The sequence below is a fragment of the Drosophila simulans genome, chromosome 3R, assembly GCF_016746395.2.
Source record: "Drosophila simulans strain w501 chromosome 3R, Prin_Dsim_3.1, whole genome shotgun sequence".
NCBI lineage: Eukaryota > Metazoa > Arthropoda > Insecta > Diptera > Drosophilidae > Drosophila > Drosophila simulans.
Window position 1 is genome coordinate 22,968,621 of NC_052523.2, and position 957,206 is coordinate 23,925,826.

The 957,206-nt window shown below is 45.2% G+C and overlaps 125 protein-coding genes, 4 long non-coding RNA genes, 1 other non-coding gene and 2 pseudogenes across 263 annotated transcripts; 63 read left to right on the forward strand and 69 right to left on the reverse strand.

Moving 5' to 3' along the window:
• Positions 1-13,993: 13,993 nt before the first annotated feature.
• On the reverse strand, positions 13,994-14,590 carry LOC6729778. Its single transcript, XM_016174631.3, has 3 exons — positions 14,482-14,590; positions 14,273-14,428; positions 13,994-14,212 (listed from the first exon to the last, which is right to left on the reverse strand). Exons 1-3 carry the CDS (start codon positions 14,507-14,509, stop codon positions 14,094-14,096), a joined length of 303 nt encoding a protein of 100 aa, XP_016036460.1. The 5' UTR covers positions 14,510-14,590; the 3' UTR covers positions 13,994-14,093.
• A 66-nt stretch (positions 14,591-14,656) lies between these two features.
• On the forward strand, positions 14,657-15,511 carry LOC27208301. The gene is given in 3 exon segments (XM_044923317.1): positions 14,657-14,962; positions 14,964-15,145; positions 15,308-15,511. Coding segments are annotated over 2 exon segments (456 nt in total). The 5' UTR covers positions 14,657-14,684; the 3' UTR covers positions 15,142-15,145; positions 15,308-15,511.
• A 13,678-nt stretch (positions 15,512-29,189) lies between these two features.
• Positions 29,190-72,445, forward strand: LOC6729781 (protein toll). The gene is made up of 4 exons (XM_016177625.3): positions 29,190-29,662; positions 56,546-56,666; positions 67,750-68,987; positions 69,109-72,445. Exons 3-4 carry the CDS (start codon positions 67,768-67,770, stop codon positions 71,177-71,179), a joined length of 3,291 nt encoding a protein of 1,096 aa, XP_016036462.2. The 5' UTR covers positions 29,190-29,662; positions 56,546-56,666; positions 67,750-67,767; the 3' UTR covers positions 71,180-72,445.
• A 51-nt stretch (positions 72,446-72,496) lies between these two features.
• LOC6729782 (cation-independent mannose-6-phosphate receptor) lies at positions 72,497-93,238 on the reverse strand. Of its 8 annotated transcripts, none has more exons than XM_016174620.3 (18): positions 93,141-93,238; positions 92,704-92,777; positions 92,547-92,630; positions 92,033-92,249; positions 91,812-91,975; positions 91,468-91,751; positions 91,262-91,409; positions 91,083-91,204; positions 90,905-91,017; positions 85,874-86,328; positions 85,604-85,717; positions 79,461-79,607; positions 78,923-79,102; positions 78,737-78,863; positions 76,995-77,062; positions 73,657-73,915; positions 73,446-73,576; positions 72,497-73,276 (listed from the first exon to the last, which is right to left on the reverse strand). In XM_016174620.3, the coding sequence occupies exons 2-18, from the start codon at positions 92,758-92,760 to the stop codon at positions 73,196-73,198; spliced, it is 2,751 nt and encodes a 916-aa protein (XP_016036463.1). In that variant the 5' UTR covers positions 92,761-92,777; positions 93,141-93,238; the 3' UTR covers positions 72,497-73,195. The 8 variants fall into 8 exon arrangements, with proteins under 8 accessions (XP_016036463.1, XP_016036473.1, XP_016036466.1 ...); XM_016174630.3 differs by having other exon boundaries at positions 92,547-92,633; XM_016174623.3 differs by having other exon boundaries at positions 73,750-73,915; positions 93,117-93,210.
• A 113-nt stretch (positions 93,239-93,351) lies between these two features.
• LOC6729783 (integrator complex subunit 12) lies at positions 93,352-94,638 on the forward strand. The gene has a single exon (XM_002105052.4). It carries the CDS (start codon positions 93,553-93,555, stop codon positions 94,543-94,545), a length of 993 nt encoding a protein of 330 aa, XP_002105088.1. The 5' UTR covers positions 93,352-93,552; the 3' UTR covers positions 94,546-94,638.
• A 61-nt stretch (positions 94,639-94,699) lies between these two features.
• Positions 94,700-96,961, reverse strand: LOC6729784 (nucleosomal histone kinase 1). Its single transcript, XM_002105053.4, has 2 exons — positions 96,403-96,961; positions 94,700-96,344 (listed from the first exon to the last, which is right to left on the reverse strand). Exons 1-2 carry the CDS (start codon positions 96,634-96,636, stop codon positions 94,767-94,769), a joined length of 1,812 nt encoding a protein of 603 aa, XP_002105089.2. The 5' UTR covers positions 96,637-96,961; the 3' UTR covers positions 94,700-94,766.
• A 664-nt stretch (positions 96,962-97,625) lies between these two features.
• LOC6729786 (histone H2A.v) lies at positions 97,626-99,661 on the forward strand. Its single transcript, XM_002105055.4, has 4 exons — positions 97,626-97,844; positions 98,149-98,226; positions 98,409-98,522; positions 99,103-99,661. The coding sequence occupies exons 1-4, from the start codon at positions 97,842-97,844 to the stop codon at positions 99,331-99,333; spliced, it is 426 nt and encodes a 141-aa protein (XP_002105091.1). The 5' UTR covers positions 97,626-97,841; the 3' UTR covers positions 99,334-99,661.
• A 271-nt stretch (positions 99,662-99,932) lies between these two features.
• On the reverse strand, positions 99,933-102,766 carry LOC6729787 (SPARC). The gene is made up of 3 exons (XM_016174619.3): positions 102,624-102,766; positions 100,900-101,064; positions 99,933-100,838 (listed from the first exon to the last, which is right to left on the reverse strand). The coding sequence occupies exons 2-3, from the start codon at positions 101,044-101,046 to the stop codon at positions 100,086-100,088; spliced, it is 900 nt and encodes a 299-aa protein (XP_016036475.1). The 5' UTR covers positions 101,047-101,064; positions 102,624-102,766; the 3' UTR covers positions 99,933-100,085.
• A 53-nt stretch (positions 102,767-102,819) lies between these two features.
• LOC6729788 (ribonucleoprotein RB97D) lies at positions 102,820-106,414 on the reverse strand. 9 transcript variants are annotated; one of them, XM_039295131.2, is made up of 6 exons: positions 106,205-106,414; positions 105,839-106,068; positions 105,522-105,766; positions 104,737-105,459; positions 104,526-104,682; positions 102,820-103,979 (listed from the first exon to the last, which is right to left on the reverse strand). In XM_039295131.2, the coding sequence occupies exons 1-5, from the start codon at positions 106,271-106,273 to the stop codon at positions 104,531-104,533; spliced, it is 1,419 nt and encodes a 472-aa protein (XP_039151065.1). In that variant the 5' UTR covers positions 106,274-106,414; the 3' UTR covers positions 102,820-103,979; positions 104,526-104,530. The 9 variants fall into 9 exon arrangements, 6 of the variants coding, with proteins under 6 accessions (XP_039151065.1, XP_039151064.1, XP_039151063.1 ...); XM_039295130.2 differs by having other exon boundaries at positions 102,820-104,221; XM_039295129.2 differs by having other exon boundaries at positions 102,820-104,344.
• Positions 106,415-106,493: 79 nt separating this feature from the next.
• On the forward strand, positions 106,494-107,404 carry LOC6729789. The gene has a single exon (XM_002105058.4). The coding sequence runs from the start codon at positions 106,642-106,644 to the stop codon at positions 107,191-107,193; it is 552 nt and encodes a 183-aa protein (XP_002105094.2). The 5' UTR covers positions 106,494-106,641; the 3' UTR covers positions 107,194-107,404.
• On the forward strand, positions 107,295-111,109 carry LOC6729791 (oxidoreductase-like domain-containing protein 1). Its single transcript, XM_016177627.3, has 3 exons — positions 107,295-107,446; positions 110,101-110,458; positions 110,725-111,109. Exons 2-3 carry the CDS (start codon positions 110,216-110,218, stop codon positions 110,983-110,985), a joined length of 504 nt encoding a protein of 167 aa, XP_016036478.1. The 5' UTR covers positions 107,295-107,446; positions 110,101-110,215; the 3' UTR covers positions 110,986-111,109.
• On the reverse strand, positions 107,502-111,812 carry LOC6729790 (homeobox protein rough). Its single transcript, XM_002105059.4, has 3 exons — positions 111,198-111,812; positions 108,209-108,443; positions 107,502-107,848 (listed from the first exon to the last, which is right to left on the reverse strand). Exons 1-3 carry the CDS (start codon positions 111,730-111,732, stop codon positions 107,581-107,583), a joined length of 1,038 nt encoding a protein of 345 aa, XP_002105095.2. The 5' UTR covers positions 111,733-111,812; the 3' UTR covers positions 107,502-107,580.
• A 474-nt stretch (positions 111,813-112,286) lies between these two features.
• LOC6729792 lies at positions 112,287-141,291 on the forward strand. Of its 2 annotated transcripts, none has more exons than XM_016177629.3 (3): positions 112,287-112,673; positions 114,229-114,822; positions 139,761-141,291. In XM_016177629.3, the coding sequence occupies exons 2-3, from the start codon at positions 114,555-114,557 to the stop codon at positions 140,750-140,752; spliced, it is 1,260 nt and encodes a 419-aa protein (XP_016036480.2). In that variant the 5' UTR covers positions 112,287-112,673; positions 114,229-114,554; the 3' UTR covers positions 140,753-141,291. The 2 variants fall into 2 exon arrangements, with proteins under 2 accessions (XP_016036480.2, XP_016036479.2); XM_016177628.3 differs by having other exon boundaries at positions 112,287-112,445.
• LOC6729794 (DNA-binding protein Ets97D) lies at positions 141,068-143,190 on the reverse strand. Its single transcript, XM_002105063.4, has 5 exons — positions 142,990-143,190; positions 142,798-142,912; positions 142,666-142,735; positions 141,896-142,610; positions 141,068-141,836 (listed from the first exon to the last, which is right to left on the reverse strand). The coding sequence occupies exons 1-5, from the start codon at positions 143,051-143,053 to the stop codon at positions 141,406-141,408; spliced, it is 1,395 nt and encodes a 464-aa protein (XP_002105099.3). The 5' UTR covers positions 143,054-143,190; the 3' UTR covers positions 141,068-141,405.
• A 2,787-nt stretch (positions 143,191-145,977) lies between these two features.
• LOC6729795 (aminopeptidase N) lies at positions 145,978-175,020 on the forward strand. 4 transcript variants are annotated; one of them, XM_039295412.2, is made up of 14 exons: positions 145,978-146,144; positions 146,686-146,770; positions 154,674-155,315; positions 156,418-156,453; positions 165,697-166,026; positions 168,212-168,395; positions 168,695-169,012; positions 171,211-171,582; positions 171,643-173,073; positions 173,134-173,257; positions 173,315-173,505; positions 173,565-173,732; positions 173,790-173,933; positions 174,001-175,020. In XM_039295412.2, exons 3-14 carry the CDS (start codon positions 155,291-155,293, stop codon positions 174,254-174,256), a joined length of 3,579 nt encoding a protein of 1,192 aa, XP_039151346.1. In that variant the 5' UTR covers positions 145,978-146,144; positions 146,686-146,770; positions 154,674-155,290; the 3' UTR covers positions 174,257-175,020. The 4 variants fall into 4 exon arrangements, with proteins under 4 accessions (XP_039151346.1, XP_016036482.1, XP_039151347.1 ...); XM_016177631.3 differs by lacking the exon at positions 165,697-166,026; XM_039295413.2 differs by lacking the exon at positions 156,418-156,453.
• A 309-nt stretch (positions 175,021-175,329) lies between these two features.
• On the forward strand, positions 175,330-177,083 carry LOC6729796. Its single transcript, XM_016177633.2, has 6 exons — positions 175,330-175,430; positions 175,626-175,824; positions 175,879-176,015; positions 176,077-176,130; positions 176,191-176,506; positions 176,561-177,083. Coding segments are annotated over exons 1-6 (1,221 nt in total). The 5' UTR covers positions 175,330-175,429; the 3' UTR covers positions 177,075-177,083.
• A 41-nt stretch (positions 177,084-177,124) lies between these two features.
• Positions 177,125-177,196, reverse strand: Trnaq-uug. Its single transcript has one exon. It is a non-coding gene; the product is annotated as a tRNA-Gln (tRNA).
• Positions 177,197-177,395: 199 nt separating this feature from the next.
• Positions 177,396-179,242, forward strand: LOC6729799 (sperm-associated antigen 1). The gene is made up of 5 exons (XM_002105066.4): positions 177,396-177,776; positions 177,837-178,255; positions 178,314-178,441; positions 178,505-178,632; positions 178,687-179,242. The coding sequence occupies exons 1-5, from the start codon at positions 177,504-177,506 to the stop codon at positions 179,149-179,151; spliced, it is 1,413 nt and encodes a 470-aa protein (XP_002105102.2). The 5' UTR covers positions 177,396-177,503; the 3' UTR covers positions 179,152-179,242.
• Positions 179,243-179,288: 46 nt separating this feature from the next.
• On the reverse strand, positions 179,289-188,141 carry LOC6729800 (uridine phosphorylase 1). 2 transcript variants are annotated; one of them, XM_016174615.3, is made up of 6 exons: positions 187,856-188,141; positions 186,141-186,210; positions 181,394-181,517; positions 180,674-181,021; positions 180,240-180,611; positions 179,289-180,170 (listed from the first exon to the last, which is right to left on the reverse strand). In XM_016174615.3, the coding sequence occupies exons 2-6, from the start codon at positions 186,194-186,196 to the stop codon at positions 180,027-180,029; spliced, it is 1,044 nt and encodes a 347-aa protein (XP_016036485.1). In that variant the 5' UTR covers positions 186,197-186,210; positions 187,856-188,141; the 3' UTR covers positions 179,289-180,026. The 2 variants fall into 2 exon arrangements, with proteins under 2 accessions (XP_016036485.1, XP_016036486.1); XM_016174616.3 differs by lacking the exons at positions 186,141-186,210; positions 187,856-188,141 and adding an exon at positions 182,569-182,827.
• Positions 188,142-191,140: 2,999 nt separating this feature from the next.
• Positions 191,141-194,571, reverse strand: LOC6729801 (tetraspanin-13). 2 transcript variants are annotated; one of them, XR_001599875.3, is made up of 5 exons: positions 194,380-194,571; positions 193,859-194,026; positions 192,905-193,267; positions 192,288-192,827; positions 191,141-192,192 (listed from the first exon to the last, which is right to left on the reverse strand). XR_001599875.3 is itself a non-coding variant. In XM_016174614.3 (4 exons), exons 1-4 carry the CDS (start codon positions 194,437-194,439, stop codon positions 192,097-192,099), a joined length of 687 nt encoding a protein of 228 aa, XP_016036487.1. In that variant the 5' UTR covers positions 194,440-194,571; the 3' UTR covers positions 191,141-192,096. The 2 variants fall into 2 exon arrangements, 1 of the variants encoding a protein (XP_016036487.1); XM_016174614.3 differs by lacking the exon at positions 192,288-192,827.
• A 315-nt stretch (positions 194,572-194,886) lies between these two features.
• On the reverse strand, positions 194,887-196,290 carry LOC6729802 (putative gustatory receptor 97a). Its single transcript, XM_002105069.3, has 2 exons — positions 195,172-196,290; positions 194,887-195,120 (listed from the first exon to the last, which is right to left on the reverse strand). The coding sequence occupies exons 1-2, from the start codon at positions 196,213-196,215 to the stop codon at positions 194,887-194,889; spliced, it is 1,278 nt and encodes a 425-aa protein (XP_002105105.2). The 5' UTR covers positions 196,216-196,290.
• A 333-nt stretch (positions 196,291-196,623) lies between these two features.
• Positions 196,624-207,572, forward strand: LOC6729803 (probable Rho GTPase-activating protein CG5521). Of its 2 annotated transcripts, XM_016177634.3 has the most exons (8): positions 196,624-197,281; positions 199,370-199,480; positions 199,971-199,988; positions 200,295-200,466; positions 200,526-201,492; positions 201,551-205,620; positions 205,685-205,881; positions 205,936-207,572. In XM_016177634.3, the coding sequence occupies exons 1-8, from the start codon at positions 197,176-197,178 to the stop codon at positions 206,190-206,192; spliced, it is 5,898 nt and encodes a 1,965-aa protein (XP_016036488.1). In that variant the 5' UTR covers positions 196,624-197,175; the 3' UTR covers positions 206,193-207,572. The 2 variants fall into 2 exon arrangements, with proteins under 2 accessions (XP_016036488.1, XP_002105106.1); XM_002105070.4 differs by lacking the exon at positions 199,971-199,988 and having other exon boundaries at positions 196,625-197,281.
• Positions 207,573-208,150: 578 nt separating this feature from the next.
• On the forward strand, positions 208,151-215,252 carry LOC6729804. 2 transcript variants are annotated; one of them, XM_016177635.3, is made up of 6 exons: positions 210,087-210,289; positions 211,073-211,309; positions 213,496-213,750; positions 213,809-213,967; positions 214,028-214,169; positions 214,228-215,252. In XM_016177635.3, the coding sequence occupies exons 2-6, from the start codon at positions 211,246-211,248 to the stop codon at positions 214,778-214,780; spliced, it is 1,173 nt and encodes a 390-aa protein (XP_016036489.1). In that variant the 5' UTR covers positions 210,087-210,289; positions 211,073-211,245; the 3' UTR covers positions 214,781-215,252. The 2 variants fall into 2 exon arrangements, with proteins under 2 accessions (XP_002105107.1, XP_016036489.1); XM_002105071.4 differs by lacking the exons at positions 210,087-210,289; positions 211,073-211,309 and adding an exon at positions 208,151-208,494.
• LOC6729805 (aldehyde dehydrogenase X, mitochondrial) lies at positions 215,174-218,094 on the reverse strand. 2 transcript variants are annotated; one of them, XM_002105072.3, is made up of 5 exons: positions 217,941-218,094; positions 216,796-216,900; positions 216,612-216,712; positions 215,985-216,556; positions 215,174-215,921 (listed from the first exon to the last, which is right to left on the reverse strand). In XM_002105072.3, the coding sequence occupies exons 1-5, from the start codon at positions 217,974-217,976 to the stop codon at positions 215,278-215,280; spliced, it is 1,458 nt and encodes a 485-aa protein (XP_002105108.1). In that variant the 5' UTR covers positions 217,977-218,094; the 3' UTR covers positions 215,174-215,277. The 2 variants fall into 2 exon arrangements, with proteins under 2 accessions (XP_002105108.1, XP_016036493.1); XM_016174613.2 differs by lacking the exon at positions 217,941-218,094 and adding an exon at positions 216,967-217,086.
• Positions 218,095-218,500: 406 nt separating this feature from the next.
• On the reverse strand, positions 218,501-219,418 carry LOC27208451 (leucine-rich melanocyte differentiation-associated protein). The gene is made up of 4 exons (XM_016184014.3): positions 219,280-219,418; positions 218,985-219,221; positions 218,758-218,906; positions 218,501-218,700 (listed from the first exon to the last, which is right to left on the reverse strand). The coding sequence occupies exons 1-4, from the start codon at positions 219,307-219,309 to the stop codon at positions 218,568-218,570; spliced, it is 549 nt and encodes a 182-aa protein (XP_016036494.1). The 5' UTR covers positions 219,310-219,418; the 3' UTR covers positions 218,501-218,567.
• A 4,757-nt stretch (positions 219,419-224,175) lies between these two features.
• LOC6729807 (gibberellin-regulated protein 14) lies at positions 224,176-225,902 on the forward strand. Of its 2 annotated transcripts, none has more exons than XM_002105074.4 (2): positions 224,176-224,477; positions 224,738-225,902. In XM_002105074.4, exons 1-2 carry the CDS (start codon positions 224,342-224,344, stop codon positions 225,682-225,684), a joined length of 1,083 nt encoding a protein of 360 aa, XP_002105110.1. In that variant the 5' UTR covers positions 224,176-224,341; the 3' UTR covers positions 225,685-225,902. The 2 variants fall into 2 exon arrangements, with proteins under 2 accessions (XP_002105110.1, XP_039151151.1); XM_039295217.1 differs by lacking the exon at positions 224,176-224,477 and adding an exon at positions 224,592-224,679.
• Positions 225,903-226,395: 493 nt separating this feature from the next.
• On the forward strand, positions 226,396-278,802 carry LOC6729814 (RYamide receptor). Of its 2 annotated transcripts, none has more exons than XM_016177641.2 (8): positions 226,396-226,780; positions 248,962-249,719; positions 250,862-250,978; positions 251,688-251,886; positions 277,574-277,642; positions 277,697-278,001; positions 278,253-278,344; positions 278,519-278,802. In XM_016177641.2, the coding sequence occupies exons 2-8, from the start codon at positions 249,064-249,066 to the stop codon at positions 278,647-278,649; spliced, it is 1,569 nt and encodes a 522-aa protein (XP_016036496.1). In that variant the 5' UTR covers positions 226,396-226,780; positions 248,962-249,063; the 3' UTR covers positions 278,650-278,802. The 2 variants fall into 2 exon arrangements, with proteins under 2 accessions (XP_016036496.1, XP_016036495.1); XM_016177640.3 differs by having other exon boundaries at positions 277,697-277,931.
• On the forward strand, positions 229,133-232,720 carry LOC6729808 (chitin-binding domain protein cbd-1). The gene is made up of 2 exons (XM_016177639.3): positions 229,133-229,292; positions 229,355-232,720. Exons 1-2 carry the CDS (start codon positions 229,259-229,261, stop codon positions 232,270-232,272), a joined length of 2,952 nt encoding a protein of 983 aa, XP_016036497.1. The 5' UTR covers positions 229,133-229,258; the 3' UTR covers positions 232,273-232,720.
• On the reverse strand, positions 232,707-235,623 carry LOC6729806 (proteoglycan 4). Its single transcript, XM_002105073.3, has 3 exons — positions 235,515-235,623; positions 235,184-235,460; positions 232,707-235,130 (listed from the first exon to the last, which is right to left on the reverse strand). Exons 1-3 carry the CDS (start codon positions 235,552-235,554, stop codon positions 232,793-232,795), a joined length of 2,655 nt encoding a protein of 884 aa, XP_002105109.2. The 5' UTR covers positions 235,555-235,623; the 3' UTR covers positions 232,707-232,792.
• On the reverse strand, positions 236,027-237,225 carry LOC6729809 (phospholipase A1). The gene is made up of 2 exons (XM_002105076.3): positions 237,118-237,225; positions 236,027-237,051 (listed from the first exon to the last, which is right to left on the reverse strand). The coding sequence occupies exons 1-2, from the start codon at positions 237,158-237,160 to the stop codon at positions 236,078-236,080; spliced, it is 1,017 nt and encodes a 338-aa protein (XP_002105112.1). The 5' UTR covers positions 237,161-237,225; the 3' UTR covers positions 236,027-236,077.
• Positions 238,195-239,362, reverse strand: LOC6729810 (phospholipase A1 VesT1.02). The gene is made up of 2 exons (XM_002105077.4): positions 239,261-239,362; positions 238,195-239,200 (listed from the first exon to the last, which is right to left on the reverse strand). The coding sequence occupies exons 1-2, from the start codon at positions 239,298-239,300 to the stop codon at positions 238,227-238,229; spliced, it is 1,014 nt and encodes a 337-aa protein (XP_002105113.1). The 5' UTR covers positions 239,301-239,362; the 3' UTR covers positions 238,195-238,226.
• LOC27208716 (phospholipase A1 VesT1.02) lies at positions 239,407-240,811 on the reverse strand. The gene is made up of 2 exons (XM_016184278.3): positions 240,704-240,811; positions 239,407-240,649 (listed from the first exon to the last, which is right to left on the reverse strand). Exons 1-2 carry the CDS (start codon positions 240,741-240,743, stop codon positions 239,676-239,678), a joined length of 1,014 nt encoding a protein of 337 aa, XP_016036498.1. The 5' UTR covers positions 240,744-240,811; the 3' UTR covers positions 239,407-239,675.
• LOC6729811 (phospholipase A1 VesT1.02) lies at positions 241,265-242,454 on the reverse strand. Its single transcript, XM_002105078.4, has 2 exons — positions 242,347-242,454; positions 241,265-242,288 (listed from the first exon to the last, which is right to left on the reverse strand). Exons 1-2 carry the CDS (start codon positions 242,384-242,386, stop codon positions 241,309-241,311), a joined length of 1,020 nt encoding a protein of 339 aa, XP_002105114.1. The 5' UTR covers positions 242,387-242,454; the 3' UTR covers positions 241,265-241,308.
• LOC6729812 (phospholipase A1 VesT1.02) lies at positions 243,078-244,266 on the reverse strand. Its single transcript, XM_002105079.4, has 2 exons — positions 244,157-244,266; positions 243,078-244,094 (listed from the first exon to the last, which is right to left on the reverse strand). Exons 1-2 carry the CDS (start codon positions 244,194-244,196, stop codon positions 243,109-243,111), a joined length of 1,026 nt encoding a protein of 341 aa, XP_002105115.1. The 5' UTR covers positions 244,197-244,266; the 3' UTR covers positions 243,078-243,108.
• Positions 245,895-247,040, reverse strand: LOC6729813 (phospholipase A1). Its single transcript, XM_002105080.4, has 2 exons — positions 246,963-247,040; positions 245,895-246,899 (listed from the first exon to the last, which is right to left on the reverse strand). The coding sequence occupies exons 1-2, from the start codon at positions 247,000-247,002 to the stop codon at positions 245,914-245,916; spliced, it is 1,026 nt and encodes a 341-aa protein (XP_002105116.1). The 5' UTR covers positions 247,003-247,040; the 3' UTR covers positions 245,895-245,913.
• On the forward strand, positions 269,886-271,636 carry LOC27206911 (pupal cuticle protein 36). The gene is made up of 3 exons (XM_016182688.3): positions 269,886-269,996; positions 270,104-270,529; positions 270,593-271,636. The coding sequence occupies exons 2-3, from the start codon at positions 270,208-270,210 to the stop codon at positions 271,120-271,122; spliced, it is 852 nt and encodes a 283-aa protein (XP_016036500.1). The 5' UTR covers positions 269,886-269,996; positions 270,104-270,207; the 3' UTR covers positions 271,123-271,636.
• An 8-nt stretch (positions 278,803-278,810) lies between the features above and the next one.
• Positions 278,811-285,052, reverse strand: LOC6729815 (endothelin-converting enzyme homolog). Of its 2 annotated transcripts, XM_002105082.4 has the most exons (9): positions 284,119-285,049; positions 282,208-282,367; positions 282,051-282,145; positions 281,413-281,986; positions 281,067-281,349; positions 280,175-281,006; positions 279,894-279,942; positions 279,536-279,734; positions 278,811-279,451 (listed from the first exon to the last, which is right to left on the reverse strand). In XM_002105082.4, the coding sequence occupies exons 1-9, from the start codon at positions 284,228-284,230 to the stop codon at positions 279,107-279,109; spliced, it is 2,649 nt and encodes an 882-aa protein (XP_002105118.1). In that variant the 5' UTR covers positions 284,231-285,049; the 3' UTR covers positions 278,811-279,106. The 2 variants fall into 2 exon arrangements, with proteins under 2 accessions (XP_002105118.1, XP_039151749.1); XM_039295815.2 differs by lacking the exons at positions 278,811-279,451; positions 279,536-279,734 and adding an exon at positions 279,765-279,838 and having other exon boundaries at positions 284,119-285,052.
• On the forward strand, positions 282,986-286,333 carry LOC27209176. The gene is made up of 2 exons (XM_016184660.3): positions 282,986-283,843; positions 283,898-286,333. Exon 1 carries the CDS (start codon positions 283,082-283,084, stop codon positions 283,631-283,633), a length of 552 nt encoding a protein of 183 aa, XP_016036501.1. The 5' UTR covers positions 282,986-283,081; the 3' UTR covers positions 283,634-283,843; positions 283,898-286,333.
• On the reverse strand, positions 285,810-290,801 carry LOC6729817 (protein spaetzle). Of its 17 annotated transcripts, none has more exons than XM_016174603.3 (8): positions 289,896-290,801; positions 288,120-288,257; positions 287,886-287,963; positions 287,523-287,678; positions 287,402-287,459; positions 286,903-287,257; positions 286,607-286,835; positions 285,810-286,135 (listed from the first exon to the last, which is right to left on the reverse strand). In XM_016174603.3, exons 1-7 carry the CDS (start codon positions 289,956-289,958, stop codon positions 286,658-286,660), a joined length of 1,026 nt encoding a protein of 341 aa, XP_016036511.1. In that variant the 5' UTR covers positions 289,959-290,801; the 3' UTR covers positions 285,810-286,135; positions 286,607-286,657. The 17 variants fall into 17 exon arrangements, with proteins under 17 accessions (XP_016036511.1, XP_016036505.1, XP_016036515.1 ...); XM_016174597.3 differs by having other exon boundaries at positions 286,903-287,284; XM_016174607.3 differs by lacking the exon at positions 287,523-287,678.
• Positions 286,287-286,616, forward strand: LOC27206490. Its single transcript, XM_016177642.3, has one exon. It carries the CDS (start codon positions 286,374-286,376, stop codon positions 286,500-286,502), a length of 129 nt encoding a protein of 42 aa, XP_016036520.1. The 5' UTR covers positions 286,287-286,373; the 3' UTR covers positions 286,503-286,616.
• A 5,640-nt stretch (positions 290,802-296,441) lies between the features above and the next one.
• Positions 296,442-303,412, forward strand: LOC6729818. 2 transcript variants are annotated; one of them, XM_039295816.1, is made up of 5 exons: positions 296,442-296,859; positions 299,247-299,537; positions 299,624-299,981; positions 300,469-300,672; positions 302,043-302,988. In XM_039295816.1, the coding sequence occupies exons 1-5, from the start codon at positions 296,854-296,856 to the stop codon at positions 302,822-302,824; spliced, it is 1,641 nt and encodes a 546-aa protein (XP_039151750.1). In that variant the 5' UTR covers positions 296,442-296,853; the 3' UTR covers positions 302,825-302,988. The 2 variants fall into 2 exon arrangements, with proteins under 2 accessions (XP_039151750.1, XP_016036504.1); XM_016177645.3 differs by lacking the exon at positions 302,043-302,988 and adding an exon at positions 303,153-303,412 and having other exon boundaries at positions 296,444-296,859.
• A 336-nt stretch (positions 303,413-303,748) lies between these two features.
• Positions 303,749-307,184, reverse strand: LOC27206673 (tyrosine-protein phosphatase non-receptor type 23). The gene is made up of 4 exons (XM_039295820.1): positions 306,894-307,184; positions 304,916-305,100; positions 304,583-304,859; positions 303,749-304,517 (listed from the first exon to the last, which is right to left on the reverse strand). Exons 1-4 carry the CDS (start codon positions 306,900-306,902, stop codon positions 303,888-303,890), a joined length of 1,101 nt encoding a protein of 366 aa, XP_039151754.1. The 5' UTR covers positions 306,903-307,184; the 3' UTR covers positions 303,749-303,887.
• Positions 307,185-310,114: 2,930 nt separating this feature from the next.
• On the reverse strand, positions 310,115-311,550 carry LOC6729819 (extensin-2). The gene is made up of 2 exons (XM_002105086.4): positions 311,390-311,550; positions 310,115-311,019 (listed from the first exon to the last, which is right to left on the reverse strand). Exons 1-2 carry the CDS (start codon positions 311,399-311,401, stop codon positions 310,324-310,326), a joined length of 708 nt encoding a protein of 235 aa, XP_002105122.1. The 5' UTR covers positions 311,402-311,550; the 3' UTR covers positions 310,115-310,323.
• A 1,990-nt stretch (positions 311,551-313,540) lies between these two features.
• Positions 313,541-314,592, forward strand: LOC6729820 (circadian clock-controlled protein daywake). The gene is made up of 4 exons (XM_016177646.3): positions 313,541-313,705; positions 313,765-314,011; positions 314,066-314,199; positions 314,256-314,592. The coding sequence occupies exons 1-4, from the start codon at positions 313,621-313,623 to the stop codon at positions 314,564-314,566; spliced, it is 777 nt and encodes a 258-aa protein (XP_016036522.1). The 5' UTR covers positions 313,541-313,620; the 3' UTR covers positions 314,567-314,592.
• Positions 314,593-314,956: 364 nt separating this feature from the next.
• LOC6729821 (protein takeout) lies at positions 314,957-316,328 on the forward strand. Its single transcript, XM_002105088.4, has 4 exons — positions 314,957-315,238; positions 315,298-315,547; positions 315,674-315,807; positions 315,883-316,328. The coding sequence occupies exons 1-4, from the start codon at positions 315,112-315,114 to the stop codon at positions 316,239-316,241; spliced, it is 870 nt and encodes a 289-aa protein (XP_002105124.1). The 5' UTR covers positions 314,957-315,111; the 3' UTR covers positions 316,242-316,328.
• Positions 316,329-316,330: 2 nt separating this feature from the next.
• LOC6729822 (fibrillin-2) lies at positions 316,331-321,190 on the reverse strand. 2 transcript variants are annotated; one of them, XM_039294868.2, is made up of 4 exons: positions 321,031-321,187; positions 320,805-320,971; positions 316,505-320,391; positions 316,331-316,451 (listed from the first exon to the last, which is right to left on the reverse strand). In XM_039294868.2, exons 1-4 carry the CDS (start codon positions 321,130-321,132, stop codon positions 316,396-316,398), a joined length of 4,212 nt encoding a protein of 1,403 aa, XP_039150802.1. In that variant the 5' UTR covers positions 321,133-321,187; the 3' UTR covers positions 316,331-316,395. The 2 variants fall into 2 exon arrangements, with proteins under 2 accessions (XP_039150802.1, XP_039150803.1); XM_039294869.2 differs by lacking the exons at positions 316,331-316,451; positions 316,505-320,391 and adding an exon at positions 320,471-320,738 and having other exon boundaries at positions 321,031-321,190.
• Positions 321,191-322,756: 1,566 nt separating this feature from the next.
• On the forward strand, positions 322,757-324,337 carry LOC6729823. Its single transcript, XM_002105090.4, has 5 exons — positions 322,757-322,996; positions 323,087-323,179; positions 323,239-323,395; positions 323,748-323,881; positions 323,942-324,337. Exons 1-5 carry the CDS (start codon positions 322,918-322,920, stop codon positions 324,292-324,294), a joined length of 816 nt encoding a protein of 271 aa, XP_002105126.2. The 5' UTR covers positions 322,757-322,917; the 3' UTR covers positions 324,295-324,337.
• Positions 324,338-324,445: 108 nt separating this feature from the next.
• LOC6729824 (carbonic anhydrase 2) lies at positions 324,446-327,684 on the reverse strand. Its single transcript, XM_002105091.3, has 6 exons — positions 327,497-327,684; positions 325,760-325,872; positions 325,602-325,692; positions 325,239-325,507; positions 325,023-325,173; positions 324,446-324,833 (listed from the first exon to the last, which is right to left on the reverse strand). The coding sequence occupies exons 1-6, from the start codon at positions 327,549-327,551 to the stop codon at positions 324,577-324,579; spliced, it is 936 nt and encodes a 311-aa protein (XP_002105127.1). The 5' UTR covers positions 327,552-327,684; the 3' UTR covers positions 324,446-324,576.
• Positions 327,685-329,885: 2,201 nt separating this feature from the next.
• LOC6729825 (large neutral amino acids transporter small subunit 1) lies at positions 329,886-333,720 on the reverse strand. The gene is made up of 6 exons (XM_002105092.4): positions 332,682-333,720; positions 331,572-332,085; positions 331,110-331,310; positions 330,879-331,028; positions 330,570-330,747; positions 329,886-330,500 (listed from the first exon to the last, which is right to left on the reverse strand). Exons 1-6 carry the CDS (start codon positions 333,128-333,130, stop codon positions 330,439-330,441), a joined length of 1,554 nt encoding a protein of 517 aa, XP_002105128.1. The 5' UTR covers positions 333,131-333,720; the 3' UTR covers positions 329,886-330,438.
• Positions 333,721-334,026: 306 nt separating this feature from the next.
• On the forward strand, positions 334,027-336,617 carry LOC6729826 (protein SPT2 homolog). 2 transcript variants are annotated; one of them, XM_016177648.3, is made up of 4 exons: positions 334,027-334,176; positions 334,299-335,679; positions 335,742-335,954; positions 336,012-336,617. In XM_016177648.3, the coding sequence occupies exons 1-4, from the start codon at positions 334,117-334,119 to the stop codon at positions 336,098-336,100; spliced, it is 1,743 nt and encodes a 580-aa protein (XP_016036526.1). In that variant the 5' UTR covers positions 334,027-334,116; the 3' UTR covers positions 336,101-336,617. The 2 variants fall into 2 exon arrangements, with proteins under 2 accessions (XP_016036526.1, XP_002105129.1); XM_002105093.4 differs by having other exon boundaries at positions 334,029-334,179.
• LOC6729827 (NKAP family protein CG6066) lies at positions 336,494-338,209 on the reverse strand. Its single transcript, XM_002105094.4, has one exon. It carries the CDS (start codon positions 338,095-338,097, stop codon positions 336,706-336,708), a length of 1,392 nt encoding a protein of 463 aa, XP_002105130.2. The 5' UTR covers positions 338,098-338,209; the 3' UTR covers positions 336,494-336,705.
• Positions 338,210-338,212: 3 nt separating this feature from the next.
• LOC6729828 (palmitoyltransferase ZDHHC16) lies at positions 338,213-340,012 on the forward strand. The gene is made up of 5 exons (XM_016177649.3): positions 338,213-338,403; positions 338,482-338,629; positions 338,690-338,999; positions 339,060-339,271; positions 339,336-340,012. The coding sequence occupies exons 1-5, from the start codon at positions 338,360-338,362 to the stop codon at positions 339,765-339,767; spliced, it is 1,146 nt and encodes a 381-aa protein (XP_016036527.1). The 5' UTR covers positions 338,213-338,359; the 3' UTR covers positions 339,768-340,012.
• Positions 340,013-340,092: 80 nt separating this feature from the next.
• LOC27207590 (cilia- and flagella-associated protein 58) lies at positions 340,093-343,097 on the forward strand. The gene is made up of 7 exons (XM_016183273.3): positions 340,093-340,215; positions 340,267-340,486; positions 340,548-340,837; positions 340,899-341,347; positions 341,406-341,722; positions 341,779-342,740; positions 342,798-343,097. Exons 1-7 carry the CDS (start codon positions 340,123-340,125, stop codon positions 343,065-343,067), a joined length of 2,601 nt encoding a protein of 866 aa, XP_016036528.1. The 5' UTR covers positions 340,093-340,122; the 3' UTR covers positions 343,068-343,097.
• Positions 343,098-343,118: 21 nt separating this feature from the next.
• LOC6729829 (cilia- and flagella-associated protein 58) lies at positions 343,119-346,220 on the reverse strand. Its single transcript, XM_002105096.4, has 4 exons — positions 345,556-346,220; positions 344,873-345,490; positions 344,505-344,821; positions 343,119-344,446 (listed from the first exon to the last, which is right to left on the reverse strand). The coding sequence occupies exons 1-4, from the start codon at positions 346,068-346,070 to the stop codon at positions 343,242-343,244; spliced, it is 2,655 nt and encodes an 884-aa protein (XP_002105132.2). The 5' UTR covers positions 346,071-346,220; the 3' UTR covers positions 343,119-343,241.
• A 34-nt stretch (positions 346,221-346,254) lies between these two features.
• LOC6729830 (lateral signaling target protein 2 homolog) lies at positions 346,255-365,000 on the reverse strand. Its single transcript, XM_039295192.2, has 5 exons — positions 364,308-365,000; positions 350,149-350,289; positions 349,347-350,087; positions 348,222-349,279; positions 346,255-348,128 (listed from the first exon to the last, which is right to left on the reverse strand). Exons 1-5 carry the CDS (start codon positions 364,341-364,343, stop codon positions 347,150-347,152), a joined length of 2,955 nt encoding a protein of 984 aa, XP_039151126.1. The 5' UTR covers positions 364,344-365,000; the 3' UTR covers positions 346,255-347,149.
• A 453-nt stretch (positions 365,001-365,453) lies between these two features.
• On the forward strand, positions 365,454-371,333 carry LOC6729834 (NADP-dependent malic enzyme). Of its 2 annotated transcripts, none has more exons than XM_016177653.3 (7): positions 365,454-365,700; positions 367,943-368,117; positions 368,184-369,233; positions 369,293-369,445; positions 369,505-369,799; positions 369,868-370,032; positions 370,876-371,333. In XM_016177653.3, exons 1-7 carry the CDS (start codon positions 365,684-365,686, stop codon positions 370,893-370,895), a joined length of 1,875 nt encoding a protein of 624 aa, XP_016036531.1. In that variant the 5' UTR covers positions 365,454-365,683; the 3' UTR covers positions 370,896-371,333. The 2 variants fall into 2 exon arrangements, with proteins under 2 accessions (XP_016036531.1, XP_016036530.1); XM_016177652.3 differs by lacking the exon at positions 370,876-371,333 and adding an exon at positions 370,066-370,358 and having other exon boundaries at positions 365,455-365,700; positions 369,868-369,996.
• A 146-nt stretch (positions 371,334-371,479) lies between these two features.
• Positions 371,480-373,523, forward strand: LOC6739774 (serine protease grass). Its single transcript, XM_016172084.2, has 6 exons — positions 371,480-371,855; positions 371,930-372,102; positions 372,371-372,584; positions 372,643-372,691; positions 372,748-372,941; positions 373,005-373,523. Exons 1-6 carry the CDS (start codon positions 371,777-371,779, stop codon positions 373,427-373,429), a joined length of 1,134 nt encoding a protein of 377 aa, XP_016036532.1. The 5' UTR covers positions 371,480-371,776; the 3' UTR covers positions 373,430-373,523.
• A 1,363-nt stretch (positions 373,524-374,886) lies between these two features.
• Positions 374,887-376,666, forward strand: LOC6739773 (phenoloxidase-activating factor 3). Its single transcript, XM_016172085.3, has 4 exons — positions 374,887-375,148; positions 375,205-375,365; positions 375,473-375,798; positions 375,930-376,666. The coding sequence occupies exons 1-4, from the start codon at positions 375,085-375,087 to the stop codon at positions 376,534-376,536; spliced, it is 1,158 nt and encodes a 385-aa protein (XP_016036533.1). The 5' UTR covers positions 374,887-375,084; the 3' UTR covers positions 376,537-376,666.
• A 335-nt stretch (positions 376,667-377,001) lies between these two features.
• On the forward strand, positions 377,002-379,257 carry LOC27209435 (pickpocket protein 19). Its single transcript, XM_039295608.1, has 7 exons — positions 377,002-377,016; positions 377,453-377,595; positions 377,645-377,861; positions 377,926-378,374; positions 378,435-378,641; positions 378,734-378,840; positions 378,897-379,257. Exons 1-7 carry the CDS (start codon positions 377,002-377,004, stop codon positions 379,058-379,060), a joined length of 1,302 nt encoding a protein of 433 aa, XP_039151542.1. The 3' UTR covers positions 379,061-379,257.
• LOC6729831 (serine palmitoyltransferase small subunit B) lies at positions 378,636-379,559 on the reverse strand. 2 transcript variants are annotated; one of them, XR_006541928.1, is made up of 3 exons: positions 379,374-379,559; positions 379,038-379,312; positions 378,636-378,970 (listed from the first exon to the last, which is right to left on the reverse strand). XR_006541928.1 is itself a non-coding variant. In XM_002105098.4 (2 exons), the coding sequence occupies exons 1-2, from the start codon at positions 379,537-379,539 to the stop codon at positions 379,155-379,157; spliced, it is 324 nt and encodes a 107-aa protein (XP_002105134.2). In that variant the 5' UTR covers positions 379,540-379,559; the 3' UTR covers positions 378,998-379,154. The 2 variants fall into 2 exon arrangements, 1 of the variants encoding a protein (XP_002105134.2); XM_002105098.4 differs by lacking the exon at positions 378,636-378,970 and having other exon boundaries at positions 378,998-379,312.
• LOC6729832 (DNA repair protein RAD51 homolog 3) lies at positions 379,512-382,466 on the forward strand. 2 transcript variants are annotated; one of them, XM_016177650.3, is made up of 8 exons: positions 379,512-379,652; positions 379,716-379,772; positions 379,830-380,051; positions 380,118-380,224; positions 380,281-380,438; positions 380,585-380,713; positions 380,771-381,423; positions 381,577-382,466. In XM_016177650.3, exons 2-7 carry the CDS (start codon positions 379,753-379,755, stop codon positions 380,936-380,938), a joined length of 804 nt encoding a protein of 267 aa, XP_016036535.1. In that variant the 5' UTR covers positions 379,512-379,652; positions 379,716-379,752; the 3' UTR covers positions 380,939-381,423; positions 381,577-382,466. The 2 variants fall into 2 exon arrangements, with proteins under 2 accessions (XP_016036535.1, XP_044779255.1); XM_044923320.1 differs by lacking the exon at positions 379,512-379,652 and having other exon boundaries at positions 379,660-379,772.
• A 3,565-nt stretch (positions 382,467-386,031) lies between these two features.
• On the reverse strand, positions 386,032-408,074 carry LOC6729833 (protein serrate). The gene is made up of 15 exons (XM_016174593.3): positions 407,740-408,074; positions 405,301-405,933; positions 402,145-402,262; positions 401,515-401,702; positions 397,746-397,800; positions 396,936-397,251; positions 393,635-393,768; positions 393,326-393,501; positions 392,793-393,036; positions 390,771-391,499; positions 390,271-390,465; positions 390,111-390,206; positions 388,505-388,876; positions 387,790-388,397; positions 386,032-387,682 (listed from the first exon to the last, which is right to left on the reverse strand). The coding sequence occupies exons 2-15, from the start codon at positions 405,544-405,546 to the stop codon at positions 386,927-386,929; spliced, it is 4,233 nt and encodes a 1,410-aa protein (XP_016036537.1). The 5' UTR covers positions 405,547-405,933; positions 407,740-408,074; the 3' UTR covers positions 386,032-386,926.
• Positions 408,075-429,800: 21,726 nt separating this feature from the next.
• Positions 429,801-432,038, reverse strand: LOC27208034 (annotated as a pseudogene).
• An 8,985-nt stretch (positions 432,039-441,023) lies between these two features.
• LOC6729836 (uridine diphosphate glucose pyrophosphatase NUDT14) lies at positions 441,024-442,120 on the reverse strand. The gene is made up of 2 exons (XM_002105103.4): positions 441,649-442,120; positions 441,024-441,524 (listed from the first exon to the last, which is right to left on the reverse strand). Exons 1-2 carry the CDS (start codon positions 442,050-442,052, stop codon positions 441,290-441,292), a joined length of 639 nt encoding a protein of 212 aa, XP_002105139.2. The 5' UTR covers positions 442,053-442,120; the 3' UTR covers positions 441,024-441,289.
• Positions 442,121-442,237: 117 nt separating this feature from the next.
• LOC27208835 (uridine diphosphate glucose pyrophosphatase NUDT14) lies at positions 442,238-442,999 on the reverse strand. Its single transcript, XM_016184390.3, has one exon. It carries the CDS (start codon positions 442,994-442,996, stop codon positions 442,283-442,285), a length of 714 nt encoding a protein of 237 aa, XP_016036538.1. The 5' UTR covers positions 442,997-442,999; the 3' UTR covers positions 442,238-442,282.
• Positions 443,000-443,044: 45 nt separating this feature from the next.
• On the reverse strand, positions 443,045-452,544 carry LOC6729837 (protein RUFY3). Of its 6 annotated transcripts, none has more exons than XM_039294551.2 (7): positions 451,491-451,653; positions 450,393-451,373; positions 446,790-447,223; positions 446,481-446,731; positions 446,020-446,422; positions 444,122-444,219; positions 443,045-444,007 (listed from the first exon to the last, which is right to left on the reverse strand). In XM_039294551.2, exons 2-7 carry the CDS (start codon positions 451,348-451,350, stop codon positions 443,380-443,382), a joined length of 2,772 nt encoding a protein of 923 aa, XP_039150485.1. In that variant the 5' UTR covers positions 451,351-451,373; positions 451,491-451,653; the 3' UTR covers positions 443,045-443,379. The 6 variants fall into 6 exon arrangements, with proteins under 6 accessions (XP_039150485.1, XP_016036540.1, XP_016036539.1 ...); XM_016174588.3 differs by having other exon boundaries at positions 450,534-451,373; positions 451,491-451,652; XM_016174587.3 differs by lacking the exons at positions 450,393-451,373; positions 451,491-451,653 and adding an exon at positions 451,977-452,544.
• On the forward strand, positions 447,250-449,892 carry LOC6739683. Of its 4 annotated transcripts, none has more exons than XM_016172060.3 (5): positions 447,251-448,982; positions 449,033-449,397; positions 449,454-449,520; positions 449,583-449,686; positions 449,744-449,892. In XM_016172060.3, the coding sequence occupies exons 1-5, from the start codon at positions 447,314-447,316 to the stop codon at positions 449,789-449,791; spliced, it is 2,253 nt and encodes a 750-aa protein (XP_016036548.1). In that variant the 5' UTR covers positions 447,251-447,313; the 3' UTR covers positions 449,792-449,892. The 4 variants fall into 4 exon arrangements, 3 of the variants coding, with proteins under 3 accessions (XP_016036545.1, XP_016036548.1, XP_016036546.1); XM_016172058.3 differs by having other exon boundaries at positions 447,252-448,982; positions 449,451-449,520; XR_006541830.1 differs by having other exon boundaries at positions 447,252-448,982; positions 449,467-449,520; positions 449,744-449,772.
• A 162-nt stretch (positions 452,545-452,706) lies between the features above and the next one.
• Positions 452,707-454,820, forward strand: LOC6739775 (DNA polymerase alpha subunit B). Its single transcript, XM_002076632.4, has one exon. The coding sequence runs from the start codon at positions 452,836-452,838 to the stop codon at positions 454,663-454,665; it is 1,830 nt and encodes a 609-aa protein (XP_002076668.2). The 5' UTR covers positions 452,707-452,835; the 3' UTR covers positions 454,666-454,820.
• Positions 454,821-454,887: 67 nt separating this feature from the next.
• On the forward strand, positions 454,888-455,790 carry LOC27206648 (E3 ubiquitin-protein ligase MARCHF5). The gene has a single exon (XM_016182450.3). It carries the CDS (start codon positions 454,888-454,890, stop codon positions 455,788-455,790), a length of 903 nt encoding a protein of 300 aa, XP_016036549.1.
• A 95-nt stretch (positions 455,791-455,885) lies between these two features.
• LOC27206447 lies at positions 455,886-458,765 on the reverse strand. 4 transcript variants are annotated; one of them, XM_039294556.2, is made up of 5 exons: positions 458,631-458,765; positions 457,380-457,501; positions 457,004-457,320; positions 456,811-456,933; positions 455,886-456,748 (listed from the first exon to the last, which is right to left on the reverse strand). In XM_039294556.2, exons 2-5 carry the CDS (start codon positions 457,383-457,385, stop codon positions 456,268-456,270), a joined length of 927 nt encoding a protein of 308 aa, XP_039150490.1. In that variant the 5' UTR covers positions 457,386-457,501; positions 458,631-458,765; the 3' UTR covers positions 455,886-456,267. The 4 variants fall into 4 exon arrangements, with proteins under 4 accessions (XP_039150490.1, XP_039150489.1, XP_039150488.1 ...); XM_039294555.2 differs by having other exon boundaries at positions 458,458-458,722; XM_039294554.2 differs by having other exon boundaries at positions 458,452-458,722.
• LOC120284942 lies at positions 458,231-458,562 on the forward strand. Its single transcript, XR_005544160.2, has 2 exons — positions 458,231-458,372; positions 458,442-458,562. It is a non-coding gene; the product is annotated as an uncharacterized LOC120284942 (long non-coding RNA).
• Positions 458,766-459,445: 680 nt separating the features above from the next.
• On the reverse strand, positions 459,446-461,370 carry LOC6739777 (filamin-A). The gene is made up of 3 exons (XM_002076633.4): positions 461,088-461,370; positions 460,633-461,007; positions 459,446-460,568 (listed from the first exon to the last, which is right to left on the reverse strand). Exons 1-3 carry the CDS (start codon positions 461,230-461,232, stop codon positions 460,273-460,275), a joined length of 816 nt encoding a protein of 271 aa, XP_002076669.1. The 5' UTR covers positions 461,233-461,370; the 3' UTR covers positions 459,446-460,272.
• A 289-nt stretch (positions 461,371-461,659) lies between these two features.
• Positions 461,660-464,437, reverse strand: LOC6739776 (tubulin polyglutamylase TTLL13). Of its 2 annotated transcripts, none has more exons than XM_044923143.1 (6): positions 463,816-464,437; positions 463,467-463,763; positions 463,256-463,409; positions 462,568-463,202; positions 461,967-462,507; positions 461,660-461,922 (listed from the first exon to the last, which is right to left on the reverse strand). In XM_044923143.1, the coding sequence occupies exons 1-6, from the start codon at positions 464,238-464,240 to the stop codon at positions 461,710-461,712; spliced, it is 2,265 nt and encodes a 754-aa protein (XP_044779078.1). In that variant the 5' UTR covers positions 464,241-464,437; the 3' UTR covers positions 461,660-461,709. The 2 variants fall into 2 exon arrangements, with proteins under 2 accessions (XP_044779078.1, XP_016036551.1); XM_016172005.3 differs by having other exon boundaries at positions 461,660-461,903; positions 463,816-464,432.
• Positions 464,438-464,529: 92 nt separating this feature from the next.
• On the reverse strand, positions 464,530-466,585 carry LOC27207937 (serine/threonine-protein kinase pelle). Its single transcript, XM_016183565.3, has 3 exons — positions 466,023-466,585; positions 465,299-465,964; positions 464,530-465,236 (listed from the first exon to the last, which is right to left on the reverse strand). The coding sequence occupies exons 1-3, from the start codon at positions 466,340-466,342 to the stop codon at positions 464,717-464,719; spliced, it is 1,506 nt and encodes a 501-aa protein (XP_016036553.1). The 5' UTR covers positions 466,343-466,585; the 3' UTR covers positions 464,530-464,716.
• Positions 466,586-466,846: 261 nt separating this feature from the next.
• LOC6729838 (transcription initiation factor IIA subunit 1) lies at positions 466,847-469,856 on the forward strand. 3 transcript variants are annotated; one of them, XM_016177655.3, is made up of 7 exons: positions 466,847-467,038; positions 467,952-468,152; positions 468,425-468,445; positions 468,511-468,816; positions 468,874-469,081; positions 469,145-469,389; positions 469,442-469,856. In XM_016177655.3, exons 1-7 carry the CDS (start codon positions 467,015-467,017, stop codon positions 469,547-469,549), a joined length of 1,113 nt encoding a protein of 370 aa, XP_016036555.1. In that variant the 5' UTR covers positions 466,847-467,014; the 3' UTR covers positions 469,550-469,856. The 3 variants fall into 3 exon arrangements, with proteins under 3 accessions (XP_016036555.1, XP_016036554.1, XP_016036556.1); XM_016177654.3 differs by having other exon boundaries at positions 468,437-468,445; XM_016177656.3 differs by lacking the exon at positions 468,425-468,445.
• Positions 469,857-469,980: 124 nt separating this feature from the next.
• LOC6729839 (zinc finger MYM-type protein 3) lies at positions 469,981-477,626 on the reverse strand. 6 transcript variants are annotated; one of them, XM_016174586.3, is made up of 12 exons: positions 477,281-477,626; positions 476,052-476,954; positions 475,723-475,983; positions 475,612-475,656; positions 473,473-475,325; positions 472,105-473,180; positions 471,656-472,041; positions 471,468-471,593; positions 471,282-471,403; positions 471,094-471,223; positions 470,930-471,029; positions 469,981-470,861 (listed from the first exon to the last, which is right to left on the reverse strand). In XM_016174586.3, the coding sequence occupies exons 2-12, from the start codon at positions 476,893-476,895 to the stop codon at positions 470,687-470,689; spliced, it is 5,118 nt and encodes a 1,705-aa protein (XP_016036563.1). In that variant the 5' UTR covers positions 476,896-476,954; positions 477,281-477,626; the 3' UTR covers positions 469,981-470,686. The 6 variants fall into 6 exon arrangements, with proteins under 6 accessions (XP_016036563.1, XP_016036558.1, XP_016036562.1 ...); XM_016174581.3 differs by having other exon boundaries at positions 473,473-475,322; positions 477,239-477,626; XM_016174585.3 differs by having other exon boundaries at positions 477,239-477,626.
• Positions 477,627-477,890: 264 nt separating this feature from the next.
• Positions 477,891-478,685, reverse strand: LOC6739779. Its single transcript, XM_039295609.1, has 3 exons — positions 478,665-478,685; positions 478,204-478,611; positions 477,891-478,151 (listed from the first exon to the last, which is right to left on the reverse strand). The coding sequence occupies exons 1-3, from the start codon at positions 478,683-478,685 to the stop codon at positions 477,891-477,893; spliced, it is 690 nt and encodes a 229-aa protein (XP_039151543.1).
• LOC27208672 lies at positions 478,651-480,053 on the forward strand. The gene is made up of 2 exons (XM_016184237.3): positions 478,651-479,441; positions 479,490-480,053. The coding sequence occupies exons 1-2, from the start codon at positions 478,701-478,703 to the stop codon at positions 479,775-479,777; spliced, it is 1,029 nt and encodes a 342-aa protein (XP_016036564.2). The 5' UTR covers positions 478,651-478,700; the 3' UTR covers positions 479,778-480,053.
• Positions 479,818-486,751, reverse strand: LOC27207840. 2 transcript variants are annotated; one of them, XM_039294548.2, is made up of 6 exons: positions 486,626-486,751; positions 486,457-486,565; positions 486,287-486,387; positions 484,605-485,655; positions 482,249-483,847; positions 479,818-482,180 (listed from the first exon to the last, which is right to left on the reverse strand). In XM_039294548.2, exons 4-6 carry the CDS (start codon positions 485,233-485,235, stop codon positions 479,995-479,997), a joined length of 4,416 nt encoding a protein of 1,471 aa, XP_039150482.1. In that variant the 5' UTR covers positions 485,236-485,655; positions 486,287-486,387; positions 486,457-486,565; positions 486,626-486,751; the 3' UTR covers positions 479,818-479,994. The 2 variants fall into 2 exon arrangements, with proteins under 2 accessions (XP_039150482.1, XP_016036565.1); XM_016172004.3 differs by lacking the exons at positions 486,287-486,387; positions 486,457-486,565; positions 486,626-486,751 and adding an exon at positions 485,853-485,926.
• Positions 486,752-487,120: 369 nt separating this feature from the next.
• On the forward strand, positions 487,121-488,014 carry LOC6739681 (short coiled-coil protein B). 2 transcript variants are annotated; one of them, XM_016172061.2, is made up of 3 exons: positions 487,151-487,169; positions 487,239-487,323; positions 487,401-488,014. In XM_016172061.2, exons 2-3 carry the CDS (start codon positions 487,269-487,271, stop codon positions 487,751-487,753), a joined length of 408 nt encoding a protein of 135 aa, XP_016036567.1. In that variant the 5' UTR covers positions 487,151-487,169; positions 487,239-487,268; the 3' UTR covers positions 487,754-488,014. The 2 variants fall into 2 exon arrangements, with proteins under 2 accessions (XP_002076576.1, XP_016036567.1); XM_002076540.4 differs by having other exon boundaries at positions 487,121-487,323.
• Positions 488,015-488,149: 135 nt separating this feature from the next.
• On the forward strand, positions 488,150-490,596 carry LOC6739682 (cysteine-rich hydrophobic domain-containing protein 2). 2 transcript variants are annotated; one of them, XM_016172063.3, is made up of 5 exons: positions 488,150-488,291; positions 488,379-488,456; positions 488,829-489,237; positions 489,731-489,941; positions 490,009-490,596. In XM_016172063.3, the coding sequence occupies exons 3-5, from the start codon at positions 489,110-489,112 to the stop codon at positions 490,174-490,176; spliced, it is 507 nt and encodes a 168-aa protein (XP_016036569.1). In that variant the 5' UTR covers positions 488,150-488,291; positions 488,379-488,456; positions 488,829-489,109; the 3' UTR covers positions 490,177-490,596. The 2 variants fall into 2 exon arrangements, with proteins under 2 accessions (XP_016036569.1, XP_039150493.1); XM_039294559.2 differs by lacking the exon at positions 488,379-488,456 and having other exon boundaries at positions 488,158-488,291.
• A 58-nt stretch (positions 490,597-490,654) lies between these two features.
• Positions 490,655-494,590, reverse strand: LOC6739678. Its single transcript, XM_016172054.3, has 3 exons — positions 494,378-494,590; positions 492,564-493,428; positions 490,655-492,489 (listed from the first exon to the last, which is right to left on the reverse strand). Exons 2-3 carry the CDS (start codon positions 493,375-493,377, stop codon positions 490,985-490,987), a joined length of 2,319 nt encoding a protein of 772 aa, XP_016036570.1. The 5' UTR covers positions 493,378-493,428; positions 494,378-494,590; the 3' UTR covers positions 490,655-490,984.
• Positions 494,591-497,126: 2,536 nt separating this feature from the next.
• LOC6739679 lies at positions 497,127-500,890 on the forward strand. Its single transcript, XM_016172064.3, has 3 exons — positions 497,127-497,343; positions 497,397-499,466; positions 499,525-500,890. Exons 1-3 carry the CDS (start codon positions 497,281-497,283, stop codon positions 500,752-500,754), a joined length of 3,363 nt encoding a protein of 1,120 aa, XP_016036573.1. The 5' UTR covers positions 497,127-497,280; the 3' UTR covers positions 500,755-500,890.
• LOC6739685 (max-like protein X) lies at positions 500,803-502,245 on the reverse strand. Its single transcript, XM_002076544.4, has 3 exons — positions 501,770-502,245; positions 501,218-501,618; positions 500,803-501,158 (listed from the first exon to the last, which is right to left on the reverse strand). The coding sequence occupies exons 1-3, from the start codon at positions 501,909-501,911 to the stop codon at positions 500,937-500,939; spliced, it is 765 nt and encodes a 254-aa protein (XP_002076580.2). The 5' UTR covers positions 501,912-502,245; the 3' UTR covers positions 500,803-500,936.
• Positions 502,246-502,248: 3 nt separating this feature from the next.
• LOC27207137 (adipocyte plasma membrane-associated protein) lies at positions 502,249-505,055 on the forward strand. The gene is made up of 4 exons (XM_016182870.3): positions 502,249-502,517; positions 502,587-502,792; positions 502,852-503,152; positions 503,492-505,055. The coding sequence occupies exons 1-4, from the start codon at positions 502,402-502,404 to the stop codon at positions 504,591-504,593; spliced, it is 1,725 nt and encodes a 574-aa protein (XP_016036574.1). The 5' UTR covers positions 502,249-502,401; the 3' UTR covers positions 504,594-505,055.
• LOC27206427 lies at positions 504,995-505,974 on the reverse strand. The gene is made up of 2 exons (XM_016174579.3): positions 505,589-505,974; positions 504,995-505,455 (listed from the first exon to the last, which is right to left on the reverse strand). The coding sequence occupies exon 2, from the start codon at positions 505,416-505,418 to the stop codon at positions 505,122-505,124; it is 297 nt and encodes a 98-aa protein (XP_016036575.1). The 5' UTR covers positions 505,419-505,455; positions 505,589-505,974; the 3' UTR covers positions 504,995-505,121.
• Positions 505,975-506,175: 201 nt separating this feature from the next.
• LOC123327244 lies at positions 506,176-507,228 on the reverse strand. Its single transcript, XR_006541831.1, has 2 exons — positions 507,036-507,228; positions 506,176-506,949 (listed from the first exon to the last, which is right to left on the reverse strand). It is a non-coding gene; the product is annotated as an uncharacterized LOC123327244 (long non-coding RNA).
• A 278-nt stretch (positions 507,229-507,506) lies between these two features.
• On the reverse strand, positions 507,507-535,988 carry LOC6739686 (dynein beta chain, ciliary). The gene is made up of 32 exons (XM_044923141.1): positions 535,723-535,988; positions 535,065-535,586; positions 534,578-534,666; positions 533,092-533,736; positions 532,528-532,810; positions 531,999-532,477; positions 531,442-531,941; positions 531,072-531,385; positions 530,884-530,987; positions 529,778-530,334; positions 529,322-529,536; positions 526,911-527,087; positions 526,476-526,850; positions 526,242-526,415; positions 525,751-526,023; positions 524,196-524,684; positions 523,168-524,139; positions 521,865-522,131; positions 520,673-521,718; positions 519,884-520,424; positions 519,318-519,817; positions 518,504-519,259; positions 517,857-518,445; positions 517,361-517,609; positions 515,575-516,051; positions 515,156-515,520; positions 511,604-511,742; positions 511,370-511,536; positions 509,673-511,317; positions 508,492-509,618; positions 508,145-508,339; positions 507,507-508,071 (listed from the first exon to the last, which is right to left on the reverse strand). The coding sequence occupies exons 1-32, from the start codon at positions 535,909-535,911 to the stop codon at positions 507,972-507,974; spliced, it is 14,520 nt and encodes a 4,839-aa protein (XP_044779076.1). The 5' UTR covers positions 535,912-535,988; the 3' UTR covers positions 507,507-507,971.
• A 7,127-nt stretch (positions 535,989-543,115) lies between these two features.
• LOC6729842 lies at positions 543,116-544,308 on the reverse strand. The gene has a single exon (XM_002105109.4). It carries the CDS (start codon positions 544,125-544,127, stop codon positions 543,261-543,263), a length of 867 nt encoding a protein of 288 aa, XP_002105145.1. The 5' UTR covers positions 544,128-544,308; the 3' UTR covers positions 543,116-543,260.
• Positions 544,309-546,463: 2,155 nt separating this feature from the next.
• LOC6739784 (protein phosphatase 1 regulatory subunit 12A) lies at positions 546,464-581,892 on the forward strand. 2 transcript variants are annotated; one of them, XM_039294682.2, is made up of 7 exons: positions 546,464-546,859; positions 569,658-569,931; positions 570,392-570,713; positions 570,775-573,657; positions 578,490-578,769; positions 578,831-578,951; positions 580,001-581,892. In XM_039294682.2, the coding sequence occupies exons 2-7, from the start codon at positions 569,850-569,852 to the stop codon at positions 580,342-580,344; spliced, it is 4,032 nt and encodes a 1,343-aa protein (XP_039150616.1). In that variant the 5' UTR covers positions 546,464-546,859; positions 569,658-569,849; the 3' UTR covers positions 580,345-581,892. The 2 variants fall into 2 exon arrangements, with proteins under 2 accessions (XP_039150616.1, XP_039150615.1); XM_039294681.2 differs by lacking the exon at positions 546,464-546,859 and adding an exon at positions 568,594-568,789.
• A 2,460-nt stretch (positions 581,893-584,352) lies between these two features.
• LOC6729845 (nephrin) lies at positions 584,353-647,055 on the reverse strand. Of its 5 annotated transcripts, none has more exons than XM_016174578.3 (18): positions 645,715-647,055; positions 627,423-628,150; positions 609,521-609,653; positions 608,262-608,476; positions 608,079-608,189; positions 607,377-607,589; positions 607,011-607,180; positions 605,556-605,691; positions 604,211-604,347; positions 601,961-602,099; positions 600,152-600,300; positions 598,862-599,012; positions 597,701-597,927; positions 596,340-596,514; positions 593,447-593,714; positions 591,558-591,805; positions 590,227-590,367; positions 584,353-585,923 (listed from the first exon to the last, which is right to left on the reverse strand). In XM_016174578.3, exons 2-18 carry the CDS (start codon positions 627,712-627,714, stop codon positions 585,859-585,861), a joined length of 2,970 nt encoding a protein of 989 aa, XP_016036582.1. In that variant the 5' UTR covers positions 627,715-628,150; positions 645,715-647,055; the 3' UTR covers positions 584,353-585,858. The 5 variants fall into 5 exon arrangements, 4 of the variants coding, with proteins under 4 accessions (XP_016036582.1, XP_016036579.1, XP_016036581.1 ...); XR_005544164.2 differs by lacking the exon at positions 590,227-590,367 and adding an exon at positions 586,131-586,206 and having other exon boundaries at positions 645,715-647,054; XM_016174575.3 differs by lacking the exon at positions 590,227-590,367 and having other exon boundaries at positions 645,715-647,054.
• Positions 647,056-648,438: 1,383 nt separating this feature from the next.
• LOC27208596 lies at positions 648,439-650,604 on the reverse strand. The gene is made up of 3 exons (XM_016184163.2): positions 650,375-650,604; positions 649,924-649,929; positions 648,439-648,592 (listed from the first exon to the last, which is right to left on the reverse strand). The coding sequence occupies exons 1-3, from the start codon at positions 650,422-650,424 to the stop codon at positions 648,439-648,441; spliced, it is 210 nt and encodes a 69-aa protein (XP_016036583.1). The 5' UTR covers positions 650,425-650,604.
• LOC27209001 lies at positions 649,894-650,407 on the forward strand. The gene has a single exon (XM_016184530.3). It carries the CDS (start codon positions 649,938-649,940, stop codon positions 650,139-650,141), a length of 204 nt encoding a protein of 67 aa, XP_016036584.1. The 5' UTR covers positions 649,894-649,937; the 3' UTR covers positions 650,142-650,407.
• A 22,876-nt stretch (positions 650,605-673,480) lies between the features above and the next one.
• Positions 673,481-676,399, forward strand: LOC6729846 (GPI ethanolamine phosphate transferase 1). The gene is made up of 2 exons (XM_002105113.4): positions 673,481-674,354; positions 674,406-676,399. The coding sequence occupies exons 1-2, from the start codon at positions 673,574-673,576 to the stop codon at positions 676,319-676,321; spliced, it is 2,697 nt and encodes an 898-aa protein (XP_002105149.1). The 5' UTR covers positions 673,481-673,573; the 3' UTR covers positions 676,322-676,399.
• An 11,262-nt stretch (positions 676,400-687,661) lies between these two features.
• LOC6729847 (probable cytochrome P450 6a18) lies at positions 687,662-689,653 on the forward strand. Of its 2 annotated transcripts, XM_016177657.3 has the most exons (3): positions 687,662-688,803; positions 688,861-689,267; positions 689,405-689,653. In XM_016177657.3, the coding sequence occupies exons 1-3, from the start codon at positions 687,702-687,704 to the stop codon at positions 689,636-689,638; spliced, it is 1,743 nt and encodes a 580-aa protein (XP_016036585.1). In that variant the 5' UTR covers positions 687,662-687,701; the 3' UTR covers positions 689,639-689,653. The 2 variants fall into 2 exon arrangements, with proteins under 2 accessions (XP_016036585.1, XP_002105150.1); XM_002105114.4 differs by having other exon boundaries at positions 687,663-688,803; positions 688,861-689,457.
• Positions 689,654-695,927: 6,274 nt separating this feature from the next.
• Positions 695,928-699,029, forward strand: LOC6729848 (putative gustatory receptor 98a). The gene is made up of 3 exons (XM_002105115.4): positions 695,928-698,099; positions 698,170-698,405; positions 698,462-699,029. Exons 1-3 carry the CDS (start codon positions 697,283-697,285, stop codon positions 698,576-698,578), a joined length of 1,170 nt encoding a protein of 389 aa, XP_002105151.2. The 5' UTR covers positions 695,928-697,282; the 3' UTR covers positions 698,579-699,029.
• Positions 699,030-710,394: 11,365 nt separating this feature from the next.
• Positions 710,395-711,072, reverse strand: LOC6729849. The gene is made up of 2 exons (XM_002105116.4): positions 710,813-711,072; positions 710,395-710,754 (listed from the first exon to the last, which is right to left on the reverse strand). Exons 1-2 carry the CDS (start codon positions 711,012-711,014, stop codon positions 710,621-710,623), a joined length of 336 nt encoding a protein of 111 aa, XP_002105152.1. The 5' UTR covers positions 711,015-711,072; the 3' UTR covers positions 710,395-710,620.
• Positions 711,073-711,106: 34 nt separating this feature from the next.
• Positions 711,107-712,031, reverse strand: LOC6729850. Its single transcript, XM_002105117.4, has 2 exons — positions 711,696-712,031; positions 711,107-711,445 (listed from the first exon to the last, which is right to left on the reverse strand). Exons 1-2 carry the CDS (start codon positions 711,945-711,947, stop codon positions 711,230-711,232), a joined length of 468 nt encoding a protein of 155 aa, XP_002105153.1. The 5' UTR covers positions 711,948-712,031; the 3' UTR covers positions 711,107-711,229.
• Positions 712,032-724,859: 12,828 nt separating this feature from the next.
• LOC6729851 (dynein regulatory complex protein 9) lies at positions 724,860-727,145 on the reverse strand. The gene has a single exon (XM_002105118.4). The coding sequence runs from the start codon at positions 726,268-726,270 to the stop codon at positions 724,933-724,935; it is 1,338 nt and encodes a 445-aa protein (XP_002105154.1). The 5' UTR covers positions 726,271-727,145; the 3' UTR covers positions 724,860-724,932.
• A 1,989-nt stretch (positions 727,146-729,134) lies between these two features.
• LOC6729852 (RNA polymerase II degradation factor 1) lies at positions 729,135-733,696 on the forward strand. Its single transcript, XM_016177659.3, has 4 exons — positions 729,135-729,916; positions 730,553-730,615; positions 730,686-730,848; positions 731,050-733,696. The coding sequence occupies exons 1-4, from the start codon at positions 729,846-729,848 to the stop codon at positions 733,363-733,365; spliced, it is 2,613 nt and encodes an 870-aa protein (XP_016036587.1). The 5' UTR covers positions 729,135-729,845; the 3' UTR covers positions 733,366-733,696.
• A 1,722-nt stretch (positions 733,697-735,418) lies between these two features.
• Positions 735,419-738,613, reverse strand: LOC123327258. The gene is made up of 2 exons (XR_006541869.1): positions 737,308-738,613; positions 735,419-737,132 (listed from the first exon to the last, which is right to left on the reverse strand). It is a non-coding gene; the product is annotated as an uncharacterized LOC123327258 (long non-coding RNA).
• A 3,272-nt stretch (positions 738,614-741,885) lies between these two features.
• On the forward strand, positions 741,886-744,693 carry LOC6729853 (putative gustatory receptor 98b). 2 transcript variants are annotated; one of them, XM_044923169.1, is made up of 5 exons: positions 741,886-742,992; positions 743,215-744,162; positions 744,228-744,304; positions 744,364-744,531; positions 744,589-744,693. In XM_044923169.1, exons 2-5 carry the CDS (start codon positions 743,289-743,291, stop codon positions 744,682-744,684), a joined length of 1,215 nt encoding a protein of 404 aa, XP_044779104.1. In that variant the 5' UTR covers positions 741,886-742,992; positions 743,215-743,288; the 3' UTR covers positions 744,685-744,693. The 2 variants fall into 2 exon arrangements, with proteins under 2 accessions (XP_044779104.1, XP_002105156.2); XM_002105120.4 differs by lacking the exon at positions 741,886-742,992 and having other exon boundaries at positions 743,057-744,162.
• Positions 744,694-744,759: 66 nt separating this feature from the next.
• LOC27208425 lies at positions 744,760-746,299 on the forward strand (annotated as a pseudogene).
• A 135-nt stretch (positions 746,300-746,434) lies between these two features.
• LOC27207387 (putative gustatory receptor 98c) lies at positions 746,435-747,982 on the forward strand. The gene is made up of 4 exons (XM_016183081.3): positions 746,435-747,352; positions 747,409-747,485; positions 747,538-747,705; positions 747,762-747,982. The coding sequence occupies exons 1-4, from the start codon at positions 746,479-746,481 to the stop codon at positions 747,861-747,863; spliced, it is 1,221 nt and encodes a 406-aa protein (XP_016036588.1). The 5' UTR covers positions 746,435-746,478; the 3' UTR covers positions 747,864-747,982.
• Positions 747,983-748,062: 80 nt separating this feature from the next.
• On the forward strand, positions 748,063-749,492 carry LOC6729854 (putative gustatory receptor 98d). Its single transcript, XM_002105121.4, has 4 exons — positions 748,063-748,945; positions 749,004-749,080; positions 749,137-749,304; positions 749,362-749,492. Exons 1-4 carry the CDS (start codon positions 748,072-748,074, stop codon positions 749,479-749,481), a joined length of 1,239 nt encoding a protein of 412 aa, XP_002105157.1. The 5' UTR covers positions 748,063-748,071; the 3' UTR covers positions 749,482-749,492.
• Positions 749,493-749,796: 304 nt separating this feature from the next.
• On the reverse strand, positions 749,797-761,312 carry LOC6729855 (kinesin-like protein Klp98A). Of its 2 annotated transcripts, XM_016174573.3 has the most exons (12): positions 760,469-761,312; positions 757,471-757,694; positions 754,849-755,162; positions 754,616-754,785; positions 753,976-754,411; positions 753,181-753,912; positions 752,947-753,120; positions 752,659-752,781; positions 752,434-752,547; positions 751,335-752,379; positions 751,100-751,275; positions 749,797-751,039 (listed from the first exon to the last, which is right to left on the reverse strand). In XM_016174573.3, exons 1-12 carry the CDS (start codon positions 760,513-760,515, stop codon positions 750,797-750,799), a joined length of 3,798 nt encoding a protein of 1,265 aa, XP_016036590.1. In that variant the 5' UTR covers positions 760,516-761,312; the 3' UTR covers positions 749,797-750,796. The 2 variants fall into 2 exon arrangements, with proteins under 2 accessions (XP_016036590.1, XP_016036591.1); XM_016174574.3 differs by lacking the exon at positions 752,659-752,781.
• A 208-nt stretch (positions 761,313-761,520) lies between these two features.
• Positions 761,521-763,445, reverse strand: LOC6729856 (solute carrier family 25 member 45). Of its 2 annotated transcripts, XM_002105123.4 has the most exons (5): positions 763,287-763,445; positions 762,890-763,002; positions 762,407-762,647; positions 762,233-762,347; positions 761,521-762,172 (listed from the first exon to the last, which is right to left on the reverse strand). In XM_002105123.4, the coding sequence occupies exons 1-5, from the start codon at positions 763,330-763,332 to the stop codon at positions 761,776-761,778; spliced, it is 912 nt and encodes a 303-aa protein (XP_002105159.1). In that variant the 5' UTR covers positions 763,333-763,445; the 3' UTR covers positions 761,521-761,775. The 2 variants fall into 2 exon arrangements, with proteins under 2 accessions (XP_002105159.1, XP_039150574.1); XM_039294640.1 differs by lacking the exon at positions 763,287-763,445 and having other exon boundaries at positions 762,407-762,660.
• A 434-nt stretch (positions 763,446-763,879) lies between these two features.
• Positions 763,880-784,127, reverse strand: LOC6729857 (serine/threonine-protein phosphatase 2A 56 kDa regulatory subunit epsilon isoform). Of its 3 annotated transcripts, XM_016174571.3 has the most exons (10): positions 783,881-784,127; positions 782,053-782,222; positions 770,451-770,769; positions 769,590-770,379; positions 769,327-769,526; positions 769,016-769,210; positions 768,761-768,951; positions 768,363-768,696; positions 768,076-768,305; positions 763,880-768,012 (listed from the first exon to the last, which is right to left on the reverse strand). In XM_016174571.3, the coding sequence occupies exons 4-10, from the start codon at positions 769,726-769,728 to the stop codon at positions 767,727-767,729; spliced, it is 1,575 nt and encodes a 524-aa protein (XP_016036595.1). In that variant the 5' UTR covers positions 769,729-770,379; positions 770,451-770,769; positions 782,053-782,222; positions 783,881-784,127; the 3' UTR covers positions 763,880-767,726. The 3 variants fall into 3 exon arrangements, with proteins under 3 accessions (XP_016036595.1, XP_016036592.1, XP_039151431.1); XM_016174568.3 differs by lacking the exon at positions 782,053-782,222; XM_039295497.2 differs by lacking the exons at positions 782,053-782,222; positions 783,881-784,127 and adding an exon at positions 783,318-783,443.
• A 621-nt stretch (positions 784,128-784,748) lies between these two features.
• LOC6729858 (G-protein-signaling modulator 2) lies at positions 784,749-788,340 on the forward strand. Its single transcript, XM_002105125.4, has 2 exons — positions 784,749-786,304; positions 786,592-788,340. Exons 1-2 carry the CDS (start codon positions 785,018-785,020, stop codon positions 787,279-787,281), a joined length of 1,977 nt encoding a protein of 658 aa, XP_002105161.1. The 5' UTR covers positions 784,749-785,017; the 3' UTR covers positions 787,282-788,340.
• An 88-nt stretch (positions 788,341-788,428) lies between these two features.
• Positions 788,429-798,070, reverse strand: LOC6729859. Its single transcript, XM_016174567.3, has 6 exons — positions 797,714-798,070; positions 795,334-795,481; positions 792,207-793,270; positions 791,706-792,144; positions 789,991-791,646; positions 788,429-789,922 (listed from the first exon to the last, which is right to left on the reverse strand). Exons 2-6 carry the CDS (start codon positions 795,428-795,430, stop codon positions 788,643-788,645), a joined length of 4,536 nt encoding a protein of 1,511 aa, XP_016036597.1. The 5' UTR covers positions 795,431-795,481; positions 797,714-798,070; the 3' UTR covers positions 788,429-788,642.
• Positions 798,071-799,433: 1,363 nt separating this feature from the next.
• On the reverse strand, positions 799,434-809,409 carry LOC6729860 (attractin-like protein 1). The gene is made up of 8 exons (XM_016174566.3): positions 808,734-809,409; positions 805,190-805,426; positions 804,970-805,127; positions 804,758-804,905; positions 801,590-804,419; positions 801,442-801,528; positions 801,199-801,280; positions 799,434-801,134 (listed from the first exon to the last, which is right to left on the reverse strand). Exons 1-8 carry the CDS (start codon positions 809,003-809,005, stop codon positions 800,977-800,979), a joined length of 3,972 nt encoding a protein of 1,323 aa, XP_016036598.1. The 5' UTR covers positions 809,006-809,409; the 3' UTR covers positions 799,434-800,976.
• A 403-nt stretch (positions 809,410-809,812) lies between these two features.
• LOC6729863 (tubby-related protein 4) lies at positions 809,813-836,753 on the forward strand. 4 transcript variants are annotated; one of them, XM_016177662.3, is made up of 11 exons: positions 809,813-810,553; positions 817,280-817,477; positions 831,178-831,342; positions 831,400-831,859; positions 831,922-832,439; positions 832,498-832,726; positions 832,786-833,057; positions 833,120-835,036; positions 835,093-835,428; positions 835,486-835,677; positions 835,741-836,753. In XM_016177662.3, exons 2-11 carry the CDS (start codon positions 817,382-817,384, stop codon positions 835,855-835,857), a joined length of 4,302 nt encoding a protein of 1,433 aa, XP_016036600.1. In that variant the 5' UTR covers positions 809,813-810,553; positions 817,280-817,381; the 3' UTR covers positions 835,858-836,753. The 4 variants fall into 4 exon arrangements, with proteins under 4 accessions (XP_016036600.1, XP_016036599.1, XP_016036602.1 ...); XM_016177661.3 differs by having other exon boundaries at positions 835,492-835,677; XM_016177664.3 differs by having other exon boundaries at positions 833,123-835,036.
• On the reverse strand, positions 825,241-828,140 carry LOC6729861. Its single transcript, XM_002105128.4, has 4 exons — positions 827,530-828,140; positions 826,112-826,529; positions 825,931-826,058; positions 825,241-825,858 (listed from the first exon to the last, which is right to left on the reverse strand). Exons 1-4 carry the CDS (start codon positions 827,773-827,775, stop codon positions 825,364-825,366), a joined length of 1,287 nt encoding a protein of 428 aa, XP_002105164.1. The 5' UTR covers positions 827,776-828,140; the 3' UTR covers positions 825,241-825,363.
• LOC6729864 (probable enoyl-CoA hydratase) lies at positions 836,695-837,906 on the reverse strand. The gene is made up of 2 exons (XM_039295308.2): positions 836,984-837,906; positions 836,695-836,923 (listed from the first exon to the last, which is right to left on the reverse strand). Exons 1-2 carry the CDS (start codon positions 837,894-837,896, stop codon positions 836,817-836,819), a joined length of 1,020 nt encoding a protein of 339 aa, XP_039151242.1. The 5' UTR covers positions 837,897-837,906; the 3' UTR covers positions 836,695-836,816.
• Positions 837,907-838,330: 424 nt separating this feature from the next.
• LOC6729865 (ras-related C3 botulinum toxin substrate 1) lies at positions 838,331-840,931 on the forward strand. Of its 2 annotated transcripts, none has more exons than XM_039295309.2 (5): positions 838,331-838,397; positions 839,680-839,843; positions 839,913-840,145; positions 840,218-840,378; positions 840,461-840,931. In XM_039295309.2, the coding sequence occupies exons 2-5, from the start codon at positions 839,728-839,730 to the stop codon at positions 840,536-840,538; spliced, it is 588 nt and encodes a 195-aa protein (XP_039151243.1). In that variant the 5' UTR covers positions 838,331-838,397; positions 839,680-839,727; the 3' UTR covers positions 840,539-840,931. The 2 variants fall into 2 exon arrangements, with proteins under 2 accessions (XP_039151243.1, XP_016036604.1); XM_016177665.3 differs by having other exon boundaries at positions 838,379-838,658.
• A 786-nt stretch (positions 840,932-841,717) lies between these two features.
• LOC6729866 (microtubule-associated protein tau) lies at positions 841,718-858,603 on the reverse strand. 24 transcript variants are annotated; one of them, XM_039295305.2, is made up of 10 exons: positions 851,499-851,606; positions 849,428-850,130; positions 849,208-849,251; positions 848,001-848,190; positions 847,728-847,930; positions 846,936-847,121; positions 846,147-846,164; positions 845,583-845,741; positions 844,643-844,708; positions 841,718-842,145 (listed from the first exon to the last, which is right to left on the reverse strand). In XM_039295305.2, exons 1-10 carry the CDS (start codon positions 851,514-851,516, stop codon positions 841,960-841,962), a joined length of 1,773 nt encoding a protein of 590 aa, XP_039151239.1. In that variant the 5' UTR covers positions 851,517-851,606; the 3' UTR covers positions 841,718-841,959. The 24 variants fall into 24 exon arrangements, 23 of the variants coding, with proteins under 23 accessions (XP_039151239.1, XP_016036607.1, XP_039151229.1 ...); XM_016174556.3 differs by lacking the exons at positions 849,428-850,130; positions 851,499-851,606 and adding an exon at positions 857,950-858,603; XM_039295295.2 differs by having other exon boundaries at positions 849,428-853,287.
• Positions 854,478-855,141, forward strand: LOC27208045 (40S ribosomal protein S10a). The gene has a single exon (XM_016183668.3). The coding sequence runs from the start codon at positions 854,602-854,604 to the stop codon at positions 855,094-855,096; it is 495 nt and encodes a 164-aa protein (XP_016036616.1). The 5' UTR covers positions 854,478-854,601; the 3' UTR covers positions 855,097-855,141.
• A 513-nt stretch (positions 858,604-859,116) lies between the features above and the next one.
• On the reverse strand, positions 859,117-861,971 carry LOC6729868 (myosin light chain alkali). Of its 2 annotated transcripts, XM_016174552.3 has the most exons (6): positions 861,831-861,970; positions 861,649-861,676; positions 860,359-860,664; positions 860,212-860,298; positions 859,820-859,866; positions 859,117-859,708 (listed from the first exon to the last, which is right to left on the reverse strand). In XM_016174552.3, the coding sequence occupies exons 1-5, from the start codon at positions 861,831-861,833 to the stop codon at positions 859,823-859,825; spliced, it is 468 nt and encodes a 155-aa protein (XP_016036617.1). In that variant the 5' UTR covers positions 861,834-861,970; the 3' UTR covers positions 859,117-859,708; positions 859,820-859,822. The 2 variants fall into 2 exon arrangements, with proteins under 2 accessions (XP_016036617.1, XP_016036618.1); XM_016174553.3 differs by lacking the exon at positions 859,820-859,866 and having other exon boundaries at positions 861,831-861,971.
• A 2,104-nt stretch (positions 861,972-864,075) lies between these two features.
• LOC6729869 (protein unc-80 homolog) lies at positions 864,076-878,759 on the forward strand. Of its 19 annotated transcripts, none has more exons than XM_016177680.3 (30): positions 864,076-864,227; positions 864,926-865,180; positions 865,824-865,850; positions 866,143-866,163; positions 866,222-866,554; positions 866,609-866,908; positions 866,964-867,101; positions 867,154-867,467; positions 867,534-867,733; positions 867,798-867,979; positions 868,160-868,272; positions 868,509-868,526; positions 868,814-868,958; positions 869,078-869,513; positions 869,581-869,778; positions 870,118-870,460; positions 870,517-870,622; positions 870,679-871,296; positions 871,357-872,089; positions 872,142-872,279; positions 872,338-872,636; positions 872,694-872,872; positions 872,928-873,534; positions 873,589-874,146; positions 874,203-875,456; positions 875,512-876,969; positions 877,375-877,543; positions 877,604-877,660; positions 877,718-878,268; positions 878,327-878,759. In XM_016177680.3, the coding sequence occupies exons 2-30, from the start codon at positions 864,935-864,937 to the stop codon at positions 878,558-878,560; spliced, it is 9,975 nt and encodes a 3,324-aa protein (XP_016036633.1). In that variant the 5' UTR covers positions 864,076-864,227; positions 864,926-864,934; the 3' UTR covers positions 878,561-878,759. The 19 variants fall into 19 exon arrangements, with proteins under 19 accessions (XP_016036633.1, XP_016036631.1, XP_016036619.1 ...); XM_016177678.3 differs by having other exon boundaries at positions 877,613-877,660; XM_016177666.3 differs by having other exon boundaries at positions 877,604-878,268.
• Positions 878,760-879,193: 434 nt separating this feature from the next.
• Positions 879,194-880,715, forward strand: LOC6729870 (hydroxysteroid dehydrogenase-like protein 2). The gene has a single exon (XM_002105137.4). It carries the CDS (start codon positions 879,374-879,376, stop codon positions 880,613-880,615), a length of 1,242 nt encoding a protein of 413 aa, XP_002105173.1. The 5' UTR covers positions 879,194-879,373; the 3' UTR covers positions 880,616-880,715.
• Positions 880,716-880,925: 210 nt separating this feature from the next.
• LOC6729871 lies at positions 880,926-882,050 on the forward strand. Its single transcript, XM_002105138.4, has 2 exons — positions 880,926-881,145; positions 881,219-882,050. The coding sequence occupies exons 1-2, from the start codon at positions 881,125-881,127 to the stop codon at positions 881,669-881,671; spliced, it is 474 nt and encodes a 157-aa protein (XP_002105174.1). The 5' UTR covers positions 880,926-881,124; the 3' UTR covers positions 881,672-882,050.
• Positions 882,033-883,763, reverse strand: LOC6729872 (E3 ubiquitin-protein ligase RING1). Its single transcript, XM_002105139.4, has 2 exons — positions 882,374-883,763; positions 882,033-882,314 (listed from the first exon to the last, which is right to left on the reverse strand). Exons 1-2 carry the CDS (start codon positions 883,637-883,639, stop codon positions 882,270-882,272), a joined length of 1,311 nt encoding a protein of 436 aa, XP_002105175.2. The 5' UTR covers positions 883,640-883,763; the 3' UTR covers positions 882,033-882,269.
• Positions 883,764-887,422: 3,659 nt separating this feature from the next.
• Positions 887,423-894,377, forward strand: LOC6729873. The gene is made up of 4 exons (XM_016177681.3): positions 887,423-887,956; positions 891,397-891,615; positions 892,123-892,453; positions 893,305-894,377. Exons 1-4 carry the CDS (start codon positions 887,877-887,879, stop codon positions 893,689-893,691), a joined length of 1,017 nt encoding a protein of 338 aa, XP_016036636.2. The 5' UTR covers positions 887,423-887,876; the 3' UTR covers positions 893,692-894,377.
• LOC6729874 lies at positions 887,837-889,818 on the reverse strand. Of its 2 annotated transcripts, none has more exons than XM_044923413.1 (3): positions 888,590-889,818; positions 888,154-888,265; positions 887,837-888,097 (listed from the first exon to the last, which is right to left on the reverse strand). In XM_044923413.1, the coding sequence occupies exons 1-2, from the start codon at positions 889,684-889,686 to the stop codon at positions 888,154-888,156; spliced, it is 1,209 nt and encodes a 402-aa protein (XP_044779348.1). In that variant the 5' UTR covers positions 889,687-889,818; the 3' UTR covers positions 887,837-888,097. The 2 variants fall into 2 exon arrangements, with proteins under 2 accessions (XP_044779348.1, XP_016036635.1); XM_016174551.3 differs by having other exon boundaries at positions 888,158-888,265; positions 888,590-889,817.
• Positions 894,378-895,862: 1,485 nt separating the features above from the next.
• Positions 895,863-896,112, forward strand: LOC120285064. The gene has a single exon (XM_039295716.1). It carries the CDS (start codon positions 895,883-895,885, stop codon positions 896,054-896,056), a length of 174 nt encoding a protein of 57 aa, XP_039151650.1. The 5' UTR covers positions 895,863-895,882; the 3' UTR covers positions 896,057-896,112.
• Positions 896,113-896,492: 380 nt separating this feature from the next.
• LOC6729875 (HSPB1-associated protein 1) lies at positions 896,493-898,167 on the forward strand. Its single transcript, XM_016177682.3, has one exon. The coding sequence runs from the start codon at positions 896,882-896,884 to the stop codon at positions 898,076-898,078; it is 1,197 nt and encodes a 398-aa protein (XP_016036637.1). The 5' UTR covers positions 896,493-896,881; the 3' UTR covers positions 898,079-898,167.
• Positions 898,092-901,900, reverse strand: LOC6729876 (programmed cell death 6-interacting protein). Its single transcript, XM_002105143.4, has 6 exons — positions 901,368-901,900; positions 901,035-901,153; positions 900,686-900,967; positions 898,760-900,355; positions 898,515-898,700; positions 898,092-898,457 (listed from the first exon to the last, which is right to left on the reverse strand). Exons 1-6 carry the CDS (start codon positions 901,577-901,579, stop codon positions 898,342-898,344), a joined length of 2,511 nt encoding a protein of 836 aa, XP_002105179.2. The 5' UTR covers positions 901,580-901,900; the 3' UTR covers positions 898,092-898,341.
• Positions 901,901-902,168: 268 nt separating this feature from the next.
• On the forward strand, positions 902,169-905,016 carry LOC6729877 (protein CASC3). The gene has a single exon (XM_016177683.2). It carries the CDS (start codon positions 902,169-902,171, stop codon positions 904,512-904,514), a length of 2,346 nt encoding a protein of 781 aa, XP_016036638.2. The 3' UTR covers positions 904,515-905,016.
• A 102-nt stretch (positions 905,017-905,118) lies between these two features.
• On the reverse strand, positions 905,119-908,374 carry LOC27208939 (peroxisomal carnitine O-octanoyltransferase). 3 transcript variants are annotated; one of them, XM_044923412.1, is made up of 7 exons: positions 908,333-908,350; positions 908,167-908,263; positions 907,079-907,466; positions 906,165-906,962; positions 905,965-906,095; positions 905,492-905,908; positions 905,119-905,434 (listed from the first exon to the last, which is right to left on the reverse strand). In XM_044923412.1, exons 3-7 carry the CDS (start codon positions 907,454-907,456, stop codon positions 905,302-905,304), a joined length of 1,857 nt encoding a protein of 618 aa, XP_044779347.1. In that variant the 5' UTR covers positions 907,457-907,466; positions 908,167-908,263; positions 908,333-908,350; the 3' UTR covers positions 905,119-905,301. The 3 variants fall into 3 exon arrangements, with proteins under 3 accessions (XP_044779347.1, XP_016036639.1, XP_016036640.1); XM_016184470.3 differs by having other exon boundaries at positions 908,167-908,374; XM_016184471.3 differs by lacking the exons at positions 908,167-908,263; positions 908,333-908,350 and adding an exon at positions 907,876-908,022.
• Positions 908,375-908,631: 257 nt separating this feature from the next.
• Positions 908,632-912,469, forward strand: LOC6729878 (RNA exonuclease 1 homolog). Its single transcript, XM_016177684.2, has 6 exons — positions 908,632-908,906; positions 908,965-910,383; positions 910,442-910,952; positions 911,211-911,804; positions 911,862-912,121; positions 912,199-912,469. The coding sequence occupies exons 1-6, from the start codon at positions 908,798-908,800 to the stop codon at positions 912,276-912,278; spliced, it is 2,973 nt and encodes a 990-aa protein (XP_016036641.1). The 5' UTR covers positions 908,632-908,797; the 3' UTR covers positions 912,279-912,469.
• Positions 912,470-912,829: 360 nt separating this feature from the next.
• On the reverse strand, positions 912,830-917,881 carry LOC27208134. The gene is made up of 3 exons (XR_001600716.3): positions 917,741-917,881; positions 917,391-917,684; positions 912,830-913,175 (listed from the first exon to the last, which is right to left on the reverse strand). It is a non-coding gene; the product is annotated as an uncharacterized LOC27208134 (long non-coding RNA).
• Positions 917,882-932,458: 14,577 nt separating this feature from the next.
• On the forward strand, positions 932,459-944,312 carry LOC6729879 (DNA-binding protein D-ETS-4). 3 transcript variants are annotated; one of them, XM_002105146.3, is made up of 5 exons: positions 932,459-933,067; positions 939,584-940,364; positions 940,425-940,585; positions 942,347-942,506; positions 942,597-944,312. In XM_002105146.3, exons 1-5 carry the CDS (start codon positions 933,026-933,028, stop codon positions 943,007-943,009), a joined length of 1,557 nt encoding a protein of 518 aa, XP_002105182.2. In that variant the 5' UTR covers positions 932,459-933,025; the 3' UTR covers positions 943,010-944,312. The 3 variants fall into 3 exon arrangements, with proteins under 3 accessions (XP_002105182.2, XP_016036644.1, XP_016036643.1); XM_016177687.3 differs by lacking the exon at positions 932,459-933,067 and adding an exon at positions 938,977-939,043; XM_016177686.3 differs by lacking the exon at positions 932,459-933,067 and adding an exon at positions 939,003-939,133.
• Positions 944,313-957,206: the final 12,894 nt, after the last annotated feature.

A 957,206-nucleotide genomic window follows, 5' to 3' on the forward strand; every position in this document is an offset into this window, starting at 1 on the left:
AATTACGCAATAAATTTTGAAATGAAAATGCCTTGACCGCTGTCAAAAGTTTCCGGCTTGAACTAGCTAAATAATTCATTTCGCTACACAAAGGAAGTGCACAGGAAGAAACTGTATTCTACATAGTACTACCAATATTATTTTATTTATAAAAATTAAGAGTGCAGAAGAAGTTTTTCCTTAGAAACTTTCAATGACCTATTTTTCTATAAAAATTGGAAATTATCAGCATAATCAATATTTTCCGGCATTTCCTTTCGGTGTGCTGTAAGTCGAAAAGGCCACCAATTTCGACCATCAAAATATTTAAGAAAGTTTACGTTATGAATAGAAGGCCGAAAATAGGTTGCTAGCGAATAGCAACAGCAGAATGTCGAAGGAGCTGGCAGATGAAGTTGAGTCTGCCCATCTGCGTCAGACACGAAAAGTTCCTAATTGAATTCCATGGAAAGTAGTAAGAATCTCGTTATGAATGGCCAACTCAAATTACTTGTATCAGTTGAAGGAACTGGCTTAAAATGCTTAATGATTCCAACTTTTGTCTTGGCCAAATTGTGTTTTAAAATGTGTTTATAAAATTACGACAACGAGTGAAATCAATTGAAGGAAACTTTTATCAACTTCATTTGCAGTGTCGTTTGCCTAATTAAAGTCAACTTAGTTTTCGTTTTGGAAAGTAATGGCAGACGAGGAGGTGATTGGTGACTACAACGTAAAGCAAACAAAGTCAGTTGCAGGAAATGTAGTTTTCTTATTTTCCCCGGCAATTCGCATGTCAATCATGATTTGCACAGAGAAGTTGGCTCAGTTGGCTCAAAAAAAAAAATGTAAAAAAAAAACTAAGGGCAGCAGTAAGTGTATAAAGGTAAAGTGAAACTGTTAACTCCATAGCACCCGTAGCACGTTTTTCATTTATGCGCATGGTGGCCAAAAAAGGGCAACTGACACTCCCAGTTGACATGCATTGAAATAGAAGTAAGTTGCCCAAGTCCCAAGTCCCAAGTCCTCCTGCTAGCAATTGGCACTCTGGCAGGGAAAGTTTGACAAGGTGTTGACACGACACCTGCTCGAGTACAGTTTATACACTTTATACAGTCGAATGAAAAGCGATCTGAATATACATATAAGTTGGGCTACAATTTATGGCCACTTAATTTGACTGAATTTTGCGATTCATTAGTTGATGCGCCGCAACCAAGTGAAACTGCTAATTCCCATTTCGAAATTGATTTGATGTAATTAAATTTCAATTTGCAAGGCATTCAGCTGGAAAACACATACATAACTAACTAACTAATTTGACGCTCACCTGGTGTCCAATGTATAATATTTAATGAAACGAATTATTGACACCTTAATCGATGCTAATTATAAACATTTGTCCTCAAACAAAGCCAGAACATGGACAATTTGAAATGGCGGTGCCATGAAAGTTTAGCTAACCAACACATTATGCATGAGCGGGAAATTAAACTCTAATGTTATATGCATTATTTTACGCTTATTTGCATTTCGATTATTCTCGGTTCCATAACAATAACGAATAGGTGTGGTAAGAGGAGCACTTCAAAGGCTTAATTCGGTTAGAACGCTTGCCACCTCCGGTCCTGATTGACTCGCCTGCCTGTTGGCTGTCAAGGCATTCTCAGCTTGAAACCATTATTTTGATAAATAATTTAATATTGTTTCATTATACGGCGCAACTTGCCATGTAAATGCATTGTGGCTTCTGCTCCGGCTGCTGCTGTTGCTGCTGCTGCTCTTGGCATTCTGGTTCCTGCTGCCGACATCAAAATGCAATTGACTTTTCACTATATTGCAACTTTGAGGTTTTATCGGAGTATGGGTGTGTGTGTGTGCGGCACCATGGGTGTTGATTACAGCAGCCACCACTACTACTAACACCACTACTACTGCACATTGCAGCCCTACGACCTCGAGTGCGTGTCTGCATTTCCGCTGACGTAGCCTTGTTGCCAATTTGGCAACACGACCACAGCTGCCAGCGACAATTTGAGGCAAGCAGCACTAGCTGGAGTGGAGTCTGTTGTTCCGACTGTTTTGTCTTCAAATTTGGTAGCAATTCAACCCAAACTTTGCCAGTGACTTGGATGCGGTGTCTGCTGGCTGTGGACCACAACACTTTGGCTTAATTTACCGGAAACTTTTCCGCAGAGCATCTCACATATGAAACTTTTCCATTTTCATTCCGCTTTCCACTCGCGCGCGCTTTCTTCCTGCAGGCACATAAATTAGACTCGTCTATTTTCAGCAGCTGTCAATTGACATTTTTCCCGCAAAATGAAGCCATTTAGGCAAGTCGAGGGCAAGCCAATTCTCTTGGGCGAAAAGTCATAAACCTTCGGCTCCGCTGGCTGTGCAGCATAATCGTTATTTATGTGAGCGCGTGAAATGTATAAAAATGTTGCCTTTAACAGGCCATAAAATTCCACAGTGCGACGCGATATGGCGACCCGTTTTTCCGCTCTTCGTTCGCTGAACTGCCCCATTTTGTGCAGCAGGCCAACGTGGCGTATGCGTAACGTTGCATAATGCAAAGGTCGCATTGGATATGATTGGATTTTTGTTCGGTATTTAAAAAGCATTGAACTTATGGCGTACGCCAGCAGCGGCAAATGGCAGTAGCTAAATGCAACACTCGAAAAAATAGATTATATGTAGATATCCTTATATGTAGATTAGCCTTTGAAATAAGAACACTCAAATGATCGAAGGTGCAGGATTTTTACATTAAAAAATATAAAAATATTTGGTTTATTTACAAAACTATTCAAGGTAATAACTTTCTCCTGTTGTTTGCATGTTACTGCATTTTTGTCGCTATTTTTTTTGCAGTGCATAAGCAGCATCCATAGCTTTGGCATGGATTCCCTTGCACACAAACACCGCTGCTGTTTTTGATATTCTTGCTCCTGTTTAGCAACATTTATCGTCGTTTTGACATAAACACACATACGCACTCACACACAGGGATAATGGGCGGGGTAGTTAGGGTGCAGGAGGGGAAAGATAGAGGGGAAGCGGGAGTGGGAGCGGGATGGGAACGACAGGCAACACATGCTTGGCAGCCATTTTCACATTATTTTGTAAACAATTTTAAGTTGAATGGAAAATGTTTATGTTTTGCCAGCGCCATCCCATGCTGCACCCTATTTAACTTGTACTTTAACCATTTGCAGTCGCCGAGCTGAAATTCAGCTTTTTATTTTTCTTTCGCCGTGTGCGCGTCTGCTTAGGGTTTTTTAGCATGCGTTATTAAATTTATTGGACTTGACAGGAGCGGCCCTATAAAGAATACAAATGTGTACGTGCAACCGCACACGGCGTCATAAAAATTATATACATTTTTTCACATTGTTTATTGTGATTGTAGAATAACTCAACTCTTTGCCGCCATCAGCGGCTCACTTTTGTTGGTGTGCAAACATTTACACTGCTTTTCATTATGCCAAAGCACACCCACACAGCCATGTTTATGCAAATGTTTGCTAAATAGTTTACATCTTCGTGTCCTGTGTGCATGTGTGCCAGTGTGCGTGTGTGCGTGTGTGCGTGCGTGCGTTAGTTCACTGTGTTGGTTGGTCTCGTATCAAGCTTGGCATGAAGCCCTGGGCATATTTGCATAAATTACCACAGAATGACAGAAAACAATGGAGCACCACCGCTGAGCACTGGACAAGGGCATATATTGGTTTCCTAATACAGTGAAGACTGCTTGGAAAGAACGTCTCTTTTTACCACTTTAGATCTGCGTGAGAATGTTGTCCATAAGTTTGCACTGAAAATTCAAGTTCGCTGTGGAAAGAAAGCACTTAACCCTTTAGCACAACGAAGCAGAGTTTTTTTGGGTGTAGATAATTTGGTTCTCCTATATCCTTCTGTGCGTTCCCGATCCTTTAGACGCCATCCTTGTGGCACGGACAGTTACCGACAACCCACGAATGCGTAATATTGAAGTGGATTGATTGATCTGGCACATGCGCCAACAGCACTTGTACGCTTTTGCTTGAAAATAAATTTGATTTTTTCCACACTCCGGCTGCCTGTTTTTGACATGGGCTCCAATTAAAGTAACGTGCCACGCCTCGTAGCACGATTATTGATTGGTCGTTGGTTGGTGGTCGTTGGACTAGCTGCACTCACTGGCGGAGAGCTAACGCTTTCTGCTGGGATGTCATGCCCTATATTATAGAATTCAGTGCTCCTTCGGATGACGCCTCTGTTGACCAGGACATTATTGTTGCATACTTTTTAGCATGCGCTTAATTACATGGCATTAACAATGTGTGCTTGTGTTAGTTTGTTTGTGTGAAAATTATGCGCGTTAGTAGCGTTTTACATGCTGTACTGTTTTTCTCGTCTCTCCCGTTTTTCCCATTTTTTCCCGCTTCTCCCTCAAAGGCAGCTCATATTAATTGAACAATTTTTTAGCATATTTTTTTGCTCGTTTTTGCGATTACTATCGTCGGACATTTTGACTCGTTTTTTTCTTTTTCTGCCACTGACCGCTGAATGCGGGCTGCTTATTAGGAGCCGCCCCGTGGCGGGGTCTGCGTGTTTATAATTCACACTTCTGTTGAATGGCATTCGGGGAGTGCATTGCGCAATGCAATTTCTCGCTGGCAATCGGTTGTGGACATGGCCGTCGTTCCAGATGGCTACTTCCGCCGTGAGCCGGGGTTAGTGGCGAAATGAAGTCATTACCTGTAGTTATGGCATGACAGACTTTAGTTGTCGTAAATAGCAACCTTAGTCAACGCCTCAGCCATCAGCCAACTTCTCCGTTTCGGGCCAATTATAACATTAGGGCCACAGTAGCTGCTGGAATGTGTGGCGAATAGCTCATATAATTCAGCGGCCTTTGCGTGTCTTTAGTCGGCAAGTACATAAAATATTAAATCCCAAAAGTGAGCTTGGAAGTTGTTGAAAGCTTAGCTGGTTGGTTTGTCCGCACGCACTTTGCTGAAACTTGATATATATGGAATATCCAGCTGCGTTTCTGATTTGCGTATTTATTGCTCAGGGGCTCGGCTTTATTTCTGTTTTAATTCAGTGTAAACAAATGTTTATGTGGGACTTCCTTGTGTTTTCCATAATTTGCGTTTGTTCTCCGTTTCACAGTATCGCAGATTTTTGTTTCATTTCGCCATTCTATTTTCGCCCCACGTGTTGACACTTGCCAAGTGGCAGAGCCCGCGGCCATTTCACAGGGCCATTGTGCAGCCGCATTTGGAGCCATTGTTGTGGATTCCACCCACATCTCAGCTCGTTAGGCCCAGCACTCTCAGCACAATCACAAGGACACTGGAAAAAAGTTGATAGAAATCCCATTTTAGATTCGCATATCATTCACGTGTGAATTTAATCAATAAAGTTTATTTATAATCAAACTATACTTTTTGTTGGCATAATCACATTAATATTTAATTAACTTATTTATGATTTTTTCCTGCCAATACTTTTTGAGAATATGGAAAATTCAAGCAAGAAAAAACATGAAATTAATAAATTTTAGCGCTAGAGAAGTTAATTAAATGTAGAATTGAACATGCCTGTGTACGTACACATTTTTTGAACTTTGCAAAGAAATTTATTTTCATCATAAATTTTAGAGCTCTGTTTTTTTCTATGCATACTAACACACTCTGCAAAAACGAGGACAAGGATGAGTGTGGAGGGCACTTGAAAGCGACACGACTAATTGGAGCCAGCTTTCTTACATACGATTAGACGTTACGTATGCGCCCCGTTGTTCGGCATGTGCCAAATTTATGAGGGCCTTTTTAGCCATTAGGCGCGAGCTGTGAGCCATGAGCCGTGAACCGGGAACAGTGTAGAGGGAACAGGGATGCCCCCAAATGGGTCACAAAACTGTCGTCGATGGGCGGGTCATCGGCGGACAGCCTTCAAATGCAGAAGCGTCGGATAATTAACGACGTGAGTGAGGAAACTGCTGAAATGGCGCTAATTGCAAAGCAATCGTCGCACGTGAAGGACTCGCTAAATCACAGTCTCTATCTCTATCACACGTTCCCGGGCAAATAGCCACCATTACGGACGCTCGGAATTATTTGCTCTCTACTTCTGGCTGTGCTGCCCACGGGGGAAATGGCAAGGATCTAAGATGACGAAGGTCAATATGCTTACACTTAGCCCGGTTTGGTTTCCCATTTTTGGGTCACCATTCTGGGACTTTGTGTGTGTGTGTGTGTACTCCAGTTCTTATTGACAAACGCATAAAATTCGCTTGAACCTTTTGTTAACCCAGAGGACACCTTTGGGCACCAGGGTCCTCGTTCTCGGTGCCATTTCCTGCCGTGTCCTTTTTCCGGTACGCCTGCTTGTCTTGGGTTTTGCCTTTCATTTCGCTTACTTAAGTATTTATGAGCTAGCAATCCCCGGAATGCTGTGTGTCTTTATTTGTGCTGCTACTTTGCTGCCTTCTGGGCGTTAAATTGAGTTGGCCCACACATGGCCACACCTGAGCGATCATGGAGTTTCACTTAAGTGGAAATCTTTGGTTTTGGTTTGGTTTCCTCTGTTCTTCGCCACTTTAAGAGCTGCGCCTGTAGAACTTTAAGAACTTGCCCAAATAAGAATAATATATAGCCCGCGATTACACAAAACTTTAGCTTGTAATTTCCAAGGGGAGAATTTAGTGCATTTGCTAATTTCGAAGCGGAAAAAAGGGAGCTCTAAGCCGAAACGGTTAGCGTTTTTTATCGCCACTCCTGTGCCATAAATATGCCTAGATGGTTGTCGGGTTAAGAGGGGGGAATTGGAAGGACCAGCGAGGACCAACCGGCTTGGACCACACAATGTCTCTAAGTAGCTACAGCACTCCGGGGACCAATTACCCCATAGAGCCGGATCGAGTCAGGTAACAAGCTGGGTTTGACCCGCAGCCCTTCGAGTTTGTCGCTGGCAAAGCCAAAAAATTAAGTTACGTTTAGGCAAGCGAAAAAGTTTGGCCCAAAGACGGTCCGTCCCGCTCCGGCCGGCCATATGTTTCACTAATGGTCGCGCACATTGCGGCCATTAGGATATGGCGCCCAGCAGGTGGGTCCTTCCACCCCGCGGGTATCTGCCGACCAAGGATTTTGGCATGCCAGCCAAGTCGTCCGCTCTTTTCTCTCTCACATCGGGACCCTTTTCTCCGGGAGAGCGACAGAGTTTGGACACCCATTTTGGCAAAGAAATAAAAAGATTAAAGTTGGGAAAATCGCTTGAAAGTACATGTTTAAATCAATCTGCATGGCATTACATTTGAATACTTGATTTTCTAAGATTTTCCTGGCATTTTATATAACGCTTTGAAACTAAACATTTTAATGCTTGATACATAGCTGCAAAGGATATATTTTGTGGCTTATTATTGAATTATTGCAACCTTAAAGCTTAATCTATTACTATGATTGGCTTAGTGGTTTGTCAACCAATATTTAATAATTGGTAAATGCGCAGATTAAAGCTGCAGATAGCATTTCGCAAAAGTACAAATACAAACAAGTCTACCCAAATTGGCCAAATAATCTGAAATGTTTGATTAAATTGCAGAGCTGTTTGTTTTTCTCTTCGAGCAAAATTAATGATATTTGAGACATTATCTGCACTGAGCGCAGTTAGGCATTTGTTGAAATACATATCCCGTTGCGAGTGCACCTGCTGTTAAACGTCGCTTAACATTTTCTCATTAGTTATAAAATCACTTATTTGCGATGCAAATTGATTGAAGTCAAATGTGGTCGTGTGCCGCATGAACTAATGGCGCACATTTCGTCTCGGGCTTCAATGAAATTGCATTTGTGCATGACCGAATTACCAAAACTTGAGCAATCATAATAATAATTATGCAAAGCAGGGACGGAGGCGCGCAGGAAACACCTGGAATTACGCACACACTTACACAGGGCGGCATTCAGGATCAAAAGGACGATTTGGGGGGCGATGCGCAGCGCTGAGGACAAGTGCAAATTACTTTGGCTTTGTTTGGTCGTCGTGTCTGTGTTTATTTACTCAGGCTTGCCTGACGCAAGTATTATGCAATCCGGTCGACAATAACCTTATCAATGTCTCTGTGTGCAAATGCAAGTTGCCCAAATTGAAAATGCGACCTCCGTGCCCCCTTGTAGTCGAGAAGTCAGCTCAAGTTTTCATGCAGTCGCATCGTCAAATATCAAAGTTTGTCAAACTAATTTCAGTGACTCTGTCGTCTGTGTACTTTCAATTAAATAATTGTCATTACAAGTATGTGTCAATAAGCCCGACAACGAACTGCACTCGAAGTCAGCACTTTCCGCTTTGTTAGGCACTCAGACAATCCTGTCCAGACATTAATCAACTCTTACCCAGCTCAACCCAAATCACAAAATGGGGAATTTATGCAAAAAGAAAAGTCGAATAAGGAAAATGAGATTGCTCTGGAGAAAGGCAAACAAAAAAGGTAGCACAAAATTGAATGCAAATTTGTTTCCTTCTACCGACTTTTCTGCAGAAGTCCGCCATGTGCCATCAGAATCGCTGACCCTCTGCTAATTATGATATATGAAGGTGAGCCATTCGAGGGGAACACATAAAAAGCCATTTAAATAAATATTAATTGCGCTTCTAGACCAAACCCCGCAAGTCCAGGCAACTTTGCCTAATTGTTTTTTGTTCATTACATCGCGCCCGTGGGTTTGTGGCAGACAGCAAACATATTTCCACAGCGTCATTAAATCACGGGTAAGGAAGTAAAAGCACAAATAATCATTTAATTGCCTTTTCAGTCCAGGCTTGAGTCACAGTCGTTACCCCAAGCCGGCAAAGTGTTGCCCATAAATAGTAACTACTGTTCAAAAGTGAAGGGCTGCGCCGTATCCTGCAGGATGGCGATGGCAGGCGGCCATGTGAGGCACCCAGGATGTCCGGATAAACCAAAGAGCATTTGAACACTCTAAAAAAAGAAATGCGTTCGAAAAGAAAAAGGCTTATTCCAGTTCCCAAAGCTTATATGGTTATTCAAATACGTACTAATTAGCATGCTTGCATGTTTAAAATAAATCTAAAACTAATTTAAAGGAAAACTCCATTACAATGATATTTAATAATAATATTCAAGCAAATGGATTTTAAATGAAATTCACACAGGATATCTCAGTTTTAGTCATATTTTCATTTACTATGCTATCTAATTTCAAAAAAAAAGAAAGAAGACTTTTTACCTCAATAGAAATATTATCCTGTGAACATTTCTCGTTTTGGCGAATTATTTATTAACAATTGCGATATATTTTCATTACTATTTTTATTTTTTTTGTGTGCACATAGCGCCTGCTGATGAGTGAGCAGAATGTGGCTGCTTAATCATGGGGTGGTGGCGCGGGGAGTTTTTGGTGCGGCAAGGGAAGCGGAAATGATGCTCGCTGGCAATTTATTTGAAACCGCATAAAACAAGCGACGAGTAAAAATGTATCCGCCGCTCCTTTAGAATGTTGCTGCTGGTTGGTGTTGCCGCTGATTTTGCCATGGACCGAGCGGCTAATGAACAAACAGCGAGCGCAGATAGGGAACGGATGATGGAAACCTCAGTAAACAACTGCAGTGCTGGTAAATAGACGCCGGGAAGGACTTGGCCCGTAAACAGGCTGGCTCCGGCTGCATAAGCAAAAACAGAAGGAAATGGCAACGGCAAACCAAGCAAAGCTGCCAACTAGAGCAACGTTATTAACTTGAATAAAAATATTTACTGCCCGTCGAGCACTCCAGTTATCAATGGTGATGCAGCAGCAGCAACAGCAGCAGCAGCAGCAGAAGTGGCAGCAACAGAAGCGGCAGCAGCAGAGGCGGCATCTGCAGTTGGCGCTTTAGCGATGACAAGTCGCTGCATCCCATCCATCCAGGACTTTGATGACGATGATGATGCTGATGATGATGAAACGCAGCACTTAGTGCGCTGCCGGCATTTACTTTGGCACTCACTTTTTTCGTCCTTGTTTGCCCACCCTGATTAAAGTTTATTTTAATTTGTTGCTGTTGTTCTTTGCCGTGCTGCTGCGGCTTGGCTTCATGCTTCCTGTTCATTTTCCCTATTTTCTTTTTATTTTTTTTTTGCTGTTTTCGGTACACTTTTTTACTTTTGGCTTCTGCTGCTCCCCGTTAAGTGGCACAATTTGGTGCCGCTCAGGCCGCCGCATCCCGCCCCCTTTTTCTCAGCCGTTCTTCATAACGCATCGCCGCTCAGGCATGGCTCCAAGTGCAGTCGAGTGCGAAAAGAAACCGCGACGGCATGGTAGGTGCCAAAAAGGGGGGCCGGCATCCCCAATTTCACCTGGCATTCCTGCCGGCATCCCGGCATCTCCATTTCCGACTCCGACTCAAGGTGCCGCAGCTAGGCCGGCTATACATGCGCGAATTAATCTTAATTGAAATTCCTTGCCGGAAAGTCCCACGGGCCGCCGTATGTGCCATATGCTGTTTGCTCATGCAGATGTCGGGCCGTAATGAAATATTAAAGGATATTAAAATGCTCGCGCGAAACACGGGTCTTAAAACGTATTTGCACCGCATTAAATTCCATTTTCGCATTTCGGGTGCTCAGTGATGGAAAATATTGTGTACCCCATACCTCGTACAATTTCTTCTTCCATTGTCATGATATATTTAATATTAAGAATTGCAATAATATTAAAGCATATACATATATTTTCAAATATTAAATTCAATGTAAACAATCGAATTCAATCTACTCCTGAATTCAAAGCAGAAATATCGTGTGCAAAAACAAACCACTTCGTTTCCCATCACTGAACTTTAAGGGGTGGCAATGGCAGATGCGAAAGCAAAAAGCGAAAGCAAAAAGCGAAAGCAAATACCCATGAGGTTGGATTCCGCCTCCTTAAGCTCAGTTTATGTTCCATTAAAATGTTTTAAAATTCTATCCCACACGTATCCCCATATTCCGCTCTTGCGCTCTGCTAGCAATTAAGCAAGATGCTAATTGTTTCACAAAGCATTCGCACTTCGTCGCTTTCCAAGCACCATGCCAAAGTCCCCCATGCCCCCCCCCTCCCGAAGGATGCCAGGATGCGGAGTTGCTCCGATGTTCGCCTTCGAAGCGTCCAGCTTAAATTGAAATTTAATGCCAGGGTATAAGAAGCTTAAGCCCTCTCCCTCAGCTGGATATGGTTGTACACATGTTAAACAATTTTTTGCCACATACAGCCAACCAGTCAGCCATCCAGCCTGGGAGAGTTTTTAGTTTGAAATCCTTTGGCAGATTGCTAACCAACTGCCGGGAGAGTCCTTGACTTGCTCCACTCCTGGATTCCCCAATGTGGCTGTGCAGATTCTAATTTGTATGCAAATCAAAATCAATAGGATTAACCAAGTTACATAGTTGGGAAGCATTGTCGAGTTTTTCCATTGCCAGAGAGATGTTTTCCTGCAAAATTGTTTTCTGAAAAATATTTCATGACTGCCGCCACACCTTCCCCCCTTTCCCCTTTCAAAGGGTAGTGTGTTTTCCGTCGATTGCAGATAGTGTGGGCTTACCAAAGTTTTCTGCTTTGCCTCATAAGTGCGAATTTATGTTCCAATGAAGTTACCTGACTTGATTATGAAAACGAGCCCAGGTCCTGGGAATCGAAAGTGGCCCACTGAAGTGTGGGCTATATGGAAGGGCTGTGCTTTATAAACAATTGAGAGCACTTTTAGGGGATTTCAGGAAATCTGCTACACAAAAATATAAAAAAGTAAGAGCTAAGTTTCGTTTGTGGCACAGTTTAGCATGTTCTTCAAAATGAGCTGCTAGACTCCGAGTTAAAGCTTTAAAACTTAAGCTCAACTAACTACTTAACTAATACAACCAAACTACTTTTGAAAGTATTGGTGCGTAAGGCCTCCAATGACTATTTTTTATTATTTGCTACTTGAACACCAGATTGAAAGAGCAAACTTCGGGACCAGAGCAAACTGAATTCGACCAACTTGTTGGCCATTTTTCATTGCTTGCAAATGAAAATACCACACACACACACACACACACAGAGAGGACACTCCCGCATATGTGTAAATATTTAAAAACTTACGGCTGTCGGCAAAGAATAAAGGGAATTACTTGTGTGTGCCAGTATCTGGCTTACGTTTAGCCAGCGGTTCTGCAGTATATGTGGCATCCTGACACTTGGCGATGCCCCGTTGCAGACATAATCCTCCGGCCATATATCGCTATCTGTGGCGCATGTGGCTCCTGTTTCCGTTTCCGTTTCATAGCCATAATCGCCATAGCCAGTGTCGTCGCATCGCGTTTGGCGCTTTAGGTGCTTTGTGCACTCGCAGGTGTTCGCGGCAGTTTTCGCCATGTGTCATGCCAAATCAGCAGCTGCAGCTGGCCAGGATTATGGCTTCAGGTGCGGAGTAGCCGATCGAACGAAGGGCGGTGGCGGTGCAATTAATTAATCTGATTAGAGCCTTTTGGGCGGCAAAGAAATCCCGCTCACTTTTGCTAATTTCATTAATGGCTTGCTCGCCGCACACAGCCGCGTGCCATTTTGCGTACAAGTGGCGCATTTAATTAGGCTAATAAAGTAATTCAGCCAGCGAGTGTAAATGAAACAAGCGGCGCGCAAAGAGAACGCAGATCCTGCCGGAGTTTCTCGCGCGAACTGCTAATAAAACAGTCATAATGAGTTAGCAGTAGTTGGGCGGCGCAGGAGGCGCTGAAGTGGGTGGCCAGCTCTTCACCCACATATGTATATCTATATATAACATATATCCTGGTTGCTCCTTCGTGCCAGTCTCAATAAAATTAAATTATTCCCGTTTATTTGTGTGTATGTGCGCGCTTTGGCTGAGTTTGTTGCAAGTGATAAACTGATTAGCACTATGCCTGCCGCCTCTACAGGCAACAGGACCACGAACCACGGATTCCGGACCATGGTCACTTGGACACCAGACCACGGACCCCGCATTCCAGACTCCGGACCCCGCACCTTGGTCGCTGGACCTTGCAACAAAATGGTTACCCCAACGCGGGCTAACGTGGCCGGTAAAATCCGGATATAATTAATTTCATAAATCATGCTCACTGCATGCGTATATTTATGGGTATAAATCATGTAATTAACTGGAGCAGCATAGTCCCGACCCGGGTCAACATATGGCCAATGGCCAATGGTCGATGGCTGGGCGAGTCGGGAGCCGTGGAGGCCATGATAAACAAGATATTAACGACTTAATTTACTGCAGCCCGTGTGCCGCGGCAAGTGTCTGCATGGCCATAAAGTGCAGGCACGCAACACAAATATAAATGGTTGAATAAATATGTATGTCTATATGGAACGTAAGTGATGAGAGCTAACGCAAAGTGGTGCACCCTTTGGATTGCCAGGATTGCAGGATAATGTTCATAATTCTCCGAGTGGCTTAATTATAATTATAGTTGTTTGCAAAACGCAATGCTGGCAGCACTAAAAAATTCACAGGGGAGTAATAAATATTAGTACGATTTGTAATTTATCAATCATAATTAGAAATACATTTTGTTTTATGTTTATATAATATTTTTTATTAGTACACATTTTAAAAAACCCATAGACCCCAATCAATTGAATGTAGCGCATTTAACTCCGCGTCTCTTGTGTGAAATTAAAACGCTTAACGGTCGTGCAAATTTCCCCCTTCTGGTAACCCTTTTGCTCGACTACTGTGTACGATAACCGCCAATTTTTCAATAAACTGCAATAAATGTTTATCCATTTATATGCTTGATGCAATTCTTCTTTATGTTGCTACTGTTGCCGTTTGTTTTTAAAAGCAAAGGTTGCAAAAAAAAAAATGCACCCATATTAATGGCCGTTCTGCACTGCTGGGTAACCACGAACTACCAGCCTCCCTCCCGCACCCACAAAGTACTGCGAGTCCTTTTGAAGTTAAATTGGCTGATTTAAGTAAAATATTTTATTCACTTTTGGCCTATTATGGCAGTTAAAAAGGGGGTTAAGGGTTAAACAATGGTTTTTAATATTATTTGGTCCATTTTCGTATGTTGCGTGCCACATTTGCTTCACAATATTATTAATAAATGTTACTAACTAAGCGAACATTTCAACGGAGCTGTCCTTTTTGTTCAGCTGTTGCAACAAGGAATAGGCCTTGCACTTTTGTATGGTGGCTCTAAAGCAGTGTCCATAAAAGGCCGTTTCTTTGAATTCTGCAAGCATATATGATGTATGTAACCCATACTGATTACTCACTGTACTATCTAACTTACTGTACACGTCCGGTAGCTTGCAGTTGATCATTTCCATTTCGCAAGTGCTCTTGAAACTGGTGTAGCATCTATTATTATAGCCACATACCGCACGCTCGACCCAAGCAGCGCAGGTGGTACAGTTTCCCTCGCCCTGCGTTGAACTCAGATACGATACTTAAAGCTGGGTTTGAAGTCGCTGTCAGATACTCAATATGCCACAAACTTACCCAGAAGAAGCAGCCAAAGAACCTTCATGGTCGACTGGGCGAAGGAAATGATCTTGCCCCACACAGTCGTGACTTGTGGAAATGATTGGGTGTGGCGAATGGATTTCAGGGAATTTGCATAATCACCGCATGACTCGAGCCGTGGCGAGGCCTTTTACTTTATTACAAATGAAATTAGAAGGAAATTATAATTGCTGTAGTGTATGCAGCAAGGCAGGAGCCCAGGAACCCAGAAAGCAAACTCCCTGGATGTTGCATGTTCCTGCCGCCAGCAAGGAAATGAAAACGCCCCCATGTGTGAGCCAAAAAGCCAACGACCTGGGCAGGGCAGGCACAAACTGCAGAGCGGGGAAAAAAATAAACACACCGGAGTCGGAGGAGTCCTGCCGCAGAGCAACTATAAAAAGGACACCCTGCAACCGTGTGTACCGGAGTCTCTATTGGTGTCAGCCAGCAGCTTACAAAGTCAGACGCATGTGTGTGTGTGTGCTGTACGAAGGACGCTCCCAGCTTTTAAGTATAATTTTCCAAATACACAGGCCGAGCACTGGAGTCCAGGTGGCAACTGCTAGACAAAAACGATGTGCACGCCCCCACAAAAAACACACACACAGTCAAAAGCGTACAGGAGCACAAGGAGCAGAAGGAACAGCCAGCTAAACGAGTAGGTGGAGAAAATTTAATATGATTATGTTGAAGTAAATTGCTTGAAACAAATGTTGCATGGGCAACATCCGCCCAGCGATCTCCACCTGTGCAACATATATACATACACCCGTGCATGTGCATATGTATGTGTATGTACACACACCCATCTATTTGGCAGCCAGACTTTGATTCACTCCGTTGGCAGACCTTTAAAAAGCAATTAAGGACAATACGATTTGGCCCTCAAAGGCTACAAGCTGTCAACGAGTTGAGAATGATGGTGGGTAAGTGCTCCCCTTATTGTGTGGCCAATAAAATACTTTATGGGCCTCTGTGATTTGTAAACAATATAAATGAAATATATTAGAGCTAGCAACAAAGATAGGATGGTATTTGTATTTTTTACATTTTGATTAATAGGCGCAAGAAGTTTAACGAGCGAAAATCATTAGACCAATTAATGCCGCCTCATTAGCGAGCTATCAAATAATGATATGCCATTATGGCTGTCATCCCGTTGGTTGGTCATCCGAATGTGTAACTCTAATACTAATTATAATTATCAAATGATGTGCACACGGATCCACAGAAAAAGCTGTGGCAGTGAGAACATTGTTGCCAATGTCTGCGATGTGGCATGCCGCCGTTGGCAAATCAATTGACATGCCGCGATGCCAACCGTCAACAGCCCTCAGTCCATGATAATTAAATTGCACATTGCATTTTAATGCAATTCAATTAAAATATAAAATATTTTTCAATTGGTTCACTGAAGCGGTTAGCCGTCGTTCGACTCCGAGCCACGTAATTAAATTAATCAACGATGCTTTCACTCATTGCTGCCAACGTCTATCTGCTACCAACATGTGAAACAATTCAGTAATACGTATATATTTCACATGAAAAATAAATAGCAAAAAAAAAAAGGGTTCAAAAAATTCAAAAAATTTGTTATGTTATGTATTCAACTTATTTGGGGTCTCCGGAAAAACTTCGAAACTTCCCCAATTATTACAAACTCATTGACTTTGGCTTAGTTGATTGACTCTTCCCTTTCCCAATCAATTGCTTTTCCAGAAGTCATTGGATTTTTTTACCGGTCAACCGCAATTGCAATTGAACGTTCAAACCCGAAACCAAACAGAAATTTCTGATGCTGTCTGCGGCTTTGCCTAATCGAAATTAGCTTTGGCCTCAAATAGGCGGTGGCAATTAGCCATCGCCGCTTTCTGGCGGCTTGTGGTTGGAGTTGGGGATGCGGATGCGGAGGTGGGTGCCTGATGATGTCACATTCAATTGAGAGCAAGGACCGACATCCATTAGCCCACTGTCACGTTGGAGCCCTTTTTTTCGGTGGACAAATGCTGCACAAAGGCGAAACAAAATAATTTAAAGCCTGGGTGGAGCAGCCAACGCACAGAGCACAGCAAAAAAAAAAATTATCTTCGCACTAAAGCCAGTTACAGGCTGCCGCAGTGGCAAATGATTGACACAAGGCTGACAGGCATTGCAGCTCCTGACATGAACAGGATCAACGGGGAAAGTCGGGCAACTCGTAGCCAGGATAGACCCTGCCAGACTCGCGCTGATGTTTTGTAATCTGCTTAAATGTAAAGTTAACAATTTCGCCCATTTGGTCAATTTGGTCAAGGCAAAACAAAATGCAAAACATTCACAGCCAGCAGTAGTGGGAAACTTTTTGAGAAATGAATGCATGCATGGGATCCTGTTTTTGTAAAAGCTCTGGGGCTCAAATGCACTCGCATCGAGGGTCGAGAGTGCTCGTCATTTTAGGCTGCTGGTGTAGTGCCACTTTGGCCAGACCCTGGGGCTTCAGGTCAATGGTTTGGCCAAAGCGCTAGACAAACGGACAAAGGGCCACATGAGTGCCATCTTCCACGTGGCGTATGAGTAATATCTGCTCAGCAGGTGAATGAGGCACGGCACGTTGGGGCACCAAGACGTTGCGGCCTGTTAATTTGATTTCTTGTCAAAGCAAACGACAGGTGCCAACCAACAGCAGACGGTATCCAAGGACGCACTTTTGACTTTCTCTGGTTTGCCGTTGACGTGACAATTTCACACGCAACGCACACGGTCGCGTTTGCTCAGCATAAATAAACAATGGCTGACAGGATACACGAGCAGGTCCTTCCTGTGCTGACTTCTCGCCGCATCGAAGCGTTAAATGGTTAACTCAAGTCATTTAGAACTCATTTGAGAAGGCATTCACATAGGGTATATAAGGTCTTTAGCAAGACGGTTTTAGTGCACATCAAGTCCCTCAAAAAGTGCACTCCCAAGTGCAGTGGTTAATTATGCAAACTGCAGCATTAAATACATAATTAAATAGCTCGGCCATTGCATTTGCATACTGAGACCACCAGAAAAAAAACCCACCCAACTTCACCCCCCGCCACTAACCACTGGCCAATGGCAGCTTAAGTCTTCCGCTTACAAAACCGCGCTGTGCTTCATGAATTCCATACAAAATGACAGGCGGTTGAGCTGTGGAGCTACATAGTACAGAAAAGCTTCATAAAAATGGCCAAAGCGCATTAAAATCGTGAGCGCATAAAAAGAATATTTTAAGCCAACAAAAATGGCCGCTAAAATGGCGGGAGAGAGAGTCGGAGAGACTTTGTCGGAAAGAATGGGCGCTTAAGCTAAAACGCTCCACCAAAATGGCCGGCAGAAAAGCGAATGATAAGCGCCGTTTTTTATGGAGCCCAGAAGAGCGGGCGATGCATGCATAACGCTGCAAAATGGTGACACATTTCAATTGGGGCTAGAATGGAAAAAGTTATAGTAGACTTATAAATGCTCTACTTTTATGTAATTAATATATACAAAATGCTACTGGATGTCAATATGATGTTTGTTCTCTTAGTTCAGTTAAGAATGATATTTCAGTGATAGTTTTTTATAATAAATATTAAAAAGCTACCTCTGACAAATGGTAATAATGCAAAGATACCTTGCAATACCCTGTAAATTCACAAAATCTTGAACAACTTTGGCTACCTTGGAGCACCTGGCTCGTTCTCTTTTAGGGCATAAATCGCTTGGTCTAGTGCGGGGATAAAAATCAACACCAAAGAGCTGCACTTTTTAGCCTTGCCGCCATGAAAGGCGTCCCACACATATACACACGCAATTGGATGGCTGTGAAATTGACAATATTTCACTGCTAAAAGCCGAATTTAGTTGCAGTTTGGCATCCGTTTTGGCCCATTGAACTTTGCCGTTGATTGCGGCAGCCCCATAAAAAAAAGAAGAGGGCTCAGAAAAGCAAGGAGAAAAAAAATGGGAAACACATAGCCCGCCGCAAGGGGTTGCCAATTCAGCTGGGCTCTTTAAAACTGGCTAAAAGCACTCGCAGGCAGTCGGGCCGACAGGTCTCAACTGGGCCTTTAAGATGGCAAAAAATAAAGCGCAGCCAGGCGTGTAAAATGTTATCGCAACATCAAATTTCATACATCATAAAACATATTGGCTTAGAAAGTAACAATTTTGATTGCGGTAAGACGGAACACAGCAATGGGATCCTTTTGGGGCAAGCAGGCGTGGCATGCAATGAGGCGAGATGCTGAGACAGGGTTCCCAGGACCCTAAGCGGCTTTTGGGCTGCCTGCGTGCCTGCTCCTTTCTCGTCCTTGTCGCTTGTCTCCTTATCGCCATCAAAGGATCTGTAGCAGGCTTCACGGCGCCTTTAAGTGGGCCATTCCGGCGCAATTTTGGGTCATGACGACAACGCCACGAGCTCCGTGAGCTCATATGTGGTAGTTTTCAGGGTCTGGATTCAGACGCTCAGACAACGAAATGACTTTATAACTAGCTGCCAGCCATAAAGCTCCGCCCACTATGTTCTTCGATTCCAAAACTGCTGCTGCTGCCGCTGCTGCTAATCATTGATTCGGTCTCCGGCTCGCTGGCAAACTTTTCACTTTCCAAACTTTGGCTGAAAGTCAGGAGCGAAAAGGGCTCGAACAACTTTCGCTTACGGAAACAGGATGCGATCGTCTTCGGTGAGTTGGGCACTTTATTTCTCCACTGACGTTGGCCAAAAGTTAAGGGGGCAACAGATGCCGCTCCATTCCGAGACTCTCAGGTATAAATCAGCAGGGAAAATCAAGTGTGCGGGCCATGTATGCAATTAATTTTGGCCCAGTGCGTGGTAGCTGGTAACCTGGAAACTGCAGCCGGCGGAAATGGTTCGAAAGTTCAGTTCGCAGTGACAACAATCGGGTCGACAACCTGCCAGGCAAAAGACGGTATGGGGCATGTAGGCGAGTATCCTTGTCTGCCCGCATTGTTGTCAACCTTTTTGTCGTTATCCTTTTGTCTGGCTGCAAACGTGTCCAAGTGTGGCACAACTACAGACACACATGCGTTGGCACAGAAACACGCGATTCAACTTCTGCTTAGACACATTCACTTTTACGTCAGTCAAATTGCTTGTGTGTCGCTGGTTATCCACATACAATTGTGGTCAACAGTGTGTTGCAAGAGATGACAGAATAAAAATCATTTGATTTAATTTATGGAATTAATTTGGAGCACATTTAGTATTTACCAATCACATAACTGCTCAGTGTGGTCAAAACGGAGAGTTGACAGCCATAAAAGTATTATTAATTCATACATTCCCATTAAACTTGCTCAATGAATGATTAATAATCTGTCTGTTAATTGCGTATCCTAACTGTAATCACTGGATGATACCATACATATTTCATAAAATTATTGAGCAATAGGCCATGTTTAAAATAACACGGGCAAGATTAATGAATTAATAATGCATTTGATTATTTATTTAGTTTGATTAAAAAGGAATGCATTTAATTGTTAAGAATGTGTAAAGCTTTGAATAAATTTATATTAAGGCAGGTATTTCTTTTAAGAAAAGCCGATCCTCTGTGCTAAAAAGTTGACCTCAACTATTCACAATATATGATGTTCTCTGCTCGGCTCAGCTGGTTGTTCATTTGAATATTTCATCTGGCTTTGACGCTGCACTTACTTTCGTTGCTCGTTCCGGGTGCACTTTAAGCAAGCTCCTTGCATCTTGCTCCTTGCCAGTGTTTATGTCGCCGGAAGTTAAGTTTTCACATGCGGTTAACGTCGCCTGGAGAGGCGGCATCCCGCACCGAGCCGTCCTCCTTTTTTGACCCATTTGTGGGGCCAGGAAAGACAGCAGACAGAAGACAGAAGACAGTATCCATAAGACAGAGCAAACTCCGGGGCTGACTGGCGTTCTGCAACTGAATCTGAATCTGCCATCCAGTTCTGTTTCAGTTTCAGGCAGTTTTAGCCATGCATCTGAGGCCTGTCGGCTGCATGAATGTGAATGCAAATGCGGGACACACACACACACGCGCTCGTTCACCTAGCTTATATATTGTGTAAATATGAAAAGTACTTAGTGCAACAATGCCGGATTATAGTTAAATTTATTAGCTAGTGTGTGCAGCTGGCAAATGGGTTGATGCACCACTTTTGCCCATCCTTTCGGGCCATAACTCACTCCAGTTTAGAGCGTTTGTGGCGTTTTGGTGGAAACTGCAGCAGTAGCAGCAGCGGTAGCTGACTACATTTTCTTGACTGACTTTGCTGCTAATTAGTTTTGCAACTTGTGCGCTCGGGCGGATGCAGCTCGTCCTGCGTTCTTTGCTTTTGGCTCAGCCATGTGATAAGTGATAAGAGCTTTAGCCAAATTTAATTTGCAATGCAGCCACAAAATGTTGTTTATCCAAGCAATGCATATCAGCTTTTGTGGCAGTTGCAGTCGCTTGTTTATTTGATGGCCAAACAAAATCTCGGCAGCCCCAAACCGAAAACGAACCCAGCCATCGAGCTGTAATTAATGGTAGGGAAACAGAGATGTTTCCTGCTAATTGACATGTGGGGGCGAACGAACCGAAATCCAAAAGATATTTCAAGACACGTGGTGTGCTGTGGTGTGGTGTGCGCCCAGGAAATGAAGAGATAACATTAATCCAAGCTGAATACCTTTACGGACTGCATTAGTGATAAAATATAATTGGAAAATCCACTTCACATGCAGCACTCAGTGATTATGCTTCAAGTGCCCGGGTTTCTGGCAATGATCAAATCAAATGCATGGCTGAAGCTTATCCGACTTAAAGACTCACCCACTTTAAGCAGCCAAAGATACATTTGTAAACGTTTTCAGTTTTTCCGCTCGCTGCGCTCCATTTGTATCTTTTATTCTGCCAACTGTCAGCAGCAGAATCAGAATTTCTGTGTCACTAAGCACTGAATCCTCCCTCAGTGTAATTGTCGAGCAATTGTATTGGATGCTGATAAACAGGGTATATATACGATATTATCTACTCTGAGGACTTTATCTTGTCATACAAATATATGGTTCCAATTTAATTTTACTGCATTTATATTTGCAACTAACCCATATCTAAATATTGATATTCTACATCTTATATTTTGTATTTCTCATATAAAAAGTGTAGCAAAAATTCGCTGATACCAAAACTTTTTCCTGGCAGTTTCGTTTCACTTTGATTTTTGTTGCGATTTATTGTGTGACAAAACCAAGTTTTATCCCTGACATTTTTTCCTTACATCGACCATTTTTTTGTTATTGTTGCGATTATTATGATTCCTCAGTTGACTGCCGGTCCGTTTTTTAATAAATCATTTCCGCTGCTTGAGCTGGGGAATATTATTTCCGCTTCCGCTCGACATCGTCCGTTGTGCCCCGTTCCGTTCCGTTCGGGCCAGAATTTTGCATGGCTGCCTTTATCCAACAGTTTTCAGTTTTCAGTTCCCAGCTTTCCCGACTCGGCCACAGCCGGGAAACGAAGAAAGCAGTTGTGAAAGCCAAGCGGAGAGAAACCAAACGGTTTGGAATCATTGAAATAATTGGCAAATCGATTGAAGCTCCACCGACAAAAGGATAGCGCCATGGGGCCATTAGGAGATTAAAAACTACCCAAAGCTAGCAATTAACCAAATGGAGAAGAGGAAATAGCCGAAGTCATCCAGATGCCATACTCATCCCCGATCTATCGGTATCTGGTACTTATATCTGCAGTATCTGTAGCATCTTCCATCCTTGGGAAATAAACAACTCGGGCGGAGCTCAGCATGCGGTGGTAAATGGCAGTAAAGCAATAACTGTAACCATTTATTTTTTGGCAACTACCCTCACACACACACACACTCCTGCACAGTGGGTGTCCTGCACTAATGTCACCACAAAATAAAAAAAACCCGAAAAACGCAATGCGATCTGACCTCAATGAGCGCTGGGATTTGTTCTCCGCTGGCCACAAAAAAGAGATACGGAAACTGAAAGGATATAAATAGTTCAAGTGGGTTGCCGTCTGCTGGAAATTTAATTCGTTTGTTTGGCAACAATTTCTGAGAAATTCCACCGAAGAATTGGAGCGCCAGCGCGCACTCGAGACAATGGGAAAAAGGGCACGAAAACTCCGAAAAGACAATCGACAGATGGGCGGGCCCGGCCAACTTTGCTCCGTTTCTGCCAATTTCGAGGGCTGAAATGTAAGCGTTAAATGCATTAAACTTGCACAGGACGACTCGAAGGAGTACGGGATGTGCCAGCTAGAACAGGTAAGCGGAAACGGAAACTGCTAAATAAGCTTACTGGGCTACAAATGGCGCAGCAACATCTCCAGACTGTCAGTTGGCAGGTGCAAAAGTGGAGACTCGCTAACTTTAACCACCCATAACCACACCATCCATGCTCCACTCGCAGTTTGATTGTTTAAATATTTCATGAGATTTTATGGCAAGCACATGCTCACCCCTTTTTTTCAGCCCTCGCCCTACCACGCCCCTTCATACACATTATATTGATTCGAGACTCGCGTGCTGCACCCTCTGGAAATGAAATCAACAGCCTCCACTTGAGTACCCCCAACCGAGGCACAGATCGCACATAAATACCTACCATACCAAACTGACGAGATGGAGGGCAAAAATGCATTTAAAAATTAACAACCCATCATAAAACCGGGCCAACAACTCGGAACAAGTCCTGGCCATAAAACAGTCTCGGCCCTTACTGACCAACCAGATCGAGTGCTTACCTCCACGCCACTTGAATAAAATATTAATTTATTTATTTCACTTCTTGCTCTTCACGAATCTCGTAAAATGCGTGAGGCCGCGCATAAATTTGAATTTTACGCTTTTATTGGCAAAAATTCTGGGACAGAAGATGTAAAATGTATAAAATATTTAACAATTTTTAATATAATGGAATAGAAACAAGAAGAAATCGAATAAAATATGAATACAATAATAAACTAAACTAAATGGTTTAATATGTGATTTTAAGAGATTTATTAGAATTTAAAAATTTTCTGAATATTATGTGTATTAACTTTTCCAGCACCCTAACAAGAATACTCGTTAAATAAATAAACTTCTCAAATGGGCAAGGATTAACTGGGATTTTATACAGCGAGTGGCTTGATCTTTGCTTGCCTGATCTCCCGATGAAAGTTGGGCCATCAATTCCAGTTGCCACCTTGCCCCAAAGGCCACCCGCCACCGAACATGAACCAATTAAACGATTAACTCAAGTGCAGTTTCAATGGCAGCAACTTAATTTACCGCAAACAACCGCAGCAGTTGCAGTTGCAGCAGGAGCAGCAGCAGCACAAACAAACAACTCAGCAGGATTCGCAGCAAAGGACGCGGGAGTATCCCTGGCAACTGTCCGAAAGTTGTCGAAAAGTTTTCAAGTGAAATAGCAGCAGTTGCAGCAGTGGCAGCATCGGCGAGTGCGCCATTTCCTGTGTCCTGTGCACTTTCGAACTCGACTTGGCCGGCTAAAAGCCAACTAAGAAACCCGGTCACGTTATGCACATTTCGCTGCACTCGGCCAGGATAACTGGTGGGTGTTGCGGCAGGAGTGTAGAAGCAGTGGATGGAGTGAAGAAAACAATAAGCGGACGGGGCAAAAGGGACCTCGCTCACGTACAAAGGCCAAAAAACGCATTTCATGCACACGGGGAGCGGGAATGAGTGCAACAACATCGCCCCGATGAAGACGCGGCTAAAATCAACGGCCAGCATGGCCAGAAATATTGGTGGCAACAGTTTCGCCAACGTAAATTACCTGGAAAATACGTGACTTTACCGCGGAACGTGCGAGGTCGTCGACGTGCGGGGGAAAATAAAGAAGGCAGCGAAATGGAAAGGAAAGGCTGAAAAGTGCAAACAACAAGCGGCGAAAAAGGACATCGGAAAAGCAACTGCAAACATCCTGCCTTCACCAGGATCACCTTTTCCGAGGCCCCGTTGTTGCACGTGATGGCAACGCGTCCAGTGCACTTAATTCAATTTGAGCCGCCGCACCGCTGATAAGCCGCCAGCAACCCACCACCACCACGTGCCCCACCGAAAAAATATAAATACATAAATTCGGAATGAATATGCCGTAATGCGTTGCGCTCCCTTAAATCAATTAGAGCCTTCATAAACGTCAAAAATAATCCACTCGATCCACTCGCATCTGTGGGCCTCCAAGTTCCGTCTGCTCTGTATTGTTCTACTCCATCTAGCCAGCTGTAATGACTCTTGAACTTGACATTTTCCTTTCGGGAAATCCCCCATCAACGTTGCGCTGTCACTTATATTTTTAATCTCCTCCAGCAGCAGGAGCAGCAGCAGAAGGCGACACACTGGGAAAAGCCCGAGAAAATTCATATAATTGAGGGAGTGTGTAGTATCAACGAAGTTTCCCTATTTTTTTTCGTTTTTGTAAGAGCGATTAACGCGAATGCGCAATTGAAATTAATTGTCAGTCAAAGTGGAAGTTGTTGTCTGGCGTTGCAAGACTGCTCCCCATTCGACGAAGACTCCACCACGCACGTGTTTAAAACGGATTTTTATTTTTAACTTTAGTCCAAAAAGGAGCCACGCTCTGTTCTCCGCTGCGTGTTGCGCACACATGTGGCGCAAATTATGTCAACGTGGATTTGTGGAGTCAAATCCGCTTCTGGGTATCTCCAGATCACGCGCTCACAATGGCTAGTGCCCCATGCGCCCCATTCCGGGCCAGAATGTGTTTATTTTCAGTCCGGAGGCGGCAAGGCAGGCAACTCTTCCCAACGCAATTTGAATTAATAAATTTACGTATAAATTACAATTCCTTTAGATGTCTGTCTACAATGTTTATGCTATGCAACGCGATCTTTGCCACCGGCGGAAGCTTCAATTAGGCATCGGAAAATACCTTAATCACTTGGAGTGTGAAAGCCACGCGACAGGATGTTTATGCCTATGCGTTGCAACCTAAACCAGTTCGAAATATTTGATTTCGATAGCAGAAACCAGAAATGCGATAAGCCCTGCCGCCTAGCTAATAATAATAACTAGTTGCAATGATATCACGTCCACTTGCAACCAGTTGCAGGCAGATCTCCAGGAACTGGAACCATCGGCAGCGCGCTTCATTTATCCCATAATTTGCATCTGCTGGTGCAAAACTATTTTTACATTTGCGAAAGTATCTCTGGTGGGGGAATGCGGCATCTGGAATCTGCTCAAGCGGCTCAGAGATGCGCCAACTTCCGGCCAAGCTGCATTTGCAAATTAAGAGTGCAACTGCAACTGCAACTGCAAACTGCTAATGCAACATTCACATATGTTGCGCATGTGCCGCTGCAGCAAATGCATCGCTGCCACTTGAGACTCGGAAATGCGGCTCATATGCATATTTCAACGCCTCCTCGAGGAAAACAAAAACCAACGGTAGCCGACGAACCGAACGAAACTCACACAAAATCATATCAAATATCGAAGGAAGCTGACAGCCATGGGATAAACAAAAAACAAAATAGACAAAATATGAAATAACAATAACGCCGAAATGGGAAAACGGAAAGGGAAAGGGGAAGGGAAAGGGGAAGGGCAGGCCCAAAGTGGGCGGGGGTGGGGCTGAAAATGAAACAAAGCGAGTTCAAAGCAAAGTATACAATGCGGATACAAGTGGAAACTAAATATTCACTGGCAAAATTTAATTTGTGCATTTTTAGGATAGTAGCAGATAGATAGATACAATATTAATAATTTAAATATTAGTATTAGTATTAGTATTTAAATATGATTCTAAAAGATAGCTAAATGCCACGCATATATGTATCTATAAGATATCTATAAGATATGCATATATAAGATACCCGCTTTCTCGCAGTGTTTTTTCCCTTATGGGTTTGCTCCAAGCCTTTGTTTGTTCCTCTCGGCATGTGCATGAGTGTTTGTCCAAAACTTGGTAACTTCTCCGTCTTGCCATTTGCATTTCCCACGTTGTCAGAGGAAAGGGAGCGATGGGGGAAAAACTCGGGCGCAGTACTGAGGAAAAGCCAAAGTCAACGTCAAAGTTGAACGTGTCAGATACAATTTCATTGCCGGAGCTGAAACTTTTGTTTCTGCCGGGTTATGTCTTTGCGTTTTATTATTTCGGCTTTTGGGCCAAAGAAGCTGCCAGCTGTTAATTGGAATTCGGACTGCCCTTGTTTTGGGTGCCCGCTTGCGATGAAATTTATACAATCTTTCTATTTGGCAGCGCTCAGATCGGGCAGCTCGGGAAACAGAAAGATAAATATACAAAATTAACACGTACTCAGGTGAAAATGAGCAGGTAGTTACCCATGCGAGATAGCAAGTGTGTGTTCTTGTGTGTGAAAGGACGTCTCACTCACGCACACACAAGACCACCACTCGTTGAGCAAATAACCCTAATAAATAAGCCAAGTTAGACCGAATCGAGGGGCAAGAGGAGGGGGAGCCGGGTTCCAAGCCAAGATGTTCATGAAAAAAGTTAATTAAGGTGTTTGCCCCGCAACAACAACAAGGCCGGGCATTATATGCTAGATATTTATCTCCCGGCTGGGGAAAATGGATCTGGTTGCATGCCGCAGAGTGTTTGCTTTTGAAATGTTTGTCATTATCGTCGTTAACTTTTTGATGAGTCGAACGTGTGTGATAAAAGTGTCACACGGATTGAAAAGAGCGACGAGCGAAAGGAAAAGAAACAGAAAAACTAATAACGCAGACGGGCCAGAATGAGTGTGTACGTGTGTGTGAATGTGTGTAGGGATATGTATATAGAATGTATCTTTCGGATACCAATTGCCATTAGTTTATTGAGAATCCGAAATTTATGGCTCTGCGTGTCGTGGCCAACCACGCACAAATGGTCACAAATCTGGACCTGAAACACATGTGGGCCTGCCTTTCGTTCCTCCAGCATCTGTGGCACGTACAAATTTCATTTGTTGCACTATTTATGTGCGTCCCCACTGATGAAAATGAAATCAAATTAAATTTTCGGCACAATTCAAAGTGAAATTTTGCAGCTACCATCAAACAAGGCAAATGAGGAATAAATCTCCTGTGCGCTGGGTTTTCCCATGTGGGCACATTGAATGGGAAATTGCTGGAATTTCCTCTCGGTCAGAATTACATGCGCATATTTCGGTAATATCTAAGATATTTACAGCAAATCCTAGGTATTTCAAATGAAAAACACGGGCAGTGTGGCAAATGTGTATATTAATGCAACTGTGCGGCGAGATGTAGTCATAATGTTGCGTATTAAGCTTATCCATATTTTCGTTGCTTTGTTGAAGGAAAATATTTTTAATCCTTGAAAATTCTGGTGGTAACTCAGTAATAAGCATTACATTTTTTTATAATATTTCAACAATTTTAATTAAATTCCATAGACTTCAGATAATTACCTATTGGGAAATGGAATCAAAACAAGATGACTATGAAAATTGTACATGAATTCAAAGATTATTCATAAGCATGTCCTTATTTTCCGAACGCCGTGCATAATTACAGAAAACACAGTTGCAGAGGGATACGATTTCCATTTGCATTTCCCATTGCCCGTCCCTGTCGCACTTCACACGCTGCTCCCCCGGGAGCTATGTCCCATCCTTGTTCCGCATTAGCAGAACGCACTTCCACTTCATTTGAGTCGCAAGCGGCAGAGCGAGAGGGGAGATGTTATGGAAGTGTGCTTTTAATTGGCACACAACAACAACAACAACAATCAGTCTGCTACGTGCTGGCAATTACATTTTACATTTTACTCAGAGAGGGACTAATCAACTAATAAATCCACAATCACTGTTATTACGTATGCTGCCTGAGAGATGCTTAGACTTTGAAGTTAACCGGTTAAACTTGGCTAACAAGAACTGAGAACTACTGGCCAACAACAACTGCCGGCTTTTCCCCCAAAAATGAAAACAAAACAGTAGAAGGCTCTCTTCTCTCTTCCTCTACCACTTTCTCTTATACTCTTATACGAAGTACCTGTATTTCAACTGTATTCCTCTCTCGCATGACTTTTATCGCATGCGATTTTTTTATAGTGCAACGACCACAGACACGAAGATAATTCGTGTGTCTCTCTCTTTTTCTCCCTCGCATCTGTACCTACGAACGGTATTTGTGGGGTAGAAGGAACTGCTCGACTAAATATGTCGTTTGTCACACATAAGTCAAGGAGAGAATTTTATTTTTTAGAAAAATCCTAGTCAACTTACATTAAATCCAACAGAATTCCCGATTTCTCATATTATCACATTATGCTTTTGCTACAGAAACTGTTTTATTTTAAATAACAACTCTTATCGGTACGTCAAAAATATCCAAATGTTTCGAGACTAGCATTTTTTCCTCATGTTTATTTATATTAAGCTGATAATGTATAAAACCAAACAGCTGTATACAAATAACTCCTGATGTTGTTTAATGTTAAAAAAAAGTAACAAAATATTATGTTATTAATAGGAAAATATTTCGATCTTACTTTCTTAAATTACCATTAAATAATTTAAAATGTATTAACGAACCGGAGTTTAAGAAAGTGACAAAATTAATATAATTTAAGATATAAAACATAAATATTGTGATTACATATTTAAGTAATTAATGTTTTCTATATTGAGCAAAGGGTATCTTCTCTCCGACTCAGTCACTCTCTCGTCTTTCCCTCCACACAAAGCGCACTACCAGCTCTTCAGCTCTCAGTTCTTCTTTCTTTTCGAGTCGAGTTCAGTTTGTTTCGAATCGCCGACGTGAACGCACGCTTGTCGCGCTTGTAGCAGTTGGATTTTTGATTTTCCCAGCCAGAGTCGCGGGTTCGTGTGTTGTGGGCCGCTTTTGTTTGTCTCGTTTTATGGCCAGCGATTTGGCAACCGATGCGAATAAGCCAAGTTAAGAGCAACGCAACGCAGTACAAAATCCATAAAAACAAGAAACACAAGGCGCAATTAAATGCAAATGTGTGAAAGTGTAGCAAGCATTTAACCAAAAAAAATAACGCGAAAAATCGCGGCTTCAAAGTGCGAACAAGCGCGAACAGAGAAGCTAAACAACAGTGCCAGTGCGTGTTTGTTTGTGGCAGCTTAAGAAAAGCCAAATAAATATTAATATTTGCACAAGAGATCGCAGCGGAGTAGCTAACCTCACATTTAATAAAACACGTATTAAAACGGTAAGTATTTACGTCTCCTTGTTCAGTTATTACACTTTGAACCGTGCCATCTCGCTCTGTCTCGTTATCTCCCATTCGATTTCGCTTTGTGCTAAGCTTCGCTTGGCGCGCTCTAAGCTCGGCTATCTCTGTCCCACTCGCTGATCAGTCCAATTCGCCTATAATTGCACAGAAAACAAAATGTACCTAATTGATGGCTCATCGGGCAATTGGTTGACATTTTGTGTACATTTTGACTGCAGAAAGATAAAATCAATTTAAAGTACATATAATAAGCTGAAAAATATTTGTAAACATCTTTGAATTTGTTTATCAATAACTTTAAACTACTAGTACTCAGCGTAAACCGTATTTTTTTCCTGTGCAAATTGTAAATAACAGTTACAGCAGTTGTTACCGTTGCACAATTTTCCCCAGTGCTTGTGTGTGTCACACTCTTGTTGTCCACAATTTCCGTGGTTTTCCTCGGCACTTTCCAGGGAAATGTGCAAAATGCTGCAGTGCAGCAGCAAGTGCTCTTCGGCCTTGGGGTGTGCTTTGCGTTTTGGCCAACCCATGAACGAAAAAAAATGAAAAAAAGAAAACAAAGCCACACGCACTTGGCCCAAAGCTCACGAGCCAGCATATTAACACTCAAAATTTTGGCCAAAAACCAGTTTGGAATCGAAAAAAACAATCAGACACAACAAAAGTTTATTTACTACCAAAGAGAGCTTCGTTCAACAGGTTTTCATTGCGGGGACTTTTATTTGTATTTAAGGTGGGAATTCCAGGGTAATGCTGCAGTTCGGCTTTGTGCAATTAAACGAACGTGATTTAGCCAACTATTTATAGAACCCTTCGATGGAGAGTAAACAAAATTTCCTGTTATCTGGATATTCCATGCAGCAGAAGGGCTGGTGGTTTTTAGTTGGTTTTGATAGTGGGAAATATACTGATTGCCATTGTTGTATTAAATTACGCAAATTTATACAAAACTCATCGGTTGAGTGTGCTGAACAAAGGGAAATGAAATTCAAGATTCGGGATAAGTTCCAATGATATATGTTTGAGGTATCATTGATTTGGCATGGACTACCCGGACCGAAGATTGAATAACATACAGTCATTACGTTTCATTCAAAAGTACTTCTTCTAACAAACCCGAAATTTCCGAAATCACTTAAAGTTAGGATTTACCAACCTGAGCGTCAAAAGCTGATAAGTTGTTGATTAGAAACAGCAAAACAAAATATGAAAAGAAGCAAGTGATAAGAATCGTCTCATTCGTACCAATTATGGTAAAAATTCTACTATTAAAATCAAAAATCCCGCCTGACCCTATGATAAACTTGCACTAATGTTTTAAATTCATTCATGATTCTTCTTGATTTTCCCATCTCCATAAATCTCTTCTTAGTTGACAGCCCTTGAGCACTTGCTACATACTAATATGAACAATTTTGAAAACCCCAAGATTATCAAAAGTTCAACGCTTATCGCTCAGAAGCAGCACATCCTGAATTCAAGAACAATGCTGTTTTAACAATAATTATACAATATATATCAATATTGATTGTATATTTTTTCCGATACTAAACATTCTGCCATTGAGCTCCTTTCGCCTGCGGCTTTTTCGAATAACTGTACTTTGGATTTGGGTTAAGATTTTTCCTCTTTGGCCCAGATCAAAGGCAAAGAAGCTTTCAAAGCGGCTATAACAATGGCGGCAAGCTGATGAAAAAAAAATGTGAGTCTTCGTCTGTGAAGGTAAAACTGCGGAAGTCATTTAACAGTCTACTTAACTTCTGCCAAAAAAAAAAAAAGAAGTGAACGAAAAAAATGAAGTGGAAAACGGCAAACTGCAAACGTTCAAGATGCTCCCGCTTGGGTCTTTCGTCTTGGCCACGTTAGAAAGTAGCTGTAATTGTGGCTCCGTTATTGTTATGGCCAAACCGCCGCCACTCGTTCAACTGCAGGCGGTAAAAGTTGCCCAAAATGAATTGTCATACATACACGTTTGTTATAAATATTTCTGCACAATGAGAGACTCATTTAAGATTCATTGTACTCGCTTTTTTAGTCGTTTGCTTTATTTTTCCCCCTCGCAGTATTGAGGGCGTTTGTCCACTCGGTTGATAAGCGAAATAGCAGAAAAACAATATTCAAAGCTGACTCCGCTTTGGTTTTTACATCTGCCAAGTGTTTTTTAGCTTTCTGCTATTTCACTCTTCGTTATTGGCGACTTGTGTTGATAATTAGCACGTCGGCTTTCAGCGTTTCTATGACTTGCGGTCCGCTCAGCGCAATGAGTCAGCCTGCTAAGCTGCGAAGAGCGTTACGATCGATCCAACATATGTCTTACTCTCCCGATCGCAGATCAGCGGGCGGTTAAACCCAAAGTCAAACCAGATCCGTGACGTAAATGGGAGACAAATGCACGGAAAAAAACAAGATTGTATCTTTAAGATCTGTTATTAAAAAGGTACTATCCATAATAGATTCATCGAGTATTCCTAAAATAAACAAGATTGTATTATATCATTTAAGAGTATAGCTTAATATATTAATTACCCTATTGTTATCACCTGTTTTTTTGAACATCCCATTTCTTTTCGTGTGATTTCGACGTGTGAGGTTTTTTACTCTCCAATCAGATTGAACTGAGATAGACCTGCCTGGCCAGTCACCGGGCTTATTGCGTTGCATTCAATTAATTAATTTCAATTTTATTGCTTCAGCTGACCATAAAATCGTGAAGGGAGGAAGAACCATAAGTTCCCCACTGCGACATTCTCTCGGTGGAGGGAGGGAAATGAAGTCGTTGCACTTGCTTTCACCCTAATGCCTTCATCAGCTGCACAAACGAAAAATCTCATTAATTTTCCACTGTCTGTCTATCTTTGGGTTATCTCTCCATTGTTTGTCCCCGTCCTAGTGCCCTTTATGTTCTCACTTTTTTTTTGGCCCTACCTGCGTGCAGGAGTTTTCCCTCATGAAGTTTTCGGTCGCGACATGTTTTCTGATCCGTGTCCTGTGCTCTGGTCTAGTTCATTAGATGGACTTGGCTAATCGATTTCCATAATCAAACAGATGGCGCCAGAATGGGAACGAGAATGAGACATAGCAAATGAAGCCGAGTAAATGTTGATATAATAAACCCCGTGTGGCAGGGCCAATTAGGCCTTACTTCTCCTCACCTGTGACACTGCCACATATTTTCTCATTTGAATAAAGAAACACGACCACAGCAGGGGAAACATTAGACGCGCCTAAACGTGGAAATTAGCGGCCACAGAAAACGGCAGGGAAAAATTCAAAAAAAAAATAATAAACATACCGAAAAAGAGAAATTTAATTAAAGCCGCATAGAAAAAAATGCATAAATTTAGTCACCCAAAAACACCCACCCACCTGGCATGTAATATTTGTAACCTCATTGCGACGGCGGGGGAAAGGCGGTGTAATTTTCACGGTCCCCGATCTGCAGCTTTTCACCAACTTGGCGGGTCAGTCCGGCACAATGATTAGGGTCAGTGGTGGGGTGGAAAGTCGGGAAAACTCCTGCCACCCAGCTGGAAAAGGAAAAGCAACAGCAGCGGCATAAGCATCAGCATCAGCAGCAGGTTGCCAACAATTTCTGCTTATAATTTTCCGTTTTTCATCCTCCTTTTCTTTTTGGCCCGCTTTGTTCTGGCCGAGATAAAAGCATTTGTCATTAGCATAAAATGTTCTGGCTCAGGTTTTGATCTGGAGTTTGGCCCGAAAAATATAAAAAAAAAATGCTACGAATATTTGAACTTCATTAGTGGGCCAGCGAGCCCAAATGGGCACTTGGCTATAATTAAAATTTAAGCTAATTTTAATGCTCAGAAAAGCGGGCAAAGGCAAGCCGAAGAACAGTAAGTCAGCAACGATTTGGGCCAGATATTATAAAATACCTCAAATGGTGAATGTCCAACGCTTGATTTAGCTTTAAGAATGGAACGAACACGAACTCAAAGTGAAAGATAATGGATTGGGAAAATGGGAAAACCTACGCTTTTCCATTGATGGGCATTCACTGATAAGAAATGCCCACGCAACAATAAGAACAGGAAGACACGTTTTTTTTCGTAGGTGCCAGTAAAAGGCGATCGAGTCATCATGCCTCGCCGAGCACCCTTGGTAGTACCCTTGAAGACGTCTCTAGATTAAAGTCACCGATAAGTCGAAAATGTACTTAGATGGCCAAGATGCCCTGATAACGCCACTCCCAAGGGCCAACACTCAACACTTTGCGTGGATGGTCTGCAATTAAAGGGACTTCGGCTGCGACTCCTGCCAACGTTAATGATTGATATCCGGCCATTCGGCCTGGGAAAATGTTTGAACACACACACATACATATTTCGCCTTGACATGATCCCCAATAACCGAAAATGTCAGGAGCCAGCCCCTCGAATTTACATCAATGGCATATCGCTTGAAAATTTAATAGCACATTAAGGGCGGACAAGGACTAACATTTGCATTCCTAATGAGACGCCCGCCACGCAGACACACACATACACACATGGATACAATCCGTATCCACGTCCATGTCCAAACTGCAATTGGTGGGGACAGTCGGAATTATATAGCAATCAGTCGCGGACTGAAATGTGTCAATATGTTGCAGACACGGGATGGTAGGGGGCATGGTATCGGCATGTCTGCAATTTTTATGCAGGCTCTATAAACAATTCACTTCATCCAGCAAAATCGGAGCAAGACTGATGGCCAGCGTACATGTAAATCAATACACAAACAAATTATAAATGCAAACAGAGACGGGGCAGATGGGGCAAATGGGCCAGACAGGAGCGAAATGTCCGACTGTTTGCACAGATTGACGCCATTAAAATCAACATATGACAGTTTTTTCTTCTTTTTTTTTTGTGCCCATTTTTGTGGACCCTGGCCCTGGACACATACATATGCACAAATGGGAATACCAAATATATGTATGTATGTATAAATCCAGGCCGCCTCTTAGATGGAAGTCAATGATAATGCCACCACACAATCAGAACTAAAAACACAAAACCCAGACACGAAGCCAAATCTGAGCTGGAGTCTTGCATGTTTTAAGCTGCCCGCTGTGTGGATCCACATAAGAGGTCGTAAAAAGCAGAGTGTCATAAACATAAAATTGATTTTGATTCTTTTTTTTACGTTGTCCCCGCTATCTTTCGGGTCTTTCCCAGTCTTTCTCCCTCTCTGCGAATGGTAGAAATCTGTTTGTGGGGACAGTGCTTAATTTTTAATCGAGTCGCGTGGGCAGACCTTAACTTCACAAGGGGCCCCCATTTAATATTGATTTCAGATGCCGAATCTAGCATTCCAGTACACATTAATTACTGTTATTATTAGGACACTGCGCATTAATTATGAACAAGCCAGCGTAGATATTATATCACAAGTGTCTGAACAGCCACTGTCCGTCCAGAGGCATAACCATAGTCATACTTTTTAATGGCCCATAAACCTGAAGGGCCAGAGAACATTATTGATATTCTCTGTATACACACATATGTATGCCTGCCTAATTTATGGCCCAGTCAGCACAGAAAGTTTAATGAACCTGCAGCTTAAAATCATAACTTCTGTGGCTCCCGCCCATGATGATGACGATGATGATGATGGTGTATGGTACGCCTATCTGCCTCGCAACAGGCGAGTTATTAAAACTGACAAGTAAGTCTGAGAGACGCCGCCGCAACAGAAATAAGCGCAGCTAAAGTCAAGACCCCAAATTGAAACTCGAAAATATATTACAAGACACCATACAGTGCGTCACGCATTGTTGAGGCAAGCGGAGGCGCACAGCAAGTGGCTTTATACAAAAATTGTGAAGCGAAAACACAAATAATGTGGTAATAAAAGCGGAGAAAGTACAAATATTATTTGCAAAAGGGTTAAACAAATGTATATAAAATCAGTGGAAAAGCAAACGTTGTTTATTGTTTTTTCATAAACATGTAACTTCTTCAAAATACCTATTATAACGAAACGCACTGTACTTTGAGCCTGGCTTACACAAATGCCAGTAGGAAATGCCTGTGGCTTGCTCACACATAACGGGGTCTTCTTCGATTGGACTCGTCGTGATTGCCGCGTTGTGGCAACACCTTTGATGCGGCTGCGCATGCGCCGTGAAAAGCTCGCGAGGAATGCATTTTCCAATAATTTAGTTAGCGCGATAAAGTGGACGGGGCAAAATGGGGGTCTACTTAATGCGATTTTGTGGCCAACCAATTTACTGATGGATCGGATCTACCTCGATTATGTTAATCGAGGAGGGAACCTAGCGTGGGAATCTGGCCCAGCAGTGCCTCGCAGCTGAGATTTCCACGTAAGCCGCTTAAGCCGAAGAAGAAGTGGGATGTGATTTCTTCCTTCTTCGCCATTGCCACCGGCAAACAGACGAGTCCAATTTTGGGCTCTGAGCCATTTGACAAATAAGACTTTTCATGTCGACATCAGTGCGCTGTGGCAGCAGCAGCAGCAGTAGAAGCAGCAGCAGCTTTTCGTTTTGTAATTATTTTGCCAAGCAGCAGCAAAATGAAAAGGAAAATTCTGTTTTCATGAAAACTGTCAGAGGCCAAAACTAAAAGCAGACACAAGATAAATAAAGCAATGCTTATTGCTGTCCTTTGGCTGTGTGTTTGTCATGAAAACAGGACCGAAGACCGGCAAACAAAAAACCAAAACGAAAAACAAAAAAAACGAGAAAAACAGAAGGCTGGCAAAAGAAAATGAAGCTCTGGAGAAAACTTTCATCGTTTGGTCGAGAAAATTAATTAAAAGATAATGACGAATTCGCTGTTTGAGTTCTAAACACATACACACTAAGAGAGATATTTTGTCAGAAAGCAATTAGAAGCGGCAACCAATTATGCGAAATAGTTTACCCAGGCAAAGGCCCCTTAAACTGGGAGTTCTTTGGGGTCCTGGGGTCCTGGGGTTCTGGGGTCCTGGCCTATCCCCCAATCGGTCTTATCCGTGTCAGCCCGCCCAAGTCACCCTGATGACCTGTTTGCATGTCTGGCACTTTGCCTGTCGACACTGACGCGCTGCCATGCTAAATATTGATCAATTATGTCGGTCCTGTGGGAAACTTGGCAATTTGAGCTGTCCCTGGCAAATGCATTCACACAATCCATCAAGCGAGCTTGTTCTAATCCAGTAGATTATATTCTTCCTTTTTTTTCTATATATATATTTGCAGGTAAGCAGAAGCACTGAGCAGCTTTAAGCATCCGAACTTCAGAGCATTTTTTATTTGAACCTCCTTTGAGTGAGTATCCAAGGATTTATTTTGAAGTTGGGTCGTTTCCTGCCTGTTCAAACGAATTGTATTTGCTTTGTTTATCGCTTTTCAATTGTCTGCAATCGCTCTATTTATGAGAACTGAAGCATAAGGCTGGAAACGAACGAAAACTTTCCCACACAAATTCGACCTGTCAACCGGGGGCATGTTTAGCAGGCTTTGGCCGGAGGATAAGTGCATAAATATAAATGAATATTTAAAAAGCTTTTCAAGTATTATTTAAATGCGCCATCTAAATCCCCCTGGGCTCATACATATGGGCCAACTCTGACTGGCTAACTCTGGTTGTTGCGAATTAACATTCAGTGCGCCCCGAGCACTACATTCAAATGTTTGCCGGCTAAAAACTTCCTCTGACATTCATTTCTTTCATGGAGCTGGAAGCGCCTTTTGTTGTTGCGGCTGGCCAGATAAGCAGATAAGCCAAGTTAAGGCGATTTCATGAGGATGCAGAGGCAATGCTGAAATTTCACGCCTCAACAGAATATCGATTAGAATTGTTCAATTTCAATTATCATCGAGGGGCGACCGGGAAATGAAAAGATTTTCCCAGATGATGACAACGATAATGAGCAATGGGCGGGCATTTCGGGCGGCTCATTCGAGCGGGAAACATGGAAAACGTGAAACGTGAATTGCATAAAATTTAACACTAAATAGCAAGCCAAAAGAAGAAAAAAACAACAAAGTTGCTGACTTTCAGTGGAGTCTCAAATTGGGATTCTCGAGCGCGCGCCCCTTCTGTCGATTGATGCGCCAATAAAATGAAATAAAACAAAATTAATGAGCAGCCGTTCGTGCTGAGCCAGCACAGCATTGGAAAATTGCGCAAAATAAATTAAATTAAGCGTTTGTTTCCCAGGATTTCTCGCCCAAAATCGAATTGCGCCGATTCGAGCCGAAGATGTATGGCATTTTAAAAAGTTGTAGCCCAATTTAGCGCAGTTGATTGTAAATAAGTACGTACATACATATATATATATATATATAGTACCTACTCCAAGCGAGACGACATCTTCAAAAGCCAGGGGCAACTGGGACTTGGAGGCCCAGACTGGCCCTTTTTCACTCCGGCTTATTTATCCTTAGATCGCCTTAATTGCAGCACACAACGGCACACATTTGATTCAATCAAATACAGTCATTGATTTTGTGTCTTATTATTGCGCCTTTCTTTTTTTTCTTCCTATTTTCAATGACTTCTTCGTATAATTGAAATTGCTTTTACTTTTTGCCTCGATTCCTTTTTTTTTTCTTGGTGGGAGGGGGGCAGAGCGCGATCTGGCTTGAAAATTTATTTAAAGCGAAAGCATTTTCAATTAATTTTCCAGCAGCGGTTTTTGGTGCCAGCCGACAACACCGCAAAACAGCCGCAAAGAATTTTATTTATTTATATTGAGCTTGCTGGAGCAAAAGTGTCAAAGGACGCAGGACGCAGGAGGCGGGCTGCTGGGTTTGAGGACCCCTTAGGAGTCCTTTCCTTTTTGCTTTTCATGTAGATTTTATTTGCGACAAGCAGCCGCGAGTCAACAAACATAAGCACATACCCATGCCCAGGCCAAGAAATTGAATTTTACATGTATTTTTAATATTTACCAAGCGGCAGCAGCCCAGCAGCAACAACAATAAAAACGAAAGCGACTTGTTTGTCTTGTTTGCGCCCCAAAGGCAGCTACAGTTTTTGATGTATGGAATACCCTTGCGTTCAGGACCCCGGGTCCTGAAACTTGCTGTTGGAGTTTACATTTAAGGGTTAACACTGCTGCAGGTTTCATTTTTTAAGAATAGCTTTTTATTATTCTTTTCGGTATCCTGCAGGCAACGAGTGTGCTGGTTACTTTGTTTAAACTTCGTTCAGTATCGATAGTATTAAATATTCCTAAAAATGCAGGTTGACTTTAGGAGACCCCAGGGAGAGAATTATTATATTACATCTGTCAGATTTGGATTATTTTCTAAGAGGTACTACCCATTCGAGGCCCTCCCTTCAGTCAGCAGTCTCATCTGCATCCTTTTTACCGCCGAGAAACAAAAACTGAAGACAAAACATATTGAATTTCACCGCTGTCTGTCGGTTCTTTGCAGCTTGGCCCGCGCTTTGTTATCATTTTTTTTCGGGTCCCACTTGCCATAATAAAATGGAAAATATTTGTTAACGTTTTTATGCAAATCAATGACGCTGGCAAGCGAGCTAAGCAAGAAGATGCGGGCCAGAAGGAGGCCAAAATGGGTGGGTGGGGTTGTTGGTGGGAATTTATAATAAAATTTTGACATGGCGACAGAACAACTTGACAGCCATAAAACATCAAAAAGTTATCGCTCCATCGCTCCATCCGCACCGAATCCCTCTGCATCAGCCTCGGGCGGATGGGATGGACATGTGTCCTGGCTCCTTGGAGCAAACCGTTTTCTTATTTTCCGCTGGTGCCGTTCGTAAATTTTAAAATCAAGAAAATGCGGGAATTACGTTTGTTTTTTCCTGCTCTTCACTTCACTTCGCTTTTTTTCGTGTAGCCCTTGTTTTCATCATCAGCAGTGAAATGCATAAAGTTTTTCGCAAAAGTTGTTGGCTGGATTTGTTTGTCGCAAAGGGTCGAGAATGGTTGGTAGTGAATGGCAGTGGAGTGGGATCGAACAAGGAATGGGTAGAGCCGAAGGATCTGGAGATTGTGAAAGTTTACCCCGCTGTTCGCTGGGATTTTCCTGGGGTATTAGCGTTGTTAGCCCCACGTTTTGCCTGTGTTATACTTGATTTTGCCTTCGTTTGCCATTGCCTTGGCCCTCTCCCAATTTCGTGTACCATCTCTACCAACTTTCTTCGTACTTTTCTTTTTCCCGCAGTTGACTTGACTTCACATTGCCTTTGGCCCTGGCGTGAAATTTGCTTTGGTGCGTATGTGCGTTTTGGGGCCAGAGATTTGTCAGCCTTCGAGTTGGAAAGGCTCGGCAATCTTTTTCTTGCGGTTAGAGGCGAAACCAATTTGTAGATTTGAAAAGTTTATCTTGAAAAGCGTTAACAGGACACTTTGAATATTACAAGAATGAGGGGATGAGAGTCCTTTCCGACATCTTGGCACTTTTTTTATGCTTTTTTGGCACTCTTGTGGCGGGCGGTAAGGACAAGCGAATAATAAGTTGGCGGGCAGCTGACACAGAACGAGAAGTTGGCTTTTATTAGCTGCGAGAGACCCTTCAAGTATCTGGTAATAAGTTTTCAAGATTTTCCCTGATAACCAAGTAAATGGAGACCGGCGGAGGCCTCTCGGATTCCTGCATTCTTTTGTGCCCAGTCACTTGGGACCTTTTCAATACTCCCTCCATGCTCACCTTTTTACCATGCCTCTCAAACGAGGCAAATATAAATTCCGAGATTAAAATCTATATGGTGTGCATATTTCGCGCACCTTGACTTGTTTGTTTTTTACCGAGCACCCTCTATGCTTCATTCACTTTCAATAAAAAAGCATAATTCTGGTTTTACAACGCGAGGCCGCCAAGGATAATGCCAAAGAATCGCCATACCAACGCACAGCGACATGGATGGCAAACACATTCCCTCGACCGACTGTTTGCATGTGTGTGTACGAGTGTGATAAAGGGGATTTAAGATTCAGCGAACGATAAATTGCGGTAAAAGGTGTCTCTCATTCCGGGCAACAAGGATCCGGATCTGTATCCTGCGGCCGTGTTTTGCTGATAGCCAAAATCTTTCGCATTGAAAACATGATTTTTAACTGGCAGAGCTGAAAGGCGAATACGACAGCCTTGCGTGTACCTTCGTGTGTGAGAAGGCTGTTTGCATGGTGCACAAATGAAATGAGATTTCCCAGCAGAGATAGAAATACTTACTCACTTACAGATGGAAAAATTGCGAAGTCTCATTTAGCCAACATTTAAATGTTATTTTGAGATTGAATGTTCTCAAATATTTAAATTTAAGGCAATATCTTGAATCGAAGTAACTTAAATATTTGCCTGTTGCCCGAATATTAAAAAATATAATATTCCTAAATTTTCTCTCTGTGCACAAATACGCACACAAGCGCGGAGGCAGACTAACGCACACATTCAAAGGCATATACATACGTGTTCCCATTCAGGTGGAGCATATGAGAAATTCTCAATTTGAATGCAAACATGTTGGATTATTATGATTTTCTTCCTACCGTTGGCAGTTTTTCTTGTTAGTTTGCTTGCTGGCTGGCTTTTTTTGTGCTGCCAATGTGGTGGATGCTGAGCAGCTCCAGCTCCTGGGTATTTTCTGTGTGCGGAATGCCTTTGCTAGGAATCTCTTTTTTGCGCCGTGCTGTGTGACAAGTATTAAGTGCAATCAAAAGAAGATTTACAAGCGTCATGAATGAAATATTTGCACCACATATGGCCGCACACACGAACGATTCACAGATTGTATCTCTGTTTCTATCTGCATCCGCATCTGAAAACGTATCTGCACTTGCGCATAAAAACCCATTTCACGTGACTTTATATTTATGGTTGCCCAGCGCATTACCCCAAAACCAAACACTTTGTCTGTCTTGATCAGTCCGCAGGCGACTTTAATTATTGATTATGACACAGAAACCCCAACTGGTGGGGAGGTAAAAGTCAGAAGGGGTCAACTGGCAAAGTGAAAGGATGCGACATCGAGTTGTGGCAAAAAGTCGCTAATAAATTTGTAGCTCTTTGGTACGTGAAAGCATGGCTTTTGCCCGTTTGGTTGTTTGTTTCGGCGCTTTGGGGTTTCGTTACATTTTCCCAGGCGGCGGTAGTCGCATGACTTTTGAATAACCTTTCCCACAATTGTTTGCGCTTGTTGTGCACCAAATTGCACAGACAATTGCCGGCGACTCACTGGATTCGCAGCTTCAGATTCGGATTCGGATTCAGATTCAGCTTGTATTCGAGCCACAGTTGATTGGCGCAACTCGCTATCACATTCGCATATTCATGATGACACACACATATACTCGTATGTGCATGCATAACTAAGCAATCCAGTTGGCAAACTGGAGTTCGCCTCCATGATTTAGCAATTGAGACGACTACTACGACTGCGACGATGACGATGACGACGAGCCACGATTAAGATGCGCCAGCTGGCTGGATTACATTGAATTGACTTTGGGGCCATAATTGATGGCTTTCCAATTCGCAGGGACTCGCAACAGCCGCATGGCTTAAAATGCGATATCCACCCGAGCCTTTGATGTAATACAATGCGCGCTTCTCGCTTTTGACACTCCCCAAAAATTAATGATCTGGCAAGCCGCAAAAACCAAGCGAATTCGAGTGTGGCTCTAGCTGGCTGGATGGCAGTTAATAAACGAGTACCAATTCTCATGAGTGGGGTGGCTCTTCTGGTTTCACTGGGGTTTTAGCTTTCGCAGCAGATTGTTCATTTCGAGTGGCACTTCTTTAATTAATAATCCATAGACGGCTGATAATTGCAAAAAGAAGAGTGGCTCATTAGCATGAAACAAATATCCAAGATGAAGATGCTAGATTATCTAAGCTGAGTTATAGTTCAGTGCTATATGAGTACTTTAAAATATTTCAAAATGAGGAGATAAAATCATAAAATATGTATGTATGTATAATCTTCACTTGTTTTCAATGAATCATTTCCGAAAATGATTCTTGATTTCGAGCTGCCAGTTTTTCTCTTCCGTCAAAAGTTTGACTTGAGCAGGCATTTAGAAAGCGATTTGTTCAAACATTTTTTTCGGGCAGTTATCGAAAGTTAATGGCTGCGCTGATAATTCCCCAAATTGCTTCTCTTGTCTTTAGAGCATAATTTACGCATCGTCGCAGGCGAAATGATGTGTAATACGTATATGTATATATGTATATACTGTGTGTGCGCCAGCTGGCATGTGAGTGGCTCGTAAAATAGCCGTCCACAAAAAAAATTGGGCTCGAAACGGCAGTAAAAATCGATGCAGGCCAGATATACACCGCTGGCATGTGTGGCAGTATGTGTGTATTTACCAGAAATTTACCAGCGAGCTTTAAAGTGTAAAGCGTGCTCGTTCGGACGAAGACTCGCGCAAAATAATATGCTAAGGTTTAAGGCAAAATGCGGAGCACACGGCTGTGGCAAACAAATATTGCGCATACGCCGTGTTAATTTGCATTGTTATCAGACGCCGCCACTGCGGTTCGCTGATGCGCATCCTTAGAGGCATGGCATGGCATGGCCACATCCCCGCTGCCGCCGCTCCACGTGGCGTATGCGTAACTCCATACGTCGGTTTGTTTTTATGCCGTATGTGTGTATGCGTTATTAAATTTATTTGACTTGACGTGCTCACACACACACTCACCCGCACAGAAGGAGGAGGCAACAGCAGCAGAGTAGAAAATGAAATGAGGATGCGGAAATGGCTACACAAACATCGGCAACGGACGGAACAGACGGAAGTTACGTTCCAAGGTTTCGGATTCCAAGTTTTGCGGCTGCTGGTTGGTGGCTATGCAACTGCCCCAACTGTTCTCCTTTACATTTCTCATTCTCATTTAATATTTAAATTGCTTGTGGTTAAAATATCTCATGTGCTCTTGTGGCAATTTATATTTTAAATTATTAATTCTGCCTTATTACGTTACATTCAACCTTTTTTGCTCTCCCCCAATTCTCTTTACCATTTTGCCAGCTCAATTTCAAGCTCGACTTCATATTTATTCAAAAACATACGCCATGCCCAAGCAACAGCTCACATGACTTAGATTTTTTGGATGGGGGCGGATTTGCTTTTGGTTTGGCAATTGAATTTGGTCTCTCTTTGGATTTTCTATTTGCATTTCAAAAGGAATTTTCAATTAAAATGTCAACATAATTTAGAATTATTTCTCGAATCTATTCCACTCGCTCATGTAAATGGGATCTAGGCTAGATAATTTAATTTTAACTTGTTTTATATTCTTTAAAGAAGATTCTCAATAGCCTTGGAGCAAAACTAAAATTGCATGTTGTGTAAACAAGAAAAATTACAGAATTACACTTCTCGGTATTTGCTTGTATCTTAAACGTTTCTTTAGAATTCGATGAAAAGCCATCACTTATTTCTTATCAATTATTTTTATTAAAAGACTAAAGCCATCGGACAACAAAAAAACGAGTGCTCTTTGACCTTCAAAAATATATGTTTATTTGTGTCCAATTGAATTCAATAGAAGCCTTTGATTCATCATTCTTTACCGATAAACCCATGTTTGATTCCATAAATATCGGTTAAATGTTCTTTATCATTATTGTGTACTCGCTTTCTGTACACGGATGTAAAATCACTCTTTGATATTCATTTAAACTGAATAAAGGCAGATAAGAAGTGGCTGCTGCCATGTGCAACTGAGTTGCTCTGACTATCAGTCTGAAATCCCCGCGCCCCCCTTACGACTATGTTCATATCGTTCTTTGTGCCTGATGGGTATTAAAAACAAATACATTTTATTCATGGCTGCATGTCAAAAGTTTTCGGGGAATATTTATTTCACAGTGGCTTGTATTTATGCCGTACATACCGACGTTCTCAATTCTTTCGCATCCAACATTTTTTCTCTCTGGATGGAAAAGTTTTTCTTTTTTTTTTGCTTTCATTCAGCGAGTCGCATGTGAATTTTATATCCTTTATTTACGCATAACTTTTCCTCACGCGTTGCGCAACAAAAGTTTGTAAAACCGCTGAAATGCAATTCGCAGAAGTTGCGCGTTACTAGAATGGCTGATGCAAATGAAACTTTAATTTGTATTCATATATAAAGCATATTTTTGTTGAGTTTTTCATAAGCTGAACACCGCAAAATGGTCAACACGTTAAGTTTACGGGGTTTGTTATTTAAGCAGATAAACACGCTAATTGGTTGGCATTATTTTAAGCTGCTTTTGTATGTTGCCTTATTCCAATTTGGCATTAAAGCTCATCAAATGCTTATCTGCTATCAGCACCCAGCCAACTGCTAAAAGCTGCAGATCCTGGCCACGCATTAGGAAGCCCAGGCTCACACGTACACAAAAAATAAATGGAAGCCTTAATAAAAAAGGAAATGTCGCATAATCGCGTGTGTGTATGTGTGTGTGTGTGTGGGTGTGTGTGTGACAAATGATACATAGCCCTAGGGAAAGAGGGTTTAGCAGTTCATAGACCCCCAAAGCAGACGCCCAGTATTTTTCATTAGGCGCGAAAAATATTAAACAGACGACAGGCAGAAATTATTATCCTGAATCTGGCAGCCAGCGGTGGCGATGATAACAAATTACGTATACGCATCACACATACGCCGCGTTGTCGCAGGAAAGCTCATCAGCGGGAGCTGGCATTCCGCATATTTTTTCCCGGCAGTTATATTTAAGCATCGTTTTAGCTCCACTCGAGGCAACGTCTGGCTGTGGCAGTTGGCCCTCTAAGCTGTTGTGATTGTCAGTTGCGTTGCTAAGCTGTTTCAGCCGGGTCGGGGGAAAATAAGCAGGAGGACAGACAGGAGGAGGAGGAGATGGTGGTTCCATCATCAGCAAACAATTGTTTACTCTGCCAGCGATGCGTGTGCTCGGGTCCTCGGGCACTTTATTATATTTGTAATATGTATTATGACATTTCTTTTATGGGCTTTTCCCTCTTACCCGATGATTTGTCGATCGAGCAATCGGCACGGCGCAGTGCGTTAAGCATTTATTAAGCCCAAATGCGAGGGTGGCATAAAAACCAACTTATGGCTACCCAAGCTCACGCAGGAAGTGGGCGTAATTGCGTTTCTATGTTTGCTATTTGTATGCCTTCATGTGTTCATTTCCGCACGCAAATAAACAGGATAAAATCAGGCAATGGCCAGAGATTCAAGCAAACCCAACAACACCCATCCCCCCTGATAGAAATTATTGATCGAAATACAGGAGGTGGGGGTGCTATGTGGGAGGGGCAGGAGGACTTCCTGCAAATGATCCCGAGGCCACATAAATTTATTCTTTATGAAACGCAAGCATGCCAGATTGAAAGGGGTGTTGACAAATCCTGGGGCTCCAAAGCCTGACCTGCGGCACTTCATAAAACGTAATCCGACTGCCAGGGCCGCTTATGACAAACATAATCATTAAGCCATTATTATTATTACACTTATGGCGGGCGGGTTACGCCGCCTCCACGCACATAAATTACTCGAGGATATTGTGGGTTGGACTGCCGTGCCAACCGGAGCAATTCTCAATGATTTACGGTCCATATTCCGATTGCCGGCGAAAAAGGATGGCAAAGGATGGCGAAGGAGCCGAAGGCGTCGCCGCTGCGTTTCCATCGATAAACAACTCAAAATGAAATGCAATTCCGAGAGAAAATGCAAAAGGAAGCTCCTCCTGGCTTTCAGGAGCCACGAGTCCTGCGACTGTCTGCGGCAGACCATCCTGCGTATCAAGTGTGTGCACAGCCTGACTTGTCCATCTATCTGTTTGTCGATATTGGAAATCCGATTTTATGGGTTTTTATTTCGTTTGGCTATGCGCTGATTTTCAATTGCTTTCGCACTCGCTCGACGTTCACCCCATTTTCCTCCGGTCATCATTTTAATAATAACTTTTGCCAGGGATGCAGGACCTTCTCGTCGGAGTCCTTGTGCCCTTTCTCTTTTTTTATATATACCAGTACGGCAAATTGTTTGTCTTTCATTCTCCAGTACCTCAGCCACTACCATTCATTCTCTGCGGTCCGAGCCTTATTTTTGATTTTATGAAATATTTATGTCTGGCTTTGGTCAGCAGGGAAATTGATTTTTCCTACCACCTCTTGGGGCCTCCAAGCTCCCAATCACCCAATCACCCATTCCCCATTTGACGTCGCCTGTCACGTACATGTCCTGCGACAGCCTGTTGAGAAACAATTACAGTTACGCCCAGCGTCCAAAAAGGACCACGCCCCTGCGTCGTCCGTGCGAAACAGGTGTTGACATGTGTCGCGGCAACGAATTAATAAATATTTTATCATTTGTATAAACACAACATTTCATTAATTTTTATATATTTGTATTTGTGGCCGCCGGCATGCGCGCATATCCTTTTGTCTGTGACTATGCATATTCTTCTTAATTAATCGGCCGTGTCGCGTAGTCCTTTGTGTAAAATTATTGGTAAATGCAGCCGGCAATTAAATACTTAATGCCAAAGTGCAGAGTTAAACAGCCGCAGCGCAGTGCAGCGCAGCAGAGAAACCAGAAACCAGAGGCATTGTCAACATCATCATCAACAACAAAGGCAGCAGCGCCAGAATCGCCATTATCGTTATGTTAATGGAGTGGCGCTCCAAAAAGATGGCCATAATAATAATAGTAATAATAATGATAATGATAAAAACGATAATGTGGACAATTTCTTTTTGCATATTTTCAGTATTTATTATCAAATGCTTTCAATTGGGTTTCAACCAATTAATTTTCATAATGACCACACAGCCGCCGTACTTCAAGAGCGACGTGCGATTTCAATAATTTTAATTAACCTATAGACAGTGCTTAATGTTGCCTGTAAATAAATTAATGTGCCAGGCGGCAATGCCGTAATGCCGCTTAACTTGTTAATCCTTGCAATCCCGAAATCTAAATGCCCCTGAAACGGCATTAGCCAGTTTGACACTTTTACTCACTGTTCTTGTCATTCAAACCTGCATATTAAAAATATCATTTTTCATTTCCTGCCCCCCAAAAAAAGTGGGTGGAAGAGGTTTGGGGTTGGGTGTCGAATAGTTGGCAGTGGGTAAAGGTCGCACGCACATGACGACAGTCATCAGTCAGTTGGTTAACTCGCTGTGGCCCGCTTTTGGCCCACTCTATGCGTTTAAGTGCTTGTTTGAGGTTTACTCGCAGTGTGACCATAATCTGCCACAGACACTTACACACACAGAGCGACGTCAACAGATAAATAAACAAGGACGACAAGGACAGACAATCGGAACATGACAGAGACGGGGCGAGTGGATATAAACGATGTCCTGGCATAGCCTGATTAATGATGTTGCGACAATAATTAATTATATGCCTGCATCGGGGGAGTGACGCCTGGTGAATGGCTGGGTGTGTTGTAAAATGTGCGATGTGGAGTGGGCTCAGTACAGGGTTTTAGTGTGGCCGATACCGCAAGTATTTCATTTCATTCGCGCAGCGTTTTACATGGCTCGGTGTTGGTAAGCCACAAAAGCCACTAAATGTTGCCTAAGCTATTTTCACGGTGGCCAGTGGCGTAGGTTCGGGTTTTACAGGAGGTTCAACCTCAATATTTACCAAATTACGCTTCTGCATATAATGGAACTTACAAATGGTAGCTTTTCGAATGGGTACAAGAATCTACTTTTAATCAACTGGAACTCAACCCTTCAGTATTTTTCTGCAAACCTCCTTCGGTCTAATGCGAGCTGCTAGCACGTCAAAATATATTAGACTCGATTGTTATCGGACACTCCTTTAGCCACTCAAGTGCTGGCAAAGCTTTGGGGTAGCAATTAAAATGCAATTTAAGATATTTCTGCATATCCCTCGCCTCGAAATTCTTCGCCCGTGTTTTTCGCGTTCATTGCCAGCGCGTTTTTCACCGTTTGCCAGTGTGTGAGTGCATGATTTAGACATTTCAATTTGCATGTGTTAACATGCAATGCAAAAAGGATTCGATTCTTATCGCTGCCACATGCCAAAGGCCAAAAAAAACAGCACTGCCAGGCGGGAGCAGTGCCCGAGTCCTGTCTGTGGATCCCAGAAACTGTTGGCCAATACAGAAAGCACTTTCCGCCACTTTCTTTAGTTCAGTTGGAGTCGAGGTTTATAATGGCGCAACTTGCATGGCATGCGATGTGCAGCACACTCCCACATATGTATGTACATATATGCATGTGCTTTTCGCTTTCCTTACCTCTCCGCAAATGTGGAAATTTGAATATCCTGCGGTAATTTCCACTATTTTTAGTACTTTGTTGCCCTTTTGAACTGTCATTACTGCGGCTTGCGGAGTTGAGTGAGGAAAATGCTAGAAGGAGTTGTCGCAAGGGGTTAAGTGACTGCCTGCTGGGCTTGGGTTTTTGGGGTGGCGCATCTTTTGTGCCATTCACGAGTTTCTTCGCCCTTCCGTTTTCCGCTGCTCCTTGCGCCCATTCAGCCCCCACAATCCTTTATTTGCATGCGAGTTGAGTTACTTTTTATGGATTCCTGCATAAGCGGTTGGGTTACTAACAAAAAATACAGCGACCATTTATATATATATATATGTATATATATTCCGCAGAACTTGGCAAACTTACACAACTTTGATGGGGATTTTTGATTACTTCTCAAATGGCTTCCAGCTCCATCAAGTGCCCCACCGCTACTCTTTCGCCCTAATGCGCAATTAGAGCGCCATTCGTTGATTGAGAAATTAGCCAAGTTTGAGCTGCTCCCGTCAAAAGACCGTTTTCGGCTTGGCCGAAAGGACTTATGTGGCATTAAAACGTTCAGAAGCCATTCTTCATTATGCCGGCCAAAAGCGGATGACTGCGGACGAGTGCGGACGTGGTCATTGCGTGAGCCTCCATTTTGGCCACTTTCCCAAGCATATTTCTGTGTGCGTGACAATTGTCCGTGGTTGGGCAAAAACTTGGAACTCGCATCTAGCACTGGGTGCTGTTCAGAATGCCAAATGAAATGCTCTAATGGCAACAATACTAATTTTTGAAAAATTATACTCATTTATCGCGAAGCAAAGATATTTTTCACAAGGCTTGTACAGTGAAACCTAATATAGATTTAAATTTAACTTTCAAAATCGAGCATTACATTTTTGCTCTGTGTACTTAACCATCCAATTTCTCGCCTCTTCCCAAAGTTGCGCCTTGGAGTTTCGGGGAAATTGACCAGCTCCACTTGGGCGATTTCCACTAGCACATTAACCCCGAATCGGTTAAAACGCAGCGAGAGCCCCACAAAATTGGCACGTTTAAAGCGTCTATAAAATGCATGTGTAAACAAGCCCCGAACTCGTGTCCAATTATGGCCGGCACACACGGATTGGAGGGGCAGGACCTGGAATGGGGAGCTCGAGGAAAAAGGCGCTTGGGGGAGATGATGAGGAGGGGTGGAAGCCGAAAGCAAACTTTTATCTAAACAAACAGCTCGTTTGGGCCAGGCCAAAATAGACGGCAGTTGACTGGCGGAGCAGCGAGGCGCGGCATGCTAAAAATAAATGAAGACATTAGCGACGCTCAAATGACATGTTATCGACTTTGAGGGCCAGCGGGCCAAGCGATGGCGGACACCGCAATTACCGTTAGCAACACACACACACACACACATTGCACACACATGACCCTGTATGTGTTAACCTGGATCATAAATAAAGAGCTATAATGGAGGTAACCTTTTGGGGGCAAAAAATAAAAGACAGAGAGAGTGAGTGAGAACAACGCGGCAGTGACTGCGTTTGCCTTTCAGCTTTTTTAAGCGCGCTTCAGATTCTTGCGAATGATATAGGAACATGCAAACTTCCGGCGGAAGTGCAGGCGCGCGACAGAGACGGAAGACCATTTCCCCCGTACTCCCAAATACACGGACACGAAAAACCCATTAACACACACGTACACACTCATACATGTGCACACACACACACACTTACTTCGTTTTGGGTAGCCGTTTTTTATGTGTTTGCGATAAATTCTCATTTCGCCGAGCTGCGCTTTTTCGCCGCAATCAGTTGGGTGGAAGCAACATAAATATTTTACCATCCAGCCAGACTGACAGACAACCAGGCAAACGGCAAACAGCCGAACAGGTGAAGGGTCCAAGGATCAAGGGAAAGGACATTGGACAGGACATGCTCGAAGGCGCTGGCGCTGGCGATGCCGATGGCGATGGCGAAAAGGCCACCACATAAAGTTACAAAAGTTGCGGCATTTTCAAAATGCAAATTACCATGTGCGAGTTCTTTGGACGCCTTACCCCTTGCCCTCTGCCCTATGCCCCTGCCCCTTAACCCCCCTTCGACGCCCCGCTAGCACTCAATCAAGCCACTCGAGCCCATCAATTAAAGGTCATTTACATGTCAATGCAGCGACCGGCGGCCAGCAGCAAATAACGAGAACAACAACAACAAACCGCAAAGTTTTACACCCAGCACAACTTCTCTGTAATTGAAGCATTTTAGCCCACGTCATTCCACAGATGTGTATGGCCAACTGAAAACAGGGGCGTTGATTACACAAAGGGGGGTTTCGTGAAGAAGGAAGACCAAGGTGTCTAGACATCATTAGTATGTAAGTTGTGCTTAGGGCCAATAAAGTCCTTATGACTCTTTGTAAAACTGCAGATCGAAGCATCTGATATGTGAGTTTAAGGAGCCCCCTTCGCCGACGCCTCTGCACAATGGCCCTTGCATGTTTATGGCCCCCATTAAAAACCATGCTCCTTTGGTTGGGCGCAAAAGACTTTTGTTACGAAATTGCATTTGCTGTTGCCAAATACTTTGCAGTTTGTAATTTTAACTGCGTTGCAATTTGTTAAGTGCAATGGCCAGTGTGTTTATTTTGGAGAATTTAAGTACAGACCCATGGTCTAGCTACAAAAATGAAGTTATTAAAGCCACGAAAAGATTGCCAAACAAAGGCTGGCCAATGGGATTATATGTTTTTGAGCGATAGAAATTAATTTAAAGCCGCTTTAATAACCAGAGAACTAACACGCAAACGCATATCGACCGCTAACGCACAAACTGAGGCCAACAAACGGGCCTTTGTTTCGTCAACATCATAATGTCGCCCGCTGTGCTGCTTCCGCGACAGCGGCTAAAAGTTCCAGCCCCTCCCATCCCGTTTTGGCCAAGACCCCCCAGCCAGCAAACAGCAGCAAACAATCCGCACAACACCAAAACACCCACCCACCCATTCAACCACCCACCCACCCACTCACTCACTCAGACACCACAGAGTGTACTAGTCTGATTTGCATTTTCGACATTGTTTGGCCCGATGATGAGTGCCACGCCTCCGTCGCTGATGGAACCCATTACCAACCCATTCCGCACTTGGCATCGACGGCAATTTATGTGTTGCATTGTTTATGACAGATTTATCGCAAGTTAATGACATGCGACCGCTGATTTATGTAGCCAACACAAATATGCCAACGAAATGACGCGGAGCTGACAGGACGAACGCATACTGAACGGCATCCGAATCAATCTGAATATCTGAATGCAAGGATCCGCCAGATAAAAGCACTAATGAGCACACCTCTGCGGATCGCAATGGAATATATGCCATTTGATCCGCACTATTGGATGAGTGCTGCAAAGAAAAAAGCTGCAACTGAAATCAGGACGCCGCGTGGAGTGATTATTTTCACATTAACACAACGGCATTTTCCTTTCGGCTTTTTAACTTCCTTGAAAGAGGTATTTAACTTATATGATATGATGTTGGTGAACTCAGAATATAATGAAATTCTGAATTATTTTTCTCGTAATGATGTTACTATCCAATTTTACACTGCATTTTACTTTACACCTATTTTTTTGTATAACTTAATAAAGGTTGACGCACCAGCGCTTAGTTAATTTGTAAAAAATGAATCATTTTTTTCTGAGTCGCATTTTTAAATTGCCATTTAATGGCACCATTTTTAACATAATTTTTTAAAGAGTATTTGCTGGTTGGCTTATCCTGTTTTCAAGTTTCCACGTTCATCGTGCAGTTTCTTTTCCTTCTGTTGGCTGGGCGCTGTAATTTTAATAATGAGAAATTGTCAGCGCATAAAATGAAGTCCAGACAACGGCAGCTGACACAACAACCCACAGTAGTGGACCTTACTGAACAGCATCCAATTCCCGGGCTGCCGCCACTTTTAATTTAAAGCTGTTGTTGATGCTCGTATATAATAATAAGTGCTCGCTCTTCTTCTTGTGTAAACTTCCTTTCTGGTCCCGGACATGCAAATATTTATATGCCAGCGTTGAACTTTGTTGATTACAAAAAAAAAAGAAAAAGCGGAACGGAAAGTAAAGGCACACGAAGAACGGAGCAACAAAAGTGAAAAGATTTTTTTGTATCCTTCAGATAGGTTTTTTCTCCCAGTTGGCTGAGTAATTTTTTCGTTTTCGGGAAGTAGGTTAAGAGAAAACACACTTTTTTCAAGGCTCTCCTTTGCCTGCCTTTGTACGAATAAGTTTATTTGGCCAAAGGTCAAGTGTAATACAGCCGAGAGTGATGTGCTCGTATAAATTCTACACTTACATTTCTATATATCTGCACGATCCTTTGCGTGCTGTGAGAAATGGCCTAGCCAATTCGGAGTTCCAGTTTTTTGAGGTCAGCCATATATTTCAATTAGAGTTGAACATGCAAAGCATAAAGAATAAAATTCCAGCGGCATGAAGTCAAACATTCTCCGTTTTTACTCCGTTTCTTTCATATTTTTTTGGCTTTTGGCTTTTGTGAAATCCGAATCCCAGGCTACGGAAAGCCATCGTGTGGTAATGCTAATAAAAGATGATTTATGCGTGTGGAAAATGAAGCACATATTCATTCTCGTGCAACTTCCCAGGGATCTTTGTTGTGGTTAATGCGTGCGACTCGCTTCCTGGCCAACAAGCGGCAGCAGCAACATGGCCATATCGACTTTCCAGTCGTCGAAGCAGTAGAAGAAGGTAATTAACACGCTGCACAACGGCAACCACAACTCAAAACACCTAGAACGTCAGCAGCAAGAACAATGCATAAATCTACTTTCCTGGTTCAATGCGCCGGCTGCGGTGAGCAACAACAGACGTGATTAGAAAAGAAAGAAAAACCCAATGCGAGGGAGCCACCGCACAAGAACTAGTTTTCCTTTTTCATTTTCCTACCTTTAGCATAATGGGAAATCGAAGCCGCAACAAACGGTAAAAAAGAGGGGGGGAAAAGAGCCACAACGGTATAAAGAACTTCAGCTAACCATGTTGCCTAGAATTGGTAAAAAGGCGACCGAGGAAGCTTAGAAAGTGCTGTGGAAACCAAAGCAGGCCAATGAATCGTTTCGGCCACATTTAAAAGGCTTTTCCAACACAGCACAGCAGACTGGCTAAGTGCAGCCGAGCGCGAATTATGCCCACGAAACATGTGTTGTAAAAGATACAGAAGAGGGAGTTGCTGCAATTGCAATTGAAGTAATTACAAATGCACAACCCATTCGGCGGCATTTTATATTCTATATTCTACATAGTAAATGTGCCGAACAAAGGCTGCAAATTGCTGAAAAACTCAAACAAAAGAAGAGAGCCGGCGAGTTGCATGAATGCCAGACCCAAATGCATACACAAATAAATTAGCAACTAAACAAAAAACAAAGGCGAGCTCCTCCAGCAGCTGCTGCGATGTAATTATGTAAAAAAAGGAGGGCGGCGGCTGCATGCATCCACATGAGCTGCATGCTGCTGCACACGTTCGCCTGGCAAACGTGGCAACACATTTGCACATTTCATTATTTAACAAAAAGATGGCAGGGCAATAAAAATGTTGCCTCCGCCAGCAGCAAGCATCACTTCTATTAACATCCATTGAGAGCTGGCCGCCCTAAGCAGGCCTCATTATGCAAACATCCACAGAAAGGCTAGAGCTTTGGATCTACCGAGCCCATGTCTATTAAAATTAAAATGCGCTCGGCTCGTTTTTTATTTTTTATAATCTTTCATTCGCAAAGTAAGAGAACCGAAATTGCCACACAAACGCGGAACAGCGGGGGGCAGGGGCAAATGGTCTGCCACTTCAGTGATTTTCAATATGAAAATGCAGCCAGACACAGCTGACAGACAGACAGACAGAGAGGCAGTCGAAATGGGGGAGTTTGGGGTGGCATGAATGCATGTTACCGCATGCTTGGATGAATACGAATGCAGTAGCATTATGTGGCAACAGTCAGGGATTGCGGTTTTCAGCCTATGCAAATTAGCAAGATATACGCATAGCTGCCATAAACACGGTGCAAGATAGTAGGATAGTAGATAACAAACTGCTTGCATTTATCGCAGCCATTTAACAAACTTATCGCAGAGATAATGGCTGTTAAAGACTTGACTACACAGTAACAAACGGTTCAAAGCAACATTTAACTCACAAAATTCGTTTAAAGAAAATAATAGCATAATCGGTTGTTGTGAAACACATATCATATTATGCTGTATCAGGTTACTTAAATGAACTATTAGGATTATTTCTTGTTTTTTCTAAAATGGAATATATTGATTGTTTTTCCAACTGTGCATCTGCTCAATTGTCGATCCATAAGAAATATAAATTGGCTGAGGTGCCGAGGTGGCGAGGAAAATGTTTCGATAATCTCTGCTAAACATGCCATGTAAAATGATGAAGAAAATCGAAAGATTAGTCCGAAGCGAAGAGCATGAAAAGTCAAATAAATATTTGCGAAAATACAGCACACATATTTGGTATTCATTCAATTTGGGCTCGAGTCCCTAACCCCGGAACAGAAAAAGGCAATTGAATTAGAAATTCTTGAGAAGTTGTCAGTTTAGATAACTGGCAATTTGTATGCGGCGAGCAATTAGAGAATTTTGGGCCTCAAAATAAAATAACAAAATAACCAAATAACAGACACACACGAATGCGACAGACAGGCGGAGATGAGCTGATGAATTTAGTCAGCAGGAGCTGGCCATGCATATAAAATAAACAAAGAAATACAAAGGATGCTTCCTTATTTATGGTCGAGTCCCAGAAATATATTCAAATATGTAGATTTGCCAAGTTTATTCCCCATGCCCCTTTCTCTTCCCCCTTCTCCCCCTTTTTTGCAAATGGCAAAAGGCAGGCAGGAAATAAACGAATTACAGAACACGACCTTTCCCATTTCGACCCGGTTGAAATTTGTCATTTATTTGCAATCTGGGCTTATTTCTTAATTATTTTCTTCAAACTGTTTTCTGGCTTTTTCCAATTTCATTCGATTGGTCCCGAAATGCAACGCAAATTGAATAGAATTATTCTAGAAATTTGAATATTCTTTTTCGAGGAACTTTTCGGATTTTTTCCAAAGCCATGCCACCCATTGCGAGTGATTCATGTCAAGTTGCAGCAGCACTCAGTCAACGTAATCCTTTGGCCGCCTCTTGTCTGCATTATACGCTCTTGACTTGCAAATTGTTTGCGGTTATGGCTGCATTGCAAATTCTAAGTAACAGCCAGCTTAATTAAATTAAGCATACACATCCAGCCACGCCCTTAAGCGGCTGCAACGGGGGCGACATCGCTCATGAATAGGCATTACGTATGCGTTGAAATTTAAGTGGCTCACACACACACGTGTCGTGTGCACACCGAACACACACTTGAACACACACGGACACGGCTTGTTTGCCACTTCTGCGTATGTATGACATAATTAGTGTCATAATGACACTCACACACACACACATGTGTGCCACTTGTCTAGCAGACTAAAAGTTGAAAAGTCTCTGAAGAAATGGCCCCACCACACGAGTCATTTGGAATGCTAATAAGATGCCCTACTCTTTCACCTACATCCTACCCAGCTAATTTGCATATTTTTCACGCTTTTTGTTGCAGTAAATTACTTGAAAATACATTAAAAATGTTCAACCGGCTGCAGCTGCATCTGTAGTGGACGCCAGGATACAAGGATAACACTTCTGCCTTTCTCCAACCAACAAAGACAATTCTGAGCAAGGTAAGTGAAAATAAATATTATTACAGCTCGCCTAGCGCTGCTTGTAAATATTCATTACAAATTTTATAATTAATATCCGGCCAGCATAGACGGTAAATAGCATAAAAAATCCTTTGGTCACTCCATATTTATATATCATTAAATATTTTATTATTCAATTGGAGCCCAGTTTTCATTTAACCTTTTTGTTTTGTTGTGGTTTTTTGTGTAATTGAGCATAAAGCGAACTACAAATATAAATAAATTGCATTAAATAAATATGGGACTGCCGCGGACAATAGACAAAGTGGAAAAAATTAGAGAAATAAAAAACGCAATTATTTTCACAAATGTGCAGCACATTGTAATACCCTAAAAAAAATGGCCAAAAAGAGCGCTAACACTTCTAAATTTTCAGCACTTTCCCCACCACAGAGTTCATAACTTTTCACACACTCACTGTCAGCCGCACAACCAAACACACACCCACTTACACACCCACACTTGGCACTTGTTGTTACTTTTTTATTGCCATCTCTTGCCACACCATCTCCTTCGCTCTTTTTGCGAAATGCAAAATGCGAAAATGCATTGTGACAGCCATTTTTTTTATTTTTTGTAAATGTCAACAGGAGGAGCACGAAAAAATACGTATACGCCACAAACACTTTGTCGCCGCTGTGTTGCATAAGGAAAAACACTTTTAAAACATTTTCAGCGCCGCTTTTATGGGCGTCTAAAAACAAACGGGGCGAATAGAACAAAAAAATGGCTGAAAGGCTTTACGCGGCAGCGGCCACTATTAATGTACTTTTATTCTTTTCATTCTGCGCTAGATGTGGCAGCGTGAGAAGGTCCTTAAAATATAAACAAATGCTGTCACGCACGACATTTGTTTCTATTTTTTCATAACACATAAGCTTGCATTAATGTAAATATCATATTATTTGTTTTATAACGGAGCTCACGAGTTAATCTTTAAAGGATATATGCTTAAAAAAAAGTTGTCAAAAAGAATCACCTTGCCCCGAGCAGTATGCAACACTCTAGCAATACATATAAGTCATCTGAACTATATTGCAACAGCCATGTTTTTTGTAGCACATGTACTACAGTAGCTCTTCGAGTTGGTAGACAAATTATGCGTTAAGAGTGCAACCCTGCGGCTTAAAAAGAGCCCAAGAATTTAATTAAATTTTGACAGAGTTAGCGGAGGGCATGAAAAAAAAACGCAGCTAAACTGCGATAAAGTTGAGCACTGACAACCCAAAGCGGCAAGAGGCAAAACAAAAAATTGGTGAAAAATGTTTAAATTTCGCGCATGGTTTTCAAATGGACGCGCTGCTAGAAAACGCGAGCTTTAGAGCCCACTTAATTGGTTTTCGCTAGGCAACGGCAAATGCAACGGCTGCTGACCGCAAATTAAAATAAAAGCGTTGGCCAAAACCCACGAAGGCCAATGGCGTATTTGGCCCAGCCGAAGAATAAGCAAAGCGGCTATACAAAATTTAAATTGCATTTGCCAGTCCGGCCGTTTTGACCATTTTGCCCACCGAATGCGGCAGCGACCACGTGGTGAAAGGACAAACACAATGTGCACGGCTTATTTGACTTTATGCAAATTGATTGCATAAATAATTTATGATTAAGGATCGAGCAATAATTTGCCAATTTAAATGCACAATTAGTTTAATTGATGCGCTGTCACACGCCCACCAATGCCAAAATGCAAGCAAAAAAAATAAATAAAATGCAAAAAAAATCTACAAAAAATACACAAGCGTCAAATATGCAGCTGCAATCCGAGCGAAACAAACTCGACGGCTCTGTATTTGACAAATAAATAATAAAATGTTTATTTCCATTTCGAAAATGTTGCCATGTTGACAGTCCGGCCAGTACATAATTATGCAAAATTCAGCGCCAGCGTAAATAAATAAATAAAATAAAGTTCCAAACAAGCGACTGCAATTAAAATTAAAAATTAACAAAATATTTTTGCCAGCATTATAATCGCACACACACAGGGACTCAAAATTAACACCCGCACATGGATGGCATCGAGTTAAAGCTCATTAAATTTGCATTTGCATACGAGATGCATAGTTTCAACACCTCGCACGCCCGCCCTGTCCAAAAAATGCCAACGTCATCAGCCCTTCTTAGCCAGAAAATATATATATATATATATTTTAACGAAAAACCAATTAATGCAGCCAAGCGGATGGGCTGCTCCTGCAACTGAAATATTTTCTATATGGCGCAAAATATGTAAATGTACAAATTTCATGTGAATTACCATCACATTATTTTTTGGTTTGGTTCTCGCGTCATTCCCGCCAACAATTATGCAAAATATTTGTGTGCTTATGGCAGCTGCTGTTTCCAAATATTAAAGTATAATTAAGAGGTGATTACCAGACGGAACTCCTCGTAATTAATTGCTTTGAAATCATAGAGCTCCATTTCAGCGCTTACCCTTTATAGTCTTAAATTTTCGAGTCCAGCGAAGTTTGAGGGAATACCACATAGCACCTTTATTCAACCACTATCTGTGCAGCTATCAGCACTTTTTACTCACTCATTTTTTCATGCACTTTCCACTGAGTCCTCGTGGAACGTTCATTAAGTTCGAGTGTTGGTCACAAACGTTGCGCATAAAGTGCACTTTACGAATTCGCGCATTTTTATGACAAGATTTCAGCTTTTCATTTTCATTTTCATTTGAAACCAAAAGGCCACGCAACGCCACACCCCCGCCATCTATTAAGGCTGTAACGAAATTTTTATTTACTTTCTTTTATTTGTACTTTGATTTAATGGCCATAAAAATGCGGGGCGAAGGAGCCAAGTGAACGCGCGTGCATAAAAATCACAAGGCACGCTGTGAATTTTAATACAACGCTGCGTATACGTAATGATTTCACTTCGGTCGTCGCCATTTTGATTTTCCATTTCACCAACAACCGTTGTTGTTGTTGTTGTTGTTGTTGTTGTCCTGGTTGTTGTTGTTGCTATAACTGGTGACTTTAAATCTCCCTTTTTTACCCCTGCAATTGAAACATGAAATTGCATTTATTGTGCGGCAACAATGCAAACAGGGAGCACTGAATACTGACAGAGTCCTGGAAAATAGCCTTATGACATCCAAAAAGTAGGCAGAGATTTTTGATTTATCACCACAACACATACATGCATGCGTGTGGTGCATCGGCATATACATATATGAATACTTATGTACATAAATTGAAATGAAGTGCCAGGCACTTTTGTGACCGTTTCAGAGATTTTAATCTTTATTTATAGCCATTGCGGTCGGCATTGTCCTGCGAGCACATCCTGCATTTTCGCGGCTATTGGTAAATTTATGTTAAGCAGCATCGGCACTCTCAGTAATTTTTGTTGATAAATGTTAATGTCTCTATAAACGCGTGTGAAGCATATAAATATATCAACATAAATGTCCATTTTAAATGTTAATCAAGGCGAGGCCAAAATCTATCAATATTTATACATATTTAATGCGCAGCCCCAGAGGCCAGAAGTCCCACAAAAAACATGCAAACTAACACAAAATATATTGTAACAATAAATAACCCAAATCAAAATGGGGACAAAAAGCGCCAAAATCGTACGGTTTTCGGCCGACAATGAAGGGCAATCAATACTTTTTTCTGGCCACTGCAAAACCAAGTCGGACATTCATCGGATGTGGTGACGGTTTGTCCGTCCATCCGTTCGTCTATGTGCAGTCGTTGCATAAAGCAATCAGTGCAAATATACACACAAAACTGTGCTCTTACAAATAAATATTGCATTGGGATTAAGCCCCGTCACAGATATTTCTATTCGCATGGTATGATTTTATTTGGTTTTTTTTTTCAATTGTATCTGGAATTTGGAAGCGTCACGCGGAAATATGTTCTGTATTTGCACCTTTTTTCAACGCCAAAAATTCACTAGAATTGTTAGCAGAAAACTATGCAAATTTGGATAAAATTTTAATATAAAATCAAAAGCAGCTACAGAAAATTTAAAATGAATTAAGCTAATGAGTGCCTCCAAAAAACACTGTCTTATTTAATAAATGAATTTAACTACTTGCAACTAAAATCCCTTCCACACATTTGAACATGTTTATTTACTGAAATATCTTAGAGATTCTTTCCAAGACAGAAGTGCTAAAGTTTCCCGACGCCGAGCTAAAAGCAATTGGCACCAACGAAACTTGCTAGCTCAAGTGTCTTAATTATCGCAGCTACAACTTTAGGTGCTCCGACTGCTGGCCAAAAAAAGGATGACGGGGTGCCCCCTATTGAACTAAACCGAACAAACAACCCCACAAACGAAGCAATAACCGGAGCTCAAATGGGCAACAAACAGCAGGGTCGTGTGCGATTATTTATAACAAGCGCAAAATGTGCACAATTAGCGCTATATATGGCATCGGCCTATAAGTGGGCTACATTGGACCGCCATAATCATGGCAAGCATGCCATTTAGGGCTCCAGAACTTTAAACGTGACTCACATTACATTTCAGGAGGGAAGTTGGCATTGGGGAGTTGGGGAGCACCGGCGAATTAAGCTGCATACAATAAAACAAAGCGAAAATTATGAGGGGCCAGCAGCCGCGGACAGGAACAACAGCAAATAAATGGAGACGACTGGGCGAGTAAATAGAAATCAAGAAAGCATAAAAATGCTCAGGGACCCCAAAGACCGACAAAGTTTGAATGCAGCGAAAAAATAAGTAGTTGCGCGGCTAGGAGGAATCTGTCCGCTCATTCTCCCCAAGAAACGAGATGCTGTGCCTCCATCCTCATTGGTAATTGAAGTGTACACGTGCGTCCCCTGGCAATCGGACTTGGCCACATTGGGCGGATTGTCGGCTGGGTTGGATGGTTTGGATAGTTGGCTTAAAATAGGTTGGACTGGCCAGCATTATGCTGTATTATTTACAATATGAGGGCCTGCCACTTAGATCCCCATACGTAGCCCCCATCGCATGGGCCCATAAAACGCTGTTTAAATGAACGCTGGCCAAGCGTGGAATGGACGACATTTTTATTTACGATGCCAGTGGCTCGAGGAGGTGAAGCCAAATTGAATGCGGACTGGGTGTCTATTATTTTATTTCTATTCCGACGTCAGCCGGCAGCCAGCAGGCAACAGCCAGTACAGTAAAGCAACGAGGAACGGAACCCATTCCGCCCGACGTCGAGTTGTTTATTTATGTGATGGACTGTGCGTGTGTGGAAGTTGCAGATAAATTTACTTAGCCGCCCGAGGAGAGCGCTCTAGTTGAGCAACTCCCAAGCTTAAGGAAATGACAAGTTGCAAGAGTGGAAGAGTGGACTTGGCCAGCGAGATTGATGGTGCTGGAATGATGAAGCGGGGCAGAGGCGAAGAGATGTACCAGCCATTGTCTTTCCACACCGAAAGAAACATTGTGATCTGGAAGCTTTAAAAAGCAATAAAATAATGCTATTAATTTTGGAATATTAATACATGTCTAAACCTATTCATTTATATTGCATAGAAAAAAGTTTGAGTATATGTGGTTTTTGCGTGCATGCTCCTTGAGCTTGTTTGCAGTGCGTCATCGCCTGGCGAGTGGAAATCAATTTACGTTAAATGTTTGCCCATCCACCGAATCTAAACACGGACGGCCACATCAACCTGGGCTGACAGGATGTGCGCTAAGTGAGCCAAGGAGCAAGTGGAGTGAGTGATGGACGATGGGCGAGGGAGCAGTGGAGGCGTGCAGGAGTGGAGCAGTCAGCCGCAAAGTATCCATTTGAGTGACTTTGGGCTGGATGCGAGGCTGAGCCACAAAGTAAACAATCGACCACTGGCGCTTCTGCGTTTTCTGACACGGCAAACAACTGGCGGTGCAGCAAAAACATCATCATCATCATCATCATCACGGTCTTATCGTCATCGACCTGGCCAACAAGAATGGGGCCTATTAAACTTGAATGCGTCACGCATGCTTGCTGGTTCTTCTGTTGGCTCCAAGAGGTGCTCCTCCACCTCCTCCATCTCCTTCCACTGTTCCACTGCCATTTCCATGGGCTCAACAAGTTTTTGCATTTGTCTCGGGCACGAGCGCATTATGCTTAAAACTTTGCGCAAAACTTGGGACGACAACATGATTAACAGACAAATGACATTACAAAGCCTTTCACTTGGCGACTTCTCCTCACTTCGCTGTGCCAAGAAAACAAAAAAAAACGGGGCTAGGGTTGGGGGAAAAAACTGCAGCAGCAGCGCCTTACTGCCTTTCTATTTCGCAGACAATGAGCGGGCTTTCAACGAGATCTGAAGAGGCAGTGGCCCTTTGCGATGGGATATATATGGGGGAGTCTCGGGTCTCGGGCTGGAATGCGCAAATCAGGTCTTAACCCCTTTTCTTTCATCTGCTTAGCTGTCTGCCGTAACTTGAACTTTCAGTGAGCTGTGCAGCTGGCAAGAGTAATGAGTGATCCGAGTGTCTTATGGATTTGGCATTGTCGCTGACTTTGAAGTTGGTTTTTTGTTCACTTCACTTGGGTCTCGCCTCCACGCCAAAGTTGAGCTCTGCTCTGCTGATGCATTTACTAATAGAAATTTTAAATTTAAATGCCAGCATTTCGTACACTCATCCCGCCCTTTGGCGGTTTGCACTTAACGCAAAGGCGTTACAGCATAAGCAGCTTCAAGATATTTTCAATTCACTGCGGCTCCAGCACTTTCGCTTCGAGTCCGCACTTCTTTCGCCTCTGGAATTTTGATGCGCTTTGGCTGAAGTTCTGCAGAGGAGTAGGAAAGTGTAGGCCATAAATAATGAAAGGGGACTTAATGTATTCATTCGAAGGATGTCTTAACCTTGCGAACCTTGCTATGTTTGTGCATAATTAGCTCAGGAGCAGCAGCTTGGGAGCAATTCCAAGAAGATGTTCTACATTTATCACTGGCTTTCACTACGCACAAAGCAGTATGTATTAATTGCAACTGGATATTTATGAAAGGTTTCTCAGAATGCCAGACTTGACATTTAACATTGTAAATTATATTGTAACATTTGTCGAGACACTTGGCTGTGTCTCAGTCTTGTGCATTCTTAATGCTCTTATTGAACCAGAATAGCTGATATGTATGAATTTAGTAGGGAGATACTTCTTTTGTGGCCTTAATAGTTTTGCACACTTATATGCGTTTTTGTTTTCCGAATAATATTCTTCTGTTATGCACTTAGTGAACTACAATCTTTCATTCAATTGTATTGGAAAGAAAAGCACTGCCACATTGCCAATCGAACAGTTTCCAATTTTGTGATATTAAGACCCGCTTAGAGACTCTTCACATGCCGCCCCCAAAAACATCTTGAGATGTGGAGTACACAGATGTTTACTTAAAGCTCCCGTTTGGCAATACATTGGCCCATCTGGCTGGCTATATAAACATGTCTCGGCTGCCTGTTCACCAAAGTGTTGGAGGCGATGCCTGTAAAACCAGAAACATGGGGCCAAAAGACTTGCAAAAGTTTTTGGGGGAATTGAAATCCTTTGGCAAACAACCGAGCAGCCGCACACACATATATGTACGTGTATGTTCGTACACACACACACACATTCGTATCGAAAATGGGGGAAAATGAAACATTGCCAGTGCAGTGGGATACAAAAACCGCACTTGGCCAGACTTTCGGTTTCCTAGCAGCTAGGGGCTGGGAAATGGGAAATGGAAAATGGTCGAAGGACACCCGCTCTAAAACTCCCTCCTCGAATGTACTTCACATGCGTGTACGAACTTTTCTGAAGCATTTGTAAGTTTTTAATAAGAAATTGTTAAACAACTTGTTCTGCTTTTTTTGTTTTTGCCTGCCTTACACTGCTTACTGCTTTTTAGGAGCTTTGGAGTGGCTGCTGCTGCCGCTTGGCAGAAATTGTAGTAATTAGTCATGTTGATTGATGAACGGGCGTAATGTGCTTGTGTGTGTGTGTTAGTGTTTCGCTCGTATTTCCTCTTGATATTGCAAAAATTAATTTAAAGGGCGAACAATATGTCAACGCCATTTAAACACTTTGGCATTTGCCGTAATCCCGACAGTCGAGCATTAAGAAAACTTAACCATTAAATGCCTGGCTGGGTGGCTTTTTTGAGCAGGATGATGCCTCCTCCGAAAGCCAATTTTCCAAGAGCAACCTGCGGGCGGTACGACTATTAAACATCGGTCTTGGGCATACCCACACACTCACATACCGAAGTAGGGTTTCCTCTTGGGAAGGCTTACATTGTGTACTCCTTGGGTGAGCAATAAAAATCCGAGGTGGAAGCGAGAAGCTTCCTTGGAGCTCCAAAACTCAAATTCTACCCACACAACCTCATTGTGCCATGCCTGCGGTTGTAATTTAGTGTGCCTAATGAATTTAGTACCGTTACATACCGGAAGTGAGCATGTGAGTGCAAAAATGCGCACTCAACTGGAATGTCTGTGAATCTTCATGGGATCTGTGTGTGTGTGTGTGTGTGTATGGGTTACTACGTGCTGGTATTGAGGTTTCCCCAGTATCCTGTGTGATGTGCTCCGTGTGTGAAAATGTGTGAAAAATCTGCGCTCTGGCAAAACTTCGTTAACCTTTATTAACGACACGAAGCGTCTAATTAAACAAGACAAAATTTTAAATCGAGCGTAACGCTTGCGCAGGTATGTGTGTTCATAATTTCCCGACATGTGTGTGTGTGTGTGAAATGAGCAATTATTTTTAATTGCCTGGCGGGATTAAATTGGGTGCCAGAGCAGGATTCAATTAATTGGCAGGTCTCCAAAAAGTTTACCAAGCAAAGGCCACACTTCTAGCCTGATTGCCCAGAGTAAATGTTGGTGCTTCACATTGAGGAGAGGGATCAGGAACAGGAGGAGATGGTTCCGCTCCAGGCGAGATGTCAACAAAACGGGGCACAATCCGCCCCAGATTAGATTGCATAAACAAAACGCGCTCGGGATATCAATGCGGATTGAAGGAGGTGCCTGGTTCCAGGTCTCAGGTCGTTTCTGGATATTTACACGGCCAGCGTGGCATAAAAGCGAAAAGTAATTTTCCTAAGTGAATATAAATGTTTAAAATCTTGGCAAGAGAAGCAACACAATAGCCAGTTTGCTCGGCAAACTGACTGCCTGGCAAACTGACTTGGCCAGGAAGAAATTTAAAAGGCAAAACACTGTGGGCGAATGTAGTTTAGATCCACTCATTGGGTGAAAAGTGCTTAAAGTTTAATGCCAAATTGAAGTTGGCCAGGACGAGGAAACCTTTGTCGTTGCAAAAACAAGGTGTCGAGTTCCGAACTCCTGTGGCCCAGCAAAGCGTGTCTATTTTGCCATCTAATAGCTTAAGGGGAATATGGTCGATATCTGCCATCTGATGGCTGGCAAACACTTGGCCGACACAATGCCTTCAATTTGCAATAACTATTAGCATTAGCATTTGGCCATATTTCGATAGCCAAACACTTTTCAAAACAAATAACCTGTCTATCTACCTATCTAACTAACTATCTGCTGTCCCATCAAAGTATCTTATCGGTAAGCTGCAGAAATTTAAAATGGCCAACAGTTGCAGATTTTTCGGTTGCCCAGAAATTAATCAACTTTTGCGTTTTAACGAAGCACAACTTAGATTGTGGGGGAAGTCAAAAATCAATATAATCTGCACAGCCGGGGGCCAACCCTTGGAAAATGTCCTAATTAATGAGGAAAAGTCACCAATTTGAAAATCAAATTACAGCGCGCATAATTAAATTGCCTTATCAAAATTTCATTCAAAAGCGTCTGTGGGGGAGGCACAAAATACGAGACTTTTTTTATATCAGCTTTCTTAGGCTAATGGGACAGTTGACAGTGAATGCAGTATGGCCTAAAGTTGCCGATTTTACGAGCGACAGCTAGAAGGCCAAAAACTTTTAATTGAATTCCTTTCAAATTGTACGTAATGGGCACAATTAAATTGTCACCATCAGATTGAGAGGACGTCAAGGAGGAGGAGCTGTGAGCTGAGCTGAGCTGAGCTGCTGGCTCAAGTTCTCGTAGAGCTTTGGCAAAAATCTCGTATTATGCAGCACTCGAGCGCATGACAAATTCATTAAATGCACAAAGACCGTAAAGTGCTCCACTGTCCGCATGGAGCAACAGGACGAAAGGATGTCGGTCGACGGGCGAAGAAATGAGGAGAGCGTTTTACAAAATTTTATACACTCCCTGACCGTAATTACACCACACAGAGGTAGAGGGCAGCCGGGATTACAGGGTATGCCGTATGGCGTATGGCGTATGGCATACCCGGCAGATGGGAGAACAGTAGTTGGGCGTGGTTTCGAGGTGAGCCAACCATGAAATGCAACATGGCAGAGGAAGCGAACTCCGAGAAGCGAAAAGGATGTGTGTGTGCTCGTTCGTGCCATATTTATACACGAGTGTTGTGTTGCCACTAGGTGTCGTCCGGTGCTTTGTGTGTGTGTACGTCCATTTTTTTTTTTCTGCCCAGGAGTCATCCGGATTTTGCGACCCACAAACGTTGGCATTTAAATTAAATTCATTTTTCGGCCTTTGCCGCTCGCTCACACACGGCGTATGCGTGCTGCTAATGAAATATTTTGAACGGTCTGTCAAAAATTCTGACTGGCGCTTAATTAACCGTTCCTGATTAAGCCGCCGAATTCAAAGGACTCTACGCACCGACGTGCAATGAGCACATTTGCCAAATTTACTCCATTTGGCGCAATGTTTGTATCAAGTTTTATTCCACTTTCATATAATTACGTAAATGTTAATGCCGCCTCCGAGTCGCTGCCTTTTCATTACATTTCGAGCATTTGCCGTTCTGTCTGTCACTATGAGAATGATAAATGCGCTAAAGTTTTCTTCTAGTTAATTACTGAGTGTGCACTAAAGGAAAAATCACCTTGAGTACGTTATTTCGTTATAATTTCGTAAAATAATTAGCCCATAATTAATCACAAGTGGATAGTAAATATGAATGGAATGATATTTTCTATGACAGCACATTCTTTCCAATTGACTGCCACACATTTCTAATCATTCCTTTTAATTTCTCCATTTGCAGTGAACCCATTTGGACAACATGAGTCGACTAAAGGCCGCTTCCGAGCTGGCATTGCTTGTAATGATCCTGCAACTGCTACAGTGGCCAGGATCTGAGGCATCCTTCGGTCGGGATGCGTGCAGTGAGATGAGCATCGATGGGCTTTGTCAGTGTGCACCCATTATGTCGGAATACGAAATCATCTGCCCGGCGAACGCCGAGAATCCCACGTTTAGGCTAACCATCCAGCCCAATGACTACGTCCAGATCATGTGCAATCTGACGGATACCTCGGACTACAAGCAGCTGCCGAAGAAGTTGCGGATCGGTGAGGTAGACAGGGTACAGATGCGACGGTGTATGCTGCCCGGTTACACGCCGATAGCCAGTATCCTGGACTATCTGGGCATAGTGTCGCCCACGACGCTGATCTTCGAGAGCGACAACCTGGGCATGAACATAACGCGGCAACACTTGGACCGTTTGCACGGTCTAAAGCGATTCCGGTTCACCACCCGCCGTCTCACACACATTCCTGCCAACCTACTGACGGATATGCGTAATCTGAGTCATCTGGAACTGAGGGCAAATATCGAGGAAATGCCATCGCATTTGTTCGACGATCTGGAGAACCTGGAGTCCATTGAATTCGGTAGCAATAAGCTGAGGCAAATGCCGCGTGGCATTTTCGGCAAGATGCCCAAGCTGAAGCAGCTCAATTTGTGGAGCAATCAACTGCACAACCTCACTAAACACGACTTCGAAGGTGCCACCTCGGTGCTGGGCATAGATATTCACGATAATGGCATCGAACAGTTGCCGCACGACGTCTTCGCCCATCTCACGAATGTCACGGATATCAATCTGAGCGCCAATCTCTTCCGTTCCCTGCCGCAGGGCCTATTCGACCACAACAAACACCTGAACGAGGTGCGCCTGATGAACAATCGAGTGCCCCTGGCCACGCTGCCTTCGCGACTGTTTGCCAATCAGCCGGAACTGAAGATCCTGCGGCTGAGAGCTGATCTGCAATCGTTGCCGGGTGATCTCTTCGAGCATTCCACACAGATCACCAACATCTCGCTGGGAGACAACCTGCTGAGCACTCTGCCCGCAACCTTGCTGGAACATCAGGTGAACCTGCTTAGCTTAGACTTGAGCAACAACCGGCTGACACATCTGCCGGATTCACTCTTTGCTTATACCACCAATTTGACGGATCTGCGGCTGGAGGATAACCTGCTCACCGGCATTAGCGGGTAAATACATTTAATAGTTTACTATTTAGTTTCAGGCAATCGCCAACACTCCTATTATCATTCTTTCAGAGAAAAAAGATATTTACTTAAACTAATGACCCTCTTTGATTTTTAATTACAGGGATATATTTAGCAACCTGGGAAACCTAGAGACCCTCGTCATGAGCAGAAATCGACTGCGTACCATCGATTCCAGAGCCTTTATAAGCACATATGGACTGCGACACCTGCATTTGGATCACAACGACATCGATTTGCAGCAGCCATTGCTGGACATCATGCTCCAGACCCAGATCAACTCCCCGTTTGGTTACATGCACGGCCTTTTGACCCTTAATCTGCGAAACAACTCAATCATATTCGTCTACAACGACTGGAAGAACACAATGCTCCAGTTGAGGGAGCTGGACTTGAGTTACAACAACATTAGCTCGCTGGGCTACGAGGATCTGGCGTTCCTGTCGCAGAATAGATTGCACGTGAACATGACGCACAATAAGATACGTAGGATAGCGCTGACCAAGGATGTGCACTTGGGCGAGGACTACACGAATCTGGTGCATGTGGATCTTAACGATAATCCCCTGGTCTGCGACTGTACGATCCTCTGGTTTATCCAGCTGGTGAGGGGCGTCCATAAGCCGCAGTATTCCAGACAGTTTAAATTACGCACAGACCGATTGGTTTGCAGCCAGCCAAATGCCTTGGAGGGTACTCCAGTGCGTCAGGTGGAACCGCAGACGCTCATCTGTCCGCTGGACTTCTCCGATGATCCACGGGAAAGGAAGTGTCCGCGCGGCTGCAACTGCCATGTGCGTACCTACGACAATGCACTGGTCATCAACTGCCATAGCGGCAATCTGACACATGTTCCTCGCTTGCCCAATCTGCATCAGAACATGCGATTAATGGAACTCCACTTGGAGAACAACACACTGCTCAGGCTTCCTTCGGCCAATACACCCGGCTATGAGAGTGTAACTAGCCTGCATCTGGCTGGCAACAATCTAACCAGCATCGATGTGGATCAACTGCCTACCAATCTCACCCATTTGGACGTAAGTTGGAACCACCTGCAGATGCTGAACGCCACCGTGCTGGGTTTCCTTAATCGGACCATGAAGTGGCGCTCGGTGAAGCTGTCCGGGAATCCGTGGATGTGTGATTGTACCGCCAAGCCGCTACTCCTCTTCACCCAGGACAATTTCGAAAGGATTGGAGATCGCAATGAAATGATGTGCGTGGACGCTGAGGTGCCCACACGAATGGTGGAACTGTCTACCAACGATATTTGTCCGGCGGAAAAGGGCGTTTTCATAGCCCTGGCCGTGGTGATTGCCTTAACTGGTCTTTTGGCCGGTTTTACGGCGGCACTGTACTACAAATACCAGACGGAGATCAAAATTTGGCTGTATGCTCACAATCGGCTCCTGTGGCTTATCACGGAGGAGGATGTGGACAAGGACAAGAAGTTCGATGCTTTCATCTCGTACTCGCACAAGGACCAGAGCTTCATTGAGGACTACTTGGTGCCGCAACTGGAGCATGGTCCTCAGAAGTTCCAGCTCTGTGTGCACGAACGCGACTGGCTGGTGGGCGGACACATTCCCGAGAATATTATGCGCTCCGTGGCGGATTCGAGACGAACGATTATTGTGCTCAGCCAGAACTTTATCAAATCGGAGTGGGCACGCCTTGAATTCAGGGCGGCGCACAGATCGGCACTGAACGAAGGACGCTCGCGTATTATTGTGATCATCTACTCGGACATCGGAGATGTGGAGAAGCTGGACGAAGAGCTGAAGGCTTACCTGAAGATGAACACCTACCTGAAGTGGGGCGACCCGTGGTTCTGGGATAAGCTGCGATATGCCCTGCCCCATCGCAGACCCGTCGGCAATATCGGTAATGGAGCGCTAATAAAGACAGCGCTGAAGGGTTCCACGGACGACAAGTTGGAGTTGATCAAACCGTCGCCGGTGACGCCGCCGTTGACCACGCCGCCGGCGGAGGCTACGAAGAATCCGCTGGTAGCGCAGCTAAATGGCGTCACCCCGCATCAGGCCATAATGATTGCCAACGGCAAGAACGGTCTGACGAATCTGTACACACCCAATGGCAAGTCGCACGGTAATGGCCACATCAACGGCGCCTTCATCATCAACACGAATGCCAAACAGAGCGACGTATAGGACTGGGAGAAGGCGGAGCTGTTCCAGTTCGATCCCGACGATGAGCTATTGTTCCGTTAAAGAGAGGCCTCCAAGAAGAACACTGCCACTGACGAGGCGGCGGTGAATGGACCCAGCTGAATGTAAAAAGTCTAGAGAATATTATCGATTTCCTCGTGTTTGGTCAAGTTACAGTCGCCCCCTTATAGGTTTAAATCTCTTGCGCTGGTAGAGAAGCTCCAGGAAAACTAAGTGAAAATTTCAAATTTCAATATTTCATGTGGCCTTTGTTGACGAAAAATGAAACAAAAATGTTTAGTTTGAGGAAAGATGGAAACACACAAGCTAGTTTTAACCACATCACTCTGTTTTAAGTGTTATATGTAAGCTTAGCATAGACCCTGTGCAGACTCTTGTAGACATAAAAATCTCATTTATTTAGTAATTATTTGTACATTAGGATTATTGCAAGCTGCCGCATACAAAACTGAGAATAGCTCAATGCTAAAATACCTTTTGAAATTACCACTTTTATTTATGTTTTACCTTTGAACAGAATCTCAAACGAAATGGGAATCTGAATTTTGAACAAATCGAGCTTTATTTCGAACTAACTACTGATTATTTGTTAGAACGCAGCCTACAACTAGGTGGAACCACTTGCAATACACATACGACGTATCCAAATAGTAGTATAGACTCTGTAATTGTGTGAACAAACGCAACAAAAGCAGCCGAAATGAAATACAAATTGCCTTCTTTGTATGTATGTATGTACGTATGCTAGATATATAGACCCCAAGGATTCATAATCGATTGCATTACATACACAACCCGTCTCTGTACATAAGCTGGATAATGATTTCTGTACTTTTCCAAAACTAGTATGTGTATCGCACGCAAATCCAGATCCTTACACACAACTATCACTAGTATCAACTGTAATCTCACGCCCATTTAAATGACGCTATATAAATAAGTACATACCGCGCGAAGACATAATTCAGTGGACACACATTATCATGTCATCTACCAAACAATTAGGCTAGCTCTTCATCCATACAAAAACCAGAATGAATATCGTCTATGATACGTAAATGTAATTAAGCTAAACTATGGTATGTGTATATCGTCTAAGCTATAGATTGTCTCTTATATGTAATACCTAAGGTACCTACAGATTTATGCAGACACACTCATCTACTCTGTATGCGTATGAGTATATTAAATCTAATTGTATATGAAAAACACATACAACGCAAATAAAATATATTTTAAAAATTTAAACCTTGAGATATGTACATTATTTATCCCAACCAAGGCAACAGAAGGGTAAGATATTCGTATATATTGTTTTGGATTTTATTATGTATACACTTAAAATTGTACACTCAGCCGTGGCTCGCCTTATTGAACTAAAAACAACACAACTCATAAATGTAAGTACAGATTGCCTTAAAGTAAAATACAAATCGTTTCAAGGGAATACCACTAACAAGCTGCACCCGAAAGTGTTAAAAATGAAATCACATTTTTTATGGAAGGAAAAAGCTGCAGCGCTATACAGGTTATACATTTTGGCGTCAGCGAAAATACGATTTAAGCAATTGTCCTTTGCAATTCTCTGGCGAATGCAGGCCGCATTTAACTATAGCTATAGGTACGGGTTAGGTTGGGGATTCTCCTTTACATACGAAGGGTATATAAAATATATAATGTGTATATATATGGTTCCGTTAATTGGTTTTCGTAAGTCGTCGTTGTAGCCTACGCGTATTGTACAGTTTATATCAGCAGTTCGCCCCCCTCTTATCGCTATTTGCCTACTACGGTTTTCTTTAGTTTTCAATTGGTTTGTTTAGCTCACAATCAGTTCCAGTTTTCAGTAATGTCTTCTTTGGTGTCCTATGTTACTCACTTTGGGATCTCTCGCGACTTTAACTAGCTACCCCCGCTCCTGCTCCACCACCATCTGTCCCCCATCATCCTAATGGCAAAGAAGGCGTCCCGCGACGACTTGGCTTAGATTGGGCCCACCTAAAGCAGCATGTCGTCATCGCTTTCGGTGAACTCCCCATTGGGCTCCAATAGCAGGTTGGCCTCCTCATTGGATTGCACCTGCAAATATAAAAAAAAAATAAACAGAAGAATTCAAAAACATGTTTTCGAATGTTTAGCAATGTGTATTTTAGGAAAAAGTATTTGCAAAATTCAACTGCAACAATGAAACCCTTCGCTTAAGCACACACAAAACTCTGAGGAATTTATCAATTTTCTGGTGACTTACCCGGGAGTATCGCACCGCGGAGTTGCTGCGCCGGAAGAGGCGGCGGACGCGCTGCCTCCGTGCCGGCGAAAAGGCCAACAGGCCCAGGCACGTCACGCAGAAGGTCACCGAGAGAATGGCCCCCAGGATGGCTGAAAAGAGCGGAGACAACGAAGGGGCGGATAAGTGACGGATTAAAGGGGAGGAGACCGTTTGGGCCAGCTGCACTTACTGCCCACGGACGCCGTTGGCCCAATGGGAGTAGCCGCCGGATCGGGACCAACTGTTGTTGTCGTTGTCGACGTGGCCGCCTTGGTTGGCTTACCCGCTGGCGATGCCTGGGTAGTGGTGCTGGTGGTGGTGGAGGTGCTGCTGCTGGTGCTACTGCTCGTGGAGCCATTGGTTTCAAAATTCTGCTGCGTCGTGCCGAGGGAAAGGAACTCGCAGATGCTCGGCGTTCGCTGCACATAAAGCAAATTGCATTGCTGGTCCTGCAAGAAAGCGGATTCGTGTAATTAGAAACTTTCTTCATTAAGGGCTGGGCACAAAATAAATAAATAAATTGATATGGGTATGGGGGCATAAATTCCAAGTAAAATACGACTGGACTCCGGCGCAAATTCGTGGTGCAACAACTGCTTTGCTGCTTGCTGCTTGTTTCCGCCGGCATCCTGCTGCCTTGGTGGACAAAAAAAAGAAACGAAACGAAAGGAAAGGAAAACCCTTGCTGCTGTGTAACACTTTCACCCAAAGACCATTTCCGGCGCGACCAGCGACTGCAAAATGAAACAGCAAATGTGCGCATAATTTAAAAACTTTTGCGGCGCAACTGCAACTGGCAACTGCAAGTGGCAAGGCAAAAACGCTCGCTGCCTGGCTGGCTGGATGGCTGGCTGAATGGCGAGTTGGCTAAAACTTTCCCGTCACGGCGAGGCGACGCACCAGACACGAACATGTCCGCGAGGAGAATCGGGTGACTAGGTGGGTGGGTGGTGAGGTTGGATCCCGGAGCAGGGACGAGGGACAAACGAGGCGGAAAGGGGGCAACGCATTAAAAAGTTTGCAGCCATTTAAAATCCCATTTCATTGAATCGCTAATTTTCCAACAGTGCCGCTGCTGCCAGTTGCAGTGCCAGGAACCATGTACACAGATCCTTTTTGTTGCTGCCCAAAAGTTGTCCTTCGTTGTGCATATATACAGTTAGCTATAAATGCACACATACACTGCAAACGAAATCGTATTTCTAGAGTCAGCTATTTAAACAACAAGTTTTAAGCTAACCCACAAACTAATTTATCAATTAAAGTTTAAATGCTCAAGGGAAACAAGCAAATAAAATAGGATGTAACTACAAAGCAGTTTGCTGCATTTCAAAATATTGTTTATAAGCTTGTATTTTTAGCATTTCACGGAAAAATTATTCGCAAAGTGTAGCAGCAAACGCTATTTTCCGCTTTGCAGTTCAAGGATTAAAGCGTGTTGTGCTCTTGCAGCGATTAGCTTTTCTTTTCCCCTCATTTCAACTTCCCTGCCAAGCTGACCAGAACATCTTGTTCGGCTTAACCTGTTGAGTGAGCGAAATTAGTCGGATGTATTAGCTGTCTGGAACTCGGAGCTCGGAAATGGAAATATTAAAGATCCCGGAGAGCGTGTCAAGCAATTAACATCATCGGATAATACATGCACACGAGTGGCAGGCCAAACTACGTTCGATTGTTGGCAGACGACAGTCGGTTAAAGGGGGTTGGCCATTGGGATTCGGGATTCGGGATCCGGTGTGTGGGGAATCTGATGTGGGATGTGGGATGTGGCTGGTGGTAGGTGGACTATGGGGTGTCAGAGGCGACAACCCGCATCTGTGACATGACCCCCAATGGCGACGGTATTTGGAAACGTTTGTCGGTGGTGGCAAACAGCTTGCAGCCGGTTTAAATTTGGGTCAATTGCCTGGTGCCACAAATGCAAAACCGAAGCCAAAACAGGACGCCGGGAATGGGGTCCTGCTGTCCGGTCGAGTGAAACATAAAATCGACAACTATCGTATCGACCTAGAAAATGGACCGGCAAATATTTTCAATCAGCATCGCATCTCCGGGCGTAATTTTTGCGTAATGGACTAAAATGCGGTGTGACGATGACCGTCGAGTGTTTTTGGCGTTTTTGGGGCGGAGAAAGGAGGGCAGCGACCTCAAGCACTAATTGCAAAACGTTTTTCGGACGGCGGCTAATGCAATTGCAGTTGGGCCACTAATTACGATGCATTGTGCTTGGCGAAATGGGGCAAAATATTTCTGCAACCTGCGGTTAATTGTCGCCCAAGCAAAACAAACAATTATTAATTAGCTTAAAGAGAGTCGGGCCGGCATACTAATGATGCTGCCTTCCAGAGAAGCCACAACAAAGTCGGATCCTTGGTCATTAGTCAAAGTGCTGCAGGCGAATGCAACTTAATTATATTATTACACACACACACGTGCGCACTCTGTTGGTGCAGCATAAAAGGCATGTGTGGTATGTAATTTAATTTGGCCCAACCAAGCGACTCGTCTGCCTGCTGGCATGGCAATCCCTGGCTAATACCACTATCAAAGTCCAAGGGTCATCTGGTCAATAAACGAAGGGGTCACAGTGCGAACAATGCGTGCATATCTCTTCATCTGATCCCCCATTTTGGAGCACCTGCATCCCCTGATGACAACAAAGACTCGGGCGACACGAATGAACCCGGGAAACAAAAGCTCCAACCAGCAGCTAAGAGCTGGTGGAAGGTATTAGGCAAGAAGCAAGAAATGCAAAGCGAACCGCAAAAACAGAAAATATGAAGAGACAATAGACAAAGGACACAACCACGCCGAGAAGGGCTGAAATGAGAAAGATGCACAGGCAAAGCCGATTGCCAAGTGGTAAGCATAACAAAGGATACCTGCCGCACTCCGAACCCTGAGCTCCGCCGCTCCCCAGCTCCCCCGCAGCTCCTGACCTCGAATGCCCAACCACCCATGCAAACCACCTCCCACTTTTTAAGGTGGCGTTGCTGCTGCGTCAGTTAGTCCCTTGTTGCCCTTTTGCGCACACATATTTCCAACATTTTCGCTTTGAAGCCCAAGCTCTGTGCCTTGTGGCGAGACTTTGAGAACGGACCCACCGACTGCCAAGATTTCTTGTTCGCATTCACAAAGCAGCCGAAAAATAAAGGGTAAGGAAAATAACTTCAGGTAGCCTGAATTCGAGTACCCTTGCTGTGCAGCTGGCCAACGAAATTTTATTAATAATTCTACAAATTTGCAACACATTCCACATTTAGATTTTCATTTTGCGCGCAGTAGCTTCAAACAAAAATGTTGTAATGTAGTAATATATACTATATACCCCTTGATAGAGCATTGAAAGAAATAGCATGCCATATATCCCCACAGTTTCCATTCCCACTGCCTTTCCTAGATGCGCATTTGGCACAGCGCTGAAAAGCGTGCTACACTTTTTGAAATCCTCGGAGGAGCCAAGAATAAGCACCAGATGACATGCTAACCGTTCCAGGTAGGAGAATACATAGAATACTCTGTACTTACGCTCGAGATGGTACTGCTGCTCTCGGTCTGGTCGCTGCATATCAGCCGGATCTGGACGTTCATCGTGCCTGCAAGGAGTGTAAGCATAATAGGGCATTAGTTTCCAGAGCACTAATTAGTTCAAATGTAGCCCTCAATTCAAAACAATCTTAACCCTAATAAAGGCGAACAAAAGCAGCGGCACAGCAGGGATCCAGAAAGTCAGCCTCACCACTTTTATGGCCCAGACAAAGGCAGGCATCCTCACACACACAAACACAAAGAAAAACACACATAGTACGAGTATCCTTATCAAAATTTGAAATGATACAGCATAGAGCACAAGGGGGTTAGGCAAAGTGGATTGGGCCTGGACACCGCAAAGTTATCGCATAAAAGCCAAAAATAATTATCACCACAGACGACAACACAGCTTTAGCTGCTGCTGCTGCTGCTGGTCCTGCTTTTGCTCCAGCCGGTTGTCCTGGAATCCTGGAGGGTCAGGCTGCTACTGTTGTCGGTCAAATGGGTATATATTTGAGTGTGGATGGAGCGGGGTAATCAAAGCCTTCAGCTTCGGTCGCAAAGCCACACAAAATCTACAACTCGTTGGGATTTCGGCTAGCCAGGGACGAGATGGTCCTCCTCCTCCTCCTCCGGCAGCCACCCACATTTCTGGTATCTGCCAACGCCTGTCACTGGGCATATTAAAATTGTCTGATCGTTTGCAGATTGCGCATTGTCGTCCCACAATGGCGAAACAGTTTGTGTGCGGCACACAGTGTTTTAAAATAATACCATTTTACGGCCAGGGCTGCAGACAATGGAAATGTGTCATAATTAAATCGTCGTCAGTTTTATTTGTCAAAATAAAAACTTTTTGTTTTAATAGCAAAGTTTTAAGTGCCATGCAATGGCTCGAATAAAAATCATTGTGCGAATACAAGCCAGCTAACCCCGATGGCTCGGGGGAAATCTCGGCAGAGCAAGCCTCGTGCCTCTTAAGCCCCCACAGAGAAAAAAAAATCCCCAACAGCCACCTCCAGTGCGATCCAACTGTCTGCGCTCTGCATGCATTAAATATTCATGCAGTAGTATCACATCAACCAAACAAAAAAAAAAGTGTATAGAAAAAACAGGAAAAGCCCCAGAGAAAAAGAGAGATTTTCCCAAGTGCAGCAAGATTATTTTACCGCATTATCTCGCAGACAGTTTTTTTCGTTCGCTAGATATTTTTTGTATAATTCGTTGTTCTTGTATAATTTCAAGCACTTTTCTTGCAGACAAACAAAAAGAATCTAAGGCGGAAGGCAAACTGCTGCCCGAAAATGTTGCAGTTGCAAGAACGGCGCCGCTGTGGAAAAAAAGCACGAGTGCCAGCGACAAAAATTACGCGATAAAATGCCGCGAGGATCCAAGTGAAATGGTGCTGTGATGGTGAAGCAGCAAGAAGTGCCCGGCACGAAAAGTGCATTGGGCTGTACGCCAAATCTAATGCGATTCCTACGTTTTCACACAAAACAGCCAAAAGCATACCAAAAACAAGGGAAAACGAAGGGAGAGCGAACGCAAGGCAAACAAAATGGCGGCAATGCGCGCGTGTTTCGCCAGCGGAAAGGGAAGCGGAACCGGGACCGGAAACGGAAGCGACTAGCGACAACGCGGATTCTCCCGCTCCTTGAGCCGACTGAAGAGCACCGGAATATGTAAATCGAATTAGCTGGACTGCATAAAAAGGACCCAATGCACACACTCAAACTCACCTTCCCGACCGCAATTAGGCGACTCGTGTGTGAAGAATATGTTGACCAGCGCCTGCGAATAGTCCGTCATCGCCTTGCGATGCGCTCCGCAAATGTTTACCGAAATCTTCGTGGCGTTGTAGTCAATCTGCAGGCGGAAAAGTGCAATTTAGAGTGCTCATTCGACGACCATTCAGCTCGACTCACCTCAATCTTGCCATCCTTGGTGAACGGCGCACTCTTGAAGTTGAAACGACGACCCAGCTCGTCGTGCACCAGATCGCAGGTGTCCGCACTGAAGGTGCACTCGTGCGGCGGACAGAAGACATTGGTCTCCCACTCGAAGCGGTAGGCGCAGTCCTCAATCGAACGCAGCACGGGCTGTCCCTAAAAAAAGGAAGAGGAGCAAGGAGGCGGAGCCATTAGGTGCATGCAGCAATTTGCTACAGAAATGGGTCCACTGGCCATGAAATAATCGCATATATGCTGCCACGCAGTCAGTTAATGTCCACAGAAAGCCCTGCCAAATGGCGATTCCTTCTGCAAAAAGTCCTGAATGTGCAATTTTCCGTAACGGACTACACGAATAAAATTTTGAAACAATCTACGGACTAGTTTATATATCTCTTGGAATCAGTAATGGCAAACCATATCTAATTGAAAGGTAAGAAAACGACTTTAGTAGCTTCTAAATTATGAATAACTAGTTGCAGCATATCATGTGTTTTTCTGGCAGTGTACTTACCCGACCGGCACGCATATTACAGTTGAAAAGGATGTGCGTGGAGAGCTCCGTGGTGTTGTCGGTGGGACAGGGGTCTCCCTTCAAGTAAGCCAGCTCGGCGAAGGTGCGATTCCGTTGCGTCAGTGACACCAGAGGAAAGCCCATGCTCTGCGGACGAGAAGAGGTGTAGGAGGTAAGAGGAGCTTGCATCAACATCGGAAAGAGCGAAATGTTTAACTTTATGTCTGAGATTGCGGCAAATAACTCGAAATCCCTGTCTGAGCCACGCACACGTTCCTGTGTCGCCTGCCCCTGGCGGTTGCAGCTTGTTGCTATCGTTGTCGTCGGTCTCCAGGCCAACCAACATCGAATCAGTCGGATTCAGTGTGGAGTGGCCGGCACATCGATGCGATGATAACTGGCGTGGCCAAGAGCCAGCAGGACATGCTGGTCCCAGTCAGCACAAACGACAATTTAATGGATAGTTCAATGGCACTGAGCACCCGACCAAAACGAGCTAAAGTTACTTCCTAGGAAAATAAGGTATACTTTATATGAAAGTCCTAAAAATAATATCATAATTAAAGTGAAGATCTCTCCGGCAAGTAAATAATAAAAGTTATAGATGTGAAGTAGTTTTGCAGACTTTGGTTTCTACACTATCTGAAAACTATAAATACTAGTAGATTTAAGATTACCATGTTTTTTAAGGACTTTAAGATCGGTAGAGCTTTCGACCAGCGTGTCGCCTGTGCAGCTGTTGCTGCTGCTGCCCCCATCGATGGAGCACGCTAACTGCTGCTATTGGCAATCAGGCTGCTTAAACGCTGCCAGCTATCCAACTAGCCGGCCAACGACGTGAGCTTAATGCGCAAAAAGCTGGGATAGCAGGTCCTGCTGGAGAGTATCTAGTGGGGTGGGCATGGGGAGGGCAGTAGTCGGCAGGCGGCGAGTGCATTGGCGTTCGAGTGGCACAAGATTTATGCTCGGGTCAACAAGGTCGATGGCGGCAAGCGTTGCACATGTTGTCGTCTCATCTTAAACGTATTAGGGGCAGAAAGGAGTTCCAGTGCCAAGCTCTTTTGCTTCGAACTCATTTCGTATGCAGCTCAGGCGATGTTTTAGCAGTTTGCTCTATTATTTATTGCTGGCCGTTTCACTGGCCAGTTCGACCCAGTGTGTACCCTTTTGGAGCATCCATTTGAAAATCAAAATCGCAGCTAATGCGCCATCAGCAAATACACGAAGAGATTGCGACGGGGATGAGCACCGTTGCCTGACCTTCAGCCGAGAAATCTCATTAGCATTGGAGGCTATAGGGGGGGATCTGAGGAACTGAGGGGAGGGAGCCAGAGGAAAATGGGCCACATCGAGGGGACTTTGTCGGCGCCAGCTTACAGACTTAAAACACAGGCAGCGGTGCTGCTGCTGCTCAGGCAGTAAGTTTTCCCAGTAGCTTGCTGTGCAAAATTTATTGAAAAACTTTCTTATCGCATTTGAACAAGCGAGTAACTTCTCTGTATGTTTCCGTTTGCCAGTGTGCGTGCGCCTGGATATTTGTGATTATTTTTTTTAAGTTTCGCAAAACTTTGCTCTCAGGGATAAGAGGGAAAAAAGGAAATGCCAGCGACGACTGGCCGGCCAGACAGAAAGTAACTTAATTGTTTGCAGATACAAATAAATGAGTTGCACAGAAAAAAAAATAAAGGAAGACAAACACACAAAGGACACGGGCCAGGCAAGGCCAAGCGCACAACAAGGGACAAGGGAAAACAAGAAGAAAATCTTGACTTGATTGTTGGAAAATCTTTGGCCCAGCCAGGCAAACAAATCGAAAACTTTAATGCGCTGCAAAGCAACGGGAAAGCGGCGGAAGATTAAAAGAACTGTTTCGGATTCTCAAAAGGATTTCAGGACACGACATTTATTTAGAAAGCTGCTTCTAATTAGTGGCAAAACAATGGAGGTGGAGGCAGCTTATCCCTTAAGTTTCATTCCGCATTACAAGGGAATACCTTTCCTTACCTATTTTCTTCTTCTTATAGAAGAAACAATGTTCAAAGAAGTCAGTTGAATTGTCTTAGGCATATTGGTAAAATTATAAAAACCTAAGTACGCAAGGGAATCCCACAATCAAGGACATTTGTTAACTTGTGAACTGCCTTATAGTTTTCCAACTCAAATCGAAGCCTGCCGATGGAAAAAATAACAAGGCCATGTCCGAGTTGAAAAGCAATAAAGATTTCCGCAAGTTCAGCGATTCGCTAGAAACATGCCAGCGCAAAAGGACACCCACTCAGGATCACTGGTGTGGGCGAATGTGGGCGGGTCATCTGGCCTGCGGTCGCATTGACATTATAGCCTGGTCGAGACAGAAATTCACAGGAATCCATGGAACTACAACAACAGTGACAGGAGGGGCATGACATTGAGGGCCAGGACAATAACTGGGATAACAATAAGCACAATGGCGACGAGCAGGACAGGCGGGAGGAGTTAAAGCCCGCATTGTGGAGATGCTGCTGGCAAGGCATTCAGCTGTTTGCACAACAATTTGATCAATTTCGTTATTAATCCGATTTGATGGGGCGAAGAACCCCATCGGCAGCCATTTTGACGATTTTGTGGTTATTGTCGGAAGTGCAAATGCAAATGCAAATGGAGATGGAGATGCATCCACCGCAAGCTGAAGACCGGACCAGATGAGCGGGGATGAGCGGGGGATGGGCTGGGCCGGGCTGGGGTAATGGCCCCTGGGAGTGGGGGCCAATTGCCATGCCAGTCACATGCCCGTTGCCAAATTTGCACTGGCACAAGTCAAACGCCCCCATCGAGTTGACAATGGAGTCCCTGCATGCCAATGAATTGACTCGCACTCGCAGCAATCCAACTCGAAATTCCCAGTAAAAATCAAACGTGTCGCTGATCCGGGGATTCCTTTAAGTCAAGCGCACCAGGCGACAAATGTCTGGAGTGCCAGTTCGTTAACCCATTAAAGGCACCTAGAGTTTTTGTGTGAAGAAAGCCTTCATAATAATAATTTAATTTTAATTGAGTGCTGTAATGAATTTAAACTTGTTTTTAAGCGATACAAATTTAAAAAAAATTCTACTAATTTCATGTAATTAATATTCCATTTAAAGTAATTTATCTTATGTTTGTGCTAGGAATACTTTAAGTAACTAATATTAAGCCATCCCCAAACTATCCAATAAAGCATTTTATGTCGTTACTTATCGGTAACCGGAGGTCCTTGGCACACAGTGGGTTAATGGAATCCCCTCGGGATTTCGCAATGCTTCTTTCCATTGTAGCTGTTAGCCTGGGGATATGCAATGGCAGCACATTAAAATATGTGCATGCGATAACAGCTGAATGGGGGGCTTTGGGTTGAGTTCGGTTGGGGCGATGCCAAGATGCCAATGCAGGCGACAACGTTCGACAACTGCCAATGAGTGGGCTTGGCCAGGAGGCCACCAGAGGAGGAGGAGGTGCTGCAGCAGCAGGAGCAGGGACACCAATCAGGATGGGGAACAGGGGCGGTTTGGGGTCCGTTCAAGTGCGCGTCAGCAGCTACGAGCAGCACATTTCCGTTTCCGCACACGAAATGCTCTGGAAACGAAGCATTTTCAAAATGCAAAACGTGGCGCAAAATGTAAACAGGGATGAGGGCACCGAAAGGTACACGGAGAAATATGATTTCCATTTCTTTTTTTTTTTTTTGAGGGGAAAGGTAGTTCCTTTGCAATTTATGAACCTGATTATATATTTTACTTTTATGGTTGCAACATTTCAAAATGCTACGAGGAGCGGAAAAGTATGTATTCTAGGTAGTTAATTTGAATTTGTAAAGAAATAATTTCTAATAATTCTATACAATATATATAATTATAAGCTCATTCTGAATATGTTGAACATTTATAATAGTTTTCTGTGATTTATTGACAGTGTTAGCTACGAAAATAGAGCTATAGAATTTTTATAAAAATATATTTGTCATGACTGCGTTATTTCCAGGCTGATGGCATGAAAACAAAGCCGATGGCACTTTAAGCCGCCACCCACTTGGAGCCAGATGGAAAAGCCCATCCGCCCATCAGGCCATCAGTGCAAACCCCCACCGAAACAACCCCGCCAACGGAAATGCTTTACAGGGCACGTCGCCGGTAGGCACACCCCCTCCACCCATTTTCTTGCCCCCCTCACACACACACATCGGTGCACACATGGATGCTGCTGGCCGCTAAAAGCTGTTTTTACAGATATTTTACCCCCCAAGCCGCATTTTGCCATTTCCTTCCGTTCCGTTTCGTTACGTAGCGCGACGTTACGTTGACTGACCTTACGTTATGCTCACATATTTCACTCGCGTGCTGCCAGCCACAAAATCCCCCTACCCCCTCTATCCCCTGCAGCCATTAGAGGCAGAGGCGGCTGTCCTGCACTTTTTTTAGAGGGGTTTGAAAAACAATAATAGGTTTTATTGTGAGTTCTTTGCAAACTAAAGTGGGTGTTATATGTTCCTATGAAGAAAACTCTTGAAATCCCCCCTATGCGGCTGCCACTGCTTTGGATCGCACAGTTCGCGGCAACTTAACTGCCTCCTATCCGTACTTTCCGCTTCCAACTCCAGCACATAGCCATTTCCAACGCGTACGTGCTTATTTTTTAGCAGCTTGAACAATGTTTTTGCTCCCGGGAAATTTGTGCAGCTTGTGATAAAAGTTAGAGCCGGAAGGTGCCAGAACGCGGGGTCGGACGGCACGAGGTCGACATTTTGGGCCTGGCATACGGAAAATGCACTGGCAAGAGCGATTGCCTCCTAACCCCCCACTCACCAGTTGGCATGCATCCATTGTCGCATGCAATTATTGTGCTGATTGAAGTGGGGCGAGTGCGGTTGGCGGGGCAACTTGGCGGGGAGCCCCATAATTCATCCAACTTTCACAGCAAAGACGACCTGGCACTAAGCCGAAACTCAAGCTGCTGAAAGCCGCGAAGGACACACATTCGCGATGGCACGCAAACAAAAAGTAAATTGAATTCGCACTTAAATTATTATAATTTCACATTTGAACAAATAAGGAGAATAAAAAATATCTTATATCAGACACCAAAGCACCACAAACGAATTTAAAGAATAAACCAGACTAAATCAGACCCACTTTTCCCATGCATGTGTATTATGGCCTCATGGAAGAATGTATGAATTATTGAGTCCCGGCAAATCCCTTCCAATTATCTCATTCATTTGCAAAGATTTTGGCCAGCGTTAGGTATTACGAGTAGGAATCATAGGTTTTTTTTGTACTATTTTGCGGTCCTGGCTGAAATCTGGTTGCGAGCAAATTTCATTGCATACTTTTGTGGGCTTAAGTATTTAGGCACCAAAAACCCCACAGAGTTGGACAGTTGCTGGACCACATGCTCAGCGAGGAGATTTTTGGCATTAAACAACTTTTGGCCGCTGTCAACGGCAGACAGTGCGAGTCCGAATACGAATCCCCAGTCCGCCAGTCCGCCAGCTCGAGGTTGGAGGTGGGTGGTTCCTCTTAATGAAGCAAGCAAATCCACTGGTCGGTCCCCTGGGCTCCCATTGGGAGATGCTATGCTGGGCGGGAGCTTTATGGTTTTTTTTTTCTTTTGGCTAATGGGTTGTGGGTGGGTGAGGCTTAGCAATTAGATTGCTGCATATTTAATGCATGAATGGCACCGCAATTTCGGGCATTTGACCAAAGGGCCACGAGCATATTGAGGCGTTTATGAGGTGGAAATACGAAGTGGGAGTGACTTAAATTACGAGCGATCCCCACGCTGTCCTCTCAAACGTTATGTGCATGCAAAGAGTTTCCAGCACATAAGCGGCTTTTCTTCACGTGGCCAAAACACCCATCCCCCCTTTTGGCCCTTTGAAGTATGCATACGGACAGCTGGGCTCAAAGGAATATAGACATACACATAGATATAGAAGGCCTAACCTATACCTTTCATATGATATAGTAATTATAGCTTCATAGTTAATTCAACTTATTATAAACTTTATATACTTCTAGATTTTTGATAATTTAACCTTGTGTATAAAAGCAAACAGCACTGTTACTAATTGCTTGCCCCCAGCTGTGCGGATATGTATGTAAGGATGTGGATTTTCGTATGGTACTTACACGCTCCTCCTCGGGGGCGCCGGCGGCAGTCACTTTGGCCATGCAGGCAGCAGATCCGCCGGCACAGCCTAATTGGTATTTGGGCACTAATGGACGGCACACATTCAAAAAGAACTGCAAAGAAATAAGAGGGTGAAACGGAATTGGAACGGAGGAGTCGCTCCGGGTTTGAGTTGAGTGGCAAAGACAAAAGCCAGCAAATTACTGTGTGGATTGGCATGGTTTTTGGCCATTTTTGCCTGTGGGAAATCAGGGGCTACAACGGCTCACCTTGGTCGTCTTGGGCACCAGGTGCTCCATGCTGGCCGGCAGCTCCACTCTTGCCTCGTAGTTGTCGGTGGCGCTAATCAATGGCGTTAGGTCGATCAGCTCGTCGCCGCTGCTGCCCAGGCCATCGTTTGTGTGGTCCACATAGGTGGTTGCCTTGCATCTAATCGGCTCCCGGCAGGCAAGCGGCGTCTGATATTGGATCAACAGCTGACAATTGGAGTCCTCAATTATTTTGAAAGAATCGCTACCGCCAGCAGTGCTGGCTCCATTGTCCTTCGTCGCATTGTTCGCACAGACAAACTCGATTTTTGTCGACCAGCGCCGCATGCCCGTTGCTGTGGAGCACTCGGCCCCATCCTCGTACAGCAAATACAGCGAACCGGTCTGATTGAAACGCAGCTGCGAGTTGGAGTTGCCCAGGCTGATGGTCGTGGAATTCTGCTCGTAACAAGCGCCTGCAAGTGAACGGGAAGCGCACGGATCAATTGAGTGCTCCACGGCTGGGCGCCAAGTGCCAAAAAGTCAGAAAGAAAAAACAAAGACCATCTCAAAGGCAAACAAAACACGAACATGGCCGGCAAATCCTGGCCGAAAAAAAAAACCAAGCCATTCACTGAACACACTGAACCAAATTAAGAGTATAGTCTCTAAGACACTTTTTGTTTGTTTTTAAAGAAACTTATTTTTCCACTCAGATTACATTCTAGAGAATTCTAAAGAATTTGGTTTTTTCCCGGATTACTTACTATTTTACTTAATTAAATTTCACTTTTATTTTTGACAGTGCTCCTCTGAGCACAGGACTTCGACGTCCTGCAAATGAAGCGTTACCCGCTTAGTGCAGGAATCGGGATAACAAGGAGCGGCAGTAGAAGCGACTGGACATCAAAGCCCAAATTAATTGTTCTCGTTGTTTGTCAACTTGCAAGGAGCGTTTTTTATTCCAGCACTCTAACTGCGAGTATGTCCAAGCAATCGAAAGGCTTTCAGTGCCGCCTACTGCCAGGACAATCCAGTGTCCAGACTGGCATCCAGACACAATGGACTCGGGAACGCAACGCATCAATGCATAAATGCCAGTACATTTGCTTCGGTTCATGTACTGCTTTTAAGGAATTTTAGATTTAATTGGCCAAAAATAACATTAAGTTGTTTGGATAGCTGAAAGCGCCCTGACAACCCAAATTTTATGGAAATAAACAGAATCACCTCCATGCCCTGCCCCGCCCTGCAGTTGTAGTCTCTGGTCTGCCCTTTTCAATCTTCCATTTCACTTGCAACCCAACAATTTTGAGCAATGTCACTCACATTTGCCGGATTTTGATTGAGCGCCCTAGAGCAGACAGCATTGTGATTGTGATTTGACTAGAGTATGGTAATTTCAGATCCCCCCTTTCACTCCGCACTCTGTTCCCAATCCTCGGCTGCAAGCACTCTGCTTCCACATTTTTATACTTTATTGCAGACATCGGACATATATCCACACACACACACATGCAGGATCAAGAGCCATGACCAACAACGAGAAAATAACAAAAAACGATGAGAAAAAGACCAATTGAGGTGGCTTTTGGCAAATCGAAAAAGAAATCGACTGTCAACTAAATTGATAAATGACATTGTGGGGCTGCGTGACAATATATGTACTGCTGTATAACCCTGTGTAAGCATATATCTATATATGTACGTACGTACGTATGTATATTCCAAACAGGACCTGCTAGTGTCCTGCGGAAGAATGCAATTGAATTTAGCAGACCACAAGACTCGGAAGAACAGAAGACATCCTCTAAGGATTTATTTGAACAGACAAGCGCAGAATGGTATGTCCCTTCAGCTTTAAAATGGCTAAAAACAGTAGTTTATTATGAAATATAAATATAAGATTGTACAAATTGAAGTTCAGCTCAAGACAAGATTGAAGCAGCTTTGAATAACAATATCATTGGGTATATTTATAGACTCCTTTGAGCTATTATTTCGACCGCAGCTGTGTAACACATCCGGTCCAAGATGTATTCTTGCACATACACCTTGGGTGAAAATCATTTCCTTGTCAAGATTATCCAACGAGATTGACCTGGTCACAAACACACCGACCCAATACAGCCCCCCCAAATTGAATTCCAATGCAATCTCGGCTCAAAGCAGCCTTGGGCTTCGCATTGCGGTCATGAAACAAAACATTGTTTAAATTCCGCCTATTGCTGAGAAGGGTTAAATATAAGGAGCTGACTTTGTGGCATTGATAAGGCGAGAGTGGCAGCGGTATGCCCGAAAATATTTCGGTGCCCCAAAAACAGCGTGGCCTGCGAAAGGGCAAAAAGCGAGGAACCCGGGGCAAATTGAATTTCAATAAGAAAACATCGAGGCAAAGGGCCAAAGTAACCCTAAAAACATTGACCATCAGCCGGCAGCAGCGGCAGGAGCGAGAAAAACAAATATAAAACGATTTAGTAGCTGCCTGATGCCACTTTAGATGGCGCATCCAGGGCAAACAGCTGCCGGCAAGTGTTAGTTGCGGCTGGCAGGAGGAGCAGCAGGAGGAGCAAAAGCGGGAGGATGGTCCAGGCGGGTGGAGGTTTTTGTCCAGTTCGGGACCAAATTGAATCTGCCCGCCAGCAGCAGAAGCAGCAGCGCCAACACAAATAACCAAGGAACCCTGGGCATCCGGAACCCTTCATAAAAAGGAGTAAAATGCGAAAACAATAAAAACAGCAAATTGAAATTATAAACAAAGCGGCAGCAGCAGCAGCTCAAGAAAAACAACAAAAGTGCTGTGCCATTGGAATTTGATACTAACCAGATTTCCACAAAATATGGTAGGTTACTTTATGTATAATACCACAAAATTTAAAGAAATATACTTCTAAGACTAAAATTACTATCAATACTCCATGCCAGATAATCTTTACTTTACATTCAAATTCTTTTACTTAAATGTTTCAGAGGAAATAATGTCTCTTTGCTAATTTTCACGTGTTGAAATGTGTTTACATTGTTTTTAATACCTTTATAGACTGCAAACCGCACTAAATTTGTTTAGACAATTATTTTGAAGAGGCGCAATTGAATGAGGTCTGCCAGATCGAATCACATGGTGCAATACCGATGCGTATGGCCAAAATCCACCCAATAGCCTTCAAAAATGAAATTTGCCTGCGCCCGCCATAAATAAATATAAAATGCAGAACGAAATCGCAAATGAAAATTACACAAAATGACAGGGAAACGCATGCTGCATAAGCAATTAACAGCAGCAGTTTGGTGGGCGGTACGGATTTGGTGGCGCACGGGGGCGTGGCCATAACTCACTGCCAGACTGGAGTGGGCCAGGGCCAAGCCCCCTGCCAAATGCCTTCAAATATTGAATTCAGCTATGCAAACCAGGAGATTTTAATGCCCCATCCGTGGGATGAGTTGGGGTGGCCAGCAATATGCCGTCTGCCAGTGTCAGCTGGGCGCCAAACAGCGAACGTGCAACGCAGTGTGCACCGTGAGAAAAGGGTGCTACTTTCCACAGTCAAATGGAATATATGTTGCTTTGGTATGTGAAGAATTGGAGTTTGAATCATTTACACTCAGTCTTTCTCCCTTCTCCTTTTTCAAAGTTTAGTTGATGATATATGTGCAACATATTGCATCGATTTCTCTCAGTGCAGGTAAGCGCCAGCTTGTTTACAAAAGCTCTGGCACGTCCTGCGCCCCACTTTCGCGCATGTGTGTGCGTCTGCTATTTGCCTAACAAATGAAATTTTCATGTAGGTCTCTGCCTCATGGCCTGGACATCAGTTTGGCAAAGGGGAGCACAGTACAGCACACACTTATTTATTTGTTTAGGCCCAGCAGTGGGCCATGGCATCTCCTCCACAGACCGCCGTGTGTCTGTGTGAGCCGCGAGAGAGCCAGCCAACCGAAAAGGACGCGCCAACGGATATGCGTCTGCAGTCAACTACGAATGCAGGACACCACCCAGAGCGAACGCCCAAATACACATCCTTGCTCTGCGTGAGCAGCAGCGCCATGGATACCAGCCACCAGATACCAGCTACCAGCTACGAGCTACCAAATAGGGGACACGTTTCACTTGCCAACGGGCCGCATCAGGAAAAGTTGTTATTTGCCATGGCGAAACGTCCCCTATGTTGATGCAGCGCATACAGGGCAAATAAATAGAAAAATATCAAAGCTGCGGATATGTGGCATTATGAGTGTAGGATTATGCACTGGACTGGCAGGGTAAACCATGTGTTGATATTTAAATTTCGCCTCACTCAACTATATATAAAATATGAAGTTATAAAGTGTTAGATGCTTTACATCAACAGCAAAGCCTTTTGTATTCCAAAATCTTTTATGTAAGATTCCGAGGTGCTAAACTCGCATTTTAACATAAATTTTAAGCTAAACATTAAACATTCTTATAAAATATATCATCGAAGCAGACTGATCAGAGAACGCAGAGCATCAGAAGGTCGTTGAAAGCGTTTAGCTTATTACTGACGTCAAAAAAATGTAAATTGAATTTCCACGTGGAATGGCAGGATAGCCAAGGGATAGGAGGATTGGCTGGCCTAATGGTCGGACCAACCCACATGCATATATGTACACATGCACACTCGTAAATTATGTAAATATATGACGGACCACATCACAGATCTAAATCATTATCATCATACCACGGCATTTACAACTGCCAACACACAAGTGTGGGCGAGTGTATATGGACGGACCAACAAATAGCCACTCGTGTGCGCTTTAATGGAAACCGGATGAAATGGTCAACACTTGACCGGGCCCTTCCCATTTTTTTCCGGCATTCCTCTCCGGTTACGAAGACGATTATGGCCATGAGAGCCACTCGAGCAGAAGAGCAATAAAAAATCATTAATCCCGCACAGCAAGAGTCCTCGAGACGAAAGGGTTTAAAGCTTTAGCAGGTTACGATTTCCCTAACCCCTTTTAATTATGGCTCGCTCTTGTGACGAATAAGTTTTGCCTCGAACCTATTTTAATATTGGGTCCACTTACCGCCATTTTCCTGGCAGGGCGCCCCAGCATGTGCGCACACTGCAATTGTATAGTTCTTGCCATCCTTAAGCAAAGTGCGAGCTGGCTTAGAGCTAAGCGGACTCAGATCCAACCTGTTAAGAGGACACAGAAAGAACTTAGAGCGGATTCCTTATATTTAAGTGTGGAGACAACTCACAGCTCATTTGTGGAGGTGAAGGCCGTACACGGTTTGAGATCATTACAGGCCAAAGGCGTTACAAGGTTGAACTGGTAGGTGCAGGAATCGGCTCCCAGACCCGCGAACTCCGGATGGGCATTCTAAAGGAAAGATAAAAGATTAGCATAATTATAAACTAAAAGCCCTAAGCTACGCACCCTTATGAACTTGTCACAGCTAAAGTAAATTACGCTGGTATAGTTTGCACTGGAGTTCTTGGCACAGGGCGTTGGCGACTCGTGCCTGAGCAAAAGCTGTCCTTTCTCCACCACCGGATGCGTTTGTACATTGCCAAAATTGATAAATCTATGGGGAAAATCTTTGACTAATATTCTCAAGCAATATTAATCAAAGTTCTACCCACCGTTCTTTTGGATTAGTGGCTTTACTATCAAAGAGACAAATGCTGCTGCCTGCCGGACACATGCTGTTCTCTCCATAAAGCACCGGCTTACAGACGTTGATCACAAAGAAGGCGCCTTGACGATTGCTCGTACGATAGTTACTATCACTCAGCGGCATCAGGTCGAAGGTTCCATTTGACTTTGTGTCGCCCACTCTGCAACTATTGGATTGTAGGCCCTCGGGAATGGAAAGGCAAGCCAAAGGCGTCCTGTAGGAGATGTAAAAAGAACAGGCTTCGTTGGCCTAAAAGAAGCACAATAGTATGTTATTCAGAATGATAAGGAATCAAATTCAAATACTTACGTAAGGCGTTATGTGCATAGGCTGGACATCCAAAGTATAGTCGCAGTGGAGCCTTATATGCAGCTGGTAGTTGGGATTGTCGTCAGTACCATTGTCGCATTTTGCCCCGCTTTTGTACTTCAGATACATATTTCCATTGTTGTAGAACAACTCGTGCTGACGACCTGAACAGTAAAGGTATCTTAGCGTGTGAGATACAGATAATGTGATGGTTAACTCACCCAAAATATACTCCTTTCCCTGTCTTTTGAGGCAAGCTGCCACATTACTTTCCCCATTGCAGGTTCTTGAAAGATTTCCGCATATATTGAACTCGAATTGTTCGCCTCCATTGTTCATGCTCTTCACCACATGGGCCAAGTCCGAGTGGAGGCCACTGAAGTCGAAGGTGCTGCCGTAAATGGGCTCCTTGAGTTTACATTCCGTGGTGGAAAATTTCTAAAGGAAAAGTAAACATATAACAGTTACATATTTTCTTATTTCAAAGAAAACAAAAGACATTTTTTATGACGGGTTCTACTAGCTGTTATCGCTCCATTATTCAGCTGATTGATTTCTTAGCCATTCGAAATGTCGGCCAACAAAGACTGGAAGTGATAAGCGGGCGAAAAACATGCAATTGGGGGCCTTGAACGGGGTCTCGGCCAAAAGGCAACAAGTGCGCAGTGAAAACAAACAAACAGCCCCAAAATAAACGCCCGCCGCCCAACGACCACCAACTATACGCCCACTTACCAGCTGATTGGCTGCGTCAGCGGCGACACTCTCGCCGCAGAAGAATAGCAGCAAAACCAGGGAAATCACAATTGGGAAACGCACCTGCTGAAATGTCAGCAAATGAAATGAATAGTTTGTAGTTCAGTTTAAATGAATTCAGCATGTATCATCTCACCTGACGAAAATTTTCCTGCGTGGGAGCTGCGCAGTCCTTTTGGAAACTGCAACGCATTTTGTCACCTGCAGGCTCTGAAATATTGACACTAAATGAGTCAAGGCGCTGGAAAGCGTTTGCAGTTTGTTGCTTTTACTGTTTTATTGGTAATTCCACCTATAAGATTAGCGCTCTTTTTTTCGCACACAAAGTAATTTGATTTCCCTTATCACAAGCTAACTGTTTATTTAGCATGAGAGCCAAGTTGTTATTGCTTTTCCAATTGGCTCTCTTCTTCGATTTTTCAACGGCGGTTCGCAGCAATTCTTCTTTGCGCAGCAGAACAAATCAACAAATGCCGGCGACGCAGTTGCACGAAAGGCATTACAACGAACACAAATAGTGGCGAAATAACTATTTTTAGCCTATTATACCTTTTTCGTATGCGCCTAAATTACCTGGCCAAAAAACAACACCTGGCTCTTTACAACTGTTACTTTACGTTTACAAGCGAATGGCAGCGCTCCGGAAGAAGGCGAGCTGCGTAGCAGTGTGGGAGCACTGGTCAAACAGCTGTTGCGCTTTTGAATATACACTATGTTCGAGAACCCAATACAATTAATATTACGGTGTTACAGTTAATAGTGTTACTTACATACTAACATTGTTGTTATCAATGCTTTATTCAGATTACTTGAAATGATCTATAACTTTCTTTTCATCGTCTTATGGCTAATAACATACAATTTCTTTTTCCCGCCTAAAACCTTTTCACGTTTCCAAGTGAATGGCTGAAACCATGTAAACAGCTGTTGCGCGGGCATAAAACTGCATTTATATTGATATTTACTATATTTACCCGGTTTTAAGATGGCCGCAAATATAGCCGCCGCTGCTGCTGCTGCCCAAGAAGTGGATCCCGTGCTGAAGAAGGCCATCAAGTTGCTGCACTCGAGTAATCCCACCTCGGCGGCCGAACTGCGTCTGCTTTTGGACGAGGCTTTGAAGGCGCGTTTTGGTCCGGAGAAAAGTTTGACCAACAACATGACGCCACGGATGCTGGAGGATGAGGCGAACTTTGTCGGGCGAGCGGCCACGCCCCCGCAGCAGCCCATCAATGCGGACGAGATCATCAATTTGACCAACTCACCGGACAAGGAGCCCTCCGATTCGGTGGACACCATTGCGGATTCGGATGACGGTCTGAGTGCCGTGGGAATAGTTAACACCGGTGACACCGGCGACTTTGGCGACCTCAATTGCTGCGTGTGCGGCGAGATGGTTTTCACGGCCACCAATCGGCTGATCGAGTGCTCCAAGTGCGGTGCCATGTACCATCAGGAGTGCCACAAGCCGCCCATAACCAAGGAGGAGGCGGCCGACGACCAGGAACAGAACTGGCAGTGCGACACGTGCTGTAACAAGCCAACGAGCAGCGGGAGGACAACATCCTCTGCAGCGGCCGTAACGCCAACTGTCTTCATAGCCGACGAACCCATGCCGTTGACCAGCAAAGCCAAATCGTCGGTCGCGTCGTCGCGCTCATCGAACTCTTCCAACTCCTCGTCTCCCTTCTACCGGCCCGAGCCCAGCAGCTCCACGAATGCCAGCAGCAGTAGCAGTAGCAAGCATGGTCACAAGTCCTCCTCTTCGTCGTCGTCCAAATCGCACAAGGAAGAACGATCCTCTAAATCCACAGCAGCGTCTTCACTTAGCGCCATCGGCGGAATGGAGAAGCACAGCAGTAGTGGCACCTCATCGCGACGCAGCAGCTCCAGCACCAAGTCCAGCTCCAAGAGCAATTCCTCCAAGCATCACGAGAGCGGCAGCAGCAGCAGCAGCAAGCGCAGATCCAAGCAATAATTTAGCATCTCTAATAATTAAGTATAAAGTTTCACTCCGCATAAGATTCTGAACGTTTAATAACTCATTTTAAATAAATGATTTTTATAAATATGTGTGTACGTACTGCCGAATTCAGCCAGCTGCATGCAATCCAGGATTATACGTAGGTAAATGTAGGAAAATATTTCAAGTTTTTATTAAAGAAGTTATAAGTGTAAAAATACAGAAAACAAACACTCCTATCCCTGGTATTTGCGCACAGTGACGGCTGGTGTCCGCGGACTACGGCCGGGTGTGAAGGTGTCGCCATGGCCGTTTACCTTGCGCAGGTTAACTCGGGTCACGGGCGAGCCCTGCTCATTCGAACTGGACGCCAACGCGCTGCGAGATGAGGGTGTACGTGAATCAACTTCTGTCGCCTTGGCCTGCTCCTCTTTCTTTTTGCGTTTGACGTTCACAATTACGTTGGCATCCATGCTAACGTCGAGCTCGAAGTTGAACTCATAGGTCTTCTTGGAACGCGGCTGTGGAGTGAGGTCATCGTTGATCACGGTTTTGCCACCAGGACGTCCACGCAGCGAAATAGACGGGCTGAAATTGATCTTGGCATTGGGAGTCTTTAGACGAGCTGCAGTGGGTGTTTGTGGCTTTGGGCTGGCCTTCGGTGTGCCCTTTGGCTTGGGACTGGTCTTGGGTGTAGCTCTCTCCTTGGGAGTTGACTTGGGTTCAGTCTTAACGCGCTTCCGGCCGGGTGGTGAACTTTCTGCGGCAGGAGCAGGAGCGACTCGCTTCAAGGGCGATACCTTGGCGTTTCGTGCTGATGGGGTGACCCTTTTGGCTGTCTTCTTGCGATATGACTTGTCCTCCTCCTCATCCTCTTCGCTGGCGGAGATTTCCTCGTCCAGTGATGAGTTCAAGACTGGCGAATCAATTTTCCTGGCTTTCCTGGCTGTTGCTGCCTTGCTCGTGCCGGGCGGACTTAGGTTATTGTTGCTGCTGGTCTGTGCCTTCAGCTTGAAGTCGAGATCTCCGCTGTTTGGAATTTTCAGCTGTTTGAGCGCACTTGAGAACCAACTGCGGCACTTGTCGTAGTCCGGCTCCTGTTTGTGCGTTAGTTTTGAGACATACTTCATGAAATCCCCAATTGGCGGGGGCACTCCCTTCGGAAACAGCGACTTCAGACTGTCGCCTATGTTATCCATAAATGCTTCCTTGGCCTTTTGGACTTTGAGGGGTACAGCCAGTAGTTTCTGCGTGACCCACGGCAACTCCGCGCCCAGCCACTCGATAAGATTGTAACCGAGTATCTCCAGATCGGCTCGCCTGGTTGGCACGCCCAGATGAGCATCCCTGGATGTGTATTCTATGGTGCCATTATGCATCTTCTTGGGGTCCGGCTTGAAGTCACCGGTGACGAAGTGTGAGGCCAGGCCAAAATCCACCAGATACGCCTGCGCAGCGCCGCCTTTTCCCAGGCCCAGCAGTATGTTGGCCGCCTTAAGATCGGCATGAACGTAGCCGTTGCTGTGCATATACTGAAAGACGTCCAGCATCTGAATGGCCAGTCGGTAGACTGTGCCCTCGGGCAGTCGCTTGCCGTTCTGCTCCAGAAACTTGGTCAGATCGCTGCCGTAGCGCGGCATGACTATAAATCGATGCTTTTCACCATTCACCTCCACGGAACCATTGGCCAGTATGTAGGGCATGCCCAGCGACTTGAGGCCGTTCTTCTGCATGAACTGTTTGATGTCCTCCAGCTTGGCGTTGCGCAGATAGAAGTGCATCTCCACGAACAGAGGACCATTGCCATGTGGCTCCTAAATACACGATTTTAATGGCAAATCTTAAAAAAAAAACCAAACGAGCGGCACTCACGCATTTAACCACAGCATCATAGTTCTTCTCACCCACTTTGCAAGCGGCGTAGATCTCTCCGAATCCTCCAACTCCGATCGAGGGCCCAATGCGCCACTGCCCCTTGGCCAAATCGGTGAAAACTGTGCCTTCCTTCACCTTCTCCGGCATCTTGTACAGCTTGCTTTTGGACTTCTTGGCCGGCACCGCCTTCTTGGCCGGAGCGGCGGCTTTCGGCTTGGCTACACGCGGCATCCTCTGGTCAAGATCGTTGTTAAATAGCGGCCAAATACAATTATTCGCAAATTCTACTCGAAATGCCGGGCTATCAGGGTTGCCAATCGGCGCGGGTAGTGGCGTCCTGCAGGGTTGTCAAGTAAGTGACAGCTTAAAAAAAAAATGTACCACAGCAGGACTACTTGTAAGAAACAACTTATTTCCAGGGCTGTTGCTGAGTCATTGAAACGTAAAAAAAAAAAAAAAAAATGATTATGTTTTTAGGATAGTTTTTGATAGACAGCTATGAAAAACGGCACCACTTGTCAATGTGCGGCCAAAATAGGAAGCTACCATCTAGGGGTGAGCGCATATCGATAGGCCAAACATCCAATGGTTCCGTGGAGGTCAATGGTGAAAAGCATCGATTTCTAGTCATGCCGCGCTACGGCAGCGATCTGACCAAGTTTCTTGAGCAGAACGGCAAGCGACTGCCCGAGGGCACTGTCTACCGACTGGCCATTCAGATGCTGGACGTCTATCAGTACATGCACAGCAACGGCTACGTTCATGCCGATCTTAAGGCGGCCAACATACTGCTGGGCCTGGGAAAAGGCGGCGCTGCGCAGGCGTATCTGGTGGATTTTGGCCTGGCCTCACACTTCGTCACCGGTGACTTTAAGCCGGATCCCAAGAAGATGCATAATGGCACCTTAGAATACACATCCAGGGATGCTCATCTGGGCGTCCCAACCAGGCGAGCTGATCTGGAGATACTCGGTTACCATCTTATCGAGTGGCTGGGCGCGGAGTTGCCGTGGGTCACGCAGAAACTACTGGCTGTACCCCTCAAAGTGCAAAAGGCCAAGGAAGAATTTATGGATAACATAGGCGAGATTCTGAATGATTATGTTTTTAGGATATTTTTGATAGACAGCTATGAAAAACGGCGCCACTTGTCAATGTGCGGCCAAAATAGGAAGCTACCATCTAGGGGTGAGCGCATATCGATAGGCCAAACATCGATAAGATCCGTTCCACCCTGGCGTCCGCTGACGGCGTCTTTTTCCCGAAAAAATTTCAAGTAGTCGAAACCGAATTCCGTAGAAACAACTCGCACGCTCCGGTTTCGTGTTGCAACAAAATAAGCATTCCCATCGCGGCCGTTAAAATCACAGAGTGCCCAGAGCCACATTCGCAAGCAAGCGCAGTTAGCAAGCAGCAGAAAAATCGATTGAACAGAAATGGTAATTTTGCGGTGCATTTTTGAGCGGCAGCGCAGCTCGCTTTTCGCACTGCGCGTGCCCCCCGCGAATTAAATATTGATGCGGAGACGCGGACAACACAGTGCACGCAAAGTGGACACCACGTAGATCGCAACAACAAGCAGCATCAAAATCGGCGGTCATTTGTTATTGTGCTGCTGCGGGCGATCGGCCGTAACCTCACTTTGGCAGCGGTGCCTCCATTTTGTGTTTTCCTCTGCGACTTGTGCCACACTCGCTTTAATTTGTTGTTCTAAGAAATACATTGTGCTGTGTCTATTCGCAGGCTGGCGGTAAAGCAGGCAAGGATTCTGGCAAGGCTAAGGCGAAGGCGGTATCGCGTTCCGCGCGCGCGGGTCTTCAGGTGAGTTTTACAATCTGTACCTCGGTTTTTGGCGCCTTTTCGGTACCCACCTCGCCAGCGAGCATATTCCACCACACCAACAGGGTGCCCGCCTCCGTTGGTTGGTTGGGGTTGACAAAAACATAAACAAGCCAGCCGGTCAAGCCAATTAACCAGTTACCCGCCTCTTCTGCCCCGCACAGTTCCCCGTGGGTCGCATCCATCGTCATCTCAAGAGCCGCACTACGTCACACGGACGTGTCGGAGCCACTGCTGCCGTGTACTCCGCTGCCATATTGGAATACCTGACCGCCGAGGTAAGTGTGCGTCCGGCGAGTTTTCCCGCTTTTCTCTCGCAGCACTTCCCTGTTGACATTTTCAATGTAAACATAAATATTCAAGAGAAATCCTCTACATTCAGAAATTCTTACAGTTGCATTCCCTCCACTTTTCTTATTGTGTACAGTTATTTGCAGTTATTTGCGTTCCAATTGAAAAACACAGTTTCTTATTGACATTTTGTGTGGAATGAAAATGATGAAAATGTACACCTAATTCATGAAATTCGAGGCGCGCATTATCAGTTGTCTAAATCTAAATAACTGCAGTTTTGATTTGATGTATACCGCTATTAATTTTTTAAGAATTATACCGTTTTATAGAGTTTTTGCTCCATTAGTCAGTCACACTTTTCCCGCCTTTTTTCCGGATAAACGTTTACCGTTGAGTTTTTTTTAAAATGTAACTTACGTTTGTTGTAACATTTTTGAAAATGTATTTGAAAGAGATCTTAATGGATTTTATGTTAACTTTGCAATTCCAATGTTTGTTTTGGTAATGATTATTTCCTTAATTGAAATATTCGATTAATTTCTTTGGTTTTTCCAATCATTTTAGGTACTGGAGTTGGCAGGCAACGCATCGAAGGACTTGAAAGTGAAACGTATCACTCCGCGCCACTTACAGCTCGCCATTCGCGGAGACGAGGAGCTGGACAGCCTGATCAAGGCAACCATCGCTGGTGGCGGTGTCATTCCGCACATACACAAGTCGCTGATCGGCAAGAAGGAGGAAACGGTGCAGGATCCGCAGCGGAAGGGCAACGTCATCCTGTCGCAGGCCTACTAAGCCTGTCGGCAATCGGACGCCTTCGGAACATGCAACACTAATGTTTAATTCAGATTTCAGCAGAGACAAGCTAACACACCGACGAGTTGTAATCATTTCTGTGCGCCAGCATATATTTCTTAAACACAACGTAATACATAATTATGTAATTCTAGCATCTCCCCAACACTCACAAGCATACAACATACAAACAAAAAATACAAACACACAAAACGTATTTACCCGCACGCATCCTTGGCGAGGTTGAGTATGAAACAAAAACAAAACTTAATTTAGAGCAAAGTAATTACACGAATAAATTTAATAAAAACTATAATAAAAACGCCAATCCTGTTATTTCCAAAAAACAAGACGAGATGATTGCGCTTGTGTCGATGAATGTATAGAATTGCAACTAGATGGTAATTAATTCCAGCTGTAAGAAGTACAAGTTTCTCATAATTGTGAGAAAAGTGCAGTAGTATCGCTTAAAGTTCAGTTTTAATCAGGGCATTTAGCAGCTCGAACCCACTGTATTTGTAAACCCAATAAACGTGTAAATGCCCAGAGCGACATATCACAACTGTAGCTTTTTATCCGAAAGATAATAATGAATAGACTGACGTTTTTCAAAATGCGTATTATTTCAAAGAAGATGTAATATATTTCATTGAACAGCGAGCATTTACACAATAACTTGCTAAAGTAGACATTTTTTAGGATTAAGGAAGCAAGTAGCAACTACCTAGTGGATATGGAAAATGAGCTGTGGCCTAGCCCAGAAGATGGGGCTGAGCCCTCTGGACGTCGTCGCAACGCTCCTTAAGGTCCTCGGGATCCAGCTCCAGGCAGGCGCCCCACTCCACCAGGGTGATGCGATGGTCCTTGTTGGAGTCGCAGGACTCGAGGAAGGGTGCGATGCAGTGCTCGAGACTGACCAGCGGAGCACGGATGGGGAAGAGCTCGTGGCGCGAGACGGAGCGATCGGTGTCGCCGTCCAGGTCGCACCACTTCCACACGGCGGCGTTCGACCAGCGACGCGAGTTGTTGGTCTCCGCCTCCAGCTCCATCTGCATGTAGTGCTCGGTCAGCTCGTCGCGCTCGGCCAGGTCGCGCATCACGTTGAACAGCCAGTCGCGCATACGCCTGGGGAAGTCTTTCAGGTCCTCGCCCTCGCAGCTTCTGGGCTCGTGGCAAGCGCCGTAGTAGTCGATGTGCATGTGCGCGTTGTCCGGATTGGTGCAGCCGGGCTCTCCGCTGTCGCACCAGCAGCGCTGCTGATACACGGAGCAGTCCGACGGCCAGGTCTCGTTGGTGTTGGTGCAGACCAGGCGGCGGGTGTCCACCTCCTCGGGGCACTCCGGGATGCACACGCACTTGGGCTTCTCCTCCTGCATCTGGCAGATGCGGCCGGCTCCGCAGCTCATCGTCTCGCACGGATCCACCTCGACGACGGGATTGAGTAGATTGTGCTGCACTTCGGCCAGCCTGGAGGCTATCTCGTTCTCGCGCTCAATATCATTGATCTGCGAATGGAATTCAGTTAGCGCATTAATTGTAATTGTGGTTTGGCTTGCGGCCACATGCCCTGCTCTTCTCCTCCAGCAGGCGCAGGAACTCCTCCTCGTTCTCATCGAGGTCCTCATCCAGCAGATCCGGGTCAAACTCCATGGAGGCCTGGACGTGGCTCACAGCCAGCAGGCCCAAGCCGAGCAGCAGCCAAAGGGAGCGCATCTCGAATGGCGATCTCAACTACAGGGATTTCAAGTAATGCATCTTTAAAACTTTTCATTTAGAAATATATTATATTTAGACTATATTTGGCAACTAACAAAAGTCGCTTTATAAATAAAGTACATTATCAAGTCATTGCGATTGGGAAAACCCAAATTACTTTGAGATTAGCTGTGGCCCTGGCCCAACTTCTGTTTCAAGGATTGGTTTGCGACTGTACCGCGTGCTGCGTCGTTACTGTACTCCACTGGCGATCTTGTAACGACCAACTTACGGGGTGGGTTTTACATCCACATCGCGTGCGGCGTCTTTTTGCTCATTGAAAACAATTGAAGAAGCCGCAAAAATCTTGCAGGGTTCAAAAGGTCAACGCGAATGTGGCGCGCAGATACAGATGCATTTCCTTTTATGGGCAATTTTATTTATGGATCTGAAGATCTTGTGGATCAACAAAGCCAACTCATTGATGGCGGAAGATGGCTACTGCAGATGTGGAGTTTTTAAAATAGAACGATGGCAATAGAAGCGAAACCAGGTGATGGATAAAATCTCAGAATTTTCAATGTTTTCCTTTCATTTCCTTTGCTTGCTGCACAAATATGTAGTTTTCTCGCTTTTCGCAACCGCAAATTTGAAATATGTTTGGATATTTGAGAATTTGGCGCATGTTGAACACATGTTGCGCAGTTCAAATCGTTTATGAAATCATCTATATATGCAGATGCTCCTATTGATGCGAATATACCTGATTACAGCTGACCCTAATCCTATTGCTAAACTCAAGCCGAATTTTCGTAATCATTTCAAGACGTCGCCCCAGTTCTATGCTTAAACTTAGTACATGTGCTATATGGCACATCATTGGTTGCCCAACGACACAGTTGGCTTATCAGGAGCCAGCCCGACTTGGTCCCACCGCCGCTTATCAGGATCGGTCGCTTCCGTTTTGGGTAGCGCAAGCAAGATGTGCTTAATCGTCGCTTTTGTGCCGCTGAGCATCAAGTCAAATGCGCAGCTATGTATCTGGCAATTGAGAAATGTATACGCGATCTCGCGGAATGGGGCTTCCAGGAATATCCGAGAGTGGGATGCTGCCGCAGTGCATTCCACATGTTGCACACATATATATATATGTATATATCCAATATACTGCACATGTGTTTGTTTAATTATGCCGAGGAAACTAGAAACAATGACGTGATGCAGTTTCCAAGATGCAACGTTTGTGAATTGCGAGTGAAATTGGACCGAACGCAGATGCAATCTACTTGAATTGGCGGAAGTGCAGTTCGCAGTTGACCTTGCAAATCACTAGACTAACTATTGCTCCTGGTAAACTCTCTTAGGAACTCTCAGTTCTGACCAATTAACTGGCCAATTTCATCGAAAATTAAGTCCAATTGATTGACTATTTGCCAATAAGCAAGGAACATTGAACTTGAGCAACTCGAGCCAGAGCTGAGCTTGCAGAAATTTGAGGAACAAGCAAAGTATCTGTATCTGTATCAGTCGCACACTTGTTTTGTCAATCCGATTACGACACTCAATCCTTTGTTTCACTGGGCGAGAGTACTCACTGTGCGTTTAATGAAAAGTGTTTCCCTTCAAATGTCTAATCGCGTTGGCGGATGGCAGGCGACTGTTTGCCTGTGGAAAAGCTTCGGAATGATTACGGATCGCCAAAGTGGAGCATGGAGCATTGCCCATGGTTTTGAGGTCGCCTCCAACGTGTTGGCTCCCAACATGTTCGCTTTGAATAAAAACACTGATTGCTTCGATTTCGGCAGCTCTTTTTTATTGGTCTCTTGCTTGTAAACACATAAAATAAATGGAGTCCTCTTCTACATACCTCATAGGTTATGGAAAACTTGAGCTCTGGTCTTTTGAAACAGGCCACTCCAGCGATGCTCCGGGGTGTTTTTTTTTGTTTGGAAAAGAAATAGTTTGTTTGCTTAGAAAAGCGTAATAAAGATTCGATAACATGCTACACATAAGGTAGAAACTTAAGAGCACTTATAAAAACTTTAGTATATCCTAGATGAGATCCGTTACTAACTTACCTTACGAATTAACTTTGTCTCAAGCGTTTAATGGCTTAGTTTGTAGAGTAGAGTATGTTTAAAATTAGAGCGAAATTTGTTTGTTAACTAAATATAGTTTATGCTATCGCTAAAGAGAAAGAGACTTACATAACGGCAGCTAAAACAAATACATAGTGTTGTTTTTAATTTGTATTTATTTAAAATAAATATGCGTATGGGTTTTCATAGAGTTCGGTTAAGTGATAAATTGTATCTCGATAATGCAGCATAACGAATCTTGCAAATTGTGGACTAGACCTCTCTTATATCAGTACTGCATTATATATAAAGATCAATTCAAAGCCCTTGGCGTGCACTACAGCTTAAATATAGGAGAGAGTCGAGAATAAATCGTAAGTCTAGTTAATCCGAAAGCATATACATTTTCTTAGCATTTTTTTTTTTTTTTGGGTATATGCCATGGTATACAAATAAGAAGAGATATATGTACTGGATAAATTAACATCGTGTGAGACGAGATAAGAAACCTTTAACATCAATACATTATATAAGTGTCCGATTCTTGCTTCTTGTAAGAATTGACATTTGTTTTGATATCATCTCTTGTGTACATTGATAGTTAAGGCCACGCCAGTCAGCCCTGCGTATGATTTGATTTGAGTCGGGATTCGGCTTCGGTTCGCTTCGCATTCTTATATTCTTGTTTCTTGTGTTTTTTTTTGTTTGGACGTATCTTCTTATTTGAATGGTTTAGGTAATACATAGGCATCTACGATTAAACTACTTGTTTTGGGCCAATAAGCTCAGGCTACAGCTCCGTGATTTATGTCTAATTAATTGATCATGATTGGCAATTGTTCCTCCATCCTCCAACATTGCACAATCCTTCACCTTGTTTTACAGAGAGAGGATAAGATTTGAATAGAGAGCTTTTTGTAATTTTGTATCGTATTTGGGCATGTTCTACGATTCAGAGTTTCATAATTATGTCTAGAGTAATTCGAACTGGAGAAGAGCTCGCTCCTCGCAATACGTTGTATAAAATAGTTATATATAGTCTGCCATAGCTTAGGTCAATCGTAGGGTAATCAATGGTATAGCTTAAGTGTAGAGTAAAATCGTAGTAAGTTGTCCTATGATAGAGAGACAATGCGTTAAGTTTCCTGCTTAGTAACTCTAAGCGAGTGTGGCCTAGCTTATGAACGAGCTTACTAAAGAGTGTCTTGATTCTTGAGCTTTAGCCGCCCAAAGAGCATCTAAATCAAAGAGAATTTTAGACATTAGTAATTACAAATAAACATGTACTTCAGACGTAGTGCATCAATGGCGAGTAGTATATGCGTATATGGGTATATTGGTGGCAAGACGTATTTGAGGTAGCTCTTATGCATAGGCCACATTCAAAAGAAACGACTTATGGCGGGTACGGCTACTCACCCAATCTAGCGGCGATACTTGCTGTTGGCACTGCCTCCAGTGGCCACGGAGCCATTGGATACGCCCACAGCCTTGGCCCCAGTTGACGGCGGAACGCTTCCATTAGGCGGCAGTGGCCCAGCGTTGTAGCCAGGATATGCTGGTGGTTGAGGAGTGTCTACAATTAGTAGCTGTTCAAAATTACAGGTCTTTAATAATGGATTATACCTACGGTAGCTGTTGGGCGGACCTGTCGAGTAAGGATTCATGCGGTTTGCATTCATATTGTTGTGCTTGGATGGTCCGCCTCCGTAGTTTTGCTGATAGCCAGAGCCGAAATTTGGTTGTGGTGTTGGCTGCTGTTGCTGAGACTGCTGCTGGTGGGATGGAGGAGCTGCACCCGGCACTGGGGGCGGCATGTTCCAGTTACCTGGAGCCGGCGGCGGTGGTCCATTGTGACCCATGGGTGGTGGCACTGCTCCAACCGGCGGCATCTGTTGCACTGGTGGAGGACAACCCCACTGGTTGGCGTGCCACTGCTGGGCACCCGGTGGTGGGGGTGGTGGTGCATTCCAGCCATTTTGTTGCGGCGGCGGATAGGGACCCCAGCCGTTCATCTGCTGCGGCGGTGGCTGCTGGTAGTAGGGCGGCATAGCCGGCGGAGGTGGTCCCCAGTAGTTGAAGTTTGGTGGTGGAGCGGACATCGGTGCCGGTGGTGGCTGTTGTTGGTAGGGGCCCATGGCCTGTTGTGGCGGCACTGGCGGTCGAAAATTAGGTGGGGGCATATTGCCATTCGGTGGCTGCTGTCCCCCACCCTGCTGTTGCTGCTGCTGATTGAGCGATGGCTTGATGGCGTTGGCCATACCACCTGGCTGCTGTTTGTCCTTCTTCTCCAAGTTATAAATGGACTTCTTGACGTCCACGTGAACGTACTTAATTGCATGTTGCTTTTTAACTAAAGATAATGAAGGTTGATATTTAATATCTAATATTTAGCATTTTAGCTTCTATGCTTACGGATAGCCTTATCCACTGCATCGTAGTCGTCGAACTCGACGAAGGCGAAGCCGCGACGCTTGCCAGTGGTTTTGTCAGTAAGCAATTTAACGGAGACCACATTCCCGAATTGGAGGAAGTATTCACGCAGGCATTCCTCATCGTGGTTATCCTTAAGACCGCCTACGAACAGCTTCTTCACGGAAATATTGGTCTCGCGCGATTCGCGTTCGGGACGGGGCAGAGCGCGCTTGGCTTCCACAGTTCTGGAAGCGAAAGGCCACATGGTATAGATCCATTCTAGGTACGATATGACCCCCCACCCAGACTATACTTACTTGCCGTCGATGATGTGCGGACGGTTCTCCTGGGCCCTGTCGACCATGAGGGACTTTGTGTAGGTGATGAAGCCGAAGCCGCGAGATCTCTTGGTGGCAGCATCGCGCATCACCACAACATCGACCACCCTGCCCCACTGGCCATAGAACACCTTCAAGTTCTCTTCGGTGGTGTACGGGGCCAGCCCGCCGATGAAGAGCTTACGCAAGTGCTCCAGCTCGCATATGTCCTACCGGTGCAGAGGTGGAAAGTGGGTTAGCCAAATGGGTTGGCATATTTGGGTGGTATGTGTGAAGGGAAACGAATATGGGTGCGTCACTTGCCAAACCGCATACATGCACAGAAATGTATGCGTATGTACTTACATCTTCCTCGCGATCTGCAACCAAAATCAAATCGGTGGATTCGTCCGATTGGAGCTCATCCTTCACCATCGTGTTAGCAAATTAATTATCACTAAATTTAACCGAAATTAAGGAACGAAAAACCAGATTGCTCGTTGAACGTTCGAAGCGACGTGAAAATTGTGCTGTCAGCAAGCGAATCATTGATTCGATACACCTACGCTCTCTGTTTGTTATCGATAAGTTGGTTAGGGGTATTCTTGAAATTTCTTAAAATTGGAATAAAACCAACTTTTTCTAAAGTGCCAGTTTCCTTACTATCGTAATAATAAATACACGCACGAATTGGAAATGCGATAGCTGTCAAATTGTAATAAAGTTTTTCAGAAGCAAAGCCAAAACTACAAACACATACTAGTCTCTTTATGCCTTCAATTGAATATTCAACTTAAGTTCTGATGTCGGATTCGCCCCATGAGGAGCACCGCTTGTGCGGCCTGGGAAATCACACGCTGAGGTCCCCGTACCGCGTAATCAGAAATCCGCATCTGCTGAAGTTTGGCCAGATGATAAACTCTGAGCTGCGGTCGCAGCCACTGTGCCTCTCGTGCTACACACAACTGGTCCGGCTCTACCGGCTGAAGAACAATAATGCGAAGAGACACCTGGCAAATAGACAGGCAGCCAGTGCTATTCTCTCGAGGAGCAGCAGTGAGAATACTCATGAGTCCGCGGCTAGTGTGTCCACAACGGAATCCTCGGAGGAGCAAGGATCAACCACCAGAGCAGCGCCGGCGGCGGCTGCTCAAGGAGCAAGAAGCCAGTTGGTGGAGTCCAATTCTTCCGACGATACACTTTTCTCCGATGACGACCCCAGCTCGAATCTGAGTTTGAATGCCGTGAATGGAACGCGTCTACCGAATGTGCAACCGATTCCGAGAAGGCGCCAGTTTGTACATCTAAATCATCAAGCCATGGCCATTTATCTGGCGGGAACTACTGGGGGATAATACTTTGTTGCATTTTGAATATTTTCATAAATTCAATTTGAAATAACACTGTTACCATCTATGTAATCTATCTATTACCATCTATCGATAGTTTTCGCCATGTTATTAGCAGCAGAAACAGCTGGCTGAACACCAGGGCTGCATTATTGTTTGTTAGTTTTGCTGTTTGGTTTTTAATAAATTTCCTGGGTTTCCTCAAAAAACCTCTCTTATATAAACAAATCGAGTGCAAAATGCTGAGTCCATAACACATGTAAGTTCGTTGGCAAGGAGTGATTCCATCGAATAGTGCAATTTCCTGCAGGCTGTTATGTTTTCACAATGGCTTTTATTCAATCTTAATCTAAACAGTTTAAAGCTCAAATAAATGTAATTAATTAGTAAGTATTAGCAAATGTTAATAGGCGTTGTTGTTTCTCGACGTCGCTGCTGCTGTTGTGTTTGTTGTTGTTGCTGGCGCTGGAACTGGTCATCGATGTCGATGAAATTGGCATCCTGCGTGTTATCCTTGGGCAGCGCTGCCGGCGTCGCTGCCGCGGCATAGTAGTTTAGGCCCACGCCCACCGCCACGCCCCCAGTGACGCCTCCGGGGGGCATGGTCGTGGCGGCCTGACCCATTATAGAGCTCATAAAACCATTGGCCACGACAAAGTTTCTGAAAAATTGATTACATCAAAGTACAAAATAATTTCGAGACGGGACACAAGCCACCCCCTCCGGCAAAAAAAATATGGAAAAAAAGATATCGTCTAATTGGGTCTGTGTGCGCATAAATGTCGTAAAATTAATTTCGTGTTAATTTTATGTTGGCCATCAATTAAACTAGTGACATTTCCCTAAATTACTTCCGTTTCGAAAATGCAGGTATAAATACCCAGTTAAATCCTCTTCACAAGCTATTCATCAACCTTTAATTTATGTTCATTTAAAGTTAGCTAACTCAATCAAAATCCCTATGATATATTCATACATATGAAGCACAAAAAGATTCAAATTTGTTAAAGGGGAAACCCACCTGTAGTGCTGATCGATTTGAGCCTTTTCAATGCGCTTGTCCTTGGCCCTGCGATTCTGGAACCAGATCTTGATTTGCGTTTCGGTCAGGCGCAGCGTTTCGGCCAGCTCGAAGCGACGACTCCTGGAGATGTACTCGTTCCGATGGAACTCCACCTCCAGGCGAAGCGTCTGCTCCGTGCTGAAAGTGGTCCTCTGGCGGCGTTGTCTTCCCTCCTTGCGACGCCTGCGAGCCACTGAAAGAAACATTCATGCTCTCATTACTATCAATTTGTATAATATATCTATTAGTATATCAGTGTGTAACAATAACGACATCCGTCGGATAGCATCATTTTTTCACAGCCCACCCACTTCCATTTATGGCCAACACAATGGAGATGTTAGAGCGAAATTAATCTTACATTAACAAACCATCAAGTTATGAGCGGGACTAAACGTTTTCGAATGTGGTTGCGTGTTGCGTTAGTTAAACAAATAATTAACCACTCCGATCCGTGGTCCGTCGTCCTTCCTTTTCGACCCCCTCCCCCGCCCACCTGCCAGGATTCGTGGGTCGCGTTTGTGGTGCACATTAGAAGTGCATTTACCACGTAGTTTCTGTTCTCTATGTTTTTTATAGCTCGCTTTTCATTTCGGCAATCTATGCTGATCCGGGAAAGTTTTAACAATGCCAACAGCTGGCTGGCCATCATCATCAGCATCACCATCATCATCCTCGTCGGAATTCTCGGCATCATCCGCTCTTTCGAGTTTTCCATTCTGTCGTTTGATTGTTTGCATTCGCAGTGTCGCCGACGATGAAGCTCAACCAAGCGCACATTATGCCCCACTTCATCCTGCAACACCGAGCACCTGCCACCGAGCAACACCCACCACAACCACCCACTCCATTGTGAGTGGTGCGGTTTAGAGTCTAATTGATGTAACAAGGCGAAGCTGACAAGTTGCTCGTCGCTCGTGGGCGGGGGAGGTTTCCCCGGGAAGGGGTTGCTTTGTGGGCGTTGTAATCTCTAGCTCTTGCTTGATTACCCCTAGTCCGGATGGCTCTGGAGGGGCTTAAGCTCTACCCTGATCCTTGCCGAAGGTTTTTTTAAATCACGTGTGAAATTCGATAGCCAAGTGTCCTTTCGGACGGTTTGTTGTGGCTAAAAATGAGTCTTCCTCGCTTAACCCTCCTCGCTTGCTGTTTGTGTTTGCTTTTTTAGGTTTCCTGCCGAGCTCAATTACAATGCTAATTTTTTCAGGCACTTGTTATTTTTTGAGATTGACCAAAAGTTTGGCTTGTAAGTTGGTTGACAAAAGACTTTGTATCTTAATAATATAAAGACTAAGTGCTTATAGTAACTACCCAGCTGTTTTAGTACTTAATACATCAACTATTCTGAATCTGATAAGTGCTTGCAAATGTAGAATATGTTTCTGCTTGAAGAAAAGGTTTCAAAGTTGCATATATTTAACCCATATCGATATGCCTTTAACTTTGATTTCTTGCTTACGAATGGGTAACCCATTCACCCTTAACCTGCGATCATTTTCATTAGCCGACGCATTTCCAGTTTTTCGTATCCCCACCTCATCTCCGCACCTGGCCAGTGGCCACCGCATCAGGAGCAAACGAAAAAGCCGCAAGTAAACGAAAACTTTCACGGCTCAATGCGTTTTAATTTTTTCTTGGCATTCGGTTATTTTTTTCCTTGGCTAATTTCTTTGCATTTGGGAGTCAGCAGCTCATTGTGTGGCATTGCTTGGTTGCCCCACCTTCGTTTCGTTTATTTTTTCCCAACTGATTTTACATAATCCTGGCCAGCGCACTCGCTGCGGAGATGTGGGGATATTCAATATTGCAGCACTGGCGATTAATCAGTTTTTTGCGTATCCGACTTTTTGCAGTTCCTGCGGAACCAAGTTCATCTGGGCTGCACCTGCGCAGGCGTGTGAAATGCTCATCACTTCCTCTGGGCCTTTTCAATCGTAACTTTCGAACTCTTTCGGGGATCGGGCGGAAATGTTGGCTCCCCTGGGCTTCAGCTGTCCGCGATGCTTGCTCCTGCGACGCGGCGCCGAGCGTTGGGCTTCACTGGCCCGCCAATTGTCGGGCAGCAGTTCCCAGGATGACACCAGCAGCAAGGATGCGGCCGCCCAGGAGGCAGCAAGTGGCTGTCCTCCCAATAGCACAAGGACGGGCAATGACACCACCAAAGCCAAAGATAAAACCACCAAGGGAAGGAAGCGGCTCAGAAACATAGAGGTAATGTTGTAAGCTATCACTAATTATCACTGCTATCTATTGGTAAGATTGTAGTTCGTTGCACAGAAAGGATCATCGATCTAGTATGTTAATACACAACTTAGTGCAGCTTAGTGAACGTCTCAATTTACTGAGATGAGCTTTTCAAGGTTCTGAAATGTTTTCACACTCCTGAACTAACTTCCTAGCTTGAAAGGAAAGTTAATAGGAGGAAACTGGGAGAATCACAATACTGTCCAAAATATAACTTGTTTTTTCGTTTGTAGATTCCTCCTGAGCCCACCACCTGCTGCATGTCCGGCTGCGCCAACTGCGTTTGGCTGGACTACGCACAGACACTGGCCAAGCTGCTGGGCGACAACGACGAGGAGGCGCGAGAGATTGTGCTGAGCAAGATCACCGACCCGAACCTGAAGATGTTCCTCAGCCTGGAGCTGCGCCAGATGGCGAGGCAGCGGGAGGAGAAGGCGGCGGCGGAGAAAGCAGCGAAGCAGGGAAAGCCAAAGACATCCTCGCCCTCGCCGTAGTACAAATCCCCGCTTACCCACTATCTAAATATCTAGTTAGGACCAAATTCGTAGTAGCTCAAATTTACTCTTGTACTTAGTGTGTAAGAACTAAGAAACCTCACAATAAACATGTAAGAGTTAAGATTCTGAAGGAGTTATTTTGGTAGTTCTAAAGTTGCAAATATTCTACACATTGTTAAAAATCATTCTTTTTAAATGTAAGTACTCACGAAATGCGGAAAAGCCGGCGCTAAAGTGCGGGTCACTCGGAAATCCGGTTGGGAATGCGTGCGGCAGGCCAGGATTCGCTGTTCCACCGGCGGCAATAGCTGGCGGCGGGCTGACGTAGCTGAGTTTCTGGTGCACCAGCTGCGGCGGATGATGGTGATGATGATGCTGGTGCTGTTGGCTGGGATGCTGGGGATAGTCCTTGGCGTGGCCGTAGAAATCGTAGGCGGGATATGCGGCGAGCGAGGTGCGCTCATCGCTGATGGATATGTCCGGCGAGGAGACACTACCTCCATCGCTGTGATAGGGCGTGTCACAGGGCGGCGGCTTGTGGGCGTGTGTTCCGACGTCGATTTCCCCATTTTCCGAGGAGCGCGTTTCCAAATGCCCGTACAGACGTTCGAAGAACTGTCGCGGCGACGAGGGACGCTGCGGCACGGATAGAATCGTAGTGTTCGATATGGGATCTATGCTGTCACTCCTTTTGATGGCCGGCGAGCCGTCGGGTGAGCCATTCTCAACTTTGTGGCGTTGCATTTCGTTCGAGGATGTGCCGCGTTAGCTGTCCAAACTAATCACTTGGGTAATCGGCGAGCGACTGAAGTGCCACAAATAATTCTACTTCCGCTGGTCAAGCGACGCTTATCCTGACGTCGACGTCGGCAGAGGAACTGGGTGAAAAAAAACAAAGCAAATTACGCGGCACATCAAAAAAATTAACAGCAGCAGCGGGGGCGCCTAAAATGCTGCTTACTAATAATAATAATAAAAAAAGGACACCCTTCCCACCAAACACCTGAAGTGTGGCCTGAAACCCGTTTTGATTGGCTGAGGTGCCGTGCAATTAACCCCTAAATTTACTTCCGGCCAAAGTTTCACTTAAGGGTGGCAAGCAGTGTACCTAAATAAGCTCCACCCACTCATCAGCAAGCAGTATTCAAGTGTTCATACAAGCAGTGGGTGCGTGCAGTCCCTGGCTTAGCCAAGTTTCTTACCCTACAAGCGCCTAGCTAGGACGGCCACCTAATGAGCGAGATCCCTAGAGATGGGCAAACAGCATTTCCTTCTTCATGCATTTTTCAAACTACCACAAACGGTCCCTCTAATTGTCAAAAAGTCTATATAAGCAACCGAAACGCGCCACTATCTGTAATTTTACATAGCGCGCGCGAGGGATCGAATCAAATCGAATCGAATCGAGTCGAGTTCGTGGATTATATCAGCATGGATAATGTGTTCCCAAAACTTCGGTGCGTAAACGTGTGTTGTTTTGGGAAAGAAGTATCGATGAAGTGATAGTGATCGATAGAACGAAAACGAAAACAAACGATTACGGTTATGTTGCCAATCCGTCTGCGCTGCGCAACCGATTCGCATGTACCGTTAGTTCGCGCAGCTGTCGCAGCCACCGAAAGTGCCAATAAAGAATAATAACAATAAACAAAGACCAACAAGTGGTGACGAAAATAAGAAAAAAGGTACATCCCTTCGATTTAAGCCAATTTCGATTTTGTTTACCCAATTCCCCCCCACTCGCTCCAACCACGCAAAATGAGAGCAGTGCAAAACAAATAAAAACAGAGACAGAAATTGCAGCGACTTTTGTTTGTTGTTTTCGGTCCGGATATTAATTGAATGGCTTTTATTTGGTCCCGGCGTGCATTTGTGTTTGTTTCTCTGACGGCTCTGAGCTGCGTTTGAGCAATGCAAAAATATTTTGTTAAAACTCGTTTCGTTTCGTTTCGTTTAGAGCTTATTTGGCTTAAGCCCGCGAGTGTGTGATTTTCAGTCGCCGACTTTTTTCCATCCATCAATTTCGGTTTTTGTTACACTGACATATGCAAATTTTTTGAACATTTTTCGTGCGTTTTATTTTTTTGAGCTCAATTTAAAAATACCTTCTGGTTGAAATTCAGACATGAACATGGATTTAAAAAGTGATCAAACTCGATTTGAAACAATTGCAAACATTCACATTTAATGAATTACAAACAGTGACTTTCAATTTATACATAAATTTGTGCTGAAAAAGAACTAAAGTTAGCAAAGACCATAAAATAAATTTGAAAATATTTAAGCATTGTGTTTTGAATCTTTAGAATGTTTCTATATTTTTTGTCGTGTGTAGAGCCTCTTCGGCATTTCCTCCTTCAGGCGATGTTTAATAAAGCGAAACCCACATGTTGTTCATTCTGTTTTCCATCCAAAAACAACGGGGAAAAAACAATAACATCAGCCTTTTCATTCCCATTGACATTTATGAGCGGCGCTAAGGGTGCATGCTGCGCTCTCGCTCGCACACAGCAACTTCCTGCCTCTGGCCATCCCGCTCGCACATGCAGAGGCGTGGGCGGAGGCATTCGCGAGGGGTTTATTGTGGGATTTCTTTTGATTCCCTAATTCCCACCGCGGGATTTCTCGTGGGCTCGTTTTCATTATCCTGCGCATGCGCAGCATATTACGGGAAAATTGTTATGGAAATGAACGCGGATTGTTTGATTGATAGAAATGTCGCGTACTTACCAATTAACAGCGCAACAACAACGACTAACAGCTGTTGGCAATGTGTGTTGGCCGGTTACCGTTAGAAATGCGAGTGTAGAATAGTAATGCAAGTGGTAGTAAACATACTAGTGACGAATGCACATGGGTGTTAAGCAAACGGACACTGATTGCTTTGAGATAGGAAATGTTTGGGATTCAAATATATTAGGATCTGCTTAAGATTTTGTTTACAAACATTGTGCGATTCGAATACTTTTATATTTATTAAGATTTTGTGTTTATTTTTATTTTACTGTATACATATTTTCCGATATGCATTTCCCTTGAACTTGATAAAAAAAAACTCGCTTGGAAATTGGAATCGCTTGCTCCATTGGAAAAGCTAAAAATACTTGCCAAGCCATTCCAAATCAGTTTTATAGCCTTTCCTACTGCCGCCACTCCAAAGTGATAAAGATTGGCACGCATATGCGAACTTCTGAATCGCACCGTACTAATCCCACTGTTTATGCTCCCTTATCTTTGCAGTGCCAAAAACGTCTGACACACTTTAGTGACTTGGACGGACGATCGTTTCACTAATTGCCGACACACATCATTTGCCTAATTGGCGGTGGAAAAGAGTAACAAGTGCGAAACGAGAGCAAACGTCGAGCGCAAATTGAATTTACGGTGCCCCATCAAAGCCAAGTCGGCCGACTCCAACTAATTTAATGATCAAAAGTAACACATTTTTTTCGCATTCGGCGGCAGCCGCTGAGCGGTGTTAATTGAAAGTGTCACGCTTCGTCACAATAATAAATATAATTCCCATCGACTGGCTTTCGTCTATGTGAAGTGAGTGCCCGAGTGAAATGCGGTCGGTGGAAGTGGCCCAAAGCGGCCCATCTGCCATCTTCTGGCTCGTCCAAGTGCTAGTCGTGGGGGCGGCACAGGCTGCCACGCCCTTCGCGAAGGAGTACCGCAACGCGGGACTCTTCAATGGCAACACCCTCGTCGATCTGGACGGTTCCACCACCCTGGACATGGGTCAGGAGAAGCCCACCAGCAGCAGCAGCGGCCTCAGTGGGGGCTTCAAGTCGGAGTCGTCGGTGGTGCTGCCCGGCATGCTGCAAAATTCAGGTGGGTTTTAAATTATACTTAAGATAGATCTATTTAAAAGATTAATACTATAAGAAACACTGTTCCTTTTTAAGTTCTTTTTACTTATGGGTGTTTTCAACTTAGTTTCTCTATGTTTCCATCTGTCCTGCTAATGGTTTTAGTGGAGCCAACATCTTAGTTCTTCCCAGAATTATACGAATACAAACTTCATTCATGCTCTCCTTATCAGACCCAAAAAGAGCCCCGAATAAAGCGTGTGTGCTCCAACGCGGAAAGAAGCAAGTGTTCACTTGGCCGCCGCTTCAGGTATACAAGCATTCATATACATACATATGTGCCGGCGCTTATCTAACCTTATCGCACAACTCTTCCTGGGACCCTTTTGTGTCCCCGATCGTGTCTTCGGTTTGTTTGCGACCTGCGCCTTGGCGGCATCATATTTCCGAAATGGGGAGGAGGGCACACAAGAGTGGGGAGCAGATTACTTGAACAAGTGTATCTGCTGTCTGCCGCTTGTCTCTGCCTTTTGCATTGTGTCTGTCCCGGTTTGAGATGGTCCTCCCCAGGTTTTTTCCCTGGTAATTCAATCTCAGCTGCACTCGAGAGCGAAAGAGAGCGAGATGAGTGCTGCCCAGCTGGCAACCAGGATGTCAACCGCAGCTCCAGGTTCCATATACCCATGTACCCATCCCAATTGCAATCCCAATCCAATCCCATTCCCATTCCCGTTCCCGTTTCGGGCACGCTCGGCACATCCGCCAAGCAATTTTCCTGCCTCATTATAACGAGATTAAAGCGTAATCACGGGTAGAAACTGAAGAAGACGTGTGCTGCAATGGTAGAGACCCAGTTGGGGTTTCTTTATAGTTTTAATTTCCATTGCTCATTTTGGGGTTCTTCGATCTTTGCCAAAGTGCGAACTTCCTGTCCCTGTCCAGTGAAAGGGATCTTCGGTCTCGAGTGTTTACCTTTCCATACTGTGTCGCCTGGCTTTTTGGCCAACCGAATTCTGTTTCTTTACCCCCTTTCCCCCGTTCGGTATTTCGACTGATTTAAATGTCATTTAAGCCGCTTAACTTGGCCCGCTCTTGGCTGCTACGTTTCTGATTTTTAAGTTTTTACGACGGCATTTTTAAGTTTAATGGTAGTCCCATTTTATGAGCGTGAAAATGAAAGTACTTTCGTCAAGTCACACTCACTGTCTTCGTCTCCGTGTCCGTCTCCTTTCTCCAAACCCTATCTCTCTGCGTCGGCCTTTTCTTTTGGAGTTTTGTGGCCCTCGACTCGACTTATGACTCGACAGCAATTTAGGGGCTTGGGTGAACTTACGGACGTAGTATATTTGTGGCTTTCTTAAATGTGTCATAATTAAAGGCAACACATTTTCGTGGGCCGATATGCTGGTTGGGATTTTCCATGACCCTTGGCCAGATTTAGATCAGATTTGGATATGGTCGAGATCTGTGGGTGGCCACAATGCCCGGAGTAGTATCGAATTTCCCTAGCTGGAAACCCATTAAATCTTCACAGTCCATTTCCCTTATAATACGCTATTTTCAGGCATTTCCTGAATTCCTCGAGAACTGAATGGGAGCCCAAAAGACCGTTAAAATAGTTGCACGCCTTTGTGAATATATTTTAATGCATCATTAATGCCGTGTTCTTCTATCCCTCGACCTCTCCATTCATCGCAATTCCTGGACATTGGCCAAAAATATGAAATGCCCAAGGCGGACTACCTGAATGTTCTCTGAGCTGAAAGAGAGTTTTTCGTTTTCGGGTGCCGGGCAGCAGCGTAAAAATTTCAGCAAAGCACGCAAACTTTGGCCCAGGGACCAGTTTTTGGTAGACTGGGTCTTTTCTTGGTCTTGGCTTTGGTTTTGGCTTTGGTCTTGCTCCGAGTGCTGAGTTCCCAAGTTCCCCAGTTTCCGAGTACAGTACGCAGGCGCAGAGATCTTGGCAGGAGGCTGTTGTCGCTGCCGTTTCTTTGGCTTGGGGTCCCTGGCACTTCAACTCTTCAGCATGTATTTAGATAGGCCAACGTCGAAAGATACAAGCGGCCTGTATCTGTGAGTTCTTGTTGCGCTGTGTGTGCTAGTGCTTACAGCCGAGGTCAGAATTATAGCACAAGTAGCAGAAGTTCTCAAGATCAATTGGTAATCTGAAGAATCCGAAAGGATTTGGTACTTTTAGCTTATTATAAACTTGTTTATAATAGTAATATTTAAGATGACTTTTGCGTCACTTTATTTAGTTTATAGTTCATAGTTTATTAATATAGTAAACTGATAATCTTCTGTGGCTTAACAGATAAGAAATCGTGCCCGTAGTGAGATACATTTGCCAAGGCCTTCCATTCCGACTGCTATTATCTTGCCCCCAGTTGTGTGTGCCTCGGCCAAACAAAGCCAGCCGACAATCGTAAAAACTAAACGACGAGAGAATTTATGAGGCCTCAGCCGTAGTGGAGTCTCTACACTATTCAGTATTCTGCATTCAGCTTCATCTTGAGCGGTATATATGGTAGATCAAGTGCCAAAGTCAGAGGGAACGGGCATTCCTCCTCGAGTTAGATAACAGGGCCCCGACCAGGTTGTGTGTCATGCAAATGCAGATACAGATAAAAACCGAATGCAGTTTTGCAGTAAGCATATATATATAAATCAAGTCAGCAGGTAGCACAGACAGGGCAAACGACCCAAACGACTCTAGCTGAACAAAAAAAAAAAAAAAAAACGAAGAATGTGAGGCGCAAAGTGCGAAATATCCCACAGAGAAGGTACATCTGTTAGATGCATTTTGCGCTCAGCATCCCGAGCATCGTTCCCTTTAGGCTCATTCTGAATCACACATCCCTCCGTCGGTTAACGCTGCCACGCTAATTTGACGAAAGCCCATTTCATGGCATTTTTCCAGCACGGCCAGCGATTTCATGCTCCGAAATCGGACTCTCCGCATCGTACAGGTAGTTTTTAACACCTGAAAACCGAATCGTTTAGTGTGCGCAAGTGTCTAGCCTCCATCCACGTCCTCGACCACGTTCACGTCCACTTCCACATGGACTACCCACCCACCTTAAAGGCCTCGTGTTTACACCTTTTGCGAAAAGTCAGGGAAAATGAAACGGTTTCTTCTTCATTTTATGGCCCGAACCTGTTGTGTTGCACCCTCCCTCCCTCTGTGAAATGTTCATTCTTTTTTTTTGGTTTTTTTTTCTTTTTTGATTATCCCATTGTTTGTTTTACCAGTCGTTTGTTGTTGCTATTTATTTGTTTTTAATTTTACATTCAAAAAGAGAACAAACGCGCACACGGTTAATGGATAAATTGTGCAAGGCGCTGGAGGAGTATATTCTATTCGATTTGTTTATCCAAAGGGGGAAAACATTTCGGTGCAGTGCAGCCGCCGACTTTCTATATAGGCAAATTTGGTAGATTTTTATCTACAGACAGCATTGTTTGCTGTTTTGGCCACGGGACAAGACGGCAACCCAACTAACAACACAACCGAAGCAAAGTGCAACAATTTGGGGCCATAAACCAGCCACCTACGTTGAATTTAACCCGGGTCCCCCCTGAAATTGCATTGGCAAACAAAAGACAGCACTACGTAAACAGGTGTCTCGAAATGTTTTCCTTTCTGCGCTTTTCTCCCCCCTTTGCTTTTTAATTTGAAGAGTAACCGAAACTTTTTTTTTGTTTTTTACTTTTGGCAGCGGCCAACGCATTTCCCTCCCATTAAAATGGGGAAAAATAAAACAAAAATCTCCTCCCACACATTCACGCAGCTAAGCAGCAACTTTCGATTAGAAAGAAAGTGCCAAACAAAAAGTGAATGTTACCCAATGAGTGGAAGACAACGGAGGTTCAAACGAAACCCAAAAGTGCCATAAAAATATGCCATAAACGCAACAAAATCTCAGAAATCAATTGTGATCTAGTCGCGTCTCTTTCGCCCGCTTTCAGTCCGTCTCTTTCGCTCGCTTTCAGTCCGTCTCTTTCGCCACAGAATTCCGGCAAAAAGGGCAGTGAGTGGAGGAGATATATACTCGTGACGTAGGCGTTTCGATCCGGCGCCGATCTCTTGCTATCGTGTCGCCCTCAATGCTAATAAGATTTAACACGGAGACAAAAAGTTGGGATTGATATATTCTGGGTATAATGAATCACACTGCTCTCAAATATTTTCAGATTGCGAAGCAAGATATATCTTTAGTTTACTGCTATCTATGTATCTTGTTGTTAGAGTTATATCATATTCTGAAGAGGCACCAATTTGAACTCACTTTTGAAATCATTTTCGATTCCAAAAACTCAAAATTCAATCTTTTTTTTTTGGTGTTTCAATATTCAGCTTTCGAGTGTAATTTGATTGTGTCTCTGTTGGTTTATTTGGCTCGCTGATAGCCGGCTGGCTGTTTGCCATAAACATCTCGTAAATTGAAAAGCGAAGTCATTAAATTTGAATCTCGGCACAGCAGTTGAAGTTCATTTGAAAACTTGACGAGAATACAGCTGCAGATGCGGGCAGATGCAGATGCATCTGTAGATGCAGAGCATGTGCAGCCGCAACGAATGAAATAAAAAAAAGCAACGAACTAAACTGAAAATTAACAACATTATTGTGTATTCATTATGGTTCGGTTCTGACGTCCCACATGCAGCAGTTTGTCTAATTGAAATAGAAATCTCTGCCTCTCCAGCCAGCAGTTGCACAGATGTTTTATTTCAAGTTTTGACTAATGTTCTGGCTCACTCCATCCATCCCTGTCTGCCGCCCTCCCTCTCTCTTTCTTTCACTTGACATTTGAACTTCGGCGTGCAACAACCGCAACATTCAAGTTGCATAAATAACTTTTGTTCCAGCGAAGACGTCGCTTTTTGTCTGCTGCTCGCTGGCTTGTTTGTTTGTTTTTGGCCTTTTCCTTTTTCGGCTTCTTATACAATGACCTAGAAATTTGGCTTTCTTTTTTTGGCCTTTGTATGCACATGCTGAAGAAGATCCATAAATTAATGGTACAACCTCAAGATATGGTTAAATGCACAAACAGTGACATTGCTTTATGGTGGTTCTCAAAGCGGAGGTACTAAATTCAGCAACCTAGGAAATATCTTTCGAATTTGTCATCGATTTAATTCAATTCTGATGCATTCAAAACAAATTTCAACTTGCTCTTTAAATAAATAGTAATGAAATAAATGTTTAGTAGTGAATGCCAGCCTAATCATTATATTAATGATAAGCTTTATGGGTTATACAACTACTTTTTGCGATTTTTAAAGGTAAAATACCATGCCCCACCCTTCCAAAAAATCCCCGTTTAACGTTAAAATATTTTCTGCATTTATTTTAGCAATTTCCCAATCGTTTAACATCGCTTTGACCTCCACCCGAGGCGCCAGCCATCTCTCCGCTTTTCTTCTGCACTTTTTAGCCGCTTTTTTTTTGTGCCTGGCACCCACACGGAAATCAAAGTCAAAGCCACAATTATTGGCTATAAAAATACAAGAGGGAGAAAAATTACCAATTTCGCAGCTGAAATGCTTAGCAGAAATTGCTTCCGCACTGAGCAATTTGTCACGGCAACACACCCTCAGGGATCTCGGATCGAAGTGCCGCCATATGACAGAATCGGCTGGCAGTGCGAATTATAAACCGACTGATCCGATAAATGATCAAAAAGCGCAGCGCCGACATCGACGGCCTGTTGCCAATAAACAGTCAATTATTGCAGACAGTCGAGTGCATAAAATTAAATTCGAATGGGCTGGGGGCACATCCGTCAGTCAGTTAGTCAGTCAGTCACTCAGTCAGTCAGTCAGTTAGTAACTAACTCAGTCAGTTACGCAAATCTCGCCAACAGGCGCGACAGCAATTGGCCAACACTAAAAAAAAATGATCATAAATTTATTGCATTGATATTAAGTATCTCGTTAGCCTCTTAAATTCAAACTATCCATAATCAGCTTATACTTACAAATATGATGTTACTTTCTTCTGGAATTGTCACTTTCTTTGTTAATTTTATAATAAAATTGGTTTGAATACCATATTTTTTTCCGGTGCAGCAAAGATTTGCATTGCTGCTGTTTGCTGTTTGCTGGGCTCGCTTACCTTGCTTCGACTAATTCGACGACGACTGGCTAATTTATGCCAATTTATGGCATGTGGCCCCACCCCTTTGGGGCGGCGGCCCGCCCACTTTGCCACCCAACTGCGGGTCGTCGTGAGTGGCGCAGGGCCATATCTTATCGGCCGATAAGGCCTTTGTTGGTAAGTGGACAAGCAGATCTGTGGCAACACACTGCCTGTTGTGGCGGGATCTTCTCTAAGCCGCTTACAAGGTAATCTCTGCGTAGCAGTGGTGGCAATATTTTGATCAGCATTTAAATGCCTTCGAACGCTCGCATTCAGAAATAACCCAAATATTTGTGGCTATTAAAAACTTTTCTTTCAATTGAATATGGCTCTGAGCTTTTGCGTTTGGTTTCGTTTGGCGCCAATGAAAAAAAAAATTTCATCATCGGCGACAAATGTTGTTCGCATTATTTTTGGGATTTTCTTTTGGCCGCTCTCTTCGCGGCGGCACTAAAATTAGTTATTTAAACGACTTTTTAGTTACACGCCGAGAAGGTCGGGGGTGTCCCATGGCTGAGTCATAAAATCGTTATTTTATAGCCGCGTTTACATGCTTGACACAAAAGTAACCAATGCGCTTCATTAAAATGTAGTAACATTTAACGTATGCGTGTGTGCACTGCATTTTCATTGTTCATAAACATTCCTCAAAAGTTGATGACAACCAATGGTGGTTCTTGCTATATGAATGTGCTCAATTTAAATGATGTAATATTTAAGATTGCTATTTTATCCGTGCATGTATCTATTTGCCGCACAGCTTTATGTTTTTAATGGAGATTTCATTTTTTTTATGACATCCCATGTTTTTCCACATACCTCATCAATTTAAATGCAATAACACTTAAAGCTATGCATTTATGAAATGAATTTTCATCATTCAATTCGTTGGTTTCGAAATATTTCCATCGATCTGTTCTATCGTTGATATGCAAATGAAAACTTTCCACAGCTTTATCTAATGGCTTATCGGACTTGGGATCGCATCCGAAGAATTTCGGTTTCGAGTGCCATCGATTGATATTGATGGGGATCAAGAACTTATCCACTTGATATGTACATTGTTACACACTTCTCGCTGTGTTTTGTCATAATTTTAAACAATTTATGCACATTTTTCCACATGTACCGTTGGTCGCCGAATGGCTTATCACGTTTCTAACGGTACCCGGTCTCTGGTACTGCCCCCCAACTCCAAGAACTGCCCGTAGTATCCCTGCCTGCCCCTCGGGCGCTTTTCTGGCTCTTTGTTCGCATACGATTATCGACTGTCTTCGGAGGGACAGGTGAACGAACCTCATTTCTGGCATGACTATACGAAATGATCGATTTCATTGTTTTTCGCCAGCTGTCTATTTCACAAATATAATCATTTTTGAAATATGCATATCACATAATTTATGCACGACAACTTTTAGCTAATGAACCAGACTCCCGAAAGAGTTCGCTGTAAATGGTTGATAATTAAGGCAAATTTATGGCAAGAGTTCCCTGAACCCTCCACAAATATAAAATCATTCTGAACTTTCACCGCAGCCAATTTGACGTTTGATGTCCCATGAAAACGAATTTTTAAGCGTGCCGCTCTCGGCCATCGCCCCATTTTTACCATTACCCCGCCCACTATTTATTTAACAAGAAACAAAAGTGTTAAGACCCGAAAAGAAATGTGTTCACATTCGGGCTACAAGTTAATTAGCCACAGAAATAGACAGCGAAGGAGCGCGAGAACAGATGAAAAGAAACCAATATGAAAGCTATAGATGTAGATACAAGATACACGGGCATCCATGAGATAGCCAGCCGGCCGTCCATGTCAACAAACAGTTCGACACGCTCGATCGACCATTAAAATTGTTTTGCCCGGCGATCGGTGAAGTGAATGTGAATTTCATGTTCCATTGGCCAGAACTCTTTCGATCCCGCTCAAGATCGGCCCATTCCCGCCATATCTGTCACAGATCTGAAGGGGCCTTTGGCAATCATAAATCTCTCAACACCTCGCTGAGATTTGATCTAAATTTACGCTTAATAATAAACGCTCGGTTCCTGCCAAAAGTGAATCAAGAAAAAAAAAACAAAGATACAAACACATTATTCGCAGGTCAAAGACTTGTCTGCCTAATGGACCCTCATCCGCAGCGCTCTCTACTTTTAAATAATTGCAATAACCAAGGCCCACATCCAACTTGACCAAGTGCTTCAAAATGAGACATGGCCACAACGGATTTTGGGCCATAGTGCGGTGATTGATCGTTCGTGCGCCACTCTAACAAAACGAGAAGCTCCCAATCCCAATCTCACAAAGTGGAAGGAAGGATGGGAAAACCACTTCAGTACACTCATGTTTGGTAGGCTTGTTTGCTGTCTTTCTCGTTTTATTGTCTTTGCGATCGTTGACATTCGATTGCTTCACCATGGTCAGCAAACGATTGAAATCGTATATGTGTTGCACAGTGCGTTTCAAAAGTTGTCGGATAAGATAGCATATGCAGCAGATCATAAGGAGTTTCTTGATCTAAAACCTAGAAATTTAAATTCAACAGCTTGCAATTAACCCAGTTAATTAGTTAATTGGTCTTTCAAAAATCACCATTAACAAGCTGATAACAGCTTTAGCTAATGAGCATTGAAATTCAATATTTTCGAGGCGCACTGTTGCGCCCGCGTATCTGAATGTTTCGATCTAAATATAGCGGGCGCCGTGACACTTGACTATATCTTGTATCTTGCATCTCGAACTCTTGACCATGTGCGGTTAGTGCGACCAGTTTGTGGGCGTGTCGTCGAACGAACGATCAATGAGCGACCAAGACAGAGGTTAATGCTAAGGCGACCAAGGCTAGTGCATCGTGGAAGTGTGGATCAATTGAGTGTCGCGGCTTTCAGGGGCTTTTCTGTTTTTGTAGTCCAGTGTTCACAGTTACATACCGTATCTATGCCTTAAAAGGCGGCTGTCTTTGAGCCTCGTGTGTCATTGCCGGCCGGAGGGGCTGAACGCACATTAGCGGTACAGAAAGGCACAAACCCATCATAGCCATATCAAATTTCGCGGCTAGGCCAAGATAATTGATTGGTTGAGTCGGTCGGTCGGTCGGAGCTGTATCTGTAGTTGGAACTTGGCTTTCGGCTTTGGGTTTGGCTCAAAGTCAAAGCCGCACGCCCGCAAGTGCTGACATTTGTTCGGTGTCACGACTCGGCAAACTGGCAGCCAGAAGACAACTCCTGGCATCTTGAAGGCACAAACAGTTTGTGTTCTAAGTCGGTCGCATTGTCAGTTAGTCAGCTAGTCAGTCTGGCTGTTAGTCAGTCTGGCTGTTAGTCACTCACGAACTGTGGAAACTTTCTTCCGTGCCGCAGAATGACAGCGGCCGAAGTTGCACAGCCCAAAGGAGGCCCAGCATCCACCCAGATGCTCATCATGGTGTCATTGATCCCGGGCCATCTCTTCCCAGTTGCAGCATAACAGGCATGGAGCATTGTTCTGCAGGAGGCGCAAGTCGCCGTCTTCGTGGGTTTTATCGCCTTTTGCTGATCGGCTGCAGCTTGCGGTACTTGCTCGGTTCAAGAGTCAGCACTTTCTAGCCACAGTGGCGGTCAAAGAAATATCTCACAGGATAGCTGTTATACCTCACACAGTAGTAAGCCGTAGTAAGTAGTAACAGTCGCTTGTTTTCATCAGTAACCACTTGCTCAAATTGTATCTTTACCTTCTTTTTGCATTTAAGATACATCTGTGTTCTTGAGCTACTTTCTTGACCGCTTCTGTATGTGCCACATGCAGTTGCAGTTGCAGTGCCAGTGGCAGATGCAACCAACAGTAACTGGCTGCAACATTTTTGCGAAAATTAATTTAACAAGAACTGACGACTAATTTTGCAAGTGCCGTCATGCCCCCCAATCGCCTTTAAGAAGCCCACAAAATTTCATTATATAGAAATTTTCGATTTTGGGTAAGTTTTCTTTATGACTTCATATGGCTTCGGACAGCTGCAAAGTTGGCGGCATCGCTTTAATAGCCTCAACTTTTGGCAACAAAAAAGAAAATAACGAACCCAAACTTGTTTTGGCCACAGAAACTGGTTCTCTTGGCCAAAGAAGAAGTCTTCTGTTGTTATTCTTTTTTTTTTTGATTTTTCGTGAATTTGTTTCTAAGTTGGGCAAAGGCGAAATAATCTTTGGGCCGGCGGCGCAGGCCAAGTCGAAGCTAAGAGGCTAAGAGAAGATATTAACTAAATGATAATGCTTAGCAGGTAGTTAAGGGCTCGGTCCGGCCAGAAATTGACTCCACGTCCACGAGCTTAAGCCAGCTTCCTCCTTCCCCGATCTTCTCAAGCGGAAGTCACCATTTGGGCTTTGGCTTCTATGGTACGTTTTAACTACGTGCTTTTGGCCAAGTCGCTGCTATTACAGTTCGCTGGCTTTACTTGGCGATTTCCGCTTCTGTTTCCACAAAACTCTGATTGACACAACGCAAACTCATTGAACCAACAAGATCAGAACGTGAAAATCCACTTGGAAAACCGCCAGTCAGTCAGTCAGTCTGTCTGTCTAACTGACTGTTTGAGTGCTGCCCCCAATGGAAATTCATTTTCATCGCCTCAATCAACAATTTAATTCAATTAAGTTTTGAAATGTTTGCGGCACGTCGGCCGAAACTACATGAAAAAAATAACAAACACTACTGCAAGCGAAAACAAAGCAGCAGCAAGAATGCAACGGCAAGGCGCACCAAATGTGTTTAATTATCAGAAACGGAATTTTCATGAACCACCAACTAAAACAAATGCCAATAAAAAAATGTGCATAAATTTGAAGACAGGTCTCTGCTGCCGGCAGAACGTGCAATTGGCCACTATGGAAAATCGTTTGGGAATGTTGGCCAAAAACGTTGCGCTGTTGCGCTCTCTTGGTACTGGCTAGTACGCCAATCTTGGCCAGCAGTTCGTTTTCCCAGGCAAGTTCACAAGGCAAATTGTGCATCAGATGAAAGGGGAAAAAGTGGTACAGCCACTTTGTTATTATACAAAATATTAAAGAGTGCTTAAATAATTCCAATTTGGAAAACAGCAAAAGGTTGGAGAAGATTGGGCGAACAACAGCATCATTGACCTCTTAAGGAAACATCCATAAATATTGCCAAATAGGAACAGCACTCATTTGCATAATCGTTTTGTCACTCGAGAGCGGGATTCTTTTGCGTTGATTAATGAATGTATTAATATAGCGTTAATGACTTGGACCGGGAACATTCAGTCCAGAATTAGCTCAGATTATGCCAATCCGTTGAAATCTGGTTCCTGAGAGCTCAGAGCTTCACTTTAAGCTGCTTAATCCCAAACTAGTTTGGTTATTTACGCTACTTGGTTATTTACGCGGGTATACGTTTTAATTTCGCCAACTGTATTCGGCGGAAGTTAGCGGAATCTCTGGCGGGATCTGGCTGGATAAGTAAAGATACAGATACATATATCTGGTATGTGAAAACTTATGTTAAACACTTGCCGCAAGACCTTGAACGGCAGACGGGTGGCGGAATCATCTTCGTTTCCTCCATAAATTTTGGTCAGTTTTGTAATATTTTGGCCATAAACAAAAAAAAACTTAAAAAATGGTTTCTCTTCTGATTTAGAATGTATATATTCCTCTGTTTCGACCAAAAGTCATTAAGAGTCTCATTGAGAGCCTGAATAAATCAATTTCGCTTGGCTTCACACTTGAGAGAATGCAATGCCAAAGGCAGCGATTTGCAATAATGCTGATTATATGATGATATCATATGCGGGAGGAGTGTTTCTGCTTGGCAATTAGCCGATCTGGGTGTTTTAGCATTCACTGGGTAGTCAAGCTGCCTATTACACACATGTGTATGTAGAACCCCGCCTGGCGATTGCAAAAGCGATGACTTTGGGGGCCGGACGGGTTTCAGACGATCTTATATAACCAGCTGAATCGTGACTAATGGCAACAGCTTTGCGTTTGCTAATATGCATGGCGGCTTATCACTCACTTCTACTTCAGAGTATCTCATGCGAAAGGGGGTCAGAAAAATGGATACTAACCCAAACAGACTTAATTTGAAATATTAGATACTCTACTACAACCATTTATCGAGAGGTTTTTAAGATTGTTTTATTATTACATACATTATCTTAAGAACCTTAACTACACTCCGCTTATCTATTGTTGTTACAAGTCTTAGCATTGACCTGAATGCAAAACCATTTATAGAGCTTTCCGTGTAATTGCACTTTTGATAACAGAGATGCTTCTTAGCATTATCTTTTATTGATATTTAATCACATCATTGAGCTAAGTAACAAAGTCTACAGGTCAATGGAACTAAACACTAAAACGCTTTTTAATACAATATTGAATGACGAAATAGTTTTCGAGAACTTTTAATTTGTCATCAGATCTTTAGATACTCATGAAATCAGAAGCGTGAGAGAGCATTGAACCTGTAAACTTATGTTGTATTTCTTCATTTTTATGACTTTTGGAAGTTTCCATTTCGAGAATGTTGAATAGTTTTTACACATGCCCAACGTAACAAGTGGAATTTTAAGTATGGGAGATGGAAAGCAGTGGAAAAGGTGTCTGGAAAATAATTAAATAATAAAAAGTATCTCTGAGTGGGATATACATTCATTTAAATGCCATTTAAAACAAGGCAAACACGTTGAATCATCGCCATTAAAACCTATGATGACAATGAGAAAACTAATAAAACTTCCCGCAAAGATTCCCAGAATCTAAGCTTTAAAATTATGTTCTACTGTTATGCTCTGGGATCCATACTGAATACGATTTTTAGTAGCTGGTGAACTAGGTTTAATTGATTAATAATGAACATTTTTACACAATTTATTCACGCATGATTTCATGATTTGATGTGCCAGTTGAACCCAAGTTCAAGTTCACTTGGCACAGTCGGCGACAGGAAAAAATAAATATAATTAAAAATTATTATGTCACGCAATGTTTACGAGTGTTTGTCGGCTCATTGCGCAATTTAAACGAACGCTTCGATTTCTATACACAATCGATGAAAATCCGAAATTGACGTAATGCGTTTTTGATTGAACATTTTGGGGCACGTTTCAATACCGATCGGGGGGCGCCGCATGAGTTGCCAAATCAAAACTACAAACAGTTTGTGAATGAATAGCTTTAAATTGGCGTGTTAATGACAACAACAACAACAGCAGCAACGAAACTGTAAACTTAATTTTCAACAATATTTTTCGCAATACTGTTGGTTATTTCAGCCGATTTTGCCATCGCAAAAGTCAGCGCGCGCTTGACCCCAAAAATGAAGCTTTTAAATTGATTTTTATTATTTCTTCAACTTGTTGAACTCAATCAATTAGCCAGAGATAACTCGATGTGGGTGTCAGCAATGGCAAATTGTCGCCGAACGAGAATTGTTTGAAATTTTTCATCGCTGACCTTTGGTCTTCAAATCTAGTATATGTGCCTCAGCCGCTGCTTCCTTCATAAAAACTAATGTTTATCTTTCTCTCTCTCTTGCAGGTAAATAAACATTTTCCACATGGAGTTACTCGCCATAATAGCATGCACACTTATAGCCACAAGGAAAAGCTGAAAAGCAGAAAAGACTGAATAATTATTCATTAGCCAAGTGCCAAAAGCGTATTCAAATGAAGTTGCCCATGCGAAAAGCCAAAACCGAAACATGTGTCAGCCATGTCAATGCGTTTGGCCCAAACCGAAAAGCCAAAGTCGCGGCTCGAGTGCATTTGTGCTCTTTTGGCCAAATGCGGTTTTTTATTTTGGTTTTTTAAACGGCTCCGAGTTGTTTAGGATGATTTTCGCCTTTTCCCTGGCAAACATCGCTGGCAAATTTGCCGGCGGAAATTTCATAATCATGGTAAAATGAAAATGTTACATTTTATGAAAATGTATTATTATGTCCGTCATAAAAATGTCATTGAATGACACTTGCGCTTGTCCGCTGCACTCCGAAAACCACCTCCACGGAATATTTTGACGGCAGCAATTTCCCCCGGAAAATACAAATAAAGCCCCCCGCCTTCTCTTTGGGTTTCCCAACACTGCCACAGCCCTCTGCTAATTTTTGTTGATTCAAGCAACTTGCATTTTATTTTCAACTCGGTCGCGGCGCCAACGCAGTTACATACATACATATAGATAGAGAAACCAGCAAATTAATAACAGAGAAAATCAACGAAAATTGAATTAAGTAATTTTTGGTTTCTGGGTGAACTGCAGTCGACGTGCGATCGCAATTATTGCCACGATTTGCGGCCATTTCCGCTTGGCTGCTGCCACTGTGCATGTGCCAATTGTTGTGGGCTGGGAAACAGGGGGTTGGGGAGCGGAAATACCTTCTAGTTAAACAGTGGGGCCAATCTCTATAATGCAATTGCTTAATTATGTTTTTATTAATAGATATGGTGTTTGACTTGTGGCTTCAAATTGTTAATAATTGAGGTGACGATAAGATGATCACACCCAAAGGAAATTGGAAATTGTCCTATCTTACTTCACTTTTTCTTGAGTTTATATTATTTTCAAAAAATATATAAATGTATGCGTTTAAAAGTTTGATTTTTAGGAAAGGGCTTTCGATTTTGAATAGTTTTTAATGAAGTTTGTTGAAGACTCTACTTAACACTGTGGATAGCAGTCTACTTAGTGACGAAGCGCAGCAGCTAGACATCTAAAAATTAAATATCACTTTAGAAGATGCATAAATATTTATGTTTAATATTTCATTTAAACAGAACACATTTGCCGTATCCATTCGAATGTTTCCACTGTCGTTGGGCGTTTAACCAAAAAGTGCAACATTTGCTTCGCCCATGGTGCATTTGAACTTGTTGCTGGGCACCCCGTTCACTTTATAAGCTCGATTTCCTCGCTTTCCTCGCTTTGTTTTGGATAATTAAAAGCAGCGTTCAAAGTGCAACGGCTGTGGGTTGCATTTGCATAGACATGTGTTCAAACATTCGCGTTGCGCTTTCTTGGCTGACAAGTGTTGCTGTTGCTTTGCTGCGGCTTTTCGCGTCGCGTGGGCGTTTCAATTTAAACAAAATTTCCAGTCTACGGGCCACGGTTTAATGGCATTAACAATATAGACAAGACACGCCCAAGCCACCAAGTGGCTGACTGAGTGACCTACTGCACTCAAACATGTTGCAGTCACAGCAGCGACAACAACATGTACAACATGTTTCTCGGCTGAAACAAATTCTGACACCCGAATTTGCTACGCATTTTCAGGGAGTCATTAATTAGTCAAAGTTGGAAAGTTTTCATACGCTCTTGTTTTTCGATATATATTTATATATTTTCTGGTGAAAGTTTCGCTTTTGAGAAGATATGAATTAAATTGAGTTCGGGTCAGGCCTAGATTCATTTTTCATAATTACAAAATCGAATCGTACATTACCTTGAGCTCAAACTGCCAAATGGTAACGAAATGGAATGGAAAATGTTGATGCATCTCTCGAGTATTTTTCATATTCAATGCTCTGAAGAGCTTTCAAGCCTTTGTGGTCCATATTTTTGTGAGATGTGATGCCCTGGAAAAAGTTGAGTGAGTGCTGGGGTATGATGATTTCTTCATCATGTTCTTGTGTCTAGTTAACTAGAACCTGCTACTTAAATATTTTATTTCCCATATGTTGTTTTTTACTTTGTCATTGTAGTTTGTTAAAAAAACATGGGGTATCTTCCGTTCGATACACCCCTTTTTCCGGCCAGCATTCCTTAACTCATTTTCTTTGTCTTTTTCTCAAAATGCACTTCAAGCTGCAAGTTTTGAAGGCTCAAGTGGCACTGGAGTTGTCAGCTGTTGTTGCCGCATTGTCGCTGTGTGGCTTTAAATGCAGCTGCGGTTTCTTGGAGGTGGCCCGATCCGGCTTGGCCTGGTCCGCTCTGCTCCAATCCATCCATCCGAATCCGAATCCGAGCGGGCTCTCGAGCCATTAGAAGCGCATGTCTGTGGCCGTGTCGACAACAATCAATTGCCGGTGAGCGCATTTTATTGGCGTCATCAAATTGGCTTTCCGTGGAAATCCGCATTGCCGGAGCGCGCAAGCCGTCGACTTTCCCAATAGAACTTCGCAGCCAAAATGGTCATCATCATAATCGTGATGGCCAGCCAGGGCGATGATCATCTGGGACATGGCCGATGAGATGCTCCGATTGTTGTCCGAAAGCCATAAATACGAGCTGACATTGCTTGGCATCTTTTAGTGGCAATGCAGCTCGGCTGGGCTGCCCGCATTCTGTGGCCAGGAGTTTTCATCTGGAAAAGAGTACCCAACTCCCCGAGATGTGAGTATGTGAGTGGAGTCGAAAAGGCAGTATTAATTGTTCAAACATACTCGAGCACACACACTCGCGCACACCTTTCAAGGAAGCATTTTCCGAGCTTTTCACATATGTGTGTATGTATGCAGTGTGCGCCTGCTTCATTTTCCTTTATTTGCACGATTTTTGCCATATTTCTCTCCACGATTGGAGCACGATCCTCGGATCTTGGACCGCGGACCGCGGACCGCCCTCTTTCCCCCCAAAATGGTGGCGACATTGTGACGTCGTCGTGTTCGCTGGCAGATTATGATCAACATATATGTATATATTTGTTTGTAAGTACGAACATCTTGTGTCTTTGCTGTAACCATGACAGCGAAATATTTTCTGTTGGTGCCGAGCTGCCATGTGTGAAAATATTTATTTTCCATCTGCTCATGCGGGCCTGCAATGGGAATGCGTTTAATGGGGGGAGGGAGGGAAATTGTCTAAAGCTCTTGATGCAACCAAATTCGGAATCGGAACAAACAAATCTCAGTGGATGATGGGCTTTTTTGGGTTCTGGAGTGCATTTGGGCAAGACCTCAAATAGTTTTAAAGCCATCGAATCAATTGGAGAGGCTTCTCTCAAGTGAAGCTTTAAAGAGCACTATGAACTAGATTTTTTACAAGCTCGAATTGGGATCAATGAATGTTAGAGGAATTTAATTAGGCAACAATTTAAGTCGGAGTCAACTAACTTGGCATATAAATTATCACTCTGCTAAAGATTTATTAAACTAAAATTAAACTTTAGCTTAGGTATCATTTGTATCTGTATCAGAGTTGCTCACATATTACATCTTAAACTTTGGCATTTCTTTTTTTTAAGTTTAAAAAACATAATTAAATATCTTGTTCATTTTGGACTTTGTTTGATTTTCAGACTGCAGTCTTTGCACTGCCATTAAGCCAAGTTCTTTGCGAAGAGGAGGGGCTCTGAGTTCCCATGTTGTGTTCCACTGAGCATAATTATGCTGCTGTTGCAAGCTGCAGGTTCTTATAGTGGTGCTTTTTTTTAACCGATTTTTATTTATTTTGTCTGGCTCTTTGGCTGTTTAGCTGCTCATTTGTCTTTTTATCTGTCTGTTGGTTTCTTGTCTGTGCGGAATTCGGTCAAGTACTCTTGGTCTTGGCTGGTTTTGTTCGATTTGATTTGTGTGACATGTGGAAGCTGTCGGCTGCCGCATTATTGACACCTTATCGGGCGTGAAAATTCAAATCGCCCCCTCTGCGATGATTATGCATGAGTGGAATTCACAAAGTACACAAACAAGAAAAAACCGCGTGTGGTAAATGTTGCTTTCTACGCATTTGTTACACTGCAAAGTAGCGCTTATCATTTGCTCAGAAATTTAATTATTTCGCCTGTCAGTCAGGCAGGCGGCAGAGTTCCCCCAAAAAACGAAAGAAACAGAAACGTAAAGCATTTTTTAATGAGCCGCTACCGACCTTAAAAAGAAAGTCAGGCGACATGTCTGGGCTACCTTGGATAAGTTTGGACTTCGTGCCAACATGTTTCTGCTGTTTGTATTGTACTCCGTATTTTGAGGTCTCCCCCTGGAGTCCCTTGTTCGATGACTCTGCTCATTTGTGGATGGATCTCTTGTCGGCCCAGGGTTTTTTCATTCGCATTGTTTTTTTTTTTCCAAAAGATACATACGGAAGCCGTCGCTGTCGAAGTTGTTACACTCATTTTTTGGTGAAAGAAAACCTCCAGCTACCGTTTGTCAAACAATTTCTATGGCCGCAGCGAAGAAAGGATAACCATCATAATTGATTGAACCAAGTTTTGTGAGCGCAAACAAAGGCAAACCTTGGCTGGTGTATAAATCAAACTCATATCAGCACTTCTTCATCAGCAAAGTGCTGCTTCCATACAAAATAACTAATTATATTTCGCACACAAGTATGTAAATAGCCCCCTTTGGGTTAATATTTGAATTCGGCCAGCTTTCATTTCGCCGGTGTGCAATATATATTTTTTTCTTTTGGCTAATTGAACAACTCGCTGACATTATCATTGGCCACTTTCCCCGCAAAAACTGTGAACTGTGAACAGCGAAGCTACCGAACAGCCAACGGGCTGTCAACTTCATTAGATTTGATTGCGAGTAGAAATATCATGGAAAACATTAAACGCCTCTGAATAAATTCGAATTAATTGATAAACACACTGAAACCGGAATAAAGATAGAAATAAAACTATCGGCCATAGAGGCAGTCAGCGTTTAGCTGGCCAATTTGCAGGCCAAAAACTGCAACCGTTTGGAAAAAAAGTCAAAAAAAGAAAAAACGCAAGTTGGTGGCTGCGCATGCGTCGACGGATTGCGCAAGTTCACTCGGTGGTGCAGTGGTGCAGAGTGGTGCAGTGTGGTGCAAAGTGGCTGCAACCAGTTGGCAGACTTTTGCGTGGCGTGTGTTTAAGTTTTGAGCAGATTTTGTCGCATTTTTTTCTACTCGCTGTGCAGGCAGGTATTTGTTTTCACAACTCCCCTTTCCCCTCCTTTCGGCATCCTGGCTCCATCCAATGGCTCTATTTGATGTAGACCGACTAGCTAGCTGGCCGGCACTTTGAACCATTTGAACTTTTGGCTTTTGTCTGATTTCGGTTTGGGTTTCTGTTTCGGCATTGCTTGCCCCATTCACCCACCACCCCATGGGGCATGTTTTATTTGATATTTCTTTTTTCCACTTACCAAATGCTACGACATTTCGTCATGCTAATCAGCATGGAGTCATTCGCCGGCTAATTGGCTTAGACGGGCTAACTGGCTAACTGGCTGCTTTGGCTGTGGCTTACGATTTGTGAGTGTGCGTGGCTATCAGATTACTTGACATATTGCAAAATTAGATTTATATACGTATGGTCAGATGGGCTGAGGAATGGGGAAACGTACGCTAGAGTGATGCAGCTGACAAAGAAATTAATGCGGCTATCCAATGGAACTTGATTTGGCCCAGAGCAAGTTTTACTTTCCACAAAACCCCTTTGAATGAAATACCTTGAAGATCAGTGTACTTTCTGCACATTACTCAGCCATTTCTTGTTTATCATAATCACTTAAGAAGACTAAATGGCTTCAAAAGGTGCTTTAATGATCGTCTCTAATGAACAAAGTGCCCATTATACATAATAAAGTATCCCAGGGCTAAGGCTATAAATTGAATTAAGGCCGCTTAGGGCCAATTTTACTAATGATGCAGAAATATCGAAAGCTTCAAAGATTGATTCTCTGTTTAGTACTATTTGCATCCGGTTGTAACATACTTGGATACTAGTTTGTTTTTATGGGTTATAAATAAATAAATTGGATGTAAAAACTTTAGAGCTTGTTTATGAGTACAGCCTACAAAATGTATGGCTATCTAAACTTAAAACAGTAATGTAATTGTTATTGTGATTTGATTGAGTGGAGGATTAGTTACGCAAAATATTTCCTACAAAGATTGTAACTGTTCGCGATCGGTATACCGCCCCATTTCCTCCCCATTCCGATTGAGCTGATTGAATTTCGATGTAGTTGCCTCAATCAAGTCCAATGCCAAAGTCAAGTCGCTTATTATTACCCCATTTGCATTTACTAATTTATTTATTTACTTGTCTGCCTATCGGTACTGTATCTTATTCTTATGCAAATGCAGTTGGTGTGTGTGTGTGTGTATCTGTGTATCTGGAAATTATGCAAATGGCAGTGGGCCGATTGCGCCTTTTGTGACGTGCCAGCCAATTTAATTTGTGACATTTGCTTAGACAATTTTCTCCATAAGAATTTCGAACTTACTTGGACTGTGAGTGTGCAAGTGTTCCTCCACATCCCTTCATCTCTGCATATATCCAATCCCCTCAAGATTTTTCGCTGCGTGTGTGGGCCTGGTTACCCCAAGGAACTAGCGACAACATGAAACAATTAAACTCAACATGCATTTATGTCAAGTTATTCGCGCTGCGCCGGCAATTAGAGAGCAAACGAACTCGAAGTGGGCAAAAGCTGATCGCTGGGCAGTAAATTAAGCCGCACTTCCACTACCACTTCCATATGGTTACGGCCACAGTCCGACAGCTGCAGTTGTAAATTTGATTTTTATGGCCTGAAACACGTTGCCAATTGGCAGCCAACTGGAATGGCCTGTCCAGTCCAAAAAGAGCCTGGAAAATTGCGACAAAAAAATCAGTTTTCCCGATATCTGTCACCAGTCATCGAAATGGAAACCTTGCCGACTTTTGAGGTGTTAATTTGGCCACATGCCGAAAGCTTTGGCCATAAATTCAAGTCGTGTTCACGTCGCGTGCAATTAGCCGGGCCAAAATCTTTGGGTTTCCGATTCTTGATCTATGGAAGCTGATGAAGAATCTTTGGTATGGATTGTATGGATTTGGATTTAAGATCTGTTAGCTGTTTGAAATCTTATTCTTATGGCATATTCCTATAAGTACACATAAATCATTTTTAGCACGTAATAGTAGTGGACAAACTTTGTTGTTTGGTCAGCTGAATGTTAATTGCTGCTCGAACAGCCGCAGTCAAAATAAAGAAATAATAAAAATCGAATTTGAAAATACCCAGTCTGAGTCAAAGCATCTGACTGAATCCCAGTCGAAGTTTTTATTTCTTTTTGTCCAGCAAGTAAATCGTGACAATCATGACAAAAATCGAACGGATGTTTGAAACCAGCAAATGCAAAAAGCCTTTTTTGCTTTGTTTGTTGGATTTTTGGCTGGCAATTTATCACAAAACAGCGAACAAAATCTAAAGAAAATAAACGATTTCAAGCCTATAATTTTTTGAGGCAGGCAAACAACAATAATTCATAATAAATTGTCATTTGACGTGTTTGAAATGTATTGGCAATTAAAAACGCAATTGAGGCGAATGGAGTGAGTTGAAAGGGCGGGACAGATCGGCGCTCCTTGCTGAAGTGAATCCAACTGGGCATAATTCGTATATAAATATGAGTAGTATCAATTTTTGGAGTTCATGAACCAAACTCTGGGTGTGTAGAGCTGGGTCATGATGCTCAAATCAAAGCCAATAAAACCAAAGGCAAGGCAACTCAAGTCTCAACTCAATACAGTAAGTCCACAGTTGTGTTTTTTATGATATTGCAGTTGATTTAAATCAAAAACTATGTTTATAAACAAAGCCACAAAACTCCAACGAATTCTTAGCAATTTGTTTATATCTCTTTTTTTATAATTTGCTTATTTGACACCCAATTTCCATAGAAGAACACAAACGCTTCTTTTGCTTAACATTTTTTGCTCTCATATTTTCCACAAAAATGCTGATTAAAGGTCTTTGTTCTGTCGATTTTGTTGCCCGTTGTCCCAGGTCCGCCCATTCTCAATTTATTTTGCCTTATTTTTTTGGCCACTTTTTTCATTTTTTTTTGGAGTTGCATGTTTTGGGCTCTGCAGCTGAGTGCAGTTTGCTTAGGGCGTACTTAAGTGCCGTTATTTTAATAAACGCCGCTTGCGCATGCGCAGCCTCAGTTGGCCCTGTTTTTTTCGGTCTCATTTTTTTGTGTGCCCCAAAATACTTTCTTCGCATAAAAGAAATTGAAATACTGCTGATGGCAAAAAGCTAATTTCGGTTGCTAAAGCAAAATGTTGGCATGTGCGAGGGGGGAAGGTGGGGGGTAAGGGTGGCAGTGTCTCATAGAGTATGCCATTTGTTTTTCGTAATATTTATTTACTCTGGCCATTGCATAGAGGTATTGTTTGTTTATTTTCGCTGCGTTCTGTTTGTCGCTTTTTGCATAAACATTTATGCAAATGTCAAATGCCTAATTGACAGACAAGAGTGCCAAGTGCCTGCCGCGCCTTTTCCCTAAAAAAAAAAAGTATATGAGCCTGTATTGAGTGCTTGAGTGTGACGACTATCAGATACCTAATGTGGCTACTATTCAACTTAATAAGCCGTGCTTAAATGGGGTTTGTTTAATCAAATTCTGGTTTTAGAACTAAAGATGCTAATGTTTTTAATAGAAGAATTCGTTTACCATGCGGTCTAGATCAATCCAAATAGCTCATACCCTTGAGTTGCCCCAGTACCGCGTCTAAAATCCATGACAGTGACCAGGCATTGTCTAAGCTGGCAGCAAATTACAATTTACGATCGACGATCAGCGAATCGAGCGACAGCTCCATATTTTGTCAGCTCCACATTCTGTCGGCGGGAACCCTCTGATTTGGAACGACCTTGAGCGGCTTTTGTGCGGCCCAATGGAGCCGGGGAACCCACCCTGCACTCCACTCCCCTTGCTGGGTACTCAATTATCTAGATCTACGCGTTATAAAGTGATCTAATGAATTTACTTTATGCGTGTTTCATTTGATGGTGATTGTCCGATAAACATTTTATTTCGCTTTTTATGGCCCTAGCTGGCTGCTGGCGTCTGTCTTGTTTGTTTTGAGTGAAAGTAATTTGTCGATTATATGTTTTTTTGTGCTGTGTCTATATCTGCTACGAGTCGATGGCTGACACGCCTAGATACTTGGCACATCATGTGCTAAGAGCTAAAATCCGAGAGCTGGTCCACAGATTCTCTGACTCATCCAAAGAAAGTTTAAACAATGCCTGTCGGCCTGTTAATTCTTTGCCTTTCCCAAACACCAGAAACTGATGATCATGATCATGGTGATGGACGTAAATATAGTTGTAGTCATCATCGGGGTTTTATGGCTGCTCGAATGCCTACAACCACTTATTTAGTCGATCATTTTGCAGCAGGTGAGGAGAAATTTAAGTTTGGGCGTGGCCGAAGATGGGCTGGTCCTGAATTATAAAAGTCGAATTTGATGAGATTGTTTAATCATGGCATAATTTAAGACCGAACTTTGAATGGCGGCGACTAAAAATCGATTGTATTGAGATTTACGATCGTTATGCGGCAAATTGGCCCATCTGCTTACTCTATCTTCGATCTGATCTCCTCGGGAATTGCTTGAACTCAACTCATTGCAATGGACAAATTGATTTGCCATATATGGGCTGTATCATTGGAGTCTATCCACGGACCCAACTAGTCGATATCATTATTTATATCGCTTCAAGATCACAGCAGTCTGCAATGCCAGAACATTTACATGATCACCTGAAGAAGATGCACGCCCATCGAATTGGAATTGTAAGTCGGCGACGACGACAGGCGGACTAAAGGCAATCATCCATTTAATAACCAATTATCATTGATCAACTGCACGCCCAGTCCCCAGAGATCGAGCTGGAATACCAAAAGACAGAACACTGGCCAACTGACCACTGAGCAATATCAATTACGAATTACATCTGATTATCCGCCTCTGCCTGGGAATTGGCCATTTCCATTGCCAATGCCATTGCCATTGCCGTTGCCATTGCCATGGTCGCGATCATGGCCACAGCTCTCAGGATTCAAGATGCCAGATTGAAGATTCAAGATCCATGCCTGGATCTGGAGTATGGGATTGCAGATCCAACTCCCGCCTGGGGGATGTGTGTGTCTGATTAGCGCATAAACAAGTTAATGCCATTGATGATGACGATGCTGAGCCACCTGAACAGACGCCAAGTGCATTGCAATGGGCCGACCGACGGGATCTGGATGCGTACGTGGTGCGATGTTATTGTTTTCCTTGGCAATCCAGTATCAAGATATATTGGGCAGGGGCTCCTGCAGATAAGACCCAACTTCTGGCCTGTTTGGGAGTCTCGGTGCGTCTCCTCGTCTTCGTCGTTGTCTTCGTGGTTGTCGTGGTCGGTTGACAACAGAAACTGGCGGCGGCTTGGCAAGCTTTTGATCTTGACGAAGTTTTAGTCGCCGCTGGCAAGAGCCTGTGCTGGTACCATGTTGAACTTTCCCAGTTTTCGTCGTCTTCCTAGAATATGTATATGTATCTCCTCCTCTGTTTGCCCAACACTTTTTTCAGGGCACGGAAGGGGTGGCCATATGCTAATGTTGTTTGGGTTTGGGCAGCCAAAAGTCAAACACTGTTTGTTGACGTTACCTTGAATTCGTAGGGAAAACAGCAGAGCTATGCGAAGATCTATGGCAAACAAAGATGTTTGAGATATGTCATGTGTTCGGAGCGGACGGATCTTGACATCATAGTTAGGGTTCAAGTGCTCTGGCTTCGCTAGGGATCGTCGTCTTATTGACTGGCATAAATTGCAGTTCATGAGAATCTAGAATATGTGTTCTATTCCTTGGCCTTTTCAATACCAACTCATTAGGGAAATTTATGGAATAGCTTTAAGACTTAATCTTAAAAGTGTTTGCTTAGTGTAGTTTGGGAGTCACCCTCCCGAAAAGTCTGGGAATGATTTAATTCGTCGGCAGTAGCGTGGACAATTGTCTGTGGGAGTGCTGTGACTTGTGTGCTCCTATGCAAATGAGCGGGCAATTATGCTGATCAGCGTTAATTGAGAGAGCCATAATGACCCACAGAGTGACTAACCCAGTTCCCTTTGCTTCGTTCTCTTCCCCAGGCTGCCCGCTGACGACGAGTTCCCACTGCCTGCGCTGCAACAAGGCGGGCTGCATCAAGTGCCCGATGTACCTGGTGACGGACACAAGGCAGTGCGTGGATCAGTGCCCCGCCGGCTACTTGGACCAGTGGTCCGCCCACACGGAGTTCATGGGCCGGGTGTGTGTGCCCACCGGCTATTCTGGGCCACTGATGGCCGCACTGGCCGGACTTCTCGGTGGCTTCCTCGTTTGCCTGTCCCTTCTGGCCGTCGCCGTGATGCTGGTTAAGAGGAAGAGGCGGCGAAAGTCCATCAAACAGAAGCTCATCAACGAGAACACCATGGATCGGGCGGACTTTATGAGGCAGCTGAACGAGATGCGTCCGAATGCGGAGTACTTTCTGGCCATGCTGAACGATACCCGGCGGCAGATCAGGAAGCTCTATTTGTCGGGTGAAGTGGCGGCTGCCAACTCGTACAGGCCCATCGTCCGGGATCTGGCCAAGCTGCTCATTCTGCTGAACAGGCCGATCGAACTGATACCCGCCCCGCCGCCAGATTGGTCCAGGCTGTATGCCTGGTCGGAGCAGGCCCTGGAGCGCTACAAGCCCCAGGTGGGCCAGCTCATCGACTTCTTCCAGGCCTCACACGGTCACAGTGCTGGCCACCACGAGGTGCTCTACGCTGCGCCGAACAAGAAGAAGCAACTGCAGCAGCCCAGCATCTTCCGGCAACAGGTGACGCCCACGGCGACGCCGCAGGGAGTGGGCGAACTGATGGCCGGCGATCGGAGCAGCAGTGCCTCGGCGCAGCAGAAGCTGCACCTGTTTGGCTCGCTGATCAGCCTGCACGAGTTCGAGGAGCCCCGGGCCTCGGATCCTTTCGGCAGCAGTTTCAACACGCTGAAGAGCGGCAATCTCATCTCTGATCTCAACGCCAGCTCGCTGTGGCTGGAGGACGAGTTCTACAAGCTGGGCTTTCGACCGCAGGACGAGATCACCACGGAGCTGTAACCGCATCACAAAACTCATACTCAAAACTTAATGCAAACTAAGTATTACCCCGGCTGGCGGCGCTAGCCGTTCGAGTCTAGCGCCAGTTCAGCTGGGGGAATGGAGCATTTGCGTGCACATTCCGCCAGGCCATCATCAACTTCGACTTCATCGACAAGCTAACTGGGAGGCCGTTTAGCCGGAGCCGCTAAATGCCCACGCTTAGAGCTTAGTTAGATCAGTTAAGCAAGCAAACTAGTCACGTAAAATCACAAACAAAACCATCAACACACAACGATGCCGAGGAGAAGGAGCAAAAGCAAATGCAAATGGAAATCGCGTGGAAATGAATTTAGTTTTATGGATTTTACAAAAATCGCAACAATCATGTAACGAACAATATTCAATATACACACTATAGAAATACTATTCAGATAATAACTAAGATGATTAGCAGTATAAAAGCGATACTTATAGCTATAGCTTATGTAGACAGAGATTATAAACCTTAGCGAATACGAAATGGATAATAAAATCGTGTGCCTTAGGATTGTAAAATATGTAACAATTTGTATTATTAACCAGGCGCCGTCATCCGACCAAGTCAGCCAACGCTAAGGCTCCTCGTACTTCCAGAGTATGTCGGGTTCCTCCTTGAGCTTAAGCTCGCCATGTCACGTGTCTTCTGTTATTGTTTCCGTTGCGGCTACGCGCTCCGGCACCGCCTTGCCCTCGCTGACCAGCATGGACAGCTCATTCGCATCATAGCCGATCAATAGCTTCAAATCGCAGTCAAATTTGTATGCGAATCGCTTGCCGGACACCTTGGAGATCATATCCCCATCGTAATAGTAGCGGAGAGCCCTTGATAGCTTTTCGTAGTTCATGGCGGGTTTGTTTTTCTTCTCGCCCCAAAGGCGGGCCACTCGATCCGGGTCAGTGAGCTTGAATTCTCCCTCGGTGCCCACCCACTCAATAACGTCCGTGTGCTCGCAGTCGGTGAGTATTTCGAGTAGGAACTGCCAGAGCTGCACTTGTCCATTATTCCCGGAACCGATGGTAGTGTAGTTTGAGGGACTCATGGACGTTGAAGTACTTTCAACGGCTGTGAACGAAGTAGATATTGTTAGCTTAAGCTTTGGTGTAACATTCACGTCTACTTACAATCGGAACTCTTGACTGCTTGATAGGATTTCCGCATAATCCGCTGTTCAAGCGAAAGGCTGCCGCCAGAAACGGTCGATATGGAGTTGGCCGACATGATTCTTGGTTGCTTGGGCTTCCGCTGCTCCTCCGCCTGTTTGTGCACTACGGACACGAAATTACATTCCTTTAGCAGCTGGAGGTGGGTCCAGAAAATGTTGCCTGGATCACGGGGCAACTTCTGATTGAACTCCTCGTGCGTCATTGCGCACAGTTCCTGACCGTTCATCTGCCAATCGCTCATGTTGATGTCACCTAGTTCGAACTGCTTGACGGCCCACTCCAGCCAGTAAGTCACGTGTGCGTGTGTCCATTCGTTGGCAGCCTCGGGTATCTTGAGGCGTAACTGTTCTCGCTTAAACTTGCTGTCCAGAACCCAATTCAAGACTGGCTTGATATCCTTGGACTCAACGGATTCCTCTTCGGAGTCTTCTCTGTGCATGCGCTTGATTGGGGTTTTGATGGGGCTTTCGCTGGAGGAACTCTTCTGGCTGGCCGTTTCCGGCGGCGAGAGCTGACCCACCACCTCCTCGGCCAAGGCAGCCAGTGCGGCCTCCGTGGGCTTCAGGACGTCGGCGATGTTGATGCGCTTGCGAATAGTTTGTATCTGCACGTTGATCTGCACCAGGCCTTCTCCCTTGACGCACTGGTCCACGAGATTCTTGTGCGATTCCAGCTGCAGGAGAGTGGGGGCTTAGGTAAACACTTTATTATGTCGCAGTTAGACTCACCTCCTGTGCGTCCTGCAGCCAAAAGGTGTAGTAATTCAGGCACACTCCTATCTTTTGCTCAACAAGTGATCTGTGGGCAGAAATAAGGGTTATTTGTACGGCAGATGGTGGGGTAATCTTAGCCAGACTCACTTGAGCATGCTGAGCGGCTCCCGGATGTCCATGTGCACGATGATGATGTCGTCCGGCTCCGCCTCCGTTTCCACATCGATGCTATCTTCGAACATTTCGCTGGCAATCACTTCTTCTGCAAATTGTTTACAATTTATAAATCGGTGTAACAACAGGTGCGTCCCAATTGGAAAATGGCATTATTCCACTTACCCAGGGCACCGCCGACGCTGAGCCGGCGTATTAGCTCGTCCGACAAGTCATTGCTGCTGTTCATCGCGGCTTAAAATCGCAAATAACTGCCTATATTAAGTAAATGTTTTTAACAAATTTGTCTCGTGGATTTATTGTTGCATCTTCAGTGTGACCGTGTGCGGCGGGTGTGGCAATACCAAATAATACTAAGTGGCGTTGGAACAGGGCTGCATAGTCACGGGCCAGTATTGCCACCAATTCTATCTGATTTCAAAACATTGGCGGTTCTTTTAAAAATGACAAGAGTTTCGAAATAATGTAAATATGAGTTTCAGTTAGCAAGTGTAAAATACAATATTTGCTTTCATTATGAAAAAACTAACTAACATATATTTTTAAAGGAAAAACAACAATTGTTATTTAGTTTTTACTGGCAAATATTTTCCCACAGTTCAAGTTTTCTTTTCCTGTGCAGAAATTCATTCATCAAAAACTCGTAATAAACTTATTCTTGCCATCCAAATTTCTTTCATCACAGGCTATTAATATTTTAAGCCTAACGATCTATAAAAATTAGCAATCTGGTGACAAAGTGTGTGCTCGCCCCCTCAAGTGATTTCCTAGAAAAGCCATCGAAATTAATTGAGGAATTCAATTCGCAACAATAAGTCGATGCTCAAGACACCCACTTGTGGGTGAGTGGTTTGCTCTTCATGCGATATCATTTCACCACTTTCTTGCGGTTCCGAACTCAATTGGCCGACACAATTGGCCATGTTTGTGCGTCGGCCTGACTAGGAAGCACTTGGGTGTTCCCACAGGCAAGTGAAGTGGCCAAGTGCTGCTCATTTTCAGCTAATGCTGATTAAATGCCCCGTAACACGATCAGTGGGTCAAAGCGGTGGGACAAAGAATGCCAATTGTGCTATGGAGCAGAGGACAGCGTCAAGTGCACAGCGCACTTGTTAACACAAGCGATTTTCCATGTACCATGTACCGAGATATGGACAAAGTCGGCTCCCGGCCTGAATAGTCCGGAGTTGGGAGCATTACCTCATGCTGTTGACTCAGTTGGCTCAGTTGATGAACGATATTTGCTTGCGAATATCTTGCTGATGACAATGTTTGATTTTTATTCGGTATTAGCTAAAAGTGATTCAATGTCTTCCACGAATGTTCTGGCACATCATCATCCCCATTTTTGCAACCTTGCAACTCCATTTTCCCCTTCCGTTTCCTGTCCGCCAACGAGGAAAACTAACAAGCCAGAGTGCGGGTCTTGTTTTGTTTGGGGACCAACACTCTGCTTTGTTTACTTGCCAAGCTGTTGACTAATATTAGCCAGCTGGCCAAATTCAGGCGCTTCAGGTCAGTTTTTGTTTCATTTTGCGTACTTTCCAGCCATTTGAAGTTGAGTCATTGTCAAAGTCGTCTCATTTGGATATTATTAGATATGAATTTCTATCTTTCTCTCCCCACAAATCCTTATTACTCATTATATGCTAATGAGCGCTTATCTCATTGCACGTTAAGTATGCAGTATATATTGTATATATTGACCTTCTCGCTGATAGAAATCTAGGCAGACCCAAAAATTGTCTAGGTCATGACACCCAGCTGCAGTGGGGTTACAAACAGATGAACCAGCCCAATGACAACGTGGAAAACTCACTCAAAACCAATAGCGTACATAAAACTATGCGCAGTCATTGTGGCGCCGTCGACTGCCAGAAATTCCCATATATTCGGCTGCCAAGGACCGTCGAAATAAAAACACCAAAAATAAAGGAAAACAACCCCTTGGGGTTTTCGCCTCTGGATTATTTGTCGGCCGAGCGTTCAACTCCACGGAATTGCGTCACTGGATGGCTGGAATTAAATCAATAGGGACAACTCCCACGCGGAGCGGCAAAGTGGAGCACCAGAGCCCGGGACTTGGAGAATTTGCATTTCCGTGGCCCATGCTGAATGGCCAGTATTTGGGTCGTCCAAGGATTGCTATCGCTATCGGTATTGCTGCAAGGACATTTCAAAGGCGGTCGGCCGTTTCTCGCTCCTCGTTTCATAATTTCTGGTTTTTAATTAATTGGTTTTTCGAGTGAGTTATGGTGGCTTTTTCGGTCTGCACCTAGAAACCTTCGCTCGAATTAGGGGCAGGATATGAACTAGTTTGTGGCCCGCTTGCTATTGGTTTTTCGAAACAAGTCTGCATTATTTATTGGCCAGTTGAGGGCAGTGCAGTCACGTTATTGATGAACCGTTTAAGTGGCTGCTCAAGAAACAGGACATGGATATGGTCCTCTAAATGGCTTTTGTATGGCTTTCTATCATGTTTTGGCTATTTCCGATATTATAAGTTCACCGTTCGTGGATTGAGTCACTTCTGCATTTGGGATTCATTAATATTCCGCGACTGTGTCACCACCACTGGCCAAATTATGGTAGCCAACACTTGTTCATTTGATTTGCTTTCAATTGTGATTCATTGTGGCTTATTCGCTGATATTTATTATCTATCTCTCGTATCATTGCTAATTAATTTTCCATCCTCGTTTCATGTAAAGTGTGAATAACTTGTAAGATTCCTTTTGATTATAATAAAGAATATTATAGATATATATTTATACTTTCAGACAGTCACATCCTTTATAAGCACATGTGCTATGATTTACTTAGCAAAAGATATACACACTAATATAGGTTGACATGAGCACTATGCACTTAAAAATATTAGGTGCTCAAAGAATAAAGGGTATTAAAAAATATAAATAATAATAACCGTAGAGATGTATGTCTAAAATCATTTGCTTTGACATTTTCGCTTGAAATATTAACCATTTTTTATAAACAATAAACATTGTTATCCATTTAAGGATTCTACAAATGTTTAGAACCTTTAAATAGAATTTATTTCGAGTGTTCGAAGTTCGACGGTTCGCACCGGCAAGCAACGGTTGCCTTCGAACTCGAACATGTTCGCTGTCGGCTGGCTGGGTGCTTAACTCGCATCGCTTTCAATATTGAACGACAGTCTTGTGGCGCAATTGAAACGCGACGGTTTTGCTTTTTCGGAGCGCGGGTGCTGCCAAAATATCAGAATTAATAAAAGTGCCGACCGCTCGCGAGTTTTGTTTCTGGCCAAAAAGCGATTGCTATAACGCTTATTTGATTAAGTACGCAAGTTTTGTGACTTTTTTATGCTCTTATCTTTGAGAGCGTGCGTGTGCGCTTTTGTTGCCTTTTTGCCACTAACAACAAAGTGGGCGGAATTTGTTGTGTGGGCGTTTTGTTTGCCATTTAGAACAAAATTTCAGCGTTGGCTGAAAACTAGTTAGCCAGATACATGAATAAAAAAAAACACACACACGTTGTAGCATTTAAAATTCAACTTCTTTCATAGCCAAAACGGCCGAACAAAAGACCGGCGGGCTAAATTTAAAATATGTAACGAAAATAAATAAAACAGCACAATTTTAGCTGCGTGACATTGCCCCTGGCGGCCAAACAACAATAGGCGGTTTCCATCGATTTGTATTCGTTTTCCCTTCGCTCTAATCAAAAGCAAAATCAAAATACAAATCCAAATCAAAAGCACACACGCACTCACAAAATGCACGCTATCAGCAATCAAAGTGTAACGAACAACGCTGCAAAGTTGCATATAATTTAAAAAATATATAATACTACAATTTCTTGTTTCGTTTTGGAAAACAGCTTGAAAAATCTGAAAAATGCACAGCAAGCTGTAGGAAAAGCCCACGAATTGTGTTGTGCCAGCCAAGTGGAAAAATCAAACGAGGTGAGTTTGGCAATCGTTTGAATTGATTTTGGATTTTTTTTGGAAGCATGTGAATCCGAAGTGACCCGGGCAGATATTGATTTTGCGGGGAAGGTGTCCTTCGGCCGAATGCAATGCCGGTTCCGAGTGCTCCACAGCAGCTGGAATTCCCAAGGACGCTGCCTGCTGCAGTGCTTGAACTTTTCACCTCCTGTGAAATGAACCCACCGCCCCCTTGAAACAGCTGGGAAATTTCCTGTGCTCGCGCTCTCTCTCTCTCTCTTAATCGCCGGCAGCATTTTCCGCTTTTCCGTGTTGCAACAGCACGAGAGTGTTTTCCATTTCCATGCAACGCCGAACAAGTGGCAGCAAGCTCTCTTAGCCGGCGCTTAAAAGCGGCACGTGGGTGGTTCTTTGGTTCTCTGGTTCTTTTGGGTTTTTTTGTGCCCCAAGTGGCGTGGGTATCCAGACCTGCACCACCATTGCTCACCAGAGACTTGGCGGCTCCCAGCGGGCACCACTTGTTTGGCCATTTGGAGTGGGTCCACTGCTAATCCACTGCCGGAAATTCCCTTCCAAACATTCAATTTCCTAAGATTTTGTTAAATAATCTTAAATATTCAATAATCTTGGAAAATATATTATATTTTCATTCTCTTGGGAATGAAAAATGCCGCGTGCCATTTTTATAGATGTTTCTTATGAATAATATCACATTTTCATAATGCCGTGTTGACATGCTGTTTGATGTTTTATCACAGATCAAAATATATGCCTAGCATGTTAAATTTTTCAGTAAAATCTTTTGTGAGAAATTGCCCAAGACTACCATAAATTTCTTACTGTGCATGTAAAAAGGCAGTTTATGTTCGAGCCTTTGGGTAAATGGGTCGCCTACTACTTTGCGAGACTAAAAAGCCACTGCAAGTATAATGTTATAAACTATATTTACACCAAGCCCACTCGATATATTTGCCTTTGTTAATTTTTCGCTGCACATTTCGCATTAATTAGATTTCAATGGTGCCCAATCAGGCGGCAATCAAGTACAGTGGACACTCGCTGGAGATTGTTTTGCGCTTTTACAGCACTTTTAATTTAACACTAGAGCGATTTTGTCGGCCTTACTACAATCAGATTTCAGCCAGCCCAGGCATATGTGAGACTTTAATTAGATAAAAGTCCTGCGATAAGCGACTCACAATGTTGAAGAGTGCGCCAAAAAAGAAAAAAAAAGAACACCTCATAAAAGGGGCTAGTTGTATCCGCTCTCCATTGTAATTTCTGATGCGAGGGGCTCCCTTATCTGTTTATTTAAGTTTTCATTTGGGCATGAGCTCATCGGCGGCTGCAGATTCGGTTTCGCACTCAGGTAGTTATGTAAAAAACCAGAAAAAAGATCAAGTTCCCTATATGGCTTATACTTCTACCCCTTCAGGAATCCACCCTTCCAAATTTTTGGGTATTGATTTCACATTACTGCCGCTTTTGGCGCGTTTTTTCAATTCATTTTAGTTGAATCGCCACACGTTTATTCGGGCAATTTAAATGTTTTTATGATTTTTAACCCCTTCTTGATTGTTATTATTGTGTGATTTAATTTCTAACCGCTATGGCTTCTTGCGCTGCATTTGCATAATTGCATTTGCCGCACATACATATATAGGGCGTCCCAGCTTTTTCCACTCCAATTTCAGGCCATATTTTCACCCATGTATGCATGCCACCCATGGAGTTTTGGTTGATTGCTGCGTTTTGTGGTTTCCCGTCGATTTTCCCCCCCTTTGAATTGGATTCGGCTTACCTTTTTGTGGTTTCGCACCTTGTCGGGATTTAAGGGAAGTGAAAGGGCAGGATGGGAAAGTCTGGTCTATATCATACCCTTCTCTACGATTTTCTTACAAGAGAAAGTACAAATATGTCCTATATCTTAAATGAAATCAAATTTCCTATTTTATTTAATGAATAATAATACAACTTGATTTTCTGTAACTTTCCTCTTATCTCTATTTTGTTCATTTCCACCTCAAACATATGGAAAACTTTCGATTGTGTTTCCAGTTCACCAACGGGTCTGCCCTTTTAATGCAATATGTAATGGTTTCTTGCGTCGGTTGATACGCTTTTTTGTGTTTGTTTTTTATTTCTGTCTAGGCTGGGGCCCCCTTTGGGAAATTGTTGCTAGTTTCATGAGTCATTTGATAAGAACAAATGATAATTGTGGCGCTGCTGCAACGAAAATAACAACAATTAGAGGAGGCAGCTTGTTTCTATGCTCATTAAAATGGAAAATGGAAAAGCGAGAGAGCCGAAAAGCAAACAGAACTATTTCAAGTGCACAGTGAGGTGAGAAATTCTTTCGCCCACCCATTTCATTTCTAGTGGGCGGGTGGGTGTCAGTGGGTGTGGCAGAATTTCCCAACTAGCTCGACATTTTTCACTCTCACTATCGCGGCCTCTATTCACAAATTATTCACACACGAGACTCTATATGCAATATCAAACGAGCACGCAACAAAAAGAACAATAACAACTACAGCAGCTGTCGTAGAAAAGGCATAAAAATTTTAAATTTTTGTTGCCACCTTCAAGGTCAACGAATATCGTTAAAATGCCTTGTCGTTGGCCTGAAGAACCAGAAAACAGAAAGCATTTGTTTGCCATTAAGCTATACGTGTGCAGATCAGCTCTATATATATATTTGAATATATATGAATATATGCACAGCCGACTGCATAAGAGTGAATACTGAATATGTGAGCGCAAAAATTCATTCATTCATGGGCCTCACATGATTGATAAGGAAGGCGGCGGCCTGATAACTTTCCTGCCCAATTGCCTTTGACTTGGACCGAGCGTTATGAATATTAATAGTTCGGTGACGTCAGCAAGTGCATTTGACAGATGACAAAACAAAAGATCAAATGCAAATGGCGAGGGCAGCCAAGTGAATGAAGATGAATGGGGGTTTGAATGGGAAGGGCTCAGAGTTATAAAAATACATGTGCACTAAACGAAATTCATTCATTTGATGTATTATTTGTATGTAATTGTGCTATAAAAAGTAGAGTAACTTTTACTTTGGCCAAACAACACTTTGTTTAAATATAATAACACAGAAGGTGAGGAAGCCAGTGTTTCGAAAATATTCACATAATCATGAATGAGGCGGCACTTTTCTCATTACCAGCACTGACTCAACTGACAACTTGGGCTGTCACAAGCATTTGACATTTACATTTGACTTGGTCAGCGGACAGACGAAAATAGCAACAACCACCTGCAGCACACAGGGCGTAACTAATTTGACACAAAAAACAACAGAAATTGGGGGGTGGGAATAGAATGGGGACTTCCCCGAAAAGTGCACCAAGTTGCCATCAGATCGACCATCATATACATACTGTAGTTAAATCCATCAAATGGATGAGGGGTCATAAGCTCAACTGCCAACATGCAATGGCGTTAAATTTTTATGCGTGCCATGGAATTATGACACAGTGTTTCTGGGTGGGAGGTTGCGTTGCAATTGTGGGTGTGTTTTTCCATTTTCCATCACCTGGTCACGCCATGCAGATGGAAAGCCGGAGTTTTCCGCCTCAAGATAGCAGGCCAGAATTCGCTGGAGTTGGTGGAGAAAAGCGAAACTTACACCTTTACATTTTACAGCCATGACATCAACTTTGGAGTGCGACACTATCTTTATGGAGACATCGCAATTTATTAGATTGTGTGCTTTTAATTTTATCGCGTTGATTAAATATTTTTGTAATCTCATGTAATTGTTTAAGCCGAGATAGCAAGGGAAGTGTACTTTGCGAAAATTAACTCATATACGCTAAGTGACTTTCAAGAATGTACTATTAATAGGAAAACTATATGCAGTGATTTACGTTCAGTTCACCACGGTAATTAAATATTTTTGTTAGTCTCATGTAAATGTTGCTGTGGATATGGCCAAAAAGATAGCAATAAGAGGAAGTGAGCTCATGGTTAGCTTACCAGCTATCAAGAAAGTAAATTTCATTGAATATTTAAATATGATCTTAAATGTAATCCAAGATATTAGTTAAGCTACTAGACATGATAAACATGAGTAATCATTGAGATGGCCGGTCTGTAATTAGCCCACACATTTTCGTGTTCATTCGAAGCCAACATCAACATCGAGTGCAACTCATGCCAGTTGATGGACTTGGAGACCGAAAGCCCCAATAACCTTGAAACGGTACTGGGCTTACGTCACTGGGCTCCACAAATAGAGCCGAAAAATAGACGACTATTGTCCAGCTCGGAGGCATTAACCCACTGCCACCCCCCAGTGACCACAGCACACAAGTGACAACGATGAATGTCACCGAGACTTTTGACGGCAGCTCACCCACTCGATGAACACGAAATTGGAGCGCACGCTTCATTCGCCGGCAACGGTGAGCCGATAAAAGCTCCACGTTCGCATAGCAAGTGTAGTTGAATAGATATGGATACGGATACAAATTCGGATGATTTACGGCTCCTTCGATAGTGGCAATGGCAGGTTGCTTGCCCAGTGGCCACTCATCGGATCACCTATAAAAATAGACAGCCAAAATAAACGTAGACGCGGAAAAGTCGAGCGAAACTAAGGCAGCTATTTGAAATTGGCCGAATCAAACAATAATTCTGAACAAATAAACGCTATTTGTAGATCCGCATTCTATGGCCAACATATGCGGGAAATACAACACCTTAGCCAAATTCAGCAAAGTGCTAAAAATGTTTATTGGCTAATTTCAATGACCAAAAATGTGCAAATGTCTGTTCAATTAAAATGCCATTCCGCATAGTTTCGGCTTAGCAACTAAGGAATGCTAAGCGTTAATCGAATTATTGAGTACCCTGGAAATTGAAATTGCTCAGAAAATTTCAAAAAAGTATAGACTAAAAATGATTATATTTAGTATGCAGATTAAATATTTCTTTATAATTTCTATAACCTTCAAAACATGTTGTTCATTTTGATCATCGATTTTCTATAATCACTTTGTTTGCCAAATTAGCTAATTTTCAGCACGTTTTCAGTTAATTTTCTTGGAAGTACTTACAGTTCACTTATGGCATATGGTTAATCTTTCAAATAATTAATATTTTCGTTCTTAGCTGATAGTTTTGTTGAGAGGGTGCGTTGAACTCTAGGCGAGGAACTTACATTTTAATGGAGGCTCGTAAAACGATTGCTCATATTACGCATACGACACGTGCGCCGCAATGGCTTATTAGCAATTGGCGCCTTTGTAGTTGCTGTTTTTTTTTTGTTTTTACTCACAAAATATGATTGATCTGTGCGGTGAAGTATTTCTCTGACGCCGCACTGTGGGATGCTGGCGCTGACCCAGTTTCGTTATTTACTCTCAATAATATCTATGAATATATTCGCCTGACAAAAGCGAAACGAAAATAAATTCTGGACCATTGTTGTTGTGTTTTCTGAGCTGTGAGTAAATTGCTTATTTATATTATTCGGCCAGAAGCCGCGGCGAAAAGTGACAACAATGACGTCGTCGTAAGGCAAAATGAACACCAAGCAAAAAGTGCTATTAATTCGCCATATCCCCTTGGGTTTTGCTGTATTGTTTGGCTTGCGGTCTCACTTAATTGGTTTTTTTTTTAGTCTACCCAAAGTTGAACCTAATGATCCGTCATCAGCGCTTACGTATACGTAATATTGCACTGGCCGTGTTGCCCCCGCAAAATTGTGGGCGTTTGTAACGCTCTGTAATAATAATACTGACAGAATGGTTATTTCGTATTTCGTATGCCATAAAGACTGATAAATTATTAAGTGCTCATGCCTGACATGAGCAATAATTTGCATTGCTAATTCGCAATTTGCTAACCTGCCATGGAAACAATTGACAGTAGCCACAAAATGTATATTTTTTGACTGTGCGGCAGAAGAACTAAACAATTTATGCATACTAATGTTTATGGTTATTAAAGCTGACTTCTGGGAAACTATTAAGTCATTAGAAGCGGAGCCAGTGCGAAGTCGCTAATTGGTACCGAAATTTGTGCAGATTTGGCTGTCGCACTTCTGACCTCGGGTCAATGCTACATTTACAAGACCCAAAGCCCTTGTCATTGTCACACGACAAGTGAAAAGGCGGGGGGAATCAGCGATGAATAACCCATGAATAACCCAAGACAAGGCCATGACAATTACATAATTACCAAGTTGTGTGCTGGCAATTAACTCGACACTCCACTCGTTATTGATGGCGCCCGTAGCGAGTGTAGAACGAGTGTCCTTTGCGTTCAATATTTACACTCGTTAAGCAATAAAATTATTGAACATCAATTGAAGCACTTTTCCAATTTTGCCTTTGTGTAGGGGCCGTCGAAGGCTGCGCACTCAGATTTAACCCAATAAATGTCGATCTAAAGTGCGTAATGTAAGCGCTAATTGTTCCAACAAACCACAAAATATCTAGCAGTGGGAAGTGCGGGTCATCCGCGGGTTCAATGATTATTAATCAAATGCCAGTTTAATTATGCGACTTGTTAGAGACGGACGCACAGACACTGGCAATGGTACGAGTATTCGTGTAATCGCTCAGAATCCCCGCTTTTCCCTCTGCGGTCTGTGGCTTCAATTAAAATTCGTTCCGCCGATAAAATTGATCGCCCAGCGAGTCGGTCCAAAAATTGAAAGTTTACGACGAACTCGTCTTTTTTTGGCACTAGAATGAGTCGGTTCGGTTCTTGTGTTCTTGGCGCCCAATCGAATGAATGTCAAGTGTGAATCCATTGAAGACCATTTCACTTGATGGCCCTTCGTTGTCTGTTTGTCCCTCCATTTATTTTTTTTATTACTTAATATCTTTCGTTTCTGTTTTTGGTAAAGTATTTTGATTGTTTTCCTCCTTTTTTCATTCTGTATCTTGGAGTCGCGTTCCTCTGCAGTTCGTGGCGAAGTTTTATCGGGTGCGGTTCTTCGACTTCAGTCTCTATTCAGTTTTTGCCTTTTTTTGCAGTTTGTTTCCGATTTCGTCTGGATAAACCAAACAAGTATGATTCCGCCGATATTCAATACTCGTTTTTGGGTCTCCGCTTTTGGGCTTCGCTTCGCTTCGCTTTTCTGACATTGAACTTGCCGCTTAATCATTGTCAAAATATACACACGATCACAAACAAAAAAAGCAAGCCATTGCATTCAGGCTTTCGATAAACAAATTTGGTTTTCCTTCGGTTTTATTGACTTTTCGCTGCTCGTATTTGCATTATAAATTAGTTTTCAATTTACGGCACAAACATTGACCAAGTGACATCATGAATTGTTCGAGATTTTTTACAGAAAGAGTTTAACTTCACCAAGTGATTAATAAACTATCTATGACTTTCAAAATATAGAAATCTTAATTGGATCTATAATTGAAGATACTATGATATCGGTTGATTGTAATATTATTTTACTACCAATACAATTATCATTCGGCTTCTTTTTTTCCCTGTGTACTTGTCAACAATATTATGTGCTGAAAGATTTTTTAAGCAAACAACGAACAAATAAAAGCAAAAGTAAATCCGCAAATCCGTGGGCGCCAACCATGCAGATGCGTGAAAAATTCGAAGGGGAAGGGTAATTGAGCGAAAAGCGAAACGGAAATGAAGGAGCTAAATATTCCAAGACGCCGCGATTTGTTTGGCTATTTTTAGAGGACAGAGCTGATGAATCAAATATTTTCCAGCGCGAATGTCAAGGCGAATTTCCCACTGAATGGGTCAAGTCAAAGGTCTTGACTCCACGCCCCAGAGATTGCATTTATGCGCTGTGATTTACTGACTTTGACCCCCGACAAATGCGAGGTCACCATTTATCTTTGGTCAATTTGATGGAGAACATTAACTTATTTCCATGTTTGATACTATCCCAAACTCTTTTCAGGCCAAAGAAGACAACATCGCTATTAGGAGGAGGCCAAGCCCCAAAAAGCGAGGACAATACCGCCGTGGACCCATGCAAATTCTGGTGAAATCTCTTGACTGGAGCCGCAGCTGAAGTTGCAGCTCGCCGATCCAACTGGCGCAGATAGATTGCTCGCGGAGCACATTTCCGCACTTGGTGGGACAGTGGGACTAGACTGTTTGTATACACTGCATCCATCCAGCCGAGAACCGATCCACACGATGCCCGGCCACTTGCACGCCATAGATCTTTCAGGCCAGGCCTGCAATATTTGAAGAGCACTGCTGCTGGTGCCGCAATCTGTGGATGAATTGTAATAAATAGCCAGACAAACGAATACTTGGCACAAAAATAAATAAGAATCGAAGAACGCGGAACGAAAAGCGCGCCGCACGCATTGCAACACAGATATCTGGATTCGTAGCCATTCGAGGTGTGTGGAGTGCATTGGCCAGATCGCTTGGGTCATAATCACTCCTCATCCAACCCCATACCACTTTCTGGACTTCTGACTCCACATAGACGTAGGTCGCGGCCAAAAAGTGTTCCAGCCCAGAGGCAATCGCAACCGGAGCGAGGTGTACACCTTTGGCACCATGGAGGGCGGTTACGTCAACGAAGGTGAGTTGCAATCAAATCAAGTCCGCGGACTCAAGTGGGTGCCATGCGATGCTCCAGAATGCCTTTGCTCGTTGCAATTCTCATTTTGAGTTTGAAATGCTGTCGATTGCTTCGAGATTTATTGAATTTCATTAGGCCAGTTTCTTCTTATTTCTTTGAGTGCTAAATGGCTTGGAGTGTAAATGAAATCCCATGCAAATTACCTTCTAAGCTATTTTGAAGATTACAGAAGTATTGAGAAATTGTTTCCTAATTAAGCTACATTTATCATTTTTGGTTATTATGAAAGCTTAGATTAAAATATGTATACTTTTTTGGCTGAAACAGCTTCTGCCTTTTAATTATGCTGCTTTAAAATCGTTTAAAAAGATTTAAAATCACTTGAATTCGTATGAATACATTTAGTTGACATATATAAAAAGATATTTATTATTCAAGCTCTGAATTCTTGGCTTATTTATTTCGATAAAATTGAACATAAAAATTATATAGTTCTTTTTTGACAAAGAAATAATTCGTCTGGCTTTTGTACATTTGCACGATTTATTCGAAAACCAAGTAAAGTTAATTACTGGGAAATGTTTATTTCATTATTCATAGCCGCCCACCAGTGCATATAGGATATATGGTATATAGGATATAGACGCCATATAGACACTTACATCATGACGGTTTTCGACAATAGATACGAGAATTTGCTCATTCATTTTGTGGTTTCTAAGCGATAAGCTCACCTATAATAGCTAAAAATATTTCCCGCACAATGCAGCATTCATTCAGCAAAACACCGACAGATGTTTGACTTTGAATTCGAATTTTCGAAAATCTCAAAAGAACGATGAGATCTGCACAGTGACACCGAATTCTGCAATTTATCAGCAATGCAATGCGAATGCGAATGCAAATGCAAATTATTCAAACAGACACTTCACTCACCATTAGTCAGAGCACTGAGGCAATACATCTAGATTTGCAATATTTGTTCTTTTATTTTTTGGCAAACACTTTGGCTAATAGAAATAGACAATTACGTTACCTGACTGAGTCACAGCGCATCTCACTAATCCAAAAATCAACGAATTCTTTCAAATACCTGCTGCAGAGGATTCTGACGCCATAATGGGCGTGGAAAGTCCAGGTAAATTGAAAGATCTTCCATATATAATCACTTGTTCTACACACGCATAATTATGGGGAAACTGGATTGCCATTTGAATGGGAGGAGGAGGGCCAGCCACTTTGATGACGCCCAATTAAAGTCTGAGATATGGGTGGAATTGAGCACTGAAACCCGTTCTGCCCACCAGTGAATCCCCCATTTTCGTAGGGCATCGCAATCGGTCGCTGACACTATATACATATGTATCTTAAATCTTGTGACGCCACAACTGCCAATGTCGCATTCTATTTTTGCTTTGTTTTATTTACATAAGCGGATTAGAGAATGTAAATCACAGACCAAATTGGTCATGCCCATCATATTTGATTCTAGGAATATTCTATATCTAAAAGTTATCTATCTATATTGTAAAAAAAGGAAACGTAAGTAGTCAGTTCGCTGACAACTGAATGTTCCACAAAAGGCAAAACTGACTGGCTGTCTGTCTTTCAATTTCAAGCGGATGCTGGGCGATTTCAATTAATATTCATTTGGGAGAAGGCAAAAACTGTCATAAATTATCGGTTTTTTGCAGTTCCTCGAGCGGCGTCTTCAAGTACGTGGCGTCAAAAGTGCAACGCGGTCACGTCTTTCACGGTTTGAAAATTATTTTCGAAACGGTCTTATGATGTCATCTCGGTTTTTAAGGACTGCAAGCGAAATGAAACGATAATAAATTGCCGGTTTTGTGAATGCCAAAACTTTATTCCTGGAATTCGATTCTTTGCGCCAGCATAAAATCTCATATATCTTCTTAGGATCGTTTGTCTGGCCAAAGTCGCTCTACTCCACCTCCGCGGAGCCAAAAAAAACAGTTTAATTTTTTATGTTTATCGAGTTCGCAGGAATTGCTGATGGCAGTCGAAATTTTTATGTATTTATTTGCTCTTGAATTCGGTACATAAACACACTTCACAGCTGCGCAAATGGTTTAATGAAGACATCTGAGTGCGCCATTAAATTGTAATTAAACTATGTTTGCCAGCAGCGTTTATGACATTGGAAACGTGCTGTAAACAAAAGAAATTATGCTGTAAATCAAACACTAAATTAGTCATGCTCGGTTCGCTTTCAAACTGACCTTGTGACCTTGCGCGGTCCGTGGACTATACATTTTATATGTAAGAACATAAATAAAAGACCAACGATGACGACAGCATGACAAATGCCAATGCCCCAAAGTTTATGTGCCCCACCGGATATTGGCTTAGATACCCTGGGAAAAGGGTATGAATATTTAATCATTAAATGGGAACAATTCAAACACCTAAAGATGCTAATTATCGAATGATCTACAGAGCTATTAATGTGTTTCAACTACCAGAACTACTAAAGTTAGTTAGCATATTAAGAGTATTAAGAATTCGACTGGAATAATATTTAATCCCTTGCCTGTTTGGCCATCAACTTCACCTTTTGCGCATTGCGCTGCCAAGAATGAGACTGTTTACATAATGAGGCCTGATAAGCTATCAAAATTTGCATAAAGCTCGCTAAGCAGCTGAAATGAAGGCGTTAAGCCTAACACCTCCAACTTATGACAGATATAAAGAGATCTGAAGTGGGCCAGCAACACATTTGAATTGCCGTCAAACAACTTGGCTTGGGCATTAAACTTTTCTTTTTTAAATCGTTTAAGGTGTTCAATTACACGACATGGAAAATGCATCTCAGGTTGCTCAATGTCGGCATTCGAATGGGCCATTCAATATGTGATTTATACTTACGTTCAATTGTACGATCAATTGTTTTTTGAGTGACACATTTCGCTGCACAATTTTCTATATAGAGAATTATTTACTTTTACTGTCCCCATTTCCTCGAAATGTCAGTTTTCATTGGCCACTGGAAAATTGCATTCTCCAACGCCATTTGTGGTCCAAGTTCAGGCCACAATCGCTGGCCAATTGATCGGTTGCATTAAGAAGAACACGTGATTTGCATTTAAATTGTTTTTGGCCTGCTCCTCGTTCGACTTGCAACGGAATTCTTCGCAAGTCGCCGTGTTTATTTGCATTGGCGCCTCGCCGGTTTTGAACACTGGAACATAATAAACATAATATACATAACTAAAATATATTTAAATATATCGATCGATACTTTCTCACTCACAATGACTCATTTGAAACCAAGTTGCTGCTATTATATTTAAATTTAAGGTATATTAAAGCAAGTCTTAGCTTTTTTCCCAGTGCACTTAGCCGGTTTTGGCCCTGAACATTTATCGACTTGACCAACAACCAGCAGCGGCAAAACAGTCGTGGAAATGACGTCAGCTCTTGTGCATACAATTGAAATCAATTTGCAGTAGCGCCAATTGCTGTTGACATATTTCATCTAAGGCGTTTCATTTCATTGCGAGCAATGAAAACTATGCTCATGTGGATATGCAAATTTAATTTTATTAGTCAGCAGAAACTGAGTTTTGTGCGCATGCGCGCAGCCATGTTGATGATTTTTATTGGGGGCAATGTTGCCAATTTGAAGCATATGCATATGAAAGTGGAGAAGTAGTCATCAGACTTTGGCCAAATAACTTGCGAAATAGGAAGTCAACTTTGAGCTGTCCGTCTGCCGAGTAAATCATTGCCAATTTCGCGGGCTAAGAACAAGTCGAGCCATTCATTTGCTGTCGATTTTATCTTGCCTAAGACTAACTGCCTGTCAAATCTTAAGCATTTTTCAGCCACATTATTTAGCCGCTTTATTGGCAATAATAATATTAAATAATTTATTTTAATGGTCTGCCTAGCTAAATGGGGCTAAGTGATTTTCGGTGTAGATTTCAAGCTCGCTCTTGGCATGCAAAATTGTGTTTGTGCTTGGTTTTTCACCAACATTCTCGAACGAAATTAGCCAAAATGGCCAACACAAAAGACCAGGGGCAGCTCGTGACTTAGCCACCGTCACTGGGGATTGAAAGAGTTGGATTTGCATCAAAGTAAACGGCGTTGAAGGCGCAAGATGCTATCCGTCAGTCTGCAAAAGCCGGCACGTATTTGAAGCCCCTCTAGATTGGCGTTTAATAGTCAGATAAATTGTGGTGCCTCTGGGCACCTGAGCTGCATATAAGACATAGACGAACGTTTGTCATAATGCGGAACAGATTCTTATCGTTCAATATAAATGACAGGGTGTAGATACACAGACATTGGTTGAAGTTAAGTGCAGATACATCTGTAGTTGGATCGCAGTAAGCATCGAATTTGCCACCCACACACAACTCATAATTGGATTACTCCAAATTCCCATAATTGGCATCCGTAGGCCAGCGCAAAAAAGCAAGAAAATAAACGGAAATTCCCCCTGGCAATTAATCAATTTTTTTTAATAATAAAAAAAAACCTTGGGCTGTGTGGCGTAGGCTGCTTCGACGATTGGACACTGACAAGCCCTCGGGCGGAGATCGCATATAGATGCTGGATTTTCGAATGTATGTTCTGAGGTGTTGCGGGCTTCATTAAACTCAAATTAGCTGCCCCTTTCGTGGCAGTGGATAAATGACAGCGATAAATCAAACAGCATCCAATGTCGAAAGTGCGAGTGTATCTGGTGGATCAGAGGGCCTGGATAAGCCACCCATCCACATGCGAGATCTTAAGAACTTGGCTAAAGCCACTTACGTATATCATTTTCGCGGAAACCTTACTCATATCGGGTCAGCATTTCCTTAGATCTGAGCTAATGTGGAACTTAAGGCACACATTTCTGACAGGCAATTATAAGCAAAATGTTTCAAAAATACTTTCACCGAAAAGGCGTGACAATGTCACTGCCAGGCAGCTGAAAACGAGAGCCAAATAATTTGGCTGACAGCCAAATAGCTACCGATTAAATGAGCTTTATAAAAAACAAGAGCTAAATAACAAAACAAAACGTCAAGTTTACAGTGTGCAGCCATAATTTAAAATGCGAATATTTCCTGAAAGTAAATAATAACTTAGGTATATTTATGCCAAGAAGCGTGTGTAACGAGCAAATGATTGGTTATATACGATGACACCTTAATGCCCATCAAGGACAAAAAAGATGAGACTATTTAATTATACAAAACTATGGTTTATGCACATTACGAAATTACGTGCCAATTTACTTAATTATCTGATATGGAAAAGCACAATGGGCGTATCTACTTTGATGGAAAGTGGGTGGGTCCAAGTGAGATATTCACTTTCGATAAGAATCAAAATGCAAACTGCATTCCAAAAACAATTGGCCATAAATAAAATATTAGAAATATTATAAAATAAATTACTGAAGCCCAGAAGGTCGCACATATTTTCCTTTAAACTTTTGTAAAATCTTTCATAAATTTCAGCATTTTACTCCCACTTTTAAATGTATTTTTTATGAATGAATAATTTTCCGTTGACTCGCAAATATGCCAGCAATTGTAAAACGCTTAAGCGATTTATAACAAAAACGCCAACCAATTTATTTAGTCGTCAAATCAGAAACTCATCAAAATTGTTGCATGCCATAAAACAATCAAAACTACTTGTAGAAAAACGCAACGTTTCTCTACTTATCAATTGCGAAAAATTGTAAAAAATTAAGTAATTTTTTTTGCCACATTCACTTGGGTTACGTGTCGTTGATAATTAAAACAGGGAATTGTTTTTTAGAACTCAAGGCAGTGAAGTGACTTGAAGGGGCTACTATGAAGACCCCTCAATAAAATTTAAGCCTATGCCACTGACAATTTGAACAGAGAAGTGCTTTTCTACCCTTTTTTGGTAGTTTTGGAGTTTATTCAACCTGAAGTAGTTATTCTCGCCAGGTAGAAATCCACTGCTTTTATATCGTCCACTTTTTTATGGCATTTCGTGGACATGCAAAGTGTTTTTTTTTCAGAGGAGCTTCACCCACGAGCTGCATGAGCGGCTTTTTAGCTTTTGTATCTTGAATCTCGTGGTTTGGCCGGCTAATTAAAATTGGGTTGTGCGAGTTTTATGAGTGTCTAAAAAACACTGACGGCTGCTTTGTTGCCCGGTGGCGTCATAGTCATCGTCCGCATTGGCCAAATGGGAATGAGCGCTAATTTAATTTACAAATTAGCCGCACTCGAAAACTGCATGGCAAAGTGTCGAATTGAGTGCTTTAATTTGTCATTTTTTCAGCTGGGGAAGTTTGTGCCTGGCATAATGTAACAAAGTGATCGGTAAACTTTGGACAAGGTATATGACTGGAATTTAGAATTAACTGTTTAAGTGCTTTGGGCGGAATTTTAAAAATAAATTTGGAGCAAACGTAAGTGAGTCACGTTTGTATCGAATGAACTTGGTAAACTTGATAACTATCTTAAAATTCATTCACATTTCGTGTTGTTACAAACATTTGTCATATCCTCAACTATAAAATGCAATTACCTCTTCTTTTATGCTTTTTTTTGATACCCTCTACTTCATATTCCACAGCCACTTGATTGTTGCATGCGAAATGCTTCGTTTTGCTTGGGCGTAATGGTAATCGTATGGTAATTGCTGCAGTGAAGCGAATTGCATTTCGAGTTGCACGTCTGTTGGGGCATGAAGTGGCATGGCGAATGGCCGGGTGCCACGCCCACTACGGGTAAGGGTGTCAACGGCAGTCGTTGATAAATCACAGCCCAAACAGCCGAGGGAAAACATTCCAAATCTCAAGGCTTGTTTGGATGCCAAATGTTGTCATACCCACTCCAGAGCATCTCGAGAACTTGAGATTCCAGTGCCTCTTGGGTGCAAAGGTGGCAAGTTCTGTTGGATATGTCACCATCTCATCCGCTCGCATGCGGATACAATGTGTTGGGGGCAGCTTTTCTCATCGAGGGGGGATCTCTCAAGTGTGTCAGAATAACTCCGTGATATACAATTATAATAACGTCTTGGCTGTTAATTCTTGCCCCAACTCTTTTGGCTACCGTTGGGTAACTGCAAATAAAGCGACTGGTTTTTTTTTTGTGGTGTTCAGTTTCTTTGGTGCTCTGCACCGGAAATGTGACCCAAAGGGGTCCAACACATCTGGAACTGGTAGCTGCTTCCAGTCGACGACGCATAATTAAGTGCATTGTCTGGACGACTTCATTAGTTGCCTGCTTTTGTTTTCCCTTTTGCAACTGGAAAATATTGAATATTAAAGAAATACAAATCGCGGTTTCGAGCGGGTTATGTTAATGCTATGTTTTACTTTCCATTTGTTTGCTTTTCTTTCAAACAAAACACATTCGAAATAAAACTCGGTGCAATTCAACGAAATCGAGTTGGCAGCGGCGGAAATCAAAGCAAATGGATTGGGTCAAGCTCGGCCAGAAAGAAGTAAACATAGCTAAAAAGTTGAAAAAGCCCCGAATAAACATTGCGGCTTTTGTGAGTTTTCCCGATGAGTACGAGATGATGAGAGATTCGTTCGTGGATGTGACAACAAATGAATGGTTTATTACCTCTGCTGTGCATGCAACATTAGCGATTCCGAGTTCCACGAGTTATGCTGACGTTTCCGCAGAATTTTTCCGCACCCACGAATCATCGACTGGAATGGTTCATTAGACCCATGCGAAATGTGGTGAAATGGGGGAGAAAATAAAAGCACCAGAACAGGGCTCCATTGGAGTTCCTCGACACGTTCTGGCCACCGAGTTCACTAAACTCGTGGCCGATGCGATCAGTTGGCTGACTCCCCCCTCTCTCTAGCCTTTATAAACATTCAGCAATTGACAATGCGAGGCGGCCAACATATTTGTTATTGTTAAGCCTAATGTCTGGGCTTAACCTGCCCAGCTGCCTCGGCAAAACCATTAAAAAGTAAAATAAAACTTCGAACGAATGTACTTTTGTTTAGCAACTTAAGTGGCGGGCCAATTAAAAGTCTAACGCGACTTTGTATGTGACATAATACCGCTGTGTCAACTTCGATCTTGCACATGTTCCTTGTGACCTATATAGCATTTCTCCCGAAGCCAAACATGTGTTTTGATTTTCACTCGGCGTTAATTAATGCTGAAAGTGTCATGAGATTTCCTTTAACTCGTCAAAAACTGGGTCACTAAAGTAAAAGGGATATGCAAAAAAGACGCCAACAGATTCCTGACACATGGCGGGCATTAAGAGGCAGTGAATCAACCCAGTTTCGCACCTCCAACTCCTCCATATGAAAGACGGAGGAGAAGAGCGTGAAAAGGGATTCCACACACCAGCGGCTGGCTATCGCAGTTGGGGCATCTTTGTCTGGGGCCAGTTGAATGGAACTCACTTGTAAGCATGACCAGAAGTTGTTTACATAACCCACATACCTCGTACCCCTTTGGGGAAAATGGGTTATCATTAAATATGACACAGTCAGCGAACGTATCCAATTGAATTGTGTGTGTGAAACTCCCCCCAACATGGACAATTAACGAAAATAACAGGGCTGAGAGTGAAGAAAATGGAAGAAGAAACGCTTGTTTGACTGCCTCTGATTTCGATGAATCCGATAAGATATCACTTTTGTTGGGCGAAGAAAAGCTGCCACGGCAGTTTGATGACGTAAATGCGACAATTTCTTTCCAATTAAATGTCAGCTTTGTGATAAGAATGTATTGTTTTTGGGTCTTGCACAACATAAGTAGTGTTGTAGCAGTTATTTTGTTAAATATTTCCGGACTCATATCGAATTTCCCAGGAAAATGGTGTTGATTGCATTAGAAATAATTAATGAACATGCCATTATAAATCTGATAAAATTATAATTTTTTTATGCCATTCTTAGTGTAGAAAACTAGCAGTTTGTATAAAGTTCCACACCGTTTATGTTCTTCGATTTAGCCAAATCACTTCCTCACCAAGTTCAAAGTCGAGCAATCAAATTTTTGTTATGGCTGCTATTGAACTCTAGTTAGCGTCTACATGTGCTCCAAAGTGTTTGTGATGTTTTGGCATTTAACGCATGATTGAGTCATTAAGATATGGAGTAGTACCCCCCTCCCCCTTCCCATCGATCCTCTACGCGTAACTCGAACCCACAAAAGCAAAGTAAAACGATCTGGTGTATGTGTGCGAAATGCAAACAGTTGCCACATTTAGGTTTTATGAGTTAAGTTCATTTTCGATTTCGTTTAACGACGCAGCCAAACCAGAACGTGTATCATAAAACTAACCGATGGGAAATGGTATGGGGGTTCCGAATTTCGGATAGGTGGTTGCCTGGGCATTCGGTTTCGTTTGAGTGATCAACTGATTCGATGATTCATTCATTTGGCGGTTTTCAGCTTGGACGTCGTCGGCATGGTGAACTCATCAGATTTTGATGGTCGGGAACAGAAAGTGCTAAAAGATATTATAAATTAGGTTCGCAAACAGGCATTTTCAAGGATTTTTAGATGGCAATTATATTGGGCTTTGAGTGTCAGAGAAATATTGATTAATATCAGAAGAAAATTCGCAAACAAGTTTAATTAAAATGCAAATAAATTGATTTCCTGTGCATTTATTCCCTTATACATTAATAGTGATTATATTTAAGCATCTCTGTTTATTTACACACTGCAATCTGGGTGGCATCAAAACACGGACTACTCGGAAGTGATTTTTGAGTGCCATTGTTCGTTATTCTATAAATGTGCAAAAATCATTTGGGGGAATTCAAATTTCCTTATGGCTAATTATAGACGTGGCTGCCGATCTGCCAAAGTTGAATAACACCGAGGTGCTGACACACACACTCGCAGATTGCATGAACAAATGTGCTGCAAATGTGCGTTTTGTATTTTTAGCGATATTTGAAACATTTGGCGCCGGCAATCGGCAAATCGCCTCTGTGTAATTTACACTCACGCATCGCTGGCAAACAACAAAGCGGGGGAAAATCGATTGGCGGAGGGGGGGGGGGGGGTAGAGTGAATGAAAAATCAGACCAGCCCCCTGCAGCGACACGTGCCACTGAACGCATTTTCCTTTGCCGCTTCGATTTTCCCCCTCTCAACAGTCGCGGCGTCAATTTAATTAAATGCCGTTCAATTTAATTGCCAACAAACCGAATTCACCCGCACCTACATATGTATCTAAATACTCTTACTTTTAATTTCCCACCCCGCATTTCATGTTTATTTCCCATCATTTCGCTCACATTGATCAATCACACGCTCATCATACATTTAGTTAATAAAAAATCAAACATCCAATCATTGCACCTTGCTTTCCTAATTCATTTGGCTTCAAATTCAGCTTGCTCTCTGTTTTTTCTTCTACTCCTTCTCGTCGAGCGCAGCCATCATATCCTTTACCAATCCCAAACTGCAAATGCCATTGATGGCATCTGCCATTTACGCGCCCACCACAACCACCACCACCACATCAACAGCCGGCACTCCGACATCAGCCAAAAACGCATCTGCATCCGCAACCGCATCTGCTTCTGCTTCATTATCATCGCCAGCAGGTCCTTTGGCTGCAGGATCGGCCAGCACATCCTCTGCCGCCGCGGGCGGAGGTCCTTGGCAAGGACTCGTTGCCAAGCTGCGTAACTTTAAGCTCGACGATACGAAAAACATACGAAAACGTTTCCATTTCGATTACATTTCAAAGGACAGATTTTTGGGTATGTTTCAAAATTTATAAGAACTGTTTTAATGCTGATGTAAAAGAGATTAAAAAGAGGTACAAATTTGCCACTCTAATGTAGTGTTGTATAACTTGCATAAAAACAAGCCAATGACTTGTAGAAATTAAGGCAACTTTATAGATATCGCACCATATAGAGAACATTTTTGTACGCCGATCGTTCCAGAAGAACCCGACTTTTAATCAAAGCGAATTAGCATTTTCATTAACCATGTTCGTTAAACTTTACGCGTTCGACATTCCCACATTAAAGTCGAATTGCCCCAAAATGTCGCGGGTGGGCGTTCCCATTTTTTGGTGGCGCCTCACGCTTGCGGCCCACACAATTTCACCGCATTGAACAAAAGGCGGGAAAACGGCTTGATTTGAATACGTTTTATTGCCGCTTGACGCTACTTAAACTTCGACTTGTGCATATTAAATTGATATTCGGGTGGGGCATGCTGCGGTGCTAATGAAGTAACAACGGAAATTGTGGTTCATCATGTGTTCATCAGAATCAGATTTGGTTCCACCTCCCACTCGGCGGAGCAGCAGCGGCAAACAAACAATAAATTTGGGGTAAATGGAAAAGTCGGAAAAGCTTTCAGGTCGCTGCTATCACTGAGCTATGCTTCTTGACAACTGATTTATCAGTGGCACACGAGATACGTGTGCCCCCTTTCAATCAGCTTGCAGCTGCAGGTGGTGCAGTTGGTGTTTTTTTATTTTCGGCTGCACCACATAAATTCCAACGCACCACCGTGGTCGAAGATCAAAGCCGGAGGATGCCGGTAATGGGGAGCAGATGTTGGAAACCCTCCCACCGAGATGAACTGCAGATACATTGCAACAGGTGGAAAAAAGGTGGAAAATCGATGAGAGTGCACGTTAGAAAGTTACCGCAACCTTTCCACGAAACACGGTCGCTGTATCTGAGTGAAATTTAATTAAAACACACTGCCAATGGTTCACTGACATACCGATGCCTTTCCTATAAAAGTGCCATGCGCACACATCATAAAAAGTTTGAGGCCTCCTCCTCCACCTCCACCTCCTCCTCCTCCTCCACCTCCACCTCCTCCTCCTCCTCCTCCACCATCGTTGAAGGCCAGCGGGAAATTGGTAATGGTAATCGGGCAGTGGTAATTGAAAATTCGCAGCACGTGCTTCTGTTTCTGCTCCCGTTGACACAGTGAGTGCGGAAAGTATGCCCACTTCATGCCATCTGATAAGCTCCTCGCGAGCTTTTTTTCCACTTGTTTTTTATTTGTTATCTACTTCCGCGAGCGTTGGCATTTCTGCTTATCACGATCACGGTTTTCTGCTTATCTGATGATCACGCACTTATGTATTTTTAGCGCAAGGTTTTTAGATAAGACTACCAGGAAAAACGCAGTTTTCCGTCGAAGATAGTGGTGGAGTTTTAGTCATCTTAAATTGAGTTAAACTATTCTGTTTATTCAAAATAAACCCCTTTCTGCAGAAAATCATTTGTTCCTTACATCAGTTCAACTGATCGCATACTTTTGGTCGCCACTGTTCTATGCGTTTTGGCGCAGGTCCAACAAGTTTGGTACTTCTTAGTTTTTTCAACGGACTGTTTTGGCCCTTATAATGAGCTAAACATTAATTTTCACTTGAGTTAATTTTTCGCCATAAAGAGCGAGTTTAACGATCGTTTTAGGCCAGCAACTCAGCGGGGTGGCTGGAAAACGAGGGTGGAGGGGGATTGGTTTTTCACATGTCGTTCTCGACACTTCGCTAAATGGCCCGCTAACATTCTGTGTTTTCCAAAGCACTCGAGCCTTGGCTAAATTATGCTATAAATCAGTTTGATGTTGTTGCCATCAATTGTTTACATGGACGGAATGTATGCATATAATGCATTGGCATTCCACGCATTTCGAAACAATAATTCGAAGCGATGATCTATAAACAAATTTTGAATGCAGTGAAAACAATCAATTAATTGGACAAAGCATAAACTTTATGGCCCAGTTGTAAAACTATAGATATGTGGGTGTGATAATTTCCGATGGCTTCGTGTTCTTTTGGGGGAAATGCATATATATGTATAATAAAAGGGAAGAAAACTTCTTGATTTATAAGCTTTTAAACTTCTCAATCAGAATCTCTGATACCTTGAATTGTTATTAAATTGTGTTTTATATATTTTCCAGGCGGTCAGCTGAAGACCAAAAATGGCCAAAAGTACGTTTTCAATGGACCCCCATCGGGGGTTTATGTCTCCAAAGCCTGCCTGATCATCGCTGCCTTCATCACCGTGCTGGCCCTACTCTTCACCATTGCCATAACCTATTTTGTGACCAGGCAGGGATTGAATCCCAAGGAGGTGACGCCCAGGTGAGTGCTGGTGAACCCGATCCATGTTAAATAAACGGGTGTGGTTTGCCTATTAAGTTTGGCCGGGTATTTGCTTTATTTCGCGTTTCCGTTTTGCATTTCTGCTAAACGTTTTGGCAAGCGTGCTAATTGGCAGTCGAAGGCTATACATATGACCTCATTCGGAAAGTGAAAGCAGTTTATGCTTTTCCTCCGACGCATTTCGAGGTGTGGAAGGGTCAAACGAATGAGAATTGGGTGTGACCCGAGCACTTTGCATACAACAACGAGTCCAAACTGATTTGTATCCTTCCACGCAGTTGCATCACCGCCGATCATCCCGATGTGAATGCGACGCCCATCCAAACCGCCGGCTGGGTGAGCATGAATTCCCCGCCTCCTCTGGAGGCAGCCACGCCCACTGCGATGGCAAGTCCCACGCCTACAAACACACCCACCGTAACCACAACCTTGGCCATGCCTGCGTCGAGTGCGAAGCCCGAAACCAGGATGGTGGATCCGAAAGTGGGTGACATTCCGGCGGTGGAGCCAGCAGCAGGAGAAGTCGAGGATAGCACGACCAAGCCCATCAATCGTCCACTTAAGCTCTACGAAGGATGGCGTCCACTTCACTATAGGTAAGTGAATCACTTAGCCACTTGGAGCAACAATTGCTCTTAATGAATATTAAACCAAACACGCGCCGCAAGAACCTCATTCTGCTGAAATTGCTTTGCATGCGCGCATTTCAATTTCAGCGAAGATGCAGCTGACATCTAAATTGCTCACTCAGATTTTCCACAATTTCCGGCTCTTTTTGCTGCCACTGCAAATGCTGGAATCGATCTTATTCCTATCACGCTGACACTTGATAGAAAACTGTATCAATTTGTCTAGCTAAAACGTTGTGATCAAGATGTGTTTTGACAAGCTAAGACATTTAAACATTTAACGAGATAATTGGGATTAAGCCATCAAAAGTTTAGACAAGACAATTACCACATTTCAACTGGTGATAATGCAGTTTATAACACAAATTATAAGCAATTAAAGATTTATTCAGAAATTTGTAAACTTGCATCACATCCACTGGGTGGAAACTTACATAGAAACTGAAAAAAAGGATTGAAATAAACTAAGCAGTAGTTCTAGAAAAGTTTCCCAAGGAGTGTGCTATTAAATGGCAAATACATGCTAATGGAGTAAACTTATTCTCATAAATATGGATACACAGCCGCCGAGCCCTTATCCTTATCCTTGGCAGCTACTCCACTGGCATCCACCCCAAACCTAAGCAGCCCCATTGACGTCACTTTTCTGTGCTCGCGCGGGTACAACACATTTACTTTTCTATTTCTATGGAAGGAAGTGGGTCAAGGATTGAGCCGTTGCAGTTCAGTAGTCGCCGTGTACCAAAGTGGAGAACCCACCAGCCAGCCACTTGCAGTCGGGCTAACAACTTGTTTAGGCCACCGCAGGAGATGGCCAGTTAGGAGCCAAAGAGACCAGTAGTCAGTGGGAAATCGGTTAGGCCTATGCCATCCATCCATCCATCGGTCACACTTCGCAGAAGAGGCGGCTGAGATCTAAGGAAAGAATTGAGGCACGCCGACAGTCGGCATGACATAATGCGCCAAATAGATGGCCCGATAGAAAGATACAAAGATAGAAAGATACTTTGCGCAATGAAGATGCGCAGCTCCCCGGTAGCCGCATGCATTAATATAATTGACACAGAAAGCCCAAGCTGGGCATTAATTTGTGCACCGCACGCAGCCTAAAAAATAAAAACTCCAGATGTGGGGAAAGTCCAGGGCAATCCGGTGGATGGAGTCGATTCTTGATGGATGGCGGCAAGTGCAGCACAGTTTTGCCACTCGAGCGGATCGATGGCAAGTGATTTTGCAGCTGCCGATCAAAGCGCACAACAGCGTTGACCGGCTGTATCTGTATCCGTATCTTCGTCTGTGTGGCAGATACTATCTGAAAGCTCGCTTCCTGGTTGCACCCAGAACACGCATTGTAAGCCAATCGCCTCAATTAATTGCAACTAGGCGCAAAGCCCGCACCCAGGGGATTCCAGTTTGGCCAGGGGTTGGGTTGGAGGACTCGGCATTGGAGTTGAAGTCGATGGATGGGGCTCCAACTGGCTGCATCTGCCAGCGGGTCTGTGGCATTCTTGGCATTCGTGTGTGAGCGAATGAGCCGGGGGAATTGATATTCAATCTTTGTGAAGTACTCTAGCAGTCAGGGGTTAGTCAACTTTTTGAAGATACTTTATGTATTTAAAATAATTTCGAGAAATTACTTTTAATTATATGACAATTAATGGAACGTCATTATCTTAAAATATATTTAATTGCAAATCACTTTATTTAAATGCCACTTACATTATGTTCTTCAAACGAACTTAATCAAATAGTTGAAGATAGGTGTGTTAAATATAGCAGAGTTTAGCAAGCATAGAGCATTGCATATTGGTGGTTGCCAGCTAGCCAATTATTGCGCTTCTTGTTTGCTTTGATTTGATCGCCGATGCGGCTTTTGATGGCATGCATTTCATTTGCCGCCATTCCGAACTAATGGCGGCGTCCGAAGTTCGAGGCAGACCGCAATGCCCCCGAATGGCGACGAATGGGTGCCAAACACATGTTTGTTTGTGGTCCCCTCTAATTTGCCCTCTTGGCGGGCGATTGATTGATTGATTGATTGGCACTTTTGATGGCAGCGACCTGGCGTTTTTGGCCAACATTTGCATTTCACCTGCAAATGCAGAGCATTTCCCGTTCTATTTATATGATACCTACTCAACTATATGATACTCCTCCTCTTGCAGCCTTTTGATTGAGCCAAGTGTGGCAACATCTATCAGCAACGGCAGCCTGACCATCGAGATCGAACGCGATGTGTCCAAGGTGACCAGCTGGGAGCCCATCGTGCTCGACGTGCACAATGTGAGCATCTCCAATGTCCGGGTGATCCGCTACCTTGAGGATGCCGCCGGGAATTCCAGTGAGGAACAGGACTTGGATTTCGACAGCGACTACGGGGAGGACAATGCCACGTTTGTGATTCAATTGGGCAAGGCTTTGGCGGTGGAGACCCAGCTGAGAGTGCTGCTCAGTCTGGATTTTGTGAGCCAGGTGACGGATACACTGCAGGGCGTCTACAAGACCAGCTACACCAATCCGGACACCAAGAATGAAGAGTAAGTCAAGCCCCACATCTCCACGAAAGTTCATCTTCTAAAGTTCCCCTTACTTTTTAGATGGATGATAAGCACTCAGTTCTCGCCCGTCGATGCCCGTCGCGCCTTTCCCTGCTTCGATCGTCCGGACATGAAAGCCAACTTCTCGATCAGCATAATCAGACCCATCCAGTACAAGATGGCCCTGTCCAACATGCCCAAGTCGGGAAGCCGTCGCTTCCGCCGAGGTTTCATAAGGGACGATTTCGAGACCACGCCGAAGATGCCCACTTACCTGGTGGCTTTCATCGTGTCCAACATGGTGGATTCGCGGCTTGCCAGTCAGGACAGTGGGATGACGCCGCGAGTGGAGATCTGGACGCGACCCCAGTTCGTGGGCATGACTCACTATGCGTACAAGATGGTGCGAAAGTTCCTGCCCTACTACGAGGACTTCTTCGGGATCAAGAATAAGCTGCCCAAAATCGATTTGGTGTCTGTGCCGGACTTTGGATTCGCTGCCATGGAAAACTGGGGACTGATAACCTTCCGCGATTCGGCGCTACTGGTGCCCGAGGATCTGCAGCTGGCCTCCTCATCGGAGCACATGCAGGTGGTGGCCGGAATCATTGCTCACGAGCTAGCCCACCAGTGGTTCGGCAACCTAGTGACCCCGAAGTGGTGGGACGATCTCTGGCTGAAGGAGGGCTTCGCCTGCTACATGAGCTACAAGGCGCTGGAGCACGCCCATCCGGAGTTCCAGAGCATGGACACTCTGACCATGCTGGAGTTCAAGGAGTCGATGGAGCACGATGCGGACAACACCTCGCATGCCATATCCTTTGATGTGCGCTCCACCAACGATGTCAGGCGGATTTTCGATCCCATCAGCTACTCAAAGGGCACCATTCTGCTGCGCATGCTCAATTCGATCGTGGGCGATGTGGCCTTCCGTTCGGCCACTCGTGATCTTCTAAAGAAGTTCGCCTACGGAAACGTGGACAGAGATGATCTGTGGGCCATGCTCACGCGCCATGGTCACGAACAGGGTACTCTGCCCAAGGATCTGAGTGTCAAGCAGATCATGGACTCGTGGATCACCCAGCCCGGTTATCCGGTGGTCAATGTGGAGCGTCGTGGTGCTGATCTCGTGCTGCGCCAGGAACGCTATCTGCTGCCCTCCAAGAACACTGCGGATCAGAGCACCTGGTTCATACCCATCACCTTCGAGACGGATGAGCTGCGCAAGGGCGACAACATACCCACCCACTGGATGAGGAGCGAGGACGAAGAGGAGCTCATCGTGGGCAATGTCTTCGCGCATAGCAGCAACAGCGACAACGTGATCTATCTGAATCTCAACCGGCAGGGTTACTATCGTGTTAACTACGATATGACCTCTTGGCTGGCGCTCAAGAAGAACTTTAGCACACTGCCCAGGATCACAAGGGCCCAGTTGCTGGATGATGCACTGCATCTGTCGCAGGCGGAATACCTTACCTACGACATACCGTAAGTTTGAGAAGTAAGAAAAGTAATGGAATTATTAACATAAAAAGCTTTTGCCTTTAGGTTGACCTTCCTGATGGAGCTGTTCGATGCTGTGGATGATGAGCTGCTGTGGATTGCTGCCAAACCTGGTCTTAACTATCTGATCTACAACCTGAAGAGGGAACCTGCCTATGAGACCTTCAGGGTAGGAATCCAGTGAAATTAGTAACTTTTAGAGTGTCTTATAATATATTTTAACCAGGCCTTCATGAAATTCATCGTACGTCCCGCCTTTGATCACTATGGCCTGAATGAGCCGGACAATGAGTCCCACTTGCAACTGAAGCACCGCGCCCTGGTGGCCTACTTCGCCTGCAAGTTCAACTACGATCGCTGCACCCAAAAGGCGCAGATGAAGTTCCGCGAGTGGATGCGTGATCCCAAAAACAATCCGTAAGTTTGTACCTGAAATGCAAGATCTTATTATAAACGATGCTATCATAAATCAACAGCATTAAGCCAAACCTCAAGTCTGTGATCTACTGCACCTCCTTGGCGGAGGGCTCGTCACCGGAATGGTATTTCGCCTACAAACAGTACAAGACAACCACCAGTGCTTCCGAGAAGGAGGAGATACTGACCTCGCTGGGCTGCACCACCAAGCCCTGGCTGCTGTCCAAGTAAGTTACTAGTTTGATCCATCAAAGACCTAAGTCCGATGTGCAACAACTTCGCAGGTACCTCAACATGACCATCAATCCAACATCGGGCATACTGAAACAGGATGGCGCCTTGGCCTTCCGCGCGGTGGCCTCCAATGCCATTGGTCATGAGATAGCCTTTGATTTTCTGCAGGGCAACATAAAGGAGATTGCCGAATAGTAAGTGATACTTTGTGTAATATGTTAAGTGTACTTAAATTTTTTTTTTGTTATTTCAAAACCAAAGCTATGGCGATGGCTTCTCCACGCTGTCCGAGATGATCAAGTCGCTGACCATCTACATGAACAAGGACTACCACAAGCACCAGCTCCTGGACCTGGCCGCTACCTGCCGCAAACTGGGACTCCATGCCGTGGAATCGGCCATCGAGTTGGCCCTGGAGCAGGTGAACAACAACATCTACTGGCGCAGCCACTCGTACCACAGCCTGAAGAACTTCCTTGAGGGGATCGTCAGCGAGTTCCAGATCAATATCTTTTAGGGGAGCATATGGAAGTTGGAAATGGGGGAGAACTCAAATTGATTTCAACCAAAAACGCGATTTAGTTATTGTAACTATTACCATTATTTGTATTCGTGCAAAGGCCTCAAATTAATTTAATCAAACGAATTATTTGCGAAAAGTGATATAAACGTGTAAGTTAGCCAGCATAATTTAGGTAACCGATTTACTTTTTGCAATTGTATATTTATTTATTTGTAAGACCCGCTTCTTTTGCTTTTCGGCATTGCTCTGCAACGTTCCTACTAAAAAATAGAAAGCAATCGGAAAATGCATAGTTCGAATAACTCCCATTCATCACTTCAGGCATCAGTTTAAGTCCACAACACAATATCTGCCACGAAATATCTAAAGTGTAAAACCTGTATTATCTATATCTATATCTATACTTATGATTGTCAAGTACTTTGTGTTTGCACACCTTTAGATCCTAAGTGAATCAATCTAGCACTAAGTAAACCAAAAATCTATTTTGTAGTCGATCCTATCAAGGAGTTTAAAGGTCCTGGAAGGAAACTGAGCGAAACTGAAACTGAGTGTCCTTAGTACATGGTTTAAATTGTTTGCTAAAGCAAGAGTAGTACACACACAACACACAAATATATTTATTAATGTACGAGTACCTATTATGTATTTTGTAAAGCCCAACACGGAAATACTTGTATTGCTGCTGCACAACCATGTAAATAAGTTTTAAAGCTTACACTAAACACTTAAATAAACTATGTATTTACGTAATTTTATTCAAAACTCTTCTTTAATTACTGCTCATTAACTTTGATTTATTTTGGGACTTTTGAACTTGGCGGTTGAAGAAATTAAATCAACTGTTTGTGCGGCCCTGAAATGCAGTATTTATGACAGTACGGTCACACTCAGATCGTATCGATGTGGCGTTTCATTTCCCGCCGTTCCTCTTTTAAGGTAATGTTTTAAAACTCTGATTTAATGGATATTTTATGTGTTAATATTTTTATAAACGAATAAACATGTATCATTAACCAATCCTCATACTTTATAAATATATAAATAAATTGCACTTGATAGCAACCCTAAAAATTGGTTTTCAAGATTTTTCTGGGTTTCATAAACGGTCTTACTATCAACTAAATTTTTGTAAACAAATATTAACACAGCTTGTATATTAGAAAAAGTAGGTATATAACGAAATTAGCAACAAAATATGATAAATTAGGTTACCTAATAAATAGCAGACCTCTTCGTTGACCTTTGTGTTATCAATCATTCGAATACTTCGGTGTTTTTTCTGACACCCTAGAAACCAGGCTTTGTTTTGAAATCCGTAGTTCAAAGTACTCAAACTCAAACTTTATGCAATTTCATCTAGTGAGCAGAAGGAAGTGGGACGCTTCCGAAGAGGACAGATTCATTGACATCTGGATCCACAACTTGCATCTGTTTGAGCCTGGCAAGAAACTGACGGAAACCTATGCGGAACTGGAGCCCTATTTTCTAGATGTTGGCGTGGAGATCAATGTCCAAGGAATAAAGTCGAAAATGGAATCCCTGAAGCGGAAGTATTTCAAGTCAGTACATAACTTTCAGATGGAGAATCGGTTTGATAATCTCTGAGATTTTAGTTTGCTACACTCCGACCAGGAAGACCAAGCTATCACCTGGAGGCACTTCGATGCGATGGCTCTGGTGGTGAGTGCAACTGCCAACGAGGTGAAGGATTCGGAATGGAAGGACTATACGCAGCCAGCAAAGACGCCTCGTAAGAATCCATGGAATTCCAACAAGGGGAATGTATCTAATCGAAGATTTCGACATTTCAGATAAAACGCGTTCCTCTGTTTATATGAAAAATCCCGCACAACGTATCAAATATGGTTCGTAACTCATAAAAGTTTAAATTGTGTACACTCTAAACGGTTTTCATTTCTTTATAGAGACACCATTCAAAACCGTCTTCGTGGATGAAAGTGCTGTGAACTATTTTGACAATGAGGAAATGCCCAACGCCAAAAGAGTTAGGAAAAGATTCAGCAAAAGTAGCAACGTTAGAATAAAGGGGCGAAGAGTTTGGCAGCCGGCGGAGGAATGCATATTCGTTGATGTCTGGGAAAAGTTCGCGAGTCACATACAGAGTGATAGGAAGAAAATGGATGTCTACAAGGATATGCATAATGAGCTGCAGCTGCGTGGTGTTGGTATATTACCGGGCGATATTAAATCCAAAATTGAATCACTTATGCGCACGTTTAGGTAAGAACTTTATAAGCCTATTATAGTCTTATATTTCATTACCAATAATTGCAGAGCACAGCGAGATTCGGTGGGAGATAAGTCCGAGTGGATTCATTATTCGAAGATTTTAAAGATCCAGACTCCTATTGATTTCACCAAGCTGGATGTATTTTCCGAGCACAGTAGCAGCAACGCAGACGATGCATCCTGGTTCAAAGAATTGGAGCCGAAACCGGATACCGATCCTATCAGCCATCCCCCGAGCTCTAGCGATTCCGTTGTCAATCAATTTGACAATAAAACTCAGCCGAGCTCTCCCGCGTGCAGTGAAGTTGGTTTTTGGTCTGATCCTGAACCCAGCCACTGCAAGGTGTCTATTGAAATGTTGGACCAAGATGAGTCGACAAAGCAGTTCGAATCTCCCTCCATCGAAAAGCATAAGGCTGCTGAAGAATTTAGTCAATTTGTAACAAAAGAGCTAGCTGTCTTGAATGATGATTTGCTAATAGAAGCAAAACGCCAAATATACAATATCATATGTCTCATGCAGAAGGAACAGAATGAAGTAAATAAAAAATCATATTGACCAATTAAACGTATCTTTTTTCGAACTTAAAATTAAAAAAAAAATCATTAAGGTTCTACCGAGATTTGAACTCGGATCGCTGGATTCAAAGTCCAGAGTGCTAACCATTACACCATAGAACCTTGATACGGAGCACGCTGCTAAATGACACTTTTATGTTGCGGGCACATTTTTTTTTGGTTCTATGGTGTGTCAAGAAGGGGGTTGAAGATAAGGAAACGATAGTGGATTTTATACGTTCAGTTAAATATTTAGAATGCTTTTGAAACAATCTAAACCAAAGTGTCACTTTGGCATTTTAGGGATATCGAATAAGCACAGATGTTTGTTGTCAGGCAAGCCGGTAAAAGTTTGTTTGATCGATATACACAATATTGAATAAAAACATCGAGCTGCTCCTTTATTTATTTTAAATTGCAAAGCCGAAAAATGGAAAAGGAAAAAAAGAAATCTCTTTTGGAAAGATACAACATACCAGTGCACTATTTGGATTTCGCTCATGTGGAAAAGTGCACAAATGCTCGCGAAATGGAGAAAATCGTCCAAATCCTGCGCTCCGGCGAGGAAGGACATTATCCGGACTTGCAAAAATGTGCGGAGGAGAAACTGAAGGCACTGAAACCGGATAGCAAGCTATTTCGCTATGAGGAACAGATAAAGCCAAGCACTGTCCTGGACAAAACCGAACTAAAACCCATCTTGGTAGGTTGTCTTCTTCATTTCCAATAAATATTTAAGGATTAACCTGTATTTATACCTTAGGATTGGACTGACTCCATTAAAACAAAGGACAGTGCTCTCAATGAGCTGAAGAAGGTTAAGCAGGATTTGAATCTTCCATCTGTGCGTAAACTTTCCAAAATCGATTTGGAGAAGCAAAGTGAAGCGGAGAAACCAAAACCAAAGCCAAAGGCTACATCTCAGACCAATACCACGAACAAGGAGGCTCGAATCAAGTCTACGGACTACAGAAAATGGGATAAGTACGATCCCGATGAGGAGATACTGCGCATGGATTTGAATGAGGAACGCGATCAGGAGCAGATAGAGAAAATCATTTCCAGTCACAATAAATCGGTTGCCAAGGAAGAGTTACAGAGCGAAAGGGATTCTCTATATGAACGCCTCCAAGCACAGCTAAAGAATCTAAGCCAGCTGGAGAAGGAGCAATATGCTGAAAGGTAGATATATCTTAGTGCATTATTATATATTTTATATATATATACACTTTTTTTGAAGACATCGACTGCGTGGCAATGAGAGCTTCAAGGCCAAGGAATATGAAAATGCCATTGAGGAGTACAACTGTTCCATAATATACGATCCTGAGAATGCCGTACATGCTTACAATAATCGCGCTGTTGCTCGTAAGTAATCATATCCATAATAATACCCTTTAATTAAATATTTCTTGTTCAATTCATTCGTAGATCTCAAGTTGAAGAAATACTTTTCGGCCATATCTGACTGCCAAGCCTGTCTGCAAATCGACCCGATGAATATTAAGGCACACCTTCGTATGGCTGAGGCCCACAATGCCGAAGGAAGACATCTTGAGGTAATTATTTTGAATACTTTCATTTTTTTTTAAAGCTAAACCTTTCCGTTTCAGTCTCTAAACGCTTACAAAAAGGTCCTCGACTTTGAGCCAGATAATACCATAGCCAAGAAGGCCGTGGACAAGCTAACTTCGATGCTGGGTGAGGTGGCTCCGTCCTCTGCCACTCGTTTGATAATTGAGGAGATCGATCCTCCGCAACTGAAGACTTCCGAACCCAAGAAGGTGGCTGAGATAAGTGACCCAACTGTGGTCAAGAAACCCGAACCAGCCGTCTCGGCAAAGAAACCACCACCCATTAAAGATTACGATCTAGCCGAGTTGGTCAAACCGAATCGCATGGTAAAAAGCAACTTGGTGTCAGCCGCCGAGGCCTTGGGTAATAAGTTGCAGGCCACCAAGGGAGGTGCTGCTCCCAAGAAGCCACAAAGTCCTCCTATGACACCAAAGGAAACCTTACTGCGTTTGCCACAGGACAAACTTAACAATAGCAATAAACTTCTTATACAGGAAATTTAGAGAACTGCATGCAGTATATGCAGCGTGATGTTTTTACGATTGTAAACTTGTTTAAAAATATATGTAATGCAAATAAATAGTGGAAAAATCACTCCTTCGTTATGATCTTAACCACCAAAAAATGAAATCACGCTGAGTTGTTTGTATAATTTAATTACAATTTCTTTTAATATACCGTTGAAATATTTGTCATAAATTTCGTTTTTTACAATATAACTTGTATATTTGGTTTTGTCGTGTGCTATCCGTAATTGTATTGATGTTATTTTCAGCATTTTGTTCATCATCGTATTGTTTTCATTAGATTTGGATATAACTAGACAGAGAAAGATTAAGTGCTGTTGGATTTGGTTTAGAGTCGAGTGTACGGTAGCAACACTAATCAACACGTACATTTAACAAATCTTTAGGAATTTCAATACATTATAGTATAATAATTTATAAAATGGAAATGTAGCATTAAGATGTGTTTGGTATTGTTGAAACTTTGCTTAATAGATTAGCCCCATTTAAAATATGCAACATAACAATTAACAATTTCATAATTCTTCTATATTATTCGTTATTTGTTTTGTGATCTCAAAAGCGTTTATTTCTGATAACCTTTGAACGTCACACTCAGTGATACTATTTTCATATATTATTGATATACATATATATATTAAATTGTGTTAACATATTTCAATGAACATATGCACGTACAATATGCTCGGTTTTAAATTATCCGATGAGGTTGTGGGCGATATACACGGAAATAAAGCTAGGAACTTAATCAGAGCTAAACTAGGGAATGTTGAAACACCATTGTATACTGGAGCGATGCGCACATATAATGTAAGAAGGTGAAATGAGATGGAACTGGCTAGTGACCCCGTTTACTCGTGGGCCTGAGACTCCTGCTGGACGAGCTTGAAGCGCCGAGGTGACTTGATGGATCCCTGGTGTCCGAACAGCGACTTCAGCTGTCCATTGTGCGTAAGGACCTTGCGAATGTAGCGCGACACGAGGATCTGCGGACGCTGTTTGGGCGAAAAATAATATGTTCAATTACATTCCATTGAGAGGGGGAGTTAGTCTGGATCACCCACCGCTTGCCACTCGTTCATGACCTCCTTGGGCGCGTTGACCTGATCCCCATTGAGGCGGTTCAGCAGGGCCACACACACCACCGCTGCCTTGATGCCGGCATGGTGGGTCAGGGCCGCGAAGATGGTGCTCTCCATCTCGATGTTGACCACGCCGTTCTCGCGCAGCTTCTCCAGATAGTCCATCTTCTCGTTCTCGCTGAAATCACAGAATGCTCCGTCCAAACGACCCTGGCCCTCGTAGAAATCGTTGGTGCACAGCGTCTTGCCAATAATGGTGTCGTACGGATCATCGGGACTGGCCAGGGACTTTAGCTCACGGGCCAGCTTCTTGTCCAGCTTGGCAGGACGATGGATGGTCTTGCCGAGAATGGTCTGCAAAACAAGTGACTATGGTCATCTATCTCATTTGAGGTGATATTTCAGCCATGACTTACAAACTCATGGGAGTTCCTCAGCTGCCCATCGAGGGCATCTTCGGTGATGATGACGGTGCCGCCGTCGACGCCAATTCCTCCGCACGTTCCTATCCTGATGAAGACGGGATCCTTGCACTTGGCGTGGTACATCAGCTTGATCATCTCGTGCATCAGGATGCTGACCGAGGGCGTTCCCATGCCATGGCTGACGCAAAGCACCGGGCCCACTTTGTACATGGAGTAGCGATATGAATAGGCGCTGATGTCCTGCAGCTGGGTGCCCGCTGGCAACTTGTAGCCAATCTCGTTCATTATGAAATGGGCAAAATTCTCCATTCGCTTTGGTGTGCCGCCCATGCAAACGAACTGAAATTAAAAAGAGTTCACAGACGGGTTAATTAAGTGAGCTTATAAAAGGGAAATAACCGGCCTTGTGTCTCAGATTTGTAAATTACTAATACCGCTAGTCTTGTAATCTATGACTATATAATTATTTATATAAAAAATACCCTTAAGTGTAAATCGCAAATCGAACCAGTACTAGATTAGCGCATTCATCTATTTATTGAGTTTATGAATCTGACTAAGCATATAATTAGCTTAATTGGCAACAGCTAATGAACTCGTTTCGATAGTGCCCCACTTGACTTAATAACAATCAAGGTCTAGGTCTGGGTCTAGTCTCCACCACTTGTCTTTACCCGCCTCAGACTATGAATAATTCAGGAGATCACTCACCTTAACGTCGCCAAACATCTCCTGCAGGTCGTGGCTCTCGCTGCCCAAGGCCAGGTGATAGAGGATATCCTGGTCCATGAGCTCGATGTTCGAGTTGCGCAATTTGACGGTTCCATCGGAGTACCTGCAATTAAAGCGAACGCAAACCAAATTAATGAGGATTAAATTCTATTCGCCGCCAGCGGAGCCATAAATTAACGCCCACTTCAGGCCAAGAAATGAATGAGTTAATTACTTTCAGCTGTCAGAAGTAAATCACACTTAAAAATGCTCGTTTTCTGATAAAAGATAAGGTTATCTAAGTGATTCCTAGAACAAGCCCCCAAAAGTGTAATCAGTGGTTGGGCAGGAAGAAATTCGTCATCGCTGAAATAATTATTTATTTTTTAGGTAATGATGAGCCAAAACATATTATAATGAGCTCATTTTTATGAAATATACGTTAGTTATACACACAATTTTGTCACACAATCGTGAGTAAGCACTATATTTGAGTATTTAATGGCCACAAAATGTCAGCTTCAAATTTCGTCTTTCTAATCAATATTTGAATCAGAATTGATTCGTGTATTAGTGACTATATTTATAGAGACCCCCCATGCGATGTAGGGGCTCTAGAGAGCACAAATACCCAACCAAAATCATTATCAAGTGCGTCAAACGGGGAGTCGGAAAAAACATGTTGGAAGTGTGAGCAAAACAAAAAGCAAAATCAAATGAAAACCCCGTGTAGTCTTGACCTTGATTGATAAGCGCTAAGTGAATATATTTCGTAAGCACTCCGGCAAACATCCGATTGAAGCATAACTCATGATTTGATGAGTTCGGAAACCGGATAGGATGAAAAGTGAGCTGTGAAATGAATACAGGGTAATCGAGTAGGCGTCACACCCACCGTTCTGTGCAAATATTTTGCCAACTGGCGTTATTTGCTCAGATGAAGAGCTGGTTTTGTGCCAACACAGCGATTTGACATCGGACAAACTATAGATTGCAGACTGCAGTGCACAGATAGATTTGGATTTGCAATTGTTTTCATTTCTCAACAGAAAACGGCTGTTATTTGTTGCCAGGAACTGAGAAATTTCCAGAGCAACTTTCTCGCGCCAAAAGTAACAACTCCCGGCTGTCTTAAGAAGCAGCTGCAGGACGAAAACCGGTTTCAGCATCCTTACCGCGTTATTTTTTTCACGTACGCATCGTCCGTCTCGTCGTCCTGCAGCGAGGACCTGTGGGCGCAGTCATAGTGGGCCTTAAAGTCGTGCGTCTGATTATCGGTAATGGTGGGCGGCATGATGTCACCTCTCGAATGTCCTTTCACTCACAAACTCAGAAACCAACTAACAACTAACAGACGAAGGAGCAGCCAGCGAGCCGAAACAAAACTAGTTACTCGTGTAGACACGTCAACGCTTCGAGCGAGACTGAAAAAATTGCTTGGGTTTCGCCGGGCTTTATATAGGCGGCTTCTGCTGAGCTGTGTAGATAAGACAATCTTCTCGGCGAATCGGAAGTTATGCTGCGCAATTTGATAGTGGAAATGAAAATATATTGCACACTATATGGTCGTGTAATAGATGCCTCTATGGAATTGCATACATACGTACATACAGATTTTTATCAGTTCAGAGCGACTTATGATGCATCACTAATCAAGTGCAATTGGCCACGAGCCTTGAGGCGAAATTGCAGCCGAGCATAACGGATTTGCGTAATTCAATTATTGCAATTTCGCTGCTTTATTCGCCGTATGAACAGGGTGTTCGATCGGGTCCAAGCAGCCGAATCATTCGTATAACATTTCAACTTTAAATTCATGCAAATTGGCTTGGAATTTTTGGTTTTGTATATTTTAAACGGGTTTTTAGCTACCAATTTCGCTACACATTCTTCAACTCTGATATTTGCAAATCAGATGCAAATAAGACCAATTCGGTATATTTTCAATTTTGCCAACAATTGGCCACTAATCGTATAGAACTAGGCACCCTGTTATCGTAACTGAAAGTTACTCCACAAAAAGAAATATTTCGCCATGGAAAAGAATGTGAGCAGCGCAACTACCACTATTGTAGGCCCAGTCAGCACTGCGTCATCTGATGTCGGTGGCTTTAATTTCGAAGTCAGGCCATTAAATATACATAAACAGACGACAGCGAAAGACAAACGAAAGAGGAGCTCAGTGTCCACACACAGATACTCCTGCACTCACACAGGCAAACAGAAAGCGAAACAATCAGCAAAGAAAAGAGCGAACTTAAACAAACAAAAAGAAAAATAAATAAAAATGGGTAAGGCTGTAAGATATCTGTTACCACCATATATGTATATATATTAAAAAAAACGAATTTTAAATTGTTGACATCTAAATTTATTTGTATATTATATATGCATATACATTTATTATATTTACGCATATATAGTACAACGTCTTGTGGTGCTACCTAGTGCAATATACCCGAATAATGCGCAAATAGGAGGTACCAAAAAAAAAAAGAAAAGAGCAAAAGGCAAAAACAAAGCTTAGTCAAAAGCAGTCTAAAAGGGGGCTCGGCTATGTTGGCATAGCAATTCACAAGAGGGAAAGAGAGCTGGACAGAGACAGGGAGGCAAGTAATAACAGAGACAGAGAGAGACAGCGCAATTGCAATAGAAAGAGAAGTTGGCTTCTATGTACGTGACGCGGCTCACAATTTGGTTTTTGAGGTCGCATTTCGGCGGTGAGCAGAGTGCGGCAGCGGTGGAATTCACTCAATGGCCATACTCGTAATTAACTTGGCCGATTCCCCGTAACTACCATTAATGGACTTTACCAGCTGCAAAGCCAAACAAAAATCGCCGTTTATATAAGCCAAAACTATGCGAGACTTGCTGTGATATTCGTTTGAATGGCCAGTGAAATAAAGAAAACTCATTAACCAACACAAATCACGAAAAGTGGTTCAGTATAGATATTCAAGTTTGTTTTCGTCATATCATCGCTGTAGTGCTTCTTGAGGTACCCTTTGTAATTTGAGATGAGTACGCAATCGTGGCCATTTCAAGTCGTTTCTTTGGGTCATTCCACTTGGTTGGTTACCATGGGTAAGCTTGACTGTCACTGGCAGCAACAAATGTCACTGCCATGAATCTAGTCTTTCCTTTGTGAGCTCAAGCACTTGATCTATTTATGGGTGACCCAGTACGTCTTAGGATGTGGCAAGCTAGAAACAATTTCTATCCCAACTAACGTAAGATCTGTCTCATTTTTCTTAGAGTGAAAGTTCATAAATCCAGAATCGATTTCAATGTTTGGCAACTTCTTGGAAACAAGCGAAAGCTTTTTCCAGCTTAGAGAGAATAATGCATTAGTCACGTCACACGGCAAACCATTAATCAGAGGGCTTTAAATGGATATCCTTTAAGACTGTGAAGCCCATTTCAACCGTACCTTTCGCTCATTCCTCAACAAAAGGGGAGAAATGGAATTGCATGGACAAAGCTATTGGGCTGTTCTGCAGGTCTCAGATAAGATATTGCCGGGTAATTACTAAGGGCCACAGGAGGTGAAAGTCAGGCGGAAGGTCATGCCAAGTCCAACAATGAGACGAGAAATGCAAATGAAGCTGTGGACAATGCAGATGGCTTATGAAAAGGGATTACTCAGCGCACCCGAAAAGAAATGAGAAATCGGGCGAAGAAAGCAAAAGTCAGGGCCAAGTCGTGTCGTCATCCCAAATTGCATTACTCACGCACCACTGGCCGCGAACCAAGGATCGCACCCACTCCTTTTTGGGTGTGGGCGTATTGGCAATATGGCCCTTCAACTGGCTGGTGGCATATGCCATGGGCCCGCCCGAATCGATAATTGGCTCTTTATTGTTTCGCCGGCTTTGAACTTGCGACTACTGTGCGTATGAGCAATGCCAGAATGGAGCAACACCACCCACTCCGAGGCGCAAGGTCACTGAATGCCTGTAGAGATAATAGAACGCCCCCGTTGGCTGTTACCCATTTATATTCGCACTTTGCCGGCAGGGAATGTGCAAGATACTGTGTCTGATCTATCCTATTTATAGGTCTCAGTTGTGGCTGACATAATAATTCTGATAGCTGAATGAGAAAGTAATTAAAGGCAATTTGCGGGTAGCCGCTATTATGCGATTATGTCTAAACCAATTAATAACGATTTGTGTCATTGGGAAAAGGAAGAATTACTAATTTATTGGGGAAGGCAAATCAGATTACAGATTAAACGCATTTATGGAAAAGTTTCATATTCCATTTATACGTAATTTATATTAGTTTTTAGTCCTATCACAGTAACGTAAATTAAATTCTCATATATTAAATTTGGTTTTTATATCCTCGTATTTAGAGAAATAATCTACATTATACTTTTAGGCGGAACCCTTTTTACTCATATGTAGATACTCTAGATGGATTCTTATAGATTCTTGATATATACATATGATTTTCCTCTGGCAAGCTGTAAACAAATTGGCAATCCACCTTGCGAGTGCAAATTGCTGTAACACCCGCATTACCAACTTTTTTACCCCCCAACAATTGTTGGCATATTGTTAGTCAGCTGAGAAGTTTAGTCACAAAAGTTTTTATTTATAGCCCCAGCAATGTTGGTGCTCTTCCCCCCAAAACTTGCAGGCGAGTAAAACAAAAACTTGGAATTAAGTCAGCCCAAGTTGGGGCCATGCTGTTAATTTCAGCCAGAAAGTTAGTTGCGTGGTGTGGCGGTACTTGTACTTACTCGTCGAGCTCCTCCTCGGAAAGGGAGGCACTGTTTCCGGTGAGCAGCAGCGACATCTTGCGGTGGGAGCCTGCAAACAGAAAACGAGGTGCGGGTGAGAAATTGAAACGTAAATGGAATTTTAATAGCGCGTTATTCCAATGTGAAAAGTGGCAGCATCTTTGGCAAAGGCCATGCTAAGTCCATTTAAATGCGTGCCACATTCGGAGGCCTAAACAAGCTTTGCCGTAGGCTGCAAAAAGGGGCAATAGCAGGGAAAAAGGGACTACACAGAAAGAAATCTATTAAAATTCATGAAAAAGTGTAATTGAAAAAGAAAGCCACATTTAAATGTATACTAATCCCACAAATTGAATAAGTTAAGATGTATGTATATATTCATTTTATAGAAAACTGAATGCGTTTTTGTATGTGTACAGCGGAAAAGCGGAAAGTGCGCACAAAGCATTTTGACAGCTTTTAATTTAAAAACGTCAGGGAAACGTCACGTGCCAACATCAATGCGAGGGTTCGTGTGTGCTGAAACTTGGGGGATCGTTTGGGGGACTCCTCGGAGTCCTTGAAATGTTTGCAAACCCAGCCGGACCGGCCAAATGTTTCAGCTTTTCATTCTGCGAAGGCTTATCCGCTGGCACTTTTCGCATTATTTTGGCCCCAAGATGGGGCACGTTGCGCCAACATGAAATGCCTGCGCCTAAAAGTTGCGCCACACTCTGCACCGAAAGTATCTTTCTGTGTTGGGTGTAGTTGTTGTTGTTCGCTGGGCGAAAGTTCAAGGCCAGCCACAATTAGCTTGACCAGGCAGCCAGCCACTCAAAAGCGCCGAAGGGTAGGGTAGGGCAAATGCGGAGTCCTCAATTTGTCCACTTTGTTTATACTTGTTTTCCAGCAGTGTTTACTCGGCTTCTGGCTATGCCTTGAATTTGAAATTTGGAGAAAGGAAAGCAGATGGAACTGTTGCATACTTTTTGGGACTTAGAGGCATCAGGGGATTATATTAAGAGATTTATTGAAAGCTTCTTGGAAAAACAATTATAGGCAGGATATTGCAAAGGTATTTTCTGGAGTTTAGCAATTTTTGGGGGTGGAACTTAAACGAGTATGAACTTTAAAAGATATTACATGGGATTTATGGGAAGAAACTTACGTTCAATTATACTCTTTGTACTAACTAACTAACGGACTAATTGGGAATGAAGGATGTTAAAAGTATCTTTCTAAGCTAATTTAAAGTTTGCGTCTCCACATCATGAATCATCCCTCCATTGACAACGAAGATAATCCATTTTAGTGTCTGCACAGCTTGTTGACCCATTAAAGTGGATATAGCCTTGAAAGCGTTTGCTGAACCATTCCAATGAACAACAAGCCAATGAATGCAGATAGAGCCAGCTGATGGTGACAGAATAGGAGGTACACAATGAATATAGGGGTAGTAAAAGGAGAAGGGTTGATACAATTACTGTGTTCCCTATTCTCCCGAGAACTTTTTTTCAATTATATCAAGAACCCTCGTTGGCTAGCAGATGTTTCCAAGACAGTGCAGCAGTCGCATCAGCTGGCTCGTGTGTATCCTGCGACACAGGATAAGACCAAGAATCGAGCTATTGATTTTCTCCGCAGACAGCATTAACAGAGAAAGTTTCTCGTCTCACACACACCGTACTTGGCATATATTTATTGGTGCTGTCGTTTTTCCCGCTCCACTGACTTACGTAAAGAGTTCTAGGTGTTGTGTTGTTGCCTCTTGGCTGCAATTTGCCTGATATGCACCAAATAAAGAAAATCGCAGCACTATTATATCGCGTTGCCTTGTTACGATTTTCTCGTTGGTATTTCGATTGCTGAATTGCTTTGTTTATCTGCAGGCACGTGAAGCAAACAGGAACGCTTTCTTCCTCTTCTCCACACTCTCTTCTCTTCCGATACTAAATCGCAATGGCAAACGGACAGAAGAGCGACGAACAGAGCTGCGCGAGGTTTCGAAACCAACTGACTGAAGGGGAGTCCCACACAGCGAAATGGCTCGACTTTACTCGGCCCAAAAAAATCGCTCACTCTCTCGCTTTTCACTCGACGCTCTGAAGGAGGAAGCGGCGAATCGCAGACTCACTCGGATTTGGACTCGGCCAAGTTTGGCCAGTGTCCGGGGGTTATTTAATTATACGGCCCCACAGCTAAGCAAGCAAGGCCAATAAAAACTGTTTACAATTTCTTGGAAATCTCACTCGAACGAGAGTGTAGGATAGGTGAGAGGGCGTTTTTGGGCTGGCTAATGGTTTTCTGTGCAACAGCTGCTGCGCAGACCATTTTACACGCGCTGCGCCTCCGTCTCCTAATTAGTTGGCCTACAGGACATGAGCTGACCATTAAAGCTGAATTAAATTATTTTTTAATGTGCACTTATGAACCTTAAAGGTGTTGAAAACTGAAAAACACAGTAACTGTCCACTTGTCGTATACGCAACCTGAGTGATGTGGGGGTGGACGTTGCGCATACGCCATGTGTGCCACATCATAACTGCCATGTTAGGCAAACACACACCACACACACACACACACCAAGTCGGTATTTGTTTATTCATTTTATTCCGTTTTATGGGGGTCGTAAAGCGTTTCCCATTCGAGCGGATTGAGGAATTTATTGAGCAGAAATGTAAAGGATTTTCTTAATGGAAATGCTGCTGAATACATTAGAATGATTTTCTCGAGTTGAAGGGTGCGTAAATTCATTTAAGTGTGTCAAAATAAACAGGGTAATGTTTTGGATTTTTGTTTATATTAATATAAAATATTGTGCATACTTTTCTTTTTAGCGGAAACAATGTGATGCTTATTTCTCACATTCCCAATGGGTAATGTTTTATAGGTGTTTACCAGAAAAACTTTTTGTTTAGATTTTTAGAAGCTATATCTTTTCAATGCCAAGGCATGTATGAGTTCAATTAGATGAAAATACTGTAAACAAGCCAATGAATTCTGTAAATTTCCCTTCAGATGAGATCACATCAGTCCGGTGGTTTTAATTAAATGTAATCAATAGCCGGCTTGACTTTAACTTGACATTGACATTCAAATAAATTTCCCCTGTTCTCTATCGCTTAATTTCTAAGCTTTCACATACAGCCCTATGTATATATATACACATACAGCCCTATGTATATATATACACATTCATGCCCCAAAACATCGCCATGGTTGACTGCGGCCCAGACGGAGATAATAAGTCCAACATGACACGACACCGACATGGGCAGTAAATTCGAATTACGAGTTACGGTGGGCGGAATGGGCCCTCCCCCAGCGAAGAAGAGGAAGAGCGAGTGGTGCCAGTAAAACGGTGACTAAACGGTTCGCCTTCATGGATTTTCGACAATCGAACGGCGGCTCCGCTTCGAAGGAGCTAAAAAACGTCCATTTACTCAAGTGACAAGAAAGAAATCTTCATAGACATGACCTGAAATTTCCATTCCACTGCATAATAATAATCATCAGTATTTTATGCCGCGAATCACATCGTTTTATATCTCATGGGGCACGCAATTGACAAGACATCGCTCATACGCAACGTTGGCTCAACAGTTGAGAGCCCGGCATATGGTGGATTTAGGGATACGGACCCAGCCCAGCCATTAGGAATTTTAATATCTGGCGCGTGTCAAGCACTACGAAAATAAAAGGGTCAATTACATTTAACCTAGGCAAAGGGATGTTTGGAAAACTTAAGTTCCAAGGTGGTATGTCATATTGAAACCCCATATAAAACAACTGCAAACTATAAATATGTGCACTTTGAGCGACATTTGAAGGACAAGGTATACAATCGAATATATTATTTAAAATTTCAGTTTGTTGGGCAGACAAGCAAGAAAAATGTACTATATTTTCATTTGTTGAATCGATATTATTATTTTTAGTGTGCATTGCTCCTTATTCACTGGGCCCCTGCAGGATATTTCTCTCAAGAGCCACCCACACAGACGCTCATTTCGTTGATCTGCTTGACAAATAAATACTGATGTTTCCCCACCTCGTTGACACGACACTTTGGATGAATTTTCCATTTCCATTTCCATTTCACTTTGCAGGCAGGAAAATGTGACGAAGTCGCATCTGTTGTTGACCATTTCCGCAGCGAGTGTCAACAAAGCCTACCAAGAAGTGAGACAAGCGTGTTTTTGGGGCGAGGAACTTGCGGCTGGGGCGAACCCGGCATGCAGGATACCACCACGCCCACATTCCAGCACGCAAAAGCGGAAACGCCGCCCCTGGATTTCCGCCCCCTGGACTGAGTGCTCGTTACGTAAGCGCACAGCTCTCTCTTCTCTTCTCTTCTCTTTGGGAGAAACAAATTTTCTGCATCGCAGTGCGTTGAACTTGGCCCAATTCAACGCAGCTTTGAGTGAGTTTCTCCCCTGGCCATTTTCTCCTTGAGTGTTTGGGCCACCTTGCTCATTGGGCCCACCCCTGACTCCTGCCCAAAGGAGGCGTCAAACTAAGCGCTAGCGTTAATCTCCTCCAGCGCTTATGATGATTATGGCGTTCGGGCACGACTGGCACTGTGGGTACAAATCGCTAAATGGTTAAAAAATAAAATATTTTATGAACAAGAAACTTATGACAAAATCAGAAACATCATTTACATAATAATCTACAAAAATTTATTGCTGCATGGGATATTTGTTAGTATATATCTGAAATAGAACAAATTATTGCGTAAAAGTAGTGAATCAACCAAAATAAAAAGTAATAGACAAACAAAATTCAACATAGAGAAGAGTACGCCACTTTAACTGGAAAACATTATCATACAAATTCCTATGCTTCCTTAACCTGAGCAGCCCTCACCCATTCCGCCACCTTTTGTGGCCAGTAAGGATGCCTGTGGTAAGCCGAGAGCCTTCGCTAATGACATCCCAACCGCGAATTCCCAAGAGGGAGTGTCGCTCATTAATTTGGTTTGGTGAAAGGCGGGAAATGAAACTCAAGACGCGCTTTCGTTTTGCTTTTGTTGTTTTAAAGATCATATTTACTTCAATCACAGCACAGAATACAGAGAATATTATCTAATGGTTTACTTGTCGCTCGAAAGGAAACTGGAAAGGAAACTTTAAGGAAAAACTATTTCCATGTGAGTGTGAAGTGTGCGTAGAGGAAGTAGCGTGTTGGGTGTGATGTGTTTCAATATGTTTTTGGTGGCTGGCGAGGATAAAAGTCGAGAAGGATAAGCTGCAGAGAAAGTCGAGCTAGTGCGGAAAAGAAGTGAAAATTTCAAAGAAGCAGTTTTCTTATGTGTAGGGTTTTATCCATATAGACTTGTATAATTGTTGACATGTATGTATAGAGGATTACTCTTTTTTTGTTATTTTGTGGGCATTTTTCACGCTAGTTTAAAGTTTAACACACAGCTAACATTTAGAGTATTGTTTATACGCCTTGAGGGCAATAATGCAATTACGTTTGTATATAGGTTGATGTATACTTATTACGTTGCTAGTTACAATTGTTGACTGGTTGTTAGTTCTACAGTAAGATCAGGTTGTTGAAATGTTTGTCTCGTAGTGGTACAGTGGTTTTGAGTGGAGGTCGAGTCACGTCGAGTCGTTCATGATTGTTGCGAGTTGCAAAGAAAGGCATTAAGAGCTAACTAAGGACTTTCAAACATTAAAACTTAGATTACATTATTACAGCTAAACATAATCTCAATGGAGGTTTTGTAATTAAATAACCTTGTGCTATTAAAGCATGTAGAATGGTAAAATAAAATTATCCTTAATAGCAGCAGTGTTGAGCACATGTATAACTCCTCCACCATCTCCTTCTCCTTCTATTAAGAGTAATCTTTTGTTCCAGTTTGGATTCGATTCTGGTTAGGAAACGCGATTGTAAGAATTAAAATTCAGCCTTCGTCCCTTTGACTAAAATGTTTCACTTCCTTGTTGTAGTTTCAGCCTGTTCAATATAAATAATCGTGCGGAAAGACGGCGCGTGCGGGCAGGTAGCAAGGATCATGTTGGTTGCGGTAGCGACGCGCCAGGAAAACAGCCAGGACCTGTGGAAGGAAAGATCAATTAAACAGTGCTCAGCAGAGATTCAAGAATTTAAATGAAATGAATGAACTCAAACTAGCATATAAACAATTCTTACCCTTGGTCTCTTGTTGGTTTTTTGCTTAGTCAAAGAGTAGGCAGTCGGGTGTTAGTACAATTTTTGTCGAAAGTGTTAAAGAAAGTGTGTTGAGAGTAAAGGGAAATATGTTTCTTAGCTGATTGCTTGCTTTTTGGGTTAAACGCTTTGCTCTCTCCTTCTATATATATCTCTCTATAATATGTATATATGTCTAAAGTTGTATATCAATTACGAACTAACACATTACGTACATAGTTCTGCGGCAATGTGATTTAATATATATGTATGTATATATGTATCTGTAGATGGTATAAATATAAAGGATGCTTGTATATGTATGGTATGTCAGCCCCAAGGGCCATGAAATCTTTCATCGCAACATTAAACATTTAGCAGAGACAGAGCAGATATACATGCACTAAAGAATTTTTGAATGTTTCTGTATCTGGAAAATGTTTATCTTTCTCTCGACTAGCTTCTAATTTAGAGAAAAGCGCTGGGCAAGCCCCGCGGATCCTTTTGATTGCGATAGCGAACTGTTAGCCAGACGCCGACGAACTAAGTGCAGCATGTGGGGATTGGTTTGATAGGAAATTGGATTACTTAAATCAGATATGCATTAATTTGCACTTTACCTCAGTGAAGCTGAAGAAGATGCCAAGACCGCCGCACAACTTGAATGCATAGTCGATCTTGTCCTCCAGTAGGGGTCCACAGGGTTCGCAACGACAGTCCGGCTCGGAAGAGTGGGCACAGCACTGTTGATTGATCAGCTCGCATGAGGGCTCATTGGGCGGGGGAACCACGGAAGTAGTGCTCGGTGCGGTGGCATTAAATCCGCAGCACTTCAGGCTGTCCTGCACCTGTTTGCGCAAATCCGTGGGCACCGTCATCCATCCTTGCTCGGCGAACTGCTGCTGCTGCTCGGAATTGACAGCCAAGCAGGAACTGGCGATGGAGAACTGGATCAGGAACAGCATGAACAGAATGATCATGTACTGAAGCCGCAGAGAATCTAAAGGTTAAGGCTAAACCGGGTAATGCTTCTACAAAATATAACATTTGCTTTCCCATGTTTCCACTGGGGGTCACGTTGTGATACCCTCCAGCTGACGTCATGGAAGCACAACAAGCGAGGCGGCAGCTACAGCCACTGAGGCCCACTCATAATTTCAGTCATTATGGGCCCGCTTTCACTGCGGAAGTGGGTACTTGTCTAAGTACGCTAATTGTTCCACATGCCACGACCTTCGTGGTGGGCCACAATAGCGGTCAGAACAATAGCAGCGCTAGGATATGAAAAAGGTCCTGCAATGAAGCTACCAACTTTTCAGTGCTTTTAACTTTAAAGAAATGTTTGTTAGCCGTATCCTAGTTAGATCTCTGATTTAAGCTTTTTTAATGGTGATTTGATGCTGTAGGTCCCTGCTTTCATAAGCTTTATACTTTGAACGGTTAACTATCATTTAAATACCCTATTAATAATTTAAAGCTATAATCTTGCTGCTATTGTATTGACCACGACTGTAGCTGCCTGCTATGTACATGTGAGCACTTGTAAATTGATAGGCTTTGTGGCAAAAGGATACGAAGAAGAGCATCACTTGGTGGTGCTTGACGGCTCCGGCCAGTCCCAGCATGGAAATGCATATGAGGATGACACCGCAGGCCAGGATCCCGCCCACAATCGGCAGGTTGGTCACGATGGAGGCGGCACGCGCGTACACGCCCACTCCAATCAGCAGGAATCCAATCATCTGGGGGTCGCTCGCACACACACACACAGGCAAAGCAAAAAAGAAAGAAAGAAAGGAGGCAAATGAAAAAGGACTCAAGGATTCTCGTCTTGAGGGCAGCAACAACAAATGGCCGAAAGGTATGTATACGCACACACACACGTGCAGATTGCACCTGGCACCGCAAAGGAAAATCAATACATATTTATGTACCGAAATGATACGAAATCAAATTATTCATTTTCCATTGTGGTTCTTGTTGTTGCTGCTGCGGCCGTTTATTCATTGTTACTCTTCCGTGTTCGTTGTTGCTGCTTTTGCCTTTGCACAACTGTTGTTGTTTTTCCTTTCATGTTGTTTGTGTTTGCGCTTACCACATACAAAATGTTGAGCGCAATTAGCGCGTTTTTCGAGCAGGTGAAACCGCCGCACATGATTTATGTTTGTTTATTTTTACTGGCTGCTAAAGAATCTGCTTAAAACGAATTTAGCTAATTGAATTTATTCCGTCTACAGAAGTTTTCACTTTCAATATAGATATCGATTTCGATATCGATACGTTGTCCAGTAACTAAATCGATTGATTTCCTTCAGTGTTATCGGAATATTTGAAATCGCATTATAACTTTAAAGTAAGCTCAAAAGACACAAAAACTAAATAATTTGTTGATAAATGAAATGTGTTTTCTTTAAGTTATGTTCTAAAGCATACTAATTGTTTTACACAAGCACCAGTAGTAACGCACATATGAGTCTTATCGATAAGTTTTTCGTTTGACTCTGTGTTAAGGCGGTTTTTTCAAACATTTAAGTAAAAATTTAAAATGCTGTGTTTTTAAATACTTTTATTAAATCAATCTTGAGACTTCAAGTAAACATTATTATTTTAAAGAAAACCTTAATGTTAAGTCACTTTGAATGAGAATCAACAGGCTTCCAGTGACTGAAGAGAATACCTTATTGACCAGCGAGGTATTCAGTTCCAGGAGGCCCAGGGGTATAAGTTTGTAGTCGATGGTGATGACCTGCAGCCAGAAGGCATTTACCACCTGCTTGAAACGGGCATCGGCGTGCTGCAGATCGAATCTCTGCAAGAGTTCTCCAGTTCTCCTGGTCTGCAATTAATCATTCTAAGTATTTTAGAATTTTCAAGATATGACAATCACCTCCATGAGAGTTTCGTTACTTATCCGAGCCACCATGACGAGTTCCAGGAAGGGAACAGCCAGAAATACGACCAGCACAATGGCCAGAAAGAGATCGAAAGGCTCCTCGTTGATGTAGTGATCCGCAATGGCCAAATACTGATTGTAGCATCCCATGGTGATGCCGAGAAGGTTCATCATCATCGATAGCACCATGGACCAGTCCGTGAACCGAAGGTAATTCTTTGAGCGGCAGGCAGTGACGCCATATTTCCTGGCTAACTCATCCAGAAGATCGGCTAACTCGCAGAAGCGACGCGTCCGGTAGTAGGGCTTATGGAGATTCATCTGGACAGGTGACTGCAGCATATTGGCCTCCTTGACAATGCCGTGCAACTTTCGATTCACCGCGGCAATTATCAAATTTGCAATTACCAGGCCGCCGAAGAAGCAATTATTTATCTGATTCGACACAATCAGTGGCAACATGGTCTTCGTGGTCGTCACACTCGTCCACTGACTTTCCGGATGGGAGCGTCTTTGATATAGAATCAGGGTTATATAAGCGATAAGGGGACAGAACACGATCTTCAGCAAACTATAGATAAATGCCCGCCACACAATCATCGCCGAAATGTCCAGCGAATCAAGGACCTTAAAAAGAGGCACACTATTCTGAAAACGAATTATCTGCAGTGTTTTTTCCCACTGTGTCACATAGTTGAACAGGCAAACGCAGACGTTCATATAGCAATATATTCCAATTGTATCTCGTAGATTGATCTGGCCAGTGGAAATTTCTTTATAAATATTCCATATGTAGAACAGTGCAAAGAACGTGGCCACAAATAAACTATAGATAGTGACCGCTTTGGAAAACACAAACTTCTTGCGCCTGAAGGAAAAACGGCCGAGATAAACGCCGTAAAGAATGTTAAGGAAAATGGTCCCGTAAACACAAATCGTGACCAGTTGGGTATGGAGTTTTCCTCGCCGGAAACGAACGGGCAGGCTTCGCTGCCAGATGGAGCGGAGTCGACGTGTCTGCCTTCGCAGGAATCGCATGGTACTGAGGATGAATTGGGGATGAATTCGAGCTAGCCACTTTGGCTAAATGGCCGCTTAATTACCAAGCTTCTTATCGGCGATTAAATAATGTATTAGTCAAATGAATCACAGAAGTATTATGTTAAAAACACAGTAAAGCGAATTTCACTTGGAAATTATAGTGTTTGATATTTGATATTTTTAAAACGTTAGATTTTTATATTGAATACCTTGACTAAGTGTGTAATTATAATGAATATAACTAGTAATGTTTTCAAAATAAAAACCTTAAAGATTTTATTTGCATGAAACTCGATCAAAGAACGTTTTCTTTGCTGTAATTTTAAACAATTTGATAATTCGCACTATTTGAAATCAACGACTGGTTCGTGGTTCACTGCGAACTAGTTCCTTGCAGTCAAGTTGAACCTGCCAGCACTGCCGCGAACCGGAACCACAGTCAGCGAACGGAACCTGAACAGAACTGGAGACGCGACGCAAATGGAAAAGAAAACATAAACGCTGAAAGCTGGAAAAATGCGCTGTAAATCGCCAGAAGTTGGATTGCAAGTGCAAAAGCGCGTTGCCGAGTGTGCCCGTGAATAAATCGCAATGGAATAAGTTTGGGAAATTGCGACAAACAGCAGCGCAAAGCGACGGAACCCACACACGCCCCCGCACCACCCCCCGCGCACCGAGCGGGCGTTGCTGAATAATTTCTCCGGGGCGCTCCGCTGGACAAAAAGTGATTTTTTTTCTTTGGTTTTTATTCGTTGGCGTGCGCGTATAAATAAATAGCCGAAAGAGCCAGAGAAAATACAAGGCAGAGAAAATAAATCGGAGAAAAATCAGTACAAATCAGCGAATAGAAAGTGTATACCGCCTGCACTTGTGCCTGTATGTGCGTGAGTGTGAGTGCGAGTGAGCGAGTGTGTGTGATGTGTGTTTGTGTGCGGGGCGGAGAACACAAGGTGCAAAATGTTTACAAAAAAATCGCATGCCGACGTGAAGAAATCCACGGCCAAGTTGCAGGACTCCAAGAAGGATTCCGCCTCCCGACTGCGGCACCTACGCATGATATTGGGTGAGTAGAACCTAGGATATTCCCGTCCAGATCCTAACATATGCTAAGTAAATCACTTAGTTAATAGGCAAATCTAGGCATATTTTGAAAACCCTTTTCGAAAGTAACTATTTTCCAACCACTCGCCGTTGGTTTGCCCAATGAAACCAAGGTCTCGCGTTGGCGGTTCTGTTGACTGTTAATTATTTCATAATTTATTTGCATTCATAACAATAACAATGAAACTGGTTGGCTTTATTTTTTATGCATATACTTTTTTTTCGGCTCGGTGGGCGTCGTTCGCACCATTTTCGTTCCACGGTGGCTCGCTCTCAATGACGTTCTGCCCACAGGCCGCCAAACAACAGCGAAAAGTGGTTCCACAGTGCTGGCCATTTCCTGTTGGGCGCCAAAGAACCTCCACATATGCGATGTACCCCACATAAGCCCCCCATTCTTCCCGTAGAAAAACATTAATTTATGCAAAAACGAAAAAAAGATTACAGAAAACATCTACACATGCTCCGCTATGTGGCAAGCGAAAATGTGTGAAACACGTTAAATGATAAAGAAGCGAACAAGTGGAGCTACAGTGTGGACTCGCTAGCGCGGACACAAAATAATAATCAGCTTGCTTTATTTGTTTATTTTCTGCTTATATCCGTAGGTATTTCACATTGAAAACAGTGACTAAACTTAGCTTATTCATTTATAAATGAATCAAATCTCTAAACAGAATATATGTTTTTACATCTTAAATAAATACACCCTTCAGTAGTCAAAACAACATGAACGGAATTCTTCTTCTCTAATGAAACATGATTACAACTTTTGAGGCTTACAGAATTTGGCCTGTAAAAGCGAACAATGCACAGCAAGTACGGGTTTCGATATGAGCAATCTCCCACCTTCGCCACCTTTTTTCAGTGGCTTTCTTTTTGTGTCACCTCAGCTAACGATTTCCAACAGGTGCCCCCCGCTACAGTAAACTACAAATACACCTGGCTGCCACCCTGCGGGGCACTATTGTTGTTATTCCCTATTGTTGTTGCTGCCCGGTTGCCATTGTCCCTTGGCAAATTACACGCATTAGACATTCTTCCCAATGGCTGCATTACCAATTGTTGTTTTCTAACCCTTAGAATAGGAAAATAACACCGGAAAAAGCTTTTTATTTTCTGTGATAAAAAGTTATCGAAACTCATATCGTTTAATGGTTTTAAAATATAATTAAACAGCTTTAATGAGCTCTTCATAAATAGGTGTTGCTTTAGCTTTACAATTATTTCAAATATATATCAATACAAATAATTTAATATTCGCTAAAATATTCTTTAAAACCTATCACTTTAGAATATTTATCTAGAACTTCAGTTCCATTTAATCGAAATAGACTTTTCTCTAGTTTTGTTTTTTTTTCTGTGCAATGGTATTCGTCTTCGCTCTGTGCGTTTTGGCCTTCTGTTGAAACCGGTTTCAAAGGTTTCTTACTCTGTTTTACCTCTTTGTTTAGCTTTCTTCTGTTTTGCAGTGTGTTTTGCTGATGACAGCAAGCCGGCAATGGCAGTGAACCCCCCAACTCCCCAAGCCCCCACCTACCTACCAGACCCCAACTTCTCTGATTCATCACAAATCGCTGAGCACCCATCATAACGTGTTCTTTTCGTAACTTGACTTTTAATAGCTTTCTGGCCTCCAATTTACTTGTTGTTATTGTGCATATCGTCATGCGTGGTTTGCTATATGGATAAGTTGGGAAACCAACGCCATCGTCTGGATAGGATTTGTCGATCTTATCAATGGTGACATGCACAGGTGCTGGGTTCGATGTTGCGTCACTATCTTGGTTGTTGCCCCCTGGCGCCATTTTCTTATCACTGGTTTACAGGGAAAAACTAAGTCTACAATTTGGTTATATTTCAGTTTAATTAGTTTCTTATCTATGTAACGACTGCCTTTCAAGTTAATTACTTACGAATATCAGGTGTATTTCAAAGAGAATGGAATCCGTTTTGTTGATAGCCCTCCTCGCTTATACTTATGGAAAATATTAACCCAATATATGCAACTCTTATCTAAATTGTTGACCTATTTATATATATATTTCAGATAATGTGGAGCTAGAAGAATCGAAGTGCCTGTTCGAGACCAACTACAGTCATGTCTACTTCATACTCTACGACACCTTTATTCAAGCCGAGGCGAATCTAAAGCAAAAAGGTAAATTAAGCTATTCTGCGATTACCCCAGATCTGAATATATAATGTGAATCCAGTTGCAAAGGTGTTTTTCTCAGCTTAATTATTTGCTGCTTAAAAAGAACTTAGATCAATGCCAAAATGTGATTGTTTTATGTGTCTTATGTTGATATTTTTTCATTTTTGTAGGTAAATAAAATAATTGGTTAAAAAAACAGAGTATCTGCACTTCGTTGACTCGTAGAATACATTTTTGTTTTTCGGCCCATTTAATTTTGGTTAATTTGCGCGTATCTTTTGAGACCTTTTAAGTTCCAGCAATTAAACAAAACCAACAGCGACGACGTTAAATCGTGTGCCTTGTTTGGGTTTCGGTAATCTTTATGCTTTGTCCCATTTTTGGTAGAGCTAGTTATAAAAAAAACAACCGTGATATTCTAAATTGAACTCCTCATCTATTTCTATTTTACCCCCTTTTCTCTCTCTATTTTTGTAAATCCCCTAACTGGCAGAACTTCCGTTTCACATTGGTAAGTTTATGTGGTTTCTTATTGACTTGAATTGACCATCGAACTGCATCCGCTTCCTCCCCGCGACTTTGCTTTTGAACTCTGTCTACCATACCCACATGTGTCCACGTCCCATGGTCTTTCTTCTTGCGCTTGAAATCTCAGAATCGAATACGAATTGCACCATATGCACATCTCTCTCTTTCTCTCTCTCTGCATCTTGTGCTTGTCCAGACATTTCGATTGCATCCCAATTAGCAAGCAGGAATCTCTAAGTGGCTAATGGAGTCTTTTCACCTATAGAGCTCTTTTAATTTATTGAAACAGTGCACAAGGCGCATCGCGAGGAACTGGACGGTTCACTATGGCTGCTGGAGAAGATCCTGTGCCTTCTGCCGGAATTGTTGGCCCGCCGGTGGCAATGCCATTCCCTAAGTCGCATCATGGCCAAGCTACTGCATCTGGGCAACTCGCCCAAGCTGCGACGCGAAGGTGTCAGGTTGGTAAATCTGTTAAGTACAATACGAAACGAAACCTAATCAAATTATCCTTTCTCAGATACTTCTTACTGTGGTATCAGACACTAGGCGAAAATGCACCAGGCTACGTGCACGCCATGTACGCGGATCTCATCCCTGGCCTTATTGTACCCCAGAAAGGTGTGGTCGGTCCGGATACAGAGTTCAGTGCCTCGGACTTTCTCACTCATCCAAACATGAAGGCGGACGGCGGGATGGCCTCCGTTTTTCACGACAACGCATTCTCGCACCCCGTGCAGAGTTCGGAGGTCGTTGCCCTGTTGCCACCTTCATCCAGCGAAAAATCAGCGCCACCGGATCCACGGGATGGCCTGGAGGTACTGCTAAACAGCATGGTGCACACGACGGCCTGCCTGAGATGGCGGGATAATCGGGCCCAAAAGGATCATCGGGCATTTGCCTTCCTGCTGCAGCGATTTATGGATGTTTTCCTGCCAGTATTTTCGCCCAACTTCGATGTCAGTTGCTCTATCTACAATCCGCGATTGGACTTGCCCGTCATGCGATCCATAAACAAAAAGGAGGAGGTAATGGCCTCTTGCGTTGTGGTCCTCATCAACTGGGTGTCACGTTTCACCCACGAGCGGTTGCTGAGCCACCGATTGGATTGCACCTTACACATCGAGGACGTGGACCAAGTGCGCCTACACGGCTATCAGCAGGGTCTAACTGTCCGGGATGTGTTATATGTTAACCGCGAGAACATCAACTTTGTGCACGAAGTGTATCGTCAGGCGTTTTTGCTTAACTTCACTTCGAAGCCCCAAATAGAAGCAATTCGCACAGCAATCGCAGTTTATCGCGACTGGATGACAGGCGACACGCCTCCACCGTTTCTATTGGAGCCAAACGATGATCCCCCGCCTCCATCAAATGCGGGTGGAACTCCCAGGAGTCAACGACTTCGCACACCATCTTATGTGGGCGCAATTGCAGGCTCCAAGGATCAGTTGGTACTTAGAGCTGGCCGGCAAAATGTGTTACAGGTAAGTAAACTTTTTTATGCCGACTGAATTTCCTATTTAATGTTTTATATTTTTCAAGGTCTTTGTGACCAATGCGGCCAACGTGTTCCTGGTGAACACGGCCAACCTGAACATCTGCTTTCCCACCCGCTCGCGAAGTTATCGCTCCACGCCACTGGAGGAGCAGACGGAGATCTGCAAGAAGGTGCTGAATGTGTACCGCACGATGGTTATGAACACGGAAATGGACACGCGCACCTGGGAGCAACTGCTAATGGTTTTACTGCAAGTGACCTCAATTGTGTTACACCAAAACCAGCATACATTACCAAGTGGCACCAGCAAGAGTGCCACTTTGGGCGGGATCCTAGGGTCAGCTATATTCCAAACTCTCATTGTCACATGGATACGAGCGCACACCAAAGTGCCTGTCAACGTGCTGCTGTGGGAGAAGTTTTTGACTGTCCTGCAATCCTTAACGCACCGCGAGGAGCTCATTATTGAATGGAATAAGACGATTCAAACTCTGACTCGTGTGTTCTCGCGATACACTTACGGCATAAACTTGCTGGATCTACCTTTGGATCGAGTGGCTGAAAGTCGAGCGGAAAAGAGACGTCGCATTGGCAGCGTCTGGCAGGGATCAGGATCAAGCAGCGCTGCAAATGGAGGAAGTGCTGCTTCTGCTGCAATTAGCCAGAACAGGCAGAGGGAATCTCTGGCGGAGTCGAGTAGCAGTCGCTCGGAGGAGACCTCGTCGCAGGTGCCTCTTCCAAATCACCCTCGACCTCATCACCAGCACACGCAATCACAGGGAGGAACTGGCCATGGAACACGACCGATACCTTTAACTCCCATGCTAAGTAGAAGCTACAGCGAAGGAAGCCTGGCTTCAGCGGCTCGGAGTTCGAGGATACGACGTAGACGGGCGGCCACTCCTAAGCCTAAGGCGCTACAGCCGTCACAACTCGCAGAGAATCGCACTAATCCGCAGGACTTGCGGCGCGCAATGTCCCTTGATTCGTTGGCGCGAAAAGGTGATGCAGAGGAAACGGACAGCTACCAGGAAGGAGACAATGAAAGTGGAGCGGGCTCGAGGAGTCCGTCACCCACCGCCAGCAGTGGAATTGAAGGTGGCTCCATCAAGGATGCCCAACTGCAGATTGATGCGAGTTTGGATGATGCGAATTCTGGTAGTTATGGAAGTGGCAGTAACTCTGGCAGTGTTTCCGGACGTCGCTGTATTATTCTAGGAGGCTCAGCAGAGGGCTGGCATCCAGATTCCACCTCAATCATGTGGAAACGCATGCTTGGTGCTCTAGGCGACGTTAATCGCATTCCCAAAGCGGATTTACACGCCCAGGTGTTTATGCATCTGCTAGAAATGACGCAAAATCTCATTAAGATCAAGCAGAACCAAGGAATATCCACGGATAATCAGAGCACGCAACCAATGCCTACTTTGGTACCGCCCATTGGAATCGTGGCACCATGGTGTTACGGATCCCTTTCTCTGGACCGATCCTTCAAGAAGGGAAAACTCTGGGCCCTTCAATTGCTCTGTTCGCTTGCTATTCAAGGTGCTGTGAACATGCAACAGCTGCCCCTGTTTTATCATGCTCTCCACCAGCTGCTGACTGGCGAGGATCGGGACTTGATTTATGCAATTCTCAAGCACTTAGAAGGACCTAGGCTCCTAAGTTTGCTTTTGCCAGGACACACCCTGCTGCTGTTGGACTTGGTCCATGCAAGTGCTATACTGCTGACTTCTCTGGAGGTCTCTAGGAGCACACCAAGAGCGGAAGTTGCGGCTCTCCTGGGATCGCTGCTTTGCTATCCGTCCTCGTTGCTGACACGCTCCGTCCTGCAGCCCACGCCGCAGAAGTTTGAGCTTATGGAGTGTTCGGACTTGCAAGACCACATCCTAAACATTGTGCTGCGGTGCGCCAGGCGAGAGCCTTCAGCCAAGGCACGATGCATTGCACTCTCTCAGCTCGGACAGTGGCTGCTAATGCGCCTTTCTCAGCCATTGCCGGCCTCAAATTCCGGAAGGGCTAACCTCTTTCAACAGGCTGTGCCGCATCACAAGGATGTGCATCCTAAGGAGACCAGTGTCTACAATCCGCGCATAAAGGAGGTGCTACAAGTGCTGCTTCAGGCGTTGCAGTTTAAGCATCACACCATTGCCATTGTAGCTGTGGATTCATTAAAGCTGTGCGCCGAGCGTGGACGCCAACTGGCGGCTATTGAAAGAGTTCCCCAGCTAATCATCACTGCCATCTGCAAAGCTTTGGAAATCCAAAGCGTAACCAAGCCTAAGGATTCCGACAAAGTGGTGCTGACTTCTTTGATGTTGTGCTTGGGCGAATTCTGTATGGCTATTCCTGCTCCTATAATGCTGACGCCCTTCAACGAACAAGGTGATACGTTAGTGCTCCAGGTGCTCAGGGTACTGTTGCAAGTAGCTTCCGGTGCTCCGCGTCATGAGAGAGTGAAACTGACGGCCGATGATGACTTTGATATGCACATCGCACACGACGACCTTCAAGGCGATGGACGCCTGCCGGAAGCCACCTATCAGACCTCCGAGACCATCCAGAAGTGCATTACAGCCATTAAGCTGTGTGCCAAAGCAGTGTCCATGCATTTGGTCACCCACATCGGTCACTTTCCTATGGGAATTGGAGCATCTCGCTTGAGTTCGATGGTTGAGGAGCAGGATGACATTGGAAATGCCGCCTATGGTGGTCAGGTGGAGACGAGACGCGATTCTGTGGAGCTTCCTTCTGTTGTAAATGCCCAAAATATGCAGCTATTCATGCTAAACTCTGGTCTGGTAGCCAGTTTTATTGAGCTGCCAACATTAAAACTTCCCGGTGGAGGTATAACCGCTGGCTTGGTTACAGCCGATAAGCAAGTTCGGGTCCTAATGAGGGATCTCAATGGAAAAGCTTGCTGGGATGCTTCTATCTTGTATTCAGAACCGCGCAAGACGGAGGAGCCACTAAAAACCACACCAAAGATTCAACACAGCCAACCGTTGGATTCCATGGCGTCCTCCATGGTGACACATGAGCTGCAAGCTCCTCGACACACTTTGCGACACCGACCGGCGGGAGTGCTGCCATTGGCCAAGGACATGGCACCGGATCTGGATCAATTGGACGATATGTTGGCCTACATTGGACACACCAGTCCAGAGTGTGTAGCTCCCACTGTAAGCCAGCTGAATGCTCCAACGACCAGTCCTCTAAGTGGAAACCAAGAAGCTCAGGCCATTTCGGTAATTCTGAATCAACGCCTTTTGGAGCAGGAGTTCGTGACCCACTCGACTCAGGCTCCATCGCCGGCATTGCGACACGCCAGCTCGAATTCCTCACTGCAGCAACCGGATCAGAGGTCACTGCACTCCGCAACAGCCTCCTTTGATTCCCTGCCCACCCGCACAGAGATGCCGTTCCAATATTGCCGGCTGCTCTTTTCACATTTGGGTCTAGCAGGCTGGGAGCGACGGTCTAGGACGCACTTGCTTCAGAGGAGCGAAAAGCTCATGAGGGAGCTGCGAAACGTTGATCTCCAAAAATGCCGGGAGACCCACAAAATGGCTGTTATTTATGTGGCCGCCGGGCAGGAGGACAAGGGAAGCATCCTTAGGAATACGAGTGGAAGCAGCACCTACGAGATGTTTGTTTCTGCCTTGGGTTGGGAGATCGATCTGGAGACGCACAACGGCTTCTTGGGCGGATTACCACGCCAAGGATGCGGAGCTACAGCTCCCTATTACGCTACTCCCTTTCTTGAGGTGGTTTACCATGTGGCCACCAGAATGCCCTCGGACTCTTCGGAGGCCATGCTACTGAAGACGCGCCATCTTGGCAACGACGAGGTTCACATTGTGTGGAGCGAACACAATAGGGATTACAGACGTGACATATTGCCCACTGAGTTTTGCGATGTGCTGATTGTGGTTTATCCACTGCGGAATGGTTTGTTCCGGGTGACTGTGAACAGAAAGCCTGAAGTTCCATGGTTTGGACCATTGGCCAACGAGAGCGTGGTAAGTGGCGCCTGCTTGGCCACTCTTATTCGGGCAACCGCAATCAATGCCAGTCGAACGAAGCGCGCCGCCCTGCCTCTCTACCAACAATTGTAAGTGGAACCTATATGTTATTTTATTGTATATTCTGAGTGACTTTTATGTTCTTTTCTGCAGCTACGAGGAGCGCAACCGGTCGCTGGATAGCGTATCATCTCGGTACAAGGAGAGCACCACCTTCGAAGACTTCGCCAGCCGCATCTACAATCCCATGCCACTGTCTACGCTGGGCACGCTAAGGGAATCCAATGCTAGCAGCTCGGCCGCACCTCTGGCTTCTGCATTGCTGGATCACAATCGTGCCTCCGTCAAAGGTAAGCTGAATTGATGGCTTGTGGAGAGCATTACTAACATTTCTATTCATCTAGGTTGGGTACAAGCCTCGATTGACTCAGGGCCCATAATGGGGATTGCGCCATCGGCCTCAGCTGGATCCACCGCGGCCATGGAGGCAGCCACCGGAATGTCCTCCGCTTCGCCGCGTGGCCCTCGAAAACTGGGGGCTCCGTTCAAGAGCGTGACCAAGAAGCATTCGCTGCAGCATATCGCCGTCGGTGGCGGAGCAGGAGCTGGCGGTGATACGCCGCCCGAGAGCCCAACATTGCCGCAGCGACGCTTCAAATAAAACGTGTCCCTTTCCTCCGATTCCTGGTACTACCTGCACCCATTCCCTTCCCCACCAATCGGGCCGCGGGCCAAGCCAGGCCCGAAAAGATGCAGAGAGTTCTAATGCAAACGAAAAGTATTGCGAAACACGTTTCCTCCTATATTAGTTGTTGTAATTTATTTCGGTTTCCAGCTTAGTCTATCAGTGTATTTAACTATTTATTTCTACGGCTCCCAGTCGAAGGCTTCTCTCTACTACTATCCGCTCTATTTAATTTCCCATATAACACTGTGTTGTAATGCCTTGCGAATTTTACCTAGTTACAATGATATCTTTTTACGTATTTATTTAAAAGTCCGCTCGCCTGCGATGCGGCCGTATTTTGCGTCCACTCAAACACTAATTTGAAATTATGTTATCTATGCAATCAATTATGTTAATTCATTCGATCTATTGTAAGAATATTTAGTTAATGAGCTTTAAGCATTCGAGTGCAAATTGATTATCAGCTAGCTGAACAATTGCTTTTTACGCATTTACTCAGTTTTAATCACTGTGCTGCGCTGTTTATCCAAAGCAATCTGTTATTCAATATTATAAATATATTTCTTTCCTTTTATGTCACATTTTACGCTTGGCCACAAGACGCAAATTCAAAGAATTCGAAAATCGTTTTAAGTGTCACGCACAAAATGCAAGAATAATCAAAATTCGAACATAGAAACTTGCTCTGCCCATTCAAAGCAACACATCAACTACTAGTATTATGTAATCGAGCTATATGTATAGGTAGCCTAGTTGTAAGCATTCTCTACTATCCAAAACCCTATCAACTGTCGATGGCAATCGTCACTAGGAGTGTGAGTCTTAGAAAGGAAAACAAAACAACAGAGTAACTAAAATTGTTCAAACAATCGCCTTTTATTTGTGTGTAAAAATGAAATTGTTACAAGATGATTTATTAACCAGTATAGGGATGTTCTTCATTTGTATTTCACTGCGAATTGTTTCAACGAATTGATCAAATTGATAGATTAATATTTATATATATTTACACCGAGATATGTTAATTTTGTATTTATGTAAAACGGGCAACTGAAAGTTAATTGCAATGCCTTTTTGTTGCACAAATGTTTTATGAAATCTGTAGTCTAATTAACACAATTAACTTTAAGCGAGTAAACATTTTTGTATAAAAAAAAACACAAACAAAACCCAATAAATTGAAAGGCAAATTAATGCTATGTGAAATTTGTAACTAACACCAAGTAACGCATTATATACAACATACATTTACAACTACGATTTAATATGTATATTAATTTACTAATTTATTTGAGAAACAATCGAGTATTTTTCGTACAATAAATAACGTGAATTTCAAAGAGTTGAGCTCCAGCTGTGAACTTGTATTCCTCTTCCCCGTCTGCCAGATGTTGTTAACGTTTGCTAGTAATTAGCTGGACACGCAATCGCTCTACTGACACTCATTTCGCGTCTCCCAGGTGGCCCAGACTTATGGGCCCGGCCCGGAGAGGTCATTGCCTTGACTCCTGTTTTTGGTAGTTTCATTTTCAGGGGTGGTTTGCACCCACCCGCCCCCCGAAAGGGACAGACAAGTCGGCTGGCTGCCAGGGATCAGAGATGGCAAATGTCCAGGTACCAGGACAATGGGCCCAGCTGAATGTGGTACAATTTATTGGTAAAGTATTGAAACTTAACATAAAAGCAAATAATTATGAAAATAGCGCGCTTATGACTTCATATATGAAATACAAGGTTACAGATTACGCTATATATTTCTTGCTCGACTATAATCTTTTTTCTTGGTTATACATCCCCCAAAGATAGCCCACCACTGGCGGGGATCTAGGAACGCTCTATGCTGTTTGCATAGTGCCGTAACCACCACTATCCATTCAGTGACGCCATAGCATTTGAATTTTCCCCGGAGCAGCGGCAAATACCCCTAATGGCTCATAGCCGCTTGGCGTGCGCACAGTTCTCGTCGAGCGGTCGTGTCGTCTGAACGTCTCCAGTTGTGGCTTTTCTTTTCCATCGGGTCAGACACACCAAGCTAGTGCCAAGTCCTACCGAACTGAGCGTTTCGCGTCCAATAATGCGCACTCAAGTGCTAAGTTTTTGTTTAGCAATTTTGCTAATTGTTTGTCTGTTGTAAACAAAAGACGTATGTAATTAGATGCGGCAGTCAAGTGCCACGGATCAGAGATGGGGAGCCGGCCGCAGAGGATACGCCGCATTGGGGACAGCCTGCAGATGCTAACCCGGGAAGCCAGGAGCGAAGTGGTGCGCTGCGAACGTAAGTGGTTTTATCCAAAAAATGCGTATACGCCCAGTAGAACATGCTTAAATCATCCAAGCTTAAGTGCTGAAATCACTGTAAAAATATTTTTTAAAATAACTTTCTAATGGTAAAGTGTTTAAATTGCGATCTTTTTTTATAAAATAAACATTACTAGCTAAGTTCGTTTCGAATATGATTGATCACCACCATAACTCACCTGGAACCTTGTAACTCTGTAATTTATTCATGTACGTCGCATTATCTGCTGGGGATTTGCATAAGGCGACGACGTCATCGTCAGTTTCAACATTGGGGCAAGGAATGATTTGCTTGTTTATCTAACGGTGGCGAAGACCTTATGACATGTGTGGCTGTGGATTCAATAGAAATCGTCAGGGCTAAAAATGTTTATCGCCTGCGAAAGGCATTCTAACCAGAGGAAATAGTTATTATGGTTTTTATTGGGCGAAACTCAGTCTATAAATAAGTTCCTTGGGTGGTAATTGTTTGGCTTAGTTTGGTTAGCCAAGTTTAATATGAGGTGGTTTCAAAAGAGGCTTAGAGCGCGATAAGCATGACTTAAATAAATTATAGATTATAGAGCAAGTTATTTTAATATTTGTTGCTTGCTAAGAAATTATGATATCTATTATATGATTCAAAACATCTTTTTGAAAAAGAAAGGATAAATAGTTTTTATGAAAATGACGAAACTTGTATTTGCGATAAGACCCTCAAAACTTGAACGGCTCCCAAGTGACGAGCGTTATTGTTAGATGGAGTTTCGCGTTTAGCATAAGGAACCAGAAAAAAAAACTAGATGCCTGCCAGGCACGCGATTTGGAGCACTCACATCGACGAGTCCTTCGAAGGCCTTTTGGCCGCTAATTAAGTTCACCTTGGACGTGAAAAAGCGGCGTGTTCTTTCAAGGTCATCGGCGATAATTGCGGCCATGGCAACTGCCCAAATGTCGAAACAATGGTCTTGCACACAGAACAGGATATTTGTGTTTCTATGAATATCGGATTAATGCGCGCCTCTGATTGAGGCAGCTCCATAATGGAAGATACAAATCGAACTGTGCCTTTGTTTATTTATAAAAATGTATAAATAAACATGAAGGGAATAACGAATTTTGCAAATAGCTGAAAGCATTTGATGGAGTATAAATTCGTAAGCGTAGTTAGCATGGAGTACACAGAAATAAAACAGTGTTGCGCACTTTCATTAGTAATAAAATAAATCTGCAAATATATTAAAATTAAAATTGTTTCGTAATTTAAACTACGCTTCAAAGTTATTCTCAAAACCCACATTCGCACCAATCAGAATGTAAAAATAAAACAATGAATTCCCATCCCACGCACGCCGTTTGTTATGAACAAAACAAGAAAACAAAAAACAAAAAAAAAAAAAAGAAACAGTCAACAACACGAAAGAACCAAATCAAAACAAAGGCAACCAGTTGCAGATTTTCGAAATCAAAACAAAACTGAAGAAGCTCGCTCCGGAGAGCCGCCTTAAAAGCAACAAACACACAGTGAACTTGAGCTGTAGATATCGCTCTCTGTGGAGCGAATGAGAGCGAGAGCAAGACGAAATCGGCTGGAGAATTATGGACTGGCATATAGTGGCCTCAGTGTCTGAATAACAGTCACGAAAGTCGGACGGATTGAGAGCGCATAGAACGCAGAATTTGGAACGGTTTTATATCTTTTGGATGCGTGCCCGAACGTCGCGTGGATTAATTTCGTGTTTGGCAATTAACAGTGCCATCGCTTTTATGCAAATCAGTGATATCGAAGCAGTGTAAATAACCCACATAAATGTCAAATCGAGTATAAGGCGCCCACATCCCCCCTTCCCCTTTCCCAACGCAAACCAACCCAAAACTTGACCTTGACTCATGTGCCCAGACCGATGTCACTTTTCCCAAACCAAAAACACCCATTCCAAACGACTTTAAGCCACTGAAAAACTCACATGTATGTATGTTCGAGAACGAAAAGGTGTTAATTTCGGTTCGTTACGTATACGTAATGTGACAGGAAAATAGAAATGGAAATTGAAAGCCCGAGGAACTGCCGGACGCGCCAAATGTAAATTGATAGCCAAAGTGTTTCAAATACAATTGCTAAATTCGCTTGGATACCTTTCATATGTACAAACAAATACACCCGCACACTTTCGGTAATTTCAAATCAATTAATCTCAATTATTTCGATCGGTCAAGTGAACAGAATCGAGGCGAAAATCTAAAAGGCTGCGCGCTTCATTAAGTTTGCTGCAAAGTGGAAGCTAAATCTATGATCGCAATTCTTAATTATATTTCATATAAATTTCTGTAAATCCCTCTTTTTGCTAAATAAATTATTGCCCTCATGTTTCCTAGAAATCACATAAGCTAAGTAAATTCAAAGTGCAAACGATAAAGACCATTGCCCGATAAAAAGGCAAATGAACAATGTTCAACATATTTGTTATATGTGACCAATCCTAAATTACATACAAAAGAAAAAATTGCAAGATTCTCACAAATTCTAACATTACTTTCATAATAAATGTTTATGCGTTATTTTTCATATCCATCAGTCACGTAATTTATTCCCAGCAAGATCCATAAAAATCGCGTTTGGAAAACAGATGTAAATTAAAAACTATTATTAGAAGTTTTGTGGATAAATTCCAGATAAATGTGTTGAAAATATGTTTCGGATTTAATAAAATTAAAAAGAAAAAACCACAATCAAAACTAAAATGCTAAAATGGAGCTGATAAAAAAATACAAGCAAGGAAAGCTAACCACCAGCGATATTGGCCATCTAAATCGTACGTTATACATAAAATATTTTAACAATTTAAATATGCCTATTGTTTTTAGCATAAATACTGAGGGCAGCCCTTGGTTCCTAAAATACATTTTTGGGGTCGGCCTTCGGAGGGCTGAAGAAGGTGAAACCCAAAATAAAAAGCAAGATCCATAGAAACATTTAGAAATTCGAATGTCGTACTGTGAAAAGCCAATTGGTTAAATTTGAGGTGAACTGTCTGCTGCTATTGACAGCAAATGTTCAAGTCAATTAAAGCCATTTCACGGTTTTGTCCATCAGTCATGGAGGCTGCTTTTTGGGGGCGCGTCTTTCAGCATCAATAAACCGATTGAGTATATGTATTCGAGTGTTTTGAATGTTTCAAATGGGCAGAGAGCGACCCAATAAATAATTCGATATACGTGAATTCACAGTGGGAATTCTGCTCTTCAACTTGTATATAAATTCATTATGTTTTTTTTATTCCGCGGACATAGATTAGAGCTTTTGGAACGTTAATCCCAGATAAAACACAAGGCCTGCCACCATTTCCAACGGCTACCTAAATTTGCCAACTTTATACAGTTTTTATAGCATCAATCAACTCATTAAAGGTGCTAAATTGGCCAACAGCTTTTTGGGCCCATACGCTAATAAACTTCGTTGTGTTTGAATATAAACAATTTCACACTTGTGTCTTGCTGGGTCTGCCGATCTTCATCCTATAAATGTGTATAGTTCATTTGATGCAGCTCTCATCTGTCGATAAGTGGGGGAAGGTTTATTTAAGTGGGCGAAGTTCATAGTACGCATTCGCCATGTGGTTCCTGTTAATGGCATTAACAAATTGGCTAAAGTGCCAAACTTCCGGGAGCCGTCGTTTGTAAACAAACACTTAGTCAAGAGTGATAGGAAAATTGTTAGCTGCTTAAAATGCAAAATTCAAAGAAGATTTTTGAAATGAAATTTAAACAAAATTAACTAACTTTGTTGTGTGGAGATTACGTTGCAAAGCTATTCGTAATTTTTATTTATAGTTTTCTTTGTGAGGCTTCGCCTCTTTTGGGCCAAATTCAGTAACGAAACCTGGCCAAAAACGATTGAGCTAACGACTGTCGACTTCTCGACTACCGCTGAATATTATTTACCCATGTTCCGGAGATGAGAGCGAAATCATGATGGAAATGATGTCATTCCGTTGGTGCCACTTTGCGACTGATCGTGCAACGCGCAGTAAATCGCTTTGTATCTATATGTGTATAAATGAGTCGGTGGCCGGCCAAAAAACATTCCGCTTAATGCGTTCAAAGCACTTGGGGCATGAAATCTGCGGTAGCAGCTCATCATCTATTCTCTCTATAGACATGTAAAATACAGCTGTCCATTATGAACCATAAAATGGAATGGTAATATAACATTTTCCCCTGATTTTGACATGTTCCGCCATGGGACTTTTATTATGCACACCGAGCATAGTCGTATATTTATCCACGAATCTGTTTGTTGACTCTGCCAGCGAATTGTTTTCTCTTTATTTCGAACAATATGCGGGAATATTTGCATCAATTGAAATGAATTTTATTGGGAGGCAGTCACGGTATCGACGTCATCTGAAAATGTTTCGCCCCGACTCGTTAACCGAGCTCTAAAACATTTGGCATGATATCATACCGCCGATAGAAACTCACACAAAAGCGTTAATAAACGAAGACCAGTTCACAGTTAGCGGATTCTTACACAAAACAAACAAACGCAACAACAAACTCAGGCCGAACATAACTAGAAAGCCATAAATTATCGAATGTCTAACCTTCAATCACTCGAGTTTTCCATTTATTCATAATTTCGAAATCCATTGTTCGCAACAGTGCGTATACTTGATCTACGGCTCCTGACAGAGCCATAAATCGCTGTTTTTCCAAATGCAGCAATGTCTATTTGCGATCCATTAATTTTAAATTCAAATTTGTCAGCGGTCCGTTTGATAGAACAACATGCTTGCAATGCTAAAGCGTGCCAGAGGTTAAAAGTATGATTTCATTGTCTGGTTGGTTTTTGAATTTTGGTTCAGCTGAGATCAGGAAAATATAATGAATATTTGAAACATTTATACACATTTCAAGGTTGCCTTAAATTAACGAATAATTCTTACAATTTTTAAAGTATTAATATTATAATAAACTTGTTCTTTTGTTTTCTATATAGATATGGTAATATGTCTCATGGTCCTGATAGCAGTATTCTCCATACTATGGAACATATCGCTGAACATGATATCGGGCGATCTGTACGAGGGAATAGTCAGTGCCAAACTTATCTTCCGGGAGCGCAGCGTTGATAAAATGGATGAGTCCAGCAAGGAGATCCTTCATCGGGATTTCATCAAAGCCACCCAGTATGCCTATGGAAGGCAGTATTCCGTGCAGGATGTCACACCTGAATCGCTGAAGAGCGAGAGCCGTAAGATAGCTTACAAATTTAACTTTACTTTATAATTAAATTAAACTCTTCTTTATAGAAATCTATAAGTTACCGCATATCTACGAATCTATCGAGAATCGACCGAAATTGGAGCGTCTCATTGCTGAAAAGAAAGAGGAGGTTATTTCTACCACGACGACTCCTCCACCGAAGATCACTTTCAATGCTGAGGCGGATCGCCACTTTTTGAGCACAAGTAAGAGTAAAACAGTAATTTAAATTTTATTTGTTAATAATAAATATCCTTTTACTGAAGTGTCCATCGATGTTATGGCCACTCTCTGGGAAAGAGGACCGGGAGCTCAGTTTGTATACGTATTTCCCCTCATATCAGAGATCGTGGCCATTATCTGGACAGCCATGTGCTTGATTTACCAGACAGGCAGCAAAAAGAGCTCGTGAGTAAATAGGTAACTTATGCTCCTAATCATTTAATAACCGAATAATATTTTTCAGAGTTCTGCCGAAGCCGTGGCGCATTGTGGTGCCCTCCATCGTAATCTTCTCGGTGATGAGTTTGGGCAGTGTAATCTACACGATCCTGACCCATGGTCACCTTAAGCGCCTGTGTGGCCAACTGAGGGAGAATCTGACAGATCCTACTGCCATCACCTGCGGCGATGCCATCGCCCTGTTGCGTCCCATCATCCACGACCACAACGTATCCCATGATACTTATCTGGAGCTCTTCCGCTGCAGCTACGTGATCGGCATGGTACTGTGGATAGTGGCTCTGCTGGTCATGGTGCTGCGTTATGTATTCGCCGTGGACTTCCAGCTGGTGGACATTGATGATATGTTCGATAGCGGACGAAATGGCTCTGCACAAGTTCAGATTCAACCGGTGTACACTGAGGTAGTGCAGCAGAGCAGTCCACAGCACCGGACGCAGATGCGTCCGAGATCGGAGGATGACTATCAGAGTGCCAGGTCGCGTTTGAGCGATCTTGCAGTGCCACTACTGGAGGTGCAGAGCCAGTCCCAGGTTCCGCCAACGAGCTTGGCCTAATCCTGCGGCTAGCCAACAGATCAGCAATCTCAGGTTTATTTTTATACGTTGTGTTAGTGTTTAGTATATCTAACGACTAAGGAATATTTTATCAACTAACCCAATGCAGGTTAAGTTTTAGGGGACCCTCTAGTCGAGAGTCCTCGATCAATCGATATTTCATTGATAGTTTTCACTATCCTAGCTTAGTGAACTCGTGCCTCGATATCAAATATCTAAAATGTGGCTTAATCAAGGCTATAGAAAATACTAAAATACCATTATTGTGGCCCGAATCGAATTTATGCAACCTAAAGCTTGCATACTTTTGGGCTGATGAGTTCAATCTGAGCTCGATATGCCTGGTTAAGCCACATTGTCCAGTCGATTCCTTCGACTATAACCTCTGGTAACTTAAATCCATGAGTTTTATTTAAAATGCAATACAAAACCGAAAACAAGTGCGAATAAAATACAAATATTGTGTATACGAGACAGGAAACTCTTCAAGTTCCAGCTTAAAGCAGTTTCATGGTGATGGTCTTGGTTTCCAGATAGTTATCCAGGCCATCCTTGCCCAGTTCCCTACCAATGCCAGAGTGCTTGTATCCACCGAATGGAGTGGAGGGCAGCACGGCATCATAGCAGTTGATCCACACCGAGCCGGCATCCACATTGTTGGCAAACTTCAGGGCCTTGTTGATGTCATTGGTAATAACGCCGGCGGCCAGACCATATTGCACATTGTTGGCCCGATCGATCATCTCCTCCAGGGAGCTGAACTTGAAGATCGATTGGACGGGGCCAAAGATCTCCTCCTGGGCAATCCGCATATCATCCTTCACGTCCGAGAAGACAGTGGGCTCTACGAAGAAGCCGACGTTGCCGATCCTCTTGCCACCAGCCTGCAACTTGGCACCCTCCTTCTTGCCACTCTCGATGTAGCCCAACACCTTGGTAAGCATGTCATCGTCGATCTGGGGACCTTGCTGCACATTCTGCTCGAAGGGATTGCCCACCTTGCGGGCCTTCGCCTTGGCAGCTGCCTTGGCCACAAACTCATCGTAGATCTTCTCGTGAACGTAGGTGCGACTGCCGGCACAGCAACTCTGGCCGTGATTGGAGAACAGCGCCTCGTGGGTGGTTTCCGCGGCGAAGTCAACTGATGGGGGAAAGCAGGAATTAGTAGGTTTAGGGTCTAGTTTCAATGAGATCAGCAACTCACTGTCCGCATCATCGAAGACCACAACGGGACTCTTGCCGCCCAACTCCAGGGAGACCCTCTTCAAGTTCGACGTGGCTGCAGCCTGCATGACAATTCGTCCGATGTCCACGGAGCCGGTGAAAGCCACCTTGGCAATATCAGGATGAGAACTGATAGCAGCACCGGCAGTGGGACCGAATCCGTTGACCACATTGATCACACCTGCTGGGAAGCCCGCCTCCTTCGCCAAAGCAGCCATGTGAAGGGCAGTCAGAGGAGTCTGCTCCGCGGGTTTCATGATGATGGTGCATCCGACGGCCAGAGCAGGACCCCACTTCCAGGCCAGCATCAGCAGTGGATAGTTCCAGGGTATGATCTGGCCAACCACGCCCACCGGTTCCTTGCGGGTCATGGAGACAAATCCTCCAGCGGGAATGGTGTCGCCGAAGAACTTGTCGGTCCAGCCGGCGTAGTACTGCAGCGTCAGGATCGAGTAGGTCACATCGAAGAGGGCCTCAGCGTAGGGCTTTCCATTGTCCTGGGTCTCCAAGCTGGCCAGGAACGCCTTGTCCCGATCCATCAGGGCACAGAGTCTGCAGGGGATTATTAGTATACTTATTATACGTGTGATTTATGGGTACAACTCACTTGTTCATCAGATTGGTGCGCTGCAGAGGACTCAACTTGCGCCATTCCGAGTCGCGATGGAAGGCTTTCTTCGCCGCTTTCACAGCCAGGTCGATGTCAGCCTAATAAAATTATAAGAATAATCAACAGGTATATTATTATGACTATTTCACCATCCTATCTCTTTCGAGAGTGCTGGACTTACCTTATCTCCCTCGGAGACCTGGACAATCTCCTTGGACGTAGCCGGATTGAAGGTGGCAAAGGTCTTGCCCGACACCGAATCAACGAACTCATTGTTGATGAAAAGCTATAAATAAATAAATCATAGGAGTTGGAATTGAAAGTAAATGGAACCAATGGAATCTTCCCCCACCTGACAGTAATTGGGTTCGCACTGGGCATAAGTATGCTCAAATTTCATCCACTTTCGTGAAACAGCCAATTGGTGTGCCAGTAATTTTTGCAATTTGTTCATCATTGTTAGCCCAGTTTGTCAGCGATTACTTATCCGCTCAAACAAGTTATCAACCCCCCGGATTGGCCCATTTCAATTTGCCGGGGACACGCGATAATGTAAACACTGTAAAGTGTAATTCTAGTCACGATTCCAAATTGTTGAGGTTTTTAAAAAAATTACAAAACTGTTGACAATAAACCAAAGTAGTTTGAGGCTGTTATCTAGTGTTGATTTAAATTATAATGGGTTGTTGGGCGATAAGAATTCATAAGACCAGCGTTCTTAAACTTTGAAGATAAAGTAGTCCGCTTATAGTAGTCAATTGGAAACAATAATAAATATAGAAAAGTGGACTATAAAAATCAGGGAATTATAGGGAGTTTTTACTTGACAGATAAAGAATCCTTATATTTATATTTCTACTAATTGTTTAGTTTTCTTTTATATTTTATTTTTTTTTTATAATTTTGCCATTGTAAATGAGCGTTCAAAGTCTCATCCGTATCAGAAAAAAGTCCATGTTGGTCCCCTACGAATGTTTTCTTATCAGCTTAGCAAACTTCTTAATTATTATTGCTCTTTTTTTTGTTGAATCTGTTTGTTTTTTCGTCCCACATCTGTTGATAACAATTTAAGCCCTCTATCTGTGAACAAACTAATTGCTGTTTTTTTGGAAAAATATTCGTACATCTGCATAAAGAGGCCGAAATATTTGTACATATGTACGTAAATTGCGACACAAACGAGTTTTAGTAGGCAGCCTACTTTAAATCATTTAACTAGTATTGCAGGAAGTGCAAGTTCAATGCACCTAGCTTAAGTGCATCAAAGTAATAGGGTATTGCATTATTTAATATACAGCTGCCCACACAATATTTATACATACTCACTTTTGTGTACTTGGGCTTGGCGTTGGGATCGGCCATATTGAGCAATATATACACGTTCAAGAACTGGAATAGAAACCGGCTGTCTGGGAGACGTCGCGAAACTGAAACTGAAATGCTGCCAGATGCCGATTTATATAGAGTCCGATAACTGGCTATCAGCGATTTGTTTTGCACTGCCGTTCATCACATTCTCACTGTGCTTGTGGTCCTCATCTGAATTATCATATGCCGGCCGGCATATACAAGTACCCTACAATGTGTAGGGATTGTCCATCGATTTTGTAGGTTATATGGTTTAAACAAATTGTTGTACTAGAATTTTTAGCTAAAATATAATGTTTTATAACTAAATTTAATTTTAGCATGCTTGGTGATATTGATTTATCACAAGCAATTTTTTAAACGCACTTGTTTGTAATTTGACCACTGTAAGCTTTTGGCAGCGATTAGTGTCTTGGCTAGGTATCCAAGACGCGGTCTTATACGGATTGTGTCTAGGATGTGGTTCTTATACTTTAGCTTGTATGAAATACCCAAGCTTCAATAAGTATATCAATGGGTAATATAAGAAATTTGCTTCATTAAATGTAAATAACATAGGCTAAATAGTCTTATTTGCTAATAATTTTAGACACTTGTCGTCTGGATAAGCTGTTTGCCATTGTAATTTTTTATGGGAAAACTTTCGTATTTGTAGGTGCGTTGAACCAGTCCATGATCCAGAAATTTCAGTTTGCTCAGCGACTGTGCGATGTAGTTGCTGAAACAGATCGGCAGCTAAGTAAAGATAGATCAATATTGTAACAGACCCACCCACCTGTAGTACTCGTAGTCGTAGCGCAGGTAAGTGGAGAACGGTTGCAGTTCCAAGCCATCCGGGCAGATCGGATTGCCATGGAGGCTCAAATACTGCAGGTTGGGAAAGAACTTTCTGATCAGTCGCATTGTCGTCGGCAGGTCACTGAACTGGAATCGATAAGAAATTGCAATATTTGACGTTCATTTCTAATATACAGCAATTGAACTGTGGCTCTGTGGCATCACCTCATTTTTGTTGAGCATCAGTACTTCCAATTGTGGCAGTGGGCAAGTCAGTGTCCTCAAATGAGCCTCATGCATGCGATTGCTGTCCAGCACCAAATGACGCAGCTGCTCGAAGTCCGCCAACCAGGACAGATCCTTCAGACAATTGTGACTTAGATCCAGTTGCTCCACATGATCAGCGTGCTTCCTAACTAATTCCGGGGGCAGTGTTCGTAAATTCTGTTGCACCAAAATGAGCTAAACGGGTAGACAAAATAAAAGAGATACTACTTTTAATCTTGACTAGATAAGCTACCTGACTGTCGTTATTTCGAGGCCTTTGCATTGCTGTGAGATAAATCGTATCTGTGGTTAGCGAGATACCTCACCGGCGATCTCCTCGTGAGCAACTGAAATGAGTGCTCGCTTGTGCTGCAGTCGTAGCCGAATGCTTTTGTTTTTAGGCTGTCTCTTCATTTTTTCGTTTTCATTTTTTAAATACCCTACATAGATGATTTTTCTTGGCATTTGCGTTTATATAAGATTTTTGTTGATAATCATATGGAATTGAAACTATAAGTTATGATTGATTAAGATAATAAACTTTTATTATTAGCTTTTTGGTATTAGGCTATCTAAAATGATAAGGCTTGGAATCAACAAGTTAAAATATTTCCGAGCATATAAGGTATTCAAGAGTTGAAACCCTAGACTCCAGTAACCTACTCCATGTGCTCTTTGTTTGCGTTTAACTTTGTTTGGCTTCTGTGAAGCTTTTTTCCACGACTGACGATTTCTTTCATCGCCTGAACTTGTTCAAGGCGAGAGAGGAAGAAAGCCGCTAGTGATAAGTTATCAAGAGTTAAATGACATGTAGATGGCGCCAGCGGGCGACTATGATTGCACGTAGAGTATACGACAAGTGGACTTAAATAGGAGTCGACGTTTAGTAACGGCCATTTAGGGGCTAGTCCTTCGAATGGCTTTAAGCCACTTCAAATCGGAACTGGTCAAGTGCAAGTCGCGCGATAAGTGCTCCACAATGGCAAAGAGCTGGTAAATACATTTTTAATTGCCAGCTGGCCGGCAAACAGGCAAACAGAGATGACGGCCCACTAAAGAGCCGAAATGAAAAGGCAAATGGAAAGACCAAGCGTGTTTGTTAGTGGCCACACTGCGATTGACTCCAAATGGCTAACAAATTGGACTGGAGGCTGGGGGCTGGGCCAACTAGTGCCAAACAAAAGGGGATGACAGCGTAGGTAAACAAAGCGCGAGATACGAATTGCGGCTCACAGTATTTAGCCGGGCACTCAATTCAATGAAACCCAACCATACGCACCGGCAGATGGGTAGATACTCGTATACTTTTGCGTATCTTTGAGATACGTGAAAAGCAATCGGCCGGGCTGGCAGCTGTTGCAGATCCCGCGAAAGAAAACCCTTTACCCTTTATGTTTTGACCGCTGTCAGTGACAAAGTATTTGCCACTTGCCTTTGTCCGCTAACCATGTTATTATTTCCCCTGCTTACACTCTACTTTTGGCCGTACTAGCCGTGTGTGTAACTCTATATATAGGCCTTTGATTGCCGTGCGTCTCAATGGGCATTATAATTCAATGTCAATATTTGGGCACAAGTTAAAGGCAGTTGTCCATGGCATGTGGTCTTCAATTGGGTAAGGCGTTACCCCTGAAAATCCACTTGAATAAATAAAAACTTTGGGGGAGTTAGTCCTGGTATCTAAAACTTTCTTTTCCAAGAATTCCTTTTGCCATTAAAACTCGTAGTAAAACCTGTAATGACATTGTATTTTTACCAACCACTTTGATGACTAATTATCAGCACTTTATTCTATACATATATAAAAACTAATGAAATATTTAACTTATCCTGAAATTCAATTTATTTTCTTCATTAAATTGTTGGAGCAGACTGGTATTAGCCTCATTAACACTGCCATAGGAACCTGGTCACGAAAGCCAGGTAACCACCCTCGTAAATAAAAAGTACTCGACTTGCTCCAGTTTTAATTACTTCCCACAGGCTGTGAGTGAGTTACATAAAACCGGAGGCGATGATGATGGGTTGGGATAAGGGCCTCGATAATTGTGCTAAAATCGGGTGACCTTGACAAGGCGGCAATGGCAAGCGGTGCAAAAATGCTCTGGTTTTCTGTGGTCTCTAATTAACGAGATAATCGACGACGCCGATCGCAGTAATCATCATCATTATGCTCATCCGGGCTAGCTATTAAGTCACTTAACCGAACGACTTGTCAACGTATTCAAAACGGGGGGAATGCCAGGGAATAGACCACATTCATCTGCCATTTGTCATAATTTACGGAGTGTGGGCTGAAGCCCCAGTTAAATATATAACATCTACTTGCGATCTTTTTTTTATAAACTTTTTGGAGCATGATTTGCATGTTTTGCTTGCAGTTGCCTTTTTGTTTTCGGTGTTTGTGGTAAAAGTGAAAAATATACACTTGCTTTGGAGTGTAATAAAATTATTTAATATGGTACGGAGCATTTCTCGGAAATCATTAAATCACTTTATGTGGAAGTCAAATTTTTACAGCCTAGGTTAATTTGAGGTTTGGGATCGTAAGTGAGTTTGATTTTTATGTGAACTTACTTTGGTGTAAATTGATTTAAATGGTTAACTATTGAGTAGAAAGTTCAATAATATGAGATGGGTATCTATATCCACTTAAACCACAAGGTTTGCAGCTGCTTCTACTCTGTTTTTAAGTCAAGTGACCTACGCATTCTTCGCTGGCGATGGAATGCGCCTCTTCACTGCCATTGGCCAACTAATCGACTTGTGGGTTCACATCTCAATGACAAAGCCCGAAAGTATCTGCCCCTTCGTGTGCTTCTTCTATGGCTTTTGCTGTTCGTGGCACTTGAATGCAACAAGTGGCAAGTCAAGTGGCGCGCATCCCCGGTCGCTTCGTCTATTTTAAGCTGCTGCGATGGAAATTCCCCCCAAGAGGGACGCAGCTCCCCGGCAATGTCAATTTGAGGCGATCGAAGGGCAACGAAAAACAAGACTAAGCCAATGCCACGAGGAGAAGGGCAGAAGATCGAGTATTCGACACAAATCAATAACTCATCGATGGACGTGCTACTGCACTGTTGACCTGATTTTCACCAAATTTCGAACCCTCGATGACACAATCTGCGGCAGCTCCTTTGGTCTTTCTTGCTCTTTCTCTTGCCCAGGGATGGAATAAAAATATAATTTACCTTAATAGAATTTGTTGAATTTTTTTATCTAATCGCTAGAGATCAATTTTTCACCAAGTTTTGCTTTTGTACGTATATATTTAAGGTATTTAAGCTTGTAACTCGGCCAAAATGAGACCCACAGCTAAGAAAAATACCTTTTTAGAGAGCTAATGACCTCAGCAAACCAACGCGATCACATTTGGTTTGATTCCAGAAATTGAATTTTTGGTCAAAATTTTGCATTTTTTATAAGGGGTAACATCATAATTTTTCGCAAAAATTGACAAATTTTTTTTTTTCATTCTTGAATGCCAATCGATCAAGAATGTTTTTACGAGTCCAGCAAGGTATGACAATCAATATTTTGACCTCGTTTACGCATAATTTTGACATTTTTACTGATATTCCATTTATTTATGTATTTATTTAAATAATGTTACCTTTGCATCCCTGCTTTTATTTTTTTATTCCGGGCCCTTCTTCCTTCCAGACAGCGCTTGACTCGTTGGGCTTCTTCTTCGGTGGCCAAGTGCACCAATTTCCAATCGATCGATCAGTGACGTAAAGCCCCAAAACCCTGTTGCCATTACGTACGCCCCCCAACTTCTTGTGCCGCCTTTTAGCCATGTCGATGTAGTTATGGCCATAAGCTACATGTGTCTGCACAGGCACTCGACATTTCTCCACCTCGCTGCGTCGAGATGCGTCGGCTGCAATTACGATTAATAATTTCTGTGTGTGGACAGCAAGTGGACAAGCGTCTCGATTCAGCTGGTTACTGGTTGGTTACTGGGTATTGGGTAGTGGGTACTGGCGGTCTATTTACTTTCGAACAAATGGCTGTGTGCAGCAAATCCAATTAAACGCCGCTCGCTATTCACTTTATTTGGGTAGCTGCTGTTTTGTTTTATTACTTATTGTTTCGATTTCGTTTTCGACTTAATGTTTGGCTTCAATTTGAAAATTGATTTTGATTTTGATTTTGTTACGATTGTTTCGTAATTGTTGTCGTAGGTGTTGAAAGTGTCCGCCGTCAGCGGTTGACAGTTCGGGGGAAATTTGGAACTGGCCTTGAAAAGCCCTTCGTTATTGTGTTATTTTTGGTCTGATGACTGCGTGTATTTATAGCTTTATAAACGAATTTGTTAGGGTTTAAGAATGGGTTAAAATGCATTGTATTGTAAGCAATGACTGGGATCTTTTAAAGAAACCATTGTTAGTTCCATATGCAATGAGACATTGAAGTTTAATGATACTTAAGAATGAGTAGAAATAATTATGTTTAATAATAAAGCTCAAAGCATATTGAACCTGCAAATATAGTAAGTTACACATGATACTTGGTTTAATGTCCTAACACTATTTAGATTCCTTGCTAATCATGCGGAAAAATGGATTATCCCTTGACTAGATTGCCGGGGAATCACTTGGAAGGAAGTCAGAGGAAGTCCAAACTGGACAAACAAGTTCCTCAGGCGTCACATGAATGAAGTTCATCAATGGGACTCGGTCGAGTGTGTAATCGTGGGTCACTTTCGATTTCGAGCCAGCGATTTAAGTGCGCTCCAATTGTGAAAATAACACTTGGCGTACTTGGCCGAAGGTTGCGGCTGCTGCATCTCTCAGATGCGAGATATGAGATACGAGATGCGAGCTACGAGCTAAAAGATACCAGATACGAGATACTCAGCGGAGAGTGTTACACATAACGATTTGGGCAAACAATTTTTGCGTTGGCCCAGGGCGTTGATTGTGGACTATGGGGTTGCCCCCTCCTGGGAGATTCGATTTGCAGCCGGGTTTGCTCCAATTTCTCGCTTGTGAGCCCAAAAGACACGTGTCGCAGACTTCTCTCTGCATCCGTATCCGTATCTTTGCTCTGCGCCGCCTTGGCCAAGTTCATCCGACGCTCTTCGCGTCTCTTTTGATGCTTAATTAAATTCATTTTTTCGTTTATTTCGTTTACCTTTTGTAATGAGACTTTGAGCACTCGGAGCTGCGGACATCGAATCATATAAATTCGGACCGCGGCGGCCAAGTCAGCATCAGTCGAGCATCGAGCTTCTCCATCGAAGCATTTCATCGAGCCAAAGGATTACGGGCTTACTAAGCAGCACAGGATTTCCGATTACCAGAAGCAAAATGCGTGTCTCCTCGCTGTTCGTTGTGTGCGTGGCCTCCCTGGTGGCCACCACTTTGGGTCGTCCTGAGCCCCCATCCCCGTACTCCTACCACGGATTACCTCAGCAGCAGAGCCAGCGGGCTTTGCCACTCAATGGTAAGTGGGCGGAGGATGAAACCAAAAAATTCAGATAGATTAAAGCTATTTGTGTGACACAGATCAAAATATGTCAAAACCTGTCCTTTAATTTAGTTAATACTTTTTCTTAAAGTTCATTGATTCAAATTAGTTTATGAAATTGACAATTATTAAAAAATGCAAGATTGAACATTGATTATAGTAATATAATACACCAAATGTAAATATATTAGCTCAAGATATTAATCTTAATCTTATTAATCTTTCTTTTTGGACAGCTCACCCCGTTCCCCCGCAGATTTACCAGCCTCTGCCCCAGGAGCAGTCGTTCGCCAACTTTGCAGCGCCCCAGCAGACCTACTTGCCACCCCAAATGCATCTGGATGCCATCGAGCAAGTGGCTCCCACTGCCGCCGCCGCTGAGCCCCTGAATGCCTACGATGACAGCTACAACATGGCCCACCGCCTGTCCGGAGTGCAGCATGCCAGTGGCTACAACAATGGCCCCCAGGAAACCAAGGTGCACAAGCACATCTACGTCCATGTGCCACCAAAGGACTTCGAGGAGGAGGATGCCATCCAGACCCGCGTTCACCACCAGCAGGGACCCAAGCAGAAGCACTACAAGATCGTGTTCATCAAAGCGCCATCTGCTCCGGCCATCCGTCAGCCAGTTGTGCCACCACCACCCCAGAATGAGGAGAAGACTCTGATCTATGTGCTGCACAAGAAGCCCGAGCAGGAGCAGGATATCGTGATCCCGACGCCACCACCCACCAAGCCATCGAAGCCAGAGGTTTACTTCATCAAGTACAAGACCAAGAAGGAGGAGGCCCCCGTCTATGGACCCCCACCTGCAGAGATGGAGCCCCGTCAGGCCACCGCCGAGGATTTCGCCCCATTGGCTGAGGTCGCCGATGTCCTGCCACCCACCACCCTGGCTCCCGCTCCCGAGCCGGAAGTAGAGCAGCCAGCCATTCCCTCTGCGGTCTACGGACCCCCCACTGCAGCTGCCTATACTGGTGAGGAGGTCCAGACCACCTTGTCCGCACCTGCCAACCAGTATCTGCCCCCTGCCACCGCTCCCGCCGCCCTGGCCATTGAGGAGCCCTCAATGGCACCCATCGTGGTGGAGGAACAGCCCGAGCAGCGACTGGCTCCATCCCATGTGCCTGCCACCAGCTACGGTCCTCCCAACCGCTACTTCCTGAAGAAGCTGAAGTGAAGATCGCGGCTCTGAGATGGTGATGCCTTAGCCAATTTCACAGTTTGTCATAGTCTAATGTCCATTGGATGCACCTCTTCCCAATCCCCTGTTCCCAATTCACACATGCACACGTGCCAAACCTCCCCACATGCACATCTCGTTGTTTGTTCGTTTGTATAACTTGTTACATTTGTTTTAATAAAGAGTAGATAATAAATATCGAATTTATAAAAAAACATTATGGGCTTTTAGTAGGGAATATTCCTCAAAAGTTTTATACACTTTCCTTAAGCACAGTTAATAGTCCAGTTAATTCGGATAAAACACAATGGAACCACAATGGATTTCGCATTTGAGTGATTTAATGATGGCTCATGCCGCCTAATATGATAATTGACCCTGTGTGAAGACGTGACCTTGGCGAATTTACAGCCTGCTTAATTGCGTTACGTTTTGTTAACTTCGGCGGTAGGCCCAATTTCGACGGTTTTCCTCATTGCTGTGCTCGTAGAAAAATCGTAAAGTAATGGCCAAAATAGCAAAGCAACATGTTGCTGAGACTTCCCGCCAAAACCAACAGTTGGCTGTGCGTTTTGGTGCCTGCGCAAAGCGATGTGGCAACATGTGGATGGAAAAGCCGGGAAAAGGAGTACGAGGAGCTGCCTTTCGGGTTCGTGCCCGTGTTTCGTGGCCGGTTGATCAGTCAGTCCGGATGAAAAATCCGGCTGCACATTCAGTTCGCTTTCTGTGCCCGCGCGAGTCGCATCGTTGGTGGGCGTGTTCCTTCAGTTTTTGTCGGTCGTCTCCGTCTGGTTAGCGAATTGCGTATGCAAACTTATAAGCCCATTAAAAACACTCAGTCCATTCCATTTAGAAAGTGGTCATAAGCAGCGAAAACACAATCAGTAAACAATAAACAATTAATGAATTGCGACTTTAATCACGTGTTCAACAGTGCGTATACGCAATACGGAAAGTGAGTGATTGCAAGTGAAATTGTGGGCCATTGTTTCAGGTCATTACATCTGGCATTGGCATTGACATTGGCAGTCGCGACGACTTGCAATCCCCTCGAGGGTAGCACCAGTCCAATCCCAGTGCCTCGCTGCACCAGGTGAGTTGTAATGAGCTTTGTTTACCTGCTAATCAGCTTGTCCTCTCCGCCGGCAAATGGCTTGTTGTTTCCGCTTGTTAGCATTTGGCTGAGTTTCACACATCTGCTCGCAAGTTTGGTTCTGGTTGGGATTGGGACACATGACTATAATTTACGGACGAGTTTCAGACCAACCTTCCTTCTATTGTCAATATATATTCAGCTATGGTAACTCTTGACTGATGTGCCCAATCAGATTTATCAGCCGACAAAAATTTATCAGGACAAGAGGCAGTCATAAACTGATAAAAATGAAATTCCTCAATAAATTTGTATTGCATTATCCTTATTCCTTCCGGTAGTTTCATCATCAATCAGCAGTTTCTTGTGTTGCAGCTGCACAAGTTTACTTGGACATAAATAACATAACACATACGCAACGTTGTCCATGGTGTCGTTGTAAGTGTTGCATGGAATGGACTTAAGGAGGTCTTATCTCCTAAGTTCTCCATCCATTTTGCTTTCGTTGACAACCATTCCTGGCCTGGCTAATTGTAAATTATGCAGGATGATCCCAAATTGGAGCAGTTTTTTGTCCTTTGTCCTTTCACCAACTTAGTCCTTGTGCGCTGCCATTGTTGCACGTGATACATAAATTGTTATTAAATTCTCTCATTTTTTGGGGGCTTCTTTAAGGCATTGCAGCCTCAGTGAGCCTCAGTGTTGAACTTAAACGGTTATATGGCTTGAGCCTTTTTTATCTTATTTACCGAATTCGCTTAATTTTTATCTATTAAATTAAATTATTTTTCATAAAAGTGTGAAATGTGAAATATAAAGTCTTTAACCTTTAAAAAATTAAAAAGAACAAATTTAAAAGTATTTATTTTGCCAAAATATTTGGTCAGTTTGAGCTTAGGAAACAAGACATTTTGCTTTTGTCTTGATTTGATAACATCTATTGGTATTTGATTTTGTAAATAAACTGCTTTTAGCAAATAACACACAGAGCAAACAGTTCATAACTAAACAATTCTTTGTAAAACATTGTCGAATGACATATGCCCTTTGATTAGATTGTTAAGATATAAAGTGTGTGGTATATATTTCTAATAGCAGAGATAAATGTTTGGTTGCAAACAATTGAAAATATTCTCAACAAAGTGAAATGAGGAAGCCTTCTTCTCAAGTGGCTGCATCATATGTTTTCGGTGACGTTTTCGGGTCTGTTTTATTTACTAGGAATTGTTTTTTCATTAAAGCACTTAAAATATAGTAAGATAAGAAAAGAAACAATATGGCAACAACAAGGTCAATTTGTTTACACTGAAACGCGAAACTTTTTACTGTTTTTATAAAACTGTGTGTATAAAAAATTGAATATAAAATATAATATAATATAAAATATAAAAAAATTGATAATAATTTTGTTGGAATATCTCAAACGACTTTCTGAATAATCCCATAAACAATCTGCAATATGCACTTGTCCAACCCGGCTTTTAATATTGAAAATTCTTTTGCCAGAAGTTTTCCCTCGGATGAGCAAAGGGATTTCTTTGACTGCCAAAAAGTTTGAAGTCATTCTGAAATTTGTGTGCAGATGCCTTTTCAATGAATTTGTGATTTTTTCGGAAAAGTTTTTGTTCCAATGAAATGCAATTGATTTAAACTAGAAAAAAAGACATTTTCTTTGCTGGCTTTTCACGCACACTTGTCCACTTCCACTTGCAGTGACTTTTGCCAAAGGACTGGTGTCATTAGGCGGTCAAAAGTGACCATTAGTTCATTTTGGATATAAAGCACTAAAAAAAGGAATTCGCAAGGGAATGCTTGTCCAAAGAAGGTAATCAATAAATGATTTTCTTTTAAACCACATAAGTGAAGTTCCGAAACATCTAGAGAAACCCATTGAAAATTTTATGGGAATTTAATGTGTATGTTTTAATAAATGCAAGATTTTCGGATAATGGAAAATTTTTGGTCTTAAGGGCTAAAGGCATCCGTTTAACCTCTTTCAAAAAGCAACAAATGATGCGGGGCTCTTTTCTTATGTAAATTCAATAGTTTTCGTCATCGGGATGTGCGGAAATTTAGTTGGGAGCCTCCGCTTGAAAAAGAGAATAAACTAACTGAGGAAAATATGCAAATCACTTGGCTCAAAGTGTGAATTCAACCGAATGTAACACAGGTTATTCTTTGATGTAAACATTCTTGTAACTTGGGTTGTCTTGGGATAAACCCTTTTAAGTTGTCCCTTTTATTGCCGACTTACATGGCTACATTGTTGTCTCTCAAAGATTATTTAAGCTCTAAAAATAATAGCATTGCTGAGTCACTTGTCAGTGGTTTTTCTCACATATTTTCTATTTGTCACTTATAAAGGAACATATGTAAGTTCTTCACTCAATCTTATCAATAGTTACAAAAGTGCTAATGGAGCCGCAATATAAAAGCGGGAATTGCTTGGAGCAGCTCTCATTGTAGGAATATAAGAAAATGGAGTTGCAACTAGGTCGAAAGTATTACAAAGGTAAGAAATAATTAAAAATAATTCAATAATTCAAAGGAGCTCAGGAGTTTTTCCTTATTTAGTGTTTTGTATTTTGGCATGGATATGTCTGATGCGTCCATCTTTTGGATCCATTATTAAGGACTCTGTAAAATGTACCGAGGGTTCAGTAGCTGCTGACATGGATGACTGCGCCAGCTACTTTCAGTGTATCGACGATGAAACTGTGCACCTGAATTGTGCCAATGGAAGTTATTTTGAAGCGAACAATGAAATCTGTGTGGTGGACGAGTTTAGTGTGTGCCCTACTTCACGAAGATTATGCTTCGATGGAGATATTTTTGAGGATCTTAATGATTGCATGTCCTACGTCAAGTGTATTCGTGGAGATCTGGTCAGACAAAGGTGCCCGGCAGGGAGCTACTTTAATGTAATATCGAAAAACTGCCGAATGTCTCGAACTGGATCCTGTGCAGCTCCAAAAGAAATATGTTTGGAGGGAGAACTACAAGTGGACTCCGAGGATTGTGCCGGCTATCTGGAGTGCTTGAATGGAGTCCTTGTGAAGGAGAAGTGTCCCATTGGTAGCTACTTTGAGCCCATATTCAAACTTTGCCAGGTGGATGAGAATGGAGTGTGTTCGTCTTCTTCGAGTGAGTGTACAGATGGAGAAGTTCGTGTGGATCCAACTAACTGCGCTGGCTATTACAATTGCGAAAATGGGAGACTAAACACTAAAACTTGTCCCAGTGGCACATACTTTGAGCCCACATACAAAACTTGCACTGTTGACTTGAAAGGAGTGTGTGTGGACCCACCAGCTAAGTGCACCGAAGGACAACTAAAAATAGATCCCAATAACTGTGTAGGATATCAGAAATGCATCAATGGGGAGTTTGTGGAGGCGAAGTGTCCAGGTGGCACCTACTACGACTTCAAGCTGGAAACTTGTTTGGTTGACACTGAGGGCGTTTGTGTTACAATCAGAAAACTGTGTGTCGAAGGACAGCGCGAAAAGGATACCAAGGACTGCGCTGCCTACACACAATGCATTCGAGGTAGGATCGAAAGTCTTAGGTGTGATTCCGGTAGATATTTCAATGTGACGCAGGGAGAATGCCTCGCCGATTTGTACGAAGTGTGTCCAAAATCACGGAAAGATTATTCAAGGATTGTGGAACATCATCAATATGATGAAAGTAGTACCTCTAGTACTGAGAGTACTGATGCTGATTTACAATCTACTGATTCTGTTCTGCAAGAGCTTACTTCCCAAGCCTCCTGTATCTTCGACTTGAATGGAGCTTGTGTAGGTCAATCGACAATCTGCACGGAAGGCAAGAAGCAACGAGATGTCAATAATTGTGCAGGATACCTTAAATGCATCGATGGAGAGTTTGTGGAGGAGGAGTGCCCCGAGAGGACCTACTACGACTCCAATTTGGAAACCTGTTTAGTGGACAATTATGGGGCTTGTGTCACAAATTCTAGTACCTGCGTTGAAGGAATTGTAGAAGAAGATCCGAAGGATTGCGCCGGATACACCCAATGTATTCGAGGTAAGGTCGAACCACTCAAGTGCGCATTTGGAAGGTATTTCAATGGAACCCAAGGGGAGTGCCTCGTTGATGAGGATGAAGTTTGCGCCAAGTCAAGAGTTGACTATGACAGGGACTTAGAAATGTTTCAGTATTCGCAGAGTACAAGTGAATATTTGCAGGAAAATGCAAATACGGATAGTACAGTTGCGGATTTTAGTACCGAAAGTTCTAGTGCTGATTTCAATCAATTCACAGATTCGAATTCATATACGGATACGGAAAGCACTACGAATGATGTTCCTATAAGCACGGAGGGTTATACTTCCGATTTGCAAACAACTGCTATAAGTCTGCAGCTCACCACTTTAGACGGAGTCCACAATCTGGAAAACAATACCGGTACTTGTGTCTATAACAATAAACTGTTTATAGAAGGAATTCGAGAGGTGAATCCACAGGATTGCGCTGGATACATAGAATGCTTTGAAGGCGTGGCTACGGAACTTAAGTGTGATTCTGGCAGATACTTCAATGCAACCCAAAGAAATTGCTCCATTGATGTAGATGAGGTCTGTTTAAAGTCAGATAAGACAATTGTTCTCGATTTACAAACTACTACTGAGTCAACTCCAAATTTCACCACCTCCGTCGACCCGTTTGCCAAATGCAGGGATGGTCAGCTCAGGTTAGATCCCAAGAACTGTGCAGGATTCCTGAGGTGTGTCGATGGAGAGCTGAAGGAGGAAGTGTGTCCCAGTGGCTTCTTTTATAATTCTACATCGAGCAAATGTATGGTTGATATGCGCGCCACTTGTGTCACTAATATCAAGTTCTGCATAGAAGGAGTTCGCGAGGAAGATCCCAACAACTGCGCTGGTTACAGACAATGCATTCGAGGTGTGGTTCAAAATCTGAATTGTCCCCTTGGACAATACTTTAATGTGGCAGAAAGAGATTGTCTTATGGATGTGCATAAGGTGTGTGCAAGGACAGAAGAGGTGTATAAATCAGATGAGGTGCAACAGAATGACACTGGTACACCGCTTACTAAACCCGATGAGTTCTGCATCAGAGACATAAATGGGATTTGTATTGATCCACTTGCAAAGTGCAGAGAAGGACAACTTAAAATGGATCCTAATAATTGCGCAGGATACCTCAAATGTCAAAATGGCGAGCTGATTGAGGAACTTTGCCCCAATGGCTTCTACTACGATCTGGAATTGAAGATATGCTCGGTTGATAGGAGAGGAATTTGCGTTACTAACATACAAATTTGCGATGAAGGAGCACTTGAAGAGGATCCCCATGACTGTGCTGGTTACAGGCAGTGTATTGGTGGGCAGGTCGAAAATCTGAAATGTCCGCCTGGAACATATTTTTATGTGCCCCTTCGAGATTGTCTTATTGATGTGGATGAAATCTGTGTGAGGCCAGAATACAAATATTTCGAATATTAACGTGGAATTGATTATGTTCTGGAAGTATTTCTATACGATAAGACAAGAATATTTAAATCTAACAAACGAAGCAAAAGAAAAGAAACAGTAATTGCTCTAATCAGGGTAGCTACTCTACCAACCTGATTATTTTCGCATGAATAATAAATATGCAGGCATGATAAGTTCGAAGTATATAAATCTAGTTAATTGGGAAGTAGCCATTTGGTAACCGGGACTTTTCGGAAAGTTTTTTATTGCTGCCGTCGAAAGCAGCAGTGACTGGCGTTAATGCGATAAAATAACTTGTATATACTAATCAGCACGTTCTGTCTCAGTATAATCAACTGTTCGAGCTGATTAACTAGACATATATCATGGATTTCGAGCTACCTGTCACTATTAAGTGTGAGTCACTTCCAGTTAAATAGGTAAAAACAAACTAACTAAACGTCTTGTACTTGCAGTATTATTTGAATTTTATTGTTTTTTTCTCTTCGCCAAATGGGCGGGAAAATAAGTAAGAACCATTGCCTCACTTTTAACTTTTGTTTTCTATCTTAACATTCACCAAAAACACGTTAAAAATGAAGATGTTCTTGGTATTTCCATCTTTCGGTGGTGGTGTTGAGGGAATTTCTGGAGCCAGGGTGGTGATGGGAACTTCAGGAGTGACACCCGTTGTCGAAGGGAGCTCAGTGGGAACAGGGGTTGTGGATACATCCTCGAAGTCCTCCGTTGTCGACTTGTCACCTTCTGGATCAACAGTACTATCAACATCCGGTTCAACGGTAGTCGATACTTCCGGTTCTGCGTTTGTTGTAGATGTCTCCTCTGGCTCTTCCGTTAATGTGGTATTCCTATCGGGTTCTTCTGTTGTAGACTCCTCGGGAACTTCAGTAGTCGAATCCTCAGGTTCTTCGGTTGTAGTTGAGGGTTCAACTGGCTTCTGGGTCGTTGTAGTATCCTCCTCGGGCTCCTCGGTTGTTGAATCATCATCATCGCCAGGTGCTGACGTAGTAGTGGTCGACTCCTCGGAATCTTTCGGTGTAGTAGAAACTTCGGGCTCTTCAGTTGTTGAATCCTCAGAATCCTCGGTGGTTGTTTCTTCTTCATCATCTTCTGGAGCTACGGTAGTATCATCATCTTCGCCAGGTGCTGACGTAGTATCATCATCCTCAGGACTTGTAGTGGTGGACTCCTCGGATTCTTTGGGTGTAGTAGTATCTTCTTCGGGCTCTTCAGTTGTTGAATCCTCAATATCACTGGGTGATGTAGAGGTTTCTTCGGGGTTCTCGGTGGTTGTTTCCTCTTCGTCACCTCCTGGAGCTACGGTAGTATCATCATCTTCGCCAGGTGCTGACGTAGTATCATCATCTTCAGGACTTGTCGTGGTGGACTCCTCGGATTCTTTGGGTGTAGTAGAAACTTCTTCAGGCTTCTCAGTTGTTGAATCCTCAGTATCACTGGGTGATGTTGAGGTTTCTTCGGGGTCCTCGGTGGTTGTTTCCTCTTCGTCACCTCCTGGAGCTGCGGTAGTATCATCATCTTCGCCAGGTGCTGACGTAGTATCATCATCTTCAGGACTTGTCGTGGTGGACTCCTCGGATTCCTTGGGTGTAGTAGTATCTTCTTCGGGCTCCTCAGTTGTTGAAACCTCAGTATCACTGGGTGATGTTGAGGTTTCTTCGGGGTCCTCGGTGGTTGTTTCCTCTTCGTCACCTCCTGGAGCTACGGTAGTATCATCATCTTCGCCAGGTGCTGACGTAGTATCATCATCTTCAGGACTTGTCGTGGTGGACTCCTCGGATTCTTTGGGTGTAGTAGAAACTTCTTCAGGCTCCTCAGTTGTTGAATCCTCAGTATCACTTGGTGAGGTCTCTTCGGGCTCTTCTGTGGTCGTTTCTTCTGGGGCTTCCGTAGTTGAATCTTCTGGTTCTCCGGTTGTAGTAGTCGAGTCTTCGGGCTGTTCGGTTGTAGTAGAGGATTCTTCGGGCTTTTTGTTTGTTGTGGAATCCTCTTCGGGTTCTTCGGTTGTCGACTCCTCTGGCTTACCCGTTGTCGTCGATGTGGAGACCACGGTCGTCGACTCATCTTCACCATTATCAGTAGTAGAAGTAACTTCAGGAGCAGCTGTTGTAGACTCTCCGCCATTGTTCACTTCTCCAAGTCCGTAAGGGGACTCCTTGTTTACCGGCACGTAGAAGATACCTTCTGCGACAAAGAAGTTTATGGTAGCACCCATCAAGACTGAACTGTATGTATTGCCACAGTTGTTCTTGTTGGCGTCCGCGGTGGATTCGCACTTCATCGAAGGAAAGTTGTTCCACAGCAGCGCCTCCACGTAATACAGAACAGCTCTTGTGTGTGAGCAACTGCCGGTTATATCGATACCACAACCAGGCTGTGATCTACCGCCGTTCATGTAGAAGGCAGCTTTTCCGATTGGCTGGCCGAAGCCCAAAATGGCACCGTTTGTCTGGATTGACTCCACATACAATGCATCATCGCTGGACAGACGCTTTTCGGTCTTTGAGTAGCTGATGAGGGGAGAGGCGGGATCCAAGCCCACGATTTTTCCCACCTTGCCAGAGTTCACCTGTTTGGCGGTGTGTCCTGCAACGTGGGCGCCCAAACTGAAGCCCACAATTTCCAGAGTGTCCAGGCTCATGCCGTATCCCTCCACTAGGAAGTCCACAAGTGCGGCTATTTTCTTTCCAGCTCCTGGGGCTCCGGCCACAGAGGTAGCGTACTCCAAGGAACGCCCACGGAGCCAGTCTACTGCAATCATGTTGTAGTCGCCGTACTGGAACCAGGCATCGGCTATCCTGGTGTTCACCCCATCCTTGTAGTTTGAGTTCCAACCGTGAATGGTGATTCTATTGAATCATTACAGTTAGTTTACGTATGAATTGATTTCTTGCTTGCTCACCTAGTTGGATTTTTGGGATTGAAAAAAGAGCCATCGATGGAGGCTTGGGTAGCCTTGATCTGCTGTCCAGTGGTAGGATTCTGCAGCGTGTAGAGGTAGAAGTTAACCGTGTTGGTAGACAGACGACCTTCCAACGCCTCCTGAGCCTCGTAGTATTCCAACTGGCGCTCCGCCTCCGCTTTACCAATCCACCTTAGGCCACCTTCCCTTTGAGGGACAAACCATCCATTGATGCCATGATCTCGAACCGAAAGTTGGTCGACCGGCCAGGCGCTGGCTAAATTCAATGCATGCTAGGTTACCGAAATCTGTCAATGTGCAAAGTCTTTACCAGCTATCACGCAGCCCAGCACAAGAAGGCACAATCTCATCGTTGAAGTGAATATTTAGAATGGCTTACTAGTTGTTCCTGGTACTGCTATTTATACCTTCAGTCTGCAAATGTTGAATGAGAACCAAATCTGCGCAACAACAGTGAAGTGATTAGATCAAGTTTAATCAGTAAGATTCAAAGACCACGAAAAAAATACATTACTAGCACTTAACAAAATTCTTGGTAAACTATTTTGGGCTCAACAATTTTAAAGTACATTTCTAAAGTAATATCATTTCGATTTTTCAAAAAACCAGTTCATTATTAAATTATTTCTTAATACAACGAAATTACCAAACTATCTTTCAAATTACTTGGTAGAAATCGCAACCGTTAGAAAGATAACCGTTTTTGCTTTATAAATAATTTTTGCATTCAAAAGCTTTCAGTTAAAGTAAATCTAGTAAGTCCCCAAACTTGCGCTCCACAATGGTAGCCCGGAATATCGGTAAAATAAAGCTCACAACGGATTGCTTTCGCTCACAGAGCTTTCACTCAATTTATTAGATTATAGACTGGACTTAGTTGCCCATTCCGTAGGGAGCATCGCTACGGACGGGAACATAGTAATCTCCAGCGACCATGTACGCGTTGGTGGTGGCTCCCATGCGGACCGAGCTGTAGGAGCTACCGCACTCCTTGGCCACAGCCTCCTCGTAGTCGCCGCAGCGCATGGTGGGGAAGTTGTTCTGGGTCACGGACTCGGCGTAGTAGATCACTGAGCGGCTGTGGGCGCAGGATCCGGTGAGATCAACACCGCATCCGGGCTGGCTCTTTCCTCCGTTGGGGTAGAAGGCTCCCTTGCCGATGGGCTTCAGGAATCCCAGGGTTCCTCCGTTGGTCTGGATGGACTCCACGTAGTAAGCATCGGTGGAGCTCAGGCGCTTGTTGGGGGAATCGTAGCTGAAGAGGGGCAGGGCGGGGTCCAGACCAATGATGGTGTGCAGCTGACCGTTCTTCACATTCTTGCCAGCATAGCCAGAGACATGGGCGCCCAGGCTGTGACCGATCACCATGGTGTTGTCCAGGTTCAGGCCGTGGTTGCTGCGCATAAAGTTGATCAGGGTAGCGACCTGCTCGCCGACTCCGGGAACAGCCAGAACGGAGGAGGCGTAGTCCACGGAACGAGCACGTCCCCAGTCGACGGCAATCATGTTCATGTCGCCGTGGGTGAACCAGGCATCGCGGACACCGTAGTTGATGAACTCATCCTTGCTGGAGGACCATCCGTGGATGGTGAAGCGGGTGGGGTGGTTTGGGTTGAAGTGCGAGCCAGAGATCGATGCTGACGTAGCCTTGATCTCCTGGGGAGAGTTACGGTTCGAGTTGGTGTACAGGTAGAAGGTGACCGGGTTCAGGACGTTGCGTCCCTCCATGCGGTTCTTGGTCTCCAAGTAGGCTTCGGCGAACTCGCGGTCCATCCACTCCATGGTACCATCGGCCTGGGGCACATACCATCCGTTCTCACCATTCACACGAACCTCCACGGCATTAGCTGAAAATGCGAAATGATTGCCAATAATTTAATCAGGATGATATTGTGGAAGCTTCCCGAACTTACCCGCCAGGACACAAAAGGCCAAGGCCAGGAACAGTTTCATCATTGCGGCAAAGTCAACTTCAACTAACAACTGTGGGTGGCGTGGTAGCTACTTTATATGGATGGTGGGTCCGATCAGTCGATCAAATCACAGACAAGTTGAAGCATACCACTTAAGATAGGCCACTGGATTGGCCACTCGGACCATCGGCCGTTCCGATAAGAGCGGAACATGTGTTTCGGCAATCTGTTCTAAGTTGAATGTCCATCTTGAATATAATTTGATTGAATTGATTTCTTCTGGGCCGCGTGTCCCTATGAAGTAGTTCACGTTTCCGATAGGCAACAATTGTTGACGTACAATTCGATCAGTGCTTTTATCATCTTTGTGTGGAGAGATAGACTATCTTCAGTCAATTTCAGTTTAGAGAGTATCTATGTCATAACACCACTCTTCAAATTATATTTAAATTAGATATAGATCGCATTCATTTCACGCACAAGTGAATGATAGGCCATTTGTTTTCTGGCAGAGTTAAGCCTTTAGTAGCTTTCACTATCAGTTGCTTGCTTGTGGGCACTTCGTCAATTCTTATCAATATTCTTTTCGCTGTCAAAATATCACAGATGGTCACCAATTTAAATATAAAATTAATCGCAAAAGCTTTTGAGTCCTAAAAATCAGTGAATGGTTTATCAAAGAAATATTTCTTGTCACTGCTGCAGAGGAATTTTAATAGTATATCAATATTTTAATTGCTGAGATAAGAAGCTTACTTCGAGCATATATATATCATCATCGTGATTACTTAGCTTATATGTTTTCATATAAAAAAAAACCAATCCGCCAATGAAGATGAACCCCCAGCAAAATGATTTGATTAAAAATGCAGACTATCTATAGACAACGTGACCGTGACTTGCCCAAAGAAACTCTTCATGAATGGCGACTCGAATTCCATAGAGGATGGTTGAACCCGTCCTTATCCACTGACGTGCGACAAAGCACTTGGCGATTTGACAGTGATTAGAACCCCCTAAGAGCCCAATCAAGATGCAGATAGACTGACGAAAATAGACCACCTGATTTTTGGGAGCTCAGTTTATTGTTATTTATTCTGCATTGATTTCTATTCAGTTTGCCCGAATGGAGCCTCACTGTTTACAGGCACATAGAAGTGGCCCTCCACATTGTACGCATTCGAATCCTCTGCCATGCGGACGCTGCTAAAGGTGCTGCCACACTTGTTGTCCAGAGCAGCCTGGTAGTCCTGGCACTGGATGGCTCCGAAACTGTTCTCGGTGACAGCCTCGGCGTAGTAGAGAACGGACCGGGCATGGGAACAGGTTCCTGCAAGGTCTACTCCACATCCTGGTTGTTTCCTTCCTCCACTCACATAGAATGTGGCTTTTCCGATGGGCTTCACGAATCCCTTTACGCCACCATTGGTCTGGATGGACTCCACATAGAAGGCATCTTCGCTAGATAGACGCTTGTCCGGCTTATCGTAGCTGAAAAGCGGCAGGGCAGGATCCAGACCCACAATAGTGTGGACTCTCTTCTGGCCAACTTGCTTACCAGCATAACCAGCCACATGGGCACCCAAACTATGTCCAATTACCTTAAGGGTTTCAAGTGACATATCGTGATTTTCGTGCATGTACTGGATCATCTCTCCCACTTTGGTTCCAGCTCCAGGAACAGCTCGTACGGACATGGCATAGTCCACGGACTGGGACCGAGCCCAGTTCACAACGATCACATTAAAGTCTCCCTTTGAGAGCCAGGCCTTGGTTATATCGACATTCATGCTATCGGTATATTTTCCCTTCCATCCGTGAATGACAAAACGCGTTCCATGTTCCTTGTTGAAATGGGAGGCTACAATTGAAGAAGCATCGGCAGTAATTTCTTGGCCTTCCGTGGGGTTTTGTTTGGTGTACAGATAGAAGGACACATCGTTGGAACGGAATTCGAGAGGGGAAATGTTCTCTAAGAGCTCTTCAGCGTCCTTTTTGTCCATCCACTCAAAAGTGCCATCATTCTGAGGCACAAACCACCCGTTTTCGCCATTGATACGCTCCTCAATAGGAAGGGCAATACCTAAGAACCAGGAAATTATTATTTAAATCGAATTGGTCTTGAGAACCAATTAGGACATACCCGTTACAAATAATGCTGCTAGAAAAAATAACTCCCTCATGTTGGTATCTTCGCAATATGTAGTCTGCTAAAGGTTTATTACAACCGTTTTTAAAGCTTGTAACTTATCAATAGACAGTCTACTTGAGATCGGGAAACGACTGTTATCATTTGATAGTGTTATATATATGGTAATGACATCAACTGATAGTATGCTAATGACATTATTAAGTTGCATGTGTTGCATCTATCTAATAAACTTATATTACAGCCCGTGGGAATATGCTATCTGTAAAGATTTGTATTTGAGTGGTTTGGAATCCTAGTACTCTTCACCTGCGAGTACTTGAAAATCGAAATCAAAGAATGGCTGAGTTTTATTGGAGTACTCAATATTTTTGTATTTTGATAAGATGATAAATATAATAGTTCCCCTCTATTCGATCTTGCCGAAGGGGGCCTGGCCGTTTACGGGCACATAGAAGTCGCCCTCGACCATGTAGGCGTTGGTTACAGCTCCCATGCGAACTCCACTGTAGGTGCTTCCGCACTCGTTGGCCAACGCAGCCTGGTAGTCGTGACACTTGATGGTTCCGAAGTTATCCTCGGTGACGGCCTCCACGTAATAGGTAACGGATCGCCCGTGGGCGCAGGTTCCTCCGATGTCTGAACCGCAACCTGGTTGATTTCGTCCACCATTCGGATAGAAGGTGCCTTTGCCAATGGGTTTTAGGAAACCCTTTTCGCCGCCATTGGTCTGGATAGACTCCACATAGAAGGCATCTTCGGTGGACAGTCGCTTGTCCGGCTTATCGTAGGCAAATAGAGGCATGGCAGGATCCAGACCGACAATCGTGTGCACCCTTTTGCCTCCCACCTGCTTTCCAGCATAGCCAGCCACATGAGCACCCAAACTGTGTCCGATTACTTCCAGGCTCTCCAGGGACATATGATGGTGTTCGTGCAGATACTCAATCATTTCTCCCACTTTGGCTCCAGCTCCAGGAACAGCTCGCACCGATGAGATATAGTCCACGGACTGGGCACGATCCCAGTTAACGACAATTACGTTGTAGTCTCCCTTTGAAAGCCAGGCTCTGGTGATCTTGACGTTCATGCCATCAGTGTAGCGTCCATTCCACCCGTGGATTACGAAACGAGTGCCCTGGTTCTTATCGAAATGAGAGTCTTCGATTGAGGAAGCATCAGGCCTGATTTCCCTTCCTGTGGTTGGGTTATGTTTGGTGTACAGGTAAAAGGACACGTCATTGGAACGTGGTTCGATGAGTGAATTTCTATTTAAGAGTTCCTCGGCGTCCTGTTTGTCCATCCACTCAAAACTGCCGTCTACCTGAGGCACAAACCAACCATTTTCTCCATTGACACGTTCCTCAAAGGGAAGAGCACTTACTAGAAACCAAGAAATGTTACCACTATATAGCAATAATACTCCCTATAACTCACCTGTTGCCAACAAAGCTGCTAGAGCTATGAACACTCTCATATTGATATCTTCGCAGAATCTAACGTACTAAGCCATTTTACCACAGCTTTTATAGGCTGTAAGTTATCAAAAAGCAGCAGCACATATAAGATCAGGATAGTATTATAAGATAATCTTATCATTTTCGGGCTATTTATTCGTTTTTAATGATTGTATTTGTAATCCCCAATATGACGACATTTATTTACCCGAAGAGGAAAGCACACGAAAAGCTTCACAAATATTTGTAATCTATTGCCAGTCAGAACAAGATATTCTCGATTGATTTCGAGTGCTTCGAAAATCCCAGTGTACTTCAGTTATAAGTACTTTTTAGAACGGTGATGGGTCCTCCATATCGATGGGGGTTGCTAAGTATAATTTAGGGGGTGGCGAAACACGACTATAAGAGCAAATCATAAATACTTTCAAGTCGGATTAAGTCAATTAATAATTGAAATACAAGTAAACATATTTTTAAGTAAAAGAAGGGTTAATCCGCCATTAATATAATCGCTAATTAAATGAAAGAAAGATTCTAATTTTTGGAGTATTCAGTAATGTATTTTATTCAGACAACATGGTTCTACTCGATCTTGCCGAAGGGTGCCTCGCTGTTCACGGGGACATAGAAGTCACCATCGACCATGTAGGCGTTGGTAATGGCTCCCATGCGAACGCTGGAGTAGGTGCTTCCGCACTTCTTGGCAACGGCATCCTCGTAGTCGTGGCACTTAATGGATCCAAAGTTGTCCTCGGTAACGGCCTCGGCGTAGTAGAGGACGGAGCGTCCGTGGGAGCAGGATCCGGTGGCGTCCAGTCCGCATCCGGGCTGGCTCTTGCCTCCGTTGGGGTAGAAGGCACCCTTGCCGATGGGCTTCAGGAATCCCAGTTTGCCGCCGTTGGTCTGGATAGACTCTACGTAGTGGGCATCATCGGTGGACAGACGCTTAGCGGGCTTATCGTAGCTGAAGAGAGGCAGGGCAGGATCCAGACCCACAATGGTGTGGACACGCTGGTCTCCGACGGTCTTTCCGGCGTATCCAGCAACATGGGCTCCCAGGCTGTGGCCGATCACCTCAAGGCTGTCGTAGTCCAAGCCGTGGTGGTCGTGCAGGTACTTGATCATCTCACCAACCTTGCCACCGGCTCCAGGAACAGCCAGGACGGAAGAGGCGTAGTCTACGGAACGGGCACGGGCCCAGTCAACGACGATCACGTTGTAGTCGCCCTTGGACAACCAGGCCTTGGTGATGCGGGTGTTCATGTCGTCGGAGTACCTCTGGGTCCAGCCGTGGATGACGAAGCGGGTGCCATGATCCTTGTTGAAGTGGGAATCCTCGACGGAGCCGGACTTGGCCTTGATCTCCTTGCCATCGGTGGGGTTCGACTTGGTGTAGAGGTAGAAGTTCACGGCGTTGGTGCTGATGCGGCCCTCCATCTGGGCTCCGTTGGCCATCAGATCCTCGGCATCCTGCATGTCCATCCACTCGAAGCTTCCATCAAGCTTGGGGATGAACCAGCCATTCTCTCCATTGACGCGCTCCTCAATGGGCAGGGCACTCACTATTAGAAGTAGCTCATCAATTTCATGTCTCTATTGCCAATTTGGTGGACAACTTACCTGCTGCCAGTAAGGCGGCAAGAACAAAAAACACCTTCATGTTGGGGGTCTCAGACTATTGTGGTGGAGAAAGCACTCATTTCACGCTTTTTATAGGCCTGAAATAATCATCGTAATCACCATTAAATATCAGTAAGCACTTGAGGCTTTGACAGCTTCTGAATAATAAGATAGGGCCGATACAAACGATTAGAACGTCGTGCTTTGATACCGTATCGTTTTCTCCAACGAAGCTGATAAGGGAAAAACCTAATACAGTAGAGCTTTTCAAGTTGCATCAAAGCAAAGATAAGGTTCAGGGTCACAACCCTAACCTTGAAGTTATTGTAATATTATTTGCATATTCTAAAATATCGAATTATAAGAATTTTACTTTTATAACTTTTCGTTTTACTTTTACTTTTAAATCAAATCTTATAAAAGTCGATTATAGCACCTTAAATCGTTTGTTTATTTCAACCATAAAACCATTGTTAACTAATGACTAACGAACTCAAGGTAATGGTCAAGTGCAACAATAAATATCAATAAACCGAATTGGTTGGCTAGCAATCTTATGGTTTATGGACGGCTAGATCCGACAAGGAAGTTCATTGAAGAAACCAAGTCATTATTTGTCGCCTTTTTATGTTACAAAAAGCCAGATATCAAGCGGAAATCAAAGGGATTTCGCAGAGGAAAAAAACAATTTATTAATGCCCATAAAAACCTATTAGTAATAAAGCGGAGAGTTCAAGTATTTTAAAGTTTATTGAGTTTCTATCAGTTAATCATGCCGAAGGGAGCCTTGCTGTTCACGGGCACATAGAAGTCACCATCGACCATGTAGGCATTGGTATCAGCTCCCATGCGAACGCTGGAGTAGGTGCTTCCGCACTCATTGGAAACGGCTGCCTCGTAGTCGCCACATTTGATGGATCCAAAGTTGTCCTCGGAGACGGCCTCGGCGTAGTAGGTAGTAGAGCGTCCGTGGGAGCAGGCGCCAGTCAGGTCCAAACCGCATCCGGGCTGGGTCTTTCCTCCGTTAGGATAGAAAGCTCCCTTGCCGATGGGCTTCAGGAATCCCAAGTTACCACCATTGGTCTGGATGGACTCCACATACCAGGCATCATCTGAGTTCAGACGCTTGTTGGGCTTGTTGTAGTTGAAGAGGGGCAGGGCGGGGTCCAGACCAATGATGGTGTGCACCTGGCCGTCGGTGTTCTTGCCGGCATATCCAGCCACATGGGCGCCCAGGCTGTGACCAATCACGTACACGTCATTAAGATTCAGACCGTGGTTGTCCTTCAGGAAGTTGATCATCTTGGCAACCTTCTTTCCTGTGGCACCGACAGCCATAACAGAGGTGGCATAATCCACGGAACGAGCACGGGCCCAGTCGACGACGATCACGTTGTAGTCTCCCTTGGAGAGCCAGGCACTGCGGATGTCCTTGTTCATGCTGGCGGTGTAGCTCTGGGTCCAGCCGTGGATCACAAAGCGCGTTGGGTGGGCGGAGTTAAAGCTGGAGGCATCAATGGACTTGGTGGAGGCGGTGATCTTCTTGCCCTTGGTGGGGTTTGAGGAGGTGTACAGGTAGAACTTCACGGGAACGGTGGTCAAGCCACGGCTTTCCAGCAGCTCTTGGGCTTCCATCCACTGTTCGGCAACGTCCATGTCCACCCACTCGGAAGTGCCATCCTCCTGGGGAACGTACCAGCCGTTCTCCCCATGGACGCGCTCAGATTCCTTGATCGGAATAGCCGAAGCTGAAAGGATGTTTAACATATTAGATAGGATTCTTTAGAAACAGAAACTCTTATATTCTTACCGGCCAGTGCAAAGAATGCCAAAATCAGGAATGTCTTCATAACGCAGTAGAGCCCACAACTGATGGTAGTTCAGTCCGAAACCCATTGCTTTTATACGTCCCCAGTGGGCCAACTTATCACGGAGTGATTAAATCGGTTGGCATTACTTTGGCTGCCTGGGAGGTTTAGGTACATTTGAATCAATCTGATAGCCGGCCATACTGCCCATGTTTTTTTTAAGAACTCCAAATCTGATGGCTCTTTTATCGGTTGATTGGCTTTTCAATTGCGCCATTCGTGGTCGATTTGCGAACTGATTCTTTGATTGTTGGGTGTTAATGAGTATGGAAATTTGTATGTGTTGCCAATAAATTCCAATCGAGACACGAGTCATGAATGGTGGTAAACAGTTGCCTCCACTATCAGCTATCGATTACAATGGTTGGCGTTCTCAACCAACTTAATCTCCTGTAAGTCGGGCTAAGTGGACGTAATTGTAGGTATCATTAAATGGGTATTTAATTTAACACTCCAGTGCATTTTTGTTTTGCTCGACTTGTGTGTTATCTTGGTCAGCTGGTGGTTTGTAATCTGTGGTATGAAGTGCTCAGCGAAGGTGTAGAGCTGGGGCATTAAAACATGAAAATAACAAGAAAAAATATCTTTAAGTCCAAATCATCTTTTGCTGCAGCAGTAAACAGGAAGTGTAATATCTCAATGCAGCCTCCTAACCGGAAGTTACAAGATTGAAATTTGTTAAAAAATTACGGCATACTTTCAGGCACTTTTTAAATGGCCGTTTCCCCTTAATCATTGCTTATTGAGAAATTAATCCAATTAATAACGTGAATATGAACATGAACAGAAACTGAAGACCATCCACGACTTTTAACTTCATTATAGTTCATTATAGACGGATTCAGTGAGCATTTTGAATTAATAGCCTATCGAAGAGTATTGTATTCCACGTGAACCTGTCTCACATCATCATATACGGGTTTTGGCGTTTGATTAACCAAGTTAAATAAAAACAGCTCGCAAATAGAACAACCTATACCCATTTAACATTCGTGCGTCTAATATTTGCTTTTCCTTGTGGTTATGTCACCCAAAGTTGTCTGATATTCAAACAGCATATGCTGTGCTTTAAATACCCTACTCGTCCTCGTTAAAACAAGTCCCTGGATTTAAATGGATAATTGAAATGAGTTTAACTCAGGCACTGTAAAATAAACAAACTATCCCAAACTATAAAAGGACCGAAGGTGGAATACGTTGTTATCAAACTGATGGGACTCAAGAGCTCGCTCCAAAAATATCCTATCTGACGATTAACTGTACGAATCTGAAGTAGAAAGCGTGGAACTTCAATCTTCAATCCACCAGGTGCACATACTTGTTGTCAAACACTTGACATGCTCGAGAGCTAATTGGGCCACAAGGACACACAGTCCACCTACGGCAGCCAGTTCGTTATTCAAATATTTGTGCGTCATGCCACATGTGGGTGGTGCCTCCACTCATATTATTCAAATAAATGTGGCAGTTGACTTTTCCGCTGGCGAAATTGCATTTGCAGTTCGCTCATTAATTATAATTACAAACATGTCAAGCAAAGTGGGAAAACGCTTTTGCTGAAAATGTCAAAGATATTTCTGGCTATGATTGGGTGTGCACATTCTTATGAGCGAAATATCATTTTTGGCAGCCCCTTTCAGATTCGAAAACTTTAAAGGAATTATATTATTTTTTAAGCATAGTATTTATTTCACAGCCATTAGTTAATCATGCCGAAGGGAGCCTTGCTGTTCACGGGCACATAGAAGTCGCCCTCGACCATGTAGGCGTTGGTATCAGCTCCCATGCGAACGCTGGAGTAGGTGCTTCCGCACTCCTTGGAAACGGCCTCCTCGTAGTCACCGCACTTCATGGTTCCGAAGTTGTCCTGGCTAACGGCCTCAGCATAGTAGGTGGTGGAGCGTCCGTGGGAGCAGGCTCCAGTCACATCCAGAGGGCAGCCGGGCTGGGTCTTTCCTCCATTGGGGTAGAAGGCTCCCTTGCCGATGGGCTTCAGGAATCCCAGAGTGCCGCCGTTGGTCTGGATGGACTCCACATACCAGGCGTCGTCGGAGTTCAGACGCTTGTTGGGCTTGTTGTAGCTGAAGAGGGGCAGGGCGGGGTCCAGACCAATGATGGTGTGCACCTGGCCGTCGGTGTTCTTGCCGGCATATCCAGCCACATGGGCGCCCAGGCTGTGACCAATCACGTACACGTCATTAAGATTCAGACCGTGGTTGTCCTTCAGGAAGTTGATCATCTTGGCAACCTTCTTTCCGGTGGCAGCGACAGCCATAACGGAGGTGGCATAATCCACGGAACGAGCACGGGCCCAATCGACCACGATCACGTTGTAGTCTCCCTTGGAGAGGAAGGCCTTGCGGATGTCCGAGTTCATGCTGTTCAAGTAGCTCTGGGTCCAGCCGTGGATCACGAAACGGGTGGGGTGAGCAGGGTTGAAGTTGGACTTGGAAATGGACTTGGTGGTGGCGTAGATGTGCTTGCTGCTGGAGGGGTTCTTGGGCGTGAACAGGTAAAAGTTCACGGGAACGGTGGTCAAGCCACGGCCCTCAAGCTTCTCCTGGGCCTCCATCCACTCCTCAGCCACATCCATGTCCACCCACTCGAGGGAGCCATCCTGCTGGGGAACGTACCAGCCGTTCTCCCCGTTGACGCGCTCGGATTCCTCCAGAGCATAAGCCGAAGCTGATGAGAGTAGAATAAGATATTGAAATAAGGCAGGGTTTCGGGATATGTTTCTGTTCTTACCGGCTAAAGCAAAAATTGCCAAAATCAGGAACGTCTTCATATTGTAGTTAACCCCACAACTGATGGTTCTTCAGTTCGCCAACAGTGTCTTTTATAGGTCCCCTGGTGGTCGACTTATCGACAATTGATTAGATCGTACGGCTTTACTTTGGCTGACTAGGTGGTATGGGTACATTAAATTAATCTGATTGTTTCCTTTTCTTTATTTTTTTGGAATCCCGAATCAGATCGCATTTTTATCTACTGATAGCCCGTCTTCAGCTGGCTCTAGACTATTTTATTTAATGAAATAAAAGCAAAAGTTCTGTGACGCTTATTGTCTGCGATTTATTTTGCAACGTCGAAAGGTTGAGTTCCATTTTAGCATGACTAGTAGAGAAAACATCTTGTTTTTGTATATAAGCTGGTTTTCTAGATTTGAAGACTTCGTTATAAAGGAAAACAATAATATTATTAGGCGCTGTAAAAACATTTTATACAAATGTTTAGCTCCTTGTGGGTTTTCCCAGGCATTTTAATGGAAATTAAATCATTTCTGCATTCAGCCTGAAAGACAGCTAAACAAATTTATGCACCGACTAAGCTCAAAAAAGACTTCGTTATAAAGGAAAACAATAATATTATTAGGCGCTGTAAAAACATTTTATACAAATGTTTAGCTCCTTGTGGGTTTTCCCAGGCATTTTAATGGAAATTAAATCATTTCTGCATTCAGCCTGAAAGACAGCTAAACAAATTTATGCACCGACTAAGCTCAAAAATATGAACTGCTACCTTTTTTCAGGAAAACACAAGACGTTGTTACATTTACGTTAATTCCTTTTTTTTTGTTTCTTTTGTTACTAACATCATGTTTAATGCCATCGGTCTCCAGAAGCTCTTTTAATTTAGAATTTTTTGCTCTGGCTTTGCAAGTTTTTATTTTCCAATATTGGGTTATACCAGTAGAATACCAAACGACGTTCTAACAACATGTAATTATTTCACCTGTTTCGGCATTCGCGGCACACATTTGAAGTTTTACATCGTTGTTAATACAGAATTAATGAGATGTTCATTAATTAAGGGTTGCTGCTTACGTTGAATAATGTTGTTGGCCTATGCCTTTCAACCTGCTCTCTGATTAAATATCAAATTAAACGCCTTTACCTTTAATTCCACAAAAAACTGGAACCTGAACTTTAGATGGGCTACTTTAAAATTGCATTAATAGCAACCTCATTTTCTACGTTATCGAGAGACACTTCAAGTAATGCGTAATTTACTTTCATAGCCAGCTTATCAAATGCCTGAGAATACAAAATTATTTGAATAACATTAATGAGTAAATTCCAAAGCTTTCTCTCGGAAATATGAGCGGAAGTAGCCTGACATGGGATATTGACAGTAGCCTAGAATTTGTCAGAATAATTGATAAAAAAAAATCAATGATGGGGGCCAGGCAAAATAAATGACAAAAAGAAGCTCCGCACACGTTTAGACCTTTGCGAAATTCCCAGCAATTTTATTGATCTGAGATAACCAATTTACCCTCTTGATAACTTTGCCCTGTTCTGGCAGGTGGTGGGTGGGCAAAGTGTTTGGGTGGTGAGTGATGTCAGTCGATGTCAGAGTTCATTCGGCGAGTTATTAAAACCAAGCGAAGCTTACATGAATGAGCCGAAAACAGAAACCTATGCTTAAATTACTTTTATCCCCCAAGTTTTTAAACTCCGTTTAAACTTGAGAACATTTATTGTATAGAAAGGCAATTGCAATGCTTTTGATTTAAAAAAATCTTCCATATGATGATAAAAACATTTCTTTTATTTTTAAATTAAGCTTGCCTTCTATTTTCTGCACATTGCACACAAGCGAAAAACTCTTATACTGACAGCCGCCCCAAACTATGCAACGCTTTTCTTTCAAATTTATCAAACGAATTATTAAGTAGCCGCAATGTAGTGCAGCAAATATTTAAGAAACTGAAGTAATTAAGGCCGCAAATTTTCACTTGCAGGTTGACTGCCAGCAGTCGAGTTTGAAGAGCCGGGATTTTCGCCCAGAATGCTGAACAAAGTTTTTCCTTAAGAGTTTTCTCTTCTCCCATTGACGCGCTTGAATGGAGCTCCACAATAGCCATCGGTTGCCTGATGGCAGCGAGAACATGTACTACATAGCTCCCCAGCAGCCGCTGCTGCGGAACGAGAATGATGACTACCAGGAGGGGTCCCTCGTCCTGCCGGATCCCGCATCACTACTTCACAATACCACCGCACTGCCAGCGGGCGATGAAGGGTCCAGCCATGGATATGGATCCACCACGACGCTCAGTGGCCTCCAGTTGGAGACCTATAATATCACTGTGCTGATGAACTTTAGCTGTGACGACTATGACCTTCTATCGGAGGACCTGTGGTCCAGTGACTACTTTAAGGGCATCGTCTACATGCTCTACATTCCCATCTTTATCTTCGCCCTGATCGGCAACGGAACAGTCTGCTATATCGTCATTTCCACACCTCGCATGCGCACGGTCACCAATTACTTTATAGCCAGCTTGGCCATTGGCGACGTCCTGATGTCCTTCTTTTGCGTTCCGTCGTCCTTCATCTCGCTGTTCATCCTGAACTACTGGCCTTTTGGCCTGGCGCTCTGCCACTTTGTGAACTACTCGCAGGCGGTCTCAGTTCTGGTCAGCGCCTATACTTTGGTGGCCATCAGCATAGACCGCTACATAGCCATCATGTGGCCACTAAAGCCACGCATCACAAAACGGTAAGTCATAAAACAAATTTTTATTAATTTAATTAATAGCCATGGCTCATTACTGCTAATTTCTGTATGCATCTGTACCATCTACCATCACTTCATTTTCGAAATTAAATTACTTTTCCACTTCATCTATACAATATTTTCTATTTGCCATTAATAGTTAATAGTTAAAAGTATAAAATAGTAAAACTATTTAAGTACTTTCTCCAAAAGCGTTTCCTAACAGTTTCCACATTGGCGTGTCTAGATACCGTTAAGTGCCCACCGGGGTATTTACATTTATGTCCACTTTGACCACTTGACCTAAGCTACGCTCCCCAGGGAATAGAGCACCGGTAGGCTTTTAGTAAGGCGGCTCACAGTGTTGATTGGCTTGTATAGTAATCCGAGACCCAAAAAATCCGAGGCATGCGGCTTGTTAACAAGCACTGGCCGGACTTATTGCAACCGCCAATTTGACGGGTAACTGAATACAGCGGTTTTCCCTCGGAAAATCAGCCACCTCGCGGTGTCAATCCACTGACATCCATCTCATCTTCCGCCGAGTTCAAGAGCTGGCGTGGGTATTACACGCTCGGACGACTTTTAATGTCTGTTGCATGTACACAGAGAAAAATTAGAAGACTTAGAAAAAATAGTTACTCAAATCGAAATCTTTTTTACAGAACGTTTTAATTGATTAATATAAGTGATGATATTTGGAGGATTATGTTTTGTTCTTTTTAATCATAAATGCTATAAGCTTTGCAACTTAACTATGATTTTTTCCTGTGTTGTCCAAATGGAAATCTCGCTGACGTCAGTATTTCGAAGTGCGTGACTTTGTTTCTTAGTAGTTGTGGGCCACGAAAGTCATCCTCCGTGGCTTCTGCAAATATTTGCGAGACATAATGTCAATAAAGCTGATAATTATTCAACATGACCGTCATTTATCACCGAACAGCTCTCCTTGAGCCAAAACAAACCGAGCTCAGTACTTAATGCCCGCTTATCACGCTCCATCAACATACAGCATCACTCATACGCCACGTTGAAACGGGAGTAAGTTTAAGTAACATTCAGATGACAAAAAAAGCGTCGTAACAATAGGAAGGAAATCAACTCAACTACCCATTTAAATATATATTATCTTCCTTCTGTTTCAGCTATGCCACCTACATAATCGGGGGCGTTTGGTTTATTGCACTTGCCACCGCACTTCCCATACCCATCGTCTCTGGACTCGACATCCCCATGACGCCGTGGCACGAGAAATGCGAGAAGTAAGTCCCGACCATTTGAAACAGGGTAACAAAATATGATATTATTCGCATGCAGAGAAAGAAATTTATTTTAAAGAACTCTGTTATGAGAAATTTTAGGCATTGTGTGTTGCAATATCTGGCAGTGGAATTTTAGGAAAATTAATTTCGGCGAGTGTTTTTCCTTTGTATCATTCATGAAAATGTGTCCGTGCGATGAAGAATATGTCGGGCATAAGGCCTAAACACAGTATTTCAACACAAAGGGCAAAGGGTGCTGACATTCCTGGAGGTCAAGTAGAGAGCATATTTAATGCAATACGCACATTTAGGAGCCTTCCAACACAACCAAATGAAATTGTGGTCTAGGATAATGTAAATGCAAATAGTAAAATCATCTGCATACCGGGGGCACGTTCTACAAGTCATTTCTGATTACCAAAAGTTGACTAAATGTTGTTATGAGCTAGATGCAGCTAAAACCCATCTTAAAATGAGGAAAATGAGAATATGTTTTGGAGGAGCCACACATCCTGTCATTGTTTGCAGCAGCTAGAAGGGCTTAGAATTAAAATGAAACTGTGCACTCAACCGAGAGTCCATGAGCGTATGTGCGGGTGTCCTTTTGTGACAGCTGATTCTCGGTGACCACCAGAACTGACCACTTGAAACTAATGCACTGCTCCTCCCCTCTTCCATGTGATGTCCTTTGTGCGCGTGCATCCATCAGATACATTTGCCGCGAGATGTGGCCGTCGCGGACGCAGGAGTACTACTACACACTGTCCCTGTTCGCGCTGCAGTTCGTCGTGCCGCTGGGCGTGCTCATCTTCACCTACACCCGGATCGCCATCCGCGTCTGGGCGAAACGACCGCCAGGCGAGGCGGAAACCAACCGCGACCAGCGGATGGCACGCTCCAAACGGAAGGTGAGTCCATTTGAAACCCTGAATCTCCACTTCTGAGCAACCGCAAAAACTAATTTGCGCTTAAAATTGACCCTTCCATTAGTCAAATCCCCGTGAGAGTGGCCATGGCTAAGGGTTTTTGTGCGAAAATATATGGTGACTACAAAAGAATCGAAAGTAAAAGCAAAGAACTTAGGATATGTAGTACACTTGCATCATTTCAGTATAACTTAAGTCGTAGATACACTTATTGATTATTTATCTTATTAAGCCTAAGCATACACAAACAATTTGCTTAACAAAAATAATTGTTTAATGCATAATAATTTGTAATCAACGTGTTATGTACGATTTCATGATGTTTGATCTTAGCAGGTCAAAATGTACAAGCAAATTTACGAAGCATTTGAAAATAGTTTGCAAATAATGTTGTTCAATGAGCACTTTAATGGCCCCCCGAAGCTTATTTAATTGTTATTATTAGTAAATATTCCCCAATCAGTGTGCTTATATATATTTAAGCAAATACTAGTAATCGCCATGGCCCAAAACTCCTCTTGCATAATTTAAGCCATCTCCTGTTTGGGTTGTGTTGACTCCAAAGTTTAACCCCAATCGCAGCACCTTGCCGCTGCCTCGATCTGCAGTCAATGACAAGCCCCCACTTGTTGGCTGCTCCAAGTGAACTCAAACTTAAGTCGAAGCCCAGGCTCAAACTGAGCCATCAGGAGGATGGAGTTTGTGGAAACGACAGCCACGATGACGACAGCTGTCGAAGCAGCAATCTTCAAATTGATTTTGCATTTTTTCCCCTTTATTTTCGCTCCGAACAGCCGAAGAAAAATCTGGGGTCAATGGGGAGCAAGCGTGGCAAGGCTGGCTTCCTGCTCCTCACTGTTGATTTTATACCCTAGCAGGGGGTAATCTCACTAACAACTTGTATCTGAACTAACAATAAGGCAGTGTTCTACTCTTTCAACGTCTAAATGGATAATGGAAAGCCAATCCATGTCTGTAGATTTGTCTGAGCCAAGGGCTATTTCACTTTTACATAAGTTAGTGTGTTTAAAGCTTTAACTTCTTGAGCAACTACTTGTGTTATTTTTCGAGGCGGATTTTGGGGCTGTGGCAGCGTGCCAAATGGCATGTAATGCTCACATAATCACACTGTGCAGACACAGACACTATTTACAATAAACTTGCACGAGCCGAGTTTCGGCAAAAGTAAATGAGAAAAGATTTATGCGGTGCATGTGGTCCGTACTTGGTACAGGGGTCCCCGAACCTATCCACCTATCCACTTGCCAGCTGGAAGCCTCTGCGATCCAACGAGATTGCCATTGCGTCTGCGTACAAGTCGCCTTCGCCTTCGTCGTCTGAAGATGCCATCCAGCGTTTTGTGGTCTTCCAGGAAATCAATTTCGATGAGGGTGGGGGTGGGAGTGCTACGTAACCACTATACTTGTCAAACGAGCCCCCAAAGTCGATGGCCAATTGTGCAGCTGAGCCAAAGAAGAAGACAGTCGAAAGCCAGTTGGCCAAAAATGTGGACATGCGAGCGGGCTAAAACCTTTCCTGGACAAATGACAGACACACCCTTCAATTTATAGTAATAATTGGGAAATATCTAATCTCAAAACTGATTCAGTTTTTTAAGATTCTTTAGTGTAACTCATATAGCTTTAGTGCATATATTGTGGACTTTTATAACAAACATTTAAAATACTTATTTAAGGGTACATACTGCTGGACATCAATCAGTAATTAAAATGCCTTATTTGCTGGAGAATGCAGTCACAGAGTGCCTGAGTTGGCCCAATGACTGCCCAGTTCCAGAGATCAGACAGTCATCCGACAGGGACTCCTTCAGCTGGCAAACAGAAAGAGCCCATGCCAAAAGATGAAAATAAAAACAATTGCTGACAGTTTCGCCCACCGCTGTGCAATGTTACCCAATTTGAGCCCAAGGCAATGCAGCTTCATCTGCCATTCACTTTTGCGATGCAGTGGCTCCAAGTCCGGCTCCCCTCCAGTGTCCAAGCTCTGACCATCCTTCGATGCAGTTGCCCAAAAAGTGGCTACCAATAGCTATTTGGTTACTTAACCCGGCAACAATTTTGCTGACTTGGATTTCTCATTTTCTCATGACGGCTCCCTTCGCTCAATTCGCTGCCATCGTCCATCGTTGACAATTTCTTCCTTGTGTCCCGGCATCTATCGAACATTTTTGCCAATTGGCAGCTGAAATGATTAGCAAATTACTCGATCTCCCCATGAGACCACGACTGTGTGTCGCAGCTTCCTCGAAAATCGTAATTGTCGCCCGTTGTCAAAAGTCGATTGGAAACTACAAGTTTATTGGGTAATCTTGCTCAGACTTAATTGCTTGTGTGGGCAACTGGAAGGATTTATGAGTGACTCGCTCGGCATAAAAATTAAAGTATAATTCTACTGACCAATAAAAGAGTCACTGAACCACTTCTCTCTCCTTCGATTTAATTCACTTTGTTTTTCCTAGACAAATGGCATTCCCTTTTGCCATTGCACTTTTTCAATATTTGTCTAGTATTTCCTAAATTTGTTTGCACGAGTTGCAAATCGCAGTCCATCATCTAATTGCTGGGAAACACACCGCTGGCAAAACAATCAGTCGGAATGGGAAATCCAAGGGGGGAATAATATTATTGCTGACTTGGGGCGATGACACTTCATAGTTGTCAGCGGGGACGATTGCGGCTTTGGATTGAGTACGTGTATCGCCATTACTTCTTTATTCTTTTTTCGTTTTTGTCTTTTGCACAACCAACTATCGATCTGCTGGGCAGCATTTGCATCTGCCATCTGCATTCGAGTCTGTTTTGTCAAAGTGTCGACTACGAGTGTGTAATGTGTAGGAAACGCGGTTCGTTTGGCGCGATTGCTTCTTGTTTGCTGGCGACACGTTAATTGCATAATTGACTGCAAGAGGCGTAACTCTTGGCCAGAAAGTGCCCATGCATTGGCCATCGTTGTCATCGTCATCGCCATCGCCATAGTGATCATCATCGCCACCGTCGTCCTCTCGATATTTGAGCCCCTGTTGGCCGCCCCATGGCTGGTCAAAATGCAGACTGATGAGCCATCCAACTGGGCAGGTCCCGAACAGGAGGCGGCCAGCAGTCCAAACTGCAACGGGTTACCATTTCTACTTTTTCTCTTTGGCATTTATATGCCTCACAAGGGGTATCTGTAATTTTCAAATAATTCGATCCGATTCAAATGCATGTTATAAAAATATGTTCATATTCAAACAATTCTTGATTATGGTTGTGAATAGAATACATTGATCTTGGAAAGCAATCTTTGTTCTGAAAGAGTATTTTGGTATGCGGTCTGCTTGATTAAAGATGAAATTTCTTGTTTTATTTCTCCGACTGAGGCTGTGGCAGACGTTGCAGCCGCGTCATCGTCTTTTCTTTCAGCTGAATTGTGTTAAAATGTTAATTTCGCGTTACGTAATCTGTGTCATATCCAGCAGGCAGCAGGCAGCCAGTCGGAGTTGGCCGGGCAGCTGGGATCTTCATCATCGTCAGCTCATCCACATCCCATGGATGCACGGACACAATGGGGAGTGCATGTGAAAAAAGTGAGAGGATTCCCAGGCTTGGCCAGTAAGCTCGACTTGGTCTTCCCGCACAGCCGGCTAACATACACACACACCCATCAGATACAACTGTGCACACCCACACACGCTGCGGAGTGCCGAGTGTTGAGTGCACTTTGTGCGTTTTGTGGCAAATTAAAAGATAAAACCCACAGAGCCGGCAGCTGCAGAAGCAACCACTCCGCAAACAGGCTGCAATTAGTCTCCCCTTCGTGCGATTTGTTTATCTCGCCGCTCGGATCTTGGATCTCCTCCAGCTGCGATTCCGGTTCCCTCTGCGGATGCACGGACCACCGGATGGGTAACACTCGAGCCCTTCCATGTCATTGATTTATTTACGCCCAATTTATTGCTGTCTATTTCTGCATCTGCGTATGGCAGGAAACAACTTGGCAGAAATGCAGAAACTTTGCTTTAGCTCACAAAGATTTCATTTTATTTTTTCCAATGCGTGTAAATGTCAGCACGTTATAACAATGTAAGAATATACACAATTTTGGAATATAAAGACTGCAACCAGTAATATTTTTAATGTTTTCTTGTGCAATTCTAATACTTTAGGCATCTCAGTTGCACGTTAAAGAACTTAACTGCCCAAAGAAAAAAAGAGCTGTAAATTTAAATGCCAGATTGTTTAAACAAGAGACCATAAATATACCTTAAAAATTCAAATTTAAAACGGTTGAAATTTTTCGAATAAATAGTTAAGCAACACCTCCACAAATATATTTGTCCTTACAACATGGTTTATTCATTACTCTCACAAATATTTGATGAGTCCTAGCCAAATGTTGGATTCCAAATTCCGCATTAATTATGCAAGAGTCTACTATTTGTTCGCAGTCTTGTGGACAGATCGTTGGACTATTACATAATGAAGCGTGCAGTCCATTAATTATGGAACAAACAAGTAGAAAGACATTATCATTAACCATCGACTTTATGGGCAGCTCATTTGGACTGTTTGCCCTCGACTATAAAATTTATCAGCCTGTTCGTATTCGGTGAATTTTGGCTTAAATCAATAAAACTGAATGTGCTGGTGGTTCAATGGCCAGGAGCTTTGCGGTGCTCAGGACCATAAATCAGCCAATTAATGTTCGTAAATTAAGCATAGACAAGGTGAGAGGACAGTTCGTGTATGTAAATTGGTTTCAAATCGGTTACTGTAGTTGCCGTAAAGGACAAAGTCAAAGAGTATTGATGCCGCTACACACCGATGCAAATGAGGTTTAATTATGGTACTAGGAGAATGCTCTGTCATTTGTTGGCCAGAAAGAGCAGCTTGTGGCCAAAACAAAACGCGTTGGTAGCTGCAGCTGGTAGACAGCTGTCCGGTAATTGTGGTTGCATCTGCTGTCGATTGAGAAAACATCTTGTCCAGCCGTTGTTTTTGCCCCTCACCTGTCTGTCTGTTTGTGCTTGTTTGTCGGCGTGGTTTGTTTGTTTGTTTGGCGCCCGAACAAGTTTATTCTACAAAAGTGAAAGGTTCGGACTTGCATTCAACTCCGATGAATGTCGACTGGGTGCAATCTGTGTCAGTGACGCACTAAAAATGTTCGGACTCGAAGACGAGTGCCCCTAATGGAGATGATCACTTGAACTTAACGACTATATTTCATTTGCTTACACTGCAGACAAAAGTTCTTTAAGTTCTTTATAATAAAAATATATATTCGTGGCTTTTTTTCTAAAAAATAAGGAATCAATCATTTAAAAATTAGCTAGACTACATTATCTTATCGCCAAGAAATTATGCTTAATGTTTTTTAACGTGTAGCCATACACAACCTAGTTATATTACCATCACGCAGTCATTGAGCAAATCAATGGGGCTGCTCATTAATGTTAGAACTATACGACCGCATCAAATTGCAGCTGCTACTTTGTCACATTGCGTATACGCCTCGTATGGCGTGGCTACAAATGAATGGGAGAGTCAGCTAACAAGCTAACCCGTCGTCGACAGCATTTGGATAATGCAAATTTGTAGCTGACCAAGGATGGTGAACCATTCGAGTCAAAGTTCAGCTCTGGTTGCGTAATAATTGGAAGTGGCAAATTAACGCAGACTTAGATAAATTAAAGCTAATTCATTTAAAATACTACTGAAAAGTTCAACACTCGTTATAGTTGTTATAGTGGCAAGATCATCAGTTGGGCCTGCCCAGGGAGTCAAAATGTGTAATTCGCGGCACTTTGAGCCCGTTTTCGTGTATCCGTGTTTCAGACTTCCAACTGAGCAGCTTGTAATTAAAACGTGAACATCGCCTGCCGGGCTTTTATTCATCCGCAGGCCCACACCCTCCATGGGAGTCTCTCCCGCCTCCGACTCCAGCTGTGGTGTTCATTTGCTGGCCGGGTGATAGCATCAGGTGGACAATAAAAATGCCCTGACGAGTTTCAATTTATGAAGTGCAACATCTCTAGCAATTATTTACTTATACTTTAAACCGCGCAGTATTTTTAACTCATGGTAAATAGGCCGCCGTTATATAACATTTGAGTAAACCTCTTTAAAAGTTATAAATGTTGTTCGGAATTTTCCTCTGTGCAGCAATCAAATGGAAACCAACAGGTAGCTGGTGTCGGACTTGAGAAATGGCAGACACGAACAATTTAGATTAAAGCGGATCCCCCAGAAAGGGGAGGGGGATGCTGGCCGTACTTTCGAGCCCAACGCTTCCCTATTTCACCCATCGAACCACACGAGGAAATCCCGCACAGAAATAATTCAAATTGATAAGCCACTGTTAATGGTCAACTCTTAATGACCAGTAGCAGCGGCGAAGCGGGTTAACGTTAACTTGCCTTCGTTTTGTTGTTACTTCTTGCCTCATTGTTGCTGCTGTTGTCGACTGCCATTATCTTTGAGTTGGCACTTTAAACTCGTAATTAGTTTACACTTGCGGTAATTGCGGCATAAATCTTCAGCTCGCCAAGTGTCGTAATATCCAAGGCACACATACACTGGCTCTCACATGCGGAGCAATCCCTATCTGGATCCCTGGAGGCGCACGAGTGTGGCTCTCGTTCCCAACAACTTTATATCTGCATCCCTTGCCACACACCACCTTCTTCCCAGCTGCATTTCCAGCTCCATTCCCATACCATCCCATCGGATACGATCCCATCCATGCCAACTGCCGCAAAATGATTTGTGGCCTTAAGTGGAGCTCGGAACGTCGTGCTCTGCAGAAAAGTTCAGCAGCTGGCTTGTGGGCTCCGAAAACATGGCAACAAAAGCAGTTCGGGCTAAAAATAAAAATAAAATCCACCAAAAAGTATATAAAATATCTAACCTTTTTGATGGAACACATCGCAATGTACGACTAAAGCTTCGTAATAATTTTCAGAAATATAAGAATGATATGTAAACAGTTTTGTTATTTGGTAGGGTAAATAACATTCTCGCACATAAACCTTTTAAAACATATTTTTTATATATTATATTTCGAGTGCAGAGACTGCGACTGTGTGACTTTTTGCCGCCAGTTTGAGTTCGCCTGTTGTCATGCCATTTGCAAATAAACAGCGCCACTGCAAATATCATTTCTATCCCGACTGCAAATAAAGGCATGAGCACGGCTCCCCTGGACAAACCCGCATCCCACTGTTAGTGGTTCTCATGGCGAAAGTAATATGGCCATATCATGGCTCGGACCTGGACCATGTCGCAGCATCTGCGACCTTTTCCGCTCCCCGAGCAATTGTCTTTGCCGGAGCGAGTGCGTGGGTGCCTTTATGGGTATTGTTGCCCCGTTTTATGGAGCCATGGAGCTATTAAGGTGTCGTCTGTGCGACTGTTGCCACAATTGCCCCATTGTCTGCCAGGTACGGAAATGTCGCGTGCTAAGGGCTTCCCCCGTTTTTTTTACATATTTGGCTTAAACGATAGAGTTGATACAATATTGGGGTAACGATGGCTGAAGTTCAGTGGGTTAGACGCAATGGGGATTGAAGTGCAATGTTGCAGCTCAAACTATATGAAGATCAAAATTTTGATATGTTAGCTTTAAGTTATAAGAAACTTAATGTATAATTAAAATAATAAGACAAAAGTGCCTAAAAACCTCGAAATCTCTTGTCAGATCGAGTAAATTAAAACCGCAACTTGAGCTCGAAAACGGAATTGAATTTCGTTGTAATGGAAGATGTTAACAGGATAGCTTAACAGAAAGAAACAGAGTAAAATTGGCTGGGAAAATGGTTTCATTTTGTTTTTCTTTGGCCAGCCGTCTGCAATGAAATGTGAAAATGTGCGAAAGAAGCTTGCGAAAGTGAAGCACTTTCTCCCGGCTCGATTTTCCCGAAAAGTAAACAACGGTTCTGCATATAAGTTGTAGATACAGATACCGAAAACCAGATAGCTGGCAACCGCCGGCGGACCACGACACGACCATGCATATCCGTGAGATACATTTGCTGATGCCTTTTGGCCAGCATTGTGGCGCCTCCACTCGCTTAATTAAAACGTGAGCATTTGCGGGTGCTGAGTGTTCGGGATAGTAATGACTAAAGGCGAGCACAAGCCACACCAATTCGCCCAGAGGCACGCATATCAGATGCAAGTAGATGCAGATACAGATACATTCATGTGGCTAAAGTACTCGTGAGGATGCCAATTAGTGGGTGCCTCGATTATGGTGCGATTAGCATAAATGCGTAAAACTTTCGCGACAACAAGCCACCGGGATGTCCAGTTGCAGTTGCGGTTGCACAATTCGGTGGATCGCATTGCCGCTCGGATGCATCCCTGAAATACGCCCCAATTCGCACAATTATATGGTCACATGGTCACAATTATATGACCAAGGGGCAAAGAAGATGCCACCGGCGATGGCCCACACATTGGTTTTAACTTTTGGGTATACCTATTAGTTGTTGTTTTTAAAAATGTAAAGCTATACGAAAGAACGTTAAATTTACTAATTGAAGTTTTTAAAATTAAAGAAGAATAAAATTTATATAAACGTTACCCAAATGTCAATGTCGTATCGAACGTACAGTAAGTACCAGATTAAATCCAACCGAAGATTTGCCATTAAATGTAACCAATTCGACTTTACTATTATTTTATGGGTATTAACATGAAAAATTACAAGTATTAAATGCTTAAAGCTATCTTTCCTGGTCAATTTCTGCCCACGTTTCTATTCGTCTCTTCCTGGAGGGCGAAGTCGTGGCCAAATTCATCTGAGAAAGAAGAAAAAAAAGTGCAAGTATCTTGTACCGACGAATGTGCCCCAAACTGAGCCTTGGGTCCGTGGTGGTTATGCCAGAGCATTTCCTGACACGTTTTCCCATTCGAAAGGTTAAATGTTGAGCCCCTTTGCCAAGACTTCGCCGGGTGCGCCTCCTTCGCCTTGGCCAGACACTTTTGCGGACTCCGCCGACTGCCAACTGGCAGACCCACAACTTACAACTTACAACTGGCTGGCTGCAACTGTGGCAAGGTCTGCAAGGTTAAAAGCGGCCAGCTCGTGAATGCGACCACTTGCGGTCCCATTTGCAACTGCTGCGAATCCGCGAATTGCGGATCGCCAGCCTCCGGATGCAAACCAGTTCCACCAGTGACCTTTTCGTGTCTCGCGCCATTTTCATAAGCCCCTCTAATCGAGCCGCGTGTCAAGTGCGTGAGTCGCAGCATCTGGCGATGATTAAGGGGCGGGGCAGTTGCTGCAGATCGCAGATATATATCTCCCAACTCCAAGGAAACTGGCCAAATGCTTGTAAATTTTTCACAAATTGAGCACGCAAAGTTGTGCCCCACATCCGTTTTGCATCAAAAGTGCGTGTGCCTTCAAGTGGCAAACTGACTTGGGATTTAACGCTTTAGAGGTGTTTAAATTGCCTTCATTTTGGGCCTTAACGAGTTGGCCTTGCCACAGAATAATCGATCGCTCTTTACCCTTTTTTCCTTTCGGTGGTTACGCAACAACTGATAAGTCCCTTTCACTCTTCTTTCTTTGGGCCATTGATTATCTTTTCCGCATTTACGATGAAGTCATTTTGGCAAGGGACAATTATCACCACATTGCATACGAAATCGTGAACGCCCCGATCCGCCGACCATCGTCAACATCTCGGACACGTTCGCTCGTTAATATTTGCACTGCCAATTGAAGCGGTTTCGGGTTGTCTTAACAACTAAAATGGAAATGATGACAACACCAGCGGCAGCAACAACAACTGCAAAACAAGCAACGCCGGCTACTTTGCATGAATACAAACCGCAATGTGATCTGCAAAGTCTCAGCAAATCGTAGATACTCTATAATAATGCAGAAAAATATTTGTTACAGAGTTAAATAAATTTAAAAAAATTTTAAAAATATATAAGTTCAGAAAACTATTTTACAAGTAATTGATTAAATTTAGGTAGATATAAATTGTTTATGTACATATAGGGTAGTAAAAATTTAATGCATGCTGATTGAATAAACCAAAGCAGCAGATTCCAGCATTCAATGAATTAAGGCAAATTACGCTATTTAATTGAAAGTACAACGAATAATGAATTATTCCTAATTGTTATTTAATGCTTAATCGACTTATAAACGAAATACAAAGAAGACCGAACTGTGCACTACCATTTAAGTTGCAGTTTCAGATTAATTACGAGTGACTGCATGTGACGTTAAAAAAATACTTCAATCGGCAGCGTCTTCATCTTGGATGGCAGTGCCTAAAAGCGAAAGTTAGCCAGCCAGTTCCGATGGGAATCTCAATCTCTTTGTGGACTGGTCATTTATCTTTGGGTTCAATTTGCGCTTACCCAATCGGTTACGGAGGATTTGGGGTTGGGGGTGGTGGCGCCGAGGATTCCCATGGCGATATGGTCACGGATTTAGGAGCTGGGGGTGCTGCCTTCCATTGGAGAGCCGGTCCATGGTGGTCATCCTTTTTGGCGCGTTGCCACGCGTTTTGCAGTCACCATAAATCGCCTTGATTATCGCGCCATTCCAATTGACGGCAGAGGTCTCGTCTCATCTTTCATAACTCGATGGCCATTGCATCCTGGAACCGGGTTGCGTAACCAATCCGCCGATGGTCCCATGGACCACTCTCTTTGGTTTGACTGTCATTTGTCGGTCGTTCTTTCACTTTTCGCTCCATGCCCTTAATTGATTTGAACAAGTTTTCAGCCTCGGCCGTGTTTAACTTGACAATTTCGTGTTTCCCCTGGCATAAACTCTCACTCCCCGCAGGCCATCAGTCCCTTGAATCAATCTTGTGACCCCAAGTTACTGGTTTATATTTCAGGCCTTGTGCTCTTGGCCAAAGTGTGAAAACTGAAACCCATTTACGCAAAATATGATTTCATGTTTTGACTTTTGTTTGTGTGAAGGAAGCTGCTTTAAACTTGGCTGTCAACTTCAATTACTTTTGCCAAAGTTGTCGGCTTTCAATCGAAATTGAATAAGACCAGCTTAACCGAATTACGAGTTCCTTGAGAGCAGTTGAGGAAGTTTTTCAAGATTTGTCCCTATTTTCCTGACTTCTTGGGAGCTCTAAAATCTCCAGAAGACAAATCGAGACTGCAGAGGATTGCAAAAGACTTGAAGTTAACTCCGCTGCCGCACGCAACAATGGAAAGATACAAAGATACGGCGATACAAAACTATCTGCCGCCCGAAAAGTAAAAGGAATCCCAAACACCTCACGCATATTTACGTCTTCGACAGTGCAATTTAAATAATTGTGGTTTCTTCTAGCCGCAAGACTGAAGACTTGGCCAATTGCATAAGCCGGCCAATAAAGTTGCGAATCCGACTCTGTGCTTAATGACCATTTGCATTATCTTCTTGCCAAATTGCACGGAGTTCGTCCAGAGGAACTGGCCACGTATCGAGCAGTGTATGGGGATGTCTTTGATGAATTACGAATATTTCGACAGATATGCAAATGCGAATGTGGCTGCCATTTTTGGATCGATGGCCGAAAGACTCGCACGTTTTTCCCTTTCTCGGCGGCTTTTCTTCGTCTCTTCGGGTCTCCGGGTTTTTGGGGCACGTGCAGCTGCTGATGGACAGATACTCGTAATGATGAAAAATTGCGCCCAGGAAATGCAGAAATGAAAATGAAGAGAAAACACAAAGCGATTTCCGCTGATTTGGGGGAAAACCTCTTAATATGCCACACAAAAAGATATTTTCATTTAATATGCATTTGCTGTCTCCACCCCAAAAACTAAAAAACAAACAAACAAATCAACCTCAATGACCGCGATCCCACACAATTTAACCCCCGCGGTTCCCACCGCAACCATAAATTACACCGCAATTGGCATTATAAACTCAGTTCCAATCCCCAGATTTCACCTCCATTTCAGTTATATGTACTTCAGTTTGGGTGGGAGCCGCAGATATTTGAAATTCCACTCGGCGGCAAGGGAATCAATTGCAATCCAAATGCAATAAAAGTTTGGCACATGCAAATCCAAGTGAGCGGCATGCCCTTATTGGCATACAATGTGCTTTTCTCACTCATTTTTATGACGAAGAGGGCACATCCTTCAATTTGTTAAAATATGATTTATTTCACCTAATATAATGCACAAAATAAGGAACATTCAAAAGTTGTATGCCATATATTTGGTTTCAAATTTAATACATATGCTGTTCATATATTAAATCTCTAGTTTTCTCTGTTAACTAAAATGAGATAAATGCAGATATTTTTGAAAGCCCTGATGTAAACCACTTTATACTGCTCTCTTTTATTTTTTACTGTGCATCGCTGTTGGTTTTAATTATTTCATTAGGTAAACTTTTACGATATGCATTAAGAGCAGACTGGCGCACAATCAAAGTCGGCAGTTTTTTTTTCTCACGTTTTCGCTTCTGCAAACTCGGCAGCATTCAGTTTTAGGATTCATTCGAATTGCACCTGATTTGTAAAATTACGCATACGCCACGTTGTGCGCCCGTTTTATGGCCTCTTTTGCATTTGTGCCTGTGCACATTTCATAGGTGTGAATTTGATTTTTATTCGGGAATTAAGTTGAGAGTTAGCTTCGTAACTAATCTCCCTTGTTGCGAATCCATATGGAGTAACTCCTGCTCAACTTTGAACTTCACAGTTACTCTTCCGCGGTGCCAGAAATGCAGCCAAAGTTGCAACTTCAAAAGTGATATAGGTGAAATGCGTTGGGTATGTGCGAGAGGTGGCAGATGATTAATGTTCTGCACTTGACAAGACTTTTCCATTTGTCAAAGGCACCGAAATGCGGTGCAATAACACTACTCAGCAAATTGTAACTGAGTGGTATTCCACTAAAATTGCGTCCATTAAACGGCTACTCTAAATTAAAGAAAAAATTGCTAAAAGTCATGCAAATTTGAAATTGCAGGGCACAAGAAACAGGGATCCGCAGGTGTGAAAGTGTTTTGCAGCTCTGCCCGACATTGCAACGTGTTGCAATTAAATTAACAACTTCTTGTGGGTTCTAAAACGGAAGCCATAAGTTGCAAGGATAAAGGTCGAATGGAGTGGAATGGAAAGAAAACGAATGCGGCTTTTTTGCACTTGTGAAATATTTAGTCGCTGAGCTCTGGGCTTAAAGTTTATTGAAGGTAAAATATGTTTTTACTTAATTCGTTTGGTTTCGCATTTCAAAGAATCTGTGCATTGTTATACAAGTAGGTTTTTAAAAAAAACTTGTGTGGAAAAAACCTAAACCTCTCAAATAAATTGCTTGGGTTACCAGTTGTTTAATCCAATTTCGAAGTGATAGCTGCGGTAGACATCTGTAAATCCAAATCCAATTTAGTTACAATGGGCAAAAGTTTATGCAGATACACGCACCAACTTTTAATTGCCGCCTGCAAATGAAGGTTAATGACAAGACTGCCAACCACTCCGAATGGGCCATTCGCTATCAGACATTAACATTTTCATTTGCCGGCGACCTTAGACAATTTGCCGCGTTGCTTGAATTGCCAAATGGTCAAACCGTTAAGCGAAAAGCCAAAAAATAAAAGCCAACTCTGTGGCAAAAAGTCGTTGACACTAATTAGCATTTAAAAGTGAGCGAGCAGAAACTTTTGCGCCGGCAGAAGAGTTCGAGTAGCAACAAATTCAATTGAATTGAACATCTCGAGCCGTTGGACATCCGAACATAAAATAAATAATAAGTCTGCAGATCGCGAATCGATGCTCCGATGCGGCGATAGCATCGCGGACAGATGGAAGATGCAATTGACGCGCCGGCGGCAACATACAACACACACCGCTGCCGCATGCAACATGCACCAGCTGAAGCAACACCAAAAATGTCAAATGTAAAAACGGCGAAACCGTTCAGTCGGCTGCACAAACCAAAAATACAACAAAAAAGCCAGAGAGAAAAACGCAAAAAGCCTAAACACAGAAATCGCATACAACAATAAAAAAAAATTTGCACGCTGCCGTTTGCCTAACAAGCAGGAAGTGTTGCTGGGCAGACTGGAGATGGAAAACCGAGGAGGAGGAGGAGGTGCTGGCGAGCGGGATGATGCCGCCGGTAAAAACCAGCGACAATGGATGCAGGAAGCAACAACTGTCGTCGTCTTCGCCGACTTCCTACCCATCATCCGCCGCCCGCCGACTCGGTCCCCAAAATCATAAAAATCCGCCACTTGCCAGGGATGCTCCCATCTTTTTCTCAATTGCGTGAGCTTTATCTTTCAGTGTCAAACTGCAGGTATTGCATCTTTGTATCTTTTATGCAACTTTCTGTTGTTTCACCGCCCACCGAGGCGTCGGCACAGTGAGCAAAGTTCAAGTCATCGGAATCCCAGATATGCATGTTCGAATGCCTGAGTAAACAAATTTCCCCCTGACATTTTGTGGGTTCACACATCATATGCAAATGATTTTGTAGCTGCACGAAATTTTAATTACTGCTACTCAGAAATGGATACATGTCAGGAGTTTATTTACAACGTATATTGGAAATTTAGTGTCGAAATAAATTGTGTGGTCGGTATTAATTTTAATAAAAAAAATTCTTACTTGAAAACGAACAGTGATCATTAACCTTAGCTAAACGAAATTGTTAATGTTACTTCTGTTACGTATATTTTTTTTAAATACAAGAATAAATTGCTGGATTATTTCAAACTAAGCGTAGCATCCATTTGTCTAATATTTGAATTTCCCTGCCTTTGAAATGCATTCAAATTACGTCCCACATTACAACTTACTGAGTTAAGCACTCCAGTACACTAAATCTCACACAGTTGACTTTACTCCAATTTAAACGCTTTTTATCGTCCCCAAGGCATTGTGCCCCCCATCGACTGTGTTTGGCAGCCACAGTCGACCGCTGCTTTTAGCCGCTTATTTTTAGCCGCATTGTTGAGCGTGAGATTTATCGCCAGCTGCGGTTTCTTTTTGGCCTTTTGGCGATCGGCGCGCTTTTGGCGCTATTTTCCCAGCGGCATTCGGAAGTTGAATGAAAAACGTTTAGTTTTGGGGAAAAGGAAAGCGCATACTCACCCTTAAGCTAACGAATACCCTTTTTCATTATATTGGTTTAAAATCCGTTTTTTAAATATTTGTTAAATAAAATGTTTCATTGGCTTAAGCCATATTATTACAATAAGTGTTAGAACACAAATCAAATAGATATGTAAAATACTATATTTTACGGTTTTTTGGGCATATTTTTTTTTATATTAAAAATTATTTGAATGCCAGTTTAAAGAGAATAATTTTTCTAGCTCATCAAGGTATGACATTACACATTTAAACTGATTTTTAAGAGTATCTTAGAAATGCGAACTCAAGAAACGTGTGCATTTCAAGGCGACCGCTTTTCGTGGACTCAGATGTGAACTCGAACTTGGATTGCAGCTCCGATTTGCATTCCCATCCGTCGAGTGACATTCGGAGGCAGCGGAGATGCAAATTGAATGGCCACTGGTTGCTCCTCGGTGGCGGGTGCTGTTGGCCAGGCTTTGAATTCGGTTTAATTCGGCTCTTTTGGCTCTTTGAATTCGATTTCGTTTCCCAGACCGAGCAATTTATTGCAGCCTCGAGTTTGTCAATACACGAAAAATCGCTCGACGCTCGTTAGCCAAGACAGTGTTTGCATATGGCAACAGTTGCTCCTGGCTCAACTTGGCCCGAAGAAAAGCCTTTTTTAGCTTTTTTCTTCGGTTATGCAACCGCTGAGAGCGATTCAAGGTGAAATCGCAATAGGAAACACTGCCCGGCTGACAGCTGACTGCAGTTGCGTTTTAATTTTTATTATTATTATTCCTAAGAGCGCGAGCATCAGCGAGTTTAAGCCAACATCCTCACGGGCATCAAAAGGCGGAGCTGGGTTGTGTTTCCCCACCCCCCACCAGGTGGTAATTACACACACCCAAGCCACAAAGTCGTTTGTCAAGTGTCGTTTATGAATTGCCGTGATTCATGAGCACTCGAATTTAATTACCAGGATTGGAGAAATGCTCATTCCATTAGCCGCAAGAAATATGAGTAATCGAGTGGGCTTGAAAACAGTGTCAAACAAAACTGTGATGTGTCAAAAAGTGAAATAAACTTATTGATTTCAGAGGTAAGCACTGTTTGCGGCATAAAAGTGTTAATCATATGTCAACTACTGTATGTTTCTATATTTATTTGAGTCGTTACTGTACCACCCAGGGATTATTTTATGCACCAATTAGTTCCCCTTACATATGTTTCTTTCATTTTTTATGTCTTTATGTTGGCATGCCCTGCTGATGTTTTTTCATTTGAAGCTGCCGCCGTAAAAAAAATTTAAAAATCGCATCGAATCGTACAATAAAAATGCTGACCCGAAAACTGACATCTAATTGAATAAGTGTTGGCTCGAATTACACTCTCTGTCACCTTTCTCTGCTCTGTATTCGGTTCATTGAACGTTGAGTTGGCTCGAACTGATGGACATGGACCACTTCATTAAACTTAACACAATTAGCCGTCTGAATACGAAAAGTGGCAGTGGAACGAAGTTGATTGGCTTTAATAACGTTACGTGTTAAGATTAACAGAATTTTATTTTGTTTACAAGTTTGAATTACGCAACACATCAATTCAACGAGCCATTAGTGCGTAATAGTTGTAATAAAATAAACAAAAAATTACAGATTTAATTGCAACTGAAAAACTATGATTCATTCGTACGCAGAATGATTTTAGAAATCTTTTATATTTTTAGATTTTTTCAACAAAAGCAATTTATCATAGAAACGTATGTAGTTAATTCTTAAAAAATACTTGTTTGTTACTCAACAAAAAGTGCAAACTTGCAACATACTTTATCACAGCAAAGTATATGTTTTAAGTCGTATGAAATATGCAACTGTGAGCCAAAATCTGGTAACCTCACATTATGCACCATACCCATTTTGGTTTCAAAAACAAACGCCATCCAGAGCCAACATTATTTGTGATTTATTTGCCATGGCTCGAACGCCAAGGATGTCTGACAATAAATACTATCCCGCCTGGCAATTACTTTCGCACACCAGACACGGCCAACCCAGTTTTATCGTTATCTATACGGAGAATCTACGGATCGCAGCACTCGCACAGTGGCACACTTACACACACTCGCAGTCACAATCACAATCACACTCATTCGGTCAGTCATCTCATCCATCATGGCACGTATTCGCATTTGTCGTGCGAGGGGGGCAGGGAAATTGGGCCCCCTCCTAGAAAAGAAAACACAAAGGCAGCCCAGAGATCCGCAGACAGTCATCAAATTATATTCGAAATTGCCATTGTTTGCAGAGTGGAGAGACTGCGAGCGCATCGGGAGTTTTCCTGCGATTTTCACTTTCGTTGAGAGCAGAAGCGTGCAGAAATTTTCCAAAATTCGACCCCAGAAAAGCCTCCGTTCGCCAGGCCAGCTGACGCTGAAGTGAGGGATCGGTTTTAACCCAGCAGCGGCAAAAGCAGCGGCAGCCCAGCGGCGATGAGAGCGAAAGTGCACGACACTGGGTCTCGACTTGGCCAAAATGTGTGGCCAAAACGAGGAGCTCGAAGAGAGAGAGAGAGAGAGTGCTCTCCAGCACATCCACATCCGACAGCGGGAAATCGGCGGTGCTGTAATAAGTTGATTGTGCGGTAATTTCGGTTTCACTTGCCATCCCACACAGACAGGCAGACGGTAACCCCACAGATACAAGCAAGCTGCGAGTTAAAGATACAGATACTTTTGCAGACAGAGACACAGACAGATGGCCAAGACAGCGCCTCATTATTGGCCTGCTCGCCACGCATGCGCAGTGCCCAGAAAGCAAAGTCGCATCATCATCACCATCACCAAAAAACAAAATACGAAAACCCAAGCCGAAACGGAGACCCTCTCGCAGTTACAACAACTGCTGATATTGTGGTAGTGGTGCTGTGCATCTGGCTGGATTTCTGTATAAATTGGTGATGCGGCTGCAGTGGTTCGTCAGTGAAGCATTTGATTTGGTCTAATAAACAGCAGCCGAGTGCAATCCGAGGATATAGCAACGTGAGGCACTTAAAGCTTTGAGTTAACCCAAACCGTATAACTGAATCCCCGTCTTGTTTCTGTTCTTCCCAAAAACAAAAAATCATTGCATCTACACAAAACCACAGACCGAGGATTACTGTGACATAGTGCCGAGTGCTAAAGTGTGTGCGTTGTGAACGAAAAAGCCGTGAATCCCCATCTAGTATCCATAAACCGTGATTGTTCAGCCATGAAAGCCTTCATCCTAATGTCCTGCCTGGCGCTGGCCGCCGCTCGTCCTGAAGCCGGATACAACTACAACCGTCCTGGTGGCGGCGGTGGCTCCGGCGGTGGCATTGGCGGTGGCATTGGCGGCGGATTCGGAGGTGGCTCCAGCGGCGGCTTTGGCGGCGGCTCCGGCGGAGGATTCGGTGGTGGATTCGGCGGTAGCAGCGGCGGAGGAGGATTCAGCAGCGGCGGAGGCGGTGGCTTCAGCAGCGGCGGTGGTGGAGGCGGAGGCGGTGGATTCGGCGGTGGATTCGGAGGCGGCTCCGGTGGAGGATTCGGCGGAGGTGCGTGGCCTCACTTGCGACTGTAATCTCAATTTAACAAAACATAATGTTATTCACCCACAGGTGGCAGCATTGGCGGATTCGGAGGCGGCGGCGGTGGTGGTGGTGGCACCACCTTGGTGCAGAAGCACATCTACGTGCACGTGCCACCACCAGAGCAGGAAGAAGTGCGCCAGCGCCCTAACCTGCCCATTGGCCAGTCCCAGAAGCACTACAAGATCATCTTCATCAAGGCCCCATCGCCACCATCGTACCAGGCTCCGGTCATTCCCCTGCAGCCTCAGAACGAGGAGAAGACTCTGGTCTACGTGCTGGTGAAGAAGCCCGAGGATCAGCAGGACATTGTCATCCCCACGCCCGCACCCACGCAGCCATCGAAGCCCGAGGTGTACTTCATCAAGTACAAGACCCAGAAGGATTCCAGCGGCATTTCTGGAGGAATCTCCGGCTCCACTGGTGGTGGCTTCACCCAGACCAACACCGGCAATGGTTACACCTCTGGCGGCGATGGTGGCTTCACTGGTGGAGACAGCGGCTCCATCTCGGCCCCGTCCAGCAACTACGGACCACCTGGAAAGTCCGGACCCTACTAAATGGATCTTCAACCCATCGTGAACTCAAAATTGCGAACTTCGAACTCGGCCCAAGCTGCTGACTAGTCCTGTCGTTGACACGCCCCCAAACTCTCTCATTTGAGTACCACATCATCCACATCACATTAACCACCTCACGATCTTCGACCACCATGTGTCCCTGAATTATCTCAGACTTGCATCACTCCTTTTCAACAAGGGGGCGGCGCTTTCGCCCACGACTTTTGTACATAATACGTTTCCATCCTTCCGTTTCCACTCACTCTGACTATCCATCTTTTTGCATCTGTACATTTTTCACCTTCAACTGAATTAGAGTCTAACCTTCAGCCCTGCCTGGAAAATTCTATTAGCTAATAGGCGACAAGTGCGGGTTCCTTGGATGGGAACCTCATCTGGCGCCCGGAAGAGCGAATGATGATGATGATGATTTGTAGCAGAAGATGATTTAGCGGGGCCTGACTTGCTCCATACATATAAATACATATACATTAATTATACTAGGCTTAAGTACGTTATGCACAAATAAAAAAACAACGGTGACAAAATTACGAAAAAAAAAAACACAGAGATATTTTCATTTCACACTCTCTAAGCTGAATGGTACTTAGTAGCCAAGGAAACTCCCTAGCTGATAATTTTCCTCAAACTAATTAAGTTCTTGAAAAGGGTAGTTGAACTCTGGGGTAGTGAACAAATTAAATATTAATTTCTTGCATTTGTTTTATTTTTCTATAGATTTTAATCATTTCTGTGGTTCAATAGAAACAAAGAACACAATTGACCACCAATTTATATCCTTATAATTAATGTGAATCGTTTCTTGGCTAAGTTTTCATTTAAACTTTCAGCTAAATTGCGGTGGAAAGTGTGCCAAAACTTTAAAACTTTTTTTTTACAAGTTTTCAGGAAAAGGGCAGGAAGATCGTTCGCCTGAAGTTTGTTCATGACAAACTGTTGCTCCGGTTTTTCCCCTCTCATTACCAACTGCTTTGAAACCCTCCAATTTGCCTTTGCTTCATTTTCTTTGTGAATTTCTGTTTATTTTTTTAATCTCAATCTTTTTTTTGCCACGATGTTTTAATGCCTTAAGTATACAGACAGCTGGGCATTGTCATTGCCGGCCGAGCTTCTTTCCCTCATTTTCGCCAAACTCTAGTACTTTCACTTCATCGCGATTGTTGCTGCTACCTTTAACCCATATCAGCCTACTTTTTATTGCAATAATTAAGACAATTCAGATGAATTTGAATTTGAAATTACGCTCCCAGGCTCGATATATAAAAACCAGGGCTTACATAAATATTCATCTTTCGTGGGTACAACAATCAATTTATACATTTAATATATAAAATATATAAATATTTTTTTCAAACAAACATGTTAAATTGAAGTTATTTAAAGGGGTGGCATTCAAATATATCTTCCAAACGGGTTAACCATATATTTTCGTCTATTTTTACAGGGGGCTCAGTTCAAATTCGGTCTGCCTTTGTTCCCAGCCTCATATTTCACTGGCATATGCTTCGCTTCCGCCTGTCTGGGCCAAAAATGAACTGCTGCTGTTGTTTTTACCATGACTATAGGTTTACCAACGGCTTTTGGCCGCGCAATCAATGGCAATCCGTCATACAAAGCGTCGCCCTGCGGCACACATTTTGCTGGATTTGTTTGAGAGCCTCTCACAAATCAAATATGAATTTAAGAAAAACTAGTAAAGCTTGTTATTTGATGTTTAATATATATAGTCTAGTATAGGTATTAGAACGTTCTAAGTGAATGTATAGTTTGGTAGCAAGAGGTTCTTCAATAAGCCTAATTAATTCTGTTAGCCACACATGTGGCATTCTCTTTGGCCGGATTTTCCTAGTTGGCTCATAAACTGGCAAACTGGCCAAAACAGGACAAGCTGTAGAACAGAACGACCATAAACAGGGCTTTGCAAGTGGGCAATTGGCCGGAAAAAACGAAGGAATGGCCAATGAATTGAAACTTTATAGATCCTGCCCAAAAACCGGACATGACCGCTTGCAGTTGGGAAATTTGAAAAGTTTCTTTAGTTGCAAATTTGTGCACTTTCCTTTTCGATGGAAATATCCCTTTGCTTAGGTAACAACTGTCATTTGCACTTCAAACAACAATAATTTCCATATACATGACCCCTTTTCAAAACTTAGAACAATGCAGATGATATGAAATTTTTATTGCAGTATTAGCTTAGTTCTAACTTTTTATATCCTGAAGAACCCAAAAGCAAAAATTCACAATAATGCGAATGATTGAGCTTTTAAAATACGCCAAAATAAAGGGGAACAATTTATGAGAAAAATAAAATCTTTAAATTTCAATTTGTCCAAGAAAGCAAAGCAAACATAAAGAGATTTGTCGCGCTGACACTGGAAAATACATTATTTTATCATAACCGACGAACATTCCTCCTCACAGCCAGAAAAAAATATATGCTGTGGGCCAAGCCAACATTTTCATGACCTTTACTTTTCATCCGGTGGGCGTGATGTTTCCTCTTGTGTGTGTTTTTTTTTTTTACGTTTCCCATTTTCACGCCCACAATAAATCGCAGTTGAAACACTTGCGAAAGGTCAAAGGCAAAAAAAGGAGACTGAATAGCACTTTCGGTTTTCTCGTTTAATTGACAACGCTGAAAGGTTTATGACACTTTGGCGCTATAATTAAATGTGCGTATTCCTGCCACGCCCCCTACCTAACGAAGGCGTTGGGTTAATTATAATGTATGTATGTAGGTCGTAAAAGAAAAAGTAGGCTGACCAACCCAACAATGCATAGTTTTCCTCAAAATCCATCAAAATATTCCTGTCTTTGACTTAAGTTGGTTTTATCGTCTAATATGGCTTATTCAGAAGCTCAGGGAAATGTAGCATTCATTTTCCTCAAGGGAAAATCTTCAGGAAAATGGTCAGTCTGCATCCAAGCCTTGTTCCTAGGACTATAAATCGCATAGCCTATAATTGCAGCAAACAAAAGTCCATTTGGCACTCCACCCAGTTTACTCCCATTTCGTGTTTTGCTTTCTTTTATTATTTTATTGGATTATTTTTTATGACTTTGGATTTTTACGGTTTTTTGTGGTGGTCATTTGCTTATTGCAACCAATTTATTTTGTTCACAAATTTAGGAAACTGTAAAAGCGCAGCTTTAACATAAGTAGCTTCTTAACTTTTGAGTTGCTCCACTAAAGTTATTATAAATAATAAGCATCCACAACCCTTTGATAGCTTTGCTGAAATAAAATTTTAACAAAAGTCATCTTGAACCTTAAAATAATTCATTCAAATTGAATTCAAAAGTTAAACAACACTTTGTAAACTTGTGCTGTAATTTGCCGTGTAAATTAGTTGCTGATTAGTTTTGGCCGTCGGCCGAGCGAAATGTTTAATGACCGGTTGATTTTGGCCATTTCACGGATAACAACTTAAGAGTTGGGCGCGCACATCGACTGATTTTCGGGTTGTGGCTTTTAAATTACCAAAACTATTACCAACTTGGCTTCTTTTTTTTCTGGCACTTTCGCAATTGCTAGGCAATTAAAAGCTGGTTCAATTACCACATCGTAAGACATGCGGGTGCCCAGGGGTCAGTTGTTATTACCGGGAATTGGTCGAGATAACTTGGGGCACGAGCTAATCGATAAGTGAAATGGATTGATTAATGGTTGTAAGCTTCAAAAATTGGCGCTCTACGCTTTTATTGATCCAGTTTCCGTTCGCGGTTTATTTTATTTCACATTTTTTAGGACCCGGTTTTCTACTCCCACGCAAAAGAGAGATTTCCATTGTGCAGCGTTGTGAATATAATTTTCTGCTTTTAATTTTCAGCAAACTGTGTTGGCTTACTCTCCATTCACTTTCAATGTCATTAGGCTAAGCAGATGTAAAAAAACGTTACCACGCCTTTTTTGTTGTTTACTTTAAGAGCATTAATAGCATACGGAAATAAATTAAATCTGGCAAAATGCAAAACAAACACGCGCCGTAGAAAGCTTGATATCGAAGTTATGCCTTTAGGGATTTCATTTTGAAAGAAGAACATATTTACAAGATGAATTTTCTATTCTTATATGAGAACTTGGCCAAGCAACAGTTCATTAATAAACTCAACTAAAAGTACCTAGAATTAGGAACCATTTGCCTGAGACGGACGTGTCCAGTAATTTAATTAGTGAATTACTTTGGAGAAAGGAACTGGAATACAGTCCGCTTGGTACCTCATCTCAACCTTTCTATTCCACTCGAAATGGAGCCCTCACTTTCTAACTCATTGAAGCAGACTCGGCGAATCCAAGCTCATTTGTCAGCCTAAGACTTTGATGGCCCAGTTCCAAAAGCTGCCCGCTTTGATTTTGTGGGTGTGAATCCGAAAACATTTTGATGAATTACAACACGGCTGTACTGAGCCGCAAACATGAGCTCATTTTTTATGTAAGCCCAGACGCGGCATAAACTTTGATGGGCGGACTCGGCCATATCCAGCAACCGGTTCAAAACCAAAACAAATCACCGAAAAAGCCAAGTGCCTTGTGATTGCAGCTAATGCCGGCAGCCTCCGCAGCCGGCAATTAAGTCATGGAACTGTCACGCTCAGGTGGCCAAAACAAACTGCCAAAATAAAGATGAAACTGGAGCCGCAGGCGCTGAAAATATAGCCGGCACATATGACATATGGGTGGAGAGTCAGCACTCCAGCCAGCCAAGGCAAAAAGACTTCTCCAGACGCCAGATGATGCTGCAGTTTCCGCCCACAGTGCACAATGCACTAGAAAAAAAACAACTTTACAACCCTAATTTTTAAAGAAATAATCACACTTTTTATTCCAGTGTGGGGTTAGGGAAAGTTGTGGCCAGAGTTCATCCGTCTGCGGACACATGTTGGGGCCAAAGGTCACAGCTGGCGGAGACGCGTGTCCAGGCGTCAAGAGGAAAAACAGCATGAACATATTTGTATAAACATTCATTACGAGCTTGCTTGGGCGCACTGTGTTTGCTCCTCGTCTTGCTGCCTTGACGTCCAACAACGCGGCGTATACTTAATGTTGACATTGTTAACACTCCCCGGCTGGATGGCCAACTAACGAGCCATTAAAGCGAATCAAATGGCCGCGTTGAGCACTCGTTCAGTTTGCCCAGCTTAGCTGTAGACTGGAACGGGAAACTGCATCTGAAATGGGAGAATAGACCGACAACAAAGGCGGCCAATAAAACGACTTGGCGGGTTCATAAAATGCAACTACCAGCTGGCCCAGCGGAAAACTGCCGCCAAATGCACCCATCTGACATCAGAAAATTGTCGGAGACCGAGATTCACATCCACAACGACATTGGATTCAGTTCATAATCCCCTGAAATTGAGCAAGATTCCATTTTTAGTCCCATTACCCGCCGATTATGCCATAATATTTGCATGAAAATATGATTCAATTTATATACTTGTAAGTCTGCCTTTTAAGAACTCATCTCTGACTTTGCATTTGATTCGTTTATTGCCCCTTGCATCAACAGGCTTCATTTGTCTGTCTTGTTAACAAAACATAAAAGCTAATGCCTATTATATACTTAAAAAAAAAAGAATTAACGATGTACATAATTCAGTTTTAAAAATCCTTGTAGGGCATTTTCGCTCAATTAGCTTAAGCATTTCATATTATGAGGCTTCGAAATAACTTTTTTACTATCTAAATAATTTTTTTTAAGTGTAAGAGACTTTAGATGTGAAAACTGAACTTAAATCTTTATCATGCCTTTGTTTCAGGCCGTAAAACTTTATGTCTAGTTTTTTATTCAGGTAGTCACGTTAAAGAGACGTGGCCACTGAGTTCATCGTTAAAGTAAACTAAGCCACCATATTCGCAATTCGGTTTCAGGTCGATTGTATCTGCTTGCAGAAAAACAATGCAAACTCTTCTGAATTGGCCAACTTTTATAGTATATGTGATATTAAATCCACCTAAAGAAATGATTTAGGATATCCTTAAAATATGGTGTTTTTCCGTTCACGAAATGGTAAAAAAAAACTCAAACAGAGGGAAAGTTTTATACGTTGCTTGCGTGTCAAATAGGAAAGTAAAATTTATGATGTCTTTTGCAGGGGAAAGTTTTCGCAGTCTAAAAGTAGGCTACACAAATGTCAAATTTGCTTGCCAGGCAACCATATTTCATATTTCTTAAACCTCGTGATGCTACGATGAAAATATGTTGCAATAGACCACAAAGGGGAGTCTATATAAATAAACTTGAACTGGGTGCTTTTATGTTTTTATGGTGGGAAACGCAAACAACAGATTTTACGGCTTAACAGCCTGGGAAAACGAAGGTCAAGGTCGTTGAGTCATAAAAAAGCTTCACGACCGCAGTAGTGCTATAAATAGATTTTGACTTTCAGTGTCCTTAAATTAATCTCCCCTCCTCTCCACTTGCAGATGGTCAAGATGATGCTGACGGTTGTGGTTGTGTTTACCAGCTGCTGGCTGCCCTTTAATATTTTGCAGGTAACCCACGTTTCCGTTGAAAAATCAACAATTCACTCGAATCATATTCTATAGCTATTGCTGAACGACGAGGAGTTCGTCCACTGGGATGCTCTGCCGTATGTGTGGTTCGCGTTCCACTGGCTGGCCATGTCGCACTGCTGCTACAACCCAATCATCTACTGCTACATGAACGCCCGTTTCAGGAGCGGATTCGTCCAGCTGATGCACCGTATGCCGGGCCTGCGTCGCTGCTGCTGCCTGAATCGTCTTTTGCGGAGCGGCGCCGATCGCATGACCGCAACTTCCGGTGAGATGACCACGAAGTACCATCGCCAATTCGGCGATGCCCTACTCCGGAAACCCAAAATAAGCATTAGGTGCAACACCCTTCATTAAGTATCCGTTTCCGTTTTCGTATTCGTATTGTTGCGATTTTGATTCATTGAAAGCCAGTTGGCGATCATCTGGAATCCATAGTCCTTAGCCTTGCATGCCAATTACCAAGCACACAAACACGCTACCGCATGAATTTTACCAAACTGCATCTCTTCCCGTTCACTAGCTTTCGACTTTTAATCATTTTCTAACATTATCCTCTCGTTTACATGCACAACTGGCGAAAACAAAGGAACGGGTCCAGCACTTCCACTCAATCGAATGAACACATCAACCACGTACATAAGCGCTCGTCGAAAGCCACGAGCGACATCTTTGCGAGCGGTAAGTTCTGAATTCATTAGATGCATTTTTGCAGATACAAAAATACCAAGTAGCATAATTGAATATGGCATATCGAATGTCTTGCAAAAGGCATTCCATTTTCCATCCGCAAATTAATAAAATATTAATACATATGCATGTTCTCTCCTACTCGTTACACCTCTAATAAAATAGAACCCATTATCGTGCGTCGAGACATCACCACTGCGGTAGCTGCAATATTAAAAAATAAAACTGATTCACCAGTGCGGCGATCGGGAAGCTCAGGTGGAACAGAAGCAAACATAAAGAGCACCGAGTTTTGAGTGCGAATACAACGTGAACCAACCAACCAAAGATCGAATTCCCCATTTTGTTGAGTGTATATGTGTGCGTGTCCGAATCTTTTAACCTGTATTGTAAGTGTCAACTCAATGTAATTTTAATGAAAGTATATTAAAAGTAATTAATTAAAAGTATATACAATATTCACATGCAAGTATTTTTGATCGTAAGTAGCAAGTTTCCATAAAGCCCAAAATGATGCCATGAACAATGAACTTTCTTAGCTAATACAATTAAAACGTAGCCTACTTATGAGCTGCGAGCTCGGAGGGTTTCGATTGAGAAGCGTTTTACCATTAAGTTTATAGCGCCAGCATCCAGAACCGTGCAAAAGACACCTGTATATTTGATCTAATCATATGGCTAGCTTAAGTACAAACGGGTAGAAAAATCACTTCACTGTTCCTGTTGCAATTGCTTATTCGTCGAGCACACCCACTACCAAATGCGGCACTTGGGCTGGTCGGGATTCATGGGCGTTCCTCGGGCGCATTTGAAGGTCCTGGCAAACTCCTCCGAGTTCGAGAGCACTCCCCGCAAACGCATCTGTCCCGGGCAATGGGAATCGCTGAGTGCGTATCGCGATGCAGCCGGCGTGTAGGTCTCACACCACAGATTCCCAAACGAGATGAAGAAGAGCTGCTCGTGGGAATAGTGCTCCAAGCCGGGCAGCTTGGACCGCTCGCGTCCAACTTCCTTCACGTAGAGGCGGTACGCGTAATAGGCCTCCCGCATTCCGCCGTTGTCTGCGATATTCTCGCCCAGCGTCAGTTCGCCATCAATCTGAAATGAAAGGAATTATATATAACGAAAAAATTTAAATTATTCATAAGCAACGTTTCCCTATAATTTGCCACATGTACTCACATATTCATCAATGTCCGCGAGGTGGTAGCGGCTATATTGTTCCACAAAGCACTCGGTGCGATTGACATACTCGTCGATGGTCCTATTTGACCACCACTCGACCATGTTCCCTGCGCGGTCGAATCTCCTGCCGCTGTCGTCGAAGCCATGTGTGAGTTCGTGGCCCAGGATGGTTCCAATCGAGCCGTAATTGAGCGCCCTGCCGAGAACACAGACCAACACACGGGTTAGGGCCATTCCAGGAGGGGATTAGTGCTAGGTGCGGGTGCGGGTACGTGCCTGGGTGTCTGTTTGCTCGGCTATCTGTGTGCTCAGTGCTCGGTTTTTAGTGCTTAGTGCTATTCCTGGGCGAACTTACTCTAGACCAAGGTCGTAAAACGGGTATTGCAGAATGGCAATGGGCACAGCTGCAAAAGAAGATAGTGTCAGGATTAGGCACTCCACAAGTAAGTGTTGTCCACACTCATTCACAGCAGCACTTAAGTTCAGAAAGTCGTCAAACAATCTTGATTTATTTACATTACTCTGTGGTCAGACTTAGTGAACAAAAGCCAATTCAAGCAAAAACTTTGTATAATTGTGAAAATGTATTCAATTGTTTTCTAAACTTACAGTGGGATTTTCTTAAAGTGCACTTACTGATTGCATTCGATTGAAACGTATGAAACGCATTCACATTCGAAGGGGAAGTGGCCCAGCCAATGGGCTCCGGCTTATCCATTTCGTTCAGTTTGTCCATCATCTGCCAGTGGACGAAGTCCATGAGGTTCTCCAGGTGGGTGCTGGCATTCACCTCCGCCCCCTCGTAATAGGCATTTAACACGCTGGCATTTCGCAGCCAAGGGGGAAATCCTATAAAGCTTTTCATCTCAGCTGACTTTTGAATGGTCTTCCGCTTCGTAGCCGCATCCATCCACGAGGTGGACTTCACCAGGCGATCAAAGGAGCGTCGTATATCACTCAGCATCCGCTCAACTTTAGGCAACTTTTCTTTGGTAAAGTCCGCGTCGGCCAGGACATAGCTCACTGCCATTCCAAGTAAACTGTTTACTCCATTGGCGCAGTAGAGGGATCTCGGCGTGCTGCCCTCTGTTCCAATGGCCACCCGCATGTACTCCGAGTGGAGTAATCGCATCGAACTTGATGTGTGCAGGACCAGCTCCTCGATGGTGCTCAAAAACAGGTATGATTCGATGTGGGAGGCTGGAATGTCGTCAAGATACTCCACAATGTTCTGCAGATACGTGATGTCCGCCTGGCTGGTTATTATTGTCAGATTCTGGGTCATGTGGATATTGCCGGCGTGGCGGGTGCCCTTTAGAATCAATTCCATGTAACGAACCCAGATGGGCAGTGTCTTGGGTGCTATGTTCTTGTCAGTTTGGTTCTGCAGATCCTGCAGGGTGATGTAGACAATGTCATCTGCCGGGTTCTTCGACGGCTTGGTCATGTTTTCGGCCTCCTCTTTCAACTTAATAATTTATTAAATATTTTTTAATTAAATTATATAAAGGTGTACCTATATACCTACCTCATGCACCTTCCTTGCTACTCGAACGCCCTGTTTGACCAACTCTGTGATGCCCAGAGTGGCCTCCTCCTGGTTAACATTCGGATCCAAGTAGAGCAGATACTTTTCGATCACTTTCCGGACGTAGTGCAGGTAGGCGGTCATTCCCGTGCTAGTCTGCTTGGCTGCCTCCTCCTCCTCGCTCTCCCGGTCCTCCTCGCTGTCGTCCTCATCATCGCTGTTCTGCATAAAAATGGTCTTGCGATGGATCTTACGGAGCATTTTGTGGGAGTCGTCGTTGTTGCTAAAAGTTATTCAAGTTACTTTATAAATCGAACTTATTCATTAAGCCATTTTTGTTACTTACAAGGGAAACGCCGAATCAGTCTCTGGAGTTCCCAGGGCAATGCGGTTGATGGTGCGGTTGAAAGGGTCCGGAAAGACATCGAATCCTATGATGAGGTCCATGGTGAGGTGTTGCTTAATGGAAACAATGGTCTGCAGCCAGTTGTATTTGACATTGGCTGCCTCTGTGGCATATTTGGAACCACTTCCCAGGGTGAGATTTAAGGCGGAGGGCAGAACGGGTAGTCCAAAACGCAGCAGATAGTTGATCAGCGGCTCCAGATCCCGCTTGTCCAGCAACTTGGTATCCATGCAGGCTCTGTACATAGTCTTGGCCTTGCCCACAGCTTCCGGTTCCGATTTGGTGATATTCGAGCGGAGGAACTCGCGGACCACACGCATTATGTGCGCCTGGCGCTCCCGGAACCAATCGTTCGAGGTCACCGAATCCGGACGCGGATGCTCGTTGGCCCACCTGCCGCAGGTGAATTGGTAAAAGTCCTCGCAGGGATCAGTCTGCTCGTCCATCGCATAGATGAGGCTGGCCGCTGTGCGGATGCACTCCTTGCTACGGCAAATCGAGCTGGATTTCTTAACTGGGATATAGCGTAAAAGTAAGTTTCAATTTTATTTGAACTAATAGTATTTCATAATACGTACGGCCTAGGCTTACGACTATGATTGCTATCAGCAGAATGATTACAAGGGCTAGCAGTCCGCCAAGCACCACTTTGTGGTAATAACTCCGACGAAACCTTGGGACAATGACCATTAGAAGTTTAGACAATGGTTAATAACTATGAGGGGAGACACTTACTTGGATTGTATGCCAATTAAGTTTGGGGATATGGGCTCGTATGGTAGCTGCTTTCCATTCGCACTCTCAGTGGCCGAATTCTGTCCATGTCCATTGGCAGTTGCGTTTCCATTGCCACTGCCATTGGCTCGAATCGGTGCCGAAAGAAGGCTGAGGTTACCTGTAGTTGGGTTTCAACAATCTTTGATTACAATGCCCACACTGAGTACTAATTGGTCCCTGGCCAAGCTCAATTAGATTTGAGAAATGGATTTCAATCGATGGCAGATACACAAAGATACGTTTTATTAATACTAATTAGTCGAACGTTGTCAATTGTGTTTGTACCCCCAACACCCATACCACCCACCGCTTTTCAATGTTCGTGTGTACCCCGTTATCTTGATCTGGCGCATTTTTCTGTCTCTGTCGTCATAGGGCAGGTGATCCCATTCCTGGGGGTGTCCCTAATCGCCTGGCTAATGCATACCTGTCACTGGCAACGTCCTGCGAATGCGGACCTGCATACACTCCAAGTCGAAGACAACAAGCGTTTGAAACTGGTGACAACGTCCGGTTCAACGGCCCCAAAACATTTCGCGTGTCCGGCAGCAGTTTAACCCATTTTAAAATATTAAAGCCCATTAAGCCCCACGAACCGATCTCAAATTTGCATGGAAAATAGGGACAGTAAAGGCTTATCTGTTCAAACACCTAATCCCGGTCATTTACATGTTTGCACACTTTTAGAACGGAGGGTATTATAGGGGTCTATAAATATTTGTTTTGCAATCATATAGCTTTTCGTCCTTTGTCAGATGTAATCGTTAGGTAGCACATAATTGTAAAAAAAAGAAACGAAATTCCAAAATAATAAAAAAATAACCCATTACAAATGTTTCGTTCTCTATCCGTGCTGATGTTCAATACATCTCAAATAGAGACAAATCTCTTTGGCATGGCCGACGATGTGTACAATACCATTGAGATCTTCAAGGAGGCTGCCAGTTTCGAGGCCAGGATTGTTAGACCCTATAGAATGATTTCGAGCCTTATAGACTGCTTGGTCTTCATGGTGGTGGCTCTAATGGTGGTCGGTTTCATCATGCACGATCGCATTATGCTGTTCACAAAACTGGCTAGGATCAATCAGAGAATTAACCAAGAGGTGATGGTAAAATCAAAAAGGATTCGAAAGCCCAAAACATCCGATTCTCTCCCAGAAGAAGATGATACCGTTAATGCTGTGGATCAGTCAGAAGAGGACGGAATCAGCGTGGCAAATTCCGAATATGCAACAGATGACGATATCGCAACCCTTCAACCCATTGACGATGAGGATACGAGTAAAGCCGCAATGCTCGGAACTCCCAAATGGGCCTTTAAATGGCTAGCCACTATAAGAAACAAAAGTTTCGGATCGATTTACGATGGTTGGTTCCGGTAGATTACATCTATTGTAAGTCGGATTAGTCATTTTCTGAGTTGCATGACATACGGATTTGCGGTTGACGATTTAAATTGGTTATTAGGCAGATTCCAGTACCATAAGTTGCCTTATTATACTCGATATGTATATGAACATCCACATACGTTTAAAAAACGAACATGACTCATTTAGTAACGAATGCATTTAGCAATAAAGGAAAATCCTAAAGTGAGTTAACAAATTTTTACAAGTTTTTACAAGTAATCTAAAACAGATTTTTAGTTATACATTAAAACAAGACTGAAAGTCACCTTTTGCTAATTGGCTTTTTTAACTAGTAGTTGTTGCCAAGAATGCCGTTCCTAACTTCACTGCACAAGATTTCGAAAATTTAATTTCAAGGTGAATCTATCTTGTTGCAACGGGCAAAAGTTATTTCAAATAAAATCCTTACTAATATATGTTCATATAATCTTTTAATTCCTACAAAAAAAGGCACTTACCTGGCGTCTGCAATCTCTGCAGGGGCAACGGCTGCTGCTGCAGATTGTCGCCAAAGAAGCCATGGTTAATGTTGCCCGTGGTCCAGATGCGATTGCGATCCTCCATAGTCATGTCATGAGTCAGTCCAGTGGAAAGCCCCTGATTATTGCATATTGCGTGTGATTTTTCTGCTCTTTAAACGCAGTCTGCCGGTGATTTTCCTAGACACTTCGGGGCATATCAATGAGCCGCCGGGTGATGAGCCTTATCCGAATGCACGTCACAGCGCCCACATGTTGCGCTGACGCAGGGAATAGTTGGCGACCAAGTGGAAACGGTTTATCGGTTTTATCGTTTGCTCATTAGCCGGAATGTTTGCCTTTTTTCACCGCTACTGCCAACAGTAGGCAGTTGCATAATTTGGCATTATGTGGGGCCGAAACGAGAGCTGGAGCTAGAACTCTGGAAAAATCGACTCGAAGTGGAGCCAGTGCAGCGGGTGACTGGTCTAAAGCAGCGACTACCGGCGTATTGGAGCCCGGGCGTCGTCAACAGAACGTATTTATACCAACCAGCCAGCAACCGAATAACAACAACACGGCTGGCTGGCTGGCTGGCAATGGCAATAGTACTACCAACAAACAAATCAGGCAACCCCCATTAACTCCTTCGGCCATGCAAATGTGCTGCGGCAATTACGAGCCACCAATGCGACCCACTAGCCCATCTCCATTCCCACCCAGAAACGCCGACACTGTCTGACTGTCCTGCATGTTGTCCATATCCTTGTTTGTAGTTCCATTGTATCCATCATGGCTGGGGTCGCTCCGTTTCTCGAAATGGTTTGTTGCTAATATACAGCAATATAATATATGGTGCATTACTTAACAAATGATTTAAAAGTAATTAGCACCGATAACGCAGGCGTACTTAAAATACAGATGTGTAAACGCCGACTGTGATTATGTATTAAACGTGCACCTTTGTCATGGAATCTGGCTAGTATTGTTATTGTGATTAGGGTATTAAGCTGAGGTATGCAGCCTTCGGATACAAGTTCCAGTGTATTTCCACAGTGAATCAGAACAGAACACGAAGGGACGCCAAGTGACCACAATCCGCGCAACGGAGCCAGTGGCGTAATGAGGAAAAGTACATTACAAAGGGCAACCCAAACTCTACGAGTATACATGTATAAAATCGGCGGTCGGAGATATATGGATAGTTGCTAATTGATATGGACGCGGGTGTGTGTGGCTGTTGGGGAAGTGCATGATTGATGACCCTGGCCAATGCCCAATCGGCCAGGGCACGACACTGGATTTGGCCAAACGGGAAAGGATACCTAATAATAGTAATTAAATTGCGGCACTTTGCCCGCCCACAACGAATCCACAAGCATTCGCATTGTTCGGCCTAACTTTGACATAGTTTATTGTGTCTGGGAATCGATAAATACTATTGATTTCCACATGTGCCAGCGCCAGCACCTCAAGACACATCGCGCATACGCCCCGCTGTCAGTTGGAAACTCCAGCGCCAGGAAGCCGAAGGCGATGCATGTTATCCTTTTGCCGGTGAAAGCCACCCCTTTGGGGGAATGTGTTTACACTCACAAGGGTGTAATTGGTTTGCGCAGCGGGGCGAACCGAATTATTGTTAATAAGCAAATAAATTGTCCACCAGGTACTCGCTGATGGGTTCAAAGAACTTTACTTTGCTGGCATGTACTTGCATACATTTATTATACATTATCTTTTTTAACATACATTTTTCAAATCCTTATTTCTATCTGTCTTTTTTTGTGTTTTGTTTTGTTTCGTTTGTATTCTAGGACTAATTACTTGCATTTCTAGCTTAGGCATTAGACGAGGAAGCCAAAAATGAATATATGACACGAATGTGGTTACAGTGACTCGACTTAAAGCTCTAAATTAATATGCACATTAGTCTATGTGTGGATTCAGCAGATTATAGAATAAATCAACGACCCCTGATCAGTTTGGCCTGCCATTCTGTGGTGGGTGAAACTTCATGCTGCAAAAAAAAAGAGATACAATTTATATATTTGGTCTAGTTAACAAGGAAATAATGTCACTGAAGCTGTGTATATATTTAGCGTTGTAGTCTCAGTCTGAAAAGTTTGACTCTTCGAATTACAAGAAACATTATTCTTGAATAAAAGAACAATACTTAATAAAGCACAGTTCGAAAATCCGCATTCGAACCTATTTTCCAAACTACTTAATTGCAGACATTATACTATCTCATTCCGATGGATCGCGTCGTTGGCAATTTCGAGAACAAGTTTAAGCATTTGGTGAAGGCTGAAAGCAAGGGAATGGCCCTGAAGCTGGTGGGATTCTACGCCGTCGGCTGGACCCTGCGCAAGTTGGTCAAGTGAAGCGTTCTCATGGATTCATTGAAATCCCCTACTTATTGGTAGTCAGTCGTTTCTGTTCTGTACCTATTTTTCAAATTTAATGTACGAATAAATCGTGGCCTCACCTCAATATCACATTGTCGCAGCCATCGACTGGAGAATCCCATTTTCCAGAATCACCCAGTCTTCAACGCGCACTTGCAGCAGGAGGGGATCTTGAAGGAATGCTGCACCACGTCCAGTTCGCCATCGCTCGTGATGCTGGCCAGGGTCTGCTGTGTGTAGTGCTGCTTGCAGATGGGATTGTAGCTTTGCGGAAAGTTGGCGGCGAAGTCACAGGGTTGGTCCGCTCCTCTGGAAGGGAAGGTTTGGCAATTAGCAAGGCTAATGGAATATATCATAGGTTCCATGTATAACTTACTCGCACTCCTCGATCTGGATGGCCTGTTTGTACTCATCGTTATTGACAATGAACTGCCAGGTGTCGTCCGCCCGCATGCCCTTCTTTGGGTACACCAGCTTCCTGATGCTCCTGCACAGGAATCGCTCGTCTGAGCCACCAACGCGAGAGCTCACATCCGTGGGCTGAAGATCGTTGCTAAAGAACTTGGCAAAGTTGTTTTTCAGCTTCTGTGTGAGGCCTGAAAGGTCCGGGTAGTCGTCCACATTCGTGCAGAAGTTCCGAAGGTGTTGGCTTTCATCCTTGGCGCAGGGATTACGCTCCTTGGTGTCATTCCTCAGCGGACGCGGTGGGGATTGTGGTGGCCGATACTTGGCTATGGGGGAATCGGGGAAGACAAATGCTAAAATTAGGCAAGCGCCAAAGGCAGTTGGCCAGTGAGTATGGGATCGATTTAGTAGTTAGTTGTAAGGCATGTTCGGGTATCGAATGTAACTGAGCTAATATACTTAGTACTTACTATCCGATGGATGTCGGGGTGGTGTCGGCTGTTCGGATTGCACCTCCGTGTCCGTCCTCTGCAAAGATACGAACGTATCGTTAAAGACCAGATTCAGCTTTCCGTTCGGGGAGCGCTGCACTTTGAAGTACTGATCTGGTTGGATCAGGCTGTGATACTGATGGTAATGGCGGTTCGTTTCGGGTATCGGGGATTGATTCTGATTCTGTTTCTGTTTCTGGGGCAGATCGTCGTGCTGGGTGGGTATGGGCATGAAGGGTGCACTGTCCGCGGTCGTCTGTACGGGTAGAATTAACTCGCGTTAGTCTTTAGCCAAATGGCAAAAAAGGAAGCACAAAGACAACACACAACCCAATAAGAAACCAAATGAGCAGTGAAATGGGGATGCAATATAGGGTGAAGAGTAGTTATAAGAAAGCAGCGCGTTTTCACATAAAACATGAATTTACAAAGAAGTCATGCATTTGCCTATGCATACACTTACATTAAAGAGGACAACTCCCTTATCATTGTTTACTGTAAAAATCTCTTTGATGATACCATCATATTCCTTGGGCTCGTACTGTAGCAAAAATGGCGAAATAAAAAGACAAGACAATGACTTTAGTCTCGGTTGAGAAGTTTTGACCACACCACAAACACATTAAGCTATTAAGGTATTAAGCATAACGATACAACTGGGTCAGTTTCGGGACACTCGGGGACACTGTGCTCACACCTGTAAGTGATAAGATGCTGACTCTCCGGGTTCCTCATTTTTCTTGATAGCCAAAAGGGCCTCATAGTCTGCCTCTGTTTTCGCTGCCCTCACCTCGGCCTCGTCTCGATTCGTTATTTCGATTTTGATATAAACTATCTGAAAGATACAGGTGAGAGTTTTGTTTGCGGTTCATCAACATTGCCAAGACAACGGAGTATATATTCGTGGGTCGGTGCTCGGGCTCGTTTGTTTGTCAACCCAGACTTCTCTCTCTCTATTGTCGGGCACTACATTTGCGTATTCGAAAGGTTTGAACAGCTGTTTTCCGGGCAAGCGCAGTTTTCTCTCGCCATTCCCATTCTATAGTTCCGTTGAGTTAGGACCCGAACCTATATACATATAACAACAGCCAGAGCCCAAAATCAGAGTTGATAAACCCGCGAGCGTTGCCTTTAGCTTAGCAACTTAAGATCGGAAGAGGGACAGATGACAAATAATTTTGTTATCAGCGCAAGTAGTGAAGACTGGAATAATTGACAAATCTAAAGGCAAGCCGATCCTGAATAAAAATAAACATAATCCAACCGGAAATATATAACCGATAGTCCGAGGACCTGAAATATCCAGATAGCTTGGCAAGTCTTTAGACTTATCAGCACTTTCAGTGCTACTCTCTAAAATATTTGTAGGGTATATACATATGTACATATGTATATCCAGTGGCATATATAAGCCTTGATAATAAACCCCTAATCTTGTCAAGACTTTTTATTATGCTTAATTTCTCGAATAGAGTCAACAGAATTTACCCAAATTAAAATTGGGTCTCGACGAGCACGTAGAAAACCCGCTTTTAGGTGCCAACCCATAACCCATCTAACTTGATTGCCTGAGAACTTTTGCGATTTCTCGGAAATGTTTTTTCCCAAGCCCGACAATCAATTAGCAATCAACCTTTTTTTAAACGCGTTCATCAGTGTTTGGCGTAGAGTCAACTAAGGCAAACATTGGATCGTTTTTCCACCACAGTTTTAGGTTTTCCGTGAACCCATTGGAACTTAGCTAGAACTGAAAGCGATCTTTAGAACCGGTTCGCTGCGGAATTCGCGAAAAACCGGAAAGACAAAAGTTCTCGGGCGCTTTTCAAACGGATTTTCTAACACTCGACGCCATCACTATTACGGACTAATTGCTTTTCTCACAGAGATGATCATATTATTTGTACGGCAGTAAATTACATCCAAAGTCGTGTGCAGAATGTCTGGCATTGTTTGTGTCAATTAATATTATTGTAATGCCTATGATGTGCATTTATCACATAGAGAATGAAAATTGCACATAACCTGCCGCTGGCAATGCGAACAGGTTTTCCAGTCTCCTCTGGCTAAATTTAAACTTGAAACTGCCCTTCGGCTAATGGAACTGCGAGAACAACAACGGAAAATCTAAAGTAAATCTTAATAGCTAAAAAGCCCATAGCCCAAAATAAATTGCAATGAAATGACAGTTATGTTAAGCATAGATTAACACGGAACAGAAAAAACAGAAATACAGTCGAACTTTCATAACTGGAACAAGCGAGCGCACCTGTTTCAAACAAAAAAGAAATCAAGTTCTGGAGTCTTAAGATCTTAAGTTCTTGTCAAAAGAAGACAACGAATTTGTTAGCTTAAGGACACTTTAACCTTTAATCGGATTATATAGCTTTGGAATAAATTACTGTTTCTTTAAATATTTTTTTGCAAGTTTCCCTTATGGAGGTTCGACTGTCTTGAAATTCGTAAAACTTCTCACCATGCCCACGAAGGCGGACAGCAGCAGCAGGACTTTGAGCAGCGATATCCACATGGGCGTCATTATACTCGATCTCTGGTTTGATCAATTGGTTTATAACTATATAGATTCTGCGGACGGCGAACGTCTGCGTCGGGGATTAGTAATAGTATATAGCAGGTGATTGGCGAATCGGTGGCGCCTTATACAAATTTTCTTATTTCTACAACTTTGTTATTATAGCGGCGCTGCTGTTGTTTTTAGTGATCTTTTTATGGGCTTTGCGTATATAAAAAATAAACAAACTGGCACGACTAAATGTTAATGCCGGGCCTTTATATTGGTAGCTGTTGTTACTGTTGCCTGCTATTTATTTATAAATATTTTGTGCGGTGGCTCGGTGTGATATGTTGGCTATTCCGTTTTGTTTGTTTCCTTTGCACGTTTGCGAGACACAGACAGACACTTCAATTAGTCGGTTTGCTTTTCACTTTAGTTTCGCTCTCGCCGCTTTAGTGGAACCGTTTTCGGATCGCTTCGATTTGGTTGCTCTGATGAAATGCCGCGATATTGATATTGTTTATAACCGATTGTCCAAGTTAGCTGATCGCAGGATCTCTGGGTCTTGTTGAACTTTTCGGCTCTGTGCGCCGGCTTTGAGTGACACGAAAAGCGCGAGATGAATGCGCTTTTATGGACCTCAAACCCAATACCATCTGCCACCGATCTTGGGTGTGTTTATAGCGACGCGCGCTGGGGTTTTCCGATCAGATCGAGAGTTTCACCATATCTCCCGGGCATGCAGAGTGTTAAGCATTAACCAAGTTCGATTTTGACAGCGATTCGATTTCTCGCGATCGAGAACACACGACAGCGAGAGCGCACGTCTGGGAGGCAACTGAAATGAAAAGTGGAGCTCGGCTGCTCCGCCAAACAATTGCTCGGTGCTTAAGTGCAGCTTTAAGCTAGCTTGCGAGAGTGCGAGCGAGAGCGGACGCTGAGCGCGAGCGAGTCGCCGGGCAGAGGCGGCGGAAGTGGGATTGGTAGAGAGAGCGGGACGTCGGCGATTTTATCACAGCTGACTCGGAGCGGTGCTACTAATTGCGCCTGCTTCACGAAAAACTTTACCAGTCGGAATTATCTGAATCATCTTACACTTGGAGAAAAGTAAGTGCATATCCAACTAGCTCCACAATGACTAAGATCCCAGAAAAAGGTTGATATTAGTGTTTGAACCAAATATAAATCACTGTTGCTTTATGAGTAATACCGAAATGTAAACCAAAAGTTATACAACCCTCAATTATACCATTATATCACATAAGTTCCAAAATACTTTCCAGAACTTTTCCCTTGCAAACATTTCATTCATCCTAATCTCAGCATAGTTGCCCTATGTTTTGTATAAAATGTACATCTCGTTTGAGTGTGGCATTTTACACCAAAAATGAGCTTCGTTATCGCAAAATTTGTGAAAAAACAAAATATTACGAATAGCGAAAAAGTTAAAGCAACTATAACATAATGTCTGAATGCCTTAAAGTGAGAACTTTGTTATCTGCGGAAGTCACTGCATTTGAAATAAGATGGCATCGAAAGCAATGAAAACTGTACTTAATAAATACATACATATGGATGTACAAATTTGGCCTTTTCGTCGACCCATTTTAATAATTAATCATTATCTGTGCGCTTGTTGTTTGACATCCCTTATTGCTTTTTTATTAGGTATACTAAAAGAACCCGCGTTTGAATTATCACTTTTATTCACAATCCAGAATGAAACAAAGTTTATACGTAGCCCGAAAATCTAGAAATTTCCCCGAGCTGAAAATAAACAAACTTTGTGGCCAGTGGGTGTTGATTACCAACTTCTCTGTCGGGCTAAACCCATGTTAACCAAGTGTAGGGCTTCTCACAGTCGGCCAAGTTGACCTTTTGCCGGCCAACACCTGTTGCTGCTGAAAGTAAAAGTGGTGCCGGGCCAAAGCTCGGCTTCAAAGCTCGCGGAGCACACCTGCTCTGCTCGGCACCACCACCAATGAAACTATCCCCATCTAATATCTCTAACACATTTGATATTCCGAACGGGTGCCGCACACGTCAGTTCCGCTGGCGCACGCGTCATGGGAGCCGCAGATCCGAATCGCTTAAATTAGCCAGCCAGTCGCCGCCTTGGAGCGTGCTGGGGCGCTGGGAAAGATATGGTGCTGACTCAATTGGTATTTCCGAGAACGGCGGATAAAAAACCGCATCTTAAACTCGCACACTGCAAGTAATCGCCATGTAAGGGACATCTGACGCAGTCGTGCATGAATGGATCTCTCTTGTCTGCTTATGTTTATGGCCAAAAGTGGATGTCGTTCGCCATGGAAAAACGGGAACTTCTTTTGCAGAATGAATTTTACTTGACCCCCGACTTATGAACCAATGACTGAGTTAAGGCCATTTCGTAGAAACGTCAGCTACACCGTTGATTCATAAGAATTTCTTTATCAATAAGTACGTAATAAAATGCAATAAAGGGGAACTGTGGCGTGTAAGTAGATATATGGATATAGATATAGTAGATAAATAAATTGCATGCTGATGCAATTTTGTATTATTGTAATGCCCACACATATCTGTTCTACAAAATCTAAAATTCTCGGAAATCAATTAAGTCCTCAAACTGAACAAGCGAACAAACTTGCTTAAATCGACTTGCATACTTTGGGGATCTACTAAGCTTGTGGTGCATATATTTAGGAGGTTTTAAAATTGTGTTTTTATGAGCCAAGTTAATGGATATGATTTCAGCTTCCACTATCCTAAATGCTAATTTGAAATCCGTTTAGCAGTAAAAATGTATGTTAACACCACCTTAACTAATTTCATTAATTACTTTCAGCGAAACTGCTAATGTTACAACTTATTAGTAAACATTGAATCATACGTTTGTCGGAGAATTGATACATTGGAAAAGGTCAAGACTTTTCACAATGTCTTGCAATAGTTGTAGTGTGATTAACTTTGTAGTGCTTTGAATACCTTTTAATATGTGTGTGGATTAGCTTTAATGAGCAAATATACTTGCTCTTTTAACTTAAATCATTTTAAGTATTATATTAGCACAAACTTTGCTACCATTAGGTAAGCCTAAAGTCTTAATTTGAAGTGCCAAATGAAAATCACACAGCCTAAGTAATTGGGGTGCCATTTTCCCAATGACTTGATCCAATTAACGTAGTAGTTATTAATCGAGCGGGAAACGAGCTCATTTAGGGCGCCCATTAATCGATGTGGCACCATCCAGATGAGCGGCAGATTGGCCAATCGGGCGGGGATGGCCCAAAAGTCGGGGCAGGTCAAGCGAGCCAGCTTGCGGGTCAAGTTAACGAGAAAATGGTGAAATATAAATAGAGATACGCTTAATGACAGGCTGCTCATGCATGTGTGTCCAAGTGGTCCGTCCGTCTAAATAAGTAATGAAATTGCATTGCTCATTCAATAAAATATAAATTCAAACGGGGCACAATTAAAGCGGCACGGCACCTGAGAAAAATGTGGACGCGCCGCTTTGCAAAATGCAATTTCAGCCATGACAGCGCCACACGCCAGCGTATTTCTTGTGCGTTCGCCTCGAAAATAAACATTCGAAACAGGCAACGAACAGGACGAGATCGCGGCAGCAGCTGTGTTGCTCAATTTGTCGGAATAGGCCGATTCGATTGCATCATAGCCATAATCTCGGCAGTATTATATTTTGACAGTGGCGCAAAAGGGGGTATGAAAAATGGAGATGCCCCTTGCTGGAGTGCTAGGCAAATATATAAATCCAAGCATGCCAGATGCTTTCACTTTTTTCCTGCCCAGCTGGCTGGCGTTCCATATCCCATATCCCATATACAATGCACCAAATTGAATCATGCCGTGCAGTTTCCTCTCAACTAGACACACAAATAAAGCATAATAGAAATCGAACAAAAAATTGCCAAAAACGGGTTCATTTCCGATATGGATTTCAGATATTTTTGTCCCCGCCGCAGCCGAACATTTGCGAATTTGAAGTTGAAGTTCATTGCGCAACTAACGAGCAACTGCAGCAGGAAGTCGAGGAAGTGGAGTGGACTTTGGTGGCTCTGGTGTTCGGTGTTCGCTGGTCGATGCTCGGGTATTTTCTAGCATTTCCCAATGCGCAGCGGCCTGTTATCGCACTTCACGTTACACTCTGAAAACTTTTCCCAACACATTTTCACATTGCGCTCGCTCTGCCAATTGCCACACGTCAATTAACAAAAAAAAAACCAAGGCACAACACTAGCAGCCGAGGAAAACCCATGAAAAGTGAGTGAAAAATTAAAAGCACATGTGTGTTTTTTGGCCTCGGACTTTGGCTGGATGATGATATAAAAAGATAGAAAAAACCCGAACGCCATAATGGCAGGAAGTGGCACTCGGGAGCCAGGCGTCTTATAAATTTATTTATGAGAAGACCCAGGACATGAATTCCCGTGACAAAAATGAATTCAATATTAATTGTGGACTTATTGCATTCCCGTGTTATCTCATCGCTCTTTTATCTGCCATGAGCCAATATAAATTGTATGTTAAATTCAATCTTACTTCCTTCCTTTTTTAAATTTGACCGTTTGTCGTTCGATAGTTTGCTTTTATTATCGCTGCGGTGGCGTATACGCAATATTGGGTGCGGAACATCAGTTAACTTGAATTGGATTCACTTTCTGTGCATTCAACTTGAACTGAATGGCCACATTGTCGGTTCGGCGGAAACTTAACTTAACCACAAATTATAGCACAAAATACATTTATATGTCCCAGCTCCACTCTTTGAGTTGACAACCCAATAAACAGTGGCTAAAATATACAAACAGTATTAGGAAAACAATTCGGAGAGGGAAAAATAGCGGACCATCGCATTTTCCACGAATTGCAAATGGCCTTCAGCTCAGATTTTTCAGCTCAATTAACTGGCAATTAACTTGTATCATAAAAAAATGTTGTAAATATTCAATCGCTTTTTTATGCAAACTTAGAATAGGTCAAAATGCTAATATTCTAATAGTAATGTTTTACATATTATTTTTAAATTTTTCTAATTTGTAAGCAACATTTTCGTCATAGGGTATTACCACTTAAAACCCTTTTACGGCAGCTACCGCCCCCAATTGCAATTATCTTGTCCCATTAGTATATATTCGCCGGCTATTACATGAGTCGGGGTTTTTCTTCTTATTTTCATTTTCATTATTGTGCTGCTGTTTGGTTTGTCCCGTCTTGTTTTCCTTTTGCTGTTTAACAAATTTACAGTTTGTTAACTACGAGTGCTTAAGTATTATGTTTGGGCCAAGTTTTCTTCATGCCCATTTCGCGTTTTGCATTTATGCAGTTGAAGTTGCAGTTGCTATTGCAGTTGCAACTTCACTTGGCAGTTGCAGTTGGTCGGTCTGGGCCCATTTCACTTTCGGTTAGATAACCGCAGTCCAGTAAGAGGTGGGGATTTTTTGAATCGTGGATTTACCTACGTAGGACTTACCCATTTGGGCCGACTTTGTCACCAGGGAATGGAAGCAGGCAGGCATCTCACAAACTTCCATTGTTAACCCCAGCATTGTTCGCCTTAATTGTTTGGCACGTTTACAAATGAACCGCTTTTGACATAGTGACAGTGAACTCTTACCGAGAGGAGGGCCCAAAGGCTGACTTGCACCCATTTGTCGCAACATTAGATAATGGCTTGCCCTTAAGTTCGCACTGTGTTGATATTTGGGGACTCTGTTTTGGAGTCTGCAGTTGAAGGCTTCCATCAGTAGGCAACGCACTTCAAGGGTTCAAGGTTGTTGCTCTCAGAAAAGTGGGAGACTAGAGATCTGGCTAGCTTTGGGTCAAGAATATATAACGCAACTGAAGGATTTGTAACATACTCAATTTGTGACATAACAAACTACAATACTACTCCTATCTGCTTAGTGCCCAACATTCACTGTATCAATTATTTTTTAAGATATTGATTCAACCTTTAAATGTACAACTAAATGTGTCTAACTGGCAGGGATTACAACATAACAAAAATATGGTATAGTATTAATGGAACTACAAAAGTAGAATCTCAGAATATTGCCAAAGCAAAGTCTTGTCCTTGCTTTACTTCTTTCGATACCAACTTTTCCATTAGCGATCATGCCATTTCAAGTTCGTTGCCTCAGTCTTTCGATTGGGCCATGTCAGAAAACGAAGCCAACAGTGATGTTTTTCGAGCAGTCGAACACGTTTATGCCACCGAACTTAATGAGCCGCATTGCAGTTTTCGGATTGCCACATGTGGATAACACCGATGCCGATGCCACTCGAAACGCATTGAACCCCAGACACTCGTTTGCGGCCAAGAGGCTGTCATGAAAATGTCGGCAATGCTGCCGAAAAAAATATATAAAATGAATTGTAACACAAAAAGAGCAGGAAAGAGAGGCCAACACTCTTAACCCCGCCACTAAGAGCGTTCGCAAAGACCCCCAAAAACCGCTCAAAATGCACTTCGTTGCCGGCTCTCCGGTGATTTCTTTAAATAAGCCGCACAACGCGATTTTCGAGCACAGTTCGAGCGCAGACGTTGCCGAGATATATAACCGCAGCTACAATATACCCAGATCGGGAGACTCGAATCGGTGAAAGAAAGTGGAGAGTGAAATTTTGTGTGCGCGCTGCAAACCGCTGAGACGAATGCCGATGACAAAACAAACGTGAAGCGAAACGGTTCGAAATCGAAGTCGAAAAAGTGCGGCGGCCAAAAGTGCCAATTGCAAGTGGCCAAGTGAAGAAAGTTGGTGTGAAGAGGAGACAGCGCTAAAAAAAGAGTATCTAGAAAATAAAAATCAACCCGAGGACGTCATCGGTAAAAGTGAATTTTGATCTCGATTTGCCGCCCAGCTAATCGAAGGCCCAATTTGAGCTAAGTCCACGAAAAACGCAGGCGCACGAAATGAAGGTAAGTCACAGGATAGCGCAGTGAAAGTTGATCCGAATACTGGACTAATTGAGCGGTCTAATCTTGGACATACATCTCCTCCCCCTCCCCGCTCATATCTAGTTTATGCAATTTCTTTGGCAAACAAGTTCAAGTGCAAGGCATTCTGCAGCGAAACCCGTTTTATGTACGTATGTTGGCCACACATCGCTGACGCTATTAGCTAAGCTCCAGAGCTGCGTGATGTCTAGCGCGCGGTCTCGCATAAGTGACTAATAGAGATGCTTCGCATTGCGCAACTCGTGGATAACCCAAAAATCCCAATCGATGCTTCAGTGCACTCCATGGGCGGCTAGGAAGATGGAGTTGTTCAAACTAGACCTTCAGTCGCTCGGTACCTTATGTCATGACTCGCAAGAAGCGATGACCATTTGACCGAGTGCGAAGGTAAATGTCGTGCATAATTATTATGTCAGAGCCGCTGGCTTCTATCCCTCAGCGGGTTGCTTTCGAAAATCGTTAAGAAATTTGAATACGGCCCAGGTGATGATATGCCAGGCGGAGAGCGAAGACGAACCAGGTGAGGCGAGGCACACGTAGCGACAATAAACGAGTTCGTAAACCGAACCTACCGCAATTAAGTTACCAGTCAAAGTTGAGGTAGTTAGATATAAACATGTATACGAAAAAGAAAATAAAAAAGACAGTGTAGGCATTCTGCTCATCGAGCATTAAGCAATAATATTAGTATGCTAATTATTTGTGAACACGGAATAAGAGAGCGAGTGTGTTTCGGCCACCAAGCCGGCAAATACAACACTTTCACTCTCTGACCAGACAAAATATTGGCCATAACAATGAGCAAACAGAAAAAGAAAACAACAACAAATAGTGTCGGCCAACTAAAAAAAAAGCTATCAAAGCGAAGAGGCTAGGATGGGAAAATGGTTTTGGCAAATATTGGCCAACAGTTCAATATGCCAATGGATTCGAGCGAATTTTGCACACAAATTGCACACCGTTAATTAGTCAGCTGAACCATAAATAATAATTGTGGCCAGCAATTAACTTTCAATTATTTGTTGCCACTGTTTTATTATGTTTCTGCTTATGCAATCCCAAAACGAAGAACAATATTTATTTTGATTAATCAGTGCATTTGTATGCAGATTGCAATTGGCCAATTGTTTGGGCCATGGCCTGGGGCAATTAATGCATTGTATAAGATATCCCAACATATTTGGCCAGTCATAATGGAGGTTGCGCCATCGCGGGGAGAAAGGGTGCCAATTCAATTAATATTTTTCGAGGCGGTTCCACTTTAACCCAAATAAAAAACTAATTTAAAACGCATTTGTCAAAAATATCAATAAAGCTTGTTCAACATTTCCCCATCGAAATCTGGTTCAATTTCAAGATAATATTTCACAAAGTGGATTGCACAAATCAATGGCCAAAAATAAGGCCAGCGTAATATCAACCAATGTTTCCTACAATTTCATAAAAATATAAAGCAATTTAATGGAAGGAAATGATTACTACTCACGAACATTTATGGCGTTTAACCAAAACGTGGAGAAAAAAAAGAGATATACATTTAGTTGATGAGGTTTAAAAACGTATAGTCGAGAAAATGATATCAACGCTCCGGAAAGCCAATTATATGATTATTTAATTTTCATTTTCCTAAACCACTTTTTTCTTAATCACTTAAACGTTTTTTATTCACTGCCTACAATTATAAATTATTATATTCGGATAAGAGTTATAAAGTTGTGACCAAAAAACTATGGAATTAGTCAATTAATACTATTACGCACAATTGCAATAACAATTCCCAAAGATTAAGTGGATTCCACGGCGCATTAGCCTCAATTGCAATTAGCATATTGGCAGGTTGATGGAGCATGAAGCGGCTGCGAATGCCGCAAGTCAAAGCAACGTTTTAGCCTCCCTCTTGGCCAAATCGGTTATGACCATCCACCCCCGCCAATTAGTCCAGTCCGCTCAACTGTAAAGGATTAGGGGTCTGGTTTTAGTGGGTTTTGCGTACGCAGATCGAGGATTACGAGTCACATTTGTATATCGGCGGTAAGTGGCAGATTATGATTGCACACCGTGTGTGCGTGTGTGTGTGACTGTTGACAAATGAGTGCACAGATGTGGCAAGCGGACAAAAGCAGCAACAAAAAAGCGATGGTGGTGCAACCGCTCTGCAGAGACACATTTCGGCAATTGAATTTCCTTGTTGTCTACAGCTTTTGTTGTAGCTGTCATGTAAATTATGAATAGTCTACCAAAGATATTGCAAAAATGTACTCTCATTTTACAAATTGGGTGCTCTAGTTTTGTATATTTCTGTACCTAGAGTTTTGTCGCAATTTGTTAATTTATTTAACCACATTTAGGTCTTCAGCCTAAGTCTTTTGCTGGTGGCCGCCCTCCCTCTGATGTGCCACGCCCTTCCAGCTAGCGATAAGTCCCTTTCCCTGGAGGACACAGATCTGGACAACGAACCGGGCGAGAGTGTGAAGGAGTCACAGGTGCAAAAGCGGTCCGGCAGCTTCGACTACGTGGCGCACCTGAAGTCCGGCCTGCTGTCGGGAATTGGCCAGGCCTCCGCCTCAATCGCCTCCGGCAGTTCCGGCGGAAGCAGCGGTGGCGGAGACAGCTACAAGTCCCACGAGATCGTTGTCCATGTAAGTTGACAACGACATTTTCGCGAACCGAAATCAATTGATCAATTAAATGCGATTAATCCATTTAATTTCTCCACCATTTCCAGGGCAACTCTGTGGACTATGATCCCTGGTCGTTCAAGAAATCCGTGCTGAACACCATCTTCCAGGCGGTCAAGGCCATCACCGGCGGGGTCACCGCACTCAAGGGTCAGCTGATCAAGGGCAGCGGCTACGCGCTGAGTGCGGGCGGCAACCTGGTAGCGGCCGGTGGCGACAAGGTCACCGACGTGGGCAAGTCCATCATCAACTCGGCGCACATCAACTCGCACACCTACGCCACTAGTCACTCCTCCTCCGGCGGCGGTCTGTTCGCCAAGCTGACCTCCTTGTCGGGCGCCTCCTCCGGCGGCAGCAGTGGGCACAAGACCGTCTCCGCACCTGGACCCGTAGTGCATCACGAGAGTAAGTACACTTAGAGAAAGAACAAGGTACTAAGAACTTCCTCATGTGTCTATAAGGTTAACCCATGAAGCAACCAAAACATATATAGTTACATATGTTCAATCTCCTTGTAGTCCAGCAGACACTCGTATACAAAGAAATTGGACTAGGTCGCGATACTATAATATTTATTCCAATGCATATGCCATTGTCCATTGGGCCATGAAATCAAAACATATTGTCTTTCGCTTACGTAACTCGGTTGCTGAACTAGATGCATGACAATTAAGCCGCCTAATAACCAACACAGCCGCACCTGGCCAAAACGGAAGAGGCAACTCCCAGCTCCGATTTGGCTGCAGATCCAATGGCCAAATCGGAGCATGGAGCGTGCAATGAACCTGGCCAGGCCGGCAACTTTCGTTTTCGCCAGCAACCCGTTCCGTCGGCATCGGCGACTGCGTTCCACTTTACCCAACTGAATGTCTCCGCATTTGTCTCGTTGCAGCGATCACCACGTACGAGATACCCACTGGCCACGCCAGCTACGGTCCGCCATCGAAGCCCCCGTCCTACAGCAGCGCCACCCACCAGTACCTTCCGCCGGTGGGCGGGGCCAGCTACAGCGGCGGGGCGCCCTTCAGCGTTAGCCACCCGGCGGCCTTTGAGTCGCCGCCAAGCAACTATCTGCCATCGGCCTATGGACAAGATGGTGCGTAGTTACGGGTCTGGACAAACAGAACCTTCTAAACAATCTCCACTGTACATACAATGCTTTGGTAACAGAATTTGGTGTCGGTTCTTAAACTGATTATTCTTAATAATAATAATAATAATATTATGAATCAATTTGTAATATATTATTTGTAAATACGATTATTTGACAATCTTATGTTTGTATATATTTACTCTGACTAAAGTATACTTAACTTTATATACCTTACCCTTTTGCAAAACATAAGCAAAGTAATAGATAAATTTCTAGAAGTGTATCTTAAAGATGCCTTGTCCCATCAACTTGCAATCGCAAATCACTCAGCTTTATTTGCATACTCAGCCGCCCCGCCCCCATATCCCACCGCCCTTTTGGCGGCCCTCACCTTATTTCCGCACACAGCAAACAACGAGTAGAAAGTGAAAGCACCATCATCAGTTGCTCATGGCTCGTGAAGACGGGGCAAAAACCGAGATACATTGTAAATACTGTAAATATTAACACCGCCAGTCGAGATCTCTCCTTGCGCGCCTATTGATGTATGGCCAGGCCCATGGAACTTGTTCCAATGGCACATTTCCTAGGCTAAGTTTATTCGATTTTTTAACACATTGCGCAAGCGAACATTAATCGATTCATTGTACATAAAGACATGTGAACATGTTTCAATAATTTATCATATCTTATATATATCCGTTACTATCATATACGTTAACCACCAGTAGTACTTAAGTGAGTTGTACAGATATTAATGGGGCCATTTGCAGTGGCCACATGTCGCATACTTGATAAAGTTGCGCATACGTATATAGCCAGTGGCCCATTAAAGAGTTCAGCGAAACCTTCAATGAAACGCGGTCTATCGACTATCCTCATTCAGCTAACCAAAACTAAAACCGGAATTCATCTACGATCATCATGCAAATCATCCTGAAGCTGCGCAGAAATGTACAAAATGTGTAAAGTAAACCAATAATTTTGTATAAAGAATCTAAACTCATCTAACACAACAAGAACAGTTAACAGAGAAAACTAAATTTCTTAAAAAGTATTAAACCTTTTCGCATCTTGCACACTTTTCATTTTTGGAGTGCAGTTTCCTAATTTGTTAATTGAAAAAGAAAAAGTATTTTAAAATTTCATAAAGCAAGATAATGAAAAGTTTTTATACTTATTGAAATACACCCACCAACTCTTACACAAACAGACCAAGCCAAGTGTAAATACCCAAACATAAAAACACGCAAATATTTAATTTGGTAAATCTAATGAAATCTCATTGCATACACACCTCAACAACAACACCACCACAACAAACAACCACATCATACACCCACAAACTCAAAACGACAACCACAAAACGGCAGCGACCAGCGCAAATAGCAATGACTTTAACATCTATGGACGCCACTCCAAGCTGACGGATGAGGAAGCCCGCAAGGCGGCTGCACAGCTCCAGGAGATCCTCAGTCTGCTGCCCAACGGGAAAACTGAGTACACGGCCTCCAAGACAGTGGCTTTGGATACCAGTTTGCCAACGGGTACGGGTTTGGAACAGGCTGAGGTTTATAACAGCTATGGCATACCGCTGCCCAGTAACCTGGGCACCTTGGAGTCCCTGTCGCACACTGAGTCCATAACAGCTGCCTATAATCCCGCCTCAAAGAATCCGGCGGATGTGTACCACCAGATGGCCAAGCGCCCGTCCGCCGAGGAACTCTACATCCAGAAGCATCCCAATGAGGGCTACGATTACTCGCCACCCGCAGCTGCGGCTCCGCCACCGCAAGCTGCTGCGGATTACAGGGTGGAGAACTACCACGCCACCAAGAGCAATGCCCTGAAGGATCTGACACCCATTATAGCCGCCTTGGAAGTGGCCAAGCGGAAGGGTAACAACCACGGCAGCGGACCCGTCTACTCCATCGAGAAGCAGGTGCACAAGCAGTCGCCCCACTTCCAGTACCTGCCGCCGGTGGTGCAAAAGTCCAAGTACGTGTACAGTGCACCACCGCACCACCAAGGACACAGCGGTGGCTACAAGGTGCGCCGCCAGGTGGCGGGCGGCAAGCACGCGAAGCGCGTCTTCCGGCCGCAGGACTACGAGATACAGGATCCACTGATGTTCAACCGCCTGCTGGAGGTCTAATGGGATCGCCCGCAATTCTTAGCTTATAGTCCTCTAAGTCATGTGCAGCATTTACCTAAATCTATAACTTATTTATGTTCTCGTTATCGCAATGCTAATCGTAATTAATTATTTATTGAGCTTCCCAGCGATGGTTGGCAATAAAGCGCGCCATTGATATTGCATCCGAATGTCTCAGCACAGCATGCTCCAAAAGATCCCCAGCACCACCAATGAATCACCCACTTTCTCTCTATCTTTTCTCGCACACCCACTTTCCTGCGCTGCTGCACCACCACACACATTGAATCGGGAACCCTTTTCTCACCTCTCACCGATCTCTTTGCAGTCTACCATCAGTAGAGGACGATGAGGAAGCTGTGGACCACGCCCAGTTCGTTAACAGCACCGTCCATATCTCCACGTATCCTAGAGTTAGTCAAACCGTTCCTGCCTATTCCGAATCTATCTGCTGTCACTCCCCCCATTCTATATACATTTCCGAATTCGAAGAACTTCGTTAAGAGCAACCCAGAAACTTCAGTTGGCATTAATTGAACTTCCCCATCTTACGTTTAAGTATTTAAATTAAATAAATCGTTGATTAAACACGAAGACTTTTATTTGGTTGGTACATTTATTTTTGGCCGAAAAGTATGCTACACAAGCCGCGATATACCATGTAAAGTTTATGTAAAAGAATGGTAATTTCATGTAGACTAAATACTACATTTATAAATGTATTATTCATTTGGAGTGCCGTATATCAAATATATATATATCAATCGCAATAAGAAAAATATGTTATATGTATGATTATGGACAAGTTCTTCTAGCCCTGCGAAAATGTTGTTTTAATCTAAGCCTGAAAGAAGGCTATGATTTGTACCATTAAACTATCGTATAACTATTGAACTTAAGCAAATGAAATCTCCTCGATCATAGTTAAATTTATTACAGGGAATTTTTATTATCGCTTAGAAAATCTGAGGACAGGGCACACCTGTGCGATTAGGACCTAGAAGCAAGGAATCTCTGGGTTATTCAGGATGAGGGGCACTGCAACCGCCTGCTAAACTCCAGCTCAGTAGTAGCCGAAGGTGATGTCGTGCAGCGGCTGGGCATTTCCCTGGGGCAGGGCATAGTCCCGGGCTAATTGATCGAGCAATCCGGAGCCACCGCCTCCGCCACTGCGAGCTTGTGGCCGCGGTTGTGGCTGGAAGCTCGGCTGCTGCTGGACAGGACGAGCGCTGGGTCCCTGGGATTGGCCGAAGCCCACCGGTTCCAGCAGCGGACGTCCACCGGAGGCGGGAGCCAGGAATCCCTGAGCCCGGGCACTGCTCGGAGCTGGTGAGGCGGGGGGCAGGGCGTAAACGGGTCGGGAAATCCGCACATTCGAGGGACCATCGCCGAAGCTCTGCGTCTGCGAGTAATCCGGTTCCGGGCGAGCGGGACGCTGCAGCGGTGAGTAGAGAACGTCGGTGGTGCGCTGAGCTCCAGGAACCTGAAGTCTTGGCGGTGCCGGACCCACCGATGGTTGGTGGTGCTGTTGTGGCAGATGCTGTGGCTGCGGCAGTGGTTGGGGCTGCGGCTGAGGAGCTGGGGCATACTGAACTCGACGTGGTGGCTCCTCCTCCTCCTCGTATTGCACATACTGCGGCTGGGGTTGAGGTTGTGGGCGGGGCTGAGGGCGTGGCTGGGGACGCTGAACACGCTGGAAAGAAATGATCAGTTTTACCAAATTAATTATTATTCGATTAAGTGTGTGTTGATACTTACATAGGGTTTCTGCGGGCGCTGTGGTGCCGGCTCATCTGCGTAATCCGGTTCCTCCTTGAGAGTTTCATCCACCAGTGTGGGCGGTGCCACGGTGATACCTTCTCCAGATGGCTGGAAGCCATACTTGTTGGCTCCGTACTCCACTACTCGAACTTTTCCGGTCTCGTCCACATATCCGTACTTGCCCTTTACTTCGCCGGTGGCCAGTTTGGTCTCGATTTTGAAGGATCCATCAGCTCCCTCATAGCCATAAGTGTAGGAGCCATCTTCGTTGTGCCTTATGTGGAATATTATGTGTATTTAGTGTAATTTTATGTCTAATTTGTTACCCACTTGTTGATCTGCTTGAGGATTGCCACTGGATCAGCCCGTGGCGCTTCAGCTCGAGCAGGAGCGGCATTAGCTCGCAGTCGTAGAGGAGCAGTCCTTGGTGTGTTCTCCTGGTAGTCTTGGTAGTCCTGTGACCTCACCATACCCACGCCCACTATGAGGCAGCCGACAAAGAGCACGCGATGCATCTGTAAGATAAGCCAATTCTTTTTAAGTCAATTAAATCAGTGGTGATAGGATATAAATGGGCATAAGTCTGTCTTGTCAAATGACAACCGGTTAGTTAATTGCACCCTGTCTGCCAGAAGAGTTGGGTTTCCACCTCGCCCCTGGCCATCGAAACACCTTGACAGTGCATCACAGTCTGAGTGCTGGCCAGAATGCCAGACGGCGACGATGTCTACAAAAGTCTTAAGTCAGGCTGCCTTTCACTTTTCCGCCGGCCAATGACACCCTCAATGCCAAGCAGGAACCAATACCCCGGATTCAGTTACAAACACTGAAAGAAATAACTTCGATTTCGAGTACGAAAAGAAGTACAAGCGAAATCAAAAGAATATGGGAATTTTGTGAATAAGATTCTTTTGGAATTTTAAATTTACGAAAACCTTTTCCTTTTTATTTCTGTGTAGTTGCATAAAGGCCGAGCCCAATTGAAAGCCCAATCCCAATGACACGCGATATGGCCGCTCAGCAGGATGGGCTGGACGGGATTAATTGAATGCCCAGCAATGGCGTGGAGAAATGCTACCGGGAAGAAAGATGCCAAAGAAGCTGGGGGGAATGCCAATTATCGTTGCCCAGCCATGTGACTCCCACACAGCGAACATATCGCAGCTGCAATTGGGTAATCCGGCAGCAAATGCAGGGGCGAAGAAAACCCGAAAGAGGCAGGCACGCAAATTATGCATGGGAAAATGGGAAAAGTTCCCACACTTGCCGAAATGTGTTGCAAGTATGCGGCTGCGGCAAGCAAATGCCAAAGAAATTTGCGCGAAATTACTGAATAACTGAAAGACAAGTCTGTGACTATCCATGTTTTGCAATTCGTGGGAGCTTTTCGCATAAATCACAATAATTGCAATCAAATATTTAAATCAATCCATTACATTTCAAAACATTTCTCAGTTTCTTGTGAAGAAGAGGATTCGCTAAGCTCACAGAAATGGTGAAAATGTTAGACCTAGGTTTTATGGTTTTAGCCCAACAACAGGGCCAACAAGCTTTGATGGTCAGAATCTAGCTCCGGTTTTTTGGCATTTTGAACTATGGTTTGTTTTTTCAGCCATTCCGCATGCCAAAACCTTTCACTAGCTAGGCTCCATGTGCTGCAGCCTTGGCGCGGACGGACAGGTGGACGGACAGGTAGTTAGATACAGGCACCGATACAGATACAGATACAGGCACGGCTAGAGATAGAGATACATCCAGGCCACGACATGCTCGGGGGACCCAGTGCGCCGAAAACCGAACAGAAACTGACCAAAAAGCTAAGTGCCGCGTGTGAACTGATCCAAAGTTTGCCTTTGATATTTTCACGCTGGACCGAAGGGGGGCACAACTATGTGGCAGCGGCGAGCTTGTTAGTGCAACTTGTGCTGATTGAAGTTCCTGCAACTTTTTTCTCAAGAAGCTGCGTCGTTCATAAATTATGTCAAAATCCAGTTACCAAATTGGGTGCCAAGTGGAGTGGATTGGTGGACTGGATATCGGGCACAAAGAACTGGCAAAATGTCGCTTGTAGCCAAGCTGAACAATTGCGATTGGGGCTGGGAGCAAATTAACGGTTCGCTCGATTTGCATAGCAAATTATGCGATATTTGCACAACAGTCGCCGCAATGGCGATGACGTAAGTTTACAGATCAGTACCTCCCCTTTAGTCGCAAATACACCCCTTTTGCGGCCACGCATCCAGTGATTCTGTCGAACGACCTTTGATATTTACCACCCATCGACATATATATCCGCCCACTCACATACCACTTTCATGCTGAACTGTTGAATTGTATCCGCTGATTGGCTTTGTGGGGCCAGCTATTTCGAATCGATTAAACCAAATTTGAATGCAATCGCAAAAGGCCTTCGCTGGCAACACCCAGCTGAATATCGAGTGGCGAAGACAACAAAGCACTTTCAATTTCAATTCCAATTCCAAATCCCCTAATGAACCGGGTGACTATCTTGGGCAAATCGGCCAATTCTTCGGACCGACTTCGGTGGAGATCGCGTGGAGTATTAACTTGTGACCGACGGCAACTGAGCCGCCCAGGTTGTTGTATTTCGCTTTATATACCGATCGCGGAAAACCTTTTTCCCTCTCCCATAACGGACCAAAGACCCCACATCCCGCACCACTGCACCACTGAGCCGCAGCACCACAAAACTTCACCAACGAAAGGACGGAGAGCGGTCGCCAGTGGAAATGTTTCTCTGGAGAAAAAGATATAGAGATATATAGAGAGAAAGAGAGGCTGCGGAGCTTGATCGAGCTTGAGACAGCGAATTCATCGGAGTTCTCTCTGTGCTTTGAAGAGCTTTTCCTAGCCATCGCCACAGGAATGGCCAAGAATGACCATATATATAAAATAAACGTAATTTCATATGCAATAAATTATTTTACGTCAAAAGAAATATTCCTTTTTAAAGTTTAAACTTCGCCCAACGTTAAAGAAAGAATTTCATTTTGCTTGCTTTGCCAATTTCAAGAGTTTTTCTGACCCCACAGCTCAACGAATTAGGTCACCCACTTGTTGTCGTTAAGTACCACAAAACAATTTAATAAATTTAACAAATTACTTTCGAAATCAGGGTGGTAGGTAGTCCTACCTCTAACTCCGACCTTCGGTGCGCTTGGCAACTAACCTCATTGAGATGTGGCCATCCACGATAATTAATCAAAACTGTGAGGCCCATAAATTGTTAAAATATGAAGCAAAGTTGGCAAGCTATTTTTGTGAGCTCTTTGAAACTGGTTTGCCTATAAATTGTATAAAATTATGTTTAAACAGTCATAATTGACATCCTCTATAATTCGAAAAAAAGAAATAATCTCTCTTTAAAAGAATATAATAGATACCCGAATAGTTTACAAACCAGCTAGCGAAGAAATATCTTATTTATTTCCATGTTGTTTTCGGTGGTTCAACAGTGCGTATGCTTGATGTCTGAATCACAACCAGAACCAGGCAACGTGTCACTTTCCAGAGTGTTAGCCGCACCCCACTCCTTCGCCTGCACTTTTCCGCAGCCACGCGGAATGGCCTTGCGGGAGTCATTCTGATGGAATTAATGACACACCACGGGTAGCACTCCGTTTTAGCTGAACAACCACATGAACCAGGCAGCCATGCAACCCGCAGCGGAATGGCAATAGTTCAGCTGAAAAACTGGTCGGCCACTGCACCACATTGCCGCAGATCAGGAAACCGTCAACGATTGCCTGCCCCCCAGTGGCGCCCCCCTTATGTATCTTTATGCCTCCTTCAAGTGCCGCCCATGACGCAGGGCGATTTCCAGTCTTCAAGTGCGTGCGATTGTTATTTCGCTTGTCAGTTGCTTTTTTTCTTTTTTTTTTTGTTTTTGTTGAGTATATCATTTTAAAGACTAGTTTGTGTCCGGCTTTTGTTCGTGGGCAGCGGTCTGGGGGGCAAATGGGCGTGCACCTGAACTTGCGAGCATGCGTAGACGCACTGCCACGATCAAGGTCGAAAGAGTTCGCTAAAATATATAAAAAAAATACGGTATTTATATATAACATAATTTAAGAAATGGTTTAACAATAGAACTATCTTTGTTAAGTATGTTTCCAAGAATCTTGACATTCCATTCATTTATTTCCAGCTTACAAATGTACATTTCCTCCATTGATTGCGAACTATTCAATGCAATTGAATGCAGGGCCAAAGGAGTAGAATATTTTCAATGCGACACTCGACCCACTGCAGCATCTCCGCCCACGCATTTTTGAATGGGAATCATAACAATTCCCTACCTACGGCTTTTTGCCACCTCAGAAAATGGTGCTGCAAAATAATGTGGTAAGTGCAGCAGCTGTTCGCAAGTCAGCCATGGCAAAGTAGACAGTTTTGCAGGAAATTCTTGAGTCATGCCAACGCCCCAGCCTCAGACCAGTTTCGCTGTTTTGCTCTGCGGAATTATATAAATGCTGAAAATATATACAAATAATTCAAAGCCTGTAATGTGTGCTTGTGCACTGCTTTTTAAGAGGTGCAGTCTGGACTTGATTCTTCGCTGGTGCCGCCAGCAAAACGCTTTGAATGTTTGACTTGGCCAACTGGCACAGTGGAAAGGAACTTGAATAGCGCTCACAACCAAATGTATATGACAAACTATAAATAGTGGCCTTAAAGGTAAACAGGGAATAGCTCTTAGTTGAAGTATTTAACAACTATTTTATTATCTAATACAATATAAATTGGTAATCATGCGTTTTAATAAAACGGTAAACCTTTAGAAAATTTGAGTCAAATTCAATTAAATTACCTAATTAATAGCTCATTTGGGCTAACGAACAGTTAAGTACCACGCTGATTTAAGCTCTTTGTTTGCCCATTGATCCGAGGGTGACTTCCAATTATCCAACCAGCTTTAAGCCACTTCTTCCAGTACCTGCAGTACCCACACCCAAAAGACAAAGGCAGTGGTGCCACCACCCAGCACCAAGTACATAGACCATAGACCATGCTTATGGCCAACAGCTTATGGCCAACTGGTCGGCCGTTGGTGGCAGTGCATTTGAAAGTGGTTTGGGGCCAGCACATTGCATAAGTGCACCAAATTCCAGTCAACAGCAAATCCACTTCGGTTTTCAATCTGAATTGGCCACAATGCTTGCCTTTTTTTGTTGTTGTTTTGGCTCGTTCATTCTGTGTTGACGTAATGGCCTAACGATTATTGGCCACTTGCTGGGCTCTTTGCCTTTATTTCAATCGGCTGGATTTTGCTACGATTTCTGCTGTGGGGCGGCTTAATTGAAGCGGAACCTGGTAGTTGGCTAAATTGAATGCCAAAGCAGATATTTCAAATACTTCTCAGCACTGAGAACAATTACTTAGCAGTAAATGACAGCGAAAAAGGTAGCGTAAATTGATTGAATGTTTGCTAGCTGAATTTAACACCCTAATTGCCTTTGATTTTCATAGGAATTACCAAAAACATTTAATGATTTCATAACACCTTCGTTTTCTCTGTAAACGCTTCAGGTCTCGAAACTCGATTTATTACACACATTCAAGAACATATATAAACAGGTACAGTAATAGATATGTGTGGGTTGTGCGGAGTGACTGATTTATTTGGCAGTAACAAGTTGACATTGTCCTCGGACACTTCAGTCCCTGACTCTCTGGCCCAACGCAGAGGGTATCCCCCCATCCAAAGGACATCCTTTCTACTTCCGGCCCGTATAGTCGATGCTATAGGAACCGGTGTAGAGGTTGAGGTTTCGCAGGGAGGGATGATGTTGCTCCGGCAACCCCCTGTATGGCTGTTGCTGCTGCGGATTATAGTAGTTCTGGGCCGGCGGCTGGTAGTAACGGGGCTGCGGAGCCGGGGGATTGTAGTACTGGGGTGTGGGATTGTAGTACGGCGTTTGGGGGGCGGGCTGCCGAGGGGGCGGGGCGTACGCCTGCTGCTGGCCGCGGCCGAAATCGCTTAGACTGAATTTACTGGCCGGTGAAAGGGGGCGATTGAACTTCTGGTCCTTGTAGTACACCGAGGGGTCCTCGCGATACTGGCCATCGTCCAGTTCGTTGGGTCCCAATGGATAGGGATTGCTGTTGGTCAGCGTAGGTGGTGGCACATTGATGTGGCTGCCAGCGGGCTCAAAGCCACGCTTACTGGCTCCATACTCTATTTCCCGGACTTTTCCCTGGTCATCCACATAGCCGTATTTTCCGTAGACCTCACCATTTGCGTACTTGGTTTCGATCTTGAAGCTCTTATCGGCCGCTTCGTATCCATATGTGTAGGATCCGTCGTCGTTGTGCTTGTCGATCTGCTTGAGAATGGGCACCGGTGTGGTGTAGTCCTGGTGTTGCGCATACGCACTGTGGGCCGCCAGAAGCAGAAGCCCCAAGCTCAAGGTCTGCAAATTGAAAAACAAAGAGTTCAGTGAAAGAGTGACTCAAATCGTTTGTATCATTAAATCACCATTTCGGTCACACCCATCTGTAAAGACAGCAATTACACATGAACTTTTATTGCCTTACTTTGGGCTAAATACCTTAATTAGCTGCTCTGATTATCAGTGCACAAACATTCACTCAAGGACATGGCTGAGTAATAAACCAGCAATTAAGTTACTCTTTATCATAGACACTGATCTGAACAAACCGGTTGGCTAAATTGCATTCTAAAAATTCACTGCGCAAATTCTGAAAACACTTTTTTGCATACCGATATGAATATCGAGCTTTTGGGGATGTAACACTATAAGCACCCTGGCTGCATCTTACCAATTTCAACATGTTGCCAAGCTTAGAACCAATTGTCAATGTCGAACCGTTTTCACCAATCTCCCAAAGTAGTAATGCACTGCGAAAATGGAAAATGTGCTCTGCACTTGCACTCGAGACTCTGCGAATCGAAACGACAAACTCAAAAGAAAATCAGGGCGTGCAACGCTTTTTATACCGCAGTCAACATTTCGCAAAAGCGGGCCAAGAGGGGAAAAAACCATGGCAGAAACTAAAGCTTCAAGCCGAAGTCTCTGGATCTGGCGATCAGCTGCGATCAGAAAACGAAAACGAATACGTTAACCGAGGCCCGAGCTCCCGATCCGATCCGAGAACCGATTCGACTTGGCTTGGAATGCAGCATAGAAATCGAAAGCGGTCGGCGGCCAGCTGGACGTAAGTACACGAGCGGTATGCCCACTCACTCACCTCTACAGGTAATTCACTTACCAGCAGCGGGCCGACGCGCAGCAATTTTCAATCAGGTTGTTAACGTCGTCTACTCGAATTCTTGGCCAGCAATTTATGCTTCCAGACCGCAACACTCACGCATACGCAATGAGATCTGAGCAGCAACAGTGATGCGAACTAGGTACACTTGGCACTTGTTCCATATTCTACTCATATGGGTACACTCTAGTTTGAGATACAAAGATACAAAGTGCGATGTAAGATAGTTTTTAAGTGCCATCTAAAAAGGTTTACAATTCATGCCGATTTATTAAGTGTTACTTGTCTTTAAAAACAATTTATAGATGCCATTAAAAAAGTACCTTTGGCATCACTGAAATCTACAATCCAGAAAAGAATAAAATGCCAGTACTGCGAGGTGCGGAAGTGTTGCACTTGCTAAGCATTCCAATTATGCAAGTCAATTCCCCCCCACCTGCTAATCGATTGCAAATACCTGGCCAAACACCTTGCTCCCAGTGAAGTGCACTGGCCAATAGCAATCTGCAACCACAACATGCAATTTGACAGCGGATTTAGCCATTTCTCTTAGCCTGTCAAAACTCACACTTGATGCTGGCAAAAGAAAGCAATACGAAAACTTATATGCTGGTATACTGACCTAGTCAATGCTTTGGCTAAGAAAACTGGTTGCTGAAATTACGTCATAGGCAGCAAAAAAAATGTGATGATTTGGCTAGATCTCTGGATATTTCTAGAATTTAAATCAATTTATAGAATTTATTTCACAAACAACCAGTTACGTAGGATCCAATTGATATAAAATAAATAGCCAAAGTCCCAAAACCACATTCAAAACAAACACAGTTGTCAACCTACATTATAATACTGAATTTATTCCATTTATTTCGGGGGATTTGCGTTCATCCAGCTAAAAGCACATTCTACACTGTGAAAAATACGGCAAGTACCTTATTAAAAAGCAATTCATGAAATAAATTCTGCCTGTCCCATAACAGATTCACAGATTTTCAGGTCTCACTGCGGCAAAGAATTAAAATGCATGCGTATTTAAAATAAGCATATTCCCATGATACATAATTCATAATTCGTTGTTTTCTGTGTAGGTACTTATGTGAAAACCACAAGTTCGTTAACCCAAGAACCGCAGACCTTGGTCATGGTTGCATGCAGATAAATACATTCGCTTGGCTTCTTTTCCTCACTTGAGTATGCATCTATGCAAAGGTAGTTTGCTAGTATTGTCATCTATAATTAACTGGAATATATTTGCTTAAGAGAGATCTACTAAACCACATAAATCCGTCAGCATTACAGTCGTCACATCTTAATGATCTTGTATAACCAGTTCGGCTCCAGCGAAAGTGAGATAATTGCCGCCTAGAATATATGGCTAAGTATATAGAAATACGTATTAAGACAGTATTTTAGAACTGCTGAATCTTACAACTGGAAGTGGAGTCGCCGGCGAGGCAAAGGCTAAGTAATATTATAAAAATTAATGCATTTACGGGCTAGGGTAGCGCATCAGATGACTCGAATGATTTAGGCACCCTGTACGACCACAACAAGTCTAATGCGGCCAAACTCGTTTACTTACTAATTGTACCGAAAACAGAGTAGGAATAAATAAACTAAATATATATAAAACGGCAAAACAAAGAAATGATTTTAAAAGTTATACATTCGAGCGGTTCATTTCGAATAAAATTACCGGAGGCCAGACAGAATCGTCATTTCAATCAGAGCATTCAAAGAAAACGGTTCTAGTCATCACATTTTGGAATCAAATCATCAAGATGATTATCAAAGTTGCCAAGTTCCTAAGCATTGTAGCCGTACTCCTTTCAGCAGTTGAAGGAGCTAGATATCTGGCAGAGAAACGTAATTAACATTCATTACAACATATTAAGTTAATAATATTCTTAAATGATTACTTTCAGCCGACTTTCTAGTCCCCTGCATCGTGGGGGATCCCAACTTCAATGTCTGTCTGACCAAAAATTTCCAGAGTTTCTTCCGTCAGTGGAAGGACGGAATTCCCGGCTACAATGCCGTGGGATCCTTTGATCCTCTTTACATCAAGAGGGTGAAATTTACGCAGGATGCCAGTAGGTCTATAGCTATCAATGCCGATCTGAAGGAAGTCTATGTAGCAGGTGCTGGTCAAGCATTAGTCATGGAATCCAGGTAAGCTATTCAAATATTCTGACAAAATCAAGTTTGACCATAAAAAATTATCAGCTGGGATCCCAATCACTATGTGGCCAAGACATTGATCTCCGTGCCCAAGCTGCGTTTCAATTTCGATTACAAAGTCAAAGGACACGTGGTAGCGCTGAATCTCAATGGTCATGGCAAAGGGTACTTCGAAGCTGGTAAGATACAATCTACAATTTATGCGAATTACTATCTTAAAGCCGGTTTTATTCAGAAAATGCTCTGATATTGTTGGAATTGGCTGTCAAACCGCTGGCCACCTCAGATGGTTATTTCGCTGATGTGCAAAGTGTAAAGGTAAATTTCCGCGAGATCAAGCAATTCCGCATCAAGCTGGAAAATCTCTTTGGCGGCAACAAGGATCTGGAGGACACTGCGCACACTTTGTTCAACGAGAACTGGCGCGATTTCTATGAAGTACTGCGTCCCGCGGTGGAGCAAACAGTTGGCGGAGTGCTCCTGGATCGGTTCAAGAAGACCTTTGTCTATGTACCAGCTACCTATTTGATTAAAGACTTTCACTAAATGCTAAACTAGCATATAATCGGGTACTTTCATGCTATTTTAATGGGTTTTCGTACTCCGTCGTTAAGTATTAAATAGGTAGTAAAAATGTGTTTGAGCTTATAAAATATGTATGCTTGATTGTTTTTTGGTGACACTGTATTAGAATTATATTACAAATTATTTTCATATCTTTGCATTTAAAGTATTTCTATTATATTAGCATCTCTAGATACTTTTCTCACTGTATACTCGCTATTAAGTCAGGAAATAGGTGAATTAAAATGATATTATATTAAGCAACATGAGTTGCTCTTGGCCCCGGCATCGTTAGGTTGCTGTAAGTCGTTACCATATATGAGAACCCGAATCTCGGATCTTGGCGGTTGAGAATAAAACGCCGGATCACAGCAAGTAGCCGGCTAGTCGGTTTCAAAGCGTGACACTGTTTGATGTGACTGAGCAGCGGCTGCCTAGGCCGCAGATACATACATCTACAGATACTATTCGCTGAGCTACTTAGATACTTAACTACTTAATTAATAAACACCTGCTAGTACGGCACCATGAGCAGCACGCGCTACGGCCGCACTTTGCTCGGCATTTGGAGTGGATTATTGGCCATTTCGTGCCTGAATGAAATCGCCATGGATAGGTCGATGGTTTCAGCCGTTGCCTACTATTCTGAAAAGCGTAAGTGGATGTCCTTAGAGTCGCAGTTCCTTTCAATGTTAGCCAATCGTGTCGCCCAGCTGCCTTTCTGCCATCTTGTCGGATCTACGAACCGGGCTTCACTAAGTGCTCTACGAATAGCATTCAGAAGCTTCTCGATCAGTTGAACATTGGAATACCTGAGGTGGTCGAGCGGTTTGGTCCCTTTGATCCCATGAGAGTAAGAGATATAGTCTTCAAGCAGGATAACAACGAGGTGGCCACCATCAGAGCCAATCTGACTGACCTGGTGGTCAAGGGTTTCGCCAACACAAAGGTCAAGGAGAGTCGGTAAGTACGAAGAATATGAAATTCATATATACTGCTGCTGTTCGAGTTAATAAAGCTCTGCAACTTCACGGAACAGATATCTTAATAGATTTAAACCCTAACCAAATATCTTTTTTCGACCACCAGTGTCAGCAAGAAAGATTTCAGCTGGCAGACCAAAATATATCTTCCGAAAATGAGATTGGATGGAAGGTATGAAATGGCCGGGCGAATACTCCTTATTCCGCTGAGTGGCTCTGGAAAAATATTTATTGAGATTGGTAATTAGATTTCTTTCGATATTTAAATCCGGGTATGGGAGCAAATGGGCAGCTAACACGTTTAAATATCCGCAGATGATCTGGACATTTTGCTACTAACAAAAATACGTCTGTATGAAAAGGGTGGCTTCACCTTCGACAACGTGACCTCTGTGCAGGTTCAATTGAATCTGACCAAAGTGCGCACTTATCTGGACAATCTATTCAATGGACGCAGCAAGGAGGTGGAGCGCAGTACGAATGAGTTTTTCAATGAGAACTGGCGCGATTTCTACGAGGCACTGAAGCCACTCATCGTTGAGACGGTGGAAAATATCCTTTATGACGTAATGTCTACGGTTTTCCATTTAATACCAGCCAACTTTTTCGTTGAGGACATACCAACGCCCCAGCAACTTTATGGTCCAAAGGAGACACTTGGTAGAAAAGAATAGTTGAGTGATATCAATTATTGTTAACTTGTAGTACGCCATCCCATCCCATAAATTCTTTCAAAATGTGTAATAAAAATCATAAACGAATATTCTTTTTCATTTTATCAGTAAGCTTTATTATATAATGAGAATATTGCTGTCTTGCCGTTGAAGCTCAGGCTCGAATGATATCAGCCCTTTTGGGAGAGAAATATACACCGAACTCCCTCTCTAAAAACGAGAAAAATCATTAATTTATCCAAAAACTTTGAATCAAGGCTTACCATTCTTGTCCACGTGATACGAGCGTTTCTTAAATATATAGGTCATCAGCATGGCGACTATTATTGCCAAGATGAAGGCCATTGCACCAATCGTTATAAATACCCACTTCAAGTGTCTTAAATTCTTTTCCTGTCGTGTAAGGGACCCAAGTGAATCCATAGATTGGCATAAGTATCCATCTATCGGACTCTCACCATCCCAGCAGACACAAGACCCCGGAAATTCGCAGAATCCATTGAGGCACTCGGGCTCGCAAATCGGAAGACAGATCAAATTGTTGTCGTCCTCATTCCTGTGCAGCTTATATTCTTCACTACAAGTACATATTCCTTCGACGCAGGTTCCATTTCGGCAGTTCTGATCACAATCTGAATGCCCATGTAGCTTCTTCTCAAGCTGGCAACTTTTACTTTCTTCAACAAAAATATATCCGTCATCGCACTTGCAAACATCTGGAGAAACACAAAGCCCGTTGACACATCCGTCCTTACAAAAAGGTACACAACTGATTTCCGTTTCATTTCTGTATCCTTCATTGCAGGAACACTTTCCTGGGGCAACACAGAAACCGTTCTTGCATCCACCTGAGCAAACTGGAGAACATCTGTTCCCACTGTCCATTGCATATCCATCATTGCAGGAGCACTTTTCTGGGGCATCACAGAATCCGTTCTCACATCCTCTGGAGCAATTTGGTGTACAACTGTTTTCTGTTTCCATGCTGTATCCTTCATAACAGGAACACTTTCCTGGGGCAACACAGAATCCATTCTTGCATCCACCTGAGCAAACTGCAGAACATCTGTTTTCACTGGCCATTGCATATCCATCATAGCAGGAACACTTTTCTGGGGCATCACAGAATCCGTTCTCACATCCTCTGGAGCAGATTGGTGTACAACTGTTTTCTGTTTCCATGCTATATCCTTCATCACAGGAACACTTTCCTGGGGCAACACAGAATCCGTTCTTGCATCCACCTGGGCAAACTGGAGAACATCTGTTTTCACCGTCCATTGCATATCCATCATAGCAGGAACACTTTTCTGGGGCATCACAGAATCCGTTCACACATCCTGTGGAGCAGATTGGTGTACAACTGTTTTCTGTTTCCATGCTGTATCCTTCATAACAGGAGCACTTTCCTGGGGCAACACAGAATCCGTTCTTGCATCCACCTGGGCAAACTGGAGAACATCTGTTTTCACCGTCCATTTCATATCCATCATAGCAGGAGCACTTTTCTGGAGCATCACAGAATCCATTCTCACATCCTTCTGAGCAAATTGGTTTACAACTGTTTTCTGTTTCCATGCTGTATCCTTCATAACAGGAGCAATTTCCTGGGGCAACACAGAATCCGTTCTTGCATCCACCTGGGCAAACTGGAGAACATCTGTTTTCACTGTCCATTTCATATCCATCATAGCAGGAGCACTTTTCTGGAGCATCACAGAATCCATTCTCACATCCTTCTGAGCAAATTGGTTTACAACTGTTTTCTGTTTCCATGCTGTATCCTTCATAACAGGAGCACTTTCCTGGGGCAACACAGAATCCGTTCTTGCATCCACCTGGGCAAACTGGAGAACATCTGTTTTCACCGTCCATTTCATATCCATCATAGCAGGAGCACTTTTCTGGAGCATCACAGAATCCATTCTCACATCCTTCTGAGCAAATTGGTTTACAACTGTTTTCTGTTTCCATGCTGTATCCTTCATAACAGGAGCAATTTCCTGGGGCAACACAGAATCCGTTCTTGCATCCACCTGGGCAAACTGGAGAACATCTGTTTTCACCGTCCATTGCATATCCATCATAGCAGGAACACTTTTCTGGGGCATCACAGAATCCGTTCACACATCCTGTGGAGCAGATTGGTGTACAACTGTTTTCTGTTTCCATGCTGTATCCTTCATAACAGGAACACTTTCCTGGGGCAACACAGAATCCGTTCTTGCATCCACCTGAGCAAAGTGGAGAACATCTGTTTTCACCGTCCATTTCATATCCATCATAGCAGGAACACTTTTCTGGGGCATCACAGAATCCGTTCTCACATCCTTCTGAGCAAATTGGTTTACAACTGTTTTCTGTTTCCATGCTGTATCCTTCATAACAGAAGCACTTTCCTGGGGCAACACAGAATCCGTTCTTGCATCCACCTGGGCAAATTGGAGAACATCTGTTTTCCCCGTCCATTGCATATCCATCATAGCAGGAACACTTTTCTGGGGCATCACAGAATCCGTTCTCACATCCTCTGGAGCAGATTGGTGTACAACTGTTTTCTGTTTCCATGCTGTATCCTTCATAACAGGAACACTTTCCTGGGGCAACACAGAATCCGTTCTTGCATCCACCTGAGCAAACTGGAGAACATCTGTTTTCACCGTCCATTTCATATCCATCATAGCAGGAACACTTTTCTGGGGCATCACAGAATCCGTTCTCACATCCTTCTGAGCAAATTGGTTTACAACTGTTTTCTGTTTCCATGCTGTATCCTTCATAACAGGAGCACTTTCCTGGGGCAACACAGAATCCGTTCTTGCATCCACCTGGGCAAATTGGAGAACATCTGTTTTCCCCGTCCATTGCATATCCATCATAGCAGGAACACTTTTCTGGGGCATCACAGAATCCGTTCTCACATCCTCTGGAGCAGATTGGTGTACAACTGTTTTCTGTTTCCATGCTGTATCCTTCATAACAGGAACACTTTCCTGGGGCAACACAGAATCCGTTCTTGCATCCACCTGAGCAAAGTGGAGAACATCTGTTTTCACCGTCCATTTCATATCCATCATAGCAGGAGCACTTTTCTGGAGCATCACAGAATCCATTCTCACATCCTTCTGAGCAAATTGGTTTACAACTGTTTTCTGTTTCCATGCTGTATCCTTCATAACAGGAGCACTTTCCTGGGGCAACACAGAATCCGTTCTTGCATCCACCTGGGCAAATTGGAGAACATCTGTTTTCCCCGTCCATTGCATATCCATCATAGCAGGAACACTTTTCTGGGGCATCACAGAATCCGTTCTCACATCCTCTGGAGCAGATTGGTGTACAACTGTTTTCTGTTTCCATGCTGTATCCTTCATAACAGGAACACTTTCCTGGGGCAACACAGAATCCGTTCTTGCATCCACCTGGGCAAATTGGAGAACATCCGTTTTCACTGTCCATTTCGTATCCATCATTGCAGGAACACTTTTCTGGAGAAGCACAGAATCCGTTCACGCATCCATCCTTGCAAACAGGAGTGCAGACACCTTCCAGCTTCGTGTATCCGGCATTGCAGGAGCACTCGTTGGGCGCCACGCAGACTCCGTTCTGGCAACCATCGGGACAAACGGCCAAGCAGACATTGTGCCCTATTTTCGTATATCCCGGCAGACATTGACAGACGTCCGGGGCAGTGCAGTTCCCATTCACGCATCCGTCTTCGCAGACTGGAGCGCAGTTCCCATCGATGTCCTTTTTGTAGAATTTGTTGCACTCGCATTTGTCGGGAGCCCGGCAAACTCCGTTGCTACAGCCATTTTTGCATTTCGGCTGACACTCAAACGATTTGGACTTTGGCTTGGGAATGAAACCTTGATTGCACTCGCAGCGATTCGGAGCCGCACAGAAGCCATTGGCTGCCTTGCAGTTATCCTTGCATGTTGGCAGACACACCTGGGTGGTTGCATTCAGCTTGTATCCTTTGTTGCAACTACATTGGTTGGGTGTTATACAAGTCCCATTGGGACAACCACTGGCACATTGGGGTATGCAATTGTTTGTCTTTTTGTCCAGCAGATGGCGCGCGGAACAGATACAGCGGCCAGGAGATTGGCAGGTTCCTCGACTGCAGCCCCTGCAGTAGGGCACACATCTGTACGAATGGAAAAAATTGAAATTTCACATATCAATTCGATGCTTTTGTGACCAACTTTTAAGTTTTCAATTTGGCATTTATTATCTCGTATGTGAATTTTACAATTCCAAAGCCGTTTATGACCTCCTAATCAACATTCATTTCCTTCCTTTTATGGGATTATATTTGTATTTTACATAGCCATTATCTGCATTTTATTTGAACACAAAAATGAATTTAATGAAATGCATGAAGCTGTCGTTGGGAATACAATCTTACAGCTTGGCGATTATATATGCCGAGAACCTCTTTAGACACTTTAATTTTTAGTTTCAGGCAACTTGAACTTCATACGCTAGAAAACGCTGCATTCGGATACATTAAGTAATACAAAATGTCCTAATTAAATAATGGTTGATCGTATTACCTACCGGTGAGATGGATCGTTATTGAAGTTGACATATCCTTTCCGGCAGGTGCAGACATTTGGTTTCGTGCAAAAGCCACTTAAGCAATCCACTGTGCAGTGTGCAATACATCTGATTGGGGAGCTCCTTACTTTTTTGTAACCCTTGCAGCAATCCTTCGTTTGAACGTTCTAAACACGGAAATGAGTTAAAGAATGAATTGCATTATTATTTTTGATGGACCGCCTACCACAGTAGTTCCTTTATTTTTCCTAGTAACAATAACATTACAGATCTGAGCCGCAACGAGTCCGAGGAGCAGGGAATATATTGTTATTCTACAAATCCACATGGTGTCTTCAAGTATTCAACCGATGCCAATGCCTTTCAAAATATTACTAAAGACGCTTGTGCTAAATATTTTTGCAAATGCTTTTGCTTGAAACAAAACCACTGGCTGAGGGGACTTATCTTCGAACTCAATTCAAGCAAAGCCCATGGAGATTTTTACCAAGCGGTTAGGGGAGCTCAATTGCTTATCGCAATTCTATTTTCCTTTATAAGAACAGTAAGAGAGAATCTCGCCCAGTCTGCCCAAAGAACAATAAACAAAGGAAAATTTGAAGGTCTTTTATTTGTTGTTGCAGAAGTCATTACTCCAAATATTTATCATATTTTATTTCAATTTTTCTTGCTTGCCACTTTTTACCATAATCAATATCAACATATGTTCGCACTACACGCGTTTTAACACTATTTAGCAGAGTATAGGGTATGTATCAGTCGGGTCGACCAACGATGGGATATATATATCTCTATTGTACTATGTTAGTGCAGTGTAATCAAACTAGGATTGTGTATAAGAACAAAATATGAGAGCATAAGAAATTGTAATGAATAAAAGTATACAACGATCAGCAGAGGTTTATATACTCTTGCAGAAGATCTATAAATACTAACCGATATCTATTATAATATTTGAACACATTTTTTAAGCTCAGAGAATCAATAAAAACAGTCGGTGATTCTGATAAAAAATATATATATTTAAGTTACGAAATTCTTATCAAATTAATGCTACCCTTGTTTAGGGTTTAAAGGGTGATTGGCTCTTTATAGAGGTTATTACAATTATAGTATTGTATTGCAAATGCATGCAAATGTAAAATATAATAAATCGATAATACTATAGTATAATACTTGACCATGACATAATTCAATTATGTAGGACTAACATTTATAGTTAGATGAGAGTCCTGAAAATCTTTGTAAATAAATTCCGGGACAATGCCTCTCTCACATTTTTTGTGACTTTATCCCACTCAATGGATAGGGATACCCAGAGCAATCTCAAAAACATGACATCATTCAAGCGATTTTTGAAGTTTGATCCATGTATTTAGACTTATTGCAGTTATTAGATAAATAACACAATGTGTTCAATTTGAAAGATGCTCCATTTAATGTTTTTATTATGGCATCTTTATTGCACCTCAGTTCAAGCAATTAAGTTCTCCCAGATCAAAACAGAGTCGAATACAGAGATACAAACAGTGTTTTGTTCGTGCCATAGTTGTCAGCGTATTTTCCAGATAGACATTAAGTTAGCTTACCGGTTCGGTTGCAAGGTAAAGTCGCTACAGTTTCATAGTCGCATAACAACAGCAATAGCAGTAGCTACACAGCGAGAAATGCTGGTCATAAAGCATATTTATGTATTTATTTATTTTTTTCGATCTGACAAAACATTTTTAAACGCATCTCTATCTACTATAAGGTTAAATTAGCCTAAATATAAATTCGAAATAAAATTCTTATATACTTTCTTAAAATAAACCTATTGATAATTTTTCATTGTGTGATTTGTCCGTACTCTCGTGCAATAAATATGGAATAAATTTCATTTTGCATTGCGAGCGAATGAAAATGGCTCGATTCTGGTATTACCCAGAGTCTCCAGATTCCATCAATTGCAGTCGTCGGAGTCATCAGCATCGGCTATATATATTGTCCAGATAAAAACTAGCGCCACTACGAGTTGTATCTCATTCGCAGCTCGTGCGTAGTAAACTCGATTAAGGATCTCCGCTGGTTGTGACTGCGATTCCGGCAGTGACAGTGACGTAAGCTTTCCCCCATGCTCCTAATTGGATTACTAATGCTGCTCCATGCCGGCCTCCAAGGAGTCCAGGGCGTTGCGTTCTACACGGAAAAACGTGAGTCCACAAAAGGACTTTAAAATTATGAGGATATGGAAAAAAACTAAGCAATTATAAAGTGATATTAAGAGTGAACATTCTTTGCAGCCTCCTATATTGAGTCCTGCAAGATTTATGAACCGGAGTTCACCAAGTGCTCAACTCGCTCCATACAGGCATTTATGAACCAGCTCGTCAAAGGTGAGATGTCAGTATGTTAACCACGACTTGTGCGACTGACCTCCTTTGTTATCCTTTAGGCGTGCCCGAAATAAATGAATCCTTTGGACCCATCGATCCCATGAGGCAGGAGCAGTTGGTGTTCAAGCAGGATAACAGCGACGTGGCCACCCTTTCCGCCAATCTTACGGATATGCTGATCAGGGGCTTTGGAAAAATGCTGATCAAGGAGAGCAAGTGAGTAGCTATCGATTCCAAACAGCCGTCAAGAGCGATCAAAAGTTGCTCCATTGAGGTCGTTGAGCTCCTCTATAGGCAAACATCTCCGATGGGAAACTCCCAGACATAAGTTTGTCCGATTTGATAATGCACTTATGTACGTTTCTATACCTGTTATGCCAATTTAATAGCAAAGCGCTATGCCATTTAATATTATTTCACATTGATCTATCAATTAGTTTTGCGCACGTGGTATTGTGAGTCTCAATAAATGTGCCATTAAATGAGCCGGCATTCGGGTTTTGCATCTATGAATAATGAAAAATTGATAAATAGGTGTAAATCATTTGTATCTTAATTTTCCCACCAGAGTAAGCAAGAAGGATTTCAGTTGGCTAACTAAGATCTACCTGCCCCAAATGCGAATAGATGGTCACTACAAAATGGTTGGTCGCATTTTGCTGGTGCCTCTGCAGGGAAATGGAAAAATAGTCATGGAAATAGGTAGTTGCTAACGATAATTGTTACTAAATGAATGATAACCGGATTTTTTGCCACTGTCAGATGATCTGGACATATTGATGAGCACCAAGACACGCCTCTACGAGAAGGGCGGCTACACATTCTACAACGTGACATCCGTGAAGGTAAAACTGGAGGTCGGCAAAGTGCGCACCAGAATGGATAACCTCTTCAACGGGCACAGCAAGGAGGTGGAAGATAGCACCAATCAGTTCTTCAACGACAATTGGAAGGATGTCTTCGAGGCACTGCGTCCACTGGTGGTTGAAACCGTGGAAAGAACGCTACTGGATCTTCTCCACAAGACATTTGCCCTATTTCCGGCCAGCTTCTTTGTGGAGGACATACCCACCTCCTTAACCTTGTATGGTCGCAAGTCACACATGATCACTTGAAAGGTGTTCTATTGAAATAAAATCTAACTTCCTTCAAACTGTATCTTCTCTATGAAGACCTTACTCTAACAATTTATAGTTCTCAAAACATTTTTCATTGATTTCAGTTATATTTGTTCATTGCTGTCTTTTGATGAGTTTATTTTTCTGATTTTGTTGCTTTTATTCTCTGTGAGTGCCTAGACTAAATGTTAGTGTAACTTATTAAATGCTTAGTTTAGAGGTATCCTAATATGGGATGGCACAGTGCTCCACATCCGGCTGCCAGTTCTAGTCGATAGATCAGTAGAACCAGTCGTACTTGAGATATTCGCCCTCGTGCTTCAATGTGGCAATCGAGGTGTGGCGCACGTGTCCTGTGCGCGCGAAGATCCTGCGATTGCCCACCGGCTGCAGGGTCCTGAAGTTGTCCACCAACGCACCATCCTGCGTGTCCGACAGCTGACGAAATCGGGAGATCTGCTTGGGCGAAATCGGGATGGGATCGGGGAACAGTATCCAAGTGACGGCCTCGGAACAGGGCGGCGTGGTCAGGGAACCTGTAGAGTCAACACATAATACTTAGTTCAGTGACATCAAAGATAAACATCGCTTGTAGACATCGATTCAATGTCAGTTTATCAGTGAGTACTTATAGCTTATAGATAAAAGCGCTTATTGAATACTAATGGCAAATGGAAAACTATAGTAATAAACATATCTTATTGGTTGAGACTAGAATAGCTTACCCTTGTACGTGTAGAACTTGTCCACATCCACGCCAGCAATCAGCGAGGATAGCGAGAAAGTGACGTTTAGCGTGGCCTCCTGATTGGCATCGGCAATCAGATGCAAATGTCGGTTAATGGTCACCAGGCCAGCACCCTCATCCTCGTCGAGCTGTATTAGGAACATAAATAGGTTTAAAAATCACTCGCAACGAGCTCAACCACTAAACCACTCACATTGAAGAAGAAACCCAGGACGGCGGCACCATCCGGATGATTCAGAGCCTCGCCAATGGTCGCGTACTTCTTGTTCCTGTGCACAATGTGCATCTCCATGGTGTAGCGGATGTCGTTAATGACGTGCTCGGATCCCCGGTTGTTCTTGTCGCCCCAGTGGAAGTGGAGGCCCTCCACCTCGAACTCACCGGGCAGTTTGGCGCCCCGGATGTAGGGTAGGAAATCCTCGCCCACCTCGGACACATTGACCTTGGGTATGGTGATGGAAACTGCAAAATCACCAGATTAATTAGCACTGGTTCTCTACACTGGGAAAATTGGCCAGAAATAGGTATTTTCAGTGTTTGTCAACTCAAATCTTACCCGTGTGTCCATTGTTGATCATTTTCAGTGGGTAGGGCAGCAGGTTGTGATAGCCAATCATGTCCACCGCCGGCATATGAATGGCCATTGTCTGAAAGGAGGCAAAATGGGCTAAGTTGGGTTCCCGCTTGGCTGGGCTTTAGGTGAGCTGGTCTTACCCGGCTGGTGGTGATGGCAATCGGGGATTGGGTCTTGCCCGCACAGTGACCATGATGGCGAGCCCAGCGACGCTGGTTGGGCTCCGAGTAGCCAAAGACATGGCTGCTGACAGCTGGAAAGGAAGGGATGTGGTGTTTAACTGACTTGCTTCATTTATATATATATAATAGGCAAATAAATGCAATCAATTAGCCGCTGGAATGCGCACTTAGTCCTGAATCAGGCGAACTGATTAAAGTGTTTCCCCATTTGCAGACCGAACGTCATCCGCAATCTGCGATCTTGAGTCCACGATTGATGAGTGATCACGTGCCCGTGCCTATGGTGCCTGGGTGCTATTCACCCCCTCGGTTGACCTTCTCCCGATTTTCCGGTGGCTATCTCTGACATATACGAGCACTTGTGAATTACGGCATAATAAATGGGTCTCCGTAGCAAATATTTAATGTCTCTTTCTTTTTTTAGTCAATGGCGGTGGACAAATAAATAACTTAAGTGGGTAAACAGGCGTCCAGGGAAAGCTAGGAAAGAGTGCGAACGCCAAGGGCACGTTCGGACCAATAATTAGATATCGTTGCGATTGATATTGATTTGGATACCCAGATAATGGGGCGGGCAAACAGTTTTCATTATTTTCCAGCGCGATTGAAAGCTGGCAGCAAATTCCATGGAATCTTTTGCAAGGCGAAAGGAAATACTTATTTAACGGCTAATTTGCATGTGATTGGTGATAATTTCTGTTTGAGGAGCTCGCTGTGAATTAACATATCATATGACATGGTTTTCCATTGTGCCATTGTCTGCACAACTGGTCGATATGTCGATGGAGCACACAATTTTGTGTGCACTGCTCGTCGCTTGATGAATTAGTCTAATTAGTTGTTTATTTGTGGTAATGTATATTATATTATTTATTTCAGTCGCGGCTATCAAAGTCTTAGATAATAAATTAGTTAAATTGAGTATTTTGTCAGGTATGGCCGTTGAGCATTATGTCATCCACTCTATATATTATAAACATATTACTTTGAGCTATTATTTGCATTTGTTCGTTGTAATTGATTCTTTAAGTCCGTACTAATTAGGAAAATAAATAAATATTTCAAAGTCTTAGGGAGTAGATAACAGATTTTCATTTAGCATGTAAATAGTATTTATAGAGCTTCCCCACAGATAACAGATTGCATTTTGAGTAGGGTTTGAAGTGCTAAAGCCTGGCCAAAAGCTGAAACCTCAACCACTTCAAGTCCGGCAATACGTCTAAATCAACCGGCGGCCAATAAAGTGTATTAATTGACAGTTTCGAGTGGTTTGAACACCATTAAACTGGTCAAAATTAGCTTCGTGAAGTGTGTACTTATGACTGCTAATGCCAAGATCCCACCAATATCAGGTATTGACATTTCGTAATAGACACGAGCAGTGTGTCATACACTCGTTTCGAAGGCAAGAATAACATGTATTAATAAAAATTAATAGATTATATAAAACAAATTAGAAAACTACGTAGATTATTAACAATTTAATTTCATCAGAAAATCAAAATTGTATGAGTGGCACCCCACTTTTCTCAGTGCACACCTGCCGGGGGTATGACAAACTATTCATTCTTGAATAAAAGTATTTCCCACGAATAGATATCAATTTATGGCTATTTTTGTTTCAGTTCACTATATCTTGGACCCTGACAAACGCGGATGAGTCACAGGACTTCGTAGAAATGGATGTGCATTTACCTTGCGACCAGCAGATTAGCAGAAACGAAGCCTCGAAGAAAGCGGTCAGTTTCATGGTGGTTGCGTTCTTCCAAGTTCTTAACTCCTGACGAGCGGCTATAGCACCTTCCGATCGGGTGACGGATTCTAGACTGCGCGGACGTTTCGCTCGCGGAGCACCTTCACAACTTCCTCAGCGGGCAGTCAACGAACTACTTGAAAATTCGAAAGCTGAAATCCCCGCCCGAAGCGCGTGCACCGCTCACACAGATACACACACACCAATTCAAAAGAGTCGCGCGAACAGCCGACGATCGATCGATGGGAATTTGGCGGGGGTACTGGAGGATCGGTACATAGTGCAAGCCACCCCACTAAGTCGCCCACTTAGCGAAATTGAGTTACCATACACCAGACACAGACAGGTGGCTGCACCACCCTGCGTATGCTTAACGCACAGCCAACACGGCGTATGCTTAACGTCACGGAAACTCAATCGTACCGCCAAGCCCAGAAGGGCGTCATTATGTCGATCAGTGCTGGCCAAAATCCAAAGGGTAAAACTCGTCATAATTCGCACCTAATGCCGCCCTCGATCATTTACGATAATATTTTGTTTTGCATACAATTTGCCCGATTTATTTGTTTGCTTTCGGATAGTCACTTCGCGTTACTAAGCCAACAAAGTCGCGACAACGTCACGCCGAAAGTCGCTAATTACGAGCGGAGTCCTCAAAAAAATCCAACCGATCGATCGCGATGGGGGATGGGATGGGGATGGGGTTATATTCATTGAGCGATTTTCGCACGTTTTCAAGTTTCGGCTTTACGAATTGGAGCGTTTTCGGTTTATTATGCCCAGATCTGAGTTGTTTTATTTTTTTTATGCGTTACAGAACGTCGATTGTATGGGCAGTTCGTGATCTACATGTAGTAATGACGGAGTTTTTAAATTGCATATATTGTATATATTGTATAGAGGGCAGTCTGATATCTATTTATATCTTTATGATGGCCATTGAGTAGTCACACAAAGTCGGATATTTGCAATTGAATTGTCCAGATATCATAGGCCAGACACTTTGAATGCCAAGGTTTAGAGTGGGATTTCAGTTGTCAGAGTCCAGTCATAAAAAACTGGTGGAAAGTGGTGATGGAAAAGGTGTTACTTCTTATTTTAAAAACCTAGGATGATCATTTTAACTCTAAGTTTGTTAGCCATCTTCTCAACTACCAATGTTATGTAAACTATAGTTGGTAAGAATTTCTATTTTTCAAGCAGAAAATTATATGAATTTCCCTCAGTTAATCTAGTTTTGCATATAATTCGATTACCGGTTCTATTCGGTCCGTTCGGCTTATTAATTTTCTCGCTGCTAATTTAAGTGTTTGGACACGATTGTGAAGAAGCCCCCAAATTATGGCCCAAAAGGTGTCAATATTTGTCGGGGTATAATCGCATGATTATCACATGAGCAGCTTAGCTTGGCTGAAAAGGAACTCCCCAGCGTTTGTGACATTTCCATTTAATCCAGCGTGCTATTGATTATGCAAACGCCGAGCAGAATAAATCAATATTTGCTAGATTACGCCTCCATATCGATCACTTAGCCAACTGTCCGCATCGATCAACAAATGTGGAATAGTTCGTTCGTCAAGAGCGAAAGGTGGCTTCTTTTGAGGCGGCACTCACGTGCCGGCAATTAGCAGCCTTTTAGCAAACTATTGTCTATCTTGTGAGATGGCAATCATCTAACAGCTAATATTAGTAATAAAGCAGTTACAGCCACAATTCGGGGAGCCTCCCAACGCACTTGAGATGCTCGGCGAGTCGCAATAACTCAATTATTTGGCCATAATGAAAAACATCAAATCCGATTGAGGCGATTTTACGAGCGATCTGGTAACTAGACATACTCACTCCCTGCATATAAATACTTAAAAAGACATTAAACGAGACGCCGAATACGGCGCATACAAATCAGCCCACTACTCTCGCCCAGATTTCGCATAGACTGGCGCACCTGCGAACCGTGCTGAGAATCCCAGATAAGCGCACCAGTTTTATCAATTAAAAACACCTAGACGGTAGAATGGATCCGCACGGAATACTCTATCAGTGATCGAATATAGCGTTGGCGTCATTCCACAAGCCTCCGAGTGCTCGAAATGTCAATGGGGGCGACAGGAGGCGATTTATTTTTGGCCAAAAATCGCGACTTGTCGTCCGTCGAGAATGGCTTAAAATAGACCCATTACTTATCAGCCCTAATTGATTAGCGGAGGCATGGGCTTACATCCCACGCAATGCTCAATCAATTCAACCTTATCAATTGTTTTGCTTTATCTTTCGCTAAAATCTTGTGGCATACTTTCGCGAGCGGCGCCCAAAAGATTGAATTCAAAGCGGTTCGTCGTTGAAACGTACAAAAATCTTTATTACAAACTGCAATGCAATGCAATGCACTTAGGTAGTAAAATGAGGGACAAATACAATAACCGAATTTTTAAACAATAAGCAACAGAAGATTATATGAAACTGCTTTATATGGCAAATATCGACCTGAATATCGCACCTTTGGCAAACAGTTTTGGCTTACTTTGGTTTAGATTTCGAATTTAATGAGTGCAAAATAAATGCTAAACTAGAACTCATACTAAACTACTATTCGAAGAATTTGCACTTTAGGTAAAAAAGTTTTTGTCATGGTTTATAAATATAAATATAGAAATATGAAATAGTATTGACTTCTTTTTCCAGTCCTTGTGATGTGCAGGTCATGTTTTCCGCTTTTTTAGGTATTTTCGTTTTTTGGTATTCAGGTTTAACGAGCCAAGCTTTCTCGTTCTCAGGCTTTCACATCAATATAGAGATTTAATAGGTAGTCATTTGGAAGGCCAAATAGTTGGATCGTTTGAAAAATGATTCCATTATTTTCACTCTGTTTCATTTCGATGGCAATTTAGTCCTCCTTCTCCTCTTTGGCGGACATGAAGAGCTTCTGGCAAGTGAAGGTCAGCGAGTCTACAAAAGGAAAACCATATAAATGTCGGACAATGCCACACATTGGGGTTAATGTGAAGGGCTACTCACCAATCGTGCTCTGCACCCATTTCGGCTTATTCTTCCACACGACGCCCACGTAGTAGAAAGGTATGCCAATTATGGTGATTAATACCCCCATTCCGACCTCATAGGGCGCCACATAGATGGGCACGACGACTAAGAACGCGCACACGATGACGAATACGGCGGGAATCCACATGGCGACCTGTGACAGGAACAAATATAGTTAGAATAGTCTTGCTAAAATGTTCAGCTCTAAGACATAAACAAAGTATTTAAGTTTTTATCAGTAGAAAGATTTCAAACGTCTAAATTGGCAATACTGATTAAACTCACTTTAATTGGTCGTTCCATGCAGGGACGTGTGTAGCGGAAATAAAGAACCGCCGACACCGACAACATTATAAAGAACGATTCCACAATGCTGGCGTAGGTGATCAGCACATACACATCGCTCACCAGCAGCATCACAATGGAGAGAAAGCACTGCCGAGTGGGACACAGTCAAATCAATTAGGGATTAATTACATAATATCATTTGTGCGCTAATTGAGGAGCGCAGCTCACCAGAAAAACGAGCGACGGCAGTGGGGTGTAGCTCTTCACGCTGATGTGCGACAGAATCGCCGGCATGTGTCCATTGCGGGCACCCACAAAGCAGATGCGGGAGGAGGTCATAATGTGGACGGAAAGACCGCCAAAAGCAGAGATGGCCACCATGAGGGGTATGATCAGTGAAAAGACACCGAGAATCTTATCGCCAAAGGTCTGTGAAGAGAAGTGATCAATTAAAATCATTTGAAAATCCACTGGTATAATTGACTTTTGCGATTCCGATCAAATAAATTAAAATTCCTAGCAGACTATCGCAATTTTGCGATTTTTAGCTACAAATAAACAAATAGACATTATAGGGCTTGCATTATGCTGGAAAACTAACAGAATTTAAGCTTGTTAAGCTTTTTTAAAGTAAAATAGTTATTTGACTGCCTAATCTGATCGGACTGCAAATCGTGGATAAACTCTTACCACAGCGATGGCATTGGATGCGATCATCTCCGAGGGCGACAGCACGGCCAGATAAGCCACGTTGGCCAGCACATAAATGCCGGTGACCAGAGGCAGTGAGATGTAAATGGCGCGCGGCAGATTGCGATATGGATCGCGAAGCTCCTCCGTCATGAAGTTCAAGTAATTCCAGCCGGCGTACGAAAAGATACCGGAGTAAAAAGCTACCGACATCTTGCCGGGATCAGTCTCAGTGTTATCAAAGGGCCTCGTGAAGTTCTCCACGTTGCCCATTAGCATCCAGACCAGGCCGACCACGATGATCAAGACCAGGGCGGCGATCTTGGTGAACATGATGATGTTTTGCATCTTGGTGGTCACCTTCATGTAGTACGAATTCAGGTAGGTTAGGAAGCAGATTGTGATGGCCGCCAGGAGCTGCAGCGCTATTTTGGGAATATCGCAGGCTCCGCCGAAAAAGGGTTCCAGCACGTAGGAGGCAAAGGTCAGGCCCATTATGGCATTGGTCGTTGGTCTGTAAGAGATAAGAGAACACAATCAGTGGAAATTTTTTTTGCTGACTGCATTCAGACATATGTCCTGCTGATAGTGTCCGCATGCAAAAGTGGAAAAGCAGATATTTGCGCTTATCGCCGATCCTAAACAGCAAAAATAGCAGGCAATAAAACGCTCAATGCAGAACTCGCGGAACTGTTCAATAAATAAACTTATATAGCGCAGATTAAATGATAAGGCTCGTTTTTACTTTCTAATGCTTTAATACACAACCCATGGCTTAACCTTGAAAAACCGGCTGCATCCACACCGATCCGAAGTATTCCATCTTTGTAGTCTTATCTGAGAAGTTATTGAACTTGACCCAGTCTAAAAATCAGATTCTGTAGCACTACTTCACTTTACCTTATTCAATCTACATATGTTATTTCGTAAAAAAACGTAAAACTGAAAAAAAAGATTGATCAGCTATTACTTTCCTTCTGGCGATAATAAAGTAATTCGAAATCAATTACCGAAAGGAATTTGATACTGTATTTATGTTTTTCCAGCCAACTCAGATAAGGGAACTTTAGCGTCGCGAATATTCAAACAATATTGACCAGTAAGACTCACACGAATATCATCATGGCATCCCAGAGATACAGGAAGGCCGGCAGTGAGCCGTAGGCTTCGAAGATATACGCGTAATCCCCTCCAGATTTTGGTATGGCAGTACCAAGTTCCGCGTAGCAAAGGGCACCAATCATGGACAGCAGTCCGCAGAGCACCCAGATGACCAGCGAAGCGCCCACGGAGTCCACATTCTGGATGACGCCTTTCGGGGACACAAAGATACCGGATCCGAAGATGATGCCCAGGATGATGGCCACTCCTTCGAGGAGGCCCAGCTGCTTCTTGATCACAACTCTGCTGCTGTCCGACTCGGCGGATCCCTCGCGACCCTGAGCTTTCTCCGCAGGATTACCCGCTGGTTGGGCAATGCTGGACGGAGGATTGCCGGAACTGGGGGTCAGGAGGACCATTTCGCTGGACGGCGACTGCAGTTCATCGGCGGCGGGCATGGCGGCTATATAATATGTACGTATTATGTCCAAGGGCTATGGTATTATTATCCCGCTGCTCTGTGACACAATCTTCGCACGCGACGTCTGAAAGCGAACTGTAACTGTTTCTTTGGCCGTTGTCCCGTTAATTGATTAAACGAGGCAAGTGTGTTCGTGGGTGTGACTCCGCGTATGTGCGTGTGTGTATGTTTATTAATGTGTTTTTCAATTGTATTGTATTTGGCTTATCTACTCCTGCTCTTCCTCTTCTTCCTTTTCAGCCGGCTAGCGTTAGTTTGTTTTGGTCGGCTCTTCGCTAGCTGCCGTCTCGCTCGCACCAGTAACACACCCTGCAGCTGAGTCTATCGCACATAAAACTCGCGATTTAAACGAAAATTCACACTCTGTCTCGCGGAATTCGGTTAATGGGTCTGGTAAATAAGAGCAGACATCGAGGTAACCGCCAAATTGTGCAAAGTCTGCGGTTTAATTGTGGAATTGGCACAACGTTGCTCAAAGGTTTTTCAACCCCACGTTTTCTCGAGCATCGCAGCAGTGTGACCAGCGCCCGGCTGACTGTAGAATATCAATTGATGCTAGGGTGTTTTTTTGCGAGATACAGGGTGCAATTTTTTATTCAAAAATATAATATATATAAATGTTCCCGCCGTCTGTCCCGCCGTCTTTTCCGCCGTCAGTCCCGCCTTCTGTCCCACCGACTGTCCCGCTGTCTGTCCTGCCGAATGTCCCGCTGTCGATTCCGTACATAAGGGTACAATGAAATTGAAGTTGAAAACTGTATTTTATAGATTTCATTTATTTATTGGAATATATGATTACCGAGAATTAAAACAGCAATATCTCACGTGCTCTCCTCTGATTTCTTATCGACACGAAAAGTAGACCAGTCTGGTACGTCTATCGCCTATCGCCTATCGCCAATCGATATCAGTATCCAAATAGATGAGCTAAAAGCAAATCGACAGAGAAATACGGATCACAAAATGGATTTTGGGGACCTGCTGCGCTACGCGAAAAAAAATAGTGATGCGGTCACCAAGGAGGTAGTGGGTACCATGCAGATGTCCAGTTCGTTCATCGAGTGAGATTTTATGCTCGGTGAACGCGATTGCGTCTGCATTCCCTTTGTGACCCAAAATAATTTATTTTTCTCCTCTATCGCCAGGGGCAGGGGAAGTACTACAGCACCAAGTATTCGCCTCCCAAGAAGCAGTCCAAGGAGTCCAAACAGCTGTCCAGCAACATCCAGAAGTTTCTCCAAAAGAAGGAGGCCGAGGAGGCGGAAAAGAAACGCCAGGAGCGCCAGAAACTCAACGATCTGCTCGCCAAAAGGGACGAAAAGTCCAAGAACAAGATACGTAAAATGCTAAAGGTAACCAAGTCGGCCAACAAATCAGTGCTGGAGGATGCCAAGGACTACGAGGGTGCCATCGACGGCCACGAGGCGGGCGAGGGTCAGGGCGATGACTACGGCTACGTGTCCACTGAAGCGAATGCCTTTTACGATAAGTACATTGAAAAGGTTCGGGATGTACAGGAAGACAAGGGATTCACGCCCAGCAGGCCACAGTCGCTTAAAGATCTCTCTGGGACAAAGGAGCGCGTGAAGGCGGCCATTACCAGGGAACGAGAAGAGGCCAAGAGTCACATACGTCAGAAAAGCAGCACAAGCACGCTGCCATCCAGCGCTACCAAGTCGAAGGAGTCCTCCGTGGCCCGTTCTTACAGTACCTCCAAGACTCTTTATGATCCGAACGCAGAGAAGCTCGAGGAGGAGCGCAAGAAGCGGCAGGAGGAGGAGCAGCGCAGGGCGAAGATAAAACGGCCTGCTCAACCGCCGCCCATGGACTTCCAAGCCTTGCTTCGCTTAGCTGAAAAGAAACAGCACGAGCCCGTTGTTTTTGAGGTGGAGAAAAAGAAGGAACCGGAGCGTTTGTTGTCGGCCCGTGAGAAACGCGAGTTGGAAGAGCGCCAGCGGCAACAGGAGCAGCGCGCCCAGCGGCTCAAGATGCGCGACAGTGAAGGCAAGGAGACTCCGAAATCCATCCCCAATCGCATGGAGCCTAACGGACGCATCCCCAAGCTGAATCAAGCCAAGCCAACCAATGCACCAAGTGATAGTTTTAAAAAACCAACTGCCCCACAGCCAACGAAAAGCAACGCGAGCTCCACCAGTTTATCCAGTTCCAATTCTCATTCCTCCACCAGTCGCAGTTCTGTCTCCAACTCAAGGCCCGCTACTAAATCAGCTCAAATGACTTCTCGACCTGGCGCAACTGCATCTGCGGTGGGAAAACCAAGCCCCAGCTCTAGCAAGGATGTCCCATCCAAGAACCCCTATGCAGCTACTTCCCTCAAGGGAACTGTAAGAGAGTTTCCACCTAGGGATCAGTCAAGCAACTCATCCTTGGATCGTCGAAAAATTCCGGCAGCCGCAAAGACGCGACAGACTCCTTCCTCGGATGTTCAGAGATCACAGGGCGGACGGCAATTCCCGCCCGCAGATGTCAAGAGACGAAGAACTAACGAGCCGCCAGTCACCAAGAGTAAATTGCAAGCTTAATATTAAAAATGATTTTCGATTTCATATTTTGTTCTATTTTTTAAGGACGCATTTACGACGACGATGATGAGGATGAATACGATTCTGAGCTGGATGACTTCATAGATGATGGCGACTGCGAGGAGGACATATCTTCCCACATCCGCGACATTTTCGGGTATGATAAGCGTCGTTATCAAGGAATAGACGACGACGATCGTGGCATGGAATCCAGTTTTGCACAAGTGCAGCGCGAGGAGTTCATCAGCAAGAAGCTGGGTACGTAGCAAAGCACATTACCAATAAAAACCCATAGTAATGATTATACATTCGCAGGAATGCAAGAGGATCTCGAGGACATGCGCATGGAGGCGGCGCACAAGAAACAAAAGAAGCTCGTGGCGAAGATCAGCTCACGCTCCTAGGACAGTATTTCATCTCGACGTGGGCTAATCCGCCGCCATGTGGAGTTTCCACCTGATTTACCTCTTTGGCTTAGAAACAAAACTTTAAGCCCACACATTAGTTTTTGTTTTATTACCATGCAATGAGATGAAATGCAGTGCTGATCTGAAGGAAAACAGGACAGGAAAACCAGAGAAGTGCAAAGAAAAAAGCGAAATGCAATGAAGATTTGTTTGCTGAAAAATAGCTTATTTTTATATCATATTTTAGTCGAATATCCATGATAAAAGCCACAATGTTTATAGCGGGCTCATATTCGGTATATGTACAAGTACATATGTAAACAATATATAATTTTGTGTGCGGACGACTACATCATGTAGCCATAGGAACAGTTGGAAAATTATTACAAATAATGGAAAATGAAAACTTTCTTGCGTTTATTAAAGTTATTAAGTTACTCTATGATAGACTAAGAAGCTCTTTAATTTACAATTCTCGTTTGTTTTTATACAAATACAAAATTTAAAAAAATCATGAAGTTTCGACATTGGTTGATTTGAAGACAGTCATTTTGAAATCCTTATGTGCGTTTGGCATTTAATGGAAATCCATTTTGAAGACCTTACTTCTTGTCCTTGGCCTGGAGCTTTGAGTGGATCATGTCCTTAAACTGCGACAGAATCTTGTTTTCACGCTTCTGTCGCTCCTCCTTGCTGAACATGGCCAGTGCTCGCTTCTCGTCGGCGGAGTACAGCTGGTTCTCCTTGCGGATACGGACGGCCTCCATGCGACGATGCCTGCTGCCGCTCATTACATATCCCACGGACTCGAAATTGGCGATTTCATCGGATGTTAGGCCGATTTCACCACGGCGGGGAATCCTCTTGCCCTCGGCAATGTAGGCAGCCATGGCGGCACCTTCTCCTGGCAGCAGCGCCTTGCCGAAGTCCTTTTGATTAAGGCTACCGCCGGGTCGCAGCGAAGGTCCCACGTCCTCGTCGTTGTGCGAGGCACTTTCCTTGTTCTTCGACTTGCTGGCACTGGAGGAGGAGCTCTTCTTGGACTTTTCCGCCTCTGACTTACGCTTCTTTTTCTTCTTTTTAGACTTTTTGTCCTTTTTGCTAGCGGAGGACTTCTTCTTTTTAGGCTTCTTGATACCGTCGGCTGTCTTTTCCAGCCAAACATCTTCCTCCTCGGACTCATCTTCGCTGTCAGAACTGGAACTGGAACTTGAGCTGCTGGACTCGTCGCTACTGTCTTCGCTGCTTGACGAACTGGAGGAGGAACTCGACTCTTTTTTGCTCTTTTTCTTTTTGGATTTCCTTGACTTTTTCTTTGACTTCTTTTCAGATTTCTTGTGCTTGCTCTTGCCCTTTTTCTTTTTCTTCTTGGGTCCTATGTAAGAACCCTTCACCAGCTCCACATCGTTGGTTTCCGGCCGGGATGGGCTCTTGCCCCAGACCTCTGGCACGCCTTCCTCTCCGATGCGAACTCTCTGGTTCCTGCGGGCATTCACAGCCTTGGAGTCACCTTTGAATTGGTGGTTGGACGATCCTCTGCCTCTGTGCTGCGACCTGGACGATGGTTCGGCGGGATCATTAATGAAACTACCTTCGGGAGCCCTTCCCCGGAAGGGATTCTGCCGCCTATCGTTGTTTTCATGATAACGATCGTTGGGCCAGCGTTCCACGGATTTTGGGCGGGATTTGCGGCTTCTGGACGGGCTTCTCGAGGAACTGGATCTATCACTACTGCTGCTGCTGTTGCTTCTGGAGGGTGAGGAGCGCGTTCTACGGCGTCGAGGCTCTGCATCCTTTTCTCTGGAGCGACGTGAGCTGCGATTGGAAGTCCTTTCCCTGTGGAGCTCCCTCTCCCTGTCTCTTTCCCTCTCTCGCGAAACCGATCTCCTATGCTGCGGTTTCTGGTAAGTCCTTCTTTCCGAGCGGGAACGAGCCCTAGAATCGGACCGGCGACGTTCCCTCTGCCTGCTGCGACTCCTGCTGCGTGAACGCATGTGGAAAATACAAGTTTTTCTCAATTTCACCGGAAAATGCAAAACAAACGTTTGTCGTTATGGATGAGCAGACTATGATAGCCTACCCAATCGATAGTCGCCGCTCATCGATAGGCAACAGCTGATTAAGTGATTTTAGCTGTAGAAGGTCACACCAAAACGAACTTTGCAAATTTACTCGCCAAAATAAAGTTTATTTATCGCCAAAAATGCTGTAATTTAAATTTAACATAACATATAGGATAACTACCACGTGCTACCAATGGCACGCATTACTTGGAGGGGTCACTCCACTCAGGAGTTGCTGTAAGCTTTGAAATATCCCACTCCACAAACGTATCACTATTTTGCAATGTTTTTATTTATTGTTTACTTGTTTAACAGATCGATTTTGCGGCTTCGTTGGTCATATATGAAGCACTGCTGGCACTCCTTAACCTTCAACGCCCACATGAACTCCTCCTACGCCTCGGACGTCTGCCTGACCCCCATTTTTTGGTTTGTGGACAACTACACTCACTGCCTGGGACCGGTAACACTATGCAACATACAATTTATTGTTCATATTATTAAGCTCTTTGAATTTGTTTAGTTTTTTGTGGTTGGCGTGGCTGCCTTGACTACTTCAGTCGTTAGTATTGCCTATTGGATTGGCTTGCCCTTTTGGTGGGCCAAAAGTCAGTTGGTGACCTACTTCCTCCTCATTGTGGGCAACTGGCTGCTGCTCAATGTGGTTTTTCACTATGTTATGGCTGTGATCACGCCGGCGGGTCATCCGCCGGAGGGCGTGTCGCTAGTAGAAGCGGTTAGCATGTGCGGCAAATGCATAGCTCCCAAACCACCGAGGACTCATCACTGCTCCATCTGCAATCGCTGCATCCTTAAGATGGATCACCATTGTCGTGAGTACATGAAGGTTTCTAGAGGCTTCCTACATTAATTTTCATATATCCCATATATAGCTTGGCTCAACAATTGCGTGGGTTATGGTAATCATCGGTACTTCTTCCTCTACATGACGTACACCACTCTGGGTTGCCTGTTTCTTATATTGTTTGGCTTGGAGATTGGCCACAAATACCTATGGCTGGATCATGGCGAAAACTGGACAGAAATTGAGCCCTTAGAGGGGCAGCCAGTCAAGTTTAACCTCAGTGGGCACATCATTCCAGTGGTAAGCCATTAAAGTAACTTGTGCTACTTTCTTTATTTCATCTTTCTTTTTCTCTTAACTTCAGACACATCCGAATGAGTATGATGAATTTATGCTGCCTCCAGCCGTGCATAATCTTCCAACACCCATTGTGGATACGGATGCCACTTCGCCCGGTCGACGACGAGCGCTTTGGTTTATGGCATTCACAAACGTGGCCGTGGTCTTGGCTCTCGGTAGCCTCTCCATCTGGCACGCCAAGCTAATCACTCGTGGCGAGACAAGTGTGGAGGCTCACATCAACGAAGCTGAGCGAAAACGTCACCTCCAGCAACAACGCATTTATATAAATCCCTATAACTTTGGCACCAAAAAGAACTGGAAGCTGTTCTTGGGTCTGGTGCGGGGCAGATCCTTTTGGCGAACTGTGCTGCTTCCCTCCTGGCACAAGCCCGAGGGTACTGGGCTTAGTTTCCACACGGTAAATGATGCTCCCTTCGAGGACGAGTGGCCGTAATTCCAACATAGAAGCCATTGTGATTTCAGCAAGTCAATATTATGTTAATAGTTTACGTTTAAGCTCAATGTAATAGGAATCAAAAGTTCTTAATTAGTAAAATGTAGTATTTTAAATCTTCTACTCAAAACTGTAATGCCGTGAAATGCAAAGGCATGTACTTTGTTTCCATGACGACTAGGACTAGGCACAATGACGCTTTTATACTACTACTAGCTTAATAAAAGACACAACTAGCATACAAATCGTTTTTCGTTGTCCTTGACAGCCTGTGCCGGTATGGCAACTTGTTGCCAGGACAAGGTTAAGGCTATGAGTTTGTTCAATAAGGCATAGAAGAACTCAAAACCTAAAGATGTCGAAGGCTTCCGGATCAGAAGATGAGCCTCTGGTGCCAGATGACTTTGATGATGACTTCTACAAGGAACTATGCGACAAAATCCCTGAGGTATCAATCTGGAAACGTAATAAAAATATGTAATAAGCATATTATTCATAGGCCACCAAAGCTCTGCGGCAAAAGGATACTCCCAACAATGCGGACAATGTCCAGAGGTTGCTCATCTGCGGCAGTCGCTATAAAAGCGATCTCAGACTTGAGAAGGAACGCTCCCAGGAACTTCGAAAGGAGATTGAAAGCCTCGAAGAGCGCTTGGAAAATGCGGCTAAGGTCACGAAAATGGACATGGCCACCATTGAGGAGCTACGTGGAGTCATAGGTAAGTAGTTCTCAAGTATATGTAAACAAAAAATGGCTATAATAATAGTTTGCATTGGCAGAGGGTGCGTGGAAGCAGAAGGATGCTGCTCAGATTCGTGAACAATCCGCTCAGGACGAGGTCCTAAGTCTGCGCGAGAAACTGGATGAATCAGAGCAGATGGTGGCCCATCTGAATGAGAAACGGCTGGCCATGAGTAAGCGGGACGATGGCAAGGAACGGGAGCGTCTCAAAGCCGAGATTGCCGATCTCAACAAGCGATTGCAATTGCAACGGACCTACGCCACGGAACTGGACCACACCATCGAAGGATTGGAGGCTAAAAACAAGGAACTGCTCAAGCTACTGGATGTTCGTTACATGATTATTCCGTTTTACCATAAAACTATTTTACATGTATTTTACATATCAGGAAACCTCCAGCGATGCCTGCAACTTGAAACGCAAGAGTGATGCCTTGACCAAGGAACTTTCTACGATGAAGACCGAGGAGTCACGCTACCAGGAACAAATTTCCCAAATGAAGTCCGCCAACGAGCACTTAACCAAGGTGAAAGTGCGCCAGAACCTGCAGATACTGTCCCTCAAGACGAACCTAGAACACCTAAACACCCAGCACAATGCAGCCAACAACAAGCTGGCCAAGATCACAGTGGACTTGGAGTACACAGTGCAGGAAAGGGACAAGAACAAACGGGCTCTGAATCAGCGCATCAATCTACTGAAGGTGCGCGAGGATGAACTGATTAAGGTGCGCCAGGACAATGGGAAGCTGGCCAAGTCCCAGGAGGCGATTGCTCGGAAGTATGCGGTATTAGACGAGGCCAAACGAGAAGTGGAAACACTGAACATAAGGCTAAGGTAAATGATCTATATTTGATAAAAGATAGTCTACTAGAAAATTTAACATATGTTACAGAACCCAGCTGGGCACCCAAGACAAGGAGCTGGAGTCGATGCGCCGTGTGGTCCATCACTTCGAGAAGAACAACGAAAACTTGACCAAGGAGCGGGATTCCCTGAGGCGGGAACTGCAGGCGGAGCACCAACAGCTCGAGCAGAGCAATGCACTGCACCAAGAGGCGCAGCATGAAGTTCGTGCTCTTAAGGACACCATCACCACGATGGACACCAAGCTGAAGAAGCTCAACGAGGACGCCAACAAGCTCAAGAAGGAGAAGACCAAAAAGCTGGACGAGATTCAGCACTGGATAGACAAATTGGATGCGTTGCAGAGTAAGTCTTGGAACCTAGTGATCTGTAAGATGATATCTGTAGCACACTTTTTCCAGATGAGATGCACTTGAAGGAGAACTACGAGATCGAACTGAAGCGCACCATCAGCGACTTGGAAGCCAAGTGCTCCAAGTTCCAGCAACAGCATGATGGTCTTGCAGCTGAGCGCCAGACCCTTCAGCGCAGTGTCCAGCTGGCCGATGAGGAGCGGCAGAAGCTGCGCGATCAACTGATGAATCTGCAGGCGCACGTTGAGAAACTTAAGGCCAAGATCGGGTACAGGGATGGCGAGATGTCCAGGCTCCAGTTGCAGATCGATCGCATGGAGAAGGAGCGTCGTCTTTTGCGCAACGATATCCGGCATGCCCAGCTGGGTCAGCAACACACCAAGGCGGAACTGCTGGACAAGCGGAAGGAGAACGATCGGCACGCCAAGTCGCTGCAAGAGGACGAGCAGAAGCTGGCGCGCCTGCGCAAGGATGTGGACAACCTGATGAACGAGAAGAATGCCATCAGTGCGGCGCTGACCAAACGCAACGAGGAGTTCGATCGACTCAAGCACAGCCAGGAGAACCTGCAAACGGTTTACGATCAGACCCAGAGGCAGTGCAGCCAGTGTCAGGACGATATGCGTCTAATGGGCGTGGAGATAAAGAATCTGCGTACGGAAAGGGATGTCCTGCGCGCGGATAGAGAGAGTGCAGCGGATCTGCGCCAGGAACTGCTGCAAATGCATCGCATGCTCAACCAGGAACGAATCAAGGCGCGTGCCCTGCAGGATGAGATGGTCACGCCCATGAATGTGCATCGGTGGCGTCTCCTGAGCGGCAAAGATCCAGAAAAAATGGATCTGCTCGGGCGCATTAGCATCCTCCGAAAGCAGTTGCTCCAGCAGAACGTGGCCGCCTCGGAGCAGGAACGGGCGCTCAATGAAGCCCAACAGCTCTATGCGGCCTTGAGGGAGTTCATGCTCAAGCTGCCCAGCCATAAAGTGCGGGCGGAGCTCAACAGCGTTAAGGTATATCCAGATGGGATTGCTATAAAGTATGAGATCTAATTATTCATCTTCCAACAGGCTAACCTATCCGCCAAGGATCGCAAACTGAAGGTTCTGAAGGCCGAGCTCAGTGCCCGCGAGGCAGACGAGAAGTCCAAGAAGGAGAAGCTGGAAGAGATGCGTGTTAGCTTGGCTCTAACCAAGACCCAACTGCTAGAGGAGAAGAAGCACAAGCAGAAGCTTCTTGAGGAGCGACAGTTGCTGGAGCAGATGCATTGCTACTCCGCGCCCGCCCAACTGCCTAGGACTCTGGGTGCGGGTTTCAAGATGGTCAGTAGTCTACTCTAATACTACTAATACCTTACAATATATATATATATATCAACAAAACACTGATAATGATAATTGATAAATGGTAATGTTTTCTTTAATATTCTGAAAGTGAAAAAGATACCCTATCGAAGTTGGAGGTTTTCCTCCATATGTACATATATGTGGATACCATCATCCAGCTTGTGGAGATTAACTTTCGCAGGTGGCAGACATGTCGAACACCTGTTCCGTGAATTCATCCTCGGTCGCCTTGCCATTGTGAATCGAGAAATCCCCCCTGCCATCGAAGTTCTTCTTGTTCTGCAGATGATGCAGGCGCAGTTGCTCCTGGAAGCCATCTATCAGGTGCTCCCTGGTCTTGAGGTCGATCTCGTTGATCCTGAGCTCAGCTTTCATGGCCTTGAGTTGGCGGGTCTGGCGGCGATTGATGCGCTGCTGGATGCAGAGCTTCTGGCGCACACTCGGATCGGGGAGATTCGCCATCTGGCGCTTGAACTCCTCGTGAACGTGCTTCAATTCGGCCAGCTCCTTGGCCTTGTTTTCCTGTTCCACGGATAGCCGAATGTTGCGCTTCAGCAGCTGTTGAATCTTGCGGATCAACTCGAAGCGGCGCGGATCCTTGCCCAGCAGGACTCGCCAGCGATGGATGCGACAGGGGCGGGACAACTCCTCCGAGTAGGCGGATACCTTGAGCCTCTCCTGGTTGAGCTGTCGCTCCAATCGAATCACATCATGGCGCATGGCCGCCTTGTTGCCCACCTCGCGCTGCATGCATTCGTGCGAAGTTCGCAGGTTTACCACTTCCAGTTTGAGCAACCTGATGTCCTCCACCCTTTGGTTGTACTGCATGGTTCCCCGATCGATGGCCTTCTGCATCATATCCAGTTTCTCCCTTAGCAGACGCACCTCATCATTCCTCCTAACCATTTGCAAGCCCACCAGACTCTTCTCTTTGGTGACCTCGTCCAGGGCGCAGGCCATGTGCTTAAAGCGCTTTTCATCGGTATCGATGGTGTGGGCGGCTTGTTCCACCCGGATCTTCATCTCGCGAAGATCCGTCTTTGTGCTGGCCAACAGGCGACTTTTGGCGTGAATCTCGTTCTGCTTCTGCTTCACAGTTCGGTTCAGCTGCTCAATCTGGTTCTTCAGGCTGGAGATCTCCTTTTCGTTAATGGCCAGCGAGCTGGTCATCTGGTTGATCTGGTGCGTCAACTTGGTCATTGTGTTCTGCAGCGTGGACCGGTCCCTCGAGCACATGTCCATCGTCTTCATTAGCATGACCTTCTCCGATTGGATCACTTCCATCTGCTTCTTGACGTTCGTGAATTCCTGCTGCTTCTGCTGCAGCTCCACTTGGAGCACCTCCAATCGCTCAGACTTCAGGGCAAGTGTCTCTGTAGGAATCCAGTTCGAATCAATTTCAATATCTAATGCTTTTCTTCGCATGCTCACCCTCGATCCCATCGATCTTCTTGTAGGCATCGTTGAGCTCCAGGCTCTGCTCCCGCTTTTCTCGAGCGATTTTCTGCACCTGCAGGTCCTTCTCGTCCAGCTGCTTGTTGGCTCGAAGCAGATCGGTTACCAAATCCTGCATTTGGTGGCGAATAGACGCGATTTCGTGTCGTACTCCGGCCACAATGTCATTCAAACGGGTGATCTCTGCTCTCAGCTTGTCCCGCGAACGACCTATTTCCTCCTTTTGGCGGATGGCCTCATTCAGCTTGGCGGTGGCCATCAGCATCTTCTTCTCCTGGACCTTGAGCTCATTTCTAAAAGGTCGTAAGGTAGTATCAATACTATTCTAGAAATATGATACTCACTGATTGACCAGAACTTGATCGTTGAGCTCCGTGTTCTTCTTGGCCAGCAGGTGGAAACGTCGCTCCAGGATCATCGAGTCGTCCGCCTTCTTTTTGGCATCCCGCTCGGCTGCACGGCGCGCCAATTCGAGATCTAGCTTGTCCCGTTTCTGGGCATCGTTGAGACCCTCGGATACCTTTAGACTCGTTTGCAGCTTGTTCTTCTCATCCTCCATGATTCGGAGGGACTTGGTCAGGGTATGGTTCTCCCGCGAAAGACGATCGCTGCGCTGCTTTAGTGCTTCGTTGGTGGCAGCCAGCTCCGCAAAATCCTTCTCGGCCGCCTGGAGGTCCTCGTTTTGCTGCACCACGGCGACCAGCTCCTTGTTCAGATGCAGCAGCCGATCCTCGTACCTATCCTGCTCCACATTACATCTGTGCTCCAGCCGAAAGTTGTCCAACTCGGCTTTCTTCGCCCGCGCATTGAGCTTGGAGATAATCTCCTTGTATACCTCAATCATGACTTCCACCGACTCCGAGTAAAGGCGGTTAGTTTGCAGTCGCTTCTGGTGGTCCTTCAGCTCGGCAGCCAGCCGATCGCGCTCCCGAAGGACCAAGCGATGAAGTTGGAGGTCCTTGCTGCGAAAAGGATCAGTTCTAGTAAACTAGGAAACCTCACTGGGGGGTATAGTAGATGAGCTCACGTAGAGATTGGCACCTGATCGGTCGTGCCTTTTGTGATATTTGATTGATCGCTGCGCACCAGTGACATCAGCTGCAGCTGCATGGTCTCCTCCCGATTCTTGGTCGCGTCCTCGTTCCGCCAGGCGTCCTCCAAGGACTCACGCAAGTGCTCCATCATCGCCTCCGAGATGGCCGTGGTCCGCAGGGCCAGTTGCAGCTTCTCGTCCGCCGTTCTCACCTTCTCATGCATTGCCCTGCCCTGCTCCACCTCGCTGGCGTAGTGCGTGTGCAGTCTGGAGAGGATGTCCACATACAACTTGACCTTGCCCGCCAGAAAGGGGAAGCGTTCGCTAAGACTTTGCACCAGCTGGTAGGAGCTTGAGAAAAACTTATCGTTAAGATCACGCAGTAGATTTATCTGCGCCGGCTCCACGCTCTCCCGGAATCGCTCCTCCAAGTTCATCATCGAAACCGACTTGGAATTCACAGAGGTGGACTTAATGAGCCTGGACATCTTGCGCTTCGAGGATTTCATCTTCAGGGTATCAAGCAACTAAGAAAAACAACCGCCAAGGATTGCAGGATAACGAAGAAATCCTCCCGAAAATCAAAGAAAAAAAATTCAAAATCAACAAAAAAAATTGTTGTGTAATCAGTGTGACGTTCTAGTGTAATACATTGTATTCAGGATTGCCCCATTCCAAAATTGATTTGAAAAATGAATTTGAATGGTTTTTATTTAAGCATAAAATTGCGTATATTTCTTAAACTCAATTTACAGATTTTTCGTTTGTTACATTCTTTTTACAAGTTTGAATCAGAAAATATATATGTATATATGTGTTTATCTTTAGTGTTAATATAGTTGTTATTATTGTTGAAATTCAATTTAAGGATTTCATCTTGCCACATACATCTACGCACTTATTTACTCCAGCTAGGTCAAATAGAAACGAATTAACATAAGCGAATTAATACATATAAAATTACGATAAATCACAAAAAATGTTTCGCAAAAATTTCTGCTACAGTTAACGCCTACTAATCAGCTTGATCGCACAATAATGATACTCGACGCTAGAAAAATATACATACATTTATCTACACCTCTAACTGCCATTTAGTAAGGCCTTGGCTAGTGACAAAGGATCTTGCAAAGTTAAAGCTTACGGGTAAAAAACTCTTGTCCACGCTAAAAGGTGCTTCCCTACGTCCCGGAACAAAACGAAGAACAGAAAACAAAATGTGATATTTATAAAATGCGAGCCGAACTTAAAGCTGGCGCTATCTTCTGATATGAACAAATATCGTTTAGTTTAGTCTAGTTTAGTTTAGTTCGAAGCTTTATTGTAGACTCGTTTGATAGACGCTCAGTTGGTCATTGGTTTGGAAATAAAAAATATATAGCTAGGGTAATATATATATTTAAGATATATATGATCTATACACGCGGGCCCTGGCTGTGGTCATGTGGCCCCATCGCATGGGATTAGGATTACGTATAAAATAAAGAAAACAATGTTTGCGGAACAATTGCGATTCACAGTTTGCTTTTCCTCCATCGCGGCCACATTTTTGGTCGTCAGCTGCGCCTTGTAGCGCCATTGGCCAGTCCTAAGAGGCGCTGGCCTGAACGCTCTGAACACTCTGCACGCCCTGCACACCCATGCCGGAGCGCACCTCGCGCACATAGCAGTCCCGGCAGACGCGTACCGCCTTAGTCAGTCCGTACTTCGGCAGCGGAGCGGAGGCGTTGGAACAGACGCCGCAGAAAACGCCACCGCAGTTGCGACAATGATGACGCCTCCGGAAGGCAGTGAAGGGCGTCTGGCAGGCCATGCATCGCGGTGCCTTGCCATCGGGTATCCACGCTGGCGGAGAAAGCGTTGCTGAGGTGCTCGTTGCCGATGAGGGCATCTGGGTTTCGTTGTTGCTTTGCAGGCGTCGGCGACTGCCACTCCTGGCGCTCACCGGGGAGTTCTGCTCGGAGCTGGAGCTAGTGGAGGAAGCGCTTGAGGGCGTGTTACTGCCCACGGAATTGTTGCGCTGTCGCTGCAATTGAATTTGCAATTGCTGCTGTTGCTGCTGCTGCTCCAGCTGTCGCAATTGTGCAGTGCTGCTGGTGGCCGAGCTGGCTGCCTCCTGATCCCCCAGACTTCGACTGCGCGTCACATGCGAGCGACTGGTGGTCGTCGTTACTCCACTGGGACTACCCTCGCCAGGCTGACTCGCCAGATCAATGGTATTATTTCGCTGCATACTGGCGCCGGCGGAATGGCGCTGACCAGTGGCTTGGTTCCCACCGCCGGCGCTGAACACGTTGTCCAGCTCGGGATTTACTTCCTCGGCTGAGTAAATGCTTTGGTTGGAGCCGGCGCTCTCCTGTATCACATCGTTCTCGGAGGCCCGGAACTCGAACAGCTCCGACTCCTTTGTCTTTTCCGGTATGTCAATCTCCTCCTGGGCGGACGACATGTTCATAAGGAACACGCTGCGCAGGATCTGGCGCAAATCGGATGCGAAGTTCGTTTGCAGCTGATCGGCCACCCCGGCGATGCAGACAAACAGGCGGTGCAGCAGGTTCTCGGTGCTTCTATTGATGAGAAAAAAAAAAATGGATTAGTTCTGGGGTGAATCAAAACCACAACTATTGCGACTTCTATTTTTATAATATAATTTTACTTACTTGAACTTGAGGCGCGCCGTTGTGTTGCGCATGGCCAGCGATACATCGTCAGACAGCGAGGAGGCGGCACTGGTATCGCCGCTGGCTAGATTCTGCTCACGCTCGGGCTGAATCGTTTCCGGATCCGCCGCCTCCAGGCTGCAACGCTTGCGACCACTGCGCGTCGTGCGATGCGGATGGGGCTGCCGATGTTGATGCTGATGGGAGTGACGGTGGTGATGGTGATGATGGTGGCGCTGGTGATGGCGGTGATGGCGACCGCTTGGCTGCTGCATATGCTCCTCGCTCGCTTTGATTGTCGTGGGCTCTGCTAGGGGTTCGTTGTCGCTGCTGGGCAGGCGCAGCCGCTGCAAGGTGCGGGTGGCCGCCAGCATGGCAGCACTGGTGCTGGGCTCTTCCTCCTCGAGTCCCTGGTGACCCTGCTGTTCCGCCGTTCCGTACTCATCATCTTCGCTGGCCACGAAGTTGTCCGTGAGAGGAACCTCCTGCGGCTGCAGCAGATTGCCCAGATTGGTGTTGGGTATGAGGTAACCGGAGGCACAGTCCGCCGCCACGATGTCCTTGAGCAACTGCTCTTCGTCCGTGCCATCGTCGCTGCTTTCTGGATCCTCTTCATCCACGTCAATATCGTCATCGTCTTCGTCCTCATCGTCGCCATCGCTCCAGTCCGCTGGTGGATTTGTGGAGCTTGTCGCCGCCGATGATGTCGAGGCTATCGAGTGCGAGGGTGTCGGCGAGGGGGTTGGCGAGGCGGTGGGCGTGCTGGTGGCCGACAGCGACAACATGGACGGAGAGCGCAGCGTAGCTCCCTCCACGGTTGGATTAGTGCTACTGTTGCTGTTGCTATTATGGTTGTTGTTTCGCTGATCCACCAGCCGCTCCACAGTCCTGTGCGTATTGGTTGTCCCCGCGGTGGTGGTGGTGGTGCTAGTGGTATTGGTGCTACTGCTGCTATGGTTGTTGTTACTGCTGTTGTTATTGTTTTGCGTGCTGCTCGTCGTAGGATGGGAGCTGTGCTCTGGACTGGGCGCTTCAATGCTGCTCGAGCCAAGTGGCACCTGGAGTACAAAAGGATTCATTAGGCTTCAGATTGTACCTTTTGATTTTAAGCCAGGGGCTACCCACCTTAGTGTTGATGTCCTCGTTGGTGCACAGAAGCTTCTCCAGCTGATACAGTTCCTGGTTGTTGAGATTGCGCAGGAGATCGCGGATCTTGATGAGGATTGTGCGGAAGGGACGGAACATCTCCGACAGCTGATCACCCGGCATGTCCATGTTGAGCGGCCCCTTGGCATAGACCACCAAGCCAGCAACAATGGCCAGCCGTGGAATGGAGAACATCAGTCCAGGATCGAATGCATCCACCATCTCCTGGTCGAGCAGCCCGATCTTCAGAGCTCGCTGCAGCGTCTCCGAGAAGAGCACTCCTATCCACTGCTGCATCTCGTACTCATGGCGAGACTTCACCTGCACCATGGCGCTCACATAGCTCAACTCGAACTCGGCGAACAGTCGGTCGAAGATCTTCAGACTTTCGTATAGCTGCTCCGTGGTGGAATCGTTCAAGTCCAGATGCAGTGTCTTGCTGTTGGGCACATTGTTCTTTAAACACTGATCCCTCAATAGGACGCGCACATTGCCCAAACTCTTGGTCACCGCTTGGGCCAGTGGTCGCATCTCTTTGCTCTCCGACTCCCGGTTCATAATCGAGGAGCCCGCCGCCAGGCACTCGGCACCGAACCACAGTTGCCCGGCCAAGTTCTCCTGGAGCACCTCCTCGGGGAACTTGGCGCGAAAGGCACGAGGATCACGATCTTCGCCGAGCAGTTCCTCCATTATCAAGTTCGTGATGGCCAACACTTTGTCCTGCGAACAGAGATGCAATTATATTTTGTCCAGTTATGATGCCAGTCTTCCAGAAACCCACCTGATTCTGCCGCAGTCTGCTGACCAGTCTGGTGCATCGATCCGGCTCCGCGCGTCCATCGAAGCTGTCCAACTCGCTGGCCACCGCTGTGAGGGAGCGATCCGCATGGAAGAAGCGGGCCAGCAGCGATTTGTCATCAGCCTGTTAAAATAAAATGGAGATGCAATTTGGATGAGTAATTGGACGTAGATAAGCAGTCCCCAGCTTTCCCGCTTTCCCCCAACTGAACTCAATGCCAGCTTATCGCTCACCAAGTGCAACAAATTATAATGGGCAATCGCTGAACTTGAGGGATCGTGTGACAACTGCAATGGGCAATGATTGGGGGATTGGTGTTGGGTTGGAGGTGGTACACGACCGACACACGATGGCCGAATGGCGATAAGGATGACTCAATAAGCCACTAAACACGTAGACGCTATCATTCAGCCGTACATACGAGCGGCTTAATTAGCACCGCTAATTTACGTTGATTTCACAACAGATCCACAAATCACGTATGCTAATATTGGGCTCTAACAATGCGGCTCGAAATAATAAATCACACTTTGCATTGCGAAAATGTTCTTTAGCTATTTGTATGAAAAATAACTCATACGCAGGAATTGAACTTATTTTAGTAGCTCTGTTTAGTACAACTCTTTTGACTTGTTTAGTAGTTAGGAACGGATGTTGTGGTACTTTCAGTTTGATGGCCGCTGTAAGATCAGCGCCATCGATTTCGCAACCGGTGCTGTAAGCCGATGCCACGAATAACAATTATGTGCCTCATGTGAGGGGCAGAGCACCAGCGGCACAGCCTGCCCACTGGGATGATGCAATCTTGGATGAGCGCTTCTTTCTTCCCATCCAACATGCAACAAGTGGGCTTAGCCGCGCCGTGCCTGAAATCTCAATGATCCATTAAATCACGTGGCTCTACTTAAGCGGCGCTGCCAACCCCAAACAAATCGCACGAGATGTACCCCGCTGGAGAGTACGGGGTATGCAAAGGTGCCGTAGGGAGGGGAGCACAGCGAGGGAGAGAGAGAGACTGGCGATAGAGCAAGTTATCGGCGGTTGGTTGAACTTGTTTTCACCGGCCTTTGTGTGAGTTGCTCCGACTGCTGCTCGTCCAGTGTTTTCGCATATGTGCTCCGCTTTAATATTGAAAGCGGCAAGAGCAGCTGGCCGTGGTGGAAAGGAAACGAATGCACGGAGCGAAATGTGTTTATTATAAAGGTAAACACGTCGAGTTCGAGTCAAAAGCGTTGACTCTCCGCCCCAAAAGACCAAAACTGCGCAGTTCGGCAGGTTTGTTTTTTTTTATTTTTATCGCTGCCAGTTAAAGGTAGTCGCTTGTCAATGAGCCGGAGGTTCGAGGTGTTGGCGGGCATTCACAAAACTTTAACTCACATTCGAAATAACGAATACGAATGCGAATACGAATACGAATACGAGTATGTGTACTGGGCACAGCTGGCGAGTTGTTCAAGGGAAATTTGTGCCACAACAAAGACTAATTACGATAGCAGTTGGATTTGCACACCGAGAAAAACTCGAAAATCATTCGTAATTCAACTAAAATTGGCGAGCGCATTTTAAAGCACATTACTCACACATTTGATTAGTGATAAATCAGTTGAAAAAAACCAGCTATTTCCTTTCTTAAGTTTTCATTTTAAGTAAGATATTTATTTTTAATTGTGTAGTTACGCCACGAATTATGAAAAAGTAACAATGATTCCATATGAGCCACTGCAAGTGAGTGGTTATGAATGAATCACCCCACGCGATTCGATGAATCGCTGCAGAATATTGTATTCGTTTTTTACATTTCGTCATAGGCCCAAGGGTAAAGTTTGGTTTTCCTTTGTTTTCTTTTTTTTTTTTGTTTTTTGCCATTTGTTTACACAACAATCAAATGGGCAAAGCTCTAAAAATGTTTGAGCTTCGATTTGGCGTGTGTTTGATTCGCTGTCGCAGTCGCTCTCACTTTGCGAGAATGGCCAAAAAGAATAAGCAATCTAATTGAGAATTATAAATTATATAAATTGAGCAAGGCCATGCGTAAATAGTTCAATGACTGCCCAAGAAGAGCACCCCACCAACCGTCGGAATTCCCCCGCTCCCGCTCCCATTCCCACATTCTGTTGGCCGTCATGACGACGCTGGCCAAAACGTTGTCGACGCCAGCCACTTTTTGTAAGTGCCAGTCGTTGTAGCCATTAATTAGCGTCGCAATTTGGACACAAACTGGTTGGGAGCGGGCAAAGAAGGCAGGGAGTTCCGTGTATGAGAATGTGCCATATAGAGAGAATAAGGAGAGTTCATAATATAGTTGATAAGTAAATACTACTGATAGTAGCCGGGGGAACTACACATAATTCCGAAATTTAGAAATTTGCGTTCAAGAATTTTAATGCATAAAGCAACTTTAAGCGACTTAAAGCTCTCGATAAGCAAGCAGACTCATTATACTTTTACTCACTGGAGCCTTGAACTTAATAATGAATGATTATCAAAAGCCATTTACATGCCTCATAAATACATGAAAGCATTTAGCCAAATCCCAAATGTAATTAAAGAGTTAAAAACCCCTGACAAAAAGGCAAATGTTAAATGGTAATTAAAAATTTCAAGCTCATTTCGAGCCAAGCGGAACGACCAGAAGTTGGAGGAGGAGGTACGACTCCAAGGATTTCACATTGGGCCATCGTGACTTATTCATTGCGAGTCTTGAATTTGGTAAATTTTTGGCCTGCGTGATAAAATATTTGTTTGCACACCAAATTCGCGCAGAAAGTGGGCAAACATTTGAGGAATTGATTCGCAGGCGATAAGGCAAAAGTTCTTTGACACTGTTTACCTCTAAAAACAGACCACACCTTTTGGTTTCATATCCGAATTTGTTAGTAACTGATACACAAATGTGCGCGTTTATCCAGCGAGTTATTTGCATATCGCCCGGCTGGAAGCTGCCTTTGTCGAGCATTTCAATTGTTGTTTCAACTGGTTTGTGTGTTCAATCAGCTAATTAAAGGTGAGTAACCGCTACCGTCTCCACCATCCCATCCCTTCCATCAACCAACCCAGCAGCAAGTTGTCGTTCACGGACGATAACAGAAAAACAACACTCAGAAGATATCGAGCCGTATCGCAAATGGCGGTGAAACCAAATTTGCTGCTCGACTTGATGTGGGTGAGAACCGCTTTCAGTTCCAGTTGAAGAGGAAAACAAATGACGCCCGAGCGAACTCGAAATGCAAATCATGGAAAGGAAGTAGTCAAGTCGACGGCTGAGAATTACGGTCAAAGCCTTCAATTATGAGTAATGAGATATTATAGGTTCAACTTTCTAATTGCAAGCCATAAGACATTGTGGCAAAAACGGTTTTATAAACAAAAACGGCAACCCCAAATTATAAATATATATAAAATCTTAGATTTTATGAACTTATTTATGGCAGACAATTTTTTACTAAGTAAAAAATCTCATTCGACAATAAACTCATTTTGCAATGCAAGCTAAGTAATTATTCCTAACTAAAACTTGTGTTTCGCACAGTCAAAGAAATAAATTATCCGGAAAATGCTGCAGCCAAGCGTGCGATTTCAGCCATCTGACCATAAGGACATCTGCCTGACGTCACAGTTGTCCGTAGTGGTGACCATGACACGCGCAACAGGCTGCTTGCCATCCCTTTTACCCCCCACCATCCGCATCCGCATCCGTATCTGTATCTGTATCTGAATCCTTGAGGGCAGCCAACGACAAGGACACTGGCGAGACAGCCTGCCTTTGTATCTATGCGAACGAATAGCTGTCCCTGAAGCTTTTCGCACTCGAAGGACCAAAGGACCTGGCCGCGTTTGCTGACGCAGGAAGGACTCAGTGGAATTGAAAATGAAAAACACGCACTTGACATTGAATATATTCGCACGATTTGTACTTTTGACAGCTGGCTGCTGCTACTTCGCAACGATTTCAATTGGACATTCGCCAATTGAGGAGATTCTCTAAGAATTGGCGCTGGAGGTGAATCGCAGGGCGAATGTCGTGACCCGCGTAACGATTCAATTTGGTCCCGGCACCTGGCTGTCATCGGTTAATTGAGGGTATACGTCTGGAAAACTACCTCTACCGCTGAGAACCACCGATCAATTGAATTCAATTTCTGCACAATTCGCGCCGCTCGAGCTGCAAATTAAGCGAGTAATTTAATTGGCTCAAATTTTAAATTTCAAATATCAAATGCAAGTGCTAAAAGTGACAGGCCCATCATAATTCCGCATCTAACATTTCGCACTCAATAGATGAAAGTGAATTCACGTGAATTTGTCATGCGATTGTTATCTAAAACCAAAATCCAATGACTCTTATGTAAATTGAATAGGTTTAGAAACATTAATTTTATTTCTACTAAAGATAACTCACGTGAATGCGCAAAAAGATATAATTAAACAACAATTATACACTATTTGCATTCATAATTCGCACATCAGCTAACTATATTATTTATAAATCAAAGCACGTTGAGATGAAGCAAAGACAACTCTGTATTACTATTATTAACCAACAATAAAAAATATCGGAAAATGCGTCGCAGTAAAAACAACGAAAGCAATTGTTAAGAATGTGAGAAAACAGTAGAAAACCTGTAACACTAATCAATAGTGTTGGCTTACTTGTTTGCTTGTGATATAGGGAAAACCACTCGAAATGCGAATATTGAGTTCTGGGAACTGACTAATCAGCCATTCGCATGATAAACAAACTCCTTTGAGGTATCAAATGCCTAAAACGAATTTCCCTTTTTCAATTCCCATGAATTCTGTTGAAGTTGCATTACAACATCTTTAATGTTTTAAGAGGAATTTCGCTATAAACCCTATTCAATTCAAGCAGACGAAAAGAGAAAGAACGAGTGAAAACTGAGTCACGGTCAAATCGTATATAAATAAATGAGCTTGATAAACAAACGAAAGCTACTCGCGTAAATATAAAGATTCAATATCAGCACGGCAGATAGCCAGCCTATATATATATACAGTATATATATTCTTATGTATATAAGGGAACAACGGATTTGCTTTATACAGGACATATCGCCAAACATAATGATTGCAGCCCAAGAAGCATAAAATTCAAATCCCCCAGCAAAAGTGAAAAAAAAACAAAATGAGCTAAAATAAATCGAATTATCGCGGGTGCATTCAACTCTGCTGGGCAAACAAAGTGCGCAAGTAAATTATACGAATTATAACCCTTGCAAACGGATAAACCGGAAGTCGATTTAAGGATTTTTATTTACGGCAAACTGCTCAAAGTTGAACGAACTGTCCACAAAACGCATAAACGATATGATCGGATGCAGCCGGCCAGCCAAACCAGTGGCCCTTTTTTTATTATGTCATAATTAAGTCAGTTTCTTAACAAATCGAACGGAGAAATTTGCATATCAAAATTGCCCAATGTAAATGAAGAAGCAGAAGGGCGAAAGAGTGGAAAACAGCTGGCGATGGCAAATCGATGCGGAAGAGATGACAAAATGCGCCCAAGAGACGAATGCCAATAAAACCCATCAAATAAATTGGATAATAATGGATGGGGCGGCAGAAAGATTGGGGAGGAGGGGGATTGTGGGCGTGGGGGTGAGGATAGTCGGGTGGAGAAAGAGGTCATCATCGTCATCAGCTCCATTGCATATTCATGAGGCCCCAAAAATGTGTCGCAATCGTTGATAAACTGAGACCGAACGGGTCTCACATTTTTTAAATCACTTTGTCACCGCTTTTTGCAGCTTGTTTTTGTTTTTATCGCATCAACAGGTTGATTCCGGTTGAATTATTTGCATTTTATGATTACGATCTGTGAAGTTCGATTTAATGGCATATTGCAAAAACGCAGTTATGTTTTATAAACGAGTAGGGGACGTTTTCAGATACATTTACAACACTGATTTCAAGAGTGTCACTCGATAGCTAGCGATTGACAAACTCCCAACTTTCTAGTACTTTAATAACTTCATGGAAACAGCAGTAGCACTAATCAGATTAACCTTAAACTTGCAGGATTACTTTTCACCTTTCTGGAGTCGTGCGTATCGCAATGTGGATTCGATTCCCCCACCGATTTTTCAATGGCTTCTTCTCCTATTGCCATCCCAGCTAGCTGGGATTTTCCATTTGCTGTGTGCACCACTGCCACTGGTATTTAATAATCTTGACACTGGCCACCGATAGTACCCCCTCCTGCCTGCTTCACTCTCAACAATGACAACTGAGAAGATAAACCACAAATCGCTTTCACTTTCCAGCGGGGGTTAAAGTGCGCTCGTCCGGCACTCGGAAGTGTCGATAATTGAGTAACCAAACAGCGGATTTCTGGCGGGGAGCTGGTTGGGTGTGCGGGCGGAGCAGTAGTGTACGTGCAGTACGTGGGCGTTGGCGTCCACACGCGCATCCGATCTCCCGCTCCTCTCATTGATATGCCGGCCACAGCCACAGACACGGCGAGAAAAGAGTGAGACCTAGACTCGCTGTGCCTCCGCCTTATGTAACGAGTGGAGTGCACTGCGAGAAAAGTTGATGTCGCCGGCAACTGATAAGCAAGGGCGCTCTGTGTCTACCCGGCGATCGGGACTGGGTCTGGGATTGGGATTAGGTAATAAGTGGGACGCAATGGCCGGCGGTGTCTGGCGGGCGTAATGCAATCCGCAATTGAAACCGCCGCCATTCGAAAGTAGGAGAGTGGCTGCCGAGTCCACAGCTGCGGTCCGACTGGGCAGCTGGAGTGGAGTGGAGTGGCCATTGCACTCACTTCAAACTCCTCGAGGAGATCGACTCGTTGTGAATGTGAAAATTTCACCGCTTTTACTTTTCCCCGACTGACCGTTGCTATGGCCATTTGAAAAGCGTTTTTATTTTGGGAAACTGTCTGCACGTCTGGCAAAAAGCGTAACGAATAATTGACATATCGCTCGCAGTGGCGGCGGCGGCGGCGGGCACGTAGACTGCCTTGGCACAATCTCCGCGCCGAGATGGCCAATGAACCAAGTGGTCCACCTTGGGTCAGGAATTGAGCAACGGCCGGTCGTGGAACGGGGTTTTCCGAGGTGCATCGCAGGCCAACGTTTGACCTGTAAAACTAAATTATCAGTTTGGCGGAGTGCAAGGAAAAGTGATCAATAAGAGGGCTAAAGCCCTGACAGCCTTCAGTCGACGTCAGTTGTGATAACACGGAGCGCAATCAATATGAAAACATTGTAGAGTAATTTCAGTTTGTGTGTTTTCGTGGCTGCACAGCAGCAGTAACAGGAAATTACTGAATAAATATGCGGATTAAGTTGCTAACCAATATTTAACCAGAGTTTACAAAAACCCTACCGACTGCCTTCCGAGTAAATAAGGAAAATAATCGAACACTGAGCCAATAAAAGAAGGTAGAGGAACCCAACCAAGCAGAGCACTAAATTATTTGATTTTCGGTTTGGAAACGTTACACAATCTTATCGCAAATGTAAGATATAGCCGACATAAATGGGCTACATGTGTGTCCGTAGTCCGATAAAGGCGGTACAAACTGAATATCGATCCCCGAAGTGCAATCACAATGAAAAGAGCATTCTTACTGTCGTCGGCAGCAGTGGAAAACTACTCAAGTTTCTATATATTCAGTAGGAAATAATGTCATGGGAAAGCTGGCGGCTAGCTATTGAGATAACGACTTAATCGATGGGATCTCGGAGAATCTACGTTCACTATGCCAATGCATCTGGGTTGAAAATGATTGTAATCGCCACACAATCATGCTGCATATAATTATTTCCTGTTTGCGGTAATAATATACAAATATTGCTTGTAGGGTCATGACTGAGAAAACAAGCACCCACTTTGAATAAATATATATAGCTATCAGCGTTGATTCTCTACTAATGGAAATAAATCGAGTTTAAATAGCTCTACTGATTAGCTTTGTTTGCTTAGTTTGAATAAAGGGGTTTCTGGGCTTTCTTTGATTTGAAACAAGTGATATTAATAGATTTTTAAGTTCCATAAGTTCTCTTTGGAATCGATCAACTACGAATCTACTTACTTAGCCATCTTAGTCACTTTTTCTGTTGAATCTGTGATTTCGGCACGATTCGCTAAGCTACGTGAGCTCAATTCATGAATACACGTTGTCTATACGTAGACTTATATTATCAGTATAGTGTATGTATTCCCTGGACCGACTTAATGCGTCACTAAATCCACTAAATAGCGCGTGGATCACGAATACTTAGACACCAGGGAACAGTGAACATATGTGGCCTGTATTATCAACTAATTTCGTGTTAATTTTATATTGTTCCACCCAGTGGAAAAGTTGCAAGCTAGCTGACAAAAGAGCTGTTGTAAGTGTTTCCCCTGGGAAATTAGAGGCAGGGTCAGGGAACAAGACGCTCAAAACAAGTTGATTAAATCATCCAAAGCAAATAAAATGGTTAGCTGAATGTGACGAAATATAAAGCCCGATCACGTGCCTACGTTTCCGAGGAATACGCTCAAGAGATTCGCAATGCGATGACCTCAAGTGCAAAAGCGTGGAATTAGATTTTGTAATCTAATAGAGGTGTAAAAGTTGTGCGCCCTTCTTATAATACCTTTTCCACGTACTTCGCAACTAGAACATTTATCAGTAGTTAACAAATACTTGTGGTCTATGAGTCATTGTGTATGGAATGCCATCAGTTTACTAAGATTGCCGTAGCAAATGTTTCAATTAAATGTCTCAAGCTTTAATTATCTGTGAAGCTGATAATATCAATGTCTAATCTATGTCAAATTCTTTTCAGATTGCCGAGCAAGCTTTCATATAACTTCAACAGTGATTGGAACAAAGAATGCTGTCTATCATGACATTTCGCTTTCCTTTCAAAGATTCCATTATAATTAAGCCCATGTAATGATAATTATGAGTCGAATCTATGTCAGAATGTTTAGCGTAAGTCTCCAGTCAACATTTTAATTCATAATTTGAATAGTGATTAGAAATGACAAATGTCTGTCGTGCAGTCAGTTAGTAGTATCTCAGAGTTGCCTTCAGGCGACTTCCATCAGAATGCTGTTTATCAAGACTTTCGTAATGTTGACAGACGACATTTGTGGCCCACCTTGGCGGCCTTTACTTTATATACTCCAACGGACTAGAACACCAAATTGAGGCCAGCGGCGAGCAGAAGCAAAAGTCGTTAACGGTGACGCCGGCAGTGGCGGCACATGTCAATATGGCCCAAATTAAATGCACCGCAAGAAACAGGTTGCTCTCGTTGTTGTTTCTCTTGCTAATATATCGCTGAAGTTGTTGCTATTGTTGTTGGCACGAGCAACAAGCAGACACTCGCACAATCACCACAAGCAAACACAAACACAAGTACAAACACATTGTTGCACTGCACTAAATGTGTGTTGGCCAACGGGTCGTATACGCACCGAGTCCATTCATGGCGCAGATGGTGAAAATGAGCTTGGGGCAACTTGCTTTATTTGTACAAGAGGTGTAATATGCAGAGCATGCAGAGTGGGTTTCAGAACAGTTAAGCGTTAAATGAAGTTGACAAATACGATAGAGATTGCATTAAATGGGGTAAACTGAATGAATAAACACATGCAACGTGAATTCTTAATGCAACAAATGATGATACGAACATTTTATGGTTAGTTAGCAGAAGCATTAATGCTTTGAAAGCAAATAAAACCGAAAATATTGGGGTAATAATAGCTCTCGCTGGAACAGGTTTCTTTGGTGTTTATCTTTCTATTTATCGTTATTATTTACTTGTAAGGTCGTTTCATAATGTGGCTGGGATTGCGAAACGCACTGCATCCGCATCATTGAAACAGAAATGGGCATTATAATCGGTTGCCATTACCAAGAGGGCTGACTTTGCTGCCACTTAACTTCCTTCACTTTTGTCAGAAGAAGTGTTTTTTACTCTTCGCGCCCGTTTTCTCGGCCATAAGTTTAAGTTAAGAAAGCGTAAATAAGTGAATTTTTTTTTTTAAGCTGGCTAAGGAGATAGCTGCCCCCCGTCGATTCCCGCGGTTCATTCAGCTCGTTGCAGTCATGACTTTCTTAGGCTGAATTGTTAAACGGCTATTGTTGTTGTAATTTCCATTTTGCCAGCTCATGTTTAATTGTTTTGCGGGTAATTTTGTACTTTTATGCTTTTGTTGTAAGCCACAAGTCAGAGTTTATTGTGTTAATGGCCGATTTTCGTGCTGACGACGCAACAGACTTTAATTGCACACCTTTGCAACATGCTCCAAAAAGCCGGGGGAGAAGTTCGAGAGAAGCATTTCAGAAACAACAGAAAATAATTGTAGAAACGATAGCAAAATGAAAATATGAAAAAACCCAAGCCATCAACGATTAAATACAAAAAATCAGACACTGCCAGCCACCCATGGATTTCACTTTTTTATGGCTTACTTTTGTTTCTTGGCGATTCGGGCCGTAAAACAATTCAATGCCAACTTCAAATGAGTTTATGGCAAAGCACACAAAGCCAAGACACATGAGAGAGATATCTTTTGGCCAGCCGAAAAGCAGCGAGTAGAAATACCAGAAACCAAGCTGGGGAACTACTAGTTTAGGTTTTGCTTTTGAATGGGATGATAGAAGAACATTGCAAATGCCTTTGTTTCAGCACTGCTGGGAAGACCCAGCAGCCATCGCAATCTGACTACGAATGCGAATCTGAGCCATGTGCTCAATAATGCTGATCGACCGGCAGACACTCACACAAATGCGATTCAGTCCGCACCCACTATTTTTGCTTTATATTAGTGTACATGGTTACGTATACATTTATGCATTCATCGTCAAACATTTATAATCAAGTATCCGAAAGGCAAGCGCAAAAAATAAAGTATAAAAGTGTTTGCTTTATCGTCTGTACAATACTTCCTATATGTGTGGTGTACGAGTTTAGATGGGAATAAACATATATATATATTGTATAGTGTACATTGTATTTATGCAAGCAAATTAAATATGGGAAAATGATGTAACGCTATTGGTTTTGGGCTCACAGATCGAGTGCCCGCCACATCAGAGATAATCAATTACAGGCGCCTGTGGCGCGTGCCGCCTTCTTTCAGAGTTTTTAGTGGCCCCCAGTTGCCAGTTGGCAGTTCCATTGACTGCGGATCCGATCGCGTTTTTTTGGGATCTGGGTTTCGGGGCAGTCGCCTCTTTCCCAGCTTCCATTGTCTCGGTTTCTCCTCGCCTTTGTCTGTCTGCCTTCAGCGCGTCGTCGGTTTCGTTTTTATGAAAATTTATATGCACAGACGGAGTGAAAACAATTGCATTCACTGCATACTCTTCCTTAGGGTATTATACTTGAATGAAAATCGCCTCATTAATCTGTGCCCACCAATGAGCAAGCTTCTAAGCACTTTGCTTATTTTAAAGTTTAAGTAACAAGCAGGGTTTTTTAAAATTAATCTAAATTGAGTAGATTTCCTAGTTAAAATCGCATTCAATTACTCACTCGTTGTTTGCTAGTTTCTCGTTGCTGCAATAGAATGCAGCGGACAGGGTTGACACACCACAAAGCAAAGCAATCTCGGATTATGCAACTCGATATGGCAATGCCTTGCGACACATCTGGCAACGCTATCGCCGTGCGGTTTCTGTTTATTTTTGAATCGCAACAAAAGCGACCTCGGCCCAAGAATCTCACTTTGCAGGAGAAAGAAAGTTGACACAATCGCAATCACAAAGACGAGACGACACGAGACGAGAAGGAAAAAAGAAACGAAATGAAAAGAAAAGAAAGAGAAGACCAGGAAGCGGCGGCGGAAAAATTGTGTGCAGTCAATGAATGAAAAAGAAGAGCAGTGCGGTAGATGCCAGACGAAAGAGTTGCAAGCACACACATGTGCGGGCATGAAAGCAAAGCAGAAACTTAAGACGTCTGTGTGGATTTTCCGTTTCGTTTGCGAGGCATTTTCCACCACCAAGAAAATAAGGAAAACGTACCGTTACTTACGAGCTGCATGCGAGATGGGCGGCGAAGGGGGAAGGTGTGGAGATGGAAAGAAGTGTGTTAATTAACAAAGCAAAGTAGAGAGCAACTAACTACGAGGCATCCGGAAAGTAAACCGAAGAAAACCGTATTTCCATTTCGCTTTGATCACCTTTGCAAATCCAATTGGAATTTCCGAATGCATTTAGAGCGTAATAAATCATGCAGCGAGTCTTAACGAAGTTTTCAATTATTTATGGCCAAAGAGTTATTTGAAAAGTGAGGAAATACCAAAAAAAAAACCTCATTACTGTTTTTATTTTTTTTTTTTGCCAATAAGATCGCGAGTTACGAAATGTATTTGCCATTAAAGTTTTTATTTCAAAGTATACATAAAAGTTGTTTATTATAGAAACACCTCTTCGTGGTCTATGTTATCTTTTGGAATGATTGAGTAGCCATTTGAAGCCATTAAAGACCCGCAAACTTGACTTTACAGCTCTTACACTCCGTTGTTGGAAAACAAATGCAAATAGTGCTGCAAATTGCGATTTAAACGATACTTTCGCAGCCCGTTAATCGATAAACACCAAGCCCCCTCGATCACCTGCGATTAAACGTGATGCGCAGGCAAATCCCACCCACTCCACTCCACTCCACTCGTCGCTATCTTATCTAATCGAAGTGCCAGCCACAGATACAGACAATACAATATCTTCCCGGCTATTGAGCACTCGAAAACAAACATAAACATCCGAGGCCCTTCTGCCCACAGACGAGACGAGACCAGACCAAACCAGACATCTGTTTGCCATTTGATTCGATTCCGAGAGTGGAGGAGCCCCCTCAACACCCGACACAAGTCTCGACACTGACCTCCAGCACCAGGTAACCGAGGTCGCACAAATACACACCGCACATAGTCATGTATAGCCATATAGGGTGTTTGCCTTTGATTTAATGGATTTGCGTGTAAATTGCTTCTAATTCCATTTTTCCTACTCTTGAGCACAAATAGAAATCTGGCGACGGCAATCAAAATGTCAAACGGATTGACTGATTGACGAGCGATCGGGAGGAAAACTGGATGAGGGGCACGAAACGCGCTCCATCGGTGGCGATTTATTTTTGGAGGCTAGGGTCTAGCGGTTCACATTTACCATGTACACACATACATATTCCAGACACCCGAATTTAGGGGGGCTCTCAAAATAGAAACAGACGAACTTGTGTGCAAGGGACAATTCGCTTCCAGAGCAACATGAGTTCACCTCACGGAAAAGTTCAATAAACACTTAATATTATAACATTTTGGATAATAAACAAATCTAATATGATACGACAAAATGTATAGGCTAATCCAGGTTGTGCATTTTGTAAGTTATTTATCAGGTTGCATCATGAATGTACCTTGAATGGGATCTGAAAGATCCGCCTTAGCTAGTTCCAACTGTAAGTTGGATGGCTAAGAATAGACTGCTCCTCCAATCGCTGGAGCTTTGACATTGTTTTCTCGAGTGATTTTCCACAGCAAGATAGCGAGGGGGATTTCCCCGCTGCGAGCGGAACAGAATAGATCCCAAATTACCAGGCGCAGATACATAAATTAGTTGGCTTTGGCTTTAGCTGCTTTTGCTTGTAATTTGCAACACGAACGGACTGGCGCCATATTTGTTTTTGTTGTTACTTTGGGCATGTGCATGTGCATGTGGCCGCGTGCATGTGTTGGTGAGTGTTTCCAATTTGAATTGAGAGTGCAGCTTGCACACACGTATTGTGCAAAAAAACAAAAATGTAAAAACAACACGCCGAGATGCAGTTGCTGCAACGTCAGCGAATTCGAATTAATCATCGGAAACGAAATGCGGTTAAAACCCAGCTGGCTAACAGGGTGCGAGCGAGAGGGCGCTAGCCTATAATGAGAATGAGCCAGGGCCAAAGGCTGACGTCACAACGGCACAGTTAAAACACACACTGGCACATTTGACACCATTTGTTGCTCTCTCTCTCTCTATCGGGCTCTGCTCACTATTTTAATTAATTGCGCTGCGCTCTCTCTCTTGTTGTTGTTGTTTGGTTTTGTTTTAGTGATAAGAGGGCACTACTAATCGGGTTATCGTTCATCATTTATGCGAAAATAGGAGCAGAAAACAAAAACTGTACCTTGGGTTTGTTTAGCCAGCGTTTAAACGTGTCCATCGCAGGAGGTTGTTTCCTTCCAGCTGCAGCTCCACAGTTGTTGCTCTGCCTCCTCCCCTCCTGCTCCTGCTACTCGTCTTCTCCTCTTCCGCTGCTCTTTCTTGTTGTCCTTGCTCTCGCGCACACAAACACACGCACTCACTCACTTACTCACTCGCACTGTACACCAACACTAGCGCGTACGAGCCAAACAAAACAAAGAAAAATGCAATTTGTTTGGCAACTGCTAAATGCACATTACTGATTTTAACACTTATTGTGAATTTTGTTTAAATGCCTTGGCCTCTTCGCACTTTGCTTTTCTGCCTTTTGTTGTTCTCCTATATCTTATTTTCTTGCTTTTTCACTTTTCGTGCTCCTCACACGCGTGACTCTACGGTCTCATTAGGTGGAGCTGCATTTCCCTCGCGGAAACTGCGTCGGTTGTCCTGTGGCGGCCTGCAGGGGCAGTGCGTCAAAGCGGAGGCTGACCACTCGAATGTCGGGCGACTCGGATTGCAAACTTTTCCATTAAACTCGCGCAGCACTCATCCGCCCTTCGCGTTGCGATGCGATTTCCGTCGACAGCGGAGCGTCCGTGCGTTCGCAGCAAAGTTTTTTTTTCGATTAATGTGACCAGTCGGCGGGGTCTGCGATTAGAACTGCCAAGAGTGTGGCGCTCTACGGTTCGCGGGAAAATGTCGCGGACTCGTAAAAATATTCTACACCGTTCACACTAGCAATGCGATGCTGTTGTATGTTCTGGATTTTCAATGTTTGACATAAGCTTATACCTAATTACATTTTTCTTTGATGGGTATTTGCTAAAATCTGCTTAAGGATTTGCAGTAAGTATCAAAGTTCTACCTCCGTATGTAATTACTTCATAGCGTAGTTAAATTAATAAATTAGAATGAGTACAAACATTTACCGCTCGAAATGCTTCAAATTTACTCAAAGTTCGAAAGTGAACTAAATTTTAGGCCAACAGGTTCGCTTCCCCACTGCTTGTCCGTTCGAAGAGGTTCGAGTGCGCACTGTTCGCCAGCGGAGTTCCGCACCCTGCACTCGCCTCCCACATCTGCCATTTTTTAGTGCCATTCAAGTTTCGCTGGCTTTTTCACGTCGCCTGGTCACTAGTGTCGTTTTTGTAAGTTGTTGGGGTGGGTTAAAACCCGCGCGCAGAGCTATAATTTTATTCCTGGAAAATCGTCGTTGGCGCTGACCGCGTCGCACTGCAAACTTACCGTACGCAAACGAAAGTATTAGCCCTTTGTAGCTGGACAACTGTCAAACGGATTTGACTGACACAAGAGCAGTGATATTAGCAGCGCAACGGAAAGCAATTATACGACATAAAAATGTTCTCACGACCCAGGTAAGCTTTTTTTTTTCGTTTGTCTTTTTATGCAAGGACTCGCCTCAAAGGATTTGTGAGCGTGTTTGTGCGTGTGTGCCTCGGTCTTGAATTATGTAAGAATTTGCGATGCGGGAGGAGCAACTGCCCCAGCTGGTAGCCCAGTGACCTAGTCACTCGGATCAGACGAGCGGCCGCCAAGGCGTCCGTGTATATATACAATATATTCACATAGTATATCATCCCATTCCCCTTCTCTTTTTTTGTTCCTCCTTTTGCTGCGCAGCTTTCGTTTTCACTGGGAAGCGCTATGTGCGAGCGAGAGAGGGATTCCGATTGGGAATCGCACATGGCCTGGCATTGACCCTTTGGCTTCCCTCCCTTTCTCGCACTTGCTGGTCCCGTTCGGCGAACAGCTGTTTTCAGAATTTTCACTTTTCCCTTGCAATTGCATAAGCGTTTTCGAACTTGCATGTCTTCGTTTTTTTGGCTGGCAAACAAGAAACAGCTGAAAAAATCAATGGGCTGCAGAGAGAGAAAAGCGGTGGTACGTATCATAATTATATGTGCTTTATTCGTATGAATTTTCTATGATTCATAGCTGGATAGGAAGTACAAATACAAATGTATTCTATTGTTTAGCAGTTTCCTAAGAAAAAAAAACAACTAATGGAAAGTTCCTCATACTTTTACAATCGAAAACAATTTGTTTCCTGTGTAGCGAAAACACAACACCTTCAATACCATGGACATGGACATATATTCGAAAGATGGTCTGGCGGAATTCTAAATTTAGTGCATATACCGAAAAAATGTGTGCTTTGTATCGCCACTGTCAGCGTTTTTCGTTGCCAAGTTCATCAAGAATGTTTTCAGCTGGCCCGCTATCTTGCCTCTCGTTCCCACGCAAACCGTTAGCCAGAAATTTGGCTAGCAAAAAGAGGAAAGACGTAAAGAGTTTAATGAACTTGGCCAGCTTTTGCCTTCAGACTCCAGTTCTTAGGGGGAATGTTCTTAGGGCTTTTCGGACCCTAAAAATAACTATTGGTAGCACTTGGCGATATAGAGGGTATCATTTACGACACGCACTTATTCCGTGTATTTGGCTCAGATATGCGAAATTGTTTAGCACTCGACGTTGTGGGGGCTCATGTGAGTGCCATTCAAATAAATGGAAAAAATTGACGAGTGATAGCGTGTTACCTAAACGATAATTATCAACCCAAAGTGCTCGCCTTTTGTCGGCGTAAGGGATCTCGGGGTTTCCAGCCCGGCGCACGTCACTAACCGGTTCCAACTTGACCAAAATCCAACAGCGACACTGATATCGACCCTCTGCCAATCCCATTCCCATTCCCCGCGAGCATGATTCCATCAATGAACCGCAAACACAAATTAGTCACACGCCTCTGTCCCGCGACATTTGCCTCTCTCGTAATTAGCACCATCTATTCGAACTGCCAGCTAGCAAAAACCAAACAGCAGGGGTCAAAATTATAGGGCAGCTTATAAAATATGATCTTCGCCTGGCACTTCGATCACAGTTACAGTGTTGAATAATCAGAACCTGTTTTTAATTAAATTGGGGTCCATAATTTATTTTTGTAAGCTCTCCACTACGAGTTGTTAGTTTCGCAATCTTATCTTGGGGCATTACGCTTCAAGAACAGAAAAACATTTTCAAGTTCAATGATCCAATTGGTTTTGTAATTCATTAAATTGATACGATCACAAGGAAGTGGCCAGAAAATTAGCTACTTTAGCTGTCCTTAAGAAGAATAAATAATAATGCTCTTCAGTCCAAGCGGTAAAACAGAACTTGTAGTTTTTAAATAGTTCTTATAGTAAAGAAATTAAATAAGTTATTTAAAAGTGGATTAGATGCTAGAGTTATGGCCGCGGCTGTGCATAGATTTTTATCGTGATGTTGCCAGGCCATCCATCCCCCTTATCGCTGGCGCTTTGGATTCCGGGGGACAGCTGTAAACAATGCGGCTTAGTTTCCTTCTTTTCTGCTTTTCATTTTATATTTTGGCGTGCCCAGCGCGGTGATAAACAAAAAGCAGCTGACGTCGACCTTGGGCACGGCGTTTTTATTCCATAAATATGTACATATGTGTGTGTTTGTGGGTGAACAGGGGGCCCCCCCAGTGGCAATGTCAAGAATGACAGTGGGCCCACCTCAAAGTCAAGGGTTCCCAGGGGGTTCTCCAATTGCCACGCTGATAAAGTGATTCACGTAATGCACTTTTGCAATTTGCAGCTTATGTGGAACTGTGGGCAAATTGTGCCGATGCGGCACTTCAGCAACAGGAAAGACTGCTGTGGCAGCAGCAACAGTTCCCACCGCTCGCCACTACCATGAGGTGGTGGGCGATATCATCTGCCCGTCTCAGGTGCGCGGCATAGATCACATCCGTGATCCGCGACTCAACAAGGTAAGGAGCACTAAATTAATTGTGTGGCCCGTAAGTTTTGTATAAACAAATGCTTTTATTTTTAAGGGCCTGGCCTTTACGCTGGAGGAGCGCCAAACTCTGGGCATCCATGGACTGCAGCCAGCGCGTTTCAAGACGCAAGAGGAGCAGCTGCAGCTCTGCAAGATCGCCGTGAACCGCTACACGGAGCCACTGAACAAGTATCTGTATCTGAGCGATCTGTACGATCGCAATGAGCGTCTGTTCTTCCGATTCCTGTCGGAGAACATCGAGGATCTGATGCCCATTGTGTACACGCCGACGGTGGGCTTGGCCTGCCAGCGCTTTGGCCTGATCTACAGACGTCCTCATGGTCTGTTTATCACCTACAACGATCGCGGACACATCTTTGATGTGATGAAGAACTGGCCGGAGCCGAATGTGCGTGCCATCTGTGTGACGGATGGCGAGCGCATCCTGGGACTGGGAGATTTGGGAGCCTGCGGCATGGGCATTCCCGTGGGCAAGCTGGCCTTGTACACGGCTCTGGCCGGAATCAAGCCCCATCAGTGCCTGCCCATTGTGGTGGATGTGGGCACCAACAACATCGATCTGCTGGAGGATCCCCTGTACGTGGGTCTGCGTCAGAAGCGAGTGGTTGGTCGGGAGTACGACGACTTTATTGACGAGTTCATGGAAGCCGTGGTGCAGCGCTATGGCCAGAACACTCTGATCCAATTCGAGGACTTTGGCAACCACAATGCATTTAGGTTCCTGGACAAGTACCGCAACACCTACTGCACCTTCAACGACGACATCCAGGGCACCGCCTCCGTGGCCGTAGCTGGGCTCTATGCCTCCAAGCGTATTACGGGCAAGTCCTTCAAGGACTACACTTTCCTGTTCGCAGGAGCCGGTGAGGCCGCCATCGGCATCGCCGATCTCACGGTCAAGGCCATGGTGCAGGATGGTGTGCCCATCGAGGAGGCCTACAACAGAATTTACATGGTCGATATCGATGGTCTTCTGACCAAGAGCCGCAAGGTGGGCAACCTGGATGGCCACAAAATCCACTACGCCAAGGACATCAATCCGATGTCAGATCTCGCCGAGATTGTCTCCACCATCAAGCCCAGTGTATGTTATAACAATTGTTATTTCTGATAATCTTGTGATAATCTTTAACTGATCAACAGGTGCTTATTGGTGCCTCGGCTGCTGCCGGCATTTTCACACCGGAGATCCTGCGCACCATGGCGGATAACAACGAGAGGCCCGTGGTGTTCGCCTTGTCCAATCCCACCAGCAAGGCAGAATGCACTGCCGAAGATGCTTACAAGCACACGGATGTGAGTTATTTGAATTGGAAAATACAATGACCAACTAATGAGATGATTGAAATGCACAGGCTCGCGTGATCTTCTCGTCGGGCTCTCCCTTCCCACCGGTCCAGATCGGTGACAAGACCTTCTACCCTGGCCAGGGTAACAACGCCTACATCTTCCCAGGTGTTGGCTTGGGCGTGATCTGCACGGGTACTCACCACATACCCGACGAAATGTTCCTCATCGCCGCCCAGGAGTTGGCCAACTTCGTGGAGCCCAGCGACATTGAGCGCGGATCGCTGTATCCTCCGCTGTCGAGCATCCGCAACGTGTCCATGAACATTGCCGTTGGCGTGACCAAATGTGCCTACGATAGAGGTAAGATACCAATAGCATACCAATCTTGGTGGAATAGAAAATATGACTAATTTGTTTTATTTTTGTAGGCTTAGCATCCACCTACCCGGAGCCACAGGACAAGCGCAAGTGGCTGGAGAACCAGCTGTACAACTTCAACTACGAGAGCTCGATGCCCGCTTCCTGGGTTTGGCCGCGGATGCCCTACATTAAGACTCGTGATTTAGTCCCCACAAAGCTCTATGGAAAACAAAGTGAAAATTAATTTCTTCTTTATTTTATTCTAGGCGAAGAAAGCCCGCTCATTGCCGCCATCAAATAAAATAGCATTAATGCGTTCAACTGGTTGATGGCACCGTTCTGTTTTGCATCTAACACACTCTACTACTTCCAAGCGTACACCATCAGCACCAAGCAACAAAACAACCAACCGACTACTAACTACCCTAGACTAGATAAATTTCCAGTGCTCACTCTTTTTTAATGTTTGTCGATCGATCCGTTGGCACCGACAGTCGAACTCAGCCGCAACTAAGAAATGATTAAAATGTTGTTAATATTAAATAATTATAACACTTAACAAGCTGCGGAACCAAGGGATCGGTTCTTAAATGTATTTTCAAATTGTTTAATAGTATTATGTATGTATGCCATGTTTTTATATATGTAAAAATTATCATGTTATTAATTTTGTGATACCGAATCGAACGATACCAAATGACGACATTGACTTGACGACTGTGACGGTGACTACGCCTCCGAAAAAGCAATTACGCAGTATTCTATTCTATGCTATCACTATCCTATCTGTATTTAATCTATGCTATGTTTATGGTTTGCTGTAACTTAAACACCCGATTGGCTTCGCAATTCCATTCCTCGCCGCTTGCCATAACTATCCCGCATTATCAGTGTACCCCAGCTTCCGATATGATCTGCTCTGTCTACTACTACTACTACTACTAACTCTGACGGCGGCATCAAGCGAGCTCTGAAGCTATACTTATTTATCAAATTCACGCTTAATCACAACCCACCCGAAATTCGACAATTGATTGATTTATCTATTGCTATATGCTCCTTTCGTTCACACACAGAGAGCGAGGAAGTAATGTAAATTATCGAACCCCCTACAAACCGACCGCCTAGAACAATTGGCTAGACAGCAGAGCTAACTGGTGAGAACAACCCAAACAAGCAAACAAGCAAACAACCAAACAGCCAACCATGCAACCGATTCCACATGTAAAACAACTTAACTCGCTGCCGTTAACCACCACCAACTATCTAAGTTAGAACATTATGCTTTCTATCGATTAGTTCCCTTATATCTGTAGATATATTCGAGCGACGATTATGTTTGTTGTTTAGCCATGTCTGATATTTATTAACGCAATTAAGCAGCTTTGTTATAATTTATTGTTAAAAGGTCGAGCCTAATGTATCAGTAACTAGAAACCCTACCCCTTATGATCGATCGGACCGATTCAGCCATTGTACCACTGACTAGATGATGATGATGTGCGATAAACAATAAAACGAAAACACAAGTTAAGCCCAGTCGATCCTTAATGCCAAGTGCTGGCTGGAGATCTCTTGAGATCTGGATGCCCCTTTGTTTTCAGAGCTTTCGCGAGAGTTTCAAGTTTGTGTGTCGGAAAGAGAATGAGAGAAGGAGGAGAGGCTTGGGAACGAATTTGATTCTAACTCGTTTTGTTATTGTCTCGGGCAGTATAAACAAATGTTTGAAAATATTCGGATATTTCCATAAATTGTTAATTCTATTCCGGATGACGGGGCCAGAAGCGATGTGAGATTAAAGCTCCGATTTAAACTCGATTTCGTTCTCTCATCTGCTGCTGCCGCCGCTGTCGGTATAAAACGCAACTTCTCAGCTTGTTATCTCCCAGTCGCGCTTGAAACGTCTGTTTGCACAGAAATCCACGTCACACGCACACGTACAGGTTCCGAGCAGTCCAGATCAGCGATTCCAGCGAGATGATGATAGCCAGCAGCCTCGCCGTCTTATATGGCATTGCCATCGTCTCGTCGATGGGCGTGCAATCTGCCCGAGCAGGTTAGAGGAATTCTCCGAATCCGCGTCGGTGGGATGCTAATGCTAATATTGGTGTACATTATTGCATGGGCCAGACTACGCCGACGACTGCACCACACCGGATGGCGATCAGGGTCAGTGCATGCCCTTCTCCTCCTGTCGCACCATCGAGGAGCGCCTGACAGAAGCCCAGAAGGCCGGACAGAAAGTGCCAGCCGACTACGCCAGTTACCTGCAGAAGGCACTCTGCGGCGAGTTTAATGGAGTGGTAAGTCTAAGAATGAAGGTTCTTTAACTCAATGCGACAGAGTTAAAGTTCAATATACTATATTGTCAACATTATCTCCATTCTGTATAATTAAATCAAACAAAAACCCCCTGCGTAAATGCGCGCTGAATTACAATGAACTACAATTATGTTATTCATATATAGAATGAAACTCATTGATATGTAAAGCAAACTATATATAACTATATTCCTTGTAATTTCTAGATTCCATATAAACTACATCTTTTTAATGACGTCTCTTCTTTAGCGGCACTTCTGCTGCCCCACAGCCAACATTCAGCACAACTCCAAGGTGATGAGCCTGTTCAAGGACGAAAACTTCGACTGCGGCAACTTCCTCAGCCAAAGAGTGGCCAATGGCTACGAGGTGAAGCTCTCCTCCAGACCCTGGATGGCCCTGCTCCGTTACCAGCAGTTTGGAGAGTCCAGATTCCTGTGCGGCGGAGCCATGATCTCCGAGCGTAGGTGTTCCTCCCAAGAAATCTAATGTGATTTTTAATAATACGTATATCGCTATAGGCTACATCCTGACTGCTGCCCACTGTGTCCACGGTCTTCAGAACGATCTGTAAGTATACGAATCCCAAACTGGAAGCATTCGTATCTTTATCTCCATTTGCATAGCTATGAGATTCGCCTGGGCGAGCACCGCATCTCTACGGAGGAGGATTGCCGGCAGCAGGGACGCAAGAAGAAGTGTGCCCCGCCAGTTGTGAATGTGGGCATTGAGAAGCATCTGATTCATGAGAAGTACGATGCCCGCCACATCATGCATGACATAGCTTTGCTGAAGCTCAACAGGAGCGTTCCCTTCCAGAGTAAGCCAAGTCAAGTGTGAATCCCCATCAACATCTATAGCTGATTGTATATTCCCCATGCAGAGCACATCAAGCCCATCTGCCTGCCCATCACGGACGAGCTGAAGGAGAAGGCGGAGCAGATAAGCACCTACTTTGTGACCGGCTGGGGTACCACGGAGAACGGCTCCTCGTCGGATGTGCTGCTCCAGGCGAACGTGCCGCTGCAGCCGCGATCCGCCTGTTCCCAGGCCTACCGCAGGGCAGTGCCGCTCAGCCAACTTTGCGTGGGCGGTGGCGACCTGCAGGACTCCTGCAAGGGCGACTCCGGCGGCCCACTCCAAGCCCCAGCCCAGTACTTGGGCGAGTATGCACCGAAAATGGTCGAGTTCGGGATCGTCAGCCAGGGTGTGGTCACCTGCGGACAGATTAGCCTGCCCGGTCTTTACACAAATGTGGGCGAGTACGTGCAGTGGATCACGGACACCATGGCCAGCAATGGCCTGTGAGGAGCATCATCATTCGTCGGCAGTTCTTAGAGCGTGCCTTAGTATTAAGTCAAACCCAAAAATATATTAAACACATATTTGTAAACTCAGTCAACACCTTTGCGGTTTTATTCGAAATGTGTTTTGCATATGACACCTTAATGGCAAATGATTTGAGTGACTCGATTTGTGGATACCCTGTGGGATTGAAAATCATAACGGATTAAGTGAAAACCTGTTCTACTCTCTTTTCCCCAACAATTTCAATTACTTGTGAATGAATCATAAATACATATTTTATTACTATTCAATGGACATGTGATTAAATGCACATTTTCTATGAATATTAACAATCAGAATTATTGTGTAATAGACTTGTGAGTAATATCGCTTGAATCTCGAGTGATAACCAAGAGTGTTGTGTGTTGCCTAGTGGCAAATAAGTACCCATTGAGCTATTAATCAACCGCGATAATGTAGCTAATATACGAGTTCAATTGAATTGTTAGACTCTCCAGCGAACTTAAGATAAGCTTTGGATTGGATTAATGTTTATGTGTTCTTTCCGAGATTACTTGCAGTCAAGTGCTGGGTTAATAAGAATAGGATCTAAGGTTTCCGACCTGTCCCAAGTGACGTGCGTTCTAAACTTAGCAGGATTTTTATCGCAAACCGCAAATTTCGGGGGATTTTTTGCACGCATGGCGCACTTAGAGATCTTACCCGGCGATGCTGGGAATTTCTGTTCTGGAAATTCCATGTTACACATCCGACTCATATCCAAAGAACGGGTTTCGATATGGCTATGTCTGTGGCTATGGCGACGACCTGCACTTTGGGCGTAGCCAGGTGAATGGGGAATTGGGTAGCATACTAATTGAGCAAAAAAGTACCGCTTCAATTGGCTGCTCAGCCCACCTGTTGAACCCTAACGACGCGTGCCAGTCCCCGCGACTGCATCGTTGATCTGGAGATGCCGTAGAATCGGAGACATGGAGGGGCAGAGATGTAGCGACTTGGAGCGACCGGCTGCGATTGGGAGAGCCATCTAATCGCCAGGGGGTTTCCTGGAATTTAATCGCTTTTCCCACGCTCCACGGTCCAAGCTCCACAATCGCTTTTCATATCAGAGATGAAGTGATGATTATAGTTTTAAAACGTGGTTATGCTTTTATAAAGACTCAGTATTTTAACAAAACAACTAATTTTAGAAACGGATATTATATTTATATTTGGTATCAGCTATTAAGTAAGTGCTTTATAGCGAGCGTAACTTTATAGTATTGTATATACACCAACTCAATTAGATAGCTAGTATCTGAAACTAGTAGTTCTCCGCCTTGCGCTTGATCTTGTGGAAGTGCGGCAAAAACCTGTATCCGCCGATCTGGGATTGCGCTCAGCTATTGATCATAAATGCTGTCTGGATTGGATTGTATCGGATTGGCGCTTCCCACAGCACGCGAATCCGAGCTACAAAAGCTCGGCACACGACGATCTGGGGTTCATTACAAGTTGATCTGTTCAGCGCGCACGTTGGAGAACTCAATCGTGATCGGGAACGAGATCTCGGAGAGCAGCAGCATTAGCATCCGGACTTGAGACGGGTTTTTTACAACAACAGGAAGGCGTCCCACGTTGAGATTACGGATTATTGATCATAGCAATCAGTCAGGATGGTGTCTGCGGCAATTGGACTTGGACTGTTCTTGTGCATCTTGCCCCAGCTGGTCAGCAGTCGTAAGTAATCAGAAGTTCTATCCTAGGAATTGGATTAATATTCCATTGGCTTGCAGAGAGCAGCTGCGTCACGCCGGCCCAAGCAGCCGGTCAGTGCATCCGATACCAGGAGTGCCCCTTCGTGCAGAAGATTCTCGGGATCTACGGTCGGAATATACCACGGAAAATCCACAACCAAATTAGTGAGATGCAGTGCAGGAGCACTACGAATACAAGGGTAGGTTTTGATGATTTCAAAATAAGTTAAAATATTGAAGACCATTAAATCTGTTCCTGGTTTCTAAGAATATTCTCTAATAAATCCACTTGAATCTATGTTTTCAGGACTTCCATCTTTGTTGCCCCAACGAGGCCACCCCACAGTCCGCACCCAATCGGGAGTCGCAGCGAAAGGTCGTGCGATCGGAGGGCGGAAATCTGAACCAGTATGATCGCCAGGGTCTGCAGCTGCTGAACTCGGTGACCAACTGCGGCAACAAGGGCAATCCCAAGGTGAGCGGTGGAAAGACGGCCAGGCCAGGCGACTTTCCCTGGGTGGCCCTGCTCAAGTACAAGATCAACGATCCGCGTCCATTCCGCTGCGGCGGCAGCCTCATCAGCGAACTCCACATCCTGACCGCCGCCCACTGCATCATCGATCAGCCGGAAGTGTAAGTTCCTCATGCTAAAGGCATACAATCTCATCACATCGTAATGCAATCCACATTGATCATTTGAACTAATTGGTTCAACATCTAGTACTGATGACTAATCTGTGTGAAAATGGTATTCTGCTTTTTAGAATTGCGGTGCGCCTGGGCGAGCATGACCTGGAATCGGAGGAGGACTGCCACTATTTGGGCGGTACGAACCGCGTGTGCATTCCGCCCTACGAGGAGTACGGCATAGAGCGCATACGAGTGCATCCCAACTACGTGCATGGCAAGATCAGCCATGACGTGGCCATCATCAAGCTGGATCGCGTGGTTAAGGAAAAAACGCATATCAAGCCCGTGTGCCTGCCCATCGACCAGAAGTCCCAGGAACTGGACTTCGATCAGAGCTTCTTTGTCGCAGGCTGGGGCGGCACCGAGAAGGAGACTGTGGCCACCAAGCTTCAGCAGGCGCTGATTACCAGGAAGAGCCTGGACGAGTGCCGACAGTACTACAACAAGGGTGAGGTGAACGAGAACCACATCTGCGCCACGGGAACTGGTATCAAGCACACCTGCCAGGGAGATTCCGGCGGCCCGGTATTCTTCAAGCACCGCTTCAAGAACACCTACCGAGTGGTCCAGTACGGCGTGGTCTCCTTCGGCGGACGGCTGTGCGGACAGAACCAGAACCAGCCGGGAGTCTTCGCCAGCGTCATCGACATGCTGCCCTGGATCACGCAGAACCTTCAGTAGTGCCAAACGATACTCTCTTTCCACAAGACACCAACTTATTTATATTCTTATAGTCTTAAGATTTCTTGCCGCAGGATTATCTAGATTTGTAAATTATTTTAATAAATACCATTAGCAGCAATATTTAAAATGCAATTCTTTATCTCGGTGGGACTCGGGATCCTTTAACAATGCACATATAGTGTTCTATTCATTTTTACGAAAGCTTGAACTACACTTATGACTCATAACTTTTCATATTGTTTAAGCATAGCTTTAGAATTCCGAATAATTTCGATATACATATGTATCAGAAGATTCTTAAAAATTTGTTGTCATGGCCTTGGATAAAGTTCTAAGATACTGCCTATTTCACTATCATAAATCTTTCGGAGAGTGATCATTCAATAAAAACGTGATTTCTTAGGAATTCTACATCATATGGCTATCAGCTTCGACTTTTGATCGAAAACTGAGTCATCAATAATGGTAATGTCGTTGGTATGCTATAATTTGCGGTTAGCCACTGCAGTTAATGTCCATTTAAAACCTAATAACTTGTCTGGGAATACGTTTGGATATATAAATACATATCTGCAAGTTAATAGTGAGTAAAACTGACCAATGACCTTAAAAGTCCAATGTGACTTGTGCTTTTAAGGATGTCCATATTATTAATTGCCAGGCGCGTCTGTTTTATGTGGGCTCTAACATTGAACTAAATCCAAGCCAATAAAACTGGGTAGTTATTTTAATGTAGGCCAAAGCGGAAACAATGGATAGATGGATATCAGGCGGCCCATTGTTACCAATAGCTCGCAGCCGAAAAGAAAATTTGGGCAAACAGTTTCCTTTTCTCCGCCGAACAGTTAACAATGCGTAGCCGCTTCCACGTATTTTTACTAAAGATGTAACCTACTATATGTAATCCATATAGTTCCAATACAAAACTTGTTTCTATTGCAGGATTCTCTACTTGGTGACCTTTTACCACACGCTGCCCTTCTTTGCGAGTGTCTCCGTGTCGCTGCTCAATAGCTACCTCTCCTCGTCGGTTTCATTTAATCTGGATACTATATAGTAAGTTCAAATAGTTCAAAAGTATCCTAAGCTAACTTCCATTGTCCAGCTTGAATTGGAACTCCACTTTTCCGGCCATTACCGTGTGCGAGATTTATAACGCCGAGAGGATTTGGGATCTGAGTGATTCACATTTCGGCGTGGAGCACGATATGCACGTGGATGATTTCATTTCGGAAATCGTATTCTATCGAGGCGTCTGCAGCAGCTGCGAGGATTGCTCCAGGATGCGATGTCCGTCCAACTTTACCCACCTTGTGGACGCGGTGCGTTGCGTTGCCCAGCTTGCTCATAGTACTTCCTTCTAGTTATATCCCCGAATCCCTGCAGTTCCGCACCAAGTGCCATCAGTTGCTGGTGAATTGTACATATCTAAACAAGCTGTTCGACTGCTGCGATCAGTTCCTGCCCCTGCCCACGGAGTATGGACTGTGCTTCTCCTTCAACTCGCATCAGGCACGCAAAGTGTCGCATGTCCAGTTTACCAACAACCGGATGACGGGACCGGGACATCTTAGCTTCCATGCCGCCGCCGACATTCAGCTGTACGTTCATGCTCCAATCGATGTGCCCTACCAGTTCTCCGAGGGCATGATACGGGAAACGGTGCTGCTGGGTCACTACAAGGAGCTGATCCTGAACGTGATCGAGGTGCACAACGACGAGAGTGTCCAGGACCTAAGCATGGAGCAGCGGCGATGTCGTTATGGCCATGAGCATGTGCCGGAGCGACAGGGAATCTACGACTTCTACAGCTACTCCGGCTGCGTGGTGGAGTGGTAATACTTAATAAACTTAATATAATGGACTTAATTCGTAGATTTGTGTATAATCCTTAGTACTGTACTACTTCAACTGGACAACTGCAACTGCACCAGTCACTTTATGGCCATTCCCGGCCAGAATTATCTGCCCGTTTGTGACGTTCGCGGCCTGATCTGCCTGACCCGGATCCGCGACAAGATCATGACGGAGCGCAAGTCCTGCGAGTGCATGAGCTCCTGCGAGGAGCCGGAGTACAACATTATATACAACTCGGCTGATGAGTAAGCACTTTAGGAAGTTTCATTACCACAGTTTAACATTGATAAGTCAAATAAGTAAATAGTTACTTAAAAATGTATCTTTTAACTTTAAGGGATGATGAAGCCTCAGATGAAGTGTCCGAGATCCGAGTGGCCTTGGTTGAACTGCCAACACAGCGATATGTTCGTCGCGTGACCAAGACTATACTGGACTTCTTGAGTAAGCTACTCCATGTTAATCTATATTAGTTTTTAATTTGCCTTTTGCCGTTTCAGTTTCTCTTGGAGGACTGGTTGGCCTGTTCTTCAACACATCCGCCTTGCGAATGGTGGAGACCATTGTTATCTGTCTGCGGTACAGAAAAACGATTGTAAAGTGGGTTAAGCGGTTTTTTCTTGGCACAGTTCAATATTTACAGATCTTGGACCAGTCGACGTAAATCACAATAATATCATAAGCTTTAAATCATAGTTGTCTTTCTATAGGGAGTATGCGTTTGCCGGATGCACTTGTACGAAGTGGGTAGTAGGAGCTCAGCTCCGTGTCATCTTTTGGGCCACATAGGCTGCGCTATCCGGGGAATTGTGCCAATTGGGCGGCGTTACGAACTGCATTAGGGTTTGCATGTAGTTGGGGAGATACATGAAGCTGGAGAAGAGCACCAGGAAGAGCATCACCAGGAAGAATCCATCTGATTGAAAGCAAATAATCCGGATTAGCCGTTGGCTTTGTCGCCCAATTTCGATACTCACTGATCAGCTTCTTTTCCCAGGGCTCTAGCATGTTCACGCACGTCACCAGTTCGTACTGCCGATAGGCGTGGCTGGCCAAGTGTTTTAAATTTAACATTTTCGATGAGTAAAGTCCAATAAATTCGCGTCGCAGGAAATTAAGTTGTAAACAAAAAACATATGACATTCGGTGTAGCCAGATGTTGTGAAACTTGAATTGCTTGAAATCGTAAAAGCAGTTCTGTAGCAGCCAGCCTTTAACAGTTAACTGGCACAACACTGCAATGTTAAGTCTTAACAGTATGTAAAATCATATGGCGCGATTGTTTTGATTATTGGTGATGACATCTTTTGTTTTTTAAGTTTTTGAACGAGAATTAAGCAACGACAGCAGCTTACAATGAATAATAGATTTGTTCGGTAGGTTCCAGCAAATACAGCACTCTTAGAATCCATATAAACTTGGTGTCTTTCAAGGGTTTGGGAGCCATCGCAACCTGAAGCAATTGAAAGGAGACCATCCGTGTCCCATGAAAACCTTCGAATATTTGATAAATCCTGCTGGGACATCTCACAAAGTGCCACAAATAAGATCCTGACGGGCAACAAAGCCCTGGACACTCATTTTGGAGGTGGAATATCCTTGGGTCACCTGGTCGAACTGATTGGCAATTCGGGCACTGGAAAAACGCAAATGTGGTACGTTATTAACTATTATTTTGTTATTAATTATGATTTACAAATGGTATTTGTATTAATTGATAGCTTGCAACTTTGCCTAAATGTACAAATTCCCAAGGCAGCTGGCGGATTGGAGGGCAGTGCATTATTTATAGACACCAGGCAGGATTTCCATCCTGACAGATTAATGGGTTAGTAGATGGAATAAACTATTTCTCTGGTGTAACTGAACAAAGTCTATTTCTAGGCCTAGCTCTGAAACTGGAGAGGCAGTATGCACATAGAGTTCCAGAATTTAAGGCTCACAAAATGCTGCAGAAAATCCATTATGTGAGGTGCCCCAAACTGGATCAATTAATGGCCACTGTACTTAGTTGCCACAGGCATCTCGTCGATCATCCAGATGTAAAATTATATATATTTCTAATATCTCTTTCTTCGCTAATATAAAATGTTCACAATGTCCTTTGTTAGCACCACAAAAATCCATACTTTTGCCAAACCAATTGAAAGTCATTTCTGTAACTTTAAAAACGCAACTGTCTCCTTAGATTAAGCTGATTGTAATCGACTCCCTGGCTTTTACTCTGCGAATGCTTGAGGATGGCGCCCATCGTTACGAGCTGCTTCTGGAACTGCACGAAAGCATGCGGAGATTGCAACGTCAACACGAATTGGCCGTAAGTCCTCACAATCGATCAATTTTGCTTTCCTTTCATAATCCCGTCCAACGGCAGTGGGTCTTCACCAATGTGCTCACGCATCGCTACGTCAAGCAAAAGTTTCAAGTGGAGCCCGCCTTGGGGGATCTGCATTCGCACTTGATCAACGAGCGCATCTGGTTTACGGGCAGCTCTGAGCTTCACCTGGGCAAGTCGTGGCGAACGAGTAGATTGATTCCTTAATCCGAATGAGGCTGCATCACTTTTACTTCGTGTCGAGTGTAAGCGTTAGAAATAGGTACATGCGTAGTAGGATTAAATATGAAGTTATCAGATGAAATATTGTTTTTCTATAAAATAAAAATATGTTTAGCAAAAGATTAGAATCGAAGCATTAGCACAGGAAAGAGGAGCAGCAGCAGGATTGGCAAACGGCATCCTCAACCACTTGCCATGATGCGCTGTGGCACAGAAAACGGATCCGCAACTAGCGCACACCCAGCCAGCTGCTGAGCACTTGCTAAAAGCTCCACCGGTCACCTCCACTCCACGAGGAGCCCGATGCCTATCGATGGCGCAGCTCCAGATTGACAGGCGAGCAACGCCTGATTTATGCGCGCGGCGCAGGAATGTGGCAAAGTGTAAAAAGTGTTTACACATACGAACGGCGACACCCAAACCAGACTGCCGATCTCTAGCCCGCGGCCTTTTATTATACACTGGAAAAAGTAAAGTATCTCTTTCTAGATAAATATTCAAATAATTCATTTGGTTACATTTCATGTCATTTACAATATATATGTTTAACTTTTGCTGTGTACAGTGCAATGCTCACTTTTGGAATAGTAAAACCAAATACTTTCATACATTATTCTTTCCAGTGCACTCCTTAGGCGAACATGGAGCTCCGGGCAGCAGCTAGTCACGCATATGCAGCGACAACTAATTCAATTTCCACTTGCCAGAAGGAGGCGGCTGTTTAGCCGAGTGTGCACGCCTAATTGGTAATGCGATCGGCTTTATTGAGGCGCTGGAGTCGAAGCAGCACTTGTGGCTATAGCTCTACCCATATGGCTTAGTCGCTGGATCGGAATCGGTGGATGTGACTGGGCATGGTGCTCACTGCCTGGCGGAGTTCGCTGGTGCAGTCACAGGCTATCGCTGTCGCTCAGCGCAAATCCCATTACGTGCGATCCGTTTCGAGCCATAAACATGTAACAGCTGCAGAGCCGAGCTCCCCTCCCAGTTTCCACCGATCCCACCCGATCCTAGCCGAGTTTCCTGGCTTCCAGCGGCGCAACTTGTCGCTCGAACTTAATTGCCTCGGTTGCGCTTATGACTTTCGTGTGCAATGCATCCTCATCCACATCCACATCGCCGCTCTGTGACTGCAGCATTAGAAAGTAACTCCAGCCGGCGGATAGCTATAGCTATCAACATCGGGCTCGCATCGTCTTCGTCGTCATTGCGGAGTTGCTGGCGCTATTTTCGACACCGCCTGGCCCGCCATAAATTTCCAACTGCCCTGTAATGCACTTGGGCCTCAAAAACTAGAAATAGTCTGACTGAGCCGGTGGCACCGAAAAAAGTTTCCGAGATGATCGGAAAAAGATTTTGCTATCAGTAAAAAAAAACACTACAGATTCAGATTTGGTATAGATTTTATTTTGGAATCATTAAAAGGCAATGTTAAGTTTGGTCTTTATATCATTGTATTTTTTATATTCGTTTCTGGTAAATCGTAATGCCTAATATATTATTTACTACATTAGTTTTAAATATTTTTCTTTTCGTGTGTGTAATTTACCAAGCTGGCAAGTTGAAAGTCCATTTCCCATTTTCCATTTCGTACGGCTTTCAATTAAAACAAAAAGCAAAAAGCGAACAAACATTCCGAGTTACCGAGCATGGCCTGGCAATTTGGCCACGACCTCGTGCACCGCCAAAGTTCAGGCCCAGAGTGGCTAATTCCGCAACACCGCGCCGCCCCGATGGCAGCGCCCGATAGCAAGAGCCACGGCCACAAGCTGCGGCTCCAGGAGGAGCCACTCTGCTCCACTCTGGCCGTGAGATAATCAAATGTTGGCCAAAAAGGATTGCACTCACCGCGTCCGCTGCCGCCGCCTGGCTTATTGTTCTGAGAAATTGTTATTAATTGAGTTGTACGTTGCACCTGGCAAGCTTCGATTTGGAAAGCACTTCACTACGTCTCGATGCCTAATCTGCTGCCCAGTGGGTGGCCCTTCAGCATCGGCCATTGACACTACTAAATGGCCCGGCTCCGCTCATTTGCCCAATTTAATTTGGCCTGGCCATCAATTTTGGCCAGGAGAGCAGCAGCCGCGATCTCGTCTCATTTGCATGCCCGTAATTTATGCCCATCAATTAGCTGATTAATTTATTTGGCGTGGAGCGAGAGCTGCGGAGCATCATGCCCAAAACGCTTGTCTAATTAGACAAATGCGCTACATTAATGTCGCCTCTGACATTTATAAAGCGCGGTTCTGCCGCAGTTGGGTGATTTTTCACTGGTTTTCTGGCTCCTCTTTCTTTCTTTGGGGGGCTTGGTAAATCAATTAATGAGCGACTAAAAGGGGTTAAATGGCCAGTGGGATTAGATCCTAATGTTTTGACATTCAAATCGAATTAGTCACTTTAATTGTGATTTTTTGGTAAAGGTCCCTGAAGCTAAGATAATAAGCAGATCGGTAAAACACTTAAAGGGTCGTTTTAAAAATCGTGGTTAAGCTAAATAAATATGTAGGCCTATAAAATTCGATTTATTTCTCTAAAGATACTTCTTTGTTGGTAGTTCCATTCCTACGACTTTCACTCGGACGTTTCCCAGGTCTATTAGCCAATCAATTCCCCACCTAAATTAGTTTATAATGCAGCTTATAAATGCCACTTGTCCAGCAAGACACGGATGTGCCTGGATCTTGATCCAGTCGCAGCGTGTATCTCAGCGGCAATCTTCGCCTGCCACTGGCGCAGGGGAAATGAAAATATTTTAATTAAAACACAAACTAAACGTTTACTGCTAGCGATGTTATCCATAGCATTTCATACAAATAACAACGACAAGTCGAAACTGGCTACCAGTCGGTTGTGGTTTGCAACTCCTCCAGGAGCTCTGTGCAGTTGCTGCTGTTGCTGCTGCGTGCAACAAATACGGCAAATGTTGCATGTAACAGCAGCAACATGTGTCGCACAGCGCCTATTTGAATATATATCAAATCAGTTTCAGATAATTTTCTATAACAGCTCGACACACACAGGCAAATGGACGAAACATTTGTACGAGTTCGTTGTCTAAGTCTTTCGTTTTGCTAGCCATGTTGCTGCTACTTCGTCCGCTGCCGCTGCCTGCGAGTGCATATTTTACGCGCTGCATTGTGGCAAACGGATCGGGCCTCGAAATTAAGTTGTTTTGCATAAAAGCGCCATAAAAAGGCGCAGCCGCGGCAGAGGCAGCAATTGTGATTAGAACGACACGACAGGCACGACATGCGACATATGAGACGATGCATTTGCTGCAGTGGCAGTTGCTGATGTCGCTGCTGCATTTGCCTTTACTGCGTCCTTACTTACATACATATATGGCCAGCAATTGTCGGTCGAAAATTGGCGGCTCAACACGAGCGACGTATGTCATCAAATGGCACTGCCATTAGCGATCGCCAAAGAGATCCTCGAGTGGAGGATCGCGTCAGTGGCAGCTTCCTGCGGCCAGTAGGCAAATGCTAGGCACCCAGCTCCTGTGAACTCCAGCTCCCTCGCAGCGGCCAACTATTATCAATTTAAGTTGGCTAATTGGTTTCAAATTTATGGACCTGTATTTGATATTTATGTCGTCTACGAGTGCTGTGTGCCCCGCAATTTCGCCTGTCTGCCGGCCGCGAAAGCGAGGCCCTGGCTATATGGCTGCTCCAAACCGATCCGATGCGATCCGCAGCGACCGTCGCTGCCTTGGCATGCTGCAAACAACGTAATTGGCTTTCAATTTGCTGCAAATTGTTGCAACAGCCACGACAACGGCGCAAAGAGCCAAGAGCCCAGAGCAACCGAGAAACATATTTAGATTATAGACGGATAAAGTTTATGTACGTTCTGTTCTGGCTGGGCAACTTTACTTTAGCTCGAGGACTGGCCCGTTTCCTCTGCTGCCGCCGCCGCCGGCCGGTCCCCGTCCACCATAATTCCAATGAGTTATATGCCCATCATGTGCGCTCCTTGGCCCTTCAAAGTCGAAAACGTATCGCGCGTTAATTAAAAAACAGCAACAACCACCGAAACATCGGCGCAGCGCTTGCCAGCAAAAATAATACAGAAAAAAGCGCCAAAAATGCCGCTAAAATTTCGCTCGGCTGCTCGGCGGTTCGAAAAGGGCGGCTACCAAAGTCCAGACCTTGGACAGTACTGTTCAATAACTAAATAAAACACTTGAGCCGCCGTACACTGAAAAAAATTGCACAGTTATCGTAAGTTTTCAACCAATCATGATTGATAATAACTAAAGCTGGAAGATTTGGATTATAGTAAATTGTTGTATGCAATAATATTTGATCTTGAAATTGTATTGTCGACATTTTAACCCTAACTAACTAACTAAATGTGAAACAAAATGTTGTGTTTTTTTCTGTGCATGGAGGAAAATAAGAGAACGAAAGGCAGCCACAATCAAGCGAAAATTCCTGGCATTTTCTGCTTCATTAACAACACACTCATACTCGAGAACCCGGCCATTTCGTTTTGTTCGAGCCAAGTTTACCGCTGACGAAATTTACGCACGTTGTGGTAGACAAAAAAAAAAACTCCAGCCACCTCTGCAGTATCTGTTTTTGAATCCACTGCTTCGGGCCTTGATCATCCGCTGAGCTTAGTTTTGTGTGTTTCGGCCGGCTCTTTTTGGTATTTTAATTAGAAACCGAACAACGCAAAATGCATTGCTCGCTGCTCGCTGGTCGATTTCGATTTCGATTTCTTTCCTCCTGGCCTTCTGATCTGTTTCGCCGGCTTCTCCATTTGTGTCCCGATCCTGTCCTCTGATTCGATCCGTTGTAGTTCCCAACTTGCATTTGGTTTTCACATTCAATTAGCGCATATTTCAAATGCGATCGCCGCAATCCCAGCCGAACATATTTCTGTTCGATCCAGACGAGTCCAAATGACAGGAAACGGTGCTGATGGAAAAAAGAGTCCACAAGTCCGGAGCTGCCTTATATCATAAGATGGACCTCGAAAGGTCTTATTGCCATTTCCTCTATATATAATATGGAATTCTAGCTTATGATTAGGCTCCTCCGCCCTTCGAAAAGTAATTAGTACGCCATCCATTTGTATGTCTTTTTCTATCTTTATTGATATTACTTTATTGCGTCTAGATCAAAATTAATATAATAAATAAATATTACTACACAGATAGGTATATAATACAGTACAAAATCGTTTGAATCTTACCCGGTTACACAGCTTCCTAACTACGAGCATAAAACTATATTATTGCGTACAATTGCAAACAACTTTTAAAGTCTAACGCGTTGCGGCTGGTTCTTAGTTTATTACTATCAATCTAACTATAGACAAAATACAATAACGGTAACTGCTAATTTACAGTATTTACAGCTTATACACAATATAGAGCGCGACGATCCTAAATGAGAACTATATACATACAGCTTGTGCTAGCCAAGGAGTAGATTTCTTTTTATATATATCATTACCTTTAAATGAATGTAAATGCGCGCCTGGGTTACACTAAATATCACACTGTGTAGGATGTTGCTTAGCGAAGAGAAGAGTTCGGAATTACACTATCTAACTTAAATATTTGGGGCTTCCACATCGACATGGCACTGCGGAAAACGCCTGCCTAACTGAACTTTTAAGCTTGATACACAAAAAAAAAGTTATTCTTATAGAGAACTGGTTTAGTATTAAGATAAGATCAGGTATACAAATAAATTGGCCCAACCCGTGGCCATGAAATGCTCGATTTACTAGCCAATTTATTTGTGTACCTCATCTTTGTCTGAGAGACCTGGATTTAGAACCTTACGTTTTCAACAGAGCCACTCCGTTGTGGCGCACCTCGGTATCCTTAACTATATCCTAGTTTTATTTACGCTACTAATGCACTTGGAAATAGCGCCCGTGCTGTGGCAATTGGAACTTTGAGCTGGCTGTGGGCGGCTGGTTGGTTTTTTGATTGGTTGGTTGGTGAGATCACGGCTAAACCATCACAGTGGTGGCAAGGACATCGGAGCCCTCATCGCCCGAGGAGGGTGGCATGGACTTGCAGTTGATCGACCGCTTGCCAAAGTCCTTGCGCGGACTGTCCAGCGAGCCCACCGTGTTCTTCCGCATGTCCGAGTTCTGGGTTTTGTGCAGCAGAATCTGTGAGCTCCGCTTGTGCGCCTGCTTCAAGCCCGTACTGGAGTCCAGCTCACGCTCGAAATCGCATGGCGGGAATAGTGGCTGCGATCTGTGCAAGGCGGAACTACTCGCCGCCGAGGCGGCTAATTCCGGAGCGGGATTGAGGCTTAGTTCCATGCCGGTGGCCGCTCTCAGGGAGCTGGTGCTGCCCTTCAGCGGATTCGTATACCTTCGCAGATTCTCCTCGTTCTGAAGATTATTCGACTTCTCCTCCTCGTGACGCAGTGCATCCAGCGAGGGAGTTAAGTTCATTCCCGAACTGGTGCGATAAGCCAGACGCTGTTTCCAGTACAGACTGATGAACACCGAGAATCCCACCAGGACTATAAAGACACCGCATAGCACTCCTATCAGCAGACTATGACCCGATCCATCGGCCACGCGGGCCGTTTCCAACTTGACCTCCACAATGGAGGTGAGGGCAGCCAATTTGGCATGCTGCAGCTCCAGTTCCTTGCGACGCTGGATGCCAGTTAACTGCCTGGAGCTGAGGAGTTCACCCAGCAGACCCACCCCCACTGGCAACTGGGGATCATTTAATTTACTGGAGGACTGAAAGTACACAGAGAAAGAAAAAATGTGTTTTGATTAGATATATACGCTTATGAAAATTGAGTTAAAATACATAAACCATTTGAAGAACTGTACAAATAACTTACCACAGTTAGTTCAACGGTATCATTGGTGCCCGTTTTGAGATCGCAGAGCACCATAAGCATTCCCGGATCCTGGCCAAAAGTACTCGCCGGCTTCTTGATCAACTGGGCAGCCAGCAGCACCCTCACCAGGGAGCAGAGACCCTCCACCGAAGCTCCCTTGCCCACTCGCTCCAGGGCCAAAAGGATGGTGAGTCGGGCGCAGTTCTCATTGACCACGGCCTGATTGGGCCAGCAGCTGGATTTGGCTGGCAGTCGGGGTGGAGCAACCCTTCGCGATGGTTCCAGTGCCCGGCAATCTCCACGAACACTACAAGGCGATGACAGGCAGGTCTCACTCAGTGCCGGAACGCACACCTCGTGCTGTTTGCAAACACCGGACAGATTCGAGGACTTGGAGAGCGGATCCACCTTATAGCAATTGGGCAATCCACACCAGAGATTCGTGCACCGAGAGGTGCCGTTTTCGCAGACACACGCATTGCAGTTCTCATCGTCTTCTGTTCTTCCGGTTAGAGCAATATCCAGCCAGTTTTGGCTTCGGTTGAGAGCAGTATACGGAGAGATAGTGTTGCTTGCGTTCTGGCAGGCGGACTTGGGATCGGAGAGCACTAAAAGGGACATATAAAATAGTATTGTTAGCTTCCTATTCAGCACTCAAATTACATTTAAGTCCTTCAATATTTATAAAAGTTTTAAAGTAGCGTAGCCAACTTACAAATTTCACACCGCAATCCATGCCTTCCTGGTGGGCAGATGCAGCTGTATCCACCGATTCCGTCGATGCAGGTGGCACCGCCCTGGCAAGGCTGTGGCGAGCACTCGTTCACATTGATGCGGCAGTCTGGACCGGAGAATCCCTGAGCGCAGACGCAGCGGAACCAGCCCGCTCCAGACTCGCATGTTCCACCATTGTGGCACGGCTGCCCGCGACACTGGTCAATAGCCTCGGCGCAAAACAGACCAGTCCAACCTGGCGCACAGCGGCAATGCGGCTGCAGAGCCTTGTCCGGGGCTCCAGGCATGCAGGTACCGCCATTCTGGCACTGACCGGCATAGCAACCTGTGGCGCGCTCCGAGCAGCGTTTACCTACAGGGGAAAATATAAATTTAAAAAATTAGATTTCATTTCGAATTTGTGCAATTGGTTATGGTTGCTCAGAAACAAAAGACTTAGGCAACGAACTTATTGCGAATTGTCCAAACATGTTACCCAACTAAACCAAAAACTAATTCTTTATATTTGTTTAGCATAAATATACTTCCCAGAAACGAAAGACTTAAGCAAGAAACTCATTGCGAGTGTGGGAGCTAAAATCCATAGAAAGAGGATTGCCATGACCGTTGGCTTGGCTCGAACTAATCGAAAAGTAAAAGTGTGCCGACATAGATCGATGTGACTCTGACTGTATCTGTATCTGTATCTAAACTGTGGCCAAATCTATTTTCATTTTCATTTTCTGTATCTGTGTCTGTGACAAAAAAGCGAAACGCGTGAAATATGCAAATCGCAAATTAAAAACAAACATAAATCATGGCAAAGGTTTGGCCTAGCCGCGGTGGGCCCCCCCAGGAGTTTTTGGCTGCCACATGTGGCAAATACATTCGCCGGCTACAAAGACTGCGACTAAAGCGCATATAGTTTTTTTTTTATTTTTAAAGCTTCGCGGCACAGCCGCATTCGCTTCAATTTGAGGCCGTAATGACTGCCGACTTTCAATGTTCAAATAAATGCGACCGACCCGATCGTGTGTGTGAGAGCGTAGCGCTCTTAACTTAACGTGGCCAACACTCGTCTCGCGCCCATTTAAAGCCCCCAAGCGTTGATAATGCGCCAGTCAGTCAGGCAGTCGGCATACAGCAGGTTTTTATGCCCTCTCGGCAGGAGTAGTAAAAACCACTCGGTGAGGTTGTTAATTTTAATCGGATGGTCTAAAAACACTACTTGTAAATTGAGTTTGGCATAATCAAAAGAAATAATTGTTAAGAAAATGTGTGTTAATTATTTTGAGTATGTTATATATCTATGGAGTTTTTCCCCCATTTATTCATTTCATTTCGATTGATTGCTGCGATATTCCTTTACCACTTTCACTGACCCCCACTTAAAGCGTCCCTAGGGTATTTTGCCAGCGGCTTAGCACCACTTTTGCAGTCTGCACTTGTTGCAACGCTTTGACGTTCACTTTGGCGGTATATGGCCGCTTAAAGCGCACCCGACTCAACCCGGCTCAGTTCGCCTCAGTTCAGTTCAGTTCAGTTGAGCCGAGCTCATCGCAACCTGCCCGACTCATCCCAAATCATCTCATTCCGTCGCGACTCACCTGTCCAGCCCGACATGCACTCGCATGTAAAGTCGCCGTCGCCGTCAAGGCAAATTCCCCCATTTCGACAAGGATTCGGCGAGCATTCGTTGAGATCTGCGGAAAGTTAATGAGTTTGCCGTCTCTGTGCATCGGTGGGTTGTGCATCGGGATTACTCACTGTGCTCGCAGAAGGTGCCGGTGTGGCCCACATGGCATTTGCAGAAGGTGCCCACGTCGCTCATCTCGCAGCTGCCGTGTCCGCTGCAGGGCAATCCGCTTGGCTTGGCCATCTTCCTCGTCGTTGTCGCCGTTGTGGTGGTTGTCGTTGTCGTTGTCGCTGACGTCGCTAGGCTGACATTGGCGAAGCAGCCCTCTGTTGGATTGGGGGACATGATTAGGCTTATTAACGCAGGGTTACACTCGGAAAAATATATCAAAATGTACTCAATTTTATATGTCTATGTAATATAAAAGTCCTCCAAGAAGTATACTTCCTTTTAAAGAACAATTTTGGATTTTGTATACACGCATATTTTTCAAGTGCATGGCCGTGGCAGATCTCGTCTCTCGGAAGACGACAAAAAGCTGGCAATCTGCGATTGATGAGCTTAATGATGTCTTCATCGGGGCGAGATCGGTTCCCATGGCCTCTTGGCGGTCTGTGCTATTTTTACTCACCGTTGCAGGGCGGCTGGGAGCAGAGCGGACGCAGTTGCTCGCAGTGCTTTCCGGCGCGATCCGGAGGACAGTGGCAGTAGTATCCTTCGGGCGTGTTGAGGCAGTGGCCCTCTAGACATGGCGACGGTGTGCAGTTCTCCTTGGCCTCCTCGCACAGAGACCCCGAGTAGCCCAGTGGACAAATGCAATTGAATTTGCCCACCATGTCCACACATTCACCACCGTTTCGGCACGGGGAAGTGGCGCACTCGTCGATGTCTGTCTCGCAATCGCGACCCGTGAAACCAGCGGCACAGGCGCATCTATAGTCGTTGACCAGATCGATGCAGGAGGCTCCATTCCGGCACTGACCCACACAGTCATCCAGATTCTCGGCACAGGTGACTCCGCCCCAGCCCTCCTTGCAGATGCAGGCAAAGGAACCCGGCTGATTGCGACACTCCTTGGCATTGATGCAGGGTCCGATGGCCATGGATGTGGATGCCACCGCACTGGTCAGAGCGGCCAGAAGTGCAGTACTGCTCAGATTACTACCAATGATCGCAGTGGCTGTGGTGGTCAGCAATGCGTTAGCAGCGATTCCGGCGGAATGCGGCGCTTCGCACTCGTTCACATCCACCTGACAGACATCGCCATGCCACTCCGGCGGACATTCGCATCGAAAGCCACCGATTAGATCGATGCAAGTGCCACCATGCTCGCAGGGACCCCCGGCGCACTCGTCGATATCTGGAAAGGAATGAGGGGAAATTCAAGCAGATTGTTTAAGTGCCATCGAGAGATAAAGTGCAAGCACTGTGGGAAAATACTTCCCAATATCTGAATAAATTGAGTATATATTTGAATGAATATTTTAATAATTTCTAGAATAGTTTTAAAACTTTCATGATATTGCTGATTTTTAAATATGGTTGCTCTTAACTCAGAACTATTTGTTTATTATTTTCCATTTTGACACTAGCCCTACTTTTCTCTCCGTGAATGTGTTGATTTTGCTGCTGAGCTCTCGAGCGGCAGAAGCTTGAGCAGGTGGCTCTTAGCCCGAGCTCAAGTCATTGAACTGACTCGCGGATGGGCATGGGTATGGGAGCTCGAACCTGCGTGCCTGGCTTATCGGTTGCCTGAAATCTTCAGGAGAGGACGCTTCCTTCTCAAACCCCTTTTTTTATTTCCTTCAGCAGCACGCAACTCATTTGTTTGTATTATGGAGGGTCTGATAAGAAGGGCACCCCAAAAATAAAGTTCTGACCCTTTGCTGGCCATTAGGCCGCAAATAAGGTCAGATTGCAGATCAGCAGCAGTTAAGACAACGTTTGACTCAATTAACCTGTACGAAATATTACTTATAAGTTTCCCACGAAATCGGATGACACTAAATATAGAAAATATTTACGACTGTTACTTTCATATCATGGACTTTAAGAGACTTTAAGTGACAATAATACTGCAATCAAACCATTAATAAGTCAGTAAATAAAGTCAAGCTCTTGCCAACAATTGAAGGCCCTTAATTGGCATGCCAAAATGGCCAGTACAGATGTAAATCCTTCAACGCCGCCGACTCATTCGTTTTGGGAATGGCAACTCAATTAGCTTACGGCTTATTGCATTGGCCAGCAAATAGTTTCTGGTGAATGTGTCGGTCGTGCTCCAATTGGAATGCAAAACCGAAGCGAACCAAAAATTTGCCGGACCACCGTGGCAACAACAATCATAATAAACCCATACCCAAGCCCAAGCCGAAGCCCAAAGCCAAAGCAAAAGCCAAAGCCGGCAACAATAACTGGCTGTGCGTGCTACGTTTCATTTCATTCCATTTCATTTCACTTCATTTTATTTCGCTACAGTCAAATGCGTGTGTGCTCAATTGCATGATCGAGCGGCAACATTGCCGCACAACAGCAACATCAGCGGCAACAGCCACTACCAACTAACTTGGCCAACTGGCCGGACAAAGAGCCCCACATTCGGCTGAGCTGTGGCTAATCGCGTGCTGTGGAATAAAATTAAATCAAAACTCACTTATTTCGCATGTCGGTCCCGTCCATCCGGCTGCGCAGTCGCAAGTGAAGTCGGGGGCCAGTTGCTGCTGCAGCTGCAGCGAACCTAGGGACACCAATCCCGAGGAGCTGCTGGCATTCAGCGCCTGCCCCTCCGGCCGCAGGTGATCCAGGCTGCGCATCGAGCTGCTGCGTCTTACCGGCCTGCCCATGTTGCTCCTGCCATGTGAAGTGCGATACACTTGGGCCTGAGTTCTGTTACTCGTCTGCAAAAGATAGCCAGATACACTCTTAAAATGGGTTCTATAAGATAGATAGATAGATTGCTGGTACATAATACAGATGGAATAGTACGGATAGGAGATGCAAGGGAACATATCTTTAATAATTGGCTAGAGAAGATTTCTTCTTTTAAGCTAATCTTGTTTTCTTCAGATAGTTATAGCACTAGTTTCTTCGAGTGTCTTGTAGATAAGTGCTGATTGTGGGGCCTCATCCATAGCGTATTAAATTAGTTTATGGCACTGCGAAGAAGTGCATAAATCTGCGACTTACCTTGAGTGTGCATGTGCCGCCGTTGCGGCATGGCCTGGTGGCACATGGGTGCTCCACGATCTCGCACTGCTCGCCCGAGAGGCCCTCGGCGCATGTGCAGCGGTATTTGTCCGGAGCGGTATTCTCGCAGGTGCCGCCGTGCTTGCAGGGTTCATGGGTGCCGCAGAAATTTAAATCTGTTCGATGCGTAAAGCGAAACTATGAAATATGTATCACGGCATAATGGGGCATGGATATTATCGATGATACCCCATACCCCATTCCCACTTCAAGATTCGCATTCGGAGTGGTAATTGCCAGGTTACTTACCTTGATCGCACAATATGCCACCCCAGTTGGTGTCGCACACGCATTTCCAGGCGCTGCCGTTGCAGGAACCATGCTTGCAGCCGGGATAGACCATGCACTCGTTGCACAATGGACCCCGCCAGCCGGGTCTGCATCTGTGGATTAAATCGAAGTTTTGATGAGTCTCTGCGTCTGCTTTCGCTGATTGGTAAATGGAGCATAGAGGACCCTAGCCCATGGGGTTAGCTCAAAGTTGAAGGATTCAGCAGCTTGGGAAAAGAGGTTCCTCCATAAATATACCAAGCTCTGATTGCAAAATGGGGCATCGCAGGCCTTGGCCGAAAGGTGATCTTCATTGGATGGGGCACAAATGAGAGTGTTCGGATTTGCACCTTGGGAAAATCCAAGATGAGTCAGATTCGCAAGCGTAACTTTGATTTCAAAATGGGGTGTGGAAGACCCCAGCTAAAAGGTGAGCTTATTGCATGGAAACATGAGATGGCATCCAGATTTTATCAGCAGCTGGGAAACTTTTTAATGTTTCCCCATTCGAAAAGTAGTTAGTAAAGCACCTGTCTTAGTTGAAGCTCTTCTAATTATTGTATATTGCAAAATAATAATAGCCATTTATATATGGCAGGCCTAAGCCATTGGGTTTCGAAGGTTATCTGCATCTTGGGAAAACATTCACCCATTATTCATTCGGCAATTTGGGCTCCGGTGTTTCTTTACATTTCAATTTGGCCTGGGAACGCATTTGCCTCTGGCCAACCACCGAATTGGGTCACTCTGAACTTTGGCCTTGATGCATCAAATGCTAAAGTGGCAGTGCAGCCAGTCGGCCACTTTGGCCACTTTGGCCACTCCGACAACTACCATAGCCGTTCCTGCTCCAGCTCGGGGCGAAAACTGCGATTTTATCGCTGCAACACGCCAAAGTGCAGCGGGATCAAAGTTAGCCAGCCGGGGCCATCGACTATTGAGCCTTAGAGGCATCGAGGTATCGAGTTATCGCCCGGCGAGGTGCTAACTCTACAAGCTCCGGGCATCACGTCATGCTCGGCGATAGTCGACATCGCCGTTCGATGTCGGTAATTTATGATTTCATTAAAACGGCAGCCTCTTGTTATCTGGCTGCGAATCGGCGGCTCTGGTTCCACCGGCCTTCCCGGCCAGCAAATCGCAAATCGCAAATGGGCCAGCAACGTGCAAACAGCAAAAGTAATTTTTCTTCTGGCTTATAATTGTTGCGGCGCAGCGGAAATCTGCTGACTTTTGATGTTTTCTAGGCCACACTAATTATTGCTATTTAAAACCAGGACGGGAGGAGGTGCCCGGAGCGGACTGGATGGCAGAGGATGCCTGACAGAGCATCATGATGCAGTCGAGAAATGCAATCATGGCCGCCGGCTCACGTATTCTGTGTTACGCTGCAGCATTAACAACGGCAACAACCACTGTTGCCGCTGCAGCTGCAACAGCAACTAATGCTGCAGCAACTATTGCCGCTGCAACTGCAACAGGAACAACCGAGGCACAAACGTTTTTTCGTGCTGCTGCGGTCTTGGGACTTGCAACTGCACTGCGAGAAATTGGCTGTATGAGCAAAAGTTTAACGTTCTATATTTAAAGATTAAAAGTTTGAAGCTTAATATTTATCGATCAAAATATATTTAGATCTTAACTTTAGGGACCATTAAACAGTTACTATATTCATTAGTTTCCAAATGATTTCATTTGTTTTTCAGTACATTTTCTGTCGAAGCTCCTTGCTGCGCCAGTCGCTCCATGTTGCCAACGTCTGAGCATGACCGCTCCAAAGAGGCGGCCTGCAAATTCTAACCAAGAAAGCGGAGCAGGAGGAGAAGGAGGAGTTCCTGGCCAGATCAGCGCTTGGCCATCGTGCGGGCGTTTGATTAGCCTGCTCTTTGGCCGCGAATCGCATTGGTACTGGCACTTGATTGCAGATTATATGGCTGGTTACAACTTTATAGCACTCGGGTTATCTCCCAAATGGGCAGTTACCGAGTGCGAACAATTTAATAAGGAATGCGGATTGATTGGAAATGAACCGATTGCATCAGTTTCAGCTCTTTTCCCATTTCATTTTAGTGGCAGTGATGGGAACAATTCAATTCGCGTTGGTAGCGGTTTTTTTGCGTAAACCCTAAAGGTTTATGCTCATAACTTAATGATTTCTCATCCAATTTCATTTTTAAAACCATTTATAAGCTGCATTTTACTTGTACAATTATGGCAAATTCAAATTATACATGAAAACAAAAATTAAAATTTTTTGTATTTTTTGAAATTTTGACGATGTTACCCCTTACCAAAATGTGAAAAATTGAAAAAAAATTTTTTTTTTTATTTTTTTAAAAGTTTAAATGCAAATCGTTTAGTATTCAAAAAAGTGTTAAAATTAGCCGCATCTTTTTGATCTAGCATTATTTTATGAAGAGTTATGAGCTCAGGACTACCGTACTATAGCGTTTTTTGGTCAAATTTTGGGTAAATTTCAATTAATTTAATTTCTGAAACCATATCTAAGCTGCTTTTGACTTATATAAACTTTGTACATTCAAACTTTGAACGATATAGAAAATAAATTTTTTAATGATTTTTTGAAAATTTGATGATGGTACCCCTTATAAAAATGTCAAAATATGAAAAAAAAAATTTACCCCATTTCAAAAAAGTTTGAACACAAATCGTTTAGGCATCAAAATAGTGTTTCACAAATGTATACCACTTGCACTTACTTTTTGATTTGGCTGAGATATGAGCTTAGGAATTTCAGAAATCTGCCGTTTTTTAATATTACTCTGTTAAAAGAGAAAAGGCACTTAAATCTGCACATAGTCGTACAAATAACTATAATAAAACTCCGTGATGTCTCCCATCATTGACTCGACCATCGACTGATTGGCATTTTCCTGAGAGAAACGCTGCCAACTATTTCACACATTTAGCAACGAAAAAAAAGTGGCACTGAATAAAAAAAAGGAGTAGTAAAAAGCGCCCCATGTGAGCTAAAGAACCCATTTCTCTGCCACCGATCTCGCGCAAAAAGAAACCACTCTTGGCCATTATCATAACTGTGGCCTGGACTGGCTGTCGATTTTGAGCCAGCCGAGTGGTGGCGACTCGGTGGCCAGGGCCATTAAGGCGGCCCCAAAGTTTAGTGGCCACATGCAAAAAGTGTCATAATCACATCGTTAAGTGGGGTGGCAGGGGGTCGTAATTACAAAGGTCTGCCATCTACTCTCCACCGTTTGATATGGAGTGTGGAAAAAAACAGGTTGGTTCATAAGCTACTTACTCGCATTCCCCCGGACGATCGCACTTGCCGTGAACGGGGTCGCAGCCCGCCTTGCAGATGGCCTCCTCGCAGTTGACGCCCTGCCAGCCATTCAGGCAGAGCTTCTGACCCTCGGAGCCGCAGGCGTAGTGACCGAACTGATCGTCCCGCGGACGGCAGAAGGTCGTGCAGGTCGTGTTGTAGTAGGTAACGGCGCATTGCACCCGGACACGGTAGGTGATCCGCGCGTTCCGCCCGATGTGGTCCAGCGTCTTCCACTCCGGCGACGGCAGTATCACGCCCGAGTATGATGTTTCCTCAATTAACCTCTCCGCATCTGCATTTCATTTCATTTCGTTCGGTTGTGGAGTTGGGTGTTTTTCGGGTCAGGATTCCGATGGGCGGCGAGCGCGGCATGACAATTGTTGTGGTGGTTGTCATCGGATTCGGATTGGGATTCGTTGTTGGTGGCATCAACGTTGGCGTTCCGGTGGAGCAGGGGCAGGGCGGAGGCGAAATGGGATGTGGGCAGGAGAATTTGAGAATTTAGTTAGTTGTTGGCACCATTTCGGGCGCTTAAGGATGCACTCAGAGAAACAATAGGACAAAACCTGGCAAACTTGCTAAAATCAATTTTGTGAGTACTAATGTAAATTTACATGAGTTTCTCTGAGTGTTTTCCCCTGCGTCGTCGCTTGCTAATTAAGCCAAATGCCTGGCTGGCGAACAATAACGAGCCGCGTGCAACAAGAAACATGCAACTAGCAACTTGCAACTTGCAACACGGGGCTGTGGTAACGAGCACAAGTCTCCAATTGCCACCGCACTTACCTGGATAGGATGTGTTGTACATATCCAACGCCTGCAGTATCAGCGTAAACGACTTCTGTAATTGAACGTGAAGAGAGAAGGAAAGGTGGCATTTAGTTTGGAGACTCTTCAAGTTTGACTCTGCGCTGACGCTAATGGACAGTTTAATCTCAGGCTGCCCGCCATGCAAATGAAGACAACAAAAAACAAAAAAAAAAAACAGAAAACAAACAGCAAACCAAACGAGCAGACGAACAAAGCGATCAGACAACAAACAAAGCGAGCCAAAGCAAAACTAAACACTTTAATTTCACGCAGGAGAAGCGGACTTTCTAAACAGACTTCAGTTTGGCCATGTCCATGTCGCTGTCCATGGCACTGCAATTGGCCAAAACCAAATGCGAAAAAGCAACGCATACCCAATTCTCTTTGATTTCTGAGTTTCTTTGCAATTCATACACTCTTCGAGAAAGTTTTTTAATTTTATAAAGAAAGAAAGGATTTCACTAATAAATTCCTTCTTCAAAAATAAGATTGTGAATGTAGAAACTAGAAAACCTTGCAAAATTACTATTACTATCCTAGAGCATCCATAATTTCGACCTTAAAAATCAAGAGTTTTCTCTGATTTTTTCCAACTCCTATGCATGGGCCCATAAAAATTGAAGATCCGATGTTTCTTTTTTTTTTTGTAATTTGCGAGCTGTAGAAGATTTCTCGTTGGGCAGAAAGCAATTAAACGTCGACGATGTCTGGATGCCGCCGCTGGATGCCAGGAAATGCTCATTTAGCAGTGGGAGGCGGTCGCCAGTGGAGGAGGGATGATGGGCAGATCGCCAGATGGGCGGGCCAACGAATGGGGGGATTCCCATATTCCGGTGTAATTGCCCTGGCGACGCGACACTAAATCAGTCCAAAGCAGACATTGGCTAATTGCAGACGGATCAACATCAGCGACAACAACTTGACACACTTTGCAAATCCATCCATCCATAAACTGCCCACCCTGCTATCAAATTTCCGAGCTCCATTCAATTTCCACGCGCTGCCATATCGCTGTCACTTAAGTTATGTTCCGGGCTCGAGCTAAAATCATGATCCGTCTGGATATACGGATATATGTATATATGGCCAGCGGAAGCGTATCAATTGAAAATGGCGATGCGTTTGGTTTAGGATTTCACAAAATACGAGATACTAGCCAATGGGAGGAAGTTCCGAACTACATGAAAACAAATGGAGGCGGATTGGGTGAATAAGATTGATTTGAGCAGGAAAATTAGTTTCTCTTTTACGAAAAACAAGGGAAATCAAGTAGCTTTCAGTGAGACAATTCTGAATTGGCCACCGACATGTTTACACAATGTGAAGAATCTTGTCTTTTGGCCAAATCACATTCAGCAATGGAAGCGATGGGTTAACAAAAGTGTTTCATCTCGAGCAAAGTGAGTTTTGTGCGGGTAGCAAAATGGATCAAAAGCCCACAGTTTATTTGGGCAGTCATTCATTGATCTTGAGCAAAAAGTGGAACAGGCACCACAAATACCACTCGAGATCGCTCAATGGCCGCGCACGCGCACTCCAGATCTTTAGGTCTTTGGAACTCGGAAAATATTGTCAAGTGAAATTCGTTTGGCTCTGTTCGGCAGTTCGAATGCTTCAGGTGGTTAGTGGTTGGGTTGCTTGGTTGGCTGGGAGAGGGTCCCTTGGTGAAGTCGGTGTTTGACAGTTACATCGAAGGCCCGCCGATGTTATATGTTATGATGTGTGCTCTTGAGGCCGGGCTCAAGTATTTCCTAAGTCATGTTTATGAGTCTTAACATGCCATTCACTCAATCAGCAGCCGGAGAAGAAGTCATTCAATAAAAAGTGGGACAATCGCGACCATATCGGCGGCGCTTTTTTTTCTCGATTTTTGTCTTTCGGTTTTTGAAGATTTTCATGAGTTTGTGAAAGGCTTCTTGAGGGTGCCTGGCAGCCAGACAAACTGACTAACTGACTGACTGTCTGCAGGCGAATATTACGCTGGAATGGTATGCAGAATTCATCGCGTATTCGTTCGCCTTCTGGGCACCCAGTAACAGTTTCGAGACACTCACATGTGAATCGCGGAGCCAAGGAGCCGAGGAGCTTGGGGAACTGGGGGAAAGAGCACTGGCGAAGGCACAAGATTAAAGCGAAACCAAAGCGAAGCGTAACGTATCGCCATCGCCATCGGCCGAGCGACAAGCGCGACAAGGTAATGTTCCCACGAAACAGGTTGTCCGCACTTCAGGCCACGACTTTGCTGCTCTCGGGGGGGCGAGGAGGGTGCCGGGACTGGTGGAGGCATAGAACACAGGCGAGCCAGACGAAAGCCCCAAGCCCCAAGCCGCAAGTCCCAGCCCAAGACTAAGACCAAGCCAAGACCCAACCAAGACCAAGACCAAGACCCGGCTCTGACGCATGCCTGCTCCCCCGCCACACCGCACCGCATCCCAACCACAGTGGAACCTGCCTAATGTAAACGACGGCGCATGCGCATGCCGACGTCGACGTCAATGTTTTGCTGCACTCGAAAAATAATTAAATTAATTTGCTGTTCAATTACACAAATTCCTGCGATTTGAGCCCATATATTAATGAAAAATTTCATTTAAAAGTAGGTTTAATACTGTAATCAAAAGTGAGTTTATGGTTTGTTAAGCACGATTCAATAATGTTCGTTTATGGCTTGCACAAGAAATACACCTTATTAACTGGATTGCAATTGTGAACTGTCATAAAATCTATGAAATATATAATGAGAAATATTTAATAGAAATTGAAAACTTCCACTTCTTTGGATTTCATTTAAATGAATAGAACATTTGTGTGCAAGTGCTGCAAGCCGTCGTATTAGTTTGGACACCGATTTGGCCAAGGCGTGTAATTGTTAACCAAGTTGGCTTTGAACAGCACCAAAAACAGCAGCAAACAACCGTCAGAACAACAGCCGTACATAACAACGAAAAATAAAAAAGAGCAAGAGCAAAACTTTAATTCAATTCTGCGACTACACCCAGTCAGGTTACATTTTTACCTTAGCCGAGTTAAAAGAACTCAGCTGGCCACGTTTATTTTATGTTTTATTTTCTCGGTCCGAGTGGTTTTTTTTTTACCATTTTATTCCCTCCCAGTTTGGCAGTCATAAGCCCGCATTATGCTCACTTAATTAACCGAAAGCCGCTTAGGAGCTGCCCGGCAAAGAAGTATAACATGGAACATGAAACACAATTTTTAATTGCTTTTTTTTCGGCTACCGCCGACAGAATCTCCGCAGACCAAGATGACGATGGTCTGGCCAAGGGTCTTAACTCCAAAGTGAGCTGGTCGAGACGCGATGAGTAAGCCGCTTTTGGTGCTAGCCTTGGAATTTTCACGCCCCATGATTCTGGTGCAGCCCACGCTGGAATTTTTGGACACAGGAAGTAGCGCAGAGAATCTGCTCGCTGTGGAAACCCCACATAGACTATGCCCCCTCGCTTCATTTCTCGTTTTTCTGCTGCTTTTCATAAATACATATTCTTATCAATCCGGCACGAGCTCGGCTCATTCACATTTCTGTTGCCGGCTAGACCTTATCGCCCATGGAGCGTTCAGTTCAGCTTGGCTGCTCTCCAGGCGGAACCGAGCTATCTTAAGTCGAAAAAAACAATAACGAAAGCTGCCCACAAAGTGAGAGGAGAGCTCGTGCCGAAAGCGTGCGTCTTGGTTGCAAAGGGGTAACATGGATCGGAGTATATATAGTACTTATGGGAACTGCACTTACCGTCCAACGAAACGTAAAGGGCAGCACAATGGCTCCCACACCCGGATCGCTGAGCACAAAGCTGGAGCCACCCAGTATCTTGGTGGTGGCGTTGCCGAACGAACAGCCCGTGGATATGCTGGCACCCTGCTCCGTGGTCTGGTACTCCTTCAGGCACAGCCGGAATGCCGTCGTGCATGGCGAGCAGCCTGAAATTAGAATTCCAGCACGGGTTATCATTACACTCGCAAATATATATACTTTCTATACTATGGAAATGCAGACTTTGTTGCCTCGGAGATTGCATAATTGCCCGGCATCGTTAAATACAAGATAGAATATATATGTATATTACTACAGAACCAGAAATATGCAGAGTGCAAATTCTGCTGATAGGCTAAAGAGCCTTGACCTTCTATTTCGGGTAAGCCAGATAAGAAATATCAGAGAGCTAAAGAATTCAGATGGAATCCACAATTTGCATAATGTTTTATGTTTATATATTTAAAAGTTTGATAAATTTAATGGGACAATTGAAAAGTTCGTTACCATGTCAAAAGTTACTGCATTTTTACGAGGTCTTAACTTTCTTTGACAAACAAAAAAGGCGATGAAAAATCTTGCTTTTAATAAACTCGAAGATGGACTTACCTATCGTCTTGGTGGCTCTAAGTTCCGCTGGCATGCCGCAGCAATAGCCGTTGAGTAGATGGCTGTTGGTATTTGAGATTTCTAATATTTCCAGCTCGAAGTTACCAGCTGCGGATATCTGTGGTAGAGAACATGGGCAAAATTAACCAAAAAACGCAGAGTAAAACCAAAAACAAGCGTCGAGATCCCAAATCGATTCAAATCAATCATGACCCATAACGAAGACACCCCTTCCCCAAAAAAGAGTGAATCCCAATCGAATAGTACCCTCCCCTCTGAGCCAATCCTCCCTGCCCAGCTTACATTCCAAATCGAATAATATGCTCAACACTTTATGGATCTGATCCCAGCTCTCGTTCGCCGGTTGTAAAAGCTAATAAGCCACCTAGGGCGCTCTGATTGGGCTGAGAGGTTTTAATTAAAAACAAAAATAGATGGATCGATACAAGAGTGGAAAATCAGAAAAGTCCGATGAGCATACCTCGTAAAAGTGGTAGGCAAATGAAAGGAGCCCGATAAATCTGGCAGCAAATGAAACACGAAAATAATGAGAAATATTTTCCCCACAAAGCGGCTTAACTGTTCGGTTTGGCTCACTTAATCAAACGAGATATCCAGCAGTTTGTATAATTTAGAATGGCTTTGTGCTCCAACTGGAATCTGTGGGCCCGGAGTGGCCACAAATCATGCGGCCATCGATAGGAGCATTTGCCATAAAATTAATAACACATTAGATCGCCGATCGGCGATCTCTCGCACTCGAACGCTTCTGACAAATGGCACATAAAGTTTAACTATTCTTCGGCCAATCGCTTATCATAATTTAGCCAGGAGGCGAGCTGCCTCCTGCATCTGGAAGCCGCATCTTGACCATCAACTTTGTAATTTAGGGTTCATTACCGGCCGGCGGATGGGTTCTGCTTCGCGGAAAATATGCTAATGAAAACTTGGGACTCCTGCTTTTATGGTTTCATATTTCAGTGAATTTATTGTCATGGTCTTTGGTAGCTGGCAGTGTTGATAAGTTTATTAGAAATAAATTGCAATTTAGCCGAGCCTCTTGGCTAACGGCATCCACCAGTTTCGAGTCACCTGCAGCTGCAGATGGAGCCTCAAAAAACAGAAAAAATAAAGGCCGACAAAAAACGAAACTCCAGCTCAAAGCCACATGCATTGTTGATCATGCCATAGATCAATCAAATGCAATCCCCTCCGAACCCCTCGTCTTTCAACGTCTTGGCTTGAGTTCGGTTTCTCTTGGCGTTTTTTCGAGATTTCCTTTTGTTTGGGCCTCAAACTCAAAGACTCCAGTGCAACCGGGTCCTCCTCAAACTGATTGGATTCTTGGCCGTCCATGATCGAGAGATGCCAAACGGAACCGGTTCTGGCTGCTTACTATTTATTTATCACATTTCCTCGGGCCGTGCTCCTCATTCATGAAGCAGGTGCATCCGCTAATATTCCGGACAAACTTTGACGTAATCAATTCGATTAGATAAACCACCAGAAATGCTTAAGGAATTAGTGCCGAGGCGCCACATGTAAACTGGTGGAATATGGGAGCGCTTAATGAAGCCGACACACGATGTTTAATGTGAAATTAAATTTTAATTAAGCCTGCTGTAAACAGGGAAGCAAAACGAATCTTGGCCATAAAGCCAACTGCAGCTCGTCAACGTGGGAGCTCGATTTCGCCAACTCACATCTGATTTTGGGCTTTTTATGCATATTTCGCAGTCAGTTTAATACGCAGCTTATGATCAATAAATGTCAGCTCAAATGAGAGAGATCCTCTGCGGCTTTTCGGCTTTTTAGCCTTTTTCCAACTTGGCATCCCAACTTGGCCGAGTAACTGGGTTAATTTCAACTGACATGGGACCATGTGAACTGAGGCGATATGATCGCGGATTCGCTTGACCAGTTGACTGGCTGGTTTTCCCTGGAAGTTGCCCATAAATCGTCGCTACAAAATATTTAACTTTTATTTACTTCATTAACAACTAAATAGTTGCAGTGGGACCGAGGTGGATCTTTGCTGCCGGCGACTTTTATCGCCTCGCTTACCCTAAATCAATGCAATCCCCTCTACCAAGTAGATAAATGTGTGTAATCAATTTGATTGCCCCACGGTCGGCCACATCCCGGTATGCTCTTCTGGGGACTGGGACTGGGACTCGCATGCTCCTCGGATTCTAATGTCTGGCTCTCGAGATCTCTGGCGTATTAATCAAATTGTTGTTAAGACCCCTCCTTGCCCAGCCCCGTTCCTCCAAAACTACCTATAACTTTCCGGCCAACGATTAATTTTTATGTATTTCTGAACCGTTGGCTGCCGTTGGCTCTCCCGACTCTTTGCCTTTTTAATTGCCGCTCGGGGCATCTCCGCTGGCATCTCAATACATGTTTAGGCACTTTGTGTAACACTTTATGACGGCTACACCCCGAAAACCACCTAGCTCCTCCGATTCTCGACTACCGTTGCCATGTGGGAACCATTTCGTAGAGATGGTTCTCGTAGATAGAACTGCCCACTAATCTGGCGGATCACTTTTCGAGGGGTCCTCCTCCATGCGATCGTATTAAACCCAGAATTCTTAACCAGATGCTTTTTCTAAAACTCGAGAATGACTTTATTTAAATGCCAGTTTAATGGTTAAAACTTGGGGAATATTTTGACTAAGTGCAGGTATCAAAAGGCTGGTAGATTTGTTGAAATTTTAAAAGGTAATGGATACATTAATTTAAAAGGAAAAATGAGTCTTCTATGAATCCTCATTTTCATTCTTATTAAATTACGTAAGGCTGTAAATGATTTCTGTTTGTTTATGCGTTCTAAGAATCTTGTTTATTGACATATGCTTGATTTACTGCTCTGAGAAAATTCCAGCGTAAGAGCTCTCATTAAAGACAGCTCTTCGGGATGCGAAGTTGATAAATCACTCAAAAAAATAAACCCCAAAATCATCATTATTTACGTCCCCCATCAAAACTTTGCCCTCAGCCATTGGCAATTCGCATGGGTTGAATCAACTTTGGCTGTTTTCTTTTGGCCTTTTTGCCAAAAGACACTACACCCGCATGTATTTGGATCTGGGGCTTTTTGGGATTATTGCTTTGGGGATTCGATCGCTTTTGCATGTTGGCTGCTTTGCTTACCTTATGGACTAACAGTATTAAAATTAAAGCAATTAAGTTGCAGGCAGACTTTAATGATCGACAATCGCGGATCGTCGATGGCAGGGTCGCGATTTTGGGTGCCCGATGCCTCGGACGCTGCCTTTTTGTCGCCGTCTTCTTGGACATTCCCAGGCTGTCTGGTGATTCTATTGTTGACTCCGACGACGACAACGACGTAGACGTTGCTGGTTTTCGCCGAAAATGTTTCCTAAACATTTTGTACATTCTGGGGGCGTTTGCGAGCGTGATGCTGGTTGGCGATCTAGATGGAGTTTGTTTCGGATTCACTCTGGTCTGGATTGGCACCACACAAATGTAAATTCGCTGGGCAGCCTTAATTAGCCCATGTATGCAGATTTTGGTGCCTTTGTTTGTTTCTAAGTTGCCACACTACACTTGCTCTGGATAGCTGAATAACTGGTCGTACTCTGGATGCTGTATCATTTTCTCCACTTTGCCTTCGTTTTGTTTGGTTTTGCTTGGATAATGTTGTTATCACACACAATTATTATTTATTATTTATATGGACCTTAGTATGTGCTTCTCTCGTTTTTGTTTTGTTCACACTTGACACTTCCACTTGATAGGCGCTGATGTTTTGTAGATCTTTAGCTGTAACAATTGTCGAACGAATTGGAATTGAAACGGGCTGCGCGAAATCTATTTCACTGTGCATCATCAACGCTAATTGACACGCAGAGGCTGCTGCTGCTGCGGCAGTTGCAGTTGCAGTAGCAGTAGCGGCAACCGCAGCAAGCCGCAACAAGTGCCACCAGCCACCGCAGCAACATTTACTTTTGCCAGACCGCAAAAAAGCGGCAACGTGCAGCAAATGCAAATGCAATTCAATTTATGTTAATTTAACGCTGTTACTGCCGCTGCTGCTGCTGATGCGGCTGCTGCAGTTGCTGCTGCTGCGACTATGGAGCCGTGTCTTTGGCCACAAACAATTTGCATCTTGTGCGCATATTAATTTACAGATATTTTCACTCTTGCTCACATTACTCATTCTTCCTGCCCTCTGCCTCTGCCATTCCGGCCATCCTATCCATCCTCCCATGGCCTTTGGCCCCCCAGCCCGCCCCGGTTCCTCCTGCTCGGGTGTTAATTGTCCATTTAATTAAGTAATTTGCTTGGGGCCTCCTCCCGGCTTTGGCACGGAACGGAAGTCGTTGACTTTGAATCGAAACCCAGATGCTGCCGCTCTTGCTCATGCTGCTGCTGCTGCCGCTGATGTGGATGTTGCTGCTGCTGCTGCAGGGCATGACCGGAAGTGGCTTTTGCAAGTGGATGATGCAGCTACCTCCCCTTAATACCCCCTAATACCCCTGATTTCACTCTTCTCTCTTGGCAATTTGCAAAACGGCGAATTAACTACTGGCGGCCTCAAAACTTTATTGTACCCTGTATCTATTTCTAGTAACTACTGGATATACTCTGATTTATCAAATAATTGTGCAAGCAGATCCCCGTCTTGAACATAATGATCTGAATAAGCTTTGGACCGTGCTAGATCCGTAATTTGTTGCATATGGTAAATCATTGAGCAGTGCATCGAGCATTTTCCGCGCTCCCTCGATCAGGGACTTTCCCATGCTCGTACCACCCATTCAGAACCACTCTGATTTCACAATCTCTCTTTTCTCCAGCTGCACGGAAGAAAACTACAGCTTCATCTATACTAAAAGTTCTTTAACTTCCTAATAAAAGGTTTATAACAGATACGCAGATTCTTTAAATTTAGAAAAAAGATTCCGATTTAAGCATCGCTTTTAGAAAGTCAAATACTTTCATTAGGTTGTGTGGGAATCCCACTTATTAAGTTCTAGTAGAAATTTCTCTATGTGCGCCCATTATTATTATTATTTGTATTATCTGCGTGCATTATGAACTAGTCGGCTGTTTTCATTCTTTCTCTCTTTCACTTGGCATGTTTCAATTCCACTTCGTGTGTTTGTGTCCCTGTTTTTTGCCTGTGTGCGTTATCAATGGAGCACACTGTGGCCAGCGATTCCCCCGGAATGGGGCACTCGTTTTCGCATATTCACATTGTTTGCACTTTTACTTTTCGCCTTTGATTAAGCACAATTTTGACGGCATTGTATTTTGATATATTAATGTATTGTATTTAATTGAAAGGTATTTCCGTTTTCCTTGGCTCACACGATCTGGGCTCAGGAATTAATCACACACTCTATGGAAACACACACATAGCAAAATGTCGGCTGATTGTCGATCTTTCGATTTGCTTTTCTTCCACCGAGCATTTGTAGTTGATTGCTCTTCATCATTTGTTGTAATCAGCAAGCAATTGATTTCGATTGCGGCACATTAAACACTTTCACAATTGTTATATGGATGATGGTCGGTGGCGTTCAGTTTGGGTACACAATAATCCAATTCGAGGAGGGGTTTTACCGTTGACAGAAAAGGGGCTCATCACCGCTCGAAGCACGGCGCTCGACTAAACGCGTTAACCGAATCCTGCGGCATTTCCAGCCCTCGAGCAGCATCCATTCACGGGGCGGAGCAAGTCACGCGAGAGTGCTGCGGTTTTCGGTGGTGGTAAAGGTGGTGAGGTGATGGTGGTGGTGGTGGTGGTCTGCAGTCTTAAGAGAACTGTGGCTCGGTCTGAACCACCGAAACCGCTTTCAAAATAAACTGGCGACGACTTCCGCTGAGTGCTGCGTGCGCTTCAGGCTTCGACTAACGACTGATTGCCTCTGGGCACAAGTTGCCGTCGATCCCGAGAGCTTAACTCGCAGCGTTTCTCTCTGTGCTTCTCTTTGGAGAAAACCAGTTTGCTCTTCGAGCCGCGCTCTTTAGCCAGCCGCTGATTGGTCGTACGACTGTATATAGCCCCGGGGCCCGGAATCTGAATCGGAATCGGCAGTTAATGGAGTTGCTGCCGCTTCGGCTGCTGCACGCATGCGCGCCCGAGGCTCCCGGCTGCCGTTTTTTACGATTCCAACTTAATTATGCCAATAAGTGCATTCTGGGACTGTGTGTGTGTGTGCTCCAGATCTAGTAGCTCCAAGGGACTGGCAATTAACACCTAATATGAAGGAACGCTCCCACAATCTTTAACGGCTGGGAACCAAATCGAAAGATACTAGCCCGGCCAATTATTAACCACACAGACAGAGCGGCGACTTCCATCCAATTATCTGCTGGCCAAAAGTGTATAAATCAAATTTAAATGCAACTGGCCTATCAGTGCAGCCAAAACAAAAGACTTAAGCAACAAACTTGGCAATTACATGCGGCCAACAAGACAGGCGGCAGCATCTTTGTTGTTGCTGCTGCCTGCCTTACTGTTGTTGTTAGCGGCTCATATTTCTTGAGGCGCATATCTAAATATCGAATCATGTTGCTGATTTTCCATTGTCTGCCCACCACAGCAACAACAGCGGCAGCAACAACTGCTGCTGCCTCAACAACTGCAACAACACATAGTAAATCTCATTGTGCCGTTGTGACATGACTCTTGTTCGACAATAGATAAAACAAATTGACTTGGTGTGTGCCCAAAATGTCTTCTCTAGCCGTCTTCCCTGGCCATTTGGGTCTCCATCCTCCTCTATTTGGTGGGCGTACTGGGCAGCGGTCTCCCAGCTCCTTTGTCATCTTTTCTCGCTTAAAAAAAGAAGAAAAAACAGAAGAAATGGAGGAAAAACTGCACTACAATGCCCATTATCAGCTTACATATCTGCGACAAGAGACCCCAGAGCGGCAATTGTACGGGCCACCGCGACGGCAAAGGCAAAGGCAACTGCCAGCGGCAACGGCAACGGCTTCGTTGTCCAAATATGTTGCAAGTTGGTGTTATTCTTCACACGGCATCATAAATTTCACGTATAATTGACGCTTTCAGTTATATCAAAATTGGCTAAAAGGCGACGACCAGCTTTGCGTTGGTGGCCAGCAGACTACAGCCTTCAGCCATCAACCTCCAGAGACTTTGAGCTGGTGCTGGTGCTCCCCAGAGATATTATTTTTGCTCACTGTGGCTTACATTGTTTTCGTTTTGATTTCAACTAATAGCAGACAACGACTTACAGGTGTCTTTGTGCGCGTCTCTCATAATTTGGGGGCACTCTGTGTTGGCGGCTTGTTGGACACTTGTTCGGGTTTGATGGCATTTCTTTGTTGGGATTAGCTTTCGTTTTCTGGCCAAGTGTTTTTGGTTTTTTTTGGGTTTTACTGTCACATGTAACAGCTGCAAAAGTGGACCAGGGCGGTGGCATAAATCCATAAAATCAAACATATTGAGTAATCAAAATGTTAAACCCACCCTCTCGACCAAGGTTCACCCCCTCAAACCACAAACCCTCGTTGGGCGAGTTCATTAAACAAACAGGCAAATATGTTGGCAATTTCAACCAGTTGGTTTTACACCACTCAACATTTTATGACAGATTTTTCAAGTGTTTTTTCCGCCTCCTCGTTTTTCTTTTTTAATTTTTCACTCCTCCTGCTGCCGTTGTGGTGGCTGTTTGCGGTTAGTGGTTTCTGGTGGTTTAGTGGTCGCCACATAGTGGCCGCCCTTAGTCCGGAGAATCATTGCCTTAGGTTAGTTGTTTACGAAGGCTTTTATTGGCACAGTGCCGGGTCAGGAGATTCATGGGCCATATTTTTAGCGTAAAGTTACGGACACTTGAGAGAATACTCAAGCCGAAGAATTGGGAAAAGAATGGGAATTGGAACTGAGCTCAAAGGGGGCAGCACTTTTCCCGAAAACCATTGCGGTATTTACTTTAAAGATCTGTGAGTGTTAGCTAATAGCATTTCACACTCTTTAGCTAAATGGTGTAGAAACTACAAATTCTATACAAAAGAGGGGTCGCTGAACTGAACGAAAATAATCTGATCTTATTAATTTAAATGGTTATTGCACTGAGAAGCTTGTGTAAATCTAAGGGTTGCAGTTAACACTTACTGCCTTTAAATAGTATTATCTTGGCTAAATGAAATAGCATCATTAAAAGTTATAGATCTTAAGCTAAGTTAAGATAAAAGAATCAACTACGCTCTAACTATTATTTGTGTTAACACTGCACTATTAATTAATTATTAATTAGCTATGTATTTAGTTTAACTACAGACTATATAAAAATGATATTATTGCTCTACTTTTTAGCAATGTTATGTGGTTCTATAGGGGCTTGGAACCCATCCATGTGCAGCTTAACGAACTTACCACTTTCCAGTTGTGTAATGAACAGATTATTCATGATGCACCATCCATCAATGTGACCACCTGACCTGAGCCCGCAATTTGTACCACCTTACCCGAAATCAAAATCAAGGCACTTGTGAACCTCACACATGTTCGCCCAAATAGGGGTAAAATGCTAGAGGTACGCCTCATTTAACCCGAAATCCACCCCTAGGCGCTGCCAAAACAAAATCCAGTTGCAAAATCAGTAAGGCAAACAGGCTGCGAACGCATCGCATTATCACACGAACAAAGGCGATTAATTAGCGACTATGGGTAAGGGGGGAGGGGGATGAAAGATATGGCAGAGATATAGAGATCGGAAATCGAGCAGGGTTGGTCTCGATTGCGCCGACGCAAGCGAGTAATCGAGATGGCTGCGCGTGCTCATGTCTTTCGCCAACATGTGCAACTGTTACCCAGCGATTGCGACTGCGATGACAGGGAAGAAGGGGTTAAGGGAAGGGTTGTGGCAAGGAGTCCTCATATCGAGCCCATACTTTAACCCATACACGTGCATATGTCATTTTTATAGCGCTATACGTGTTTGCCATAAATCCATAACAATATGACAAGTACAAGTACTTTAGCGGCAGCCTCTCTCATGTGCAACATGTTTGCACGTTCACGCCACCGCCAGTAGACAGTAGACCAACAACCAGGTATACCCAGGCACATCCAGTGCAGATGCAGAGACGCCCTGGACCGATTGGAACTCCATCTCCGTCGCCAGCTCCGAATGGGACACCTTGCCTTCCATTTGGCGATTGCGATCGCACTGCGGTCAGGATGATCTCCATGCCGTGCTCCTCATTTGTGCCGCGGCTGCTATGTTACTTGCACTGCAGCATCATCACACTGGAAAGAAATAGTATAATATGTACAAGGGTACATATACTTCATGTGGCCTGTTTGGATACTTTAAATGATATTGTAGCGCTATTAAAATATTTAATGTTTAAGTTCAAAGGCCGTTTAGTATTTACCTAGACATAAAAACATTTTTAGGCCATGTTTTGCAGCTGTATTTAACCTTATAATTTATTAGGGTAATGCTGGAAATTATGTAAATTTTTTTTACGAGTGCAGGGTAAATATTTCGCGCTACTCGCCACCGCCTGACATGATTTACATGAAGTGAAGACGCACGTTTTTATTACATTTTCGTGGCTGTAAGTGCACCCAAGGCAGCCTGGCCACCTAAACCACCACCTCCTAAGCACCCAGGCACCACCACCACCACTCCGTCATCAGCGGTTTGCCTTTGATTTGCGGCAAATGTTACGCACTGGCATCGCATCGCATCGAGGAAGTGGAAACCAACAGCTGTGCAAGTGGAGGGTTAAATGCGCGAATCATTTATCATTTTTGCTGTTACAATTTTCAAGTGTACACCGCCCTAGCTCGCCAACTTGCCCGCAATTAAACAAACAATAACCTTTCCCGAAACCGAAATCAAAATCACAACCAAAAACCGAGGAAGATCGGCTCATCTCCGGGGTTGGACACTTGTCACTGTCCGGATAAATGTCGCCCTTCTCGTTCGCGGCTTAAGTCGACGTTTTAATTTTAGTTTCCCGCCTGGGTGAACTTCTTTTTTTTTTTGGTTTCTGGAAAATTGAATACTTTATTCATTGGAAGATCGTAATCCTCAAATGAGATTGCTTTAGAGTAATCGCTTCATTTATGGAGGATTTTCGTTCTTATTAAGCTTCATTAGGCTTAAATCAATTCGGTTGGGAGTTGAAAATATATAGGCGAGCTGCTCATTTGGGGCCCAAAGTTATGTTTACATAGGAAAGACATTTGTTACCTAGGTGGTCCCTGGAGGGCTCTCCTCTTTCGCCTCGTTCCCAGACCCATGTAGCCGCTGAGAAATTTCAACTAATTAAAATACCTATAAACTCTGCATGTTGAGTCCTGTTCGGCGGCAGCATTTCCAGCATTTCGTTGGAAATTTTCAAACAGAATCGTCGGGATAAGCAACACGCCAACCCAACAAATGACCAGCCTAAACCGAAGACTGAAAACTGAAAACCGAAAATCGACAAACCCAAAACCAGGCCCTTCGAGCCGGCCAAAGATGAATGGTTGGAGCTCGGCAGGGTTGCCCAGAGCCCCCGATTCCCTGACCCCTCCATACCCCATAACCCACACCCCACAAGACAACTGACAGCAAACAGAAATCGACAGCCGTGCGGTGTTTACTACTCCAACAAGAGATCCCTAAAAAAAAAAAAATAAAACACAAAATAAAAACAAAAAACCGGACAGACAAAAAATCGAAATTCACTTCTGATCGCATTGGGGAATGGAGGAAGCTGGCCATCAGCCGTAGCTCCACTCAGTCCCAGTCCAAATGGACAGCTGAAAAGGAGGCTGGAATTCCGGCCCGACTCGCGGATGGCTTAAAACTTTTAGCATTTTTAATTAGCGCGTTCTTTGTTTTCCTTTCGTTTCGTTTCGTTTAGTTTAGTTCAGTTCGTTCGTGCTGGCCGTCGAACAAAATGAGAACAGATTCGAACAAAACGAATTGTATTTTCGGGGCCTGCATGCTAATTCCCTCCCAGGAGGCGAGCCTAGGACGACCAGAGGCGTTACCTCCACAGGGAGCTGTAAAATAAATCACCACTGGGTCATAATACCAACGAGAAGAGTACGGGAAAATAAACAAGTAATCATATACTCATGTACTTTATTGAAAACGTTTTCCGTAACAGGGTAACTTTCCTTAAATGGCATGAATAATAAAAACACCTCTCCTAATTAAACTCTTAATTTAATAGTTTTAAAAAAGGAAATTATCTTATTTTAACTTATCTTCATTTAAACACTTAAACCCCCGAATTTTCTGGCTACGCCCCTGGTTAGTTGTTTTATCAGTTTCCAGATGGTGATGCAAAAATTGACCTTGAGCCCAGCTAACCGAGTGTAATTAGCTGGTCTTTCGGAGCAAATATATATTTCACCATTTTTCGAAATATTCTACTCAATGTTATGCAAGAAACAAAACGAAAAGCACTCTTCTAGAGCTACGCTAATCTTTTTCATTGCTGGCACTTTAATAACCGCTCCTTCGCAGATACTTGAATAGATGGTTAAATTGTCTCCGGGATGCGGATACCCAGCCTCCGTGTTCTGGTCGCAATCTATGGAGGTCTATCGTCGCTAAGCCGATGCAGTAAATGCCAGACGAGGATTTATAGCAAAGTACCTTGACCAATTACGCAGGCATGCCAGTGGTTGCTCCAGCTCGGATCCTCCGACTCCAACTTCGATCTGCCGACCATTTGACAACGCATCGCGGAGCGAGGACAAACATAAATATCAATTACGGGTCCATAAATTTGAAACCAATTAGCCAGGAGAAATTGATAACAGTCGTTCGACTCAAACGCAGCAATTTTCCAACGGTTGAGCTGAGCAACCAGCGATTTGCAGTCGCCGGCAAAAATAGTTTTCCCCTCATCCGCGTTGACGAGTCGCTTGGCGAGGATGAGGATGCAAACAACTTAATACAAATTGAAGGCTCAAAAGCCAAATGTTTAGTTCTCACATTAAATGTAAACGGCAGCGCTCGCAGATTGGGGCGAGACAATCAGCGACGGCAACCCTGAGATTTCCAAGACACACTGGACGAGGCAAGGAGAACCAAAGACGTCTCACAAACTGCTGCAGCACACAAGCACATGGCCAGGCGCACATGGCAGCGGCAGCGAGCACTACTTAACTTTTCGACACCCAATGAAATTTTCGCACATTACTGCCAAAAGTATCTAGATGCAAAAATATCTGCCGAGTCGTCGCTGCAGTTGCAGTCGCTGGCTGCATGCAACCCAACTCGGCGAAGAGGAGACTCCATGCCAAGCTCATATCTGCATCTCGGCTGGTAGGCAAATGCAATTTATTATACGTCTGGGACGAGACCCGGCCAGCAGCCAGGGAAGATCACCAGATGAGATGGTTGCCCCGGCGCGGAGTAGGGGTTATCCTCCACACACGCAAACCTTTGGCGTTTTTCTTATTAATACATTTTTAGCCCGTTCGCCGCTGGTGGAGGAGGACCCTCCGTTTCGCGGGGTGAGGGGCTGCAACTGAAATCAGATAAAAAATGCTTCGCACACGATTAGGAATTTTTAATTAAAATATTTTGTACTGCTGTTTGTAGTTAATTTCGTACAAGACTCTCTCTGAGGCATACAAAGTGCTCCAGCCGAAGGAGCGGAGGTTGGCCCAAACGGAGGCCATAAGCACCTGCATTTCATTCCTGTTGCAGCGGCTTACCTGTACCTGTGCACCTCTTGCTGCTGTTGTTGTATGCGTGTAGAACAGCACAAAGTACGCGATCCGATTGCCACAGTCGGAGTTGCAGCAGTCCGAGCTGGATTTCACGGTGGCTGGAGGGAGGGAACAGGGGCACCGCAAAAGGGTGCCGAGCTGGCATAAAAATCCTTGTGTTTCCTTTTCGCTTTCGTGCCCAGTTCGCGGACTTGGCGCAACATTTCAACCTGCCACTGCGGTGGCAGCATTGATGGGCGTATACATGCGATTCACTGCGCTCCTGCCCCTCATCCTTCCGTGGCTCTGCCCCTACCATTTGCCGTAGCTGCATCGTTTAGCTTAACTCAACATATTTTTAAAGCCGCAATCTCGGCGAGCAGCGCGGGAGGTTGTGGGAAACGGGCGCGGGCGCATCGATGATATATTTAGTGGCAGGCAAAACGTAAGACTTAGGCAACGAACTCGCGATTACGACACAGCATGAGGCATTGCTTATATAGCTGGTGCATCGCCAATCGCACACATACAGTGAGTACTGGACTGATATTGGGCGTAAATATTATATAGTTCTAAGGAAAACTTATTTTAATAAATTATTAAAGTTTTAGGATATTATTTACATGTTTAACATTTATAAACGTAATGCTCTCAGCCTTTAACACTCCACAATTTTCTGTACACTTTAAAGTTGGCTGGGTTTATTTTAACTTAATTCACCTGTTGCGCTGTCCACTGTGGCTATATGCCAATTGGCGCTGCCCTGCACGACTTTTTTCATCAGCTCTTCTCGTCCCCATTGCATTTAGTCTTGGCCATTCGCAGTGTTTTCATCCTCTCCTTTCTTTCGGTGTTTCATTTTTTGCTGCCTTCTTTCTTATATTTGGCTTCGCGCAAATTGAAGATCGTGTTAAACGCTTAAGTTGTTTCTGCAGCCCAAGAGGGCCAAATGGTGGAAGGGGGGCGAGGGGGGCATGCAACACATGCAAGCCACAATGCATCATTAGCGTTGTGGCAAATGTGTTTTTGCCACACAGACGCGAGGACAGACCGAGATCGTTTTGTATCTTTCAGCTGAGGAGACCGTGCAACAAGTGCAGGAGACCAGTTCATTGCCTTCCGTCCACTGATTACGGCTGAGCCGTAAATTATGACTAATTGATTAACAAATTCTTTAAACAGAGGAACAGGCAAATGGCCAACACGCACATGCCGCATAAATCAGAATCTGCATTCGAACTTTCCACTTGTCAACGCCGATCTTTTGTAACTCCATGGTGATGAATCTCCGCCAGCTGACGCATCACGTGCCCAGCATCCACAAGCTAATAAGCCAGAGATTTAAGTTCTCACCTTGGAACGGCATTGTTTGCATCTGACTTTGGTTTTAGGTTTTCCAGCGCCTGTTTGCACAACAAACATGAGCGGCAACCAACCACTTGGTGCGACAATTGTCAACGTTTAAAATGCAAAATGTGTCAAATGCGTTTCTCTTTTCGTGTATCCAACGAATGGACGAAAAATGAGGCTCAAATGAAGGGGTAAATAAAATGTAAAATAAATTTACCTTTTGCGTGGCCTGAAACAAGCGACGGACAAAAAAGCGCACGCACAGATTTTGTAAATGAAGTCAGGAGAAACATATATACGAAACAAAAAACCAAGCTATATTTAACATAAACGGGGGCGTACTGGACTGTAGGGGGCTAATACGTTGCCGATCGAACGAATCGACATTCCACACTGGAATCGTGTCGTGAGATTCTATATTTATTTGCTTAGTCCATGCGAAAGTGAAGAGCTCGAGGGAGTAATGAGTAATCTTTAGCTTGGCAGGTGATTGATTATGCTAATTCGGGATTAAAGCCCATTTGCCGATCAAATACGAGTGTTTGTGTTAATTTTTCTTAACTTTCTAACAAATGCCATTTAAAGGCACTCTCAACCGAGTTTTATTCATACTTACGGTTTTCTGACCTTTTTTTTTCATAAAACATTAAGTTCGAAATGTATTTCCCATTTCGAAAGTGACCTTCTGAACGCTGAATTTATTGACATCCCTTACCAAACATCAGAGGAATGTAATAAATTTCCATTACTTGGCTCGCTTACTTCTCACCTTGAGCTGCCATTCTGGACAAGTCTTTTGGCCAGCTTTTAGTACACCGGGTAATTCGTGGGCACTACGCCTCACAGGCGAGTTCAAGATTACCATAAGGCTTGTACATAAATAAAGCCAACTGTTGGCCACGAAAAAACGTAAACTTGTTCTGGCCTAAAGCACTCACATACAACGTATTCGTATTTTTTCGAACATTTTGAAAACATTTCGAGTCGCGGCATGTACGAGACGTACAAAACAAACTGGAGCAGCGCATTTAACGAGTGAGCCACAAAAAGCCAAACATTTGAAAGTCTGCCGGTTCGTGCATTATATTAATTTGAATTTTAATTGCAAATTGCAGGCGGCAACGAGTGTGGCAAGTTGAAGCTTTTTGTATGGGCATGGGTAATCGTAATGATTAAAAATGCAAGGCAAATACACTTCATTATGGGCCCATTTTCCGCAGACATGTCAGTCCAAGTCCAAGTCCAAGTCGAAGTCGCCGTCAGAGTACCGGCCACATAATTCACTCACCCAACGGAGGATGCATGCAAAGCAGGAGGAGATTACAAGTGCAACGCATTCCCAGGTTACCGATTTCATCAAAATGATAAAGAAGCCGGCTTGACGGACTGCCTGACTGACTGGCCGGCTGACAGAGCCTACTGTTTGCTCTTGGCCACAAGAATGAAAGCCAAAGAACATCCAACAGCCAACAGCCAGCGGCAACAATCGAAAACATTTAAGCACTTTGTGCTATGCTCCACTTGAGCCGCGTTGCGTTTCACATTCGAGTGCAAAATCAACACACAAACCCAACGTTACTCAAGGTGCAGGCAAAAAAGTAAAAAACCACAGAAAACACCAGAAGAAAAACACGAACGCTCGGCGGAGATTTAAATGCCTATCGCAAAGACACATCGACAAACCGCGTCTCCATGGGCAGGGTCCAGTTTTCGGAGTCCAGATGCGGATCGTAGTCGGATGATGCAGATCCACTTGCGGGGACGGTGGCACTTGTATTGATCTAATCTAACCACGTCGGCGTATGTACCCCTGTCCACCGCGGTGGTCTCCTTAATGAGTGGGCTTAAGGAAGGGTTTCGAACTACCCACGCAGCCGTTTATTGAGAAATTACCAAGTACAAAATGAGGTGTCAGCCTCTCTGATTCCGATTCTGATTCTTTCAATTCCAATCTCCAAATCGGTGTGCATAGGTCTGACCAAGTTTGTTGCCTCAGTCTTTTGTTTGGCCTCAGCATATTTATGATGACAAATATGGCTTTTCCTTGGGTGTGGGGGAAAAGCAGACACCAATCGACACCTTTGGCAAACAAAGCCTTAATGAAGTGCGTACCTGCCACAGAAAAGCCAAAGAGCTAAGAGCCCCGAGCTCTCTGGCCGGCAAATGGAGTGTGTAAATTGTATGGTAAAATAAATACATAAAAGAGCTCAAATCCCGATTTATGCTGGCTTAAGCGAGCCAACGTTCTATAACTCAAATTAAAAGCAATTTAAAATCTAAATAGAAGGGAACCAATAACCGAAAATCCGAGCCGAAAATGAGCATTCCATTCCACGCAAACGGGCCACGTCGTTTCAGGCCCGGCCAACAGCATTCAGATCAGCTCGACAGTTTGCTCCAAATTAAAAAAGTATAAAACCATAAAGACGACAATAATGACAGCCCGTTGATGGTGACAACGACCATGATGACGATGATGAGGCTCTTGGGGGCAGGGGAAATGGGCTGCGATCGAGAATGAGACTCCACTCCGCCGACTGGACGGGATTGCTGTCTCCAGAGTGACACAGGCAAATGTCTTCTTTGTGCTGGCTTAAACGAAGGCGAGGGTGGATGCAAGAGTTTAGGATTTTGAACTTAGCTTTAACCTTAGTTGACTAAGAAAACATGTTTAATTACTTGCACGTTTTAAGCTGTTGCACAATATGTGTCTTACCAAAAAAGGCTAGATGAATGTACATCGAGTTTTCTTTGAGAATCCGTACTCTTGAAGCCCCCCTCGTTATATTGCCTGGTCGCATGGCCGCTTATTTTTTTCTTCACCGGCTGAACCTAATAATCCTCATGACTCGCATATCAAATGACAACAAATTTACTGCGGACGTCGACGGCGACTGCGGCTGAGACGGAGGCAGAAACTCCGGCCGCAGTGTCAAATTGAGCGACAATGGGCGATGGACAAAAAAAGGGGCCACAGTGGGACAGTGGCAACTGTAACGTTTTGTTGCCTTTCATATAGGGATCCCACTCTCGATTCATGTGTGTGTGTGTGAGTGAGTGTGCTGTGCATTTGCCGCTTTAATACCTTTTAACACTAATCGCATCGAGCGAAGCGCAATCAGTTGTGATGAGAATATAAATAAAAACAGAAAAAAAAGACTAAAGAACCAAAGAACTAAACAAAAAGCGAACGGAGGGACTGGGATTCTGGCCATATACACGCTGGCTCACATACTATATCTGTTCATATATCAAGCGTCGCCCTAGACGCTGAACAAGAAATAAAAATCGTTCAAGTTCTTGGATCCCGCGACGAAGATTTTCTCACGTGTTGTTTGCATTGGTTTATTTTTTTCGATTTTTGGTTTTTGGGTTTTTGATTTTTTCGATTTTCAACTGCAGAGTGTGAGTTTTGAAACTGGAGCTCTCCTCATCAGCATGAGATGGAGATTTTTGGATTCCCTTCTTTTTTTATGAACGCAGTGAATTTTTATGTTCCGATGATGAACTGTGCACACGACCCGAGGAAGCCACCAATCCGGAGGCTTTGGGCGGCAACATGACTCAGTTCGAGTTGGACTTTTGGCCAAGGTCTTCTGGCTGCTTCCCAGGTTCGGGTTCGGAATCATCGAACAGGAAATTGCTACAAATTCTTGATGAGATTTACTATGTGTGTTCTGGGGCCCTAATGATTTCTATTTTATTTCGTTCTCCGGCAGCCAGCCGTGGCATATGCGGATCGCTGGCTGGCTGTCTGTCTGCATCTGTATATCTGTATATCCTTCTGCCTGAGCTACTCACTGCAGGCACAGTACGTGGCCAAGGCGGTTGAGAGGCTACAAGTTCATCCCGGGATCTGTGGCCATGTTCTGGATTCCCATCCAACACATGCGAAATCAGTAGATCACGAAATGAATAGCCATAAATACAATGGCGGGAAAAGCAAGGAGCAGCCACCAGAAAAACAAAAACAGAAAGCACCACAAACGCTCTGACTGGCCAAGAGTAGGACTTACGAACGGGCAGACGGACGGACGGACAGATAGGCATGTAGACATATAGACATATGGGTAACGTTTCGCCATTTAGCTCGATTGCAGTTGCAAACATGCGATTTTGAAGAGGTTCGAATTGGCCAAAAGCGACTCCAGATAGCAACCGACGAGTCTGCGTGCCAAAGTCGTCCTCTTGTGGTTCGTTGTGTGGATTAGGAAGCACTTGGAAAAATAACAGAAATCAGAATAATGCAAACAAAATAATAACTATAATAAATAATAGCAATATTTTTATGCAACTATTATTATTCCTAAAAATTTATTGAATAGCACAAGTAAACTTATTTTCCAACTCTGGGAAGTCTTCTTTAAATTTAAACTGATATATCAAACCTACAAATATAACTACATATTTTGCGTACTGCAACTACGTGCCAATTTATTTTTTTGTGTGTAGGATATCCGAGAATCAAATTCCAGTGCTTGGGAATGGAATTTCGAAATTGTGGCAGCCACAGCGGCAGATTCTATGTAAATATAGCCTAGCTATGATCGAAAACTAACCAACTTTGTTTACAGGCCAGCCATTGCGGTTGTGGGGCAGCCAGGGCCAAATGGTCCTTTTTTATTGGCCCCAAAACAAAATAAGTTCTTTTCTGGGGCCATAAAACGTCAATTGACGGTGGTGCAGCTACCAACGTTTACGGCCGAACCGCAATTCCGCAATTCCCGACTTCGCAATCCTTCTGACAACACCCGCTGCTTCTGCCGGAGAATCCGAGGCAGTAAAGGTAGTAAAAACGTTGGAAATTAATTAATCTTCACATGCAACTAAATTAACGCATGATTGCTGGCCCAGCAGCAGCTCGAATCCGGAGCCAAGTTCGAGGAGGTTGAGCTCGAGGATTTATTGCATTTATCGGCCAATCGAATTGCGTTTGCAGCTGAAGATTTATACATTTTATTCGGATGGCTGCTCGTTTATTTACCCTTTTATTTTTGTTCGGACGATAGCCAATGCGGAAGTGCCGGATGACACGGATCGTTTGGTTACTTCTAATTAAACGTCGCGTAGCCTCAATTTATTTCACTCGATTTGTTCGGTTGACATTAATGAACACGGCGTTGACATGCTCTCGCTGCCACGACACAAAAAGTAGAAAACAAAAAATTGGAAAAAAAAAAACAGGGACCTGAGGAAAGCGATGACACCTCTTTGTGACCACAAGCACATCGAGATGTCTGCCAGTGGAAATCATCAATTAAATTAGCCAGAGTTAAAGCCAAAGTTGTTTGCAGAACATTTGCAGAGCCAGCTGCAAGCTGCAAACTGCATTTCGCGATTTGCCATTTCGCGGTTTGTTAGCTCTTTGCATTTTGCCTGGCCCTGATCCGTTGGCTTCATTTGCATTTGGCCAGAAGACAAGAGACGAGCTGCTGCTGCTGCTGCTGCCGCTGCAGTTTCTGTGGCTCATTTAAGTGTTAAAAATGGCAGTTACATGAAACCGAGCTGGCAAATGTTCCGTTTACGTTTACGTTTGTTTCGTGCCCATGGCTCTGTGCTTTATGTGTTTCCCGTCTTTCCCGCTGCTGCCAGCCGAGTTCGTTGCCTGAGTCTTTTGTTTTAAATATTAAACGGGCCCTACAAATCGCTGCCAAGTTGCCTTCCGCTGCCGATCCCGAAGCTTCTGTGGACAACTGCACAAAATTTGTCATTTTTCCCGCGGTTTGGCGGCTCATTAGTCAGGCCGCACATTTTCGTGGAAGGCGCAGACGCAGACAGAAAGCTGCCAGGCGATGACAAGCCAGATTAGAGACCCCAAAACGACACTGTCCCTGCTCCAGCTCCAGACCTCGATCCCTCCGCCCGTTCCTGTTCTCGTTCCCACTGCCATGTCCATGTACCTCGAAACTGAATCGAGTCCCAGGCGACCCAAATGTTTATTTGCTTTGCAGACGCAAGGGCCTGACACTTTCTGTGCCGATTTTAATTAGAAGTTGGGAAATGGGAGTATCATTTGGGCTATCAACGGAGCTTGGCTAATAGCGATAAATTATACCTAAACTAGGCTTGGAAAATTACTGAAATTCCTTTCGAAAGGGTGCATAAAAATGCCTCTCCGAACCAATTGATGAGTCAAGCATGGCATCTAGGCATATGACCGCTTGATTTGGACTCGCGTGGTTCGCACGCCTCATCTCGGCTAAGAGCCAAGAGCTAATACAAATAGCAAATAGTGGTAAGAGCCGATGGACAACAGAGGGTATGTATGCAGTTCGCCCATTTGCCACTTACCACTCGAAAGCCAAATTATAATTTCATGGCTTATAAAAGTCATATTTGTCTTGCGTTTGATGGAATTCCCATGTACGCGCTCGTGTGGCCCAAACAAAACGTAACTAAAAACATTTCTTCACGCTTCTTTGTGTTCCTTTCGGAGTCTGTTTGTTGTATTTTTGTTGGTTCGTTTGTCCGTTTGTCCGTTTTCTATTTACACGCAGCCGCCGTGTGCTGGGCAAACAAATTTTAACGCTCAAATGCTAAAAATCCGAATGGCCATTGGGAACGGAACGAAATGCCCGATTCCCAGCGGCCGGCAGAATCAGCACCTCAGAACGAAGCGTAAGGAATTCGTAATTAGAAGTGAGACTCCAACTGCTGCAAGTCAGCCACAAATTGCAAACAAAAACAAAGGCCAGTTGTTGACTCGACAATTCAAACAACCATTTCTGGCCCGCTGTTTGGCCAAACAGTTAACACCCAGGCACTCGAAAGTAAATGAAATCGATCCCCGCCACGGCCACTAAATGTTCAACTTTAGCAGCTTTAGCTTCGACTCGAAATGGGCGTTCACAGAAAACACAATTAAAATTTAATGACGAAAAGGCGGAAAAATAGTTAAGTGCAGTGCAGCGTGCAGGTCTGCGGTTCCTGTTGCCAGCAATCTCGGTTCGGTCCTTCAAAGTCCCGGAGAAAATTGCCTTTTGTTGCCCAAAATTGAAATATGCAATCATAATGCCAGCGACACAAATGCCGAATTTGGTTTCCCCTAATAGCCACAATGTACAGCCCGCATGGCATGGCATCGCATCGCATCGTATCCTACATGGAGCAGCCTCCATCTGTCCATTTCGTTCCGATCTGGACACTGAACAAAAAGTTCTAGCATTTGTACTATATAGCCATAAAAGTTGTGAACTAATATCAAATTATAAATACTTATTTATAAATAAGCTAAGACATACCATTTATATACTCGTTTTCATTTCCATATTTTTCCAGCCCTATAGTTCCTAGTTTACTTTTCCCAGTGCGACTCCCTCAGTTTTTCCGCCTTTTAACGGTTGCCGGCCAATTGCAACAAGTGATGTCCCACGCTGAGTCCCCCCTCACCCCTCTAGCAGACTCCTCCCGCCTCTTGTTTCTTGGCAGGGCATGGACGGTAAATTCGATTAAACCGCAAATAGGTTTTTGGCCAAGCGGGCGGCCAGGGCGGTCAACTGGTCAATTGACTATGACTTGCGATCCGCGCACATCCAACTTGCACAGTGGTTAATACTTCCTGATAATTCATCTAACACCGGTTTAAAAAAGGCCTAAATAAGCTTTAAGGGATCTTAAAACATGTTAAGTTCAGTACTTTTACAGTATTAAAACTCTGTTAAATCCGTTTTTTCTTTGGTAGACTTTAGTTTGTAGCCACTGTGCTCTGGGAGGCATGCAATGGGTGGAATGGCGGCATAATTTATGATTTCATTAAAGCAGCAAATTTAATCGAACTAAGTTGGAAATCAAAACGATCGTCAGCTCCGCTTCCCAGGCCGCAGCCCATCTACTATATAGTCGTAGCCATAGCTATAGCTATCATCATCCCAGACCCGATCGGGCAATTTATCGCCTATCGCCTATCAACTGACCGCGTAAGTGGCACAATCGTGAGCACTGTGGACGCTTTTCGATTGAGCAATGATTTGGTTATTGCAGTTGCAGACCCAGTCCCCGTTATGGGCACTGCGGATCGGAGGATCTGGGGATCCGGGGTTCAGTTCGATCTTGCGATTCTGTTCGGTTCAGAGGGGTGGAAATGCCAGGTTCTATGAACCGCTGGGCTAGCAGATCTTTCTGTGCCGCCCGATCGCAAAATTACAAGTTGCGGATTATAAAAAGTTGAGAGCGATTGCAGTTTGCCATAAAATAAGTAAATCGCCGCCCAACTCACGTTCCACTGGCGGCGAGGGAGGTAAATAAAATAAAATGAAATTGAAAAGCCAAAACATCGAGGGGCCAGGCGGTCCAATGGCAGAAACGTAGATAGGGATGGGGATGGGGCCTATGTACTGCAGAAATCGACTCACGGATTTTGTGTTACACTTTTGTTGTTAGCAAGTAGCGAATAGGAGACCCTCACTCCCCGATCCTCAACCCTCCACCCGAATCTGGGCAAATCCACGGGCACGGCCACGGAGATGGAGATGGAACAGAGTATCGTGCGGCTGAAGCCGAATATTTTCCGTTGCTTGACGACAGCAGAACACTGGAAAAAATCAAGGATCAATAGGAATATACCATGTACTGTAGTGCAAGCAACAATACTTTCCATAGAGAGAAACCCAAGGAGATCTGTTGCATTTGAAAGTTAATGGGACGAGCAAACCATTTGTTCTTTTGAACATTTTAGCCAAAAGTGTAGTGTATAAGAAAATTGTTTTATTATATCGGTAATATTTTGTAAATGTGCACGACCAGCAGCTGGAGCAACCACGGCGATGATGGCGACCATGTTGGCCTGGGATTTCTTACTCCACCTACCTACCACAAAGTGGCCAACAACAAGCACTGGCAAACAACAATCAATAGACAAACGTTTGGCTTGTTTTGTGTTTTTCTGTTGCATTGTAAATCAAACGGACCTGGGCAAAACAAGCGAAACGGTATTGTTTTCCAATTGGCAGGCACGCCAGGGAGGAGTTCAGTTCCAGCTCCCAAAAAAAAACCCCCCCATTTGTGCCTCTCGATCGAGGAGCAGATGGCCCCGAGCTTTGGTTCAAGTTGCCACTGAAGACGCTGACAAAGGCTCTCGACACAGTGGATGCTGGCTAAGATGGACCCCCCGAATATACGTACGTATATGTGTGTGGTGACCCCGACCGACCTCCTTATGTTGCTGGCTCAAATCAAATCGGTCCCTCAACTTGGGCGATGCTCACATCACGCCCGTCCGCTGATGTTTCCTCAATTAACCTTTTTATTTTGCTGACTCGGTTACGTTTCTTGTCTTCAGGATTTTCTTTCTATTTTGTTTTTTTTTTTGGTTTGTCTGGGCGTATGCGAATTGTCGCCTTTACATGGATTGCTTGGTGTTTTGTTGTTGTTAGCCGGGAAATTGTTTTCCACAAAAAGTTTCAATGGCCAATTTTAAGGAGAGCGTCTGGCGAATGGTAAATGTTTCCCAAAACGAGCAGTGGAATTTATGTAGTTAAATGTTTTAGAAAGTAATTACAAATATCACGTATACGCCGTGTGGGAAAACACTCACTTGGGGTTAGTCTGAATCATTTGGGCCTAAATACTGTGGGTTTTGGCAATATTAATTTGAATTGTTATATAAAAGGGTATTAAAAACCGTAGATATTGTCCTGATAAAAAGGAGAAATCAAGTATCATAGCTAATCAGAGGCAACTCTAGCCCACTGTACAAAAGCACCATAAGGTTGGAAAAAAGATACTCCCATGGGGCATCTAATTAAAGCTCCACCTCGGAGGAGCGTTTTCCTGCCTTTTTTTTTGGCCTACCACACAGCGCGTTTTAGGCCGGGTCGACTGCCACTGGTATTTTGGCCAACAAAAAGGCGTTGCAAGCCGGGTTAAGTGAGGTGATGTTATTTGTCAATTTGTCTTGCCTTAACTAGCAACTGTTGCTGTCGCTGTCCCACTAAAAAGCAACAAGGTTATTAGGGTTAAGCCAAAAGTTTCCGCCACTCACACAGCTTAGTCACTACATAAGTATACACACACTGCTCGAGCTTTACACGATATTGTGAAAACGTTTGCCATAATTTCCAATCACATTAATTATGTATTATTTGGCTGGCTAGAGAAATCTAAAATCCCAAAATTCAAATCAAAAACCCAAAAATCAATTCGAAACGAGCGAAAAAACATGTAGCACTTGTCAGCGCAGCCGGCAGACAATAAAAATCCGAAACAAGCGACAATTTTTTGGACCTGTAATAAACATCAATAAGAAATCGCTGTCGATGTCACCGATGTCGCAGATCTTGAGATTCGATTTCCGATATCGGCATTGTGTCCGCGCTCTATTCACAAAATTTTTATTAATTTAACAATAAAATGTTTATGCAAATCGCACTGTCTTTTTGCTCGCATTCGCATTATAAGCCAAAGGCAATTATAATAAGTTATGGCACTGGCCGAGAGCGGACAAGCGGCTAATGAAATTATAAAACAAATGTGCCTCATTATTGGACACTAAACGCCATTAGGAATTCAAATTTCCACACGGGATGGCCAGAATCTGCCATTCAGCGATTTAATTGATATTATGGTGATATTGCTGGTGGTCGGTTTCCTTTGGTCGAGGGGTCAAATTTATGTGGCAGTTGAAATCGGAAAACAAGCAACAAATGTCAGCCATGGCGTTGGCCAAATGGGTCGTGAATTAAGCCAAACAAGTTGGCAAGATCGATTCGAAATGCGCTTCTCATTATCCCCTGGCAGTTGGCCCAAACTATTGGGCCCAATAAACTCGCCATTTAACGGCAGTTTGATGGCCAGCACCACAAACTGCTGTCAAAATGCCCAGCGGGTCTCAGTCCATATTTATTTGCATAAATGTATTTTAATTGGAATATACGAGACATCTAAGACGATCCGATCGCATTTGCTCTCCAAGTTTTGGCCTCAGATAATTCACACCTCATTCGAAGGTGTGTGCTAGTATGGGTTTGCCACGCCCCCTTCGCCTCTTGCCGCACTGCGTGCGGTCTCGAATATCATCAAAAGGCAGGGAATTTCTCACGCTGGCTGCCAGGCGAATTTTCAATGCAAAATAATTCAAGCGGTCGAAACGAACGGCCGGCCAGCGACAAAACAAGAAAGGCAACAAAATTATTGGTAACAAATAATTTTTGGCGCTTTCTTTATGGCAAATTAGCCGCGGCAATAAAATGCCAAAAACATGTGTCTGTATGGCGATGCATATGCAGTGTGTGTGTAATAAATAAAAATCCAGAGTGCCATGCAAATGGCACAACAGGCGTAGTATGAAGTCCTCCCGCCCCTCGCGGCTTCCATCTCTTTCCAACGACTCGCCGTCTCGCTCTGGAGCGGTACATACAAAGAAAATCACAATGCCTTTCAAATAAACATTTTATAGAATTATAATATATATATATATATTCCATATATAACCCAACAAAAGCAAAACCTGTAAACATATATTTTTTATTATTCCATTAACAAATTAATGGTAATAAAAACTTGGTTTTATTTTGATCGCATTAATGAAGTTTATCTTCCGAATCAAAATTATTGGCTAATTGAGAATATATAGGAGGGAATAAAAATACCATAAGATCAACATTAAATATATAAATATATATACAATAAACTAAAATTATCCCATGAATTATTTCCATTATTTCTATAAAATGCTGAACTTTGTAGAGATGGGTATGCATATCTCATCGACATATGGCAATTTATTTCTGTGTAGAGCTCTTCCTCCTTCCTATCAGCTCGTTGAGTCCGGCCGAACTGGCTAGATAGTCTGGAAAATCGTTGTTATTATTTATTGCCGCCGATATTTTTATGTTTTGCCGAAGTCGTGACTTGGCCAGGTCGCCAGCCGCCGTCCGCCATCCGCCATCCGCCAACCGCCGACCGCCTTCCTCCGTTTGTTGGCCAAACTGGCAGCCGCCAGAAGGAGTGTTGCTGGCCACTGGACAGCAGTTGGGCCGGAGGAAATGCCAGCGGGTAGGTCGAGGTAGTGCGAAGACCCAGAGACCGACTGATGGACGTCCGAAAGAGTGGCGTTCTTGGAAAGTTTTTCGAAGCGTTAACCATCACGGCATTTGCATCGATTGGTCAGCACCACTAACACATGTCCGATTGCGCCGGAAGTGGACATTTCAGCTGCTGTTTTGTATGCCACACAAAAGCACACACACACACACACACACACTGGGGAGCAGAGCAGAGCTTGTTGTTGCCCTTTTAGATGCGAAGTATCAGCTTTACCTATAAAAGGTTTTATGTTTCATCGCTGATCCACTGCAATCGAATCCAACTCCCACACGTTCCGACACCGAACATCAAAGCTCATAAACATGCACGGGCTCACTCCATTGGGCGGTGGTTCTGGCGGGGATTGGGGTTCCAGGTGACGGTACAGGGCCTAAGACATCCATCCAAGCTGAATTACGCGTTCGATTTAATCAGCCAGAAGAAGGAAAGAGATCCGGCGAAGAGATACTCTGCATGAAATGTGAGCCAGACCTTTTTAACTTGGCTCACTGAGATCAGAGAATTATTTCATGTTATGTTCATGAAATAATCTATATAGTTGGGTTGAATGTTTTGAAAATTTTAATAATACTTAAAATTGAAATGATTGCAAATTGATGATATGGTTTCTATAAGTTTCTAAGATTGATCAGGACTTTTTAGGATCTCCAAATAAATCGTTATATGCCTCAGGTGTCGAAGACAGTATGAAGATACCAAAAACACGCATCGCGACATTTCGATGTTACTGCCATGCACATGCACCAAAAAAAAAAAAAAAAAACAAAAACATCAACTCAAATACGATACACGTTGTGCGATCAGCGTTCGATGACTTCGATTTGCTGGACACGATCGAGACAAAGTCGCTTACTTTCGTTTGGTCATGAATATTAAAGACATTAAGTAGGAACAATAAGAAACAGGGACAACTCAGAACGGCGGTCGGGATGGGTATGGGTTCGCGGATGGAACTGAGCCTGGAGGAACCTGCACTTGATGCGCCTTGGTTTTATGGCTGCCTCCTAAGCCCCCTCGTTTTCAGCATTTGCGAAAATGTCCGATCATGTCAAAAGCGTCGCATCCCGTCATACTGGGAAACAACAATGCAGCGAAAAGGGGGAAATCCTATGGAAAAAAGGATTTCGTGTCGTTTTGTCATCGCATGTTCGCTGCCCTGCTCCCTGGCAAATGAAAACGTGAGCCGGAGTCCCCGCCTGGCTGGCTTATAAATATGCATTTCTCGATATTTTTTATACGGCTGCCATATAATTTAGCCAAAGCGAAAACCAATAAACAATGGCCCCGGGATCCCGCAGCCGCCAAGTGGAGGCAACTGAAGTTGCAATTTTGCTGTCATCGGAACGCCAAACGAAGACGCGCCAGATGCCATCAAATACTTCAGACCGGCGTTACATCAGTCCGTCTCCAAACTCCGGAGCTCATCCATCGCTGGAGAAGTCGTATCTCGCATCTCGATGGTTTTGATTCGAACTTTCATCGCTCCGCTGGCCACTCGAAAAAGAGCGTCAAGTGCGCCGGGGAAAGATGGGAAGTGGGCAACCAGAAGGGTTAGCCTTTGCAGAGAAAATGTATTCCACTTGGAGTTTTAAAATTTAAATATTTATTTTTTGTACCTTTTGACTACATGATTACAAGGGGAATAAAGTAGATTATATACAAATCTTTTGAAATATTTTACATGCTAGAATGTATGTGGGTTTCTCACAGTGCATCTCCGTTTATGGGCTGGGCATCCATCCATCCCATAGTCGGACCTTCCTTTCTTGTCTTGATGCTACATTTAAATCGTCATAATTCAAATTGCTGTTGGCGTTTTACATAAGTACTCGTATCTGGGTACGGGCACCACACCGATCCCAATCATTAGGCGAAGAAACGCTTTTGATTTTGCCTGATTATTAATGATTTCCGTTCGATTTATCACACGATCGATGGTTGTATAGTGCAAGGTCATCGAAGGAACGTGTTGATTACCAGCACACCGTAATAACAACAATAAATTAATGGGCCAGCAGCGGGATTTTTCGGTGGATTTCGTGGCATCCGAGGGATTCGAGGGACGGACAACCCGCTGCTCCTCGGAGCCCCTTTCTTATTTGATGGATTGCGCCGGAGTTATTTGGGCACAACAAATAGGTTTCCCAGGTAACCACAATGAAATTTGTTTGCTAACAATGTGCGCCAGCCATTCCATGGATGGAATATCTCGTTTATTCACAACAATTCCGGGGCGTTAAATCGGACGGCGTTTTGTGATGATTCATTGCGATTTAATTTCCAATTTGAATGCTTTAAATGAACTTATAATTCTGATAATCCACCAAACGAAGCCTCTCGCTCTAATGCGCTCAATTTATCCGGCTCGTCTTGCCGGCATTCCGAATTTGTCCATAATTTATATGTTCCAATTTGGTTACAATGCCGCAGGATCGGGCTACAAATATGTAATCCAACACTAATTGGGAGCTCATGAGGCGTCTGCGTCCACATCTTCTAATGGCCACTCGAGTGCTGCAAATGCCGCAGACAATGCTGGCTAAAAATGAAACTCGTTAAATATTTATGAGGAGCACGAGCACCGCCGTACCCGATCCATTCCATTCCATTCCGACCTGGCTAGCTGGCTATCTGGCTGGCTTTCTGACCAGATGTGTAGGCCATAATTGTGCACAGATTTTGATTTGCCGCTGCCATTGGCAGTAAGTGCGAGCGGTGGACCTGGCCGAAACCCAGCCCCAGGTGCTGCTACCAACTTCCAGTTGCAGTTGCAGCTACCCCGCCAGTTCAGATGCAGTTCAGAGGCAGCCCTGACTCCGCTCGGCTTGCATTGCCTTGCCCATGGCCATATACTCGACTGGGCCCGGCTCGCACATAGCTGTAAATAAAAAAGTGGTAAGAATTATGACAAGATGGTCTGGACAAGGGGATACTCAGTAATTGAAAGGATTTTCCAGAAAAAGTTAAAGCTAAAGTCTGTCATATATAGATTTATCCCAAATGTGGAATGTCTGATTCCTTTGGATCTTACTTTCTTTACTTGCTACTTTACTTCTTATATGTAAGTAATACATATATTCAGTATATTTTCTGTTGCACATAGTTTCATTTATGAGATGAGGCATAGCATACCCTTTGCTGCAGACGTACCCATCGAACTAAAAGAAGCGAGCCCGAGCTCAGTCCGTTCAACGCCAGAGTGGCGGTGGCCCATAGCTCTCGGCCATGCACGAAGGCGCAACACTTCAGTTCGAGCTCGAGCCGCTGCCCCGGGTTCCGACGTTGCAGGACCGCGGACTGCGGACCGCCGAGCTGATCTGAGCTGAGGTGGACCCACAACCTGTTTCGTGGGAACATTACCTAGTCTGGCACTGACTCCGAGCTCCATCGCCAACTTGGGCTGCAGCAGCCGGGCTGAATCGCGCTGACCACTGGGCCGCCAAGTGGAGTTTGGCGTTTGGAGATGCTATGGAAGCTGGAGCTGGGGGTGGGGATGGTGGAGTTGGAGGAGAAGTCGGAATCGGAATCGGAGGCTGACTGACTGACTGACGGACTGCCCGTTGGTGTTGTTGGCCGCTCATAAATGAAACCTGTTAAATGAATGAAATAAAGTGTTATTTGCTCGACTCACAAATGTTTCTTTGGAGCCCCTTTTGGGTTCTTTGGATTATGCGCCTCGCTGGGGCTCCGAATGGGGATGACAGCGTGAATGACACCTTGGAAACGGCGTAGGAAATATTACAATAAAATATGTGGAGACCACATGGGAAATTATTAAAATCACCCGGCACCTTGCCATCGGTTCTGATCATTAATATTTTATTTACAAGCTTCCGCTTAGCTGCCTTAAACATCATTTAGGTTAACGCGCCTATCATTCAGTTTTAAGTTGTAATAAATATTTGATTATAAAACTATTAATTTCCGATGTGTTTATGTTTTATATACCTATGTTGCATATATGAAAGTAATGATCCATTTCAAGGGCTTTTCTATAAATATTTTGTACAGCACTGAGCTTATTCCGTTTTTCAGGTCAAAATCAAATGACTTAACACACGAACTTGCTATTTCCAATGCTTTGCAATCCGAGCTTCATTAATTATTAATTCTAAGCATTGGATTAGTAAACTATAAGTGTGCAATATCTTAGCTTAATGTGGTAATGATCCATTTAATGATTCCTATGGACAGAACCTCACGAACTCATCTCTAGATCCGATGAAGCCTCGCTTTTATGCCTCACGTGTGTGTGCTGGGTGTTTTTGTGTTTTGTGTTTACTATGCTCTGGTTCTCGGACTTTGGGAGCTTTATGTTTTCTCGACGAGCCGAGCGGGATCCGTAAGAAGTTTAATTTGATTTTTTATACTCCTTCCCGGTTGTCTTCCTCTTATCCAGACCCCAACTTGCTCTGCAGCCCTGCCCCACCACGTCCAAATGTCCAAATGTCCATGTGGCTATATGGGTGTATGGATATATGGATATATGGCTACATGGCATGTGTGAGTGGCAGTGACTTGTAAATTTTTTGGATGTTGCTGGCCGGTGTTTTTGTTATTGTTTGTGCGCTTGTGTTTACCTACAGTAGTTGTGGCCTGCATGTTTTTTTGTTACCTTTCGAGTTGGTCTTCAACTTGAGTTTTATTTTTAACTTAATTTCTGGCCGGCCAAGATTCCTCGAGCCTCGATTCCCGCGCCGCGGTGCGTGTAATTCATATTTCACTGTACACGAGCCGCGTACATTCGCAAAGTTTCGGCCAAGCCATATAATTTGTGGCAACAACAAGAGCGGCAAATTGTGGCCATGTTGATCCCCGACGCATTATACGTACATTTAGCCAACATCTTATAAATGTGCGGGCTTTACATCATTTAGAGTCGCCGCGCAGACGTTTATTATTTCGCGAGATTTACATTTTATTGTATATGTTTTAATTTAAATTTATAACTTGTTTCGCTGTGTTCGTGGTCCGCCGTTAAATGTTGCCTTAATTCGACAATTTAATTTGGGTTTATGCGGCCCTAATAAGGGGAGCCATAATCTGGAGGCGAAGTCGCTGGGCAAAAGGGCGCATTTTGTTTGACTTATGTGAAATGAGGAAGCTCGGCTTTAAGGGGGCGTGGTCCGTTGGCTTTAGCTCTGCAATTTTCGAGATTTTCCCTGCTTCTCGGACTCGTTGTTCACATTTTGCTTGGAGCATTTGCATTTGATTGGAACTTAATTCCGGTTTTTAAGCTGCGAAATTCGGGTCACAGATATTGGGTTTTGGATTAAAAAAAACTAATGAGAGGCGCGTTTTCTTTACACACTAATAACAGTATACTCGCTCAAGACTTTGGAAAGTTTCGCAAATCGATCCAATTTTAAATAAAGGTCATTAAAAAACTTAATTCCTTTAGGAAATTTTAAAAATAATTTAGGGAAAGGAATTATTGTTTTTGGAAATGAATTCTTTGTAATGCACAAATTAAATTTTCACGCCTTTCGAAGGAAGGGTCATATAGTTATATATTAAAGTCTTAATTAAAATTCGAGCATAAATTGGAGTTTGGTCTAGAAAATCTAGAAAATCATTGAACTTCTAGATGGTAAGGAGTGTGAGATTTAATTCAGCTTCGATTCGATGTGAGACAAAGGGTTTAAAGGGCGCCAAGCAGTTTAGTTCCACTTGGTGGCCAGACAAGGTTATATGAGGTCCCAAAACAATTTCCAAGCCAACTAAGATGTCGGATGAGTAATGCGGTCCGTTTACATTTTGTTCCCATGAAGAAAAATATTTAATTTGATTGCGGTTTTTATGTCTTCATTAGCCAAATGCTTGGTAGGCAATAAATTAGAGATTTCGGCTCGGAGGCTGGCGGCTGTTTTGGGTTAGATTTTGGTCTTGTATCTACCAATATTTCTGGTGTGTTCGGCCTGTAATGCGGCCGATGCCCATGCCCATGCATGAAGATTAACACTTGATTAATGAACTCGATTATTCATAATTTGTTGCTGGCCGCTGCTTTATCTCTCGAATGCCCACAAATAATTGAAACATTTTGCGACTGCTGCGCATGCGCACATTCAATGCTAATGCAACTTCGATTTCAAGATCATTAAGCGCTACACGGACATGTACATGCGCTTCCTTTGGCTGGCATTATTGATGATCGCAAGGAAATAAACAAAAAGCTGAAAAAAAAATAAATAAAATATCCACACTTGGACGCTCCTCGAGGGGCACGCACCTGTGTGCGTGTTAGCTGCACATTTGAGGTACGCAACTCGTCAATCAGTTGACCATGTGCAACCGGTTTGTGCTCCACTTCCAGTTAAATCTTCTCCCGATTGATTCCACATACCCTCAGATACTCTCATCGCGGGGTTAGATCAGCTAGCCGGTATCGTAAGCACTCTTTCACGGAAAGATATACGATCTAGAATTACGCCTGTTAACCACTCATTTGACGTGACTTTTCAGAGAAGTATTGTCAAAACATGATTTGTACAAATTATTTCTTATAACAATAACACTAGAAATCTGCGATAAGAAATACATTTTTCATTCCAAAATCTCTAAGATACAAAATACATTTAAGTCAAGATGCTTCCATAACAAAATACAATTTACTTGGTATTCTATTTGTCATTAGAATATCATATATCCCATATATCATATTTCAGATTTAATAAAACTTATTCCTTGCTTGATTGAGTTTATGAAGTTCTTGAATAGGAAGCACATTCAGTCTTCGACTGACACCAATTAGCAACACAATCGAGTTCACTTTTTACTTCAGGTTTTTTTATTTAACCATTTTTTTTTATTATCTAAGCATGTGTTGATTTTTCCCGGACTCGGCGGCAGCGCTTTTCCAACTGTCAACGGCGCACAGCCGTCGTGTCGAATGATTTGCAGATTCTGTTTGACAGTTGGTCCGGTTTTTCATTAATGAACATGAGTCCACGGCGGATCGATGGCCGAAAGGGGAGCGACTAGGAGTGGAACACACGCACTGCATCAGTGGATGGGCTTGTTTTGATTTATGGTCACATAGGAATGGGGTTGGGAGGGGATAACCGGGCGGCCAGGAGCGTGGAAGTAAGTAAGGGGGTTGATCGCTCCGCCAGTCGATTGCTCGAATATTTCGTCAGGCTCCAGACTCCAACTCGATTCCGTTTGATTTCGGTTTCGGCACCGGCAGGAGGCTCCCATCGCAGCGATTCAACCCTAATGAAGATAATTTATTATGCGATGCCGTTTAATTAAAATCAGATAACCCAGCCAAACCGACCAGAAACAACGATCGCTGTCCGTTCAGCTCAGCTCACCTCGGATCAACTCGACTCCTTCAAAATGCATACGAAGTCTCAGACATTTACAGACTTCTTGCCAGTGGAAGTTGGCCCCTGGCGAAATGTGCTGCCGTTTAGAAGATACACTCTTTTTTTCCTGTGATTTTTAAAGACAGTGGAACCAAGATAAGTTGATACCATATGTTATATGATATTGAGATATTGAGATTTGCCCTAAATAAAATTAATCTTGCTTTCGATTTATAAGTAAAACTTTTATAGAGATTTTTTCTTATTCAGAACAAGGCTTCACTGTAGTTAATTTCCCAGACGGAAAGATTTCGCGCTAAGTTCAACAACTGGCGAGCGGCAACAAAGTTGTTGCGGTCAACGTTGTCGTCGAGATCGCCGGACGTCGCCGGTGGCAGCTGCCCGAATACCCGAATCCCCGATCCGCAGACCGCATCTTGCCATCATCATGATTGGTATTGGTTCCTTATCAGGATCTTGTTTAGGCCATCTCGGTGCTTTGTTGATTTTGACTTTGACTTTTAATGCGCCATTACTTCGGTGTGTGTGTCCGTGCAGGCGGCCTTCCCTCCGGCTTATCAGCCAGATCAGGCCGAGTTTCACTTTTCCCTCGCCGACTTCCCAGCCCGACCGTCCTTAGTCATCGATGTATCTGTATCTGGTGGGCTTCTCGTTGGATTGCTTGTTTTATTGTTTGATATGCAAATGATTTTTAATTGTGTGGTCGCTCCTTCTTGTTAACCCTTTAAATGCTCACGTGACTTATTCGAACGAAATTCTTTAAATAAAAAAGTTTTTTTTATCAGTTAAATCTCGATGTAGATTTATCTTTTGAAAACGGAATGCAAGTTAGACTATAAAGCTTTTCAGTGATAACTTAATATAGACAAGAAAATAAAAACAATATAGTGAATAGGTTTAAATGTTTAAAACGGCAGAAATGTCTGATTACTCATTGCTAATTAAGTCCTAGTTCTTGTGAATTTACTTCCCCATTTTGGACCACACAGAAAGGCCATGATTCACTTACATGGCAGCCAGGTTAACTAAAACAACTAATTAAAGCCCAACGGCAAAGTAAATTCGTATCGCCCCATTTTGGCACTTTCTTTGTGGATTTTTTGGCGGCCTGCGGTTTGTGGTTTCTCGAATTGCGCTCCAAGGGGGCGGAGCACACATCTAAGTCGGCTCTAACGAGTGGCTAAGAGAGTTTTCAACGGCCAAAGAGGTAACCCATTTAAGAGCATGCCAAGAGAAACCATTGGGAAAACAGAGAATGGATCGAGACAAAGAGAACTTGGGAACTTGACGAGGCCAAAAAGTGCGCGTAATTAAAGCTGGCTTCGAGTGCAAAAGGCCTGCAAATCAATCAGTTGGGCAGGTGCGGCGGTTTTGGAGCCACTGGACGACGGGTTTCCTTGCACGGAAGTTGTCCGTGGTGTGTTATGTGCTATGTCGGAGTGTCATAAATCAAGGCAAAGAGTGTGAAATTTTTTCGCCATCTGGCCCAACTTGGCCGGGCTTCATTAGTATTTGCTAGCCATGTCCAATGTGCCGCGCTCGGTCGGCATTTTTAACCATTTATGACTTAATTTCAATTATACGCATTTGGCCAAAAATATTTCTTCGCACTTGGCAGGCAATTAAAATGGCAACACGTGCAAAGAGCCAACCACAGTGCCAAATTTCTCAGTGAGGCTGGGAAATGGATCAAAATTTAAAGGTTAGTCGACTGGCGATTAATGTTAAGGTTACTCATGTGAGAAAAATAATTCTGACAAAAATCAATAATATAATTCAAATTAGATAAATAGTTTAAGTACGCAAATAAAATAAATTCAATCATTGCTCAGTATATTTTGTATAGCACTGAGCTAATTTCGTTTCTCATGGCGAAATCAAAAGACTTAAAACACGAACTTGCTATTTCCAGTGCTGTGCAACATCGAACTTCATTAATTATTAATTCTAAACTGATTCGCTGCTAATAACCATAATTATGTTCGCTCGTTGTCTTGCTTTCAGGCATTGTGTAGCCACTTGACACACATTTGTGGCAGTTCTTGTGCCCAATCTGTCGGATGCCGCACCTTGCGGAGCACATACATATCTCCGGATCTCGGCGACCGGAGAGCAAGGTGCAGGAACAACGCCCCAAGAAGCCCTCGACCCCGAAGTTGGTGGCATCGATTTTAGAAAGTCCATGGAGCAGTGCAACGGTAAAGCCGCCAACGGAGCCTTTTCCTTTTGGCCACTGGCGCGTCAGGAGCGGAAAAGCAAAACTTCAGGCCGAAATCCGAAGCCTATATGTATATAACTCGTTGGCAAAGGCAGCCGCATAAATTTCATTGCAGACATTTGGCCTTTTATTAATTGTTTGACGGCGCCCGTGCCCATGAAGCGGGACATCGCCGCCCCCCACCTTCCGCTCCGCAGCTCCTCCGATGCCTCCTGCTCCCCTACCCCACCCACCTGTAGGCACCGCCAAGAACGAAACCCAGGTGAAGCGGCCGCTACGGGAGCAGCCACTGCAACTGCATTTTCCTCTCTCTGGGCGTGATGAGAAATTTAATATTGGCAAACGGATAAAACCGCCAGATAATTATACATTTTGAGTGGGCAAAGCTGCGGCCGCGGACTGCAGTTCGGAGTCTTTGGTTTTGGCTGCAGATTCAGCTACAGCTTCGGCTTTACAGTTCATGCGCCTCATGATAGTATAAGATTTCATTTCATTAAAGTGCATCACGACGGACAACGGCCAATGGACGGCAGGCGGAATCAATGAGCGGCGGCTACATAGTTTCCTCCGAATCCCCGCGAATGGCCAACCCAATTCCATTCCCGGTTAGGCAGCTACCAGCACGGAGCACTGAAAGAAAATTCTACTCACTTGCCTTGAAGAGAATGAAACAAATAGAAACATGATGATCAGACATCATGTGATACCTTAGTACTAGCAATTATTCTGTAGAATATGAAGAGGATGTTTTGGAACTATTATTCCCAGTGTACCCACCCCGCTCACTTTTCTTCTTATTGGCAGATTACGACGGCGGGGTGGCCGAGCTGTAGCTGGGCAACTTATAATCAAATCCGATAAAAAATTTCATTATTGCTCCACAGCAGCAGCAGCGGCAGCAGCAACAACAAAAACCATAACTGTTTTACAGGTAATTTTGCTGTTGTTGTTATGATTGTTGCTGGTGGCTGCACTTAATTTTCGCATGCGCACTGGAAACCGAGCCATGATCGCGATTTCTTGATCTTCCGTCTTCCCATCCCATCCCAGAACTGAGCGGTCTCCGCACCGCCCCCCCAGATCCGACCATGCCCCGATCCGATCCCCGCCTGCAACATTTCGCTCCCGTTCGTGTGCGGACGCCATTTTGCGATTGGGATTGGATTCTCAGGGGCCAGAGCTGCAAAGCTATAGCCCCCCAGCCACTGGAGGTCAGTTGGGTGCGCAGGAATAGAAAGACGCTTTGATTCGAAATGGCAATCTCTGGCCTATCGCCGCTCCGGCTGCTCCGGCAGCACATAAATTGGGACGTGATTATGAAATAATTGCAATTCTGTACTTCGGACTTGCGCAACTGGGCAAAGCCAAAAGGTAAAGCCACACGGAAAATAACTACGAATTATTTGAATCGGGCTAGCATTTAAATTTATACATTATTGTATTTAATTTCTTACATATTTTTCTGATTTGTCTGCTTACATGTATATACTAATTTATATTTATACTGATATTTTTCTGAGTGTAAAGGCAATCAGTTTGTGTGATGACTTCGATTTGCACCTTGGGGAGCAACAGCGACCACTTCAAACGGGAGCAGGTGACAGGCGACAGATGGATTTCAGTGCGATGAGGAAGCAACTGCAACTGTAACTGCAACTGCAACTGCAGCAGCAACTGCGAACGCAGCAGTAACGGGCTGCTGCCGCGAAACTGTCGCCAGACAAATCAAAAGAAATCGCTCTGGAATACGCAACGGCCATTAACTTAACGCAAAGGAAACGCGCTTTCATTCATTGGAGGTTTCAAGGGAACTGAAATGAACACAGTCTTATTTAGGTTTTAATAAAAATACATAAAATATACATTGATTTTAAAAAGCGAAATATTTTCAACTCATAATTCTTCTTCATTTCACTTGGTTATAACATTCAGTGCCTCACAAGCCGCAACCTTTGTAGAGCCACTGTGGCAACAGTTTGAGAGCCACTGCTCCCGTGACAAATCCCTGTTGTCGACATTACACCTGATCCACGTGGAACTCCCTCAACTCATTTGCATCCTCGATTCCCCAAAGGGGACTCCTGGACAGCCAGCGTCGTCCGCCAACATATGCAAATTAAATATAATTTCAACACTCGCATTTTTGTTGTCTCTGCTGCCGACGGCTCCTCCGCCTCGAGTCCATAATTTACATGAGGTTAACACGCAAGCGAACAGCAAGCAGACAACAACAAAGAACCGGCCTTGATTATCAGCGGCAAATCGAATGCACGCACATGCGAAGGATGCAGGAGGGGATTCGGTACTTGGGAGCTGGAGTCGGAGCTGAAGCTGCAGCTGGAGCAGGGGTATATGGTACAGGGACAGCGGGCTGAAGCAGGGGGGATCCGCCGAAAAGGAAGTCAAGTCTGAACAGGCCGAAAGAAATTCTATTACAATGTTGAAATATTGCCAAATCATGGCTCTGGGGTAAATAAATTTCCACGCCGCCACTCGCCATGACCGCTGAACCGGGATGGATGGAAATGGAGGATGGATCCGAGGCTGGAGGATGGATAGATGCTGGTGCACCGAAAATAATTGCGTGATAAATGAAAATACAAAAGTATTGTTTGCTCACAGACTTTTATGTGCATGATATATATAAAATAAACTATTAAACTATTCATCTCGGGATATATCACTACCAATTGGAGAATGTATATATAGGATTATATGATGAATCATATTTCCTGCCATTACTTAAATGAATTTTACAGACTATAATAAAGTATTATCATTTAAATATAAGGCATAAGACAAAACCACATCATATTAAACTAATAAATGCATGAAATGAATGAATGAATGAATGCATAGATATAGGGATGATTCCCTAGCGAAGTGATATTTCTTTCTCTGTGATCAGGAGTACCAGGAGCGTTCATGGAAGCTAAAGTCCCTGGCCGTGTATAAATAAGTAACCTGATCCCAGCAACACGCTGCCCGACAGGGGCCCAAAAACGGCACACAGCTTCGCTTCGCTGCGGATGAGATGGGTATGGGTATGGGTATGGGTATGGGTCCTCCACAGTACCAGGTCCCATCCCATCGCATCGCATCGGATCGGATGGGTTTAGATCGGAGAAAAGCGGAACCCGTTTGGAGCTTCTGCGGCAGCAGCGTCTTGCGGCATTTTGATTTATAGGCGATTTATGCACTTGGCAGCCGCGGTGGGAGTGGAACTCGCAGCTGAGATGGAAGTGGGAGACACGTCTTGACCGAATTCATGAGCGGACAGCTGGCCAGGGTTTATTACATATTACACGGTATACATATCATAAGGTAAGCCTCGACAGGCACGGGAATTTCAGTATTATCTCGTGTGCGCTAGGCGCACTCACAATGCGCTCGGTTGGAAAGCATGCGAATTGGTTGGTGTTGACTAAAAGACGTGTATAAGGCCACGCTGCGGATGCGGACGCATCTTATCATCTTATCATCTTATCACGGCCGCCGCTTATCTGGGTGAATCAACAGCAACGTTCGCCTCTAGGCCTTCGCACCGGGTGCCCTGTTGGCGAAGAACCACATCAGGCCCATCAGGCAGCTGGGCGGGCTGTTGTTGACGGCTCCCTGTTGGATCATCTGCTTGGCCTCCTCCAGGGACAGCTCCACCACCTCGATAATCTCGTCGTCCACGCCGCCGCCACCTGTGGCCTTGTCCGCGTCGGTCACCTCACAGTAGTACATGGTCTGCTTGGCACCCGATGAACCAACTCCAGATCTGCAAAGGATTGAGGTGGTTATGCATAAAGCAAGTTGTGAAGGAAGATTTTTGAAAAATCAATTATGATATTAAATTTTATATTATATTCTATTTATATTACAATATATGCACACCCATTTACCTGTAGACCATGACTTCCTCGATCCGTTCCACGGGCACATCATAGCCACACTCCTCGACCACTTCCTCCCGAGCGATTTCCACCCAGCTCTTGTTTTTGTCCACGATGCCGGCGCACAGTTCCAAGGTGACACCGATGGCGGGCGGGAACTCCTTGAGGTCCACCTCATCGAAGGTGCCCTTGGCGCTGGAAATGATGCCGTGATAGACGGCCGGTCGGAACTGGCGGACCAGAACCAGTTTCTGGCGAGACGTGTTGTACAAGATGATAGCCACACTATCGTGGACCTTCAGCAGGTCCCAGTTCTTCTCCACGCCATTCTGGACATAGTACAGCCGGAAAGGCTTCACGTACGGCGAATCCTGGGGCAGGGGACCCAGCCAGATCTTGGAAACGTTCTCCATGCTGAATTAGTGGACTTGGAGCACGAAAACACGGCAGTGGCACTGCAATCAGCTGATTGCAAAAGCTCTAACCGGCAATCAGATTGCAGCTTTTGTTACGGGAAAGCTTTTCTGACGTTTAAAGCCAGACAGCAGATGGTAATACTATTCGAATTTGAAAAGTTCGTTACAACAAGCAAAATAAATTATTTAATTATTTTAGTTTATTTTGAGTGCTTGAGACTACTATGCTATGCTGAAACCTTGGGTGCCTTGTGCAGAAAGAACCACAGCAGCCCCAGCAAACAGGAGGGTCCACCATTGGTGGTGGCCCCAGTTTGGACCAGCTGCCTCGACTCCTCCAAGGACATTTCTAGCACCTGGATTTTCTCCTCTCCAATGCCTCCGCCTGCCGAGACCTTCTGAGCATCACACACCTCGCAGTAGAACAGGGACATGGCACTACTTGAGGTACCAATACCCGATCTATAGTCGTAGACATGCTGCAGGGATTCGGGGGGCACCTCGTAACCGCACTCTTCGAGGACTTCCTCCTTGGCGATCTCCGCCAGGCTTTTGTCCTTGTCCACGGCGCCACCGCAAAGCTCCAAGGTAACACCCACTTCGGGAGGAAACTGCTCCAGATCAGCTTCTCCCTTGGACATGTCCGGTGATCCAGCCGAATGTATTCCCTGGTAAACTGCTCCCCTGAACTGACGCACGAAGATTAGTTTTTCCCGCGCTTTGTTGTACAGAATCACCACCACACCATCAATGGTTTTGATAATGTCCACTTGTTTCTCCACATCGTTTTCGATGTAGTGAAGTCGACCTGGTTTAATCCAATTCGAATCCTTGGGCATCGGACCAAACCAAATCCTTGAAATACAACTTGGCTGGATCTTGAATCCCGACTTGGCTGACGAGCAGCAGGAGCGACCCAAACTGCCCAGTAGTTTTAACATGTTTTGTGTTTTCGAAAAGCATTTCGATGGTTTCTAAATAGTTATGAATGATTTTGCAACGTTTGTTTGTTTAGTTTAATAAGTTTTGTAACACAATTTTAATAATCTGATTACACAACTCCATAAATGTCTTATAATATACATACATCCCCAAAAAGGGTATTGATCATAAGGTCAAGTGGTCAAAGGATGCGATTCTTGAAGGGGCGGTTGACATCAAAAACATTTAGGAATATTTGAATTATCTCATTAGTTTTACATAAGATACGAGCACTATATTACCATTAAATGGAACAGGATGTCTGCTTACAAATATAAAATCTCGCCCGCCCCCACAACTCCTAGTCGAACCAGTTACCATGTCCAGCATGCAGAGCACATCATCATTTGGCGGCGTAGCAATTGTCGCACACACGCACTGGTTTCCCCGGCTGACCCTGGGCATTGAGGAGTGGCAGCGTGTGCTCCGAACAGGCCTTGCAGAAGATCTCGCCGCAGCTGCGGCAGTGATGCTTCCGCCGCGTGAGATTGAACTCCCGCTCGCAGGCGGTGCAATGGGTGGCAATGGAGTCCGGTGCCCAGATCCCTGGACTACCCACTGCCTCGGGCATGGCTTGCAGCGACTGGGCGGAGCCGGAGAGCAGCTGGCGCTGGCGACGCTCCTGATCCTGCATCTCCGACACCTTCAGTTTGCTCACGCTCAGCTGGATGCCGAGCTCCTCCAGCGTCGTTTGTGCCTCTGACCATTGCGTTCGCACCTTGTCCAGATCAGCCTTGAGCTTGCCGTTCCTCTCCTTCTCCTCCGACAGTTCCTTGAGGCAGCCCTGCAGATTGGCTATCTTCTCCTTCAGTTTCAGCTCCTTCTCCTGCAGCGATATCCGCCACTCGCGCTCGATCCTCGACTCGGCCTCCGCCCGGGCAGCCCGCTCCTCACTGGCGGTCACCTGGGTGGTCAGTGTTTGCGACGTGGTTTTGAGAATCTCCCCCAGGTTGCTCTTGTCATGACTCCACCTGCGGAGAGGAAAACAGGACTTAATTGTTTAATCTTCCGAATATTTGGAAGGTAACTTCTTGATCCAGAAGCTACAGAATTAGTTCCGGATCAGTACTCCCCCGCCATCTTACTTCTTCTCCAGCTGATCGATGGTGCTGGCCATGTCCTCCTTTTGGACCTCCAGCTTGGTCATCAGCTCCGTTTTGTGCGTTAACGACGCCTTGCAGTCCTGCCAACGAAGAAAATAATCGGATGTACCAACGTTGTCATGACTCCGTCGTCGCTTACTCTAATCTCGATGTTAGTATAATGGAAAATGAAAGACTTGTGGTTCGGTTAAGTTTTATTTGTCTGGGATCGATTTGGAGGAGTACGTGGACTAGAATATATGCAGAAGTTCCAACGCGTATAGTACATTGCATGGATTTGTAGATTCATATAGTCTCGATATTTATTCATAGTATATAATTACAATAATATTATTTGTATTTGACTAGACTGAGTGTATAATTACAATATAAGCGACTGCGTGGGTATCCATACGTACATACATATGTATAATAAACATCTGAAGCCTCTTAATCACACTATACATATATACAACGACGTATGGTTACAATATAATCGTACATATATAATCTTGGTTTACGGGGCCTCTGGGTAGATAATTTAGCTAACAGGTTGCATACACATTAGTTATTCAAAACCTTTAACAATTCTGGTATCTGGTATACTTTCCTCTAAAGGGATCTGGTCTACGGAGTAAAGGCATCCTATATGGTACACACTGTCTATGGTGTTCATTTAGTTGTGGTCTCCCGAAATGAGAGTCTTGTTAAGCAGTTTCGAGTTCCCTTCGGCACCTGGAGCCGGACTTTGAGTGGCCATCCAGGTGCTTGGAATGTTAAGAGCAATACAGGCCGTTCCGATTTTCACATGCCAACTTAGTGGACTGATCTTTGTATCAGACATTACATAGGTCATTATTTCATAAAGGGGCTCCTAAGGAAGCCAAATAATAGTTGAACAAATGAATTTATGCTTAGGTTTAAATGCAGTCAGGCACTAAATACATTGAGTAAATATATTAAACTAGTTTCAGATTAGGTTTCATTTCAGAAAAAAACAAACAAGTTAATACATTTATGTAGAACTCATTCTGTGAAAACCGAAACTGGCCTTATAAATTAAGTATCCTAAGTATTCTTATTTAGCTGCTTAGAGCTTAAGTTTCTCCATCGGCGGCCTGCTCCCGGCACAGGACATAATCGCTTTGGGATGCATCCACGCCAAAGTGCTGGGTCACCGCAGCCGCCGCCTCGGCTAGCTCATCGTTCAGGGACTTGGCGGACGTGGGCGTCTTGGCATCCTTGCTCTCCTGCTGCTCCTCCGAATGGGGCGCATCCGGCTGGCGCGGTGACTTGCGATACTTGCTGGGATCGAAGGGCGGAAAGGCGTCCATCTTGAGGTGCATACGCTTCATGGGCGGGCCAGTGTCCTGTTTGTGCTTCTTGGTGAGCGCCTCGAACTTTTCCAGATTCTGCTGTCGCCGCGTGTTCGGCGATCGGTCTCCGCCAATGGCTCCGTTCCCAGCTCCAGCTCCAGATCCCGATCCCGTTCCCGGTCCATGGTGTGGCTGGTCGATGAGCTTCGATTCGTATTTCTTTTCTAGCGATTGTAAAATGTTACCAATTTGTGAGGCTTTCGTTTGCAGGCGCGAGACCATCTCGCCCTTCTGTGTGAGTTCATCTTCACATTCCTGGTTAAATTTTAGACGGGATTACTTTTTGACTTAAGGGCGTAAACCGATTTACTTGGAGCAAATGACTAAACTATAAACCAAAGCTTAAAACACAAAGTGAAATGATACCAGAGCTACGAACCAGATGAGCGAATGAATGTGGACAGATGAGTTGTGAGCAGTGTAATGAGAGTTTGAATGAATCATTTTGGTTGTCCTGCCAAGGAATCGAGTGCAGATTACCCAGCAGTCAACCAAAATTGACCCATTTTGATGATGGCTACTAACCTGCAGTTTTCGGTACATCTCCAGGTTGATCTGCTTGATGTCGTCCAGTTGGCGGCGCAGTGAGACTATCGTGTCCTGCTTCTCGTGAATGTCCTTCTCCAGCAATTTCATGGCCATGTCCGATTCCGCCTTGAGGGACACCTGCAATTTGAGCTCCTTCTCCAGCTCGCTATTCTTGCGACGCTCCTCAGCCAGCTCCTCGGACGCCTTCTCCTTGTCCTTGTCGGAGGAACCACCCGAAACAGTTGAATGGTTGTCCGCTGCCGGCGTGGACTGCCGCATGGCCTGGTTCTCGGCCTGCAGGGCCAACAGGCTGTTCCGAGCGATTGCCAAATCCTCTTTCATCAGGGCATTTGTGGTCGTTAGGGACTCCACTTTGGTCTGCAGATTGCCGACAGTGGCGCTGAAAAATTAGGAATAACTTAGCTGGGGGGCACTTCATAACAACAGGCGAAACCCACTTTAGATGCCTGTTGAGCTCCTCAATGTAGTTCTTCTGATCCAGCACCGCAATCATGTTGCCCTGCCCAGTGGCATCCAGCAGAGCAGGCGGAGCACTGTCTTCTGGAGCGGCATCGGCGTTTCTCGAACTGGAACGCAGGTACAACGAGAAGTCGATGACGCCCTGCTGTGAGTCCAGATCCTCCTCCTTCACGCACAGATTGCAATCGATCACGTTTAAGCCCACCAAAATGCCCATTATCACAACGATCTGAAGCAGGAAGAGATGGGTTAAAGGGATTCCTTCAGAAGATTGCTTGCAGCCTAACCTCATCGCTCATCATCAGAGCATGTGGCTCATAGTAGTCGAAGAGTGAATCCTCCCGGTGCTCGATGAGCGCCTGCAGGTAATCCGATAGCTTTTTTTGCATCAAAGCGATCCTCAGCCAGGCACGAGCGCGGCCAATGTGGGTACGGACGGTGGGCAGATCCCTTACACTCGCCGTAATATCCTGCGCCTCCGGACAGTAGTGCTCGACGCTCTGCAGCAGGTCCCAGAGTTCCTTCCTCGGTCCCAGCAGACCCTTCTTGGGCCGCAATCCGTGCCCCAGGACGTGCTCGATGACGATGAAGAAATGCTGCAGCGGCAGGTGATCCGAGTCCAGCATGCGACCATATCGCAGCGACTGCTCCAACAGCTCCTTGACCACCAGCTTGCAGATGTTCACCAGATTGCTGCGCTCGATTTCCGCCGTGTCCCGGGCTGCAAAAGGAGGAACGATGGTTCCCAGATTAAAGACTCGGCCGGCGCAGAAATTTGCTTCAAAACAACTGACAACTGATTAACTGAGTAATGAAACTTCATGTGCTCTCCTGGCTGCTTTTCTTTCTGGCACCCGGGGGTTGTCCCATATACAGCATCGACCTGGCTACTTTGGAGGTGCCCACAAACGATTTCCAAAACGAACTGACCCTGCAATCCATGCTCAGTTCGGAGCTGCGGGACTACCGCAATGGCCTGATCGATAGGGTCGATGACCAGGTGACCAATCCTCCCTATTCCCCGCCGCCCAAATACCAAGAGCATGAATGGTTTAAGGATCTGCCCAGCGAGCTGCAAAAGGCGACGAGGAGGAGGGCCACAGAATCGGACTCATTCCTGGGCACCAATCTGTTTGGCAACTACCGCAAGAATTGCTTTTCCACGGAGGACATTGCTATGATATCCGCGCGCAAGGACTTCGAGCTGCTGGTGCCCAAATCCTTTCCGCAGTGCCTCCTCACCGACAGCCTTGTCTACATGCTGCTGCGGTACTTCAATACTGTTAACCAGATCGTGAAGCGTATGTCAGACGATGATACACGGCTCATCATGCAGAGAGCATTCTACGATGCCCTGGGTGGCTACCTGCGCTACTATCTGGTGCCCATGGCCCAGTTATCCTACTATGCCGGACGCATCAAGCTGAACACCGTGGAGCGCTTGGTGAACATATATCAGCAGTGCAAAACGACACTCAATACGAACGGAAATGGGTGGCGAGCTCCGGACAAGGATGTCTTGTCGCAGTTCAAGGTGCGAAAAATCGAACCGGTCAAGCTGCCCAAGAGCTGCCATTCCGAGGAGGATGCCTCCAGCTGTGCTCAACTGGATCAGACTTGCATTTCCCAAGAGCCGGATCAAGGGAGCATGATTGTGAGCCTGCCTCGGCTGGAGACGCTCGATGAGAATGGCTATATGGGCAACATATACCTGCCCTTTCGAAAGCGACGCATCTACAATCTTCGATCTCCCAGATCGGAATTCATCGTGGTGAAGTTCTTCCAAACCCTAACCAACTGCCATCGGTTTCAGGGCATCAGCCAGGCTAATTACAATCGCCAGTTGCTCGCCTGGATAAAGGAAAATCTAGAAATGCACTACAGCGATGATGTATTCTACCCGGGTCTGGGCGGAATACTGCAGATCCAGGAGAGGCTGTCGAGAGAGGCGAAGAGTGCGGAGGAGGAGGCCCGGGCACCATGCAATAAGGATGACGGGAAGGGATCACCACCCTGTCCCAAAGAGGACTCCCGCAAGATGAGTCGCTCCGCCATTCACTGGCAGGAGATGTCGGAACCAGTTCAGGAGCCGGGGCAGGAGTCAGAGCACCAGGACGAATGGCTCACCGGATTGAATAAGGTTCAGAATCTGCCGGAGGAAGTGGAAGAGTGCCGCGAGTGCGACAACGATGAGACACTGATCTGGTGCATTGCCGCCTTTCTGACCCTGCTCCTGCTCCTCATTCTGCTCATCATCTGCTGTTGCATGCGAAGGGGCAAGAAGAAGAGGGTTGCCCCAACGGATGCAGAGGCTCCTCCGCCGAAGGAGAGGCCCCGGAAAGAAAAGGAGCCGCTGAAAGCCAAGGAGCCAGAAAAGGAAAGAGAAAAAAAGGACGAAAAAGACGAAACTGATGCTTCTCGCAGGTACTACTACTCCGGTTCTGGTCGCTCCACCTCACAAAGATCGGTGCCGAGCAATCGTAAGTCAAATAAGTTTGTGCCAACTAAATCTAACCGCTCGAGTTTACAGGATATGCGAATAATCCCGAGCTAGATTCCTTCACCTCATCCTCGTCGCTGGGATGTCAGTTCAACAGGAAGTGCATGCCTCTGAAGTTCTCCCGAGCGAAAGGAGGGGAATACTATGCACCGGACAAGAGCCGGGATCCGGTGGGAAAGCAGGTCTCTCCCCTCAAACTTCTTTCCGATGATTCGTCTCCTAGCCGAGCTCCCTACAGGGACGTTTCTAAGCCCGCACTCAAGTCAACCCTATCCGTCATTCCCTCGTCGGACAGCGAACTGGGCAGCAGAGAGAATAGACATCGACATAGGCATGACCGCGAAGAAGCCAGGCGGAAGAAGCATACGGACTTCGAGACGGGTCGAAAGAAAGAGGTAAGTTATCAGTGCTCCGCCTGCTTTTGAGATCCTGAACCCAGAGTCACCAGCAGACCAAATCCTCAGAAGACAAAAAGCCATCATCGCCTGAAAGGCGATCGTCCAAACAAGTGAGGATAGGTAAGTGGATGACTGCTAGTTTCCTAGGTCTAATCGATTCATCCTTTGATACTGCCACAAAGCAACGCCGGAAAAGCACGATACATCCGATGATCCTCTTCTGCACAGGAAGAAGTCGCAGGAGAAACCAGATGTCCCTGCCGGTCGCCAGAGGGGCGGTGCAGAGGTGAGTGGGATTTGCAATATGCTATATGCCAAAATATTGATCTTGAAGGTTTTTCAGTCTTTAAAGGACTCTCCCAGCTGGGAAACGACTTTTGACGATAACTAGTTGGCAATTTTTTAACCTGTTTTGTTTTTTAACTACCTATTTCTTAAGTGTATATTTTTTGATTAGATTTAATAAACCCTTTGATTTTTAACTTATGCATTTCTCCATTGAAAGGAAAATGAAGTTCTCAATAAAATCATAAGCGAGATATTAGATATATCTGCCTAATGGACACCTAACACTGATATCCTAAATCACGTAACTTTTAACCAAGAGCAAGCAACTAAATGTGCAACAATGCAAAGAGGCATGCAACTAGATGGAAGATTACAAAGGCCAATATAATCGAGAACCAAGATCTATCCACTCACACATTTCAAAGACTTTCGTGCTTGATAAGAATCGGTCGTCTTCTATAACTTATAGAACAGCAAAGCAAAAGCTAATGTCTACACAATAAACAAACATACATAGATTAAAAAAAAAAAAAAAAATATTTTAAGCAAAGTAATAACGTAGAAAAATCTAAAGCCTCTAGAATATGATGACTTGAATCTTCGAGTTCTTCTGATTTTTATGGCCCTTGCAATCTAACGAGAAATGAAGGGAAACTACAAAGTAGAAGCGTGCTGGGCAACAGAGGCATCAAGAAGCGACCTACAGAGATGCGACCACTCGGCGAAGAGGCCAACACTCTGGTGCTGCGACTGGGAGTGCGACTGGGACTGGCCGAGTGCCGCGGAGCCACTGTGGACCATGTCGCACAGCCGGCGGCCGATAAGGTTTTCAATTGCCATAATACCATTGTCGGTGATGTCCAAGGCGCCTCCTCCACCGGCGTTGCCGCCACTTCCACTGCCGGTGGACAGTCCGGAGAAGCGCTTGCTGTTGCGCTTGCTGGAGCTGGAGCCCACATTGTAGTTGGACCCGAAGCCCGTTTGGGAGCTACTGCCGCCTGCCAGTTTCTCACTGGTCTGAGCTGCCTGGTTGGCCGTTCCGCCGGCCACATCAATGTCCTGCAGCTCCTTGAGGCACAACCACTCGCCATCGACGGATACCCGGAAATTGCACAGGTAAATGGTGTCCTGGACACCGCCGGCCAGCTCCTCGCTGGTGTTGGCATGCGAGGCCTTTGGCAAAGCAATCGTGTTGCTGCTGTTGCTCGCCTGTTGTTGCTGCAACACCAGGGGTTGCTGCTGTGTCTGTTGTGGTTGTGGCGGCTGCTGTTTCGGCTGCACTTGCTGTGGGGGTGGATTCTGACCCTTTTGGCTCTTCGCCGCTGCTGCTTGCGCCCTTGTTGTTGCCGTTCCAACAGTTGCTGCTGCTGTTGTGCCAATTGGAGTTGCTGACGTCGATGACTTTGCGGACTTGCCTACTTGTTGTTGCCCCGTTTGAGGCGCCTTCTTGGCCGCCATTGTTCCTGCCGCCACTGACGTCGCGCTGCCCGTGGTTGGCGTTTTCGCCGAACTCCTCAAGGGCTTCGAGCTGCTGCCGCTGGCACTTGATCCTGTTGCCAGGCTGCTTGACTTGATGCGACTGCTGCCGCTGGTGCTGCTCAGGTTGTTGTTGTTCGCCGACGACAACTTGGTCCTTTTCGTATCCTCGACGAGTCCACGCATTTCGCTGCTGCTTCAAAGTACGCCTGAGTGTGTGCGTGGGCGTCCATAAAAATACAGATATATACATATATCGATATTAGCTGTTCAATAAGTTCGGAGTTTCCTTTGCTGCCGCTTTCCCTCAATTGTTTTTTCTTTACCTTAGAGGGGTTTTTCCTTTTGTAAGCCTCTTTTCCAGAGGGTTTTCCTTCTAAAATAACCAAATAACCGAAAATTCTCGCCGCTTTGAGTTTGCACCGTTATCCTGTTGTGTACGCGTTGAGTAAGACTGGCAAAAAGTTCTTTATCCTATTGATTTGTCCAGTGCGCAAAGCTCCTCGCGAGCTTTCGTTGGGGGTGTTCTCGATGGTCACGCTGTATGTGGTGCGTAAATCACCTTTGACACTTTCCCAATGCACTTTTATATTATTTTTAATTATATTATTTATACAAGTACCGAAATATTTAAACGACAGCACAAACCACGAAATTGCTTATACTAATTATTAAAAAAATTTTACAATGGTTTTTGTGTTTCTAAATATTATATATATATATTTATTTTCCTTTGTTTAATAGTTTTTATTGATAGCGTACAATGGAAACCAAAGCTGCTTATCATCAAATGAATAATAATTCGGACTCACCGCGTTTCAGTCGTTTTGCTTTCAGTTTCGATGGCGACGGGGATGAAGCATTGGCGCTCGCCACCGTGTCCGGCGCAACAGGTACAACAGGTGGTGCGGGTTCGTCGGGATACGGGTACGTGGTGGTGCCATCGATTACCTCGGAGGAGGCGGCTGCTGCGGCCGCATTCGAGAACTGCGTGGATATGTGGCTGAAGATCTGCGAGGAGATGCTCTCCGTGCGCCGGAAGGTGTTCCGCAGGCGGTCCAGCGATGACGTAGAGACGCTGGGCGCAGGCGCGGCACCTCCGATGGTGGGCGTAACCGGAATGGAGACACTCGAGGATTGGGAGTCTTCACTCCTCTCGCGGCGCACCAGCAGATCGTCCGTGCTCATGGCGAATCACTTGCTTCGCGACGATTATTGGGACACTTATGCGGGCTCACATGAATCAAAACGACGCGATTACAGGCGCTAATTTCGCTTGTTTTGCACTTGAACGCGGAGTAAACAAAAAATTTTGTCAATACAAAATTAAAACAGCTGTTGCACTGCGATTGGGGATGGGCGATAACTATCACTGGTCACAGATCACGGTTATGGCAGCTTGACGGGTATGTTATGTTATCGAACTCTAGTAAACACATTTAAAAAGCAACCACTTACATAACGTTTATTAAAGACGTTTATTAAACACATTTTTAAGCTTTAGTTGAAGCTATATCAAAACTATACACATTTGCTGACTTTGTTATCGATAAGAAAACTCAAGCAGGTGCTAAAAGCATCGTAATCTGGCAACACTGTGTCCAGTTTTACCGCCAAAATAAATTGATAGGTTTATTTACGAAAATTACACGCCGAACGAAAGGATAACGAATGGAGGAGGAATTGAAGCAGCAGTTCGACGAGATGGGCGTGGAGCCAGCGGACTCAGTTTTGGGCAGGTGTGCGGAGCTGGCAATTACGTACAACATCCACGACGCCACAGAGTTCGTGGAGCAGTGGATGGCCTTCAGCTTGTCGCACCTTCATGGCGAAGATCCTGCGATCGAGAATCTGGGCGACTTCGAGCGGAAGGTGCTGCAGCTGCGGAAGGACAAGGCGTGCTCCAAAACAACTGGCCAGACGGTGAAATCATATGGTTCGCCCTCTGTACAGGATACGAACTCACTGGCCACATATGGCGTCATGGAGGACGATCCCATGCTTGATGACTATGTCAGCGAATCGGCAGTGGACTCCTCCGCTCTGCATACGCCCAAGGCCAAGAAGGAGTCGGTTCGAAGCTCCAATCTCAAGGGCGGTGTGCTCTTTAGCCCCGCCAGCTATACACCCCAATCGGCAAAGAGGAAAGCAGGTTTAGAAACACCATCCAACTCAGTGGCCGGCAAGCCGGGCGACATAGTCGACACCTTCGGACATCCCAAACTCCTGGCTGGCTCCAGCTGGCAGTCGCAAATGGAGCACACGGTGCCAGTAACCCAAAAACTGCTGCACAACGAAGCCTCGCTGACCATCGCCAATTTGGGCTACATGAACGACTTGCTGACCGACCGATGTCACAATCTGCGCGTCCGCTTTGACCAAACGGGGACTGCACTGGTGGACAAGAAACTTGGACAAGCAGGCGCAGCCGAGTGCATTTGGTATCCGCAGGATAGGCAGGTATTGCAGTCCGCAGGTGGACTCCACGCGTTGGGAATGATTCATTCCGAGGACGATGGCCCACTGGACGCCCACTCCGCATTTATGGCTGTTTTAGATGACGATATAGAAGATGAAATGGACCCAACGCTCACGCTTAACTTCTCCAGAGTCAAGTCTGCCAGCATATTCCCAGGTCAAGTGGTGCTCGCCAAAGGGTTCATACCCAGGGGCAAAACCTTCATGGTAGAGGAGATTCACACAGAGCGCAAACTGACGCCAGCAACGCCACTGCAAATAGACAGGGAGCTTCAGTTTGTGGTGGCCTCCGGACCCTTTACGGACAGTACGGATCTCTTCTACGAACCGCTGCACGACCTGCTTAAGTACCTCAAGGATCACAGACCTGACGTGCTGGTGCTTACGGGACCCTTCCTGGATGCGGACCACAAGATGGTCGGCGAACTGGCCGAGACCTTCGATACATTCTTCGAGAAGATGATTGGGGGAATAATGGAGGCGATTGGTAGTCACACCGCAGTGCTGGTGGTGACCAGTCAGAAGGACGCCATGGCGCTCTCCGTATATCCAACGCCGCCACCCACTCTGCGCAGAACCTATCCGAATCTATACATGCTGCCCGATCCATCTCTGGTGGACTTGGATGGCCTTACGCTGGGCGTTACCTCAACCGACGTGGTGGATCACCTGCTGAGTCACGAGTTTGCTGTAAATGCCGGCGAGCGGATGCACAGGGCCATCAACCACTTGTTCCACCAGGGCTCCTTCTATCCTTTGTATCCTCCGGCGGACGAAGACATGGCCTACGATTCCCAGCTGGCGTTGAAATATGCACAGCTCAAACAGCTGCCAAATGTGCTTATCCTGCCCAGCGACCAGCGGCACTTCGTACGCTTGGTCAACGACTGCCTGGTGATCAATCCCGGCCGTGTCGCGGACAAGAAGGGCGGCACTTTCGCCCGCTTCCTGGTGGCGCCTTCGGTGCCGGGAAAGCCAGCCAACATGTTCAACAGTGTGGCGTGCCAAGTCCAACGCATCTAACCTGACCACTTTGTGATGATGATAAGGATAGGATAGTGGAAAATATCGCTATCGTTCATTTTGCATTGAGTAGGGTAATAAGATCAATACAATATTATAAGTTGATATAATGAACACTACTTTGTCATAACTTTTCATAAAACACATTCAACCAACCCCACAAACTAGCATTAGTTAACTTGGACCAAAGTAGGTATTGTATTGTTTGTAAACATTAAACATATGCCCTGGAGTCAGTCTCAGACTGAAGTTTTATATACAACAAGATCAGCAATGGATGCGCCACAAGCTTCAGCTGGAGGAGATTCTATGGAAGTGGAGCGCCGTTGCTGGATGTGTTTGGAGACCGATAAGGAGGACGGTGGCCTGGCTTGGGTGAATCCATGTCTCTGCCGAGGAACCTATAAGTGGGTGCACGAGAGCTGCGTTTCCCTCTTGATCGACGAGTTGACCTATACAGTCGACAACGATCTGCAACCCGTTTCCTGCCCCCTATGCCAAACGGAGTACAACATTTCATACCCGAATCTCGGGATTTTCGACAGGGCTTTGAAGCTGACCAACGGTCTTATCCTAAAACACTTGTATAATTGCCTGGCCATTGTCTTCACGGTGGCCTTTGCCTATTTGTCAGCGACTTTATTCGGAGCAAGAACATATATGCAGATCACTGGTCGGGAAGGTGGCGTTCATCAAATAATTCAGTCGGGAGACCTGTTGCTTATTCTGATCGGATTCCCATTAATATCGGTAGTTCTGATACTTGGACGCATGATTCCCTGGGAAGATGCCCTGTTGCGCTTCATTATAAGTCTTCCAAGGATCTGCCTAGGACCGGAATATGACCACACCCACCCATACCCTCCTGCGCCAATGCACGAAAATTCGGGATCGCGGGTGTTCTGTGGAGCCATCCTCTTGCCCACCATATCCATGTACGTGGGTAGGGTTCTTTACAGCTCTGTCGACGATAAGTTGCAACAAACTCTTTTTGGAGGATTGGCTTTCATAGCGATTAAGGGAATCTTGAAAATCTACCTCATCCATAACCAATACATCCGCCGTATGCAGCGTCGCATTTTGGATTACACTGATGAAAACCTAGTGGAGTTAGACGGACACTAGGTATTCTCAAGATCTGCAAGAGTAGCAAGAAGTAATTAGAATATGTGTTCAAATTGTACAGTGTACAATTTTCGTGAGACAACTTGTCACAATAATGCATTGTTAAATTAAAGCATTTATTAATTTATGTATAATAGTTTACAGCTAACAGTAGGAAATGGTGTCTAAATGTAATGTACTCCCTAGGATCTCTATGCACGGATTGATCGATCCTGCCCCTCTTTACGGAAGTCAACTCTGTATCGAGGGCGCGATCGTCGAGAACTAAAACTCCAATGTATATTTCAACTATACAAAAAATACTGTATGCCGGGTGTGTGTCCAACGAACTTGGCCGCAACTCAGATGCGGTTAAGTAACTGCGCGCCACCTTAAGTAATCCTCGCCTGACGTCTCACTTCGTTCGGCTTCTGTGCCTGGTTCCTGGAGCTGCGTCGTCCAACAACTCGTTCAGTTGTTGGGCTCCTGCTTGTATTGTTATTGTCGGTTGTTCACCCCCTCGGGATTGTGGCTGCTGACCATGCTGTGCTCCATGTTCTTCACGATCACGTAGTTGGTGATGTGGTTAATGGCCTCGTCCTGCAGCCGCTCCGGCCAGCGCTTCATGTACGATTTAATAAAGTCGCCGAAGGTGTCCACCTTGTCCGGAGTGCTCTTGTGCGTGTCCACGATGTTCTTCACAATGTCCACGAACTTGTCGTAGTCCTCGTGCGACTTTTTGATCTTCTGGTAGTTGGCCACGCCTCCATTGGTGTTGCCCCCGCCACCACCACTGCCGCCGCTTCCACCGGCAGCCGTGTTCATTTGCTGATCCATGTTATTATCCGCCAGGCGGGCCGAGGCAGCGGCAGCTACCGCCGCCACGGCCGCCGAGGAGGCCATGAAGTTGTCCACGCTGCCGGCATTGGGTGGTGGCTGGGAGTGGTCCATAAAGTGCCGATGCATGCCGTACTCGGTCCTGCAAATCCCAATCGTTATTTAAACATGTTGTGAGCTAGGGGTTGCAATGCTAGTGCTTACTTATAGAACCCCTCCGTGTTGTTGCTATTAAACTCTTGCTGAGACATTGGATTCTTCCAAACTGGTGACTCGGATGTAGATGGTAAGCTGCTCGTATTGGACGCACTTGTCATGCGTTTGTCTCTGCGGAATAATAAGATATTTTGTTAGTTCGAAATTGCCATCTTGCAAGTATTTATTCATCTCAACTGACTTGTAACCGGTGTGTGCGGCCAGACTCTTAAACACATCATCCACTTGACTGTAGAACTTCCAGGTGCTGATGATGCCTGTGGTCTCGAAGGTCTTTTGCTCCTGTCGGTAGCGCTGCGTTAGATTGTTGACTTTGAAGTGAACCTCGAGTGCGGTAACAGGGACGCCCAGCGAGGTTAGCTGCTTGGCCATTGCCACATACAGATGGCCATTGCGTTTAATGGTGCGCAGCTCATAGGCGCAGACTTTCCATAGTTTGATCAGCTCTAGAACACCACTATCCTCCCATTGTCGGCGCTTTTTGTTGAATTTTTCATACTGCGAATAGGTATACCATTATATGGGTGATAAAGCTACTGATTCCGAAGATAACTTACAGGCATTTCACATGGGTCTTGCTGCCGACAACTGGGATTGCCCGACAATCTTCGTCTGCCAGCTGATGGAGAACATGAAGCGGTTTATCTAGTGGGCTGGCATATTGTACACGGATTCGCTCCTGAAATAAATCAAATGATTAGTTACCATGCAGGTGCCATTGTTTACTATTTGTATTAGTATTAATATCGCAATCCCTATGATTTTCAGGGATTTCCTAAAAAGTGCGAACCACACGTAAATAAACTACCCAACATATGGTCTGCAACCTATTTGATGACTATTTAATTGCATTGAAATGGTAATTAATCTTTTGAATCCCAATACCTTCCCACAAAAAGGGTTACGAAAGATTGCATTTCTGAGTTTACTGGGTTCTCGCGGCAGTTAAAGGGTATATTGTGGCAATACACATAACATTCTAATAATTTGCAGCATAGTTTGGATTTAAAGAAATTCAGCTTGAACGTTTAAAACACAAGTATTTTTAAAATGCAATAGGAATTGTTTTAAATTTGGCAGCCAATGGTTTTAAAATGGGTTCCTGTCGATCCCATGTTGTTTGTACCGTAAATGGTAAAGCCCATCAGTAATCCCAATGGCTTACAACACATTTTGTGGCACTAAAGGGTATCCACTAGTCGTTGTACATTGTATATTTTCTAGCTTTCAATTATCATTAAGCCGGCTCACACACACCGACGCAGCTCAGCCGCTCCCGCACAAACACACACGCATGCAATGCAAACCGAACGGTAAACGGTAAACAAATATTAATTGTGCGAGCGAAACAAGTTGCGATTTGCATGCAGCAGCAGCGGCAGCAGCAGAAGATGAGAAGTGGATGCGGCGACGTTTGGAATCGAAGTGAAGCGGTAACTCAAGTGTACAAGGGAGTTGGGCTCAGATGTGGATGAAGATGCTCCGCCGACGTCGACGGCGACGGCGACCGCGGCTGCGGGGTAGCAGCATTGGAGCCTATGTACATATATGTAAGTTCGCGGGGGGGTGAGAGGTTACTTTTCTCGAATACACACACGCACACACTTTTCCCATTTCAGAGATACACACACTCACATCGCAGCCACATCCGATTTTCTTGCGTTGATTGCGTTCTATTGTTACGTTTCTCGCTTTGCTCCATGCACCAACGGGCGAAACAACAACACTGCGACGCCAACAGCGGGGGCACAAAACTTAATAATAAGTCAAATAATTAAATTTTAATTATCTTCAAGAGGGAAACACACGAAAAACGTAGTTTGTAGCTCCTCCGCTGCGCAGCTCTCGCCATTCGACTCTATAATGATGTTCTCCGCGCGAGCGAGACAGCATGGCAGGGCAAGAGCAACATGGTGTGAGCGGTGCAGCTAGTGTGCCATGGCGTTGCCAGACTGTCGCAGGTGCAGTGCGTTGGGGTTTCGAACAGCGCCAAAAGGTGGGAAATTGAAAATTTTTATTGCGGCTTAAGGCAAATAGAACCAAGTCATCTGCCATTTATCGTGCTCAATACAGTACTCTTGCTTCAATCTCGGCTCGTTAGGGCGCAACAAAGCAAGCGCATTTCATCGCTCATCATCATCATCACCACCTTACCCCCACCCCGTTCAACAAATCGCTTTTCTTGGAGCATAATGCACACACACACTGGCACAGTCACACCGACACGTATGTGCCGGTCATCATCATCATCATTAGGTTGTGCGATGGAGCAACAACAACAAAAGCGAACGTCATTAGCGGGCTAAATAACAAAAAATGATAATGTCGCTGCTGCCACAAAGTCGTCGTCAGTTGGGGTAATCATCATTAAATTGCACATCGTCTCGTTGAAAAAGTGATAGAGGGCGGGGCGGTGGTCGATGGGGGCGGGGCAAGGCGGAAGAAGAAGAAATTGGGAGAAGCGAAATCCCAATAACAAGGTCACCAAATATTTGAAAACCTATCTACAAACCTATACAAATAGTAAACTTTGAGATAATTAATAATATACATACAAACTAATATTGTTTATTTGTATTTTGAAAAATATATTACGTAAATTGCTAGTTATTGACACATATTTTTACTTTCAAATAGGTTTTAGTTAAATATCAATCTATTTTCACACCTTCAATGCATTATTTTACATCAATTATTTTCCTTAGTGCTTAGAAGTTTCTATAATGCAAATATGTTTTTCTTTTGTTACTTAGCACTGGTTGTTTAGGAATACAAAATGAATATGTCATCATCTTCGAGAACGCAACATTTTAATAGCTACAACAACATCGTGCAGCCCCCACCTTTTATCATTTCTATAAACAATGATGGGCAGTTTAATATTTACCCTTAAAATCATATCATATTTTACAATCACATGTTTAGTAATTATCTTACTTTATTGTGCATATAACATTTTCAATATAATTTTAAGATGGCACCTCTCTTATATAATTGCTATTTTGTATATTAGTGCATCATAAGCTATAATATATTTTTATTGGTAAATGCATGCTAGTGCTTAAAATGTATTATTACTTTTACTTAAGTATATTACACTGCTTACCAAACTTGTGACTATTGCACTAACCTCGAGTGTACACATTACTACAACATATTTGCCCCCGTCATACTCGGCTTACCCACATTCTCCACATTCGCCGGTCATCATCATTAGGTTGTGAGGCGCCGAGAGCATCAGCTTCCAAATGCGAACGTCATTAGTGGCGGTGAAAGAGCAGCAAGGAGCACGGCTGGAGCACCCATAACGCTATCATCGGCAATCATCATTAGGTGGGGAGACATCGCCGGAGGAGCTGCGCAGGATTCCATTGAGCAGGGAGGCATATGGGTGGCAGTAGCGCCCCATCAAGGTCAGCTGATTTATGCAGACACATTTACTTTCTACGGCTAATCCGCACTTAAGCTGAACGGGGATCCGGGTACGTTCTGCTCCCCCCACTTGACCACCAGGATGTAGTCACCGGGATCGCACACGCGGTAACTGACCCTGTGTATGCCGCGTCCCAGATGCCTGACCACCACCTCCTCGCAGGGACCGCGTTGCCCCAGCACGCCCACCAGGAGCATGTTGCTACCCGCCTGGCCGCAGTCCACGGTGAACTCGTTGCGCTCCACCAAGCTGACATGGGTGAGGCCCAGGCCACGGCTCTGTACGCGACTGGCATCCGAGTCCGAGATGGCGACTAAAGCACACAAGATGCCAATTGATTATCTCAGCTTGGGTGCACTTTTCTTGGCATATCCTACCTGAAGAACTCGCTGGTTTGCCCTCGATGGATTCGGTAGCTCCTGCTATGGCCACGATGATGAACGGGGAGCGGGGCAGGGTCACGGAATTGCACTTGATGTGCACCTTGTAGAGACCCGCTCCGGCGGCCAGCTGGCAATCGATCTGGAAGCGCTCCGGATCCAACTGCTGCTGCCGAACGGGCTGGATGGGCTGGCCACTGGGACCCTCGACGCGCACCTCGAAGTTTCCCTTGACCCCGTTCCGCTTGATGATGAATCCCAGCGGGCTGTTCACCCTCAACGCGCCGCTGGGAAAGTGGAGCAACTGCACCTTGCCGGCGTCGGTCAGCTCGGGTGCCACATAAACGCGCGGCGATTCCGAGGGATAGGCATCTAAGGAGTCGGGGGCGCGCGAGATTCGTAGTGTATAAATAGCCGGTTCGATGTTTACTTCCTCATTCGACGCTACTCACCCGCATCGGGCGTCCGCTGGTAGCGTCCAAAAATACCGCCCTCCTCCGGACTATGGCCCTCCAGGCCACTCCCACTCGAACTGCAGGCGGAGGCGGAGGAGGCGGCCTGCGTGTTCAGACGCATCTCCTGTGACACTTTGAACATGCCGCTGATGTTTTCTCCAATTCGAATTTCAATCGCTTTTTAAAGAATTTTCCAAATAGTTTCCCCCAATTTAATTGGCGACTGCCCGGGGCGTGCTCCTTCGACCGACTGAACTCGCTGCTCTCCATCTCAATGCTCTCGGAATGCCAGATTCTCGATCTCCGCGACGGCGGAGCTCTCCCCATCCGATTGAGGCAAATGTTTACGATGCTTGTGTGCCGGGCAGCCAGCCAAATATACACGATATAGATGCAAATATCCGCCAGATGCGATTCCAATCCAAACAGGAGAGTATCTAAATTGTTATGAATCGAAGAAATTTTAATGTGAATCTCCGAATTATCACGCATTATTGAAGGTTTAAAAACTATAAATCCCATGGAATGTGCTTAAAAATCTACCCGCTGAATATTTAAAAAAATATTTATTTTAAAGATTCGAAAGCATTTTATTACATTTCTTGTGACGAGCAGCAATTTAAATTGAATCAACGAATTTTAATAACACATTGTGGATGAGTGTGAGTAGTCTGTGTGGCTGGAGTTGGGCCAAGTGACTGACTATGGAACATGTTTGATGTCGTAGCCGTGCTGCAAGTTGTGGTAGAGATGCGGATAGACGACCATGTCCGTGTTGGTCAGGAGTCCAGTTTCGTAGAGATTGCTGTAGATCTGTGGACGAGTATCTCCTCTAAATGTAAATGTATCTTTTTTCTTGGAAGTGAACCGACTTACATTTTCGGTGATCTTTAGCATTCGTATCGCCTCCGCCCGCATGTGCAGCCAGGTGTGGCGCAGTCGCTCCTCCGCATCCGATATGAAGCCCGGCGACCAGTTCTCCCTCAGCCGGAAGAGGTTCATCCTGTTCCTCTCGCGCACCGCCCGCGGCAGCAGCACGGTGTGTCGTTTCCTAGCATCCCGCTTGGCCTTCCCGTTCAGCATCTGCTGCTGCTTGGCCTTCTTCTCCTCGATCTGGATGCGCATCTTGCGCGCGAGATCCTCGCGCTTTTTACTGGCCGCCGTCTCCGCAAAGATGGACACCTGGTTCGACTGCGCATAGAAGCGAGTGTAGTAGTCCAGCTTGCTCAGGTCTGGTGGCGGCATTATCTTCCTGAAATTGCCCAAATGACTCTCCTCCCAGGCGATTTGCTGGGCCAGTGGGCCATGGTCCTCAGCTTCGGGTTCAACATCCACGGGCTGGGCATCCGGACTGCCCTTCTGGGCATCAATTTTGGGCTTGGAGGTGCCGCCACCAAGACGCGGACGTTGTACTGGTCTGGAAATTTAAAATATGTACATATGTGGGTTACCGATGATGATGATCGAGTCTCCTTACGGGTCTCCCCTGATCTTGAGCAGTCGCTGCTTGACCCGCTTGCGATCCTCCTTCAGAATCTGCCTCTTGTCCGCCAGGACCGTGCTAACCAAGTTCAAGGTGTCCCGGATGAGCGGTCGCTTTACCTCCCTGTCCACCTGCTCGTTGGTATGGAAACTAGGCGAGTGGTTGACCTCGAGGATGTAGGGCTTCAGCTTCCAGTCCACCAGGATGTCGAAGCCGAGGATCTCGAAGCAGGCCTGGATCTTGTCGTGACCCGGAAAGCAGGCATGGTAGTTGTGTTTCAGCACTGGCCACGCGCTCAGCACCGTCTTAATGATCACGTCGTCCACATTGCTCCAGAACTCCTCCACATCGTAGTTGTGCCGCCGCATCCAAGTGTTGATGGCGCTCAGCTTCCTCTTGCTGCCACAGTCATCGTTGTCGCACAGTTCGTAATGCGAGTTCCGCTTGTTCACCGAGTAGTTGGTCAAGTGCATGTACAGATCGTTGGCGTTTCCGGGCGTGGGCTCCACGTACTTGTTCGTGGCAAATCTGGCCAATCCCTCGTTGTACACGAAGATGCGCAGGGGATCCACGGAGGTAATCAATGTGTAGACACGCAGATCGAACTTGTAGCCATCGATGAGCAGGGGCTGAAAAAGTGGATGCGATGGTTAGGATTCCGGAGGTACAGGGGCTACTTTACCCTGTTTATGTACGTTTGGCAGATGAGGCGCTCGTGAGGACCTATGGTCTTCAGGTCGTTTGTCAGCCAGATGCCACGACCCTGGGCACCAGAATCCGGTTTCAGGATGAACGTGCGCTTGTGATTGAGCGCGTAGTTCATGGCATCTCCATAGCTGAAATCGTTGCAATCAATGATTAGCACCTTCAGTGTGAGGTTGGGGCTTACTCACTCCGCCGGCAGCATCCAGGTCTTGGGAAAGATCTTGTAGTCCTGCGGAAAGATCTTTAGCATCCGGTTTAGATTCCGCGAGAGGAGATCCTTGCGACAGATCTCGATCATGCCCGGAAAGTGATTGATCTGCTGGAAGCGCTTCATGTTCTTGAATAGCTCCACGCCGGGAAACGAATCCGACCAGAGGATGTTCCACATCTTGGACTCCTTGACCAACTTGTAGCCCAGCGTCTTGGAGATCTTCCCAATCATGGCGTAGCGCGAGTTGGACACGCAGATGGTACTCTTGGTTTCGCTGGAGGATTATGTTAGAAGCGTTATACAAAGCCAAAGCTAAGGAAGATCACCTGGCTGGCCGCTCCTCGTCGACGTTCATGGGAGGATTGAGCACCCGAGTGGGGCATTCCACTCGGTAGGTCTTGTTGTTCAGTTGAATGAAGCCCTGCAGTTTGGCTTCGTCAGCAGGCATTGGACTGTTTTCGCCAGAAGATGGTCCGTAATATGGGGAGTTATCACCCACTTGCTTGCCGGCGGCTGCCCTCCTCTTGAGGCACCGGGTCTTCTTCATCCGGCGGCGTGGGGACATGGGCTGCAGTGGCGGTGATTGCTCCGGACTGAACCATTCCCGGTCCAAGCACGGCTGCTCATTAAGAGCCATGTCCAGGGCGCGAACAACGTGTGTCCTCTTTTCGCGATCCTTCCGAATTTTCTCCTTGGAGAAGTGGCGCAGCTCCTGAATCCTCTTGAAAAACTTGGAATTTTTTAAATTCATTGCCTTGTCTGCTGGTCGTCCTTGATTAAAAATTGAAAATTTATCACGTGCTAAAAGCTATATCTATAAAATTGATTCGTGTCAATGGGTAGAGCCGGAATTCTTCGCCACGAATAAAAACAATATTATTTTGCGATGATTGTGTTGCGAAAATGAAAATAGTTATAACCGAAATGACGCTAAAATCAAAACGTAGCTCCACTGGCCACGTCGCTTGAGTAGTTTGAGTTTTAAATCACCGATTTCGGGCATATCTTAAATTTAGTTTTTTTTAACATCAAACTAATAATTAAGTGTAAAAAAATTTTAATTAACAATAGTTTAAGCATTTACAATTTTAGCATAACAATAAGTCTTTATGGAATTTTTCTTCGGAATGTTAAAGATAAAAACATATATTGCGATTGATCACAAAATGTGGAAATGGTCCTTCGAGCATTTTAAGTTCGTCTTGGTCACATTATAATAAGGCACATCTAGTCGGTAACAAATGGCTCGAAACGCTTGAGCACCGCGTGCATGGATGGACGATCCTGCGGATCCAGGGCTGTACAGTGCAAGCCCGCCTCGATGGCGCACATGCACATGTCCAGCTCCTTGCCCATCGGTGCTGCCAAGTGCTTCTCCAGCAGCTCCTTCCGGTTTTGCCGCCACTGCTGTTTGACGTAGTCCAGCAAATTCTTCTTCGTCTCGTTTTCCGGCACACGATCCGTCACCTGACGACCCGTGAACACCTCCAACAGCACAATGCCGAAGCTGTAGACGTCCACGCCCGTGCTGAGTTGTCTGAAGTTGCGGAACTCCGGTGGCAGGTAGATCTTGGTGCCGAAAACTTTGTTCACTTCCACCACAGCGTCCAAGGACTTGGGACCCTCGCGCACCAGCCCAAAGTCTCCGATTTTTGGCAGCAGACATTGATCGAGCAAGATGTTGGCCGGCTTGATGTCTCCATGGATCAGCGGAGTACCTCGCGCCGTGTGCAGGAAGTAGATGCCTCTGTGGACACGAAATGAAAAGTTAAAGTAGGTTGTTACGACTAAAGATACGATAAATCCCACCTAGCTGTGCCGAGGCTGATGCTAAACCGCTGCTGCCAGGTGAGTGCTGGTAGTGGGTTTTGTGCCTTATGAGCTCGTAGACGAGCCTCCAGGGAACCGCCCTTCATTAGCTGGTAGACAAGACACGGCTTTCCACCTTTGATGCTGTATCCGTAGAGGGCCAGGATGTTGTCGTGCCGGATGCTGTTTAAATACTTGAGTTCGTTGTAGCTTTGCTGCAGCTCCACCATTTTCTGGTCGATGTTGGGACTGCGGTAGTTCATCACCTTGATGGCCACGTCCAGTTGCTTCCATTTGCCGCGGTACACGTCGCCAAATCCGCCCTGTCCCAGTCGATTATCCGGGCTCCAGCCGTCCGTGGCGTTTTCCAGCTCCGCATAATCGATCTCCAGCAAGGATTCGGCTGCCCTCTGGACCGTGCTTATGTGTATATTGCCCAGGGACTCCAGGCTGGGAATCTCCTCCGTTGCCGTTGTGCTGGTGCGATTGTTGTTTGAGTTGCTGACGCCCGAGGAGGAGGGAAACGGCGGGCCATTGTCCACTTTGGCACTGGAATCGGGAGCAGCGCGCAGCTCGCTGATGGTGGGCACGCTCCTGGGTATGTACTTGTGCAGATCCTCGCTAACGTAGTCTTTGATCAGACGCATGGCATTGTGCAGCTTCAATCTAAGGAAAGAGAAGTCATTTCTGGGATCTCGGCGGTTATTATCTCAAACTGACTCACTTTTTGAACAAAGCAAACAACGTTTGCACCGTGTGATTGTACTGGCCTCCCCAAATGTTGAGAAACTCATTGGAGGCTGAGCGGCCGCGCTGTTTCTGGCTGCTTATCTGCTCCACCTGGTCGGGATAGAGTTTAACGGCCGTGGCCAGCTGCTGCCACACGTCCAGGGCATCCAAGTGGGCACATAGCTGGGCTCGCACGGGCAACGGCAGCAGTCGGATGGCCATTGTGTTGTCCAAGTGGGAGCGCGACCTGGTCCTGTTGCCATTCGCTTGGTTTTGGGCCTGCGCCTCAGCCTCGGCGGTCTGGACGCCACTCATCTTTCACTGTTGGGCGAGCGGTTCAACCGGTTGCGACTGATTCATGCGGCTCCGGATGCAAGAGTGCCCGTGGGATGAGGGGTTGGCGACGCTGGTAACCTGTTGCAGCGAAACGAAAATCGCTTTTGGGTAAATTCCCAACTCGATTCGATGAAAACCTGCGGATGACTTGTTAACAGTGCGGCTTACAGCAACACAACAAGTGATGGCAGCTTAACAGAGCGAAGCAGTCTGGCAACGCTGCCAATGTCTGGCAAATTATACACTGGAAACAGTTGTAGGTACTTAAAATTCATAACTTAATAGAAAGCAGAGGAACTATTTAAAATGCTCGATTTTTGGTTTATCTACATATTTTCTACATATTTTCTTTAATATGCACATTATTTTGTTTATCAAAATATCTTTAAAGAAGACCAAACTTTGTTTATCAAAATATCTTTAAAGAAGACCAAATGCAAGCATGGTGTGACCAAATGCGCCGTGCAGTTTGCTGGTCTTGCGTCGTTTTCAGGCGTCTCTCCAGCTGGCCACACTGCTCCGCCTACCATCGTCACGAACGCATTGCTATCGCTATTTCTTCGCTTCGCCCATTTATAATTCATCAAATACGTCAATTAGCCCACCACCAGCGAACGGAAAAGCCTCAAGCTGGCGGAGAAAAAGGTCCAAATGGCGCTGTGCCAGACATCGGTGGTGAGTGTCCGTCAAGATCCCCGAGATCCGGTAATTGTGTCAGCGGCGGTGGCTCCATTGCATCCGACATATGGATGGCATCCTACCAAGGAGTTTCTCCATTTCCTCCAGCTCCACCTCCTTCCGCCGCTCACGCGGGAAAGTGAAAGCTTTCCCAGTGGTCATGGTAGTTACTACAAAACGATAGTTACTACTGCTGAAATCCGAGATACCGAAACTGCAACCTCTCGAGTGTGCATGTGTGTGCGTGCGAGTGCGTATCTGTCTGGCTGTCGTTGTATTGGTGCGTTCGTTGCCTTGCAGTCTTGTTGTTTCTTGCCCTCTGGATTTTTCGATTTTCGGCTTTTCCGCGGAGCACTTGGAACTCCCATGGCGGGGGGTTATATTTAGCAGTAATACACGCTGCGTAGCTTGTGCTATTATCTGCAAGTCGGGGCCTCCTTCCTTATCGCCCGCTGATAACGCAAAACGAACTACTAGTAAAACAAGCAATTGGCGTACCGGTGTACATATATGTACAATGTACATATATATACATATATGCACGGTATCTATGTATATAGATATGTGCACTGCAACATTCTTCGCAAACAAATAATTTACATACCTCATTAGCGTTTTGCATATTCACATTACAGCTGCGTCTGAATTTTAATGGGAGCTCAAAAAGGCACACCACATACTGTGCGCCACATTTTCAACTTCTATAGCGTCTTGCCCTTTACTTTCTCCGTGGATTTTTTCGGTTGTATCCGAAGCAATCCCTATTGTTTTACCCTCAACTGTTCAGGCGCTAATAGCGTGGAGTTGAGCCGCGATAATATAATGAGTGTTTAAGTCAACACAAGCCCAGATTTGTCGTGCATTTCAAATTTAATTATACACAATTAACCGCATCCCCTCTCGCCCGCAGCTGAAGGTGTACCATGCCGTGATCGAGGACGTCATCACAAATGTGCGGGACGCGTTCCTGGACGAGGGCGTCGACGAGCAGGTGCTGCAGGAGATGAAGCAGGTCTGGCGCAACAAGTTGCTCGCCAGCAAGGCCGTCGAGCTGAGCCCGGACTCCGGCGATGGCTCCCATCCGCCGCCCATCGTGGCCAACAATCCAAAGGTAAGCGAAACGGAGCCCTAGGGTTAGGGTCGAGAATCCTTGTGTCTGCCTAACATAGTCCTTAAGTGGGTCCTTACAATGTGTGATATCTTCATCCCAATGACATTTCCAACTAAGATATCTTGCTTTATCTTCCGTATGCTCCACCACTTGAACCACTACAATGCAACGCGCCTCACCAACAACATCGACTAATGCGCTGCTATTTGCACATCATCAAAATCCATTCAAAAAACCATTCATATTCATGCGCCCTCACATCCAAACGCAAGTTTCGAATGCAGAGCCACAAGGTAAAGCCATCTGTCTGCGGGAGAATTTCCAGAATCAAGTCCACTAATCCTCTATTCATTTGCAGGCAGCGAATGCCAAGGCTAAGAAGGCCGCCGCCGCAACCGCGGTCACATCACACCAACATATGGGCGGCAGTAGCTCCATGTCCTCGATGGTGGGGCTCAAGTCGTCCGCTGGTATGGCCGCCGGCAGCGGCATGAGGAACGGGCTGGTGCCCATCAAGCAGGAAGTTAACTCACAGAATCCGCCGCCACTGCATCCTACCTCGGGAGCAGCCATGATGCAGAAACAGCAGCAGGCGGCGAGCAGTGGACAGGGTTCCATTCCAATTGTGGCCACGCTGGACCCCAACCGCATTATGCCAGTTAACGTGAGTTAAGTGCAGATTACAACATGGGAATCGAGCTTAATTCACTTAACTTCACAGATCACGCTGCCATCGCCAGCCGGCTCTGCCAGTTCGGAATCTCGAGTGCTTACCATACAAGTGCCTGCCTCAGCGCTGCAGGAGAATCAGTTGACTCAAATACTGACGGCCCACCTGATTTCATCCATTATGTCCTTGCCCACCACGTTGGCCTCGTCTGTGCTGCAGCAGCATGTAAACGCAGCACTGAGCAGCGCCAATCACCAGAGTAAGCAGACTCAAATCCTTTCCAGCCGCCCGCCTACTTATAACAATTATTCTGTGATATTAGAAAGTCTAGCCGCTGCCAAGCAACTGGACGGTGCCCTGGACTCCTCCGATGAGGATGAAAGCGAGGAGAGCGACGACAACATCGACAACGACGACGACGATGACCTAGACAAGGACGATGACGAGGATGCGGAGCACGAGGATGCTGCCGAGGAGGAGCCGCTCAACAGCGAAGACGATGTCACCGACGAAGACTCTGCCGAAATGTTTGACACAGATAACGTGATTGTTTGTCAGTACGATAAGGTAAGTTCTAATGAGTTGCAGCTTATATGTCTGTTTGAACTCTGCTCCGCAGATCACCAGGTCGCGAAACAAATGGAAATTCTATCTCAAAGATGGCATCATGAACATGCGCGGCAAGGACTACGTGTTCCAGAAATCGAATGGCGACGCCGAGTGGTAATGGATGGCAGTTGAGCGAGCGAATATATAATAACAAAAGACATCAAACAAAAAGCCTCATCGAATGCGCCTTCAGCCCTGGACGACAATGGCTAACCAGACCGGTCTCTGCATCACTGGGCCACATGACCAAGCGACACCGTCTGCACAGAAAGCAACAACGTACTCGGGCCGACACTGTATCTTATTTTAGTTCCATCTGTTTTGTATTACGATAGCTAAAGGGTGTGTTGCAACCAACCATCTAAATTATATGTATTAAAGTGCTGCATAACTTTTGTGTCAATAAACTGAAATCATTTGTGAAAGTTGCGAGCTTGCGATTCTCACAAACAAGTGCGGGATTTGAACGGGTCTGCATATTTTATTATTGTATAATACAGATATAAATCGGGAAATACTCCAATTTTGAGCAAATAAAAACCATCTGGATTCATTGAAAGTATGTATGTATTTATATATAGACATGTACATGCACTTCGATCTTGCAGTTAAGGTGTACAGCATTTTACAATTCAACACTTACAACAACAGCGCGGCTAATTGTTAAGGTTCGCATCCTATGTACAGCCCACATGGTACACATTGTCTGGTCATCCATCGTCAATCTATGTACATACATACATGCACTTATCCGCATCCGCATCCGTTTATCCGGCCGGGCACCACATCGCTCTTGCCTTATCGCCTAAACAATCTAAGTAATGACTAAAGATGCCTGGTTGTCTGGCTTACGATCTTACCATCCTAAAACTAATGAAAATGTCTCGGGTGTCTACATGAGTGTGCGTGTGCGTGTGTGAGTGGGTGTTAAGTTTAGTTGTGTGTATTGCTGCTCGGATTTGTTGATTCCTAGATTAAGTTTAGTCAATCGAAAGTGAGATGTGCTTGGTTGGCGTTCACATTTTATACAAGGTCACCTCCATCAACCTTATCGCAACTGGAGACAATCGAAATAGGCGTACAAATAAGTTTAAAACAATTTATAATATAGCACAACTCTCGCTCCTAGGTTAGTCCTATTTGGTTTTGCCCGCAAACAAACATGTGCTAAGCACCAAGCCGAAGAATCGTCCTCCGGGTGTCATTGCAGGACAAGCCGTGCGCGTACACAATGATATAACTGCCTAACTAAACATTAAGTCGTTAGTAGCGCTATGTTGATTTCCTTGACCATCTTGACGCGGTGCAGCATCCGCTGCAGTGCGTCCTGCCCCAGAGCCTGCGTCGAGTACCAAACCGGCGAGTCGGGCACACACGAGCGCTCCGGCTGCAGATAAAAGACATCGTTGCGGGTCTTCACGCTCTCCGGGCTGTTAAACAAACGTACGTACAACGATAAGCAATCTATGCCATTAGGTATTCATGCATACTAACTAACCATTTGGAGAGATAAAATTCGTAAAGGCGGACGGGACAGCGCAGCGGATTCTCCTCATTCTCCTGCTGCTCGTAGACTTTCTTCTTCCGCGGATTGGCATCTGTTTGAAAAAAGGCAAGAAAGAGCTCAGTTTCTGTGCATCCCAAGCAAAGTTGAGGACTTACCCAGACCCGCCTGCGGTGGATAGAATCGTAAGAGCACGTTTCGTGAGCCAGGAACTTTTGAATTCTGTGATGAGCGCTTCCAGTGCTTCATTATGTGCGAGAAGGATAACTGCATGTGCTCCTCCACGGTCTGAAAAACCAAACGGAATTTAGCGCAGGTCAACAAACGCATCATCGTTTACTCCTACCGTCAGATTGAAGTGCTTGGTGTTAAAGAACATCAGCGTGCTCAGCAGAACATGCGGCGAATGGGCGCCCAGTTGCTTGCACTCCCACAAGTGCTCCTCCTCCACGCGAGTGACAATGTATTCTGTGAAGGTGTATAAAGATGCGATTACGCTGGAACTGGCTCATTTCAAGTTGATTCAACTTACGCGAATCGTTGTAAAGCACGGAGAACTTGCGCGCCACCTCGTCAAGGCACTCGGTAAACCGCTCGTAGTACGGATCATAGAATATGTTGTCTATGCGTCCATTCACATACAGATATTGCTGAATGCCTGAAGAAAGAGATTCGAATAAAATCAAATGGTACATGTGTAAGCCCGGAGTAACTACATACCCAACACAAGGTAGTAGATGGTGTCCGGCGCGTATTCCGTCCCGTTGGGCTTGCGCACTTCCTTGACGAAGAGGCAAAGCGAGTAGTTCAACTCGTCGGCGGTCATTTGAAGCAGCTCCGTCTTGAAGGGCCGCCGGCGCATGGAGCTCTTCTCGATGTCCGCGTTCTTGGTCATCACCCACTGCTTCCATGCGTTCACCCCGAAGGTGTATTTCAGGAACATCTGGGCGTCGGGCTTCTCCTGCGGCTGCTGTGCCTGCTGCGACTGCTGCTGCAGGGCCGAGTGATCCATCTCGCCGCCGCGCTGCCTCTTCACCGGCGAGCGGCTATTGCGGTTGGGTGTGTCCATGACGACGCCTACGCCGCGCTTGCGTCCACGTGGTGTTCTGAAAGTAATACAATTGAAGTACATGAGTATTGATCTCTGATTGCCATCCCTCTTAACTCACCGCTGCGTGGCATCAAGCATGTGATGCTGCTGGTCGAGATGATGTACTCCCATTTGACCCATGCCGTCGTGACCCATCGGCGACTGGCTGCTGATCGTATTCGCCGTCATCGACGTTTCCAGATCCACCGTCGAGGTCTGGTGATGATTGTCGTAGTCGCCTGTGGCCATCTTGAGGGCTATCTGCAGCATATCGTCGCCGTAGGGATTATGTCCGGCTCCGCTGACGTCCACCACTTGCTGTTGTTGCTGCTGCTGGGCGACGGACTCGAGGGTGTTCTGGTACTGCAGAGTGACCAGGCCCGGATCCGGCTTGATCTCGTTGTCCGAATCGGAGTCCGATTCGTGCTTCTCCTCTGCCACCATCTCGGCCATCATAAGCAACTCCGCCTCCAGAGGATCCTCTGGCATCTTGTCCTGTATCTTTTTGATCTCCTTAAGAATACCTTGCGCCGTGTTGCGCGTGGTGGGTATGAAAATAGGCACCGGGATTGGCAGCGGAATGGGCACTGGTACGGGGAACGGAGCCGAGTACATGTACATGGGTTGCGGCACGAAGATGGGCACCGGAACCGGGATGAGCACCTTGTTGGAGTAGTCCTTCTCCGTCTGGGTGGCGCAATCCCGCACATCCGGACTACACTGCTCGCCCTGGGTCACCGTTAAGGGCTTACAGCTTATGTTCACGTTTCGCACAGACTTGGGATATGGTGGCACTGTGATGATCTTGGTCTCCGTTACCGTAGCCGGCCCGAAGTCCATAGTCGTGGTAGTATTTCGCCTGCCTGGAATGCCCATGTGGGAGCTGCCGCCTGACATAGTGGGCGATGGTGAACGCGCCGAGTAGTCCACAACGTGCTTGCGTGGCCTTCCTCGCGGTGCTGGCGGATGGACACCCGGCATGGACAGCGGCGGGGATGAGGTTCCCGATTCCCGGGGACGTCCACGCTTCCGACGAACCGTCAGATTGCCAATCCGGGCTTCGGTTTCGCCGCTGGCGAGCGATTGCACCGTGGATATAACCGGTAGCATGGTGCCCGAGCCGGATTTCTTGCCTCCAACGCCACCTTTTCCAGTCTGCAATTACCGGGGGACATTAATTATATAAAACGTAGGTATGATAATTAATTAATTTACGTTATTTTTTATTTTAATGTGCATTGAATGAAATTAAGATTGCAATTGAAACTTGAATTGAAAGCCAAATTGAAGTAAATGGATTAATAATCAAGCGAGCAGGTAACTCCAAAAAACACTTCGTTTATGTTTAATATTTTAACACTTATTGCATGGCTACTATTAGTTTGTAAAATTAAAAAAAAAAACAGAGTGTATACCCTTTTAGTTTATTATTTAGTTTTTGACTCACGTGGGAGAGCTTCAGTTTGACACGTTTGGGCAGACCCGTGGGAAATGGTGCCGCGTTCTTGCTGCCTCGATTGGATTGCTGCTGGGACTTGGAGCTGCCGGGGCTGCTGCTGGGCGGCAGGTCGCTGTCCAGCGTGAGGGGAGCGCGGGCGAACTGATTCTGGAACTGCATCACACACTGGTAGGTGCAGAAGTTGCGCATGGAAGCATCCGACATGGTCAAATGATACTGGGGCGTATTGAAGTTGGAGCAATTGTCGCATTTGGTCACCGCCCTGGCGGAGATGTTGCAGCTAACGCCGTGCATGGTCAGGCAGTTGATGGAGCAGGTGAGCGTCTCCTGATCGTGCGGCCCACCAATCTGGTAGATCATGTCAAAGTTGTACTTCTTCACCTTGCACCACTGGCAGGAGACGATGTGCCTGTTGACGATGATGTACACGTTGATGCAGACCCGAGAGCAGAAGACCTTCGGTGACTGCTGTTCGTTGTAGATGGTGTAGGACTCGGCGCTCCGCCGCTCAAAGTATTTGGAGCACATGGCGCACGGATCGGCGTTCACGTTGCTCACAAACTTAAAGGCCGAGAAGCAGGGATTCGAGCAGAAGTAGTGCTCTCTGTCCTCCAGCAGCATCTCCACCCTCACTGGTTTCTGGTTGTTGCACACACCGCAGACATCGGTGCGCAGTTTTCGTCGAGGATTGCACATGCTTTCGTAGCGACGGAGGCAGGGTTGCGAGCAGAAGTCCTTGAACTGATCCTTGTCACCCACCGGGGCGAGGAATCCCTCCTGCCCGCCGCTGATGTCCTTCTGGCAGCAGGAGCACGTCTTTAGACCCTTCTTAAAGGTGTTAAGGCAGCCGGCGCAGCAGAACTGCCGCACATCGAAACCGAATCGCACGCAGTACTTGCCAAGCGCTATGGAGCTCACCTCCTGCTTGCAGGTCTCGCAGGTGGAGCCAATGGTGCGCTGATAGCTGCCCAGGCACACCTCATTGCAGAAGTCCATGGTCTCCCACATGAGCTGCTTCTCGTCCGTATTGATATCCGCCTCGCAGTCGGCGCAGCGCCTTCGAAAGCTTTCGATCCTGTCCAGGCGCGCCGTCTCTGCCTCCTCCACCGTGCGGGCCACCACGCTGCCGTCGGTCCGTTTGCTGGGCGAGTTTTGTGGTGGCTGTAGCGTTGTGGCCCCAATGTTGCGCACTCGAATCGAATGCCGCTTCAGCTTGAATTTCTCTGGCTCCTCAGCGTTGAGCAGATTGAAACAATCGTCATTGCAGATGTAGAAGCAGTCCTGGTCCTGCTTGATGAAGTACTTGCACCGCATCTTATCCTTGCATTGCAGGCAATCTTGCGTGTTGGCTGGAGTAGCTTCCTCCTCGGCATCTTCGCCCTCGCCATCAGCGCTCGCCTCCGCTTCGTCGGCGCCTTCTTCTCGAACCACTTCCTCGACCAGGAACTTCTTGCGGCGCACAAAGTACTTGCCGGGTTGATCGTCTAGCAGGGCGTCGACACAGGCGGTGTCGCAGATGTACTCGAACCCGCTGGGAGCAGCAGGCTTTTGCCGAGCCTCCTCCTCCTCCTCCTCAGCGTTCTCCTCTGCCTTATCCTTTTCCTTCTCCTTATCCTTTTCTTCTGTCTCCTCTGGACTCCTATACCGGAACCCACAATTTTTTTCATCGCCGCACTGTTTGCACTTCTGTACGCTGCCAACGATCCAACTAATGATGATTTTCGGCGTGGAACCAGGTTCACCCGCTCCGGCACTGGAGGATTCCTCGGCTGTGGGCTCGTCGGGATCGGGAACATCGCCACCGGCCTCCTCTTCGTTAGCTGCTGCATCTACTCCATCTGCTGGCAGGAAAAGGGGATTTTCATTAGTTTAGGCACAAGCAACAGGTGGATCATTCAATTTCGTGTTGCAAATAAGCATAGGCAACCAATATAAATGCGAATTCATAGATAAACTACAAACTAAGGGTCAAACTGAATTTTTTTTTTTTTCAAAAGCAATCATTTCGTATGCTCGAAGCCATTTTTGTAATAACAAACTAAATTTAAAGCAAGAATTAAAACAATAGAATGCAGTTGAATAAAGCAGTTAGTGAGTTTTGCCCAGGAATGAACCCAATCTGCTCACCTTCTGCAATGCCTGTTGCCGCCGACTTAGCTCCAGCTTGAGCATCTGCAGGCAAAATCGATAGAGTAGATGTGGGATAGGGCATTTCAAGTCTAAGTGTGGAGCACTTACCTGTTGGCGTGGTTGGGGATTCGTCGGTGGCGTCAACGGCAGCTGCACTGTCGTCTTCTGCATCGGCGGCGGCATCTGCAGGGGACTTTCCATCGTTATCGGGAGTCTTGGCTTGCCGCTCCTCGGCTTCCTCCTCTTCGGCGGCCTTCTCGGCGTTCTCGCGGGCCAGTTCCTTTTCAGCTTCAGTCACTTCCGTCTCTTGATCGTCGGGAATGAGGCAAACATCTGATTCCTCTGGCTCCAAAACATTTTCCACTGTGTCTGTAATGTAGATAGTTCATTCATTAAGTCTTTTCATAAACATTCATCAAAGAAGTACTAAGACTTACCATCCCCATGTTCGGCTTCACCGGTTTCCTCCGCATTTTCATCCACCTGCTCCGATTCCGCATCTCCTTCTGCATCCGGATCATCTTCATCGGCGGGCGCATCTTTCTCAGGATCGTGGCCATTGTCCTGTTCCTCTAGGCTTGTGTCCACCTCATCCCGGCCCTCCGGTGGCTCTGCATCCTCCGCCTGGTGTGAGTCTGCGCCCACGGACTGCATATCTACATCATCTGCCGCCTCTCGCTCCAGAGCTGCGTCGTCTTCTGCTTCCTGCTCAGCTTCACCTTCTGCATCCGCCTCGCCTTCCCCTTCATCCACATCCATTGCCTCGGGTGAAGCGGGACCGCCGTCGACAGCGTCTGCTTCGGCAGCAGCTGCCTCCACCTCCTCCGCAGTGGCCTGGAGAGCATCAGTCTCCTCCTCCGCCTCCTCTGGCTCTTCCTGTGGATCTACCCTGACGGCTTCTGTTTGTGGCTGCTCATCCTCACCGCCTTGAGGCTCCTCGTTGGGCGTTGGCTCCTCAGCGGGCTCCTCCGCATCCACGGGATCCGCTGGTGTACTGGCCGCCTTATCCCGCGACTGGTTATCATCGGCGTCAAGTGATCCCTCGGAGATCTGTTCGAAGTCGTCATCCCCCTCCTTGGCGGCGTCGCCCGTTGGCGGTTTGCTTTCCTGTGCAGCTGCATCCTCCGCTGGTGGCGAGGCGGGCGTATCCAGAGTTTCACTGGCTGTCGCCGTAGTCTGTTCTCGATCTTGATCCTGTTGTTCCTCCGACCTAGGGGTGGCCGACTCCGGTCGCGCATTGGAATCGGCGCCGAACGAGTCCAAACTGGATATCTCCTCCATTTCGCTGCTTGATTTTTTAACCGACTTTCGCTATGCGTTTGTTTATATAGACATGAAAACTGCAACAATAGGAAAACAAACAACAAATGGTTAGGGCTCTTCTATCGATAACATTCGCGGCGCGGCGGACTATCGGCTGGCCAGGGCCCCACACCATTGCCGCCTAAAATGTGTACACACACACGCACAGGCACACCGACGCACACAAACACACACCGAGCCCACGGTACAGTGCACGAAAAAACAAAACATGCGCCTCCAGAGAGAAAAAAAAGGGGGGAAAAAAAGGAGGAGTGTGTCTGTATGCGCCGCTCTGCCAGGCAATTAATATTACTGCACTTGCATTATCTTTTTTGGCCGCGTTGCATGGGCGGCTTTTCCGTACTTTTTTTGCTGCCTTGCCGTACGGTACTTCGATAATCCGCAATCCGAGCGCCGACTTTTTTTTTCGGACAGCACGAGTTTGTTGTGGTGAGCGCGTCTCCACAGGCGAATTAACTGCCTTTCACCGCTGCGCGTGCGGGCACATCATTAACGGTCGGTTCACGGTACGCGCAAAACTTTTCATCAATTACCAAACACCTTTTTGCACTGTGCAATTTTTCGCTTTCTGGCCACTGTGTGAATTTTCGGCTTTATGCGAGTAAAATGGCGCACCAGTGTACCAAATGCGGCCCTCGCATAACGCGTTCGCTTCTTGGCTGGTATCTGCCGGAAAATACCGAAAATGGCGCATTCGAAAATACCGTCGTGGGTGGTGCAACCGGTTGGCAGCACTGCCCGTTTAACTTTTTGAAAAATGCATCTATAATTTTGGTCGCTTTTATTCAATAGGAAATTATTGAATATTATAACTTAGTCCTTAGATGAGCTTCCAGTTTGCCATATGCAAAAGATACGCAATACAAATCTATTGGAGGCTAATATTTTATTGCATTATTTTCAAAAATTCTTGGGTTTTTATGCGCGAAGCTTTGGGGGTTCCACTTAGTTTTCTAGTTTTGATTGATGAATCCTTCGGCGTCCAGTAGAACATTGGGGAAATACTTGATAATCTTGGTGAAATGCGGAAATTTTTGCGTGTTGGCGAATGTAATCTCATTCATCTCCTGGTACTGCTTCAAAATATTGATGAGCTCATCTGGAGGCACTGCATCCGTCACCAGCCAGTGCTGGATTGCGAAGTTTAGGGCATAGACCGGGAGTTTCATCAAACTGGGTTCCTGGATCAAAGATGCGCCTTCCTCTATGATTTTCTAAAGGATAACTAAGTTAGTAAGACTCCATTGTGTATTCCAATCTACTCACCTCGATGCAAACGCGCTCCACATCGATGATGTTATGCCGGAATGCCAGGTCGAAGGCCGGGAAGATGTCATCCAGAGGCCATTCCTGCTCCTTCAGTTTCTCGGCAAAGGAGCGGAGGAGCTCCGGCATGTTGTAGGCGCAGGACAGGATGAATATATCCCCCACCAGCTTCAGCTGGACCAGCGGCGAGGTCACCTCGAAGGTGTATATGAACTCCAGGAAGATCTCCACGCTCTCGGGCGAAACCCCATTTATCTGGAGTACGCCGTTCCAGTCTTTGTTCTGGTACACGTCCTGCTCCAGTTTGTCGGAGGCGGTGGCCAGGAAGATCCGATGGCAGCCAAACTTCTTGTAGCACACACTGGCCGCCGGCTCATCGGATTGAGGGCAGTTGCTCAGGACGTGCACCTGGCAATCGGCATCGGCTCCACTGCGAAAGTATTCCAGTCGGCGGTTTCTACTTGTCGCGCGCTTGGATCCATCATTTGGAGAACCCAATGGGAAATCCTCCTCAACATTCGATGCAACTGTCGTTCTGGGCACCACGAGTTCCGGTCCCAAGCTGGAACTGCGCACTGGTTTCAAGTTCTGGATCCCTCCCTGGGCGTCCGCCTCATCCTCCTCCTCCAGGTCTGCCCACCGATTGGTGCTTCCCTGGAGGGCTTTGCCGGCGGCCTCCTTCTCAGAGTCTGACATTCCTGCCAGGGGAACCCCAATTTCGAATTCCAAATTTTGTGCTATGTGAGAGCAAAGCCCCCAAAAAATCCCCAGTCACTATGAACTGCAAGCTACGTCGCCTGGACCTGTTGCGAAATGGCCAAAAGTCGGACTGCGAGCTCCATGTTTCGCAACCGGACAAGTTGAAGGAGGGCAAGCGTTGTCCATGCATCTTCCGCTGCCACCAGGTGATGCTCATCTCCGCCTCCGCGGAGTTCGAGCGCCTGATCAGGGATCCCGAGTTCCAGAAGAACAAGCGAGTGATCAGCGTGGACGACGCATCTCCCACCGCCTACGAGGCGCTGCTCCTCTACATCTACACGTACGAGGTGTGCAATGCGTTGACCATTGACATGTGCGGTGACCTCATGCTGCTGGCCGAGCGCTACGAGATGCTGGACTTCATCGACTGCTACATCGACAAGCTGGCCCACCAGGAGTGGCCTATGGAGGTGGTTCTGCAAGTCTTCCAACTGGCCAGCGAGCACCACCATCCGGCACTGATGGATCTCGTGGCGAAAGTATGAATTTCCACACTTTTATCTCCCTTAATCCCCATGCCTTTCCAGAAAATTCTTCCCGTAGCCACCCAGGTGCTCGAGGACAACTCGTTCCTTAAGCTGAGTGTAAAGGAGCTGAAGGCTCTGATGATAATCCTGAAAAAGGATGGAGATCTCTCCGATCACGAACTGCTGACCTCGCTGAAGAACTACCAGGAGGTGAACAACCTGCGCTACGAGAACATGGAGCAGTTCCAGCAGCTCGTTGAGGTGACCCAGTTGTTCGGCCATGTTCTCTTCGAAGTGGATGGCACCATAGTTGTGCCCGCAGAACCCGAACCTTCGCCGGAGGAATAGGTAGGTTGTTTGTTTACCCAAGAAAATAGTCAGGATGGTGTACATATCTAGAGGGATCATTTATTGGATGAGGAATCGAAAAACAAACAAATCGAGTTCATATCGGCTTAAAGAATAAATACTACCTATAAACATAATACCCGAAGGGGCCGAAGCCGGTGCAACAAAATCTTATAAATCAATCAACGGAAGCGGTATGCCTGGTATCGTAGGAGTCCTAGGAGGACGAGCGCAAGGGCGTGCGCACTTCCAGCGGCACCATCTCCACATCGCCGTCGGATTCACAATCGCCATCACCATCGGCGTCCTCGTCAATGACCAGGGAGCTCGGCTTAACGCTGAGAAAGTCATCGCTGTCAAGCATCTCGTCTTCGTCGTCCTCGTCGTCCGCGCTCTCGGAGAGCTCCTGGTCGTGGTCCGCCTTGTAGCCGTTGCTCTGGGACTGCTCCGGCAGCTGCTTTATCGCAGGAACAGGTGTATTCATCTCCCTCAGAATCGGATCAGCAGTATTGCTCTCCAGTTCGATGTTATTGGAATCAAACTTGCAGATGACCGCGATACGCAGATTCAGAATCAGGGAGTAGAGCTTCACGGCCGGGCCCACTTTGAGTTTCAGGTACTTTTCCAACTCCTTGCGCCCCAGCATCAGCAACGCCCTGCCGTCGATGTCCTGCTCGAAGATCAGCTTGGCAATGTCGGTGGAATCCAGGGCACGCTCTAAGTACTCGCACACATCCCAGCTGGTCCAGTGGAGCGGATTGGTTCGCACGTCGTCCAATTGGAAGCCGCTGTTGAGCTGCCAGAGGCGATAGTTTGGCAGGAACTGTGGTCCGTAGTCCTTCACAAAGGTGCTGGCTATGGCCAGGGAGCGTTCATCCGGCACCTGCTCCGCATCCTCCTGCTTCTGCTTTTTCACAACCTTCTCCTCACATGGAGGCGTCTTTCGCTTGGCTTGCACCTTTTCCGCGACCTTCGGCTGGACAATCTCTAGCTGGGAGTCCTCCTTAATGGCTTGCTTGGCCTCCGAACTGGCTCGCTTTGCTTTCTTCGCCCATCCACGTCTGATATTCTCGGGCGCCACACGCGGCGGCTTCACCGTCTTGGAGCGCCACTGACGCCAATTCTCCGGCGCATACGGACAGCATTCCCGCAAAGCATGGACGTTGAGGTTGAAGCGCTTGGCGTTGCCAAAGCCCCGACATCCCTCCACATCGCAGGGCATCACGGACTTAGGCTGAAGATAGCCAGGCGGTGTTTCCAGTTCGTGCGAGGTGGCCTCGCACCAGCCGATGGGGTGCAGATCGGGACTGTCGTCCTCCAGCCAGAAGTAGTACTCCGTGGGCCAGCAGTCCAGGTGCAGCTGAACCCGGTAGCCCTTCCGCGTCACCACTGTGGCCGGACGAATCAGGCAGGGATTACGCTGGTCCACCACCTCCAGTTTCATGCGTTCCTGGTACTCCATTGGCTGGCGTGGTGTGAACAGCTCCTTGGAGGCGGCCATTCCACCAACCTCTGATATGTAGTCATCCCAAATGAAGACAGACCTCTGGTAGTTCGGCGGAACGATCAACTGCTGGCGTCCCTCGTGCCAGCCGCAGGGATGGATGTACGGTGAGGTGATGTGTACCCACAGGTCGTAGCAGTCATCCCAGCCGTCGAAGTGGACTCGAATGCGCTCGTCCAGAATATCCGTCACTGTGGCCACACAAATCTTTCCCGTGTCGTTCAGGTCCTCCGCCTCGAGATGCATGCCCACAGCAAAGCCGTTGCGCACATCCATCTGCTGCTGCATATTCAGATGACCAAAGAGCGCCCGCGGAGCTGCCTTGCAGCCCGTTTTAACCAAGTAGCGGCTCCAACTGAACCGCTCCGAGTTATAGTCCTTGGGCGCCTGCAGAACGCGTGCGGTCTCATCGCACCAGCCTGGCGGAAAGATGTCCTGGGAGTCGGCGTTCACCCAGAAGTCGTACATGGAGGAGTAGCCGTCGAAGCTTAGCTTCAGCCGATAGCCACGCACCTCGACAATGCTGCAGACACAGAAGAGCGAGCAGTTCTCCGGATCGATGGCCTCCAGCTTCATGCCGAGCTCGAAGCAGTTGGGACTGATGGGGAACGGATTGAGGAACAGGTGGATGGGCGCTGCCACATCCTTGCCCTTTGACTTGAGGTACTCGCTCCAGCGGAATTGCTTTCTGGGCCTATCCTTTTGACGTTGCTGCAGCTGTTCCTGTATGGCAGACAGAGATTTGTGGGGTTTGTAGCTGGTTTGCTGCTTTTGTGGCAAATCTGGCGCTGTTCCAGCTGTTTGCTCTAGTTGGGTACGGCTTATCTTGCTCTCCTTCTGCGTACTCTGCGGCAGACGACGCTTCTGCGATCGACGCACACAGTTAACGGAGCAGAAATCTGTGGCAAAAAATAATATATAATATATATAGAGTTTAGGGACTTTGGAAGCTGCTCTCTTTACTCACGTGGTGCCAGGAAGTCGGCGGCGGGTCCGTGGCAATTGCAACGCTGGCACAAGTACAGCAGCGGATGGATGCAGCCCGAGGGCCTGCGGCCGGGACGATCATACAGAGGCCGCTCGAAGTATGCAGCTGGACCCTGGCGTGGCTGGCAGCGTTCGTTTATCTGCAGAAAATTGAACTCATTCAGCTCGAACCGGACGGTGGAGTTCTGCAGGTTGGCCGGCTGCTGGCCGCGCCATTTCAGCATGTTCAGGTTCTGCATCATGCTCTTTTTAAAGCCATTGGTCTTGCTGCCAGGAGGTGGGTACGCATCATGGTCGTTGGCTTTCCTGCCATTCCTTGCAGGTGGACTTGATGGCTTCGGATCGGCGAGTTTGGGCGGCGGCGACGTTTCCGATGCGTAAGAGCCGCAAGAGGATGAGGCGGAGGACTTGGGCGGAGTCTGGGGCACCTGCTCATCGCATCGCAACGAGCGCTCAAAGTCCTCCCTGCTCAGTGGCAAAGATTCTGCCTTGATGATGCTTATGCCAGGCAGCCGGCTGAGTTCCTTCTCGGTTTTCTTGGCCGGCACCTCCTCCACATCGCTGTTGGACGAACTGTCGCTGGAACTAGAAGAGATTGTCGTCACGGAGGAGTTCTTCCTCACGGCCTTCTTCTTGGCCGTACTGGTGGTGGTGGAAATGGTTATCCCTGCGGGCAGAATGGGAATGGTGATCTGCTTCTGCTTCGGCGTCTCCTTTTCCGGCTTCTGCTTCGGCGACTCCTTCATTTTCGGCTTCTGCTGCTCCTCCTCGCTCTCATCATCATCTTCAATGGTGATGGTCTCGATTGGCGCAGTGGGCTGCTCGATCACATCCACCTCCTTGGCCATAATGGCCACCGAGTGACGTCGCTCGTTATTGGCCACTAGCGAAGTGGGATGGTTGGACACGAAGGACTTCGAGCGCTTCAGTTTGGGCAATTCCTTGGGCCCAGATGGCGGGCGTTGAGTGATTTCCTTGACCACCGGTGGTTTGTCCATTGCCTTCTGTTTCTGCTCCTTGGCAGGCGCCTTTTTCTCCTTGGCTTGTCCATTTACGGAAATCTCCAGAGGTTTAGGAGTTGGTTTGGGTGTTGTCTTGATTGAGGGCTTTGCAGTGGGCTTAACGTCGACCTTCTCTGGAGCTGTAACAACAGGCGCCACTGCCGGCACAATGGGCGCTTCCTGGCTGGGCAGCGGCACTGTCTTGATGGCCGCGGGCTTGGCCTTAATCAGACTCATTTTGTTATTATTAGTGGTCGGCTCCTCCGTGCCAATGGGCATCGCCGCTTTGGGTGCCACAACTGGTTTTAGTTGGCTGGCACTAGTATTCAGTTTGTTGTTGTTCTGGGTGCTCCTGATCTTATCCTCGCCACTGGAGTTCGGCGATGTCAGAAGTTTCTTCACATTATTCGCCTTGCCGAGAACGAGTGCATTCGGGTTGCTCTTGACCTGGCTGAACTTTAGACGCAGCTTGTCCACCGCCACCTTGCTGAGTATGAGTGGAGCACGTGGCTTGAGGGGATTGGCCAGCAGGGAGACCTGCGCACCCGGACCCGTGCTGGGAATCTGGACAGGTGCCGCTGTACGGTTGCATCCAAATGGAGAGCAGAAAGGCAGAAAGATAGAGACACGAATTAGCTTTGAGTTTTCTTTAATTAGTCACCCGAAGGCAATCCGATTGGATCCTCCATTGAACCCGAACCCGAACCCGATCACCGCACCGCCGCACCCCCACCGCACCGATCGACTTCGCTCTGGCACTGCTGATCCAAAATCTTCTCCTCTTATTGCAGCTGCAAAAACCTGATCGTCATCATCAGTGTCGCTTTGCTGGTGCTGCTGTTGTTGTTGTCGTTTTCGCTGGCACCCCGCCTTTTGCATACTGCTATTGATAAAGCCAGCATATATACATCATATATATTGGAAATAGCAATAAGTTCTTCGTGTTGCTTCTCCGATTCGTACCGCCCCAGCCATGGAACATGGCAACCACCCAATTCGATGCTTGGAACTTATTTTCCGAAATGGCACACGCACACAAACCCTATTAAATTGGTGTTATGAAATGTGCAGCAGTCGAACAACAACTAAAAACTAAACCCGCAGAGCGATGTGAACAACGAAAGTAAACTATAAAGATTGCCCCGCACCCCACACGCACACACACACACACTCGCGCGAGCACACACACACACATCTGCAAGAGTGTTTCCCATTTTCCGACTGGCCTCGGATCTGGGGATCTGTTCTTCCTCTTCCTCTCAGACTGGGGAAGCCCACTTGTAACTCATAACTTACATAACTCGGAAGAAGGCGAAACCGAAACCCTACACTCACCCGTTTGTATTTTCGGTGGAACGGCCGTTTTGCCCACGAGCGTTAAAGGTGCTCCTCCAGTTCCGCCTCCCACGGCGACTGCTGCAGCCGATCCTCCTGGCTGGATGGGCTTTTTGCTGGTGTCAACGGTAAGGCTGTTCTTCTGCAAAGGTGTTCCGGAGCGTATGACCACCGGTTGGGCATTGGATGCACCTCCGCCGAGCAGCGTGGTCTTGCGATTGGGGGCCAGTATGGCCACCAACGGTTGGCTGGGATTAATGGGCGATGGCAACAGCTGGAACAGGGGAGCATCTGTTGCTCCGGCAGTGGCACCAGCTCCAGCGGACTTTATGGAATTTGGCACTATGTTGACCGTCTTCAGTTTGGATTTCATTGGCTGGACATTGCTGATGGTGATGTTGCAGGTCTTGTTGCCGCCCATGGGTGCGAGGGGCAGGAAGCGCAGCTCCTCCTTGCGCGGAGCCAGTGTGAGGAGGCTGTTGGGATTTGGATTTCCGCCGGAGGCGCAGGCAACACCATTGCCATTCACGGTAGATGGAGAGATGGCTCCTCCATTCGCTGGCGACATGGACAATGATATATTGCGCTGGAGCTGCTTGGCCTCCGCACTGGCCATCGACAATGGCAGCATTTTGAGTCGTTTAGGCTTAGAGCTATGGATTTGTGTTTCTTATTTTTAACCAGCGGAAATCGAAGTTATATTCTAGTCTTTACAATTTTTGTACATTGAGGCGCACAAAAGTTTTTGGCATTTTACACTCCGCACCGGCTTTAGTATTTTTTTGTATTCCCCCTTTTCACAAAACTATTTGGCAATTTGTAATGTTCTCGATGGCCCGATTTGTGCTTTATATATGTATATTCTTCGATCACTTTTGTTTTTATCGAAATCGCAGAAATTTTTAAGTTTTTGAATTAATGTTATTGTTTCGCGCGTTTCCTTGCACTCATTGTTCGTGTTTCTCGGTTCTGATAATATACCAACAGGTATTTAAGTGCGAAGATTGCGAATTAGTTTTAAATATTTACGGTTACTTGGGTTTGTTATTACCTGAAAAAGGTTAAGTTGGATTTAGTTTTGGGTGCAATAAAAGGGTTTTAAAGCTGCAAAAGCATGGTAATCAGAAAATAGCTATCAGGTAGCAGTTGATTTGCAACTTGTATGCATATATGCTGTTGAATGCCAATCACCATCTGGCCCAATAAAAAGGGAAATATTTAGCAGCTAAAAGTTATTAGTTACTATACCTGTGTAATTCTCTTTCCTTGATATTTCTGTTTATCGCGCTTACTTTTTCTTTAATTTCTTTTACAATTTACCCGCGGCCATTGGGCAAAACCCCGTTGCCCTGGTACGGCCACACTGCACGTATATTGAATTTTGATACCATTTTTAGTTATGCTGCCCAAAGATTTATGTTATCTCAAAAACGACCTGACCATATAAATAGCTCCTTGGGGCTTTGAATCCCACCTCATGACCACATACACAAGCCCTTGATGGCCAAACCGATCCGATCTCCCAGTCCCATGTTACGTAGCAGCCCACCCAATGTCACAATAACAGAAACCTCTTATCTTGGTTCGGAAGGAATTTGGACAAGAGCCCATGGAATGCTTCTACATTTTTCACTTTCAGCGAGTCTACAGGTTCCGCTGCCAGGATCCAACTGTTGACTTACCCGAACGCGATTCGTTTTAGCCCGCGGAGCGAAATGAAATGTACAGCCGCGGAGGAGGCGGAAACCAGGATATCGAGATGCTGTTGGCTTGCCGGACACGGCTGGAATGATAGAAGTTCAGAAAGTCAGGTCGCGAGTGTCGAAAGGTGGGCCAGGATATGTAGGCTTACCTGCTTTATCCGTATGAAGTGCAGTTTGTTGCTGCGAGGGTGTTAATGCTCGTTCGACCTCGTCAATGCAGGCGTATAAACGAATGGCCAACGAAATTGGGCGGAAAATCTGAACAATTTAAGCACATTTTTCACCAGGTAAGCAAACTAAAGCAGCTCAAAACATTACCCACTGCCAGCGAAACGGAAGCGTTCTGTCGTTCAACAATATTAAAAACTGCAAAAGCATGTGTGTATTTTAATTTCTATGATCGAACGGCTCAGGTGGCAACTCTGCTCGTTGAATTTTGGGCGCCTGTTGTCGGTTATTTTGAAAAGGCGGAAATAAAATGGTCAATAAACGCTGACTTTCATGTTTGGTACGAACTGTTTTATAAATAAGCTACTTAAAGCCTTGAATGCATAAATAATTATCAAACGACGGCTTTACGTGTGCCTAATATTATAAAAAAACTGAAGAGGAAAATTTTTGCAATATCCAGCACAGCTGCTTACCTTCTCGGAACACTTTTAACGAAAAAAGTTTAGCCTCTGAATAGTTGTAGATATTTAAAACCGCACATTAACTTAGTAACTTTATCTAAAATATTGGTTAAAAGATTACAAAATACAGCTTCTTCTTCTTCTCCTTAAACTTCTGTTAGTACTGGAAAACGCCGCACATACCAAACAACGGCAGCGCCGGCAGCTAGTGTTGGCCAACTTTCCAAAGGGTAGTTTTATTTTTCGTGTCAATTGTTAAGCGAAATTTGGCAAGAGTTAATAGAGTTAAAGTTTTATAGAATAAAGAGTACCCCTGAACACTGCCAGCCATGTCCCTGTTAAACAATGACGACAGCATTCCCAACATGGACGAGGATCCACAGGGTGAGTGAAAATTGGAGGGAGTGGGTGGAGTCCCGAGTGATGATGTTATCAATTGCTAATCCGCCCCAAAAATGCAGTGGTCATTCCGGACGATGAGCCCCCGGCGACGGGACGAATGCCCAGTGGGAGGTCCATGGACTCGTTGCGCTCCTCGTTCACCAACCGCAGTTCCACGCCAGATTCATCGCACAATTCGCTGGAGGCCATGGAAATGGCCCAGGACGATCGGGAGGAGAAGGCCCGCCTCATCACACAGGTCCTGGAGCTGCAGAACACCCTGGACGACCTGTCGCAACGCGTCGATTCGGTCAAGGAGGAAAATCTCAAGCTGCGCTCCGAGAACCAGGTGCTCGGCCAGTACATCGAGAACCTGATGTCGGCTTCATCGGTGTTCCAGTCCACCAGTCCCAGTGCGGCCAAAAAGAAGTAATCTTCTATAGTCAATCGACCCACCGGTACTGGAAACCAAAAACCTTCTCAAATATGCCTTCTCGTTCACGCTAGAGCTACATATGTATATTTTAATCTGTAACACTCGAAATTAAGCTATTGCAATGTTATTTCAGTTGCCCGATCGTCGAATTTGTAATTTGTATTTGTTTAGGCTTAAGCTTATGGCGCGCTATGTATTTTATACATAGAAGTAATTAATTTATATAGATAATTAATAAATCAATAATACCCCACGCAATTAAAGGATTTGAAAAGAAAAACGGGATGGCAGCACTGCCAATCCAGCTGCTTTTAGGGGTCGATTAACTAAATAGCCATGATCGAATTGCACAACTTACAACAGAGTGACATTTTAATTAAATTATAAAATGTGTCTATTTGTATAAATCTTAGCAATTATTAGAAAAACACCTGCGTACACTTTATTTGAAAATTTCGAGCTGCCACCAACGCAACGGATTGGCAACTTTGGTCGGCCAGCTGTCCGTCGTGGTCGTGCAACAACAAATTGAGCAGTGAGTTTTCGTATTCGAAAAAAGTAGAAAGCGTGTATAAGTCGTAGTCTCTGCTCGGAACATTTCAAAACCAGTCCCAAACTACAGGAAAATCAAGAAAACCGATCGTGCTTAAACCAGAACAGCTGAACGTGCAACAAAAGTGATTGCGAAATAAGCTGCAAGGTGTGTGTGTGTGTGATTTGGTGCTCTATCTGTGCGTGTGTGTGTGGGGAAAAACAAAACATTTGCGCTGTGGTTTTTACTTTTAACGATATTTGTTTGAGTGGGAAATTCCAATTTTAGTGGCCATTAATGGAACGCAAACATTTAGCTGGCCTTCCTTTGTATTTGCAGTTTGTATTTTGTATCTTCCCCTCCCGCTCGCTCTTGTTGATAAAAGCAACAACAAAGTGCAGACTGCGGCCAGTGTTGTGAAAGACCCCACACACACACACGCACACGCGTTGCATTTATTGTTTTTTAATATGCACTTTATTTTGAATGCCACCCACCAACGCCCCGCCACTCGCTTCACCCACTCATTTGCGTCAACAGAGGAAGCCAGACGTCATAATCGCATCACTGGGAAACGCGGCAGACGTCGACATTTTATGGCGGAAGCAGCAGTGTCAATCTGAGATTGAAGGACAGCTCTAAAGGAACTCCCAGATACCCGCCAGCGACGGCAGACAGCAACATGTTTTGACCTCCCACTCGACACAGCTGGAGCGCCCGCTGCTCTTCTCTGTTCCCCCTGGTCACCTAGTCATCCGTTCTCGCGGCATCGCCCCATCAGCCCCCCATAATAGGCACAAACTCCGCAAGCACGGCCAACCATGTCCTTCTCCGACTTCGATGCCATCTACGAGGATGAGCAGCTGGACGAGCTGGAGCACTTCCAGGACCAAACGGTGGCGCCGGTCCAGGAGCCCATCATCATACGCGGCGCGGGCAACATGACGGTGTAAGTGGGTCTATGGACTGAGTGATAAGCGGAAAAGCAGATAGCTAGAGTAGTTAAGAATGTAACCTCATTCAGCAAGACAACACCATTATCAGCACAATTGGGGCCAAAGTAATAGTGAAAGAACTTTTAAAACGCCATAGTAATCTGTAGTGAAACAATGAATTACGTATTTCATTTTGTAAAGTATAGGTTGCCACAGAGATCCTATAGATTATCTACATGTCCCAAACAGAATATTCAGGTACAGACAAGATAACGAATTAGTGTTTTGTCTGAAACAAGCATGAGCCTATTTAAAAAGTAGTTCAAGGTTAACGCCACCCAATTTCGATCTAGGCCCTGCCCTGCTATTTGACCCCATTTTCGGGGGAAGAGCGCCTTTGCTGCCCAGCAGTCAATTACAGGAAGGTTGCATAAGAGATGAGTCAGGGCAGAATAATTGCACTTGCACTGCACACGAATTGTAACTTTCTCACACGCACACTTGCAGATTTGGGCTGAGCAACCGTTTCAACGCGGAGTTTCCCTGCGGTCTGCTGTCGCGCGTGGCTCCCGAGGAGTTCAAGGCGACGGTGGGCCGGATCAACGGAGTGCTGAAGAAATCCCTGCCCGTCAACGTCAAATGGCTCTTCTGCGGCTGCGTCTGCTGTTGCTGCACGCTCGGTTGTTCCCTCTGGCCCGTCATCTGTCTCAGCAAACGCGTAAGCCTCAGATTAATCTGGAAAATCTGTGATGATCCCAGCCTAAACTCTTTTTTCACTTTTGCAGACACAACTCACACTGGACAAGCTGTTCGAATGGGAGAACAATCATCTATATCATAAGCTGGGCCTGCACTGGCGACTGCATAAGCAACAATGTGATTCCAATTCCATGATGGAGTATGTTATTTTAATTGAATTTATACCCAAAACGCCCATCTACCGGCCCGACTAAGTGCCGTCGAGGAGGAGGAGGGGCGTGGTATCCACAGGGTCGCGGGGTTGTCGTAATGGTAATTGTAAAATAAACACTAGCTGCTAACACTTTGCTTTAGGCGTTTACGGATCGTGCTAATCAGCAGAGAGTATAGGTACACTAATCCATAGGACAGGACAGGCGCAGGCACAGCACACAAACTGGGCATTACCTAATTTAGTGCACTCGCAGATTGTCATTTTAAGCTAGTACTATTTCATGTTCGGTTTATAAACAAATTTTTGCAAGAACTCTAGGCGGTAAGTTTGATTTCTCGTAACTTTAGGGCGCTCTACTTTTTCTGTTTCTCGTTTAGTTGTAAATTCTTATTTGTTTCCCAAACTAATGCAATACTATTTAATAAATTTCGTGTTAGGAAATTTACAGTGATTTCGAAAATATGTGTTTTTTAACTATGGATTCAAAGCCCACTTTCGATACCCGAACAAATTCACACTTTTTCTGTTCATGTACAAGGTACATATATATTTTGATATATATCATATGGTTACCTAAGTATTTTGTGGTTTCAATAACTATACAGCACTTTGGGGCATAGACGGTTGATGAACAATAAATACATTTTAATTTACTTTAGGTTTCATTTATGTATTAATGCTTAAATATAATCAAGTCTTTTAACAATGCGCGGGCTCTAGGAATATATATATATATGTTTAGTATATATAGCTTAAGGAATGCGATTGGAATGAATCGGTATTAACAATGGTGTTTGTCTTTTTGGGGTAATACTTGGCGATGTGTTAGGAAGTTGGGAGTTAGCCATCTAGTGCTCTCCGCTAATGATTTCGGCATTGTTGGAGCTCTCGGACATGGCTAGATTGGACATTTCCAGGTCGCTCTCATTGGCCATGTTCTCGTCGTCGTCGCCTTCGTCTTCCTCATCCTCATCGTGCTCATAATCATCATCTTCATATTCTGGCTCTCCCATAGTTTCCTGCACATCATCGTCCGCATACCCTTCTCCTTCTTCATTGTCCTCCTCGCTTTCCGGAGTCTGAAGCTCGGTTTCTGGCTCGAACGGCATCTGAGTTTCGGGAATGACACCATCCTTATCGTCGGGCTCCATTTTAGCTGCCTCGGAAACTCCACTGACCAGCTCGTTGGCGGTTCTCACAAGCGCATCTGTTTGTCTGCGCAGCGTCCGCATTACCAACGAGTCCTGCTTCATCTGGAACTCGTGCTCCCGCCGTGCGATCTCCTTCTGCTGCAGGAAGAAGTCCTGCAACATCTCCTTCTGTGCCGTGCGCATGGCAGACGCCAGTTGGCTGAGTTCCTTGGCCAGCAGCTCGTCCTGACGCTTCCTGCGCTGCTTGGTGTCTTCCTCGCTGGACTTCTTTTTGCTCTCCTCACCAACCGCAGGGTGAGATCGGATGTCTTTCGGTGCTGAGCCGTACATATTACTACTGCGCTGCAGTTTCACCGGCACGGGCATTCCCATCACCGGACTTTGGCCTAATCGACGCTTTCGCGGCTGGAGCTGTTGGTGCTGCAGCGGTGTCAGCTGGTGGGAAGACATCATGTGGGCCTGTCTGCTGGTGGAAGCACCTGCCTGCTGCCCAGCCATCTGATACTTTGGTGGCGGTCCGCGACCCAGGAGACTGGACATTGGGGACGGCGACTGCGGTGGACTGGACGTGGACTGATCGATGTCGTGAATCATACGCTCCGGACGCAGCGAGTAGCCCGTATCCCTCATTGGCACCGTCTTCATGCGCATTCCTGACGACTGGACACTGATATCCCTGGGCAGTCGCAGCCCGGATTGACTGCTACTCGGATTCTGCCTTCTGGGTAGCATTAACTTGCTGTGTGGGTGGACAAAGTTGATGCTGCTGGTGCTCTGGAGCGGCACGGATCGGCTCATCTGGCCCGGATTGGATGGCTGCTGCTGTCCCATCTTAGTAAGCGTCGGTGGCGGGCGGTCGATCTGCAGGATGCCGTGGGTGGGTCGTCTCAACTCGCCCTTAGCAAAGGAGGCCACACGCAGGGGAGGCGGTGCCACCGGCGTGGATGAGTAGACGCTGTCATCTTCGGTCTCATCCAGAGTTACTGGTGGCGGCGAAGGCGAGGCTGGCGCTGTGGGCGGCGGTGTGTTGGTGGTGTCCATGCCCAGATCCACGTCGGGCTCATGCTTAACGGACACTATAAACGGCAAGTGGGGCACATCCTCCTGGTCGGCGTTGTCGGCATGGGAGCTTCCAGCCTCGTAGTCGAACGACTCCATGTCGGGCTCGGAAACCATATCATGTTTTTCGGTCGTCTCATAGCCTGCAAATATTGAATGGTACGTGTTCTCAGTAATGACTTTCTTAACATACATTCATTTAGACAAGCCCACTCACCTATATCAATTGGCTCGGGCTTAATGGGTCCCAGTCGGAAGCCAAATATGGGATGCTCCACTCCGAGAATATCCTCCTTGTTATCATCGCCCGCCGTCTTGGAACTGTCCATCGAATTGCCGCATTCACTTAGGCTGCCGTTGACATTGCTGCTGCTGCCGCCATGATTTGCATCACTTAACATCCGGCAGAGCACGCGGTAAACCTCCTCCGGCACCACCTTCGGCACACCAGTACCCTGGCGCGTTGTAGTGTTATACGTGGACTTTAGGAACTTCCACTTTGTCCAGATCTGAATGCTGGACTTCTTCACGTAGCCCTTGCTGCGCATCACCTCCTCGATCTGCCGGAAGACCTGCTCGCTCTTCATGTTCCGGTCGCTTAGCTGCTCCAGGGCGTTTAAATTCTGCATAATGCTCAGCATCTCCAGCATTTCTGCCCGGCTCCACAGGTTGCGTTCCGGCCGAGGGCTATAGCCGAGGGAATCGCTCTTCACCGAACTGCCGGCGGAGTAGGGTGGCGACATGTGTGCCTTAATGCGCATGGGCGTCAGCAGTCCGTCGACATCGTCCACCACGCCGTTGCCCGTGGAGGCCGTGTGCAGGAGGTGGTTGACGTCCTGGCCGCTCGCGTTGCTCTGGTTGCTCTGGATGTGACCTTGGCTCTGACGCATGTTGTGCTCCACTTTGCTCAGCAGCCGCATCTTCGTGTGAGCGGCCACCGTCGTCGGCGGAGAGGTGGAGGTGCTGGTCGCTCCTGCAGCTCCGTGACTGCCAGACGACGAGGAGCTATCCAAGTACCGTGGCATTAACATGGATGTGACTCTCAAGGTTGACCCTTTGATCAAGGTTCGAAATGCCCGATGCTGTTGGAAAACAAGCGAAAAAATATTCCAATATTAGTTTTAAAATTTGTTTTCGAAAACCACGAAATATTGATTTGACAACCGATGTCATAACCAGTATTAGAAAACTCGAAAATTGAGGTTTTGGACATTGAACACCTTGTCAGTCATATACATATAGTAGGCATTCTATGACTAAACATTACTACAACTTCAATCTTGTTTTAGTAATCAAATTTTATTTATACCAAAAGCAGGCTACATAAACCACATAGGTATTTTAAACAGATGATTCACTGCAGGAAAACTTGATTAATTATGATTCGGATTCGAACTTTTCAATCAGCAAATCGACTTCCGTTTGATATGTATACTTCTGCCCACTGGAAGTTCACTTGGCAGATGGTTAAAAAAAATGCTGGCTACGAGCCAACGAAAAAATCCAGTTTTGGACTTTTTGTGTCAAAAGTTAGGCAGTCGTGGATTCGGTTGGGTTTCGGTTTTCGTCTTCAGAATCCACCACCAACTCGATATTTACTGGCACATACACATTTGTTTGTGTAAAGTTGACGTGTTTCCAACTGTTTAACACATTCCGAAACCAAACCGAAACCGAAATCGAAATCGAAACCCATCAAAGGTGGCAGCTCACCGACACGCTCACCGTAGCCAAATAAATGCACGAAAAAGAGCTTACAAATCTAAAGCGAGGAAACTTATATGTATATATATATATAATTTTTATCGATTTTGATTATTTCAAAACGAATAATGGCAGCAAAAAGCGAACGTAAAAAACGAACTCTCCCGCACACAGATACACTGCGACAAAGTGGCAAGTGGAACACGCTCAATAACAGAACATTTTCGAGATAGTGATTTCCAAATGCAAGTAAACAAGATAGCGTCGAATGCCGAAAACCGAATACAGCGTAGAAATACAAATTTAAGAAGCGATTACGCATCGTACAATTCGGAGGATGATACGCCGCCAGTACAGAACAACGAATATGAATGAAAGCGGGCAAGTTACATATAAAGATTCATAGTGGCGGGTTGAAACTAGAATCGAATCTCAAATTTTGAGTATTTTTCCAGCGACGACGACGGCTCAAGATTCGCACAGTGGTTGGGGGTTGTTAGAAAAGCAGCTTTCAGAATGACATATCACATGATGTGTGCTCTGCTAGGCGACTTCTTCCTTGGCAGACCCAATTAACCAACTAATTCCAAACTGGCACACTAACCACTGAATTCCCAGATGGAAATGTAATTGCCAACTTAATTTAAATCGCCTGCAGAGCACTGTAATGAAAAAGATACGATAATAAGCCGATAGATGGAGCGGGGGGTGGTGTGCGGGTTGGCGAGAGCCGAGAGAGTAAACTAAACTCGCTGTCTTGCTCTCGCCACAGCTCGGCTCACCCACACACACACACACACACGCACGGGGACGAACAAATTTACGCTTGTTATGTGCAGTTGAGAATTTTTCAAGAAAAAGAAACAGAACGTAACTTTCCTTCACAGTGACTAACATTCATTATATTGACAAGTGATATTTTGTGTGGCATTTTTCGCTAATCGGCTAATGGCAACGGTTGATAACTTAATGCACATGCCTGCCAATAAGTTTCAAATAGTTCGACTTGAACTATTTATTTCCCAAGCAGAGCAACACCTTGCACACAAACACATGCACGCGCTCGCTCACCGCACACACACTTACCAGCGAGAGAGCGGCGAGAGAGTGGAAAATACGACCGTTTTCAAGCGTCAAAACTGAGGCAAACCGTCGCCGTTAACGACGATTTCAATACTAATTTTTAAAACTCGAAAAAGCGACGAACGGGCCTACAAAAACCCAACTATATACACGGCCACCTGTGCTGGTGTGCGTGTGCGCTGCGACGTTATATATTCGTGTTCGTACTTGTATTCGTATTCGTATTCGGAAGGTACAAATAATGGTTATGGTCGCTAGTTGTTTTTGAGATTGCGAGAGATTGCCGGAGAGACAGTTGCCTATTATTTTTTATTTCGCCTTTTCTTCTTTCGCTGCCATTTACGTTTTTATTCCGCTCTTTTTTTAAGAACGGGGTTATTTCGGGGAATATATAAATTTATGGGTTCGCGCGCACACACACACACAGCAAATAAAAACTGCAAAAAGCTACAGTTTTAATGTAGTATACACATGTTGAAATCGAGTATAATGATTTTTCAAGTTCTGTTTTCCGCTCGTCCACTGCCATTCACCGTGAAGTGAAGAAGACTCGAGCGGAAAGTTTCTGACTATCTTTAATCTTTAAATTCAATAATGTAGATAAAGTTATTGAGAATTAGCTTGCAGGTTCGAAACTTTGGAGACTTAAACCCGTTTGACAACTGAGAAACCTATTTATTGTGTCTAATAGTATTTAAAAATAAAGCGAAACTCACGACTTAATTTATTTATCTATAGGTTTTTAAAGTTCTTGCGGGAGATTACTTTTGGTGCGCACTGTAGTCAAAGTGAACGCAGATAATCGCACTCCACTGTAATAACTTGCTTTTTTGTGTAATAGCAAAGATATCGAATTTCCTTAGGCCTTTGGGTATTCGATTTCAGGTTCCTGTCGACGGGAGCCTACTGTAAATTGGATTCTCAGTAGGAAATCGAGCTTCTGCCAAGCTGTGTGGTAAACAAGGTTTTCGTGAATCCTCTTACAGGTGAGAAACTACCCCTTTGCTGCAAAAGAACTCCATGTACACCGAGTACATAGGCGACCTGCTGAATACTGGTTCAAAAAATTCGCATTCAGCCGAGCTTCCTTGAAGTTTTCGGGGTGGCAGATGCCGAGAATGCGAAGAGGTTGTATCTCGTATCGTATCTGAAAGCCATGTGCTGAAGTCAGACGAAACTAGATTTACAAGTATTGGGCGGACCGAAAAGATGGGTTGCGGGGAAGCTGGAGTTTGAAAAACTGGGAGCGCTGCCAGAACAGGAAACTTGAACTCGGCTGCAGCTATGTTCTATGGATGAGCAGCGCAGCGCTGGGAAATGCGGAAAGCCTCTTCTTTGCATTAATTACGCATTGCACCAGTTCTAGGAAAATCCACACGTTTTATCTGAATTTCATGTATGTAAATAAATAAACAAAACGCGAGCAAACCTTGCAAGCAACGAATCCCAGTGCACAAACACATGCATTTTCTTATCGTATCGAACTTTGAATTAATAGTACAGTTTGATGGAACAAATTTTTGTAGGGAGCACTCACAGCAATCATACAAAGAGCCAATTTGGTTTTCGGTTTATGATATCCGATTGCATGAAGCACCTTTAAAATATTATATTTTTCTCGTTTACTGTACACACTTTGGTTGTCAAGAAGACTTTTGAACTTACTTATCTGCAATTTCTGCTATCGAATTAATTTTATCGGTTGTATCAAACAGCTGCTTTATGAAAGCTTTATATTAACAGATTGTTGTAAATAAAATTTATTTAAAAAAATAGAAGATAATATTGAACATTCTTTTTAAAAACACCGTAAAAAATTCTAAATTCATGTACCAGAATACAGTACCCTGTACCTAGTTAACATTACCAGTCATCCCGCACAAAACATAACAAAAATGTTTTAAACATTTAAACACTAACTGAGTCCCTTACCTAGGTACTTGGTACCGCTATACATGATAAATATATAAATAATATATACATTAATTAGAAACTTAATTTCTAATCAATAACGGTTGGGCGTTTCAAGTTTTTAGATAACGAATAGCTATCGATTATCGATTACCGCGCAATTATCGCAGCGCAGTGGCCGGTTTTGTGGAGCCCTGGTTGGGGTAAGACGAAAGTTGTGAGAATTGAGATTGGGCATGTCGGAGTCTCCGGGAAAACGGCCGAAAATCGGACCCAGCGATTGCCTCTGCTACCTGCAGGTGAATTGAGTGCAGCATGGGGACTGAGCTCAAACATATTGTGTTCTTTCCAGGGCCTGGGAGATGTCCGCCCGGAGGATGCCGCACTGCAGCTAGCCCAACGAATCCAGACGGAGGAGGATGAGGCGGCGCAGGCGGACACGTGCAGTGGTGCCAATCAAGCCGCCCTGAACATCAGCTTTCGTGTGTACTACCACATAGTGCACAAATACGAGCTGCAAGATTCGCACTTCGCTGATCTATTCCAGCGTTTGACCAGCGAGCAACCCACTGCCTTCTTGATGCTCCAATCCATTCTGCTCACCGACCACTGGAAGCGTCTGGATGCTGCGCTGCTGGAGGAAAAATGCACCACTGCCATAATTGAGGCTCTGCAGCGGAACAATCCCAGCCTGATGGCCGTGCTCAAGGCCACAAACTTGCTGGTAAAGAAGTTCCCCAAGCTGCAACTCCTTCCGCTGAAGCTGGAGCACTTCTATCATTGCCTGCAACGCCAGACGCAAACGGGATCCCGCGAGGAAACGCTGACGCTGTACAACCACTGCTGCAAACAGCCGGAAAGAGCATTCTCCTACTTCCGCTTGATTGTGGAGTTCTGGCCATGGACGAATCGCAACAAGTACTATCTGCTGAGCGGCGCTCTCAACTCGCATTCCCTGCCTGATCTCTTGGCGGCCACTAATCAAAGCGAAGAGGAGTTCTTCAATGGCCTGAGGCTGAGCCTGAGCTATAAGGGACTTCGGGCCGCTAGTCAATATCCCGTGAAAAGCTTGAGCAATCAGCGCTCTCCGGCACTACTTGCCGCCAGTGTGGAGCTGTTGCTTAACGGGAGTGTGGCCGAGATTCAGAACTTTCATTCGCAGTGGTTCCTGCGCATCCAACAGCGGGAAGAGTTGTTTGAGCTGCTGCAAGCAAATCCTCAGATTGTGGAGTTCCTGGCCACCGAGGAGGAAAGGTCGCCGGGCGATCAATTGCGTCTGATTCTGATCTTCAGCATGTTCGCCAAGGAGATATATGCTACCTCCAAGCTGCACTTCTTTAAGATCAGCACCGAGCTATTGACCAACTGCAGCCAGATGGAGACGGAGGCACAGCTGTTGATCTTTCGCTTTCTGGTCGACAATCTGGGAAACTTTGCCGTCGAAGACTGTCTGGATTTCTTTCACAGCTTTGTAGAGCGACATCGCTGCCTGGAAAGCTCAGAGTTCCGGAACACGATGCTGGGCAAGATGCCCACGATTATCAATCACACGGCCAAGCACTTTCATAAGGTGCTCAAGGCGGACATCGGAGTGGGTGGCCATGCATTGGCTCAGAATATCAAGCGATTCTTCTCGCATCTTCAGCATCTGATTGAGCGGGACATCCACAGCGAGGTTTATCAACCCAAGATCTTTGCCCTCAAGTTGTTGGAAATCCTGAATCGATCGCTATATGCTGAACAAGTCGCCAAAAATGCAAAAATGTGCAGTCCCCAGCAGAATCAGCGAATGGGCCTATTTCTCCTGGAGCACGGCGTCTTTCGACCAAAGGAAATGGCCCAACAGCTCTTCGAAACCCTCAACAATCCACAAGGTTTCGATGATGCTTTGGACCTGACGGTCTCCCTGTTGATTCAGATGGGCCATGTGGACAGTGAAAAGTGCGTGGAGCGTTGCTTCGAACTGTGCCGCACGTCTGATATGGACGAATGCTCCTTGGTTTCCCTCTACGCACAATTGGCGGTTACAAAGGAGCAAGCTGGATCAAAGATATTTGATGAGTGCCTGAAGCAGCTTACGGGTAAATTAGATCCCTTCTTTGAAGATCCTTTGCAGACTGCCAAGAGCGGAGGACATCTCTTTGGCTATCTTTGCGCCTTGGACGAGGTGGTCAAGGCTGGCTTGGTAGTGGAGGCGCCTCTGGAGGATTTGTTGCCATTGCTAGAGAGAATCCTCAGCGGCATTCTCAAGTTCCTCAATGTGGCCAACGCCCGGCGACAGGAAGTCGCAGCCACAGCAGCCAGTTTTCAGGACATGGACGAGAGTCTCCAGCTGCTGGTCAGCGAAAGCTCCTTTAAGTCTGATGGGCAGGAAGAGGCTTCTCGAAAGTACTTACTGATGAGCTTCTGGTTGACGTTGAAGGTGGGTAGATATAATTCTTATCCATTGATAAACAAATCATTTGTTTTACCATCTGCAGGGCTGTTGCGATCTGGCCACCAGCATTGGGTGTTTCCAATTGCAAACCTCTGCCAAAACAGTCAACACCGAGACTCTGCGTCGTTGCCTCAACATTAATGTGTCCGTTTTGACGCTTTGTCGGCACAAAGGAGCCATAGAGGCGGCCGGCTTGAGCATTGGCAGACTTACCCGTGCCATCACCAGTAGCTTGGATAGCGGCGATTCGGGATTCCAAATACTTCACGATTGCCTAGAGCGGGAGCTGCTAACGGAAAGCCGTCAAGTGAGCACTACACGGCGTGGTGCCGGCTTTGCCATAATGTTCCTTCACGTGCTGAAGAACGACAATCCACGACAGCGGCTGCTGCTCCATCGCGCTGTGCAGCAAATTCTTAAGAGGCTAAATGAAAACCAAACCGCGGAGACCGTTTCCCTCGATAGCAAACACGATCGCTGGGAGGCACTGGTACTGCATTACCTTTGCGTTCTCGTGCGCGACACAGAACTGAGGCCAGCTATGAGCAAGTACTACAATGAGATTCTCCTGGTGGCCATGGAGCACATCACCAACCCCGAATGGACCATTTCGAATGCGGCACTTCAACTCTTCGGCGCCAATCTGGGCAAGCTGGTGGGACAGCGCCAGGCTACCGAGTTTGATACACGACCCGCCTGGGAACCCAGTGAGCTGGATTACGACGAATTGGGCTGCTTGCTGCCCAAGGCTTGCGAGCACATGCTGAGTTGCTGTGACCGCCAGGAGATCACGTCATCCATCATACTCTTTCTGGCGTTCTTGTCCAAGGTCGAGCACTTGCGTACGTCGGGCGGCAAAGAGCCGAATCCCCTGCTCATTCGCTTCCGCCGACTCAGTTGGCATTTGTTGCGGCACAAATGTGATCAGGTCCGCCAACTGGCGGCCACCTGCTTTGTGCGCTCGCACGAATTCCGCTGCGATCTGCCGGCGGCGCTGCTGGCCAGCGCCAAGTTGGCCGCGAATCTGGAGGAGGAGAACTTCTACGAGGGACTGATTTACACGCTGACATCGGGCGTGCTCAAACTAAAGCACGAAGCACGTCATGTGTGGAGCGCGGGACGTCTGGAGGGATTCCTTGAAGAGCTGCTCACCGCGCTGGATGTCACGGAGCGAGTTCGTCGCTTCAAGCCGTACACACGGAACGTGCTGCTGGAACTGCTAGGACAGCTGGGTAGTGCGGATAAAGCGGCCCTCGTCGAGTCCCTCGGCTAGCATTAGCAAATCTAGTTTTATCTAATCTTTAATAATTAAGCCAAAAAGTTATCTTTCCTTGTCAACGCTTTTACAACTATTCAAATGACGCATTTAATGTTTGTACGCAGTAAACGTAACGAAAATATCTACCAAACAGGGATTTCTAAATTAACAAATGAGAAAATGAACTAACCGCGCGATCAGCTGAAGCCCTCGCTCGACTCCTGCTCCATGGCCTGCAGTTCCTGTTTTTCCATAGCCTCCTGCGCCATTTGCTGCAAGGTGCGACTGAGTATGTTGCGCAGTATGTGCGGCTTGCAGTGCTCCTCCAGCCAGGGGATAATGCCGGTGGTCAGCTGCTTAAAGTTCTCCATGGGTATGTGCTGAAATGTCTCGAACATTTCCTCCATGATGGCCTGGAACTACGGAGGAGGGAAAGGGATTCTAGAGATTATAATAGAGCTAATAGCTCCATACTTACCACTTGAAACTTGGCCTCGTCGGTGAGGCGTGCCTCCTCTGGTCCTGGATTCGCCTGCTGATGCTGCAGCATGTTCTCGTAGCCGTTCTTAATGATCCGCAACGCTGTTACCTCCTTCTGTAGCGCCGATCCCTCGTCCTCCTGCTTGAGCTTCTGCTGGTTAAGGTAGCCAATGTACTCGATGGACTTCTGCAGGATCAGGGCCTTGCTGAGCTTGTAGCCGGAGGAGTCGTTGGGCTGGCAGCGCGGCACCAGCTCCTGCAGGCTGTCGTAGCCCTTCTTGATGGCATCGCGCCGCTTCTGCTCCGCCTGGGTGTGCGCCTCCCTTCTCCGCTCCTTGTAACTCAGCGTAGAATTGGCGGCAGTGGAATGGCGCGCATCGCCGCTATCGTCGTCGTCGTCTGCGATACAGAACCGAAACATGAGACGCGGACACAGTACAATGTAATAAAATGCTGCTGATAGCGAGTAATTCAATGCCACTGCTTTATCAGCTGCCCCCGCCCCCGCACTCTTCGCCAGCGTGACTGATCTTGACCAGCGTTCGCCCACCTGAATTGTGCGCCGAGGAGTTCGGAGTGTGCGTGCTGCCCGCACTGCTGCACCGCGAGTAGTGCTTGCTGCTGTGGTCCTGGTCGTGCTCCATGCCGAAAACGTCTTCCTTGATGGCCAACGCGTTGTTATTATCGCTCATCGTCAACTGCGACGTTTTGGAATTCCCAAAACAAAAACACCAGCAGCGGTGTGACCGTCGCGAGGTAGCGCGAAAAGCCTTCGTTATATGATGGTCAGATTCAACATTGTGCGATAGTTTTAAAGAATCTTTAAAACAGTGTATGTTTATAAGAAATTTTTTTTCTGATTTAAGGTAACTTTATTATAATGTTATGCAACCAACTATACTTGTTATTATTTTCATTAAGTAAAATGTTCATCCATAATAACAAAGTTTTCAGAAACTAAATTTAATGAATTTTTTGTAGCAGAGTGTAAGTTGCGCTACTTTCAATCAACGAACGATAGTTGTATCGATATTTCGGCCACCTCTACCGGTCCGGATGATGACTTTCGCGTTTTTTTCTTGTTGAACTTTGCCGTCGTGTCGCTTTCTTCGGGGTTATTGCTTAAATTAAGCGGGTTTTTGGGCTGCAATTTGTGATCGGCGGACGCACAAGGAATCAATCATGGGCCTGCTATACGCGCTGCGCGTGAGGATCATGAACTTCATGATTTTCTTCCTCCTCATCATCCTAATGCCCGGTCTGCCGCCGCGCACCACCTTCCCCTTCAAGGACTATATGTAAGTGCCTGCCGTTCCAATTGACGTAATTCCCGTGCTAATCCTTGGAGAAATCCCCACTTCGTACAGTGTGACCCCGCCCAAAGACCTGAAAGGGGCGCTGGAATCGAACTTTCACCTGGAGGGAGCGGAGCGACTGCTGGAGGGGCGGGTCTACGGCCCGGAGTGCCTGATAGCCCGCAACAACGAGATCTACACCGGCATCCACGGCGGTGAGGTCATCAAGCTAACGTCCAACCATGTCACGCATGTCACCAAGATCGGCCAGCCCTGCGGTGCGTATTTTCGAGTCCTATAAAGGGAGTTTCATTTTATAATAGTAATCCCCTTGCAGAGGATATCTACGAGGAGTCCAGGTGCGGCCGTCCTCTGGGTCTGGCCTTTGATACGCAGGCTAACAACCTCATCGTCGCTGACGCCTACTACGGCCTGTGGCAGGTGGACCTGGGCACCAATAAGAAGACCCTGCTGGTCTCGCCCGCCCAGGAGCTTGCCGGCAAGTCCATCAACCGCCCTGCCAAGATTTTCAACGGTGTGACCGTGAGCAAACAGGGCGACATCTACTGGACGGACTCCTCGTCGGACTTCACCATCGAAGACCTCGTCTTTGCCAGCTTTGCTAACCCCTCCGGCCGGTGAGTTCATCGCAAATTATAGCGCAACTGTCTAATATTGCTAGTTTTCAAAGTGATAGCTATTCGGAATAGGGCTACAGTGGTACCCCATTACATTGAATGTCTTTACAAAACGAGTTTTGTGACCCATTTAAGATTATTTAAAACGCTTGTAGCGGACTCGAGTGATTCGCCTAATTAATCTCAATTAAGATTACTTCAATTAGCTTACTTCAGTTAGCTTAATTCTTATAATTAAGGGACAAGTTACAGAAGTATGACTGTAAGACGAACGCAAACCGGTTTCTCGATCGGGTCTAATGGTTACTCTAACGGCCTTTGCTTTCTTCTACCTTTCAGTCTTTTCAAATACAACCGCTCGAAGAATGTTAGCGAGGTGCTGCTGGACGAACTGGCCTTCGCCAACGGATTGGCCCTCAGTCCCAACGAGGACTTCATCGTGGTAGCCGAGACCGGAGCGATGCGTCTGACTAAGTATCACCTGAAGGGTGCGAAGGCCGGTCAGAGCGAGGTGTTCGTCGACGGATTGCCCGGTTTGCCCGATAACCTGACGCCCGACGCCGAGGGCATCTGGGTGCCATTGGTCCAGAGCGCGGATAGCGAGCATCCCAACGGCTTCACCCTGTTCACTCGCTTCCCCAGCGTGCGCCTCTTCCTGGCCCGCATGCTGGCTTTGTTCGAGCTGCCCTTCCGCTACCTGAACAGCGTATATCCGAACAAGTTCTCGCAGCGATTCGTTCACTTCGTTGGACACATGGAGAGCATCACTGTGTTGGCGCCCAAGCGAACGACTGTCGTGCGTGTGGACTGGAACGGCAACATTGTGGGCTCGCTGCATGGCTTCGACAAGTCGGCCGCCACGGTATCACACGTCCTGGAGTTCCAAGACTTCTTGTTCCTGGGCTCTCCCACCAATCAGTACCTGGCGCGTGTCAAGTCGCCAAAGGCCAAACAGCCCACGCTGAAGGTGCGCAATGTGCGCGTCGAGGGCGAGGGCTTGGAGGCGTCCATTGGTGTGCCACCCAGCACAGCCACTCCTAAACCCAAGGCGGCTCCCAGCACCACCACTCCAAAACCCACAACGACAACTACTACGCCGAAACCCACTACCACAACGACAACTACTACAACCACGCCAAAACCCACTACCACAACGACAACCAAGAAGCCAACGACCACTACCACCACCACGACAACCACGCCGAAGCCAACCACTACTAAGCCGCCGGCAACTAAGCCATCTACGACTACAACCACCACCACTACTCCTAAGCCAACTACTACTACTACTACTACTCCAGCGCCTGCTAAGCCGAAGGTCAAGCGCACAGTGCCTGAGAAACCCGCGCCCGTTGAGGAGGAGATCCCCTCGGACACACAGCCACCCAAGAAGGAGAAGCTCAAGGTCATCAACAAGCAAGGCGTCAATGTGGAGCTCTAAGATCGCAGACGCATCAGCTTCCCCCTGAGTTTATCGGGCATATTCCCGGACGCGAGATTAGTTTCTTCACGTAGTCAAAACCTATTCTGATTATTATCTTTTCCCTCCAACATCTCAACCATTTCTGGGGAATGTTCAAAGTTTTCTTATTTATCATGCCCCAACTCAGGCTGTCGAGGCCAGTTAATTTTAGTCGAAAGGTAGCTAAATTCAGACTAGCCGAGGGCCTAGCTCACATGATCCTCGACGGGCAACGCTTTATATGTTTTAGACTAACATATAATTCTGTTTTGCTTAGGCACTATATACATTCCATTCCTTTTTCCCAACCGGAAGTGCATTCCAAGTTAATTCCTAAGTTAATAGTAAACAATGCCCCAAAATTGTTAAACTCGAGTAACTTTTGATTTTGTACTGATTTTTTCTTATTTTCATTAAAAATAAAGGTATTTTGTAAAAATAGACGTAAGCCTAATGAGGTTGGTTGTCTTAGACTAGCATTAAATTAAGTTTAGCCGTAAGCTATCACTAATTTGTGGACACCGATTGACTGATCTTGGCTCGGCCAGCCGGCTCCTTGGGATCCGTCCAGGCCCAATCGGCATAGTGGACGCAGCGGCCCAGTTCCTCGGAGTAGAGCTGCGACTGCGGACAGCGCTGGAGGCGAGCCCGTGTGCCCTGCTTGTCGCACACCCAGTAGGCCGTGGGATCCCAGTAGTTGCGGAACATGCGGTTCACCTCATCCAGACCCTGGCAGCTGGGCTCGCCGTTGTGCTCGTGCGGCCGGCGCTTCTGAATGGGCAGATGTGCTGATGCGGTGGCCATCTTCTTCAAGTGATTGGGTTTTTCTTGGGGGGGAGTTCTGAAATCAAAACCGGAACTGAGCATTAGTCCACGATGTCAGAGCGTGATCGCCGCATAAAAATGACTAAAATTCTTGGCAAAGGCATTTGCCCCACATATTTTACTGAATTAAACTCCCCCTTTTCGCTTACCTTGTGCTATTTCTTGGTCGTTAGTTATTTTTAACGGCTAGCAGCCTGTTGCGCGCTGTTGCTGAGTTATTTCACTTCTGATTTGTCATACCGAATCATTTCCCGCTTAAATACCATTCCGTCGGACGACGTCAACGCCGCCGTCCGCTGCTTTGGGCATAGATAGCGTTGCTGGTCTCTGGCTCGAGGGCCGATTCCCGATCCGATTCCTACGCCTTTTCGTTGTCGGGCAACGAGCACTTTGTATCTATGTATCTACGTATGAGGCCCACGAATTTGCACTGAATCGCCTTGATCTTGAGGCGACCCAAAGGGTGGGTGCGGGTCGGTCTCTGGGTGGCTAAGACCGCCTGGCCACCCGATGCCCGGTCGTGGTCACGTGTCGTCGTCGTGGTCGGGGGAATACTCCCAGCGCAGCAGACTGTCGGTATGTCGTAAATTTCGCACAAAAAACGAGCGCAAACATATTTGGAGAAAAAATTAGGTAACACGCTCGCAGGTTGAAACCGCTTACTGCACTGAGAAAAATAAACGTAACTCGTATGTGTAACTTATTTTATAAATTTAATGCATGCAGCTTGTGTGTATAAATCTTTATCAGTTTGTTCGTTAATTGTTAAAATAAAGGAAATTGCTATTTAAAATTAAAGTGCTGCTTCGTTTCTTTGCGTGTATTCGTTTCCTGTCTAATTTCCAAGGGTTAAGGGGTCAGAGTTTCCTCTGAGCAATGACGCCAACGGAAAATGTCAACAAATGCATATATATACATAGTTGGCACACACTTGAATCGACTGTCAATAAACCCCAGCAATCCAGTAGTTGGAGGTGCTTAGCCCGTAAGCCGCGTCGACTAGCGGCCAGATCACGCATCCGCCGTGTGGTTCGCATGACGAGCCCCTCATTCTAGCCGCTAGTCAGTAACTTTCCCCTCGGCTGGTGTCCATGTGTCACCTTTTCGCGATAAATGAAGGCATTTGCCGCCAGCAGCGACACCTTATCTCGCCTAACGAGGTAATCAGCTCCAAGCCCAGACGTTTTTTACTCCGGTTTCGTGGGCGTACGGGCCATTAATTGATTGGCGAACTTCATTCACGTGATCACGCGGTGGTTGGATTTCTTTGGGCACCAAATGGCTTGGCCCATCGCAGCCAACTGGAATTAGTTGGCTGTCTGGCGATTATGCGCGCACGTGGGCAGCTGGTGGTCAAAGTCGCCGGGGCCTACGGAGCACGAGCTTCCAGGTCGGTCTGGCGATCGAGACGTGCTCGATGTGACTTATGTGTGTCTATAAAAAAAAAAAGAAATCACGATCGTGTGGGGGATCGCCCGTGGACTTCAAGGGGAATATCTCTCGCATGACTCTGAAATTTCACGAAATGGAGAGAACGTGTTATCTCGAAAGTATTTCATAATCGTTATCAAATTATAAAGAAATTTAAAATACTACCTTCATAAACTATTATTAGATCTCTACTACTTCGCTTATTAGATGACTTTCTTTCATGCTAACTCTAACATTCAATGGACTTTGGTTAGTTCGTCACTGAAATCGCAAGATATATTTCACAATGCTCTTTTACAATTGCTAAAAATTAAGTTCAGCTGCTAATCTCATTCTAAACTAAATTCCAACTGGAATAATTTCAGTTTGTCACGGGCAATTTTTGAAAAGTCTCATTAAAAAAGAATATATTTTAAGTACGTCACTGAACTCGAAAGGGAATATTCCATACGAAATTTCGGCTAGACATTGTCTACATTTCTTGAAATGAATGAAATAAGAGGCTATCTATAAAGACTCATTCAATGAATATGTGCAAATGACCTTTAGATGATACGTCACAATGAGACGACACAATTATATGAGCCACTACTATTCAATAAGAGCCCATTTTGTATTGCTATTTATTGGGATAGTTTAATCATATTTATATAATAATTTTATTAGAAATAAAATATAAAACTGGCTGTAACCAGTTAGAAGTGCTATTATGTGAATGAACATTTACGCCCACGATACGAACAAGTTATTTCAATTTATCGACGATATATATTCCACATGGCAACTAGAAACTAGTTTAGCACATGATGTTTGAAACATTAGATAAGCAATATTTTTCCATTTCGTCACCATTTCGCCAGGAGCACGTGAGTTGCGCGTCCATCGATGTGCCGAAGGTTATAAATATCCACTAATTGATTAGTCATACATGGGGGTATATCGTGAAATTGGGGGCTTTCTCGCCTCTCGTGCGTTGAGTAGTTTGTGGAATGACGTCGATTTTTGCGGGTATATATGTATTTATATGCGGTGGGTATACAAGTACAATAGATTAAGCTGTGTGCTTCGTATTTGAAGATATGAGTTTCCATTGTTGATTTCCTATGGCTGCAGCAGCAGCGCCACGCCCCCCAGAATCCATCGCGAGGGGCGTTCGCGGGTCTTAAGGTTAAAGGTCCACACGTAGGTATTGCCCCGCGACCTAAAAGCACCAGTCAATTAGAAGTCGGTGTGGACAAAGGAGACTGGGGTGCATCTTGGGGAATGTCACCCACCTGGTCTTGTACAAAGGACACTCGTAGACGCGCTGCAGCTCCTGCTTCTCCTGGACAATGGACTTGATGTAGATGACGGGCATGGCGCAGAGCATCTCTTTGGGCCGCAGGGCCACAATGGAGTTCAGCTGGCAGTCCCAGCTGGCGCCATCCATGTACAGGTCGTGGACAAAGGCGCCCTCCATGGGCGGCAGGCTATTCGAAGGATGTGCCAGGAGAAGGGCAAGCAAAGATGCAGTTTAAAATCGTATAGATACATACTTCTTGAAGGGATTAGAGGGGATTTAAGCTGTTCTTGTTAATTTTTGGTTTCTTGGCAAATTAAATAGCCAGAATAAGCAACTTACGTGACGTCGTCCTTCTGCTTCTTGGTGACATCGCAGCTTATGAGCATCCTGTCCAGCGGCAGGTCGTGTTTCCGGGCACTCTCCTGCATGATGGCGGTGAGGAAACTCTGCGGATTAAAGAGTCCGCCCAGCCAGATGGCGCAGGGCAACTTAAAATCGTTGAGCCAACCGGCCAGCTCCTTGATGCGATGCAGCAGATCCGCAAACCAGGATTGTAAGCCCAACATGCTGGGATAGGCCAGTCGGGCCCATGCAGCCGGCACATGATCATAGAATATAGCATGATCCAGTCGCTCCATCTCCTGGGTAATGGTGAGTTCGCCCCTCAATCCCAGCATCAGTTCACGCAGGGATCGCTTAATTTCCCGGATCAGAGCGTTCATCCTTTCGCATTCCTGGAGGGCCACCACCACGAAGGGCGTCTTGCGTTCCACGCGATTTAGCAGAGCCTGCAGATTGAACTCATCCTGCAGCTTGTCCAGGAAGTCGTCGATCATGATCTTGACCAGCTCCTCGCGCGGTGCTCCGCAATGGGAGCTCAGTTCCGACTCCCGCGGCTGCAGCTCGAAAATGGTGCGCAACAGCTGCTCGGATGCGGTGGTCAGGAAGCCAATCTCCGCATTCGGATGCAGGCCATACAGCAGGGGACTCTCCTCCGGCAGCATTTCCGTAATGTAAGAGTGATAGCCCTCGAAGTCGAGATTCGGCGGTGCCGGAAAACCGGGACACAGTTCAAAGTCACCGTCAATGAGATCCTGCTGCAGGAGCTCCTCCAGATAGGTCTGGCACAGCCGGCGGTCCCAGTCATCGGTAATGTGACCACCGTACATGATCTCCCCAAAGAGATAGCGCAGATCCTCCCACGGAATCCGATTGCTACCCTCCAGATAGTTGTGCAGGACATTGGACGAGATGGTCAGGTCACCAATGTTAAAGGGGTACACCTTGTTCCAGCCCTGTGGTCCAAACTTGCGCCTCTCACCGGCCACCGCATGAAAGTAACAGAGGGCGAAAAGGATCGACTTAAACTCCGCCTCCTGGGTGCACGTTTCCAAGGCATCCTGCGAGAAGTTGTCCCACGCCTTGTGCAGATTGGCTGCCATACCAGATGGAGGTTCATTGACCACCTGGAGATTATACTTCGATTTATCTAGCCGAATAGGATACGGAAAAATACGTACCTTCAACGACGACTCAAGGATGCCCTGTGGAATCACGTGGTATTGCGGATCCGGAGCAGGTTCTGCGCTGATGAACAGACGGAAATTGGACTCCCCCTTCGACTCGCTCTGCAGCACAATCCGTTCGATTAGCTTCTCCAGCGTGGGCAGCCAGTTAACCACCAGGTGGATATTTTGCAGGATGACCCACTGCTGACCGGATTCCAGAGCACCTATTATCGCCTGCTCGGCCAGCAGCTCCTGTCCCTGGCCCAGTGAGATGTTGACCAGGGTATCGGACTCCGAATGAAAGCCCTGTCGCTGGCCATAACGCTCCACATCCCGAATGGGATCCACACCGGGTGAAAGGATAAAGAACGCCGGTGTGGCAGCATTCAGCTCCTGAAAGATGGCTCCAAAGGGCGGCGTTTGAATCTCGGCATACGATCGACCCATCGTCTGTTCCACAAACTGCCGCATGGCGTAGGTCATGCGATCCGGCCTCAGTGACCGTATGATGCACAATTTCTGGAGCGGAGTGCGGTGCTTCCATTCGCCGGGAAACTGCTCTCGTTCGGGAGTATCGCTGGCCATGAATTTGCGCCAGCGCTTCGTGTAGTTCTCCATGTCCTTGTCAATACCGTAGAAATGCTCGATCAGGGTCAGGGATTTTATGCCACCCCAGGCGCTCCGACCCACGAAATCCAAGGGCGACAAGGTAGTGGGATCGTGGGGGAATCTCAGCAGAAAGTCCGTCTCATCTTTGGCCACCTGCTCGGCGGCTATGAGGATGCGAAGGGTCATGTGCGAGGTGAAGGTCAGCTTGTCCGCCTCGAAGAGACCGCGCAACGTATAGCGATAAGTCTGCAAGGTAATGGACTCCACGAGGTGGAGCACCCGCTTCTCGTAGTTCTTGGATTCAGCGGCCATGGCAATAGCTTGCCGGAATACGTTCATAAAGGACTTCAGCGAGAACTTGTAGATCGGATTAATGCGACTCAAATCGGTGAGTACGAAGTACAATATAGCCGCTCTCTTCGCAGCCGATCGATATATATTCCGGGTATCATCGATCTGCAGAGTCGTAACCCTGGCCTCCCGCACCTTCGCTTCGATTTCGTCCACGGTTCGCTTGGTGTTCTCCAAATTGATTACCAAAGCGTGATCATCCAGGACATTTTCACCCGATGACGCCAGCCTGCCCAGCAGCTCATCCTCGAGAGCCTTGAGGGATATCTTAAATTTGTTCTGCTGCACGGTGACCTCTGTTTTCATCTGCTCCAGATCCGGCCTCTCAATCTTGACCACCTCGGCCAATAGCTGTTCCTCTAGACCATCAGGAGTGACCGTAAAGTTGATCAAGGTGGTCTGCGCCTGCATTTCCGGCTTGTAGTGCGGATTGGCCATTTTGGTGTGCAGGATGAGCCGGAAGCTGGCATGGAACTCGATCTCCTTGTCGCCGATGCGCAGATAGCGTCCTTTCTTGATCAGTGCCCGGCTGAGCAGGGGCTCCAGAACCGTATCCATTGATTCCTCAATCTGCTCGATGAGCACCGTGTCCCCCTGTGAGATGCTCTTCTCAAGAGCCTCCAGGAAGCCCTTCTGCCGCAGTCGCAGCACCACCAAGGCGGTTCCGAAGCGATTTTTGATCCACTTAATGCCCTGCCTGAAGATGATATCTAGATTTTGGGAACATAGTTGGTAATGCCTACACTTACAGTTGGGGATCGATCATCAGCGGCCATCTGGTGGAGTATTGCAGTATGGTGGCATTCTCCGTCGACATCCGGTCCATGGGCAGACCCTCGTTGTTCCAGGCGGCTATCTGGGCGTCATCCGAGAATAGGGCCAGGGTATCCACGCCCTCGGTGTGCGGTATGTGGGGCTATTCACCCGAAATGAAACGAAGTTTAAGTTCCTGCAACCGTGGCAAAGTGAAAGTGCGAACTCACATCGATTTTGCGAAAGTTGGGCAGCCACATCTTGTGCTGCAGTTCCTCACGATAGCGGCGCGTGAAGCAGCCCACGTACGACAGGAACGAGGAAATTAGCAGGATATCTCCGGGCAGGGTACCAATCTTGGCCAGCAGGCTACGGATGAAATAAAGGGATGGGGGGCGAGGCAAATGTAAGTGGTAATCCCCTGCTTTTGATGCTAACAAATCGTATAAATTACAGTAGCAGCAGGAAGCTTAAGGTTGCACCATCACCCGACTTCCGCTGCAGCCTGCCTCTTCGCCTCCTTCGCTGCATTTAAATTTAAATGAGGGGAAATTGAAAAAATAATGATGTCGGAGGAGGAGGAGGAAGTAGGAGGAGTTGTTGTTCCTGCCTTTGTTGCTGGCATTCCCAACCAGGCTGGATGATGATGGGTGGGCTCACAGGCGTTGGGTGGGCTCTAGCTGCAGATGCAGCTGAAGTGGTTGCATAAATTATCGGAAATTGCTGCATGCCAACTCTTATTGAAATATTTGAGCTTATTATGTCAAAGCTGCTGCTGGCCAAGGGGCAGACTCCTCGCAGGACAACTTTTTGTAGTGCTTGCTTAAGCTATTTTCAATTAGTAAGCCCCAGTGGCCACCACTCTGCTCCGCCAGACGTCTCTGCTAAAAACTGAAAACGACAATGATTTATGCTCATTTATATGCACATTCATATGTTTAAAAGAGTCGCACGAGTAATGCTTTGTAATTGAATAATCTGATAATTGCTGGAGGATCAGAGACCTCTGCGATAGAAGGGTCCTAAAATGATATCAAAAATGCTTGATTTAAACCCCTTGCTGTGAATTTATATGCACGCCACTGCCTGCCATTTTCATTTGTGTGTGTGTGTGTGGCATAATTGTTTTTTGCTGAAAATATTGTGTTGAATTTTGTTGAAATACCTGTCAGGTGACATAAGAGCATTCTCATTTAGAGCGGATAGTATTTTTCGAAGGCAGCACGACCAACTATGCCAACAGCTCCAACAATAACAACAATAAGTTGGCAAACAAATGCGAGTATCCTGCAGGAGGATCCCTTTAAATGTGTGTGTGTGTAATGTCATTGTCAAATATGCAGAAATTTATATGCAAGTCAGAGCAGCTTACACACACATACACACACACCTGTCCGAAAAAGGCAGCCCATCGCCACCCACCACCCACCAACCACCACCCACCGAAGGTACAAACAATTTGCCGTAGCGGGTCAAATAATATTTTCATAAATATTTGAACAATTCTCACTGGCAAAGTCCAGAATCGAGGCTGTTGCTCCTTTGCCAGCAATGCATTTAATTTCCAAGGATCGCCCAGGCTCACACCTACACACACACACACACACACAGTTGGGAAATTTTTCATTTTTCGTAATTCAATACGTATTTCATATGCATTTATATTCGGAACCGGATCCCTCGGCGATTTAGCTGCTGACGCAGCCCATTTTGTATGGGTTGTTCAGTTGGTCAGTTTGTGTGCGGACTCTGCAGTTGTTTAGGTGCGAAAAATGTAGTACTTTGCCCACCCGAAAACACGCCCAAAACCCCCACCACCACCATCATCATCATCATCAGCATCGATGGACGCCCTTTACGGATTTTCTTTTGGCTTGCACGCGCACTCAATTGAATTTCAATGAATGCAACCAGTCGTCAATGGGCAGCCAAAGGTGTCGGAGTGCTCTGCGCGTTGTACGAATGTTTGAATGTTTGAATGTTTGAATGCACGAATGTACGAATGTTTGAATGTTCGAATGCTATATTGCCATTGACATCTATATGAATTTGATTAAGTTTTTGCCCAATGCTTATTGCATGTGGCCTGATGGTTTATATAATTGATAGTTGGGGCGCCCCACTGCTTTTTGGATCCTTTTGGCTTTGAATGAAAATTCAGGATATTCATGACCCCAAAACGGTTGCGTTTTCATTAGTTTCGCCATTCAGGTGCCATTAAATCGTAACGTTTTTGGCACAAGTTTGGTGATTACTGATAATTTTGGCCCTTTGAATCGGCAAAGATAAACCATATTTTGTGGAAATGGTGTTGGCACCTGGCGATGGCATTGATAGGAATATTGCCACCAGCTCTGCTTTTGCCTTGCATGTTTTTCCATTCAATTTGGTAATTTTTGATTTTGACCGAGATCAAAACGAATTCTCATTGCAACTGGCAACGTAACATATCGGACCAACATTATCTAGTAACATTATTAACAACTTGGTTGCTATAACCAGTTTTAATTAGAAATAATTATATGAAAGTCACATGAGCTAACAAATGAATGCAAACCGCAAAAAGTAAAAAGATTTTTAACTAAATGCACATATGAAATATTTTGTGTTTTTGGGTTGAAGCCAAAAGTTGTGCAATATTTTATAAAAGAGAAAGTAAATTCGTATTTCTGCTTTTTGTGACTTTGAAGAATATGAAGTTTCCTTTGAAAGATTCTGTGCATACTTTATTATCTGTCGACTCGATTGCTAATAAATAATAGTAGTGCTGATTTAACTAAATGCTGAATATCTTTCAATCGTTTCATATATATTTCACAAGGCAGTTCAGCTGTAAAAGTAAATTATCCATATGACACGCATGATGACATGTTGCATACCTTAAGGCGCTTGGATATATCATGTACATTTCACGGGCTGCATCAGTGATTCCCAAGGGTAGATGCACAAAGCCCACGTTTCCATCACCCATGTCCTTGGAAATCCTAATAGGCTTTGCCTCCTGCTCACACGCTGCCTGCCACGTTTCTTCGGGTTTCGTCCCTTTCGCCATAACCACCCACCATTGTGGCAACTTTCACACTTGTCAACTGCAATTGTTGGCTTGTTAGGCAGGTGCCTGGCACCTTGGCTCGACATTTTCGTGGCTCACATCATCGGAGCAGCACGGAGCAGCACGAGAAGGAGCTGCAACAGATGGGATTAGCGCCAGCCCAGCACAACCCGCTTGGTATGACAAGTTTGCATACCCCTATTTGGAGTACGTGCCTCCGGCGTGGAGCTGCTTAAATGCATTTCGGTTAACTGCCAATGATTTTTGCAAATTGCCGTCACTCCTGGCGGTTCATTGCCTTCCGACGAGTGCGCAATCGAGTGAATGAGCCGGGTTCGGGGACCCCGGAGCACTCTGCGCCAAATGGGAGCGGATAAATAAAATTTACGGCCCTTTATTGCCGCCATGGCCCGCCAGTGAGCGGAGTTCTCATGCACTTTGGGAAAAAGAAAGTAATGACATGGGAGTATTTAATTGGCTATTGCTTTATGAAAGCCTTTTCAACATTAACTGGGGATATTAGCAATAAACGTTTATAAACAAAAGGTTTAGGGCAGATATATACTTTTTTTCAGTGCAAAACCACTTCTCCACCCCGTCGTCAAGTGGCTGGCGAAGCAATTACAGCCATGGCGAACGCACACAGAATGTAAATTAAATTTAATAATTGATTACGCATAAATGCAGTGCTATAACCAAACGCCCGCAACCACATGGCCGAAGGACTCACCTCTGGACGGACTCCTTCCAGCGGACATTCTCGTTGGCCAGCCCATTGACCAGCCGATGGGCCAGGTCGATGGTGAAGGCGGTCTTGTCCGCCTCCCGTTGGCACCTCTGCTTCTCGCCCACCGCGTTCTCGAACTCGGCCTGGATCTCGGCCAGCTTGGCCTCCAGATTATTGATCTTGGCCTTGAGGTACTGCAGCCGCTCCCTGGCCTCCAGCAGCTCCTGATGGGAGTCTTGTAGAGCCTGCTGCTTGGGTCCCACGATTAGGAAGACCTGGTGATAGCGGTGTAGATTGATCACCCAGGCACATAGACCAGCGGCAGCCACCGATTTTTGCACCACCTTGTCGGGATTGAACTCGGGATCCTGTAGAGAATAATTGAATTATTGTTTAAACGGTATAATCATATGTTGTCCCACCTTTAGATACTCTTGCAGCGTCTCAATGATATTAGGATGTATGTTATCCTTGTTGTAGTTGAGCAGATCGTTGAGGAACTGGTCCACGCGCACCATCATCAACTTGGATGCCTTCCAGCTGCGATCCCGTGGAATCTTACCATTACTGGCCAGCAGAACCATGACGGCGGCACAGACATTCACCACCGCCTTGGGTGGCGACCCAAAGGACTTGAGTTCGGTGAGATTGTTCTTGTTTAGGGTGTTAAGAGCTGCTTGGGCGGCCACCAAGGCGGGTTCCGCCTGACGCAGATCCTCCTCGCACATCTTCGTTTTGATCGACACATCCTCCTCGATGATACGGACTCGCTTTTCCTCCTCCGATGCGATGTACCTTTCCCGCTTCACCTTCTCACTTTCGGCACTAACGATCACAATCAGTTTGTCGGCCGCCGCGTTTTTGGCCGCCAATTGAACCTCCTGGATGGCCAGTTGGTGCTGCGTGTGGAATTAGAAAATCCGCTGAATTGCGTCAATTGAAACTCAAAGCCAAAATCAAAGTGAGCTGAAAACTTTTACGCCTGGCGAAAATAATTAAAGCCCCGGCACGATGGCTCAATATTTACGCAGAGCAACTTTGGCGCACAAATTGGGGGCACAGCCACACAAATACAAGTGAATTGAGGAAGTGATGAGAGGAATCGGTAGGTTATATAACGATTTTAAGACTTGGATAAACCGAAATAAGCAGGATATCAAATAAGTTTACTTTTCAAAAGTATATTCTACAATGAATCTATTGCCTTTAAGTTATTTTAAAAATAAACACTGCTTAGAAATTCCTTTCAATGTCGAAGATATGCTTTTTTTTACTCATTCCTATACCATTTCTACAGGTGAACCCCATCGCTAGAAAGGCAGAAGCGCTGTAAAACAGTAGTGAAAACTCGGGAAAATGAAGCGGCTTTTGTTCGAGGGAAACGAATTCAATTAATTCAATTAGTTTAAATAACATTTGGCCTGCTCCCCCCCACTCCACCGCCATCGCAGTCGACTGGATGTTGTTTAGCGGCGAGGAGTGCGATACGAAATAAACGCGATGCCGCTGGGCCACCACTGCGTATACGCGACGTAACCGGAAACGGCGTTAAAAACTCAAAGAATGGCAGCGACCTTCCGCCTCTCCGGTTTCCGCCATTGATGTTGCCCGGAGTTGGACAAGTGGACAGCAGATTTGCTGCAACAACAATTCAATTAAGCGCACTAATTGAATGGCGAACGCTTCGCCACCGGATCGAATGGCAGTGTACCATTGAAAGCCGATGCCCAATGATGATCGATTTTGCGGGCACCCTGCGTTCGTGTTTAATTAATATTTGATAGCAGACAGACACAATTTTTAACTCTGCCGAGATTGTAATACTTTTTATTTGTATTTTTTGTTGGCATCCTGGCAGGAGGTATTATTTGAAGGCACACACATTCGTGTGCGCAATCTGCTGTGTGTGCATTTGATGAGATTCTTGAGCTCTGAACATTAAGGCATCAATATACAATGTGGTTCATTACCGATTTTGCTGTACTTTACGCGTTCGTTTATGTAAAACATACTTAATAATATCAATAATATCAACTTATAATGAAATCCTTTATATCATTTATATGATGAATTTTCATCACCATTCCAAATTGATGTCACAGTGTATTAGCACCCGCGAACCGGATTCACCGCATGCACATTTCATTCTCATATGCCATATGGACGCCGTGCCGCATTCGCCGGTCGTCCACTCCATCATTTACTCACCTTCAGCGTGTCCACCTGACGGGCGCACTCCGCCAGCTTGGACATTCCGCTCTGCAGACGAGCGATGCGCTCGGCGAACTCGCCGTTTTTGTCCACCAACAGTTTGCGGTAGAGGAAAATGTATTCCAGAAAAGTTTTCGGGGTCGTGTAGTTGTAGCGTTTTTCATTCTGCAGATAAATTCTCGATATCTGATTCACGGTGCCGTGGACGTAAGCCATAAAGCAACCGATGGGCGGCACCAGAGCGGGCTGTGTGGAAATTTCGGTTGGGCGAAACGGAAAGAGCACATGGATCAGGTCAGTCGGCAGTCGTCCTGGTTGCCAGGACTTAAAGTGTCCGGCCTGACGGTTTGCAGTTGTAAATTGCGCCCGACAGACGCATAAATAAGAGAACGGGCTACCAGTGCACTCGAAAAAATGAATGTCAGAAACATTTAAAAGTCGAACTTAAAAATGATTTTTCCTAATCTAATCTTTGGTACCAAGTCACACTTACCTCCAGAATACCGCTGATTTCATTGAGGAACTTCTGGGAAACGGACTCCAGGGCACTTTTGGGCCACTCATGGAACCAGTCAATGGCCGTGCGACTAATGATGGCCGGGAATTTTCGGGCCCGAACCCGTAAAGTTTGGCCCACCGGCGAGAAACAGAGCACCACTTTGAGCAGCCGCCTTACCTTCTCCACAAAATAGCGCCAGCAGTTCTCCTTGGTGTCCAGCGTACCGCTCTGTTTCACCTCGTTGCGGATGCCATTTGTGATGGTGTCCAGTTGGTCGTCGTTGAAGAGCTCGGGAATTTCACCGGATGCCAGTAGATCATTAATCAGCATCAGTATGGACTCGTCGGGAATCTGTGCATCCGAGATGAGAAACACGGAGGCCAGATTTTTGAGGCCCACCTTCATGTAAAGGTTGCCGATTTCCTCACGCATATCGAGCAGTCCGAATCCTCGCTTGATTTGGATTTGGGATACATTCAAGGACGATATAAAGGCAGCCAGACGGGCCAGAGTTTGCTTCCCGGAACCTCCGACTCCAATTAGAAGGGCATTTCCCCGGGGACTCTCCAAGATGCGATTGATTCTGTCAATAATGAAATAAAAATATATTAAATAAATCGAATAAACTATGTTTTGCGTACCGGCACACGTGTATCATGGCATCCTCGAAGAGAACGAGGTTCATGTAGCCCACCACCTCGTTGTAACTTGCTTGTGCCTCAATTAGCAATTGGTACAAGGAGTCCCAGCTCTTCAGTGGCATATACTTCTGGTCCACCAGCGACTGAGCAAAGTGGCTATATATCAGCGGCTCGGCAAACACAAAATCCTCATCAAAGTCCTCGAAATCCTTCTTGAAAATGTCTCGTATGGACGACTTGAACGACTTGATGTCGTAGGGATCCACCAAGCGATCGTGGTAGACGCGAAAGGCCTCGTGCACGTAGAGTCTCATCAGTTCAGAGGGTCTGCTACATATGGTGCCGCCAAAACCGGATGCACCACCTCCACCCGCCGATGCCGGAGCACCCACGCTATTCATCAATCCCTGATAGATTCCCGTGAGATCCCGCAGATTGAACAGATAGTGGAACTTGAGGGCGGTGGGCAGAAAGGCATATTCCACACGACGGTGCAAGGCAATGCCCACTCGCACCAGTAGGCTACCAATGGACCGAATCTCTTTGGTAAATCCTTGGCTTGGACTCTCCAAGTGACTGCTCAGGATGCTGCCATAGATGTGATGCAGTGTATCCTCGCCCGGCGGTGCCACCGAAAAGACACAAAAGTGCCTCTGCAAACGTGGATCGATGGTAAAGGAGCCGGCTGTAGGATTCATGCAGGCTGCGAACTGACAGTGCCGGATGTCCTTTAGCTGCAGCCGCTGGCGGTCGTACCTGGTCGGGAGATGACTCTGAATCACTAACCACAGCCGGCACACTGGCGTACACTCACCATTGCCTGTAGTCCATGAACTGTCGCATTATCGTGTGCGGCTGAACTGTGCCGTAGGCATCAACCTCCGGCATGTTCAAATCGTTGACAAAGTAGATGAGCCTGCGCTTCGGTCCACTTGGAGCATAGCAGCGTCCCGACTTCTTCTCCAGCGGTCGGTCGAGCATCTTCTGGAATATCTCCGAGCTGGTGTAGAAGTTGAAGTGCGTGGCCTGCACGGTGGTCAGCAGTGGCGTGGCTGAGGAGGATGCCTTGCGGCGCACACCTCCGGCTCCTGCTGGATTCCCCGACTGCTGCTGATGGCTGTCACCAGCTGTTGCCGCCGACACGGCTACTTCGAGCAGCTCCTGGTCGTTGGCATACTGACCGAACAGCTCCCGGAAGATGGCACCTTTGCCGCAACCAGAGTTGCCCACCAGCATGCAAGCCAGGTTGCGGTCAATGAGCAACTTAAGGAAGTAGGCCAGTCGAGTGGTCTCCGCAGTGGAAATCAGTACATTCTATTTGGTAAGTACGGATTATAGGGTACTTCTATCCCCGGTACATTTCAAAATAATATTTATTACCTGCAAGGGAGTCTCTGAATCAATTTGCCCCTCCAGGGACTGATGGGCGGCCAACTCAGACCAAGGCTGAAACTTTAGTGTCTGCACATTCAGTTGATAATCAAAGACGGTGCCTTGGCTGGGCAACTTGATGTCCTTGAACTCGCCTATCCACCACTTGTGGAACTCGCGATGCCAGTCGATGATTACATCCTGACTGAGAGCCGAACCAAAACTCCAAACGGTGGCGTACACAAAGATCGTTTCCAGCGCCAAGACCATCGCCTCATGGGACAGCTCGCCGTGATGCAGACTGTGCGGATTTGCTGCTCCTCCGGCTGCACTTCCTCGCCCTCGTCCATCCGCATTTCCTTCATCGCTGTCCAAAAGGCACTCCAGCAAGTGGCAGGTCATCTGGATCATGGCCATGTCCGTGATGGGAGTAATGCGCCGGAAGTCGCGTTGCCGCTGCATCAGGCAGGGAAAGTACTTCTCAAAGAGAGTGGTGAGGATGCCCCTCTCAATCATGTCCACCCTAGTTTCCAGCCAGGAGGATACGTAGCTAATGAAAGAAAAAGGCAAGGATTGTTAAAAAATGTAAAAAATAATATAAAAATCTGTTGGCATTCCAATTAATTCGGTTTTTTTGCGAGTTCAATGGGGTATGATATTCTTTATCGCACCGAATATTTTATTGAATTGTTAAGGTTTTAACACTCGCACATGGTAAAAATTTAAAATAACGGTGTTAAACATTTTTTTAAGTATTTATATATTTTTTACAATGCCAGACTATTTTGGATTACTCACGGCGACCAGCCCAAATCCTGCGGATTGATGTACAAAATGCCTGCGCGGGAAACAGTGGCTGGAGTCGCTGCTTTCAGGTGTCCCACCTCGAAGAGCAGACGCATCTCGCGCTTCAGGGATATCCTCTCATTGCTGGCCAGGGTCAGAATCTTGTTGTCGTCCATCAGCGTGTTAAGACTCTCGATCCACATGGGATCAATGTCGCCGTCGAGGACTATCCACTTGGGATTGCCGGGTGGCATGTTGGCCTGCTCCCTCATAATGGAGGAGAACAAGCCATCCTTCCACTCCCTCGTCGTGGGATTAACGATGCCGAAGAGCTCATCATTGGACAAAGCTTTCGGATTGAGGACATGACACACGGGCTTTAGCTTCTGGATGCGATAGGTTTCTCGTAGGGTTTGCCAGATCTTGGTCTTACCAGTGCCCGCATTGCCCACTATGAAAACCGAGTGTCGCACATCGAGGAGCTCCTGCAGTTGCACCACCTTCATGAGGAATCCCTCCTCCGGCTGCAGTTTAATTTCATTCACCGCCCTCCGGATGGTTTTCTCGAACTCAAAGACCCGCTTGCGTGGGACATCCAGGGCCGGGAAGAGGTCACCGATGAGACCCATAAATATGGGCACATCCTCCGTGACAATCTTGGGTATATTAAAGTCGCGCAGCGCTCGCATCAGGACCTGATCCTCCGGCCGACTGTGGTCATCCCGCTTGAGGGTGCCCGCTACAACCAGGACGGACTTAATGGCCCGCAGACCCCAATCGTAGTGATCCTGCTTGGACAACAGCTCCTTGCACAGCGTGTACAGGGTGATAAATTTGCGGGCCAGCAGACGGGCATCCTGGAAGCCTTCGGCCATTAGCATAATCTCACAAATCAAGGCGAAGTCCGGCACAATCATGGCGCATGGCCGGAACAGGGTCTTCAGGTTCTCCGGCAGCTCAGTTCGGCCGGCGTAGCCGGGATTCATGGTGATAAAAATTCCGACCGACGGCTCCAGCGAAATGCGCTCGCCCATAAAGATAAATTGGGTTTTATGCATCTGTAAACAAGGAAGAGGAGAAGGAGCAGTAGAGGACAGGACACTACCGGACTGCGAGGTCCTGGTAAAGCAATCAATGCAGAACGGTGCAGGATGGCGAAACAGAGGAAAGGTGACTGAAATCAATTTGCAAGCGGGCGGCGTACCTTTATCGCCTCCTGTATGGTCTTCACCTGGACGGCAACCACGGACAGGACCTCCACGCAGATGCGATTGAACTCGTCAAAGCAGCCCCAGGCTCCCGTCTGGGCGAGTCCTTTGTAAATGTTGCCACAAGATTTGTAGTCCATTTGCTCCGAGCAGTTGAAGACATAAACCATTACGCCCAGGGCGCGTCCCAGGTCCTTGGTGGTTTCAGTTTTCCCCGTTCCAGCCGGTCCAGCGGTCGCTCCGGCCAATCGCAATCGCAGGGACTGGAAAGAAGCCCAGAGGTATTCGTGGGTAGAGGTGGCATATGTAAATTGGTAGCTACATTTATTTTCCACTAACGAGTTGTTTAATTTGCCGCAGGCGGCGATGAATACTGCTCCGCACAAACTGATGCGATGCGGTTTTGTGCAATCACCTGGTTATGCTGCACTCAATTTAAACGTATTTCTCAATTGTCGAGAATGGCTGCCTGAAGGATGTTCTTGACTTGGAAATAGGGCGTTTACTGAGGATACTGCAAGATACTCTAAACTAAGCAGATGGATTGCAACCTATATTGCCAATACGGATTTTTTACCTCATCAATAGGTGTTTTTTTATTGAAAGTAATTATAGTAATCAATATGAGGTTTATTTGAAATGAAGTATTTTTTAAAACTATCCTAATTGAGATGAGCTGCGACATGTTGGATATAGCATAACTGAATGCAATGGGAAGTGCTCTTGATGCCAATGATTCGGAAATATGATATTTATTGTAATGTGAAATATGAACATGATTGCATTTGACATGTGTGATTGGATTTCCCTCGATGTTAGTTTTCACACCTTAATTTTGTGAAACTTTCCGACACATTTTTAACAATATGATTCGCGGGTGTCAATGATATAACATCTGATATGGCAGCAGTCGTGCATGAAATATTCGACTGTCAATGCAATAATCTGCGCTTATTGCACACGCAAATTCATTTAATTTATTGAATTTCCGCCCTTTCTCATTCTTGTCACTCACAGCTATCAGTGGGTTTTTGTCTCAACCGGCTTTAACTAGCTGCTGGTTTTAATATATTCAAGCCACGGGACATTGGCTTTCAATTATTCAATGCCGGGCTATGGACTTTACATTTGTAGCGGATTTCCGCTGCTAAATCCATTAACGCCCCCTGGCAGGCGTTGAAAAGGTTTATATTTAATTCAGGACTCGTTAGAAAGGATTTGCATGACTACAATGTGCAAGTTATTTGCCTTTATTCAATTAGTATTGCGTATACGCCACGTGGTTTCCGTTTCACTTACCTGCGTCAAGGTGATATAGCAACGATCCGTTAGCGGAGTAATTACTAGTCGGGAGGTGTTTCCCAGATACTCGTAGGCATACCGAAACTCCGCATCGCAAATGTTCGCGAAGCAATCCTCATCGCCTCCTCCACAACTTATGGCCGTGCTGGCCCGGCCACTGGAGCTACCCGCCTGGTCATCGTCCCATCTGTGTCGCAGTTGGCTCTGCCACTGGAAGGCCAGCGAGTTGTCCACCTTGGTGGCTATGATCTTGCCCACAACATCGCGGGAATGCACATCGATTGTGCAGATGGTCATGATCTTCTGGCGATCTCCGGGCGACAGTTCGCCCAGCAGGAGATTGATTAAAGCGTTCAGCTGGGCAATCTGACGCTTGTGCAGCTCCTTCATTACACCCTCGTAGCCCTCCTCCATGCAGCCAAAGGATCGGTTCACGTCCGCCGTCCAGCTGATTTGGCTGCAGCACAGCGCCACCTGGGCGGGCCAGTCGTAGAGCCAGAGTTCCCGCGGCTTCTCCCCAAAAGCGCGCAGGGCACGCCGGAATAATTCGTGCAGGGTGCTCCTCATTTGCTGGATAATGGCCCTCAGCCACAGTTCCACTCTTCCGCCGCAAACGATAAACGCCGGTTGATCCGGATCGGAGGAAACGAAGGGCACATACTCATCGTTCTCCTTGGAGTGCATGCCCAAGGCGTTCGGGGTATTGGTCTCGTACTGCAGACGAAGGATGGAATCGAACAGTTTGATCAGGTGTCGGTCAATCACCTGCGGATTGTTACCGTTGGACAGGATGTCCAACAGATCGGCGGCGGAGATGAAGTAGAAGCGTGGAAAGGCCAATCTCTTGGTCTCCAAGTAATCATTTAGAGCCTTCTCGCAAATTGCCAGCCGATGTTGCAACTGCAGCAATTGGGCAAGGACATCCTCGTGGCGCAACACCACCTGCATGACCACTCGAACTTCCTGCACCTGTAGCAGAATCCTAAATCCTTAAATGTTCATTAATGTTCCATGTGATGACCCACCTTGGCTAGAAGTGCCGTAAAGTCCTCATCGATTCTCTCAAAGTTTGCCGCATCCGCTGGCAACTGGGCGCGTATATCCGCTGATCCGATAAAGATACATTCTAGGTAGATCCACTTGCGCTGCACCTCGAACCAGTTGACAATCAGAGTATCGATGCCTCCCAGGACTTTTTGCCAGTGGGTGAGCTTGTCCAGGAGATACTCAATGTGCTTGGAAGTTGAGATATTCTGCAGCTGCATCTGGTTGTCATCCAGGGTTTCGATAAGCTCCTCGGATACCTTCAGCAACTGTATATGTGGACGGGTGTGGTGCTGCTCCAGCTCGAATTCCAGGTGCGCCCACGTGGCCCTGATCTCGTCGAGCACTTTGGTCACCGTCATCTCCTTGATGGCACGGTCCACAGTGTTCTTGATGTCCTCCTCGTGATGCTGCAGCTGCAGGGTCAGCAGTTGGGCCAATCTTGTGGATTTGTTGCATTTGTACGACAGCTGCAGTGTGGAAATCATATATTACGCATACGCCAAGTCGGTCTAATTATTTCGAAATTTGAATGCATTTCAATGGATTTATGGATGTCTCAAAAGTCAGGGGATTAATTCAATAGCAAAACACTGTGTTGTTTGTCACAAATAAAAATTAAAAATATTTTGTGCAGGCAATTTATAAGTTAGATAAGAATCATTAACATACTAAAAACTTTTTACGACTAAGAATTTTGGTTTTAACATCTAAATATTTATATTCGTGTTGACTAGTGTAATTGATAGCTTTGAATGTCACTTAGAAGTTTGCTCGTTGCTCTCGGCACACAATATTAATCACACATTTCGACCGAATTTTGGCAAATTTAATTAACAGTACTGAGCTATGCTGTCCATCAGCCAATTGTTAGTTGTTAGTGCTATTATGTAATGGAGAGCAAACGCCCCATAAACTGGAGGAATGCCATTCAACAATGCACATAATCCGGAACCCAGGATGACCGATGCCTAGTGGCCGTTTTCTGATTGGACTTAGATGAGCAAATGCGATAACTACATTTTAATACATGATTTCGAATGAGGGAGACTGATTCGGTTTCGTATTACACTTCTGATTATGATTTACACTTACCAGCTCCTCCATGGAATGCTGTCCACTCAGCTGAGCACGAAGAGATAAGCGGGAATTTTGATTAGGTTTCAGTTATTTATGCGACCTGTGATCTGTGTGATTCAATCTAATTGCTGGGATAGTTTGAAAGATTCGCACTGCCCGTAATCAGTGCTCCTTTGTTTGGGCAAAAGCACAGGCCATCACCAGATGTGTCCATAACCAGTGACAGGCCCTGCAGCTCCAGCTCCGGAGGATTTCAGCTCGCTGTTTAACAACACATCACCTGCGCTAATGTGTTTGTCCAATGTGCGCCATTGTGACCGCCATGTAAACTGGGCACAAAGAGACATCAGCCGGCGGGCAGATTGCCGGCTCCATTGCTCCACTGTTGGCACGCTCAATCATTTGGAAAGACACACACACATCCCCTACCCCATTCGCCATTCCCATTGTGCTCACCTTTGTTAGCTGCATCAGCTCCATCCAGTGGCGCTCCGTAATTGCCGGATTCTGCAGCTCCGTGATGGCCCTCAGCGAGGCGACCAGTTCGCGCAGCACGCCCACTATGTGAACGTAGGGCGCCCACTCGCGGATGCACTTGTCCAGGGTGCGCAGGTCGCGGGTGAACTTCTTGCACTCGTGCTCCATGTCATCGGTGTCGATGAGCAGCCAGGGCGTGGCATGCCACGCCACGATGCACGACTCGATGACGCGCACAAAGTCCCACAATTGCTGCCGGCGATGGGTCAATTATTAGTTTTGCTGTGCTAACAAGGATATGGTTAAGACAACCCCATTTATAGCGCTAGCTTATGGAGCAACAAAGGGAGTTGGCTTAAAATTATATTAATATTGTTAAGTACTAAATGTTGGCAACCGATATATGTATGTCTAGGTAACAGATTATATTTCCCATATAAATAAAATGGTTAAGTTCCCCAGGTACCCACCTTGACCCTTCTCAGCTCCACCTCGCAGAACTGCAGGGTTGCAGGATCGGGTGGCTGGATGTCAAGAAGTCGGGCCCAGCGGGTGTAGAGGCGCTGCTGTCGGCGGAAGCGGTGCAACCGAAGGTAGACTTCATCGCAGACATCGTAGACTTGCGGGCAGGGCACCCGAAAGAACTGGAAGTAAGAACCAATTTATATATATAATGGAAGCCACATTTCATTTTCGCCACTCACGGGCATCTTTTGGAACTGCCGGGCATAGTGCTGCAGGTGGCAGGTGTGCAGGCCGATGAGAGCGGTCACACGTTGTTGCTGGTGGAAGCGGGTGTCCTGCAGCGCCTCCTGCTTAACGGTGCTCGAGTGCTTCAGCTGCTGCCACTGTTGCGGCAACTGCTCGATTCCACGCAGCAGCTGCGGCTCGAACTCCACATTGTAGGTCTTCAGTAGGCCCATGATCTCCTTGAGCGGCTTGAACACATTGTCCGCATAGGGTTCCCTCTCCCGAATCTCCGACATAAAGGCCAGGACGCGGAGCAGGGTGGCAAAGTCCTGGCGAGCGATGTGCAGCTGGAGCGTCTCGTAGCCGCGAGCAATGAAGGCATTTAACTCCTGCAAATGGAGTGTTTCTCCCATTTAAAGTGAATTCCAAGTTTTTCGGGTGCGTCTCACCTTCAGAGTTCCCTGGACGTAGCGAAGTAGCCACTTTTTGCACATATGTGACCACTTGCAGGCCAGATTGAGAAGTCCATACTTGAGGGGCTTGAGATCGAGGGCCAGCCATCCGTTGATGCACTCCCTGTTCTCGCACTGGTCAATGGCATCGTGCACTTCGTTGTAGTTCTCGATCTGTGGAAAATGTGAATGTTTATGGAGTGACAACTTCCTTTGACTGGGCCCTACCCTAATTTATTTGCTAATTTGCCACACATGGGTTTTTCTCGTATGGATAAGTCCCTATGTGCTGTGTATATATTACAGTGGGTTCTACCGCTGCCGTCGGTTTATTAAGAGCACCAGCTGCCTCGGAGGCAACACAATGGGTAGTCATAAATAAAATGCCGGCCAGTGATTTTTCGTGCCCTATGCCGGAAGTGGGGCATCACTGAACTTATGTCTGGGAGCTTCTATGTCAAAAATATGTTGAAAATCATCGAGTGGCATTACAGAAGGAATGAAGATTTTGCTGGAATTTCTATATTAAAAACAAACTATTGATAGGAAGTTATCTATTAAAACTAGTGCCTCTTTTATCTAAACATGTGATAACTATCAGAAAGTTAAGTTTGAAACCTTTTGTGCTTAAGATTAGACCATTTGCAGTTCGAGGCTTTCCTGCTGGCCAATTTCCCTCATTTTATTGGGCAACACCCAATTTCCCGCCATCTCCGTGCACTTTGACCATGATTTGTTGTTGCGAGTGTGTGTGTCAGAGAACTGCAAGGGTGGCATTTTTAGCCACTCGACTCACACCCAACAATTTTGTGTGCGGGTGCTACCCGCCACGCACATCGCGGGTACTTACAAACACACAGTATACGTCTGCACATGCAGACAAGACACCCCGTTGTGCGCGCACCCGAATCAATACGGTGACCTGCGTCGCGGGTGCCGATCATACTCGGCACCCATAACGGAGGGTAGAGAAGACAAACAGTCAGAAAAAGACAAATGCCTAAAAAGGGATGAGTGACAAAAACACTTGTGGGTTTACCGTTAAACACATGGGTGTTTCCAAAAATACTCGGGTGTTTCTAAAAATACTCGGGTAATAGTCTCTATCAGTCTATCTACTCTTGTAGATAGTCGAGTCACAGACAAGATGCGTAACTCCATACGTTTTACACTCCATACGTTTATACACTATTCTTTCGGCGTGGCTCTAGACTTTGTCGAATACTTTGTAAAATATGCCCTTCATCTTATTATTATATTTTATTATAATTATATATATTATATTATATTTTATTATATTATATATTATAAATATATATATATATGTAATTTAATTATTATATATATATATATATATATATATATATTATATTATATATTATTATATATTATATATATTATTAACGTTTTTATTATTTAAATGTAAATTATAGTAAAAATAATAAAAAATTATAATAAAAATAATATAATAAAAGTAATAGTAATAATGCTAATAGCCAAATCTATGTACATAATGTCACAAAATTCATTTCAAAAATGAATTTATGCAAGAATATTTGTCATTAGAGTATTCAGCTAGCGACTTGTGAAAAATTAGTAAGGCAATGATTCGAAACGGGTGGCACCCGACATGAGCACGAAATTTTTCTTGGGTATTCCCTTTTACCCTTCATTTCTTATACCCGTCGCGCTTCCACCCATACAAATTTTAGGCGTACAAAAAATGACCTGCGGCCGATCGTTGACTGTGCGTCCACTCACCCATACGGCTCTTGCGCAGCAGGCCTCGGGTGGTTTTTTTTACTCGTAACAAAAACACAACGTTGGTAAAACACCCGAATATTTTCTGTTGCCGCAAGTAGGGTGTCAAAAAAGACGGGGTGCCTAGAGACCGAGTGTTTATCGGGTGGACGTAGAGTGCCAGTGGCGGGCTGCAGTTCTCTGGTGTGTGTGTGTTTGTGTGCGAGTGCCTGTTGGGTAATTTATTGCATACTTTTCGGGGCGTTTGATAATTGTTTAAAGAAAATATTACGCATACGTCGGCGATTTGCCTGCTGTGCTGCAGGAAGTGGCTCCCAATTGCCCCCAGATTGCCAATTGGTGTTTTGCTTTGTTTCGTTCGGGGATCCTGTGCCTTTTTTCGCTTATTTCCTTCTTGGCCCGGTCAGTTGCCACACATTTGACCCTAAATGGTTGGCATTTATCAAGCGTTATTGGTCTCAGGGGCTACATGGCGTAAATTGTGTGGCTGCCAATTGAGCGACCCAGTCTGCCTCCGTCCGTCCGCCTCCTCCTTCCCCCCCAACCACTTCTTATCTGCTCCCAGAACTGGGGTGTGAGTGTCGCAGCCACTAAAGCTGTTGGCATTCGGCACCCCGGGGGCATTTCCTTTGCCTTTTCCGGCTCACCTCCTTTTTGAACGTCTCCATGATGGCATAGCCGCCGGCGCTGACGTGGTGCGTCTGCTCCCTGGCTGTTTGCATGCACGCGGCCAGCACCTCGCCGCTCTGCTGGGTCCACAGGAATGCATAGGCCTGGAATTTGGCAGCGTAAGCCGATGCCGCCGCCACCGTATCCGCCAGGGCATCGCGTATCGCCCTCTCGAGCATTTCCAGGCCATCGGCTGGGATGTGGAAAAGAAGAGGATGAAAGGAACTGAGATCTGAGCAAAACATGGAGCCATACTGTAACTAAAGTAGCCTGGTGGAATATGTAGAACTAAGCTATGTTCTTTAACTTACAAAAATTAACTTATCAATAATTTATTGAATATAAAAGGGGAACAAAATATACGGAAGTATAGATATGCCCTGAGAAAGGGTATAATGCAATGCGACCACTTATCGGGGTGGCGAAATCCTTACCAGTGCATTCCATTTTTTGACTGTACGCCTTGGCGGCAGCCAGCAGGTTGAATTGCACGGCCTGCGGCTTCGGATCGCCTTGCTCCTGCTCCAGCTCCTTGTTCTTCATCTCCTGCAGTTCCTGTGCTCGGTCTTCTTTTGGCTCCCGCCTCAGCTCCTGTTCGTAGTCCACCGTCGCCGTGTCGTCGTCTTCATCATCCTCTGACGGGGCATTGTCAGCCACAATTCTTGGCATGCAGTCGCATGTCTGTTTTATATCGAGCAACAGCTGCTCCACAATTTGTTGAAAATTATTTTCCACACTTGCATCAAAGGCGGGCGAAAAGCGTATTTCCGTTTCCGTCAGTTCCAATTTTACTTCGAAGAGTGGAGCATCGTTGGCTGTGGGCGGTGCCCCACCAGCACCCGCTCCCGCCGTGGATGTCGCCTGTGGCGTTGTGATTTGCTGAAGGACTAACCTCGCCATGCCGGCTGAACAGCCAGGATCCACTGGTGGAGCTGTTGGCGTCGTCGTTGCTGTTGCTGTTGCTGTCATTTCTTTGTACAAATACTCTAAACTGAATTACACGGCGTATGAGTAATGTGAAAATTAAATTTAGTGTTCAGTTTGCTTTGCAGCTTATTTCGTTTGCAGGCTGAGCCAGCCACGCCCCCAATGTGCCCCCCCTGCCCCATCCCCTCTTCATTTTTGGCCGACGTTGTCTGCATGCAATCACGAAAAGTGCCGCTAAGTGAAACATGCAATTGACGCATGAATGCTCGGCCCCCGGCAATTTGTTGTTGGCATTGTTTGCCCCCATATTGCTGCGGTCGCAAAGTGTGGTTGTTGCAGTTGCAATTCCAATTGCACTTGCAACTTGCAACTTGCACTTGCACCTGCAGGTGTCTTTCATTTTTGCGGTTGCAGTTGTGCGATTTCGTGCTCATTTACTTGATTAGTTCTGATGAGACATGAAAGGAGCTGCCAGCGTGCCGAAATGTAATGAAATAGTTGGCTGTCTGGTGAAGAAGTGCAATTGATTGGCGATGAGTGCTACTGACAATGATGATGATGATGATGGTAGTGGGAAATTCAAGTGCTAGTTCGGGTCGGGCTGCTTAAAAACCTTATTCTCATCGCCTCGCGGACTTCGCGGCAGATCAGCTCATCCACGCTGGCCAAATACTTGTTATACTGCCGCCGCTGCTCCTCCGGAAATTCACGAACAAACTGCAACGAAGGCCATAGAGGATAATCATTTCAAATAGCATAAGACAGGATACCTTAATACCCTTTAAAGTGCTTAAAACCCACCTCCTGCACACTCAGATCCCTGGAGTACAGCTGAAACTCCTGCGACTCATAGTTGAAGAACAGACAGAAGTTGGCAATCAGCAGGCGATTGAGCAGCATCTTGGTCTCATCGCACTGCAGCAACCGCAGACGCACTCGGTCCTGCTGGTGGCGCAGATCAAGGAGATTGCGACCGTATAAGCTGCGCTGATGCAGTGGCTCCCGGCTCCAGCGACGCATGCTGGCCAAGATGGCATCCAGGTTGCCGTGCGATTGCTGCAGTCGGGCGAATAAGTCGCGACTCTGCTCAAAGATGCCCGCCACAAGTTGATCATCTGTTATTTAAATAAATTTCTTCAGCGATTCTCTTCAGTATATTGATTGCTCCTACCGTAGTTGCGCCATGTGAGCTGCTGACAGGCCACTTCCACGTGCTCGTCGATGGTCGCCAGGTCATTGCGAATTAATTGAAGCTCAGCTGCGGCACATTCTCCGGAGCGGATGCCATTGTAGAACTCACCAATCTTGATGAGCCGAATGCGACGTTCCCAGTAGGCATCTCGGTGGCCATAGAGTGTGAGCAGCGGCTCCGGCAGCTGGAAGAGATCGCCGGATAAGCTGCCAGTGGCCTGGAGAGCCAACAAATATTTCGTCTCCTTCAGCAGGGTAAACAGCACTGGCGAGAAGTTCAGATGGAGCTGGCTAAGATCCTGCGATCGGGAGAGCACCGATTCATCAAGTCCCTGGACGATGAGCTTATCAACGCACTCATGCCATGAGGTCCAGATTTTCATTTGCAGATTACTCAGCTTGGTGGTCAAAATATTGCGACGAGAGAGCAGGGAATTCCACTGAATCGGTAGCGTCTGCAGCTCCGATTTCTCCTTCAATCTAATATTTTCTGTGTATGTGTAACATAGTTTAGAGGATTTCTTCGAGTGTACTTACAACTGCTCAACGAGTTGGCTTAACTCCTTTGCTCCAAATTCATCGCATCGACTTATATGCTGCTCCAGCCACATCATAGCATTCGCAATGGGTGGAAAGTTGTTGGCCAAAGGTAATGCGGCCAAGCCACGTATTTCGTAGCCCAGCAGCACCTCGCCCACACTATCCTCCAGCTGCTCCATTTCAGTGTCGTAGATGAAGAGGATATGCGGCAGGACTCGGGCCAATTCCGGTCTCACAGCTTCGCGTTGCAGCAGGGAGCCAAACATCAAAGTCAGCCGGAGCAAGTGCATCCAGCTGTGACATTGTTCAAAGGCCTGCAGCAAAACTGTGGCCAGCTTCTGCTCCAGCAGCTGCATTCGGCTAAAGAAAAGGGTTTGCTCCCGTCGAAAGCATTTCCATTTGCTGGCCACCGTGGCGGTGAGATCGATGTCCACGTTGCTCCACTGCTCAAAGAGCACTTTAAACTCGCCGAAAATCTAGGATAGAAAAATCGCACATTAAACTTACACCCAAGTTCTGAGCTCACCTCTCTGACGAGCTCAGTCAGTAGTTTGCCCCGCAATCCGCCCACTTCCAGCTTCTCCAGCTGCTGGAACTGCACCGCTGCCTCGAAAACCTGGCGCAGCTCCAATAGTTGGAGCGAGAAGCCGTCGAGTGTTTGGCCGAACACATCCTCGTGGCAGAAGCGCCACAGCTGCTGCTGGTCATCAGGCGATGGAGATGAAGCCACCGCAGCTGCTCCTTCGGGAAGAGCGGGCAGAAGGACCTGGCTGCCGGCATAGCGCTCCTTGTAGTCCAGCATTCGTTGCCTGCGGAAGATTAGTTGAATATAACATAGAACTAACTGTAATGAAATTATAATGTGTCCTTAAATTGAGCATTAAATTTGTAATTGAATTTTGGCAGTTTGCTAACAGTAATGCAGAATGGATTGCATACTATTCGAATTGTGCTAATGTTTAACGTAGATGAATGTTTTCAGTTTGTTTAATTTCTACACAAATCATGAATTGATTAAATAATTACTGTGGAAATGATTCCAAAGGATGCAATTTATGATAATACATCACGTAAAGTAAAGCCATCTCACTTGAAAAGTTCCAGAACCTCGGTGGTTCGATTGATTTTCAGTAATCCCTCATCGGCATCGCCCTGGAATAGCAGCTGCAGCTCGAGATCCTCGGCGGCTCGATGCACCAGCATATTGCAGATGCAGCGCAGCAGGACACTCATCCTCTGGGTGCTTCGATAGTATCTGGCATTGCTCCACACCAGGTGCACGATGTGGACGAGTGGCGCCACCAAATCGTGACCATTGCTGAACTGAACCGAATTAAATGCGGCAGTCTGCCGGAGCAGCGGCTGCAGCCAAAGGGACACATCCTGTGCCTCCAGCCAGGCTGCCACCAGTTTCCGGAAAGCGGTAGCATATGGCTCATAGTAAACCGACTCGATTCGCTCCAAAATCTGCGCCAGAGTTTTGTGCGTGGACTCTCGCAGCTGTTCGTAGATGTTCTGTAAGTTGAGCTTCCGGTTCGTCCAAAATCCAATCTCCTGGGCGGGCAGGGAAACCAGTGTTATGTACTTTGGCTGATGTCCGGGTGACTGGGTGGCCGAACCCAGTGGCTGGCACTCGGAGTGCTCCAAGACAATGTCGTGCATTTGGGTAGTCCAATTTATGAACATCTCCTCCAGTAGGTTTCGAAATTTAGGATCTAGAGCCGGTCTTAAGTGACTGTAAATATCAAGACTTTATTAAAAATCGCAAAGTTTAATTAAATATAGTTATTTTTTGTTAGATCTCCGCCCTTTAAATTTAAGTACTCTAATTTGAAGTTTGGTTATACTCTACTCGTTCTTCAATGATTTAAAGTTCCTAAATTGGTTTTATTTCCAATTTATTACAAGTAACTTTGGGTCATGGCGAAAACTTGAAAAATGAGCGGAAACATTTATTGACCTAATTCGCAAAAAATTTGCACTTGACTTCCCCTTTTTATGTTGCCATTTGTTTTTAGCATTTTTCCGTAGTTAGTTTTCAATAGCTAACTGATAGCAATCAAAATGGCTTGATGGTTTATTTTGATTTTTGCTTTCAATTTTGTCTTTATTGAATCGAATCGAACATTGTGAGTTGTTGGAGCAAAAATCTCAAACTTAATACACTTTAAAGGCTCTTGACGTGTGTACCGATGCCAATTTTGGCTAAATTCTGGACAATTTTCTTAACAATGCTGATGGCCGGCTCACGATTGCTATTTCTTTTAATAGTTGTAATTTAATTAAAAGCATTTGTACGATGGGAAAATAATCGAAGTACACCACCAGTTGTGTATGTATGGCCAAGGGGCAAACAACTTGAATTTCCCCCGGAATTGCTGGCTAAATAAATTTCGACCAATTCATGCGAAAAGTTATGCCAATGAAAATCAATTTGGTATCATGAATAAGCCTTTCTCTCTCTGGCCACATAAACAATACCAGATAGCTGCTGGGGCGACATCTTCCACTCCAAGGAGCTGGAGGCCAGGGCGGAACTCTAAGACAATGGCCATCCTCCGATGGCTGGAACTTACCCTTGACTCACGTGGGCAAACACTTCCTCGACGATTGTTGGCGAAACTAATAACGATAAAATTGTGCGATTGTTGGTTTTGCCCTTAATCTGTTGGGATAACAATAAAGTATATACAGACAGAATGTATACGTATCGCCCGTAGACACATGAAAAGTTTTGCCAATTAAGCGAAATACTTCCAAGACAATGGTCGGGAGTCGCTCCAAATGGGATCGGTTGGGCACGCGCCTCCTCCGTTCCCACTCGAATCCTCCGCCCCACTGCACTCAATTAGATTAATTTGATGAGATACCGCAGCTGCCAGCTGCACTCAGGAAAAAATGTATCTTCTTAATGAGTGTTATTTCCTCAAAGTTGCAAATACTGAATCAAAATTGCGTTGCCAGATGCCTACTTAGAACTCAATTGAATGAAAATAAAATATAAATGATAATTTCCGGTTGTAAGCTCGACTTTTTCCTGAGTGCACCACCAGAATGACCCACCTCGGTCAGTGTGTTCCGCACTTCCTTGATGCGCGCCTGCAGATCCTTGCGCACAATGGCGGGCCACTGACTTTGAGCCTGCTCCAGGAGCGGCTGCAGAACGTCGTCGAACAGCAGCGACATGGTCTCGATTTTGCTGTGCACCGGGAAGTCGCCGTACAGCACGCTCTCCGCAAAATTGGATGCCGTCAAGGGTCCGTCGGAAGTATTGCGGCGCACAAAGTAGGCGCACTTGCCACGTGGCACGCCGTCCAGAGTCGTAAAGCTGGAGGAGGCGGGCGGCAGCGGGATGAGCAGAGCACCGGGCGTGACAGACACCACGGCGGAAACGGCGGCCGTAACTGTGGCCATCGCCTCATCTTCGGCGGGCAACATGGCGGATGGAACGGAGCCACGGGCACTCTGCACCGAATACGGCAGGTACAAGTCGCTGAGGCAGCTCCTGGGCACCAGATCTCCGCCCGGACTGAGAGTCATCACCAGGACGCGACTGTGGCCATGCTGCCACTCCACAACAATGCGCTGCACGCAAAGTGGTGAAAACAATGACAACTTGATTCACTTGCATAGTTTCAGATGTTATTTTAGACAATAATTTTTAAAGTTGGTGGTGGACATATTCCCGTTATTTCACCCCTGTGTTATAATGGCAACTCACTCGCAGGTCATCGCAGGCCATCATTTTGGTCCATTTATCCGGCTTGAGGCGCATTGTGGTCGTTGTGTAGGCGGCCACCCGGTCCAACCTGGCATCGCTGTAGTCGCGCTGGACGCGCTGGCGACCGCTGGTGCTCCCGGCGGGCAGGCCCTCCTCATCGCTGCTGGCCATTGCCGCCGCATCGGACATCGGTCAGAGGAACGCGTTGTTGGAAATCGACGGATACGTGTACCGGCGGCTGCGATGCGGCAAATCAAACAGTTCGCCGCGGCAACTGGCGTTGAAATGATGATGGGCCCGCGTCGTGTGACCTCTAATGCCGGGTGGCCAGTGGGCGGTGGACGCGGCGCCAACCACGCCCCACATATCGATCAAACTTCAAATTCGCATTAACGGGAAAAACACTTTAAAGTGTGTGCTCGCGCAGCTATTTCAAATGCGAAATGCAAGAGGGCAAAGTTGAGCCCGCCACCCGACCATTCCACCTGGCCAACTTTAATTGCACACGAAGTGAGCGAAATGTAATTTCCGTTTTTCAGAAAGTTCTCGGCCCAGAACGGGCTGCTCATAAGTCAACATCAGATGGTTTTGGTTAAGACCGCGCTGCATGCAAATGATGTTGCGGCGTTGCTCATTTTCAGCGTCCAACACGGCGTATGCTTAATGGGCGCAGCTGATCGAATGTCCTGGCACTTGTCCCCTTGGCAGTTTAAGTGCCAAGTCATCAGCAGTGCCAAGCAGCAGCAGCAGTCAGTGCATCACAAATAGTGCAATTTATGGCAGCACATCCTGGTTATCCTTTCCGCACCCACTACCTCGAAACTCAAGCGCTGTGAGTGAGTGACTGACATATGTCAAGTAAGAGCAGCAAGTTGTTGCTGTTGCAACTGCAGTTGCGATTGCAACAAAGGCCCAGCCAGCATAGTTAAAACGCTCTGCAATTACCGCAAGTACACATAGGGAACCCTTTTTAGCCATATATATTTGGTAAGTACTCGACCCATGGGATGCCCTGGCTCAGTTTAAAATATTTACTCCTGGCCAAGAGTTAGCCATAAGTTGCGAGTGGCGCTCTCTACTTTCATTCGCCATAAGTAGCTTATGTTGCATTGACAACTAAAGTAGAGTAAAGTAAATTCATTTTTCTGCTTCCAATGTAGCAGAGCATACCCAAACCTAACCGAACTGGCTTGAAACCTGCTGACTGCTGCGTATTATGATGATGATGATGATGATGTTGATGGGGATGATGCTGATGGGGATGATGGCACGGTGATGTCGGCCATTCTGGACCGCTGTGTAACTTTGATGTGAACTCCACTTTTAAATATCAGCGTCACATCAAAAACAAGTGCTTGGCAACCCGCAGCTCTGCTCCCATTTCTGGTCGGGATTGGTCCCTGCCACTCTGGCACCCTCGGGACAAATGCATTGCCCTCATTTTTGAAGGCAACCGCAACTGTGGCGCTCAGCTCCCTTTTTCGGTTGGGCGTGGGATTTTGGATTTGGATTTGGATCGGGGGCGTCGGTTCTGGTTCTGTTGTTAATGAATTTGCTCAAGCTGTTTGCGCGCAGCTTAAAATTCACTCTTGCCCCAGGCTGGTGGTAGCTAGGAAACTGAACCACACAATAAGAAATAAAGGCAGCCATTATGCTGAATTATGCTTTATTGAATATCTGAAACACTATTTTAGTGTGCTTAGTTAACCGCTTATATTGTTTCTAGACATATTTGACAATATATTTGTTGTTGAATTAATTTCAATTTGATTTTAGCTCCAGTAATTATATTTATTTGCTGTGCACAAGTCCCATCTGCGCTCGTTTGATCCATAAACTTGTTAATATAAAAACATATTTGAATAAGCATTTCAGCAATAAAAGAGATTATTCTCCACATAGTTTGCATAGCAGCAGGCAGCCGGGCACGCTGGCCAGGTCTTTACCGGATGGCTCTCGAGCTGGTCCAAAGCAGGTCCATTTGGCCGTCCTCTGCCTGCTCATCGGTCTTAATGTCCTGGCCAAAGTGGGTCCTTGCTGTCTGCGGAGCAAAGACGTGCATAAATAGTGCGACAGTCCAAGTCAAACATTGAAAGCAAACGAAGAAAATATGCGATGGTGGTCATGGGATTGGGTGGCGAAAGGCGTCGGGCGGAAGCCGCAAGAAAAATAAACTTCGAATTGATTTTAAAAGGAATGCCTCGATGGCCCCGGCACACTTCAAATTAAGTAAATCGCACAAAAGCCGAGCTGTGGATGGCGAACGGAATGGACCGTTGGACGGATGGACAGTGGCCGGCACTGAGTCGTGGAAAATGAAACTGTAAAATGCTTTTACTACATTTTCCCGCCGAGTGGCTGTTGGGTTCTCGTACTCGTACTTTTTGAATTTATGCCAAGCCTCGATCCGAACAAGTTGGCTTGTACTTTATGAGCAAGTCCTTGCCGCCCGATCCCCGCGATGCCCGATGCCCCGTGCCCGGCGATTCCCGACTTTTCCGACTTTTTCCGGACTGCAGCTGCTGATGAGTTTCATTATGTGCGAACAAATCATCACATGCCACTGGGTTGTGGAGGAAAAATCTGGGAAGGGGGGCTGGAAAAACGAGGAGCTCAGAGGCTGGGCGGCAGACTGCACGGCGTCGTCCTCGTTTAAAAGCAATTTCGTGCATTTGTTAAGGACACGCGATTCGATGTGTGCGAGGAGTGCCAGTGTGAGGAAAGTCAACACTATTTCATTACGGACAAAGACCATTTCCATTTGGGCATATTTATGGGAGTGCGGGCATGCAGCGGTGGCTCTTAAAAAAGAAATGCGTTAGGAAAATGGCCCAGGCACTCAATGAAAAGCCGGCCCAACAACCAAATCGATCAGCGCACAAAAAGATAAATACAAAGTGGAGCGTTTGACAGGGCAAACAATGTGAGTCCTAAGCCATCCGCCACTGACCAAACTTGAAACAAACAAAATTGGTGGGCAAAAACTAAAGGGAAAACTATGATCGAGGGGATTAGACCGCGCAATACTCATTACTTTCGCCAAAATAGTTGGTATTTGAAGTGACGTAGCTCATTTTGGACTACAGACTGTTAGAAACCTTCAAAAAAGATTGTTTTTTCAGTAAGAAACCATCTCTTCGTTTAATATACCCTCAGTTCCAATAATTTCGAGCAAGAAGTGCCGAAAAAATAGCCAGCTAGCCAGAAAGGAAAAGCAAACGAAGCCAAACCGACAACTCCTGCCCGGCTGTTAGCGGCATTGTGTGCAGTCTAACGACAACATTCAATAAACAATTCACAATTGATTGACAAACGGACGGGCGGTCCAGTGTTATTCGGATTCACTGCTGACGACTGCCGATTGACGACTGACCAGAAGGACTAGCTTCTGTCCTGTCCATCGGACACTGGGAAAACGGCCATGAATGAGCAACCACGACAAGTCAGCGGAAGGATGTTAGTTCGAGTGGATGAGGAAATTGAAAGCGAATGCTGACAACAACAAAGTTTGGGCTCAAACAAAAAAAAAAAAAAACGGGGAAAGCTAAAATGGAGCAGAATAGGCGACAGAATCGGGGATCCACCATCCGAAAAACAGGCAAATATAACGAGAGTCCGCCTGCTGGAACAAAAACAATGAAAGCAAATTTCTATGCGGACATCCGGCGGCGATTAGACGCGGACACTGAGCAGTGAACAGTGAAAAGTGAACAACGACGCTAAACACTGGCCACTGGTAATCGATTGTGGTTAGTTGGCAGTTTTCAGTTCTATTTGGGAGCAAGAATATTCACACTTCCCATGGGGGATTCCCGGAAAAATCGGACTTTGATGTAGGTAGAACTACAACGAATTATATGGCGACTTTGGGGAGCGCTTCCTCTTTAATTTTGGTCACGTCTCTGTTGGTTACTTCCGGTCCTTATCCTTGGTATTCAAATAAGTCCGAGAGATGAATTGGTGTAAAGTCGACCACTTTATACTTCAGCATCATCTATCTTAAGAGACATCATTCGCCGCAGGGCAACTTTATGTCCCACGTTGGGCGCTACAAACTCTCTGAAGGCTTGAAAATCGAAGAGCAGATTTGTGTTTGCTATTAAAAAGTTTTCGAGCTTCTCATCTCATTGAATTAATGGATTTACCAAAGCATATATTTTGTATACATTTTTCTGGTGACCCATTTAAAAATATTCTGATGCAATGAAGTAGCCGATCTTCGCGACGCCTTGGCTCGTTTGGTGGGCCCTAATTAAAATCCCTGCCCGGCTAATTGCGCGCGTGACTCTTGCAGCTCATTAGCTCGACTCACGTAGTCCCGTGTTGGGCATAGTTTGGCAATCGCTGGCCAAAAAGTTTGCAGTGCAACAACAACAGCGGCGAAATAAAGATAAAGATAGCGATGGAGGTCAGCGCAACGTTATGTAAGGCTGAAGTTTTGCAAATCCTTTTGGCAATTAGGTACTTGTAGCCGGGGACAGGAAGGATAAAGGACGAGGCGACGGAAAGAGGAACGCCCACAAATATTGCACAAGTATCAAGTATCGTCGCTGGCCGCCGTGGCATTTCGCAGTGCAAATATCCCATTACTCGGATGAAACTTTTAATTAAAAAGTTGCCAATGACAAACGGGTCGGGGGCTTGCGGGTCGCTTCCCTCCAGCGACCCTGCTGAGAAATGCGCCGTAGTCTCACCAGAAATATTCGGTTCAGTTTAGTACAGTTCGGTTCGGTTTGGCCAATGTGATATGGTATATGGGGAGTATGCCATGGGATCGGGATGAGCTGACTCAGTCTGGCACGCACGTAATTGAGACAAACTTTGAGACAGTAAAACATTCGAGTAGCTAGCTCCTCCTCGGGCAAGGAGCTGTGCGGCAGGGGAAAGTGTCCGGGTGCCAATGAGAAAATTACGACATTTAAACCCGTAGGTTAAGTGCACGTGAAATATTAAGTTTAGCTGCTTGAGAGCACACTAAATCTTATTGTAGGTCATTTGTCGGCTGGCGCATTCCAGTGGCATCCAATTGGAGACCTAATTATAGCTAGTTGGGAGTGGGTTTCTGTTAAGGGTTTTTAACCTGAAGCGTTTGCTAGTGGATGGTCATAAATTCTCAGCAGACGTGCCTCTGCAAGGATTCATTATCAGGGAAATCAAAGTGATAGAGTTCGCTATAATAAATACAAACTCAGTCACTGCTTCAAACAGGCGGTTAGTGGATTTTGCCTTAATTATGGGATATTTTGAGGTATAGTGGTGACAGGCTTATGTCATGGACCATAATAATTGAACAATGTCCAATTGATATAAACTCTCGTTATATCCTTTGTCTTCCCAGCAGTTGGCCAATTAAGAGAAATTGGAGGACACTCAATGCGGCAGGACATCACGTGAGAAGTAAAATCTCTTTGTTCATTTTGCGGCACCATTGGAATGCCGGATGAAGTGGTCCTTGGTCCGAAAAGTTAAGCAGAACCCCGGTTGAATGGTTAATATCAGGAGACCGGGAGCTGCACTATCGGATCCAGCTCCAACAATTGAACGAACGCATCGCTTGAAAAAGCAGTCGAGTGTGCACGCTGTGGAAATTGAACATCGAAGGCCGGATTTTTGCAGTCGCAGCCAGATGGGGAAGGAGTGTGGCAAGGGGTACGGGTGCGGGTATAAGTGCGGCTAATTATACTGCCAACGGCAGCGGGGCAGCTGGGGCAGCAAGGCTGTGCGGCGGCGGTAAATGTTGCGATTTTGCCAAATAATCAGAAAAGGCTCTCAACATTTTACGTAAAACGAAAATGCACGGGAAATGTACAGGACGTGGGGACATTGAGGGGGCGTGGCACACGGCCAGTGCCTGGCGGGCCGTAAAACGCCTGCGGGAGCGGAAGTTCAGCGGTCGCCGTGTTGTTGCTTTGTTACGTTATCTAATTACAAAGGAATTGTGCGGCAACGTCACACAGTTGCCGGTCCACCGATCCTGCAACTATCCTTCCAACATTGTACCCATACCATCTCCTAAAAGGGACACCATTCCTACCCATCGCATCCCATTCCCTTTCCATCCAAAACTGGGCTATGGCAAAATATTATTTCTGTTCAAATGCACAACATGGGTGCATGGGCTGCGGGCATCCGATTGATATATGCAGATGCGTGCTCGCAGTCCGAGTATCTCGGTCCGCCCGTGAAACCAAACTCAACTGAACAGCACTGCCCGCAGTTAGTTACTCTCCCACCCACACACACACCCACACACGCACACACACACGCTCGCACTGACACACGCACACGGGGGAGCACCCACACACACGCGCGCTAAATACACTTGTGTCTAATAAGTTTTATCCGAACGGTCAACGAGGCGTGCACCCACACAAACACAAGGACGAACCACAGTTTTGTTACACTGAAAAAAAAAACTAAGTTGGAAGTATTGTCATTAGAATTATAATTGCATTACTGATTTTAGCTTTTTGATATTTACAGAGTTGAAAGGATAACCAAAATATATTTAGGTTAACAACTTATTTCTAGGCTTATCCTTCTGTTGTTATCCTTTTTCTCAGTGCATCACAATGGGTGTCAAGCGATGGGAAATGGTCGATGGGTGGCCCATAAACAAATGAAGGGTCGTGCTTCGGGGGACCCAGCTGCGTATGCGGCATATTTGAGCGGGCATGGCGAAAAATTGTCAAACTGCCGGCCGCGGCCCCAAAGTCAGTTAGGTTGGCAATCTGCTTAGCCGCTGCAAACCACCCATCCACCCACCACCCACTAGCAACCCCCCCACCCTTGTTCAACCCATCCATCGCCGCAATCCACTTGCATTTAAATTGTGAAAATATTTGGGCGCTGTCGTCCGGTCGTTAAATGAAAATTGAAGCTAGGTCGCCCATTTGACCGTTTGGCCTGCGACCTCTACGCAAAAATTCTTTAAACAAACGGGGTCAGTCAGGATTTTTTTTTTTGGTTTTGGGTTGGAACATTTAAGGGACGCTAATTGCGTGCTTGTCAACACTCGAAATAAAAATAATATTTGCAACAATTAAAAGAGCGCCGACGCCAACAACAGTTTGAGCGATTCAAAGCCAGAGGACCAAAAAAAAAAGGACTCAAAAAGGACTCCCCGGCGACTCGACTCTGCGGCATGGTGCATAATTTTTCAAAATATTTAAATTATACATTATAAAAGGGACAACCTGCTGAATATCTCGAAAAGGAAGCATTAGCCAATTATGCGAACTGCAAACGCGGTGAATTCAAAAAAAGGGGAAAGCAATGAGACTTTCTTTTTTATAAAACATTAAATTTAACTTTATGCGATTTTGTCAAAATAAATCCTGACATTTGAAATGCATAGTGATTTGATTAGATATTTTTATAAAAAGGTCACTTGTACAATATAAAATTTTTTATTAAACTATGTCTTGAGTTTATTTATGCAAAGATAGATCACTTGAAGAATTTTGACAAACGAAATAGTTTTGGGCTGAACGCATTGGATTTTAGGACAATCTGCCGGTCGCCGGTCATCTTTTCCTCTACTTCACTGGATTGGGCCGCTTGGGCAGGTTTCGTTTGAGGAGCTGCCAGTTGATGCTGGTCGGTGGAGCGGTGGACCGCTGCTTGATCAGCCTCTTGTGGCTAGATCCCTTCGAGATTTTGGAGCGGGCGGAACCCAGGGCGCGGTACTGACTGACACTGCGTACCACTTTGTTGCCGCCCAACTTGCCAGCCATCTTGTTCCGGAATTTGCGCTTCAATATCATCTTGCCATGGCTGATTTGGCTCTTGGGACTCGCGCTCTTCGGTTTGCTTGGAATTTTCTTGAGGGATGACTTCTGCGATTTGCTCGACTTCGTGGACCTGGAGGACTTGAGTGATTTGGCAGATTTACGCGATTTAAGCGTCTTCAATGACTTCTGGCTCTTCTCCTTGGTCTTGGATTTGAGGGATTTAAGGCTCTTGGACTTGAGGCTTTTGGCCGACCTTTGCTGGGAGACAATGGCACCACCCTTGGAGCGCAGATCAGCCTTTTCCGGAGCCGGGCCCACCGAGTATTTGGGCATCATGGCCGGCTTGGATTGCAGAGCACGATCCGCCTGGACAATTGAATCGAAGTTGCCGAAAACCTGGCGAATATTGCGGTTGACATACTCCAAGTACTTCAGCGACGAGTTGCACAAGTTGCACTTGTTGTTCTTGTCGTTATCCTTGTTGTTCCGGATCAGGCTCTCCAGGTAGAGAAAGTTCTTGGCCATGTTCTCGCAGTAGCGGCACTTGGCGGTCTTCTCCATTTGGTTGGGCGTTTGATCGTAGATACTGGGCCTATTCTGCAGATTTAGAGCCGAATTGTTTGGCACTACGTAGTCTCCGGCGGCTGGTCGCTTTTTTTGAATGCCTATCATTTTACGTAATACCGAAATTTTGTAAAATTTTTCTGGATGCGAATGTTTCTGTTGGTTAGACGGATGTAAAATGCCGACGAACGTCTGATTTGGATATCAAAAGGTAGTGATTTAAATTTCATCGCCTACTTGAGGCATATTTTTTGTAGGTTTTTTTTTCTAAGGGAACAATAATGCCCAAAGCAACTCGAATGCTTCAACATAAAAAAGTCAAACACGCTGACATTGAAATCAGGGCCACCTGGCTTGGTGCCTCAATTAATCTCAATTTCTTATCCATCAAAGGTCTGGCCAATTTGTCGGCAAATCGTCAACCTTGCCCTGCTCAATTATCGATCAAATAGATTGCAGTGAATATTTAAAGACTTGTTCCAAATTAAATTAAACGCTGCCCGGCGAATTACCCATGTACACACATACACTCGCTGGCTAGGAAATAAAGGACTCGTTTAATTTCTATTTCCTTGGGCACAATTAGCGATAATCAGCTGGCAATGGCAGCCAGCATTTTGTCGCTGGTCCTTCGCTTTTCCCATTCGCATTCGCATTGCCATTCCCATTTCCAGCACAACTCCCCACCCATTTCGCTTTGTGTATTTGGGTCAACTCGTTGCGATGTGCACAATAATTTATTTCATTTCAAGATGTAATCGGGACATTTTAGTTTGTCGTGCCGTTTGTTTTGCCCAGACTAACACATTTTTAAATGTCCGCTGACCTTGGGCTCTGATTGCGGGAAATTATGTAAGTTAATGAATGGAAAAATAAGTGTGGACGTGGAATTAAATAAATTATATTCGATAAGCGACTAAATCCATAGAGTTACGCAGCTTATTCAATTGTCTTTCAATTAAATGATTGATCCTGCATTCTTGACCATCCATCGTGTTTGCAATTCAATTCTCGTGGCACGTCTTTATTTCGGAATTTTTCATGAAGCAACATCCGTCAGTTGCCCGCCATTAAATTGTTGTGTTGCACACATTCTCCCATCAATAAGATGCCACCCACTCGGGCAGACAATTCCCTGCGACACATAACTTCCAATTGAAAATATCTTGGGAAGTCAGACACACAAGTGCAAATGCCAATAAAACAGAGAAGAGAGCTGGGGAAGCTAAGACACATAAACTAGTACATTCACCCGTTGCTTGTGGGCTATAAAGTTGATTGTTCATAAATGTACGGGGCGTATACGTAATGTCAGCTAGTGCACTACAGCAAAGCAATGTGCATCGAATCTGGCGAGGAGGGTGGAGTGCTGGGGTAGTCAGCTGTAGTCATAAACTGGCTGGGTAATGAATTTATTAAAAGTTCATTTTGTTTAGCTAGCAAAACGTTTGTCTTGGGCCCGACCTGGCATGTTGGCCAAGTTTACGTAAATGGCCCACTGCATGCGACTCGAAAATGGTGAGTGTTAATGTTAATAATGGATTTGTGCCAAGTTCTCGCCGTACATTGTTCGCTCACTGATTTATTCGTGGTCAAAAGCGGGACACTGTTTTGCGTTTGACTTTGTGCTGGCACACTTCTGCTTTTTTCTGTGTTCTGCTTTTGACCCACAAAGGTTGCCTGGCATGTCCTTTCCCGCTCTAACGACTTCCTGAGACGTTGCACACACACACATATACGTACGTACTTTATCCAATTTGCATGCCGCAGTCGGCGTCGAAGTTAACTTGGCTAAAAGAGGGCCGAAGTCTAGCTGGCCACGCCTTGTTTATTTTCCGTACCTTACGTGTTTATCGCCTGCAAATGGCGATTCTGACCGAAAAGTGAAAGCAGTCGCGCCTCTGGCTTTTCCAGCTTTACTGGCTTTTCCTTAAGTGTGGGTGTGTTGGGTGGTGTGGTGGTGTTGTGCCCAGAGTTCAACCTGCTCGGCATTTCAATATCAACAGAGGCATGCATAATTTCTTTGGCCGAGCCTATGTAAATTTGCTCGGAAGTGTTCTGCTACGAAAAAGTTGTGGTGGTGGTGGTGGTGCTGCTGCCGCTGTTCCACATTTTCCACCGCGTCGGCATCGGGAAAGCGGGTCAACTTCATTTTTCGTGCTGACCCACAACCGCAACAACAACAACAGCAGCAAAAACAACAACAACAGGCGTTTGATGTGCGAAAGCCGCAAACACAAATTAGCACAACAGCAGCAACATCGGCGGCAACGGCGACAACAACCATAATTTCTTTTGCAACAGTGCGATTTTTACTGGGATTTGGACACACACATATCCCCCCCCCACACACACACACACTTACTTACTTACTTGCATTGGATTCGCGTTTTTGGGTTTTACTGGCTTTGGTTGGGTTTTTATTGTTATTATTTAACGTCGACGCTGCCGACGACTTCGTTTGGCTTTCAACGCCGCCTTGGCATAAAGTCCAAAGTGCAAATGCTTTGCGGTCAGTTTGGATTTGAAGTTGGCCAGCAACGCGACGCGCAGCTCCTGCGGCAAGTACAAAAGGCCAGATCCTTCGGCAAACACCTTTGTTTGCCCATATGTGCTGCGGTTTTCCCTGAGTTTTTCGCTGCTCTCTGCGGTGGTGGTCACCTTGCGCCCATTCGCGTGCCACTCGCCGGCCCACAAGGAATCGCTCAGCGAAAGAGGATGCGTTTATCCTGGCAACACAATGGCTGAAAGGAAAAGCAATTACCAGTGAACAAAGCCCAACTGGGTATCCAGCCGCAGCCCGAAACGAGATTTTTAAAGACACTAAACCATTCCCAAGGGTAAGCAAATTTAGTGGGTATCTTTAATTTAAATGGGGCATGTCTAAGTCGTTAGCAAACTGGTATATATTTATTGTGAAACTGATATTGCAATCATAACACGTCTTTTTGATTTGGCTATTTGTCTCAAAAGATAGGTTTCTATAAAAAAGACATAAGTAAATGTTGCCACAAACAAAATCCACTGCATGCTCGAGTGAATAAATAAGCTAACATTCTTACTTTGCAACTATGACTTGTTATGTCTTTTACTTAAATAATTTATATTCAGAACGTCTTTTTATACCCCTGTGCATTAGAAAGTTGAATGAAAGGGTTTTTCTTACAAAGTTATTTGGAAATAAGTATGGCGTTTTGCACCCAAAAGTTTCATAAAGTTTCATTTAATACCCCGAAGTTGTTTAAGCGCCATCAATGTATTTAAATTCCCATATTATTTTCTCTTAAATAATCCAGCGGCTGTGATAAAAAATCTTCGAAGGCTCTTTATGAATTTGGTGCTGATGAATTTTATGACTTCAAAAAGTATAACATAACACAAATATTTTGTAGATATACAGGCAAATATTTATTGTGCTCGTTGCAATATTTCATAAAAGTTTATATTTTTTTGTGAATTTGGCCGGCAGCATAGAAGAAAAACCAGGCAAAAAAGTGAACAATTTAAACTTTTGTATGAATAAATAAGGGGGGCTATGCAGGAAATTAAAGCGCTGCCAAGATGTTTAATATCATCACCTGGTTGGGTCGAAAGATCTAAAATAATTTTATTTGCCACACATTACGGCAGACATGCAGGACACCATCCGCCATTCTCGTCCTGCGAGTCGAACAAAACTTTTTACGCATAGCCAGGACTCGCAGCGCATTTTAGCTAAAAGCATTTCAATGCTGTTAACTATTTTTGATGGCGTTACGCACTATAAACCCGCCCGAAAGAAGGCTAAAGGATGGGATGGGTATGGCCTGTGTATCCCGGCTTTCGGAAAGCGACTGGACTGGAATGGTAACTCCATGAAATGGAAATCTCAACGGAATTGAAACACTTAATTTGCTCGCAATTTGCCACCCACATCACTCGAATGCGATGCATATGTACTTATGTACATACATATACTACGTGCACCTGGCAGAGAATGAGACAAAGCCGCTTAGCGATGCATGGACGCCCTTCATGTGGTCGGAATGAGGATGACGAAGGGTATGGAGTGGCGGCGGAATTGGTGTCCTGGTTGGGTGGTGTTGTTGCGTTAATGAAATAAAAATTAAGCTCTGATGCCTGCCAGGACGAATTAATTGTGTGTCGCCAAAGGCAAACGAATGCGCTGCAGTTCGGTCCAGGATGCTCTCAGTTGGCCAGCGGCAATGAAAAGGTGTCGGCAATTAAGTGAATTCAGCACTTGCTATTGACTGGGGAATGCTCAATGCGATGCTAAGGGAAGATTGGAGAAGGAGGAGAATGGGGACTGGTCAGTGGAGGAGGTCCAATCAGGATGTGTGCATATAATGGATAATTAATCTTTAAGCTGCTGGCAACGGGCAAACCCTCCTTTGTATTAATTAAGACGAGCCACTTATCGATTTCAATTAGGGGCAATGGAAAATGAGTTTGTTGTCTGTGCGACTGTGATCCCATTGAGTTGCCACTTTGCGGGCACTAATTTATACCAGCTCGATGGACTATTATTCAAGTATCCAGATAAACTAGAAATAATTTGAGATTTCCCAATAAGTTGTTTTGATATAAGTTTGGGTATCCTTTCCATTTTCCTTTCGCACTCAGGCCATTTTAAGTTGGAACTTTGTTTTTTTTTTGCTGGTCTGGGTATTAATGGGTCATGTGCTGCTCCGGCTGGGGCAACAATGTATCCGATGGAGTTCCCCAACACCATGCCAATAGGATTAGCACAACAAAGTAGCGGGCTGCGAGTATGAGTTTGAGTATGCATGTGGCAAGTGCGTGCCTGAGTGCACCTGTCAGGGCTTTTAAGTCATCCACCCAGTCATAGCTGGCACAGCTCTGTTCGTGAGCCCAGCAACTGACAAGTTGACAGGACCGGCGGAGGCACCAGGTCTTGGAACCCAGTCCAAAGTCCATTGCTCGCATTCACCAGCCTGAGCAGAGCCAGCAGCAGTTGGCCCGTTTAGCAGTTTGGACCGCCAGAGCAAACAAACAAATGGAGCCTTCTCACTAGGTCGTGCATGCGGGTGGCTTATGCTCATGTTCTGCTCCTGCTTCTGGTCCTGGTCCTGGTCGTCCAGCTCCTACCGCCGACATGCAAATGGAGCAGCACCAGTAGCAGCACCGGCAAGGACATCATCAACAAGTACACAAAGTACGACTACGAGAGCGAGTGCGAGTTGCAGAACAAGGGTCCACAATGAGCTGCCAAGTTCAGTCGCATAAATGCATAAGCCGCAGCACGCATACATATGTGTGGGCAAGGCGATGGCAGGTGGGCAGCCAGATAATCACGCCGCACACGGAATGGGTGGAGGTGAGTCTCCGGGAGACAGAGAATTCTAGATTGCACCGCTGTGGACCCACTTTAATTAGGGGTTCCGAGCTTTGGCCACGCCTCGAGAATGGACTGTACATCATGCAAACGAACAAAACGAGAGAGGATCAAGAGTTTGAAAATCACAGGGAAAATGTTCAAAAGTTTCCACAAATTCCTTAATGCAGAAAGTTATAATAATTCTATATAGGTTTCTTAAAGAGTTCTTATTGAATAGTTAAAGGCATACTTATAAAAGAATTCTAAGTTTTACTTTTTTTTTTAAGATTTATCTTGATATCGCTTTAGATATCCTTGATGCATTCTTGGTAAACACAGAGCGAGTCCCTTGCCAATCAGCTGCTGATGATGAAGAGCATGCCAAGTTCGCTTCTCAACGGCAACATTTGGCCCTTTGTGAGTGTTCAAATGCAGCTGCCAAAAGTTGTCTTAACTTGAGCACACTGTGTGCAGTTTCAGTTTATTTCTGGGGCATTTAAGTGACTGGCCGCCTTAGCAGGGGTTACTTGGGATGCTCTCCTCCCTGGGATGCTCCTGCCCCGCCAAGCCCGTGATCCCTGAAAACTAGAAACCCCTCCGGTTACCACCAGTAGTTGCTGACTGCCTTTGACGTTCCACGACGACTAGGAACTGGTAACTGGTTGTTTTTTTCTGGCTTTCGCTGCTAGGACGAGTGGAATGTCGGCCAAACTAACACATCCTGACACAAGTCAAGAAATTTATGAGCTGTAACGTTGTTGGCTGGTGCTGCTGAGTGGCGATGGGGAACGGCCAGGGCCAGGACCAGGACTCAGTCCATGGGTCCATGTGTGTGTTCGGGTTTGGGTTTGTGTTGCCAGGCGTGAGGGCTTTTGGCTTAATTGAAATTTAAACGTTTAACCCTCGGTGTCAGCAGTTAAGTCCTTTGTTTTGGCATCTGCGAGCGTTTCGTGCAACTGACACTTGGCCATTACAACACTTGTTGTAACAACTAAATCGGCGAGTGTAGCCACTATGCACACACTGTATACACTCAGCTGGCCATGATTGTTGAATCGAAAACCAATAAATGGTGAGCGAATCAACCCAATTATGCCACCGAACTTTTGTAAACTTCACCTGCTGATTGGACCAACCAGACACGCAAGTGGAGGCATTAAGCCCAAACGCATGAGCCAGCAAGTGGCCATTTTGGCTGCCATGCCAACCGGTTGGCCACCACAATAACACGGAGCATGCACCGACCACAGCGCCACCACCTGACCCACCTGAGCCAGCAGAGCCACCTGCCCGCCCACTCACACGCTCGCCTGGAAGCCAGTTGTGCTGGGGATTCCAGTAGTGCCGCCTGGCCATGTCCAGTGCCACTTGTTCTCCGCTTAATATAATTTTGTGCAAATTTGTGTGTAATAAACCGGGATGCCGGGAGTGAAACAAATCCGCCAGCGACGACGGCAGCTCAAAGGCACCGCAGCAGCAGTAGCAAATTTCTGAGCTATGCGAAAATGTCAAGCATTTTGTGTGCTTTCATTTTTGTATCAACAGCCTTGTGTGTATTTTTCTCTATTTTTTTTTTGTTTTTCTTTGTATACTATAGAGTATACTTTATGCATGCCTGCAGTGGACAGTCCGCGCACGCTCGTTCTCTCGGCCAGAATTGCCTTCCGGAATGCTTTGAGCCGGAGCGGAATTGGCCCGGCTATGCCTTTGGACCACTCTCTCGCGATTAACCTGCGGAATGTCAAAGTCAAGCCAGGATCGTGAGGTGGTGGCCAGGAAAAGGGCAGCGGTGGGTTGGCCGCACAAAAAGAGACTTCATCGCATTTCCATCCAGAACAAACAGTTTACTTCTGTTGTACTACACAGAAACAAATATATGCTTTTTATATATGTTCTTATTCAAAGAAGTATGTGTTCTTTAGTTTCGATATCAGAACAACTAGCTAATAGTATTCCATTTTGTTCGTTTTATGTGTCCGAAATTGTATTCCGATTTTCGAGCAATTTTCGCTGAGTGTCCTTATCTTCTCTATTTCGTGGGTTCTGCCCTCGTGGGTGGAGTGGCTTTCCAAGTGGTTTTTCAATGAAGTGTTAAGTGGGCAAAACTGCCTGGCCGCCTGTCCTCTTCAACACGCGCATGTGTGTGTGTGTGTGTATGTATGTCCTTAGCTACTTTAGCCAGAATCCTCCCCACCCGCGCTTCTGCATGTGTGTGAGTCCTGGCTTGCTGTGTGTGCTTAGTTGTCGCAGGACTCTCTCCCGCTCGCTCACCTGGCATATAGTGATGCGGTCTGTGCACACCTCGCACCCAGAATGCCACTGGAAGCACCCCGGACCATCGCATTGCCATTGTTTGATGGTGGTTATAAAGCTGACAGCTGTCAGTTGGCAGTAAATTTGCTAAAATGTTTATTTGCCAAGCGGCTAAGTTTGCGTTTAACAGCAGGGCACACACTCGCACACACTCGCACACACCGACACACAGACCTGGCCACCGCCGCACAATCACAGACGTTGTGTGAGGCCACAAGGATACATTCGGCCGGGGCCAAGGACGAAGGGCGAAGGACCACAGCCCAATGCCCCGGGATGCTCTCGAGTTGGCCAGGTTTAATCATTTATAAACAGCTGCAACAGCCGCTGCTACTACAAATATGCGAGCAATTCCTGGCATGGCTGGCATGACAAATGTTTTGGTACTTAATAATAGAATAATTATGGCGACACCATACTATAAAACGGTTTAATGATTATGATGCTCATATCCACATTTCTCTGCAGTACAGCAGGACAGCAGGGCTCACACACACACGACTTTGTGTACATGTGTTTGAGTTTAATTGCCATTTTGCAATAATGCGACTCCAGTCGGCTGTCCTTGAAGCATTTCCGCTTAGCCCACTTGCATTATCTGGGCCAAGCCATTTTCACTTGCCGGATGCCACTCAATTTTCAAATTTTCTCGATTGCCCCGAAAGTTGCCTCGTTACTTGCGCTACAGTGGCATAAAACCAGGCGAAAAAACGGAACATTTTTTGATCATAATTACATGCACTTTTTATAGTGGTTTAAAAAATGTGCAACTGATTTAATTTTTTCCCTCAAGAACATTGTCTTAAAAACCCATGAAACCGTTTTAATTTTGTAAATAATGGAATAAAATTGTTTCGCGGCTGAAAATCGCCGACAAACCGTATTTTTTTGGCTGTTGACTTTTCGCTGCCATATCATCGTTCTCGGCTCCGCCAGCTAATGGAGCTCAAACTTCCAACTGGGCGGTGAGAGGAGAAAAGTTAAATTTTATTGCATTTCCCGACCAACTGCTGCGAGCAGCGTTTCTTTTCGTTTTTATTATTAATTTATTAAAAGCCCGACGCCTGTCGTCTGCCCGTGGCTTTCGGTCGCTTTGCCGACTGGGATGTTCAACGCCTCGTAAACCTTGCCAAAATCATCGCCAACTGAAAATGGCAACTGGCTGTGGCAGTGGCAGTAGCAGAAAATTAAATGTAAATCCGTCGAAGGCGGAGAAATCGCCTGAAAGGCAACAAACGAATCGAGCTTAATGCCCGGCAATCGCCATCAATGAGCCTTTCCACTCCCTCAATACCAATCCAATCCAATTCGCATTCGCTTTCGAGCTCTTGTGTTTATATAATTTAATTTCGAGTTGCAATCAGCTCGATAGGTTTTCGCAGATTTCCCAGGTTTTTTTTTTATTTTTTTCATGCGCACGCGGACTTAGTTTGAGCATCATCCACATGATTATTACTTCTGGCTAAAAATAAGCAAGGAATTTCCGTTTCCGCCTGCGGTGGCGTTTTTCAAAAACTATTTTCCACGCGATTTAACAACGAAACTCACTTTGATATCGCGTGAAATGTGCGCCGCTTATGTGTGAAAAGGGAAATTTAAATCAAATGCAGAGACAGTGAATTTTTCATAGCATACTTTAGCGGGCACAGCGAGCGCGGAGGTCCTGTCAACGCCCTTGTGCGCAGCGGGGGGTGGTTGGATTGGGCTGGGCTTGGCTGTGTTTGGTTTCGTTTGGCAGCAGGATCCCGGCTTCTAGCTGTCTATTTCGCTCTTTTGCCAAGCATCAACCTATTCCCGAGATGCCACGAGTGTGTGTGTGTGCGTTGCTCACTCTTTGATAAAAACCGAAATTAATTATTGACGAGAACATTGCCGCGGATGTTGCCTTTGCGTTCGCCCGTTGAAAATTTAAAAGGCGTTCGACTGAAAGAAGCGCACACCGCCACACTCGCACTCCGCACTTCCGTTTCCGCTTAAAAGCACAGAATGTGTTTGCTTTGAACTAGCGAAACTGTCAACGGCAACCGCAAACTATCGGCGGTAAGAAGGACCCGCATCAGAGAAGCCCTTAACCAAGCCAGTTGTGAGCAAACAAATTAGTGTTTAATTATACATAGACAGTGCCGTGGCCACCCAGCCCAGCCCAGCCCATCTCTACCATCATTAAACGCGAAAAAATGCATCAAAGCGGCGTAAAATGAGTGAAAAATCCAGCGAAAGCCAACAGCGCAACAACAAAGACAAACACAAGCACAAAGCCAGGCAGAAAAAAAGGACAAAAAGCGGGTCAGATACTAACCGCATTAGAGGATGCAGAAGCGTCCGAAAGCGGAAGTGAAGCGCGTGACGGGGCCGGCCAAGCCGCCTCGTCTGAAGGCCGCCAAAAAGCAGTTGCAGTTCGAGAGTCCGCTGCCGCGAAGGACACGCGCCATGCAGCAGCAGCAGGACAACGACCATCCTCCCCAGCAGGAAAAGCAGGAGCAGCAGCAGCAGCAGCAACAGCAAAGGCAAGAGGCAGCAGACAAAGTCATTGCTATGCCGGGCAGCAGCCAGGATGCGGACACGGATGCGGCAGCGGAAGCAGCAGTGGACGTGCCAGAAACAGACCCAGATCCTGCCCAGCTCACGGTGACACAGTCGCAGTCCTCATCCTCCGCTGCAAGAAGGCGTCTCGCCGAGGGCTGCACCAGTCTTATGTACGCCTGTCAGCGAGGCGACATTGTCCAAGTGTTGGCCCAAATGCGCGAAAAGGTAAGATGGAAATGCACTGTAAGAAAACTCTAGTTAGTTGTACTATCATTCATATTAAATTCAAGTTCTAGGTAACCATTTTTATTCTTGCTTCTTAAGTATTCAATCAAGTTATTCCAACAAACTATCTTTTTAACTATCCCTTTATAGTTTTAAGTGCATTCTCTGAAACTATCCAGATACACTACTTTCGCGCATTACAACACGTGTAAAGTCCGTGGCGAACAACAAGCCAACTGCGAGTGTGTAATGGAACAGGACTTGTCGGCCACCATAAAGGATAATGGCTAAGCCGAGGCGGTCCAAGCATGACAAGTTGACTTCTTCCAGGTCCGCGCCTCTTTGGCTCCCAACACAAAAAAAAAAAAACCAAAAACAAATCCAGTCATCTTTTTTGGGCGACGACAAAGGCACAAATCGGGGCAAAGGCGTAGCAAGATTCTAATCTTTCTGCAGTCACGATGAGCCGGCAGAAAGCTTAAAGCCAAAAGGAAAACCCTTTCGAGATCTCTGGAAGTTTGAGAGAGAGGGTGGAAATGGGGGGTCCTTAAATTTCCGTTGCAGTCATTTCGGCGCATTGTTCACAGTTCAGAGCGCCTAATTGCTTCATAAACATTTCTACAACAGGCTGGGCTGGCACAACAAAGGCGAGTTGAATTTGAATGCTGTAAATGGCAGGACATTTAAAATTGACAAAATAATCCCCCAAGCTTAGTTATGCCGGTCGAATGGTGAATGCTAAATGGTCCTTCTTCCACTCATCTACGCTCCTTGCTCCTTTTGGCCCATCATGACCATCATTTGATTCCGTTTCGACTGGTCCTTCATTCGTTCGTTCGTCCTGGTGTCCTCGGCCGTTCATCAAGCGCCTAAATATGCCAATTTCACATTTAATTGAAATTTGAAAAGTTTTTAATTGAACGCAGATAAATTTTCAAGGCTGCTTACTGGGAGCTAAAGGAGCCTGGTCATGTTCTCGGAAGCCTTTCGTCCTTCATTCCTGATGAATTTACCCCCTTGCCGGCCATCGAATTGTCATGTTGCTAGTTTTGCAATTATTCGCCAGGCATTGTGAGCTCTGACAAATGCCTTCATTTCCGGCCAGTTGGCGTGCCTTTCGTCCTGGTAATTGATATTGACGCCAAATTTGATGTGAAATTGCCCGACATTGAGTATTGCGCACAGTTCGACAGCGGCGACTTTTTGCGCAAATACTTAGATGAGTTTGGGGTGGGGTGAAATGGGTGAACCGACCCCTTCTGCCAGCTTACTCGGTCATGTAATTGCTAAATGACATTTCTGTTGGCCATATTATATATTTGCGTCTACTGTCGTACTTTACTTTTTTTTTTTACGAAGTTAATTTTGTGTTCACCATAGCATATCGTCGCGATCGAACACTCAACGAGTGCAGACGTGCCTGCGGGCCGCGAGTTATCTGTGTTGTTCACATAGAGCCCGCATTTTAGCAATTTAACACAGCAGCACCCACGTGCAGTGGTTGGTACACCGACCAGCTGTACCCAGACTCCGTCCCCCCCCCTCCCCCCCCCCACGATCCATCCCCCCTCATCATGGATTGGCAGGCCACCCCCTGCGCCCACAAGCCAGGGAAATCAACCCCCTGCAAGAAGGCCCGCAGAGTAAGGGAATCCAGCCCAAGCAGCGACTCCAGCACCTCGCATTCGGAGCCTGGCAAGCGCAAACCTGTGAGCAAACCCACGCCCAACATCAGCGCAGCCTATCGTCGAAGGCTGGCAAACAGATTTGCCATTCTCTCGAACGAAGAGGACGGCAATGACGACGACGAACAAGGCATCCAAGACGGAGAACCTGGACCTGCTGCCACCAAAACCCCGGGCAAACCCAAGACTTCTCTCAGGACTTTCAAGCCACCACCAATCTTCATACCGGATGTGACCAATATCAAGGCTCTCACTAATAGCATTGCTGGAGTACTTGGCAATGATGTGGAGTTCACACTGAAAATGGCAAGCAACAACAACGTTCGCGTGATGACCCCGGACAAGGAAAGCTTCTCCGCCCTGAAGGACTTCTTGGCCAAGTCCAATAAAAGGTTTCAAACCTTCCAGCCCCGAGACGAACGTGCCTATAGAGTAGTCATCAAAGGTCTTCACTACTCAACGGACCCAGAGGAAATTCGGGATGGGCTAAACCGTCACGGACACAAGGTCAGAGACCTCTACAACCCCACCCAAAGAAGTACCAAAAAGCCACTTAACATATTTTTCGCCAATCTCGAGCCGGCCAAGAACAACAAGGAGGCCTATAAAGTTACGCGACTTTGCAGATCAGTGGTGACAATCGAGCCACCGATAAAGTTTAATGACGTGCCGCAATGCTATCGCTGTCAGGCATTTGGACATACCCAACGGTACTGCCACCTAGAACACAGGTGTGTCAAGTGCGGAGACAGCCACCCAACCGTTGAGTGTAAAAATAATAATAAGCCGGCCCATTGCTTGCACTGCGAAGGACCGCATGCAGCCTCATATAAAGGTTGTCCCGCATATAAGAAGGCCAAAAGCATGCTCGCTCCAAAGCTGGCTTCAGCCCCACGCGCCCATTACACTGTGAGCAGCAGCAAGGTTACTCCTAACGTTAGTTTTGCCAACGCTGTCAAACAGGCAACTGATGAGACACATGCCATCCCTCATACTCAGGCCAATTTTGACAACCTGATGGAAACAATAATGGGCAGAATGGAAGCCATGTTTGAAAAAATGATGGAGAAGGCGATGAGTCAAACGAATCAGATGATGGAGAAGGTAATGAGTCAAATGAATCAGATGATGGCAACCGTCTGTAAGTCCCTATGCAATCAGCACTAGACATAACTATCTGGAACGCAAACGGCCTGATCAACAACAGGCCAGAGGTCGAGCTTTATTGCAAGACCAACCAAGCAGATATTCTTCTCATATCCGAAACCCATTTTTCAGACAGGTCCTACTTCACCTTAAGGGGGTATGACCTCGTGTCAGCCATCCACCCTAATGGTTCAGCACGCGGCGGCGCCGCCATCCTTATTCGCAGCAGCATCAAATTCGACACCCAACCACCAATTCAAGAGGATTGGGTGCAATGCGCCCGAATATCGGTAAGCACCACCCACGGAGACATTACCTTAGCTGCTGCCTACTGCCCACCCAGATTTAGAGCCACGGACGATTGCTTCTCTTCGCTTTTGGACAGCCTCGGCCCCAAATTCGTCATAGGAGGTGACTTTAACGCCAAGCACACTTGGTGGGGTTCCAGAGTATGCAATCCAAAAGGACGCGCGCTATGCAGGCAGGTTCTCTCCCGCAACCTCAATTGCCACGGAACTGGGACGCCAACATACTGGCCCACTGACCCTGCAAAAACTCCAGACATCTTGGACTTTGCGATCTCTGGCGGCCTGGACCCGGCAAGAATCCAGACCAGGGAGGTGGAAGACCTTCTCTCGGACCATAGTGCCATTGCCGTTTCGGTCTACGCCTCAGCCATGTTGAGATCCGCGGGTAAAAAGTTAATCTTCAAAACGTCCGACATCAGCAAATACCACCACTGGCTGAACAACTCGACAGTCACTAATCCACCATTGGATACCCCTGAACTTATAGATGCGGCCGTTGTGAACCTCACCTCGCAAATTCAGGAGGCAGCAACTTATGCTGCTCCAAGGTTCTCTAACCAAACGAGGGACAGAAGTAGAGACGTCCACTTTTGGAATCCTCGGGTTAATGAGCTCAAGTCAGAGAAAAGGCGTCTCCGACGGGTTTGGTTCCTCTCCAGGAACCCTAGAGACAAAACAGCTCTCAACAGAGCCACCAAGGAGCTGAAGGAAACTCTGGTCAGGCTAAGGAAGGAGGCCCTCGACAGCTTTGTTGGTAATCTCGCGCCGGGTGATCCCCACCACAACCTGTGGAATGTTACCAAGCGCATCAAGAGGCCACTGAAGAGGATCCCGCCCATCAGAAGACAAGACAACTCATGGTGCAGAACTGAGACCGAAAGAGCCAACGCATTCGCCGAGCACTTGGAGGAAGTCTTCACACCAGCCAATCGATGTTCCCCAAATGAAGCAGCCGAAACAGCCAGGCTCCTGTCAGAACCTCTCTTTGACTCCGAGTCGATACCCCAGGCCACGGAAGAGGAAATCAGCAATTTAATAGCGGCAATGGGTAACCACAAGGCTCCAGGCGATGATGCCATCAATGCCATTGCTTTAAAGCTCCTCCCCCCTATTAGCAAGTCACTAATCACGACCATAATAAATAAGTGCTTGCAATTGGGGCACTTCCCTTCATCATGGAAACGCGCCGAAGTAGTTATGATCCTGAAGCCTGGTAAACACGAAGCCAATCCCGCCTCCTACCGCCCGATCAGCCTACTACCAGTACTCTCCAAGATACTCGAAAGAGTATTTTTGACCAGAGTATTGCCGGTGATTGAGGAGGCTGGTCTGATCCCTGATCACCAGTTTGGCTTTAGGCGCCGCCACGGGACACCAGAGCAAGGCCACCGAGTAGCGCAATATATCCTGGACGCCTTTGAGAATAAGAAATACTGCCTAGCAGTAATGCTGGACATTAAGCAAGCCTTTGATCGTGTTTGGCACCCCGGTCTCCTCCTAAAGCTCAAAAACGGCCTGCCCCAGCCATATTTCAAGTTCTTAAAATCGTTCCTGGAGGGCAGAAGATTCGCCGTCAGGTGTGGAGAAGCGCGCTCAGACGTCAAAGAAGCCCGTGCAGGAGTTCCCCAAGGAAGCGTTCTCGGTCCGCTCCTCTACAACGCGTATACGGCTGACCTGCCGGTGATACCGAGCCAGTACATTATGGCAGCCACTTACGCCGATGATACTGCGTTCCTAACAACAGCAGATACCCCAGCAGAGGCCTCCCAGACTATGCAGGAGCAACTAGATCTACTGAACACGTGGCACACGAGATGGAATATATCGGTAAACAGCGACAAGTCAACCGCTACCACCTTCGCAACTAGACGCGGCACTTGCCCACCAGTCAGTTTCAACGGGTTCCCAATCCCAGAGGTAGCCAATCCAAATTATCTTGGCTTTACACTGGACAGGAGACTTACATGGAGACCACACCTGCTAAAGAAGCGGAAACAGGCGGAGAACAGAGTCCGTGAATTCTACTGGCTGATGGGCAGACAATCTAAGCTACCGACTTCCACTAAGCTCCTTATCTACAAAGCGATCATAAGGCCAATCTGGACGTATGGCATTCAACTGTGGGGCACTGCATCGAAAAGTAACATCAACATAATCCAGACATTCGAAAACAAAACGCTCCGCACAGTCACAAACGCTCACCCTTTCCACGATAATGCCACTATACACGAGGTCCTCAGCTTCCCCTGGGTGAAGGATGAGATTAAGAAAAGCAGCAGGCAGTACATGCAGAGGCTTCAAGACCACCCAAACAACCTGGCACAAGACCTGCTGGACACCAGTCAACGCACCAGGAGGCTGCACCGATCACACCCTTTGGACCTCTCTGGGATTAGACACGCAAATTAAATTAAATTATATACATACATTATTATATACATCATACATACAATATCGACAGTTATTGTATAGTTTCGCAACAATTTATGTAATCAATTAATTCTCTACCGTTAAGTTTAGTCATCAAATTTAATGATTGTCCGCGAAGGACAGTTTTAAATTAATATATCCAAAAAAAAAAAAAAAAAAAATTTCTGTTGGCCAACCTTGGCCGTAGAACCAAAAATAAAGCGCCCTTTCCCGCGATGCCGAGCAGTTTATTTGCCTGTGAAATATCGCAAATGCCGGCGATTATTACTTACTTTTTGTGGGCCGCGTACTTTATGAGCCTCATAAAGTGTAACAGAAATATGGCCGCATTTGGCATTTTCGTTTTCGGTTTTGCCCCCACTGAAAAACATCATCGGGCCAATATAGCAGCAAGCTCGGGCGAAAAATTGGTTTTCAACTTATGGGCAACGAGGCGTATGCGTAATGTGAATGTGCACTGCTTATGTCAATTACTCGGCGAAGGCGCTTTGCCTGTATTTTTGGAATACAACAAATCGTCTCGCGGTTCAAGGTTGTTCAGTAAATCTGTATATAATTACATCGCCAGTCGCTGACTGGTATTATTAATGTTCGGTTGCGGCTATATCCTTGTCTCGTCCTGTTCTCATTGCTGTTCTTGTTCTTTATTCAGTTATATCTTGTGCCTGCAGGACATATTTTAATTTGTCTTGTCTCCGCATATCTGTGTCTCTCTGTTTGCAGCTTTGATAAGGCCGCCTAAGCTATTAAAAGTTTTAATGTCTTTAATTTGCCGCCTGCTCTGGCCAACATTCATTCTACTTGTTTTTTTTTTTTGTTTTTGTCATAGTATAATTAAAGAGCTCCACTTGGCTTTGTCGCCTCTGCTTTTCTATTGTGCTGTTTATTTAGCGCTTCTATAATTTTGTGGATATATTTTAATTGCGCTTATTGTCTGGAGCACCACTTGAACTATATGACTTGGTCTCTTTATTGGATTTCTGTGTTTTCGATTTATTGCCGTGTACAACATGGCGTATGAGTAACAACTATTGCAGAGCTCGGGCCAAAGCTTCTTACCCCCACATCGGAAACATATATATATATATAGATATATGTATGTATATATAGATATATACAGGGACACTGGCTTTTGTATATTGTAGCAGTGAACGCTGCTGGTGGCTTCTTGGCTTTTTGAGAGCACTCAGGCAACATTCATCGACGTTGTTTACTCGCCTGCTATTGTTTTGCTTAAACTTTTCATTGATGTTGGTTTTTCCAGCCACCCTTCAATATCTTGGGCTCTCGTCTTTATTGTCTGCCCGGGCTGTCGTTGTTGTTGCTGCTGCTGTTTTTACCAATTAAGACTTAATTTCTTAGAAAATAAAACTTTTTGGCTCCCGGCATTGTTGCTCCTGTTCCTCTGAATTCCCCAAGCCCGGTGCCCGCCTTAAGTTAATGTTAATGGCGTAATTGTCCCACCTCCGCGTGGAGGTCACTTCTCGCAGCTACACATAGCAGCTCCTGCCTTCAACTTTAAACCGCAATTTAGCCAAGAATTCGAAGCTGAAGTTTTACACCGCAAGTTGGTAATTGTACGTCTATCTATGTGTGTGTGTCGCTGCCTGCCATCCCTCAGATTGCTGCAGGTGTGAATTATTTATTTTCACTTAAGATTTGAAGTGGTGCTGGTTCCTGCTCCTTTTCACTCCGCTCGGAGTGTCCCAAGGTGCTGGCCAATGGCCCCGCTCCACGTTTGGGAGCTTTAAGTAAAAGTTTTCGCTGAAAAGTCAGCTGCAGAAGTTGATTTTAGCCAACCGAGTGCCGCAAGAGGCTCTTTTGTTTGTTGCAAATAACATAATAACAAAACAAGCGGGCAACTTTGAGGGGTAGCACTGAATAGGGTTGATGCCCCCATTTCTGCTTGTCTTTCAGTGATCTAAGCAGGGAAGCAAAATGTCTTATCAAAGTTACTATGGACTTATAATCGAGAGTGAAATGAAATTTATTATGCAAGGTATTTTTTGTCAACCTAAAGCTATGACGCATATACCCGTGCTAAACCATTCCAAACAGGGTATGCTGAACCTAAGGGAAAAGCAAGTGGGAATTTCGCTGCGATCCTGGGAGTACCCAAAACTTGTCGTTGGAAATTAATTTGGAATTCAGAAAGCGAAAGCCTGGTGTCTTCCCCTTTAAAATTGAAGCACCTCGTAGTTCTGGGAATGAACAGTTTCCATTAGCTGCTATTCATTGACCTTCAGTCGGCATTTTTAATTACGCCCGTTCATAGCACTTTCCTTTCCTGGCTCCTCGCTTTCCTTCGCCCACTGCCGCCGCTCAATCAACGTGCAAATTATTATCAATTTGGCCGAAATGGCGAAAGGAGGACTCGGTGGCTGGTGCAATCGGATCCTTTTCCGGTGCCTTTGCTTGGTAATTTTAATTGCGATTTTTTGCCACCCCTTTCTTTTTTTTGGCTCTGCAGCTGCAATAGTGCTCAACACGTTTGGCACATTTTGTTGAAAATTCATTAAAAATGACGTCGAAAAAGTTTGCATTTCGCCCAGTTTGCTCCATCGCTTATTCGGTGTGAGTGTAGCACTGGCTTTTCAATCGTTATTTCATTTGATTTGCCTTTGCCATTGCCTTTACATTTGCCGCTGACATTCGGATTACTTCACGGCATCGTATCTATTTAACTTCAGTCGCAGTCATTTGAATTTTTAATTAATCGCTCGGCTGTTTGTCGAAAGTCAGGTGAGAAAGGAAGAAGCCAGAAACAAGGAGCGATTGGAATCCAATCAGCGCCAAAGGATCCCCTCTGATTGGATCGAAATATTTGGCCAAAAACTGACCCACGACATTTGCATGCGATTTCGGACAGTTTTGCATGTCGGAATACAATTAATTAGGCTGCGAGGCCCAACAAATGTCCAAATAAAAGTCAGCGTTCCCAACGAGTTAAATTAATGGCAATGGGCGCTGGTGTTGGTCTGAGGTTTCGGTCATCATCAGAAGTTGGCCACGACGAGCGTCACTGGGCTAATTGAGCACAAAAACCCATTTCCAATTGGGTGGAGCTCCAACTTTGGCCGCCGGACCATATGCGTCGGCTTAGCCGGACAGCTGTCCAATTAATTAGAAACCACCAGAAATAGCAGACGGACTATGACGAGGATGACTCTCTCTCTCTGGGTTGAGTCGACTCAACTGACCAAAGTTTGCATTGGCAAATTAATTACTGAAATCGTAGAAATTTGTCTTGCAATGGAAGCCCACTACTGTTTGGCTTTCGAGATGACTTCCTGCCCAGAAGTTGGCGAGCTCCCAGCTGTCCAGCTGGCCTGGCCGAAGTTGCAGTCCAACTGGAGTTGGAGCACATATATGCAGTAGGATATCCGTGTATGAATTTGTATCCTCCTCCTTGTATCCTGCGCCTCTGATCCTGCAACATTTTTGCTCAAGGAAGCGCCCGGCGGGCTAATCACATGAGTGGCCCGGGGCAGGGGCCAAAAACTTTTGCCTCCGCATCCAACAATATTTGCTCCGAGTGCATAATGACAGTCAAAGTTGACACAAATGAGCATAGCTTGTTACTAATTTTAATGCGCTTCGGTGCACAGTTGGTCCTGTCATGGAGGAGGAGGGGATGTCCTGGCTGGGATTTTGGGCACGGAGTGGGGCAGGACAGAAAGTTTTTGTTGCGGAAATTACTCGGAATGCGGGACTGGCTGGTTGTGCATAATTTTTAATTGACCAAGTGAAGTTCGCCAGCTCTGAGTTTCTAAAATATTTTGCAAGTTAATTCGATTTGGACAAAACTTGAGCCATGACTTACAACTTACAACTTGGCCAATGAATTATGCAGGCGACATGGACGCCAGCTCATCGCCAATCCCAAGCCCCATCCCCAGTCCATATTTGCCATGTTTTCAGCTGGGTCTTCATCTAAAGTATGCATGAGCCGTGTACCCGGAATTGAATTGCCGTTAAAGCGGGAAAATTGCTCATGATGTTTAGCAAACATTCTACCACCTGAGATTTGAGATTGGTGGTGGTGGGAAGCGGTCTCGGTGTTTTCCAGCAGCTCAAACCGCCGGAAAAGTTTGTAGATCAAAATGAAAGTTTGCCGTTGTTGTTAATCCGTAGCACGGCATAAAAACTATGCGAAAGTTTAACTATACAGCGCAGGGAGTGCTGGTAAGCAGGATTCACGATTCCCGAGGACGCTGGATTCTGGGTTCTGGATTCAGGATTCAGGATCCAGGCACCCGGATCTCGGATCCCGGCACATGGCATAATAATAATCCGTGCGGCAAACCTTTTGATGAGTTCAGGCCAAAGCGGATGAGAAAAGTGCGGAAGGGGGGCCCCGAGCCAAAGTAGCTGTAAATAATTGCCAAAACTACTTAAGAATGCTGCACAGTGAAACGCTTCCTCAAGGATCAGCAGGTGGGCTGCCGCCGACTGGCGGGGATTGGCATGGTGCAAAAGGGTTGCCAACGGTGGGTTTGAGATGCCGCAACAAAGGCCCCGATGCCAGCCAACTGCAGTGAACGCAGCCAAGCGCCATTGTTGCTGCAGCCGCCAACGTGGCACTAATTAGAAGTATAAAAGGTGCCACAACAACAGTTAGAGAGCAGCATCATCCTTCTTCCCCCTGAGTGCCCCACAACTCACCTGTATATGTATATCCTTGCCGCCTGCCTGAGCAGCAGTTAAGCTTTGTCTGTCGAGCATGCAAATTATAGTTGCGGCGGAGGCGTCTGCCGACTTGAGACATTGCCACGCCCACATTTTCGCCTACTATTTGTACATATATAGCCGCTGCTGCCGTTTCTGGTTGGGGATCAAAACAGGGGCTACAATGGGGGTACTTAAATCAAAACGTTTAAAATGGCAGTATTAATTGAATTTATATCTGTGAGTCCTGAAATTATGAGATATAACCAAAGTTGCATGAATTTAAGCATGTTTATATTATTTGTGGAATTATTTTTATGATGTATCCTTAACCCCTGAGACACTTTTTGCCCACGCCCCTGACCTCAAGCGGTTGCTACCTGCGCACTTTGCCGCTTACGTTAATTAAAATACATCTTGAGGCAAATGTGATTAACATATGAATGGCACATTGTCCGCATAAATTCGCCATTGAGCAGGACTCTGTGTTGTGGCTTCTATGCCCTGTGGTCACTTGACATCTTAAGCGGTGGAAGACAGGCCGCAGCGGTTGCGACCTCGAGGCGCCCGTAAAAGAGTTTCCGGTGTTTGGGGCGCAGTACGGGGTTATCCCGGGGTTATGCCGGGGTTATCCTCCTGCCGCAGGACATGCTGGGCGCCCGTTTTCGGGTTGCTCCAGCCTTTTAATGTGCCATTCTCCCGACGCGTCACACATAATTATGGCGGATGTGCTGCCCAACGAAGCGTTAAGTCGAATTCTCGGTTCTCCTTCGTGCCCAGGCCCACAGCCACAACAGCCAAAATCCCCAGGATAACCCCTGGAAGAGTCCCCCCCATCCAAGATGCCAGTTGCCATTTGTGCCCTGTTCATGGCTCTCAGGCCATGCATGTATTTTATTTTTTATGCATTATCATGTAACTGTGTGCTTGCTGTTATTGTTGCGGCGGCTGCGTCGTCTTTCATTATTATTTATGCTTTATTTATATTTGTACGCACTTCCTGGCAGTGCCATGCCCCATGATGCCCCCATGGAACTTGGAACTTGGAAGCGGGTGCCACACGGCGTATGCGTCATGCACGCCTACATGCTCGTGAATCAAAGGAGTTGAACAGAACACATCCTATGACTTCTGCGACCATACTTCCATCTCCATCTCCATCTCATTGTTATGCTAATGGCCTACGATATATGAATAATAAGCCCGGCTACAAGCGCGACTGCTGACCGCTGCGTTGGAGACTGTGATTTCGAGCAGATCCTGTGGGTCCTGTGGAGTTTGTCCTTTGACGACGACAGTTGTCGCTTCAGTTATGCAAATGGCGAAAAGAAGGAAGTGGTCGAATATTTGATATCTTCATATATATGTTTTCGAGAGCAACGCAAATTGTTTTCCCCTGTTCCTGCAGGACCTGCAGGCATATAAATCTGATGGCCCCTTAAGCCTCGTATGCCACTGTTGGGTGTAAAAAACCCAAAGGAAGTTTTAAGTTTAGTTGTCGTTTCGGCATTCCCGGAAGCTCTTAAAGGCAACAGGCGCATACAACACGTGCATAAGGTGGTGGCTAAAGGATCCAAGGGATGAGCTGCCCGGATCGAGATGAACAATCGTAAAATGTGAAATTTTATGCCTTCACCAGCCTAACTGTTGCTTTTTTTGGTTGGACGGCTGCCATAAATCGTGACTCGTGCCTTTTAATGCGCACCTTTTGTGTTGTTTTGTAGCTCATTTGCCATTAATCTGGGCAAACTAAAAGCGAGATTACCAAAGGCAGATGGGCTAGCTTAACAGTATTCTGGGTTATGTAACTAAAAGTTGAGAAGTTAATTATGCACTCTATAGAGTCTAAAATTAATGGATAGTTTTATGCAGATAACTTAGGATTTCTATTAAATATTTTAGAAGTATTACCAAAGTTCATAAATTCGAAGTTGAGTTGTATTTGATTTACTATTTAATTGGAATTTTTTTTATATATTTTTTGAAATATTTGCTATTTCTTTCTGGATCCCACGTATACCTCGGCAAATTATGATCTTTGTGCCATTGTTGTGACCCCATTTTTACGCGGCCCAAGCACGTTTTATTTGTTTAAAGAACTATTAAAATGGCATAAACAGGAACTCGAATGGCGATGGCAATCGTTTCGTGTGGGCCAACTGAAATGGCGGCCAGTTGGACTGTTCGACTGTTGGACTGGCCAACTGGCAGTGCCAAAGTTTTATCTGGCCAAGGGAGTGGAGCGGGTGGAGAGGGGCGCATTGGAGTGGGCCAGCTGGTGCTGCTTTTGGAGCGCATTGTTGTTGGCCGTATTTGATTATCGCATTTCATTTTGTGTCGGGTGAATGTAGAAAGTTGAATGCAAATTTGCATGACACCAACAGAAGCGGCCAGTGGGTGGATGGGTGTCAGCTGTTGTGGGAGGTCGAAAAGGAAAACGGCAACAATCACACCAACCATCATCATCATAATAATAACAAAGCAGCCAGTGGGAGAGCAACACTGCCCCCCATCCTGGGCTCCATTTTATTTTTCTACCATTGTGTGCGCCCGGACCAGCGAAATGCTGGGAGATGGGTTGTCAAAGTTTTTAGGTATCATTTCAGTTTATTTGAATTATTCATAATCCGGACGGCAGCGTAAGAAACAAACAGCAACTCAGACAAGGCCTGGCCAGCAGGAAAGCTGAAAATACTGAAAAAGCTGGCCAAAGATAACGGAAGCAGCAAATAAAAATCATTCATTGTAAACATTTTCCCCTTGCTGCAAAGTTTTTTGCCAAACAAAACAAAAAAAAAAAAAGGGAAACGTAGCCGCAGCTCAAATTCGATTCAATCAACAGAGAAATATGGAAATCCCACAGATCCCAAGGAAAAAAATGTGAACCATATTCGGTGCGCAACTGTAAATTAAGTGAAACATTAAATATTTAACTTGGAAAGAATTAACTTTTGGGTTTTCTACCAAGGTCCTTCCTTCCACCTGTTGAGCCCTTGCTGTCAGTTCTGTGAATCCTTTTGGCCATAAGAAGCACTTTCCCCTTTCACTTTCGCAAAGTAATCCCTTCAAGTGCGCCCATGCAACACGCAAATGCCTAATAGTCAAAGTTCACCTTCTCCTGTTGTTCTTGCCACAAGAGTTTCGCTATTGAACTCTTGTTTGACTCATGCTAAAATGTGCAATAAATTGAGCACTTGCCGCGGATCCGAGGAGGGGAGTTGGGACAGGTGAAAGGTGAGAGGTGGCCTCCAGTCCTCGTCTCACGACAGTTTTACAACAGTCACGCGATATCCTTTGCGCGATATAAATAGAAAGGCAACGTGCCCGAAATGTTTGTAAAAATTGAATGTTGGTTAGAAAAGCAACACAGTCAATCACTCAGCCAAACTGACAAGATAAACACCAAGTGCACTGAAAAAAATCTTATTTAAATCATTTCAGGCACTTTTAGGATCTGTTATAGTTCAAAATTTAATCCTAAATCCTAAATTTAATACCTAAGTTAACGCGGAATTGTCTAAGTTTTGTGCAATGGCTTTAAGAAACTTGGCAGCAAAGTCAGCTCAAAAGGAGCACATACATTTTTTCCAGTGAATGGGCAGATGGGCGTTGAATAAAGAGGCGTGGAAGCAGCAAGAAATTAGCACAAACTATGCCGCAAGAAAAGTTAGTTGCGAAGCCTAATAAGCGGCGCCCATGGGCGCCCCACAAAACGGCTGGAAAGAGAAGGGGCATGCCCCACGACCGCCCACGTTCATCCTCATCATCATCCGCCCCGTTGGCCGACGATTTGCCAACGTTTTCACTTTCACATTTGCGTGCTGCCGCTGACGTCGCTGTCTCTGCCACTGTCGGCGTCGCTGTCGTCGCATTGCGAATTCCTGGCGGCAGCGGGCAAAGTTTTAGCATACTTTTCGGCGGCGGCGACAGTATTTTTTGTGCACTTGACATGTTTTGACACACTGCACGCTCCACGCTCGTCGCTCGTCGCTCCCACCCGAAATCCTTTGGCCAAAAAGGACGAAGGCGGGCCGAGGCTCCTGGCAGAGGGACGACGGAGGAGCAGCCATGTTCGCCGCGCCGCTGGAGTTTGATATTGTTTTGCGCGCCAAAAATGCAAGCGATAATCTGGTGAGCCACCACCACACAAGTCCTTGGCAACTCACCACGTTGCCCAGGACAACGGCTTCCAATCCTGCCCGCAGGACCCTGCCCCCCCTCTCCACCACTCGATGGCTACTTCCAGGCGTCGCTGTTAACATTTGTTTACCTTCGCTGTGCTGTTGCTTTAGTAACTGACCAACAGCGGTACGCAAAAGACCATTTTTCCACGACTGTTACTCTTTTATACATAACTGGCAATCATTTTTGCATGATTAACGCGCGAATATGTTTAATTATTTATTGGCTGGCCATTTTTGTGACATCGCATTTAATGCGCTGCCGGAGGTGTGATGCGTTTGGAAAAAGTAATTGCTTTTGCCCAATCAGCCACTCGACACTTGCACAAAAGGCCTGGCTGACAACCAATCGACCGACCAACCAACAACCACCACCAGCAACAACAACAACTAGCCGGTTAAACAAACAAACAAACAACACTGCAACTACCAACACTCGATGCACACACTTATATTCTCCACCAAAATATTTGCTGGCAATTAAGCCGGAGACTGTGAAAATTACGCGATCCATCAAACGCTGCCCGCCGGCAAATTGGTAGGAGATGGGAAAGGGGTTGGGAGAGGGGATGGGGTTGGGGTAGTGTATGTCCAGAGCGGCGTGATGCAAATTGATGCAATATGCAAATGGCATTTTAATTAGTTTATTAATCGGCTGCGGCCTCAACTCAGCAGGTGCAATCGCCCCGCACGCCTATAATTTTCCAGCGGGCGAAGTAATTAATTTTTGACCCCCACCACCAATCCATTGCCACTTAACTAACTAAAGTGAATTCTGAATTTTGCTCTTTGTCGTTCTCCATTTCATCGTGGGACAGCCGGAATTGCTGCGGCAGCGGGACCGAAGCCACCGCAACGCGCTGCACTACTGTGCCGCCCAGGACTCGGAAGGGAGCAAGGACCTCGTGGCGGCCGCCAGCATTGCGATCGCAGCCCCCGAGCTGCTGGAGTCGGCGGACGAGGATGGCTTCACACCGCTCCATCTGGCCGTCATCCAGGGCAACCTGGCCATGGTCAACCTGCTGCTGGCCAACAAGGCGGATGTGAACGCGGTGGACAATGAGGGCCACTCGGTGGTGCACTGGGCGACAGGTGAGTTGAGGGATAATTCTCGCTAAACTAAACTATTATTGATTTAATAACTATTTTTATTGTTTGCTTAAAAGTAAACAATTTATGTTTAAATTATTTTATTTAAACAACAATTTGTTTACCAACAGTTCACACTTGGCCTAGAAATATTTACATTGAACTAACTAAACAAAAAGCTGCAGTAATTGCATTACAAATAATTTTTCAACAATTTATTTAGAAGCGCATGCATTTTTCAATTAATTACAACTAAAAAGTTACTCATTTGTTGACTAGAAAAATGACAATTAATCAATGAGCACACTCTTGAATTATTAAACGCGATTAATGGCAAAAAATCTAATTAACTTTGGTTATACTTACAGACATATGTTTATGGAAATTGGTTATTAATATGATTTAATGTATAGAACTTATTTTTCCTATAGTAATTAGTCTAAATGCATCCTATGTTTTTCAGTTTGTGGGGAGGTGGAGTCCTTGCGAGCGGTCCTGGCAGCAGGAGCCAGTGTGGCCAAGCCCGACGCCAATGGTGGCACTCCGCTTCACTATGCCGCCCAGATGTGTGGCGCCAGCCATGACAGCAAGCAGCAGGCCAGTTCCAGCAACAGCTCGAGGCTCTCCCTTGAGATCCTGGGCATCCTGCTCTCCCATCCGCAGAGCAGTGTCGATGTCCAGGACAAGGATGGTCGCCAGCCGCTATTGTGGGCTGCATCGGCGGGATCGGCAAAGGCAGTGATTGCCCTGGTCAAAGCGGGTGCCCGGGTGGAGTCGTCGGATAAGTGGGTTTTTAGCATGTTACCTTACCTGGTTTCATCATTAAATATCCCTAAATACTTTCAGAGATGGCCTCACTGCCCTGCATTGTGCTGGTTCACGTGGACACACTGAGTGCATTGACACCTTGATAGGCCTGTGTGGTGCTCCCACGGATCTTATCGATTCCAATGGCTGCACAGCTCTGCACTATGCCGTAACGTTGGGCCACGCCGATGCCACTGCTAGATTGCTGGACTTGGAGGCAGATCCCAATCGCCAGGATCGCAAAGGACGAACACCTGCCCACTGCGGTTGCTCCAAAGGACAGTTTGAGACCCTTAAGTTGCTGAAAGAGCGTGGTGCTAATCTCTGGCTGCGCAATGCCAAGGGTGATCTGCCGCTCCACGAGGCCGCCGCCTCGGGGAGAAGAGAGCTCCTCGAGTGGCTACTTGCCCAGAGGCCCAAGCAGGTGAACACCACCAGCAATGATGGACGCAGCTTGCTGCACATTGCTGCGGCCAATGATTACACCGACATGTGTAAGCTGCTGCTGGACTACGGAGCAGATGTGAATGCCGTGTATCGGAACTCACGAGGATTGGTCCTCACACCACTGGATGGAGCTCTGCAGCGTGGGCATCGCTCCACGGCCAAGTTCCTGCAGGCCAATGGCGGTCAGCCGGCCAACAAGGTGCGATTGTCGAGCAGGAGGAGTGGGAATCCCTTCCACGAAACCAACGCTACTGACATGGTGAGACCCTTAAAGTATGTGGAGAAGGAGGAGCTGCACGATCTGCGCAGCTCCAAGAAGTACGTGGTGTACCTAAAACGCTCCGATTCGGATAATGGAAACGAGAATGGTAAGACGGATGAAGTAGATGGGGATTGCAGCTGCTCGGAGCAAACTTATCGCAAGGAGCAGCGATTGAGGCACGTCTGTCGGCGTCACAAGAGAAGGCAACTGAGGAGGCGCACCAGCAGTTGTGGGGAGTCCAAGCACGAGCGGTGCAGCGAGATCTGTCGTTCCAAGAGCAACATCGAGATTCGAAGGCGGAAGTCCAGGGAGCGCTATGCCAGCTCTAGTGAGTGGGAGGAGGAGAGTGCCGAGGACTCCTGCGAGAACTGTTGCTACCACAAGCGACAAAAGGATCGCGTGGTTAATCGCAAGCGATCAACATCCTCTAGGAAGTCAAAAAACCGAGACAGCAGCGATCCGGACGAGAAAAATCACACGGAAAATCACTCATCGCCTGAAAAGGGTTCGCGGAAACCACTCACCGTCAATGGGGATCACCAGGCTGGCAACGGCAACGATCAAACCAGTGTCAAGGAACGACCACCATCCGCCAGCAGGCATCAAACGCCACCCATGAAGGAGGGAACCTTCATCAAGTCACCAACCCAGAGCGCAATGAGTGAAAAGTCCGGACAAATGGATAACCTCTTGGTTGAGGAGTCTCATGCAGTTGAGCTAACAGATGAAGAACAGGAGGCAGCCAAGTCGGTGGTCACTCAGGTGGACGTGCATCACGATGCCGAGGAAATCCAAACTTCCAAATCTTCCGAGGAAGCACCACCTGCAGAGGAAAATGGTAAGGCGAAGGACTCGGAGCAGGAAGTCAAGCTCCAGCTGAGTGAGGAGGAGACGCAGTTGGTCTCCAAGGAGGTGGAGCAGGTGATCAAGATAGCTGCCACTGCGCTGAGCAGTGAGTCCAAAAGTTCCAGTGAGGAAAAGTCAGTGGAAAAGGACATCCCCAAAGAGGGTCAAGAACCTGGGGAAAAGCCTGACGAGGAGGTAAAGGAACACCAAAATCCAACCCCATCTGCACCAGCACCACAGCCAACCACACCTCCACCACCCCCCAAGGAGGAGGCCACAAAGCCACCAAGTGCCGCAGAACAACCACCGCCTAATGCCAACACGGTGGAAGGGATGGAATCTGCGGCTGCAGAGCCAGCGTCTGTTGGCAAAAAAACCGAACAGATGGAGCAGGCTGAAGCCAAGCCGAAACCAAATACCAATCCTACTCCCACACCTCCGCCCACCGCTGCTCCACCCGCTCCTCCCTCTGCTGAGCCGAAAAAGCCACCAGCAGCACCACAGCCACGCCCATCTACAGCCCAAACGCCCACTCCACCCCAGCCGGAGCCACCGCAAAGGGAACAGGAGACGAGGCGCTCCTTTACACTCCTGCCTTCCGATTCGGCGGACGACGACCCAGTTCTGAATCCGAATTCAAATCCTCCAGCCTCAGCTTCCGATGAGCCGGCCGGTGAACGGAAATCGAGCTTCCAAGTTCTGAAAAGCGATGACTCCCTGGATGAAAGCACAAAACGACCAGGACGCAAGGTCGACTACGAAGCGGGCAATCAAGTCTTTCAGGTGGTAGGCGAAGGGGCGTCTGCCGTCCAGCTGCCCAGTGCCGCGGAGCTGGAGAAGATGGACTACGAATATGAAGAGGACGAGTACGAATACGATGATGATGAGAGGGATGGTATTGATCCGGAGCACGATAGTGCCTTGCGTCGTTTTCTTAGCAGTGGAAATCGACATGGAGTGGGCAATACCAGCGTGGCAGCTGGAGCAGCTGCAGCCGGAGCATCCATGGCGGATGACGCATGTGAGGGCAGTGGAGGAAGGAAGCGTCGCCTCAAGAAGCGCGTGCGCAGCGGCAACAAAACGCGCAGCAATTGGAAAAACTCTCAGGATTCGCGCGATGGCGGCAACATGTCTGCCTTGGCCACCACCAAGGACCAGGATTCCGGTTTCGAGCCGAGTCCGCGGGCAGAGCGCAGCAAGATACCCACACTGCGGTCCGCTCACACCGCCCACATGCCGCGTCGACCCATCTACGCCACATTGGACGGACGCTCCTGCAGCAGCCGGATGGAAAACCGCAAGCCGGGAGACAAGGGCGCCTGCGACATGGGCGCCGTCACCCGGTCCATTCAGCGCAATATTAGGAGGTGAGTACACTGGGGGAAAACACTGAATTCGAAAGTGTGTAGTGCTATATTATGTGCAGAGAAATGGTAATTAATTTTAAAGATAGTGACTCCCCAAGTTCAATCGATATACTTGAGTTAATTCAAATTATGGCCTCAAAAGGTGCTCCTTTTTTGAGAAAAAAACTTCAAAGTACTTTTAGAAGACAGTATTCCAGAAAATATGTACAAAATCGATATATGCAAATGGCATTCGTTAATGTAAACTTATAAATTATCCGATTTTTCCCCGGTGGATGGCAAAGCGGTACAGATTGGCCGTGATTGCGGGGCAAGTTGCGAGCCCCGGAGAGTTGATGGCGGGATTCATTCATTTAAATTAATCTCCAGGCAGTTAGCGGCGCCAGCGAAGCTGCCTTTTTGGCCGTAGATTTATTTACTTGATGCTTGATTTTAATCAACTTGAATGTCCCGCTGCCGGACTCGCATCGCATTATATCACGCGCGCATTTTAGCTCTACAGTTGCGGCTACGAGGACCTCTTAATGTAATCAGACTGGCCGAAGCACGCCGCCTTAAAGTTAATTTAGCCAGGGATTTAATAGCCCAGGCGGCAGCATTTCTCATTTCTTTTCTTGGTACTCGCTGTTTTTTTTTTTCTTTTTTCCTCCTTTTTTTTGTGAAGGACTTGCCTCCATTGTTGCGCTGGTCAGCAAATAAATTGCCCAGCTTCCGTTCGCCATAAAAACGGGCGCTTTAAAGTTATTAAAATGCGGTTAAAGGCAATAAACGCGGCATTAATGCCCATTTTTCGTGTACTTGAGCATGAACTATGAACCGCTGTTCCTGGATTTTAAGCCACGAGGATTAACGGCGATGATAACAGGTGGATGGAGATGCTAGTGACACCTTTATCGGTGACAAGAGCTTAATTTAGTTATATACTGCCTTAATTACGAATTAAATGAAGAAAAAATGTTTCGAAGCGTAAATCATAATTTGGTCAAGTCCAGCACTGCGGTAATGTCCTGGCTGATTTATTCCAGTGCCCTCGAATGGCCAAAAATCTCGTCCGCTGCCAAACCGCTCTTGTCATTAGCCGTAATGCTCATTTCCGGCAAAGAGTTGCTCATTTTAATTAGCTGCACGAAATCGGACAGAGTTCCGGAGAAAGTTGCGGAGAAAGTGGTGAAAGGATGGGGGAAAGGATGGGTTGCCCACCTGCGGTGGGATATTTTGTTTATGCGGAAACTTGAACAAAATATGAAAATTAGCCGCAAGCAGGCAGTCGTACTCGCTGTGAAGCAAAGTCTTTGGCTCCGTTTTTACAACTCACTAATGCTAATTGTAAATGGAATTAGTGCAGATTAGCGAGAGCATTTTGAGAGGTCCTCGAAGGCAAGGACGATTACCATTTGTGTTCGCTCTTCGTTTGCCGACTTGTTTCCGGAAAATCCTTTTGTGCGCCTCCGGGGGATTTCCCCGGGCATTATTTGGTGGCCGTAGACTCACACTAGCAATTAAAGCAAACCTCGTGTGGCACTGATTTAATTTTGTCATTCGATGGTGGTGTTGGTGGCGCGGATCGATGCCATAAGCTGTTGCTCAAACTTAAAAGTCAATTGTATTTATTTATGGTATTTGCATAAGCCGGGACCGACAAACTTAATTAAAAAGCGTAAGCTGACTTTTATTAATTTTGCTAATCTGCCTTGTAGCCCATGAATAAATTTGCAAACATTCACCGAGAAAGAAAAACAAAACAAAACAATAACGTTACGAAAACAGAGGCGAAATCCGGCCGGCGAGCGCATTTCATAAATAATTCTTTCCACTTGACTAATGAAAATATTTAACTCGGCTGTTTGCATAAGCCGTAGCGAGAAAACCAGGCCAAAACGGGAGGAAAACCAGCGGTAAGATTGCGCCATGTTAAGGTTTCGACAAATACACGGCGTATACGCAATATACGCAAAACCGAAAGTCAAACAAGTGTCTTGCTCAGCAACTTTCCGAACAAGTTCCTCAACAAGTCGGCGGGGTGAGTCAATTAATTCCTCAAGACTATATATATATATATTGGGCATTGGTGCGGGCGAAAATCCAAATAGAATTTACTTCGCAAAGTAAAAAAAAGATGTAAAAAAGTAAAAAGTGAATCCATAGCTCCCAGTCGAATACTTTGTGCGTTGGCATGGGGGGTGTGTCGACCAGGAAAATACCATGAAAAGTGTGTAAATAGAGACTTTATTTTGTTTCGTTTCGTTTCGTATTTTTCATTTTTCATTTTCCATTTTCCATTTCTCGTTTTATTTTTGCATTCGCATGCTTTCACACAGACCCATCCGGGCAACTTTATTCTGTTTCCTCGCTTTGCCTCCGAAGAGATTAAAATTTTATCTGACGCATAAATTAAACAAATAACTTACACCGCTGCGTTGTTGTGTGCGAATTTTGTGTGTCCCAAAAGCAGCACAGGTGAGATTTGGGATTTATAATGTGCGCTCACGTAATTGACGTTGTTAAATATTTGGATTTCGTTTTTCGTCCCCGAAATGACCCGACTCCAAGTTTATCTGTTGTCCTTGGGCCAGATTTGCGTTTTTTTTGGTAGGTAGAGCGGTTGATGGAATTAGCCATATTTGTTCAACGACTTTAAAATGTTGATTCTACTATCATCCGTAGTAGTTGCTTCGGAAAATTCATTAAACTTTGAGCGATTAGCTAAAGCCCTGCCCAAGCGATTTTCTTGGTTTTCCCTTGCGAATCCCAGACAGCCCAGCTCAGTCGGGCCACTTGGCCAAGTTTGAAGCGCTGGCTCAAAAATATAGCCGTAATGAAAAATGAAGCGCTAAAGTTTTCGTGAGCCGCAGACTTTTCGCGAATTTCCAAGGGGTGCGACTTTGTCAACACTTTTGGCGGCCATCGATTTTCGAATGGGAGTCGTCTTCTGGTCTACTGTTGCACTGTGGAAAGCTGGCAACGTGGATATGCAGGTATGCAGGCCACGTCATTCTGGATCCTTCGGCGTGTTCGTGGGCCAGCCATTAACACTTGGCAAAAGGTTCTCGCAACGCTTTTGTGCTGCTTGTGCGGCACAAATTGCTGGCGGGCGGGCGGTACACTCGTTGTTGCAACTTGTGCAGCGCTTAATTTCTTTGCATTTTGTTGTCGTTGTCAGTTGGAAAAGTGAGAAAGAGCTGCGCCTATCCCGGCCCGGCGATGATGGTAGTGATGGTGGTGACGGTGCTGACTTCGCCGCCGGCGGGTTTTCCACTTCATCCACTTTGCCTGCGCACTGCGTGCACTTTTTGCCTGTCACATTTGTGTCGCAAACAGGAAGAGGTGGTACGTGGGTGGCTGGGCGGCAAGTGGATGCCACGTGGGTGGCTGTCAGTCAGTGGGTCTTTCGGCCGGTGGGACAGTTGGTCGCTGCGAGCGTTGCAGGCAGTGGAAAAATGTGCCACACAAAATCAACGCGCACAAGAAAATGAAATGAAAGTTGTACTAGGCGAACGTAGAGCGGAAACGGAAATCAGTGGCAGTGGCACAAGCGAAGGGTGGGGCGGGGCGGGGCGGTGGGGAAGTGGGCGAATAAAAAAATATGCCAAGGACAGTATTGCAAAAAGTATTTGCACAAAGCGAAAGACTTGCAAAGAACTCAAGCGCAACCGAATGGAGCCAAAAGCGAGGCGTAAAATTGAAAAGCGCTTCGGCAAACAAGTAATGGCGATGGTGAAGATGAACATGAGGATGGTGGGCAAGATGGCCACGTTGAGATGGGCCATGGCCGTGATGATGACGATAAGGACGGCAATGAAGATGAAGATGACGATGGCGATGGCGATGACCACCGATGATGACCACTGGTGGGGCAACAAAACAAGCGGAAGAACGCTGGCCCGCTTTGAAGTCCGTTCTGCGGGGATTTTGTTTGGCTCCTTGGCCAATTTATTACGCAGCTCTTGGCTCACAAGGATTCTTACCTATTTATTGCCCGCCCTTTTCATCCGACCATCCCGCCAAGCATCCATTCCACGAGCAATGAACTTTTGTTTCAAAGTCAAATTGTTTTGCATAATTTCGCGCAGCGCAGCCAAGTGGCGAGCAGTGTCAAGCGGTCTCCTCCTCACCAAAGGCAGCTGCCGCTGGGTAAACAGTTTTCCAAAACGCCGCTCCAGCTCCGCCGCCTGGTTTTTTGCACTCCAAGTGCACTCGACAAATTTGCTTAGTTTTTTCGGTGAATGCGCCGCTCCTCTTGCGGCGAAAAGGCTCGGACGTCATTCGTTGATTTAGAAGAGTCCGCTGGCCCGCAGTCGAGTTAAGGGAGCAACTTTCGAGGGGCACCCAAGATGCATATCCTTATCCGCATCCTTGTGCCCCTTAAGCGCTGAATTTGGCTGTTTACCTAATTTTTAATGAAATTTCTAATAACATTTTATGGCTTAGAGGGCGCCGTTGGCGGCTTTAATTTGACTCGCCTCGTTTATGCTCGTTCGCTCCTTTTTTTTCCCCCCGTCCGCTCCTCAATTATTAATAGAATTTTTTCCGCGTACGCACTTTAGTATTTTTGAAATTTTAATAACATGATGCCTTTTATTGCGCTCCGGCCTGGATCCTGGATGGAGCCGAGGAAGGTCCTTTGTCAGCTTTGTCAGAACAGCGGGCGGCGGACTGCCTTTGTCTGTGACTCGCGAAATATCAAAATGACAATTTACGTACATTTGCTAACATTTATTTTGCAAGGCCCCGGCACGCTGATTCTTATTCTCATTCGGATTCAGATTCGGATTGTGGAGATGATGGGAACAATGGGTACAATGCTAATGGCCTTCAATCTCCTCCATTCGCAGATATTACATGGAGCGCAAGATCTTCCAGCATCTCCTGGAGCTCAAGTCGCTGCAGATTCGCTCCAGCAAGCTGAACGAGGCGGTGCTAGTGAAGCGGGCGGTGGACGACTACCACAAGTCCTGTGTCCTTCTGGGCGGCGAAACGGGCACGCGACTCAGGCGCTACAACTTCAGCGAGTACACGTTCAAGAACTTCGAGCTCTTCCTCTACGAGACGCTCAAAGGACTCCAGCGTCCCGGCACCAACAACTTCCAGAACATCAACGAGGTGTACGAGGAGGTGGGTCTATGATTAAGTGCCGCTCATCCAGCTGGCTCATCCAACTCCATCCCATTTTCAGGCGGAGCGCCGACTGAGTCCGGACTACAATGCCTACGAGAAGGCGCTGCAGTGCACCACCAAGACGCACCGATGTCTGCATGCGGCTCATGCCTATACGGGAATACCTTGCGCCGCTTACAGTAAGTAATCTTTTTAAAAATAAATCCTTAAAAAATAATCCTTGCTAACATAAAAGTTCAAAAACGAACGAAAGCTCAGTAAAAGTTGAAATCGCAGTTAATAAGATTCTTATTAATTTTCAATTAATATTTTTTCTTTATAAATTCTTTATGTTTGCGTAGTGAATTTCCAATAATTTATCGAAGTACTTAATTTAAGGATTAGTAAACATAGCAGGTAGATAAAAAGTGTTTCCATAGCAGAATGAATTGGACGTAAAAAATCTTTACAGTCGGCTTAATTTAGCTTGGTAAAAAATATAGAATGGACAGCACTGACGACAAATTATTCAAAGAGTTGGAATATTTTTGTTTCGGCATTAAACTTTTTCTTTTGGTGCCGCGTCTTGCTGCTCCGATTTGCTCGAGGGCGTTAAGCGGCTCTGTGCAAGCGTGAAAAATGGCACCAGACAGGCTTTTGGCCGGGCCAAAGAGTCAAATCGCCTGGCCAGCGGGTTGGCAACACTTTCGCCGCGTTGAAGAGTGGGTCAAGCGAGGGGGGAGGGAGCGGACAATCGGACACTCGTATTCAAAGCAGCTACTTGGCCAGCTGCCGGGCATAAAAATATAAATCCTAATTACGAGCAGTTTATTCGGTGCAGGGCAAATTAAAAAAGTGTTCTCGACCCGGCTTTCGGGATTTCTGGCTCTTTCAGCTTTTATTACATCTTCACTCGTAGGCGGAATGCTCAAAAGGATGCGTCGGGCTTATGCCAAATTAAAAACGCATTCATTTCACCGCTCGCAACCGCTTTCATTAACGTGGCCTTGTTTGTCTGAAAGTAGCTATGGTAATCCCGCCGAGATGGCCCTTAATCCGGCGCCCCGAAATGGGTTACCAGGAAGCTACTCCATTTCTTACAACTAGCTGTTTTTGCCCATGCAATTTAGCTGATTGTTGCACCTGCAGGACACCTGCCAGGCGATGGCAGTGCATTGTAGTTCTCTGCGATCTGATGATACCCGGAATCATTAATCTAATGTTTGCCAACGTTTCTTTGCATTTGCAGTTCCCATGATGAATCACCACACGATGCCAAAGTTCGGCTTTGGACCGTACAAGAAGACCGGCAGCGTGAGCAGCTTCTTCCTACCGAAGATCCTGACCAGCGGGCGCGCCTCCAGCGGCCGGGCGGGCGGCATGGGAAGCGCCAGCGGTAGCCGCTGTAATCACAAGGTGGCGCTGGAGTTGTCGCATGGCAAGAACAAACAGCTAATTTCACTGCCCGCGGAAAAGCTGGACAGCAACAAACGATATTACGTCACGTTCACAGTGAAGGACTCCTCGGGGCCATCGGCGTACCAGCAGCAGCAGCATCAGCAGCAGTGCGGCAATTCCGCGAGCGGCAAGTAGTGCCCACCGGCGGCGAATGCGTATACGTAATGTGGCGCACGGTGCGTATACGCCATCGGGCATCGTCGAGGCATCAAGCGCCCGCATTTTCAGGCTGCATGTTGTGCTGTTTTTGTGCTGTCGCTGGCTGTGCCACTGCTGCTGCTCCAAATGCATTAAAACAATGCCATCGCAACATTTTGTGTCGCTGCTCCCGCCGCTGTTGTTGCCATTGTTGTGGCCACCCGTTGTCCGCGTTGCCTTTTTTCCATTCGCTTCCTGTCCTGATGCCGTAGTAATGCCACGGAAAATGCTGGCTTCTGCTGTGTAGTCCAATTACATTGGCAAAATCAAACTCTTTCAGCACTTAGACCTTTAAAACTCTCTGGCTTCTTAAAATACATTGACTTGGTTAAGTTGAGAATTAAGTTTAATTTTAGCTTTCATAGCTAGCTGCTTAGTGGTATATCTTGCTGATTACAGGGTATGCGAGTGTCCACCGCTGCTGCTTCTGCTGCATTTTAAGATGGCCAACTGCTGATAATGGATGATGGCTCTGCCCTGCGGCTGTCAGTTGAAGTTGTCACGCCAGCAGCGATGCAGGCAGCAATGGCAGCGGGAAAAGCAAAAGCAGCAGCACCAGCGATTGCTAAGGCAACGGCAGCTTAAATTATGTGGTCCTCCAAACCCGGACAGTTCAAATGTTCAGTTGTTCACTTGTTCAGTTGCTCAGTTGCTCAGTTGTTGGGTTCTTCAGCTCCGCGCTGCGTTGTTTGCCTGTATTTCGCATTCTTTTTTGCCGTCCGTTTGTTTGTTTGTCTGTCCGTTTGTTTGTCCGTTGGCACTGCCGCTGCGCTTTTATTTCAGTTTTTTCATTATCATTTTTTGTCGCAGTCGCTGGTTCCTGTTGTTTGGAGGGGGCTGGCGTGCTCCTAATGCCGCAGATAAGCGTTGTTATTAACGCTCGGCTTACCAGGACTAGGCGACAGGCGTGAGGACATGCCGCCCATCGTCGCTTTTGTCCACAGAAAGGACATGCTGGTGGTTGGGGAGCAGGAGTAGCAGCAGCAACAGCAGGGGAGCAACAGCAGAAGCTAAAGCAGATTCAGAATCAGCGAATGAATAAATGTAAAATATGTACCGTGCATTTCTTTGGCATTTCAACATTTTTACTTTATTTGCAATTTTATTTACTTGTCTGCTTGTGCGCTCGCCCTGCCATCCCATTTTTCCATACCACACCAGACCATGCCATCCCAGACAGCCAAGCCATTCAAGCCGTTGTTTGTTTGTTTGCTTACTTGGCGCTGAGTGCATTGTAAATGGAGAATAATTGCATTGCATACAAAAAGCGTCGCGATTTTTAAATTGTATAAGCGAACAGGAGCAGCAGGAGCATCAGCAGCAGCATCAGCACAGGAGCAACAGCAACGTGCAGCGTAAAATGATTTCTTTAAATATCAAATTATAAGAACGGAATGCATAATAAATTCTATACTTTAAGAGTTCTCGTTCCGCGTAGACGTAAGGCAGCTGTTGCGAAATAAACGTTGAAAATGTCTAACTTGATGCGGCAGTTTATGCATTTCGCACACACTCGAACCATCACCATCACACGTGGCCGTAGTCAAAACAATGTCAAAAAACAAACGCCCACTCAGTAACCACCACCCATACAGCCACCCACTCGGCAACCCACTCGCCCACCCATATGTCCTTGGCATAGATGCGAAAAGCGGGCTGATTGCTCGCTTCGCAGGCGCCGGTATCATTATTTCAGCATCTGCCGCAACGACGACGACTGCCGCTGACAAAAGGAACAGGCTGGCAAAAAGGAAAACATTTTTACGGCATTCTCGGCATTTTGGCAGCCACCTCCTCCACTCCTTTCCCCGTTGGCGTTTTTGCTTGTAAAACTGGTTGGCATTCTTATGGCTGCCATGAATGTCAGACGATGGAAGTGGCTCCTACATCTGCGGCAGTTGCAGCTGTCAGCCAGCGATCGCAATAATCACCGGGCTCAATCGAAGCCATTATGAGTTTGGCCAGGGCAACCATTCGGCCATCCGATTGCTAATTGAATTCCAAACTGGAGCATGCAGTCGCCTCCATTTTCCATTGGCCAGACTGACAGCCAAAAAGCAGAGATGACCAGTGGAAGTGGAAGAGAAGTGCCTGGATCAAGGGCTATAAATATTTGACAATTTTTTAATATAATGAGCAGCTTTTTAATAATAAACTAATGAGTGCTCTAAATTTGATTTCTTGATTAAGCTTCCCACTCTCAATACCTTATAAGATTGATAAAAGTTGATTTAGTATCTTATTTCAAATTGTTTTTATAACGAATGTTTTAATTTTAATTGAACTTCAAGCCTATCGAGCTATTTTCTCGTCTAAGCCATTTTTAATAGGCCATCAAAATATTTCGATAACAGGCAGACTGTCAGGCGCAGACGTCGTATTGGGAGTCCTGAAAAATCCCTATTTGACCAAATTACAGCTGAAGAGGAGTCGCCGTTTTGGGGGCTTTAATATTTCAACAGTCCATGTGCCCGGACTAAGTGCGCCTCCGTGAGTGGTGACAGGGTACTTTGAATGGCCCAGGACTCGGACATCCAGGGGCGTCGTTTAATTTATTTAAGCACGCTGCGGCTAAGGAGTCACTCCTCATCCGCCCAGGATTCGAGAGATGTAGGAGGAGTGGCGGAATGGACAGGAAGTGGGGCAACTGACCCTGGATTTCTTTTCGATTTGCGCACTTGCTAGCAAATCTTCGGATTTATGTGGCTTTATTTGTAGTCCGAGTGCTGCAAAGTGCGTTTGGGCCGGATGAATGGAAGGGGGGCGTTGGGGGGGCTGGAACTTAAAATTCCTGGCAATTGCCGGGGAAGCTGCAACGAAGGCGCTTGGCAGCAAATGAAAACGCCATAAAATTGCCAACAAAAGCAATGGCGAAGGTGAGTTGGAAAGTAGAGTGAAAAGTAAATCCGCACGTGCCAACCCAAATTACGGGGAATACTCCAGCAGGGGATTGGAAATGCGAGACCACAATGCAGATTCCAGGCAGAATTCCGAAATTAAGCTTCGGCTTGAGTGTGTCTCGGCGTCCAAGGGGTTAAAACCCGGTCCGGTGTTCCATTACCAATCGATTTACCTAATTCGATTCCAAGTCCGGTGCGGCATCCAAGTTGGAGCAGCAAAAACTATGCAACCAATTACGAAAGGGGCACGAATGCTGCACAACTTTTTATGGCAAAATGTTCTTGGCACACATGGTGGTGACCGAAAAAGTTTACGCCAGTTTGGGCACTAATTTTGGGGCAGTCTCTTGCCAAATGCTAATGAATATATTTAAAACATTTTAAGTAGCTTGCGGTGAGTGTTTCATTGCCAATCGATTTACCTACTTACATAGTTGTAGTCCAAGTTTGCGCTCTGAAAAGTATGCAACAAATTACGACAAACAGACTTGCATTCGCAGAAAGTTTCCTTGGCAAACTTTACCTTCATTGGCGCTGGCGTTGGCCCACGCGCTGCAAATTTCCCTCGAACTGTTTTAATCTCCTGTGCATGCCAAGGACGCCCAGATGGGCCAATCCTTCAATCCGACCTACCACCCACCCAGCTCCTAAAGCTTAACAGCCTTAATTCGAATCCACGGCTTTTGGGGCGGCGAGCTCGTGTTTGGCTTTGGGGCAGAGGGTGTGGCAACATGGGGGCTGGCCAAAGGAAAAGGAGTCCGAAGGCACAGGATCCTGATGGCCTGGGCAAAGTAATGAAGGCGGTCTCCATTGACCGACCGCCTTGCCGATGTTTCGATTACGCGCCTCAAGTGGCAATCAGGCTGCATCCGCGTCTGCAGCGCCGCAGGATTTGCTCCGCATTTATAACACTTAACCCCTGGCCAAGCCAAAGTTGGGCAAACAGGACTCGGATTCTGGTGGACCAAGTCGCGGCGGCATTAATCTTCGCTTTGATGTGCGAATCGGCGGTTTAATTGGAATTGATTTGAAAGGCCCAGCTGAATTTGGTTTGAATCTTGTTTATTTATTCAGTATTCAGTATTATTAACACACTCAGTAGTTTCGACTTAGTTATTAATGTATTTCACTTTTAAGTTTGCGCTTCTCGTTCGCATTTAAATTTAATTTATTTATAAATCTAACTTTGCTTAAAAACAATCAGTTTGGTTTTGTCCAGAGTGACAGAGACAGAGAACGACATTCGGGGGCAGACGGAAGGTTTACCCCCAGTGTTTCCATTTGTATGCATCTCTATATATATATATATATATATGTATATATATATATGTATTTCAATTTATTTTATTACGCATACGCACTGTATATTTTGCTAGTCTGCCATTTCACTTTATGTTTGTATATTTGAAATTAGAATTCGAATTACATTGGAGTATTGTGTAAAGTGTATGGCGTATTATTATTATTATTATTATTTTTATGTCGTACTTTGCTCGGTTACTTTAGTTATTTATAACATTTACACTGAATTCGCATTTATTGTTTGACTTCGAGTTTGTGTTGTAGTTTGAGTGTGGGAGTCCTGTGTGAGTGGAATTGCTGAGGGCCCTGGGAATTGCCTGTTCACTCGACATTTATTCATTATGCACTCGAGCATGGCCCACTTGGCCCACTGTTGTTTGTGTGTGTTTTTTCGGCTGTTATTCATCTTTGCCGTCGGTTCGGCTTATTGGGGTAATAGAATATTCATGGAATTGCCATAAATAGCGACTGAAAGTGCCGGATCAGGGCGGAAAAGGGGTGGGCCGTGGGCCCAGAATCGCTGCTGGCTGTTGAAAACATTTACATATTTCAATGATCGGACGACAGCAACCGGATGGGACAGACTTTAACTTTAGCTAATGAATCCTAGATGGCTACGCAGACATTAATGGATAAATGGCCAGATATTTGCACACATCCGAGGCGGATACCTGGTGCAAAGTCCAAAGTTGGCCAATAACTCTTAGTGGGCTCTATGAGTCTAATTACACTTTCAATACACACGGCTTACTTACTACTACTGGCTTACGGGCTAGTTGTTCATTAATTACAATTAATATTTAACATTTAAATGCAGTTTGATTAATGTTTGCCCGTTCTCTATGTACAGTCGATGGTGCAACAGCAAAATGTGTGTGTGTGTGTGTGTGTTGTGATGTGAGTGGTATTTACATGTTTCATACTTTTGATTTCAGTTACAAGTTTGTAGCGTATTTATAGCGCAGCTTCTGGTTTCTATGTTTATGCTCGTATTTTTGATTTTGCATCCGCCTTCAGCGGTTCGAATGACACTTAATGGCTGACAATTACAAAATGGTTTATCCTTATCTATTTGCCTTTCCGCTTAAACGTTACGCAACACGATTTACCTTTACGCTAATGCATTTAAATTTATGCTAAAAATTTACAGCTATGTTTAATGAAATGCCCGTGAATTATGAGGCCTCACCGCTAGTGAGTCTGTCTGTGTGTGTGTTTGTGTGTAGATATTTATTATTACTTTTTACAATTACTTCAGCGTTGGATCCAGGGTCGTAAATTCCAATTCGCCGCGCGGCAATATCAGATCCGGGTCTGCAATATACACTTTGGTTGGTTGGTATAAAACAAAATCAACAACAATGGCATATGTGTAAAGGATGGCGTTGTGAGTGAGTGTGTGTATGTGTGTTGGGTGAGACATAAATTCATGTGAGAGTGAGTAATGAGTTCGCGTGTGTGTGAGTGTGTTTAAGTGTGAGTGTAACCGGGAATAGAGAGACAAAGGCAAAATGTTTATACCGATTAGTTTGGTTTGGCTTGCTTGGTTGATTTGATTTGGTTTGGTTGGTTTCTATTGCTTTTCTGATTCACAACACTTGCAAAATGACATCATAACACAGAGTTGCAAATTATTATTTGAGAGGCGAAAAGAAAAAGAGAGCCATTAGCAAATAGCAAAGCGTGATCAATTGTGCGCTGATAACAAAATAATATAGCATCTAATAAAACGCCAAAACAACAGCCATAGTAACAGCAACGGAAACAGAAATCACAGGAGATAACACGAAACATCCACATCAACAACATTTCGATATTAATATTCACTTTATTCACTTTGGGGAGACCCGCTCCCCAGTGGCCCTTGTGCTCGTAAACGTAAAATAATTCAACAATTTCTTAATTTTTATGGCACTTTTCGCCGGAATTCATGTGGCAGCGCAGCTGAGTCTGAGTTTTTATTGTGGTCCGACTTATTGTGTCGCCCGGGTGAATCAACTGAATCAAGTGAATCTTGAGCGTCATCTAGCGCTTGTTGTTTACGATTTTGCAGTTTGCTATTTGACGTGGCTCGGCCCGAGCACCCTGTGATATTTTATTATTATCGCCTTTTATGTCACATTTGTGTGGCGTCTTTGGGCCATAAAGGCGCACAAACTAAGGCAGCCCTCTGGTGTTTCTATGTGTGTGTAAGTGCGTGTGCTTGGGAGGCTGTAGCTGTGGCTCTGGCCTTTCACGTTTACTTTCACGCCATGCCTGACAGCATTAAAAAATGTCAAAAGTCGCAAAAATGTTGCCAGCCTGGATGGCCCAACAAAAAGCGGAAAAACCCTCTAAAGGGAATGGTGCCAGGGGTGGAAAGTGTGAGGGGGTGCGCGGAGAAGGGGCAGCGGAAACGGAAGTGCGGCGACAAATGAATGAACAGCGCTGACATTGAGGATTCCGGACAGCGAGTGCGTGTGTGCACAAAAAGAAATTGTTATTATAGAGAATTTGGAATCAGAAATAATAATCAACCGCGAAGTTACTTCCAAATATTCGTTGAATTGTATTAAGGATTCCGCGAAAAGGTATATGAAAATAATTAGTTCCATTGTTGCTCGAAAATATTATTCAGATTCTCAGAAACACTCATACTTCAAACGCATTTCATCGGATTGTTTTTAATCCTTTTGAAGATCATGTGACTTTGTGGGTACTATACTCGTTACCAGTTAATTGAAAGATATTTCTTGCTGTGTAATTCCTCTGCTGCCGCATAAACAAAGTTGCTCAGGCAAATTCTGCGGCTTTTTTTGTGTCACGACAGAGACATCAAAGCTCGCAGACCGATACACAGACACACACGCACACATGGGCTTTAAGGAGTCTTTAAGATAATGCTACCATGCCATCACATCACATAGCCGCAGCAAATGGCGCCGTGTGCTCATTTCGAGTGGCTGCTGTGTGGCTGGGTCTCAACTTTGTCTAATTAGACGAGTGCCGCTGGAGTGCACATGGAACCTACAGCGTACAGCGTACAAGCTAGCAGCTACAATCTACCGACAACCCACAATCTGGCATCTGCAACCCACTCGCATTACTTACAATCCAAATACGCATAGAAAAAGCCGGGCCAGCAAGGACGAAGGCCACACAAACATGGCTCAGACATTCGCGACTCTTGACTCACACAAACAGCAAGACAAACAGCAACAATGAGACAAAAAGGCGATGCTGGGCCAAATGAATGGAGCAGCATGAAATGAAACAAATGTGCAAAGCAAAAAAAAAAGCAGCAGTTCCATCTCTTTCCATCATCACCACCATACGCAGATATGGCCGAGGTTGGGGGCACAAAAAGCCAAACGAATTTGACTGCTCTGGGGAATTCGCCCTTCGTTGCTCGGTGCCAGTGGCACCTGTACGGTGAAGCCCGCGAGCCTGGCATATGCAATTAAAAATGCTGGCTAATGACAGCAACTGTCGAGATGTAAAGATGCGAATGGGTGTCTTTTCCTGGCCGTGAGTGTGTACACATATGTATATGCACATTTACTCTCGTACAGTGGCTCACTTGATTGCCTTGAGTTACGGCGCTGTAAGCGTTTTGCTCTTTCCAGGACCTTTTTGTTTCAATTTGGCAGCACTGCCTAAATGCGGGGACTATGAATATGGAAACTCTAACTCCACACTATTCACTTTATTGAAAAAATAGGTAGCTAGCATTCAATAACTATATGTGATCAGCTATGAAAAGGTAGCAACAAAAGCCATATTAAACTAAAACAGCTGCATTAATGCGATCTTGATTAGAGCTAAAAACTCTACTCTGATTTGGTCCCGCTCTAATAAAAATCTCGATGAAATCTAATAGTTTTTCTGCCCAATCAGTATTCGAGGAATCGCTTAAGCTGCCTTGCAGCTCAGTGTAATCCCAGCGAAGAGAGTTCCCAAACTGTGTGTTCCTAGTTGCCATCCGGGCGCAACAGCTACAAGAAAATTTTCTGGACCGCTCCTTCGGCGCACTTCAGCCCGACTTGGCACTTGTTAGTGCCATGTAAGCCAGTTGACTTGGTTTACGTTCTGCCGGGTGAAAGGGCAGCACTGGAGCGGGAATTCCGAATGTGGGTGGCTGGGTGTTTGTGTCGTGTCATGTCACATGCCCCACAAACCCCCGGCGCACATAAATTAAACGTACTAGCAGGGGGTAGTGCAGAAAAAAAGAGAGAAGAAATAAAAAACGATGATATTAACGAGCGGAAGGACATGCTGAAAGTAATGAAAATATAAAATTAAATCGCTGACAAAATCAAATTTAGCTAATTTGCGACATTTGAACCCACGCATCGGGAGCCCAGAGAACCGGAGGGGGAGCGATGTTGTGTTAGCAATAATATCACGTATACGACACATCTGCCCATTAAATAATATTTGCATTTGCCGGCATGTCGGCACGTCAGGCGCAGGCAAAACTCACTGGCGTTTGTGTGCCTTTGTGCTTATTTTTGTGTTTTAATTTAGTGCTTTCGAAATAATTAAAATTTATGCAATTCAAAGTTAAAACAAAGTCTGCACGAGCTAGCACAGCAAACAGAGTGAGCTGGGCGGGTTAAAGTTGCTTGGTGGGAGAGCGGGCGAAATGGGTTAAAACAGCAAAATATTTTGCAAATTTGTTGCTGTCTGAGGCATGTTTACGCACATAGTACATATGTTTGTTTGCCAGTGCGTCGACTGCGCAACGAAATTTATGCGATTTATCCCAAAAGAACTTGGCACTCCACTGAGTGATACATGAGCGACATGGAGTGCGGAGTGCGGAGTGTGGACAACCCACATAGCTAGAGAGGAAAATAAACAGAAATGTCAACAAAAAACAAAGTCTAAGCAAACAGCCCCATGTCCCTGGACTTGCCCCGATTGTCTGGGGGCCATGCTGCATTTATCCTTTTTAAAAACAATATTTGCCTGCACTCTCCGATGCGCCAGTCAAATGTGTATCTAGCCTTGAATTGATGAGGAAAGAAAAAGCTCATATATTCCAATTAGCCTTGATTTAATATCTCTGATTCAGTCGGCAGAAAACATACATATCTACGCTGCAGCAGAAACAAGTTAGCAATCGCATCAAAGAAAATCATGGGGAATGCCGCAAATGAAAGGAAATTTCTGGATATTTTTTGCGGCATTTGCCTGGCAACAAAGCCAAGCTAAAATAATTACAAATGCACAAAGGGAATAAAGGAAATCAGATGAAAGACATGTGAGTGCAGGGATGTGGCAACGTAACAAGCAAAGTAAATTGGGATGCCAAATGGACGACAAATTAAAATGTGAAATGGAGCAAGTACTGTGCTACAGCAATGTTCTCGGGTACGGTGATATTAAAAATACTTGAGAGGCGGACATCCCCTGCTTTCAACATCTCCGACTGCCAAATTCGACAGAGAATTTTCGGTTCAGACAAGGCTGCCCATCTGCTGCAGCTGCAGCTGCAGTTGTTCCTGTTTCAGCTTCAGTTTCAGTATTTGTATCTGTGTCTGTTTCGGTTTCGGATTCGTATTCGTTTTCTGGCTTGGGTTGTGTCGTTCGACCTGCTGCACGGATTTTGTTACATAAAATTTACTTTGCATACATTCGGGCGGCCAGGCAGTGTTTCGGCTCGCAGGATCAGGACATAGTTTCGCCTGGGGCATGGCCAGGACCACGCTCGAGATGGTGGAGTTAGTGCTGCAAGGCTGGCTGGATGTAACGAGCAGGGGCAGCAGCACGTCGCCTGGGTGGATGGATAACATGGTATAGTTAGGAGTTAGGACTCTAGCAAGGACAACGCTGCGAATGTACTCGTACTCATACTCGGTTACGTGTGGACAGTGGGGGCACACACTACATTGCTTTAAATACTGGGCAAGGTATTTACAACTTCAAGTCGAGGATTAAGACAGTTGGAAAGCAAGTGGATAGTGTTTCGCTACCTACAGAGTTGGTTAGATTCGGAGACAGAGAGAGAGCAGTAGAGATATAGAGAAAGTGAGGGGGGTACTATGGCTAGGTCAGGCGGGAACTTGGTGGAGGGGTGTTGTCTATATCGGGTGCCCGGCTAATGCGAAATATCTTCCAAATACTCGACTCTAAACGCTTCAGTCGCTCAACTCATTTGAAATCGAATCGGAATTGAAATCAAATCGAATGCGATTCAACGCAAATGTAACGAAATTAAATACTTTGATCTGCGCTAATTGGAAAAGAGTGTACTCGTATGCCATAAGCTACTTTTGTGAATGCCAAATGAGGGGCAATTAGTTTTTCATTTACATGTGCTCCAATTCATTAGTTGCCAGCCAATTTGGTGTTCAACCGCATCATTAGCGCCAGCTCAAGCCAACCTAATTGTTTTGCCTGTGGTGCGTTGATCTCCTGCGCGGCCACTACTCACATGCCAGGTACTTAACTAAATATTAAATTGCAAATCAATTTTGCACAATCATAAAATATTAAAAACATTGCGTGTCTTGTTATATGAGTGGCCAACAGGCAGTTGCCAGTTTAAAAACAAATTCGTGTTCGTGTGCATTCCAAAACGATTTTGGCAATTTATTCGCTTGGCACTGTTTAACCGAGAAACAAGACGTTAAACTAATCTACATAATGGCTACAAATCAGGTGAGTAATGTGTACTAAATATATACAGGCAAGTGCACTTCTACATAAGGCAAATCAATCAACTAAAGCTACGAATACAAATACAAATTAATATCGAGAGCGCACTCGAGTCGCAACTCAAAAGTTCTTGAGCAAAACCAATTTGGGGGTTGCAACACAATCACAATCGCAATCGCAGCCTCAAAGCACGCATGCATAGATACAAGTACTGATAAATTGATGACTACTTGACTAGAACTACAGATAAATAACTACTACATACTACATACTACAGCTTGTTGAGTATAGATTTTGGAATAGTACCGTTTAGGCTGGGCTGCGCGTACTGGATGAAGCTCTCGGAGATGTAGTGATGGGGTCCGGCCACGCCCACAATGGCCCCGCCACTTGACCCAACGCCACCGGGCATCGGCATCCCGCCGCCGCCGCACAGGTGCGAGTTGGGCGGGGCCACGCGCGCCCTAATCTCCGCCGCTCGTCCGCCGCCCTCCTCCAGCTCGTTCAGCTCGTCCTCCTCGATGTACATGCTCGGCACATCGTTTCGCGCCGGCCTAAAAAAGTGGAGAAAAAATGCGAAAAATCAGACATTGAAAAACACAATACATGAAAAAGTTTAGCGGCTAATAGTTCCCAAGGTGCGGCGAAACAGCTTAGCCAACTGGACAAACTAAGCCAGCTGACGGCTCTCAGGCGACTCGAATTTCAATATAAACAGCTAAATTCAGAGCACCGCAATCACCTGGGGAACGACTGGGCAACTTTTTAAGTGGGTGGCGGTCGGGTTGGGAAAACCAGAAAATAAAATAAATTCGTTCGTTGCACACGGCGGATGCGCAATATTCGCGTTTTGCGCCGTTCCAAAGCGGATTTAATGCATTTTTCGCTATCGACTCGGCACTCGCATTGATAAATATTGGCAAAAATATTACCATTTCTCTTGAGGACCCTCGAATTTTCATCAGCCTGCTCGATGGTCCATTGTAAATTAAATATAAACCAATGCCGACGGTGGAGCTAATTACGCCGCACTCGGCATCTGTGTCTCTCTTATCAGTCAGATACGCGCACATGTGTGCATCAAATATTTGCACTAATACTTTGCCGCAAAAGGCAAATCATTAAAATTTATGCATAGACGCACATGCGACTGAAAAATGGGGGGGGACCACCATAACCCACCATGAAAAGTGGGAGAGGATATTTCGAATCGCAGGTGGGCCGGTTCCGTTTTATTTATGCGGCATACGGCATGGAGCGCGTTTGACAGTTGTAATGACCATTTAATGACCCGCATGCGATTCGCTTTGATGTGCCCGTGACTATTTTCGGCAACTATAATTAATATTTCGTCGGATTCAGCTTTGAAGTGGTTGCCCGAATTCATTATTGAGCAATCAGTGGGCCTGGCCGAAATCAAAGAAAGGAGGATACCATCGGCATTGGACCTGTACCACGTCGATACAAAAGCGGGGAGGCGGTGCTCTGTGTTTATTTTTCATTAGCCGGCAGGCGAAAGGGGGGTGGTAAGGACGAGTACGTCAGCTAAGCAGCTGCTTAATTATCCACCCACGGGGCGCGACCCTTTCGCAGATACAGCGCTGATTTCCTATCTTAAATGGAAACTCTAACTTGTGCGGCTGCCTCGTTTCCGGACCTCGTTTACGGCCATTCTTTTCCGTTGGACTTTGACCCTGCTGGGCTGCCCGGCCGGTCGTCAGGTGCAGGTTTAATTAATTTAATTACAGACTAAGCATAATTTACTGGGCAGGTGCGTGCTCGGCTCTAATCGATTGGCGGCCTCAAAGTGCTTAGGCGATCGTCTTAATGAACCCGACATTTACCATCAGGTCCGGATTGGCCTTTTAACCTTTCTGCCGGCAGGTGAGTTTAAAGTGGAGCCCCATTGATTGAGCGGCCATTTCTGCGCGGCTGTCATTTAATTACTTTCTGTAATAGTCATAAGCGTGGAATGCGCAAAAAAGTATGCTACGTTTTCCGCCCACAACTTCCACGCGGCTTTCCTTCATCCTCGCCACGTCAGTCACGTGCCCCACATAAATAATTCAGTAATTATTTCTGCACACACATACACACACACACGCGGCCAACAATTTCATTATTAGTTTTCCCAGCTTCCGGATGGATGTGTATGTGAATGTGAAGACCACAAAACAAAGGGCTCCCGGACTCACCGCATGCTCTTGCGCACCTCCTGCGGCTCAGGTGGCCGCGGCCTGTGCCGGCAGACCACGACGATGCCGGCCACGATAATTGACGTCACCACGACGGCGCCTATCACCACGACGGCGGCGAGTATCAGCAGAGTCGATTGCTTCTCCGGACCGCTGCCCGTGCTGGCGCCGGTGCCCAGGCCGCTGGAGCTACCGCTGCCACCCACGCCACCGCCTCCATGATGCGTTGTTTCTGCGGGCGTTGGGTCCTCGGACAGAATGGATTCGTCTGGAAGGAGAGAAGAGTGATACTATTACTACACTGAACAAAAAAAAAGGACTAAAGGTTAATTTTAATATTTAACATGTACTATTTGCCGTTGCTTGCAAAGCTCCTTGAGTGTTCGATTTCCGCGTTTACTTTTCCGAGTGCATCAACATGGATAGGTGGAGCATCTGATAGTTTGAGGGCTCCTAGCAATGATTTGTTATTTGCTCGGAATTAGTTTGATGCTCCTGCTGATTTCTGTTTGCCTCGCTGCCGTTTATTTATTTATTTGTTTTGCTGTGCTCTGCCGTGTTCTTTTGCCTAACTGATTGCTTTTGACTGTTTGCTTGTTGTGTTTTCCCTTTGCGACCCTTGTGAGCGGGCCAATTGGGTTGAAAATCTAAATTAGCCAAAAGCGCTGGGTGCTCTGTTATGGGAGATCTGGTGGTATGATAAATAGTGGCTGCTGCGGAGGAGAAATTATGAAAATCAAAGGCCATTCTGGCCACTTATTACCAGCGATTAGACCTGATGGCACTTGCCGCAAAGCCCCGGCAATTATGAGCAACATGTGAGGCATTGTTTATATTTATTAGATTTCCAGCCAGCGGAAATTGCAACATAATGTGCGAGCCAAGCCCCAGGGCCCAGATCCCAGGGCCCGGGCCAAACTGATTGTAAGATGATCCCCGGGCAAGATTTATGCCAGACATTCGTTAATGCCAGCCCCTCCATTTTCGTTGGCATCCAAGCGTTTCCGCTCCATTTGCGGGCCGTCAAAGCAACGGCCTCGGAATTGAAACATTGCCAGGACCTCAGGACTCCATACCTTCAGGTTTTCTGGTTTTCAGATTTTCATGACCTGCTCCTTGCTCCGTCCCATCGTCGTGGCTTTTGAAGTGAGCGTTTGAGTGGAAATTGCCTACACCTGCGGCTCAATTTAATTTTTGTTATTGCCCGGCCTTTTGCACTGGATCTGGATCGGCTGCCATCGGCTGGCATCGGCTGGCTTCTGATGCCATGGTTCACGGCATCTCAGCCGGTTTTTTAATCAGTTTGCTCCTTCGTTTTGCCTTTCCCAACATTGTTTTCCTTATTTATACGGCTTTGATGCTTTTTTCCCGGCTCAAGTGGCCACTTTGCCTGATATTTTTCACGTTTTCCTTACCCGGCGCAAAGTGTAATAAATTCTCTTGATGAGTTCTGCGTAAACTGATTTAAATCAGCGTCAGCTGATTTGGCTTCATTTTATTTATATTCTTGAATCTGGTTTGGTGGCAACGACCCACGGCTTCGCAATTTATCGGCCCACATATGCCGGCGAGAATAAAAACCTGCGTGGGCTCGTAGGTGGCTGTTAAAATTCCGCATAAATTAGAAGGATCCCCAGCCACCTAAATAGGGATTGCCGAGTCCATCGTCTCGGTTGTGTAATCACAGAGGCCGAATTTACGAGTCTGCGGCAGCCCATTAACATACATAAGTAACTCGACGAGAAAAGCCGGGCAGCTGTTGTTTCATGTAAATAGGTTTCGCCAGCGAATTGAGTGCGCTCCGAAAATCTAGTGAGTGCGCTTAATCGAACATTTGCGTATCAAATGCAATTAGCCCCATTAAATCGGGCAATATGACTGATTTATGGCTAACTGGGCGAAGGAAGCGCACGAAAAGCGAAATGAAAATGGCCAGAGGAGGGAAAATGGAAGTGGAAATGGTAATGGAAATGCAGATAAAAATAAAAATCAGCATGAAAATAATGACAACATTGTTGTCGTGCTCGTCGTAGTTGTGTGCGAGCTGAGAGAGCTGCGAATGGCGAAAGGAACAATAAAAGAAAAGTGTCTACGGTGGCCGTTAAGCAAAACGAAAATTGAAGCAATTCCGCTTACGCTTGGCACACACAAACACATACGCACACATACGCACACGCGCGCACACACAGGACCTCACATGTACGCACACAGCGACAGGCGGCAGTCGCATTATGTCGTTAGGCAGGAGCAAAATGAAGAGGCTGTTGCGACACGCCCCTGCGTATACGTAATATGCGTGTGCCCCACTCAAAGAATTGATGGAAAATGCTGAAATGCTTTCCGCTCCACTGCATAACTCAGTCAGTGGATTAGAAAAGGGCGTCTCGCCCTTTGGGGTGGTACTGGCATCCCAGCTCGAGAGGCAGTTAGGCAGTCTTCAGGTTCGCATCTACTTGCGCTCTAAGGACATCCCCGTATCCCAGTGTCCCTGTGACGCCATGTGCGAACTTTTCGCGGCGGCTGATTGAAGACGATTTCCCCGAACTTGCGTTGATTTGAAAATGCAGTCAAGCGTTGAATTAGACAGTTCCGTCCTCAGCTGTTCAAGGGTTCCACTTTGAGTTCAGTTTCGGCTTCGGTTTCAGAGCCATGTTCAGGTTTTTGGGTATTTTATTGGCCCTGGTAAAGAAGTGACCCACAAACTAGCAACTCGGGTGGCCATAACTTGTGCTCTTTATGTGATTAGCAGGAGAGTTCTGCCTTTTTTGTTTTTGAGCTTCCGCCTCTCAACTCTGAAGTATCGGGACGCTTTTCTTCGGGGAAAAACAGGACAGAAGACGGAAGACAGGACAGGACGGGATCACACTCGGGAATTGGGGATTGGGGCACTCACCATATGGTCCCAGTTGGGCGGCCACGCGTACATTCTCAATCACCACCGGCGGCTCGCTTCGTCCTTTGGCGTTGACGGCGTAAACTAAAAATTGATATTCACGTCCCGGCTCTAAATTATTCAAACGAAACTGTGGACTGTTCTCCTGCATGCGAAAGATGGGTGCAGATGTCGCCTGGAATTATAGACATTTATGTTATATAGCAATATTTATATATATAGGTTTTTGGCTGATTTGGGATGCGGGCATGACAAGAGGCGCATTTATAATTCACTCGCCACACGCTGCAAAGTATGCCATGTATTTTTAACTTTTCTGTCCCATTCGCAGACCCAACGCATAAATAATTGCTCATGCCTGAAAAATACGGAGGCACAACTGTACGGAAGCCCACGGAGAAACAGCAACAGAAACTGACACAGAAACAGAAACAGGACACTGTCTAAAATTTAAAACTGAATATCCGTTTGCCGTAATGGGACACAATCGAGTGAGCTTCGTTGGTTACGCACAAATTCCCACTCAAGTAAGCGTAAGTAATTTATGTTGTCCTTGCGGCACTTTTCCAACCTCACTCCCCCCACGGCCCATTTGCGAGTGTGTGTGTCCTTTATCTAGCATGAAACTTTAAAGCTGCCAGCCAAAGGACCAAGCAGGGCGTGGGTCAGAGTCCGGAGATGATGTCGGGCCATCATCATCACCACGGTCATCATCGTCGTACCATTTTCATTTTCATTTTCATGACCATCCTCGTGATGAGCTTTGCGCTTGGCTACTTTGCTAATAAACTCGCCCGGCCAGCTTCAGCGCTTCATCAAGGCTGTTGAGAGCAGCCAAACGAAATGAAATGAAATTTTCATATGATATTCCCCATCTAGGAGTGACAGAGATAATTTAATAACTCAGCATGCACTCCCCGAGTGGCTGGACAAAGGGTAAAATCATCGGACCTGGGAACCGGACCCACAGCATTAATTATGTTGTCCCTTTTACACTCGAGTTGAGCTGAAGAAAACCCACGGCAATGCTGCACCCCCATGGCAGCCCCCAAAATACTTATTAATAATTCAAGCAGAAAAGTCAAAGGACATGCACACTAATTGACCATATGGATTTCAAGTGAATTATTGCACACTTTCTCGGCTCCACACTCTCAGATCTATCCTAGATTCACCCCGATTCTGAAGCTGATTCTGTATCTGTATCTGATTCTGATTCTGTTTCGCTTCTAGCTGCCGGCTGTTTGCCGAACCGTGAGTAAATTTTAATTTAATTGAGCAATTTGCGTTTACCCTGCCGGAACTTATCAACTTAGACTAACTGGATTCGGGCGAATCCAGATGCAGGCAGCGCCACTCACCTGATCATTCAGCGTGGATATCTCGTTGTCGCCCAGGCCGATGGCCTCGCTGAACTGGCCTCGTCCCTGGCCCGCCGATCCACCCGGATCTCCAGAGTAGAGTGGGTCCCCGCCCACCACCTCCAGCATGAAGTACTGCGAGAGTCCTCCGTCGCTGCCCGCCACACAAACCACCTCCAGGACGGTGTCGTTGCGCAATTCGCAGGCCTTCGGTGCCTCCGGAGTGTCTGCGGAAAAGGTTCCAATGAAAAAGGCGGGATGAGAGGGTATCCTGATAGCAGTTAGTCATAGTCATAGACAAGCCGGGGCTTAATGGCCCAACGGCCACCCATCCGTAATTGCATTTAAACGCAGCTCCTGTCGCCTTAAAGCGCCACTTTGCCGCAAATGAAGGCGTTGCCCCGTTAAAACAAAAATAGGGACCGGCGACTACGCCCCTAAAATTATTAAGTCAGCTTTAATTTTGGCCCAAGGGTGCGATGCACAAAGTGGGGGTAACTCAATCGGTCTATAATTCTATGCTGTCTTTAAAATCCTAACAAACTTAGGATGAAGTGAAAAAGGTTTCTATAAAATAGCGAAAAAAAACATATTTTAGCAAATGGTGAGTTTGTATTGTGGTACTGATAATATATATGTAACTAAGCGAACATATACTTAAGAATTAGCACATTATTTAGGAGCTACATATTTGTTTCTCAAACGTTTCCAAAATCTTTCCCTGAGTGCATCACCACGCTTCTGTGTACTTTGCATTAATAACCATCGAAGTTGGCCATGTCCTGAGGCAACGGCTGGCAGTTCAACCTGCGGATTATTTGGCAACATTTTGGCAAACTACACCGGTGCCGGCGACGGCAATGCCACCCAGTCTTTCCAGTCCATCCCGTCCTGTACCCGGCACACGCTCGCCAATTATGTAAGTAGATCCTTATGTGTGCATAAGAGATAGTCCGGGTGGAGGAAGGCGGACGGAGGACTCAAGCTACGGCTACGGCTCCGACACCGACACCGGTGGCAATGCCGACACCAGTACTGTTTAAATTGCGGCGAAGATGGAGGTAAGTGCCGGCATCTTGTAGCAACAACTTCCTCGACTCGACTTGAGCAGGAGGGGAGGCGTAGGAGGAGCAGTATTCCGCCACTCCCAGTTCCACTTACTTGCCGGCAGGATGTGCACCAGACAGGGCGTCGTTTGGCGGCCCACAGCATTGCTGGCCCAGCAGGCCAGCGTTATTAACTCGGAGTCCGTTTGAGGCAGGTACGTCACCGTGCTGGCCAGTCCGTTCGACTGTATCCTCGAGTTGAGCACCTGTAATGTAGGGTAAACAGACGGGGATTAGGGCGGCTTCATTGTGCGAACGTAGGCAGAAGGATCGGATGCACTACCCCACCCCACTCGACTCGCAGCGAACCAAATCGAATTGAAATCAAAGCAAACCCAGAGCATCCGCATCCAACCAAAAACGAATCCCAGTTCGGGTGGGCATAAATATTTGAAGGCAAATAAGTTTTTATTGCAAGCCAAACGAATCGAGTTGGAGACGGAGTAAGTCATCCTGTGGCCAGCCGGGCATCGGGTTTCGTGCAGATTTTCAAATAACTTTTGCGGTAAATGAATTACTTTATTTATTGTGCACAGCTGTCCCAGAACCGACGTTTCAAGGAAAGTCGACTCACATATGCAAGTCTTTCGGTTCGTTTGGTCAACCATTCTGGTATTTTTCCTCCTCCATCTGTCCTTCTCCCAATTTTTTTTCTTTTTTTTTTTGCCATTTTCTGCCAGCTCTGCAGTCCTCCGTTTTGCACCTAAACGGTTTGCATTTTAAATTCCCTCGAACGTCGCTATGTTTGCCCCACCATTCCGAATTTATACATTTTGATTAAATTTTAATTCAGTCACGTACGGCGCCCGATTCCCTACCTCAACCATTGTTCGTCTGCTCTGAATTGTCGAACGAAAATCCCAGACAACCCTCGAGTATTTAGCACAAGTTCTGCTAATAGCACCCGACTTCGAACTTGGCACCAGACCACCCATGCCACCCATGCCACCTATCTGTTCCTACCCCCTTCTATTCTTCCGCACCGAATGGCTGGCTGGCTGGAATTCCGAGTAATTGCGACAGTCGGACCAAAGGCTCCGGCTGCAGCACGTTTCCCGGCATAATTACAGACACAATAAGTTCGGTTTGGATTCCGGACGAGGCATGTACCTTTGCCCCAGTCCGATGCACCGAGAAATAGCAGCTTTGAACTTGATTCCGAACAACAATCATTGTATTTTACGAAATCAATTAATTTCAATTGTTATACCAATTGATAACATGACTGTTTGAAAAGGGTTAGCTGATAGCTTACATTTATATACTTATAGGTAATATTTTAAGTTTAAACATAGATTTTTTCGACTGTGCCCCAAGAGAAAATAGTATTTGTGAGCTGACTTACCGGCGACACGTTCCGGGTATTGTTGTAGGTCCAACTGAAGCGCACGGAGTCCGGCGGATCGGCATCCACCTCGCATTTGACCAGGATCGAGTGAAGGCTGACGGCTCCAATGGAGGTTTGTTCGGTGCCCGATTTACAGCGCGGGGAGACTGAAAAGGACGAGACGAGCGAATCGGGAGCTTCATAAATATACACCGAATCGAGTTGTTAGGCAGCAAAAAGTTTCCATTTTAAATTCGTTCAGACCACCCCCTTCGGAGCGCAAACAACTGCCGCCCACTCTCGGGGGGATGTGGCCCCCATCCACCCATCCACCCCAGCAGCCCCCTCAACCCCTCAAAATACACACAAAAATATGAGGCAAGAACGAGAGGCTGGTGAGTCCAAAGGGAAGTCGAGCCAGCTACATAGCCTTGAGCATAGTAATTAACATGTTTCCGTTTCACGAACGAGGGGGTTCGTGTTCTCCAGGTTCTTATTTTTTTGCTTATCCAGTCCTCCTCTTTTTATATTTATTTTATGTGTAGCTTAGCGAGGAAATCTGTGTGCCAGGTATCGAAAGAAAAGCGAGTCGCTCGGCGTTTACTTTCACTTGGCTGTGAAATGGGAGCAGATATGCGGAAGCACTGCCTTTGGCCCGCAGGGAAATGTGTCTGTCTGTTTGAATACCCGGGTATCCCAGTATTCCAGTATCACAGATTGTGTGCTGAAAGCCGCCTTTAAAATGTAAGTCACGCCGAGGCGGATAAACATTCGAAGCTTCATTACTACGTTCTTGGCTTTTATCACAAGTCGGCTGCATTTCAGCATTCTTAAGCCATCTGTCTGCGAACTTGTTGCTGTGGAAAGATTGCCCTGTGTGTGTGCCCAAATATGGGTAAAGTTACCTAAAGCCCAAACTCAATGCAAAGATGACTCTCTCCGCAAAACTTTCATAATTTCAAATATAAACTACTTAAACTGTCGTAGGTCCTTGAGTAGGGAACCTAGCAGAAATGCATTTCACATCTTCAAAGTGGCAGCCAAAAAGACGTGGCAGTTTTCCGGCTTTCCAGCGATGGCAACATGAAAAGACGTTTCTTTTTCCCTTACTTGTAAGCTGACAACACAATAAATGCGGCCAACAATGGGCCACGCAACATCGCTCTCTAGGATCCCATTCTCGAGATTGTATGCGGATGGCAAATGCCATATGTGGGTACACGAGCCCGGCCAAATAGTGTACTTAAGAACCACTCGTGTTCCTTCGTCGATTGTGCAGCTTTGCCTCTGATTTATGCAACCAAATCGCTTGTGCGAGCAGTAGTATATGAAATCCACATTAATCACCTCAAAAAATGGCCAAAGGCAGGGGAAATTCGACCCGAGGCTGTGAAAAAAATCGGTTCGTTGCAAACCGTAAGGTTTATGAAAAGTTTTTTGGGCGAGCGCTGGAAAATTGCGAGTGCTGGATTTATAGGCGAAAGTTTTGTCTGTGCGTGTGTATAAATCAATGGCGGTTGTTTAGGCCAGCGGCAGCGGGAATTTCAGAAATTTTACTATTGTAAACAAGCGGGCAACAAACGCCGACAGTTACAGATGAAGTTAGCGACGGTCATGCATCATTTCTAAGCAATTTCCCCATCCGCCGTTGCCCCAAAAAGTTGCAAACTCCCATTCCCCGGCAGCCATTGCTTGTTGATTTTGATTTTATTCTGCAGCTTCCGTTTCCGGTTTCGCCATGTTATTTCATCACGTCGTGCTGCTATCCCCTCCCCCTCCGACCAACCATATAGTTTGTGTATATTTTATTTCGCAAGTCGTACTTACACTGCACTTTTAAAGTGAGGCTCGAACTCCGGGTCTCGCCCTCCGTATTTGTGGCCCCGCAGGCGTACGCCCCCGCACTTTCCCTCTCCAATTGCGTCAAGTGCATTATTTCCGTGCTCTCGCCCGACATTCGCATGCCCTGAAATGTGAAGAAGGGGTTATTATTTCGGTACTGAACGGGCTCATGGGGTTATGGAATCCATTTTTAGGGGGACAAGCTGCTTAAGCCACTCTAAACTTTAAACTAAGCGATGAAATCAAAATAAAGTATGAGCGTGGTTAAAAATTAATCCACTTAACTCTAGCTTCTTAAATTCAATTTGATTTATATTCAGTGTTTAGTTTTTATTGATTATTAGTTACTTTAATTTAGAGAACATATTTTTCATTTGATGTATAATTTACGGGGGCTTCCCCTATTTGCTTTCGGATGCACACACATGCGCCAAAAAGTATTGTCCCGCTGTTCTTAGATGGCACAAATTGCGGTGGTGCCGGCTGCATTGTCGAGTGACCACAGCACCCACAGTCACCACCATCACCATCACCAGCCCCATCCCCATTCCTATGGCCATCACTGGCAGCACTAAATGGCAACCACAATGGAGCCAATGCTTCCCGCCCGGCTATTTGCCATTTCCCATTTGGTATGTGGGTGAATCGCTGCGGTTGCCGGCGCCTAATGCGGTCTTTTAGTGGGCCAAATAATAAATGGATTTTATTAAATCAAATTAATGCACTTTTCGGCATTTCGGACTCAGCATTAGCATTCAGCATTTGACACTCGGCATTTGACTCGAACTGCTCATTGAACTGCTTTTCGCAGTCGCTGGCTTCGCTGGACAAGTGACTCCATGCGGATGCAAATGCTCCATTAGCACAGCTTGACTATGGAATAATTCGATTATGCATTTAGTAGCGAAATCCCCGCTGACATTTGCACATGCATTTAATTAATTCATAATAATAATAATAATAATGCAATTTAAATAGCTTAAGCTCCTTCCGCCGTCCTGCCCACCTATGTGTGTATGTGTGTGTGCTCCATATCATTGACAGCTAATTTGCACCATCGCATTTCTGCGCTGTGGAAACACGCGTTATAGATACGCCGCAAATTGGCCATGCTGCATCATTTGATTATTTGTAAAATTCATTAAAAAGCCATGACTGCACTGATGGAGGGCGGTAATTGCATTGGCCCTTGGGCCTTAATGCATTTAACAATGCGGAAAAGTTGGGAACACACATTCATTTGTGTATTCGCTCGAAAGTGGCTTTAATTCGATTCCTCGCTGGGATTTCATTAATTTGAGGGCATGAGCTCTCGGAAAAGTTTTAAGAGTGCAAAAAAAGCCAAGCCAAGGAAAGCTGGCGAAAAACAGTCTGATAATAACAATCTATATATGCCAAACTGATGTCGAACGTTGGCTCTTTACAACTTTTTTGCGCACATTTGGCCAGTCGTTTTTCATAATTCCTTGGCGCATTCTAGCCGTAGCCTATTAATGCCACTGCCAGAAGTGGGCGAACCGAAAATCAAAAATCAAAGTGCCCTAAAAAAAGAGAAGTTTTTCAAAACGCCACCCCTCGTCGGACAAATGATTTTGGCAATTTGTTAACTGCTCGGCCAAAAGCGGAGAATGAGAGGTCGGAAAAATATGAGCTCAGGTTTATGGTTTTTGCTTGTTATGAAAAATGATGATGTGGCCATGTGGACAAAACTGTCAAAGGATGTCAGAATCATGCGGTTTAATAATAAAAACCCAAGACAAAGTCACAGTCAGGCGGTCAACAATGGTTGGCCAGCACAAAATTGGCACAAAAATAGCACAAAAATATCCAACTGTGTCTAGGGCAATCTCAATCGTTTTCGGTTTATTTGTCGCATGATAAATAGTTAAATAATTTGCAACACGAATGGACTTCAATGGACATCATGAGCCAATTATAAGACGTTTGAAAAATGAGCAGAGCATTTCTTCCTGACCACCATTATCCTTGTGCCCAGCAGGAATGCGAAGCATTTTCACTCTTACAGCATCCTGCCAAATTAAATTAAACCGCAAAAGTGTCTGCTTATAAAGAAAGCCACAAGAATGTGGACGCCTTGGGTGCCTCGCACCAACAATTGAAAATAAAAATTTCGAAAAGTGTCTGATACACGTCAGCTTGTGAAAATGGACGATGATGATGAGTGGGAGTGCTGAGTGGAGTGGGCAGTGGGACAAATCAGTTGGTCTTACTTACATTCTTGAACCAGGAGTAGCTGGTTACCGGCGGCCTGGCATCTGCCCGGCATTTGAAAGTGACATTCTGGCCCTCGGCCCGCGTCACCAGTCGGCTGGGATCCTCGTTGGCCAAGTGCACCGAAACCGTGGGCGGATCTGTTGGGAAGAAGCAGAGGAAGGAGAGTTAGTAAGTAAGTAAGTGCGGCATCCGGCTTAATGAGCGCAGCGAATTGCTGAATAAAAGTCAAAATAATAAACGGCAATGGCCCAGGAGGTGAACTCCGACTCCTGGCAGGCAGCATTGCGTAATGTACTTAGCCCCAGCTGCTCTACATCCTGCGGACTGAGGCATGGCAGGCCTCGTCCTCTTGACCACACGCCAAATGGGACTATTAGTTACGGTTGTAAAAATCTAATACGCGCCGGAGACTCTTGGCGCCACTTGGCCCCAGCCAGTCTTTTGTCCGCCATCCCCAAAAGTTGAGCGCGGAGCGGGACGAACTATAGTGGTTATGCTACAGCTCGCAAATGTCAATGACGTGGGCTGAACGGTCGGAAAAAATAACCGACGTTTATGCTGAATTATTAAAACGAAACACAAAATGAAGAGCTGGCAAATCGAGTCGACTGCTGGTCTGATTTGAGTGCAGGTAATTCAGATTTCCTTCATTACATACACGTTTCAAAAATGTACTATTCCTTATTAGAACAAAAAGTTTAAGAAAAGTAAGAACTTCATCCTTTAATTAATAGTTTCTTATATATAACCTTGGAATAAAAAAACTAAGCATAATCCTTATTAAAATACGAACCTAATCCTTATCCTGTTTTTCCCAGTGCACCCTGCCCTACAAGAAAACTTCAACGAAAGCTGTGGGGGGCAGTAATGTAAAGCGGAAGTCGGAAGCGGATGTTGCAAATATTATAGAGGCCAGCAAAAAAAAAGGAAGGCAATAGAAACATAACGGTGCAAATTTAATCAAGGCAAGTCAAAGAACACGACATTGAAGTCAACTTGACTGCATTTTATAAGCGGCTTAGCAAGAGGTGGCCAACAGGTTGATGTGGCCTCCAGCCAACTTGGTTGGCTCCGTTCCGGATCCGTTGGCTCCTCTGGATCCTTTGGCCTTAATAAAATTACGCTGGCTCTGGCCGTAATATGCGTCTAATTGGACTTTCCCCGGTCAAGCCCACACGGAAACTCACACATGCACACTGAAATAGGCCAGGACCTGGGCAGTTGTGCTAAGAATACACAAAAGAATACACACCAAGCCCCAAGCCCATACCCAAGCGCAGACCCATAGCAGTCTACCAGTTCACCTGTCGCAAAGGAGAAGGAATATACTGGAGTATGTACTCACATGCCACGCGGATGATGCGCTTGTCCTCAATGGCGCCACCGGAGAACCAGGGATTCGTGGCGCGACACGTCAGCTCGGCATTGTCGTTCTCCGATGTTACCTTCAATGTCAGGATACTCGTTGTGATGTTCCCGTCCTGCGGAAAGTAAATGGTAGAGAAAGGATGGCGTATTAGCGTATAAAGGATACGTTGGTAAAAATGTAATCTTAAATATTATTTCCCAATACTTAAGCTGCTTTTGTCAGAGCTTTTTGGTGACTGGGATTTTATATTCTTTATATTATAATGGTATTTTGCCTAGTTCTCTATACAATAGTACTGAAGTCCATATATCATGTTTCTGTGAAATGTTTCGGATTTTTAGTTGAAACTTAAACTCTATTTGAGCTGCCATATGTCCCTGTGTGATAGGCGTCCTTCGTTAGCTCCTCGTAAGCGCTGTGGCCACTCGAGTAGCATTTTGCAGCATGGTCTTTGAAAATAATGACTCGAATTTCGAGCTAAGCCGATGTCCTTGTGCAGCAGTTTACCCAGTCAGCCGTAGGAGAGGCGATGTGGAAGCGGAGCAGAGGATCTCATGGCAAACTGGGTATTAAGTTACGACATCGACCAGCTCCAAGACCCAAAGTCGAGCCACGTTTTGGCAACAATCGATGCCGGGCCAGGCAAACTAACAAGCGCAGGACTCTTCGTGTGTGGAAATCTGTTCCTTAGTTGGAAGTCGAGTCGGTTATGCACGAGTTGACTAATGCCTGGCGACGTTTGGCAGCAACTATCCATTTACATGGCATAATTAGAAAGCGAAAAAGCCAGTGGGGCACCACGGAAAAGGCAACTAATGGATGCCGAAAACTGAGACATCTCCAATACCTTCAGTGGGTAGGCGAAAGGATCTGATAAATGCTAACTTTAGTGGGAAAAAAATCGCTACCATTTTGCAGCAGATGCGAGCGCAAAGGACGATGAATTCCAATAAAAATTCGCACATTAGCCGAATCATTGGCCTTTGGCCGCATGGAGTGCAAATTTGTGCAGTTTGGCCAAAACTTTTCGCCATTGCAGTTCATCAAAGAAGCGGCGGCTGGCGGAGAGTCAACTTGTCCCTTCGTCCTTTTGTCTATCCCTCTGCGGCTGGCGGCAAAAGTTTGCCCGGCTCGCATTTAGGGTCACCCAGTGGTCGCCTCGGTTGCCTTTGTTGCTGCCCCGAGAATCTGGAGCTATTAAACGCCGCACAGTGTTATATGGGATGTGAACGTTGTAGAAGTGCCTGCTGCACTGCGGCCAGCTATCAAATGTCAAACGCTCGAAGCAAATTTTCCGGGCACAAAGTTGCGTTGTCCTGGGAACGACAACAAGAACGAAAACTTTCTCCGCACCCAGCTACCCACTCCGAGCACCATGCTCCATAAAATAGTCAGACATTTTCGGGCAATTTGGCCGGGACATTTACTCACCTCCTTGTCGCTGTGAACGGTGACCTCGGCATTGCGGATGGGCTCGCCGTCGAGCAGCCAGGTGATCTTGGCCGCAGGATATGAGCCCCAGGACTCGCAGCGAATGGGCATCGGTTGGCCAGCGGTCAGCAGTTCGTTGGGGGTTGCAATCTTTACGCGCACCGGTTTCACTGCGTATAAAGTATATATATATTTTAATATATAGTATATATCAATAAAAGGACCTTTTGGTCAAGAAGTCAGCTAATCAACGAATGTTTTCACAGCACCAAGTGAAATGCAAAACTTTATTTATTGCCGAGTAGCTGGCGGAGTTTTAATGAAAGGCAAATGTTTATTGAATGTATTGTGGGGTTGATGACTCACAGTAAACCTGTACGGTGACATCCTTGCGGACCGGATCCACCAGTCGAGTTCCCTGCGCCCGGCACTCGATGCGAATTCCGTAGAAGTCCCGCGTGGTGGTTCCAATCAGCAGCTGATTAACCATCACGGTGGCGCCCTCCTCCACGGATGTGTGGCTGGTGCCGATTAGCTCGGTGTCGTCGCGCCACCAGGTGACTTTGGGCGGGGGTCGTCCTGCAAGGAGCGAGAGTGAGAGGGCAGAACGCCCGGTGAGTTGCTGCGGGATGTGTGGAGTATCCTTGCAACCGGTTGCAATTGACACTCCTGAGTGCGATGGTAAACAATGCGTCTGACTGCGGTTGCTGTGGCGCTGACAAACACAGTGAAACGCATGACAGTTAAGTGGGTCAAACCACCGCATAAAGTGCGTTCGAGTGCACAGTAAAAAAAGGAAGGGGTTGAAATTAAAGAGGATTAAAACAATAAAAAAATATATATTTTTTTGTGACTGGAAATATAAGCTGCATTTAGCTTACACTATTAAATACCATTTATGTTTTTTTAATTATCGTAATATAACTAGTTTTTGTAATATTTTTTTCTATACTACCGCTATTTCTTGTAAATAATTAATTTAAATATTTAAAAACAATATTTTCCGCCATGCAGCTAATGAAAAGCTGCCTGACAAGCACAGCCTGCAACTTGAAACTGATAACTTACCGCCCCTCACTTGACAGCAGAGGAAGAGCTCATAGCCCTCTCGGAAGGGTCCTGCCATCTGGGATATCTCCTTGCCCTGGGCATCGAAGATGCGCGGCTCCTCGGGAGGCACTGAAATGGATGCAAGATAATATGCCACTTTAGCGGTCAGTCCGGTCCATAATGCGCAGCATTGCTACTTACCAACTAGGGTCAGGTTGTGCCTGAAGTTGCGCGTTGGTGAGTTGAAGAAGTCGACGCGACACCGATAGACGCCGCCGTCCTCCGGCTTCACATCGTTGATCTGCAGGCGCGAATCCTTGGGATTATCGCCGATGCTGAAGAATAGACGTTGCCCCAGATCGCTAGCTATGGCCGCATGTGGCGCCAACTTCACGTTTCCGCCCCGCGAGTCCAGACTGCAAGGGGAAAATTAGGGGGGGTGATGAAAGTACAAGTATAAGTGAGGGGGCGTGGCAGCATGTAGCGATTATTAGATCTCATAAATAAGCATATGCGAAGAGAGCATAAGTTGGCCGGCGTTGCTCCTTGCCACCACCCAACGCCCCTCGCATAATTTGGGTCCATAAAAAATGACGCTCAATTTGCACACCATGAGCCAGGAGTTTAGTGTGGAGTGTTCCAGGACGAGCTTATGTATTCCGGCTCCTTTGCCTGCCCCGCGACTTTGGCAGCTTTGCGCAAATTGCAGTAATTTGTTGCTGTTTTAGTAAATTACTCAGTTTATTTCAGTACTCTGGGGTGGCCAGCGCCATGGCTCGTGCTGCATTTTGCCGCTCATGATTATCGAGTACCGGCGGCCACTTCACGTGCGCGACTTGGGCTGACACAGATCCGGCCCCCTTTTGCCATCCATAAACCCCTTCTAATGAGTGCTCCCGAGAGTTTTGCGAGTGTTTCCCGGCTGCCGGCTGCGGCACGCAAAGTCGGAAGGCATTTGCCACTTGGCATGCAGGGCACACGCTGGCTGCCACAATTTATATTGAAAATTTATCAGCGCAAATTTATGGAAAAAAAGCTGGAAAATATCATGATGGCTACGGCTCCATATGCGTGTGTGCGTGAAAATTTGCTACACTTTAGCAACGACAGCCGTAATCGGATGTGCTTTACATTTATTATAACAAAGTGGATTATGACGGGCGCATCCTTGCCCCAAAACAACCTCACACATACACATACACTGCTGTGCGTTGTACGCACATGTGGCAGCTGCCGGAAATAAGCCAAAAGCGCTCGGCGAGAAAAAAATAACACGTAAGGTGTAGCAAAAGGATGCTGACGATTATTTCACGCTCCTGATGGACTGATGGATGGATGGACGAACGGACGGATGGACGGACGGATGGATGGATGGCTGTCTCGTAGGCTTTTGGAGTGGATGATTGCGCACCAGTGACCCCCGGGATGTATGCACATATAAAGCAGTAGTTTTCGCTCACCTGTACAGAGGAATGCCCGTGGTGTCCTTGAACCACAGCAGCAGCTTCACCGAATCCTGCGACGTGGGCGGCGTCAAATCGCAGGGCAGCTCCACCGTTTTGCCCAAAGCGGCCCAAACCAATCGAGCGGGTACTGAAAGATAAAGAAGGTTTATTATAGCGCTGCACTTGAAGAAACTTATAAAAACTAAGTAACATAAAAGGAAAGCTCAAATAAATATTTCGTAATATTATATTATATTATATTATTTTTAGATTTGGCAAGCCTATTTTTATATATCATATGAGTATATCATTTAAGGTCTGCAAATGAAAATTGCTGTAATTTTCATAATATTTATTGAAACCCTTTTTTAAAAATTATTAAATGGCAAGCTGTTCTACGTATTTCATTTCTACTGTGTTTTTAAGAGCATATTGATTTCCCACGCATTTTTTTCGCTTTTTCTTTTATTTTATTAGCTGTCGTCGGCAATCGAAGTTGATCCTGGAGAAATGCCTCGCACTGCGATATATATTTATTTATTATTTGCACTTCCTGCATGATTCGGCTGATTGTTTGTTATTTTAACACAATGCTTCCGCTTGCCACTCGCGGCAGCCCCGCCCCCGCCACCACCGCTCACCCGAAAACGGTCAACGCCCCCCACCCCGCCCACACCTGCTGGCAGGCCACGCCCTCCGACACCCACTGCCGCCCGCCGCCCACCGCCCACCGCCTTGTACCGCCGTTGTCGCATTGTCCTTGCTACGCTTCCGTTCGCCGGTTGTCGTCACCAGCGTCGTTTGCCGTTGTCGAGCTTGATGTTTCTTTTTTGGTCCTTGTCGGCTTCTCCTGCCCCGGATTTTGCTTCCTTGCTTTTGATTCAACAGAAAAAAAAAATGATTTCTTGTGAATTTGTGCGCTGGGCCCATGTTTTGTGTTATTTTATTTGACAGGGCAACCTGTAAAATTTCCACATTGTTTCCGCCTGAGCGGCTTCTTTTATTTTTGCTCCACCTGTACAATAATGCGGCTGTCGCTTCGTTTGGAGGCCTCGTTATCTGGTTCCTTAAAGCAAAACTGTGTGCTTAACTTGCCCCGAGCAGCAGAGCTCTGCTCTCAGCTCGGTTTTTATGCACTTTAAATTCCGAACTCGATCGGCTCAGCCTTTATGGCTTAATTTTAAGCGACACCATACTCTGGCCTCGCTTTTATTTTGCGAAATAAACTTGAAAACACTCTTTTTTGTTTGCTGGCGTTTTTTGCTGCTCTTTGATGATTTTCAGCGCAAGTAAATGGGATTAGAGAGCGAGCGAAAAAAGCTGGAAAAAATGTATGCAGCAGCGCAAAAATATTTGCACATTATTGAAGTCCCAGAGCGCAGCTCGGTGGTAAGCTGTGTTGTTTTGGCCGCAAAGCCAACGAGTTGGCCATTTGTTATAAGTTGCATACTTTCCGGCGCGCACTCGCTGACAACTTGAGTAAAATGGCAAACAAAATGGCTGGCAAAATGCTGCTTCTGCCGGATTCTCTGCTGCAATTTGTCAACGCTTTGGCTTGCGGCGTACTGTGCAAATATGTGGCCAAAACGAGAGGAGACGACACCTAACCCGTAAATCCATATGAATGGCCTCGGATATACGGATATGCGGATGTGTTGTGGGGCCAAATGGCAGTGGTTAAATCTAAATCATGGCAAGGAATTCAACTCCAACTCCTCCATCTGACCAATTATGCAAGGCGCTGGGAGCACTTTTTGATGTGCTCCACCGGGATTGAGATCTATTTTTAATTACCTCTGGCATTTGCCGAGTTGTTAGCGCTCCGTTCCCAATGATTTATGACCGCATTTAATTCTTCTATTGGCAGTCGGACGACGACGATGTGCCGTCGTCTTTGATGTGCCTTCAAAAAGTTCCAAGATCCAAGGCAAGCTGGCTCTACCTGCGGTCCTCCCTCGTTTTTGATGTTTTGTTTTGACACATCACATTATTTCCGCCTATTTTTAGCCACTTGTAATTTACTTAACCCATGAAGATGAATAAATGGGGGCGCGACTAGAGCTTGTAGCACTCAATTGGAATTTTGACTGCATGAGGGAGTTTCTGGGTAGCGCATCATTTGTGCATCGGTGCATTTGACAGGCTCTCAACGGCATGAATCAATTAATTTCCATCGAATTCGTTGAGTGTTTATGGCTGTTTTATAATTCCAATTAAGACAATGGGGTGTTTTCGAATGCGTTTTCCGATGTAGTGAAAAATGAAAATGCATTTCGGATGATCTCTCTGCGGATTTCACCCAGACCCGCACACACACATAAAGTGTATTTTATTTTATTTTATTTTACGATTTAACCATTTCCCACTGGCGCGTAAAGCTTTAAGTTTACTAGGGAAAAATTGCGCATACGCAACGTGTTACTTTGCATGCATAAACCAAGAGCAGCCAGCAGCTTTTCATGCCCCATTTGGCTGGGAAGCCGGTGCCTCGGGTTCTGCCTGCCACAAGGCCAGAGCCCCAAGACAACGTTGCATTAATTATGCAGTGGTTGGAGGAGGCCTGTGCGGCTCTTCAAGGCGGATTCACTCTCTGGGTTAAAGATATCCACGTAATACAGCCAGCGGATATATTTAATTGATTTTCTTTTAAGCGAACGTTGGCTGCAAGCCAATAGTTTAATGAACTTTGGGCAAAATAAACCCACGACAAACGGAAAGTGTTGCAAGAACAATAATAGAAAATCAACAAAGCGTTTGGCTAAATAAACTTAGACTCACAGGCTGCCCATTAAGTGTGCCGTGTCATTGTAAACAGTAGCCAAATACAATGAGAAAAAAAATGGTATTTGGCAATCTTTCAATATTTAAACACTTTTTTTGTTGCAGCCAAATGGTTCTATTCAATTGATATTTAAAGCGTAAGCGAATGGAATTTGGATCGGGCCATTGGGGTTGTCACATAACACATAACACGTAGCACATAGCGCATAGATAACACATTACACATACGCACTGTATGCGCAGTGTGGTTTTGTTCTGCGGTTGCGGCTTTGTCTTCTTGGTGAATGGTAAATGGTAAATGGTAAACGGTGGAAGTAGGATGGTTGATGGTGGTGAGATCCATACGCGTGGATGGGGTTTGATTGAAACGTTTGCCAAACGCACATAAAAGTCAATTACGCAAAATATAAGTTAGTTAATTAACTGAAATCAGGGCGAGCTCAGCATAAATGTATATGTATGCATGTGTCCTGCGCTCTCTCGATCCTTAGCCCTTTTTTGTGTGCGTATCTGAGCGGCTGCTGCATGGGGCTGCTAATGAAAAGTTTATTTAGAACGGTGGCAAGTCGGAACTAAACCAAATTACAGGCAATTGCCAAGATAAATATTTGAGTTTCACTATTCAGAGCGGCGGCAGCAGATGCTACACTGCGCCAGTTTGCCATATGCCTTGCCACTCCATATAGAGGGGATCGCTTCGATGCTCCTACTGCCTCTTAAATATTTCATTCAGACTCCGGCCGGACTCTGCTTTCTCATTTCCTCAGCCCCTCGAACGGCCGACCTTACTTACTGCTTTTTATGCCACGACTGCCTTTGCCGCGTTGGGCCAAATTGTTTACATGTAAATTGTACATTATGGCAAACATACACACACAGACACAGGAGCGCACACACACACAGTTGCTTGCCACAAAATGTAGCAAGTTGAGAGCGAAAGTGGTTGCCATTGCGGACGGAGGTTCGTCCGCCCCTTCTGCTCCTCCCATTTTTTGACCCAGCAGCTGTCGGGTCACGCCCCCCTGCCACGCCCCTTTGTAGTGTAGTCAAAGTCGTCAGTGACCCTAATGTACTTTCTCACACTTTTTAGCATGCATTACGGGCTGCCTAACATGGTTGCCTCCATTCAGCGTGTGTGTGTGTGTAAATAACTTTTAAAGTGCTTTACTCGCACACTCACTCACTCACACACACACTCACTTTGCTAGAAATGTGAGTATGAATATTTACTTATAATTAGAAATGCCAGAATGTTTTGTTTTCCCTGCTTCAGCCTTTGACTTTGCCCCTGCGTATTTTTCTTTTCCTGTGTGTCTGTGTGTGCGTGCTTGTATGTGTGCACTTCCGGTTGCCGCCATCTTTGAGGGCAAATAAACCCCAAAAAGTGCTTAACCTGAGTACATGACTCTTGTGTTCCGTGCTCTTTGTTTGCATTACTTCGTTTTGGCCAAAACACTGGTAATGTACAAATTAAGAAGTTCCCTACACTGGGGACAGGCGTAAAAAAATAAATGTGCAAGAATTATTTAAAGGCAAAGTGTTCGGGTGAGTGTCGCGAATTCGTGGCGCCACAGAAGTCGAGCAACAAATGTTCGCGCCAGGCGATTCAATTAGGCGAAATATTTCTTGGCGGCCCGCTGAAATGAAATGTTCCCCAACATTCTCTTGCAGGCTTATTAATAACAAGTGTGTGCACTGATAGAAATAACGCTTTAAAGTATATATTTTTAAAAGGTGTTTAAAGGTGCATGAGCCAATAATACACTTGTACAAAAAATCGCAAATGCAAATTCTTGTTTTACATTTCAAATAAGTATGTTTAAGAATATTATGAAGCAGTTTAGTAAGGCCAGTTTCAAGTAGAATTACAAATAGCTTAATATTTTGTCAAATTCGAGAATGCCATTTTTGTGTTAGAAAGTGTTTCATTTCAGGTGGACATTAGTAGCCACTCCCCCAGTATGTCCGAGAGTTTTCTCACAGTTCAGCTGGGGATTTTTCACAAATCCGGCAAGTCGTTGTCGATGTCGTTGTGGGTCAGCCAGCCAGCCAGCGAAGGCGGCCACTCTGCCGGCCTGGCAGTGAAAGTTTTCAAATTAAATTTTGCGACGCCATTTTCAATTAGAAAACTTCTCGGCCAAAGTCTCTTGCAGAAGCGCGACTCACTCGCCGCTTTTCCAAAAGCCACCCCCACCATCCACCCACTTTCCCCATTCGTCTGCTTGTGCCACATCATCGGTTCAAGTTGGCTTTAGCGTTTTTCCTCCGATTTTTCAGAGACCGAGAACGAGAAGGACCTTCTTGGCGTTGGTTGCGTTGCCTTTGCTTTCAATTAAAATGCGTTCGCTGTCATTTTGGACGCCGTATTGCACTGGCTACGTGATTTAATAATAAAATACGAAAAATATTCCAGTCAGCGCTTTGTTGTCCTTGTTGTCGCCCATTACGTGGCTGTTTTTTCTCCTCTTTTTGTGTTTTTTTTTCCTGGCTATTTCCTCCGTTGTCCTGACTCCTGGTTATGCCTTTTTTCGCCTCGCAACTGTTGCTCGGGCTTTCTGGGGGCTTCGGGGACTTAACTCCGAGAGTCTGGAGCAGCATTTAAACAACACATTAAATTCAGAGAGCGAATGTGGTCGCAGTTCAGCACTCGCTTTGCCCAAACTAAAATCCTATTAAAGTCCATTGGGGCGAAATGCATGGATGTGCATTATTAATGGGAAAATTAGTTGCGGCTTTGGTTAATGTTGCTGTAAGCTGATTTCCTTGATTTATGGCCCTCAGCCCGGCCGTTTGTGTTTAATTATTTATTTGCTTAAACAGTTTTTTAATTGCAATTGATTGAATGCCACTTGCGGCATATTAAAATTTCAGAGCACCGCAATTACACGGAATCGCAATAGCAAGCGCGGTGAATGTTGAATGGCCATTTCATTCCACGTTAATTGGATGGTGAAACTGACCTCCAGTAGGTTCGACAGGTCGCTCTAATGGCGCGTAAATTACTTGATTCCAATTACACCACCAACGACCACCCAAACAAAAGCCGCTGGGTGTGAAGAATGTGGGCCACGCCCCACCACCACACCACACGAATTGCAGCAGCCGCAGCAGCTGGTACACATGTCCATGAATTATACAAATTTATGCGCTTTTAATTTTGGACCAAATGCAAAAATAACAAGCCACGTGCCAGGACGAAAGTCAAATACACTTTCCGCTGTCAACAGCAGCAGGATTGAATACCGGATGTCTTCCCCTGGACTAGTCAGCATAATTTCCATCGCTCACTGGAGCTGTGAAATGTGTTGGCTTGTGATGGCAAAAAAAAAGTGTCCAGGGACCGCAAGAACAACCAGTCGAAAGGGCTGAGAGTGAGCAGGGAAAACGAAACTGAAACTGAGACTGGAAAACAGTGAAAATGAGCAAATAAATTAAAATGCCAGCAATGGCACACAAAGCAGCCGCACGGCATTTAAAAAGTAAAATATGGCAACGACTTGCTGCAGGATATTTTTCGCCGACACAGCAACAACAGCGGGGGCATTGCTGCTCCTGATGCGGCTGCTCCTCCTCCTCCTTCTTCTGCTGCTGCTGCTGCAACATGCAACACATGCTGCGCAACACGAGCCGTTGCTGTAGTTCCAGCTGGAGAGGAGGTTTTGGAAGAGGAGAGAAGAGCCGAGGCGCAGCTACAGGACACGACAGGACACAGCTCGCTTGGCTGCAAACAGGAGCAGCAACAAAAGCAGCAGCAGTAGCAGCCACCTCAAAACTGGGCCAAATATGCCGGGTTGCGTTGTGGGTCTGACAGGGGCATGGCACATTATTTACACGCGTGTTTATTATTTTCAATTAAAATGCACAGGGCGAATTTCGTAGGTAAACATGCGACAGCGACCGCCTGCCTTTTGTGACTCACGTCAGAGGCAGCGGCAGCAGGAGCAGCACAACAACGAAAGTAACACACAGATACCGAATACAAATAGTTCGGACCAAACCTAGGGGCTATTTATTTATAGTGCGTTCATTTTCAAGTTGTCGTAAAATTGCGTAAAAATCATTTTTGAATTTGTGCCAGTTTTTCGAAACAGCACAACGCACAACAGAACTCGGCCCTCTGGCATCTGGGCACTACGGTGAGGTCAGGGGCGTAGTATCAAAGCAGGTAAAAGGGGATTTCCTCAACCATTACTTTAGGCACCACAAAATAAAATCGTGGTCTTAATATTTTACTAAGTAAATATACTATTTATAGATCGAAGACCCAATTGGTAATTTCTCAGAAACCCCCTAGCCCATGCCTCTGTGCTAGGTACCACCGATTTAGAACTTAGGCCCATACACACATTTACACTATACTACACACTTCAATGGCTTCTTTGCCGCTTCGAAAATTTCCCCCTGACACGAGCTGGCCCAAAATATTTTTATGTGTTTTTAATGCAATTTAATTTCGTTGCCCACGCACCAAAAATAATATATATATATTTGTATATACTTCTGGGGAAGCCCGGGGCCCAGGGACATATTTGGATTTGGACAGAAGCAGAAAAATGCGTAAATGTTTGCCGTAGAGAGCCCAGTAATTCCGATTTAAATAAATCAAATTTTGTGAAGAGAAAAAGAGAAAATGAGCAGGCGCTGGCTTTTTCCAGGTTTTTCCAAAATGAAAAGCAAGCCGGCGAAATGGAGGCTGATTGGGCGCCACTTCGGGCCAACGCACGGCAGTCATTGGAGCCATGCCTCCAGTCAGCAGTTTGCTACCGGAGTGAAAATCAATTTAATTATAGCCGACAATTAAATTTGCGCCGAATTAACAGCGACACTTCAGTGTTTTTTATCCCACTGGCAGTGGCAGTCAACAGGCGACAGTCTGCAGTCTCCTGGCTCCATTTTCCACTCGCCAGTTGGACAAATGTCGCGCTGATTTCTTGTCAAACAATTTTTTAATCAGTGTCGCTTCACTAGAGCTGTCCTCGCCCTCCTTGCCCCATTTCCCCACTTCCCCATCTCCGAACTTCCCCATGTCGGTTTGGGGCTTTTCATTTCGCTGTTTCTCCAGCAGATGATGTTGGCGCCGCGCATCCTGCATCTCCTCCGCTCCGCCTGGCCAGAAAGCCAGTTGGTCCTCGCATTTACATGGCTTCTGCTTTATTTTTGGCTGCCAGCGCCGTCCTCGATAATTGCCTGCACATTTTGGGGAACGTTAATTCTGACACTGCCAAGCCGAACAGCTGACTCATTGGAGCTGGAGCGCAGCGTCTGCTGCTTAATTTGACAAATTCGCATGACGCCGAAGCGCGAAGGCTAATTAGGCGCCTTGGCTTTGTTTTCGGCCAGTTCCCAGCTTCCAGATCTCAGTTCTCAGAATTCAGAGCTCAAAAACAGCAGCTCGTAACTTTTAACGATGATGCAGAAACAAGACAAGACAAGTGCCGCCAGCAAGTTTGTTGGCCTTGCGTAAACAAATAATTAAAATAATGTGACGGGGCAAGTGCAGCTGCCTGCCTGCCGGCGCGTATCTGAAGTATATGCAGATATCTTAGTATCTGTATCTGTGGCTGCTTCTGCATCTGCAGCTGCATCTGCGTTTGCCATCAAGCGCAACTTTCGAACGCCCCCCACATGACAAGTGCAGATGCAGATGCCAAGTCATGGGAACTCGCCGCCGCGTTGACTTGCACTTTGGCCCAATTTTTGGCCTACACTCCCACCCACACTGGCAGAAAAAATAGCTTGCTTCTTAAGAGATATTCCAGCAAAATACAAAGAAATTATAAATAAATGTTTCAAAATAAATAAATAGATTTCCACAGCTTTGTGAGCTTAATTTCAGAGTGCATATATGCGTAAGTACTAATCCAATTGCAATCCCTCAGATTAAATTTCAAAGCCATTTTAAGCACAAAAGTTTGGCAAATATCTTGAGTTTTCGTCATTAGGGGGCTTGTTTTCCCAAGTGCAGCAATGTGTTGTGAATATGCTGGAAAAGCTTTTAATTGTTTGCTTTTGTTTACCAATGAGGCAGCTGTCGCGACCTCCTTCGACGCCGAAGCTCGGCACTTGCTGCTGCTGATTGCTCTTTTTTGTTGTTGAGCTAATTGATTTATTTACTGTGTGCGCCTGTTTTGAAATAATTTCATGCTAATTTGCTTGTTAATCGTTCGCCTCCTCCACCCATCAACACCCAACCCCAAAGACCACCCCCCTCCATATGAGTGTGTGTGTGTGTTCTAGCGCCATTTTGCCTGTGACTCAAAGGCGGAGCTCCAATGAAGTGTGAAGTGTTGGCAGCCTTTTGCGTTTGCCCCCTCCACCGAATATTGTTGTTTTGTTTGCTTTGCTGCCGCTTTTGCCGCTACTGCTGTGCATTGATTGCTAATGAGCAGGGGCATTAGATGATTTAGTGCCACTCAACCCAGGATCCCCTCGATCCTCTCTATCCCCCCGTACACTCGATTCCCGATTCCCGGCAGCGTTTTGTGAAAGCAAAACAAACACACATTAGAGAGCTCCACTTTCTCCGGCTCCACTTGCAACCCCTGCTACATTTCCCCTCCCCACACCCCGCGCTTCGTTTGCTGCGTGCATTTGACACTTGCGCCTTTCAATTTCTAGGGCCATAAACCAAATCGGCAACGAGTTCAATTCCAAGCTCAAGTGGCCATAGACCCCAAATGCTGCTCAAAGGACATAAAACCCCTATCGTCCATATATCAAATATATGGTGCAGACGAAGAAAAAATACCTACTTAAATTATCAGCACATTAGCATTCCGATTTGTCCATTAAATTTTCCACTTCAAAAGTAAATTACGCCCTATCAGTTTGATCGAGAATGTAATAAATTTTAAATATCAAGTCCACTATAAATCTTATTCCAAAGCATTTTCGCATTTAACTTGCTAGTTTATTCTACGTAAGACAGCAATGTGCAACACTTTTCTATTTTCGCCTTCCGAATCTTCTGAAGAAAAGTACAAAGAGAAGCCATATGCGTAGATTTTCTAATTAAAGATGTTAGTCATTCAGCTACTTTTAGAGAGTGTTTATATGGCACGAATGATGTTCAAGTTGGAAATCAAAAATGGAGTTATTTGGATTATATATAAAGAGTCTTGAATTAGCAATTGGTAAGTAGTTAATCTAAATCGAAGGTTATATAGAAAGAGTTTCTATTTGAGGCTGCATTTTTCTCTGTGAATAGATGACCATTTTTCCAGTAATATTTTCTCCATGTGAGCTCCCTGGTTTATGGCCACGCCCAAGGAGCCAGTTTGGAAGCCTTTGCTATCAATGCTGGTGCTATTTTGTATCTGCTTCGGCAGACTGCCATAACTCAGACGTGGCGCACTCAATTTGCTTACTTGGCAACAGTGTGGCAAGATCAGGGGGCAGAAAGTGGACGCGGGGCATGGAGCAGGGTTCAGGGTGCACCTCTGCGGCAGACGCGACTCCCTGGCCTTTGGCTGCTCGCCCAACTATTGCTATTGCTCGCTCTTTTTTGGCCATTTTGTAGCTATTTTATTTTGTATTTATTTGGCGCTTCTTTCGCCATTTTATGCTGTGACATTTCAGCGCTGGCTTCGCCGGCGACAAAATCCGTTTTATTTATATGCAAAATATGTAAATTTACGACCAGCACGACCCGCTTTTCCCCCCATTTTCCCCCACCACCACAGTCAACGAGGGAAAGCAGAGGAAACAAGTTGCGTACTTGTATTTTATGCACAGCATTGCATACTTATGGGCCACAACAAGATTGAATGTGTGCTGGTGAGTATCTGTGTGTGTTTTTGGTGTTTAGATTTACAAGTGCGATTTCGATGGAGTTTATTTCATGTGCCGAATCGCCTTGCCCTTGATGGGAGACTAAAGCCCGAGAATTTACGCACGCATCTGCATATTTATGCATTTCGGTGTGGAATAAAATGAGTTGCCTCAGCCGTCTGACAATAATTTAGATAATTTTTGTTTTAATTAAACGCACAGCTGACAAACTGTTCAGATTTATGGGTCGCTGGCCATAAATAAAACCTCCAGCGACCGACCGCAACTGGCCAAGCTGGGAATGAAAATGCCAAGCTTAAAATGCAGCAAATGTAATTCGTTCTAATTTATTTACTCCGACCAATGCAATTTATGGCAGTTGCTGTTGTTTTTCTACAGCTGTATTCCTGTATTTCCATTCGCTCTGCTATTTTCAATTTGCAACAATTTATGGCAGCGTTTTATGCAAATCCAGCGACTAATCACCGCGCCACACGACTTGCCGAAGGGCAAAGCTGTCGGTAAATTAAAATTTAATAAAAATGCAAATTACCCAAATTGCAGCTAGCCGGCCACGCCCCTTCCGTCAATGTCGCCGCCCATTTGACTAATTTTCAATTAACCGCTGGGCGGAAAAATGTCCAAGTCAAAGGGTTGCAAAGCTGGCCATCCGAAAGTCCGCCAAGTGGAAAATGTTGCAAAACCGAAAGACAAATGAAGGGGAGTGGCCGCAGCGGGCGCACGTTGTTGTTAAGTATTCACAAACGAGTTGATTACGTGTCTCACATAGATTTGCCCTTTTCACGATTTCACAATCGAAATGGAATTTCCACTGAAAGTCGGTCGGGTAAAAATCACCAAGCAGTGCAGGAGGAACAAACGTTTGCTTGGCATGTTCAAGTGATAAATTCAATTTTCCACTTGAGCGCCACAACGAGCCCCATTCCGCAATGTGTGACTAATGGCGTTTACTGGTGGCCAGGTCATCGTCATCCCATTGCTGCTCGACGGCGGCGGCGGCAATCAAACAGAAATCATAAAGGCGTGTTGTCCAAACATAAACATAGGGCTCGCCTCCTGACTTTGGATCCCATCGAACAAAGGCCAGCCCATTCAGTACGCCCATCTCCACATCCCCATCCCCACGAGAAACGCGTGCCGTGCGGCGATAAAAATTACAAATTCTCACACCACCTCCACTTCCACTTCCACTCCCAGGACCTTCTACTGGAGGTGTGCACTGGAGCGTTGACTCGGACTTGGGATGGATGCATTGTGCGGACAGGCCGAAGGGTGATGTCCCGGCGATTGCGTGATTCACCAGACACAATACAATATTAATCGGTTGGGGATTAGGTGGAATTACCCAGACAAGTGACTAGACTTGATTACAACGGCAGGTGCTTGTGTAATCGCACTCTTTTCATCAGCTAAAGTTAGAATTAAATGTGTATTGTTACTTTCAAAAAGTAAGACTTTGATTGATTGACCAAACTATAATTAAAGCAACGTTCAGTTCTCTTAAATGTTATGGATATACGTTTAAGGTAACAGAAATGCATTTCGGTAACTGGCACATGAAGTGAAATGTCGAAAAAAACTGAATTATTTAATTGTTATTATTATTTTTATGGCATATTTCCATTTGTTTGCAAGTGGCACATTTAAAAGTAACTACGGTAGCTACAGCTACCCAGTTTGCAACCCCCAACCACCCGCTGTGAATTGGGCAGACAAACTGTGGAGTGGACAAATAAAGGCGCTCATAAAATTGAATTTTTTATGACTAACGAAACGAAACCCATGCCCCCGAAGGGTTAATTTCGAAGTGAACTGAAGTGGAGCGGAAAGCGGAGAGCTGAAAGCAGAAAGGACAAAGTGCAAAGGACCAAACGCTGTTGTCGATGGCAAACGTTAACTGATTTGCACCTTTTGACTTTCGGCTGACTAACAAACACAAGGTCGATGGTGTGATGGTGGTGGTGGCGCTGATTAACGGAAGCATTACTCACAGTCCGGAAAATCGGTGGTGGGGCACGACATGGGGGATGCCAAGGGGGAAATGAGGAGTTCGGCGGGCACTCAATCAAGTGCAAAATGCAAATGCGTTGAGCAGCTAAAAATACCAGCAACAAAAGGGAAGTTGCGGCCCATAAAAGCCGGCCAACAGCAGCTGCAAGTGCCAGATCTTATGCTCCCTCCTCCGACAATCCGACTTTATAGAGTCCCTCCAGCGATTGTATCCCCCCGCTGGAAAAACCCCAACCATTCATCCTTAGTGTTGCATTTATTGCGCTTGTTAAAGGCATCTAAAAAGGGAAGCGCGAGCGAGAGAAACAAGTTAAAAAGTCATAAAATGATATTTATTTCATTCCGCTGCCGCGTAATGCGGCACTGCCAGCCATCAGCAGCCTCGCGGGTGGCATCATCGCAAGACCCGAACACGATGATGAGGAATCAGTGCACTGCGAGAAAATACAGCAAGCTAACTAAATAATAAGTTATCAGATAACAGGTCAAACTGAGAACTCCAAGATTATATAAACTATTATAATAAATATGAATCAATCGCATTAGTGATTAACAAATAAGAGAGCATAGCCATAAGTATTTTCAACTAAACCAAGCACTTTTTATTTTCCGTGTATCTGGAGCAGAAAGCTGAGCAGCTAGAGCGGCACCAGCTGACACCGAAGCTGGCCAAGAAGAAGTTCCGTAGATTTGCTTTTTATTTGAAATTTATATGCGAACTCGCCGCGTCCCGTCTCCCGGGGCAGAGTCAGTGGGAAACGCACAAAAAAGGATCTATATGCCGGCAGGAGGATGGGGTAACTGCCTTTTCACACAACTATTTGCCGCTTTTATGGAGTTGAAGCTTTGACTTCTTGGCTGCTCTCGCCGAGCCACTGGAAATGGAAATGCGCCAGCGTTGTGGCTTTTTAATGTTTTCTTGTTAAAGTTTATTGAAAAACTTTGGCCAGTCACGTTTGAGTAGTCAGCGGGCGCAGTAACTTATACATATATAACTCTGAATACAACCACATACTCAGCTGGACGTTCAGGATGGCATATATACTATACCAAACTATATATTTGGGGGAGAACGATTTCAGCGATTCGTTTTCCCGACCAGAAATGAAACATCTGCAGGAGTGCACGCCCCGACGCCCATGAAAATGGGCCAAAAGTGATTTCTTCTGTTTAATAATGAAAACGGAAACTTGTGCATATTACTTTATCTATTCTTCTGCCCGACAGGGGGCGTTTGAGTGCGCAGGGGGTGTGGTGGGGGGTGGTCGTGTTTGCTCATAATTGAAATTTCGCGCTAAACAGGAAGTGGCTATTGCCAGCGCTTTTGTTGCGGCCAGTTCAAGTTGTTCGAGTCGTGTTGAATCAACTCGGTCTAAAAAGCTTTTCCAAGGGGGTGGTGATGGTAGCTGTTGCTGGTAGTTGTGAGTGGCACATGGCCGAGTTGCGGGGAAAATGCAGTTCATAAACAACAGCAGGAGATGCGAAAATGCAATAATATTTATGAGAAACACTCTGCGGCCGGGCATGGGTTCAGATCTGATGGCGAGATGGTCGAGTGCAAAAGAAAATTAAGACCGAAGAAAATGTGAAATGTGTGTGAAAAACATATAGAATGGCACGGGAGTGGGAGTACAAATTCCGCCCGGGGAATTGTCATTGTCTTCGCATCCACAGAAACTACAGAAACTACACATGTTCCCATCCTCGGACTCGCTCGCCTTTTGTGGGCCAAACAATGGAGCCTCAAGTTTACCACTCAATAGTAGTTCTAAGACCAAGTTTTCTGCTCGATATTATGTCAACATATTGATCGGCTGGGGGCTGCACTTTTGTGACTCGGCCATTGAATGAGTGCCAACCTTTCAGCTTTTTAATGAAACCCCATATTTAACTAGTTGACAAAGGAGACTGTGTCTAAAGAGCATTTTATTGAACTTATACATTTCTCGCTTTTTACCAAGTTAAATTGAGCTGGCGTAAAAACTACACATTCATTTAAGCTGCATAATCGATGCTTTTTTTCAATTTATTGCTAGTTGTCTATAGCATTTAAAAGTTATGTGCAAGTCCGTTTCTATCTTTAGTTGTATCGCTATAGTGCTTTACCTGGCTGGACATTCTTTCTCCCTGGCATTCCATCTATCGTGGTGCGCTTTTCCTTTTCTTTCCGGCACTCTCTGCATTTCCCGCTGCATCAATTTATTTTCCACTCTCGTGTCGGTGCCGTCTGTCAAGTCAGTTGCTCCCCTTGGCAGTTTCCTCCCAGTTTTTCCAGCATTTTCAGCCCACACCCCAGCCATTTCCACCGCACACACGTACTGTGTGCAGTGTGACATGTGCTTCCTCTGTTGTATTTTCGAGCTCCCTCCTACCGGTTTGTGTTCTCCTTTCGTATTTGGTGCCACTGTTATTTTCCACATGTGAAATTGAACTTTGCATCTTGCTGCGACGCGTCGCAACTTCAGAGATACAAAATGCAACGAAATTTTCATTTGCCAGCGCCGATGTTGCACTTGACTTGTGGCGCTTCTGCCGCCCGTGCAGCTCCTGCTCTGCATCCACATCCATATGCGCCCCCTACCCGCTCCAATCCACTCCCCAGCCATTGGTGCACTCCACATGGTGGGGCATCCATTCTGACCGCCTGGCAGCGCTTATGACGCTGTTTTGACACTGCGAACGCGCGCGTGTTTATAAATAAAATATTTATGGAAATATATATTTGTGAAATTTTTCCACGCTTCTTCGCTGGATGGATGGATGGGATGCTTGCTGCTTGTTTGTTGCACATGTGCTGCACCCTTCATCTGCAACTGCATCTTCTGCTGCTGTTTTTTCCTTTGAAGTCCATAAAAATTAACAAAAAATCAATTTACAACACAAACGATGCGCTGATGAGGCGAGTGAAGAATGAGAAATGCCTGGGTAAATATATGTGGAGTGCCCTTGTGGATGTTTTCATGTTTTCATTGCAATCGAATGTGCGCTTAGTGACGCCGCCTGTGATCTAAACCGCCACGCCCACTGCCCTTGGGGTGGTTTTTTCTCCCAGTGCATGCATATGAACACTTTTTGCGAGCGTGTTGATTGCCCATCAAAGCAAAGCCAAGGCCAGGGAAAAAGCAGCAGGAGCACAGCAAGAGATTTGCATAGGGGACACACACACACAATAAATCCCCCTAATGCCAAAGCGCTTCAATACTTGTACACCTAAAAAATTAATGCAAAATTAAGGAAAAAATATGAGTATAAACCCTTTAGATCTGCTAAACAACGTCATACCAAAACGATCATATTTTTAAAATAGTGAATGAAACACATAAGTCTTCTCAATATTTCTCTTTGACTAGATTGGTTTGTGAGCAATCAATATCAAGACCAATTAGAGTCTTTCGAAATCGAAATCTATTTTCTCCGCGTGCAGTTGTTGCTGTAGCGTCAGCAGGAACATAAAAATAGCGACGATTATGATGAAAATATTCATGCGACAAACGGAAGCCATATCTCCTGGCTGGTTGGCTCTGGAACTGGTTCCCCCAAAACACGCGATGTGCTGGGACTTGTTTATGTGCCAACGATACGCAGCACATTTGGATTCCGCTTAAGGCGTCACCACGCATCCAATGTGTGTTTTGGCCACAGTTTGAGATACACGCCGAAATTCCTTTAGCCGGATCAATAGCAAGTCAAGTCAATGGGAGTCATCGAGGTACTTGAGGGAATGAGAAAAAAGAGGCTTTGCTGGCGTAGCCATGCAAATGCCAAGTTGAAACCGGAGTCAGACGAGGATTGGCGCTAATAAAGCGGCAAACGTAATTAAATTTAATGCCCGGGATGCTCAGACAAAAGCCAAACGTCCATGACGCCCAAGTCGGAAAATGTCTAAATCCGAGTATAGAAATTCAATTTACTACAAAATCCCATGCATCGGTGGGCCCGACGCTCGACGACGACAAACGGCAGCGTAATAGAAAATGCTGGAAAATGTGTCTCGATTTCGGCAAATCCTGTCATAAATTTCAGGCGCCTTTGGCCACGTCCCAACCCAACCAGCCCAACCCATCCAGTTCTCCGAAACAAGATCCTGTAAGGCAACAAAGGAAGGCGGCACGCAGACGACGAGCCCGAAAGGAAAATATGCTGATGTCGATGCCGAATTATGATTTGTTTTTGTCGACTGGCCGGCGGGCAGAAAGGGGCGGCATCAGATATTGGGGAAATGGGATTTGCCCCAAGGTTACCATCGACCGACCGACCAACTACTCGCAACAACAAGTTGAGACCAGTTGAGACGCTCGTAAAAAGCACAAGGCACCACCGGTTTTCCATCACTACTCGCACCGATACCCGGCGATATGGAATCCTCGAGCGGAAAGTCCGAAAGGCAGCAAGGCAGACCCAACACATCCTCGACCTCGCAAATTATAAAGTTGTTTGGCCAAAAGTGCTGACGCCTCTCGCAGCCATGGCTTGCAAGTTTTGTCTTCGTTTTGAAAAATGTACCAAAAGCCAAGGCGAAAATGCTGGTGGAAAAAGTTCAGCACGTTTTATCTAACGCACATTGATAAGGATTTTTGGCAGTCGTCGCATGATTTGCAAGTTTGCACAAAATGCTTCAGCAAGATGAACGTTTTGTGCAGACGTGAGCGAAAATGCGATGACCTCTTGGCATAGTTTGGCTCTTTTCCTTTTCTTTTCCCCATCTAAGGATTTACATTCCGATGATCAAATCAAGTGGCCAGCGGTTCTGCGAGCTTATGGGATTGTGAACAGGTGTTGGCCAGGGCCAACGGAAATGAAGTTTGAGTTGAACGAAGAAGGCGCATTTAAATTCAAGATAAAACATCAACTTATGGTAAGTTCTTTCCATATATGTTATGCATTCAGAAGCTAACAAATTTATTTCGTACTAACATTAAATCTAGCTGAACCGTTAATCCCAAAACCACAGTCCAAACATTCCCATTCCTGGCTTTTCATATTTACCGAAGAGTTTCCCACTGGTTCTTCTGTGCTTATTTCGAATCCCACCAAATATTCCTGCATTTTAAACAGTTTCTATTGTCTGGGCAAATCCTAATGACGAGCGCAGACCATAACGAGCAAGACTTCCCTTCAATAATTTGAGGGGAAAGCAGCAGCTCGTTACAGCTGCAAATAACTGAGTTTGATGCTGACTTTCTTTTCAGTTTTCGGTGCAAAGCGCACTCAACCCAATCCAATCCGACGAGAGCCAACCCAACTAGAGCCCGAGTCCAAAACTCCTGCCAATCGTTAGCTGTTATTGTTATTGCGAGTAATACAGTTGTTGCTGGTGGTTGCTGCTGGTACTCACTGTTCTTTTGAAAATCCTGCGACTCCTCGTCCGCCGAAACCGATTTCAGTTGCTGCAGGCAAGTCAACAGGACCAACGTGAAGCCGACAGCCCAAATCGTTTTCCCATTGTCCGGGCATCTCGTCCGTGATTTTCGATGTGTGTTGATGTTGCACTTGCAGTTCGTGTTGCTTTTGCTGTTGCTGTTGCCGGTTTGTCTTGGCCAATATGTCGTTTGCATGGCTGTTGTCTCGGTTTCCAGTGTATTTGTTGGCTTTCCGCTTGTTGGCAATAAAAGCTGCATGGCTGTCATTTTGTCGTGCTTGCGGTGCGTTGTGCCAAACGCAAGACCGTCTCGTCATTTATGTGGCAAACTTCAATTTGACCAAAGTGTCAAAGAAACAAGCGAGAGTATACAAGTATTGCCGAGGAGTACAGAATGTTGCAGCTTGCCAGCTTGCAGTTGGCAATTCGGGTTTCTGCGTTTCTGCGCTTCTGACCTGGCGCCAATAAACACGCGTCTCCTTGTTATGGCCGCTCGGCTATTTCCGCTTCCGCCGTTGCCTTTAATGAAGCGCCAATGTACTCGTGGCCCATAAAAAGAGCATTTCCGCCGACATTTACGAATGCATGTCCGTGTGAGTCAGATCAAGTCCGTAGCATCGCTTAATGTGCTTTTACATGTTTATTCGCCCTTTTATGGACATTCCTTTCTTTTTTTTATTTCGGTGGATTGCTGGTCGGGAACCCTGCGAATAGAAAACCAAACGTCAAAACATGAGCAAGTGCTGATTGTTTTCTTGGGGGAGGTACACAAGAAAAAAATAAAGTAAAAATGTATTTAAAAGAAAGAATTCACTTCCGAAAAGCTATTTTATAGAGACTCAATATATTGTATGTTTTTAGATCGCGTATGGAATATATTTAATTCACGGTTTTAATTCAAGTGTTGTAGCAAGTGGCTGGCAGAAATATGAAAAGTGCTAATAAAAATGTTTATACGTTGGACGTCAGTCAAATTGGGCTCGTAAAGAGCTGGTCGAAAAGGGTAAGTCCAGAAGTGGAATCGAGGAGCCCATAAGACTGACTCACAAAGGAGTCGGAGCATTCGGAGGATTCGAGGGGAGTACACTCCTCGAAATTGGTTGTTTTATGTGGCCAGCGCATCGATGAAGTGTGATTAATGGCGCGTTTCAATGTGAGATGCGTAATTAAGGCTGTAGATTTATGTGCTCGCCAGCAGCTGAGGCATGACCTTCCCACCCCCAAGGAACCGCACCCCCTTCGTAACTTGGAACTCTCGACTCTCATCTGCTTAACCCCCGGTTTGTTGGCCCATAAAATCGAGCCCTCGCTGAGTGCTGCTTTATCACCTAGCCAAATGTTGCCGCTGCGCCTTTTAATTGCGTGTTTTCGAGGAGCACGAGTGTCGACAATTAAACAACGCATCAAAATTGATAAGCCAAAATATACTCCAGCTTGCTGTGCAACCCCGATGAAAACCGCTCGTGCGTCACGCTTACTTGGCCCTTAACCCACTGGTGTTGCATTAATGGAGTGAAGACGAGTCGGGGGTTGCAGGACCTCTCACTTTCACCTTAACCCAGAAAACGCGTGCTCGCTTAATTATGCAACATTTTGTATCGGCAACCATGCGACAACTTTCTTCTCTTTCTCTACTGAGTGCGTTTGTGTGTGTTACGACGGTTTTAATGAGCATTTGTGGAGCACACACACACACACACTTGCGAAATTGATGTGTGCGCCAAGGAGTGCAAATAAATAATATATGTTCTTCGCGAAAAGTTCATAAATCTGTATGATGCCATTTGATTAAAAGATAATAACTTGAAATCCTGCCTTTCTTTAAGGGGCGGATATACCACGGCCCATATGCTTTTGCTTTTACACGGCTAAAAATTCTTTTAAAAATATATGTTGGATACTAATGCAGAGTACATTTATTCCTTTATGAATGCAGATGAGTACTTTCTCCCGGTGTACCTGTATTTCATGCTTTCTTTATTCCCTCTTTTCTTGTTACCTGCCCATAAATTAACCGGGGTGAGAACTGAGGCTATTGACAGTCAAACTTTGCTCATTAGTAAATTTCCGACAAGCAACGCATGTTGCTCCATCTGTCTGCCCCTTAGGGATAAAGCTACACAAAAATATCGGGTGTATATATAGTCCTATAGAGTCAGCTGCCGCTGCCTTTTGCTGCGTATCTGTGGCATTCAGTTAGCATATTTTATTGCTGATTAATTAACTAGGCGAAGTGAGAAAGGGCGAAAGACGAGAGACGACTTCGCAGTTGCATTGTGACGTTTCGGCCTGAACTTTAATGACACCAAGTGGAAGATTTGCTAATTAAAAAAGTTTGCCAATTCGAACACAAAACAGGAGGGGACAAGGCTAATGAAAGGGATTTTCCCCGGACCGGAGGGAAAAGTTTAATTTCACTTCCAGGCGTTGTTGCTGCCGAGTATCGTATAACTATGGCCAACTACTGACGCTTAAAGCCCCAGTTAGTCCGGTTAGTCCAAGTTGGGAAGCATTTACCGACAAAGAATTAGTTGTCCAATTTATAAGGAATTGTGTGTCGAAAATAGCACAGTTTGTCCAAACGAAAGCCTCTGAGAAAGCCGGCTGATCTGATCTGCTGGCCATTCTGGCATTTGGCTATTTTGGTAGCTGCCAGCCGCAGGCAGTGGCCATGTCTGCTTGCCTACTTGCTTATTTGCCTATTGATTGGTTTTGCTGGTCAGGTGCTAGTAGTGCCATTCATCCGCCCACCTATCAGGCATCGTGCGTCTTTGCAGATTTTAGCCTTGTCAAATTACCACAGCCACTCCATCATCGTTAGGCCCGGCTACCACTCCTGCACCCAGTCGGCGAGCCAGGGAACCAGGGCATCCGGGAATCCGGGAACCCGTCATCAGGGCTCACAAATTTATGGGCAAATGCTCAACTTTGCCATAAATGTTCATCATAATGTGACACAATTTCCTCAAGATTTAACGCCGCATAAAAACCCCCGCGCCCCAGGCCACTCCCATATGGTAATGGAGGAGGGGGCCAAGGAGGCGGGATTGCGTGTGGGAATAGAAATGGAACTGGGATTGGGATCGGGAATGGGATGGCAATCTGGGGTGAGAGAACTCCCCCATGCATTGTGCAATCCACATGCTCAATAAAGTCAAAGACGCATAACTCTCGGCGTAAGCGGGCGATGGCAGCTGGCATAAATTTTGAAATAAAATAATATGAAATGAAATGAAATAAAATATAAATTCAGCTGCAGTCAGTCAGTCAACGCATGCAGGCGACAGATAGACGCAGTGTGAATCTAAGTGACAGCCTCCTCCACTTATCGGCCAGCTGGGAGCAGAACCCAAAAAAGGGGGGCTTAAGGGGGCTCCTCCTCGAACGGCGAATGTGCCAGCGTGTGATATATCATAAGCATGCGTCTGACAAGCGTAAGTACCGCTGCTGTCACTGTCACAGGACTAACAGGACCAACAGGACCAACGGGAGCAGCTGAGGAGCAGCTGAAGCGCCACAAGAAGCGCCAACTTCTTGGCGACGACGCGTGTTATTACACCATGCGGCATACTTTTAGCGCCATTCAAAGAACATTTCGCTGGCATTGTTGCGGTGCACTGCGAGGAATTTTGTGTTACAAAAATTTATGCGCTTAAATGAAAGATGGGAATAAATAAACGTTTATAAAGATAAGTAGTTTGAATGCCTTATTATTTGTCATGCCAAGCTATTATTGGCATGACATCCCATACCACTTTTCAGTGTATCTGTTTGTGTGTATAAATAAAAGTTGAATTATGACAAAAGGAGCCAGCAGTGAGTAGCGGATGCCAGGGCAGAGGAGCCGCCAACCTGCCCACTATGGCCTGATAATGCGCTTGGCGCTGACTTGCCCGTGACTTGGAGCGTGTGTTTGGCGCGTGGTGTGCGTGCGAGGCGTTTAACATGTCGTATGCGCAATTTGTGAAATATGTGAGAACAGAGCCTGCCAGCATGAGCAATAAGTTCTGCTCCTTCTATGCCAGTGCCCACTTCCCACCACACCACCACTACATATGTGTGTGTAAGTAAGCAATTAGTTGCCTTTTCAGCTGAAGTAAAAGCAAATCGGGTGAGCATGGAGCGGCGGAGGATAAGCAAACAGCAGCTCATTAATATCCTTTATGCGTTTATTACATCAGCAGGCGGCGTCTTATGAAAAAACATAAATTAATGCAGAACATCGTCCGCAAGAGCGGGCAGAAAAAATAACAATTAGGCCGGCAAAAGGCAGTTGGTCGAATCAATCAGACAATTCAATATAATTGGCCTAATTTATTTGTCACGCTCCAGTCGGTTTTTCTCATGCGTTGCGTACTGAATATTCCCGATAATTGGCAAGACGATACGCAACATTCTGTGTAATGAAAATTAAAAATTAATGCACAAAGGTGGGCGCATGCAAAAATGCTTTAATCAAATCCCCTTCGCTCCGGGTAAATATTAAATATGCTTTTCCCTCGCTTATTTTTTTGTATACTGCTTTGCGTGCGAGTGTATGTTTTATATTTTTTTTTCGCTTGATTCTTGTTTAAATAAATATTTGCCGTCCAGGCACTGACCTTTTGGCCTCATTGCGTCCCCTGCATTGATTGAAGTTTTTCTTTTTCATTTTTTTTTTTACATATTTTGTATGTTTTTGCCATAGATGTTCGTTCGCACTCAGTGGATTCCAAGCTCATGTTTGGGCAGCCGGCCAAGGCAAACAAAGGAGCAAGCTCCATGTCGAAGGCTCCTTGTCGTACATCATATAGCTCCTCATATAAGAATTTATTCATGTGTTTATAGTGGGCACTTCAATTTCTCATTCTTTCATTGAGAGATTACAGTCTTTGATTTTACTCCCTTCGAATTTTTCATTTTTCTTCGGCTTTTGGCTTTTAAGTTAAATGTGTAGCAAAACAGTAGAGGAAACTAAGGAAATGCTAGTAGGTAAGAGCTTTATAAATGTATTCCTATTTAAGTCGAAACAAGTTCTTAAAAGTAATGTACGACTTTCGGGTTTTGCAACTTTTATAGTTTTTCGTTAAAATTCAATATTTCAGAGTAAAAACACCTGAAGTTTGATTAATGCCTCGGAGAATGAGTAGCTGCGATAGCACGGCACAAAAGGTTTAAAAAACAAGGACAATGGGCTGCCGCAATTCACTTTATCTTTGTGTTCGGACGCCTTGGGCCATTTTCCTGTGCAATCCGGAAATCACAAAGGGAAATTACATAAAAAACTACTCCATTTGACTAATTTAGTGCACGCACACGGTCACAAGGGGGGCGGTGTGTGAGAAAAGTTTGTGGCCAGAATGGCTAGGGTATGGGCTGGATACAAAGCTCTACTCGTCCCTGGACGACTGTCAGTCAGAGGGAAGCGAGTCGTGGAACTGGTCGCCTGGCATGTGGACGCCGAGGAGCCAGTGATTCGCTCCCCTCACCTGTGCAAACGCCCTGACAGCTTTATATAAATAAACCAAATGGGTAAACACGACGGCTGCCGCTTTGGCTGCGGTTGCCACCAAATTTACCTTAAATTTGACAACATGCGCCAGGATCACAGGTGGCGCTTCTGCGGCAGACTTTCATTTGGGCCATGGCCCCAAGTTTGGCTCACATGCCCTACCCTATCCTTACCCCTTTTCCAAATCCCGGCTCATCCGTCAATCATGTCGGCGATTCCTTATTTATTTACACACTCTTGGCTGGCTTTAATTTGGTGTTCGCATATCTCCGCACAAACTTCCGGTCTTTATTAATGCCAACACATTTGTTAGCGACAAAGTTTGCCGTTTCTTCAATTTGAAATAACAGCTGTTGCAATTAAATTAAACGTTTTAAATTGCCAAATATATTTACACGTGTCCCGGGCCGAGCCCGAAATTTGAATTTAAATTGAAGTTAGTTGGCCAGCAAGCCGCACAGCATTTGCCTTTGAACGCCTTCTAATCCTTCAATTAATAATCTTCAGCTCTCAACTTTCAGGCCAACAAAAAAACGTGGGTGAGCCCAAAGTTTCGACCGATTTTTTCACCCATTTTGGTTCGGTCGACGAACCCTTTTCGTGGTCGGAATTTTTTGTCAGAAACAATTATTTAACGGTCGCTTCTTGTGTTTTGCATTTTTATACTCTCCTGTTCGCCGAATTAAATATCTAATTTATCAAGCCTTCAACGCTGGCATTGCCAATAATTAAATTTTACTTCAAGGTAGTTGGGGCGTCTACATTTTCATTTTTCCATTGCCAGCCGAAGCGGGGGTAGCAGATGTCAACTTTAAGATTTCAGCTTGTCACCTGGCTACACAAAAGGCCGTTGGCCTGAGGGGGCGTGACAGGGATCATTTCATTTAAAACACATGACGTTTAACCCACACCCACACCCAGAACGACAACCACACCCACAGCCACCCAGCAACTCATGCCACGAGAACAGAACGCAGATGTCCTTTTGGTCTTGTTTTTGTTAGCTTGTCTCAGCCTTGACTGACTTTGTTTATCTTTCATTATTTATTCTCTTATCGGAAAGCTGCGATAAGGTCGACGGCAAAAAGCACACATCACACTGCCCCAACCATCGGCCATAACTAATTAATTATGCCTTCTTAAAGCGGCGTTAAGCGTTGCTGTATGCGTTAGTTGTGGTACATAGGTATGTATGTAGTATATATAAGGCTAGTGGCTAGTGGTAGTGGTCCAAACTGTGCTAATCCACTTATCCCACTGGGAATCCGACGAGTGACGGACTGGTGTACTGGTGGCCCGAGAAGGGGACTACCTGGCTGCTGGCCAACGAAATAGAACAGAACAACTTGCAACTTGTTTTCGTATTAATTAGAAAAATAAACAAAGCGCCAAGCGCTGAGAAATCAAATTAAAAGTAAATTGAGAGCAGATTGGGGGGATGGAGTTGGTAAGGAGGAGCACTGAGAAATCGGATGGGGGCCAAAAAGGGAACCCTTCTCGGAAAAGCCAAAACCAATTATAGACTCTGGCAGGGGTAGCAATCTATTTCTCCTCGGGGAAAAATGACTGCTGCTTCAAGTGTCTATCCAAGTATGTCGGGGAAATATTTACTTGGCCATTTAATTAATAGTCATGAATAGCGAATGACACAAATGCATTTGCATATGGCATTCTAGATTCAGCATTCTATATGCTTTCTAGAGTCGAAAGAGCAGATATTTTTAATTAGCCCGCGGGCCAGAAATAAACCGAGCGAAGGGGCAATGGAATCGCGGATTCTTGACATATTGCCAGCAGCTGAGAGGCGGCAAGATGCACGAGTGAAATGGCTGAGGCGTAGCACGTGCCGCATCATGGAAAATTGTTTGCATTTTGCGCCACACCTCCCCTACGCAATGGGCAAAATGCTGGGGCGTTGGGGTCAGGGGTTCAACTCGAACTCACACACACGCACACTTGGCCCACACTCCAGTTATCGGCTACTTAAAATAAACAGTTTAATGTGCAAACTTTTCGGGCTGCCTCGCAGGAACAACAAGCAATCAGGCGGCGATATGCAAAGGACCTCGTCCTGCTCCGACCATCTTTTCGCCGGGACAAACAAGCCATTCAGCCATCTAGCCAGCTATGGCCAAAGTTTTTCGGGGGCAATCATTAAAATTCATTTCCTATCGGCAGTCAGCAGAGACACACCCGCACACATGTACTCATGTTATAGATGACGCCATTTAGTTTGAATATCTATGGCAGCACATATCCACATCCTTCGCCTCCGCATCTGTGCACACATATGAGGTCCTTTCCCTATCCGCTCCTCCCTCTCTCTCTCTCTCTCGCTCTCTCTTCTCTCTCTCTGTCTTTCTGTAAACAGCTTTCTCTGTGTATTTTCACAAGTGCCTCAGAGCGATTTGAATGCGGCAATTCCTTTTGAATTGATCCCAAAAGTGACCTTTGATTTTCGATACGATTTCAGTCATTTTCACATGGCCCCAGCTAAAAGTCTCCAGCGACTTAGGAGCCACAGGGAATATCGGTACAGCAGAAAGAGAAGGAACCACAGGGGCAGAAAGAGACGGCCACAGGCACAACCCAAGCCCAAGCCAGCGAAGCCATTTTCTCTCGGTGTGTGTGTGTGTGTGTAGTTTGAGTGGCCGCATTAGTGGCGAATATAAATTTTGTTCGTAGACCCGAAAACAGCGAATGTTGAATGGCCGATGGCATATAGTGGCACCCAAACCGAAATCAAAACCACAAGCGAAGCCAAAAGCCCCGGCGACATCCTCAGTGACAAAAGCGACGAAACGATGGCGAAAATCAAACTAAAACTTCCACCCATGAAAATCATAATTCAAACGTTGAAATCAGCACACAGATTTTTCCCTACGCATATGCGTAGAAACAGTGGTGGGCATTCAAATAGTTCAAAATAGCGGAAATATATCATTTTCAAAGATTTTCAAAGAATGTATAAGTTTCAATTTTGTTTTAAGAATAATTTAAGATAAATTTAAGTTCTCAAGCTGCTGATTTAGTTCGAATTATCTACTTATTGTAAGAAGTGAATGGTATTGGCATTACTCATATTATTTTGTCTGGAACTGTGCCACCACCCAGTGAACCCGAACATCCCCCCTCCGATTGTTTCGTGTGTATACAATGGCAACTATTGAAAATACGCAAAGCCTCTTTCGGCATGTCCTTGTGCTGCTTCTGTGATTCCGATGCTCTGCCTTTGACCCCCGGAAAATTCCCAAATTGCGCCCGGAAAATAGGAGCTCCGGAGCTGCGGAGCTCCTCCCTGGCCGCCAAAAGTTCCGGCTGAATGGGACGCGTGTGCGTTTTGTTTTATTGCCAGCTTGGAAACGCTGCCAAGCTGCCACTGGGTTTGCTTAGGGCAAACACTTTCCCCGCTCCTTTGTTGGCCCATTGTGTGCGGGGATAATCGAAGCCATAAATAACAGGCGCGAAAGCTTCGAGTTCCCGACCTCTTCCCCTTTTTTTTTCGCTTTTTTTTGCATTTTTTCGGGGTTTTTTTTTCGGGCTGTTCACATGGGGATGGGGTGTACGATAACAAAAGTGCCAAAAGTGACAAACAGCAGGCGACCGTCAACGCCAAAGCCACCCATTGGCCAAAGCCAACTCGTTAGTAAATCCAATTTGTGCGTGAATGTCAACAGTTTCGGTGCAGTCACAGTTAGAGTTACTATTACTGCCACGCCCCCTGTTCCCTGTCGTCCTCCCCCTTGTACGAGGGGGGGGGGGGGGGGGGGGGGGGAAACTCCGGAAAATAGCAATGGCCAACTGGCGGCAAAAATCGCGTGAGCTGACATGTGACCGAGTTTCGGTGCGAGTTGAATTCGATTTGAGAGCGTTTTTTTAAATCAATTAAAAATTTACATTTCATTCACACAATAAATAATTTGCATAATAACCGAGCATACATAGTAAAAGCACTCGGACACACACAAACTCACACGTAGGCTGGCATAATTAAACGTTTAATGTATGCACGAGAACAAAAAACAACGAATTCCATATGGCTCGCATTTTATAAACAGTTTTCAATTAATTACAGCATTCGGCCAAACAAGGCATTTTAAATTCCGGCCAAAATGGAGCTGCTGCATCAGATGGCGTGTGATGCATCAACAATGATTATTGCATACATTTCGGTGCTGTTTTCATAAATTCATTTGGCCAGCAGGCACACGTTTTAAACGAATTTATAACTTTGCAATAAATCGTAGATCATATAAAAGTATGTATCTACATATATTAAAGAATTGGGAATCCAAGGCCCCGCATTCGTTGGATTGACACTGCAGTGCAGGGCAAACATAAATCGAGGCTGTCTGTGATAAATTTAGACCCTCTGGCGACAGCAAAAGCCAGACAAAATGTCTTCTCGAGAGATATTTCTCCAGAATCTACAAATGCAGTCGGCTCCAAAGGGATTTCTGCGGCATATTCCCCAAGGTTTCCGGAATTCTACGGACTCCTTTGAAGCCGTCGCCCATGCTCCATTCTCCACCAGAATGTCTGGGTCGACGTTCATGTCGGCGTTCTAACAAAGTATCTAGCTATCCGTACAAATTCGGGAAATGGCCGCAAGTGCAAAGACAGCAGGCACATTAAAATCTGTTTTAATTCCACAGTAAAAATACTGACCAGCAGTCGGAATGCAAACACTTTGGCAAAGCAAAACAATTGCCCGAAAACCAGGCAAATCAGTTCAAGGAAATAAAACAATATTTAAATAAATCAAAATTAGCATCAGCCGCAAAATGCTGCCGAGGAGGCAAACCCAAGGCAAAAGCAACTGCAAAGGCACAAAAGTACGAGTATCTGAGTATCTACGAGTTACAGTAGAGACATCTGTGTGTGTACGTGTGCGTGTGTGTTGTTGTGCCTGTGAATCGAGGCATGTTTTACATAATACAATTTCCATTTGCCGAAAATAAAACACACGACTCTGGCAACGTGCTAAACAGGCTACAGACTACAGTCTACCAGTAGTCCCAAATCCACACGATTCGGATACATATGTATCTGAATCTGTGGTGGGGGCAGCTGTATCTGTATCTGCATCTGGAGCAGGGGGCTGCGTGGCTCCGGCGTTCGTCATTTTAAATACCAAATATATTTTGATTCCATTTTGGTCAAGGCCCTGGAAGCTTCATCTTCCTCAATCGGCTTGCGGTTGCCTGGCCACAGTCTGTTCTGGCTCAAATTGACATTGAGTTATGGCCCAGTTCCAATTCAGATGCCACAGTAGCTCCGCTCGGACCGGAGTTCCATTCTTTTTAAATGATTTTCAAATTGTACTGCCCAGCTAGCAGTGGGCAATACATGCCCGACAGCAGAACAAATAAACAAACGGCATTGAAATAAAGAGATGATTTATGTTCATTTCAGCTACCTACGCACCAAAGACTTTAATAAATTCCATAAAAAATGATCATATTTAATTGTCGGCCAGTCGAGCAGTCGACCAGTCGCGGGGTTTGGGGCGGAAAATGTTAATAAATGTCAAGACTGTTTCCACTCAACTGACAAAATGAGCAACGAGCTTGAAGTTGACACCGACTGTCCACCGCAGACAACGTCATCAGCGCAGAATAAAATAAGATAACCCAGTCAGCCCAGCCAGCCAGCCAGTGGGTGGGTGGCGTTGCCCCGCCATAATTTGACATAATTTATGAGTTTTCAATTTATCATCTCGCAGCTTCTGGGGAAGCTGCACTTGCATCCGCAATTCGCCGCGCCTTTCGCCCTGTCAAAGCCAAAGTCCGTTTCGAAATGTCAAATGTCAATGCTGATTGTGCGCTGCCGAAACGAAACTGTGAGATCCCAAAATGCATCTGAGGCACACATGTTCCGGCTCCCACATCGCATTAGCGTCTGAGCCTGGCCTGGCCCGCTGCTGATCTCTGTGGGAAGTGGCTCCCCTTTTCCCGCTTCAACCCCACTTCGTCACCCATAAAATATTGCCACTTGTCATCGATGAAGCGCCGTCCGTCCGCCTGTCGCGCATGTTGTTCTTGTCATTAAAGTCGTAAGCGCTGTCACGTAGCTGTCAATTCAAAAAAATCGCATTAGCCAGCAGGGGAATCTACATGCGGCGGGCACAAATTCGACAGAAGTACTTAGTCGTGCAGAGAAACAAAAATCAAATTCCTAGGCTTCATTTTCCTGGAATTCGTTTGATTACTGCTTTAATAGAGGGACCTTCTTTTCGCTAAATTTCAGCTAATAACATCTAAAGTGACATATTTTGCCCAAACTTGAGAACAATATAAGAATTTAAGCTGGGAAAAGTTAAGTAAATATATGGAACTTGCGGAGTTTTTTTTTATTGTAACATTACATTTTACTGAGTTACTCAGATACATTTTTTTTCAGTGCATTTATCTGCTTATTATGTGCTAGATGGTATGCATTATGTATGTGCATATTTATGACAACTGTCGCTCCAGCGACTTGACTGCCGCTCACATCATTGGGAATTTAGGGCCCGGAGATGGAGATTACCGGGTCGTAAAACCCGACACTCAACTGCGGACTCAACTGCGTGCACGGGTAAGTTGGCCGGGCAGATAAGAAGGCTCACAAGACTGAGAAGGCTGAGAAGGCGAGCACTTGCCGGGCTGCACATAATTAGCGGTGGCCACTTAACTAGCACTCGTTTTCCCTGCCTGCCACTACTAAATGTCAACGTAAATTTGCATTTTTAAGACGCCTAAAGAGGGCTTACAAAGCAGGCAGCCGAAAAAGGTAAGAAAAATATACGGGGAATCCAAACGAAAGGTAACAAAATGCAAAACATGCGCAACAGGAAGCAGGAAACAGGAGCGCGCGACTAGCCGCAGGACTTAAATGCTTTTAAGCCGGGAAACACTGTAACGAAACAGCGTAAAGTGGTTAAGGGGCGACATGTGCATTTCGATGGATACGGATATTCCGTGGATCCGCGTTAAACGCCCTTTCAAAATGCTCGTGCAGCGCAATTGAAGGCAAAATCAATTACAACAAAGAGGGCCTGAAAAGCATTTTAACGACAGCATTCAGAGCTCGCGCGAGCGGCTTTCATTCAATCATTTACATAAAATTTTATTTAACAAGCGAATTCCAAAGGCTTTCATTTTTAATGCAGCCCCTCCCAGTCCGCCCGTATCCCAGATTTCCCAGGACTCTGTTTCCAGGACTCTCTCGACTCCCCAGCGATTGCTGCCACAATCCGGTTGAACATGTGTGCGTGTGTGAGTTAAGGCGTGTATGCATATGGCATGAAACTTCATTATGAGTGCTTCAATATTTTTGCAAATAAAATGCCAGTCGAAGGCAAATTGAAAAACCAGAATGGCTGAGGGCCGAGCGAAAATATTAGCATACTTGGGGGCGCAGTCAAAGTTTGTTTGCCGAAACAAATTAACCTTGAATATGGCACATAGAGTCCTGTCAAAACGAAGCTGGGCTGAGGAAATTATGCAAATGTGCTCGGCACACAGCAACAACAATGGATGTCTCCGATAAGACCGGTGCTATACTAAGAACATTTCTGTCTGCCCCTCTATCTCACTAACTGGCTGACTGACTGACTGACTGACTGTCGTCTTGTGGCTTTGGATTCTGGGAAAATTTATTAATTTTAAGCAGAACTCTGGAGACTTTGACGTCAGCTAGCTGATAAGCAGCCGCACGCTTGACAAAATCAATAATGGCAATACTGCTCTTGTTTCAGTGTTCGGTGCGCCGTTCCTGTTGGTATTTGCATGATTAATGAAGCCACGTAATTGATTACAGGGCCACGCCCAGGCCGAGCTAAAAAAAAAAGGAAAAAAACCAGGAAAAAGCAACACAGGAGGAAGAAACAAAGGCAAAGCCAAAGGCAATAGCAATGGCAACAGCAACTCGAACTTTCGCATGATTTTGTATCATCGAAGGCAGAGCAGCAAGGCACGCAGCTGATTGATGCGTCTGTGGTCGGGACAAAGGCACCTCCAACGCCGCCATCGCCGCCGCCCACAGCTAGTCAGCACCACATCCCCATCCGCATTCCGCCCGAGCACAGCCAGCTCCTCCAGACCCATTTTCATCTCGATCTCCAGCATCATAATGCGACCACGCACGTGCGTGTGGCACATGATTACACAGAGAACAAAAACGATGACTTTAAAGTAGTTTGCTATAGTCAAGAAGTCGTGTTTCAGAAACTCAAGGAATACATAAGTTTACTTATTTTGCTGTTATATAAAGAGAAAGATGGCTGGTTAACCATACTTGCTGGCTTTGTTTTAGATATATACTATGATATCGCCAAACTGCTGATCTTGTATTATATGGACGACTAATTTAGGAACTAGTTATAAGTCCTAGTGTACCCGGCCAGATGCGAGGCTCTGTTCGAGCCATGTCAGAAGGACATGAGGAGAGAGCCCGGGCCAAAGGCACAGCCGTGGCTGGCTGTCATTGACTGCGGATTGGCGTTGTCAACGATGCAGCGAGCAGGATGACAAAGATGATGATGATGCAGCCGCTTTCAAAAGCAGCAGGAGATGTGGAGCTGTGGAGCTGGGGTGGAGCACCAGGGGTGGTGGTCGGTGGTTTTGGGGCGGAAGTCGGGCATTCTCATGGCTGGTTATTTATGCGTAATTTCTATGCACACACGCAGAGGCGCTCCGGCTCTTCGGCTCATCGTCCTGGCAAGGGAATGGATTGGAATGGTAAAGGAGATTGGGCTGGGCATCCTGGATGGCGGCCACTTCAGTACCAAGCCCGGCCCAAGTGGTTGGCTTTGGCTTTGGCTTTGGCTTTGTTGGCCCGCCTTTGCCGTTCGTGAATTGGAGCTTTAAGGGACTGGTGCTCATACAGGCGCACAATCATCAATCAAAATCAAAAGCCAAAGTACTTTTGACATTAATTTATTCAAAAGGGCTACTAGCTCCTTTCAAACTGCACAAACGCACCGCAAAGTGCGGGATGATGGGTCGGATGAAATTCGGAGACCTTCTCACTCTGCACTTGTGACCACTTGACCATAATAGTTATTTAATTTCGAATCGATGGCATGCAAATTCCTCTGCATATTCGGCAAAAGTAAAAATAATCTAATTAATATTTATGAAAGCAGCGACGACGCGCTTTGCATAAATCAACAGCATTTGAATAATAAATACGAATTATGCATTTAATTAAGATTTGCCACAAAAATCCCCATTCAGCGGTTCGCTGCGATTCGAGGCGGCTGGGGAGCGAGTGCCGGGGCACCGATTCCATTTCCATTTTCCCCAAATTTTCCTCCTCTCCCCCGCCATTTTTTGCCATTGTCTACCTGCATGTGTGGGTGTGTTTGTGTGTGTGTTTGTTCGCTTTCGGGTTAGCGAGATTTTGATTTCCTCAGCTTGCATCAGTCAAAGCGAAGCAGCGGACGACATTGGAAAAAAGCAAACCCAAATCGAACCCACGAACGCCGGGCGTTTTCAATCTAAATGCAAATGCTTGCGTTGTGCTTTTTGTTTCATCCTTGAGCCGCGGCGACAACAGCAGCAGCATCATCCGCAGCAACATCAGGAGCAGCATCCGCAGTAGCAGCAGCAATTCAGGTGAAATCGCAACACAGAAAGCCAATTAAGCGACTCAGACATTAATCGAAGCTCGTTGCAGATATCGCGGTGGAGAATCTCTTATAAAAAAGCAAGGTAAAGGCAATTCGCCGTGTTTAATGCAAAAATCGCATTTGGTCAACAGGAATCCGCATCAGTGCAATCGTCATTTTTGCTCGCTCTGCTTTACACGAAGATTCTTTGAGCATCTTTATCAGATTTTTGTTTGTATTACTTTGTTATAATTATATATTTAAGGATTATCAAAAGTAAAACATTTAAGAATTTGTCAGAAGTAACTTAACTTAACATGGGAACTTAATTGAATTTTATAAAAATCAATATTATCTTAAATCTTTAAAATCTTATCATATTCAGATAGAATATTTTTCCAGATATAATATTTTAATAAATGTATCAATTAACTACGAGTTACTTGCAAATTGTGCTCTGTGTACTCGATTTGCCCCCATACCAAATCGATGCCAATGTAACTGGATGGCCATGTTAATGCCCATTTCCAATTCAATTGGTAATGTTCATGTTGGCTCCATAGTTTCTATTGCATTAAGGGCCAATAAAAATTTACAAGCAACCTACACGAGATTTTCCCAAAGGAGGGGGAATGGCTTTTCCTCTACTTAAGTGTGTTTGACATGAGATAAGCTCGTTTTTCCCGGCTCGCCTCATTTGCCTCGTTTACGGAGGCAGCCCGAGCAAATTGATAAATTATGGCACAGCCGCGGACAACGGCGCATTGAGTCCAAAACCAGACCAGAATTGCCGGCAATTAGCCGGGAAAAGGCAATTAGAATTATGGTGGGATAAGAGGTGCCCGAGCCTAGAACAAGTCCATCGCCAAGCAGACACTTGAGTTTTGGAAGCGGGGTCAAGGAATGCCAGATCCCAGATCCATCTGCAATTGAGACGTCTAAGGTCAGCGAAAGTCTGGAGCTGGAGCTGGAGCCCACGAATTCCAGGCCCATTGATATCGATGCGTATGCAAATCACGGCGAGCACTTTGGCGGCATTAGAATTACAAATATCCGTGGAGGGGATTTTCCACATTCGCCGGCCACAAGGGCGACGATTGCTCGAAAGCTGCGACGTGACAACACGCAAATAAAATCGAAGCCTACCCATCAACCTACCAGATACGGCTCGTGGAAATAGATACAATGTAAATATGCAAAGTCGGGGCAAAATACATAAATCAGCGCGCTGCGAAATGAAATGCAAACAGTGGCGAAAACCAAGATGCGGAAGCATAATTGAACCCTGAGCTGCGGAGGCGGAGCTCTGCAGCTCCAGACACTCTCTACTCATTAAAGCCAAATGCAATTTACGCCGATAATTTGCAATAATTTGCATACTACGTGCGGTTGGATGGAGGGGGGTGGTGAGCGGGGCGGCGTCATTTTCCGCTGCACCTGGAAAAGCGACAACCACCACCCACCACCCACTCAGCTTGGCCGCCCACGTTGCACTCTACGTGCTCCAGCTTTTTAATTGCACGGCTTAGCCGAGGCGCGTTGGCATTTTGTAAATTTCGTTTTTCGTTAATTGGATTTAAATGTGCCAGGATTCATTTTCATCTATTTCCCAAATGCACGCCGAACGCGTGATCCCGCGCGGCGGCGTCAGCTGGCGAACTCGGCTCAAACTGGATTTATTTTATTGCGGGCTAAATGGAATTTCCAAAATGGTTATCGCCAAAGGCGTTGCCATTCGCTTATCCTGCATGCAGGAGTCTCTTCATTATGCACAAGTCGCTCGCTGGCTGTTTTCTGCTTTCGTTGCCAACCTGATTGTATTTACCCATAATATTTATCCATTTTGCCGAAGCCCTCGAGGTGCGAGGAGCAATTGTTCGGGCTGCGGGATTTATTATGCATAAAATTGCAGCAGAAAGTCAAATAAAATATGTATTGAAAGTTTTATTGTTTGGCAGCATTTCTGCAGCAGTGATGCCCATTTCCCACTTCCGATTTCCCTTTTCCCGCTCACATATTTGCGCATAGTACACATTTCATGTGCAACTGACGCTTGTGTGACGCTAGCAGCGTTTTGTTTAAAATTGAATTCCTTCAATGCATTTACCTAAATTTAATTCCTTTCCATGCTGCTGCCCCAAAACTTTCTGTTCACAATTTTTGCAACGCTACGCTTCGCTTGCTTTTGTTTCGCTTTGTTCATATTTTCAACTTTGTGCGGGTGATTTTGAGTTCGCTTTATACCATTTACCATATATGTATAAGCTCTGGACTTCTATTTGCTTTAATGGAGCGAACTCTCTGGACAGGCCAGCATACATATATATGGCATATGGCGTATATACGTGCCGACACTGGCTCAGGATCAGGATCGGGATCCTGGCAGGAGGGGCGTTGGCTTTGCAAATATCCTGCGGCTGTAGCGTTTATATGAGAGCTTACTGTTCCCTCTTATATTTTGCCATCGGGTGGAAACGGAGCTGCACAGTGGATTTTGTGATTTGCTTTTTATGTGTGCCGCCATATGGGGCAGTAGCCAGCAATCCAAGAATGGGGACACGCACATGGAAATCTCCCATGTTGGCTGCAAGGCGGCAAGAGGCGCTTAGCGAAATTCATGCAAGGATTTCACTGGATTGTTGCCAAGGTTGCTCAGCCCGCAAAAAATATACCGCTAAAAGAATGAGTGAGTGGAGTGAGTGGGGAGCAGCAAGTAGATTTAACGTTTTTAGTAATGGATTTATCAAGAAACCGTAGGTGAAATCTGAAATCTTATTCGGCATTGTAAGAAAAGAGCGAATAGAATGAATTCAGCAAGCCAAGTTTAATTGGGTAATATTAAAAAAACAGGCTAAATATATGTTAAAGTCTAAAAATATAATTCACAAGCAGCAAGAAAAATTCTGCCACACTAATGACTTTCCGGGTCTAATTTGTTTTCCTTTCCTATAGCAACCACATAAATCTCAGCCCTCAAGTGACCAGCACAACGGCATCCCACTCAAAGATGAAAATTTGAAAGGCAAACAAATCTGTCCCATAAGCAAACCCCGGCTGTCTGTGGATTCTGGGATCCTGGCTGGGATCTGGATGGGATGGGCTGCGATGGAATGGCATTGCGAATTGAAGGCGTAGCTTCCGGAGCACGGACTTATGGCTACAAATCAGAAGGACCAACTTACCACCGGCTGCTCTTTGGCTTTCCCTGGCTAGCTAATCCAAAGGACAGAGGAACTTTCAAGGCCTTCCAGCTGGCAAGTTTAATTTATGTTTTTGCTTGGCCAACAGATAGAGAGCAAAACTTTTGCTGCTCGCAGCTATTGTTCCAATGCACTGACCCGTATTTGCAAAGATGTCTGCATAAGCAATTTGTATCTTGTATCTACTATCTTTGCACTTTCACTTTGCCCCGCCAGACGATGACAATTGTGATAAATTATATGCCACGCGACCGATCGGATCGTATCATATGGGAATCGGAATCAAAACCGAAGGGGGCGGGCTGTATGGTCGACGAACTGTTGCGCCCACTCTGGAAAACACACTCACACACACGCGCGATACTGATATACTCATATATACTGACCACTACAAATGAAACCGCAGTGTGTTATTGTGTCATTAATTCGTGCGCTCTCTTTGTGTGGAATACTCCTTTTTATTGCTGCCTTTTTTGGCGCTTAAAGTGCGAAAACTGACTGGAATTAATTGATGATCCGCACGCAACTGGAGTGCGGTATTGTTGGTTGGTTGGGAAATGGAAAATCGAAAATGGGAAATCGTTAATGAGGCAGCGTGACGCGTTCACATTTCCATATGATTTAATGATTTACTTCGGGGTCCTTCGTCCTTCTATCTGCTCTACGCACTTTTCCGAATTTTCCGCAACTCACTTCTCAGTCTTGCTGTTTGTTTGCCCGCGCACTTGAAGATTCATTTTCATTCGCATTTTCCGCTTTTGGCTGTTATTTTGCTGCTCGTAATCCGCTTTTGCCCTAAATTTCAATTCCCTTTCGCTTTTTTTTTTTGCACTGCAGATTTTTCGGACTACGCTTTTTCCAGTTCTCTTCAAGTGTTTTGATAACTTGAGTGTATTATTATTTTTCCGGCACGTTGTGTTAATACTTTTCTTTTTCGTTGTTGTGGTTGTTGTTGTTTCTGGTGGGCGGTAGGGGCGCGGCACACGAAACGCAAAGGATGCGCAGCACTTACGCCGTTCGAGAGTCACGCACAAATGGTACGCCGCCGCCTCCTTTTCCTCTAATTAGCCACATAAATTGCAAGTTGGCCAGGGCCACAAAAAACTCAAAGCACACTGTCTAGAGAATCGCAATCCCTGCTGAACAAGAGTGGCAAGCGCCAGCAATGGCACAGATATATGTAGCCAAACACGCTATCTATATACATATAGAGCAGCACCCGCACGACGAACCAAACGCTGTGAGCCACGGATAAGAACTAAACAACATTCGCAGCTGCCGCTGCTCGGCTGCTGCTGCTGCTGCTGCTGCATGTTGTTGCTGCTGCTCGTTGCTGCTCGCTGCTGCTGCTGCTGCTGCGGGGTAGCAACACATGCCGCATATCATTCACGATTTTTCACTTCGGACGGCGACCGACTTCGGATCACGAGTCCTACGCCGCTCTCTCGTGCCGCATGTTGCTCGTGCGAGTCCTCGTGCAACATGCGGCCAGAACGTGACCTTTGGCAACTGCTCGAGTGTTGTTTTGGCTCTCGGGCGCGCTTGCAGCCAATTAATGGGCCACTCGCCATGTGATTTATTGGCAACGCTCATAAGTCCCCCCTCCGCCCCCCGCCCTGGCAGGATAAACAAAAAACACATGCATAATTTCCATAAATCTTTTATGGCTGCGTGTAAAAACTTTCGGCTGGGCCAATTATGCGGACCGAACTAGGCACTAATTTGACAGCAAAGTGGCCAAAAGGCTTTATCCCTCCTTGGGGGTCAGGCTAGGTCAACTCTGGCCACCCTCCACTCCGCCGTCGCTCGAATCGTGTCCATAACTTACCGCATAATTGAGTTATCCCCCGGTCGGCGGCATGAACAAGCTTTTGTTGTCGTCCTGGCGAAGGATTATCAATGGCCTTTGAGCATTTACTATCGCCCGGTGGTTTTGCTGCCCGAATTGCTCAATTTTGCTCGGGCTTTGATCTGTCGTAAGCTGTGGCTAATGATGCACTTAGCCATGATTGGTTCATTTTAATTGGGCGTGTGACACGCTTTAAATGTTTAAGAAAGTATTATGTATGACAACCTATTTCAATTCTAGGTGTTTTAAAATCGCTCAAATAAATTAGTATAAAAATAAACAATAAATAAAATAGATGAATTTTTAAGTACTCTGGTATGCAAATAAGCAAATCGAGATTTTTACTTAAGGTTAATAATACTTTGATTGAAAATAAGATCAATTACAGCTTTCAATGGTAAAATTAACTTATTTCCCTTTTTAACATTGCCCTTAGGCACATGCAACATGTTGCTACAACACGCCAGAATATTTCAGAACAATTCCATTATTCCGCTCTCTCGCAGCATGTTGCCTTCGTTAAGTGTTGAGGGACAATGATAAAAGCAACATTTGCCAAAGCAACACGAATATGTTTTCAATTTAAAACAAAAACGAGAAACGTTTATTGAATATAATTGATTCATATTTATGGAAGTAAAGTTTAAAATTCAATTAATATACGTCCTTTCTCTTGCTAGGAAACTGAAAACTATTATAAAATAAATTCAACTAGCTTGTTTAAAATACAACTTTTCTCTAAAACTTGTGAGCTCATTGAACTCAGCCTCCGGTTGGCCATAAAAATATTCGCCGCTTTTAAATGGGAACAGATTGTCGCATGGTAATGCAGTTGCACCTGGCAAGCTGTTGCACCTTTAAGCCAGCAAGCCACCCAGGGCACTTCGATGGCAGCTCGGCCTCCACTTTTCCCGGGGCATTAGCCTTTTATGCAGCAACGTTGATGTTGCAGCTTCAGCTGCTCGCCCGCGGCAACCTTCACACCTATGCACATGACGCACTCGTATTGTACACAGAAATGTTAGAAAATAGAAAGAAAATGGCATAGGAAAGGAAAGGAAAAGAAAAGAAAAGCGCAAATAGGATCAAGGATAACAAGGGCATAACAAATGCAATGCAGCCAAGTGGCATGGGAGCATTGCAAATGCTTTTAAAGCAATACTTGATGCCAGCTGATTGAGTGGCTAATGGGCTGGCTTTTAACCGAAGGAAGCCAAGAAGGAAGTTTCACTGGGTCACGATGGCTAATTGGCACGTGCTTGCACCCCAAATGCTCCATTAACTCAGTTTTAGTTTCAATTTTCAGAAAAAATATACCTTTAACTGAAATGTAATATCGGGAATATATACCTTTTCACCCCTAAATCCTAGTTCCGTTTAGAAAATGGAAAAAATTTATTATGTCATTATTTCTACGGGGTTTTTAAATTAGGAAGAAAAAAATGCTTCGAAAGTATATTTTTCAATTAATAGCTTTCCCAAAGTTCCCCCAAATGTAATTTGCTGTAAATTAATCATCATTTAAGATATTTCTTTTCGGTGTGGCTATGACATTTGTGCATTTGTCTTGCAGTGGAAATTTGTTTGCCGGGTGAAAAAACCTAGCTTATTTCATTTTAATTGCTTCACAGTCGCAGGACTCGACACACACACACTCAAAAGGAGAGAGAGGATAAGACACACACACACAATCAACTAATGCGGTTGTGTGCCATCCTTTTGTGGGATTGTGTGTGTGCTCATTAAAAAGCGAGGCAGCTACGCAGAAAAGCGACATTTGCATAAAATGCCAGTGTGTGTGTGTGTCTGTGTCCCGAAAGCTGGAAAAGCGTGCCACTGACACACAACTGTCACTCACACGCACTCAGACACAGGACTCTCCTCCCACACACACAAGCCAAGTCAAAACTTGCAAATTTTAATGCATCACAAGATTTCAACAACTTCCTATGTCTCACAAGCCGAAAAATCATCACCAGCAGGCTCGCAGCTTGAAGCTGGAAATAAAGAAAATCTCCCACTGTCATGTCACGTGCCTTTTCCCTTCCCCACTGCCATATTTTCTTGCCACCCCGCCTCCATGGCTTGAATCCGTTCGAGGCTCATTAAAAGTGCCTGCCGTTTTGGCCCTGGGGCAGCCAGAGTTTTCTGGTCTAATGAAGTTTCCCTTAAAAGGATGCCCCCCTAATCGGACCGAGACCCCTCTATTTGCAGGGTATGTTTGATGGGCGGCACTTGACTGCCGTTAAATTGTCGTTTCCTTTTTTACGCAGCAAACTGCTTGAATGATTGACAGCTGGACATTGTGGCTGAGTGAATAACTCACAGGCCGACAGGCCGACTGGCCGCTTGATTTATGGGGGCGTGCCCCGGACAGCCGTGCTTTGGCGCTCAATTAAAACGGAACCAAAGTCAAAAGTCACCGAGCGACATGGGAAACGCACGGAGTCCTAGTTCTAGCTGCGATGGATTAACACATCTCCCGGGGCAACATCTTCTCTCCGGGCGACAACAACCCTCATGGCAAGGTCTTTTGCTCGGAGGCTGGCCTGTCATATAAATCAAGCATAATCAACGCGAAATGCGACTCGACTCTCCATAGATGGACTCCGATGCGAGATTCCCGGATAAGCTGCACTCGAAGAAAAAGGGGGACGCTAGCTATCTATGGGAATATTGAAGTAACTCTACACTACTAACTTAACAATTTTGAATTTGTGGTCATTACTATCATCTGCTCATTTACTAAATTAATATCAAGCTATTGTCTAACTATGGCTAACTGGAAGTCACCCTCGTTTCTCGCTGTGCACGAGAGGGGTGAAGACAACCGCGGGGCGCATAAATCTAAATTACACTGAACCACCAAGGGGATTGCGGCTGCGAACTACAAGTATGAGGGAAAGTCGGCTCAGATCCAAATCTCCCCGAATGATAGATAGAAAGTGAGTGGAAATTGCTGGCACTCGTTTGCTTTGTTTGTTTGCTTGTTTGCTTGTTCGAAATGTTTTCTAATCGGCCAAGGAGTCGTTCGTTCACACCTCCGCCCCGCATGAGGGTTCCTTAATTGCGAGTTATTGATGAGCCCCCCGCCCGCCACACAACTCCACACTCGAGCACCAACTAGTACCCACTAAACATTCAATTTTCAGGAAAACACAGCACCTTCGGCAGTGTGGGAAAAGAAAAATCCGTAATATGAACTGTCAGCAAAATGAACCTTATGAAAAGTCATTGACAGGAGCACCACAACAACGACAGCAGTCGGGGTTATCCTGTGCCCAGGTCCTTCAATAGGTGCGTGTGGGCGTAAACGGCAAAAAGTGAGATGCAGAGCAGGGTCTTCAATGCGTATGTGTGTATGAGGAAAAGGGACAAGGAGAGAGAGAGAGGGAGCAAAAAAACAGACAGAGAAAGGTAGACAGAATCTCATTTGCGGTCATGTTGGCGTGTCAAAAGCGGACAACAATGACAACCTCAGGAGCAGAAACCAGAGCGGCAACACCAACACCATGGGCAACAACAAGGTTATCAGGCTCTTCCACTTCCACACCATATGGCAACAATTTGCCTGCACATTATAAGAAGGAGCAGCCAAGGCGGAAATATTGCTCCGTGACGGGGATCAATGAACTCGATATACCCTCTCTTTTTGACGCATTTCAGTTTACAGATTGCTATCTTTCATCATATTGTGTGCATACAATGGTTCAGCTGATTAGTGAACCTCGAAATCATCAAGCCAACTCATCAAGATATTTAATTAATAATTTCCCTATCAGATGTTAAGCCTACAGCATATTTCTTTGAAACCAATGCTCATTAAACTCAATGCTTGCTTTTCTACAGATATTTAGGTATTAAATCCTTTAGAAGAGTATAATTTTAGCAGACATTGTTGTGTCTGCTCGTCGCTGCATTTTTCAGTCAACGCCATATTGATTTTATAATTTCCAATGGGTTCATAATTAGCCAAACCCATCGACCAGCGGTCCTCTTTTTCGAGCGCCGCCCTCCTGCGAGTCCTGCGCCGTCTGACGTGTCACAAACATGCCTTTCGGTTCATTCAAACCAGGACATTCGAGTCCTTTTCGGGCCGTCGATTGGATGGGTGTGTGCCAAATCGAGCTCATCCGCTGATGTATCCGTTGCTGGTAGCGGGTGGCCTCTGTAGCTGCCATCGAGTGTGTCTGAGTGCCCGACAGCGGCATTGTTCGGTTGGTCCTTTTCGTCCTTCTGGTCCTTTTGCGCCGCTGCCATGCTGCTCGTAATTATAAATGTCAATGCCAATTGGGCGAGAGGTTCCCCGATAATTTCACACTTTTCCAATGGAAAAGCGACTGTGTTTTTCGCGCGTGTGTGTGTGTGTGTGTGTGTGTGTGGTAGGACCTCTCATTAGCCGCAAAACGCTCGCAATGCAGTTGGCTAATTGAAAACGCGCGCCTAATTACCGATAATTGATCTGCTTAGGAGTGGAGTTGATTGCAACGCAGCTGCCTGATGACCAAATGCCAACTTCAAATGGTTATTGGCCGCTGACCTTTCACCCTGCCTGCGTGTCCTGCTGACATCAACTGTGCCCCATTAGAGCGAGTCCTGCGAGTCCTGCCCTTCGTCCTGCGCCTTTGTCAGGCAAACAACAACAATGCGAGTGGGACGACCCTTCCCTGCCAGCAGTTTCAAGTGTTTATTCCTGGACACTTCAGGTCCCTCGCTCACTCTCCTTTCCAGAGTGTACAATGCGAGGTGTGAAGTTTTTTTATGGTCAAGTGGTTTGCTTTCCTTTTTTTCGCTCTTTGTTTGTTTGTTGTTTTTCTCCATGCCCCCGCAAGCGGCAGGCTCGCCAGTTGTTTGCCGGACACTAATGACCACTCGGATCTTATCTGACACTGCTTGTTGATCTTGGCCAGGTCCTGGCCACGCCCACGCCATTTCTACGCCCCTCACTCCCTCGCCAACTGCAAGCATTTGCATTTTAAAGTGAGCAACTGCTGTCCGCGAATAGTTTGGCATGCGCTGGCCATAAATAATAGTTTGCAGCTCTGGAGGATGTATGTTGAGGTTTGGCAGGATCGAAAGTTTCGCTCGAATTCCATTGTGTTTTAAAAACCATGAAACAATGCGCAAAGTCGCCTCAAGCTGGAAGCTTAATTACAAATACACGTTACAACCTGCGGGGCAGACAACCGACCTTCGCCAACTTAAACGCAACAATGAATTTGAAAAACATTCACAATTTTTTGGAGTTTTCTGCTTAAGCCAGACTCATTTCAGTAATTAGTTCGTGTTTTGAAACTTTAATATAGTTACATGCAGTAACCAAACTTGCACTTAATCTCGCATTTTAAATGTAATAAGTATGCAAAATGGTTTTAATTTGCTGCACACTCTGTATTAAGGTACATGAAAATGCAGCCCACAAGTTGCCAACAGTTTGTGATTATTTAATCTAAACTTATTAAAACAAATTAAAGAACAAAATCTGTAATTTACTGGCCAGTGTGTGTGTGTATGAGTTTCGATGCCACAAAAATTTGGGGCATGCTGCTAAACTTTATGTTTGGAGTGCCGCTCGCTCAGCGAAATTGCTGAAAAATAACTAAAACACTGCTGTCAGCGAAAGCAACAACAAACCCAACTATAGTATCCAGATCTGCGCAAAAAGTTATATCCACTCTCCATCAAAAAAATACGACAAAAAATTGAAGCCGGAAAAGCTGGCACAACGCACTTTATTACGACGAAATGTTTGAAACATTTTGAAGTGAGTGGACTTAATTCGTGTACACAACGCACACGCGTCGATTTTCTGGCGATGCGAGTAGTATTTTCTATTCCTCTGAAGGACCAAACTACCCACTGCCACGCCCCCTCGCATTCTGCGAGATGGCACACGGCTGGAAAAAAGGCGGTAGTGCATTTCCCAGCCAGGGAATTTCGATTGGCAACATTTTTGCGTACCTTTCCCGGCTGCCTGGCAATTTTGTATGTGCGTAAGTACACTGGAAAAATTAAGAGTTTTATATAACTACAAACAAGATACATGATTGTATAAAGAAATAAGCCCGGAGGTATGAAAACGCTTTCCACTTCAAGGCATTGATATTGAATGGAAAATGAATTATCTAAATTGTATTGTATTGTCATTTGTTTCGTTTTTTATAAATAATAATTAAAATAATAATAGATATATCCATCTGTATCATAATGCGTTGTTTAATTTATTAAAAATTAGTTTTTTCTTAACCTGTATCTGTCGATTCGCATGTGAGTGTGTCTCTTGGTTTGCGAATCGCAATCTTCAATAAAATTGTTTCGGCTTTTATTTTTGGCTACGCTTTCCATTTGTTTAAAACGCAAACTATTGTGAAAGGCAACAAAGACACCAGCAGGACGAAGGGAGACAGGGAGTGCATCACCTATCCCACTCTATGGCCACGCACACGCTTTTATGCCCCTTGGGTTTTCCCCAAACGAACATTCATTCCCCCAATGTCGAACAGCTCAAACCGTGCAACCCGGCAACCTTGCAACCTTGCAACCACCCACTCCGCCCCCTTCCTTGGTGGGCACAACATTGTTGCTCTTTTTAACGCTTTTGCAATTGCGCATTGTATTTGTTGGAATTTTCCCGTTTTTTTCTCGATTTTGTTTGTGTTTTGTTTTTTCTGCTGCGAATGGACCGCCGGTAAAAGGGGGTTTTCAGCTGCGGGTTTACAGGACGGCCACTTTATTTTCATAGCCGCCTCTTTCACAGCCGCATAAAATGCAACAACAGCAAACTGGAATGTGTAACCGCAACTCGTAGTTAATTTTATTTATTTCCAGCTCCACTTTTTGTTTTCAACCAGTCGGCCCTTTTTTAATTGTTGTCCTTCGACGCTTTAAAGCCGGCAGCAACGATTTCTGGCCAGGATCTTCCGTGTGTGTGTGTGTGTGTGTGTTGGTGTTTGTGAACACTAGCGCAGCAGGATTCGTGGTATCTGTCCATTCGTCAATATGATTTAGGGTCGGTCAAACAACTCGGCAATAACATAAATTAGGCAAATGCTGCAGATAAATTAGCGGAGCCCAAAACAATTTTACGGACTACCGTCACAAAGTGCAGCCAACGAGAACCGGAGGATCGGGACATTTGTTATTGTCCTTACCGAATGCCAAATAACTCATAAATGCAGTAAGCCGGGGGCGTTTTTTGGGGGGGTATTCGAGAATGGGATCGACAGCTGGCCCTGCGTGCAGTTGGGCCATAAAACGGGACAAACAAAACGCAACCCCTCGGGCCCAGTTACAGATACATCCGCATATACAGATACACAGATACTCAGATACAGAGTCAACTGAGCACGACCCAATATTAATTGCAATATTTGCCGCTGGCGATAATGCAATGTTTGCCGGTTCGATTTCAAGGACATGCATTATGCGTATGCGCCCAACTAATCGTTTTGCCTGTTGTGCCATATAATCACTGCCACATTAATTACAAAATGCGTGCCATCTGCCTGCTGCACAAACTGGAGGGCAGGTGTGTGTGTGTGTCCACCAGCGGGAGTTCCATCCGAGGTCTAGCCGCTCACCCGGGGAATGGCGGGCCACTGCTGTTATTTAAAATCATTTCACTGCAGGACGACTTCCGTGGACGGAGGCGAACTGGGACGTGTTGGGCCATCCCTTCCGCCTCTGGAACGGAAGCATTGCAAACGTTGCCAAGGAATATTTATTGGCAGCCCAGCGGGCGGGCTGAAATACGAGAGACTTTAAGCCTTTATTTTAAGCCATTACAAGCCCTGAAAAATCGGAGTATCAGTGGAATTCGCATAAAAATGGCAGAGGATTGCTGATTGCTTTACTGGTATCTAAAGGGGCACCTGCTTATGTTTCATTGTGCTGCCTCTTGAAATAAAAATTAAATTTGAAGCGAGTTTGAAATTCAGGCCAAACAATAAGACCACAGAATTTGTCATGGCTAAGTACGAGCAAAATTTGCAAACAGCAGCTTGGCTAAGAGGGAAATGGCACTCACAATTTTGCCCATAAAACCATTTCGAGAATTTATAATTAACAGATTCCCATGCACTCGTTGCAGACTTGGGTCCTTGGGATCCCGGACTCTGGCACCACTCCGGCAGCAAAGCTTCCATTATTCTGTCATCCTGCCGGGCATTTTGAGGGCTTCATGTGGCCATGACAACGGAGTCGAGGAAGTGGCATCGTCTCGGTGACAAAAAGGAAGTGCAATCAATTTAAGCGGATTGCGGAATTGGGCCGTCTTAAAGGGGCGCCTTTAAGCTGCAGGCCATCGCAGGCTCCGGGGTTCAAAGGACATGGGGTAGGTCAGATCGGACACCTGTTGGCCGAGTTGCATTCACGCTGACTTTCGGTAGTCTCACTGCGACCCAACCGGTTACTCAGCCCGTGGTGGTGGTACGCCCGGAATGGGAACCACCCCAGGTCATGGGCCAGCAGGACCTCCTGATGGCCGCTATTCAATTTTTAATCGATCTGTGCAAATAGTCCTCCACCTCTGGCTATTCGATTGTCCCTGGCCGCGTTTGTGTGGACAGCTGGCCCGAGATTGGGTCGCCCATGTGCGACGGGCGCGGAGCAGCTGCAGCAGCGCTTTATGCCCGAATTACGCTCGATTTATGTTTATCTCTGAATTTACGAACCTGCATGTTGCCACCGCGACACCGTTCAATTCGACTGCACAGTACAGCAACATGCCACACTCATACAATTGGGAATTGGAAAAAATAGTTTGTTTTTAAAGCCTTCATAGCTTTAAATGACTTTTTTAACCACAAACGAGCTAACAGTTGAACAGCTAATGCCATAATGCTTATATTGAGCTTAGTAATAACCTTTAATTCAATACATTTGCTTCATTTCGATTTCTGCAACTGAAGCTTGCGGCGTTGAATTGCGAGTGAAATGTGCAGAGATTATGTTTTGGATTTCAAAGCTAGTATCATAATTATTGTTCTGTTCTCTTGCTAATTAAACATCCGTACATAATCCTTCATCTTAAATTTCTGCAGGGTATTCGGTGGTGCCCAAAATCAGCATGCCCCTGGAAAATCTCCTCATTCAATGTATACACACCATACACCATGCCACACCCATGTTGTTTGGTGCCATTTGCGGGCATTGATTTGGCTTGGCGGTTTGGTTTGGTTTCTGTTCGTTTCGAGTCGATTCGATACCATTCGATTCGATTCGATTCCATTCGATCCGATGTTGCTTGTTGGTTTTGGCTGCTGCTCCTGTTCGGCGCGGAGCTCTACTGCTTTTTTCCACATTTTTATTGCGTTCGCTGGCTGGCCGTTCATTTTGAGTAAAGTCCAGTTTATTGCGAAATGAAATGCGGCAATCCCAGCCACGATTTCCTTCCTTCCCACCTCCAGCCCAGCCATGAAAGTCAGATTCGTTGGGAAGCTCTTTCGCCGAATTCACGTGAATTTTCCATGCTGCTCGATGTTTTGCTAATTGCTGTTTTGTATTTTTTATTCACCTCAATTGCTTTGTTTTGATTGACTTATTTTTGGACGGCTAATTGCGACGATTTAGTCCGCTTTTGCCAATAAATCCCCAATGGAGTTGGTAATGGAATTGAATTAGTAACAGGAGGCTGCCATGGAGCCTATCGCAAAGTTTGCGCCCTGAAATCAATACGTGTGAAAACAAAGGCAATGCGCAAAGCGGCCGAATGGGCTGAATGGGGAAAATGGGGAAAATAGGGAAAACAATGGGCCATATAAGAGGGATTACACACAAGAAAAGCGCATTTGAGCCAACTTGTACGTGATTCCGTGCGGAAGTGAAAAATGTTTGCCCGTCGTCAAAACTTTTCTCGCACATAAAACCGGAAATGGGAAAATCCGAGGAAGCATTTTCCCCACCGCCACGACAACGTTTAAATGCAATTAATTAATTGCATTCCAGTTTGTGCATTCGCAGCCAACTTTCCCTTCATATTGTGCACAGTTTTCAATTGTTTCTAATGCGCCGCCCTCACGCATATCAACCCCAGTTGGAAAACATTGAGCCGCCTAATTTTGTGCGATTTTTATGTGCCCTTTGCATGGCATCCCAGCGTTTCTGAATAAAATATCAAACCGATGACTCCGCAGATGCGGGTCGCATAATTAAGCCGTAAAAGTAATTGACGCTTAAGTGGCCAACTTTTGAGCATAATTCACTGGACGCCGACTGGACCCAAAGCCCACACGCCACGGACTCGGACCCACATTTGGCACATCATTTTGCTCAATCACGACAATAAAATCAAATATCAGAGACTAAACCCAGTCGGGGCAATGCGAAATACCAAGACAAACAACAAAAAAGAAAAAGACGGGCTTAGGGGTAGAAAAATAGAAAGTTGCGAATGCATTTTATGGACTTTTTATGACTTAAAACTTATGTGGCGGACGAGACGAAGACGATGGAGCCAGGAGCGAGACGAATAAAAATCTCAAAAAATAGACAGGACCAATGAAAAGCTTAACAAATGCCATATAAATATGTATCCGACCGAATCGGTATCTGTGTATCTCCGGATCTATGCCACACTTTCTGATTTTATGGGGTCAATCCAAATGTGTGCGGCATGGGAATGGGTCACCTTGTTATTGTTGTTGTGTCCCAGTTGTTTGAGTTTTGCCAAAACTAATAAAATTAAATTGAATTGCTTAAAAATTGCCAAAAATGAGACAAAATGTCGAAGGGGCGCCACAGGCAAACGGTTATGAAGCGACCAAATTGACGGTGTGGGCGTGGAATGGCATTTCCCTGTCCCCTCAGCCCATTTCGGCTGGGAAAACACCCAGCTTATGAGGGAAAACAGCACTCAGGCTCCTCGACCACGTTCGCGCATTAAAGTGCTTTTGGCCAGAAATTGAATATTGAGTGGTGGCTCTAATGGCGACAAAAGGGCAGCAAAATCAGTGTGGGCAGATGCTTTGAATATCTGCCTCGTTTTTTTTTTTTAACAAAATAAAATATGAGTAGTATATAAGCGAAGTTTTTAAGAGCTCTCATCTTTCCCGGAATGATCTCAGCCTTTTCTAATTAAAACTGACTTTAAATTTTCCCAGAACTGACGACTTCGGTTACCATGGACAAAAATCGAGCCCCATCGCAAAGACAATTTTAAATTGAAATTGATATTGAGAATTTCGGGCTGTCAGCTTGAAGATGCTCTCCTCAGCTTTCACTGCTAGCATGACAAATTGAATTGCGCAGATTGGGCACGATGAGGGCAAGGACGAAGGAGCCAAAGGCTGCAGGTCCTCGCCCCGACCGCAGTATTAATGCAATTAAGAGCGATTCGAAGTCGTCGCTGGTATCCGAGGCTGATATCCGTGTCATCAAATTCATCGACGGTAAACGCATCAGCGTGTTGGTAATGAATTTAAGGAGAAAATGCAATCAAGCGCATGGGAAACGATTACGTTTCGTTTTGAGTTCGGCTTGGCGGCCCATGCGGCGTATGCGCAATGTTTGATTGACAACACAGCAGCGCCATATTCATGCCAAATGCAGAAATCTGTGCAAATTTTAATAATTAGTTGACTGCCGGCCAGTGGATTATCGTGCGACACGTACACATAGCCGGAATATTCAATTTCTGACCACAATGTCACGCCCCTAAAAAAAAATGGATATGCCACAAGGGGTTTGGGGAGCACGGAATAAAAACAGTCACATGGGGGGGCTGGGATGCAAATTCAATTTTAATTCTGTTGATGAAAAATAATATTTACATGATTGCCGGCCGGAGCAGCAGGACAACGAAAAATAAATAAAATCCATGGCAGGCGAATCAAATTTAGCAATTCATTGAAATTTTAGTTGCTCCCGAAAGGCAAATAAACGCAATTGAAATTGTTGTGTATTATTCTTTTTTGTATTTCGGTTACGCAGGACAATCAATCAGCTTGTCAATGCGGACAATGGTCAGCGGAGCGGATCATTTATTTACTAATATGTCAGCTGTGAAATATTTTCATTAAAATTCTAAATCAAATAACCGCAGAGACGAGCAGCCAGCCAACTTGAGCGTGCTAAAGCGTCCGTTTAAAGACTTTAAACCGATTTCAACTGCCGTGGAACCCGAGTTGCCACCGCGAGTCTTGCAGCAAATTAGCATAGCCTAATTGAACACAAACGGCGTCCAATTTCAATAAGGCGCAATCCGAGAGTGGAGCACTGGTCGCCTAGCCGCTGGTCGTGAAATCGAAACCCCCACCGAATGGTGGAACCAGTGATGGTGTCTGCGGATTACAGAGCAGCTGGCTAATTTGGGCTTTGAAAATATCACAGAAATAGCAGATCCATTAAATTAGGAATTGAAACTTAGGCAGCTATATTTATCAAGGATATAGCTTACAAGGATATTCTAACCAAGCTAAAATTAATTCCATTTTATTGTCTTAGCAATCTTTGTAGGCATACATATTAGTGACTCATCTAAAGTTTAAAGGATCTCAGAGTTTTAAGCTTTAAAAAGGCTAATAAGCCAACACTATCGCAGACGGCATCCGCTTGCAATTTATGACACCGCAATCGTTCCCGCACAGAGATGCTGCCGGCTGGGCGGATCGAAAAGCATTGGGCAACCCAAAGTCAGCCGAAATGAGTCTCTTTGGAGCTCTTTATTATGACGAATGCTGCGGGGTGCGGTGCTCACTGGTAACTGGGAACTGGTCACTGGAACGAGGACATGTGATATGGAGGCGAGCATGTCATCTGGCATAATTGCCAGCGCCAAGTCAGTTTTGAGAAGTATGCAAATTGCAAGCGGCAGTAATTAAAGGAGTGCTGCTCGCCACGAAAAGAAAATTGAAAATAGCGATGGGTGTGCATAGCAAGGATATATGTGGGAATGGTCATAAGGATAAGCCTGAGGACAGTTGGCCAAAGTGCGCAAGACACCGAAAACGTTAACAAAGTTGCCGGTGCAAAGAAAAAAACATAGTGCAATTCGAAACAGTTCAACTCCATACAATATTCTACTTTTTTTTCCGGAGCAATGCTGGGTAAAATTTTTGATTGCAAATTTGTGTTTTCTTTGCCCTCGGTGCGCACTTGCTCCACCAGCTTACCTTTCTCACCGGTGGTGCCAAAGAAGATATATACCACTCCTTGGGCTGCCAGCACGCATTACCATTGATTAACACTCATTCAATCTTTTGCCGTGCGCTCCGAAACTTTCTTGCACAGATTGAAATACAAAGTTTTTTGCTGAGCTTTAGTTGCCACTCTGCATTCGTCGTCCCTCTTTCGTTTTCCACTTATTTGGTTTTCTCGTTTTGCTCCCCGCTTTTTTTTTTTTTTGGTGGAAGGAGATGGGGTTTTTGTGGCACATATTTCTTTACTTTACTTTGCACTTCACTGGCATTGAAAGTCTTCAACATGAAAAATAGATTTGCCCCGTAGCCAAACATAAAAAAGTGGTTCAATCGAAAGAAACTTGCGAAATGCTTGGAATTTTCATAAATCAGCAATAATTCCTGAAATATTGGAAGTGTCTTTGGCATGACGATAAGCCATTTAAAAGGCTGACTGGCCAGCTAAGTGGACCGTTAAAGTAAGTTCAATATATATATTTTTTAACCAACCGAAAACCGAAAACTTTGCGCATTTGAAGAGGATGCTGGGCTGGTGGGCGTGGCAGCTAATTAAAGTCAAATGTATGCCATTGCGCAGACGTCTAAAGTTGTTTTGTATAGCTTTGTTTTATTCGAGTTCAGCTGCCAGTCAGAGGCTCAACTCTCGAGTTCAGCTCCGTGGAGTACAATTTTTAATGGGCCAAGCGTTTTAATTACTTTGCAGCGGAGTGTGTGGGTGTGTGCGTTGGATCTGGGTGGGATCTGGGATATATCTGGTATGGGCATCCAGTGGGCGGAGCTGGGATGCAGCAGCGGTGCACTGCGCTTAAGCTGGTGGAACATAATTACTCGTCTGTAGCGCAACTCCCGGAAGTCAGTGGCAGCCGCAGTCGCCGCAGCGCCGGAAAGTATGCAGCAGGAACAGCGGCGATGGGCGCGAAATCTGCCATAAAATATTTATATAGCCTGCAATATATACCGCGTAGATATGTATGTCCGACATGCCCAGCTGTATACGCTACGTACATATATACACCTACATATATATGTGCCACTGCAAACAACAAAAGTTGGTTGCGCAAAATCAACGCGCTCGTTGCGAGTTTAAAGTTTTTCGAGTTTGTTTGAATTTTGTTGCTAATTAATTGCGAAAGTCAGTGAGATTTTCATACCCATTAGTGTGTGGGGAGTATATGGAATCCAATTCTGGAATTCCAATCCCATTTAGAAAATGTATGTTCAAGCCAATGTAGCATAATTGCCAGAAATGTTCGGCATTAGCTTTGATAAGACATCAAAGGCGCATTAAAGTACAGGGTATCCGTTTAGTGTCTTCTCAACTCGACCCAAACCGTTTTTATTTATTTTAGTTCCTCACAGTTTTACTTTTATATTCCGTTGGTACTTTATGTTTTATTTCGTAAACAGGCCCCGCAATTTTTTATGATTTAACTTAGCTGCTTCCCTTTTTTGATTAACTGAAAAGTGGAGCACGGCGGCTGGGGCGTGGCACTCCCGCCCCTCTGTTTGCACCGCGGGAATTGCCTGACTACCACACTCCATCAACATGTATATTTATCTTTTCCGTACAAGCTTTTGGTTGGAAAAAAATTATACTTTTGCGGGTGAAAAAGTAGCTTACAGATGATTTTACATGTTGCCTATCGATTAATTACTTAGTGAAAAGTGAGTAAGTAAGATTAATACAGCAAGTGAAGTGTGTAAGTTTCGAAAATGAATAATTTCAATGCGGCATAGCAGGTGACTGGAGTCCATTTACCCAGTTCGTCTGTTCTGAAGTATTAACCCGGTCAGCACGGCGCTCAAAAGTAGGCAATGCTTTTTGTGCATGCCACACACGCTTAGTGCCGAAAAAAGAAAGGAAGTGGGTGAAAGCAGTCGGTTGTCGGTAGGCGGTGGGCGGGGCAACAACATTAAACTGCCCACAACATGCAGTGGGCAAATGTTGTTTGCGGCACTCGTTTGCTGCCGTTTGTCGGTCGCCGCTCATAAAAGTCAAACTATTTTTCAATTTCAAATTTCACTGCTGCAGCTACAAATCTTCTTCACAGGGCCTAGAATTGCTGCTGCTGTTGTTGTTGTTGTTGTCAGAGACTGACCCACTGGCCATAAATATGCTGCGTGCCACCAGCAATGGCAGCGGCAGCAACAACAACAACAGCAGCAACTACCACAATGACAGTGGTCCAGGGCATTTTGGCACCCCAAACCCAAAGAGCCCGCAGTAGATCAAACCGACTAGAGGCCAAAAAGGAAAAACCGTAGGAAAAGTGTGCAGCAAGCGGCCAAAATGGAGAAAAATAAGACCCTTGCAATCCTTTTGTGGTATGTCGCAGGCAGGCAAACTGGCTAGCTGCTGCACACGCATTGTGTTTTGGCCCAAAGATGGAGTCAAAACCGAAACCAAAGGAACCCACAAGCCAGGCACTGAGAAAATATTATCGAGGCATTTTCATCAATATTCTAATAGCTTATCGATAAGGAAAGTACAACTGTACAACTGTATTTTAAGCATTTTGCAATGATGCGGCAATTTAAATTCAGTTTATATTATGAACAGATCTCATCTCCCGCTGTCAATTTTTTTCGGTGCATTTAAGCTATTCTATTTTCACAATCGTCTCGCTCTGAAGTTTTTGTATTTGACGCAAAAATATTCATGGCAAACGGCCGAGAACGGAGAGCAACCGCAGCTATCCGACTATTGGCCATTTGCTAGTCACACCCGCATTCGAACACGGCCAAAACAAACATACATTACTTTTGGCACACATTTCGCTCTCAAGCTGTGTTTGTTTTCTAAATTTTGATCACGTTGTCTGGCCCTGACCTCGCACCCCCTAACCCTTACCCCGTCGACGTCCAGCTACTTTGGGCCTTTGTCCGCCCGCTTATTGTTAACAACTTTTCGGCGTTTTATGTCTACATGCGCTGGCCATTGTGGGTGCGCTTCTGTTCCTGACCACTCGACCATATTGGACAGTGTTGGATTTAACCAGGCCAAAAGCACACGGACAACTTGAAAACTTAAAGCGCCACCAAACGAATTAAATCACTCATGAAAAAGTGCTAAATGCGAAATTTGCATTTACAATCCGAACGCTGCACTGTTGAAATATGGCCGGCGTTTTTAACCGCCGCCAAGGGGCGTTGGACTGTCCGTGGGGGCGTGGCTGGTGGACAGGTGTCCCCGTGCTTACACACGAGGGGAGCATAAATATTTACAGCATTTTTAAAATGATTCGTGGGCGAGTCCTTCTGCCATCTGTTGCCGTTCCCAGGGCTGCAGCATGTAAAACTGCAATTAAGTTGTACATGTTACCCCCCATTTACTTTATCCGCCACTCCGCCGCAAAAAACTGGCCCAAAAACGTATATGAAAGAGTGTCCTCCCTATATGTGATAATCGGCCAGGTCCTGGCAAATAAACTGCAAGTCATGTAGGAGCAGTCAAATAATACACACACACATTGCCAAAAAAAAAGATAAAGGATGGAAAGGAAATACCATATCCCTGGCAAAAATGACAGAATGATAGACAAAGTGAAGATGTTCTTTGCATGGCAGAGCTCAAATTGAAACGGCCTGCAGATAACCGAGTCAATTAAAAAGCAATTCGAGTACGCAGTTAGCTAACCCAGTGGGAATTTTTGTGGATGGCAGCCCCTGGTGATATGGAAGACTGGCCAAATGGAAAATTCATGACAGAGAGCAGAAATAATTACCGCATGAATCGGGGGAATCAAGTGAAAGCCGAAATGGTTTACAGTTTCGACTTGCGAAAGTTGTCAATGTCACGACAACTTACTGCTAATCATTGTAATGCCTCCGGCTGAGTGAGACGACGAGGACAAGGCGAATGCTTCCATCGCAAAAGGATGGATGGCAAATAAATGAGTCCTGGCATTCCAGCTATACTGCTTTACTGGTATCCTGCTATCCCGGCCGCATGATGCGGCTGACTTGGCCAACTGTAAACGAGCAATAAATGCGGGCTCAAGTGTCATAAGTAGCTGACTGACAAAGCTTGTATCTGTATCCTTGAGTTTGTATCTCGGCTCGAGCGGCGAATCGTGAAATATTAAATGCGCCCGTGTCGGTGGCATTGTTGAAATTAAATGGATAGCGCGGGGTAGCCAGTAATGTGATTACCGAAGGAGATCCTCTGACTCAGCCTATTGTCGTCTCCTGTCAGTTGGCTGCACTTCAACTTCAACCTTTCGCCTCCACTTAGGCACGCCCGATTGAGCAGCAAGAGCTGTGACTCTGGATTTGGTGTTTTATAATATTTCCTATACATACATATATCTTTCATTTCTTTTTTTTCGCCACTGTCATCGTGCGGGCTATGAAATATTTAGCCAATGAAGGGGAAAATCAAACAAGAGATTGAGCTGCGCAACCAATTATGTGCCACGTCACGGGATTTTCTGTGTTGTGTTCTGTTCTGTTGTGTTGTCGGTGGATCCTACGAAATCAGCGCTCAGACTAATTAAACGAGAACCCAGCTCCGATGCAGCTTAGCTTCAACTACTAGCTCGCCAACACTACAATGGCAACTCATTGGGTCATTTTGCAATTAAGCTGCAGTCGCATGTTGCCGGCGAGGGTCATAAAGCCTGCATCCCATGTATCCGCATCCGTATCTATAGCTTCGGCCATACTCCGAGACCGATTCCGTGTCCCAGTCCCAGTCCCTGTCCCTGTCCGCCCCCTCCGTCTGATGATGATGAATGAGTTAAGCGGCCGTTGCCATGTAGCTGCACGTCTAATGAGATACTTTTTCTGCCGCTGCTACTGAAGATGAGGATGAGTCCTGGGATCCGGCTGGGCATGGAGGTGGAGATGGAGCCGGGTGGAGCAACAAGGATGAGCATGTGGCTATGCCCGTGAATGTATCTTCATCTGCAAGTACACCATTAGTAGCGAAGGGTCAGGCGACGCCTAGCTCAACTGCAAATCATGACTCGCCCCCATTGAAACACTGGGAAAAACTCAGAAATCAGAGCATAGTGTTGATACATCATTATTACTCACTGATAAAAATATATATCTTTTCTATTTAATACGTTAAAAAAAAATAATCTAAATTTCATAATACTTCTTCTTATCTAAACCATTTGAAAAGTGCCAGACTTCCTCACTCATTAGCACAGTGGAGAAAATCGCCGTCATCGTCGCTGTCCGTCAGCTCTTCCAACTATGTAATCTATGGCATGTCAGTGTCTGTATCTGTATCTGTATCTTCAGCCATCTCGGTTATCTACACTCTCCACTCAGGAGAACGCACAAATGCAGAGCGTATCTGTGTGTTTGTATGTATGAATTGCTCGATGCGTGCCCAGGCACTAATTGCGTCTAATTGAATTGCAATTGACCGTGAGTTGGCGTATTTTTCATTCGTTTTTGCCGACACCGCCAGCGTCGATCTGGAGCTGGAGATATATCCCCTGGTTCAGGGAGAAACGGGGCAGCAGTGGGGCAGCGTGCTAGCAAACTGGCAAAGTGGCAAAGTGGGTGGGAAAAGGAAGCTGGAGCAGTGGAGGCGACAACATTGTTTGATGAAGATTTACGCAGCTGCTTTGATTTGTGTCAACAACGCCCGCCAACAACGACATCGCATTCCATCCCATACACTTGCTCATTCATGGCCCCATCTCAATCATTTGGTTGGTCATGGCGCCAATGATTTGGATGAGCAACTGCAGGGGCTTTAACAACTGGGGAGACAATTGATTTATAATGACTGTGAATTTATTTGGCCAGCTATGTGGGGAGTACGCCTGACTGATCCAGCGCGGTCGATGAATTATTCGTTTAAATTAAAAGCTTAATAGAATGCAGGACCCTGAATCTGCACTGAATATGTATGAATATGTACCGGTGATAATTGTGGCACATTTCTTGAATGATTCTAGCCTGTTTATATTGTTAGCTGACATATTTACTGCCAGCTTGTATTTAATATTAAATCAATTAGCCATTGTCACGCATTAATAATTAAATTCAATTTGCTTTTTTGAACGTCATCGACTTTTCATTCTGTGCTGTTTGACATGTGCATATAATTATATTAACCATTTCGCAGCGAATTAACTTTTTGCATAGCAAAAATGTGACATTTGTGCGTTGGGAAATAGTTGCCCAAGGAATTACCACCGCCACAGCCAAACGCCCGCTTTCATTGGCAAATTAACAACTTATACGCCAAAAGTTTTGCCAGCAAAGTTCCCCAAAAGCCGAAAGTTGCCAAGCACCTGTCCCCACCGGCTGCCTGACAAAGTTGCCCCGGCAGCCAACTGACTAAAGGATCTTCGCGCTCTCAGCGAAAAAAAAACAAAATGCGGAAAAATCGAAGATGAGAAAAAAAATACTTGAGCGGTTTTCAATTTTATATCGCATTGTTGTTGCTGCTGGCTGGCTGTTTCGTTTGTTTCCCTCGACTGTCGGTATGATTCACAATTTATGTTTACAACTTGCCAGAAAAAATAAAAATTGTATTTTTATGACGGCTTTTTCGAGGGCCGATGGGTTGAGGCACAAAGCACACGGAGCAGCGACAGCTTTGCCATGCAATAAAATAAAATATTGTTGCAATGCAGCGATGGCAGTGCGGCCCCCAAAAAAGTGTCACTGATATGTCAAACTAACAAAACATAAAACGGGCATAAACAAAAAACTGAACAGAAAACCCGAAAAACTGAAAAACTGAAAAACCTGGCCAAATCCAGAACATGGGCTGCCCAGGGGCTTAGGATTGAAGGACCAAAAGTACGAGGATATACAGGACCAGCCTGATGTGGCACAAATATTTAAAGTTATCTGTGGAAACTTGGCAAGTTCTCGGTGCCAGGGCAGCGCTGCTTCTTTCCACTTGTTTGTCTTTGCTTAATCTTTTGATAGAAATTTGTATACAAAAGTTGTTCAATACCCGCCCTCGTCGCTCCAACCATTTGGTTTTTGGCTAAACAAAGTTTGCTACATTATTTTCACAAGCGCACGAAGTTGGCACAAGGTGTTTTTCTTGTCATTGAACTTAAAGGTGAGCCAGTCGACTGGCCAAACTTTGCAGCAGATCAGCTAGCCAGCTAGCCAGCGAATGATGATGATACTGACAACGATGGCGATGATGATGATGCATCTTATTCTCGTTTGGCCATAAGCTATAGTTGGCTTTCTTTGTCACAATTTCTGCTTAGCTTGAGCTTCTCTTATAATTTACAATCGTGTACCGTGAACTTTGCGCTTGATTTACACTTGGCTGACGTCTGCGTTTGCTTTGTGTGGGTTCCTTATGTCAGTCGATATATATATACAGCTGTATCGTTGGCAACCAGCCCACTGGCCACCCACTCGGCAGCAGCAGTTGTCCTTTGTGTCCTGTTGTTATTTACAACGTGCTTGGGCGGACACCAGCGCACCGCACAGTTAATTTGACGTGGCCAATGGCTTTTATGGGACGTGCAACGTGGCGTATGCGCAACAATTGACTGGCTGACTGACTGACTGGCTGACCGACCGTGCTAATTAGAGCCGCAACATTTGACATTTGCCACATAACTCAGCTCCTTAAAAGGTGCCGGCACAATTAATGGTATTCGTCGGAGATTCGTAGTTAGCCCATTAAAATTCAACTAACATGCAATTTTGGCTTGCTGCAACACTCACTTAAATAAATAGGGAAACGATTAAAGGCAACTTGCAACTGCAGGACCGTTAGTTGCACTTATCTGATTTAAAATTGTTTTTGTGGTGCAAGGACCTTAAAGTTGAGCTAACAATATCACTTCATAAATCAAATTACGGGATGAAAAGTTTTGAAAGCATCACCAAAGTCGCATTTGCTTTTCACACATATCCACTCCCGTTTTTTATCGCTATCATTCTTTTGCCTTGGGAACGCTTCAGTTGACGATTTTCCAGCCATGGCTTTTCCAGTTCTTCATTTGGCATGCAAATGCAAAATTAATTTGCACAATTAATCAGCCACGCCATCTCTAGCTACCCATACACATACATATACTTGTTCGTATATGCATGTACAGAGCCTCAATATGTAACCCCAACGACTGTCGGAGGAGCATTTTGCCGGGTTGGCTTTTGCAAAAGTGCAGTGAACATTTTCATTGCAATTAAATTTAGCACAAAAAGTTGGCAACAAAAAAAAAAATAAAAAAAGGAAGGGAGAAAGATGTCATGTTACTGTCAGTGGCAAAGAGTGAAGTGCTCGCCAAAATGTTGCCATTTGCATTGCCACTTAAACACACATAAAGGCGGTCGCAGGAGCATGGGTGTGTTGGTGCGGCAAGGTGGGGGTGGGTGGAGGTAGTAGCTGGGGGCACTCACACATAGAAGGCTAAAAAAGAGGTGGTGGGTGGTGGGGCGAAGGGGGACAGTCGCCGGCACGCAAATCGAGTCAAGTTGAATAGGCGGAAGTAGAGCAAGAAATGCGATTGCCAAATTGAGTTGAAGGTTTCGCTTGACTGTGTTTTGTTTGGCCAACTCCATGAGCTTGACTGCATCGTCGTCCTTTTGCCATCGCCATCGCCACTGCCACAGCCAAAATCAGCAGTGGCAACACCAAAGCCAGAGCACAGAGAATAATATCTTAGATTTTGAGATTCGATATTAACCTATAAATTTTGAAATATATGTTTTTGGGATATCATCTACCTCAGATCCTTTGTAACTTAAGCAGCTCTGGAATATTATTTCAGTTTAGTGTAATCTATGACTATATATATATTATTATTATTTTTTCATAAGTTCAATGTATGGAATATCAACTTCAAAGTGGTACGTTTTTGAATTGATCCGGAGTTTATTTGAAGTGCAGCGCCTAGGTTTTCGGTGGCGCTGCTCCTGCAGCTCCCAGTTCCCAGGCACTTGGCACTTTACTGCAATTTTGTAGTTTTGATAAAATTTCGCAAGCATATTAAAAAGTTTTGCCCAACTTCGTTTTTACTTTTGCACATGCCACACGGGGCAGCTGCGGGTGCGGGGGCGGCGCTGCCGGAGGGGGCGTGTCTCCGCACATGCCACTGACAGGCCGAAAGAGGAAGCTGTGCCTTATGGCTCTGCCAGCCACGGCTTGTTTGCTGCTGCTGTTGGAAAAAAAAATAAATAGAGTACAAAAACTATAAAAAAAAATATCGAAAAGGGAAAAGGAATGTTAAAAGCAAGCAGTGCACTTTGCTTTGCTATTTAATTTTGCCGCTCAAAGGCTTGACAAGCTCCTGAGCAAAATGGTAGAAGACATTTTTCGGCAAACTTTCGCGACTTGTTTATGCGAAATAACCAATTAAATTTGCAACGAGGGCATCGCACAGCTCTAACTAAATAATAAGCTCACACAATGCTGAAAAATAAAACAACCCTATAGTTATAAATAAAGCCAGACTTAATAAATAATAGCACGCCGAGTTCATAGTTCGTGGGTTTGAAAAATCATTTATTTAATTTTTAGCTTGCTTATAATGCCAAATAAATTTGTGAAAGGACACCAATTACATGTGTGTGAACTCTGAACATAATTTGGTTTATTTCGGTTGCGTTGCTGCAGCACGCACAGCCAGCAATTAAACTCAATTGAGTGCTGCTACATTTTTGTTCAACAATTTGTATGGCCCTCTCGGTGTTTGTGATTCTGCAACAAAAGCGCATTTAATTCGGCATAGCACAATGCATAAATCTGCTTTTATTGAAAAACCAAAGCCAGAAACTGACCTCACACCAAACGCACTCAGTTTGTTTGCCCTGCAGTTGCCGTTGCCGTTGGCTTTGGCCGGATTTAAACTTTAAAATTTAAATGCCAGCAATGGCTTTGTTCCCGAAAAATCATCATCGAATTGTTGACCTACTTGAGGGGCCGGGTGTCAAGTAAGCTTCTGCTTCTACTTCCCCAGCGTCTCCTGGCCACAACGAGAGACTTTGGGCTGATTGTTATGTAAAGGCTTCCTGTCTCGTCGTTAGACTGTTAAGAGCTTGTTAGAATAATGGCTAAATCGATGCACATGGGCAGAAGCCAACGCACGCAAGATATCGGTCGAATGTCGGTCTACACAGATTTTTGGGTTCAAAAAACTGATTGTCCAAACAATTTATACGACTTTATTTATGGCGCTTTGCCGACTGACTTGACCTTTTCAGTTTGCTAAGTTTAGGCTTTAGGCTGGGCATCTAAAAATAGAAAATACATTTTTCTATATATGAAATATTTTTAAGTAATTAAAAAGTGGGCGAACGGTTGATTGCTTATACATCCAATAACCGGCGCCATCAAGTGCAATGCGATTTCGTGACAAAGGTCAGCCATTAAAAAGCTGAATTTTGGTCCGACTCGTAAATTATATTCTCATTGTGTTTGCCTTTCAATAGCCGTGCGCTGCACGCACGCACACACTTACACCACACCCACCACACACAGATACTCTGGCGTAGAAAATCGCATTGTCAGGCTCTCGTTAGGCAGATGCATGTGTATCATTGTGTGCATGTGTGTTTGGGTTAAGAAAAAATGGAGGTTCGCCTCTGGCCGTGTATTGGTTTTGTCGCTGTGGTTATGCGCGCTATTTCACAGATACACCAACACATGCACGGCCGCAGAGAGACACGCACACAGGCAGAGGCGCACACACAATAAAAATGATTGCATTGGCATGCAGGATGACAGGATGAGCGGTGGTTATGGGCGAAGGGGTGTTATATGGGGAGCCATGGAGCAGCCGGGCTGCATTTGATGGATGAGTTCGAAGCCATGAACCAGATGTGACAATTCAAATGCCAAAATTCAGCAGTCACACACATGCACACACTCACACTCACACATAGGGCTGCCCAGGGGCGTAGTAACTCAAGGGGAGTTGTCAGAACGTCGCATATTTTGCGTTCCAACGATCCCCCCAAGTCGACGCACCTGCTCGCACAGACCCTAATATTTCGTGTTAAAAAATGCATCGAACAATATGCGAAGCGGGCCAGAACCCACGACTTTTTATTGAAATTGAATTGTTGATAAGTTTTGTCAACACAAAACGCAGCTGAATTTAAATGGGGTTAGCTCTTCAAACGCCCACACACATTTCGGGAATTCGGAGGATAGACGGCTGACGTAATTGATTTGCTTGATATTGCATTTGAAGTGCTGGGCTAAGCAATTATCAATATTTTTTTTTTTCGAGCTGACATATTCAAGTGTTTACGAATATGAGTGATGCACAGAGAGAAAACCAATGAAGTTAAGCTTATGCTTGGCTTTAAAATCTATAGGGTTTGTGATTACCGACTTGTATTTCAATGTGAAGGCATACAACTAATTTCCAAAAATCCTCCAAAATATATTCCTTAAGCCTAGAATCTTTTATAAGCAAAAACACCATCAATTTGATCCTTTAAGCCCACAAGACATATTTTTCTCCGCCTGCGACCTGCCAATATTTATCTAGATTAATTCGCAATTCATTGACTGGACACTCCAGGCACAAATGCAATGTGGAGAGCCCTTGACTTGGTTTAGCATGGGGCAAATATTCCCAAACGAAAGCCGGCCGAGTTCAACAGCCTTATGCCGCAAACATTTGGCATTTTATTCGCTTCCTGGTAATGGTGATGATGATGCTGCTGCTGCTGCTCCAAGTGCCGGTCAGTGTGGCAACAAATGTTGCCAAAGGCTGTGCCACAATTCGTTTCATTTGCGGCCAACGGGAACGGGAACGGGTCGAGCAGGAGCCGACCCACTTACCACAATAACCCACATTCATTCCCCGTCGTTGGCCAACATGTTGCTGACCCAAAACCGATGGATAGTAGTAGTTGGCTAAGAGAGCGCCTGCGCTTTGAGCCATGGCCTGAAGAGAAAGTGGCCATCTCTCTGCGAAAAACGATGCTGCTCTGCCCAATTACTCAATGGCATTTCTCAATCGCTTCAAACACGCGACTGTTGGCCATAAAACGCCCAACTCTTGTTCGCTGTTAAATTAGCCCATTGCCAGACGCAAAACAGGCCTTTAATTGCCAGACGAAACTGTTAGCTGGCCATTCAGTCATCCGGCCAGCTATTTGTCGACTGGCTTACAACTGTCAGAGCACAACTCGACTTGGCCTGACAAATGGCTGGGCTTTAAGCCTTCTGGTCTAACTAGCATTCCAGCGAAATGAGCATCAAAAGTACATCTTGGAGCACCTGAATTGTCTACGTGAATTAGTCAAGCGACAAAAAAGGGCTGATGGGCAAAAAGTAGCAAGAGACACTCGATTTATACGAGGCAATTAATTGTCGCGACCTCGCCCAGATTGACAAAACCCTTAAAGACTTAAGCTGCCCCAAGACCCATGGATCCGCTGGCGATGCAGCAATTTGCAGCTCATTTAAATTGCAGGCGCGTAAATCAAGGCGGCAACATGCAGCATTTGGCGCCCAAGGCAGCGCGTCCAGGCGCCAGCTCACAAATCAAGCGGCAAATTGAAATTGCTTGACAAGGCCGCAGAGTTATGGCATCCATAAAAAAAAAGAGTCCTAACCGTGCCAGATAGCAGGGGAAAAGGACAACTAACCGATGGTGGGGCGACGACAACAGATCTGTTCATTTTATGTGCACAGTTATATAGTCGCATATCGCTTAAAATTATTAAATAATAAAAATGTACATTCATTTTAATTTCTAATATGGCATCCGTGACATAGTCCCGCATATACTTGGTTTTTTTTTGGTTGATTATAAACGCAAGCTCTCCTGATTCTTTGGCGAGAATAGTAATTTCAGCCCAAAATTAAACAGCAGCTGGTCAGGAATACGTCACACCTCCACTCTGTTAGTTCAACAATTTTCTTATATTTTAACAGTTGTTACTTCCGACAATGTGGATGCTTCAGGCACTTGTGGTGCACATCTTGTTGATGGGCGCCATCTTGAACACATACTTCCAACCCAATCTACTGCCCAACCTCGTGCCGCAGAAGACGATGCGCGAAATGGGCCTAGAACCTCCAGCGGATCGATTGGTGGTATTTGTGACCGATGGTCTGCGAGCAGCCACCTTTCTGGCGAACAATGGCAGCGATGTTCCGGATTTAAAGGACATATACCGGAAGCAAGGACGAATTGGAATATCCCGCACTTGTGCGCCGACAATGACACGACCTGGACACATAGCCATATTTGCCGGCTTCAATGAAGATCCGGCTGCTTCTTTGATCAACTTGCGCTACAATCCCGGCGATTTTGATACCGTCTTTAATCGCAGCAGAAATATGATCGGCTGGGCACACAAGTACATTGTCGGTTACTTCGCGGAACTGTCGCATGGTGGTGCCCCATTGAGATTTGATTCATATATGGAAAGGGACCTGCCAGAAAAGCTGACTTGCGACAAATGGGCCTTCGATAAGGTGGAGAATTTCTTGAGCAACGGCGACAATGTTCGAGAATGGAGCAACTACAAGCCGGCTGTGTTCTTTGTCTATTTGGCCGACATGGATATAGCTGCTCATCGGTTCAGGCCACTAAGTAAGAGGTTCTTCCAAAAGCTTCAGTATACACAGCGTGGTATTAGGAATACGTATGAGCTCTTCGAACGCGTCTTCAATGATAGTAGAACGGCTTACCTGTTGACATCCGATCATGGCATGAATAATGAAGGTAACTATAGTTAAGTATCAAATTATTCTTTAATCATATAGTATTTTTCAGGAACACATGGTAGTGGTACCTCCTTGGAAATAGAAACACCCTTGTTTATGTGGGGAGCAGGTGTAAAGCGAGATGAAATCGATGCTGAAGCCAACTTCCCCGAAAAACCCAATATATCCCAGGTGGATCAGACCCAACTGGCGCCACTGATGTCATCTTTAATTGGGCTTCCACCGCCAAAGAACAATCTAGCCCTTATGCCCGTGGGTTATCTCAACGTGAGTGATGAGTATCAGGCGGTGGCTTTACATCTCAACGTCTTACAACTTTTGTCGCAAGCTGAAATTCTCATGAGCCGTCATGAAAAAGCGATGTTTTACAAGTGGCTGCCAAAGTTTGAGGAACTCCACTCGGGCGTAATAGATCAGTATGCAGCACAATTTGATTTCCTAAAATCGGAGGGGAATTTAACGGATGCAATGGAGGTTTGTAAGGAGTATGGAGAACTGGCAATGAAATGTTTGGCCTACTACCACCAGTATTATCAAACTCCATTGATTGTGGCCAATACATTGTCCTACTTGATTTGGTTCTACTGCCTCCTCCTACAGCTGACCAGATTATCCAAAAAGGAAAAGACGCAAAGAAGGGGATTTATGACCCTTTCCACCCTGATATTAGCCATGATCGGTATTTTACTAATTCCCATTATGGAACTGCAAAAGGTGCCGCATGTCACAATATTTTATTTGATTCTACCGGTTGGAATGTTGATCATGGCTCAGGCTGAACGTCCTGTGAAAGGCTATTGGATATATCATCCGTTATGGAATCTTGGCTTTATACTGGTCCCCGCTGTCCTAATAATGTGGATGACCTTCATAATTAGGCACCTATGGGTGCTATATGGAATTTCCATACTCCTTAACAACCGCCGAGCACTCCGAAAGCCATCCATCAAACTATTCATTTGGCTTTCGCTGGCTTTAATAGTAACTGCCATACTAATTATGGAGCAACGTACTACAAAGGGACTGAGGACTATACCCGTAAAGGGTTACCATGTTCTTTATATAAGCATGGTTTTGGCTGTTATTCGTCCTTTGATCCTAGGACATCGACATGATCCCCGAGTCTGGACCTTCAATTCAGTAGCGCTGGTGGTCGGAGCCTTTGGAGTTTATCAATATAAGTTCTATGAAACCGTATCGTCCTATGTATATGTAGTCACTTGGTCATTCCTTTGCTTTGCCTTTCTCTCGATTGTGTATTTCGCGAAATCTCTGCCAGAGGCCAGGAAAAGATTGGAACTTATTACCATCAACATGATTACTGTTCTCAGTCTGCTGACCAATTCTTGGGGCTGCTTGAACTTCCAAGTCGTGATAACTGAATTTATATTCGGCCTCCAGGTTTATGAGGAATCCAAGGAAACCAAAGAAATTGAAGATGCGAAAGACGAACGCACTTCTCTTCAGAACCTAAAAGGATTTTATCGCTATGGCTATATGATTCTCCTCTATTTCTATGTAGCCTTCTTCCTGGCTGGACATTGGCTGTCCTCATTTTTGTTCAAATCGACAACCGCTCGACTATTTTATCCGCATTTTTCCCTTTACATAGCCGGCAGTCTTGTAATGCTGAAGGTCTTTATACCATCAATGATTTTCATATGCGCTCTATATGCTATGGTTCCATTTGTCCGGAAAAACGCCAGATCAATTCTAATCTGCGTTTTTGTGATCAGCAATGCCATGGGCCTCTATAAGTATTACTTTATCCGTAATCGGGGATCTTGGAGAACAGTTCGCATGTGTCTGGATCAGATCTTACTAACCCATGCCGTGATCCTCATGCTACTATTAGGTATCTGTTTGGCCAAGATCTTCTTGGCCAACACCACGATGGAAAGGCCAGGACGAAATAGAGCCAGCAATACTCGAAGCATTTTGGCAGCCGCAGAAACTGAGGCCTAGTATATTTTTGGAACGTGTAACCAAATTCATTGTGTGTATGTCTTAAGGTATTCAATTACAATCTAAATTTTAAGCTTATGATATTTCTCGAGTTTCATTCGATCACTTTACATGCTATTAATTGAAGTGTATTCAATTCATTTCTCATTAAGCTTTTAAGCCTTTGACACAGAACTTGTCGCGCCCTCAGCCGACCGGATGTTTGATATTTGTCATAATAATTAGCTGGCATTTGCCTTTTGGCCCGCACCTCGACACTCCCACTTTGGCGGGTCAAAAGGACGGTTGCCTGGAAACGACTGATTAAATGAGCTATTTGGCTCTCGTTTTGCCTAGCTTTTTTCTTACCCTTCCAGCCACCCAAACCACATTCGCTGGGCTTATGTTTGCGATGTCGTCGCCCGTGGAGCCATTGTCGCCAGCCATTTCATTCGGCTTGGCCAGCTCCGACAGCTTGTTGAGTTTATCCTGTCAATACACTCATGGCTCATGGCCGAAATGGGAAATGTGGCGGGATTGGGCTTACACTGAGCCGGCCGACAGGATTGATCGGCGGACTGATTGATTAATTGACACTTTACACATTAATTAGCCTTAGAAGCCAGTCCATTCTTTCGGTATATGGCTTTTGGGCATTACAATCTTCGTCCTTGGCCTCAAGGCAGATGTTGATTTGGTTAGCTGATACGCAAAAACATTGGACACTCTGCTCTGATTGGAAATTATGACAACTTGGCCAGGAGTAGTCTTTGGCTTGCATATGCTGGCCAAATTTATCGCTGATTAATAAACTCATTAGAACTTTGCTTGTTTACTAGACGCGGCAGCACACGGAGTGAACGAACTTTCGCCAGATTTAATTGGAAAAGTTGCGATGTGGCTAAGTCAGTCGTTAGTTGGTCAATATTTATCTGGCCCGAGCTTAGCACTTCTCCGGTACATTCCGTCTAAATACAGTTACATCTCGGCGGGTCTGGCATCTTTATTTTCCATGGAAACCCCCGAGGCGACGGAAAGGTAAAGCCAAGAATAAAAGGATACATATATATACATAAATATCGGGCGAAGACAAAGAATTATGCCATCCTGTCGGTTATTAATGAGCCGCAGCCCCCGGGGGAAAGCTCAGAGTTGCGATTCCCTTTTGCATCGGGCCAAGTTTCAATTTGGCTGGCGCGTAATGAGAATGCATTTGAAAGGTAAAATGATTAATGTCAGCGCCAGCTTGGGGCTTATCTTTTTGTGGGTTAACCACCACCGGCAAGCAGCGACGTGGATTTAATTAAAATAAAAATACAAAAATACTAAACTTCCCGGCAGCAGCAGCTGTCAGGGCCAAAATGTTTTTGGCCGAACTCATTTGGCAATTATTACATTTGGCAGTTAATTAAAATATTTGTAAAAGCCATATAATTTCATGCGCGAAATTGAATTGATTTCGCAAATATTTACCAGTTAGAAATGTGCTCTCCATTGCGATTGCGATTTTTGTGTGGTGTAAAGGTATGCAAAATTAATTCAGATAAATTTCGGTCGCATCCTCTTGCAATTCGTGTTCTGGTCAGTATTAATTAACGCTCAGTTCCTCTGGTAATTTACCAACTTATAAATAATATATCTGCCAGATATGTTCAATAGTAAGTTTATGGTTTATTCCAATTTTGAACTCTTTCGAATGTATTTTTTGTATTATTATTATATGCGATAGTGGACCGAAATGGCAAAAGCACCAGCTGTTGTTTATTTTTGCCCACTGATATTGTCGGGGTGCAAATTAGTTGAAACCCAACGGCAATTTAATTTTCTATTTAAATTTTGGGCTATCAGACCAATGAATCATGTGCACAGAATGTTTCAAATATGCTTAAAAGTTATATGCAAATTTAATGAATGCGAGTGCAATGTGAATTGTTTTTTTTTTATTATGCATATACCTCCACGTTAAATGCGTAAAACCAAAATAAAATCTATAAACAAACTGTGCCGTGCAATTAATTATGCGAATACTTTTGCCAGTTGGCATTTATTTTTGCCATTTTGCAGTCGTGTGCATTAGCTATACGCAAGTATTTAATGAAGTTGAAATAGTTTTGGAAACATTTTCAATACCGATGCACTGCGCATTAGCCTTTTATTGCAGCTGCATTATTCAACTGGATTAGCTGTGAACACTATTTTGAATATTTCGAACTATCGCCAGGATACATTTTACGCACGTGTCATATAAATATCTGAAAATGTTGAATGGTTTACAGTGATGCTAGGACACTTCAAAGATATTTATAAAGGCATACGAGTTAGAACTACGGCCCATTTTGTAGTTATATCTCTTTGCCATCGAAGTCTGCCATCTTTAATATATTACTATCGCACTTTTCATCACATTGTGACCTGCAAACAAACAGAGCAACTCACATGCCCACGAAAATCCGAGAAAGTTGTTTGCCATTCGAAGTCGTAATTGAGTACGCCGTGCGCATGTATAAATAACATGGCAATGTGTCCTGGCCCCGAAAAGTTTCATGCGAGCGCTCAGGAGTCGTATCTCCTTTGTTTTCTATTAAACAATTGACAAAGTGCCATGTCCTTGGCGCTGGCTGATGCGACTACACATATAAATTATAATTTAATAAGAAAACAAACGAAAAATTCAATGGCGCCATAAACCATAAAAAGACGCTGCAAAGTGCTCTTCGGCTCTGTGTGTGCGCGGATGTGTAACGAAAAACAATAAGCAAACAAAGCCGCCCAGGACGAGACGAGAGTAAACATTGAAATCATCTTCGACGACGGAAATCGAGCTCACAGGATCGGGGACGAAGGCTCGATTAAGTAGCATAAAGTGATGATAAATGCGACATTGAGCAACAATAAATTGTTGCCTTTTGTCTCTGTTTTACTGCCGCCAGCATTGCTGCGAATCCTGCGAGTCCTTCGAATCCTGCGACTCCTGCCACCCAGGATTTCGCACTGCTTGCCATTGACGTGTTTGACTTATTGACGCTGCGTGCCGGGATTAGCGATGCGGCCCACACTGCGTATGAGCAACGCAAATATACCGAAAATCATAAAGCATCGCTGATTAGCATTTGTATGCGTGTGTGCGTGTTTATATTTTCGCTGCTCATTCAATTGTTTATTGGTAATTTGAAATTCATTGGACAGCAGCATCAGCCGACAATCCCCTTCAGTTTATGGTCCTGCAGACCGCGCATTATAGCTCAAAATCAATCGAACTGAATCCTCGGTGCTGGCTGCTTTGGCATCAATTTCTGAGGCAACTAATTATGCAAAGCGGGTAAATATTTTAAAGCCTTTAAAGTTTTCAATTTGCGGATGTGAAATTAAAAATGTGTAGAAAGGATTTATTTTCCGCTTAATTTTAGAATATATTATAGACTTTTGACCTATATATTTTTCAAATCTTTGTTTTTTGCTATATAATTGATTTGATCCCTCTGTGGGTCAGTCAGTCAGCATTATTCCCTGGAAAATTCGCCGGTCACATCTGAACTGCATCTGAGGCACACTTTAAGCTTCATTGCAACGAGGCATGCCCCATGGCCAAATGTGAGGGCCAAAGTTTTCCACTTAAAAAACGCGAAGTTGCCTCAATGCAGGAATTGTTTTCTGTTCTTATTTTTTTCGTTGAACCTCCCGCTCCTCCACTAGCAGCTTGCCGGTCTGGTCTGGTTTTCAGCTCCTGGGCTCTCGAGTCTTGGCTGGTTTAGCTGCCGTTGGCCGCAAGTCGTGCCACTTGCCACAGGAAAGCCAAACCGAGCTGCTTGCTGCACAGCCGGAGCTGAGTTCGAGATTACTTTGGTTTACATTGTGCTACGTTTGCGGCTTAAATATTGTATTAAGTTTGCTGGCTGGTGATTGGAAAGCAACTGCACATAAATAGAAAAGAACGAGAACGAGCTGGTGGGTGGCATGCGGCAGGTGGCAGGCTGCAGGATTCCCTTAGCAAAGTTCACCTCATGCCCCTGGCCGCATTTCATTGCAATTTTGCATTATTTGCAACTGGGGCTTGATCGCCGCCAGTCCATTGCTCTGCAGCATTCGAAAGCCAAGTTAGCAGCCACTTGAGTTTGCTTGCTGCTATTAGCCGGGCCAACATGAGTGGCAGTGGGACTGCGAGTACGAGAAGGGCAGCATCGGCAGCATCAGCAACCGAATCCCAGTCCAAGCGGGCAATTGCTTAATTGCAACTTAAGCTCAATTTTCCTCCTGCTCGCACCGACGGCCAACTTCTCGGGAATGTCTGTGCCCCGTCAGTCTGGACCTTGTCTGTTTGTTGTTGGCACATAAAATCTTGGCCAACTCACAATCGTTGCATGTAATGACTGGCATTTGCGGCAGCTCCGATATGAGGCCCGAGGTGAAAGGATACTGAATACCGGGATACGGGTTACGGTATAGGGGAGGATGAACAGACGGCACTCCAAAGTGTACGGGCATAGATAAACAGGCCCACTCGAAAAGCACCCGGGCTAAGCCCTTGAGCTCCGGCCACTTAAAACGTAAAGTTGCCCAGGTAGAAAGCATTAGAATCGCAAATCCCAGGGAGCTAGTGCCAGCCTTAAATGTAGTTTAAGTGTGGTCTACTACTTGATGATCTACTAAATGATCATTTTAATGCCGCAAATCGAGTGCCAAACATCAGTGGGCCATAAGTTTCCATTTTGCTTTTTCGGTAAACACACGTCTATTTTTGTTACCAAAATTCAAATCGTTGCCATGAGCCTGGATGAACCAACTAACAGTTCTCTGTGTGAGCCGCCAAGTGGCACAGAAGCCGAGGATGAGCCGGAATTATGTATGTGAGTAATCAGAAGTTCATCCTATTAATAAATTTGTGCTTCAAATGCTTGGTTGCACTAGTGAGAAGAAAGACAGGGAACAGATTATCAAATGTATTACAGAAAACGTAGACGCATCCTGGAAAAATCCGATGCGCAGTTCCAGGAATGATGGGACATTCCGGAGGTGAAGTCAATGATCGATCTTGGTCAATCCTTCTCGATCAACTTGGATCTCATATCGCCGCTGCAGGAGCCGCTCGACAGTGGGTCTCCGAGGAGTATCTAAAGGAGTATCTAAAGCATGGACAACTGATGTCCTGCTGCCACTAGGCCATAAAGAAATCGTTAAATATATAAGCCAAAAACACACCCTTGGGCGCCATATAATTGCCACACATAATTTCATTAGCCGGATATAGTCCTGTTTTGGGCTTTGGTTTCGCATTCGCATTCGCATTCGCATTGAGCTGTTCCAATTAGTTGAATGGCTGGCATTTTGCTCAATTAATTGTCAACGTTTATGAACTAAGCACTGGTTGTTGTGTGGACGTGTGAAGGTGTGTATTTATGTTTGCCATACACAACAAACACACACTGCCATACACGCCATCCAATTGAGAGTTCGATGGAAAATCGAGCAAACAAACTACAATCACACATGCAAATGTCAATGCCCCGGGATGTCGGCGTGGCAAAATGCAAAGAAAGAAAAACACTTTTTGTTTAAACAACAGCAAAGCCAGCGCAAATGCTGTAAAAGCGGGAGAAAAGCGGGGGAAAAGCGGGGAAAAGCGTGAAAAGCAAACCATACGACAGGCATAATCAAAATATTTTCACAAAAAGCAACACAATTAACATGCAAAAATCAGGAAACAAAATGAAATCGATTTCACGTATTTTTTCAGCACTCATTGCATTGGTCTTATTTGAGGCTTTTCCAGATTTCACAGCAAATGTTTGAATAACTTTTTGTTTACCTTTGTGCCACTATTATCCAGCCTTCATAAATTTTTAGCTGCAGCATTAAAACAATAATACAAATGCAATTGATTTGGCCCGCGACCCCAATGCAAACAAAAGGCCAAACAAAACATGGCAAAATGCATAGTTTTTTCCTTTCCTGAGCCCGCGTAATTTAATTGTCTGCAGTTGAGGCGCCATACGATAAATCAATTAAAACAGATTAAGCTTCACAGTATTAAGGACTTTTTTAGCCCTGCCACGCCCCCTACTCTTTTTGTTCAAGCCAATCCTAAGGGGCAGCTGCGGCAGATGTAATGCGCTGATGCAAATGAAGATAGATGCATTTCTGGCACTTGCAGCGGCACAATAATTGACGCTGAATATGATGAATGAGTGGCAATTACAAGTGAGCGAAAAAGAATCGAAAGACGATTAATGAATGAGTCCAAGAAAGGCGCAAATCGAATGCCAAGTGAATGGAAGTGAATAAAAAGAACTCAGTTTCATTTTAATTTATAGCTACACTTGGAAAAGTAAGTGATAGCCAAATTGGATGTTACCAATCCCATCAGTTAATATTTAAGCTATAAGCTGTCATAGCCACCTTTTACTATCCAATTGTTCGCATGAGTATATATGCATTTTTGATCTTTCATTGCACTTCATTGGCTGTTGCACAAAACTGATAATCCTATTGTGGTTTTGCTTGTTCCCCTTAATTGCCCTTACACTGCGCTTTCACACACCACGCACACACAGAGAAAATCGGCTTTGGTTTTCATGTTTTGCGGCGGCTGCGTTTTTGAAGTTCCATTACTCAAACTCTATGCGAGAATCGCTTCAAGGGGAAAATCGCATGGCTGCAACTCAACTGACAAACGGATGGGTGGCAAACTGTTTGGTGGCAAACTTTATGGTGGGCGGCCCATTGTTTCAATTGTTCGACTTGCCGAAAAGTTGGCCAATTCAGCCGACGGCTTTGAGTGTTTTTCTGCAGCTTAAAGGTCGCCGCACTTGAGGCCTGATTAGCTGCATAATTGCTTTTGGCTAATTTGATTGAAGGAATTTCAATTAAAGTCGACCTCGATATGATCGCAATGAATGTCGTCGATAAAAGACTGCATAAAATGGCCAGTGCATTTTCAAACACACATGGCGTATGATTAATGCACAGCTTTGCTATTGAATTACAATAAATATTACTACAAGTGCAAACATTACTTTGTGTATTCACAAGTGCTTGTGATATCTCAATGCAAATCTTCAATTAATCTTTTTCCATGCTCACCCTCAAGTCGAGATGCATTAAAAATGCAAATTATTATTGGATTGCAATTAAATTAGGAAGGACTTAGCTGGCCCAAGGAATTTAATTAAATCCATGAAGATGTGCATTAGGAGCTTTAGCGTTTTTGGGTCTATTTTTCAAAACATTTGCCCCACACGACCACAACTACAAGTATGCATAATTTGCTGATTGCAATTAAAAGCAATTATGCTCGGTGTCCTGGCAACCACAAACTCATTAGCTTGTTGCACCAAAACCGCAATGCAGCATATCCCACAGCAGGGCTGCAGCAACAACGACGAAAATTACTTACACATATCTGGGGGGGTCAGGGGTCAGGGCGTGCGCTGGGTCACCACTATGCTGAAGGGTCACCGCTCACTTGACCCGTCTTTTGGCCCAATGGCCAAAACGATACGGCCAAAGGGATTGCCGAAACGAAATCGAATCGAATCGAATCGAATCGCTGGCAAAATTGCACAGCTTGACGCCATCTTTTTGCACAACCAAATCCTTGCCAATTTTTTCTCTAGTTTTCAATCTTTTTTTCGTTTTTGGTTTTTGGACACAGGACACAGTTTTTGACGTGCGTGTGTGAAGTGCTTTCAAACAAAATGGTCACAGCAAAGTGCCCACAGCTCTGCAGGACAGAGGACCGGGTTTGTTTAGAAGGTTTTATGCATATGTCCGACATGTGGAAAATTCCATTAGGAAGTTTTCTTTGTTTGCATACATTTGCATGCCTCTGCCATCGCAGCCCAGTTTTCCCCCTCTTTTTTCAGGGCTTCCATCAGAAATAATTTATTTGCGGCAAGGAGCTGGCCAAGATTTTTATTATTATTATTTTGTAATGGTTTTCAAGTGTTTGCAGTGGCTCAACGGCACAACACTACAAAGCCGGGGCCCAAAAGAAATGGGAATGATTTGCATAAAATCGATTAAACATTTTCAGCAAATAAAATGCATATTGAAATGAAATGAATAGAAAGCAAGCCAAAAGCACCAGCGCAGCAACAATCTGGTCAGTTTTTGCCCAAGCCAAGGGCCATGCCTCTTACGAGTTGTCCAAAAAGTCCTGCTTTTTGTTTGTTAAGTGGGCGTAAGCAGGATAAACCACTGCCGTCTGTTGTGTGTGCCCAAAAGATTTATCAAATATTGCCCAATCGATTCACCTAACATCGTATATTTGCAACATTTCATTGCAAAAATATTGCCCGCCCTATTGAAAAGCAATAATGCCGAGATGAAACAAGGTGCATTTAACCCAAATTGCTTTGCCAAGAGAACTCCATAAGAATCAGGCCGCATAATGAACTGGCTTAATTTATGTGCTACCCGTAGAAGGTGGCTCAAATATTTTTCAATCATTAAAATATGGAAAATCCACACAGACATTAATTACGTTCTCAGACAGCAATTACATGTAGGACTTGAGAACTTGAAAATTGACAGGCCATCCAGGGAAATTTACGTGTGCAGATTTGAGCAAACAACTTTGGGAATCTGGGAAAGCTGGCTTAAATACGATAGTGCGGTGTGCAAAGTTAAAGTGGAATTTTAAGCAACGTTTACGGCAAAATGAGATGTGTAATCCAGTTTGGTAAACAAATATCAAAGCTATTTGTATTTAATTTCTTAAGCAAGCAAAGTTAATTAATTACTGGGCGGCTTAAAGAGCAACACAGTTGTGCAAGATGACCTTTGTTTGGAAGCACAATAATTTAAGAGCTTGCTGCGCTTCAACTCGCTGCAAAACGCACTTAGCAAACTAAAAGCAAGCGAAGTGCGGGCAGGGGTAGTAAAGTGAATCAAGCTCTCACTCGGGCATTAATGGCAACTTAAGCTGCCCTAAGATGCAACAAAAGCGGCCACATCAAATATAAATGATGCCACCGAAAACAGCTGGCCACGCCCCTTTCGAATATATATATACAGTTCGTCAGTTGCAATGCAAATGCAAATGGAAGCGAAAATTAACGTGCATTTCTCTCGTTTTGGCGCACTAAACCCCGCAGGCCAGCGGCAAAAAACAATTTCGGATACAATTTAAGAGGGATTTTGTTTTTGGCTCTTGCTCTTATTATTATTGTTATTTCCGCTCTGCATGGCTAATGAAGCAAAACGGCAACAGCCAGCTAACCCTGAACTACAAACACACCAGCAGCTGAAATTTTTCGACAACTTTCGACTGCGGTCGCCTGCTCAAGATACAAAACTGCAATTCAATTGCCCGCCAGGCAGCCAAGTTAGCAGTCGTGCACTTTAAGGCCAGCAGTACGAAAAGCAGCAATGAAAACTGCAACAAAAATCTACGGGCAAAAAGAAAATTGCTCGCAATAAATTTCGAATTAAATAGAAATTTGCACAGTCAAATACTGGGTTTTTTTTTTGGGTGGGCAAAAGATACCGAGGCCGGAGGGCCGAAGCTGCTAGCTGGCTGGCAAAAAAATGCAAATCTCAACTAATTCTTATAAATTATTTAATAAGAAAAAGTCAAATGATTCATTTTTAAGCTGCACCCTTCATCACCAAAGCTCAGCTGGAGCGCAAATGCGGCGGGAAAAAGCGAGCGAGAGACCAAAACGGCAGCTAAAAAAGCCATAAAAAGTGCAGCAAAAGAGAAAAGTCAGGACCGGAAAATGGCAAAGACTGCGGAAAAAAGAATGGAAAGCTATACGGGAATACCCTTGCGCACTAAATTGCCAGCTGAAATACCGATTTTCTTAAGCTCATCTCGGATTCATTTGTAAATTTCAAGTGCAAGCATTTTTTTTAGAGATTTTTTTATAGCCACCTTAAAAGCTAACTTATTATCATCATTTCAAGTTTGTTGTCGGACTGTTTCAAGTTATTTTCTTTTTTTTTATATTTTTCGTCACAATGTGGAGGTGCGATCGTCACTAGTTTTTCACACGTTAAGAGATGTTTTTCTGCAGGGTATCAAAACTGCTTTTCGCAAAGCATGCTTTTGCATGTGCCAAAGCAATTGTACAGTGCTTTCCCAGCAAAACGGTGATGATTTACCGCCAAACTGGAAGTGAAGTGATGTGACTGAATTGGCAGCCTGTGTCGCCGACAGTCGAGGCGCAAATAAGTTTGCATGCATCGGAGTGGGAATGGGAATAGGGGCAAAATGCTATTTCCGAGCAAAAAGCAAAAAGCCCTTTGTTCGATGCCAGTAGTCAATATTAATGTGTCACACACCTTCCGGGCCAAGCGGCACTGTTCGTGCGTGAGTTTGAAAATGCGAAATGTCGTCCATCGCATCGATTATTAATCACGAACTCGCTGGGCACTCAGTCGAGCGAGCGCCACGCCCTCTGTTGGCGAAAAAGGAAAGTGAGCGCATACAATGGGGCGCAGCGTTTTCCTTTGCCTTTGCTTGCGAAAAAGCGGTAACAAAGAGCCCAGAAAAAATAAAAAAAAAACAGAGCTCGAAGGGAAAGAGAAGAAGTGCTGCTGGTGCTGCAAGAATGCAAAATGTTGAATGTTGTGCACATGGCAGTTTATTCATGATTTCACATATTTCGAACCACGCCCACCGCCCATCATTGTTGGCAAAAAATATTGCCTCTGTGTGTGTGTGTGTGTGCTTTCTAAGGATGAGAAAGTCCCCAGGACACCCACACACGCACACACTTACACGCTGATGCCATGGCTTTATACCCGATTTTGTTTTTCTACAGCGCGCGCTCTTTTTTGCATTGGACTTTTAGTTGCACTAAGACAAACTTTTTTCCAGCTGCTTCCTTGTAAACTTGCATTTTTATGGTTTTAACATGTTTACTTAAATTCTTGTGTATTTGTCTTGTTGGCGTGGCTGTGACAAATGTCCAAAGCTGCTAGTAGCTATGAAAAAACCGACGTATTAAATTACTTTCTTTTACATTGTATGTTATGCCAACCAGTAACAACAAAAATAAATAAATAAATTGCTGATGAAAAACACAACATTTGACTAGCACAGCATTTTCGCTATTTTAAATAAATATTGTTGGTCTAATTCTCAGAACTCTACTGTAGTATTAAACTCAACAGCAACAGTAGACCCCAAAATTGCTAATGTCTATAGAGATCGGATAATTTATCAGTGAACTTCCACTATACTATCTATACTTCGTCTGGTTTCCGCAATCAGAGCAGAACAGTTAATTATCTTAATCTACGTTTTTGTAATATACATTTTATAGACTTATATGGAGTGATAAAAGCTGTAGTCTCCAGCGGCTTTATAGTTGTCCACAAGCATTAGATAAAGAAAGTCATTAAATAGGTGTTCACAGTCCATTTCTCCAGTTAGTATTTCTGAAACAACGACGCCAATATGCCGCTGACCTACTTCCTCTTCCAAGTGGCAGTCGCCCTACTGGCGATCGTTACCTATATACTCCATCGCAAACTAACGTATTTTAAGAGGCGTGGCATTCCGTATGATAAGCCCCATCCTCTCAGAGGAAATATGGAGGGATATAAGAAAACGAGAACCGTTCACGAAATCCACCAGGAATACTACAACAAATATCGGAACAGCAAGGCTCCTTTTGTGGGATTCTATCTGTTCCAGAAGCCCGCCGCATTTGTTATAGATCTGGAGCTCGCCAAGCAAATACTGATCAAGAACTTTTCCAATTTCACCGACAAGGGAATATACTACAACGAGAAAGATGATCCCATGTCAGCGCATCTCTTTAATCTGGATGGACCCCAGTGGCGTTTGCTAAGGAGCAAGCTATCCCCGACTTTCACGTCGGGCAAAATGAAGTTCATGTATCCGACGATTGTGTCGGTGGCTGAGGAATTTATGACTGTGATGCACGAGAAAGTAGCGGAAAACTCAATACTGGACGTTCGGGATCTGGTGGCCAGGTTCACAGTGGATGTCATCGGAACCTGTGCCTTTGGCATCAAGTGTAATAGTCTGCGAGATGAGAAGGCCGAGTTTTTGCACTTCGGCAGGCGGGCATTGGTGGATTCTCGTCATGGTAATCTAGTAAGTGGCCTCATGCGCAGCTATCCCAATTTGGCCAGGCGACTGGGCCTCTGCCGAAACACTGCTCAAATTCAGGAGTTCTATCAAAGAATAGTTAAGGAGACTGTCACTTTGCGCGAAAAGGAGAATATCAAACGGAATGATTTCATGGATATGCTAATCGGCTTGAAAAACCAGAAGGATATGACTCTTGAGAATGGCGAGGTAGTTAAGGGACTGACCATGGATGAGATCATTGCCCAAGCCTTTGTGTTCTTCATCGCTGGCTTCGATACCTCGTCTTCCACCATGGCATTTGCCCTCTACGAGCTGGCCAAGAATCCGAGTATCCAGGACAAGGTGAGAGCGGAGTTGGAGCAGGTATTGGAGCAGCACGATCAGAAGTTTACATACGAGTGCATCAAGGATCTAAAGTACCTTGACCAAGTTATAAATGGTAAGTCGTATGTTTAAAATTCAAGCGATCCCAAAAGATCATTAAATGTCTTTTTAGAAACTCTACGCCATTATACCATTGTACCCAATGTGGATCGAGTGGCCGCCAAACGTTTTGTGGTTCCCGGCAAGCCCAAATTTGTCATCGAGGCTGGACAGTCGGTCATTATTCCATCGTCGGCCATACATCACGATCCTAGTATTTATCCCGAACCCAATGAGTTTCGGCCGGAGAGGTTTTCTCCAGAAGAATCCGCCAAACGTCCCTCGGTTGCCTGGCTTCCCTTCGGAGAAGGTCCTCGCAACTGCATTGGACTGAGATTTGGACAGATGCAGGCTCGTATCGGACTAGCCATGCTCATTAAGAACTTCATGTTCTCCCCGTGCTCAGAGACACCAGATCCCTTGATCTTCGATCCACATTCCGCAATTTTACTCGGAATTAAAGGCGGAATTCAGCTGAAGGTGGAGGCAATCTAAAAACGACGAACTTTTCTCACATACACTTAAAAACTAATAATAAACTTATAATAACAGCTGGCTCATTATTACTAAGTTACTAAGTTCTCCTTGGCTAATTCCATTTTGCCAAATATCTATAGATTCAACTATTCATGGGAGTGTACCATAATGAAGCGACCCGTTTGGCATTGCATATGCTGATAGCATTTTTATCCTTATTGCTGGGCTCAGCGTTTACCAATTACCGGCAGGACGACAGGACTCCAAACCACTCCGCTCCACACCCATTTGCCTTTAGCTTTAGCTCAGGCCCGCATGTATTAATTCTAATTAAATTTGTTATTCAAAACGAAGCTCGGGCACGTCCTTGCTAGCCATTTTGCAAGTGTTAACCTTTTTCCCGGCCTCCTTCCGCTGGCCAGGACCACGTTAAGCCTTCGAAAATGGACCAGCCGTCGGATTGGCGACGATTTGCACGCCAAACGGAGAATGGCGAATGGAGAATGTTGGGCTGAAGGAGGCGAATGGGGGCGGGGCATCAACCTTGACATTTTTGCTGCCAGCTTCTGTTTTCATTACACTAATGAAGTCATGCGCCACGGTGCGGTATGTAGGCATACACATTTGCGATATGGCATGGCTTGCTAGCAGCTTTTGGGTCCAGATCCAGATCCAGATCCGCAGCCAAACGACCGACCGGCAGACACATAAAAAGGTGTACTACTCGTGCGAGTTGGCCGGCATTTGTGTGCCTATGCCCGCTTTTAGCAATGCCAGCTGCGCCTCATTACCCCATTTTATTGTGCCCAGAGTGAGTGATGCCCAGGCAGTCTTAACACTGTCAAAGCCCTACGCCCTGGCACATAATTAATGCAAAATGCAAACGTATATTCATGGCGGCTCCACGCTCATGGCACGCTCATAACGCATACGCCGTGTGGCCATAAAGCGCTTTAAAGGCTTAAGATTCGAGTTCAACGGCGGCACAAGTACAAAAGTATTTTAAATATATTTAATTGCTATAGCAATTGTTACAGTTTACATAAAAGCAATGCATATTAACCCAATAAGCCAAGTCCGTAAATAAGGTTTATGAGTATTCCATTATCTTTACCATTTTATAACCAGTTTTCCCCCAGTTTTGGCCCTGTTTTCAAGGCCTATGATAAAGGTAAAGCTTTAAGACTTTGAACTTCACTAACTGCACAAGTCAAGTGAGCTGGCAGTGCTAAATTGTAAGACGACAGAAATATTTCAACAGGAATTTACGACGCGAGCACACTAAATGCTCATTTAGTTTGCACTTTTATTTAGAAACTTCTTTTGCACGTTTGCCAAATTGTCTGCGGTGGCCAAAAGCCGCCAACAAAAAGGCTGAGAGGCAGCATCAGCAACAACAACGGCAATTGTGTGTGTGTGTGTGTTGGCCAAGTGCAATAATAATGAAGGTGGGAGGCGTAAATTTCGCTTTGGCTGCAGGGCAAGAGAAATGGTCCGACTGCAACGAACTGGGCACCCCATGGTGGCACTGGGATCTGGATCCTGCGGCTCCTGAACCGAACAACCAACCGAACAGCCAGCTAAACAGCAGCCCACAGAACCCACTCACCTGTACAGGTGAGCCATGTTGTCAGCGGAAGGTAGCTACAAATTCTCGTTGCAAAAGCTTTTAGTGAATTTATGGCAAGGAAATTCCTTTCGCTTCTGCTCGAAAAAGCAGGCTGCACTGCTGGTCGGTCGTTTGTTTATGTCTTGGTCCTCAGATCCAGACTCGAAACTCCCAACTCCCATCTTCCAACTCCAAGCTGCAAACTGCAAAGTGGAGGATTGGACGGCGGCTCCACAACACTTGGCATGTGTACAAACGGCTTTATAAACTTCGCATTCGGGCCATAATGCACTCACAATTTAGCCAGCTCAGATTCGCACTCGCAGGGCCTCACAAGTGCCTAATGAGCCCCAACAAAGGCGTTCTGCGCAATTTTCGCAATTGAAAGCCAAAACTTTGGCATTTCTGGATGGCAAGGCCAACACATAGGCAGCACGCACAATTAATTTGCAAGGAGCTCACGCACTTACGCATCTCGGTGGAAAACAATTTGCCATATGCATTTCCACAAATTTGCGAGACTTCTTTGCCGAGCTGCTTTCACTTTTATTTTTTTGTTGCTCTGCCAGCTGTACACGTATCAATTACCTGGCCATGTTTTGCAAATTGCCAACAACCTTGAAGTGTTGAACTCCGCCCCACGGCCTCCACTTTTCCCTTTTCTCAACTGGCTGTCTGCATCCTGTTTTATTTCTCCTTGGCCAAAAGTTGATTCAAGTTTATTCAAAAACAAATTTAACTTTTAAGTCATCAGCGAGCAGCGGCGAAAAGTGGAAGATATGGCCCCAAGGCAACTGCCATATGCTGCAGTCCTAGGTGATTCCTACACAGAGAGAAATAGGAAGGCTATTCAGCAGAAGAAGCTGACAAGTTGCAGTGCTTTCATTTTGTATTAACTGAAGAAAAGTATCAAATTTTTAATAATAATCAAGCTCCTAGATTGAAGGACATACGTTTGCAGAAACAGCTCGAACTTTCAATTCATTTGTGGCAATTTTTCATTTCATTAAAGATGGTTTTAAAGATAAGTTTTCCTTGTAATTTTTAAGAATGCATTTTCCTCAGTGTACATATTATAACTTCCCTGAGGAATTTACCGCGCAGATTATTCTGATAGTTTTTCTTTCAGTCGCATCAGGCGCGGTAGCATCTTCTTTATTATTTTCCTTTCGTGGAATATTTTATTGTGAAAATTACGTTAGCCTGCATATGCAGAGCGAGTGGAGAAAGTGGGTCTGGTGGGCTTATGCATCTGCATCTTTATTCTGTCTGCCATTGTTTAACTGGAAGGTCGTCGCTTTCGCTCTTCTGCCCGAACCCGCCAGCGAACCGAATTCGCAGCAGTATTTGCATTCAACTTAATTGCGTTTTAAGTAGATTTGTGGCGAGATGTGTTTGTGCGGATGCGATTGTCAGACGGCATTTACTTGTGCAGCATGACCGACTACGGATACTATGGCATTCAGCCTTTCTTACAGACATTTCCTTGAAAGCATATATGCTCATACATATGCATGTGTGTGGTCGCTGGCAGAGCTTAAAGTTAAATAACGCCAGGGACGCATACGATTACACACGATATCGAAATACAAAGGTGGCCGGATAATTAAGATGGGAAAATATTTAATGAAATTATTTCACTGATTGCGACAAGCAGGCATTATTTGCGCAGAAACATTACAGCAACATTAAAGCACTTAAAGACATTAACTGCCACAAGCCCACGAAATAATTAGGTTCGGTGTGGATTTCAAGGATATTTATAAGTATCCAAGCAAGGGAATATCCTGTCAGCGTATTTGCATTATAAGCATCGAATCCCCAATGCCAACATTATTTCAACGCGCAAATCTCTGCAGCTGTCTGATCCGAGCTGGAGTTCTTTATTTTCCTCGTCGCTTCCGTCGGTACACGTGTCAAACTAATTTCACATTTTGTTGCCTTTTATTAGCCGGCGCATTTGTGTCACCTGCCGAGCTGCACCATGCCCATTCCATTGAATATGCCAGCTCCACAATGCTTTTGGCGCATTGAAATTCATAAAATATTTGCACAGCGAAATAGGCTACGAAGACTGGGGCTTCGGGCGGAGTATTATGTGTCAAGCACGTTTGAATTCAAATTCAAATATTTGCGAGAGTCGACAAACAAATAAGCGCAAATATGGTAAACAGCAATAAGCAGCTATGGCGCAGCCAGAATCTCGTGCACGTCGGATTTGGGGGTCCTTGTGCAAGGACTCGGCATCCTAATACCCATGTATGCAAAAATCTTTAGCACCCGCATGAAATGCCGTCACCTTGGCAGTCAGCTCAGCTGCTTGTTGCCTCAAAATATCTCAGTCTTAATTTCATACACATTGGTAAATATTCAATGGCCAGCCAGTAAGCTCGTCATGTGTAACATCGACAGGCGAAAAGGAATCGGCTTAAAGGCTCGACTTGTCCTTGGCCCCAAACTGATGAAAACACCGAGCCGGCACTTCCTAATTCGACTAATCCCGTCTGCAAAATGGTCCCCTCCCTCCTTGTAGCTGAGTAAATCAAATCAAGCTGAGTTATTTTGATTATATTGACTACGGCTTATTCTTTAAACTTTAAATAATTTTCTTATGTTAAATACTTTCTTTAAAAGTAATATTTTCTTAGAAACAATACCGTTGTTACATTTAAGCAACTTTCAGCAAGAGTTTTAAAAGTTATACTAGAGTCACGGCTGAAATTTGAGGTAACTTTACACTGTAGTGCAATTTGTATTTGTTAGGGATATATTTTCGCTTAATCCAACATTAAGCCTCTTTAAGAAAACCGGAGCAAATGGGCCCAGGATAGGGAAAATGGAGCGTCGACTTGTCAATGAATCGATTATGATTTGTGGCAAAAGTATAGCACACTTATAGGGGCTGCCTACACAACTTTCTGCTGGGAATATATTTCAGCGCGAATTTGCACATTCGCAGTGCCAAAGAATGCGCCGAGGGGCAATAAATCTTCGATTGTTTGCCCCAAAGAGAGGGCAAAGGATGTGTCCTGGTGTCCCGGTGTCCTCGCGTCCGCGAGTCCTGCCGTCCTGGTGTCCTTGTGTGTGGGCGTGTCTGGTTGTGAGAGCCCGGGGCAGGACATTCATTCCGGCCATTTTGCAGCCTGCGTTTCGCTCGCCACATTTACTGGCCTAATTGCGCTGTCTGCCATCCAGCCAGCCAAATGGCGAAATAAAAAGCGCAAAGGACGAAATCGAAAGGCAAACACGCAAACAGCGAGCTGTCATTACGCCTCAAATCCCCAGCAAGTCCTTGCTACTTTTGATAATTGTCCCAGTGACCTTCTGCCGAGGCAAATATGCGATCAGAAAGAAAAACACACAGTGAGTTTCCATTTGATATCAATGAACTCCGAGATGCCTCACCCCGTTTAACCTTGCCAATTATAGTGAAAAATAGAGCCAAACATTCCAGTCCACGTCTGCGATGCTGGCAAAATATAAGAAGAAAATAAGCGAATTCGGCAATAAATAGCTATAGCCATCGAGAAAATATATTTTTGCCTGTCTCGGTCACCGCGCGGTCCTGTCCGATTTGGAACTCCGAGTCCGAGGACTGCAGGCGACTTCGACTCGCTGCCAGGACAAGATAAATGATGTTTCCAAACTAACACACACGTACAGTTCGGGGTATTATTATAGTAATAAGAATTTCCAAATAGTACGGCTTAATTTCTTTACATTAAGAAGCTATCTTAAGTTACAATGCATAATAGAAGCACTAAAATTAACTGCTGCATGCTTTGAGATACATTTTGAACTCCTGTTGATATCTTTTCCTATAACACTTACCACTTAAGAGAAAGTTTACTCATAAGCCTAATACCTATTTTCTTGCCCGCAATCGTTTACGAGTATGTTGTTATCACTTAGCTGGCCATGTTAGCTGCCATTTTGCTGACTTTTTGCAATTGTCTGGCCGAGGATTGTCCGGACTTTTGACTTCTCCGTGCTTTTTCGCCAGTCCATCTCCACTTTTTCTCCACTCGGCCATCTCTCATAATGATTGCCTGGTGAAAAATGCAATTATATTTGATTGTAGTTTAAGGTGCCATGTTTGCATTGCGCGCCAAATGCCGCACATTTATCACACTTCCTGCGCCGCAAACAAGAAGGAGGACATTTTTGCAAGTCGACACGGAGAAAGTGACATGGAATTTATTGAGCCAGTCTGGGGCCATATATCAGGCGCAGCATTTGTCAGGAAGTGCCAATGGCTCTAAGCCGAATTGAACTTTGTTCCTATTGATTTTCAGCACAGCAGCTTCGTTCTCTTTTTCCGGCTCGCTGCTCCGTGCGATGCGTGTTGTAATTTTGGCAATTTAAATGCCATTAAAAGCGGCATAGCCCCAAAAAGTTGCAAATGATGTGCGAAGGATGGAAAATGTTGCGAGTATTGTTCGTATTTATGCAATTTGTGGCAGCTGCTCGAACAACCGCAGCTACAAGACACATGTACCACACTCACACCATTCCGCATTCCAGAGCCACCACACAAACAACCACAAACAGGACTGGCATGGAATTTTCAATTAAATTGCAAAATCAATTTTCTGCAAATTAGCATATTTATATTTGCATATTTTTAATGGGCTGACGAAAGCGGAGCACAGGTCACAACAGGTGCGAAAAGGGAAATTGTGCCAAATTAAAATCAGATAACTCGGAGTGACTTACACTAGGCCAACACATATGAGTTGCTCCTTGGTTTGGGCTCCTCCAGTCGTCATTGGCATCTGTTCCAGAGGAGCGTGTCTGATGTTCCGAGCTCAGCATTAGAATTCGCTCAGCCCAGAGCATCATCTTCAAAACCCACTAACCGCACATCCACTTCCTGGAATCTCAAAGTCAGCACTCCTCGCGGCCACGTGTATGGGTACTTAGTAATCCCATTGCCTATGGCATATCATAACCATATAGACAACTCATCTTACGGCAGGAATTTCGATAATTACATTTAGCAACTGGCGTATTATTGCGATTGGGGAGGATGAGAAGTACACGAATGAGATTATAATATAATATTTAAATAATCTAAAATCTGTTTAAATAAACTAATCATATCAAGCACGTAATTCAAAGTTTCAATATTTAGTTAATACATAATCACTTTATTTAATCGCAAATCGTTTTGCATATATTTGGTAAGAAGTGTAATATCTTTTATTTCTATACCACATCATCGCAAGTTTGTAGTAGTTTTTGCCTTTTCCAAGTTATATTTAATCCTTACAACTTTTGCAACGCCCCAATTGACTGCCTCCCACTCGCATATACATTTTAATTTATTTATACACGTTTTTACCCCCAACTGGCGAAATGGCTTGCCCCAACCCAGCGCACATGTGTGGCCACCATTTTGGTATACAAATTACAAAATTATACAAATCAACGCCGCACAATTGCTTCAATTGAACCCAGACCAGAGGCCTCAGCTTCAAGAGCCCAAGATTGCGATTCTCATGCAGAAGTGCGGGTAGTACGACTACGAGTGTATACCTCGAACATTCCTGTCGGTGATGGTGTGTGGCTGGCAGAGATTAGAGTCACTCCAGACGAACAATCAAAGACAAAGCGTCCTCGACACCTGCGCGGAATTATGAAGCCCACTCGCAGATGGAGAAACGCGGGTGGATCAATCGCGTTGGGTGGTTGCTACTTGGTATATGGGTGGCCTTTGGGTGGCAGAAGGGCGAGGCAATTAAGTCATTACTTCGTACACAAACACATACTGATATGCCCGCCAAAGGCGTTCGTTCTGCAGGTGTTTTACAAGTGTGCAAACAAAGTGCCACGGTGGTTGCATAAAAGCCAGTAAAGCGGATGTAAGTGTCTGCCTTCTGTGGCAACGGGCTTCGCATGCGTGTTTGTACGGCTCCCCGTTTGTTTGCCAGTCCTCGTTGTGGTTGCAATAAAGGCATGCAAATTTATGTGGGGCCCCCATTCCCTTTTCCCCTCGACTTTTCCATATTTTTGATAAGCAATTTTCATCGCCCCAGAGCTGCGATTGTGTGTGCATGTGTGTGTGTGAGTGAGTGTGTGCATGAGTGGTGGCGAAATGAAATTAACAAATCATTTCACTTATGGCCACTGGGGCATCTGCTTCCACTTGGCTCTAACATCACTTTGATGCTAATTTGAATGGGAAATGTGTCATTTCGGGTGATTACAAAGGGATCTTATCAGCAGGCAGGCAGCCTCAGTTGGGAACGGCAAATTGAAACATTTTTCATAAATGTAATGCAGATTGTTTGAGACCTAATTTATTTCATTTTTCAAAGTGTTCCCTCTAACATATTCATACGATAACAGCAATTAGCCAATTACAAAACAGAAACCGCTGAAAGGACCTTAGGGTTATTTTTCAGTAATGGAACAAATGTCGGGAGAACTGCACGCTGCTTCGCTGCTTCACATGAGGCGACTGATGAAGTGCTTGGGAATTCTGCCTTTTGGTCAGAATTTGTACGCGAAAGGGTTTTGTTATGTGCTGCTTGGTGTATCATTGGGATTTTCGAGCTACTGGCGCTTCAGCTTCGACTATGAATTTGACTACGATTTCCTGAACGATCGATTCTCCAGAACCATCGACCTGAGCAACTTTGTTGCCCTAGTTTTGGGTCATGCTATCATCGTATTGGAGCTACTGTGGGGAAATTGCAGCAAGGATGTGGATAGGCAACTGCAGGCGATTCATACCCTCATAAAACTGCAACTGGATACTACGAATAGCACGGATCGTGTGCGGAGATACTGCAATTGGATCTATGGATCCCTCATCATACGATGGCTAATATTTATCGTAGTGACTATATATAGTAATCGTGCTCTTACCATTTACGCCACCTACTCGGAATTGGTTTTGCTGGCCCGTTTTTCCGAGTTCACACTGTACTGTGCTGTGACCTTGTTTATTTATCAAGAACTTATCGTTGGAGGCTCCAATGTCCTGGATGAATTGTACAGAACCCGATTTGAGATGTGGTCCATCCGCCGTTTATCCTTGCAGAAATTGGAGAAGGTGCAGGCAATCCATAACTCTTTGTGGCAGGCAATCCGTTGTCTGGAGTCCTACTTCCAACTGAGCCTGATCACTCTGCTCATGAAGTTCTTCATCGATACTTCTGCACTGCCATACTGGCTCTACCTCAGCAAAGTTGAGCACACAAGGGTGGCTGTGCAGCACTGTTAGTATAAGTCCATTGAAATAAATAGTTTATATAGCTAATTTAATGTCTATTTACTATTTCCCAACAGACGTCGCTATGGATGAGTGCGTCAAGCTCTTAGAGATTATAGTGCCCTGCTATCTCTGCACGCGATGTGATGCAATGCAGCGAAAGTTTCGATCGATGTTCTACACAGTCACAACAGATCGACGTAGTAGTCAACTAAATGCGGCTCTAAGAAGTCTAAACCTTCAGCTGAGTCAGGAGAAATATAAATTTAGTGCCGGCGGAATGGTGGACATAAACACAGATATGCTGGGAAAGGTATGCAAATTTGAACAGTGCCATTAGTAAAAACTACAAATAATTCATTTTCCCAGTTCATTTTTGGAATGATCAGTTATATTGTGATCTGCATCCAGTTCAGCATCAACTTCAGAGCCAAAAAAATGAGCACAGACTGTCAAAACATCACATCCACAAGTGCCCCCATTTAAATGACCTCTTTGAATCGATTATTGTTGGGCAGTCTGGTCGCGTGCTTATTAAATTAAAGTCAATTAACCTAATTAGCAAAATTGATGTCTGCCCGTGCATAATCAAAAAAGGACAAGGGGCAATCAGAGCAGCAGCAAGCAACAGCAGCTGGCCGAAAGTCTACTTCACATAATTATTCATGCTTAAAAATTCTATTATAAACTTTTGCCAATGGCCACTGACCGTTCGTGTAGGATTCAGGATTCAGGACGCAGGGAGGTCCTGGGGATACTTGTGCTCATAGCCTGGTCTTGTTGGCCACGCATGGCCAATCTGTCAGGGGTTCATACGTAAACTAATGTATCTGAAAGATACACTTTTAAAACGACTTGTGTCCATTACATCCCATTTAATAGAAAAAACAAATCTTTAGTATAAACATTTTAATAAACGAAAGTATATTTACTGCTCTGTCGGCTTTCTGAGAAGTTGCATTTCTTCACTTCTTAATTGTTTCCAGGAAAACAGCATTTTAGAGTGTAAGTAGCCTTGAAGCTTGCCACTCAGGCCGTTGCTGCCACGCACAGATTCGTGGCCAAGTGAGCGTGCAGATTACTCATACTTTCTTTATATATATTCGCACGAGTAGGCTCCAAGTTGGGGGCCTAAAGCAAAATTTCCAGCTCTATGATAAATCGAATTGAATCTAGCGAGTGTGGGTAGATGTCAAGTCGAACCGAATCGTGCTGCAGGTCATGCGGCAAATCTCAAACTTTGTAGGGCACTTCATTAATCAGGATGAATTTTTTATTTATTCACTTTAAAATTTGGGAAAAGCAAAATCCTCGACAGAGTGAAGGATCCAATAAACTGCAACTGTTTGCTGTCATATGCGACATGACAATGCTCTTCTTCCGAATCGACTTAGCATTCTAACGAGCTCGGCGACACTTGACACATTGGGTATCAGGCAAATTTCTGAAGCGGCTAGAAGATTTTCTTTCATTCACACGGCTTTTGTCAGCAAAAAGGACACTGCGAAAATAATATGTTTCCGAAAACGTAGAAATAATCCTTCAAGTGTTTAATTTCTAAATATACATCATTACTCTTGGTGTAAATGAAATGCTTTAAATTTCGATAACCATTTTTATGCCCTAATAAATTCAGAGAAATTCCTGTTTTTCCTCAGTGATCGGCTGTCCTTAGTGAGAGCCAGGGTGTAAAGTCATTTCGGATTTTCATTTCACCCATCGACGGAAGCTTAAAGAAGCCAACTGCAGCTGCAATGGCTTAGGACCACCTGAAAACGTTTTTGTTCAGCAACTCGGGTATTTTTCCAACTCGAAGTGAGCTTATGTGTTGACACTAATTAATGCTCAAGAGTCCCACCCCCCTGAAACGCCTGATTGGTAGGGAATTCGAATGGCAAATGTTCGTGTGCGCTTGCCGCAACACTTTGGCCAACCCAATGGCAAATAATAAAAGGCAACTCATAATCGTCTCATAAAAATCAGATGTGCTCACGCACATTAATGCACATAGACGCCAATGGCAGTATTCCAGTGCCATGAGTTCTTTGACATAGACAATGGCGGCAATGGCGGTCCGTTTGTAAGGTTTATGCGGGAATCTTAAATTATAAGTAAAGTATATAAAAATTAATACAAATATAAAGATTATAGTTAAAGTTGCACCGAAGCACCTTAGAATTTGAGTTTATTTCAGAGTTGTTATACTTTGAGTAACTAGCTTATTCGAAAGCTGCCTAACATTTGATGTCTGAGGAAACTTTGTAGCAGTAGAGTGGGTAATATTTTATTCAAGATCTGACCAAGGATACATACTCATATTTTTAACTTTGTTTCGTTCTTTGCCCCCATAAACGGAGTACGTACTTGCTTCTTGGCAGTGACAGACATGAGAGTGGAACACAACCAGAACACACACTTTCGCACACTTGCTGGAGGGACTTTTATAGCGACACGTAGTCAGGCACGTTTTGAAGTGCAGGAAGCTCTATCATAGACAGAAACGAGCATCTCTGTGTGTGTGTGTATGTGTGTGTAGTTATTACTTTTATGAAGCATGTGATTACATTTTATTTTTAATGCTTTTAGTAAAATGAGGTTAGTACACACTTGGTTAGCGACAAATTACATTTCTTTTTTTTCCCCCCCATTTTATACGTCAGCTTGCCTGTGCAGGACGCGAATATTCGGTTGGTTTTTGGCCTGGATTTTGTAATCTTCGGCAGCGTCACAATATTTGCACTCGCTAATTGTTGTTGTCACTGGGGATGGAGGGGGAACAGTGCTTAAACCATCAACCATTGGCTGCATTAAACATGTGCACAATTAACTTCCGCTTCCGGTTATGATTGAACCCGGCCATATTTGAGCCGAGCAAGGACATGCAGGGCGTGCAGGACATGCAGGACATTCGGGGCCGATAAGCCATGCAATAAACACACACACACGCACACTCGCACGCACACACTCACATGCGGCGGTAATGTGCGTGGCTGCAGTTAACTGTTTGCATATTAACGACAAATAACCCACAATCTCGCAACCTTGCAGCAGTATTATGTATCGATGGACGAGCACGCTGAGTGAGCGATAAGCACTAGATAATATTCCGGACCTGCCATCGCAAAGGATCCCTTAATGGTCCGCCAGCAGAGCTTTAATATAAAGCATCAAATAGCAGTGTATGGGCCCAATGGCATTGTTTACACACCGGTCATTTTGCCGGGGGTCTCAGTTTGAGTTGGAGTTTCAGTTCGAGCTCAAAGGGTTAGTGCTTGAGTGCAATAACCACTCTCGGGCATTTGCAAAGCCAATTGGGCTAAAACCAGCAAAGGCCGCCATGCACCACATTCCAATTAACTACATAGACAAGGTTTGGCCAAACTAATTATGTATACATTATATAGAAACCAAGTACTATCCATAAAATAAAGTGTGGATTAAATACATTTGATTCAATTACAGTGTATAACAGCTTTAAATCTGCAATACAACCGAACATTCAACGTTTTCACTTTAATAAAGTATCCAAAAAAAGGCGGTAAATTGTAGCACTAAACAAAAAGAGCCCTTTAAAATGCGTTTGACATTACCAGAGCACGCGCACACACATCCATAGAAGTCATTAAAATGCGTTGCAAAAACTAACCGATGTTTGGATATCAATGATATTGGGGTTACAAAAAAGAACTAATTAAATTCAACACATGGTCAAGTGGATATTAGTTTCGCCTGCGCCGACCTATGAAAAACCCTTTTCCACGGCATAATAAAAAAAAACCGAGAAAAACGAACCATTACGCAAACTTTTCATAATGATTTGATTCGCTGAATGAGCAGTAATTAAAACAATAATCTAGCCAATGCCCCGGGAGAAACTGAACGAACCAGGTCAACCAGCGAATTGGCTGAAGTGATTTGGAATATTTATGGGTATTATGGCTATATATGTATGCCAATACACTCGAGGGTGCTACGTAGGCAGCTGCCATTTTACTTTTGAGCCCGTCTGCCTGTGCCCTGTGCTCTCGAAAAAGTCGTCTTCGAAGTCCGGATCCGGCAGAGTTTCCTGCCTCCTGGATTGGACCTCTGCCAAGCGAACTGGGTGGAAATAATAAACAAATCGGGTGGGGCAAAATGTTGACCAATATTTCAGCTAGGCTCCTTAGTTGCCGGTGACTGGATTGGTCTCGGATCCTTGCTTTGGGATCCGGCGTCCGAAGTCCGGAGTCCGGAGTCCCTTCCATCCGGATTGCCATAAATTATGAGAAGGCGAGTGGAGGAGGACTCAGTGCGGCACCTGATTTGTTTATTTGTGGGACACACATTTTTCACATTTTGCCTACGTCTGTTGACGTCGCACATTCCCAACTCCAAATTCCAAATGCCATCGATGGCGCCACGTGAACAGTTTTTAAGCTGGCAATCTGGGAGCGAAGCTGACAAAATGCTGTGGCAAATCCAAGTCCAAAGCCAAAAGCCGATGTGGATCCATTGACATGTGATAGTATTTGCTCGATGCAAACAAAGACATGCAAAACATTTAATTGCTGTGTAAATGTTTGCTGAAAAGTGCTTAAAAACGTCTCAGCACGAGACACACATCACGTACTTAATTATTTGCTAGGAAAACAAAGACAAAAGGGGTTATTTTCCCACTGCAATCGCAGTTGCAGTGTGCTACTGGAAAACTGGGTGGAAATGTGTTCATTTTGTCGGCCTTTGGCAGGCAGACTCAACAGACATCGAAATACCCAGGGGATTGAGAGACTAAGAAGCTTTATGGAAGGGACCTCGGTGTCATTGTTTCATACAATCCTCGCCCTTCAGCCCTTCAAAGCACTCACAAAGGCATTGTGTTTTTTGGGCCAACCCACCTACCTGGCTGCAGCAACTTGTCACCATGGAACTGCATTTGGGTGGCAAATCGTTAACTGATCTCTGTGCCGGAGTGCCGTAAATTCCAGAGCCTGCCAACTTTTCAACTGCCACGCCCACGAGGTCTGTGGGTGCAGAAGTTATGCCAGCGGGGCAATGCGAAATGTTCACACCATTCGTTTTGGTAGGTTTTCGAGGTTGGTTGGCCAAGAACCATTAGCATTAGCACCACTAAATAGAAAATTTGGCCGGAATCCAAAATGCAGTCTCTACACCCGCTGCCAAAATGTTTTAAATGCACTTAAGAGCTGGTTCTTTTTCCGGCACTCTTATTCAATGGGTTTTCCATTAAATTTCAATATTTCGATTGGCCAAACGCAAAGAAATATTAATCTATTTTCCCAACACAATTTGTTTATACATATAACGTATAGCTTGCTTTTTTACTTAATTTTCAATCAAATCGAGTTTTTGCATTCGGATATGCAGAGATAACTCTCGAGCATATCTCAATGTTTGCTGTTGAACACTCTTGTGTAATTGAAACTAGATTTCTGCAACTTGAAGTTGTGGTTTGAAATTGTCTCTGCCTCAATGGCCTGGCTTTCATCTAAATAAATTACTCGAAATTCTTGGATACTAATTAAAAAGAATCGTTTGAAAAGATTAGGGATTTGTGCATTGCATTGCATTGCGGGCTGTGTAAATGAAAGCACTCAAAGCCAAAAGCCAAGTGCGGAATAATTTGCCAAACATCGAATGGCTTGTCTTAAATTAAGGGTTAAGGACATCCGCCCAGCATTGGCATTCGGTTGGAGGAGGAAGCATCTGTAAAGAAGATGGCGTCCTCGAGGACATGGGCAACCGCTCAATCAAGCACAGATAGCTGAAATCGCTCCATCTTCCATATATTTCAACGGACTGGGCCGCTTAACCCCAACCGAATTGGATCATTTGCAGGCTATCTAAACGCGCCAATGTTGCTACTGCTACTGCTTTTGTGGCGCAACAAAATACGGCACAATAACACTTTGACACAACATTGTCATAACTCTTTATAAGGGCCATGGTCGATGGGCGATGGGCGATGGGTGTTGGGTTGCTTTCCTCCGCTGAGGCAATATAAACAATGCTTGAGCTCTGGCCCTAAACGATTGCTCGTGGCTGCCATACAAGTTGTATTTTTCAATATTGTTTTTCCATGTGATTGAAGCACAAACATTATTAGCATACTCCTTGGCTACTTGTTCGTCCCTTCCTTGTCCATCCATCCAACCAACCAACCAACCAGCCAGCCAGCCAACCAGCACACATACATATATATCTGGGTATATAGTTCCGTCTACATTATGCAAACATACATCAATAACCTAGTACGTTGTAATGCACTTGTCTCGGCAGGCGAACGCCCACTTTTTGGCCCCCTCTTTATCAGGAGGTTCCACCAACCCCCTAGACATCCATGGACAGCTGCGGCAATATGTTGGCGTTGCCATTGTGTCTTCAAGTCGGCGGATGAGAGGGATATGAGGAGGGCCATGCGGATGTAATGGAGCCGTGGCTGAGCAAAGTATGGCTGAAGGCATTATTGGAACAAATCTTTCTGTTTTTGGCTGCCTTTCGGAATGCCATTCTGGTGGTTACTCAGTGCTGCTGTATTCCCACTTCTGTTTTTGCATTTTTAGGTAACATTAGCTAAGCTTCCAAGTGCAATATACCACTTTTGTAAACAAATCACAATAAAAACCCCGAATTCCGAACAGCAAGAGATGAAGAAGTTGAGAGCTCGACTTATTGTGCCCTAATCTGTTAACGCACACATTGGAATAAGTAGGGCATCAAATTGCCGCCTAATGGTAATTTGATGAAACTAATTTGATAACAAATTCAATTTGAGAGTACCCAAACTCCAGACGTTGGCCAAATGCATTTGCGCCCAATGTTGGTGGGTGGGTTCGGCTGAGGGCGTTGCTCGGCTGAGGTTTTAACGCCAATGCAGATTGTGACACATTAGCACAGACAAACACGTAGACGTACATACGCACACTGGCGACAGAAACAACAGGAACGACAGCGAGGGCAGTAAACAGCATACATCCTGTGGCAGGACTCATGTAATTTGCAAAAGTTCAAAGCTTAACAAACTGTTACGGGGAAAATGCAAATGGCAAATGTACTAGATTTTCAGACCTGCCTCTTTTGCGAGAACTACACACTGTGTCTCTGTGCTTGTGTGTTGAGTCAAACAAAACGTAATTTAATCGCCCTACAACAACAAACACTCATTCAATCATTGAGCGCCACAAATGGCGCATTCCGTACGGTGCGTATACGTAATGTGTGGGTGCGCCTGGTGGGTTTGCCAGATACGCATACGAATACGCAACGTGCAACCGTTTTGGCAATTAGTGTGGCAGTTCATATATAATTAAGCTAGCTGCAGAGGAAACCCGGAAAGGAAACAGAAGTTGTAATAGTAATAACAGAAACAGAGGCAGTTTCGCCTAGGAGTTAACATAAGCAGCACCGGAAACGGAAGTTGACTTAAACATTGTTGCATTTTTTTTCCATTTCAGCAGTATATTCATGCACAAACGCATGCATAATGCCGCCCTAAAGCCAGCTCAGCTGCAGTCCCTGCCCGCATCTCTCCTGGCTAAATGCCCTTACACTAAGAAAAACAGATGTGCACTTCTTTTAGAAACTATACTTGCATGTTACATTTCTTTAAAAGAATGTTTATCTTATTACATACATTTTCAAATGGTTTAAAGCCTCTAGAGATTTGGATGGCATAAAAGTGATACTATTGTATGTTGCTCTCTCACCTTCATACACGAACTTAAAAACTTTTTGCCAATATCCCAGTGTAGACAAACAGGCGACACCCGGGGGAGCCTGGTGGCCCAGCTGGGGATCCTGGACAGCATCTTGCGCAGTGCCCAATTGATTTTCACGGTGCCACGGTGCGAAGGGAACGAGGCGAAGGACGAGCTCAGTCGGGCCTGTCTTGGTTGTCAACCGAGCTACTTTGGCCCATCCACGCTTGGCTTGGCACAAGTCAAAGCTAGTTGGAAGTCAATGCGCTTGAGTGCATTGTGGCCCGGCTTTATCTTCTCTTTTTGGGTGCGCTCTGGTTTTGTTTCAGTCTCACTATGTACTTGCTGCGATATTTTGTTCTTTTCTGCTCTGTGTTTTGTGTGCACTCTTGATTTCCTTAAGCTGCTGCAATTAAAGAGTGCATCCTTGCCGGCAGCCAGCTATTATTTCAGACGAGTGCGCCACTTACAAGCTAGCCGAAAACTTTTTAATATGCTTGCGAATTTTGGGCAAAATTGCAAGTTAAATAAGTAAGTACAAGGCAAGCGGCGATGACAATGCGTAGACGAGCAAAGCAAACACAACGGCGAACTGACAAAGGACTCGTCGAGAATCAGGACTTGCGACTGGCATGAAGAAACCATCAACTTAATTTCCCGCCCAAGTCAATCCAACTTTTGTGCAATTTGCGTGACAAAATGGGGAAAAGAAAAGCGAAACTGGCTAAGGGAGCCGAGTGGAAGCCACAAAGTTTGATTGCAATTGAGACAAATAGCTCAGCTGAGCTGTGCGAGCTGGAGCGACCAAAAAAAAAGAAATCCCCACACTACGCCTGCCGCATAATAAATGTTCTGGCACCTTTGGGAAAAACTTTTGAGCCTTTGATGGCATGTGATGCATTTTATGGATTTCCGATGCGCACACACATGGCCCTTCTCAGAAGAGGGCATTTCATGCAGCTCTGCATTTAATTGAATTGCCAGCAATAAGCAAAGGCAGCAAGCCACAGGACTTTTTGTCCTCGCCACTTCTGCCAACTTCCTTGTCGCTGGAGGACAGCAGAAAAGTTTGCGAGCAAAGCCCCAAGCCGAATTCAAATATTATACGCTTGCAGCCATTTCCACTTCCTCTTCCGCCGTCCTTTCACCAATTCACCTTTCGCCTACATATCAGGTGTCAAAGGGAGACACACGAAATTGTCAATAAATGTGCATCCGTGCACCCACTTGCCATTATTGCATCCGAGCACAAAGGCACCGCCGAAACCACGATTAAAAAGAATTCCAAACCTTAATCAAATACGCATGCCCATTAAACTTTTTCAATTTAAAGCCTTTGGGTGTCAAGTTTTGTGGTCTCGTGCGTCAACTCATTAAAGTTGCATGGCAACAAAGTTGCCAAGTCACCTCGGCAACAACTCCCCAAAGGACGACGGCTCCTCGCTTCTCGAAGCCCCAGCTCAAATGGCATGTCATAAATTTCAGCCACAAAATGTATCTCAGCATGCGAGGAGCAACAGTGCCCCGTATACAATATGCAAATGAAATTATCAAGCCCATCCTGAAGCCAAGAGCAACGCATTAGGAGCTCCGGACCTTCTCGCTCGAAGTGGTCGGAATAGAGTGCATATTCCGTATCCGTGCCCAACCTCTGACCGAAAAATATGGACCAGCACTTCGGCCAACACCGCATGCAAATATCGGCCTAAAACTGAGCCAGCTTCTGGAGGCGAATTAAAAACTGAGATGTTGGCCGAGTCAAATGGGAGTGTGGGGTAATGCCATTGAAATCACTTCTGCTCGGAAATTGAGAGGATTGCCTTCAACTCGTAATGAAAATTGCTAGTTTGCCATCTCACCGCATTTGCTGAAAAGGAGGTCCTTAAATTAGGAAAGGAAACACGTTATGGTGAATATGGGAAAAGGCTAGATTTTGCTACGAAATCGTTTTAATGATTTCTCGCACGCAAAAATTGTTTTCCTGGCTATATCAACATCTTTGAACTACTCAAAATTTGATTGGTAATTGTTTGGCATACAGCTTAACTTACTAGCATAGAAAACTATATTAATTCAGCCCACATCATAATTAAAAATTCGGAAAACCACCATGACCAAATTCCAGTTACTAGCAGGTGATGTCGCCCTAATCGCATTTAATTAGAAAACGCAAATTATGCCACCGAAAACTGGCACTAGAACCCGCCAAGTTGGCATTTGGCATGCGGCCGGGTCTTGGCCGCAAACTCAGCATCCAGCAGTCCGCATCCAACATCCAGCTTCCAACATCCAGAATCAGGCTGACACGTTGCCGCACTTGCTGGGCTTTTAATGAAATCGCTTGGCATATGCTGCGACGAGTGGGTACGGTGGTTGGGCGGTTTGGGTGGTTCGGTTGGTTGTCAGAGGTCGGTGTCAGTCCCACACACACACTCATCCACACACCTGAAGTTTTATTTCCACGGTGGGTCAGGTGGGTCACCCAGGCAGTCAAAGCTGACACGCACACGCACATATTTAGGCCGGGTCGAGTGGGTGGGATGGGTGGTGTGGAGTTGAGTGGGTGGCGTGAGCAAGAAACGGAAGTGGGTAGATGGCCCTCATTGCGCCCGACTGTGATAAGAAAGTGTCAACACAAACGTGACAAAGCTACAAATGTTTAATTTTTATGGCTGTGGTCGGGCATTTGCCTTGGTTTGCGGGCGGCTCACGTTGCGCGTGCCACGCCGCTTAACTCAACTTATTTACAGTTGGCAAAGGGTTCGAGAGATCCTGGCCACATTTGGTCAAGCGCTCCGTTTTTGTGCCGAAAATCACGTTTTTACCGTAAACATGTTGCAAAGTTCGCGGCTGTTTTATCTTCTGGCATAGTTTTCCCGCTTTTCCCCGCCTTTCCCGGCCAGCCAGTGGGCCAATGGGTTGCGAACGTGTCACATGGCATAGAGAATAAAATGGTTCTGCTGGTGGCTGGAGTGAAATATTTAAATTTAGTTAAGGCTTAGGCACTCGGCATTTGTTTGTTTGGCCAGCTGGATGAAAAACTGGCTCAAGCCAAATTAATTTAGTATATATTTAAGGCATATTTAGCTATGCTCCAGCAAATAGCAAATCGCCAGAGAAAACATTTTTTGTTTTGGCAGGACTCTGGCTGCTTGCCGAAGAACACCAACTTAATTTCTATGCAAGTTTTTCGACTTTGTTTGGCTGGCTAAAATTTAAATGCAAGTCAAGCCCACATAAGAGTGTGCTCGAAAGTACCCACACACACACACGAAAACAAATTCGGAGGCATAATGAATGTGCAGCAACATTTTTGATGGCGCCCGCTGACAACAATAAATTACTTTTGGCTTTAAACGAAAACCATTAGCATAAAACTTGGCAACAGCAACAACAGCGGCCGCAACAGCAGCAACCAGCCAACAACATCCTTTTAACGCGGATACTAGGCATATAGGCATACTGGCATACTAGGCGTATGCGCAATATTTGTCTGGCTCTAATTTTAGCCAACAATTTGCCAGCACTTACATGATTAAATTGCAGCCTCGAACGCTGATGATGATGGGGTGGCGGCGACTGGATACCCGTAATGGTGATGGTGTTGTGATGGCTATGGAAAAATGAGGAGGGCAAACTTTTCAAATATGCGAGTCTTTTAATTAACTTGCCGGCACTTGTGAAGCTCTGTGTTTTAATATATTGTACGAATATTCCCTCTTTTTTTAGCCTTTTTCTTGCTTTCTTTCTTGCGAAGCACGCTTTTATTAAGCGTTTCATAATTTCATGCAGTAAACTTGCTAATTGCGCCGCCTTGCTTCCTTTTTGCTCGGCACTCGACTTCACTTCACTTCACTTCCACTCCACACAACTCAACTGAGCTCAGCTCAGCTCAACTCTCAACTCGTTTCGGTATGCCGCCCTTTTTGCCAAGACTTTGCCGGCCAAGAAAGCAGGCTGCCAAAAAAAGTGTGTATAAAATAATAGGAAAACATGGCAAAGGACAGCCGGAGTGGAAGCCTGTGCGAATTAGTTGCACCAAAGTGTTTTCCGTTTTTAATATTCCCACCGACTTGGGAAAAAGTTGCAGAAGGAGCAGAAAGGCGAACATCGAGCATCCCGGCCACTTAGGACACTCTTGGCCACGGCTCGTCGCTTTTTAGCCGCCTTGGTCACTGGCTCGTTGGCTCGCTGGCTGGCTGGCTCACTTGCTCAATTTCCGCTTTTAATTAAATGAACATTAGGCCAAAAGGCTGAACCCACAAAAAAGCCACCAACCACCTGATGGCATGAACGCCACGAGCTGCATTTTACATTTGCAGGCGTTGGCCAAATTGCGCGTAAATTGCATGCAGTTAGTTTTAAAATTTAAAATTAATTTTTAGCTGGTATTTGCCGGGCTGAACTGCTGGCCTTGTTTGCCCGTATTTGTTTGTGCTTTAATAGCTGTTAATATTTATGAACCAAAAGTTCAAACAACAAACAACGGAATAGAGCCAACTGTTGTCGATATTTAACGATGCATTCGGTGGGCGAATTTGTGTGCTGCGAGAACTGGCTTTATATTGGATGCCAGCCAAAAGGGCCTAAACAAACAGCAGGCGTGAATTGGCTCGTAATTATTCAATAACAGTTTATTTAAAACACACCATTAGGGCTTCATTGATGTAGTCACTACAATTTAATAGCTGATCTAACTTTTCAGACCTATAACATTTTGAAAATTAATTAACAGAATGGTATTATTTACTGGGAATTTCATGTTTTTTCCCCTCAATTAATTACATTATACGAACTATATTAATTATGAAATGAAGGCAGGCAAAAAAAGTTGTCAAACGTTTTGCACCGGGTTATATTTTGCATCTCTGGCGTAGTACCAAATGCACAACAAGATAAGGCAATCCAAGGCGATTAACAACTTCAGTAAGTTCATCTGCAGCAATTGCATGCGCACCACTTCAAAATCTGAAGAGCAATCCATTATATATATATACATCTTATATATTCTATAGATCGAGCTTACCATCTTCCTGCTGTTGTGCCTGCAACAATCTAAGTTGAAGTTCGGGCAGCAATTGATCGAATTCTTTGTCAATAGTCATCCTGAAGGTCACAAGGCCATCGGATGCATCAAGAGGAATATTTCCAGCAGGAGCTGGCAGGACGATATCCGGATATTGGATAGTTAGAAGCAGGATGCAAAGACAGTTACTAAGTCGAGACATTATCGATCAAACTCCCATGAGCGAAGAACTCTTTATGAATTTCTCCTTAACGAGGTTCCCCAACAATATCGAAATAATGAACAAAAGCTGCGTAGAAGCGTGGCTGGTACTTATATTTACATTCTCATTGTTTAAATACCCCAGACAGAAAGCAGCTGGGAAACAAACAATGACGAGCAATATCCGAGGCGAAGGTTAGGCGACAGCATTTCTCCTCATGGCGGCGAAGTACTCGTGGATGAATCTGTTGTGGTTGTTTCCACCGGCGATTCGGTTCTGGATTCCGTTGTTGTAAACGTCGTCGTTCTAGTCGTTGTGGTTTCTTGCGATGGCGGCGTAGATTCGGTTGTAGTAGGCGCTGTATTTGCAGATGGCGGTGATTCGGCTCCATTATCACCGGTACCAAAACTGCCCATGAGGCCCAAAACTCCCTGTATAAGAAAGAATAAGTATCACTACAGACAGCAGTTAAAAGCATAATTCTAGAATCAACAAACTTATACAATACTTTGTACAATATTTGGATTTCGACAACTTTCAGACCAAGTTCTATTTGCAGCGACACAAAATCTGCTAACAATACGTTTAAAAACAAATGATTGTCTTCGAGAACAAAGGTGATAATCTTTCCACTATATATCTTAATGGTTTTGTTTTTTCACCTATATAGCCTCGACTTACCTTTGAAAATTCATCCCATATACTTTGAATAACGTCAACAGCTACTTTAACCGGAGTAAAAATTCCAGACGCTGGCAATGTATTTTGAGAGGTTTTGTTCTGGCTGCTGTTATCCGAGTCTTCGAGTCCAAAGATATCGCTCAGTAAGCCGTTTCCAGATGAATCGCCTCGGGGGGTAATCTTGTCGAGGAAAATGCCATGGGCACTGGCCGCCAGGCAGCCGAGGAGGCACAACCAGATTAGCAGTTTCATGACGTTATATGGATGGATTGGTTTTCTTCTATCCTACACCAACAAGCAGATGTGATCAAATGTCTAACAAGATTCGGATACATTCCGTTTTTGACGACTGCTCTCAAGCTGATTATTCTCAATGACCCTGAATAAAATTAAATAAACGGCTGTACAAATATCTGAAAAGACCTGACATCATTTGCCTCAGGTGTGACTGACTCATGAATGAACCGTGTCGTGACATAAGTGGACTTAGAAATGTATTGAAATTATAACATGAACGTGATCAAACATACTCTTATATGCGGAAATAACTAACAACATGTATATGTTAATAATATAGCTATAAGGTACTAAACTTTATTATCTTGAGTTGTTCTCAGCTCAGAAGATTTGTTTTTGAATAGGTTTAAATAAAATGTACTAAGCTACATTCTATTTACTTTAAGTTTAGAACTCAATTCAAACTGCTCAGCTAATCCTGGAGGCTGGTATTTGATCGCCGTTGAATGTGATTTTCCAGCAAATGTGCCATAAAGGCCATTCATTTCATTTCGCCGTGATACTCGTCGGCAAAGTCGGACATCTAATTGGCCCTAATATCGCTGTCATCCGCACTTACACCCCAGTTGCACTCAGCCAGCATTATGGCTTTGATCTGACTTAGACATATGCCCAGGATAATGGCGTTGGCGTTGGCAGATGCGGCAGATGCATTTGCCCTCCACTTCGTGGGGTGCGACACTCGAGCGCATCGAGTGGAAGGCAGTGCAAAAGCATTTCAAATGCATTCACAAGCAGGAGCGTTTTAAATTACTCCCAAGTTGGGGCCAATCTGCGGGCTGATGACTCAGTCATTTCGGGGGAGGACTCTTCATTGGAAGGGGGTCTGGTGTTCAAGCTCCAAGAAGGCGATGTGTGCAAGTGAGCTTCAATTAATATGCAGCAATTGCATGTACACGCTTGGGTTATCTGCTGCCACCTAATTGTTTATTTATGTGCACTTCCTATGCCATCTAATTAACTGAGTGCAGCATGTGGATTACCTGTCATTTCCACCCGTTGTTTATCGCCAGTTTCAATTGATCAAATTTGCTCGAGGAAATCAAGCGTCCGCACAAAAGCAGCTCCCAAAGTAGCAAGGACCTAATAAAAACGAGGATATCCCAGCAGAAACTAGCAGTCTCATCTCTTGGCCCCGCTGCCTGATCTATGGCACTGCAAGTGTCACATAAATTACAAGCGGAAGCATCAAAATGCTGTCAAATGAAGGAAGGGTAGCAGCGTCGAATCGAGTCGCGTCGAAAAGGATTTTCATTGCCGCACTCTGGAAGCGAGTTTCACTTGCAGTGCACGGAGAAAAAATCTTAACAGATTACAAAACCTAGAAGATATTGCGTGCTTCGTGAGACTAAAGCACAGCATAAACTTTACTCAGATGCAGTGTGAACATGCCATATTTAAATGGTGCTTATTTTGGAGATAGGCTTTAGCTAAATGCAACTTTTCTCTATGTGCATTTGCTTGGCTCGATTTTGCTCGGATTTCTCGGAAGCTTGGCGTTTAGTTTTTCGCATTGGCACTTTGTCTTCATCACAGGCGACGAGCGGTGGCCGCAACAAGCTCATCATAGCCATCGACGGCCGCATCATCGTCTCTTCATCGTCATTCTCATCGCCGACGTCGGCGTGCTCCTACATAGCTATAAACATCAATTTAGGAACGAAAATTGGTTTTCAGATAGCTTCCACACACACACACACATACACATGTCGACGCACACTTCTTCAGCTGGAGAAAAATTGTTTTTCGCTTTAAGTGACAAGCAGTGAGAGCGAACTGACGACAACTTTGTCGATGTCTTAGTTCGCGTCTTGGTGTAGTGTTCCTGGTTATTTATTTGTTGTTTTTTGGGGCCAGAGAATTTCGTCATGTCGAAGCACCCATGTGGAAAGTAATAAACTAATAAAAGAGAGACAAACACACTGAAAATAAAATTCATATCTGTGCTTAAAAAAGTAATATTTTGTGGCTTTGTTTCATGTTTTAGCAAAAACAAATATGTTTATAGTATATTGATGACAAGTGAATATTGCAGAACTTCGGGCGTTGACATTGAGACGAATTGAGCACACCCATGCTGCGCCATAAATTTATCATTGCATAACCGCAGGCACATGAATAAGACATTCAAAATGTGGCAAATGGAATGAGCATAGCTGAGCCGAAAGCCGGTATGTATTGATGATGATTAGATTGATTGAAAATTCAATGGTCTAAGCCCAGTTGGCCAGACAATTGACCAATCCTCAGCCACTCCACTCGTAAAATGCCAGCAGAGCCTGTCATAAACCACAAACACATACACACTTGAAAAACAGCACTTCACTGGCGTCAAAAGCGAAAATTATTTAAATTTATGCCTGGCTCAAAAAAAAAGAAGGAAAACGAAGTAAAAAGCGAAGACGGTCGAAATGTGTGCCAAATGAAATTCGTTGAAATTTTATGCAAACCTCAACAAATTGTCATTAAAAGCGGCAACACACATACACACACGCAAACAGGACTTGGCCATAAACAGAGCCGCCATTTGACCGTCCATATTTATGATGTGAACGACAAGACAAAATGGACTTCCGGCCGGCAAAAACGAGCGAGAAAGAGAGAGACGGGGAGAGTGTTTGGGGCCATGGAGTTTTGGCTCTTTGCATTTTAATAGACTGACCCAAACGCTTTTGGAACCACATGCAGAACGCGAAAATACAAACGCCTGCACTTGTATGTACACATGTGTATGTATATGTTAGACAGGGACATGTGTGTGTGTGTGTGCGAGCCATTTGCAATGCAAATTGGCAAAAGTTTAAAAAATTTATGCGGCTTTAATGGCACCTGGCGACTGCAGAACGGACCACGGATCCAAAAAGCAGACCACAACACACCACACCGAACCAACTAAGACTATTCGAGGAAATTATATACTAAATAGCAGAATAATTTTTTGGCATTTGTGCTGCTCATTTTCTTTTTTTTTCCCTTCCCCACGTTTTTGTCGACTACATTAAATGCAAATTTATGCCTATTTGCTGCAAGAAAGTGTAACGGAACCTTGCTGTTGCTAGCTGCTTGTTAAACTCGCATAAATTTCGCTGGCGGCTTCCCATTTTGCCTGACACTAAAAGGATGTAGCACCAGAGATGGGAGGGGATTCACTTTTTCGGACTGAGCTGAGGTACCAGTTGTGTGACGAAAGTGTATATTTAATAAGAAGTTATCTATGGAAAAGGTGCAACTTTTACATTATACTTAATTCGTTACACTTCTCAATTCGAAAAAGATATAATATAATACTAATTAAGGGATATTCTGTATAAATTCCAATTAGTGTCGAAGCACACCACTCCTTTGGTCTGCACAACTAATAGATACTAAAAAGGGTTTTTAGGTACAAATTCCAGCCAGAATATTGAGTGATTCATCAAAGCCATGGGCGTGCCTTCGAAGGAGGCAAATAGAGGGATTGAACTATGGCAAACTATCGCCACTTGCATTGTGCATTCGAGCAATGCTCGCAACTTATTGTTGTTATCGCTCTTTGCACTTCTTTTGACTTCTTTTGGCTGCCACTTGGCAGGCGAAACTCTTTGCAACTTGGCTAAGTAAAATTTATGTGCATTTCTTGTGCGCTTCTGTCCCTTCAGTGCGAAATGTGCCAAGAAATGTTTGGTTTTGTCTTCCTGTTTTTTTTATTCTGTTTTTGCTCTCATAGGCGCAGCAGGGCGAGCAGCCGAATTGGAAAAACGTTAGCTTCAAATAATTAGCCATTAACAATTGGACAGCGACTTTTGACCGTCTGTTGCCAATTTCCTCTGCTGGCCCAAAGTTTTACGCTTTATTGTGCCTGGTTATATCATCTTGAGTTGCACTGGCAAATTGCTGCCTTGCTGCAACTTTTTGTGCCCGAATGGCGCTCAATAAAACGATTTATGCTGCCTGCCCCTTTCGAGCCCTGAAAACTTTGTGAACTTTTGCCAACATTTGTTTTGTCTATTGCCTTGTATCTTGTGGCATTTCTGGCAGCCACCAGCTCTCAGCCACTCAGCTGACTTGGCCTAAACTCTGCAACTTATTAGTGCAGTTTATCCAACGACGACTCAAGAAGCTGCGTGCGGTTTGTCTTGGGGTGCCCATAAATCTCGGCGAGGCAAGTTTTCGGACACGGCCAGCAAATAAACACCCGGGGTCATAAATCAGGGCGCTGCAACATGGCCAACATGGCCAACATGGCGAACATGACGTGCAACATGCACTGCGCCAAAAAACTGCATTCTGATGGGCTAAGAAAAAAGGTTCAAATCGAAGTTTGCTGGGCGTGGCTAATGCAAATCATGCAGCCGCGACAACAGCTGCGCATTTTGGCCAAATTGGCCTGGCCGTAACCGCTTGGCTAACTTGGCATTCATGGCGCTGTGATTCCGAACGCCTCTGCATAATTTATCATATTCATTTGGGCTCATTACCCGTTGCAGTTATGAATAATAAAGGGGTAGCAGGAGTAAAAAATTGATGTGCCCCGCTAATTGAAGCAAGTTTCACGTTACTTAAAGCCCCATGTCAACGCCAATTGGGGCTTTGCGAAATTTCGACCACCACCTGGATTATATTTTGCGGACTTGCCAGCCGCTGATGAACATGCATGTTCAACAATCGCTGTTCGATTTGTGGCCCTCGCTGCATTTTGGCCACTGTCCGACTGCACAACTCATGTCATGTGTGACAAAAATCGAGCATTGAAGCCATTGACAGACGCAATTTTGGCCAGCAATTGTAATTGGTTTAGGTCCTGGTTGGCAGTTGTAGTTGCAGCCAGTTCGAACCATGACCCGTTCGTTAATTAACATGTTCGTGGCTTTGCTGGATGTAACTGTCCATGTCCTGCAGCTATCTCATGTCAATTGGGGTGGACCTTTGAGAAGTAATTGCAATTTCTCTTTATTTATCTTATTTAAGTTACTGCACTTACTCACTCACTTTGCCTTGATTACTTTGTGGGTCGTACGACAAAGCGTCAGAGCCGCCTGTCATTAATTGTTTCCCAGTGGTAAATATTTAAACTGACAAACGTATCTTTTGACAAGCCTGATGGAAATAAAATACTTTAACAATTGAGCAATTATTAAGATGATTAATAATTTGGTAAGCTAGTACAACGAGGCGTATGAGTGATATTTTGTAAATTTCGTTGAGATGTAACTATAAAGCTTATCCAGCAAAATGTTGGTCCACTCCGCTGTCTAGATTCTATGCAAAAACTGCCACCGTTAAGCGAATCATTTTGCACGCGCAATGAACTCATCGCCAGCGTGGACTTAATCAAATTTCGTAGCGCAAAATAGCTTGGAGAACAGCATTTCCCGTTTCGGGCATTTCCGGCACGTTTTTTGGGGCGGACGGAGTCTTAGCATACTTTGGAGCTCGCTTTATTGCGCTGTCAGTGAGAGTGGGCGGCTGTTATGCTGGTAAATGGAGACGAGGGCCCACGTTGACACACTTATTTACCAGCTGGCCACGGCAGCAGCTCCATGGTCATCTCCTGGTCGGTCGGGCATCCATCCCAGCCCTTCTGCCCCCATTTAATCTGCTCTTTGTGCGCCGAGCTTGTTGCACGCTTCACGCTCGCAATGGCACGCGGCGCATAAATCAATGGCAACGATCTTTACGTGCTGCCTCAAAGTTTCTCGTTCAACATCCGCCACATCTAGAGCACTGAGAGAAAAAAAGAGCAGTTCGCATAGGGAACTTAACCTGATTACCGGAACTAACAGGTGCTTGCACTTTCCTATCTTGAAATGTATAAATAGTGCTTTAATTAAACACTTTTTCTCGCAAGTGAAGGAAGTGCATTTTTCTAAGTGCACGAAACCCGTGCTCTTCAGTGCTTCTCACACCAACACTCACGCGCCTTGCCATCTTTATTGCACATTGCGGCTTCCGGTTGGCGGATGCGGATGTGGATGTGGATGTGTGCTAGTGTGAGTGCGCCCTTGTTTGTGTTTGTGCCTCATTTTAGTTGAGAACGCGGCATTAAAATGCATTTGGCTTTCAATTTACTCGCACTCGCGTAATATTTTCATTAAGTGTTTTCTTTTTAGTCATTTTAGCCACGTGCTCAACCTCCATCTGCTCACCCGAACACTTAAGTACTCTAAATTGTTAATGAAATGTTAAATGGCTCGGAGTGGCCGAAGGAAAACACAATTCGACGCCTGCTGATTGACCGTAATGAGCCAGTTACGCAACAATATTCATTAATTAGTAATTAATAATGATCCCTGTGGGGCAGTGGGACAGGTGTTTGCCACATGTGGCATTAATTGCCCAGGGCAAGGTCGTTGCTGGGCCCAATTGAATGGTCAATTAACAGGGGAAGAGCAATCACAGCATTTGGGCTAATTAGTATGGTCTTCGCTCTTCCAATGAATTTTCGGCCAGCAACTGAAACCCCAAATGTCATGCAAACAAATTCATTAATTTTAACAGCAGTAACAAAAAAATCGATCAGTTGACACCAAAAACAAATGCATTTCGTGAGCATGGATGTGAATTGGTAAGACACAGTTGAACACAGAAAAAAACGCAACTAACAGCAACTGAAGTGGAACGCACAGATAGACAGCTGTTGATAACGCCCAGAAACCGTAGCAGAATCCAAACCTAACCGAACAGAACTGGCAGACACAAACATGTGTAGGATTGCCAAATCCTCTGACTCCAGCTCTGCACACCACGCTTCCAAAATGTCCCAATCCCTATCCCTTATACAACTCCCATTACCATCCTCCATCCTGTATCCTCCATACTCCAAACTCCATACTCCAGCCTCCATCCTCCAGCAGCAAATGCGCTTGTCCCATGCTGATCCCTTTAGCTGTTGAATTGCAAATTGTTTGTATCTGGCGTCAACAATTTGTTTTTTGTCTCCGCTCGTAAGAGCCTTATGTCGGAGTAATGGCAACTATATGATATAGTTTGCCAAGCCAGATTATTAATGTAGCTATGCTGAAAGCCAGTAATGGCAAGCACTTCCCCTCCAGATTATCAACTTGGAAATGATCTCCAGCTGCTGGCTGCTAAGATAAGCTTCTTTTAATAAGCGACAAAGCTAGAAGTTCATCCAATAAATACAAGGGGATAAAGGCGCAACTCTATATTTTAAATATTTAACGAGTTCTGTACTACGTAACCAAAATAATATAGTGCGTAAAAGTTAGGAAAGTATCAACAATATTTTGCCGGGTATAAATGCTTTCCTGCGCACTTTCAGAAATTTATACAATGATTTCCGCTGCACTTCAATAATCCAATAAGATTTTCACACCTTTTGATTTGAAATAAGGGTATTCCGAGATCGTTTTGACGTAGATCCCCCATCTTTTTTTTGCATTTTTTGCCCATTTTTTGTAGCTCGCTGACAAAATGTCCACCCATCTGTCACGGCAACCGGCAACAACTTTCAGCCAGCGGGCAGGCATCAGCAACAAGCAATCCGAAACTTAATTTTTTTTCATACCCTACATGCGCAATTTGTATGATTTCCAGCTGCAGTTTTTTGGTTGCGCTGTTTGTAGGTTGTCAAATGCGTTTTTCCCACTTGTTTTACAATTTTTGCTTTTGCAAGAAACAAATTTGAATGCACAGCAAATGGCAAATGAGCAAATGAGTCAGGGAGAATTATTAAATTGCTGCGGAGCAATGGAGGCTGGAAAAGTGGGCGGCAAGTGGGTGGAAAGTGGGCGGGGAAAAAGAGCAAGTGCCGCTTAATGGTCTGGCCATGTCGTTTAATTTTTTTGTTTTTTTTTACCAGCGCTTTGGTCGCATTCTGCTGCATTGTGCGCTAAATACTTTGACGTCTTTTTATTGTGTGCTCTTATTTTATGCATTAAATTTGCTTATTTTTTTTTTTTTTGTTGCCTGTTTCGCCCGCAAGCATTCGAGCCATTTGCATTTACATATGCGCATTGCTTGCTGCAGATTGTATTTAATTAAAATTTGTTGTAATTCTAGAAATGGCCGGCAAATGCGGCCATAAAGCAGCCCCATGACAGCCGCAAGGACGGACCTGATTTAAGTGCGTGCATATGTAGATACTCGTATACCATTTACGGCGTTTTCGATTTTTGGCCAGCACTGCGAGTGCGGTCCACGGTAAATAATGAATGCCCAAAAATGCAGTAATTTATCGCCATGTTTATCTGCTACTCATTACTAGGCAGCGGCAAAATCTGCATAAATATCATATGTGCCACATGAGTTTGAGTGTGTGTGTGTCATTTTTCGAGGGTCGTAGGGAAAAGGCCATTGCAAATGGCGATAAGCAAAATTCAGTTTTGTTAATGGCTCGGCCAATTCAATTTGCTCGTGTGCCGCGGACGTTCATCAATTTCGCTGGCAAATGCAAATAGCAAAATGATAGGCAAATATTTATTGTGGCCCGCATAATGAGTGAGAAATCTTGTTTTGGCAACCAAGTCAGGTGCCAGGAAGCCAGATCTAATGGGTCCAGTTTTGGCCCAAAGGGATGACTTCACCATCGCCAGCATTCCGTGCATTTTGCATGCGAAACAGCATCGTCATAAGCATTAAAACTAATGCGCCGAAAAGTAGACTATTAAAAATGTAAAGTCAACTTTATTAGCTCGAGGAAAATTGTGTCATTTGTATGTCTGCGCGTGCGTGTGTGTGTGAGAGAGTTGTTGTGTGCTGAAATTTGATGCTACTTTTCCAGAGATGTCGTCTTCTCTACTCCATAGAAGGGGTGAAAGTATACGTTGATTCTGATTTTCCGTCTTATGCTGCTGTTAAATGCTTTTAGCCAGACTTTACAGACTTCCAAGGGTCATGGCACTTTGTTTTCTTTGTGCGTGAACTCCAGGTTTGCTTAAGCACCAAAAATCATCATGAATGGAATATCTGCACCCATATCCCCATTCGCCAGAGCCGCTGGCAACGGCCTTTCAATTGCCAGCAAAGTTGGACAAACACAGCGACCTATAATACACATGCTGGCTGGCTGGCTCACAAACTAACACATTAGGCGGCATTTCCTTTGCCAAAGTTGGTTGACTTCGTTTTTGGGGACTGCGAGGGCAACAACAAGCAAATAAACTGACAGACACTCGTTTCCGTTTTCAAACAAAACAGACGCCATATTTAAAATTCCAAACGGGCGTCCTGGCAACAACAACAACAACTATTCCGGGCAATATAAGCAGGCAAACAAATGAAATAACAGAAAATTGCCGTTTGCTAAAAACTTTTGCTTTGCTTTTTTCCACTTATTATTTTTTTTCCCCCTCCCTGCCATTTCAGCCATGGGAGCTCTAGCTTTTCTGGCTGCTGCTGCGTTCGTTGCCAAAAACAAAGAATTCAATTTAGTGGGTCGTGCGTTGATGTGGACAGGTTCATTGAACGCGGGGATTCCCCCGAATGAGCATAAATTACGCGCCATCCACGACTCGAAACTAATTGTGAAGTTATGCCGAACGAACGATTCAATGGAATGCGCCAGCGAAAATCGAGTATCCGCTCAAAGATGACAGCGTTCTCGAATTGTTTCACATTCATATCGCCATGGCATTTCGCAGGCGACAAACAAAAAAATTGAGAAATGAAAAACGAAAAACTTGCTGACCGGTGGCCGTGACTTCCGTGCACCAGAAATGAAATGAAAGATTTATTCCAGATTCGCATGACGAGATAGTGCGTTGTGTGGCTGTTGTGGCAACTGCCATGGCACAAAAGACACGTAGGCCAATAAAAATGCCATCCTCGTTCGTTTGGGATCCTTCGGAGTTGGGCCGGAGTTGTATATTATGCTAAAATGATTTGTGCGGCCAAATTGCCGTTCAGACGTTGCACTAATTTTATGGCAAGTGCATGGCGAAAACAATCAATAAAAGATAAGAAGTTGGTTTTGGTGTAAGTAGAGTAGAACTTTGTGCTAAGGTACATTAAAATGATGGAACACATAAATCATCTAGGCTTCAGTAATAAATTGAACGGAAAGTCTAGGATTTCCTGGAGCTATATGAAGTTCAAAATGTGTATTCTGTAATTGAATATGTTTCCCTTGCTTTTTACTTCAAAATGTGCCTAGAAAGAGGCGAGTTTTAAACGGAAGCAAAGCCCTTCATCGGAGCATTAGAAAAATCTATAAAAATCGCTGGGTCCGCCAGGACGGCACCCATACATGCCAATAAAATATTTTATCAAACGTACGTGCTGCTATTAGTCTCCCGACCCCACTTGGCAACCACCCACTTTCCATCCCACCCCGCCCGTCACATGTACGCATATCAAATGACGGCGTTGATGTGTTGAAAGCCCGGGAAAGACGGGAGTCGAGATCGGGCTGGTGGTCAACCCTTTTTTACGGCTGGTCACTGGAGCACTCCGGCAGTCGGGCATTCCGACTCCGGTTCTGGTCTCTGATTATGCGTCGTGCGGCCATAAATTTATATTGAAAGACGTGCGCTGTTAATCAAATTAAAGTGTTTGATTAAATTTTAAATAAAACTCGCACTCTGTGTGTGCGCTGCATCAGCGGGGCAGTAAAAACTGAACAAATGGCTATATATACACAGTTATGAATGAAAATTAATTTAAGAACACGTGGCGTATGCGCAATAATCAATTTATGAATTATGCGCAAGATTATTAATTAAATTCTCTTGTTCTGCGGCAAAGCGATAAAGCGCTAAAAGGACACCCATTTAAGCCCGCTCCTAAAGAGAATTTCGAAAACGTGTCGCAAAGTACGTAGATACACAGATACGTAGATATTCGAACACACTTTTGGCTCAAGCGGTGCCGGCACTTTAAAGCGCTTAACGGGCCAACTGAAGTTAAATAACAATTTCACTGCTCATTAACCCTAATTTGTATGTAAATTTTTCGGGTGCCCCGGTGGGTCCTTTTTCCCCCGGTGATGCAATGGTGCCTCTCTCTCTCTCCCTCTCGTTCTCTTTAAAAGGCCAACTCCTCGCCATTTTGTATGTTTTAAGTAACGCACATGACACGGAACGCCGGGAGTTACTCCTTCTATATATAGTAGTACTTATATAGCGGAGGAAATGGTCGACGGGGGAGGCGGTGGCCATTATGGAGCATTCGCTGGCATTTTCTTCAAGTTGCAAATAGTGCGGGGCATGCAAAGTGCAGGAAGCGAGAATGAGTTGCCTTTGGACCAGGCCAAAACGAGCAAAAGGGCCGCCCAGAGATAGCTGGGAAAATGAAGCGAGAAAAAAGGGGAAAAAGCGTGGAAGATTGTTTGTCTGCTGCCCTCATTCTCGCCTTCTCGCCATGCATCCCAAACCAACCAAGCCCATGCCATCCCATCCCATCCCTTTCCCGACCCGAGTCCAAGTCCCATCTTCCATTAATTCATCCGCCATGCTGGCCAAACAATAGGCCCGGCATTCCAGCGTGGCCACATTTGGTGGCTGGTGCCGAAAATGGTCCATTTTACTCCGTTTCAAAATTGGTAATCTTTTTTTCATTCTTGGGGGTAAAAAAAACTTGTCAGTGAAGCCAAGAACACGAACCACTTGTAATTAAAGGGAAAACCCGCTTATTTTAAATTAGAAAACTTAGGCTAAAATAGCTAAAGATTTTCTTTAAATTTCTCATTTATTTTTACATATTTTCTGTGAGTGAAGAGAATGATATATTTAATTAAATTGAAGTGATTAAAAGCCAGTTGTTTTATACACGACAGATATTTAATAAATAAATGCGTATTTTAAAACGTTTTCTCTCTGAAAATACAGCACAATTTTTGGCCATTCTATGCCTTTTTAAACTTTTTGGTACGATTTTTTTGGCAAGACTTTTCGTTCGCCAACTTTCGCGTCCAAGTGGCAACCGGGCATTATTTTTGCAGCCCCAAATGGACTTTCGGCAGTCATTATCGGGATGTTATTGTTGCACCACCGGCCAGCCGGGCAGCAACAATGCCGAGGAAGGATCGGCCACGACCAGGACCGACCGGGCGGAGTGCATTAAAACAAAAGTGAGTGCATGTGCGGACACTCCGCTCGGCTCGCAAGGACATTCGCAAAACAGGGACCTCCAACTGGCAAACGGCAAACAAGAAATGACAGCCATGCCATGCCTTGTGCCATGCAAATTCAATAAATTACGGCAACGACCATTAATTATATTTTAAATTGCAATGTCCACACTGGCACACTCCACTGGGAAAGTTTTGTTTTTGTGCACCCCCTTCCTTTCCATTTTTTCTGCGACAACGAAGTGAAAAAGTTCCACTCATTCAGCGGGCAGCAAATTGTCGCAGTTTATCTCCTCCGCACGCATCGAAAACAAAATGCATATAGCCGCAGTGGCACACTGCCACGCCCCTCGGGCTGCCGAGCCGCCCATTTGTGTTGCCAATGAATGCGGCGCAACAAATAAACCACTTTTGGCCATTGCCCGGCATAAAGGATAAATAAATGCGGCGAAGAAAAGAAACGACGGCGGGCAACACAAATAAAGTGCTGAAACAATGGAACTCCAGCTGCAACTTCAACTGCTGCCCACTCCCGGAATACTGGGTGACCAGTACAGTACGCCCTCCACTGGGCCACTTGCAGCATTATTATCGCATCGCGTAAACAATTCTCGAGTTGCGCCTGTTGACACTGGCGGCATGTCATTAAGGGCGACGTCAGTAGCCGACCGCTGACGTGTTAACTGCAGCGCGTCCAACTTTTAATTGGTTTTAAGTCACAAGTTAATTTCCATAAAGCAGGGGTAAAGCTCAGAAAAAGTCAAGAAAAAATACGGTAGAAAAGCACGGGGAAAATGCAGGAAAAACTGAGGAAAAACAGTGCAGGGAAAGTAAAATCGATCCTACGCTTAAGAAGTAAAGTTGATAGCTTACAAGATATCTGGATATTTTATTAACTTATATGATTTAGATGTATTTACTTTCTAAAATGCCTTATTTCTTGGGCTTGCCTCGTTTGCCGCGTTTGGGTTTCTTTTTGAACGGTCCCAGTCCACGTCGCACCATGGTTCCCCGCCACCAGGCCTGCAGCCTGACGGCACACTCGATGCGGTGCATCTGCAGGTCGAGGAGTCGCTGCTCCTCCTCCTTTTGGGCGCGGTACTCCTGCACATAGGTCATCCGCTCCTCGTAGATCTCCTTGTGCTTCTGCAACAGCTTCTTCTGCTCGAGAATGCGCAGCTCCCAGGCTTCTGCTTCGCGATCCACACGTCGCATCTCGCTGACATACCGCTCCTGCCACTCCTTAATCCTGGCCTGCAGCTCCAGGATCTCCCGCTGGCGGAAGGAGCGGAGCTCGGTGCTCACCCGCTCCTCGCGTGCCAGCTTCTGCTTGATGTCCAAAATGTCGCGTAGGTAGGCACGCTCGGCGTTCTCACCCCAAATGGTTCCTTGGGCCAGACGACCCTCCTCCCAGCGCTGCACCAAGCTGTACTCGAGGTCATTGACACGGGAGACACAGCGCAGCTTGTACTTGGTGTCGGCAATGCGCTCCTCCAGGTCCTGCAGCTTGTCCTTGGTGACGCGCTTTTCGAGTTCGAGGTCCTCCTTGAGTTTTTTAAGTTCATCCTTGGACTCCTGTAGCTGCTGGGCAGCCTGGGACTCCTCACTCCTATTGCCACACAACGCGGCTATGGCTTGCTTTATGTTTTCCAGACCCTTATCCTCGAGACAAGGAGTTTCCGTCACTTTAATCTCAAGGTTTGCCATGTCCTTGTCATCGAAGGACTCAATTGTCTCTTCTTTAAATGCATCCTTCTTATCTTCGAACTGTTCATCCTCAAAGAGTTTGAGCTGTTCATTAATTTGCAGACACATAATTTTCATATCCTGCGGATCTTCACCTTCTAGTTCCTCTTCTTTCTCCCCATCAGTTTCTAGACCCTGATCCTGGGTATAATTTTTCTCTGCCAAATCCGGATCATTCATGGCTACCTCGAAAATCGCTCGCAGGGCATCCATATCCCTCTCAAATTTCAGTGCATCTAGGACATCTTCATCAAGCAGATCGGCATCGTTCTCTTGCTCACCGAGCAGGGATTCCAATCTAGGCAGCACTTTGCCCGTAATGAGGACACGTTCCGGCCTCTCCTGCTCCCCCATCGACGAACTGCGTCGCCTGCGAAGAGAAGCCGGCAGTGAAAGCGGTTTTCTGGCATTTAAGCGCTGGGAACGCTGCTGCAGTACAAGCTGATTCAACGTGTTCCTATAGACGGTCAGCAGGAGGATGCGGCGCAGCTCCAGCAATTGCTCCGCCGAGTGTCCTTGCGACATGGCAACTAATACCGAAATGTGTTGCCCGGCGAGACAATGGGTTTTGGAAGCCAATCCTGGTAGCTGCCCCCTCCCTAGCAACAGTTGCCAGGCTGTGGAAGTTTATAAATGTTTGGCTTTCAACATGAACTCGGATTTTCACTCATCCTCACAGCCGGCTTTCAACTTCTGACTCATGTACGCCTTGCGTTCTTGGAAAAATGCTTGGGTGCGGGACCTGGCTTGCATATTTCATTGCTGTCATCGTCCTCGTGGCTTACGTGCGAAAATGCCCAACTGACTGCGTCAGGACCCTTATTGCACGCAGGACAGAAATCGTTGAATTTATTTGCCATCCTCTGGCTCCTTCGGGTCCTACTCTTTCATTTTTCCCTTTCGCTGCGTATCTGTGCCTGTAGTTGTATCTGTAGCCGGAGCCGCGTATCCTTGGGGTTCATTCACTCCTTGGGCATGCAAGTATGCGTCTTCGCCCTTCGGCTTCTTCGCTTGGCTTATATGTTTAACCCAATAAATGCCGCGCTGATTGCAAGTTAAATTATTGGCGCACAGGACTCCAGACCCGCATTACAATTAAATTATCGCATTAACCGCAAAACCTGCACGCCGCTCGCTGCTCTCCGACTCTGTCTTTACGACCGATTTCCCAGCATGCCCGCAGCGACAGGGTTTAAAAATAAAATAAGTACATGAACCTCCGTGGCATTACACGGTATGGTATGACCTTTCGATCAGCACGGGTTATGGGGGCAAAACTGAGGGGCACAACTAAGGTGCACAACTAAGGGGCACAGCACGGGGAATCCTTTTCGATCTAGAACCTAGAATGTAGCAACTTCTATAGCTAATATTTATATATTTTATAACGAATATGATCCTAAGTAACACCCTATGGAATGGGTACCAAGTAGCCCAGATCCTTTGCGCCTTAAAGGCAAACCGCCGAAAGTGGTCAATGCACCGGGCGGCTTTGTCTGGCGACCAGGCCGTAGTGAAAAATGGCTGGGCGGACATTAATTTAATGCCCGCCGATGTCTCGCGCACACACACGCTGAGATAGAGAAAGAGACGGCGAGAGGCAAAGCGAAAGAGAGGGAAGCGGGGAAGCTTGAAAGAGATGGAGGCAGCAGCGCACACATGGAGGAGTAGCTGTTCGCACTTGGCGGTCTGCTCCGCTTTCAGCTGCCATTATTTTTAATAGACTCGAGAAGAAAAAGTTTTCAGTTTTCTACTTCATTGACTGCAAATCGGCAAAAGAAGCTCTCGGGTCGCGCATTGCCGCCATTTCAGGACCGTTAAGGATGTTAAGGATGCCAGCCAAAATTAAGTGCCCCCAAAAAAAGTGCGCTGTGCAGCGCCTGATAAGCACTCACATACACTTTTTGGCACAACTGCAGCGTAAAGTCAAACACATAAATCGCCCGAGTTCGCTACTAGCAAAATTTTCCAGCAGCAAAAAATGTTCAATTTCCATTTAGGTTTACCCCCGCCCCCTTCCACTTCGACCATTTCCAATGCAAATGTTCGATTTTGACAAACTTTTCATTGATATCCTTGCGCGCACTCAGCCAATATCCAATCAAAAGAATTACTTGGGTGCCAGGACATGCCAAGTCGCCAGGATATTAATAGCTTCAAGGTCCTGTCGCAAATTGTTCCGGCTAAATAATAAATATGTAAATACTGGTCGACCTCTCAAGTTCGCCAGACATCCGAACATGTCGCAATTGTTTAAGTTGTCATGTGGGCGATATTTTCCAGGAACAGGTATCCTTCTGCACTTAAGTTTATTAGATATTTCGTTCCTACGGTTGATTTAAAGCCATGGTATCTTAAGATTTCACTCGCAAAAGGAAAATATTACGTTACTTTCGCTACTCATAAATGCACTTTCAGTATTTTTGGGCAACGCTTAAAGAATGACGCGTATTTCAGTTAACCGAATTGGTAGCGACAAGGACGAAATTGTCCGTGGTTCAGGTCGCTTGGCAACCAGTTTATTTTGTCTCTTTGCGAAGGTCAAGGAAGGCGACTAAAGGGGCTGTTTTCTAAAATGTAGTATTGGATAATATTAGGCAAAAAAAATAATATTAGGCTCATGACTTAGTTTTAAACATCCTAAGCTAGCTAGAAAATTGCAAATGCTGCGTACCCTTTGAAACAACGCCCCTGATCCTTTCGCCTTCCCCCTACCCACTGAGCCATCAGGAACCGCGGAGATAACCTGCCGCACATATGACAGGACCCCATCCCGGCCGTTTGTTATCCCCCCATGTAAATAACCAAAATTTTATATTGCGGCTCGCAACCACGGCATATACTATACATGTGCCACATGGAGAGGAGCGAGCCAGGACGAGCGAAGCCAGCGCCACGACAACGCCAAAGCGAAAGCCAAAGCCAAAGCCAGGAGCAAGTCAAGCAGGACACGGAGTTGCTGCGGCTTCGGTGTCGCTGGCAGCAGGAGCAGGAGCACGGGAGTGGTCACTGCTGACGCTGGGAAGGCTGATGATGGCAGGCAGGACATGCAGGACAGGCAGGACACCGTGGTGAGCGTGTGAATATGTCAGCGTGTGAGAGAGGTCCTGCGCTCTTGTCTGCGGCCGGGGGAGTGATAGACGCCACTGCCATTAATTCACATTCAGGTGCCACACGCTTGGACGAGCACAAGTGCTGGGGTATGCACTGAAAAAAACAGGATAGCATTTGTGCCTATAAAGTGGCTCAAAATTAATATTAAATACATATTAATATTCTTGAATGAAACGCTTACATTTAATCATAATCACTCTGATAGCATTGTAATTGGAAGTTCTATTACTTCAAATGACTTCTAATTTCCCGCAGTGTAACTGCGGCTGCGAATGTGCGACAACAACATGTGTTTACACTCATCAGAACAGGAATGGAAGAAGCTGGGCCCACTCGTGCAGGCAAATCCCGTGCAATGCATTATAAATGGCTCCGCCGTGTCCTGCGACCCCAGACGACCCTCCACGTTTTTTTGGCCAAGAACACAAAACTGGACGGAGTTCAAAAAGAAGTGACCTACTTGCCGGCCGTGTAATTAGTATACCACACAGGCAGGGCCAGAGAAAACAAAAAAACCAAAAAAAAACGAACATCGAGCGGAGTGTAAAATTCATGGGGCGAAAAATCGAAAGTTAGTTGCCGCCGAGTTGCTCAATGCGTGGCACCTTGGGCCAGCCGACAGAGTCGACGAGGCAAATCGATAAGGGCCAAGTGTCCCTGGCCAATGCCAAGCAACCACCAAAATAAATACGCAAAGGAACCAGTAGCAGCAGCGGCAAAGGGCCAAGAAACCGAGCAGCCATGACAACGCGACTCAACAAAACAAATGCCAATCACCCATACAAACTCGCATTAAATAAGGCTATTCGAATAAACTTGCCTCAAAAATAGAACACACTGTCGCATTAATATCCCCGTGCCAAGCGAACTGTGTCAATAGCGAGTCGTAGTAGTTCTGCATATGGCCAGTTGAGTAAGAGCCGCCAAGTGGCAAGGATCGCAGCGCAAGGATACTCCTGGGATACTCAAAGGATACACTCCAAGTCATGTTTCCCCAAGCCGAGATCGAGAACTACAAGCTGCAGGTGGAGCTGCTGCAGGAGAAGCTGCAGCGCAGGTGAGCAGATCATAATAAATTTCTAAAAAATAAAAATAAAAATTTTAATTAAATGCAAACTATAGCAACATATAAGTATGGCCAACATTAATGGGGTATTCATTACTTTTTGACCATTATTGCACGATTAAGCCTAGTTAACATCGAAAGATGCAACAAAAAATAGAGTTATTAAATTATTCATTGAGTATATTATTTATTCATTATGCAATTATTGAATTTAATCACACAGATGTTTTCATTATAGGCGTAACAAGTAAATGTAATTTAATTAAATGAATCATAAAACGAAGGTAATAATTAATAAACTTCTAAAAAGGATACATTACAGTGAAGAAAAATGTTAAAACATTCAACTTGAATTCGAGATTAAATATTTATAAAGGCTCAGAGCCAAAAACTACTTAACTTTAATGTTAACTAAAGAACAAAGAGAATCTTCTTTGTATCATAGCTCAAAATTATTAAATGTTTATAGTGGAAAATTTGAAATGTCCTTTGGCACAAAAGCCATTGCCATTGATTTGCGTTTGTCAGCTTTTCCCGAGCTTTTCGTGTGCATGTGCAGCAGCTTACTAATGATATTCATGTCCTTTGACTCGACTTTCTTCTCTACTTCCTTTTCCTTTCGGGCAGCGAGGATAATCGCCAGCAGCTGGAGCACAAGTTGGATAAAATCTTGCAGAAGCGCACTGAGCTGTAAGTAGCTTTTGTCATTCCCCCACCATCTTGCCCAAAAAAGGTAAACGGATATGTGTTTGCACTCCAGCGACAAGTCGGTGCGCCACAAGAGCCGCCAAAAGTACCAGGAGTTCCTGGAGGAGCAGGCCAAGCGCAACGAGCGCAACAAGAAGCTGGTCCACATGCTGGAGCGGATCGATGAGCAAACGGCTGCCATGTCGCAGCGGAGCGAGCGGCTTAAAATGATGAAGGTAAGTCCGCTGGCCAGCGGGGGGAAATGTAAAGTCAATCACACTTGGGAAATCCGGAAAATGTACCAAAGAGCAAATCCAAGAAAATTATTCAACACAGTCTAGAAAAACAGAAGCATATTGTATATATTCACCCAACATTTGTCCAAGTGCATCACGTGTAGCCTCTATCTTCATCTTTCTTTTTCCCGCTTTGAACAGCTGCAATACCAAATGTACTTTGCGAAATTGGTGCAGAATCAAACATTGCGATGCATCCAGCAGACGACGACTTCGCAATCGGCTCCATCCGCCGGCGGAGTAATACCAGTGCTGGTGCAACCGCAGCCGCAGGTGACGGTGACCAATCCGCAGTCGACGCCACAGAACTGGACGTTTGCCATGGCCACGCCCACGCAGGCGGGCATGCTGTTGACGCCCCAGTTTGCCGCAGCAACTCCTGCAGGCCCGCCCATGCAGCCCATGCAGCCCCCAACCATGCCGGCTGGCCATCCTGTTTACTATCCAGAGCTCTTTGCCGGAACTGCAGCTCCCCTCGGCACCTCGAACCTGTTCGATTTGCGCGCCACCCTGCGCGCCTTTGATAATGAGAATGCCGATTTACCGGAGCGCATGCAGCCCCACTTGACAGGTGATTATCAGGCGGAGCTGGGTGGCAGGAGCCATCCTTCAGCGAGCGCAGCAGCAGGTCCTGCTGCTCCCACGACACCCACATCGACTTTGTCCAGCCAGGAGAAGGGTGCGCGGCAACTGAGCAGCACTTCCTCCACGCTGGCCACATCCTCGCTGACATTTGATAAATTGCCAAAGACATCGTCGCCTTCGCTGACGTTAACTGAGCTGCCGCCTGCAGGAGTAGCAACTCCTGGCCAGGATGTGGGCGGGCAACCGCAAAGGGATGCCGGCGACCTGGATGGCTGGACAAATTCACGCGTGACTAAAGTCGAGTATGAAAAATCACCAACTGTCGTTGGCCATAATGAGCCGGGCCAGGAAAAACAGATACTACGCGAGCAGCAACATCATGAGCCGCAGCAACAGCATCAGCAGCCATCCCACGACTTTGAAGCATACTTCGGTGAGCTGAAAATCGATGAGTCCTCCTGGCAGAATGGCCAGCCCACACCCACTCCCGCACCCAGCGGCCACGAAGACAAACGCCCCTTGAACGTGCGTTCCAGCGAGTCGGGATCTGGAGTGGGTGCGGGTGTGGGATCAGCGGTTAGTGGCAAAGTTGGCATCAGCAACGATTTGCTGGACGAAGTCAAAGCCAGTCGGGCGGCACTCGAAAGAGCAGCGGCTGCGGTTGATGAGCAGCTGGCAAGGGGTAATCAATTGTCGCCGCCAAGCAGCCAGGATCCCAAAACCGGTGTGTCGATTGAGAATATTGAAAATGCCATTTACGGCGAACGGTTGACAGGAGCAGCAGGAGCAGGAGCAGGACTACCAGCGGCAGCAATAGCAGGAGTAGCTGCCACAGCAGGCGAGGCTATGGCAGCCGCATCGTCGAAGGGATTTTTTGATAATTTGGCAGCCAACCCATCGCCAGAGGAACATCAGGAGGCGGAGCAACAACAGCAACAGCAATCGCCACAGCAGGTGGAGCCGGAGTTGTCCGGGTACGGGCAATACGATGCCAGCAGTTATGGCGATGCCAGCGAGCCCATCTATGCCAGCATCGATTCCGCCAACCTGCAGCCAATGCAAAGCGCAAAAGTGGAGCCGCTTTACAGCGAAATCGGAAATCCCGCAGACTATCAGCATCAGTCGTACGCAACGGATGCTGGGGCCGTTGCTGCAGATGTGCCCGCAGCAGTGGCAGTCGAAGGTGCAGCAGCTACGCTGGATGCCAGCGGTGCTGGCGAGGTCCTGCCGCAGGAGTACTCCAATATTGATTACGGCAACTACGAGGCCGATCAATATGCGGCCGGCTATGATCCCAATGCCTATCCGGGCTATATATACGATGAGGCGACGGGTCAGTACATAGCCGATCCCAATGCCACCCAGTACGCACCAGATGGCAGCTACGCTGGCCAGGAGTACGATGCCAGTGCGGTGCAGAACTATGACTACAGTGCCTACGAACAGCAACCGGATCAACAGCAGCAGCAGCAGGAGCAACAGGAGTTGCCGGGACAGGAGCAACTAATGCAGCAGCAGCAACAACAGGAAGCCTATCCCGAAACAGAAGCCACACCGGAAGTGGAGGAGAGTCCAGCCGCTGCGGCGGAGCCACCGACACCACTGGCCACCAGTAAGCCCCTCAAACCCACATCGATACTCTCAACGACAGACAAACAAGCGGCGCCTAATGATGCGCAGCAGCAGCAGCTCAAGAAGAAGAAGCGCGTTAATTTCGTTGACAGCAGCGAAACGGATGATAGCTCAAGCGCGAAACCGACCCAGGCCGCAAATCCAGGACCCTCCGCCGCCCCCAATCCAGCCACGCCCCCAGCCGCGGGCGGCAGCGAGAGTGATTTCGATTTTTCAACCGGCAGCGAGGCGAAGAATTAGAACAACGCTGAAAACATTTCGAGCTCTAATTTGTTGCCATTTGGGTTAACCAAACCGCCCAGTGCCGCCGAGCCACCCAATTCAATGTGAACGACCGTCTCGATTTATTGCCAATGCATTGGACGAAAGTAAAATCGGGAAAATCCAGAAAACGCAGAGTGGAAAATGGAAAATAAAAGAGAAGCGACAAATTCGAGAAATGGCGAACCTCAAGCCGCACAAAAAAGTTGCTGCTTACTTAGACGACGACAAGCTAACAATGCTCGTTCAATTCAATAGTTTTAGTTGCATGTCAAATAAAGCGAATAAACTCTAAAATACAACATGAAAATTAATTAATTAATTACTGGGTTAACAAATTCATTTACATTACAATGATTTTTATAATAATATTTTTGAAAAGCAGCGTATTACCACTTTACACTGCATGCACAACAATAGAGTATTTACTGCACTTTAATGCATTTTTTGTCACTTCTGTTTACCACGCACGTTCAGCCTTGACACAATTCAGCTGTTAACTGTGCGTATACGCAATATTTCGCATTAATACTTGGCGCTGACACACACACACACGCACGCACACACTCGTTTCGCCGCCGCGAATGTCCTGGGAAATATTTCATTAACGACATCGGTAATAAGATCAGCAGCTGTTGCCGCCAGGCCGCAATTTATCAAAAGTGCAATTGTCTTTGCCGCGGGCTACGGAATTACCTCAGCCCCACATTCGCTGGCCCACATTGCTGGCCAGGATCGCTGGCAATGACACTAATTATGTGCGGCCAGGCGGTTAAAGCCACGTCCAGCAAATATGCTGATTCCCGATATGAGGAGCAGATCTGGCGGAGGCTGCTTGCTTGGCCAACAATTGCCAACTTAATTGAAATTATGCCAGCCGAAGTAAATACAATGCCGCCCCATATAGATGCGCACATACATTACATAAGCGTGTGCATAATATATATACTTGGAATTTTAATTTAATTCAGAGCGAAGGCAGTGAAAGCGTTTGTATTTTCATTTGCGAAAAGCGCCTCCAACTGTTGCTGACAGTTTTCCATCAACTTGAGTGGCCAAGGACATTTTCCTTTCTCCTATATTTCGAATTTCGAGCGTCATCAATGCGATCATCACCATCAATGGATTGCATTTTTTTATGAGTGAAGGAGTCCAGCCCGAAGGTTTTCATTTTTTAAACAATTCGATGAAGTTTTTTAATTACACTTCAAGTCACTTATTTCGCTGGCGACTTAATTTAAATTAATTTCTGCACCGCACGGGCATGAGTAAAAATGTAATTAATACATATAATTGGCCTGTCGCAATGTCAACAGTCGGGCACATCAAACAGTTAAATCAAATGTCAATCAATTTTTGTGGTCGAGTCATTAAACATTTATCAAACCATTGGGAGTACGCCGCACTACACGCAACTGTCGCCTTGCATATTTTCGTATATTCGCATTTAAAGCCAATTATAGCTGGGAAATTGGGGTAAATAGACTCCCACCCCCTTGAACATTGAACCCATTTTTGTTTCACTTTTTAATGAGTTGAACATTTGAGTAAAAAAGTAAACCGAAGTGAAATGAAGGAAGAAACTCGAGATGGCAAAGTGGCGATGGAGGGGCGCAAGGACGATGGTCGATGGACGAAGGGTAAAGTGGTGCTTTTTCAACAGAAATTCGCAATTAAATGTAACACACAAAACCTCAAAGGCAAATGGCAATATAAAACGTAATGGGCCACATTTAAATGCCCCCCAATTTTGGGGCTGAGAATTCAGACAAATTTCCAACGCTGTGTCACTTCAAATGAAATATTTGCATTGACCCAAACTTTTTTCCATCGGCGAAAAGGTTTTAAATTCCAGCTAATGACGTCGCAGGAAAACCAAAAAAAAAAAACCCAATGTCTTATCAAGCAGCTAATTGCCGGCTCGACTTTCAGCAAATTAACATTTTTCCAATAAATATCCTTTTGAAATTAAAGCCGAAGCACTCGAAGTGCGAAGGTAAATATGTGTTTGATTTGAAATTACATTGTGAAATGGATTTTAATTTTTTATTTTTATTAACGCCCTTCTAGAAAAGCGTGTAAAGCGTTTTGTCAAAGCAAACATTATATAATAAATACCATATGCACGATGTGTGTCCTTGTCAGCGCTATTCAAAAATAAATTGCAAAGCAAATCAAATCGACACGTCGCTGGTAGGAAGGATAAAGGATTATGGCTGCTTCGCCCACAGTCTGCATAATTGAGTGGCGCTTATTTATGCACCCCCGGCAAACAACGGGAGGCCCCCCAACCACCACCACCACCTACCTAACCAATCAATGCATCCCCATCAGAACTCGCCGGATCCTCAGGACTCCCCCAAGTCCGCATCGCACACATTCCCATCGCTGGCTGCTCCGCAAAGAAGGTAGAAAAAATATAATCAGTGCTGAAATTCAATTTCGAAATAAAACGCAAACGCAAATCGAGAAGCAAAATTTTCAGTGCCATCGAACATATGCTGGGTTAGGGATCCGGTGGTGTTGTTGGTGGTGGAGTGTGTGCACCCAGTGGGGCAGAAACAAACAAGGTGGAACAGCAAGAGCCGGCATACGTGGCGTATGATTGACGGTTATGCAAATGACATTTTCGGGGTAAAGGCAAGTCGCGTTCCCTGATCATATTTATAGAGCAGTTATGGTATGAATAAAGAGCGTTGGCTTTGTGGGGAGCATAAATGATGGATTGAGCCCGTCGTCGGAAATTAATTTCCACTTGTAGTTACTCTAGCAGTCGAAAGTTTGCAAAAACTTCAATTTCAAACGTCTCGAACAGAATCATTTAACCAATAAATACAAGATATTTAACTATAATTCTTAACCATGCAACCATGCTCAGTTAAGTTGCCACAAACTTAAAGCCAGGGATAACTTCTGCGGGTTTGGCGATATGATATCCCTTTGTCTGCCACTAACAAGCCTTTATTTGGCAAGGGCTGGGCGGTGTATTGTCAAAACGCAAACATTGGCCAATGGAGATACTATACCATAGTTTTCGGTACCCGTTCCAGCTCATCGGGCGCTGCACTGACATTAACGCTAATTGAAAACATGAAAGGCGATACACCAGCCAAATTCCCCGTGCGCACCGCCATCCGTGATGATTAGTGCACGTGCAATGCTTTCAGCTTTCAGCCCGACTGTCTGTCTGTCTGTCTGTCGAAAGCCCGTCGATGTGTAGCAGTCTCCCATGCCACCTGTCACCTGGCTCCCTATCCGCCCGCCACCACCACCACTTCTCACCTGACTCCGGCGGCGTTTTCCTGTTCAATTTCGTGCTATTTTCATGGTGAAAAGATAACAAAAGTTTTTGCCTCGCCTTGCCGCGCTGGCAGCGTAAGAGTTTCCCCACGTTTTTCCGCCAACTTATTATTGTTTAAATATTTACACTAAAAATGGCGACGGCGGCAGCAGCAAGGGTGCGATTCCTGGCGTCTTGCTCCATGTCCTTGTAGCTGCAGCGCCGCCATATGCGAGGCAAGTTCTTCCAGGAACTCCGCGTTTTTTGGTGGGGGGCAGGGGCACAAAGTTTGCGAGCCACTTCTACTTTGGGGCCCAAACTGAAGCCGTGGCATTGTCACACACTTGTCTCCTGCGTAGCACGACTTTTGGCTCAGAATCCAGAAATTGCCGGTGGAATACATATGGGCACTCAGAAAAAGCCTAATACGACGCTTTTCAAACTTTTAAAATAAAAGTTTGAGATGCTGTTTACTAGCGCAGCCAATGAATACGTAAAAGACTAAGCAAGGTTTTCTAATAATTTATAATTGTTACTTTTTAATGTGTTTAAAAGTATCTAACAATAACGTTTAGACTTAACATTTTAGACAGCTTTTACAAGTGATATTCTATCTCGAGGATTTGAATGAACGCACTTACTTTTTTCTCAGTGCTTAAGCAGCAATTTCCTGGGGGCTTTGGATCCTTTCAACACACAATAGCAGGCTGCCGCGTTCGATTCCGGATTGCTTTAAACGGATGGGGTTCCTGCAAAGTTGCGCCTTTCTTGGCCGATTAGTCGATTCTCGTTTTTGGGCCAAGCGGAGCTCGCTGATGATGTGCATACTTGTGGGGGATACTTGGAACTGGGGAGTATATAACCCGATGTCAGATGCTAATGCCATCGGCTCACACTCGCAATCGCAATCGCACTTATTCAGATGATGGGGGAAATGTTTTCGCATAAACATCACGTCGGTCACGTTTCACGTTTGTCCGTTACAGCTACATTTACAGCTTTGGCTCCAGTAGAAGCTCCACTTGGCGCTGCTCTTTTCAACTTTTTTTTCCCATATTGTTGAACTGCAAATGTTGGGCCAACAGTCAGCCAGACACGTATGACAGTTTTACTACGATGGCAAACAATGCTAATAATCATCATAATGCTTTTGAAGTGGCGCAAATATTTTCCAAGCCCATAAACATAAATCAGTTGTGGGTGGTGGATGGTGGGTGCGCCTCGGTTGCTCCATATGTCCATGTGGGCCTGGTTTAAAACGTATCAACAAGCTGTACAAGATATGTATACACAACATTGAATTTACGTCCTGTCAAAAGGAGAACGTGGAGGAGGAGCAGCCAGCCTCCCTCCTTGCACAATTTGCAATCAGGCAAAACTAATTTGCCCAATAAGCCGCAGGCGAAGAGGTCAAAAAGGTATTTAGGTTCCCAACCGACAGTTGCAGCAGTCGTCGATTCGTGTTCCAAATTGCACAGATAATGGAGCAAAATCAACTTGAGCCCAACTGATATTGACAATTCAGTGCCACAAACACTGGGCAAGAAGACCGAACTTTCTCAGCTGCTCAGCTGCGACCGACCAATTGAGAGATTCCCAAACGACAGTGGAATTGATTTTCATCGATATGGCCGAAACCATGTGCTCCTGCATTTCATATTCATATGCGAACGTGCTCCTGCCACTCGATTGTGATGGTGATTGTAAGTGTGTTTGTCACTGTGCTTGTGAGCGTGTCCCTGGCAATGGCAGCCAACCGCAATGTAATTGATGTGGATTGTGCTGTGGATATGCCTTCGAACCACTGATGCGGACCCAGTCCGCACTTCTTCATGTTGTTATTCATTAAAATCCCAGCCGAGTGCTTTTGTCTCTCACGAGAAGGTCTCGAGTGGAGGGGCGGCGGGCTGGCTCCTTTTGGGGCTAATCTGCATTGTCTGGCTGGCAACATGGAAGACAGTCGGGAGCTCGATGGCAAGGATACTTGGATACTTGGATACACGGCTACACATGTCGCATTGTCCTGTTCCTCTCAACCGCAACTTTAAGTTGGAAGCGTTGGACATGTTTCAAGTTCGTGAGTTGCATGATTTGAATAGGGTAACAAAGAAAGACACTGAAAGAAAAAAAAAATTCAAAATAATAAAAAACCCAAAGTCGCAGAAAACAGCATGCAACAGTATACTTTTTCACCTTGTATTATCTATATATATAAGACCCATAGGTTAAACCCATCTGTAGTATGCAGTACCTAACTTTCGGGCTTACCCATCAGAGAACTGCAGCCCGCCACTCGCACTCTACGTCCACCCGATAAACACTCGGTACTCTAGGCACCCCGTTTTTTTTGACACCCTACTTGCGGCAACACAAAATACTCGAGTGTTTTACCGACGTTGTGTTTTTGTTACGAGTAAAAAAACCACCCGAGGCCTGCTGCGCAAGAGCCGTTTGGGTGAGTGGACGCACAGTCAACGATCGGCCGCACGTCATTTTTTGTATGCGGGCTGCAGTTCTCTGGTCATTTTTTGTACGCCTAAAATTTGTATGGGAGGAAGCGTGACGGGTATAAGAAATGAAGGGTAAAAGGGAATACCCAAGAAAAATTTCGTGCTCACGTCTTTGATGGACTCAAAGGGTGCCACCCGTATCGAATCATTCCGTTATTTATTTTTCACACGTCGCTACCTGAATACTCTAATGACAAATATTCTTATATAAAGTAATTTTTGAAATGAATTTTGTGACATTATGTACTATTATTTTTACTATAATCTATATTTAAATAATAATAACGTTAATAATATATATAATATATAATAATATATATAATATAATATATATATATATATATTATATTAATAATATATAATATAATAAAATATAATATAATATATATAATTATAATAATATATAATAATAAGATGAAGGGCATATTTTACAAAGTATTCGACAAAGTCTAGAGCCACGCCGAAAGAATAGTGTGTAAACGTATGGAGTGTAAAACGCATGGAGTTACGCATCTTGTCTGTGACTCGATTACCTACGAGACCACTCGAGTATTTTTGGAAACACCCGAGTATTTTTGGAAACACCCATGTGTTTAACGGTATACCCACAAGTGTTTTTCTCACTCATCCCTTTTTAGGCAGTGTGTGATCGGCACCCGCGACGCGGAGCACCGTATTGATTCGGGTGCGCGCACAACGGGGTGTCTTGTCTACATGTTCAGATTTATACTGTGTGTTTGTAAGTACCCGCGATGTGCGTGGCGGGTAGCACCCGCACACAAAATTGTAGGGTGTGAGTCGAGTGGTAAAAAAGTGCCACCCTTGCAGTTCTCTGTTACCCATATCCCATTGTACACCGATCCCAATAATATTCCTATCCCACGTATCCAGAGGCTCCATTGGAATTTTCACTTTTATTGTTTAAGCTTTCAGCACAGATTGTGCGCGTATTATTGAAATCCCCTTTGTGCGCCCCAGGCAGGCGACACACGCCATCTCGGAGTGCCGTGTGTTCTAACTCCTTGCAACATGCCCCACCGACGCATTCCACTCGCACTCGGTAAGCCATTGTTTCGCGTGGCCTGGTGGCTTAGGTGCTGCCATTACCCAACTCCAAATGTCGGTGCTTCGTCTTGCGATTTGTACGAAACAAAAGGCCTTGCTGCTGCGAATGGCAAAGTTATCTGAAAGCATTGATTACATATTGATAGCAAAAGACAGACACCCAGTGCCAAGTCAACTAAAACCGCCAGCCACAAGCGGCAGAAGTGGAGAAAGGATGGCTCATAGCTTTAGTACCAGCAAAAGCTGGCATTCAGGAAAGCAACCTCCTTATCCCCCGCAATTGATACTTCCTTAAATTTGTTTCGCATCCTGGCAAGCGATTTCTCCTCGGATAACAAAATACTTATGGCCCAACGGAAGCTTATCACATGCTTCAGGTGGCAATAAGTTGGGGGATAAATTTTAATTAGAGAGGTGCAAACGCATTTATCGGTCAGATATTTCGAAATTTATCTATCAGAGCTTTAAATCTTCCGAGGGTTAAGTCCTTTCGTTGGCATATCTTGTTATTTCCGTTTTGCATTTTGACAACTAATTGCATGTAAGACGTACTAACAGAAACTTGAGAAAATAACACAAACATTCAATGGAAATTAGATCAACTATAAGAAATCCGTCTTAATAAGCCCGTTGCAGTAGGATTGTGTTTGGGTCCCTTGTGACTCCAACTGCATCTGGGAATCCCCTTACGCAGCATCTCTCTATTAGGATGCGAACTGAAGGAGCATTAATGCTGTCGCCATGACAACAGCACGTGATCCGCTTTATGGATTGAAAATAGGGGTTGAGGTCCTTGTAGGTGATGAAAAGGTAAGGGGTGAAGTTGGTAGGTTGGGGGGGGAAATAGGCGGCAGTGCAATTTAATGCGCCATGGCCACGGATATCCGTTTAATGGCCATGAATACATAAATAATAAATAATAAAATTGTATTTGTTTATGGCTCGCAGACACTCGCACACTCGCACACACACACCGTTACACACTGCCTTTGTGTGAATTTATTTACCTTTGCGAATAAAATATATCGATATGCGTATAAATGTGTATTTTTTATGTTAAAGTTAAATGCAATTTAAACAATGCACAATATATTTATAATAAGAATGATAAAATGCAGTGCAAAAAAGCGCTTTATATACGGACTATCTGTTCGCCAATGCCAGAGATTGGCTATTAAGGCCGTGTAAATCTGCGCCTTTGTGTGCGTAAGTGTGTGTGTGTGTGTGTGTGTGTGAGTATGGACGAGCACTTCCGTTTTCCTGTGGCTTGTTAAAAATTATTTAATTTTATTGTATTTCAATTGTTTGCTGCGGCAGGGAGGAAACAATAATCCAAAGTCATTGTTACTTCGCTGCACTGCATAATAAATGAGAAGCCCCACATCCCAAGGACCTCCAACGCCACCCACATCATCACCTCGTCCTGGCTAATGCATGCAATTTGCGCTGCTCTCCTAGCTGAGTGTCCTGCAATCGATGACCATTTGGCCTTTTTTTTCGTATGTATCAGACGTAAATATAACCGAGCATATACAGCTTAAACTTAAAATTAAAATGATTAAATAAACTTCAAAAACACAAATAGAAAATGCATTTATTAAAAACATACATTCAACACTAACAGATTAGTCAAATAAAACAAATAAATTTCTAGTAAAATAAATATTGAAATACTGACAGTTTCCAGGGCATTTACAATTGTTTAGTTATTTTATTTGGCTATCTCCTTGGGTGAGTTTATCGACAACACTGTTGTGAAGTGAAGTGGTCCTGGATCAGGATACGTTGCTATGGCAAATTAAAAATGCCATTGGCACGGAGGGCAGCATGCAAATGCATGTCCATGTCATAGAGTTACACAAAGTGCATAATCAAGCTTAAAAGAAAAGGACTCGAAAGAGAAACATACATGGCCAGAGTAGCAAGAAATAAAAAGGAGGGGCAGCCTAACCGAGCCATCGTAGCTCGCAGGGATCAGGACGTGGAGTACGTGGATGTGCACGGGCTTGTGGATGTGGATGTGAGGTGGTGCAGCGCACTCATTGACTGTGCAAAGTGAAGTGAAGTAGTTTAAAATTAAAAAGGACACTTAATCCCGTCAATGTCTTGCCGCCGCGCCAGCAACAACCCCCTATCCAGATCCGAATCCTCGTATGTGCATGTGGATCCTGGGAACCTGGGGATCCAGGGAAATTCCAGCACGGGATTAGCAAGCGGTTGGGGATTGAACAAGAGGGTGTTTTCGTTTGATTTGGCTTGTGCAGGAGCATAAGCTTGCTAGCGAATGAGTACGAGGATGTGGATGGCTGGTGGTGGCTGGTGGCTGGTGGCTGGTGGCGCCGATGGTGACGTTGGATGTTTGCCCACTTTGGCTCACAAGAAGTGCAATTATGTGCACAAAATGGAAAATGATGCAAGAAAGTGGAGCAATTGAAAGCGACAGATGGAGAGATGGGAAAGTTGGAATGGATGCACATGCAATCGTTGAGAGACAATGCTGATGACTGGCCGAAGACAAAAACAATTTAACCCACATTTGCATAGTATGGAATGGTGGGTGCATGGTGCATGGTGGATGGTGCATGCTATATGGCAATTACCAGCGTTATGACGTGGAAATTGGCCAGGCAACGAGAGATAGAAATCGTCCTGGCCAACTGGCAACCAAACGCCACCCGGAAAGCAGCCCATCTTATCTACGTATGTACCTAATTAGTGAAATGTGCTTGCCTCGGTATATTGAATAATTAGGTAAGTGAGTAGTAGGCAGTGATGGGTAAGGTACATACACATTAAATTGAACCCGTCTGGGAATCAAGGTATTTTGCGGGAGTTCATATTGGAAATTACAGTCATTTTCCCATTAGTTATTGCTGGACGAGATATTTTCGATAATTCATATTGCTAATTTTACAATTTCCCCATTTTGCACAATTTAACATGAAATTACAACTGCCTGTTGGGTACCCACAGGTACAGCGCATCCATGACAGGTGGTGGCTTAACCGCCAGCATGGTCAGCAGTTGGTTTTCAGAACTCACCCAACATGGTGGCCCAGAAGAGCCGTCTGCTGGCCACCGCCATTCCATATCTCGACATCTTTTCCGTGTTTGCTCTCACACCACCGCCCGAAAGTTTTGGCCACACTCCACATAGAAGACTTAGATGGTACTTGATGACTGGCTATGTGTGCTATGCTGCCGTGATCCTTGCGACGGTCTTCTTTGTGTCCTACTTTAACATTATAGCCATTGACGAGGAGGTCTTGGAGTACAATGTGGCTGACTTTACCAGAGTGATGGGTAATATTCAAAAGAGCCTGTATTCGGTTATGGCCATTGCCAACCAGCTGAATATGCTGTTCAATTATCGCCGACTTGGCGGAATCTACAAGGACATTGCCAATTTGGAGTTGGACATGGACGAGGCATCGCAGTGCTTTGGTGGCCAAAGACAACGCTATAGTTTCCGCTTTCGCATGGCCCTCTGTGTGGGCGTGTGGATGATCCTGATGGTGGGTTCAATGCCCCGATTAACCATGACGGCCATGGGAACTTTTGTCAGCACGCTATTGAAGATCTTCACCGAGTTCGTCATGATAATGCAGCAGCTCAAGAGTCTGGAGTATTGCGTCTTTGTACTCCTCATCCATGAGTTGGTCCTTCGGTTGCGCCACACACTCAGTCAGCTGCAGGAGGAGTTCCAGGACTGCGAGCAGCAGGACATGCTCCAAGCTCTATGTGTAGCCCTGAAACGCAATCAATTGCTATTGGGACGGATTTGGAGACTGGAGGGCGATGTGGTCAGCTACTTCACCCCAACCATGGTGCTGTTGTTCCTCCTCAATGGTCTGACCATCCTTCACATGGTCAACTGGGTGTACATCAACAAGTTCCTCTACGATTCGTGTTGTCACTATGGTGGGTGGGAAAGTAGCCCCATAACCTAGGAGAGCCCCAATCCCTATATAATGTATACTTTTCAGAACGATTCCTAGTTTGCTCCACGCTTCTTGTAAACCTTCTACTGCCCTGCGTTCTAAGTCAGCGTTGCATAAATGCGGTAAGTTTGCTTTAATATAAATTTAATAAATAAATTTTCTTAAAATTAAATCTATATAGTACAACTGCTTTCCACGAATCCTGCATAAGATTCGCTGCACATCCGCTGATCCCAATTTTGCCATGTTGACCAGAGGATTGCGGGAGTACTCCTTGCAAATGGAACACCTGAAGTTGCGTTTCACATGCGGCGGGTTGTTTGACATCAACTTGAAATACTTTGGCGGGGTAAAACCCAGTTTATTTATCAATTATAATAGCTTGCTGACTAGGATTTGTTTGCAGATGCTTGTCACCATTTTTGGATATATCATAATCCTCATACAATTCAAAGTGCAGGCGATTGCTGAGGATAGATACAAATCAAGTATCAGCGTTTAACGGATTAAGACCCATATAAAAAAGTAGTTAAGTAATTAATCTAGATGGTATTTTCACCTCTTAATCAAAAGAAAATAAAGGTGCATTTTAGCTATTCACCAAGTTAAGTGTTTTGTACTTACAAATGCACACTGATCATCTCTACAACCAAATAAAAGTTAGTAATTGCATTCAGGAGCAAAAACGCAAATGTAGATTGCCAGTTCCATTCGACACGTCGCAGGATATGGAAGTCAATCGAAGTCGTTTGCTGGCCACGGCTCGTCCTTATCTCCAGGTTTTAGCCCTACTCGGAGTCACACCTCCACCAGTTTTTTTTACCAGGACACTGCATAGGCGACGTAGAGGCCTCTTTATTGCAATCTACGGATGTTTCCTAGTTTCAATCTCCCTGGTGGTCATCTATGAGTGCTATGCGAATATTGTGGCCCTACAAGAGGAGGTCCATCAGTTTCACGCGGAGGACTTTAGCAGAGTGATGGGATGGACCCAAAAGTTTCTAGTGGTAGCCATGGCTACTTGCAATCACCTAAACATTCTGCTCAACTTTCGCCGACTTGGACGCATCTACGAGGGTATTGCGAATTTGGAACTGGATGCAGATAATGCTGCGAAGGATTTCAGAGCACGAAGATATTGGTGGAGCTTTCGTTTCCGGATGGCACTATACATTGGAGGGTGGATGGTCCTGATCATGAGCCTTGTTCCACGCCTCACCGTTCGGCGATTGGCGTTTTTTCTCCACTGGGCAAATGCAACTCAAATGCACCGAGTATTGTGTGTTCGTTCTCCTGATCTATGAGCTGGTTCTCCGGGTGCGTCACAATCTCCAGCAAATCCATGAAGAACTGCAGAATTGCAGCTGCGGGAACAGGATGCAGGAGCTCTGCGTGGCTCTGAAAAGCAATCAGCTACTGGTGGGTCGGATTTGGGAGTTGGTGGGTGAGATTGGCCACTATTTCGCTCTTTCCATATCCCTGCTCTTCTTCTTCAATTGTCTGACCATCATGCACGTGGTCAACTGGGCGCTTATAAAATCTATCAATCCGAACGATTGCTGTCAGTATTGTAAGTATTGAACTAATAACTATTATGAACTTTATTCATGAACTTTAATGTACATCTTTTAGCACGGCTTGGTGTTACTCTTCTACTATCGAGTACAATTTTTCTGGCCTGTTTTTATAGTGAGTTCTGCATTCGAGCGGTAGGTTTCTCAACTGAACTAGGAAATATATGAAAGATATATACAAAGATATTCTAGTATAATGGCATCCCAAGAATTCTCCACCAAATCAATTGCCTGCCTGCAGCCGACGACTTTCAAATGTTGAAAATGGGTCTAAGGGAATACTCCCTACAAATGCAACATTTGAAACTTTCTTTCAGATGCGGTGGATTCTTCAACATAAATCTGAAGTACTTTGGAGGGGTATTATATTATTCAATCATATGGATCGTATCATTATTTAAAAAAAAAAACTACTTCGCAGGTGGTGGTCACCATATTTGGCTACTTAATCATACTCGTGCAGTTCAAAATTCAAGTTTTTGCCGAAACAAAATACTTTGAAAGTAACAACATAACCGAAATGACATATTAAACGTGCAATCCAATTACAAACAATTGCAACAAAACATAATGTATATTCCTGGGTCTACAAAGTGACTCCTATATAATATTAAATGTTTAATAGAAATGCTAGCTGATTATCGTGTCCAACTAATTAACAAAAGTGTTTACCCAGGAATGACAGGACCATTAGGCCAGTGACTTTTTACTACTTGCTGGAGATGGAAGCCAAACGGAGTCGCCTGCTGACCACAGCTCGTCCTTATCTTCAAGTCCTATCCATATTTGGTCTAACACCTCCTGCCGAATTCTTTACCAGGACTCTTCGCAGGCGACGCAGGATCTGTTGGATTGCAGGATACAGCCTGTACTTAGTTGCAAGTCTTCTGATGGTTTTCTATGAATGCCATGCGAATATTGTGTCCCTGCAGCTGGAAATTCATAAATTTCACGTGGAGGATTTCAGCAAAGTAATGGGAAGAACACAAAAGATTCTTATAGTAGCTATAGCAACTTGCAATCAACTCAATATACTACTAAACTATGGGCGTCTTGGACTAATCTACAACGAAATTGCGAATCTGGATCTAGAAATAGGTAAGGCCTCGAAGGATTTTTGTGGCAAGAGGCATTGGTGGAGCTTCCGACTCCGACTGGCGCTTTCCATTGGTCTGTGGATGGTCTTCATCATAGGTGTTATACCACGTTTAACTCTTGGACGCACTGGACCCTTCTTTCACTGGCTGAATCAAGTATTCACACAGATCATTCTTATAATGCTTCAACTCAAAGGCCCCGAGTATTGTCTATTCGTTCTACTGGTTTATGAACTGATTCTAAGGACGCGCCATGTCCTGGAGCAGCTAAAGGCTGATCTCGAGGACTTCGACTGTGGAGCCAGGATTCAGGAGCTATGTGTGACTTTAAAGCAGAACCAGCTGCTCTTTGGACGAATCTGGAGATTGGTGGGTGAGATTGGAGCATATTTCAGATGGTCCATGACGCTGCTGTTTCTCTACAATGGACTGACCATTCTGCACGTTGTCAACTGGGCTATCATTAGATCCATCAATCCAAACGATTGCTGTCAACTGAGTGAGTCATCCTCATGAAATCATCAAGGACATTCCCTTTATCTATGCTTATTGTAGATCGTTTGGGATCTATTACTTTTCTGTCATTCAATCTTCTGCTGACCTGCTTTTATAGTGAATGCTGCGTAAAAACTGTAAGTCGTACCAAAAAAAGGGGTTTTACTTTAGTTCCATGAACATTTTCAGTACAATAGCATATCACACATCCTTCATCAAATTGGATGTTTGCCTACAGCTGAAGAATTCCAAATGCTCAAAATGGGTCTCAAGGAATACATCCTGCAAATGCAGCACTTGAAGCTCCTGTTCACGTGTGGAGGCTTATTCGACATCAATCTCAAGTTATTTGGAGGGGTATAATGTGCCATATTTGAACTTACTTTACACATTTTTACTTTTACTTTTTACAGATGCTGGTTACTCTATGTGGTTATGTAATTATTATAGTTCAATTCAAAGTTCAGGATTTTGCTCAGATCAGCTACAGACAAAATACTAGCGATGCGTTCTAATATTGATGATTATATTTGTATATTAAGGGCTACCCTATGATAACATTTTTAAATGGTATGAAGGAACATCAAACACTAATTATTTCACCAGCAACCATTTGATCAAAAACTTTGATCATCTTATCAACTTAATTAAAATGAAAGTACACAGCTATTTAGCCACTTAGACTTACTAGTTTTCCCAGTGTCTTTCAACTTCTCGCTGGAAATGGAAGCCAATCGGAGTCGTCTGCTGGCCGCAGCTCGTCCTTATCTTCAGATTTATTCCATCTTTGGACTCACTCCGCCAACTCAGTTTTTTACCAGGACCTTACATAAGCGACGTAGAGGGTTTTTTATATTGGGTTACGCCTGCTTTTTAATTAGCATTTCCCTAATTGTCATCTATGAGTGCTACGCGAACATTGTGGCCCTGCAAAAGGATATACATCAGTTTCACGCCGAGGACTTTAGCAATGTCATGGGAAATACGCAGAAGGTCCTGGTGGTGGCCATGTTCGTTTGGAATCAACTGAACATTCTGCTGAACTTTCGGCGCCTTGCTAGGATTTATGATGATATTGCGGATCTGGAAATAGAGCTGAATAAAGCCTCTGATGGTTTTGTTGGCCAACGGCACTGGTGGAGTCTCCGTTTCCGATTGGCCCTCTCTGTGGGCTTGTGGATAGTGTTGCTGGTGGGTCTAACGCCACGATTTACCCTCGTGGCCCTCGGACCCTACCTCCACTGGACAAATAAAGTGCTCACCGAAATCATTCTGATAATGCTACAATTTAAGTGTACAGAGTATTGTGTGTTTGTGCTCTTGATCTATGAACTGATCCTGCGAGGGCGCCACATCCTCCAGCAGATCGGTGTGGAGCTCGAGGGTAACCAGTCAAGGGACAGTGTTCAGGAGCTGTGTGTGGCCTTGAAACGCAATCAATTGCTGGCTGGACGCATTTGGGGCTTGGTGAATGAGGTCAGCTTGTATTTTACTCTATCCTTGACGCTTTTGTTTCTCTACAATGAACTGAGCATTCTGCACATTGTCAACTGGGCTCTCATCAAATCCGTCAATCCAAACGAATGCTGTCAATATAGTAAGTTGGATTTCAGGTTCAAAAGAAATGTAACCTATATAGAGTTATTCCATAATAGTGCGCATTGGTACTTGCCTTTTGCTGTCAATCAATATTTTTCTATCCTGTTTATACAGCGAGTTTTGCATTCAAGCAGTAAGTATTTACATATATATCTTTAAAACGTATTTTAATAATTTTATTTTTATAAGTATAATAGCATCCCACGAGTTCTTCACCAAATGAATTGCCTTCCTGCAGCCGAAGATTATCCAATATTGAAAATGGGCCTGAGGGAATACTCGCTGCAAATGGAGCATTTAAAGCTTATTTTTACATGCGGCGGCCTTTTTGACATCAATCTTAAGTTCTTTGGAGGGGTAAAACTTAAATTATAAATTAAAAAGCAAGCTTATGGAAACTTTCCTTTCTTCTAGATGGTAGTTACCTTATTCGGTTACGTCATTATACTCGTGCAATTTAAAATTCAATTTTTTGCTCAAACAAATTTTATGCAAAATATTAACAGCACCGAAATGAAAGCATATACCGCGTAAATTAATCAAACTAATTTAAATACATCTTACATTTCTTCTACACATTGCAACAGCGACACCTGGCGACGAAAAAATCTATAATATTTTAATGAAATTTTAAACAACAATCAATATCAATAATTGAAAGTAATAATAAATATGTTTTAACACCATAAAGAAATGTCTTTTACAATATGATGTACAGTGTCCAAAAATTAGCACATGTAATGTAGAGGTAATGTAGATACACAGCATGTATATATACATTTGATACAGTGGTGGGCTTTACATTAGTACATGTCTAATTAATTCATTTATTATAATAAAAAACAACAATTATATTTATTGTATATATTTACGTATTTATTTTTTTAAGACAGCAGCCACTCTGTTGTCAACTTGGAATTGGCCTGTCCCTGAGGGACTTCCATTTGAGTGGGCGGAACCATCAGGTTTTACTACATCTAGGCTATTATTGTTTCACTTATTGCCATCGATCGGCCGATCGATCAATTTCACCATTCAATATCAACTAGCATATTGCTATAAGTAAACTTAGTCTATGCTTTTTACATTGAACATTTCATGTTGTTACATCTTCGGGAATTGTACTCATAATTAGTGTAGTTTAATTGCGACGCATCGACTTAAATCTAGAACTTAGTAGCTAGTGAACCTAATACCTACTGCTAAACATCTGCCCACCTAGACCCTTCAGTGATCGATTTGTACAAGTAGCTTACGCCTAAGAGATATTAGACTATGGAGTTGTCAGTTGGATTACTATTACTCGCTCGTGAAATGTTCAGTTACGCTCATTTGCTTGGATTCTGATTCTGATCTATAACTTCAGTTGGCAATCACAGACTAAATAACTGGAATAACTTTTTGGAAGTCGTACACCTATGCGTATAATTAACTAGTAAATGGAAATAATTAACTAATTAAAACTGGCCGCAAACACCAACAAACCATCTAAACAAACCTCCAACGCGATATCGATACTAATAGATAGAATATATATTTGCACTTGGTGTAGTACAAATCAGAGATTGCAACGTCGCCACTGGCAGTTACATTTACAGTGATTTCAATATAAAGCTCCGATTCAGTAGATAACAATGGGTATAAAAAATGTCGCACATATGTTCGAGTGTTAGAAAGGACACTGGTGGTCTTACATAGCTACGGGGCTTACAACTAATTTAATCTACACAGTAGTTTCGGCTAGCTAATCAAAACAGGTCCATGTTGTCGTTCATATAGCTTAACAGGTAGTACAAGTAAATAAAAAGACACACTGTAGGCAGGAGATAATTCAGCAGTAGGTTAACTATTATCCCGTCCCGTGCTTTCCGTTCTCGAACAGGCCTTTCTTGAAAAAAGACGACAGCTGGACGAGGGAGGCGCGTGTGAGGCCCGTTCCGCCGGGTCCCTCGTAGATTGGGCACTGCGGAATCTTCGAGCACACGACGAATAGGCGTCGTAAATAGAGTTCTAGAAGGCGGCGACGATGCTTCGCCACCGGCTCGCTGTTCGAGGCGAAGAGCTCTCTCCGCGGAAAGGGTAGTGCAGATATCTGTTCGGAAATTGATTCATATATTAAGGGGCTGAAACGTCTTAATTGGCAAACTCTTACCTTGGCACCGTAGCAGTGTTTCATGCACAGGTGCAGTTCCCTGAAGCGACTGTATCGACGCAGAATGTTTAACTTGCCATCGGGTAGAGCGATGCGAACCTCGTATTCGTAGTGCGTTTGCTTGCCGGCGCCCCGCATCACAAAACTCGGGATGGTAATGAAGTGTTCGCCTTCGGCTAAGGAAATATGTTGTTATACAACTGAAATCATACATTATATTTAACAAAATACGTACGAAACTCGCGCATTGATGGGCACGATCTTGTCATGCTGGGTGAATATATCTGCGAAGTGGACTCCTCCATGCTGGTGGGACTCATGACACTCGAACGCATAATAGAGCTGGCCAGTTCATATTGTCGTTCCATGCCGGAACGCTCGTCAGCACAACACTGGGCATGCGCCTCCAGATCCTGCACCGATTGCAGCATCTCCTGCTCCATTTGTATATAGCGTCGCTGCAGATCCTGCAGATCGGCAATGTGCTCATCCAACTGTGCCTTGTTCAAGTCCGTTTCTAGGTTCTTCATGATCAGTGCCTTCTGGGCAGCAATCTTGCGTCGCAGCGAATGCAGTGGACAATATGGACGAGCAATATCTGAGTGCCGTCCCAGCTCACAGGACGAGCAGGAACCGGTGTCTTCGTCGCTGGTGCGTACTCCCTGCTTGTAGTTGTTTAGGTGGCCATTCTGCAGGATGGCCTGATTACGAGTGTCCAGGCAAACACCGCTGTCACTCATGACAGCCTGTGAAGTGGGTGTGCAGCTGGGCGCGGATCCCGAACCACCAATGCCTACACTCCCACTACCACTGCCACTGCTGGGACCAGCGGTACAGGTTCGTGAAGTCTCCTCGCTGCTGCCGGAAAGGTCATCTTTCCGCGTGTCCTCGGCCTCATCCTCCGCATCGCAGGAACAATTGCTGAGCGGCGACTGCTGGCCTTCCGTAATTGTGGGCGATGAAACGAGCGATAGGTTGGACTGAGCGGTATGGAAGGTATCACAGGTTTCGTACGTATCCGACTTGGACACATCGTCAGCCTCGTTAGTGCTGGTCGAGGTGGACATCGACTTGTTGCCCAACTGCAGTTTCATGTTCTGCTTCCTAGCGCGCATCGCCTGGGATTCAGCCTCGCTTTCGGCGCGTTCCAGACGCAGGCGCTCCAGCTGGGCCTGGATCTCCAGCATGGTCTCATCGACCTTAGCTATTTTTGTAGTGCTGGCATTGAGTATTCTTTCCTTTTCGGCTATTTGCTCGTCCAGTTTCCGGATTTCCTCATTCTTAAATCGATTAAATTTAATTATTTATTCGCTATAATAAATAAATATACTTACATTTCTTCGCACAGTGTCCTTTATAAACTGCGCTGCAAACAAATCCAGGGAATCCGATACCTGCAACAGCAGGTCATCATTCAGAGGAGTGCCCTCTTCGATCTTCATTCCCATCTGCAAATACACAAGTATGATTGTTAATCAAAGTAAAAGATATTTCTATTTCTATTTCTACTAAAAGTGTAATCTTATCTAAGCAAAGAAATTCTAAACAATCAAACAAACCTCGTCCAGTTTGCCACAATCTTGCAGTTCCTGCAATTCTTTCGCTACATACTCAGAGAAATCTCGTTTCTTAGAGTCGAGCTGCGTCTGAAACGCTGAAATTTGTCTACACACAATGTCGATCTAAAACGAAAATGGAACGAACAGAAAATCGTAAGGAACATAAAGCCAAAACAAGAAAAAGAATAAATATGAACAGGCAATAAACAAGCACAATAATCAATCCATCCATTTCGGGAACAATTAATGATGACATGCAAACAAACGGATGGGATCAGAATGACGCACCTGAACCTTCTCATTGTTCTTTTCCCACAGCAGCATGTCCTTGCGGGCGATCAGCTCCTGTTCACGACAATTCAGCAACTGCAAGGTGTCCATCTCCTCCTGTTCGAGGCGAATGAGTTCTTCGGTCAGCTTGCGCACTTTGGTCTTGTATTGGTCGTGCATTTGGACGCGTTCCTAAAATATAATTTATATATTTAATTTAAAGTTTATACATTTACTACAATAATCACTTACCACATTGAGCTGCTTAAGGGCATTCTCAATGGTATCAAGGATCTTTCTATTCTCGTCCTGCAATTCTGGATCGTCGCGCGACATAGGACGCTGGGGATAATACTGTCGCTCTGGACGCTTGTAGGGCGATGCTCCATCCTCATCCGAGTATATGCTGCAGGTGAGCAAATTCTCCTTGGACGAGGTGATCAGGGAAAGCCGGGACATGTCCAGCTGCGATCGACTCAAATCTTTTCTTAGTTTTGCAGCTTCGGCGGGATTGTTAAAACGGAAGATGTTCGTACGGCCCAGCAATATGATATCGCCCTGCGAGATTTGCTTGGGTTCGTCAATAAGATGGGCGTTCACCCAGCACTGGGCCAAGGGCCAGGGATGCAGGGTGACCACACCACCCTTTAGGAAAATACTGCAGTGTTGCGCCCGAATGCCATCGCCGGCCAACTCGATGTCCTGGGCTACTTCTGCATCCTCACTGCCAATTCGCGTTTCGCCCTCCTTCAGGCTGTACAGGGTCACTCCGGTGGTCACGTCGTTGTGGATGCCAATCAGATGCGGCATCTCTGAGTCCAGTACCACGCCCACACCCGACTTGCGCAGACCCAGACTCTTTTGCTCCTGCAAAATGGACTGGGCCACCTTCCATTTCTCCGTCCATTCCTCGGTGAGTACTTTCTCTTGCGCCTCCTTCTTTTGCAGATCGGCCAATACTTTGAGCGATGGCTGCAGGGAGTGCTGAAAGAATAAAATTCAAAATGTAATTGCAGGCTGAAATAATGTCTTGTGATTGCTTCTTACAATATCGCCCGCCAGCATGGACTTGAGCTTGTTGATCTCCTCCCTGAGCTCACGGATCAGCTTTACATTGGTGTCCTCGTTCACCGTCGGCTTGTTGATGATGTTCTTCGCCCGATTCGCGTACCGCAGCGTGCTGAGTGTTTCACTGTAGTTACAATCGGCCGGCGAAAGAGCGGCAATCATAATGGTCTTGCTATTGCCACCCAAACTGTCCTTGAGCAGCCACGTGAGTATGGAGTCACGATAGGGAATGTAGAGCACTCGCTTACTCGCCCCATTCGGTGTGGTGGCCAGTGCGGAGCTGCTGCTGTTGTGACCGCCACCCGTTTGCTCCGCCAAAGCCGAGATCACGCTACCCAGAGTCACGAGCGATTTGTTGATGTGAGCGCCCTCCTTCAGCCGCTGACCCGTTGCCCCCGTTGCATTGGCACGCTCACTGAAAGGAAGCATAAGAGGGGGAATACATTAAATATAAATCACAGTACTGCACTGAATAAGTTTACATATATGTATTTTAATAACAAGCTAATCAGTTTAGGTTTTCAGAATTGCTTTCCTATGTATGAAAGAGTTTTTTCCTAGTGTGATTTTACTTTCTAGAGCAGTGCTTCATGCTCCGCTTGCGCCTACGCTTACGCACCTGCCTGCCAAATCGACCAAATGGATCTTCGAGACTGTCTCGCTTGGCATGTCATTCATGAAGACCGCCTGCACAAATGTGATCGTGAAGATGGCGTGACTGCGGCTGCTCGTATCGTTCATGTTGGTGCTGGCCGTGGTGCGTTGCGCATTTCCCCTTGCGATGCATTCCTGTGAATCAGTTTTGGTAATGAGTAATGAGTTCTCGGAGCACACAGAACACCCACAACTCACCTGAATCTCATCGAAATCGGAGACGGCATGCTGTGACAGGTTCTCCACATAAGGACCCAGGCTGCGATGCTCGCGCACCCTAAGCCCATGCCCAGTGCTCTGTGCCGCCAGCAGATCCTTGACCCGCTCATTGTAGATCTCCAGATAGCTGGCATGCGTCCTGTAGCCGGTGCCCGACTCCTGGCCCACACGCATGCGGGCAAAGAGCTCCTCGCAGATGCGCGGTATCAGGCCGGGATTGTTTGGCGTGCCCATCATGGTGAAGGTCTTGCCAGAGCCAGTCTGTCCGTAGGCAAAAACACACGCATTGTATCCTGAAAAAAATGCAAATTCAGAACAATTAGTTGAGGGTACGAATGAAAGGAAGGTGTTGCAGCTTATTAATAGCAATTTGACCCTGGATCATTACGTTTCTTGTGCTAAAGAACTATGAAAAGCGAATGTTAGCCGGTTGCCACTCGAGCGCATCGTGCTACCCAAAGTTAATTGCCAGGCACGAAGGGTATGCTGCAATTGGTGAACCGCCCAGAAGTGAGGCAAGTCTTTCGTGACTGAGTAATGGGAATGCAGCGTCACCGGTGACACATAATAACATTTAGAGTGGAAATAAAAACAATCAAAGTTGAGCCATACATATAATATATTCGCCGAATATAGCAATTTAGGTTTAATAAGCAGGGCAAACAACTTCTGCTCCCTAAGTTGAATTACGAGTTAGTTGTTCTTTGGTAAATATTGATATTTTCCATTCATTTACTGATTTTATAGCTGCACTTAAACTCTTATCGGTCTCAAGTGCCATTCAATGGCCAAGAATCGAATTATTTGCACAAAATCCCATACAGAAATGTTTCCATACAATGGATGACTCAAGCGATGACCTATCTAAAACTTTGACTAGCGCCAACTAATTGCGACATCATCGTTGGCGCCTAGCCAACAGCAATTATAGCCATCGGATCCAGTGCCTCCAGCTCGAATTACACCAAGTGGGTATGGAGATGGGCATGGGAATGGGTATGGGCATGGGTATGGGGCTGGAGATTGGAGGATGGGCGGCTCAAGCGTTTCAGCAGCTCGTTGGACAATCTCGATGGTCGACAGGTGTGAGATAAGATTTGCTTTAGCATTCGACGTCACTCGAGACCGCACAGGTGGTGCAACAACAATTACCAAGACAATGCTCAGAGCTAGAGAAAAATTATCCGTCGTTTAGTAAGCTACACAGCAAGAAAATAGAGAAGACTACGAAAAGAAAAACAAGTTGCACTAGTTTTAGTCGAAGGTTTTGTACTTTACATCATCATGTACATCAATCCAATTAATCAAATATAAAGCTGTTTTCTCTTCTGGATGAAGTCAGGATTATATATTAGAAGCATTGACATTTCTCTCTCTGCACTTGCACATTTCCGAAGAGTTTCCAACTCAAATCGCCAGTCAGTTGGACGCCACTGCAGTCTGTTTATGGCCGTTGGAGTGACTTGGCTTTATCTGCATAGCGAATGCATGTTGGCTGTTTGTCATTCCCACTGCCACTTTGCCACTCTTGGCTGCTCGTAATTTGATATTGAAAGCGTGCCAAAGCAACGCCGAGCAAAAGCAGCAGAAACAGCTGTTCCATTTCGCTTGGCATCTTGAGTTGTGGGCGAAAGTTTTGTTTGGCTTACTTTCTTGGCCAACTCCTGCAATCGAATCAAGCCCACTTCGCAGATACGCGAAGCATTACGTACTCTAGATCTTTGAAATGGCAAGTGAGGAGCCTCGAAATGTATTAAACACTATTAACTAAACAAAATGCAAATCGTGAGCAACTTTAATTATACCCCTTGAATTGCTCCAATCAGTTTTATATTGTATATGGTAATTGCGCAATAACTATTTATGCTATTTTGCCAGAGGGTTAACTTAATACTTAATCGCAAAATGACCAACGAAATACATGCTTTTGGCAGTTGGAAAATTTCCCCGTGCTTCTCGAAACTCTGGAATCCTCTGGAGCGGCGGTCATCCATCCGGTAGCAGGAAATTCGCATGATTATTGCTAACTGCACCTACTTGCATACACACTTAAATTCATTTGCAATTAGTCGCCAGCAGAGCGTTTCAGCCTGCAGTTTTTTTGGTATACACTCGTGCTCTTTATTTTATATTTTTAGAGCCGCAATGTTGTTTACAAAGCAGAAAATTTGGGAAAAAAGGCGACGGAACACCCAATATCAAAGCCAATAAGCAGACGCACAGGGAAAATGTAAACAAAACCGTGAGTGCAGGAAAACAGAATGAAGGAAACTCGCTCTCGCTAATGGAAAATGTGCACAGAAAATAAATATATAGCTATGTACAACACTGAAAATTTAATCGATATATGGGTTATATCTAAAGCTATTCCTTACTATAGATGGTTTTAGTTGCCTTTTAACTCTTTATGTTTCTAATTTCAGAGGTGACTCTCACGCGAATTCTTCAATCCTAGTTATGGACTATATAAAGTTCGAATTACTCCTAGTTTTTCGCAGTGCATAGTGTTGGAAACGGACTAAAAGCCAAAGCGTAGACCTATACTCGCTCAATTAGCCGGTTGTGTAATCGAATGTTGTGACCCCTGGGACCTTGGCTCACCTTCGTAGGCACAATCGACGACATCGTTGCCCAGATCGCTGTACACCTGCTCCTGGGTGGCGAAGTGCGGATCCTCCGCATCGAATGACCAGTAGGAGTAGTCGAAGGTGAAGTCGTGATGATTGTCCCGCCCGGCATCGCGAATCGACTGCAGACGTGGCTTCAGCAGGCGCGTCTTCTTGTTCTCCATCTCCATGATGAGCTGCGCATCCATGTCGATCTCGCTGCAATGGGAAGTGAAGATGACAGTTTTATTTATTACTTGTCGTACTTAATGGATCTCTGGCCGACAGACGTCGTGGCAGTCTATTGTGTTAAGTTTAGGCTACATATAATGGATTAGCATTTGCATACACCTCCGCACAACCCGCCCCAACCCCTGGGACCCTTCGTGTTGGATTATAAATAGACCGAGCCGCTGGCTCATAAATATTCCTATTAACGATTTTTGCATGACCCCAAACAAATGGCGAAAATTCAGGGGGCGTTTCTCGGTTGAAGCGAATGCAAATGGAAATGGAAATAGACGGGAAATGTGGAAATGAACTAGCCCATGCAATCCAATTGACATGTTAGCCCTGTGATCAGACGACGCTCCACAGCTAGCTGGCTACAAATTATAAAAGAAAATCCGGTTTGTAGCGAATACAGAAATGAAGAAGAAACAACCAACGACTTGATTGCAACATCAAAAGGAAAAGCGGCGCAAATAAAAAAAAAACAGAGAGAGATGAAAAACTCGCGTCTGGGCATAGATAGAACATTCGTTTAAAGATGGAACCGAACCGGTTGACTGGAGTTCATAGGGGCACCCACACATCGAAATAGACTACAGCTGGAAAAATAACACACACGAAGGCGCCTCTGAGCAAACATAAGATGCCCGATAGCAGGCAATTCAAGGAAAAACGTGGATTTAGTATCTTACTAGATCCAAATAGACTTCTATCATAACTCTAGAAGATCACATGATTCATTTACTGACTGTATTCGGCACTTTTACAAACCAGTTATGGGAAGTTCGTGAGATTTGGGGAAACAATTAGTTATTAGTGTAGCTGGTTGTAATTTTGTGTATTCATTTATTTCCCCAATTGTTCTCTGTACCTTTGAGAGTTGTATGGTTCCCATGATTGTGCTGTTTAACTTTTACTCAAATGCTCTGTGTTTTTTGCAGTGAAAAGGGTGTTTGTTCTGCGACTGTAAAGCTCTATGAATCCCATCTAGTGCCTTGTCCCATTTCGAGCGACAATTTTGGGTCATTCCCCCCATCTTCATTATGGACTGCCACGATTACGCCGCTCCACTTTGCCAAGCTGCTGCACTACTCAAGTCGGCGCAATGCTCATTGCGTTTGAGTGGCTTTAATTCGTTAATCTTTGGCCCGATGCAAGAGCATCATCCAGCTGGAGATTACGGGAAGCGAGAAAACTCCGGCAAGCAGCGGGAAATTCTTTGCGGCATCTGATTCATTTCCCAATTAAACATTTATGCGGGACACCAGCGAATTTCGCCGCTGTGACTCATGAGCGATGGGATGTGGAACTTGCTCGGTCAGTTTCGTGCCAAAATCAAAAATGTTTATTTGGTTTGCTTTTTTCGGGTGCAGTGCCTATGAAGCACACTTATATACGTAATTATAGTAGATTTCTGCTTTTGTTTTCGCATTGAGGCTACTGCGAGCAGTCAGTCTTGCATGTCCACTGAGGAGCCGTGGAAATATGTGCTAAAAATGTCCGTCCGGAGGCCAAAGAAACTATGCAAAAATATTTACAGTGAGTGCTGCCAAAGGAGAACGCTTTTCAAATCTAAGGAAGTACATATGCAAATATGCACCATGCTAATTATGATTTTTATTCAATGTGTTCAATGACTACTAAGCCAACTTGTATCCGTTTGCCTTATCGAGTGCTCCCTGTCGTAGTGAGTAGCTGCTTTGCATAAGTTTGAGCCAAAACGATGATGTCACAACGCGGCAGGGAGTTAGCTCCACTTTTTGCCATTATAATTACAGCATTTGCCGCTGATGATGTTGTTTTATTTCATGCACAATTAACACACGGCAGCCGTAAACTCGCAGCGCACAAAGCTCGTTTTGTATGGGTTAATGTGATTTTTATATCGAACGCCAGAGATGAATGACATCATTACGGAATGTATCTTTCTTAGCGCACACATGTATCTTTCTTTGTGAGGCACTTCTGCCAACTTCTCGGTGCGTTTGTCTTTCTTTCGAACGCTTGTCTCGATTCGGTTTTATTCGCAAGTAACTGTGCCAAAAGCAATGACCGCTGCGCCAGATAGCCAAGATAAAGACACAAAAAAAATATAAAAAATAAACAAGCAGCAACCAAAATGGTTAACGATCGTAGACGAGGCTGGTCAAAATAAAAAGGTTTAATGTGGTTTTAAGTAGGCAGTCTAGTACTCTTTTTTACATGTATTTCAAGTGGTTTTTTGTAACGAAATTTGTTTTTAGACACTTTTGTGTTTTTTGAGTGAAATGCGCAACCAAATTCCATACTTATTTTTAAGGGGCGTTTTATGGTTAAAACGCGATAGAAAGCTCAGCAAACAAACATTCTCCCATAATGATAATGATAAGTGAGGTCATAATAATAAGGCAAACCTATTTTTTGATTTTAAAGTCATTTCTTTTCTTGCCCATTTCCTAGTCATATGCATATGAGATATTTTAAAAAATATAAGTCTGAGCTGCTTTATGAGTAATAAAAGAGATTATTAGAACATATTCCACAGCCAACTCAATATTTCAGTTTTTAATTATGAATTAAAATGGTAATTTTTATTAAAGATAAGTTCATATTTATAGAATGATGTCCTTTTTTAACAGAAACACTATCTTAAATATTTAGCTGTGTTTTTTGCTTTGTGCGTCAGTTTGACTAGCCAATCTCTGTGTGGATTCTATTTGCAGTGTTGCTATTTCCTTGACCATGACTGTGTCTATAAATAGGCGTAGGATATCTGGGCTTACCGGGAGTTGAAGGGTCGAACCCTCACGGCGACCTTGAGTGACGACATTTCGATGGTGGCGATGGGGGTGGCTACGCGGGATTCTTGTACTCCTTTATTTGTTTATTTGGGTGGTGGGTGGTGCGGATTTGGGGGGCGTTTTCAGCACGTACAGTAAACCAAAAGCAAAGAGATGGGAACCAAAAAAAATAGAAAAAAACTTGCAGCAGCAGGTTTTGTGCTTGTATTTGTTGTTGTTCTCGCCTGACCACTTGCCACGTAATTTGATTTTTTGGGAGGGATTGTCAGGGGGGGAGGGGTGGTTAAAGAATTGGGGGGGACAGCAGTGGAAACACAATTCACTCTGTTGCGTTTTTGCCCGACTTTTGCTCTTTCTGCTTTCCGTTCGCTCTGCTTTTCAGTTTGTTTTTCTCTTCGTCTTCTTGTACACCGTTATTTCGATTGCGAGCCTGCCGTTCGCAAAATCAGCGAACTTTGCGAACTTTTCGCGGCGCCACAAACAACTGCACATACTACCACTAGTGAAATTAAAATTAAATTGTGCGCAATTCGACATTAATTCACTTGCACAATTTTTCCAGCCATTTTTTTCGGCGGCTGCTCATCGCAACTCGCTGCCTTTTCGCGCTGACCGTTTGTGTCTGCCCATATGTTCACTGGACACGGGTCATTAAGTGCAGCACGATGAAAATAAGCAAAATAGCGCGCTGTATGTACACTTTGTTACTTCGATTTGCGTTAATCTCTGTTTTTTAACGAACGCGACGCGATGTTGTGTTGTTGTTCATCGTTCGACTCGGTGTGACCGTTCGCAGGATAGTGCCAATAAACTGCGGAGTTACACACTCGCCTTCTGGCAGTGCGGTCACACCATTTCTATGTTTTCAACATTCATAGAAATGGTTCATAGCTCGGATAGCGCAGACAGCAACCGATTTGAATGTTTTCTAAATTCAAAAACTTGTTCCGATTGTTCAAATCAAAGGTTGTTAAAAATTAGATATGACTTTAGAGGCATATCTGAAATACTCAGCAATCAAAACTATAACTTTGTTTATGGACGCAATTTGTCATCATTTTAATTTTAGAGCTTACAAAATTGAGGTGCATTTCAAAAATATAAAGCCCGTGTTGATACGATAAAACGTTTACAAAGTGAGGCAATTAAAGCTATTTGTTAGTGCTGTTAAACAGCATTGAAGTAAATTATAGAATAGATTTGCATTTTTCGATCACACTCATTCTCAGTTGACAACAATGTACACAGCATACAAACTAAGGCTCCTAATCTCCGCCAGACTGGCTGGGTCATACGTAGGTTCCGTTCCACCGCTGACACCACTCCAGCGCATACTCGTAGCCCAGGAAAGTGGCGGCGTTGAAGGGAACCGCCCGCGCCACCAGCATCCAGCTGCCGCGGAAGATGCTCCTCCAGCCGTAGGCTCTGTACTGCACCCGCACGCAGTGGAAGATGCCCCGGTACTTGTGGTTCTCGTCCGCCTGCATCAGCGTCTTGACCACGTCGAACGGAATGACACACACCCACGAGATGACTCCCGCCCAGGCGCCGGCCAGCGTGGTCACCAGCAGGTTCACACTGGATCCGTCCGACTGACTGCGTCGCCGGCGCACAAAGTCCCGCCTGTCCATGTAGTCAACGCCCTGGCGATAGGCTAGCATATAGATTCCGTAAGGCAGGACGTCGCTGTAACCAAACAACCATTGAAAGTTCCATGTATTTAAGGAATCACCTGGACCAACTCACCGGCACATCATGGGCAAAAGGCCGCGATAGAGCCCCGAGATTCCATCAGTCTTGAGTATCCTTTTGAACGTGCCAAAGGCGGTCCTTCTCTGGCCATAGAGATAGTCACTGTAATCTGGGGAATTTCACACATTAATCCTCTATTTTGGGATTGAAAAATCAAGTAGAACCCACAAGTGGCTGTCTGCAGGCGAACCTTGATCAGCTCCATGGGGCAGGCGATGAAGGATTGCACGAATCCCGCCACAGAGCCCGCCAGGAACATGTTGTGGTACTCCAGCTGCTCCCGCTGGTAGTCACTGTGGCACACCTTCCTCAGCTGCCGCAGGTGGTTTCCATAGATGCCGAAGAGCAGCGAGTTGATCGCTCCCGTCGAGATGAACGGGAAGAACATGCCCCTGTAGAAGCCGTTTACCTTTGAGGCGATGCTGGTCGATTAAACCCATCTCCACCCACCTATGCGCTCTAGAGGATTGCGTCCAGTCGGAGTTGGGATTAAGAATATGACAATGCCATTTGGCCGGTTGAAAAGTTATGAATAAGAAAGGAGATTGGAAGATCTACATACATGCACATCTTTAACCAGATATTTCGCATAAAATTTGTATCTTTGAAACCCAGTTTCCAACTAGACGCAATCCTCCTTTCCAAACTTACACCATTATTCCTGCTGTAGATCTGTTGAATGGCTGTCACAACGGATGAATTTGAGGCCTGTTGCCAAACTTTGATGGTGTCGAGTGGGTGGGCCACCAGCACCCCGCAGGCACCTGAATATCAGGGTATCGGAATCAAGAATGCAGCATAAATTAATTAAAATTGTGGCCACAAAGTTAAACAACACATGTTGAACGACCGCCGCTTGCCAAGAATCCGATGGATCAGGGGCGCCGCACGTGAACTTGACCATGGCGCCCGTTTTCCGCCGGGACTGAGGCAGTTCCCCTCAACAAGTGGCCTATCGCCGTCGGCTGCTGCATTGCGTCATGCATGCCCAGAGTTCTGGCCAAATTGGGATGAATACCAGCTGGAGCTCTGTCGCTCCGCCACTCACCGCCAAAGCATCCGGCCACAAAGTCGCAGTAGTTCTCCCACTTCATGGATGCGGATCTCGGAGTGGATTTTCAGCGAGCGTTTGAAGTTTCGAAAATTGATTTTTCTCGCGATTTTCCAACTGCACCTCACGACGGCAGCGAACCAACTGCAGTCCACAGCTTTTGTGGCTCGGCGGCAAAGCTCTGCGAATTCACCAGCTTTCCCAGCGAACAGAAGCTGATTGCTACAAAAGAACAAACCGACTGCTCTTTTCAAAAAAGATTCTTTCCAACGAAAAAGTAACTCTTCTACTCATTTTAATATCTTTTGGGTATAGAGCTCAAAATCCAAATCTAACTAAACAGTTCTAAACTTTAAATTCCCAAGCACAAACATTCTAGAATTTTTCAAATCCTTCTGGTTTAGGATTTTCCTACTATATGAGCTATCTTTTCAAAAATCTGTGCTACGCATATGAAAAGTATCTCAATTCCAGTAAAAGGATTCAAAGATAGTTTCTTAGCATTCCACTCGAAGTTCAAAGGAATATAAATCCTTAAATCTTAAAGATACTATTTCGAATCCTATTTAAAATCAAACGCGTTGTGTTAATTATTTTGTATTTATTAATTTTTTATTGTTGATTGATCTCTTTGCTTCTTTTCTCTCCGATTTGCTCATCATTCTCATTCATTCAGTTTTTGTGTGTGTGTGTTTTTTTTTTGTTTCATCTTTTACTTGGTTTTTAATCATTTTTGGTTAATTCTGCTTGCAGCTAAATATTTGTTTTTGCCTGCGACATGCAATTTTAATTATTTTTTTTCTGCTGCCTCTCGCCATTAGTTAGTTAATTTACTTTATTTTCGCATACTTTCTGCCTGGATTCGAAAGCAATCAACTAAACCTCTGTTTTCCGATGCTTCGCCATATATAATTTTCCTTTTATATATATATGCTGTTTATATATACCTATATATATATTTATTCCCATTTATGTTTGTGTAATTATAATTTAATCTTTATATTTACTCTCAGCATAAGATTTTGTTTAGTCGTGTGTGTGTGTGAGTGAGTGTGTATGGGTGGAGTGGGTGGTGTGGGTGCTGTGTGCCTTTAACCCAAGGAAAAAAGAATCGAAATCCTCGCACACTGGCCTACACAGAACAAGAACTCAAAGTTTAAAAAACGTAATAATATAGCGTGTGTGGCATATACGATAGGTTTTTTTACAAGTCTAGAACATAAGAAAATACATGATTCACATATATATTTATCCGTTCGCATTTCATTGTTAGTATCCATAGTGTTTATATTGTTTAAGCGCTTTAACTATTTAGCTCTTATTGTTGCTGCCTGGGCATTTTCATTTGTTAAGTGTTTTCTTTTTGAGTGTTTCTTCTGATCTCGGATGCAACGTTGTTAATGCGACTTTATTTGTAGTACACTTCTTAGTTAGTACAGGGCTCTCTCTCTAAAAGTACTTAACGAGTTTTGCTTTTGCTTAAACCTCTTCGCTCAGCTGGCTCTAAAAGCAGCTTCCGCAGTTACGAATTAACATGCTCCATTTGTTTATACATATAAATACAATAATAGAAACTATAGTTAAAGTTACCATTTACTTTGAATGCGGACTAAACAGATTAACTCAGAGTGCAACAAAGGTGTTGATCACAAAACAAACGAAATGATGAAGAGGCAATAATCATTGAACCACTTATGACTTATACAATATGTTTTTTATCGTTTATTAGGCATTCTTTTTCAACATTTTTTCATTAATCTTAGTCTAATGCTTGTCGCTTACTTGATTTCTGGTTTCGTTTTTACACTTGCGTTATTTGAATATGTTCTTCTTTTATGTTTTACTGATTGGCATCCTAGGCAAACATCAACTTTAACTAGAGATGGGTCCTATTCGTGTGTGTTTTCTCTCGTCTTTCGGATCTGCTAGTTAGGATCTGAGATTGGTGTTAGTTACTAGATGGGCATAACAAACAGGTCGAGTCGCGAAGTGCTGCCTGTTCGAGTTTTAACATTCGTCGTGTTTCATTATATTTGGTGTTCTTCTTGGGATCTTGATAGGCAGTTGGACTCAACGGACTCGGGAGCTATGGGATTCGATCTGATCGCTATTGTGGGTTAATGGGGGAGGGATGATACTCGTGGGTAGTTTGTAGTAGCTCTAGTTGTAGTTTGCTGTTTAGGCTTGGGCTTCGTTTAGCTATTTCTTTTGTTTAATTACACGCTAATATAAAGATGCAAAACTTTCTTACACACGTCGCTTAGTATTTAGGCCATAGGTTCAATTTGTGTTTCGAAATATACGACCAATCTTTAGTTAGATGCCCTCTATGCGCCATTCGCTCGCTTTTTCGCTTTTCATTTCATTTAATTTCATTTCTTGCATATTGTTGACGTTTTACAAACATATTTAATAATAACGCTAACTTTTACGTTTCCTTTAGGTTTTTAAGGTTTTTTTTTTGCATTTTTCGGTTTTGTTTGCAATATATGTATACATATATGTGTATAATAACTCACGATTCACAGACACAATTATCATTAATATTATATGAACTTTCGCGGTTTCGCCTAATGAGAGACATTCATTAGTGGATACTTCCCTATAGTTTTGCTCCTATAATGCATGCTTTCCTTCTATACTTTGTAATGGGCGCGTGAGAGTTGAATGAACAAACATACATATGAATAGCATATTTCATATATAAATTTTATATATTCCCTTACTATGAGTGCGGCTAAGTGTGAGTGTGAGATGCTGGGAAAGCGGCCCAAAAGTATTGCCCCTGTTTAACTTAGCTACATTATTTACAATCGAAGGTATTGTTTAGCAAATCGAATGACAATTGTGCGCATTTCCGTGAGCAGTGAATAATAGGTTGAGTTGTTAATTCAATCGAGAAGAGTCTGAAAGGCATTGGCAAACTATTTGCTCTACTCGACACTGGGCCGCTTTCCGCAGAGATATACATTTATGGAAAGGAGCTTCTAGAGTGTGTGGGATGCATATCGAGCCTGGACTGTGGACTGTGGAAATGTATCGCAAGATGCCAATTAACGTATGCCAAGCTGAATTTTCCATAACCTTGTTCTATAGACTATCGTTTTGCTGGGTTATTGGTATCTCTAGCTTAACCTTTTTACAATGCTCAATATTTGTATTCATTTCTTGCCGAGTACATGTTGATTTCCGCGCATGCGCCTCTTCCTCAGCTGGGAGATATATAGTTTTGTGTATCCGCCGCTTTACACTTTACATACATTTATATAGATCAGCGTTTATCGTACGTTATAGTATGGTATTCAATTGTGTTCTTAACTAATTATAGATTTGCCGGCTCCCTGTCCATCTTGGCCCGTTTAGCAGCAGCAACTTCAACAATGTACTAAAACTTTCTTTTGTTTTTCTCATGTCTCTTTACGGTTCGAATACAGATTCGGCTTGGTAACTGCGCAGGCTTTTTCTTTAGCGGGTATGGTTGGAATTTCTGTTTTCGAGAAGTCTTGACGGAGTGTGCAACACTTAAAGCTAAGTAACAAAGTTTCATTGTGGGTGAGGGGAGCACAATTCTCGATTAATTTATATACAATTCAGTGGGAAGTCTGCACTAAGACACGCCGTTCTATGGAGCAATTCGTTAATTTGTTAATTAAAAAAAAATTAAAGTCTGAGGACTCAGCGCAGTTTCAACTATTTTACAATCTTCAAATGAACGCGATTACTTAGCATGTGAACATTTCGGTGATTTGGGTGCTGTGGTTTCCTTGGTTGGGGGGTGGATAGGATAGGTTGGCTGATCGATCTATGCTAGGATCTCTAGTTAGCAATATGTTTAGTTAATAATATTCAATGCGCTTCAACAATCGTCAATCCGTTATAGTTATCGCTCTGCTGCTTTTCACTTACTAACATGATTTCTCTTTATTCAACATCTTTTTGCTTAAACGTAATTAATAATTATTTTCTTCCTTTGTAATATATATTTATACGTGTCGCGCACGTGTGTGTGTGTGGTGTGTGTGTGTGTGTTGCTGTAGTTGTAAGATACATTATTTATAAAGATTTCTTTAATGCCGCACTCAAGCTTCTTAATTACCGCGCACACACACACGCCCTGGGATCTGATCCAGCTCCCGATCCTGATCCCGATCCCGATCCAGATTTCGGTTCTTCCTCCTTCAACAGCCGCCCAAGCGAGCTGTGGGTCTGGCCAGCTTGGTTGGTGTCTTGTCAATCGAGTATACGTTTTAGTTTTAAATTTTCTGGTTTTAAGGTTTAGCATATGTGTGGTTTAGTATAACTATTTTTTTCTCCTTTAGATGTGGTTGCTTGCTTGCTTGCTGTCTCTCTGCCGTTTACGGATATCGGATAACGCGTTTCGCTTACGCTCTTACTGATCTTGGTTTTATTGTTAGTTTCCGGCGCGCCTCGCGTTGCTTAGTTGTCCGCCTTATCCTGTTTGATTTTCGCATTTGTGGTCGCAGGATTATTGTCGCCGCCGGCACCGCCGCTGGACAGGCTACCGCTGCTGCCGCTATTCGACTGCTGCTGATGAGAGTTCAGGCCAGCGGAGCTGGGTGGCTGCAGGGACGTTGACGCCGCGGAAGCTGCGCTGTTCGATGTCGTGGCGCTGCCGCCGGCGGTGCGCCCACTAGAACGATTGGATTCGAGTTCGTGCAGTTTCTTCCACAGCTCCTCGCGGTCACGCTCACGTTTCTTTTCCCTGCAAAGAGAAGAGATATATGCTCATAATTTGCCGCCTTGAAACTCCAGCTTTAGCACTCACTTTTGCCGCTCCGCCTTGTAGCTGGAGGTAAGCTCGTCGAACAGTTTCGAATTCATCTCCATGAACGTCTTCAAAACGTTGTATACGAGCGCCACGATGGTTTGATTCCAGTGCTCCTTGCTGATGCGGTATAGTGCCGGGAACATGATCGGCATGATGACCGCGTTGTTCTCCTCGATTAGCGACATGGCGTACTCATTGTTCCACAGATAAAGAGCTCGCTCAGCAACCTAAAGAAACACAATTATATTGAGCACATTTCACTACAAACACACGAGTTGACTTACCTGAAAATGTGGACTCGACACGCATTTTGCAATCTGACGGAACAGTGGCTCCTGAATCTTGACAAACTGCGGCGGATCGATCACGTCGAGGATCTCCTCAATCTCGCCCAGGAACATGACCTCCTTCTGGGAACACGTCTTGGGCCAGAACTTCAGCAGGCCACGCACCACCGGTTCGGTAAGGAATGGATCCTTCTCTAGGAATTGTACAATGCAATACGCCAGTTGAGCGTGGTAGAGCGACAGGCATTTGACTTTGTGCAGTGGCAATAGGACCTTAACCAGAAACTGTTTGTGTTCGGCCTTCAGGGGCAAGGCGAATCCGTTGATGATACTGTTCAAATAAACATGAGTTTAATTAACATTTGTATAATGAGAAGACAATGAGTGAAACATACCTGCCAAGGATTTCCAAGAGCTCACCGACTCCATTAAAGTGCTCCGTTTCGTAAATGAATCGCAAGAATATGTTGTTAATCTGTTTTCGTATAAAAGCCCGTAGTCCCAAGAATTTTCCGTATATGCGATGCAACACCGTCTTCAGAAAGTCCCGCTCCCTGGGATCCTCCGAGTCGAAAAGTTCCAAAAGCTAAACAATATGGATTTTTACGTAATTAAGTTGTTACTTTAATTATGCGACATTTTGCACTCACCTGCAAGACAAACTTTTGATCGATCACACGCTTGCCGATAGTTGCTTGGAAGTCCTGCGACTCCAGGAACCGCAAAAAGACCTCGTACACCAGCTGGAGGTGTGGCCAGGACGCCTCCAGTGTCGGATCATCCTCCTCGGGATCGAAATCAGGGTTCTCACTGGGCGGCAACGTTCGAAATAGGTTGCATGAAATCTGGTAGAAATGAAACAAACATTATTAAGTAATCATGAGCTAGTTTCCGTAACTATAAGCTAATTGACTGCGATATAGTTTAGTTTGATAATAGTTGTGGTAGCCGGGATATTTACCATACGAATTATTTCCGGATAAACCGGTTCCGTAAGCACACCGCGCCCATGTGTTATATAGGTGGATAGGTCATTGAGCGCGGCCCGTTTGATCTCCTTGCCCTTCAAGTCCGTCACGGGATCCATAAAGTCAAAGGACACGCAACACTGGCGCAGCTTCCTAATGAACAGCTCCTCCTGTTCTAGGCTGGAGCAATCAGCTGTGTGAATGGACAATGATTAGATTGCTAAATTCGTAAATTTGGAATGCATTTGATACATACCTTTCAATGGCGGCAATTGCTGCAGCTCAACATCCTGAGAATTTCTGTAGCGCGAGGAACCTTGACTCTTTTTACCCTTCTTCTTGAGCGAACGTTTGGCGAACGGGTCGATTCGATCCACAAACGTGCCCGATGACATCTTTTCAGATTTGGGTTCGTTTGAATCGATGGCGGTCTCCGTGGCTGTCTGTGTGGTATTCAGCTTGCCGGCTTTGTTTTTAACGCTTGCCACTGGAAATTGATCGGCTGCACCGCCAGCTGCACTGGCAGCTGCTCCTCCTCCCTCGCCTGCGCCTTGGCCTTTGCCCTCGCCAACGCCCTCGTCGCCGTCTTCGCCGAAATCGCTGTTGAGGATCTCGACTGGCCGTTTGTTGCGTGTCTTGCGTAGCCAACCGAAAATTTTATGTGTTATGTTGGCGACTTTTGCGGTTGAGTTTGGCGTCTTGCAATTGTTCTCGGTACCTTTGGGTAAGCCCAACAGCTCTACTCCTTCCTCTCCTCCTCCGCCTGTACCGTTCGTTTCCTGACCAATCTGCAACTGCAACTGCAACGGCTGCTGCAACTGCAATTTCAGCTTCTGTTTCGGTTTCTTCCCCCTGAAAGCGATCGCCTGCTGCTGCTGCTGGAGCTGCTGGATCAGCTTTTGTTGCTGGGTAATGTTGATGGCGGTATTAAAGCGGTAACGACTTATCTTGGCATTTATCAGACAGTTACTCGGGGGCGTGAATTGGGTCTATACTCTTCCTTAGCCGCTTGCTTGTCGCTTAAATTCGTTACAGTTGTATGTACACTGGAATTAAGTGGGGCAATCAATTAGCTCACGGTGACTTCATCACGCTCATTTATCAGTCAACTACTCACCTGTTTCTTTTTGTGTTTGCTATACTTTGCTTTCTGTATTGTTTACTGGAGGGATTGTTGCATTTGCGATGCGCCTTACACTCTGGTTAATACTCTCGCTTAGCTTCTACGTTGCTCCGATCTGATCTGATGTAATCCTGATCCTGATCCTGATCCTCTTCTTTCTGCGCTGCTGCTCCTGAATGGCACATCAATTTGGTTAACTGAGGGAGAGCTGCTGCTGCTGGCTAACTGCTGATTGCCGTTTGCTGCATTCACATAGTAATTCACGTTTGCCGATTTCCTTGTTGCGTTTTATGGATATTTGGCATCACATGCACTGCAATCGGAACAGAAACGTATGGGCTTTGGTTAGATAGGTGCTTCTTATCGCTGTAAATTACTCAAAAATTGACACCGCAGCGAAAGGCACGAAAAAGCGCCATTCCCCCGATAAAATGAGACATTCAGGTGTATCTAATCGTTGGTTTTGCGGTTGCGTTCGTATGCTTGTATGTGTGCTCGGAGATAAAGGCTTTGCCAGTGATTTCTTTGTTACCAGATAACAGATAGCGCTGATAAAAAGCAGGGACTGTGACTGTGCCAGCACTAGAAGCCAAGTTAAGCATTCAAATTCTAAAGAGTACTGTGAATTCGCTATGTATTTCATAATAAAGATGTAACTTTTCATTTCAGGATGATTATATTGGTTTAATAGATTCAGTGAGCAACTGAGGAAACCCATTGTCTACCCATTGATTGATTGGCACGAAGCAAGCGAACAACCGCTTGAATCCTGAATTCCATTCCCGCCAGCTGAACTTTCTCTGGCAGACCGCGTTAACCGAGAGGCCCAAATGGACTTCGCCAGCTGGACACTACCAACCGCAAAGCCCAGATTTTGGCCAACTTGTGTTCGGCTGCGAATTGTAACTGACTGTTAAATTAAATTAAGCATGGCGTGTAAATTAAATCAAAACGAGCCCGGAAAAGCCATTGACCGGAAACTAGATGCCGCTGTCATCTTCAACGGAAATGAAGCCAAATGAAGGACGCGCCGCACAAGCTGGGAAAACTCATTCATTTGCATGGCTCGTTTCGAAGGGGGAGAAATCAACTGGCCCAGGTTGAACTTCAATCTGAGGGAAATGGCAGGAAAGTGGTGCCACATACGCGTCTGTGTGTGTGTAAGTCTGTGGCTGCTGCACAGTTTTCACTTCGAGGACGACATTGCGGAACTTGTTCAGTGTTTCCAGTTAAGCACACAAATTTGCACAAATGCAAGTCAAACCGACGGCCCACCGTCGATTTCCAAGCGAAAACATGTTTAACATGTCGCACACACTACACACACACACACACCACACACACGCTCAGCTCGGCGGCAGGAACACCCACATGCAAGAGAGCTGAAAATAAAAGAGCCATGCTCTGGCAAATAAAACAGACTGGGACCACAAGGCGTATGAGTGACAAACAGGTAAATGCGATCAACTTCGCTTCGGCCAGCTGCCCGCGTGCCTGCCTGCCGGTGCAAATGGAAACCGAGACGCGTAGGCGTCTCTACACTTGTCAAAATACTCCAACACAAATTTGGTATTGAAATAGTTCAAAAATTTTAAAACATTCGAATCTGTTGGTATGATTCTGATCAATGCAATCTATCAGTTACTAACTAATTACTAACTTCGAATTCAAACGACTTTCTCTCGTTTTTTTTCTCAGTGTCTGACAAACCAAAATACGCATGTGTGTGATTGAGTGTGAGTGGCCAGCCGGAACTCACTGAAAGGCAAAATAAGAGCAAAACAGAGACAGTGGGTGGTGCGAGTGAAAAGTTTGCACAGCTGCTTTCCTTTTTCCCATTTTCCACCCGTTTTCCACGCTGAGTGGCGGTGGTCAGCGCTTTTCAACGCGCTGCCCTGTTTATAATTGAATTTCTGCACTGTTTTTTCGCCTTAATTTGTTCCAATCACCTTCACTTTGGGCCGGCGACCTGGCAGCAAACAATGTCGGCCCCCAATGTGACATTTAATATGGGCAGCAGCGGTGGCGGTGGCGATAGCGAATCTAGAAGACTGGGCTGGCCATTTATTATGCTATTTTATATAAAACCATCAACCGAGCCCAGCCCAGCCCAACACAGTAAAGCCCAGCTGAATGTCCCAAGACAAATGACCGAAAAAAAACACAGCAGCAACAATGGCTGACCATTAGGCCCACCGTACAGTGTTCCCCCTTTAATTTGTGCTGTTGTGCGTGTGACCTTATGACATTATTTACTCGACAGTGGTAGCGAAATTCCCCAGCATATCATCGTAGAAAACAATAACAAATGGCCGGGCGGCTCGGCTCACAAAATAATGAGACAAGTTCGCTTTGTGTCCGCTGCTATTCACTTCGGTTCTCCTCTGCTGTTTTGTTTTGCTTTTGCTTTGGCCGTGCTTTGCTTTGCTTGCTCGATGTTTTCTGCTGGCATTTATAAGATTTTCGCCGCCCAACCACTGGAATACAGTCATCGTTTGGTCATCTAATGACTAAGCGCCAGTCGGCAGCCATCGCCCACTCATCGCTGGGAAATTAATTTCCCACCCAAAGCCACCTCTTGCAAAGTGAAGATGGGCAAGCTACGACTGCCCAATCGATATTTCTATCAAAATTATCGACGCTTCATTATCGATAAGCTTGATTCCTTTAGATAAACTGTACCACATGAGTTTTCACATGCAGTAAAGAAAGCTATACGTTTTCCACGAAGACAGCTCATGCCGATAAAATCTATTATTCTGTCACTTATCCGGAATGTCACCCAATCCCACCCACATACACTCGCGTACTATATAGTACAGCTCATCCTGCCTCCTCCTACTCCTCCTTCAAGAGTATGCATTTGACGCATGTCTATTGGTTCCCCAGCCATAATCAATAAGCTAAATAAAATGTTCGAGGGCGAGAACAGCTTTTGAACGTTACCAAAACTTGCAATAAACTTTCACCAAACTGTTCCGCATTCCCCATCAGTTGCTTTAAATGGAAACTTGCATATTATTTGATTACTCCATGCCTAAGTATCTTATAAACTTTTGTGATTCACAAATCACAAGTCGTTTCGCACGCAATAGTTTGCTCCTGAGTCTAACTATCTTAATCTGAGCTACACTAATCGGAATCATTATCAATGATTAAGTTGTTTTTATTATCAACTATTTATGAATGTGTTTATTTTCAAGAATTAACCAATTGTTATTTTTAAACAATTACCCTTGTGTTTGCAGTAACTGTAGCCGTAATTTGAGTTTGTCATAAATAATAATTGCTGTGCGCCTTTTAGGGAAACCCCTTTACATATTTACTGGCTTGGTTTTCAGCTTGCTTGTTTGTACTTCCTCATTCCAATGCATTAAGTAGCTGGCAAATAGTTAATGCGTATTTGTATTGATTTTTGTTATGGCCCTTCGAATTCATTGTTGCCTTTTGTTTGTTTACACTGGGTATTCAGTTGGAATGCTCCGATTTGCCTTGCATTTAAGTTGGATTTTAAGTCAGTCCAAATGACTGTGTGTTTATCTAGTGCACAAACTCACAGTTTTCATAGGGGTTTTTTCTCACACTTTTTCGGCTTTATGTAATGCAAAGTGACGCGATGATAAGCAGAATTTTCCCCCCTTTGCCACATTCAACCTCGTTCCTCGTCAGTGTGAAAATATTGCGCACTGTTTTCGCTTTTCGCTGCGTACTTGAAACGTGTCTAAGGAATCGGGGACTGCAGTCGCGGTGGAGAAAGACGCTTTTCAAGCGGGGAAAACTGTGGAAAACTACGCAGTACATGCACAAACACACACATGGGGGCACTTGGCAAAATCCTTTTGTGAAACGCACGAGAGATGAGTTCATGGTCGGTGAGAATTCTCCTCCAGTCCATCTCCGTCTCCAGCTCCAGCTCCAACGCCAGCAGGGCATGACAGTGAAAATGCGAATGCATCAAATTACTGGCATGCACATCGAAATTTAGTGGGAATAATTGTAAACTGCGTTTGATTGCGTGCCTACTACTACGTAGTTGGGAAATTATCAAAGCTGCCAGCATGAAATTGATTTCTAAACGGTAATCATCGATGAAAGCCTGATTTGCTGTGGGCGGTCTTGAATGCACTTTAAAAACTTGCTCTCAAGTTCCATTAACTAGAAAATATAAACAAATAAATAAACTAGCAAGCAGAACATGAATACTATGTAAATATGGGTCATTTCAGTACAAACTGAAACCTTGACCTTATCGCAGTGAATACACACTGTCCCCCTGTGCATTGAGATCGTGGAATCAATCAAATCAGCGCGGAGCCATTAAGTTTGCATATGCAACAGCTTTTCCGACCCTTTGCATCGTTTAACGAAAAGCAAACAACACGCAGGGGAGGCACAACAGGAAAAAAAGAGTAGATAACTTGGCACATGTGCCAAGTGCAAAATGCAAATATCTGCATGTGCATACACATGTATGTGGATACCACCCCCCACACACATACATATGCAAGAATAATGCACTGTTTAATTTACATAAAGTGAAAGGAAATGGAACAATAAGTTTTATAAGATTCCATGCCACAGTCAGGCCATCAGCAGCAGCATCAACAGCCGTGGCAAAAACATCAACAGGGCAACCAAAAGCAGCGGCATCAGCTGCTGCACAAGAGGCGAAAGTTAGCACAATGTAACCAACCAACCACTCGGCTTGGTCCACTCGCCCTCCAGGCATCCACGACCATCATCTCCAGCCACACACACTGAGAGAAATGAGTCAGCACTTGATCATAACTATTCAATGCAGACTGCAAGTTGTAGTAGTCAGGTTAGTCTAATTTCAACTAGACTGTTCTCATTATCAATGGAACTTTTATTAATTAGTAATAGAAATATTCCATACCTTTATCATATTATGTTATTTATCAACAAAATAGTGACGCATGCGAGCAACAATTTTGAACAAATGTACGCACTTGAAAAAAAACAGAAAATATATTAATCATACAGCAATCAGCATTTGCATCTTTTTGAAGCATAAAATATAAAATATTTTATTTGAATTTTAAAGCAACTTATTGAATACTTGAATACATAGAAAACATGAGGCAAAAGTTGCAGATATGTGAAATATGTGATTTATGTGCATTGAGAAAATATGAAATGCCATAAATCAAATTAGAATTCGAGGCGTTGCTTTTGCCTACAATCATTTCCAGAATACTTTCGTCATATGTATATAGTTTCATCGGGGGATTTTCCCCAAGTGAGCCAAGAAAACACACTTGCAAATGTCACGAGTGGGTGGTCAGTCAGTCAGTCCGCCAGCCAGTCAGTCAGTCAGCATAAGGGGACAAGGGAAATAACTTTCAGCCACGACTGCTGTTGTTCATTCTTTTTTGGAAAAAAAAGAGGAGCAGCCCCTCGCTTTTTCCCCAACAAACACAGCAAACACTCGACATTTCTGTGGGCTGCATTTTTGATTTGTTTTGGTTGACTTTGGCGCAGGATACACACACACCGCATGCGATGGGTTTTCTTCTGGCCAGCAGAGAGCGAAGTCAACGAAATTAGAAGAAACCTCCGAGGGAATTGGGTCACTTTGGGGGCATAGTAACTGCGTAAATCGCAGCAACTTGTTGTAATATGTAAAACGCCATTAAACATTCAGGACACTTAACAAGCAAAAGATGAACAACGGGAGCGGTAATAAATTAAATTAGAAAACAACGCGCAGGCGGAAGAAGGAGTAGTTCTTCTTCTTGGCCAGAAGACAAAGTTGGCAACTCGATGGCAAAAGTTGCTGGCCAAGTTGAATGGCAGGCAAACAATGGCTGGCCAAACTATCGATTGATGTTTGTCGAGTTGGCAATAAAAAAAAAGAAAAAAGAAGAGAGTGTGTGGCGGAGATAAAAGGATAGCTGCAGTTCTGCAGTTGTCAGCTAATAAAGCTCAACGAAATAAAATGCATCCGTCGGATGCATCAGCATGAATATAACCACACAGCTAGCTTTTCCACATCATCAGCCCCAAATGGCTAAAAAGCCACGTTCAAGGCCTTTGTTTTGTATTAACTTCAATTGACAGCATGATTCAATTTATTGATAGGCCACTTAGCTTAGCCGCAACTAAAATTCCCATAAATTGAGGCGCCCCCGCGTTTGGTAGTGAAAACACCTCGCCAAAGTTCAAATGAAAGCCACGCACGCAATGCGACATTCACACGAATGACACAAAAGGAAAAGCGAGCGTGCGGGAAATGTGGGAAAAGCAGCACTTTATGGGTCACCGAAATAGAGAGCCCGGTTTATACTTCTATTTTTGGTATAACCACCATTGTGCCCCGTGAGCAGTCTACGTCAGAGCAGAGCGTTTTCCTTTTGCGCAATTGAGCGTTTTTATTAACCAAATGCGTGGGCGGCAGCACGTGTTTGTCCACTGCACTTGCCACCAAGGACTCCACTTTCTTTGGGTTGCAGTGGTATTAGTGCGATTCCCTGGTATTTGTGCTTAATTATGGCCAGAGAAAAGGAAAGGAAACTTAAATGCCCAAGAGGAAGTGCTTCCTGGAATGCGATTTCTCACAAATATTATTAAAGTAATCCTGGGACTTGGACTTTCCTGGAATTCCTTCCTAAGCGCTTTGCTTCTTGAGGAATTCAAGAATACCCACTTAATACCTTTTTCGTTGGAAGAACCAAGAACGGCTCTATAAGTTATCACCAAATTATCTCCTCTTCGATTCCGTCCAAGTGTGCCATTCTAATTGCCGAGCCTTCTTATCAGCGGTCCGCTTCTAATTTGATTACCACATCTGTCATAACTGCGCTGCATGTGGCAGGTGCCATGTGCTTCTGGTTTTTACATAAGATTCAATTTAACTTATTGCCGCGCCGAAAGCGAAAGAGAAAGTGCCACGAAATCAGTTGACAATGTGTGTACACACAAGTCCACAACTAATTGCATCAGCTGTATGTTTTGTCTATTGTTATTAAATGGGGGGAACCCATAACCCAAAAGCCCAGTCAAGAGCAACAAAAACCGAATGACGAAATCGCAGAAGGTGGAGCGCTCAAACAGACAGCGGCAGTCACAACAGTTTCCTCAATTTAATTAAATAATTAAGAGCAAGACACACGGCGAATGCGACAGCCTTTGGACTAATTAAAAAAAAAAAAAAACAGAAAAAAAAACGAGTGAAACATAAGGCTGAAAGAATGCAAATTCTGCGCCAGACGGCTCAGTTCAATGAAATATAGCCCTGCCCATAGCGTCACCACCTACAGAGGTATTTCTCTCTATATATATAGTATTTATATATATATAATACAGTGTTCAGATTTGCGTATGTGCTGCTACTTAGTGAAAAAAAAAAATGTGTGCCAGTGCAAATTCAATGCCAAATGCCGAAGCATGGAAAATTTTGTATTGAAAAGCGCACACACCTCCTCTCGGTCGCTCTTTCGGCATTTCAGTTTTTCATTTTTTGTGCCTTTTTAATTAAGCGATTTGTAGCCGTGATAAGCGGGCGTTTTGTGTGAGTGGGCGTGGCTGCCGCCTAATCAAAATCAGCGCAAAAATGTCGCATAAACACGGCCGGCGCACACACAAACAAAGGGAAGTAAAGCAAAGTAATGCAAAGCAAAGTAAAAGAAAGGAAAATGTATCTCAGGGTGAAACAGATAAGATACGCAGCAGATACAGAACGAAAACAAATACTTGCCACCTGCCGGGGCATTCCTTCAAATGCTCTAGATACATATACACATATATAGTCAATTGTTTGCGTGGATGGCGCACCGCAAGTGTTAATTATTAATTGTGCAATGCGATTATATTTAATTGCAGCAGCTGTCGCCGATTCGAGTGCGTTGTTTATTGATTTAGACGCCATCGAACATTGTGGCCATAACAAAACGGAGAATTAAGAGCGGTTTAATAATGAAGCGGCCATTTGGTGTGGATCGAAATTCAAGGTCGTATGATTTCATGCCCCCCAAAAGATTTTTCCACTGCTCTATAAATATCCGCGAAAATAAATTAAGAATATTTTTTCGAAAATAAATTTCATACGCTCCAAAACTGCACTGCAAATGGAGGGAAAATTCTATATAATTTCTATATATATAAAACGGAAATTTATTTAATGCCCCCCGCCACTCGACTGGCTGTAAAAATATCAGCGAAATGATTTCTCACTGCCACCGAATTTCCCACATCTAAAATTATACTTTCTGTGCGATGGAAAACGTCATCGAATTGCCGCAAAAGAAAAACCAGAGGTGGGAAAATACAAAACAAACAATATACATAAATATTTGCAAAGATTGCTAGACAGCAGCCCAAATGCATGTGGATTTTCCTAATGCACTATCCTGGTAAAAACCAAACAGTTTTGCTAATTAGTTAACAATATCGATTAAAAATATCAGTTTATTATGTGCTAAAAGACAACCAAAAATTTGGCAATCGAGGTCAATGGAGCGGAAATGTACTTGGTTTGCAATAAAATTTGGTATTTGTTTGCAAAATGTTTGCTGACAAGCGGAATGTTCAGCTAATAGATAGATCAATTAAAACATGTAGATAGCAAACTTAATGGCCATGTTCCACTGACGCTCACTTCCAATCAGAAAATCAATATTTGCACTAAGGAATCATAAATTATCTAGTTGTAACGATACAAATTGATTGCAATTCTGCTGGGAAATTCATGCAATCTACATGCAATATATTGCTTTTCTTTGAGTTCAAATTCTAGTTCGTGCTTTTCAGTCGGTTATTTTTAAGTTTACTGCGGCTAATTGAATTTTCAGCGCTTAAAAATGCGCCTTTTTCTTACGTTTTTTTCTCACTTCTGCTTAGCGAGCCGTGCGAAGTATATAAAAAAAATATATGCAAACATTTTGCAAAACAAAGGCTAAAATCTGGGGCTTCAGACAGTCGCCTACTAATTATAATGAGAGAAACATTTGCCCTCCACTCAGACGGTCATTAATTTGCGGTGTGCCAACAATTGTTTACACTGGAGCAGAGTGCTCCTGGCATATGTCCATGTTCATACATGGCAAATTGTACAAATACGAGTGGTATTCGTATTCGCCTAACAAACTGGCAAATAAAATTGATTTTTTCACCATCGCTGCTGCAGCGGAACGGATTCTCAATTGCCAATAGAACCAACAAACAAACAAACAAACAATCAAACAAAAAGCTTTGACCAGACGACTGTAGTTTCGCTTCGGGCGAACTGGTCATTGCAAATAACGAAAATATTTTCAAGTCAAATACAAAAAAATAAAACCCAGAGTGGGTGGAAGAAAAAGGCACAAGTAACTCGAACTGCAAATTGATTGAGTAAGCGATTTGTCGAGAATTTCGCACAGAAGCCAGCGTCGTTCCAAAGATACATATTTTCACTCGATCCATGGGAAGCAATTCGATACGGAACAAAATCTTTGTTTACAAAGTGAATCTGTTCGCATTCAAATGGAGTTGAAAGAAATATGGGTTTCGGTTTTATTTGGACGCAACCTGGCCAGTGAAAATGAGGTAAACAAGTTGGAAGTGAAGTTTCTCGGGAATACAAAGTAATCAACATTGGCTAGTAAAATCTTTACATTTTGCGGCAAAGTGATGAAAATGGTACTTCGATAAATCAAAAACCAAAGAAAAAATACATTTCCTAAATAGCAAAAACCAGTTGCGCAATCAGAATCTTGTTGTATCTCAGATACTTTTTTCCTCCGTGTGAAATTTGGAAATCCGTACATAACGAGTTGGGGAAAATGTGAGGAAAAACAGCGCAGTGAGGTCAGTTATGTCAAAACAGACAGCCAGCGATGTGCAGAAGCGAGTGGACTGTGTTTTTGTGGTCATCAGGAGGTGGCCAAGCCTCAGCGGGCATAGGGAAAATCCGCGTAGAAAGAGTCAACTTATGGCCAGGCCAAAAGGCAAATTGCCTCTGAGCACGCTCTTTAACTTTGTTGGCCAGGCTAAAAATTTAAAGCCGCCAGCGAGCTGTGCGTTTGGCTGTCAGCGTTTAGCGCCGACAAAAAGGTGAACAATCGCAAAGCAGGTCGTACGTACATGGCACATAGTAATGCCCCAGAGACTTGGTAATTTTATAATAGAGCTCTCGTCTTTCGCCCGACACTGGGAGCTCCGCAAGGAGGAGCGCTTCATATGCGCACATTCGTATGCGGAGGCATTTTATGGCAGCATTACGTTTCCCTTGGTCCCCTCTTACAGTGAAAACACAATAAGTGAGCTCACAAATTGTTGCACACGCTGGCTGGCATGACACTTATTTGGGTTGACTGCATCGGTTAACTCGTTAAAATTGCTCAGAAGCTAAAATACGCCAGGGAAATGCACTAGAAAATGTCTCAGCGAGAAGTCGGTCATCGGGAAAATGGTTCATTGCCGGCCAAAAATAGACAAATCGGAATTGGGAAGAAACTTTGCTCTTATAGATTAAATGGGTCATTCAATCTTATAGTTTATAGTTCGTCGTTTGTTGCCAATTTGAATTCAAACAACGAAATTGGCAGCAAAACACCCTGGCCACACAACAACATAAATAACAATAGGCATGGTACAAAAAAGTTGTTATATCTACAGCAGAGCATTTTGCAACCTGGTAATGATTTATAGGTTTTTCCCCTCAACTTTTATTTACTTTTGCGCACTGTTATTTGAAGAGGAGTTGCATCCTCCAAGTGCTAGAAATCTGTGACGTCAGAGCCAAGTTCAATTGGCAAATAGACAGTGACACAAACCCGCTTGGATGAACAATAAAAAGCGTTTGACAGCTAGAAACTGGAAATCGAAGCGCTGAAAAGTTAAGTGATCTTGTTTTCATCGCCACTTAATTGCAACCTAGTCACGTTCGATTTGGGAACTTTACGCTGGGCGTGCTTGGGTTGCCTTGTGGGCTATATGGATTATGGATTATAATTAAAGCGATCATATATAATGGCTTAATTCCAGGGCAAATCGAGGGCCTTGTCACCGCGATGACAGCTACAGCTATATCTATATAGAGCTATAGTTCTGCCCCTTCGAATTGATTTACCATTTTGACACATTTATGCTAATTTCGAGTAGGCTCGACGAATTTCGTGTGTCCCCACACGTATATATCAATTGGAACTTGTTAATTTGCCGAGCAGGTTCTGCCCCCCACTGCACCCTCCGCCAGCCCAGCAATCACTCAATCAATTAGAACCAGTTATTTGCCTGACTTTCAATCGGTGGTTGTGGCTTAACCCCTTGGGCACATTTATTTAATTTGTTAAGACATTTTATATTGAGGTGACGTTATGTTTGATTTAACACATTTAGCAATTTGATGTGTACATATTTTGATATTTTAACTATTGCTCAAAAAAGAGAAGGCTAATAGAATACTATGATATTTGGAGACCTTACTTCCTTCAGATCCCTGTTTTTTTAATTTTAATTTCTAGTAGTTACATTTATGGCACGTTAGTTATTCAAGGGTTAAGCATGGAACGGAAATGGAGCGAGCTTTTGGCCCAAAATGGCATCGATTTGAATCGAATTCGCTGTGGGCCAACTTCCGTTGGTCTTGGCATACCTTTCTCGATTTCAGAGCTTGTGATTCTCGTCTGCTCGATATCTCAGTTTTTGTCAGTTTCAGATTTGGTTTTGGTTTCGGTTTCTCGCGTTTGCCTACGTCACGGAGATGCTTTTTCCCGTTTTTTCTTTGCTTTTGGCTGGCGTTTTAGCGCTGCTTGCTGGGTTTCACTGTGGATGTGTGTATAGCAGTTGGCATAATTGAATTAGAACTGTAGTTCACGAGAGAATTTTGCACAACGCATCGCGCGGGTGGGGGGGTACGAATGGGAGGGAGGGGTCGGGGGGTGTTGTCCAAGTGGGGTCAACACATGTAAATGCGGTGTCAAAGCAAAATACACAAAGATCTTTAATGGCGTACGTGTGTGAGTGAGTGGGGCGCACAGCGGGGAATGGGAGAAGCGTAAGAATGTGAATGGGTAGAGAGAGGATGGGAGGATGAGTAAAAGGTGAGAGAGCGCAGCTGTTTTGATGGGGCTCTTTTCGCTGTTGCCTTTGCTCTATCTTTCGCTTCACTTCGGTTTGTTGATTCCTTTCATCTATTTTGCCTTTTTCCTCATTTTTGCAGTAAGATTAGGTAACTTGTGTCTATATGAACATAATTCTTAACACATTTTACTGCTTGACACACACACTTATCATAAATATGTATGTTTTAAACACACACACACACACACACTCGGTGCGAGAGAGACACACACACGCACGCGGCACAAAATCGATATTCTAAAAATAATATAAGTAAAAAATATATATGCTCATACGAATTCTAACCGATTGCGTGCGTGTATGCGTGTGTGCGTGTGTGTGCGGGCTGGCTGGATGGCGAGCGTAATTACATATTTATTTATTTATTAAAACTTTTGAAACACCGAATTGCGTCTGGGGATTTAGCCGCTTACTGCGCACTTGAAAAATTTGCATTCGCCTTGGAAATTTGGCTTTAATTTTGCACTCGGCTTTGTTTAGTTGCCTTTTGATTCTCCTTCTTTATTCGGGCTTGGAATTTTCGCTGCAGAATTTATTAAAAACCGACTGCGTATGTGTGTATATAAAAGATTTCTATATCTTTTGCAACCGACGACGAAGGCGGCATACGGCAACTGTGGCGATATTTTTTTCCTTCGCCCGACTCTCGCTCTCTTTTCGTTTTCGGCTTGCTCTCTCTGGCACATGGGTATATACTATACGCGAGAGGGAGCAGGCACACACAAACGAAAAGCCTGCTGCCTATTGATTAGTATTAGTAACTTCGAATAGTATTACTATTGTTATTGTTTTCGTCTAGCTGGCTTTCAATTGTTTGGTGCTGATATTTAGCTCGATTCTCCAGTTGCGATTACTCATTTGGCTTTTGTTTCGGGACCACTGTGCCAGATTTCTGGGTGAGAGCGTGGTGAGTTTCGTTTCAACTCACCACAGAAACTGTTGTTGCGCGTCGCGCTCTCTATTCAGGCGGCTCTCTCCCACACACGGTCACACTGCAGACCCAAAAATGCATTAAATACCGCAAAATACCATCCAACGCACGGGCACACCGCCGTACTAAAAGACGCCGCTGCTTTTAAGTTTTTATCCCGTTTTTGTTTCCTATCGAGGGCGATAACCAAACAAGGCTATCGTTATCGACCTCTCGCTTGCTCTGTATCCCTCCTTCCCTGTCGCACTCGCTCTCCTTCTGTGTGGCTAATTTTTTCCTCTTAGTCCTTTTTTCGGTTGCCTTCGTGCAGAAATTCCCTGCTTTATGTAATTTAGAACACAATGTTTGCGTTGCACTGTTGGCCGACTGCAGCTGAAAACTGCACAAAAAAAGCGACGCACACACACACCTTCGAGCATCCGGACTTCCAATTTGAACTGCTTTTCTAACGGTCTATCGCGCACGCACTGCCACAATTTCACCCGCTTATCGCGCCGCAATATGGGACGTTCGCTTTTCAATCGATTTTGGTAGCCGGCAGGTGCGCTTTATGCGAGAATTACGAATTTTCTCCAGCGGCAACTAGAATCGTTCACACAGACACCGTAGAAGTGACGCCATCTTTGAAGCGATTAGTGTTGCAAAGCGCGCCTGCAAAGGTGTTGGCTAGCAACTACGGTTGATAGAGATGAGGGCTATGGCTTTTTGGCGAAAAATGATGTTAACTATGCCAATTAATTTAAAATATTATTAATGCCAAAACAAATTCAGAATAGACTATGATAAATTTGTGTTTTAGCTTTGCTCATAATTATTGATCCTTTACAAGCTATGGTCTTGCACTATATGCCTAACCTTTCTCCGATTAGGGCAACCATTCCTATGAAGTCTGCGATGTGCAGATATCTAAATAAATGAATTTAAACTGACTTTTCGTGCAGTTCAGCAAAAATTATTTTAAAATAAAATGACATGCAATATAATCTTGCAATATGTTGACCACAATGCAATGTAATTTTATAAATAAGTTTACCAATTGGGAAAAGACAATGCAAAATTATATATTAAAGTTTGGCTACTAAATATTGCTATATGTAAGCTATGGTCATGAAGTAAAGGCGTACAATTTCTACAATTTTCATAATATCTTTGTTTCCGTGTAAAAATAATAAGTAATTTAAAATTGATCAATTGACTTACAAAAATATAACAGATATTATTTTCAAATCTAACGGAGTACCATATAAAGTTGGTATTTATTTCTAATCTGCTTGGTATATTTCATCGACCCCATTCGGTCACACTGGTCGTGAATCAGAAACGCACTAATTAGTCAAAAAAACGGTACAAAAGATCGCTTAATTGCTGAAATTTCACCTGTCGCAGTTAAGTTTACCCACCAGCACTTGAAAACCAGCCAGAGGCTAGCTAAAAACCCCGAAGATCGACCCAAAAACATCGCCGCAAAGTGGACAACTCCCAGTTTTCGGAGCACCTGCCCCTCAAAAAGGAGCATCGCGACAAAAAGGCGAGACTTCGCAGCAGAATGTCCTCGCTCTCCGCGTCCGCGGAGAATGTGTCCAGTTTGGGACTGGGATCGGGTGGAGGAGGAACTAATTCCCACGACGGCAATTCCCAGCAGGGCTCCGGATCCGATGGAGGATCCAGTATGTGCCTGGAACTGGCCCTCGAGGGTGAACGCCTCTGCAAGGCGGGTGATTGCCGGGCGGGCGTGGCCTTCTTCCAGGCGGCCATTCAGGCCGGAACCGAGGATCTTCGCACTCTGTCTGCCATATACTCCCAGCTGGGCAACGCCTACTTCTACCTGGGTGACTACAACAAAGCGATGCAGTACCACAAACACGATCTTACGCTGGCCAAGAGCATGAACGACCGACTGGGCGAGGCCAAGTCCTCCGGCAATCTGGGCAACACCCTCAAGGTTATGGGTCGCTTCGACGAGGCGGCCATCTGTTGCGAGAGGCACCTAACGCTGGCCAGGCAGCTGGGAGATCGCCTGTCCGAGGGACGCGCCCTGTACAATCTGGGAAATGTCTACCACGCCAAGGGCAAGCACTTGGGTCAGAGAAACCCTGGGAAATTCGGCGACGATGTCAAGGAGGCGCTCACCCGTGCCGTGGAGTTCTATCAGGAGAACCTGAAGCTCATGCGGGATCTGGGTGATCGTGGTGCCCAAGGTCGAGCTTGTGGTAATCTGGGAAACACCTACTACCTACTAGGCGACTTCCAAGCGGCCATTGAGCACCATCAGGAGCGACTGCGCATTGCCAGGGAGTTTGGTGATCGCGCGGCGGAGCGAAGGGCCAACAGTAATCTGGGCAACTCGCACATATTCCTGGGGCAATTCGAGGACGCTGCCGAGCACTACAAACGCACTTTGGCCTTGGCCGTGGAGCTGGGTGAACGCGAAGTGGAGGCCCAGAGTTGCTACAGCTTGGGCAACACCTACACGTTGCTACACGAGTTCAACACTGCCATCGAGTATCACAATCGACACTTGGCCATTGCCCAGGAGTTGGGCGATCGAATTGGTGAGGCCAGGGCCTGCTGGTCACTGGGCAATGCCCACTCTGCCATCGGTGGTCATGAGCGGGCCCTGAAGTATGCGGAACAGCATCTCCAACTGGCCAAGGAGCTTCACGACCCGGTGGGTGAAAGCACAGCCAGGGTGAACATCTCCGATCTGCGAAAACTGCTCGGAATGCCCGACTCGGAGCCATCGCCCACTGAGGAGGAGGCTCGATCCACCGCCTCCGATCACTCGGCCAGCGGAAATCAGTCGGATGGATCGGAAAACTCACAAGGAAGAATGGTAAGAAAAACGAGCTATATATCTATTTACTAGCTAAAGTCTTTAAACATTACATAAAGCAATATAAATGATTCCTGAGATATTTTTAAACAATACTGGCAGTCAGTTTGTTCTATTTTTCGATGTGGACACCTGCTGCTTGCAGTGTTTGCCCCTTTATGTTAGGGTAAATATTTACACTTCGTACCAAAACACATCGTTAAACTTTCGATTCGAGCACATGCTGAGAAATTGAAACCCCTGAAAGATACATAGCTAAATTTATTACTTTAATTGCTTCCCGTCAGGTGCGCGTTCGTCGCCAGAGCATGGAGCAGTTGGACCTGATCAAGATCACTCCCGATGGGAAGCGCATGCAGGAGGAGAAGCTGCGCGCACAGGCGACCAGGAAAGCCAAGGATGACGACTTTTTCGACATGCTTTCGCGGTCGCAGTCGAAGCGCATGGATGACCAGCGCTGTTCGATCAAGGTGAATCCCGCCGGAGCTCCGGTGGTGGCCACTGGTGCCACACGTAAGCCGCTTGTGCAGCAGAACTCGTTGTTCGTGGATCCCACCAACCTGCCTGGCCTCAAGTCGCCGTCGTCGGCGAATCCGTCAGCCATTGGACATGGGCCGCTCGCCAGGAGCGCCACCACTACGCAGCAGCCCGATGATGACTTCCTGGACATGCTTATGCGCTGCCAGGGCTCGCGTCTGGAGGAGCAGCGGTCCGAGCTACCGCGCCCCAATGTCACCATGGACGCAGAGGCGGAGGCACCACCGCGATCCGTCCCAGAGGCAGCTGTTGCAGGAGCACCGCGCGGGCAGACCGGACGCGGAGCTACCGTGCCCGATGAGGACTTCTTCTCACTGATCATGAAGGTCCAGAGCGGGCGCATGGAGGATCAGCGCGCCTCGATTCCGTTCCGAAATGCCAACAATAACAACAATAGCCGTAGCAACAACAACGGTTCAGCTGGCGGAGCTGGAAAGTAGAGAGTTGTAGTCCAAAAAGCTGAAGTCCAACCAAACAATCCTATAAATCCATCCTTGGCCGCAGCTCCTGACTCATTTCGTTGTAAGCCCATCTTGCGGCCATTTATTCAGTCGTTTATTTTCGGAAATTGGCTGCTAAACGTTTTGTTCTTTTACAAGATTTATATATATATACACACGTACACGAAAAGCATTAATTTATGAATAGCAACTAACCACGTAACCAAATATTAGGGGCGTTTAGGGCCTCGTATACACGAAGAGAGGGAGGAACCTCCAGCGGATGCACACACTCATCCAGTCATGACTCATTACACACTCGACTATGAGCTGGCCATGATATTGAACGATATGCACTCGAGTCTTACGATATTAACGTTTTAATTGCATGTGCAAGTAGTTTAAGCCGATAATACTAATGTACTAATCCAATTTGCTCAATAGACGGAACCAAGTCTTCTCTACGATCAACGATCTTACATTCTCGTAGCCGCATTCAGCTAAATACTAAGTTTTAAGTCCATCGAACCCACTCTACATGTAAGCAATGCATTTTCCAAATCAAAATCTAACTACAGATATTTCCAATTGTAACCATGAGTATTGCATTTTTCTATCTATCTATCGATCGATCTGAACTCTGAACATATTTTAAGCCACTTACAATTTTTTTTAGTATATTAACAAGACACAAAGAACAGCAGCTCGGAATTCCATTTGATGACCGGCGCTTGTGTAAGCACTTAGCATACGATATACACAACCAACCATACGTACACATATACAAGAAACATATGAACAATATATATAGTTATACCAATGTCTAACGATTTGCCTCTTCGGGTATTGTTCTACACAATATATACAAGATACAAAAAAATATGTACACAAAACAAAAACACAAAACTGAGTTCGAGTTGTACGAAATGAAGCCAAAATTTATTAATGTTATACTTTTATGTAGCACGAGATCTACGGGATCTGCGAAGGAAAGATACCATACAGGCGGACAATTATGTCGTGTATTATTAAATATTAAAATCAAAAAATGTTTGCTGACACGTCCGTGCTTTTTATTCCAGGATAGGGGTTTTAGATTCAGATACTTAAAGATCTTATCCTTATGTGGCAAAAAAAAGATTATTTATTCGACTTTAAAGCTTTATTCATAAATTAATCGTCTTAGGTTGCTAGAACATATGCGATACGTATTCGAAAGTGGGTTCCCTCTAGTCGCACTCCCCTTTTGGCTTGGTTGGGGCAGAATCGAGGCCTCCGATCTCCTCTCCCCCCTAAAAGTAGATCTTAAATTTGCTCTGTTTTATTTACAAATTGATTTAGATAACTCAACAACGGAAGGCCTACGCCGCGAACCCCTTCTTGCTGTCCATGTCGGCGGCCAGCACGAAGATGGGTGCGGAGTAGTCCACGGGCTTGTCGCCTCCTTCGCCCTTCAAATAGGGATTCGCCGACTTGAGGTTCCGGTTCCGCTTCAGCATGACGTAGACCACAAATATGCTGACCAGAAAGGCGGAACTGGTGGCCATGATGAACAGCACCAGCTGGATGGACTCATCCTGGGCGGTGGCCGCCTGAGCCACTGGGACATGGGCACTGCGGTGCACAAAGTGGGAGCGGGTCAAGTCCGGCCGGAAGTGACCGCCCGCCAGGCGGAAGTCGCCGGCGGAAATGGCCGCCTCGATGGCAAAGGCCAAATCCACTTTGGCCTCGTTGTGCAGCTCAAAACGGACGATAGCGGATCCATCGAAGTTCTCTTGGACGCGCAAGTTTTCGACGGACTCGCCGCCGAGTAGCTGCTGCAGTTCCCGCCGGATGGTGTCGTAGGCATTCCTTACACTCCGGCCACTGCTGTTGGTCAGGTGGAGTTCGATGGCCACCGACTCGATCGGAACATGGCTGCAGCGACGATCTCCGGCTCCAAAGACGTGGGTGGACTGTAGCTGGTTACCGGCCGCATCCACGCACCAGCAACTCCTGCCGTTGCACTGCAGCGGGCGGAAGGCTCCCGCCTCATCGCAACTGACCGGGAATGGTGCTGTTTTCGCAAGAGCTCGACAACGTGTGGTCTTCAGCTCCATGGGTTTCAGGGTGGCCTGCTCCACGGATAGCTGAGAGTCCAGCAGGGAGTTCGCCAGCTCTAGCACTCTCTCCGTAACACTTGACTCCGCTGCACTGGCGGTGGCAGGCAGTACCCTAGCCTCCACTTCATCGAAGTCCAAATCCTCGCTAGCGACATCATTCAGTTGGGTGAGCTGGGCAATCAGTTGTTCCATCAGAGGATCGCCAGAATCGAATGCCTTGCGGTTACGAGCCTGTCGACTATTGCAGATGGGTTCGCTCTCCCGGGTGAGGGTTCCCTTTAGAGGAGCACCCTTCTTGTCCGCACACCAGCAAACTCCGGGCGCTTCCTCGCCAGCGGATGCAGCCGGTTCAGATGCAAAGGCGCGACTAACGATCTCCGTGTGCCTGTCCATGGGTTGGGGCTGCTTGCCCAAGCATTGCACGGGACTCCAGTGGCCGGTGACGGGATCACATCTGGGCTGGAACCAAACTGAGGAGTGTCCTGTTCGCTGGGCAGCCAGGTTGTTCTTGAGCTTCAGACGTTCGCATTGAGTAAGCACTGTGGACGAGATGAGTATATGGATTAACGAGGAGTTCCAAAACGGAAAGCGGAGGCTACCATCTCACCTGGACACACGGAGTTGCAGGCCAGTTCGTTGTGGAAAAGGTTCTTGGTCTGGCAGGCGGGTGCCTCGGAGTCGATGACCACGGGTAGGCACTTGTTAGCCTTGGGACTGAACCTATAGCGCGTGCTATTCCTCTCCGATTTGCCAGTGGCCAGACAGCTATTATCCATGGACTCGAAGCAAACATCTCGGGTCTTGGAGCAGCAAACACCGCGGTTATTGACCGGATTCAGCTGACAGGAGTGGGTGGTGGGGCAGACTTCGTGCTCGTTGTGGGGTCCACAGCTCATGTCCAGGTCGCCTTGCTGGAGAGGATTACCCTCGGGACAAATGGAGGCTCTTCGGGGCACACATATGGGCATCTTGGGGCACGGGCTGTCCACACATTCCACAGAGATCAGTTGGCATTCCTCGTGGGGGGAGCAGCTCACTTCGTTGCAGTAGTTTCTGCACTCGCAGGTCGGACAACCATTGGAGTCCATCTGGTAGCCACTCTCGCACTCCAGGCTGCATTTCGTCTTTGGGCAGGCGAAGCTGGAGTTCTCCTGGCATTTGGGTGTCGCTGGAGATTTGACTCTAGTGCCAGGCAGGATCTTACCCTGATCATCCACGCACCAGCAGTGACCATCGGGTGAGCACTGGACCTGATTCCATTTGCCATTATTTGGGTCACATTGGGCCACCGCCATTTGCCGGGCGGGGATGCCCAGCTCGGAACTCTGGTGCAGCTGAATGGCCTGCAAGTGCTGACAGGCGGTTTTCAATTGAGGATCCACACACTGGGTGCCACAGCCATTGGAGCAACAGCGTCGGGCTCCTTCACAATGGGCATCGGTACGGCATTCGTAAGCACAGGTGTTGGCATCCAGGTTATCAGGACCCGGAGGAACCAGGTAAGGACACTGTCCCGGCTTCCTGGGCAAACAGGCGGGCACTGGAGGACAGTACTCACCCTCGCAGCTCACGTCCACCACGCGGCATTCCTTTCCAGAGCCGCAGGTCACACCCTCACAAGGATCACGGCACTGGCAGGCCGGGCAACGGGTATCCGGATCCAGGGAGAAGCCATACTCGCAACCCATTCGACAGGTGAGATCCAGGCAGTCCAAGTCCTCCCTCAGACTTCGGCAGGTATCCTCGCTAACATTAAAGCCCCGAGAGCGGGGAATCTCCGTGCCAAAGCTATCCACACACCAGCACTGCTCCACCTCCATTTCCACCAGCTCATTCTCGTTTTCCGGCTGCCTCTTGGATGCCGAGGCCACCTTCTTGAACTCCGTCTCGAAGAGCTGTCCCAATCCCTGCTGACGATCTGCACCCATGTCGATCACCTTGGCACTCCGACCCATGACAGGAGCAGCCACTTGGACTTTTAGAGCACTGTCATCCACGCGGTAAAGCTTCAGGCGTTCCAGATCCCGACGAGACCGCTTGGAGACACTTGGTGCAGCACTGGCGAGCAGCATCCTCATGCGCCGAATGGTATTCTCCTCGAGAATTTTGCGTTGTTCGGCACGGGTGACGTGTACCTTCTTCAACTGACACTGGCGACCCTCGTAGTCGCCATCGGTGGTGCAACGTGGCGAGGGAACCGCCAGTTGCATGCCCTCCTCGGTGCCCTCCATGCGCTCGGAAAAGTCCCGCAGATATTCGCACACTATAAACAGATATCGGTTAGATTGGAGTGCTATATGAACAGTTTTGAGGTAAGCTTACTGGTTTGCTGATGCGTTCCCGTTGCTTCCTCAGCTGGATTTGGTTTCTCCGGCACTGGACAGCACACGTTCTCCGTTTCCCGATGCAGTTTGGTGCACTTGTACTGCTCCGGACACATAATCCTGTTGCTCATGGAGCGACCTTGCTTTGACAGTGCTTCCGGTTCAGGTTCAAAGAAGGCTGTGGGCTGGAAGCTGCGTCCTTGACGATCCTCGAAGCAATACATCACCTCACCGGTGGCGGGGTCTGAAAGTGGGGTTCCCACATCGCAGGGATTGGAGTACACCAGATCGGGCTTGCAGACGGGCCAGGAGGCGCATAGGGAAGAACCGGATTCACACAAGGGATCGGTGGCCACCTCGCAGTGGGAGCCAATGGAACACTTGAAGCCATCGCAGGGCTCGGAGCACTCGCAAGTGGGACAGCCATTGTGGTCATTCTATGGAGATATTAGGACTAGGTTAGTGGAAAGACCAGGTGGGGTAACTAAGTCCTAATCACCTTAAATCCGTACTCGCAGACGGCGGCGCAGATGTTGGTATCGCACTGCTCCATCTGGAAACTCCTGGCATAGGACCTGCTGATCATGTTCTCCCATCCATCGCAGTTCACATTATTGGCCGCTCCCATGGTTTCCTTGATCTTGTGTCCAGTACGGGGATCTACACACCAACAGACGAGTCCGTTCCTGGAGCACTGCCGCGGGGAGAACTGACCACCAGGACCGTTGCACTCGGGCACATAGCCGCGTCCTTCGCGCTCATTAATCGATAGGATGTCGGCCAGGGCCTTGGCCTGGTGACAACCCGTAACATTTCCTGGCTGCTGGCAATTGAACTGGCATCCCTTGGTGAAGCAGCACTTCTCCATGTTCCGGCACTCCAAGTCGTGTGAGCAGGGTGAACCGCACATGTAGCCCGTTCGCTCAGTGTATTGCGAGTGATCGGGAGCTGGACAGATGCCGGGCTTCTGGAAGGTCAGCGCACTGGGGCAGCACACTCCGTAGTCGTTACCGGACTCCACCAGGCACTGGTAAAGTGGTGGGCACTGCGGCTTTCCCGGCTCCTGGCCACAGAGGAAAGGTCTCACGGTGTCGTCGATGGCGAGCGGTAAGCCGGCGGGACAGAGATTGGCCAGCGATCTGGCCTTCTTGCACGTGGGCACTGGTGGACATGGCTCCGATTTGCACTGCACCTCCTGCAGCTGGCAGGACTGGCCACGCGGACACTCCAGACCATCGCACGGATCCCGGCAGCGGCAAACGGAACAACCCGTGTCCGGATCCCTGGCGAATCCCGAGGGGCAGAACATGCGGCACGCGGAGGCGGCACAATGCCTCGGCTCGGCGCATACCACGCCCGATCGCGTCTCGTTTCGACTGCCGGGCAGCTCCACGCCGTAGTCATCCACACACCAGCAGTCCCGTCCGGATTTTTCATCCTGGCACTGGATGGCATCAAAGTCGCCGTTCTTTTGGCATCGCGGTACGCGTACAGATGATCCTTCCAGCGATTTCGCTCTTCGCGACTCCGAGCGCCTTAAGTGCTGGCAGGCAGAAAGATTGGCTATAAAAATAAATTAATTCATTTAAAATAGTTATACATAGTTATAAATATGCCAACAGTTTCAATTAGTTACAGTAGATAAATCTTACTTTATTGGCTATTCAACTAGATTTTATACTTTAACACCTATTCAATGTATATTTCTAACTCCAAATGATATAGTTTTTTGTTCCATTTTAATTTTAGAGATAGGAAAAAGAGTTTGACACACTTTCGTGTTATTCAACCGACGAATCGCAGCCACGACAATTTCACTTTTAATTTTTTTTTTGAGGACGTGACGCGTGCGGTGAACAAAGTCGCGGCGTCTATGAAAACTGCGAAATTTAAATTAAATATACAAAATGGAGTGCCCAAAGGCGGCATTGCTGGAATTGTTGTTACAGTGCCAGCCATTTGCAGCTGTTTTTTATTGTTTTTTTGGCTGCTCCATGGTCAGATTTGAATCGAGCGTTTTGTATGCGCACAGCTTGTCCACGAGGCGTATAAGCAATTCGCTTCAAATGGTTTTCGGTTTTTGGACGCACTCGGATGCTATGAGCATTCTGCTTTGGGAAGAGCCAGGCCATTGTCTCGACGGGGTTATGCAATTAAAGTGAGTGAGTGAGTGAGTGATCATCCCGCCCCCATTGCCACATGCCTCCCCCGACGCAGCCACCATCCCATTTGGCTGTCCAGCACGCAACGCTGACTTCGGGGTTGCGACAGCTGAGCTTTAGTTGCGTCAATTGCAATCGTTGCAGTCGTTGTTGCCGGTCACTTCCTATGCACTTTCGATATATATTTAATGCATCATTATGCAACTGTCAGCGGCAATAAGGGTACTGAACACTTTCGTGTAGAAGAAACTGTGGTGCAGTGTCGCTTTTGTCATATCAGTTTCGTTTTTCGTTATATGAAATATGATCCGAAAAACCCTCAATTAAGGTAATTTTTTCGGTATACAAGCATGCATTTCATAAACAAGTTTCGGCTGTGGAACCGCTGAGTAATCGCCGAACTTATCACCGTGGATTTCTTTTTTTCGCCGCACATCCGCCTCGGCTCATCCGAAATATTTATTTTTTATTTTATTTACTTTTCACTGACTTTCTGTGCGGTGGTCGTTGCTTTTATTTTTCTGGAGTTTTCGCTAGAAATTGAATGAAAGTTTTTTTGGCAGCGCCTCCAGCGCGCGTTGACCATCAATTTGTATTGGCCGTTTGGTCAGGAGACAGCAGCAAAATCAAAAAAGAAATGAAAATGGCTTTCAGTTTCTGTGGTGAGTGAAAAACAACAACAAAGCGAAGCCGTCCGGCAGCAGGCAATTAAAGCTGGCCAATGATGAAGATAATCAAGCAGAAAAACCGCGGCCACTCGTATTCTCGCCACCCAGGCCAAATCGAGTTTGTCGCTTAAGTCTTTCGTTTGGTTTCCGCTCGGCAAAACAAAAATAATGGCTGAAAAAACGAGTATAAGACAGAAGCGTAACGAAAACGAAATCAAAGCGGCAAACGGGTAAGTACCCCGAGAATTGTTGGCCTATTGTGAGCCAGAGTTGGTACTGGGTCTGGGTCTGGGACCTCTTTTGACCGACTGACACAGTGGTTGCTGCACTTAGAAGCCGACTGACTGGCTTTGTTTCCCTTTTGCCGCAGTTCTGTTTTTTTCCTTTTTTTTTGGCGGCGACTTAACGGTGGCCGGCGCATTTTTCTGCTAAGCGCTTTTTAATGATGGCGTGCCATTTTTCACACCACCCAGACACAGCGAGTTCTACACGAATTACGAATTTCCACACACGTCACGTTGAAAATGCAGCTGCAGCCTGGCACTTGATGAGCCACCAAATGATCCACATTGGCACGTTGCGGGTTCAATGACTGCTTTTTGGCCAAAAATAAAAAGAGAGCACAGCAAAATGATAAAGTTCTGGCTCAAGAAGTCATTGACTTGCAACCCCGTCTTTTCGGCATTACACGGCAAAAAAAGGAAAGAATTTAAGTTTAACAAGCTTTATTGCTTGTTAGGTAATATAAGAATTATAAGCAATTATATTACTCCACATTTTCTTTTTGTGCACTCACCATTTGATCGCTTGGCCTCCGAAACCTGCAGAGCCAGCAAAAGGAGGAAAAGGCAGCCGGAGAAGAGTTTCAGCCAACGTTGATCATAGTGCGCCATTTTCGGGCATCCAAGAGTTGCCAAAAAATTTCCTGTTTTCAGCCGCTGTTGCTGTAAAAATCGACAGAGATAAAAGAATGACAGAGAGATCGTTAGTGTGCGTAGTGAGTAGTATATGGTTGCCAAGCTCGCTGGTTTGACGTCACGAGCCGTGAGACTCAAATTTTTTAGCTAGACACTTTCACTATCAGCTAGGCATACATTTGCATCTGCTTTTCGGGGCGCAGCAAAGAATTCGAAGCGATTCGATTGCGTAACAGAGAGGAGGGGGGGTTTGATATGGGTATAATCTGAAGGGGTCACGAACCCATCCAAAGACTGGCTTCTTTTTTTCTGGAGCCCAACTGTCTTCGCTTTACGGCCGGGTGATTAATCTGCGCAGACTTTGCCGCTGACGTTGACGTCGCTGCGCTTTCACTTTGCCAACAAAAACAGCCAACGAAACACACAGCAACAGCCAGTCAACTTTATACATCATTTATTTTTATTTATTTTTTTAGCCTCTCCTCAAAATTCACTTTTGCGCCGTGTGTGCGAGCGTGCGTTTTCCGGTCCATTGAAAATGGCTCAGATGCGGCCAACTCCCTGGCCACTTTAATGACACCGAGGATTTTCCCTCATTATGCCCGGCCAATTATATAATGCATTCATCCCGCAGTGGTTAGAGATACGAAATGACCAACGGGCAGCAAAAAAAAAAAGTTTGTGGCCTAAGTCTTTTGATTTTTTACTTTGGTTTGGGTGAAAACTGTGTGAATCATTTTCTCAATGGCCGGTGGCCGCATTTGCAATTGGCCAAACATGAAAACATGCCAACACACCTGGTCGATTCACAATGAAAATTTCAACACGGAACTGGCGGCGGAAAAACCGAAATGAAAAATGCCCAAAAAAAATACAAACGGTACGTTTGTGTGCTTTTTTTTGCTTGTTGCATGTGTTTTGCAAAAATCAGGCCAGCCGCATTTTCACTGCAACCGAGCCAAAATGAAAGCCTGGTGTCTTGAACTTGGGCCAAACTTGGGCGCGCCTGCCAAAGATTTCACCTCGCGGGCAAAAAGCTCGAAAAACCTCAGCATTTGGCACTCGGCTCTATCCGCTTGTCATTGAGGAGGAGTCAAGTGTGGCTAATGGCTTGTGGGTACTTCGGTTGGACGACCTGCGCGGGTAGTCTTGACCCTGCCTGAGTACAGTGCAAAGTTACTAGAGTGTAAAGTTAAATGATTGGTGAAATGAGGCCACATGTCAGTCAGCGGAGGATTGGAGCCGGGGAAGTGCATAACTGAAGGGATTTCATGGAGGCTTTGCGTCTATCGCACTTCAGACGGTAATACTTATAATCCTATTACATATGTGAGTGCGAGTACTCTCAACCTTTAACACATTTCCCAGGGAACTAGGAATAAAAAGGTATTTCTTTTACATTTAACGTTAAGGTTTTTTTGATTTATTATTAAAAAATTCCATTTTAAGCCCGCCATCTAAGCCTTGACATCTTAAACTCAGACATCTGCATATTTGGCCTTTTCCTTGACCTTTCCCCTTTTATGGCCAACTTTTTAACGCAGTCTCGCATAATCAAGCAGTCAAGTCAGAGATTTGCAGAGGATACCACCTGTAGAGCTAGTACCCTTATCTTTAATTGGATCGACCCAGTGCTGAACCCTTAGAGCCATCTCCATTTCCCCTGGGAACGCAGCTGGCGAAAATGTTCCACTTTAAAGTCAAACTGCGAGTCATACAGGTATTTTTGGCTCTTTTCCCTTGGCTGGTGGTGGCTTATTGCCAACTTTTTTAGTTGCAGCTACAGTTAACTTCAGTTAGACCACACTTGCGAAATGGTTTTTTTTTTTTTTTGGCTTATGCCTAACGGTTCGGCTTGGACTGGCGCAGTTAATGTCGTTTCTTCTGTGGCTCTTTGGTTTTTAGAGCCGTTTTAAATTGCGCATGTCGAACTTTTGAGGGGGCTCAAAAGCCCAGTACTCTGACATAATTTCGTAATGAGCAAAATATTTGAGCAGAATGCGTTGTGTACTTGGTTATTCCAGTTTTCGGAGAACCGAGAAGCCATCGCACGATCGATCGTAAATGCCAATAGTTCACCTTGAGCTTTCAATTAGCGTATGTAGGCTCATTTAACAGGTGACATGCTATGTTGTAGGCTCCCCTTTTGACTATTTGACTGCCCACCTTTGACACCTTTACGAGGGGAGGAGCACTTAAAGCTCGGATTCAATTTCAATTAGCCCCGCTCAGATCCACACCCTCGATTGGCCAACAAACCTGTTTAATTGGGATGCTGCTGCGGCTAATCCAATAAAAAGTGAAACTATTCGATTTGGAATTTGTTTGCGGTTTCGGTGCTGGTTTTGTTTTCGACTTGGGTTTCAATTTCCAGCGGTATGTGCGTTAATCCAGGTGCACAGCTGGCCAATGCTATGGAATTAGCAAATTTTCACTGAATTTCACTGGGCTCACAAAGTTGGAATTTTTTTTGTTTGTGCCAAATTCGGTTTTCACTGCGATCACTTGGGCAAAAAACTCTCTCGCGTTTTTTGTTTTAAGTTTTTACTGATTCGCGGCGGCAATTTAAATTCGCGTGCAACCTCAACGGCGGGCGTTGCGCATTTGAGCTTTTGCAAGTCTTCGCGGTGGCCTAGTAGCTCCCCAGTTGGCCAAGACGGCTCCAAGCCGCTCGATCGAACATGTTGCGCCCGCGACACGAACTGCCAAAATCCAAAACCCAAACAGCCGAGCTCCAACTGAACTTAAAAGCCTCTGACGCATTGGTGGTTTGGCTGCAAGGCCGGCTGTTTAGTACTAACTAAATGAAGATATTCGCCTAAAGGTACGATTAAAAGATTAAATGTGTATTGATTAACAAGAATTTCAAACCATTTAAAACTAACTGTTTCTAGGCAGATCTCTGGAAACAATGTAAATTACTTATTTAAACCAAAAACATTGAAAAGTAAAGATAAGTCAAGCTGGGGTTTTAAAATCATTATATGGAACTGTTATCTGTAAAAAATATTATGCAGCAATTAAAAAGTAAATACTTTAAACCACACACTGTTGGTTTTTTTATAGGGGCAACAAATTTGAATATTTTTTTGAATAATTACCTGGCTGAAAATGAAACAAAGCCATTAATGTGTGACCTTTTGTCTGGTGCTCGTAAAGTTGGGGGATTTTGCAATATACTGGGCTCCTCCCACATGTGGACACTTATTCATGCTCCAATTCCACTCCGAACACTGTGCGTTTGGTTCTGGCTTAGACTTCGGGCATTCCAGCGTTGATTCATAACGATCGGCTAATGTTGATAATCACATTGGCTTGCCATGGAGCGTAATAGTTCACTTAACCTAGTGCGTGTTGGCCTTCGTGGGCCAGAATTAGCTTGGCAGTGGGTAAAACCGTATGAACTCGCTGACTCAACTTGGGTATATGCACAAAAGGTGTATATAAAACATATATGAAGACGTCAATGCAGCCGCCAGGGGCTTGGAATTCCTCTGATGGATGTTTTGGCAGAGATCTTGGGTGGGCAGCACTTCCGCTTCGTTTCGCATTTCGCACGCTTTTGCCATCGTTCGCTGGCGACGTCGGCTTTCTTCTTTAATTTCATTAATAAAATCGTCATCATTAAATTAAATGCGCTGCTTGGAGATATCGTGACACAAAAGCCACACAAATTGCCGAAGATGTTCGAAAATGATGGGCAGAGGCAATCGGCGAAAGCAAGCAACAGGAAAGGGCCAGCCCAATCACAACATCCGCGTACGTGAAATAGAGTGCTGACATGGAGCTCCACAATTGCTCCAATCGAACCGAACCTCGACCTGAATACACAGCTCACATTTACCCGGTTTATCAGGCCATGCAGCCGCGCCCCCGAACTGTTGGAGCGCCCCTCGGCAGCCGGCGAAAGTGAAAGTTCTGTGAAATGCATGGGATAACTGGAATCCGCAGCGGCGATGAGCAATGAAAACCAAACCACTTCGCTTTGCTTACATTTGGAGTGTCTTTTTATTGGTTAATAAACTAATATATGATTCTTTATCTATGTATATCTTGCTGCTGCTGCTGTTGTCTGTGGTCAGGGGTCTGGGGTCAGGGGTCATTTAGTTCTGGGATAACAAACAAGTGCTCAAATGGTTTGTTGCATTTGATTATTTCCGATTTTTTTTGGGGCATGGAACTGGATTGGCAAGTTTTTTCTTTATATGTATATTAGGTGTATGTCTCTAAACGCATTTTACAATTGAAATTAAATTTCGTAAATGGACTTTATTAGATCGTTTAAAATATGAAACTGATGTACAATTGTCTGCCTACTAACCCAAAGCGATCGAATCGTCTTCATCTCGACTGGAGATTGTGTACTTTAAAAGGTGTGGTTCTTAAGAGATCTCTAGGTGTTAGTTAAAGTTTGCGACGAGTGCCTTTTGATTCTAGAGGTTGTTCCATTTCTGGATTTGTATATCAGAGAGTGCATCTAGTTAGTTGGTGAGACTTGTCTTAGTTTGAATTATAGAGTTAATTAACTGTGTGAGTTGTTTCTGTTGTTTTTTGTTGTTGTTTGTTTGTTTGCTGCTGCCAAGAGGAAACCTTACGATTAGTTTGTGATTTAATTGGAATTTTGTTGGTAAATGTTGGATCTCTCATCTAGATTGCATGTACAATATAATCGTTTGATTTGTTTTGGGCGCGTTCTCATATCAAGAGCTATTTGTATTTGTATATGTATAACTACTATCTAAATAGCGTTAGTAATTTACGTATATTATTTACAATTGCATTGTTTTGCTCTTATTTCTTTGTCGGTCTATGTCTTGATCCACTTATGTCTTGCGTTGTAAATATTTGCACGGATATTAAAAACAGAAATATTTCTATTATTGAACACAGTATTGCATTTCTCCGTCACCTCGCTCCTTCTCCTGCTCCTTCTCCTTGTACATGTATCTATCGCCTGTCCTCTGGTTTGGTTCATCACTTTTTGCTAAGATCAATTGAATGTCTTTTGTTTTTGACTCTGTTTCTGTCGCGGCATATGGTGCAGCTGCTGCCGGGGCAGCTCACAAAATTTGCATAAATAAATTCTAACAACACGCTTAGGCTATGTGGTTAAGTAAAAAAAATACATTCATAATTTGAATACAGCTGCTGTTGCCACCGAGCTTAGCGCACGTACGCGGTATAAATAATAAATTAAACATTTATAACTATTGCAACGCTACTCGACCTATCAACTATATCAAATTGTATATAACCGTATATAAATATGTCCTTTTGCTAAAAATTATTATTATTTGTTTGTTTCTTTCTTTCCTTTCGTTTCGTTACTAGTCTAATGCATTAAAGTAATAATAACTGCGGATTATCAACTTGCTAGCTTGACTTTTGTGTGTGGTTAGTAGAAGAAAGTCGGGGCAAATATTCTATATACTCGTACCTATTCGCTAGTTACATATTATCATAATTATTATCATTATCGTTATCATTATTTCTTTATGTAGGTAAGCATAGTGTTACGGTTATTATGTACAACTGTCTGGGTGCTGGCTCTGCTTGCGCTTCGACTTTGGCTCCTTGGGATGCTGATCGATCGACGGACGACGCGGATTGCCCAACGTGACTAAGGCGCTGGCCACAGCCAGACCAGCGGACTGGCCAGAAGGCGCTTGCGAAAGGCCACCTGCGGGTACAGTGATTCATAAGTAAGACACACACATTCTATAAGATGATAAATTCATCCTTACCCGTGGGCAGCCGGACTAGAAGCGAGAGCACAGCGGCTCGATTGCCACTGCAAGGCTCCAAAGCGATGGGACTAGGGCATTCCTGTGTCAAAATAAGATACAAAATATTTTAGAGTTTGATCTCAAACTTGTAATGCCCAAATTAGGTCTAGCTTTATATAATCTGTTCCACTTTTCTTTATGGATTTCGTCCGCTAAGAAGTCGCCTCATAATTTTAAGCACTGAACGATCGATTCGCCTACCTTTTTGCGTTTTTTGGACAGGTGGCCAATGCCCTCCAGCGTCAGACTCAGATCAATACTTTCGCGGTTTTCGATATCGACCAGCACCTGTGCAAAAATGTTTGCAGATTAGAGTCAACGCAATCAAGTTGCCTTTTTCAGATCTCACCTGGGAAAACGGTCGACTCGCCATCTGTTCCATTTCGACGAACAATCGCTGACGCCGCCGGAACATGTCGTACTTCTGCTTAATCTTCCACAGGACGGCGGCCATAAGCAGCAGCAGCAGGAAGCAGGAGGAGAATGTGATGAAGAACTGCTGCAGGTTGAGCTTGGGATACTGTGAGAAGGCAATTTGTATCCAGATTGGGGGCTGGAAGTCGTGCACGAACACGTAGAACGTGGTCAGGGAGCTGTTGTCATCGGGCGAGTGCCCGAATTGGTAGTCCGTCTTGGGAAACCGATGACGGAACGTTGAGCAGTTAACGCCCACCAAGATGAGCATGTCCGGCGAGCCAGCCCTCTTGACCGAAATGTCCATTTTGGCCGGCACGCTGCACGTAATGGTGAAATCCGCATCGATCTCCGGCTTTCCCGGTGAGTTCCTGAAGTTGATTTGCGTAAAGTGGCGATCCTCCTTCTTGGAAAGATTAAACGTGAACTGGTAGTCGATGGTCAGCTCGTAGTAGCAGGAGCCCTTTAGCGGATCCCCGTGGTAATGGTTCTGGGAGTCGCACTTCTCGCAGTGATCGCCCACGATACCCTTGGTGGTGCAGAAACACTTCCCAGTGTCCGGATGACAGTAAACGCCCTGGCCGTTGCAATCGCATCGCTGGCATTTTCCTCCGTTGATGGGATTTCCCCAATATCCAGTTCGGCACTTCTCGCAGTGCGCTCCTGTCGTAAGATTGTTGCACGGCTGTTCGCAATGCTGTTGGTCATTACAATACGAATGCCCGTTGCAATTGCACCGGGGGCAGGACGTAAAGAACCAGTGCTTTAGGGCACACTCCGTGTCATCGTAGGGTGCCAGTGCTCCGCCTACCACGCATCTGCCCAGACCCGTGTTAGAGCCGTTATCACACCAACCGCAAGCCGGATCGTCCAGGCACATCTGGCAGCTGTTGTAGTAGCCACATTGAGCACTTGACAGTGCCGTAGTGCTGCCCACCGCCAGAGCCGTTGATTGGATGGGAGCCGACCGGCACTTGGCTGTGAAGGTGGTCCATTCTCGGCACTGACCGTAAGGAAAGCTGGCCGTGTAGGCATTGCGGTCCACGCAGCGCTGTTCGTTTTGGCACCAGATGCACTCGTCCTCGGTGCAGTTCTGGCAGTTGGTCAATGAAGCGCAGGACGGCGAGCAGGCCACCTCATCCTGCGTCCGGTTGAGAGACAACCCACCGTAGGAAGTGTAGCTTTTGCAGCGGTTGTGCTCCGAGTCCCAGCGACACGCCAGGTTGGCAGAGCAGGCGCGACAGTTGTGCAGCTGCTCGCACACAGAGGACACCAGGTACTCCTCGGAGATGGGGCAGGAGTCCAGATGCTTGGCATTTAGCGGCGGACTAGCCGTGGACACTGCCATTTGTGTGGACGACTCGAAGAAGACCGAAGCCATTGAGGTGGTTTCACGACACCGCTCCTTGCTGCACACTCCGTTTCCGCAGTAAGTGCAACCAAAGGCGGTGGACACGCACGATTGACAGCTGGCCAGTTCCTGGCAACGGTGTACATCGTGCAGTAACTCCGAAGTGAGTGTAAGCCGGCTCTTCGACGGGCAAGCCACGTAGTCGTACTGCTCGCGTCCGTAGATCGCCGATCTCTGAACCTGGGTAATAGCGATGCAACGCATCTTTTGCACGTCCCAAATGCACTTCACTCCAGGTCGCGCTGCCGTGCACTTTTCCTGTTTGGTGTAGTAGCTGCAGTAACCCGGCTGGTAGCGCAGCATATCGTTTAGCAGCTGGCCATTGAAGCCACCGTAGATGTACAGCGACTCCTCGAACACAACCGAACTGTGACCGAAGCGGGCCAGATCCGCCTGCAGGTGGCCCGGCATCGGATGGTAGTGCCACGAGTCGCAGTACACGTCGTACACGAGCAGGTCCTGGCTATAGCACTTCGCTCCGTAGCTCTGCGAGGTGTCGTTGTGCGTGTTGCCACCGAAGACCATCATTAGTCCCTGGTTCACAAAGTTCGCCGTGTGAAGTAGACGCGCACTTGGCGCCGCAGATAGCAGACTCCAAACCCGCGTGGCCGGTTCATAGGCATACAACCTAGAGCTCAGCACCTGGCTGGACTCACTCTCGGAGACTATTCCACCGTAGACGTACACCTTCTCCGTAAGAAAGTCGTAGGCGGCACTGTGTCCGTAGCCGCCTTTCACCACATAGCCGGTGGTGGGCACGATGCGCCACTCGCGTGACGCAAAGTTGAACTCCTGCACTGTGTTGAGGTAGCCGTAGTTGGGAGAGTGACCGAAGATAACAACCATGTACTGGTAGTTGTTCTTGTCCCCGTAACCGGGAACCAAGGTAGCTGTGTGACCCACCACATGCAGGGGTCCGCACATAGCGGAGGTTCCTCCAGTGGCGTTGCACGAGGGATCCGCTCTTACCGAGATGTTCGCCCACGTTCGCGCCGAGACGTCGAAGGCCCACAGTTCGTTGGAGATGCCGTGGCTCTTGACCACTCCACCGTACATGAAGATCTTGTCGCCGTACATCACTGTCGAGGCACCGTATCGCTTGTCAGGAACCTCGCTACCATCCTCCGGGTGCACAGTCTCCCATACGTTGCCGTTGAAGTCATAGGTGCTCATTAGTTTGCCTCGTCCGTACGATTCGCCGCCCACAATGTGCAACGTGTCTCGCCAGATGGTGGCGCCATGGGAGGCGCTTCCGGCTGGCGCCGGGGAGTGCTTCGGGTGGACCGTGGACCAGGCGCCGTGGGCGCTGATCTGACTGCAGTCGTCGCCGGCGAAGCCCTCGTAACAGGAGCAGCTGTAAGAAAGTACGAGACTTAATGAGAAATTGCAAATTCGCAACAAGCCATTTGCGCCCTTTTTACACATAGATTAGTTTCTACTTGCATTTCCTCGCTTTTCTAGTTTAGTTTCTGGTTTACACTTAGTTAAGCTACTCAGGCACGTAATTGCATTCTAAATTTAGAAGAGTGACAACAAGTTATCTACAGATAGCCGGTAAAGAGTTAGTTATATAATACAAACAATAACAAATGTCTTAAAGGGCATTTTGAATACTATAATAAAACTCAATACGATGCAAACAAAATAATAAAGGGCTTCATATATAGAGTACATAACATTGAGCCAACTAACCGTTCCTGGTCAAGACGACAATGGCCCTGGTTCTTGGACTCGAAGCAGTTGTTGGGACAGGCGGCTATGTTGCAGGCTTCACCCCTGTACATGGGATCACAGATGCAGTCGCCATCGCGGCATTTGCCATGGCCGGAGCACTCCACCTCTGAAATGGTACAAGTAGTAATTAGAATCTCCTTTGTTTAAGATAAGGTAAGTGACCATCGTACCATCGCTATCCGAGGGACAGCTGTTCATCTTGTAGGTGAGGTTGAAGCCGGACATGTTGTAGGCATCGTCACTGAAGAAGTGCACCAGTGCCGTGCCGGATGTCGCTATCACCTGTGGCACTCGACGAATGGAGAAGTTGCCGCGGTACATGAGGCCACTGAACGATAATACGAAGGTTAGTAATGGAATAAACATGTTGTCCAAGCAGACTAAGCTCACCTGAACACCGCCAGCAGGGGCGAGTCCACGCTGTCGCCATCGTATATGTACAGATGATCCCAGCCGCACTCCGTGGCGAACTCTCGCAGGTGGATCCGTATGTTGGCGGTTCGCGACGGATTGGTGTTGTGTCGGCGGTTCCAGTGCGGATGCCTGGCGTCGATTAGCCAGCTGCACTTGACACTCACCGAATAGTTGCCCCATCCGTCGTGTATCGTGCCCATGGGGTGGTACATGCTGCAGAACGGGAAGATGGCAAGAGAGAGTGGATATGGAATCCATTAGCTTCGAGGTGGCTAAATAAATCAATTCCTCTATCGATTTAGCGATATGGAGTGCACATGCAAATGGCAATAGCCCGATGCTGTGAGAAGATAATTGAATTTGCCGGTCAGCCGGCCAGCGCAATTGCAATCTACAAATGATATGGGTACAATGTATGCGAGATAGTATAGGTTGCTATAGGCTGCATTGTCCGTATTGCGTAGACTATCTGTGTCCGAACTGAAGCCGCTCAACTGTTGACCGGCCAAGTCCGTTGTGCATTTTCCACTCTTGGGGCATTTGTTTCCCGTGGCTTTTGTTTTTTGGATGCGGATTACGAGTGGAAATATGTCTGGAAGACAGTCCTCAACGGAATGTGACAAGTTAAGAGCTTGAAACTCGAGTAGGGTATCCGCCAGTCGCCTGCCAGTGCCTTCCTTTGTCTGTCTTATTATTTTCTTTGCGTTTTGTTTGCACATCCGCTTATAAATAACTGCTTTCCCCTGATTTAGTCGCTCTGATTTCAATTTACAGCTGTGCGAGCACAAAACGCAGTGCTCAACATACTCATCTGTACATATAGGATAATTAAATGCTACCCTGTAGTTGCAGCAGCCGTCTTAATAGTTGATCTTTCGTTTCTTAAATTAATAGGTCAAACGAACATTTGCTCGTTCTCGTCAGAAAATGAATATTCATAAATTAAATCATGAATCGTTTAATTCTAACCAAGTTCTAACTATTATATGTTTATGGTATAGTAGTGAGTAAACACTCTTTATAAGCCTTTTGAACCATGTGAAGATAAAGAATGGGTTTTCACCAAGGCAAAGATAATACAGAATGCGACAGAATGCGCCTCTATATCATTAAAAGTGGGTGGTAAACTTTGTAAAATTATCATATATAGATGATTCTATATATGATGATGATATGTAGATTCTGCACTGCTTCAAGTGTATTGTTCGCCATTTAAAGGCACTTTGCACACTCCTCTGAGTTGTTTGTTTGTTCTAGTTTTAACAATTAACTCACATAGCTAGTGTACTCGGAGAAAGTGGAATCAGCAGCCTTCCGCATTCTAAATGCGACTCACGTTACACCAAGCAAGTGCCGATAAGTACTGCGTATAGTACATAAACAATTGCGGCCACAACAATAGGACTGATGTGACTTTTTTGATTAGTAGAAAACACTTTCCGTGTGGCTACACTAATAATTGCTTATTTATCTATACGATGATAATCACAATGGCTTATCTAAAGAGTACAATTTGGCTTGCTAATCATCAATGGTTTCATTTTTGTCGTCGCTGACCATCATATTTTTATTATTTTCGCTTGTCAAAAATATGAAATAGACCAGATCATTAAACAAGATTTTTTTTTAAGTTTATGGTTCTAGCTTTGTGGCATCATAAAGTCGGAAAGTCATAAAATATTATTTATGTGGATTGCGAGGCCATATCATTCAGTAGTTCTAAAACCTCTTTGATATTGATATCTATGCAAAATTCATATAGATTCTTAGATTCTCCCCAAGAAACCCCCTAGTTTTGCGCCCGCAGCTGTAGGAGACTGCGTCGTGTGGGCGTTGTGTCTCGGCCAGTTCTAAACTTTGAGTAAACACTCCGTCCAGCCGGGATGCAGCCGTGCCTGTGGCCATATCAAGCGATAGCCACGAAAAATCAATGTCGGGCAAAGATATATTTACACACTCATTGGCAGCCAGCCGGTGAGTCACTCTGTGCACTCGAGCACAGCTTAGCTTACGCACAGCTTTGTAGATGGTAGCCACATATATGTATAGCAAAAAGCTGGGGCATCGGCACCGGGAGCCGGAGTAGGTGAACAGGCGCCCTCGTCATGTGGCCATTCGGCTGGAATGCATTTGGAGTGAGGGAAACCAGTTCGATTGCGCCCAGTTTTTGCATAGAAAGCCGGCAAGGCAGTTGCTTCTCGAAGGCAACTGGGCAGCGGTTAGATCCGAACTAGCAGCGGAAAGACTGAAAATTCACAGGCGATAAGCGGACACACACCGCTGATAAGACCATGCCCTTATCACTGCTCAATTTGAGCGGACAAGTGTGTGGCCCCGGAATTTATGGCCTGCTAAATGCTGCAATCCGACGATCTAGCGCTCAACCGCAGGCCGGGATCAGGGGTCTGTGTGGAGCCCGAAACTGGTTTCTGGATGGTTGGGGCAGGTGAGGCGACGACCTCAATGCTCGAGTGCGCAAATTGCAGGTCCCATCATCAGCAGCACGGCAGGCAGGTGAATGGGTTTAATTATTGTCAAGATAGAACGCTCGCTTATCGGGCTTCGCGAGCAAATAGCCGCTGTTAAGAAACATAAACAAACCATTTCATGAGCTTTATGACGCCAGCCGTAAGCGTGAGCAACCAAACTGGCCCAACGACTTCTCACATATCTATATAATATAATGTATAGCATTCGCCCTCCACTTTAAATATATCAGCCTATGGCCTGGCAAAAAGCTGTTATCTAATTTTTGGCGAAACAAACATTATTTTACTGGTATAATATTTTGGGATTGATGTGAAATAGTTCTGCTATGAATATACAACTCATTATGTATTAGTATGTCATTTGTCATTTCTTGGTTTAGATATTTTATATAGTACTGTTTCTACTCGGTTCGTCTTAAAGAAGCTTTACAGTAGATAAGCAAAGCATTCTGTTTCTGACGCAGGTAATATGACGAATAGTTGTTATAACGATTTTCCAGAAATATATGTATATATATTTTCCCTGCTCAATCAACACATTAGATGGCGAAGAAGCTAATGTGGCCAAAAAGCAGTGGCCTCTGCCCCAAACAAGTTCAAAGTCAAAGCGAACTAATTGAATAATCCGCATTGGAAGCGTCAGGAGGCGTAGAAAGCGGCCAGCAGGTGAAAGAATGTCTAGAGGGAAATGGGAGAAAGAGAACGGGAATGTGAAGGGGGACTGGGAGAAATTGGATGGGAGCGGTGAAGAGTCGAGATAAACCCGGCCAAGAACCCGTCCGACCAGATGAAACTGAACCGTTGGCTGACACAAATAGGCCGGACCGAAAAGGCAGAGGAGATCAGACCGAACAGAATGGAAAATTGATATAATATTGATGGCTTAACCAGCACATCATACTGGGATGGAGCTGATCTTTGGGGTAGTGAAAGATCTAGCCCATCTATGGTTAATTCTGTGACCTAATATGGAGGTCTTACTGTATCTATGTGACCTGCTGTGCATAACCAGCTGCGTGACCAACACTTACCGCACTTTTCCGCCACAGAACTGGCACTCCGGTCCCTGCCAGCCGTCGGCGCAGAGACACTGGCCGTCCTCCTGGCACTGGCCGTCGTTCTGGCAGCGGCCGCCGTGGGCGGTGCAGTTGAAGGCGGCCGCCCGATGGAGTCCGCTGAAGCAGCCGTGGAAGAGGAGGAGCGTGAGGAGGAGCAGGCATTTTCGCCTGTACTTGGCATTGAATGTGGGTGAGGTGCTGCTCCGGTTCGGTTGCTTCTGCGGTGGCTCCGCCGCCAGGCACATGATTTGCGTAGTTGATTCCGATTCACCGCCCGCCCGCAGCTTCACATCGTCGTCGTCCTGCAGCGAGTCCTTCGATTTTCGCGACTATTGCACAATTTTCCTTTGGGCCTTTCTCTCTGGCCGTTTTTCTTTTCTTTTCTATTTGCAATCTTTGCAATTCGGGGCAACCCAAGGCCCCGCACTTGAACGCACACACACACACGCACACACTGGCACACTCACTCACACTCGCGAACGCGGCTGCACAACAAACAATATTGGCAAAAAGAAACAACAACCTGCATCCAGCGACTGGCAAAGTTATTGACAATTTATTTGTGAAACGAAACGAGAAATCTGCTGGGGTTCCAGTGCTGCACAGCGTTGCACTGCTTCGGCGTTGCAGGCACTGCTCAACAGGGTTGTCAAGTCACTGTCGGTATCGATAAGATTTAGATACCTGCAGATATTACTTTAAAATTATTTAAGCAAGCTGAGTATGGTGCATATACTTATCATATATATAGAGGAATGTCCAATATATATAAATAATAATACATACGTAATAAAAGAGAAAGCTTAACTTAAAAGAGTAACAGGGCTAGCAATTTAACTTGGCGCCCTTTTGATGCTCAAGTTATTCAAAAAGTTTACAAAGATACGTGCTTGTTAGAATTGTAATAACAATTTGTTTTTCTCATAGTGGGCATTACTTTTAATTAATATTAATAATGCGAGTAAGATATTGTTATTTTAATTTATTTTCAGACATTTTAGTCATATCAATCGTACAATCGATATCTTATCGCTACAAGCAGTGCATCCCTCGCAGTCGTTACAATCGTAACAGCACAGTTACAGTTGCAGCTTTCTGTTAGCAGGACTGCTGTTTATTTGTTTATTCAAAAACTAGAAATAAATGTAGAAAGCAAAGTAATATTTATAAAAAACACTTACAATAGAGCAAGAACTGTAGTCTTAGAAAGAATAGATAGAACGTAGCTCATGCACAAAGAATCAACTACAAAGTTAATACAGTAACCAGAAAATCAATACCCGTTAACAACAACCGGAGCGCGTAAATTCCGTCAGTTTGACAGTTGCGTTGATAAGAACGATGCGGATGGACTTTTGAGTGCGCAGGCGCGCTCCGGGCGCCCCCGTCCCCCTTTCATCCTCGTGGCTGTTTGCCTGCCAACTACTTTCCGGAATCCGATTTCTTAGACAGTCCACGTTCGGGCGTCGTTGCAAGCAGTGTGTGCTAACGGTACTCCAACCGCGCTGCATGTGCGTTCCCCGTTTGCATCTGTGTTCGTGTGTGTGAGCGGAGAGGGAAAAAGAGGAAAATCGCAGGGAAAACGGGAAACAGTAACGGGAACGTCTGCCCCAAAAAAACGGTTGCAAGAACACACTCGATTCCGTTGGCGCTGCACCAATTTTTCGCATGAAAAGCAGTAATTCGATTGGATCAATTCAGTTTTCCCATAGCAGCAGCACATTCAACGCTACTTCATCCCGGCAGCAGCAGCAGCAGCAGGAGCAGCCGAGAAGGGGGCGGGGACTTCACAGGTGAGTTGCGGAATTCCGTTGTCCCCTGGCTGGCAAACATCCTTTTAGCCTCTCTCGCTCGGTGGTGGATTGGCCCAAAGCCACGGACACTGCGAATGTCTATACTACAGGCCAAACTGCCTAAGCCCAACCGAATAAGTTCTTTAAAGTCGTGAATTAGTCGAAATTTTAGTTGGGAAAAAGCGGACTCCTTTGAGACTTTGAAACTTTAAGAATAATCTTTCATTAAATTCTCTTATGATTGGTTAAGAATAACCAAATGCTACTGTTTTACGGCAGAATCTAAAACCAAAAAATTTTAAAAATATGTAAAAATGTAAATACAGGGCGGTGAAGGATTTGTTGTAGCATAGTTTCACCGTATGTGGCTGAGTTTCAGTTGTGGCCACATCAGCACAACACCTTGGGCGCCACAAAAACTTCAAAATTCTGTGCTAATTACAGGTGCTTTGATGCCTTAGCCCTTGGCTTGGTTACATACTTTTTTTATCAGCCCTATTTGCCCAGCTCACACGAATTAAATTCCCAGCGTTTCGGTATCGTTTCTAGTTTCAGTTGAGTGAGCTGCCCACGCACGTTTTCGATTAATCCGCATCAAACAACCAATGACAGTGAAAATCGATCGGCATTGGCTTTCGCAGTTGGGTACTACGGGTGTATTATGTTTTCCCTGCACTGAAATCCGAGGTCCATGTCGAACACAAATGTGTAACAGAAGACCGGGTTCGAAACCCATCGCCGACAAATCTGTTTTATTTTTCAATTTAGCTAGTGTGTTTGGTCAAGTTATCGAATTCATCATAAGCTAGCTCTAAAATGAAAAACTGGACCGAATCATACAAAGATTTTCTTTCTGTGCACTAATCGAGATACGACTCCGGCGGGAAAAGTACGGCCGGAGCAAAGGGCAATCAGGAGCACACGCCTATAAAAAGCCCGTGGAAAATGCGTGCCGAAATTGAAATTCCGTTAGTTGGCTTGGTCAACCGGGGCGATAAGCATTTAAGCCATATAGCACATAACCGTTACATTTGCATTGGGGCGACAGCTGGACGGTGGTTGCGTGTGTGTGTGTATCTGTGTGTGCCACAATTTCTCAGTTTGCATAATTTAGATGCCGCTGCCAAAGTCGACGTCGACTGCGACGCCAACGCATGACCGCCAATGTCTTGTTCTTGTTTTTGTTCTTGGCGCTTCTCTTTGAGAAATTATTTTTAAGTTTGTGTGTGCCCCACTGCGGGTGTGTGTGAGTGGCAATGTGTGTTAGCGTTGCTGCCAAGGTCATTACATTTTGTCTTATTTCGCTTATCGGCACCCGCGACGCAGAGTGCCGTATTGATTCGGGTGCCCGCACACCCGGGTGCTTGCCTGCACATGCAGGGTGTTTGTATGTACCGGCGACGTGAGTGGTGAGTGGCACCCGCACTTAAAATTATTGAGTGTGAGTCGATTGGCAATAAATGGCAGCCTTACAGTTCTCTGAAACGAATGGATACAAAGAGAATAGTGTTATGCAGCCCTCTAATTTCGATGCGTTTCAGTTGCCCCTGCCCTCTTTTTCACAAATACAGTGCGACGTAGATAAGTGTGATCTTAAGAAATTTTTGCAAAGATATTTATTGTTTTCAATATTTTGTAAATGTTTAATTGCTTTCACATAAACACTTCATGCTTCTTCTTAAGTTAGCGGTTCAAGTTGACGATGCTTCACTGTATTTTGTCTCGATTTGCATTATATAATTCGAGCTGACGTCGGGAGGACGATGTGGCGGGTCTTTGTGGCAAGTTCAAGTGCAGTTTGCTCGATTTGCGGTTTTTTTCCGAATGTTTTGCCAATATTTTCGCCATTGACAACAGGCGGCATTGCTTTTGTTTCTTCCATTTTGTTTTGTTGCTTTTTGCTGCGATTGTTATTGTTTGTATCTTGCCAGTATCTCTGACTAGCTGCCATGTTGATTACTTTGCATAACTGAAGCGGCAACAGCAGCAATGGAAAAATTGTTTATATTGCCAAGGAGAAGGAAAAACGCACCCGAAAACCAGATACATTTGGGTAGTTGTAACTCCGTAGCGCCACTGAGGCGCACAATTTTCCCCAGCATGTTTTCCAAAAGGGAATGGGAATCGGGAATCGGAATTGGAATGAAAGTGGGGACGGGGTGGTTTGGGTTAGGTTAAAGTAGAAACAAATTATACGACACACACACACACACACCCAACTGCCCCACCCCCAACACACCCCGTCCCCAGTCGCCAGAAAAACGTCAATAAACAAGCGGCAGTGAACAATGGAGGGCAGCAGGGAAATGCTGGGAAAAGAGCCCAGCGTCAGCTTTTCTATGGCGTTTCCCCAGTGTTTTCCCCATCGCTTTTCCACCATTAAAGCTCAGTGCACATATAGAAAGACATTCGATGTAGCCGGCAACCCAAAGAGCTGTTTTTCCAACCCTCACCCCACTTCTACCCACGGGGTGCGTATTTGTCAATGTTGCTTTTCTTGGCTGTCATTTATTTCGTCATTTATGCAAAATTTTATTGCCATTTTCCCCTGTCCGCGGAGCTTCCCATTTTCCAGCAAGAGTTAAGATAGAGGGGAGTGGTTTTTGCGTGGAAAACCTTGCCAATTAAATGCATGCACGTCCTATTTGACGTCGCCTTTTGTTGTTGCCCGCTTTTTTTTCCACCGATTCTTGTCCTTTTCAAACGCATTTCTTGTGCTTGCTGGCGTGTGGCTAATTAAAGCGAATGCCCCACGGGCAGTGGAAACTGAGCTCCCGGCAATTACTTTCCCCCCAATGGGGGCAGACGAAAAAGCGGGGTGTGGGGGTGGTGGTGGTGCTACTTGGGCTTTGAACTTGTTTCAATCCCACTGGTTGCCTGGCATGCGGCACACAACAAAGCGGACACACATAATTAGGGGAAACCGAAAGCCAAAGTAAGGATTAGGTCCTTTTTCACAGCGGTAGTTAGCCGCAAAATTGTAGCTTATATGTAGGTTGAAAAAAATGCATGTAAGTTATATGAGCTCCTTAGAATGTTTGATCATAATTTCAATGCATTTAACAACACTAGAAATGTATGAAAATCATCACAGTTGCAGCGAAAAGGATTCTGAAAATGATTATGAATTAGAGTAACTTCCAAAACAGCTTGAAATTATTTTCCAAATTTTTGTTTTGAAAGGCTCTTGACTTACGAGGCGGCCTTTACACCCCAATTTTTAAACTAGAAACCAAAGCTAAGGCTGGCATAAATACCTCGCCGATACATGTCGTCATGTGAACGAGAACGCTATGTGGTATGTGGAATATTTTCCTGTGGCCGACGTCACAAAACTTTGCGAGTCGAGGGCAACGCACACAGAAATTCCGAATTGGGCACAAAGTTGTTCGTTCCTTCCACTCGACTTTGCAGTGCTGTAGTGTTGTTGTATTCGGTGCTCTTGTTGCATGCACCGCTGCACTTCCATTACGCTATACTATGCATATAATGCCGTGCCACACCATGCCATACGATATACATACAAAAGGAAGGAGCAGCGAGCTGGGCTAGTTTCAGGCGGTTCAAGGGCATTCCCGGACCGCTGACAGCAAATACATATAACCGAGACAGGGACAAGAAAATATGAACAATGCCAGCTCGTTACGTAGATGATGAAAAGCATGATGAAAATGAAATAATTGCGTGCATTCAAATTCCGTCCTGTGCCCCAAGGATCAAAAGCAAATTGCCACAATTAATTCGCAGACATAATGGAGGGACATGCGCCGAGGATGAAAAAAGTAAATCAGGATTTTAGCGGTATTAAGTGGGGGTTTGTCAAGCCACTGGCCGGGAAATAAATATATGTACATTTATGCATTACTTATAAAGTGGGGGCGAATGATAATCTGGTGCACAGTGTAGAAATATGAGATGGAATTATCATAATACTTTGAGCTTGTGAAATAAACATGATATAAGCAAATCTAGATCTCTTAGGCAATGATCAGGTATTAAAACCATTTAAATACATTTAAGAGTGTGTATCAACTTATATACTATCTGGTACCACTGTGCACATTATGCGATGGGCTAAAGTTTTACCCCAAACAGTGCCTCACAGTTACGACTACGTAATAGTTAAGCGCCTTACGGCAAACTGTGTACCACGGAGCGTATACGCAATCTAATTTCGACAGGCTAATTGCAACAGAAGGAGGCACCGAGTGCGAATGTTTACTTTGTGAACAACTGTGTGTGTGTGCCGCCTCTGTTTCCTTCCACCTAATCAACTTTTAATGGCAAAGCCGAAACAAATCCTACATTTCAGGCAGATGTGAAACGCTTTGGGGGTTTTGTTTTGGGGAATAGTGTAAGGAGGAGTATTGTTGTAAATACAAAGAAAACAAATTGAAATTTTGATGGGAATTCGATGGATATTGAATCAATTGTTTAATTGATTTATTTACACAACGCCATTGTTGGCCTTTGAGTGCAGTAAATCGAGTCAATGGCAAAAATGCATTTCGAATGGATTAAGTAATCTTGTGCCAAGTAATTTTAGCTGCATTTATTCGCCAGCTTAGCTGGTGGCCATTACCAAGGCTACTTGCCATTGTTGATGGTTAAATGCATATTTCATGATGTCTGGCCCAGGTTGTCGTGTCCGTTGCACCATCTGCGCAGGAGTTTTCGCCCCAGCCAAAGTCTGACTGGCATTTCGACAGCTTTTCCGACAACGCCGCCTCAGTTATTTTCGTTGCTCTGACGCGTTATGGCGACCATGAACCGCACATGGCTAAAAAAGTGCTCAGTGTCGCATGAAAGCGCCGAAAGGCTGCAGGTGGATTCGGTGGTATACGGCTTGGGTTGGGTGGGGAAATGTGCAGGTTGGCTGCCAAATGCGGCGCGCTGAACAATTTAAGAGCGGGCGAACAATGGCTGTCTGGCAATCGCTGAGTGGCGAAAGTAACACGTTCGGAATGTGCCCCACGGTGAATGTGCAATCATTCATCTCGTGAACTACTCGAGAATGCATTCCTCCCATTTTGTATTCTTTTTTTTTCCCTCGCTCGCCGTTCTGTCTGTTATTGAAATGGAATTCAAAGGACTCTTCAATTTATAGCGACTTGTTGTTGGCTTTTTATCAATATTTAAGCAGGCAAAGGGCAAATCCTTGCCGAAAGCTTCCATTAGTTGGCTTTCACATGCCCGTCCCGATGATGGCTCGGCCCCCGGGGCGTATACGCAATCAAAAATGGTATATCGCATATCAGATTCAATCAGACAAAGCTCACGACATAATTGAAGCAAATGCGTGTGTGCTTTTGTCTCTGGATGGCCACCCTATTTCTCGTATTCATTCTCAAGTTCCCACAGCCAGAGGCAATACACTGAAAAAATGTATGTGTAATAGTTGAGTTTCATTAAAAGATATATAAATGTTTTGATATCTTCTTAAGCAGTATTTCATAATGAATTAGCTGGTTCTGAGTTAACATGCTTGCTGCATACTATTTTCTTCTTTCACTGCTATACAATTTTTGTTTCAGTGTATAGAAATGCTGCCTAGACCGAAGTACAGCAAACGAGAAGCCGGCTAGTCAAGCAGCCATCAAACGAGACAACAGACAGCAACAAGCCATATCAATTATTCAAGCATAATTTGAAACATTCTCGTACTGGAGGACTCTGCTTCGCTTTGCTCAGCGAGGGATTGGGGTCCTTTGCCCAGAGCAAGACTTCACTCGACTTTTTGCCTGAAAACTTTTTAAATTATTTAAATGAGTGCCGCTGCTGCTGTGAAAGTGATGGAGAAGTTTTGACAACGCTTTGGCTTTCACCATTTGTAATATTTGAAAAATAGGGGCGCATTGTGCTTTTGGCAGATTGAAATATGTCGTTTAAAACTTAAAAATGGTCTGTATCTTTCACTTCAGTTATCCTATCTGCCAACTGGTTTGAGTAGCGAAAGAAATTTATGAAAAGTTAAATAATTTGTAATTGTTATATCAAGCTTATCAACTCTTTAACTTTCCCTGAAAGAGTTAGCATAACAGAATCAACAAATTCAAAAACTTTGGCCACCGAGGCATTCGACTTCCGCATAAAGTTTTCAAAGTCTGAGTGCAAGTTGATGTATACAACCATACATATATATATATATTTTACACATGTATGCCATTTGGTAAAAAGGATTTTTATGAGTTCCGTGTGCGCGTGTGTGTGTGAGTGGGTTATCCTGGCGAATGGCAAAGTAAAGGAAGATAGGACACATCCACTTACCCACTAATACCAATTAGTGTGCCCTGAAAAGCATGCTTCAAATTATGTCGTGTACGTGGGTGTGTGTTTGCTCCTTGTACGGCAGCCTCTGTGCATGAGTGTGTGTGTGTGTGTGGTATGCAATTTGTCAACCCCTGAAGAAGCACGATGAAGTTGATAGCGTTTTAGGGGGAGCACGGCGAACATATGCCGGAACATCGTTCCACCCATCAATAAATCCCCGTACAAAGCACATCCAATGACCCGAAAGGCAGCTCTCGGTCGTCGGTTTGTGTGTGTGTTTTAGCCTGATAAGGTACCAGAATAATAATAACAACATTGGCAACACGAGTAGCGACAACGGCTACATACGAGCATACTCCATTTCGCTTTCATCGTAAATTAGTTATTGGCATGTTATACTAAACGATAATGAGACTGATACCCATTCCCCTTTTTCTTTCTGCCTCTTCATTTTAGCAACATGTTTGTGGCTTAAATCGGCGCTGAGCAGCTATCGCTACACCAGAGAAACCAGAACTTGAGGATCTAGTTAGTTGGCCGGCGCTTTTGGGCCATAAAATGCATTTACACTTCGAGCGAAACATCAACACAAAATGCGACTGCACGATACTCTCATTATCATGGATGGGAAAGGTGCCAGATGATATACCCGAGGTGAGTACTGTGATTAACTGTTGGCCAGCCCGCAAGCCATTAACTTGCGACTTAACAAGGCTACACTCAGCGAAATTGGAGCGACTTCTTCCTTGGTTAAGGTTAGAAAATCCTTTGAAAACAAGTGCAATAGTGTTGCACACTTTTATACACTTTCCTCAAAACCCTAACGAAAGACATCGAATACGCCCCATTGAATTTAATTATAGTACACTCTCAACTGCCATTAATTTGCCTTAGTGTGCATGAAGGCTGTGCGATGGCAATATTAATACAATAAATACTGGACAAGGTCCATTAAACTGTCCGGCACTTTAAACTGTCAGGCGAAACTATTAAGACCGACCGCTGACCCATTATCCATTAGCCGGAATGCTTGGTGGTGGTCAGGTCTTAAATTGGAAAGTAGCTTCTGCTTGGTTATTTCATGGCATCTCTGCATAATAATCTGGATTATCTTCAACAGGGCACCGGATATTTCACACATGCCGAAAATTTTCACACCGGAAGTGCTTAGGCCCCAAAAACCCCGTTGGCTTTTAGCATCGTCGGGAGCTATTTTTGTCTGCCCGTTTTTAGGCCTTTTGAAGGACAGTTGGCAGGTGTCGCTGGATTAGGAGTCCCTAATGGCCACGTTGCACTCATTTCGGCCTTAAAATTGATTCTACACGCCACGTGTGCTGGCCAAAGCTCAAACGGAAGCAGTGGGTCTCGTCTGCGTGGCCCTAAGTTTTCCAATCATTATGAACTTTCAATGCCTGCACAACAAATGCCATATAATCCTTTTTATATTGAATATAAAAATCCAATCACGTCTGTCTCGGCTCCTCGACTCCACACCCTTGTGTTTTGTAGCGCAAAATTAAAGTTAAGTGAATGCGGCCCACGCAGCCCCAAGTGGATCCTCTGGCAGCGGTCCTTTTCAGTTCGGGATGTGCAGGATATGCAGGATACGCTGGATGAGTTGGTCGAGTGGGATATGTTTGTTGGCTGAGTGGAATGTGCTGGTTAGGCTGGTTATCTCGACCACTCCTTTGTGCCGCGATGCGCACGGCACTCGAGCAATAAACTCGTTGGCGATTTGTTTAACTGTTTTCAATTTTGGTTTCAACCCAAGCGAGTGCACTTCAAGAAACTAAGTAGTGACGAAAGCAATACTTAAAACTATAGCAAATGAGCAGGAATCAGAACTTGCAACCAGTTTCTTGCAGTGTTCGTGACCAACGTGCCGCTAGTGTTAAGTTGGCCACGTGTCGAGGTTTGTGAGGGACGCGTGTCTGTGGCATCGTTACCCTCGTAATGCCACATTTCCGTTTCCATTTCCATTCCGATTGCGTTGCCATTTCTGTTGCAAGTGCGTTAAGCCACAAGCTTAATTTCTTGTTACGCCTTTCAGCAATTTACGAGCGATAAGCAGACAGATTTTCCCCCACCCCATCGCAAACAAATTCGAACCCCTTGGGGAGTTGGCCCCATTTCCATTTCCTTCGCGCATAAATCATCTCAGCGAAAAAATGCGTATTAAACCAAGCGAGAAATATTTCGAAGTGATTTTTTAAGTACCCGCCAACCCCAAACCAAAAAGTAGTCCAGTTTTTCATGGCATCATAATATTTTAACAACTGCACTGCCATTAATAGAATATTGATGATGAAGTGCGTCATCGCCGGCGTAGCTTGTTGATGTATTGGTCTTCTATTTGCGCGCACTTCTGAAGAAAAAGGACCTTGCAAACAAAGAGTGGACTCCTTTTTTCGTTACTCTAAGGGTTGAACAACTGTCGCGGGATTTTCGCATAAATTGACGCAGCAAATTGACATGCCAGCGGACAAGGAGTAAAAACTGAAAGCATACATAAAATGAAATTTAATAGCCTGGCACATGACACACATGTCGCCCTTTTCTTGGGATATCCCTGGGTTCAACATCGTAATTTCCTCTCTGGTGGGTTGGACTTTATGCTAAATCCATAACAAATGAAATCTAATGATAACTAAATGATGGAACGATAGCGAGAAGTGGAAATTTGTACACACTTTTGGGCAGAGCACTTTTCTTAGGAACTTGAATAGGTTTTCAAGCGACGGATATTCTAAATAGAACTTTTATTTAACTGTTTCGACTGGCCTAAAAAAGTAATGAATCTTTTATAGAGTTTCAGCCACATGCCCAAAAATTCAGTGCGGCCCAAGAGGCATTAAAAGTTTCAGCTGAATATGGGAATATATGTATATTTTGCATATTTATGGCAAGCCCAGGAGTTTGGCGCATTTTTATGAACTCGCCCAGCCTTGCCAAACTTTTAATAATGCAAAAAGAATAACAATTTCCACTCGAACTGGAGTTGAAGGCGCTCAGCGATGCTGAAGACGAAGCTCTGAAGATGATGGCTTTTAGCTGGAATGGTTCACTTAGCGTAATTAACTTGGCAACTGCTGATGAAGTCGACGAACGTTGGAATTAGTGGCAGTATCATCATTAGCAGTTTCTGGAGGGTTTAACATCATTAATATTTGCCAGTGCCACTGACACTGGGCAATTCAGCAAAACCAGGATCCCCCAACCGCTACCATGTGCTTCTGCTGACTTTTAATTACGCGCAGTAAAAAATAATTGAGTCCTTTTCAATCCCGGCGACAGTTGAGGGATCCCTGCGACTGCTGAAAGCTGGTCACTGACCACAAAACCACTTGAATGGCCTTTGCAATGGACAGCCACTGGCTAATTATGTGCAGCAGACCATTATGCTCTCAGTCGCGCATTTTGTGCTGGCGCTGCGTGCTCTAAGTTAATTTCCACCGGATCAGGATAATGGCCCGCTTTTGCCACCTTTTCGCTTTTCCGCTCGAAGTGTGTGCCCAGGGAAAAGGGGTTTCATGTGGCACACAGCTGAAGAAGGTGGCTTAACACATGTACGATACGTTAGTACAATTTAAATCATAGCTGGTCTTCATTGTGTTGGCAGTACTTTAAAATACCACACTTCTATACAGATTTATAGCACAATAGAAGGGTTAAGTACACGGAAAATGAGTGCCTCTACTAGAACCAACTACACTTTTTCCCCAGCCATTATTTGAAAGCTCGAGCATTTGCATTTTGCTCTTTAAAGCCTAACTTTTTGCCACCCCGAAAGTATGCAACGCAATGTTGGAAACTCATTTGCACACACACACACACAGAGAGAGAGATTTTCATCAGGGAACGGCGTGCTCACGCGTAATAAATGTATTACGTGCCTGCTTGTGGTAGTGCCAACCCCCACCACCCCATCCCTTCTAGGCTTATTTAAACAGGAACAGAGACCTCCGAAAAAACATCGCCATGCCCGGGAAAACATCCGCAGGCCTCTCTGGTTTGTTACGCTTGTTGAACAGGTGCCGATTACAAGTGCCAATTTTCGTAGCTGGGCGCGAGTTAATTGAAAACTTTTTAATTGTTTAGGCAGCGGCAACATCTCGAAACAGACTTGGCTTAGTTTCGCGTGCTGGCCCTGATTTACGACCAGGCTTCTGCCGGCGACAGTTTCAATTAGACAGCACTGTGGCCAAGGACGCAGTGGCTCGACGGGGGGCGGGTGACGGGGCTTTCCCGATTGGCGCCGCTTTTCCTTTGTGTCGAGCGATTCCAAACCATCGACCCTCGGCCACATCCACATCCCACATCCTTTGCTGAAGGCGCGTCTGCACTTTCGATTGTTTGTTCTTGGCTCTGAAAACTGTAATTTAATGTGCCCACAATGCCTCCACACACGTCTTGAGCGATGACCCTGGGTACACACAGAAAAATTAGCACTTAAATCTTATGAAAACACTGAAAAAATGTTGTGAAGTATGTAAATCAACCAAATGGGCTATATTAGTTGCCACAGCATTCACGCAGATTTATAACTTAGAATGTCTTTTATAACACAAATCGCCTTGCTTTTTTCTTTTAATTTACAATATATATGCTATATCGTTTTTCCAAGTGTCCAACTGCTCCATCATCCCCACTTGGCTCTTCACACTTGGCTGACGTTGTGGCTTTCAGTTGTGTCATTGATTGGTTTGTCCAGCATTTCGTTGTTTGTTTGTTTGTTTGTTTGCACTGCCTTCGATCGAGTCCTTCGCCAGGAGCTGCGGTTTTTGTGTTTTGTGTTCGTGTTTTGCGTCCCTGCCACTTGCCCACAAATGGTCGGTCACAAAAGACGAGCCCACAGCAATATTCACGTTTGGAGGAGCACTCCCAGCCACTCTCACCATGTCCAATTGTTGCATACGGATTCAATCAATCAATTATGCAACTGCCCCGGCCATTGTTATTGCATAATTCTAGAGTGAGGCCAGTGACGTTGGCCAGAAAGGCAGGAACTAAAGTTGATTGTGGTCCCCAGGCTCGGAATTCGATTGGAAGGCCTCTCGAATTTGTGGAGATTTTCGATTCTCAATTTAGCCGTAGGTACACTTTGCAAAACGAGAAAAATGCATTATATTGGATGATTGCAATGCCTTGGGATAAGGACAATTCAGTATATAGGCATAAAGTTGAGATCTAGCAATAAATATTCACTTTGGACAGTGTTGTTTTTATGCACTTTAATTTATTCCTTTTCTTGCTTCAATTTCACTGGGGGCATTCATGTAATATGAGAATGCATCCTGCATATGAACATGTCAGCGACTCTCATGCTCCATTTGTCAACTCACAGAGGCAGCATTTGGCTGTTTTTCACAGAGAAAACTCATTTGGCTCTGTCTCGTCTGTGTGTTTCGCTCATTTTCCATCTGTTTCCCCCCCCCCCCCCCCCCCCCCCCCCCCCCCAAAACAACCCACTTTCCCGCCCGAACCCCCATATATTTTTCCTGCGAAATGTAACAAAAGATGAGATGCACTTGAGCATGCTAAAATGCGTTATTAAGTGCATAAATATGCAATGCTCAACCTTTTGCACTCGGCACCACCACCTGCAACGTGCACCACCCACCTGTCTAACAATGGGGGCTTCAGGTGGGTCCTCGAATGTGGATGTGGCTATGGATGGGGGCATGTGTGAGGGGCTTTTGAAATTTAATAAAATGCAAATTCAAATGCAGAAACCAGTGAGCCAGACATGTGCCCACATGCCACGCCCCGTGTTCCCATTGTGCGGCGATGGGCTACCGATGTGTGTATGCAAGTGCCCCTTCCACCGCCTCTGTGCCCCAAACGCTAATGAGTTGAGTTTTGTCTCCAAACACACAAAAACAGAGGGCATGCATTATGTGCAGCTGGAGCCGAAAGGATGCACTGGAGCGACTGCCCCCACCGAATTGTGGTAATGGCGCATCTGGGGACGAACTCGCTCCAAAACAAAAATTCAGTCTGGGGATACAGCACAACACATTCTATGTTTAATTTAAGCAGATAAAAGCTTAACAACATTTTATTAATTTAAAGACCATTTATAATGCATCTAAAAGAAAAGATATGTTTAAACAATTAAGTCAGTACAAATATCATTATAAGCTGCAAAAAACTTGTTAAGCGAAAACAGTTGGTGCATCTTGAACCCATTTAAATTTCACTTATTTTTCTTCATTATTAGTAAATCACATTAACTGAAATACCTCTTAAAATATTTCTTTGTCAGCTTTCGTTTCTGAAACGTGCTGTATTTTTTTTAATTATTTTAAATGCGAACACACATGCATCTCCGGCGGCGGAGGCAACAAAACAAAAAAATAAAATAAAATAACATACGAGAAAAGAAATCGATATCGCTTTTTGGGCTGGCATTAAAAAGGATCAAAAGGTGGAGCACGTGCGCAATGCCGGGAGGCGAATAAGGCTATAACGCCACAGTGCGACTATATCCTGTGTATACACTTGTAAGCCATAGGAACCGAACCACTTTTCCGCACGCCCATAAAAGTTGCCAGTTGCCAGTCAGTCCCATTCCCATTCCCGCTCCGAATCCCATTCCCATTGCCATTGGCATTGTCTGGTCGTCCTGGTCGCTGGATATTTCCTTGGCTTTGAGAAGGATGGAAGGCGCGGTGAAAGGGTGGTGCGATGAGACCTTAAGCAACCTGCCTCGAAGTCCACCCACCCCTTCAGCCAGCCAGCCATCCAAGCCTTTCACACCTACATACATATGTACATGTGCTCGGCACAAGTGGCAAAATGTTGTTACGTGAGCATTAAACCATATTTTAAGTTATTAAGTTATTGACAAAAGCTCACGTCACCCCTTATGGCGTCGCCTTCGGTTGTGGGATGCGGCACGGGGATTGGGTTTGCAATTGGATTGGGACGGGCCGGGCCGTGTGCCCTTGGCTTGCCTCGGATATCGAATGGAGTCCATGTGGCCGGGTGCTTGGAGGCGAACGGAGGACACTTGTGCGCTGCTTATCCGTATTGTTTACAATGCCACGCCTTGTGGCACAGACACGCTTACAAGCACTGAGAAATAAACCAAGTGCATAGTCCTTAAAATATCCTTAAATATATCCTTAAAAAATATGAAGTATTATTTATATATACTAAGAAAGAATTTCCAATAATCTCCATTTTATTACATATTACCACTCGATTTCCCTCAGTGTATTAAACAAGTATTTGCTTGTGTATACACTCGCATAATTTCTGAATTATATGTCCGAGGATAAAAACTTTTTGTAAACATAAGCTGGCACGCATAAAAAGAAACATTTTTACAATTCCGCACAAGCTGCTGCCACGCCCCCCGCATTTTCCACAAACTGTTCAAGTTTTCCTCTGCGCACTGTGGGAATCGCTGCAAGTGGTGCAAATATTGTTTAATTTCAGTTGTAAATTAAACATAAATATTGTCGGGCATCCTCCGCCGCCCTGCGGTAAAAGTCCAAGCTGCGAAGCTCTCCAACTCCCCGGTGCAGTCATTCATTCAGTCACATGTCCTTTGTGCCGGACAGTCGTCCTGCGTCCTCCTGCGTCCGTTTCCCATGTGAAAGCCATTATCCCTCTACGGTTTCATCTTGGTCCCTCGGTGTGGCTGTGACATTTTTACTGCTCCTGCTGCAGACGCCCAGGTAGCATTACGTATTTTGTACTTTATATTTTGTACTTTGCCATCTGCAAACGACATGGAACAAAGGACGAAATACGAAATAGCATTGCAGCCGCAGGACGACTGCCACATGGATGTGTAGCTAGCCATTGCTAGCCGGAAATTGAAATAAAAGTTATTAGATTTCTTTGACAACCGCTGGGTTGTGGAGTTCAAAAGTTGGCAAGACCATATGAAACACTTTAAGCGCCCAAAGGATAACTTGCTTGCCATGTGAAACTCTTGATTTCTCTCGCCTCACGAAGTCACACAAATTTGCCTTTTTACCAATTTTGCTACTTGCGTTGAAACAAAATACAAGGCACATAAATTGCCAAGGCAAAGGACACATTTGGGTCCGACTTAATGTCCAAGCAAATAAACACATTCGAAGCGGAGTGGGTAGCTGGGTGAATGGATGGATGGGCTTGTGGAAAACGGCCGCTGTCGTCAGTTGGATTTCCACTCTTTTCGTTTTTCGTTTCGCTCTTCCGCCTTTCCTTCCGCCTTCCCCTTTGTTGGCCTGGCCAAATCAACCACCGCCGACGCAGATAATTTGCCAAGGGAGTTGCTTTATGGGCTAGGGGTTGGCGCATGTGAGAGTGTTTGTGGGTGCGGTTTGGACAAGGTCTGGGGTTGGGTGTCCCGGGGCCAAGCCAAGCCAAGCCAGCGCCATGACCTACTTTCGCCGCAACTTTTTCAATTTGCGGAAGAGTGTGTGTGCCTTGGCTTAGGCCAAAAGTTTATTTCGTAAAATACAATAGACAGAATGTTGGACTAAAGACTACTCATAAAGCTTTCCATGGATTAACTAATGATTCTTCCCCCCGGCGGCTACCTAGTTGTGCAGGATCAGAAGGAGCAGGCCCAGCAGCGCCGCCATTCCCATGTCCTGGTTCATCTGGCGCAGTGCCGAATTCGTCTCACTCTCACCCTCACTCTCATCCTCGATCCGCTCGAACATCATCTCCTCCGGCCGAATGCTGCGCTGCTCCTCGTGCTCCACGCTATCATTGTACACTCCTGGCGGCGGAGTGGTCCGCTGGCCGGTCAGCAGCAGCAGCTGCAGCGTCTGCAGCGGCGTCAGGTGCGGAGTGGCATTGTTTTTGGTCCGCGACTCCAGGAGTGCATTTTGCCACAGCGGCGGGGGCAGGAAGGGCTCATAGCTGGGCGGCGCCGTGCGGCCGCGATATCCATAGACGTACATCTGGACAAAGAGGCTTTTCGAATCATAGTCGGTGATGACCGCCTTTAGGGTGCCACTCGTATAGTGACTGTACTCCACCACGGGCGCTTGGTATTCGGCCTCCGAGATATTTCTATTGGCATAGTGCTAAAAATATTTATTAATTATTATTAAATATTATTAAATATTTAACATGGAACTTTTAACCATAATACTCACATCCAGTATAGCAAACCGCACATATGTTATTAAGTTAGTATCGATGTAGTAGAAAACCACCGAGTGGTTGGTTGGCTTTTCCGAATCATCCGGCGATGTTTGATAGCAATCGTAGAGAAGTTCATCGCCTTAAACATTACTTATTATAATATTATATACAGATTTATCTAGAAAAACATACCCGCCTGCCTCTTTCCAACTTCAATGTACTTGTCTGGCTTATCGAAATAGTCTGTTACGAATGGCCCTTCCGTATAGCTCTCGATGTCCTCCTCGGACAGATTGTCATCACCTTCGTCGATCTCCAGGTCATCGCGTCTATTGTTGTCAAATACCTCGACGTATTGATCCGGTTCCGGAAAGATCTCCTCGTAGGGCTCCATCTCGCCCTCGAATTGCTGATCGCGATTGATGACCAGTGAGGGATCGAAATGCTTGGAGGTGTCATTTAGGCCAAACACCATGATGGTCACATCGAACTCGGCGGTTGGTGGAACAGTGGGAGCTGATGGGTCAACGCTTTGATTGCTGGCAGCCAATTGGATTATGCCCACGATGAGGCGATTCACCAAGCTGAATTTCACCTCCGCCGAAATGTTCTGAAAAGCAGAAGGAATACCAAATAAGAAATCCCCTCCAAATTGGACAGATCCAATCGGGCGTGACCATCAAGGCAACATCCATCAGCGATTGCCACATTTTTCCGAGATGTTTACGCGGTCTGACAATCCGATTCACGGACATCCACGTATATGTACTTCGCCAAAGTTGATTTACGTTCAAATAATGTGTATTTTCTAGGGAAAATCCCGCGTCATAATGCTCAAATTGAAAATGCATTCAGCTCGAGTTTTCTTTCTTGTTATTCTAGAAATAATATATATGCCTCTATGCTACCCTCCACCCTCTTCGTTCATTTAACTTGTCGGCTTTGCCAAATTGCCACATTTCCTCACGCTATTCTATTTTTATTGGCCTCAAAGTATGCGATTTTCCCATACAATATAAGTACATATTCATTCATTTCATTTTCAATTATCGACCCAGTTGTCGATAAATCGAACACTTTACCAAAAAGTACGTGCCTCATATTTGAGGGCAAAGCAAATAAACAAAAATATGAAAATGTAGTAGATATAGTAAAGTTGAGTAGATATATGTAGTAAACACAGCCCGGCAGCCGCAAACGCACTGGATATATAAAAATACATCTATGGGCCAAACTTTTTGTCGCTTGGCTGTGACGAAAAAAAATGTCAGTTTCTGTTTCTATTTTCGTTGCGGGCTTGTGCAAAATAATAAAAAAAAAAAACAAAATATTATTAAAATAACAAGGGGTCAGAATATCCGCACATATCGCTCACTTGTTCATAAAACAAAATACACAGTTTCTGACTAATTATGCAGGAATATTTTGTTTCCTAACATTTTTGCTTTTTCGAAACTAATTTGCATCTTTTTTACATGACAAGCAAATCAATTTATCCCTTCTACTGTCAAACTGAATTTGCCATATTTTTAGATATTTCTTTTTGAGAGCTCAAAAGTCTTAGTTTAAAGTTTAAATAATTGGAATAGAATTGAAAAGCCCGCACTCACTTCCTCCGATAGAATTTCCACGCAGGTGATTGGCTCCAGAATCTCGTAGGTGAACGTCACTCCGGGCAGCTCGCCGGCGCCGGCTGGACGGGAATGGAGAACATCCTTGACCAGGAGCTGATCCCCATCCACCCTTTCGCCCACACCGAAGAAACGTTTTGCCTGCAAGGCGTCGCCACTTTTGGCCAAAACCAGAAGGGCAACTAGGCCCAACCAAAGCGAATTTGCACACATGTTAAATGCCATTTTCGAATTCGGTAGTTAGAAAATGTGGATCATTTTCCGATTTATCCGCACGAGAGAGATCTTCGATCGCACGGCGCAAAAGAACTTTGGCAACTGAGGGCAAGTGCTGATGGATCGCGGCTATTTTCCGTGAATTCACTTTCGTTCGCCGAGAGAAGAAAATTGTTTTTGCGAGACGACGACGATGAAAATGATTTGAAAATGCTCTCGAAACTCTTTGGGCATCCGGCAGTTGTAGTTCTCTTTTTTTCCGTCTCCAAGCTGTTTTTAGTTGCCTCTGCACTTGACCCGAATGGATTCCGATGGCTTTCCAGGCCATCATTTGAACTCCTTGTCAACGACCCCGAAAATAAAAGACCACTAGCGGGCAGAGAACAGCCTTTGGGATGATGGCGTTTAAAATTGGCTGCAAAAGGTGCAAAAATAGACCAAAGATACACATATAGATTGGCTTCTATATATATATATATGTTCTGTTTTGCATAAGAGTTCCTTGACTTTATCATGCGGGGCATCATTTTGGCTTAAAGTATTTGAATATTTATTGATTGGCCTTCGCCTAATTGGCAAAAAAGAAATTTCGAACAAATTTGCCTGGCTTTATCAATAAATTAAAGTGTTCTTGAAAAAAGCGTTGAGCTCACAAATTCATCTGTTTAACAATCTAATAAATAAGTTATTGGATTAGTGTAGAGATCAAAAGCTTTTGGTAAAAGCATAATTTACTTTATATATATTTCAAATTGATGCCATATTTATGGTCATTTTGCTGCTGGTCAAAGGAGTTTTGTTCATTTTAGTTTGACGCTTCGCTAAATAGTTTATTAAATGTTTATTAGCCTTGCTGTTTAGTCAAAGAGCCATTTGATATGCTTACACATTCACAAAATCGCTTTATTATTTTTAAATGATTTTTTTTCAGGCTAATAAATGACAGTATTCTGAAGCGTTGAACCAAATATTTAATGTATTAAATGCTTATTAGCATTAGTTGTCCGTTTATCCGCAGTTTTGGCCATTAGTGCCCTGTTCATGGGAATAATGAAGCGGATGCGAATGCGTCGCGGGTTGCCATTGGCATGCATAATGAATTGCAATTATGGTTAATGTGCACGAGTGGCAAAGTGGGAAAAATGGTGGAAAATGAGGAAAATGTATGGGGTCGGTCAGTCAGGTGCGGCCGCTTTTAGCCTTAAAAATGTTCTCCTTTTTTTAATTAAATGCGTGTGTATGCTGTGCGAAATGGAGCAGCAAGGAAATGCTGTTTCGTGTGCCAAATGGCTGCAACATAATTTATGGAGCCCATGTTGCCGCTGCTGCAGCCACAACTGCAGCATAATCGCAGGCAGGCATCTGGTTTTTGGCCATGTTCTCTCCTCGGGCCAGAAAACAGCGTCATCCTTGTCGCAACGAATTTAAATAAATTCCAGAACTCACAGCTTTCATTCCTCAGAGGTCATTTTCCCAGCGACTGCAGCAGACGCTGGGCTGGAGGTGTCAACCTCGCCAAGCGGCTAACAAGTCGCAAGTAGCCACTTGAACATTTCAGGCCCAAAGCGAGGGACTTGGCCAAAGTGTGAGGCTGTCAGCGGCGTTGCCTTGATGTCGCCGTTTTGACATTGATGTTGCTGCTGGTTTGCGATGAAATGAAATTACGGCGTTTGAGGCAAATTGCATTAGGCAAAGTGAAAACGGAAATTTCCAGCATTTGAATGCTTAAAGAGCAAACATTGGCTAATTCGATTGCCAATTCCAAACGATTTCATTGTAGCAATTTATTGCTTCGTGATATACCCATTAAGTTGAAGTGCCGTCGAGCGTGGTGATCAAAATGCAAAATCGAGTGCCTCTCGAGTGCATCTATTTTGGCTAAGAGCATGCGGCCAGATCCGGTTCAAGTGGCTCAGTGAAAGGTTAACAACACTCCACAAAGAAATGCCGCCTGCGGAATGACGAATGCCGTCTGCTCATAATTGTTGCCAATGAGGCGTTTTGCCTGTTCAATTGTACCATAATGAGCCAATAGCCAGTGAGCCAGTGAGCGTGTGTGCGTGTGTGCTCGTTCAATTATATAATTGAATCAGCAAGGACATCAGCATATGCACGCCAATCAATCAGGCCAATAAAGCAATTAACTTGGCTAACGGCCCAGCAAGGTCCACGGCCCACTGTCCACTGCCCGAAACGGAAATTACAAATTTGTAGTCATTTTTGTTTTTGCCACTGCGGCGGCATTTTAATTTATGCCCCACAAATTGGATTTGGGCGCCAAAAAACGCCCATTCGGCTTAGCGGGGATTAGCCAAAATGCTGAAAGCGCCCGAATTTTGGTTTAAATTGAAATATTCCTCGCTGCGCGCCGAAATATAGGCTAAGCTTTTGTGAGCGAGCCGCGCCCGGAAAAACAATCAATTCCGGTGGGTTGGGGTTGGTTGGCGGCTCTCGACAATCAAATCAAATTGTAAAACAGGCGGAGGAACTGCGGTTGAGTGCCACTGCAGCAGCAGCAGGAGGAGCATCAGCGGTGGGAGGAGCAAGAGGAGCAGGAGGAGCAGCTGCTGCTGCAGTTGATAAACTGGCAAAGAGTTTTCCCAAAGAAAGCCCGCAGCGGGAAAATGCCCAGCAGGCAAACAAACCCAGTTAAAAGTTGCAGAATGAATGCTCCACTGGCGACTGAGGGAAGCTTTTGAAATGTTAATTGGATGGCATAATTGCTTTCAATTCATTCCCAAACAAGTGCAAGTTTCCCATTTACCTTTATATAAGCGAATTCGTTTTGAGCTACGAACGAATCTACGTATTGATTGCTAATTTTGATTGCACAAGAAGCAATTAATTAAGATTTTTTCAAAAACAAAGAACTGGAGCAGAATTTAAATATAGTTAAGCATATAGTTCTTTATTACATGAGATTAGAAACAGGATGCTTAGTTTACTCCAAGAGGCTTACTTCGTTAATTGAGGAATCAAAAAGGATTGTTTGACTTAAGCTCCTAATGAAGCCAGAATGTAAGACATGCCTGAATTAAAGAGAATTCCTTGTCATCACCATGGTGAGCTGCGGGGGCATTCCTAGGAATCCACAACAGTTGAGTGAAAAAGCCCAGCCTCGGGCTGCGAAATAGGCAGCTGGCCTGGTTGATCGGCTCAAAGAGTGAGGAATAAAGCGATGCAGTCGGAAAGTGGAGCACATTTACCAAGCCAACCGGCCGCCTGTCGATGGTGGAAGATGTGCGAATGGGCCAGGGACGACGGGTCTCGAGCCTGCGGTAATCCGTTTTGGAAGCCAGCAAACGGGCACTTGACTCGCAATTGGCGACTGCTTAGGCGAACTGCCAAGCAGCTGTCGGCAGCTGTGGACATCCCATTCAAGTGGCTTTCCTTTTCTTCTCCTTTTTGCAGGACGAGGGATGGAAGCTGAACCGCACCAACTACTACCAGGAGGGATGGCTGGCCACGGGCAATGTGCGCGGCATTGTGGGCGTGACCTTTACTACCTCACATTGCCGCAAGAACATGGACTATCCGTTGAGGACCAACTACAACCTGCGCGGGCATAGATCGGATGTAAGTTGTGTAGCCACAATGCGGAGACTTAAAGTAGCTAAAATATTTGGCCAACAGGTTATCCTGGTCAAGTGGAATGAGCCGTATCAAAAGCTAGCCTCCTGCGATAGTTCGGGAATCATCTTTGTGTGGATCAAGTACGAGGGTCGCTGGTCCATCGAGCTGATCAACGATCGGAACACACCGGTGACCCACTTCTCCTGGTCACACGATGGCCGCATGGCGCTGATCTGCTACCAGGATGGCTTCGTTCTGGTAGGATCCGTGGCTGGGCAGCGATATTGGTCCTCCATGCTCAATCTGGAGTCCACCATTACCTGCGGCATTTGGACACCCGACGATCAGCAGGTGTACTTCGGTACCACCCAAGGTCAGGTTATCGTGATGGATGTTCACGGAGCGATGGTGTCGCAGGTTCAGCTGTCCAACGATGTGCCCATCACCTCGATGGCCTGGTCCTGCGAGAAGTTCAAGATGGAGGAGGGCGAGGAGGCGGAGCCCGGTGTAACCAATGCGGGTGAGTGACCAAATTGGAAGATGTTAAACTTTGTTATCACGCATTATATTTCTTTCCCATAGCCAAGCGCTCCTTTGTCCTGGCAGTAAGCTTCCAGAATGGATATATCTACTTGCTAAAGTCGTTTGACGACGTCTCACCCGCACATATCAACACATGCCTTAACGGCGCCCTCGGCATGGTCATGGAGTGGAGCAACTCCCGCGAGCTGCTCGCCGTCGCGGGAACCCTGCGAACCGGAGTCGACGGAACGAAGACAGAGGACATGGGCACGCCCAGTTGCTACACGAATCTGGTCAAGTTTTACACGGAAACGGGCACATGTCTGTATCAGGCTCATATTCCCTGCAGCACCGCCACCGTTTCGGCCATCACCTGGGGCCACAACGACAAGCGACTGTTCATCGCCACGGGGACACAGGTTCACATCGCCTGGGTCTCCAGACGGGTGGCCTCCCTGCAGCTGCTGTGCCGCCTGGAGATCCAGGCGAGCGTCGGATCCGAGTCGCTGCTGCCCCTGCTGCCGTTGCCTTCTAGGATTAAGTCTCTCATTGGCAATCTGTTTGCTCAAACGATAAGAGTATGTTAAGTTTAAAACCCGTAATAATGCATTACTAATTAAATATATTTATATACAGTGCTGTGTACCTGACCTCAAGTCGCTGCGTGATTTTGTTTCGCGACCACCGCTCTGCTCCACCCGGCTGCACTGCACCATGATCCGGCACGACGACGACTCCAATCTGAGCTCCGGCACATGCTATACGCTGTATCTGGAGTATCTCGGCGGCTTGGTGCCGCTGCTCAAGGGCAAGCGCACTTCCAAGATTCGTCCTGAGTTTGTCATCTTTGATCCCCAAGTTAATGGTAGGTATTTCAATAACTAAGGAAAGACAATGCTAATTATTAACTAATCCCTTCGGCAGATTCACCCTTGTACTTTCAATACTCCGCCGAGGCCAAGAGCTCCTCGGGCTCCAGCCAGTCCACCACCACGGGGAACAGTGGGCGCACCGACTCATCAGACAGTGACTTCGAGGAGAGATCACGGTTTGGCTCCCCACGCACTCCTCGCAAGAAGCGAGTGCGTCCAAAGAGACGAAATCAAGCGGGCGATCGGCTTAGCGCTTCTGGTGGCGGGGTAAGCAACGATCCCGATAGCCTGGATGAACTGGCCTATGTGGACACACTGCCGGAGGTAGGTGCCAATTACTGCCAGAGAAGACCCACGCCATCACTGATTCTTTTCGTTTTCTCAAGCAGGAAGTCAAGCTGGTCGAGGTGACCTCCAACATTTGGGGAACCAAGTTCAAGATCCATGGACTTGCCAAAACCGTCCCAGCCAATTTAGGCCAAGTAACTTATAAGACGTCCCTACTGCATTTGCAGCCGCGTCAAATGACGCTGGTCATCACCGAGCTGCGCGACGATTTTCCACCTGGTCCCGATCCCAGCTTTAATCCGAACATATTCTCTGAGGACGAGGACGAGCATCACCAGCACCAGGGAATACATCACGATGCAGTGCCGCAGGTTAATGTGATCACCACTCAGGATGGGGCTTCCTTAAAGCCGCCGATAATACCGCAACGTCGCCTCACCGATGGAGCATCTGCACCATTGATAGCGCCCATGTCACCACGTCCAAATCGAATCCTGGCGCGACACAAGAACTCTTTGACTGTGAACGGAGAACGAGGATCTGGCTCGTCGGCGGGCTTGAGTCCACTAGCGCGAGCGGAGAGCTACGATGATGATTCATCCAATGAATCCCAGGAGGCAGGAGCTGCAGGCAGCCAGTCAACCACTGTGCTTTTGCACCAGGCTCCCTCGAATGGATCGGGTCCTGGACCCAGCTGCAGTAAGAGCATAACGCGTCCGAAGACGATCAGCAGCTTCAAAAACAGCTACAGCCGCTCCAGCTCCAATTCCAGCTGCCAGTCGCGTCACGCCATCTCGCCACTGTACTGCGATGGAGCAGTGCCCACGCTGCAGAGTCCCAAGAATGCAGTGGCTCCCTCGGACATCATCTTCGAGCGTCCAGCAGTGCCCGCCGCTGGCCAGACCACCCTGATGTCGTACTCGAGCAATGCGGACTATGCCAATAATGTGGTTCAGGTGAAGAATGCTCTGATGTCGGAGCCAGTGCGCTCGGCCAACAGCCACGTGAATCCCGTGCCGCTGAACCTCAATCTAAATCTGGAGCGAATGGATGCACGGGTTAAGTGCACAGCGCCAACCACATCCTCGACGGCCAAGCGACGGGAAATGTTGTATATCGATGAGGAGACGCAATCGCCAACGCCCACGCCAAGTAGCAGCAGCATGAAACGAACGCCAACGGTGGTTTCAATAGCTCCCGCTTTGCCCGATTCCATCACACGCAGCTGCAGCGTGGGCTATCTGGATTCGGTTGCCATCACGCCATCCGACGAAGCGCTGTCCGCTCTGCGTAAGGATGCGCCAAACAAGCGGCTGATACTGGTGGACAAGAAGAGGAATCGCCGGAAAAGGCAACAGCAGGAGGATGCCCGGCGGCACAAGCTGCAGCAAACTGGGAAGTCCAAGAGCCTGGACTCCTGCGACCTGTTGTCCCTACAGACTAAGCTGTCCAGCAAGGAGCACGAGCAGGTGGTGCGCAAGCTGCAGGAGATATCCGATAGCAGCGCCTGCAGCAGTGCGGCCAACACATTGTGCTTTAAGTGCCGCAACAACATGAGCCCCAGCAGTGCCTGCAAACGGTGTCAGCCCTCGGCGAGCTCCGTCCTCGATGAGATTACAGCCGTAGTGCCCGCTGTGGAGCCGGCCAAGGAGTCTCCTGCGGTGCAGGCCAAGCCAGCGCCCAAGAAACGCTTCGATGTTATCACTAGCTTCACCGACTCGCCACTTTTTACGAGGAAACATCGATTTGGAATCGGCCGGAGTAAGGAAACGGCGGGCACTGAAAACTCCACTCCACTGTTGGGCAGAAAGCAGGACAATGGCTTCAGCTTTGTGAAGCAGCTGTCCGAGGTGCGTTGGAGGCGCAAGGAACAGCCAGCCCAGGCGCAAGTTAATGGTTCTAGCAATGCCAGTACTTTAGAGAGGCAACACCAGCCGGAGATCACGGGAGCAGCTTGTGGCACAGTGGAAGCCACACCGGTGGAGGCCAAAGCTTCGGTTTCTCTGCATACTCAGGTGAGTGAATTGTGTTCGTAAAGATGAACTTTAGTAACCAATATTTGATATACTAGGCTCTCACCACTTTGGAGAACATAATAAGCCGTCTTCGAGATCTGGACGAGGGTCGTCTGACGCCTCCTTCAACCCCACAGCGACTGCCTCGAAGTTCTCCAGCGTCTCCAGCAGCCAGCAAAAAGAACAAAAGGCAACAGAGCAACTCTCCCATTCGCCACATATTGAACTCACCGCTTTTGAATCGGCGTCAGCGCAAAAAACAGAGTATTATCGAGAGCTCCGATGATGAGGGTAACCAGACCAATGGATCCGGTGAGGAGAGCAACAACGCGGGCAATGGCAAGCAGTATCGCGACCTGGAGACCTTCCAAAAGGCTCAACTGCGTCAGAAGGTAGGCTGATCAATCAATATGCTCATATTGTTTTGATGGAAAACTCTTTATCCACAGCTAAAGCGCGGCAAGATTGAGCCGAATGGCAGTGCTAGTTGTGCCAATCCGGCGCCAGTGCGTCGTGAATTTGTGATGCACAACAAGGCGCCCATGTGGAATGAGATGAGCCAGGTGTACCAGCTGGACTTTGGCGGTCGCGTTACCCAGGAGTCGGCCAAGAACTTCCAAATCGAGTTTCGTGGCAAGCAGGTGAGCTGAGCATCGCAGGCAATCTGCAGGAGCACACAAATAACATTTGAATCCACTTAACAGGTCATGCAATTCGGTCGCATTGATGGTAATGCCTACACCCTGGATTTCCAGTATCCATTCTCCGCCCTCCAGGCCTTCGCCGTGGCTCTGGCCAATGTGACACAGCGACTTAAGTAATCGGGTATTGAGGGATCAGATATCGCATCGCATCGCACTGCATCTTTAAAATGTCGCCAGCTGAATGCAGCAATTGCTTTTTTGGCCTACGCTATACTATATATTTTTATACCAGACACGGTGGGATGGACGGATGGTTAGCGAAAATTGCTTCTTCATTTGTATATATTGTATATGTGTATTGTGGTCTTTAGGTTTCCGAACACCGTACTTTAGTGATTATGTATGTGAACACGTACCACCATTTGATTGAAGGTTTTGCCATGTGCTGCACATTGAAACACGAGTGCGCACATGGGTGTGCAAACTCACAGTCCGATCCATTTTTGTGCAATATTTGTATGACAAATTTTTTGGATTAAGTGTAGCCGAGTGTAAATGTTAGGCGTAGTACGACGATGTACGATGTATTTTAAATCAAACTACTATAACACGATTAACGATCAGTCGGTTTTTAACACTAGTTTGTACAAGAGCAGCCTTTTTTGCATAGAGCTTCGTTTCTCGCTTTACTCGATTTAAGTGCAATAACTCCTTTTGTTAACTCCTAGAACTAAGACATATTGGCGAGACCGGCAAACCGCTTGGCCCAGCGCACTTGATAACAGAAATTCATTGTAAGTAAGAGGACAAGTCCGATTACTCGACGCTAGCATATTTTTTATAAGTGTAAACTAATTGTGAATGTTGAATCGATCGACAGCAAGGAATACAGAACTTTGTGCTTTTCCTCTCAACTCTTTTTTGTAGTTAGGCTTAATTTCAAGGAAAATTCGTTATTGTAATTGTTGTGAATATTGAAATAAGCGCGAGTCGTAAGCGATTTAGGCGGTCAACTACATAAATCATTAAATAAATGTATTTTACGTGAATAAAGGCTTTCGTTTTATAAATAACAACAAAGTATTGCAACTAACCAGAAGAACAGAAGTTTTGTATATATCAGCTAACTACATATGTCATGTATTTTGCTTTTGTTTTTCGATCTCGATTTCGGCCTTTTCCCAATCTGGAATGGTTTTCTCCTTGATGCTCCACGAATCGGTTTTGGGGCCCTTTATTTCAGCTAAAATATAAAAAGCAAGTTAATAAAGGGTTTCTAGGAATGAACACGAACACTACTCACAGTTCTTGAAACGCTTCACGCCCTCCTGCATATCTGTTATCATGGCTGAGGTAACATTCATGATCTCATTATAACTGGCCACATGGAATCCTGGTTTGTTGTAGGCATTGGCATTTTCGAGCACAGCATTCCTGTCGTGCATTAGGGAAGCCATGGGGAACTTGGCTATGGAAAAGGCCAGATTAACAGCCTGGCCCAAAGCGGTGCCCGTGGCCACAACGCGATTCACTAAACCCATTCGCCGGGCCTCTTTGGAGTAGATGCGTCTTCCTGTTGCGATGATCTCCAAGGCATTGGAATAACCCACTGCAGCGGCCAGACGCACAGTTCCACCATCGCTCAGGGGAACTCCAAGGCGACGGTTGAAGAATCCCAGCACTGCAGTGTCCTCCATCACCCGGAGATCGCACATTAGAGCCAGTTCCAATCCACCGGCCACACAGAAGCCGCTGATGCCGCAAACAAGTGGCTTGCGGAGATGCCGCCTAGTTGGACCGACGGAGCCCTCGTGACGCAACAGAAAGTTGAGGCTGCCGCGCTGCGCCTCCGCCTCCAACTCCTCCAGATCATAGCCAGCACAAAAGGAGCCACCTATGCCGTAGAGCACACCCACTGGAGAAGTATCATCCGCTTCAAATTGGCTGATGGCTTCGGTCAGCTGCTCCGCGGTGTTTGCATCAATGGAATTGCGCTGCTGCTCGCGATTTAATCCAATAAGTGTTATGTGCGAGTCCTTCTCCACCAGAACTGTGCGAGCAGGAGACCCCTCTTGAGATTCGCTTTCCGCATTTCTTACAGCAGCCAAAGAAATGCGTCTGCAGACCGAACAAGTTTGGTTTACACTATGTAAAAGTTTATAAACAAATCTGCTCATTACGCCGCTCGAAACAACAACAGTGGACATAGGCAGCATGGGCGTAGTCAGCAGCAATTACAAGGTATTAAACTTACATGAGATCAAATGATCATTTTTTAATTAGCATGTAATTATTTAAGTTTTCTATTCAAAATAAATTTCAATGAATAATTTTGTTTACAATATATGAATATTGATTGATCCCCCTTTCCAACAGCCATGCCCATAAGTATTGTATAGTGCCAAGTTTGCCTTAGCCCTGCAACTTTTGCAACACTGCTTGTCAGTTTCGAGAGAGCGGAGCTGGACTACCCGCTCTCTTTTTTCCCGCCAAGTCTAGTTTATTTTTTAGTGCCAATTGTAAAAATAAGTTGGAAATAGTTTTGGAACTTAAAAAAAAATTAACGACTTTATACTGTTTGATGTACTCATATAATTAATTTATTGGTACCATACATTAACTAAATTCCTTATATATCCCGTCAGCTATTTTCTGGCCATAAGCTGGCAGCACTGTCAACGGAGAGAGAGAGAGAGCGTCGCTGCGCTGTCAAAAAGGTGGGTGTGTGTTTGTGTGGAGTGGAAACAAAAAGGAAAAACACGAAAATTAGTCGGGAGCGCTGCGTTTTGTCCCTCAAACAGATATTTATAAGTAAAAGCCGCAGCGAAATAGTGCGAATCAATTATTTAAATGCGCCGCATGAGCCAGCGCCTCGAACGCATATCGGCAGCAGGAAAACGCACAGTGATATAAGCAAAGTACAAAACAGTCGCCGCCTGCCGACAGACAAAGAAAAAGGATAGGAGGTGGTGAAAACGGTAAAATAATATTGTAGTCCCATTCGATACTGTGCCACAACAAAAGATTTTCATTGCTACCGCACCCGCCCCCGCGGCCACGCCCAGCCCCGTTGCATGTGGCGCAATATGTGCCGCCTCTGTGTGTTGAACTTTAATTGAATCGGTTATGAGAACTTAATTGTGTCTATTTTCGGGCGGTTCATTTTCCCATTTTTTGTTTTTTTTTTCGATGCGGTGCGTCTGCCGGTGGCTTCCGCGTCACCACAACACTCGGGCGGCCCCGCCCACCGCCGAAGGGGCGCCACTGGAGGGGCGGTCGCCATTTGGTCCGCTGCTCCCATTTATGCTTTTTGTTTTTCCCCGTCTGTGTCGCCCATCATGATCTATTTTTGAAAATTTTATTTGCGAAAACAAAGTGCCACCACAACCGAAATGAGACCCTCGTTCGTTTTATTAGGCTTTATGGGCCTCCGCCGCTGCGGTTGCTTTCTTTTTGCGGCCGGGACACACCTTTCGAGAGCCCTGCCTTTGATCATCCCAGAGATATACCGTAGACCTTCGCCATTATACTCTGTACAGTAGTACCTCTATATCTTGGACATTCCCACTTTACGATGTAGCTTACTCCAATAAGCAGAACTTCCATTAATATAAATAGTTTGCGACTCAGAAAGCGAATATGACTAGTAAGTCTCAAATAAGCATATTGTAAAAATCGTAATTCAAATTATCTAGCTAATGAAATTTTAAAATTTCATTCAATTCCATTCAAGCAATTGCTTATCTTATGTAGTTGCGCGCCAAAAATGATGTGGTATTTAATTTATTTATAAAAACCTAATAAAACGAATGGGATAATTAAGTGTGTCATATATTTCTACAGCATTTGTTTCTATTTTAAAGAATTTTTATTAAGGAAGTACGACTGTAAAATAATTTGCGGTCAGTTGGCTCTGGCGGGTTTATTGCCTCGAGTAGAACTTAATTAATTGAATTAAGCTGGCGAAGACATTCATCTTCCATCTTATTTTGCCCACAGCACACAGACAGTACACAGCTATCGGCACAGGCACACTCAGCACTCACGATGTCAACCGGAAGGCCCATAAAGTGTGTAGTCGTTGGTGACGGCACCGTCGGAAAGACCTGCATGCTAATCTCCTACACGACAGACTGCTTTCCCGGCGAATATGTGCCCACAGTGTAAGTTTGTGCCTCGATAGCCGCAAACCGCAGATCGATATTTAACTTTAACTATGATATCGTTCACAGCTTCGACAACTACTCGGCACCCATGCAAGTGGACACAATACAGGTCTCGCTGGGACTGTGGGATACGGCGGGTCAGGAGGACTACGACCGCCTGAGACCGCTATCCTACCCGCAGACAGACGTTTTCCTGATATGCTACAGCGTGGCGAGTCCCTCGTCCTTTGAGAACGTCACCTCGAAATGGTATCCGGAGATAAAGCACCACTGCCCCGATGCGCCCATCATTCTAGTTGGTAAGTTGCCAAGCGACGTGAAACTGCAGTCTGAAAACGAGAATCATACATATATCTTGGGGCGTATTCCAGGCACCAAAATCGATTTGCGCGAAGATCGAGAGACACTCAGCGGCCTGGCAGAGCAGGGACTGACGCCGCTGAAGCGCGAGCAGGGCCAGAAGCTGGCAAACAAGATACGCGCTGTGAAATACATGGAGTGCTCCGCCTTGACGCAGCGCGGCCTCAAGCCGGTAAGTCATCGGTGACCGGCACACCCTCCACCTACCCCTTATTCTTCACTAATTTCCCTTCCCACTCCGATTGCAAATTCAGGTGTTCGAGGAAGCAGTGCGCGCGGTGCTCAGACCAGAGCCGCTAAAGCGACGCCAGCGAAAGTGTTTAATAATGTAAATAAGGTAGAATGTTATTGGCTTTGGCGAAGTATAGAGATTCCTCGGAAGCGACACGTACACCGGCACAATGGCCACAACACATTGACACAAACGCAGCGCCCTCATCGACAAATCAATTACATGTATTTATTTATAAAATTCTCCGTACTCTCGTAAAAGGCACCGAACCCGGAAAGAAACTCTAAACAAACGATAAATATTGTACGAAATTCTGTGAATCGAAATGTACTGCCATCAAAATTCGTATGAAATTTGTCTTTGTTTGGCTGTTTTTTTCTGCGGATCGTTGCTGTCACACATTTGGCAAACCACGATTCCCTCCCGCAACAACTGAAAGAACATTGTTAACAAAATCGGAACCACAGATAAATCATAAATCTAATGCACTACATATGTAGAAATCTAGTCAATTGAATCGAATGTATTGTACGAATAGTATCTGGCAGAAAGAGAAAATTATTACAACCGCAGCAAACATTGGTTTCGCATATCACGAGCATCTATGCATTTCCTAATTTCCCATTAAATGTATTATAGTTATATATAGCCATCAGCTAAGGCAGCCAATCCGCAGCTAACCAAATCTGAAACCAGGCCAATTCACTTGACGACGAGCGCTTAGAGAAGCCACTTTTTATGATATTCAAGCATGCGCATTTTTTTTAATTCTAACTCGACCCTCGAATCATAATCATAATCACTTGAAGCTCATTTCACGATGTCCTTTGAAAATGTAACAACTGTTGTTTATTATTTTATAATGACCTATTTATTACCCTAACTTTAAAAAACGAATTGTATAAACAACTTTTACGGCGTAAGTAGAGCAAAAGTATGATGTAAATGGAAAAAGGCAACCAAATGCATTTAAATGTGACGCGACTCGAATAATCGAAAGGAACAAGAATCAAAAACGAATACAAAACCTAAAGAAACCAAGAAAAGCACACAGTTTTCCAAACACACAATGAGCATGATGATAAAGTTGAGACGTAACGAAATCCCAGGACAATTTTTGTACTAATTATACATAGAAAATCAAACGCAAGTCTTATGTAAATGAAAAATGTAAACGAAGGCCGTTTGGGTCCAGCGATGTAGCAGCCGTGAAACAGATTTAATACTTACGAAAATATATACTGTAATTATATAAAGAAACAAACAAACAAACCAGCTGTATTTTGTGCTTAACTTTGCCTCTCTTTTAGTCGTTTATTATGTTGTAAATGCCACGTTTCGTTTCCATTTCGGTTCTAAACAATCAACGGTTTGATAAAATGTATTCTGCATATTTATGTTTTAGAAGTGCGTGCCTCGATATCAACTTGTGCACAAATCTCTGAGTGCTTCGATTGGGTGACGTCTCGTGCAACTTGTAGAGCAGCTCCTTCCTCGACCGACTCCATACTCCAAACTGACTCAATACAGGCGGAATGGCTTCGAGTGGACGGCCTGGCCGGGCTTCTTCTTGGGTCCCGCGCTCTTGGGACGCTTGGGCTCCGAGTTGAGCGAGGGCATGGACACGGAGAGGACCAGACACTCCGCCGGCAGGGACATGGACGAGGTGAGTGTGGTGGCCCGCTGGATGCGCGGTGCCTTCCAATACTGCGGGAATCGAAAGAGAGGTGTTTAGAGACAGTCGGCTCGGACTCGCTGGAGGAGCAGGAGTGATGCAAAATAGTTGTCATAGCTCGATTGAGATGGCGACTTACAATTTGCTTGATCAAATTTATTTATGTTTCGATTACCAATGCATCCAATGGGCAGTAGAGGATGTGTGCTCGTGCGTGGCTTTGTTGTAACGCTTGCGGCGGCGTGGGCGTGGCTTTGCCAAAAAAGATACTTGTGGGTATCTCCAATACTTGATTTGATTGTCTATCTCAATACCGATAGGATAAGGTGGCTCTGTTGGAGTTCAAATACTAAGTGCAACAACGCCGAGATTTGGTAAATGAAAAAACGTTTTTTTTGTTTGTTTATTTGCTTAAATTTTGCCATTGTTCTTACATTTTGTAACAGGGTGTAAATAAATCGTGAGAATGATGCGCTTGACTAATAAGATACAAATTAATAGTAAAAATATGCTTATACGTGGTATTATCTCTTCTGTTCGGTTCGGTTCGTTTTGTTTGGTTTCGTATCGGTTCTGTTGGTTTTGGTTTTGGTTTTCACTGGTCGCAAAAGTATCTAAATGGTTGCATTATCTTAGTCGTTTAACATTTAGACGTCAAGTGGTAACATTTTCAACTAAGCATACACTTTATTCGTACGATTCTTGTATAATTTGCTTAAATATTTAGATACTTTTATTTATATATGTATATATATATAGATTTGTATGTATATATGAAGTTCTGGTAATACATTGAGATATATAATTCATGTCTGCTATCTGATGATAAAGAGTGCATTGCTCAACTAGTCAAATATACTTCGATTGTATACCAAATACCGCTTCTATGTGGGGTGGTGGTGTAGATGTACGAGTATCTGCATCTCATTGCGTGCTTGCACCTCTATCGAATTGATCTGATCGCATTACTGGCTTGTGAATTGTCTGGGTGTGTGGGAATTATCGCATAACTCTCGTTTTGCATTGTGTGGATTTTGCTTAGATAGTACGTTTCAAATTAGCTGCTCGTATTTCACTTTCGATCTTAGCTTGCAAAGAAAGAGTCAGTTTCAGATTCAGTTTTTCAGATACAGCTCGACATGCATTTCGGGCATTTCGGCATTTAGCTTTGTTGATTTAAATTTTCATCAGCGCCAGAAGCCGTCATGGATGGTAGTGGACTCTGCGTTCAAGACAAAAAATATAAACGTGAATGCGTATCGATTGCACAAATCATAAAGTAAACTATTAAGGGGTAAACCAAAAGTCATGAGTTGGTTGGTTGGATGGAATGCATTGGAGTAACCGGGGGAGTCGCAAGCAAATGCCCATGAAACCGTTTTGGGGGGCTTTCTATGAAGTTAAGCTTGGTTTGGAATGGATGCAGGTCGGCTTGGATCGTTACCAACGGTTCGGTTAGTCTATCACAGCACTGTTAAATATTTAGGTATATATAACTATCTATATACGCAACGGACATGTCTTTGAAGGACTCGCAACGCACATTAACTTACGGGATTTGCGTGATCAAATCGAATCGATCGGATCGAATGTTTCTATATTGTTTAAAACCGCATTGCATTCGGATAACTCGATTATATGATGTGGTAGTTAAAAGTAGCGATAGGCGATAAATAACTCTAATGGACGCAACTCGGTACGAATTTCGAATTTAATGCACTTAGTTTTCGTATGACTAGCCTAATAAAAATTGTATATATATTCCTAAAATAAACAGAATAGAAATATTAAGCACAGAAATTAAGCACATAATTAAGAGTAATTTAAAACTGATGTGATTAGAGGTTTTTGAGTGGTATTGTGTTTTAGTGTGAGCGAGCAAAGCACGGTTGTTAGATGATGATGACAATGATGATGATGATATAAATGCTGGGCAGCCTTTCGCTAAACCGTCCTCAGGGTCGGAGTTATTGGGGTTTGAGCAATTGCGGATCAGTATATTGTTCAAAATTTGTACTATCCTAAGTAGTGTAAGGTTTCCTGGCTGTTCGCCATTGAAATAATACTTTGTTAAAGGACATTCGCTAGGTACTAAAGGAGTTAACAAACAGCTGGGCCCTTCGCGGGCACTGCTGACCTTGCCCGAGAGCAGAAACCCAAGGATCGGGATTCAATCTCCACCTGATCCTTGGGAGTTTACCCAGGGACAGGCCAGCTTACATCATCGCGGGCTAACCCTCGAAGAATGCATAAACATATGTATGTATATGTAGGTATGTATGTATATTGGTTACAATTTAAAATAGAAACTCTTGCAAACTCATTCGATTCATTTCCGGTTTGAGCTTAACTAGTTATGTTCGGTTGAGTTTAGTTCAGTTTCGTTCAGTTTAGTTTAGTTGCTTTCTGTTTAGTCCTGCTTCAGTTAATCGTTTGGCTTAGGTACAGTACAGTAGTTAGTTGATGGATGTCTGGGTTAAAGCTAGGGAGAGTTCATTTAAAAAGCGACTCAAATATATTGTTACACACACAGTCTGAGTTACAGAGACCGAATTCTAGATGGATCGTGGCAATCAAGCGCCCTTGTGCCGCAAACTACAGTTAGCCGGCGGGGTGGCAGAGAGCGAGCGAGAGGGGGAACAGAGAAAGAAAGAGAGAGATTATAGTTTAGAGAATTGCGTGTAAATCTTCAAACACCTCGGGAACACATGGATGGAAAGCGCTGTTGCCAATGAATCTCAGTTTGAGTTTGAAAGAAATTCATTTTTAAATGTAAAGTAAGTGTAATTGAACTGAGAAACCAATAGATAATACAATAAATCATCTCAAATCAAAATCAAATAATAATCAAAGGTAGCTAACCAACTTCAAGAGGTTTGCAATCACTTCAAAAAATGTCTAGAAGTATGCAGCGAACTAGCAGCTACTTTCTATTTTCCAAAGCATACTTTTAGACACTTCATAGATGGTTTCAAATCTCTAAAGATTTCGGTCTGATAAAATTCACGAATGCCCACAATAAAATACAATTCGATGCCTAGATAGATGTGCCAAAATACTTTGTCCAATTGTTAGTTCTCATAATCACAATTCCCCATTAACGGATTGATCTTTGGGAGTTGGTGGGAGTTATCTGAAAGCGGTTCGGGTGGGCGTGTCTGTGGGTGGTTGGGTGTTCTGGGTGTTGTGTGGCCTCTTTTGGGGTGTGGTGCTCGGTTAGTTGCGCATTGAAACCATAAGGTGTTAATCGAAAATGCAACGTAATTGATTACCATTACAGATTACATAAAAATGAATTTCTCGACGTAAACACAAAATGGGATAGCGATTATAATAGATGCTTGGAATATACTTGTATCGATTACTTTTGGTTGCTTTCTTAATCAAATAAAGAGTCTAGTAATAAATCAGGGTTAATGCTAAGTTCTAGATATCATAACTACTTTGAGCTTATGTACACGTAGTTTACCTGTGTTGGTGGTGTTGTCAGTGCAACAGAGTGTTCAACATTTTTCAAATAATCCTTATCATCGAAAATCTTCTTCTCACCGCCACCGGGCTTGTGCTTTACATTATCCAAAGAGCCAACTTTGCTTTGTGCCTTAATTTCTAGTTTTTGCGTTTGGATCTGAAAAGTAGCACCGGCACCGGCAACGTACAGAAATCAATTAGCAAGATCATAGATTCAGATTGAATTTGGCAAATGGAGTAATATCCATTTTCCAGGTTTTTCGACTTTGCGGGCGTGGGATTACTCGTATTATGGACACACGACAAACGGCCAATCGGGGACATAACTGAAATTTGGAATTTTCTCACACAGAAACGGCAGAGCACAGAACGTAACAAATGGATGGAAAAACTAATGGTACAAAAATACGCTACAGGGTGCTGTGATTTCAGGATCTCGAAAAGTGTTGCATAGGTGTTTTTTTTAAATATACCAAAAATATGAAAGAAACGAAATGCAGCTAGGTTTCTATACAAAAGCACACTTATTACACTGGAAAAAAGAGTTATCACGACTACTTACATCCTTCGGGTTGTTATCCTTCGAATTCGTTGTTTAATGGTTTAGTTAAAAGCAAAATACAGTTTCCAAAATATGGTTTTAACACGTTTCGGTTCGTTAAAATAAGGGTGGAGAAACAATAAGTTATTCTCAATTATTCAGAGTGATTGTCGGCATGGTTAGGAACTAAACATAATGCTTTCCCTCTAATCTGAGTATATATGTATGTATGTACAATGCTGACCCCGAAACTAAACTAGGTGTGTGTGGGTGGTTCGTTTTAGCACCATTTTGGGGGTGTTACCTACCCAAAGGAAAAAAACACTACTCCTCCTCATTATACAAATTCTGATCCAAACGTTTGTTATTGGCGCAATGGCTGACTATTTTGGAGCCCTCGCCATAGATGATGTTCATCTTCCTATCGTAGCTCTGGAAAGTTGTTCAAGGTTTTGGTATTTGGGTGTTCTGGGTGTTAGTTCTAAATGTAGTCTTTCTTAATAGTAATAACCTTTGAAAGGTGGCAGCATGCTGTTTAAAACTGAAGAGAACATTGCAGCTCATGCACTGAGAGAAACGAACAGATAGTATAGAATAGAACGGATGCGGACCATGCCCATGCCAGTTGGTGACTCAGGTGGAGCATCCAAAAAACCAACATAAGCCAACAGCAATCGGAAATCATGCTTAACCGCTACAAAAATCAATACTTATGTATGAACACTCGTGTTCTCGTCTCTGGGTCAAACTCAAACATGAAATCGCCTGGGGGCATGGGGTGAAAGGTCACGAAAGGGGGTGGCCACATACCTTGATGTCTCCGCCACCCGGCTGATGCTTCACATTGGCCGTCGAGCCCACCTTCGGCTTGGCCTTGTCCTTGAAGTCCATCTTCAGGGTCTCGATCTTCTTGTCCCCGCCTCCCGGCTTGTGGGCGGCATTCTCCAGCGAACCAATTTTGGACTTGGCGTTCCACTGCAACTTTGTTGTAACTATCTACGAATTTGCAGTGTTTTGTGATTTGTTGGTGCGAGAGTGTGCGGTTTCGATGCGATTCGTTTCGGTCGTAAGTTGTAAATAGATACAAGGTAGGTAAAACGATTATAAGCCAAAGTCAAAATATCGATCGAACGGATGATATCCGCGTCAATGTCAGAGTCGCACCCAGTTCTACGGATACGGATGGGTTTGGAATACGCTACATAAGGCAACGGAATTATGCTGCTAAGTGTCGCTGCGAATTGGTAATTGCATTTCCTACAACAAGATACGAGATACAAGATACAAGATACCGTGCTGACGATTGCCCATCTATAATGGGCATGAATCTCAAATAGCAAATCGACCGTGAAATTGCTTTTATTCAGCCAATACATTACTTTACTTTACTTTACTTTACGCGACTATACTTTACGTTTCTTGCGCTCAGAGAAAGATACATTTTCTCCGTACTTTAAAAGCCATTTGTAGATGAGAGAAATTTACAGAGATTAATGAGAGAGTCATGTACTGGCTTGGACCAGAGTATATGCTTGAAATGGATACACCGGTCCCTCCCATGGATTAAAATGCTGGTCTAGAGGATGGACAATCCGAACATACCTTCTTCTCGCCGCCCTTTGGCATGTACTTGTCGTTCTTGGCCTCGATGCGCGGTGCCGCCTTGATGTCGATCTTCTTGGACTCGATTTTCACGTGGCCGCCACCCGGCTTATAGGTGGCATTGTCCAGGGATCCGATCTTGGAGCGCACCGCCTTCAGATTGGGTGAAGGCGCATGTCCGACTTGTACCTTGTTCATTGGAACTGGTGGGGCAAACAGGATAATATGACATGGTGAAGTATTTCATGGGGATAGATGGAACTTCGCTCTCACCTTTCTTGACTGGCTCGGGCTCTGGGGTCTTGAGGAGCAAGCGGTTCTTGGAGGCGCTGCGCGACTTGGGGGCTGACTTGTTCGAGGGCGTGGCACTCGGTGGACGCGACGTGCCCGACTTGTCCGGCTTCGATGAGGTCGATGTGGGCGTTTTCACGGGCGAACTGGGCGAGTTGGGTCCGTTGCGATCCTGCCGAGAAACAAACACAGTGCACGGTTTAGCAAACTAACGATGCTAGATGGTTAGACCATGTGGATTACTAGCAAGTAGGTCGCATCGGCCATTATAACGAGATGCATCCTGGGACGTAACTGCGGTGACTGCGGGCTTATTATCTATTTACGACTACTGGCTCTCAACACTCCCGGGCTTTCCGGAGCTGTCAACGTAATGCCAATGGCATTTATGGCCATACGGCCGTACGCCTGCCGATTTCGCTTTGGATGTCTCGGTACGAAGGACTTATAGTTTATGCATTGTTTTATCGATTGTCGCCGCTTCGTGTCGCCTTTGCATATGGATGGGTATTTATAGAGACAACAATTCCGACTTGGATATAGGTATGTGTATGTTTGAGCTACGATTTACCCCAAAAAGCCAACCCCCCCTGGAAATCCACAACTCGTTTTCGTGTTTGGCACTTATCTGTGCGCAGATATCACCAGGCATATAAATCGCTTTTTGTGTGTGTTTCTTTGGCGGGTTTTGGCCATATTTGCCTGCTTTTTTTTACTTTCTGGCACTTTTTCACTCGCACCTGTGATATATATACATATAGTACATATACTTTTGATTTCTTCGACTTTTGTCGCACTTTCTGCGGGTTTTTCCGACGCGCCAACTGCCGTCTGCCAACACAAAACTTAGTCTGAACTTTAACGTCTGCACACGAACTTGGGAACTGAACGACGGAATTGTCGCAGACAATATGCTATATGCTATATGCTACATATGTGATATACTCGTATGCTATATGCTATATGGTCTCTAATGGAGCGTGGAGCTTGTAGCTCGAAGATCGCCCGCTGGTTGCCCCGGCCTTTTACAGATATTTATGATTTGAGAACTCAATGCGGAGGAAAGGCAGACGGAATTAAATTAATTTGTTGCCAGTTCCAGTTAATTTCCTCTCAATTAACGGAGACGCAGCTGAGGTAACAATTTATGGCTAACTAGTTAACTGGTTCAAAGCCGATACCAACTCACCTTCTCCTGAGTGGACTCATCAACGCCGCTGTCATTGTCACCCTCTGAAAAAGGGAAAAAGTTAACTTAGATACGTGAAGGAGGCATGGATATATCACATTAAGATACAAACAATACTGAAATCAAGCTCATGAATCATATTGAAATAGTAAAATTTTAAAATAAACTTTTCAATGTCTTCACTAATGGTCTTTGGTTTATTGTTCGATCTGAGTCTTACTGAAGCCGGGCCCCTTTTTGGATTCTCCGGCTGGGGGGCTCGTCTGGAAGGGCGGCTCGATGTCCTCCAGTAGGGGCTCGCCCATGGGATCGGGCCTCGGGTTGAAGGTCTTGAGCGGGGTCACCGCGGGACCCATGACCACGTCGTCGTCGTCATCGTTGTTGTTGTGTGCACTGGCTGCCGAAAGTGGGCGTAGTTGCTGCTGCTGTTGCTGTTGCATGTGTTGCTGCTGCTGCTGCAGCTGTTGTGGTGGTTGTTGTTGTTGCTGTTGCGGTTGCATGGGCGGCTGGTTGAAGGGCGGTCGATTGAAGGGCGCCTGCAGCGGCTGACCCGGCGGCGGGCGTGCAAAAGTGGGTGGCGGCGGTCGCGTCATATTCTGGGGCGGACGTGCTCCAGGCGGCATTCCCGGTGCCCCGGCTGGATTCCAGGGAAATCCGCCTGGTGGCCTTGGTGGTCCCTGGCCCGGCGGACTAAGCTGCCCGCCGGCATTGGGCAGACGAGCCTGCTGCATGTTGAGTTGCGGTGGCATGCCCGGTCGCATCGGTGGACCCATTAGCAGGTTGCTCTTGCTGTCTGTGCTGCGCAGTGGTGGTGGCCTAGCCGCCATGTTCGGCGGCATGGGTGGACGTGGTCCCATTCCGACCATCGGCCTGGCTCCGGCGAACGGAGGACGCGGCTGTGGTGGCCCCACGGCGGGACGCATCTGCGGTGGCAAGACAAAGTTCTGTGGTGGTCGCACATACTCGGAATTGGGTATACTTTGGAGCTTGGGATTGGGTGAGAGGGTGGGTCGCGAGTTGCTGCGTGACAGGGTGGTGCGATCTTTGGGTGGTGCATTATAGCCGGTGGTGTAATCTATTGTCGTTGGCGGCGGGCGTTGCTGCCGTTCATATGCGGAGTAATCGGCAGCTGGCTGGGATCTCTGTGGCTGCAGTTGACCGCGCTCATCTCTAGGTGCCTCATAGGCAGGTCCTACATTGCTCTGGTACTCTGGATTCGGCTGAGATCGGATCTGCTGTTTGGAAACTGAATCGGAGCCGTAGGAGGCACTATCCGAAGTGCTGTTGCTATTGTTATAATCTGTGTTTAACTGAGCTCTTGGCTGTTCTTTCTTTCGTTCCACAGATGAATCGGAGGACTCATAGGGCACATAATCCTGCGTGGATTGCGGTCTCAACTGCTGCTGAGGACGATCTACAGATGCGGAATCCATGACATACTCTGACTTGGACTGAGCACGCTGCTGCTGCTGCACTGGGTAATCCTGTGGAGAAACCTCCTGGCCGGAGCGATCCTTTCCCGTGCCGTACATCCTAGCGAAGGACTAGAACTTCTCGCCTGCGGTGTCGGTGCAGAAATGTGCAAGTGTCTGGTAACCCAATATGTGGCGGAGCCGCTTTTTGGTGGCCAATGCCACCGATATACACCCACATGCTCCTCTGCCCCGGCAGACTGGCCCATATCATTTGCATATGTATGGCCATATATCGTTGTGGGCTTACTTTTACTTCTGCCAACTGTGGGGGTGCCAAGTGCCAATGGTGGAGCTACGGCTCGTGTATCGGAACAGACGTATCAATATAGTTCACATTGAGTGGGTGCTTTCAAATTTGATGGCTCTTTCTGCATTTGTTTACATTTTATTGTTTTGGTATTCTCTACTTGGCTACTTGGCTATATGTATGGCTATATGGCTATAAGGATGTTTGGGTATTTGGCGTTCGGGCGGCGGTCTTTGGTTACCATTAGGGAATTTTGTCATGAAATTCGGTTGCCAGCTGTAACGTGACCCAAATTGTTTTTGTGGCTTATTGATTCAACAAAAGTTTTGGCAGTTCTAAGGCCCAAATCGACGGGCCACAAGAAATCGCTGTTTGATTTGTTGCGCAAAGGGTTCCATCCACTGACAATGATGTATGTGCAAGGTCGGCGGAATAATACAACCATTAACCTGGATCATTCCCTATGCAAATTATGCTCGTAAATCATTTGTGCATGGGCGAATCGGTGTGCGCTAAGTGCAGCTCCAAAATATAAATGGATATATATGGGTACTTCAAGCAAAACTCACCGCATCGGTATCACTCATATCTGAGTGGGTTACTATTCGAATTTGGATCGGGGACTATGTCTATATACGACTCTATACAGACTGGTTCTCGGCACTGCCTGGCAATTAACTTAATGCGGAGAAAAAACCGAAAACTTTTGCATTAAGTTCCTGTGATTTTTTTTTTTTTTTTGTGTGTTACATTTGACGGGCGAATCGATAAAATTGCACAGGACGACGAGGGATCCTTTAAACTGGAGGAGCTGTGACCTCAGCACGTGCCACATCCGACTGGCAACTAAAGAGGCAACTGCAACTTGTGCCGACTCAGAGTCGGAATCGCCAACTTCCTGGCAGTAGCAAAAAAAAAAATATATATAATAGTAAAAAATAAAGGAGGCCTGGCAGAAACAGCAACTGCAAATTAGGGCCACAATGATTTGTGATTTACCCGCGGCTGACATAAACCGAAATTCCACACAATGTTCATGTCAACCGCACAACAACGCTCAACTCAACTGCCATTTGTGGCCAAATGGTCTGGGCCAAATTGATTATCAGCCAAGTGGGATGGGGTTGCAAAGTCAACAGTTGCACAGGTGCAAGCACCAAAGTTTCCTAAACCCGGGGGTTGCATTTCAATTAGATTCACCCTCGGTGAAATATGGTTAACAAAACTTGGTCCTTTGGCAATTGAATTCGCGCGCCACTGCAGTAGCGATTTTTATCACACAGTCCAAAGACTATCAATTGTTGCAGTTGCAGTTGGCCATAAAACAAAACAAGCGCCATGCAATTGTATCGATTTTCCTGGCCAGAGGGCAATAACTTGGCCACGTACAGTCTGAGAAGGCTAATGCACTTTGCACTTTGGCTTTAACACGGGAATAGAGGGATAGGCAATTTACCTAGGGGTGTAAGTAACCACCCACTTCTGCTGTGACAAAATGGCTTAATAATATGTTTTATATTTTCTTATATTTTTTATATATTTTTGTTTTGTATTTAATTGAGTTTTTTGAAATATTTCGTTGGAGCTACGACGCCAGCTCTCTGCACTGCGTTGTGTTTGGCGCGAGTGTTAAAACTCGACTGCTTTTATTTGCTTTGAAAAATTTCGAATTACAATACTTAGAATTTGTTTTGATACGCCAACTTGGCCTGGCGGAGCGTGGCCGCTCGTAAACTTCTCGGGGCGCATAAACAGAATGTGTCCTTGCGCAGTTCAAAGCGCTGCCAGGATATATTTTTGGTGGAGCAGCCCCTTGGGTTCTGGCTGCCTGCCTTTTTCTATTGACATACAAATTTATTAGTGGGGCGCCGGGGAAAAATGCAAATTCAACACGCCAACAATGAGCGAATGGTGGGGGCCTATAACGCTGATTTTATATGCAGATTTCATTTGACTTGATTAATTTAATGGCCACTGGGGGAGGCATTCCGACGCGCATTTGTGCATTCCCTTTCCAGACCTAATCCTTTGCCCTCGGCAATGGATATATTTTTGTATCCACATGAAGCCAACTTGCACCGCTTGCCACGCACCTTTCCATTATCCAGGTGTTGTTGTCATAGGTTCCCCTAATTGTTGTCTATTTATTTACAAGCAGCCAGCACGCAAAACTCCGGCGCTCTAATGCGTAGACATAAAAGTAAACCTGGGGAGATCCGAACTGACGTGAGGTTAGCCAGGGATTCATCCTTAGACGTGGAAGGAGCAGAGTCCTGGGCTAATGTCTGCATAGTTCTCTAGCCTAATTTCGATTGCCAAGGTTATGGGTCTAACTCTAGGGCTGAATGCCTAGGTTAGTTTGATTTTACAAGGTTTCTGACGGTTATTTTTATTTAACATACCCATAATTGAAGCCATTTTAAGTTATCATAAGTGAGTTTCATAAATCTGAATACAAACCTGGAAATATAAAAAGAAAATATGTTTAAAATAAAGCAAAAGTTACTTACTAATTATATTTATTTTGAAATTTCTATTTATATTTTACTTTTTAAGAAATAAATTTTTTTAATTCGGTTTTATATATTTCTACTTAAACAATCGAATTCGCCTGATTTTATATCCAATTTGCCCCTAGGTTGCTGTCCAAGCTAATCTAATACAACAACCCAGCGAACAGCTAATATCCAAACCAGCACTGCTTGCGCTCAACAGCCGTTGTGAATTTGAAATTAACTAATATAAATAATATCAAAAAGTATGCAAGGCTAAGGTCATATTTTATACTCTTCCATTACAGCTTATGCATTAGAGCTTACCCCTTCATTTGAACTTACTAAAATGGAATAATCGATTTGGTAACCATTTTAATTAGTAGAAAATTACTTAAATGTTATGTAATTCAAGTGCATTTAATCGGAAACGCACGCTAAGCAAGGTCGACTGCTTTTTGTTGACACTTTTCCAAGGGGGGTGGTTTTGCCACCCCCTTATCGCTTTCGTTTTCCTTTCTTTCCGGCATTTGTTTAGCTTTTTTTGGGGGATGCAGCCGGTCGGTGGGTGGTGGGTTCACGTTGTATCTATCGGCATGCCTTCCTCTTGGTTGGCTTCCCTTGGTCAATTTGTGTCTGCGTTTCGCTCATTGATTATTCTGTTCAGCATTCCTGTGGGGGAGGAATTCCTCATGTGGTTGCCGCCGCTCGTATTGCGCATGTTTGGACAGAATGTCCTGCGACGCAAAAGATGAATCACAGCTCCTCCTCAGGAGTGCGAAGGCTTAAAACGCAGCACAGCCAACAAAATGCAGGGAACACACTGCACACTGAGAAAAGTTTCGCATATAACTATTGTTCAAAATCAGAAGGGGGCTTTTGAGTTTGAATAAAATGGCTAAACCAAATCATCTTAAAGTGAAATCAAAAAAAGGTGCCACAATTCTTAATTTTATATATTGAACTATTAACATGTTTTCAAATTATGAAAAACTTATTGGTGCTTGCCTATACCAATAGGTAGTGCTCAAAAACGTGAAAAGTTTTGAGGAATGAGTGGAAGTTTCGGGAATTGCAAATTTAAGCTGGCCACACTAATCTGCGTCTTTATTTTCTGCAACTTTTCGATCACGTGTTTGCAACTCGGCAATTTTTTCGAATTAAATCAGACTATTTCAAGATGTTCATTCCAAAAGCCAATCGTATCGCCATCTTCGAGCACCTCTTCAAGGAGGGCGTGCTCGTGGCCAAGAAGGACTCGCCCATCCAGAAGCACCCCGAACTGGACAAGATTCCCAATCTGCAAGTAATCAAGGTGATGCAGTCGCTGCACTCACGTGGCTGGGTCAAGGAGCAGTTCGCCTGGCGCCACTTCTACTGGTTGCTGACCAACGAGGGCATCGAGGAACTGCGCTGCTATCTGCACTTGCCCCCGGAGATCGTGCCCTCCACTTTGACGCGAACTAATCGATCGGACGCACTGCGTCCGCGCGGAGGACCCGGAGGACCGGGACCTCGTGGATTCGGAGGCGCCTCCAAAACTGATGAGGACAGATCGAACTACAGACGCGGTCCTGGCGCTTATGGAATGGACAAGAAAGGCGATGTGGGTGCTGGAACCGCACAGGTCGAATATCGTGGCGGTTTCGGTCGCGCCTCTCGCTACAACAATTAAAATAATGGAAAAATAAAGTTGTTGGCCAAAAACGATATAAGCTCATATGTATTCTAAACGTGTTTATTCCTTGTGTTAATTACTTTGGAAATGCATTTCGCAGGTAAAAGAGTTTTATAGTTTGCTAGTATAATAGGTAACATATTCTTATATTCCCTAGTTGACTGCGACACCTTATCAATTAATCAAGAGCCAAATTTATGGCTATATTGACTAGGACCTCTGGTGGCGCGTATTTCGTGTCGCACAAGCCCGTATTTATGGCCGAGCTGGCAGGCGGTTTGTTAACTTTAACATTTGTATTTTTGACGCACTTCGATTATTGATTGCCTGCCACAAAATGTGGCAATTGTCAGTGCGGCAGCCGCACGCACGATACGTCGGCCAAAACGAGCTGGTGTACCAAATATGGACTTGGCCACAACTTCCAGCAGAACAACAAATTATGCGGCGTCTGCCCAAAGCGGTGTAAGCCAACTGGGATGGGGAATTGGTAATGGAATTGGGCTTGCATTGGATTGGATTGGGTAACCCACCCAAGCTGAAGACTCCCTCTCCTACTGGGGAAAGTGAAAACTGTCGTGGAAAATCGGGCAGATTCCAAAGCCGAGTTTATTGAACTGGAATTGGATTGGAGGTGCCAACGCTCCGTAGCCATTTGACAACTCTTTTGTGGCTTTAATTAGAGGGCAGCACGGATCCGAAGGGATTTGCATGTCGCGTGTCTAGCGACACTTTGCTCGCGGAAAAACAATTAGGCAAACACCCGAGCTAAGGCAGTACTTTATTAATATTCCGTTGCCAACTTTATTGATCAAACTTTTCATTTTGAAATTAATTAATCGAGGCCCAACTTTGCCGCATTCTCAGATGCATCCATCAGATACGGAATGCATTAACAACTTGGTGGCTACTAGTCAAGAAATTAGCCATAAGGTAGACTGCTCGCATGATAAGTGGACACAAATTCTTGAATCGCCCGGCAGACCAATTAATTAATCATTAAGACCATATGGACAGGCCATGCGTATCCCAAAGTCACAAAATCAGAGGCCAAAATCCAAATGCGTCTTGCTTGAATAGTTTGCGCATGGGTGTGCCCCACAAATATGGCTCCAAATATTTGGTAATTGTTTCACAAAGCGGAAACCTTAACAATTAGCAGAGTTTTAAAGGCTTTTCGGTTAAGAAAAAGGTATCTACGGAAAACTGGCACACGCCCCCAATAGGAAAAACCAAAGACCGAGAGAGAGGAAAATCAATTGCAGCGCCAACTGCAAATGAGAAACGAGACTGGCAGCGTTTTGTGATAATTGAAAAGCCACCGCGAAATGGGTGACAGAAATTGCAGCGATTCTGGGCTATTTATAAAAACGCTGAGTGCAGTATACATTTGTTTGTTTTCAATTGAGCAGCATTACGTCACACGATCATTATTATTATTAGTATTAAATATGATTGCCAAAGAAAGTGCAGAAAAATCAGGTAGAAAGAAAGTCTTATCAACACGAGTGGCACATGTGTATGCAATGTACAATCTAGATCTGGGGTGACTTCATGTAGATGACAGCTCTGATAGTAATCAACGACTATATTTTTACTTTTATTATTAGCGCTAAACAAAGCTACAGCGCATTGTTATTGTTTTTATTTAGCAGAGCCGGTTTGCTCTTGACTCGAACACACTTGATTTAATATTCAGCCGGCGCGAGGCAGGGGTGTATCTTTTCGCTGCACACACATCGCACTGCCCTAATGAAGTCAACTGTTTTAGAGGATAGTTCGCAATGGAGCAACGTCGCACGGGGAATACCCTAATCAACAGGAAATTCAATATTTAGTTCAGCCAGCTGATGCTGGTGAACTCTGCAGACTGAGCGACCCCGAATGAAAAGGTACACGCAGCTCGATTTAAAACGAGGTCAAATGCAGAGCAACCACAGCAGCAGTGACCTCAGAAAAAATATGAGTATTAATACTTTGTATAGTTAGAGCCACATTTTTTGACAAACCCACAATGTTTGAAACTCAAAAACATTTTTAGACTTTTATGAGCGATTAGAAAAGATTTATAGTTGGATTTCTTTTTATAAGGTATGCACAAGTGCAGGGATAATCCTTTTATCGCACGAGTGCACGAGCTCAAATTGCTGATAACTTTTATCGCAGTCGGCCATATCGGTATCTCTCCAGAAATATATATTGTGTATCTGATAGATACACACTTGCACCTAGCCGGGCATCAAGAACAATTAAAAGCTGCACTCGGCCGCCGTGTGGGTGGTTGGTGGCTTGCCACAGTTGCAGGTCATTAAACCGAGAGCTGGGAGAGCACAATGCAGCCACTTCCACATCCTGCCGGCTGTCGAGCCCCCTTGAGCTGCGCCCCAAAAGCCGTAAACTTGCCGGTCTAAGCGGTTACTCAAACAGATCACACACACAGAGCGCTGAACCGGCCAAATCCATTTGCATAATGTGGCGGGCATGACGTGAGTCCACGGCCTGCATGCTCGCCTGACATAACCATCAATGTCCTGGGGTGTGCCGGCAATATAATTTGCCTAATTGAGCCATTGAGCCATCGCTATCACCGGTGCAACTGGGCTACGGAGGCGTGCCTTGAACTTTCCTAATTGATTTTCTAAAGCACACACGGCGTATGCGTAATGCGCTGTGAAGTCACTTTAACTTACTAAATTCAGGTATACCAGGTAACTGCACATATAGAAAGGTAGTGATTATACTATATGCTTATTGGTTTGACATCACTTATCATTTCACTGTCTCTTTTTAATTTCTATGTTTTATTAACTTTAAACCATTTCTTTTCTGTGTATCTTGCATCGCCCTCACCTTTTTGATCCTGATTAGCCCTCGCATTTGCTGGCTTCTGTTGCAGTTGCTGTTGTTGCGGCTGCTGCTGCTGATGCGGTGGTGGTTGTTGCTGCTGCGGTGGTGCTGGTGGTGCGGCATTTGCTGCTGCTGCTGCTTCCTGTTGCAGCTGCTGGTGGGGCAGCGGTGGGTGGGGGTCGCCTAGTGGTGGCACAGCATCCAGCAGTGAGCTTTTCTCCAGGACATCCGCCATATTGAAAGTCGAACGAGTGTGTGTGTGTATGTATGTGTGGTGTGTCTGTATTTGTTGCACTCACGGGAAAACTCGAAAAGGACTACAGATCTGTCGGTATTTTTCGGTGCGTGTGTGTGTGTATCTTTGGGCTAGTCCTTTTCACTTGGAATAATATATTTTGGGTTCACTTTCGATTAGCCTTAAACAGAGCGCTGAGAAATGCTCGCGGAAATATAATTTGAAACGGCGTAAATGACAATATTTATATTTCGACTTGCTGCACTCACGCTCACTCACTTCACTGGCACTCTGCTAATTTATTTGGATTTTTGCTGTTGCAAATTAGAAATCGGCGAGACAGCTCCCGCTCGGTCGGCTTGTCGGTTTGTTATCTCGATTTCAACTGATTCGTAGTCGTCGTATTTAACCGAAACTTTTCTGACACTTTTTTGATTCGACGTCGACGCAAAAGCTCAGCGGAATCACAACCCCCAAGCTATTATTATGTTTAGTTTAGAATTGTTATTGTTGAATAGACGAGGAAGGCAGATACCAGGATGCGTGTGTTTCCACCCCTTTTTACACTTTCTATTTAAATATAATAAATGAATAATAATTACGAAAGTAGAGACAAAAACCATATTAACCAAGCTCTGAGCTAAATGTATATTTCGAAAGCTCTCTCTCGTTGAGAAAAAACGATAAAAACATTTTAGTACACGGTCTTTTGTTTATTCGCCTGCCTCTCATTGTTGGTTTGCGTCTTAGCTGACGTATTTTGGTCTGCGGCGAAAATATCTAGATACTTCTTTGCGGATTCAGTATAAGATGTTAAACTTTCTCTATTACTGTTAGTTTAATAAACAAGCCAGCCAAATCTTGTATTAATATTTGGATTACTAAGCAGGCTGCTTGTATAGCATAATCCCAAATTTTCCACCACCCTGATCTTCTTTTATATTGATTGTGCAACACCTCATCGGCCGCACAATTATTCTTAGTGTTTATTTAAATACATTTGACTTATTTCACTTTCACACATTCACATGGTAAACTGAGAAGGCTAAGAGGCCACAATTTACACATTTGGCGATTTGATAACTGCCTTTTTGGGCGCTTTCGGATGTTGAATTTGCCTAAACATTATATTATTTGCTATTTGGTTTATTCACGTCTCATATAAAATAATCATTAACTATTGCTTTGCTTTTGGCTGAACCAACAAAATAATTCATAACAAAATAATGTGCACAAAACTTTGAATATTTTTCAGTTTTTTTTCGTTATTTTATAATTTAAATTTTTTTATTTTTTAAAAAATAATATTATCTTGAAGTTCAATTTTGCAGTTGTAGTAGCAGAAGTAATTTTTAATTAAAATAATATACGAGAGAGATAGAGAGAGTTAGCGATGAATATAACATCTATGGAGAATGGTTGTCGCTAAAAGTTTGTTGGTGTTGTTGTTGTTGGTTGTTGTTGTTGAAGCTGTTGTTTTCAACTATTTCAGCTGATCGGGTCTGTCACACATTCTGGCGAGGAATGCTGTGGAGTAGACGGAGAAGAGGTCAATATTAGCAAGGGATTCCTCAAGTTTGTTGGACAAGTAGACATCCAGAGATCGGCGAAGTGGCCATGGGCTCCATCCCTACTTACTGTTTAGTCGAAGACGACGGGATCGCTCATCAGGCGCTGGACGAACTCTGTTTTCATTCAATTTCAAGTGGATCGACGACAAACGGCGGGTAAACAAGACGCAATCACCGTGCAGAGACCATACGATTGACATTCGGGAGTTGGACGGTTTTTTTTCGAGTGTAGTGTTGGAGGAATGGACACGCAAACATGGATACACGCATACACATATTTTTGGGTTTGTTGGTGTTTTTCAGGTCGAGTTGGTGGTACAAAGTGCACAGTGCAGAATGGTGGGGATTTTTGGTTTGTGCGCAGACAAAGAGTGACATGTGGAATAGACAAACGGCGTTTACAAATCGTTTATGCACAAAAAACATTAGATCAGGATCGTCCATGGAACGAATACTTACGAGAGTAGGGGATAAATCCTTCATCATCCTCGGGATCCATGCAGTCGGCGAACAGGGTCTCCACCTGCTCGTCATCCAAGCTCTCACCTGTAGGGCACACAATGATTTAGAGGCATATCCCAGGGTATATGCAAGCAGATTACTCACCAAGCGCCAGCAGGGCGTGCTGCAGCTCAGCCAGCATCATGGTGCCGTTCTCCTCCTTGTCGTAGAGCTTCAAGCACTCGATGAAGTCCTCGTAGCAGCCCTGCTCCTTCTCCTTCTTGACCTGTGAGTAGATGGGCAGGAACTCATCCAGCTTGATCTTCTTCTCGTTGCGCTTCTTGGTGCCGCCCAATTTCTCGATCAGCGCCAAGGTGGGGTTCAAGTTCAGAGCGCGGAGGGCATCACCTAGGTCGACGGCATCAATGCCCTCACCGGGGGAGCCCATGACTTCGAAAACGAATTCGACATCTGCGCAAAAGGAACTCGATTAGCATTTACATCTTCATGGTAGTCGATCAAACGTCAATCCATCAAATTATTGTTTCTTTTTTTGTTATGCTGCCTCATTAATTGTTTTAAAAATACTTCAGCAGAGGTGGGTGTTGACCACCCTTTTTTTTCGAAAACGGGGTCGATGCGGTAACCCTGAAATTTCTGGTACGCACATTTTTGGTCATCATGAAAATCTTGACATGGCTGGGCATTGCCTACTTAGTGTGTGTATGCGTGAGTGCGCGGATCTGGGAGAGTTGCCAGCCCCGAGAACACACTACGTATACGTAATCCGACACCCGAACCGAACGCCTTCGCCCTCGTCTGCGCTATATACACGGTATATAGGCGTATATACACACAAAGTCGCGTAGTTTGCTCATCTCTTTCGCTGTGCGTTTGATCGAAAATAAATCTGAAGAAATAACTTGGCCAAAATTAGATCTCTAAACGACCAGCATTTCGGCTCGAAGACGAGGATCGCGCGTTCGGGTTCGCGACATATACACACACGATTTTCATTGTTTTCCGCGGCTTTTCTATAACGCAAACCGAAAACTTAACTTTGCACTACATTTTCTCTACCGGAATTGTGTTGGCAACCTTTATCCGTCCTGGTTTCGATGGTCGATCGATGAAAATAGCTCAGGCGATGCATATAGACGACAGCATTCCTTAATGAAAATTTTCCGCATAGTGTTATATATAGGCACGCTTATATGTATGCGATATATTCCAAGTGATTACGAAATATGTTCACCGACTTTTGTGTACTTTTTGTTGTGTATCTCACACGCGCACATTATGTAATCTGTATTTTCATGGATATTTTTACTGCGTTTTAGTCCTTTCTGCTGGGTTTTCCGTTACCTCTTTTATTTAATATGTTTTATTGGTTTAACTTCGATGGATTTCGTTTGAGGTTAGAGATAATCCTTTTTGTGCGGGGTCTTAACTTACTTTCAACTTCACGCTTTGGAACATCAGCCTGTCAACGGAATCGAAAAAGATTTGGGAGTTTGGCATTAGTTCGAGTGTGGAAAATGTTGCGTTTTCAGCTGCTGCATATATTTTATATACAAAGATATCACTGGATATCGGTGGAAGATGTGTGAAGACTCCTTGGCCGACTGGGCACTCACCATTTTGTCTGTTTGATGCGAAAATCAACTGTATCGCGGATGAGCTCGGTCTCGACTGAACGTTATTCGTCAGCGGCAGTACGGCAAGGTAATTCTGAGGTGAAAGCCAACCAGCCGATCGCCGAGCGCTCAGACACAGATACAGATACAGATACAGATACAGATACAGATACAGCTATAGCTATAGCTTCGAAAACGAATTCAAAAACGAATACGAATACGAATACGAATGGATGACGAAACGGACGCTCTTTTCCTGCGCAAGGCTATACACACACCGAAATATATGGTGTAGTTGTGCGATGGCAAGAATTTACTTTCATCTTGGGGAACTTTTTCGAATGCCACTCTCTTTTGGGATCCCATGGACCATCGACCACCAGATATTGGGGGGCTCTCCTATGGAGCCAGAGCCATTTGTTGTCCGCTCTCTGGCCGGGCTATTTTTAAGCATTTTGTTTTTTTTTCGACTATTCTGTGAATTTTTCTTTTTATTTCGTTCGTGAAGGCAAAATAATAATCGCTTGTGGCATTCCCAGCCGGATAGTGTTGAATATCATTCGATGTTACAGATGATTTTGCAGATAATATTTTCTGGGAAAGATTTCTCATTCAGGCGGGAGGATTGGGGTTGGGAATTGATTGTTTAGCGCTGCGCAATAGATTGCGCCTCCATGCTGAGGATTTACGGGGTATGTTTAGATGCTTTGGTGGGCTATGGGGCTATGTACTATAAATGTGGCCTATACAAGTATATATTTATACACTCATCGACCCTGATCGTCTTTTTGGCAAGCGTACGTACGTATTCCTCAGGTCTTGCCTGTTATCATTCGAAATGTTTTGTCAGCCGGTCGTATGTGGGGGTGTTAAATGCCCGATTTCTTGTTTGTCCGCTGCCAGAACACCTGAACACCAGCATTTTCAATATTTATACACTATACATGCTCCAAAAGCATTCTATTCCTCGTTGGCATCTCATCTACATAGAAGGCGCATTACTGGCCCCTCAGGCGCCTTCTTGTGCCTTGTGTGCCGCCTCTACAACATTTTAATGCGTGCTATTTATAAAAACTATGACACAGATACACGAAGCGTATTCGGAGCAAAAATGTACAGCAACAACTGAATGCTCGAATTGTTTGCATAGGTAAATGGGTGGTGGTGGGTATATAATGACCGATCAAGCCTGAAGGGTAAGCGAGGTGCTTAAAAGGCGGCAAATCTGGCAAGGAAGTGGCAATTAAGCCAAGCAGGCCATTGACTTTGCCGGCACATCCATTTCCATGCACCCATGTCCTTGACATTCTATGCCAATGTACATGTACACACGTACGTGCCATCGGACAGGCCCTCCTTTGACCCAGTTTTGAGCCCAGCTGTGTGCCCAACTTCCGGCTGATGCTCTTCGGACCCACTCTCTGGGCTGTCCTGTCTCTCAATCCATTGAGATCTCGGCTCGGCTTTTGGCCGCGCAGCCTCCCTGGCTGTGTTATTGTTTACTCCTTGGGGCACCACCTGTTGTCAAGCGGGTAACTGGTGCATGGGTATTTAGGCCGATTTGGTCCTTGATTGAACAGCTGCTATCAGCAGCCGATTGTTGCCACGAATCTGCGCAGATTAATGTGCGCAAGTCATTGATAAATAGCCCCTTGAGACTGAAATCGTGTGCTTGTATTTATAGAACTCATTTATGTAAACAACTGGTGATGGTAATCAAGTAATTTAAAATATTTCTCAAAGGCTTAGGTTCTTTTACTTATGTTAAAATAAAATAACCTAGGATGAACTTAGCCAAGATAAAGCAAAGTGTGCTTAATCAACTAGAAGATTAATTAATGAACAAAGGCGATGGATTTAATTTCCACTCAAGTCCGATAGGGACAGTGACTTATGTTTGGCCATTACTACTTTAATACCACACTATTTATTCGCAGTCGCATCCCAGAGACTCGTAGACCAAGGAGTACTAATGGCCACACCACGGCGTATACGCAATGCCCACCCTCAGGCATTTGTTATCATTGATAAGTGTGCTTCGCAAACAGGGTGTCCCGATGTGCGAGTGTGTTATGGCATGCCATAACAAGTGCAAGGACACCCCTTACACGGAGAGCAGCCTTTTTGCCCGTCCATTCAGTGCGTATACTTAATACTGAGTGCGGGTGGTGGCACGACTCTCTGCGTTTGTGTGTGTTTCTCGGCAAAATATCCTGTATACGCACTGCTGGCCTGCTGCTGTCGGCATTGGAAACGATGGCAAACTGAGGACGCGGCCGGCTGAGAGGATAACAACGACGGGGAGCTCAGAGCTCGTCAGTTAACGACGCTTGTCTCAGTTGCATCCGAACGCTCCAGCAGTAAACGTTATCCGAAACTGGCTACGCGCAAATCAAGGTAAGCCCTTGCAGAACTACAAAAAAAAACTGGTTGGACTGCAGGAAAAAGGGCAAAAAAACGGGAAAATACACAAATTGAAATCAAACAAAAAGTGCTTCTGGGTCCCCGTACGGGCGCCAGCCCAGGAAAAGGTCCTGCAATTAGTGACGACTGTCCAAGGAGCCCAGCCCAGTTGGTTGAAGCGATGGCCAGAAGCGATTTCCACTGGGTGCGGCACCAATCAAGCGAATCGTTGGCCACGTTTGATTTGAGTGTGTGCTAAGTGCCAAACAATTGACGGAGCGACGGCAATTAATCGCGGAAAAGTGAAATTTTCCACAATCCCAGCTCGGGTTATATAAGTCTGTGAAAATTTTTGCCCCAAATTAGCATGTATACCAGAAACCCAGTTCTGTATCTATAACCCAGTCGCCTCGTTCTCGCCGCTGATGCGGAGTCTGCGTTCTGCGCAGCGTCCCAGGACCGAAATCTTGGTCGGTTTTTCGGCAGCGGGGGAGTGCCGTGATGGCACTGACCTAGTCGCTGGCAAAAACAAAGTGGAAATCAACAGGAGCAGCGTGTTGGGCCTGCGCACGCAAACACCTGTTGCACATATGCTAATGGCGCAATGCCCCAACCCGTCTTGGTTTTATGAATGGGGCTCGGCACAGCCAGCTGTTGCACGCCATTTGATTTGTGTCCTTGTGCCATTCCAGCTGGCCACCATGGTGACCAATGCCGCGGGGACAGCCGCAACGGGAGGAGCAGCAAGCAACACCACCAACAACAACAACCTGCAGACGAACAACAACAGCCATGGGGCGAACAACAACAACGATGACTTTGACTTTGACCAGGACAGTGGACTGCAGGACCTCGGCTTGCCGGTGTCCGTGCAAACATTCCTGTGGCGCCAAATAGCGCCCTTCATCCGGCCCAAGCTGGGCAAGCTGCACGAGTCTACCTGTCTGGTGAGTTTGGCCAACAGCATTAAGTCAATTGCCAAAGATAGAAAACGAAAAGAGCTAAGATGGCCAAGAACCATTTGAGGAACCATTCCCCCCACACAAATGGGTGCTGTATATTCGCTATGCGTGTTTGTTGTAAGGATGGACTGTGTAACATACCGAAACCCAAAACGATTGGCATTCAGATTGGCGCAAGCAATTCGTATTGAAGCCCAGAAATTGTGTTCAATGTCTTCTACTTTTGATTTCACTCCGGCAAAATCATGGAAAATCGGGAGCCAAATTTGAGACCTAACTTTGATGTTTGATGTTTTATATACTTTCCTGCATTCGATTTATATTTTTTCTTTAACAACTACTAACACGGCCACCTTCCTTCACAAACTGAACAACAGACCTGTCTTTCATTTACACCAGGCCACCAGGAAAAGTTTCATACCGATAGGAACATAGTTTTATTGGCCACCCATAAAAGTATGCTCCACTTTTTGCCTAGCTTAATGTAGACTTGGAAACTTTTCCTGCGCTTGTGTGTAGTACATTCAGTATGCTTTAAACACAACCCAACTAAAATCACAACTACAATGACAAACTGTACAAATTAACATTGTAAAATCTTTCGCAATTTGTCTGAATCTGAATGTAGTTTTGTCAACATGCACCGGGACACCATGTAAGTTATAAATGTTTGTAGTAGCGATAACCCCCTTCTTTTCCAAAGCTTGTTTGCTCAATGTTTAACCAGAATCATATTATATGCAAAATATGTGTAATATTGAGGTTAAAAGCTTAATTTGATTCCCTTTATATTGTATATGTTAAATGTTTTATGTGCCTATGTTTAAGATTGGTTTTTTGTCTAAAGACCCCTTTGTTTTGCTGTAATCTTGGTAGCTTTAAACCACATCTACTTTAAACGTTTTATTATAAATTGAACAATTTCTTATTATACCTACGATGTTCAGGAGTCAAAGGAAGCCTGCAAGGTGAGTGTTTCAAGTTTAATAGGTTTTTAGCTTAATATTTATGTACCCCACTTTGTAGTCCTTTGAGAAAGTGCTTGTGCAGAACATCCAGTTCGGCCTGTCACCACCCCTCACGAAGGGCTTGGGTGTGATTCCCCGATGGCGCCTGTTGCAAGGAGCTCTGCCACATGTTATGCACGCCTGTGCCGCTCTGCTCTACAATCGCGTCAAGGACATGCAGGCCATTGGTCCTGTGGAGACCAAGCTGCTCTACACCATGCAGTGGATTCTGCTGTACGCCGCCGAGGAATGTGCTGATGATGAAGGCGGCGAGGATCTGGGCTTGGGAGATGCGACGGAACCCAAGTCGAAGTCCATTGATCAGTACTTGTTTTCTGTACCAACTATTACGGTATGTTAAACCCAAGTTAATATAGACATACTTATTTAATACCCCCCCTTTCAGCTCTTTGTGTACCTATTTGCACCTATTATACACCACCTAAAGGAATCGGATTTCCAGAACTTTCGCCTGGAGAATGGCATTAAGCTCTGGCAGGGAATGTGGGACAATCGAGCACCCGGTGCTCCATGCTTTACAGCTCCCGTAAAGCCCAAGGCTCGAAACCTGCTGTGTGCACCCACTCCGAAAGGATCCACGGATGTTTTCCCCGCCCGGAAACACTCACTCAGTGCGGATGCCATGTCGCCCAAGGCGGATTCGCCACAGAGCGGTATCTCAGACTATGGAAGGCAGGACGAGGAGGTTTGTTTATACAAAATCTACAAAAATAATTGTTTTTAACTTTTCCCTAATCTAGGGTTCCTGGGTTTCTTCGCCCAAGGAGTTCGCCTTTCCCGAAACCATACCAGAAGAAGCCTCCAGCGTGGAGGATGAACGTGTGGTCATATTTAGGCTGCCTTCGGCGCCACAACTAATGGATAACTCATTCTTTACGGTAAGTTCCTAAACTATGTAACTAAGTAATAACTGAAGTATCTTTTAACCAGGCCGATGCCAGTCTGCTGCAACAGCAACAATCCCAGAGTCGTCGAGGAAGTCGACAGTCAATGAACTCCCGGGACAAGGATAAAGTGCCCTCCACCAAGTTCGAGTTTGATCAGCAGGAACTCATGCGCGGTGCCTCGATGAAGGAGAAGCGCAGTGCATCCATCGAAAAAGAGACGGACTCCGATAAGTCGGAAAGTATCAAGGCGGATGTATCCGCGGCCACTTTCCTGGACGTGGCTGTGCTCCGCTGCCTCTTCATCTCGCATTGGCAGGAGGAGGGCATCTTCTGGAGCCTGCAGTATCTATACAATCGGTGGGACTTTAAAATAACTTACTTGTATAACATGTAAAACTTACCTAGTTGCCATTCCTAATTCAGACTCAGTGACATTGGTGAGGAGGCGGCCATCACCTTGAATCAACCTCGCAAGCGCTCGAACTCTTTGCCCATACCGCAAATCGAGATCTCACTGTACCAGGGACCCGGCAGCAATAGTCGGGATAGTCCAGGCAGTTCTGTGGTTAAGGATTACATTGAAATACCCGATCCATCGCCCACTGTGACTGCCTGTGTAGCAGGTGAGTTAAAAGTTGGGCCGATTTGATTACCCCTTTTGATTTATACTTTTATCCAACTCTTTAGAAGAACCTCAAAGTGCGCCAAGCACCACGGAAAGACGCGGCAGTGAGAAGAAGAAACGCGTTAAGATGGCCGATCTTCGGGCTTTCGTGGAGACAAAGATGTTCTCAAAGTCGGAGAAGAATTTGGAAAAAGTAGGGCTCGACACAAACTCAGCCAATGGCAAGACACCACTGCAACATGCAGTAAGCGGAGCAAAAACCTATGTTTAATGTTCTTAAGTGTTTCTGCCTGGTGCCCGCTTATAATCCCCATATAAATGTTACAATCTAAATGGTGTTTGTTTGGCTTGAGAGTTTAATGTTATCTAAATGTGCGCATGTTCATACTGATCGATAGTAATATTGTTCTATCCTATCATATAGGAGTACCATCGCAGCCTGGACACGGGTGAGAAGAAGCTATCGCGATCTGCCTCGATGATAAGTCGCGAACCAGCCAGTAACTTGATCAAGGGCAAGTCCATGCCCAGTCTCAGGTAAATCTAAATCCCGGAGCTAGCCAAAATCCAAAGAATACGACTGACTCTCAATCAGGCCTCTGACACCAGAACCAAGAACACACATGCCATAGACACCATATACAGGTGACACTTCCAAACGATTCTCGAAATTCCACACTCTTCAGAGACTCATTCTTTGCTCTCGTGCTATATGCTAATGCTATATCTTCTATAACCCATGCCTTGTACTACTTTCTCCGATGAACAACCAGCTGTCTGCTTGATAGCGGGTGAGTTTCGGCCTACCAAGAACCTAACTGACAACGATTTGCATTTCGAACTCCAAGAACCACACTCTATGCTTTATGTGCTCTAAGCCCACAATGGTTTTCCCCCTTTTCACCACCTCTTGTATGCTACCCTTTTGGCACCTGTCCAAGTCTGTTTCTTGCTCACCTTTTACCCCACTTTCACCTGGATATCCCCCGAATAACCCCTGAATCCTCAGCTTGCCGCACGCCGTTTTTTGACTAATGCCACACACACGCTTTCTCGCACGTATCCTACAAAATACAAGATTTTACAGATACGTTGAGCCACCCAAGGCCCCAAGGCCATCGCAGGCCACCTGTCCGCGTTCCACGGCCTTCTATCCCCGGAATCCCATCATTACGGTTACGGAGCACACGCCCACACCTTCGCCCGATTACATGAAGCGTCAGGTGAGCCATTATCATTGTTATGATTACGACCTGGTCGGTGAAGTTTGTCCTTCGCAAAATAAGTTCCCACTCAAGATATGATAATGAACTACGGCTAAAACCCAATTATTTTCCTACAGGGCTCCATCGACTCCCAGCTGGATGCCTTGAGTAATGGCGGCAGTATTGCTGGCAAGACTGGAAACGGTGGTGGCAATGGTAGCACTGGCATGGGCAGCACCACCACCCGGTACCGTGGTCAAATGCTGCGTTCCCACACGGACTCCCACATCGACTACACGGGCGTGGATGAGTCGGAGGCGCCGGGTTCCTCCTTTTATATAACTCGCGATGGCGGCATTGACTACGAGATAATTCTGCTGGCCATCAGCAATGTTTTCAAGCGGGATCCGGCACAGGTTTGCTCACTCCGAGTTTTGGAAGCGGGTCTGAACATCTGCGAGCTGCTGATTGAAATGGGTGTGCTTAAGTTGGGCGAGCATGCCCACGAGATCTCGATGAGTATAACGAGGAGAGCTCTGCAGGTCCTGGGATGTCCACACGGATGCAATGATGGTAGGTTGACACTAGCTTTTTCCAATGAAATCCAATGAAATATTGATGATATTTAACATACTTCTAGGTGTTCGGGGGCCACCTGCTGACTTCCTGCGCAACCAGTGCCAGAAGATCCTGTCGAGAATGTTGCGGCAGGCTGGTCAAAGGACCAAGCGCTTTATGCAGGAGATGGTGAAGACTTCACCGCTGCCGGAACTCATCGACTACTTCCATGCCTTCCTGGCCTTCTGCGTGGATCCCAGCTCCCTGCTGTCGCCACTGAGTAAGTGTCAACTTAGTTTCTGGCCAGATGCTAGACCGCAAATGCTGGGCTTGGATGCCAACCAATTGTAGGCGCACCAAATCCCCCATTTAATAATCGATCCAACCAGACTTATGAGTTCCATTGGCCATTTTGAGTTGGGCTTCCCTTTGATTCGACTTTTGATTTGCTCTTCCGGCCGGAATCCGCATCCCCCATGCTGTTTGTGGTTCTATTTTCCCATTATGCATGCCGAGAATTTTGCTAATGCTTTTGAGTTGTCCCTCCCGATTCTTTACTGTCACCACCAATACGTTGTATATATATATATATGTATGTATGTATGAAATGATGCAATAGCTCATAAACGTCAGAGTGGATTTAAAAATGCTAACACCGATATTGGCGGCGTACCAGGTCAGGGCGGCTATTCGACCAATTTTAGCGGCGGCATGAGCGGCGGTGCCGAGGCCCAGGTGGTTGGAGCGGTCTTCAAGCCGCTGGTCAGCCGCTTTGTGGAGGCCAGCAAGGATCTGAAGGGTCCGGAGAACATAGCCCTCTACGGTGACATCCGGCAGCTGGTCACCTATGTGAAGGGCGCCCACGGCGGTCCGTTTCGCCTGGTGGCCCTCAGTGGCATCCTGGCCGTCACTCCGAGGCCACACAAAAAGGGTCCTTCGGCGCAGACCACTCGTGTGATCAGGTGAGTAACCAAAATCAAATAGCAGGAGGATTATTGATCCAAATCCCATATTGCAGACACATTCCGCAGGCCAATGCAAATCAGAGTCTGCAAAACGACGACAACCGTTCCCAGCGACGTCTTCTGCTGAAGAAACGCAGCACTTCGTCCGCCTGCGCCGTGGTGAGAAGAAACCCTAAATCTCAATCTGAAGCTCATCCCCGCCTCCTATATTTCAGAGCCTGCTGGAGACGGAGGCTTGCGAGGAGCACTACAAGACCAGCCAGTCGCCACTGAGCAACTTCCGGCGCAGGACCACTGGGGTGCGACCCACGTTGACTCCGCGGCACAGCGAACGCGCCCTGTTGTCCGACTCCACGTCCAGCTCGGAACGCAATTCGCTGGGACGGCTCAGCGGCTTGGTGCGCTGGTTCCGCGGCACGCCCAAGGAGGCATCGTCCATCGATCTGGAGATCGGGTCGCTCAACCCGGAGATCTCCTCAACGTTCATGCGGCACGCCTCGCTGAAGATCCAGCGCGGCCGGTCGAGCGATGGCATTGGGCGGTCCATTCAGCGCGCCAAGCGACGCGTCGAGCGGCGGCTGAACCGTTTCGGCGGCATTGTGAAGGGCAAGAAGAAGGTGGGCGGCATCGAGGAGACGGCGGACTTCAGTCGCCGCAGCTCCTCGGACATGTGCGACGGTCCGCGGGAGTCGGAGGTGGTCATCCTCAAGGAGCGCAAGCTGGTGCCCACCGAACCGGTGCGCGTGGGCATGCTTCGGCTTTCCTTCCTGCTGGAGACCTGTGCCCCCGGCTCCTTTCCCGATCCCCAGCTGGTGGCCGCCGTTCTGGATCTGGTCAGTACATATCTTACCTCATTGGGAGTCACTTTCTTAACTTTCCGTTATGTTCTGCAGCCACAAGCTCCCCTCGTGGCTCGGGCCACCTTCCTGCTGGAGTGCGCCCACTTTGTCCACCTGTGCAACAAGGGTCAGTGGCCCGCCTGGATGAAGCAGAACGTGGGCAGCTACCGGGCCTCGGGCGCAAACATCAATCTCAATCAGATGAAGCAGCAGGTGAGCCAAACGAGCGCCAGGCGCACCCACATCCTGCAACGGGCAGCCGGGAAGATGTTCCACCAGTGGGCAGAGATGGTGGGAGCCAGGCTGGAGGAGATTCTGTTCACGGAGCGACTGCAGTACGAAGCGGTCAATGCGAGTCTCACGGATCCCGAGAAGCAGCGCGAATTGCTGCAGCAGGACGAGGAGGAGGACTTCCTGGACGAAACATCGGTCAATCCGCACGGCAATGATTGCCCGCACTCCTTGAAGCTGATCGCCTGTGTGCTGCTCTTCGAGATTACGGCGTTTTTGCGGGACACCTACCTGATGCTACCAAAGACATCCAAGCTGATCCATCGCGACAAGCCGGCGCCCTGGGAGAAGGTATACCGCGAGGCCAATCGGCGCTGGTCCATGGCCCTCAGCTCCATGGGTCACTCGCAGACCTCCGCCCAGAGCCTGCAGTCGATAGCAGCCGGGAACGATGGCGCCGGCCAGTCGGAGCGAAAGATATCCTTCGTACTCCACGAACCGGACAATGAATCAGAGAACAGCAGCAACACAACGCTGACCAAGGAGGGTGAAGAAGGTAACATCTACAAACTATATATATTATATATATAATATACTATTACTCCTAGCTCGTCGACCCACTGCATCGGCTGTACGACCATTCCTGCTGAGACGAGGCACTGCCACCACAACGGGAGGATCCTTCAAGCGTCGCTCACTGAAGCTTCGCCGCAACACCAAGGACAGCAAGGATATCGAAACCGACTGTAAGTAAAACTTATAGCTTATTTGATTATTATCTTAAACTTATCTTAATACCTTCAGTCAATATGCAATCACGTCGCAAGGTTTCCTCGCTCTCCGATCGCAGTGACACCTCGGAGCAGGGCATGATCAGTGGTGGCGAGGAATCACCGGGAATTCTCAGCGACGATCAGCAGCCGGAGTCACCAACGGACTCGAATGAAAACGATGATACGGCCAAGAATATGCCGTGGCTAAAGGCAATCATCGATCTTATGTCCAGCTATAACTACTACTGCACCCACAAAGGATATTGTCATCCATTTTGCTATAAGCGACACATGCGATCCTGCACTCGTTTGGTCAAAGCCACCAGAAAGGTAGGAGGTCCTTGACAGAAGTGAAACTTTAGTTAAAAACATATTACTACTTGGTAGGTCTATGGCGAGGAGTTTGGATTCACCTTCGATGCAGACCATCCGAATGTGGAGCCCACTATCATCACCTCCAGTAAGCCACATACATCTCGAGCTCGCTCCACTAGAAAAGTATCGGAGCAGAGTTCCACTCAGACATCTCCGTCCAAGCGAAAGGATAGTTTGTCACGCAAAGATCGGTAGGTAGTATTCATATGTTACCCAAATATATATATAATATATACATGCTTATAGGATTAGTGACGATCCTGATCTGGAAATGGCGGAGAAGTTGGCCAAAGCTTTTCGACAGGAGAAGGAAAAGAAGATGCAGGAGGAACCACCCATCCTGAAGTTTATCCGCATTCACATACGTAACTTGTTCCATTTTCCACTGGCCACCTTGCTAAAGGGTGCAGTTGTGCTCACCGAGGAGATGGTCATCGAGGCCATGCCCGCCGCTTGGGAACTCCTCCTAGAGACTAATCACGATACGGCCACCTCAAGTGCCGCCGTATTTCTGATGGGTTCGGTAAAGGCCCAGAACTTTGCCTTCGACATCATGCAGAGGGCTTTGAAGCACAAGGATCCGGACATAAGGATTGGAGCCATTCAGCGCTATCTGGTGTTGTGGAAGTGTCGTTTCCATGTCTGGCCTCGAATGGAGGAGAATGCCCACGATGTGACCTTCAAGGTGCCACCAGGTGGCATCGAGTTCACCCTACCGTCGCCCAAGATTGGCATTGAAAGCCTGCCGGTGGTGGATCCACCATGGATGCCAGTCCAGCAGACAAAGGACATGGACGTAACCCTGAACCAAGATAGACATGTGAGTGAGAAGGCCGCGGAGACCCTGGGTTATGTACTGGTCGGGAGGGTATCTTTGTTTATGGTCTAATGCATTTTTGTCTTTCAGCGATCCTTGGTCACCGCAACCAAGAGTCGCAAGATGCAACAGACCGAGGCCATCCGAAATGCCCTGCGCCAGCAGAGGGACAAGCAGCGGGCGGAGCGCCACAGCTTCCTGATCACCATGATACCCATAAGTCAACAGGCCTCCCATGAGCCCGGAATGGAGAAGCTGGAGGACCATGAGATCGAGGAGGACCTTGATGGCACCCGCATGTCATCGCACCTGCACCACGCCCACTCTCTCTTCCCATCCGTTCTCTGCTCCTCCGTAATGCAGATCGTTGGCTGCCTGGACGATGCCGCCATTGGATCGGATGGCAATGCGGTATATGAGATTGCCTACCAGGTGATCTGGGTTTGCTTGGTGGAGGAGTCAGCTCTGTTTCTGCGCTATGTCTTTGAGCGGCTGACTCGCGATCGCCAGGATCAGATGTTCAAGCTCCTGCGACACCTCATCCGATTCGTGCCCCGTCTGCCCCAACAGGCGGCATTTGCGCTCTACAACTCGATTATAGGATACATCATGTTCTACGTCAGATCTTCCAACGAATTGAAGCAAGAGGTGGGTACTGCAATTCATGATCACAAATAGATTACTCAAGAAACCTCTCTTCCTAGCTCGTTGGCTCTGCCTTATCTGTGCTGTGGATGGTGGTGCACTCGGTGCATGGAATTATGTTCAAGGATCTCAAGCAGATTCTGCGAAAGGAGCAGTGCGATGCATCCATCCTTCTAACTGCCAATGTGCCCGCTGCCAAAAAGATTGTTGTCCACGGACCAGCGGATGATGACTACAACATACCCTCTCAGTTTCCCGTCCAGGAGGATACTCTTTTCTGCCAGTTGCTCAAGGAGGCCTTGGATTACTATCCCATCGATGAGAAGAACACCAGTCACTACTGTCTAGTAGACTATAAGAGCAGTAAAATCCTCAATCCCAACTGGTACATCCGTGATCTGTACTTCTTCAAGAGATCTCAATACCCTGAGGTGCGTCTGATGCTTATGCGCCCTGAGGAGTCCTTCCTGGCACTTCAGAAGCAGGAGCTTACCAAGAAGTTTGTGGAGATCGGAAAGGTTCACCTGACATGGGCTATTCTAAAGAACGTGGACATGGTGGTGCAGCGGGTGGTGTTCCTGCACGAGGAGCTGATGAAGCTGCCCTCCTTTCCGCGCAAGGCACTCGAGGTGGATCTGGATCTGCACCATGGTGGCGAGTACGGAAAGGTGCTGCTCGGGTTGGACGTCCTGCACAAGTTCATGTGGGTGCGGCTGATCGCCCGCATGTTCGAGGCCATGGCTGGGAATTTCGCCTACTCAGCGGACATCCAACTCTTTCTGAACGTCCTTTCCGGCGCCTCCATTCTGCACGCCGAAGATTCGTGCATCATGCGCTATGTGATGGCAACCTTCATCAACGCCGCCTTCAACTTCAAGAACATCTTCTCCACGAACGGATACTTCATGATTATGCCCACCCTGCTGCAAGTCTATTCCCTGCATCAGACTAACAAGCTCATCACCACCACCATTGAGTATGCGGTAAAGCAGTTCTATCTGCTCAACCGGAAGCCATTTATCCTGCAAATGTTTGGTTCCGTTTCCGCCATTCTCGACACGGATGAGGATGGTACGTACGGAGAAGCCCACAAGGTGCAGTCGAGCTGTCTGTTCAACCTGCTACTCAGTCTCGAGGATCCCTCGCCGGATCCTCTAAACATAGCGGAGCTGGTCAAGGAACCCAAGCCCCTCAAGGCCATCGATTTTTGTTACCATGACGAGGATGACGACGTGACCGTTTTGGACTGCATTACCTTATGTGTCATGGTCGTCTCCTACTCCGCAGAGAGCACACGAGGATACCAAATGCTAGTGAGTCCCTACTTTCGATCTATATATAAATCCTACTTACCATTGATCCTTTTAGATAATTTTGGAGGCCATTCTGCCCTGCTATCTGCAACAGATCCAATCGCCCAGCTATATTCCGCTGCAGGGAAAGTCTGAGCGAGATATAATCCTCCAGCTGGCGGTGGCCATTCGCACCATGGTGCACAACTGCGAGGGTCTGGCCAAGAGCTACAATGGACCCTATCGGAACAGTCCGGAGCACAAGGGCTCCTCGCAGCGCAACTGCAGCCGGGGGCCTCCCTGTTCACCCGGCCTGGACTTTGAAGAGGAAACGCATCCCAAGTACATGACCGATGCTCGCACCAAGAACATGATGGACTCTGCCGAGGATTCCGAAATGATACGCACCGAGTACCGAAGACCACGTGACGTGTTGCTCTCCGTGGTGGCCGATTTCCTTACGAAATCCACCGTACGTCTGGCAGAGCTGGCCAAGAAGATGCCCAGTGATACGAAACCCACAGAGGTTCTGGACGCCAAGTGTCACATTCGTCTGGCGGACATCGCGCATTCCCTGCTTAAGGTGTCGCCCTATGATCCGGAGTCCATGGCCTGTCGGGGTCTGCAACGCTATATGCAGGCGGTTCTGCCGCGGGCGGAGTGGTCCAACGATACATTGCGCAACGCACTGGTAACCATTCTACGGCGCATCGACAAGGTGTTCCTCAAGATCTCAAAGAAGCCATCGATCAGGAGGAATACGGACTGGGAGGCGGCCGCCGGACTGCTGAAGGGCATCCACGAGACGATCATACGGCACTCGTACGTGCTGCACTGGCAGCAGATGAAAACGCTCATCAGCACGGTGCAGAATCTGATCGTCAACGAGCCCGGCATTCCCGAGGGCGTCTCCAGCGCAGGAGCAGCGCTCATGTCTCAGAATCCGCCGGCCTTTTTCTGCTCGGCCGTGGTGCGTTTGGTGGCCCTGCAGGTGGTCAGCCCCGTGGACTGTTTCTCCCTGGTCCAGATATGCGGCGGGAGCGCCGAATTTGCCACGCAGGAAAAGGCCGAGGGCTTTCTAATGCATCTGATAATGCCACTGTGTCTGAAGGTTTGCTCGGGCCGCGGCGTTTCCGACGTGGGCGAGTTGAAGATGTCGGACGTTTCCTTCCTGCTGACTGCCGTGTTGAATGCGATGAGTCCGCCGGCGGGTCGTACCGGGCAGGCCGTGTCCCAGATCAACCGGGTGACCGGCGACCTACGCGCCGGCTCACTCACCTTCACCGGCAGTCGGGATGCCAAGCGCCCAGCCCGCATCTCCGGGTCCCTCTACCAGGCCGCCTTCTTAGCCCTGCGCATCGTGTGCATCTGCTTCGAGAGCCGGCTCTCCAACGAGTGGCCGCGCATCGTTCGGGTGATGAGGGATCTCGGTAGGCGCAACGAGGCTGCGCCGGATCTCTGGAGCTTTATGGAGTTTGTGGTCACCCACCGAACGCCCCTCTACATTGTCCTGCTGCCCTTCATTCTGCACAAGGTAAGAAATGGGGGGCCTTCGATATTCATTTCTACTTTGTTGACACCAACGAGGGATTTTGCCTTGGGTGTATGGTCACTGCTGGTGACCCCAACCCTATTAACCATCTTTGCAGTAATCGTGTTTAAAGGGATAACTTTTAGATAATGGTTCATACAAGTTGAGCTGAGAGTGGAGTGATGACTTATTGTGCCATGGGTAACATGAACCCAAGTTCCCCATACCGAGTTACAAGTTTCCTTTCTTGAGTAACTTACTATTATAATTTCTTATGGTGCATATCTGTAAACCGATTACAATATCTTTTGATACCCTCAAGTAGTTTCCCGACCTGCACTTCAAAGCCCCACAACCATACTCCTAAACTAATCGAATCGAGCTACATTAAGGATTGATATCTTCCAGATCTCGCAACCACCCATTGGGGATCACGAACGACACATGCAGTTCATCATCCGGGAGCGATTGCGCGGAACTCCGCCGCAGGGCGGGATTAAGTCTAAGGGAGCTCTGCTGCTGGAACTGGCCAGGGAGCTGCGGGACCTTCGCGACGAGCTGGAGGAGAAACGCTACGGTAAGTGGCCGGAGCGGACGGAATCGAAATCCTTGCGCCACACACCCACTCATGTTTCAGTCTCCACAGATCGCGAGAGTTCCGAGCAGAAGAAGAGCGACACACCGGCGGCAACTAGTGCGGCTGAAGCCCACAAGTCGCAGCAAAGACCTTCACTCATATCTATCTTCACAGGAACCACCACGGGCCAGGCCTCGCACTCCCACGTCTCCGCCGTGCCGATCGACTCGCGCAGCGGATCCGGCGGGATCTGCACGCCCAGCGACACGCTGTCGCAGCAGACGCTGCACCCGCCGCGGGAGTCGCTTTCGAGCAGCTCCACGGGCAGGGATCCGCACACGACGACCAGCGAGAGCCAGAGCGGCGAGGCGGACGCAGGATCGGCGCCCACGCTGGTGGGGGCCACGCCGAGCGGATCAGGACATGGATCGGGCGGTGGTATTGGTACCGGTGCCGCCTCCGCCGTGCCCTCGCATCTCTCGCATTCGCAGTCGTTGCAGCAAGCTCCCTTCAAGGCCCAGCCGCCCAAGCTGCGCTTCGTTTCGTCCGTGGAGTTCCGGCACTCATCCGGGGAGACGTCCACCACACCGCTCTCACCCGAGAGCCCGGCGGAGGACAGTTCCGGCGATCATACCCGTTCGCGCCTGCAGCGATCCAAGGCCGCCAGCCGGAAGACCTTTAGGCTTAAGCGCAGTCGCCTGACGCCCATGGAACCACCCAGCATTGTAAGTCAACCAGAGAGGTTTTAGCCCCTTAAAACATACATATGTTTTTCACACGTAGGTCACCTCGCAAGAGGAACAGGCCCCGCAGGCGCAGGCAAAGACCCTGGGCGAGATTTCCTGGGACTCCGTTTCGCAGACATCCTCCACCTCCGGCTATCGGGACAACAACAGCCTGCAGACTGGCCTGCTCTCGCCGGATGGATCCTTGGGTGGGTTGACCCTGGGCCGCTCACCCTCGCAGCACTCGCTGTTAATGGTCTTCGAGGGACAGGACGAGGACACCCTCATTTAACAATCACAGAACGGCGACCGGGCCTACGAACTTTAGAACCCATATGGTTGCACTAACAGGAATTTGGAGTAGTTAAACATGCAGAAGGTAGTTGTTGGGCGTTGAATTTTATAGATGAATCGTTGTTTTCCATTGTGTGCCATTTTTGTATATGATAGGTAGAGTTAGAACTAATAAAAGTACTTGGTAGCCGTTCTAAGTTTTACTCGGCTTTTTTGATGAGAAGTTCTGACGATGTAGAAAGTGGCTCTGGAATTTGAATTTGATAACATGGCTACCATCAGCTATCAACGGCTTATCGATAGGTACCGCCATTGGTCTGAACCCTAGAGATGGGATCACGTTTTGTGTTTTCAAACATTTTTTTTGACAAAAAACATGATTTTGCTAGTTGTGAATTTATAAAAAGTGATAATTATTAAAATATCTACTAGTAAAAATTGTTTTTGGTTTTGTTTCTTGCAATTTATCTACGAAAAAACTTTGAACAACATAAAAATTCACTGCTATCAGTGCGTTTATTTCAAATGCATTTTTCAAATAAATATGGGCTAGCGCAATAGTTCGTGTCGAGTGCTGCCAGATTTTGTCAAGTCAAAGATGAAGGTTGCCACACCGGGGAACAGGCGAAGGCAGTGTGCGTGAGAGCGGCGAGTGTGTGTGCGTGCATGAAACTCGACGACTTGTTGTGTGGATCAAATCGGTTGAATCTGCACTTTGGACTTTCTCTTGGAATCTTCGATTGAGAGCACTGTCACCGTTACCAGTGGGAATCGAGATCTCACGGCGAGCGGTCTTTAAACTTTGGACAGGATGATCAACACAGGAAAACTAGCAGGACGGACCCTGTTCATCACGGGAGCCTCGCGCGGAATTGGCAAGGAGATTGCTCTAAAGGCGGCCCGCGATGGAGCCAACATTGTGGTGGCGGCCAAGACGGCGGAGCCGCATCCCAAGCTGCCGGGCACCATCTACTCGGCTGCGGAGGAGATCGAGAAGGCCGGCGGAAAGGCCTATCCCTGCGTGGTGGATGTGCGGGATGAGCAACAGGTGCGCAGCGCCGTGGAGGCCGCGGTGGCCAAGTTCGGTGGCATCGACATTGTGGTCAACAACGCCAGCGCCATCTCGCTGACCAACACCCCGGATACGGACATGAAGCGCTACGATCTGATGCACAACATCAATACTCGAGGCACCTTCCTGGTGTCCAAGGTGTGCCTGCCATACCTGAAGAAGAGCAACCACGCCCACATTCTCAACATCTCGCCGCCGCTGAGCATGAAGGCCAAGTGGTTTGGCCCCCATGTGGCCTACACCATGGCCAAGTACGGCATGTCCATGTGTGTGCTCGGCATGGCCGCGGAGTTCAAGGACCAGGGAATCTCCGTCAACGCTCTGTGGCCGCGCACTGCCATTCACACGGCGGCCATCGAGATGCTGACGGGTCCAGATTCCGCCCAGTGGTCACGCAAGCCGGAGATCATGGCCGATGCGGCCTACGCAATCCTGACCCGTGAGCCCAGGCAGTCCACTGGTCAGTTCTTTGTGGACGACGAGGTGCTGGAATCGGCGGGCATCACCGATCTCACTGACTACGCCTGCATCCGCGAGAACGCCGACAAGCTGATGGTGGACTTCTTCGTGGAGGAGAAGGGAGCTCCGGTAGAGACTGAAGCTGCGGCAGGAGATGCTGCTGCTGCTCCCGCAAGTGGAGGAGACGCCAAGATTCCGCAGCTGTTCCGGAAAATCGAATCTCTCCTCTCGCCCGAGATCGTCTCGAAGACGCAGGCTGTCTTCCAGTTCAACATCAGCGGCGCCGAGCAGGGCACCTGGTTCCTGGACCTGAAGAACGGCTCCGGATCCTGCGGTGCCGGAACGCCACCTGCCGTTCCCGACGCCACGCTCACCATGAACTCGAACAACTTCTTCGACATGTTCTCGGGTAAACTGAAGGCGGCTCCCGCCTACATGACCGGCAAGCTGAAGATCAGCGGCGACTTCCAGAAGGCTCTCAAGCTGGAGAAGCTAATGAAGGCGCTCAAGTCCAAGCTGTAGGTGCAATTGAGTGGCAGACTTTTTTATTGTTTACAAGCGTTTCAGTTATGTATGTATGTATTTTCCTAATAAAGTATGAGATTCCTTAGAAATTCCAAAAGCCAGCGATTAATTGCTGATCGAGTAGTGGTAATAGTTGGCATTGTGCGAGGTTAATGTGGGAACTTAACTTGAAGATTATTCATTGTTTAAATGAATTGATTGTACCCAAGCAATAGTTAATATTTTGGAATAGCGCGGGCTACAAGTTCGCAATTCAAACTCATTCAGACTGACCAGATCTAGTTCACCCAAGGCAATTGTTGTATTTTCGGCACACCTCTGCGCAATCACACTGCCCTAGTTGTTGACCAATAAAATTCGTGGGTTAAAAATCGTGCCGGTCACAAGTAAAAAGCACAACAATAGAAAGTAAGAGTAAGCAAGGTGTGTCTCCACCTGTCGTCAAGTAAACATAATCCATAAAGAGATACACCCAAATCTAGAGGCAGATACACCAAACATTCGATATGGCCAGCAGTTCGAGCAAGGTGAGTAGAAACAAGGAAAAGGTGGGCAAGGAAGTCACTTACTCATCATTGGACTTTTGTGTGCTATCGCTAGAACAAGACCCTGCAGATGATAAGGTGCTTCTGCGGATGCAGTAACATGACTGTCGCCGAGGTGCGGAGGATCTACGTGCTGTCGAACAGTGTGCACGAGACGCTGCTGGATGCGGAGGCCACCAGACTGCTGCGCAAGTTCATGGAGACGAGGCGGTCCGGCGACAAGGACGAGGCCGAGCAGTACTTGGACATTTACGAGAAGTGCGCCGAGTTTCTGGCGGAGCATCAGCGCACCTTCACCCAGGACGAGGTGGACGAACTGGTCGATCTGGGCCTGCCCTACGACCTGGAGCAGGATCTCTCCAGGCGCATGCTCAGCGCCGATCGCACGGACATCAGCAGCGGGCTCTATCGCATCCAGAGCAAATGTCGCAACGAAATCGAGGGCAGCAGCGATTTTCGAGACTTCAGGGACGCCATCGCTGATAAGATGCGTCGGGTGCCAAAATGATAAAGTCGGTGCAAATCGATGTTTTTGTGTGCACTGTGCAACGCCTACCAAAGTCACATGGTTACCTTTGGAGCACCGTACTTGACCCAGCTCCTATCTTTACCTTTCCCAGTGCCTTGGAGGCTGCCACAATCGTCCAAGTGTATAGAAGACCGCAGTTTAGTCATAGTCATACAACGAAGAAACGGAAACCGTCCTCCTATCTCATTGTGGCTTCCGAGTCGTGCTAGAGCCTAAGCTCACCAAACATTCACATTCTACTAAACCCACAGATGAGCCACTCTTTACTTAACTTAAAAATATAGTTGTTTATATGTATGCCTTGTAATGTTCTACGCACTAGGGAATAAAATAAATCTGATGCGGAATGCAACCGATACACATATGTATTGATTATTCGTAAAATATTGTTGACGAAGTAATATAGATCTGTTGACTTATAGCGAGGGATTCCGAAAACTGAATAAGGAAACCTTTAACTTACAATTAAATATATTTTGTGGTACATGAATGCTTTATATACGTGCGTTAAGCTCTACAGCTAGACATATTTCCATTTCAGAAATAAACGGCCTAATACTAAAACGCTTCGTGCAGCTTAGGTTTTCTTCCACGAGTAATACATTTCCATGGGTTTGTTTACCTAAAAGCATACAGACATTAGAATGGAGACCGTGAAAAGTTGTGCAAGCGCAAACCCACCTTCCAGAATTTGTCGTTGACCTGGTGCAAAGTCTGGTTGCCATTCAGGATGACCAACTGCTGTGGCTGTGGAGCAACGTAGATGCAGAAGTTGAGCACGCGACAGGCCTCTGGCAAATCGGCGCCCAGGTCGAGCGTGAGCCGCATGGCCAGATACTTGCTGAGATGATCGACGGTGGCATTGGCTGTGGTCTTGATGTAGCGCACACAGTTCTCCTTGAGCGCCCGTATGAGCTGGTTGTCCGCCGACATCTCCGTGGGATGCGGCTTGAAGACGAGCTCGATCTCATCGTTGATGCCCAGCTCGCCATTGCCCTCGCCCTCTGTGTCGATGTTGGAGTCACCCTCGGTGCGGCAGTCCATCTGTGAGTCCGACTCGGACTCCTCGGACCGCTCCGAAGTCAGCACCGACATGGCGCGCTTCGGCTTGGAGCTGCTAGAGTTGGAGGGCACCGGTGAGGGAGTGCTCCGCATCGAGGGCGGATTGGAAGCGTCGTCCACCTGCATCCGGGTGGCGGATGTGCTGGCGCCCGAGTTTGCCGACGAGGAGGGCGCCGCATTCGAGGCGCTCGTTATGGCCGATGCTGCCGATGTGCCCGAATGACCCGGATCTCGGTTCTCGCGATCAATGCTGTTGGTGTTGCTGTTGCTATCATTGGAGGCTGTGTCGTGGACGTGCAATTGGTTGGAGGCATTGCGGCCCACAGCAGTGGGTGCACCTGGGGCAGGCGGAGCTGCGACATTGGCAGCACCATTTCCATTACCACCTCCTCCACCACCACCACCGCCGCCGCCCTTGGTGCGGAATCTTTGTGGCCGGTTCTGGGACTGCAGCTTGATGCCCTCGTTGATGGAGTTGACCAGCGCCTGCTGCGACTGCGTCTGGTTGAACTTGGCCATCACCTTCTCCTGGATGGCCTCGTACTCCTCGCGACTGGGGTAGATCTTCGAGATGAGCAGGTCGAAGTTGGGATCGGCGCGCAGGGAGCGCTTGGAGACGAGCTTCTTGCGGCACGTGGGGCACTCCTTGTTGCCCGAGCGCAGGGCGGTCACAATGCAGTCGGAGCAGAAGCGATGCAGGCACTCCTTCGTCGTCATCGTCTTCTTCAGCATGTCCAGGCAGATGGGACACATCAGTTCGCTGTGGAGGCTCCGCGGGGACACCGCGATCTCCGTGCTGTCCGTGATCACCTCCTGCGGCTTGCGCTGCAGCTCGTACAGCGACAGCTCCCACGTTTTGTTTGGCGCCGGGTCCAGCGACGTCATTTTCAAACCAATTCTGAGGCTTTTCAATACACAAACACCACTTTTTACAAAATTTTCGCTAAGATTTTCCAAATTAGCTTGCAGTGTGACCGCACTTCGGTTGTTCAATAAATCCACCACGGAGAAAGGCCTAACAACAAATGCAGTTGGTATTCTTGTTTGGTATTTTTAGATTTTAGTACGTAGCTTGGCGCGAACACTTAAATTTTTTAGCACAAAATTGCAATTCAGAACAACCCATTGTTTATTTAAAAATCTTAAAAATTGTAATGGTATTATCATAACTACGTCCACTTGAAACATTCCATTTATAATATCCGCACTAAACTTAAAAAATGATGAGTTTTAAAAAATATGAGTTTTACGAGTTTTAAAACCTATCACAGGTTTTTCAAGACATTATTACCAACAATGTATTTTATTATTTTTAAAAAAAGTCTGTCGAACACGTGCTTGAATCATATTTAGTAGCAACACGTAGAACTGCATGTTTTTAAGCCCATTAGTTCTCATTTCTAAACTAGAAATAAAAACTGTTTATACATTTTGTTTTGTATCGTGATCCATGGTGAATAGACTGAGCCCCTGTGATTAATTTGGGGCCGCCAGATCCTTTTCGGTTGACACTCTGTCAACACCTCAATTTCCCCGATTTCTATGGGCTGTCAATCAAGGCGTCCGAAAGCATTTACCGGATCCAGCCAAATATGGCCTAATGCAGAACCGCCGTTAGCTAAATTGCAGCTGGATGGGATTGTCTGCAGTCGCAGTTGCACTTGGTGACGCCGTGTGGGGCCGTCGAGAATGCAGTCGGTAATTGAATTGGAGAATTAGAGAACCGCCGCCACACGGGAGTCACTACTCCAGTCTGCATGCGATGACAATGACCCTTGAAGCTGAGCATTCCATTACTTTTGGATCGGCCAGCTCGCTTCGTTTCGGATCGGATCGGATCGGATCGCGTGCTCCCGTGGTTTCCCAGCCAAAAGGTTTTCCCTGGCTCACCTGTCACATTCGCTGAGCAATGCGCATGTGCGGCGGGAGTGACGTGGCAAATAAAATAAGCCATAGGCAAATGCCGCCGCCGTTTGAACGAGCGGTGAAATTGCTGGACATGCCTGGCATGGCCAACAAACAGTGAATAAGCGTGGAAAAAAAACGTTGATAGACGAAACAAACAACCGTCGTCATATCCCTGGGTGCAGGCGTTGCTACTTTCGAATTCCTCATTAGATCGCCCAGCTAATTATTGTGCTTGGTAGGCGTGGACGATTTTCGCTCACCCCAAATTGCTGTCTCATGGCGACCGTAATTGCAATACCTATATACATATATACTCGGAAAAATGAGGAACTTAGTACCTGATTTCCCATTTTCCATAACAAATACTACTACATTTTTGACCATAAGTAGCCGGCTTGAAGGACCACGTTTTAAATTTACTCTCCACACACTATACACCCTGAAATGAACCAAAGCTTATATTGCCTTTGGTCATGAACATGCTGGGAATTCTTTTCCAAGTGCAAGCATTTATGCCTACGCCCGGCAATTTTCAACTTATCGAGGTTATCCACCGCGGCACCTGACCAGCAGAGCCCACAGATCGAACAGATCCAACAGATCGAAGAGAACCAGCTGAATCACCTGGGCCACCGCACCACTTGAACTTGTGCACCCACACGACGCTTGCGGATCGGCGCTGTCCTCGATTCGCCGGGTTCACGACCCACATGGCTGCTGGCTCCCCAGAACCTGGCAGCTTTCTTGAATGATTCCAGCGCTTTTCTATCGGCCAACGTCTATTGACATTAATCATTTGCGGCCGCTTGCGGAAATTTGCAAGTACCTGGCATAGCAGGTACTTCTGGGAAATGGAAATGATTGCCTCTCAGCACACTTTTTTATGGCAGCTTTATGGTAGGTGGTTTACTTTATGGCCACAAAGGCCACAGATTCCCATTCCAGCGGGCCAAAAGGCAAGCCAAAGTCTCACTCTTCCAAGTTCTAGGATTTCTGTCTTCGCTTTTTTTTTTTTTTTTTGGCAACTCAATCTGCAGACCGGAAGGAAACGGACGCCATTTTGCCTTCGTTGCCTGTCGTCTGCCATTTTGTTGTGATTTTCCCAAAGTTTTTGTCCCTTCATGTCTGCGAATTTGTGGCCATTGTTCGCAGGTAAAGTGAAAGTTGTGCTCTGATATAGAATTATAGAACGAGGAGCTGAGCAGCTAGAAATTGCGAATGCCTAATTGAGCTTAACGAGCTGAACTCGAGGTGGGCGTGCACTTTGATGTTGGCTCTGCACTGGAAACAATTCTGAATCAAATTACAAAAAGGGCTATATATCAAATAAATATCGATCATACAAGTTGTATAAAATGAAGAAAACAACAACGGAACTTGCATTTAACTAGATTCTGCTTAGCTTTTTAATTTTCTCACACATTTTTTTGCCTGCACCACTTAAAGCTGCCCCAAAATTGCTGTATGAGTGGACCGCAACATGCCACTTAGCCCCAAACTGGCCATCGATGATAGGTATGGGTATGGTCATGGCATGAGCATGGGAGTTACGAATTCCAGGCCACATCCAGACAGTTAGAATGTCACCCACACACTCTAACACGCGAACACTGGCCACCTGGAATTGCAATTGCAATTGCAATCTGTTAACTTGTCCAAAACAAAGGCTGCCACTTGCAAAGGAAAGGCCTAAAGCAAAACCAATGCCACTCATAGCCAACAATTGACAATAACAAGCAGGCGGCGGCGTCCACCCAATTTCCAACCCAATCCGCTGAAGTGCCGGAGTTCTGAAGTGGCTCGGCCCATACAACATCATCGATAACAACCACTGAAACAGCAGCCGCACAATTGGAGTTCTCCAATTGCCCACTGTCCAAATATTGCCAGAGATGCCGGGAACGTAGCGCATTGTTTGCTCGTTATTATGGACGTGGCTCCTGATGGGAACCTGACCTGGGATTCGGACTGGGATTGGGTTGGGATTGGGTTGGGCAGAGCGGGTTCTTTTGTCTTTGACCGCGCACATACCATAAATAAATCTCAATTAAACTGCAACCCCTTTGCACGGGGGCGTTTCCCATGAACGATGGACCACTGTACCATCCTCGTAATCAATCAGCGGAGCAGCGGGCTACTCCCAAGCTTCCATGGGATGTCACAGATGTCTCCGCACATTCACACCCCAGCTCCGCAGCTTTTTGGCCGCCACTCTTTATTCTTTTCTATGCCACGCCATGCGGCACTTGCATGTTTATTATTTGGCCTGGCTTTTAGGAGCCGGTCCCGATCTGCAGACTGGACACTGGCCATACAAAGTGGCAGCGCTGCAGGGAAGGGGGCATGGTGGGATGGGCTCGGACCTGGCCAAGTCGCGGCGACGTCACAGTCGTTAAGCGTGACTTTTGTTATTGTTGTTTGTTGCCTTTTGCATACCGTCGGAAAAATGGGTAAAATATGGTGTGGGGCAGGCGGCTTGGGGCACGGGTACGTAAACAAAAAGCCGAACTCCAAACTCGCAGTCGAAGCCACTCCACGAATAACCAAAGGCGGAGAAGAAAGAGCCAAGAATCGTTCTGCAAGCAGCGAATTGCGAATACCCTTTCATTTGGCAAGGATATGGGCTGATAAACATAACTTATTTTATAAAATTTATTCTTAGGAGCAGGCAAGCATTTAAAAATCTTCGAGCTCTAATTAAAAAGTATGTTATCAAAACTTATATTTAAAAACTATGACAAAATAAGACTAATGAAAAAATCCATCTTAGAAAGCAGGAAATACATATTTGCATAGCAACTCAAAAACTCCCAGTTCCCAACGTCACTTCCGAGAACCAGAGTGATTCTGCCCGGGCACGGGTCAAACCAACGTGGTGGGTTAGTCATGATGGTCACTTACACATGGCGCAGCACCCAGCTGAACTACCCGAATCCACTCGGTGGCTTCGTTCTGTTTCTGTGGCATAAACTGCGACGACGACCGGCCCGCTTCATTCAGTCTTTGGCGAGATTTTATCGTGTGCGGACGTATCTGCGGTCGAGCTGCGGAACTTGAAAATCCGAATCCGAGTGGCAAAGATACCGAATTCCGAACTGAAAACCCCGCTCGTTGACGCGATTTTTTAGATGCACCTTCCCAGCGTTTGGCGCCACAAGCAAAAGACTTTGAAACTCTGATTCGATTGCTTTTACTCGGAATCGTCGCTTGCCACATGCTAAAAGTGTCAGTCGGCAAGTACAAGTTCATCAACATGAGTCCAAGCTGGATGGGAACGGCGGCCCGGCTGCTGGGGTAAGTTGCCAGGACATCGAGGATCCTCTCTAGCTGCGCATGAGAGTCCAGCGTGCACGCTCCTTGGCCGTCTGCGTGGCCACCTCGTCCATGCCCACCGCGCTCTTCGTCTCCTCCTCTTCCGTTTGGGTTTCATGGTTTCTACGGGACATAGAATATGTACATGAGTGCGGATTGGCTATGGGCATCTGAGTCACCTACTCGCTGGCCACGCGCTGCCTGGTGCGGTGCATGTGCAGACCACAGCCCTTACACTTCATCGTACAGGCCCACGAGGAACCAATGGAATACCTCTTGTCCATGGCGAATCTGCGGATGGGGGGATGGGGGCTTTTAGTTGCCTGCGAAATCAGCTTTTATTGTTATTGGCCTGGCAAATCTCACTGCAGTATTCCTGCTCAAATCTATAAAAATATTTCTGTTCTTTATGGAACTCGCATATAGCTTGGCATTCTTAAAAATTAAAAAATTGACGGAATTTCCCTGAAGTGATTTAAGATGAACGTGTGAAAATGTAATATGTGCAGCTGGGCTATTCTGCTTATATGCGTCATGTGACTAAATTATTCCAAATCCCTTTGAGCTCAAGTAAAAACAAGCTAAACAATTTAAGCCGCAAACTTTCTTCATTACCTTGCAATCTTGTATTTGGGCTTCAACTTGAACGAGTCTTTCATGGAGTCCGCTTCGTCCTTTAGATTCTCCTTTGACTGCCCATCGCCGATCTGGCTCGACGACTCGAGTGTCATGGGCTCCAAGGACGCCTCTCGGAGCACGTCAAACTCCATTCGTATTTGCTTAATTTGGACCAGGGTGATATCAACCAGTTGATTGACGGCTTCCATCACCTCGTTCTGGATGAGGTCGTTTTGGTTCTGGATAGATTCTTGTATGAGGTACAGGGCCTGGACATGTGGTTTGATTATCATCTCCTCGTCTTCGCTGGTCTGGGTACTCGTGTGTAGTTGGTTCTCATTGGTTTGCACCGTGCCATCGGTACAGTGAACCGTCGCTTGGATGCCCAGGCAAGCGTTGACCAGCTTGGTCTGCGTGGTGGTGGTCGTGGTGCTCAACTCCGTTTGGCTGGTGCGACAGTTCAGTTCATTACTATCTGTTTGGCTGGCAAAGGTCCCATGTTCGGGATTGAATGTCTGCTGATTCTTGGAAACGGCTATGATCAAATCGGAGGTGTCCACATGACTGGTAATACACTCTTGGATCCGCGTTTGGCTGGCACTACTGTCCAGCTGCACCGTTGTACCCACAGCAATAGTCGTAAATTGCTGGTCGGGATCATGGGTCTGTGATTCCGAGGAGATGGTGCTAATCAAGTCCACGGTGTCCACCTGGCTGCTGAGGCACTCCTGGTGCGGCGTTTGGCTGGTGGTGCTTTCCATCACCACCTCTACGCCCACAGCTATGGAATTGTGTTGCAGACAAGTTTGAGTGCACCCATCTTCCCGTGCAACTGGCAGCTTGGCGACCACTGTGGATGCACTTCCTCCATGCAACATCCGCTTCAGAAGACGACGACGTCTTTGCAGACGACTGCCCAAGGAGGGAGTGCGTCGAACCCGCTTCACATGGCAGATCATCAGTTTACCCCTCTGCAGCTCATAGTGCACCAAGTAGCTCACTTTTCCGAAGTTGAATCTCTTGTGGCGACGTATGACTCCATTCGGACTGGTGGACATGGAAACCAGTAGCAATTCCTTCAAATCAAAGCGCATTTTGAATAATCCCTTTTATTTTTACTCTCTGCTCACAATATTTTCACAATTATACAACGTACAATTTTGATGGGAACGTTTGATATACACTAATTTCTAAGGACTATAAGCTTCTGAATTACTCGTATGGATGTCCGGCCCAAAAAGAATTATCGAAGGTGATGTGATGTGAGTCGCTTGTGTGTCGCTTTTGCCGAATTTCCACACGAAAACCCTTTTTCGAATGCCTTGTCTTGCAGAACCCAGAACCCAACACGCAACCTCGTGTTGCACATACATCGACTTGTGTTGCATGGCTGCGGGCTCCTTTGTGCCTGGTAATTCATTAATAATTCAAAAATGCCGCATATGTTCGGGGCCAGCAGGACGGCAGCTACAAAATAAATACGAATTGCAAAAAAAAAAAAAATGCATTCACTTATTCTGCAATTTATCAATACGGAGTTAACATGAAAATGGCCACAAAAACCACAGCGCAGACACACAGAGGACACAAAGGAGCAGGAGCAACCCGCCTGGGGTGTTTGTTTGGCTTGCTTCGGAATGGGGATGGGGTTGGGAATGGGGTTTGGGTTGGGGATGTGTGTGCTCCATGCTTGTGGATGGAGCACTCCAGACGAAGGCAGCATGTGGTGGCCAGTGCTAAGTACGTGTTGATTTGGGCGCTTTCGATTGGGCTCCCATGGATTTGCAATCCACAAAATCGATTGGCCCCCATATTCCCATAAACCCGTCCATCAGTTCCAGCTCCCTGCTCCTGCTCCTGCTCCTGCTCCCTGCTCCCGACTGGCCTCTAATCCCGCCTGGAGGCGTTGTTGGTTTCCTCGCCTTCCTGCACTCCAAATTTATGCAGCTTCTTTGGCTTCTAAGGTTTTTGAGCTCTTTTTTCGTTGTGTTTTTGCATGCATTATCTTTGGGAGCTGGAAGGCTAAGACTTGGCTCCGAATGCCGGGCACGTCGTCTGGCCTTCGGTTACATTTATTGCATAAAGCCCAGCCAATTTCCATGATAATTTGTAACGAGCGCCGGACCGCCAAGGGGCTGCACTCACTCCCATGTGGAACTATCTGGAACTATGAGGAACTATGTGGTACTATGTGGTACTTTGTGCACTGGCTTAGTCGGTCAATAGCATTTCGCTTGACAAAGTCGATGAGCCGATCTTCCAGAGACCTCAAGACCTGCTGAAAGTCCAGCAATCTAATAGCATATTGTTGCATTCTAAGCGAAAGGCATCGGTGATTGCACACCACCGATAGGTGGAGATATAGGTTCTAATGCTCCCATGGCTCTTGGGTTTCCCAGCTCTTTCACCCATGATAGCCACACACATCATCCCCGTAATTGTACGTGCCCATTTGCATTTTTATCTGCTTTGTTTTCCGCTTTCTTCCTCATTACCACTTGACACTCGAGCAACGGCGAGTGTAGTTTTCAGTGGTTTCCAGTTTCCCAGTTTCACACTGGGTCTGCCCCCCAACAACATCTATTTAAAGTTGAGCACTCGACACCGGTGCCGCCCCGAAATCCGACGCGAAATGAAGACCTCGAGCCATCTCAGCTGTCAAAGGGAGTGCCGCCAGAACGACCCTGAACCTTGGAGCGCAAGCCGCAGGCCACCTAATCCCCTATAGAATTTCGCGCATAAAAACTGCCAGTGCCGCCGGTCCATGAAACGCTCACCATTAAAGCTGTTCCTCCATTCCGTAGGCTCTACTGCCTCCTGTGCGTCGTCGCGATGGCCCAGGGTGTCAGCAATTCGGTATCTCTGGCTGCGCCCACTGCATCCGCTGCCAAGGATGTCGCCCATATGCACAGGCCCAAGCGGCTGGACAGGCGATCAGGAGCGGGCTCGAGTCCTCTGACGGCCATCAAGCAGCCCAAGCAGCTGGCCAGAAGCGCCCATGGACTCAACAAGAAGCTGCTCAGGTGAGCCAACACACTGGGGAAAAACTCGGTGGTGAACCATCAGAGGGCTAAGTACCAGCAGTTTGTACTCATAAAATATTAATAAACCCGGGCATTAAATTACTTTACTTAATAGCGCTACTTAAGGGCAAATCAGGGTTGTGCTACCGTAGACTAAACTATGATTAATAATAGTGCACATTTTAAGCTCCGAGATTCTTCAGCTACTTTAATTAAGCCATCATACTGCATCCCAATTTAGCTGTCTGATTAAATGATTACAGGGACTTAGAAATGCTAATTCTGGACATGGGATAGCTTAGTTACGCATTTCTCAGTTTGCATAGTTGAATAGAAACACCTGAGGATTATAGCCACCACATTTCTCGCGCTGCCAAGCTAGACAGCCACTTATTTTGGGTCTAATTAAAGTCCCATGTCCAACTCATCCCTTCCCCCGTTTTGTGAGCCATAAATTAAGTAGTGAAATATTCATATTCATCACACCAACTCACTTGGTCGTTGCAGCCAGATGGGCTTCATGAAGGTGAAGGCGCCCAACAGCCACAACAGGAAGCGACTGGCGGTTGAGTCACGACGCCACTCCTCGCGCGATGATTCACACATGTTCATCATCAAATTGCCGCCAAATATGCACTACTATGCTGGACCCGGTGCGAAGAATTCCGTCGCGGAGCAGCAGGACAAGTCTGGCCACAAAGGTAACGCACCCAGCACGATGACATCCAGCACACCAGCCGCAGCAGCAGCAGCAGCCGCATCAGCAGTCGCAGCAGCAGCAGCAGTTGCAACATCGCCAGTTGCCGAGGCGTCGGCGTTGAAAGCTAACGGGAAAAAGGTAAACGGGATTCCATTAGGTTACACCATAGACACACACAATGCACTGGGTCTGGATCTGGCTGACTGGCGGGCTGGCGGTCTGGCCCCTTCTGGCCATGGCCAGAACTGGCTCTCAGCCCCGTCGATCTGGGGAGATGTGGCCAGCTTTGGACCTAGACCGCGATAAACATCGGTGCGCATGCGCATAAAACAAATTGCAAAACACTCGGCGGCGAGGAGGAGCGGCAGATGTGCTGCCAGCAGCGGTGGCAGTGGAAGTGGATTACCCATTTTGCAGCGGTTGGTAGCCAAGAACGGCAGTTGCTATATTTATATGCGTGTTACCCCCAATGCCCCAAAATGGGTATGCGCTGGGCCCCGGCCAGCTTGTCCTATAAATAGATCCCCGATAGGGTCAGCCCGAGCGGCTATTGGGTATCTGGGAGATACTCATGCTCTGGGTGCCCATGTCATACAACAGCATTCCGAGCTGTAATACATGGCCTTATTGTGAATTAATGCGGCAAGTGTCAATGTCAGTGGATGTCCGACAGGCAGTGGCACGAAAATTATTACGCTCTCACGACTCCGTTGCTCCACTGCATCGCTGCTCCACTGCTGCTCCAATCCCCGGGCTGAACCAGAAATTAATATGCAGGCCATTAACCAAGTCCGAGCCTCAATTAAAAATGCAATTTGTTTGAGCCACCCCACTCCAAGCCAATGCAATCCACGCCAAACGACTCCACTTGGCCAGAGCAAGAGCAAGTGCGTGGCATTCCCGATTTAGATGCCAGAGCACGGCTGATTTATGGGACGCCAGTCGCTGAGTCCCGGTAATGTTGTCTAATCAGTGCGCTTCGATTGCAGGTCTCGTTTCCCTTCAGCTCGAATGGCCGGCCGGGCCGCATCTACCACTGGAACCTGCCCGTCCTGAAGGAGGCGCTGGCCAAGAAGCCCCACTTCGCCCACGTCTCGGCGGCGGATCGCAATAGGCTGCTGGACATCCAGGGTGTGCCCACGTGGCGCCAGCCCTGGGAGAACGAGACCGCCGAGAAGGGCTTCAGCGCCGGCGGCGGGAAGGCCAAGTATCGCAAGTCCCTGAAGCCCAAGTCACCCACATATTATGCACCGGCGCAGGCGGTCAGCAAGCAGAGCTTCCACAAGTACTTCGCGGGCAATGGCAAGCCCAAGGGATTCTATGTCATCAAGGAGCACCAGAAGAAGCCGCAGTTCTACCAGAACATCATCTCGTAATCCAGCGGCATACCCTCGGAATACCCAGGGAATACCCTCGAAAGACTGCGGTGCCGGGCGTTCTGTTTTCAATCTTCTAACCAAGGGGAGCTTCTCCCCTTTTCCGTCCAGTTTCCACTTGGAATACCCAATCCTGGCGAGTCCCGATCACATCTATAGCATCCTGACCAATTGTTTAACAATTGCGATGGGTGCGTTCTATTTTTATACAACGGCAATGAATACAATAACAGGTGGGCTGGTCCAGGTGGGGTGCCATCCATCATATCCATCTATGTGGTCAGCCATATCAGCACAAAGAGCAGGTCAAAGTGACATGACTTCATTCGAGATTTCAATGTAAAAACCAAGAGTTTAAAGTTCAGAAAGGCGTTTTGATTTGAGCACAAACTGAGTTGAAACTAATCGGATTATATATTTTATTGAAATTTAATATCTAAAGTTTAATCAGCTTATCATTTAAGTCTGAAATATTCGTATAGCACTTCCTATGGACCTTCATACATATCGTTTTGATCTGAAATCCCATATTCCGTACCCCATGAGGGACACCCCATCCGAAGGACCAGTCCAAACTGCATTTAGCTAAGTAACTGCGGCAAGCAATAAATTATGGCATAATCAAGCTAGGTTTAAGTGCATGAACGACTTTGTTTTGATAAATAAAAATATTGACTGATTTTTAAGTGCAATTCCCTTAAAGAGCTGATACTGGCAAGCAGACAAAGAGCTGGACAACAACAAAAACTGGGGGGCGGAACTGTCTGCTGCGAGTTTGTTGACTTGGACAAAGGTGAACTGGCGGCCAGGAGCACTGGTTGGGGGGAAAGGTGAGTGTCTGGCGAATTTGGCTGCCATTCAGCGGAGCAAGAAATAACAAGACAAAAATCCAGCTAATTATATAAGGGGCTATATGTTCTGACTAAGCCCTATGGGAAGATTTAAGATTGGGCTCCAAAAAAAGAAAAAAATCAAAACGGAAGCGGGCGAGCGTGCGCATGCGCAGTTTCTCATTCGGCAGATAAAGCCGCAGACATACAGATAGAGATACAGATACACATGCAGATACAGATACATGTTTATAAGTCAGCGCCAAGTCGCCAGAAGTAACAGCCCCATAATGACAACAAATCTGGCAGACAGACGCTGGCGATGGCGATGGCGCACCTCCAAATGCTGTATGTTGGTTCTTTCCTTCTTGATTTCGCTTTTCTCGTTGCTCATTTTTAAGTCTTTTTTGTGTTTTGTTGTGCTTTTTGGCGACTCGGGCGCATAATTGTTTTCGCAGCTTATGTTTTCCCGATTCGGCGACCAAGTCTGCTGACTCACGAGCGTTGAACTTTTCACCCGTATCCGTATCCGTGGCACATGGAGTGCGCGGCCTAAGTAGATTTAATGACTTGTAGTTTGGCGACTGAGACGTAAATCACTTTTATGACAACTGGAGGATGGGACCATCTCATCGATTTTTTACGGCCGTCGTCATAAGGGGAATCGCCAAGTGGCATGGCCATTCCCATTTCCATTCCCATACTGGCAATCAAATGTCGGCTAACATCGCTTTGGCCGAATGTGCAACAAATTCCGGGCCATCGTTGTCGCTGTTCTAGCCACTTGTTAACGCCACTTCCGCCCGTCATATCAAAATAATTATCTCAAAGTGTTGGCTCAACTCTGGAGTCCCGGGATCCAACCAAATACAGCATAAACCATACCACACCATACCGAACTGAATCGAACCCAACTGAAAACCAAGACTCGTTTGCGTGCGGGGCAGTGATCGGGGTTCCATGTGGAACTACTGGACAAGTTGATCTGCAGAACAAGTTACTCACGCAATCTTGATTGCAATTATGTAATTCGAAATTCCTACTAATTAAACCAACATTTCGCCTAATCGTATTTGCACTCGAAACACGCTCGAAATCAATAAGATCAAGATCGTGGTATTGGTAATATGTTAGCCTGTTGAGTGTTTGTAAGTAAAGCGTAATTTATTTTTTATACAATTTAACACAAATTTCTAGATGCATACCTTTAGGTGGGTATATTATTATTAAATTACAAATATATAAATTTAAAAGCCTGAGTTCGATTAAAATCTCAAGGAAATTCGCCATATTGAATCGATTTGTTTTGCCGAATAAGTTACGCCTATAAAAGTCAGCATTTGGCCACACGGCATACACAAATGAGGTTGGCCATCATCTTCGCGGTCATCCTGGCCATCTTTGCCATTGTGGCATCCGGTCAAAAGGGAAGGTGGAAAGGGTACAAGGACGAGGAAAGGGGGAAAAGAAGGTACTGGAAGAAGGTCAGCAATGCGGAATCGATCGTTGGAAATGAAATAAACAGAAACGCGTGAAATGATCTAACTTTGACCAAATCGAAAATATCTAAATAAAACATCTAAATGAAAAAGACTCTCATTTTTATTTGCAATCTCAGGCAATGCAAAGTAATTTGATTAATTTAATCTACCTGATAGGTGTTGCAGAATTCAGCAAACTTGGCTAACAAAAATAAGGCTAGTATTTCTAATCTTAACCATTTCCATTTTTCGAAACTTAGTAAAAAGAAAAGGGATTGGAAAAAGTCAAATGGATGGAATAAACAAAATTGATTTAAGAAGAGATACAAATTTTTGACACTTAAAAGTTCATTTTTAATCATAGTTAATAATTATATAATTAAATAGAAAGTATGTGTGACAACTGGATTAGTTGGAGTTTAATCTAAATGGCACCATAATCCATAGCGAATTATTTAGATCCACTTGGATCCCATTGGATATATAAGGCGGCCAATAGAAGACCATTTAACCAAAATGAAGTTACTAATCCTATTCTTAGCCGCATTGGGCGCAGCTTCCGCACGAATGAGGGGACATACTGTCAAAGGCTGATGAGGATGACCAAGTGCATCACCAGCTAAGCCAAGGATATGAATTCTAAGGAAATCAAATAAACTTGCATGCTCTAAAAGCAGTTCCAGCTGAATCATTAATCCATCATTAGGCAGGAACATAGTGAACGTGAATTAAACGTTAGATTAGATTAGGAATTTACCAGAGGCACATTATGTAGCTGATAGTTTCATTTAATTTAAATAATCCCGGCAAAAAGTGTTCTATGCACAGTGTGACCATAAGAAGACATATTTTATACTGCCACAAGAAAGTAAACAAAACATGGAAGTGAACTCCAAACTTAGGGATCTCATCCTGAACACCCACGTGCCTTTGGTACTGGACCAGTTTCCGCTGAAATGGGCGTGCTTCGAGGGATCCCTCCACGACTGGTGCAAGCGATTCGACCAGGAGGCCACCTGTTTGCCAGCCTTCGAGCTGATGGCCTTGGCGGACAGTAGTACGCCGCAGTGGGAGCGAAAGCGGACCAAATCCTGTCAGCAGCTTAACATGGAGCAATTCCTGCGGAAGTACGACGTGCTGAAGAAGGAGCACACCCACTGGGCGGCGTACCAGTACAAGAAAGCCGACGAAGTGCCACTTAGTTGCCGGAGCGGCATCGATTTCTCTAGCTTCGGCTTCCTGGACAACGGCAACGACTACCGCTTCTGGCTGGGATCGGAGCAGGCCAACACACCTTGTCACTACGACACCTTTGGCGTGAACATAGTGGTGCAGGTGCATGGCTGCAAGTCGTGGCTGCTCTTTCCGCCCGAGACGCCGCTGCAGAGCACCAGGATACCCTACGAGGAGACCAGTGTCTACTGTCTGGAGAACTTTTACGCCCCGGATCCGGCAAAGATTCAGAGCTACGAGCATCTTAGCCGACAGGCCTATCACTGCAACCTGCAGCCGGGCGACGTACTAATCGTGCCGCGTAACTGGTGGCACTACGTTGAGGCCAAGTCCACGTCGCTGAGTGTCAACTACTGGGTTCCGCTAAAGGTGGACACGGACCTGATGTTGGACGAGTTTCTGGCCATGCACATCGTGGAGAGCTTTGTCAGGGGGGAGAGCAATCAAGTTAAGCAGTATTTGCTGAATCCCAACCAGCTGGATAACGTGTCTACCAAGCCCAGCGATCTCTTTGCCCAGTTCGAGCAGGCGGTGCATAACTTAGAGAGTGGCCAGAGCACCCGACAGCTCTACGATACCGACTACATGAGCCAAGCGGATTGGAAAACTTTGTTGAACGGTATCAACCTATCAGTGCGCCCTTTGGAAGTGATGCCCCACGAGGAGTACAAACTGCTCCTCAACGCCAACTCCAAGAGATTCCGAGCAGCTGCCAACCCACCGGAGACAACTCCTATTAGTTCCACTTGTGAGCTTCTAGTGAGCAGCATGTGTGATCCACGCGTAATTGCCGAAATAAAGCGCGAGTTCTTCCGCAGACTAGGAAAAAGTAACTGCCTCTAGCTTAACACACGTGTCTAGGGTAAGAACGTTTACTGTGATACGTGATAATATTGTTGCATATATGAGATTAAAATCCAATAAGCCATCAACATGTATGATACAATTTCCAAACAGAACCAGAACACGGAGCATTAAATGCCAAATACCACCCATCTTGTCTGTCCACCATCCAGACTCATCTGAGGCTCTGCCATGCGATTGACCCTTGGGCGGAACATACTGTGCACATGTGGACATGAACTTGATTACAGCTACAGCGCCATTTACCAGCCAGGGGGCTTCTGGTTGGGATATCCGCCCTGCTGGTTGGCATAACTGCCCGGGTATGTTCCGTAGTGGCCGGGTGGCGGTCCCTGCGGGAATCCCTGGTACTGATAGTCTGCAGAAGATGCTCAGCATTAATGAAAATTAATTTTAAGCGGCGATATTAACTTACTACCAGGATACGGCAAGGTGGCGTATGGATTGAAGCTCTGCGGCATCGGAGCGGGCACGTAGGCGGGGTAGGGCACACCTGGTTGGGCTCCATATGGAATAGGCATGCCTTGCACTTGGGCCGGATACGGAATGTTGGCCGCTGATGCAGCAGGTGGCACACTGGGTGCGGAGCCAGGTGGAATATCTGAAGGAAATTAACAGTTTCTGTAATCTGTTTAGATAGGCTTGAGGTGCTTCACTTACCGCTGCCACTGCCCGATGTGGATGCATAGTGCGAGGGCAGGGCCGGGGTGGCCGGACAAGCCTGGCGGCTGGACTCTGTGGTCAAGTCCTTGAGCAGCTCCTCCTTCTCTGTCTTGCGGGCGAACACAAAGTCGCTGATCTTGTTCTGGAACACAACCAGCAACTGTGTGAGGTCGTTGTAGAACTTGGTGCCCTCCTGCAGATTTCCAGAAAGTTCAATGTAGCTATCGAAGGCGGTTGCTAGCTCCTGGTATAAAGTATCCCGCGAGCTGCCGCAGCTACCCGTTTCAGAGACAAAGGCACCATGGGCGCTCTGGATCTCGGTGACCAAGGACTGCTGACGCTCCACGCTCTCGCGCACCTGCTGCTGCAGGGGATTGAGCACTTGGCCAATACGAGCCAACGAAAGGGCGGGCTCGTCAATAGCACCATCCTTCTGCAGGGCGATCAAAAATTCGTCCTTCATGTTGAACGTGGCCCCCTTCAGCTCGGACTCAATGGCCTCACGCTCCGCCTTAATGGTCTCCACGTCGTCCATCAGCTTCTTTAGACGCTGCACGCTGGAGCAGTTGGGGTCCACACTGCCGCTGGCCGAGGGCAGAGACTGTTGGATTTGATCGGGTGGCAAAGACAGGAGTTGGATGCCCTTCTGGTTGGCCTCAAACTTCTGGCGGACCACCTTGTCGGCTTCGATGGCATTGGTGATGACTTCGCGATACTTCTTCGCGTTGGTGCGGAACATCTCTGTTAGCTTGTCGGAGCTGATGCGAGTCCAACGCTCCTTGAACTGTGCCCGCAACTGGTTATCGGAGTCGCGTTCTTCGTCCAAGAGCCGCTCGGTTTCGTCGAGGATCTCGCGGTTGCGGTTCAGTAGCTCGGGAAGATCCTTAAGCATTGTCTGCACATTCTCAATGCCGCCCTTCTGGCGAACTTCATTGGCCTTTTCCTTTAGCGACGGTGGTAGCCCACTGTTGCCATCGGCTGTCTCCACGGCCGCTGGAAGATTCAAGCTGGCCAAAACGGCGTTCAGAGTCTGGGTGGCCTCACGCAACTTCATGATCTCCACATTGACGATCTCATTGCGGCGCATATCGGAGGCGGTGAGAGCACGATGAAGCTCCACGGGCACTAGGCTGCTGAATATATCCTTAAAGTTGGCAGCCATGGGGACAGCAATGGGCAGTGGCTTGGCCAACTGGGCTTTTCCAGGAGAGGTCAAGGTGCTCAGCTCTGGTATGATCTCGTTGTAGATGAACTCGTTGTCCTTGGTGGACTCGGCCAAGTTGCGCTTGGCGCGGCTAAAGTATTCATCCAAGTAGGTCTCATTTCCGCCACGCGTCTGAGCCGCCTTGAAAAGATCAATGGCGTTGCGCAAGCGAGCAATCTCCTCGCCAATCTTCTTGGCGGCACGGCACACCAGACTCTGGTACAACTGGGTAAGGGCATGGAAGCCCGCCTGCTTTCCAGCAATAGTAGGTATCCACTCCTTCTCCCACAGGCTGCGCACAGACTCCTTTTGCATGGCGCGCAGCACATCGGCGTAGGACTCCTCCGCCTGGCAGCAAAGCTTGGCGATGATCTGGTCCTTCATGTTATCTGGTGAAATATAAATACTTGAAATTGTTAGACCTCTATTCATAGCGAAATTTTTGTTAAATGGAATGATTCATTTCAATTGTTCTTATCAAAGCATTTAAAAGGAAATAACAGGGTATTGTCCCCGCGTATCAAAAGTAATATCTTCGGATAATCTTATTACATTGCATTGAGTACTTTTATATGGCTGTCTTCGCACTCGACTTCTATTTATACGCTTTTAACTGATAAAATAGTTTATCGCCGAATGTAAACAACTAAATTTTGCTCATAGATAAGCATTTAAATGTGAACGGTGGCAGTGCTCTTATGTGAATAAAGTCTACATACCCTTAATTGACTTCAGAATGAAAACCTCCTGTGCCTGGGCGACCATCAGAGCCTGCAGCACGGTTAGCGTATCCTGGCTGAGATCGGGCGTGGGTTCCGAGGGCACTGCGGCCGGCGTGGCTCCCTTCAAGTACTGAAAGATGCCGGCGCTCTGCTGGAGCAGTTTGATGGTCAGCTTAAGGCCGTCATCCGAATCCAGGGGCTGGTTGGCAGCGATGTTGCTCTGCAGGGCGGCAATGTTGAAGAGCACGCAGACCTTCTCGTAGAGCAAGGAGGTGTGAGCTGTGGATGGGGGACGCCGTGGTGTTAGTGGTGAAATATACTTGGCACACGGCAATGAATCACTCACTCAGGCTGATCTTGCCGCCGAATATGGAGCCCTTGTCGAAGGCATCCTTCCACTTAAAGGGTATCTGCAGTTCGCTAACTGATATCTTGGTCTCCAGCGCACAAATCTGGTCATAGTAGCTGGAAATACAGAGGAGGCAACCAAACCCGGAGGCAAAACAATTAGTTAACGACTACGTCATCCGAGAGCTTGTTTATGTCTGACCAACACACCAATACAGAAGCACCAGGTGGAATCGAATCGAATGGAATGGGTGTGATTAGCTGCTTTTTTGTGCGGGTGACTCATCGGGAGATCCCCAGAAGAAGGCCACAAAGACTTGGTGGTACTTACGCGTACACAATCTCCAACGAAGCCTCGTACTTTTCAAAGAATTTCCAAATCGCCGTATTGCGTTGTTTCGAAAATTCGTTGACGGCCTCTGCGTACTTGCTCTTCTCCTCCTCCGATGCCCCGTTGTAGGTGCTCTGGATGAGATTGTTCAGCGGCTTGATCACATCCACCTCCGACGGCTTCTTCAGCGGCACGCCCAGAAACTTCGACATCTTTTCCTGTTCTGCGGAGTCTGCTTCTTGTCCGGTTTCTGATTCCAAGTGATATTAATTAACCGTCTGTCGCTCTATTCGAACTCCGCTTTGCGCTCTCTTTCCTTCCCCTACAACAGCTGGCCAGCGATGTCCAGTCGTCGATACCGTTTTCGATAACCACTCAAGAAATACTAAGGATTTAGTCTTATATTTTTTAAAGGTCTATTTTTATCAATGGTGCTTAATATTGTAAGGTATTAAAAAAAACTGTGATAGAATATGTTTTCTTTTTATTATTAATGTGAACTGGTAACTACCAGAGCTGCCACTACTTCAATACGTAAGCACATTGCTTACGCTACTCGCCCTGTCGTTACGTTTCAAGCGGTGTGGCATCACTGCGGCGAGAGAAAGGTAACCCTAGACTTTCTATTTTCTGATTGCGTTGTTGTCGAGAAAATTGTGCGAAATTATTGGTTTTTCTGCAGAATTTACCCCAACAAGGAGCACGCTTACTAGAGTAGTTAGGCCTTGTCAAAAATTCGCACGTGAGTTAATATACGGAGCCCTGGCTCTGCTACCCAAGTGACACCAAGAATCCCGTTCTATGTCATTCCGCAGAAGAAGCAGCAGCAGCAGTAGCGAGGCAGAAAACCGAAGAGACCCCGCGATGGCCGAAGTGGAGAAACCAACGGCGGCTACTCCCCCGACCGACATCCCCCAGGCTACGGCTGCACCTGCCAGCGAGGTGCCAGTGGCTGTAACGCCCCCAGCGGATGCCACCGTGGACGTCGAGCCGGGCACCTCACCCACCCAGGAGCCCAACTCCAATTCGCATCCGCACGACTCCGAGTACGACACGGCCAGTGATCTGGAGGGCGGAGAGGACTATGACGACGAGGAGAGTGCCAGCGGCAGCGCAAGTGGCAGTGGGAGCGAGGAGGAATCTGAGACGGACGACGAGGACGAGGAGGGGGGCAGCGAAACGGATGATGGCGAGGGGGAGCAAGCGATGGACCGCTCCGTAGCCGACAGTGAGGCCCAGAAGAAGGTGGACGAGGACCGCAGCAATCCGCAGTACATCCCCAAGCGGGGCACTTTCTACGAGCACGACGACCGAACGGCGGAGACCGAGGGAGAAATCCTTATCGAACCCGAAAACGGTGCTGGCCAGGCGGCGGCGGAGCCAAATGGCGAACTCAATGGACTTGCGGCAGCCGGTGCCACGCCGACTGGCCAAACGCCACAGATCTCACAGGCATCAAAGACCATGCGAAAATGGCAGCCAGCTTCAGGCGGTGATCGCTGGTCTCACGATCGATTCGATTTCACGGAGCAGGCTCCCAAATCCCGTGCAGAGTTGCTGCAAACATACGGCTACGACATTAGAAACGAGGACGCACCGCCCAGAGCCAGACGTCGCCGGCGATATACGCGTGGCCCTAGTAAATACTCAAGAAACTGGGAGGACGAGCAGGCCTACCTCAAAGCCAGCAATAAGGAGCGCAAGCCGCCGCGGCCACAGGACTTCCCGGCGCTCAACGAAAGAAAGCCACGTGGTCCACGGACATCATCCTCGCGTGAGGAAAAGGAAAACCGACGGTCCGTCGGTGCTGGAGGCTTGGTTCCAGAGAAGCAACAGCCCTTGGCCAGTGGCTCCAATCCTCACAGATCCCAGGAGCGTGAACGGGAGAGGGAAAGAGAGCGGGAACGTGATCGAGAGCCCAAGAATCGCAACTTTGGGCGAATGAACGGCGGCCCCGGACGTCAGAATGGCATGGAGTTTAAGAAGAACAGCCGTGGACAGCAGCCACGAGAACGGGAGCGGGGACCAGACCAACTGGACAACCGTAACCAGAAGCCAACCACTCCACGCTCCAACCAACAACAACAACAGCAGCAGCAACCTCAGCATCAGCAACAGCCACAGCAGCAACGACAGCCGTCCCAGCCGCAGCAGTCTCCACAGACGCCGCTTTCCACGTCAAACCTTTCGCAGCGGCTCCAGCAGGTGCAGCAACGCAACGATCCCAGCCATGTGGGCAGTGTCCAGATGCATTCTCTTGCTAGCCAAAATCAGGCGCCCCAGCAGCAGCAGCAGCCACTGCATCAGGAACAACGAAATGCGCCCAAGCGGTACTCCAGCTTGCGTCGCTCCCAGCAGGAGGCATCACAGCACTTGGCTGAGCAGCAGCAACAGCAGATGCAGCAGCAGTTGCATCTTCAACAGCAACAGCAGCAGCAACAATCGCAGATCATGATTCAGGACCCCCATGTTCTGATGCAGATCGCCTATCAGCAACAGGAGCTGCAGGCCCAACTGCAGACCATGCAACTGGGACCACCTACTGCCGCAGGAGCAGTTCCAACACCACCAAAGCCACATGCCCCGCCGGCAGCCGCATATCCGCAAGCACAGGCGGCACCGTACTATGTGACCGGAACGGAGCCAGTTCCAGTGCCCGTGCCCCAGGCACCGTATGTGAATCCGGCCAGTGCCGCTTACTTGCCAACCACTCCGGCTGCCGTGGCGTACGCCCAAGCAGGGCCTCCGGTTGTAACACAACCCACACCGCCGCCCGCTCAGGCACCGCCCGCAACGCAGCCGGCTCAGCCGTATCAGAACTACAACACGGTCGGTGGCACAACCTACTTTGTGCCGCCGGCTCAAACCACTAGCCGACCAAGTGCTCTGCCCCAGCGTCGTCCCACCAACGCAATTCCCATTCTCCCGCCCTCCGAAAAGCATAAGGCCAAGGGTGGAGCCAAGGAGGAGGGCATCTCGGACAACATAGATCACATCATTGACAACATGTTCGTGCAGCGACCTTCGGCCTTCCAGGCCACCGGCGAAGGCGCCACTCCAGGTGGGGGAACAAAGGACGAGGCGGCAGCCACACCACCGGCTACCGAGCAGAACCTTCAGCCAGTTCCGGCCACTGGGCAGGAATGAGTGCAGGCGTACGCCGGCTTGCCGCCACAGCAGCAGCAGAGACGAGGCCAACGGATAGCGCCGCCGCCCTCCTCCGGCTACTCAATGCTGCAGCCGCACGCTGGCTACTATCGACCTCCGCCCCCGCCGCACTAGTGCGGACGGTCAGCTCCTAACTCAGCTCATCCGACGATTTTTTTTCCTCATTCTGTCCTCGGGTCTGCGACTCCGATGTACTGCATAAATAGAGAAACGCAGTGAGAACCACTTGTAATTAGCATTTAGCTCCCAGATAATCGAACTTACTAACGAAAAATTTTCGTATATAGACGAGTATATATATATTGTAATTCGGCGCAAGCTCCAATTAATTTGTACGTAGTATCTAGGGCCGGCTAATGTATTGAAGCGGCTGGGCGCTTAGCTTATTTAGCGCATTTTAGTTGAAACAGAAGAATTACCGAGAGAAATGTATTTGCATAAACTAATCGATCATTGAATTTAAATAAACGTTTAACACGAAGTTACAAATGCTGCACACCCCTTCTGTCACACTAACTTACAAACTACCTACAAAGTCCGCGTTTTCACTTAGTTTCCGATCAAAGGTGGGTTGGACTAGGGATCCAATTTCAAACAAAATATATTTAAATTTGACTGTTCGTTAAAATCTAGGTAATTGTGCTAATTAAAACAAAAAGGAAAGGAATCCAAAAGTCTACTTTCTGATCGAAACTAAAAACGATAACTGAATTTCAATGACGACATAAAGTAAGATTAGATCTTTTCTTAATACTAGATGCGCTTTTCATAGCTTGGATTCCTTGGCCAATTGTTCCAGGAGAACGCTGATGCGGCGGAATGAGTCCTTGAAAATGTCGTTGAACTTGCGAGCGCTTGTCTTCATGCTATCCCGATAGGCGGTGGTATTAATGAACACACTAGAATGTACGACATTAAAGAACAACTTCAAGATAATGGAGTAGTGTCTAGCTTACGCTTCAGAGGTGATGGAGTAGAAGACGCCGTAGCCATCGAAGACCATGGGCGCCACGAAACCAACGTTGGCGGTGAACCCCAGCGTGCTGGACGAGAGCACAAAGTTGCCTCCTCCGCCACTTTTGGTGTACATCGGATCGTCGTAGAAGGCGGGAATGTCCATTTTGTTTTCATACGCCGCGCACCACAGGCCAAACAAGTGCCTATCGATGCCGTGTCCCTTGCGGGCCTCGTTCATGAAGTGCTTGTGCTCATCGACTGCCCTACGGAACGCCCTGGCCAGTGACATATCGCCAACCTGCTTGTTGGAGGACGCCCTCAGGAAATCCGCCACAGCGGCAGTGCAGGATCGCAGGGTCTCCGTTCGTCCATTGTAGTACTGTCGCATCAGAGCGGTCTCATATGTGGGAGCAATTCTGTTGGATATCCATGGAGTAATAGTGCTGTTTTGTTAGTCCAGAGGAGAACTCACTCTTTATGCATTTGGTAGTAGGCCCACTGCATCACCACCTGAACAAAGGAGTCTGGATGCAGTCGATGGGTTTTCATAAAGTCCTTGCCGTAGTCATCGAACGCAGTGAAGGTCACAGTAACGTCAATACCCTAAGAATACCGCATACAAAAGGATTAACTAGTTCAATAACAGGTTTTGGAAAAAGACGTTTTGCCTACCCTATCATCAATATCCTTCTGCACGCGCTTGATCTCGCTCTTGAGCGAATCATCCAGCTGGAAGTGCAGTTCCTTGACCTCCAAAACATTGCCTTTCTCGGCCTCTGCCCAGTCTGGCTCTGGCACCTCCAGGAAGCTCAGTTGCATGAAGGTGGCGTAACTTATGCTGACCGTGCCATCGTAGCAGCTGTGCTCACCCGTCCAGTTGCAGCGTCCGTTGCGGAAGGCGATGATGCTGCTGCTGCGGTCTGCCCAGCGGGAATGGAGATCACCGTAGAGACCCAGCTGGCAGGACTCCTCGTAGTCCTTTGGCGATTGCTCGTACCAGCAAATCTCCATGCATGCGCTCTCCACCAGAAGCAGCGTCTCCTGGTTTGCGACTGAGATTTCCCTCAACCGGTTGCGGTTGCGTGCCCACGTGGAGCGTTCGTCATGACTCAGGGTGGGCACACAATCGCCCAACGGCTCGTAGTCGAGGATGCTGCGCACTCTTTGCAGGGCCACAAGGATTTCGGGAGCCGAGAGGATAGTGTCGTCCTCGTGCACACAATCGAAGATGAACTGGCGTCCCTTGCCGGAAATAAGCATGTGACTCGGCGTTTTGCCCTCATCCTTGGTGAGAAAATGCTTCTCTATATGATCCTGCTCCTCGCCTGGCACGCGGCACGTGGAGAAGAAGTGCTTGTACAGCGCGGAGGAGTACTTTATTTTGCCGCCGTTCGAGGAGAGCGGTTTGATGCTGGACTTTCTAGTCAGATCCCAAAACTCCAGCGAGTGGTGAATGTGGCGCGCCAGACTCTGCGAAAATCAATTAGGAAAAGTCAATTAGGAAACTTAAAACTTTGTTAGCAAGTGACAAGAAGATAGGATAACATAAAGTAAACTTCTTGACCTTGTTTTGTCGGTCCACTCACTTTCAGCATGTACTCCGGTGTCTCCGGCACGCCCACCATCTCCAATTGCGAGGGCATGACCATGAGCTGGTAGGGCAGCAGCGGCATCCGAATCAGATGATATCCGTAGTCCTCCCACCAGGTGCCCAGCCAGTTCCTCATGCCGGCCGCCCGCTTCTTGAGCTGTTCGTGCAGCTGGGCTCCCACTCCGTTCTGGAACTCATCAATAGTCTTGCGGGCCTGAGCCAACTCTTCCTTGGTGCCGAATGGCTGGATGCAGCTGTAGTAGCGCTCCATGGTGTCCCTAAGCTCCGGCAGCGGAAGCGAGGGTAAAGTCTCGTCGAAGTCGAAGGTGTTCTTATCATCTTTGCTCATGAAATATAGGCTAGCCCGGTCCATGGTGGTTTAGCTGCGGGGGACACGTTGGAATCGTTGATATCAGTCTGCGCGTGTGGTAGTTTTCTATAGGCCTAAGTCAGATTAGTACAATAACCATATCCGGGGAATCGCTTTTGCGTTCGTCAGGTCCAAAGTTCACCCAATAAATTACTGAGTACATTTACATCGCAAATAAATTGATCTCATCTTATAGGTTAAACATTAAAATGGTGTGCAACTTAATATCACACCGCTATGAAAACTTAATGTGCAACTAAGCGATTATGCGACAAGTTGAACGTAATCTTTCTTTGACTGCAGCTAGACGACTATCTGCACTAATCTCCTCAAGCTGGACAAAGTCCGGATTGAGGAGCTCTATAAATATTTATACTCCCGGCGCACTGGTGAAATCATAGGCGAATTTCTAGCCCACTGACCTTTGTACTCGCTGGAGAATTCACTTTTGCCGGAGACAACCGAACCGCCAGACTGCCGTTATACGACTGAATCCATAGGTTGGTTCCATACCACAACACACCTCGCCGGAGGAGGAGCACTTGAATTATCGCACCGTGGGATCCGCCACCCGCGTCCACTGACTCAGTGCGATAATATATCACCCCAATCATTGCTATTGCAGACAGTCGGCCACCGATAAGGGCCGCTTTCATTTGAATTTCTATATAAATTTCTTGATAATATATTCCAGCCGACACACCCACACAAACCTTCGATGAGGCGGCAGTTGAATGTTGCGCCCGAACTTCAGTTTGCGATGCACTCGATCGAAATTAAAACGGTTCCGCAGCTATCAAGTTCATTAGGCTAGATAAGCAAACAAATTTATAGGTTAAACAATTATTATTATTATTATAATGCTGCGTTTTTGTTTACAAGCGGCGAAGACCCTATAGGAAATTGGCACAGCAAACAGCTGCTTTTAGGAGCTGCCACACTTTTTGCACAATTTGTTTACACCGATGGTCACCACATTCTTATTACGTACAATTTAACATCGCAAAGCATCGTACATCGTACCGCAAGATATAATCCTTCCAGATTGATGCAATCAACTGCCATAAACGTACATTGGAAACGTTTATATGCGAATATTAATTAAAATTATTAATTGAGTAAGGCATTCAAATTGTTGTAATTATTTAAAACTGAAAAATAAACTAATTTCAATCCAGTCATAGAATCCAAGCTGCCGCCTATCTGGCAGCGTCGTCGGCAGCTGAAACAGCTGACATCTGTTGAAATTAGTGAAAGAGACAGGCAGAAAGAATAGAAAGAAATTTGGGACGCTTGTTTTCTCAAGCGGCTTTATTAAATTTCTAATCCCAGCAAAAGGTGGAAATGCTGCCATCCACGGGTCTCTTTAAGGGCTTCGTGTGCCCTTACTTTGACGGCCAGGATGCGGCGTCCTGCAAGCGTCCCTTTTGCCACTTTAAGCATGCTCGCAAAGGTGAGAGAATTATGCCCAGTTAATTTCACAAGAAATTCTATCCACTTTCGGTTTATAGACGAATTGGAGGCCGCTCCACCTGCGGAACCTCCTTCCGTGCCCAAGTACACGCCGGCACCCAAGCTGCTCTCCCTTCCACTGCCCCAGATCACGCTATGTGCGCCCCGGAAGAAGTCCAATCTGGAGTACCACCCGGAGAAGCCGGCACTTGACGCATCGCCGGCGAAAAAGAAGCAGGAGGCGTCCGTGGACAGTGCTCCCAAATATGTGCCCGGCCAGCCATCTGCTACAAATGGTGAAGATTATGACGATTGGCAGTCGGTACTCGAAAAGGAAATTGATGAGCAGATGCAGGTGGAGATTGAGGAGCAAGTCCAGAATAACGACGAAGAAGAGAAGATTGATACGGTGGCTGAAAACAAGGAGGACGAGGAGAATGAGCAACTGACGGATCCTAGGGATAGCCACAAAAAGGAACGAAAGTCCAGCAAAGAGCGAGAAAAGGATATAGAAAAGAAGAAGATCAGAGAGCTGGAAAAGGATCGGGACCGGGATCGGGATCGGGACCGGGAACGTGAAAAAGACAAAGATAAGAGCAAGGATAGAAACAGAGAGAAGGAAAAAAAGGAAAGAGATAAGCGAAAGTCCTCGCACAGCGACAAGGAGCGCTCCAAGGAGGGGAATACGTCGAGCTCAAGTTCCTCTAAGCACAAGTCTTCATCATCTAGCTCGTCTTCTAGCAAAAAGTCATCCAGCAGCGATAAGCACCGCGACGAGAAAAGTTCCAGTAGCAGGCACAAGAGCAGTTCCTCATCATCCGCCTCGAAGAGTCATCATCACAAATCTAGTTCCTCGAGTTCACAGTCCAAATCTAAGAGGAGTTCATCATCCAGCAAAAGCACTAGCACTTCGAAGAGCGAAACGGAGGCGGATAAGGAGACTGAAGCAGCTGCACTGACAACGGCAGAACCGATGGATGATCTGGATGACATGGACTTTGATTTTGAAGCAGACACCTCGGAAGGAGAAATTGTACGCCAGTGTGAAATGATTTTTGACGAGATGGAAAAGAAATTTGCGCAGATGCACAAGGACGAAAGCGGAGACGCCAATACGGAGAGTTCTCGCAAGCGCAAAGCTCCTTCTCCGGACATTGATACCTTCACCGAGGCGGCCACAGCGGCTCTGCAGAAGCGCCGGGTGGCCCACGAGAATGCTGACAAGATCAAGCCACATTTGGCTCCTTCGGTGGCGATGCACAAACCCAATCACGTCCGTAATGCCATGCAGGCGATCTTCAACCGCCGAGCGGAGCTGCGGCGCCAGGAGAAGCTGAAAGCCGAAGCCTCAGCGGAGCAGATACGTCAGGCACAGGAGCGGGTGCGCCAAGCGCAGGAGGAGCTCCGTCAGGCCAAGGTCAACTCCAACCTGACGCCCCTTATTTCGCGAAGTGCTCTGACCCCACCAGTGCGTTCAGGTGAGCATACCACATTGGAATATATAATAATTCAAATTCATATAAATTTGTTTACCAGCTCGCAGCATAGCACCTGTGGCCAACATTGTGGCCATCGCTCGGGCGAAAAAAAAGATCGAGGAGCTGCAGGCCGAGAAGAAGCCAGCCTTTACGCCTGCACAATCCTTCAAGGGCGCCGGCCGTGTGGCTCACAAGCCCTCTGCTGCGCTAGACAAAGCGGCTCCTGTGTCCAACGCAGAGAAGCCAACCGTCCTAGATCCCAGCAGCTCCAAGATATCTTATAACGTGCGCATTCAGTATTATGAGATGATGGTAAGGCACTGCACCGTCATCTATCCGCAGCTGCCAGATGCCTGGGAGCGCGCCCAGGTGGAGGAGTTGGCCGTCTTCAAGAAGTGCAACACGCCCGCCATCTACAAGAACAGCTGCATGCTGGCGATTAACAAGCTCCGCAAGGAGGCCTTAGAGGCGGGAAACAAGCCGAGCGTGGCCTGCAAGACGGTGTCGCACGAGATGATGCTGGGCGGCAAGCGGGCGCTCACCACATCCTGGAGCGTAGAGAAAAAGGGGTGGGTTTGTATACTAAACTATAGTTATTGTCTGTATGCACATTATAAGATGAAATTCGCTTAATTGTAAATACTGCCACTAGCCACAAGCATAAACATAAACATAAACATAATTTCTCCTTATGACTTCACATTTCTTCCTGGAAGTCATGAATGTTAACTTTTATGACATTTGCACGTATTTCTAACATCTCAATTGCATATAAAAAGTTTTTAATATCTTTACCCTAACAAACATTTAACATATATCTGTTGCAGAAAACTGAGCTCCTTGGGCAACGGCGAACCTTTCGATGCTTTAGACCCTGAGAAAGCTTACCAAATGGTCTTCGATCTTCGCCTGACGGAAGAGCAGCTGGTGGAGAACGGTTATCCGCGTCCGGGCGATAAGCGCGGATCCGCAGTGATACGCGCCTGCCGCCCCAACCGTCGTCCCAACGAGAAGGAGCGCTACTGTTCCCGCTGCGGCAAGGTATTCAGCTTGGACATATACGAGCACCAGGGCTATGACATGTGCAACTACCATCCGAAAAGCACGGGATATCGACGAGGATTCACGGACCACCAGCATCGCTGCTGCCAGCAGCCGGCGGGCACTCCGGGCTGCACCTATGCCAACTACCATGTCAGCGACTATTACGATCCGGAAAAGCTCACCTGCTTCGTGAAGACGATCGAACGGGGTGAAGACTTTGTGCCCACCAAGAAGGACATATATGCACTGGATTGTGAGATGTGCTACACCACACACGGAATAGAGTTAACCCGCGTTACGGTGGTGGACATAAATGGACGCAGCGTTTACGATGCTCTGGTCAAGCCGGACAACCAGATTGTGGACTACAATACGACGTGGGTGAATGTGGCATTTCGGTTGTTTCGTATTAATCTGCAATGCTCTTACTTCAGCTACTCGGGCATCACGGAGGCGATGCTCTCCAATGAGACGCGTACCATACGCGACGTTCAGGCGGTGCTGATGTCCATGTTCCATGCCAAAACCGTGCTCGTTGGCCACAGCCTGGAGAGCGATCTGAAGGCACTCAAACTCATTCACGACGTTGTGGTGGACACGTCGGTGCTGTTTCCCCACAAGATGGGACCGCCAAAGAAGCGAGCTCTGAAGACACTGTGCATCGAAAACCTAAAGCGGATTATACAGGAGAGTGGTGAGTGTGTCTAGTCTTTTACTTTTTTGCTTGGCGTAAGAAGTTTATTGTAATTATTACATTTCTTTCCTCTACAGAGGCTGGCCACGACAGTGCCGAGGATGCCGAGGTGTGCATTCAGCTCATCAAGTACTATCTGCGCAACAAAATCAGTTGAGCTGCATTACGCACCATCGTAAGCATTCAGTTCAAAAGCATTAAGTACATCTGTTAATATGTATATCATGCCCATCAGAAATCAAAGCCTTAGCCCTAAACCTAACCATATATATATGTAAAATCAAACTGTATTAATATATCACAATGCGATGACAGCGAAAAATAAGTAAAGATTGCTTTAAATGCCAATTTAAAGTGATTGAAGCGTGGCACATGGAACTTAAAGAACTCTGGAAAGTATGCTACGGATTTGGCGAGTCCTTTCAAGAATTTCTTACCCCGGGCCTTCAACCAGGTGGTGTATTTGTCCATTTTTCTCTATTTTTGCCTTGCCCATTTTTCCTTGCGTTTTTTCCATTCTCTTCACTATCGATAACAATTCAATGAAAAGCAATTGGAAAGTTTTGTAAAGTTTTTTACCTGCCACCGCGTTACAAACTGTAATTGCAAGTTTCGTGCCTGACGCACATCACAGAATATTCGCCGCTGCCCTCGTCCCGCCCACCAGTTGGCCGCCTTGTTTTTGTTGTTATTATTTAAATGTAATTTTAATCAGATTGCGGCGATACTTTATATTTTTCAATTATACTCGGCCTCGTCTGCTGGCCGTGGGCACCATCTGGATATTCAACTTCTTGTTGCTTCTCGCTGGCGCATGATTTTTCAATTTTAACGTTTTATAATTTTCCGTTCTGTGCGCTCCGGTAAAAGTTTGGCTTATTGAGAATGCAGCCAAAGTTCCAGCACTTAATTCGGCATAATTGTTGCCCCCGGACAGCAGCTTCACCGAATGAAAGGAGGTGCCATAGGCATTGAGTGGGATCCCAAGCCCCAATCCTTGCGGGAAATGGCTGATGGCGACACGTGTTTATCTATTGAGCTGGCACAACACAACCTAACGAAAAGTAAATAATATTAGTGCTACTTGGCAATGACAATGTGCATATGTGGCCCAGTATGAGGAGCAGGCCCAACGGCCGCAGGAGCACACACAAACCAGGATGCGGAAGTGCTGCTTGAGGCTTAGCAGTAGAGCTGGAATCACAGCTGCACTGGGAAAAAAAAGTTCTAAGCAAGTTCCTTGAAAAGATAATAATAATAATTAGATAATTATTTTAATATATAACAAAATGTAATATTCCAGATTTCTCTAACAAGCATTTAACTAAATAATACAATTATTTTATCTGTACTTTTTACTTTCCGTGCAGCAGGAGAAGGCGACATGAGTGGAGCCAGTGGGCAAAGCAAACACTGGGCCAAATACAAACACAAATAAAAAGCCAAAAACCAAGGGGTAGTCGCTGGAGTGGGCTTACTCCTTACTCCTGCTCCTGTAAAGGAGGAGATGGCTGGGTCCTGCTTGACTTGTCACACATTGTTGTTGGGCGCCCGGCCTGGTCGGAAGTTTACTTAAGACCGTCGAAATAGAGGCATTAAGATCTTTAGAGTTAATCCCTTGAGCAAATGCTGTGTGGTCGCGGCGACATCAGTGTGGTGCGTGTGGTGTGCGCTCAAATGGGCGGAAGGATGGGTCGTCGCACAACCTGGTCTAGTTGTAGTTAAGGCATTAAAAAAAGGCTTAAGAGCTTGCCGAGCCTTTTGGTGGCCCTAAGCACACGTCTATTGGCCCAGCCCAGTATGAATATTTCATTTCCGCCTGATGACAACATGCATGCGTTGGCTAAGTGCTTTAAACATTTAGCCTAATGCCCCGACCCTTTTAATTTTCTCCGGCTGCGTCACGTATTTACGCAAATTGCGCATACGCCGCATTGGCCGCATTGGTCGCATTGTCCGCTTGCAGAAATATTACGACGAACCTTGGAATTGTTTCGCGTTTCGGGAGAGTGCGGCTCCTAAGCCTGCAGCGCATCTGGCCTGGCCCAAAAACCTTTTTACAACTTTTCTGGAGCCAAACAAAAAAAAACTGCTAAGCTTTTTGGGGTGCCGCCCAGCCCAATCCAAACAAGGTGGGCTAAGAGAAAAATGCGACCGTGGGCGGACCGAAGGATAAATAAAGTAAAGAAAACCGGCTAAAGCAATGCCGTGGGCCAAAAGCCAGATGAAGGCAAAGCTGGCGGTAAACGCAAAATAAAGTCATCACAAACATATTAGCAGCTAAAAACACCTGAGCAAATAGATTTATATGCACGATAAAGCACAGAGTAATTTCCCCTAGATCCTGTCAACCGCCTCCCACCAACCTGGCCACGCCCACCAGGCCACCACCAGACCAGCCGCCCACATGCCTGTTGCCTAAGCCGCAAAGTAGCTGGCAGGCAGCAAGATAACATCACTTTATTGTAAGAAAGTTAAAACACAAAAATGCAAGCCAGTAGTCGTAGTCCCAGCTGAGTGTGTGTGGAGTGTTCGAGGAGGCCACTAAAAAAATAACCAAAAACTCCACCCATCCGATGGCGAAATTTCTGGCTGCGATGGCAGAGGAGCAACAAAAGCCGTGGCAAAACTTCTCAATGCCGTTTGCCGCTGTTTTACGAGCCATTTCCGTTTTTGGGGAGGCGGAGGCTGCTCTTCCGCTTCCCCTAGGTGTGAAATTATAAAATTTGTAGCATAATTCTAGGCCGGCGAACAAGTGGAGCACGCGTGCGTCCACGTTGTAAATACATAAGTTCATCGGGGTCGCAGTTGTAGTTTCGCCATATAAATATATATATGTATATACGTAGTCTGAACCCCTGGAAGTCGGCCAGTTTATGGTTATGGCAAGTGCACGCCAGGACACACACGTAGCGCTTTTATTTCGTACTTAGCAGGACATTTTCGTGCACTTGCCCGGAGCGGAATTACTTGCGCGTAGAGCTCGCGAATCGGGACAAAGGTTGACTGTATCACAGTTAAAGTAGCTTTCAACTTTCTCTGTAGTAATTTGTAGTTTTAAGGCATTTTTTAGGTCACTTATGGATTGATGGATTTTACACTATTACCATTACTTCGAATATGGAATTAGTAGCATATTCTCTATTTTCGGAGCTGGTCAAACTTGGATCATGTGTGGATTCCCATTCAAGCCGCCATTCAAAAGCTATTTCCCCAATGATTTGCCGAGTGCATGTGAGATTCGTTAGCGCTTCCTCTTTTCTGCTTTCTTGGCCAACAACTTTGGGAACGCTGATGGGTGATGGGTGGGTAAATGGTAGGTGGTGGGTTGGAAGGTCGACCCAGGCCTTTAGCAGAATGCTTGACAAATAATTAGGGGAAAAACTATTAAGTTGTCGCCCGTACTTTCGCCCACGCTGGCATACATGACTGATGGCGTCCAGTGAAGGATGCCGAGGAGGACTCAAATTGACATTGCTCAACATGCCAGTCAAGTTGGCGACCAAAGTTCAGGCAAAAACGGCAAAGATTTGTCGCGGCCGGCAACTAAAAAAGTTAATTGCAGTTAATGACGACATTAATCACAAGAAAATGAAGCCGGGCGCAATGACAATAAGCACAAAGCGACAAATGAAGAGCCAACTTGAAGCGTCCGTTGCCGAGGCTGCTGCACTGAGATAAATGGGGTTGAACTTACAAAAATAATATAGGAAAATCTTCATTTAATATTTCTGGAAACTTAAATAACTTTCAAACTAAAAAATGATTGTTGTAATGGTAACCATTTTTATGGAACCTACCCACCTACCTTTTTCGAGCAGTGTGATGATGCTGACGCTGCTTCTGCTGCTGTTTTCTGTTGCTGATGCTGCGTGTTGCAGGCGAGTCCAGCAGCCAGACGTCTATTAACACCGATCCTTTGGACCCTCGACTCCGCACAAAGCCGGCAAGACAATGGCAGTGGGAAAGTTGCGTCAGCTCCTGCTCCGGCTCCAGCTCCAGCTTCGGCTCCAGACTCTCGAGAGCGGAGCGCAACAAGCGGCAACAGGAAGCGAGCGCGTAGTAGGAAAAGCAATTTTACTGCGAGTTTCCTCAAGACAAATAAGTCTGCTGGATCAAAAAGGACTTTCAGGGCCGGGGCACAATAGAAATGAATTATAAGCGACAAGCGGGCGCGGAAGTGGGTGCTTAAGGAGCGGGTGGTGGTGGGTCCTTTTGGGGGATGCTATACGGTATATGGCACACCATACCAAGATGGGTGGCAGTGTCAGCGATAATAATGAAGTAGCATGACTGATGATGCCGCCTTAGTGCAGCCTGGAAAAAGAACAACTTCGGCGCGGTCCATTGCGATTAGGCGGCAATAAAGACAGCGACAAGCCAGTAAAATGTTTTCCATTGTTTTCCCTTTTCGCCGCTTTTGTTTTTCGCAGCTTTTGTGTATTTATTGCTGTATTGTTGTTGCTGCTCCTCGCTGCTCGCTATATGGAAATCAAAGTGGCTGCGTTTATATAATGAAAATGAGCTCGGCAAACGCTTTTCTTAGTTGGCATTAATTAAGCCAGATTCCGGGCCAACTTTCAATGATTGCGCTGACGTGGCGATGACATTGGTCGTTGGTGTGCTGAAGCTGGTGGCCCCATCCTCTCGAGCGTCGCTGGTCAGGTAAATGAGCTGCACGTTCGCCAGCACTTGACGCACGACCGCACAATTTTGCCCAGCAGCCAGGGATCTGCAGCTGCGCCAGGCCCTTTGGATTGGTGGTGTCAAAACAAAGGAGCTTGCGGAATTTATGCAACATGAGCATCTATAACTTATCCAATTAAAACTCAATAAACGCCGCCTGCCGGAGCCGGGCAAATAAATGAAGATGCCAAGCCACCCAGCCAGCCAGCCAGTCATCCAGTGCCAACTCGAGGCCAGGAACTTCCACATCCACTTCCACTTCCACCACTACTGCCGCCACTGCCACTTCCGCTCGGTTCAATAGCATCCAATCCTGCCCACATCTCCTCCTGGCTTAACACAGCGATTACAAGTGCCTTCAGCTTGTAATCCACTTTCGGAAATGCACCGCACATACACCCAGATCCCCCCGAGCGATTCAGTGCCGCCAGGAAGGAGGCCCGGAGTGACAGACACAAATTGAAGATGACAAAATGTCTAAACAAGTGAGTGGGAGTTCGGCTGTAAGCCAGTATGTGTGCGTCCCTGTGTGTGTGTGTGTGGGGCGTGGCATATCTAGCGGAATAATCAATAAATTACACACCTGTCTGGCCACAGCAAATTTATATATCTCCCCGCATTGGCAGAGTTATGGCCATGACGTGGGGGAAAGGATCCACAAGGAGCTGGCCAAGACTGGAGCAGTGCATAGAAATATTTTTCACAGAGATTCCAGCGAGCGTCGGCGGCATTCCGCAGGTGCCGTCTCCGCCAGATGCCAAGGAGCGGTCCTCCTTTTCTGGCCTGCCCTGTCCTGTCCTCCTGGCCCATTGGATAGCGCCGTCCGAGTCAAAGTCCTTTGCAGGATAATGGCAGGTGTGAAGGGAAGAGGTCTTAGCTGCACTGAGAAAAAGGAAGTTTACTTCTGTTTTGCTATTTATTTAGTATACAAACCTAATGAGTTTGTTTGGGCTTAATAAAGGCACTTCATTTATGACAAACTTTATTATAATAACACACACTTGTGTGTTTATCTCTTCAGCACACAAGCATTTGGAGTGCAGTTTGTTTATCGATGTGGCCAATGATCCACTGAATATTAAGTCATAACATGTGTTTGTTTGCATTTCTGGCAGTGCACTTATTCCGCTTGTGCCTTAATATTTCACGCTAGCTGGGTTTTCGATTGTGTTCGTCTTGGACTTGGACTTGCCGTGGGCTTACCTCTGTACTTGTCTGGTAATTGCTCTGCCCAAGGGCTGGACTAGGGCTTCGCTGGCCAGGAATTCCGCAGGACGAGCGGAATATGAGGGGGTTCAGGAGGTTCAGAGGTGGCAGGAGCTGGATTGCTGCTGGCCAGGACTGAGTGAGTAAGTATTTGTGCGTGCCACACTGACAGGCAGCAATGCGAGGCGGCACTGAATTTTTGATTTATGTGCCTTACTTATGCTTTTACTTAGTTGTCTGCGGCGAGTTCGCCCGCCTGCCCCCACTCCAGACTGCCGAGTCTTATGGACGAGCCACCAAATTGATGCTAAGTGCTTGGGTGCGCGTGCGAAATGGGTTGGCATGGCCTCCATGAGCAGCACCAGGAGCTGCAGCCGGAGGTGAAGCGCCTGCCCACACGAGACTTTCACACACAATTCGGAGGAGCGGAGCAACACACTCTCCCGTTCGCTCGCACACATTTACGCATATTAAATACCATCCTTGGAGAGTCATCAGCATTCCTCGAGCGGTTTTTATTTCCGTTTTCATTAGTTGCTTTTTACACAAGCGACACTCACCCACACACACGCAAGCGTAATAGCATTAATGTCTCGTTTACTTCTTCCCAGGACTCCCACTGCACGTGTGTGTGTGTGCGTGTGTGTTATGTCAATGGCAGCCATTTCTATGTTTGCTCACGTATTCAGCTGTTGACATTCCACTGCACTGAAGAGCTATAGCATCGGACATCGGACTAAGGACAAAGGACACCGGACATCGGGTTATATATCGGGCACTGACCGAGTGAAAAATGAAATGAGAAATTGCCCGCTATAATTTGCAGCATCAACAGGCGATTTCCGCCAGCACTTCACAAAGGATTTTCATTTAACCCCTCGCTGCTAGACAAAGCGCTAATTTTATTTCATTTTCAAGTGAGAACAAAGAGTATTGGGTGGCTTTTGTCAGAAGTATTTACATGGTTAATAATTTTATTATATTTTTTAAATGAGCTATTTGAACGGTATGCAAATAAGTAAACTGTTTCTTGATTGCTTTCAATTAATAAATATAAAGAGGGTTTGTAAAATAGTTAGTCAGTTTTATCAAAAGTTAATTAGAACTATGTATTGTTCTAGTTTATATATATGAATTGTGGTCTCAGGATATATTATGTTACTATGAATTTTTTTTTGAATTTTGCTACTTCTTATATACGAATTGAAATGAAATGGACACCCGCAGTTATGTGCAACCAAGGGTTAATATCCACGGCGGATTTGAACGCTCATGTTTCTCCGGCTTAGCTGCTCCGGATTTGGGCTGGAAAGCGGAATAGGAATAGGATTTTTGGGCGCTAATCAAATCACGTACTTAGCGAAGTAAAATACATGCGCAGAGACCCAGAAGCACGGAGGCCGAAATGAAGGCAGCTCACAAGTGCGCCGCACATTTTGTACACTCCACATTCTGTGGGCTTAATATCAGTGGGTGGCTGGGTGTTTCTCCTAAGGAGGCGCATTAATAGCTTACACTCACACGAGTGTGCGAGTGTGTGTTTCTATGCCACATGTACACACATGCGGAGGAAACTTTGATGGCACAAAGGCAAATTACGAGCGCATTTAAACTGGGGCGCGAGTGCTACTTAAATAACTCATTTAGGGGCCCAGTCCCCAGCGGAGCAGCAGAGAGAGATGGCTGCTGCGGGCGTGAGAGAGAGAGAGAGACCGAGCATGGACTCGCGAGTGTGCGGCCACACAAAATCAACAATAAACTTTGTCATCTCAATTTGCTTATTACCAGCAGGCAGCCGCTGAACTTTCTTATAAATGGCGGGCGATTGCAACATATCGCTGTCCTTGTCCACACAAATGCACTGAACGAAATACCATTTACTGGGTTATCGGATTCAACTGCACTAATGTGATAGCTTAAAAGTTAATAGATACATAGTGAATCTTCTGGATTCCTACCTATTCGGCTTAGAGCGCAAAAGTGAAACCTCTAGCTGTTCTCATTTTGGAAGCAGATGAATAGTTAGTACTCCTTAGTACGCCCCAATTAAAGCTCGCCTTGATGACTAGCTAATATTTATTTGTTTTTCCCTACGTGCAGCCCGGCAAACTTTTCATTCCAGCGGCTTGCCGTGACCAAGACGCGGCGGGGATGGTGCGGCCAATCCCCTTCGAAGAACCGCAAAATGGCAGCGCGAATGGCAGTGAGGTGTGTCCTGTGGCACATCCTTCCTGTGTCGCTGCCATGTCTTGCGGTTAGCTGCACGTCGCAAATTGCAGAATCCATAATTAGTGTCTGTCATGGCGACCCTCGACCCTCGGCCCTCGGCCCTCGGACACCCGTCCTCCAATCATCCAATGCTCGTCGTCCCCCATCGCCCCCTAATGTCGCCACCCACTTCATCACCTCCTCCGTAATCCGCTGAGCATCCGCGAAGGCGCGGCTGAGCTGCACTTGAGTGGCTTTGGCTGCTGCTCTAATTGCAAGTAAATATTTTATGCGGCAAGCCAGTTTTAATTGCCAGCTGAAATAAATACGGAATCATTATAAAATTATTTAAAATGTGTACAGCTGTGCGGCACGGCGTGGGGGTGGGGCGGAGTGTGGGTCTGGCCCACATTTGTAGTGGCAGCAAGTTTTAATGATGCCCCATCCTCCACACTCCCGTGCCACTGCCATCCAAATCCACTTTCACATGCACTCGCGCTGCTCGTTTCTGGGCCGGATAAATGCAAAAATCACGCAAATTATCGAAACATGCGCAAGCACACTCCACAACTCCTGGCGACTTTGCCGCATAAATCTTGCCAAAGTCAAAAAAAAGCATAAAAAACACAAAAAAAGAGAGAACTTTGCCGGCGAACCGACGAACGGCAGCGAAGAAAAAATATTCTATAAATCTTGAGGTAGCAGCGTCCAGGCACAAAGACCAACTTTCCACTGCCGCAAATTGCAAAACTTCAACATTATCGTATGAAGTGCGAACATGGCGCAATCGATTGGAAACTGCAGCAGCAGAAGCAGCAGCCAGTTAAGGCCAGTTTTGAATCAGCAGAGCCACCAAAGAGTCCTGGACTCACAAGGGGAAAAATTATTAGAAATCTAAGAAAATTGAAATTGAAAAATGACCTTTCATGCGACATAAGCTAATAATAATAATGTATTAATTGTGTTGATCTACTCCAATAATAGTTAAATAAAATGGAATAAAATTAAAGTACCTGGACACTGCATTTGATGTTTGCTTTAAGGCCAATAAACTCTTGTTCGATTGAATTGGAAGTTTAGAGCAGCACTTGCGGCTCAAGTGCTTGCTGATTCACTAAGACATGTCGTAAACTTTAATGGGCTTTGGCAATCGACCTAATTACCGAACACATCGCATGGATATCGATGTCACGTCATCTTCCCGGCCAAATGAGCCGTGCGATGGCCAACTCGATGCCGTTGACTTTCATTACCCTCGCCTCCTTGGATTTCCGGCACTGTCTGATTCATTGTTTTCCCAGATCGGCGGGGATTTGACTGAAATTATGGCGAGCGGGGCGGCGAAAAGTTTTTCGCAAACTGCCAAATGCAATTTACTTGATAGGATCAAAATCTTTGGGCCTTCCCCAGCTCCCATCTACGACTATATCTCGGTCTCTGACTTCGTCCTGTCATCGTTCTTTCTTGCACTTATTCTCCTTGCTCCTGCCGGCTGCATGCTGCATGTAAAGCGACTTGCTGGCTGGGGGAATTTTACGATTTAAATCCGATTTACGGCGCTAATTCGTTGTGGCAATGGAAGTGGCAGTGGCAGTGGCTGTGGCAGCCAGGGCCAGTCGCCGCCGCAGCCACAGCCAGGCAATCGAATGGGTCAGGGCACATCCTTCGGATGCGGCGGCTGTCTGCCTGCCTTATAAACCATAGCATACTTTTCAGCATCATTTGATTCCGAGCGCATTTATCATAATGGCGGTCGGTGGCAAACGTTGGTGGCTCCACGAATCTGCGGCCGCACAATGGCAGCGAATGCAATTTTACGCTGAAAAGTTCCCAATCAGATTTGAATGGAACTTCGAGCGGTTCAATTATTTGTTTTGGGCATTAGTTCAATTGCCGTAGATCCGATTTCGCAGGACAATTAAGGCTTAACACCACAGAGACTGATTCGGCAGTTCTTTTTTTAATTGTTTAATTATTTTGTGTAATCATTAAGGGGCTTAGTACATACAATTTTAACTATTTACCCAACGCCTACCTAGTCCGTTTCAATCTTTTTAAAACTATTTCGCTATTTAACTTAAATTTGGCACATGCGGAGTGGTCAGTACTTTTTCTAAGCTCACCAAGAGTAATCTATTAAGAATATATGCATTACGGCATAGGTAGGAAATATAATTTAAATTCCAGGGATTTCGCACCACTTTAAATTGACTTCCATTGTGCGGCACACGCCATTGTGGCCTGGATGGGACCTCATTTTCCATTCTTCTTGCCGGCAAACCAACCAGCCAGCCAGTCTTCTTTCCTTCCACGGCTCTTCTCTTCCCGGTCTGATAATCTTTTTGATTTCCCAACTATTTCTAATGCGATTGCTGCCGTGCATTATGGCCGGGCCAACAATTGGTTTTTGTGGAGCGCCTCGCACTCGTTGTCCCCATCTCGTGCCACCTTATTGGGTTATTCTGCTGCCTTCGCCCGTCTGCGCGCCTCGAGTGCACTCGTCGGTGCTTGAGCTCCTCATCTATGTGCTCCGCTGCCACTAACAGAGCCACAACCACATCCACGTCCGCATCCGCATTCGCATCCTTCGGGCCATCCTCAGTCTGTGTCTCAGCCAGCGGGATTGTCAATGGCAATGCAAGCCTGCTTATAATGGTAGGCAAATTTTGTTATCAGCAAAGCGGCAACTGCTTTTAATGCGAGTGTCTTGTGAGCTAACCACCTACCTCAATTTCGATTTCCCTACACCGCAGAAAAGTACAGGTTGGTGAATAAGCTGGCAAGGACCTTCCCAAAGGAGTCGCTAGCAAAAACTCGTTGAGAATTTTGTCTAGTATTGATAGCCCCCATTATAGGATAATATTATGATATAATTTCTTACTGTGCAGCCATCATTCGCCGCGATTTGAATGTGCGATTATTCAACACTAATGGCTTGATAAATGTGATTTTGAAATTGAGCTGCTGCCGAGCGTTTAATTGAATAAGCACGATGTCAGCTATCAGCGCCCACATATCGTGTGCCGCCCACAGCCAAACCTGCACTTACTTGAGGACAAGGATTAGGGGTCCCAGAGCCAACTAATTGGCAACTAATTGCGAGTGTGGTAATATGGGAATTCCGTGTATAGGCAGTAAACAGGACGAGTGTGAAGGTCAGTACAGTACTCAGCCGCCTTCTCTGTGATTTATGGCCTCCATTGCTGCGGTTGTGCCTTTGTGGCTGACAGCAAACTAAGTGCGAATCATTTAGGAACTGTCCCGGAATTGTGGGTCGAGCGGGGCCACACAGCAGTTGTGGCAGCAGAAGTCAGGGCAAACTTTTAATAATAATTTGCAAATAAATTACAAGCGAGTTGGCGGCCATTAGGGGGAACCAATTGCTCTGCTGCCGCCGCTGTACATTAAGAACTCATTGGCATAAATTGCAATTTAATGTCTGCTCGCTGTGGCCTCCACAACATCATCTTGCTCTTGTTGAATTCATTTTAAACTTGCCAGCCGCCATTGCCAAATAGTTGAAGCGTATTTATTGTTTCCCCTTCCCGGCGCTCCATTCATTGTTGCCGTTCCTTTGAAGCGTACACTGAAACATAATTGCCAGGAGTCACTAAGCCAGAGATCTGTATAAAAGTAAATCTTTCGTTTTAAAGTCTTTAAGATTGCCACACATTCCCCCTTGTTGTCATCGCATTAATACAATACAAGCCGTTACTTAATCATACCAATTAATTATTTCAGTGTATTGCCACTGCCACAATGGCCACAATTCACACGGCGTCAGGAGATGGGGCGGTGAATCGGAGGACCGGAGGACCGGCAGCCGCTATCAGCTGGTGCTGCATTACGCATACGCCCCATTGGCAAGCAGACACCATAGCGCAGTTCGCCGAATGCCGGCATTTTATAGCTTCGCACTTGTGTGTTTATGGATTCGCACCTTAATTTGCCTGTTGTCTGATTTCGCCCGACCTCCATCTGCTCTATACTTCCCCCGGAGGCCACGGTGAATTAATGTGCTTATATTTCAGGGAAATTGTTCGCTGCCGGATCGCTGAATGGCTCATTCCTTCGCCGGTTCGCTCGCCTTTCGGTTTGTCATTTATTCGTGTGGCTCCCTGTTTAAATTCCCTTTGATTGTTCTGCGAGCACTTTAATTAAAGTGCCGGTCCGAGTTAATTACGCTGAGAACGAATGAAAGAGCTGGCTCCGGCAATGGTAATGGTACTGGTACTGGTAAGGTGGTTGGGGGTCAGTTGGTGAAAATATTTCCCGAGTCGTTAATATGGCTGCGTGTCCAAGAGACCACGAGTCCAAGGCTCCAAGAGAAAGCGGGCGAAATTTGTTAAATTCAATGGCGGCAAGTGCATAAAAATGGCAGCCATCCAAGTGCAGTGGTGCGAGTGGGGTAATGAGCGAGTGTCCTGCATCTTAACGCCCATTTTCTACCCGGCACCATAATTGTGTATGTAATTGTAAACGCTGAATTAAACAAGCGTCATTAAAATGTAATTAATTGTAATTTACGTCTCACTGCCCGCACGTCGCAAGGTGTTTCGCAGGTTTTCCTCGCGCCACCATTCTTCTTCCTTTTATTTTCGTTTTTTTTTTGGATTTTTTAAGATCAGTGCGTGCTATAAAAATTGTGAGAGTCAGACAGGCGGGCTTAATGACTTTGCCATGGCCGTGGCACTTTAAGGCCAGCAGATCCTGATTCCGGTTCCCCTAGAGCCGAGATTGGAGGACTGCGTTTCATGCTAATTAATTGAATTGCAATTGATATGAAAAGTTAATTTACATCTGTACTGGTTAATTTGATTAAGGCCACTGCTGGGCCCACGCACGAATCAATTGCGTAATTTATGCCACACCAATGTGTTGGCAAGCGGGGGAAAAACAACGGCAAAATCAACCGCGGGAAAAACAAAAAATTGGCATTGCGTAAATATTGTACCACGCTGCGTATGCGCAATCAATTGAGCGGCAAAACACTTGGCGGAACTCAATTATAATCGTTGTATTCAAGCGGGCGGGGGCGTTATGCCATCAAATGGGATGGATCGGATCGGAATGGAATTGAAAAGAATGGGGAAGGGGGTAAAGGGGGAAAACAGGACATCGCAGGACAGGACAGCCGGCTTAATGAGGGCCGCAGTCTTGGAAATTGATGTGAAAACATTTGCATTTGCATAAATAGCGAGGCGAGTGGAGTGGAGTGGAGTGCAGTGGAGGGAAGCGGAGCAGGCAAACAAAATAATTAAACGCCGGGCTGCGGTGGGCGACCTCAAGAAAAATGGCGCGTTTACATGCAAATTATGCCAACTCTCTCTGGTAGCTCGGCAATAAAATGCGCTATGTGCAACAGCGGCGGGCTGCATAAATATTTACATGTGGCAGTCCTGCCGCTGACATACCGGGTAGCATTTGCATATTTTAATTATAAGTGAGCAGGAGCAGTGGCAACAGCTCCGCCACCAGCACCAGCTCCAGTTGGAGCTGCGGCACATTTGTCATTTTCATAACCAAGTGGAGGAGCAGCCAAAGGAGCTGGCGCCCTGCATTCTTAGCCGCAGTTCAATGAGCAGAGCAATGTCCCTTTGCCTTTGCAAGGACCTTCGATGCCAGGCAACACACTCGCCCATCCACACACACACACACACACACACAGATACACAGATACGTAAGTAACTACGTAAGTGAGTGTGTATACCCCCACTTTATATATACGCCCGTCATTTATCTGTGTTGCGACTTTGATGGCTTTCGGGTCCGAGCATTTTGGCTCGGACGAGCTCTTTGAACCACTCGGATATCCTGCGAGCGAGGTCCTCGCCGCAGCAGAGTATACGAATATCGCTGTGGCATGGCGATAATCTCGTTTAGTTTCCAGTTTTCTATTTAATTTCGCTACAGCTGCTGGCGGAAACTTCACTCCTTTGCTCGCGCTGGCTGCTGTGCTCCTTGGCTCCTTGAAGGATAACGCGTGCAATGACATGGTAGTGCAGGGCGTGCCAGGAGGGACCCCAAGGATTCTCGTATTACTTTCATACTGAGCTGTTACCCCTGCTATTTATTTAGATTTCGTTTTATTCGCTTGCGGGCGCTTTTTTCCCCGCTTCGCGTTAAATTGACTGTGGCTAAGTTGGCAACAGCCAGCAATCCGGCAATCCAGCAATCCGGCAATCCACTCTCGCATCCTGGCACATCCTGCTTAAGCTGCAAACTTTCGCCCAACTTCGCTCGAGAGGAATCTGGGGATCGATCGTCGGAGGCGGGTAATCTTTAAATAGCATTAGAGCTCTCGGCCGGCTTCCAAATACGCCAGTTCAAAAGGTGCAATCAGGCATTTTCATAATCGCATAAAGTATTTTCCAACAATGCCACCTAGTGTATATGTGAAGTATATACTACCATACTGTAGATACTATATATTCGAACAGGCAATCAAAGATTTAGACACACCGGTTTGCAGTTATCAAACAAAAATTGCACAAGCACAATTGAATTTGTTCGCAAAAAGGATTTAACATACCATTCCGGTGCGAGGGACAACAAAACCATTGAAGCGCAACACCAAAGAGGCGAGGGGCGGCGCGGGGCGTGGCATGCAAATAGTGAGGACACGGATGCACGTTATGAGACAGTACTAATGCACAGCGAGAAATCGTACATAATAAAACCTATATATGCAAAAAAATAGTAATATGAAATTCAAAATCAATTTTTTGGTCACATTATGCCATATTCTGTATTATATATTCTATTTATGGGCTAAATATAAATATAATTTCACCATTTTTGTGAACATATTGAATGTGAATGTAGAGGAGAGAGAGTCGAACAAAGCAAAGGCGCTTACTGGAATAGAAGGAGTGGTGGCCAGGAGCTCTTCAAGATGCTCAATATGCTCGGATGGCGTTTGCATTTGGGGAAGACAATGGCCGAGATAAGTGCGGCTGGGAGGGAATCGGAGGAGCTTTCTCAAAGGCAGGACAGGTTCTCGGGGAGCGGAAAGAGCGAAGAGCAGAGTGCGGAGGTAGACACTTCCAGTCAAGCATTCGGTTTCGGGCTACGCAATTTGCTGCTCGATTGTCTTGTCGACTAGCCTGGCTGTTTCTCGATTGGCAGCCCTTGAGCAGCGCCATAATTCAATTGATTCCTGGCAACATTATACACGAATGGCCATTACGTTCAACGCTGCCAATAATGATGACGACCAGCTGGAGGATGCGAAGGATGCAAAGGAGGATTCAGAGGCGGAGGCGACGGCAAAGGCGAAGGCGTTCACCTGTTATCCTGTTAGCCTCTTTTTCCACTTTTCAATTGCCTGCACTCGGCTTTCAAGGCAAATGAGCTCTACATGATTACGATTTGGTTCAAGTGACTTGCCATTGACGTCACCGTCGAGTGGAAAAAGCGAAGGAGCCAAGAAATGAATGTACACATGTACGGAGGAGATACATATTTTCGCCGGAATAGAAACAGTCAGCCAGTTTGCATAAGGAGCTTGGCCTTGGCCGGGCTCTCCAACCAAAAAAACGAAAAGAGCAGGCCCACAAGGACCCATCTAAAATGGGGGGAATGAGGTAAGCTCGGGGGAAAGGGACTGTCAAAGGCAAACTGATTGCACTGAACCGCAAATTTGCAATTAATTATTTGATTGAAAACGAAAAGAGATTGATTCGATGATGATGTCGGCAAAGTAACCCCTAAAAGAGATTGGGCAAAGTCGGAATAGAGGGTGACTGCCAACCGCCAGGAACCAAACCGAAACACCCTCATCCTGTTCTCTTCCTGTTTGGGGAAACTCAAATAAAACGTTTCGTTTTAATTAATAAATAGCAAAGACAATGGAATCATAATTCGACAAAAGGTTTCATTATTATGCAGTCAGGAAAACACAAACAGAAAGTGCCCCGAAAAACGACGGACTGCAGCAAATTAATCAACTCCTGTCCGGACAGCAGGACATCGGGACATACGGGCAGCGGGACAACCGGACGTCCTACGGACATCAGGTTACGGTCACTGGTCAGTGAGTGCGTCATTTGCATAACGGCAAATGCATTTGCCCGTCGGCCAAAAATGTGTCCGTCTGTCTGTTTGTGTGAAATCATAAATTGCGGCTTAAGTCCTCAAAGTTACGGCCTCTTCCTGGGCTTGACCTTTGACTTCCAACTCATGCGTGCGCTTGTGTGTGTGCGTAAGTTGCCCTTTCACTTTGCGCCGAGTTATGCAAATGAAAACGACGAAAGTTCTTTGTCTTGGGCCTTAAAGTCATTATTTGCCTTATTTGTTATGCATTGAAGTTGTGTCATGTGCAGTGGGCTGGCTCGTCTGCCCTCAAAGAAGTCATAATTACTATTTATAATTCGGGGCCGCAAAACACGCAAAATTCAACCACACGAAATAGTCTTTGTAATTTAGGATCCAGCTGCGGAAATAATACTTTAAGTGGACAGTTGTGGGCCACCGTCGAATGCTCTCGAAGAGCTGACAATCGGCACGTGATGAGCCTGCGAAAACAGCCGTGCTCTCGCAGTCGCTGTCCTGCCGTTGTCCTGTCGTCCGGAGGACTCCAGCCGTGAAACCGTGATTTAAAAATAATTAAACACGTACAGCGAATAACTGTAATTTCCAGTGGCGAAGCGCAGTTTTAAAATTAACATTTTTATTTATTTGAAATCAACGCGTCGGCTCATTGAGCCGACACTCAACTTGTCGCGATTCCTTTCGCCCCAGAGTCCAGTCCTGAAACACATCCGTCCAGCATGCCGACACTCCGATGATTACGATGGGCGGCACGGAATCGGATCAAGTGCCCTTTGGGGCATTGGACAAATCACTAACGGTGGTGGCAATTATTTACATACCCGCATATTCAGCTGGCCAGCGGATTACATTTGTGAATGGCTTTCGAGCGGATTTCCAAGCGAACTGACACCGCAACGATTCGTTCGCTATTTCGATTCATGCAAAGTTTCGCCACAAAACTGGGATTTCCCGGGTGGATCCCCCTCACGGGGTCACAGCCTCTGGAGCTGCCGGAAAAAATGTATTTTTTTTGTCGTCATGAAACACCTAAAAACACTTAATTAACAACATATTAAAGTTGGCAAACAAAAAACATGCTTTTTTTGGTTTGAATGCAAACGTGGTATATTGGAAAATTAAAACAAAAACTAAATCACAATTTTTTAGTTTCATATTCTATGCCAAATATATTGCAGACACTCCAATACATTTTTTTGCCCATGTAGCTTATATTATTTTATATTTTAAATCTCTTCTTTGTTTAAATAAACAGATAGTCTGGGTAAAAATGTAGCTTTATAGGATCAGAATATTTAAAAAAGATATCCAAATAAATGAAATTGAATTTAGAATTATCGAAAAAAAGCCAGACTGGTTGCACTGGTCTCTGGGGAGGGAAGTGCCCAAAGGATTGCTACTTGAATGTCCAACAGGCGTGCAACAGTTTGCTCAACGATCCTGTCCGGCGAGACGGGCATTTTCATTGCCCTGCCTCCGATGCGCCATCCTGCAACCCGCTTCCGCCATCGAATCCCATCGTGGATGCAGTGCTTCCGGAGTGCGCACGGCCATTGTGACCGGCTTAAGCGAAACGGCTTTCATTTACATCAATGCTGCTGCTGTGGCCTCCTACACCGGAAGTGTCTCATTGACCATCCATCCGGCTGCATGCGCTGTCACACCTCACGTCTTTGCCCCGCCCATGTGTGAGGCTTGTTTTAGCCCACTTCCTGCCGCCTTGACTTTGTCCGTCGTCCTTTGTGTGCGTGCTTGTATATATGTGTGTGTGTTTGTGAGTGGGGGGTTGGTCCTGGTCCTCTATTTGTATATGTCTGGCTGGGAGCTCGGTCGCCAGCAACCCACTCCCGTTCGACCAACGCATTAATCCTTGCTTTGATTTAGGAGCAATCAGTGTGAGTTCCCAATGGAGCCCATGCAATGCACATTGTGCCCCTTGCATCGCATTAGGTCGCATCTCTCTCGGCACTCATAAGAGTCCGAGTCCAACATGATGTCCAGCAAATCGAATCAACTCTCTGGGCTCAGCACTGGACTTAATTCGAATCGACAGACAGCAGCCGCAGGTTATCCTTCAGCCACAGAGTGTCCTGGCGTCCTCCTGTCCCCCGACTGGCAGCTGATTTATCTTGCACCAGGCTGATTAAACGATGCTTTGCGGCGGCTTCGGTGTCCCGATTAGCTTATCTTATCACACACTTCAGCAGTAGTTGGATTTACCAACTTTAATATATCAAATTTCGCTTATAACTACCATATTTTTCCTACCATTAGATGGAAAGTGTTGGATATGTTTCTGAAAAATGTCATTATCGCTGACCGTGCAAATAAAATGACTTTTCACTGAGCTCCCCAGTTGGGGGCATGACCATCCCCAGCCGGTCAATCTAAGCAGGTGGCCCGCGGAGCTGTCGCAGCTTGCAGTTGGCGTCATTTCCCCATTGAACGCTCGCTCCTCCGCCCGCAGGGGCTGATTCAGCTGTTTGTCGCGGCCTTTGCGTGTCCTGCCACTTCAGCACGTTTCCCGGCCAATCCATCCAGCTGAGGCTGCCTGACGTGGATAATGCTGCCCCACCAGGAGCTGCCTCACCGTGGCTCTCGGCGGTTGCAGCTCACCATTAAGCACGCCGTTCCTTTGAGCCGGCTGTCCATCACGGAGCACCGCTGCCTGTGATGGGTGTCCAGCCGCTCCGTACACAGAAACTAAAATCAGATACAAGAGCAGGGCGTGCTTTAAAAAACTTCAAACTCTTGTCAGTTCATATTTTCATTCATATCTGATGTTAGAACATAATAGCTAGCTAGGAACGCTTTGTTAAATATATTTCTGCTGCATGAAGAATGCCTCGAATTCCTCTAATGCTGGATTTTGCTTATAGTTCTATTAGACTTTCAAGAATATTGTAGAAATAATTCAATTTATGGTCAAAGTGAATATATGAAAACATTTTCCGTGTAAGAAGAGGGAGTTTTCCAGAAGCCAAAGGCTGGTCGTTGTCCCCAGCTAAACGCAGAGGGGCCGGCATTTGGCATAATGATGGCCACCGGCGGGACTCGGGATGCCGTACTGAGCAGGCTCCTCCGCGGAGCAGCTGCGTCTGGTTTGCTGAGTGCCAATTGCTGTTGACATGCCTTTCATTTTAGGCGACAGTGCTTCCTGCTCAGCCAATTTAGCCCGGATGACCCACAATGGCGCATTTGTCAAGGTGGAATCATTTTGAGGTATCCTGTTAATCCAGCAATCTTCGCTAATTTCTATGCGTCCTTATTTTAATCCTTTGAAGGAGGGGGGTGTAATTTAGACAAAAATAACAAGCATGCTAAGCTTGTTAATCAAATCTCGAATGGCCCTTTTATTTATTGCCGTAGTCCGAAAAAACGCAATTATTATAAATCAAAAGACTTCGTCATTTCAGTATTTATTACAATTTCTAATGTGTCGATAGCATACATTCATATGGTATTAAAACGAAATTAGCATTTAAATTAATTTGGCTTGGCAAAAAAATTTATTATGGTAAAAGGGTCTAAATGACAGGTTGAAATGAAAGTGATGCCAAATGTCATTTGATTCTCAACAATTGCAAGCGATTTATTACCTTACACACTTGTTTTGCATTTTGATTATTGATTATAAATAATTAATTGTGTGAGTAACTGATATTCATAGGTATTTAGATGAACTGCAGGATTCTTTGAAAAAGGATAACATTGAAGTTGGACTTCAGGCGACGTCGTCGTTCTTATGCGATGTCAAAAACTGTGAAATTGTCGTTGGGCAATGAAATATAAATGCCAAATTAAATTGTATTTCGCAAGGACATTTCAGGACATTTTCGCTGGCGGCGTCTTCGCGTCTCTTGCAACGGAAGCGGAAATGATAATGCCATCGACGTGCATCCAAACATTTTGACGTTTTTCCGCCTGGCCGAAAACTCTTTTTGGGGGCGTGGCTGCGAGCCATTCAATCACGGTTGCAGTTGCCCCAGTTGTCTGCGTCACTTTATGCGAGCCAATAAATTTCATCTGGCTATCTGAGAGTATCTGGGCATGGGTATCTCAGTATCTGTACATTGATGGACCTTTGTTTGCCATCGATGTTGCGCCGATGGCTGAATGGCAAAGCTCTTGGCAAGAAAGAGGAGCTTAGCAACCAGTTTGGCGGCTCAAAAGCTCTGGGCATGAGGTAAGCGGAGCGATCGCAGCACGTACCGCTCACAGAATCGAGCGTGAAGACTTGGCGAACGGTCGACAAGCGGACCGAGCAATACACTCCAGTGCCAAACAGAGACAGCCAGAGAGACAGTGAAAGAGAAAGAGAGAGAGGGAGAGAGCAACAAGTTTGCCAGTGGAAATTTTAGTAACGAAATGCAGTGAATAGTCAGTGAATGCAACAAACTGGCTCAAAAGTCGAAATAAAACAAAACAAACTCTCGAAAACAATTCAATACCCCCTCCACTATGAACACCAAGGCCGAGGCAGTGAAACAAAACGCTGAGTGAATCTAGTTAAACATTTAAAATCAAAACCAAAACAGCAACAAGTGAAAGAGCCAGAAGGAGACGGCCAGAGCGGTAGGCCGCGAGTGAGAACGAGACAGCGCACTGAACAGCAGCACTCGAGACTTTCGCATCTGACGATTCGCATTTTGCATGCCGAGAGATACAGCTACGCTGGAGCTACAGATACAGTAGCTAGAGCCTGAGAAAATATCTGCGAAATACCATAATTGTTTGTAGCGCGACTCAGAAATGGAGTACGAGAAAATGTTGTACATGCCAGCAGCCAGTGAGGTAAGTCGCGATAATGTATCTCTGCATCCCTAGCTGCTTGAAAACATAGCTATAGCTATAGAACTACATACGTAGCTGATAGCCGATAACCTTTCGCCCGCCATTATCATCAGGGGCCACTCGTGTCGGAATATAGAGTATCTGTAGCTGTATCTGTCGCTTGGCACATTATGCGCAGTTCGGTGTGGCAGTAAAGTTGCCTCTGCGGCTTTTAATTAGCAGCGCAGCGCATCTCGTGTAGGCGGCAAAAGTATCTTTCGGTCTGCATCTTGCACTTGGCATCCCGCGAATGCGAATGCTGATGCGAATGCGTGTCACTGGGTGAGAGTAGCCCCAGTACCCACTAAGTCAGCCAGTTACATTTGTCTTTAATTACAATAACAGCAACAGCAAAAGCGACAGCATCCAAAGCAACTTTCAAAAGATGCTTTCATTTTGCAAGAAGTGATTCTAAATGATTGTCAACTATGGCACGACAACAAACAGTAGCACAAACGCCGAGTAAGAGCTGCCATGTCGGCCTGAACTGGCATTTCACTCGGAAAGTGCATTCCGATCCAGCAGATACTTTTTGTTGGACCTACTTAAGCTCCATTGGCTATGTACGCAAGTCTTTGACGTTTGTCGCTGCTGCTGCTGCTGCTGCTGATGATGCTGCTGCCAGCATTGCAATAAAAGAAAATACGGAAAATGCCGAGGAAAAAAAACTTGTATTTACCATTTTTGATTGATTTGATGGAAATGTGTCTCCGCGCTTTTCCAATCGCTGACGCTGACACAGAAGCAAGTGGCTTGGAACAGCGCTTAGAAATGCACTGCAAGATTGCAAGATTGCAAGATTGCAAGATTGCCAGTCTGCCTGCAGCGGCAGCCACACTCATCTCTCATTATATTTATGGACATAATAAAATAAATACTACTGCCAACAATTATAAATGCAAGCCGCTTTCGCAGCTCAGCCACACTAAGCCGCGTCGAGACAAGACGAGTTGAGGAAAACTCGACATGACATAAATACTTCAACTTGTCAGGTTTTCTTTCCCTCAGCGCCAGGCCTTTCCATCGAGAATCCATCGAGAGTGGCATTTCTAAGTTCGCCCAGTCAAGGGCCATTTCCAAGCTAGCCAATCCTATTCCATCCTGTCCAGAACGACTGGTTATCAATCAAACCGATTATACAATAATAATCACTTTTTGGGTGTGGCTCCCAACTTGGCCATTGTTGTGGCACATGCACTCAACGAAATTAGCTTTCCCCGTTCCGAATGAGAATTCTATCAGCATTTCACTCGTTTGTACCACGTCCTTTGAGACCCAGACAAATGGTAATTGTTTTCTGTATGTGTCGCATTTTTTTGCAGTGTGTTACTAAAATATTGCCACGGCAGCCTGTGGTTGCGGGTCTTGTCTTGCGGCTTCAGCATTGAATCTCGCCTGGCTTTTATGCAAATTGAAATGAGTTGGCTTCGCAACGTCTTTTATACGGAATAATTGTCAGTGCGTGCAGCGCATAATGAGTGCAGAAGGGATTGGATTCGCAGGGTTCAGTGCCTAGACATAAGCGCATTCCTGCCCAGAATGTGGGTGTGGAATGGGCCCAGAGTCCAGTCTCCCAGCCTGCACTGGACGGCTCGTAAGTGCCACTTGTGCGGTGGGTGTGTGTCTGGATTGTCCATCAGAAGAGTGTCCAAGTAGTAATCGGGCGGGTTAATGTGCGGCATACTGAGAGGTAGAGATCTTCAGACCAGGTCGTCCAAGTGGGAGCTTTAATTAATTTGGTTAGCTGGTTAGTTGCTGGCTTTCCCAGGCCAGCGGACAAGACGACAAGCCGGAACATTCTGGGTCGTTACAGTTGCCAGACACTTGGCATATTAAGCAGGCTGCAAAGAATGCAGCATAATTGAAATGTTGCACCCATTTGAGATATTTATTAACCTTGCTGGCAGCCATTTATCTAGCATGAAATGTCGACAATTAAATGCAATGCAAATAGCGAAGAATGGCAAGCTGCAAGCAGAAAAGCAAGCAGTTTTGCCCCGTCACGAAGTGGCTAAAACCAACACCAAACTGCAAACACACACACACAGATACGGGGACAAAAAGCTAGAGATACAGGGACAAAGATACAGAATAATGAGTGAAACAAACAGAAGGCAGCCAGTCGGGCGATGTAAAAATAAGCAGAAATAAGTCTTGTCTCTTTGACAGCTTAACCCACGCATCCGAGAACTGGTAGATGGTATATGGTAGATTGTACGTGGATGGATACCGCCGGGGGATTTGCCAGAGTATCTCTGTCTCTGTATCCATGTGTGTGCCTATGCTGTTGACAGCGCACTTCAACATGGCCATAGGCCCCTTGGCCCATCAGCCATGGCTATATGCTATATGCTATATGGTATATCCGATCCCGAAGCGCGCGAATAAAGCGAACAATCATTAAACAAACAATTTGACTGAAGGAACAGGGTGGTGAGGAGTTCGGGGTCAGACGGGCTTCGCTTGGCTCGGCTTGGCTTTTGCCAGCTCCATTGCCATAATGCGATTAGAACAGATTACCTGACAATTGTCGCCGACTGGGAGCTGGAAGGCAAGTGAACACCTGAGGTTAGCACCGTGCGGCATTAGCATAGTTTGTTTATTTAGTTCAAAGATACATATAAATTAATTTAAATATCACCTGGCCATAACTCAGCGGCATGTCAGCACTCAAGGCCTCCAAAGCTGCACTTGCAACTGATTATATTATTATTATGGTTTTAATTTTATTTTTTTTTCGTTTTTCACTGGCCACGCTAAGAACGTGTGTACCCTTCACTCCAACCTTTTGTCTGCCTGCGATTCCGATTGCCTCAGATTCAGATACATATTCCGATTCCGAGTGCGATTCTGGGGCTGGAGCTGGGGCTGGGGCCAACCAAGGTCTCCTTTGTCTATGGGCCTGGGCGCGCCCCGTGTAAGATCTGGTTAAATGGTTTTATACTTTATATTTTATATAGATCGGTCGTGAGTTCGCCTTAGGCGTTGGCCAGGCCATTCGTTCCATTTATTGTGGGGCTGTGCGGCTTATAAGGCTGGTACGACAATAAGCTGGCCCGAGTGCTATCTGATCGCAGCTTTTAATAATGCTTTTGTCGTTTTTGTCTTAAAACGTAAACTTGATTTTATTATTAGGCAAAGCCACCACAAGCGCACACAAATAAATATGCCACATTCTTGACAGTGGCTTCGACTTGTTCTAATGAATTTGATTCTGTTTGACTTTGGCTCTGAGCTTGAGTTAGCCACAAAAATCATAAAACTTGTTTTTCTGTTACTTTGTTTTTTGTGTGGCCTCGGCCGGGGCTCGGATGTGTATTTTCAATTTATTACTCTCTCTCCCCGGCACATTGCTCAAATATTATTGTTGCTAATTCGGCTAAGGGTTTTTCAATTTGCTGGCCCTAAAAGGGAAATCAAATCTGCCACTGCCTTTGACAGCGCCTCAAAATGTTTGCTTTTAACATGGTCTTCATATCTTTGATTTCGGATTTCTGATTTCAGATTTCGGATTTCTGATTTCCACATCGCCATCGATGGCTGTGCTCCGATTTGATTTTGTTTTGTCTTTTGTTTGGCCCATTCGGGCGTTTTCTTTTGTTTATGCTGGAAAATGAATTTTTATCAGCCTGCTGGAATTTTAATAAATTCGGCATATTCGATTTATTTGCTCGTCGGCCTGTCTGCCCGCTTGAAATGAGTCAGCTTTGAAGTTATGGCATTTCGGATGCTCGAAATTGCTATAATTTAATTGGAATTCAATTCTTTTGGTGTCGGTGCGTGTCATTCGACATGTGAGTTCCTCCTGACCATCCGATTTGGTTGCATTACTCACTGTTCGTGTTCCTCGATTAGAGTTTTCATCGATTCAAATCGAGTACTGAGTACTAATGTATCCTGTTCGTGGACAGGTGGAAAGTCCAGAACTTATCATATTTCCCTTTCACAACAACACTGTACTAAACGATACGATACGGCACCCACACTCCAAGTCGTATCAATTTGGTGCCATTGTAAATGGCTTTAAAAATAGAATTGCCGGCTAAATGTGTCTACAATGGCGCTGTGGTTTTTCTAAAAATACAATCCGCACCTGACAGCCACTTGGCAGAGCCGTTCCAAATCCTAATTGCTGCCCGAGCCCATTGTTTCCATGTCCCGCCTTTGACACCCAACGCTTGGTGATCGATAACAAGCGAAAAACAAGCCGAAATCAACAATCTTGTGACGTAGATGGGTGCGGGTGCCAATGGTAACTCGGCATATCGATATGGCAGCATATGTATATCGCAGCGATACCGAGATATTCTCGGCCCCGATCCCCTCCAGCTTCGCTGCAAACAAAAGCGTCTATTGACAGCCGCCCCATGTCCGACACGCCAATGAAATATTACCGGTCAAAAGCGTTTGGCCACAAAAAGCCTTTTGTCCGCATCTTTCTCTGCGGCACTGGGAACTCCGATTCTGTCAGAATCGCTGAGTTCTGAGCTGCGAGCTGCGAGCTTGTTTTCTCGGTTTTTGTAGAACGAGATTTAATTAAAATTTACGAGTACACCACATGATTCAGATCGCCGAGGTCTTTGTTGTTTGGAGCGAAGCAGCAGGAAATCCATATACTGGAATAACCCGAGTGATCTAATTCGCCCAGCTGCGAGGATGTGGGTTTGTCTAAGGGTAGGAGAATATGACACAGCGAATAAATCAAAGTCTGAGTACAAAATATGCAAATTCAGTCCGCTTTTATTGGCCCCCCCAATGTTCGAATATTTATTAGCATTATTTTGCATTAACTATTTAGAGAGTCTTTCCCTCGAGCATTAAGTTCCAGACCTATTTTTCGTTTTGAAAATTTATGAGGGTGGTCAGTTAATGGCCATAAAATGTAATGTGAGTGTGGCTTATATTTTCGATCACATTTAGTAGAAGCCGAGTGTAGTAACTAGTTGACATTTTGCAGGCTGTCTGGTCCTTAATGGTCCATAAATGGCCCGTAGCAGCTCAATTTATTATGCAGTTTTTGTACGGCAATCACCATCTTTTTTATGGCCATTCGACTGAGTCATTGACTGCAGCTGCTGAATCATGTCCTAAGTTTTCCTTGGTACTTCGATTCTATGTGACTTCAATCCCAGTTCGGATTCGGGTGAAGTACACGGCTGGGATATCGCTCTAATAATATGCAGATTACGCAAGGTAATCACCGAGTGCTGCGGCGAAATCGAAATGTTTGTGCTGGCAATTAGCGGGCAGGCGAGAAAAGCGAACTGAAATCACTCATACGCCCCGTTGTCGAACAATTAAAACACAGAAATTGTAATAACATCGTGACTAGTTAGAATTATGGCGTCGTCAAGCGCAGCCAATAATATTGCTGCCCACCGCCTCCCCGATATCTGATAGCTGAAAGCACTACTCGGAAAATCCAGTATGAGCTGTTTTTTATAATAATAAGCGCACAGCGCATAGCCATATTGACTATATAGGCCCCTCCTTCCCGGGGCCCCCACACATCTGGCTGCATTGCTTAATGAAAAACCAGTTTCTCGGAGGTAAAAATTGGTAGCGCATTCGGGCCATATTAGCATTGCCTTCTTTTATGACGCTGCCGTGCAAATAAATAAATAAAACTGAAAAAAGGCAAATAAATTCCTAGTCCAGACAGCGGGCTGTGGGAGGGATGGGGTCTGTGAAGCCCAGAGCTCGGAGAACGCTTTGATTTTGATCTAGTCATTGTTTGGCCGCTCGAAAAAGTACACACCCCCTCGTCTAGGGGCCTCTGGGTTTTTTTTCTTCTCGCAGCTGCCTTCTGTGGCGTCACTAGTCGCAAATCGCAACTTGATAAATGAGAAAATCAATGCCACTCCGAGCTTAGTAAGCCTCTTGCTCTTGTCTCGTCGGCTTCGCTTCCAGTGCCGCCATCATCGGTGGATAACTAAGGTTAAGCTCAGTTCCAAACTCACCAGCACTCAGCTCAATCAGAACCGAATCAGTAGCGAATCAGATCCGAAAATTTCCATACCTTGTCAGGTAGGTGCTGCGAGTACGAATTAGAAAGGCGTCCGCACATACGCAAATCCAGATGGAATCGAAGAAATAAAACTAATTAACTTTCATGGGCGTGATAATTAAGACAGGTGGCCGCAATTCCGCATCTCAGATCGCCGGATAATTAGTGAAGTCCCGGCAAGATGGCGCCAGCAAAGTTTTGATTTTCAATTAGCAGCCTGGCCCTCTTTTTTGGGTAACTCTAGTTCTTGCACTTAGAGAAAATAAATCAAATCGCGGGCAATGGGTAAAAACATTTGCAGAGATACATTTCAAAGCAAGATACATTGTTGTAAACCAAACATCTCACACAAAAGATGTAGGATCACTTAAAGATTTTAAAATCCATTTTTTAATACAAAATTAGGATAGCTTATATATATTTGTTACTGTGTATTTATCTTTGGCACCACTTTCTTTCCATCTCTGCAGATGCCTCACAGTCCGCAGCTGAAGCCACATCAGTTCCAGGCCCACACGCCGACGGATCAGTACTCATCCTATGCAGACAACTTCGACCTGTCGCTGCTGCCGCAGGAGTCCGCACCCATTCCCACCACAGTCTTCCAGTACAACGCCCCCCAGATCAAGGTCGAGTGCGCCTGGGACAGCCAGCCCATCCAGCAGCAACAGCAGCCCACTGCGCCCTATACCATCCCCTCCAGCCACCAGCTGATTCCACCGCCCGCCTATCCCCACAGTGCCTATCCCTCTCCGCAATCCAGTCCACTGCAGTCGGAGTTCGCTGCCTATGGACTTGGCAGATTTGGCGGCAGCTACGACAGTCTAAACAGCCCATCGCCCTCGCTGGAGGCGGTTAGCATCAAGCAGGAGCTGCACATCCTGCCACCCTCTCCGCCGGAGTCCAACTGCGAGACGCCATCGCCCAGGTCCTCCTGCGGGGAGAGCATCAAGGCCGAGCCCTTGGATGCGGACATCGAGAGCCTCATCGATCTGAACTCCCTGCTGCAGCAGCAGAGTCTACAAAGTCCACAGAATCAGCAGGACACCAAGCCCGATCACCAGCTGTTGCGGGAGTGCCTCGAGGACACCAGCTTCCAGAAGCGCCACAACCTGAAGCCTCTGGCTCTGGAATCCTTCATCGGAGGCTTGGCCGAAGTGCGCGGCGACTTTGAGCCCGTCATTTCACTGGCCCTGGAACATGCCAAACGAGAGGCGGACGCCATCTGCGCGGAGCTGCAAATATCGCAGGGTGAGTGGGGAGTACCCAAGTCCTTCGAAAAGTATACTGCAACCAGAATGATTTCTGCAGATCCCAATGGCTGGTCGCCCGCCCAGGTACACGCATGGCTCCGATCCACCTTGGCCCAGTTCAGATTGCCGCCGGTGGCCGATTTGGAGCTGCACTTCTGCGAAAACGGAGCGGCTCTGGCATTACTCAGCGAGGAGGAATTCGTGCGCCGACTACCAGAGGTGAGTCCAAAAGTCAATCACAGACTTTATTGAAGAGGTGTCACAGAAATCTCTAGGGTTTTCCAGTTGACTGGCAGAAGTCTTGGAATTCCATTGCTTCTACCGAGTTATAAAGAGGCTTGTGGCTTTGATTTAACTGAATATCAATTATTGGGTAGCCAAAAAATGTATTTTTTGCCTTATAGGTATAATGTGTGAACTGGTTTGATTTAATGGGAGCCACTAGATACATCACATATTATAAGCCGTTTTGTTAACGAAAGTACATTGGAGAGTTTAAAGTTCTAAACTTAAACAACGGGTTTTAAATTGTCAAATCGAAGACAGACGTAAATGCAAATTTTAAGTGGCCCGTTTAATGATAAAATAAATTTTATATTAAACAAGTCACTTTGTCAAATTTCAAAAAAAGATGACACATAAAAAAGATTCCACTCAATGGACACACGGTTTGTTGAAGAAGGTAATTTCAAAATTCCACGAAAATAGAAGAGACCACCATATAGAAATTTCAATGACACCTAGACCTCTGATTGGGAATTGTGTAGAAACATAGGCAGGCCATAAGAAGTGTGACTCAAAATCACACGTATGACTTAACTGGGCGAGTGCCAAAATAGTTGGGCATATTACAAAATCGATCAGCACAAAGCAACGGGCCAATAGCCCATGGCATATAAAACAATAACACAATGCAAATGCCAATAGCAAAGAGCCAATATGCGGAGAGGCCCAATCAATGCGATTGAATTGAATTTCGCGTACGGGTCGAATTGGAATGGAAATGGCTAACAAATAAACAACAAAGCCAACGAAGAGCAAAACAAAACGAAACGATACCAAACGATACGATACGAAAACTAAAACGAAACAAGTTTCGTAACTGGCGTTGACGTCATGGCTGCCAGCCAGAGCGGTTTACAGGCCCATTCGGAATCAGAAATCAGAAAGCAAAACGCAAAACTACAGAGCCAAACGCAAAGCTCAGAGCTCGGTCCTCAAAATCAAAAACTTGAAACCTGTTGCCAGCAATTAGGCAGAGCTGGCGGCTGGGCATCTATCTAAACTACTCCACATCCACACAACCCATTCCCATTACCATCCAGCGAGCATGTGCTCTCGGCTCGTCGAGAGTTTTGCCAAAAATATATCAATGATTACATTCGCCTAGGCTCGTTAGGTGCTGCTTTTGCTTTTGCCGCTGCTTGGGCTTTGGCAACCGAAGAGAGTGCAGCGAGAAAGGCAGAAAACAAAAGACTTAGGCGACGAACGCGCACGACTACGAAATCGGAGAGCAGTCTGTCGCCAAAGAAACCAAAATTAGTAACCGTGGTCATGGCTGTAAAGGTGAAAGAATGTGTGAAGGTTGTTTGGTGAAACTGCAGCACTTGGACGGATGATTACGAGCCATCGTCGCGGCTCAGATGATTGTGCGAGGGAGGGGGAGGGGGAGGGGGTAAAAGAGGGGCACGAGCGGGACTGGCAGCACTCGAACTGAGCCAACGACCAGCAACGACATTGCACGGTGAAAGTAAGTCGTCGCCGTTGTCTCTGGTTGTTGCTGCCACTTCATACTATGAGCACCCATACTTCTTCTGTTGCTGCTGTCGGTGCAGCTTTTGCACCATGGAGACTGCACATAATTTATGCACTTGGATAGCCCAAGAATTTCCAATTGATATGCCGTCTAGATTGCGATCTGGCCAAGGATTAAGGCTCTGTACCCATTCGAAATGTCTCACTTTCGCCTCTCTTTTGCAGAGCGGCAGCACGCTGCACGCCCAGCTGGAAATTTGGAAGATGGCCTACGCCGACCAGCCCGCTCATCAGCAGCATTCCCAGCAGTCTGCGAGCACTGATCTCTGGCCAGCCAGCTATGCGATGCCCAATTTGGACCTGGACTACAACGAGGACAGCGAAGGTGAGTTCGATCAGCAGAAGACTATTTGCATAGACTTCAAATTGATTTGATCTTGGAAGTTTGACTAACTCGAATGTACCTCTTCCACAGATGACGACGACATGGAAGCAGATGCACAAGTGGCACCTCTGAACGGCAGTTCCACTTCACCGCCCGCTACCAACGCTTCCAACGGCGGTACGGCCACAGTTAAACGACCGAATGGCGGGCGGACCGGCGGCGGAGGCTCCCACATTCACCTGTGGCAGTTCCTCAAGGAGCTGCTGGCTTCGCCCCAGGTGAACGGCACGGCCATCCGGTGGATCGACCGCAGCAAGGGCATCTTCAAGATCGAGGACTCGGTGAGGGTGGCCAAGCTATGGGGTCGGCGCAAGAACCGACCGGCGATGAACTACGACAAGTTGTCCCGCTCCATCCGGCAGTACTACAAGAAGGGAATCATGAAGAAGACGGAGAGGTCACAGCGGCTGGTCTACCAGTTCTGCCATCCCTACAGTCAGTAGTTTAGGTTACAGGCCAGTTATTTATTGCTAGTTGTAAGTGGCACACCTGACCGACCCACCTGATCCAAGATCCCAGATCCGATCCGATCCGATCCAATCGATCCGCTGACTATTCTCGACTAGCCTTGTGGGCCTAGCGAGCATTAGTTTTAGTCCTTGTACATAACCACTCACAATCTTGTTAGGCACGAAGGTAAGTTCGTGCATCGATTAAGTTTGGCCCTAGACTAAGGTAAAATCCGCGTCCGCTGGCGAAGGTAAGTTCGCCGTGGCAGGGTTTTAAGTGACCCCCAGTTTCACCGCAATCGATCGTAGATCTAACTCTGATCCCGCACTGCAGCTGGTCATTCGGCTGCATCTGCGCATGTTTGACTTACCGGCGACATCTTTATTCAACTGCTGCCTGTCCACGCGAAGGATAATGACTCAACAGGAGGATGTCCGGTGACTGGAGTGCATCCTGGAGCTGGACCGCCATTAGTAGTCCGAGGCGAAATTGGCTTGAAGGTCTCAGTGTCCAGAGCACTCAAAGCAAACAGTCACAATTGATGGACTAACCTGACTTGAGCATCCTTCGCTGGCAGCATGAAGGTGTCGAGGTAATTTTAGGAACCATATATCTATGATATATCAAAAGTAAGTTCTATGAACAACTTAATAAGCGAACAAATGTTAAATAGTAGTTGTAAGGCGATTAAGGCTCGACTAGCCGTAGGTTTCCTTGAAAGTTTTTTCTCTTCCGCTCAACAAAAAAAAAAAGTTAAAAATCTTTCGACCTCGTCCGATTATGCTATATATCTCATAACTTTATCAATTATTTATTCTTTACCGGGTGGCGGTTCAATTTAGACGTATTTCGTTTCAACTTATTTTGATTATACGCAATTAGCATAATTCGTGCATAATTTTCTCTAGTTTCGTTTATGTGACGGGTAGCGAGTTTAAGTTAATTTTAATATTTATTCGCTGGCCCAGCCGAGCGGTGAAATTATGGAAAGTCAATTAGTTTTGCTGCTATTTGCATTAGCATTAATGCAGGCGCTTTAATTGAATAATGCAACGGCCAATTGGCTGCTTGGCTTATTTTGTTAACCAAATAGAACAGTTACCGTTTATAAAAATATTTATACGCATATTCCACACCTAATTAGGACATTGCCACCAGCCGCCTGCCTGGCAACTAGATTTATGCACTTTACACTTTTTACGACACACCAATTATTTATTTATTTATTCAACTAACATATTGTCATGCTACACTATCCGATACGATAACGAAATAAAAATCACTGCAAAAAAACAATCGCCAATTACGCCTATATTTACACTAAATCAGTGCGGGGACTTCGCAGCGATGCTCTGCAACTGAAATGGAAATTAAAATTGAAACTGAAACTAGAATGGAAATGGAAACTGAAACCCATGGCATTTTTGCAGTAATCGGAGGCGCTGCCCTTGTGCAGCCAGCAAAACATTTTAGATTGCCCTGTCTGTCAGTCAGTTGCTCACTGCATTCGTGTGTGACCGATGCGATTTTCAATCAGCGAAAACTATTCCGCGCCGGGGAAAATCATCGATGTTTTCCGAGAATAGATACACCTCCGTTCGAATGCATGCCAAATCGGGATGCGGATTATCGTGGCCCCATATTAAGTCGCCAGCGGTGCTGCCGATGCCTTTGCCGAGATTAATTTAATGCGCCCGAATGGGTTTATCGTCTTTGTTGTCCCGCAACTCCAGTGCCATCTCCTTCTTCATTTAAATACTAAATCGCATTAAGTGCCATCAAGTGGAAAATTCCCAAAAGCAATAAATTCATTCCATCCATTCCCTCGGCAGCCAGCCCGCTCTCACTTTTCGAGTGAAAGCTGCGCGCTCTCGACAATATTTGCATTATCCCGGCGATGGGCGAGCTGTTTATCCTGAGCCGGCAGAAGGCGGAAGGCAGCCGGCTGCCTTGGCTTTCTCTTTGTCTTTCGGGTGTTGAGTTTGGGCCTGAGCCCGAGCCTGGGCCTTATCCTGGTCCTCATCATATTTCCACCGCCTTGGCATACCCATCTAGCCAGCGACAAAAACTACAAAGACAAATATTTAATTGAATTAGTGCAGCAAGCGTTAAGCTGACGCAGACATTGTGCAAGGACACGCCCATGCCGAGTCTTAAATTTGAATTTCGAGTTTGATTCATCAACAGGTTCGTTACCGCTCGCAGGCTTAAGATATGCGGCAAATTGGGATTTGGCCCGCCTTCCTGCCGTAAACGTTATCCTTCCTTGCTTCCTTCCTCCCCATTTTCTTCAGCTGCTCACTTGGCCAACCATTCTTATGTTAATTTGTCAATTCCAGAAGGCCCAGGACCTGCCTTTCAGACACCCATCCACCTACCCAGCCAGCCAGCCATTTTCTACATATTTTGATAATTACGACTCGGCTGTCAATTGACCCGGCCCCGCCCAGTTAGTTAGCCCTTTTTTAAGCCTCGGCCCTTTTGAGCCCGTCAATTTGCCGTTTAAAAATAGCCAACAGCCCGGAGGACCAGCCCCAAAATCCTGGGCTCGTAAACGGAGACATTTTGCGCGCATTGTTGAGCTCGGGGCTCGAGTTTTCCGACGGCACCTTTAATTAGCATAATTGGTGACATTGAAGCGGGACGCGGGCGGCGCCATCAAAGCATTATGAATGTGCTCAAAAGCCAAGCCGCAGTGGCACAGAAATATTCGCTGCTAATTAAATGTCGGGCCTAATCAATTATGAACTCAACCCCCATTCCGCTGGCCAGCGAGTGGGAAAAACTGCGAGGCAGATGAGCAGCCGAAACGGAAAAGGAAATGCCCAAGTTAAGGTTTAAATTTTACATTAGACTAATTCAGGACGTAAATTGCCGGGTGTCTGGGCTGCATACCAAAGTCCAAGGACCCTCATGCTCAGCCCCGCACTCGGGTAAGTGAAAATTCAATTTAAATTGATGTCGACTGGCTTGGGAAGGAGTGGATCTGCCATTTAAGTTAAGTACCTTGGCCACATACTCACCCACCCACCAGCTCACCATCTCGCCAGCTCGCACGTGGCGAAGGTAAAATGGCTAACAAGTGGCCGGGCATTTGGGTCCTGTGGCCACAGGACTGCCCATGACTGCGAAATCAGCGTCGGCAGCCGCCATTCGCCAGCCGCCAAAACAGCAACATTTTTAAAAATTCATAAAAAGGCCATAGTCAGAGGCAGACACCGAGTTGAGCCACCACCTTTGGTGTTCGGTGTCCGTTTGGTTGCGGTTGTGTTGTTGTTGCCGGGCACCTTCATTTTTCAAGTGTGTTTCAATTTTGCACTTGCCACCCCAAGGAAGCCCACCTTCGTGGCCACCGCCTGTCGGTGGTAATGAAATTACAATTTTTATAGGCCGGGCCATGAAAAATAAATGAGACTTAAGCACATTGCCAGGCACTGACTAAACTGTTTGCCCAGGCTGGCCACGACGGTAGCTCGATACATATTCGTGGGCCATTCAACAAGTCCATCCGCATCCGCATCCGCATCTGAAACCGCTTGTGCCCTTCGAGGCCTACGCACGGACATAAATATCCTGGCTCGAATGGGCAGCGGCAATCCCAGTTCGGATCAAACGAAAACTAAAGTCGGAACCTTTTTCTGGGTCGGAGGTATCTCTGCAGCCCGGTGAGTGGCCCGTGCCCAGACTGGGTTGAATTTCAATTAACTTAAAAAAGTTTTTCAGCTCGCCAAGGAAAATCGTTTTCGGTGGGTCCTGGCGATCCTGGTCCCTTTTAACAATTTCCCTGCTCTCCACTCAAGCGAAATTTATGCTGCGAGCAAATCGTTGCCTACTTTGAGGTGCAAGCCAATCGAGAGCTGCGGCCGCATTTAGTTTAGTTAAGTGCATTTGATTTGGCATCCAAATGCCCTGGGGGCGGGTTAGCAGCATGGAATTGCAATTTATTGAATTATCCGGGCGAGCAAGGAAGTGGGCGAGCGAGGTGCCAGGGACAATAATCGCATTATGCGGCCAGGGCAGTTCATTACGCACACACTGGCATATTTGGACACTGGTCAAGTGGGCCGATGACCCCGATTCGCCATCGCATTTTGGGCACAACGAATTCCTTTCGTGGTCCCGGACACGTCGCAATGTTGGGCGTTTTTAATTAGTTGTGTCGCCTGGCTGTTCCGATTCGAACTCACCCGGCATTTAATTTAATCACGCGCTATGTGCTATATATGCCATATATGTTATGTGCTGTATGCTGTACACCGTATACACTGTATGCGTCAAATATTTGAGAAGTGGAAATTGCGTATGCGCCATGTGGGCCGGCAAAGGACTGAGAGGCTGGGAACTCATTGTCTGACGACCTCGGCTCCTGCGGGATCCTGCCGCCCGTCGCCCGCCGCCCTTTGGCTGGCTGGCTGGCTGGCAAATGTGTTGACGCATTTTACAATACACACTGGGACCAACATGGTGTGTGCGTAATTATGAATTCCATAATCATTTCGTTAATATGCGCAGCACGCAGGATAAATTGCAGCCAAGGCAAGCAACTGGCGAAGGCCTCCGGAGTCGCAGGCGCGCTTATCCTGCGGGGAATTAAAAATAATTTGGGTCGTTTTGGTGTTATGTACCCCATTTCCCCCGCCCTTACCCCATTCGCAATACCCATTCCCAGGACCCCTGCTCCTCGAGCATCTGCCGTTTGTTGTTTGCCATTTGGCGTTTTGGCATGGCAGGTGTTTGCCTGCCTTGCTCTGCTCCCCGGTGCGCGTGTGTTGATTATGGCTTAATTTTTAGTAATTATATTAACATGATTAAATTTGTTTTGATTTCGCTGCCTCTGCGGGGTGATAAAAATTAGGCAAACTGCCCTACCGCGGGGCGATCAAATAGAATTAACCGATATTGGAAATTCAGTTGAAGCCTAATTAGCCCGAGTAATCCAATATTGGCCTGTGAGCACAGCGGTCGGCATTAGTAGAGAAATATTTGGCTTCCGACGGGCATTCCCAATACCAACATACAATGCAAATTCACCGGAGAATCACCCGGGGAAATTATTTTAATAAACCAACGCCGCTTTCCTCTGGCCCGTGGAATATGTGTTCTATGCTCCGATGTTGCAGGGTGTGGGCGTTCGTGCTTTGTTATTAATTAAAAACGCACATGTGAAACTCATTAAGTGCGCACAATTCGCAAATTCATTTTTATTTTTATTGACTCGCCCGTTCCCGCGATTATGCCAAGTAGCTAGCGGTGTGTTCCCGCCCATTAAGGAACAGCCAGCGGCCAATAGACGATGACAGGGGTTTTGGGGGCGCTTGCCGCTCCAATGGCAGTTGAATTAAAAATAAATCTGAAATTATGCAATTAAATGCGCACGTTCCGCAACCAAAACGCTGAACACAAAGAAACACAAACGTTTGGCAATAAAAACGTCACATAGAACAAAAAGCTGTTTAAAGTTATTTTGCGACAGAATTTAAATTTTATACCTTCTATCGGGAAAAACTCAACTCAACATGTCATTTAAGCTGGTCTCCGCGCTCATCAGTCGTTTCTTTCCATGAGCTTATTTTAATTTGATTTATTTCAAAAGGACGCTGCACTTATTCCATTTTGTCATATATACTGCCGTCTTTTATAAACACGTTTTGTGTCCACATGGTAAACGACAGGGCAATAAGGTAATGGCGCTGGGCGGCAAATGGCTTAACGTGCATTAATTCCTTTGAAACGCAAGGTAGCGTGCCAAAGGATTGGCCAAAGGGTTGGACTGCTGGGAAGCAGGTGCCAAGGCAACTTCATCGCTCCACCGACCAGGTAGTTAGTGGCTTGCATGTGGGTGGTGGACGGTTGGGGACTGGGGATTGGGTGGTGTCAGCGGGTGGCAGTTTCCGTGACAACTACCTGCGATTCGCGCGACTGAAATGCAGCCGGGGGGAAATTCGCAATATTTTCGAATTACCGGAAAGTATGCAAGCAAAAAAAAAAAAGAAACGAAGAAAATAAATGGAAAAACGAGTGGAAATGGCTAAGGAATGAGCAGGAATCGCTGCTGCCGAGTATCATAAGTTGGCTGAACTTTGCGCAAGTCGATGACTTGTGCTCTGTAATTGCGACCAGTGGGTCCTTGCAGGACTTTTCAGCCAACAGCTTCTTGCAGTTGTCGTTGTCATATTGGCGCATTGCTTTGTGCTGCTGCGCTTTTGTGTGTGCCTTTGATGCACTAAAAGAAATACATAGTTAAAAGCACAGATAAGATAAAAGCGATTGATGAATTCATTTCCTTTGACACTGCGCACTAAATGGTGCATCTTATGGAACTAATAATCATGCGTTGCATACAACTACCTATTCTTTGCATACCAGTTGATTCCTTATGCATTTCTCTGGATGTAAGATACATTCTCGCATGATATTCCATCGATCACCAGATGCGATCGGATTTCTTTCGGTGTGCATTGGCTGCCCCTGCTGCAGTTCGTTATAGCATACGCAACTCATAAATAACGCGAGGGGTCGCGAAAGGGCGCGTCGCTGCTTTTGCAAGGGGGTAAGGGGTGGGTTTTGGCCACTTCGAGGCAAGCCAAGCCACGTACTTGCACTTTTGCCACTTTTCTACTTACTTGCCGAAGTCGGTGTGTATGCAATCGGGTATGTGTGTGTGTGTGCGTGTGCGCGTGTGTGTGGCACTTCAACTCTAATATAAAGTTTGCACTCGAAATGTGCTGCCAGCACTTTTTGGTATTACGCAAAGTTTTCGCAACCTCCCGCGGGGCAGCTGCGTGAGAGGTGGGCCAATGGGATGTGGCACGGATACGGAGCACAGAGTACGGAACACGGGTTACGGGCTTTCCAGGCTAGGGGCTAGGGGTTACGGGTTACGGGTTACGGGATGCCAGCTAGCTGATTCCGACGGAGAGCGAGAAAAAATTAAATTGCTCGCAATTTGCACAGTTCAATGCGCTTTAGCTAAGAGAATTCTCGCACAGATTTTCATAACTTAGAGATGTGCAGTCAATGTCTTTGAAATTCCATGGAAAGTTGTGGCAGGCGACGCTTGTCATGTGAGTGGGTGGCTGCCTGGGCAGGTGTATAGTCTAGTACAGGTGTACATACCTGCGCTGGAGCGCAAGGACACCTGTGCAGAGTTGTAAACTAACGCAATGACAAACGCAATCACAATAAGAAATTTCACAGTTAGTTAAGTTTGCCTTGTTGCGGGGGAACTGCTTTTGTTTCGTTTTTCTCCGTTCGGCTGGCATTTTCACCTGGAAATTTATGCTCCAGCATAGTAATATATATACTTTTGGTGTGCGGGACGTGGCGCCTTTGTGCGCTCCACAAATGTGCATAAATAAATCCCACAATTTCTCCGCTGCTCCACGCAATTACAAAACATTTTCGGCTGCCTTCAAGTCCTGAGAAATTATCATTAAGACGAGCAGAAGACACCGCCTTCATTCTCGCAAAAAGGCCAATAAATGGCGACCAATGCGAAAGTTAATAAAAAGAAAGTTCAATAAAATCGAAAAGGGTGCTGATTTCGATGCCATGGGAACTGGGAAAGGGCCGAACGACCCTCATCATAGTTCATTAAATGCGCAAAGGAATAAAAAAAAACGAAATTCTCCAAAAAATATTCCATAAAATGCGTCCCATGCCCGCCCATTCCGGCCAAGGGGGCGTGGCTCGGGCCCACACGCACATAAAAGTATTTATATTGTCTACTGTCTGCTGTGTGTATTGCATTAAAGCGAAAGCAAAAGCAAATGCGAAAAGCGGGCATAAATAAATTTTGTTTTATGCGTCAATAATGATGAAGTTATTACGACTCTATTAGAAGGCAGCCGAACTTCCAGGCCACATCCTTTCCCTGTCCCTGCCCCTGTCCCTGCCCCCGAAATGGCTGCATTAAAAAAGTTTACAAAAAGTCAGGGCCACAGGGCGCAGGACACACTCACCTCTGGAATTTCCGGATATATATACCATACATACTTGTGTATTAACCGCAACCTCGGCGCCCCCTTCCGCGCCCTTTGTCCAACCCACTTAAGCGACGCCGAAACTTTTTTATTAAACCGTGCAGTCCGGCTAATAGATGAAATGAGATGAGATGAGATGAGGGCCGGGCCGGAATACTGGGATACGGATACCTAGGCCCTGGGACCGGGTCGCCGTATCCGAAATGGCCGCTCGGCTGCGCTTAATAAAATTTATGATTTCGACGCACGGCTTTGACAGTTCAAATTAAAATGGGTGCGGCCCTCGAGCGCCGGAGAATCCAGCAGGCAGCAGCCAGGTGGGGACACCCCACATCGATCGCGGGGATGAGCCTGGGCATACCGGAGGCCACTTGATGGCCAAGAAAGTGGAAAGCCAAAAGTTAAATACAAAGTTGGAGCGCACAAATTGATAATGCCGAACCCCTTAGTCCCTCATCGCAACGCCGAGATACTCGTACATAATGCAAAAACTGACATGGCAGCCGCACAATATGAAAGATTATGGCATGCAGCGCTAGCAGCGCGGAACGAACTGCCGGGCAGGGTAGTGGATTACGGGGTGGCGGTGGGTAGCCGCATCCGGAAACGGCCAAGACGAGGACGACTTGGGGCGGAAGCGCCGCTGCCATCAAATCATTTTGCAAGCGGAAAATGGCGCTTGACAACGTACTTCAGCCCCCGACGAGTCATTGTTGTTTGCCATCGGGGCATGGCCAGAATTTGCGGCGCTCTATAAAAAATTGCAAACATTTCCAGGCAAATCAGAGGAAAAACTCCACTCGCAAAGTTGCGACTTTCGAATTACCTTGCATTGGATTTACGACTTAGCTGGTGGTTTCTTGGCATTCCTCACTTCCATTTATCGAGTGAGAAAGTTTTTCAAATGTATTTATACTTTATGTTCTAATTGGTGATTGCTTAAACTCATTTTCAAGAACTAAATACTTGTCTCGTGGTCAGAGACGGACAAGGAATACCTTAAACATTTTCCGAATTATTTGCTCGAAATGAGATAATTTTCCAGGATACTTGCAGCCCGCAAATGTTGAACATCAAATCGTAGCGTGGCGCAGTGGAAACTCTGAAAAATGACTTGGCCAAGATGGGCGGGGGAAGAACATAATCAGCAGGGACATGGACATCGACATGACTGGCCGTCCGGGCGGAACTCGCCACTGACCAGCGGGCCACGTTTCGTTGCGCTTACTTATTTTATAAAAATTTCTGGTCTTCATTCTTTTTGCCCGATGGTCTCCTCTTGTTGGCTCTTCCATTCAGCACGTTCCTCTGTTTGACTTTCATAAACTTTTAACGACTTTTGCCTTTGCCGCCAAGGCTTACATGTGGCAGCAGCGAGCGGAGTCGAGCTGAGAAAAATTGTTGGGAAACTTTCCACTTATACCTATTTGTTTGCAAGTAATTTTGCCGCTCCTCCATCCGCCGTCAGGCCGTCATCGCTATCATGGCCATCATGGCCATCATTGGCCAGCAGCCCAGCACGCTTCATTTGCCGCCTTCCTGCCGCTCCATTGATCGACTTGAGGTGCATCCAATCCGCACAGTCAAGTCCATGTCCATTCCGGTGCTAAATGCCGGGCTAATCTGCAGCTGTGACTCGGATCGAATCGAATGCTACTCAAGCAGCCGAGTATTCAAATTAAATCCGACACAGATTCCGAGCCGACGACATAAGAGGATGCCGGAGGAAAAGCCTCTGTGGTTGCACATTCATCATGCATTTATTTGCTTTCCCCCATCTTGCAACAGCCTCCGCATATTGGTTTATTTTGGTCTTGTTTCTGTGGCAGTAGTATTACACTGCGAAATGCAAAATATCTAAAAGCCTACTTAAAAGTGAAGCACAAAAATGTATCTCGTGTGTGTTATCAGATACTTCATTATATAAAAATCTAATCTTGTGTTTTAATTGGATGGTGTAACCATATTTATTTCAGTTGTATTTTACAATTAGGTGTAATACCTTGACCCATATGCCATGTTTCCAGGGAAACGCCCGGATTTAGCCTACAATTTGTTGCATATCCAGAGCCCATCCTGCGGCAGTCGATCTGCTGCTCACCCAATGACCCCAATCCGTTCGAGCCTCGAATGTGTGACAACATGGAGCGCAGCCGTGGTCCTGGCAATTAGTCAGTGCCGGCGGCACATTGCCCATCCAATGCAAGGCAATCCTCTTGAAATCCGCTCCGCTCCCGTCCGCTTGGACGACCGTTGGCCAGTGGCCACAAATTAAATCATATAAATGCACAATTATTTAATGTCAGGGCGGAAGAATCGGGAACGCAACAATAAATTAACATTTGTTGTCGACCCGGTCGGAGCTGCGGCCAAGTAACAGTTTCATTGAAAATACGCGTAAAATAAATGTAAATTAAAATACATAATTTATGTGTTTTTTGCAATTATTTACAAACCGACACATTAAAATGGGCAGCGAGATAATGCAAATGGTGAGTGGGTATGAGTGGGGTGTGGTGTGGTGCTATGTGGTTGCCGCTGGGGAAGGTCATTCGGTGGGCGGCGATTACAGAGGGGTGGGCAGCAGTCAATTGCTCATTTGGTTTTGGCAGCACGCAGCTGCTGGCCGCAACAATGAACTCCCCGCGGACCAATGAATGCGTAATGGCCACGCGCGAGTATGCATGCGTGTGTGTGTGGTGGTTTTAGCCCGGTCGCTAATTGTGCGTGTGTGCGTGCGCGTGTGTGTTTGGGCCAGAAGCGCCTTATCGAGTCCGCCAAGCGAGTGTCAGGTCTCAACTGAAAGTAGCTTATCGTATGCCCAGCTGACCCCTTTGGCGCTTCGCCGCTGATAATTATATAAATTAAATGGCGGCCCGACCCTTCTGGAATTACAAACATGGCCACATGGCCGCCACCCGGTAACCCGCTAGTTTGGTGGCTCGGGTAACTCAATCGAAATGTCAAAGTCGCATGGCCTGCACAAAGGTGGCAAGTGCATAAATAAATTCTACTTAAAGCGCCCAGGTGAAATAACAGCAATAAGGCAATCTGTGACAAACACTCGCGGTGGTTTTAGCAATTGAGCGATATGGTGGTGCAACATTGCTGGCGGTGGTGCAGTGCCAAGCGCAATCCCAATCCCAAACCCAGTTCCGAGTTACTGTAACTCGAGCTTAGCAGCTCATGAATATCGTGCTCATGCAAACGGGTAACGAGCTGTCAGAGATTAAGTTGCAAGCGTTATTTTTTATTATATTTAGCGGACGAGGGGAGTTGCAAGTGGGTGCAGATAAGGGGCAAAACACAGCGCGGGCAACAGGAAAAGCAAGAAAAAGCAACATTTTGCATATGGTTAAGGGGTCGCCTGCTTGGCTTGGTCAGGGGATTCAAGGGGGAGGGGGTGGGTGTTGCCAACCAGCCAAGGCAAAAATCGTTTTGACCAGCTCACTGGCAAACAAACAAGCCGGCGTGCAAAAAAAGGACCCTCTTTCGGAACAGGCGAAAGGCAGATGAGAAAGCGCAGCAAGCCGAAACGAACACTTTTTGCCGCAGCACCGATCGGCGGGGGATTGGGATTGGGATTGGGATTGGGATGCAGCTGGGCGGACTTAAGGCGGGTCAGCACTATCCACCCACCACCCACTTAGCACCCACTTGCCACCCACTCAACCCTGAGGACACAGTTGCAAGCGAATTTATGCGCTTTGTTAAACAGCAACAGCAGCAGCGGCGGCAAAAGAAAAAATATGGCAAAACGAGAAACAAGCAATTCCCGCGTTGCCTTCGATGCCAAAAGGGGGCGTGGCAGTGGGGAGATAGAGAGGTATAGGTCTGCATAAATAACACTGTGCCCCGCCCTTGGATACTCAGCCCCGCTGCCCCACCCATTCGCTATATACTATACAAATGAAAATCGTGTTTGCTTTGGGTGTAAAGTGGCATGTGTAGTGGTGGACGGACGATGGGGCGCCCCAGAAAGCAGGCAACATTTTTGCTTCGCTGCTGCTCCTTGTGATTTACAACAAAACAAATATGCTGGCAGGAGCAGGAACAGGAGCAGGACCAAAAGCAGCAGCAGGAGCTAGAGGTGGAGGTGGAGGTGGAGTCAGGGCTTACCCTCACCTTGGCACTCGGCCCTCTCTCTTGGTGACTGACTGACTGATTTACAAGGCTGCAAGTTGAGATTGCATGGCGCTGGGTAAATAATATAAACGCCAGAGGGTAGCCGTAGATGGCCAAAAGGGGGTCAGCGGATTCGCATTTCGTGTCTTGGGCTGCCTCGAAATGCAATTCCCGTTTTCGCATTTCGCGAAATAATTAAAAGTTAAGGAAAAACGACCCGCCGGCGGCCATCAGATGCAGGTTGCCAGTTGCCGCCAGAGAGAAGGAGCAGCGACAACACGGGATCTGCTGGATAATCAGGAGCAGCAGCGTCTTTCTTGGGTCAACTAAGTTGCTGGGGGCAGTTGCATTTTAAAGTTCAGCTGCGGGTGTCAAGGCTGCTGCTGAAACAGAAAAGCCCGACCGGAAGTTGCATGCTCTCGATAACTTGGCCGTTCCGCCCGTTTGTTTGCCCACATGCAGCGACATGGGTGGAGATCGGTGAATTTATCAACGGAAATCATAAATAAAAGCCAGCCGCATATTTCATGTGGCTCCGCGAAAATAAAAAATAAAAAACAAAAAGGCACGACACACAGCCCGCACATGCGACATATTCTTTTATCTCTTTTAATTTACAATCACGCTCATTGCGAGTTTTAATTGTTGCATAAACGAAGCAGACAGTGGCAGGACAACAGGATAAGGCCAGGACACGGCGTTCGCTGCCACTTTATGGCAGCAGTTTTCGTAACCAGACTCCGTCTGCTGGCCGCTTTCTTTGATTATCAACTGCAATCAGCTTGGTGGCGGCACAAAAAGGATGTCGGGTGTTGCAGGAGTGGCAGGACGGCAGGATGCGGAGGTGCCACTGCGGATGCGACGGCACAGCACCGAATAATGTGAGCGAAATGTGCCGGCATTGCTTTTAAAATTAATTTCACCTCGTCTTTTATATCACGCAGCAGAGTCTTAAATGTTTGCCTTTCGCTCGGCTGTTTTCCAATATTTCACTTTCACATAAAGTCCCTATTAACACGCAAAAAATATGGCGTCCAAGTCCGTCCATGAAAGTTGCTTCCATTCGGACAATTAAGCAGCACAAGTAAAAGTTTCAAACCATTTAAGCTATGTTGCTAGCAATTTAATTTTGCTAAAACACTCTTTTAATCCAGCTGCTTCCAAACAATGCCAGCTAACTTTTGAAACATTTTACACACATTTGCTGCTATTTTACAAATGTTATGTGTTATCACAGTTGCAGCACAGAAAGCACAATAAAAACTACTTAATCTGGTAGAAATCAGCTCGGATATGGGCATAAGACGTATGCCCACAAAATTGAGTACTCCTATCCAGAATATTGTGATATATATTTGAGCCTTGGCCATTCTGAAAAGTAAAGAAGATTATTGGCTCAGCAGCGCAGAGCGCTGAAATTAAGTGGAACGGGAAATGCAGCTCTGACATCAGCAGCCATTTCTCATAAACGGAAATCGGAGAGGAGGTAAAAAGGGGCTTCGGGGGCTTCCAAGGATACGAAAGGATCCAAAGGAAGCGATACGTTTGGAGGGGGCAGCTTCTTCTTGGCATGAAATTTATGTTTTCCTGCCATAAGTGGCACGGCGTGGCGAAACGGAGCCAGTTCGGAAGGGGGCGTTGCCCGAATTTGTGGATGTGGTCAATGCGCTTGACAAATTGGTTATTGTTATGGTTTTTGCGGGTCCCCATTTGCGGGCCTGGCCACGACACGACAGTGGGACGCACTCGTCCTGCTGGATACCGAGTCCATAATGCCGGGCGCTAAATATGTCTGCTCATTATTTTTCGGCTACGTGTGGGCGAAGTGCCGCCGGGCACTTGACAAAAAAAGGAAATGTCGCGCAAATGCGGCCTCGTTAATTGTTTTGATTAATGAACGGTCGCAGGACCTCACGTTTCCAGTGGGCTGCAGATTGGTGGGTTGTACGTTGCGAAAGCGGAAAACCCGAGATTCGAGTGGGATTACGATGGGCAACCTCACTGCTCACCATTCCACTCCTCCAGTTGCATGTGCGCCGCCACATTCTCGACTCTCGACCCCTTTGGCGACCTGAATCGTTTG

Bases quoted from the DNA above. Each gene is read 5' to 3' on its own strand.
- LOC6729778 (XM_016174631.3), bottom strand. From the start codon at position 14,509: ATGAAGGTTCTTTGGCTGCTTCTTCTGG. The intron at 14,429-14,481 runs GTAAGTTTGTGG...CCCAGCTTTAAG, and splicing joins TCTTTGGCTGCTTCTTCTGG to TATCGTATCTGAGTTCAACG. The intron at 14,213-14,272 runs GTAAGTTAGATA...ATATGCTTGCAG, and splicing joins CAAGCTACCGGACGTGTACA to AATTCAAAGAAACGGCCTTT.
- LOC6729781 (XM_016177625.3), top strand. From the start codon at position 67,768: ATGAGTCGACTAAAGGCCGCTTCCGAGCTGGCATTGCTTGTAATGATC. The intron at 68,988-69,108 runs GTAAATACATTT...TTTTAATTACAG, and splicing joins CTGCTCACCGGCATTAGCGG to GGATATATTTAGCAACCTGG.
- LOC6729782 (XM_016174630.3), bottom strand. From the start codon at position 92,760: ATGCGTTGCAGTTTCCAAAAGGACTGCGCAGCTCCCACGCAGGAAAAT. The intron at 91,205-91,261 runs GTGCGTAGCTTA...TCTTTCCTTTAG, and splicing joins GCTGTGACAAGTTCATAAGG to AATGCCCATCCGGAGTTCGC. The intron at 73,916-76,994 runs GTAAGTACAGAG...GCTTTCTTGCAG, and splicing joins GCAGCAGTACCATCTCGAGC to GACCAGCAATGCAATTTGCT.
- LOC6729783 (XM_002105052.4), top strand. From the start codon at position 93,553: ATGGCCGCAAATATAGCCGCCGCTGCTGCTGCTGCCCAAGAAGTGGAT.
- LOC6729784 (XM_002105053.4), bottom strand. From the start codon at position 96,636: ATGCCGCGTGTAGCCAAGCCGAAAGCCGCCGCTCCGGCCAAGAAGGCG. The intron at 96,345-96,402 runs GTGAGTGCCGCT...TCGTGTATTTAG, and splicing joins ATGATGCTGTGGTTAAATGC to GAGCCACATGGCAATGGTCC.
- LOC6729786 (XM_002105055.4), top strand. The intron at 98,227-98,408 runs GTGAGTTTTACA...TGCCCCGCACAG, and splicing joins CCGCGCGCGCGGGTCTTCAG to TTCCCCGTGGGTCGCATCCA. The intron at 98,523-99,102 runs GTAAGTGTGCGT...CAATCATTTTAG, and splicing joins TGGAATACCTGACCGCCGAG to GTACTGGAGTTGGCAGGCAA.
- LOC6729787 (XM_016174619.3), bottom strand. From the start codon at position 101,046: ATGCGCTCCCTTTGGCTGCTGCTCGGCTTGGGCCTGCTGGCTGTGAGC. The intron at 100,839-100,899 runs GCATGTGGCCGC...TTCCATTCGCAG, and splicing joins TGCTGGAGGAGAAGAGCAGG to ATCAATGATATTGAGCGCGA.
- LOC6729788 (XM_039295131.2), bottom strand. From the start codon at position 106,273: ATGGTGAAGGATGAGCTCCAATCGGACGAATCCACCGATTTGATTTTG. The intron at 105,767-105,838 runs GTAAGTATAGTC...TTTCGCTTCCAG, and splicing joins CCGCACATCATCGACGGCAA to AACTGTGGAAGCCAAGCGCG. The intron at 105,460-105,521 runs GTAAGCATAGAA...CATTATCTTTAG, and splicing joins TGCAGTGGATAAGGCTATCC to TTAAAAAGCAACATGCAATT.
- LOC6729789 (XM_002105058.4), top strand. From the start codon at position 106,642: ATGTCGGATTCGCCCCATGAGGAGCACCGCTTGTGCGGCCTGGGAAAT.
- LOC6729791 (XM_016177627.3), top strand. From the start codon at position 110,216: ATGTTGGCTCCCCTGGGCTTCAGCTGTCCGCGATGCTTGCTCCTGCGA. The intron at 110,459-110,724 runs GTAATGTTGTAA...TTTCGTTTGTAG, and splicing joins AGCGGCTCAGAAACATAGAG to ATTCCTCCTGAGCCCACCAC.
- LOC6729790 (XM_002105059.4), bottom strand. From the start codon at position 111,732: ATGCAACGCCACAAAGTTGAGAATGGCTCACCCGACGGCTCGCCGGCC. The intron at 108,444-111,197 runs GTGAGTACTTAC...TGTTTCTTTCAG, and splicing joins CGCCGGCTTTTCCGCATTTC to TGGCTCGCAGGCGTCGCAAG. The intron at 107,849-108,208 runs GTGGGTTTCCCC...TCAATTTTTCAG, and splicing joins CAAATCGATCAGCACTACAG to AAACTTTGTCGTGGCCAATG.
- LOC6729792 (XM_016177629.3), top strand. From the start codon at position 114,555: ATGCGGTCGGTGGAAGTGGCCCAAAGCGGCCCATCTGCCATCTTCTGG. The intron at 114,823-139,760 runs GTGGGTTTTAAA...TCTCTTCCCCAG, and splicing joins CGGCATGCTGCAAAATTCAG to GCTGCCCGCTGACGACGAGT.
- LOC6729794 (XM_002105063.4), bottom strand. From the start codon at position 143,053: ATGAACAGCAGCAATGACTTGTCGGACGAGCTAATACGCCGGCTCAGC. The intron at 142,913-142,989 runs GTAAGTGGAATA...AACAATTTGCAG, and splicing joins CAGCGTCGGCGGTGCCCTGG to AAGAAGTGATTGCCAGCGAA. The intron at 142,611-142,665 runs GTGAGTCTAACT...ACTCTCCTGCAG, and splicing joins GGCTGCAGGACGCACAGGAG to CTGGAATCGCACAAGAATCT.
- LOC6729795 (XM_039295412.2), top strand. From the start codon at position 155,291: ATGGAGGGCGGTTACGTCAACGAAG. The intron at 168,396-168,694 runs GTGAGTGCTGGT...CCTTCCACGCAG, and splicing joins CCCAAGGAGGTGACGCCCAG to TTGCATCACCGCCGATCATC. The intron at 169,013-171,210 runs GTAAGTGAATCA...CTCCTCTTGCAG, and splicing joins TGGCGTCCACTTCACTATAG to CCTTTTGATTGAGCCAAGTG.
- LOC6729796 (XM_016177633.2), top strand. The intron at 175,825-175,878 runs GTCAGTACATAA...CTGAGATTTTAG, and splicing joins CTGAAGCGGAAGTATTTCAA to TTTGCTACACTCCGACCAGG. The intron at 176,507-176,560 runs GTAAGAACTTTA...CAATAATTGCAG, and splicing joins TCACTTATGCGCACGTTTAG to AGCACAGCGAGATTCGGTGG.
- LOC6729799 (XM_002105066.4), top strand. From the start codon at position 177,504: ATGGAAAAGGAAAAAAAGAAATCTCTTTTGGAAAGATACAACATACCA. The intron at 178,256-178,313 runs GTAGATATATCT...CTTTTTTTGAAG, and splicing joins AAGGAGCAATATGCTGAAAG to ACATCGACTGCGTGGCAATG. The intron at 178,633-178,686 runs GTAATTATTTTG...TTTCCGTTTCAG, and splicing joins CCGAAGGAAGACATCTTGAG to TCTCTAAACGCTTACAAAAA.
- LOC6729800 (XM_016174616.3), bottom strand. From the start codon at position 182,687: ATGCCGCCCACCATTACCGATAATCAGACGCACGACTTTAAGGCCCAC. The intron at 181,518-182,568 runs GTAAGGATGCTG...CTTTAATTGCAG, and splicing joins TACGTGAAAAAAATAACGCG to GTACTCCGATGGAACCGTCA. The intron at 181,022-181,393 runs GTGAGTGATCTC...TTTTAATTTCAG, and splicing joins AGATGTTTGGCGACGTTAAG to TTCGTTTGCATGGGCGGCAC.
- LOC6729801 (XM_016174614.3), bottom strand. From the start codon at position 194,439: ATGTGCGGCGGTTTCACCTGCTCGAAAAACGCGCTAATTGCGCTCAAC. The intron at 194,027-194,379 runs GTAAGCGCAAAC...AGCGACCCCCAG, and splicing joins CGCTCAACATTTTGTATGTG to ATGATTGGATTCCTGCTGAT. The intron at 193,268-193,858 runs GTATCCTTTTGC...CTGCGGCTTCAG, and splicing joins ACCAAGTGATGCTCTTCTTC to TACATGATCATTCTGTTCAT.
- LOC6729802 (XM_002105069.3), bottom strand. From the start codon at position 196,215: ATGCGATTCCTGCGAAGGCAGACACGTCGACTCCGCTCCATCTGGCAG. The intron at 195,121-195,171 runs GTGATTGTCATA...GATTAATTGCAG, and splicing joins GTAACGAAACTCTCATGGAG to ACCAGGAGAACTGGAGAACT.
- LOC6729803 (XM_016177634.3), top strand. From the start codon at position 197,176: ATGTTTACAAAAAAATCGCATGCCGACGTGAAGAAATCCACGGCCAAG. The intron at 197,282-199,369 runs GTGAGTAGAACC...TATATATTTCAG, and splicing joins GCACCTACGCATGATATTGG to ATAATGTGGAGCTAGAAGAA. The intron at 201,493-201,550 runs GTAAGTAAACTT...ATATTTTTCAAG, and splicing joins GCCGGCAAAATGTGTTACAG to GTCTTTGTGACCAATGCGGC.
- LOC6729804 (XM_002105071.4), top strand. From the start codon at position 208,404: ATGGGGAGCCGGCCGCAGAGGATACGCCGCATTGGGGACAGCCTGCAG. The intron at 208,495-213,495 runs GTAAGTGGTTTT...TTTTCTATATAG, and splicing joins CGAAGTGGTGCGCTGCGAAC to ATATGGTAATATGTCTCATG. The intron at 214,170-214,227 runs GTGAGTAAATAG...AATATTTTTCAG, and splicing joins ACAGGCAGCAAAAAGAGCTC to AGTTCTGCCGAAGCCGTGGC.
- LOC6729805 (XM_016174613.2), bottom strand. From the start codon at position 217,071: ATGATGAACAAATTGCAAAAATTACTGGCACACCAATTGGCTGTTTCA. The intron at 216,901-216,966 runs GTGGGGGAAGAT...ATTTATTTATAG, and splicing joins GCGAACCCAATTACTGTCAG to CTTTTCATCAACAATGAGTT. The intron at 216,557-216,611 runs GTGAGTTGTACC...AATCCCCTGCAG, and splicing joins CGCACCAATCTGATGAACAA to ACTCTGTGCCCTGATGGATC.
- LOC27208451 (XM_016184014.3), bottom strand. From the start codon at position 219,309: ATGCAAAGGCCTCGAAATAACGACAGTCAG. The intron at 218,907-218,984 runs GTGATGCCACAG...TATCGATTCCAG, and splicing joins TGATGCTCAACAAAAATGAG to TTCAGTGACCTGCCGACGAC. The intron at 218,701-218,757 runs GTGGGTGGGTCT...GATCTGTTTCAG, and splicing joins TACGACTACGAGTACTACAG to CAACTACATCGCACAGTCGC.
- LOC6729807 (XM_002105074.4), top strand. From the start codon at position 224,342: ATGCGTGTCTCCTCGCTGTTCGTTGTGTGCGTGGCCTCCCTGGTGGCC. The intron at 224,478-224,737 runs GTAAGTGGGCGG...CTTTTTGGACAG, and splicing joins GCGGGCTTTGCCACTCAATG to CTCACCCCGTTCCCCCGCAG.
- LOC6729808 (XM_016177639.3), top strand. From the start codon at position 229,259: ATGGAGTTGCAACTAGGTCGAAAGTATTACAAAG. The intron at 229,293-229,354 runs GTAAGAAATAAT...TTCCTTATTTAG, and splicing joins AGGTCGAAAGTATTACAAAG to TGTTTTGTATTTTGGCATGG.
- LOC6729806 (XM_002105073.3), bottom strand. From the start codon at position 235,554: ATGAGATTGTGCCTTCTTGTGCTGGGCTGCGTGATAGCTG. The intron at 235,461-235,514 runs GTAAAGACTTTG...CATTGAATTTAG, and splicing joins GCTGGGCTGCGTGATAGCTG to CCAGCGCCTGGCCGGTCGAC. The intron at 235,131-235,183 runs GTGAGCAAGCAA...ATGATTCAATAG, and splicing joins AATCCCAAAAATCCAACTAG to AATCACCATTCACGGTTGGA.
- LOC6729809 (XM_002105076.3), bottom strand. From the start codon at position 237,160: ATGATGAAACTGTTCCTGGCCTTGGCCTTTTGTGTCCTGGCGG. The intron at 237,052-237,117 runs GTAAGTTCGGGA...TCGCATTTTCAG, and splicing joins GGCCTTTTGTGTCCTGGCGG to CTAATGCCGTGGAGGTTCGT.
- LOC6729810 (XM_002105077.4), bottom strand. From the start codon at position 239,300: ATGAGGGAGTTATTTTTTCTAGCAGCATTATTTGTAACGG. The intron at 239,201-239,260 runs GTATGTCCTAAT...CCTGGTTCTTAG, and splicing joins AGCAGCATTATTTGTAACGG to GTATTGCCCTTCCTATTGAG.
- LOC27208716 (XM_016184278.3), bottom strand. From the start codon at position 240,743: ATGAGAGTGTTCATAGCTCTAGCAGCTTTGTTGGCAACAG. The intron at 240,650-240,703 runs GTGAGTTATAGG...CTTGGTTTCTAG, and splicing joins AGCAGCTTTGTTGGCAACAG to TAAGTGCTCTTCCCTTTGAG.
- LOC6729811 (XM_002105078.4), bottom strand. From the start codon at position 242,386: ATGAAGGTGTTTTTTGTTCTTGCCGCCTTACTGGCAGCAG. The intron at 242,289-242,346 runs GTAAGTTGTCCA...TACTTCTAATAG, and splicing joins TGCCGCCTTACTGGCAGCAG to TGAGTGCCCTGCCCATTGAG.
- LOC6729812 (XM_002105079.4), bottom strand. From the start codon at position 244,196: ATGAAGACATTCCTGATTTTGGCATTCTTTGCACTGGCCG. The intron at 244,095-244,156 runs GTAAGAATATAA...ACATCCTTTCAG, and splicing joins GGCATTCTTTGCACTGGCCG to CTTCGGCTATTCCGATCAAG.
- LOC6729813 (XM_002105080.4), bottom strand. From the start codon at position 247,002: ATGAAGACGTTCCTGATTTTGGCAATTTTTGCTTTAGCCG. The intron at 246,900-246,962 runs GTAAGAACAGAA...TACTCTCATCAG, and splicing joins GGCAATTTTTGCTTTAGCCG to CTTCGGCTTATGCTCTGGAG.
- LOC6729814 (XM_016177641.2), top strand. From the start codon at position 249,064: ATGGAGCTCCACAATAGCCATCGGTTGCCTGATGGCAGCGAGAACATG. The intron at 250,979-251,687 runs GTAAGTCCCGAC...TGCATCCATCAG, and splicing joins TGGCACGAGAAATGCGAGAA to ATACATTTGCCGCGAGATGT. The intron at 278,345-278,518 runs GTAAGTTCTGAA...CTAATAAAATAG, and splicing joins GAGCGACATCTTTGCGAGCG to AACCCATTATCGTGCGTCGA.
- LOC27206911 (XM_016182688.3), top strand. From the start codon at position 270,208: ATGAAAGCCTTCATCCTAATGTCCTGCCTGGCGCTGGCCGCCGCTCGT. The intron at 270,530-270,592 runs GTGCGTGGCCTC...ATTCACCCACAG, and splicing joins CGGTGGAGGATTCGGCGGAG to GTGGCAGCATTGGCGGATTC.
- LOC27209176 (XM_016184660.3), top strand. From the start codon at position 283,082: ATGTTTCGTTCTCTATCCGTGCTGATGTTCAATACATCTCAAATAGAG.
- LOC6729815 (XM_002105082.4), bottom strand. From the start codon at position 284,230: ATGACTATGGAGGATCGCAATCGCATCTGGACCACGGGCAACATTAAC. The intron at 281,987-282,050 runs GTACGTATTATG...GCTATATCCCAG, and splicing joins CATAGTCGTAAGCCTAGGCC to TTAAGAAATCCAGCTCGATT. The intron at 279,735-279,893 runs GTAAGTTCGCCC...TGTTCTCGGCAG, and splicing joins TTTTACGACCTTGGTCTAGA to GGCGCTCAATTACGGCTCGA.
- LOC27206490 (XM_016177642.3), top strand. From the start codon at position 286,374: ATGGATCGCGTCGTTGGCAATTTCGAGAACAAGTTTAAGCATTTGGTG.
- LOC6729817 (XM_016174601.3), bottom strand. From the start codon at position 289,958: ATGACGCCCATGTGGATATCGCTGCTCAAAGTCCTGCTGCTGCTGTCC. The intron at 287,964-288,119 runs GTGTGAGCACAG...TTTTTGCTACAG, and splicing joins CAGCATCTTATCACTTACAG to TACGAGCCCAAGGAATATGA. The intron at 286,836-286,902 runs GTAAGTTATACA...CTTCCCTTCCAG, and splicing joins ATCCAGATCGAGGAGTGCGA to AGGAGCGGACCAACCCTGTG.
- LOC6729818 (XM_039295816.1), top strand. The intron at 299,982-300,468 runs GTAAGTACACTT...GTCTCGTTGCAG, and splicing joins ACCCGTAGTGCATCACGAGA to CGATCACCACGTACGAGATA. The intron at 300,673-302,042 runs GTGCGTAGTTAC...ACAAAACGGCAG, and splicing joins ATCGGCCTATGGACAAGATG to CGACCAGCGCAAATAGCAAT.
- LOC27206673 (XM_039295820.1), bottom strand. The intron at 304,860-304,915 runs GTGGGTAACAAA...ATTCCACATAAG, and splicing joins ATCCTCAAGCAGATCAACAA to GCACAACGAAGATGGCTCCT. The intron at 304,518-304,582 runs GTAAGTATCAAC...ATTTCTTTCCAG, and splicing joins AGCGCCCGCAGAAACCCTAT to CGTGTTCAGCGTCCCCAGCC.
- LOC6729820 (XM_016177646.3), top strand. From the start codon at position 313,621: ATGATTATCAAAGTTGCCAAGTTCCTAAGCATTGTAGCCGTACTCCTT. The intron at 313,706-313,764 runs GTAATTAACATT...GATTACTTTCAG, and splicing joins TAGATATCTGGCAGAGAAAC to CCGACTTTCTAGTCCCCTGC. The intron at 314,200-314,255 runs GTAAGATACAAT...GGTTTTATTCAG, and splicing joins CAAAGGGTACTTCGAAGCTG to AAAATGCTCTGATATTGTTG.
- LOC6729821 (XM_002105088.4), top strand. From the start codon at position 315,112: ATGAGCAGCACGCGCTACGGCCGCACTTTGCTCGGCATTTGGAGTGGA. The intron at 315,239-315,297 runs GTAAGTGGATGT...CGTGTCGCCCAG, and splicing joins TGCCTACTATTCTGAAAAGC to CTGCCTTTCTGCCATCTTGT. The intron at 315,808-315,882 runs GTAATTAGATTT...AAATATCCGCAG, and splicing joins AAAAATATTTATTGAGATTG to ATGATCTGGACATTTTGCTA.
- LOC6729822 (XM_039294868.2), bottom strand. From the start codon at position 321,132: ATGTGGATTTGTAGAATAACAATATATTCCCTGCTCCTCGGACTCGTT. The intron at 320,972-321,030 runs GTAGGCGGTCCA...TTCCGTGTTTAG, and splicing joins AAAATAAAGGAACTACTGTG to AACGTTCAAACGAAGGATTG. The intron at 316,452-316,504 runs GTAAGCCTTGAT...TCTCGTTTTTAG, and splicing joins GTATCACGTGGACAAGAATG to AGAGGGAGTTCGGTGTATAT.
- LOC6729823 (XM_002105090.4), top strand. From the start codon at position 322,918: ATGCTCCTAATTGGATTACTAATGCTGCTCCATGCCGGCCTCCAAGGA. The intron at 322,997-323,086 runs GTGAGTCCACAA...CATTCTTTGCAG, and splicing joins TGCGTTCTACACGGAAAAAC to CCTCCTATATTGAGTCCTGC. The intron at 323,180-323,238 runs GTGAGATGTCAG...GTTATCCTTTAG, and splicing joins TATGAACCAGCTCGTCAAAG to GCGTGCCCGAAATAAATGAA.
- LOC6729824 (XM_002105091.3), bottom strand. From the start codon at position 327,551: ATGAAACTGACCGCTTTCTTCGAGGCTTCGTTTCTGCTAATCTGCTGG. The intron at 325,693-325,759 runs GTAAGACCAGCT...GCCTCCTTTCAG, and splicing joins TTGCCATCACCACCAGCCGG to ACAATGGCCATTCATATGCC. The intron at 324,834-325,022 runs GTAAGCTATTCT...TTGACTCTACAG, and splicing joins CAAGTTCTACACGTACAAGG to GTTCCCTGACCACGCCGCCC.
- LOC6729825 (XM_002105092.4), bottom strand. From the start codon at position 333,130: ATGCCCGCCGCCGATGAACTGCAGTCGCCGTCCAGCGAAATGGTCCTC. The intron at 331,311-331,571 runs GTAAGAGTTTAT...TTCTCTTCACAG, and splicing joins CATCCAATGCCATCGCTGTG to ACCTTTGGCGATAAGATTCT. The intron at 330,501-330,569 runs GTGAGTAGCCCT...TTCCTTTTGTAG, and splicing joins ATGGGTGCAGAGCACGATTG to ACTCGCTGACCTTCACTTGC.
- LOC6729826 (XM_002105093.4), top strand. From the start codon at position 334,117: ATGGATTTTGGGGACCTGCTGCGCTACGCGAAAAAAAATAGTGATGCG. The intron at 334,180-334,298 runs GTGGGTACCATG...CTCTATCGCCAG, and splicing joins ATGCGGTCACCAAGGAGGTA to GGGCAGGGGAAGTACTACAG. The intron at 335,955-336,011 runs GTACGTAGCAAA...ATACATTCGCAG, and splicing joins GTTCATCAGCAAGAAGCTGG to GAATGCAAGAGGATCTCGAG.
- LOC6729827 (XM_002105094.4), bottom strand. From the start codon at position 338,097: ATGCGTTCACGCAGCAGGAGTCGCAGCAGGCAGAGGGAACGTCGCCGG.
- LOC6729828 (XM_016177649.3), top strand. From the start codon at position 338,360: ATGGCACGCATTACTTGGAGGGGTCACTCCACTCAGGAGTTGCT. The intron at 338,404-338,481 runs GTAAGCTTTGAA...CTTGTTTAACAG, and splicing joins CACTCCACTCAGGAGTTGCT to ATCGATTTTGCGGCTTCGTT. The intron at 339,272-339,335 runs GTAAGCCATTAA...TCTTAACTTCAG, and splicing joins GTGGGCACATCATTCCAGTG to ACACATCCGAATGAGTATGA.
- LOC27207590 (XM_016183273.3), top strand. From the start codon at position 340,123: ATGTCGAAGGCTTCCGGATCAGAAGATGAGCCTCTGGTGCCAGATGAC. The intron at 341,723-341,778 runs GTAAGTCTTGGA...CACTTTTTCCAG, and splicing joins CAAATTGGATGCGTTGCAGA to ATGAGATGCACTTGAAGGAG. The intron at 342,741-342,797 runs GTATATCCAGAT...ATCTTCCAACAG, and splicing joins CGGAGCTCAACAGCGTTAAG to GCTAACCTATCCGCCAAGGA.
- LOC6729829 (XM_002105096.4), bottom strand. From the start codon at position 346,070: ATGAAATCCTCGAAGCGCAAGATGTCCAGGCTCATTAAGTCCACCTCT. The intron at 345,491-345,555 runs GTGAGCTCATCT...TCCTTTTCGCAG, and splicing joins GATCAGGTGCCAATCTCTAC to CAAGGACCTCCAACTTCATC. The intron at 344,822-344,872 runs GTGAGTATCATA...ACGACCTTTTAG, and splicing joins GATCAAGTTCTGGTCAATCA to AAATGAGCTCAAGGTCCAGG.
- LOC6729830 (XM_039295192.2), bottom strand. From the start codon at position 364,343: ATGGACACGTTTAAACGCTGGCTAAACAAACCCAAG. The intron at 350,088-350,148 runs GTGGGTTTCTGG...CTCTGTTCGCAG, and splicing joins GCAGACTGCGGCAGAATCAG to GACAAAGTGTTGGCCATCAC. The intron at 348,129-348,221 runs GTAAGTAAAATT...TCTCATCAATAG, and splicing joins ACGGCGCGCCTCAAGTTCAA to AAGCACCGAGAACCTGCTGC.
- LOC6729834 (XM_016177653.3), top strand. The intron at 368,118-368,183 runs GTAAGGAGCACT...TTTATTTTTAAG, and splicing joins GTGATCCGCGACTCAACAAG to GGCCTGGCCTTTACGCTGGA. The intron at 369,234-369,292 runs GTATGTTATAAC...ACTGATCAACAG, and splicing joins TCTCCACCATCAAGCCCAGT to GTGCTTATTGGTGCCTCGGC.
- LOC6739774 (XM_016172084.2), top strand. From the start codon at position 371,777: ATGATGATAGCCAGCAGCCTCGCCGTCTTATATGGCATTGCCATCGTC. The intron at 372,692-372,747 runs GTAAGTATACGA...CCATTTGCATAG, and splicing joins CACGGTCTTCAGAACGATCT to CTATGAGATTCGCCTGGGCG. The intron at 372,942-373,004 runs GTAAGCCAAGTC...TTCCCCATGCAG, and splicing joins CAGGAGCGTTCCCTTCCAGA to AGCACATCAAGCCCATCTGC.
- LOC6739773 (XM_016172085.3), top strand. From the start codon at position 375,085: ATGGTGTCTGCGGCAATTGGACTTGGACTGTTCTTGTGCATCTTGCCC. The intron at 375,366-375,472 runs GTAGGTTTTGAT...CTATGTTTTCAG, and splicing joins GGAGCACTACGAATACAAGG to GACTTCCATCTTTGTTGCCC. The intron at 375,799-375,929 runs GTAAGTTCCTCA...TCTGCTTTTTAG, and splicing joins ATCATCGATCAGCCGGAAGT to AATTGCGGTGCGCCTGGGCG.
- LOC27209435 (XM_039295608.1), top strand. The intron at 377,862-377,925 runs GTGCGTTGCGTT...GAATCCCTGCAG, and splicing joins TTACCCACCTTGTGGACGCG to TTCCGCACCAAGTGCCATCA. The intron at 378,375-378,434 runs GTAATACTTAAT...TATAATCCTTAG, and splicing joins TCCGGCTGCGTGGTGGAGTG to TACTGTACTACTTCAACTGG.
- LOC6729831 (XM_002105098.4), bottom strand. From the start codon at position 379,539: ATGTCATATGTTTTTTGTTTACAACTTAATTTCCTGCGACGCGAATTT. The intron at 379,313-379,373 runs GTGAGTATCGAA...GCTTTCAATCAG, and splicing joins CTGGGAAAAGAAGCTGATCA to ATGGATTCTTCCTGGTGATG.
- LOC6729832 (XM_016177650.3), top strand. From the start codon at position 379,753: ATGAATAATAGATTTGTTCG. The intron at 379,773-379,829 runs GTAGGTTCCAGC...GTGTCTTTCAAG, and splicing joins ATGAATAATAGATTTGTTCG to GGTTTGGGAGCCATCGCAAC. The intron at 380,714-380,770 runs GTAAGTCCTCAC...GTCCAACGGCAG, and splicing joins AACGTCAACACGAATTGGCC to TGGGTCTTCACCAATGTGCT.
- LOC6729833 (XM_016174593.3), bottom strand. From the start codon at position 405,546: ATGTACAAAATGTTTAGGAAACATTTTCGGCGAAAACCAGCAACGTCT. The intron at 401,703-402,144 runs GTAAGTCCATCT...TTCTAATTTCAG, and splicing joins TAGAGCCACCAAGACGATAG to GCTGCTCGCCATGCACGACG. The intron at 393,769-396,935 runs GTAAGTAGCTTA...TTTAATCCACAG, and splicing joins GATCGTCCGGGGGAATGCGA to ATGCAGACCCGGCTGGCGGG.
- LOC6729836 (XM_002105103.4), bottom strand. From the start codon at position 442,052: ATGGAGAACGTTTCCAAGATCTGGCTGGGTCCCCTGCCCCAGGATTCG. The intron at 441,525-441,648 runs GTAAATGGGTGT...AATCCTTTGCAG, and splicing joins GAGGAAGTCATGGTCTACAG to ATCTGGAGTTGGTTCATCGG.
- LOC27208835 (XM_016184390.3), bottom strand. From the start codon at position 442,996: ATGTTAAAACTACTGGGCAGTTTGGGTCGCTCCTGCTGCTCGTCAGCC.
- LOC6739683 (XM_016172058.3), top strand. From the start codon at position 447,314: ATGAAACTTCATGTGCTCTCCTGGCTGCTTTTCTTTCTGGCACCCGGG. The intron at 448,983-449,032 runs GTAAGTCAAATA...TCGAGTTTACAG, and splicing joins AAGATCGGTGCCGAGCAATC to GATATGCGAATAATCCCGAG. The intron at 449,398-449,450 runs GTAAGTTATCAG...CAGAGTCACCAG, and splicing joins AGACGGGTCGAAAGAAAGAG to CAGACCAAATCCTCAGAAGA.
- LOC6729837 (XM_039294551.2), bottom strand. From the start codon at position 451,350: ATGCGTGGACTCGTCGAGGATACGAAAAGGACCAAGTTGTCGTCGGCG. The intron at 446,423-446,480 runs GTGGGTTTCGCC...CTAATTTTTCAG, and splicing joins GAGCTCAACAGGCATCTAAA to CGCCACTGTCGGCAATCTGC. The intron at 444,008-444,121 runs GTAAGATGGCGG...TCCTCTCCGCAG, and splicing joins ATCGATCAGCTGGAGAAGAA to GTGGAGTCATGACAAGAGCA.
- LOC6739775 (XM_002076632.4), top strand. From the start codon at position 452,836: ATGGAGGAGGAATTGAAGCAGCAGTTCGACGAGATGGGCGTGGAGCCA.
- LOC27206648 (XM_016182450.3), top strand. From the start codon at position 454,888: ATGCCCTGGAGTCAGTCTCAGACTGAAGTTTTATATACAACAAGATCA.
- LOC27206447 (XM_039294556.2), bottom strand. The intron at 456,934-457,003 runs GTCAGTTGAGAT...ATTATTCCGCAG, and splicing joins GCCGCACACACCGGTTACAA to AGACAAACGCATGACAAGTG. The intron at 456,749-456,810 runs GTAAGCACTAGC...TGGGATTTGCAG, and splicing joins AACACGGAGGGGTTCTATAA to GACCGAGTACGGCATGCATC.
- LOC6739777 (XM_002076633.4), bottom strand. From the start codon at position 461,232: ATGTTCAAAGTGTCACAGGAGATGCGTCTGAACACGCAGGCCGCCTCC. The intron at 461,008-461,087 runs GTGAGTAGCGTC...CCGACTCCTTAG, and splicing joins CCAGCGGACGCCCGATGCGG to ATGCCTATCCCTCGGAATCG. The intron at 460,569-460,632 runs GTAGGATATGCC...TGTGTGCTTTAG, and splicing joins CAAACCAGCGAGTTCTTCAG to TCGCCATCTCGGACTCGGAT.
- LOC6739776 (XM_044923143.1), bottom strand. From the start codon at position 464,240: ATGAATTTAAAAAATTCCAAGTTTTTCAAGAGGATTCAGGAGCTGCGC. The intron at 463,203-463,255 runs GTAAAGTAGCCC...CCACTTTTTCAG, and splicing joins GCCAAACGTACATAAACAGG to CCCCTGCTCATCGATGGCTA. The intron at 462,508-462,567 runs GTAAGGAGACTC...TTAAATTTCCAG, and splicing joins CTCAAGATCAGGGGAGACCC to ACCAGTACAACGTCCGCGTC.
- LOC27207937 (XM_016183565.3), bottom strand. From the start codon at position 466,342: ATGAGTGGCGTCCAGACCGCCGAGGCTGAGGCGCAGGCCCAAAACCAA. The intron at 465,965-466,022 runs GTGAGTCAGTTT...CTCTTTCCTTAG, and splicing joins TTGTTTGCTTTGTTCAAAAA to ATTGAAGCTGCACAATGCCA. The intron at 465,237-465,298 runs GTGGGATTTATC...TCGTGTCCACAG, and splicing joins ATCAGCCTCGGCACAGCTAG to AGGCATCTACTTCCTGCACA.
- LOC6729838 (XM_016177655.3), top strand. From the start codon at position 467,015: ATGGCGCTGTGCCAGACATCGGTG. The intron at 468,153-468,424 runs GTAAGCGAAACG...TCCAAACGCAAG, and splicing joins TCGTGGCCAACAATCCAAAG to TTTCGAATGCAGAGCCACAA. The intron at 469,082-469,144 runs GTAAGCAGACTC...CTGTGATATTAG, and splicing joins GAGCAGCGCCAATCACCAGA to AAAGTCTAGCCGCTGCCAAG.
- LOC6729839 (XM_016174586.3), bottom strand. From the start codon at position 476,895: ATGGAGGAGATATCCAGTTTGGACTCGTTCGGCGCCGATTCCAATGCG. The intron at 473,181-473,472 runs GTGAGTCAAAAA...CGGTAATTGCAG, and splicing joins TCAAACTGAAGCTCTCCCAC to ACTGGAAAAGGTGGCGTTGG. The intron at 471,030-471,093 runs GTAAGTCCTCAA...TTTTTCAAACAG, and splicing joins TCCACCGCAGGCGGGTCTGG to ATGCCAATCCGCGGAAGAAG.
- LOC6739779 (XM_039295609.1), bottom strand. From the start codon at position 478,685: ATGGATCCAAGCGCGCGACAA. The intron at 478,612-478,664 runs GTAGAAACCGCC...GCCGATTGCCAG, and splicing joins TGGATCCAAGCGCGCGACAA to GTGCACGTCCTGAGCAACTG. The intron at 478,152-478,203 runs GTGAGTAGATTG...GTTATCCTTTAG, and splicing joins TGGAGCGCGTTTGCATCGAG to AAAATCATAGAGGAAGGCGC.
- LOC27208672 (XM_016184237.3), top strand. From the start codon at position 478,701: ATGGGAAATCCTCCTCAACATTCGATGCAACTGTCGTTCTGGGCACCA. The intron at 479,442-479,489 runs GTATGAATTTCC...ATGCCTTTCCAG, and splicing joins TGATGGATCTCGTGGCGAAA to AAAATTCTTCCCGTAGCCAC.
- LOC27207840 (XM_039294548.2), bottom strand. From the start codon at position 485,235: ATGCTGCCATTGTCGATGGCCAGTGCGGAGGCCAAGCAGCTCCAGCGC. The intron at 483,848-484,604 runs GTGAGTGTAGGG...GCAACCGTACAG, and splicing joins TCCACCGAAAATACAAACGG to CGGCACCTGTCCAGATTCCC. The intron at 482,181-482,248 runs GTGAGTAAAGAG...TTTTTGCCACAG, and splicing joins CGCCGACTTCCTGGCACCAC to ATTTCTGCTCCGTTAACTGT.
- LOC6739681 (XM_002076540.4), top strand. From the start codon at position 487,269: ATGTCCCTGTTAAACAATGACGACAGCATTCCCAACATGGACGAGGAT. The intron at 487,324-487,400 runs GTGAGTGAAAAT...CCAAAAATGCAG, and splicing joins CATGGACGAGGATCCACAGG to TGGTCATTCCGGACGATGAG.
- LOC6739682 (XM_016172063.3), top strand. From the start codon at position 489,110: ATGTCCTTCTCCGACTTCGATGCCATCTACGAGGATGAGCAGCTGGAC. The intron at 489,238-489,730 runs GTAAGTGGGTCT...GCACACTTGCAG, and splicing joins GGCGCGGGCAACATGACGGT to ATTTGGGCTGAGCAACCGTT. The intron at 489,942-490,008 runs GTAAGCCTCAGA...TCACTTTTGCAG, and splicing joins TCATCTGTCTCAGCAAACGC to ACACAACTCACACTGGACAA.
- LOC6739678 (XM_016172054.3), bottom strand. From the start codon at position 493,377: ATGTTAATGCCACGGTACTTGGATAGCTCCTCGTCGTCTGGCAGTCAC. The intron at 492,490-492,563 runs GTGAGTGGGCTT...CAATATTTGCAG, and splicing joins GCCCGAGCCAATTGATATAG to GCTATGAGACGACCGAAAAA.
- LOC6739679 (XM_016172064.3), top strand. From the start codon at position 497,281: ATGTCGGAGTCTCCGGGAAAACGGCCGAAAATCGGACCCAGCGATTGC. The intron at 497,344-497,396 runs GTGAATTGAGTG...TGTTCTTTCCAG, and splicing joins ATTGCCTCTGCTACCTGCAG to GGCCTGGGAGATGTCCGCCC. The intron at 499,467-499,524 runs GTGGGTAGATAT...TACCATCTGCAG, and splicing joins GCTTCTGGTTGACGTTGAAG to GGCTGTTGCGATCTGGCCAC.
- LOC6739685 (XM_002076544.4), bottom strand. From the start codon at position 501,911: ATGAGCGATAATAACAACGCGTTGGCCATCAAGGAAGACGTTTTCGGC. The intron at 501,619-501,769 runs GTGGGCGAACGC...TCTGTATCGCAG, and splicing joins CTCCTCGGCGCACAATTCAG to ACGACGACGACGATAGCGGC. The intron at 501,159-501,217 runs GTAAGTATGGAG...CCTCCTCCGTAG, and splicing joins ACGAGGCCAAGTTTCAAGTG to TTCCAGGCCATCATGGAGGA.
- LOC27207137 (XM_016182870.3), top strand. From the start codon at position 502,402: ATGGGCCTGCTATACGCGCTGCGCGTGAGGATCATGAACTTCATGATT. The intron at 502,518-502,586 runs GTAAGTGCCTGC...CACTTCGTACAG, and splicing joins TTCCCCTTCAAGGACTATAT to TGTGACCCCGCCCAAAGACC. The intron at 502,793-502,851 runs GTGCGTATTTTC...ATCCCCTTGCAG, and splicing joins CAAGATCGGCCAGCCCTGCG to AGGATATCTACGAGGAGTCC.
- LOC27206427 (XM_016174579.3), bottom strand. From the start codon at position 505,418: ATGGCCACCGCATCAGCACATCTGCCCATTCAGAAGCGCCGGCCGCAC.
- LOC6739686 (XM_044923141.1), bottom strand. From the start codon at position 535,911: ATGTCCGATGCGGCGGCAATGGCCAGCAGCGATGAGGAGGGCCTGCCC. The intron at 524,140-524,195 runs GTGGGTCATCAC...ATTCTGCTACAG, and splicing joins TTACGGCACTTCTAGCCAAG to GTGCAGGAAGTTCGAGTGGT. The intron at 516,052-517,360 runs GTGAGTAAATGA...TTCCACACGCAG, and splicing joins GTCAGGTGGACACGCTGAAG to CACCAACTGGCCATCCAGGA.
- LOC6729842 (XM_002105109.4), bottom strand. From the start codon at position 544,127: ATGATAGGCATTCAAAAAAAGCGACCAGCCGCCGGAGACTACGTAGTG.
- LOC6739784 (XM_039294681.2), top strand. From the start codon at position 568,727: ATGTTCGCCGCGCCGCTGGAGTTTGATATTGTTTTGCGCGCCAAAAAT. The intron at 573,658-578,489 runs GTGAGTACACTG...CTCCATTCGCAG, and splicing joins ATTCAGCGCAATATTAGGAG to ATATTACATGGAGCGCAAGA. The intron at 578,770-578,830 runs GTGGGTCTATGA...TCCCATTTTCAG, and splicing joins TCAACGAGGTGTACGAGGAG to GCGGAGCGCCGACTGAGTCC.
- LOC6729845 (XM_016174578.3), bottom strand. From the start codon at position 627,714: ATGACAGCCATGCAGCTTTTATTGCCAACAAGCGGAAAGCCAACAAAT. The intron at 608,190-608,261 runs GTAAGTAGCAAT...CATCCATTTCAG, and splicing joins GCACAACCTGACCCTAGTTG to TGCCTCCCGAGGAGCCGCGC. The intron at 591,806-593,446 runs GTGAGTCCGGGA...CCACTTTTTTAG, and splicing joins GAGGTGCGCAAGAGCATGCG to GCCGGCGCGAAACGATGTGC.
- LOC27209001 (XM_016184530.3), top strand. From the start codon at position 649,938: ATGGGGGCGTGCCCCGGACAGCCGTGCTTTGGCGCTCAATTAAAACGG.
- LOC27208596 (XM_016184163.2), bottom strand. From the start codon at position 650,424: ATGCGCCCCGCGGTTGTCTTCACCCCTCTCGTGCACAGCGAGAAACGA.
- LOC6729846 (XM_002105113.4), top strand. From the start codon at position 673,574: ATGTGGATGCTTCAGGCACTTGTGGTGCACATCTTGTTGATGGGCGCC. The intron at 674,355-674,405 runs GTAACTATAGTT...AGTATTTTTCAG, and splicing joins TCATGGCATGAATAATGAAG to GAACACATGGTAGTGGTACC.
- LOC6729847 (XM_016177657.3), top strand. From the start codon at position 687,702: ATGCCGCTGACCTACTTCCTCTTCCAAGTGGCAGTCGCCCTACTGGCG. The intron at 688,804-688,860 runs GTAAGTCGTATG...ATGTCTTTTTAG, and splicing joins CCTTGACCAAGTTATAAATG to AAACTCTACGCCATTATACC. The intron at 689,268-689,404 runs GTGGAGGCAATC...AAATATCTATAG, and splicing joins AAGGCGGAATTCAGCTGAAG to ATTCAACTATTCATGGGAGT.
- LOC6729848 (XM_002105115.4), top strand. From the start codon at position 697,283: ATGGAACAAATGTCGGGAGAACTGCACGCTGCTTCGCTGCTTCACATG. The intron at 698,100-698,169 runs GTTAGTATAAGT...ATTTCCCAACAG, and splicing joins AAGGGTGGCTGTGCAGCACT to ACGTCGCTATGGATGAGTGC. The intron at 698,406-698,461 runs GTATGCAAATTT...TCATTTTCCCAG, and splicing joins ACACAGATATGCTGGGAAAG to TTCATTTTTGGAATGATCAG.
- LOC6729849 (XM_002105116.4), bottom strand. From the start codon at position 711,014: ATGTCTCGACTTAGTAACTGTCTTTGCATCCTGCTTCTAACTATCCAA. The intron at 710,755-710,812 runs GTAAGCTCGATC...ATTGCTCTTCAG, and splicing joins GGCACAACAGCAGGAAGATG to ATTTTGAAGTGGTGCGCATG.
- LOC6729850 (XM_002105117.4), bottom strand. From the start codon at position 711,947: ATGAAACTGCTAATCTGGTTGTGCCTCCTCGGCTGCCTGGCGGCCAGT. The intron at 711,446-711,695 runs GTAAGTCGAGGC...TTTCTTATACAG, and splicing joins TATGGGATGAATTTTCAAAG to GGAGTTTTGGGCCTCATGGG.
- LOC6729851 (XM_002105118.4), bottom strand. From the start codon at position 726,270: ATGTCGCAAGGACACTCGGCGGAGCAATTGCTGGAGCTGCGCCGCATC.
- LOC6729852 (XM_016177659.3), top strand. From the start codon at position 729,846: ATGTTTCCCCAAGCCGAGATCGAGAACTACAAGCTGCAGGTGGAGCTG. The intron at 729,917-730,552 runs GTGAGCAGATCA...CCTTTCGGGCAG, and splicing joins CAGGAGAAGCTGCAGCGCAG to CGAGGATAATCGCCAGCAGC. The intron at 730,616-730,685 runs GTAAGTAGCTTT...TTTGCACTCCAG, and splicing joins TTGCAGAAGCGCACTGAGCT to CGACAAGTCGGTGCGCCACA.
- LOC6729853 (XM_044923169.1), top strand. From the start codon at position 743,289: ATGGTGGCCCAGAAGAGCCGTCTGCTGGCCACCGCCATTCCATATCTC. The intron at 744,163-744,227 runs GTGGGTGGGAAA...TATACTTTTCAG, and splicing joins CGATTCGTGTTGTCACTATG to AACGATTCCTAGTTTGCTCC. The intron at 744,305-744,363 runs GTAAGTTTGCTT...AAATCTATATAG, and splicing joins GTCAGCGTTGCATAAATGCG to TACAACTGCTTTCCACGAAT.
- LOC27207387 (XM_016183081.3), top strand. From the start codon at position 746,479: ATGGAAGCCAAACGGAGTCGCCTGCTGACCACAGCTCGTCCTTATCTT. The intron at 747,353-747,408 runs GTGAGTCATCCT...TGCTTATTGTAG, and splicing joins AAACGATTGCTGTCAACTGA to ATCGTTTGGGATCTATTACT. The intron at 747,486-747,537 runs GTAAGTCGTACC...GAACATTTTCAG, and splicing joins GTGAATGCTGCGTAAAAACT to TACAATAGCATATCACACAT.
- LOC6729854 (XM_002105121.4), top strand. From the start codon at position 748,072: ATGGAAGCCAATCGGAGTCGTCTGCTGGCCGCAGCTCGTCCTTATCTT. The intron at 748,946-749,003 runs GTAAGTTGGATT...ATTCCATAATAG, and splicing joins AAACGAATGCTGTCAATATA to TGCGCATTGGTACTTGCCTT. The intron at 749,305-749,361 runs GTAAAACTTAAA...CCTTTCTTCTAG, and splicing joins ATCTTAAGTTCTTTGGAGGG to ATGGTAGTTACCTTATTCGG.
- LOC6729855 (XM_016174573.3), bottom strand. From the start codon at position 760,515: ATGTCGTCACTCAAGGTCGCCGTGAGGGTTCGACCCTTCAACTCCCG. The intron at 757,695-760,468 runs GTAAGCCCAGAT...TTCCCATTGCAG, and splicing joins GTTCGACCCTTCAACTCCCG to CGAGATCGACATGGATGCGC. The intron at 752,782-752,946 runs GTGCGTCATTCT...TTTTCGTTTTAG, and splicing joins AGAACAATGAGAAGGTTCAG to ATCGACATTGTGTGTAGACA.
- LOC6729856 (XM_002105123.4), bottom strand. From the start codon at position 763,332: ATGAAGTGGGAGAACTACTGCGACTTTGTGGCCGGATGCTTTGGCG. The intron at 762,348-762,406 runs GTGGGTTCTACT...GAAATTCCCCAG, and splicing joins TCGCCTGCAGACAGCCACTT to ATTACAGTGACTATCTCTAT. The intron at 762,173-762,232 runs GTGAGTTGGTCC...GTTTGGTTACAG, and splicing joins CTTTTGCCCATGATGTGCCG to CGACGTCCTGCCTTACGGAA.
- LOC6729857 (XM_016174568.3), bottom strand. From the start codon at position 769,728: ATGTCATCGGGCACGTTTGTGGATCGAATCGACCCGTTCGCCAAACGT. The intron at 768,952-769,015 runs GTGAGTGCAAAA...CATATTGTTTAG, and splicing joins ATCAAAAGTTTGTCTTGCAG to CTTTTGGAACTTTTCGACTC. The intron at 768,306-768,362 runs GTAAGTCAACTC...GTGTTTCTTTAG, and splicing joins TGTCGAGTCCACATTTTCAG to GTTGCTGAGCGAGCTCTTTA.
- LOC6729858 (XM_002105125.4), top strand. From the start codon at position 785,018: ATGTCCTCGCTCTCCGCGTCCGCGGAGAATGTGTCCAGTTTGGGACTG. The intron at 786,305-786,591 runs GTAAGAAAAACG...GCTTCCCGTCAG, and splicing joins AAAACTCACAAGGAAGAATG to GTGCGCGTTCGTCGCCAGAG.
- LOC6729859 (XM_016174567.3), bottom strand. From the start codon at position 795,430: ATGGCGCACTATGATCAACGTTGGCTGAAACTCTTCTCCGGCTGCCTT. The intron at 792,145-792,206 runs GTGATTAGGACT...ATATCTCCATAG, and splicing joins TCTGCGAGTACGGATTTAAG to AATGACCACAATGGCTGTCC. The intron at 789,923-789,990 runs GTGAGATGGTAG...TCTCGTCCACAG, and splicing joins CTGCAACTCCGTGTGTCCAG to TGCTTACTCAATGCGAACGT.
- LOC6729860 (XM_016174566.3), bottom strand. From the start codon at position 809,005: ATGTGCCTGGCGGCGGAGCCACCGCAGAAGCAACCGAACCGGAGCAGC. The intron at 805,427-808,733 runs GTAAGTGTTGGT...CCCGTTCTGCAG, and splicing joins TTCTGTGGCGGAAAAGTGCG to CATGTACCACCCCATGGGCA. The intron at 804,420-804,757 runs GTTAGTTGGCTC...ACTTTCTTACAG, and splicing joins TGTCGTCTTGACCAGGAACG to CTGCTCCTGTTACGAGGGCT.
- LOC6729863 (XM_016177662.3), top strand. From the start codon at position 817,382: ATGCATTTACACTTCGAGCGAAACATCAACACAAAATGCGACTGCACG. The intron at 833,058-833,119 runs GTAGGTGCCAAT...CGTTTTCTCAAG, and splicing joins ATGTGGACACACTGCCGGAG to CAGGAAGTCAAGCTGGTCGA. The intron at 835,678-835,740 runs GTGAGCTGAGCA...TCCACTTAACAG, and splicing joins TCGAGTTTCGTGGCAAGCAG to GTCATGCAATTCGGTCGCAT.
- LOC6729861 (XM_002105128.4), bottom strand. From the start codon at position 827,775: ATGGCATTTAACATGTGTGCAAATTCGCTTTGGTTGGGCCTAGTTGCC. The intron at 826,059-826,111 runs GTATGTTTTTCT...GTAATGTTTAAG, and splicing joins AGTTGGAAAGAGGCAGGCGG to GCGATGAACTTCTCTACGAT. The intron at 825,859-825,930 runs GTGAGTATTATG...AAATATTTTTAG, and splicing joins TGCGGTTTGCTATACTGGAT to CACTATGCCAATAGAAATAT.
- LOC6729864 (XM_039295308.2), bottom strand. From the start codon at position 837,896: ATGCTGCCTATGTCCACTGTTGTTGTTTCGAGCGGCGTAATGAGCAGA. The intron at 836,924-836,983 runs GTGAGTAGTGTT...TTTATATTTTAG, and splicing joins CGTGAAGCGTTTCAAGAACT to CTGAAATAAAGGGCCCCAAA.
- LOC6729865 (XM_039295309.2), top strand. From the start codon at position 839,728: ATGTCAACCGGAAGGCCCATAAAGTGTGTAGTCGTTGGTGACGGCACC. The intron at 839,844-839,912 runs GTAAGTTTGTGC...TATCGTTCACAG, and splicing joins GGCGAATATGTGCCCACAGT to CTTCGACAACTACTCGGCAC. The intron at 840,379-840,460 runs GTAAGTCATCGG...TTGCAAATTCAG, and splicing joins CGCAGCGCGGCCTCAAGCCG to GTGTTCGAGGAAGCAGTGCG.
- LOC6729866 (XM_039295295.2), bottom strand. From the start codon at position 850,739: ATGTACGGCACGGGAAAGGATCGCTCCGGCCAGGAGGTTTCTCCACAG. The intron at 849,252-849,427 runs GTAAGACTCAGA...TCCCTTTTTCAG, and splicing joins CAAAAAGGGGCCCGGCTTCA to AGGGTGACAATGACAGCGGC. The intron at 848,191-849,207 runs GTGAGTTGGTAT...GTTTCTCGGCAG, and splicing joins ATGAGTCCACTCAGGAGAAG to GATCGCAACGGACCCAACTC.
- LOC27208045 (XM_016183668.3), top strand. From the start codon at position 854,602: ATGTTCATTCCAAAAGCCAATCGTATCGCCATCTTCGAGCACCTCTTC.
- LOC6729868 (XM_016174553.3), bottom strand. The intron at 860,665-861,648 runs GTAAGTTAAGAC...CCTTTTGCGCAG, and splicing joins TCCAAAGCGTGAAGTTGAAA to ATGTCGAATTCGTTTTCGAA. The intron at 860,299-860,358 runs GTGAGTAATCTG...TGTGCCCTACAG, and splicing joins GCACGCCCTGCTGGCGCTTG to GTGAGAGCTTGGATGACGAG.
- LOC6729869 (XM_016177666.3), top strand. From the start codon at position 864,935: ATGGTGACCAATGCCGCGGGGACAGCCGCAACGGGAGGAGCAGCAAGC. The intron at 873,535-873,588 runs GTACTGGTCGGG...TTTGTCTTTCAG, and splicing joins CCGCGGAGACCCTGGGTTAT to CGATCCTTGGTCACCGCAAC. The intron at 878,269-878,326 runs GTAAGTCAACCA...TTTCACACGTAG, and splicing joins CCATGGAACCACCCAGCATT to GTCACCTCGCAAGAGGAACA.
- LOC6729870 (XM_002105137.4), top strand. From the start codon at position 879,374: ATGATCAACACAGGAAAACTAGCAGGACGGACCCTGTTCATCACGGGA.
- LOC6729871 (XM_002105138.4), top strand. From the start codon at position 881,125: ATGGCCAGCAGTTCGAGCAAG. The intron at 881,146-881,218 runs GTGAGTAGAAAC...TGCTATCGCTAG, and splicing joins TGGCCAGCAGTTCGAGCAAG to AACAAGACCCTGCAGATGAT.
- LOC6729872 (XM_002105139.4), bottom strand. From the start codon at position 883,639: ATGACGTCGCTGGACCCGGCGCCAAACAAAACGTGGGAGCTGTCGCTG. The intron at 882,315-882,373 runs GTGGGTTTGCGC...GTATGCTTTTAG, and splicing joins TCAACGACAAATTCTGGAAG to GTAAACAAACCCATGGAAAT.
- LOC6729873 (XM_016177681.3), top strand. From the start codon at position 887,877: ATGCTAAAAGTGTCAGTCGGCAAGTACAAGTTCATCAACATGAGTCCA. The intron at 887,957-891,396 runs GTAAGTTGCCAG...TCCATTCCGTAG, and splicing joins ACGGCGGCCCGGCTGCTGGG to GCTCTACTGCCTCCTGTGCG. The intron at 892,454-893,304 runs GTAAACGGGATT...CTTCGATTGCAG, and splicing joins TGAAAGCTAACGGGAAAAAG to GTCTCGTTTCCCTTCAGCTC.
- LOC6729874 (XM_016174551.3), bottom strand. From the start codon at position 889,686: ATGCGCTTTGATTTGAAGGAATTGCTACTGGTTTCCATGTCCACCAGT. The intron at 888,266-888,589 runs GTAATGAAGAAA...CCCCATCCGCAG, and splicing joins CCCAAATACAAGATTGCAAG to ATTCGCCATGGACAAGAGGT. The intron at 888,098-888,157 runs GTAGGTGACTCA...TATGTCCCGTAG, and splicing joins AGGCAGCGCGTGGCCAGCGA to AAACCATGAAACCCAAACGG.
- LOC120285064 (XM_039295716.1), top strand. From the start codon at position 895,883: ATGAGGTTGGCCATCATCTTCGCGGTCATCCTGGCCATCTTTGCCATT.
- LOC6729875 (XM_016177682.3), top strand. From the start codon at position 896,882: ATGGAAGTGAACTCCAAACTTAGGGATCTCATCCTGAACACCCACGTG.
- LOC6729876 (XM_002105143.4), bottom strand. From the start codon at position 901,579: ATGTCGAAGTTTCTGGGCGTGCCGCTGAAGAAGCCGTCGGAGGTGGAT. The intron at 900,968-901,034 runs GTGAGTGATTCA...CCCCATCCACAG, and splicing joins CGGCGGCAAGATCAGCCTGA to CTCACACCTCCTTGCTCTAC. The intron at 900,356-900,685 runs GTATGTAGACTT...ATATTTCACCAG, and splicing joins CATTCTGAAGTCAATTAAGG to ATAACATGAAGGACCAGATC.
- LOC6729877 (XM_016177683.2), top strand. From the start codon at position 902,169: ATGTCATTCCGCAGAAGAAGCAGCAGCAGCAGTAGCGAGGCAGAAAAC.
- LOC27208939 (XM_016184470.3), bottom strand. From the start codon at position 907,456: ATGGACCGGGCTAGCCTATATTTCATGAGCAAAGATGATAAGAACACC. The intron at 906,096-906,164 runs GTAGGCAAAACG...CGGTATTCTTAG, and splicing joins AGAAGGATATTGATGATAGG to GGTATTGACGTTACTGTGAC. The intron at 905,435-905,491 runs GTAAGCTAGACA...CGTACATTCTAG, and splicing joins TACTCCATCACCTCTGAAGC to TGTGTTCATTAATACCACCG.
- LOC6729878 (XM_016177684.2), top strand. From the start codon at position 908,798: ATGCTGCCATCCACGGGTCTCTTTAAGGGCTTCGTGTGCCCTTACTTT. The intron at 908,907-908,964 runs GTGAGAGAATTA...TTCGGTTTATAG, and splicing joins CTTTAAGCATGCTCGCAAAG to ACGAATTGGAGGCCGCTCCA. The intron at 911,805-911,861 runs GTGGGTGAATGT...CTCTTACTTCAG, and splicing joins ATTGTGGACTACAATACGAC to CTACTCGGGCATCACGGAGG.
- LOC6729879 (XM_002105146.3), top strand. From the start codon at position 933,026: ATGGAGTACGAGAAAATGTTGTACATGCCAGCAGCCAGTGAG. The intron at 933,068-939,583 runs GTAAGTCGCGAT...CCATCTCTGCAG, and splicing joins ACATGCCAGCAGCCAGTGAG to ATGCCTCACAGTCCGCAGCT. The intron at 940,586-942,346 runs GTGAGTCCAAAA...TCTCTTTTGCAG, and splicing joins TCGTGCGCCGACTACCAGAG to AGCGGCAGCACGCTGCACGC.